This window comes from Phalacrocorax carbo, chromosome 1 (assembly GCF_963921805.1).
Source record: "Phalacrocorax carbo chromosome 1, bPhaCar2.1, whole genome shotgun sequence".
Classification (NCBI taxonomy): domain Eukaryota; kingdom Metazoa; phylum Chordata; class Aves; order Suliformes; family Phalacrocoracidae; genus Phalacrocorax; species Phalacrocorax carbo.
Window position 1 is genome coordinate 131,643,549 of NC_087513.1, and position 882,525 is coordinate 132,526,073.

At 40.3% G+C, this 882,525-nt stretch overlaps 7 protein-coding genes and 1 long non-coding RNA gene across 28 annotated transcripts; 6 read left to right on the forward strand and 2 right to left on the reverse strand.

Annotated features, from left to right (window-relative positions):
* Window positions 1-120,603: 120,603 nt before the first annotated feature.
* Window positions 120,604-195,016, reverse strand: LOC135317863 (uncharacterized). 8 transcript variants are annotated; one of them, XR_010376478.1, is made up of 6 exons: window positions 194,786-195,001; window positions 159,415-159,540; window positions 145,747-145,967; window positions 145,403-145,594; window positions 134,637-134,871; window positions 133,407-133,643 (listed from the first exon to the last, which is right to left on the reverse strand). It is a non-coding gene; the product is annotated as an uncharacterized LOC135317863 (long non-coding RNA). The 8 variants fall into 8 exon arrangements; XR_010376477.1 differs by lacking the exon at window positions 134,637-134,871 and adding an exon at window positions 141,046-141,263; XR_010376480.1 differs by lacking the exons at window positions 133,407-133,643; window positions 134,637-134,871 and adding an exon at window positions 120,604-121,012.
* Window positions 194,114-274,078, forward strand: RPS6KA3 (ribosomal protein S6 kinase A3). Of its 2 annotated transcripts, none has more exons than XM_064474391.1 (22): window positions 194,114-194,388; window positions 207,720-207,776; window positions 231,781-231,897; window positions 234,172-234,253; window positions 238,050-238,130; window positions 239,131-239,210; window positions 241,634-241,740; window positions 244,112-244,149; window positions 244,518-244,660; window positions 247,782-247,852; window positions 251,687-251,775; window positions 252,036-252,100; window positions 252,200-252,302; window positions 253,102-253,226; window positions 255,249-255,374; window positions 257,134-257,223; window positions 261,487-261,645; window positions 265,090-265,251; window positions 265,441-265,517; window positions 266,447-266,564; window positions 268,639-268,779; window positions 269,949-274,078. In XM_064474391.1, the coding sequence occupies exons 1-22, from the start codon at window positions 194,317-194,319 to the stop codon at window positions 270,069-270,071; spliced, it is 2,226 nt and encodes a 741-aa protein (XP_064330461.1). In that variant the 5' UTR covers window positions 194,114-194,316; the 3' UTR covers window positions 270,072-274,078. The 2 variants fall into 2 exon arrangements, with proteins under 2 accessions (XP_064330461.1, XP_064330469.1); XM_064474399.1 differs by having other exon boundaries at window positions 255,252-255,374.
* A 1,030-nt stretch (window positions 274,079-275,108) lies between these two features.
* EIF1AX (eukaryotic translation initiation factor 1A X-linked) lies at window positions 275,109-286,299 on the forward strand. 2 transcript variants are annotated; one of them, XM_064474447.1, is made up of 7 exons: window positions 275,111-275,304; window positions 276,854-276,937; window positions 279,791-279,894; window positions 281,568-281,618; window positions 282,590-282,671; window positions 282,779-282,870; window positions 284,953-286,299. In XM_064474447.1, the coding sequence occupies exons 1-7, from the start codon at window positions 275,289-275,291 to the stop codon at window positions 284,956-284,958; spliced, it is 435 nt and encodes a 144-aa protein (XP_064330517.1). In that variant the 5' UTR covers window positions 275,111-275,288; the 3' UTR covers window positions 284,959-286,299. The 2 variants fall into 2 exon arrangements, with proteins under 2 accessions (XP_064330526.1, XP_064330517.1); XM_064474456.1 differs by lacking the exon at window positions 276,854-276,937 and having other exon boundaries at window positions 275,109-275,304.
* Window positions 286,300-310,637: 24,338 nt separating this feature from the next.
* Window positions 310,638-398,419, forward strand: MAP7D2 (MAP7 domain containing 2). 7 transcript variants are annotated; one of them, XM_064474497.1, is made up of 18 exons: window positions 310,638-311,109; window positions 359,921-359,998; window positions 363,264-363,427; window positions 371,421-371,535; window positions 372,465-372,563; window positions 374,516-374,626; window positions 375,929-376,051; window positions 378,960-379,108; window positions 380,198-380,325; window positions 388,080-388,312; window positions 388,701-388,827; window positions 390,051-390,255; window positions 390,403-390,507; window positions 391,749-391,802; window positions 392,443-392,521; window positions 393,814-394,000; window positions 395,879-396,158; window positions 396,764-398,419. In XM_064474497.1, exons 1-17 carry the CDS (start codon window positions 311,067-311,069, stop codon window positions 396,126-396,128), a joined length of 2,250 nt encoding a protein of 749 aa, XP_064330567.1. In that variant the 5' UTR covers window positions 310,638-311,066; the 3' UTR covers window positions 396,129-396,158; window positions 396,764-398,419. The 7 variants fall into 7 exon arrangements, with proteins under 7 accessions (XP_064330567.1, XP_064330535.1, XP_064330561.1 ...); XM_064474465.1 differs by having other exon boundaries at window positions 310,761-311,109; window positions 378,984-379,108; XM_064474491.1 differs by lacking the exon at window positions 375,929-376,051 and having other exon boundaries at window positions 310,762-311,109; window positions 378,984-379,108.
* A 9,321-nt stretch (window positions 398,420-407,740) lies between these two features.
* Window positions 407,741-442,828, forward strand: BCLAF3 (BCLAF1 and THRAP3 family member 3). Of its 2 annotated transcripts, XR_010376499.1 has the most exons (13): window positions 407,741-407,927; window positions 416,132-416,201; window positions 420,861-421,439; window positions 421,783-422,448; window positions 424,736-424,914; window positions 425,569-425,683; window positions 425,851-425,914; window positions 426,761-426,879; window positions 428,708-428,822; window positions 434,184-434,279; window positions 438,759-438,914; window positions 440,458-441,338; window positions 442,489-442,828. XR_010376499.1 is itself a non-coding variant. In XM_064474526.1 (12 exons), the coding sequence occupies exons 2-12, from the start codon at window positions 416,161-416,163 to the stop codon at window positions 440,485-440,487; spliced, it is 2,160 nt and encodes a 719-aa protein (XP_064330596.1). In that variant the 5' UTR covers window positions 407,741-407,927; window positions 416,132-416,160; the 3' UTR covers window positions 440,488-442,828. The 2 variants fall into 2 exon arrangements, 1 of the variants encoding a protein (XP_064330596.1); XM_064474526.1 differs by having other exon boundaries at window positions 440,458-442,828.
* Window positions 442,829-448,842: 6,014 nt separating this feature from the next.
* SH3KBP1 (SH3 domain containing kinase binding protein 1) lies at window positions 448,843-680,673 on the forward strand. 4 transcript variants are annotated; one of them, XM_064474542.1, is made up of 18 exons: window positions 448,843-449,448; window positions 483,747-483,904; window positions 538,278-538,401; window positions 568,424-568,530; window positions 577,145-577,268; window positions 593,171-593,367; window positions 618,610-618,685; window positions 626,590-626,684; window positions 646,144-646,245; window positions 650,053-650,104; window positions 653,852-653,932; window positions 655,868-656,030; window positions 661,241-661,326; window positions 672,066-672,175; window positions 673,550-673,675; window positions 676,026-676,297; window positions 677,718-677,781; window positions 680,289-680,673. In XM_064474542.1, exons 1-18 carry the CDS (start codon window positions 449,445-449,447, stop codon window positions 680,328-680,330), a joined length of 1,983 nt encoding a protein of 660 aa, XP_064330612.1. In that variant the 5' UTR covers window positions 448,843-449,444; the 3' UTR covers window positions 680,331-680,673. The 4 variants fall into 4 exon arrangements, with proteins under 4 accessions (XP_064330612.1, XP_064330621.1, XP_064330628.1 ...); XM_064474551.1 differs by having other exon boundaries at window positions 483,747-483,878; XM_064474558.1 differs by lacking the exons at window positions 448,843-449,448; window positions 483,747-483,904; window positions 538,278-538,401 and adding an exon at window positions 545,638-545,831.
* A 14,371-nt stretch (window positions 680,674-695,044) lies between these two features.
* On the forward strand, window positions 695,045-792,696 carry MAP3K15 (mitogen-activated protein kinase kinase kinase 15). Its single transcript, XM_064474582.1, has 29 exons — window positions 695,045-695,798; window positions 723,182-723,321; window positions 727,262-727,285; window positions 741,833-742,026; window positions 744,520-744,688; window positions 745,949-746,055; window positions 758,300-758,470; window positions 759,581-759,693; window positions 760,731-760,890; window positions 761,525-761,675; window positions 762,087-762,194; window positions 764,169-764,218; window positions 767,333-767,428; window positions 769,034-769,121; window positions 772,566-772,699; window positions 773,330-773,457; window positions 775,173-775,303; window positions 775,585-775,690; window positions 778,463-778,620; window positions 782,355-782,538; window positions 784,402-784,579; window positions 785,277-785,448; window positions 787,278-787,463; window positions 788,193-788,298; window positions 789,585-789,789; window positions 790,657-790,769; window positions 790,947-791,044; window positions 791,165-791,241; window positions 791,715-792,696. The coding sequence occupies exons 1-29, from the start codon at window positions 695,465-695,467 to the stop codon at window positions 791,833-791,835; spliced, it is 4,002 nt and encodes a 1,333-aa protein (XP_064330652.1). The 5' UTR covers window positions 695,045-695,464; the 3' UTR covers window positions 791,836-792,696.
* PDHA1 (pyruvate dehydrogenase E1 subunit alpha 1) lies at window positions 792,388-807,203 on the reverse strand. Of its 2 annotated transcripts, XM_064474595.1 has the most exons (12): window positions 806,982-807,203; window positions 805,738-805,752; window positions 804,235-804,303; window positions 803,260-803,433; window positions 802,388-802,514; window positions 799,949-800,040; window positions 799,492-799,584; window positions 797,913-798,068; window positions 797,609-797,680; window positions 795,497-795,564; window positions 793,525-793,633; window positions 792,388-792,848 (listed from the first exon to the last, which is right to left on the reverse strand). In XM_064474595.1, the coding sequence occupies exons 1-12, from the start codon at window positions 807,057-807,059 to the stop codon at window positions 792,684-792,686; spliced, it is 1,218 nt and encodes a 405-aa protein (XP_064330665.1). In that variant the 5' UTR covers window positions 807,060-807,203; the 3' UTR covers window positions 792,388-792,683. The 2 variants fall into 2 exon arrangements, with proteins under 2 accessions (XP_064330665.1, XP_064330676.1); XM_064474606.1 differs by lacking the exon at window positions 805,738-805,752.
* Window positions 807,204-882,525: the final 75,322 nt, after the last annotated feature.

An 882,525-nucleotide genomic window follows, 5' to 3' on the forward strand; every position in this document is an offset into this window, starting at 1 on the left:
CACGATTTAAAATAACAAAACAAAACAGCAGAGAAACTGTTTTATCTCACATGCAGCATGGGCCAAATGCTTATCAGTGCAGGTTACGTTATTGCTTTCATTGTAACTGTGCTGACTCTTGTTCTGGGGATTTGGTGTGAGGAGGCTAACTCGTAAGGTTTTTATCAAGCAGCTGGAGAGTCCTGCTCGGCTGCACAGAGGACACAGATATTGAAGATTTCTAAAGGTACTTAAATTCCCATTTCCCAAAACTGACTGGAAGAATTGCCTCACCTATCTCAGAGGTCACAGTCCCATCCTCAGGTGGCAGGCTGTAGGGCTTGGCTGACCAAGCAGGCATGACACCATTCCTACTGGCCTCAACATTTTGATGGGTACTTGACTCTCCAAGTCCCTGGAAGGCAGGAAATACAGGAAAACAGCTTTCTACAACTTCTCTTTCAATTCTCCCTATGTGGAGGTGTCTAGAATTTGCCTTGCAATGAAAAATGTCAATCTTTTTGAAATAGCATGAGGGAGGAGTGCGGGTTTTCTCGTTTTTTGAATCTTCCTGGTGATTTCCAAGGTAAACAATCAATACTTCTCTTGGAACTGAAAATACTTTTTCAATCAGTTCTATTTTTAAATTCTTATATGACCTTGAAAAATTCAATTTATCTTCCTAAGGCAGCAATTTGCTTCTGAAAACTACCTGAAATCAAGAGAATCCACCCAGATAGCCACTTCTCTGATACTGGCAAATTAATGTACCAGAACACATGAAAGAAGAAAATGTGGTAGAGCAATACTCTTTTCCTCCCATTTTTGTGCTTGCTGAAGCACTTGAAGTAAAACATCTATTAATCTTTAAAAAACATTGCATTTAATTACCCTGACTAATGTTAGCTTGTACCAAATGTTACAGATATGTTTTCCTTCATACAGTACAGAATGTTCTTCTAATTTTAAGTTTGTGTAACTAAACTCCAGTCCTTTGAGCAATTTCCTAGCTAATTTCTACTGTCAACTGGCATGAAAGCAGCTTCTCTGCAGTCATCCAATCACCTAGTTCACTTTTCTTCACCCAAGCAAGCATAAGAAATGCAGCAGTTTGATGTTTCTCTTTTCAAGTCCAACAGAAGTACAGAGTAATTAGCATCAGCTTCCACAAGATCATTATATTTTTTACTAGAACCTTCACAAAACGTGCTCTTCCTCACCAACAATTCTGGATCCGACTTGCCTTGTATTTTCAGGTGATCTAGGTTGGCTGGGGAAGGGCTACAGAATACAATACTTCTTATAAGGTGTTGCAGGGTTGAGGTGTCAGGAACTTCAGCTCTCACTAGTGTAACAGGTTGTAGAAGGTGAAAATGGATCATCATTGGTCCGATGTTGCCTCCAGCAGAGCTCCAGCAAGCCAGACAGGTTGCTGCTTCTGACACTGAGGGTTGATTGCTAAATACTGGGTGGCAACTAGTCCTGAAGAGGTGGTTGGTGCAACAACATCATGTTCAGAAACAGCAATCTCAATCCTGACCCTTTCTATTCCTCTTTCAACAGTGGCAAAATGAGGCTAGTCTCCCAGGCCTCTCCTGGGACCCTCCTATTCCCTCTAGTGCCCATTGCACACCAGTGTAAATCAGGCTGGACTGCAAAGCAAAACCAACAGCTGTTTCCTGATATAAGAAGTAGAACAAAATGTTTTCTACTCTTTAAGGTCTCAAGCAAAAAGAAAAAAACACACATATAGATATATTTTGCAAGGGTGTAAGAGAAAGACATTTTGAAGCACATTCAAACCCAGCAGTTATAGAGTACAGGAATAATAAAGGATAAAAACATAGATCAGTTCGCACAGCTAAGTAGGAATATGTGAATCATTAAACATTTTTGAAGTGGAGATGCAGGCAAAGTGGAAGGGATAAAGACTGTTGTTGCTTTGTATAATCTTTCCCCTATGGTACCGAGTCCAACTGGGATTCTGAGGCTGTCCTATGGAGGGCCAACATATTTTCTTCTTAAAGAACATGAAAGTCCTTTTAATCCAGTAGTGAGATATGGAATGCAAAATGTTAATGACTGGTTCATTAAACTTATCTCTGATCCAGTCTGAATTATGATTATTCTGTAACAACCATTACAAAACACAAAACAGAAACAAAGTCAAATATTGGCCCTGCTCCCCTCTGTACTAAGAACTGATCACAACCACTCATTACAAAGAAAATCCACATTGCCAGGAAAAGTCTAAAATGCTTTATTCATTATCTCCAGGACACTTACCTGTTTGCTAATGTACATCCATGTGCTGGTTTTGGGCTGGGATAGAGTTAGTTTTCTTCACAGGTGTTAGTATGGGACTATGTTTTGGATTTGTGCTGAAAACAGTGTTGATAACGCAGGGATGTCTTCGTTACTGCTGAGCAGTGCTTGCCCAGAGCCAAGGCCTTTTCTGCTCCTCACCCCACCCCAGCAGCGAGTGGGCTGGGGGTGCACAAGGAGCTGGGAGGGGACACAGCTGGGACAGCTGACCCCAACTGACCAAAGCGATATTCCATGTCATATGATGTCATGCTCAGCATATGAAGCTGGGGAAGAAGAAGGAAGGGAGAGGATTTTTGGAGTGATGGCATTTTTCTTCCCAAGTCACTGTTAGGTGTGATGGAGCCCTGCTTTCCTGGAGATGGCTGAGCAGCTGCCTGCCCATGGGAAGTGGTGAATGAATTCCTTTGCTTGTGCACGTGGCTTTTGCTTTACCTATTAAACTGTCTTTATCTCAATCCACGAGTTTTCTCACTTTTACTCTTCTGATTCTCTCCCCCGTCCCACTGGGGTAAGTGAGTGGCTGTGTGGTGCTTGTTTGCCAGCTGGGGTTAAACCACAACAGTCCTAGGTCACTGTTATAGGTACCAACAAACCCAATAGAAAATAAATACAGTTATAAATGTTAGGAAAGATTAAGACACAAATTTATTCATGCAAAATGCATGAAGCCACAAAGAGAGAGGGAGGCAAAAACACTCATTAGAATGAAGAGGAAATACTTCATGTGTGAATGAGAAATCTTTGTTCAAGCAGCAATCACTCATCACAACTATATGCTGTTTCCAGGATGTTACAGCAGAAACAGGTACAGAGAAGTATGCAGAGAAGAACACCACTCAAGGCAGAAACAACATCTGGACAAGCTCTGAGCAACCTGATCTAGTTGAAGATGTCCCTGCTCACTGCAGGGGGGTTGGACTAGGTGACCTTTAAGGGTCCCTTCCAACCTAAACAAAAACAAAACCAAAAACAAACAAATCACAAAAAAAAAAACCCAAACGAACCAAAAAAATAGACCAGAAGTCTTCAGCTTGGAAGAACAAAACCAAAGGATGATGTGATAGAGGTCTACAAAATAATAATTTAAAAATTAGGGGCATCAAATAAAATGTCCAGAGAACAGGTCCAAGAAAAAGGAGATAGTTTTCTGAATGATGTGTATCTCAATTTCAGAACTCGTGTCTAAGTTCTGGGTACAGGGAAGTTTACATGAATTGAAAAAAAATTTTAGACACTTTTTCGGCTGGAAGAAAATCCACAAAGGGTTACTAGGCATGAAAAGACATTCTAGCTCAAGAAGTGCCTAAGCCATGTGTGTCTGGAAGTTCAGCAGACATACCCAGGGGAATATGTTCCAGTTTTGCTCTTTCTCTGCTTCCTATTGGTTGATGTTAAAGGCAGAGCACTTGGCTAGGTGGACCTCTGGTCTGAATCAGTAAGGCCATTCTTGCACTCAGATGACTTCATGCACTTCATGCTTCAAAGACCTAAGTGCTTACCTTCCTGCCTGTTGTTCAGACTTGAATACTCAGCTCTCATATTCTACAAGTTTTATCATTGTATAACTGTCAAAATATTGGATTAATACTACTTCCACTTTATAGCAATAAAAAATAAATATTCAGCATTATGTTTTACGAAGAGGAAGACCTAGCTGCACAATTCAATATAGACATCAGCTAGCTTTTAAAAATTTAAATCCACTGGCGGAACAAGTAAGATCCCGGGATTTCTAAAAATACACTTAGCTTCTTTGGTGGATTAGCAACTGAAGGATTTTCACATGTTGAGGAGACAGATTTCAGAGATTTATTAATTGCCATGCAGGAAAGAGAGAAGAAGATAAGCGCCAGCCATAGCTAGGATAAGGTACACACAGACAAAAGTCAGAAATGCTACACCATTACCATAGCCATGGTAAGGATTTTTGAGGCCATAAGCATATTTCCATGTAGGATCAGCCCCCAGCCACACAGCAAGAAACTGCCTCCCAAAAGAGGCTTCATCCCTTGCTCAGTGAGTGAGGCCAGTCAGACACATGGCAAGGCTACAGAAAAACACTGCACAACAGCAAAGCAACTGCACAGGCATGATACCTTAAGATACCTAACCAGTGTTTTTCCAACATCCAGGCAGCCTGAGCAGCTCAGCATCCAAGAACTAAATGACCAAAGTTGAGCTTGGGTGAAAAAATGTGACATTCTGTATGCATTTCACACAGGAAAATGACATACAATGTCATATCACTTAAGAGATTTGACAATGCTTTCACTGGCTGCTACTGGGGGTCCTCTCAACCTGGAGGACCGAAGCCCCTGCCTTGAGTATGGTGTCATTACCCACATCCATACACACACGAGTACAATGTACAATGAATACAATGCCTCTGAAAACATGCTATTAAGTGACTGTGATGGAAAGTCTGATTGCAGCCTGCATGGATAAACAGGGAGGAAAATTATGTAGAAAAATCTTTTGACACTGCACAGAGACTTATTAGCTCGTAAAAGTGCAATTGTCTTCTGAAGGTATTAGAGGAGGAGGAAAAAGAAGAGGAATATCTAAAATAACTAGGAGAATCTGAGGCAGAATTAGAGAATCTGAAATCTAAATGTGGAAAAATAAAATTAAAAATTGAGAGCAAAGTGGGCATTAAAAATACGCAACCAAAAAGAAGAATGAAAACAATCCATCATTCTTTCCTGACCCAAAAGACAGAACAAAATCACTATACCAGACATCTCGAAATATATTAGCTTCTCACTGTTACATCTTTGCTTCTTTTCACATTTGCATGGCAATATAAATATAGTTCAGCATAAAGTTGTGCTTTAAATGACCACATTAACTTGCTTGCCATTAACACTTTCCACTCTTCATACTAACCGGTTACAGGTGGCCTGTTACGAGCCTCCTAGATGAAATATAACGTCTCGGTACTGCCAGGCACATGCTGTGCTGTAGGATAGTAATTGATTAGGCCTTAAAATGTACATTAGAAAGGCCCAGCATAATTTTCAGAAGAAACTATCAGTCTCCAATGTATGAAAGGGCCCAGTTAGCAACTTCAGAGGTACACTTTGATGTAAGCATTTTCTGCCTCTACAGGAAGTTAATTTTTATTTTGATGATTCTGCTAAGAGCCTTTTGCAAACTGCCTAAACCTTGCTGAGATTTTACTTCCCATTAGTTGCCACAAACTAGCCAAACTTTTTTTTCCCTCCAATGAAAATGAGGTTGGAGATGCCATGTTCCCATTTCTAGTTAATGTTACCGATGCTAGCAAATGTGCCGTAAGGGGACATTGGGTTTCACCTCATGGATTTATCCCAAACCTCAGGCATTCTTAGGCTGCCACCACGCTGTGGGATCAGTGTCGCAGCAGCTTCAAAGCCCCATGTGAGCTCTGGGGACGCTGCCTGCACCTCACAACAAGCTCTGCCTGAGCTCACTCATGCCCTTCCCCGTACCTCAGATGGATGCTCCTGCCTCCATGCTCAAGGACCCCAAAAGGCATGTACATGTACAGCCGCACACATCTCCTCACACATGCACAGGCAGCATCATCATTTTAAGAACCGACAGTAAGACATGCTGCTTGGAATAAATATGTGGACAACTTGCAGAGTGGCCTTTTCAGATAGGGGCATAAGCTGAAGCCAACTGGCAACTGGTGTATTCAATGATTAAATTAACTAAATAAAAACAAGCTCTACACTGTGATAAGGATAATCGCCGAGGCAGTGAGCTAAAAACCATTAATAACAGCTTGTTGTTAACCAACACACCTGACCTGTCTCACACTTCCTGTAAAAATTTCCTTTGTCCTCCAGTTTAGGCTTCATACTACGGCCTTCATCATGACAATGTGTTTCTTATTTTTTAAACAAAACATTGGAAGCTGAAAAAGAAAGCAAAGAAAGCTTTTAAAGACCTCAGCAGTATTCAGTAGTGCTGTCTTTATTCTTAAAGTGCCTACACTGAACTAAAAAAAAGTGCTTTAAATTATCACATGAATGAAAGAAGCGCTTTCACTTACAAAAATAAATAGCTGCTGTGATACTTTTGGCTTTTAAGTTTGGGGAAATCAGATGCTTTTGGTTTCTAAAGAAATCAACCTTTCTCTTCATTGCTGGGCACAATCATCCAAGATTATGCCCTCAGCATAGGGCTGACTTACAGTAAGACCTTACTCTAATTTATTGACACACTCTGTCAGGCTGTGGAGGTGGGGTAGGTGGGGTACTCTTTCTCCCAAAAAAAACCTTTCCAATTGTCAGGTACAAACAGAAGTTGGTTATGGCATGACCATGATCCTTTTCTCATAGGAACATCCCATGACATGTAAGCTGGCCTCAGGACCACATAAAACTGGCTTTGTCACCAAGAGGCTACCTTTTGGGAAGGGAATCACTGATCATCAGTTGAACTGCTGGTAGTCATGTAGGTGCTTTGCATGATTGGGCTGGTCATTGCTGAGAGGCTGTTAACGAAACCCAGTCACCAAAAGCTAGCAGAGCTTTAAATTGCTGCAGAACATCAACCTGCCCTGTCCAGGTGCAAGCTGACTAGAGGGGCTGAAGGGGCAGTACTCCCCTCTCTGGGAACACTGTTTATAGAACATGATACAGAAGCTGCCATTGCCCACAGCTTCCCCCCCCCCAGATTGCAGCTGGCCACATCCACCCTTGTCCCATCCACCCAGCTGCTGTCACTAATGCAATTTCAATTATTGCTACCAGTTGCTATTTAAGTGTAAGATCCAAGGGTGAAGTCTAATGCAGGCAAGAATTAACAGTCTTACAACCTACCATGAGCAAATAATGAGTCCATGCACTAATTTTCTACCTTGTGGGATGAGGGGGGTGTTGTTTAACATACCAAAGGATCTATGTTCCCATTTCTTCTGTAGGAAAGAATTTGACTAGCATGCCATGGAACAGACAGGGAACTTGAGGTATGTCATGCAAATTTATGCAGAGCCGACTTAAAAGAATAGAAACAGAATTTCTATATATATGCATGCCAATTACACCGTATGATTCCATTTTTATTTCCTCTCCTGTGTCGCTCTCCTTCAGTTGCCTGCTTATCATTTCACACAAGCACATATGGGGGACCACACCTTCCGCTTGCACAAACAAAACTATTTTTAAGAATCCATCAAAAACTATTCATTCAAAAACCATTCAGACCGCTCATTTGATGTTGCTAGGTGACAAACTATGTATTCACCTATCTCCTTATTAGCAAAAGCAGGGAATTTAGCAATAAGTTAGAGTAAATGACATTACTGATTTAAATACTGCCCACACAAAGCACGTCAAGGCTGCAGGAACTTGGGCTGTTAACTTGCTCATACTTCCGTGAAACTTTATCCTCCTCAGCTGCGGGGAAGTACAAATGTCAATTAGACAGAAGTTCCATCACACTTCTGAAAACGTTTTTTCATTATCCTGATTTGGAGTCTAAATATTTGGTTGTAAGTGACACTGCTTAAATGAGAAGTGTCAGTTAATAACTTCCATTTGCAAATGCTTGCTTTCTTCTTTTTTTTTTTTTTTTTTTTTTTTGGCAAATGCATTGTTGTTGCCATACCCTGATCACAAAAACATGAATGGCTGTGAATGACTGTAAGACTGGTAGGCCTGCAGGAAAGCAGCAGTGCCATGTGTCACAGTTCTGTGTGCAAAGCACTTAGATCACTGTTATGGAGACCTATTAAAAGATATATATAGCACTGCTATACAACAGATCTTACTGGACACTCAGTCACCTTAAACTTTGTAATAGGTGTCCTACATATTTCATGACCTTGTTGTACCTATCCAGTTTGGTGTTTAATGTCCTAAAATATCTTGATAACTAACAACCAACCACAGGTGTTTTACTAAGCTTTTATGAGGTTTACATTCAAGGCTGCAAGGTGCTACTGCAAAAACACAGATGATCTAAGGGTGGCTCACTTAATATGTAGAAAGGATAGGAAAGATAACAAGCAAAAGGTAATGGACTTGAACAGGACAGCCATCAGTCATCCAAAACTCTCACTGCACTCAGCACAGAGTGAAATCACACAGTTAACTCCTCAGCACCGAGCCTGTCACCTGAGCTGCTTTCCTTTTTCACATTGAAACGTGCACCAAGCTCTTGTCAAGGTACATTGCTGTATTCACATACCATCCTTTCTTCTAGGCTTGTGTGATGCTAACTCTTTACTGAAACACCAAAGAACACAATGTGCAGTACATGATACTGTATGCAGGCAAACTGGGTACACTCACACCATAGATACTTGTTGCTGGAATAAAGAGAGCTTGAAAAAGAACAACCCACATACGCCCAAGCCATTGCTTTCCATGTAAGGGCCCTGCAAAGTTCCCACAAATTCAAGGAGAGTTTTAGTGTGCTTGTTTCCAAACAACTGCAGGTCAGATGCTGTGGGTGTGCCAGGCAGGAAAGGAGGAAGGGAGAGCAGCTGTTCCTTCTCTCTCTGGACTGCAGGTAACGGTTGCCTCTACTTTTGGCAGTAACTGGCAACGTTAGGACAGTGGGAGGAAAAGGGATGTTGGCCCCCTTCCCATTTGCCCAGGAGGGCACTGCTGCATCAACACCAGGTTGTAACTGTGTGCTTCCATGCACCCCAGGGGTACATATAGAGGTGTTCTTCAAGTGTGGGTATTGGAAAGTGACTCATCAGAAACAACATAATAAATTAAAATCTAAATATTGGTCACCCTTCCACTCCTTCCTTTCATTTTCAATAAATTACATTTACAAAATAATTCATCTTCTTCCCTGCTCTGCTCCTCCTCTTAGGTGGCGCTCCTTCATTTTTCTGTTAAAGTCATGTCATTCAGAATTCCAAATATTTGTTGTTTAAGTCTTCTAAAATTAAACTGTGTTAAGCTAGGTTTGGTTCGGTTTGATTTGGTTCGGTTTTGTTTTCAGAAACCTCCCGGATTCCATGTCTCCTAATAGAGAATATTATCGGTCTCAGTGTGTAGCCTGGCTGAATCAGAAGAACAAGCGAGATGTCAAAATGTTCAGCCTGAAAGAAAAACAGCAGCATCAACCATTGATTTTCATGTGTCACATCTTCCTGCTCACTGACATATTCTGATTAAAGGCTTACAAGTATAAACCCAGAATGACTTCATTGACTCTGGCAGAATAACTTCAAATTTACACAGTTGAAATCAAGATCTCAGGCCAATCCTCATTTTGTAGAAAACAGCTCAATATATAGCTTTCCCTAAATAGAAGTACAGTTTATAAGCACAAAACAAAACAAAAAACCCCAAACAAAAATAGCCCCAGGGAGACCTACTTTGGGGCCTGTGTCCTCCCTTGTACATTTCTTTTTCATAGCATCAGTCCCTTCATGTTGGCTGCAGTAACTCATGGTATTATTTTACATCGCTGCATTTCTTTTCTTGTTTTCGTTCATGCCGACAAGACCATGAATAGGCGTCATATAAGATAAATCTCACTAATTCTAAAAAAGAAAAGCTAGTGAACAGGAGGTGATAAATGCTGTGCTGCCTACTCAGGTTCTGTCACAGAAGATGTCACTTCTTTATTTTAATTATATTTTCTGCCAACTCACAAAAGCAAGCGATTTGTACTGCATGTGATCCTACCTTTGCTATGGAATGTTTCTGCATAGTCAATTGTAAAATGTATCTGCTTGTTTCTGTCCAAGTTTTTTTGCATATTCACTTCTACGGCTGCTTCCTGATGTTCTACAGAAACTGCCTCTTCAGGAAATGTTAATACATAAATAACAGCTTGTTCATTGCAAAATGACTTGGACTATTTGCACATGGAATTCATTTTTTTCAAGCGTTAATAAAATATATAGGGCTCCTAAAAAATCATCGACACTTCAGATACGGTTTTGCTAATGCTTACTCACAGCTAGCTAGTTTTGAAAAAAATCCTACTGGATTAAAAAATGGAAAGCTAAAAAAATTCTGGCATCTAAAAGGCACTAACACCAAATCCTTGTCTGTTTGTATGGCAGGCAAGAATTCTTGTCATCCTAGAGGGTGAACTAAAATGATCTTCTAGCAACACCAGCTGTTTGATCGACCACTAACATCGGCAGATGCTTTGAGCGAAAGGGCTACCTGCAGCACAGCTAGGCTGATCAATGCACATCACTGAAACAGCGTCATGTGTAGACAGGCCACAGACAAAGTGATAAAATCCCACATTTCACCAAAATAAAATTCACTGTGAACATGGAAGCATTAAAAAAACCCACTTGATAAAATAAATGAAACCAAAGCCTGAGAAACATGAACCAGAACTCAAGCATAACAACTACATCCTGGAGGGCTCAGAAGGCTCACACCAAATTTAGTGCTCCTGTGAGTGAAGGAGTTGGAACAGTGGCTTTGATCAATTTTATTTGAAGTAACACATCTCGAGCGTTATTTTCAATCAAGGAATGAGAAACAATGACAGAAATTTTTTATTATTAGCCTACTAAAGCAGAAATAATAAACAGGAATGAGAGAATGAATTATAAGACAGAACCTACTCTAATTAAGAGTAGAAAAATAAAGAACAGCACAAAAAGATCTGTTAGCTTAACCATACATCTGAGGGGCAATCAGATAGCTGAGTTATGCTGCAGACAACTTCAGATCTAGGCTTAGGTAGTTCAGCTAAATCAAAACTAGTCAGATCACAGTCTGAATGCAAAATTACAGTTCTGAAGTAATCAGTGATGTTGTGGTTTTTGCACTATAACTGTCCAGTCAGATCAGTAGTATTTCTGATCACGTTCAATCTTGAACAACGGAAGAACATAGTGACTTTTCATTTGACTATTTATTTTTCATTAATCACAATATCCTTATTATGCAAAAAAAATGAGATTGAATATAAAATTGAACTATGTGTCAAGTAAAAATGTAGGTTCCATAATAGTTTGTCATTGTCAAATGAAAAACCCACCAATTCAATGATCTCTTCTCTGTGCTGGGCCTTCTAAGGATGCTCTGCTCTAGGATAAGTGAAGTTCACCACCACTTAAGTGTCCGGAGCACTTCTCTGTAGAAATACTGCTCAACTCAAACTCCAGCTCTGCACAGCAGGGCAGCTTATGGTGTTCAAAAACACAGCTTGACTTGTTTTCCTGGATCCTACTGCTAGTTCTAGCAGAGTACTACTTGTACACCTGCTGAGACAAGTCTAACTTGGGAAAGAATTGCTGAGGAACATCAGCATTTGCTTTCTTGACACTTCAGTCCTCTTCCTGGGGAGGGACCATCTACTTTGCTTGTCTATAAAGTGAGTCCTTTCTTCTTCCTTTGCAAAAAAATCTATTCTGTATGAAAATTCTGTTCTATATGAATGTCACTTACCTCACATGACTCTTTAAATGAAGTTAGATTATATTTAGAACAGACATAGAATCATAGAATCATTTAGGTTGAAAAAGACCTTTAAGACCATCAAGTCCTGGGAGTGGAGTCCCTTCCACAGGGTGCAGTTTTTAAGGATCAGACTGCTCTAGTGTGGATCCCCCATGGGGTCACAAGTCCTGCCAGCAAACCTGCTCTAGCATGGGCTCCTCTCTCCAGGGGCCACAGGTCCTGCCAGGAGCCTGCTCCAGTGCGGGCTTCTCACTGGGTCACAGCTTCCTTAGGGCACATCCACCTGCTATGCCATGGGCTGCAGGTGGATATCTGCTCCACTGTTAACCTCCAGGGGGACGGCCTGCCTCACCAGGGTCTTCACCATGGGCTGCAGGTGAATCTCTGCTCCGGCACCTGGAGTACCTCCTTGCCCTCCTTCTTCATTGACCTTGGTATCTGCAGAGTTGTTTCTCTCACATATTGCCACTCCTCTATCTGGCCGCAGTTGCTGTTGCACAGCTTTTTTTATCTCCCTTCTTAAATATGTTTTCACAGAGGTGCTACCACTGCTGCTGATTGGCTCAGCCTTGGCCAGTCACTCTATCAGACATAGGAGAAGCTTCTAGCAGTTTCTCAGAGAAGCCACCCCTGCAGACCCCCCAGTACCAAAACATTGCCACACAAACCCAATACACATATTTACTTTTATGTGCTAGAAAACCACCACAGTGTTTGGCATGAACCAAGAGTTTCATGGTATATCAGAAAGTCTGCACAAAGTAGCAGGCTGCATGAAGTAAACTTCCACCAGTTTGCTACCACTTACTTAGTACATGACTCCAAAATAGCTCACCCCTCCCAAGAATATTTGCAGGGTATAAAAAACTATCTATACTTCCTACAAGTTAGAGTCTTCATCAGGGCAAGTCCTTTTAGACGAAGTATGAATTTCTTTTCACCTTGGAAAGCCTGGCCTTGTGAAACAGCTCTTCTGCAAGTCAGATGCTGGTTACACTGCTGCTCGCAGGAGTTGAACTTGGTAGCTCAGGCATTTCCAGCAGTGTGGCAGCAGTAACACAGAGCGCAGTCCAGTTATGAACCCTTCCTGAGCATGTACTTCAGCTGCTGGCTTGCTCTGGGCTGCAAGTTTCCTCAGCTCCACTGATACCATGGTACCAACCAGGTTAACAGCTCTGATTGAAAAGCCTGAAGGACCTTAAGCTCATAAGCTGTCTCTAATGCCATAATTGAATGACCAGGAATTACAGCCTACTATACTACAGAGCACCAAAATGGTGCCTTTTACCTCAGGCTCTCAATAGCAGCAATTCAGCAAGTGATTAATGAGCAGCTCGATCATCTCACCAGGGACCTCTGGGGAGAAGGTGGTGAAGGAAAGCAAACAGCTAGGCTAGGTGCTACTGCTGCTTTCTAAAGACAAACCTGTTCTTCTCATTAATTTGAATCATTAGGCTCCTTAGACTCCTTGTCTGCATGCATGGCACCATACACGGGATTTAAACGGTTTCGCATATTGAGGTGATGTTACTCTCACTTCTTTTTTTTTTTTTAAGTTTGCAATCAAAGAAGTGACCATAACCATAGAATAAGTTCAAAAAAGAGGTTCCCCAGAAAAGGGAAAATATTCAGAGTTCAAATCCTGGAACAACCATGCCCTCGCTCTTCAATTGCAAAACTCCCAAACTGAAGGGAGGCAAAGGGAAGATCTGACCCAGCACCCAAAACGACATTGTTGCCAGGTATGTAACTACATGCATACTTTAGGTCAGATCTTGTCCTAAGCAGACATGCTTAGCATGTGAGCTGTGATGGGGATGAGACTGATGGTCTCATGACTCACTTTTTGTGAAATCCATTTTAGCACACTTGAAGCCCAGCAGAGAAGCCACTACTCTGCATGGTTTGGGGGATTTTACTGTCACCATGGGGAGAATGTCCATTTCCGGCTCACCAGTAGTCAGGAGGACCACTGTAAGCTATACAGCATGTACCTTGAGGAAACGTAGCCTGTGGCCAGTGTATTAGTTTGTTCTCTTCCACAGTCCTACGCGTTAATGAGGACTGGGCAAGTGAAAAAAAAAAATCTAACATAGAATATTCCCCACCTTTGTATATCAAGACTTTGATAGCCGCCTTCTGTGCTACCTGCCTATCTTGTTTGTCTGAACTAAAATTAGAGAAGCAAATGGAAGTGGGGTTCTCCTGAACTGTAACATCTTCAGGACATTATAGGAAAGGCAGTAAAGTACCTAGCACATGAACTTCTCAGAAGCCAAATTTGCCATATGGTGGGAATTACGTGGTTTTTGCATTCTGAATAAGAAAAATAAAATCAAAATGTTACTATTGCCCTGGAAAGATATATATTTTTAATTTACTCATTTCTTTTCAAAGACATGGAGCCATTTTATTCCAAAAGATAGAAATAATTTTGTTATTTCCTTCTCTCTGTTCTGTAAAACAAACAGTTTTGCTACACAACTTTTAAAAAGAGTTTTCACTAATATACCACTATCAAATGAGAATAAGAATATTTAATAAGAATACTGAATATGTTGATACCCTAACTGGTAATCATCACAGAAATGGGTCATTCTTAGTGAAGTGGCAACTGCTGCTTGGTTTACTTATTGACAGGTAGTATATCCATCAGCAGAATACAAGTTTGGAACTCATAATTCAAAGCTGGCAATTTTCTAATAGCTTTTCTTTGACTATATTGGTGAAAATATAATATAACTCTAAAAAAATGCAGCAGGCAAGCCTTTTTAATTTTAGTTTAAATTACCAAGGCAGTCAACACACTTCAGACTCTGAGTCTGCAAGATTCATTTTTTTCAACAAAAATTATGTACAATATTAATTACATGTCATATCTATCTTACATAATGTGTAAGTTACAAATTTAAAGTATGAGGAACAATGGATTTACGCAAATCCAGCAGAATTTATGTAGATTTTAGTGCTATAAAACAGGGCCCAATGTCTGTACCAGGATATCTCAAAAAGACGCTACCTGCAAATGAGTCAAATACCTGCTCTCTTTGAAGATAATGAGCAGGACCTTTGACCTGTTCCTTGAGGCAGGCTTCCCAGCTGTTCTGGAAGACCTAGTTACAGAATAAATCAGATGACTGGGAAAGTGTATAATATTTGGACATATCTTCATACCAGAGCTTGGAGCCAATAAATACTTACTTTGGACTCATTCATATCGATCACCATTTCACTGTTGTCACCCCTCTGTTCTCTTCACTGTCGTGTTTATTTAATGTCATTATAAGCTGTGGACTTCTAGCACATACATAGAAGAGTTTTCCAAGACCGCTTCTTGTGCTTCATTCTCCTTTTGTTTTACCAATCTGCTAATAAATCCTTATATTCATAAGCGAGAAGCTAAACAGACTAAAATTGACTATATGGGGTCAGATTGCCTTTGATGTAAATCAAGAAATTTCCTGGCCCAACTGAAAACACTGTTTCTAATAAAAATACTGATATTTTATTAAAAACAAGTCATTGTGGGCAAAGATTTTTTCTATACCTTATTTAGGAGCAGGATATCAGGGTAGAGCTGGGTTTGTTAAGTTAGCTAAATGTGGGAAAAGAATGGGAAGCTTCCACTGAATCTTCTGATAATTGGGAGAAAGTTGCTAAAGGTGGTCTGGTCCTATTTCCAGTCTGTTTCAGGGAGACTTCTACCTAATTCTTCTTCAAATGATCCATATAGGATTTTTCAGCTCCTTTTCTATCTGGCTCTTCTGAAGGTCAAGAAAGCAAGAAAATTTCCAAAAATCACATTTTCTTTTTATAATGAGAGTCTTCCTTTAAAACGAAACATCTGTCAGTAGTTTTGCAGGGGAACTAGGACTTGGAGACTATGGTCCTATTCCTGCTCCTTCCTGCTGCTCGCTGGATGACTTTACACAAGTCACAGCATGCCTCTGTTACCTCGGCTACCCCTTTTTGTCTTCCAATACTAAACTGTGCTGTCATTGTGGGAAGGACTGTGTCTACAATCCATTTCTATGGTGCCTCACACAATGAGAACTTGATCACAGCTGGAGTCTAATAGTCATGGTGTGGCAACACAAATAACAAAAGAGACCTTGAGTATGGGGGAAGAGCAGCAGAGCAAACTGCGCCTAAGTTCTTGGTTATCTTAACAATTTCCCACTAGAAATACAATAGAAACAGGCTTAGAAAGGTGCAAGTGTCATTACCTCAACTCCAAGCAGTACTTTCTAAGTCAGGTGTACTAAGAAATTTCTGGCTGCATCTTCAATGAGTTCACTGAGAAGGAAAAGAGCAAGCTCTGAATTTGCATGAAAGAATCAGGTTCCTCCAGATCGCTGTTCTACTTATGCCAAGGACACAAGGAGGGATATCTGAAAAACAACTCTTACAAATGGATAATATTTCACCCACCTTGCCAAAGTCACCTGCCAATGTCAATGTAAGCTGGAACAAAGCTATTGACAGATGTTAGTGGGGTCTCATGCATGGGCCTTCAGCTGCCCGAGTGATCTCAAGAAGAGGAGGAAGGTGTACAAAACTATATGTGCAACAAGTTGGCAGCAAGGCAAAAGGAACCGTAGAACCACGCTGACATTATCAATAGCAGCCAGGAAGAAACTTCCCATGATTACTGTCTTCCTAAGAAATATTAGATATTTCTTAGATATATAGATATATAGATATATATAGATATATATATCTAGATATATATAGATATATCTAGATATATATATCTAGATATATATAGATATATAGATATAGATATATCTATACCTGTAGATCATGTGAAACATTACAAGATACAGGATGTCTCTTAGCATACATCTGGTCCTGTTTATGGAACAAAGTCTCTGGTAGCCTCACTGCTAGCTCCCAGCACACCTGAAGTATCATGAATGCAAAGCCTTTTCCTTCTAACTTGTATTTAAATGACTGTACAAACCCTTCAGAATCTGTTCAGTCTTCTCAGATAAAACAGTCAGTTGCAGCTGAAGTGAGAAGACTGACAAGGCAAGTGGACCCCTTGGCTATAACACCACTGATAATATACACCTTTATATGACTTGAATTGTCTTTTGACAGACTTAGCTAATTTATGTACTAGATGTCACATATCTGAAGTAAGTGACAGCTCTATTGCAATTATCTTGCTCCAGCATGTTAAAAAGAAAAACTTTAGGAGCTGTGCAACAAAACAGATTTGGAAATAATTGTTTTCCCTTGTCACTATTTCCATTATTAGAAATGCTTAAAGTCCCATATGGGGTTTTTTCTGCCAGTGAATCACCTCAGCCATTTCCAAGCGCTGTGAAGTACCAGGAGAGGAATAACAATACCACAATACAGACACGTGTTACAAAAAAAAGTTAACCAGCTTTTCTGACGTGAACCCAAGATTCACATGCAGAAATGTACATGTGCTTCAGCACTTCTATTTCTGCACAAAACTATCGCAGTTGTACACCCACGAGTATTTTAGCTTTGTGAACCACAGGAGGCTTACTTCAATCATAGACTCACATGTCCACCAAAACCAGATCTATTTCTTTAAAATTTGACTGCATAAACCACAATAACATTTTTCTGAGCTAAAAGTAAAGGTACTACTCAGAAATCCACAATTGTTTTTCAAAATTTCCTGCATGATACACTGGTATATTTCATAAATAATTGCTAAAAAGCATGGAACAATGCATCAGTGTTTCACATATCAGTGTTTCACTGCAACTATGAAGAGATAAGTATTTATTTAAGCTATTCACACTACATCTTTTCTAGCTGAAATAATTATCTAAACCAAAGAAAATATAAACATCTTTGCCTAGAGATAAGGCTTCTAATTTTATTGGCAATATATATGGAAAAGCAGCCCAGCAACCTTGATAGGCATTGAATATAAAGCCTTGCTTGTGAAGCAGTGAACACAGGCAACTTCATTTCACACCTTTAGTTAATTGCAGTGTACTTTTAATATTTTTAAAATACTTCCATATGTGTAACTGTCAGTAAACATATTTTTATTGAGAGTACCCCCTTAAATTACAGAGTAACAGCAATTTGTTTTCATTTAATTGACAGCAAGATATCAGAGGCTTAAAATACACAATGGAAGATCTCCAATAATGAGACCTTTGAAAATAAGCTTTAGCAATCTGGAAAGACCAAGCTGGATCTGTCAGCATGCAAGCCCGTACTGTTCCAACTGCATGCAGTCCTATCTTACCATTCAGCTAGAATTAGGATTCCAAACAGGGTTTGGAAGACCATTTCTTCCTGAGGGCATGCACACTACATCCTCCCTGCAAGGAGCTCTCTCTGTGATCCAGTATAATTCTATCCATCTCTGGAGATGGTGTCTAAGTAAGCAGAGCTAAGCTTGAGATCTCCTTCTCTAAAAGACAAATATATCATTTTTTTGATGAAGCAGATAATTTTAATGGTTTTCCAGGTAGGAGAATGGAGTTCAGCCTACCAACACTGAAGATCAGAGCTCCCACCTCTTGCACACCTCTTCCCCTCACTGCTAAGATAAAATGCACACCCATTACCACAAAGAAGGTAAGAGACAATTAGGAGGAAAAGACCAAACAGGCACGTGCTGCTTCCCAGAGATGGTTCTGGCTGTTTGTCAACCAAGGAGTCCTTCCCTCTCACACGGCTTGGAGATGTTTCCTGGCCACAGCTCCACTGCATCTTGGGGCAAACCCCCAAGAACATCAGCGTCTCCTTCTCCGACCGCCTCCTCCGCACAACCCTCCTGCCCAGGTTCCCCTGCCAAGGAGAGACAAGGACCCAGCTCACCTGGTCAGGCTGCTGATCTGGACAGCAGAAGCCCCAGCACTCCACACCTCACACTAGCAGAGACCTTCACTGACCCACTACTGCCTGCTGTTGTCCTCTGCACTGTGGTATGTTCTTCTTTTCCTCTTCAACATAACTTGGTTTTAAGATTATCTGTTCTACACTGGCCCAGTGAATCCTGATGGGATAAGCTGCAAACAAGTTAGAAGAGCTGGTTTGACTCACAGGGACTAACCACAAGGAGTGAAAATTACAGTCTTATACACAACAGGTAAAGGGACAAGGATTATAACCTAAAAAGAGGTACTGGAGGAGATCTAAAAGAGAACAGAGATATCCACAGGTAGCAATCACAGTTAGGATATTCCAATTTTGCATTTTTGACAGTTTAAATGAATTTGGCATTTCCTTGCTGAAATCAGAAGAAGCTAATTAAAATGTAATGGGAGCAATGACAGGAAGTTAATATATTGGAGTCTCTGTTCTGGAAATGCAATCTTTGAGTACATCACCTAAAATACCTCTCATGAATTTGAGTAACCATGAAAAACAGCTAAAAAACAAAGCATAACTTAGTCACCAAACCACAGCTTTTCAGCAACCAGGAAAAGGCATCTCTAAACTGGTATTTTCTGTACATTTCAATGAAAGTTAGACACCCACATGCCAGTATGTGTGCAAGAGGAGATGACAGCATTAAAGGTGACATCAAATCAGCAATACTGTGAATATTCCTAAACCTTGCTAGTAGTTTTGTCACAGTCATACCTGCTGGAATAGGACTAATCCAGCTTCTGGCTAAATAATCCTGGCAGTCCTGCAGCTAACAGAATGAAGAAGTACTACCAGGCATGCAGAGGCAGAGGTGAATGTGGAGGTGAGAGCTGTTCATCTGTCAGGGGCACTGTGGTGGGTGATAAATTCAGCTGACTCAGAGACATTCACCCAGGCAGCCCCCAAAGCATTCTGTTTTCTTCTTTCTTTGACACTGGGAAGACACGTGGCCCCATTCACTTTTAGGATGTGTTTTTCCAGTGATGTTCGATGTTAAGGTGGCAGTGACTTGACTTTACTCAGGTACAATACCTTAATGTGATGTCTTCCCAAAATATTAACAACAGAAAGAGGGGTTAGAGAACAGAGCCAGCAGCGGGATTGCAGGTGAGCGTGCAGACATGCAGCTTTAAAAAAGCATAGGAAAAAAAACCACCAGCTTTATCTCCCTAGAGCAACATTACACATACACAAGCATTGCTTTAAACTCCTTCTGTCTCACACACCACTAGTGCTACCTAGTACCTTGCATCTGAAATAAACTCTGGTAGTTTTCCACTTCAGGAAAGAAGCTAAGAAAGGGAACTCCATTTGTACGCCATGTTGTTATAGAAACAAACTTTACTCACAGTGTCCCTTTCACACTCCAGACCCAACTGCTGTTTCAAACAATAGAATAAAAATAATAATAAAAACCCCCAGAGGTTTACTGATCAACAGCCACCTCATTATCATGTGTCTTGCTTTTATCATTTCCATCAGTCTGTGAGAAGAAAGCACTAAGCACCGGCGTTGTAAAATATCCCCAACTTCTTTCTGTACCAGTAACAAAAGGTTTGCTATTGATCCAATTCTGTTATGGATTGCTAATTTACAGGCTGGTTTAATAGGAACAACAGAATGCAACAAACAGTGGTGACAGGACCTTGTTTGTCCATGATAGCTTGCACTGCTGCAATCTTGAGCGGTGTATTATGGTGTTATTTATGTTCTCTTAAGTGGCAATTAGTATGCCTAGAAATGTGGAACATGCACACTAGCATGTTAACAACCCTTTCTCTCAAAGAGGTGATAAAGGCAAGCTACAAGTTAATGAGGATGCTATACTAAAACATGTGATGGTCAGATCTGAGAAGCTCTTTAGTAAGTTCATATGCCAGCAGGGAAAGATAAGGCACTGCAACAAAATAAGGTGGGCAAATGAGTTGTAGCAGTTGGACGGTAACAAAGTAAGAACAGGGACTGTAGTGCTATGAACTGAGCTTCAGCACCAAAGTTAAGGAAACAGTCTCTGGGTCACAGGAAACAAAAACAAGGAGATGAAATTGAAGACAGCAGAAGCAGCACAGCATGGGACATCATATAATTGGAAGATCTTCTAGACAAAGTCCCATTTTCCTTTGAATAAAAGGTAATTTTTCTCTGCTGCCCTGTATTTGGAACTTCTATACTGTGTAACAGTGATTTTGTCATGGTGACCAATTAAATGCATCAAATCGCATCTCACTTACCCACTCCCTTACTCTCCTGATGCAGGATGAATATATCAGGTACAGAGAAAATGGCTATCCCCAAAAATGGGCTCACAGGAGAAGTTCTTCACCAGACAACATTCACTACTGGGATGCCAAAAAACACATCTTCCACTGATTCAGATCCTCCTTACCCACTATCACTAATGGCAGAACAAAGAGCAAGGAAGAAGCTCTACTTTTAGCCAAAGATACAGGGTTGCAGGGAAATATACTAAAAAAGACAACAAAGACCCTTCAAACAATCAAACAAAACCACCCTGAGGATATCACCATATTAGTTAGCCTCATTGCTTCTGTCCCTTTTGGTATCTCACTTGTGCTCCTTCACTTGTTTGGGTTATGAACAGATGTCTGCCATCCCACATCTACATACACATCTAACCTGATTCTCCCCATGAGACTGCCCCTCTCCTCACAGTAATTACAGAGGGAGACTGAGGCATCTCAGCTTTGAATGGAATTGCCTCTGTCAAGTTTCATGGTTTAGGAGGGATGAACTGCATATTCTTTGAGCTATAAGCTTTTTCCCCCCCCCTCTACTTACGCACAGCCCTCACACAACCAAGGGCTGAACCTTTTTAGGGTCTACCACAATATGAACAAAAGATGAAATTTCTAGAGTCAGCTCTTAGTTAGTTGGGACACAATTGAGGTTATATGATTCCTGGGCAGAGATTGTGGAGACTGGCACTATTCTGTTACACTCTTCTGGACTCAAGCCAACCTTAAAGAATTCAAGCCATGTACAGTAACCAGTAATCTTAGCCCAGTTGTCATTTACTCCATGAACTTAATCCACTACCACAAGGTAATACAGTCTCCACAATAATACCCAAACAGAAACAAAATCTCATTTCAAAATTTTAGAAGAAACGCGCCTTTTTCATAACTCTTCTAAATGTAAAATCTTTCCGTTATCTCTTTCAAAATTCAGTCTCATCAATGAATCTTTACATTTTTTGAGGTTCTAATGTTTTAATAAACAGGTCATACCAGACAAGAAAATACAGTTATTTGCAGAAAACTCATATTTAATTACCAATGCCAAATAAATGTGCTTTCTTGCACTACCCTACATGGTTCATCCCCATTAGAATTAAGAAAACACATATGCAGAATATCCATTATATTCAAGGATCAGTAGTCAGTTGGTATCTTTATCCAAGCTTAAAGAAAAAAGTGTTTGATAGCATCTGGGATAAAAATTGAAATGCTTCTAAAAGGCCAAGATCTGCTAATGTTCTACTACTGGATGTATTAATGCACCTTAAAATAGATCTGACACTCAGTTTTGGTTGGTGTCCATATCTCCCAGTCATTAGATAGTGCTGTGAGAAGTCTGCATAATTTGTAGACATACGGAGAGTTTTAAATGCCGATCCTAAAAGATCTGTAACTTTGCTGTGCGGACACAGAGGATGGGACGATATGATCATAAGCAACAAGAGATGTCACCAAGTCTGCTTATGTCCTTTTTCTACCAGGCATTTGGGACACAGTGGCAAGACACTCACAAGGAGAGGTCTGAGTTTGTCCCATAGTGTGCTGAGACAATTGCTAACATCATTCATACGACATGCAAATCCCTCACTGGACACTGAATTTTTTGCCCTGTTCTGATTCTCTCACAGTATATATTAAAGATAGCTTAGGCAAGAAGACTCAGATCCAGGTCTCAAGACTGCCAAGACCACGCTTGTGCACACTTGTGTGTTCTAAGAAAAATGTAGAATATTTGTAAGAATAATTGTATATCAAAAGAGAGAAAGAATCAAAATAGAGAATGTAAGTCTTCTCACTGATTTCAACAAAATTTGTATCAAGTTTTCATGTTCAATTTCAATGGCCATCTTTACACTGAAGCCTACCTTACTCCACCAATAGTTTTATTGGATCTGGTGGAATTAGCACAGATGTAATTCTTAATCTGAATAAATTTTGAAAATTGACTGCTTTTTGAGGTCTTCCATAAATTCTGATCTTCCTTAACCTTACTAGATTTCTCCCCAAATTTGAAGCTGAATTCAGAATGACAACTTCATCTTACCATGATGTCAGGGACCACATCATATACCACGATCCAATTTATACTAGTTTTTAACTTTAAACCCTTACTTACCATGAATCTTATCAGAGACAGCCTTCTAGTAATCAAGTGCCTTGCTTATTTTCATTTTAGCTGTCTTTCCTGATTGCCAATGTATTCATTTAAGTTGGTCCTACGAAGAGTCGCCTTTAAAATGCAAACGAAAAATTTACTCTGCCTTGGGTTCTGAAGGTTATAATATATGCAAATTTCTGTACTAATTGGAGTTTAAATTTTGTAGAGATTTAAATGCAACAGACTGAAAGTTCATTGGATAAAGGCAGTTTATCACTGATCAAGCGAACACAGAATTAATTTCTAATATTCTAGATAGGGAAAAAAGAGAGTCAATGGAAGAGGAACAGATATGCTTAGCTGTGTAATAGGTGCAATATATTGAAACTTTGCCAAAGTCAGGGCATGCTAGCACAAAACACTGGTATAGCCAATAAAACTGAGCGTAGGAATCCCAGGAAATAAAAATTTTAAATTTCATATTTTCATTAAGGCAGGTCTTTATTAAAAAGTAAAAATCAGCTTATGGAGCTAGACTAAAACATTATAGTTACAGCTCATAGGATGTCCTCTTTACTGATAAACACCTGCAGGAGCAGAATTACCCTGAGCTATGCAACAGAGCACACAACTACGGTGTGTCTGCCTGATGTTCTGGGAGCTGATTAATCTTACCTCATACAAAAAGGTTGTGATGTTGCATCCATGTTGTTCACAGTCCTCTAGATGCTGCCAGGACCTTTATTACAGCAGTTTCCCATAGCCAAAACATGTTTCCCCAACCAATCAAACTAGAGGAGCAGACACAGCACTTCTGGTTTTTGGTATTAACATACAAAGTCAACAAGACTTGATTATACACAGATGGTTTGATCACTGTTTGTACAGACCCTGTTCCTTTGAACTCAATAGCAGTTTTACTATTACCTTGAGAAGAAGCAAGTACAGAATAAGGAAGAAACAGGACAATATGACCATTTGCTGGTCTTGACACTTGTTAGGAAAAGAAGAAACTTATTTAAAGAAGAAAAAAAGAGTTTGTGGACCAGGAAGTGTAAAAAAATGCAAGATGATCTGCTCATCGATATTGCATTATGTCTTTAGAGTTAGCCACCAGGGCCAGTTGACTCTATTTATTATCAACGATTAGTTTTTTAGAACTTAGCAAAACCTAAAGAAAAAAAAAAAAACCAAAAAAGAATCAGACATCATGCTTTGTCTAATGATAGGAGGCCAGATGGAAAGGAGCTATGATAACAAGCATCTTATAATTTCATTACAAAGAACAAACCCTCTGTGCTCCTTAGTCAAATGGACTCTCATGAGTCAAATGGGCTCAGGAACAGCAACTGAATGTCATCAAACCTTCCCTTTCTAATTCTCATAGACAGTCAGATCATTTTTCAAAGTCTCTTGAAATAAAGCTTTTAGTTCTCAGGAAAGTTCTTAGCAGTAATTTGGGCTGATGATAAACAAGCCTCCACTAAATACATTTAAAGACAGAAGAAAAGTCTTCACATCCTAAAGTAGACATGCTTTAATGGGATGAAGGAACAGAGCAATAAAAACACAACCACTACAACATTTCTTTCTTATGAACGGGTTCCCAACACACTTTCTTTGTATGTGGAAGCTTGTTATCCTTCTGTATAGAAAGTAGTAGGTGAGTCAGCTTTTAATTATTTATGAAAGCTTCATCAACAGTTTTGCTTCATTCCAGAAGATGCTATGCTTGAACTGAACACATTCAACTTGAAAAGAACCACCACAAAGCTAATTTTTCCTTGACACCTCATTACACTCATATCCAGAAAGGCAATAATCAGCACTCTGACTTCTCCTTCCACCTGGAAAGAATTAATTTATCTGCTGCTCTGTGGAGTTATTGCTGGCAAAAGAAACACCAATGGCAAAACAGTCTTTAAGAGACCTTAAATACACAAGAGCCTCCTGTAGCAGAAGGAAAAAAGTAATGGATCATATGAAGAAATTCAGTTTACCTATGGGCTTGTTTGAAATCTCACCAGTATGAAGTATTCATAGTCATAAAAATAGATTTTACTGACGTGTTTGACTCTCTATGATCTTGCTGAATATCTGAAAAGGAGGGAAGCTGACACTACATACGGGGAATGAAAATGTTAATGCAGTATAGCCTTGTTTTCATAGCTAAAGAAAAAGAAAAGCTAATTTTTCTTCACTCAAGCAAACCACTATGAGACCAAGACAGGCAAGTTTTAGATTGAGGTTAATCAACAAAGGGCAGCCCCAAGCAGAATACAAGTTGTGAGGCCTATTTGCTTCCTGTGCACAGCAATTTGGAGATGAAGGAACAGTCAGATGAGACTCAGTGAACGCACTGTTGCCCCCTTCAGACCAATAGCATATAAATTTACACCATGTTTTATTTTAGTCTTATCATAATCATAATTCATAAACTAAAAAAGTTTAGTCAACTTTGGGCTCTAGGCTTTAAAGCCTATCACAAATAAAGTCTAGCTGAGATCTTGCAGTCCAGTTTCAAACACTGGATTTCATGAGGCAACACATTACCCAGGCCCTGGAGACAAAGCCATGATGACCACATCTTGACAGAATTGATCAGTCTTAGCTGTATGTATAACAAACTTCAGTATAATTCTAGGAACCATAATGATACAGTTTAGCTTACAGCCCATCCACAGCTGTTGGCAAAATCTTAATGGAAAACAAAAAATTAATTGGCACTAGCTTCCACCTCACCATTGAACAAAGTCCATCTGTGTCTTGTAACATGACTGCTTAAAACATTGTAGGAGTCTCATTCCCAACTCAGCCTAGGGCAGGCAAGCAAGGCCTTTGTTTATTCAGCAAATGCCCAAGCTAAGATGAAAGAGGAAACTTTTCCTGCAGGATTCAGAGGATGATATTCAGAGGATAAATAGGTAGGGTCATCTTTAGTTATCACCACAGCTGTCAGTTTTAAAACAGACTGAACACTAAAAACATGACCAAGAGCCTCAGAGAAGCCACAGGGGGTAAAATAAATCATGCTCATCTCTTTGTCAGCATGCCTCTCTCACATTTACTGCTGACCTGTTCTGCAGCAACTACCTTGCACTTGCACCACTGCTCTGGCATCTAAGTTCACACAGCAAAGCAAAAAAAGTTCACAGATTTCTGACACTTCTTTTGTATCTGCTCTTTGAATACAGTAGCTGAAATTCTGTATGCTGAAACCAAGATTCAGATAGCTTGTGTGATTTGTGTATGCAAAATCCAAGTCATAATCTGGCCCTCAAACAGTATTAAGTAATCTCCAAAGCAGAGCTCCTTTATATAAGACATTTAAAATTGAATGAGACATATCACTGGAGACCATATTGTAGAACAAACTTGTGTTCTGACTGGGTTGGGGATGAAGGAAGGAAGGAAGAAAAATTAATGTCCCAGTTAGCAAGAATGCACAATGTTTTGCAGTTACAAATAAATACGGCATTTCATGAACAAAAATAAGAAATGCCCAGGGGAATGGAGGGGAGGCACAGATTCAGACAGTGCCCCAGTAGAGAGAAGGCAGTGGCTGTCACACAGCTTGCATGAAGGGCATACAATACTCCAATGAATTACAGTCTAATGTGCTTTGTTTCTGGTCAGCACATTTCACGCACCCTTCATGAAAACAAAAAAAGCACTGCTCAGTCCACCACTGGAAGCCAATGAAAACAGGCAGAAGTTGAATCCTGTCTTCCATGTGGAGATGCATTACAACATGACAAGCATCCACAAGCAATAAATTTGTAAAGCAAAAAGAAATCTTAATTCAAGGCCTGCCCAGTATATTTCAGGTTGGAGCTTGAAACTGTCAGAAAGCCAATGGTTCAAAATTTTTCAACACAGAAAAAACAATTTTGAAATGGGGTTGTAAGTATAGGCAGAGATGATGTGCCGCTCAGCTGAAAGCAGCACCTTTCACCTTAGTTTCAGAGATTTAATGGGCGTGGAAGATGAAGAGCAAATGCAAGAAGAGGGATCTGTGAATGAAAATAGAAAGAGTGAATAAAGGTTAGTTGGGACATTCTTCTCAGGTTAAGGCTTTATTCAAAGACAAAATACAGTAGTGTTGAACAACACGTTCTGGGCTGAAAGGCAGGCAGAATATTGTCTGTGATCTGCTGCGCACAAACCTGCAGCCTCTTTTGATCCATGAAGAGCTCATCTCAAGTGAAATGACTTTCAAAAGAAAATCACAAAACCTACAGAAGACTTCTTATCCATATGAAAACACTAATTATCATCAGGAAGGGCATTGAGTACAACACAAAAAATTCTTCAACATTTTGCAAAACCATTAACATTTTTTCTGATCAGAAATTAGTATAAGAAAAACTAAAGAGTGTAATGGCAACTTATATAAAAAGGATAGATACAAGCCCCTCCAGCCTCTAACTGGTCACTGCACTAACAGCAAGGTCACTGAGGCATCTCCAATTGAATTGAGATTGGAGACTCATAAAAAGTGTCTTCTCTAGTGTGATTGGTAGTTTTAGAGAGTTTCCCATTTTTAGTTCAGATAATATTTCATAATATTGATTATATATTATTATATATAATATATATTTTATATAGATTCATAATGTAATGATTCTATAAAGAGTTGAACCAAATGATCTGATTACTTTTACTCTGCATGACTAGATAAAGTCCATTACTTACAGATCTTATGAGTGACAGGAAAACAAGATAAACACATAGGGCTATAGTGAAGCTATGATCCCTAAAGTTCAGCTTCTCTGAATAAGAGATTCTAAGAACATCTTTGCGTGTTACTGTTGTGAATCCTGATTTAGGATCCTGCCGACTACAACAACATACCACGAATGGGTAATTTAGACAGTTTAAAGAACCATTGTCAAAAGTATCAGCAAAAGTGGTTTTATTGAAATATGATGTTATAAAAGTGTGACTTAACAGTGTTCAGTGGCAAGGTTCACTCTATTACTGTACTGCACAAAGGATATAACAACAATTCAAAGGTACCAAGACAGAATCAAAGTTACCAAGACAAAATCTTAGTGCGTTATAATACAAGGTTATGCACGATATTAGTCACTTACCAAAGATCAGCGATTGGCAAGAGGTGTCTCTGCCTCAAGGAACAACCTTGAGAGGCATCCCAGCTCAAGGGCAGAACACTGCCATGAACCAGCTGCTTAGCAGGGAAAGCTCAAAGAAGGCTCACTTAGGCTGTCATATTTATGGAATAACGTGGTTGGCTTGTAGTCAAACTACATGCAATGGAAAAGGTACGCATGAGGCTCCTTGTACTCACAATTTTCTTTGTTCCTTAATAATGAGTCTTGGAAAAGCCACCCTCTATTCATGTGTTAATCGCACGATCAGTGTTCCAAGCTCAGATGCGTCGATGCTCACCATGTCACTCTGTTCCTTTGTGTGTTTTCAGAGAACGGATTGGAACTAGAGAAGTTCTTGGCCTGGTTATGCCTCAGACCTTTACCTCCTTTGGAGCCTGCACCAAATTTCTGCTAGTTTGATTAAGGGGTCGAGTGCAACTGTCACAGTTTCTAGGCTTATTCTTCCAATACATTCCAGACCGGGTACAAACCTCTCCCTACTGACGTCATTAGTTATGAAGTTCAGTCATGCAAGAACTTTAATGAAATAATGCAGGAATGAATATTTCCTAATTTTTGTATTTGTTTTCTTAATTATTCAACCTGCCATCTAAAGTTATTCCTAACATTTAATAAAAAGGAAGGTTCTATAAGACTATTTTGTTACCATTCTGCTGACAACAGAAGAAGCAAAAAAGATCCCAGTTAACTCTTGCAGAAACTGGAGTGCTACAGAATGTAACGTACTAAAAACCTGGGAGTGTGTGTGCGTGGAGAGGCAAGAGTAGGTTACACTAAGGAGGTTCAAATTTGAATGCCCATAAAAGTGATTTTCTGGGGTAAAAAAAGTAGTTGATTTTTCACAAACACTTTCTAGTAGATTATAAAAACACTTTTTTTTTTCCCAGAAGTCATGTAAAGTATAGCTGTATTTGAACATGGGGAAAGATACCATAACTGTTAAAAACAATTCTCATAGAATTCTCATTGAGAAAGAATAATGCTTCTGTCCACTGCTGTAAGAGAATGCCCTGATGTCAGCTCCAGAGCTATTGGTGAACATGTAACTATTGAGGCAGTGTATATTTTAATACATATATTAATAACTTCCTAATACAAACCTTTTTACCCACAGCTAGCAAAGTGTTCTGTCAATACTAGGTAAGACCACCTTACCTTTCCTTTGCCCCAACCCACTGTTTCTTTATCTGTAGAAAGCAGTGACAGAGGGTCAGACTTGCTCTACTGGCACAAGAATCCTCTCATTTTCTTTTCTAATTTTCCTTTCACCATCCTCCTTTCTCCCTAATGCCTCTCTCTTTTATTCATAGATCTTAAGGAAGATCCAAGAGCGTAACTGGAGAAATGCAAATGTGAAACAACCCTCTCCTTTTCCCTGATCCCAGAGAGCTCACAGTACAGCAGAGCTACGAAGGACTCACTTCAGGAGGGCCAGTCGTCATGAAGGAGTGAGTCTGCTGCCTACTGCCCAGAGGAGAAGACTGAGACCAAGTAGGAAACAACCTGGTAAAGCTACAAACCTGAGGGGGATGAGGAACTGCGAAGGTGATCCCATATGTGCCTGGCCAAGGGAGCTCCAGCCCTCTTAATGGCCCTGGTAAAACTGTACCCACAGGGTGACGGGAATAGCAGCATATACAGTTGTTCAGCAAACGGCACTGAGAAACCAAAATGGCAATGCAAGGAAGGTGGGAATGTTGCCTCCTTCAAAAAATTATTCCTTTTGAAGGATATTCTTGGGTGGTGAAGAATGTTTTCCCCAGCAGACTTCTGGCAGCCTTTAAAGCAAGACTATGTAAGTAGGGCACAGGCTGAAGAACTCCTATGTCCCAGTAACTCTCAACTGCTAGAAGAGGCCCCTGGGCAACAGGCAGCTGGATCAAACTTACAACAGATTGAGCCTTCACTCTTCCCTTGTACTTAGAAGAACCCGACTAAACCACCATTATTCTCTCATCCATTAGTCTATCCATTATTGTCCCTGTAAAGGCACATCCCTTTTTTTCCTCTGAAATTACTCCTGCTTATGCCACCCTCTGCCCATGCTTTTTCTGACAATTTTCTTCAACCATAAGCCAGAGGAGTAAACTTTATTAAATCAGAGCTATCTCAGAAAAATATTGACAAAACTTCCCTGGAAAAGGCCCATTTAAACAATAAAAACAACATGAAAGTACATGCTTTATAAGCTATTAATGGACATTGTGAATGGACTGAAGTCTCCAAGCTAAAATATAAATGTGCTTATCTGCTGGAGGTAGGTGTCAATTGCATTATAAAACATGTCAAAGCATCTCATATAAACTTTATTATCTTGTTTTAAACCTTAATTTGTTTAAGCCTTTTGAAAAACACCATTTCTACTTCACTGAATCTATTTCTTGAAGTTGTTATAGGAAAAAATAGCAGGAAAAGCTGTGTATAATTTAACTCAGCATGGACCGGCTCCTCTTCAAGGTGGGAATTACCTAACTTACAAATCTTTACAGTCCATGAGGCTCCCTTTCCACTTTGGCACACGTGGTAAGTTTGCCCTCTTTCTTTTCCCTGGAGCTAGGTATCATACCAAATACCTGAGGTTTCCAAGGCAAGATCATACAGAGGGACAACGGACTTCCTGGTGTGTCCTGGACTCACTGTATCTCTGAAACTGCCTTGGGGTGCCCTATAAAGAAAAAACATTGTCATTGTTATCACCTTGAATCATTCCCACTGTGAGAATATTTTCTTCTTACAAAATGTTCTTTAGAGAAATGGAGACAATTTACAATGAAACAAACCCTACAGCCACCTGGACACAGAGCTGCTAGAGCAAAAAACTCCTTCTAAAAAAATAAGCTCCAGGACTTTCACTGTGTCGGTGATGTACATCACCTGTCCATCAGCCAAAAGTGTAAAAGCAAATAGCTGAGGGAAGTCTTCAGCAAACTACCATCCTCTGCTCCTCCTCTAGAGACTTTGCCTCACAAGAGTAGGAAACTCGACATGGTGGCATCACAGCCTTTATGCAGTACCTCAGGTCAGCCAGCTCAGTGAAACCAGTTTCTCCTCTGCTCTTGAAGACAAGCCTACGCTATGCCTGTGGTACAGCAAAGCGTGCAAGAGCACTAAAAGACAGTGAGTTTGCTGTTAATTTTACACAAATAAATTTAAATTTTGCTGCTCTAGTATAGTATAAAGTACAAATCATTACATTACATGAGACAGAAAATAAATTGTAAACAGACAAGGAATGCAGTGGGAAGGGAAAGAAAGCTATTCCACAACAATTAAGCCACACAGAAGAATAGATTTCCTTGCATCATTGATCCAGCTGGATAAGGTCTTTAACCTTTGAGAGCTTGACCCAGAACTTGTGACCTAGTCTAGGACATCAAGGAGGATGCAGGAGGATCCAGAATTAGAGCCTCTGTTCCACGTTGGCATTGCTGCATATCAAGGCATAATACCAACAAGGGAAAGGATGATCCTGTAGCTAAAGTAGAAGACTAGGAGAGAAAAACGTTGAAACTTCCCAGCTCTGATGCAAACTTAGTAATGGGGCTTTAGGCAGAGAATATAGTCTCCATGTTCCCACTTTCCACCTCTATAAAAAGGTGACAGGATACTTCCTCTCCCTTCAAAGTTACATACACATACAGCTTTATTCACCTGAGGGCTCCATCTGGTCTGTAATGTGCTAGTGTTCACATCTAAGTTACTCAGAAATGCAGAGTGCCTTTTAAATAAATGAACGTCATTTACCACAGGTTGATCCGTGTAAGCAGCTTATTGTTTTGCTGCAAAAACTGAGATGTAATTTCTTTCCATAGACGTATCCTTGGCTGAATTGATAGAGTGTGACTCTCACAGAGCAAGGGAGTGATAAACCCTCTCTCTGACCCATTGAATGTTTATTCACATATTTCACACAAAATGCAATGAAATAAACTCTAGGGAGCAAGAGGGAACCCTGTCAATATATCTTATATCAGGATGATCATGAGGAGGAAAAGCACTCTGCTTTTACACCAGTTTTGACAAAAACAGCACTTTAAAACTAGATCTAAGAAGCAGGGATGGGAAGGGGGGAAATGAAAGAAAAAGAGCAGCATAGGAGGGATGTACGAGTAGTTAAATTCTGGTGGAAGAGAGGAGAAAGAGTAAAACAAAGAATTCATTTGCTGTTATGATACTGCAATTGAAGCTTGGAACACTGAAGAGTCAAGAAGCTAGTGAACCACTATTAAAAAACCTGTCTGGGTTTCCAAAAGTGTTTAAACACAAGCGGCTTTTCCATACCCATTTTTTCCCTTCTCCAGTTATCAACTGCAAAGTTACACTGTGAAGGACAACAAAGCTCCTGCTATAGTACTGTTCAAACCAGCTTTTTTAAAAATAAAAATAACGCAGCTACCTGAAGGAACTCAGAAACACTGTGATGACCAGAAACACTGTAATGATTGTAATGAAGGAGCTGGGATGCTTCACCCTTTCACTGAGTCTTGTACTTGGCTAAAAAAGGAAGAGGAGAAAGAAATATATTAAAACACCTATATTTTTAGCATGCATTTTCTCTTCTTGGTTACAGTAGCCACTTGTCACCATCTTGTACTTTAATTGTAAGTTCTCCATGTCAGGAAGCATTTTCATTCCCTGCCTAGGACAATGGTGTTGTCCCCATGATGGCTGTAGTAGTCAAGAGCTACAGTATATGTAAATAACGAACAGGTATTTAGGATTGGTCATTATAATCACATTCATGCTCAGAACTGTCATTATGTCTTTGTAGATGCTACTTCCTCCGTGCTACTTGGTATAAAGCCTTCACTGCAGAGTGTCATGCAAGCCCTGGCATTACATAGCAAAGCACCACTTCTAAGAAAGACATATGCAGAAGATGAAGGAGCAAAGAGGTGACTAACTTTCCAGCAGGTAGATGTCAATCCATAGAGAGCTTACTCCCACCAATACAACTGCACAGAGCAGCCTGGAAATGTTAAAGAGCTTCAAGCCTCAGCCCAGTCTTAGGCTGAAACTTGGCAGATCCGGGAAGAAATCAGGACATGGCCAGATGGGACGAGAGGTGAGACAGAGCCAAGAGTCCAGAGAGAGGAGAGCTGGCAGCAAGGAAACAAAACCTTGGTTTAACTACATAAAAAGCATCCTGTAATGTTTCCGTCTGTCTTCCTCACTATTTTGTAATTTTTCCGCATTAATCATTCCACCCAGAACAGGGCAACACTGTACCTCTGAGCTGGTACCTCAAGCCTGGTGTTCAGCACTCCTGTGAAGAACCAAAGGAAAAGAGCCAGGAAGGTTGGTCACTTGGGCATGGCTTAGCAACTGTAGAAAGATAACAGCTTAATTCAGTTGTTGTTTCCCTGAAAAAAGGGGGGGAAAAACCACAAAAAATCCACTTTGGGTTTTTACCTCAGCACCCTAGTGGTCTGTTCCTTCTTATTTCATGTCTTTCAGTTTGCTCCTAGGCTTGTTCTGGATTGTGCTTACTAGTCCCCGCCAAATTACAGTCCAGTGTTGGTTCACTCTAGCTAGGGGTCACTCTGTCTGGACAGTATGCATAATATTTTGTAACACTTTGGTTCACCACCAAACACTCATCAAATGCTACATGCCCGTGAAAGCACCCATATGGGGGTCAGTCACAGCCAGTCGGAGGCAATTTGACCTGAAGGAAAAAATTCTTTTGTCTTAAGAACATTCGCCCTCATATGCTGGCCAGAAGACAATCCAGCCATGACCAACGCTATGAGAAGTGCCAGTGCTAGGACCTAGTTGGTCCTAGGAAAAATCTGCCACAAGCAATGTGGGTGCAATCTATGCCACCTCTCCCTTTTTAGCAGTACAGATATAGCTACAGACACATTAGTTAAGCTCCTGCTATCAGTTGTCATCTGGAGGAGCCTCCCACTCCACTGACTGATTATAGAGGGAGTTTAAGGAGACCAGTCTCCTAACTTAATCATCTGAATGAATCGCCTGAAGAGCAACACTGTGGATACTTCCTCTGTGTGACTAAACTTATGGTGTTTATTCCAACTGAAATGAACACAAGAAATCCAGACAGGATTTTGCACTGGGATGCAACCAGGACACTACCTGCAAGAACAACTGAAAAAAAAAATAATGTAGAATTACAGTATCTTTTCTTTATGTTGGACTTTGTTAACCGTAAGCTTCATGCAGGACTTTCCACTGCAGAATCTAGAGGTGGTTAGGAAATAAACCTTTGAAGATTGAATGGCTGAAGATAGTATTATTGTTGTACCTAGTGCATAGCAAGCCAGAGAGCACAAAGTACATTTCAGGCTACACAGAGACCGAGCCCTAATTCTCCTGGTTTCCAAACATGCTGTTTGGGTATGAAGTCTAGATTCTCTCTGATGAGCAAAACCAACGTGAAATGTGAAACAGATAATATATGCTCTTCTCTATATCAAAAGATTCGTGGGTAAATGAAGAGCCTTTAACACACAGCTTTTAGCGGGAAAAGCAAGCTTCCTGGTAAATTAAAAAATTTTAAGCATTATATCTTGGCTTAATCAAGGCTATATTAGGGGAATATGTCTAGCAAATTTCAACAGTCACTTAGGCTGTTCTGAAAATATCTCTGAAGAATAATGTTTTTTATATATATATTTTTTTCCAAAAAGGCTGCATCTTGTGGAATGGCACTAATCTTTTTAGTAGTGATTACACAAAGATGTATTTAGTTTAAGATAGGAGAGCTGAAAAAAGAAACAAAACAACACAGTAGTTCACTGAATATAATATCATATATAGTTTACACTTCACCCAGGGATACCTATGAGCATACATACTTTGCAAGTATCGCTGTTAGACCAAAACATTACGATCAGTTGTCTCAAGAACAGTGTTGAAGAGAGTTTCTGGGAGTAAGAAAGGCCAAGTAGAGGCAAGGCACTGGAAGAGAATTAAGGCACAACAGAACCATGAGAATGTGACATTTTGGAGAGGTCCAAATATGGTAGACAGTCATCAGAACTCGAATAACATATAGCTTTACAGAGCTTGATGAAAAGATGGAAATAAAATTCTGAAACAAAAACTGCAAGGAAAAGGGCCATTTCAGAAGAGTGTAAGTATTCTGAAACAGATGGTCCTTGGAAAGAGAGACAAGACTAGGAAAAAAGAGGATAAGCAGATGTTGTAGATGCTTCATCTGAATGATTGGTAGTACTAAATTCTACACCAAAACTAGGATTGATGGGAGAAATTACATCATCCCCAAAGAAAGGTATGCATCATTACCAGGGCACACTCACATGTCTAGACATGCGCTTGGACAGCCAGAGCCAAAGACGAATTTGGAAGTCAGATGGAATGCAGAGGAGTCAAAATAAATGAAGCAGAACCAGCCATACGAAAGCAGATGGTTCAAGATGCTGCTGGACAGACCTGACTCCTGTCTCAATGTCGTTACAAGAGTAGTGCCGTGGGGATGCAGAAAGTGACTAATTAGAACACTTTCCTGCAAGCAGATTTTTTGACCTTGCCTGATGTTTCATTGCCAGTGAGAACAGTAAGTCTTAAGCACATGGTTGGGATTCACTGTACGGAGTTTTTAAGAAAAGGAGCCGGTTTAGTCCACGTCATTTCAAACTGCCACACAGAGTGAAATCTAAATTTTGTCAGGGACTAGACACTGAGAATTCCCTTTTCCTTTATTTTATTTTTCAGGGTCCTTCTCTGCTCAGCTTCCTCCTTTCCAAAGGCCCAACCACTCTGAACGCTTTAGTGGCTGATTCAGCACTGAATTAGCTACTATTGAAAGTTCAGCTGTGAACATATCCTTGAAGTGACAAACACAAGTGGCAATCACAAGTGGGACTGTCAGAAACTATCATGCCTGGAACTCCCCTACTCTTTTTAAGCTTAATGGGCTGCACTATCCCAAAGGAATTGCTGACTGAACTCCATGACCTCCATCCATTACCCTCTTTCTGGCCATGAAGAACAGCATGTGAACTGTACACAGACTTTCAGTCCAATAAGATTCCATAAGAAGAAAACCCACAGTAGCAGAATCAGCCTCCTTTGACTGGTCTGAGTTCAGGTCACAACCATAAGCATAGCAACACGCGCGCTCTGTAATTCCAGTTCTCTTTGACAAGCCTGTTATCTCTGCACGAAGGCTTCAATTGGTTAAAGCAGAAAGTATATTTTTTTCTTCCAGAAAATTGTTCGATTAGTTAGTCCCTGAAATCAACACACTTCTCATATTAATCTTTTGCTAATTAAGGAAAATGTCAATATGACTCCAAAAGGTACACAACAATAGTTCCCACCCACACTAGAAATTTTTCACGACCTGTGTTCACTTTTCTTTTAATTTGAATCCTGCTTACAGAGGGCTAGAATTGCTAGGAACCTTGGGAAATAACAGCTACAAGCACTGGCTAGATTTTTTTTAGGTTATAACAGTGTTCACAGTAAGGCAGAGAGCAGCAAAATCCCTATTTTAAAGATAATTTCTGCCAATCACTTATTTTTTCTTAGAGCCTGATCTCAAGGATATGTCACCCACAGCAGCTATCTTTAGTTGCCAAGAATCTTTGTTGCAGGACCAGGACAACACCTCATGACTATGCACTATTCAGACCTTCCCTCCAAGTCCCCACCACTCTTTAGCAAAGGTATCTGCAGAAAACAACATAACCCTGTTATGAAAGGCCACTACACCAAACCTTACATCACATCACATGACTGGTCCTAATGTCATCATCTATGTCATCATGTACACCTCTGTGCATGTCATATTACTATTTCAATTGAACTAACATTTTTTAAGAGACAAATTACTATTTAACTAGCTATTACTCACAACAGACTGCAAGGTAGACCAGCGCTCAACACTCACTGTGCACAAATGTGGGTTAAGAAGCCCTCTCAGACTCTACTTGTACTAGGGCTGGAACATCAGCACTTGCCCTTCCAGGATCAAATTGCTCAGAGATCATTTCCTAGTCTTGTGAGACATTTTTAATGACTGAGATGTTCTCCTGCTTGAAAACATCAGAAAGAAGAGTAAATGATTAAAAATGCTTAGAGATATATCTTAGCCCAGCTAAAAGCAATAGGAGCTTCGCAGTGGCCTTCAAATAAGGGCAGGATTTAATCTTGAAAATCTTCTAATTCTTTATTTTGACTGGGGGAAGAGGAAAATAACAGACAGTCTGCTACAAAACCCAAATTATCCAAATGCATTAAGTTGTCTGTCTCTGCCACAGGGAATCTTGGTTCTTGTAGTCTGCTTATAGGGAGAGTTTTACTGCTTGATATGAAGCCACGGAACAGGAAAAAGAACCAGCCTCTCAATCAAATACAGAGGCTTCCAGGGTTGGTTTCCTCAGGTGTGATATCTAAGCTGCAAGAGAGTATAAATTATGTTAAACTTCTGTATATTTCCGCAGGACGTTTAATTTAGACAAAAATGATTGGTGTGAAATTTACTGTGAATGATAAACACACAGTAAGAAGGAGCAAACAGTTTTAAGGAAGAGAAATGCAGCAACTGTGAGAAAATGTTATGCATCCTCCCAGATGATCTCCCTTCCTTGCCACACAGGCACAGAGAGAGAACATAACTCATAAAAATATAGCACTTCCATGACAGTAGAAATCACAGTCTCTTCAAAAAAGTAGGAGGGTGTAGTAGGAGGAAGACAGCAAGTTTTTGGACTTTGTGAAGAAAGGAAGGGAAAAGGGAAAAGGGAAAAGGGAAAAGGGAAAGGGAAAGGGAAAGGGAAAGGGAAAGGGAAAGGGAAAGGGAAAGGGAAAGGGAAAGGGAAAGGGAAAGGGAAAGGGAAAGGGAAAGGGAAAGGGAAAGGGAAAGGGAAAGGGAAAGGGAAAGGGAAAGGGAAAGGGAAAGGGAAAGGGAAAGGGAAGGGAAAGGGAAAGGGAAGGGAAAGAGAAGGGAAGGGAAGGGAAGGGAAGGGAAGGGAAGGGAAGGGAAGGGAAGGGAAGGGAAGGGAAGGGAAGGGAAGGGAAGGGAAGGGAAGGGAAGGGAAGGGAAGGGAAGGGAAGGGAAGGGAAGGGAAGGGAAGGGAAGGGAAGGGAAGGGAAGGGAAGGGAAGGGAAGGGAAGGGAAGGGAAGGGAAGGGAAGGGAAGGGAAGGGAAGGGAAGGGAAGGGAAGGGAAGGGAAGGGAAGGGAAGGGAAAATTTCTTCAAAAAATTAGTTAAGTGTCTTCATGTGACTGTAAATTAAATTCTTGAAGTATGTCTAAGCTTCTCTGAATTCAGAGCCACAATAAAGGTTTATAGCTGCCTAATAGCAGCATAGTCAGCTACAAGGACCTCTGAAAACAAATGGGCATGCTAGACACCAAATAAAATGGATTTTGCTCTGATGTGAAAAACTACCCCATCTCTGTTCTTATATGGGAAGCATTAAGACTGTCTTGGCTTGAGGCACCAGACCTAAAGAGCTGACGTAACTACAGCTCTGGAAACTCTCCCTGGCAAGTCACAAATGGAAGAAAGGCAAAACCAAGTTTTAAACTGGATGAGAAAAAAAATGTCTGAGTATGGGCACAAATCTAGATATTTATTTTTTAAAAAAAAAAAGATGTTATATGGCACATTGCCTCAATGACAAACATATTTACCATACCATCTGCCAAAGTACGCTCATTAAAGCAGTTGGACTTTTACGTTTTAAACTGGTATTAAGGTGACCTGGCTTATCCTATGGAGTGACATAAATTCAAAAGAAAAGGTTTGACCTTTCAGCATACATCACTTATACTTCATGGGTAAAAAAAGGTGGGGAGAGACAAATCTAACTGATAATTTATCAGTTGAAAAGTCTGATGACTCATTAAGGAACTAGCTACATAAACCTTCATCAGGAAAGGGGAACAAATTTCATTGGGGTTTTTTTGTTTGGCTTTTTTAAATGAGAGAAGGAAGTCATGCAAGGACAGGACTTTGGTTAGGAGTTTCAGCTTGCTTAATATGTACTGGGAAAGCTTTCAAGGATGAAGCAGAAATAATCCCAAGTGTCAGAATACTGAGTAGGAGGCAAGTGGCAATTTGGAGCTAAAATAACCCATTTTTTAGACACAGTAGGCATATTTCATTGTGGTTCCAAAACAGAGCTATTGTTGACTACTGACTTTTACTGAGTTGATAGAAGTCTTGCTCTTTATCAGAAAGTACATTTGAATGCCATACTGGAGGCCACTGAGTTTACCTGGTTTAAGCAAAATTGACTTAAAATTAGTGGGACTTATAATTTTGAGAAGAGACAAAGAATACAGACTTTTTTTCTTTACAACTGAAAGATTTCATGTGAATTTAATGAAAAAGTATTTCAGAAATACAAGAACAAACAAAATTATGGTAAAAACTGAAGTGGTTTTCCACCCGGATTTTTACAGAAGCTGTTAACATCTCATCTTACTTGTACTTTGAGTCTCCGCGTTGGCCAGACCCAGATAGTTTTGCATTTCTACAAGATCTGAATGGCAGACTTCAGAATGTCACAATTTATCACAATGAATGTCAGACACAAGCACATTTTTGGCCAGTTAGACCTGTTCCCCCTGCCTGTCAGGGAAGTTGGGTAGGCAGATAGGAAGGAAATGGTGGTGTTCCAATATTTATTAAACAACAAAATTGACCATCATGATTCAGGGTCAGACAGTAAACAGGGGCTTATTAAGGTCCCTTGGCATTATATTGTTACAGCATTGAATGCCTAAGACTAAAACATAGAGGCTGGTTCACAATTCAGGTATATTAAATTTAAAAAATTAGAAAACGTTGATCATTATTGTTACCCTGGCTGGGAAAGGGTCAGAACCAGAAAAACAGATGAGAACACAGGACACAGACTGGGAATCCAGCCCCTGCCTCAGAGCCCCATCCCTTGCAAACCCAGTTGTTAACACCCTACAGTAACCATCAAATGGCAGCAACACCCAGAACTACTGACATCCCCTTTCCTGCTCCTCAATGCCTCGCCTTGAGAGTTGCTCCAGAACCTGACACCATTAGTTTTAACTAATGGTTAGAACCTTTTTCCATTTCAATTTATTCAGGGCCAGTTTTGCACCCATTAGTTATTACGCCAAACCATCCTCTTGTTTAAATCTTTTATCTCTGGCACTACAGCATTGCCAGCTGCAGGAAATCTCAGATGCCATTCTCTAACTCACCCATCTCAGCAAGAAAACATTAGATACAACTCCAGCATCTGCTGCGGACTTCCTATTGCCTACAACATTCAATGCTGTCTGCCCTGAGCATCACTAGACTGCAATACCACTCTTCCACGCTGTGCAGTTTTTGGTGTTATCCTTTCAAACACTAAGGACTTTTGGGTTGGCTTGCTTACTTCCTTTTTCAGTAAGTACAGAAATAAAAGGCTGTTTTGCCCTTGGATAGATCACCTCTTCCAATTTCCATATATTTTGTGCTATCTCTATATTCCAAATTGACATTCTGTCCTGAGCATCAGAGGACATGGGAATTCAGGGCAAAGTAGGGTAAGAGGAACTTTTGGATCAAGGCACAGAATGTTACGGGATTCATTAGGCTTAAATTATGTAGCATGGGATACTCAGTTTAAGGCCGGAAATTTAGCAATATTAATTGATTATTAAATGATTGGATAGTTTTGCACAGTACGCTAAAAATTTTACATGCAAACTAAAAAGTGATGCAATTTACTGTGTATTTATTTTGCAATGACAACACAGTACTCTCCTAGAGTTAGGACCCCACCAAGGAGTTCATGGGGCCGGGAAAGCTGTCTTCCAGCATGTAGTAGCAGTAGAGAATAGATGGAAAGTGAAGCTTATACAAAGGGTTAGCTGCTCAGCTGTGGAACCTCTTCCTGTCACTCATCCTTTCCATCATTCATCCACAGTTGTGTCTACCCCTCCAGCTAAGACCATGAACACAGTACTGCTGGCCACCCATGACTTTGCCATTGCTAGGATCTTGAACAAGGGTTTTCTCAAGGCCTCCCACTCTGGACTTTTAAAGCTAACAAGACTGGGTGCAGGAAACCCACTGAACCTGCTCTTGAGGAATATGCAGAAAAAAGAAGACAAAAGAAAACAGGAAAAAACCCATATCTGTGGATTTACATGGCTCAATGGCATCTGGGCCAAACCTACTGCAGTCAGGCTGTGCAGGACCTTTCAGGTGGCTCCTCTTCCTGCTGATACACCAGGGAGAGAACTAGAAACATGAACACAGGAAGGGCAGAGACTCTTTGCGAGAACTATAAAATATGAGTTGCATTAACCTCATTGTAACATCATACAGGATACATGCAGGTTACAGGTACCATGCACAATCTCAAATACCCTGATTTGGACTAAGTTTTTCTGTCAGCTATGGTACGTGTGCTTAGCTGTGTGCTAAATGTGGGAGTCATCAAGCCTAGCACCATTTCTGTGCTTTCATGCTCCCATAACCTCTACCTATACACATAGACAATAACATTACACCAATAAGTCCAGACTGAGAGTAAGATTAATGGAATGGATGTGCATGAAGCGGAAAGGTTTTATGCATTTGAATTTTACAAAATTAAAATTAAAATCATATTATTTTTAAAAACTGAAATAATATTGTTTTTAAATACTGTTGTTATTATTATAATGTCTGGAAGCTCCAGGCATGAGCCAAGCTTGCTTTGTGCAGGTCACCATAAAGTTACTTTAAAAAGTTACCATAAAATAAGTGATATCCCCCTTTTTCTACTTTACCTTTCTGCTGCTGGTCACTGACATTGTTAGGATACTGCACACAATGGCAAAATACTCTGATTCACCATGGAAAATCGTATATATCAGTCTCCCAGAGTTCATTACTTAAGGTTTGCATTTAGAGCAAAAGCTCTCTGTCCTTAAAAATTGACAACAGATAAACAATAAATAGAAATGTCATTTACTGGCTCAAAATTAAAAACACTGAGCTGCTTAGACCTCTTATCCTTTTGCAGGACCTGCACAAGTGTGCCTAAATGTCACTGTGTTCTGGATTTAATGTGCAACATATTCTGCAATGGACTGCACTAACCCACACGACAGAGCACCAGAAAATATACTCAGGTTAAAACTAAAAAAGGAGGTGCAAAGAGAGAGCAATACAAGAAAAAGCCTTCCAATTCACATCCTCTCAAATTTCCATAATGCTGTCAGTGAATTGGGAAGCTAGATCTTTCTTTTTCACATGAGCAACCTTTGCACTAGCAATTCTGTAAACCTGCTTCAGGTTTCTCTTGACATTGCAGGGAAAAATCTAAAATGAAAAAGGCCTGAGGGAGGTAAATGATGTTAGTTTAGCTTACAAGATGAGCAAAGGGAAACACAGAAGCAGAAAAAGCTAAAGGAGAATTAATGGCAGGAGAAATGCAAGCCACTCAGAAAAGCCTGCTGTTTCACTGAGAGCAGTGCCAGAGCCTTGGGGATTCGTGGTATTCAGCACTGATGATGCAATCTGTAAATGTAAGTCAACTTTGTTTCCCCACCAATCACACACCCCATTAAAAAATAACTGGGGAAAAAAAGCCCTGGCAGCAAATTAGATTGAGGTAGGCAGCGATTTTCTGTGGTCCTTTCTGAACCACTAGCATAAGGCCTACTCTCTTTCAAAGTAACGTCTACACATCCACCAGATCAGAGGTCCTGGAAATGATAGTTCAATGCCACAGGAGCTAACAGCTCCTGTTAGCATTGAGGACATTGATTAGAGGACTAAGGACAAGCAGAAATGTCTCACAAAGTGTCACTGTTCCTGCTCCAACCTGCCACTCTGCATTTAGATTTGTATGGTCCTTAACACAAAATAAAAATTCTGAAAAGTTTTCCAAATAGTGTTCTTCCTTGTTATAAACTGTACAAAGAGGTCTTTTCCATTATCCAGTCACTCCTCCTCTCTCACAGTCAGGCTTAAAAATATTTTTTCCTTCTGGGAGGATATATGATACAAGCCATTTGCAACAGCATAGAGTTGAAGAGTGTTTCTCAGCCTCCTTTAACCTGAGAAATCACTGCCCATCTTGTGCCACAGCGATTCACTGTATTGTTGCAGCAGTTCCTTTACAACCATGTAAAAATTAGATTAGACTACGAGTGTTCATTTTTCCTTTTATTTTCTCTCACTGCTTTGTAGAGAAATGCACATTTATGTTCAGGAAAGAAAGCAATTCCAGTCATTTCATGGACTGCAGACTATGTCTCAAGGAGCACTAGGTGGGAAGCACTGGTGAAGCAAAGCATAAACTGTTTCTAAACCAGCAGGACAGACTGATGGAAGCACTGCTCCCACAAAAGCACAGAGTTTCTTTATGACCACAGCTAGGCTGCTTCTGCTACTTTATCTTAATTACAGCTAGCTTGGCCGTCTCTGCAGTGCAAACACACTGACAGAGGCCATTAGCAGTGCTTCTTCCCACTAATACCAGTGGGAGACTCACAGCCATAAAGTCAGATCATGCAAAGGTCAGAGCACACAAATGCTCTAGCATGCTAGCTGAAATGAAAACGTTATGCTTGAGTTGGAACGGCTACCTTTAAAAATCAACCATGTATTAGCTTAGAGACTATCTCCCTCCATCTCCTTCAACTATACACACACACATTTACATTTTTATTGAGAGTGAACTTTCCTCATCAATACACTTGCTCAGCCTGGCTTCAATAACTCTGACTGAAGTCATAAGTAACCGTTTGTCATCTCTGCTTACACACATGCTCGGTTCAGATGAAATACCCTCTTTACCCAAGTCCTAAACACAGCTCTACTCCATCAGTTTATTTGAAAGCTAAACATATTTGGCACTGTCTTTACTCATTCCTGAATAAAATCAAGATAAGGAACGAAAGCCCATTGAAGTAAGGATACAGTAACCTTTGGTAAAGTTTGCCCTACCATACTTAATAGTTAGGAACTTTTTACCATTTCTGGATGGGGGGAACCTGGCTAGTTCATATATTTTTTTCTTGTGGAGACACAAAGGACCTTTCCCCTGAGGAATATTCTAGCATAAAAAGAAACATGAGAGATTAGTTTAATAATGAGAGAAAACTTCTTTCCTGTGAGGGTGCCAGAGCAGTGGCACAGGCTGCCCAGGGAGGTTGTGGAGTCTCCTTCCCTGGAGACATTCAAAACCCCCCTGGACGCGTTCCTGTGCCCCCTGCTTTGGGTGTCCCTGCTGAAGCAGGGGGGTTGGACAAGATGATCTCCAGAGGTCCCTTCCAACCCCTACCATTCTGTGATTCTGTAGTATTTTCAAGTAGAATAGTAGATTGCCACACAAAAATTACCGGGCTTGAAGTCTGACCAGAAATTGGTCAGGTTTGGTTTAAACCAGAAAACACTTGATAGCTCCTCTACAAACAATACTACAAAGAAATGTTGTTCCCTTCTCCAGCTAGTCTTTAACAAAATCTGCACTAACTACATGTGCACTAATCTGAGTTTAAAAATCCACATTTATTTGGTAACTAGGTAAAGATACTAGAATATTTAAGTACTGCAGTTATACAAAATCTGTAACTGGAATATTTAATTTAGAGTTAGGTTTAGGATCTCAATATTATACTGCATGACACCGTGAAACTTACATTCAGATAGTCATCATTAGGCTGTCACTTGAACTGAGTTCTAGGGCATACATTGGTTCATAGACCTGCCAGTAAGTACTGAGACTGCCTTCTGGACTGAAAAATTAGAAGTAATATGTCCAAAACCAGAACATATTGTAGACGAAACATTTCATTTCAGGTAATTGTTTAAATCTGGAAAGAAATTAGAGAACTGGATTATTCACCAAAGTGACTGGGATGGCTTCCTTCTCACATAAAAACATAGGGCTCTCCTCTGACAAAAGTGACTTATATGGCAGTCTTAGTCCCTGTTGTTGAAGCTGCACAAATAATTAAACAGTAACAGGGAAAAGACTACCAGTCTGGTATCTCCTACGTGAGCTAAATGTCCTTGATCCTGGCTACAGGGTATTTATAGTGGCGTTTGTTAGTCTCTTCTACCAGTACTCTTTCTTTTACCCTAAAAATATGGTCTTGAGACAGCAAGCTAGAAAGATTCCTCAGTACGGTTTTTAGGGTGCTCACTATGGAAAGGAGGACAGCCGAGTCCTTTCCCCGTTCAATGAATGTTTAGTTATGCAGACAGGGTGGGAAAGGTTCAGTAAAAGAGGATGAGTTTGCTCTTCTAGGAGGCACAAAGCACACAGAACGGATCATCTAGTCTAAACAGAAAGCCTGTTCAACTTCAGGCCTAGAGGTCAGGCTCAGCTGTGTCCCAAATATATTCTGCTGAAACCTACCTATTCACTTGGGATTTCTTTGAAGTTTAGGTAAAACTATGGAGAAAGTAATGCTGGACTCTCTAAATTGAGCTTCAAATTGGGTATAGATTACTAATTAATTGCTACCAAAAGCCATGCACACTTATGTTTCTGGTTCTGCGCTCAGGGCAGTGTCAACATGAGAAACATATTTTTGAAGCTGCAGGAATAGCCTTGCTCTAAACCTGGTGAACTGTCTCAGGCTGTTGGGGAGGATGGGGAAGAATATGCAGCTGACAAGACAAACCAGTAGGGTTGCAAGGAGTACAAACGGTAGTCAACTTCACCTGTAACATTCTGGAAAATCCTAATTAATCAAAGGAAGAAAATCTAAGACACTAGCAAGACAGACAGAAATAACATGTGTTCATGACAACAGTTGTTAAAAGGCATTCAATTTTAGGTGTATTGTTAACATAACATCTTTTGCATTTTCACTTGATGACAAAGCTCTGCCTAAGATAATCAATACTGGGGCTGGTGTACCACATGTTACACAGGAAAGCAGTGCTCTCAAGGCATCCATTTCACTCGTCAGCTCACCCCATGGAAGACACTAAATCATATCTATTCTTCCAAGCTAGAAATAAGTCTGACAACACTGTAAGACATTGCACATGTGAAACCAAGTTGTAGTTTGCCTTGCTAACATCATTCTTGATACACTGGTCTGTGGAGATTTGTACTTATGGGCTTGGCAAGAAGCAGAGCTCCATTTTGTGTGAACACTTGCTTTCCAGGCACTACATTTTGTGTAGAAATGTTCTGCTTCCCCTATGTTGGAACACAACCCTTTCATACACCAGGCAAAAATTGTGTGGAATACAGTATTTCCATCTACTCTCAATGCATCACATTATGAGTGATGGACACTCCCATCTGCCTGACCCTGAACATGTCTTCTCAAACACTTGGATTTAATGTCTCACTTGAAATGCACTGGGGTTAATGCTGAAAAGATTTTTCATGTAGTCGGAGCTCCAGCAGCTATTGTTTTCCTCTTCACACTCTTAGTTAAATTAGAAGGAAAATGAATGTGACTAATGTTGAGCATTCTACATAGAAAGATGGCGGACAAACCCAAATTCACTCTGCCCACAGACCTTGCTGTCTACAGGCCAATAAACATTTGCTTGAGCACATGGTCATAAAACCGTGTAGATCCTGGACCACAGGACTAAGAAAATGCTTAAGCTTTTTCCCATCTGCCCATGGAAATATGTCTCTGGTGATGAACAGGGATCAGGATGCAGCTTATTCCCAGTGCTCTGAATTCATCTGTAAAATTCTCTTCTGCAAGGTAGCTTACTCTGACAAGCTAGACAGTAAAACCATGAGTGAGAGAGAGCCCTTGTAGCCTGCATTTATTGACAAAAGAATGCAGTGGTAGCCATAGCAAGTCGTCCCTACACACTGGAGAGTCACCACAGAGCACCTGCTGCTGCCTTCACTACCTCAGCCTAGCTCTTGGAGATTTCTCCAGGCACTTACAACCCCTGTAACCAACATCCAGCAACCAGAGGAGGCTCCAAAGAAGGGGAAAGGGAGGTCGTGACTCTAAGCAGCCAGAAGAGAAGGCGAAGTGCAGGAAAGAAAGGCACTACCTTCAGCAAGCAATAAATACTGTAGAAAGGCAGGGGAGAAGAGTGGGGCAAAACAGAACTGGTGATGGGGGTATATCCTCATAATTCAGATCTCTCGCTGCAGTTCTGGAAGCAAACAGTTAAAATCTGTTATAGCCAGAAATGTGAAACAGCAAATGTAACATTTTGGCACTCAGCTTCACCACCACCTGCACAAGCTAAGAATGTGACAAGAAACAGAGTAGATGAGCAGTTCCCACACATGTACGGGATCTTCAGCCCCTGCACCCCCCTGCCACATGAACTGCTCCCAGACCCACAAGGCTGGGAAACCCCAGTTCTCCAGTTCATCAGGATCCAGGCAGATCCACCAAGAACCTCAGAGCTGTCCAGAATTCCCCTCTAAATTCAGCAAAAATCCATTGAACTGGAGTTGCTCTAAATTAAACATGTTCTTCAAGAATTCTTCAAGAATTTTTATTCTTGACCCACCTTCTCCATCTTTAGTAATTTTCCTACATGGTCCTTTATGTTCTCAGACAAAGAGCAAGGTTAGTGAGCAACAGTCTTTGAGAAACACATGTTGTATTTCATGCTCATTTCTATTCTCTTCCACGTCCCCAATGAGGTTTTCCCTCAAGAATTGCTTTAAAACTCTTAACACAGATGACAGGTCCTGAAGTCACCTGAGTGACCTTTTCCATTGTGTTAGCTCAAATAAACTAGGGCAAATTAGCAGAAAATCAGCTGTGCATTTTTTACTTCTCTAAGTGTGGGTCAGCTGAAGGTATGGCTTTCTGTATTGTAGCTTTGGCATTAAAGACTGTTTCGCTATATGAGAAGTATTCTTTGTTGTTGGCAGTTTTCCTGACAATTTATATTTTAAACATTATTAAAGCTTAAGGCAATGCAATTACTATTTAATAATCATGGTTAGTACCAACAGCACATCTGTTTGGTTTGAAAAGGTTGGCTCTGTTTCAGAACGCCAAGACATCCATTTTATAAATACTTTTGACAGCACATAAAACATCAGATGACTAAAAAAGAAACCATAAGGTTGCGTGATCACAGTTTAGCAGTCTCCCAGCTCACTCCTCATGGCTACCAGGAAGAATCTATGAAATGTGAACCAAGCATGGAGGGTGTAAAGCACTTCAAAAAAATAAGAAAACTAGGCAATATTTCTCATTTACAATTGCTTTGATTTTCCAATTCATCAGGCAGATTAATGAAAGGGAAGTTTCCCACTTCAGTGATATTCCTCCTGTGAAAGCAATGAGGACTTTCTGTTTCCAAGGCACTGGTGAAGCAGTTTAGGAATCCTCTGGGGTTTTGATGCCAGATCCTCCCCTGACATAAAGAGGAACTAATGGCTGCTATCACCTTGCCTGCAGCAGCATCAATGTTTTTAAAATACAAGCCTCTGGATTTTTAAGGATCAGTGAGATGTTATTTGCAAGGAAGAAACTTATTAACAAGGATGGGAGCCTCAGGAGTGGATTGATCTTTCCTATAACTGAAACATTCTTTGCAGTACATTTCATTTCAGATTCGTAGTAGTAAAAACAATTACTGACACTCACACGCTAGAATTGATTAATTTCCTGTCCCCTCCGGCTAAAACCTTACATCACAAAAGATTGCATAGCAGCACACCACCAGCAAGTTAGAATAGTATTTATTTATTTAGTCACTGGAAAATACAATTTATATACAATTTCAGCGAGGACTGCATCTGTTTCCCTTTTTCCCTTCTGTTCAAAAACTAATGAGTGAACCATTCTTCCGAATTCTCATGTATGACAGGATCTTTCCTGGGATCTAGTCTTTCTACACTTCACTTTAAGTCTTCAGACTCCTGAAACTGTCGAAGGACAGAGCACCTGCTCAGGCCCTATGGAGGGACTCTCTGGCCTCAGATCGTCCTACCTAACTTTGGTACCTAGGATGAGAGTTCAGTTGCCCAAACTCCTTTTATACTCAGTGAAAGAGGTAGGCACCTCAAAAAATAGTTCAGACAAGCTCATCGAACCTGCCTTCTCATCATTAATTATGAAGGAAACCAAAGGAGTCTATAGTTATGTTCTGTACCACTAACCCAGTCTATATTACCAGACAAAGGTCTCTTTCACAGTTTCCAGGGGCTATTTACATGACTTGGTTGTCTCACGGTGGTACATGGGCTGACCACACATTGGCCCAATTCTACTCTTCAAGTCATACTTTATTTTCCATGCAAAGGAAGCCCAGGCAAAAGGTGGGAAGGAGTGGGGCACCATGCTACATTCCAGGAGGACCCCACCACAATCATTGGGGAGCACTTGCCTTGTTAAAAGAAAAGCTGTGCAACAGACTCACTTTCACCCAGCTCCTTTATTTCTTTTCATTTTCTTTCTGTCATGGCATGATATATTCCTGGTACCAACAGTTTGCTCCTGTACTGGAAAAGAGAGATCGGACTGGCTGTATTCACCTGCTTGAAGATGCAAGCACTGCAGGTTTCAGCAAGGGTGGAAGACAGCTTTGGACCTACATCTTGAAGCTTCATTTAAACCCACAACACAAAGCATGCATGGTATCTCATGTGATCGCAGCTGTGACAGCAGCCTCTGGGGACAATCTCAAGTTCTACCCCAGAGAGCTCAGTGAGGTGTGGTCACTATAACATGGAGGTCAGCACAATACTAACTCACAGCTTCCCCATCTTGGGAGTTTGCAGCCAACACCCAGTTGTATTCTGGCAGCACTGGGGCTGCATAAGTTAACGTTAGCTCAGATATGTCTTCACGAACTGTGTACACACTGAAGACTACAGTGTACACAGTTCCTAAAGAGAACAACCTTTATTCGCTCTCTTTGTTCAAAGAGGAAGCAAAACCAGCAAACTCCTTGAAGCAGACTGCGCTTTTACTCTTCTTCAGTTTGAAGCAAACAAATCAGAGTATTACTCAACTTGTTCATTATGAGTACTGAGATGCTCTTAACAAAAGATGCTCCTTAAAACTGTATAAAAAGTAGGGGAAAGAACACTCTGGAAAATGCTTAAAGATCATGTTAGCTTCCCATAGGCAGAGCTTTAGGAAAACTGAACAGATTTTTTTCAATCATGGAATCCTTTGCAAGATACTCTGAGGACGGTGTGGAAAACAATTTTCAAGACAACATATTTAAGTTTAAATGAAGCTTAATTAAACTAAATGGGACTTATACAGATAATGATCTGTGCACATTATTCCAGGGGCTCCAAAGATAATTTCTAGACTGTTCCCATAAGGAAAAAAAAATAAGAGAAGCATGCTTGCAGATAACACAGAGGGGGGGAAAACTGGCACATGGCAGAAATTTTTTATCCAAAATTCAAAAAAGTTTCTCAGTTAACAGGACTGGGCCAGGGGAAGAAGGAAAGGGTACGTAGACCATGCAGTTATGGTCAGGGGCAGAGTTATGCAATGACCATACATGCTATCTGGGATTTTCAGCAAACATCAGGTTTCTGAGGTCTTTGCACCTTTTTATCCTCCATCTTATCTTTGGGTTTTTAATGGGTTTGGAAAGCTGTATAATTTATAAATTCCATGGTGGGCAAAAGCACAAACATAACTCTTCGTTTTTAAATACAACCACATAAAACACTTCTCCAAAGATGAAGCCCAAACTATACATCAAGTCAGTCAATCAATATCATGCAGCAGACCCTGCATAATTACTTTCCTCTGTGCTGTAATAGGGCCACATTGTGCTTTATGGCCATCATTTATTAAAATAGTTTCCTGCACTAGCGTGCATCCCTACATGGCACCTGCTATCAGGCTTCTCAGGGCAGAGTCTTTCCCACTGACTTGTGTCTGGCTCGTGGCTATCCATCTAGGCCCTCCAGCATTCCCCTGGGATTGCAGCCAAATGCTGTGCAATGGTTCCCCGGCTCACCGTTCAATCTGTCTCCAAAGTCCTTGGGTCTTTTGCAATCGAAAACAACCTGTCTACACTTCATTATAAAGAAATATCAGGAAGTTTAAGCCATGTATATGAATGAATACGGCTTTGCCTTCCTCCAGTTATACAAGGATAGCTGCTGGCACAGAACTTTTAGTCCAACAAAATGACAAGGTACACACAACTTGTCACCAGTAGGACCCCACTCAAACCAGTCTGTAGCAGTGGGTGCTCCACAAACAGGTATTTGTAAGCATGTTTTAGCTGGTTACCAGGAATATTGCTGAGCGGCCTGAGACCTCTAGTTTCTTGAGTTCTAAACACATAAGACATACAAAAATCAAAGTGGAAAACTCTCACAAGATGAGCAGACCTTTCTTTCAGCACTTACAAAATATCAATTCACTTTCCAAATGACAGTAGAAGGATTTTGGCATCTGGTTTTGCTTTATTTTTAAAATATAAACTCATACCTTTTGTTCGTATTTCTCATAACTGTTATATAAATTATCTTTCTGTTTGATTTTCTCCATTTAAGTGGTTTCTTTTTTCAGCTGCAGCAGGGCCTCCTCTTATTTACAGTGAGAGGAACAGCCTCAGGTTTTAACATCTGGGTTTTTTCTCATATCTAGCTGACTGCTGCTTATTCACATTAACTTGGTTTGATTCTTCATAGCAGTTAATGCAAGAGGTGGTCTAGAGCACTTTTGGTATGGTTAATAAACAGCATCTAGGTATTAACTTGTATACAGAAGTTACAGGCACATATTTGAAGCATTTCAGTTTGTACTTATGATTTTCTCAGTGCTTAACGCTACTTAAGTGTCAAACTGATGTGAGAGAGAATTTCTGAAGATTTTGCAATAATTTTTTTTAAAATGACACTCTTAGCAGGTATTTTTTTCATTATTTCACATGACTATTCAAGGGACATCTGTCCATATTAGATACTAACTCTCCTCTGCAGCTGTGCACCTCATTCTAGCTAAAGAACAGACAGGCAGGTTGTCTGGTAAGCCATGAATTAGGGAGGGAATTACTTCTTTGGTAGGTGATATCCCTTGGACATACTCATTTAGTATCTAAACCTGCATCACTAGTCCCTATGCCTTTCTGACTCAACAGTCTTTTATCCCAAAGGAAGAATTTCTGAAAAAGTAATAAGCTAGCAAAAGCAGGACTTGTCTTAGAATTACAGTTTTATTAGCCACCACTGCGGTTCTGCAGTTAGCACTTCCACAATCCCCCACTGGGGTGAAACATAACAAGCACTTAAGAGTACCTAGCAACAGTACACAACAGGTTAGGACAGAGAGTGAAGAACTATAACTGCAAGAGGAATTGAAGTAGGTGGTAAATAATTATCTCATTGATACTTGCTCACGATACAGGGTTCAGCACTTCCACTCCTATGCAATGCTCCACAAAGTCTCTGAGCACCCTAATAAGCCTGTCATTACGTTTTACACCCTCTCAGCTCTGACTGCCATGTTGCTTAGGATGAACCCACTAATCCATTCACGGTTGCTAGGTTTACTTGAGGTCTCCCATCATGAAGCAGATAGGTGTGATTCTGCTTCACAAAATCCTGGGTAGATCTCACTGGAAAGAATGTGAAGGAGACTGATCATTTTCCAGTCTACTACTGTTGAAAAAATTTTCATTAATTCCTTCACTAGTCCTGTCTAAAAAGAAAAACCAAAGCTCCTTTTTCAGTCTAAAGCCCACATGGGTTTACAGTTCAGTTGCACTGTGGCACTGCAGGACACAGCCTGATTCTTCACTGCATCGCACCTTATGCACAGTGGTTCACAGCTGTGCAAAGTTGAGTGCAGAACATCTGTGCATATCAGTAAGCGTGCTTTGGACATATTTTATCGTCCTTAATGGACACCCTGAACTTTGTGAGAGCTGAAACCACTGCAAACAAGTAGCAAGATGACATAACAACAGATTCTGTCTTTCTCTCTCTCTTTTTATTTTTTTTAGCATTAGTTTTAATTTAATTAGACTTTGTGATTGTTACATTTCCACTTAAGTTACAACAGCTTCAGCAGTTCTAAACTCCCCAAAGCCCCAGTAAATGGGCTGGCTGATTGAAATAGTTATGGGAAAGACCTCCTAAATATTACCCCTTTCCTCTGGGTATGCTAAAGGCTTGGAGGTATCTGCATGGAGGAAATTTCTATATCTAGCCAGGTAAATTGAAAACAGAATATTGAAAAAGATGAACCACTTGTGTAACAATTTAAATAAGAGTGTAGTATGAACCACACCCTGTAGTCAAGCACAGTGTATCAATTGCTTTCATGTGCTCTTTTGTAAGACAACTTATCTTGACTTTCTTATTGCCTAATGGGCACTAAGAAAAGTAAAATCTAGTTTACCATAAGCATCAGAAAAAATTTTTAACCTACTTATTATTCTAATTATCCTGTTGATACTAATCAGTTTAGGCTTTCCAACAATATTATCAAGTTTCTAATAAAATTACATAAAGATGCATAAAAATGCTGTGGAATGTATTTGTAAAATAAATTCTAGTCTCTGTTCAGGAAAATTCATCACCTCAAAATTCAGTCTAGGTCAAGGATTTTCAGTGCTCAGAAGTGTGCATATTTCAACACCTTGGAACAGTCAGAGTCTACGAAATTAAGGGTTGTAATGTAAAACTGATCAGCTCAAATCCCACGACACTGCAATCAGAGACAGGAAGTATTCATAGGGTCAAATCTTTATAAAAGCTGTAAAACAGGCTTCAGGTGACCATTCCTAAATTACAGTGACAGAACTGCTCAAGTAAATGAGTTTAGGCTGTGACAAAGATACTATATGCTCACATTATCTTATTTCAGTTGCCATTAATTTGCTTTGAATAACAAACTCAACATGTCAGTTTACAGCTACAGGAAGTACTATTTTATACAGGGATTCATACTAAGAAAGTTTCTTCCATTCTAAAACATGCTCCTGTTTGTAAGATACTCCCCATTCTGAAAACAGAGAATATAAAATTCTCGAGCACAGACACTTATTTTTGTGTATGAGCATATTGTGACACTAGTTTCTGTTTCCAACCAGCAGCTGCTACTGTCTAAGCATGTGAAAGGATAAGAAAATGGCTGGCTTTTTCATCTGCAAACTTGCTGGTTATATTATCAGAGAGTAATGCAACTGTTTCTGTGGGTCTCAGGTTTGGCTTCCTTGCTGGGTGCCACAGTCTCCCTGTGCAGAGCAATACAACAGCATGCACGAAACCAAAGGACACCAGAGTTGAATTATTCAGACTGAAATACTGGCCACAACTCAGAAGGGAAAATGAGGTTCCGGGAAATGCTCCCATTTGTGCTCCATTATTACAGAGTGAGAGAGGTAGTGATGGCAAAAAGTTAGAGCTTTTAACTTCTCTGCCTACAGGAACTCTGCAGTACTGTAGGTGCCCAAAAATGATATATGCACAGACTGTGTAATTCAGTGAATACAGCGCATTTGGAAACATTACACTGAAAAAAAAAATTTCTTCTTTTGCAAAAGGAAGGTTTCTGACCAAACCTTCAAATTTCTTCCAACCATTCCCAGAGAATTAGAGGATATGACACTGGCACAGAGCGATCACAAAGCTCAAAACATTAACTTCAGGTATACTAATTCTACCCAATTGGCCACATTCCCATCGTATCCCCAGGTCCTTCACAATCTTCTGCATACTGATCATGAGAGTGTCTCTCGGAAAAGGGGAAGAAAGAGTAATCCTTGTGCACACACAGAGGCAACTTCAACCCAACAAGGCAAGGTCACACTTTTCTTAAACCGGTTATCAATTTTTAATTCCTTGAGGTTTTTTTTTACCCACTTGGGAGATCAAAAAATATTCCAGTTTTGAGAGAGTGGTAAGCACCATCCCCTTGAAAGCTGGTACAGTCCAAATCAGCTCATGACTTCAGAAAATATCTGGCATGAGTGAAATTGTCCAAAACAACACAAGTCTGTGGGAAAGAAAGTCTCCTATTGCTCAGGTGAGGCATCTACCCACCAGATTCTCATTGCCTTCCACCTTGCTCTATGATTTCCTGGGAGTGGCTACATTGCCTGGAACTAAAGAATACACCTCAATTTACAGGTAAATGAAAGCATGGATTCTGGAGATGTTTACAGTATATGTAGCAGTAAATCATATTTGGACATAGTTTCCATAGTCCTCCTCTCTCTTGCTTTCCATCATTTTCGCTACCATTTTACTAGCATAAGTCAACATAAGGTCACACTGAAATTACAGCTGGTTGCCTAACATTTTCTCTGTATATAATCCTTGTAAATTCCATATATGCCAACACACAAAAGCGTGACAGGAATGTATTAGTAAATAAAATTAGTCAGAAAAAGGGCATCACCTGTTTTCTTTTTTATAAAATGCCATCAGCTATATGTGCTAAGTCCCCTCTATAAGAGAATTTCTTCAGACATTTGAAGGCCATATATGATTTGCTTTACACAGTCACTACATTGCCTGTGCATATTTGGAATATTTTTTAGTAAGAGGTTAAGGAAAGAAACAATCTTTCTTCAGTCAGCATCATTCTTTTTTTAAGATTATGAAGTTAGCTCTGTTTTTTCTGCTCTCCTTATCAAGTGAATAGTTATGAGCTACCCAGGAGGTGGCAAAAGCCAGGTGGCTTATCTAAAGCACAGCTCTCTGTAGGTGAACTATCACCTAGACTGTGGCTCAAGGAACACAAAACTTCTAGAAGAGGATATTTAGGAGAAGTTCTGTATTCCCTCCTGATCACTGTGTCATCTATTAAATCACTTGAATGTAACCTCCAGAGACTGACAATGTTAAACATCGTTCTGACCTAAAAGCAGTACTGCATAACTACAGGGATATGTGAACTTGTTGTAATTCAAGTTAAAGTGGAAAAAATGACAAATATAATTTGCCTGACTTCTCATGACACTGATGAATGTTGATGCCTTGAATGAAGTCAATAATTTTCTTCATGTTTTTCAGGGTCTTCTTTTAGGTGACAAATCACGACGGTACTCTGTGAAGCTATAATCACTGCCATCTAAACTGCTTGCATGGTTCAATGTATGTTTTGAAAGAGTTTGGCTAAAAACTACAGTTATTTTATAAATAAAGATATTTTGCTTTGGCTTAGCTAACACCACCTTCACTATATATTTCCTTCTACGGATTTTACTAGGGCAGCAACACAGAAATCTGTGCTAATGATCTTCACTCTCTGAAACTGACTTCAAATAGATTTCTCAAAGGTCACAGATTACTAGGGTGAAATTCTTATCTCCCTTCTATCTGGCTGCCACAGACAACTGTGCTTTATAACCTCAGTTGTAAATTAACCAAGTTCCATTTAAGACAGGGCAACTCACTGCTACCCTTAGTATCTGTGGCACCTGCTCTTTGAAGGGACATTTCAAAGCACAGAAGGATTCATATGTGTACAGCTGTATAGTCCACTACAATGGACTAAGATATGTGTTGCATTACTTGGGGATATGGTATCTGGATTGTGAAGGAAACAGATGAAAAGATGTAGCGGTAGTTTGGGAGACAACGTTCCAAAACATCTGGTTTCCTGTTGAGTTGTTTTTTCTTTCAATTACTGCCATAGTAGAAGGAATCTACCTCATTCTCCTTGTTCTGCACCACCCTGGACATAAGGTCCTATCCAAATTTAGTAGGAGAGCTCCAAGGCAAGGGACTATTTGCATCAGCCCTGCTTCTCGAAGAAGGTGTCTTGGAAGAAAGATTACGGAATAGGTGTTTGATGTGTCAGCTATCGGAGGTAGGGGCTTAAACCTGGAGTGAAAGTAAAACATTATTCCTTCTTCCCCTGCAGTTTTCCCAATCTCCAGCTAGACAACTGCACTCCCATTAACAATTTAATCAAATCAATGTAGTTCACCGTCTGCGAGTAGCTTTCCCAGGAGATCAATCTGCTGATGAAAAAAAAATTAAGGCATTGGAAGAGATGTTGTGCTTTTAGAGAAGAATGGGATTGCTTTCTAAGATACAGTAGCAGGTTTCTGGAAAAAAAAGGGCTTATAAGATAAATTCTTGTGGTTGTCTATAAAGGTATGTTTGCAACTCATAGACAAGGCCAGCTATTTTGCAAGTGGATTATGGTGGCTGATGTCCATTAGGAACAAATATTTCTTTTCAACACAGACTACCTCATCACAGACAAAATAAACATTTAAAAAGAGGATAAAGCACATTTTTTTCAACGATGTCAAAGAGTGGAGCAATTAGCACCCATGATTCTCTTTCTTACTTCAAAATTTGGGACTATGTAAGGTTTATTCAGGTCTTCTGAAAAAAGGCTGTCATCTGATTAGGTAAAAAGTTTCTCTGTAAAACTACAAGATATTTGAAAGACAGTCCTCTCGTTTTTGCAACACATATAACCTCACTCACTTCCCTATCCAGTATTGTTAACGTGAAATATGCACTTGACGAAATCACTTACGATGTTATAAGAATATGAAACTTTGTCAAAGTGCTTCTATAAATGTCAGACCATTTTTATTTAAGTACCTCTCCACTTATGTTAAAAATAAAATTGTGGTGCTTTTCTAAAACATGATACCTAAACTCTGACACCAAAAACTAATTGGAGAAAACATTGCTTTTCAAAGATGGAGTTTGATGTTGAAATATTATTTGAAATTCATCAAATGTAAATGTAAAACAATGGTAAAAATTACTTGTCATAGATTCCGAACATTTTAATCTGAAAATACAGAGTTACATCACTTACATAATTTTTTTTTACAAGTATAAATCTAAAAGTTAATCTTGGAACTGAATGAAATACAATTATGGTTGAAAAGGAACACCAAATTAATAAACCTGATCATAGTTTCAGTCTGTGACATGGAGAAGACAACTGATCCAGCACTAATAAATAGAGAAAGCTGGAACAGTGTTAACTCTTGTCTTCAGACTCCACCACTATCCCACTGGAAGTCCACTGTCATCATTCTACCTAACACAGCACCTCCTGGGTTTCTTAATTCAGAAAAGAAAACGAATTTCAGCTTCACTTTTGAAACTTAATTTTAAAGCCTAGAGACTACTGGGACACTAGCGGAGGGCAGTTCAGGCCTCAGGATATTAAACAAACTGTCATTTCAGCAGATGCATTTTTAAAGAAAAATATTTGCCATTAAGTCAGCCACTCTCCCTTCTCTAGCCTTCTATTGCATATTCAAGTAGGGTTTTAGGATTTCATCTGCCCATGGCAAACAAATTTTTACTACTTGTGGTTACTGCAGGACACTGCTCTGCCAGTCCCAAAACCGCAGGGATCTGAGGGCAAACCAGGCATATTTGTCGTTCAAGCATCTGAGTACATTCTCTGTAGTTCATAGCCTACATATTTGGTTTACATTCCCCAACCTAAATATCAAGTCAGATCTATCAAAAATCAGAGCATTTACCTAGTTAATACTTTAAAAAAATTATTTGAGTAGAACATGAGAATATGAATATGTCCCAGGGCTTGCGTTAGATGAGAGAGTGATGAAACCAAGGGTCACCGTTAAGCAAGACCTTCAGTACCGCTGCCAGTTTAGCAATACAAATAGAATAATACAGGACAGCCCAGGTGGCCCTCTGAGCATGTGACTGTATTTTTAAGATTAAAAACATGGAACAAATCAGTCCTATGGTCACGGCACCTTATAGCCTCTGTCCCATGAGAAAAATGTACACCTGGTTTGCAAAGACTATAAAAAGTATGATGTAGCAGTTCTCACAGATTCTAACTTAAGTCTACAACCCTTCTTTTCCCCTTAACTGCCATATAGTGTTGCAGGATATCTGCAAGACCCTTTCTGATGCAAACAGGCTGTGGCTATATTAGCATTTTAATTCATAGGAGTGCTGAGCTATTAAAGCAAAAGCCATCATCCTCACTTTTTGTGCACTGATGCAAATTTCAAAGTCGCTTGATGTGTGCTCGCTAGGTACCTGTGGAGGAAATTAAACAGAATTATTTGCTCCATATGCATATCATGAACAATTTCCCCTTAGTTAGGACACACAAGTCTTAACCTGCCACTCTTTGGATCACCACCACAAAATCCTCATTTACTGAGGCCACATGCTTTAACAGAAAGTTCTCAAAAACACCAAGCAGTGCATTCTGAAATACCAATATGCTTGTCATGCTATATAAACAGGCAATGGCATCTGTACCCTTGTATTTACTGTCAGCCACCAGGTCTTGCTTACCTCTACACTCATCTACCCTACCCTTCTCCTGCTTTGATAGTCTTTGCATTTCTTACCCGCTGTACTTTATTTTTCCCGTTCCTAATTTGAAGACCTTTCTTACAACAACCTCCTTTACTCCCCTCCCTTTCCCACTGCTGTCTTTTCCAATGTCAGAACCAACCTTTCCAGCACCCGAGACCCACTGTAGTTCTGCAGGGGATGCAAAAGAAATGACACTGCCCATCAGCCTGGACCACAAGACGTCCAGGAGCTCCTACAGCAGCAGCTAAAGCCAGTGAAATAACAGGAGGTTGCCCCCTCATGGTTGCCACCATGGCTGAGAGGTCTATCATCAGTACCATATTGAATTGCATAAGAAGAGAGACATCTTCCTGAAAACCTGTGACAATTGCACCCTAGGACAGCCCATGTCATCCTAGTGATAGAGTTAGACTACTGAGTCCTGATTTCAGCTTCTCACGGCATCACTAGAACAGAGGTCTTGAGAAGAAACCTGCCCATGACTGCTTGAAAGCCCAGACATTATACTGTGAGCCTTGCAGAAGACATTGTATTTGAGGAATTATTAATCTTGAACAGGCCGTGTCTGGTCTATTGGGCCTTGTTCTTAGGGCTTGAGAAGCCTTTATGTTAGTAATGCAAGGGAAAGGTAAACTGTATGTGGGTTAAGGGGTGGAATCCCGACAGGGAGACCACTGTACACCAAGCAGTCAGTGATCCACACAACAGCTAACCTGAACAGCCACAAGCCTGTGTTGTGCTGACCTGTGCCTAGCCTTCAGGCTGTGCAGCTTGGGCCATTCTTCAAACAGAAGAGGCAGAGCACAGCCTGGAGCAGACTCACCACAAACACCTTTAGCCTTTAAATGGGGGGCAATGAGGAGAAAGCTTGACTGCTGACAGCTTTGAGAGCAGGAAAGGGAAGGCAATCTGAGACTCAATTCAGAGCTGGGGCATGTGCCAGGAAGCTGAAAGGGCATGGTCATTCTGAGCAGTGCTTAGACTTTTGGCTGAAACACAAGACAGATGAATGATTTCTCCTAAGAGTTGGAGTAGGACATGCGGTGGGAAGCTTTTGACTCTCAGAGGAGAGTGAAGCACAGGTTGAAAGGCTACCTTTCTTTCCTGTAAAGCTTCATCAGTCAGTTCCACCTCACTAAAAAGATATGGTCAATCACTACTTATATTTTACTAGCTGTGTGCTGAAACCATCCTGAGGGACTGAATCTATACACACTCATTCTAAAGAAAGCATAATACACCAGATCAGGAGGAAGCACGTGGAATGTTGCTTTTCCTATAAGGACTGGATTTTTTGGTAATGTACTTGCAGTGTGAAAAACAGACAGTAAATACAATTGTACAAAAAGAGAGTGAACATTCTACCCACACATCAGATTTGGGAGGACCTAAAACAATGCTTCCTGCAGGTTCTGCCCTTCTTCTGGACAGATCCACTTACTTCTCCACTGCTCTGGAGCAAGACAAGCACATACGTTAAGGCTAAATTTGAACTGGTCACTTAGAAACGAGACCCTTTCTAGGTAACTTCAACATACTTGCTGGAGTCTATAATATAAATGAATGGAACAAAACTGATATAACCATCACCATATCAGTGAATCCAAACCACCAGGAGACCTGAGCAACTTTGGAAAGTGACTGGATTGGCTCTAGACAACAGAGAATAAGGCAAAGAATGAAGTCATCAAGACTGAGTTTTCTGAGTCAGGACCCAAGGTACTTTCTCCTCCATCTTGCAATTTTATCAATAACGATAAAACATCATTTTAAATTGGGTATTCAGTCTTCCAGAGCTAAGTTTTTTGTTTCCAGAGCTAATTATTTTGTTGCCAAGCTTTAACGCTTTTCCTTCCATGAGCTGTTAGTGTCTTGCACTAAATAAATAAAAAGAAAGTATATGCTGAACAACGTCTTAAGTAATTGTTGGTTCAATGCAAAAAAAACCCCTATTCCTCTTCAAGATACAACTTCCAACAAATTAAGACTTCCCTAAATTCTGTGCAACTGATTTTCAAAGACAGGACAAAAACTCATGACTTACACTATTTTAAAGGACCATATTGAATGTTTCCTTATTAATATGAAGGGATTTGATCAGGCTCATAAACATTCACCAATCTGCAGCAATGCTTACTATAAGTGAGTAGATCAGAGCTATGCCTAAAGAAATATGCAGAAGCTGGTACATTGCATTAGCTGTAGTCTGAAATTTATTATTATGCCCTGCTTAATTACCTCCTTACCAGGTATGAACTCTTTTCTGTATTACTTGACAATCTGGATGGGAAATAATATGCCTGACTAGTTTTGCTTGATACTTATCACAGAAAAATCTAGTATCTAGAAAAGTCTTAGCTTGAGGAGCTATGGTAGTTTTTAAAGCTTTACATATATTTGGTCACGTTTAAATATGGATCATCCAAACCTTTAATTAAAAATGTATCTGAGGTAAGGTGTATGGATTTACTTAGGTGCAGGCTGTACATTATTAAGGAGTAAATGGCCCAATAGGTTCTTTCCCACTTGGAGGCAGGAGAAAAACAGAAAATGTTTCTATTCCTTTTCTGCTGACTACTTTAGTTTACTGCTCAGATAGGATTAATTAATGCAGTAGTTATGGCATACTGAAAAGCTCTAATTTTATGTAAAATTAGCTTTCTTAGTAATAGAAAATCTAAGTTAAAAGCAGCCTATGTGTGAAGAATTAGTGACAGCCACTATGCAGCCAGTAGCTACCACTCTGTAGCTCTCTGGTGGGAATATCTTAGAAATATGCCAGACTTTAAACAATTCCTTACCCATTCAAAGTCTCATTTTAAGTTTCATTCCTTATTAAAAGCCAGATGGTGCACAATTTTAATGCAGACATACAAATAGGAGCAAAAAACTTGATGCAAATCTAAGAAACTGATCCATTACACATGAAGCAGTGGGAGACCTCAGCACTGATTTGAATTGCTCTGATAACCCTCAAAGCTTTCTGTACAGGCAACACCAAAACAAATACTTCAGCTCATACCTTTCCTGCTCTGTCAACTCACATCTCCTCCACAAACATCATTCTCAGATGGCATTAGTGTCTGACCATCGATAGGAGATTACCTCTTTGGCACCCACCCTCCAGACACTTTGACTTATTAGGTGTGATGATTTTGGCTAGGATAGAGTTAATTCTCTTCACTGTAGTGCCTGTAGCAGTCAGGGACCTTTCCAGCTTCCCACGCTCTGCCACGTCGGCCGGAGGCCGGGAGGGGCGAGGCCACGGCCGGGGCAGCTGACCCCGACTGGCCAATGGTGTGTTCGTTCCGTACCATGTGACACCGTGACCAGTACATTAATGGGGCAGTTGGCGCGTGGGGGTGGTTGTGCCTTGGGGACTGGTGGTGTTGGGTTGGCAGGTGGTGAGTGCCTGCATCGTGTGTGGGTTGTTTTGGTGGTTCATTCCTCTTCATCCCCCCGCCCTGGGTTTCGTGCCTCTCATTGTCTTCCTTTCCATTGCATTTTTGTTGCTGTTGTTGTTTTTGTTTTCTTTTAATTATTAAACTGTCCTTATCTCAACCCACAAGTGTTACCCTTCTGATTCTCTCCCCCATCTCACCAGTGGGGGAGTGAGCGAGCGGCTGTGTGGGGCTGAGTTGCCAGCTAAACCACGACATCAGGCCATCGGCTACTCCGTCTTAACAGCATCTTCTCTGAATATAGAAAATGGTCTTTCAATCATTTCCAAGGATGACTGGCTATGAAGGTGCTGTTGATTAATTCTTACTGAGCAGTGACATCTATTATTTATTCCCAAAACTGATGTGGACTTTTCAGCAGGAACTGACCTCAGTAGTCAGTTTGTATTCATCTCTGATTCCTGGAAATGCAAAAGAAAATTCCTTTTGCTCTTCCTCTTATCTGTTGGGTTTTTGCACTGGCTATTTTTTTTTCTCTTTGTTTGCTTGGGTTTTGGCTGGTTTTATTGTGTTCTTAATTTAAAAACTGTCATTGGTTTCATTACAGTGTGAACACTAATGGATTTGTTTTTGCAGTACACTGCTTTTTGCACACAAACTAAGCACAGCAGTTTTATAATGGCATGTTACACTTACACAACAGTTAAAGTATGTTGCTTTTGTTATGTCTTGCTATCTGGCAGGAATTCTTATTGGTATTTTCCTATAGACTGAACAGTATCAATATGGATGAAATAAGAGCTAAGGTATATTGGGTTTATGTGGCAAGGTTTTGATAGCCAGGGGTGTTGAAGGGGTGGCTTCTGTGAGAAGACACCAGCAGCTCCCCACATGTTGAACAGAGCCAATTTCAGCTGTCTCCAAGACAGACCTGCAGCTGGCCAAAGCTGAGCTCATCAACAACATTGGTGGTGACTCTGTGATAACATTTAAGAAAGGGTAAAAAAGCTAGACAACAGCAGCTGGGAGAGAGGAGTAAGAATATGTGAGAGAAACAGCCCTGCAGACACCAAGGTCAGTGAAGAAGGAGGGGGAGAAGGTGCTCCAGGTGTCAGAGCAGGGATTGCCCTGCAGCCCATGAAGAAGTCCATGGTGAAGCAGGCTGTCCCCCTGCAGCCCATGTAAGACCGTGATGGAGCAGATATCGAACCTGCAGCCTGTGGAGGACCCCACACCAGAGCAGGTGGATGTCACCTGAAGGAAACTGTGACCCCATGGAGAGCCCGCACTGGAACAGGCTCCTGGTGGGACCTGTGGCCCCGTGGAGAGGAATGCAGGCAGAAGCAGGTTTTCTGGCAGGACTTATGACCCTGCAGGCAACCCACACTGGAGCAGATCTTGAAGAACTGCAGACCATGGGAAGGACCCATGCTGGAGAAGTTCATGAAGGACTGTATCCCATGGATGGGAGCCCATGCTGGAGCAGGGGAAGAGCATGAGGAGGAAGGAGCGACAGAGACAACTGTTATAAACTGACCACAGTCCCCATTCCCCATCCCCCTAAGCCACTTGGGGGAGAGGAAGTAGAGAAGTCAGGAGTAAAGTTAAGCCTGGGAAGAAGGGGGGCATTGGGGGAAGGTGTTTTTATATTTGTTCTTATTTCTTATTATCCAACTCTGTTCTTAACTGGCAATAAATTAAATTAATTTCTCAAAGTCAAGTCTATTTTACCCACGATGCTAACTGTTGAGTGACCTCCCTGTCCTTATCTAGACCCACAGCTTTTTGTTGCATTTTCTGCCCCTATCCTATTGAGGAGGGGGAGTAATAGAGCAGTTTGGTGGGCACCTGGCAGCCAGTCAAGGTCAACCTGTCACATAAAGTTACCACAAGAATAAAAAATATCATTTTCTAGAGTTCCTATGTCATGGGTTGTTCAGGTAGATGCCCGGCACAGACATACGACTGAATGCCACATACACAGGAAAACAGCCTGAGCTGTTCAATGGCTCTTTGAAGATGAACAACTCCTCAAGCAGTTGCTCTGTTCTTCTGTTCTTCAGGTCAGATGAAGAGAACTGTAGGTATGATATGTGTATCCTATTGTTAAGTAGAATGAAGAAAAGGGAAATCTTTGTGTTCAGCTCTACCTGCAGCAGTTCAAGAAAATTTTAACCAGTGACAAAAATGTAAAGGAAATGCAGCATGAAGCTTTTCTTTTTCCAAAAACAAATATATTGGGCATGAAATCTCCAACAATCTCTCACTCCCATTCACATGCACTCCAAGTTAAGAGTATTTTTTTTCTCTGGATGACATTTTATGGACAGGCTGCAAAGCCCATCTGTCCCCTCATTTGCAGTTAATTCTTGTTTGCATGAGCTTCCACATGCTGTTCAGTATTCTGGTAGAGAACAGTTCGTTTTCTTTCTGCAGTGGGTTTCCTTTCTGAGAATATGTTGCCCTCCCACCACCTGGGGAGCTGCAACCTTCACAGAGAATTATGGGTGATCACTATTTCTGAAAAATAACCAAAATGAATACTCAATACACTCAAACACTCAACAACTTGAAAAGTCATGTCTAGCATGCCCCTTCAACTGGGCATCTTGAAATAGAAGCACCTGAAGTCAGAGGGCAGTTTTGGCCTATGACCTTCCATGACATTATTACTGGAGATTTGTCAACTCCGTAATGAATTCTACCACCACATTTGCAAACACCACCTCCACTGCATGTGATCTGAAAACAATTCCTCAGTCCTTAAACAGCTATGTAACAGGTATGGCCACTCAAATAGTTCTGATGACACTACCAATCACAAAAGGCGAAGACCTCAGCCCTCCAAACACTGTCTGGAGTCATGCTGCTGCATAACCGCAGCTTTAATAACTTCATTTTTAAAATCTACCATAACAAAATCAAGATTTTTTCCTAACTGCACAAAAATTTTTAAAATGCAGATGAATTTTGACTTACTACTATCAAAAGAGCTGAGCCATAACTTTTTAAGGAAACCAAAGGAGCAAAAAATCAGATATTATCATATTAGAAAGCCACTCTAACTCCCATAGAGGAAAATGAATCACTCTCTCTTAGAAATAGCAACAGCTGAAAAATGTCCTTTAGAATAACAACTTGAATTAATCTTTGTCATCAGATTTTATAATATTCCTCATTGTCTTCAGTGCAGTGGAATATGTTGCTGTCTTCTTAGGACACGAAATATCATCTAATCATTGTAGGTTACTAGATTCTCACAATGCATTTCCTTTGATTGGATCTATTAATAATCTTTTCTGACAGAATTTCAAGAAATAATTCAAATTTATTATTTTCTGTCCCCCTACTTTTCTTCTTTTATGATATTTCTTTTCTTTTTTCCCCATTTATCTATTGGCATTATACAAGAAAAAAAGTGAGTTTTATTATATGAAGATTGTGTATGTCAAATTTCAACCCAGAAGGAATTCCTTTTAGGCAAACTATCTGCATATTCAAGCTTTTAATTTCCAGCATGCTTATTGTAGTGTTTTTGGAGGGAGAGAAGGATGTCTGAATAATAAGAACATTTGTTGAAATAAAAGGGAATTAGGCTTGGAAAGTAATAAATTGCACTACATAGATCTCACCATAGTAGGATCTGCAGACACTTCATTGTCCTAGTTTCAGCTGGGATAGAGTTAAATTTCTTCATCGTAGCTAGTATGGGGCTGTGTTTTGGATTTTTGCTGGAAACAATGTTGATAATGTGGAGATGTTTTAGTTGTTGCTAAGTAGCACTTACACCGGTCAATGACTTTTTCAGCTCCCCGTGCTCTGCTGGATGCACAAGCAGCTGGGAGGGGGCACAGCCGGGACAGCTGACCCAAACTGACCAAAAGGATATTCCATACCATACGACATCATGGTCAGTATACAAAGTTGGTGGGAAGAAGAAGGAAGGGGGGCACGTTTGGAGTGACAGCGTTTGTCTTCCCAAGTAACCGTTACACGTGATGGAGCCCTGCCTTCCTGGAGATGGCTGAGCACCTGCCTGCCCAGGGGAATTAGCAAATGAATTCATTGTTTTGCTTTGCTTCCACGCACAGCTTTTGCTTTACCTATTAAACTGTCTTTATCTCAACCCATGAGTTACCTCGCTTTTACTCTTCTGATTCTCTCCCCTGTCCCACCAGGGTGGAGTAAGTGAGTCGCTCTGTGGTGCTTGGTTGCTGACTGGGGCTAAACCATGACATTCATGTTCATGAACTAACATTGACTAATGCACTTGTGGATTAGAGTGTAATTTTCTCCATTAGCAGATACATTTTTACTTTATTAATTACCAAAAAACACAGAGTACCCACTTAATGGCATTCTTTGTATAGAACATCAGAGAGATGTCTTTACAACCTGTGCATCTGTGTCTGTTTTATGGAGTATCCAATACACTTTGTCCATCTTCAACTTGATGGTTTCCTGGCAGAACCTTCCACACTTTTCTTTCTCTGTCTCCCTCTCATCCAGCATTTCACAATTAGTGATGTTTTTTCCCTGTTGGTATACACAAAAGGAGAAATTGCGTTGGCTGTTGCTTAAGGCTTGCTTGATATTCTGAAAGTTAGGTTATTATCTGTCAAACTAAGCTGAGATGTTTGCCTTTGGGCAGCCTTCAACTTTTTACACTAAGCATCATAAAACCTGAAATAAATTTCATTTTCTTAATCAGAAACTATTTTCCTTTGTCTTGTTAAAAGATGCAAATGACAGCTTTCCCATATCCTAACCACTGAACACATAGAGAGGACTGAGAAGCTTAAATTACACCAAATGAGATTTAGGTTAGACCTCTAGAAGAAAGCTTTTCTGATTCTATGAACAGTGAAACACTAGAAGACACCACTGTGACAAAATGAAGTTGTTGCCATTAGGTGGTAACAAGCACCTTTAATGGAAGATTTTTGGGGAGAGGTTATATTTCTTTATTAGACTAAGTTATATAATTGCAAAATACTGACATCTCTTGGGGCACATCAGCCCCTCCTTAGATACAATAACAGCACAACAAACATCAAACTAAGTGCAAGCTGAGAGTAAACTAATTGACTAGATAAACTGAGGCAGTGGATTGCATCAACAAAAGAGTAAAGGTGTAGCAAAGATAATATATGAGGAAAATTATACAGGATCATGAAAACTATATCTCAGTTGAGCTTTCAATTTTATAAATCTGCATTACAAATTTTAGTCTTCATTTTTTGAGGTTATTTTCTGTAAATCTTCATCAAGGATCAGGACAGAGCAGTCAGAGATGGAGAGGCTGTTTGTTGAAAACATATTCATGCTTATAGCTAATCATTTCTGTTCTTTATCAATTGCCCATGTGAACATATTCTGCTACAGAGAGATTGCCCATTGTCACTCACACTTTCCAAGAATGCGGTGAGGGAAACACACCACAAAAAAACACTCTTGTGCATGACTTGTACATGTGCCCTTGCAGCAGAAATTTCACTGCAATGGAAATGTGTTTGCCACTCTTACAGGGTCTGTTTTCTTTTAGTGTTTGTTGTTATGGGAAGTTTATTTCCGGTGATGTGTTTGGCCAGGTTGGGAGGCTGGAAGGTGGGAGACAGAATCCAGGAAAATGGTTTTTTAAGTCTCATTTTCTCCTACATAAATTTCAGATCGTTTCTAACAGATATTTCAGCATCAGACAGCACACAACACTTTCTTGTATGTTTTGCAAGACTTCTTTCACCCTAGTGACAAGAAGTTGGCTTATTCAAAAATATGGTTTATTTGCCTAGAGGAATGGCTTTGATGTAAGTCCACTTTGACTTTCTGAGGCAGGTGATAAGATCTTTTTTTCATGGGCAGGTGTGATAAACATCCAGACCTTCAGATACAATCAGGGTCTTTGGGGTGTTTTAGAGGGTTTCTGATTTTTGGAGAAAGGTGAGTCAAGAGGTTTTCTGCATATAGTAGATTCTAAGTTGCAATTTTTAGGATGTTCATGTAACTGAAAAAGTCAGTGATGTGGACTGGTACTCCCATGAGAGTTTCATATCAGTTGTTATTAATGAGATACTACAAAAACAATGAAAGTTCCCTATCCAGGCAAGCAAGGTGGTGGAGGTGATCTGTGTTAGGTAGAGTAGTGGTTTAGTGATTCAAGTATCTAGAAAGTCTTACTAGCATTATTCCCAAAACAAGCCAATTAGTTCAAGAACTATCTTGATGTCCCTAACTATGCCTAGAACCGAAAGAAAGTAATGGCTCTTTAACTGGACTTAACAGACAAGAGCCTGGACCAGATGATCTGCCAAGGCCTCCTCCCTGAATCATGCTTCATAGTTCAGCATTTCATACATATAGTAAAAATGTAAAGGAAAATTCTCCTCAGTGTTGAGAAATAACTTTGCATTCACACAGGGGATAGATAATCTAGCAATTTATGTGGCAAGTATACAAAGAGAGATGATACTCTTCACTGCTGAGGGGAGTACAGGACGGCTTCTTTCTGAAACTGGGAAAGTGTTTACCCAAACACATCTTTCAAAGTGCAATAAGACCACCAGTAGAATGAGGATACAGTGATAGATAAGATGGTCAAAACCAGAACTTGATTGCATTGCCGTTTACAATTTGTTTTGCAAGAGGTATGTATTAAGGACAATTAATAAATTCAGCTTGATATTCTTTCTAAATAAAAAGAGGGTTATTTATATTTGACCTAATTAGAAGAGAGGCTGAGCATCTTCAGGTGCTTCGGACTTCAATTAAAGATGAAAATATTAACTATTGTCTATATCCATAAACAGCAGCTATACTAATATTCTAGCAAATTTACAGAAAATAAAACATCTTTAATGAAATTATGCTTCCTTATAGCACCCCTTTTTCCAATGGAAGATGAATAAGACTGTAAAAATGAGACTGAAAAACACAAACCTTGAGGAACAAGTAATCTAAAGCTTCTATTATTAGAACTTTTAACAAGAGTTTAAAAATACTAAATACCATTAATTGTGTTTTCCAAACCAACAATGCTAACATGAAAAAAGAAATGTGTTAACATTGCACGTTATTTCACCTTAGACTCCACGTAACAGTACAGTTGGTCTATCTCTCAAATACTTTTACTTAGTCATCTTTCACCCTTCATTTTCCGCAGTTTTAATTTAGAGATTATACTTACTATCTCCAAACGAAAACTATTCATCCTTCATTGCACAAAAGGTGATACTTTGTGCTGATTAGGACCAGTGCTTCCTTGACAGATTCATTTTAGGAATCAAAACTTTTTTTAACCTTTGTTTTTAAAAAGAGATCAATGATTTTCAGCACTATTTATTGGCAAAGATGCGCAGTAAAGAACTTGTCTAGTTTTAGGATAAAAGCTCTCTGTTCATACCACAGATCTGGCTGCTTGGAAGGAAGGAGCACGGCAACATGTTCTTGCTAACAAAAACAACAGAGCAAGCAAGTAGCATGGAGGAGGAACAATACACAGCACAGCCGTGTGATGGGAAATTAATCATGTTTTTGCTATGAAGCTTACAGCTGTTGTCACATGGTTTGTCTATGTGCTGTAAGTGTGTTGTACAGCATGAGGCTCAGGGTACATATATCCGTCTTCTAGGGCACAAATGGCATGCATGGAAATGTCTCCTCATTTTGAAAGCACATAATCCTCAGTTAAATAAATATGAAAAACCCCAACTGGATTTCTTTTCTACTGTGTGAGGTGGACTGGTATCTCATGCTGAGCCAAACCTACTGTTTACAAGTTAGCCAAATATATCTTCAGCCCATAACATGGGCATAAATCCAATATCAAACAAAAAACTATCTACTGGCAAACTAGTAGCCATTTACAGGAAAGGTCTGGATCCACAGAGACTAGAGTGATGTGACCAGGATTATATGTCTGTATCTGAGGGAGGAACCAAATCTCCTTTGGCCCTATGGAAAGAAGAATTTCTGGAACACAATTCACTTCAGCCCAAGATGGATATCTAATGTACATCAACATGCACCCTGCCCTCAAAATACTTGTTCATTTGCACTGACTACAAAAAGAGCTCAGAGTGATCTAGTTTAGGGCTGAGTTTAACATTATAGATGTCTAAGGTTAGGTAAAATGAATCCCATGCCACGTGCCTTCTGGAAGATGATCTGAAACATGAACTTGGCTTTGTTTATTTATAAAGACACAAAGTCAAAGATTAAATTCAACCACAAAACTCATGCTCAGGGGAATTTTATCCACCTTAATGAATTCAGATTACATTCCACTTATGGTAGTACTTAGGTTGCTAAATAAACATAATGCAGTAGAAAATGTGTGCATGGGTCACGCTGCCACTTTCTGTGGTAATATGATATAACTATAATTGTATACAAGGCTGATGTCAGTAGAGAAGACCTGTTCAAACATTATTTGAAAAGATGCCATTCAACAAATTTTTTAAAAATTTTTTATGGAACTTTCTGACCTACATAGTAGGCTAAATCTGAGGATCTGCAGCCCAGAAGATCCTATTCTCAGAAAAGTTGCAAACTATTGTAGAGAGTGTGAAAGTCTGTATCGCCTTTGATATCTGTAAGTACCAGTGATGTCAACAGACACTTCTGTCTGGATTAAGGGTAATACACATGGCTCTGGCAAACAGAGCTACCATTTCAACTTTACCTTTAGCAATACTGTGATGCTGTTTCTTTTTTTCTTCACAGTAGGGAGCACAGCAGAGCAAAGACCTCTAAGAGGAGCCAGGGAACTTCAGCCAAGTTCCCTCATTAGCATGAATACTAATACATGAGCCCTTTAGGGAGCAGCTAACTGATACCTGCTGATTTATTCTGACAGATTCTATCAATTCGCTTCACGTTTTCAAGGAAAGTGATGCAGGAGTAGCTTTAGGCAAGTGGGAGTCATAAAAAGTCCTGTGTTCAATGGAGCCGGGTTGAGTTGCTCTCTCTTCAGTAATCCATGCTTGACTACTCCCCTTTCATAGTTCCCTATAGCATATATATATATATATATATATATATGTATGTATGTATGTTTACATCCACCTCACCAGACCATCTTGGCAGGTATTACTCTGCTCTTCATGTGACCCAGTGACCTCATTCCAGCATGTGCTGTAGAAAGTCAATCATGCTCTTCGATAACAGGTCAAGTATTAAGTCAACATAACAATATCACTTCTGTCTAAAGGCTGAAGCACAGGAAATGTCTCTTCAGAGATAGAAAAGACTCTCTAAAGAAAGCTCGGGGGAACTTGAAGCTTTAAGAATAAAGCTGGATATTATTATTAGATTTTAGAAGAAAGCTGTAGCTTTCTTGAATACTAAGAATAGAAAGGTTAAGAATATTAAGATTATGAATATTAAGAATATTAAGAGAAATCTTAAGGCCAGCACAGAAAGAGAATGGAACTCCTCTGTCAATGTCTGTGGAATGATCAAGGTAGCAACAACCCTGCATTCCATATCTTGTTGATTAAGCGTATAAAAATAAGAACAAATATATAGCTCTGATTAGTGGTGTGTAATGAGTTTTAGCCACCACATCTCATTTCCTTCTCATTTCCTCATAGGACTCATTTCCTCCTTCTCTTTCCTTGAATGTGGAAGAAAAATGTCTATACCCATAGTCAGGACTGATCCTGCTCAATCACTTGCTTCACGGACAATAATATTGCAAAAAAACCTCACCAGTTTCTCATGTACCTGGAAAATACACTGACTTTCTGAGAGCGGGCCACAGCGTGGATAAAACTGGTGGGCTCAAAGGATTACAGCGTATGGAGGAAGGATAATCTAAATGATTCAGGCTAGTTTTGTCAAAGCTTAGACCAAAACATCAGCTCATAAACCATAGGAATAGACTGTAGCCCCTGCTGTGACAACCAAGAAACGTAGTCAGGCCTAGGTAGCTACCTCTTGTACCTCTACAATAGCTCTACAGCAGCATTCCAGCTGTGGCAACACACGGCACAACCTGGCTCACCTAGCAGCCATCTGGCACATGCCCTGTTCTAAGCTATAGTTAGATAGCTACCAGTGCCTCAGCCAGTGTTCAAAACTAGCATAAGTGTGTTTATATAAGATTTCCACTCATAGCTCTGCCGGCTGTACAGCTGTAGGATTAAAGCTTTGTCACACCAAAGGAATGGGGGAATCCTATGACATTTAAACACTGAGCAAACTCATGAAGAATATATAGTAAGTAATAATCCTACACCAGCTGGGGAGATGCTCTCAGATACATATTATAATGTGATATCATTTTTTATTGTCCAACAATTTTTATGCCTGGTTTAACAAATAATAATTCTGTGATACCCTTTTCCACAATTACAATTTCCATTAATTACTATTACATGGGTATTCTGTGAAATATGGAAACATACTTCAAACAGTTTTTTTTAATACTTATAAAACTTCTGAAATAGTGTAGCTTCCAGTCCAAATATATTACTCTGTAATACAGCCCTGGACCTGCATAGTAGAACACTGAAGTATTTTCATTGCTGATCTGACAGATAATGTATTTTAGCTAAATTTTCTACCTATACATATTCAAAATTATTAGTTGTCAATTAGATATACTGGTAATAGAGATAATTACATGTTTCAAGTAAAAGACCTGTACTTTGACATGCATTTACAGACTAATTAACACTTCTGGCAAGCTTCTAGAAATAGAGCATTCTAAGTAACAGTAACAAAGTAGTTTTGATCCAGTTCTTTCTCTTACCCTTCCTTTACCCCATGACTTTTTTATTCTCCACACATTTATGTTTCACCTTAATGGGGACTATTTAGCCTCTCAGAAATACATATATTGTTCCTTATGGAGATTTCTGCAAATAGTTTCTTTTGCATCTTAAGAATAAAGCAAAACAATCAAAATTTTTCTCAACTCCATGAATTTGTTTTTTCAGCATAACAATTTATTGTGTTCCAAGGGCTTGGACTGTAAAGATCAGAACTATTTGGTGGCTTTTTTGAAAATGAAATGTTTCATAGACATATAAGTGTCATCAGGAAAGGGTTTAGAAGCTAGTGCTGAACAGGAAAGAAGAACTAGTGGAATGTAAAAAACCTTCCTCCATTAAATGGTCCTGGCTGCAAACCAAAATACAAAATTGTAATTCTGTTTCCAGACAGCACTTGGAAGCTTTTGGTTGTGCACTAATGGCAACATGCATTGGAATGAAAACAAGATGCAAAACCTTGAAAGTCACTAAGAATAAATTCTTGCCCTTTGGACAGCTCTATGGCAAAGACCAGCCTTTTTCTATGAGACCAGTGACAAAGGACAGAATTTTTACCCATGATTAAGCACACACAAGAATGAGTTTTGGTCTGTTTTCATAAATTCTAGAGAAATGCTTTTAGAGGGGTCCATGGAGAGGTGAGTAGAAATAATGCTGTTCTCTGAAATCTTAAATGAAAGATTTTTTAATGACTTCTGGTGAAGAGAATCCTAACACTCAATGGTCTCTTAAGATCTACAACAACAGAGAGAACAGAAGAACTGGGGGTCTCTGATGCATGGGCATTTATGGAGGTCTGTGGTGTCTAACTTTTTCTGCTGTGTAAGAGGGCGGGAGTGACTGGAATTTTAAAAATGAGAAAAACATTACTAAGAAAACACTTCTTACCAATTGCAGCCTTCATCCCAATAGCGCAGTCTTCAGCAACAGCTTCTGGTTTTGAGGTTTATGAATGAAGTTACCTACATAAATCTTAATATAATAATTGATGGTTTCCATATTTAATTTGACATGACCTATCTACTTGAGGGACTATTAAATCAGTGTTGAAATGAAACATAAACCTTTTCAAAGCTACAAAGCTTACTAGCAGAGCTTCCTTCAACAATGAAAGGCATTGTAACTGTTCAATATCCTATGCTCTTTACTGATAAAACAGAGTTTTATAGTGAGATACAAGATAAAGACTCATAACATACACCCAAGCCATATAAGAGAGGGGATTTTTCCCTCGGAGGACTTTTCTAGCTGGGACATACAGAACTTAAACAAGACTAGATGTTTTGTGCTCCTTTCTACAATGCATGCCCTTCTTCTGCAGTGAAAAGCCTTTCAGTAGGATAGCACAAGCCAAACTGAATTATGCAATTTGAATTAAATGTTTGTCACAAAGGCATGCCTAGTGTACAGTAAGGGCACCCTCAGCATGGGTTAGCCCAGAGAAAGAGTCTGATTTCTTACCATTCACCCTTCTCTTACTATGTCCCGAGCCAATATTCCATGAAGGCAAGCCAATAATTTTGCCAACCAGAAACTGCAAAGGAAATCATAGCATTGTGCAAGGTAAACTTTCTGTAAAAATATCAGTGTTTGCTAAGTGTTGGTGTAGTTTTTGTGATGCCTTTTAGAGGTCTGATAAGGGAGAAAGCTGAAAAGAAGATATGTTGGAATCCACTATCCTTCATATAAAACTCCTTTAGGAATTCAGCTGACTGTTCAAGAACACGGTGTGGGAGAAAAGGTGAGCAGAAATCCCAATTTAACCTCACTCTTGAGCTTCTGCTGTCTTTATCGGCAGCGTCATCATTATTGCAATGGTGCCTATGATCCAGATGTTTGCTGTGCTGTGCACCATATCAATACAGGGTAATAAAAAGAGCCCACAAAGCTTTGAATTCTAAATTAAAAGTGTCCTTTTAGTATCAGTACCCAGAAGACATTTTCTCTTCTCTTTTCAGAATGGGATTGTGGAAAACTGCTCAGTTACAGCACACTCCACCTACTTTACATGAAGATGCAGTTTCATAAGAGTACAGACAAGAGTTATCCAACAGTACTCAAAAATCAGGAGGTGCCAGAGCACCCTCTATCCTTTCCTTCATCACTAAGAGCCTGCACTCTGGACTCTGACGACGAGAAAGAATTACATGTCTTCAGCCCAAATAAGAGTGAGCTTCATGTCTAAAATACAGTTAACACAGCAACCTTCCTATGTCAAAAGCTACTACGCATTTGATACTATGTTAGATTCCCTTACATGATATTAAATGGGGATTTTGTGATCCCTTATCTAATATAACAAAACTTCCATTTAAGTCCATCCCAAAACGAACTATGGCTCCCCATTACATTTATCACCCTTCCCCACACAATTCAGTTCTCAATTGCTCTTCCTTTAATCTCCAATTCCCTAAATAGAAAGCTCCCAGAGGGAAACCTGCACAATGGATAAGTGAATTTTACAAAATTATTCACTTTTTACATACTTTAATTAACAAACTTGTTAATCCAGCAAATAATCTGTTACTAATTAGCACAAAAGTGCCTGCATTACTAACTAAAAACATGAAGACTGCACTCCTTTGCAAGTTTATCACTTCATATTACTTCTGTAGCACATTATTATCTCCTGTATTTTAATTTGAGAATTCAGGTCTGCCTGTTGTGACCACAGCACCTACAATGCAAGTCTTACCATTCAAGTCCTGACATCAGGGGTTTTTGCATGATACTGTAAATATATATGTTCAGAAGCTTAAAGTGGTTAAACTGAAAAAAAAAAAAGTTATTTTATACAGTTAAATAACAACTGCTGTCCCATGAATCTAACCTTTCTCAGTGTACTGTTTGACGCTTCATAAATGCAGCATTTCCTAAATGTCTATTACCAGAGTTTGCAAACTTGATATTCCTTTAGCAGTGTGCGTGTTTGTGTGTTTTTGTTTATCATCTTTGTGGTGTTTGTAGTATACCATTTATGCTGCAATATTCAATTATCTTCTCTAGCTACAAATATTTTCTGAGAGAGGCAAGAAACAATAAGTTTTAAAACAGAAAATCCCTCTGCTGATCATCAAAGACAGCTATAAAGAGCCATCTCTGAGACCGCTCTAATAAAAGATTTCCTTTATAGTGGAAAGCATGAGCTGACCTAAATACAAGGAAGACCAGAAAATTTCTCTCTAATTTATACGAGTAAAACAGAGGCATTAACACATGCTCATGAGGGAGTTCTGAAAATCTTGCATAAATGTTCCCCAGAACAGAAGTCCATATGTTTTCAGCCATAGTCCCTCCCTTTCACCCTCTCTCTACTGGGATACACAACCGTGCAAGCTAGCTGAGAATGCTGGTCAGATTCTGGATTACAACAAATAAGAATCGCTGAAATTGTTTCAAAGACAGTTACAGAATTGCTCATATGTCCATTCCAAGTTTTGGTCTGCTCCTAATAGCAGGCTGTACCTTAAAGACATAGCCAAACACCAAGATACTAATTTTAATATCTATTACAAGTGGAATTATTAGAAAAATAGAAGTATGGTAATACTACACTTAAGTTTTCTCCAACAACAGCACAGGAGCAGTCTGCTTCTAATCCAACCATGTTGATTTCAGGAACATTCATCAAGTCACAAAAGAGCAAAACTTTTGCAAAATCAGGCCCTGACATGTTTTATAATTTTGAATGGAATGATGACATTGTGTAAATTTGTGTTTGCTGAGAGGTGCTGGCAGCAGGACTTTTGGGAAATGGGAAAGCTATGACCCCAGTGCCTGAGGGAAAAAAGGGTTTATTACTTATGGAAAAGACAGGTTGAGGATACACAGAACAAGAATTGACAGGAATAATCTTACCTTCAGTAAAGGGTCTTGACTAACTCTACCTGACTACTTCCATTCATTTACTTAAAACTTCCCCTGGCACGTGTCCCACTCTCTAACCATCTCACACCATGAAATTCACATTTAAAATCTTCAATAATTCAGATGTTCAATTAGTCAGGCAATCAATTATTCAGCTATTGATCTGCCCCACAAGGAAAATAAAACTTTAATGGATGGACAGTTTACCTTTTATAAACAGAGGAACCTGAGTTGCTGATTACAGCTTAGATTTGTTCTCTGACCAGGCACAACTCTCTAGAAAAAAAAAAATTGTCTAATTTTTTTCCCTTTGTGGTTCTCATAGTATAGTTCCAGAAAATAAGAAACATCTGAAAGTTTCCAATTCTTTGCCACCACAAGCAACACTACAGGTAATGCTCATCTACCTCATTCGCTTCTTGTTTAGGAAATGGTTAGGACTGAAATGATGCTTTGTGCTGGACATAATTAAACACTCTAATAGCTACAATGGAATATTTAAAACTCAGTTGCATTATTTTGCTTCTTGCTTTTCCTGTGCTGTATGTAATTTCTTCCTAAGTGAACCTTCCAAAAGCTTTTTCTTTCCTCTTATGAGCTCCTTACTTCTGATCTACAACTTTCTTTTTAAACCGGCTACCCACCAGTTCCTCCTCCTGCCTTTCTCAGTGACCATTAGGCTGAATGACCATCTCTTTCAGTCTCCTCTCACAAGACCAATGCTGAGCCCTGTAGATTTGTGCAAGGACTGTGCTTGCTTCAGAATACCTCCTACAGTTAGACACTGGTGTCCCAAAGCACTGAGACTCTGTTAAACAACTTGGCCAACAAAGCTCATCCCAGGGCACAGACCTTATTCCTGCAGATACTCCAACTTCTGTGCTGCTTAAACACTGCCACCACAAATTTCATATCCTCCTGTCAGCACAAAAAGCAAAAGCACAGCCAGCCAGTTACCGACACACCAGCATAGCCTTACATGGTATTTTTTTAAATCAACCCTGTTTTCTACTGTCATGGTCTCTAGCTTGTTAATCTATTCTCTTTCTGGAAGGAAGGATGGCACACTGGAAGTGAAACCAAAGGAGAATACCTTACATGCTTTCCAGAAATGAAGACAGCTATCTTCAAAACATTTTCTGATGAACCACAGGTATCACAGGGTTGGTATTTTTATGACGGTAAGACTAGTGAAGAAAAGTGAGAGGAAAGTGGATCACAGATCAGCCTCAACCATCAGCCCCCCTGCAGAGAGGTGGTCACCCCAGGATAGGTGCTAAACTAACCCAAAAGGGACAAGATGCCTGGATATCCTCCTAGAGCTCTCAGAAGAGATGTGTGGTTCCTACCGTATTTACAAATGCCTATCAGCTGAGCCCACACGATTTTGACCTTTACTGGTTTTGTCATAGGCTGATGAAAGGTCTGAGAAAGACCTATTTTAGGGAAGGGGAAGGAAGGGAGAGCTCATGCAACATGTTTTGTATAGACACAAACACCTGTAAGGGATTTTACCATCATCATAAGGTACTTTTCCCATTTGCAGTTGTAGGAAACATAGCAGCCATTGTTTTGCATGACTGTAGCAAAGTCCTACTTACTCCACAATACCATCAAGCTATTAAATGTATCCATATTGAAAATGAGCTTTCAATGCAGTGAAACATTTTTAATCGATAATTTGTAGCTTGTGTTGATTTTAAATGGCAACAGTGCCTAGCCCTACAGCAAGAATCCAAACAATGGCATTTAAAAGAAAAGATCACAACTTGTCTAATTTTTGGTATAATGCGTACCAAATTTATGTAAGCTTGTGCAGATAAAAATTTTTTTCTAGTCAAGCAATACAAATAATAAATCAACATCATCAAATTATTGGGAAATATTCACTGAAGAGGGAAAAAAAAGCAGCAGCTTTACATTAATGCTAATAGGACTTGAATTGCAAAACTGTCAAAGATAGCTTATTAGTTACCTTAAATAGGCATTCAATAATTGAAGTACCCTGAGGAATAATTGCAGACTGTATTAAGATGAGAGGAGTTTAAATTTGTAAAGCTAAGAGTACATGCCATAAAGTGCCAAAGACACATTGAATGAGTCCCAATTTCCTTTGCCTCTATGCCTACCCCCGCATTTCTCCTCCCTCTTATCTATGTACAAAGAACAACCAAGTACGGTCAATCTAAAACAATTTTTTTTTTATCTTTGGAAAAACAGAAACACACACACCTGATCTGAGAAAGAAGCACCAGTGAAACCTTCCTGAGAAACACACTACACTTGTACTGATCACCAACTGGGAAGTGCCTTCACCAGACTGAAACTGCCCATAAATGCGCCAGTGGGGCAAACAGAAAGTAGATGCATGGAAGAAGATGCTCCTTACACAGTCTCTCCTAACATATCAGTAATATCATGCTATTTGTGCTAGATTTCTGGAATGCTAGTGTTTCCCACAGCCCATAAAATCTTGAGCACCATCTCTGAAAAATATGTATCCTATCAAGAGACCACCTCACTTGAAGACAGGCAGTTTTCCTTCCTTCCTTTCCCACCAGCTTAGACAAGGCAAAGGCATCAAAAGCCATCAAAATCTCTGTAGAACAACGGAAAAGAACCAGACACAAGACAGGACACTTGGTCTGATTCTGGATGTGTCTGCTTTCATTCGTCTGGAGTTTTCTTCCCCTAGAAGGCTCTCTTTTTCCCACAGATTGTTAAGTCGCCAGTTCCACCACCTTCGTATCTGCCAAACACTTGTTACCAATGAGACCACTTACAGCACTGACCAGGCAGAGTTTGGCTGCATGTTCCCATACTTCTTTTCAACCATGTCTTTGCAGAGAGGTACAGGCCAACACTCCGTCAACTGCAAACTGAACAACCTCACGAGACTTATTGCCATGAAAAAATGCTTCTGAGGAATATATGAAAAACATATGCAGAAAAAGAAAATGCAATATATTACCACTGCTATTTAGTGGCAAATCACTAACTCCACAGTTCATTGCTGTGAGAGACCAAAGATCTTTTCTCCCTGCAGTGAAGCAGCCCAAATTTTACAGCAGTTACAACTGAAGTATATGATGGCAAATGGGAGAACATAATGGAAAGAAACATAAGGGAACATAGAAATTATTTTAATTTACATAAAAACTAGCTACAACTTTACAGGGCTAAACATTAGCACTAACATATACAAAAATAAAATAATGTAGGCAAAGGCTACTATTCCTGTATTTAGTGTCCTAAACAAGTAGCTTGAATTCCACAAGCAAGGAGGTCTTGAAGTGCACATAACTTTTACGATAATTTCAGATAACTCTGAAAATCAGATTACTTCTACTTAGGATCCCACATCCATATTTTTAGGCAGAAATGCAAGCCACCCAGACTGAATGTTTTGGCCTATGCACCTACAAAGGATCCACAGAATAGGGCAATAGCAGTGTTTTCCAGATCAATGTGACTGTAATTGCTTTGATTTGTTTGGCTTGAAAGAAAGGAGTGCATCTGCAAAGATCCATGTTCCAGCTTATGCTGGAAGTTTTGTTCTCAGTCTAATAATTAGTTGTATTAATCAGTTTAACAATCAGTTCCCACTGAAGCGAAACTTCTTGTTTACATGCTGTTTTCCATTTGAGATAGAAAAGACAAAGCAGAAATACAGGGCTACTTAAGTACCGGAAAAATATATTTTATCTGATGTCAAATTTGCTTCTTTCCTTAGCTTTTTCTCATTTCCTTGTCCTTTTGAGAAGACTAAGGTTTCAATTTAAAATTAAACTATCCAAGCAAAATCATCATCAGTTCTAAGTACCGTAGTACACTGATGTACTCAGAATACACTATATAGCTCAGCAACTCTCTGAAATCTCTGTATTTTCCAAGTGGGGCTGGCACACACCTTTATTTGACCTTATACTTTAGAGATATACTTAGCCTTGAAATATATTGATCTGCAAATAAAGCAGTTTTTTTCCTCAGAAGGTCAGCAGACTGGCTATGTTGTAACCATATTGATTATAATGTTAATAATCATAATTTGTCATGCTATGAGCATACAAACTGTATGTATGCATATAAACAACCATAGTTTTGCAAACACCCTTACTAGTTGCAGGGTAGGAAATACTTCAATCAAAAGGTAGTATGATAAGATTATTTTGCCCACCACTGGAAAAATAAAATCCTTGGATACAGATTTCTGTATTTTCATACCACTGTTAAATAGGGGGATCCCTGAGCTACTTTGATAAATATACACCAGAAAACAGTCTGCGTGGAGAGTGCTTTGGGTCAGAAAAGCCATCCTTAAGTCATGTCTCCTTTTGAGAAGTTTGAAACAAGAAAGTTATTTCCTCAAGCCTCCAAGTGAACCAGACATCAGAGAAAGTAATCCCTCCTGGGAAGCTGCTACTAAACCCAGGCGTTAGGAGTACATCTGTAACTACTGAATTCAAAAGCAATGTTCTACATGTTATCTTTGAAGTTTATCTCAAGGCCCAATGGGCATAAACATAAGCAATCCTTACAGCTTCTCCCTCAAAATTCCACCACACCTACCCCTGGTGACCAACACTTCTGCACACAGGGACTCTCAAAATATCTTATTCATGTCTAAGTATATACATGCAAACTGTAAGAAGTACACACTGACAAGCAAAGAAACAGATTAACCCTGCAGACCTTGAGGGAAAAAAAAGGCTTTTTTCTTTGGAGGGAGACTTAAGCCACTGCTTCCTTGGTGAGTTTAATATTTTCCTCCCACATCAGGTTTATTTTTTATTTTCATTCTTTCCTGTGGCACAGTCTGAACTGCCTTCTACTGTGTGTTTGGCAGCCACTCTTTCACTGTCCAGCTGCTTTCTCTTGCCATTGACACTGGGATGCCTTTTCTATCAGTGGATAAAATTTACAAGCACATTACATGCAAAATTACAGGCAGTCTTCCTGCTTTACAGGAACAGTATTGAATTATGATTTCCAGAGGAGTATCTTCCACAAACAATATATGCATTTTCCCATTTCCTCTTGGCAACGGTATATCCGATCTCCGCTAATTGTTTCCTGTAGACACACTTCTAAATAATAATTTGCATTTAAAAAAAGGCGCTGATTATTTTAGGCAAATCCTTCTCAGTTTAAACTATCCATGGAGAAATAACCTGAGACACAGCATAGCAGTAGAACCTTAATATTATCTCCTTCCATTGAACGCAACAGGATTTTGCAGATGTTTAATTCCTCTCTATATGATGCCAGGCACAGGTAAAAGTCCTCAGAAAGTTTTCCTGTTAGATCAACTTTGAAAATTACATCTAAGCTATCTTTCAAAAACAGTTCATTTCTTAACCTAGCAGTGACTAAGTTAAATGTCCTGACAAGACTTAGAGCTGCCCTGTGTCAGCATACTAATATGAGAGACTTCTCTCAAGTACATACTTCAGTAATATCCAACTTGATCTGAAGCCACAAAATTCAGACTCAGTGTAAACATGAGTAAATGTGCCAGACGCTAAAGGACCACAGAAGAAGCTGATAAATCAGTCCATATTAAATGTGCAATATGACCTAAATAAGTGGCATCTAGTGGATTAGGCACCTGATGAAAGTCAGGATATTTAAGATCTAGTACTGTCTCTGGCTATAACCTGTTAGATGACATCTGGAGAGTATAGCCTTCTCATGCTTTTTTCCTTCCATCTGTATCCCCCAGACTTTCTAGAGTGCTTCCAGTGTGAGGTTCTGTTTAAAAATATCACATTTTCACATGCATATCCCACAAGATACCTGTGAAAAACTAAAAATTTACCAGCATGGATTGTAAGTGTGTATAACTGATGTAAAGGTTACTCAAGAGACCACCCTTCCTCCTGTCTTCCCAGTCCTAAGTCCCTGTAGCCTTCTTTACCTTCTTTATCTTCCCGGTACATCCCTTGTCTCTGTCTCTCATTATCTGAGAGATGCATTTCCAAGCACTGCTTTGTAAAGTTGCAAACTGAACACGTGCAAATACATGTGATTAACCAAACACTAGCCTGCTGCAGTTGTATTTCTGTTTTTCATGAAGACATGAAGAATGCAACATGTGGAGCCAACATAGATCTATTCCATTTTAAGTGCAGTAACATATGAAACATGGTCCAAGTGACTAATGCTTCTCAACACAGGGTGAGACAAAGACTTTATCCCAATGGTGCATTCCTCCATAGGGACTGTATACTGCAACACCTGCAACATGCCTTCCAGGGCTGCTCCAGCTTAAAACAGCAGTGAGACCACACTGATCTCCAGTTGCTTTATAACTAAGATACATATCTTCCCCACTTGCCACCTAATTCCTGTAACACAAGGTAAAACAGGAGTAAATTCAGTCCAGCCTCTTCTTTTTTAATGATTGATCTGGATACAAAAGTCAAGACTTGGGCAATGTGTGAGCTTGGGTAGTTTTGCCTATGCAAATGTACACAGAGTATTAGACCTAGGCTTAATATTAATGAAGATTATGTTGGTTGGATAACTAGAAGCTGATGGCATGAGTCAGAGAAATTACTTTTTGATGGGAGGGATTCTCTTACAAAAGAATCACTGCAGAAACCTATGTGGTAACAGGCATCAGAAAACAAGATTTAAAAATTAGGGATGGTGAAGACAAAAAGAAAGGTCAGGTAGAAAAAGAGGGCTTTTTTTTACACCTGAAAGGCACTCAAACTGAAATATTGTCAATCTAGAGACAACCTCTGGGAGATTAACTTCTTTAATTCAATTCTGCCTTAGGATGATGAGCCCCAGATAAACGCATGGCTGACTATGTTGACTGCATAGTGAATTCACCTCTTGCTTTCTGAATGCCGTTCAGTTAGCTCTGGTTTTGATTCCTTAGTTTGCTTCTTCTGTGGTGGCAGGAATTTTTTAGTTACTATTGTTTGTATGTTTGAATTCATTACTCTGCTATCACTTGACAACAGCTATACATTTCATTTTTTTCAGTGGGAAACACCAGAGAGGTTTAAGACACAGGCATGTTTTTGAAAACTACTGTTTATGAGGAGGTGGGTTGTTACATACCAATTACTTACCTTTATGAAAATAAATTGCTTTTTTTTTTGGTAAGAGGAAAAAAAACCACAATTCATTTAATACTTGCAAATCCAATAAATTTGTGTATGTTTATTAATTTCTAGACCCAGTATATTTTCACAACACTTTGACCTCAAAACTCTTGCAGGTGTTTGCTGCATGATGAGATATGAGGCTTACATAACAACATACATCAAGAGTTTAAAAAATACCTTACATAATAATAGCCAAAATTTTCACAGAATTAAAAATGGCAAAATCCCAAATCTCCTAATTATTTTGCAATACCTTTCTATGTTGTTTAACACTGACTGAGGACAATAAGGGTCTGATCTTACTCCCATCAGACACTACAGGAATCTTGGCACTTATTTTAGTGACATTACAAGCAAGCCTTTAATTATTTCTGAATTTAGATTCTTACATTGCAAGCCAGTGGATATAACATGATGCCATGTTCAGTGACTTCAGCTCCATTTGATGCCCGTATACTTGAAAAGCTTCTGTATCTTTTTTTTTTTTCCTTTATGGCCTCATTCAAATGCAGCAATCACTAGGAATCTGAAGGGACAGACCACACACTACACATTAATCAATGTGCTGTAAACAGAAACAATCCTTATTCTAAAAGATCCATGGTTAATACCATCTAAAGCACTCCAAACACCCAGCTTTTATGAATTCATTTAATAGGAGTGTCACTGCAATACACAGAGTGGGCTACCTATGATTCATTCTAATAATATGAAAGTCACACACTTTGCTCTCACATATTGTTAGCAGCCTACAGTAATTGTTCCAACCCTCAGTGATTAGTTTATTTCATACTTTATTTTGCATATGGATACATAAATCCATTAGACCAATTCCAGACCACCAAATTTTGGAATCTTGCCAAATAATACGGCTGATGCTCTGAGGCAGGATGCGATCCGCCAACAGAGCAAACATTCAGAAACTGACAACTGGGGGAACAGTCACCTGGAAGGATATCATTTCATCTTGCCTTTTTCTGCTTAACATTCCCAGTCGTCTTAGTGTTCCAACTATCTTCAGACACCAACACAACAATGTGAACTCTCATCCCGCATGGTCTTTCAGTGTTGGTACATACCAACAAGTTTTGCAGATAGGGAAATATATTACAGATGTTTGTACCTCCAGTTTTGGGAAAGGACAGACTTAGATGATTATCTGCATAAGTCTGTAGTTGACTGGCCTTTATAAAAAAACAGCATCACTGAATTCAAAAAGAAGTACTTTCTTCTTGGGAAGAAGCAGGGTGGTGTCTTCTGATTTTATATTGATGCAAGCATCTCCTTACTGTCCCAAGTTACTGAAGATATTGGACAGCCACTAAAATAACTAACATTTTTTAAGTCAGTGAGATTAGATACATGACAGTTAAATATTTTGAGGAAAAATGGCTGGGGCACTGTCAGAGAAGATTCACCAATAGAACAAACCACAAACTAAGAGGGAACCAGTACAGACCATGTCTTTGGATTCCAGAGTTCACAGAATCACAGACTGGCGGAGACTGGAGGTCACCATTGGAGAGTATCCAGTCCAACCCTCTGCTCAAAGCGGGGTCAGCTACAGCAGGTTATTCAGAGCCATGTCAGGTCAGGTTTTGAGTACCTTCAAGAATGGAGACTACAACATCTCTGGACAACCTATGCTAGTGTTGGATACAGGCTACAACCCTCACAGTAAAAAGACCTTTTCTTATGTTTAAATGCAATTCCATATATTTCAATTTGTGCCTATTGCCTCTCAGTCTGCTATCAGAAGGAGTCTTTCTCCACCTTCATTACTTATCCCCATCAGGTCTTTAGACGCATCGATGACATTCACCCTGAGCCTTCTCTTCACCGGGCTGAACAGACCGAGCTCTCACAGACTCTCCTCATATGGCAGATGCTCCAATTCTTTATTCATCTTTGTGGCCTTTTGCTGGCCTTGCCCCAATATGTGCATGCCTCTCTTGTACTGGGGAGCTAATACAGCCCAGGACTGATACAGCCCTGTACCAATACAGCCCAGGATACTAATGCCCTTCTTTGCTGCAAGAGCACACTGCTGTCTCATGTTCAACCTCTTGATTACCTGAACTATGAGACAGTTGTCTGCCAGCCTTTATTGCCATATGGGGTTATTCCTTCCAAAATAGGAGACTCTGCATTTCTTTTTGTTGACCTTCATGAAGTTCCTATCAGTCTATTTCTCTAGCCCATCCTGGTCCTCTGAAAAGCAGCCCTGCCCTCAGTGTATTTGCCACTCCCCCCAAATGGGTGTCACTAACAAACTGCTGAGAGTCCTTCTGTCCTGTCATCCAGGTTGTTAAAGGAGATATTAAACAGCATGTGCTCCAATAACAGACCCCTGAGGGTGACTACCAGGTAGTGGCCACCAGCTTGACTTTGCATCACTAAATAGGATCCTTTGAGCCCATCAGTCCAGTCAATTTCTGCCCACCTTATTGCCCACTTATCCAGCCCATACCTCACCAATCTGGTGATAAAGAAACTGTGTCAAAGGTCTTGTTAAAGTCAAAGTATACAAAACCCACTGCCCACCCCAACATTGTAGGGACAGTCACTTCATCACAGAAAGCAATCAAGTTGGTCAGACATGATTTACTCTTTGTAAGTCCATGTTGGCTGCTCCCAACCACCTTCCTGTCCTTGCTCCATAAACCTCCCAGAGGCTGAGGCAAGGCTGACCTGGATCTTTCTCCTTGCTCTTTTTTAAAACAGGTGTGATATTTGCTTTCCTAGTTATCTGGATTCTCCCCCACTGCCATGACCTTTCCAAGAACCGAAGCCTTTCATGCAGCATCCAGAACTATTGGAATACTTTTTTTTTTTTTTTTTTTTTTGCAAAAGGCCTTTGAGGACGTTAGCAAAAATGTTTCCCATGCTTGAAATACACTCTCACTGGCCAATGAAGCCAGTGCCAGCTGCCCTTCTCCCTGGCAGTGGGTCTTGCTGTCCTCAGGCTGTCCCATTTGAAGCCAGCTCCCTCCTTGTACCTTGATGCCTGTCTCCACCAAGGCACAAAAAAGCCCCATATATGTCTCTCTTTTGCATAGAAACCAACTATTTAATCACCTCTTCCCTTCTTCCAGTCCCTATCAATATTCTGTCTTTTCCAGTCATCAAGTACCAGTTCTCTCATGTGTTCTAACAGGCATATATTAACTAGAATGCAAACCATTTTCTCTGAATTTCTATTTCATTTTAAAGTTTCTTGTTTCTGTTTCAGAGCTGGAGCAACCAGCTTTTCCATGCATGTTAGTTGATCTGATAAAAGGCAGTACCTTTACCTTGCCTATGGAATTAACATGGTAATTTCCACTCCATTGTTCACTCTGTGCACTACCCTTTTCTTCCACTTAGAAGGTAAACCATTTAGGACAAGGGATCTGTGCTACTTCATGTTTCTTCATCGCCTGGCACAACTGGCATCTTTTGTTGTTCTTTATGTATCACACTAAAAATAATTTGTAACAAATATAGTAATTATTAGAGACAATTCAAATTATTGGGAAAAAAGCTAGAAGTCGGCTAGCAATATAAAAATGGTAAAGACAACGACCTGGGTAACTCTATGTCAATTAGTGCATTATCATCACAGGCAAGGTAGTCAAGAGACGGATTCAGAATACAGCCACAATATAAGGATAATCACTGCTTTATGGAACACAGGTCTTAAATTTTGATGGGACTATGCATTTGGTTAATTTGCCTTTCAGTTAACAGTAAGTATGTTAATAAATCTTCTTAGAAACATTGTGATAACCTATTTAGTTGTGTCACATGACAAAGGAATAATAGCACAATGCATAATTGTACCAAACAGAGTGAGGACTGGTTGATGGACAGGTGTCAACAATAATTATAAATGTGAGGCCACTGTGCTGTGAGAATCTTTCTGCCACGACCGGCAGGGATTACTTCTGAACTGACCACGAGTCCCCATGCGAACCCATGTCTTTATGAATAACCCAGAAGAAAAGGTCCAACACTTGCAGAGGACAAAAGGGCAACAGAGTCCAAATGGATTGTGGTGACAGATCAGATTGATCTGAATGGCTTTGGTGGAATCGGTTCACTTAAGTAACATCAATTTTAATACAGCCAAATACAAATCTAGTTAAAAAGAACATACGCCAGAGCACATAATAGATGGAGGACTCTAATCTCAAATTTAGGATGCTGGGGATCACACTAGATTACTGACTGAAGTGAAGCTCCAAATGCAATGCTGTAATGAATGTAGGTGTCCACACCAGAAGTGAAGAATTGGAAGTGACTTAGAAAAACCTGCAAGAAAGACACAAGTTCAGAAAGTATGTGACTATGACTAAGCAACTTAATGTATCCAGGAGAATGTTCAGTCAGCCCCCTTGACCAGATTAAAGAAGCACCACCATCATGAAAACACTTCTGTTAGAAATTTCAGCATACTGAATATCAGAGAGAAATGTGGACTAGAAACAAGGCATACCATTGCAACTGTAAGGGTAAATAACTTCTGAGGAGAGCTTACTACAAATGCATGCTACTATCTACTCTATGTAAATCAAAACAAGATATTTTTCTCTACAATATGTCATGGGAAAAAAATTAAAGGCTTGATGCAGGATTTGAGTGAGGTTTTGGATCCTGAATTATAGAGGAGGCCAAGGTATATGACCCCTTCTGCCCTTAAAAATCTGTGAATCTGAAGTTACACTTGAGGTCTGTGGCAGAACAGGCATTTTACCACAGTCCAAAAATTTACCCCCAGATTAATCTGTCTTCTGAGTCAAGAAGCTATGTGATGTCTTCTGTTCACAGGAGGTGAACCTGTTTTGACATAGGTCATGTTTTCACATTTATTTTCTGCTGTTTATTATTTAGCAACACTGAAACATCTGAGAGCAGGTTCAACACAGTCATTAACCTCGCATGTACCCTGATCCTGCCTGGCTGCTGTAAGCAGTCCAGATCAGTCACACTCAGGTGTGATTCTGGCATTAGTATAATTGCCTTTAGACTCAGAACTTGATACTATACTTATCTCAGCTCTTGGTCTACTTCACTTTTTTCTAAAGTGACACCTAACTGTGAAACAAACAGCCCATGGAGTTTTAATCAGTCAATGACATTTCTAGTTCTAGCTCTCTTTAGCCTTAGTACTGAAAACAGATTCTAATACAGTACGTTCTGGGCCAATACTCCCACCAGCGTCTTGCTTATAATTGGCAATGCCAGGTACCCATAACAATTCTGCTGGTACTGATACAAATCACTTGTTATCTTATACGTTCTTTCAGCAGTCAAGTCTGTGCAATTATTTTCCTTTTTCATCCATAAGTATCATCAGTATCATGATATGCCAGGCAGTCATTTCTCATGTGCTCTGTGGAAAGTGAGGAATTTTGCAGTTCTGGAATGCACAACCATTATTCTGCTATAAAAGTAGCAGCTCCTTGGGATTCCTGATTAATATTTTCTGTATGAAGGCAGAGTGGTTGCACAGCCGTCAATTTGAAAGAATCTTTATAATGACAAGTGTAGCCCCCATCTCCTTGCTTTATTGTCTAGTCTGTTCACCAGTAGATTAGCACAGCTGAGACTGACTAGCCACCAACACCTTTATTCACTTGTAAAATTACTGACAGTAAAATGGTGTGGCTTGTGGAACTGGCAAATACTGACCATCCAGCAGAGCTGAACATTGAAACTGTTTGTCTAGCAAGCATTTTTTCCCACTATGTGTGGTCATTTTTTGTTCAAACAATTTTTAAAATTTTACACGGGAAAGCAGGTTATGATGTGCAATTGGAACCACTGGGCTACTTTATCCTGATGTGTTCTTCCTGTCTCAGTTCGCAGGTACTGAATTTCCTACCTTACCCTAATACCTTAACATCTTGTCTTAATATTTGTTGTTCTCCCTGTGTTCCGCACCATGTGTTGGAACTGGAACCAAGTTTGGAAGCTGCATTAAGTTCTTTGAACACAGACAAGTCAGAAAATTATTGTCCAATAGCACTTTGCATCAAGAAGTGATCTGGAGTCTCATTTATTACCGTGATAAATAGACTTTCAGCCGCAGGGCTGAGTACTGTCTCTTACTGTTTATTACAGTCACTTAATAGGGGATAGAGTGTTTTGTAGTTGATCGTTCAACCACAAATCAAGACAACATAGTTTTCGTGTAGCATATGACCAGTCATTTAAGATCCTAAATTATGCTCAGTTCTGTACCTTGTCTCTGATATAACTGTAAGAAATTGTGAGCAGTTTGGGAACAAGGTAATTCCAGGCATAAGAATTAAATAGTTCTTAAACTGTCTGAATCTGGGTAATTCCAGGAAAATAACTGGAGAACAGTATGATGAATATGTCATCTCATGTTAAGCTTCTGTGTACTGTCAATGTAAAAATAATCATTCTAGACTTACTTCTCATACCAAGCCTATTTTAGGCAGCTCTATGAAAAGTCAGCTACCACCAAAATCTCCCCCAGTAAGTCCAGCTTCAACGCAATCAGGGCAAATTTTGAGTAACCAGATTGCTTCCTTAGCAGAAATTTTATATATCCATAGCATGGCTAAGCGCAAACCTCTATTGAAATGCATTCCCATCATCCACAGTTATGTCCTTGGGTCAGAGAACTGCAAGTACAGTACATTCTGCTGTTTCTTTTCCTGCATCCATGCTGTTGATTCTCCCACCAGAAAAGTTTTCAAGAGCACCAAGCTGTTGTTATGACTCATAGTAAACACCAACGCAAAGCAAACAGCCCAATGTTCTTCTTCCCTCATTTCACTCACACACATTCAGTTAGAAGGAAGAAGAAAAAAAAAAAAAACAGAAAGGAGAGTATAACAAAGATTCAGTTCTTATAAGCTTGCAAGTCCATGGTGAGAAAAAAGAAGGCTGGAGAGGACTAGACAAGAGATGAACAAAAATACCACAGCAATTCAACACATGGTGAGGAGGTGGAGTGGGATAACACTACAGAAATGAATGCTTATGACTCTCGCATCATCGCCCCCAAAATAATCAGCCAAGATAGATAATTACCAGGTTTAGCTTAAGTATATATACGTGTATATGTAGAAAGGAACAGAATGAAAGGATATGATCAAAACCTCCACCTCAAATGAGAGATGGGTTCAATCTATTACTTAGTAGCCAAACATAAGCTCTAGGTGAGATCAAACTCTAAATTTGAGTTGCAAGATTTCTGACAGCAGTGTCTGTCTTAACAACATGAATTGAGTGGGCTATGGCACAGTGATAAGATCAAAGCCCACAACTCTAAAAATGTTTATAAAAATCCTCAAATAGCACTTGTGAATGTAGTTCATTGAAACCCAAGCTTCACCCAGTTTATGAGCTTCACATACTGGCAAGAGAGAGCCACAACCCTGGAACCAAGGGTTCTAGTTGAGAATGCTGATGGGTTCTACCTGAGAAGCAGGGACTTTACCCAGGGCTCGGCTCTTCACAAGGCCAATCCATACCTGCTACTGCAGCTACTCCTTCATGGGTCTTAAACCATATGGATGACAAAATCTGTGGCAATAAAAAAGGAGTTCATCACCTTTGACAGTCAGACTACCTTTTTTTCTGAATCTGTATTTAGGACCATACTTTGAGATTCTTGTATTTGGCTTGAATGTGGAAGCGTTTTGTGAAACTGAACACTTTTGCATTTTCAATATGCAGGCAAGTGAAAAAATGCAAAATAAATTAAATAGCCTTGCTACATATAAAAACTACTCTGTTTTATGATCTAATATCATAAGCTGTTTTGAAAAAAAGACTGAGATGTAGCTAAAGGAAGGCTGGCAAATGTACTCTGTAAACAAAACAAAAACTATAAATTCCTTCAAAAGGTTTATCTATTTCAGAGTGATCATTGCTAATTTTAAATCAAGCAATGAGAGGATACTTCTAGCTAAACATTATGTTTTGTTGTATTTGAAACAACTTCTGAACCATTACTGCATCTTTCAGTTAAAGATCAACATTCAGGTAATGCTGAAATATTCATCATCACATTTGTCCTAAGGCAAACTCAACCTGGAGGTTATTTTTAGAATGAAAGTTGCCTTAAGAGATGTGAAAGAAAATGTGGATCACTTTTGTTTTTTGAATTAAATACAGAAGCCCATATCATGGTCTGCTTTTATAATAAGTTTTCATTTGGGCATTTGTTTTTTAAATGACTGCTATTCTAATTAAAACTTGCTCTTAAAACTCCAAGTTGACATGATGATTCACTCCAGGAGTGGGCCACCACCCTTTACAAAGACACCAAGATCCCCAAGTGTACATCAATTCCAGGATGGCTGTTAGACAGGTCAACCATCTCTTCTTTATAAGGAATTGAAAAATAAGAAGTGATCTTGCCTATTCTGCCACAAAAAATGCTGAGGTGCTGAATAAAGGATTCACCTGCAAGTCCAGCCAGGCAATTACTGACAAGCTGGTAGATTTCCATTCTGGTTTTCTGTTGCTCAAATTCAACCTCAATATCCCCTTTCCAGAATAGAAATTTTAATTTGGGAGAATTCAGAAACCACATTTGGCAATGCAAATTATTCCTCTAAAGGACAAGATGCAGGACTGAATTCACTGCCCCAGAAACACATTTGAAAATTCCTATGTTCAGAATAATAAGATTAAAGAATAAATTATATTTAATTGTGTTTAAATTACATATTTGAAATGCATAGTTTTTCTGTCAAGAATTTTGATTTTACCATTTTTTCTCTGGAAAAGCCATTAAAAAAAGCCCATTGCAAGTGTTCCCATCAGTAATACATTCCTTCTCAGTATAGTTGCACTCAACACCAAGGCTTTTCTGCACACTCAGCAACAGATTTAGGGACTGAAAACAGCAGTAGGTGGGCCACATGCAACTACTAAAAATGTCACTCTGTTAGTTAATGTTTGGTAGCAAGCATTGAACTACGCAGCAGGAATATCTATAACCACAGAGGACAATGGAAAAATGATTGACAACTTCCTCTAGCTTAAGGAAAGCATCAGAAGTTTCAAACAGAGAGGAAATGAGAATAGAAGAATCATAAAAATTACTCATAAAACAGTCCTACTCAGAAAGACTAAGGTTAAAATAAATCCTGACATGGGGCTTAGGGGAGGCATCTACCACAGACTTTGGGATCACGGCCTGGAAGAATGCTGAGTTTCTGTGCAGAACGAAGAAGATTTAATGTAGCCATGGGAGCTATCACCAGTCAAGCATGACCTCATTTAATTTCAGAGTGGGTGTTCTTGTAGAATTTAGACAATTTTGATCCAGGATTAATCAGATTTAATGTATCTCCACTTATTACCTTGTCACCAAACTGCAACCAAGAGAAAGTCCCAGAGTCTACAAGGTGCTACAAGAAGAGAAGGGGCTCAGCAAAGAAACGTGTGTCTGCAGCCCAAGCAAAGAGACTGTTCGGAGAAGTAGGGAGCTGATGCTCCAGCCTCTGAAGTAACTGAAAATAAACTCTCCGTGGATCAGAGATGACTTTGCAGAATTTGCTGCAACCCAGGAAGCTACTGAGCTCTCTGAAACCAGAAGGAAACAAGAATCCAACTGCAGTGACACAGTGGCAGAATGACATTTAATTACAGACCTTTATTCCATCTCTAGTCACCTTCAGCTTTCATTATTTAAGGAAAATAACTGCTAACCTTTCTAATTTGTATTCTCATAAAACCTGACATCTCTTCAGTTTAAAATCTTGTGGTCTTTGAGTGTTCACTGTAAGGAAAACTTTTGAGCAAATCCACCTTGAAGTTCTGGAGAACTGGGCAACTTCTCCAGTTACACCAGACAAGGCATTACCAGAAGGCTAGGAGAAACTTAGTTCCTTTGCTCGCAGTGGCTGTTGTGCTGCACAGCCACATGGACCTATCACCTGCTCTACCAGCCATTTAGATCAGGACGGTTAAACACCAGGCAGGAAATACGAGTGGGAGGACACAACTTATAGTAACTGTATAGGATTTCTATGAGGGCAAAATGTCCTAGACAGATATTCTTTCCTGTCATAGCATTCCAACTAAGAAAAAAACCCAGCTTTCTGTCACTTTCACAGTCAGCAATGCTATGAGTAGCTGTAGCAGCATCTTCTGGAAGGAAGGAAATTAGATAAAAGGGAGCAAGCAAGAATAAAAGTTTAGAATCATACAGTGGTTAACTTGATTTAATCAATTGCCTTACCAGGCTAAGAAAGAGATCTGGCATGTGGCCCATGCTGCAGAGACTGCAGTGGCAAGCGTCCAATTATATATATCTGGCATCTAAGTTTTTCTCCTCTCTGCTCCTCATCCTGCAGCTAAATTTGTAATAGAGGATGATCCCTCTCTTGCTCATCTCATATACAAGCACCAGTGAGGGATAGGGTCTACCACACAGCTGAATGAGCTGGTACTGCTTTGAGAGTGCAGGAGGGCATGCCTTTTGAAAATATTTGGCTGTTAGCCAAAGGTTAACATCTCTTTGCAGCTAATGTCATTACAAGCCAGTGGTAAGTCAGAAAAGAAAATATAAACATCTCCAAATACTCTTCTATTTAAAAAGTAAATTACAATCCAAGTGAAAGGGAAAAATAAGTGAGGAATATGGAAAGAGCACTGATGTAACTGATGCCAACTCCTGTGCCTATAAAATAGGTAGGAACCAAACAGGCTGATGGTCTCACATCAGCCTCAATTTTTCTCAATGCCTTCTTCTGTTACTATTTCAAGCAGCTTTTGATATACACACATATTAGCTGCTTAGCTAAAAGAAGGCACAGAAGGGCGTTGTTCTCTAATTGCTGACTCCTTAGATGGCTGTGTCATTTGCTCTTCACACAAGAAACAGTCTGACAAAGCCCCGCATGCAACCGAGTCCCACATACTTGTCTCTACGCAGTGTCACAAATGTGCAGCCCTAGCGTCAGCTCTGGCTGGCTTCTGGCAGTGCCTACACAAAGCAGCCCATGAATGCCATTAAAAGACACATGTATTATTCAGTGGGACATTGCCCAAACGTCACTCACTAAACTGAGCAAAAGGAGGGCAGAAAACGCACAGGTCAGGCAAGAGCATTGTTATGGTTGTTCATATACAAAGAGAACGAAGCACTGCAGTTTATCATTTAAATAACCTTGTATATAAAGTGAGAAAGAGATCAAGTAATGTGCCATGCACTTATGACACTTCTGTAATCCAGTGGCCCACTTAAAAAGGGTCCTATGAACTGTCTGATCTTTCACTCCTATTTTTTTCCTCAGTTATTTTTTACTTTCTTTCTCTGAGTCATAGACACCATTAAGACAAACAGAACAGGAAGTTCAAACAAATCCACCAGCTGAGATCTGATGGGATGCTAAGGGACCTAAACACTCATTTTCAGTAAAAAGCCCTGCAAATACCAGTTGGAGGCTTTCAGAGTCCTCTTATAGCACAGTACATAACTGTGCCAAGAGAAAAAAAATCACCCATCTCTGCCCATAGGCTTCCACCATGTAATACTCTGAGGAGGCCCTCTGAGCAGGATCTCACCATGCTTTGCAGTGTAGAACTGAGTAGAGCTGAGCATCTTTGCACAGACTGTCCTCTACACTGGCAGCTGGGCAGGCCACAACACAGGAAGCAACACACTGCGGGAACATCTGAGTGCACTCTCCTCCTCAGCCTCAGTTTTTGTATTTCAATTTGCTGTGGGTTTGAGCTGTTTCACAAGTTTTGAAGCAAACACATCCTTCACAAGTCAGATGTTGGGGACTGCTACTCTATAGGGCCCAACAAGGGAACTGGAAAGGAAAAGGGCATAGAAACTAGCTAGTCCTGTGTCTGAAGCAGGAATCACAAACCTCATCTTGGCACTCCACCTCACCCAGCACGTAATTAACCCATACTGCTTTCCAAGAAAACCAGTGCTTGTGCACAAACAATCACTTCCAAAAATTTGTTGCATATGTAGCATATATTTTTAAACTACCAAAATATATGCAAAGTGATTCATTTCATCTTTTTACTGAAAGCCAGACTACTGAGAAATGCATTTGGTTAAAAGTGGTTTGCAAGATGATATTCAAAGCATAGGTCTGTGCAGTTGTCTATGCCTTCTTCACTCTCAATCTGTTGAATTCAGCATCAGCATTCATAAATTTTATTCCCAATCTATATATTTTCGTCATCTATTTGCTGTATTTGACACTACTGAGTGTTGACTATCAGCCATCTATTATAATCTTACTGTGTTCAGTACAAAACTGGTGAAATGGTTTCATTATTGCACTCCCAGAAGCACTTACTTTTGCTTCTGGTCTTCTACACACTTAGTTATATTAACACTGTGTTATGAAAGACACCAGATGGACAGTGCTGGAAACACATCCTTATTTTCAACAATACATGACATAGGTCATCACCTCTCTTCCTCCCTGAATCAGGAAATATTATTACATTTCTTATAAAAAGTCTAAGGGATGTAGCATGTGGAATTTTCCCCATATTCTATAAGCGGACAATTACGTTGGATCACAAAATGGTTTCCAAAATAAAGCTGTTTCATGCTGCAAGCTAATACCAGTGGGATGAAGTCTGCTGTAAATATGTCAAAGCTCTAGGTTTCTTCAGACTGTACGCAGCAGCTCTCATTTCACAACTGTTGAGACAGACATCTCTTTGGTTTATTATTTGTCATAAGTTGAATGTTGTTTTTTTCCATAGGAAAGGCATAAGTTTCCGGATGAAACTGTGCAAGCCTCTTGCTAATTTTCTCTGGATCTTGAAATGAAGGATAAGAATTGGGACTGAAGCAAGAGGTTAGTAATATTCTCAAATAAAATGAAAGAGCCATCTCCATGTTCCTGAAGGAAATTCTCTTTGCCCAGTATTCTGTCCACTCTCTGCCTTTTGGTACCGCTGCCTTTTTTCAGGCTGATGTGCTATAGTTTAAGTGTATGAAACAGTGAAATAGGACTGATATTTGACTGACATGATTCCAGTGGGTTTTCCCAGTGGAGAAGAGTCAGGGTAGTAAAGTGACAGTACAGGGTAAAAATAAAAACGTCGAGGCAAAATCAGTTGCTGAAAGCTGAATTTCTCTCAGGATTTCTTGCAACTGAGAACAGAGGATCTTTTCTCATCTGGGAGCTAAAATACAGTATTTTCTGTTTAATAGTGCCCTCTAGTGAAAGAAAAAGAATTTTCAAACAGAAGAAGTGAACATTTTTCAGCAGGTTAAAGATGAGGTGGAAGAATGTCTTGAAATTATTTGAGTCAATTTGTTAATGATCTTATTGCCACCAAGGGACTTTAGTGTTAATGTATGCCTCTGCTACGTTGCAGGTAAAAAGCAGCCTTATTGTGGCAGCCGCTCCTGAAATCCTAGCTGAAAATCACAATTTGAATCTAGGGCATAGCATCGTAAAGCAGGATCACCTCAATGAGATGAAAGGAGCACCCTGCAACTGCATATCCTTGTTAAAACCTAAGACTACTATCTCTACCATGGTAATGAAGTGCTTCTGATTCTTCAGAGAAGGCAGGGACTGATACTGCATCGCACCCTAAATTCTTGCCACCCTTCCTCAGGCAGCCTTTAGGCCTACAGAAAGGTGGGCATCCTCTATACTCCATGGTCAATACAATAACTTATGATAAAGACTGTCAACTGAGAAGTCTAAAGTAATCTTACCAAATCTATTTTTAAGCAACCAAATTAATAATTTTATAATGTAACCATAACAGCTAACTTTTTTTTTAATATTGTATTTTTTAACTGTTATAAGAGGAATAAACTAAAACACCACAAAGTTACGCAGATTGTTATGTGGAGTTTTTTATACACAGCTGAAGACATAATTCATTCATTTGGCTTTGCTGAAGTCTACATTGGTAAGTCTGGCCATTCTTTTTCATCTCATGTTGTGCCCTTTTATGCATATAATTCAAGCACATGGACTAGCACGTAGAAGTGAAACACAAAACTCATTTTAAAGCAGCTATTTTCTAGACATTTTTATACAAAACAGAGGAGACGGTAGAAATTAGAGCTAATGAAATTAAATACCTTCTTTAAATTCCCTCCTTCCTGATACTTTGGACTGCTCTGAAAGACACATTTCTTACTGCTGCTTCACTTTCAGCTGTAGCAGAGAAAAAAAAAAACTTTATTCTGAACTTTATTCCTTAAAGTGAAAAGTCTCACCCTCCTTACCAAGCTGCTGACATTTTGAAGATTTTTAATATTAAAACAGTAAAAGATAATTCCCATTTATCCCTTTTTTAATTAAACCAATTATCCAATTTCAGGTCTGCTGAAAAAACGATGGGAAACCAGTAGAAATGTCACTGATGCTATTATAAAAACAAAGTGTTCTTAGACAATGACAACCTGGTCCCACTGCACCACACGGACAGACAGACATCAGCAGGGTGTCCACTGCAGACCTCAAGGTGGTGACATCACCTCCTTGCCAGTTTCCTCAGTCAGGGACAGTGACATCCCGACTTTGGTACCACTGGTGGCCGAACTCGCCTCCCTTGGACCAGCTTCTATCTGAGGTCTCAAAATGACAGTGCCATTACAAACTGAGTCCCATTTGGCACACAGCTGGTGCCAGCTGAAAAAAACAACATCAGGCACTTGCAAGCCTAGTTGCAGCAAAACATACATTAAGCACCTCCGGCTGAATCAAATCTGTGTTGACGCAGACAGCTCGACAGCTCTGCCAGGGATCCTTCCATGGGCTCATCCCCATCTTGAATCCACTACATTTATAAAAAGCCAATGCACAAGAACTGGTTTAGGCTTCCTTGGCATTACCAGTGCATACCCCCAACTGAAACCAGATTTGACAAGCAGAAATACCCAAAGACGACATGAAGTCAGATGACGGGGGAGGGGGGTGGGGTGGCAAGGGAGGTGGCAGATTTTTGTAATACTGCCATAATTTCCACTCTGCATGCTTTGAACTTTAATTTCCTCGAAGTTGTGCAAAGGTTTTTTGTTTTCCTCACCTTTTGACTCACCTTTGCAATATGTGAGAAGAGAAAACGGGTGGTTCACTTTTGGCTTATAGAAGTCAGTGCTTAAATGTCTGTACACAAGACTTCTAACCCAGCACTGATCACCACCACCCCCCGCACCGAGAGCAGGTGTGGGTTTCTTGCAAAATTTCCTGCTCCAAAGCCAGAAGAGAAATTTTTCTGGTTTAGTCTGATTTGCCATCAGCAGTCCGACAGCTTTTCCGGCCAAGCAAGCAGCCGCGGCTGCACGGTACCCCAGGACGGGCTCCCGGCCGCCAGCAAATGGCGGCCCCGGCGGCGACCGTCACCCCGCCCGCCGCCGGGCCCCGGCGCCGCCAACCGCGGCAGCGCCACCTGCCGTTGGCCACAGGCGCGGCCGCCCAACCGCCGCGGCGCGGCGCTGAGGGCGGGACGGCGGGGCTCGGGCGGTGCTGGGGGCGGGCAGCCCCCGGGGGGTGCCGCGGCCCCTTTCTGCTGCCCGTGAGGAAGGGTCCCCCCGCGGAAGGCAGCCGCAGAGGGAGGCGCCCAGCCGGGGGGAGGTGTGTGGTGAGCTGAGCGGCGCGGCGCTGCTGGGGGCTGGCGCAGGCACAGAGCGGGCCCGCGGTGGCAGGGCTTCGCAGCCTCCGCCTCTCAGCACCGGCAGGCAGCAGGGCGCCTGTCCTCCGCAGCGCAACCGCTGCAGCAGGAGGCAGCCCTTACCTCCAGAGCCAGCTTCTGACACTGCTGCTGCCCTGCATCTTTCCCTGCTTCCCTCCCCCCCGTCGGTGGTGAAAACGTGCACGAAGATGAGCAAGGAATGATGTGATGTGGAGAGTGATGGGGGTAAAAGTGAGGAGCTGCGGTGACAGCTGAGATGGAGAGGGCACAAACGATCGTGTGCGCAAGGGGAGTGCGACAGCAGGAGGCAGAGATTGTGGACCCCACAGGGAAGATGGCAAGGGGAGATGGGGAAGAGAACCCCATAGTCAGTCCTCTTCTGTGTCCTGTCTCCTTCCGTAGATGACATCCAAACCTTCATCACCCTGAATCTGAAACCCTTCTAAACCCCCATAGTTGATCTCTATCATCCTAACCCCTGAAATCTCATTTTAGAGAGAATCTCCTCCCCCTAGAGATCATTATCCTTCTACCACAACACCGAACTGAACTTCTCGGTCCTCAATTCTGTCCTCCACAGTTCCCCCATACATTTTCCATCAGACACCAGCCTACCTGGGGCAGCTTTTCACTCCCTGAATGACTTCTTCACAGAGAGCATTGCATGAAGGCTAGGTACACAATCTTGGCAAAGTATTTTCAAAACCAAAGTGACTTTCAATTTTCCAGTGGTGCCTTTAAGGATTTACAGTTTAATAGTTGAGGCAGGAGCTCATGTAACTCTTGGCCTGATCTCTCCATTTCTGCAAGTCAAAAGGTATGGTGTCTTCTCTGCCTCTTATTTCCCATGTACCACCTTACACGTCTACAGACAGCTTCCCCTGCTCAAAGCAGACACTTTGTAAAACTCGGCCTTTGATCCTGTTTTGCTTTGTGCATGTCGTACCTGAGGTGGACTGATTCTATGGGGTAATACTAAGTCTCTTGACCCTCTGTCCCTTTGTGACTTCAACATTGTTCCCAAGTAATACAGGATCTAGTATTGAACTGGCCCTGACCAGGTTGTGCTGGGGTTTGGTTTTATTTTCAGCAGACCTCTTTGCAACAACAGACAGGAGACAATGGAAGAGTAGCTAGAAAAAAAAAACCCAAAACAAAACAACCCAAAACCTTAAAAAATCCCAAAAATACAAAAAAAAAAAAAAGATAAAGAAGTTCACCATTTGGTACTGACATACCATGTTTTGTTACCTATAGATTTGCTAAATTCCTGAGCAGACTGTTGATGCTATATGCATCACAGTACCTGTTTATCCCAATTCCTACTTGCCACACATGTTTCATACAGCCAGGCTGAATTTTACTATAACTTATCCAACTACTTCTGTTTATTCACTAACCATAGCCTCCCATGCAAATGAGGGTTATCTGAATAACAGAATAGGTAAAGCCAGAGGATCTGGAAGAAGTCAAACAGAAGTCCGCTTCGTCTCCAAGAAGGAAATCCAGCAATTGCCACACACAGCAGATTGTTAACAGCATAATGTCTCACTGCTCAGCTAGGTAGGCATGTGCTCAACAGCATATACAGGAGGAGACCTCTCCCTATTCCACCCATCTGCATCCACTCAATGCAAGTAAGCACTAGACATTCATTCTTGCTAGGTTTTAACTTTGCATTAATAACACTGGCTGCATACAGTGCAAAGATGAGATTCAGAACATTTACGATTTGCTGCTATTTCCATTTGAAGTGTAGTTACACAATAAAGGATTCAAGATTAATCTGCTTGAAATGCTAGAGATGTTAAGTGACAAGAAGCTGGGAACAATGATTTAGAAATGGCAGCTCAATTATGCAGCTTGCAGAAAAACAAACAGACTGAAACTGAAACTGAAATGCTTGTAATTTATCCCATTTTGGACAAAAATTTGGATAACATTCACTTACTGGTGAACAGCCAGGCTCAACTGCAAATACTGCTGTCTAAAAAGCAGTCTGAAGGCATTTAACAAAGGAGATGAGTACAGACTCACTGTGCTTCAGAGACTTTGGGACAGTTGCAGGAAGCAGGCAGGAAAGGAAGAACACTCTCCTTGAGAGGTTCTCCACATAGCTTTGGCCAAATGAACGAGCCCAAAGGCTCCCATGAAGCAGGATTTAACTGAGGCTTGCTTTCTTTCTGTTTCTACAGGCAAGAAGCCAACATAACAGCCACAGACCATGAATAGTCATGATGAATGACCATGTCAGATTAGCTCCCTGTACACACTTGAGAGGACAAGGCTGAGTCCATAGGGTGTTTTCCTAGTTTGTTTGCTCAGCCGTCAAAGATGAGCCTGAACAGCATCAACTCTTTAAGCTTTGCCAAGGCTGCCCTCAAGACCAGGTTCGTGGTCCACTCAGGCAGTAAGCAGTCAAGTGCAGGCCACCTATGTAGCCTGCCTATACTTTGATAGGGCAGTGTGGTACACTTTCCCATAAGGAGCAATGCACCATTACACCGATGGGATTGAGCCACCTCCCACCCCATGTTTTACCACCACCACCACCACCTAAACTGTGAATGGAAGCTGCCCCAAGCTCCCAAACATTTTCTAAAATGTTCTTTATAATCAAGAAAAATGTAATATTACAGACTTGTTTTCTTTGTAGTTAGAGTTATTGACACCAAGTATTAAAAAATGTTAGAGGCTGTTGAGATTTTTTTCTGTCTCAGTTCAACTGTATGTTTTCAGTCTTTGAGTCTGGCTCAGGGGAGAATTGCTTCCTGGGAAAAAGGAGGTTGAGATTTTTAAATCCACACCAGAGGTTTATCTTCAGTTATCAGGGGCTACAACCTTCTTTACATTTTCATTAATGGAATTTCTTATACGTTGATGTGATCATAAGAGATGCACTTCATTCATCCATATTTTTTATTATTTTGGGATACGGCTACAGCCAACACCAATTGAGCCCGGAGGATAAAGTGCCCAAAAGATTTCCCCTCCAACCAGCAATTTCTTGCAACAATTGAGGTGGAAAAGAGATGGTCCGGGGAGTTTCCCTGACAGGACAGGAATATGTGAAGCCACAATGGTGCTCCTGTCTTTGAAGGTTAATGGTATCCTATCCTGGGCTGCCTGAGTATGAATGCTGCCAGCAGGTCGAGGGAGGAGACCCCTGCCCTCTGCTCAGCATTGGTGAGGCCACACCTGGAGTGCTGCGTCCAGATCTGGACTCTCCAGTACAAAAGAAGGACAGACATACTGGAGAGAGTCCAGCGAAGCACCACTGAGATGATGAAGAGACTAGAATATCCTTTCCTATGAGGACTGGCTGAGAGAACTGAGACTGTTCAGTCTGGAGAAGAGAAGATTCAAGGGTGATCTCAAAAATGTATAGAGGTACCTGAAAGGAGGCTGCACAGAGGATAGAGCCAGGCTCTTTCCAGTGGTGCCCAGTGGCAGGACCAGAGGCAGTGGGCAGAAACTGAAACACAAGATGTTCCTTCTGAACATCAGGAAACACTTTTTCACTCTGGGGCCCAGGGAGGTTGTGGAGTCTCCACCCTTGGTTCTACCTGGACATGGTTCTGGGCAACCAGCTGTAGGTGGCCCAGCTTGAGCAGGGGGGTTGCACTAAATGACCCCCAGGGGTGCCTTCCAACCTCAACCAATCTGTGATTCTGTGAAGGACTGTCTTAACCTATACCTTATGAGCGAATCCAGTGGCCTATTTATCCATCGCCTTTGTGATACTCGTAAGTTACTGAAAGCAGTATCAAGAGCATGCACACACGCACACACGCATGCGCCCACAAAGGAAAACCACAACAGCCACCAAATTCCAATATTGTAACTTTTTACATCTGCTCTTTCTGATGTAAATCACTAGCCCAAGATATTCTAAATTTTGCATATTTTATTCCATTTACAAGCAAGCCATCCACCTCCTCCCCAGGAAAAGTTTACCTTTCTAAATGTTAGCTAGGAAGGTATTTTCCCTTTCTTTCAAGATAGCCTAGAATAGCAGCAGTATTTGAACACACCAAACTACAGTGCCTCAGAACATGGAGAAGTAGTACCTCAGTGGTTTGATTTAAGGAGCTGCCTACAAATGGGAACATAGTGATGAGTAGCTGAGGTATTTCTAATACATCTATTACCTTGACATAACAGCAAATACAGACGTTCCTCATTTCACAGATGGAGAAACTGAAGCACAGAAAAACCCATTAGTGATGTGTGATCAGTGAGTCAGAGTAAAGAAAAGGAAAGGTATCAGGAAAATCTATATGGCTGAAAAGAGTAAGAGAACAAAGAGCTGTGAGAAGTTTGGCTGAAAGGCTTATAGTGATCTTAAAGTGCATTTACACGTTTAAATGCACAGAAATGGTACACTCAGAACTGAAAAGTTTGGTACCTGCATTTTTAACTAACTAGAGGCAAGTGATTCTGTTTTCCTTGAATCACCCCTAAATTACTGTGTTTGTATATAGGGAAAAAAGAGAAGAAAAAATAGCTCCAAAACACACAGAATATGAGTATCTTGATATAGCATAGCACCTACAAAACCAGCTGTACATGGTTCTCAGCTAAATTCGCTGAGATTGGTCCTGGTTTTTGTTCTAGTCTTTTCTGTTCCTTCCTGCGTAATGTAACTTGCTCTAACTGCAGGCAGATTTTAACCCTTGGAGTTCTACATGTGCTCCCACAATAACACAGACCTAAGACCTCTGTTTATAGCATTCTTGCTGCACTTCAGATAAAGTGCACAAAATCAGATGAGAATCCCCTATCTGCAGGTACTGGCAGAATCATCTAGCCATCAGTTTACACAGAATGAAATGAGCCGTAGAAAGTCAGAGTGACATATACCACACTCAACAAGAAACAAAACAAAAGCATGAACCAGGAGGCCAAGAGCAGGGAGGAAACCAGACTGACATCTCTTGCAGTCTTTTTCTGAAATGAGGAAGGGCTTGTGACACAGGAGCACAGGAATATAATGAAAATATTTTTAAACATATAGGAGATAAATTTTGGAGCTAACAAAAAGTTGTCAGGAGACAGACGCAATCAGTAAAGCTGCATGAAGGATAGTGTTCCCCTCCTGTGAAAATATCAAAGATTTTGCAGTTTCTCTTGCTAAATCGCAGTAGTCAAAATCTCAAAAGTGTTCACAAATGAAGCATATGCAAAAAAACATGACTAGACCGAGAGGCCACACTACAGCTTTTCTGTTTCAATCATTTTGAATGTCATGTTTTTTAGAAGTGGCTTAATTTTCTATTGGAAAAATTAGTTGGCAAAAAGAAACCGGATTTGTTTATTTTTCAGAAGGCTAAAGCAAGATGTCAAAATTCACATTAAAAATGAGACTAAGCCTTTCCCAAGAACAAGCGTCTTCTGGAAAAACAGGTTTTGAATGAGAAAAACAGCCACTGAATATTCTGAGGCAGCCATAGTAATCTAATAACCTCTACCACACCTCAGACCCTATATTAAGGAGCTGTTCTGAAACAGTAGAGATGTCTTTTTTCCATGAGTGTTCTCTCTTTTCCCTTTCAGCCACAACATATTTATTGTATAGTAGGTGGCATGAAGGCCTTCATGGACAATCACGCACATGAAAGAGAGGAAAGAAGAGGTGGAATTTACTCTTCCTTCCAAATCTGGCATCGATGAAACACTGTCTAACAAAAAGCCATTGTAACTCCGATAACAACTAGCACTCAGATTGCTAAAGACTAGTGATTATGGTGATGAGAAAAGCTGGAACCAAAGTGCAATGTCAAAAGATCAACTGGCACCATCTAGTACTTGAGAAACAAAGACCCTTTAACTGCCAGTTATCTCTATCCTTGCTATTTTCAACAGGTGAACCATGAATCCCTGGCATCCCTCAGCCTGAATATATTCCATGTGTGGATAATAATCTTGTAAAACGGTTCCATCAGCATCATGATGTCTTTGTTCTGGTGTACCCAGAATGAATAGTATTTAGAAGAAAACATTGGACTACTCATTAAACATCTCCCGATCTATCTCATGCTGTAATAATGCAATTCATACAAGCAAAACATATTTATCTTCATTGAAAGTGTGCATCAGCGAGAAGCAGAAAGTAGTTGAAGTGCAATTTACAATAAAAGAGTCAAAGTGGTTAATCAGGATATACATCAACCCTTTAGTGGAATTAATAAAAAACATACAGAGCAATCTAATAACAAATTTGTAGCTTGATGCATATAACTCCTTGTTAAATTTTAAAGCTACACAAGAAAGATGGAGAACGGTAATCAAAATTGTATTAGCAATTCAAACTCCAGTTACAAACTATAGCCCAGCTGTCTGCAAGAGGCAGGAAGGATTTCAATTTGCATTGTCTGATTTTATGCAGAGGATAGAATAGCATGAAGCATGACCTTTCTTGGGATCATCAGAAATGGTCAACAGTTTAACAGATTGGTTATTGTGATCCTTATGAGCAGCAGGCAGTCTGAGAATGTAGTAGCAAGATGGCAATTCAAAGCCAGCAGGGGTGGGAATAAATTACTCAGGATGACAGAAATGGAATAAAACATCTCATCTATATCTTGCCTATTTATGACCTGAAGTTAAATTGGTGATTCATTTAACTTGTAACCTCCTTAGCATTCCTATCCCAAGCATTTAGGGACAAGGACTAATAAAATATTACTCTATAGGATCATATGACAAAAGGTACCACTATTTAGATGCTTAGCTCAGAGCCCTTCAATAGTGGTGCACAATGTAACAAGCATTTACGGAAGGCATCCCGCAGATCTACCTGTTCTGCACAAGATGTCACAAGCTGAAGGCGGTAGCAGAAGATCAAAAGTCAGCTGCAACTTGTCACAAGAAGAAAAGAGGCAAGCACTTTCAGATTAAATTCCCAGGTTGCCTTAGGATGTAAGTTACGCCCTCCTGTTACCCAGGAAAACATAAACCATATTCAACAATCCCTGACCTTCTGACCTGAGGAAAACTTCCTCCTGCCTTCAGATCTAGTGATTAATTTAATCCTGACTCTGTAAATGCAGAACGTCAACCAGACACCTCCCAGCATCCTGCCTTGCAACCACATCAGAAAGCTGAGTTATGTTTCCAGGGAAAAGGAGGGGAACCATCTCCATGCCGTGTCAGCAATGCCCTGACATACCGGCCCACTGCAGTACAAGTAGAATGCAAGCAAACAGCAGCGCCACATCCTCCCAGAACATCTGAAAAATGCACTTCACCTGGTGCATCCTATTAGCCGTTTTTGCAGTGACCTCATACTGGTGACTCAGTGCTATTGTATGCTCAGGCAAGGCCTGTCTTCTTGTCACCTCTTACAATTACAGTCTCTAGTTTACTGCAGAAGTTCCCATTATAAGTCCCTAAGAGCACAGCTCTATCCCATTTCTATCCCTTTTTATAACATTATGCTGTCTCTATTTTTATTATTCCAGGGGAGAAGGACACCCATTTCTTCCTCACTACTGACGGAGCCATCCTTTGACTGCCAAGAGTCTCTATGACATTCACAAGTACAGACCTCTCCCTTACTGCAGAGATGCTAGGGGATATCATGTCCCCTAGCACTTTCACTAATACAAACCAATAGCTCCCTGCACACAACAAACAGCAGTAACTGGAGAGAAACCACAGGAAAGTTAAAAGAAATGAGGAACAATATGTTTATAGCAGCAGTGGGATTAGTTTTTTTTTCTTAAAATTATTACTTTCTGCCTATTCCTCATGAAATTTCCCAACGCTAAAAAAGGCAGCACATTTCAGCCATGCGTGGAGGGGTTAAAATCAGACAAGATGTAGTAATTTTCTTTCACAGCATGGTGTATTGCCATCTTGTGGCTGTTTTACCTAGACTGTGCTGAAAATGTGAATAAAGTAGGTGCGCTTTTCTTTTTTTAATCTTTGTAAGCATAACCTGTGAGAGAGACCGATCACAAGTGGATGATGTTTATCTCAGCTTTTCTGAAACTTCACTCTGACTTAGTACCATTCCATCAAATTATTCCTCCTTTATGTGTGCGGGCTGTTTTTCTGAACAGTAACCTGTATATTGGTTGCCTCACTGATGTCATTCTTTCCTATTTTCTTCTTTTATGTTTAGTGAAATGCAATTCAGTGACATTTTTTCTTACACTGTCTTATTTATACTTTTTAATGTATTTTGCATTTGATTCTGAGAAGAAAAACTCTTCTAACCAGAATCTGTGAAATTGTTGAAGTAAATTTTGCAGGAACTTTGATGTGACCAAGGAGTAAAATAATTAGCTACAAAAGCACCAAGAAAGTGTGACGATAAAAGCTATATTGCAGAAGAAGTGTCTTAGTTATACATTTATATGTCCTACTCAGTAGAACAATTTTTTTCTTAGGTATACCTCCAGAGTAGACACACATAGTAAATGTCTGCACAGAAAATTAATTACAGTGATGTGTTCTTTGGATTATCAATAATGCCACTTAGTGTCCTACAGTATAACCCATATAGAATTAAATTTATTTCAGATCACCTTAATTCAGGAAGGGATCTCTACTCAGTAATATACATGAGTCTAGGACATGTTTTGCTGAACAGTAGACTTGGGCTGACATTTTAATGCTTTCCTGGATTAATGCCTATAAAGGGAATTGTGCTGATTATGAAACTGTTCTACTTTGGTGACAGCGAGAAGAATAAATCACAAAGTGACTCTTGGTGATTTCATCATTGCTTTGATCTCCTCTTTCATAAAGATGTTAATCAGGTATAACAAAATCAAGAGAAAAATCAGTGGAAGCAAATGAAGTTACACTGGTAGGAGATAAACATAAAGACAAGAAAATCATTCTCAGTTACCACCTAACAACCTCCCTTAGAAAATCTTCTGGATTTTGAAGCCTTTCACGCTCATTCTTATGTTGCCTGGATTTCAATGTTTCATGTTTTAGAAACCTGAAGTTTCTTCAGTCTGAAGAAAGTCGCTGCTGTTGCCCAGGGCAGACATTGGCAATAGGATATAGTCTCTTATATTGTTCTTGGATTATAAGGGAACAGAAACAAGCCTTTTGGCTGCTGGGCCTTCCTTAGTCTAGAAAATGAATGGAGGCGTTCACCTGACCAGACACTGATCTGTTCACCCTTGCCAATGAGGGAATAAAGACTTGGACTGAAAAAAACCCAGGCTCTTCTGACCCTGCCCACAGCCAAATTAAGGCTGTTTTCAGCTTGTTTGTGACAACCTCACCTGGCCTCCTGCTTCTGAAGATGGCTGAAACAGCTTCCCTGCAAGACAGCTGTGTACAATTGCATGTTGTCAGTGTTTGTGTGGGGATTTCGGGGGGGGGGGGGGGGGGAAATGGCAGCTCTCCCTTCCCTGTTGTCAGCCCCATGGTCGTGGTCAACTGCATTACTCTTTCCCTAGCAGGGACAAGAAGGACCAATGTTCACAGGCTTCCAGATGGGAAAGATGAACACTCCGTGTGGCAGAACATGACCCTGGCATCAACTACTGTTTCCCATTGCTAACAGTTGATGCCAGTATGTACTTCCTAGAGCAGCTCTTCGGCAGTCTCACAGCTGCAGCACACACAAAGCTCACGGTAAGCAAAAATCATCAAGAAAAACACTGCTGATCTTCACAGGAAGCAGAGATGAATCACTTCCTTTTTATAGTCCTCTGTCCCCCATTTTGCTTTTATGTGAGATTGGAGTAGAGGAATAATCACAACTTTCATCTGCTGGGAAGTAGAGAAAAACCATGGAACAGATTTCCAGCTATGATTTCTCATTCAGCTGTGTTGCTTATAGCAGTTTAAACAATCCCAGACCTCATTCCTCACTCCCTCTTCTCCATCTCTGTTGTGCAAATGCAACTATTTGTGCCCCAAACTCAAACAAACAACTGCTCTGTCTGAAGAATAACCTGGCAAAGTGAATTGGCTGTTTTCAGTCATACCAGACAGATGCAATTTACTGTTCATCCGCCTGAGCAGTAGAAGAGAGAGAAGAGGTAATGCTGGAGTGAACAGCCATGGGAAAAGTGAGTGGGTAGCAGAAGAACCTGTTTTCTTTCATGTAGGAGTACCTGAAATGTACATCAAATTTCAAATGTAGAGTCCTCCTTCCATTTTCAGAAAGCATCAATCATTCAGAAAGCTGTATCTTGGAGAGCTCAGGCCAATCAGGACCATGACTGTAGTGCAATTTGGGCAATACAGACATAGATTTGCACAAATAGGGTTTTCAAAAGTGCCTTGGCACTTGTCTCCAATGGATTTGAACATCTGTTCTGAATTGTAACTGTACTTCTGTAACAGTTCCCAGGGTACCAACCCTGTTGCCTGAACAGAGCAAATCCAGGTCCTTCTGTGCTAAAAGCATGAGTCCCACAGGATTGCCAGCTTTCCCTAGATAAGCAATTAATTCAGCAGGTAGCAGTAGCAGGCACTTATGTGCCCACACAGTGAGTTATGTTATACATAACCAACCACTAAATTTCACTTTCAGCACGTTAGATAATGAGAAAGGGAGGTGAAGCAGTTTGCCAGACTGAATGAACTACCCTGTATTCCAGGTGCACCTGTGATTGCTGGTGTCAATAAAACATGCAGCAGAAGTTGGCCCTGAAATCCTAACTTCATCTAGTTTTTGATAGTCTGCAAATAGAAAGGCCCTGATCTAGGCTTGAAGGCCTCAAAAATGAGTTGAACTACGCTTCATGTTTTTTTCAACTACACTGTGACATCTGAACAAAATGGCAAGCAGATCAACCATTAAAGTAGAACAGAGTGTGGCCAAGAGCGTGCAGTTACATTCAGTTTAGCTAAGAGTTGTGTTGAGAGGCATTATGTATTTAAGGTCTGAGTACAAGATGATGACACTTGGCATTTCCAAGGAGCTGATAGCCACAGGTAGTAGCAGAGGAACTGGCTATGATATAGCAGTAGCATCAGTGCTGCCGTTCTTAATACAGGTTGACTGCAAGTGCCCAGAGGTTTGTTCTTGTTCAGTTTCTGCATTTCTGCTTTATATTCAGAGCAAACATTCTTCCCAAGGTAACTCCAGGTGGGATGTCCTCTGGCTTTCTCCAGGAGCTGCAGGAAGCCCAAGTCAAAGTGTCTTGGGACACGTAGGAATTGTCGTCAATGACAGAAGGTAGTATTCAAAGGAAAAAGTGAATCATTGGATAGAGTACGTCTTCATCTGGACTTACCGATTTGTGTACAGAGAGTCAAACATTACATACTATGGAAAATATTAATGCATTTTTTGATAAATTAAACCCTTGAGCATTGTGGTTTTGTTGTTGAGGTTGTTGGTTGGTTGGTTTTTTTTTTTCCTCTAAGCCATATTAAAGGAAAAGAGGGTATTGATTTGATCTGGCAGGTGGTAAAGCAATTTATCCAGGCTGCAATCCCTTCAAGTCCAGCCAGTTTCAGCTTTCCTATTATAAAAGCGTTAACCATTTGCTGTGTGCCTGGCAGTCAGGGAGAGACAAACATGGAATGCAATGAAATGACTTTACTTCTTGGGAGGCAGGTGGAAGGAGACGAGTGGTTTAGTAATGACTTCAGAGTTGTTACTAAGTCCTCTCTGATACTTTTATGAAGTTAGGCACCCTGCAAAATGTTGTACATATCCTCTGTAAAAGGCAGTGTTGAAAGTGTCTCTAGAAAATTATCCACACTGAAATCACACCTGAACAACATGCAAACCACATGGACGGGGAGATGAAATATGTAAGGAAAATAGCAGAAAATGCACCTAAATATATAAGAGGTTTAATCAAAAATCATTCTTGAATGGTAAAGCTACTGGAAAACAAGGAGGGGGATCATAGATTGCAATCTCTAGGTTTTCATTAAAACCAAACTAGAGGCATTGGAAAACATTCTTTTGAAATCAGTATTAACAGAGAGTATCTTTGTTAGCAGTACTGTTAAAATCTTAAAGATAAAAATAATTTAGAATTATGGAAATTCGTAATGTTGTACTTACATATAGCACTCTGTAGAAACACATAAACTAATTTTAGGTGCATTAACCTGAGCATCTGAAGCACCCTTGCAGTGACAGCACTCAATTCAGCAGGGAGTTTCTGAGCTTACTGAGATGTTAGTCCAGGAATGACAAGAAGAAAAACCTAAAAGCAGCAGGAGATTTTATATAAAAAGGTTGTTGAATCTTGAAGAGCAGAAGACAGGCATCGAAGTGTTTGGAGGTTTGCTCTGGAGTTTTGGGCTTAAGTCAGAATGTAGGTGAGACAACAGAAATCAGCTTTCTCAAGATCGAGTCTGGCAAGGCAACTGTAAAACTCTGTGTTGCTTCTAACAAAGTTCTCTGGTATCCCCCAGGAAAAGTTCTTATTTTCCCAACATTTTCTTGACATGTTCTCTGTGCTAAGGCTATGCTGATAAAATGGTTGCATTACAAATGCAGATTTGCTTATGGTACACTGGAAGGTAAGAACTGACAACACGCTAATCCCCACAAAGATTTTGCACCAAAATGTTGATGTGTGTCACTTTCATTCACTTTATATTCCATGTTCTTCATCCCACCAGTCCTGCCTAGATGATGGATAGGACTCAAGTTCCTGCTCCGCTGATGTGTGTGATAGCTTTAGCCGCAGTGTAGAAGTAAGACTCCATAAGAACCTGTCACTTTTCTTAGGTTAGGATTGCAAAAGAAAAGCTGTAACCTTATTGCTGAACAAGACAAAACTGCCATGTTACATGGCCTTGACTGTCATTGACAGTGAGCAGGCCTCTATTAAAATGAAACTGCAAAATAGAAGAGTAGCTTTAAAGTATTTGTCGTCTTCTTGAAATGACACTTACTGCTGCTGGAATTCCATGTTTGTCACATCCCACAGGCTGCCAAGCCAAATCTGCCCTACTTTGAAATAAATTATAAATTCAAATTGTTTTAATCCAGTCCTGAAAACCTCACCAGGAATCTACAAGTCCAGCTGGCTGGATGCATCAGCAAGAAGAGAGGTTTTGAAATGTTTGGAATAGGAATTGCGTGAACATGGCCAGAGGCACTAGGTAATGCAGAAGAACACCCATCCTTCTTCTGCTGAACATCAGTGGAGGGAGGGAGGGATGTGAAGGACAGCAAGCTGTTGTGGAAGGATGGTAATCACTGGAGACTGCAGATGTGATTCTGAACAGTTAAATGGATTTTGATTAAATATAAATATTTTTTTAAAAATCTTACTTTTCAACACAGAATGACCCTTTGGGTCTAATCCCAAACCCTACCGAAGGCTGCCATCAATTCAGTAGACTCAGTATGACACTTTTTAAATTACTTTATTCTCTTCAGAATAAGGCAGCCAGCATGAACACTTTCTAACACCTTGGTAATGTCATGACTATTACTAGTCACACTCAAATGCAGCTGCCTGAAATGATATGTTCATTTTGTTTTAGCAAAACAAATCAATTTCCTAAATGCAGTACGAAGAGGTTAAGGCTTAGTTCCAACTCTGCATGCTAATAGCAGGCAAAGAAAAATTCATGGCTGGGTAGACAAAAGTGTAAGCAAAAGAAGAATTAAAATGTTTTAATAACATCATTAAGCTGTCCTAATTATATCATTAAGATGTAAACAACATTTGTGGAATAAGCAACACAGGACACAGTTGTAACTGCTGCCTTTCCACTGTCTCCCTCCACAGTTAGGGAGAAAAGTTAGTTATGACTTAACTCCTCTTAAGCTACAATGGATCCACATCCTTGGTATCCTATTAAAAACCTACATTGCTGTCCTAAAATTTCTAGTGTTTCTTATTAGTTTTTAACAGACCAAACCTCTAGGAAAGGAGTAAGTCTGAATCTGATGTATTTACTTCATCCTTTAAATGTCCAGAGCTATACATAGTGACTGTGGGAGGGGAGAGAGAGGAAAGTCCATCTTGCACTTCTTGGGAAGCAATTCTCCAGTTTCCTTGCATTACACCACCAGCAGTCCATGTTGTTTGGAGCTCTTGGTGCTCAAAGTACAGCCCATTTTAACCAAGTCCAGTGTTTCTGATATGATACTTCAGCAGGGCCACCTTACCCAGAACATACCTCAGCTAAACCAAAGATCTTTTCCTTCACAATAATGCTGAACTAAGATGACCAATAAATTACACCCATTGCCTCAAATCTAACAGGTTTTCCCAGGACAGAAATTTACATTATTATATTTTGGTGGCCTCTCAGGGGAGGCCTCTGCCATCCATTATGCCAGCATTCTATCCATGGGTGTCAGCGATGGTCCCCTACTCAGCTCAGACTTCTTCCATGGTGTAGACCTCCTCTGAGGTGTTTCCCTCTGGCTATTTCTCAGACTCTTTTCATACCTACACACACAAGAATTGCCCCACTGCATCAGGTTAAATGTCAGTTTAGCCCAGAACATGGACTCAATGGCACTCAGCCAGTATTTCAGGAAAGTGTGTAAGAAACAGAAGTATACTGTGGTATAACGGAAGTGTGCAGTGGTAAAATAAATGCTGTTTTCCAGCAGTTTGCTGATTATTCAGGAATTTGTACTAGGCCACAATGTTTAATACATATAATAGACCACTCCTAGGTGCCCAAGAAGGCCAACAGCATCCTGGCTTGTATCAGGAATAGTGTGGCCAGCAGGAGCAGGGACACGATTGTCCCTCTGTACTCAGCACTGGTGAGGCCGCACCTCAAATACTGTGTTCAGTTTTGAGCCCCTCACTGCCAGAAGGACACTGAGGTGCTGGAGCGTGTCCAGAGAAGGGCAACGAAGCTGGTGAAGGGTCTGGAGAGCAGGTCTTATGAGGAGCGGCTGAGGGAACTGGGGTTGTTCAGTCTGGAGAAGAGGAGGCTGAGGGGAGACCTTATCGCTCTCTTCAACTACCTGAAAGGAGGCTGTAGTGAGGTGGGTGTTGGTCTCTTCTCCCAAGTAACAAGTGATAGGATGACAGGAAACAGCCTCAAGTTGCACCAGGGGAGGCTTAGACTGGATGTTAAGAAAAATTTCTTCACTGAAAGGGTTATCAAATATTGGAACAGGCTGCCCAGGGATGTGGTTGAGTCACCATCCCTGGAGGCATTTAAAAGACATGTAGATGTGGTGCTTAGGGATGTGGTTCAGTGGTGCACTTGGCAGTGCTGGGTTAACAATTGGACTCAATAAACTTAAAGGCCTTTTCTAACCTAAATGATTCTATGATTCTATAACTGAATAAATTTGATTTCATCTATTTTTTATCCATTTGGCCTTCTTTTGCAAGGAGTGCTATGATTTAGTTTTGAATAGTGTGAGAAAGTGCTTCCTTTTGGTTTTTCTAAACCCACTGTTGATGATTTAATTGGATGTCCCCTCAACCTCAAGGACAAAAAATTGCATGTCATCATTCCTTATTCACCTTCTCTAAACCATTTATAGTTATATAGTCTTTTATCATATTACCTTCTCATCCATCTCTTTTCCAGACTGGAGAGCTGAATTCTGCCTTGCTGTTGTATCTTTCATCAGCTTGCAGCCCTTCTCTATCTCATCTCTAGCTTTCTTATTCTTGCCCTGAGGTTGCCAGGGAAGAACTGTACACCCATTCAAGCTGTGGGAGCACTGTGAATTTATGCAGTAACATAAGAACATTTTCTGGTTTTACTTCATCCCTTTCTCAATAATTCCTAAAATTTCATATATTCTTGTGACCTCCCCTGAGCACTGAGCTGATGGTTCCAGAAATCTATCCACAGTCATTCCAAAATGTATTTCCTGAATGGTAATAGCTAATTGAGAGCCTGTTATTATGTATGAATAGTCTGAGTTATTTTTATTCCATTTGCATTGCCTTGCACTTATGAGCATTAATTTTCATTTGTCATTTTATTATCCAGTTACTCAGTATTATGAGATTCTGCTACAGCTCTTTGCAGTCAGCTTCAGATTAGACTGTTCCGCATAGTTTGTTATCAAATGCAATCATCTCAATGCAGTACTTATCCCCTTTTCCAGCTCTTTCCAGCTTCATATTTTCCATTCTCTGTCCCTTACATAGATTTCTCTAGAACATGGCCATGACCCCCTTCCCAGTCCTTTTCCCTAGGCTTCCTCCTCAGAACACCAGGAAAAAAAGATATGCCTGAGTCTCCCATTCAGTTAGCATCTCTACAACAGGCTGGCTGTGTGGGATTCGTTTCACCTAACTTTAGATGGTGACATCTATTTCTGAGCCAAGTTCTCTCTGTAATCAAATAGAGAGGAAATAGGCAGTGCTACAGTGGAAGTGATCCAACTCTAATGTAAATGTCTAAAATGCATCAGATGAATCATGTCCTAAAAGTGTTTATTCCTCCTCATTGACTCAAAGGGAGCCTACAGTGAGTGGAGCAGATCACCTACGTCAGAGAGAGAGACATCATAAATTAGGTGAGAAAAATCCTGCTTTTCCCCCGCAGATCTCACTGGGCTGCAACCACGCAATTTTCCCAGTGAACTAAAAATCCAAGAACCGCATTCCTTAAAGACCTCAAACCTGGAGTGGGGAAAGACAGGGCTTAGCAGCAGTGTGCAGGGTGACATCTTCGGTATTTCCCACACAGCTAAAATGTAGCTTCCTTTGCGCTGTGTGCTGTACAGCAAGTGGCCCAAGTGTAGCCAGGATCTGGTCCAGCTGGATGCAGGCTTCCTAGAACAGAGTGGGCATAACGGTGCACAGGCAATACTTCGCATGCCCTGTCCCCCATTCCTGCATTACTCTAGCTCCAGAATACTATAATGCCACCACAGCTGCTCCCAGAAAATTTTGACAGGACTGGTCCTCCCTTTGAAAGATTTAATTGCACCTGAAATATCTTCCCATTTCCTTGCATAGTTTCTATAGCATCATGTCTTCCACAGAAAGAACAAGCTTATAATGGATATATGTACTGCAGCTTCTCTCTCCTATCTTATTCACCATCCTTTTCATCCCAAATCACCCTTCGCAGCAAGCAGGAGTCACGCCTGGCAGGGGATCATTCACTTAGAGCTTTTAGACTGTTCCCTCCAAAAGTTACTGATAAAAGCCACATTTCTAAAAAAGCAATGTTCTCACAACAGTCCACTGAGGTAGCTAATATAATCTTGAGACACTTGGCAGTAAAGCTACCCCTGAGATCTGTGTTACAGCCAATAACATATAGTGAAAGTGCTGCACTCAGGACGTACAAAAAATCTAAAAAATCTGATTCATTTGCCTTTATGCAATATTCACCAGGGCACAAATATCCAGGGAGCAGCTTGTTCTAAAGCTTCAAAATGTTACTGCAAATTAATGTGCACTGGTTAGTACCCTTAAGCAACTGAACTACTCTGAAAGCAGCTTATAAAAATACTTTTTCCTCTCTCAAGGAAATATTCAGAAAACACAGCCTATAGAAAGTCTTTTTAAAAAAAGATTTCTTTTATCTCCAATTAGTCTTCAAAGCAATCTTCTGACCTAGCTTGGAGCAAATACCATCTGAGATAAGAGTAATGAAGCAATAAGATATATAAAGTATAGTATAGAGAGAGTATTACTGCTTACCTTAGGAGAAATGACAGTATATAGGAGATGATAACAACACAACCTTTTATTCTGTACTTTTCTAAGGTCCAGACTAACCCTCTTCACTACAGCTTCATGTGGAAGACCCATGTCCTCTCCAGAGAGAAACTACCTGGACATGGTATTTGGCTTGGAACTCTTGGCCAGTGACTGGTGAGTAATGCTGGCCCAAAAATGGCAAAGGAGTGCAGCTATTCTCTCAAAAGAAAGCTTGAACCAAGAGAGAAGACATTAAAGGATTTTTTTTAAGAGTATTCAGTGATGAAAAGGACAAAACATCATTAATCTAATCATCTAATTGTTAATTGTTAATACAGCACAAATATCATGTACATTTTCCCACCCCAATAATGGGAGAGACTTAGTCATGTCCCTTATATCCTCCTGGGTGCCATGAGATGAAAAGCACTAGAATTCAGTGTAAAGCCCTGCCAAATGCTTGAGAGCAAAAACTGTAAGGAACTGTGACAGAGAGATAGCAGCTAACCTAATGCAGTGAGGTATATAAAGAAAAATCGGGTGATTGCAATAATAAACTGTTACGGTATGAAGGTGAGATTCATCTGTGCCCAGTGGTACAACGTGGATGCCCCCAGCTGAGTGCTCACTTCTGGCCCCTTTGACAGTCAGTGCAGAAAAAACCAGGTATTTCTGAGATATAATTAATCTCCTCTTAAACTAGACCTTTAAACTAGGACACAGCTGTGGAAACCCCACATCCAGCACACTGTTTTCTAAGCAGGCTCCCATCCCTGGATTCCTACTGCCCATTTTTACTAAGGAATTTTCTAGTTATTATTGAATGCAAATGATGTGTCTCAAGAGCCCTATTATTTATCTATTCATTCAGAAAAATCTCACTGAGCTGTATTCTTGCGTAACTGCTTAGGACCTGCACAAATGCTAGTGGAGTACTCTTACCCTTGTCTGAAATTGATTCCTCCGTGATATGTAGAGAAATGGTTCATAAGGCTCCTTCTTCCCCCAAAATTATGGGGTTTTTTGTAGATAGCTAACTGACTTGTAGTTATAAAGTTTAATTTTGGCATTGTGTATATTTTATATATCATATATAGTATATAATATATATGATGAATAATTTCTCTTATTAGATGGCAGTTTCAAACATATGGGATTTAGCCCTTTCATGCATGCCATAAGCCATAGGGGCCAGCCCGTGTGTTACAAATGGCTTCATGCCAACAGCAAGGCATGGCAATTGGTGGTGATGCTCAACTTCCCAACAGTGCCGCAGCATGACTCCCTCCATCGGGGAAGCTGCTGTAGCAGTGTTGTACTTTCCCATCAGTCAGCACATATACCGAGCTCAGAAACAGAAGCGTGAGACATCAACCAGATTGCAGGTGGCAATGGGACACAGGGGGAATCCCTGCGCCGAATACAGCCACAGTTTATGGGGAGCAGCTCTCCTGGTTTTGCTGCTGCTATACATCTCACAATCCTGAACGTGCTCTGAATCACACTCAGATCAAGAGACACTAATTGGAGTGAGAGGCAGGTTTCCGCATTCAGAGTCGACATTGTAAATCCTGCCCAGAATGCTGAGCATTTCTCCTGAAAACCATCACTTCTGGTGGATGCAGTATACTGAAGGGAAGTAGGTAACAGATAATCCACATAAATTCATGCCAAAAATCGTATCCAAAATTTTTGTGGTGTGAACATGCCCCAAGCCAATATAGCGTTACAGAGGAGACAAGCACAGAGCTTGCAGATCTACCGTTGGTTCCTAATTCAGTATCCTCCCCTTTCATTTATGTAAATACCTAAAAATAAAAAAAAAAATTACAACTTCTTTTTTTCCCATGGGAGGTAACTGAAATGTAAATGAAAGTAAAGGCATATAAAGCAAGTTTTAGAAAATCTAATTTTGAGTTTTTGGAGATTTCACTGATACTGCAAAAGGAAATCTTTTTTTCCTAATCACCCAGATGCTGCTTTTCACAGATTGTAATACATTTTACAGAAGTGGCTAAATGTTTTCTCCATTTTCCTCACCAGGAAATGCATTCGTCTCATTTTTAGCACTTAATTCCTGAGTGCTCAGAATTAGCTACATCAGATGAAATCTTGGAAAAGTTCCCTTTAACTGCAGCGGGTCCAAGATTTCACCACAGGCTAGATTTTCGGAACTGCTGCTGGCTCCTAGCTCTGAGAGAGATCAATGGAAACCTCAAGTGCTCAGAGAAGCAAAAAATCTGGGTCTAGATATAGGAATCTCAGGTTGAGCAAAAGCAAAGGCATCTCTGTTCAGACTCTGCTTTTGAAAATTTGCCTGCTTGTACAGGAATTTATCACTTTCAATGTTTGTGTCCATGTTCTATCCACTGGGCTACAGACCCTAATCCATGGGATTTTTATCATAACTACAGGTAAGGCAAAAAGCCAACAGTATGGCTCTCCTTGTAATTTGAGTGCCTTGGATTGCTCAATGCAACTTCACCTCATGCAGGCTAGACATAGAGGAGGGAAGAGGATTTTGACAGAGATCAATAACATAGTTTAGACAAGGCATTATGGGGAGCATCTGTCTGCTTTGGTATCTCCTTCTGGTTTACCAGTGGGGATAATGGGCTTTGACATCTTGCCAGCTCTGCCATCCAGGAGACAAGGGCATCGCTAGTTCAACTCTGAGTGCCTTTTGCTAATCCACCATTAACCACAGCACTCTTAGGTAATTATTTCTGTCTGGCATTTCCACCATGAAAAGGATATTCAGGTTACCTTACAATGCACAAACCAGTTTTCTTCCCTGCACAGCTTTTTGTGATCTCCCAGGAATAATTCTTGCCTTTTCCCTATGCACGGGACAAACAAGTAGGAAGCTTTCTACCTGGAAGTGAATTCATACTGAAAACCCAGGGAGAGCAAACAAAGATCACAAGCTCAGAAAACTGAGTACGAGTGGAATGGTGTAACAGGGTAACACCTTTCAAAGGGAGATGACTGACGTAAAGTTTAAAAAGCAGAAAAAATTGCTTTATGAAGAGAAATTCTATTTATTCTCAGTATGATTAATATTTTTATTTAACTGACTCCAAATACATGTTTTTATTTTATTTTTATGTCTCTTGGCTGTTACATATTAAGCAGCAGTCTTCTGAGACAGCTACTTCCTGGCAAACAGAAATCAGAATCCACTTAATAAATATTAGATGAAACAAAATGCTGTATTTTCTGTATTGTCTCTTGCAAATGGTTTTCAAGAGCTTGACAGCAAAATATTACTGATAAAATTAACAACAGATGAAGGAAAAATTAAGTGGTGGGCTAAAGAACTGAGAGAGAATTTTTCAGGTGAGCTTTGCAGACAGCAAATTAGGCAGGAAAAAGGAAAATCAGGAAGACTTCCTTATCTCACAGCATGTGCAGAATGAAAACGCTCTTGCAGCAGTACTTTAAAGGTGGTGGGAAGGCAAGTCGCACTGAAACAGAAAAAGTAAATGAATTAAAAGATGGTCAGGTTTGGGCAGCTAGGTCCAGATACCGAATTAGGCTGGAAGATACCACATTATCAGTGACACGCTACTGTGATACCCTTATTTTCTCTCCCCTCTGAAGTACCCTTCACCTCCATGTCTTATGCCTTCCTCCATTCTCCCACTGCAATAATCCCCACATCTTCATGACCTCTTTGTCCTGCTGTGCCATTTCATCTGTTCCTGACCACCCCGGAAACCCTGGGCACAGGCAATGCCCACCCCAGGCAGGCCTGCTGCCGCACCAGCAAGACCCACACAGGTACCTGCAGCTGCAGCTCCCCCATCAGCCCATTTCTTCTATGCTCAGACCATCCTATATAGATGATGTGCTGCTCTGCTCGGTCACATTTTTCCTCATTGATCCACTTTTCTTTAAAGCCCACAAGAAAATTGCCAGAAAAAAAAAAAATCCTGCTTTTACAGTTGTCCTAAAAATCTTTTTCTTATCTTCCCTGCTATGCAAGGCCTTTGCTAAGTAACTAGATGTCCTTCTGAAGATGGCTTTATGCTTCCTCAGTACATGTGTAACTTTGTCAAAATTAGTGTGTGCTTCCTCCCAAAATCTCCTTGTTCTGTTCTGGTTTGTTACCCATCTTCCTTCATGGCATTGAAATCAAAGTGAGTTATTTGGGGCAGGGACACTGTGTTTTCATTTCTATTATGGAAAGCTTACAAAGCTCTCCGTGACTATAAAATAATAATTATCCCAGCATTTATTGCTGGGGCAATGTTAGGGGACTCCAGAGAGGCCGGTCACTTCGACTCCTGTAAGCCCTGCTTCTGAATGTCGTCATTCCACAAAGCATTTCTTCAAAGGAGAGTTTTTGTGGCTGGATGCCAGAGAATTATGCAATGTCTTTACAATGTGAGGCACAGGATGGATTAGTACTTTGTCTGTGTGCGCAAAATTCAGGCTATTTTCATGTACTGGGATAAAGGTGGTTCAAAGAAATTGTGAAGCTGCCACAAACATCCTGTTACCATTTGCCTGTTATGACCTAATGCTGAAGTAGCTGCAGCAATGTTGTTGCCACCCCATCACTGTGTAAGCAAAGGATCGTTGCAGGAGACACAAAAGTGGGACACATAATACTTCAAGCCTACTGCAGCCCATTTAAACCGAGGAAGTTGTGCAATTAGTTTTATTCAAAGTGATAATTGACCCAGCTCATGACTATTCCTAGGATAAAAAGAGGAGGAAAGATGGTTTGGTGCTGGCTCCGTCTCAGCCACTTCAGGCTTTCTGGGTATCTTCTTTATATATTTAATTAAGTACATTTGAAGGACAAACCTATAGGGTAATAAGCTTTTACGACTCCCACTGAAATTAAATGCAGCTGAACAAGATCGGTTCCTGTGGTTTTGAAAGAAATATATTCATCCCATAAAAAATACATTAGATGGCCATTAAAGTTCTGAAACATGACAATAAAAGCAAATACATTTATAATTAGGGCTGCCCCTCATTTATTAGACACAGGCTGGCGTCTCCTTCACTACTCAATCAATGCTTTGCTCTTATTTTGTACCTTCTTAATTTTCCCTTCATGTTTGTGTTCAGAGTTCTTCTGGATGAAAAGTACTATAAATAAGCAAGCTGATATTACTGCTGACCACGGCCCATTGTCTGCTCCTGAAAGCTTCTGTTTTCCTGGGTGCCACACCAATTTCAAAGGAACTGCTTACATGAGTGAGGAGCGCTTGTCCTCATCCTAGCAAGTATCTCTCAAATAGAGGGATTTGAGCCAGAGATTTCATGCTGTCCATTTAGGAACTCGCAAATGCAAAACTATTTCATGTCAAAGGCACAGAGTTATGATGGTGCCAGATGATAGGACGAAGCCCGGCGGTACATGACTGATTGCTTTGGGAGACAAGGCTTTTGTTTATATCGAACGGTAGATTATAAATGTTGGCAGTTCACACCTGAATATACGCTCCATTTCATGTGACTTGAATTCCAGTAAAATGTGTCATATTAAGGGAATTAAAAGATTATTATTACACTAAGAGTGGTGCACAAATTAGATAAACAGATTATTTCAGTGGGCACAAAGATTCATCATCTTGCAGGCCTAGAAAAAGTACATAAAATCAGTGTTGGCAATATGAGTATTTCCATATAAGTAGTGGTAAATAATGCTGGAACATGGCATTTACACAAACTAATGTCTTTCTGCAGTCCTTGAATAGACTGATAGGATAAATTTGTTTGAACAAGCATATGTTTTAACAGTCATAAACGTTGAGCATGGAATGTGAGACATGCTCATAGGACGGAGAATGAGATCTTGGAAAGCACAGACACTATAAATGTTGTAGAGGTCCTGACATATAATGAGCTAAATATGTGTTTCCTTGTATCAGCAAATAGGAACTTCTACTGCTATAGCTAAGAGAGTGAATATAATCATTGTTTAAGATCAAGGAAATTTCAGACTCTTGTATCTGCACATCAAAGAGACATTGACAGATGGGATAGAGCTCAAACGAAAGAGTCACAATGCAGAAAATGTATTTTCTTGTCTCTCACAGTATAAGTTAGGTGTTCCAGTTTTGCTTATTATGAACGGATTAAGAAGTGTCAGCAAGGAACTGGAGTCTGAAGGGAATCATTGCTGTATGGGATTCCCTGATTTCCCATCCCAGGCATTTAAAGTACAGTGCTTTCTGTTGAAAACAGTGATGCAGGAGCATAGCCAAGAAGGCAAATCATTCAGAAGTAGTTTCAGACTGCATGACTTTTTTGCCAGTATTTAGTCAGGATTTTAGTCAGCTACCACAGTGCTGGCACTGAGCTGCACATGAGTTATCTCATCCTTGAATAAAGAATGAGGAGGCACCAAAACTACCACAGTTGGGCAGCTCTCAGTAAAAAGCATTGTTGCACCCAGTGGAGAAAAAGGAGGGTGTGAAGGTATATTCACAACAGCATCCTTCCCTCCTTCCCTCCTTGCACTGAAAATCTTCCAGCAGAGGCAAAGGAGTGGAAGACAGAAAGAGAGGGGAGACTGTGGAGTCACACATCAAGGACAAAGGTGTTAGGGAAAGAAGGAGGGAAGAACAGAGAAGTGAAATCATGAAGGATGCAAAAGGGCAGGAATAAGAGAAAAGAAAATAAGAAGAAACAGGCTTAACCGAAAGAATATCAGGAAGGATACCTCATATTGTAGAAGAGTTGCCCTATTAGAGTGCTATTAGCATAAGAAGAAGAGAAAATTTGCTTAAGCAATTGGAAGTGTGTGACTTCGATGGAGTCCATCATACTTTCCTGTCTTCTGCCCCTGTCAGTTGTAATAAGGGTCAGGAAGCAAAGAGGGGCTAAGGATCTTAGCAAGACAGCGGATGTTCTTGGCTACCCTCACGCTTCCTCTCCTCTCCTGGTCTCAGTTTATTCTTGTATTTCCTCTGCAAGTCTGCGACCTCGACTTGGTGTCTCGTATACAAGCGTTACACAAGTCACCCATCTGGGAGCAGCCTGTTGTGCAGGCAAGGAAGAGATGCTGCTGCTTTGTAATTTAGATACAAGTAAAAAAAGAGCAACTCAGATACTGTGGCTGTGAAATGCTGGCTGGTTTGATTATTTTTACACATGCTTCCCCCTCCATTTCCTTGAAGAGAGCTATGGAATAGTTATACTCTTTAGAAAAGAGTATAATATTATATATATTATTATATAATATAATTATATATTCTCTGAAAATACAATAAAAGTATAATATAAATATAAGAAGTATACTCTTACACCTTTACAGTTACTCTGTAGGAGTGGTTTTAGCTCTGTCTTTCATGGAGTTTGATCTCTTTGACTGATTTTTTTTCCCCACTGTCTCCTTCCACAGTAATGAGGTTATGTTTACAATAATTATCAACATGTTTTATATGCATGGCAGGACAAGTAAAGCATGGCTGAGAACATATTTTCTGCTTTTGTTTACTGTGTCTTTTCTGTTTGTTTCTTCTGGTCTTCAAATTTGGTGCTACATAATTGTTTCCTTTAAGTGAGAGATGTGGTAAATTCTGCCCTCTTACATGACACTCATGAGCAGGACATGGATTTCCTTAGCTTATATTCTTTTATCTTCTGTCTTTCCCGCTTTCCTTCTGTCCTAAACCAAGCCCTTCATGGACACAATCATTTATCCCTCCAGATGACTCCCAGTCCAGGATTGTTAAGGGAAGCAAGCGATTACCCAAAAACAAACACAGTATCTCTTTTGTTTTCATTCCTTCTGCTCATTTCATATATAAAGCATTTGAGGAAAGACAAAGTGCCAGGAGTGACTGCAAAAGATATTTTCTCCTGGATGGAAGTGCTACAGCCTTCCTATCTCCTACAGGCAACAGCCCTGAAGAAAAGTTAATAAGTAAAGGCAGAGGTGATGGCTGGGAGGGAGAAGCCAGTGCTGGGGGAGAGGACTGAATTGATTCTTAGTACCTACATGGAGAGGTTACCGACACTCCTCATCCAAGTACCTCGGGTTCAGTTTCTCAAATTATATGTTATATTTTCTTGGAAATATCATTATTCTTGGAAATAGAATTAGTGTCTCAGATTGTCAAGGGCTTGCCTTTACTTGGATCTGAATGTCTGCACACCAAGACTGGCATTTCTGGCTTTGAAATTAAATCACTGTCTCATATTTGGCACAGAGCTTGGAGCAACATTTCCATATGATGGCTACACAATGCAGCTGTCCATCAGTGAGAAGGTACTATCCCAGGGGAACTTCAAATCCTGGTAAGCTGAGGATTCAGCTGGCTTTCTTCTGGCTTTTTAGTGTGTTTCAAAAGTTGACTGCTATTAAAAAAAGGACCTGTCTCCTTAGCATACCACTTTTGTGGTCACAACATAGTAGTCGAGGTAAGGCATAGACACTATCAAGGTTATAAGATACAAAAACTTTCACAGGAAACTTCAGTTTGGATAACAATGCATTAATGAATAACAAATAGCTCTCGAGGGATCACTTATCAACTCAAAGGAAAATCAAATTATTTGGAATGTAGAATACTATCACACTTTGCCATTAGTATAAGTCAGATAATCAGGGGAATCCAGAATTCTTTCTAGTTGTATTGGTAGGTTAGTAAAACCTAAATTTAAAGAGTCTGACAGCTGATTTCAAGACAGTTCCCCTGGAGACTTCCTCTTACTTCAGGAATTCAGTTCTCTGTTGGATGTAACTAAGGCAAACCATGGTGCCCCTTCACAGTCTGTGCACGCTCTGTCCAGTTTGAGAAAATGTTGGATTGGACAAAATAACTCCAGTGTATTCTGTGAGAAACATCTTTTTTTTTTTTGCTTCTTTACTAGAGAAGCAAAACTATGCAATATTCTACACTGTCATGTGCAAGATCTGTAGATAATGTTAAGGATCATTGAAAATATTAATACATTATGTCAGACACTCTGATCAATGGCTTTTCTCCATTGGTTGGAGGAAAATTTTCATTTAAAGGCTAATGTGATTTTAGAACTAGGGATAATTTCTTTCCAGTTCTGCTCCTCCAACATTCAAATACCAAAATGAGGGAGTAAACTGAGTATGGGCAGTGGTGTTCTTATGCAAAAATAAGTGCTTACAAAGAACATGTCCAGAGCGGGTGATGGTTCTTTGCTTCACTTTTGTATGGGCTTGCTTAATTAGATAGCAGGTCTTCCATCAGTATGTGGTTTCTACCTACATAATAGACTACAGTTTGAGGAAGGTGTGGGCCTCTGCTCATATCCATTCAATTCAAACTGTTTTCTTTTTCAGTTCAGCAGTCCTCCTTCTCATAACCATCTGGTTAATACTTCTCTTCCTCCCTTGTAAATACACATTTTACTATGAGATTTCCTGTGTTTGGCACCAAATATTAGTCAACAAACATTACCTGACTGCTGAATTATTCAATATTCTTCAGTATTGATGGATTCCTACTCCAGCATACACAAAGCGAATTATTTTTTGTGCCAAACCTACATCATCATCAAGATTAGGAGGCAATCCTTAGTTTTCTGTATTGGCTGACAGTTGTTTTCCATGGACCTTAACAGCCTAATAGAGAGAGGAGACCATGCTCTTATCAGTCAGTGTAGGTAGTAACTTTGATTCATTTGCACTGAAAAGTAAGATGTGCTATTCTGTAGATTCAAAAATATTCATATGCTCTCTATTAAAATTCTGACTTCAGTTTTTACTTCAGATAACAGATGCGGTACGATCACACTGTGTTTTTTTCCAAATAGATTCAGTATCTGATCTTCATTAATACTAAAGCTCCTTGCAAGCTTCTGTCTGAAATAAAGAAGCACCAGTGAGAAGGGAAATGTATAGTATGTAACAAAAAAAAAAAATGCTGGGTATTCCAGTGTGCCAGCAACCAGACTATCATTTTGAATCTAGCTTGCAGGCCCTTCTTTCAGCCATCGCTCCTTTCAAGCCGTTCAAAATATGAAAGCAACGAAAGCAAGTCTCCCGAGACTGAATGTCTGCCATGAAAGGCAAAGTATAGTAAAGGAAACAGTACAGGAATAAATGCATATATGATGTGACAACTGCTGTCTTTGGTGAGATGGGCAGAGGTGAAGTGAAACAGGAGGAAGAAGAATTTAAAAGGCATCAGAAGCAGTGTACCTGGAATACAAATGCTTCGCTGGAATATACGAGCTGTACAGTAAGGAATCCGTAGCCCAAAAGACTGTTCAGATTTATAAGAATACAATTTGTAAAGCATATATCTCTCACATGTTCTCTCAAATGAGGAAATTATAACTGTAATCAGAGATGCACTATGACAGTGCATGACTGATTTCTTGCATGTGTATATTACCTTGACAGTCTACTACATTGAGCAATCTAAGAGCTTACAAGAGCATGCTTACCCATAAATGACTTCCTAGACAAATGAACTTTCCCTTCACTTGATTAATGTTTTTGTTGGAAGTGGTAAGAGTGGAACAGAAAAAAAGTAAAATTATGAGAAGCAAGTCACTGTGTCTTTTAGACAGAGATGTCTAGTGACAAACATGCTCTGAGCTTGAGAAACCCACATAGCAGGATAGTCAGAGAGCATCTTTCAAAACCTGTTGCCAAGTGTAGGCAATGATAGTGTGAGATGACTGTTTCCAGAAGATGAAGCATACTTTTCAAGTGGTTCATTTGGGCAAGAAAGCTGTAATGTTCCTTATGCAATATTAGTAGTTTCTAAAGCAGTGCATATTTAAATGCATGGCCTCAGTGATACTGAGCAGAGGGGGCTGGAAGCCACGCGAGTTTCTAATATAATAGCGTTTTCAATCAAAATGTCACTCTGCTCTTTCAGAGTAGCTATGTTTTTCTTTAATGACCAATAGTATCTATCTGCAAAGACTTGAGCTATGTCCAGGAATCTTTCCCGCTAATCCCCAGTTTTACTAAGGAATGTCAGTACTACAAGTATTCTTAAGGATATTTCCACAGAAATATTTTTTTCTGTTTCTATGTACAATTTCTGCCAGTGACAGCTTTTTTATATTGTTATAAACTGACACGGAATTAAGTTTTGGGTTTTTACCAAAGTACCAAGAAAAGTTTTCTGGTCGTTTTCTGAGCTGTTATCCATTGACTGAGATCATTTCTCACGTGGGCCTTCTATAATCGCTGTCCTCCCAAATACTGATGTCACAGTTTAACAACATGTTCATAGCAAACAACATTATTTCTGCCCTTTTACAGCAGTGAATTTGTCAGTGACCCTCTCCATATGAAGGTTTGTCTTCAAGCCAGAAAGAATAAAGACATCGGAGCTGCAGTAAGAGGACCCTGGGGCTTAAATTTACAGCCCATGCAGTCACTCAAATTCGGTCATCGTTGCTGAGCAGAAAGCAGTGATTAAGTCCCCCCAGGAACGGGCTACCAGACTCTTGTGCAAAGTCACTGGCACCACTTAAGTGTCTTCCGCACTCTACTTAATGTTAGCAAATATTAAAGAAAATATTGAAAGAGGGAGAAATGACCAATACCCTGGTTACCGTCGGGAGCCAGCCTACTTCCCACCACCAGCACTTCAGCAGAGCTTCTGCCTGGAGACAGGTTTCACTCCACATGCAGCATGGAGCATTAATTTAAGCTTACTGTATGAAGCTCCCTGTACCCCAGAGTCCAAAAAAGGATCGCAGCAGTATAAACCCTGCACTAAATGTTATAAAAAAAACACCCCAGGAAGGTTGTCAGCCTCCTGCACCTGCCTCCTAAAAGGGATGTGTAAGCAAACAACCCCAGTGGGATGGAAAGCTTTATTCCATGCAGCAGAGGTATAAGTGCCCCATGGGATGGCCGAGCACCAACAACTTCCAGCAGCTGCCTCAGGGCCGCAGAAGGGAGCGTGAGGGTCCGGGCAGCACCATGAGAGGCCGTGGGCCGGTGCCATGGATGGCAGCCAAGGACCACCGTCACCGAGGTCATGGGTGGAGGAACAGGCGCCAACATCTGGGGAAGCCAGGGCTCAAGGCCCCTGGGGGCTCCCAGGGAAAGGGTGTGAGGGGATACATCTCCCTCCAAGTTATTTTTTTTGCTCTGCGCACTCAAGTCAACCTCAATACACAGAAAAAAAACCCACAATTAGGAGAATCTGTTTAATCTAGCTCTCACAGTTGAGTTGGGTTTTTTTGTTGTTGTTGGTTTGGGGCTTTTTCCAGCAAGATGATTTCACAATAAGAAAATTGAAACTCCGGAGTGAGAAATGCAAGAAATGTTACTGAAGCCAGATGAAGTATTTGAGTTCAGCCCAATTGCCCAGATATCTATAACCTCTATTCTTTTTACTGAATGGATTAGGAGGTCCACAGAGAATGCACAAGTTTCAATGAGTCAGAAGATAACTGGAATATTCAAGTGCTTTGTACGTGTTCGGTTACCAGCATAAGCATCTCATATCTCACTGCCTTTTCCTACAAAAGGAATATCCTGCCTAAAAGCCCCAGCAAGTTTTAAATTTTGATCTCCAGGTTGTTCACACAATCCAGAAAATTAGAAGTGTGGTAGAGTGCCCACTATACTGAAGTACTAATTGCATCTATGTTCACTGATGCCTGTTATTTAAAACATTTTCTGAAAAAGCAAATTGCTGTCAGTTCCTAGTGCATGGTCAGCTTAAAGAAGAGCAGTCTTAAAACAAAAATTTCTGTCTGTACAGACTGCGCAGCTGATGTAAAAGAAAGTAGGTTTGGCAAATGGCAAATTGGAAGGGGCACGCCACTAGGAAAAAAATGGAGAGAGAAAAAAGACTGACAATCTATTGCTTAGTGTTATTTTTGAGCAAGACAAAATACTCTACTGCAGTGGATGGTAATTACTGTTAATAACAACAGTGTTTTAAAAAACAAACAAAAGCAAACAAACAAAAAAGTTCCCCAGAACCCCAAAACTTATAGAAAAAAGAAGTTTTGCAATAAAACAAGAGAGCGTGGAAACAACCTAACCAAAACAATATTTTGCTGTAATATTTGCATTGTGATGGCACTTTTTCAACATTGCAGTGAAGGAATGAGGTTTTACCCTGGCCCAGTCAAGTTCTTTTTGGGCGTCCTTCCCCCGCCTCCACCACTATACCCGAGTGACACCCTATGATCCACCCACTTGAAGCTGGAAAACCAGAGCATCACACCCATTTACCAGATGTGTCATCTCCAACATGTCCAAATGGACTCAACCCTCCTACGAGCAATGCTTGTGGAGTCTGTGTTCAGCATGATGCTGCAGCGATTACAGGGAAGCCTCTTCAGAACATATGATGTGTTTGTCCCTGGCAATACAGCACAGAGCAAAAAGACTGAAGTAATAAAACTTCTGCCCTTATTATGCTACCCAACTCCAGATTTTCCTCTAATTCTGACTAACTGTGTATTTAAAATTACATTTTGGGATTTACATCCCTCTCCATCAGAAGTTTGGGAGAGACAGACTATGCTATTTTCAAGAAAGGCTGAGCATCAGATCATCAGAACATTTATGTCAGGATGTCTTTGTTCCCACCTGGACATCATCTGTGGTAAGAACCTGAGTTACTGCATGTGATGAAATTAATTTGTGTCTATCAACATCGTAGATTACAGAACATATCTTACCAGTATTCTTCATTAAACATTAAGCAACTGAATTAGAGTTGTTGCCAGATTTCTGGATACTCAGTAAAAGCTCCAGGAAGAGTTAACTCTGCAGTTCCACAATAATCACCAAGTCCATGGCCTTCTGGAAGGTATCTAAAAAGTCACAACTGTTAATTAATATCTATTTATAGAAGCAGTATTAGTAGAGTATTATTATAAGTAGAAATCTTTTCTTATTTATATGTGATAATGTGATAATGTTCCAGTAAAACAAAAAAAAGAACACGCAACCAATCTGTTACCCTAATGTCACATTTAAAGTAATAGATATGTCGTGATTATTTTGTAGCTCTCTTCTCTTTCCTGGCCCACTCTGCTCACAGATATTAATATAGAAAAGGATATCCTCTAACACTTTCTGTTTCTTTTGTGAATTTTGGAGATATTGTGGAGTTTCTACAGTTTACTCAAACTTTCCCCTGCGATTTTACATGTTACATAGGATAGGACGACCTACCCAGTAGATTTCACATGTACAGTAGGCTTTTTGTCACAAAGCCCCAATATTTCAAGCAGTTGCAATACCTATAGGTCAGGTACTAACCTCAATTTAACGGTAGCATGTATTATCACTAAAATGTGTACCTTAAGATGCACCAGATCTACAGCCTAAGCAAACCAATTAGTTCCAGACATATGTGCCACTTTTTGCTCTGATGTCTTCCACACATGATTTACAGAAAGATTTTGGCAAGGGCCAAAAATGCACATGTAACTTCTAACTCCTAAATTATGCTGAATTTCTTGAAGAGCTTTTGTTCACTAAGAATGAGAACTCCTGCACTTTCAGCAGACTGTATGAAGAATTAGTTATTTGGCTCCTTGTGATGATTAATTGTTTATCAGAACTCCTAAACTTTTTTTTTTTCTCTTTTTCTAGATAATTTTTTTAAAGTTGGCTGAAGATGTAATCCTGGTATGTTGAGGGGGTTTCATTCTGACGTAAGAATGAAAGAGGAATCATCCCCATTGCTGTGGAAGAAGGTTCACCAAGTGACTGAATAAATGGAAAGAGACAGGAAATGAAGGTGCTATCAAGGCAATACACGTGTACCAAAGAATGAGTGGGCATTACTCACATAGGTATGAATAACACATTTTGATGTCTGTGCCATTTCACATTAGCCCAGGATGTTTCACATGCACTCATGATTATGGAAATAGAAACAGATTGTGAGTCAGAGAAAAAGTTGAGTCAGAATGAATATGTGAAGTGAGTAGAAAGGAATGATCACAGTCATTTACTTTGCCTGTGAAAGGTAGTAAGGCAAGACCAGTCAAAGAACCGAAGCAAAATGGGCACCCAAAGGGCAACTGGGTAAAATTGCCAAGATGTGTTGATAGCTAAAACGACAGGTATTTCTATTATCCATAGCAGTTACATCTGCATGTTACAAAAGCTCAAATGACAGTTAATGTAAATCTTTTGGGCACTTTTTGTTGACTTTATTTCCCTCTGTCCCATGTTTGTTATCGAAGACATGTTTATACCTTGACTAAACAAGGTAAAATTTGAATGCTTCCCCATGACAACATAGGAAGTCAATAGGAGTGCTCTCACAGACTGTGTATATGAAGCAGACATAGATACTTGACTTCCTCGTATCTGATTTATTTCACAGAGACTGAAAGAGCTAGAATGCTGTAGTTGTAAATACAACAGGGGGGTATGTGCCAGAGAAACTTTCTGTAGGAAAATGGGACCAAAGAAAATGAGGTTTCTGTATAAGATATTCATAGTTTTCTGTTTTGGCTAGTTCACAGATAGCATGAAACTAGAGTATATCGAGTATTTTAGTGTCGCAGCTCTGATTTACTGAAGATTGTGTTAAGGGACAGAGAAATTTTAACAAGATGTCATTTTTATCAAATCATACTTCATTTAGTGGCTTGGGTTTGGGTCAATAATTCTGTTGACAAAGAAGTTTTCCTCTCAACATGAACTTAACATCTTGAAACAGAAATCTAACTGACCAAAATAACTTATAAGTCTTAAAGTCAGAGAAGATGTATTGTGCACACATATTTCTGAGCTTCAATAATTCAGCACAGTAGGAAAAAATCACCCTGTAACGATCCTGTAAAATTCACTCTAGAATTTTTTGCATTTCATATATGTAAGTTTGGAATACATTATAAAATGCAGAGCAGTTCAGATGAATTGGTTAAAGATGCTGTCTTGCTGGAAAGACACAATTTGCAAAGACAGGCTATATCTTTATTAGGTCAATTTACATCATTGAGAAAACAAACAACCTTTCAGGCACACAAATACCTGTTCAGACCTGAAATACCAGAAGCATTTTGCAAAGCTAAACACAAATAGAGAACAAGACTCTGAGTTTAACTTGACCATTGAACAGTAAGACCAGACAGAAGTTCCAGGCAGCAAAGGAGCAATGGTAGGACGTGATCATGGAGAGAGGTGGTGATTATCTCCTGTGGGTCAGAAAGTAAAAAAAGTAATCATAATCTGATTAATATGTTTAGCTCATCATGTCTATTACTACTTCACAATGGAAAGCATTGGCTTCTTTCTGATACTTCCATCATCACAGAGAAGAAAATGCCACCAATCTTGAACAGAAAGCCTAGGTTCAGCCAGGTTTTGCTGACTCAGGAAAGATGATGAACTGAATATTTTATTACTTTTTGAGCCTGACCCCTCAAAGGAATACATTTTTCAGCTTACTAGTGAAGTCAGTCCCAGCACCCGCCTACACATTATTCTATAGTTATGACAATACAGAATATGGTCTTGACCTTGCAGACATGTTTATCTCTAAGCATAAGAATAGCCCCATTGATATCACTGGATGAATTATATGTTTAACATGTGTTTTAGTATTGCAAATCTTGAAGACTATGTACAAACGTAGAACATTTTTTATTTTAGCAATCTCAGGAGAGATTAAGAGTTAATTTTAAATAAAAGCACTTTAGGAGCTAAAAGGCCATGATTGCAATGAAAATTGTAATCACATATTATCTTTCAACATCACAAGCCCCCCTACCTCAGTTGATACTATTTGAAAAGCTTGTTGACAACACCAACAGAAAAGCCATGGACTGCATCAGCAAGAACTCGCTGTCTGATCTTAAAATGGCTCCTTCAATTCATTTATTGAAGGTGAGAATGGTGTTCTGTGGACAAATCCAAACACTCTCTGGTCAAGATACAGCAATTTCATATTGGGAATCCTTTTGTGATTTCTACCACAGCAAATCCAGTGGCCACTCCAAGCCAGGGAGCCTGGCCAGAGGTCTGTTCCACAAGTACTTTGTGTCGACCTGCTCTGCACTGCTGAACGTATACTGCTCCACACAATAATCAGTCCCAGCTGGCTCCCGGAAGAGGCTCTCAAACAGCTCGCCAGCCAAAAACAACAACAATCAAACCATATTAAAATTTTTCCAAATGCCAGCCCATACCTCAGTTTATGGTGTTTGCCACAGCATATGAAGCGCCATATGTTGTTTTTTGTAACGTCAACTTTGAATTCGTCACTTCTTCCTGCACCAAGTCTCTTTTCTTCTGTGTTTTGGATTTCGCAGTATCAACCACATCTGAGATTTTCTGTGTCTGCTGCCTCACTTCTGAACACTGCTGTGCAACATGAACCTTGGCCCAACACAATCCAGGGCTTTAACCATCTTCTCTGAGATCCTTACAAATGTACAGTGACTATCACCAGTCTTACTCTGGACCAGGTACGTTCTTTTGAATGGTACTTTGTAACACTTATACCTATCAGTAGTTTCCTGTCACATGCTTTGCTCTCGACGCTGACCAAATTTCCCATTAAACTTTTTTATCATCTGGTGCAAACACAATTTGGAGCCCCCAACCCAACAGCAATGTTGGCTTATCAGCTGCAAATCAGTCATTCCTGGAATCAATAAAAACACCAAATACACCAGGACCACCTATCATCAGAAACAATGCTACTTTTTTATCTTCTGATATCCTTTCTGGTCTGTTTCTCCATTCAGATTGCTTTATTTTCTTTTTTTTTTCTGGTCCCAAGTATTCTTCAGAGAGTCTAAGCAACCAGAATTTTACTTCGCCCATTTGTTGTTCTTTTTCTAATAGCATGCCCATCTGTGGTATGAGAAATAAACTAATACCATAAGACTTTTCTAAGAGCACCTTCAAGGCAACTCATCCAAAAACTTGCTGTAAAAAAGGTGTCTCCAGCCTCTTTATAGTTTTTTTTTTCTCTCTTGATCTTACAAAATCTGGTCTTGAAATTATCTTTTCAGCCTGATATGAGTTTTTCTCATGTTCTAAAATCCAGGAAAGAAGAAGCCATTAAACAGGATATGAAGCTTTTCTTTCTTTTTCATCAAAAAAAGCAAAAATATGAAAGTTTTTTGTGCATTATTATCAAACAAAATGCGAAGTCTAAAACAAAATTTAACTGAAGAACCTCACAAAATTACTTAGAAGTGGGATGCTCCTTTGTCATCAGCATCCCTAGAGTCTTGGTGAGACTATCGGCTAATTCTGCATATGGTATGCTGTAAGTAAAGTACCACACAAATGCTTTTCTTCCTGTAGCAGAACCAAGTGATTAATGCAACTCTGCTGTGCTCTTCGCCCTTCATTTAATGAGTCATGCAGGCTGGATAATGGTGGCCTCGCATCCTTTTCAGTTAGGGTTTATTTGAATACTTGCTAATTTTTCAGGGCCACTATAATCAGGATGTTACGTATTAAAGGAGGCGTGCAAGATTACAGCTTTTGACGCTCTCCCATCTTAATAATAAATTTAGCAATTATGATACAATGAAATCATCTCCTGTTTTTCTGAGAAACAGGGAAAAGCTCTGTTTTTTTTTAAAAAAATAAAGAATAACTGATCTCCAACTTACTCCATTAGGAGTTTTGGAACTGAGCAACCAACAGAAGGATTCCTCATTCAAATGTTAATCTTCTCAGCCCATAAGCCGAATACTCTGGATCTCTCTCTGGGGCAAGAAGGAGCATGTGCAGGCAAGCACTATTTTACCCTGAGTGCCAAGGCAGCTCCCCCAGTCTTTCCACACCTCCACTGAAGAGCTGATTAACAGCATCTGTCACCCTTTCCCTGCACCCTGCATTTGCAAAGGCAACCTGCCCTCAGACTTGACTCACGCGAGTACTTGACTGGACTCAGTACTAAAGGTGAAAGGGCTGATAAAGACATTTGACACTTCACAGTCCTAGGAAAAAAACCCAAAATGAAACAGAAAACAAAAACTAATAAGCTACACCAGCCCTTATGTGCTTCTGCAAATCCTATCAACTGCTAAGCTGTGGTGGTAGCTTGGTGCATAGCAGGGAGCTGACACGACAGCATCTGTAGCCCTCATCCCAACCCTTTGTTGAAATTCAGACCCTGGGAGCATCAAGCATCGTTCACTTTTTTCTTTTTTAACCTGTGTACTTAATTAATATCCAACACCCTTCAAGCACAGATATAACCACTTATGACAAGCAGAATTTACCTTCTCCTGTGTAGGCCCTCCTCCCGCTTTGTGTCAGTAGCGAAAATGGGACCAAGCAAAGTCTTTCTGTGACTTTGGTTTCCATTGATGCCAAGGCTGGTACTCATCAAATGCAGATGTCTACATCTGTGCAGCCCTGGGTGCTTCTAGAGCACAATCTCTTTCACCCTGTGCAATGTGAATCACACAGAGTGTCTATTGCTTCAAAATGGCCTTGGTAAAATGTGCTTGTCTGAACTGCAGATATCTAATGTTTGAATTTCACTGAAACTGTCCTCTCCTTACCTTACCTAGGGTTTTCACATGGCCCTTTGTCCAAAAATTACGCTGCTTAGTCGGCCAGATCAGTGACAGTCAGTCATAGCATAGCCATTATAGGCAAACCTAACAAGTTATCGAAATATACTTCAAGCAGAGCACTTGCAGAAATTTGAAGCAGGTTTTTTGTTACAAATGTTTGAGGTTATGAGATGTCAGAGGTCTTACTTGTAAGGAAACTCTTTTTATAGAACAACAGAGGATTTTATTGCCTACAGTATTTCTCCATTGAGAAAGAAAAATTCGCTTTTCATTTCTGCTGAAATGTTGGTTTATACCACAGCAGAATATGTTTCTGAAATCTATTTCTCTTGATTGTTCCTTGAGAGAAATGTAGAATCAATGTGTGTAAAGAGGCTGCACAGACTTGTAAAAAGACCATTATCTTGTTTTCTCTGACTGTCCAATTCAGAAAGAGGCTTGTGTCATGTACTGACCATAGTCAGTTTTGATCATGTTTTTGGCTGTATATTCAGCTGTTTTGAACAGTTCTCAGCAGAGATATTTGTCAGTTCACAGGTGAGGAGATTTTGGCAAACATTTGATCTAGCTGCAAAGGTGGTCAGCAGAGACACACACTGAGTAACTGGAACATCAGTGGGCTAGTTAAGTTTAGGGCAGGGATTTTGAGAAACAGGCAACCAAAAACCTAAAGATATGCCTAGAAAAACTGCAAAGAGTCCATACCAGAAGACTGCTGAATAGAAAGTCCCTACCCTGCTTATTTATAGCCTCCTTTTATCCTGAATTCTGACTTTCAGCTAAAATGTGAAGCTGCTAATATTCATGAGGAGACAGGCATGGGTGTGTTTAATGGATGCTATCAGAGATACACATGCACAGAAAACCCTGAGCAGATTAAAGGTGACCATAAAGCCTCAGGAGGAAGGGTGAGGGGATTGGGGGCCCAAGGCGTGTTTTTGTTAATCCTTACAGCCACAGGAGGCAGTCCTGAAAGGAGCAGGCACGACTGGCAGACCAGTGTCTGACTGCACAGCTGGGATTACTAGCAAGTATTCAGCTTCCTTCACCATGCTGTCTTGTCTGACTATGAGCAAGGACTGGTGAGAGGGGAGGGGACCCACTGAACCAAGAGAGAGAGAGAATAATTTTGTGGCCATGTTTGTCAAACTGCTGAGATCTTTAAACTAGACTCACCAGGGAACGGGGCTGAAGTCCAGAGATGAAAGAGAAGCTGTAAACGGCAGAGATACAAGGCAGAAGGCCCCCAGAGGGTCATTTGCTTTCCTGGTCAGAGAGGAAGTTCATTCAGAGGCTTTCTTCTACTGCTTGTACAGAGCCTATGTGCAAAGCCTGGACAACAGGACCCACAAGTCCAGGTGCAGGGGTGGACCTGCAACAGGACTGGGATGGTGGTGACATGGTGGGATGCTGCGCCCACAATTGGAGCATGGTTCTTGATGACTACAGGCTGATCAGGAAAGACAGGCAGGGAAGAAGAGGGGAAGTAGTCACACTCTGCGCTAAGATGCTCTGGCACTGTGTAGATCTCCTGTATGAAACTGGAAGTAAGCCTCTAGCTCAGTACCACACAGAGGGAAAAGCACAGAGAAGGAACATTTGGGATGCTGAAGTGGGATCTGTTACCATTTCCTTTAGAAACCAGATGACTGTCCTGGATACCCTTCTCCTTCATGTCAGCGCCCCAGGTGTTCATGCCTGGTGATCCCTGAATAAGCCCCAAATTTTCCCTCCCAAAACCTGAAGTCCCAACTCTGCTCCTCACCTTCCAGCCTTCCTCTGGACTCCGACCTCCAGCATCTCATGGTTGTTGTAGGAGGGGCTGCCCTGGGTTACCAGTGCTGCCACCAGCTCTTCCCTTCTTGCAAGCAGCAGCTCACTCTGGCAAAGAGAAGGCTAAGGGACACTGTAATGACAGCCTACTTGGCGGTCAGTTACAGAGATGATGACCATATCCCTCTTTATATTGTGAGACAGATAATATGACCAAGGGCAACAGGCACAATTTTTTGGTCAGAACAATCAAGTTGGGCATTAGCAAAAACTTAATAGAAAGATAGTGCAGTACTGGGTCAGGCTATCCAAAGAGGTGGTGATATCTCTGGCCTTCTGGACTAAGCTGTACAAAACCATAACAAAGCTGATCCGGCACTAGCAGCACTCCTGCTCTGAGCAAGAGGCTGGGCTAGGTAGCTGCAAGGGCTTCTTTCCATCCAGCATTTCTGTGGCTCTGCAATTCCTCTACCCTTATTTGTTTTCCTGTCTGGGAATCTAAGCTGCTAGGTCAAGATCTAGCCTTTAGCGTGCCTGAGAGAGGTTTTGCCAAAAAGTCACCAAGCCAGATCTGTCAGAGAAGGATAGGTTGTCATTGACAGTATTCTGTGACTATGACTCTATGATTTCACAAGTGACATCACAGACTCTAAATAAGGGAGCTAAGTTTTTCAGTTGGACATGTTCACAGCATAGGAATAAATGAAAGGTAAACAAACAAATCAATTAGCTTTTTGCTTTGATCAAGAAAAAAAATTTCCATCTACCATGACAGAAATAAGAATCTTCAGCCGATAAAAAGGGGATTTCTGTCATGGAAAAGATCATCTTTTTCTCTTTCAAACTAAATTGAGCTCTAAAGCCAGCAGTTATCACAAAAGACTCCCTCCTTCAAAAAATTACTTTCTATGACTCCAAATTTTCAGCTCAATAAACACCATTTTGAACATCTTTTTTGTAGAAAAACAAAGTGCATTTTGAAGTGATAGTTTTTTTCACTCCAAAAACTTTTTTTCTCCAAAAATAACTCCAAACAGCAATCCACTGAAATCTGTATCAATTTAAGAAATACATTTCACTAGTGTACTCTTCTTTCTAGAGACAGCTGTTCAACAAATGTTTTTGAACAGCTCTCATGGAATCTAGATGGGGAGTTATGAGGAAATATGTCTCATCTTTATGTTACAGTCAGGACAGTTTAATTGTTAGAAAGCTTTAGCTACAACAGGTATGTCATCTCCATCAGGAGACAGAAGTTGAGGTATCCTAACCTCCTTCTTTTATGTGGTCACTAAAACAACATAAAAGTGGCCAAATTCAATTAGTGGAGACAGATCTTGTGCAATATTATAAAGCTTATGCACAGAGCTCTTCTTTCCAAATGTACTCAGAAGCTACACCCTAATCTTTTAAAATATATAAATATATGGCTATTAAATGCAGTGGTAACCATTTGCAAGAGCAAATCTACTTCTTTAATGCTCATCTTCCCCATTTGTGTCAATAGGGGAGAGTAAGAGTAGAGTGCATGTCTCCTCAAGGAGAGGAATCTTTTTAAATAAAGTTCACCAAGACTTTTACAGGGCTGTAAATAAAAGATATTTTAAAATAATATTTATTTGCCACCTTCTGTGCATGATCTGTTAGTCCTGTACTGCACTCTGAGATCAAAATGTAACATAAGCAGAAAGATTTGCCACAGACCTTTCCACCTTTGTGAAAGACGTCTTTCTCTCTCTTTTATTTCCCAGCCATTAGTATTTCAGCAGAGGGCCTTTATGGGATAATCAAAAGAAAACATCCCGGAAATTTCTGACATAACTTTACTGTTTTTTTCCCCTCCATCTCAAACAAGGGCCAGATGCACACTCTGAAACTGAGTCATAGTGAGGGGCTTTTTGGTTATTTAATTACAGTTTTTAATTAATGTGAGAAAGCTTAACTGATCCTAAATAGTGGTAGCAGTTGACAAATTACAAGAGCACTCCATGCCCACAGAAAAGCTAATGCTGCAAGGAAAGCACAGGCAATCAACACTAGTTTGCAATCAGTTACATTTCAAAGAAATAGTTTTTCCAAGTGTCTTTGTGCATGCGGGATTACTATCATCTTTGAAGTTTAAATCATTTTTAAGATCTGGCTAGAGGCAAATTAGATAAGAAGGTGGCTGTGCAATTAAATTAAGACTTTGGAAAGCTCATATGGTTATAAGATCCAAGTACTTATCCTGATAAAATGCTGCCAACCCTTTAAAGAGGTGTACCAACTTATTTTTTACCTATAAATTCTGTTGCTGACAGATCTGATAGGTGCATGATTCAGTGCTTAGCCCTGGTAACATGATTCATCCAGGTTTCTGAACAGTTGTCCGAGATGAAGGCTCCAGTGAAGACTCCAGCACTGTGAATCAACTTCCACGGGATTTGGCCATGTTCACAGTACAGCTTGGAGAACCTTGCTTAGCTGAGGCTTGGTGCTGTTTTCCAGCTCAGCCCACTGAAACAAGGACCAAGAACATCTGCTTGAGGTGGTGCCAGACCCATCGAGTCCCACATATGATCACAAGACTCATTTCTGTACTCCCCTTCACACCCACCATCTAGGGCCTCTGAGCAGCTGTGCCTGGTTCCTGGCTTCCCTGGGCAGGGGGGCTGCACCACAGCCAGGGACAGGCACCACTCAGAGACAGATGCTTTAGCAACAGCTTCTCCCACAGCACACACTTTCCCTGTGCCTTCTTCAACACGTTGTCTGGCACACTCATCGCATGCCTTCATCACCTGATTAAATGCCTGCCCCCATCACAGAGCCCAATGCAGGATTCCTGCACAGGACTTGGCTAACTTGAGAGGTCTGTTGTGATGGACTGTCAGAACCTGTCTCTGCGTCTCCTTTTAGATTATGTGGGTTTGAACTGTCAATCACTCTCACTGACAAAGAAATCAGTTCTCTCCACAGAGCCAGGTGGTTTTGTAAAATGCGTTCTGAGTCATATCAACCAGATGCCTTTACAAAGCTGCATTTGTGACCAAAACTTGATAAAAGAAAGGGAGTTGCAAACTAAAGTATATCTTAGTCTTCAAACCTCTTGAAAAGTCAGCTAACTGTATGCAGCAATGGTAGGCAACTGAAAAGGGGGTGTTATTTCAGCCTGTGTATATAAATCTGTATTTCAGTGAAAAACTCCAACAGAAGTAGTCTTATTTTTTAAGGGAAAAAAAAAAAAAAAAGGTCTTATCTGTGTTTGCAAGAAGAAAGAGCCAAAGCTTCATGCAGACTCCTTTCACACAACCTTCGGGAGCTGCGCCCCATTTGTCTGAGTAGCAAGGGTTCAAAATGATTCATTGTGATTCACTCCACGAGAAGATAGGTACCTGTGTTCTTTTGAAAGCCCTATTATGTGACAGTTTGCCTCTTTGGATGCTTGAGTATTATTAGAAGTCTGTCCTTGTTTGCCTGTCATATACACACAGTTAAGGTGAGGAATTATCACCATTTTCTAGACCTGGAAATGGAGATGAACAGAAGTTGAATTGTTTACCCAAGGAAGCACACAGGAGCAGTCCCGCTGGGTTAGAGCGAAGATCCACTCAACCCAGGCAACTGTCCTGAATGCTGTCAACAACGGAGACTTAGGGCAACGCTGTAAGTAAAGTGCCTTGGGTTGTATTTCCCCTGTTTTGCCTTCATAGCTCCCAGCAACTGTTAGCGTGGGGACTTTTTGAGACAGACCTGCATCCAGCGGACAATGTTCAACAGCCATCAACAGAGGAGTGAGCTATTGACTGAGAACGGGTCAAATCCGGATTTTTAGCTTCCTGCCTTGTAGGCTGGATCCTTGTAAAAGATGTCTAAAGCCTGGAATCAAGTTCACCTTAAGACTGAAATCTCCTGAAGATGAAAGCATGAAAAAATTGTCCCCTGAGAAGCTGGAGACAGAACTCAGACTGTCTTCAGGGACACAACGTTTTCACATGGACTCTCTCAGAGAATTTAAATTTTCCATCTGGAACCTGGATCTACCAAGGTGAACAGAAGTGTTACAAAACCCCACAGAGCCAGCTGTGCAGTTAAGTTTGATATCTATACGACAGAGCAATGTGAATCACTTATCACCATCATTACATTCAACACAGCCCATAAGAGGAATCACTGGGAGCTTTCAAGAGCACTTCAAGGTTTGCTTTGCTGCAGTATCTGTTGCAGAGGACTGCATTTTTCATTGTAATGTACTGCTTTAGAATTAATCCCTACAAGGTAAAAATTTCTTAAGCTGTTGTGGTATTATAATTTTAATAAATATTTTCCTTGTTGGTTACAAATTTCCCTAGTACTCTATGCAAGCAAAGCAAGGAAGGAGTCGCTGCAAGCAATGTCAGCTAACAACTGAAAGAACCAACGAATTCACCTGCCAGGTATCACTCACTCATCAGGTTGGCTTATATTTACCTAAAACACCCACTAGTGATTAACAGTACTTTACTTGCCCACTGAAAAGAAAAAGCACACTTCTGAGAAATTAGCTGTATTACATCTTGTAGGACGTTTGTGGTAGAGGGAGGGGTAGGTTTTGCAGCTCATTCCGAGAAAACCAGTGCCTTTGCTTAAAGAAAAAAGTCAGAAAAGCACAGGGTGAGAAACAGAGGACAAGTGGGAATGACACTGCAGCAGCACAGCTCCTTGGAAGCTGGACAAGCTTACAGGAGCGTCTCTGGTTTAGCAAGTCAATGCTGCAAAGTGCTAAGCGTCTCCATTCCTGCTGGAGTTAATGGACACCCAAAATCCCGAAGGAGGAAAAATATTTCTAAATGAAAAACTCTTTTAGTCAGCTCTTTATTTTTGCTGAAGCAAAAAATCACTGAGTTCAAAATCAGTGAAAAGCTGATCCAACAGCTTATGCAAGTGAGTTTCTTGCCAAAAGAAGGAGTGCTGGAACAAATTAATAACTTATGGAAAAACAGGAATACAGTGGTAACATCTAAAATGATTTAACAATGTGTCTGAGCCCATTAAAAAATATATATTTTTACTAGACTAGAGAACTAAAACATGTATTTACATTTCAAAATAAAAAGCAAAACCTAAATATCATCTTGGCAATTATTAAGCAGTTCCGTTTATTTCAAAAGAAACAAAAAAAATTAAAGGTTATGTTTATATGGCACAATGCAGTATCATATAGAGATGCCCAGACTGGTCCTTAACACTGGATGTTGGAGAAGGGTATTGCCAAGCAAGCAAGGAGACTATCGATGCAAATGTAACGTGCTGCTGCTTAGGAAGGCTAGTGAACCAAGGCAGGGTCATGCTGTGATGCCCAGGTCCCTTCTAGAATCAGAATTAGCTTGTAGAGAACTGGTGTGAAAATTTCTGAATGTTACTGCCCTTTGCTGTGTAATCCTGAAGGAGGCTATGTTCATGTAGACATTTTATCTAAACCTCTTTCTGGTTTATAGAGGTTTTTGAGCAGTCCTTGAGACACTGTTTTTTGTTTTCCCTCTTTGCCGTTATATTAAATGCTGAAGGGGGACAAGCTCATAAAATGCAACTGATGACTGTCCAAGGTAAAAAACTTTGGGTACTTCAAAAACAAGCAAATATAAGAAGTATCAAGTGAATGTGACAATCCACACTGCTTGTAAACTATGTGTCTGCAGACCCTGTGGGAGTACTGTCCAGGAAGCCAAATCCATTTCGGCTGTGCAGACCTTCACCTTGACAGACGTCCTTTCATCCCCATCTTCAACATAAACTCCCAAGGGCTGCTAGTACAAACCTAAAAATAGAGACTCACTAAGTGAACTGGCTCCTTCATAAAAAGATAAACATCTCGGGCAACACAACTGGAGGAGATTGATTTGACTGATCACTTCGCAGCTCTCCTTGGCAACAAAGCTACCTGGCTGGGGTCTCCATCCCTTGGGGATTCTGGTCAGGGTGTTGTGTGCCAGTCACACTGTGCTCAGATCTGCTGGAAGATGCTTGGGTGCAAAAGAAGATTTTGACAGAGAAAAGGCTGTGGAAATGAGGCTGCCTTAGACATGGGGCAATACAAGAGGTAGAAACAGGTAGACGAGCTCAGGCAGAACAACAAAAAGCTGAATTTGACATGCATGTGCCTACTTTTTTAAATACAATTTTTACAATATTTCTGTGAAAGACAGCCATCATTTTTCAATGCAATCCATGTCTGGTCTTTACACAGAGATTTGACCTCTCTTACTCTTTCTCTTCCTTCTGACATCATAACAAGCAAAAACGCTGTTTGCTATAATGTCATCTCTTTCCCCAAAACTGAAGTCCCTAGATACCTTGGTTAGAAGCTGGAGGAGGAGCAATGATCATGGTAAGACTCAGGGCTAATTCTCCTGATTAGACCAACCTATTTCACCTCCTGCTGGTCCTGTGGTCCTCTGAAAGCCACCAGCAGATGTAGAAAATCTCACCAACCGCCTCCCTGTGCAGTAGCCCTACCTTCTTTTCCCAGGCATAACTGCAGGCAAAGAGCTAACATTTAGCCACAAATTTTTCCTAGCATCCAACTTTAAGATACTTGAAAAACAGAGAAAAGTGATTTAGATAGATTTGATTTCTACAAGAAAGAAAAAAAATCTATCTAGCTGTACACGACTTACCTTATTCACTCTGACCAAAAGCCACCTTGTTCACTGTCTCCAAAGCATAAGGATATATTTCCTTTTGGAAGCATTGTAGAAATACTGCTCAGGCATATCTCCAGCTTCTTCCTTTTCTCACTTTTCACAGTTAACCTCATTCATAACTGGCAATACTAGTTTCCCCTTTGGAGGTGGCAGTTAGTGTAATTGCTGGAAAAAATAAAAACAGCGCTGGAAAGTACGGCCCGAGGAGCCAACAACATTGAAAGTCACAGACATGACAGAAAGGTAGGTAGGTCATGCTTTTAGAAGGACAGTCAAAAAGCAGTGGTTTTCATGAACTGTGGAAAACAGCTACATACCTACCAGCTGAGGACATGTTGTATTTGTAGGGAGTAATCAATAACGTGCCAGATGTGTTTGTCCTCCAAGTCATATTTCCTTTTGTGCACTTTCCTTCTGTTTGTAGCTGTGTGTGGACTGATACAGGGTACTTGAATATTTTCTTCTTGCGTTTTCTTATTTCCACAAGAGCATTTCAGCAGAGGCATTTCCACTCTTAGCAAAAGCAAACCGTTCCTCTCTGCATCAGGCAAACCAGATGGAGAAAACAAATCATTAATTTATGACTTAGAAGATACATTTTCATGACAGGACTTTGGAACACCCTACACTTCTTTTTTAATTTAATATTTCATGACATTTACAAGCAGATAGGAAAATAAAATTAGAAATAGGAGATTCCTCACAGTGGCAGCATGCTGTCCTCAATCCTCAGGCTGTATTACAGTTCCCCTTCTGCCAGTAGCAGCCACAGGTAAAGCTGTTCCTGCTCCCCCATTCTCTCAGCACCCTGACTCTGGTGAGTGTAAGGGATCAGGGCTGCCTGGTGGGGAAGGAGGAGCAGGGACAGGCATTTGGGGACAGCAACACCTTTACTCATCTGAGCAGCAGCAGAGCCGTGTGCCAGGCCTCAGCCTTGGCCAGCAGGGATCAGTCTAGTCCAGAAATCCCATCTCTTCTTAGGTTCAGGATGGTACCGGACAGCAGGTCACCTTTCCTTCCTGGTGCTCCCCTACCAGCCTCATTGGAGGAGAGGCACTAGTTTTATTAGCCTGACGCAAACGTGCCTGACTGTTTCTGGTGTTTGGCAACGCCTGGGAAGGGAGCCAGGATTTTCACCCTCCTGTGCACTGGCCATGTTTAGTGCTTTGCACAGATACGCCCACGGTGTCCTGCACACAAGTGTTGCACCCTCTTGCTAGCAGGGGCCTGGGAGCAAGCATTTGGGGTGACTGCCAAGTGTCCTGGGATGTGGGAGGGGTCCCATTAGCCTGCAACAGCTCCACAGGTATAGTATCGCTCCCTTGCAAGTAGCCCAGGATGTTACACTTGCAAGACTTCCCAACAGCCAGGGGAGGAAAAGCCTGATCAGAAATATTGCTTGTCATGCTTTAACAAGGTGGAGAGTGTCTCCATCTCAGCTGTTGAATAACTCCCATAGCAAAAGAAAGTGTGTGCTCTCTCTCTGCTCCCACAACTCCTCTAATAGCTCAATGGAGAGAATGGTTTGTGTATCTCCCAGTGCTTTGGATAGTCCTTCTTGGGTTTTTTATGGACCTCTGTGCATCACAGCTATTAATCACCCGATTCATTGACAATGCTGACACAGAGACAAGGTTATGAAAGTACCCACACTTTGGAAACTGGATCTGATTACTGGTTTTGTTTGTAAAACTGCTCAGATTGTGGGAACAGTGACAGGCTCTAAGAGGGCAATTTAATTTTTTGAAGTCAGATGAAGCGGCTCCTGCTTTTAGTTAATTGCCAACTCTCTTTTTCAGCTCTAAACAGAAAACAAATTCTATTCCCCATAATAAGCCAATTCCAATTAGGGTAATTACCATGGGATAATTGTAGACTACCTATGGTTAATTAGGGCTCCACCATGTGTTTACAGCACTCCAGGGGTGTAAATATTTTATGATAACCACAGCTTCATGCATTGTTACAGCTTAATTGAATATATTACATCATTGTTATTGGGAGGGTAGGAGAGAAAAAGGGGCAAAACCTTGAAACCCGACGGCAAAAGCTGCAATGGGCTTTTTCCCCAGTAGTCAACCACCCTGCCAGATAATGTCATTATGATGAAAGATTCCCTTTTTTAGGTCATCTTATGTTCACTCAGCAGGAAAAACAAGTGCACCATCATCAGTGCTGGGCTTTGAACTTCTGAGCTTAATGATGAGAAGAAAAGCAAAGTGAGCCGAGAGATGGTGCTAGGCCCAATCCTCCCTGCGCAGCTCTGTCTCTCCGGGGCACCGCGCTGGTGGGACAGCAGGCACCCGTGTCCTCATTCTGCTGAAAAACACTTTGTGAAACACAAATCATCCTACCGGGATGAAACAGAAAAAGTATGATGAATATCTGCAGGTTTTACTTGGTATGAAATGCTGTTGACTAGTCTCCTTGGAAATGTGAATACTTTCCTTTTAGTCATTATTTCGTTGAAAATGTGACATCAAGAGTGGCAAGAGAGAGTGAAAGCAAGTGTTTAGCTTCTGGAGAAATGCACGGGAAATTCTACCTGCAATCAGAACTGAGATTGGGAATATAAAACCCACAGAAACCCCTCAGTTTGCTAATTGGCCCCTCAAAAAAATTGTCCTATGTGCAGAAATTTGCATTTAATAGAACATAGAAGGTTCCCCAAAGCATGTCCATGTGTAGGGTGTGAGCAAGTGATTTAATTTACCAGTTGTGTAGGGTAGTTCTTGATCTGTTAAAGGCTTTCTGTAAACATATGGAAGTCCAGAATCCCCATGCCAGACAACGGGGAAATTTAAAAAAATCAGTTCCTTCCTCTTCACTATACAAGAAAATACCCATGTCTAATATGGTTTTGGTGTGAGCGTTCATTGTAGTTTCCAGCTTTAACAGTACTTTATGATAAAATAATCTCATTCATCCGTAGAGCAAAAATTTAGTCAAAATCTCAGTATATAATGTTTCTCACAAAACAGCCCTAAACACCACAGCAGAGTTAATAAGTGTCATTGCTAGACTCCTTCAAGACAACCTCCCATTCAAGAGACAACTGAGACAATTGCAGATTTTCTTCTCTGCTTAAATTTTTCTATTCTCTGAATAATACTACAGCTAATTTGGAAACTTTCAGGAGGGAAAACTAGGTTTGCAGCACAACTGGTGAGAGCTTCTTTGTATGCCAATACTAACGGGCACTTTTGCTGCTGATCATCTCCCATTGACCACTGAATTCCAGCCAGGACAGTAAATCAGACATTAATTACTATTAAATTACTGAGTTTAACTCAGCAGCTAGATGAAATTATGAGAATTATAGACATATGAGAACGATAATATTTTATTCACGCTATGCATGTAACTGGTGGACTGTGCAAACCAGGGAACTAAATGTGCTGCTTCTGCTCCATTTTCTGTGGAAGCAGGGAAAGGGTGGGAGCATTGTCAGAAATTCATATCTCCTCTGGAGACCGTCCTAGTATACTTCTTGACCCATAAGTACGTTAGGGATTCCAGGTCCCCTATTTAGACATAGCCTCTGGGTCTATCCCAAACATGAATCACTGTTGGTGACAAAAGCACAAGTCTGTGTGCAGTCCCTGGCTTGTAACCACTCTCTTATCCCTTGTGAAGGATTATTTCAGAATTATTTCACAATCCCTAAACATAGTCTAATCATGCTTACAGTGTTGGTGGTTATGAAGAAATCTTCAAAAGCACGGAACCTTTTAAAGTGATACCATACCTGCAGATGCGGGCAGGCTGAAACAGCACTATTGCCAGCTTTGTGCTGCCCAGTTCATCTTGGAAACACCAAATATGACAATTCACATGAAACTTTTTGTTTCCTCCAAGTTGATGTTGACAAACTTTGAACTGATTTGAGGTTTTGATCATTTTCAGAAGACCTCCCATATCAGACATTTTAGATGCTTTCTAGCCAGCTTCCAAAACCTACGGTGCACCTTTGGCAACTTCACCAACTGAGTTAGGACTATCTTCAAGAGAATTTAAGAGACACTAAAGATTGAAATTGTGGGTCAGCATTAAAAAACTTTAAATCAAGGACTGTATTGTATTTTTAAATTACTGCGTGCATTCAGTATTCAAACTGTGACAGACTATCCACTGTGCAAGTTGTAGTATTCCTCTCTTTTGTATTTAATTAAAAAAATTTTTAAAAGGCTCCAAAAATTCAGTTAATGTTGCTGCCAGCTTTCTATTGTACTTAATCCAGAGATCTCTCAGGTAATTACAATCTCATTTGCTTCCTGGACTTGACTGACGGCCAGCTGAGACACTGGCATTCTTGACTACTCGCATACTGGGAAGTGCCAAGGGCAAAAAAATTGCAGTCCTTTAAGACGCTTTGCCAAAGGTGGACAGGAGAGGAGTTAACCGGGGTTAAATGGCTGTCCTTTGAGGAAGGAACGTGTTGCAGGAGAGGTGAGCTGCAGGAAGGCAGAGGCCAGGTAGAGGGGATCACGGCTGAGGCATCTCAGAAACTGGCTAGTGAGTGAGACAGAGCCCCAGAGAGCGGACCTGTAACCACCCCTCGCCTTCCCTGCACGTCACCAGTCACTAATGCCGCGTTATCGGGAACATGCTGGTCTTCTGTGAAGTCCAGCAGCTCAAACAGCCTGCCCATTTCTTTCTGTTCCCTGTGGGTTCACACCTTGCACAAAATGTGGATCTAAGCTTCAGCTTCTGAGGGGATTTTATTAGACTGACTGCAAACTGTAGCAACTGAGTGAAATGTGTTTTCTTTTCAATGCCAAAGAAAACGAACGGCTGCATTAAGCACTTACAGCTCCATCTTGAATAAGATTAACTAAAGTTACCTGACAGTCATGTTTTTCATTTCCGCTCCTCATTAAAACTTCAACGTTAGTTGTTTGCCAAAAAGTAAAGTCTTATTTAAATATTCAAGTGATAAGTGATTTATTTCAAAGCTAAAACTAACAATTCTTACAAGAAAGCCAGAAGCTCATAGATTAAAGATAAAATCCACCTGATCTAATCACATTTCTCTTTCTTGAACTCATCCTACTTTTTAGTAGTTTAAATCACCTCTGAAGGAGAAAAATAGTCAATCCACACAGGCAAAGCAGAATTATTTTTAGATTGTACTTTGTGGCTAAAGCAATAACATGTTGTTCTGCTCTGGGGAAGCACTCCATAAACATGGCATCACACAGGTCTGCTTCAGCAAATTTGTCAGCTGCTCATTTCTGAAAGAGCAGGAATAATGGCAATGAATTAAACTTTTGAAGATTATACTTCCTTTAAATATTATTTTATGGCCATACCAAAGATAATGGGCAGTAAACAGTTGAAAAGTTAGCATTAATCTCAGGAGGATAACTGTTGTACACAGTTAGCCAATCTGCTTAAAAAATCATGAGGAGGTAGATAATGGAATAACTGCCATATGGATACATTTTTGAAGGACTTAAAAAAATACAGCAAAAAAAAAATCTCTGGAAGGAAATCTTTATACATAGTAACGAAATGCTACGCAAGAGATTTGGAAAACAGTCAGCTGTCATTACTAAGAAGCTATCAGCTCTTAAGCCTAGGCAAATTCGTCTATAAAAGTGGGTCACAGGTGAGCAGATCACATTCATTTGGGGTACATAAAGGAGCAAGGGAGACAAGGAGGGCGAAAATATGAGCCTGATCCTGTTTTATTTCATCCCTGTGCTCAGAGCAGTACTAGAATATAAATGCAGGGGGCAATATGGCTTTAAGGTAGCTTCTACTTCTATTTAAAGGCGACTTTGAAAATAATAGAAAATGACAGATGCGGAGAAAGCAGATACTCAACAAAATGCAAGCCCCGTACTCTGTGCTGTCCTGGTCTGTGTAAGCCAAGCAGGTGGCTGTACCAAGCCATCGGCACCGTGCGCTAACTATTCGCTCTTTCCCAAAAATGGCCCTAGACAGGCTGTGGTTCCTTTGGATGTGCCCAGGAGCAGCCAGTTCTCCACAATAAGCTTCCATTTCATATCTGACTCTCTTTAGCACCATTTTCAGCTGCCTTTGACAGCCATGTCTGGAGGCTTTAAACCTCCTCCAATCTCTTCTCTTAAGGGAAGCCAAGTCCGTAAAATATAAGCCTTTCACCCCCAGAAAAAGCTGTGGGAAAACAGTATTGAGCATAGCAGGGCAAGGCAATTATAGATAAAGTTGAAAATATGGCCTGTACAAGACTTTATGTACAAGCTGTGTTGACCCATTTTAATGAAAATGGGAGATAGTTGATGAATTACATAATACCTATACCTCCTACTGCCTGCGTGGCTTAACTTGCCAAGTACTCGGAGCTGTTGAGCTATTGTTTTCAGAAGAAAGGCTGTGGGTGAGTTTTATACTCCTTCATGCCGCGTGAAACATTACCTTCGCTCTCCCCTTCACGTCATAATATGCTCTGGTTATATCGTCAGATGGAGTGAATACTTTTTGTCTTCTAAGGATCTTCCTACTTACATGTCTTTTTAAACTTTGCAAATGCTCTATTGCATTTCAGAGCAGGTGCCAGCATGGACCTCTACAAGCATCACTTTATTATTTCTCAATTACACAAACCATATTTCTGAAATTGCTTGGTTAACTTTATTATATCCATGATTTTTTAAAGGCCTTTTAATTATATCCCCTGCTGTCATAGGTATCCAGCCTTTTAATAGGAAGCAAATATACAAAATTAATTTCACAACAGGCTACAGCAGCAGCTGCATTTCTCAAAAGACCAAAAAGAACGGGATGTTTTTGTCTGTACAGTAAAATATATATTATTTCTCTATAAAGAGAAATGTGAGACATCAACATGTCAAACTGTGACCATGGTAGGCATTGCAATCATTCTTTTAAGAGACAGAAACACTTAAAATAGCTTTTTTTTTAAAAAAAAAATCAGTTTAGTTCCTTGGTATGACTGTTCTATACAGTCCAAAGAGAAGAAAGATTGGGCGTGTGAACACTAGTGTAACTCAGATCAAGAAGTATACTCATATAGTCTAAACAGCGAGTGGAAAAGAAAGGTTTTTCTAAGACAAAGACTCAAGAAGATGCAATTCCCATGAAGTGTGATCACATTAAGGAGTTGCAGTAGAGCCACAGTAAACTTTATAATGAACAATCTCTCCTAGACCTTATAAAAGGAAAAAAAAAATTCAATGCCTCTTCTATCATATAGGTGATTGTTGGTGCAGCAGTAAATAGCACACCTTAAAAATTAAAGGTGAAGTTATTTCAAATCTATTATGCCTGTAGCAAAATATGTTTTGTTGATCATTTGCCACTCATGTACCTTTCTTGAGCTAAAGATCCCATTTTCTAGTCATGATAGAACGTGTCACTGTGAACCTGCAGAGAAAAGACCTAAATAACAACCAGGCAGATCATAAAGAGAGCGTGCGATCCGTTTGCAGAAAGCAAAATAGCAAGAGGAGTTATTTGTACTTGGGCCTTGCTGAAGATATATGCTGTGGAAAAATATTGTTATAGTTTAATATAACTATAGGTCATATGGATCTGTTTATGAAGCCACTAAACTCCAACTCCAAAAGTGGGGAACGCTGTGTAGCTACAGATGCTAGACTGCGTCATGACAAATGTGTGAACTATTTCCACCCCATTACACATGATGCAGTCAGAAGCCAACGCACCATACCCTGAGCTGCGCTCTAAGACCCATCTGATAAAAACATGGCACTTGGCACTTAGCTAGATGCATTGTCATTGTGCCTTCAGAGGAGAATCTTTTCAGACATTTAGGTCTTGGACCTAGAATATGACAACTGGATTTTTTCACCACATATATTGTGTATTTTCACTAGTATATCATGTCAGCTTCATAGTCGTGTGCCATTTTCCTTTCATTGAGAAATTTTGTTCTGCAGTTCCTTTCATATGTCATCAAGATCAGCTTTCCATTACACAACAACCCATAACTCAGTCTGTCACTTGAATATTTTTATTACTCGCTACTAGCAATGCAGTGCTGGAAACCGGCATCTAAATAAGTAGTGATTTGGAAAATCTACCTATGTTCAGATTAAATTATTCTATTGTTAGCTTTAAAACTGAAGTATTGTGGAAAATTGCTGGGTGAAAGGTTTGGGGTTTTTTTTTTGCGATCTGTGAATGTTAGTGCTTTTTTTTGGAGGTGGAAATACCCTATGACAAGGGTTTAAGTGAAGCCAGAATAATCAATTTTCTCCTTCCAAACAAAAAGAACGTAGTCTAGAACAGAGGAAGAATATCAGTACCCAAAGGAAAAAAGCCAAGCTTTAGAAAGGGAGCCTCACAAAGCTACGTTAAAATCTCGTACACTCTATGTATGCTGCAGCATTGGGGACTGCCTAGTCTGAGGAATTTATTAGCATGTTGAAGACCCTCTTACTGAGTTTACAGCTTCTAATGTAATCAGAGAATATTTTCTGTGTAACACTGATTACTGTCTATGGCCAGGTATGTATCTGTCTCTTTTTATAGACCATTCAGTACTATATATGACCAATTCAATTCATATAATATCCAAAAGCTTGTCCATAAAAAATCAAATAAGAAAAGTAAGAGGGAAATCCTGTTTCCATTAAAGTTAATGAATACTTTGCTATTGTTTCCAGCACAGGCGAGATTTCCCCATAAAAGAGAACACTTACATAAACTCAGTTTAATTACTTGGCAGTCACACAATAGTATCAGTATCTTTGCCCATAGTTTTAGGGGGGAGAGATCTTCTTCCAGTCATTTTTAAATCTGAACTCTCTATCATGCCATTATGAAAGCTTTAGGTATTTTCCAAGTAGCTGGGATATTTTAGTAAGGAAAGATATCAGTGAAGAAGCCAACTAAGATACATCAGACAATCTTGTTTTATTGCATTTCATCTTTCATAATCCAGTGATATATATATCTACTGCCATTACTATAAAAAGATTTCAACACTATCAATTTGCTACAAATCCCCCTTTGAAGTGATATTTTTACTGCCAACACACCCAGCTGATTGATCAGCTGACAGCTAACAGCTGACAACTTCAGGTTTCATCAAATGAGGGGATAGAAGGCAAATCATGGGATTAGCTTTAAATTATTCTTCCGGTGTTCCTAAATATCTCAGTATTTGTCAAGTGTATATTTGTGCTGCTGAGGACAAGTCACTTAAATCAATTCATCTTCCACTGTTTTTTCCATATCCCCGCAAGGACAAGTGTAGACCTCTGTTCCGACGTGAAATATGTAAGAAAAACCCCCTGATCATAGTAGTGGGGGGCATGAGATTGACAGAAAGGAGTGAGTTCAACCGCCTGAGCTCTAGTGTAATTCCCAGGGAGGGTCAGTAATGAACAGGACAGTCTAGCTGAAGCTGATCTGGTGTGGACTTCAATTATGCTCTGTTTCACCTTTTCTGTAGCTCCTAACTCCTCCCCTGTGAAGAAGCAAGCTAAACTAGAAGACACACTGGATTAGATGCAACTTGATCTTATCTATAGCTGTGCAGCTGAAATCGCTGTAGCAACAGTGCAGCTTAGGATGTCCCACTGAGCCCTGTCCTCAAAAACCAGAATAAAATTTGAGACTCTAACTCCCATCACTTGAAGGTGTCAATAATAGAAGTGCCTGATGTGTGTTAGCAAAAGGGATAAAATGTCCGAGAGTGCAAAACCTGAAAGGAGTAAAACAGACAAACATACTCTCCGTGTGACTCTCCAGGTAGGCAACCGCAACTCTACAGGTCTCGTCAAACTATCCTGTAAAATGGCGTTGAATTTTAGGTACCTTGTTGCACAGATTAGCAGAATTAATACAATGAAAGACAGACATGTAGACAGACTGACAGTCAAACAGAGGAAAAATAAGCAATAAAAATAAACTTGTGGAGAGGAAAGGATCTACACTCCAGAGTGGGAACATAGGTATGCTAAATAGTACATAGAAATATGCTTAAAATGCTAGTACGATAACATGGAAAAGAATATTCAGATGTAAAATTAGTCTAGCTTCTAACAGCCAACTCTGTCATTCTTATAAGTAACTGTCAAAAAAAAGTGCTAAACATAGTTTTCAAAATTTATTAAATACGACCTATTTTGGTAACCCTGAAAAAATGTTTGGGGTAGAGTTTCATTAACATGCAGGTAAAAATGATGACCCAACAGGATCAGTCGTTGCTAATTCATCCAGTTCTGCTATATATCCCTGAAGCAGTCTATAACATCCCTTACATTTTATACCAGTCTGACATCATGTGATAAATACTACTGGAAACAAAATGAATGGATCAATTAGCCATCCGTAGCTCCTTATTATGTGTGTGCATTTTCAGCTTTTTATAACGACATGAAAGCCATAAAAATGACAAGGCCCATTTTATACTTATTTATGGGTAGATGGTCCATCTAGAGAAAGAACTGCTCCCTGCCATCTGGTATAACATGGCTTACATTTCGCAAAACCTACAGCTTACACTTTTCAATATTCATAGAAACACTATGCACATAGTGTACATCATCAACAGTAAGGAGATTTTTGATAGATGTAACAGCTTTATAAATAAGTATATATTTTATATATCTTATATATATGAGTATGTATACGTACACCTGAATTAAGTACTGTTACAATTTTCATTTGATTCCTTCCTGAGACATGAACCATTTACGGTGTCCAAGACAAAACTGAGCCATGTCAGACTATCTCTGTGCTTCCTGTAAAATTTATTTCTTAATGGTTAAATAAATAAATTATCCTCTAATCCGACTGAGTCATTATTTAAACAACACTTCACTGCGGACAGTTGGTTTGTTCTCTTTCCTTTATTGTTGTGAATTTGATTGATTAGAGATTGGGGCGGGCCGGGCCGGGGGAATGCGGAGTGGGAGGGTTAGGGAATGGTAATCGTGTCTCGATCCCAACTGAGCTGCACTAATTCTGGTTTCCTCACTCACACTAAGTTGCTGATGTCTGAAAACCAGCAAGTAAAGGTTAAGTTGTTTCATTTGTGTTCTCCGATTTTAGTGACTTTCATAAAAATTAATAGAAGATCCAAGCAAGGAAAAATGGCTGTTAAAATGCAGAGGGAAAGGGGTTGAGTAGGCAAGTCTTCTTCAGACAGACTGCAGTACAATCCTTAGTGGTTACTGACTCAATCTACAGCAAGAAAAGTAGCTTCTTGGCCAGGAAGAATAGTCCTTTTGCCGTCTTTTTTGCAGATAGAGATTAAACACAGCCCAAGTATTCATCTGAGCAGTTCAGTTTGGTTCATTATGTCTCTCAATTCAAATAAGAATCTATTTATGATTAGTATAACTTTCTCAGTTGGACTCTCTTATATACATTCTTACCATACATAAGGCACTGGAGAGAACAGTTGAAGAGCCAAGAGGAACACTGACTGAAGATGTCCCCAAATTAATAGTAATAGCATGTAAAGTTACAGCAGCATCTGCCTCCTTGAGCTGTCTCTCATTTTCTGCTAGAGGTGTACCTGAGCAGTCCCAAGGGCTTAAATAGAAAGAGTTGGCTCCTCCGGCTTCCCTGACAGCTGACTATTTTGCAGTCATTTCAACAGCTGATGTTTTTAAAACTGGCAGGTTGTGTCAAAAAAAAGATGCGTATTTTATGCCTCCAGTTTGCTTTCACTAGAGCACAAGTCGCCATACAATTTTCCAAACTGGAGAATTGATTATGGCTGGGGGAGGGGAGGACTTGGGAGGGTCTCAGAAGTGCCAAAAAGCAACCAGCAGTTTAAAAATATAATAGACAGAAATGACCATGAAATATCAGTTGCACAATTGCCATCTCTCAGAGGAGCCCTGATAAGGAAAACAGCTTAGAGAGCACTTTGAAATCTTCCAGTGGTAGCGCAAACTGTTATTACTATTATAATTTCCCTCCCTCCTGCAAGCTGGATGGCTTAGTCACTGGAAGTCAAAATGACTCACTGAATGGGCATGTGTTTGTGCCTGATTGCAGGCACAGAGAAACCTCAGAAGATCCTTGGCTTTACTGAGGAAACTGAGGAAGGAATTGGTGTGCCAGTGCTGCTGTGCTCCCAGCACCCCTCCCAGGCCTCTGGAGCAAAGCACGGGGGCTTAACAACTGCACCAGCAAAGTTTGGTGGTTTTATTTCAACTGCTGTGTGCTCCTGAGGGCTGAAGCAAAGCACAGGAAACCCAGAGCAAGGCCTCTCCCAGGACAGGTCCTCCAGCACTTGCGCCAGGCTGAGCTGCTCAGACCCAAAGAGTCTCATTTTGGATGTGGGCTTTGGACTCAGCCTAAGAGCTGTCAGAGGATGGGTCAGCCAGCTTGCGACAAATGGACATTAGAAATAGGCTCAAATAATCCTTCCCATGGCTCTCCCATTCCTTGCGTTGTCATTTTGCCAGTGTAACAGGCACCCTCCACTTGCGTGCGTGCGCTGCTGTCCCCGTACCAGCTCGGGCGCAATCGCTGTTCAAAGGCAGCTGGGAAAAGCAGGCGGGGATGTGCTAGCTGAAGGCCAGGTACAGAGGGTGACCTGAAAGAACTAAATGACTAGGAGGTAGTTTGGGAGACAGCGAGGGACCTTGTGCTGAGAGGTAATTCAGGTCCAACATCTGTACCCAGGCAGGCAAACAAATGAGACTTTGTTTGGCATTCACAAGTGTAACCCTTGGCAGCTGTTAGACAGAGCTGGCCAATACCCTGTGTGAACGCATTAATAAAATATGCCCTGGTATTGCTAGCAACGATGTCAGCAAGTTATTGTTCTTTAAATGCTGCAATAACATTCATGCATGAGGAGCACAACACTGAATGGAGGTTTCACCCTTGGCCAAGCTTTTCCTTGCTTTGACTTCCCTGATAAAAGAGGACATACAGCAGGCCTTAATTGTGCCTTGTATGTCCAAGCGCTTTGGGCATGCACGCAGTTGCTTTCTTTGACAGGAGGAGGAATGTGACTTACGTAAGAACAAGAAGACGACGTACCCTCTTGCAAACTTTACAGAAAAAAAAAGTACATTGTGTGCCGAGACAAAGGCTGCAGGAAAAGGAGGCAGAGGGCATAGCTGGGATCTTCAAACAGTGTCCTTGGCCATGCTTCTAATGTGTCCTTGACCATGCTTTTACACGCTCGTATAAGCTAAACACGTCTGAAGAAATCTGCAGCTGCAAGGATGGGTGAAGCTCAACAATGCCAGAGGAGCAGAGCACAGCCCTGACAGGGGTGTCCTGAGGGCACCTGGTGGGGTAGGCTGGAGAAGCCTATGTCCTGCCTGACTCTGTGGACCATCAGGGTGTGTGGACCACACAGGACTTTGAGCTCACCTTCAGCAGTGCATAGGGTGTACTCACAGGCAAGTTCTGCTCCCATCCTCATAAGCAGATAGAGACTGGGAGGGAAAGGAAACATTAAAACTCCTCTGCAGGGGAGGAAGGGAGGATGCACAGTCCCATGGGTGCAAACGGGCTTTTCTGCAGGATTCTCACATCTTCTCATAGACTCGTAAAAGTGACCATCATCTGCAGTTTTTTCAAGAGAGCATTAATCCCAAGAAAGGAATAAGCAAAGGACACCTTACCTTGCATTTTTCAAAGTAGGAATGACATGCCAAGAATATGCACATGAATAATTTTTCAAGAAAAAATACAGGAAGCTTTGCCAAGTGCTACACATCAGGAAGCATTTTAATCCACACGACCAAAAAGCATTGCATTCATCAGTGCTTTCATGATAACAGGCTTTCCTATGCTCGAGCAGCTAAAATACATTATTACATCTACAAAAGGACTGGTGACAGTTGTTTTGCACTGTATTTCCTACACTTTGTCTGACAGATTATTTCTCACAAAGGTGCTTGAGCTGATCCAGGCATTTATACATACATACATATGAGATGACAGTAATTCAATATTATGAAGTCTGCCTCCCATGATTACCTATATTGTTTGAAAATTAAATGGGGTTGAGGATGAGGAATGTAACTCACACAGCATTATGGCTCTTCAAACATAAAGCTGATGTAAATCTTCATCAACTTTCCTTTAAGCAACAAAAGAACATAAAACTGCCACCCAGAAGCAGTGCCAGTCTTTTTCCTCACTTGACCGGTGAGCTGTTGAAAGAAAATAAAATTAACCAGAAATTAAAATATTAAAGCTTTAAAAAGTTGAAAGGAGAGAAGGATACGAAAAAAAATAATCCTTGCAGATACCTCTCAAAAGCCAATGCACATTTTGTGTCTTGTGTGGGGTAATATGTTTTGAATGAAGTTTGGAATGTAATTTACTTCTAGGTCACATGTGTACCAACCAAAAGGGTTAACCAAAAGTCTTTCTGCTGTAAAAAGCCATGTGGCTGGGACATCAGTGTTCTCATTAAGAAGAGAGGACATCCTGAGGAAAGACTCATGAAGAAGGCTACCTGGCAGAAACTTCTCCCCAGGTTTGGTCACCCTCAGGCTTCGCAAGCAGGGAAGTGGGGAGCAAGGTGGCAGCTGTGACCCCTGCCCTGTTTCTACCAAGCCCAGAAATGGTTGCAGCAGGTTGGGTTCACAGGTGGTGTCTCTGGCCATGCAGTTCCTCTGCCTCCACAATGGGATGCACACCATGCTGTTTCCAGAGGCAGGGGGTCCTCAGGGAGGGTCCATATGTCACTATGGGGACCCTGGTGACTTTAAAGTACATTTCTAGAAAATGCCACCACCACCATTGCCAGTGTGGTGACAACTGCAGAATAGACCTGGGAGGCCTTCCCTGTTGAAGAGGAGCCTTGGAACAGACCTATGGTGGGTCTGATGAGACCTGAATTAAGGAGTTGTCCACTTGTTACTGTTCTGAAACTTTCTTACTAGGGGAATTAAGGAAAAGCAGCTTTAAAATTTTCATCACAGACCATCAGAAGGTTGCACAGGCATTTTTACACTGATACGGGAAGAGAAAACAAAAGCAACAGTGACTTTCTTCCTCTTTCATCCTTTGCCATCATAATGAAACTACAAAAAATGCCTGGTCCTACCGAACAGCTTCTTACGTAGAGTGATTTAGGGTTATTGCATAAGGTACCTGCAGATAGTAATTAGAGCCCAAATGCTGCTATACAACTTATATGCCCTCTTCAAGGCCATAATTAACCAAATTAACCAAATCCTAATTTGGGGGAAGGGGAGGAGGCTTTTCATGACATTGCCATGGCTTTGCAGTGAGTGTGGTGGTCCCCAGCACCATCCCCAGCTGCATTTTGTTGGCTTCACCATCAGACGCAATGGAGGGGTGAGGAAGAACTGCCAGCAGTGAACAACAGGAAGCTCGATTCCTGCCACTTGCCAAATTTCCCAAGTCTGAATGCAGGCCTGCCCACGCAGGGGCACTCGGCTGGGGCTGCAAAGGCATGCAAAAGAAGAAAGGCGGAGCGGGAGGGCAGCAAGAATTTGTACATTAAGAAGCGAAGTGTCCCATCCCCCGGGGTGCTGGCAGGGGGCCAGCTCTGCTGAGGGCATGGGACTGGGGTGATCTTCCCCTGGGCTCAGGGAGGGGGTCACACTGACCCCGGGCGGGCCGCTCTGTGGGCTGCCCCTGCCCACTCTGCACCCGGGAGGCTTCGCTGGGGACTAGCAAATATACCACTTTGATGCTGTGTTTGTTCTGCTGAGGAAGAAGACAGTGTGTGTGGTCTCCTGGCTTATGAAATGCTCAGCGTTCTATTGCTCCTTAGCTTTAGTGTAACTGAATTGCAGCAGTTTGTCTGCCATCCCGGCCAAGCATGCCTGAACTTGCATAAAAGGAAATTAACACTGAGGGTTTCGAGCTAAGACCATTTCTGTACTAGGGTAAAGCTGGAGCGTTTTGATGCATTCAGCTAATTTGTGCTGTAATCTAAGCAGGGGGAAAGAACTCCCTCATGTTAACCCACGAGCAGCTAATATCCACTACAACTACAATTCTTCCTCCATAGGAGGGACTGAATCTGCTCTTATTAAAATTTTGCCACTGGCACCAAGAAGCCAGAAATCCCTGAGGATTTCAGCACACGTTCATTTATACTCATGAAACATCATTCTTCCCAAGCGGGGACAGGCCCTCAGCTAGGCTGAAGCGTTCATGAACAGTAAGTCTGGAGGGAACATGAAGAGCTTTGCTTTGATAAACCACTGTAGCTGGACTGCCTGAGCTGTGCTGAGCACTAATCAGCTTTATTTAATTTATTTCTTTACTTTAGGAAGGGCTAATGAAGTTCACCTATGGTAAAAACTACAGCAGTGAGCTATCCTCACTAAGCAAATCCATAAAGCATTCAGAGAGGTTTAAAGGTTTGAAACTATAACATCACTGACAGAATATAATGCAAAGTGCAGGCTGCATTTTCATCTTTAATGTATTGACTGTGGCTGTTACTGTTCTTAGAAAAACAGTCAGATACCAGTAAAAAGCCAATCTGCATTACAGTTTTACAACCAAATTATCAAAATTATCCTAAAAAAAATTATGTTCTTATCTACCAATAAAACACCAATAGGTAAAAGCAATAATAAGCTAATTATTTTGTGACGCCTCATACAAATCTAAACCTTCTCATTTCAGGGAACCACATTTGAACAGTGAGGGAAAGCAATTATACACAATCTGTTCCTGTGGAAAATTTTACAAGCTGGAAAAGAAACTACAATCATACCTCACTATATGGGATGGGGAAAGACTTTCTTCAGCTGCCCCATGAAGGGTGAATAAGCTTGTGCTTTCTGTAAACCTTTGGGATCCATCTTATGTACAGTACTAGCATTAGTGTAAGCTTTCTTTGAAGCATGTCTATGTCTATTTTGTGGCTCCTGAGGGCTTCAGCTGCAAGTCAGAAGCTCACGCTGCCAGCACTCTTCTGGGAAAGATGTGTAAACTACAGCAGGAAAGCAAAGAGTTAGAGCCCGGGTCCTGTGGCCAGCCCACCGAGACAGCGAACTCCTGCACACAGAGGGGCCTATCTCCTGACAATAGAAGTGACAGTAGTAGGACAAATAAATAGCTTAAGTTACCGTACAGAGCTGGAGTTTCCTGTGGGATCCAGCAGCTTTGTCCAACAATTACAATCTGCTAACCAATAGCAAGGTCTTTCACCCAAGACAAGTGTCACACAAACTCTTAGCAGTGGGGTTTCCACAGCATTCAGGCTATGATTGAGTACTAGAAAGAAATACTGAATGCTTAGAGGAAACTAATTATTTCTACCAACCAATAGAGATGTCACCGTAGTGGGTTAGGGTCTGCCTGAAGCTGCAAAGTGTCTTTCAAACACCCACTCCTTGCTTCTTTGAAATTCTTTCCCAGCCAATCAGTGCTAGTGTTTTGACATCTGGCTCCACTAAACACCTCTCTGGGTGCAAGTGCATGCTGGCTGATTTGGCTTTACTGCCTCCAGAAAGAGAGTATAAACCAAACCTACTGGCTTTACTCTGGACTCACCTCTCTGCAGGTGACAATAGAAGGGGCTATTCTGGAAGAACCAAAGGTTGATGTCTTTTCGCAAGACTGGAGACAAGGTTCCAGGAGGCAGAGCGGGGTAATGAAGCCTGGTTCTAGCCTGGCTCAGTCTGCTTACCAACAGATTGCTCCAAGGCTGTTTTCATGTCCCTCATCTACAGTCCTTAAGTCAGGCCTTGGTCGGTAAAAGTGCAGCATCAACTACTCCAGCAGCAGCCCACGAGCTGAATGCTGATCTCTTGTACCTTTATCAATGCAGCTCTATCAGTTTTGCTTCCTCAGTGCCAGTGAGGTATTCAGACTTTACCTGGAAATGGTTGCCTTCAACACTCAAGGTTGCTTCTGATATTGATCTTCTTTGAGCTACAGGCTCCTTCTACTACTTCCCTAATTCAGACAGGAAATTACTCATGCGTAACATGATCAGCTCCTACAGACCTGTGCAGATACAGGTGAAGTATTCACGGCTTATCTTGGGCTGAGGGGTTATCTCAACTACTCAGAGCACTTCCTTGTTGTTACAACATTCATAAGTCTGATCCCATATGCTACTAATTACATTTTATTTGTACATACTCTTACTAACTATGTGTCACTAAACGATCTCGACCATTACTTTGGCTTTTCATAGAGATTACACATGATACATAGATATTATAGGTGATGGACATTGTAAAAGGGCTTTTAGTCCAAGCAACTTCCACTCCACCCCACCAAGGCACAGGACACTATGGTGCCATGCTGACTGCCTCATAGGAGATGATACCTGTGAGAGCCACAAGTCTGAGGTCTGCAAACACTGATCTTCTGCTTTGATAACTGCTCTGTGGTTGCTGATACTGGTGTTGCCTGAATGAATTCAAAACAGAAAGGCATTTCTTCTTCCATGTTTGGAAGTTACAAGAAGACTCAGTTCATAACAGATTTTCAGCAGAATCAAACGCTAATCATAAATTGAGGCCTGAGTACACAAGCCTAATTATTGTACAGGGCTGTTTCTCCAAGATTATGAAGGCAAAAAGCAGTCATGCTGCTTGGCTCCAGTTCTAAGCTAAACTACAGCAGCAAACACTGTTTCATGATGCTGAATCTGCTGACATATTTATAATGTTTACCATGTGATTTCCTATGTCCTTTTTAAGCAAGTTGAAAAAACTGACACACACACACACAGCTGGAACTTTTATATTTTACATTTAAAATGCAAGGATACTGAGAGGATAAAGAAGAGTTTAAGTTTGTGAGACATTTTATTCTCAGGTTACTTTCAAAAGTTTATCTATGAAACCTTGGCTTCCTGAAATGAAACTGTTTGGTGCTGCTGGGAAGGCACGAGGGATGGGGAGGGCATCCTGGAGCCAAAGGAGCAAAGAGGGCTGTGCTGCTCAACTGTACTACTGCACCCCAAGCAGCACGAGCGCGCTGCACCCCATACAAACCCCATCTCCATGATGGCTGGAGACCAAAGACCAAGAGTAGCTTCAGGGCAGGTGCAGCCAGCAGGCACATGCCAGGGCACCAAACCTACCAGCACCCACCTGCCAGTCCCACTCAAGGCTCTGCCCCTCCACAGACTGTGGGCACAACTTATGCCAAGTTATGCCCGTTATGCTTCTAATACTAACAGTGACGGCAATGCAATGCACATTATCTTTGAGATGCGAGAGGTGCAAGGAGCCAGTCTTGGTAGGCCACAGGCTAGGATGCCACTTCTTCCCCGGTCCTTTAATATCTCTGTTAATATTCACTCTGTTTAACATCTGCAGCTATGTATGGGGGGTTCATAAATTCTACTGGTGACCGTATATTTTGTGAACTCAATCCAAAACAAAACTCTTGCTTTACTTGGCATTTATTTTTATCATTCTCATTTCCTTTTTCTATGTATGTGACTATCATATCTCCGTGGGGATTAATACTTTAAAAAAGCTGTGGTATATATCCTACGAGCTCTGTCAAAGGGAGCTGCATTGATGTGATGCATATTCAGGAGGCGAACACGTAAGAGCAAGAAGTATTTGGCTCCTGCAGACCCCAGCTTTTCAGGTATTGCAAGATGCCATCTTGTCACCTGCCAGGCCCAGCTAGCAGGCAGAGCAGTTGGGGCACTTGCATGACATAGTCATAAACGAGAGCTGTTATGCAGAACTGCAGTACTTTCAGTGCGTAGCCACAAAATGATAACACACACCCCCCCAAGAAAAAGGAACAAACACAATTTATTTGTCTGCAACTTCATCTACTAGTAACTATGCAGGGCTATCACATAGGACTGTTTCCAGTTTTAAAACTTATTAACTAACTTTCACAGTCTTTAAAATTTTCAGCACTTCAGAAAGACCCTGCATTGTGCTGTCTTAATTTTGATCTTCTTCAGAAGCTGTCTGAGTCACTGAGATGGCAATCTGAAGGGAAACCACCATTTCTATGAGCCGCTGCATCCAATGTGAATGTGTGAATGTGACTTTTTGAGGGGCCTCAGTAGGAAAAAGGACAAGAATAATGTTCCAGATATAAAAAAATCAGGGACCCTCTCTAATGTACTTCAAGCACATGCAAAGAAAGAAAGGACTGTTAAAGCCCAGATGAAGAAAATGCTGGCATTATGGTGAAAAAGCAAAATAAACAGAGATAAAATCTAGAAGCCAGAACAAGAAAGACAAAAAACTGCTTGCACACTTTAAAAATAGAAAAAAAAAGCACACACTTGAGACAAAAACTATAATCAAAACTGTTTGAAGATAGTTAGATTTGCTGCCTACTGGCACTGGCCCTTTTATGAATCATTGATTGCAGAAGTTCAGAATTATTTTAAAAGTAAGCTGCAAACCTTTTTTTTTTTTTTCCCTCTGCTTTCCTGCTGGGACACTTGCTTGTTTTTCAACATGATACTGCAACAGGTAAACCGAGAACATCCCTTACACAGTAACTGGTTTTGATATGTACTTTTTACTCTAAAACTATTCTCCTGTCAGCTCAAGAACTGTGTGTGCAGGTTACAAAATGAAATTCATTCATGAAATGTCCCTGTCACTCACTGATCTGGGGTTTCTCAATGACGTTACCCATGAAAGCAAAAGGAACGTAGATCTGTGTCAAGTTACTGTTTATTTCCATAGCAACCATGTGCCAAAAAAAAATGGTAAATATTATCAATGTGAAACATTTCTCTTCTTAAAAAGTTAAAAGTCATCATAAAGAGACAATGGAAGCAGCAACATTACTTGTTATCAAAGCCAAAGTCTCCTAATGAGACATCTCCTACTTCATAGGATCCCTGTACTGACCATAAGAATAGTCATTCAGAACTGGACCAAAGCCATCTTAGACAAGTATCTGATGGTGAACAACAGCAGATGTAAGAAACGTTATAAAGCAGGATAAGCATGTGAAGATACTCTCCCACAATACTCTCCCATCCCAGGCAATGCACTAGACAATCATTTCCTGATCCAGAGGTGCATGTTTAATCTCAGCATTAAATAGGCTCTAGTGTTTTGTTGTTTGGGGTTTTTTTTATATTAATGAATTTGTCTAATCACTTTTTGAATTAATGTACCCAGAATTTTAGTACCCAGAATAATCCCAGGCCTGGGTTCTACAGCTGAGCTGCAGCCTGGTGATTTCCTCGGATGCTTCCTCTTATTTTAGAAGAGCAAAATGACCCTTCCTTATTGATCTCCATCCCATACATGATTTTATAGCTCTCTCTCATATCTCCTCTACTTTTTCGTATCTAGAGTTCTTGTATGTTTGATTTTTTTTGCATTGAGCTTATTTCATATATAAGAGTCTCCTTGTCACTCTAATATGCTCCTTTTTTGGTCCTATTTTATATATATATATATATGAGGGCTAACATGTCCAGAGCATTCAAGATATTTTAGCCTAATACTGTTTCATGGATTGTTCTCCCTTCCTTCCCTAGTAATTTGCTTCATATTGACTGCCATTCAGCACTGTGCTGATGTTCCTGCAGAACTTGCTATAACTACTTCAGAATCTTTGCACTAGGTGATAGTAGCTTTTTCAGAGTCTGTAATTGCATATATTAAATTAGGATTTCTCTTGTGAACTCTTTTTATATTTTCATACATTCTCTTCCCCCAACCCACCATGTTATTCAGCATCACAAGATGGTTAGAGCAACTCTTCACACTTTGCTAGCTTTTGCTTTTTCCTCCAGGAAGAGTTCAGAACAGTTACTGAACTTTGTCGCTTTATTTTTCACCCCTTTTCCATTCATTTGTGAATGTGATGAAAAGTCCCTGTGGGACCACAGTGGTAAGCACCCTCTGGTGAGAAAAATAACTATTTATTCTCTTAATCGGTTGCATATCCGTGTCAGAACTATCCATCTCGCCCCAATCCTAATTTCTTTAAGACCCTTTGGTGAATGATCTTATTAAGTACCTTTCAGGAATCCAAGGAGACCACATCAGCTGTATCTCCTGTATCAACATGCTTGTTCATTCCTTCAGAGAACTCTGATAGATTAATGAGGAATGAATTTCCTTTACAAAACCATGAAGGATCTTGCCCGATGTATCATATTTGCCTACGTATCCAATAATTCTGCTATTTTATTAATGTCCAACACTACTCTGTAATCTTGTAAAATCCCTGCAACTCCTTGCAAAAACAGGCACCATCATTTGCTATATCTCTGTTCCTCTGGCATCCAGGTTATTGGCTATAGGTGAGAAATAAGTGGCCACGCACTATAACTAGTAGTTCAGCTATTTCACACTTGCATCTCTTTAGAGCTCTCAGGTCAAAAATGTGGTCCTGCGGGTAACTTGCTGTTAACTCTCCATGCAATGGCCACTTAGGGCAATCTGTCTTTTTATGGTTTTGCCATTGCCAAGGCTCAGTCCTCCAGAACTGCTTCAGGTTCAGGATATTCTGAAGTCATTCTTTATTCCTATGAAAGTAACTGAAATGAGAGTTGTGAAAAGGCCAGGAGAGAAAAAATGAAACAACCTGTCACTGGAAGACCATGTCAGAATGCTCCTTTCAAAGACTAGACCTTTAAACCCTCCTTATTTAACTTCCCATGGTGTTCCTTGAAAAGCTCTGTGGATCAACACAAGAGGAAATCAAGAGCCTGTGTTCACAACAGCCTCTTTTCCCATTCAGTTGTGTTTCTTTTTCTGTCTACACTCCCCTGGTTCAAAAGGAATGGACAAACAAAATATCATGGTGCACAGACATGATTTTTTTAAATAGGATGAGCCTTCATGAAACAGAAGTTTCTGTAACAAAGGCTTTTAGACACTGAAGCTTTTTATACATTGCTCACATATAATTTAGCAATGAGTAGTTACTGATGTAGTTAGGCAGTTGTGGACCCAATTATCCAATTACTGCAACTGACTGCACAAACAGAGTAATTGTACAGCGAACGTGCTCATGTACCGTGCGTTCGTGCTTTTGTAAGCCTGGTGTTACTCTTCCAGTGCTAATGCCAGAGTGGTGATGGTTCACCTTATTTATTACCACCTTTGTCCTTGTGGAACTTTTAGCACATGTTTTGGGGAGAAAACATTCTGGGTTTTCACAGAAGGCAGCTAACAGTGGAAGCATCACAAGATACCTGGCAAGCAGGAACATTAATTCTCTCAAATTCAGATGACATTGAAGTTAAATTTGCTGGCTTCTATGAGCTTCCTACTCTCAAAGTTCTTTTCTGTGATAAGATAATTCTAGATGCTGAAAAGTCATAGCAGCCTCATCACCCAGAAATTTGCATGCAACTGAAATAAATCCACAGTGAAAACTGAGTTTTCTCCTTTGTCTTAGTGGAATACTAGAGTGCATGCCACAAAATGCAAACCCAGATCTAACTCAAAACAAATTTCAGCATTCTTCATGTTACTCCTCCTGACACTTGGGTTTGGCTTGAGAAGAGGGAGGTGCGTCTGTCCAGTCTGTGCCTGTGCAACAGCAGTATAAAGAATTAGGCAATTTTTACTTCAAGACTCAAGTTCATGTGCAAAGCTGAATAATAAGAGTAGACTGTATGGGCAGTTGCAAATAAATCAGATCAAAATTTCATGCCAAGCAGAAGTGGGGTATATATTCTTCCACAAACTGAAGCAATGTATTTCCCTTCACACTTACATTTCTGACATTGTGTAGGAAGTATAATGACTTGGGACAATTACTGAATAAAATGGCACTGCGGGAAAGGAGATATTCTTTGTGGGATGTAGCAAAGGTAAAATCACAGATTGTTCTAAACTGCTTGTATGGAACATACCTTATAAGCATAAAATATATGAGCATTTTTGCCTTGATACAGCAATATTCTTACAGTGTTAATCTTTTTTCCTGTTAATCTCCTGGATTCCCACAGTGCATAGCTCTCTTCTGTTTGTCCCTTATCCTAAAAAGTAGTTGATCAAACTCCAGGACAGTGTTTATCTTGGTGGAGGCCATTAGTTAGGACCAGCTGTCAAAGCCACAGCCGGTTTCTAGCACACATGCATGTAGCTTGTCAGCATGCACAAGTAACAGCATATGCCTTCCAGAAGATAATGATACTGATCTTAAACTGGAACTGGGTTTTGTTTGGTAGAATAACACATGGAGAACCAGATTACACCATAACCAAATACTACAATATTTCAATAAATGATTCAACTTCAGGCCTATTTTTGGTTTTGTAGACTGTTAACACAACAGCTGCTTTTAATATAAGCTCCAGTTTATCTACGCCCTCCCAGTACTTAGAGGTTTGAATACTCCTTTTGAATTTAGTTCCATCTCTATTTTTAAACGCTCATTTATCAGATAAGTGCAGCTGAAAGACCAAGAAACCTCTAGGCTTTGAGTGGATGGATTAGATTAAAGTGTTGGGCATAAGAAATGAAGATTTTATTCAATTATACAACTTCCCCTGCACATCAGTGTTTTCAACACTTTGTCATATTTAGAATCTGTTTAGCTGCAATATTATTAGAAACACTAGTTAAGTGTTACTTATGAAAGAAAAACAAAATAATGTTACCAATTTGTGAGCCCGAAATGTCTACCTCCTACTGAATGAGAACTGTCAAATAATAAAGAGCTCTTTGAAATCTATAAAAAGACTCCTGTAGCTAAGTATGATCTACATCAAAACTCTGTAATTCCCAACAAATTTGAAGTGTAAAATTGATAAAGAACAAGTGAAGATTAAGCTCACAGCAATTGCTAAGTACAGGACAGGTCAGAGATGGGAATATTTCATTCCAGGAGTGGCTTATCAGGATCAAGAAACTCTATATTTGGGTCGAGGTACATTTCTAAGGATGAGCTTTACTCCCTTGTACTTCCAAACATGCTGCTTCCCCGAGAGGCTGCGACGGCCCCAGAAGGGAACCGCAAAGGCCAGAGGCCTTTCTGCGCAAGTGCCTTTAGGAAGAGAAAGTGTTATCAGGCCTGACAAAGCTGGAGTAGCTTACTGGGAAACTGAGACAACCATCTGCTGGAAGGGAAGTTCAAACCCAATGCGGTGATCGCTTCTGAAACTGGGAAGTAGAAAAAAAACAGCAACAAGCTGCTGAAGCTTGAGACACTGGTAACTGCGCTGCCTTGCAATAAACAGGGAGCTTAATAAAAGCAGACAAGTTAATGTCTTGGAAAGAAGCAAGACAAGGAAGGCTTTCCCTTTTCTGAAGCATAGGTGTCTCAAGCTGGATTTGGATGTGTGGATGCACTCTCTGTCTGTGCATAATTTTGACTGTTAACTTTGATGTTTAAGCTAACGCACAACTCCTGAGCAGCAGAAAAGTTAGGATTTTTTTACTTGCTTTTGAATGGCTGACTTCCAGACTACAGAGGTGATAGCCTCTTGAATAAAGGTGTCCCTTTCTTTAGAGAAGGGAAACGGAACTGGATGCGCACAACGGGTAATTTTGAAACTCACCATTCCCACACTAAATATTCAAAACTACTGCAGGAAGAGAGGCAAGATCATAGCAACCTCTCTCATTTTTGGATAGCACTCTGTGAAGTGCAAGCCAGAGGAGAATATGGGCAAAGGAAGAAATGGGAGATGGGAGAGGAAAATGTTGAGCAGATTTGGAAAATTATCCAAGTAATGTCTTAAATGAAAGTAATCCTTGACTATGAATGCAGAGGCTGCAAGTAGATGGGCCTTTTGAGTAGAGAATTCTTCTTACTAATCAGAAAGGGAAACTGTGCAAGCAATCTAAAAGGAGAATAATGGTATTAGTCACTCCTCATGCTCTGAGATTAACTCCTTTCAAAACACTGATTACAGCTCTAAGTACAGCCCAAAACTGGAATTTACAAAACAGACAAGAAAGTGGGATTTTAACAGTTCAATTTCAGATCCTAGCCATTCTCTTTCTATATATCCAAAAGCAGCTTTTATAAGCTCATGAAGTTCCACTGTATATAGTTATTCATACTACATAGTGAATTTTCCCTATAAATCATACTATGCTTCAGCCAATTTCACAGCCTACTGCCTAGGACTGAAAGTTGTGCAGTGTATTGCAGCACAATGAACAGCCCCAACTACTGCAGACCTCTGTGAAATGTCTCTCTGGCTTTTAAATCTCATCAGGCATCTGCATAGAGAGGTTAGGCTGAAAACATCATTATGAGTGTGGGTCTCTTGCTTTCTCTGTTGTGTTTGGCCTCCAAGTTGACACAGAACCCATGGGAGGAGACACGGAGAGTTCTCGCACCAAGTGCAGGGCACACAGGAACAACAAAGCCTGAATGGCCACTGTCATGCGTCAGTCTTGGACACCCTTTGTTATTGTCTAGAGAATACCAGTTTTCAGCTCTGAATACCTAAAGTCAGTGATAACTAAGCAATAAATTATGCTGTGAGGAGATGCTGAGCCCCTGACAAGGACACCTGGAGAGAATAACACAGAAGACCCATTTTGGGAAGAAGACAGGAGGAAGAAGCAGGAGCAAAGAAGGTTGTCAGACTGTAGACACCCTTCTGTCATAGCCTGCAAATTTAAGCACAATAACCTTGAGGTAGAAAACTTCCATAGATTCTTATTTAACAAGCCTGCATGTTCTCTTGCTCCTCAAGGAATTAAGTTGCAGAGTTGGTTCCTGCCTGGTTTTCACCTCCACACATCTGGAGGTTGCACATCACAGGTGCCCGAAGCCATCTGCAGACTCATAGGAAGACGCTTTTCCACTTCTCTCTTTGCCTTTTCTCCCTTGTGCCTGAATATGCATGGTGAATCACAGCATCCCCAGGCACAACTCAGAGAAGGGACATGTTTGTCCAGCAGAATTCACCTAACTTTAAACACATGCTTACGGTCTTGCCCAAACGAAAGCTTTAGCTCATACCCTGCCAAATGAAGTCCATAAAGACTAATAAGGACTAGTGTTCAACAGTTATGAAACTGTGTGGTCGGACTAACAAAGCAAGTATTCATCCTGTGCTGATCCTGTCCTGTTCATCCCTCAGACTTGAGGGAAGCAGGCTGAAAGTTTGTTAACATGGATGATGCTGTTAGAAAAGATTCTAATACAGTTTAGGGCTTAAAAAATTAGGAGACCAAACTCTGTAATAACTACATTTCATTATAGGCATTCAGAACGTACAGTTGGTAACCCAGGTGAAAGTGAATCGATCTCAGTATATACACTGACACTGTATCACCTTATGTTCATTAAAAGCACATACATTTAAAGAACATGTAAACTGCCTAAGCCCAGTGAGACAGAAAATAGCAATGCTGAGTTATGCATTCAGTCTTAAATGAGTCCCTTTCACTGTTTCTTAACTGGTAATATAACAATTCTCTCTAGTTCTCTCTTTCTTCCAGTGTATCAACCCATTTATTTTATATCCTCACCTAGCCCCAAAGCCAGTCATTTTCCTTTAATTGTTCCTCAAAGCAGTTACTAGTGTGTCAATACATGTCCAAATATTAATATCAAACAGAAATTTTAAAAAAGAAACAAGCATCATTGCTTCTTTTATAATGTCTCCTTTTTCCTCTTTTTAAATTATAACTTCACTATTCACCTCCTAAATGTGTTTCTTTGAAACATACATAGCTGAATTAGGGTCTGGTTCAGTTCCTATTCAAACTCATTAGCAGAATTCCCAATGATGCAAATGAAAGGGAAAATGAGACTCAGTTGTACCTCTCACTCCCAGCCTTAGCTTCCTTCTTTCTCTTCCTTCTTAGATTCACTAATTAGCTTGGTTTCTGAATGAGTTGGGGCTTATCTGACCACATTGTCTGTCTGCCCACTTTCACTTTTGAACCCTCTGGCTAATTCTACCTTAACTTGAGGGAGCTGCAGATCTCCGAAAGATTATAGGTCTACAGATTCTGGGAATATAGCGGAGAAGAGACAGCCAAATCAGTTGCCCCTCTAGGAGAAAGGTGATGGTGTGAGATGGATAGTTACTCCTCCTGTTTTGCCAGTCTGTGCTCCCTCTTGCTAAGGCGGTACTTGGGAAGGACAGGTAGGAAGGTTGGTAGTTGGGTATTAAAGAACACAAAGAAAGATGAGCCGGGATGAGTGTGATAGCCGGACTGTGGAAATTAAGATTCACAAGTGACAAGTCACAAATTGAACGGTCTGTAAACTTTTTTCAGAGGGGCGAGGAGGTCAGTTTGATGATGACTCGCGGTCCTTGTACAGACCTAAATTCTAAAGAGAAATCCAACTGAGCCAAATGAGCATTTGACTGAGCTAAAACTAAGCAGAAATTTTGGGACTCGGCCCACTGGCAGTAGGAGCTCACTTCCTCACAGCATTTCCTCCCCAGATGTCAAATGACTATTTCACCAGAGTACCAGCTTATCTCACGCAGGGCAGCTGTGAAAGGCCCAGCTTCTAAAAGTAACATTTTACCTGGTGTTGGGTTTTTCCCCCTTCCCTCAGTGATAAATTCAGTAAAACTTTAGTTTTTGTTTCAGAAATAGGATACACCAATTCCCAGATCTTAAAAATGAAGGTGGCTGTATGTAATGTCTTATAAACATAAAAGTAGGACAAGAAATATGAAAATCAAATCCCATGGCCCACTCAGCTGTGGGAATTTCTTTCATTATAATAGCCAGTGCAGCTAATGTAGCTCAGCTACAGCTAAAATTGTTCACATGCATGTTCCATTTTCTTCTTCACAGCTCCCTTGCTACTTAAAAAAGCTTAATTTAAAAATGTTTTCCCCATATACTGATTCCATAATCATATTGGCCAGCTCCTCCAGCATCTTCAGGCAAACCCTACCCAACCCCACAATTTTGAGTACATCCAACTTCTTTCAAGTCTCTAACTTCTTTGTCCCCGCCCCACCAAGGGAGGACTGCCCCTCTCTGTCCCAAATCATGCCAGTACCACAGCAGCCTTTGATTGCGAAGACTGAGGTAAAAAAAGTCATTGAATACTTCAGCCTTTTTTGCTCCACTGTAACTAGGGTTTTTTCTCCACCCATCGGTGGGCTTGTGCTTTTCCTGAACTTACTTTGAAATTAGCATTCCCACAGAGACTGTCTGGTTCCAATCAGTGCACCTCAGCAGTCTCAGCTCCAGCTGGCTTTTGGCCTTCCTGATTTTGGCACGAAGTACCTAACACTGCTTTATACTGCCTGTCCTTGTTTCTACTTCTTCTCCACTCCCTTCTTGTGTCCCTAGTTTAATGAGAAGCTCCCCTTCTAGCCATGCAGACTTTCTTCTGAAATCCCCGGTCTGCCCACATGATAAGACAGTTCATTCCTGAACTCTCAGTAAGTTGTCTTTAGAAACCAGCCAGCTCTCCTGGGCACCCTTCCCCTTCACAGCAGCTCCCCAGGCAATCGTGCCAGGCAATCCCTGAACAAGTCTGTTTGCTCCTGGGAAGCCCAGGGTCCTCTGCTCACCTTCCAGCCTTCCCCTGGACCCCAACCTCCTGCATCCAGTGGTTGCTGCAGCCAGGAGTGGCCTGTGTGACCAGAGCTGCCACCAGCTCTTCACTGCTTATGAGAAGCGGGTTGAGTCAATCCTTGGCCCTGTTCAGCTCATCTGGCATTTCCATGAGGACCTATGTAGACCAGGAGCCTCCTGGGTTTCCTGCAAGATGCTGCAGGATGTTGCCCTCCCAGCAGGCATGTGCATGGTTGAACCCCCATCCCGAGGATGACAGCCTGCAAGCAGAAGCCTGCTGCTAGTCAGGACCTTGTGCTAGTTCCTGGGGAGCAAGCACCTTTCTGCCGTGGGTAAGCATTGCCTGTCTGTACTGCCAGGCATTGCCAGCCATGGCTGCTATTAAACTTCATAAGTCTTCCCATAATAATTTGCCATTGAAGAGGCTAGCTGGTTTTCTATTTTTTTATCAGTGAGAGCCTTTCTATCAATTACAGTGAGACTTAATACAATGAAAATTATACTTCTCAAAAAATCTGGACCTTTGAACTTCTTTCTGAAAATAACAGGAACATCAAACCAAATTACTGCTTATCAGTTGCTGATGTAATTGGAAGACGGTTTACGCGCAATACAGCTTTCCAGTTTGTTTTCATTTTTAATTCTTTTCTGGCATGACACCCGTATGTCTTGTCCTACTCCAGTCAAAGACTTGTTTTTTAAATTTTGATATAGCATCTGGGTCTTGGGAGTGAATGCTGGTGGTTAAAAATAAAATAGTATTGTTCAGAGTTTTTTTTTTTTGGAGTTTAATAAGAAAATGACCGTGTCTCTACTATAACACTTCTATTAAGTCAGCTACACTTTGTTCAACCCGGGATTACAAAACCACTGCTTAGTAAAAGCTAAGATCCATTTGAATGCATGGTGGGGGCAGGGAAGAGTTTTCAGCATAGTGGTAATGGAGTCTTATGTCCCTGACAACAATAGCATGTCTGAGAAATCTCATTCTGGGATGAAAACGGTAAATTATGGGGGAAAAAAAAAGATATATTGGCTTGGCACTGGTAGCAGTTTGTCAGGCTGGGTGGCTAAACCAGTACTGTCTGCATCAGTGAGACATGGCCTTAATACTCTGTTGTGCTACATTAATGTTTTTATAGCATCTGGAATCTTCAGTGCTGAAATTCAAATCCAAAAATGTAGAACTTGATAAAAAAGTGGTTACCTGAGACTCATCTGAAAGAATTTAAGACTCTTTTCCACAAAAAAAAAAAAAAAAAAAAAAGAAGACCTCGCTGTACTAAGCCTGCAGAGCTGCTGAGTGTGGTACATGTGTTTTAAGTAGGTTTAGTCTGTGGGGTCAAAAAATAAAGGCAGAGAGTGTTGGTTTTATTGTTAACATCTATACTCTTCCCTTTCTATGCCATTCTTTTTGATCCTTGAGGATCACATTCTTCACACTTTTCACTACCAGAAATGCTAATTTTGGCATTAGAGATCCTAAAATGAGATCCCTGTTCCTGGGGATGAATAATACACTGAAGCGAAGGTCGTATAGAAATGCCATTAGTTCTCAGAAATAACTACAACATAAATTTAGAAATGGACAACTCTGGCCCATCTAGTCGAATATATCCTATTCCAGTCATGGGGATCAGCCACCAGTAAGGTTTTCTTTCAGAGCTCAGAAGTTGTGTGGTGCTTTGCTGCCTTGTTGCAGTAGAGTGAAAATCTGCAGTCCTTGAGTGTTTTGAGTTTTAAGGACCATGTAGAAATGAAAAGACTTTTTCACTAATGTCTTACTCCTTTGCTTCCAAGGCTCTAGGTGAACGGTGTTTGCCATGCCACTTCTGTAAAGTAATCTCTGTTTACAAGGCATTATTTTTTATTTCCTACCTTACCCTGGCTGTCTTTATCTAATCAGGTTTGTACATTGCCTAAATACCTGAATGCTGCTAGCAGGAACTTGATTCTCTTATCTACTGGGGCATATTATCTTCTAAATAATTACCCACCCCCTTACAGCAAGCCACTAATATTCCAATTTTAGTTTAGCTTTAGTTTCATCTGTTATTGACACTGGCTACGTCTGTCCAAGTCAAAAGGTTAGAGACTAACCCAGGAGCAATGGACTGGATGGAATTTCCCAGTGTATCAAGTTCTACCTATCTGCTACTACAGGCAACCTGCATCTTTCATTTTATAAACAAGCCAAGTTCTGTTTTAAAACTATGTAGATTCTGTCCTCTCTTATTTCCATTGTTTTAAAACAACCAAAACTTTATTGCTCTGCTGGTTATAAACCAACCTAGCCTTCAATCTACATTTATTCGTGGCTAATTTACACTCATTCATTCCTGTGCCAGTACTGTTCTTTAGCATAAGTGGCTCCCTCCCGTCCAGGTGTTTTACCTGTTTTGCATTTAGAGAGAGTAACCATGACCTCTTTCAGCCTTTGCTTTTCTAAGCTGAGCAAGCTCTCTTCTCTAAAACACTTTCCATTATTGTCATCACTTCTCTGCACCTGTCCAGACTGAATTCCCTCTCCCTCAGTCACTGGTGCTCAGAAGTGCATACAATACTCCAGATAAGGTTTTGGCAGAGTCACACACACCTGCATGAATATGCCTCATTTTTTCTAAAATTGCCTCATTTGACATATCTAAGCACTGTGCTTCAAGGAAGCTTCTCATTGGTGGCTCATAGTCAGATTCTGATCAGTTAATATACTCCAAAGCTCTTTATCCCCTCCATCATTCCCACCTGGCACTCCCACAACACTTTGCCCAGGAAATGGGCAGGGAATGGTTTCTTTCTGCAGGGAATGGTTTCTTTCATACAATTTTAGCCATCTAAACATCAGTGGCCAGGGACATCAACTTTAAAGTAGCTGGCCAAGGTGATTTAGGCAGATAAATCTCACTCTCTGATCTCCAATATATCTCTGGTACTAACCTGACATCTAAAACCAAAGTTCACACAGACTCTCAGACACGAGGGCCATATTCCCATGTAAATATCCAGCCCTTGCCTAGGACCTCGGTGCTATTTGTCTGTCTTACGCTAGCTCTGTAGGTCCCATTTCTGTCCACTGTCTCCCCAGTTCTCTCTGAGCTTACATCATTGGCCAACCCAAACAGGTGAAAACCAAAGCACCCACGCTGTCAATCAGGCTCACCTGCTCTATGTTAACACTGACCATCTCAGCCTTGAATTACCCAACACTGAAAAGATATATGAAATGTGTTTTCACAGAAACCATTTAGACTAAATTACTTCAGATGTTAAGCTGGGATAGAGAAGGATGAACTGGAAGACAGCGTTGGGGCTTGGAAGGGATATTAGGAAGAAGATAAAGATTAGACTACTGTTCATTTTCCTGATCCTGGAACAAATGGATGGACAGTCCTAGACCTGAGACAGCTTCGAAGTTTGGTGAAGCCCTCTGGGGAATTCCTGAGAGCACAGATTATGGGACAGCTTGGGCCATGGCTGCAGGAGGGGTAAGGGGAGCTCCTAGGGAAAACACTTTCTCCGAGATATCAGAGAAATAATAGATACTACCATGGTTTTCTCACTCTGAAACTTTAAAGAGGAAAAAGTTTATTGGCATTTCTGAGCACATTGGCCTGCCTGAGCACAGGCCTTTTCTTCCAGGATTGTTTCTCAGATGGTTCCTGAGTCTAGGCATGAGAAGCCCAAGCAGGACAAGAGCAATGGTGGGGAAATGGCCTTTGACCTCTGTGCTCTTTCTCATTGTTTAAAATGGGCGAAGCCAGAACAGAGGTGGGACAAGCCCACACTCTCTATGGAAAAGATGTTGTTGCTATCTAAAAGAAAATCATTGTTAAGTTAATTCACTGTTTTCCTGCATGAAAATCCCAGGCTTAGGAGCCCAGCAGTCATGTCTGCTTTGACAAGGTGGGTGAACAAGGTAGGTCTAGGTCTGTCCATCCATTCCAGGACCAGGAAGGTAGACACTATGACTCTCTCTCAATAGGCTTATCTGAGCAACTTCCTGGTTGTTGTAGTTTGCCCAGCTGGCCCTCCTCTGAATTTTGTTCTCAGGCCCTCTCCCAGCCTTTGCACTGACCACAACCCTCCTGCTCTTATCACTGCAGGTATTTTGGCACTTCGAAGCACTGGGAGTCACTTTTTAAGTTTGTTTGGTTTGGGGGTTGTTTGTTTTATTAACATTTCAGCCCAAGGACTGAAGGTTCACCAGCACACTGCTGACTGCCCACCACTGTCAGCCAGCATACAGAGGCTTCCCATGCCATACTCTGAAAGATGCATCGTATTTAGGTGCAGACACCTGTCTGCTTCTTCCTGTGAGGGTCAGCTCTCACCTGACTTGGTGGGACCCCTCTTGCACGCCTCAGCTTTGAGGCTGTGGTGAAGTCTGTCCAGACACCCAAGGCTGTCTCTAAGACTTGCTGGGCTGGGTATCTCCTGCCAAGCCACCCAATGCATGGCTGAGAGCAGAAAGGTGGGGCTCTCTTGCTTTTTGGGCAAGAAGTGTTCAAAATTAGATGCAGAGCAATGTGGCACCGAGCCAAAGGATTCCGACTGGGTCCTCAAAATGCTTTGTGATAATTGCTTTGTACAACACTTATCTCATGCAAGAGAATAGACTTCTGCCAGCTACGTTCCCTCTTCCTCACATCTGCATTCCCCTAGTGACAGGGGAATTTAGGATGGTGAGAAAGGTCTGTGTGTGTAAGTAGCAGCCTGAGACACGGGCCCTGCCAGTGGCTCCCCAGGAGGTTGAGAAGCTTGGTAGAGGCTTGCCCACGAGAAACAAAACTGTTTGTTGTCCCACTTGAGAAAGTACTGTCTGAGTACAGAAAATCTCTTCCAGATACAACACTAAGCTTGATTTCAAATGACTAAAATTTTTTTCCTCACATTTTCAAGTTCATCTTCAGGCAGTAACCCCAATTTACAACCAGCACATAAGCTCCATATATATATCCATCTTTCTATTGTTTGCAGGTTTCAAAGTTAAGAGCACATTTCTCAATATAAGAAAATTGTCAATGATACTACATTCTACTTCACAATTTTCAGACAGTGACATTTAGCTGCACGGCCATCAAACTATGCTAAAGACATGCTAGAAAAACCAACACTTTTCAACCTTAATTAACCCTGCCTCTCTATTGTAGAGAAAGTCTTTTGAAAGTATGTTGTCTGAATGCCTCTGAAAAAAGGGACATTAGATATCTTACAAAACAATACAAACTCTTAAAGCTGGGATAGCTATGTATTTTTTATTCTGTCATAGTCCATGCATCCACCTGGCACTTATTACATCATAAGTGCTATAATAAGCATTTCGATGCAGGCATCTATTTAATTTTGGCAAGTCCTTGATTGCAGCCTTTTGTATGGAGGCAGTTCCTGGAGCTTAAGAATTGCAGCTAGGAATTCTGATAGACAGTAAATCTAACTGATTTTGAATTAGGAACAATAGCTGTAATGAAGATTTGCATTTTTAAAGGCATGTAATTAACACCAGTATCAGCTTCCTCCTCCAGCTAAAAAGTCAAGCTGAACTACCTTTTGCTGAACTTGTGTTGGGTTTTATCCTAGAATCATGGAATGGTTTGGGTTGGAAGGGACTTTAAAGGTCATCTAGTCCAATCCCCCTGCAATAAGCAGGGACCTCTTCAACTAGATCAGGTTGCTGAGAGCCCCATCCAACCTGACCTTGAATATTTTAAGGGATGAGGTATCTGCCACCTCTCTGGGCAACCTGCTCCAGTGTTTCACCATCCGCATTGTAAAAAATTTCCTCCTTATATCTATCTAGTCTGAATCTACCCCTTTTAGTTTAAAACTATTACCCCTTGTCCTATTGCCAAAGGCCCTACTAAAAAGCCTGTCCCTGTCTTTCTTATAAGCCCCCTTTAAGTACTGGAAGGCTGCAATAAGGTCTCCCCACAGCCTTCTCTTCTCCAGGCTCAGCAACACCAACTGTCTCAGCCTTTCCTCATAGGAGAGCTGTTCCAGCCCTCAGATCATTTTTGTGGCCCTCCTCTAGACCCACTCCAAGAGGTCCATGTCCTTCCTGTGCTGAGGACCCCAGAGCTGGACGCAGCACTCCAGGTGGGGTCATGAGAGTGGTGTAGAGGGGCAGAACCATCTCCCTTGACCTGCAGGCCATGCTTCTTTTGATGCAGCCCAGGATATGGTTGGCCTTCTGTGCTGTAAGCACATATTGCAGGGTCATGTCCAGCTTTTCATCCACCAGTACCGCTAAGTCCTTCTCCACAGGGCTGCTCTCAATCCCTTCATCCTTCAGCCTGTTGGGGTTGCCTACTGGGAGTTTCCCCAACCCAGGTGCAGGACCCTGCACTTGGACTTGCTGAACCTCATAAAGTTCACACGGGCCCACTTCTTGAGCATGTCCAGGTCCCTCTGGATTGCATCCCATCCCTCAGGCTTGTCAACTGCACCACTCAGCTTGGTGTCATCTGCAGACTTGCTGAGGGTGGATGCAATCCTGCTATGTCATTGATAAAAATGTTAAACAGCACTGTTCCCAATACAGACGCCTAAGGGACACTACTCATCACCAACCTCATTTGGACATTGAGCCATTGATCACTACTCTCTGGATGCGACCATCCAGCCACTTCCTTATCCACCAAACAGTCCATCAAATCCATATCTCTCCAAGTGAGAGAGAATTATGTTGTGGGGGACAGTGTCAAAGGCCTTACAGAAGTCCAGATAGGTGACATCCGTAGATCTTCCGTTGTCCACTGATGCGGTCACTCCATCATAAAGGGCACTAGGTTGGTCAGGCAGGACTTGCCCTTGGTGAAGCCATGCTGGCTGTCTCAAATGACCTCTCTGTCCTCTAAGTGCCTTAGCGTAGCTTCTAGGAGGATCTGTTCCTTGATCTTCCCAGGCACAGAGGTGAGGCTGACAGGTCAATAGTTCCCAGGGTCTGCCTTCCTACCCTTTTTAAAGATGGGCACAATGTTTCCCTTCATCCAGTCTCCAGGGACTTCACCTGACTGCCATGACTTTTCAAATATCATGGAGAGTGGCTTGGCAACAACATGAGCCAGTTCCCTGAGGACTCTGGGATACATCTCATCAGGTCCCACAGACTTGTGTATGTTCAGGTTCCTCAGGTGGTCTTGAACCTGATCTTCTCTTACAGTAGGAGGGACTTTGCTCCCTCAGTCCCCATCGTGTGGTCCATCCACTTGAGAAGTGTCGAAGACAGATTGTCAGTGAAGACTGAGGCAAAGAAGTTGCGGAGTACCTCCAGCCTTCTCTTTGTCCGTTGTTACCAGTTTGCCGGCAATGTTCATGAGAGGGGGATGCACTTTCTTTGACCTTCCTTTTCTGGCTGACATACCTACAGAAGCCCTTCTTATTGTTCTTTGTGTCCTTTGCCCCATGCCTTGGCCTTCCTCCCATCCCTATACAACCAGGCAGTGTCCCTATACTCTTCCCAGGATACCTGTCCCTGCTTCCACTGCCTCTGCATTTCCTCTTGCCCTTTAGTTTGATGAGCAGGTCTTGACTCATCCATGCTGGTCTCTTGCCTTCCTTTCCTGATTTCTTACACCTGAGGATCAAGAGCTCTTGCACTCTATGGAAATTGTATTTCTTCTGCTTTGCTGACAAGTACAAAGCATACAGGTCAGCTGCTGCCCAAGTACTATTTTGAATATTGCTCCTACAAATAGTTAACCCATGAGAGAGAAGAGCAGGGCAAATCAGTAGATGTGCCAGGAACCAATGGATGAAACAAATACATAGTTTATTTCAGGGCCTGATCTGAGACATTTCCATTAGAAAATGTTGGCCTTACTCTGTTTTGTACAGCAAAATTACACCGTGCCTAAGGCAAGAAGAATTTTCTTAAAGTTTATTTGGTTCTTTGTCAGACAAAACTTCCATGGCCTTTCAATGATCTTTGCCTTTCGAAAGCCACGAGTATAACCCATTTTATAGGATGCAGAGCAGTTTATGCAAAGAGTTCACCAAACTGTGTGCAGAGTTAAAAAGCAAGGCTGAGCATAAATCATTTAGATGCCACTGTGGGATGGAAGATGAAGTCTCTCCCATTCTTGTTTATGACCAGAGCCCTTGAAGCATGGAAATTTTGGTTCTCTAGGATAAAGTCCTTTACCAGTCCATGAGTAAAAGGAAGTATTCTTTAATCTTCATTAATCATTACAGGTTAGAAAAGAAATACTTGGATTTTTTCACAGAAACTGCATGTGTTGGTGTAGTCCACTTAAGCCAGAGATATAAACATCTACGCTAGCCATTGCAAACTTTGTTCATCCTGCATTCATCCTATCCTGAACCTACAGGGATTCCTAAAGCAGGACTAAATTGGACTACCGTGGTCTGCAGCATTAGGATGACAGTCATCTCCACACCACCCTAAAAATGCCCACAGAGACAGCATCTGATGCTTAGTACAGGGACAATGTCTTTTAAATGCATGGTGTTACACCAGAAAGCTGTTTCAACAGCTAAGTTGAAGGATGCTATGCAGAGATCCTCTATGGATAAACTTTGCCATTATAAAATGAAAGTTTAAAAGTTAGACTGAGTTTTTCTCCTGTAGGTATTTGAATTATGCCTATGATTTTAATGGGAAAAGAATGGTATTCACTGTTTTAATGTACTAGTACATTACCTTCCCATGTACCTCGTATTTAAGTTAAATGTTGCCATTAGTTTTCACAGTTTATTTATCAGAAGATACAGTCTACAACTGAAATTAATCCCAGGGGGAAAAACTATTAAAGACTATTGTTAATGTTGCTGTCACATCAATTTCTAGAATCCCTTGGTTTTTTCCAACAGAAAAACACAGTTCTATCATGAAAATGCATGCACAGGATTAAAAGTGTGACAAACAAAATAATGATTCATTGAGTCCATGAGAATTTAGAAATATGGCAGCATGTTTTCCTCCTGCATACCAACAAAAGGGTAAAAAGTCAACATGGAGTAGCTCCCAACTAAAACTCTAGAAGGAGGAACTAAAACCAAACAAGCTAAAGGCAGAAAATAAGATTAGATCTGATATTAAATAACTTCTAAGGATTACAGAAAAATAAACTGAAACTAAGACAATGCTACTTAAACATCCTGAGGAAAAACACACAACTGAAACAATCTGTATCTTTTTTCTTGTTATTACTTCTTGTGTGTGTTCTTCCTTGCTCTAAATATTTAAAGCCATTAATTGCATTCAAATATGCCTTCTCTTTCGATTACGGACACAAGTCTACTTTGCTTAGACGAGTCAGTGGCAGTCAAAGCTTTAAATCCCCAGAAGATGCAAAGTGGTTAAAAAAGCTAGAGCCCCTCTCATCTTCTGCCAGCAGAGGATCTGGCCCCTGGGTACTTAAATAAAGAAGGAGAGCCAAAAAAAATATGCTCTCAGGAAAAGTCTCCATTTGCTGTTACTTTGCCAGTTCAAACTGAACTGCAACCTCTTTTTTTTTTTTTTTTTTTCCAAAATGTGCGCAAAATATGTCATGTAGACATCAAAAATACTCTTTGTGGGAAAGAGAAATTCTGCCCAACCACACAGGTATATGGAAAAAAAAAGGATAATGGAACAGACAAAAGAGGTTCCATTTGGACACTGATTTTCTGCAAGATTTCTTCAGTTTGCAGAGACATTGGGGGGCAAGCCAAGAAAGAAAAATAAAAGCATCTGAACAATGGATCCACAGCCAAACCATTGCTTGCTGACACCACCGGTACTGCATCAGCTGCTGAGGCTGAGGTTAAGGTAACAACTCAGCCATGTCAGACAACCAACTACTAGACCGCAACTGAGGCCTAGTATGAGAGAAGAAAACTATTCAGTAGGACAACTCTGTAAAAATCTTTTATACTCCTGCTTCAGACAACATCTTCTCTATGATAACAAAGTGCAGAGTTATTTCAGAATCTTCGTTTCCTTTTTGCTTCGTGAATAGGAGTACCTGTACAAAGTGGGTGGGTATCTAAAGCCCCAAACTCACGGCCAAATAGATGAAATAAACATAACTACTTTACTTCAGACCTAACAAGTGAGTCAGCAGTCAGATTCCATTTCCCCTGCTGAAGTCAGAAAACAAATTAAGCTGACAGCGTGCCTCTAATGGTGATGACATCACCGAGAGTGGAGTTATTTTCAGTCTCCACAGCACTGGTAGGGGAGAAGCGTAAAAGAGAAAAAGGGAAGCTTAACTTTTTCTCATGCCTACTCCTAATATATTTGGTTTACACCTACTCCCTCAAACTAAGTATTATTTGCAATTGCCATTCTGTGTTTAAAAGTATCTACAGATTTTTCAAAGGCTTGTAACTAAATAAACCTGGTTTTACTTTCTTTCTTTCTTTAGGGAGAACAAATACCTAAGGTTTAGAGCACTTTTAGCCTTGTATTAAGCGGGAACAAGTCCTCCAAAAACTTTATAATTGCATCTAAATAAAGAGAGAAGAGTTTAAACCATTTCCCAAAATGTTCAAAAGTGACCTTATATGGAGTCCATCAGGCCTAGAGGCCCAACCTGTGAGCCCCAGAGGACAGTCTAGAATGTGGCTCTACATCTGCAAAAATCTATCGCAAGTGCACTCCTTACTTTTAAAGTGGAGGTGGAAACGTTTCTGCTTTTTGACAGTACAAAAGCTGCACTTTGAATTCAGAGATTTCCAACTTGGAAAAAAACACACTTTCTGGGACAGCGGCTGAGAGACACTATCAAGGTGGATACAAGAAGACTCAAGGGGGGTTGGGGAAGAGCAGGGCTTTCTACGTGAGAAGCCTGAAGCACAAAGCAACATAAAAAATGCATGAGGCTGAGAAAGAGTACAAAAGAAGATGCAAAAGGATGTGGGACCATGAACAAGGTAAAGGATAAAATGAGAAAAGTGAAATAAACCAGGACAGAGTTCTGCTGAGCCATGAAGCTGAACCCAAGTAAGAAGCAGAAAGAAATGAAGGTGCAGAAATGTCAAGAGAGATGGGACCAATCTGGCTGTGTCGGTGAGTGACATGACGTGAGGTGATGAGAAAGTTGCAGCAACGGGAGTGCAACTCCTGGCAGTGGCAACAGACAGGAAATGCTGAATGGCAAATATGCGGCTCCTGAAGGTACACCATTTAATGAGAAGCTGATGACTTGACAAGAAGGATTAGAGAGGTTTCTTGTGCGACAAGTGGGAAGTTATTAAGAGAAAGGATTTAGGTGTGAAAAGGGGAAGCAACGTTTTAGATGCACCACGTGCAATGCGGAGATAGGTAAAAATAAAAATGACTGGGCAGGAAAAGGAGATGTGGTAAGTGAGGAAATAGATGTACACACGGTGGGTGAGAACCTCAGATCCGCTCGATCTATTGCAGGGAGAGCAGGTGACCTGCTGTTTCTGCCAAGTGCCAGGTTGGAGCTGTGTGAGACGGATGAATACCACCTTGAAAGAAACACAACAATGAAGTTAAGAGAACCAGGTCTGTCTTCAGAAGATAAAATGGAGAAGAAGAAATGTACAGAGGATTAAGAGGACTGAGAAAAGGCAGTCAGAGCTAGCTGGAAGGAAATTAGTGACAGATTTCCTGCTTGTCTCCAAGGAAAAATAAACCTAGTGTGGAATGTAATCCTTTAAACAAGAGCATTGATGTGTCACTAATGTAAAAGGGGTTTCTGCGGACTGAAGTGGACAAATTTTGTCATATAGATGAGTGGTGCTTTAAGGAGCTCATAAAGGATCTCTTTGTCCTGAAAAACTATTAAACAAAAAAAAATCTGTAGCAATGAAATTAATAATTAAAGAATCCTTGTGATAGAACAATTCAGCACTCTCTGGAGATGGCCATCTTATTGCAATTTACACTCTCTCTTAACCAACGTCATTAGTAGTGGTTCTAGAAAGCACAAAGTAATGAGACACTGAAATACTGCAGGAAGACTGTCAACACTGATCAAAGCCCTCATCGTAGCTTTTGTTCAACTAGGGCAAGCAGCTCATTTGTGTGCAGCAGAGGAGCATTCATTCTGGTGAAGCAGGCAAAATAACGTCATTCCTTCCTGAAAATTGTGATTTTTAAAATAGCTTCTTTGAAGTCAGACAGAGTTTTGGTTTTGCTGAAAGTGAATCACTTGAGGAGGAATATAATCCTGACAACTCGTTTAATCCCTTATACTGTCTGTGGTGATGTAATACCAAAGACTCTATTAACTTGTAGGCCCACTCACAAGCTGAAAATTCACTTCTTACTGCAAACATTTAGCTGAAGCCATTGGAAATTTTATCCGGTTGTAATGGATTTAATGAGACAGTGAATGGTTGTTTGTTTCATTAATATTGTATCAAGTAACTCTAAAAAAGAAAATATTGGCAGATTTCTACAATTGCTAGAGCATCTCTATGAGTTACCACTGTTAACACATCAGCCTTTCTGACTTCCTGTGATTCACTAAATATTGACACAAAAATTCATATGTAGGATTAACTGGCTATTCATTTCCAAGACACAACTGCTCCTTATATGCTCTTTAGAATTGTTTTGCTCTTCTTTCCCTTCCCTGTTCAAAGAGCCATCTCCTATTCTCAGCCCCTCTTTTCCATTTCCTCCTACGTCTTATGTTACTTTCCTTTTCACTTACTGGAGAATGACCAAAAAGCCAAAAATCCTCCACAACCTCCCCTCCTCCATCTTCAGTGTCTCGCCCAATCTAGGAGTAGGTCCAGTCTGTACCACTTCTTAGCTTAGGCACACCATAGCCCAGAGCCTTTTACAGCTCAGACTTTACAGTTTCGGACCCACCTGTCGCATACATACCTTTTTGCAACACCAAAGCTCCAAATAAGGGACCCCATCTTAACACAGACTTCAGCTGCTCCGCAATACTGGATAAATGTTGCTGCCTCCTCATCTTACTACTCCTTTTGGCAAGGTTGTGACTCTGGAGCAAGGCCTTGAGGATGTCTTTGCACCATCAGATAGGACAAAGTGGGTTAAACAGCAGGGACAGAGTGTGGTACCCACAAGGGGGACAGGGTTGTTTCAGCTAACGCATTTCTCTTCACTCCTTCCAGATAATAAGCACGCCTCCCTTCAGTAAGCTCTCACTTTGGGTGATGGAAATGAACATTCACTGTGGAACTGTGTCATCACACGGTCCTGGAATGACTGCTGGGGATCTAAAGTATCCATATACAGAGTAGGCACCTCTTCACCAGTAAATCACCCATGGGACACAAGGAAGGGTGCCAGTATGCTTTGGAGTTTGCCAATCCCCAGCTCATACCGAGTGCTGAAGAAACACTTCAGGTTAAGTCAACCACCAGTGAAGTTCATTTTACATGCAAGTCATATATCAACAATACATGGAGACGTGAATCTGTCACATACGCAAATTACGAGGGGGCCAGGGCTCACAGCAGGAATTCTCCAGCTGCACTGGAACAGCAGACATCATACAGGGACATGGGGAAAATGCTACATATATATATAGCCTGTTGTACAACATGCACAATTATGACCCTTTGATTTGCATTTGATGATGCAACACATTTTACTGATCACTGGGGAACATTTATGGGCAAATGTGGGCCCCCCGCTGAATGGCACTGCTTGGTTCTCTACAGGGGAAAAGGCAAGGCACAAGGGTGAGATGGAAGAGCAAGCGAACTCTCTTGAGAGAACACATGGATCTTTCAAAGCAGTAGAGGCAGCAAACTGTATTATTAGGTCTGATCACTTCAACAGAAGGTATTTCAGAAATGATCACCAGACTGCTGGGAATGAGGATCAGGTGTTGTCAAACAGGATAAAGGACAGCTGTTAGCTCAGTCAGGAGAATCCTGTTGAGAGTAATTAAAGGTCAGGAAAGAGAAAGTAATGCTTTCTAAGATTTAAAAGGGATTCTTGGCTAAGAGATGCTGGATGTGCTATAAAAGACAGCGAAGAGTAAGATTGTTAGAGTAGGTGATTTGGTGGGTAGCTGTTAGAGAGACCAGGGGATGGACATTAAAACTATTTAATTAGGGGAGCATAAAATCAAGAAATTGAGGTAGTAAGGTTAGATCCCAGAAAAGCTAGATAAACTGGTTGTTGTTGCCAGTAGGCTCTTTAAATCAGGCCTAATTTGAGAACAATAATAGAAAGGCATGTGACCCTTAAACTCCTAGGTCTGGGGGAGGAGACAGGTAGGGTACATCTAATGCTGGGGTCTCCTCTAGGCCTGGAGTATTTTATAGCAGTGGCTTGTGAAACTGATGAGTTTGTTATTGCTATACTATCTTGTATAATATAATCTCATATTCTACCTCTATCACCTTTGTATTTTTTTCTTTTTTTGTGAACAGCTAGCTTCTGTTATATTTAACCCAGAAAAAACCCACCCTTGGAAACTGATCCTTGTTCATACTCTAGTTTCCTTTTTATCTCAAAATACCACAATCTGAAATTCTGATCTGTTTCTCAATGTTGCACTCTAACAGGGTGACAACTTGTAGTCAGTATTTGATAGCAGGTCTCTGTGTAAGATTTCAAAGCTCAGCAAGAGGTTTCTCATACTCAGCGGTGAACAGGATAAGCTTTGTCATTCAGAAGATAAATCTGAGCTATCTGTATGTACAGGAACACTAAAATGAGAACATATGTTGGAGACAGGTATGCTGTAATGGGACCATATTTTATTGAATTCCAGATTTCCACTCAGGATGTAGAAACCACAGGCCCAATATTTCCTGCTAGTATAGTGACCGCAGATAAAACTCAGAGCAGTAATGCCATCAAGCCTGATACATTATGCTTTAGTCTTTCAGGGAAATTTCATGTAAACATATACACATCCAGAAAAGCTAGAATTTTAAGCAGTGAGTCAGACACCATATCTCTCATATATGTAGGATTTAGAAGTATTCTTATTGTCATTATTGCGTCTTCTACTACACTTGCAGGATCAGAACTTCAAAGAAGAGCCTGCCAGAGGAAATTGTAGGAAATGTTTGCATTCCTGTATGATTCCATCATCCAGGGGCCTGTAATGGTGAAAGCACCCTCCAGCAGATGTTGTCTGAAAGGTCAGGTTAAGTCTTAATACACGATAGACATTCATCTCAGTTCTTCCCTTTTTAATTATTGATAATAACTCTGGTTTGTATAGCCAATGCTTCTTGAGTCTCTGCTACAACAACACACTCAGCTGGAAACTTCTTGCAGCACTATGTCTCTCTCCCTCTGGTATTTGTCAGCTTTCCAAACATCAATGAAACCATCCTTCCAATATCCCAATGAGCTTAAGGAGATGTTCTTTATATTTGCAACTAAAGCACAGAGCAAGTAGTTCTAATTAGCACTATGGCTTCCTTAGTCTATTTAGGCAGGATGTATTTACACTTCTCCAATCAAGGCCTCTTCACACTTTTGAAAACATCATTAAGAAAGACTAAGTGTCCTTACTTGAATCTCATCTACATTAAGTGGCTTACTGAATTACACAATTGTCCTTTGTGATCTGCTAGGAATTGAATCCAGGTGTTTTGAGAGTAAGAGACTCTGCACCTACTAGTTAAACAAATACATTGTATAGGGTTTTTTTTAACTCCTTTAAGGCTTTTTCCATGTAAATTTGGACAGTAACTTCCACATATTTTCTTGTGCATTAAAATCAAATTAAACACCACAGCACTATGGTTGTAATACTTGAAACTGAATTTCACACTTTTGGAATGTGTTTACGTTTTCTTATTCTGTTTGTTTTAATCCAGAAGATACTGCATTATAATTCACACCTAATACATTACTACACCTTTAGATGAGTGTCAGATTGTAGGTTTTGTTCCCTGCCATAAATAGCTTGCTTTGTTTTTCCTATTTGTATCTTAGAAATGCAAGTTCAAGCTCCCAAATATTATTCTGATAGTAATATTAGCAAACTAATCCTGTTATATACTTATTTTTTGGGTATGACTATGGCGATTTACCAATTCTGCCATGAATTCTGCCTTAATTACAAAAAGTAGGTACTATTTCAAAGCTGGGCAAAGCATTAGATACCACTGACCATAAGCAAGCTTCCCCAACTTCTGCTACTCGCACATCAGGACGCTTTCTGTGGGGAAAGACACGTAAATCCTCTTAAGTTGATGTCTCCCTTTCAATAGGGTGACATTGTAGCGAGATTGGTTAGAAGGGAGATCAAGAAATGGTGCAGCTTGTGAAGCCCACCTAATCCATATGGTGACAGGTTACCAGGATTTTATACAGCGCTGTCATTTCGGTGCCATATGCTACCCTTTTCCTAATGAACATGATCAAATTTTCTGGTGCAATGCGTGTAAAACATCTGTGTGGATGCAATACAATTGCAACCTCTTATGCAAAGGTGAAATCAACCCCCACAACCGAGTCTGGTGGCAGTTATTAGTGGTGACTACAGTCAAGTAGTGATGGCTGTGCCTCGAGGGAAAGAGGGTAAAAGGAAAGGTCTTGCTGCCACAGGTAAAAGCACAATCTTGCTTTGGCCTGAGACAAAAGGAATGAAAAATAGGAGCTGCTGTCTTGAGGCAAAATATCTTAAATGTCTTAGCTCTCACTGAGAAGACGATCCAACTCTGAGCTTAGCAGGATCTAAAAGTCAGAATCCCCCACATCTCCTAGAAATTAACTGGTATGTTTCTCTTCCCCATGGAGACAATTTCCAGATTATTTTCTCGCCCTGAAGTCTGTTCTTGCATAGTAGCTCCTATTAAAATCCTAATGCAGCTTTTGCCTTTATAAAATTTAAATGTGTGGCATGATAATACTCACCCCCCTGAACAATGAAAAGGGCATACTTCTACCTACCCTCTGTACTTCAGTGCCTGAGAAAAGGTCCGATTTCTATTGTTCACACCCTTCTTATATGCTAGTGCATAAATTAATTGCCCTTGTTTTTTTCTAGATTCATAGGATGCATACAGGGAAGGACAAAAGATGACCAACATAGAAAATTCAGAGACACTAACTGAAATGCAACACCCACTCTCTTTCTAAAAGGAGTTTTTAATTCAAGCAAGTAATTTGGAATAGGTACCTATGGCAGGAAAGGACTAGACAACTATGAAAGGAAAAGAGGACATCATGGAATTTTTTCGAGGAAGGAAGTCTTATCATATAAAGAAGGATTGCATGGACTATGTTAAATGCAAGTTTAGGTTTAGGGTTTTTTTCCTGTTGTGGTTGCCACCTTTCAGCTTCTCAGGTTCTTCTCGCTAATGGCACATCTCAGACCTGACTATAGTTGATGCAGGTACAAATCCACGAGCTTTCATATTGTCACGTGAATTATCCTTGTGAGGGAATAGAAGCTGATATTTCCAAAGGGATGGAAGCAAACATTTTTTTCATCATGGATTTTTACATGAACTCAAGGATTTTTAAAAAAAAAATCCTGATTTGTGTGTCAAACACATAATGTACAACTGCTGTGAATATGAGCTTTCTATTCAACATTCCAGCAGCCAGTTTGAGACTGAAGTGACCTGGTGCTGATGAGACTACAAAAAAATTATTTCTTGCTATTAAGCATGAAGGCTGCCAAGCACTACTGAATTATCTGTTTTCTGTTACCTTGTTCTAAATTTCATACTAGTAACTGGCCGGTTTTGCAAATTGCACATTTTTGAAGGACGGACTCCCGACCTCTCTTCAACCTTTAACTCAAGCTTTGATAGGGTTTGTTGGTGAGTTGTTTTGTTTTTTTTTTGAGGACAACAGAAGGTAAAAAGGGTAGGGTTAGTTCTGACATAGATCTGTTCCCCAGCCTAACTCACCACGTGGCAGCACAAGCAATTGCACCACTTCAAAAGAGAGGCTGATGCAAGGGCCAGACTGAAGAGCAGGGAGCAAAGGGAGGGCACAGCTGCTTCTCCTGGCAGTGGTGATGGCTTCAAGTGATCATTCAACTATGACCTTTTACTCCAGATATGGAAGTCTCTGGAGCACCAGCTTAAGTCTGATTCATTATGAGCAACTGCCTATCCACTCCTTTGTACCTCTTTGTAGATAGGTATTTATGCTTACATGAATATAAAGTGGGATCAGAAATGCTACCAAGCAGAAACAGACGTAGCCTGTGTTCAATCCAGTAATGCACGCATGCATGCACACACATTTTTAATTACTAGCACTCTTGCCATTCCCCATACCCCCCAAAACCTTCCAAATATTTAAAGAATGTTAACCTGTCAAAATCCAGAATTGATTTGGGACAGCTAGGGCTGTTGAAAAGGAAGTGGCCTTCTCAAACAGAGTTCTGAAAAATTTAGCTTTGACAGCAGTACCCATCTTCAGTTGCTGGTCTAATGTTTCCAGGATTCTTCTGCCTCAGCCAAGCCATCTGATGTTGCAAAAAGGATGGGTGTTTATTACAGTGCTTAACATTTTAAGAGAACCACGTAAGACGGCATACATTCGTGTATCTCAGTATACATTTAAGTCAGCTGTTTGTGTACTAGCTAACAGCTGAGGATATAAAGTAAAATAAGGGATGTTTTCAGAACCTGTGGGGTTTTTTTGACAGCTTTATCTTCGTGTCTCCCAGCCTGCAGAAGCATGACTTTCCCGCTTCAAGGCAACTCTTACTCATGCAGTCCAACCACTACTTAAATGGTACTGCTCTAAAAACAAATTCCTGCATCTTAATGCCTTTCCCTCTTTGCTTAATGATATTCTGCACAACACTATGTCTTCCTCCCTGCTCTCACTCGCCTCCCAGCTTCTCCATCTGTTCTTCTGTGGATGCAAACAAACTTTTTGCCTCACTCAATCCCCCCCAGCTCACCTGCCGGAGCAGAGGCCGCCCCAGGCCCTGCCCGAGCTTCCCGACGCGTTTCCAACAGCCTTTTCCCTTGGGGCTGCCCTGACTGAACCTCGCTTCCTAGAAAGAACCGCGCCTCGGCCGCTGCCGCCCTTCAACGCAGCGGGGCTGCCCGCCGCTGCCCCGCGCAACGCGGGACGAAACCGAGCCCAGGCCGGATAGCGCACAAGTACGGACGAGCCTTGCTATCGGGAGCAGAGCACCGGCTGGGCCAGGGGCGGCGGCGCGGCACGGCACGGGATGGCCGCGCCCGTGACTGACCCGGTCCTGCCCGGTCCTCTCGCCCTCGGCTCCCGCAGAGCCGGGCGCACCTCGCCGTCCCCATCCCCCGCAGCCCGCCTCGCCTCGCCGTCCGGCCCAGCCCGGCACCTGCGGGCAGCGGGGGACCCGCCCGGCGGTGGGGCGCGCAGGCGCCGTTGGCCGGGCAGGTAAGGCCTGGCCGCCATGTTGTGAGCGGAAGCTGGGCCCGGGCGGAGGGCCGGGGGGAGGGCGGAAGCGCGGCTCCGCCTGGCAGCGGGGAGGGGGCGGGACGGACGGACGGACGGACGGACGGACGGAGGCAGCGGGCAGCAGTCGCCGCAGGAGCCGCCGCTACAGCCAGTCGGGGTGTCCCGCGCCTGCCGGAGGGTTCGTTGCCTGCCTCACCGCTCCCGCCTCGCCGCCGCCGCCGGGGTGCGGGAACGCGGAGCGCGGAGGCTGCGGGAGCCGGGCGGGGAAGATGCCCCTGGCGCAGCTGGCGGACCCTTGGCAGAAGATGGCTGTGGAGAGCACGGCCGAGAGCAGCACCGAGGTACGGGGCGGGCGGGGTGTTATGGGGAGAAAGTTGCGAGGAGGGAACGGGACCTGGGCTGCCGCCGCCGCTCAAGGGACGGACAGAGTTTTCCCCTCGCGGACGCTCGGGACGAGTAGCGCCGCGGTTGCGGGCGGAGGGCCGGGAGAGGGCCGGGGGGCAGCAGCCCGGCGGGGGACAGTGGGGCGCCGAGCCCCTGGGCCGGCAACGGGGGGTGAGGGTGGGCGTTCGCCGCCCGCCTGGCGGCCCCTGGGCGCCGCTTCCTCCCCGGGGCACTGACTCAGGGCCAGGGCCGGCCGGGACTCCCCCGCGCCGGGGCTCGGGGCGTGTTTCGCGGGACCGGGCTGCTCCCGGCTCGCTCCCTCCCCTTCCGCCCCCTTCCCCGGGAGGGAGTAACCTGCGGCGGCGGCGGCGGCGGCCGACCCGGGCGCTTTTGTTCCAGCGCGGTGTCTGGTTACTGTCACGGCGAGTTTCCCTTCCCGGGGCGGCCCCGCCGCCTCCGCAACCGCGGCCCGGGATGGGGGGGCCGGAGGGCCGGGGCCTGCCCTCACCTTGCCCGGTGCCGTCGATTTGCCGCTGCTCCCCCTGCGGCGGCCGAGGGCCGCCCCGCCCGGGTGCCGCTGCCCCCTTATCTAAGCAGGATGGGGTTGTCTCTGCAGTTTCGCAAGCGTTTGGGAAACCGCAGGGACGTTTCGCATGGGTGAAGCTTTGTGCTTGGCGGCGTTTATGGGAACATCCCTGAGACGCAGCGCTGTGTGGTTTCCTGCCGCTGGTAGCGGGGAGTTCGCGTTGTGCTCCTGCCCTTGTTAGGCAGGACGCGGGTCAGCTTTCCTATGGTGAGGTAATGAGAGCGGCTGGAAACTAGATTCACTTGCAACCGAGGCCACAGATGCCTTCAGTTATTTTCATTTTTTCCTACAGTGTACTATGTGTTGGTTTGGATCTATGTAAACACTACACCTACACAGTCGGTTGTGCCTGCTCCGTGATTCCCTAGTAGCCCACAATGCATGTGCTAGTTTGCGACCAGACTCCCATCTGAAAAGAAATAGCTTCCTCTGACAGTGCAGCTTCTCCCTGAATCTGCTCCAGCTGATACGCAGCCAGGCTGTTTCAAGTGATGCTGATCTTGAACGGTATGGACTCGGGCCAGTTCTCAACAATTAGTTGCAAGGTTAGGACTTAGTCCTCAGTGAGCGGAGCAAAGAGAGACCAACACTAAGTTTCTGCATTATCAGGAGTATTTGTCCTTTTGATGTTTGTCTGGTCTTCCTTTTGCCCTAAGTGGCCGCATCTCTGCGGGTCAGAAGAATTCTGCAGTTCTCATCTGACAGGCAGATCTGTCTCTTAAATTCTTGCCAGTTACTGTAGTTACTTTTAAATTCTTCACAGCTATTCACTGACTTCTGAAGTGATTCTAGATGTTTGGGGTTGTTGTTTTTTTTTTTTCTAATAGGGAGTAACTACAGTAGTAGTGTGATGCTTGGGGGCAGGGGAGAAGGTGGTAGGGGAGATGCTTCTGCAAGGCCACTTAGACTAATGGTTTAGAGAAAGGTTCTTAACTGTTACTTTAGCCTTCATGCTCACTGCATGCAGTCTGTGTTAACGTCAGTAATGGTGCATATGCTTTAAAGGTAGCAAAATAGATTGTTATTTGAAATGTGTGAATGTGCATGCTTAATTACACTTTGTTTTAGTGTATTTCAGACATGATTTGTTTTTAAACTGCTGTCATAAACTTCTTGAAATGGGTATATTTTACCTCTTCCTAAAAAACAGTTAAACACTTACATTGGCATGAGTCTGCAGCAGTTTATCACAAAAAAATTTTCTAGGACCACTAACAAAATGTGAAACAATGATGAACTGACAGGTTTGCACTCTAATGCTGTAGTCTAGAGTAAACACACTGTTTCTAAGACCAGACTGCACCTGTAAAAGCTTCTCAGATAACCCTCAAAAGGAAAATGGTAGGTTTAGAAAGGTTGCTTACCTGAAATGAGTCTTTGAGAAAAGGTGTTTTAGTGAAAATAGGTAAGTTTAAGTCAAATACATAAAAAAAAAAGACTGAAATACATAACTTACATTTTCAATTTGCAAGAGTTGTGTTTATCTGTAGCATAGCAATATCCTAATTACAGACACTATCCTGCAGGAGTATCCTTGGGCAAAAAATATTTTTTACATCTGCTGAGAAACTCATTGTGATTTCAGTCATCGTAGTTTGATAGTAATAATGTCTTTAGCTGTAGTACTGAGTGGGGTAAAGAGTTTCCGCTAGCCTCTCAGATTTGCTGATACAGTTCTTGTAACACCGTGTTATCCACATGGAATTACAAATTATTGAACTTCAAAACTCAGCTCAGACACTTTCCTTGTCTTAACAACTCTGTGAGTTTTCATGTTGTATTAATTTTTTTATTTGTTTCCCAGTGCAGTCCTGCATTTACTTTCATACTGGTACCACCAAGGAGGTGGTTTGCTGTGATGTGTGAGCAAATTTAGTAGGAGGTACACAATACCTTTAACTAGCATTACTTTGGAAGGTGGTATAGTTAATAGCTGCTGTAACAGGGCAGCAGATCTGTAGAACACAGTCCCTCTTAAGAAATAATGCGAACGATTTTTCTAGATAAAATACGGGTTTGTAGTTTTCAGAGATCCATTGTAGGACTTCTGTTTCTACAGGTGCAAATAGGTCAGCGATCCACATTGCATCTGTGACAGCTTTTTCAATGTGTAAAGTTGTTAGACAAATTATGTTAAAAATAGTATATATAGTATAATGTGTGGGGTTTTGGTTTTCAAGTTTCACCTTTTAAATTGCAAGACCTTTAAAGCCTGTGGAATGATGATGTTTTTATTGATTCAGGGTCTACTCAAGATTTATAACAAGCATAGGTTTGTTTTTAATGGTGAGAATGCGCCTGTTATTTCAAGTCATCTGCTTTCAAGCAAATTAAGTATTGATGGTTTGAGTTTGTATTTGAATGCCTGAATAACTAGCCTGATCCTTTGATCTGTACACCCTGCTATGCATATCAATGTTGACTGGAGGAGAATGAATACAGTTATGGCAGCCAAATTTTGAACATCAGTACACTGAAAGAGCTGGCTATCATAAGGAGATGCTGTTTGCTAGACTTTCTGGGAAGCATTTGTGCCATCTATCTTTAGGAGGTTTAATTTAGGTGCTCTAAATTGGCTGTGTAGAAAGCTCAGTTTTTTCCACTGCTTTTGACAGGGGATTTATAATCACCTATTTAGGTGCTTAAATAGGTGGTATGAATGAATCCCCTTTTGCAGAATTCCTTGCTTTATCTTTTTCATCCAGAATTATTTGAAGCTTGCACGAGACAAGGGGTGCTAGCATTTAATGGTCATGGTGATGCTTTAAAGAATCTGGTACAGTGTAATTTTTGCTTTGTAATTCCATTCTGATGTCAATGTGACATTATGTCAATGTATGCTTTTGGTGTGGTATCTGAAATTTATCAAATGTCTTGCCACCTGTAGCCATGAGGCTGTAGTTGTCAGTGTCTCTTTATGTTCTGTACTAGTCTGTGTAATCAGTGTTGTACTTGTGTTCCACAGGAGCAAAGGCTACATTTACAGTCATTTCTGGTATAGCCAACACAGGTAAACAAAGCCGAAGTGGAATCACCTAAATGGGCTGCTCTGTGTGGATTTTGAAGACTATCTGCCATCTCTCTATTAAAGGCAGATTTCTCTGCAGCATTCAGCTATCGGTTCTCATGCATACCTGCTGTCAATACAGTGCATTCTGAAGTCTGGGTTTTTCACATATTTGTGGAGCGACATTTTCTTACACTGCGTTAAAAGTGGTAATTGGCAATTTAATTCTCACCTAAATAAGTAGTATACCCTGTATTTCACAAACTACTGTGATAGACAGATAACAAATGTTACATATGTTTCTCAAGACAGTATTTACATACCTCATCTGCATAAACGATGTTTAGGTGTGTGGGTTTTTTCCTTCAGATTTTTCAGATACTTAATGGTACAATTTTACCTGCTCTCTCTTTTTAGTTCACGCATTCCTACTATGTGACGTAATACTGATGTCCTGCTGTCAGCTGGGTGGGATGGGGGGGCAGGTGCTTTACTCTGCTGAATTCAGTACCTTCATGCAGTATTGTGTGCACTCTGCAGCTCTTGGTTTCCTTGTAGAAGGTGTTGAGTTTGACTTCTTGGATTGTTCTGTTAGGGTTTTTTATGACATTAGCAGCTTTTAGCTTGTAATTGTTTTGTTCATTACAGTGTATGTAATATTTCTTGCCACAGCTGGGACATCTAACAGAAAGTAGATGTGAGCAGACTGACATGTTCAAAGGCATGTCTGTCACCTTTGAATTGATTAGGTTCTGTCACACTAACTGTAATTGTTTGTCGTTTGAAATGCTTGACTTAGATTCACAATGATACATAGACTAAGGTGGGTGTTTATTTCTGCACATCAAAAATATCAGCTTTCTGAGTTGATTGATCTCGGCAGTTGGCAGATCTATCAACTCTAAGAACTCAGTCAAGATAGTGGTTTTGGGGTTGTGGGTTTTTTGTGGTTTTTGATTTGGTTTTGGGTGGGTTTTGTTTGGTTTGTGTTGTTTTGGTGTCACACACACCACACCACACCCCCCAGAAAAATATAATTCATAGCAGTATTTCAGTGATGGAACTTTGAAGCAGTTTTTCAGGCAAGAGTAAAACTTTGTAATTGTTTTTTCAATCTTGGTGACTTTCAAGAGGGGAATAATTTAATCAGTAAAACTGGATAAGTTAGAATCTCTTCAGGGAATTTTAAAGTTTAGATGAACTAAAGTAGTTGATTGCTACAAATATTGTGCTATATGCTGGCATACATGATACTGTGCTACTTATTCTCTCCTTACTCTCTGAAATAAGATTAAATGCTTCACCCATTGGAAAGGGGGGGGGGGGGGGGGGAAAATCCTGTGTAGCAGATGGGAAAATGAGACTCAACAGCTTAGTGAGTCCATCTAGCATAATTCATGCGATCAGCTCTAGAGCTAGGAGATGAACTCTGATTTCCAGGGACCTACTCCAGTGGCTCAACCACAAAGCTACTGCTAGCTCCTTCTTATCAGTAACAGTTACCATATGTTCCCTTTGATGCAAGGAACCCCCTGTGGTATGCTTAATGCTCCACTTAACTCTTTTTGGAGGAAATGTGCTTCTCTCTTTATTTTTTATTTATTTAGAGTGAAGCAATTCAATTGTGTAAAGTAGCATGTGCCTTCTAAATACATTATTATTATCTCGTCTCGGTCTGTTTTCTGACAAAATTTGTAAGATTCCATTAATTAAATTAACTACACTTCCACTTAACATCTGATTTCAAGCATTAATTTATCAGAACATGTTTAAGTACATACAGATGATGTGAAGAAATGGTATTTTGTTGTGATTTTAAATGTCCAGGAAAAACATAAGTTTGAAAAATAAAGTAATCTTTGTCCTGCAGCCTTAAGAGGTACTGGTTTCAGGATGTAACCAGTCCATGGTGACTATTATTTGTATTAGTCCTTATATAATATGATTGCCAAAAGAAGTTACTGTTAGAATTTCGACTTGCATGTTAAACTTTTTTTTTTTTTCACTTAATGGGAGTCTTTCTCCTCCTGTCTTCCAGCAGTTGGCATTTGTTGTGTAGTCACCTTGGACATCCTGAATTTTAGGAAATAGTGAAGTTTCTCCAAAGCTTAGTCTCTCCTCTTAGTAGAATTTATTAAAATAGCTAAATGACAGAATGAGCATAAATGAGCAATGCTTTAGTTGACTTCAATATTAAATTTCAACCTTTGTCATTTGTCATGCAAAGAGATTCTAAGAAACCAACTCATGTCTGAAAACCTGTGTCTGCACTGGAAGGAACTGCAGCACACAGCCTTGCTGTGCCCGCTGGCTGCCCCTGACTCACGGGGAAGGAGCTGGCACAAACTCCCCTGTGTGTGCCCCAGTCCCCTTTGGAAGGAGCCCAGGCAGGCGCAGGGTATTTCAGTGGGCCTGGGACTGCAGGAGGCAGTGAAGGCAAAGCACACCTGCCTTCTCATGCGAATAGTCCTGGTAATAATATTTGTATATTATCAGGTGTTAGAGTCACTCTTAGGACAATGTGTGTGAGCAGAGAAGGAATTTATTTTCATTTGTGCAGCAATGGTTGGATATATTGAAGTAAGTGATTTCTGCATGTGTATTTCTTCTTCCTCTGGAGCAGATTAAAAGAGAATAGGTGATGTGGTTTGGGGGGGTTTTGTTTGGTTTTATGTTTGTTTTTAACTGAGGCTGCTGGATTGCTGAATTGGTGTGTTAAGTGTAATAATTTATGACCCATAAAGGTAGGGAACTAAATGAAAAATTCACTTTCCTGTTTTTAGGTTTTGGCTTGTTTTTTGTTTTGGTTTTTTTTGTTTTGTTTGTTTCTTTTCTACACACACACACCCCCACCCACCCACCCCCACCCCCCAAGTGAATATACATGGTTTAGAGCTTGTTTTAGCTACAGAAAGTGGTTGGCCTGGACAAAGATGTTATGATACTGTATGTTTGGTGTCTTGGATAATGCCATGGCACTTGTCTGACTTCAAGCTGTGTTAATTTAGAGAATTAAACTCGCTGAGAGCTGCAAACTTTTTATTTAGTTTCCTTTTCTGACCTGACTCGGCACAGGGCTGGGTGAGCGCCTGTGCCAAAGAAAGCATCACAGTGGAGGAAACGGGACTTCTTTTCTGTATTGTTAAACTATACTCTTGAGTCATACTAGATAAGAAGGTGGTAGTGTAAAGTAGATGGGGTTTACGAAATCACAGTTAAAGTTGCCCAAGTATCCTAGCTTAAGGAAGTTTGACTTTGTACCTAAATGGTCTGCGTGTTAATGGCTTATATCTGATGTTGATTGTCTACAGAGAGGCAAGTTTCAATGTCCTGCTGTTTCTTTTAATACTCGGCAAAGGAAGAAGTCAGTCACCTTAGTCAATGAAGTTTAGAATAAATTATGTGGAGTTAATGAAACTTGAGGTAAGAGTTTTATATTAAATAAATACTTGCAGTAACTTTGTTTCATAAAAATACTTTTTAGTTTTTTGTTTGGTTTTTCAAAAAGTTAAGGTGTTTTTAATACTCGCATGTACAATTTTTAACATAGTATATGCAAAATATATTGAATATATACTACGAGAGAACAGCTAAGGAAGTCTAAGATGGTAGCTCACTTCTGCTACTTATATATAATAGGTTTTAATCAGGTTAGGATTTAGGTAAAGTGCTGTGGATCTGTGTGGTTTCACAATTCAGGAGTTAGGCCACAAGTGATTAATTCAGATCCTATTAAACCCTTACATTTTAGTTAAGCACTGGAATAGATTGTGAAAACTCCATTACTGAAGATTTAAGAAGGGGTTAGACATAAATGTCTTGTGAGCAACATTAGGAGTAGCTGATCATGCCTTGGTGCACAGAGATAGATTGGATGACCTCTCAAGGTCCTCTCAGTCTATTTTCAACTATTTTTCTGTGGACCTATGAATTTTTTCTCAGGGTAGCTCATTGCTGCTTAGAATAGCAAGTTTGAGTGTGTATGGTTTGAAAGGCTTTTGCTGAATGTAGTTCCATGCAGCGCCTTGTGTTGCTAATAGCAAATTTGTTATGAATGTTTCAGTGGGAATACTGTATTCTGTGCTGCTTTGAAACAAGCCAGAAGCGTTGTTACAGCTTTACACAATTCAAGGATTGCACGCTTTATCTGTCAGTTCAGAGTCCCTTGAAAACACCAGAGTGTAAGTGCTCAGATTTATATATGGCCAGTGTTTTAATGACTAAATAATAAATAATGCAGACAGTTCTTGAGTGGTTTGAAATACCTATTTTTGGTATCCTCAACTTTATTTCAGGAAGTTTAAAGGGCAGGGTGGGGAAGTTTTTTATTAAATCTCATGTTTAAAAGTTGTGGGGTAAGTCTGGAAGTTTTGGTAGCTGAAAACTAGGATTTACCTGGGAGAAACTTCAAACTTATCCAGGTAATTTATTTAAATTATAATTCCAAAGCATAGTTAAATCACCACCCATGTTATTCATTGGTATGTTAAAACTTCTAGATAATGATTTTTAAATTATGTGATTCAGACATCTAATCTTGTCTGCTTATTTGTATACTTAAATCATCATCCTGCACTGGTAAACAGTTCATAATTCTTGATTTGTTCAACTGTTAGGTCTAAGAATATAACACTTAGTTGGGGGGTATGGTTCTGCTAAAAGGCACCAATTACATGCAGAAGTAAATAGTTATATACTGAACTGCATTAATAGTATGAAGACTGGTTACCAATTTATATGCTCAAGCTCCACATTAATAATTAGGAAATGTTGGGGTTAATGGTAGAAGAATTATACCGAAAGCTATGACTGGTATCAACTTCATAAGGGGTGTTAAAACAACTGACAAACATAGTTGGGTAAAAAAAAGTTAAAATATTTGGCAGAGAGGCTACTTAAACATCCCAAAATAGTCTAGCAATAGTCTAAACACAAAGCAGAGATGTCTTGGGGGAGGAAGAAGATATATGGTGGTGTCTAATATTGAGAAAGCTTTGTGGACAGACTTACATGCTTCAGAAAAAAATTCTATTAAAACTGTAGGAAAGAACATAAAGTTCAGCAAGGTAAGTCCAAATTAGTAGAATTTTGTTTGCAAACAGAACGTGAGAATAGAGATATTAAACTAAATATAAAAACTTCAAGTGTATACTATCTGTAATATTATTGATGAAACTAACAGGAAAAATAGGAAAAATTTAGTACCACAGGCAACATAATGATTCCTTCACTTAATATTTCAATTAATATGGTTTAGATACCCGTAAAAAACTGTATGGTGGATATGATTGGTACTTGATGTAGCTATTTTAATAAGATATTCTGCACCAAATTGCTAAGCTCAAATTGCTGTTTTGGGTGCTAGATGGTGTGTTTTACGTACAAGATTACCTACATGGGTCCAGTGCTAATCAGAAGGATAAATTAGAATAACATTAGGTTTATTGTGCAGGTGCCCAAGGTAGTACAATTTTGCCAGACTTCTGAGGTGAATTGGATCTCTTGCAGTAAATGTTGGAATCAGAATTTAAAAACAAACAAAATAAAAATTTACAAGTGACATTAAAACTGTAGATCAATATATAGTTGTAGTGTGTAGGGAACATCCTGCACTCTGCTTCATAAAAAGTGGTTAATTGATTGTGGGTGGCATGTGGGCTACATTTCTTGATGTACCCCTTTCTTACAAAATATTTAGTACGTTTGTATTTTTTTTTAATACCAATACCCTAACATTTGACACTACTTGCTTTTGCTACCTCTTGGTCACTTCCAGTGCAGTTATTTATGAGCGTCTCTTACTGGTCAAGAAGTGAAATAATCTGAATGTGAGGGGTGGGGGGAAAGCCTTCTGTAAACTGTCTTTTTGCCAGGAAAATGAAGTACTTGATTATATCTGAAGAGTTTAGTGAGTTTAATCCTGTAATTTTTTGATTGCTAGAAATATTGATGGTTGATTTCCTGTTCTGTAGTTGATTGACCTTTGTGTCAGAGGTTTTGTCAGTTCATATGGGGGACATTCATGTACCAGCCACCTGATGCAGGTTCCCCTATGTCTTTCTGCCTAGTTAAGGAGCCTGTATGATCTCTTTTGTGTTCCTGTCCATGTGCCTTCAGGAAAACTGCTGGAACCCAACTGTGTTCAAGTATTCATTTCTACTGAGGTAGTGAAATGTGGCCACAGGTTTAAAAGCTTTTGGGAGTGAAATTTGTAGCTAACTTAACATGACCGCTTCCACTGGAAACCAGAATAGGAAATGGAATCTGAGTGGTTTGGAAGAGCATTTTGTATGTTACCTTTGTCAGGGAAGTAGACCCTACTTTCATGGTGTCAACTGATTGCTGATGTGTTTAGATGTAAGTAGAAACTTTCTGTGAACGTTTTCTGTTATTTTTCTTTTAGTTCTCTTGTGCCGTCATCTGAAATGTGTTCTACTTTGAGAGCCAGAGTGCTGGAAATAACCAGATCTTTGATCCCTTCTTGCTTAGCATCCCACTACAGGAGGAGTGCAGCTGAAGAATAAGCAAAGTCTAGAGTCTCTGTCTTTGGAATTAGACCAATCTGTACTTGTGAAAGATATATTCATCCTTCTCTTACTCTGTATTCATCGGACTGTTATATCTAGTCCCAATCTGTTATGTCATTGACATGCCCTTGGCTCTAGTTAAATACTATAGCCGAGTCTACACCCCGCAAAATGGCATCTATTTCATTTGCTCACCTCTTAAGTATACTGCTGACCTCCTCACTCCACAGTGGTTTCAATATTGCCACTTCCAATAGGAACCTTTTGGCTTAACATTTTAACTCATAAGGAAGGCAGTATGCTTTGTAGGCTTTCTGAATACACAGCTGCTTTCCATTTAATAGTATCATATACCAGCAAACCATAAATCATACATACATATTCTTCTTTACCTTACATGGCTCAGACTGTTCTGAGAAAAACTGGTTCTACCATCCAGTGATTCCTTTAGCATAATCATTGCTTGGGTAGACCTATTTAAAAAGATCTTGCTAATCCAGTGATCTGGGTCAGACATGACTGCATGGCGCAAAGGCTGATTTCTTGAGTTTGTTCCTAGTTCCAATAAGTGTGTGTGGAATGCATTGCTTGGATTCAACTGAAAAGTAACTGAAAGCAATGCAGGATTAAACAGGAAAACCAGATTGTACAAAACAGTTCATTCGTGTTGCAAAAGTTTGCTGTGTTTTTTTTTCTGGTAGACTGATAAAATGCTGAAAAAGCCAGTGAGGTAGAAGATTAGAGCCTTTTTAAAAAGAGAGGTTGATCTTGCCTTTTTGTCTTCAAAGACAGGGTTGTCTCAAATTTCTGATGGTGTGTTCCTCTTTCAGCTATGTTTCAGTTGCCTTAAAATAGTAAGCATGAAATCTTAAAACTTACTGTGTATGTTAACCTGCAGTTAATGTATATTATTATTCAGTGGAATGATTATTGTAGCAGGAATCACTATTTCTAGAAATCTGCATGTGGAGTCAGTTTAGAGCACATGGCTTTGATACACAAATTGCCCTATTTTAGGCCCCAGAGTTTAGCCATCGTTAGTTGTTAGGACATTATAGACTCCTCCTTTCCGGCTAAAGTCAATTGTCTTATTTGTTCTACTGTTTTTCGTTCTCATTTTTTCCTATTGACGAGATACTTTGGAAGCTATCTTGTAGCATGAACAGAAAATAGAGATGTGTAGCTAAAATACAATTTTTAATTTCATGTAAATATATGCCATAGATTTGAAAAAAGGGAAAGTATTGTGACTTGTGGCCTTGATGGTAACGATATATGTATACATAGTATGTTTCCTTGTAAACAGGCTTTATTAAAAACACTCGTTTCTGTTACTTAGCTAAGCTGGTATTTTTATGGTCTTCTATTTGATAATTTCAACTTTTTATGTATCTTAAGGAAGGATAGTGCAATATTCACTGCTTGTACATTATAAGTAAAAGATGCTACAATGAGGGGAATTTAGGCTTTTTGGAGCATCGTTTTATCAAATTACCCTTAGCTGCACAACTAGAAAATGTAATGCTGACTGCCCATAACTGAGACAGCTTATAAGGATTACATTCACCTCTACAGTAACCTATGACATGTGAAGCTAATTTCTTACTGGTCCTCCCTCGTGGAAAGATGACTTCTAGAGTAGACTAGTCGTACTCGAAGTCTCTAGTATCTTCCTGAAGCCAGCTGAGGTGAGAAATTGGCAGTGTTACCATGTGCCTGAACTCTGCACTGGAAACACAGTCAGAAGCCAAACCTTCTTCCCATTCCCCTAACAAAAAAAAAAAAAAAAAAAAAGCCTGTGTTGTATTTGGGCAATCCATAACACTCATACTTTAGCTTTATCCAGCTGCGTCTTTTAGAAAAAAAAAAATGCTTAGGATAAAACTTGGTAGAGAGCTGATAATCATCTAAGACTGAACATCCAATGTATTTGCCATATTTGAAAATTAGAATTCATAAGTTGTTAGGATTTAATCTGTCGCTTCATATAAAAAATTCTCCTCCAGTCATGTATAGGCTGGAAGACCATATTAATCGGAAGTTGTTACAGAAAAATGTTAGGAAGGTTCCACACAAGAAGTGTGCTGAAAAATTGAACTGTGGGAAGGAAGGTGTAGAATGAAGCTAAAACCTCTGAATCTCTGAACAGCTTTTATTACCTTTCCAACATCTAGAAAATAAGTATCCATACATGCATGTAACTTTAAGTTCTGAAAAAATAGATTAATTAGGCCTTGTGTTTTCTAGGGAAACAATGCACAAACAAGCTTAACTTCTGCCTCCAGTGGTAATGGAAAATGTAACCATTTTTAATAGTTTTTCATTTGTTTCTGAAATTGTATTGAAATGCTGTTAAACTTCAGGAGCAAACGAAGAATGAATGCCCCAGATGATACCTGATACCATAACTTAGGAAATAAATATTTCTCCTTACAAATTGCGAATACTCATGCTTGTTGTGTAAGCAAGGTCATTCTAAGTCTTTCTGGGAAAAATGTCTCTTAGAGAGTCTCCAACTATAGTATCACTGACAAGAAAAAGACAGCATTTGACGACCAATAAGATATTTCACCTTTTTTTAAAATATGTATAGCGAAATTTCTAATTCAGAAGCCTATTCCTGCATGGCTTTTTAGAATGATCCTTAGAAACGTACAGAAAGTAGTAAATGCTGTCTAATAAAGTCAGCATTGCATTCTTAGTTTTTTATAAGGCTATACTGTAGTTATAAATGTTCTTGAAGTAGTCGTAGTAGGGTAAGGACTGATTGTTGCTATATAAAGTCTTGCTCTTAAAACGGACCTGTTTATCTGTTCTTTGTTGTGGCTTTTTGCTGTTCAGCCTTCATCAGGTTTAACTCTTATGCAGAAGTTGTAGCGGAAATAATGTCTAGCTGTGTGGTAGTAAGGCTTCAAATGCCAGATTGTTATATATATTTCTTACTGTGACTTCATCCAGTTTGATAATACTCCAGGATCAAAGAGAGTGGTGGTATATGCCAGCAATACGCAACCTTCTGTGTTTACATTCAGTGAATTTTTTTAATAGAATATGGAGAAGAGCACACTTGATCCTTTAAAGTAGCATGCCATAAAAGCACATCTGCAATATATTTACTTCTGTACTTGGATTCAGCATTTCTAGTAACTTGCTGTGTCTGTTTTACAGAATGGACAGCAAATTGTGGATGAACCTATGGGAGAAGATGATATCAACCCGCAAACTGTGAGTAAAAGATGGTTGTAATAAACATAGTACAATATTGTAGCACTGTGACATAATTTAATTTACAGGCAGTTTGCCACTAATGTTTTGTTGTTTAGGTTGTTCGACATGAATTGCAATCTAGGATCCTGATATTTTTTTGAGAGAGGTTCTTTCTCACTGGCTCTCTTGTCTGGTTTGGTATCCTATTGTTTGTTCTGATGAGTTTTTATGCTTTCCCTAGTATTTCTGTATCCCTAGTATTTTTAATATGAAGTAGGTTTTCCTGTGGAAAGCACAAAGCTGAATATGGTAGAAATTGTACTTGGATTGGGAAGTGAGAAGGTTTGATAGTATGATGTGGCTAGTTAGAGCATTCCTGAATAGGAAGGGAGATTGAGCTCCTCTTCCTATCTTAGCAAACCTTAAAAACATGTAGCTCTTTTTTACTGTCCACTTTTCCTAGTGCCAGCAAGCAAAGCACTTCCATTGGTTTCTGTTGGTCGCATGAGTGCATAGGTGAAAATATTTTACATCTGAGTTCCAGAGTATGTTTTATTAATAGTTAAGGTTTCCGTTGTGGTTGTGTTACAGCAAAGGATTCTCTCACAGTTAAATGCAAGAAGATTCCATTGCAGACGCATGTGGACTTACTGTATGAAATATGATTTGCTCAGAGTGCCAGTCTACACCATAGCTTTTCCCTTTATAGTTTGATATGCAACAGTGTAACAGCAGCTATCACCTTTGTTTTTCCATAGTGATGTAAGATTTCTTGGCAGTGTTTATCTGTGCCCTTTTGTTGTGAGCGTTAGTCATATAATATTTTCCTTATTGACCTGTGTAAAACTAGGTTATTTGCATAATAAATCTTCATTAGCCTAGAAGATTGTTTCTTTCCCCTTCCTCCATAGAACCAGGAAACCAAGATACTAAGTTTTAGGTCATCTTTCTGGGCTTCCAGTTGAGAAGTTTAGAAGTGTCACATTGGAGTGCATTCAAGAATAGCAAAGCTAGTCCATTGAGGCCCAGGGGTTTCCTAAGTCTTCTCTCTGTTATGCGGATTCCAACTTTCCTCTTGTGTTGCTAATTTGGCTAAGTTGGAGTGGAAGAGAACTTCTGTTAATTGGTTCTGAGCTGACAAAGTTAAGGGCTCTGGAAATATTTGCATGGAAATGCTCAAAGATGATAGCTGTAGGTATCAATTTAGATGGTGACTTAAGACCCCTTCCCTGCCTCAGATAAGATGATAAATGCTGGAACATGCTTAGTGAAATTTCCATAGTGATGGAACAGCCAAAGGCAGAGGATGAACTATGAGAGTAGATCTTGAGTGTTTGCTGTAAATCAGATCTGGACAGTAAGCATTAGAGAGCTCTGAACTAATGCATTGTGAAGCACACGTAGGCGTAGAGTGGTCACGTGGTCACTCTGAGCTTGAATGAGCAAATGAACACAAAACCCCCCAGGTATCTATCCCTTTTTTTTCTTCCTTCCCAATAACTTTTTTTTTTTGACCTATCTGTAAATTCTGAAAGCCCATACCTCATATTCGTTTCTGCTTTCAGTAGTCTTTCAGGGGAAGATCAAGGGTGAAACTGTAGTTCCCATTGCTCTTGTAACTGAGAGGTGTTAATCAAAGGAATTCTTGACCCAGGCTTCTTGAAAATAAAGGTTGCTGCTAAAGAGAAGATCACAGTCAGGAAGGTTCATTGATAGTTTAAGTTCCTTATCTTCATGTCAAACTAGCAGTTTACAAAATTTCATAATGTAAAGATATCAATGAGTTCAGGTTTCTTATTGTGATGCTTCTGACTTTTTCTCAGACAGGAAGGCAACTCCAGTGTTTACCTGGAGTTTTCTGTTAGAGTGTTAATAGCTGACTGTTAAGCCTGGTGATAGATGGCCTTACCAATAAAACACAGTTTCTGGAACTCCACATTTTGTTGCCATTCAGGGTTCATATGCTGGTATTGCATACTGTGCAGACTTCAGCTTGTGATTAGATGGTCAAGGCTGTTTCTGTCTATGTAGCATGGATATAATTGCTTACTTGACTTCTTGTTTGAACTAGAACATTTGTTTTTGGGAAAGTGTTCAGTTTTGTTTGGTTTGTTAATTTATTCTGACTAGTGCTATCTCTTGATGATGATTTCCCTGTTTTGAGTCTGTAACTTCACCTTCTTCCTATGAGCTTTTTTGTTTTGTGTTTATCTGCTAAAATTATATTCTTTATCTATTGTATTGGGTTTACATGAAAAGGTCTTGGTAGCAAGGGGCGTGGCTTCTGTGAGAACAGGTCAGAGGCTGCTCCAACGTGCAGGACAGAGCCAGTGCTTGTTGGGCCAAAACAGACCCGTCACTGGTCAAAGCAGAGCCTGTCAACAAGGAGGGGCAGTGAGAGGGTGGCTGGGTGGGTCTCTGCCAGCCTGTCAAGGTTAACCCACCACAACTAAAAATTCGTCTTTCAAGATTTGATAACTGCAGGATTACTTACAACTGGTTTCCTGTACTTTTTTCAGACATTTCCAAACTGCTGCTTTTCAGGGAAGCAACCTGTTTTAACACATTATCATAGAAATGTTTACTCTGGAAAAGACCTTTAAGATCAAGTCCAACCATTAACCTAACACTGCCAACTCCACCTCTAAACCATGTCCCTAAGTGCCACATCTACATGTCTTTTAAATACCTCCGGGGATGGTGACTCAACCACATCCCTAAGCAGCCTGTTCCAGTGCTTGACAACCCTTTTGGTGAAGAAATTTTTCCTAATATCAAGTCTAAACCTCCCCTAGTGCAACTTGAGGCCATTTCCTCTGGTCCTATCAGGAGAAGAGACTGACCCCCACTTCACTGTAGCCTCCTTTCAGGCAGTTGTAGGGAGCAATAAGGTCTCCCCTCAGCCTCCTCTTCTCCAGGATAAACAACCCCAGTTCCCTCAGCTGCTCCTCATAAGACTTGCTCTCCAGACCCTTCACCAGCTTCGCTGCCCTTCTCTGGACACGCTCCAGCAACTCAATGTCTTTCTTGCAGTGAGGGGCCCAAAACTGAACACAGTATTCGAGGTGTGGCCTCACCAGTGCTGAGTACAGGGGCACGATCACCTCCCTGCTCCTGCTGGCCACACTATTCCTGATACAAGCCAGGATGCTGTTGGCCTTCTTGGCCACCTGGGCACACTGTTGGCTCCTGTTCAGCCGGCTGTCAACCAACTCCCCCAGGTCCTTTTCCTCCAGGCAGCTCTCCAGCCACTCTTCCTCAAGCCTGTAGCGTTGCATGGGGTTGTTGTGACCCAAGTGCAGGACCCAGAACTTGGCCTTGCTGAACGTGTACAATTGACCTTGACTCATTGATCCAGCCTGTCCAGATCCCTCTGCAGAGCCTTCCTACCCTCAAGCAGATCAACACTCCTGCCCAGCTTGGTGTCATCTGCAAACTTGCTGAGGGTGCACTTGATCCCCTCATCCAGATTGTTGATAAAGGTATTAAACAGAGCTGGCCCCAGTACTGAGCCCTGGGGAACACCACTTGTGACCGGCCACCAACTGGATTTAACTCTGTTCACCGCCACCATTTGGGCTGGGCCATCCAGCCAGTTTTTTCACCCAGCAAAGAGAATGCCTATCCAAGCCTTTAGCAGCCAGTTTCTATAGAAGAATGCAATGGGAAACATTGGGAAAATGGCTTTACTAAAGTCTAGGTAAATAACATGCACCGCCTTTCCCTCATCTGCTAAGCAGGTCACCTGGTCACAGAAGGAGGTTAGTCAAGCAGGGCCTACCTTTCATAAACCCATGCCAACTGGGCCTGATATGGCAGTCCAGCCATTAAAATATTTCTCTAATACTTTCTGTCATGCCTGAGCTACTTGGTTAAGAGTTTTAGCTTTTTAATGCATCAGACCAGTATTTTAGGAATGCATTTTGCATTTGTTTCTAGGTTGCAGTGAGGAAAAGATTGCCAATGGTGATGTAAAATAATCTAGAGTTTTTTTACACAAAAAAACTACTACAGATGCTCAGTCAGTTATAGCTGGAAGCTAGCCCTTGCTGTCTGTCAGCTAATAAAATACTACTTCAGCTGGGATGTTCAGTGCTTCATATCTGTTTTGGTGCAAGATAAAGACTAGTTTTAAATTACCACTGAAACTTGTTTAAGTTCGTTTGTTTAACTTTGTACTGAAATGGAATTAGAGCAGTTATGTGGTCATTGACAATTTAGGAAATGTCAGCTGTAACTGAGGACAGTAGAGTGAACAGGCCTAGCACATACCAATACATCAGGTAAGAAGACAAAATATTTTCATAGGAGTGTAAGATATGAAAGTTCAGTATACAGAGAGAGTTGCCATAGTTCTGTGGAGATGGAAGGTGAAAGCTTGAAATACTGCATCGTTTTGCTGTGTTAAGTGTTTGGATAACATGCTGATAATGCAAATCAGATAAGAAATTTAAAATAAATATTGATGCCTAACACAGTTTTATCTACATAGGAAGTCTCTCTAGTATTCTGTGTATCAAAAGATAGACTTCATTTTGTTACATCCCTGTTCTTTTGGGCAAAAGTAAAGTTAGTTGACAGGAGAGTCCTAGCTGCATAGCTTTGATTCAAATTCAGTAGTTTGCTTTAAGAAAAGCGGGAGCTATAATGGTACATACCTGTTTTGGAGGAGTCCGAGATGCTGTATCGTTCAAAGTCTTGCTCTTCTTAAAAGAGGAATCATTCAGTATTCTAGTTTTATTACAGTGAATATACTGGTTATATCTGGCTTTATAGCTTGCTGTCAACTTTTTTTATCTGATGTATCTCATAAATTATCTGGGTCCAGCAGGAAATAAATATAAGAACAAGTAAGCAGCTGGCTGAAGCTTGACATAATGTGAAAGATTAAGTGAATGTTACTGAAAGAGGGGAAGCTATTTAAAGCCTTTTATTTGCTACCTTTCTCACTCTTTTGCTGTCCGTCATTGCCTTCTGAATTTCTGTGTCTGTGGAGACTGAGCAAATTAATTGTTTTGAGCTCTTACAATCACGATGCGTGCTTTCCTACTAGCTAAAGCTAACCAGAAACTACAGCTGGTCCAGCAAGTGGCCTCCCAATTCTGTATATATGTGAAGAGTGTATCTTGTGTGTTGTGTTCTTTTTTCCATTCTGTTATGTGGATTCAATTTAGCTGTTAAAACACTTACTACAACTGGTGTATTACCATTGCACTCTAATAGCTTAAGCATAATTATTAAACATAAAAATTAGATTCCAGGCATTTGTGAAAAGTTTTTTTCAGTAATACTTTAAGTTGCAGAAAAACTAATATATGTTTATTTTCAGTAACCTGCAAGGAATGAAGATTACTTTTTTTTCAGTACAGGCAGGCATAGAACCTATTCAGGATGAAACAGTAAATCCTCTCTCCAGTGGAGATGGTTGGGTAATGTTATTACACTTCCTATATGCTTTGGTAAAACTTTAAACAAAACTACTTTTAAATAAGCAGAATTAAAGCCTACATAGAATTATATAGAACTAATGCATAAAGCAGTATATTAAAATATGCTGATCTGGATGATGAAAAACTAAATCTCAGTAGCTGTTGTCCTCTTACTAAAAACACAACTAAGATAACTAAGACTAGTCAATGGGTAGTCAAATGGTACTATAAGAAATGCTTGCAAAGAAAGGTCAGTAGTTAAAAATGTCTTTTTCATTTTTTTCAAACAGAATTTAAATAAAACAACTTCTTTGCACATGGTAGAGAAGAAAATTATTTTCTTTGTCTTGCCAATCAGTATTTAAATAGAAGAGTATATAAGGGAAAACATGATCTTAGAAAAGGCTTTAAGATACATCAGAAAAATAATTTGAAGTGCATGGGCAATACAGTTTCTTTGTTGAAGTACTGAACTTGATCAATTACATGTAGTAATAACATTGAGATTCTATATGGTATATGCATGTATACTGTACAATTGTTGTGGTTTAACCCCAGCTGGTAACTAAGCCCCACACAGCCACTTGCTCACTCCCTGCCCAGTGGGGCAGGGGAGAGAATTGGAAGAGTAAAAGTGAGAAAACCCGTGGGCTAAGGTTAAGACAGTTTAATAGGTAAAGCAGAAGCTGTGCACACGGGCAAAGCAAAACAAGAAATTAATTCACCACTTCCCATGGGCAGGCAGGTGCTCAGCCATCTCCACAGAAGCAGGACTCCATCATGCGTAACAGTGACTTGGGAAGACAAAATGCCATCATGCCAAAGATCCACCCGCTTCCTTCCTTCTTCCCCAGCTTCATATGCTGAGCATGATGCCGTGTGGTGTGGGATATCCCTTTGGCCAGTTGGGGTCAGCTGTCCCAGTTGTGTCCCCTCCCAGCTCCTTGTGCACCCCCAGCCCACTCGCTGGTGGGGTGGGGTGAGGAGCAGAAAAGAAAGGCCTTGGCTCTGGGCAAGCACTGCTCGGCAGTAACAAAAACATCCCTGACTTATCAACACTGTTTTCAGCACAAATACAAAACACAGCCCCATACTAGCTCCTGTGGAAAAAAAAATTAACTATCCCAGCCAGAACCAGCACAACAATTTACCTCAATTTTTAATGTTACCACATTGTACTAGTGAGAAATCTTAGTTTTAGAAACTTTTGCTTACACCTGCCAAAATGCAAAAAATGTTTCAGGACTGCTCCAAACTTCTGTTGGATATTGCTTTTCAGGTGCTTAGTAACGATTTCTGATTACAAGAAAAATCATGTGTATTAACATGACCATGAACATATTTCCAATGACCGTTTTGATATGTTTGTTTTTCCTTTTGCTGGCATAACCTTTATATTTCAATTTTCTGTGTGTGTATTTTTGTAAGTATTTTGATGTAAATTCTTGCTACAGGTAGAGCCTGTAGACCTCTGTGGTAGAGGTCTGTAAGACATAGCTAGAATTTCTTAAATATTACAAAAATATTTGGGTTCACAAGTATTCATAGACTACTAAGTTTGGGATTTTTCTTTTTTTTTTACAGACTCATACTTCATTTTAGCTGAAGCAGTTACTTGCATAGCTTATCAGTAGTAAAACAGTAACAGGGTAATATTTTTGTAGTTTTACTGAGAGATGAGGTATACAGTCTAGTTGTTTCATGTTGCTTACACATTCTCGAATGTGTGATTATTGCCTGTTCATATGGAAATCAAACTGAGGACACTTTCTTTACAGCCATAACAATGCAATTGCTTGAAACCGTAATATTATGTAATTCAGTGTTAACACCATGTTCCTTGTTATGAAGTGAGTTGTAGTTTCTGTTGAAGTTGGAGGAAAACCTGGCCATATAACAAAACAGTTTCTACTGTGTAATGCAGTGAAAGGAAATTATTTGGGTTACAAATTCTAAGCTCGGGCTTCAAGGTGGTCCATAATTCTTACATTCCTTCTTATGTATTTTACTAAATATATTTAAATAAATATGCACGTGTATTTAATTCTATTTTACAATCAAATAACTTGATTCTTGAACAAACAAGTTTCCCAAGCCAACCATTTATGTCTGTAAAACTTGTATTCTGCCTTTTACAAAGGAAAATCTGGGCATGGAAAAGGATTCTTTTTTTTTTCTCCCCTCTAATGTAATGAAATTGGAAGTTCATTATCTTCCAAAGCATTGTGCTGACCTCAACTTGGGTGAACTTTGGTAGAGTCTTACAGTGAAGTGTGTACATCTCAACTGTGTAAGAACAGACTCAGTGGTCCTCCTGTAAGAAGTTACAGCATCCTTGCAGAGAGTGCAAAGCTTTCAGTCTGAGATGTTAACTGTTAGTTATCAAACTCATATAAGAATCCTGGAATACTTTTTCCCCTAAGTCATCATCAGGTGTTGAGGAAAGGTTCCAGCAAAACTCTTTCATTGCTGTCTTCAGGTGGATTTTCTGAGTGGCTTATTTCTCACTTAGTGTCTTAGGTGCAGCATACTTTCTAGATCTTGGTCAGAAAATTGAGTAATTTGAGAGTGTAAGCAACAGTCAAGCTGCTTGCTTGTTACACGAAGAGAAAACAGATGGTAGCCCTGAAAAGCCTGTAAACTAGCAGATGGAAGCTGCCACACCCCCTGTTTAATAGAATATTGCTGCTTTGGCTATACAAACATACTTATTATGAGGAGAAGTATATTATTCAGCTTCTGAAAACTCCAAAAAATAGCTCTCTGTTCCTCAACTGTTGACCTTCATCAAATGAGGGCTCTTCATTCCTTATGTGTAGACCATCTTTGTTTTTTCCAGATAATTGGAGGCGATCCATACTACAGAGCTTTGCTTGTCTAACAGCATAAATACTTAACTTGCATTATTACACTTCTCAGCTGACAGTGTAGGAAGATTGCCAGTCTACCTAATGGACTCCACTTAGATTAAATGCTTCAACTTTTTCTGGTTATGTGTAAAACTGAGCATCCTGCTGTGGTGAGCACATTTTCTTCAATAAAGCTTATGGATTCTCACATGTTCTGTACAGCATCTTTCAGTTCTGTTCTCTGGGGAGGCTGTGAGCCCCACTCCCTTGAATGCCTGGACAGCAAGTCTGATCGCATTTTCTCTTCATTTTTGTAAATTCAGAACATCCAATTTAAAAGACAAGGAGGGGAAGATGGGAGATGACTCACTTTATATTTCTGTACTGGAGGATGAAATGTGTTGTGCAAGTGGAGTTCTACAATTGACAGAACTGTTGCTGATGGACATAGCAAATTCCTTTTGTTTTGGAGAGTAGTTGTGTTTCGTGATAAACATGTATAACACAAATCCTTATCAAAGACTTCAAGGTAAAGGGAGAAATTTGCTGGAGCAATTTGCCATTGTTATCAGAGACTTCCCTGTTGGGGACTGCTGCCCTCTAACCTGTCTCCTTCTTGTATGAAGGAATATTTAAAAGGGCAAGCTCTCTTCTCAGAGATTCTCAAAATGAATTATGTAGCATATATCTTAATGTTTCTGGTTGGCTGGTAGTGCTTGTTGGGAACCATGCAGGCTTTATTCTCCCAGAACACATGAAATTTCTTCCACCTGCCACAGACCCATGCCAGTTACAGGAGAACTATTATTGTGAAGTAACCCCACTGACCCCTGAGCACTGTGCTTTGTACTTCTCTGGGAGGTCACATAAAAGGTTCGGGAGAGCAGTAGTCAGTAATTGTACAAATGCTGCAATTGAAATGCCTTACTCCTGTTTGCAGATACAGCTTATCTGCAGCAGAATACATTTATACCATTACAAGAAAAAGAGAAGAAAATGGTTATTTACCCACTGTATCTTTTCAGCTTTAAAGACCGTTATAGTCAGTGTAGGTCTTACCACTTATTCTCCATTTCTGCTTTTAGCTCTCCTTGCTGCTGTAGAGTTTAATTTAGTGATTTGGAGAGAGTCCTGATCACTCTGCTTTTAGTGCATTCATACATGTTCTTGACAAGGTAAGGCAGAGAGCTTGAATGGTTTCCCATTTCTTTCTTTCTTTTTTTTTTTTTAGGTCTTCAAAGTGTAAACAACTGTATTGCTGTTAAACTGCTATCCTTGAGATATTTCTGTTTTCAGGAGGGAGTAGCTGGAAGTTTAAAACAATTGAAGAGAGGAAAGCTTCAAGTAATTTTTGTACCATTTATGAAATACTTGAAATCCTTGTGTTGCAGTAACCTCCTTGTGTTCAAGAAGCTTTGTTTATCCCAAAACAAATATTGACTCATTTTTCATGCCCTGTACTGCTGTTGTAGTAGAGGCTGTTTCTTCAAAAAAGGCTATAACACACTGGACTGTAAAAAGTGCATTCTAATTGAGGACTCAAGGTGTAGTAGTTGTTACTGAATGCCTGTGTAATCTAGAATAATAATAATTTTGTATATTCAGTACATGAAACCTAAAAGATCCATCCCTGTGGATGTGACATGAATGAAGACCTAGAAGGACGATAAGAGAACACAAGAAAGACACATTTTTGCTTGTGGGGTCCTGGTAAAGCCAGGAATGAGGGCTCTGTATTTTATCTCTGCATTTGGACAAGAGGGTCTTTGCTTATGCTGGGAAGACACATAATCCAGATTTTAAAGGCAAAGTTAGAAATTGATACTGTAGATAGCCAGGATGTGGTATAGAGGTAGAAGTAACATGTATCTGTCACGTTAAATAAACAAATTACTGGCTTTGTCTTCTGAAGAGGAATTAAAATCTTGGGGAAAAAAAAAAAAAAAAAAAGGCAGTAATCCAGGTATTTGTTAGAACCCAATCAAGAGAAGTAGTTTGGAGGGTTCGCTTGTTTTAATGTCTTGTGCTGGAAGAAGTACAGTATTTTGCTATATGTTTCCTTTGGTACAGAGTCACTAAATGGAATCACCTGCATCTGTTTATTGCTGACTGCTTGTATATGCCTTTGACTAAATGTTGTTACTCGCCTTTATTTCTTGCTGGAAGAAAAGCAGTCTTGCTCGATATTCTAATGGAGCATGTACTGTGTAATTCAGTATTTTTAATAAATATCAGTAAAGCTAAAGATACTGTCAATATTCAGAGCAATAATTTCCATACTAAATCTAGAGAGAGATCAAATTAAAAACTTGATCTTTAGCTGTTCAAAGTAGTTAAACTGAATTCTATTTCTTAGAAATGCTTGAAGGTTTTTTAAACATTGAAAGAAAGCTTAGGTATTTTTAATTTAAGAAATTTTTTCACTCTCTACAAAGGAATATAATATTGGTGCATAAGCTAGACATCCAATCTGGGCGATCCAATTCAAATAATTTCTGCAGTCTGCCTTGGCCTAACCTCTATAACATCTGTGTAGCATTTTCTATGTGCAGGATTTCAAAGGGATATGCGCAAGGTTCGTTTGGCCCTCTAACAACTCTAGTAAATAAAAGTAGTCATTAAGCATAAGCAAACTGTATTCTCTGCATTGAAGTCTAAAAAGCAGTGATACTATATCTTAAAATATTTTGTAAAATCAAGTTAAAATTCATAAAAATACAATTACCACATGTAGTACTTCAAAACAGTTGCTATTCTGCTTAACTAGTGAAATGTTGCATAGTAGCATGATTTCTGAAATAGATGTTGGTCTTTTCATTCTTTTCTGGGAACCAGGAATAAATAACATCTGCAACAGCATGTTGCTATCAGGCAATCGGTTTGTTTCCTGTGCTGATCTCTACAGCATCGGCAACATGAGTACCACTGCTGCCCAATTTTTCTTTACTGGGCGGGTGGGGGAGAAATAAAAAAATCAGCGGTGGTTTGTTTTTTTGGGGGTGGTGGGGTGGGTGGGTGATGTTTGGGGTGGGGTTTTTTCACACACCCCACACCCCCCCTTCTCTCTCCCCACCCCCCAACTGTGTCTGACTTGCCTGACAGGAAATTTTCTAATTGCCGGAACAGCTGGTCACAGCAAAAACGCCAGGGTTGGTCTTCCTTGCTAGACGTATGATCGCTCAGTTAGAAAATCTAAACATCATGGTTTCTTAGTCATGTTTAAGTTTCTGGCTCTACGTGTTCGTTCTATTCGGGTGAGCTTAGTTTCTTATTTAAAAGAATAAGGGGAAAAGGGGAAACTTTATTTTAATTAAACTTCTAATTTCAAAGCAGTTCGTCTTTCACTGCTTTGGGATCAGTGCTGTTTGTATACACAGCCTTTCCTATTTTCTTTAAAAAAGAAAAAAGTTTGTGGTGTGCTCATATTTTGTAGAAGTTCCTATGGTACCTGTTGATAATTTTGCTTTATTGGGAAATTTTACCTGTGTGTAAATACTGTCCAACATTTTTTTCTCTCCAGAAATGTATGAGCTTAGCTGTATGTTAAGTTTTCTCACTGAGTCTAGTTTTATTAAAAATGTATTTTTTAAATTAATATGTAGTGGTTATTTTAATATTTACATTTTCATGTAGCATTTAAAACTGTAAAATATGGTTGTGTAGAGTGACAGTTAAAATAACTCAGGCTTGTTAATATCTTAAATTTGCTTCTGAAAACAGTATTAAGAATAATGACACATTACAGTTAATGTTACAGTTATTTCAACTTCTAAATGATAATTTAGTCATAGCAGACATTTAATTTGTATAATTTGTCTTGTTGTTGAGCATATATTTAAACATAAAAGGGTTTTTTAAGTTGAGAAAAATCTCTAGTGGGGAACTGTATTATCCTGAGCACTGTTTCTGAACTATTTAACAATACACATAAGCATACAATGTGATAGAGCACTTTATTGTTGAAACACAAATCACTTTTCAGGTTTCTCCTCCTCTGAATCTGCAAGTACTTTTCAGTGACGGGAGAAAAAAAAAAAACAAAAACCAAACAAACCTCAAACTTTCCTGTGTACTGCCTTAAGATGTTAAGTGATGCTGGTCTACTAATTTGTAAATAAAAGGGATAGTAATTTAACACCTCCTAGCCTATGTACTGGTTTAAACTTTGCAATATGTGTTAGAAAATGAAATTGAATTTGCTTGCCAAAACTGAAATATTAAAACAAGACATGCATGTAAAACAATAGAACATAGGCTGCATTATATACAGGCTTTTTAATGTAAACCTTGTAAAATCAACATTTATCAACTCAGTGTTGAATTATAGTTCTTTTCCATAGGTAACATGAAAGGTATTTCTTAGAAGTCTCTGATTTAAAAAAAAAAAAAAGACATTCTTTTATCTACTTATGGCAGCTTGATTATATTGTCTTTAACATTCTGATGATTTTAGGATATTATCTCAATAAAACAGGAATCATAGCTTTCATAGATTAATGCTGAATATGCTTGTGGATTTCTTTTTTAAAAGTAGGAACAGAACTTTATATCAAAGTTACTGGGAAATGAAAGTTCCACCCAATGAGTATTTTTTTCCACTGCTGACATGCACAGTCTAGTTCATGAGATAATTTCAGTGTGTTTGATTAACAGAGAATTGCGTTGCAAAACTGCTTCTGGTGACCAACATTGAGCTTTTAAAACGTTTAGAGGAATTCCTCAGCTTACCTGCTAAACAACCTACTGCTCACAGTTCCTTTGGGAAGGAAGGAGCCCTACTTCTGTCCTGGCCTTTGTATTTTCATTCAGAGGAAGGAGGGAAAGCATTTTCAGAAATACCCTTCCAGCCTGGCCAGTCATGCTTACCCAAAGGGCCTTGTCTATCCTTTGACTTGTTGCTCTGGGACAGGACTCATTTTTCAAACTCCTGTTTTTCTTCATTCATAAGGCCAAAAGAATGGGAGGAGTTCAGTCTCAGTAACCAGGTCTGCAGTCTTCACCTTGTGAGTGAGTGGCTACCTGGAATAAATGTGCACATAGACATCCTTCTAGATCTCAGAACTGTTGTAGAAGAAAGCCAGGAGTAGAAGAGTAAAACATACAGAGAGTAAGGAATAAATACATAAAACAGTGATTTTTCTTTATTTTCTCTATAAGTTATTTTTTTCATAGAGACTTAAAGATTTAAGAATTTAAAAACAAACAAAAAAACCCAAAACAAAAAAAAAAAAACCAAAACAAAACCTTGAAGCTAAACATTGGCAAACAGAGTTTGCTTTTAGGAAATCTTCTCTTCTGTCAGGTAAAACAATAGATGTCATCTGCAAAGAGTAGTTTGATGTCAGTTGACAGTGTAAGATTTTCCATCTTTTTAAAGAGAAGCAAAGACATAAATTGTGAAAACCTGTATTTCTGACTTCAGATGTCCAGGTTAATTAGAACTTATTTCTGCTCTATCCTTGCTTTTTTGGGTACTAGTATAAAACAGACAACAGATACAGAATATCCTTAAGTCAGCTTGACAATTTTATGCATGGCGGTGCTTTGCTTTTTGTTGTATTAGAATAATTGCTACTTCAAAAGCAACATTTTTAATCAGCTTTTTAGAACAACTGTTTGTGTACAAGCATTTAAGTAATCATTAGTTCTATTAAGTGACTCGAATATTAGTCACAAATATAAGGAATGTTTTTTATTCCATGGTTTAGCTCACTAATATGACTTGCTGAAGTGGTGGGAGATTGTGAAATGCTTGTTGGACATCAATTTTTTTTTTAAGGCAGCTTTGAATTTAAAGGCAGGAGTATAATGAGTATAGAATGCATGAATGTATATAGAACGTGTTTGAGATTTTTAAAAATACTTAGACTGGTGCACTCCTCACACTTTTAACTCCTGTTTTTAATTTAAAGATTTCTGTAAGCCCTAATGCAAAAGGCAAAAGTAATTGGCTTACAGTTTATTGGCTCTTTTTTTACTTCAAAAAGCATAGCTCGTATGGGTTTTATTTCTTCGGGTAATACTGAAAATTCATCCTACATTCACAACAAGTTGGGAAAGTAAAAATGCATCTAGGAGACTTCCTGCCTCAAGGGAGGGGAGGAAAAGGAAATTCTGTACATGAGCTGGGGAGCTGTGCCAACATTGAGTCATCCTTTTAAAATCACTTGATACCCAATAAGCTTACTGTCCTCACAGGACATAACTGCTTTATGTAACTTCAGCACCAAGGTTTAATATTGTAGTCAGTATTTCAGAAATGGTTTCTATCTGATTACAGGAATCAATGTTATTCTGCCTGTGACAGACAGAAAAGTGTTTTGCCAAATACAGCAATGTCCAGCTGAGCTCTGATTAAGTACAATGAAGGCTAACAGAGTAGTAAAAGGAAATTTTCAACCATGGTTGGAACAGCATTAACTTGCTGGGGAATTCACTTTCTGTTTTCAGCCTTATCTTCACTTGTACTGAAGGTACATGTGCCTCAAGAATGTGCGTTTGTCTAGAGGAAGAAAAACATTCCTGAAAGAGATGGAGAGGGATGAAAACAAAGCTGGTACTTCTGTAGCTAAAATGGAAAAATCTGTGTAGCCACATACCTAATACTAACAAAACTGATAAAAGCAGTATTTTTGCTGCTGCTCAACTTTCAAGTGGAAAAGAACATTGCGGTTAGCTATTTATTCATTGGATTTGCTTCTTTTGAAAACTGTATGGTCAATAGTATAAACTGATACAGCAGATGCAGTTTGTAGATATGAGTATAAACTGATACAGTTTGTCAGATAAGTTAAAATTCATTAAGTGCAGCTGAACAGTATTACAGGGAAGTACACTATGAACTGTCCTTTACACTGACAGAAATTACTATTGGCTGTCTTATAGGAAAAGGCTTGCACTTTAATACTGTTGAAATACTTGTATCTTTATTTCAGAAACTTAATTATAAAATTTGTTTTAGGGCTGTCATCTTACTTTGAAGGATGACTAATGTTTGAGGGATGTGTTCACCAATACTGGTGATATAGACTGACTTACTTGTTGTAATTAAAGCCAGAAAAAAAAGATATATTCCGCTCCCCCCCACCCCCTTCTGGTTCCTAACTGTATGGAAGTTGAAATTCCAGAATTGTGAACTTTCCTACTGGTGATTCTGGCTGTTTCTCATGTGTAAATTATCATTATACAAAATAAATAGATAATCCAGATTTTAATCCATTTTAAAATGTTATTTTAAAAGGAAAATATTCATGAAAGTTCCTGGTGGGATCCCACCAACATTTCTTAATGTATTAATAGTGTCTGTTTAGAAGAGTGTTAAAAATACCAACGTTGACACAGTTAAATGCTAACTTGTGTCTTAAGAACAAAGAACCTTGCACAATTTAGGGAGTGACTTCACTTCAGCAGGCAGTGACTCTGAAAGGACTAGCAATGCCACTGAACGCTCAGCTGAACGCAGTGGCCGCGTGGCCGGGGCCTCAGCAACCGCAGCCTCTGCAGGTCGAGGCAGGAAGATTGTGGCTAGGAGTAGTATGGGACTATTGCTCTACATGCAGCATAAAATCAGTCCATTGTTATTGTGTCTAGCAGGGATGCAAGGGCTTCCAAAACAACATTTAAAATAAAAAAATTTATTCAGAGAAGACCTTACAAGACCAGGAGCTGCAAAGTTGCTTTACAGCAAAAAAATCTGAACCAGCCCTTAATTTTAGTAAGAGGCAAATTAAGTTGTAAGTAAGTCTGTAAGTAACTATGCGTAGAAGGTCCTTCTGATTGTACCTCCTTAACTCTGTTAAGAGCAGCACAGAGTTCACAGATAAAGGTGAAACCTGGATAATGTTGCAACCAGGAATATCAGTATTTGAGTTAATTTCTTCAGTAGTTACTTTACCTGGATATTAGAACATCTTTTAATTATTCATTGAGATTAAAATTTGTTAAACCTTTTATCTAACGTTTACCTGAAGTCAAAGTCTTAACCCCATTTTTACAGTTTTTGGTCAGCATGTCAACAATGTTTGCTGTGGAGGAAGAACTTTTTTTGAATACAGGACCCATCTAAGGATTTTTTTGCATATGCCAGATGTCCCCCCCCACTGGGTTTTGATGAACTCTAGTATGTATAGTCATGTCTGTCCTAGTCATCTGTGCCTCTTCTTAGAAAAATACAGTTTATTTAAAAGCCCTACTGAGAGGCAAGTTGCCTTTCAATTCCAAAAGCAAACATACTATGGTATTTTTTTGTCCAGAAATAATTTTGTAAAATTCAGAGGTTTTGTTTTATTTAAAATGTGACTGTTAATGTTTTATCCTTGTTCCTTTTTTATGTCAGTTATTTCATATCTTCCGTCTATGTTAGATGCAGAAGGGGTTGGTATGTGGCCTTTACTTTCTCTCACCATTAAACCTTTTATTCAGATGTTATAGGTTTGGTGTTTTATTTCTTGGTATATTTCATACAGCCAGCAAGCGTGCAGAGGGGAAGGTTCTTTGATCAGTGCTTAGTCATCTGCCAGCTGAAATTCAGTGCACTTCTGAGGAGATTTTCACTTACATGTAGGTAGTATTCATTTTGTGGGAAAGTGAACACACAACCTTGTGTTGCAGTCACTTCTGTCCCTTTTATTAACTGAATACGGATGCTGTGTGTTATCTTCAACATCCGTTTCCTGATGCAAAGGACTTGAGATATGATGCAGTTATTCATCATGTATCTCACACAGTAAGAACTCTTGGGTTTTTCTAAATCTATATATAAACTTTTTCTTAAGGACAATCTTCTCAGAAACCTGTTTTTGAATTTGTTAGTAGCGTCCTGGTGAAATTCAGGTATGACAAAGGAGCCATTTGTTTTGTTTAGCCTTTAAATGCTTTACTCCCTTTTTTTGTCATCAAGTAAGAACATCCATGTTCCACAATAACAAGTGTCAGAGTCATCAAAAATCTAATGCCAATCCTTTTGAAGTGTTTTAGCATGTTAAAAAGAAATGGAATGTTCTTTCAAAAAGCGTTAATCTATAGGTACTTTTAGTGTGTACTGCACATACTTATCTGTGTATTTGGTATTATAAAAAATAAACCGCCGGTTGTTATTCTCTGCATAGTTGACCACAAACATATTTTTTAAAAAGCCCACACTGTTTTTCAAATACAACCTTCCCAGCACCCTCCAACCCCCAATCTTGTGCATGCATATCTTTGTTAGAGATCTTACCTTTGGATATCTTGGTTTTGGTTAACTTTCGGTATTTCATCTGATTTCAGTTTAACTTCACTGACGCTGACAGCAGAGATGATGCAGTCAGTCTTTCTGTTCAGGATGGGTCTAGTTTACTTTCAGAATCACATTCTATTTGACCTGAATGCTTTGGATGACTTAAGCTGTAAATGTTTCCCTGTATTTTTTCCTTACCTTTTCAATTTTATGTCACTTCATGACTTAACACCTATTAAATGTCACCTATATGTAGGAACAATTTAAATACACCATTCCATTATTATTATTATTGCTGTAAAACTTTAATTTTCAGATAGCTGCTGCTTTTTCCCTTTAGTATAATCTATACATATCATAATTTTAATTTATACTTTCAGTATATTGAAGAATGTATACTCAGATCTTTGTCACTCATTGTGAAGCTGAGGAACTAACTGCTTTTTTAATAACTGTTGTCTAAAATATGCTATCATAAAGAGTTAAGTGTTTAAAATGTTTCTACTCATATTCACATAATTTTGAGTATGCAGAAAAGGAGGAATCTCTCTTCCGGGAGTACCTTTCCAAAGTAAGCATTCCATACATGACATAGGAGCTTATTCTTGGATATTCTGTTTAAGTTAATTCACATCTAATTCTTGCACATCTTTGAGAGTAAGGTAACTTTCTTGCTGAATTTCCCGTTTCTGACCCAGTGTTCTGAAATTTCTTTGCTAAGCACTTGTCATTGTGCATGTTCACACTGTGCTTATGCTTTTATTGAAGAACCTGAAACTGAGAATTTTAGGTGTAGCAGGACCCCTGTGGTGTTTGGATGCGCCAATGCTCCTTATTCTGGATAGCCTTTCTGTTCCTGATACGAGTAAGAGCTCAAGTCTGATCCTGTGCCATGTATTTAGATGATTCAGAGCTTTTTCCTTGTGCATTATTTTGTCTGTGTCAGAACACATATTTTTTAATTAATCAAATCTTTAGTTGGTTGTTTGTCCTTTTTATAGAAAATTTATGGACTAGGAATACTAATTTTTTTTGAGATGCTTTTGAAATTCTATTGAGCATTTATTGTATCTTCTAAATGTATCAAATCTAGGTTGTGTCATAAAAATGTATCTCATACGGCACTCGCAATCCTTAGTTGTTGTACATGCATGTCTGGCGACCCTCATCTGTGGATGGTTTAAGCTCAGACTCCGGAATTTTCTCTCAGACCCCTTTTACTTGTTTTTTCCTTTTGTACCACTTGTCACATTATCTTCAGGATAAGCACGCTCTTTTTGCTGCTGTATTCATGATCAGAAAATAAAATCAATCTGTAAAAAGATTGGAATTGTTAGGAGTAATACAAGAAGTGGAAATTACAAGCATGTGAGAACAATAGGAATGGTGGTGTGGTTGATACTGGCAGCTTCTAGCGGCTCAGAGCCCAGTTTGCTAGCCCTAGACCAGCTTTTCAGTTGTCCCTAGAACATACTGCTCAGAAAAAGGCCTGCAGATAAACTCACCTGTGTAAAGCAAGCAGTGTGTCATGCCGTGCAGCTCTGTATGGGCCACTTCTTTACACACAGAACCGTTTTCAGATCTTCTACTCAAAATTCAGAAATCTGAAGGATAAATTACAGAAGATTGTATGTATAGATAAACTCACATTTTTATCTTGCTTTTCTGGGCTTTTTGTTACTACTGAGAAATACTTACCTAGTAAGGCTCTTCTGCTCCTACTTCTTTTAGGGTTTGAAGTCCAGTTTCCTTTTAATACATTATCTAATAGTTGTTCCTGTAATAAGATCTCAGAAACAAATACAGGTATTTTGTGTTACAGCAGAGTTGATTTAGTCTTGAAGTAAAAAGTGAACATAAAAGAAATTAATGAAAGTTCAATTACTAGAACAAAAGTGAGTATTTACTGTTTGTTAAGTACCTAAAAAGTGGAATTTTTCCAGCAACATGATTGGGCTATTAGTTTTATATCCTAAGAATAGTTATACTTTTTCACTGCTTGCCTAGAAGGTGTGTATCCCCCGCCCGCCCACCACCCGGCATGTTTCCTATTCTAATTTGCAGCTGATAACTAAAGAGAAAAATTAGTTGCCCTTGGTGCTGCTGAATCCCTCGTTTTCTTTTGTTACCTTTTCTCTTTTAGGTTTGATTTCTGTGGAATACAGTCTATTCAGTCTTCTATCTATGTATGCATTCCTGTGCGTAGACATTGTGAGGTACATTGCTAAGGGCTTACTTATACTGAGATACTTACTGACCAGAATAGTTCTGACTTTCAAACCATATCAGTACAGGAAGTTATTCTGAAATAGTGGTGTTTTAAATTCATACCCAAACTTGTTTGTCACTCACTTCCCTTCTAGGCCGGTGTTGATTTAACACTATTATACTGTTAAGGAAATGTTAAGGAAACTCAGAGTAATGTTACCTTCTGTTTATTTCCTTGTATTCTATATTTAGTTTCATGATAATGGAAGCCAGCAGCAACCACATTAAGTTGACTAACACAATATTTTATGGGTTGGGTTTTTTTTAAATGTGGCTTTCTGTGACAGTTTTACTTTCTAGTATGAAGGTGGTCTTGAGAGAGCTCTGTGGCTAGAAAAAAATAATTTGTCTTGGGATTTCTGTTTAGACATTGCTGCAGTATAAGGCTTGAGAAAAGGGAGCTTTCCAAGCTTACAAGTAACAGAAATAAAAGATAGGCAGTAGAGTGTAGTTATAACTGGAAAGAAGATCCCATGATTGCAACAGCCAGATCACTGGTGGGTGAGTGTCTGTAGTGGTGTGAAAGTTATCAGGGAACGGAAGAAAGGAGAGGAGGACCAGAGTCTTTCAGTACCCTATACATAATCTCGTTCAATTCGAATTAATCACATGGGACAAATGTTTTTTCCAAATATCAGGGAATGATCAGAGGCGAAGCTTAAGACAAATTCAGTACCAGGCTGAATGGCTGGCTTCTCTTCCAGCTTACTGTAAGATGGCTTCTATCAACTAATGTAATTAGTGTGACTGGCTGAGAAAGATCTCTTTTTACAGTGTGAAAGGTAGATAGTGGGTACAGTGAGGGTTGATTACTTCTGCATATGATTTGCTTTTCTGTAAAAGGCTTAGCTTTTATATTTTTAACTACATCTGCAAAATACTGTTCAGGTTAAAACAACAAGCAGTCAGCAGTTATGTCAGAAAAGGAAACTGCAAATTCTTGGGTAACTATTAATCATAAATCTTGCTTCCAAAGATATGTTATGGACAAGCTACTAAAGTAGGATATGATCTGAGTTCCATTTTGTTTAAAACAGAGTTGTATTAGGTCTGCCTTATAAGGACTGAAGAGTATCTGAACGTTGAGAAGCTGTGAAGACTGGGAATATACTAGAAGTTAGTATCAGGAATGTGAAATGGTGGTTTGGGGTTTTTTTTAGAGGATGCCCAAAATAACCAGTGGGAAGTTGGTTACATAATAATTGCATTGCGTTAAAAAATAATTTTTGTTTGTGTACAGAGAACAAGTTAATATCTACTTGATTTCTTGTTTTTGTTACATTTTTGTGATGCTTTGAAAGCAATGTGTTGACCTGATCGCTTTGTGTCCCTGAATCTGGGTAGATAACTGAAAGGTTTGAAGAAGTTCTGTTTCACACATTTTTCACTTTCCCAAGATTGCCAGGGAGTTAATAGATAAAACAGTTAAGCAGAAATGGATCAAAGTATCTGAAGTAATGTGTACTGGCAATCTGTTCTACTGTGCTGTTCCTCCCCTGGGATTCTCTAAGACTGCAGTGGGTGGTTTAAGTGGTATGTAATCCAACTGATTATATACTAATTTAAAAGATGAAAACACAAATGTCCACCAGCAAATAATACCTTTGACAAGTAGAAGGCATCAATATTTCTTTCAAACTCTGTAAAGATTCAGCCTTGTGTCAACAATAGTAGCAATTTCCCTTTAAAAGAAAAAGGAGTTTAGGTTTATTGGGAGTAGTATACAGCATGCATACATGCACTTGCATGCAAAATTTTGGCTGTCTTAAAATGAAAACTGGTACCTATCCTTATTGGTAATTTTAATTTTAGAATACCCAAGACAAATCCAAGATCTTTACATTAAAATACTTTTTTTTTACTTCCTGATTTTAAAAGTTGCGAGGATGTTCTATGCATTATTCCGAAGTGTACTCTGGAATTTTTTATATATGTACACACTGTCCCACACATACATGCTCAGGATTTGTTTACATGCAGTTTATTTCCAACTTTGGTTGGAATCTTTTGAAAGAGAAATGGTGATTAGCAGAAGCATGTGTTTGAGCACATAGACATGCATGGACAGTTGCTGTGCACTTACACATGGTACTGAAACGACCAAGTGCAAAAGGATAGTTTCAGCAATAATTTATGCATATAAATTTTGCTGAATATTTGAAAAATACACAAATTACTGCTGCAGAAGCACAGCTTTAGAGTGCTGCCTCTACTCCCCCATCACTAGAACTAATTGGAGCACTGGAACAGGCTCCCCAGGGAGGCAGTCACAGCGCCAAGCCTGACAATAATCAAGAAGCACTTGGACAACGCCCTCAGAGACATGGTGTGAATTTTGGGGCTGTCCTGTGCAGGGACAGGAGTTGGACTTGATGATCCTTGCGGGTCCCTTCCAACTCAGGACATTCTATGATTCTATGATTAATTAGTGCACATTTTGGTGTATATAGATAAGGGGAAAGTTTGGAGCAATGAAGACATGCCCTTGCTGGAAAAGGGTCAGTTAGAGAATACTTAAGCAAACTGGATGTCCAAGGTCCATGGGCCTTGATAGGATGCGCATGAGTGCTGAGGGACTTGGCAGATGTCATTGCGAGGCCACTCTTTGTCTTCCAATGATCATGGTGACTGGGAGAGGTGCTTGAGGACTGAAGGAAATCAAATATCACTCCTACCTTCAAAAAGGACATGGAGGACCCAGGGAACTACAGGATGGTCAGCCACACCTTGATCCCTGGGAAGGTGATGGAACAACTAGTCCTGGAAACCACTTCCATGTACCTGAAGGAGCAAAAGGTAACTGGGGTTAGTCAGCATGGATTCACAAAGGTGAAATCATGTTTGACCAGCCTGAAGGGAGGGTGCACAGAGGACGAAGCCGGGCTCTTTCCAGTGGTGCCCAGTGGCAGGACCAGAGGCAGCGGGCACAAACTGAAACACAGGAGGTTCCTTCTGAACATCAAGAATCACCTTTTCCACTGTGAGGGTGATCAAGCTGTGGCACAGGTTGCCCAGGGAGGTTGTGGAGTCTCCGTCCTTGGAAGTATTCAAAAGCTGCCTGGACATGGTTCTGGGCGACCAGCTGTAGGTGGCCCTGCTTGAGCGGGGGGGTTGGACCAAATGACCCCCAGAGGTGCCTTCCAAGCTCAACCAGACTGTGACTCTGTGCTATAGACCTGACACTCCCTCATTAAATAGAGGAAAAGTATTCTCAGACTTTATTTATTCACTGTAGCCCATTGAAGGAATAGGAAGAGAATGCACAAAAAATTGAAATTCTAGTTAGTGTATTTGTGTTGTGTAAGTTAAGTTACAGTCAGTGCTGCTTAAATTGGATTGCATGTAATGCCTAGATAGTTCTTCAGATGACACTGATAAGAATGCAGGGTTTTTTACTTACTTCTGAACAGTTGCTGACAAGTTCTTAAATGCTTTCCCTTTTGTGGGACAAGGAGTGGTGTTTTTCAGGGGATTTTCAAATTCTGTGCAGAAAATAGTGAATTAAGTGCAGAGCACAAAAAACCTACAAGATCCACTGCCCTTTAGAGCTTTCTGGTGACTAGTTCCTCACCGGAGAGGAATGCTGCAGACTGGTATCTTTTATAGAATAGACTTTCCTTGAGAAGAGAGGCAATGAGATTCTTTTCCTCACCAGAATTTCCCCAGTGGCAGGTAGAGTGTTTATGGCTGCTGAAGTGAGGGTGGAGGGTGTGTCGCGTTGCAGGGAAATGTCTTACAGCAGAAGCTGAAGCCCTGTCTTACAAAGGTGAGCATTAACATTGCTGCAGCATAGTGGGCCTCATTCATGTGTTAAAAAGGAGAGCTTTTCTTAGATATCTGGTCCAGTTGATGCACTCTAGGTGACCTTTAAGAGGACAGACCTTAAGATGATTGGTTTCCATTAATGGGTTGTGAATCTGGAACCGAGATTATGAACCAAACAATATGGGCCTAAGCACAAAAGCAGGGGAATCACTGACTTGTTATTGTCAACTGTGTTGTCTAGATTCTGATGCATCCCCAAATGTTTAAGCGACATAGTTACTGAACAAATACTTCCTTTTGTAACAGATATAATTTTTTGTGTGTGTCTTAATTATGCAAATAGCATTGCCCAGTGGTTTTTATCTACAATTGGGAGCATGTAGTTCATTGGATTCAGTGGCCCTAGTACTTTGTAATATATTGTGAATTTATAAAGATTTGGGGAAGATGTACCACTAATGTAAACTTATTCCACTCTTTTTTTCCTCTGTCAGGAAGAAGGAAATATCAAAGAAATTGCAATAACTCATCATGTAAAGGAAGGACATGAGAAAGCAGACCCTTCACAGTTTGAACTTCTGAAAGTACTAGGACAAGGGTCCTTTGGAAAGGTCAGTAAGTGAACTGTCATGGAACCAATTATTCAGGAATATAGCATTGAATAATAGTAGGAGTGAAATATTTAGAACAGCCACAATCTTGCATTAAGGTAATGTTGCAAGAGAAAACTGCTTTCTAAATTAGTGCTAACTAGCCACTGTAATTGTGGTAGATCTTTTTAAAGCAGTAATTCTTTTTCCAGTTTGTATGATATGTAGATCTTGAAGATCCATAGAAAAATTGGCTTGATATAAAATAATCAGGTATTCACTGTTAAAATGGAATGTCATTTTTCTATAACTACTCTTCTATGTTTGAGGGGGCGAGGGTTGAAAGGGTTTTTTGATAAGTATTCCTAGTTGCTAACTTCCTAATTATCACCAGTACAGAAGCTATAGGCAGAATTTAATTTTGTAGCAGATGGTAATGGTAAAGAACAAATTTTAGGCAATAATGGCTACTGCAGTAAACGTGATACACCCTAGTTGTGTTCATGCTAGGCATTATCTGTCATAATTTGGTTAAGACAAAACATACCTTGATATTTATTTGTAGCTCTATTAAAGGCTCGATGTTTCTGGCATTTATTGAGTACTGTCCATGCCGAGATCTCAGTAGGTGTACATGATTCATACTTTTAGTTGTCCATATCCAGGTTGGCGGCAAAACATTAACTTCATGTGGCAAGACAGATCACTGAAACAGAATGGAATATGCAACAGAAGACCACAGAGCCTTTACATCCATTTTTAGCTTTAATTGCAATTCTGAATGTGATGGTAAACTCCAGCATATAATGCCAAATCCACCTTGGATATGGGGGAAAATTAGAAAGATCGGTCTAGTTCTCTCTTGGTGATAGGAAGTTACTGTTAGTCACACAGTGGGAGTAGCAGTTCCAGTTCAGCTTGGAAAACTAGATGTTTAGAAACTATAAAATTTTACTCAAACTAGTAAGGCTTCCCCGAGAAACATGATTCCAAAGGTGGTTTCCTATATTGTTTGATTTCATCCAGAATCATAACCCAAGTTTTTATTTGGAAATCTTCAAATCAGGAGAAGTAAATCATTCAGGGGCAAGGAAATGTAAGCTAATAAATGATAATTTAAACAATCTCCCTTATTTTATTGATATTACTAAATTCAGTGCTGCAACCGTTGGGTGGGACAAGTTTTGAAAATGCAAAAATAAACAACTGCCTACCTGACTCAGTGTTGCAAAAACGGTAATCTGGTCCGCAATTTTCTTAGCCTTTTTTCAAAAAGGATTAATAGTAGAAAACCCATAATCCCTTGTTTCTAATAATTTTGGAAGATGTCACAACTTCCCATGCAGTTTTAGAAAGACTAATCTGCATGCTCTACAAGGTCTCTCAGTGATGTTCTAGTAATCTCTGGATAATGCAAAGGGATGTTAATGTAAGTGAGAATTGGATACAAAACCAGACTGAAAACTGATTTTGTATAACGCATTTAACATTCTCATATACAACAACATGACTCTATGCTTTTTCATAAATAACCAGAAAACTTGTGGCAGATCTATTTTTTTTTCTTCATTTCTAAATCTGAAATTTGGCTCTTCTGGAATTCTTTTTATATTAAGGATATTAAAAACAATCCCACTCAAGAAATCCCATTACACTAAAGAAGGACATGAAACACACTTTAACTGAGGCTGGCTGCACTTCATTGGTACGTGCAAAACTCAGCAGAAGCATGTCATTAAAAAAATATGGTTTTGTGACACAAGAGGTTGGTTCTTATAATTTTTATAGGTTATTTTTTAAAAAAATATTTTATTATGCGTTGATTCGTACAGTTTTCTGGATCAACTTTTGTACACACATTTATTTTCATATCCAACAATTATTTTATTAGTGTTTTTGCTATGCCATCTTATGGGTTTTAATAAGACAAAAATATTTAGAGTTTAATATTGTAAAGCTGAATTTTGTGTTTCAAATCTTTCTCAACTTCTGAAAGAATCCAAATTCATCCTTTCTTTTATTCACTGAAATAAATTAAGTTAAACCAAAACTAATGTGGCAGACTGCTTGCCTGGAATGAACCTTTTAGATTAAGAAATGAAGGAATAGAAGGAACTGCAAGGAAATTTTTGTTTGGCTTTGCAGAATCTAAAAGTGTTGAAGAAACTAATAATAGTATTGGGAGGAATAACAACAATGTTGAAATACTACTGGCTACTTGAATTTCTTAGCAAAGCTTATCGATCTGACTTGCCTTTATATTCTTCTAAGAATTCTTTTTAATTTTCAATGCAGGTCTTTCTTGTCAAAAAAATCTCAGGATCAGATGCTAGACAGCTTTATGCAATGAAGGTATTGAAAAAGGCCACCTTGAAAGGTAAGCATTGTTTAGATAGAAAAGAAAAAAAAAAGACATCAGGGACACTATACCAAACCTTAACCTTTACATGCATGCTGTTCCATAGATTGTATTTTAGACCTTTCTTCTATCAAACAACAAATAGCAGAATACACTGCCTTGTATTCTGAACCCAGAAGAATTAAGTAAACAGTACTATATTGATAGTTATAGGGGAGAGTAGGTTCCTCTCCATGCTAAGTTCATTCGGTGATGGTGGTTTAATAGAGTAGTTGTGTTACATCTGCCACCTGACTTGCTCCTGAGCTGCTGTTTGAAACTTAATAGCCTTCCTTTTTGCATTTACTGTGTATCACCAAGGATACAGTTAATTCCTGTTGCTCGGTTTATATTTAGGTCATGATATTTAAAAGTGCATTGTATCAGCCTTTTTTTTTTTTTTCCTAAAAGTTCCAAGCACAGGAGTTCTAACTCTTTCTTTAAAAAGCAGTATACAGTACCTTTTCCCCAAAACTTTTGGCACTTTTTCTGGTTGTTGGATATATTAGATGAAATCTGAAGTTAATCATCTAAGTTATTTGAGCAAAAATGAGCTTTAAAATGTGTTTTGTTTCTTTCCTGGGTGTTTTTGATCTTGAATCATATCAGTACAAAGTTCAAACCTGAACAATCTCAATTCTGTCCTGGAGAATTCCTTAAGAAAAAAGAAATAATGTATTTTTTTAATGTAGATTAAAATGAAAGCGATCTATCACACTAATGACTTAACCAGAATGTGTATTAGTTGCTTTATGCCATTGTGTAATATGTCTGTAGTTCTTCTAATTTGTAACTGCACTGAAATTGCAATGATAATTTTGGGATAGTTCCAACAACTTATAGTACCTCACCTGCGTTATTGATTATTACAGCAACTTGAAATTTTAACCTACGGTTTCATCTGAAAATGTTCATAGAATGATGGAAGGAACAAAAACTCTTACTGAATTGTGAACTTTTGCTAAAATGTTAAACCTGAAATTTTTTCTGCTTAAGATCCAGTGCTGAATATCTATGTCATAAATCTCATTATATATCGCTTTCACCTAAAACTATTACAAAGAGTGTGTGTTTGAACAGTTTCCTATATTTTGATTCCTCTGTGTCTTGTGGCACGTGCCCTTCTCATTACTTACTTCCTATTATTTTGAAATTGATTTCCACTCATTTAAGGTACTTCGATATCCTTAATAGCCTTTCATTCTCCAGCCTGTTAATAGCTCAGAACTGGAGTCAAAGGTCATTCCGCAGTTGCTTTTTTAAGATGTTTGAGGGCTTCTCTCCATCACCTTTTGATTGTGGTTTAACCTTACGTGTAAAAATTACAGTCCAAGCTGCGGATTTAGTTTTGCTACAGATGGCAGAGGCTGATAAATACTGAAATTGGAAGCTTGACCTTTGGTTGGAAAAGGAGACTCGTGGGCACTAAGAATTCAAGGATGCAAAAGGTTTCACCAGAAAGGTGACACTAGCAGGAGGACACCGTACTTTTCAACACTGTATCTGAATTTTCAGATGCTTTTGAGTGTCTTTTGGTTGTGATTCATGTTCTAGGAAGAATGGAGTTGCAAGCAAACAAAGGTTACTGTTGAAATCTTAGTATGAAATTAACTGTTGTTTTCCATAACTGCAGCATATTTTGAGATCTAATGTAATTTCAAATAATACAGACTGTGTTACTTGATTTGTCTAAGGTTCTTTAGCTCTTTCAAATCTATTTCATAAAGTTACTTTTATGTTCTAAAACTAAAGATTAAAATGCCCTTTAAGACCGCTTCTTAACGAAAAGCGGTGTGCATGATTCGTAAATCAAATTTAGAGAGAATATTTTCACAGGAATGCAACTGCATTAGCCAGAACACGTTGATATGACTACACAGTCCAACCTTTATTGTTCAGAGCAAATCCAGGAATATACGTATATAACTTTGGTGTGGAGACTAGTTTATTAATACACCCTGATAGAAGGTATCATCTTTCAGTGCCCCTTTATGATGGGGGGAGAGAGAGAAACAGGGCCAAATCATTGCTAGAGAGCCTGGCATCAAATGTATTAAGAAAAATCAGTACCTCCAGCAGTACACACATGGAAACCATAGTCAACAAAAATAAGAATTTTTTTTAAGGGCTAATACTAATGTCTGAAATGAGCTCAGTTCCTTATACTTTTTTTTGGTTGAGATCTTGTAAATCCAGACTTTCTTTAGCCTTTCAGAAATAAGGCTTGTTATCCGTGTGACTGTTGCATAGTTGTAGGCACTTGAAAGTCTTGAATTTTTTTTCTCAACTGAATCTGCCTAAAAAAAGAATATTCTGAATTTCAATTTTGTAATTCACATGAACGCTTGGAACAGTGAAATGGCGCAACTATCTTGTGACATTTTCATTACTTTAGATGTAAAGGTCAAAATTCAAATGTGTTGTTTGCTCTGTGTTTGGTGAGCACTTACTTCATATGCTTCCATTTTTAGGACTCTGTTACGCAGGGAAATGGGAACTTTATAGCTTTATTCATTTATGAAAGTGTATCTGTATAATTTATTTCACAAGTACCTGTATTATTGTAAGTGCCTACTTCTGGAAAAAGATAGCTAAACATCTAAAAGAAACTTACACTTCTTGACATTTTTTTCCTGCCTTATGTTTTAATATCTGGAACTCTGGCTTGTTAACTGCACAAGGAATGCCAGCAACTTAAACTTTGGACTGGACTTGATTGCTCTGGGGTGCTTCCTTCAGGAAGCTGTAACATTTGGGAAAGGGCAGTAACAAAATGTAGAATAAGGGAAAGAAGGAGAAATGCGACATCTTAAACCACTTTTGCTAGCTCTCATCTGTAACAGTTTTGAATTTTGTCTGTGTCCTGGCAGATTTGGAGCTTTGGATGGGAACCAGGCACTGACTGGAGTGGCAGGGAGTTGCCTAGGACAGCTGAAGCAGGTGCCATGCTCAGCTGACCATCCTGTCTGTCTCCATGGATTTACCAGCCCCATATCCAGGGCATCTGTACATGGTCCTCAGTTAGTTTAATCTATGGTGGCATAGGAGCAGGTCTGTGTCCCATTCTGAGCCACCACAGCGGGATAGCACAGGCAGATTGAGCAGTAACTGCTGCTGATGTCTGATATACTCCTCCATGCACACGTTTACTCTCAGTAAACCTTTTTAAAATCAAAAAGATTGTCTGAAGTACATGCTACATTGAATGGATATTCTTTTTATCTTTAGTTCATAATAAAGAAAGGAAATTTTTAAAAAATTACCTTCCAAATTGTGAAGGTACTTAATAGTACAAGTTATTTGAGGTAAACCAATATAAGCATCTTTATGATAGTATAACTGTATTCATAAGTTTGTTTTGCTATAACTTGAAAAGTAGGGAGAATTAAACAGTAGAGGAAATGCCTATGTTTTCTATACATAGCTGTGGCAGTTTCGCTCTGCTGTTTAAAAGGTTAACTAAGTATAGGGCAGACTGAAGGGTAGCTATGTTTCCTCTTGTGCTTTTGTTAAATTTATTTACTCAGTGTCAGATTTTGCCAATAGCAGAAAACAAAGCAAATTGAAATGTGTAAAGAGATTTTTCAGAAAACTGCACTGTGAAAATAATTCTGTCTCAGGTCTCCTCTGTGTAGTGACCTGCAGACAATCGTAATACTGTGGGTTACAATGTGAAGTACATCAGGAAACGTAGGAGAAATACTGATTCACAATGTAAATTCTTCTTACTTGTTTTTTGGTTTTTTTTTTTTAATCTTGCTCATGTCTGTTGTAGTTCGAGATCGGGTTCGGACAAAAATGGAACGTGATATTCTAGTAGAAGTTAACCATCCTTTCATTGTCAAGTTACATTATGGTGAGTTGCAGAAAAATTCATTTTTACATCGTAAAAATGGTTGCCTGTCAAGATAGTACTTAGTACTTAATTTGTGGTTCAGAGAATCATAGAATATTAGTGTGATATCTAAAACCTGATTGTGCAAAGACTTGCTCCTTCTCATACAAAGTTAAGCATATGCACAGTGTTATATCCTTATAGGACTGAGAGTCTTGTAGCCCTTTGCTTTATTAAAAAGCAGTTATCTATTTATGCCTAGCTGTTCTTTTCTAAAACCTCTCATCTTTTGTATATGTCATTCACTTCTCTTAATTATTTCTTATCTTTGCTTTATTTACTCTATAGAAAACATGTGCAATGGCACTATTTACAGTTGTATCATAATTGGTGGGAATATGCCTTTTAATTTTACTAGTATGGACAGCCATAAAATCATTCATGTGGAGGAAATCAGTACTCTTAACATGTCATGCAGAAAGTAAACTGAAAAAAAGATAGAGAGTAGTTTCTGTAATTCTTTTTCTTTTTTTTTCCTTTTTTTAGTTATGTTTTTCTTTTAGGATCCAGTTTTTCCTATACTTCAAACCTCAGATCTCTATCACTCTCTGATGTGGCTTAAATAATGCAGCTTTCACTATTTTACTTGTCTAGTTTGCAAAAGCGTGACGAGATCTCCCTGTTAAGCTGAGTTTCCAGAGGTTTTAGAATACATGCTTTAGTTACTAAATTGCCCTTTAAATCCAGGCTTTTTACTTCCAAAATCTGGAATGAAATGCTGACTAGCCTAAGTGTAGTTTATTTTATTAGAAATTCCTTTGGTGACTTGTTTTGCTTTCACATGGCATGAGAGCTATTTGGTCCATGATAGAGCAACTGTTACTTTATTTAAATAAATTTTTCCACAAAGGAGAAAAGAATAATTTATTTTGATTATGAAAATAAAGGTGAATTATTGGGTATGCTATTTGTCTGATCATGGGTAAAATTAGATTATGTTTAATTTCTTTAATCTTTTCAGCTTTTCAAACAGAAGGGAAGCTATATCTTATTTTGGACTTTCTCAGGGGAGGAGACTTGTTTACACGTTTATCCAAAGAGGTAAACTTTTTTAATTTGAAAATTTTCTGTTGATAAAATTTCACTATAAATTGCCTATATTAGGAGAGTTTACTTCTTAAATTCGGTTTTCATTGAATAGAATTTTGATTATTTTTAGCCAGCTAGGTTTTTGATTTGCTTGGATTTTTTGCACAAAGTAGTCACTTCATGAAAATGCTGTTGGTAATCTGCATTGTTTCTGAAAAAAGGTTTAGACAAGCAGTCTTTCTGTGCTGCTTGTTACACCTTGCAAAATTTTCTTCTCCTATTGCTACCATGTTTACAGTTGAGTCTCAGCATGGATTTATATAAAGTAGTTGTATTCAACTGATTTGTGTCTGGTTTTAATATCCAGAATTTGGTGTCACATTTTTTGATTTACATATAAACACAACTTTACATTACTTATAAATATAAAAAAGCAATAATTGTTTCACTTACATTAGTAATTTTCCAGACGTGAACACTTTGCCTTTGTCATGCGGGTGATCCCTCTGTGTAAATATGTGAAATAACAACTTCGAAAAGTTCAATTACCTCAAATTCATTTGATTATAACTCTTAGAGGAAATGTTAGCATTAATTTTAACAGATTTTTTTTTTTGCATCACTCGTGCAAAAACTTCCAATAAATATATAATAGGATAGAGATATAAATATATCCAATGCATATCTGGTAGCCAGAACTTGTAATTTTAGCTGCCTTCCATTTTCCCTTGCTACAGAGTTATGTGAGAAAGGTTGGGTCACCACTACAAAGCTATGTGGTTATGAAGAGGAGAGAAGAATGCAGTGCACTTTGGGTGTAGATATATCATCATTTCTGTGCTGGCCACATAAGTTAATACATTTAATTCAGTGAAGCCATCTGTTTAAAGTTGTTTCCTTTAGTTTGTTTTGCCAATGATGAGTAGAAAGTCAGTAGTACTCTAAAATTGAGATACTTTTTTCTTAAAATCCTTAGTTCTTTCTTGATTCCCAAGAAAGAATGTATATTTCTTTCCTGCCAATGACTTTTTCATTTTGAGCCACTCAAATTTTAAAAGATTTAATATGGCTAGATAAGAAATATTCATTATAGGTACCTGAATCTAAGCTAATTGATCATAACTGATGGAGCGAAATGGGCATGCTGGATGCCATTAATGTCATCCTCATATCAATGCACATGATTTTAAAATAAATCAGATTACCTCCAGCCTGAAAGTTCCTGCTTTTTCCCCACTGACTACAGAGGGAGAAGTGGTTAATTCAGAGCTAGATGTCTACACTGCAGATGTTTACGGTTAGGAGAGATGAATTCCATGCGATATTTTTAAAGAACATAGTGTGGGTGTATTGTCATCCTCATGGGATCTTTCATTATTTGAGCTTTTAAATGTTTCTTATAGATATTTCCCTTCTTGAATGTGTCTGTACTAAATATTGGCTCTTTTGTAGAAGTAACATCAGCAGCAACCTTTGTATAGGCTTTGATATCGCCTTCTCCCTTCAAACTACTAAGGGGAAAATACATGGTATTCTTCATTCTTAACTCTTGCTTAAAATAATGTTCATCTGTGCTCCCCATTGCTGTGGGTTTTTTTCAGATGCTGTATCTAAAGATGTTAGTCTTAAATTCTTAAAAGAAAAAAGGCTTAGAGTAGTAACTGAGGTAGAATCAAATCATGCAGGATTTTTATTTTTTTCTAAATTCTCAAAGTTTCATTGTAATGTTTTCTGTCAGTGGATCACGACAGCTGTTGATATAATTGAGACATGTTTTACATTGAATGTAAACAGGGATTAGTTTATCTTCCTAACAAAATGTGGGATTGCTATCTGAGATCTTAGCTGTGCTCTTACATTAGGCTATTGCCTTAGTTTACTCTTAGATCTACCTTTTCTGCAGTTACATCTCAGGCTGCACTTGGGGTTTTTCCCACTACTGTAACTTCTTTCTCGTAGTGCTTGGAGATAATCTCCTCAAAACCAAGATGTGTACGCTTTTCTTGTCTCTCTGACTTCGTAGACGAAATTCAGGCATTTGGACTTCTTTAGTCCGTTTGTATTTGGAAATGAAATGGTCACATCCAATAGAGAGGTAGTCACATTCTTTAAACGCTTCCCAAAATTTTTCAGTTTCACCACAATGTGTGTGTCTGTTCTCTTGAAGAATCAGAAGTAAATAACCCCAGTCTTGCAGAAAAAATAATGATATTGGCTTTGGAAGTTATTTTTCAAGTATGTACTGTGAAATAGTATTGATTTTAAAATCCTAGATTTTGTCTAACCAAGAAACTTGAATTTCTAGGGTTTTGTATAGAAATGAATTCAAGTATTTTGAAGAACCATTCTACAAAACCACTGTTACTGTTGTTTAGTTGGTGCTGGTGTAAGCTTTACAGACTTTACATGTAAAACACATCATTTTGCTTTTTCAGGTGATGTTCACAGAAGACGATGTTAAATTTTACCTGGCAGAATTAGCACTTGCGTTAGACCATCTACATAGTCTTGGAATAATATACCGGGACCTAAAACCAGAAAAGTAAGACTCCTCTGTGGCAAATGCAGTGCATTAATTTGAGTTGTATAGCACTTCTACCTACACACTTCTCTTTCAAGCTCTTAAGCTTCAGTAATTTACTATATAAACTGAACAGGAAGGGAGGTGGGGGAAGCTTGTGGACTAGTTTAATTTAAAAGATTGGATTTCATTTCCACTCAAACATGAACATCTAGTTTCAGAGTGATGTGCCAGGTAGTATAATCTGTGTTACTTTAGGTAAAGAGTATACTGAAGTATTCCTGCCTCTCATTTTCCAGGTGTTTTAGGGTGTACAATGGAGAAGAGGTCGTCTTGGCCTTTTGTTTCTGTCATTGCTGTAGAATTTCTGGACTAGAGATAAACTTAGAAGAAATACATGATACAAAGTTACAGTTGAATGTTGTATCTTTGCATCTGAAAGCCTAACAGCAAACATATTTTCCAATGCTGATTTTTAAAACCTACTGCAGTAAGAGCAGAAAGGAGTTTAAATTTTCAACTAAAATATGAAAATAGTAGATCACAGGCTTTATTTAACGTATTGACAATCACATAATTACACTGAAAACTTAAAATAAGCTTGAAGTTACAGATCTGGTATGGTGTTGTGTCTCAATGTTAGTCATCCATACTTCATTCAAATGACTGAATTTTGTCTCCTGTTCATCTTTCCTCCAGTAATATTTTTAGTTTTAGAAGATGTAAAGAAGAAAATGTCAGTGCTATCATCTGGAGCGTTTGAACCTTTCAAATATAAATGTATGCCTGTAGTGTTACTCTCTATCCGGAGAGGAATCTAAGTGACAATATAATGCATCTCCTTTGTTATGCTTGATCAGATAGTTAACATACTCTGCCTCATTGCTAGGAAATCTATAACTCTGAAGTCTTGATGTCATTGGTGATCCCACTTCTCTGTTATGGCTGTATGGAGAACCTGAAAAGTCTGTGTGAGATAACTGTCTCATGTAAAGTATTAGCAGAAAAGAGCAAAAATGAGTAACAAGTATCACAGAACCTGGCTGTTAGGTGGAACTTGAATTAAGATAGCTTGTTCTTTTGTGCATCTCCTGGAGAAATGAGACAAACTTAAATAGTTAGCCCTGACTGACAAGAAGGGAGAGATTCATGCTCAAATCAGAAGTTTGGAGGCTTTTGGCATGGGGTTGCACTTGCAGATGAACAGGGAATGAATTACGTTTAAACTTTGAGAGTGTTCTGTTAAGTAGTTCTGAAGTGAGGGGAAAAAAGAAGCTTACCAAGTGGAAAAAGATCTTTAAAAAGCAAAGTGAGAGAACTTTAGTTAGTTTGTTAACATTGACTTCCAAGAGGAAGAGAGCGAAACAGTAGTTGTCAGAAGACAAAATAGCTACTGCCTCAAATGTAGTTTGTTGGGTTTTTTTCCCTTTTTACATTGTATGTGTCTATACCTATTGGAAAGCTTTGGGTTTAAGCCTTGGGTGTATCTGATTAAAAAAACCTATCAAAGGTTGAAATTACTTGCAAGTTATGGATGAGATAGTGGTAACTCTCACAGGCTGTGTCTATTTTGTCGGGCTGTTTCCCACCATGAAAACTGCAAGGAGGAAGAGGGAAGGGCAGGGGAAATGGACAAGCAGCGTGTGCCTGGGTCATGTCTCATCCTCAGGATGAAACGCAGCTCCCCACAGGAGAAGCTGGAGGAGCTAAGTGTGCTGTGTAGGTGGTGTTACAGAGTGCAGTTCTTGAATACTTTGCATGCTTTGAACTGTGATTATATTCAGTGGTAATTAAGGATAGTTGGCGTCTCAGAGGAGGTGGCCTTTTTTGTGACTGAAATCAACAGGCAGAAGCACAAGGCCTGCTCTAAGTATAGGGCCTGTGGGTCCTGTCCTTGGGTACAACAGGAGAATATTTATTACTCAATGTTATTTGAAGTGGTCAACACCCTTTGAAAGGGTAATTTACAAATGAATACCCATTTTGTGTACATATGCAAACATACATTGTAGAACATCTCTCACTCAGTTTAAGAGAAATAGAACTACATCTCCGTTCTTAATAGTTGTGTTAATGACATGTGCTGCAGATGACCAAAACTGAAAACTCAAGATAAATGTTACTACATACCATGCTGAATTTAACCAAATAGTTAAATAACACTCTGATATGCTGATTATGTTTCATAACCTTTTCAAAAGAAAGAATTGAAGGAAAGGAAAATGTGTCATTTCGAAGTATCTCCTCCTAATGACTCATTTTCATGCATAGTCAACTCTGCTTGTCTTCGTGTATGCTGTTCTGTATATTCCTAAATTTTGTCATTGTTGTCTGAAACAACAGTTAAAAGATATCTTAATAAGCTTATTTTGTTCTTTTTATTGTTTTCTAGCATCCTACTTGATGAGGAAGGACATATCAAATTGACAGGTGAATAAAGAGAAAAATTGTAACACCAGCTCTTTTCTGTTCATAATAAAATCTTTGCGTTTTCCTTTTTTTTCAGTAAAGCAATACAGTAAAATAAGTAATTTTAACTGGTAGGTAGTTCTGCTGTGAAACAAATAATGTAATTAGTTTGAAATAAATTAAATATATAAATAAGATATATGCTTTACAAGTATATCTGAACCTGTGATAATGTGGGGAGGGGGGGAGAATTCTGTAATTCCTGTATGTGTATTTGGGTGTATATACAAATGGCATAAGCATCACATTTCACATTATGGTGAAAGTATTAACCATGAGTGTTTTTAAAAAAAAATACATTTAGAACTGTTCATTTTTTTTTCTTCCAGATTTTGGCTTAAGTAAGGAGTCAATTGATCACGAAAAAAAAGCCTACTCTTTCTGTGGAACAGTGGAATATATGGCACCAGAAGTTGTTAATAGACGAGGCCATACACAGAGTGCAGACTGGTGGTCTTTTGGTGTTTTAATGGTAGGTTTCTGGTAAATGTAAATAATAGCAAAACTGTGCTTTGCAAGGTTTGGTGAAACAAATGAAACATTAAACTGTAAGGTGAGCTTGAAATGAATTCTAACTACCAAAAAAAGTCTAAATTATATGAAATTAATAACTATACCACAGAGTTTGGATCAAGAACATGGACTAGGTTTCATATCAGCACCAACAACACGCTATATTTTTGTTATCATTGAATTGAAATATTACGCATTTATTGTAGTCTGAATGTTATGGAGACTAATAGGAATAAAAAAAGTATACAGGAAAAATACTGTCTCTTCCTAGATGGGGAAGAAATTTAGATCCAAATTTTAAATCTGAATTTATTCTCAAGTGGAAAAAAATCAGTGATAACTGTCTAAATTAGTCTCCAGTGTAATTACAGCTTAGTGGAATAACGACCGTTGTTGCTTTTGCACATCCAAATAGTCTAAATGACACTGAGCTGATACAGGATATAGTCGCTTAGTTGTTTATGGTGTTTCTGCAAGGAGTTAACTGCTGTGAAGTTGCAGAGTCAGGGGGAATAATGTGTGTATCAAGTACAGCTTTGGAAAAAAAATAGATCATGTTTGGTATTTTAGGAGTGATGAATGGCTTCTAACATTTTATAATCTTTGTGTGCATTTTTGACACAAAGATTAAATAATTGTATTTTTGAAAGGAAATGTTTTTGTTTCTTACTGCTTCTGCTACATATGACTGTAACAGTATAACTAACGTGTACGCTTTGTAGTAGGAGGACTCTTGTGTCTGAAAATAAGTCATCCTATCACCTTTTAATCATCTAGAATGCTGTTGTGATCTGAAAACTGACTATGTAAAAGTAGCAACTGATAAGTAAAATATCCAGACAAGCACACATGCATCCCCTCACAACTGCACAGTTTTATCACTAAGAGCAGAGTAAATTAAAAGGTAATCACAGTGTAGTTGCAGAATATTTGTTGTTGATAATGCAAACGTAATTAAACTTCAGCTTTACTTTATAAAGCTGGAAAACATAATTCTGTGCTTAAGTGCGTATGGTAAAATTGAAAATTGCTGAAAGATGTTAGACGTGACTGGTGTAGCTTTTACAGTCTGAGTGCACTGCATTTTAAACACTTTGGCTTCTATTTTGAGTACAAAAATATGGCCTTAAAAAGCAAATTCTCTAAATCAGTATATGGAATACAGTGCAGTTTCTCTAAGACATATTTTTGTTGCTTGCATTTCTAGTTTGCATGGTAATTTTCATAGACAATCTGTATGTATCCACTCTTAAATCATGATTAATTAGAATCTGTGTTGATTGAGACTTCAAGTGGTTGTTGGTGTGCTATGAGTCTGCAGTATCTAGATGGAACAGAAGTTTTAGCATAGCAATGGAGACTAGAAAGCAAATCATTTGGCCTCTTTTCTCCTGCTGCTAGACACTAAGTATGTTTAAACCATTCCAATTTGTCCTTTAAAAACAGTGACTGTTTTAAGGGGTGTCAGATGTCTAAAAACACTCAAAGTTTTCAGAAGCATTATGTATTTGTTGGGGTACTCTCCTGCTGAATAAAAGATAACTAGAGAAGGCTAATGTTGGCTTATTCTTAAAGTACCGTTGGCCTGTTGATGTTGGAATATAGTATTTTGCAGGAGGACAAAGAACACATACGCTGAGTTGTTAATACAGGTGTATAAGCTTGTGACAAACCAAGAGCTTGCTGAAGAAACGTTTTATTTAAAGCAAGCATAAGTAGAACATGCAGCACTACAAATTTACCTTTAGGAAAGTTTTTTGCAAGTGCAATTTGAAGATCATTCTGAACTATAAACAAACAAAAGGTGAATTTTTATAGTTTTGGCTTATGCTTCACATGTTCCTAACATCTAATTATCTTAAGTGTTAAAGTTAGAGTTTTTTCATGTTGCCATTATATTAAATTTAAAATTTTAAATATATGCAAAAAAAATCTAGAGTAAAAACTATCTAGCAGTAGTAAAAAGTTGGCAGCTTTTATTCTCTGAGTATAGGGTATTAAGAAATTTAAAATTTTATTTTAATAAAACGGGGTTTTATAGAATGCCGTTAGTGCAAGTTCATGCTCTTATTGTAGATCTAAAATTACTACTGTCACATATTATTCACTCAAGTTATCCGTGTACATTTTTAATGCTTAGAAGGCTGTATGTTTGGGTCATACAAGAAAAGAGAAATAGAGGATTCCCTATGTTCAGGATAACTTAAATTTGTATAAGCTGTTCAGAGGGTTCCTGTATAATTATTTTTATTCTGATGGCATTAAGTCCATGCCATGAAATTTCATTAAACTAAATTGTTTTCCAATTCTTAAACCAAAAACCAGAATTCCTGCCTCAGTGTTCACTGCCATGACTGCTGCCAGACTGCTTTCAGCACCTCACTTAGATCTGATATCCCTGCAGTATACTGCAGCCCAACAGATGTGCCTTCATATTTATCTATTTTTACTCAGTCACTTTCAGAACAAATCAGTATTTTAACAGTGTCTGTTGCCTACTACCAGGCACTGTAGAATGTGCATGCACGTACTGTGTAGCTCTTACGTGTTCCTTCAGGCTTTATTTCCACTGTATGCATACAGTAACCACTTTTCATCATGCATGTCTTTGTCAATCAACTAACCTTTTTCCCCTTTCCAATAAAGGCTATGTACATGCCACTTTTAAAAATTTTGAACTTTTTAAATATCTCTGCATGAGGAGAAATCGCCACTAACTTTTGAAAGGGGAATCTTTTTCCCTACCCCCCACCCTCTTGAAAACTAAAATACAGTTGTATAGATCAAGTCTTCGAAGAATAAACTTTTTTAGGCAGAAATGAAACACAGAACATGATAGTCTAAATTGTTCAGATAAAAGCATGTAATGCAAGGTATCTACAGGAAAATATTTTGCAGCTTTCAAAATGGCAAAGGCTGCTTGATGTTCATAGTAATTTAAACTGTACAATGAGAAGTTGTTTTGCACAGACTTGGTTGTTAACATGCATGAATTTTGGAAGGTTAAGATGCTAAGTAGTTTTGTCAAAAATTAGATTTTGTCCAGGTAATGTAATTGATGAAAGTTTTACTCTATACAGTTTGAAATGCTCACTGGTACTCTACCTTTCCAAGGGAAAGACAGAAAAGAAACCATGACTATGATTCTCAAGTGAGTACACTCTTATTTATATATCTCATCAGGTATTCTACAGGGATGCCCTCCGGGCTGCAATATCTAATTTCTACTCTTCCCTCATTTCCAAAGGTACTGGTAAATCCTCACTCCCTATTCCATACTATTAATTCCCTTTGCCACCTATCTAATTTGCCTTTCTATTCCTCCCCCATCCCAGGTACAAAGAATTTCATAGCAGCTCTTTAATCTGTAATAATAACTTCTCCAACCATATGATCTTTCCCATCTTATTTCCATAATATTTTTTAACTTTCCTATTCTTTTTGATAACCTGTGCATTTTTACCTTATTTTTTGTTTGGTTTTTTTTGAGAAAGTATTTTCTCTCCTTACCCTTCTCTATCTTGCCAGGTCCTCACCCCACTTCTTTATATTACTGGTGCTGCCAACAACTTAGTTCCCTGAGTCTTCCCACTTGCCTAAAGTGCGTCCTCCCTTACGTACTCTCCTATGACTTGCCCAAGCTCCAGTTTTCCCCTTTGCTATTTCCAGTGTAGGTTTTGCATTAGCTATGTTGTGGAAATTGCTTTCCATCATGCAGTTAACATTCTTGTTTTTGCTAATAAAGGCCTGTTTTGTTTTTTTTTTTTTCCCTTGTTGATCCCCTACACATTCTCTGAACTAATACAACAAGCTGTGACGTAATTGTCCCGCTTTCGGGACTGACTGTAGCCTAACACTGTGCAAACAATGCTATTTCCTCATGTCATAGTTTCACTTCTCTGTTGCCAGCCATTTTTTACTAATACCGCTTTTTTCCATGGAAGCTCATAAGACTATTTTAGTTTTCTCATTTTCCTGCTTCATTGTTTATCATTGTTCTTAGTCCCATTACCACTTGTCTGTCTATATATTGAAGCCAGCATTTCTTTTGCTCCAACAGCCTGTTTTGAAAAGTAAATATATTAAATTCTTTCATATTTTTTAGAAGTAATTAGAACGTGAAAACAGCTAGAAAACATAAACTCATTCTTTTCCTTGCTTTTGCTTTCATGATGCATACATGTTATGTTATTGTTTGCCCTTGTTTTCCTTCCTCATCTTATTTGCAAATGTATTTAGTGGTGCTAATTTATTCTGCTGCCTCAACATCATGCCAATTCAAATCTTCACGTTGTGATTATTGAATGTCTTTAACTAAAAGGTTCTATCTATTCACAGCAAGTGTAAACTCCTTCTGACCACCTCCTATTTACAAGAAGCTAGTCTAAGATAGTTCTGCTGCACTTTCACTTATTTCAGGAGCCATGCATTTTTTTCATCCATGTTTCATGAGTCACATCTTTTCTCTGCCTGCATGTGACTCTGCTCTGTTCCTCAACAGTCTTTCCACTATTGCTACAAAAATCTTTTGTATTCACCTGCCATGTAGAGTATCCTCCTTGCATCTCCCCAGTTAATTGACATTCATAGCTACTTTCATATTTCGTCTGAGCATGTATCTGTAATTCCCTTTCCAACTTCTTTCTTTTCTCACCCTATAGTCTTTGTAATTCTTATTAGTTTCAGAGCTGCACAAAAAATGTGGTGTGAAGTAAAGAAATTTTACCTCTCTTTAATATTCTATCCACTTATGGTCATTGCATACATATAAATTTATTTTGCTGTTGGTTGGTAATATGAACAGCTGCAAAGCAGAAGATATTTTAAAGTCTTTTCTGATAACTTCACATTTTTTGTCTGGCCCCATAAGAAAGGCAGTCTGTTTTCTTTATTTTCTGTATACTAGTAAATGTACTGTATTTCTCCATATTTTTTTCATAAAAATGTTTAAAATTGACAGGTGTGCATACAAATTCATATTTTCATAGTGTATCACTTCAGAGGGTAAAAAAAGCAATGTATCTTTTCCTGAAAATCCACAGAAAATGTGTTCTTCTTACAACACATGTTCTCCTGGGCTCTTTATTTCTCAGAACATTACCAAGACAAGTTTTTGTTTTTTCTTGTGTGTTTTACCTAAAACTGAGAAACTCTGCAATTTGAAGAAATCATAGTTTGCAGCAATAAAGCTAACTTTTTTTAAAGCATCTTTTCTGCTTTACTGAGGAGGTATGCCTTCATATAAAACTTTGTTCATCAGGAATGTCAGAAAAAAATTGCTGTCACTCATGTAGGTATATAACCTAGGACCTCTGAGGACCTGGTGATTGCATTTGTTTCTTCTGCTGTGCCACATGGCCAGTAACAGATTTTTGTGAAAGGTGCTGCTTTGTGATAGAAAGGCAGCAATGACAGTCTTAATCTCTCTGGTTTGCACAGGGACCTCCAGTTCACTCTACTCAAGGACTGCAGTACGTACCAGTCCTCTAGAATTTCTTCCGCATATTCTGTCACTTCTCTGTAAGATTAATTGCAGTTATGTCTTTGGCCTGGTTTTAGATTTTTCTAAGCAGTTGACCTCTCATGCTGAACCTCTAGGGCTGCATCCTACTTCTGGAGCTGTTTTCGATTATAATAGGACAAAGATTTCCACCCACTCCAACACAGTCCTATCATATTTACTTGCCTGTTCTCTGTCCTTCAGAAACATTGTAAATGATACCATTGTGCTACAGCAGACAATGTGTTCCTTGCTTCCTTACAGCGTAGCTCTCTGATACTTGGCTGTGAGCAGAAATGACATCAAGTGAATGTGCAATGAAATCACTGCATATAAAGTGCACGAGTAAGAATTCAGCTGCTAGTGGTGCACGGCAGTCAGGGAAGCGTTGGATGGCCCACTGCCTATTCCTCAGCTCAGCTGGTGGTCTTGCTCTGTAGTATGTTATTGAAGAGCCCAAAGGTAGCAAAGTTTTTTCAGACTTCCTCCCCGCCCCCTGCCCAGGCTCCCTTAATACAGAAGAGAATGGAAAATGTAGTAAATCCTTGGTTTAAAGTAATGAATAAGGAATCAATGGCAACATGTATGCACTTACTGAAATGACAGGGCTGGAAGATAAGGCAAATCATGTCTTCTGCTTGAAACATAAAAAAAGCTTGTTCAACCTGCAGCTTGTATTTTTCTGTGGCAATCCATGACACAAGAGATGGGAAGGAGGGAATTGATCTATCCTTACCATTATCATGGTCATAATAAAAAATCTATCCTTACCATTATCATGGTCATAGTAACAGTGCAGGATGGAGGCTGAACATTAAATGGGGAGGAGAAAAATATGGTGAGGAGTACAAAACTAAATGACTGAACTACAAAAACCTAAATCTAAAGATTCAAGACTGGCAAGTTGGAAAGTAGTAAAAAAAAAAAAAAAGGAAGGAGTGATATTTTTCTATTTTTTTAACCTGCTAATCTTGCGCAATCTGTCTTACCTTAATTCAATTTCATTCTTCTAGCTTAGGCTTCCTGTTTTGCTTGGGTGTTCTTGGTGTATGTCTTACTGGGATAGTTTTCTTACCCCTTCTAAAATGTCTGTTCTCTTGCTGTCAGAATGGATTTGCTTGTTTGATGTCATTTGGTAATAACTGGACTTAGAAGTGGATCAAAACATATTACAAGAATTTACAAGTTTGTAAACTGTTATCCTGTACTTATTCATTTCTACATTCTTTTTTGCCACCTCTTCCTCTACTTAAGTTGCTGAGTCATTACTGAAAAATATTATACTACTCAAAACAGAAGAAAATTTGAAATTACAAGTTTACATGACTGACAGCACTTTTTCTCTGTTTCTGATGTCTGAAGGCAATTTCTCAGTGATACGATTTTGTTTGATATGGATTTGTTGAATGACAAAGGACAGGGGGAATGCAGAGTTAATTCTTACCTAAATATGCTTGTATGCTATTAATTATTTTTGTTCTATAGGGCCAAACTTGGAATGCCCCAGTTCTTGAGTCCTGAAGCCCAGAGTCTTCTGCGAATGCTCTTCAAAAGAAACCCAGCAAACAGATTAGGTAAAGGGTTTAGTGGAATATTTTGAATTGGATCATAATATTGATAACGTCAATGATCATCAGACTGATTAATAAGTTTACAGTTTCTTGTGTAAAATAGGCTTTAAAATAGGAACATAGTTTGCCTGTTTGCTCTTCTAATGATCAGCAAAATACATATTTCTGAAATGAATGTAGAAGAAATGAGAAATACAACTTTGCTAGTCGTTCTTTTGACCAAGAAGAAAATAATCCATAGACATTTTTCTTCCTTATAAAAGGAGCAGGTCCAGATGGAGTCGAAGAAATTAAGAGGCATGCATTCTTCTCCAAAATAGATTGGAATGTGAGTATCTAATTCAAAAATAATTTCATAAACTTCTTAGTTGTGTTTCATGGTGCTGTGTAACTTCTTAATTCACTCTGGCCTATACCCTCTTTTCAGAAATTGTACAGGAGAGAAATTCATCCCCCTTTTAAACCTGCAACTGGCAGGCCTGAAGATACGTTTTATTTTGACCCCGAGTTTACAGCAAAAACTCCAAAAGGTAAAAAGAGAAGAATTGAACAATTTACCTCTTCAAAAATTAGAAACATTGTTTCTGTTCAGGTTATGTGAAGTGTCTTGTTCTTCCAGGTGTTGCTGGGTTAAATAAATGCTCAAAAACAAGTATTAGATGGTTCATAAAAGTTTTTGTGGTCTTTGGTATAAATATATCACAAGGGACTACTGAGTTGTCCTATGTTAAAAATAATTATCAGCAACAAAACATACACAAGTTCAAGTTTACTTTTTTAAATTCAAAAAGATTATCTGTGTCTTTCTCTCTTAAATGAAGCCATAGGATCTCGCCTTTAAATTCATGATGGTGACTCTACATACTGTGTATATGTGGAAACTTAGTAATTTCAGACTTTGGGTGGCAAAGCTGCTGTTTCAGTGCAATCTGTCTCTGCATAGTTTTACACTGATCCATTCAAAATAGGAAAAATTTTTGTCTTTATGAATTTAGGGTGTTACCAAAATTCTAGTATTTCTCCTCCATAAATATAACATAAATATGCTGCTATATGTAAATATTTTCTGCAAAGTACTGGTTTTTGTATAATAAAATATTGTCTGACAGTAATATGATATTTGTAGTGAGTGATTATCAGTTGTTTCTAAATGGTATATGCAAAACAATTCAGTAATTATTTGTATTTTGATCCTCAGAAACACTTTCTGCAAATTCCAGTTTCTGTGTAATTTACAGAATAAAGCTGTAGTTTGCTCCTCAGAATAGACATAACCTCATCCGTACATTTTAAAAGCTCTGCTTGTAAGTAGATGATGTGTTGTTTCAGATTCACCTGGTATCCCACCCAGTGCTAATGCCCATCAACTTTTTCGGGGATTTAGTTTTGTAGCTATTGCATCAGATGATGAAAGCCAAGCAATGCAGACAGTTGGAGTGCATTCAATTGTCCAGGTGAGTACATCTGCTTTAAAAAAACCCAAACACAGTCAATAAAGCAGCATTGCTGTCTCTTCACGGAGGCATTGTTTCCTTCATCACAGAATGAAGTACTGTGACAAAGTCGTTATCAGCTTTATACAAGAAAAGTAAAGATCGGATTATTTTATCCAAACAATACCTCTGAAGGTGCAGGACCTGTTTCATTACTGAGCAGCCACAGCTGTGAATAGGCTTCAACCCTTAAATGAAAATATTCTACCATCTGCACCGTAATAACTATTTAATATCAAGCCATAATTATGGAGGGGGTGGAGGGGAATAACAGACATCTTGATCTTTTTCCCCCTATGCATGAAAATACCAGTTGATTCCTACAATGCAGTACAACTGTGAACTTCATCTGGATATTTTGGACTGCTGTGTTTTTTGGAACCCATAACCCAGGACATATTCCATCCCTCCCAAGCCACTTTAAGTTAACGTGCTAATCTGTGATATTTTGTGACTAATTTCAGTGTGTCATACAAGTCAACATTACAGTACACACACAACCTTTGGCTTCCTAGCAGTATTAGAATTGCTTCAATACAGTCTCCTGTATTAGTAAGTGTTAGGCTGTCACTTTTAATAGCCTGCTGAAGTTGCTATTCTTACATATTCTATTACTGCCAGTTCTGCTTAGTTTTGGACAACAAAGCTTTGCTTAGGTGCAATTTTTGCGTGAGGCAAGACAGGTGGGCCTCATGCTAGAATGGGGAGAGGCATGCCTTGCCTCTCTCTGAGGCTGAGGTCATTCTAAAAGCATGCTTCAGCACTGGAGAGTTTGCAACCAGCGGGGAAAAAAGCAGATGCATGAACGGGAAAGAAAGCTGGAAGACCTCTGCAAAAATTGTATTTCTACCTTCTCTTTCTGCTTTTAATAATTCAAATTACTGAGGGAGACGGAGTCATGAAAACCAATGGGTGATCTAAATTGTGTTTAAAATTTCTTATTGGCATATAGGTAGGTATAAAAAAGCATGCTGTATGATTGGGTTTATTTATATTTTCACTGCAAGGATATTTTGCAAATGTCTGAGAATTTTTAAAAACCAGTTTATTCAGAACATGAATAGCTCTTGTATTTCTTTAATCTTCTTACTATGTCTAGAATAGTCATAACGTGCTTGTTTATATGCATTACTTGTTTCATGTGTAATAAACCATTAAATTTCATGGGGTTTTAGACCCTTTTTTACTCTAAAGAAGCTGTCTGATTTGGTATACCCATCAGAACGACTTCTGGTCCTGAAGTATTGCTAAAAGCTTCTACAAGCTTTTCTGTGCTCCTTTTCCCACATAGTTTTGTGGATTAAATTCTTTCTCTTTGTATATGGTTTCCTTCTCTTGTAAAAGTCTGTTTCTCTGCTGCCTTTCCTCTGTGCCCCTCAACCGCTTCCTCACTCCTATTTCCTCTTTTCTGTGCTGCAGGATGCCCAGATGGTTTCCTGCAAATGCTTTGCATCCTTTGCACAAACTCCTTATACTAGAACACCATTTCCTTCCATTACAAGAGTGAACACTTGTCCTTCTTTCAGCTTTTTATTTCTGTGAAAGGATTTTTGACTGCCATTCCATGCAATTTCCAGCTAATCTGATTCTATTCAGTATGTCTGAATTTTCCAGCTGGCATTCATCTACTCATATAATAGAAACAGTGATGCTTTTTACCATTATTTTATCACTATTTTATTATGTGGTCTTCCGATCTTCTTTGTTTTGGAGATTCTATCTTTAAATTAATAAAATAGTACCCAGAAACATCATGTTGTCAGTGTCTGAAATACAGCGTGCGTTATTTACAATGTCTCTAATGTGTAATTTGTCTCATACTAATATCAAACAGAAGGTAGTGACTGGTTAGACCAGTTTGACCTAGTATAGGCATCAGTTTAAAATTCGAAGCAAATCAGTAGGAATTAAAAAACTTACTTTTCATATAAAGGTCAGTTATGTGTTTAGAATATTCATCAATTGATAATGTTATTTTGGTAGCAGTTGCACAGGAACAGCATTCAGTTTACTGATGGATATGAAGTAAAGGAAGATATTGGAGTTGGGTCTTACTCTATCTGCAAGAGATGTATTCATAAAGCTTCAAACATGGAATATGCTGTAAAGGTAATTACTTTGCTATAAAACACACCAACTGTTTTCAGGTTTTAGCACTGTAGACACTGGGCATCATTAAGTTGTTTGCCATAAAGAGAATAGCAAATTAAGATAATTTTCTGAATATAAAAAGATTTTAGATGCAAATGTGAATTATATTAATCAACCAAATAGAATATTTACTGACAGATATTTGTATAGAATTGCTCTGGGTTTTGGTACCTATATGCTGGTTTGGGTGGTGAAAATCGACCTTCAGTCTTTGAAACACCTATGTAATTACAGTAAAACTGATGGGGGTTACATGGCTGCTTCTAGACGGAAATGTACTATCAAAAGCTTATGAGACTTTCCATCGTTTTTTAAAAACGTGATTGATTGCTTTTATTTAAACGCAGTTATATATAGGTTTTTTGCTTCCAAAGTAGATTCATAAGTTGTCGGATAGCTAGGAGTTCATAACAGTGCTTCATTCCGGTATACATTCAGAATAAAATTCAGCTCTTTTTGTTTGCTGGTTTTTAACAGGGTTTCTAATGTTGTTTTTATGTTATTCTATCAGGCTTTCTAGCACTTCTTTGAAGGCATTAAATTCATAGTTGAAATCAGTAGAATTCCCAGAAGTGGAATGATAAGGGGTTTTTTTGTCTTTCTGTGTAACACTGTGGAGCTGAATGGTTACTACAGAAGCAGGAGTACAGTTTAGCAGGCTTTAAAAGAAAAAAAAATTAAATCCTGTTCCCTTTCTGAATTGTTGAACAGTTTACTACTCAAATATATAAAATGATGATAAATGAAGTATGTTTTGCTGTATGCTTGTACATAGTTTGTCTACTGGAAACCCTCCAATTTCAGTTTGGTAGTTACGTACTTGTCATCATTCTGGCCTGTGCTTGCAATTTGAAGTAATTTCTTGAAACTGGGAGAAAGTACTGGCACAGCTGTTAATTCTCTAAGCCGAAACACTTATTGTGAGGATTGCCTTGCTTTTGTGCTCCCTCTGTTGTGGCTTTCTTTTCCCCCTCAAGGAATCATGAAAAAAGAATAAGGTGATCAGTGTCCAATGTGTCAGAATAATGCTGGTAGCAGTAAGGGCATTGGGATGTGAAGAGGAAGAAGGGGTAAGACAGAGACGGAGAAGACATTAGAGGAAATTCTACAGTTTAGGAGGAGACCAAAAAAAAAGAAGAATACGTTTTTAAGTAGGGCAAAATAATGTTTTGCTTGTTTGCACAGGGAGAACTTCAGAGCCTGATAGCAAGCCTCCAGAGATTCAACTGAACTTTGATGATGGAATGCTTCCTGAATTAACTCTGAGAAATTTTTTCTTTTTCTTGGTTTTGATTCCCTTACTCTCCTGCTTTGTCTTTTGCTGCACTAAATATTTATTTGAGACTAGCTCAGTGAAAATCAGTCATTAGAATCATCAAACCAGTTATGTCAAATTAGGAACTTCCTATTTTATTAAAAGGTGGGCAACTGAAGTCTTATCTACTAAACAGCCTTATATTATTTATCACAGCCTAAGGGATCTGATCACTTATCCTCCAAAATTGTTTTCAACTGAGAGATTTTTCCATGTTTTTCCAACAGTTTTTGCTTTACCTCGCTGTTCCAATTTAACAAACATTGTTTTGGTTATAACCCCTGCCCTTTACCAACAACAGTAAATATTGCTTATCTGTTTATGCTAGAAAGCACGCCAAAGTGTTACACTATATTATATTCACAAAAAGAGTTATGCCTATGTGTTTATTTGCTCTTATAGATCATTGACAAGAGTAAAAGAGATCCAACAGAGGAGATTGAAATCCTACTGCGCTATGGGCAGCATCCAAATATTATTACTCTAAAAGATGTAAGTAGTGTGGTAAAGACATCCTTTAGTGTATTATAATTGCATATCCCTTTCTAATTAGAGAGATTGCAAACTACATATTTTAGACTTATGATCATGTTTTCCGGTATATAAAAATAAAATAATGTTGTAATACAGTTCATTCAGGAATATGCAATTTTTAACTGAGATGTCTCATCATCTTTACAGATGTTCATATTTTGGCACAGCATAATCCTAAACAGTCAAATAATTCATCCTTCGTGAATCCTAGCACAGGAGTAATTCATTTAATGTTGGCTGTATTTTTAAAGGAACAAGCAAGTTTTTGATTGCTTAGTTAACTTTGAATCTACTTTTGTTTACATTAGTCAAAAGCCATTTTAAAGCACGTAACTGAGAACTCACTGTTAGCACAACACCCAAAGTAATTTTCATGAACAGTAACAAGTATTAGTTGGTAGTGGACAAAATCTTTTCATATCCATGGTCATCACTTTTCTTTACCTAGTGTCTTTATCTGGTCCTTGTATGGAAGATTATCTAGCTTTATTTTCCCCCCTTGTATTATTTGCCCTGACCATGGAAACACTTTGACCATAAAAAGCGAAGAATAACATAAGCTGGGAGGTAGAGGTTTTTCATAGTGATCACTAGATTCTGATGATCTAACAGAAAAAGAATATTCCCTTTCTGTACTTGATTATGTATTAAAGAGGATTAAAATTTAAAAAGGTGCATGCTTAATGACTGACTTAGTCTGCAAGAAAGTATTCTGGTCCCCCAAACCAAACCTCAAGCAAAACAACTAACCATTTCCAGGAAGCTGAGCTTAACTGTAGGGAGATAATTAAACAGTAGCTTGTAAATACCATGGAGATGAGTACTAGAGAATTCTGCGTGCAGTTCTTCTCTTACTGTACTCTCTCTTCACTTTATCAGTATAGTGTACTTTGGCAACTGGCAGAACAAAATCAGTCAGATATACAAGGGAGCCCGCCGTGGAGCTTACCTTATTGGAAGCTAGATATCGTAATTACAGTCCCACTTTCTGTTTGTTCTACTTCACGTGGTTAGACAGTAAAGCTACCTGAAAGCTACTTGTGCTAACATAGAACCTGCATCAGCATCCACATAGTATTTAGTGCTGCATGCTAGGTTTATGTGTTACTTTAATTAGGAATAGAAGTTATGCTATTCAAGCAGGAAAACAAACACGAAGAATGTGAGTGCTTACCTGAACTTCAGCATTATGAGTATTTTACACTGAAAGCAGAGAAACCCAGGCAGCCCTGAAAAGTTGCCACATACGCTGAATCATTTTACTTTGTAATTAATTCATCGTTATCATCATCAGTCATCTTCCAGCTCAAGCTATATTTCATTCACACCAACAGTAATCTGCAAATAGCAAAAGGGGACCAAAAAAAAAAAAAAAGCCTTAAGTCCACAGAGGAAGAGGGGAAGACAGACAGTAGGCTGTATTTCTCACTTATTTCCACTCAGATCAGAAAGAGTTTATGGAAGCATGTCCAGCATAAGGAAGGACATAGAAGATTCATATGTAATAGAAACTTTTATAATACCCACTACTGTAAGAAAATTTAATATTGTTTTAAGATTTCATTGTCCTAATACAGATGCATGGGGTGGATTGCTTGCATATCCCACAACATGATGGTGTGCTATTACACCTGTCGGAGGAAAGAATAAGGAGTATTTGGCCCTCAGGCCTCAAACTCAGGAAGAGCACCATGAATTACTATACAAATAAAACTCAGTGTTGATTTAATTCATTTTTTCATTCAGTTCCACACCAAAATGTAAATGTTTCTATTCTGAAACACCAAAATAAAAAGTTTAGGCATTTAAGGGCATGCCTTTTGGAAATTATTATTCTGCAAGAAATAATTTATTTCTTTTCTTGTATTTCAAGAATAAATGCAATGATATTTGAATTTAACTCAGGATGGAAATTTTCATTCTTGCCTGGCCTTTTTTATGTAGTTTAATTCTGTGGGCGTTTGGATTGAAACAATGGATATTCAGAACACCAAATTCTTTCTGCAATGCAGAGTCCTCTGGGGTTTTTCCTTCTGATTGTTATCAGTGGTCTTTTTCAGTTCCACAGTATATAAACAAAAGAAGGAGCTATATTGTGCTAAATTAGATGTCCTTTTTATCCAGTATCCTGCCTCTGACAGTGGCCATTAGTGGATGCCTAGGAAACAGTGTAAGAACGGAGGAAGCACACAGCTCCCAACAAACCATTACCTAGAAACTTCCTGTGCCAGACCATTATATGTATTTTACCCTCTTTTACCTATTAGTTACTGTTCTGTAACAGAACTTTTGTCTGAGTTATTTAAAGCATTAGCTGAAGAATATTTTCAGAAGCTTTTTAGAAACCCAAATACAGTATATCCAGTCTCCCTGTCCAAGTGCTTATTTATGAGTTTAAAAAAAACCACCAAACTCCTGATATGTATGTGAAATCTTGTTTCACTTTGCAAAAACCCTGTTCTCTTTCTCCATTACATGATATTTGGTTCATGTGCCTGTATCTGTTTCTCGCTGTAGTTTCTTCCAGTTTGCCTGGTAGAGAAGACATACTAACTGGTCTTTGGCATGAGTCAGGAGTTCATTTTAAAAATCAGCATCCCATTTATGATCTCAGCATAATACTGTGCACCTAACTGTGAAGAAAACTTTGGAAGTTATTTATTCAGTGCAAACAACTCCCAGGATCAGACAACTAAATTGATAATAGCATTAGTGAAATCAGGATGAGGGGAATGGTTTGTTTGGGGTGAGTGGGGGGTTTGGTTGGTGGGTTTGGGTTTTTTTGCAGGCAGACAGGACCAGCAAGGTGTAGCATATAAAATAGTAACCAAATGCAAATTTTGTTTGAATGTCCCCTGTAGTACTGAGATGTGTGCTTCATAGTGTCAAATGAAATAAGCCTAGTTCATCATGTTATACCAGGATTAGAGGGAGCATGCCTATTAAAAAAAATATTTAAAAATCTAAAATGCCAGTTTACTAGCTAGAATTATATAATTCTATTCTTTAATACTGTGTAATAGTCTTAATACACACACATTCAGGTGTTCAGTCATTTGTATTTCATGGGTGAAAAGTTACTGTTAAATGAGAACATAGAAAACCATCACGACTCCTTAAGGTCATAAGCTTGTAAAGCCTGCAGAATTATTTCCTTAACACTCTTCCTCTTCTTTTAATTTGGTGAGAAAATAATCCTTTTAGCATAGTTAAGAGCAGAAAAATTTCTAAGATCATAAATTTAGTAGCCTGTATTTCCCAGGTAGCTTAAGACAAGGAAATTGGGATGAAAACTTTTTTTTAAATTTAGCTGATATCTATTCCTAAATTTATTTCACTATAACTCAAGATAGTCGTTTTTACTTAAACACGCATATTACAGGAGAGAACGGTTCCAACATCACTGTAAAAATAGGTTGAAATAAAAATAGGGAACAGAGCCTGTAAAAGATTTCACTAAAGCAGAAACCAGTTTCTGAGTTACAACCCCAAGAAAGTGCAACTGAAATTACATGCTTAAATGTTTTGGTTATAGTTCAGTCTGTAGTGCCTCCTGGTGGTAATATAAATAATTCTCAACTCTTGTTTCTCTAGATGTTAAAAGCCATGCAAAAATTAAGCTGTCTTCCATAACTAGAAGTAAGGGCTAAAATATACATGTTTTATTAATTTTAAACTTTGGTATAGGCTTTAGCTGCAGAGTAATATATAAGTTGTGGGGTTTTATCATAGCAGCTGTGTATACATTGACTTCACTGTTCACAGAGAGAAGATGAACTTATGTTTTATCTTTTTTAAATGTTTGTTCAGTTGTAATGATCTGTTTGTAAATTTGTTCAATTACTGCTTCTAGAATTAGCTCTGGTTTTGCCTTAGTTAGACTAGTTTCTGTTTATCACTACTTAATTTCTCCCATGTTTAGCTTGATTTGTTTCAGTAAAACTATATAGGGAAAACTGCATGTTATTCACCCTTATTTTGTCTTAAACATTACACGCCAGTCTCTTTGTGTTATTTCACTACTGTACCACCTTTTTGTACAAGGTTTTGCATTCATTTCTGAAGATTAATGATGTTTGGATAGTGTATGGGGTGAGAAATATGGGAAAAACAGTGGAAGGAAACAGCTTGTGGACACACCTGCACTATCTCTATGCATTTCACAGGAAGACAGCAGAGAATAAATATTTTGAAGTTTATCTCTTTATGTACTTCTTGCAGGTGTATGATGATGGAAAATATGTATATGTAGTAACAGAACTTATGAAAGGAGGAGAACTGCTGGATAAAATTCTTAGGCAAAAATTTTTCTCAGAACGAGAAGCTAGTGCTGTTCTATTCACAATAACAAAAACTGTTGAATATCTCCATGCGCAAGGGGTAAGTTTTCATCTCGGACAAAATCCTTATAGATGCTAATGTTCTTCTCTTTCAGCAGTATAAAGTCATGTATTTATGTTCTTCTGTGAGTTAATTATTTACCAGAAATTACTTAATTACACTGCAGCAGGAATTTGTGTTGAAATCAAAACATTCCTCATAAGGTGTGTAGATGTCCAGATAATGGAGATGATGCAACTGTTTCTGTTGTCCTTCATGCGGTCTGTCAGCAGTTCTGTGAAATATGCAGATAATGACTAATAGAATATGAGAGTCAGTAAGCCAGGAAGAAGTGCTAGAACCAGCGCTATTGCTTAGCCACAGGCCCTAACGTAATTCCGACCCCATCCTGTGATAGACTCTGAAAATCGAGTGTTCTCCACGTATCACCGTTGTAACTTCTTCCAATTCTTGGTTCTGAAGAACATGGTTTATGACTTGTAACTCCTGCGCCATAGGGTCAGGAAGTTCTAGTGGACTGTTACAAGAAAGAAAATTAATGCTTCAGGAAATCAATCTGGAGACAGAGGAAGTAGTTCAAAGGTAGAGAAGGCAAGTGTGACAATTCCATGGGAAGAATGACAAGTCCTGTTGCATTTTTAAGTAAACAAGAAAAGGGAGACAGAGAAAAAGCAGAAAGTAAGGGTGCAAGGAAAAAGACAAGTTGCTAAAGCCCAATGTTATTATCCAAGAAAAGATGCCTCGGAATGCATAGTACTCAAATTATTTTAAGAAACAAATCTGTGTGTTTGGCAATTCAGCACACGCTGTCATTTGTGGAAGCTGTTATTTCAGAAAATTTACTATCAAAGTTATCTGGTGTATCTTATTCTGTGATTCGAGGATTCCTTCAATTGCTTGCTCATGTGTGGGTTTCTATTTGAGCCCGCGTACACAGGACTAGAATCCTTGGCCAGCAGCATTCATGGGAATTATGAATAAACCTCATTGCCTTCTGTATGGAAATATAAATAATAGAATAACACAAAGCTTAACTTTGTTCCTTCTTACAGCCAGTGGCCAAAAAAGGCCCTGTGTCCTTGCATCAAGTAAGGGACTTTAGGGTTTTGGTTGGTTTTTTTTCCTTTAGATCTTTGTAAGTATTGGCATTTTAATTTGCATTAGATCACATGCTCTTTGGAACTTCTATATTTGGAAATTTTCAGGTCGTCTTATGTACAATTCTGCACAAAAGATGGCCATATACGTAAAAAATGAGTACTTCAATAGTCTTAACTTTTGTCCAGAGGAGTCCTCCCAGTCTTCAGTGGTTTTCCCTTTTGTAGCTCCTATGGACACCAGAGGAGCGCTCGTTTGAATATGGTACTGGGTAATATCTGGTTTGACAGATTCAGAGTCTGTGTGCGGTTTCCACAACCCTTCCCAGAACAAGTTTCCTCATGGACATTCATAGGATACTTTTGAACTGAAAAATTAGTTAAGCAAGGAATGAAATCCTCTTCTCTGGGGTAAGCAATACTTCCAACTCTAAGCCAAACTATTCTAGAACAGTAGATGATTGAGAATGCTAATCGAAAACATGATGCTAAGGAATAAAGAACTGAAACATTCTGCATATTGTTTTGCTCTCTTCTGCTACTCTAAAATAAAATGTTATTTCTGTGCAAAATATCAATATAATCTAAACAATCTGACATCTTTTTAAAATTCACCTTTGGGAAAACAGCTTAGCACAGGAAGATATTTTATTAATTCTTTGACATAAACACTTTGATTGCTTAGGAGTTAGAGTTTGGATTTGAACTAGACTGTTACACTTATTCTTCCTCCCACTTGAGAATTGCTTCCCCTTCTTCCAAAAAAAGTACAACTCAAGCAGACTGGTTCTAGAAACAGTCTGCCAAATCCCCAGCTCTGTGCTGCTTCCATTGCCCACCTCTTCCTGTCTTTCCCTTTTAGGATCTATTTTTAAAAAACCCCACCAACTAGAATAAAACAGTGGGGTTTTTTCTTCTGCCTCTTGGAGCAGTAAAGCATGTTTCATTCATTTCTTAGATAGATTAGAATCTCTTTTCTCTAAACACCAAAAAATGAGGGCAATCAGGAGCTGGTTCTCTCATATATTGACATCTCAAGCCAGGATACTTCCCTTAACATCTACTGTGCCAACTCAAAATCTTTTAATATAATTTTGTATATTTCATCTTACAAGGTGCTTATTTCCTTAATTTTAAGTATTAGATTTCACGAATCAGAGAATTGCAAAGTGTTTGCATGCTGAAAAAGCCTCTAATAAATAGACTGACTTGTTAAATGGCTTTACAATCTGCAGACCATCTGCAGTTTTTTACTTCTTGGTCTTTATTACTTTCCTGAAACATTGCTAGCTTTCTGGAAGAATCCATAGAGCTTTCTGACTCTGCTCATCACTTACTTGCAGGGTTTTTGGGGTATCTTCTCGTTCTAATGTGATTACCATCTTGAAATATTTCACCACAATCTTTTTCAAGAGGGAATGAGTCTTCCATTCAAATTTAACCATGAAAAGCTGTGTTTAATTAAATACATAGGACAATCAGGAGGTAAAGGCCTTCATAGCAGGTCTTTTTAAATACTTAAAAGAGGACACTTAGATCCACTCTACCTTCTTACATCAGTATATACCCTTTTCTTTACAGACAGCAAAGCCTCCAGAGACTTTAGGCTAATTTTTCTTCTGAATAAAATATAACAGGTCATCTGATTTCAGAGACTGTCCTTGCGCATTCCAGGTTTTATTAAGGCTTGTTATAACATAGCTTCAAATGAGATCAGATTCATTCTGCCAGGACTTTGGCAGCTTCTACAATGTTTGTCAAACATTTTACATCTCAGGCCCCTGAAAAACAGCCACTTGGGAACCAGTACAGGTTTTTTTTTTGATGTGCCAGTCCATTAGGAGAAAACCTCTTTGGTATTTCATTATTTTTGGGGAGAACTGTATTAGAATTCTTCCTTAATCAGGCCTGAAATGTTTGCACTGAGATTAATTCAGATTATCTGAATGAAGAGAATGGAATATAGAGGATTACTCCAGCAGTAACGAGTGCAAGGTTACGTGGCACAGCTACAGACATCTGTGACTCCAAAAGATATTACTAGCCAAAGGCTCCGATTTAAAGAGCCTTGTAGGTACGCATGTTAAAATTGAAAATACATATATTCACCCATTAGAAGATGACATCTGGAACTGTCTGTACAAATACATTTGGGGGGAGTGGGATGTCTGGAGGAGGCTTTGTAGTTAGAGTTTCCAAGTTAGAATTTTAGCACTCTCGACACAGAGAATCAGAATCCTGCAGCTGATGTTAGAAGCTGAAGTCTCAAAACTGATTGCTGATGGGAGATTTGAAATTAAGTGGCAGAACTGATAATTTTAACAGAAAGCCTTTCCTACGTTTAGCTTATTGTATTTAGTGATTTGGTTTTGGGGTTTTTTTTTAGGTTGTTCACAGAGACCTGAAGCCTAGCAATATTCTTTATGTTGATGAATCTGGTAATCCAGAATCAATTCGAATTTGTGATTTTGGCTTTGCAAAACAACTACGAGCAGAAAATGGTCTTCTGATGACTCCATGTTACACAGCAAATTTTGTTGCACCAGAGGTAAATACCAGGATAAGCTCATGAGCCTTGATGTATTTTGATGGGGTTTTCTGGCTAGATGTTTCATTCTTGTGTAACAAGGGAAATCACTTCATAAACACTAAAAGTTTGAAATCTCACTATTTTTATGGCATAATCAAAGCATTTCTAAGCATTCTTTTTTCAGAAAAATATATTTGTCTCACTCAGGTTTTAAAGAGGCAAGGTTATGATGCTGCATGTGACATATGGAGCCTTGGTGTTCTACTTTATACCATGCTTACCGGGTAAGGGTAATTTTAGTTTGCTTTGCTGTAGAGAAGCAAGCCAATATAAACAAAAAGAATAAAAAAATGTAGGCCCACTGTTGAAGATGTTTCTGTCGAAACACTGATTAATCTCAGCTTGGGCTTGAGTGGCGGAAGAATATGCTTTGCCTGTAGTAGAGTCCAAGTTTGCAGGGGCCAATGTGAAAAATTCTTGTTTTTTTCATGTCTCATCTATTTTAGTTGTTTAATTTCTGCTTTATAGTTATTTGGAGTAAGAATTGGTTGTTTCATGTGAAAATGAGCTGAGTAAGCAGCATATATGTTAAAGGAAATATGTGTTGCAAATATAATTGCAATACACTGAAGCATGATTGTGGGCAAAATTCAGCCACTGGATAGTTTGAAGTGATGCAGTTAGGATATAAATGCATTAGAAATGCATTTATGTATGCAACAGAAATTAATTGTGTAAAAGATGATGAATAAAATTCAACACTAGTTCCACAAGTTCAAAAGACAGTTGTTATTGCACCTGCCAAATACATTATATTTTTATGATGGATTATTCAGATTGCCACTTTGGTTAAGAGTTGACATTTTGGCATTTTAAAGTAAATGTAACGAACATATTTGTTTTTAAATATATCTCTTAGTTGTAGATATTCTGGTGGCAGCAAGAACTCTTATAGTGAAGCAAGGAAAATTGCTGCACTTCCCTCCTTCTAGTATTAAAATGGCATTTATGCTTTTTCAGACTCATCATAAAGTTTTCACACTGTAGTCAGTGCCATTGCATTTTCACGTTAAGAATAATTTCTTTTTACAGCTATTTGGCTATCTGTTGCCTATAACTATGTTGAACTTGCTGAATATTATGATCAGATATATAATAAGTCTTAAGGCCAGGTTATGGAAGTTATTAATATGGAAACTGTTTGGTTAAATAGCTACACGCCTTTTGCAAATGGTCCTGATGATACCCCAGAGGAGATTCTGGCCCGAATAGGTAGTGGAAAGTTCTCTCTCAGCGGTGGTTATTGGAATACCGTTTCAGATACAGCTAAGGCAAGTATATTTGCTTTGTCCTTTGGGGGATGAGAAATGGATTGCAATGTAGCATGTTCCTTATAATGTATAGGTTATATCATACACGATTGGGTGAGTGCCACCCGTTGTTGTTATTTTAAAAATAGTGGTCTGATCCTTTATGTGCCTAGAATTTTGTTTCCTACTTACGATCCTTTCATGTTTCAACAGTCATTTGCGTATAGGAAGAAAAACAGGTCTGCCTTATACTATAGTCGTTAACAAGTGTCCTTAGAAATATAGTGTTTTATCAGTATTCACACACATGTGCAATCATCCATGATGAGAAATGCTCCAGTGAAACTTCATGTGGAAGCATGATATTCAAAAATGATACAGATAGTCAAAATCAGGATAATGAAAATACTACAATAATTACCACATACGCCACTGGTTCAGGCTAGAAAAATAATTTTTCACATTCTTCTGTTTTGGGTCAGTTCTTCAGAGTTACCCAAGACAGTTTATCTCTTACTCTTTCATTAGGATTTGAGCAGTTCATTCTCTTAAGCACATTAAGAACTTGTGGTCCTTAAGGATGTCATGTCTACCTAAAAAACAAACCAAAACCCACTGAAGTATTACACTTTCTTTTTATTGCATTTGCACAAAGTAAAAAATTTAGACAACTTAATTTTTTTAGAAGTACATTTTTTACAGTAAACAGACTCTAAACTTAAGTGTGCGATATCCTTTATGCCCCTTCTGTGTAGCTACGGTAAAGTGCTAGTTTTCCAAAAAAGTCGTTTACATATGTTGTGCTCCTTCTTGCTAATTGATTTGCGATGTGCTTTCTAATATACTCATAACTCAACCATTTTCCCACAAATCATGTCATTCATCTGACTGACAAATCAACCTGTTAAAATAACATGTTTTACAATAATATGGTGGCATCAGCCTTTTCTTCCTGCAGTCCCGTTCTGTTCAGTCGTACTCGGGAATCTAGAATGAACCAAAAACCTGTCAGCTATGAAAAGATCTTAGATTCCGTTTTAATGATAACTTTATGTTCAAAATCTTAATTTGAATTACAAAATAAAGAATATTTTATATGAAAACGTCCAGTATTACTAATGTAACTCAAACTATCTTAAATCCAGTTGTAATCAACTGAATGTGTTTCTCCACAGGTAATTGCTTAATGTAGAAGTTATTTATGCTTTACCTTTACTGACTGACATCTAATGTCATCTATAAAATATTATGCTGCTATAAATATTTGATTTCAACATCTTGAGTATTGTATACAATTCTCATTACCATAATTCGAAAAACTAAAAGTTGAAATGGTGGTAGAAAAGGATGTACCAAAACAAAGGTGAAAATCTGATCAGATGTCGAAAGCCACTACCACGTAAAGAGGGTAAACAGAATATAGTGTTTCATCTCAGCAGAGTTGACTGATATGGCAGACAAAAGAGATCGTTTCACTGATAATACAAAGAAGGGAAGACTAATTCCTTTTTTTCTCATGTGGTGATTTTATTATGGAAATCAGGAATCATTCCATTAATATGTTCTGCAGAAGTTAAAAACCAAACAAAATTAAATATCTGTTCAAGTGGTTCACAACTTAATTGTGAAGCAACTGTGGAAGGTGTTTGGGAAGGCGGGGAAAAACAAAAGTATAATCAGCAAAATTAGTTCAGAGGGGATGAGGTAAAAATCTCTCAAGGGTACATTTTATGGCCAGCAGGAGTACTAAAATTCAACCTTCAACTTGCACAATATATTAAAAGATTGTTAGATGCTGGGGAAGTGTGCAAAGGGAAGGATCATCTCTATTTTCCTAACTGTTCCTTTGTCAGTACTCATTTCCTATGTATCTGCTATTTATCATTGTTAAAAATAAAATACCGGTATAGTGGGGCCTCTACTCCAGCCCACTGTGCATACTGTTATGTTTGTGTATCTTGCCTCACTTAACTGGATACTTCCCCGTTGTGTTACCGAACATCCATAATTAAAGATACAGTGTTTTGAACTGTAAGCTGTTCTACAGCTGAAGTTTTGCTGTTATTTGCATTGACTCTTTGTACACTATCGTCAGGACCTTGTTTCAAAAATGCTTCATGTTGACCCACATCAAAGATTGACTGCAGCCCAAGTTCTTAGTCACCCCTGGATAGTTCACTGTGACCAACTGCCTCAATACCAGCTGAACAGGCAGGATGCTCCCCATTTAGTGAAGGTAAGTAGATATTTGTTAAGCTTGCTGATCAGGCAAAATTAGTGTGGGGTTTTTGGTTTTGGTTTTTTTTTTTTCTTTAAAAAAGTTACTGTGGCATGTGTTTCCTCTAAATATTATTTATGTTATGACTGGCAGTTGCACTAAGCCATAAAGTGAACTTGTAATACGTAATAGGATTTCATAAGAACCCAGTCATGGAGCATAAATTTTATATATTTGAAAAATACTTTGATTTTCTTAGGTTTGGAATTTGTTGGACTGACTTACACTGGGAGGCTTAACTTCCTTAAGATACCAGCATAGAAGAAATCATTTTTCTGATAGTGAAAATGTTGTTAGGTGACTATAGGGGAGCTGAAAAACAGTTTAGCTAATTATTACAGTTTCAGGGGAGATTAATTGTCAGTGACTAAAAGAAAGCAGTATACTTCGTGATCACAATATAAGCCAAAAAGAAGTCAGAAAGTCAGTGTTAATTAATATGGTATCATACTGTTCTGCAGTCTGTCTGAAACACAGTCGGGTTTTGACCCTGGTAAACTCTTTCACTTTGAACAAGCAGAGAGAAATAAAAAATAATTTAATTCTACTTCTCTGTATTCCACCCTGCCTTCAATCCTACATCCAAGAATCTCTGTCGGGCAACATAAAAGGGATCTAAAGAATGTAATTAACGCTGAGTCAGCTATTAGAAATTTCTAGCATCAAAAACATAAGTGGAAAGAGGGCAAAATTCTGATCCCATGGCTTACAGCTTTCTAACTTTTTTTAAAATAAATCTTCATGTGCTGAAAAATGTGGGCAATTTAAATATTTTGTCACAAACTGAAGTGGTTATGTAAGTGATAAGCAGAGACAGCCCACCGATGGGGTTTCATTCCCCAACTATTTCACAAATCCTGGAGAGAGAACTTAATCTGGGTTTGTTTTTTTTAAGGAAGGTAAAATTGCTTTAGACTGATCTGTAAACTATTTATTACCCAAAAAAACCCACCCACTCCAAACACTGCTGGTGTTTGAGTAATGCAGTGGTATGTTTCTGTTTTGTAGATGAAAGTAGACTGGAAGTTAAAACTTGTTCAAAATCTCTGCCACTTCGCGCTCTGTGATCTCTAATGTGTGCATCACTCGCAACATACTCTTCTTGGTTTTTCCCCTCTGCCTCACAGGGTGCAATGGCAGCAACTTACTCTGCTTTGAATCGTAATCAGTCGCCAGTTCTGGAGCCCGTCGGCCGTTCTACTCTTGCTCAGAGGAGAGGTATAAAAAAAATTACCTCAACAGCCCTGTGAAGTGACCTCAACCAGATATTTGGTACCATGGCATAAGATGATAGCACAAATCATGGCGACAGGTAGCACATATCTGACAGATACCTGCAAGCACACTCTGTCCCAGCTGGTACCTATAATGCTGCTGCTCCTGCTGCTGCTACTGCTTTCATCTATTCTCGCTTTAAACTGTTGATGGCAAGTTACTGATTTTACTGGAGCTTCAAATGGAGTGACAAGTGGAAACACAATGAAAACGATCACGTTCACGATTGAATAAACCAGAAGAATTATGAATGATACACCTCTGTCAAAAATACACTGAATAAAGCACTCTGCACCACATAGCATTATTTTTATAAGGAATATTTTTTGTCCCCTAAGATATTCTTTGTTACAGGTAGAGATGGACAGTTTATGTTAAGCACTTAGCTTAAACAATCTGTTTATATTAGCACTATATACTTTGTGCCATCCAACATTTTGTATGTTTTTGTAAACAGTTCATGAGCAGTACGTTTCCGTGCTGTTTTCTTTAATGTATACATGCCTTGTTTTACTTAGATATTATTAATCATTTTGACAATTAAGTCTGATTAAACAGTTCACCTGGATTAATCAGTATTGTTGGACAGCTCTAAAAGAAGCCTGACTGTTAAACAGCTATTGAATGTAATACTATGAATACGTATTTCTCCTTGCCTATGTCTTTTCTACATTTCTGTGTTTTTGACGCCGCATGTCAAGCTATGAGAATCAGGATACTGTTTATAGTATTCAAAATTTAAGCAGTGGATCTCTCACCATACTATATATACATTAGGTAATATAACCCAGAGAAAAGATAGCTTGCTCTGTATCTCACTCTCTTTTGTTCCCCTTCCCTTTTATTCTCTCCCATCTAATCTCTGGACTCAGGAATCATTGCTAAATACTTTCTGATAGAGGACATTTTTATATTGTTTATTCTTATAATCCATTGTTAATATTTTGTCTCTATTCTGTGACTTTTGTTTAAGCTGCAAAGGATTTGCTCCACGAATGTTGGCATTATAAGAAGAAAGGCAGCATTGAAAATAAAGCAAAACATATTGTCCACTAACAAGCAGAAGCCTGCAAAAAGTAGGTTTAAACTGCGTTCATTGCAGTTGCAAAACTGATGGATCTAACATTCTGTCAGTTATTTTCTGATCATTTTAATTGATAGCCAAAGCAAAACAAAAGGAGAGTAATCTAGATCTGTCTGGCGTTAGGAAAGGGTCATTATAATTTACCCTGAAGGTAGTATTGTCCCAGTCAGGTAAAACAAAGCTGTTCAGAGTGAATGTTCTCACTTTTCCCCAGACAGAAGCAAGTTTGTAATGAAGGGTGAAAGACTCATTTTAAATACTAACATAAACTTATAATACTCCTGGCCTTTTGGTGCTTTTACTAATTAAAGGCACATCTCGATGGCTAGCCATGGAAGATCAAATTGCCCACATAAGAAGGTGCACTGGAACATTTGAATTAAGTGTGGGTGCCGCGCCACCAAAATGGCGTGCTACATCAACTCATTCCAGATACGAAAACGGCTCTTGGGAATTCCAGCTTTAACAAATACGGATCTGGGTGCACAGCTTTATGTGAACAGTACAATTTAAAAGCTAAAAGGTGCAATTTTGTTGCATAAAAAGGTTTTTTTTTCTTCACGTAGTGGTATTAAATTTCATTTATGGTCATTAATTTGCTAGTTTCCCTGAAATCATCAGAGGTTTGAAAGGGAGAGTCATCTTTTTGATACCACAGATCTGCTCTAAATGAATGTGTGTTCCTTCTGCCACAAGCTTTCCCAAGTTCCTTAGGGGAACTTCCATTGTTAGACTTGCAAAGGATCCCACTTTTATTGCCCTTGATCTGTTAAACATTTAATCCATCATATAATTGTTAAGGAATTGGTTTTATGAACGTGGATTCTTAACTTACCATAGATCTCGGAAATTTGAACCCACAGCTCTTCCAAGCAATTAGCATTTTCCCCTTGGTGCTCTAGCATTGAAGTTCCCTTTAGCTGTATGGATGCATCTACCCTTCCTTTAAGAAACATCTTTTAACTAGAGGCAGAAAAGGGCCATTTTAATTTTTCTTAGACAGTGTCTGCAGTTCCAGAGGAATTTAGTAAAACCTTACCTTTCAGAAAATGTGATTGCTCCCAGAGCTGAAAGTGTAAGTCAGGCTCATCAAAACCTAGAAACCATATCTTCTGGAGTGGCTTTTAAATGTGTTGATCTGAAGATTGTTGTATCTAGTCAACAAACGAGATGTGAAACCAATACAGCTGAAATAAAGGGATGGCAGTACGTGCTAGTGTGTCAATAATAGCATTGCAGTTCAGGAAGGGATTTCTCATGTGTTCCTAGTGCGTGTACATATTGGTGCCTGGCAAAGGACAGACCAAAAGGAGGAAGCGTTAAGCTGCTTTGCTATTGGCAGTATCTATGTTAAAATAATATAAAAGGACTTTCAGTAATTTTAGCCATATTTTGTAGCCCTCAGGCTCACTGGTCATTGGCCAAATAGTGAAGCAAAGTTAACTCCTACACTGTATGTATCTACGTTCTCAAGTAAGCTGTTAATTTAGCGTAGACATCTAGTTTAGTTTAGATGTCGCTGCTATGTCACGTATAGCAGCATAGGATTAACTTTTTAAACGGTAATAAAACAGGGCAGCTGAGCACATGCAAACTCAAATGTTCTGAAGTCTAGATCACTTTCTAAGCCAAGCTATAAAGGGCCGGTCTATGCCAGAGGTGATTTTAAAGGCTAGACTTAAATGGTTTTATGTACCTTATCTCCTGTTTTGGATCCGTATTCACAAGTTTCATGTTTATTTTTAAGTTTTTGTAGCTGCAGTTGTTAGCAGCTATAATGAAATCCACATAATGCTTCTTGGAGTCCCAGCACCTTTCTGTTAGAATGGGAGTATATATGACACACCGTGTAAATTAATTGCTGGACTGCTTGGTCTGCAAAGCATAGCAAGTGACTCTAGGATACAGAGTCATACAGGATAAAAAAGGAGAACTGCAGATACAGGTGAATTTTCTATATGTAGGCCATGTTTTTTGGGGGTTTTCAGTGTGAAATTACCACTTACTGTGCTTGAGAGCGTGAGAGAGCAGAGGGAAGAGCGTAGTTGCAATACTCATGAAATGCCATCTGTATCCAGTAAGGGCAAAGTTCTTTATTCATAATCGCTCTAACATTGAATGAAACTTATAAGGAGTTTTCAAGATAATATTTAAAACTTTTTTCTAAAGAGACAAGGGCATAAGAAAATAGATTTACGTGTCTGGGATTTTGTGTGTGTGTGTTTTGCTTTTGTAAATGTGGTGTACCAACTAAAGCTGTGCTTTTCTGTTATTGGAAGGAAAGGATTCAAAGTATGCTGGTCCTTAATAAGCAGCAGTGGTTAATAGATGAATTTTCACTTCTGAAAATGATGTAAATGATTAGCTTTATCTTGATACTCTTGACCTAATCAAAGGGAAGGGATGTACTTATGTGGGATGTAATTATTTTGCAACCTAGTTGGGGGGGAGGGCGAGTCTACTTAAAATGTTTTTAAAAAATGACAAAATCACAGATAAAATATTTTTCTACAGTTCTATACAATCATACTTTATACTAGTTTTCTCAGCATGGCATGTAAGCGAGTCTAAGGTACTGTCCCAGGAAATCATTGGTATTGTACCTTGTTCTAGACCATTACAACAGCATCTGTTAGATGCTTGGCACTGCTGTCATAGAACTGAAACGCTAGTGAAAAATAAAAAATTTTACTGAATACTTTAAATGATTGTTTTATTCAGAGTCTGATCTAGAAATGTTCCAATCATGCTATTAATGTGTAATGAGAACTGTTCCAGATATAACTATGAACAGTTTCGGAAAGATATCATTGCTTGTACTCCTGTCTTATGGCAGGTTTTGTAGTCTTCAGAAGAAATTGAAATTTCTACTATGAATAAACTTTCAGACATCTTAAAGTGCTTTTTTTGGTTAATCATTTGTTCTGCCCAGTTACAAAAGTCATCGTTTGCTCATCGCTAACACTGCGCTACATTTGCAGCATACCAAGCGTGCATTTCCAGTCAGAAAGTTTTTAATCACCAAGTGTTTGTCAGTTAAAGTGTCACTACGTTACAGCATATTTAGTTACGTCACTATTAGTAAGGTAAACAGGGAGCCGAAGGAAGAACGCTTGTATTCGGTAGATCCTGTAGACCCTATATATGACACAGCACGACCAAAGGGCAAGAATGTTGTGTTTAATACCCTGTAAAGACTCCAGTCGGCTGTAAAATACAGCTTAAAGGGAGGCTGCTAAATAATACTTGCAATGTCTGCATCGCTCTGGTCATCGAACATGGAGGCATATTTGGTAGCTAATGAACCTTTAAACATCTGAAATATTCGAATATATGCATAAGTATTCTATAAAACACACGCCCTTGTGTTTCAGCATCTCGAGCAACTTAGAAGCTTGCAAGGGTAATGCTTTTTAGCCTTGCACCTTGCAAAAGATGGAAGATTTTTTTAAAGTTTGCACAGTCTACGTAACAATAACTGATGGAGAACGCATGAGGAACGTAACCAGCGGACAGAACACGGGCAGGGGGGGAGGGCAGTGTTATCTCCTCAGTGGAATCCGCGCCTTCGGTCCGAGGCGGGTACCGGACAACAAAACCAGAAAACCCAAACCCACGGAGCCCCCCGGCGCGTCTTCACGGGCCCCTCGGGTGGGAAAGGGGGAGAGGGAGGTGGCCGGGCCCCGCCCACCGCCCCCGCTCGCGCCGACAGTCACCTCCTGCAGCCTCTGATTGGCCGCCGCTGCGCGCCCGGCGCGGAGACCTGGCCAATGGCGAAGCGCCTGATGATGGAGACTCCGGGGGTGGGTGGGTGTTTGTGTCCCGCCCCTCGCCATGGCCACGCCTCCAGGAGCAGGCGGGCTTCCAGGAGCGCGCGGGGCGCCTGCGCAGAGGCGGCGCTGCCGGCGTGTGGCGAGCCCTCCCGCGCGTCAGGGGGCGCTGTGGGCCGGATCGGAGCCAGCGGCCGGAACGCACGAGCTCAGCCACAGCACCGCTCCCGGTCCCGCCGCGCGAGGAGCTGCCGACCGCCTCCCCCTTCGCGGGAGCCGCGTGAAGCCCCAACCGCCGCCGCTGCCCGCAGCCCCTCCGCCCCGGAGCGCCCGGCGCCATGCCCAAGAATAAAGGTGAGGCGCGCCCTCCCCACCGCCGGGCCTTCCGCCGCGGCCCGGCCCTTCACGCCGTAGCGAGGAGGCCGGGCCCGGGCGCGGCCGCGCCGGGGAGGCCCAGGGACGGCCCCCCCGCCCGCCGCCGCCTCCTCTCACGTGGGAGCCGCCGCGGCCCGGTGCCCGCGGGCGGGGCGGGGGCGCGGAGCCCTCCCGCCCAGCCCGCCGGGTCCCTGGGGCTGGGTCCCCCTCCCCTCCGCGGTCCCAGCCTGGCCCCGCTCGTACGCGGCCCAGCGGCGTGCCGGAGGCCCCTGGGGCCTGGCCGGTCGGGAGGAGCAGGCCCCGGCGGGGTTTGGCTGTCAGGGGCGGCCCGGCCCGCCGCCCCGGGGAGGCCGCCGAGGGAGGGCTTCCCCTCCGCTGGCCCGCCGGGGTCGGCTGCTTCTCCCCTTTTCCCCCACCCCGCTGCTTGAGGGAAAAGAGAGGAAGGGATCAGCAGCCTTTTAACGGGGGAGGGAAGTACGAGCTGCTCTTCTGTGTCTTCGTGAAGAGCATCTAATCCCGTTGCCACGTGTGTGCCTTTTAAAAAGGGCACCTTCACCTGGAGCATAAGGTTTCCTCTGAGTATTTCAAGGATTTCAGCACTACCATAACCCCTCAAGTTATTCTGCTCTTTGGTGGTTATGTGCATCACGCTATTTTGCTGTTATTTACGGAGTATTTAATAGCAGTGGCCAGAAAAACTGAAAATGGCCATCTTGTGCAAATCCTTGTCGAGGCTGCTGTGACTCCAGAGCAACCCAGCCGTCTTAAATAGTGGAGACTCTAATTTTTTAATTACTATGTTACTACTCACTTAAAAATTTAGAGCCAAAGATCATAAAAAGTAAGCAAAAAAATCTAGATCTGGATAGGATACTGTTCTGGTTTTGCCTGGGGTAGACTTAATTTTCTTCCTAGTACTTGGTACAGTGCTGTGTTTTGGATTCAGGATGAGAATAACGTTAATAACACACTGATGTTTTAGTTGTTGCTGAGCAGTGCTTACACTAAGTCAGGGACTTTTCAACTTCTCGTACTGCCCTGCCAGCGAGGAGGCTGGAGGTGCACAAGAAGCTGGAAGGGGGCACAGCCAGGACAGCTGTCCCAAACTGGCCAGAGGGATAGATGATGTCACACTGAACAAAAAACCAGGGGGGAGTTGCCTGGGGGGTCATGGCTGCTGCTTGGGAACTGACTGGGCTTCTGTCAGTGGGTGGTGAGCAACTGCGTTGTGCATCACTAGCTTTGTATATTCTTTTATCATTATTATTATTTTCCCTTTATTTTCTGTGCTACTACACTCTCTTTATCTCAACCCATGAGTTTTACCTTTTTTTCTGATTCTGTCCCCCATCCCACTGTGGGGAAGTGAGCTGTGTGGTGCTTAGCAGCCTGCTGGGTTAAACCATGACAGATGCTCAAAACAGCCATATAGAAATCAAGCACAGAAATCCCCATAAGTCTGATTATTTCATTCACTGTATTCACAGATAGTAACACATGCTCTTTTCCTCCTCCCCTTTTAATTTAGGCAAAGGAGGTAAAAATAGGCGACGAGGTAAGAATGAGAATGAATCAGAAAAAAGAGAATTGGTGTTCAAGGAAGACGGGCAAGGTGAGTCTTTAGCTATAGTTTAACAATGCCATTGTTTTCAGTCCAATATTGTGAGTGACACACATTGGAAATTGATACACAAAGAAAACACCTGGATGTAGGAGAAATACAAAGTTAGTGTGGAATAAAGGGAGGTATTCTCATTGGTGTTGTATTTGAATTCTCCATGACACATTCAGTGTAGGAGGAAGACATTAGGAAAAGGGAAAACTTAAGTAGCTTCACCACTTAAGAATGAAGCTTGCCTCTCCTTGACCTTATTGTGATGCCGTGGTAATACAGTATGTGTGTAAACGTCCCCTAGAAGTTCTGTGAGTTGCTCTGTGTGAGGGTCTGTAAGAAGCTAGTTTAACTGATGTATTTCAGTGTTGCCAGTAGTTGTTTGTAGTCTCTTGGATGTGCAGTCCTGCTTTCTGTTTATACTGACTGCAACAGTGCTTGGATCCTTGAGTGAGCTCTGCGAAGTCACTGACCTGGCAGAACAGTACATTTTGCTGTTCTTCCACTGTCCCCTGAAGGTTTGGTTGAATTCGCTCCTGGATTGGATGTCTAACAATTGCTAAAACAGGAGGAATAGGAAAGGTCCTTACTTGGGTGTTGTCAAGTAAAGTAAGCCACAGGGGTGTTCAGCTGTGGGGTGATGACTAGTATTCCCCTCTCCCCTGTCTTTTGGCTTACCCTGTCTTGTGTGTCACAGTCTTGTGGTTGCTCACATGTATGCAAGTATTTGCCTAGTGACCAGTTAATCAGTTGCTTTGTTAGAAATACAGGAAAAGTACTGACTTAAATCACTGTAAAAGAAGTGGCAACTGAACTCATATTTTTAAGCTCTTCCTGATATTCTGTGACACTTGTAAGCAAAAAAGGAGTTGATTTTGATGCACTTATAAAACTTAAAATCCTTTTCAACTTCCAAGCAAAATCTGCTTAGTCAAAGGTTTTTTCCAACCTAAATTATTCTATAAGATCATTAGGTCCAACAGTTAACCTAGCACTGCTGCCGCTAAACCATGTCCCTAAGTACCACGTCTACACATCTTTTAAATACCTCCAGGGATGGTGACTCCACCACCTCTCTGGGCAGCCTGTTCCAGTGCCTGACCACTCTATCAGTAAAGAAATTTTTCCTAATATCCAGTCTAAACCTCCCCTGATGCATCTTGAGGCCATTTCCTCTTGTCCTGTCACTTGTTACTTGGGAGAAGAGACCAACACCCACGTCACTACAGCCTCCTTTCAGGTAGTTGTAGAGAGTGATAAGGTTTCCCCTCGGCCTCCTCTTCTCCAGGATAAACAACCCCAGTTCCCTCAGCTGCTCCTCGTAAGACCTGCTCTCCAGACCCTTCACCAGCTTCGCTGCCCTTCTCTGGACATGCTTCAGCACCTCAATGTCCTTCTTGCAGTGAGGGGCCCAAAACTGAACACAGTACTCGAGGTGTGGCCTCACCAGTGCCGAGCACAGGGGCACGATCACCTCCCTGCTCCTGCTGGCCACACTATTCCTGATACAAGCCAGGATGCTGTTGGTCTTCTTGGCCACCTGGGCACACTGCCGGCTCCTGTTCAGCCGGCTGTCGACCAACACCCCCAGGTCCTTCTCTGACGTGCAGCTCTCCAGCCACTCCTCCCCAAGCCTGGAGCATTGCATGGGGTTGTTGTGACCCATTGACCTTGTTGAATCTCATGCAATTGGCCTCAGCATATTGATGCAGCCTGTCCAGATCCCTCTGCAGAGCCTCCCTACCCTCAAGCAGATCAACAGTCCTTCCCAACTTGGTGCTTTTCTTACCTCAGTAAGCAAACTTACTGAGGGCGCACTCAATCCCGACATCCGTATCATTGATAAAGATATTAAACAGAGCTGGCCCCAATACTGAGCCCTGGGGAACACCACTTGTGACCAGCCACCAGCTGGATTTAACTCCATCCACCACAACTTTTTGGGCTGGGCCATCCAGCCAGTGTTTTTTACCCAGTGAAGAGTATGTCAGTCCAAGCCATGAGCAGCAGTGAAACATTATTTTCAGTTATTAATATTCTCAAGTGGTTTGTTGGACTATCTAGCTTGTGCTAAGGTAAGATCTTAGAATACTGAAATACAGCTCCAGCTAATTAGGAATTTTTTTTTCTGGTGAGTATGGGCGGTCAGATAATGTTATAATTCTTACAAGCTTTGTAATGATGGTGTTATAATTCTTACAAGCTTTATTCTTTTGAGATAAATGGTAATACATTATGCTGCAGACTTCAATTTTGTGAAGTACTTCAGTAGTGATTTCTAGAACTTGGTGAGGGAAGGAGATTAAATACAAGGTGAGAGATTGAGGGTGGATGTTGGAGAGGAGCTTCATAGTTTTCAACTGAAGCCTGGTACTTGCCCTTCTGACAGTTTCTGAGAACACCAGGACGTGTCCTTTCAAAAACCTCTGCCAAAGGGATTCAGGGTGTCAGTGGGGTGTCCAGGATGTGCCACTTTCTCCTCTTCCCTCAGTGATAGCACGGGATTTTGTCTGTTAGGACAGGTGCTGTGATGTTGTCATAAACTTTGAAAATCTTTGAGTGTGACTTGATAGCTCTAAAAATTATCTGTAGTAAGCATTTCAGAGGGAACAAAAGCATGGATACAACCAAGAATGAGCAGTGTTTGAAAATGTTAACATCAACGGTGATTCGAAAACTGTGCTGCATTCAGCAGCCTGTGTGGCTGGTCAAACAGCCTCTCAGCTGTTCAGGTTTGATAAAATGTTACAGCAAATTTTGGTTACATTTGGTTACTTTTTGGCAGAAGTTACTGGTTGTTTCACCAAGCTGTATTTGTTTACAAGTTTTGCTATATGTTACCCTCTCTTTCAGAATATGCCCAGGTGATCAAGATGTTAGGCAATGGAAGATTGGAGGCATTATGTTTTGATGGTGTGAAGAGGTTATGTCATATTAGAGGGAAACTAAGAAAAAAGGTAATTCTGGAGCATTGCAGTAGAGAACAGTGGCATTCTGTGTGATATGTAATTGTAAAAATTTACACGTGTAGTTCATTACAAAAGATAATATTTCTACTGTACCCTAATATCGTAAACTTATTTTTTGACAGTAAGCTAGTTTGTTCTTCTGTTTGTATTGCCGGCACAAAAATAGGCAGCCTTTGACGTTTGAGTGAAGCTTATAGTTGAAAGGCTGCCTTTGGATGTGTATGCTTCGGGGGAGATATTTTTTTTTGGCTGCTTATGAAATACTAATTTTTAATATTCTAGAAACTTATATATGAAATATGTATATGAAATATTAAAAGCTCCCTAATTGTAGATGGGAAACTTGATGAGTATTTGGAAAATTGGCATGTTATATCTGAGACTAGATCAGTACCTAGCTTAGCAGGAGAACTTCTATTAACGTGAAGATTGACACCCAGCATAGGAAAACAAAGATGTAAGAAGGTTGTAGAAAGCTACCTTTTTTGTATGCTATTTCCCAAACCCAATAAGAATCAGGGTTTGACACCCCACTTAGTTTGGTCTGGGGAGGAACTGAATATTATCATCTTCTCAGTGGGTGATTTATCTGAGAATAGTTCAGTAAGGGTCATTTCGGAAGGTTTCTTTATAGCTTCCCACAGGTGCCTCAGATGCCATCATTTCGTTGTCCGCTTCATCAGTTCCCGAAATACTTACGTGTATTCTGATTGGGAAAAGTTTGTACCTTCAGGGAAGTCCGGTGTGTGTGCTTTCATTGTCAATTTTGCCATCTTTGGATGCTGTCCCCTCTTGCCCTTGTCGGACGTTACAGCTTCCCAACCTCTGCTGGCGCTGGTACGGAGGAGGTCCTCTCAGATAGTCTGTTCCAAATAAAAACAGACATTCACTGTGTTCACTCTGGATTGTTCTACCTGTCTGTTTTGCGGAGACCAGTGAATGCATGTACCTTGGTATCAGTGTGAGCCCTGCTAGCTGCTAGCAATACACTGCAATAAGCTGTTGAAGGTAATGGAGAATGTACGTAGATAAATTCTAGGAGCTGCAGAATTAATTTCTTGCCACAGAAAGCATTGCTCATCTATTCATCGTGCCTAAAAGAAAGGAAAACTCAGCTGAAATATCTAATCTCCAAAAAAATCAAGCTGATGCGGGATAGAACTATCTCGTGCATTTAAATTAGCATGTTCTGTTTTGCAGGCTTCTGGCTTTGGCTTGACTGATTAGCACTGTCAGGTGGTAGAAAACTCCATTAATTTTCTGGTGCTCTTCACTGTGCTTGTTCATCACCCCCTTCATCAGGTTTTTCTTTCATTTTTGCCCTTGTGGAGCTCACAGAATGGTGGCTTGATGCATTATTCCTGTTTTCTCAGGAATTATGGCTTCATAACCACCTTCTTAGCTAGAAGCTCTTCAAAGAAGTTTGATTTACCTTAATAGTAGTTCTGAAACATGTGAAACAATATATCTGTGAGTATTTATGACCTTGGTTTTGCTGTTAAAATATGGAATTGGATATTTCCAGTTTACTGGTTAGAAAGTGGAAGTGGTGGCTGCAGAGAAATGTTTCATGTCTTTTGATAAACCTAAATGTGCTGTTTGACTTTTGTGTTATACGACAAGTTGAATTCCTGCAATATAACATATGTTTTCTCTTTCAGGTCTGGATAAATACATCTGATATTATATTGGTTGGCTTACGAGACTACCAGGTAAACATTCAGTGTAATTTGCCCATGAAGAATATTTTACAAACAGTTTTATTTAGCGTTCAAATGGCAGCAGGTATTGTGACAAAATGCCCATCTAACTTTCTTTGAATTTGTGTCTAGTTATGCTAAACCATGACTTTTAGTTTCCTTGTATTACAGAAAGATTGTCATGAGTAGATGACAAATCCTGGTTCAACTTGTTCTTCTAAATTGCATCCTGGAACTTTGAGTGAAGGTGCTTACTGGCACCGCACCCGACTCTTTTTTTTTTTTTCCTCTTTTTTTTTTTTCCTTCAGGTGTAGCTGTTTGATGCTTGGATCCTGTGATATAAGGGAGATTGAGCCAAGCACCAAACATTTTACTGTGATAATCAGAATCTTTAGCAATCAGAATTTTGGAGCCTTGATGTTTAGGCTTTAAGAGGCCAATTGATCAGTGATTAGTTTCTACTTAAATTTCAAAAAATGTAGTAGCATAATTTTACCTAATGTAAAGATTAATGGAAAACAGTTGTCAAATTTTCATTATGCTTTTTCATGAATGTTAGTGTTGTGTCATCAATTGTTTGGAGATAGCATCTGCTTCTGAAACGTACATTAGAGTTGTAAAACATTTAAGATACTGTCATTTACTGTCGATATTAAACTACTTCAAACTAGGAAGTTTTGACACTTTCTGACTGACCACCAAGCACCGCACTACATGTGTTCTCTGAAGAAAGATTCATTTCAAAGGCATGAAACTGAACTTCTCAAATAACTTGATTTTCTCCTATTGTAAATAATGACCCGGAAGAAATGAAGATGTTGACAAATGAGCATTTTTCACTTCACATTTAAAGGAACAGGACGGAAAAGAGGAACAAGATATTCTTCTATAAATAGTATAGGTGTCACTAGTCTGCTGAGGTTAATAGGGAGGTGCTTTTTCTTCATAGACGACTAATAAATTCTATTCAATTCTTATTTAGGATAACAAGGCTGATGTTATTCTAAAGTACAATGCAGATGAAGCCAGAAGTCTGAAAGCATATGGAGAGCTTCCAGAACATGGTAAGAAATTTTTCACTTCAAATTGGAAGTTCCTATTGGACAAGAGTATTCAATCTCTCTTGACCTGGTGTGAGCACGCTCCTTAACTTCTCTAAATTGCTTTTTAGCTAAAATCAATGAAACAGACACGTTTGGTCCTGGAGATGATGATGAAATCCAGTTTGATGATATTGGAGATGATGATGAAGATATTGATGACGTAAGTAGTGAACATATATTTTGTATCCTATGCTTGAAACTGTCATCTTTGGCAATCAGCTGTTTTCCCTTGTTCTAGAGCAATTAAAATAATACACTGATGTTCAGAATAGCTCACCACCTCAGGGACTGCTTCAGAAGGTGCTGTGGACATATGCATGCCAGCTTTCTGGTCTCTCTTCTGTCCTACAATCGTCCTCTAGCTGACCTCTAAGCAAATAGCATGCTTAGTGTCATACTAGTAAAACATACTGGGGAGCAGTCTTCTCGTTGCCCTTAAGATGCCTAAAAGAACTCTAGGTCTTTGGGGTCAAAGGACTTCAATTTTATGTAGTAGCATCCATCAAATGACTCTGTGTGTGTACATATATATGTGTGTGTGCACAACGAGCTGGACTTATACGAGTCGACAACTACATACATGGATGTATCTGGGTACGTTCATATTGAAGGAACTGGATGTAGCCCTCAGTACTGCTCTCTGAAGCGTAAGCTCCTTACAACAAGCTCATGACGCAAAGGAGAGTAGATGATGTAGGAAGGTTTAGCAGACTACTAGGGTTTTCTTGCGTCCCCTAGGCTAGAAGGACCTCTCAGGGAGGAGGCAGAAAGATTGGTGGGTCAGCTCCTGTGCTGTGAAGGGCAGCTGTGGCTGCTTCGGTTGAGGCAGGGTGAGCCATAAAGTGCTGATGCAAACTGCATTGGACACCAACTGCTGAAACGGGTCACAGGTTATATAGGTGTTTGGGGGTATTGCATCACCTTTGTCATTTCTCTGTAGTTCTAACATCATCACGGTCTAATAATAACTACAGAAATGATTGAGGGATTTGTGCTTTTAAAAAAAAAAACTTTAAGTGTCTGTTTACATAAAAATCATTCAAAGCTGCATCTTAGTAGTTACTAAAGTTAAGTGTAATCCTGAATTTACAGATCGTCACCATCAGTTGTGTTACTGCTGATCACTAAGCTGTAGTAACTGACCATGCACACTCTTAAATTGTAGTAGTAAAATTGTTACAATTCAAATTATATAGTAAGTTGCAGAAGTAGAATCTGCTGTGAAATGTTTTCTAAGACAACGCATTTTCTTTTGCAGTTGAGAGATGAATGTGTGCAGGGTCAACTGGCTGAGAGGATAAGTAGTAACTTACTGAGCCAGTGAGTTAACTTAATTGGATAGACTGTTCTAAGTATATTATTATGTTTTAATTCTTCATCTTTTTAGTCCTCCCTCTCTCTGAGTTGGTAATAGGACTTGTGCTCTTCAAATGCTACGTGTTTTGACTTTTTTTGAGGTTCTCAATATATGATGCATTAGATTGAATGTTTTAAAAAATATCAAAATCTTAAATTTTTCTTCAGAATTTTGAAAACTGCACTTTGTCAGTGGTTGAGCTTACTGAAGATTTAGTGATTTAGTTTACTGAAGCTAGAAACACTTTCTAGTACTGCACACTTTTAATAGTGAAGCTATTGTAAGACGACAAAGTGATAAGTAGCTGTGGGAATATTGAAAGAATAAAACTAATGAATCTTTGTGTGGGATAGTTTATTTAAGTGAGCAGCTATGACTGTTTTTAAGCTTCTGTCAGCTATGCAATATCATATTAGTATCATGCTTTAAGAAAGGAAAAGACATGAAGAGATAAAATGTGCATAACCTCTCTGAGGATCATCCTAGTCTACCTAGAATGACGTGTGGTTTCCAAAGTCATAGTTAACGTGAAAGACCGTTCATTTTGCCACCAAATTAATTTGGATAGTGACTATTTGGGGCAGTTAGCGTTAAACTCGGCTTTGTTCTCACTTTTGAGAATTGTGGGCTAATTTATGTCTGTACTCTTTGTGAGTAATTATATTGGCAGAATTGCTCACCTGCGTAACCATAGTATCGTAGCAGTGGCGGCGGGGATGTAAGCGGAGAGTAATTGTCCGCACGTTAAGAAAACAGGATATGAGCTGAGGCAAAACCAGCACTGAACCAAGTTCAGGAGGTCTCCCGTTGAACTATAAAGATAGCTTGAGTTGCTTGATGAAAAATGCACATGAATTAAATACGCGGTGTGTTTTTGCTTTTCAGATCTAATTTGGAACAGAGGTTTACATTCCGACTTTTTTCCTCCAAGGATTGTTCTACATTGATATTTCGATTATTTTTTGGGTGAAGTCCCTTTCTTTTAAGACGACTGAAAATTCTTGGTAAAGAGTGTAGTTTGTTACATCAAAAGGATTTATTTTCAATGTTTGTTTTAAAGTATTTATATTTCTTTAGAAATGGATAATGCTGGATTATCACAAAGGTTCAATGAAACGCCACAAATATTTTGTCTCTTCACCAATTAGAGCTTTTACCTCTGGATATAAGTGAGACACAGTGACACGGGCTGTAGAAGACTGCATTTTTCCCTCTTCTGCTTTCATCACTACAATTCCAGTTAAACTTGTATTTTGAAATAAATTGTTTACCCTGTAATTATCATGGATTATGATTAAATATAAATACCCAGTTCAGACTAGTATCAAATCATACTATGCAGTGTCTGTCCTTATACCCCTTGCCTTGATGTTGACTTTAAAAAAGATTTTGATAATAAAAGAGGAAGGCAGAAATCTGCATTTAAACTCATAATGCATGATGAACCTGCTTTCCATGTCTAGTAGCATGCTGCTATTTTTATACTGATTTTGATAATTAAGAACACTCATTATTTCAAAGATGTGAATTTGCCACGGTGGAGGGGTAGGGAAGAAGTAACGATAAAAAGTAAGCAGCATCTCAAATTTGCAGTTGTTAAAAACTGTCTTGTATGCATAGCTCTCCTGTAGCTGCAGGGGGTGAACGCTGGGTGGCACCCAACTTAACAGGGATACATTAGTGCAAAACATTAACAGTTGGGTTTGTACTGAAAAAACACGTAAAATAGTTTTTCCCCAAAGTAAATGCTTAACAGTCTTGATATGTTAAACGTGTAGAATATTTTTACATTCTAGAAGAGGTTATGTTAAGAGTAGAGTTTTATTTTAATCTTAAATTCCATACATTGTAAGGTACAACATTAAAGCTTATGTGAACTTTGAATAACAATATAAATGAGAAAATAAATTTGTGTCAAACATAGGAAAAGAATCTTTTCATCCCGAGTAAGTCACTGAAACAAACTAATGGAAAGATTCTTCTCCACCTTCAGACTGGAGGAGTCAGTTGAGAAGCTGAATAAAGACTAACATCATCATGCAAATATTATTTTGTGGTAGCCTTAGTTTCTTTGTCTTCAATTATGTATTTAACAACTCTGAAAGCAGGTTAACAGAAGACTTCCTTTTGTGCCATAAAAATCTGATTCTTGACACTTGTATTCGTTATACAGTTTTTTTTGGTATGATGTAAAGTGACTACCCCAATAGATAAAAAACAAATGGCTTTAAATATGGAGTGGCCTCGTTGCTTTACATGGTTTTTAAGGAGGAGTTCTGGGCTGGATTTGAACTTCCAGAACTTTTGGGAAAATGTCTTCTCTTTTACCTTTTCCTTTCATTACAGTGTCTATTTTCCATATGTGGAACTGGTATCTTACTCTGGGGATAACGGTTTCTTAGTGCCAAATGTTTCATGGATTTTAAATATTTGTTGTAAAAACTTGCTAAATATTGGGAAAAGGTACTACCAATACAGCGTTCTTACTCCACTGATCTTAAAGTCTATGAATTTACTGTCTTCGTATGCCAGTAAGGTTCAGTTGTGAAGCAACATGAATGCTGTAATGTTTCAAGATAAGGTTTATAAACCGTTCCCTAGCTCATTGGTTTCCTCTGCGTATTAAGGACGCTATGGGCAACTCTAAAAACAGTTGAGAGCTCTCAAAACTGATCTTGAGGTCCAGGTGCAGAAGGTGTCTGGTCTTTCAGTTGTGCTAGCAGAAAGGTTAATGATTAAATTAACAGTAAACGTTTACTGAAGATACAGATATTATGGAAATTATACTTGCCAAATGAGGGCAAAATGTGAAGTGCGAGGTCAGTGGTAAGGAGGAACACCAACGAATACGCTGCTGCTGCGAGGAACTTATTTCACTGGACCAGAGTTCTCCAGTGTAACAGAGACGTCAACGGTGGGACGAAGACGAAGCGCTCTTCCTGACAGAATGGGTTATGGCTTGCCCTGAGGTTCCTTCCCATCTTTATTGCTCCTGGGCTTGTGTCTGGCTCAGCCTAAACTCTGCAGGTTTTTAAGTAAATTTCCTATTTAACCATTAATTTCTTATTAATGCTCTGGCTCAACACCATCTGGTTTCTACTTGCGCTAGGCTGCGTTGCCTTCCTTGAATACATTTTCTCATCTTGTTTCTCTGTCGGGTTGCTAAAGCTCCTTTCACAGACCAGTCTAGGCAGCTTTATGTTGTCCCTTGTTTCTCTCCTTCGGGGGGGGTGGGGAAATGGCTTGCCCAAGTTGCTGTCTTTTCAGTGCCTCCATGCAGAGAAGGGTGGTTGAGCAGCAGCTGTCAGGTAGAGGGCTGCAGGATTGCTGACTGCAACGCCATGAAAGGTGCTCCATCTGTCAGAGTATTTTCTAGATAAATTTTTAACAATTCTTGTTTAATTTTGGGAACCGCTGCTGCCTTTTACCTATAGTGTAAAATTGAAAGTAGGGATTCAAAAATAAATGTCATGCAGCTATCATGTAAACTTTGTGTTCTCTAAGATGTTTCCCACTTTGAGGTCTCTGCGATTAAAACTTTGAAACACGATTTTTGTTCATTGTTCCAAATCTTCTTTGCTTCTTCACCTTATAAGAGGAACAGCTGTGCACTTGGTTGGACAGCCCTAATCCTTTTCCACTCTAATCCTTAGCAGGTATAGTCCAGACACACTAATTGGAAAAAAGTATGAGACTTCAAAAAAAGCCCAAAAACCTCTCATTATGCAAGAGGAGGAGGAGCCGGTAACCCACGATTGTTGAGCTGTGCCATTTAGTTGTTACTACTGATAGGTTATTATATATGGCTGTGCACTGTATGTGCTGCCATGCATATGAGTGGTACTATGCGCTAGTGCCGTACGTGGTCGTGGTACCACGTATAAGCTGGTGGAGGTTCGGCTGGCACGGTGATTGCTCTGAAATCTGAGTGGTCCATGAATGAAACTGAGCTGGTGACCGAGGGTGGCGGTTTGCTCAGTGGGGTACCCGGCTGTGCTCCTGACCAGGTTCTCCATGACGAAGGGACAGGACTCGTGGCACGTCGAGGTTGCGAGCTAACGCTGGGACTGCCGCTCCCTGTGGCCCTCCGGTGCTGAGGTAGGTCTTGTTTTCAGGTGAGTCAGAGTGTTGGCCGCTCTGACTGCTGAGCAGGCTTCAATCTAAGCCATAATCATCTGCTGTTATTGAACACGAGTATCGTGGGACTTGCATGCCTGTATCATACGGTTCAGTAGAGGACTCGAGCCTAGGCTTCTGTCTGTGAACACTATGCAGTCTAGGTGGTTTGACCACAGAAGCGAGGACTTGAAAGCTAAAGTACAGCCTTTTGTGTGGTAAGAGGAAAGTATTATCTGAAATAGTCATGGAGTAGTCGGAGTGCAGCTTTATTGGTGCCTTTAAACTTCAGGCCTGTTGCTGGCTTTTGTGAAGGCACTTGTTGACAATGCTGTCTCATTTTGACACAAAACAATGAATCTTCAGAATTTTTTCTCGGGATGTGCGTGCCCTTTGGGGAAGGAGGGAGAAGAGCTGAGCAGGGAGAATGCCCCTTTTTTTTTTTCCTCATAGCAAGCGTGAGTCAAGAGTTCCTATTGATTAATTCAGGTTGCTTGTGCTGTATCTTGCCACCAAATTTAATGCCAAATATTAACTTTATGATCATAAAATCAAATCTCAACCAAATAGGGAGGCGAGCAGAAAATATCAAGTACCTGCATGTCATAATTCCACCTGGGAAGTAGGTACTGGCAGGACGGTACCATTTAAAGCATCTAAAGACTTGCTCCTGGGTCAGACTTGGAATCCAGATTTTTATTTATAACAGTTATGGTTTTGGACTTTCCTTTAGATGCTTAGTGGGACAAAAATACTTCAAAAAATATATAGATGAGACTGTCATCTGTCATATGAGTTAGCTTTTCTTTGTGTTTTTTCCGGTGTGTTTGTAGATAGAGGGGACACTTGCACAGCAGTTTTATTTATATCCAGGCTGTCAGTTCAAGAAAGGAAAGCTTAATCACAAGCTGAGAGAGACTTGGTAGCAGTTATGGGGCCCATTACTGCGTCACTTGCCTTACAGTAAATTCTGTTTTGAAGTAGTCGTACTGTGTTCTGCAGGCACTCATTCTTTCCGCTTGTAAAAGTGGGCAGCTCCAGTCCAGTGCCTCCTATTTGTGTGTCCAGGCTGTGATGGCGTCAGGGTCTCTTCTGCATCTTTATAGCATCTATATTCCTTAGTCAGCCCTTTTCTTCTGTACGGTTAAGTTAATGACTTACTCCCAGCTGAGGAAGATGATCAGCAAAATGCCCTTGCACGCTTGGCCTCTGGAGGGAGCAGGCGAGCAAGAAAACCAAACCAACCTTGGCAGATTCGAGCGAGCAGATTGCCTCGGCTTCGGAGTTTCTGTCGCTGGGTTTCAGGGACGCTGAGGTGCCCAGTGCCTGCAGTGATTGTTGCCGGGAATGGAAACAAGATATTTTTTCAAGGTTTTTGAAGCAGATCAGCTTCTTCCTAAAGAACAAGCTGATACAAGCATGTAAGTATGGGCTGAGGTGCAAGCCTGCCACTGGCAGCAAGGCGTGAAGGATACTGCCGTCCCTGCCTGTAGTAGATACAGCGAAGAGCAGCAGATGTACTGGAGGATCCCCGTGGGATGCCCGGATCCCCATGGGTTATATATGTTCCGCCATCGGTGGTACCTGCTGTCAGGGAGGATTCAGCTTTGTGACAACCCTCAAGACAGTGACCAGACTCCACAGTTACTGTGTTCAGTCTCTGTTCTCAGGAAAGCCAAGTACTGCAAAGTGCTTGAGGAAACAGCTTCTGTCTTGCACGGCTTTAAAACTAATTGTAGCAGACAGCAGTGGGGGGTGGGGAAAGATGCACTAATGAGGTTTCTGAGAATTTTACTCTTTTGCTGCCTGACCCAGGGGAAAGATCTCTGTTCATGGCTGAAACTGGACATATATACAGAAACTGAAGCTGTAGTCCTGGAGACTCACCGAGAAGCTGAAGTCCCTGAAAAGGTGTGGAAGATCCTGCCTTCTGAACCTATGGACAGGGACTGTCCCAACTTGCCTTGTCCAATTGCTCTGGAATAGCTCTGGGATGTTAGTTATCCACCGATGCAGGAGGTGGCTGACCAGAGGGAGCCTTGCAACAGCTCAGTTGTAGAGACCCTTGTGTCTTGAGCAAATAACACGCAGCTAGATCCTAAGCTTTGCTGAAAATGGCAGAAGTAGCCAGTGCTAAGTAACTGTGTAGGGTGTGACAATATACGGAGATGGATCTTCAGATTGGCAACATAACCTCATAGTTCCCTGCTGCTAATTGACTGCAGTGTAGGTTTCCCCTAGATTTAGGAAATAGCAGCTTAAGCTCTGGAAAGGTAGTGTTTAGACTTTTGCAGCTGTTAGCCTAATCAGAAGGAACTGCAGTATCTTATTCTCAGTGCACCTGTGGCTCATGGTATTTTTAATGGAACATTTGGTTCTTGGCACCTAAATGGCACTAGCCACTTAGGAAAAGTATGAGTGTGTCTGTTGATTTTAGTATTCGTAAAGATGTTGGATGGTTCTGCCAGCCCTGTTAGCTGAGAACACCTTAAAAGCTGCCCTAAGACCCATTGGTGTGGTTGTCCAGTCTTACTGTATTCCACTTGCATGACTGGGTCAGAAGCGATGGGCACCCTGTATCCCACTGTGGCTGTCGGCTCCATCCCCTTAATAGCAGCTTATACCACTTGCAACCTAGTAAGGTGCCTTTGGATGACTACAGTTAACCAGAGTACTGGCAAGTGAGCAGGAACCCATTCCCAAAATAGGGCACCAATTTGACTGTGTTCAAATAAGTGTTCAAAATAAGGGTGCAACAGCATAAGGATTGTTTCCCCTAAAAATGTGAGTATGCCACCTATAAGTAGCACAAATACTGTCACCGGTGTGTTGTTATACTACCAACGACTAATAAACTGGTGCTGAAAAGTAGGTAGAAAAAGCCAAGATTAGCTAGTGCTCCCTGTATTTAATTATGCTGTAATCCTCAACAGCCTCCTTCCCTTTCCCTCCTCTCCCCAGTTTGATTCGATGCTATCATAGTGCTGGGTGTAAACTTTGTCTACAAAGGCAGGAAGAGTGATCTCAGGCTTCATTAAATGTTTTAAACTAAACAGCTGTAAAGTTACTGTTTAGGACTACAAAAGTCAAGGGTAACTCTAGTATTTAGTATAGGATAATACAGAAATAATGCATGGAAACTAAGAAAGAGAAAATAATGTAGTCAGTAGGTGAATATTTGTTGTTATGGGCAGCTTAGGTTAACCTAGCAATAGTTACATAGGCAGATGTTAGAGAATCAAAAAGCATTGAAGATGTGTGTCTGATTTAGGGTATGGGGAAACATTTAGAAGAAACAGCTTGAGAGGCAAGTAGCCAATAACTTTATATTGAGAAGACAGCATGACTGCTTCTGACTACTTACATAGACTGACATCATCTAAATCAATTAAAATAGAAGAGGGAAGGGAAGAGAGTGGACGAACATCAGCTACTGTTTTTCTTAAGGACATGGTTACAGTAGATGACACTCAATGTTCCTTCCAGTGGCTAACTAAGCATGTTTTATTTTTCCTCTCTCCCAAAACCATACTTTTAAAGTCATTTTAGACAGTAGATTACAGAGGGGAAAATACATTTCTCTTTCGGGACCGAGAAAACCTTGAGGTCAATTCCTTTCATGACATATTAGGAAAGTGCTAGACCTTCAGCTTCAAGTCAAGTCTCTCCAGGCTCCAGTTGGACACTCCCCATCCCATCTGAAAAGACTTCAAATCTTTGTTCTCTGCGTAGAGATGTGATGGTGTCTGCTTTGCTTGCTAGTGGCCTGCTGAGATTTGCCACGGAGCAGAACACCACCTGTGGTGGTGGGACTGCACAGGGCTGCTCTGAACCCTTTCATGTTCTCAAGAACTGCTTCTGTCACTTAGACGTGCAGAAATATTGTCTCAAGCTCTGTTCAAACTTTTGCTCAGTATTCCATCACACAAGCTTTTAAATTTGATGATGCGGTTGGCTGTGTGCTCCTCCAGTCTCTATTTTTAAAGGTTTGCAAGACCATCCTTCATTCAGCTGCATGAGGTTAGGTAAAGATGTAGGGGATATATGCCTTAGAGGCATCCACGCTGCGACAGTCATTCAGAGCAGAAAGTTAACTCATTTACCGAAACCTAGAAGCTGTTTAAAATTTGCGTTCTTCCTTTGTATTTACTTTTGAATCCCTCAACAAACTTGGGTATGAGATGCATCCAGAAGGCGGGGCACATTCTTCCTTTTTTGAAGGTTGCTTGTGAAGTTTGACAGAGGAAAGTACTGCTAGACCTAAAAATGTTTCCGGCTCAAATAATCACATCTATGTGTAGCACAGTGAGAGTATGCCTTTGGACAGCAGGTTTTGAATAACTTCCTTTTTTGTGCTGTGAAGTAAAGGCTAGGTGTACTCTAGTCCCTGTTCCAAGCCTCTTGTGTAGGTGATGCGTGCATGCCTAAAGAGACAAGGTATAAGCCACTGAGCACTCCCCAAACTAGAATTCTGAGAAATTTAAACTTTCGCGATATTTGGGGAGTTAACACTGATCCTCAGAACACACTGAAGAACGCGGAGGTTCATCCACAGTGTGCAACCAAGAAAAGTCTGGCTCTCTCTTCTCTCCCCCTCCGCCTCAGTTACGTAGTTGCAGACAGGAGTAAGATCTCCCCTCGTCATTCTTTCGTATGGGCTGAACAAACCTCGATCTCTGAGTCTCCTCAGTATTATGTGCTTCAGTCCCTTCAGCAGTCTTGTTAGTCACCTGCTGGGCTTGCTCATTTTTCTCACACTGGGGAGCCCCAAAATGGGCACAGTATTTTGGATGCAGTCTCAACATAAGAGTTCTTCACTGCGGTCTGAAGCAAGCATCTGGTGTACAATTGTTTTTGTCTACCACTGAGGCGTTGGAGCACTCGATCTGCATCACAAGGCTTGAACTTGACTCCAAGAATCTAAGAACTCCTGACTTGCTTTCCTGTTAGAGAAGGTAACTGAGTGACTCTGTCTCAGCAGAGGAGTTGTATGAAGTGAAAAGTTACAATTGGGAGGTATTGCATAAAAAAATTTAGAGATTCCCTTTTTTTTTTAATCATGGTTTAACCCTAGTCAGCCTCTAAGCACCACATGGCCGCTTGCTCACTCCCCCTCCCGCCGGTGGGATGGGGGAGAGAATCAAAAGAGTAAAAGAAAACTCAGGGGTTGAGATAAGAACAGTATAACAATTGAAATAAAATGAAGTATAATAATAGTAATAATAATAACAGGGTATACAAAGCAAGTGATGCACAATGCAATTGCTCGCTACCTGCCGATCGATGCCCAGCCAGTTCCTGAGCAGTGATTATTGCTGCCTGGTGAGCTCGCCCCCAGTTTGTATACTGGGCATGATGGCATATGGCATGGAATATCCCTTCGGCCAGTTGGGGCCAGCTGTCCTGGCTGTGCCCCCTCCCCCCCAGCTTCTTGTGCACCCGGCAAAGCATGGGGAGCTGGAAAAGTCCTTGACTTTCCAGTCAAGTGTCTTGACTACACAGCCAAGTCAGTGTAAGCACTACTTAGCAAGAACTGAAACATCAGTCAGTGCATTATCAACATTATTCTCATCCTAAATCCAAAATACAGCACTAGACCAGCTACTAGCTGAAGACTAGCTTTTATCTTCTGTGCAATCAGATGTGCCTATATCTCTAGTGAAAACGGCACCGTGGACTATGGTAGTGGCATAGGTCTGAAAACCTTCGGGGAAAAAAATAATTCTCATGCTTTATGGACTCCCTGTGAATTATTTTTGAAATCTTTTTCAACTGTGTGTTTTTGAGGCTAGTTTTGTTAATAGCCATTGAACTTAGTTGGGAGGATAAGTACAATTCAGACTGTCACTGCAGATTTCTGAACCAGATAAAGAATCTTCCACAAGATGACGGATCTTATATGTGCTTATGTCTTGAGCTTAAATTGGGACTTTTGTTAAATTCAAGTTATTTTGCCTTGAGGCTAAGATTTCTTCAACTTCCAGTTGCCAAAATTCAATCTATTAAAGTTTTTTTTGTTTTTGTTTTCTGTCAGAGCTATATGGTTGCCAAAAGGACTTGACTGCATAGGATGGTCATGGAAAGATTTTTATCTGTTATTTCAGTGGTTTCAATTTGTGAACTTAGAGCTAAGATTCAAAGGTCTGATTTATACCTACTGAATCCCAGTTAAGAAAAGTAGACGCTAGTATAGGGGGTAGGGCATACTTCTCATACTAGGAGGACCTTCAGAGGGATACTTGTTTGAGCTATGAGGTTCTGGAGTTATTTTTAAGTTCATGTTTAAACAAAGTATTTTTCTTAAGTCTATAATCACTTTGAGTGTTCATTCTGTAGGATCATTTCTTCACCTTTTTATTTAATTAGCTTGCAGTCTTTCCTCTAGGGAGGTGCCTTCTGAGGAAATAAGTGCAACTGCTGGAATAATATAATTGTTGTTGCTGCTGAAAGCCTGTTTATTCAAGCCACATTTTAATCTCCCCTCCTATATCTTGTCAAAGGCTATAATTATTTATTACTGCCTTGGTATCAGCAAACCCTGAATTCAGTTTTCCATCTCCAATATTTAAGACAAAAAAGTCTAAGAGATGTCACTAGCTTCAAATCAGTCTTCTAAGTGTCAGAAGTTGAAGACCTCTTCCATGGCTGAGTAGCAAATGTCACAGACACACGAGTGGAAACAACAGTCACTGGTGGTTCAAACAGCACTAGCTTTTACTGTACTGCTGGATCAGGTACTGGATCTGCCTTGAGACAAGGGCAAAAGGCAGATAAAAGGAGACTTCTCTTGCTTGGACCTTCACGAAAGAAAAAGGAGGTCATATACAGTGTTTCAGTACATCCTCAGGCATGTACTCACTTTTACTCCCCAGCTGCAGGACTTGGCATTTCCCTTTCTTGGACTTCATAAGGATTCTGTTGACCCATTTCTCCACCCTCTTGAAGTCCCTTTGATGGCAGCACACCCATCTGATGTATCACCTACTCCTAGTATTGTGTTATCTGCAAACTTGCTGAGGGTGCACTCTATCCCATCATCCAGGTCACCAAGGAAGATGTTGAGAAGTATGAACTGCTGGGGTACACAACTAGTGACTGGCCTCCACCTTGACCTCATGCCACTGGTCACAGCCCTCTGAGCCTGGCAGTTCAGTTAGTTTTCAATCCACCCCACTGTGCGTTTATGTCTTTCATCAGTTTGTCTCTATGAGGATGTTATGGGAGACAGTGTTGCAAGCCTTGCTCAAGTCAACATAAATAATTTCCACTGCTCTCCCTTCCTCCACCAAGGCACTCATGTCATCTTATCATAAGGGAAGCATGAAGATCACTTTTTAAATCAGTGCTGACTACTCTCCAACACCTTCTTGTCCTTAATATGTTTGGAAATCGTTTGCAACAGCACCTTCTCAGGGACTGAGGTGAGACCACCTGCCCTGTAGATTCTTGAATCCTTTTTGCCCTTCTTGAAGAAAGCAGTAACTTTTGCCTTTTTCCTGTCCTCAGGAACCTCCCCTGGTCACCATCATCTTTCAGAGATTAGTGAGAGTGGCCTCACAATGACGTCAGCTCCATGATGTTGTAACTCTTACATAATTTGAACCTAGAGGAAGCAGCATGTTCTGTGAATTGCGGGATTTGCAGGGAGAAAGAAAACTGATCTTTAATTGTATGTGACAGTGACCTTTAACTTTTGAAATGAAGGTAAATTAAAGTTTGATTAATATCTGACATTTACTCAAGTTTTGAAATGTACAACAGTTATCCATAAATACACCTCTGAAAGTTCTGTAAAGTTACATTAATTTACCTTTTTAGCATATGTATTTCAAATTTTATACATTATAAACCAAAATATCTGATTTTTCAGCACTTGTGGGTGCATTGGCTGCATCCCATCAGGTGTCTTCTGGTTCTGGTTTCTCCAAGTATGACTGCTCTGCTCTTCTCCTTTATTTACATCATGTCCTGTCCTTTCTCCATTGAAATCTAGAATCCTGTATCCAAGATCAAATCCATCATAAAAGGAAGAATTCAGTTGTATAGCGTATATGGTTATATACCACCCTCTGAGGGTTAGGGTTTTTTTGTTTTGTAAGGAAAAACAAACAAAAATCCCACACCTCTAAAGAGGAGAGAAGCAGATTAGTGCTCCCTGAATATGGTAAAGCAAGTTCTATTAGTGGTGACACCTGAAAATCATATTGACTGTAAATGACCTTATTGTCATTTGCCTAATAATATAGAAATCATGTAGGATCTCATTAGCATGCCCATCTGCCTCTTACAAGTATAAAAAACCCCTCCATTCTTTAGATCCCAAGTATGCAGGTCCATCCAATTCACCCCCTTTTGAAAGCATGACTCCCTGTACCATCCAGCATTGCTAGGACAAAGTCTGTGGCCAGCACAGAGGGTCAAAGAGGTAGGATCAAAATCCATTCATAGGTCTAGTTGCTTCACTTTTTTCCACTTCAGAGAATGCTCTGTCACTCTGTTGTACTGAGGACAGAATCATAATTTTGAAATTATCTTTCTATTAAGATTTAAGCATCAAATTGACTATTGTAATTCAATCATCATCTCAAGCTATATTGAAAAGCTTGGCAAATTTATGTTTTGTTCAGAAGCAATTGTCTTCCACATGCACCTTATTCCTAATTGACAAAGGCAATGGCAGGCCACAGATTTAGAGGAAAATTATCATCTTCAATATTTCCTGATGGAGGAAAAAAACCCTTAATGCTGTTGAGAAAGAGACACCTTTTTTCTGTATAATGCTATGTGGGAAACTACTGGGTTGACATGTTATGGAACTGATATAGTTCACAGCAGAATACATCTATTTATACCAAAGCATTTCCCACAGAGCAAAGAAGTTGGATAATGCTTTGATAACAGTAGGCCAGAGAAAGGCTAATTAGTAATTTAGGTTCTCTTTGTTTCGGGTACGGCAGAAGGAGCAACTGAGTCTAGATCTAGATTTTAATGTGATGAAGGACAAAGTCAAATAAGCCAGAAAGGTGAATGGGTGCCAGGGCAAGGGAATGAGGGATGTGGAACAGAAGTGTGGCTTTAATGCCCTTCCTTAGCTGAAGTCTCTTGCTACAGTTCTAACTCCAGAAAGTGGGTTAATGAGAGGTGTTGTCTCAGTTGCGTAACTCACCAAGGTGTTTTCCATCTGTTGAATTGTCTCTCTACAAACAGGCTAGGTGACAATCTTCTACAACCGTTCATGAAACCAATCAAGTTAATAAATAGTTTATTTTAATAATAGGGCTTTAATAATAAGCTGTTGTGAAGACCTGAGACCTCCTGCAAGATGTAAAAATATTGGTTGGAAGACATCTCTGGAGGATATCTTTGAGTTGGACCAGCTCAGCACTAGCTTATGTCACTCTTGGCTTTGCATGAGCCTTGAAAATCCACACTGACAGAGATTCCTCCACCTCTCTGGACAACCTGTTCTAATGCCCAGCTACCCTCTTGCTGATTTTATTTTCTGATGCCTGGTCTGAACCTCCCAAGCTGTAAACTGTGCCAGCTGGCAATAGCAAGGAGAATTTGGCTCTGTCACTCTTGTAATAATGCTTCAAACAGTTGCAGGCTGATATGTCACTTCTTAGCTTCCTTTTTACCAGACTAAATAAGTCCAGCTCCTTCAGCCTCCCCTCAATAGCCTTCTTAGTAGCCCTCCACTGAACTCTTTCCAATTTTGCCATGTCCCTCTCGATCAAAGGTATCCAAAATGAAGCACTATTTCAGGCATGGCCTCACCAATTCCAAGTAAAGATTATCTGCAAATTTCCTTTTACGTGCTGGCTAGATTTCTAATGTAACCCAGTATGTAGCCTCTTTCAGAAGACCATGTTGCAGGTTCATATTCAACCCAGTAACCCACAGGACTATGACCTAGCCAGGCACTTCCCAGCCTGTACCTGTACATAGGGTTATTCCAGCTGTCCCAGGTGCAGAACTTTGTACTTCTTATAAGGCTCACGATGTCTCTGTCCAATCCTGAAGTTTTTCAGTGGTCCTTTTTCAGGGCCACTCCCCCAAACTTAGTGTTATCTGCAGGCCTGCTGAGAATGACCTCTGTGTTGCAGCCAGGTTGTTAATGAAGGCATTTGATATGGGTGCCAGTATTGACCTCAGGGTGCTTTGCTGATGACCAGCCAAATAGCGGGTTATTGACTGCTGCCCTTTCAGACAGCTTTCAATTCACCTAAACAGTCTGTTTGTCTAGTCCATGTTTCTGCTGTTTCCAGAGGGGAAGGCTGGGGAAGGTGATGTCAAAAGCCACATTCAAACTAAGGTATATTGCACCCACCACTCTGCCCTTGCCCACAGAGCTTGTCATTTTATCATAGCAGGCAATCAGGCAGGTCAAACACGGTTTGCCTTCCTGGGCTGACTACTGCTGATTATGTGCTCCCTGATCTTTCCATTGACTGAGGTGAAGCTGACTCGCATAGAGTTTCCCAAGTCCTCCTCCTTGTGTTTTTTAAAGATGAAGATTGATAGTGGCCTCACACTCAGGCCCACCAGGTCTTCCAGTAGCTTGGGGTGATTCCTATCCAACCCAATCATCTGAATACATCAAGTTTCTCTAATGTGGTGCTCCTCCATTGCTGACTGCCCCATTCTTTCCCTAACTGTGCCCATACAGGCAGGGGTCTGGGAGTTGGCTTTGGCTGTAAAGACAGAGGCAAAAAAAAAAAAGGCACTGAGTTCATCAGCTTTTTCATTGACACCTGTTGTCACTAGGGGCCTTGTCATGGTTTAAACCCAGCAGGCAACTAAGCTCCATGCAGCTGCTCGCTCGCTCCCCCCCCCCATCCCCCCCAGTGGGATGGGGGAGAGAATTAGAAGAGTAAAAGCGAAAAAATATGTGTGTTGAGATAAAGGCAGTTTAATAGGTAAAGCAAAAGACATGCACACAAGCAAAGCAAAACAGGGAATTAATTAATCATTTAGATTGGATATTAGGAAAAATTTCTTTAGTGAAAGAGTGGTCAGGCAGTGGTAGAGGCTGCCCAGAGAGGTGTAGATGTGGCAGTTCAGGGCATGGTTTAGGAAGCATGATGGTGTTGAGTTGACAGTCAGACTTGATGATCTTAGAGGTCTTTTCCAACCTTTATGATTCTATGATTCTATTCTATGATTCATTCACCACTTCCCATGGGCAGGCAGGTGCTCAGCCATCTCCAGGGAAGCAGGGCTCCATCATGCATAACAGTGACTTGGGAAGACAAATGCCGTCACTTCAAACATTCCCCCTTTCCTTTTCTGTCCCCCACCCTCATATGATGTTTAGCATGACGTCATATGACATGGAATATCCTTTTCATCAGTTGGGGTCAGCTGTCCCGGCTGTGTCCCCTCCCAGCCCCTTGTGCACCCCCAGCCCACTCACTGGTGGGGTGGGGTGAGGAGCAGAAAAGGCCTTGGCTCTGTGTAAGCACTGCTCAGCAGTAGCAAAGACATCCCTGTGTTATCAACACTGTTTTCAGCACAAATCCAAAACACGGCCCCATACTAGCTCCTGTGAAGAAAATTAACTCTAGCCCACCCAAAACCAGTACATTCTCCACCCCTTATCCATACTATTTATGTCATGCTCAGGTACCACACTATCCAATAGAACCTCATTAGCCATACCCCTTCCCCTCTGTTGATATAATACACAGATATCATTCCCTTAGCCTACAGACCACCCCTCTGAAATGTCTTTAAAATGTCCACAGATGTCCATTGAGTTCATTTAGTCCATGACTTTGGGCTTCATCTGTTCTGGTGATCACTCAGGACAGGAGAGGTGGTGTGTTGCATGGAGTTACTGGGCACCAAAGCCAGCTCAGGTCGGGTCACTGCTGCACTTGCACTGCTTCTTGTAAGGTTTTTCCTCCATTGGTTCAGGTGATTCTTGCTAAAGTAATTCCTATAACATGCAACTCAAATCACGGGTTACAACAGTTTAAAGCTATTTCCATTACAACCTCCACCCCTGGTCCCTTTGAGCCAGGTTATAGGGTTTAACATTGCAATGAACTCCTCCCCTTGCTCCTAGCCTGGGCTAGCAACAAGGGTTTCCTGCTATAGTAATTTCCATAATATGCAACTCAAATCCCAGGTTACAGGACTTTAAAGGTATTTGCATTACAACCATCACCCCTCATCTCTTTGGATCAGACCATAGGGTTTAACATTGCCGTGAACTCCTCCCCTTAGCCCTGCTCCGGCTTGGACTTATCCACAGACTGCAGTCCCTTAGGGGCGTACCTGCTCCAAGTAGAGCCTTATCTATGAGCCACAGTCTCTCCAGGGGCACACCTGTTGCAGTATAATTTTATCCACAGCCACAATTGCTTCGAGGTGCACCTGTTCTAGTGTGGCCTTCTCCATGGGCCACAATGACTTCAGATACACCTGCTCTAGCATGGCCTTACCCACAGCCGCAGTCCCTTCTGGAGTGAACCTGCTCCAACATGGCCTCACACGCAGCCACTGGTGTTTCAAGGTGTACCTGCTGCAGCATGGACTTATCCACAGCCACAGATGCTTAGAGGTGTACCTTCTCCAGTGTGGCCTTATCCTTGGGCCACAATCCCTTGAGAGGTACATCTGCTGCAGCACAGACATAACCATGGCCACAGACGCTTCAAGATATACCTGCTCTGGCAGGGGCTTATCCACCACTGCAGATGCTTTGGGGTGTCCTGCTCCCACATGGACTCATCCACAGGTCACAGTCCCTTCAGTGAACTCACACTGGAGTCCCAGCCTGACCAGTACAGCAGCGCAGAAAGAGCAGTGATGCCCCGGCTGTCTGCCAGCCCAGGCACATGGCCATTGCTGTTATCAAAATGTCCCCAGGCACAGCAGAGTGAGATGATAAGCAGTACAGCAGCACAGCAGCACAGCAAGCAGCGAGAGCAAAAGGCAGCCACTAACGAGCACTAGACTCTAATACACAGTAAGGCAAGCAAGCACCAGGGCACGCACAGGAGCCTGCCTATTAATAGATAAGCAGCAATAACAGCTATAAATTTGATCTAGCACATTCCAATCAAACCTGTCATTATCTCAAACCCTTCCAGACCCACAATAGACACCTAAAAACACTCTGGTGGTTTAACCCCAGCCAGCAACTAAGCACCACACAGACACTTGCTTTTGCCCAGTGGGATGGGGGAGAGAATCAGAAGGGTAAAAGTAAGGAAATCTGAGGGTTGAGATAAAGACAGTCTAATAGGTAAAGCAAAACCCACACACACAAGCAAAGCAAAACAAGGAATTCATTCACCACTTCCCATGGGCAGGCAGGTGCTCAGCCATCTCCAGGGAAGCAGGGCTCCATCATGCATAACAGTGACTTGGGAAGACAAATGCCGTCACTTCAAACATTCCCCCTTTCCTTTTCTGTCCCCCACCTTCATATGATGTTTAGCATGACGTCATATGACATGGAATATCCTTTTTATCAGTTGGGGTCAGCTGTCCCGGCTGTGTCCCCTCCCAGCCCCTTGTGCACCCCCAGCCCACTCACTGGTGGGGTGGGGTGAGGAGCAGAAAAGGCCTTGGCTCTGTGTAAGCACTGCTCAGCAGTAGCAAAGACATCCCTGTGTTATCAACACTGTTTTCAGCACAAATCCAAAACACGGCCCCATACTAGCTCCTGTGAAGAAAATTAACTCTAGCCCAGCCCAAACCAGCACAGGCCTCCATCAGCAGAAGCCCTTTTTCCTTGAACTTGCTTTTCCAATTAGCATTCTCACAGAATCCAACCAGTTCCCCTCAGCAATCTCAGCTCCAGCTGGGTTTTGGCCTTCCTGATTTTGACACTAAGTACCTAACACTGCTTTTTTTTTGGTGTCTGTCAAGAGGTAGTGGTCTTCTTAAGACATTAGAATAATTTTATTTATCTTAGCTAATCTAAACCATATAGGAGCTGGTCTTCCTGACTCTTGCACACTTTTGCTCCAGCAGGTCAAGACTTATGAATGAACACATGAATTGCTCCAACTGCAGAAGCAATTGTCTGCTAGTAGAAAGACACGGAACAGATGCCTGAAATTACAACCCAGTTAAACATGGCTAATCTGCATACAAATGAAAATGGAATGGAATTCTTCTTGTCTTTAAAGATTTAGAGGAAAGATGCAACTAGGCAGTGAAGTCCAATAGATCACCCTATAGGAAGGTTTAGGGTTGGTCTGCCACTGGGAAACATTCTTGGAAGATTATCATACACTGAATAGTTTGAGTTCTGGACTGGGATCAAGGCTAATTTGATAGATAAGAGATTAAATTTAAAAGCAAGGGAACAAAGCTAGGAAAGGCACATTTAATCTACATGATGATGATGTAGGGAGAAAGAAATATCAGAGGGTCAGAGGAATGAAAGTGCCAACACTGATGCACTTGCCAGCTAACACAGAGCAGGAAAGTACTGGGTAAAAATTAGCTTCATGTGATGGCCAGTATGAAGCTATCACATTAGTACAACAAAACAGAAGATCCAGAACAACTAAGTCACAATGTGAAACTAGCTAGTACAGAGACCTGTGGAGGATTCAGCCGTTGTGGCTGGAATATCAGGATGGAAGTATACGCATCATTTAGGAAAGGCAGAAGAGAAAAAGATGGTGAAATAGCATTATGCATTAATGACTTCAGAGAAAAAAAAGGGACTGTACGTACAAGATAGCTCATGTTTGAGTTAAAATCATTTAGAGAAGCATTGAAAAAATACTGTAGTGAAGTATCAGAGAGCCTGCAGTATCTAAGAGACCTTGGGGCTTAGATTTAGACAGGGATATAGATCTCTGTCATGTCATTTGGAAAAGAAAAGAAGTACCCTTAGTAACGCTGTAAATATGGAAAAGTTTAAGTCCTCAGTTTGGAAGACCTACCTATTCCTACATGTGCTAACAGATCGCTACACTGCAGTAACAAGACATACAAGAGTGCTATGAAAACTTTCTGTCATAAGGCTAGGAAGAAATATGCAAAATCCTTAACCAATTTTTAAGTAAGTAATTTCCAGTATTTTTAACTGATTTGGAATGAAAAGAAGTTCTGAAATGGCAGAATTTTCCTTGAATATAAAACACTGAGTTTAGCCATCTTAATTTTTTCCAACTAGTTGGATTAGTTGTATCAGGTTGTATCTCCAAATTGAGCTTGAAGGCAGAGTAAATACTTCCTCATAATTATCACAAATTAATTTAAAAACAAACTCTGAACATTCTGATATGCAGTAGAAATTTAAAAAGAAGGAAATTACAACATACATGCTAGACATAATTAGATGTGATTTTCAAGGGACGGGGGAAGATTGAATTGTCAAAGAGCTAGAATTCAGAAAATACACTAAATGACTGCAAAAACAACATCATGCATTTGGTACCATCCTTTACATTATTCCCTCAGAATCTGTCATGTCTATTTTTATGAACCCGCTAGCAGTTACCAGAACCTTTTATTTTATATTTTGGTCTCTCTTATGTTGGCTACAGAGATTTGTAAACATTTACAAACTGCATTCACTATGTTTGCTTAGTTATAACTCCTATAAAATACAAATCTCGAGGAAGCAGTATGTACCATGAATTGCTGGATTGGCAGGGAGGAAGCAAATTGATCCTTAATTGTACGTAGGAGTGATCTTTAACCTGTGAAATTAAGGTAAGTTAATGTTTGATTAACATCTGATGTTTACTCAAGTTTTGAAATGTGTGACAACTAAGTACATCTCTGTGAGACTTCTGTATAGCTGTTATTTTATCCTTTTAGCATATATATTTAAGATTCCTTTGTTGAATGTTTATACAATATACACTGAAATAACTGATTTTTCTGTTCAGAGACAGACTGTGTAATTTGTTGTAGCTCTGCTGAAGTCAGTGGAGCTCAACAAGTTTTGTCAACAGACCCTCCCCTTTCATGTTAAAATGTTCAGTATACTATTTTATACCCATCGGTCTGAGGCACAGCTCGACCATTTTTCAAACACTGTTTGCTTCAAAATTATTGATCTCATTTTAATAACCAGGAGACCTTTAGACTGTAAACATCTACAGGCATAGCCTGATTTATCTTGCTTTGAAGCAACCGCAGAATCACTGTGACCAGCATTGTATTCTCTATGTTTGACTGTGCCAAGTCACACGCATGAATAGATGTCATGGTCTGTGGAAGTTAAGGAAGAATGAAAATTGATTATGAAAGTAAATAAGATCCTCATCTTTTACAATGTCCTTTCTCTCTCTTTAAAAGCAGTCAGAATGCAACTTCTAGTTTCCTACACTGGGCAGGTATTAAGTATATTCTTAAGTCGCATCTGGGGCTGATGTAGATTCCTAACAGGTAGTTACGAAAGCAGACCCAAACCACGCTGACTTGTCTCCTCCAATTATTATGTCTGTCCCAGCATTATCTTATGGATCATGGTCAGAAAGGCTCAGGCACTGGACTTACCACTCGTATGTGAAGGGGTGAGCACAGAGCATGCAAATGGCCTTATTTTGAGTGTGAGGCAGATTCCTCTGTGCATATGCAGTATTACCCATAAATTTATGTAGTCTCAAGACCTCCTGGCTTCTTGGACCTACCTGGTCTATATGCTCCAGAGGTTTTGTATCCCCATGGTAGTCATGACTTCCCTTTCCTTCAAGGTGGCTTAATTTCTTATGCACAGGATGCTAGTTTAACCAAAAAAGTAAAAACTAATCTTCTACTGACTGTCTGCCATTTGATGCAGTATAATTATTATTCAATGATAACTAAACTTAATTAGTTTAATGCTATTTTAGGCATTCAATCAGAGTAGAAATATCTTAGGATTTGTTATTCCATAACCTTGAGAACAGCTCATTATCAATTTGATGTAGATATGTTCCTGTCCATGTTTCTATCATATATGAATATAATATAATCTTCCCCTTTATGAAGAGATGTACTGCTGGGGAAGGAATGTTCCTCTTCCTGGCAAAGTATGCCGGTACAGTTAAACAACGACACTACAAATAATTGCAAATCCTTCAGGCAAGTATCAATCACTTCAGCAGGTGGTGAAGAGAAATGGAGAAATGTTTCTATGGCTGCAGGGCAGACATTCTTTCCTTCCTAAGCAAGACTTATCTTCTCCTGCCTCTCCCAGCAAATGCTAAGACTGTGTCACATCCTGTTAAAGCATGAAAAGCTAACACAGCTTTTGCCTTTTCTTTGCTTAATACTGCAGTAAAGAACCTTTAGTTTAATCCCAGAATCAAAAGCAATCCAAAACACATCAAAAACTAACTTGTTCATATCCCCAGTGGTACCTGGCCACAAATCTGCAAAGCAGTTAACAACACAGCTCTAAGATTCATGGCCAACATGGTTTTGAATCTGGAGAAAAAGAGCAGATACATGGTGGTAAATAAGGAAGGCCTTATTTATGGGAGAACTGAAGAAATAATATATATCACCCTTTCAATGAAACTTTGGTGACAAAATATTCAATTTAAATCAGGTGTGAAATATGTTAGTGCTGCATTCCACTGCTGTTTATCCCATTACCATGCTCAGTAAAGCAGGGTGTGTAGGCAGGGCAATGTTTGTACATGACTTAAAATGCCTGTGCTGTCAGTAAATAACGAAGGACAAGGTGATGAGAGTTCCTCTTTCTCTGTTTTCTCTTATTTTTGTGAAGACTGGCCCCCTTAGTGTCAACCTGTTGCAAGTCAAACAGCTCCAGCTGAACTTCAAAAGATAACATAGATGTGTGAGGCAAGTGAGAATATGCCCCTAGTTCAAGGCATTCTGGAAGTACACAAAAAATCATATATGGCATAGGATATTGGGGTAGAAGATGTGTGACTTAACAATGTAGGGGCTTTTGATATATATTTTTTCACATGGAGGAGAACTAATATACTTTTCGCATGCCAAATGCCAAATACAAAAGCAATCCATTATGATTCATCCTAAAAATTAAATTGACGTTAGGCTAGTATTCACTGAATGAAACTTCTTAGCTATGTAAGTACACAAAAATAAAGCAAACAGATGTAGTTCAAGCTTTGCCAGACTCAACTGCACATTGGTCCTGCTCTTCCATCAAGGGAACTTAAAAAGATAGTTTAATTCCTGCGGCTATTTGCCAGTGGCTTCTTAGGCAGTGAGAGTCAAAGAGAAATCTAAGCCATTTCACCAGGGCAAATTCAGACATAGTTTATAAAAACATTCATGACTAAAATGTAGAAGCTGCTTAGAAATACAACCATGACTTTTGATTTCAAAATTGTGGTTTTGAAACAAAGCACCATTTTGCTGTTGGTATCTAGCTTCAAGACTGACGCCACCAACACATTTTATAGAAAGGTTTCAAGCGAGTGGGAAAAAAAGATTTTCTCAGTTATCATACTGCTTCTCAGTTTATTGACTCAGTGCCCACGAATTTTTTGTGTAAGACTGATCACCTGTGAGGAAGATTTTTTTATCATTCAGTTAGTCCGTGAGCATTTTTGTCATTTGCAAACCTAATTTCTTGATAACTCTCTAAGTACAGTATGATTTATAATCTATTTTAGGGGAATGCTTAAGGTGGTGAGTTGATATTTCAACAATCAGGAATAACTACAATTAGTTATACCCACCGCATTTCTTTAGTTTCTGATACATGTATTAAAACACTCTCTTTAGCTTCTGAGTCATATTCTGTTTTTCTTGGAGGACAGGAACTTACCTGATGCAGAGGAGTAGTTCTCTTCAGATGGATTTCTATTGTCTATAAAAATACTTTGGGGCAGGCACTCAGTTTCATTCAGAAGCTGTGAGGCACTGGACTTCCAGGAGTTTCAGAAAAGGAAGGATTATTAAAGCAGACAAACACTACCTGGGAGAACTGGATTTCCCATCTGTGACACGCAGCATTTGCGTGACACTAGGCCAATTGTTTGACCTGAAATATCACAGGCAGCCATTCTCTTTGCCTCACTTCTTTGGGTCCTCGACTTGTTGGCTATTGATTCAATATGGCAAAACAGAGCAGAAACTGTGGACCATCGTAAATTTGTTACATTGTACATTTGTCCAGTTTGCTCAGGGCTCACCATTCTGTTTTCCCTTGGAAGCACTGCTAGGGATAGATGGCTTCGGTCGCATAGTTACAACCAAAATATATAAAAAACACTGAAAAAGGAAGCCAAGCTTTTCAAAATTAGTTTACACTTTTGACAATTTTTATTTTAATATCTGTTAAGGTGGCAAAATTAATAGTCCCTCCAGCTTCTTTCTGCCTGCATCCTGAACGGACTTTAAGACTTTACCTCTACAGACTTGCCTCTGAGATCTTCCCAGACTTAGGTTGACCAACACCTACTGCAGGTCATGTATGAGTATTTGCACAGACCTGTTTAAATACAGCACCTGCTGAAAATGTGTGGTAAGAGGGGAAAAATATCTTCCACAAAAGAGACCCAAAGTGCTGTTGATTTTAACAGTGCACAACGCACCATAAAAGAAAGAAAAATGCTTTAAAATACACCAATCTGGAACAAGGATGACCAGAGTTTCATTCAGAAAAGGACAAACTGGGCATCAGGTAAAGAAAGCAGAATAACCAAAGTGTCTGCAATAAAACACCTCCCTGCTCAGAGGGCTTAATGCAACCTGCCTTACAGCGACGAAGTTGCACTTGGAGAATTCTGCATTGCCTTATAATTCATGCCAGAAAGCTGGTGATAGGAGGCTGGCTGCAGCCCAGCGCACACACAGCTCCCCCCTGCCCGTCCCCCTGCCCTCGCAGGCAGCGCTGTGGTAGTTCGTGCTCCTGGTCCTGGGGGTGAGAAGAAACTTCCCGGTCCCAGCCCTCAGCTCCCCAAGGCTGCAGGGCTGTCAGGTTATGTATTCCTGCCCCTATTACTCAGAAGTGAAGCCTCGCATTGCTCCTGGTGATGTGCTGCCTCTCGGATGGTTTCCTTTAGTGTGATATGAAGGGACAGTAAAGCAAGGTGGGGGGGTGTGGAGAGTTAGAGACATGGTGACACCTCCAGCTCTGAGCATACAGACACTGGCTGTAGTCCTATTACAGCTGGAAAAGCCCCTTTAGCCACTACAGTCAAGAAAATCCCCTTGTTCTGTGAAGTGTGGGCAAAATTAAACAGTTCATATATTCCTTTTTAAAAGCTGAAGATTAAAAAATTCCCCAGAGTTCCTCTAGCTGTCATGAAGAAGGATACATAGATACATCTTAAACTAGCTCCTGACTCCTGGGTGTAAGTGCATACCAACGCTTTGTAGATTGTAAATAACCCACTACATCTGGTGCTTAAAGATCCATAAAGTATTCAAAGTCAAACCTGAGCAAGAGCAGTTATGGTCTTGTTTCTCAGGTGCTGGCAGACATACATTGTATTAAATCCACTATTCGCCGCTTTAAAACAACCTGCCAATCTCTGCAACATAGAAGAATTAACAAACGACTACGGACAATTCCAGATACATTACCTTCTGTTAGTTCTTCCCTGTGTGTAAAATATGATAATAGCACTACTTCAACTTAGAAGGCTATTACAAAGTTAAATTTATTAATGCTTGAAGGAGTTATGAGAGTACCACAGGAAAGCCATCATGGAAATTAATTAACCTGCCTTCAAGGCAGGGTTTGAAGAATGTACAGTGAATATGACATGAAAGATTCCACTTTACATGATGAAAATGAAGAGAAACATTGAAGAACTATACATTAATTAAGCACATCCTTTGCACTGAATGAGGCAGGAGTCTTGCGGAAAAAACACACCGCAAAGGTAATTTAAAAACTGACTCATATCGCATACGACATACAATACTATAAGGAAGCGTTCTGTCTTTGGAGCTTTAATGTTTTCTGTATAGTTTCCTTAAGTTTTCTTTAAAATCTTTTTTTCACTGTGTGACTCCCGGTCTGAATATTGGTGAGGCTGTGAGCCAGCCATCAGAGAAAATTACGGTCATAGGAGACCACTTATTTCTCCATGTGACGTGCTGTGCTTACAGGCTTCAGGATTGCTTGACAGCCAGCGCTAGCAGGCTCACGCTCCCTGGGGCAGATTCTCCTGTGCTCCTCTCTGTCCCTCTCTGCCCAGCCACTGGCTCCTGCCCCAACACCCTCCCTGCAGATACCCTCATACCCCCTTCTCCAGCTTCTGGCTATACTCCTCCATCTTCTCTTGCCCCTTCGTATCCCCCACATCTATTCCCTGCTTTCCTAATTCCCAGTCCTGGAAACTCATCCTCACCATTGCCTTTCCCTCAGCACTAAGCCCATGTAACGCACTGAGACCAGATGTTCTTTCCCGTGTGCTCATCAGGCACCAATAGGCTAAAGGTTAATGAAGATTATAGGAAAGTCCACCTTCTTTTGGGTTTGTTGCCAAGGGAGCCCCTAAAAATCAGGAGGCACAGCTACAGTAAGACAGGTGGGATTTTTCTTCTGTAACATGAGCAAAACAGTACAATTTAATCTTTAGACAGGTAGAATGATTTTAAGTGGAGCCCCGTGACAGATAGCCTAAGAAACGGCTGGCATGAAAATGTCAGTTGACGCTTTCTAAATCTGGCAGAGTTACAAGCAACGAAAATAAAGCCTTTCACTGAGAAGGCAACATTAGGAACAATTGTTACTATATGCACCAACAATACCTAACTCTGCCTAGCTAAACTTTCATTGAGGTGTGTGAACCCAAGCACGAGGACACCACTTGAACGTGTAGATGGAAGACAAATTGTTGACCGGCGCCCCAACAGAGCAATATGCATTTAATAAGAAACGATGACTTACTGGGAGACACATTGGGAATACCAAAGCAAGTGCTTTCCAAATAGAATGAAGGGAAAATACTTTCCTTCTCCATCTGCTTCTATCGACTATGGTCTGTGTTTTCAGCTAAAGAATACAACTGGAATATAATTGCTGGGCAAAAAGAACTGAACAAAAGGACTAAGAATGGAAAGTGGGAGGATTAAATACGTCATGCGTGTTCCTGTAGTGCTGCAGAGCATCCCCACGCTGTCAAGAATCAGCAAAAACAGGAAGGCGGGAGCAAAACAAATGTGCAAGCTGGGTGTTAAACTTCTGGGGCGTATACATGTTTAGAAGAAAAAAAAGAGATTGTTTCTTTACTTCTCCTCTTCGCAGTACAAGACGCTACTGTTGCCGCAGGGCCAGCCCAGGCTGAAGGACCTTGGTGGGGAACCGCCAGCAGCAGCTGGACGAGGAAGACGCGCTCGCGCCTTCCTCCAGCGCCATCGATTCCGCCGAGGCGGCACGTGGCTGCAAACAGCGCGCGCGCGTGACCTCCTGGATGGAAAAATCTGGAAAAAAACTGGAAAAAAATGGCAGGACCTCCCGGAAAGCCGGAGGGCGCGTTGTTTGACTATTCGAGGTAAACGGAGCGCGGAGCCTCGGCGCAAGGTGACAGGCAGGCGCTGCGCGGGCCGGCGGGCCGCAAGCAGGGCGCTGGGCCAGGCCTCCTGACGCGGCGGCACCCCGCTGCCCTGCGGCCCGCCCCGTCCCGCCGGCCGAGGTGCAGCGGGGGCCGGGGCGGGGCGAGGCTTTACTGAGTGACTACCGGTGGGACCCCCGCCCTCAGCGCTGCGGGGCGGCGGCACCTGGCAGGCGGGAGCCGCCCCCCGCCCCCCGCAGGCGGCACCGGGCGAGGAACCGCCGCCGAGCGGCACCAGCCCGCCGTCGGCCGCCGCTCCCGCTCCTCCCCGCCCGCCGCCCGGTGTCAGGTGCCGCGGGGCGGGCAGTGCGCCTGTGCGGCGGCCGCTGGGCGCCGCGGAGCGGAGCCCCGGCGGCGGCGGCTGCAGCAGCAGGAGGAGGCGGCGGTGGTGGCCACCGGCCGAGGAAGATGGCGGAGCCGGGGGCTGCGCGCAGCTACCCGCGGGCGACAGGTAGGGGATGAGTCTGCGGCCCCGCAAGGTGCTGGAGGACGGCGGCTCGCCCGCCTCCTTCCCTCCCTCCTTCAGCTGCCCCGGTGCCGTCCCGTCCCTTCCCTCCCCGGGTCGGGGCTGCCGGAGCCCCCGGGCGGCAGGCGAGGGTCGCTCCCCCGCCTGCCCGGCAGGTGCTGGCCGGCGCGGCGCTAAGGGGGCGGCGGCGGGAGGGTCCGGCCGCCATCTCGGGCGCGGAGGGGATCGGCCCCGGCCCCGCGGAGGGACGAGGCGGGTTATCCTCGGCGGGAGCCGCGGGGGTGCCGGCGCCGGGGGGAGCCAGCGTTTGGCGGCTCCTGAGGGGGCGGGACGGGACGGGGCGGGAGGCAGCGCCGAGGCCCCCGGCGTGCCCCTTGCCCCGGCGCCGCCTTTGTGGTGCGGGAGGCGTTTGCCATGAGGTGGTGGTGTGCGGCGGGCCGGGCTCGCCGGGCAGCCGCGTGTGCCGCCGCGGTTTCCCCGACCGGCGGCGGTGCTGCCGGGGAGGGCGGCAGCTTGGCTTTGCCCCGAAGTGGAGAGCGGGGAAGGAGCGATTTATAAACCTCGTTTTCCGCGGTGCCTGGGCCTGCCTGTGCTGGCTGGCCAGCCCGGGCGGCAAACTGGTTGAGCTGGTATCGAGTGTGAACGCCTCGCTGCCAGCCCTTATATAGGCACGGTTCCTATTAAGGTCCCTCCTCGTTGTTCAGTGAATGTAACTTTTAATTTCCGAGGGCGAAGAGGGGGTGCGAGGTGCGGCGGAGGCTGCCGCAGTGTACGGGGTCGCACACGGCGCAGGATCGAGCCCCCCAGCACCAGGAGATGTTCGGGCGAGGCTGGCGGCGGTGACCTTAGCTCCTGGGCTCAGGTGTAGGTGTCAGGGTGGGTCAGGCTGCTCTTTCTTCACATGACCTCTGCCTGGTTCGACGTATGAGATGAGTGGTGGTGATTAAGGTGTTAGGCAGCTGCTCGTTATGCTTTTACCTTAATTATCTGATACGGGGCCTTTGCTTTGTGGATGTCAAAACATCTAAATGTGGGGCGTAAGAAGGAATTAATTTTCCTCTTGTTTTAAGCCACTGTAGTTTCTAAAAGTAGCTTTACTGTTGCTTTGGGAGATAAGGAAGCATTATTATCCCAAATTCATGGAGTGGGAAGATGAATCCCAGTCTTTGACTTATCTGAGGTAATGCTGTGTAGGGAGCCAGGAACGCCTGTGTTTGCTGTTCCTCGCCCTAGCTCTGCGCTCGGCGGTCACAGCTCCCGTGGTAAGCTGTTGCAGCTGAGCAGTCAAGCACTTCTAGGTCTTGGGTCTCCATTTTTTTTGTGTTTCACGTGGAAGAGAAGGGAGAAAAGCAATGATCAGAATTTATATTTGTGATGTTTATTCCCCTTCCTCCCTAAAGCATAAGGCAGTCTGCCCAATATTCACGGCACTCTTCCCAGACTTTTTTTTCTTCTTGTGTTTTCCTACTTTATACTTTCTAACTTAAGAGGCAAATGTTGCAAGCAAGCTTCACTCATTATGTAGACCGGGACATCCTTTGTTTTTCACCTTATATGAGATCTCATAGACTCTCAGTCCATAGAAGAGGCAGCATGTGGTATAATTAAAGTTGATATCAAATGGGTCATGTGTTGTAGAGTGTGGGCAGGGATGGACAGATGTTATCACTAGTGGTCAAGCACTGACATTTGAACACTAATACCCAAGCAAGGCAATACAGAGTGGTCTCAGCCCAAACTTACTTTATTTGATTTGGCTGCTAGAAGATTGTCTGTGTGGTTTACGGTCAGTAGTGTGGATGGAATTTGGGTCTGTTGCAGCAGAGAACGAGAGTTTTTTTCTCTGGGACCCAACTTACCGCTGTCTGCCTTACCAAACCTGATAGTTCTCTGGCAGCATCCGAGTTTTGGTCTCTAGGGCCCTCCAATGCTGAGAGTGTTTCTAGGATGGCAGTGAAAGTGAGGCACCAGATTTAGTTTGTCCATCACTTCAGACTGTCTGCCCAGATCAAGCTGTAACAAACAAGCCTGCAGTAAGGGACTTGACTAGTAGGGAAAAGGCTATTGTTCAATGGTTTATAATTCTGTGAAAAGGAGCAAAATTCTGTGGCACAAGTAAATAACGTTTGCAGAGGTCAAGTGTTTCTTTTTGCCAAAAACCAAAGGCGTGCGGCAAACAATAGAGATGCTACAGCCTGAGAAGGCATCACAGGAATCTTTTTGTCAGGGAGAGCATTAGGTGACCAAAATGTAGGCGTTATTGCTGCTGCCATCTGTAGTAACAGTAATGAGTATTTAGTATTTGAAGGACAAGCTGCTCAGTATTGAACCTCTCATCTTCCCTTTTGCTGCTTGGTGAAATTTACCTAACGTATGTTCTGAGAGACTGAACTACTGAACACTGGTTTTGAGAGCAAAATATGTTTTTTCTTACAGAAAAGTTGGTCAGCCCTAAAAGGATTTAAGAAAAAATTACGTATTGTGCTAACTTGGACTGTATATCACAAAAACTGTTTGTGTGAAAGGAAATAATGTGTGTATTTCTTTAAGATACTGTGTGTGGGTTTTTTCTTGATAGCAGTGCTTTTTGATTTGTTGCCAGCCAAAATGATTTAAAGAAAGTATACTTACACTCTTTTGTACTATATTTTTTTTCTCTCATATATGGGCATTCAAGCTTGTTCATCCCCAAGGTTAATTCATGTACTGCTTATCATGTGATGTTACCATTTGCAAGTATTGGTTTTAGTTCAGAGCAGCTTAATGTGCTACATCCCGTCAAGGTTATTGTTTTATTTAAAGTATTGTAACACTGTCAGACTTTGCCTCTGTCCTTTCAAAAAAAAAAACAACAAAAACAACCAACCAAAAAAGTCAGATCCTTTTCTAACCAAGTTTCACTAAATTGCAGTGAAGAAAAGTTACTTGCCTTTGAATTCCAGGACTGCAAAAATAAAAGGAAGGTATATCACTTGAAATGCACATGTTAAGAAAATGAAGTGTCTGAAAATTTTAGTGTTTATAAGACACTGTTGTATAGTGTCACATATCTCCATTTGCTTTGGTGGCTAGCATATGGATAGCAGTGGAAAGGCATCAGGGATGCTTTTTTTTTTTAATATTAGGTGATTATTTCTAGGCATGCTAATTGAAGGAGCATGTACATATTTAATGTACGTTAAACGCTATATCCTGCGTGTTGATATTGTATGAAGGTCTATATAGTAAGGCTTTTGTTTTGTCTCATGAATAAATAAAATACAATGATAACTTTCTTAGTTATTGGTCTTTTAATGCATGCAGAGCAAAACCAACAGGGGAAATGAGTTTAACATCTTACTCGTATCTGTCAACCACTGACAAATGCGTTTTAAGGGTACAGAAAAGTAAGAGCAAGGCTTTTAATTCTGTTTAATTCTGGACTGTTCAGGTGATTTAAAAAAAAATAAATCTTATTTCCTTCTTGTGTGTTTTACCTCTTCCAGGAGGTCCCAGTGTAAGTATTGCGAGTAGCTTGTTTGGCTTTTCTCTGTTGCACTTATCTTGACTGCTCCACTTGAAATCTGGCTTTTGCACCAGCTCTGACAGAACATGGCAGTTTTTAGCCCTTCATTTACAACGAGCTCCAGCTGCTGAGCAGATCCTAGAAGCAGCTATTCTCTGTTTAAGTTCTGTATCCACTTGTGTTTCATTTTGTTTTTGAAAGTATTGTTTGTATAGAATTTTTTAAAAATCACTGGACCCTATGAGTTGCAGGGAAATACAGCTGACCAGGAAACTAATGCAGATTATGGGAATGCTAACTGCATTGAATAACAGCCAGCTCAAGTTGTCTCCTCCCTGTTTCCATTTTCCTCGTTTAATTGGTGCTCTCATTTGTTCTCAGCCTGGTAACTTAGGGTTTTATGAGGTCTGTGTATCTTCTAGGTCCTGTTTGATATAGTTACTTTTCAGGTGATGTGTGTGTGACTGGTTATACTCAGCGTACCGTGGTACAGTGACTCGGGTCAGTAAGTATGTTAAATACACTTGTGTTAAACACCCAAATTTACCTTTCCTGTGAATCTCTCCTACTGGCTGAGGAAAATCTGGATAATACGCTTAAATAATGGAAGGAGTAGTAATGCTGTAACTCAGCCAAGGTTATGGCAGTAATCCAAAGTTCTTTCAGTACTGCAACAGATTTTTTTTTTTAACCTGCATGGTTTATGACATTTAGATAATTTCAGAGTTCTTTTGCTGTAATTGAATTTTATTTAGTATTTCCATCACAACTTAATATATATTACCTGTGTATTTTCTATGGTTCGAAGTAATGCATGTAAGAACATGGTTGGTATGTGTTAGTTTTCCCATTATACTTGTGTTCGTGCAGCTCACCCAGTGAATCAGTGCTCCTGAAGTCATATAGTGGTCTGCCTATCAAACTGATGAAAAAGTGACTTGAAATCTTGGCTAATCACAGAGGTATTTTACAGCATAGTATTACCTTGGACTGACTTTAGATAGGATATTTAGAAATACCTTTCACTGTGTTTTGTCTCCACAATGATGAACAATGATGATGTGTGGGGGTGTAAAGATAAGAGGTAAGTGGGTTTCACACAGTGGGAATCTCTCTAACCATTAAAATGAGGGGAAAAAACAAAAGGAAAGAAACTCAAGAATATTGTTATGTTATTTAAAATACAGTAACACTTCTGCCAGACTCTGTCATTTGAATAATATGCTTTTTTTTTTTTGCTTTTCTTTATTCGTATCATGAAACTGTCAAGATCCGAAAACTCTACCACCCAGCACATGCTCTGCAGGTCTGAATGTTGTAAGGATCTTAGTAAAATATCTTTTGTTGCAGTTAAATAGTAATCAAAACGTTTGAATTGTCTTGAGTCCTGTGTATGTACATACATGATGCATATACTTTTCAGGCTTTCCGCAAATGTAATGAATTAATATATTAAAATGCCTCTTGGACGCATTTTAGTTTTCGTCATTTTCTTTCTGTAACTCTTAAGTGAGTTGTCTGCATTAGATACGCTTTTCCTTAGCTATTTAATATCCATCTTCTCTGTGATATGAAGTCTTGTGAAGTATGTGCTTGTCTTCATTGACTGTGTTATTTGTGTATATCATTTTTGCTTACCGAATGCCAGATCAAACTGTGTAGAAATGTTTTGCCCTAAATTCCAGGACATCAATTTCTCTCACGCACTTGAGTATCTGGAGGTTTTTGCTAGTGCTTTCATGTGTTTGCGTCTGTTTTCCTTTGATCAAGAGGAAGCCGATCGTTCATTAAAGTGCTGCAGACAAACGTCTACTTTGCTGAGATTACTGTGATCTTGGCATAAGCCTCAGTTACGTAGCAGGTAGGCTCCCCTTTGCTTTTTAGCCACGTTGCAGTGAGAATGCCCAAAGCAGTGATGACTATAAGTATTCTTGATGTTGTGCAGGGTTCGCACAGTTGCGTTGTGGTAGCTGTGTCCTGGTTTCGGCTGGGAACTCTATCCCAGCCGAAACCAGGACAAGCTGTTTGCTTAGAAGTCATTTTGCTTTAAACTGTGTGTTTCTCAGTGTGCCAAAGTTTGTTCTTTCACTGAGGTTTCATGTTATTTTTCTTGGCATAAATAAGGGTGCCAGTAGCAAACTTTTTATTAATGTTTCACTTCTATAAAATTAATTCATTTGCAATATGGAAAGTGCAAATTTCTGTGTTCCAGTGTTATGCATATGTGCTTTTATTGATTGGGATAATTTCAAAAACAGTGTTGAGCTGAATTTCTCATATTGATTTAACAGAAGAGATTTTCCTGTGCATCATATAATATTTAACTTTTTTGAACTTTCTGTTTTCCATTACAAGAGTAAATGCATAGTTGGTGCAGTCTTGGGCATTCAGATCCTTTTTCTGGTGTGTGAAAAATCTGGAAAGTCTCCTTTTACTGTACTTTGATTACAGAAATAGATTAAATTGTTCAAGCTTTTGCAGTCAACCACTTCGCTAATAATTACATCTGATGTTTTGTAAAATCACTCCTGTGTGCTTGCATTTTCCTTCCAAGAGGACCAGTCCACTGAATATCTATTACCTGGTTGATATGATGGGTATTTTAGTCTGGGATGCTTTCTGAGTTGGTCCTTCCTGCCAGAGCCAGCTGCCTGTTGGCCCCACATGCACATTAATGCATCTGCTTGCACAAAAGGAGAAAGGGATTTTATGCCCCATAACCTTAACACCATCACTGATGCATTGTGCATCCAACATTAAACAACATTTTTAGAAGAAAGATATGAAGCTTCATAAGTCTACTTTCCCGTGTTGAATAATTTCTCTTAGATACTCCTTTTTCCTTGTAGTGGTTTTGACAAAAAAGATGAGGCTCTAGAATTTATCACTTCTACCTGAGGTTTTGATAGGATGGAAAAGGATGTATGGGATAAAAATACATGACACCATGTGTCAGTTTGTGGATGCTGCTGTAAAAGCACCTCAAAAAATCTTCAAGGAGGTAACCCTAGTACATCTCATTGTTTTGTCTGTTTTATTGCCAGATGCTGGAGGATGTATTGTGGTTTTGTTTCAATTAGGTAAGATCTGGAAGGACGCCTTGCTTGGTTCAATCCATATGAATTATAAAATTATTTTGTCTCACGCCAAGCAGAAGCTAGCAGAGCTCTTCTTTATCTCAGCAAAACATTCATGCAAATTTTTCTAGTTTGCAGTTAATTTTGGTTGTAGGTGTGGTGGAATACTGAAATTCTTAATGTGGCTTTCATAAAAAAAAGACACAAATTTTCCTAAGGCTGTTAGGCATGCTTGGGTTTGTTAACTATAGCAAGAGTGCCGAAGGGGTCTTCCTCTGCCTGGCCAGGGAGAGCACTGCTGATGTTTCACCTAAGCAGTAAATCAGTGACAGTTTGAAGAATGTTCTAGTCTGAATAAAATAGCCTTGATTATTTAGTAGGAATAAACTTTAAATGTGTAATTATACTGTAAGTAAAACAAACCTAATTTTGAAAAAAACTCCAGTCATATGAAAGAAAAATATTTTCACATGCTGCTAAGGTGGCCATAAAGTCCTTTCCTTTTGCTCCATAAGGGAAAATAAGACAATACTGCGGCGTTTATCCACACACTGTTAGTGTGATTTTACATATTTTAAATAAGGGTTTCTAATTTCCCTTCCCTCAGGAAGGTGGTATCAACTAATGATCTGGTTCAGCTGGACAGAGAGAGACTTGCCAGGGTGAGGTGGGAGGAGATGCTCGTGATGGGATAGCTTGATAGAGTGTGCTTGTCACCAGCTGAAGAGAAGCTTTTGCCATTGGCATTGGATCCGCTTTGGGAAGCTCTTTCCTTCTCCTGTCGCTGGCAACTCACCTGCTCTCATCAGCTATTTTCATTCCCTCATTTGTGTTGAATGTGGCATCCATGTGTGTATTTGTACAGACACAGCCTGTGTCTGGAGAAAGAGACCTGAGGGAGAGGACTGGAAACGTGCTGTTGGGGCTCTTAAAATGCTGATACAAAGTAAGCCAATTATGGCTTCCAAAATAAATGATGGATGGGCTTGTTCTTCTTTCCCTGTCCTAAGGGGAAGAGGGAGTAGGCCTTTACTTTTATCCTTAGTTTCTTGACTTTTAGTACTGTGCTCAGCCACAGGGCATCTTTTTCCCATTCGCTTAATGCTCTATTAATAGATATAAGTATTTCCATTATGTTTCCTGGGTTTAGTAGTATTAAGTGCTGTGGTTATAAGTAAACACAGCAATTTTCAACAGTCATAGGAAGTGGTTTAATGGTGCAATGAAATAAATGTGTGACCTTCCTTTGGCATAAATGGGTGTTTGATGAGGTTCTGGATGAGGATGCTGGATTGCAGGGTTGTGGTCCAGCATGTGTTTCATGGCTCTTTGAGGCCAGGTTATGGAACTGAATGGAAATGTTTGAGTGATGCATAGGGGAGAGATTATTTAGAGAAAGTATTCTGCAAAAAGGTTGGATTTTTGTGCCATTACCAAGTTACGGAACTGAAAGAATATCTGAAACAGAAATAACTGCACAGGTAATTTGAGGCATTTACTGATAACGGGAAGAGTTTGTGTTTTCATAATACTTTTTATAGTCTAAGGGTAGTTTTCCATTTCTCCCCCTTGCAGTATGTTTTCCCTGTTGTGTGTTTGGTTCCCCACCCCTGGTTTTGTAATTTCTGCTCTTATACCACAGTCACTACCTGTATCCGGTATTCCTTTAAGTCTCATACTGCCAAAGGGTGTCTTAAAAAGAATAGGTAGCCTGTCTTTGAACCTTAATATATTTAATCTGTGATGATGTTGCATAAATGATGTGTGAATGGAACTGAAAGTCATGTTACACAGTACAAGCATGTCCACTTTCAGATCCAGTTTTTGCCATGGCTGTCCTGTTTATAATGCTGAAGACACTAAAGGAAATCTTCATGCAACCAAGGTTCCTTGTGATGAATGCTCCCTAAAGCATAGTGACAAGCTTACAGGCCATGTAGCAACTCAAGTGGTGTTTAAAATAGCACAGTAATGCTCCTGGAAGACCACTGAATTCTCTGGTGGTGTAAAACCCCTGCAATACATAGAACTTCTGTTGCCAACTTGCTGATACTGGTGCACCTGTGCTATTGATAAACTGACATCCTACTAGGTTAACTCTTGAATTTTTATAAGATAGCTCTTCATTTTTCTGCCTAATGGTGTTTTCTTCCATTATCATCTACCTGCCCAGCCAGCGAGGTCACAAGGATGGCCACTTCAGTCAGAGCAACAGTATCTCCTTTGCTGCTCTGTCTTCCCTGGCAGTTAGCAGAATGCATTGAGGGTGGGGTGTAATGTCACAGCAAGCATACAATATGCTTCCTAGTGTCCCACACATTACAGTTCCAGGAGCTAGAGATGTATCCAGAAGACTTGGATATATCTTCCATCGTATGTATACACGTTCCTGAGCTCTAGCCTGCTCCTCGGTCTAGTTTTGTAATTGTACTCAATGCAGTAATTCATTCTTGTGCTCTGTGCTCCAGCAGAGCTCACCCCACTCCACCCAGCCTTGGGAGTGGAGGAAGAGAAAAGCATGGTGCCAAGGAGGAGGCTGGGCCCACCAGATGGGCTCTGGCAGGAGTTGACCTCTTACCAACCCACCTGCATCCTCCCAGAGGGCTGAAGTAGCTCTGAAATATTTCTTGTCTCAGCTGCAGGGGAGGCAAGGAGAGGGGGGAAGAGGAAGAAGGTGGAAAGGAAAAGAAAATGCATTCCATGCTATTTAACCTCTGCTTCAGGCATTGCTGTTCAGAAATTGAGAATCACCATATCAAAGAGCTCTTTGAAAATCAAAGGCAGCAAAAAACCAAATAGGCTGAGGAATGTTTTCCTGGTCTTAACAGCAGCTATCGGTTAACACATATTGCAGTATGATATACTTCCTTAAGTTATAGACTCAGAGAAGTAGAGGGGCAGAAGTCCTCAATGGCTATTTTGCACTGAAATGAATCCAGATATCTCTTGGTGACACACATGTCTTGAGAAGCTTTGCTCCAAGCTTCTTTGGTATAAGGTGGATCTTGGAAGATGTAATTTTTGTATTCTGACCTTCGGTCCCAGTGGCTGAGAACTACTGGAGAGACCAGCATTTCAGACTGATTATATTGTACAGTCCTTGATAAAATTGGACAACTGAAAAGTCCCAAGAAAGAATCTGTTAAAGGAATGTGGAATAACTGTTCAGCAGTTAAAATCTAGCTTTAACTCCAGCTAGATTTGAACGCATTCAGGTCCCCTTTTTCTTTTACAGCTATATAATCTAGTCCATTACTTCATGCCTTGCCAGAATAAACCCACTTTTTTGTTCTTAAGTGTCATTCAGTAAAATGGTGGTTTCAGCATTGTCTGGCAGGTGCTAAGTACTCTTTTTAGGGAACAGTGAAATAAATCAATAAGTATACATATTCATTTGTAGGTAGCATTTGAGTGACAACCATTAAGTATACAGTTTGGTGTCCTTGGAAATTGAATTTGATGTAGTTTCCACAAACTCGTAAGGGCTGATGGTGTCAGGTTTGTAGAGAGGAAACTTCTTCCAGTGTGCATCAGCTAGCACTGCTTTGATAAGGCAGTGCAGGATTTGGTGTCTGGTTCTGGATTTACTCAAGCACATTCTACTGAAGTAATCAGGCCCTGAGTCTTCAAATGCTTCTTCAGGCACAAGTACCTCTTCATCGTCTGGTGGTAGCTGACTTTTCTCCTTTTGGTTCAGAAATGTTCATTGCGTCAGTAAACAGGTACTGTAAGCAAAGGCAATATTTCTGTCTATGGACAGAAACAATACCAAAATCTTTGCTTGCTTGATTGGGAGAACTTCATTTCAAATACCATTTGTCTTCTCATGTGAGAAGTTTGGATGCTGAACTTTCTACTGATTTTTTTTTTTTTTTTGTGGGTAGCATTAATCCTTCTCAGTGTGGTCGAGAAGGTGGGGATAGTTGGCTGTTTGTGATGATACACCTGTAATTTTCTTTGTCCCATTGCCTGCTACCCCAGGTGAATCACTCCTCTTGCTGCTGTCAGTTTAGGCATAGAGGAAGGCCATCCTTCTTGTGTGTGTATAGACCTGCTCTTCCTTTTTCAAAGCTTTTCTCTTACATGCACAGGAGGGGAAGTGACTTTTGCTGCAACTCTGACTCCTTCTCTTGCCTTCCAAAATATTTAATGGCTTCTGTTACTTAAGCCAACTCAACCTGCTCATCCCTCTCCTCTTTTTATTTGCTGTGGGTAGGCAGGTTTTTCAAGCTCTGACTCTTATCTTTTGATTTTTATCTATGTGTGAACCAAAATTCTGGAAGAGTGCAGGATTTCTGTGGAAGTGCTGACTTTCAGCCTGGGTGCGTGGTGATACAGGGTTCTGCATTCACCAGAACTATCCTCTGTTGCCACTATCAAACAAAAGCTTTTTCTTGTACAGGTGTGTTCTGAACCTTGATCTGACTGGTGTTAGTTAGTTAGACTGTGTCTAATCAGTCCTGGCAAGGAGCTCCATAGTCAGCTGCCTTCTGCTAAGAATGCTACATCTGATGAACATATCCTTCCAGTGAGACAAGGTTTGTGGGCAGATAACGTCTTTCTATTAGACCAACCAATTACAGTCCAAACAAGCAAGCTTTCTTGCCCATCAGTCTGGAGGAGCAGCTGCATCCTGGTTCATGACACACAGAAGTGGAGAGGAGAAAAGAACGGAAGTGGATGCAGGAGCCTTGAGGCTCCCTTGGCAGCAGTGAGTTTCTGCTCTTACAGAGGCATGGGATGTTGTGACCCAGCCTTTTATATTGGGACACAGCACCCATGATCTTTTACGTTGCTATAGGTGTGCTGCAGTATGACAACTCCTGCTCACGGTGGTTCTGTTTGACTCCATGCAGGTTCTAGATAAGTGCTAGGCAAGAGGGAGGGAATAAAAGTTCAGATGCCTAATTTACTTCGAAAACTATTCCAGTAGGATTCCTGAATTGGCTAGGTGAATGTTGCTATTACATTTCAAGAAGTATTGACTAGGTGAAGCGAAGACAAATCTCTTAGGATATAGAACAAAGAGTGGAATAAGCAGCTGCTGCTGTTCTAGTATTACCATCGATGGTCTTTAGGGTTTTTGTGCTTATATCCAATACTACTGCAGTTCTTGTTCACTTCCCCCTAATGTAGCAACCCTGAAGAGTAGGTTTATTTACTACAGTTGTAATGGTGGAATTCCAGATCAGCAAAGGAAAGTAAAACTGGGGTAACAAAACAAGAAAACAAACAAACAAAAAACACAAAACAAACAAAAAACCCAACCAACAAAAAAAGATTTCTTGACATACCTTTCTTGTCAGTATGTTTTGGTCCAGGATGCATACTATTGTGATTTTTAAAAGTAACTAAACCAAGAGAGAATCACTGATGTGTAGCATTGTAGTATGTCATTTTCAGTTTTCTTGTTGTAAATGCTGCAGTGAGCATGTTTTAAATGCACTGTCTTGCAGTGATTGCTAAATGTTTATCAATTTTGAAATCCAGTAAGTACATTTAAGTAGGCAAGGTTCTTGTTTTATATACTGCCGTTGATTTGTTGCCTAGGTTTTTCACCTGTTTGTGCTGTACAGTGAATGAAGAGATAGATGACACTACTGGTTAGCTTCCATGAAAAATGTGATACAGTCTCCACTTTCCTTGTTGGAGAGCTTCCTTTGTCAAGGAAAAATGTCAGATGCAAGCTTGCTGACTTTCTGGAAGAAGCGAAAATGTCAGCCATATAACGCTGTTAGCTAGCGTTGGATTTTTTGTTCTGAACGTGGTGAGATTTAGGGCACCAGACTGTAGGCACATCTGGAGCTAAACTGCAGCAGGCAGGCATGTTGCTGTGGCTCTTTTTGCATGGCTCTGCACGTGGGCTCTGCTGGTATAGGCTTCTGCCATTTCTTTAGTAGGAAGGAATTTAACAGTGTCAAGTGTATTGATCACTAAAGCAGTAGCAGCTTTGTTTTTCTCTAAAATTTATATGGAGGATTTTAGGGTTAGGAAGAGAGTAGGAGAGATCGTGCTGCCACATACAGCATCACCAAATATCAGATCTATTCCTAGCACAAGTAGGGGATAAGTTAAGGGATATGTAGTAGCTATCTGAGAAAGCACCTTTTCTCTTACCTAGCTGAGCTGTATTTTTCATCAGGACCCATAACTGGGAACCCATGGCTAGAGCCTTACATGCCCAAGGGCAAACTTTTTTGGCACATTTGAAGGGAATATATAAGGCCATGTACAACTGCTTAGTTTCAGATTTAAGAGCTTTCAAAATAATTACAAAACTATTCCTGATTTTTAGCCTTGTTTTATTCCTCCTGACAAAAAGTTCAGGGCAGTGTAAATAAAGGGGGGGAAAATTGAAGTCCTGTTTTGCGTGTTGTGTAAAATATCCTTAAGAGTTTTTTGCCTTTGAAAATAGTATATATTTTCATCTCCTACCCAGATTGCCTGCTAACTATAGAGAAGTAGCAGCTCTTTTAACACTTTGCTTGTAGCATGAGGGCATGTGCTTTTTAAAATGGTTGGCAGAACAGCAAATTGCAAACAGAAGGAGGTTTTGGGGGTTTGGTTTCTTTTTTTTTTTTTTTCCCCGCACAGCACAGACACGTGTAGGAGATGGAAAGTTAATCCAAGGGGATACAGTAAGCTATTGAGAAGGGGGAAGATTTCCCTTACTACTTTCATGTGTTATATTTTAAAATATAGCTGGCTGAAAGGTGTGTAGTAGTTTTGTTTGACTGACAGGGTGAGAGTAGTAGGCAAATGCGTGTGGGGAGGTTTGCAAAAGCATTTTAAACCATGCCCTCATACATGTGTGTGGAGGCAGGGGGTAGACTGCAGAGAGGTATATGTTGGCAGGGGTAGTGCAAACAGTCCACTTTATTTTAGGAAGATTTGCAAGTAATGGGTATGAATCTGTACATTTTTTTGAGACGCTCTAGAAGGAATGCAAAGCTGAAGGTGGTTGCCTCCTGCAGGGTCCTAATTGCTTAGGGGAAGTGATAAGGGAAGAAACTTTAACCACAGCAAATGCACATCTTGGGCTTGATTTCAGGGAGGTGAGGAGGCGGGGTGTCTACAGTCCAAAGCCTGTATGCTGAGCATCCACATGTCTTGTGGATGGGCCTTGTGTTGGGGAGGTAGCGTAAAAATCTATAAGGCAGCGTGGGGTTAACCTCAACTTGTTGCAGTCATGGAAAGCTTTCAGTTTCAAAAACCTTATTTGGATTTGAAATACTTCTTGCAAAGTGTTAGTGGTGTTCTTTTTATGCCTGTGTTAATGCTACTCTACTGGAAGTCTTAAATGATGACCAACGCAAACTGCTGTTGAGGTAGTGTGCACAGCATTGACAGCTACAGCTTTGATGCTGGTGGTAAGGCAGGAATCCATCTGCTCTTTATTTTTCTGCAGGAGCCTTTAGGTTCTTCTGAAAATAGGCAAAATCTCTGCTTCAGATATATATGGGCAAGTTCTGGCAAATTGTTCAGTGATTTTTTTTTTTTTTTCTCTTTCCTTCTGTGCATCTGCCTGTTCTCTGAAGAACAGTGTCAGTGAGGGGGAAATGGTAGGAAGCTTCCACTGATGTTTTGTTTTGAGGGAACAACAGAAATGGGAATGCTTATGTACATGTAGCAGTTGCTGATGCTACCAAGACATGACTATAGTTATATATGTTACCAATAATGAACAATTAGTGTTGTGTTCCCTAAGCCTTCTCATATGCATTGATTTTTGTGGTTTTTTTTTTTTTTTTTCTCCCTACCAGCTTGAGTACTCTACTGTAAAAAGTCATTAGTTGAAGTCACTAATTCGTGATATTTGCTCTGGTGTTTCCCTTTCTACTTAGCTTACTTAGTGAGGCTTGAGTTTTGAAAAGATACGGTTGCTGATCAGTGACTGTGACTTGATCCCCTAGAAGGATATAGAGCCTTCCAAATAGCTTGAATTTAAAAAAAAAGGGGGGGGGGGGAGGGGGGGGAAGGAAGACATTGGAAAGCAGGTAGGTGTGTTTTGTTTTGTTTTCAGAGATAGTGACTTAAAAGTGAGAATGAAGCTCATAATTTTAATGTCAAATCTCTGAAAAATCATGGAGAAATAAGCAGTGAATCTGTTAACACTTTGTAGTGTGTTATCTGGCATGTTTCTTGCAATAAGATTAAGAAAATATGTGTGTGTGTAATTACTTCTTTTAAGATACTGTGATACATTGGTGAAGCATGGAACTATAACCTGAATTTCTCAAACTTTTAATCTCACTTCTGTGCTGTTTCTGCATCTATCCTCTCTCCTTTCCTGAACTGTTGCAAAAGTAGCTTTTGCTGTCGGTGTTAACATTTTTATACTGCTTTTAAAAGGCTGATACAATGTCTCAACAAAGACAAGTATAGGTTGCTCATTTGGAGAGATAAATACCGTTTTTTATTGCCTTGGAAGTTTGTCTCTGTGGTCAGGAGGATTGAATTTCTTTTTTTTGAATAGCTGTAGTTTACATGGGGGGAAAAAATCTCGAGGAAGCTACCTTTTAATCTACTTAATATTGTGTAAAATGAAGCCAAAGAGAATGTGGTGAGAAGGGATTCCTGTTCCGTGTTTTTAACAGATCTTGCCTTCTACTCTTTAGTTTAATATGAAGACAGTGTGCAGGTGTCTATGTAGAGTAGAGAAAATAATCCTAGAAGTACCTGGGCGTGGACATACTGCATTAATAGTGCAGAATGTGGGAATTCTCTTTCTCCAATTAAATTGCGTTTTGGTGTTTTTCTCCAGCTGTGTCTGCCATTCCTAATTACTTACTCATCAGAAGGTATCACTGCTGATAGTTCTTTTACAGAATGTGATTTTGCATTCCTGATACTTAGCTAACATTGAGCAAAACAGTGCTTAATAAAGAATGACATACATTAATTAAAGAACAAACAGGGTCTGTATATATTCTTATTCTGTGAAGGAACGTCATTATATTAGAGAGCAACTCATTGATTTTCCTCATGGTCCTGTTACATATTTATTTATAAATGTGGGAACAAGGGTTTTGTGTGTTAATTTTTATCTTTAATATCTCTTCTTTTATGAAAAAAAATTAAAAGGAGCATCCTGCTCCTGTTATATTGGTTTTGGGTTTTTTTTGAGATTTATTTATGAGATTGTATACCAGAACATCTACTAGATGTGTTGACTTAAATCTTTCATTCTGCATGTAGACGGAATGAAAAATGCAGTTCATCAAGGTCGTTTCTTTATTCTTACTGTTTGTTATTTTTCATCATCTGGTAACAGGTTCAATTTTTGCAGTTTTTGTGGATATATATATATATATATATATAAATAAGAATTCTTTGGAAGTGTCCCGTATTTTCTTATACTTCCCATAGAATTGTTTTACACCTAGTCACAGGAAGAAAATAGCATGCATCCCTTTGGTTCAGTGGGATTTATTGTTGTGATGGGAAAAAGGATAATGGGATTAAGATTAAATAAAGGTCGAGCATTTTATGTTAGCACTGCTGTTGTTTCCTGGTGACCTTTTTCAAGCATTGCTCTTGCTGTGTTTTCATTAAACTATGAACTCTGAGCTCTCCTTGGGTTTGTCTCTTATCTCTGAGGTTAACGGAGCGCAAGTGCCGCCTATGTCATGCTGCTCTGAGCATTCAGCTTCAGCCAGTGCTGAACCTGAAACTATATATTGGAAAGTTGGTACTATTACTGTGTGAATTTGCTCAAAATAGACTCTCTCCTGGGAAACGGTGCCTGCTAGTGAGTGTTTGCACAGGTTTGTCACAGGTGAAGAAAATATCGTCAAGTGCAGATTTGTCAGTGTTGTATCAAGAACTACATTATCTTAATCTGTTTTAGGTATTCTGCTTCTTAAATGTCTCAATTTTGACAAAATATGTTTTGAGGCTGTTTCATCTCTTTAGCAGTCCAAGGCAATAATAATGAAATTAAGTGCCTAATATTTTAGTTCCTTTGCTAAGATGTTCCTTTGCTGGTGTTTTTTCTGTCCTTCTCAAAGCCTTGATGTTCTGTCTGCTCTTTCCCTCAAGGTCTGTTCCTCTGACAGTGGAGTGCTGCTTCGTTCAGGAACCCAAAGGCTGATGATGGAGGATATAGTTATGTATAATGGAACTGCAAAATATGAGCTTTAGGTAGTATAATCTGTTAGAAACCCTGATTTTTAGCATGTTATTTTAGAAGCCTTTGATCTTTCGGTCAAAATCCATCATTAAAAAAATGTCCGTTCCCTGAAGTGATCTATGTTCAGCTGCCTAATGTTCTTCCTTTGTCATCAATAAAAATGTAGAGCTTTGAGATTATTTTTCCCCCCAAAATGTTTAAATAAAAACTGCCTGCATTGCTATTACATCTGCAATGTCATTTTTCAGCTGGTAGGAAGCAGGCAAATGAAGACAGGTGGTATTTTTCAAAATACCTGTAGAAAATCCTCCTGTTCCCAGTACGCACCCTAGTGCCTCCCTGGCAGGAGAGTGCACAGATTGCATTACTGTGCACAATTAGGTGCTCTGCAGGAGTTTGTCTGACATCTGTCTGCGCTGGTTGTCTTGGGCTCCCTTTTAAGTAGAGTTGAACAGGCACTTCTAAATTCCTCCCTCAGGAGGAGGTGACAGGTCCTAGAAGTACTCCCACTATCCAGAAAGTGAGTGAGAGGGAAGCTGAGAGCTACTAGCTCAGGAGGTGGGTGACTGTTTACTCAGGCAAATGAAGTCAGGATGAATCTCGCCCTCCCTGGTACATAGGACAGCTGTAGCTGTCCTACTGGAGTGCTCTGTGTCTGAGAAGACAATTTGTGAGCCACCATCCCATCTTCGTGAGATGCTGGCAGATGTAGCAGTCACGTTAATGCTCACTGGTGAGGCTTTCAGGTGTGTGCAGAGAGGGCTGGTTACGGCCTGTTCTGTACACTGGGTTGAACCTGCTGCCAGCATGCCTGTGGGCAGGAAGCCAGGTGCTGTTTACAGGCAGGTTTGTCATTCATGTTGCAAAGGTTAAGTGCCAGTCTGCTCTGACATTTCCCATCTACAGGAGCGTGTTGCTACTGGCTAGTAATTCATGGAGCCTCTGCTCAGCCATGGCCTTTCTCAGAAACCGTTCACTAACTCACAAAGATGTAGCCAACGAGACACTTCTAGTGGCAGCAGTTTGTATCAAGCTACTGTCTTCCTCAGTATGCTCATTGCTTTCCCTGGTGCGTGACTTAAGATCCCCCATCTAGGCAAGGGGAAGCCACTTGTGATCTGTGACTTCTGTGATGGGCAGCATATGGCCAGGAGGCTGTTGGTTTGGCACCAGTGAGTTGATTGCTGGCAATCATTTCATTTAAATCACTTCTTCATTTAAGAAGGCAGATGAATTTCATAGGACACTTTTAATAGAAGTATCAATATGTCCCCCAAAAAACCTGTAGCATGCAGTTGCTTCTCTGGTTCTGAAATAGAAGCTTGTTTTAATCATAAATAGTATTACTGCTCCATCTATACTGTATGTCACTTTGACTGCTGTGGTTACAACACATGCTACTTAAGCAAACAGTGTTTGTGCTGGTTTAGGTTTTGGCAATGTAGTAATTGGAAATGTGGGATGAATCTTACCATGAGAGTTGCCCATCCCTGTTTTAGAAAGGTCTGTGTAAGGTAAACACATATACATGGATTCCTGTGAAGGATGTCACTGAGCAAAGCATTTGGGACTAGGTTTGGAAAAAAACCTTTCATGAGGAGCTGCAGAGTTTTCTCTAGTGATGCTGCAAAACTTTGCTTGGATGAATACAGGTAGTATTTAATCTTTGACCAGTTTTTCTGCCATGGACACCTTATGTCATTTTTAATGCCTTATTACTATTACAACTACAATCACTGTGGGACAGGGATTAAATTTTATTTCATACTTCTGATGCACAGTGCAACTCTGAGCCCAATATTCGAGACTCTGTGCAGTTTCTTTATACACTAGAAAAGAACATACTTCCCCCTCCGCTTTGGGAGGAGAAAGTCTATTAAAATAGTACTTTCTTTGAACCCTTAAAACATAGTGAAACAGCAGAATAAAGGAGGATAGTGGAAATAAAAGGACAAGGGCAAAATATATCCAAATGACAACATGGAAGAGGGCATAATCTCTGGAAAGTTAAATAACAACATTACAAGACAGATGTTTTTGAGGAGCAAACTGATGAAGGCATAAAAAGGATAGTGAACACACCACCCCTTCACACAGCCTGCCAGACTTTGTGGCAGGTTGCTAAACAGTCCACGTGTGAAAGGAACAGTCAAGAAGCATAAGGCTGTGTCATGAAGCTTAATTATTTGCATCAGTATTCTGTGTGAAGGAGCTTAAGGGTGTTTCTTGTCCAAGGCTTTCTTAAAATGGAATATCGTTTAATCTGTTGCTTAAATTGTATCTTATGCCAGAGTAAATTAGCCTCAATACAAAGGCTTGAAAGATCTAGAGAACTGAAGAGTGACAAATCAAAGTTTTCAAGCATAAAACTGAGTAGGCAAAATATGCTATACTGGAAAAAGACTAAGTGCTTTTTCTAAGGAAATGTATCTTGTAAACCAGTTGGACTTTTCTCAAGAGGTCAGCAAATATGTGGGTGGAATGATCCAGAAGGAGGAGTATGCTTGGGTTTTCTGAAAGGTATTTGTAGGAACCTGCATTCATCGAATACCCTAAACAACTTGAAAGCTCTTTACTGTCTGGTGAATTCATAATTGTTGTGGAAAAATGTGTGACTACTGAGATGGGGTTTTCTGTTGGTAAGATATTAAGAATAGTCATGTAAAGAGTAGTCAATTTTTCGTATTGAAATAAAAAAAAAATAATTTAATTTTTCTAATTAACTTCAGTACCAAGTGACTGAGCAGTAAATGGCAGATAAAATTCAGCATCCACTGGTACAAATGTGTGTGTGGAATAACGTCTGTAGGAGGCAAGTATAAACAATGAGGTGCTTTGAATTATCTGGTAACATTGGTGAAGGTGGTCTTCAAGGAGGGCCAGTTTGATACACTGTACAGTGTATCAAATATGGGGGTGACAGCCTTCCCCACAGAAAGTCCTGAAGCTGCTTGTCAGGGTGAGCTCAGCCGGGACCCCCTGCATGTGCTTCTTCCCTGTGTCTTCACAGAGTTGTTGCTGTTGCCTGTAGATGTGAAAGGTCTTTTGTTCTGAGTGTATTAATGGTCCTTCAGAGGCTGGTTATCTGTGGAGATTTTTCTATTACTTGCAATATGTGCAAGTGAGCAAAATGTTTTCTTAAAGTCAGTATTTAAGGGTTTGTGATAGAGTTTCTCTCTAAAAATAAATGATACATAATATTTAGGAGAATTCTATTGGTTGTGTTAGAATTATTGACAATAATTTCAAATAATTTAAAAAACTTCAACCCAGAATTTGGTATATGTGAAAAGATTAACCATTTGTAAATGCCTTTAGACATTATTTGCACTGTGAAGCTGCAAATCTCTTTGAAACATAACTTTCTGCAGAATATATGGAGCAAGGAAAACTTTGCGAAGCCTGCTGTCTCTTGTTAAATCTATAGGTCTACTGTGTATTCTTGTGCTTTTTTCCTAATACAGCTAAATCATCCTATGTCATAAAAATATAACCATGGTGTAGACTTGCAGAGATTTTCAATTCTCTGCTAAAACTACAATAATTTATAGAATGAAAATTTAATTATATAGAGACTATTCTCTTTTTCCTTATTCAGTATTTTCCATTTTAATCAGATATAAATGTAATCCTCCATAGCAAAATAATTTCATTCTTGCTGGGTTATGTTCAAAGGGACTTTTTAAGTTGTCCTTTAAAATCCTAGAGTGGTTTAATCAAGATAAGAATATAAATGACTTTCTCTTTTTCCAGAGCTAGGAAATTGTTTGATTTTTGAAGATGAGGATGTTCTTATTAATAGACTATCTCACAACATTTACAGTAATCCTGTTTCTAGGATGTACATTGTCTGACACTCTTGAGCAGAGAAGCATGTAATTATCAGTTAGCCTTGTTCCATGTAATCGTGTAGTGGTATTAACCATCAAAACTCCACTCCCAAAGACAAGTCAGAGTTCTTGGTACCTGTTTTAGCTTTGGAAGGCTATGTGTTCTTACTGTTTTGCCTTCATGAATCAAATACGGCAAACTGTTTCTGATGGGATTCATATACCATGTTTTTATTGCAGACAGGCCAGTTCTTATCTAGTTCTAAGGTAAGTGGAGCCAGTGTATTGAAGACTTAACACCACCAAACATCACCAAATATTTTCATTCTCCATTCCTGATTTTTTTTCCCACATCTGTTTCTTGCATGTAAATTTGCATACATGGCCTAATATGGTTTTTTCTACCTCTGTCTCTAAGTTATCACCTTATATGAATGAAATCACAGTATTGTATTTGCTTGTTTTTCATCATCTTCAAAATATCTACATCTCTGTCTCTTCTCTCTGCTGTTGTAGTATGTCCTAGTTGTCCAGAACAGCTCTCTGCAAAGGAAAGGCCACATCTTGAATACTGTGTTCAGTTTTGGGCCCCTTGCTTCAAGAAAGACATCTAGTTGCTGGAGTGTGTCCAAAGAAGAGCAATGGAGCTGGTGAAGGGTCTAGAGAGCAAGTCTTATGAGGAGCAGCTGAGGGAGCTGGGGTTGTTTATCCTGGAGAAGTGGAGGCTGAGGGGAGACCTTATCGCTCTCTACAACTACCTGGAAGGAGGCTGTAGTGAGGTGGGTGTCAGTCTCTTCTCCCAAATAACAAGTGATAGGACAAGAGGAAACAGCTTCAAGTTGCACCAGGGGAGGTTTAGATTGGATATTAGGAACTTTCTTCACTGAAAGTGTTGTCAGGCACTGGAACAGGTGCCCAGGGAAGTGGTTGAGTCACCATCTCTGTGTATGTTTAAAAGACGTGTAGATGTGGCACTTAGGGACATGGTTTAGAGGTGTAGTTGGCAGCATTAGGTTGACGGTTGGACTTGATGATCTTAAAGGTCTTTTCCAACCTAAATGATTCTATGGTTCTAATCTATGAAAACAATCCATGCTGTCATTTCCATGCTTGCCTCTTGGTTTCAAGTTCAAATCAAGAGTGTTGTGTGCTGCAAATCTGTTTGCTCCTTCTAAATTTTGAACTGTGTTTGATGAAGCAGTTTCTTAGTGAAATCTCCTTCTTACATGTCTATTAGGTGGACATCTTGTCTTTCCTTCAAATATCCCTGTGGTGTACAGAAGTTAGCTTCTAATTCTTCTGTCAGTTAGATGGGATTGGAAAACATAGTCTAAAATGCTGACATTCCCGATTGCATTTCTTGCTTGTTTTGTGAATGCCTGTTTAGGCCAGACAAGGAGAAAGGAGGATCCCTCCCCTGCTTTGTCACCCTCCTTGTGGTGTTTCCCATTTGTCTTGCTACGCAGCCCTGAGAAAGCCTTCTGCCTAGCCTGGTTTTTTGAGCTTGACTATTATGCCTGTTTTGACTAACCTTAGTCTAGAGCTCTCTCTGTTTATAAGTCTGGCTTATTTCATGATGCTGTAGACCACTTCTTCAGCTCTTTCTTTTTGGTCAACCAAAGAATTGCTGTTAACCACATACCTAAAAGTACAGCAATATCAAAGAACTAAGTTTTGACCCTTAAGGGGCACAGCTCTCTGAACCCCTCTAGGCCTCTGGGCTGTGCACATTAAGGAACTTGCTCTCTACTATTCTATTACTCTAAAAGATTGACTGGCTTTGTTAAGTGTTCTGAACTAGGGCTTGAGTGATTGCAGAGAATAAAAACTATGGTTTTAAGAGCATGTAGTTAAACCTTCATAATGCCTTAACTTCATCTTCCAACACACAGTATTTGCTTCTGTTTTTCTTTTTAAAAGCTTTTTTTGCCTCTGGAGACTATCAGTGATGCTCTTTCTTCTCTAGGTTCCATATGTGAAAATATTTAGCTTGGTCTGGGTTTTTTTTATGTGCAGATGAAGGATGCTGCTGCTGTATGCTTTATTATGATGCTCCTCAGTATTCTCAAACATCGCTGGCACTATCTTTAAGATAAACATGTAAAATAAAATGGATTTTCCCCAAATAAAAGCACTTCTTCCTTGTCTCGTAGAGCCATCTGAGCCCTTCATTTTGATTTACCCAATAATGTTCTTAAGCAAGGGTATACATTTAGATTGGTAAAGCTGAAATTCCAAAGCAGATTTTAATAGTTTGAAAGAAGCTAGTTGTCATGCTGAGGCATAGTGGTGTATTTACAATAAATTCAAGCATTAAACAAAATCCTAAATCAGGCCCATCAGGCTGTGTGGCTCAAGTGTGAAATTCCCTAATTTAGGCAGGTCAACACCCACCTCTTAGCTTTAAAGAGCTACGCTGTCGCTTCCCTCCCACGTGTCAGACATAGCTGCCTGCTTCAGCTGTAATCTGCCAAACCCCTATATTAGATTCACCGGTCATGGCATGGGAGAGGCGATGGTGCAGAAGCGCTGTGGGGCTGGGTGTGCTGCTCGGGGTGTCCTGCCTTCAAAGCATTCCTTTGCTTTCCTTCCCCTCCCACTGCACAGGGTGGCCCTCCCGCTCCTCTCTGCCTTGCCAAGAAAGCGTACAAAGTGTGCAGAGTCGCCTTTGCAGGGTAGGCAGAGAAGGCAAGTGATCTGCTGCGCCTGTGTGCAAACATAAAACAGAAATCCCCAAAGAGGATCTGCTGCTTGTAGGTTTGAGCTGTTTCAGTTAGTGCATACTCTGGAGTTCCTGGATTGCATGTACCTACGCATGCATACAATTTAGTAACTCTTTTCCCGAGGCCAAATATTTCTACTTCAAGCTATTTTGGTACAGTGAGTGGGATGAATTTTTTCTTGATAAGCCCTAAAAAAGTAATTAGAAAAACTAGTATTTTTCAAATACCACACTTGAGAGTGTGACAGACTTGCTGGGTGAGTAATCTACATCAGATATCTGTAGAACATGCATCACCTTGGTATTGAAATACTTAAATTGTAGGGGTTGTAGATTCATGGACTCTGTAGGGACTATGATGTTTTGTTCTGTTCTTTACTTCCAGGGTGCCAAGCAGTCTTGCAGTGTAGATGCATAATGCTCATACACTGTACTGATGCCATGGTTTAGCACCACACAGCTGCTTGCTCACCTTCCCCTCTGCCCAGCCCTCCATGGAATGGGGAGAGAATCTGAAAAGCAAAAGTAAGAAAGCTCATGGGTTCAGATAAGAACAGTTTAATAACTGAAATAAAATAATAATTAATAATAAGAAATTGTAATAAAAAGGAAAACAATGAGAGAGGGAGACAAAACCCAGGAAAAACAAGTGTTGCAACAGCTTACCACTCACTGACCAATGCCCATCCCATCCCTGAGCAGTGATGGCTGACCCCTGGCCAACACTCCCCTTCCACCCCCCAGTTAATATACTGAGCATGATGGCATATGGCATGGGATATCCCTTCGGCCAGTTGGGGTCAGCTGTCCTGGCTGTGCCCCCTCCCCTTCCAGCTCCCTGTGCACCTGGCAAAACATGGGGAGCTGGAAAAGTCCTTGACTAGTGTAAGCACTACCCAGCAACAACTAAAACATCGGTGCGTTACCAATGTTATTCTCATCCTAAATCCAAACCCCAGCACTAGACCAGCTACTAGGGAGAAAATTAACTCCATCCCAGCTGAAACCAGGACAACTGAATAGGTAAATTCTTCTAAATACATTTCACGGGGGCAATCTTAACGTGAGCATTGCTGCAGCAATGTAGAGGTATTTCTAGCTGTCATAAGCAGCAAGCCAGTCCTCTTTGTGACAAAGCCTTGCAGGTGGCCATTAATGGTTTTCTGCACCAGCACAGAGCCTTCCTGATTGTGGTAGGGGGAATCTAGCTGTATGTATCCATTGCAGGATCAGGGCATATAGCCATGCAAGATATAGACCCCCCCCTCACTCCCAGATGCAAATCTGATAGGGTCTACAATGTAATGATTAATAAGTCTTTTTGCTATAGAAGTCTAAAAGCACAGCTGTGATACTTCAGGTTGCAACTACATATAAAATCCCAAATTATGTCTTGGTATGATGATGTCTTAATTTCTTTTAAATAAATTGACTCCCCAGGAAAAGCTGTTGTATTGAGAAGGAGCTTTGTTTGTCATTTACAAATAAATGAATTTCATGACAGCTTGAATGCCTTCTGTTGAGCTGCCTATTTCTGATTTAATGAATAATGGAAGAATTGGAGGACACTTCATGGTGGTTTTGGTTTGGGTTTTTTTAATTGCGTAACTTATCAACCTTGTAATAGATTTTAATAATGATGAAGTCTGAGACAAGGTCCTGTTGCCCAAATCAGTATCCTGTACCTTGTGAAGCAAATAGGTGTGATCTGCACTTCCGCAACCCTGTTGACTGGGGCATATGTAGAAAATCATGAAGATCCCTTCCATTTGCAAAAAATTGGATATTTTTGTACAGAAATTAGATTCTGAGCACCAGAAGGCAGTTATCAAAAATACCATCTTGCTCAGCTGCTGTAAGCTGGCCCAGTTCCTCTCCCCCGGCTTGGATCCTCGTGAAATGAAAGCAATACAGTTACTTCTTGTCCTGCTATGGTTCTAACCAGATATGTAGCTATGCTGATTATCACTACTTAAATGTGCATAGCTTTGATTGCCTTATCACCATAGGAAAATAATGCCCTGAGTATGTTAGACAGTTATTTTTGTTGTTGAATTTGGAGCTGCTGTAATGTAGAAGAAGCAGCATCCAAATAATCTCCTCTGCTATAATTATGTATAATAGATGAGAGCCTAGTACTTCTCACTGCAAAAGGGAGTTTGTTCAGAAATTGGCTACATAGTGCTATGAAAACACTCCTTAGCAAAGAGGTGATTTTCTTTTTAAAGGATTTTGTACAGGCTCACCCCAAATTAGCTACATTGAGGTAATCACAATATTCACCAAGTAAAAACTGTACGTTTTGCGTACAGATGCTCAGGGTCATTCTTTTGTGTCGAAATGATGGTTGCAGGACTGGTGACTGTACGGACTCTTTTGTCATGTGTTTTGTTTTTTAGTTTTGGTCTGGTCTTATTCATAAAGAGGGATCAGATCTGCAAAGTCGACTGTGTTCCTTCCTATTGCTTTCAGTGAGGTGGTGTGATAATGTGAAGCTTTTAATTGGCTTGTAACTTGGGTCTCTGCTATGTGTGTGTTAACTGCTTTTGCTCACTGGACCGGTAATAAGCTTCCTAAATTGTCCTGCTTGTTCAATTCTCACAGCTGACAAGAAGAGCCTGCAGTGCCTGCAGCCTGCCCGCCAGGACCCCAAGCCATTCCCCTCTCCTTCTCCCATTTATCAGTGGGAAGGTTTTTTTTTTTTACATCTTTACAAAGCTTTTGTACTCAAACAAGGCTGTCACCCTCAGTTTGAGGACTGCATTGAAGTGGCTGTGGTACCCAGAGACTGACTTTGAAAACTGGTGTATCAAACAGAAATTGTGGTTATTTTCTGTAGCATTTCTGTAGCATGACAAGATGTTGTTGCTTAAAAGGTGGCAAATAAGGCTTTAAAGCAGAGAGATTTGTCTGAGGGCTCTGAAATGGTAGCTTTACAGAATTAAATGTCTTTGCAGACAAGTATGTGTGGGGTGAAAAAGGTAAGAAATGTTACTTAAAGGGGGTTCAGAGACTGTCAAGCTGAAAAATCTTAAGCCAAGGATGCAAAAGTGAGTTGATTTTCCGGTATTTCTTAGTTATAAACTCACTGGTTTGTTATTGTTGAAGTATTTCTGAATGATGTCATATTTCCATTTATACTAGAAATTGTTATCAGTAATTTTTAAAATAAAATAAATAACTAAACACTTCAGGGAAAAAAAGCATTGGAATTGCTGATTGTATAAGTAGAAACAAGCTGAGAATTCTACTGTAAGTGGAGGTGATGAGAACTTGGGAGGATCCAAGTGAAGATGAGGTTATAGTTCTTAAAAAAATAAAAAAAAAAAAAAAAATGTCATCTGCACTTTTCTACCTCCCATAGGAAACATAAAAGCAGATGGAGTTAGATATCTGAGTAGTACCACAAGTTAAGCCAACTTTAGTCATAACAAAAAGGATGCCCAGTACATCATCTGCATATATCAGACATACCACTGTGGAAAGTCTTAATCACACACTTGGATCCTTGAATCCTTTTAGATAAAAACGTACTGACGTTGTTTTAGTTTGGGTCAGGTCTCTGCAAGGATATTCACATATGCCAAACACTTATTCAGCTAACTTCTATTTCATGTTAGGGGGGCGTGTGTGTGTGTTAAGAACTAATCAGAATTACCTTGTAAAAACTAACATTCAGACTTTGCTTTAAGGTGGTTTGGTGTACTGACATTGCTTTCAGATTTTTTTAAACTTCATTTTTATTCTTTTTTTTTGAACCTTAAACAGTCAAATATCAATGCTTATATACATCTGAAGTGTAAGGCAAGGCTTGCAAGAAACACTTCAAGTTAAATTTCTTGTGTTCTTCTGATCATCACGTTCCCTTTTGCCAAACTATTTTAATTGATCTTGCAGAGGTGGTATTAATATGCTTCCTCAATATCTTTAGCTGTTATAGCTACAAGAGAACTACTGAAGAGTAATCAACTTGCCATACCAACTTAATATTCTTTCAGGTATCCTTCTATATACATTTTGATTAAAATAGAAGTTGAAAGTTTAAAAATGGAAGCATACATGTATTTTAGAATCAAGTAGAACTTGATTTTATGGAAATGTGGTGTTGAAATATTGCTGTATACTTTCTGTATAAGAGATCATGTTGCATAGAATTTCAGGGCATAAAATTCACCAGATGGTTTCTAAAAGCTCTGTATGACTTAAGGTCAGTTTGGGTTTTAATTTTGTAGCTGAATAATAATTGCTCAGTGAAGTTTGAATGATGGGGGAGAACATGGGTAGTAATGTAGAGAAGGCAGATAATGATGCAGGAGAGGTGTGTAGTTTGAAAAATAAAATCAGAGGAAAACAAGTGGAAAGCTGGAGTAATTTTTAAACTTGCAGTGAGAAGAACAGGTTGTCACTAGAGGATTTATATCCCATCTCTACATCTAGGATATTTTTATTGAATATTATTAAAATAGTACTGAAACTGCATATTGACATCTTGATACTGATTAAGAACTGGCATATATTTTTTTCATCAAATATTTCTAGACTAACTTGGCTCAAAATAAAAAACAGACCTGTTTTCCTACTGAACTGAGTAAAGAACACATTTGTGATTCTTGTCAGAGAGCACCTAGATAAAATTCTGTACAATGTAAGCTTTGAAATATTTACATTTTAGTAATATAAAATTAATTTGTTTGCATTGATTGTCTCTTCTTTCTTCTGTTGGGAATTGGAGGAACTCTTACTCTAAGGTTTATTGGAGGAAATGATACGTTATACCTTGCAACTCTTTTTTAAATAGAATTTATAAAAGTAGTCAGCTACTGTAAGGAAACAAGCACTCTTCTACTGTGATTTTAAGTCTGTCCTGCCTTAATGATTAAAAATAAATTGAGCAGTGTGCTTTTCTGTTGTGTTATAACTGTGCCAAAATATAAGAGATTTGGACTTATAATTTGCAGAATTGCTTCAGATTATTTTGATGCGCTTGGCTAGGCTGCGCACTCATGCTTGCAACACCCCAGACCCAGCTGCAGGCCTGTGCCTGCAGCTTCAGGAGGGGAACAGCATCCACCTCGTTTGTGCCTCTTCCATCTGCGCTGTAGCCTGGCCCTTTGCTCACCTCTTTCCTCTGCCCTGCTGGGAGAAATCAGTCTTTGGGGTCATACTGCGGCAGCACAAGACACTGGGTTTTATTTTCCTATTCTTTCTTTTGGAGACTAGGCATTTAACCTGGAGAAGAGAAAGCTCGGGGGGCGGGGACCTCATCACCCTGCTCCGGTATTAGAGTGGCTACAAAGGGGGTGGGAAGCTCTGTCTTCACAAGGAGCTGCATGGAGAAGGCAAGGGGCAATGGGTACAAGTGGTCCTGGGAGAGGCTTCATCTTGGTAAAACAAAGAAGTTTTTTACAGTGAGAACAATAATCACTGGAACAACATCCTGAGAGATGTGGCAGAGTCCCTGTCAGTGGAGGTTTTCAAGATGCGAAAGGACAGGGTGCTAGATAATCTCACCTGGGCTCTGTTTCCCATGAAAGTTTGGACCAGGTAATCTTCTAAGGTCCTGGGCTGTGCTGCGGTTCTATGAACCTGCAACCCTGCCCTCATCTTTAGAGGACAAACTTTAGAAAGCAACAAGCAAACTACATATTCACACTAGCAAAACTGAAGTTTTGGAGTAAGACCTAGTGTGTGAGTTTTGTAAGGAAGGCCTGTATATGGCTTCTCTGTGTGGCCTAGAGCTGCTTTGGGCGAGGAGTGCCTGCCCGTGTAGCTGGAGAGCGTGATGGGGTGGGGGGTTGCTGTAGCTGGCAGAGCCTGTGGAAGTGTCCAAACCACCTTCCCCTGTGAATGGGGTGGCTGGGTGCCAGGGAGAGACCTCACTTCATAGTCCTGAGGAAAGATGCCTGTTTTCTGGCTGAGGGCTTCTCAAGCTCCCCAAAACAGCGAGTGTGTGTGTGGGCACATAGGTTTGCTTTTGCAGCAAGCATGCTGGAGCATGCCAGCTGCCTCTGACAGCAGGAGAAGGGCCGGCAGCACTCGCCCTGCTGAGGAAGTCGGATGAGCCCCCACGGTGCCTCAGGGCCTTCCTGGGGCAGTCTTCAAACTGGGGGTGAAGATGCGGTGGTGGGGTGCAGGGCAGTTGTGCTGGAAGCAGCAGGGCTGCAGGAATGAGGTGTGTTAGACGTGGCCGAAGGCTTTGTTTGAGGTGTAAGGTTTGAGGGTTGGGAAGAGCTCATATGGATATATGCTGAGGAGTGGGAAGGTATGGGGCATGCAAGAGAAGGGGCATATGTGTGCAGGCAGGGCCTGAAGGCAGGGCACTGGTTTTGGTGGAACTTGAATTATTTCAAAAAGGAAGGAGGGGGAATGACAGGGAGAACACTCCTCTTATCCGTTTCTTGTTCTCTTTTTAATAAAAAGAGTGAGGAAAACTGTGTAAAATGAGGAGAAATGCTAGAGCTCAGGATACTGGTACTCTCTACAGCTGAATTCCACTAAGGCAGAAACAGGTGATGATTCTAATCGCACTGCAGTGTTGTCTCAGCAGCATTGTATATATACCTGTATTTCTCAGGTGTATATAAATAGAACTTGTTTTCATTGTTAAATAAAATATAAAAATAAACACTGGGTAACACCACTACTGAAGCTTAACATGTGTATTGTTCTTTACACCACAAAATTCTTAACGTGGCTATAACATGCTTGGTGCTGCCCATTTGGGCAAATCCCAGTCCTGTGGGGAGAGCTGCTGGGGCACTGCTGTGCTGGGGAAGGAAATCTGGGGGTGGTCATTCCTGATCTGCCTTGCATGTGTAGGTTGTGGCAATGATTGTTCTGTTGATCTTTCAGATAACCTTGTAAATAGGTGAGCATCCTGGCTTGGAAGTAGTGTTAAGGGCAGGGAAGTTCAATAAGGCTGCCATGTGATCGCCAGTGAATAAACAAGCACAACAGGTATTTTAAAAGATAAATGTTCATACAGTGCTACTATTTATCACTCTGCTTGGGAAAACTGGAACACATTTCTGTTTTTTTTCTAAACTTCTGTCTTCACCCCTCCTACCATATATATGTATGTGGGGGGAACAGATCTATCTACACAAGCATTAAAAAAAAAAAATCTTTTTCTAAATCTTACTGTTTACTTTTAATCCCATAAATCAATCTAAAATGGTTGAAACAAAAAAATAAATGTAAGAGCTAGTCCAGTCTTTGGCTGTTCATGTAATAGACAACCCTTCCAAATGAACTCTTTGCCATCAAGGACAGTTGTGCTCACTATGTAAAGTATATATATTTTTGCCTAGAAAAACTATTTACAAGAGTTGCATGGTAATTGACCTATTACTTTTTTCATAGGGTTAAAAGATGGGAAGTCCTCAGAGAAAGCCTGCATCGAACTTGAGTGAGAGAAAGGAAGCTCATTTGCCAATATCACTGGCTGGAAGTCTTTCTCAAAAGTAATTTTGAGAGTGGAACTAAATGGCCTACGTAGATACACTTTTTGAATTTCTGAGAGGAGGGAAATGTATATGATCTCTTCAAATAGTGTTTCAGAATGTTGTCTTTGAGATTATCATGATGTCTACTTAAGTAGTTGTCAAAAACATCTTTGGGAGCTCCTCTTCAACATGGAGACAGGAATCATTGTGGCTTCAGTCTGCTGCAGTGGCTGTTATGAGCAAGACTTCTTAGGTAGCTGTACTTTACTTTTTATTAAAAAAAAAAAATCCCTGCAGAATGTTTCCTGAAAATAACTTTTAGCACTAGCTATGGTATTACAGTTGAAAAGAAGAATGATTTTATTTCCCTGCAGTTGTTTTTCTCAGCTGCACTGTGCAGGATACTGTCTCCCATTTGGCTAGATCTACATGATATTAATAATTAGAGTTGTTTGCAAAGCAGGCTGATATTATTTTCATCTTGAATTAATACTTCCTCTTTTCAGTCTGAAAACTTTTGAAATTTCCTTCTGGGTCTACCTTTATCAATTTCAGAACTTGCTGTAGTTGTTGCATGTATGTATGGAGGTCATCTTGTTTTGGGTTTGTTGGTTGGTTGGGTTTTTGGTGATGTGTGGTGGGTGGGTTTTTTTTGTTTGTTTTTAAATAGGTGGACCTTCTTTGACGGGGCTTTGATAGACATGTCACCTTGGACTTCTTGAGCTGCAAGTTTTAATAGGCAAGTAGCCCTGATGTTTTAGCCTAACTGCCCTGATGGATTACATAGGATAGGAGTCTGCCCTTCAGCAAGTGTGTGTTTGAGACACCCTTCTTCCTAAGACTTGCTTTTTAAGGTGGCAATATAAAAATACCTCTGTTTCAACACTCAAAACCTGGTGCTTCTCATTAACACTCCAGCCTTTAATCTGGGGAAATGTTCATGAGCAGTACATACTAAAACTTATGAAGAAGGAGAGGCTAATACAAGGTGGGGGGAAGGATCCAGAACATTGCTGTGTAGGTATCTAATGTTTTCTTTTCCCTGAAATCGTCTTTATCTGATCATTTCTCACTTATTATTTAGAAGTGGCTGCTAGTTTTTTGGGGTGTGCATTATAGAGCAGACAGCTTTTCCTTCCCTTCCATTAGCCGCTGGTGGCCCCTGTGCAGTGAGCAAATGGATGGTTTGCTGCCTTCTGGTTACTTGTGCACCACCAGCCATTTCTGCATGTTTACTGAATCATTTATTTTTTACCATATCTTATGTATAAAGTATTTGGCCTAGCGTGATCGTAGGCTTGGGTAGTGGGCATGTGTGGCTTATTAAGCTAGAAATAGAAGAACAAAATAATACCAGTTTTGAGCACTTTAATTTTTGTCAAAAGTAATTCATACTTTATAAGCTTCTATTTTGAAAGAAGCAAAAAGTAAATATCACTACAGAGCGTGTTTTGATGTAATATGATTCACATAGAAGTTGGGCTTGAGGAGACATCTGTGTTCTAAGATGTCAGAAATGTGGTATGCTATTTGCTATTGACATAGCTATTGTTTTACTCAGTTGTCATCTAGTGGACGGACTAGTAGGATAACACCCTGTAATTGGTTTTTGTTGTTGTTTTATGTGGTGAAAAGTCATCTTGTTTAGTGTCAGTAATTCCTGGAAGGCAGAAGAGGAGAAGAGTGTATAGGTTTTTGTCACAGTAAAAGGGATGAGAAACATAAAGGAGCTGGGGAGAAAGACTGCGCTTTACTGGTCCTCCACTTCTACGTGGCCGTTCAGCTATAGTGCACAGCCTGTGCCCTCCACATACACTGAGGTAGCTCCTGGGCTGTGGGTAACAGAGGTGTAGAGTTGAGCACTTCGATGGTTCTCCCACATGAAACGAAAGAGTAACCCAGAGTTTTGTGTGTTGGAAATAGTGCGGGACGTTGCTGTGCCCTCTCCACCAGTGCCATCCTGCAGGGCTCGGGCTGGGTGGGCACAGCAGGGTGCTGGTAGCGGGGTCCATTGACAGTCCCACACTGGCGGGGTGTTCAGTTGGGTCCAGGGGTCCCAGCTGGGTAAAGTGGGAGTTGGGCTGGAGACATAGGCGAGAGCCCAGCCCAGAGGTGGGCTGCAGCCAGCCTGCAACCTCAGTTGGGATCCATACGTATGGCATTGGCCCTTTCTCTGTGCCAGAGGTGTCTACAAGGGGGCAGTGTCCTGGCTAAAACCCCACTTAATAAATGAGTTCACCGGTGAAATGGAAAGGACCAGCTGGTGCTGTCCAGTAGACCTGTTACTATGCGGGTGATCAGGGTGCTTGGACCTTGGTTTCTCTGGAGACTACTGAGGTCTTCAAGTAGTGTGTTTTGGGTTTTGTTTTGCTTGCACATTCCCTTGGATTAACCCTTTCTGTTGTCCTGAGTCTGTGCAGTTTGTAAACAGGATCAATTCTTAATGAAGAGTTTTCCAAGTAATGTTTAATACCTTTAGCAATTACTTATCACTTGTAATTTAGTTTATATTGCATAATTCATGGGAGACTATTTCAGTCAGTTGTATGAAACTCACCTGCTGCTGCAGCACTTTTGAGGTAGAACGTAGCTTCTCTTTTTCCAGTCATAGCAATAGGACATATTTATGTGTGTGGTAGATCCTAAGTAACTATATTGCAAACCAAAGAAAGGTGATAAAAAGGTAGTCTAACTGATTCTACCTATTTTATTGCATTGGTAGATTGCTGGAAGAAACAAAAATAATCCATTGATAATTTTATGGCATTTCTATAATTCTTGCACATTTTTGTCAGTTTATGCCTGTGGTATAGCTGAGAAGCTTTTTTTTTTTTTAAATAAAAACTTATTTAGTTTTGTAGGATCCAGGATACTAATTATTTTAAATAATTGAACATGTTCGTGGAATGAGGAAAATTTTGTATCTGTCTGTACTCTGTAGCTGTAATGTAAGTTCAGGCAGCCTGTGTGGGGTGGACAGTCTGCTTGTCTCAGTAGAGACCCCAGTGAGATATTAAGGAATTAATTATAATTAGATACTCAGCTATGGAGTGACTGTACAGCAGGTTTTATTGGTACAAATGTCATAATAACTGAAGTACTATATAAAACAAGATCTTTCGGTCTTACTGGTTCTGTGGCATGAAAAGAAAAATAATCAAGTAGGAAAGAACATAGTTTGGGATTTAGTGTTGATGTTGGGGTGGGGAAAGGCAATGACACAAAAGGATTATTTTGCTATCTTTTTTTTCCATGCAAAGTGTATGCTAAGTTAGAAGCTTTTGACTATAAACACCTACATTCTCGTGCCAAATAAAGCTGTTTGTTTTTATTTACAGGATCCAGTCAGGTTAAATTCCCTGCCAGTAAATCTTTTTATTAAAACCACAATTGCGAGACTTCAGAAAAGGGGGAGAGAGAGAAACAATGAACAAGAGAAAACTAAAAAGTAAATTTTAAATAGAAAATACAGTCTACCCATATACAGGCTAATTGTAGACTTAAAGTCTAAATGCACATTAGAAGAAATTAAGCTAACTGGCCTTCATCTTCCAAGATGTACAATTACATTGGATTATAAGTAGATAACTTAATTGCAAAGTCATCATTCAAGTGTTTTCAAAATCAATTAGAACAATGTACCTTCAATTTTTCGTATTCACTGTGCATTTATCTCTATGGAAGAGCTAGCTTTTTATCCCAATGTACACATCCACACCATGTGTTACTAGACTATGTCATAGCATTAAATAAATCTGAATGCCAAAAACAGTCCAGCTGTGTGATTAGATTTGGTGTATTCAGTGTGATGTCTCCCACAGGAGAAGATTGTGAGTGAATTCAGCAATCATCATCAACCTTAGTACATTTATGCTACTGTTCACTTGCACAAATAATTATCTTTGTTTCCTTTTAGAGCTTGTTATGGTCCCTGCAGATAACTTCTTCAAACTCATCTGTTGCCTGCTTTTAGCTGAACTGCTTTTAGTTGTCTGCAGTTTTGCTAAATTGCAAGTACTCACAGTTTCTCATTCTGCTTTTTATAAATAACCCAGAAGAAATTACCACTGAAAATTATTCTCCCATTATCTATGGTCAGTTTATCTTGGCAGTTTTATGTCATGAGACTGGATTAAGCTGCTTTTAAAGTGCTCATTTTATTTGTTGGCTCTGCCTTTCTTCAAGCCTGTCAGCTTAAATATCGGGCAATTAATTAGATGCTCTGAAAATTAGTACAGTGTAACATCATATGGTTGTTTCCTAAAACATTTAAACAGTGTGTTTAAATGTGTGGGTTTTGGCTAATCATTTGTTTAGTTGCCTTTATTCTATATGAGTTATTCAGAAAATGAAGTGCAGAAGAGTTACTAGTTTTTCTCTGAACTACTAGGTTATTTTTAAAAAGTAGCATACAGATTTCTGTATTTGTTGGTTTTTAGCAACTTCCATGAGTTTTGATAGATTTTTCTTGAGTTCTTTTTTTCCCCAAGGCCATCCTCTTGTGAGTAGCTGGGGCCTTGAAAACAGAAAACCTGTAATGATGTAGGGTCAACGTACACTGAATATGCTGTGTTTCCCAAGGCATGCAAATGAATAAGGACTCTGATAAGGGCTTTAAGTGTCTGGCTGCAATTTCAAGAAGTCAGTTGTCTGTATTTCTTCAAAAAGAAATGAAGCATAGAGGATCATGCCTATCTGGCTGTCCATCCTTCTTTCTTCTCACCAATAATTAGCTGTTGAAGCCATCAGTCAACTTCAACCAAATTTGACAGAAGTTACAGTCTAATGGGTGCTATATTACTGCAAATATGATAAAAACAGGTGACGCCACAGAATGCTGTAAAAGCTCACCCCATACTGCATGTCATAGAATTCCCCACTCTCAGGAAGGGTTTGATTATGAATACCCTGACCCCCAAGAACACTTCAGGAGAAACTTACATCTTGATAGAAACAAGGGAATCTGGTGTCTAGGTACAGCCCCATACGAAATGAGGCTTTTTAATACCCTGTAGGGTTTTTTCCAAGTCACTTGTTTGAAGAATGTAAGTTACCAGAAGAATAAGATTCTGTGGGCCAGATTTCCAGCTCTGCCCTTATATATGAATGAGAAGAGAAATTTGCTGTGCAAAATGCAACAAGTTCAGATGCAAGCACTAGTAGCATTCGTGTTGCATTCACAAAGTTGTATAGAAGCACGAGGACTAAAATAATACACAAATTTTGCCTTTGAACCAAACAAATGGGTTTTCTAATACTGGAATGGAAGACCCATACCAGCCTTTTAAGAGAGGTTTGTAATTTTGGACAAATATAAACCATATTTTTTGTTAAAACATTTTAATTTCTGCTGGTTTTGTGTAGGTTTTACAAGTGTCTGGATGCTGATGTTGCATCACTAACTCCAGCACTTACTTACAAGCCAGTGTTGGACTTTGTTCTGAATCAAGTCAGTCTTCTCCAGATGGTTGAGGGGTCAACAAAAATACTCCAAGAAACGTAGTTCTTCAAGTATTTGTATTCTCTTACAAAATAATGTTTCCGGCCAGTGTCTCTGGTCTCTGAAATGAATTCAGATAACAGTCAAAAGAAAGCACCATGCCTGCAGAGTGTGAGTGTATGTGCAAGGGCCTGTGTGTGTCTAAAGACAGGAAAATGATGGTGCCGAGGGAAATGCCAGCCGAGTCCCCGTAGTCCTCCCCTGGTGCCCACAGTGCCTGCCGCACACACTCCTGTGCTGGGCTTCCCCCGAGCTGGGGCAGAGGCGATCTTGTCATGGCAGCGAAAATTGCATGTTATTGACTTAAATACATCTCTCAACTCCTTTCTCTTTGGGCCATGAAGGGCACAAAAGAGGGCGGGACATACCTGTGCAAACTGGAGTCTCCCTTCATCCTGCATAGCTTTGCTACACATCACTGCCAAAGTTTAGATGAACTTTGACAGCAAATACTGAATCCAGGACCTGATCTCTGTGCTAAGCAATGCTTACTGCAAAGCTTAGTGACCCATTATGTTTTAATTGGCTTTTTTTCTGTTGGCATAAGTGTGCCCTGAGCGATGGATTCAGTGTATGTGCTCATCTTTGCATATCATTTAAGCACTTTTCATACAGCTTAGTCACTTTGCAGGTAGCTTTCACTTCTGTTTTATCCTTTCATTTTACAGATTTACAAAAAATCTTTGTAAAAGCTCCAAATTCTTACCCTGAAAAAAAAAGAGAAACAAAACCCAAACCCTTTCTCTTTTTGAGAATTGAAAAATCAGTGGATGCACAATCCAGTCATCTCTCTTGTGTAGAACAGTGTTGGTTTGTAAAATATCTTACTTATTCTGCAGGTTATGTGATTTGTGTTCTGAATTTGCATAAACAAATAAGACAGTTTATAGTGGGAACTCCAGTGAATAATCCTCTGAGAAATTACACATTAAACAGAGATTTATCTTTTGCAGTGGTAAAAAGGCAGACTTAATACTTTTAACACTTTTTAAAGTACTGAAAATCCACCTAAATACTTGAGAACATAGGTTCACATAACACTTTGAAGGGATGCAGAAATGATCAGCCTTATTTTTGTATCAGTCTATCTGCATACTATCCCTTGCCCTTGAAAAATACTCTTTCAAGTATGAACTTAATAGATCTGATGCCTTCTGTCTGTTTCCACAAAATGCAAATGCTGTCTTTCCATCAGAAGGGAGCGGGATTTAGGCGAGGTGGGCGAGACCTGATATATCTCAATGGTACAGCTGTGACTATGTCTCATTCCCCTTCGCAGTCTTGGACTCCAACAGGCTGCACCAGCCCTGTGCAAAATTAGGTTGCCTGTCAGTGTTAGGACAATCTCCACTTTGGGATATTTCCTAGGCATCTAGAAGCTCTAAGTAATTCAGACCCTTTAACGTAGTTCAAGGGTAAGAGTTGAATGAGGCTCTTGCTTTTGGAGCCTTTCATTTTACAGCCCCTCCATTGGGGGAAGTTATTTGGTTTTTAACAGAGACAATTAACTTTTTCTATGCACGGTGGCTAATATTAAATAGTTGGGTCAAGAAAAATGTATAAATGATCATACGAAGATGCATTCATTGGATGTATCCTTGCATTCAAGGATGTGTATGAATATAATATTTGTGTTATCTTTGCGGCAGTGAGGTTGCCAGTGCTTGGTCAATTCTCAGCAGTGTCTTGCGGGTGGAACTGCATGCACTGGAAGCTTCATGCTTGAATTTCCTTGAGAGTCAGAAGCTTGCAGCTGAAGGACAGGTAGAAAACTAGGCAGAAGTTGCAACAAGGACATGTTAGACTAGGACATCCAAAAGCAGGAGCTGTCTGGAATACACGTTGATAAACTGATCAGAAACATAGTTAAAACTGTAAGTCTATATATAACGCTGTAAATATGAACTACATTGGCATAGTACACCTACTAAAATATGAGAAAGAAGGTTTAAGGGCAGACATCTAATTGTAAAAGCTTTTCCTCCCTATGAGGATTTACTGTGCATGTTCCTAGAATAAATTGTTTTGGTTTTGATAATAAATGGATGTTCTTCTTCTCCCTTAAATAAAGCCGTGGGAAATATTATTAGTGTGGAGCACAGTTAAAAGCAACACTTTAACTCTTGCTCCTAATCATAGTAAAGTCCACAGAGGATGAAGTTCGCTTGATCATGTCCATTCTGGATTAATCAGCTTTGCTTCTTTTTTGAAGTTTTTGCCAAATCACAGGGAAAATGTGCTTTCTACGTCTGATAGTTGCTTCTGTGTAGAAAAATATGCTCTTTCAGTGATGCACTAGGTAGGGACAGAGCAAAGTAGAGGTTATTAAGGTTAGCCCATGATGGGTGCATACCATGTTATTAGTAAGTCATCAACTTTTTTTTTTTAATAGAAATATATAAAAATGGAAAATTCCAGATCTATTCTTTTTCTCTTAAATGCTCTGATTCACTTTGCTTACCCCAAAAACTGAGGACAAACACCCTAAAGCCTTCTCCAAATCTAGTCATCACTGACTTAATGAGGAAGGACAGGGTATAGTGAGAAATGAAGGTAATGTTAAAAAGTTAATTATACTGTCTAGGAAAAAACAGTGTAGGCATATTGTGGAAATAAAGGGCATGATGGCAACACTTTGCATCTCCATAAGCATCGTTAGAAGCCAAATATGTTTTCTTCATTCTCTAAACATGCCTTTTCTACAACTCGGAGCAAATCCCAAAGCACAGATGTCACTATTGCGGTTTCTATTAAAATACACTTGAAATGAAAAAAAATCTTAGTAAAAGCACTCTGCAGAGCCATCCCTGCACATGCATGTGCAGTGGGTTGTTTAAGGTCAGTGCTACACTGTACAAATTGCCACCTCTAAAATGCTGTTCACCAATCTCTGTCTCCCCAGTGTGAGTCCTTTATTTGTAGATAGTAACCTTGTTTTATAATTTCTTCAGTGATCATCCTTGAATTTTTTTATCTGCTTTTAATGAGAATATACTGGCGGATCTATGTCATCATTTTTACTCAAGGCTCCAGAAGAACACTTTCTGGCTGAAATTGGTTTAGAAACCAGCTGTAGTTTTGCCATGTCATGCTTTTTGTACGGGCACTTTGTCATAGAGATTAATTAAGGGTTTGATTATAGGACTTCTTTTTATCTGTACAAACTGGCCCATCTGCAAGCAGTTGCTTTCCTGCGGAGGCCTGTGGCCATCTGCCTTGCCCTCCAGCCCTGCCCTGCAGGCAGAGACCACACAGGAAGGCAGGGTGTGCAGAGGCTGCTGGGGCTTCCCTCAAAACGCTCTCCTGTGACCCCCAAGCTAACCTGAGATTGGAGATTTGCAGCTGCTCTGTACCAGTGCCGTGAAGGTTTCTTTTGGGATAAAAGGAGCTCTGGCAACAGAATAACGGACTTCAGCAGTGCTCTTTAGTGCCTTAAGCCGGGCAGCTCGGTGCGCGCTCCAGGCTGCTGCCACGGTGGGAAAATGATCCCAGCTTTCCTCTTTGCTGCAAAGCAGAATTTTAATGAGGGGTCCTGGCCACTGGTGCGGTGGGCTGCAGGGATGTCTGGCCTGCTGCTGAGGGGAGTATTACGTGGGTTGGAAGGCCGGTGACACGGAAGAGCCTGAGCATGAAGGTAGGAGCTCTGCCCAGTACGCTCTGTAACTTTTCCGAGTGCTCACATAAGGTAAGCGGTCTGTTTTCTGCAGATAACCATCTTTGCAAGTACAGGCTCCTGCATCCCTTGGTTTTAAATTACAGCAGCGAAAGCCGCTGTGAAAGTTGGAGGAAGTGTTCATCATTGTCAGCAGAGAAAAAAATCACGGTAAAACGAGAGAGCTGGTGCGCCTGAGCTGCAGGTCATCTCCTTGCCCACGCGGGGGCTGCGTAGGACTGCAGTGGCTGCAGAGACTTCCACAAAAGCTCTTGCTACCTGGATCTGGAAGAGCAGTTTTGTGTTCTCCCTTCGCTTTTGCGGTTGTCATGCACTTCAGCTACCCTTTGAGAGTGCAACACAGCAGTGGAAAATTGTAAAACTGCCGAAGCGTAAGATCACTATTCAGCGCCGTACACCATCAAAGCCAATTAACTGGAGTAGGAAGTGGGTTTTAATGTGCATTTGGGAATTACAAGCTAGCTGGAGGTGGGAGAAATGGATACTTACAGTTTCCATCTCGTTTGCTGATGCTAAAAATAACAGACTCTCTCAGCAAAATGCTAGTTTTCACTGAGCTCTGGTTATCTAATACCTAATACTAAATATATAACATCAGCAGATATTGATGCATAAATGTGGATTGCAAGTTCAGAAACACTTTTAATGAAGAATTGAAGTGTGCTAGACTACACTACCGATGCAAAGCTTTTGTTTCTAGTTCATTTTGATGACAGAAGTTGTTGGAAAGAAATTGAATTGGTTTAATTTTGATGTGTATGTTCCTAAAATGTGGTTGTTCAGATTGAATTCACTGAGGTAAGGAAACAAATGTATATGATCCTAAAACATTTCCCTTAGATAATTTGGGCAAAATAACTGTGACTTGAGGCTAACTGTCTTACTCTGAGGCTTTCTTTAGCAAAGGTTATAAGGTGATGTGAACTAGGCAAGCATTATTTACAGCGTTTATAGATACTCTCCTTCCAACAAACAGATTTTCCATTTATTATGATAGTATAGGAGTGATAGGATATCTTTTCAGACTTGGGTGGGGCGTGCAAAGGCTTCCTGATCCTAACAAGACATTCCCATCTCTTCTGTTTCAGCAAAGTGGTTTTGCTGAAGTCAGTGAAACTAGTCTGTGCGAGTTAGTAAATGCATAAATCCTAAATACATGTTGGGGCAGTTGCTAATTCAGGAGATATGCAGTGAGTGAAAAAAAGAAGTTGTTTCTGTAGTGGAAAAAAAATTGATTGTAATGTGTATAGCTTTGGGGTTTGGGGGTTTGCTGCTTGTTTCTGTATATAATTTCCAGATAGTGCCAGCAATTATTCCTTGGTGAACCCTACTTCCATTTAGTTTCAAAGTGCTAATTGTGAGGTAGAAGCAGTACTTGTTTTTGTTTATTTGGTTTTTTATCCATTCTGGAATGCATAGTATTTCCTTCCAGGAAGTTGCTGATTTGATTCCCCCCACCCCAATTCATCAGATGTGCTGAAAGTAGCTTATGATTGTGCACAGAATTTTAAGATTATTTACTTGCTCAGGGAGCAGGTTTGAAAAGGATGGCGTTCCTTGGACACAGTGTATGTGTGGGATGAATCCGTTATCAGGATAGTGTCATGAATGCATGAATTCCTTTTGGATTATGCTCTTCTCTTGTTCTACTCCTCACTATAAACCTTGTGTAGTTAGATATCCGAAGGGAGAAAGGGCTATGTTGTTATTTTTGGTTAATATTATTGAAGGCTTTTTCTCGTTAATATAATAAAAGTTGTGACCGGATAAATTTTAAAAACAATAGTTATCCTACATCTCAAGTGCATCTTCAAAATGGATTATCTTTTACACTGAGAATTTATACATTTACTAGAAAAACTTTTTTTTTTAAAGCAAGTTGTAGAAAAAAAACAAACAAAAAAGCCAAAAACCCAAACCAACCAACCAAACAAAAAAACCCACAAAAAAACCCACCAAACACTAACCAACCCAAAACCCTCTCAACCCCTGAGGGGGGGAAAAAAACCAAAACAAAAAAAAACCAAACACCCAAGGCCCTCAAAAAGTCCTGCTTAGATTATTTTAAAGGGTAAGTCTTAAAAGTCATTCATAGTTGTGGTTCTGATGTTGTACCATATCATTTTTCAAATAAAACAGCTCTGGAAATTGTCTGTAAACTTAGATCATGCTGCAAATGTGTAACTCAAAGCAGCTACAATGAGGAGAATGACTAGACGCTTTGGTAACAACAACTATAAATAAATGAGAATCTTCAGGCCTTCCCCCCCCCCCCCCCCCCCCCTTTCTCCTTTCATCTAATGTTGGAAACTTTAGAATTTTTAGTCAATCCTCTACTTCTTTGTAGAAACATTTTTATGCTAAATTCTGCTGATAATCTGCAAAAGATAAAAGTTCTTGAGACTTGCCTGAGAGCAGGAGTGGCATGAATGTCTGGTCGGGTCCCCACCTGCCAGGTTGATTTGCAGCCAGCAGGAGAGCTGTGTCTCCTTTGGTCGATGGCTGCTAGAGCAGTAGCTACTTTGAAGCTAGCATTAGAGTGCACAAGAACTTTAACTAAGGCTCTGGACATGATGTTTACATGTATGAACATTTTATTTTGTATTAAAATTTTATATGAGGCTTTTAACAATAGTTGCCTGTTTGTCTTCTAGCAGAGGAATAATCCCATTAGTAACTAATTGCTGGATGAAAGATGTATAATAAAAGAAGGGGATTTCCTTTTGCTTATCTCCTTTCCTTCTCCCCCTTGTGAATCAAGAGTCTTGGAAAGTGTTACTAGTGTAGAGAAAGGGAGTATAATATACTCCCTTGGAGTAGGATGGAGAGGCAGGTCTGTCCTTTATCCCTATTTATGATCTCTAGGTGTCTTTGCACAGGATTTATTCTGCAGCATGTAATATCTGAGGTACATGTCCACCATTTAATAGATAGTGAACTCGGCATGTGTTTGCATGTACGCTGCAAAGATGAACTTCTCAGAGAAATGGCACTACTTTGGAAAGTGCTTGAGAACAGCTTTTCATTTAAGCTTCACATGAAGTTACTGAAGGTGTTTTCAAGTTAGCTGCAGCCATAAAATAAATTTTAAAATAGTTATGAAATGGAATTTGTGTGTTCAAATATCAGTATCTGTTATTAAAATTACTGTTCATTAATAGTAAAAGACTACAGAAGACAAGAGTAAGATTAAAATTGTGTATCTACCTGAATAACTGATCTCTTCGTGCATAACATGCATTCACATTTCTGTTTGAAGACAAAATTTTTCAACTGTAAGGTAGAAAATTAATTGAGATCTGTATTGACAGTGGTAGGAATTCAGACATTTCTAAAGAAACTGCTGAGCTTAGAAATTATATATTTAAATTTCTATTTCTGTCTTCATAAACTTGAGTGATGCAGGGATTATTCTGAGAAATGTAAGTTAAAAAACCCCCCATAGTTAAGTTATGACTGAATCTCCACCATTCGCCTCCCTTTTTGTGCAATTTCTGTAATTACCTGCAGTAAGAAGCTGAAGGGACAGGTTAGAAGGGGGAGGAAGGTCTTACCTATAGGTTCCAAATGGGTGTGGAATCTGGTATAGTTTGAAAAATACAGCTATAAATGTTCTTGTGTGTTAAATCTGGGAGGACACTGGCAAGCTCTGGTTAAGCCTCTGGACTCCTTTTGCCTGACGGATTACTGAAGCCCATGAATAAAACAGCAACGCAGAGCACACACTGACATAGTGCTGCTGCTTTGCACATGTTTACTGTGAGGTGGCCTGTCTAGTAGGGACTTGTTAAGTAAACTAATTTATTAATCTAGTGTTATTGTTTAGTGTTTTCATAAGTAAAAACATTCTGCTACTGTACTTTATCAGTTCCCCCAGTGATCTTGAGGTGCATCTGCTGTGTCTGCCTGATACTGGAGTCTCCAAGGGACACTGTTATGGCTGGGCACACAGTTTATGCATAAGTATGCAATCCTGTGGAGCTGATTAGGTGTCTGTAGGCTCACACAGAACTGAAAAGATCTGCCTCTTATATTTTAGCAAGTTTTTCCTCCCCATGCAGTAATTCTTATATTTTTGTTGTTCTATGTGATTACCAAATGACCTATATATACTTTACAATTTTAAAGTTATTTGACCAGCAAGTATGGTATACAGCTGAAGTTTTTGATTCAAACAAATAATTTGAAGATTCAGGGTGGGGATCGGGAACATAAAGTAGGTACGTAATGATGCAGGCTTTTAGGGAGCAAAACCTTGATTTTTATAGATTGAGATTATATTATTTTAAAAAATGGAGTTTGCCGGCAGAATGGTGGGTGTAAGTGCAGTGATCTCTCTGTCTGCTCTGGTCTGCTCTACAGACCACCTCACCATATCCCTCACAAGGCCACCCATTGGCAGAACTGCATCCAAACCAGGAATTTCACCAACGCAGCGATGACAGTGTAGATGACACATACTGTGGCAAAGGTCTAAACATGTTGGACAGTGCCACACAGAGTGGGCAAAGGTCTAAATGTGTTGAACATGGTCATGTAGGACAGACAAAGGTCTTGGTATGTTGAACACCGTTACCTAGAGCTGGCCTCAGATCCCCAGGTGACTTTCCTTCTGTGTTGGGATGCCTGCTATCAAGGGCTTTGATATCTGCTATATATAAATACATTGTGAAACCAAATAACATGGGATGTTAGAGTGTATGCAGGTTCAACAACAAAGTAGAAAAAAAAAAATATGGAGGCCCTACCCACTGGCCGGTTACTCAGGTGCAAATTTCAGGAGAGGAGGTGTCCAAGCAGCGGCTGGTCCTTCTGAGATGTACTCTCAGCTTCAAGTGACTGATTCTCCTGCTTGAGTATTTGTTTTCTTAACCAGAAACAGGATACAGATTTCAAAAGACAGAGATTGCCTTGTGTCTCATCAGGATATGACAACCTTCCTCTCTGTCTTGAGCAACCACCAAGAGGCTTATGCAAGCAGTACGTGGAGCGGAGCAGTGTGTGTGTGGACATGTTCCAGTACTGTTTCATCAGTCTGAATAGGTTTATGTTGCCCATCAAAAAGGATTGAAGCAGCAATTAACATGTCAGCTTTTACTTCTGTGAGTGTTTATTTCAAAGTAACATTAAAGTATTGAAAGAGTCCTTGTAATTACTGCTGCAGGACCAATGCTGACATTTTAACCAGTTTTAAGTTATGTTTTTCTTTAGAAATGCTTGTTGTAACGAAGTCCCAGCAGGGCGGCTTCAGTTGAAAAATGAGGCACAATCTCAAGGAATTAGCCCACTGGTTAGACACGTGTCGTTGAGAGTGGGGACTCTCTGGAAAAGGGGCTTTTGGGGAGGGCTGGGACATAGAGTAGAAGTAGCAGGAATTTGTGTGTATGTACATGTGTGCTTCCTTGCAGAAAAATCTTTGATGTTGTTAATTGGGCAGTTTCCTTATTCCCAAGACTTGAAGAAGAATAAAGGGTTATTAGAGAATTTTCTGCTGGTGTCTCTCTGTATTCATTACTCTGGTTGGCAGAAGGCACAACCAGCCTGTGTTTACATCTGGACTCTTACACATCGTTCACTGCTACACACCTTTCGAACTGAGGGGTCAGAGGCTTAGCTGTAAATGAGGAAGGCTCAGGATAAAGCTGAGTATACAGAATATTGACCTGAGGTCACTTATCACAGTGAAAGTTTTTTTGCTGTGGGGCTTTCTTTTTCATTCAAACCTGGTTCTGCCCTCTGCTGGCAGTTCGTGTTATGAAACAGAGATGGAGTTGTGTTATTTTCATGGTAGAGTTAGTTACCTCTGCTAGCTTGCAGTCCTCTTTACCAAACAGAATCTGAATTCCTGTCATTAATCAAATTTCTCACCACAGGTAACTGCTGTGCCCATTATGTTTATAATGGATATTATATGAAGAAATGTAGTAAATATGCTCATTTTGACCTTTAAAAAAATTGTCACAAGGTGCAAGTTGTTACCCAGGGAATAGTTAATTCTGTCCTTCAAAGCTATATTTACTTACTGAAGGCAAGAAATTTTCTGGTTTTTCCCAGGCATGCTGATTCGTGAAGTCAAGTACTTGAGTTAAGGAATGCCAGTACTAAGGATGCCGGTGCTATTTTAATGGTACCCTTGCTGCATGCATGTGCATTTGATGCCTCTACTTATTAGATTGCGTGCTGTTTTCCTCCATACAGTTTTTTGCATGCTGGGGTGTTGTTGCACATGTAATGAGCAGCAATTCCATGTATTTGTTGTTTCACCTGTGACACAGCCCGGACTGGAGTGCTTATCCCCGTCCCGGTTTCCATACTTCAGGTTCTACCTCTCTCCATCTGAGTTATATTGCTTGCCACAGAAGACACTAGCTCCAGCCTCTGCTTGCCTCTGTCCTTTTCCCCAGCCTCTGCTTGCTCCCAAGCTCAGTTTTCCCTCCTTGGGCTCTTGATCCAGTCTTGATTTCACCTCTGCTGTTTCTGAATTGTAGGTTTCAAGCTGTTTTGACTTTCAGATCACTGAAAAACTTTCCACTGGAGCTGTAATTTAACTGTGCTGACAACAGGATTCCCCTTCTTGGCTCCTTATTGCAGGCCCCTTCAAAGCAGTTGCAAACCTTCGCTGTGGTTGCTTTACTGAGCCGCCTCCTCTTCTCTCCTCCCTCCTTGTCAAATCTGACAATAAATGGCAGCCAAGCGAACAAACAAGTGGACTGGGATGGAAGTAGGATGAGTCTTCAGCAATAAATAGACACTTATTTGACCCACAAATTCTAGTTGTAATTAACCAGCTGGGAGCTATAATCGCAATTTTCCAGAGGCCTGGCTGCTGTCAAGTAGTCACTGTGTGTACAGAGGAGGATTAGAGATGGTGTTTGAAGGCCCTGCTTGGGGGAAAAGCAAACTGTTGTTCTAATGCGGGACAGCTGAGACCTGCCTTTTTCACCAGTCACAAGAGACCACTGAGGCTGGTTTTCAGCCTTCCTACAGAAACATGCGTTTTACAGAAAGGCACTTGCTCTGTCAAAATCTTTGCTCCTACAGACAGGATGCCCTCAGAGAGGAGCATGCAAGTGTGACTTTTCAGGAAGAGAGTTGAGGTTACAGTCTAAGTAACTTTTCTGCTTGTATTTTTCTGATAAAATTGACAGCTGCAGTTCTCAGAGCAAAAGGGGAGAGGTCTTAGTTATAATTCAGTAACTCAGTAGGGAGCCCGAATAATGATTGCAAAGGATACGTAAACTGTGCTGTGAGACAACGTGCCTGTTTGCACTGCAGCCCTGCTAAAACCCCAGGAGACTCTGAATACAGAGAGAATGGAGGGCGCTGGAGGCCCTGTCAGCTGTTTTAAAAGGAAACTGATACAAAAATTCACAGATACTATCCTTCAGAGTCCTAACCTCCCCGTAAGAGGAAGCGGAGTATCCAGAAAGTTCCCGAAATAAAACTCAATAGCAGCAAAGTCACTATTAAGCAGGCATCCTTTATTACAGCGCTGGGCAGCACTGGGGATTGATCCACCATAAGTGCTCCAGTGATTCGGTAAACTTCCAAAGATTATATGCTATAAAGTCATACATATTTATAAGATTCCCGAGGATTCATTAACATATGTAAAAGCTCAAGCTGCATGCATAGTTGTCTTTTTAGTGGTCTTTGGGGTCCTCCAGTGGTCTCTGACGGTCTTCCTCACCTATCTGCTGGTTGAACTTTGGGTTTCCTTTGCCCATATATAGTCATTGAATTAGCTCCTCAGTCCTTTAGCCTTGGGCTGTCACAAGGGTCTGATTTAAACTAGTTCCTCGAGTGCCTATCTCGGCACTGATGTCCTGAGTCTCTGTTATCAATGAATTTACGAGCTTATTCACCATCTTTTTTTTAATCCTATCTGGCACCAAGTTGGATTCTTCAAATCCCTGAAACTATCTTTGCAAGGGAGGAAACCACAAGAGAACAAGGATGCTTACAATAAGGACTAAGTCAAGGACTGTCAGGGGTTTAGTTCTTTCAATACCATCCTCTAGTTGATCTATCAAGTCACTAGCTGGTGAGCTTACCCATGGCATTGCAGAAGGTCCATCTCAGTCCCGTCTGGCTGCTCATTCCAGGGCATGCAGGCAGGTGACCCCAAGGCACCTTGTGTGTCACGCTCTGCCTGCCTGCCTTCTTAAATTGTGCTTTTCAGTGGCTCATGCTGTACAAAGAACTGGGGTGTCTGCATCCAGGTACGAAACACCCTCAGGCAACCTCCTCCCAAACAAGTAACCTGCTTTGAGATACTGACTCGAGAAGGAAACAAAGTGTTTCATACCTGGAAAAGAGGGCAGGAGGGCTGCTGCCTCTGTAGTCTCATCCAGCACTAATTGCTGGTTGTTGAAATGAGCTGGTGCTAGTGGTTTCCTGTGGACAAGGAAGCTGTGGGGCTGTGTTAAGCCATAAATACTAAGGCTGGGACTCCACATATCATTAGACTGTAAGAGAGCTGCATACAGCTTTTACTGCTTTCCTGAACTACCTTCTTTTTTTAGCCAAAAACTTTAAAATGAGGTTATTAACAAAGATGAATACATCTTAATTGCATCCTTATGGTTTTCCCCAAGAAAGGTTTAAATTTTTAAAAAAGCGCTAACAGCATGCTTGTTTGCACTGAGAAGCGGAGTCAGGCATTTACACTGAGGAGCTGTGCTTGGAGTTCGGCAGTAGGTAGGAGACACTGCTCAAGATGTATCCAAATCCCACTTGTTAACCTGCCCGCATACAAGTGCAAAATCATTTTTGTTGTTGGCGTTGTTAAATGCAGTAAATACGATTTCTTTTTGGTGGATTTCTTTTTTCTTTTTTTTTTTTTTTTTGGATGCTTCTTTAGTTCTACTAACACTTTTTTAATACTCTTTTTTTCCTGTCTCTGACTACAGCCATTGATGGATTTCTAAAAACCGATGAAAGACAAAGACTGGCAAAGGAGAGAAGAGAAGAAAGGGAGAAATACCTTGGTAAGATGGCAGGAGGTGTATGCATTATTTCCGTATATGGATTAATAGGTGTAAGTTACTAACGTGATATTTTTTCTATTCTGAATTTTAAACGTTGTGGTTCAGTCTGTTCCTAGTCTTTATTGCTTATATTACTACTTTTAAATTATAAAAAATAATCTGTCATCTTTGATTTCTATTTGAGTATTTAATATTCTATAGTTACAAGTTGACTTCCTTCTTTGATTTATGTACTTTTGAATATAGGTTTCTGTGCAAGATATTGACTATTAGATTCTGATTTGTAAAAATACCAAATAAGCCTTGAATAATACTCAGGATAATATGTAGGGTGATTTAGTGAAACAGCCTCAATTTTGATCTATTATGTTTTTGCTATATTAAAAAGTATCGTGGAGTTGTTAAGTATGGCATAAAGCAGATAGTTTTCCTTAAGTTTTAAAATGGTTCATCTTTCAAAAGAATAAGAAAAACTATTAATTTATTGTCTGAATAAAATAAGCTTTGATTTCAGAATTTTTAAAATAGTCCGTTGTCTTTAATCTACTAGTACCTTCAGGGAAATGTTGAGGAAATTGCAAAATTTTATATATATATAAATAAAAGGGGTCTGTGCATACACAGTTAATTTTTATATATGTATATATGAATGGAATTAACTGTTCCACATTGTTTTGGACTTTATATATATACATATATGTATATATGTGTTACCTCCACTTTTCCTCATTGTAATAACAAGAAAGGCCAGTAGCACTGTTTCTTAAGGTTACCTGACAATTCCTATCAGAAGGAAGTGTCAGTGTCTTACGATTTTGTAAAATTTCAGTGTATATTTTGAGGAAATGTCAACTAAAACAGTATGGACACCTGTGAAAAGAATCATAGGAAAATATTGGTTTCCTTGCAATAAAGAAACAAACAAACTGTTGACTATTTCTTCACAAAACCTGAGGCTTGAGACCAGTGACTTGACAACTTTTAGTACTGTGGGCTTGGTGAGCAGGATTCCTTTTGGTAGTTTCTGTGAAAATCTGATGGTGTTTAGTTCTTCATCTCCCAAGAGATTATCTCTGTATGCATCAGCCTGAGTTGTAGCTTAGATCTCTTCCACTATACTCAGTCCAGACTATCTCTTCTGTCCTCTTGATTATCCTTTCTTTGCTGGATCCTGAGAAAGTGACACGATGAGTAGATTGGAAAGGACTTGGATTAAAAAGCAGAAGGGGAGATGAGAGGGAAGCTGAAAGCTGGAGAATCTGGGAGTGATTGTCCCAGGGGATTTGTAAACTGTTGGCTGCGGTTCTTGTCTTCAGACATGATACATGCCTTCTGGAAACATACTTTTTTAGGGTTAAGACCATTTCTAGAATGGACAGCTCTGGCTTTTGGTCACAATTTCTCTGTGGCAAATTTCTTTCAGAAGTTCAGAAAAAAGCAGCAAGTTCCTCAGAAGGACAGATCTTTATGCAGCCAGCAGGTACTTTGCAGCAATAGCAAATAACCTTTTCACTGAAGCCAAAACTCATTAATCAGTGGTTTAGTATCCCTAAATTAAGGAACAAGAATTGTATGTCCACAATGACAGAATGGTTTGCTTCTCTGTCCAGAATCAGTCCCGGGTTTCGCCTACTTACTCAGAAGGTAATCTTAGCACAATCTCTGGACATCTCATTTTATTTTTGGTTTTTATCAACTCCAGCATGCTGTTTTCACCTGCTCTACCTGACGTGGCTAGCAGTCGTTAAAATTAGTGACTGGTCACTTGTCTTCCACTGTCTCTGAGGTAACTCTTTATCTGTTGACAAGTCTGATTCTTCATAAGTACAAGTCCAGACTCACCTGCAGCACTGACATCCCTCTCATACTGCCCCGTCCTGAGTGGGGAGGAATAGTGAATTCTCATAAGGCAAAAGGGGAAGATAATATCAACTGTACTTCTAATGAAAATAAAGTAGAAGTTGTTGTTGTAAAGCAGGTGGGATGTGAGGACAAAGTATTTTAGGAGGATCTAGTATTCAAGGGAAAGAAAGGTACCTGCTGGAAAAAGATCTGGTGTTGGAGGGGCTCCAGCTTTAAACCGAGGGCTTTGAGGGTGGACTGGGGCTAAGAGGGACTGAAGGTCACCCCTGTGGTTAAAGAGCCTGGGGGCAGGAGCTGAGGGAAAAAGGCTGATCTGAGAAGAGGGAATTGAGATGGTTGGGCAAGAGCCTAGGAATGATAGGAAGATACTGAGAGAGAGTTAGAAGGGCAAAAATTTGCTGTACAAGGAAACAGGAACTGAAAAGGCAGACTAAAGTTGCATAGGTGAGCAGGATGAAGGACTAGCTCTTGTATAAACAGTGTTAATTCTGGCTTTCCCTAACTTTCAAGTTTTTAGCCTGGCAACTGTGAGAATATTCCTTCTTTGATATCGGCTGTATGTGTGTTGGTATGTGATATCACAGGCTTGCGTGTGTGTAAGCATGGTTACTGAACTCGTCTTTCCTTGCCTTTTTATGGAATACACTTGCATGAGAAGTGGATTTTTCTTCATTATTTGTCATGTTAACTTCTGCTACTTGTTCTCCTATGTAAACCTGAAGCAACAGCCCTGGATGTAACGCTGCAGTTTGAATTTCTGTAATAACAAGCTAATGTCTCAAGAAAAAGATTATGACTCCAGTTGGAATAAACAACTGGGCAGAACCCCCAATAATGAAGTAATTTTTTTTTTTTTTTCATAAAAAGAGGCAGAAGTGGATAACGATGTAGCACCAAATTGTGAACAGAATTATGTATTTTCAAAGCTTCACAGAAAATTTTGGGTATGTTGTTTTCATGTATTTATTTTGAAGGCAACCCCATTAATGAGAAGCACAGTTTTAAAGAAATTCCAAGGACTTTTGCTTCAACATGGATAACTGATTCACTTTAAAACCTACTGGGAACACTTGTTATGTCTGAAAAAAGAATTCGGCTTTAAGCTACAGAGGGATTTGAGACATAAACAAAAAAGAGTTGTTACCTTTGTAAAAACAGCATACAGAATAGTTGAGGGGCACAAACTCTTATTCTGTGTCCAAAGGGATTTCCTATTTATTTATTGAGCAAATCACTTAGATTTGCTAATCATTCCAGCACTTCTGTGTACTATATTTTTGATCTTAGTGGACTTAAACCCTGTGTATTGTATTTGTTGTTTTACACTATTGTGTCATGTTATCGAATAATTTTAAAGAAGAAAATTTTTATGAAGTGAAATGCACCCTTTTCTCTGCCTAAGCTGCTAGGGAGCAGCAGATACTGGAGAAGGAGAGAAGAGCAAAACTTCAATATGAAAAGCAAATTGAGGAGCGATGGAAAAGACTGGAGGAACAGAGGCAGAGAGAGGAACAGAAGAGAGCAGCTGTTGAAGAAAAACGGAGACAAAAGCTTAAAGAAGAAGAGGTAAGGTCCTTTGGGAGATGTACAGCAGAGCAACTCTGTATGGTACCATTAAACATAGCTGAATATTGACATGCATTAAACGTTGATCTTCTCTTTTTGTTTTGTTTCATGGGGTTTTGGGGTGGTGGTTTGTTTTTTTTCTTCCCCCAGACACATGTGGGTATTCCTTCAGGAACTGCAAACACAAATCTTTGAATTTGTGACTTTGAAATCCACTTTGAACTCTAATATACTGATTGTGGCTTCTGCATAATAGCTGAGAATTAACTTAAAAATATTTTGTCATGTGGTTTGTTTCAAATTTTGGTAAGAAAAATGGCAAAAACCAGAAACCACAGCTATAAGTACTCTACTACTTGTACAGCAAAAACACCTTCCACAGCCTTTCTTTTTGTCTCTCTCTCTTTTTTTTTTTTTCATTTCTTTTTTTTGTCTGATCTCACAGAGTAGTCATCTACTTATGGTAACATATCTGGGACTCTGACTGTCTAATGATAAAGTACAAGCTTCCCAGAAGGTAGTTTTTAAAGATGAGTGTTTCCATAAAAAGGAAAGATTTTTCTTACTGTTCTGTTTACTGCCCATGAAAATGAAATAATGTTTATGAAAATATGTTGGTGTTTTCCTCAGTGATATAAAATCAGAAATTATTATTTAAAGCAGTGAGGAATCTAGGCTGGTTTAAAATTCTAGCACAGAACAGAATTAATCATATATCTTCTGAAGCATCTTCATACCCTTCCTCTCTTCTGCTCTCCCTGCTGAGATCGTTTAAGGTTCTTTTTTGCTCTAGTGAGTCCAATTTCTGATGCAGATCTCTGAATGCAGTGTGTGTATGTGTCTGTCTCTCCGTATGGCATTCTGTAGAAAACACTGCAACTGATAAAGAATTAATGATTTTTGGAAAAGGGGATAGCGGTTTTATTAAAAAAAAAAAAAAAACAACCACCCAAAAACTCAGAAGATATTTCCCCAGTTCCTAGATATAAAGGCTCTAGACATCCACAGTTATTAACCTTCCTTTTTTTTCTGCCCTAAACTTTTGATCAAAATGTCTTTGCAAAAGGGGTAAAACACTTCTGCATGGGATCAGAATAACATACTGCTGTCCATTGACCTTTTTTTTTGTTGCTGTTGCTTGATTTTTCACTTTAACCTGAAAAGACAATTATATCCTGCCATTCCTCTTTCAACTATAATATACTGATTGTGGCTTTTACATAAAAGCTGAGAATTAATTTTAAAATATTCTGTCATGTGGTTTGTTTCAAATTTTGTTAAGAAAAATGGCAAAAACCAGAAACAAAGTGTAGGAGCTCTCTCTCCTTCTGTGGTAATGTCATTGACCTGATGCGCTCCTTCCCCAGTATTTCCTGCTGTAATAACCTTTTGCAGGTAAGCAAAATTGATCCCCTTTATGGCGGTTGTAAGGGAAAGTGGCGAGTACAAAAACTTCCAAAACCTTGCCCTCAAAATTTGCACCAGAGGCGGGCAGGAAGGGGAAGAAATGTAGGAAGAATGAGCAAATGCCTGCATGGTTTGCCTGTGCTGGAGAAGTGAGAGCAGGGTTGTTGGATGTGAGAGGCTGTGCCAGCTCAGACCCAAAGGGGGACCAGTGTGACCCCATCTCCTGTAGTGGCCTCCTCTACTTGCCCAGAGATGGACACAAGAGGCTGAGCACACAGCGATGTTTCTCCCAAGCATCAGCAAACCTTTATACCTCCCCAACACGCTGTACATGTGGTGGGAGACTTCTCTAATGGCGAGAGAAAGGCTGCCTCCAAGTGTTTGGTCATAATACGAATACCATTCCTAGCTCTGCTCACTGGGCTGGTCCTTCAAGCTTAAACTTTGCGAAACCTTTTAGGAGCCAAGGCAGGCTCAGGCCTGGCTCCTTTCCCTTTCCTTCCCTTTCCTTTACTCCCTACCTCCCCCTTTCCCCAGCTTCAGGAACCTGAGAGAAGGCTACGTGGGCAGGAGGACAGGAGAGGATGCTTGCTTTTTTGGGGATGGATTAGACCTGGTGGGAGGAAAAATCCAGGAGCCTCTGATGAAGGGAAGGTTAAGCAGGGGAATAATCTGTAGAACGGGAGGATGAGGAAAAAGGAGATGCTACCACCTCCTGGCTTCCCTTCATGAATACTTGTCATTCCTTCATTTTGTGAATTCCACTTGAATTCTGCTAAAGGATCTGCCAAATGCCACCCCCCCGAGCTCTTGTGATGAGCCCCTTGGACCCCGTATGCATAGTAGCAGTGGAGGTCAGAGTAAGGATGGTGATGAAGTTGCAGCCCCCGGGCACTGCAAGTTACTCACTACTTATGAGTCATTCTAGATATTTGAGGCCTTCTTTACTGGAAGAGCTTTGAACCCATGTTTCCCACACCTGTGGTGGTGGGGGGTGCCCTGGCCAGTGAGCCAGTGTACTGCAGCGTGTCCTCAGTGTTTCTCCTTTTAACACTGGTTTACACTAGGTGGGGGCTGGAGCACCCATTTTACCTGCTCATCAGGTGCCTGAAGTGCCAAATAGAGAGATTTTCTTCTCTGCTTTCTGCCTTATTAGTTGTCCTTTATATCTTCCTTAAGTCTTTTTTCCTTGCTTTTTAACACAGCAGAAGACAGTGTATGTTTCTGATTGGAACAGGTTATATAAATCTCTCTGTAAAATATTGTTGTTGCATCTGTAAGAGTTTGAGAAAGATGAATGGCTCTTAACAAACTGTGGGGACTTGTTGGCTTCCTACATCAGAGCATCCTCTGTTTGGCTGTTTTGCATGCAAATGACTTCTCAAAGGAGGAGGTGGCTAAAGTTTGATTTATTTTGCTTACTTTTTCCCTTCTACAGTGCCAGATAAGAGATGGTGGTTTTAAAGTCTGTGCTGATAAGAATGGAGGCGTTCTGGTAAAGTTCTCCTCTGGGGCAGCTGGAGCTTGTTGGGGAGCACAATGGAAGTGTGTCGAGTTCCTCAGACAGGAACTGAATCAATTTGTCTGAAAATTGTCCTGTCTACATTGACTGCATCTTTCTTACCTGCACAGGTCTTCAGTAGCTCTGCCCTCTCCTCTGTATTACTTTTAAACCTGCCCACTTCCTTTAGTAAAAGCAGTCTCTGAGCCTTGAGGAAAGAATCATGTTGTTGAACACAAGCTGTTAGTTGCTTTTAACAATAAGTAGCCAGTGGCTTTGGGGCTGGATAAAAGCAAAGTTAGTCCTTTCCATGTCAAGGATGCTAGTGTGAATAAAAGCAATGACATCCATCTAGTCAAAGATCCATTTTTAATAAAACCATCAGATTTTGTTGAAAAGGGAATTGGTAAAATTAGTACTGATTCTACTAAAATACTAATATTTAAAGGAACCACTTCTGGTAGACAGCATCAAATCTAATCCAGCACTCAGACTTGAGAGATTGGTGTAACAACTGCTAAATGGAAAAGAATATCCTGCAGCATTGGAGAGATTGTTTTGGTGCACGTGTACTATCTGTTACATTAGTAAAAAGTATGCACTTAAACACAAGGGAGTGAAAAACTCTGAAGGTGTGTTAGCTTTAATTACTTACTATATTATAATTCAAAGTTAATTACTTTTTAAATTATAATATATGGAATGAATAACTGCTTTCCAAAAATCTTTTGGCAATTCATATACTGAGTGGAATTCAGTTGCACAAATAATACAGAAATTTTGCTGCAAATTGGTTGATTGCTATGCAAGCAGTCTCTGTTTGCCATGCAGTGGACATGAGAAGGGTTTAGTCCTCATTACAACACCGACCGTCCTCTGCTCCCCCCTTGCCATTACTTGCTGTTGTAGCTCCCCAAGTACCTTAATGCAGAACCTTCGTTTGTCCCGTGTCGTTCTTTGATGCACGCACCCTTAATGAATTTTGCCTTTCTACCCACTGTAATTGCAATTGGTTGACGGTAGAAATTCATTCTATTCAGAAGGGTAGTTAAATTTAAAAATACTGCACTGCTTTTTAGTGTGTTCTTTAAATAAAAAATAACAGAGCTCTTTTGAGTGGCTCTTCCACACAGCCACAATAGATGAAGCCAGCTGGTAATATCAGGTAACAGTGAGCTACTTATATACAGTGCTGATGAATATATAAAATGAAGAGAAGGAGGTTTTTTGGGCTCCTTTAGATGTTTGTATTGTAGGTATAAGGCAGATTGTTTTAGAACTGTTTATACAAATCATCTGAAGTCATAATACTTGTAAAATTACTGTTTTCCTTGTTTTCACATCTCTGTCATGTTTAAGATGGAGAAAAGGAAAGTGCTTCAGTCAAATTGCCTGAATTCTCACTAGTGGTCTTTGGGTTTGTTTGGATTTGTGTGTTTTCGGATTTGGTTTGGGTTTTTTTGTTTGTTTGGGGTTTGTTTGGTTTTTTGTTTGTTTTGTTCTGCGAATGTTTGTTCTGTTGCTTAGTCTGAGTAAAACCTGGATGAATAACAGGGTTTTTGGAAAGTAACGTGTATATCTCAGATATTAGCAGTAGATGGCTCTCTTTTTATGGTTTTACTCATTCTTAATTTAACCTACATGCAAAGCTTGTATGTTGTAGTTTTTTTGTGGAAGCTTGCTATGTCTTTAGTGCAGAGATTATTTCATCTGTCTATAGCTGTTAGAGTTCCCAAATGAGAATCACATGCATAGTTTGGTATATTTGTAAGAAAGTACTTCATCCAAAAGGAATGGTTTTGCACGTTATTTGCTGACGAAGGAATGCTCTATCTTGTTCAGTTTTCATCACAGACAATTATTAATGTATGAGTTGTTTATGCTGTGCTTCCCTGTGTCTTATTGTTTTCTTTGGCTGTTTAGTTTTGTGCTAACTTAAAATGTTTTCTAAATAACTATCTTTTCTTTGTGAAAATGGCCTTCATATTGTTCTTTATCTAAGCTATATCTGCAGAGTTTCATGAGCTTTAATAATTATGTTCTGTAGTGCTTTAATAAAAAGCTATTTGCAAATGAAAATGAAAGACACATCCTTTCCACATCACGTAGTTGAAGATTTCAACCTCAGATTGTAGGTAGCATGGGTTTTCAAATATGTCTGAAAAATAATTTAATTTCTTTAATCTATTTCATCATGCATTTTACTCTTACAACAGCACTTTCATAGTAGATGGTGTACGTGTATTCTGTGGTTTGCAAACTACAGAATATCAATGGTCCTTGCTCCAATCAGTGTTTAAAAAAACCCAAAACCTAAACATAAATCACCTGGATAATTGAAACTTGACTGCTTTAATCTTTTCTTTTTTGATTAATGTATAACAATATTCATTAGATATGGAAAGAAAGAAAGATTCTGTGTAAGTGCTTTAATGAGAAAGAAATGGGAGTGTCATTTTCCTTTGTTAAGAATGTGGGTAGAAAGGTATATTGGGGCCAGAGGCGTAGTAGAAGAAAGTAACAAAAAAAAACCCAGAGAAGAACTGGTGATGAAATAGCAGGTGAGGTTTGGAAAGAGTAGGTACGGAAAAGGGACTCAAACAATTAAATTAACGCTGGGAGGTGAGAAGTTAAAGGCAAAAAGCGTGAGCTTGAAATGCAAAGCTGGCACGCACAGCTTTTAAACATGAAAATTGCATCATCATGTAGTAAGAGAAGAAAGACAGATAGTAGCAAACTAAATCAGAGGGGAGTGACTTTGGATTCCAGAGACGGGAAGATTGCTTTCTTTTCACATCTGAACTATGGACAAGAAGTGGTAGGGTATTCAAAACTGTGGGGGTTTTCTGTGCTGTTGCAGTAGAGGCTGTGCTTAAGCTTTATATTGCTTCGTGTGTTTGCTCTGTAGGGAGAAAAAGGAGGAGGAAAGAGGCAGAGTGCACATTTGCGTGCCTGCCTGGACACTGATGGCACTGACTAGGGAGAAGGGGGGAAAAAGGGGGAGGGAGGATGGGGGAAGCGGCTGCCTGCTTTCAGTGGTCTTTAAATGGTGTTACCTGATAGACTGTGAGCTAAAGACATAAAAGGGAGACAAAACTGAAGGGATGTCTCAAAACACGCGGCAGAAAGATCGCCTTCCTGGAGAAGGCAGCAGAAACTGTAACAGCAGGGTGGGTCACCTGGCTGAAAGGTAACAGGAACAGGAGAGCTGAGAATAATAGAAAGGGTATGCAAAAATTGCCTTTTTTTACTCTTTGTATAGAGGGTGTTATAATGGAATTCTTTGTGGTACAAGTGATTTGTAGCAAAACTAAGAGAAGATAGCTTAAAGACAAGGTCATGACTTGCTGCTGAAATTGATGGATAATTGGTAGCAGGGTTGGATGAGGTGGAAAAAATGAGGTCAGAAACAAATTACTGGAAGTCATAGTAGTAGAAGAGATTCTTTGAAGATGTTGAAGAGACACAAGTATATTGCAGATAACCAGATGATGAGAGGGCATCTGGCATTGTAGAAAGCCAGTGACTATGGACAGAGCCCCAGAAAGGTAACACAAAGTTTACAGGTACAGGCATAAAAGTTCCAGGCATGGTAGTTACTGGAGGTGCCTGATGTCGGGTCTGATCTGCTGAAGGAGCTCTATCGGAGACAAAAGGCTCAACGCCAGTGCAGAGGCTGAAGGAGACTTGCCTGAACAAGGACTGAAATTTTGTGGTACAATATCTCGGGGAGGGGGAATAGGAAACCTAGTCCAAAGTAATGAATCAGTGAGAGAAAGTAATCTGGCCAAGAGATGCGGGAGAGGTTTTCTGCATCGTTGATCTGAGCTACCAAAATATATGGGAGACAGAGCAGGGGATTGATAGAAATCGAAGGGAATATGATACAATCACAGAAACCTACAGGATCAAGAGTTTGAAGCGGATAGAGTAAGAGTTTTATACTAGACCAGAAGGACATAGCAAAGATGGCAAGTAACAGGACCAAAAATACTAATAGGATCAAAGGGCTAAAAACCATTGGGAGTTGGAGGCAAGAGTAGACTCATCTTTCACAGTATGGGTTGGGCTGCTGAAATGTGAAGGTAAAGAGGTTGCCAGATGCGAATGAGGTACTGGGAGGAGGAGGGGAAGAGAGTGGTAGGTGATGAAAGGGTGGGTGGGGAAGAACCAGATTTTATCTGCTTGAAAGGAGGAAAAGAAAAGGTGCAGAGATCACTGCCACAACAATAGACCACTGAGAAACTAGCATAGGGAGGAGGTGGGAACAAAACTGAGTGGAGGTCTTTGAGTGAGAGTTAGGAGGTGGTGCGGAGGGAATAAGGCGACCATACATAGTTGTAAGTGAAAGGTAGAGCAGGATTTGGGGAAGGAAAGAAATCTTGTTCTTCCCCATCTGAAAAACCTAACTCATCAAGCCATGGAGAAGAATATGGGGGTGGAGTGGGAAAAGAAAAAAATCTCAGAACAGCACAATCTGGGTATGCAGTAGAAAAAAATACACAGAGGGGAAATCAGAAGCTTTTAAATGCCTAGGCCATAAAGAACATAGTGGGAGAAAGGAGGGAGTTTTTGTAAAAATAAATAAATAAATTGGGCATCCTGCAAAGTAACCTACTTTGGGTTTGAAGCGATCATTTATCTACGTGGCTAGGAGGAGCCACTGGCATTGCAGCAATTTAGCTGTGCTTAGAAAGGGATGGAAAGAAATCCTGAGGTCTGCATAGACAAGAAGGAGTTAATGCTTGTCGAGCATTATTCTTATACAAATTAAGTCCAGAGCACAGCAGCAGCCTCACCAGCAGGAGCAGATGCTAGGCAGTGATGCAACCTGTGTTATTTACTTAGGCCTCTGTAGTGACCTCAGTGGCTTGCAGACAAAGGATACACATATCTGGAGGTAGGTAGCGTGCTGATACCTTCTTTATTCAGTCCTTTTTCTTTTACTGCAAACAAGGTCCTGTAATCATCTTGCGTGGAGCAACAGGGTAACTGTGTATTTTCAGCATGGTTTCAGAAGAGGAAAATAAAGCCCCCGAAGAACTGATTCAGATTTGGTTTCTGTTTTTGTACCATCATAACCAGGAACGTTTAGAAGCCATGATGCGTCGGTCTCTTGAACGAAGCCAGCAGCTGGAACAGAAGCAGAAGCGATGGTCGTGGGGAGGAGCACTGGCTGCAGGCTCAGGAGGGAGAGATGGTAAGTGAAACAGGCTGCCTGCATTGCAGATCTTGAAGTGCAAAATGCATGAGGTTGTGGAGATGGTAAGGATAATGCATTTTATAGTTAGGGTGGTACTGTAGGGGCTACTGCCCTGGGGTGTGAATAAATGCTTTGTAATTGCTTGCCAGGCTTCCTCCCTCTAATACCTTCTGAGGAGAAAGGTCACTCCTAACTTTAGGAACACAGATCATTTTAATAGAGTAACCAGAATCTGTTTGGAGGATGCTAAATGCTAAAATTAAAATTTATGCTCTCTCTCCCTTATTCTCTTCCCTCACATTGTCTTCCCACGCACACACAGTTAGCAAATTTAATATTCACCAAAGGACTGAGTGCTGTCTAAGCCTTGCAAAAGATGATGTGCTTTTGTTTGGTACTTCTAAAACCTGACGGGAATTTCTAGATGACTATGCAGCATGTGCAGTTTAAAATAGTTCGGTTTCCCCCCCCCCACATACTTTTTGTTGCTGCTCTTTTTGATTTGGCTTCAGAACAAATTATTTTTATTACATAATCAGTCATGTACTGCTTTTATATTTCAAAAAGAAGCATGTTTTCTGTTTTAAATCATACAATTTATTTAAATTTGTCAGGTTTGAATAAACTGTTGTTATGGGGAAAAATATCCATGTTTGGGTGATGATGAAATATGACAGTTACTCCCTTTTAAAAAGTGTGTAAATATACTTAACTCTAAAAAGGCAAACTCTGTTTCACATCATAGTTTTCACAGTATGCCATCAGAAAAGCCAGAAAATTAAATATATGGTAATAAATGAAGTCTTTAATACTTTGAGGAAAAAAACAGTTTGTCATTGTGATGCAGTTTATGCTTAATTCCACCTCCCCCAACTTATTCAGTAATTTCTTTCACCTCTTTTTGCTCTGATTTCTCTGCTGTGTAGGTGAATCAGAAAATACCCCACCCCCTGTTCTAGGTTTAGCTGCCAACACCCTTCCTCCAGACCCTGTGACCTCTACAGCTCCTGCTGATTCCTTCAATGGTATTTCAGAGAATCACAGTACCATCGTGTCTTGTTTATAACTGTTCTAATCACTGTAATCCATCCACTGATCTTGTCCTTCCTAACCACTGTTTTCTTATTATTTCAGTCTGGTGCTCTACAGCATTACCCTTAGCGATGTGGACCAAATGTCTTTTTAATTTCCTTTTAATTTTGCCATGGTGGAGCAGTGCATGCCTCACATTCCAGCACAGTAGAGGCATTTCATGGTTGTCTCACTAACTGTAGATTTCTGCCACTCAGATTTTCACCACTCAGTTTTTCACCTCTGTTAATTCTGTGGGCGCTCTGTGTTTGTGTGTGTAAATATAATTACGCATATATGTGACAGTTCTAATGGACATGCACAGGTGCAGATGGAGTTTGAAAAAAAAAAAATTCAGTTGCACAGTAAGAGAAAATGTGTTATGGAGATGGTGTTTAATCAAAACAGTCCTCTTTTTTCCATCTCAAGGGCCTTTTTCTGCAATATTTTAAGAACAAGCAAATTTGGTATGAACGGCCATGCTACGTTTTCAGCCCCCTGAATTGGATTTTGGCCAACTGGTATTTGAAACAAACTCAAGTAGCTGACTTTGTTTAGGCAATCATGTTTTGTTTTCTTTTATGTTTTTCAGTTATCTTTTATTTTTAATCGTTATTCCCATAAAAGGACTGTGAAGTAGATGAGGCCTCCAAAATTAAGAATGAATTGCATATAGTATTTCTAATTTTGATTGCAAATGCGCTTGGCATTTTGAAAATGTAACATAGCCTGTGCTTTTAAGAACTAGGTTCCTTCTCTCTCCAAAGGAGGAGCTAGGTTTGGATGTTACTCCTGCAGAAAGCACAGACAATGTTGTTCTGCCCACAATCTCACAGAACTATTATTTCTGTGCAAATACTCAAATTTTGTACTAATTGTTGCTTACGTACAAAGCCATTTGGATGTGTGACTAATGTTTTGCAGCGTACCAGCATTATGCCTGCTTTTTTAAAATAGCAAATGTAGAGGATTGTATTGTTTACTGTAGTAGATGGAAGCAAATCTTGCAGACCCCACTTGGGCAACATTTCAATGGATGTAATAGGGAATGCAGTAACTTAGGAGCTGCAGAATTAGGGCCACATATGTCTCTAGCTGAAAATATTTTTGGTTTTGAATGAAATGAAATAAAATTCAAATTTAAGGGACAAAAATCTGTGCTTTTAGCTTTTGAGCATTATGCAGTGATCATCATATACTGGTACACTGTAGTAATACTTGAATACCATTTTTCTGTCATTCAGTTGAATAAATGCCAAGGTAGGAAGTAGGTCTTCTGCCTAGACAGACTTTGTCAACCAGTATTTCAGAAGAAAAATGAAAGTACCAGAAAGCTTTTTTTACTTTTTTTAAAAAAAGTATTCTCAAGAACAAAAATATAAAGGCAAATTGCTGGTGCCAGATCAGTCACTAAAACAGTGAGTTTTCATCGTGCAAACGCACAAGTGTTGGTTATTTCATTTTTCTATTAGAATAACACCTGAAGTCTTCCCCAGCTCTCCCAGACTGAAAGTAGAGGGGAGGGGGAAAGGAGACGAGGAGTCCAGAGTTGTCATGTGTGCAGTTGATTTTCTTAAGGTAACTTTCTGCTTGTGCTGGTATTGAATAGCTTGTATCAGAATGGCTTCACTTCTTCAGACCTGATGTATACCTATTTGCCTGTGGCAGTAAAAAAGATAGGCTGTCGTAAAACTGGAATGTTGATTTCACAAGCAGAGAAGTTGCATCCCAAAGCATGTGCATCTTATAAAATGCTGCTTCTCCAGCAGTCAGAAAGATCTTACCTCATGCCTTATTCAGTGATGTGATCAGTGGCAAGGGCCAGGAGTACAAATGCGAGGTTAATTTTGAGAGTTTATCAATGCTGTGATGTGAATACAAATATCTTCAATGCGTCTCTCTGCAGCATGTGACAAACTTTCAGCTTCTACAATGAATCTGCCAAAGCAAATGGAATCGCCAATCAGTAAGCGCCTCTCCTCCTCCACAGCGGCAATAACACATTCCCCCGACAGAGGCAAGTGAATATGCTGGTCTCCTACCAGCATCAACTCTCAATCTGCTTAAAGCACTTCTTGTCCATATAGCTATGTAACTCACTTATGTCTGTTATTCAAAAGAACTCAAACATTTTTGGGGGTTGTAAGTTAATACAATGAAATAGTTCTGCAGCCCATCCCAAGGCTGTGGTGCCATGCTGGAGATCGTAGGCCAGTGAAAAATGCTGTGGGTTTTTTTTACTGATTCTTTTTCCATGTCTGATACTCCAGCAAACGGGGTTGTAAGTACATGTGGCGACTGCAGCAATTTCCTATAACTCCACAGCTTGTGATCTTCCAGCCAAATAACGAAAAACAAGCAAACCAAATGCGTGGCTCGACAATAGACCTGACATGTGCCGTGGGCAGAGGTATGTCCAATGAGCCACCTGGGAGACTGCAGTCTGGTGACCAGAGTTGTAGAGCCCTTTAATTTGATTTGAAACCCTGATCCATCAGAGGCTCAGCAAAAGATGATCATCCTGCGGGATTAGTGCTTACTAAACACTACAGAGAGGACCGAAGGGTTTACCCCACTGTGAACTCTTTGGCATTTTCTTTTTTGCTTGTTTTGTGTGTCTTTCTTCCTCCCCCCCGCAACGTCTGACAAAAAAACTTAACTGAAATAAGTGACAATGAAGGCTTATTTCTAGAATGAAAAGAGAAGGTAAACTTACTTTCATTTCTGAATTGCTTAATGAAAACTCATCAATAGCTTTGAGGTTATTATGATAGATAGCTATATATATATGCATGTAATAGGAACATCTATAAATATCATTCTTACATGGTTGATGCTTATATTTATGGAGTAGGGAGGAATGCAGGCGTAATGTATAAATAAGACTTATATAATGCAATGAGACTGCAAATTTTAAATGTAGTCCCAGTATGGTTGGCACACCAGTGAGTAACTGCGCTGTTATACCAAATGTTTCACCTTTTCTACTGGGGAAAAAGGCAAACCTTTTTTATGCTGAGTCATGAAAGCAACCATTTTGCAGAATGGAACTTGTCTCTGTGTAAGAACAAAACGCAACGCGGTCTTTACCTTACAATATTTGTTGTACAGGTGGGAAAATAATTTAAAATGATGGAGAAACTAGAAACCTTTTCTTCAAAGGGAATGAAAATTCTCTTTAAATATTTTAAATCTGAAACACTTCAAGATTTTTTTCATTTCACTTGATCATTTCATCATTTTGTTTCAGTTATTTTAACGTAACATTGTTTTATTTCTTTGCATTTTAAATTTTATTTTATTTGCTCCCATCCTTCAGCTCACCGCATGCATCTTAGTCCAATGGAAAACTTTATTGTTTCTCGACTGCTGACTCCCACACAGTCATCTTTAGCCAGAAGCAGAAGTACATTAATGCTTTCTGAGCAGTGCAGTAATCCAGGTAAAAAAATGTGAATTACTCACTTTGAAACAGTTAAGGTATGTTTTTGGTTGCATTTGAGTAGTTGCTGAAAGAAATGGAGTACTATGAACCAAATGACAATTTACATGATGGTACAAAATCAATGATGAAATAAGTTGTTTGTGATAGCAGTGTATTTAAAAGCTTCAAAAAACACATAATCTTGTTTGTCTTGTTCTAAATGTCTCTTTAAAAAGAACATACTTTAAAAAAAAATCAAAAAAATGAACTAACAAAATCACTAAAACCTAACTCAGTGGGAAACCGAATATATTCCTTTAACAAACAGGTTTTTAGACCAGTGTGTGACACATCTCAGAGGCTTTATTTGATATATTAACTTCATCAACTTGCACACCCAAATAGTATGTAGAATAAAAATCCCAGTGCACCATTTGAGCCTTAATTATTTTTACTAAGGTTCCAGTTCTTTGCTGTTAAATTACTTTTTGCCTCTAACTTACTCAGAGCAAAAAACCAGACACACTGATGGGAAGATGTCAGTTCCAGAAATCTTTAATCTAGATCTTTAAGAACTAAAAATTAGGGATGATAGTTACTATTGCTATCTGTAAATGGCTGTCTAATAAAACCCTTATTTGCAAACATCTATAAAACTAATGTTTCCAATCCTGCTAAGATTTAGGCAGGTGCCTGACTTCCAGAGTAGTTCCTGCTTATAAAACTATACCTAGTTGTGGTATTTGCTGAAACAAGGACAGAAGTTTAACAGCTCTTTTTACTTTTAATTAAAGCAAAACCAACAACAAAAAAAAAAAAACCCAAACCCCGCACCCAAAGGCCTGCCTTCGAATGGAAACACTTTTTTTCAGGATAAAACTGGCTAGACAGTATAAGACTGATCATTTTTCTGATCAGTGCTTTCATACGGCATGGTTGAAATAGGCTCAGGTCCTGCATCTGTGCTTTTAATACAAAGCTATATAAAAATTAATTGCAAAGCAGGCTTACCTCCCTTTGTGCATTACTTCTTTGTTGCAGTGCATAGGGACATTGGTATTGAATGGCTCTGAAATTACTTCCCTTGGTTCTACATTAAAAGCAGCATCTGTTGGAAGCAGAAATGCTGTCATACAGTACTCGGCCCATGAGAAAATTCCCAGTTTACTTACTGCTCAGGGATCAACTGCTGCTAAGACTGAACAAAAGCCACCTTGAAATCAGATCAGTATATTCTGCTTAACATTTTGAGGCGAATTGCTGGGGCCACCTACAGATGTTGTTTTCTGTGTTGTATCTGATATTGAATAAGTAAGTAGGGACTTCCATCCTTCCCCACTCATTTTGTTTGTAAACTCCCAGCTTTATCTCCCTCTTCATCGCAGGATCTTTAAAGTAGCACGCTGGCATGGCTGACAAGGATACAGTTTGGTCTGCAGATTGCTTTTCCCCTCGGCTGAACCAGGAGTGCTGATTCTGGGAACAGCTCTCTGAACCAGCATGCTCTACTCATTTCCTCACAAGGCAATTGGGCTGTAGCGCAGGTTGCAAACAGCATCGGTACTCAGAGAGGCCATGGACGGTTTTGCCAGTAATTGCTAGCAAAAGCATTGAGGGACATCTCCCATTTGTGGTGTACTTCTCTCCACAGAAGTCACTTCTTGAACAGGAAGGAGGGTTCTTCCTTTTCAGGAGTTCATACTGTGCCTCACGTCATTAAGTTTGGGTCAAAATTGATCTGCTCCTACATTTTCTGTAAGCTTAGAAATGAGGAGTCTCAATTTAAGACTCTTTCTCTAGGGCAATGCATTATTAATGTCACTCTGAGTCAAGATATTCAGGCAAACAGTTGTTACTGGACAGATACAATTAAAGTTTTTTTACAGGTGAAGCAGCACTTAGGTTTCTGAACATTTTTCTTAATATTCAGTGAACTTTTGCCAACTTGCCAGAAAGTCAGTCAAAGAATACACAGGTCCAGTTAAACTTAAAAGCATACAAAAAGGTTTTGTAAGATATTTATAGGACTTCCCCCAATAAAAAAAAAAAAGGAAATGTGAATTCCTTTACGTTTGAGCATAATTACTGCTTTTCCTAAGTCAATATCCTTCTTGACTTCAGTTGAATACGATTGGAAATGCACCATCCCATGGCTGCAATTAGTATCTGTGTTATTAACAAAGCACATACTCTGTTGATTGTTCTCTGTGTGTGAAAGTTTCACCTTAGAAGGCGATATGAACAAAAACAGGAGTAAAATATCCCATTTTAAAAAACATCCTGTTCACATTGCAAATAAAGAAAAAATACCCAGAAAGGGTTGCCCTGTAAGCTGTAATGCATGTGTAGTACTCAAACTGATGTCTACCACAAGTTACAGTAACTGAAATACCTCAGCAGCATTTAGTTTAGGTTTGGGTTTGTTTTTTTTAATTAAGTATTATTTTGAAAAGCAACTAAGGTATTTAGGAGCTTTTGCCGTATCTAGGCTTTTTTAAAAAGCAAACAAATCCCAAACTCCCTACTCTTCTGTCACCTTTCCTGTTTTGCAGTGTTTGTTCAAAAGTCACCCAACTAGAATTGTTTGATTACTCTTTTTATCATATGCAAAGGAAGCTGGACTTTTCAGAAGAGAAAAGAATCACAGTCATAGTCAGGTGATTCAAAAGGTATATGAGTAAGAGAGCAATATTTACAGCTAATTTTAAAAAAATCCTATAAAATGTTACTTTCAGTTGAGGCATTTTTATTAAACATGGGACCATGTTGAATGTGTTATATAATGTCATCTTTTGAAACACTTTTTAAAAAAACCTTGAAAACTACTTTTGAACATTATAACATAGAAGTATGCTGTTTTCTCCTTTCCTTTACTTCCTCTGTCTGTGCTCCCTTTTGCTCTTGCTATTGTACTATAACTCTTTAGTATTCCATATCTGTCCTCGTGTAGCACCAGCTAGTCCTCTTAAATCTCCCTACAAGCCTTCCCCCACCCGAAGCACCGACAGAAAGAAGGCAACTTCGCCCTCCACTTCCGATGCCATGAAAGGCGCGGCTGCAGCTGAAATTACTCAGGTGGGTTTGCAATGGTTTTGATTTCACTCCTGGGTAAACTGATGCGGCTTTTGGTTGTTATCTTTCCCTTTACATTCATAAAAATAAAGTGCTACCCCTGTTGTAAGAAGCAGTAGTAAGAAAGTAAGCCTTGCATGCGTCTGTTGCTTTCCTGCTCCTGTTTAGCAGCATTTTACTATCTTCCTCCTCCTGGGAATCAATGTTGAGCACTGGTATTTGGAACAGCAACACGTTTATTTTCTGGAAACTGAGATTTCTGGCACTGGTGTATGTTTCTCGACTTGCCTGTAACGTCTGGGATTGGGGATGACAAATAGGGTCTCTCTACTGAGTATGACTATCCAGTCTTGCTGCTAATTCGCAAGCTTCACAGATTTCAGAAACTTGCCAAGCGCGTTGACAATGCCTCCGTTTTATAACAATTGCTTAACTCTTTCTCCGGACATTTTTAATGCTCTTTGCTTAAAAGATGCATTATTGATCCACTGTACTTTCCAGAAAAGCAAAGGCAAGTCACTCACCTTCACTGAGTCTACAAAATGTAAGGCATGTTTTAAAAAATTTAAGCCAGTGCTGTAAAATTCACATAAGGTCCTGTGTTTTGTTAATAGTAAGGGGATTCATGCCATCTAAATTAGACGTAAGTGAGAGGACCAAAGCTGGGAGCTAAAGATTTGTGTAGCGTCTATCCTAGATGTGATTGGCAGCGTTGCAGCGAGATGCCGGGGTACACTGCTGACCATATCTTGAGAGGCGTTGCAGGAGCATATAGATGATTTTGAAAAATCCACCCAGTGCCACTGCCCCTCCCAAGAACTCTTGGAAAGGCTCTGATGTGGTGTTACTTATCTGCAACTTGTATGCTATGTCCATGCAAGACATGGTTTGGTGGTTTTTGGTTTTGTTTTGTTAATGTCTATGTAAAATAAAGAACTACGTACTTCAGTTGTGAGCTGGTGTTTAAAAAACTTTTATCTTAAATGTATGTTACACAAATATGTTTATATGCCATCTTACTAGTAAAACTATCAAATATATTTTTGATGTGTTGGTCCTAATTATGGCAACTAAAATGGACTGTGTTTCTAGACTGAGAAGATAAAGAAAGAGAAGCGACCCTCAACACCCGGTTCATCATCTGGTATGGGATCTCCTCTAAGAAGGTCTGATTCTCCTGCTGCCATGTCCAGACGATCTGCATCCCCTGCGACACCTAAGTATGCCTTTCTTATTAGTGGTCTAATACGCTGTGAGCTTCTTGTTACGTATAAAAGGAGACATAGGTTCTTGAGGAGCTTGCTTTGAAGTGTTGTGTAAAATCTAGTTAATTTTATTTATATATACACACATATACAGATGGGGGGGAGAGAGAGATGTAGATGAACCGATACAATACATGTAAAATTGTGTTAATCGTCACTAGAGACACTTCTCTGCCTTTTGAAACTATCACGGTGCATTTCATAATTCATGTGAAATTTTATTTAATACTTCTTTTTAAACATGCTTTTGTTTTATTGGTTTTGAAGAAAATCTGCCTAATGTGAAGAAATGCACAGAACATGAATACTAACTAGAAATTCCAGCATTTAAAATATGCATTTCCTATTGCTGGCATGGCCATCTGGTTCCATAAATATACTAAATTATGAGTCATCTAAACCATCAGTTTTAATCTTTGCTTATTTGCAGACCTCTGTGGGTTTGTTGCTGTCTGTTGTTGGGGTTTTTTAATGCAGAGTTGTAGACCTATAGCGTATCTGCCCTTACTAGCAACTGAGTTGCTTTTCTTAGTTGTCTTTTGCAGAGCTGTAGTCCCTGTACCACAGATTGCAACTCACAAGTCTAAGCAAATATGTCTTCAGCTTTCTTAGATCAGAATATTAAGTCTGGACCAAATGCAGAAGTATGCTAAAGTAGTCATAGTTTACAGTAGCTGTCTGATTTCCACACACACACACCCCCACACCCACACCCACCCCCAGACCCTGTTCATGGGTCCTGCTTTTGTCTTGAAAATTATCTCCTTTTGTCTGGATTTTTTTTTTTAATCTGAATCTGGCCATACTCTGAATCACTCTTGATGATCCCCTTTCTGATAAATCTCTTGCACTTCAAAAAAACTAGCTGGTGTTCCGTTTCTATTTCAGCTCTGAGTGCATAGCCCTTTAATGGAGGATGATTTTGTGTGTGAATCCAGTGTTGGACAAAATGCAGGAAACCATCTGGCCCTGGGCATTCTTGCTGGTTTAGACATTCTCTTGCATTCAACTAGGAAATTGGAATTCTTGGTTCGTTTTATAGAGCTACAAATTCTGAAACTCTCAGTATTATCTATGTAACATCACCAGATTCTGAACTACGTAAACTTTGTGAAGAGTGGAATTACATGAAACGTTAATGACAACCAGCTTTTTTCATTAGTTTTGACCAGATCATTGTCCAGTGGCACTCAAAAACGTACAAAGGAAAGTCTGATCTATAAAAACATATGAAAACTGATATTCCCAGTTCAGAATGCATCTTTCAGTTCACTCAGCCAGTATAAAAGACATACCAAGAGACATACTTAGTTAAGCAAAATGATTGGTGGGAAATGGATTGCTGAGAGCGAAGCACTTCTTGACAAGCAGACATGGAAAAGGATGGACAGCTTATCATAGAGACATCCAGGGGAAAACCAAAAAGATTTTGTGAAACAAACAGATATTTAGTGCTTCATGGAAGAAGTATGCCCTGTCTTAACTTGTAGCACTAATTTCCATAAAAGGTTAGGCAAAAATGGAGACTCTTTCCCAGAGGTGCAAGTTAGGAGAACCTTTTTATAGTAAAATGTTTTCCTGCCTATAAGGAATATAAACTACTGTTTTTAGAGGAAGAAGCAGATGTCATAGGGAGGAATTAAGCAGCCTACTGGTGGGTTTCTCTGTAATTGTGAGCCACGGTAGTTATCCTTTTTTTTTTTTTCTATTCTCCTCCCTCTCTTCCTCAAGAGAATCTGATTCTGACCACTGCTAGAAATGTATTACTGAGCATTTAATCTTAACATGGCACAATTAGAACACCCTCCTTGACCTTCTGAGAGATATAGTGAATAGAGTTTAAATCCATGTTTATTACTGATTGCAGAAAGACAGTTCTGCTTCAGCACTCTTGAAACATCCTCTCAGAAATATGAAATAAAATTTAAAAAGATGTCCTGATCACCATATTATATTATATAAAGGTACACATTTCTTCATGCTACTCAAATGGAAGATGACGATCTGACTGGACAGTGCATTTAAATATAGGCAGGCTTTTGGAACCTTCCTTTAGATTGTATAGTCTTACCTTGTCATTTAAAATTAACTGTGGAACTGAAGTAGAATTTTAATGTGACTAAATATGTAGACAAATATTCTCCTTGCAAGACTGATGATCTTTTACAAGTTTAATCCTTCTCCTTTCAGCACACCATATGGCCAAAAAAATACCTCAGAAGAAATAAGAATACATATTGTACAGCATTAGTAGTTAGTGATCCTGCATAGCACCTTAACTTCAAAAGCTGTTGAGGAAATAATCAAGTGTGGCCAGTGATTTAGATGATAATTAGCCATACACTTTTTTCTTCTTAAAAGTCTGTGACTTGACATTCAAGTTTTCTTGGTATTGTTCTAATTACTAGCTCTTGACAGTCATCATCTTGGTTTGTGAGTGGTAGTTGCTTGTCATCTTTAGATGTTATTTCATTATTTATTAATTAAAAAGCTCTTTTTATCATGGCAAAGTAACTGAAACAGGCTCAAACACAACAATAAAACTTCGACCTAAAGAGAGATCATGACGGATGGCGGAATGGATTCACAGTAATTACAGAAATAAAATACAAGTATTTGAAGGTGCGAATTTTACTGAGAAAGCAAAAAAGATCAGCCCAAAACGTAACGCCCAAGGCAATATGAGTGAACAAATATGAACCTAAAAAAGAGAAAAGGGGAAAAAAAAAAATATCTTGAGCGATAATTAAAAGCAAGGAAGGAGTTAAAAGCTTGAAGATATTTGAAAAAGTAAATATATCAAGAAATGTCATACAAGAAAGAAACCCAAAACTATTGCTTTGAATCCAGTGTGGATCAGTTGACAAAGACGAAGGTTAATAGATTAGAGAACTGGGATAATTGAGAAATTATCTTTTATTTTTACACTTGCTATTGGATACTGATTGTGTAACGTGCTTCTGTTCTTCACATCTTTCAAAACATCAATAATACCAGGTTCTCTGGTAAATTTTTTTCATGTTTCATCTTCAAAGATCTATACGTTAATCAGTTTATTCTTGCAGTATCCCTCGGAGAATAGTTAAGTGTCCTATCTTATAGAATGGCAACGCAATAAAGCCTGTGTCCTTCACATGTCTTTGGGTAAATAGTCCCTTTAAACTAAATCCTACTTCCTTGATTCTGTCATGTCCCATCGATTTCAAAGTGTCTCCAGATAAGCCATAGTATAAGCCAGTGAGTAAAAATGGAAAGCTCTGACCAGCCTCTATGTTACATTATTTTGCCAAAACGTTACCTCATATGAGAAGGAGAGGGGCAGGGGGAAGGGACAAGGGACTGCAGCGCTGCTGGTGGGTGGTGGTTCTTGGTTCATTTCCAGTTCCCACTCTGTGTCACTGTCCTTTGCTCATACTTTCACTAAGTGAACCCGTAGCTTGGTGGTTCTTTTGGGTGACGCCCCACTGCAGCTGTTGGGATACACTCTGATGTCAGAAATGCACATGCTCAATCAGAGTACCAATGAAACAGGAACCTAGAGTAGTACAAAAAAGACTTTGGTCTTTTTGTTTTAAAAGTGACCTGTGATGAATTCCTCACAGAAGTAGCTTCTATGTCCTGCAGTGACCTAGTTTTAGATTTTATTTGATGTGTGCTACGTTTACTACTCTTGATTTCTGTTTTTCCTTGGAAAGATAAAAACAATGGGTAGAATGTTGGATCAAGACTATTCTGAGGTTTTCTTCAGCAGCAAGCTAAAGAATGGGCTAATTCAAGATTTTTAAAACATCTGCAATAATGCAGTTATCAAAATAACTATTCTGTAGACCTGTGCTGAGTTTGTGCTCTCTTAAGAAATGTAAAAGAGAAATGAATCTGTCTCTGGCTAGAAAAGATCAAAACTAAGAGTGGAAGAAAACTACTTTTGAGAAAATGTCACAGATAGCAAAGCAAAAATGTCAGAACCCAGGAATAGCTTGTGATCAGAGCAATCTCAGAAAGCAGGCTTGAGAACATGCAAGTGCTTCATGTGGTTTCGGCAGAGCTTTTGTTGAATTAAGAGGGAGATGGTGGGGGGGCGGTGTATGGAAATAATGCAGCTCTGGTATTGCTGCAGATTTCTCATTTAAAGTCAGCCTTCTGAACTGCTGCAACTGATGACCTGTCACGTACCTGGCTTTTCAAAAAAGCATACTGTTCTCTCCCTTGCTGTTCAGGGACAGAATTGGATGTGACCTCTGACTTGTGTGTGCTCTGTGTATTTTATTTTCTATGCTTAGTAAAAGTAAGCTCAGAACCCCTCGTGTGCTCTTCCTGAGAATTTCTTCTGCAGTGTGGGCTATCCCTCTTTTAAGTACATGTCATTGTAATTTAAGGACCTCAGACCTGATAGAGGTTCTTGCAGTGCATGTAGGAATGGCTTCTTAGAAGCTGCTGCCCCCTTGTCAACACAGGGCAGTTAGGTGAGAAAACTAAGACCTCCTGGAGGGAGCAAGATCCTTCCTGTGCTTCTGTACTTCCCTGTAAAATCTAGTGACTGAGATGAGCAAACTTTCAGACAACTAACATGCTACCACTTCTTGGATTCTGGGGTGTTGTCGCCTTAATTCTCGGATCCTCATCAGGCACGCTTCTGTGTTCTCATGTTCCTACCAGGGTTTCATTACATCCCTTTCCTTTTCTTACAATGCAAATATAAAACATTTTTTTTTAAACCTAAGCACACCCCTATGCAAGTGTGTATACATTTTGCCTTAATAATCCTATTTTTATGTCTTCACAGTCAAGTCTGGCCCTTTCTGGTAAAAAGCAGCGTCATTTAAATACTATTAGGAGGAGTGGATTTTTCCCAGTAACAATTCTGCCTGTGTCTGGGAATGTTAAAGATGCTAAGTTGACAATATGTTTTAAATACAAGGGCAAAACCAGTGTTCATTTAATACTTTCTACAGGCATGCAATAAATTACTTAAAATTTCTGAAAAAAGTATTTTTATTCTTGATGGGCTTTCTCAGCTTTTCATCCCTTGCATTACACTGTTGATGTCCTTGCAGTAATCAGTCCTTTATATGCTTCTCCCTGTTAGTTGCTTTAAAACAAGCAACGGCGTACTTGTTTCTTGTTTTTCTGCCCAAAGAGCTGTAACAAAAAAATTCTGTAGGTCTAAAAGTTCAAAGATGCATTACTTAAATAATAGATTCAGTGCATTTCTAGTCCAACAGGTAAGTTGTGCAGCCAGTCTGCTCTAATTCCTGTGCAGTGCAAGATACACAGCTGTCATGACTAGACTCTTCCTACCACCCTCTTTAATTTGATTGTCATGTCTTTATTAGAAAACAATTACTCTGTGCTAATACTGAAAATGACTCAGCCTTAGTTATGTGACTGTGTTGTTTCTCCTGTCACAACAAGTTAAATAAAAAGCATTGCGAGGAATCTGTGGTGAAGTTGGAAATGTAAACCAAAGACAGCAAGAAGGGACTACGCTTTGAAGAAGTGTCTGATTAGCAAGAAGCATCCTCTGTGCTGCAGAGGAGCGTAAGAAATGTTGTTTGCTTTTTATTTATACATTACATTTTTATGAGATGTGGTTGGAAATTACTGTAATGGTGAGGCACATACGAGATGTTCGGCACATATGAGATGTACGTGTGTAGCTGAGGCCTTGAAATTTCTGCCTTTGTCTTTAGGAGGATCTGGGAGTCCATCCATATCCCAAAGAGAAAACTAAAGACAATGCTAAAACCAGATTTGGTCAACACCAACCAATCTTATTGGCTTCTCCCACTGCTGTTTTTTTACAAGAGCTGGAAACAGACCTGCCTGTCCACCCATTCCAAAGCCTGTTTCTGTCAGGGAGCAGCAGGAGCAGGCTGCCTTGTGAGTCAGGGCGAGCCAGGAACCATGGGTGGCAGCAGGGCAGACAAGGACAGGGACCTCACCCACAGGCACCCATCCCACAGCAGACCAAAAGAAGTGACCAGGGCAGGTGTGGTGATGGTGACTGGGGTCAGCCAAGACTCCAGTGATAGTCAGCGAAGGCCTTAATGAAGCAGGTCCAAGGACAAGCCAGGACATCAGGTCAGGATCAGCAAGTTAGGAGGCCAGGTACTGGCATGCCTACAGCTTAGCTCAGGTAAGGACCAAGGGTGAGGACTTGAGCTGACAGCAAGTTCCTGGGCCTGCAGGCAGAGGGTACCTGAGCTGAACTTCAAATTTAGTTGCGTGCTACTCTTCCACCAGCCCAAGGGCTTTTTGTATTCTGTGATGGCTCTTCAGTGGGAGGAGGAGGGTATGGGTGGTGCAGTACTCTGCAGTTTTTTCTTCCCCACAAACTGGGCAGCTCTGAACGAGCTCCCTGTATTCTGGTGTCTCAACCTCTTTCACATGCAGCATAATATGTTAGAAAAGAACCCTTTCTTCTTCTGAATTCTTGAATTGTGGAGGGGGGCACACCGACTTGAAAGACATTTAATTTTTGTCTGCTCTCTAATGGAAATGCTGTTCTGGTTATAATAGTCTCTGGCCACGCAGTACTGTAGCTGCATCTATACAAATCTTTCCACCCTAGTCCATTAATTTTCAGTCATTGTCCATGTTTTTCATGCTTGTGGTCTGCCAGAATGAGTGTGTAGTCCAGAAAACATGTTGTAGTATATGAAACTATATTGTATAGATGAAAAAAGTGATAAGGGATAATACATTTATATCATAATTGCATATCCATAAGGAAGGTTAAAACTATATGTGTAATGTTCACTTTAATGTAGGATTATTTCTTCTAATGGGACTCACATAAATCATTACTTTAAGATTGCAATCTCTTTACTTCCATACCACTTAGTCATACAGCCCAGCCTTTCTTGATGTTACAAGAATTTAGTGCTAGTTACTGGTGATACGTAAATAATGAACAGTGTTTGCATGTAGTTCTGTTTCCTCATAATCTGTTCTCTTGTGCACATATTTTCAGTGAATATCAAGTACCTTTTCCCTTCTGCTTTCCCAGAGATGACTTCAAGGTTATAATTTCACCTAAAGTATGCAACAGCCAAATGAGCCGTTGGCTGCATTGCCATCACAAGTGCAGCCGTGTAGAAGGTTGCAGGGGGCTGAGTTTTGAGCCTTGAGTCTGTCGCGTTGGTGCCGATTAAAACACTAACTGGAACAGTGGGGCTGACTATACAGTGGTTTGGTCAGTTCTGTCTCTTTTTGTGGTGCCCAGCTTTACATTGGAATTTAGTAATATTTGGTGCTATTTTAGATAATCAGATACCATTACAAAAAGACCATGTTTGAGAAGGTAGTGTTCAGATGAAAGCAGCACATTGCAGCCCACTATAATTGCTGCAGAGAGAAAGCAGCCATAGCTTTCCTTTAAACGTTGAAATGGACTATTGAATAATGTTGACAAAATTCTTACGAAATGGCCATTATGAAAATGATTTGGTTCAGATAGTGCATGATGTCGTATCTCTTTCCTACAACTTGGACAGTATTATTGGTCTTTTTAAAAAAGAATTTTCGGTACTCATTTGCACTTCCATGGCAAATCCCTACATTTCAGCAGGGATAACTGCTGAAAACAAAGGATGTTACTATGTAGCCAGAGACAAGAAAGAATGATGTAAGTAAAGTCAGAACTTGATTCCAAGTTGCTTAACGAATCGCCTGTTTTGAGATTTTTTTATTTTGTTTTCCCTCATCAGGACAGTTGCAAAGACTTACCCTCAGTCTCCTAAAAATGCCAAACAATATCCAGCTTCTCCTGTGAAGCATCGTGCTACTTCTAACCTCAGCCAGGAAACACCTAAAAAGAAAGCAGACAAGGAGAAAGAGAATATCAGTCATCAAAAATCACCAGGAGCACGCACTGATGAGGCAGGCCAGGTGGCTTCTGAGAAGCATGTGCCTTCTGCAGGAAAGGCTGAAAATAATGAAGGTGAGTCTTACTGCAGGAATAAATTGCAAGGTATCGTGGGTCTGTGAGGCTTTTAAACAGTAATGAACTGTTCTTTTTATGAAGCTGCTCAGTCAGGGGTTTATGAAAATGCGTAAAGGTATGTACTAGAACTGGTAAATGTATAGTTTTCATCAGCGTTGCCCATGTATGAAGGACACTTGTTAATGAGGATGTGAAAATGTTGAAATGCAGGGATGCCCATACCTATCCCATAGTCTCTCTGCTGAAAATGCTCATGTGTGCTTTTGAAAAACAAAGGTGTCATGCCAGCATGAACCAGGCCCGTTTTAGCCTCTCTTTGAGTGTGGAAGTGCTGGGCACTCTTAGTTCTCTGCCTAACTTTCCACCCTTGGTCGTCTTCTCCCAGGGAAGATCATGGCAGGAACAACTGATGCAGAAGAAGCCTCAAAAATTCTAGCTGAGAAAAGACGACAGGCCCGCCTGCAAAAAGAACAAGAAGAAAGGGAGAGACAGGAAAGAGAAGAACGGGAGAGGTATCTCTCTGGATTTGTGAAAATTATTACCTAATAATTTAATCTGTATCGTTGAAGATCCTTGAAATTGTGGTGGTTTTATAATGAAGGTGGGAGCTTACATGTAAGCATTAATTTCTTTCAGCTTGGACCTGTAATTCACTAGTGTCCTTTGCAGTCTTTATGACTAGCGAAGTTAGAAAATAGTAATTTGACCTCTTTAAGAAGCTTGAAGAAAGTGTTACTCATCCACACTGCAGTGAGGACACACCTGAGGTATTTTATTTTGTAAAAAAATATTTCAGGCAGTTTTGAATGCGCTGGTTCAGGTAGAAGAAACAGTCTTGCAGTAATAGTATATGCCTTAAATGGCAAGGCTTTTATGCTTCAACAAATCAACCAAAGCTTATCTCCCTGCCCAGCTCTGTTGTAGGCAGTTGAGGGCTTCAAAAGTGTAGGCATAATGAAGGTTGCTGTGTCTAAGCAGTGAAATTCTGGCTCTGTTCTGGGAACAAGCTTTTAGGTTGCTCTCCACATAGGATGCTGGTGGCAAGTGTCAAGAAATCATGCCCTTCCTTCAAGCCCCTAATGTTAAATCACTGACTCTGGATGTCTAAATGCAACTTTGTCTGCTCTTGTTGAAAACATGGAGGGGAGGGGAAATTTGGAAATATTTCTTGAATCCCTGGTATGCAAGGGTAAGAATGACCAGTTGTCAGGGCAGCTCCTGAATGTGGTAACAGAGGAACATGATGTGCCTGAGTGGGCCAGGGAACAACACAGGTGGAATTTAGACCCACTCTTTCTAGTGTACCGCTGTGTTTTGTGGCTTTGTTTGCTGCTACTTACGCAATCTGTTTATCTTGACTGAAACGAAGAATAAAACTACTTGCTTCTCTGTAGAGAGCAGCATTCTGGGTGTGAAGTACAGGGGAAGAGGGATGTTTTTATTATTGAAACTCTAGTTGAAATGAGAATGGAAATGCTTTCTTTGCCACCTTTTTTCAAGGGAAATTATAATTTCTAGGAAATATTTTAGGAAGTAAAAATAAGATTAGGATATAAGTTTGATAGCAACCTGAATTCTGGGCATACGCTCAACCTCTGCTGCATCTCGGCATTTTTCCTGAAAGTGTGCGCCGATGCATATATTATCAGTTACTGCTGATTGCGTGCCACACATATAACAGTATGTTTAAAAGGTTTCCTCTAGTTTAGCATGAATCCTATTGTATCTTTTGCAGGCTTGAAAGAGAAGAACAGAAAAGAAAGGCAGAAGAAGAAAGACTTCGTCTAGAGGAAGAGGCTCGTAAGAAGGAGGAGGAAAGAAAACGTGAAGAAGCAGCAGCTAGAAAAAAGGCCGAAGAGGAAGCCAGGAGAAGAGCTGAGGAAGAACAAATGCTAAAAGAAAAGCAAGAAAAAGAGCTCCAAGCCAAACTTGAGAAACAGGTACCATCTCAAACACCAACGTGGAACTTTATATGCATGTATACGTATACATATACTTATATACACATGTAAATAAATACTTAATAGTATCTGGTAATCTGCCTGAAATAAATAATGGCCCTCTCATATTTTACACATTTTGATTAGAGGGAAGAAGCAGAAATCAAAGCCCGTGAGGCAGCTGAACAACTTCGTCTTGAAAGGGAACAAATCATGCAGCAAATTGAGCAAGAAAGACTGGAGCGGAAGAAGGTAGATATTTGCGTCTCACTTAAGATAATTATTTCATTTCTTGTTTAAGTACATAACCCAGGAAGTACCCAATAGTATCTAGAAATAATAATCTGGAGGGATTACAGATGGATATTTAGGCCTCAGTATTTGCTACTTGCATGTTAGGGGAACAACGTGGGCATCAAAAATTGTAATGAAGTGGAATTGCCTAAGGCAAGGCAAACAACTTTCTACTAGGCACTGAACAAACGCAGGATTAGCCTCTACCCACAAAGTTAAATGCCTGAGACAAACAGAGAATGGCATGCCAAGGCAAACGTCTACTGCCACCCAACCCAGGACATCACACACTGTTGAGGAATATGAGTGGCTTTGTTTTAAAACTTACTCAACAAAAGCTCCATGTCATTAATTGAGAAAGTTAATGTGATTAACAAACAGGTTTTCTCCCACCTGGCTTGTCTCTGGTTGCATTATGCAGAGGCAGCAGAGCTGTCTGGCCACTACAGCACAAGGAAATGGCTGGAGCTGCATAACTTAGCTTTATCTACAGCTTCGTGGCAGGAAAGAGAGAACAACTGCAGAGTTGCAGAACCTCTGTCTGGTTATAAAAGGTCGTCTTTCCATATATGTTTTTCCAGTGTGTTGTTTTTAATTGTTTACCATGGAGCTGGACGCATGTTGCAGTTGCAGATTAGAATACCAAACCAAAGCGTCTTTAAATCAGAAATAGTTTCCTTTCACCAGTAGTGCAAAGAGACGAGGTTCGCTGGGAGGGGGCTTTTTAACGACTAAAGAAGAAGAAAAAAGGTATTTTAGGGTAATGCCTTACACGTCTCCAGCAAGAATAACTTGGGATATTTCATTTTACTCTTCCATTCCAAAAAGCTCCATTTTAAAGGAGCTATTTGGAAAGAGTTGGAGAAGCAACTAAATGAAAATAATAGCTATTGGTTTTAAACTTCTTGTTCCAGAGCTGAGCACAACTCATAACTGCAAACACCTGGTAATAAAATGTTTTTCTCTAAGTTGCATCTACCTAGAAAGTCGTGTTCTGTGAGACTGATGTGAAAGCCAGCTCCCAGGTCTCTTCTATCTTCTGATTTATTTTTTTTTCTGATTTATTCTCCCTTTTTCAAGACAAGCAGGGTCACAAGGGTAGAGAAAAGTTTTTCTTTTTGTCTTTTTTCTCCTTTATCAGTCTCTTGTGTTAAATAGTCTGTCTGCCTTCTCACCCTCCAATTTATTTTGATTTCTAGAGAATAGATGAAATAATGAAGAGAACAAGGAGGAGTGAAACACCAGAAATGAAGGTATGAAACAGTGTGTGGTTGCAGGGTTTTTTTTTGTCTTGTCTTATAACTCATATGTGCAAATTAAACTCTAGAGTAGTTCTACGTTAGTATGTATACCTAACTACACTCTACACCCAAACTTTAGTTGCATTTCAAACTGAGAATTACTGTTGCTGTGTCACGGTTATTGTTGTGCCACTGCTACAGAGACAGTTTTATGCAACTGTTGCAGACTTACCTCCCTCACTATCTAGCAAGGTGGCAAGAGCCCGTTCCTGGATGCTGGAGCTGTAATGTTTGCTGCTGTGATGTCTCTCCTCCTGCTTTGTACCAGCCTGTGAATTAGTTACTGAGCTCTCTGCGTTAAGCCTGCCAGGAATGTAGGATTGAGAACAAGGCAATTGTGTCCTGCTAGGGGGTGACAGAGAGTCAAGTGTTCACTTCTATGTTTTCTACCAAAGAAACTGTTTCTTCAGTTACTTTTGGAGACTATTTTCCTTTTGAAGTTGAAAAAAAAAAAAAAAATTCTCTCCTGCTGTGAATGACCTGTGGCTACCCCGTGGCCCCGGGCAGTCTCACAAGTTTCAGGTCCAGTCAGTTCCATGAAGGTTCCATGAAATCCTTTGCCTAGTACAGTTGACTCATTACTTAATTACAGAAGGAAGAGCCAAAACTGGAGGTACCATCAACTTTGAATGTGGAAAAGCAACCAAAGGCCCTTGTTCTCAACCAGCCAGGTAAAAATCACTGCATTTTCCTGATCTGTTTTCACAGTTAGTTCTTTTTAGAGTTTTTTATAATCTCAGACAGAGCACTGTGTATTATCACAGGTTCTTTGCTTTCATCTCTACAGCTACATTTGCATCAGTGACAAATGTTTAGAAACTGCAAACTCAGCTTTGTTTTGCCGTGTAAGCAGAAGAAAGTTTCTCCTCCATTTTAGTACCTGACATAGCATTTCTGTAAATGAGAAGTTCCAGTCTGCCAATAGATTTGGTTGCTGCTACCTACCTTCCAATTTTGGAAGGAGAAAATTATTGCACACAACCAAGCTTGCAAGCTTGTTATAGCATTGCTCTTATTTATAAAATCTTATACTTCATTTGACTTGATGAAAAAAGGGATATGTTGTCATGGTTTAGCCCCAGTCAGCAACCAAGCACCATGCAGCCGCTTGCTCACTCCCCCCTGGTGGGACGGGGGAGAGAATCAGAAGAGTAAAAGTGAGGCAACTCGTGGTTTGAGGTAAAGACAGTTTAATAGGTAAAGCAAAAGCCGTGCGCAGAAGCAAAGCAAAACAAGGAATTCATTCGCTAATTCCCCTGGGCAGGCAGGTGCCCAGCCATCTCCAGGACAGCAGGGCTCCATCACGTGTAACGGTTACCTGGGAAGACAAACGCCGTCACTCCCAATGTCCCCCCTTCCTTCTTCTTCCCCAGCTTTATATACTGAGCATGATGTCATATGATATGGAATATCCCTTTGGTCAGTTTGGGTCAGCTGTCTCAGCTGTGTCCCCTCCCAGCTCCTTGTGCACCCAGCAGAGCATGGGGAGCTGAAGAAGTCCTTGACCAGTGTAAGTGCTACTTAGCAACAACTAAAACATCTCCACGTTATCACTGCTGTTTCCAGCAAAAATCCAAAACACAGCCCCATACTAGCTACTACGAAGAAATTTAACTCTATCCCAGCTGAAACCAGGACATATGTATTTGAAGAATTATTAAAGGAAAAAAAATATATGGAATTTTATCTGTATTTGTTTACTTCCCCAGGCTAAGGCTTTTAGTACTTGACAAAAAAGATAATACACTCTCTTCCTTTTTCCTCAAATTTAAAAGATACAGCAAAAAGAGCAATTTTAGAGGACTGACAGGATGGCATGATGAGTCACATATAAAACTGAGTCCTACTGCATTGTCAGTCTCTCGTTCTACTTGATCTATAACTTTAAAGCATTCCTGTTTTTTTAAAGAACTATTTAAATAAAGAAGTTGCTATGGTCATAATTTCTAACCTTTTTTTATAGAGATCAATGGATTGGCCGCCTGCCTGAAAAATAAAAGCTTAGAAAGTGCTGCCTCTGTAATCCCTTCCCAAGATGTAGTTGCTAATGGACTAAAGGCAGTTCCAGGACTTATTCAGCTGGAAGCTGTTGATGGGAAATCCAACAGCATGGAAGATTCAGCAGATGAGGTTCAGTCCATGGATGTGAGGTACAGACTGTATCTACCAACAGAAATTGTGGAATTCATGTTAGACACACAATAAGTTTTCTGTTCCATTTGTTAATACTTTCCTGCTTTACTTCTCACCTGCCCCACAATGTGGCGCTCAGGTGTCTGCTGTGGTGTACTCCACTCCTGTCAAGGTGCAGATTGGTTGTTTCAGACAAGAATCAACAGAACCTCATCTCACTCTCTCATATTTGGCGGAGGGCAGGGCTCTGAAACCCTTCTACAGGCCTTACTTCTGGATCCCAAGTTTGCCCAAACCTTTCAGATTGTTCTGTGAAAGTAGCTACTGTGTAGATATTGTCAGATGTCGCTTTTTTTTGTGTGTCAAGACTGCATAGCTACGATGCATGAGCTTTTCAACCTCCATGCAAACAGCATAAAGAAAATAATTACTTTAGAATTTTACGTACTTAACAGGAACAAATGTATGGAAATAGTAAATAACTTTGTGTGTATTAAATACTGTTGAATTTTGACGGAAGGACTTACAGGAAAGAAGTTGATAACTTAAGGCTGCTATGAGAAAGCTGGCTCTGAATTTTAAACATGGAATTTTTATATGGTGCTTCCTTAGTCAGCAAGCACACTTAACATCCCATACTGTTTTCAGTATTTCTGGTAAATCTGCATAAATACATAAGAAATGCCCTACGGGGAGAGACCGGAAGTCCATCTAGCCCATTATTTGGTCTTGGAGAGTATCAATAAGACAAACTGGTTAGGGAGAGCACCTGAGCACACCGCTTTCTGCAATCCAGGATCACACAGCAGTGTTACATTAGGGATGTTACAGGGTACAACTCTGCCTTGCCCTTTGAAACATCCACTGATGGACCTGTTGCTCGTAAGTTTATCCAACTCCTTCTTCAACCTGCTGATAACATTTGCACCCAGGACCTCATCTGGCAGCAGGTTCCCCAGTACAATCTTGTTGGGTGAATTATATTCTTTGATCTGTGTTAAATCCAGTCTCTTACTAGTGTCGTTGGGCACCCCCTAGGTTTTGTGTTACAGGACTTTTGATGCACCATAGTTTTGCCCTCAACTTATCCACCACAGAATGGTAGGGATTGGAAAGGACCTCTGGAGATCACCTCATCCAACCCCCCTGCTTGAGCAGGCACACCTAGAGCAGGGGGCACAGGAACGCGTCCAGGCGGGTTTTGAATGTCTCCAGGGAAGGAGACTCCGCAGCCTCCCTGGGCAGCCTGTGCCCCTGCTCTGGCACCCTCACAGGGAAGGAGTTTTTTCTCATGTTTAAGTGGAACTTCCTGCGTTCCAACTTGTGCCCACTCCTTTACAGTTTTAGAAATCTTTGCGAAACCCTTCCTCTGCCTTTTCTCCTCCAAACTGAAATGCAGTAGCCATACCAGTCTTGGCAAAGTGTCAGCTGGTAGCAGCGCTTAAATTAAATTACAGTATTTTTAATGACTGAAGTATATTATAAGGTCATCAGAAATAACTTTTTATTTAAGCTGTGAAGTGTGAGGGCTTCAGGTGAATGTTTGCAGGGTCAGGACAATAATTTGCAAGATGCAATAAACATTTTAAATCAAGGAATGGTGCAGGGACTGAAATAATGAGTTGGCAGTAAACTACCAGAAATGTGTTTTTAGGAGATGAGCGTTGCCATCACGCAGCTACCACAAACCTTAAAGATTAAGGAACATAGATTAAGTACGACCTTCCATCCTGAACAGGGTAACCTCTTTTTGTTCAGACTGGGACATATTCTAGGTAAAGGCTTGCTGCTGCAGCTGGCCTTTTTGGACAGTCAGAAGATTAATTTGGTTGTTGCTCAATGAAAAGTTATAGACCTCTTACTCTGCATCTTCCTTTTGTTTATCTTTTGTATAGCCCAGTTTCAAAAGAAGAACTTATCTCTATTCCTGAATATTCACCCATGAATGAACTCATGCCTGGTGTATCTTTGGACCAAAATGGAACGAGTAATGCCAAGGCTCTTGAAGATCTCTTGGATTTCACAGGCCAAGCTACGTACTCCAAGATGTCCAGCGATACCATTAGCCTAGATGACTGTAACAAAAACTTGATTGAGGGATTTAACAGTCCAGGACAGGAAAATACACTTAATTCTATCTGTTGACAACCTCGCTTTTCAGCAGAACAGATAAAGGTACAGTATTGTGATAAACATATTAGGTATGATAAATTGCTGTGATTACTTAATGAGCTTCCCTGAAAAATATAGCAGTTGTAAACAGCATAAGTGGAGAGAGGAAGAAGGCTGGTCTCCTAGATATTTAAATTCAGCATAATCTTTCATATTTGCAGCTCTTTGTAAATTGGCATCATATGTAAACTGAGCGCATCATAACAACTGAAAGTGTCCTGGAAATGGAAGCATTTCCTTTACCTGTTCAGAAAATAGTGGGAAGAGTTGCTTTTTTTTCTTCATTACTACCTTCCCTACAAGTTCTCAAAGCCTATTTGCATGAAGAAAACAGTCAAAAGTGGGGCCAGCCTAGAAAACAGTCGTTATTGTTGCTGCTTGCTCTTTGCTGCTGCTGTAAATACTTGCAGCATAGTGTAGAATCACTTCTCCTGGAAAGCCGGCAAACTTTATGAAACAAAATATGAAAAAAGCTTAGCAGGCTTGAGTGACAGTTTCAAAGTACAATGCCACAGTCGATTTTTTTGAAGTTTGTATTCTACGTTACAAAGCTGAGGTCATCTAACTTGCATTGCTGACTTAATATTCTTCTCTTTTTTAATTGACAGAGGTAGCAATTTGTGGAGGATATATATCCCTGTGATGCTACTGGCAGTAAAATATGAGCTTCATCACTTGAAAAAGCTTCTGCAGTCCTTGAACACTGGATTTCAAATAATCAGAGCTGAATATAACTTTGTCTTCCCAGGGAATATGTTGAATAACTGGCTGCTTTTGGTGTAAACCAATGAACTAGAGCCTTGATGGTTTCAGGGAAGGCTGAGTGTGCATTAGAATTTGAGCTTTAGCTGCTAATAAAGCACTTATTTCTTCTTTTAATTTAAAATTCATCTCAACACTTCACTGATTTTTACCTGTGCATTTTATTTTGGAATAATTCTTCCATAAGTTTTATTATACATCCATTTAGGCATCTTTTCTTGTAAATAATGATGAGGTTTGCCCACAGTACATTGAAATGAAATAATACACTGTACTTTAGTTTTGTGCCTATCTTTTTTTGTCTTTAATAAGGAGTAATTGGCAACTTTCATGCAGGTGTATAATTCAAAACAGTAGCTGAAGAGGCTTGAAAAATATACAACTGCTGGAATCAAAAGAGCCTTCTTACTGACTGTGGAGTGTGGGACCTATCCCTTTATGGTTATATTGACACTTTTAGTCACTAGTGGCACTTGCTGGTTAATGTTAATTAGTCCGGGAGTGACTATCGACTATGTGTTTAAAAGCATACTTGTGTAACACCTGTAAACAAAGTTGGCAAAATGCCTAGTATAATCCCTTAATAGATTATATGTAGTATAGCTATAGTAGATCCGAGTGAGTGGTCAGGGGGGTGAGATGACATGTTAATCTTTGAAGATGCAGACACTTGATTAATACCAGCAGGCTTTCTATCACATGGAGAAGTATTTTGTCTTCCTAGAAGCTCAACAAACCAAGATTTAGTCAGCAGCAAAACAATATGGGCATATAGCAGCGGAAACACGAAGGCTGACACGCACGGGGCACACTGCTAGCCCCCCTTAACGTTCTGTAGCCCTCTAGGTGGGAAAATTCACATCAGGATGTATGATGTCTAGACATTATGTGCCATACAGTGTTAACTTTATTTCTGTTGGTGAACTATGATAACTTTATGCTAGATCATATACGGCTTTGAGGACATTTGTCCAGTTCCTTACAAGACTAAATTATAAATACAACTGTCTTTGGACACTAACACAAAAGAAGTGAAAACTTAGGGGAGAGGGGGGGCTGTGTTGTTTCTTTTCTCTCTTTTGTTTGGGGTTTTTTCCCACATGTCAAGGGAGTTCACAGTGTAGCTTGAGCTCAGTTGTAGCCCCATTCTTGTGCTCTTTAAAGCCAGCAATGGGAAAGTAACTAATGACATTACGTGCGATGTATAAAGAAATCGTACCTACAACAATCCAGCTCTATTTATCTTAGTGTACTTCAGAGAAATACTTTCTTTTGACTGTGCAGTAAGCTGTAGCATGGTACTGTGTCTTCCAAATTAGTCCTTCATTTATTTCCTAAATGATAAACAAACAAAACCAGTTTGTTTTGCTGTGATACATTGTGTTTGACAAACGTCACATTATATTTTATTATGGTGTCATTGTATAACCTGTAGATTTCTGTATTTGCATGACCTGTATAGCATGTATAAAGGTGAAATACATTTTCATTTATGAATCTAACTTGTTTCTTAGCTTTTTTACGCCCAGCAAAAATATTATTAATTTAAAAATACGGGTATGTTAATTTGTTCTGAGGTGTTTCCTGAAGGAGGGTGTAATACTGAGTGAAGGAGCAGTTGTCAGAGCCTCAAAATATTTCACCATTGTTTCCTTTGCCATATACTAATTTTCTTTCTGAGCTTTTGCCAATAGACAGATGGAATGCAGACTGGTGGCAGAAGAGCCTTAAGGTGAGGGCTTCCAAACTGTGGCATCCAGGGTGCTAGTGACGGTATACAAGCCAGTTTGCAGCCCCAGCTTCTGCTCTCTGGGGTATTACTTGACAAAGAAAGCAAGGAAAAGAAAACTTGGAAGTTGTGGCCGGTAGACGCTGTTCTGTTGAGTGTGCAGGAGCTGTTCTGTAAGGGTACCCGTAACATAAATGCTGAACTTCTCTTCAAGCTACATGCACATACTGCTGCTTAGAAAGGGGCCAGTCTGGAACTGCTGTTAGTTTTCTAGTGAAAACTAGGGAAAAACTAGGTGTGGGGGAAATGTTCTACAATTTTTTATTTTTTTTTTAAATCATAACCTCAGTCAAAATTTAAAATGACAGCATCTACTTTTGTTATGAAGTATATAAATACTTTCCCTGGTGACAGTCCATCTCACTTTTAGTAACCCTTGAATCATTCATGTGACTTGTCCACCAAATTATTTCCTAAGATTAAGGGAAGCATGATAAGTTAGTATTCATGAAGAAAGATATTGCGTATTTTCCTTTATATTTGCTTTCAAATGTGACTTTACAAATTTGGCTGAATATCGGGAGGAAGTGCTGTTAGCTGAGGGGTTAAATCGCTTCTGCCTTTTTGCTTTTGATGATGTAACTTCTTCATATCAATGCCATACCAGTGTTTGCTGCTGTGATTCAAGTCTGTGCGGTGAGCTTTGTCAGTGGTCTTGAAACTGTGGTGAAGAATCCCTAGCGATTCACACAAGTCCTTGGTAGAGCTTTTCTGCTGTAAAGCACTTGAGGATCAAGCTGTGAGAAGAAGCAAGGGAAAGAGTAGAGCAGTAGTCCTGGAGTGGATTTTTATAAATGGACGAATGGGGTTTTTTTTCAGATTACTTTTGTAAAGTGATCTGCAAAACAGGATTGTACAGACCAAGAAGAATCGGACACTACTACTGTTCTTTCCCAGATTTATTTTCAGTAAGTAGTAAACTATTAGTAAGTTTCTAATACATAAAAATACGTGTGAGGTAATTGGGCATTACAGTAGCTCTCTTATTAGGTTCAGCACTTTCTGTGGTGTTGCCCTGGAAAATGACACCTAAAGCTTGTCTCGGGCCGTGGCAAAGGCCCTGAGCAGAGACCTCCTGGCTCCCCAGCAGGTACATTTCAAAACAAAATGGCATCAGTGAGGGGCAGATCTGGACCCCCAGGCTGCATTTTCATCTCGCAAGGAAGGGCTAGAAGGGGAGGAACATCATCCCCTCTCTCCCGTAATTACACATGCGGAAGAAGCAACAGAAATAGCACAGGCTGCTTCCCCGGCTGGTGGGGTGGGGATCTTCCCTCTGCCACCTCTCATAAAGACAGCAGCACCTCTCCCTGCTTCACCACCACCACCGTCCCAGCCTCGCGGCGTACGCGGCTCAGGCGCCCCTGCTGCCGCCCCACTTGTGTTTCAGGCATCGGCAGTGTGGCACTGCAGTTCTTTCCTGCTCCACAACCCCACGTGCCCGAGGTAGTGCGGTGGCCTTCTCCAGCATCAGCCACCGCTGGTTGGAGGAGCCCGGGGTCCCGGGACACCTTGGGCGGGTCAGCGCTGCAAGATATCTTTCCCATAAAGGTTTAAACTGTGGTCCCTTCCCTGTATTAAAATATGAATAGTTGAATATTCAAGAGCTGAAGACTATTTACTTTTTGAGGTCCATTTCTTGTTTGCTCTAAGTCATGGCCCATATCCTGCCCAAGGGGGAGGCTGTCCTGCAAGCGGCACAAACGAATCGGCAGGGATACGCTGCTCCTTCTGCTTTAGTGACCTGCAGGACTTCATCCTTGCTCCTCCCTTCTCCCTCCCTATGCAAGAACCATGTAGAGACTGAAAAACTCTCTTTGTTTGCTCTTATTTTAGAACAATGTTGTTCAAGATGTTGGTTGCCTCCAAAAACAACATGGAGAGTGGTTGTTCACCTGTGCTGCGTGTGTGTGCGCACGCGGGCGCAGGTACACATAAAAGGCAGTTACCTGACATTTGGGGATGTTGGGTTTTCAGTATCAATATTAAATTCTGAAAATCTATTACTGCTGGGCCACTCTGCTAAAATCTGGCAAATAGAATGTCTTTATGACTGGATTTTCTTTTTAATCTTAAGAAAAACACATTTTAAATTCATTCAATCTCTCCAGAACACATACACTTGGAAGTAATAAAAACCTTAAGATACTCAGATGCATTTTTGTTATTGCGGTTAGTGGCAATAATTCCAGCACAGAACACCATGAGACACAACTTTTGCCTCTCCCCCACTTTTTTTATCCCATCATTTATCTCATCATCTCCTACAGCAGAAGAGTAGGTGATGCAATTCACTCAGTCAGCCAATTTAACTTGTCTCTTGAAGCAACATGTTAAGTGCAAAAGCCCTTAAAATTGCAGGCAAAAACACTAAGAGAAAGGGTGTTTAAGCTTTTAAAATAATTACATAAAGTATAAGAAAATGGTTTCTTGACCACCAGAATAATTTTTGACACTTGTTTTCTTCTCAGTTGCCTTGTTTTGTTCTCCAGCTTGTAGTAGTGAAGTATAATAATACATTTTATAATATTCCTAATGATTCAAGACTGAGGTAGTAAGGCTTTGAAACTAGTGAGTTCAATGATTACTTGAGGGCTGCAATTTTAAGGATCAAACTAAATGTTCTGGAAACGTGCGTGATGTTCACCTGGGAGCTTTACAAAAATAGATGTGTGTCCCTGCTGAAATCAAGCCTTAATGATTTCCAGAGAAAAAACAACTATGGTACCAGCGAGATTCAGTGACTAGAAGGAAGGGGTAAGTAATGTGCTGCAGGATCTACGCAGTCCTTGCTCTAAGAATAAATCTCTAAAATAGTTGCATGAATAGCTCAAACCAGAAGCGGTGCGTTAGCACCCGTATCTTCTCGCTGTGTCTGAAAGGAATAACTGGAAGTCAGCGGCAGTTGTAGGTGATTGACGTTATACAGGAATGGACCCAAGAACCTAAAATTACATAGCTGGAGGGAAAAATTAATGGGTGTGAGAGATGTTCCCAATCAGGGAAATTACTCTGACCATATTTCCTCATTTCTTTCTAGAAATAACAGCCACTGTCACCAAATTCAATACATGAGCAGCACAGCAAGCAGGATCAGGGCGATATCTGTAACACCACATTAACGTTATGTTCCCACGTCCCTTTTCTGAAAAACTTTTAAAATACAAGTGACAACATTGAAGTATCATTATCAGCGCCTGAAACATGCAGAGCTACGGGGGTTTATACCAATAAATTCTATGGAATGACTCAATTTTCCTGCTATGAGATCTCAGGAACACTTCTCGCTCTTTCCTTTTTCTTCTTTTCTTAAACCTCTTATCAGTTCAAATACACAAATCCAAGAGAATACAAATTCTGGTGGTTGCCTGCTGGAATGAGTTTGTTCTCTCAGTTCCTGGACCAAGACTGCCTGCTCCACAGTTGGCAGAGAAACAAAAAGTCCAAGGAGTCTTTCGGAGACTGATTATCTGCATATCGGGGACACCAGTGAGACAGTGCTGGCACGGGCAGTGAATATAATCCTGGTCAGAAATGGCTAAAACTTCCCCACGTGAAGACCAGGTCAGAGTTTCTTTCCTTTTGGCACGAAATGTTTGCGTTTCTAATCTGCATTTTTGCAAGGTTAATTTATGCTGGTGTTCTTGGGTCAGTGCCAGTTTTTAGGGGGAAAAAACCCAAGTGTCCTCTAGCAAATGAAACTGCTGGCTGATTTAGCAAATAAATGAGTTGATGGAATGAGGGAAGGGAAGCAGGATGGGTGAAGGTAAGAGTTACTGAAGAACACCAAGATATTTTGCACATATTTACTACTAAGTAATTCCTGTTAAAATTCCTAAGACAAATTAGTATCAGTCATGCCCACAACATCCCATGAAGTTGGACATTTTGAAATTTGATCCCTCCTCGTGACTTTTCATCCTGCTGTTTCATTGCAATCTCTCCTTCTGTCACCTTCCCAAGACCCGGCTCTTGCACAGGCAAAGAAACGCAGCCTCTCAGCGCCTCTGCCTTCCTCCTCAGTGTCATCTGCTGTGGTCTTTTGGGCGATAAGCCCGGTTCAAAGCCTTTGCTTTTAAAATCCTGTTACTGTATTTACGTTACACATTGGTGTTAATTCATACACTGAGATTGTTTTCACTGGTATATTGCCAAAATCCTACTGAGTTTACACGGGCTGCACGCCTAGCGGCAACGGCGCAGTTTTCACATGTTGTTACAGGAGAGTCAAGATAAACCTCATAAATAAAACATACAGGCATCATTACGTCATGAGAGCCCAGCCTCACTAAAGGCTCTCTTTAAAGAGCAGTTTGGTGATACTATCGGAGCCAAATCATGCAGTCAGTCATCCTCGCACGTTCCTTTGGGTTTTAATTAAATGATTACTTTACAGCTTTCCTTAAATTTCAAAGCTAAATAATGTTGGACTGACTTCCTCAATTAAGGAGGGAATCGTTATCTGTTGCTCTGAGCCTGGAGTGAAAAGAGTATCACAGTTCCACAGAAAGCTGATGAAGAAAGTTCTTAAAGCTGAGCTAGTTTGGGTTTTTTGCCTTATTCTGGACCAAATTCTGTCCTTGTCTGGATGAGGTGTCACAGATTTGAAGTTATTTTGACAAAACCCCAGGAATTGACCTAAGCACCAGTATCTCCATTTCTATAAAGTAAGAGAAACAGCTGACGCTCCTTTGCTGGGGACTTGGAGGTTTAGCTAATTTTGTTCCACTGAATGATAGAAATACTATCTTTTTTACTAGGAGAGGCAAACGAGTAGCATGCCTGCAAACAGTTAGGCAGCTTGTTCTCATTTCAAGACAGGAGACATACTTTGTGCTTTGGGGAAAGTATTTTGATACAACTCAAAGGAAGATATACCTGGATGCACTAAGGGGTAGGGGTGGGTGAGAAGCAGAAGGTGGCGGCAGAAATGTGAAACTCCTCCAAGAGCAGAGATCAAAGCTAATGAAGCCATGCAAGTCTCATCAGGTGGCATAGCAAGAGAGCAAAGTACAAACAAAACATTTCCCTTTAGGTATTATGAGGTTGGCTGGTAAAACTGTGATTATGCTTGGAGAGCAGTTCTCGATGGTGGGTCGTGCCTTTGCAGATGTTGACTCCACCAGACCCTCTCTCACTGCTCCGATATGCTTTTTCCCCTTTAAGTATTACCGTCTATGGGCTCTGTCTGCAGAGACCACAGCCAAAAGCTCCTTACAAAGAGCTTTTGACTTCATTTACCTGATCCACCTCGGTGCAGAACAGGCATTCAGCAGCGGCTGCTGTGGCAGGGGGCCTGGCAGTGCGGGAGAGCCCAGGCAACGCTCCCCAGCACAGCTCCGGCTCCCTTGCTCTGCCTGCTTCTGTGCCTGACCTTGCCAGGGATCAAGGCAAGTCTTATTTCCACTTTAAAACAAAAAACAAACCCAAACCATAATATGGTTCAGCGAAGTTCAGCTCTGACAGTAATGTTTTATGTGGAAAAATGAAACGCCTCCTTGAAAGAACAGATACGCAGGCTCTGCCTGCTATCGAGGGCTAGTTTCTGCCTTTGAATTCTAGGTGACTTCCATTCATCATTTCCAAGTATTTAGCATGCAAACCACAGCCATGCTCTTTCCAAAGGAAATGTTTACTAAATTAAACATTAAAGGAATATGAAAGCTATTCTCTATTCTGATGATAGTTAATTAGAAAAAAACCATGGAAATAGATTGAAATAATTAGTCTTTAATAAGCAGTAATTGCCAAGCCTTGTGCAATAGAATAGCCTTCAAAATTTAGAGATGGAGAATAATGATGCTGTGGAACTACTAATAGACACTGCTTTGAATATTAATCTAATTTGTAAAGTGTGTTTAAGTTCTTGTTTTGTTAGACTATACAGTCCCAACCATTGAGACCCTTGTGTACTTACTTAACGCTATCCATCCGGATAAATGTATATTGGATCAAGAGCACCAGAGGAGAATTCAAATAAAAAGATTAATAACAAACCTTAATAATTTAGTTTATGTAATGTAGAAGTTTATTATACGCACACAGGGGTGGGTCGTCCATAGTTACTTCTTTGGACTGGTTTTTGCTTTAAGTGAGGTGTCTGACCACTACACCAGATGAAGCAGGGAATAAACCCAAATCTTTTCTTTTTCTGCTAGTTTGACTTTCCTAGGCTTGCAAATGAAGCCGTAGCTGCCTATACAGCGATTATCCCGTGTATTGTAAGAGGTATCCCAATCCTGTACAATGCATCTTCTGGTTGAACCCCCCAGGCTGGCCGAGGTTTCTTTGGGAAAGTGCAGATTAATGGCATCTGCCCACTTTGGTCTCGCTTGCTCAATCTAAAGCTCACTCTACCCAGTTTGCACTCCGAGCTCCTGTTAACAAAAACGTCAACATGGTGAAGAGGACGCAAGCATTGTTTAGTGCAGCTTGGCGCTGTATTTCTATGCCGGATAGTTCAGTAAATCTTTTGCAGTCCCTTGTGACTGGGATGACACTACTACTAAATTTAAAAGTAATCTTACACTTCTATACGTTTCTGTCATGAAAATGTCCAAGTGTTTTGGTGAAGGTGCAGGAAATTATTTTATATGGCAATCATACAGGGTTCCTCGTGTTTGGAATAGACTAAAAAGGGCTAAGGAACTGAGCAGGATCCTACAGACAGTCAAAGACAGCAACCAGATTTATAGCTGTGAAGAGGGATCCCTCAGTCCCACCTACAGCAACTCTGCCAAGGTTGGGAAGATGGAGATCAGAAGACAATGCTCTGCTAGAAGATTGGTCCTATAAAGGACGGCAAGAAGATGCCAGCAGCTAAAAGTCCGAAGGAAAGCCAAAGTCGGTAGCCCATGCTGGTACTGGGAATGTAAGGGAACTGAGATCACCTCTTTGAAGTAGCCAACAGTAGGTAACCCTTCCTCTCCACTCTTTATCCAGTGAATATAAACATCTTACTTCACCCTGTTCAGCCAAGGTTTGACGAAAGAGTAAGCATTGTGCTATGGCTCTGAGCCATGTCAAGACTAGGTAACACAGAATGCTGACTCTGGCTCCTTTTTGGACTTAAATGAATTTATTTAAAAAAAAGTGTTGACAGGCTAACTTGATTTTGGCAAGCTTTACACCAGATCAGATATCATCTGCCTGTGTTGCTGTAATGATGCCATATCAGGTATCACCCATCTTCCTGCAGCTCCGGTAAAAATACAAACCCAACATAAATTCTGTGCTTGGGCTAAAACAAAAGTGTGTGTCTGCATCTGATCTGAATCAAGTTTATATTAATGACTTGATCTGGCAATGCACCAAACTAGTATTCATGATGCTTGACCAACAGCCTTGGATGCCTAATGTGATCTGGATAGCATCAGCATCTCCTTTTACATATGGCATTGCATGATCTTGAAATCTATTTCTTGGCAGTTTTCTACCATAAAAAGATACTCTCTTTCAAAAGGGCTTCAGTATGTGTCGGTGTGTGCTCCTGCTGTTTACGCCTCCTGAAGAAACTCACTCAAATGCCAAACCTGTTAGGCCTGCCAGGTACCATGAATGACAAGGGAGTGCATCCCAGCAGCCTAAAAGGAGAGGATTCCAGCTGCTGGGATGGAGTCTGTCTCCCAGGGTAGGCAGGAGCTGCAGCACACACTAAGACGGGCACTCCGGGAACCTGGAAAGCCTTGGAAAAAACCACTGAAGCCTTGCCAGATTCAGTCTGAGGCTGGCAGGGACATCCCGTCACAAGCAAGCCCTGGCCCTGTTACTGGTGGGCTGGTGGGCAGCACTGGGGCCTCTGATCCTCGAGTCTGACTCCAACAGCCTTGGGAGGCCTTTGGCCAAGCCTTTCCTGCCCGACCCACCTTGCTGCGGCTGAGGCAGCAAGAGGGCTGGGACCCCCAGCACCTCCCTGCCAACCCCAGTGCTCCACCAGGCCTGCCCCACTCCTGCTGCCCTTGGCCCCATTCCAGACCTGGCAGCCACCCTGTGGGGCTGGTGGGAAAGGCAGCCTGGGTGAGAAGTGTCACGGGATGGGGCTGCTTTTCACAGGACTTTGCAAGTGAGGGGCTCCTCAGAGCTCTTGAGTGCCCACACCAGGAAGGGCCAAGGCACCCTGTCCTCTCCATGCTGCTGCCACCACTGGGAATGAGCAGCTGGCATGGAGCTGCCTGGCACCTCCCCATAGAATCATAGAGGTTGGAAAAGACTTCTGGGATCAAGTCCAACCATCAACCCAACACCACCATGTCTCCTAAACCATGCCCTGAATTGCCATGTCTCCACCTTTTTTAAACACCTCCAGGGATGGTGACTCTAACCACCTCTCTGGGCAGCCTGTTCCAGTGCCTGACCACTCTATCAGTAAAGAAATTTTTCCTAATATCCAATCTAAACCTCCCCTGATGCAGCTTGAGGCCATTTCCTCTTGTCCTATCACTTGTTACTTGGGAGAAGAGACCAACCCCCACCTCACTACAGCCTCCTTTCAGGTAGTTGAAGAGAGCGATAAGGTCTCCCCTCAGCCTCCTCTTCTCCAGACTGAACAACCCCAGTTCCCTCAGCCGCTCCTCATAAGACTCGTGCTCCAGACCCTTCACCAGTTTCGCTGCCCTTCTCTGGACACGCTCCAGCAACTCAATGTCCTTCTGGCAGTGAGGGGCTCAAAACTGCACACGGTATTCGAGGTGCGGCCTCACCAGTGCTGAGCACAGGGGCACGATCACCTCCCTGCTCCTGCTGGCCACACTATTCCTGATACAAGCCAGGATGCTGCTGGCCTTCTTGGCCACCTGGGCACACTGTTGGCTCCTGTTCAGGCGGCTGTCGACCAACACCCCCAGGTCCTTCTCTGTTGGGCAGCTCTCCAGCCACTCCTCCCCAAGCCTGTAGCGTTGCCTGGGGTTGTTGTGCCCTCCCAACAGCGCCCGACCCGGGGCAGCCGCAGAGCGGCTGCGGGGCAGGCGGCACCGGGGCGAGAGGCCGGCGACCCGCCAGCCCGCCCGCCCGCCAGCCCCTCCTCTTCCGGGGCGCCCGCCCTCCGCCCGCCCTTTCTCTTCGCCGCGCCTGTGGGGAGCAGCTGCGGCCGGCGCGGCCCCGCCGGGACCCGCCCCGCCCCCTCGCCGGGCACCTGCTCGGGGCGGAGCGGCGGGAGGCAGCGGCTGTGGCCGGAGGAGCGGCGGGAGGCAGCGGCAGTGGCTCCGGAAGCGGCCCCGCTGGCGGTGAGTGGGGGGGCTGGCGGCGGCCCGGGCGGCCCCACGGCCTCGGTGGGGCCTGGGTAGGCTGGGCGTGAGGGGGGAGCCCGGCCCGTGGAGCGGGAGCCGGGCGCTTGGGGGCGGCGGCGACGCGGTCATTGTCCCCGCCAGCACCGCCTGCGCGCCCGGTGCCGGACGGGCCCGATACCCGGCCCCAGCGGCCGGGAAGGAGCGGGCTGGGCCGGGCCGGGCCCCGGGGGGCTCCGGCGAGCCGGGCTGCGGGAAGCGCCACCGTCCCCCGCTCCGCGCCCGTGGGAGCAGGGCCCGCCGGCCTGCCCTGCCCGGCCCGGCCCGGGGGCGGCGGGTGGGAGGCGCCGCTCTCCTTCCCCGCCCGGCGCCGGGAGGTGCTGGTTTGGCCGGCGGCGGCGCGTGCCGCGGGGATTCTGCTGAACCCACCGTGGATCTGCTGATGGCCGGGTAGCCCGGAGCAGCGGCACCCCTCGCCCGCCTCTCCCCGCGTGCGCGCGTGTGCGCACCGGAGCGCGTACGTTTTGCGGTACGGTGGGTGTAGCTGAAGCGTTCAGCGAGGTTTGGGAGGGCTGGCAACAAAGCAGGGGGTCAGGGGCAGCCAGAGGCGCCGTGGGGCTGTCAGCCCTGCCAGAACCCGTGTCTTGAGGGTTCCAGAAAAGCCGTGTTGCTGCGAAGCCGCTGGGCGAGTGGCATGGCAGAGCCCAGGTCGCTGCCTGCTTGGTGTTACGTTAAGGACAGCGTTTTCCTCAGAGGTGAGCAAGGCATAAATGCTAGCAGCCCCTGAGCTTCATAATTTATACGTTGCCACACATGGATTTACACCAGTTGGTGTGTTTGTAACAATTTAAAGCAGTACATGTTTTTTTATAGGAGTCATGTCTTCATTCTAGTGTGCCTTTGGTTTAGCTTAATATATTTTCAGGATTGAGCCAAACCAAAGCACGATGAATTGCTGCTGATGTGACCAAATCTGTGCTTTCTGATACTTCTTCTGTTGGTTTAGTTGATTATGCACAATTACTCATACACGTCTAAGGGGGCAGTAACGTCTCAGGAGGAATCAGTGGTAGCAGTCTCCTTGCCTGGCTCAACTCCATCCAGAACAGCAACACCTAATTTTTGTTGCAATTCTTAAATGCCCGAAGTCACTTGCAAATATGGTTTACGTTCCTGAATTACAAGGGTTTAAAACAAAGGCCACTCAAATTGCTGGGAGATTTTAATTACCTGCTTACCTTGTGTGTTTGCGGGCCTGAAGGAAAAGTGAATCTTTTGTGAAAGTTTTGCTGGGTGTGGATGGCTGGAGGAAGAGCATGGAAGAGGATGCCAGGACGGGAGGGGAAGAAATATGTAAAAGGCATGGAAGGATCTCTGGTGACGGAAACCACGTTGTGGCGGGCCGTGAGACACGGGGCTGGGCAGAGAGGGGCAGAGAACATGGATGACTAAGTCTTTCCCTTGTTTTCATCTTTCCACTCTGAAGGACTAATCAGAAGCTATGAGGATTTTTCTGGAGATTTTTGTTTTTAATATTGGTGTTGATGAGGTGAGCTGAAATTAATTAACTTCCTTCAGAGGCACACCCTGTTATCCCGATAAACAGCTGTCTGTCTTAATGGGTGTCCGTGCACTCCTCCACATCTGCCTTCAGCAAAATAACTGGTATTTCTGCCACTGCTTTTGTAAGAGTGATCAAACCAACTCTCCTTCCGCCTGTGCTGTGACGAGATGGGCTTGATATCGGTGCAGTCTTGCCTTGTGGGTGTTCACTTGTCAGGAGGTAACATAGGCTGGGTTGGTGTCGCAGCAAGCTGGCAATCGATGTGGTTGCACGCAGTTAGGTTTGCTTTTCCTCTCAGGTGGCAGCAGGCACTCGCTGTCTGTGGGGAAGGGAGGAAACATGCTGGGAGTCTTCTAGCAAGGGCTCATTTCTCCGGTGTGCCTGGGGAAGGCAGCCGGGACTTCCCGGCCTCCTGGCAGCGCTGCTGTGTGGCATTGCCCATCCTGAATAAATAAGGGGTTTCTTCTGGTTTTCCGCTGGTTTTGCGACTTAAGGTGAAAAAGCAAAGGCCTCCATTATGGTTTGTACATGTTGGAGAGCTGTCACTAGGCAGGAAGTTGTTGTGGTTTGTCGCTAGGACTATGACAGGAATGAATTTAACAGAAAGGCAGAAGTGGCTGGGGATGGTGCTGTGACATTGAAGGCTCTATAATAGACATGTGATAAAGGCCTCTAATTGAATGTGTTATAGAAATGGCTAGCCAATATGTTGTGCTTTCTTTGTGTAAAAAAAAAAAGTTTGAGAGTGAAATACCTGAATTATTATGTGATACAGATTTATCATGCTCAGTCTTTCCAAGTTGGCATTGTAATCTGTTTTTCTGCATAGGTGAGGCATCGCCTGCTAATTAGTGTCATTAAATGGGTTCATTTTAAACGAGAGCACACTGAGCTTAAGTTACATGCTCAGTAGATCTGCTCAGTTATTTTTATTCTCTTGCTCAAATATGTAGGGGCAGGGGAATACTTTCTGTGTACCCCAAGGGATTGCTTAAAATTTATGTAGTTGTCTATTAAGAAATACTGTGTGCTTCAGCTAGGCCTGTGCTTTCTGTAATAGGTCTTCATCCTCCTGGGAGTGTAAGAGGGAATAATATTTTTTATTTATATATATAAATATAGATATCCCATGTAGCAAGCAGGGGAGAGTGATGCCCATGTGCTGCCCCTGCATGGGATGGTTGCCTTGCTGGCCTGAGGCCTGCCTGGTTGTCTGTTAGTGATCCTCAGTATTGGGATACAACCTGTGTAAAGCCTGCCTTCCCCAGCTTGTACCAAAGAAAAAGGTTAATGCAGAGGAGTACAAAAAGTTCTCTGAAGCTGCAGTGGCTGCAGTTTCACGAGGCCAGAGGGGTGCTCCTCATGCCAGGGAGACCCTATTTCTCAGCATGACAACTGGAGCGTCGGAGCTCACCTTGCTCGGATGGTGGCACATTCGTGAGGGGTGCGGGCTTGTGGTGCTGCCTCTCACCATCACTGACCGCCCTTCCCAGTCACTCTGCCACGGCTGCCTGGGGAGATGCTGTGGGCCAGATCGGGAAGTTTGGTAAACACAGCATGGGATAAAAAGTGAGAGAAGAAAACAGGAAGAAGGGTGGGGGGGGGAGAAAAAAAGGGAATAAGGGAATAGCTTTGTCATCTCCAGGCTGCGCTGCCAGTGTAACTGGAGCTGCAGTGGTCCAAGGGTGCTGCCAGACCTGCTACAAAATACTCTGGAGATTCAAAGCATAACCTTGGAGATGTGGAAGGTGCACTGAGAGTGACAAAAGCCTGGTAGAATGGATCTGTAATCAAAAAGAGAACTCGTGGAATATTGGAGAGTGGTGAGGAAACTGAGGATGTAAATTTGGATCTTGGTCATTTGCATTGATCTGTTACCTGCTGTGGTGTCCAAAAGATGAAATGGGTTAGAAATCCCTGAGCTCATTTTCATTTACCTTGGCTGTGGGGTGTGTGTCCTTGAGTTAGACAGATGTTCTAGCTCATAGTTTTCAAACCTGTACATATGTCCTGCCCTGAGGCAGTGTGCCTCGAGTTGGGAGTCACCTCCATGTGCTGGCAGAACTACCTCAGCTCCTGGCACCTCTCTGGTGCTGGGGCAATGGTGCTGGAGCGTGGGGCAGGGCTGTGCCACACGCTTCATGACATCCTTCCTCCAGCCCCCGCAGGTTTGGGGGTGGTGGATGAAGGTGCCAACTAGGAGCTGTGATTTTGAGTTTGAAGGCGTTTAGTAGAAAAATCAGGGAGAAATGAGTGTATGCATGGCCTAGCGCCCCACTGGGAGCCTCTGCTGGTGATGATGGTACCCAAGTCAGTCTGGGAGGCATTGGCTTTAGGAAATGTGAAGCCCTGTTGCAGTTTAGAAATGTTCAGGCCGGTCTGCTGGGAGATGTTTCTCTGCTCTACGTTCTTCCATGGGAATTTGCTGTGGGAGGCAATAAGATTTGCTTGGCAGCTGAATGGGCAAGAACGTGCCAGGCTTGTGTCCTGCTTGGACAATGGCTGGGGTGGGAGCCGCATGGGACAGCCCTTGAATCAGGTATTAAAACTTACCTACTAGAAAAGTTGCCAGTTCTACTCCCTTCATTTAAGGCTAGGATAAATGGCTTTCTCTATTGCAGGCTTCAAGGTGTTTACTTTTTTTTTTAAGTCTGGATTGCAGCTGAGCTTTTAATTTGATTGTATTTCTGTCAAATACTTGGCTGTCTTGGTGCTGAGACTCTCAATTCCTGGTTTTTCCTTCTTGACAGACACTGCAGCAATACTTGCTCTGGTGTCTCCCTCACAACCTCAGGCTGATTCCTATCAAGGCGACAGTCAGATGAAAAGCTTGCAGCTGCTCCTTATCTTTTTGGGCAGAGCAAGGGAATAGTGAGCTGTGTAGTTTTTTGCAGCGAGGGTCAGTGTCTGTCTTCCCATCTGCTGTGTGACCCAACCTATGAAAGACTTGCTTAGCTCTTCCTCCCTTAAAAGATTTGGGAGGTAGTGGCAATAGCAGTTGGGCAATCCTTTACAAAGAGGTGAGGAATGACATCTCCCTTCCCTACAGGTGAAATGGCAATTGAAAAGCACCTCCTTGATAGTGAGCACTACTACTATTGGCCTGCCCTTTGCATTTTCTGCGTGGCATCATCTTTGTTGTAGATGCTGGAAGGCACCCAAAAGGCATGTAAAGCAGTCCACGTATTTATGGTCTGCTTTTACAGGAGAGTTAACTACTTCTCGCAGATAGAGCACAGACAGAAGAGGTCTTACTTATTTGGGTCTTGCTGGTGTGGGGCTGTTTGCATTAGGAAGAGCTCCGGTTCCCCTCTGGTAAATAAAGGAGATTGAAGATTGTTCTGTTCAGGAGAGCAAGTTGTTAAAAACTGATAGCCTTTCTGAAAGATAGTGTGTTCAGGCTGGCCAATCCCATACAATTTCTGGTTGTTTTTTAGTTACTTCTTTCAAGGTGCTCCTTTCAGGTCTGTAGTAGATAGATGCTACAAGAATTTTGTACTTGTCAAAGCACTGATCTCTCAAGGGTGGAGTCAAAGGAGAGCTGGCAGCAGGCTTGAGGCTGTTTCTCCTGAGAGGCAAGTTGTCTGCTTTCAATTCCAAAAGTCAAGGAAAAGAAAATAAAAGAAAATACTGATAATTCCTCCAGCGAGTCATTTACTGTTGTGACATGACAAACAGAAGCAGCATGATGAACCTAATAATATTCCTTCCTAGTTAAAAAAAAAAGTTCTTCATGTTTTCATACTGACAGCATCCCACAAAGTACAGCAGGGGAACTTGGTGAAATTCAAAACCCAGAACATTGCAGGTCCTGGCATTTCTGCTCCAATGTGACCTGGCCTTTCAGAAGCACACCTGGACGGCTGGCTCAGGAACTGTAGGGCCTTCACTTGATTCAAGTGATTCTGCTATAGACAGGCTTGCTACTCAGGACCATCCTATGAAAAGCTTGCTTTTGGTGTAGAACCACATTGCTGGTCTAGGTGAGATGATTTAAACCTGAATTTAGCAATGTGCTTATAAATTCTATATAGATTGAATTGTGATTCTGGTGTTCAACTGGGAGTCTCGGTTGGGGTCGAGTGTCTGCTGCTGTTGTATGCTACATATTGCATCTTGAATCTCGCTGTGTGGAAATCATATTGCACGGGTCACTTTTTAGGAGGCGCATTGAAATAAATGAACACTTTCTTTCTGCTAAACAAAAGGAGCATCTTCACTGGAAATTACACTAGTCTTCTTTATCCTAAGGCAAGATCTAGGACATGCTGTCACAGTCCTTCCCACGCTTTTAGTACAATTGTTTAGCCAGTCTCAAAAGAATAAGACATCTGGTTATCTATGTTCAGTTTCTAGCTCATTCGGCCTGCGATGAGAGATCCTAGCATATTGGGTTCTGTATGATGGTTGGGTAGGGTTTAATGATACTTTGGCCTTTTTGGTGTTTCATACTTGCTTGAAAACGAAAGATAAAATTCAGAACTGAAGGGAAGATAGAAAGAAAGGATTTGAATTGCGAATAAAACAGTCAATTTTTAAAGTTGACAAGATGAGAGTGTAGTAGTGAATCTTTGAAACTTGTGGGACATGCACCTCTTCCTTTGACATGTGTTAGCTAGCATGTGTTTTTTGTTTCTGAAATACTGTGCAGTTTAAGTTATGTTTTTTTGGGTGAGGAATAAGAAAGTGTATTGTTCACAATATTATTATGAGTACTGTCATTGGAGCATTGTATGTAACTTTGGCTAGTATGATCTTTGAATAAGCAAAGGGCCTGAAGCTAATTCATGCTATGCAGTCTTCAGATATATGCCTTATATAGGATCTAAGAGGCAATGCTAACTTCATACTTCATATTTGAAAGTTCAGGGAACAAATATGTTGTCTTTGGGGTACCCTTTTTTTTTTTCTCCCCTTCACTATCCCTTGCAATACTTCTTACAACTTCATGCTTTGTCATATGGAAAGATTAGTTGTGGAGCAAATACTCTCATGGTAAACAGGAGACTTCTGAGATTTTAAAAAAGAAATTCAAGAGGGTTTTCTCCAGCACTAAGCTATTGCTGCATCTTGGAAATAATTGCCCGGTTAGCTTAGGGTGGAACTTAATGAGCTGGAAGTGAGTGTTTCCAGACTCACTCTGAAATGTAGTAGATGGCTTGTCTAATGTCCACCTGGGGTGGTAGGCATCAGAAGTATGCTGCATGTTCTCCTCTAAGATACTTCTGTTGTAGTCATGAGTTAATCATACAAAAAAATCAGATATAGCGAGGGGTTGTATTTTATTTGACCGATTAGTGGTTTGGGGGAGGCGAGGCACTGGGTCAGGCACCTGAGTGCACACTACTTCTCCAGGCTTCTTATGTGCCTTAAAGCTTTCTGGTTTTTTCTCCCCTGTCAATTTTAGTTGGTCAGGTAAAAGACTTAAAGAAATGCTTTGAGCACTGGGAGTGTCAAAAATGCCATGCCTTGCCAGTCCAGACTAGTTTTCTGTCTCCATGAGTGTCTGTGAGCACATACCTACAGAAAATACCAGAGCATGTATAGAGTGACATTGACCTGGGCGTATTCTTCCAGTTTCAAGTGACTGGTTGTTCATTAATTCCAGAGCTGTTGATGTATCTGTTTTTGTATCTATTTATATTTCTGGCCTTCACAGCATCTTGTGGTAATTAGGAGCTGTAGTCATGGGTATGTGGTCCAAATTCCAACTTTTAACCAGTTACCTGATAATTTTACTCTGCTTTAATCCTTGTGTTTGCTAAATAATGAATAATCATTCCATTCTTATTCACCAGTCACATTACTGGTGAGTTTGTATATCCTTTCACCACTTGTTTTCCAAGTTTCTCATATCTTTTTGCAAAGAAGAACGAGAAGGGTAGATTCCATTGATATTTTTCTCATACTTCCATAGCTTTTGGGAAGGGATGCCCACAGCTACTTCCAGGATTCAGGAGCAGTGCTTTCTGTCATAGTGCATCCATTGTATATTTAAATATGTGTCTAGGTAGTAGGTTATTAACAAGTTAAGTATAAAAATCAAAAGTGATCTTTTGTACATGGTCTTATTTGGATGAAGTGTATGATGATACAGCAGTTAAAGAGTTGATGGAGCAGTTAAAGCTTACAGGAGGTCTGTAACCATGTAAAAATATCAGTGTATTTTACAAATTTGAAGTTTAGGATATATGAGGTTCACAAGGTATGTAACTCAATGCAAAACAATTTTTCTTCATAGACTTGACTTTAAAGCTGGTTCTCTCTCCTCTATCATCTATAGCATTCAATCCATACTAACAATTACAGAATTTTTTTTCAGTCTCTGCAACTTGCTTGTGAGATTATTAACATTTAAAAACAGAGTGAATAGACAGCATTGCAAAATGGAGAGAAAAAATGAGCAATGGTCAAATATCCAAGTCTTTATAAAGAAAATAAGCTGTGTTCTAAGATCAGCAATTAGGAAAAAAGTTACTTGCCTTAAAATGGGAATTCAAGGTAAAAGTAAAACATCCTAAGAATATGCCTCACCCCATCCTTGAATAATCTAGTACTACACTTGTTAAAAACAACTGTCCCTGTTGCAATTTGTAGTGTGATTCTGTTACCAGACTAGTAAATTGTATCATTTTTACAGCTTCAAGAAACTTAAACACGTGAGAGAAGATGACAAGATCTAGATCAAGATCACCACGATGGAAACCAAGGTAAATATTTAGCTATAACTTGTGTTCTGAAATGTAGCCCTATATAAGGATTTATAATTAGGACTTAAAGCTTGTATGAAGGAAAGACAATTACATCCAGAATTGCAATTTGTAAAGTGTATTTTATAATTAAAACTTGTTTTCCAAACTGAGCACCTTCTGCAATTTTTTCCCAACTTGCAATTTTATTATGAGATTTTTTCTTTTTTTCCAAGCTGGAGGTGTTAAGGCTTTGCTGTCTGCCAACAACCTTGTTCAACTTGCATGTTTTGGGACTTGGAACTATCTTAAGCACAAAAATCCAAGCACCAAACTCGTTAAGGTTATTTTTACTCAAGCTCCACCTGGTGCACTTAATGTCTGTAACTCACTCCTGTTTTGCCTCTTGGTCTACAGGAAGGGCCAGATCGACCTTAAAAATAACTTCAGGCTTTCTGAGTCTTTGGGGCTGATCTGCAAATTGATCTTCAGCAGTTAGATATGCCTCACAGCATAACGCCAACTGAAAACAAGGGAGTCGGTGCCCTTCTTTTTTGCAGCTAGCCTGGTAGCGTGTGCCATTGATGCGTGTCACAAGCATAATGGCCAGGTTACTTCATGCTGTTAGTCACCTGCCTAATTTTTAGGACTTGTAATGCTGATTTAAGATGTTAAAACTAGGAGGCTTTCAAGAACTATTAGTGTGTAGTATGAACCTATTTTTTTGCTGGTTTTGGGTTACTTTTCTAAACAGATGTTGTGGTTTAGCCCCAGTCAGCAACCAAGCACCACAGAGCCACTCGCTCACTCCCCCCTGGTGGGACGGGGGAGAGAATCAGAAGAGTAAAAGTGAGGTAACTCGTGGTTTGAGGTAAAAGACAGTTTAATAGGTAAAGCAAAAGCTGTGTGTGGAAGCAAAGCAAAACAAGGAATTCATTTGCTAATTCCCCTGGGCAGGCAGGTGCTCAGCCATCTCCAGGAAGGCAGGGCTCCATCACACGTAACGGTTACCTGGGAAGACAACCACCATCACTCCGAACATGCCCCCCTTCCTCCTTCTTCCCCCAGCTTTATATACTGAGCATGATGTCATATGGTATGGAATATCCCTTTGGTCAGTTTGGGTCAGCTGTCTCAGCTGTGTCCCCTCCCAGCTGCTTGTGCACCCAGCAGAGCACGGGGAGCTGAAGAAGTCCTTGACCAGTGTAAGTGCTACTTAGCAACAACTAAAACATCTCCACATTATCACTGCTGTTTCCAGCAAAAATCCAAAACACAGCCCCATACTAGCTACTACGAAGAAATTTAACTCTATCCCAGCTGAAACCAGGACAGTATCCACCCCTTATTCCATACCATTTACATCATGCTCAGGTTCCACACTATCCAATACAACCTCATTAACCTCCACCCCCTCCTTCCCATCCTTTGATAAAATACATGGATGTCATTTAGTCCACAGGTTTGTTATCCATCTGTTCTTGTGGTCACTCAGGACAGGAGAGGTGGTGTGTTACGTGGAGTTACTGGGCACCAAAGCCAGCTCAGGTCTGGTCACTGCTGCAATTGCACTGCTTCTTGAAAGGCTTGTCCTCCATTGGTTCAGGTGGTTACTGCTGTAGTAATTCCTATAACATGCAACTCAAAGCACAGGTTACAACAATTTAAAGGTATATCCATTACAGTCTCCACCCCGGCCCCTTTGAGCCGGGTTATAGGTCTTAACATTGCAAAGAACTCCTCCCCTTGCTCCCAGCCTGGCTAGCAACAAGGGGTTTCTGCTATAGTAATTTCCATAATATGTAACAAATCCTGGGTTAGAACAATTTAAAGGTATTTCCATTACAGTCTCCACCCCTGGTCCATTTGGATCAGACCATCAGGTTTAACATTGTAATGAACTCCTCCCCTTGCCCCTGCTCTGGTTTGGACTTATCCACAGACTGTAGTCCTTTAGGGTTGTACTTGCTCCAAGCGGAGCCTTATCTGTGAGCCACAGTCTCTCCAGGGGCACACCTGCTGAAGCATAGACTTATCCAGAGCCACAGTTGCTTTGAGGTGCGCCTGTTCCAGCGTGGCCTTCTGCATGGGCCTCAATGCTTTCAGAGCTATACCTGCTCCAGCATGGCCTTGCCCACAGCTGCAGTCCCTCCAGAAGCAAGCCTGCTCCAACATGGCTTTTCCCCATGGCTTCAGTCCCTCCAGAAGTAAGCCAGCTCTGTTGTGGGCTTATCCATGGCCCCGTACTTTGAGGTGCTCTGGCATGACCTCATGCACAGCCACTGATGCTTCAAGGTATACCTGCTGCAGCACAGACTTATCTACAGCCACAGACACTTTGAGGTGTACCTTCTCCAAGATGGATATATCCTTGGGCCACAATTGCCTCAGAGGTATACCTGCTGTGGCACAGACATAACCAAGGCCACAGATGTTTTGAGAGATACCTGCTCTGCCATGGGCTTTTACACAGACACAGGTGCTTTGGGGTGTCCTGCTCCCACATGGACTCATCCACAGCTCACAGTCCCTTTGACTCGAGTTCCAGCCTGTCCAGTACAGCAACACAGAAACAGCAGCTGGGCCCTGGCCATCGGCCAGCCCAGGCGCATCGCCATGGCTGTTATCAGAATGTTCCCAGGCCCAGCAGGGTAAGGTGATAAGCAGTGAAAGCAAAAAGTACCACTAATGAGCACTAGACTTTAAGGCATACAGTAAGTCAGGCAAGCCCCATAGCAAGCACAGAAGCCTGCCAGTTAATAGCGAAACAGCAATAACTGCTATAAATTCCATCTAGCACATTTCAATCAAATCTGCCGTTATCTCAAACCTTTCGTGCCCCACATTGGGTGCCAAAATGGACTGTTGCGGTTTAGCCCCAGTCAGCAACCAAGCACCACGCAGCCGCTCGCTCACTCCCCCCTGGTGGGACGGGGGAGAGAATCAGAAGAGTAAAAGTGAGGTAACTCGTGGTTTGAGGTAAAAGACAGTTTAATAGGTAAAGCAAAAGCTGTGTGTGGAAGCAAAGCAAAACAAGGAATTCATTTGCTAATTCCCCTGGGCAGGCAGGTGCCCAGCCATCTCCAGGAAGGCAGGGCTCCATCACACGTAACGGTTACTTGGGAAGACAAACGCTGTCACTCCAAATGTGCCCCCCTTCCTTCTTCCCACCAGCTTTGTATACTGAGCATGATGTCATATGGTATGGAATATCCCTTTGGTCAGTTTGGGTCAGCTGTCTCAGCTGTGCCCCCTCCCAGCTACTTGTGCACCCAGCAGAGCACGGGGAGCTGAAGAAGTCCTTGACCAGTGTAAGTGCTACTTAGCAACAACTAAAACATCTCCACATTATCACTGCTGTTTCCAGCAAAAATCCAAAACACAGCCCCATACTAGCTACTACGAAGAAATTTAACTCTATCCCAGCTGAAACCAGGACAACAGACTTAATTAAGTTGTGATGACCAAGACCAAGGGAGGTTGTTAGATAACACATAAAAATGTGAGTTGTTTCTTTTTTTAAAAAGAGAAATCCTATCTACTTCCATACTAGATTGATAGTTGTGGATAAGTCCTTTGAGTGAAGGGCAGAGAGGAACACCCAGCTCTGATTAAAATGCAAGCCTTAACCGGAACGACATGGGGCAGCAGCAGCAGTATGGGTGCTGTTGGAAGCTAGCCATTATAGTTTTATGAAGATCTGTGGTTCTGAGTTTTAACTCATTGCAGAAATGGAGCAAATAGCTATGCCAGATTGTACATTTGCAATATGTGTACAAAGGAAGTGACTTCCTTGAATTTTTTTCAACTTACACTCTTTAATAAAAACATTAAAAAATACATCGAGGGTGCTCAGTGAACACTTGAATACAAGCAGAACTGTTTTGTCTGGGATTACGTTCTGGTTCTTGCTAGTGGCTTGTGCTGTGTTTTTCTTTATTTAAGGAGATCTTGGCTAAAAAACTCTTAACAGGTTGCTTTCATTTTTGTAACTGTAGGTGAAAATGCAAAGCTGAGTGATACAATTGAATCTTTAACAGCAAAAGCTGCAATTAGTGTAGAAATGCATATATATATATGTGTTTATACATGTATACACAATTACACAAAAAGACCAAAGCATCTTTCTCAAACTTAGGTTTTTTTCCTGCAGCTTTCTTTTCCTACCTGAGTGACATTATTTAATAAGATATTTTATAATGTTTTCAATCAGTTTTGGAATGGAAAGAAAACCTGAAGAGGTTTTGTGTGTAGGTTGGTGTGTATGTTTTTTTTTTCTTGCATTTCTTTACAAGTTTTTTTTTCCTTCCCCTTTTTTCTCTTGGCACTGAAAAAGAGAGGGAATGCTTGAGAAGTGTGAAAATGTGTATAACAGTTGTTTTCAGTGTAGTGGAAACTTCATATAAATGAAATTATTTTTAGTGAAAAATGCAAAGAGAAAAATGATTGACTTACTACTATTTCAAGTGGATATTTTTACTACGAAAACTTTAAACGGAGTAAAAGTAAGCTTGGTACTCTAGCCAGGCAAATGACACTTTGAATATCTTGCTTTTAATTTTTTTACCAGTTGATGAAAATTGTGTACTGAACTACACTTTCTTAGGGAATAGATGCTCTCACTAAGAGGTTGATTGAATTTTGTGGGAGTACTCAAAGTGGATTTTATTTTTGCCTTAGGTCCTTATCTCCAGCATTTAGGATTCCAGAGCACCATAGGCAAAGGCATGCTCATGTTAATTATGACTGTGAATATAAAAGCTTTCGTAAGGACCCAAAGAAGCCTATGCCTTGGAGAATAGAAGATGAAAAATATGGACAAAGCAATTCCAGGTTTGCACCTCATGGAAACAACCACCAGAGAATATATGAACGTAGATCACCTTCACCAAACCTGGAGAGAATTCCCATGGAAGATACTTACAGTCATAAGCCCTACAGAACGCATTCATCTGAAAGAACTGAAAGCAACAGGAGATGCCAGTTACCACCAAAATACTCTGAAATACCATATAAGGAGCATGATCGTCCGTTTTACCAACACAAAATGGAAGACAGATACATGTTTGAGCACTACAAAGTCACTGGAAATGAAAAAGGAATGAAACCTTTTCATAGACCATTAGGGACTTCATGCAAACTTGAAAGAAAATGGTATGAAGATGACTTGAGGCACCAGAGGTTACATGAAGAGAAGTATGGTCAGTCACCCAGAAGAGTTTCTGATGAATTTACGGCAAGGAGCTCTTTACAGAAGAGGTATAGGAATAAAATAATTAAACCCTGGGTATTGTGGTGTAAAGCCTCAAGTGAAAGTCTGTTTTCATTATAGTTGAAGATAACCACCTTGAAACACGTTGGCCACTTTGTAGTTTAATTATGGGCGACTGGTAGTAGTGAAGTATTTGTCTTTTAAGTAAATCGTATTGATGGCTAGAGTATGAAAGGATATTATTTCCCTCTTAAGAGCCCCTGCACATCTGTACCTTGGCGTGAGGGATTATGGGTTAACTTGCCACGCATTCTGCTGTCCAACATTCTGCACATATAAGTTCTCGCTTTCTTCTCTAGTGCAAGTGTAAATTGCTTTATGTCAACACAGGTATCCTGAAGATCACGATTACAGAGAATATGGGCACACGTCTAAAAGGGCTAAAGAAATGGAGAGGTATGACGGTGGAGAAGTAGCAAGAAATTCCAAGTGGAAGCAAGAACGTTCTCTTCCACCCTACCAAGAAAAGGAGGAGCAAAGAAATCTGGGTGCCCAGTCCCACCGATCGGCTGAGAGGGACTACTCGGAGGGTTCTGTCACAAAGATAGCCTATGAGTACAGTCACAAACGGCGCAGGCATCTGGATGAAGAAAAGCCTTTTTCAGACAATAGAGCTCAGAAGTATGTGAAGCAGGAAGACCAGAAATACGGTTCTTCTAAGGGTGCCCGGAATAGCAAGGAGTTAGATTATTTTAGCAGTGGAAGAGCGAGATGGACTGAAGAAGGGCACGTCGAAGTACCTGTTAAATATAGTTCAAAGAAGGGCTGCAATGCTTGTGTTAACTCTTCCAAAACGGATGTTGATCTGAGATCTTTTAAAAACAAACCAAAGGAAAGAGTAAGGAAAGAAGGGGAATTCAGGAAAAAAGTAGATTCCTCCGATAGCCAGCATGATTCAAGTCATACTGTTTCAGATATGAATATGTCAGATGTCAACTGTAGGAGGGAACGTCTCACAATCAAAGTGGATATGAAGAAAATGGTGACCAAGTACAGGTATTGGTTTTCCCTCACCTCTTATTTCTTCCTGGCTCTTTGCAGTTGATGGCTACTGGAGGAAAGCATGGTGTCTTTAAGAGGTAATGAGGACAAGCTAAGGTTGTACGTTTTTAGTTTTATTTAGTTTAAAATGTTAACTTGCCCAGACTGGAAACTTAAACCTACTTTTATTAAAAAACAAACCAAAAAACCCCACAAATTTATTTCATGGAGATGTAGTAGGAAGTCGAAAGAAGAGATATGCCTGATACAAACCTGTAGTTAAAAGTTGCTTATGATAAGTAAATATGTTACTTTTATTTCAAAACCAAGAAACAAAACTAGAAAAGCCTAGTCCAGTGCTTTCTTCTGGAATATGATGGCTCTTTTTTTTGTTTGTTTTGACTGAATCATCCCTCATTTCTTCTCAAAACCAGATAACCTTTAAATTACATAAATCTCAGGCACCCATTGAGATGTTTGAGGTCTCAAGTTCAATAAAGCTTTCAAAAAAATTAGAGGTCCCTGGGTTGTGTTATTTATTGTTGCAACAAATGAAGTGGCAAACTGTTGAGGCATCAGAACTGAAAAGCAGAAGAGTCTGCTTCTGTCTATCTTTTGTGTGATACTTGTGGTTGTCTTTAGTATTTCCAGTGCTGGCTGAATGGGAAAAAAAGTGGTAATATTATGAAAATTTAGATGATGGATACATGGTAGAGAGTAAGCAGCTTGGGTTGTGTAGATTTTTGTAGGCTTCCCTGAGTTGTTGCCTTGATGAGTGTCATATAATGTCAGTAATCCCTTTTGGAAGGGATTACCTTTCCTTCCAAAATGATTAGCCTTCTTTTTAAAGGTATTTTGCCTCTGGTCCCAAATAAAACATACCAATTTTTTTTCCCTTTCCAACATTTCCGAAACACACGATACAGTGGAGAGTTACAAAGGCGAGTTAATGCCTGCACATAAGGGTCTAATATTAAAGACTGAGGAAAGGGAAGTGGGGTAATGCCTCCCCCCTGCCCCTGGCTAGGATAAGGATTTAACTTCCTGAATGGTAACGTAAGGAAAATAACTATTGTTGGGTTTTGTTGCAAGCCCACAGGACGATTCCCACATCTAGTAGCCTCTTGCTGCTGTTTCTGAAAGTCATGCGTAATATTCATTATTTGGAGACTGAAGAAACTATTGCGTTGACTACAGTTAATTTAATGTGTGGAAGGTTTGCCTCTGCATGCAGAAGTCCTAAATATTTTATTTTTTTAACGATGAGAATGGTAATTTTGCAGAAGCTGATGACTGGGAATATTCATGCTGCCTGCTTTAAGCATTTAGCAAACACCTGACTTGAAATGACTCAGCTGAGAAGAATACATGCTTTATAAACCTGGGGAGCAGGTAGATAATTAAAATCATCTACAGTTGAGATTGCATGCAAGAGGAAGTCCAAACATTTACCCCCACTTTACTGAGGGCAAATAGATGCCCTCTGACACCTGCTAGAGGCTATTTCTAATAGAAATTTTGTATGAAATTCTAGTCTTGTATGCTTCAAATCCAGGATGGGCAGGCACATAATCACTTTGCAGAATGCACAGTAAACAGAGTCTTTATCCTAAAAGCTTTTGCGTGGGCTGTTTGAGTCCTTGATTTAGCTTTCCAAATGATAAGCATTTTGCTTGCAACAAGAACAGCAAGATTTTTAAAGTGTTAGGTTTCTTGTCAAAATAATTCTTAAGCAGCAGCGCAACCATTTGGGGCGTAAACTCACTTAGAATGAGTAAAATTTGACAAAAAGATGCTAAGTACATTCTTGAGTTCACACACTGCCAGCGGAAAGCTGTTTCACTTGGCTCAAGTGATGATTCAGTTCCTAAAGATGCCGTGAGATTTTTACATCTCTGAACTGTTCTTGAAAATTGTCTGGTAGCTCCTTATAAACAAAGACATGTACATATTTGCCTCCCAGAATTAAACTAAAGTAGTATATCAGGATCTTAATTTGCCTTTATTTGGTAATCTAGATGAATTAAGTTTAAAATTCACAAATTTTATATTACATACTTCACTGAAACAAGGATTCCTGAGAGTGTAGTTGTATCTCTTTGCATTTTATTATAGCTTTTCTTCCTTATGGCCTTACGAGTTTTTTTTTTAAATTAAAAGAAGGAACAAAAGGAGATTTTGGTTTCATCACGTGTATTCCTAAATGAACTACTGAATTTCTTGTTTTGTCCTACTCGTCTGTTTGAAGTTTTCAGATATAGTGAACTCTTTTAAAGTCAGTATCTGCAACTTTTTATTCTAGGACTGCTTCTAGTCATACTACGGACAGACAGATGTCCCATGATCTGGTTGCTGTTGGCAGGAAAACCGAAAACTTTCATCCGGTGTTTGAGCACATGGAATCTGTAACACAAAATGTTGAAAACGACCCATCAAGAGAATTTACTCAGGAAATAATCACAATTATCCATCAAGTTAAAGGTGGCTGTAATATTTGGGGTATATGTATGTGTTTATGTAGTTATAATTATTAAAAACAAATCTAATGAATTAGATTTGCTGTCCTTGTTAAATCTCAGGTATTGGCCTTTGGCTTCAGTGTGTATTGTTTAAGGAAAACGTAGGTTGAGGTTTTAAGCTAGTTGGGTGGAGAATGGTTGTAAGAAGGTCTCAGTCTGTAACAGAGGCATTATTGTGGCATTTTAAGGTCGAAAAGATTTTATGCTAGTACTTAAGACTAACCTGCTTGTTTAGGAAATCAGAAGAAAAAAGGAGCTTTGCTGTAGTCACAACTTTAGTTATATATAGTTCCTTTAATTTTTCAGATTATTGTTCAGACTGCTGTGTCGTGTTCACTGTTTATGTATAGATTCTAGTCATTTGAGTAGTACCATGATAGAGCTGACAAATAGTTAACTTTCTATAGAGCTTAATCTTATTTAATAAGAAAGATGTCTAACTTGGGCTGGCCCAGTATTTCATTTGTGAATGTTAGACTGCAAGTGGAAGTAGTTTGAAATTTAATCTCAGAAGTTGTCTTGGTGTCCTTGAGAGTTAATATTTTAAAAGATAGTTTCCCACTGTGCATTTCAAATACTACAAGTAAACATTCCTGTATTTAATATCCCTTCACAGCAAATTATTTTACATCTTCTGACATAACCTTACATGAACGGTTCTCAAAAATTCAGGATAAACCAATTGCGAATATGAATGAAGTTAAAACACACTTGGATCCAGAAATTCACAGGTAATTGATGTGCTTTTTGCCTTCAGTAGACTTTACACAATGTAAAGTGTTTTTTCACTGACTAAACTACCTGTCCATAGTCTGTAAAGAATTCTGTAGTTGGTCAATAATGCTTTTGTTATTTATAGTGATAGCACTTGTTTTTAAGTAACGTTTCTGTGTTCCAGGAGGATTGATATGTCTCTAGCAGAACTTCAGAACAAACGAACTGTGCCATCTGAATCTCCCCAGGTATCTTGATTACTTCACTTTTTTGGCAAGCAGTGGATTAAAATGATACAGTTGTAAACAATGTTTTCCCTCTTGCTATTGGCACATCGTTTTACAAGCTTTGAAGACCGTCAGTAATTCTGAAGATTTTGAAAGAAATGCACACTTGAACATATTTACAGATACCACAGTGGTGCAAGTACACTGTGTTGGCTGATGAGTAAAATGCAGGTGTGTTCTCCAGAGTAGCGGGAGTGTGGTTATTCCTGCTGCTTGAACCGCTATCTGTTTTTAAATAGTGTAAGTAGGTGACTGACATGTGGCTCTTCCTTTCCCTCTGAGATTAGAAAAAGCCTTAGTGTTTCTTCTATGCTTAAGTTAGAATGGCCTGACATCCACATAATTCCTCAGAATGCTATTTTATCTCATGCTTTCATCCAGGGACATAAGATTTTTTTTTTCTGTCTTCCCCCTTCAAGCTACACTTACTGTGATTTAGTTACCTTTTTTTTTTTCTATAGTACAGGTGTGTGCAGATTCAAATTAAGAATAGTAAAACTTAAGATTTACTGGAATTCAGGTGAATAGTTTTGCCTTGGCAACTCCATGCAGAATTCCAGTACTCTGTTCGCTGTTGTCTGGAAACTTGTAAAAAGGCAGATGGTGCAAGAAAGGGTAATTGTTTGGGGCTACTTTTTGTTGTTATTTTGGACTTTGGATCCTTGAGTTGATGTGCATCTGTCCTATGTGCACTTAGCTGAACTACATTAACAAGGTTATCTACCAGATGCAAGCCTTGAAGGACAGAATCACGTCAGCGTTCAGTTATTGCTAGCTAACTTGACTTTAACCCTTCCTCTTAACTAGAACATTATGAGAGTGTTAGAAGATCCAAATGATCTACGGCATGATATAGAAAGGAGGAGAAAAGAGAGATTGAAGAAGGAAGATGAGAGAGTGTTTCATGTAGATGGTGTAACTCCAAGGTAATTAGCAAATAACAATCTTGTTGGCCCAGGCCTGTAGTTCATGTGTTCGTTTTTTGACTCTTCCACAGTTATATTCACATTTCCTGGGGTTCTTCTCTATAGTTTGTCCTTGTGAGTTTGACTCGCACTGAAATTCAACTGACATACGTTGCAAACTACTCTGCAATGAAGTGTTACCTTGGAAGAGGTTAGGCTGCAGTGGGAAATAAAACAAAAAGCAAGCTCAAACTGTAGCACTGAATGGGAAGAAAGGAAGAAATTAATTTGAAGATGCTTAACTATTTTTAAACTCCTCAACGTGCCATTTAACAACATTCTCTTGGTATTTGGTAGTTTCATAAAAGCATTCTAGGGTGAATAAATTGTTGTGTTGCCTTGGTTGTTTTGTAATGTGATGGAATATCAGTGAAGAATTCAAATTTTTCTGATTCTTGGAGAAATTTATGACGAAAAGCTAGACTTTTGGAATAGCTTTTTACTGCTATGAATTCCTCCAACAGGTTTGTTAAACTTGTTCGGTTTTTGCACCAGAGGTGCTTGCTCACCTCGGTCATCCTGTTCCACTTTTCATGTTGTGAGGTTGGTTGATTAGAGGGATGGCTCGACTTATTTGCATTTGGCAATGTTTTAATCAACATTTTTTCTAAGTATAATGAAATGTATCTACACTGTAGTCATGATTTGCAGATAGCTCTTAATATGCTACTGTTTGTTCATTTTAAATGTGGTCTACAATGGCAAATAAAGGCAATGCACGCATATTGGGGAAAACTAACTTGTGAAGCTGCCGGAGAAATATTTCTTGTGTTTGAGATTCTTTAAAAAAAAAAGTTACCAAGTGGTGTTGAGGGGAAATATTGGACTGTTGCATATAGCCTTTTATGTTCCTGGGGCTATGTCTCTAGTGTACATCCGGCCTGATTATCTGGGAAGGCTTTTTTGCCACTTCCACAGTTACTATCTTGCTTACCTTTTGTGTGCGCTGCTCAAAGCAGGAAGCGTAAACTTCTCTAGTATGTGCGGCTGTGCTGGAGTTCGATGTGAGGAGGGGTTACATTGTCAGAGTAACATGGACAATGTCATGTGGGCTGAGGGCAGCAATAGTATGAAAGATGGGTAGAATTTTCCTGAGACTGGGGGATTTTAATAGTTCCCAAATGAGATAGTGGCAGTGCCTATGAGCTAGTCCAGTGTGCCTATATTTTTGCCTTAGTAATTTATTTTGCAGCTATGAAAACTGTTTGTTTTGTGAACTATGAATGGTGGTTACTTTTCACGGTGTATGTTTTATTTAGAGGTTTATGGATGCATCTGTATTAGCAGTGTGCTCAGTTAAAAAAAGGGGGGGGGAACTGCAAAGCCAGTACACCTTGCTTTCTGAGAATGAAACTAGGTCATCTAGCTATTTATCTGAGCTTCTGTTGGATTGGGGATTTAATGAAATGGAAAGTCCGGTACAACTTTAAAGATAGTACAGTATAGAACTACTGAAATGCAGAAAGCATTTCAGCCAGTGGAGGGCAGCAATGACCAGCCATGGAGGCCGGATTTGCGTCGCGAGGATTTCAAGAAGGCAGAGTATCTCTGTTACTTTGTCATTGCATAAGAGAATACAGCTTACTGTGTAATACTGTGCAACTTGGGCTTGAGTTTAGTCAGAGGACTAGTAATTTGCCAAATGTCCTAGAAAAAAGTTTCTTAAAAACTGTCACTTTGCACTGCTAGGTAATAGAGATGCTAGACTAAAGGAATTTAAAATTCAGGGTTTTGATACGGTATGGCTTTAGATTTTAATTGTTTTCTTTCTCTCTCACACATGTATCAGGAACCAGCAAATCTGCAGTCTTTCAAAATTGCAAAATTCGCCTCTTGATGGCTTCCAAAAGCCAATGAGGTTCATTAAGCCACCTTTCAGGAAATTTATTGGGAAACCTCACCTGGTAAGCCTCAATGTACAATTAGTAGCTTCTGCATTTGTTCTTGAATTCATCGTTCATCTTTTGCTGCATTGTCTATGCTAATGTATATTCAATGATCTTTTGTCTTGCCCTTTTAAATTTCAAGTGAGGCTTTATCTTCAGAGTTTGCTCAACAATAAAACTTCTCATACTTTCACAGTTCTGGTGCTGTACTTCCTCAGATATTTGTTGAAGCATAGATTAATACAAGTGTGCTTCTGTGGCCAAGTGCTGGTAATTCTTTTGCTTTTGCATGCCTTTGCAGTAGTCCATAACAACTTTGCTACTGTCTTTTATAACCTAGCAATGGGTTGGCCAAGGATATGCTGTTCCAGAAAGCTAGTTCAGATCAGTATGTTGGGTGAAATCAAACCATTTTTTCAGCTAGTCCAGAAATAAGGTGGTCAACTTTAGATCTTTTATTGAATAGCAGGAACAGGTCAAACTTAAACTTTTGAACTAAATTTTAAGTTTAAAATTACTTACTGAAATAAATTGATTAAGGGGCTTTATGGAAATATGATTAAAGTTCTGGGAAGCTCTGATTTTAAGAAGAAATAAAAGTGAGGAACAAATCACAGAAATAATTAGAAATGTCTGAAATAATGTTCCTGAGGATGGAATGTTAGATAAGCTATTCTATTCTATGTATTGATATTGCATTTATCAAAGCTAGTTTGGGCACATTCTTTTTTAGACTGTCTTTCTGTGGTGTACTTTAAAACTGCAATGAGTAAGATAGTTGTATTAGGTTCAGTAGAAATAAATTTGTCTCTTTTGGAAAATTCCTTCTAAATAAATGTAGTCTTATTTCCAAGTGTTTGTGCTTGTTTAACTTGGGGAGCTGGTGAGACCAGAAAAACTTTATTAATGTGTGCAGTAAAACTCTAAAACTTTTTTTTGGTGGGTGCAAAATAAGGAGGAGACTAATTTAACTGTCAGTCTTTATACATTTGGAACCCTGTCCATAGGGTATTAATTACAAAGACTGAAACTTTTGAGGTGCCTCAAAAGTAGCTTTTATTTAGTCAAAGTTCTGGCCGTCACTGAAACGTAACTGCCTTGCTGATAGAATGGTGTGTCTTTTTAGTGTAAAAGCACACAGGTTTTTAATGGTAAAAAAAAATTACTTAAGACTAAGATTGAAGCCCCCAAAACTAAATAGTAAATGCTCATTAAGTAATATAGTAAATGCAAATAAAAAGGGAGTTAGTTTGAAATAGACCCTGAGTTACTGTTAGATGCGCTGAAGATTCAGGAAGATTGCATTTTGACATCTAATAGCAAACTGCAAACATGCCATTTTTAGAAAGCCCTGTACCGCAGTGAGGAGTTATCCGTTCAGAACAACAGTAGCTATGGAAGCATGGGTATTACGAATGCAAGGCATCCTGAAGAAAGAATGACTCTTCGTGAAGTCTGCAAACCAGTTTCTGCATGGCTGATGAGTGGGAAGATAAGATACTTTAGTTTTCCATCCACATTTGTCAGTAAAAATAGAATTAATCAATGCTCACCAACTGACTCTGAGGGCTTACAGGCATTTTGCAAATGTGTCCGCAATACATTAATTGGTACTTTTTATCTGCATCTCCTCTTCTGGTTTTGTGTTTCTGTTCTTGCCTTTTGATTCTTACTCTGCTCCCCTTGTCTGTTTTCCTGTTTATCTAGTATGTCTACTGCTCCTGTTTATCTAGTATGTCTAATGCTCAATATGTAAAGCAACACAGAAAGAGGGTAATCTTTTTCCCTGGGCAGAGTGGATATCTAACACAGCAAACTCCTATCTGAGGCAGTACAAATAATTCAGCTGCATAAGCTAGCTCCAGTAGTGTGACACTCCCCATGACAGGTAGACGTGTTGGGAATGCATGGCATTCAGAATGGCTTTCTTGAAGTCCTTCAGGACTGGGTGTGACTGGAGAAGAGGTTACCCTGATGGGCAATAGCTCAAGCCCGATCTCCATACATGTAAGGTGCTAGCACTACTTTAGTATTTGTTGTGGGAGTTGAGTGGCATCCAAGCAGCCTGCTCTAATTTCAGCCATGTGTCACTTCTGTGTTGAGTAGATTTTCTGTAATACATTCAGAGCTGCATGACTGTATTCACTACTACTTTGGAAGTGTAATATGAGTAGAGTTGAAAGCAGCCTTAGAAAAACAAAAATTAATGAAGGTAAAGGTCATTTGTAGCTGCTTTCTGCAATAGGGTAAATGTTTGGAATTTGCCATTCAGTGTCTTGTATCAGAATAGTATGGTTCAGGTATGAACACTCCTGGTCACCTTGAAAAGCGTAAGGACCATGACTAAATGGCAGTGTTCAGAGAACAGTCCGTTGGATTTAAGAAGTGGTCTGATGGGTCACCAGAACATTGATGCTGGGTCAAACACACCTTTTAAAATTGGAAATATCCTAAAATGAAGGGGCACAGCAATACGTGAGAAAACAGAGAACTTAAACAAGAGCTAAGATAAGAGTGTTGAATAAGAAATAACTTTTTGTAGTTTTGCTCAATCTTACAGAATCTTGGGTAAATATAGGTTCAGTTGGTTTCACAGTCCAAGCAGACCTCTTCAGTTCTTGTAGGAAGCTATTTTATGCTGCAGAAGAGATGTAGCTGTAGCACATTGTATTGCCAGAACAGTACAGGTGTGAAACACACATGAAAACACAATAGATGACATGTCTTACCACTTTTGGTGAGGGGAGTTCTGCGTATACTCTTAAAAGCAAACTCTTGGAAGTCTGAAACAAAACCTGTAACCTTCAATGCTCCTCTCAGGTTTGTTTGCTCTTTTTTATGGGTAGATATTGACAGAGTACATCAGAGAGCCAGGTTTCAAATGACAAGCATTACAGTGCCAAGGCTCAGAAAATATGGCAAAAATAACTTTTAAAAAAGAGTATTTGACAGGAAAACCATTGCAGCATCTTAAGTTATAACCCAAGACTTTAAAAATTTAATGTATTGGATAAATACTTGCACATTTTCATATTTGGTAGTAAAGTTTCATTTTGGTTTTTCACTGTTGCTTGAGGCGCTGTATGTATCAGCACTGGTAAAAGATGGATAATTGAAAACTGAAAGCCTGATTGGTAGATCATATCTGATGCTAGGGTGTTGCCTAATGTGAAAACAGGTCATATTAAAATGTCCTTACAGTAAACTATCAAAATGTGATATTAATGCCACTTCTTGCTTTCTTGTTTAATGGATGATATTAGTTATTTGGGTTAAAATTAAACATGGAAATGGAAATACCAAGTCCAATACCATGGACTTGGTATTGACCTACTTTTGGTATCCCATGATTAACCAATATGAACTTACCAGTGCAAGGTATGAGCATGTTTTACAGCAGGCCGGTGAAGGGGAGTTCTTCTTGTGTTAATATTCAATAATTGGGGGTTGAGCTTAGACTTGAGTGCAAATCTCTATCTAGCCTTGATTGTAAGAACTGCCCATCTAGCCTTGTACCCAGCTGACAAAAAGAGGATAGCTAAAGAGGGGAAGATCAGAACAAGTATCTATTTGTACTTACCACCCCCCCCCCCTTTTTTTTTTTTTAAACCTATGGTTTAGGAAATTTGTGAAGACTAGATTGTTGTATCTTTGCATTAAGTAGTTCTAATGTTTTTGTTTCCATGAATGTACTTGCATCTTGAAGGGAGGAGGGGAAGGGCATGTCCACAGTTAGTTGAGACAAGCTTTCTTCTAATTCCCAAAAGCTTATTTTTAACTATAACAGGAAACGTTCTTGATTTATTTTTTTATCTTGCTGAATTTTCAGCTTTGAGGAGGAGTATACTTCAACAGGGAGCTTCCTGACTTAATTATGTGTTGTATAGAGAGAGTTAATTTGATATCATGGAGTATCTTCAAATTCTTGAATAAGAAGGAAGCTGGGAAGTTCCTGACATGTTTTTTCTTGGAAAAGCCATTTTGACTACTTTGATCTCACTTCATGAAGTCTTTGTTGCTCTCTTTGTTCTCTGTTGAATCCCCTCTTGTCAAGGCATTTTAAGAAGCTAAATAGTTGACTTGTAGGCAATAATATATGATAAAAAAAAAAAAGCTAGCTTAAATCCCAGTTAAAAGTCAGTTTGGATTCTAACAGGGTTCCATTGCATTTTCAGTGCCACCTGCTACTTCTCTCCTCCTCCCCCACCCCCCAAAGTACCCAAATAGTAACAGTGTTCGGTAGCATATCCTAAAGTGTTTCTGTCACTGGAAAGGTTTGTTACTTTGTTAAGGAACAGAAATCCTGTAACCAACAAAACATGCATTTGTGTTTATTATTAGATGTTAGTATGTATGAAATGTTCCATGAGAGTTCTCTTCTCAGGCTCTTTTTAAAATGTATTTGAAGTTAAAATTTCCTTTGTGAAAAAGAGTTCAACAGCATTGGAACACTTCTGTGATTATTCAAGAATGGACTGTAAAGAAAAAAAAATTAATTTGATTGCTAAGAGTGTCTGTCTGCGTTAGATTACTTTAACATAGTATGTGCCAGTATGTAATGCTTCTGTAAATACTTATAATTGTATGCAATGGTGGAAGACAATGATATTTTAGCTGTGTGCATCCTGTTGAGGTAGCTGTCATGAGAAAACTGGAAAAGGGCAAAACCACACAGGTAGGACAGTGGCTGGAGGGTGTGCTCTATTTTAGGCAACGATGGCTGTTTGACTGCAGCTGTTCAGTGTGTTGACACACAACAATTTCAATACCACTTGTCTGTGTAACTTGCTTTTGAAATTGTGTGTTTCTGTGGCAGGCAAGTAATCTTCAAAATGCTCTCCTGAATTACAGAGTTAAAAGTAGAATCTTCTGAGGACCGATGTAGCGTGCTACGCATTTGTTGCCTGGTTGCTGCAGTACTGTGTATAGTAACAGTGCATGTGTCTGCTCTAAAGTATGCTAACCTATGATGACCACATGTTAACCAGATATGTCCAGAGTACTGATCTTGTTGCCCTTATTCCTGACTTGAGGGATGGCTGCTATAGCAGCCTGTCTGCCACATGCAAATTGAAGCATCTGTTCTTGGGGGCGCAGGCATGGAGAACCTTAACTGGGTTGTTACCTGCTTAGATCTCGCCAAGAGGATGATATTCCAGTAGGATGGTCTGTATCATCTTTGGCTTCTGTGGGCTCTGCTATCACTTCAGCCAGCCTGGACTCCAAGCCCTATACTGTTACTCTGGTTTCTTCAACCAGTGTCATTGTGTCAAACACTACAAGATTGAAAGAGTTGCAATATTTGTTACTATAACCTGGAAACTTCGTATGTTTTCTTGAATAATTTAGTAACATTAAGCTAATCTGTTTTCCTACTAGAATTCTTACTATTCTTCAAAACCAAGTGATACGTACCCTCACAGACGCATTAGAGGACACCTTGAAAATGCAGGACCCATCAGAAGACACTTTAAGGTACAGATCAGCTTTTGTCACATGTATGTCACATAAAATGGTTATTTGAAGGTATTTGAAGGAATTAAATGCCATGAAAAATAGTGTCATCACAGCCTAATTAATTCAATTGAAATAATGGGTAGCTTAGCTTTTAGTAGGTAAGAGGGCTGGCAGTGGATTGAGCAGGGTTGTCCAGTATTGCACCCATGCAGTTGAAATAAATAAGCTAACTGTGAAGCCAAAAATAAGAATTGCAGACACTAGACAATGACCAGAAAGCTCATCTATCAAAAAAATAAGCTGGTCAGCTTTCTTTTCTTCACCCGATGCATGCAGAAGCCTGAACTATTTCCCAAGACCGGGGGACATGAATTTTATTGTTTTCAAAATTGTATTACTGTTACTTTATTAGGTTTTTCTGGATCTAAACTCTTGTGTATACCCTGCATACTGCTATCCATGCATTAAAGAAAAAAACAACGGTGAAGCTTTATTCTCAGGACCTCAAGACTGTAAGGGGGTGGACAACTGTGCTTCTTGGAGTAGTGCAGAGGCTTTCTAATGCCTTTTGATTGCAAAATATATTGTGGTTTCAGCAGAAAAACAAAAAACACTTTCTTCCTTTTCTGCTGACAGCGCCATGCTATGCATGGATGCAGTTAGAGCTTTTTGTATTAGAACAACTTACTCTCATTTTCTACCTTAAAATTACCTCTACTTATTTAACAGGTGTGTTCTCAAAAGTAAAATAACGCCCAGAATAGATAGTCACCTTTTCTGTTTTGTAGATAGTGAAGTTGAAGTAAAGTTTTGATGGCTAAATTAAGTAGCTGGCATTTTGGCTGAAATTTTGAAAGGGGGGGCAGTGTAAGTGTGGAATTTTTGGTTTGGTGTGTTTTTTGTGGTGGTGTGTGTGTGGTTTTTTTTTTCATTTCCTCTCCCCTCAGACTAAACGTAAGAGAACTGTTGGCTAAAAAGGCTTTCAGGCTCTCCCATTTAGGTGTGCTTTGCCAGTCAATCCTAATCAGATAGTTAAGCTAACACTAGCAAAAAAAAGCTAAATTTATTCTGCTGAAGAAAGGGTCTTTCTCCGAGCTGAAGTTAACAAGTTTAGAGAGTCAGCCTGATATAACTATTTTAGCATGTAAGAACATAGCCTCTTAATCAATATCCCCTCTGTATTGTCAGCCTACAGGAGATGGAGAGCTCTTTGGCACTGGCTGCCATAGCTTTGAGGCAGTGTTGGTAGTTGATGTAATATAGAGAAAATGGAAGACTGCCTTCATTTACATCAGCCTACAGTTCTGTTGGAGATTATGCAAGTGTGAAAGTGTCCACTTAAGTTGGCATCACACATATATATGAATATTGCTATATCCAATGATCTGTCCAATGGTACATTAATATTTGTAGGGAAAATAGCATATGCACTCATATTGCAGTTTGCATATGTGTATAGCACATTTATCATTGCCATGGAAACAGCAGTGCTGATTTGACTTAATTTCATCACCTTGCTTTTTTTTTTTACATCCAATTTCCTCCTGTGCAACATAGAGGGTTTTTCCTTCCTATGCTGTTGCTGAGACCTACTTAGGAATGTGGTTTGACTGCCTTCTACACTAAAGAAACTGTCTTGGCTAATGAATTAAGAAAACAAACATAAACAAAAAAACCCACCAAAAAACTTGCATACAATCCATTCCCTGCTGCACTACCTCCAAACCAAAACCCAAACCCCACCACATTTCTTCTTGGTATATAAAATGGGGGCATTTTAACTTAATAAGCAAAAAGAGGATTTCCTTAAGAGTATTCTAAAAAACCATATCGTCTTGCAGTATGTTAAACTTTTGGGGGGGAGGGGGGGAATAAGATATTCTAGAACAGCAGTTTTATAAAGGATCTGAAGAAATCTTATAAAATTTACAAGGTCTTTTTTGAAATGACATTTTACAATGAGTCACTAAACCAGCCTTTAAGTGGGTAGAGGCATGGTAATCTTTAGAACTACACTTCATTCACTGTTTAATATGGTTCAGTGTAGTAACGGCTGGGTTCACCCCAGCCAAGCACCACACAGCTGCCTGCCTGCTCTCCCCTCAGCTCCCCTTCCTTCCCCCAGCAGGATGGGAGAGAGAATATGGAGAGCAAAAGTGAGAAAAGTCATGGGTTGAGATGAAGACAGCTGAAGAACTGAAGGAAAGAAGAAGAAAAAAGTGATGCAAAGGCAGTCAGTCACCGCCTCCCTCCCTCCCGCAAGCTGACTGATGCCCAGCTGGTCCCCAGGCAATGGCTACCTGCTCCAAAACTCCCTCCCCTCAGTTTCTGTTGCTGAGCAGCAGGTTACATGGCACAGAATATCCATTTGCTCAGCTGGGTCAGCTGTCCTGGCTGTGCCCCCTCCCTGCTTCTTGCCCACCTCTGGCCTACTTACTGGGGGGCAGAGTGGGGAAAAAGAGAAAAGGTAAAGCCTCGGCGCTGTGCAGGTACTGCCCAGCAATAGCCAAAACACCGGTGTGGTACCAGTGCTGTTCTAGTCACAGATCCAAAACACAGCACCGTGTGGGCTGCTCTGAAGAAAAGTAACTCCATTCCAGCCAGACCCAGGGCAATGGCATATATTTGCCCATATAGGCTTACTTCAGACCCTGAGGCCATTGGTTCATAGGCATTGTCATTAGCATTATTTATAAAATAGTCTTAATGTAAAACTAGACGTCAGTTTAGCAGATTTTTTTCTTACTGTAGACCAGAAGTTAATGAGGTTTTCCACACACCTTAGGGTATCTCATTTTGCTCAAAGCTATGTGTGACTCAGTGCCCACATACCAAATGTATATATAATCTGTTAGCTTTGTCTACAGCTGGTCCTGTTCTACTTTAATAATATCGCTATTCCCCTCCCTCCCCATTTATGGAACATGTAGATACTTGAGTTGAAACCTTTATACTGTGTATAATCTCATTTTCAGTATCTTGTACCTTTTCCCCCTCTCTTATTTGGTCTGTTCCTTTGCTTGTTGTCTTACCAATGCAGTGGCAGACTGCTCAGGCCTCCTTTCTCACCACCTGTGTCAAAGTAGAGAACCACAGCAGCTGTGGGGAAATGGGAACTTTAATCTTAACTGCATGCAGGGGCTTAACGCAGCATTAAAAATGCCCTTTGTTTTCCTCTAAGGTAGGCATATACCTACTTAAAGAATTTACTTGCACTTAGCTGTATTGTGCTTGGACTCTGATAATTTTTGGGAAAGGCGTTAGTTTTTAACAGCCTTCTGCAAGTGTCCTCTGCCTACAAGCACCGTAAGAGTAACCATGGGAGACCGATGGGGCCAGCTTCTGGTTATTGCCTGCATAGTAGGTTGGTGAAATGAATTGGGAGATACAAAACCCCTGCATTTGCATAAAGGAACCTCTGTTCTGTACAGCCTTTTCTTTGCTGTTCACTACCCACACAGTGAAAAACGCGATAGAAAAACTGGTGCCAAACTTATTGCAACCTCAGAGCATGTGAGTTTTCTTGAAGTGATCCTGATTTCACCAAAATAATTGGGTCGTGCTCAAGAAGGTCTATTTCTATGACATATTTTGTTCCCTCCTACCCTTTGAAAGTGTTTGTAAAAATTACAAGAATTTTATATGGTCAGGATATTTCCTCATTTTTAGCTGGAAAGTGATTGTTTAAATCTGAGGGAGGGAAGACCTTTAAATTCAAAGGACAAATATATATGGGAACGCTTTCTGTAAGGACCATGTTGGAAAACTTAAAATGGCACTACTGGAAAACAGAAATTATGATAAACAGGGTTTTTCTTACTCAAGATTTTTTTTTTTACTGCCTATTTTCTTGGAGGTCTGAGTGTTTAGGAATGAAAATCTTTTTATAACTAACTGCTGTGGTTGGTGTTGATGTTGGGGTATTCTTTCTGTGTATTGATAATGCCATGTACCTATAAGCCTCTTATCTCTGGCCTCTGTTCCTGGTCCCACACTAAGTTAGTTTACAGTACTCCAGTCTGGAGGTAACAAAGCCATAGAGCAATGAACCTGTGTTCAGACTGTAAGATCTTAAAGCTATAGGAAAAATACATATACTGACTTGTGTTTAGCGTGACTTTTCTTTGAACTCACCAAGAGTGCCCACTGCAGGCCTGACATCACTGAATTTGTTAGCAACAGTGAGGTGTTGACATAAACATTTATTAAAGTTTGAAAAAATGTTAACGTTATACAATACATTCACTCTTTTCTATTAGGAAGATAATTTCAGGTGTGGTAAATGGTAAGTACAATACAGCAGTTCTTTGGGCCACGTGGTAGCTCGTGGTCTGAGGAATGTTAAATGGGAAACGAAGAGTCTCTGCACTTGTAGATGCATACTTCTGTTTTTCAGTACTGCAAGTTTTGCATGTGTGTAACTGTAAATATTAACTATTGAGTTTTGGTGCCCTCACTTTTCACTTTTTTTTCCTTCTTTCCCCTCCACCCTTACAGAGCAACTTTGCAGATGGCCGTTTGCAATCCCATTATAAATCGGGCTTAGTACAGAAGGGTTTATATATTCAGGCTAAGTACCAGCGGTTACGTTCTGTTGGTGTAAGGGGATTTACCACTAATAAATTCAGAGATGGATTTTTGAGGAAAGAAAAGGTAAGTTGGCTTAATTTGTTTTTCACTAAGCCATTTATAAAATGTGAATATTCATATGACCCATTCCAGTTTTTAAATCCCCATGGGGTAACTCGGATGGCATTTCCTGGAATATTGGCTCTTTGCACTTTACAGGCAAACTTGATTCTGCACTCCTGTTTCCTCCATTTATTCTATGGAAACATGCTGAAACTTGCTTTGCGTAACTGCAGATCAGAGGTGGCTTCTGAGATTCTGCAGTTGCCTCTGTTTCAGTATTCTCTCCTTGAGCTCAGGTGATCTCTCTTCCTATTGATAGGAAGAGAAAATGGCCCTCTGTGTAAAAATATTATGTCCTCTTAGGCTATGGTTTTAAATCAACGTGAAGGGCATTAATAATTTTTTTACTATGTCTGTGTGCATCTCCTCTTTGTTATGTTACAATAAATTAATCGTGCTTTAAAGTACACACTGGAGTGCTGTTCTGAATAAAGCATCCTATTCTCTGTAATGTCTGTTTAAAATGGTTTGATAAGTTCAAGATGAAATAATTAGGCACATCAGTTTTATGATACCTTTTGATTTGCAGTGTGTATGGACAACAATAATCCTGAACTGCAGAGGAACTTTTGAACCATATAAAATGTTACAGCTTTTGTGAGGATCAGTAATTAAAACATTCTAAATCCCTTATTAGAATTGATCAAGTATGATCAAAGTAGCATGAGGTTACTTTTGACATCAGAGAATTGGATTAGATGACCTTACACAGCCCCTTGCAGCTCTGTGTTCTTATGCCAATTCCTGTTTGTTTTGTAGTTCTGTGTCCACCTAGCTACAAGTAAATATGCTTTCATAACCATTTATGGTGGGATTAGAATTCAGTTCTTATAGCTCAGAAGCACAGGTTCTTATAGTAGTTCTCAAAAAAACCTCAAGTTTAGAGCGATGCAGAAAGATTTTTTTCCAAAAATTATGACCTTGTAAATAGGCGTAGAAGTGCCATAACTTCGTTGTAGTGAGCTTTTCCCCAATAATTTCCAATGCTCTTTTATAATTGGGTATCAAGGGTCTTGTCTGGAACCTATAAAGCATGCTTAACACAATCTGGCTGCTGGAATTCATGATTTGAGTTAGGGAAACATAATAAGATCTGAATATTGATTTTTAGGCCCAGTGAAGAACTCGAGTATCTTTAAGTTAAAGTAAAATAAATCCTGAAGAATAAGTACAGCACAGCTGTTTTCTTAACAGCATACTGGTTGCTGGTTGGCTAATTATTAAAACACAAAGCTGTTCCTCGGATTCAAGCATTTCCTTTATTTTTGCCTGTTGTAATGATTAAACTTGAGATTTGTTAGACTGGTCTGAACATCTTTATTTCACCCTTTTGAAATAATTATGCATATGTACCCTTTAAGGTACAACCTTTACAGTTGTGCTGTTTCAATCCATAATTGAAAGAATCTTATATTACATACTATAGTAATACAGTATTTAGGAAAATTGGGAGGTATTTTCCACTGTTACAACTTGACAGTAATGAATTTTTTTCTCTCTGCAGGGAAATTTAAATATTGCAACAGAAACCTGAACTGAGCTGTAATCCTGAACTTGAAACAGATAACGCAGCAAAAGGAGCATCTGTTTGTTTTTTGACAACTTTGTCGAGACTTAAAGTAGGATAAAGGAACTAACCCTGTAACTTTCTTGATTAAAAATAACTTTATTTTTCAGTAGTGGAATGCTGCGGAACTTTTTTACAGTTTTAATAATTGCTTTTAAAGTGCAGTATTCAATTGAAACATTGTAGTATGTACCTTTAGTTCCTTTTGCAAACCAGTCTCAAGAAGTCATTGAAGGGAGTCTTATTTATTAATACTTTTTCTCTAAGCATGATGTTACAGATGGAAGTTGAGTTGTTATACCCAGAGGTTTATATGTTGAAAGTTTATTGCTTATGTAATAAAAAAAGTAAAAAAAAAAGTGCCTGAATTGTTTGGTAATAGCACATTAGCTCAGGATTTTCCAAGTAATGACCTTTTAGGTTGTGCAATAGATTTTACCCCTCTGTTCAGTCACTTTCATAAAACAGTATTTTGTATTACGTTAGTTTAATTACATACTTGGGTTTCTGATGTGTATATACATTTGTAAAGTGTTAGAACACTGGGACAACTTTCAGTATTTGTTTAAAATGAATGGTAACAGGCAGGTGTGTAATGTACTCTAGCAGTAGCTTATAACTGCACTGAAAGCATGCTTGGGTTTGTTAGAGGATTAGTTGGTCTGTATTCAGAATTATTCTGTCTCATTATATTTTGGTGTATGACATTCTTGACCGAGCCACATGTTCTCTAATCTTTTTCGTCATAAATGATATGGTGGTTTCCTGGATTCTGAAATTGGGGCCTGAAGTATTTAATTACAAGAAAAACAAAAAACGTAAGTTTTTATAAGCATGTCTTCTAACAAAGCTGTTCATAATTGAAACTGCTTTAAATGCAGATAGCTTGTAATTTTGTTCAAAATCCCAGTAATTCTCTGAAGTTTATTGTACTGCGATATTGTTATGCTGTGTGCAAAACCCAAATGTTTTTTAAGAGCTATAAACAATATTGTGCTTATTTCCTGTTTATAAACTTTGCCTTAATACATAATATATGATAGGGTTATGTGTATGTATTACAGATTTGTTCAGGCTTTTTATTGCCGGTAAATTAAAGATGCATAGCAAGCAGTTTTCAGACATGTTCTTACTTAAGAAAAAAGTTGTTCACCATATCCACAATATATGCAGGCCAATGTATTTCCAACATTTCCAAGACAGTATTAGCCATCTAGAATGCAGGCTCGTCTCTGTTGTGGGTAGTAGATCAGAAGTCTAAATCTGGGTAGAGCTTTGCTCAGAGAAAAGGAAATCTGGTTTTTGGGTGGCAAGTCAGGATGTGATTTTTTTGCATGCTTTTTAATAATTTTTTCCCACAATGCCTTCAGTAGAGAGACTATTAGAAAGTGTAGGTATGGCTCAGAACAGCTAAAATAGTGTCACTTAGTCTTTGATTCATGGGGTGTACTGCTTAGTGTTGATAGGGAATAAACAAGCAGGAAGTGTGTCATGTTCTTTGATGTTATGGTCATTCAACAATAACACCAGGTGGTTTATTTCTAAACCCCAAGTTTTCAGTTTAAATAACAATCATTAATGATTCAACTAGATTTTCAGTAACTTTGACATGGCTATGCAAAATGAGGAGCTAAAGGAGAGGAATTCCCTGGTCAAATAGAGGCAGGCAACTTTCTGCAGATAAGATGATATTTATTTACTTATGCTGTCAGTGATGAATCTGGCAAAATCATCCCGTGTAGGTTTACTGGGAGATGAAAATCAGGAATTGAAACAACAGGTTAAGTGAGTCAACCCAAAGCAAATGTGGAGCGCTGCATGTACGCTGCAGGTGAGGGCAGGTTACCCTCAAGCCCACAAGCTATTCACACTGCTCCTGAATGTGCTAAAGCACTGTAAAACACATAAGAAGTGAAACCATATATGGTATAGGACAAACTACTGAAGCTGTATTGTCTTATTCAACAGGATACTACTGTTTCTGTAAGCTTCCTCCAGTGTTATTAAAGCCTGGAAGAGAACTCCTTGTTGAGCAAATGGGAAAAGTGGATACATGAAGAAACTCCTGACATGGCAGTTTTGCTAACACTGTTTAGAAGTAATGCTGAAGTAGTCAGACTTCAGCCAGTTAATGCTGCTTTAACCAGGTTTTAAACTGTGACTGGCTCCTCTGATCTTGTGCTTTCTTATTGTACCTGTGCATGACGAGGAATCTCTGATTTGTTTTGTACTTTAAGAGTTTAGCTTTCTTTGTTATTTCTACAACTGTGAGCAACATATTACAAACAAGGGGTTTTTGGCATGTTTACTGACTGATTTTTGTTTGTTGTTTTATTTTTTTCCCCTTGTCTACCCTTGGTCCCAAGATGAATGTCATATGATGACACTGTTTCAGTTGCTTTAGCTTTTATTTAAGGTGACACCTTTTGCTCAAATCACATTCTCTACTGATAATTTTGCTTCACTAATTTGGGATTATGTCATGATAAAACTTCCTCTATTTTATAAAATTCTTACAGAAATTGAATGCTGTGGCTGGGTTAGATGCTAGGCACACCTACTCTGTGGTGTTAATGGGTGTGAGACATTACTATGTATACCTATCTTTTGTGAATTACACGGACCTGTGTCTATATACTCATACACAAATCGGCTCATTTATTCTTTTAGCACAAAAAAGTTCTGTTTTACTGGAATATAATGTTTGCTTGAGAACAATGTATTGAAGTTACTGGGTTGTGAAGGCACAAGAAAAAACATTAAGTGGAAGAAAGGTCAATTTACTTGAATAACTTGGTGCCTTTCTCTATTGTAACTGCACTGTAGAAAACATCTGTACAAAGACTTAAGTAATATCCTGGTTATTTCATTGTTTCTAATGGGAGCATGGACTGATAACAGTTGTTAATATAACCACTTTAAATATGTGTGTAAGCCTCAGCCTCAGAAGGAAAACAGTGTCTCTTATATTAGTGAAGTCTGTCACTGCATTTGCATTAGAAGGGCAAGTTAAAAATGTGATTGGCTAAGAGCTTTTAGCTTTCTGTTTTATACTTCGAAAATAGAAATGTGAACTGCCTTTCTTTTGGTTGACTTGAAATGACTGTTAAATACTCGTGTCATATTCTCAATGTTCACATGTGAAATTTTTTATTTGCTATCCAAAATGCAATGGGTTTAATATGACTAGAGTCTTCCTTATAAGTGTCTAAAATAATAAGTTGTTGTGATGGTAGCATTTATATTGCTGATCTGTTTAATCTCTGCATAGATTAGTTAGAATCCTCACTTAAACTTTGATTTGAGTTCACAAGGTTAACAAAATTCTGGGGCTAGGAAGAAGCAACACATTGTAAGGCTTCTACAAGCCTGCCTTAACTCTAATAATTACTTATGTGTTTAAAATCACCTTACCTGATGAATTTAGATGGTCTCAAGACCTAGACATAACTGTCTCAGCTCAGGTAACCGGTAGCAGAGGATGGGAGTAAATTCAGCTGATCACCAGTTGTGATAATGGTTTACCCGCTGCCTTCTCTCCCAGGGCCTCAGGGTGAAATGCTGGCTTTTCTTTATATGAACATAGTTGCTTTAAAAACAAAACAAAAACCAAGGTTACGCTTTTGTGGCATTAAAAAAGGCAGGGTTCTCAACTTGCTTGTTAAGCATTGGAAAATAATCTTCTGCTGTGTCTTGGAAATGGATAGTGAGAATTGCTTGGAGAAGATGATTAAAGACTATACTAAAGAGAGGCTTGGTTTCTCAGTATTCATGTTAGAAGACTGTAAATAGAGGGAGCTCTTTAACTTCCTTGTTTTCTGAAGGGATCTTTTCCCATGCTGTGTAGAAACATGCCTCTTGCCTTTCTTTAAGCATCTGAACAGCCATCTACAAAGTTCTCTACGGGAGAGCTCTCTAAAAGAAAGACTTCAGACTTGCATCCTAATGAATCTGAAAAAAGGGATGTTTCTGCACATAACTCTGGCCCTTGACAGACTTCATTCCATTGCTGCAGGATTTGAAGACAGGAGGTTCCTCAGTCTCCTGTGAAGGAAAAAATAATAAAAGCCATTTCAAGATCTTCAAAAGCCTACTTGTAACACATGACTCCTTAATAGACCTTAAGGACAGTGATGAACAGTGAAGTGTGTTCTGTTTCAAGCTTGGCGAACATAAATTTTCAGTGTTAAGATCAGAGAAAACTTGTCATAACACCTGCCCCTTCCTTCCTGATGGTTTTTGTGTTTGGAGGGGTTTTTGGGTAGGTATTTAGCCATGTGGTTTAATAGCTCTATGCTGCCTGCTGCTTTAATACAGTTTTCTTCTGTCTATTCCTCTGAATTTTGTCTAAGCAGTCTAAATCTCATGTTGTCTTTTTAATATTTCATTTTTCTGTAAATAATGTAGTAGATGGCTTTTATATTGTGACTGGCTTCTCTTATGTCTTTATTGTTGAGGGAAGAGACAGGGTGGAAACAGTTGTTGTTCGAGTACGCTCTTCATGGAACAAAAAAAAGCCTCATTGTTTTAAGAATAGTACGACTTCCCACCCCCCACCCCAACCCAATTGAATGAGGGTGTGGACTAATGTCCACTTCTGAGGAATATATTAATGTTGACCTTATTTATACTGTAGTTTCACAAGGACTGTCTGATGTGTGTGCCTGTGCACATGTATGTACACATGCAAACACAGCATTAGAAACCTTTTCCCATACACTTAGAAATAATTACATTAGAAATTACATTTTAAAACTACTGAAGATGGAGTTAAAGGCAAATACATTTTAAGTCTGTAGTCTTTGGAGTTCACAACGGTGCTTTTGACAACATTATCCCATATCTAGAAGCCTCATTCATAAGTATATATTCAGATGTAGGTATGTTTATATGTATGTTTAACATAGTTTATATAAAATAAATGTAAATCTTGTTTCTACAGGCAATAAATGTTTTAACAAAATTTTTACTTAAATAATTCAGTGATTTGATTCAGTGCTTACATTTGGTGTCAGAGTATTTCACTTGATCTGTGTAGCCATTGAATATTTTTTTATATAACTGTTGCTTCTATAACTGCATTTATTGCTGCTTTTTGAGATTCAAGTCTTGATCCACATTCTAGGCACACCTTTTTGGCTAAAAGAAGCTCCCTTTCCAAAGACATAAAAAAATTAATCTCTCCTCAATACTAGCACAAAATAGATATTGTCTAAAAACAAACCCTATAAAATGTTCATCTCCATGGCATTCAAACTCCTTAACGTCCCTGCCAAATTCTGATTCTTGCCCTGTAAAGGGGCAGAATGGGGGAAGGTGCCCACTTGCTTGGCTAACTTACCGAAGTTTATGTTCAATAAAATAGCATGCATTTTTAAGAATTCCCTTAATACGTTATCATCAGTGTGAGGTGAGAATGACCATGTTAGTTTAATACTAAGGTCCCCTGATAGAGTGGATTGAGAATGAGGTGAAGCTAGAAGAATATGCTTGCAGTGTTTAATGAAAGGAAAAAAATAACTTTCCCCATTATTTACTCAAACTTGTCATAATTCAAATCTGTAGTGATCTTCACTGTGCAAATAATTTGGGCTTTTTTCATAATTCTCCAAATCTGGTGATTATCCTTGAACTACATAGTAAAGCAAAACTCCTTGATGTGTGGTAAATATATTGTGATGTAGAGTAGCTATGGGGCAGGGGTGGTGTGGGGGGTGCATTGTTACTAATGCTTCCCAACTATTAGGCTATGGTCTTCAGAAGTGCATATGGCTGATCGTGTTCTGAAGTGCATGTCAGTTTAGATAAAAGTTGCTAATTGTCATCTATACCACTTCAAAAATATCGCTATGGTTTCTCTAAGCAGTTCCTTAACAGGTAAAGAGAAGTTTCTTCTCTAAATGCCATTGTGATCTCTGCAGGGTATTCATCCGACAAAGCTAAGGCACCTGAATAATCCACATACATTGCAATGTTATTTGAAGCCCCACCTGAGGGATGGGCGCCCATATTGATGTAGGCTTCACAGGAACACAAGATCAGTCTTACACAAATTCTTTGGCTTGGGAACAGTGGGAAGCTGTGTCTTGGAGGGACTATGACAGTGCTCCCCCCAGGTTACAATGGGCTTTTTCCACTTCCTGGAAAGGACAACCTGCTGTACTGTGCTGCTGCTTGGGAAAGGCAAGAACTTCTTCCATACATTAATTTTTAGTGATGGTTGAAACTGGGAATCCAAGATAGCCGTCAAATTGGCTTTCTCCTATGCATTGTAATACTGACATTGTGACGTGACTATTTCTTAGGTTTTACCGCTTTTACTTACCAGCCTTGAAGAGTTCTTACAGAAACAGTGCTACTGGTATGTAAATTATACCATTTACCCCACCTTAAACTACACAGCTGGAGCACTGGAAAGCTAAACAATATAAAATTATAATGATAACAGGAATTTCTTCATTCTTCTCAAACCCAGTTGTATCAATTCTACTTAGTATGACATTGTTATTTTGTTCTGATTGATGTGACAATTTTAGTTAGTTTGTCATACTAAAGTAAAAGCTGCTGCTTCTCATTCTGATAATTTCCCAGAATTAATCCTGTAAACTTTTCAGGTAATAGAGGTCAAACACCTTTCTGCAATGAGGAACTGTGGATAATGGAAACCAGCATTGTTTTATTAAGATGTGCGTGAATGAGTGAATGTTGGCTTTCTGGTGTTATGCAACTGGCTAAATGATGCTCTGTGTATGTAAGATAAAATGTGGGTTGTTTTTTTTTTTTTCCATTTTCTCCTTCTCCCCCAGTCTTGGAACTCTCCCAGTGGTTTGTGACTTGGTGTCCCAGCATTCCGGAAAACAAGGTTGAGGTGGTTCATGTCTTTGACTTTCCAGTGAAACACTGACCCGGAGCCTGTATACACCTACATCCAGCCTATTACCACTGTATTTCTCTTCACAGTTGAACTTACTTTCCTTTTTTAGCTATGTTTAAAAATGTTTTTAAAAATTTAATATTATCTTTGTGAAGGTTTTACTGTATCACAATAACTAATTTTTTGCAAAAGATTAGAAACAACAAACTGCATTAGTCCTGATGTTCCGTTGCTGCTCCAGCACATAGATCAGTAACTTAAAAGCAAGTTTTTGTAGCTGTGGTTAAAGTTCTCTTTAAAAAAAAAAAAACAACAAACAAGGAGGTTATATATTAATATAAGTCAAGAATTAGGGATTCTATCTAAATACTTAAGCTTCTCAAACAATTCACCACTGTCACAATTTCAAAAATGTGGATTCTCATAGCCAAGGATGCCACCAGGAAAGACTTCTATTCTCTTACACATTTATGACCTCGAAAAGGTTGTGGTGTCTTTTTTTTTCCAAAATAAACTCTCTCGTACTTGGGTGGGAGCAGGTGGAGGAGGAGTACAAATATCTTGTCGCTTACGTTATTGGCAGTTTTCTGTGTTCATACCCAACTTAAGCAAAAAAGCCTGTTCAAACCTCATGTAGTTAAGCTTCCGTTAATATTGAAGGTGTTTGTGCTGTAAGAGATGTTACCTATACTGTATCTTTTTATACCAGAGTATTTAGTAGCAGGTCCCCTCTGCTACTAGCGAAGGTTTCCTCAGCGATCTTTGCCCCTGAGAAGAATTGCCTGTGAAGGAGGCTCCCCGGAAAGGTTACTGATCTGTGTGAACTGCTCTCTCTTTCGCTCAGTTTTATTGTAGCACGCGTTTCACATCTTCCTGCGCTCCCTGAAAACGACAATTAGCTGCTCATGTGCGACTCTTCTTCCCGAAACATCACCGCCACTAAAAAAGCCACTCTTCCCCGACTTTTTTTTTTTCTTTTCTGTTTTTCCTTTCCTTCCTTCCCTCCCGGCCTCTAGAGCCAAAACTAAGGGGCTGGGGGGTGTGAGGGACCGTGGGGGCTCCCTCCGGGCGGGAGGCGGCGCGCTGAGGGGCGCCCGCGGAGCCGCCGCTGCCTCCCCCGCTCCCCGGGCACGGCCCGCGGCAGGTAACGGCGGCTCCCGCTGGGGCGGCCGGGGAAGGTGGCCGCGGGAGTCGGAGGTACCGCGGGGCGGCGGCCGCCCGCTGCCAGGGAGGGCTCCCGGAGCCCGAAGCGCCCTCCTCCCCCAGCACCGAAATAAGGCGAGCTCCTTCCGAGCCCCCGGTGCCCGGCTGACACCTCCTGCCCCGGCAGGGGGGCAGCCACCGCTCTCCCGCCGGGCCGAGGCGGGCCTGGGGCGCCGCGGCACCCCTCTCCCCCGCCCCTGGCCCCGCGGGGGACCGTCGCTCCCCTTCCTTCCTCCCTCCCCGCCCTCCTTCCCCCGCCGCCGCCGCCGCTCCCGGCGGCCCGGGGCGGCGCAGCGGCTCTGGCGCAGTCTCGCGACACTTCCCGCAGCGCCGCGCCGAGCGCTCCGGCGGCAGCAGCGGTAGCAGCAGCAGCGGCGGCGGCAGCAGCAGCCGCCCGCGGCGGGGAGACCCGGCTGCCCCTCGCACGCCCCGGCCGGTCGGCGGGGAAGACGCCCGTCCCCGCGGCTCGGTAGCAGGCGCCTCCGGGGCTCCTGGGCTCGGCCGTGCTTGCTCCCGGGCTGCCTCTGCCCGGCGGCAACGGGGACTCAGGTGGCTGGCAGCAGCTGAAGGCTGAGCCCCTTCTCTCGCCCGATTTCTTTTATTTTTTCTGATACATACGAATACATATGCTGAGGGAAGCCGCGGCACTGCTGGCGGGACGCAGAATGCAGCCCGGCTGCGGCGGGTGCTGAGAGCGGCGGCCGCCGGAGGAGGGAGCGGCTCTGTCAGCAGCCTCCTCTCCTTCCCGTGGCGGCGGCTCGGGCTGTCTCTCGCCCCCTTCGCCGCGGCCAGCCGCCTCAAACTTTCAGCCTGTTTCCGCCGCCAGGCACAGCCCAGCTCGACATAAATGGGTGAGTTCAAACCGCCGGCTCCGAGCTGGGGGTGCCGGGGAAGGGGGGGGCGGCCGGAGCTCCTGGCGGGTGGGGTGCGTACCGACGCCGCAGAGAGCTGGGGGCGGCGGGGAGGGAGCTGGCCGCCGCCAGCCTCCGCCTCACGGCTTTTAACTTCTCCCCTCCCCCGGCCGAGAGTCAATCATTGTTTTCATGTGACAGTCGGAGAGGTTGGGGCTGGCGGCGGCGGCGGGGCGAGGGCCGGGCGCCCCTCGGGGCTGCCGCGCGAGGTGATGCCGAGCGCGGCTTAACGGGGCTACAAGCCCTCCCGTGCAGCAGCTTGGCCGGCCTCGCCGCCTTCCCGCCGGGCACGGGCACGGGCACGGCCTCCCCCGTGCAGCCCGGGCTGTGGTGGAAACGGGGGGCGGGCGGGAAGGAGGGGAACCCCCGGCCCGGGCGCGCAGGTTGCGCTCCTTGGGCCGAGGGGCGGCCGGCGGGGGAGCCCTGCCCTGCTGTGCCGTACCGCCCGGCCAGCAGGGGGCGGCCGTTGGGGCCGTTGCGCGGGGCTCGTTGGAGCCGTTGGGCGAGGGGCGGTTGCACTCGGCAGCCGCTGCCCGTGCGGTGGCTCTCGCCGACTTCGGGAAGAGGCCGCCCCTGCTTGCCCGGCCCGGGGTGGGCAGCGCCCGCTACCTGTGCGGCGAGGGAGGCGCGGGCAGCCGGGTGGCGGGGGCATGAATTGTCCCATTATGCGGGGCGAGGCGGCGGCGGTGCCAGGCTGAGCGATGCGCCCCGGGGCGTCGCTGGAGCGGCGCTGGCCCGCGGCTCCCTGTGCCCAGCACGGTGCCCGGCGGAAACGTGACGGGCTGGAGGGAACAAAAGAAGCCGGCGGCTTTTGGTAGGCAGCCCTGGGTGTGTGTGTACCGGCGTTTAGGATGTCCTCGGGCCTCCAGCTGCCCGTTTGCTCACGGTGGAGGAAATGCTGTTGGGCTGCGGAGAAACCTGAGAGCAGTTATCACTACAACGACTAAATACGATGCGTTATGTGGGCAGACATTTTACACAATTTTACCTGTTGTAATACCATCATGTGGGGAATACAGTATGAAAAAAATCATCCCTCTGTCCTTCGAGAGATTAGTTTGTGGGGTACTCCCAGGGCAACGCACGGTTGCTGTACCTGTACATTACAAGATTAAGCACTCGCTTTTCACTATTGACTTTCAGTTAGGTCTCCTGTTCAGGCTGAAATGCATTCATCCCTATGCAGCTCATTCAGCTGTATCGATCCAAGTGAACTCTGATGCTGCTGACAGTAGGCCAGCATCCCAGGCTGCCACATTTCATTGGGTGCGTTGTCGAAGACTCTGTTAGGGTTGGTTTACCTTCTAGCTAACGCAGCTCTCGACTTCTGTCTTCTGTAGCAACAGAGAAGATTTTAAAAGTAGCACTGTAATGAGGTGTAGGTTTTATAACTGCTGAATGGAGCAAAATATGTCTTCAGTAGGGCATGTCACAGGAAATCGTTTTTTTTTTATTAGTTTTGTTTTCTTATCCCCTCTCAGTGCATTTATTTCTTATTAGCTTTGTGTTGTGCTACAATGAGACTTTTCTGATTTCTGCTTAATCCATAGTCCAAATATTAGCCTTTTTTTAGCTTCATGGTATGAAGGATAAAGGAAAACGATGGAGGAGCAGTGAAGTAACTTGCATTGATAGAGCTCTAGAAAGGTTTTTGAATACTGTAACTTAGCGGTGAAGGCCATTTTTTTTCCTTTTACCCACCCTTCCCTCCCATGGGCTGGCTGTGACTGTACACATCTGGCTTCTTTAAAGCTCGTTTGGATAATGACTTTTCCAAATCACTGAGATTCAGTCAGACTATCTTTGCAAAATGGGAGTGGAGGGAAGGTAGATACAATTTCATTGTTGTTCATATCTTTGCAAGGTAAGTGATTATTGTAGTTTAAAAACAAATAGAAAAATCGTGCAAGGAAGTGAAGACATGAGGAGTATGAAAACAAAATCTTTCTAGGGGATATCAAATGAAAAGAGTTTTATTAAAAACATTTTTAACATTGTTAGTATTTTTAAAATATATTTTGGATGCAGAAAAGAATAGGTGAATTCTTTATGTGTACTACACTGTTAGGATTCCTAATGTTTTATTTTTAAATTACTTGTATGCCTTCCATTTTAACCACTTCTATTTTCTATATGGCACAGTGTATTGTTATTAGTCCAACCCTGTGCTACACATATGTGTATATTGGAGTTCAGTATGGCCCAAAGCTTTTTTACAGCACGTACCCCAAACCTTATAAGAAATACAGATTTATTGATGATTTATGAGCTCTTCTATGACTTTATAGTTAGAGTACCTTAAAGTCAATTAATTTGCACTTGGAATGGACGTGTCAGGAGAGTTGAGTGAAATAATGGTGGTAGTTCCCTAAATGTAAAAAGGGGGTTAAGGCAAAGACCTTAAAGGTAATTGTGAATACAGCAGAACAAGCTCAGTCCCCCTCCTTAAACCCTCCTTAAATGTCTGAGAAATGAAGAGGTGGTGTTTTGTGGGGACTTGTGTGTGTGGTTTTTTTGTTGTTGCTTTCAGGTTTGTTCGGGTTTTTTTTTTTAAGGCTACTTGGAATTGCATATGGTTAGAGAACTTCACAGTCTCATCTGAAAGAGCTTTGCATGCCCAGACATCAGGCTGTCCTCCTGAAACTGGAGGTCCAGAAAACAAAGTGAGAAGAAGGTGTGGCAGCTACTTGGGGAAAAAACTGGTTTGAAATGTACTGCTTATCAAATTTAGAAAATACAAGAGTACAAGTCTGATTCTAGAGAGCAGTGTTTAACTACCGTCATCACAATGCAATTGATGATGTGCAGCTCCTTGTGTCAGTTGAGACACACCTTCCAACTTCTGCAGTAGGTGAAGGAAGATCCTTTTTTCTGCTGTGCAGTCTTTTCTCATCTTCAGAGCACAGACAGTTGAGTGCATTAAATGAGGTAGGGGTCCTATATAGTAATACAACTATGAAACTAAGCAGTTGAAGCTTTCATCATAGTGCTTGTAAATACCAGGTTATAGGCAAACACTTCATCATCAATATTTTTTCATCCTAATATTTTTCGAGGTGTTGTTAAAGCTTTTCTGTTGGGAGAGGAGAAGGGAGGTTATGTTGCTTTTGTTTATGTGAAAGCATATTGGTCACCTCTGCTGTCGCCATAGTTAGGAGTTTGGATCCAGAGTCTCGTGCCCTTTGAACCAGTTAGATTACTAATACTGGCAGACAAGTATTGTCTGCATGGTTTTGCATTAGTTGTTGAGAAAGACGCTTTGCTGTGAAATACCGCGGCTAGTTTGTACACACCAAAGGAATGTTACACCGAGAAGTAATGTAATCAGAAAAATAGAATCTATGTGAGATTGTTCTGTACCAGTTGCAATCCCTTTTCCTGTCTTTCCCCTTTCTTAGTTCTCTTTTTCCCTTTCCAAATTCTCCTCTGTACCCTGCCCTCAAGTTCTGCCCTGAAGTTCTGCCCTGCTTCCCTTGTAAACCCCTACCTTTTTATCTCCCCCACCCCTACTTCTCTTTACATGTTTCAGACATGCCACTTCCTCTTTCTTCCTGTTATCGAAGCATCAACAGAGGGAGCACTCTGAGCGTGTGGGGCCACACTGACCTCCAGCAAGTGAGAGCTGTGCTTGCATCAAAACTTCTGCTTGGCCCTGTGGTGTGGGTCACTCCAGTGTGAGTGAATAAAATGAGTGGTTGCTTAGTGGAGAGACCCTGGGAGGGTTTAGCTGGTAAACTCTGGCAGCTCTACACCCTGTATAAAACAAAGCATTGACGAGCCTTGAGCTTAGCAAAATTTGTGTAAATCACACGGGGAAGGTGGTGGGTGTGTTTGTGGTTCTTGACTGCTCTTTGACAAGTTTTAAGTTCTGTCTCCGAAATGGAGGAGATTTTGGAGCCTTTCAGCAAAAAAGCTGTAAGACGTTTTTAAATAGAAGTAGCATGTGTCATTCTTGCCATCCTTGAAAACAGTTCAACAGTTTCAGCTGAATAAGGAAATAAGATGATTAGCATGGGTTTTTTCACCTTGAGGTTTTTTTTTTTTAGGGTTTTAAGCAGCTGTAAAGTAGCTTTATAGGAAATGTTGCATAAGAATCCTCCTGAACCTGTAAAAAGTCTTTATTCTCCTCTTATATGGGGTGTTATTCCTTTTAATTCTTTTGTTGTCTATGGTAGGTTAGTTTCTCACAACAAAGCAGTTGCATTGGAGCTGTGCAAGATCTGATATCCAGTTGTTTGGTGACAATATTTATACAGCCTGTGAATGTCTTCACCTTCTGAGTTCAAGTGGATTTTTCATCAACTATGATAAAATATTTTCAGTAACCTATTTAAAATCCCATACTAAAATAGCTGGCACAAAGCTTTTTTTTTTTTTGTGTGCTAAAAATCAAGAGAGAATTACATTTCTGTCATAAAAGGTTGTCAGAGCTGCTTTCTAAATGGGTCAAGATAGGGACCTGAAATCAAGAAATATGAAATATATAAATATGTGCGTGAATGTGAAAGATTAAGGAAAAAATTTCCAATTGCAAATTCTTTTCTGTATGTTGGTATCCCTTCCGCTTGCCCCTTTCAAGTAGCTCTTCTTTTCTCAGTGTCTCCATTATAGTTGGCTTTTTATATTAACTGTTGCTTTTAGATCAGAAAGTGTGATAAAGAAGAGAATACTTAAAATAGATGGTTTCTTAAAATGGCAGAGTTCTTGCTCCTTTTTGTGCTAATCAAAGGTGCATATGCAGAAAATTATGGTAGAGCTGCTAGAAAAGGTATTTTTTTTGCTGCCTGGGTTTGAGGAAGTATATGTAATAATTAAAACACTTTCTTGAGAAGCAGCTTTGTGTTGACATTAATGCTGAATGCATACATGTTTCTGTTTAAACCTCTACTAATGCAATATATACAATTTACACATAATGTTATTCAGATTGCTTCTTTTGTAATTGCTATTTACTAGATGTTAGAGGGGTTTTTTTTGAGAATAGTTCTGGTAATCATTCGACCAGCAGTGTATCAGAATTCATATAGTAGATCAGCGTTGACCTTGTAGATAATGTGTTGACTCCTTCCCCACTTGAAGGGGAAGGGACGCACGTGTTAGGAGGAAAAAAAGGAGAGCTTGGTAATGTGAAATGAGCAGCTGAAATTTCAGGTCTGAAATGTTAGAGGTCATTGAAGTGCTTAAAGCAGGTTAGCCCTGACAGGATCAAAGGAGAGAAAACAGCCACAGAGATGGTAGCGCTTGTTTTGCTCTGATACTTCTGTTATAGAGCAAGCTCATAAAAAATGATGGTGTTTTTTTTTTAAATCACAGAATACAAAATCCTGGACCAGGGAGTGGAGGTTTTCCCCGGATGCAAAAGCAGGAAGTAGCTGTAGGGCATACCTACGTTCTGTACACTGAGGAGTGATGAAAGAATATATTAGGGGGAGGGGAACAAGAGAGGAGGTGAGTATCAAGATTCAGTATTACAGCTAATGTAAAAGTAATTGCTGACAGTCTGCTTCACACAGAAAGGAAACACAATAAAAGCCTGAAGTCCCTATGTGTGAGAGAATATGCAGTACTGCAGTTCAGTAGTCATAGTTTGTATTAGCAAATGGAGTAGATGTTTTTTTCCCCCTTTTTATTATTGATAATTGAGAAGCATAAGTAGAAACCAGCTCTTAAAAACTCAGTGGTAATGTCCTCTTGAAAGCTGTATGGTGAGATGACTGTTGCGATGTCTCAGCTTTGCTTTGTTCCTAATGTAACTTTAGCGTAGTGAAAGGAGCATCATGGATGATGAGGAGTGGAAAGGATGTCATTGTTCTCACTCTTATAGCAGTTCCAGCAGGGGTGTCACTGAGAATTTGTGCTTCTGTTTTAGGCTGAAGAGTTGTCTAGAGTTAGGGATCAGAAATTATGTCTGTGCTGAAACAGTTTTCTTTAGCAACAAGGATAATGCAGTATAGAAAGCAGAGCAGTTGTATGAGGAAAGTATCCCTAACTTCTAATTAATGTATAGTGTCCATGTAAAAAGGTGCCTTTTGAACTCTGCCTTTGAATTTCACTAGAAGTATTGTACGGACGGAAAAATTCTTCTTTATCTCCTCCTCACTCTTTCATACTGTGCCGCTAAATCACTTCTGATGATTGAAACCAGTTCATGCCAAAACCAGTGTAAGTCTATTCATTTATTTGAAGACCAGAGTCAGCACTGGTGCACAACTGCCCAGGAACTAAGGCTTTTTCAAAAATGTCAGTATAGATTTGTAAAGTGTTGCAAGTCAAGGCCCAGCTTGGTCCCATAGCAGAGGGGTTGGAATAGGTGATCTTTAAAGGTCCCTTCCAACCCAAACCATTCAATGGTCTATCAGTATTTATTTAGCTTTCAATGGTCACACTGCTCATATTTAAAAATTGTTTTGTGTCCCACAACTAATTAGTAAGAAGTGAATTTGTGACCTGCCTTTAAAAAAAAAAACAAAAACAAACAAATGCAACCAAGTGAACAAAAAAACCCCAGCAAAATAGAAATTCCCATGACATGCTGTGTCCTCCACTTGCAGTTTCCAGAAACTTGCTTGTTAATTTACAAAGCAAGACGTTGGTGCTTTTTATTGATCATGAGGTCTCAGAACAAACACACACAAAAATCAGTTCAGGTTGTTTTCCTGTTTGGTTTGGTTTTGTGGGAAGCTGTTCTTGGAGGTCAGTGCAACTGCTGGTGCTATTCCATGCTGTGTCAACTACCAGTGTCAGCCTGACTCTTTGTATGTAGCACTGTCTACATAGCTAGATTTATGAAGGTTTCAGTTAAACGTAGCAGATGTATTAGAGTATAAATGTACACGTACAGAACTTTTAATTTTTGAGCCAAACGTAAAGCCATTCTTTGAGACCTCTCATCTCAGACTTAAACCGAGTATGTCCTCTGTCTGTGGTTGCTGATTCATCCTCGCTACTGGCAAGAAACACTTAATACTCTGGTAACTTGGCAGAGTGGATTTTTGTGTGTGTGTGTGATAGGCTTGTGCAGCATTGAAAATTTGCTCTCCTTGTGGCAGATATAGAACTGGCAAGCAGCAAGACCTCTGCTTAATTTTTCACTGTTTTTCTCATCCCTGCTGTTCTTTGAGGTCTCACTCAGCTCTTATTGAGCTGTTAGTGTTCTTCTGTCTATTTCCCTCTGTAAAAGGGCACACCAGAAATTCCAAAGTGCATCCAGAAAAAGATGCCTTTATTTTGAGGTTTCATTATGACAAAGTTTAAAAAACTTATGCTGTCAAATTCAGAACGTGTATAAAAAAGTGTTTTAGCTTTGGCCATATGTTTCCAAATGTAAGGATTAATGACTTGCTTTGGAAGAGTGGTGATGCTTATTTATAAACAATATTTGAACGTTTTATGGATGAAGATTGATTAGATATTTTTCTTTTTCATCATCCATTTCTTATGAATATGTCTTTATTGTCATCAACAGCTTCATGGAAAAATACAGCATCAAGACCTTTCACTCTAGGCAAGACCATCTTAATTTCCTATGAAACAGTCTGGGTACTGTATTTCAGTGAGACTGCAGAACGGCAGTGTTTGTTGAATACAAATATCCAGCTTTTCTGCTTAGCCTATAATATTAAAAAAAAAAAAGACAAACAAAAAACCCCCCAAAAACTCAAACCACACAAACCAGTCAACCCCTCAAACAATAACTACTAAAAAACCTCCAAACCCTAGAAAAACATAACTTTCTTCCCATCAGCTCTTAAATCACCAGGCAAAGGGAAGGGAAGGAGAATTGGGTGCAGAGAGGAAGGCCCTCTAGTCAAGGTTAAGCTTGAGAAGCTTTGCCTGGAGTGCATGTTCAAGCAGTTTGTGACAATGGATGTTTCTGAACATCTCAGAGTGAGCAGCAGTACTTCCAGGCAGGGTGTGGTCCTACTAACTGGGAAAAGAAAATGCACCACCTGAAGGCTGGCCTGGTAGCAAGCAATGTGTGGAACTTCACTTGCTGGTATAATGGAAATTTAAATTCCAGTTCCAGCAGAGGACAAAAAGATGTCTGCAAATTTGTGAGCCCTCATTATATTAAGGAGCTTTTCCTTAATGGCGTGCGCCGGACTTTATTCTTCAATTTTTTGTTCAAGGAAACATCAAGCTGCCAACAGCTTGGTAACTTACAAACCTTGCTTTTTTTATACCTGTATTGTATACATTGTAATATATAGATTGCTTGTGGGAAAGAAAAGGTTAGTCACTATGCAATCTTGAAATCTAGAGTTGGTTCAGACTTAAATATTTTGATATTGAAGTCAAATGGCTTAAACTGGCTCCAACTTGTAGATTTGAATTATTTTGATATACTTCTGTGCTTTTGCAATGTTTTTCTTTAATGAAATGGGTAACAATTAACTCTGATCACATTTTAACTTTCTAAGCCTTTTGCTGCATTGAGCTGATCATTTAACTAGTTCAGTCATTAATCTCAGGCTGATAGTAGACCATTTTTTAATCATGATTTCATTTTTAATTGCTGTATTCTTAATGTTGGAAATGTGTTCGTTGTAGCTATGTTTGTTAGTAACTTTAACAACATAGTTAATTTTTCAGGTGACACAGAACTAAAACTTTTTGTGGATTTTGTTGGATATTAGCTGGTTACCTCATACATTTGACCAGCTTCTCAGTTTCTTCCCTCTTTTTGTAGCAATCTATGAGTCTTTTTAGTCATGGTGATCCAAGTTTAGCTATCTTTATAAAAATGCTCCAACTTTGTAGAGGTAACGTGTTTAATAGAGGGGTTTCTGGGTACAGTTAATCCAGTTTAGTTAACTGCTATCGTTGGTGGAGGTTTTAATACCACAGAAAAAAGTGCCTTCTGTGACTTTGTCCTTGCAGAGGGTTGCTGAAGGCTTGAACTGGCTGACCTGTGTGATGAAAAGAAATGTACCTTTGAACAGCCAACTAATTTGTACAAGTAAAATCGGCTCTTTCTGTTGCAAGAAACAGCCTGAATTCAACTGGGAGAGAAATCTTACTGCTACTGTTTCTGTCCACTTTTGCTACAATTGTTTTTAATGCTCACCTGCCTGGACAGCTGCTATTTCCTCCTCCATCCAGTAATCTCTTCTAAAATGGGAAAGATCTTTATTTTCTTTGAAACTTGGTATTAAAGCCTCATGTATCTGCTGATCATTTCATTCATCAAATACCTTTATTTAGCTGCATTTCAAAACAGTTGAAATATACTTGTCAGTTTTACTTTGACCCCTGAGGTCAACTTGAACGGTCTTTGCTATGTCACCTCATACCGCCTTTCAGAATTGCTCAGTTTGATTTGCATTAAGAATGCTACTGATTTTAAAGACTACAATTTTTGTGTGTGAAGCACCTATAAATAGTCCTTTTGATTAGCTGACATCTCAATTATCTGAGTGTGGTTCATGGAAGATTGAGATAAGATACCATGTAGTTCATGATGAACTACAGTCCGACAATTCAAAGTCGTCGGCACTGGTTCCAGAATCATGAGAGATCTATTAATATGTATTCTTCTGCAATATATTTGGTAGTTTGTTAATGGTTGTGCAGAAAAGTCTTGTTTGTTTGTGTGTTTCTCCTTCCTTCACCTCATTCTGTCAGAAAGCAGTGGCTCATTGCTCATCTTCCTATCATACAAATGCACGTGTGCTTCCTTCCCCTTGTAAGTTGTGTTTTGTTGTTGGTTTTGGTGGTTGGGTGTTTTTTTTTTTTTGTTTTGCCTTTGTTTTTAAATAAATCTACATCACTGTTTCTTACCTGTTTCTCAGGAAAGATGCTCTTTACCTCCCCCCCCCCCCCTTCAGATACCTGATGCTCCTCTTCTCATACACACTTCCTTCAAATTCATCTTTCCTTCTCTTTCATGTGTCTTTCAAGTGCATTACTTTTCTTCGGAAACTCTCCTATGTACTTCACTTACACAGTCTCAAAACTCCTTAAATTAAGATGCAAAGATCTAGAGAATTCTGAAGACAATCTGGTGCAGAATACAACAAAATTGTGGGTGGACCTTTACGAATTTTGCTTCAGAACTAGAGAGACAAGAAATCTTCAGGTGCTTTCCCATAAATGCCATGTCAGAAAGGAGAGGGACTGGCTGTCTTTTAGAAGCTATTGCTTTAGTCTGCTGAGTCAGAATTGGTACCCTGAAAGATAAATACTGAGGTGTGTGTTACATGTTGTGTTTTTCCAGCCACCATTTTCATGTTTTCTGATGGGAGACTGGTGCCTTTGGCATGTAGAGAAAAACAGGTTGTGGAAGTTGGCAAAACCAAATGCTGAAGTTCCAATGTTTTTATGTTGGAGAACTTAAAAGCAGGATGTATCTATTTTAAGTACTATTTCAGTTCCTGTCTGTTCAAGTCTGTCAGTATCTCTCTCAAGAACCAAAACCAAGGAGCTGATGTAAATGCAGCCTTACAAGGCAGAGATCTTAAATGCAAGAAATGCTCCTTCCCTCTTAGACCCTCTGGAATGTAGGATTAGTTTTGGCTTCTGATTTCCTTAGCTCCAAGAGCATTTGATCATTTGAAACCAGGGAAGGTCATTAGAAGATTTTTCAAATGGATGGAGCCCAGAAACCTTTTTCTTACATGAGGGAGAAGTAGAACTTTCTGCTCACCCCTGTAAGAAGTGGTCAAGGTAGATAATATTGAGTGACAGTGTTACCTCTGTCCTCTCTAGTTCTCTTGGTTGTATGGTTTTAACCTGCTTGCTGCCTCCTGAATGCTATAGAAGGATTCTATGCCAGCATCTGAGGATGTTCTACTTGTCTTGAGTAGAATTGTAGAATGCTTTGGATTGGAAGGGACCTTTAGAAGTCATCTAGTCCAACCCCTCCTACAGTGAGCAGGGACATCTTCAACTAGATCAGGTTGTTCAGAGCCCCATTCAACCTGACCTTGAATGTTTTTAGGGATGGGGCCTCCAAAACCTCTCTGGGCAACCTGTTCCAGTGTTTCACCACCCTGATAGTAAAACTTTTTTCCTTATATCCAGTCTAAATCTGCCCTCCCTTAGCTTAAAACCATTACCGCTTAATTACCATCCTTCCTATAGTCCCCCTTTTAAGTACTGAAAGGCTGCAATAAGGTCTCCCTGCAGACTTCTCTTCTCCAGGCTCAACAACACCAACTCTGTCACCCTGTCCATGTAGGAGAAGTGTTCCAGCCCTCGGATCATTTTTGTGGCCCTCTTCTGGACCTGCTCAAACAGCTCCGTGCCCTGTTGGGGGCCCTAGAGCTTGATGCAGTAGTTCAGGTCAGGTCTCACCAGAGCAGAGCAGAGGGGCAGAATCACCTCCCTTGACCTGCTGGCCATGCTTCTTTTGATGCAACCCAGGATACTGTTGGCCTTCTGGGCTGCAAGCGCACATTGTTGGCTCATGTCCAGCTTTTTGTTCACCAGTACCCCCAGGTCCTTCTCCACAGGGCTGCTCTCAATTCCTTCATCCTCCAGCCTGTATTGATATGCGGGGTTGCCCCGACCCAGGTGCAGGACCTTGCACCTGGCCTTATTGAACCTCATGAGGTTCTCACAGGCCCACCTCTCCAGCTTGCCCAGGTCTCTCTGGATAACATCCTGTCCTTCTGGTGTGTCAGCTGCACCACTCAGCTTGGTGTAGTCTGCAAACTTGCTGAGGGTGCACTCAATCCCAATGTCTATGTCACTGATGAAAATGTTAAACAGTACTGGTCCCAGTACAGACCCCTGAGGGACACCACTTGTCACCAGTCTCCATCTGGACATCGAGCCATTGACCGCTACCCTCTGGATGTGACCATCCAACCAATTCCTTATTCACCAAATAGTCTACCCATCAAATCTGTATCTCCCCAATTTAGATAGAAGGATGTGGGGGATGGTGTCAGAGGCCTTACAGAAGTCCACATAGGTGACATCCATAGCTCTTCCCTTGTCCACTGATGTAGTCACTCCATCACAGAAGGCCACTAGGTTGGTCAGGCAGGACTTGCCCTTGGTGAAGCCATGCTGGCTGCCTCGGATCACCTCCCTGTCCTCCATGTGCCTTAGCATAACTTCTGGGATGATCTGTTCCATGATCTTCCCAGGCAGAGAGGTGAGGCTGACAGGACAGCAGTTCCCTGGGTCCTCCTTCCTACCCTTTTTTTAATGATGGGCACAATGTTTCCCGTCGTCCAGTCCCCAGGGACTTCACCTGACTGCCATGACTTTTCAAATATCATGGAGAGTGGCTTGGCAACAACATGAGCCAGTTCCCTGAGGACTCTGGGATGCATCTCATCAGGTCCCACAGACTTGTGTATGTTCAGTTTCCTCAGCTGGTCTTGAACCTGATCTTCTCTTACAGTGGGAGGGTTTTTATCCCCCTCATCCCCATCTTGTGGACCAAGTAAAATCTTGGAGTAGAATCTGTCTTATTGTCACTTCCTTGTCCACATGCTTTGTTCTGTTCCAGACAGTACCAGCATTGGTAACTGGGGGCGGATGGGAGGAGGAGATTGTCAGAAGAATAACCTCTTATAAAACAATAGGGTTTATTGCCTCTGTTTATGTTTACTTGGGTTCCACAGAGCTCCATCCTGCTGCTTCCTCCACTTTCTCCCCACATCCTCTATGCAGCAATGCGCTTTTCTGTCTAAATGCTCACCATTGTTTGTGCTTTCGCTCCATAGGCAGCTCTGCTGAGTGTTCTCATTCAACTAGCACACAGTGGCTCAAACTCCCTATTGGAGTAATGCTGTCATCAGGTCACAAGCTGTTCTTGCTTTCAATGAAAGTCAGTGACAAGCTTTCCAATGTACTTGTTCGGCATGCATCAGGTTTTGCTTTCAGGTTGTTCTTCTAAGGAGGAACTCTGTGTGGTGTTTCCTTTTTGGAGGTTATTCTAGTCGTAACCATTAAGGAAGATCTCTTGGAAGTGAGAGTGAGTGTTTTTTCAGGTGGAGGAGACTTCTTGAGTTCTTTAACCTGCCATCAGAGATAGCTCTTAGAAGAGCTGTGTCTTCTACTTGTAACATAACCTCTGCTTTCTGCAAGGCTTTGCCTTGTTCAAAATCCAGAGAATTCCTCTAAGAATGAAAATTAAATGAAAATTAAAAAATGTTAATGGAAGTGGCTCCTTGCCTGGGCCTAATTGACACATGGGATTTTGAAAAGCACCATGAAATCAAAACAGAGAAGCTAATGGATTTTGTTCATAAGAGGGAAAAAAAAAGAAAAAATATGTTAGTTTGTGATTTCTATTTATTGTGACATCCAGAAGAAATTACCTGCAGAAACTGATTTGAGTTGAGAAAACAGAGTCATTAAAGATACCATCTAAAACTTATTTCTCCAGAATTGCATCCTGAATTCTAAAATTGAAATTTGAAAGCTCTTTAATGCACAGAGTCAACACGTTATCTGATATGATAGGTAAGTTTATTTGCCCAAAGGCTGTCTGGAACTTGTGAATATATGCGGTAATTTCTGTTTCTCAAACAGCCTTTTTATTCAGCACTATTGCTCTTATCACAGTTTGAAGGAGAATAAAAGAACCCGATGTAAAAAGAGAAGTTGCTAAGGATTATGAGCAGCAGTCTTATGAGACTTAATTATTAATCAAGAAAAAATATGATATTGGTGGGTGGTAAAGGTGTTATTTAATCAAATGTGTCCTTCCTCCAAACCCTCCTACCCTACCTTCTATTGTTGCTCACATAATTGAGCAAGTCAGGGTGTTTTTTTTAACACCTTATGAGGTTTTTGGCTGTTTTTTCAGTATGATCTAAAGGTTAGTGGAGATGGTTTAATGCTGGCATGTAAATCTTTTATTGGACCACAGTGGCGAAATGCAAATTGCCTCTGGTCTGAGCTCTTGTACTTCGAGTTATGAGCCCCAGCACAGGCATAGCTTTCATAGCTCCTGTAATGCCTGACAATCTGTTGTGTGTGTAAGCATGATAGTAAGTGTCCTTTCACTGGGCTTACAAATTATGGAACTCCTGAGGAGTTCCATACCGGGTCTGACCTTCCTCTGAATGCAAAGTTTTGTAGGTTGAAATGCTTGGATTTATGTAAAAGAGGATTAGAAGAAAAAAAAAAAAGCTGGTTGTTTCTCTTCTACATCAGGTCCAGGTTCTCATTGTTATACAGCACATCTCTTTGTGATGGTTTATAATGCATCAGTTAAAACATGGCGCTGATTTGTAGTCTTAACATTTGTCAGGCTGAATCACAAGACCTGCTGCTGGGATAAAAATTTTGCAACTGCTGTCTTAAAAATAATAGAATTCCATGAAACTGAGGGAAGACGACATAGCTTTGAAATTATTTTAAGCTACCATGTTTGTCTGCAGCTGGCATTACACAGCAAAGGGCTGTAACACAGTCCAAGGATTTTGGCTGTATCAAGCTGTTGCTGGCAGCAATTTCTTCTTGCAGAAATTCACACTTCCAACAGCAGGAATACCACAACAGGATGTATCTGCACCGCTTTGCAGTCTAGTTACTTAATGTAAAGCTATCTTTATCAGTACCTCAAGCAAATGTAGCTAGGATGCAGAGGAGTATGTCATATTCTCCCCATCCTCCTCCTGTGCAAGAGGGTTGCTACTTTTGGGAAAGATGGGTGGTGATAGTAACAGCTTAGGCATCTATAGTGAAACCCTCCGAACTTGTCTGAGATCATATTCATAGTTACACTCCTGCTTCTAGTCTGGTATTAATAAGACTAGGTGAATGTTATGTTCTAGAAGCCCTGAAGTTTTAACAATTAAATGCCATGCAGTACACAATATGAAGATTATGAACAAATTGTTGACCACAACCTCTTTTTCCTGGGAGTTAAATGATGCTACATCATATCATTGAAAAGGTAATTGTTCCCTGGCTTTCCAATTTTTTAATTTATCTGACCTTCCACCTCAGTGTGTTTCCATCAGCATCTACAAGTATTATCAAGGCAACTTTGGCACTAGAATCACGTGGTAATTATACTGATCTAGTGCTTCTGAGTAATCTTAAACAGCAGCTCTTCTGAATGGCTTCTTGTATGCATTAGTATCTGAGGGGAAGAATAATGTTAAAACAAGTGAACCAACTCTCAAGACAATTTTGCCTCTAAGAGGCACTGTATTACTTTAGTTACAGGTTAATGCATGCACATTGTCCATGAACTTGGCAATGTGAATCAAAAGTAAGTTTGTGAACACTGTATACTGGCAGCATCTGCTGTAGCTGAGAGGTACTCTGGTTGTTAGAACCAGTGAATTACAGTAAAATTAGTCTCTTCCAGTAGCAACAGTCTGATTCTAGAAGTTTGTTGTCTGAGGCAGAATGACCACTTTGCCCTGCAGGAAAAGATTAATTAATTCCTGGAATACAAGTGCTTCCCAGACTGACAGCTACATGAATGCCAAAGATTATCCTAGCCAAAACCAGGACACATAGATAGAGTTAATTTTCCTCCTAGTAGCTGGTACATTGTTGTGTTTTGGATTCAGGATGAGAATAATGTTGATAACACACTGATGTTTTAGTTGTTGCTGAGCAGTGATTACACTAAGTCAAGGATTTTCAGCTTCTCGTACTGCCCTGCCAGCGAGGAGGCTGGAGGTGCACAAGAAGCTGGAAGGGGGCACAGCCAGGACAGCTGTCCCAAACTGGCCAAAGGGATATTCTATACCAGATGCCATCATGCTGAACAACAAAATGGGGGGGAGTTGGCTGGGGGGTCATGGCTGCCACTCAGGAACTGACTGGGCATTTGTCAGTGGGTGGTGAGCAATTGCATTGTGCATCACTAGTTTTGTATATTATTATTGTTATTGTTATTAATAAATCATAATCATTATTATTTTCCTTTCCTTTTCTGTCCTACTAAATTGTCTTTACATCAACCCACGAGTTTTATCTTTTTTCTGATTTTTTCCCCCATACCACTGTGGGGGAGTGAGCGAATGGCTGTGTGGTGTTTAACCTCCTGCTGGGTTAAACAGTGACAGTCCTTTTTGGCACCCAACGTGGGGCTTAAAGGGTTGAGATAATGACAGATCTGACCAGAGTGTGTTAAATTTGTTATAAGCATTCATTATTAGGTTGATAGCCTCTGGTCTCAATGTTGATTTATTTGTTCTCAGAGTTGTTGTATTTGTTCTCAGAGTTGTGTTACTTGCTATATATGTTCCCTGTTGTGCTGTTTATCACCTCTAGGGACTGGATTAAGGTTATCTTTTTGCTGTACTGTGTAACACTGGCTTATGATATGATAAAATTACTGGTTGTGAGACTAATCTGGTATTTGTACTCAGCATTGCCGTCATCTCTGTACTTTGCAAACCATCTCTTGGAAACTATTAATAATTGCACTCTTTACCTTTTCTGGTTGGAGAGCCACTTTGTGGGGGAGACAAGGAGGCAACGCTTTCCCCCACTCCTTCCCCTTCCCCTTCTCCAGGCTAGTTAAAATAGCTCTTGAGAATTTTGAATATCCTCAGGATGTTCAAGCCAGCATGTTTCTATTGCTATGTCTCCTAATTGTGTTACAGGTCTTGTTTAAGATTAAAAAAACTATTTAAGAATACCACCCAGAGATCTGCCCCGTGGCTGGATAGTTATGAGTGGCAGGGTGTGTGGGATAGTATGGGCAAGTACATAGGACAGTGGGCACCTCCAGTGTTTGGAACTTCACCCCTGAACAAGTGCATAATGCTGAAAACTAAGTAAAATATTTGGAAAAAAGTATGCTGCCACCCTGGCAATTCCAGAGAGACACAAATCACTGCAATGTGCTGGGGCCTGTCCCATGCCTACCAAGCCCTGTTCAACACTATTCAGTGCCCCCAAGGGGAGTAGAACGTCTCTGGATCTGATGACAAAACAACAGGCACTGCAGCTACTCCAGCCCTCACGACAGGCACTGCAGCTGAACCAGAGAGGCAATCTGTGCCAGTATTAGTCACCCCTGTACACAGAAGGAAGTACTGGATGCAAAAGTCAGCTCATTTAGTAAGGGAAGAAACTTGTACTAGGAAAGGGAAGGAAGAAGAAGAGGATGAGGCAGACTACTCTGAAGCAGGGCTATCATAAGAAGAGGAGGAGAAAGAGGCAGAACTCATAAGCAAGATGGTAACCACCCAATCCTTATCCCTCAGTGAGCTGTGAGATATGCAAAAATATTTCAACCGTTGTCCAGGCAAGCACCTTGTCACCTGGCTGCTCTGATGCTGGGATAACATGGCCAGTAGCCTGGGATTAGAGGGTAGGGAAGACAAGCAGCTGGGCTCCTTTTCTAGGGAAGGGGGGCATTAACAAAGTGATTGGAAGGGGGCACAAGTGCTCAGCCTCTGGAGGTGACTCCTGTCAGGCATGAAGAAAAGGTATCCCTTCCAGAAAGATGTTATATGTCACCCAGCAAGTGGACAACCATGGAGAGAGGTACCCAGTACCTCAGGGAATTAGCTGTTCTTGAGGTGATTTATGATGACCTGGACAACGAGCAGTTATCCAAAGATCCAGATGAAGTCAGGTGCACATGACCCATGTGGCAGAAGTTTGTGTGGAGCACACTATTGTCATATGCCAACTCATTAGCAGTGATGACCTGGAAAGATGGAGAGGGACAAACGGTGGATGAATTGGCTTTCCAACTCTGGCAATATGAATAAAGTCTCTTCCTCCTTATGGGCTTGTGTCTTGGCTGTGGAGAATCTGTCCCAGGACTTCCAGCAATTCAAAGAGGACATGCCCAACTCTCCACCTGTGCAGACCAGTATCTCAGCTATTAGAAGTAAGTGTTCCTCTGCACAAGAGAGGGAATATAGTGGGTACATGCCAAAGGCCACCCTGTGGTTTTACCTGCATGACCATGGAGAGGGCATGAGGAAGTGGGATGGAAAACCTACCTCAATCCTAGAGGCACGGGTACATGAGTTGCAAGGAAAAACAATCACAAAAGGGGGTTCTTCCAGGAAAACTGCTGCTCCAGGCTCCAGTAGGCAGTTCCCCAGACAGAATAGAAGAGCTGATCCAACTTCCAATCTTAATAAAGGGACTTTTGGTTTGTATTTACACGAAGTAAGTACTGAATACTATGACCAGGACTAGAGGGGCCTTGCCTCCAGCCAGGTGGAGGAAAGGGACAACTGGGTTTACTGGACTGTGTGAATCCGATGGCCTGGCACATCTGACCCACAGGAGTATAAGGCTCTAGTGGACACCGGTGCACAGTGCACCTTAATGCCATCAAGCTCTATAGGGGCAGAACCCATCTGTATTTCTGGAGTGACGGGGGATCCCAAGAGCTAACTGTATTGGAGGCTGAAGGGAGCCTAACCGGGAATGAGTGGCAACAGCACACCACTCTGACTGGCCCAGAGGCTCCGTGCATCCTTGCCATAGACTACCTCAGGAGATGTTGTTTCAAGGACCCAAAAGGGCACTGGTGGACTTTCAGTATGGCTGCCTTGGAGACGGAAGGAATTAAACAGCTGTCTGCCTTGCCTGGTCTCTCAAAGGATCCTTCTGTTGTAGGGGTGCTGAGGATTGAAGAACAATGAGTGCCAATCCCTACCACAGTGGTGCACCGGTGGCAATATCTCACCGAGACTCCCTGATTCCCATCTGTGAGCTAATTTCTTGACTGGAGAGCCAAGGAGTGATCAGCAAGACCCTCTCAGTCTTTAGCAGTCCCATATGGCCTGTGCAGAAGTTTAAGGAAGAGTGGAGACTAACAGTAAGACTATCACAGCCTGAATGAAGTCACGCTGCGCCTAAGTGCTGCTGTGCCAGACATGCTAGAACTTCAATATGAATTGGAGCCAAAGGCAGCCAAGTGGTAAAAACAAGTGATATTACTAATGTGGTGTTCTCAATCCCTCTGGCAGCAGAGTGCAGGCCACAGTTTGCTTTTGCTTGGAGGAGCCTCCAGTACACCTGGAATCGACTGCTCCAGGGGTGGACACAGTCCTACCATTTGCCATCCAGGCTGCACTGGAACAGGGAGAAGCTCCAGAACACCTGCAGTACATTGATGGCATCATCATATGGGGCAACACAGCAGAAGGCATTTTTGAGAAAAGGAAGAAAATAATCCAAATCCTTCTGAAAGCTGGTTTTGCCATAAAACAAAGTAAGGTCAGGGGACCTGGAGAGGAGATCCAGTTTTTAGGAATAAAATGGCAAGATGGATGTCGTCAGATTCCAATGGATGTGATCAACAGAATAACAGCTATGTCACCACTAACTAGTAAAAAGGAAACAAGCTTTTTTGGGCATTGTGGGTTTTTGGAGAATGCATGTTCCAAATTACAGTCTGATCGTAAGCCCTCTCTATCAAGTGACCTGGAAAAAGACTGATTTCAAATGGGGCCCTGAGCAACAACAAGCCTTTGAACAGATTAAACAGGAGATAGTTCATGCAGTACCCCTTGGGCCAGTCCGGGAAGGGCAAGATGTAAAAAATGTGCTCTACAGCATAGCTGGGGAGAATGGTCCTACCTGGAGCCTCATGCAGAAAGCACCAGGGGAGGCTCAAATCAGCCCCTCAGGTTTTAGAGTCAGGGAAACAGAGGATCCAAGGCGTGCTATACTCCAGCAGAAGAAGAGATATTTGTAGCATATGAAGGGGTTCAAGCCGCTTCAGAAGCGGTTGGTACTGAAGCACAGCTCCTCCTGGCACCCCAACTGCCAGTGCTGGGCTGGATGTTCAAAGGGAAGATCCCATCTATGCATCATGCAACTGATGCTGGCTTGGCATTGGTCACCCAATGGGCTCGAACAGGAAACCCCGGTCACCCAGGAATCTTGGAAGTGGTCATGGACTGGCAAGAAGGCAAAGACTTTGGAATATTGCTAGAGGAGGAGGTGACACAGGCTGAAGAGGCCCCACTGCATAATAAAGTGCCAGAAAAGTGCTGGAAAATGCCCTGTTCACTGATGGTACCTGTTGTCTTGTTGGGAAAGCATCAGAGAAGGAAGGCTGCTGTGTGTGTTCCTATACAAGTTGCAGAAACTGCTGAAGGAGAAGGTGATTCAAGTCAGTTTGCAGAAGTAAAGGCCATCCAGCTGGCCTTAGATATCACTGACCGAGAAAAGTGGCCAGTGCTCTATCTCTATACTGACTCATGGATACTGGCAGATGTCCTGTGGGGGTGGTTACAGCAATGGAAGCAGAGCAACTGGCAGCGCAGAGGCAAACCCGTCTGTGCTGCTGCACTGTGGCAAGATATTGCTGCCCGGGTAGAGAACCTGGTTGTAAAAGTACGTCACGTAAATGCTCATGTCCCCAAGGGTCGGGCCACTGAAGGACATCAAAACAACCAGCAGATGGATCATGCTGCTAAGATTGAAGTGGCTTAGGTGGATCTGGACTGGCAGCATAAGGATGAATCATTTCTAGCTTGGTGGGCCCATGATGCCTCAGGCCATCAAGGAAAAGATGCAACATACAGATGGGCTCATGATCGAGGGGTGGACTTGACCGTGGATGCTATTGCACAAGCTATCCATGAATGTGAAACATGCGCTGCAATCAAGTGAGCCAAGAGGGTAAAGCCTCTGTGGTATGGAGGACGATGACTGAAGTATATATATGGGGAGGCCTGGCAGATTAATTATATCGCACTCCCACAGACCCATCAAGGCAAGCACCATGTGCTTACAGTGGTGGAGGCAACCACTAGATGGCTGGAAACATATCCTGTTCCCCATGCCACCGCCCGGAACACTATTCTGGGCCTTGAAAAACAAGTCTTATGGCGACATGGCACCCCAGAGAGAATTGAGTCAGACAATGGGACTCATTTCCGAAACAACCTCATAGACGGCTGGGCCAAAGAGCATGGTATTGAGTGCGTATATCACATCCCCTATTACCATCTTCCAGCAAAGCTGAATGGTACAATGGACTGTTAAAGACTGCACTGAGAGCAATGCGGGGTGGGACATTCAAACTTTGGGATACACATTTAGCAAAAGCCACCTGGTTAGTCAACACAAGGGGATCTGCCAGTCGAGCTGGCCTTGCCCAGTCAGAACTCTTACGTACTGTAGAGGGGGATAAAGTCCCTGTAGTGCACAGAAAAAATATACTGGGGGGCACACTCTGGGTTATTCCTGCCTTGGGCAAAGGCAAACTCATTAATGGAATTGCTTTTGCTCAAGGACGTGAGTGCACTTGGTGGATAACATGGAAGAATGGGGAAGTGCGATGTGTACCTGAAGGGGATTTGATTTTCGGTGAGAAGTGACAATGATTTGAATCGTATGATGTTAATTGCTATAGAATACTGTATGTCATCACTACTGTGGTTGCTATATGCCGTATCAGTGATATCACAGTAAGAATCACCCAAATTAATGAAGAATGAACTTTGATCAAACCGAGCAAAGTGCAGCAATGATAGAACCAGACAAGCGCAATGGTAGTGGAACTGGCTTCAGCATGCAACAATCCAACACCACACACCACCTCTCTTTCCCTGAAGGACTGTTATGACAGATGGAGCCAAAAGACTCTGGACTAAATGAACTCAACAGACATTTTAGAGGGATGGCCCATAGACTGAGGGAATTATATCTGTGTGTATATATCCAAAGACAAGAAAGGTAGTAGTGATTAGTTGGGATGTATTGGAAAGTGTGGGACCTGAGTGTGACATAGATGGTATAGAATAAAGAGTGGATATTATCCTGGTTTTGGCTGGGATAGAGTTAATTTTCCTCCTAGTAGCTGGTACATTGTTGTGTTTTGGATTCAGGATGAGAATAATGTTGATAACACACTGATGTTTTAGTTGTTGCTGAGCAGTGATTACACTAAGTCAAGGATTTTCAGCTTCTCGTACTGCCCTGCCAGCGAGGAGGCTGGAGGTGCACAAGAAGCTGGAAGGGGGCACAGCCAGGACAGCTGTCCCAAACTGGCCAAAGGGATATTCTATACCAGATGCCATCATGCTGAACAACAAAATGGGGGGGAGTTGGCTGGGGGGTCATGGCTGCCACTCAGGAACTGACTGGGCATTTGTCAGTGGGTGGTGAGCAATTGCATTGTGCATCACTAGTTTTGTATATTATTATTGTTATTGTTATTAATAAATCATAATCATTATTATTTTCCTTTCCTTTTCTGTCCTACTAAATTGTCTTTACATCAACCCACGAGTTTTATCTTTTTTCTGATTTTTTCCCCCATACCACTGTGGGGGAGTGAGCGAACGGCTGTGTGGTGTTTAACCTCCTGCTGGGTTAAACCTTGACACTATGCAATCTTGCTTTTCAAAATGGTTAAGGAGTCTTGGCCCAATAAAATCTAACATGTGTTGATGGATCTAAAGTGGTATATAAGGGAGCCTTTGGGAATACAGATGTAACTGCTGCCATTTAGAAGTACTACAATGATCTTTTCTTCCCTTATTTACCATAGCTGTTTGTGCATTAATGTCTCTGATGACCAGATGTGCTTTGGCATATTGTTTAAAAAGCTTCTACTAGAGATATGAGTGTGACATAATAAATACAGTGAGCGGCAACTACTGTGATAGGCCTAAGAAAAGCTGAACAAATTAATATTGTTTATTAGAAGTACCTGCCTGAAGTTATTTATCACAGAATTGCTATGAGATGCATATTTTATGTGGAAATGCCCCACATATATATATAGAAATACAAATGCACTGACTTACTGTTGTTCTTTATTTACCTAGCTGTAAATGTGAGATTTTTGCAATGAATTGTGGTCATACCAAATGCCTTAGCTGGAACAGAAAGTATTTCTTGTCCTGCTGGATAAATTCCACTAAAATAACTTGGTGTTTGTGCTTTTTAAAAGCTGGAACCAAGCATACTGGTCCTTCTTTGAAAAACAGAAGACTAGCTCTCCTCTTTTCCTGGAGGACAGCTCGTGCATTATGTCAGCTGGAGTGGCTTTGGCTCTGCTGCTGCCCAGAGAAGAGTCACATCAGGACAGCCCTAGGCCAAGTGTTCACTCTGTCCTCCAAATTAGGTTTTGGTTGGGGTCCTCTGCATAGCTTCTCTGTTTCTCTGCCTCTGTGTGTGCTTACTTATGAACAGCACACAGTGAATCTTCCTGTCAGATGCTTCCCATCTGTCCTGAGTGCTCTGTGCCTGTCTACTATGTTTCCAACGAGTGTGCAGGCTGGGTGAAGAGCATTTGTGGCCTGTGTGAGGAGACTGGGACTATAACATAAAAAAGGTCCATGTGCAGTGTGACATAAGTGGCCCCTTCTGTGACCGGTCTGCTCTTTGACAGAGTGTTTCAGTGGAGATACTATTCTAGGACTATGACCTTTAGCTCCCCCCCCTCCCCTTGTTTTTGAAGGGGAAATAGGAAAATATAATGTAAACTGAAAGCTGTTGTCTTAGCAGAGGAGTTGCTGTTTGTCATGTAGCATGGATTTAACCTCTTGAAGATTGAAGAGTACATGTTTTCCTTCTGATATTGGTTTTTCCTCCCCCTCGAGCTTTTCTTTTTCATGAAGCTGAATCCTTGCAAATACTTTTAGCAGAGAGTATTATTCCTGATAGTAAGTGTTGTAAAAGAAAAAAAAAATGTTAAAAAATGAACAAAATTTGAATTAATTTTTCAAGAAAATCACATTCTTCAATAATTGCTTTCAATCAAACAGATACAAGATGTTTAAGTTAATTTTTTCTGCCACAGGTACACTACAAAGCTAAGAGCTGAAGCTTTCTTAAAAATCCCTGTTGCAATCTAGTTGTCAACTGTAAAGTTAGTGGTTCATTATTATTTATTTAATTGGTTTTTGTGTGCATTTCAGAGGTAGCATGTGGCAATGGGCATTTCCATTTTGGTAGAGTGTTGCCTCAAAGGGCTATTCAGTGGCTCCTTCATCTAGAATTATAACGTGTAATGACATTGAGAGAGTTGAGTCTTTACAAACTACAAATTATTTTGTTCTCTGGTAGAAGAGCCCCATATGAACTCTTCTTCCCAGATGCTAACAACCATTTAGTTATAATCATCATAGAGATGTTATAGCTGATGCCTACAATAGCTGTGATGGTTTTGGGTAGGAAGGACTTTTGATGCCCCAGAGGGGCATTCAGTGGTTATAGCAGTTCATCCCCCTTTCATCAGTGCTGTGCCATCTGTAATAAATACTGCCAGACTGTATATGAATCTGTCTTCCTACTCCTCCCTCAAACACATTTGTACCACATGTGGTTGGCCTGCCAGCTGCTCAGTGTTCCTAGAGTCCAGAAAACAAAGGCCTTGTAGGTCACATTTGGTCTTCAGGCCTTCTGGCCCTCCAGGTCTAGGTTAAAAAAACAGTACTATTTAATGTAATGGGGTTTGGGGTTTTTTGGTGGTTTTTCTTCTTTTCTTTTTTCATTTGAGTTCAGAATGTAAGTCATGCTTTGTTTGGTCTCCTAAAAGGTACTGATTTTTTCCCTCCCAGTGGCTCCTAATGTCATACTAAGAATTTTATTGCGACCTGTTGTGTAGAAAAAAATACTAATTTTTTTAAAAAGTATGTCCATAAGCACTAAAAGCCTGGTATGATCACCAGCTCATACCTAGGTCTCTCAAAACAGAACAGCACTTCTCAAGTAAGACCTTGTCTAGCAAGTTTTGAGGCAGATGGACTTTGACCAGATTGCTAACCAGTTATAAAATGTACTTCTATTGAAAACGTTGATAAACTATCAAGTATTTGTTACCAAATGAATCTTTGTAACTGTTTCATAAGAGAAATGTGGTGTAACAGAAATACAGTGCATTCCAACTTCTCGATTAATAGGTTTGAAAATTTATCACTTTACTGTAGGTGGTAGAGAACATGCAGCCTACTGTAACCACTGAGATCTTCCTGTAGAGGCTTATGCAGAGCGTGACATAAGAGTAGGCTTGTTGTGTGATGCCTGCTCATGCTGTTAGCCTTTGTTGCTTCTGAACAGTTATCTTTATGCAAAAGAGAAAAGCCCTGTTGCACTCTTCTGAGGAAATGTAATTTGAGCTTTAATTTAAAGCTTCACTGTAGAATATTTGAAGGTAGTTTGTCTAGTTTCGGTTCTGTTTTTTTGGGTAAGCCAATGCAACAATGTGTGTTTATCACTGACATGAAGCTGAGTGACTAACAGAAGTGAAAACTTAAAACTTAGAGAAGCTCTTAAGTCTTTGACTGCCGTGTCTAACTGTATATACTAGTTTTATGGTTTGTATTTGTGTGTGAAACCATGCTGCTGCAGAAGGTGGTGTTGCCATATGGATGCTGTTACTTGGGTGGAATAGCGCCAAAGAGGTTAATAACATTTCCATTGTGCCTACACACTTCAGATGTCACCAGAAGCTGATTTAATAATGTAGGTTTTGTTGCACAGTAGCAAATCTCTGTTTCTTTTCTTGATTCATTTTTTGCTTGGAAAGACACTGTACAATAATTGAAAATAGCATAAACTGAGACACTTCCGTCTTCAAATACTGGTGGCCTATTCTGTCAGTTTTAAGAGATTAGATTTTACTTGTAATTTAAAATGTGGCAAGGAAACAAACTAATCAATAGGAAAAATGTAATTATCAACAAAATCATTTCATGTGTGTATGTAAGAGTAATTTGGGGAATGAAAGGTGGGAATAGTTAACCTTTTAATCAACAGGGTTTTTTCCAGATATGCTTATTTTAAATATAGCTGAGAGGTTACATTTCAATTCCTGATTCACAGCTATAACATCTTAAATTTTGTATTTTAAACCCAAACCACTAAGCACTGAATTAAAAAAAACTTTGTCCCTGACATTGCAGTAATGGGTTGTGTTGTGCCAGTCTCCAGCAGGGTTGGTAATAACTAGCTTTGATGCCATTTCATGAGGTTTTTTGTTACAATTTGGATTGATGGTAAGATAAGGCTAGGAATAGCTGGGGAAGGTTTGACTTTCAGGCATCTTGGAGTACAATATTTTGAAGAAAAATGCACCAAAAAGAAAAGCCAGATCTGTCTGCCCCAATTTTGCCATTTTATCGTGCTTTTGGCTTAAAAGGAATTTGGGTTTTGGCTGTTAATGTAACAAGCTGTTTACCTTGGCATAGCTGGGCCTAAGACCAGCCTTTGTTGGTTAACAAATAAAACGGGTTTCAGCTCGCTGTCCATGGAGTATTTTCTCACATCATAAATCATTGTGCAAACTGGGACACTGTTTTAGACCAGTTCCTGAGGAAAAATCTTTCAGGAGTGAGGTATTTTACAGATACGGAGCAAAATTCAAATTTACTTCTTTCTTAGCATATCTGGATCAGTGTTTTCTCCAGTATCAATCGAGCTTCCAGGAAGACAAAAATTCACCCCAAAAGAAAAAGAAATATTAAGTTTGACTGGCAGAATGAAGTTTTCAAAACACAGTTTGAGAAAGTGGTGTGGTTTAGCATGCTTTAGAAAATGAGCTGGCCTTAAAAACTACAATTGCATGGTCCATAAAATATGAAGTGCTTTTAGGCTGTCATATGCTCTGCAAGCTTCAGTAGTGTGGTAAATGAGAATTTTGAGTGATCTCAGAAGTACCTTCCTGTCAGTTTGTCACAATCCGCACGTTTGTTAGGTGTGCTCTTATTCCCCTTTCCAAACTGTGCTCTTCATTTCCTTTGAAGAGTTGTTTATAAACATCTTGATTGTGTGGTCCGTTTTTGGTGACTCATATGTCTCTGACAGCTTATACACACTTACATTGCAGTAATAAACTTTTCTGAGAGGAGACAGCTTTTAAAAATATTTATATGTGTTTTTTAATAAGTGGAAACTTTTATAGACAGAGAGGAGCCTGCACAGTAAAGGGATTTTTTTTATTTGTTTAATTAAACTTCCAGTAAAACAAAAGTGGTTGAACAGCTGCAGCTGTCTGTATGCGAATTAGCGCAAGGCAGACAAGCTTCAGGAAGATAACTCTAGTGCCTCTAGCCTACCTGAGCAGCTATAGAGTCAACTCAACAGCCCTGTCCTACATTTTGGTCTCTCTTCATAAGAGAGAACATAATTAATAAGAAAACAAAACTGTCAAGAATCATGTCAGTTTTACAGCCTTCTTAGGGGAAAACTACAAGCACAGCAACAGGTACTAGAACTCTTTTAAAACATGGGACTTAGAGAGCGGGAGAGTTGTTTGTCTTTCTTCAGTATGTCTTGCTGCAGTGTGAATGCTGAGGAGTGTTAGCGTCTGAAGAATCAGTAGTTGGGGCCAGCCTGAATCCCCACTCCATTGCCATCTCCCCCTTACAGCTCTTTAACCACTTCCTCGTTGCTTAGCAAGAACTAAGAGCAAAGCAGTATGTAATTGCGTCCACAGCAAAAAAATGACAGTAGGATTTAAAAGCTTCCTAAGTAGGGAGGAGAAATGACTTAGCACATTCAAAAAGCAGTGTAAAAGCTGTGAGTCCTGAGAGCATGTGCATCCTAGTAGGCTGCCTAAAAATGAAGGATACAGGTCCTTGCCTTGCTCTCAAAAGATCTTTCCTGGTGCTCAGCCAAATTGGAAATAGGCTGCTAAATAGTCTGAATTTCACCTTTTTTAAGCCTGAGTGCTGTTGTGTTCTCTGGAGTTATACATTTTTATTGGTGTGAGACTTAAAGTAGTGTGTGTACCTAGGTGCTGCTGCCTGAATCCACTAGTCTTTGGAGACCTATTGTGCAAATACAACTTCTGAACCAACTTCACTGGTTTATGTGGGGTAAAGTATGCGTATGTCAATAATAACAATACTATTTTTAGGGACTTTAGTTCATATTTTAGAAATATGTCTTTTTTTTTTTTTTATTTTCTCTAACTGGAATAAATAGTACAAGTTCAACAGATTCTCTAGTTTGTGTAGCAGTTGGCACAGAACGGGTCCAGAAACTCTGCCAAAGGTGTTGTGGAGTGGCTCAGTAGTTGCAGGGCACAGGCAACTAAGTGGATTTAAAAATTAGTTGGACGGTTGAGCTCAAAGGGTTGGGCATTCCAGATCGCCTCCAAGTCCCTGAGGCTTCAAGAGCCCAAACATCCAACTGCCCTGAATGAAGGGCAGGCAGAGTCTGCCTCTTGGAGACCTCTAGAATGGCAAGTCTAGAAGCCTGAAGTTTCTAACTTCTGATACCAGGAGGAAGGCTGCTGCTCCACCTCAAGATCTGCAATTACAGGACAGATTCACTGCTCTTGTAGGTGATAAGGGTGCTCCACCCAGTGAAAAACTCAAGCTGGCCAAATCTGAGCACCAGGAGAAAGTGGCAAGTGATAATAGTAGGGAAATTCCCTGCTGGGGGGGAATGGAGACTCCCATCTGCTGACCTGGCCTGTCATCCAGGGACTCTTGTTGCTTGCCCCACGGTCTTAGATCTGGAATGCTGTGGAAAGACTGCCAAGGCTTGTCTGGATCTATCCTCTGATTCTCCTGCATGTGGTCTTCAATGATGTTGCCAGGAATGATCTGGAAAGTATCAGTTGTGACTATACGGCTCTGGGGTGACAGTCAAGGGCATGGGAGCATGGGTGGCTTTCTCATTGATCCTTTCAGTTAGAGGGCAGGGTGTGAGGAGGAGTGAACAGATCGTATAGCTCAGTGTCAGCAACAGAGTTTTAGTTTTTTGATCATGGGACCCCCTTTGAGGATTGCTTGGAAAAGATGGGATCCACCTGGCTAAGTGGCGCAAAAGCATCTTTGCTAACAGGATGGCCAGCCAGGTGAGGAGAGCTTTAAAATAGTAATGATGGGAGAGGATGACCAACAATCTTGAGAGGAAGTGGTAGGCAAACAAAGTATGTGGGGAGATGTAAAGAGTAGAAACCTTGTAAGCGACAAAATAGGACTGAAGGGGGTCCTTCCCAAGCATACCCATATAAACAAGGAAGTACCTTTCAGAATCACAGGGAACACTCTTGTTCTCTTTCTGGGAAATCAGCATGGCTGGTTGGCTTTCTGAAATGTCTGTACTCTCATGCATACAGCATGGGGCTCAAAGAAAAAGTAATTACATGTCTGCATGCAGCTGCAGAGTTATGATTTCAGTGGGATCATGAAGATATGATGGGATAGCTCACATGGCTGGAGTGCTGCAATCGATGGATACTGGTTCTTTGAGAAGGACAGTCTACAAAGGCAAGGGAGGGGAGTTACTCTTCGTGCAGCAGAGCAGTTGAAATGCATGGAGCTTGGCTGTGGGACAGATGATGACCCACCTGTTTGTGGGTTAGGGTTAGAGGGCAGACCAATGTAGATGATGTTGTGGTGGGTGTGTCTACAAACCACCTAACCAGGAATAAGTAGTTGATGAGCCCTTCTTCAGACAGGTGGAAAAAGGCTCACATTGGCAGGACCCAGCCCTCATGGAGGATTTCAACCACCCTGATATCTACTGGAAGGATAGAGTAGCTTGCTTATATCCTGGCTGTGAGCAATCCAGGAGGCTTCTGGAGTATGTTGACTGTTGGATCTCATACTTGCAAACAAGAACTGTTTGGGGATCTGATGGCTGAGGGCAGCCTTGGCCACACTCGCCATGAGGTGATAGAGTTCATGATCCAGAGAGGAGGAGGGGAAAAAGCAGAATTGTAACCCTGGACATGAAGAGGGAAGACTTTGCCATGTTTAGGGATCTGCTTGGAAGAATCCTACCAGAGGCAGTTGTGGAGAAAAGAGAAATCCAGTTGAGCTGGTTGGTTTTCAGGGATCTCTTCCTCAAAGTTCAGTAGTGGTCCATCCTGACAAGCAGGAAAACAAGAAGAGGTGATAGGATGTCTTCATGGATGAACAAGGGGCTCCTGACAAAAATCAAACATAAAGAGTACAGCGGGTGAAAGCAGGGACAAGTGACCTGAGGCGCTAGTAGAGAGAATGTCTGTGTGTGAATGGATGGGGTTAGGAAAGGCAAAGCCCACCTGGAGTTGAATGTGGTGAGGGAAGTTGTTGTGGGTTAACCTGTGTGCAGCTCAGCACCACACAACTGCTCACTCTCTCCCCCCACAGAGGGATGGGGAAGCTAATTGAAGGGGTAGAAGCAAGAAAACTTCTGGGTTGAGATAAAGACAGTTTAAGAAGTAAAGCAAATGCCGCTCATGCAAGCAAAGCAAAATAAGGAATTAATTATCTACTTTCCATCAGCAGGCAGGTGTTCAGCCATCTTCAGGAAAACAGGGCTCCATTAAACATAACGGTGCCTTGGGAAGACAAATGCCATAGCTCCAAATGTCCCCCCTTCCTCCTTCTTCCCACCAGCTTTTATTGCTGAGCATGATGTCATATGATATGGAATATCCCTTTGGTCAGTTGGAGTCACCTGTCCCAGCTGTGTCCCCTCCTGGCTTCTTGTGCACCCCCAGCCCACTCGCTGTCAGGGCAGTGCGAGAAAAAGAGAAGGCCTCGAGGCTGTGTAAGCATCCTTTAGCAATAGCTAAAACAGCTGAGTGTTATCAACGCTGTTTTGGTCACAAATCCAAAACACAGCACTATGCAAGCCGCTATGAAGAAAACTAAATCTATCCCAGTCAAAACTAGTACAGATGAGAAAGACAAGAAAGACTTCTATTGGGTACATGAGGAGCAAGAGGAAGACTAGGAAAAGTGTGGGCCTGCTGCTGAATGGCAAGGTGGGCCTTGTCACAGTGGTACTTAATGCCTTATGCACCTCAGTCTTTAATAGTAATACTGGCCTTCAGCAATCTCAGGCCCCTGAAACCAGTGGGAAAGTACAGGGCAGGGTGGACCTAGCCTCAGTGGAGGAGAATCTGGTTAGGGAATATTTAAACAAACTGGACATGTGCAATGCCATGGCCCTGGTGGAGTATGTGCTGAGGGAACTAACTGATATTGGGTGGCCATGCTTGATAATCTTTGAAAGGTCATAGTGACTGGGAGAGGTTCCTTAAGACTGGTGGACAGCAAATACAACTCCTGCCTTCAGGAAGAGCAAGAAGCCTCCTTTTTGCAGAGAACTACAGGCTGGTCAGCCTCATGACCCCTTGGAAGGTGATGGAGCAAATAATCCTGGAAGCCATTTCCAAAGATATGAAGGAGAAGCAGCGGGCTGGGAGTAGTCAGCATGGATTTTTGAAGGGGTAGTCATGTCTAACCAATCAGCTAGTTTTCTACTGTGAGATCACTGACTCGGTGGAGGAGGGGAGTGCAGTGGGCACTGTTTATGTTGGCTTCTGCAAAGCTTTTGACACTGTCTCCTGTATCATCCTCATTGACAAACGGATGAAGTGCAGAGCAGGTAAACGGGCAGTGAGGTGGACTGAAAACTGGCTGAAGTGCCAGGCTCGTAGGGTTGTGACCGGCAGCATGAGCTCTGGCTGAAGGCCAGTCACTGGCAACATGCTGCAGGGGAGGATAATGGGGCTGATGCTGCTCAGCACCTTTACTGATGACCTGGATGACAGGGCAGAGTGCACTCTCAGCAACTCTGCAGATGATGCAAAACCAAAGGAGTGTTTGACACACCAGAGGGTGGTGCTGCCATTCGTAGAGGCCTCAACAGGCTGGAGAAACGCACTGACAGTATCTTTGTGAACAAAGGGGAATGCCAAGCCCTGCCCCTGGAGAGGAATAACCCCAGGCACCAGTGGAGGCTGGGGCCGAGTGGCTGGAAAGCAGCTTTGGCGAGAAGGACCCAGGTATCCTGGTAGCGACACCAATTAGACCACGAGGCAGCAAGGTGCGCTTGTGGCAAAGGCAGCTCCTAGGTTCCAGGGCTGCATTAGGCAGAGGATTGGCGGGAGGCAGGTGGAGAGGGGTGATCCTTGTCCTCGTCTCCTTTCTGGTGAGGCCCATTGGGAGTGCTGTGTCCGGTTCTGGGTTCTCCCGTACAAGAGAGAGATGGAGATACTGGAGCGAGTCCAGCGAAGGGCTATGAAGATGGTTGGGGAATTGGAGCACCTGACTTCTGAGGAGAGCCTGAGAGAGATGGGGCTGTTTAGTGGGGAGAAGAGAAGGCTCAGCGTGATGTTATTGATGTGGCTGAATACGTGACGTGGTGGAGTAAAGCAAGCATAGCCAGAGTTCTCTTGGCAGTAGATAGTGAAAGGAAGAAAGGCAATCGGCACGTACTGAAATGCAAGAAAATCCATCTAAGCATAAGAAATCCTTTTTAGCCTTAAGGGTGATTGAACAGTAGAATTTCCATCCTTAGAGCTATTCAAAACCCTGGGTGCATAAGGCCCTGAGCAATCTGCGCTTCATCTGTCTCTGCTTTGAATACGGGGGTGTGGTCTACAGAGGTGCTTTTCAACCCCAAATGTTGTATGATTTGGGTAGTGGTTAATGGGCTGTAGTCTGCTTGCTAGGTGATGATAATTGGTGTACTACCAGGGGCTGTTCTGGGACCTGTCCTGTTTAACGTCTTTATCAATTACTGGAGAAGGCAGTGGAGTGCACTCTCCTCAAGCCTGGTTGTTACAAAATTGGTGGAACAGTTAGTATGCTAAAACGTGGAGGAACCTGAGGCTAGAGGAACTCCAATTGTCTTGCTTGGGGAAGAGGAAACAAGAGATCCTAAGAGCAGCCTTACAATACATACAAGGAGGTTATCCAGAAGATGGAGCCAGGCTCTTCACAGCAGTGCATGGTGGGACAAGAAGACCACTGGATGTAAATTGGAACAAGAATTGTTCCAATGGACTGTAGAAAGAAAACTTTTCTCCCAGTCAAGCAGTGGAGCAGGTTGCCCTGTGTGCCTTACCTCTGTCCTTGGAGGTTTTCAAGACCCACGTGGACAAAGCCCTGAGCAACCTGGTTTGACCTCAGAGCTGGTCTTGTTTTGAACAGGAAGCTGAAGGACTCTGATTTTTCAGTTATGTTTCAGTGGCAAATTTTTCAAGTTTGCATGTCAGCTTGTAATGTGTGGTCCCATTCTTTCTCTTTTGCTGTTCATTATGTAGTTTAGCAGGCCTCTTGTGAACGGGTTTTTATAATGGTTTTGGGCTTCACAGAAGAAGCAATAGATTAATATTATCAGCCGTAGCCTTGTGTCTGGGATGTCTCTGGAAGTCAGAACACTCTTTTAGCTATGACTTGCAGGCTGTGGGGGAGGGAAGGAGATGTTCAGCATTGTGTTTGTGTGACATTTTGGGGGTGGAAAGGAATAACTCTGCTTTCTGTCAGCTTAATTCAGTTTAGTCCTCAGGGCTTCTGTTACTTAGGCAGAACGTTTTTACTGTCTGTGGTGTAATGGTTAGCTTTGCTTTGTGAGCTGTATTGCCTGTTTGCTGGCCTCATCTTGCACGTTTTACATAGCACGGTCATTTGTGCAGAAAGCAGATATCTATTGCTAGTTCTCATTTTGCTGTTTCAATGGTTGAAGTGCTCAGTGTTTGGTGGAACATCCTGGGGCATGGTTTTCTGCTGAAGAAAACAGCAGTAAGGCTTTACAAATATGACTATCCTTGACCTTGCCAATCTGGCCCCTCCTAGTAGATATTTGGTGAACCAGTAAATATAACTATGGCTTACAGATGCTCCAGGTCTATTATTTTTGATTCTCCAAAGGTTTTTTTGCTGTCTTTATGACTTCCTTAATTCTCTACAGGAACTTTGCTTTGTTTATAGTTTCAAGGGATGGGGAATCTTCCCAGGAGAAGACAAAGACACACCATATAATGGTAGCAAGCTTATAACACACCTCTGTTTGATAGCAGGCATTCAGAGCAACAGGAGTATTTAATCTTCAGATCCTTTGATGCATAATCACGAGTAAAGTAAATTTTTCTGCCTTTGAAACCCTGCAAAAGCATGTTCATGCAGTAAAGCTCTGCATTTCTGTATAAACAACAGTGAAACTCAGCATGATGCAAAAATTCTTGTTAAATACTAGGTTAAGAGTAATGTATTTAGCAAAGTAAGCACAGTGGCTTGGGATGCTTATGGATTTGAGAACCTTTCCAGAAATAAAAAGCTTCAGAATTCCCATGAAGAAAAGCTAAAATGTTGTCCAAGAAATAAAAATAAACTTTGTAATGCTGCCTGAGTAGATACTGCTGAAGGATCACAAATTAATTTGCTTTAAACAGTAAAGAAAAATGCATGCCATTTGTTGCCTTAACCATGATGGGCATTCCTGTGGTTTGGTTTTTTTGTTGTAGCATTTACCCACAAAACGTTACTATTACATGTTGCTTATTTGATGTGCTCTCTTGGTTAAGCTGAATATATTACTTTTGCTGAGAATATATAATTGGATTGGTGTTTTCTTATTCAAAGGCGTGGAAACTTAAACGTCGTCAATAATTATGAATATATGTGTTTCTCTTTTAGTGGAGGCGATAGTGGAGTTTGACTACAAAGCTCAACATGATGATGAGCTGACGATTACTGTAGGTGACATAATCACCAATATCAAGAAAGATGATGGAGGCTGGTGGGAAGGACAGCTTAAAGGCAGAAGAGGTTTGTTCCCTGACAACTTTGTAAGAGTGAGTACAAAGTGGAACTGTTCTTGTCTTGTGTGTATACGTTTTGTGTACTGTGCTGTTTAGGCCTAATATCAGCCTTTATATCATAATATTTCTTATATCCAAATCCATAATATATTGCAGTACAATGTTCTGTTGAGGGTATGTTACAAAGAAAAGATTACTTTCTTTGCAAAGACAATGTAGTTTTGATATCCTGAAAATAAAAGTAGCTACCCCTACATTTCTCTGCCATTCAGCGATTGTTTGTGGTCTGGGAACAAAGTGCTTAATCTAGAACAACTTCTATGTCATGGTATTTGCAATATTTTCTCTCCTCTGTAACTGCTACTTTTTTTCCAGAGAGCTTTCTTAGGTTTTATGGAAGTTTTTTGAAAATATTTATTCCTGGGTAAAATAGTTGAGAATAATTAAAGTGGATTTCTCCAAACAGTTGACTATAAAAACTTTTTAAAAATTCCTTTGTATTTTATGTACTATACCAAATAACTTGCAGTAATACTGGTTTTAGGAAAGACATTTAAAGTTTTAGAAATATATACCCTTTTTACTGGACATCTGTGTGTGCGTGCCTATGTCTGTACATATGAGACTAGCTGTCAGTACCTCTGGGCCTCCTTGATTTGTCATTGCGGACCTAGGCTGTTAGTTTCTATAAACCTCCATAAACCTGGCTCTCCAATATGGAAAAGAGAGCAAGAACTGCAATAAATTACATAAATAGGTTTTATGTTAATCTGGGCTTCCCCTTTCCAAGGATTTATATCCTTGATATACTTATGTATCTTTTTCTTCTTCTGTGTGAGCCTGTTGTATGTTTATACGTATGCACATAATGAAGTAATTTCATTTTGCTTCGGCAACACTGCATATGTCGAGGTAATTTGGGGAAGCGGTTTGGCGGCACACTTACCAAGCCCATAGTGGCTTGGGGGTACACACAGGAGCCTCAGGTGTTCTTGTGGGGACAAACATACTCGCGTCCTAATCCTTGTTGTTGCTATTGCCAAGAAGAAATGAGGTGAAAGGGATTGGAAGAGGAAGATTGATACCCTGTTTCTTGTTAACCTCTGAAAATCCACACTTTGGGGTAGGGGGAAGAAAATATTTTGGGACTTGTGTATTGATAATATTTTTCTGCTTGAACTCTGATAAACTGTGAAGTTCTGTGGGACAAAAGCAGACTTCCTCTTAAGCTTTCTTCACGCTGATATTTGAAATCTGCTACTGATTTTAGGAGGTGTTGGATTTGGTGTCCTAAATAAATGTGGCCTATGAATTTCTGTTATGAAAACATCATAATCTAAGTATGAAGGTTTGCAAGTTCTTCCCCTTAGTACCTGATTTTTAAGGCCCCTTCTTTCCAAAATGACTTCAAACTGTGGCATCCTGTCATATAATTGGAAAATAAATAGCTTTTTGTCTATAGAAAGTTCTAAAACAACAATAAATGTTCTGGATTTTGTGTATTCATCAAATACCACTACCTGCTCTTTGCTCCCCCCGCCTTTTTTTTCTTTTTAAATCAGCATCTAAGGCTGTTTTCTAAAGAACTAAAACCCTCATTAAATTCTTCTTCATTCTCAGCTTGAATGCAAAGTCAAGTGTGTTTTTCATAGTTGAGCATTCCCTCTCTAAATTAGGTCACATGGCATAAAAGATACAAACTTCCTAAAAGTATAGTTAGTTTGTGATTATCTTGAGTGAAAACCTTTATTTTTCTTCAGTTTTTCTTGTGTAAATCCCCTTGTATCTGGAGAGCTATAGCCAAACCTAACAGCAGTCCCGTTAGAAAGCTTGTTGAGCGTAATCATTCCATCCACTAAGTAATTGTAAACTTTCTCTTTCAGTTATGGAATTAAATTCTTGAGGTACTTGCATTCTATCTTTAAATGGAAGGAATAATTTCTCATGGAAGACAGCTTTTCCTTCCTGTGATTTGATTTCCTTTTGAAAAAATTCATTACTGTTGGGTTTTGCAAAAATTGAATGTTTGGGCTGAATTGAAACCACTGAATTAACATAGCAAAGAGGCCTGAGCAGTCTTGATTAGCAGGTGTGCATAGATTCTGGAAGTGCAGTTTGAAGAGAAAAGAGTTTGGAAGAAAAGATGTACAAATCAGAAATGAAAAAATTAGGGAAATGCAGTATATTGGAATGTTTTTGAAAAGACATTAATACAAAGTGTCACTTAAGAAAATAAAAAAAAATGTTTTTCAAGGGAGTTCCAGGTTGTGATGTGGAAAAGACATTTGGAGTTCCCTGTAGCAAAACTGGTTTTAAATTTCACAGAATAAATGCAGTTTAGGAGACCATTGAAGAGGAGTTGGCTGAAGACAGATGTGAGAAAGAAAGAGGAAAGGGGAGGTCACAATGATATGTATGCAACACATGTGCAGTTATTTTTTTCAGGGGACTTTCACTGTGAAGTTGTATCAGAGGTGCTTCCTGCTCTTGAATCTGCAAAACAACTGCTCTGAGTTTTATATATTTTTATACATACAAACACGAAAAAGCACAGATTCATACCCTTCTTACGCTCTGCAGTTCAATATGCAAGGTGTAACAGAAAAGGTATTTGAAATTTCTTTTCTCTTTCTGTTTGCACTGCCTATTAGTCTGCATCTAACTTGGAAGATCTTAGTGGGAAAAGTTTGTCTAAATGTGAGAAAATTCTTTGGTCCCTCTTTTAAGATCTAATTTACCTCTGTCAGCCTTTGTAGATATCTACTTTTGTTAGAGATAGTGATGCTGAAGTTAGTGTAAGAAATGTATGAAATGCATATTTGGTTGTCATTTTTCTGTTTTCTTTCAATTTTTCAGGTAGAGAAATAGAAATATGAGTGGAGAATTACATACTGTTCCTGGTTGTCTGTTTTACTCCTCAGTTATGCAGTTGAAAAAGAAGAGGTAGCAGGTGTGATTGCAGTGTAGTTCATTTGCATGGTATATAAAGTTAGTCTTTGATATCTTTCTAGCTTTAAAACATAAACCTGAAATCCAAATTCCTTACTTCTATAATCAGGAAAAAAAGGAAGTGTGGATGATGTGTAGTATATTAGGGGCTTTTTAAAATGCCATTAGGAGACAGACAGGAGGCTTTTGAGTTGTTTTTTTTTCTGGTCTTATTTTAACAAATTCCTTGTCTAACCATGCTCTGCAGTGTAAAACTTCATAAGTGTGACAGCATCTGAGACAGTTAGATTTTACTGATAGCAGATGAAGATGTAGAAAGCAGGAAACTGTGGTGCAGAGCCATGCTTGCCGGTTTTAATTTACGAACCCAATTCTATGTGGGATTGGGTAGTGTTATACTGGTAAACTATACGTGCTGCATGTGACAACCTTCAGGCTTGTCAGTACTCCAGAGGACTTGCCAATATTGCTAGCAGAATTGGGGAGGTAAATTTCTTTTAAAATTAGCAAGAAGTGTGGTGGTGTAGTGTATAGCTTGGGTTTTAGAATCAATGAAACAGGACAGAGGGGGTTTGTGTAAATCGGGTCAGAACAGCAACCTGGATTTCTTGTTACATAAGCAGAACACAATCTTTAAATAGAGCAAATAGGTTGTAGCATGTCAGGGATGTTTATGTTGAATCATACATACATGGTGGAGATCCTTATCTGTTGCTTGTGATTTAATTTTCTGCTCTGTAGGTTTTGTTTCATTGGGTTTAATCTTTACAACCAGTCAGAGGCTGCAGGGAGTCATGAGTGAAGCCGAGACCCTTGTGCTTGCTACACACCTCGTATTCCCCTACCCGTTCCTTTTAGTGCTGCCCTAAAACCTATCGTAAGACTGGGCTTGTGCACATGCAGGGGCCCTTTACAGCTGTAGTTTGGCTCCTGGGAGGGAAAAGAGAATATTCCCCATGTCCTGGAACACTCTGGTTCCTGAAGTGCTTTTTGCTTCCCCAGCCCTATGGCTGCTGCTTGGTACCCATCAGGTTGGAGAACTGACCAACTCCTGTTGTCCCTTCCTCCTGCTTTGCCACTGCGTGCTCCGATACTGCTGTGCCCACCTTTTGCTTCAGGTCTTGTAGGTTCATATTGCCTTCACTGCTCTCCTAAGTACCCTGAAAACTATTAATTAAGTGATGCCTGGGTCAGCTTTGCCTAAGCAGCCACTTCTCAAAGTTGTGGCATCTGATGAGGCACTGAGGTTGTATGAAAACTAGGGAAAGCAGTGTTATTTCTGTCTGTACCTGAAAAGATAACTTGCTTTACGGGTCAGTGAATCATCACAGGCTTTTCTTTTTCTCTTGGCAGGTACTTGCAATTCAATTACTGAGCTTTTTTGTTGAAAATCTTACTAGAATACTGTCTACATATCTGTTCTTAGGAAATGTTTTAGATTGTGGCACGCTAACTGTTATGTTGCCTTGGGAATGAGAGCCAGGAGTACTAGTTTCTTGTTTCAAGTCCTGGGTATGACCATTAAAGTTGTTACCCTTATGGTGAAATACAAGAGAATACAGTTGGTGAAATAAACTTTCAGATGGGTTCTATCATGTGAAAATGTTGTCTTTGAGCTTTTGTTTCTGTCAACAGCAATGAAGATTTGTGGGGAGAAACATAGCACACTGGTGCGTTGTTATTTATTATTGCTGCTATTACTCTTACAATGATGAAAGCAAAACTAGTAAAAGAAGTCTTTCTCCCTCTCCCAGCCCATCTCCCCACCAAAGACAGATCCACCAAGATGGTCTTATATCAGTCAATAGTCTCTGACTTGGCAGTGTTCGCTCTTCAAAGGGAATTCAGCACAGAACAGCAGCAGCACTCTGGGCCATCCTGGATGCCCAGGGCATGATTACAAATAATGTCATGCCTCAACCTGTTTGTCTTGCTTCAGAGGAGGTGGGGGGAGCTCCCAGTGAGGCAGTTGCCCTGGGTGGTTGGCCTGGAAGTGATGTTAGACTCCCTGGCAGCTACAGAGGCTTTTTCCCATTCCCTGTCACAGGGAACTGGTGATATTCTCAGACTGAATGGGAAGGGTGCCGTGCTCATTGCAGTCAGCAGAATGGATCCTGTATGTTTGTCATGGGGGCAGGTGTGGTGTTGGCTGTCCTGTGGTGATCAGTTTGTTGGATATGTTTTGATGCCAGGCTTTGAGGGGAGGATTACTTGGGGAGGGGTGGAGAACAGAGAGGAAAGAAGGGTTGCTGTTTGGGGCTGTCAGTTGTTGGATGAACTATGCAAAAGTGAGAGGGCTTAAAATGCATGTGGTGGTCATGCAGTGGACACATGGTAATGTGAAGCTTCAGTGTTAAGGTTTTTATTAGCTTGTAGTGACTTGTACTTTATATTGCAACAAGTTATTAGTAAAATGTAACCTGCTGAAAAGGCAGTGGCTTAATTGTAATTATATGTTGATAGAACTGGAGAAAATTTGAGTTTATAAAGAAAATGTATTGCTTTTCGTTCTTTAATATGCATTGTAAGTGCTGATGTTTAATTTAAAAAAATCTTATTTAAATACAGAGACTATTGCTTCACTGATAAGGTTCGGTATAGGTAGTATAAATTTATATACTAAGGAGACTTAACTATTTCCTCGTTTTGCTCAGGTTTGTCGTTTGTATTCTTAAGAAAATCTCAGTAAGAGTGTGTTCATTTAAAATACGCTGTTGTTTAAATTGTAGATTTTTAAAAAATGATAATTTGATGCTGAAATGGAAACTAAACACTTCTTCCCCCACCTCGCCCCACCCCGCCCCCGCTTCCTGAGGCTCCAAGCCATGAGGAGGAGAACCTAATCAGAGATTGAAAGAAGGACTCAACATGCTATCTAGAAGTTATATTTTCAAAGATACAACTTCTTTGGGACTGTAATGTCATAATTCTTTAAAACAGCTTCAATTTCTTCAGAACTTGTTTATGTCTTGTTATTTGGAAATGTGTGTTACACAGGGAAGTCAATGTGGTTTTGGCAATAGCCTCTTAATGTAGTTTCTAAAAGGATTTATAGAATTGGGAGGATGAAACGGTTGACAGCGTTCCTGCAACGTAGTCCTAAAAGGTTGGGAGGCAAAGATAAGGTGTCCAGGTGTTCTGACCTCATACTTTCTCTTTCCTGAAGTCAGTGTCTTTCCCCCGCGCCCCTTCCCCGGCAACTTTCCAAGCTCCAGATGTTTTTGTTTTCTCTCTAGCTTGTTTATGTGTGGGTGCATATGTTAGTAATCCATGTATTTAGGTCTGATTAATTTTTACACTTGTTCTGGCAATTGTTTTGCTGGAGCAGGCTGCTGTGAGAAACTGTAGGTAAAATCTGTAGAGATGCTTAGCAGCATTTGCATTCAAGTGTCTTGCAAAATGTACTTCTACAGTTTTGGATTTACAGAGAGTACAGCCGTGTATCAGCTTTTTCCTGACAGGACAAAAAACCTCGCTAGAATTCTTAAAACACAGTAACAGAAAATGCAAGCCCCTAGAAACTGAACTGCAGTTCAGTCCTGCTGCTGTTTGAAGCTAGTGTGAGAATACTTGTTGATAACTCCACCTTTCTTGCAATTTAATTGCACAGGCCTGAGATGGTTTCCCTCAACTTTAGGAAGCATTTGATTTTGATGTTTTTAATGTTTGTTTTCAAAAAAGGATATGAGAGAAACAGTATTCTGGATGCCTGTGGCGTAAGTACAGCATTTAGTAATTGTAATTGTGAAGGGTTGTGCTTGCATTCAAGCTTAGTATGCCAGCTATTCCATTTACTCCATTAGAATGATCCAGCCTGTATCCAGACTAAATCTACTGATTGTCTTTCAGTTTGTATTACTTAAATGTTAAGTAACGTTAACAGTAAGAATGCGGATGAGAGCAAGAGGGACATGTGGGAAAAGGAAAGCTATCAGGAATTGTAAGGCTAGCTGTTCTAACTGCTGCTGTCATGACTTAATGAGACTGCTTACTTTTGAATGTTCCTGTCCTGATCAAATACTGTAATTTATTAACAGTAAGTATATGTGCGTATGTGGAGGGGGTTATTTGGTGGTGTTGATTTTTTTATTTGTTTGGGTTTTCTTCACTGTTTTGGGGTTTTACTTCTATGTAAAGTACTTTTTTAATTTGAAGTATCATGTGTAGACCGCTTAACAGCTTTCATGCTTTTATAAAGTGCATATCAACTGGAATGGCAAACTATTTGCGTTATTTGCTATTAGAAGTGGTTTTTAACTAATGAGAGATCTTTTGTATTCAGTGTCTGTAAGTGCTGCAGTTCCATCCTAGAATCTTTTGGGAGCTATTTGGGAAGCTGATGGTGGAGACAGAGTCCTTAGAGGGTCCCCCATTTCCTGCCATCACCTAATTATTTACTCTATTAGAATTTCACTGGCACTGTTAGTAAAATCATAATATGACAAAGTATATTAGAGCAGTTTAGAATTATGATCAGCACATGTTGTTCTCTTCAGAGTTGGAACAAGATGAGTATATGCGAGTTTCTTAATCCTCATTTTTTGGCTCTTTTACAGCCATATGAAATATATTATTGTTTATACAGAGGCACTGTAGCCATTCAGTTACCCTTGGAAAAGGCAAAGGTGCAAGTAAACTACCATTGTGTAACAATGAGTTATTTACTTACTCTGACTTCAGACTTCTTAGGTGATGGATACTTAGAGCTGATAGTTGTGACGGGAGGTGGTGAGGGATGGAAGGGAATAAACAAGCATAGCATACATTTTTAAAAGTGACGTTGGTGCCTCCCACCCAGGGAGAAGGAACAAGGCAAACCTGTCGTATCTACAGAAGGTGGTAATGACTTCTGCTTTTACTGATTTTTTTTTTTTTTTTAAACTGGGAATATTGAGAGAAATAAATGCATCACAAGTCATTCAGGACTGTGCAAGGTGTTGAGTACATGTATCTGCTGCTTCACAAAACCGTGATCTCTCTATTTCCCACTGCATGGGGACTCACTGCACCCTTTGAAAGATTAATTTAGTACTCATTCTTCCAGAGAATATAGACCAGTATTATCAAAAACCCTGATTAAAACCACCATTCCAACAGAAACTGTCTCTGAAACAGAAACTTATTTCATAACTTGCATGATTGCTTATGGTTACAAGTTATTTCCATTATTTTGGCCGGTTCACAATAAGCAGCTTCACTAAACCTTGGTTTCCCTTTTAGACATGCTTAGGTGAGTTTAAGCAGTCTGACTTACCTGTCAGTATTTACTTATTAATTGAAAACACAAACCAAATGAAACTCCTTTTTATTCTTTTGGCTGCAAATAATTCTTCTAAGATGACCTGAGTTATTCTGCTTCCTGGGTTGAATTAGAGAAATACAGATGGCAAAACACCAGTAATTCAGAACTGCCATGTTAAGGTACTGTTGCGTGTGTACAAAAGGGCATACACTCAGTTGTTTTCCTCTGTTCCCACACAGCTTCTTCATTTTGTGACCTTCAGTCAATTCATGATGCTCTGTGGTGTACTTTTATCTATTTACCTTCCTTTGACTCTGTGGGATCTGTACTTTCAAACTGAAAGCATCTGAAGGTCTATGGTTGTGAATTTGAGTTTATCAGTTTTTGTGAACAGATTGTCACAAATAATGACGGTTAACTCAAAACCAAAACCTGGTTTGTTACTGATGTTTTGTAAATGCACAGAATGCTAAAGCTAAACTAAAGTCCTAGAAGGAGTTAGGATTCGTGTTAGCTTGCTGTGAGATATCGCCAGCATTTTCCCCTGCTGAAGGAAAGATCATATGTAATTTGAAACCTCCTTAACTGAACAGCTGAAGGCAGATTCTTTAAAAAAGTATTGTACAGAAATAAATTCCCAATAACAGTACTTTACTGAAGTTGATGGAGTGACTAGGAGGATGCAACTGCTTACGTGCACCAATTGTTGCAGGACTGAGCGCTGCATTTTATAGTCCTTAATTGCTCTGCAGTTCTGTGTAGAAGACTTACCAATTTCTGTGTTGTCAGCCCACATGTTTTTAGTGGGTCATTTGAACTTGTGTAGCCTTTCAGACAGTATGAAAATTTTTTGGAGAATCTGGGCAAACTGTCTGGTGGACATCAGAGGAAAATCTTGAGTAAGTGGAGGAAGAGGAATGCCTCATTAAACTGTAAAATAAAAGCTCATTTTAAAAAATATAGTCCCTTTTAAAATGTTTTCAGAAATAGAAATATGTGCATGTAGCAGGCATGCATAAGGTATGTGTGTGGTATGCAGAAATGGACATTAAGTCTAAAACCAGAACATACAAGTCAATGTATCGGAAATTATTTCTAAAGGGACTTTTATTTTACAAAATAGAAAGGAAATGTATTCTCTGGTCTCATTCATTAATTCAACCTTTTTTCTTCCACTAAGCCGTTGTATAAGGCTGATCTTTTATATCTGAAAGAGAGTTTTTACAGGAAAAGTAGAATGTGTGTTGCTCGCCCTTCTGAACCTTGGTGACACTTGCAGTGATGCTCTGTAATATTGACCCCATTTCTTTGTGCTGGGATTTTCACCTTTTCATTGTTTCCCTAGTGAGTATTCAGATATTTAGAAAAGGGTAATTTTTGTTTGGTCTCTTTAGAGTGAATATACTCTCCTCCCCAGCAGTTTTTTCTGAGATTCGTGTGTGTTTCCATTAGAAGCTGCCCTTCTTTTCCTCCTCCCCCACCTGGCAACTTCTGTGTGGGTTTTATTTTCTCATGAAGCTGAAACTGGGTGTACAAGTTACAGCGTTGAAGACCTCCTTCAGGGCATCCTTGCTCATGCCTGGAGTAACTTTTAATGTGTTGGTAACCTGCCTCTCCAGTCCCTGTGCCATGCCCTCTGCTGTCAGATTGCAGCTCCATGACACTAAGCACTATAAAGAATGAGAGAGAATATTTATTATAGCTGTGTTAGACAGTGGTTTTAATTTGAAGACTGGTTATATTAGTGGAGGCTTTCTTGGTCATGCCTTTGAGCCTGTCTGTGCTACTCAGCTCCTACCATTGAAGAATGTATGTGGAGAGACAGACAGGGAGATGGGATTTGAGTTTTAACCAACACCACCAGCATTTGCTAATGAGTGTTAACAGATGCATTTGTTTCCTACTGATGTTTTCAGATGGTCATAAAGTGAAAACAAGGTTTACAGGGAGAGGCCAAATTACTATCTCTTACTAGATTGCGTTGTTGGAAAAAATTACTAGGCTCCCAGACTCAGTATCCCCTCATCAGATCAAGCAACAAAATTAAAGATAAATACTGGCTACAGGCAATTATTTTTAGGTAAGGCCATTAATAGTAGCTGCTGAGACTGCTTGAAAGAAAAGGGAAGTTTGGATCATTGGAGCGTGATACATAGTAGCAGGAGGAGACCTGAACTTGAAACAGCATTGTTACCCCTGTGCTGCCATTACATTGCACCATCATTTTATGGAACTTCACCACAAAGTAGTAAGTTTTTGCATTTCTGCTACTCTCAGGGAGATGCACATAAACAGGGCTTGTGAAAAGGTGCCACAAATAATGATTCAGTGAAAATATAGAGTCATTTATTGCAAGTGCTTTTCTAGATATGTAAAAAAAAAAACCAAACCAAAAACCCAAAAACCCAAAACAATCCATCAACGTAATAGTAATTGTCTGGTAAAGATCATTTGGTGTCACCAACAGAGCTCCTCAATTTTTGTGATGTTAACAGTGGCCACTTAAAATATTTTTTTCTTTTTCTCTGAATCTGTGTGCCTTTCAGTGAGGACATACCATGGTATGAATATTATCTGCTGCAAAAATAAATAGCATAATATAATACAAATCCAAATTGTTCATTGTAAACATTATGGATGAGCAGCCTCACTTGCAATAGGAACTTGAATCTCTTTTGCCCTGTCTGTACCGTTGTTCTTTCGATTGTCAATATAATGTACTGCCAGAGAGCTTCTGCTGTGAAGCAGCTATACAGCGAAGCTTTGCTTGAGGGCCATCTAGTAGAACCTTGTACAGCAAGCAAACAGGGCTGTACCAGTAAAAGCTCAATCAGTTAAACCAGTTTAGCTAGTTTAAGTCAGTGGTAGGGGCTTCTTCCGGTTCAGTTACAAATCACACCTGCCAGTCCTCCTGCTCCAGCTATGCTGGCAGAAGTCTGCAAGTAGGTACTGTTTTAGGAAATTCCACTTTGGTTGTTTCTTACATATATCGCACGTTGTTGCAATGTAGTCTTTTCCTTTTTTCCCTTCCCCAGTTCTTTTCCTCTTCTCACCAAGCAATTTACAGCTATGCCTCTTTTTTAAATGGAGCTACTCTTGGCTATAGTTATTAGCCACCTGCCTCTCTACCCAGTACATTTTCTGCACTCTTGGAAGACAGGAGAGAAGTTTAAGGTTTGAGTTCTGTGAGTGGAAGAAACAGAGGGTAGTTAGTATCCAGATCTTACTCTCAAGTGAAAGGGCTAGAATAACAGGCAGGTGTGTAAGCTGTGCAAGATACTAGGGCAGTATTTAAGATCCAAATAGCTATTGCTTTGTTATAAAATTCTAGAATTAACTCTGTTTTTGTAGTGAGCTGTTAGCAAATGAGACAACTAGAAAGGAGTAATTGAACAGTTTCTTTAGAGTTCTTGTTTTTTTTAAATTGAAGGGGTACCTACAGGGTATCTGGAAAAGCTTCTTTAAAATTAATCCATGGTAAGCTAACTCCAGTATACAGACCATCGCAGGAAATGTAGCTAGGGCACCGAATGACGTTGTTTAAAACGTTACTGAAGCGTTTCCGTGCACTGCAGAAACCCTACCTAGGCTAGCACAAAACTGAAGTTGCGTTCAGTGGTGCGTTGCCTTGCAGCTCCTCTCTGCTGAGCGCACTTACGGGCAGAGAGAAAAGCTGTGCAGCTTGTACTGTGTTAGATTGCTTTCACGCAAGTAGTAAGGATCGTGTGATGAAGCAAAGTTTGAGGAAGCACAAGTTTGATCAGGAAAGAAACAGAATAAATAGGAAAAGACACAACTGAAATAGGCATAGGACAACCCATGTAAATTCAGGCATCTCTGACAGTGTTGGAAAAAGCAGTGCTCTAATATCTGCCAACTACATGGTGGATTATGTGGGAGCTTCTACAGAGCCTTGTTCACACCTGTTTCTAGCCCGTACCATTTCCTTCCTTTTTCAGTTTTTCCAGCTTAACCTGTTGGAAACTGTTGTCAAAAGTTCTTCAGCATAACATCTATACCTGAGTTTAGGAAAGGTAAATTCTCAGGTGTCAATTCTGCCACGCAGCCTTGTGGTAAAGGTTAATGTGGACAGACTACGGTTCTTGCCAAAAACTTTGTAGTAGCATAGTCCCCAAGGAAGGTTGGATGCTTTTAAATATATATAATATAGGGTGTCTATTTTATTGTAGCTGGCAGGATGTATATATTTTCTAAAGAATATATTTTAATCTGAAAGGTGGCATTTTAGTTAATCATGGCTTTCTAACAGTGAGTGTTGGAACTGCTTGAATAGTTACACCTTACATGCTTCATTTCTTCTCCTGGCCCTCACATGGAAACTTGGTCTGTGTTATGATTGATTGCAAAAGTAAGGGTAGCTTTATTTGCAGTGTTTTGGTTTTGGGAGACCTGTTTTATTCTGTCAGATGTAGAGTAGACAGATCTGCTGTAATGCCAATTCCAGAAGAAAATCTCAGAGGAGATTAATACCAGACAGAAAATTGATTTTATCAGAAAGAACATTGGGGGAGGCTTCTGGGTACTAGCAGAAAGCAAAAGTCATTCAGGTCTTCAGGAAGGAAAAGAAGGAGAATTTGGGGAACTTAAGGCTCACATTGGCCTCCTGGAAGCCATTTCCAAAGATATGAAGGAGAAGCAGCGGGTTGGGAGTAGTCAGCATGGATTTTTGAAGGGGTAGTCATGTCTAACCAATCAGCTAGTTTTCTACTGTGAGATCACTGACTCGGTGGAGGAGGGGAGTGCAGTGGGCACTGTTTATGTTGGCTTCTGCAAAGCTTTTGACACTGTCTCCTGTATCATCCTCATTGACAAACGGATGAAGTGCAGAGCAGGTAAACGGGCAGTGAGGTGGACTGAAAACTGGCTGAAGTGCCAGGCTCGTAGGGTTGTGACCGGCAGCATGAGCTCTGGCTGAAGGCCAGTCACTGGCAACATGCTGCAGGGGAGGATAATGGGGCTGATGCTGCTCAGCACCTTTACTGATGACCTGGATGACAGGGCAGAGTGCACTCTCAGCAACTCTGCAGATGATGCAAAACCAAAGGAGTGTTTGACACACCAGAGGGTGGTGCTGCCATTCGTAGAGGCCTCAACAGGCTGGAGAAACGCACTGACAGTATCTTTGTGAACAAAGGGGAATGCCAAGCCCTGCCCCTGGAGAGGAATAACCCCAGGCACCAGTGGAGGCTGGGGCCGAGCGGCTGGAAAGCAGCTTTGGCGAGAAGGACCCAGGTATCCTGGTAGCGACACCAATTAGACCACGAGGCAGCAAGGTGTGCTTGTGGCAAAGGCAGCTCCTAGGTTCCAGGGCTGCATTAGGCAGAGGATTGGCGGGAGGCAGGTGGAGAGGGGTGATCCTTGTCCTCGTCTCCTTTCTGGTGAGGCCCATTGGGAGTGCTGTGTCCGGTTCTGGGTTCTCCCGTACAAGAGAGAGATGGAGATACTGGAGCGAGTCCAGCGAAGGGCTATGAAGATGGTTGGGGAATTGGAGCACCTGACTTCTGAGGAGAGCCTGAGAGAGATGGGGCTGTTTAGTGGGGAGAAGAGAAGGCTCAGCGTGATGTTATTGATGTGGCTGAATACGTGACGTGGTGGAGTAAAGCAAGCATAGCCAGAGTTCTCTTGGCAGTAGATAGTGAAAGGAAGAAAGGCAATCGGCACGTACTGAAATGCAAGAAAATCCATCTAAGCATAAGAAAAAACGTTTTATCGTGAGGCCAGTCAAACACTGGAACAGGTTGTCCAGAGATTTTGTGGATCCTTCATCTTTGGATGTAATTAAAAGCCAACTGGACCCAGCCTTGAGTATCCTGCTCTGACTGACCCTGCTCTGACCCAGGGGGTTGGACTAGGCTATCTCCAGAGATGCCTTCCTGGTTCAGTCATTCTGTGAGTCTGGAAAAATACTTAGTTTGATCACAGTACTTTGGCTCTATAGGGATCACTCAGCTATGGAGTAGTAAACAGGAGTGTTAGTTGAAGTACGGAGGATAAGACTCTGGGCCCACCTAAAGCTCTATCTTGTGTACAAGTGATGCCTTTTCTATATGATAAAATGAAGTGTTGGTTTTAGTTTTCAGTTCTAATTATAACTACATATTTTTTTCTTTCAATGAACAGCATTTTTCACACTCCTATTAAAAATATGATGCCTTCCCCACTGCTTACACACACATGCACTTATGCCAAGAATAAAGAAGGTTTTAGCAACATTATGAAATTGTGGTTCTTGAAGCACTTGAATAGGCTGAGTAAACTTCAGTGCCTATCCCTTCCCCTTCCCTTCTTTCTCCTCATATCCCACAATTTCAGAAGTGACCTTTAACTGGAAAGAGGTGAGACGTTAACTTATTACAACTCAGAAGTAACCCTTCGTGAAAGTAGGCAGCTACAGACGGGAGAGTATCCACATTCTGTGAAAGACAGCAATATGAATTCAAGGCTTGCCTGATGTAAAAGAATCAAGGGAGGAGAGTGCTTTGAGGGAGCTGCTGGGAAAACTTATGTACAAGAAAGTAGAAATATCAGATTATTAATCAACCATAAGAGACAGAGATGCTAATCTGAGTAGCTTCAGAATACTCGGGAGGGGGGAATGCAGCTGCTTAACATGGGAGTGGGAGGGGTGTATATGTATGGGTTTGTTTATGAATGAGAAAGAAAGAGCATGAGATGAGTTTGGAAATATCTCTTAGTTCATAGTTCCAGTCCCTCTACTCTTCCAGGCCCCATCTTTCACATTTATGAAGCTTCATTGTGTTGTTGCTGTGCCCAGCAAATGCTGCTTGAGAATCACTTTGCTCTTATGGTTAGAAACGTTCCTTTACACTTTATCCTAAATTTATTAATGGCCAGTTTTTATCACTTGCTGTTGTGCAAGCATTCTTCTTGTGAGTTAAGATGGCTTTTTGTTTTTTCTCCATGGTGTTTCATCAAAGCTGTTTGGTGTTTGGTCTTAAACAGCCATTGAAGGTCTTCTCTTTGCTTGAGATATTGATGTAAGGTAGGCTCTCATTCTCTTGAGAATACTAGTAGCACTTCTCTGTATTTTATTTATAGCATATGTTCACATGCTGGATAGACACGACATGATAAAGAATGATACATAGTATTCCAGATTAAGCCTCAGTATTGCACTGTGTATTGACTTTGAGTCATTTGTTATCCATTTAGTAATTTCCTCTCATTTTCAGTAACCTGTAAATCAGTTCATGGACCTGTAATTGTCAGATGGACTCAAAACTATGTGAGAAACAAAATCTGAATGTTGTTTTGAAAAACATAGTAATTTTTAATATCTTCTTCTAGCTAGTCTGAATTGCTATAACTTTCTCTGAAACTCGTCTCATTATAAGACTTTTTTTTTAGAGCTGTACATTAATGATTATTTTGTATTTTTTCATGCCATCAAGATTGCTCTTTTTTCTGGCTTGATCATGTGCCTGTGTGTGTTAATTTGTGGGCTTTATCTGTCAGCCAGGGAACCACCTGCATTCTGTCTGGTAAGCAAGATACAGGCTGGGATGAGTTTTGTTGAAGAAGTCATACCAGTGACATGAGCGCTGGGTTTTTCGGTTACCTGAAATAGCCTCCATGTCACAGTTCCCATAAAGCCATCTTTTCTATACAACCCTTTTTCTTTTACTGCTAATTATAACCTTCTCTTATGAGTTCTTATAGTCAAAGAATTCCCAAACTGTAACAAGAGGAAAGAAGGATTTAATAATTTAGAGAAAAATGATTGAATGAAAGGGAAGAGAAACACAATTGTGGAAGACAAAAGTTGTGATGTGTATTGGGCTTTATATGCCTTTGTGGAACGATTAAAATAATTTGGCTGCCAAATGAATCACACTCCTCTTCTGTCATTCATGGAGGGCTCGGCTAAGATAGAGCCTTTGTAAGAACAAGATCTTTTCAGATTAGAGCATTTGAGCAGCCTGTTCTGTCTTCAAGTAATATTTATTTTCAGCAGCCATGTTCTAAACGTTTTGTACCTGTGTGAGGGAAGTACAGAATACAAAAAATCTTGCAGTAGAATTTTGTCCCTGAGTTCAGTGACACTTGGCAGAGGCCAAGATAGAATATTATCTAGATTATATTTGGAAATGGAATATTTACATCTTGGATTTGTAAGCCTAGGACAAAACGGCGAGAAACTGGTATTAGGTTGGTATTTGATTTAAGTCAGGAAAGCAGAGGGACAGTGGAATTATGGTAGGGATGTTGAAGGAGAACATTGTAATTGCTGCGGCATGCTTGCTGTTCTGAAGAGTTAAAACTGATGACTGCTGTTAAAATAGGTAGAAATAAAAAAAATAAAAGGATGAAAGAGAACAGCATGTTAATATTTCTGTTGAATTACTAATAAGGGCTGAATTTGAGAATGGTGATTGAAAGGGAGTGAAGCCATGGATTTGGGGTTAAAAGGCTTGGATAGCTCAGGATAATATGCTGAAAAAAGTAAGTAAGTGCTGTAAAAAAACACAACAGTGAGAAGAAAGCGTACTGGAGGAAATGGAGAGTAATGTTCAAACCCAATATAACTTCTGCCATGCTTCTTTTTTCTTCTTTTGGATTTTTTGGGGGTGTTTTTTCTTATATCTTTCTTCCTCAGTTATACCCCTGTTAATAAGCATGCCCCGATGGCTTTCTCTGCAGCCCATAAACAGTGTCTGTAAACCATCTCTACACCAGCTTTTTCACAGAGGTTTAGCAGTAAGACAGAGTGACAAGGTGAGTGAGAATAGAGGGGATGCATAGGAAGCAAAGAACTGGAGCACTGATGTTAAGCAGAATGGCTATTAGGAGTCATCCAGTAGGGGCCCTCTGTCTATTTGTAGAGGATACCAAGGTTTAATACAAGCAGTGAAGAGGTCTTGGATTTAAAAACTATATTCTGTGCCAATGTCTACTGGCAAAGAGAGACAGCTGTGTTTGTAAGATTTTTGTTCTGTAGTGTTTTTAAATGTGCCACAGTGACTTTATTTTGATTTCCCCCAGTCAGCCTCCTTTAAAACTGCAGTCAATGGTGTAATCAAAATCAGTTCCTCCAATCTTGTTTTGGCCTTGGGGGTTTCACCTTTGACAGATACTCACAGTTTCTTGCAACATTTACTTCACATAGCTTTGTTTTATGGAAACTTTTATTAGAGTGGTTTGTAGTATTAACTTCATAGATTTGATCCAAAGTTTGTGTAGTCTATTATATTGGCTCCCTTTGGATTGCACTGCCTATTGCCAATAATAAGATACACTTTCTTCAAGTTATGCTTTTGCTTGAAACTTTTAATGTATGGCTCTGTACATGCGTGTGTCTCTTATCTGTCTCTAGACCACGGTCTGAGTTTTCTTCCAGTCTCTGAGCAGGAGCACAAAAGGCTGCAAACTGCATTGTGTCTTAAAATGCAATATCTATGGGGTTTGTTTGTTGTCTTTTTCTTTCTTGAAACCTCACTCGTTTAAATGTTATTAATAAGAATTAATTCTAATTGTCTAAAAGTCTAATTGTCTAAAAGTCTAATTGTCAACTTTTAAAGTTGAATCAGTAAAATCTGTTTTGTTGTATTAAGGTGGGGTAGCAGAAGGTGGCCCTTGCATTTCTTACCTTTGCAGAGTCTGAGTGTCGTTCTGAATTTTCTTTCCTTCTCTGTGGCAAGAGTGGTGTTTAGATCATCTTCCTTGGCCACCTGTAAAGATCAGAGTTAGTTATGACTACTGTTTTGGATAGGCATCTCTGCAGATGGTACCCTTGGAACCTACTAGAAACTTCTTGTTCAAGCTGATGAATCTCTGTGCTAGGACAACTCAGCATGCCTTTGTTCCACAGCTAATTATAAATACTTCAGGCCTTAGGGCTGCAAGTACTCTGCATGTTAAGAACTGAGCACTTGCATTAATCTAACCTCCTCCTGAATAGCTGGTTAATATCTAACTAATGACTGCATTATATAAAATTTTTAATGCATTTATGTAACTTTGCCTCTAAAATGTTTAGTGATACCTCTAGTATTTGCTTACAGTAAAATAGATCTGAACATTCGAGAAGGACATTCACTCTGAACTTTTGACAGCTGTTTAATGACTGCTGTAGGAGCTTCTCTGACACCAGCATAAAACCAGTCCAGCTAATACTGTTTGGTGACACTTTGAGCATAAAAGATGCTAAATAAAGCTTAATGTTCTGCAGTGTAACACTACCAGTGCAGATGGCAAACAGCAATTTCATTCTTTGTGAACTTGGACCACTTGCACAGTGTTTGCATAAATTCAAGCACAATCTGATGCAAGGAGGAATAGCATGTAGTTGTCTGTTTTCAGAGTAGCATGCCAAAAGCAAAGCCAGATAATGACAATATGTTTCTGATTTGAGTTTCAGATATTTTTTTTCTTTTTGGTAAAACATGAATGATTCAAACAACATCTTGTTTGTGTGACTATAGTGTCCTTAAAGTGATCACGTAAGTAGTGTGATCAGAGGATCTACTGTGTTAGCTTTATGGAGCTTGTGGACGAACTAGTGCTTTTGGTGAAGAAGAAAATGCTACTTAATATGGAAATTACTTTGCCCTTTAAAGTGGAACTGCAACAATTGGAATGACCAACAGCTAGGAAGAGACTGCCCTACTGACTCCTGCTGCAATTAAAAAGAAGAAGTACTGTCATCATTTTGCTGCCTTCTTGCAAACCTTGTAACAAGAACTGTGAAAGGAAATGTAACTGTCCTCTTTTCTTGAGAAGATGCTGACAAAAGCAACAACGGTGAGGTAAAGGCTGCAGCAGTTCATTGCAGAAGCTATTTTTACATCAGTTTTATAGCCATTCTGCTGAAATGGGAAGAGTAACTATTGCTTTAGTTTATTGTCTAGACTGTGCTCTTCCTAGAAAGGTTGGACTAGATGATCCCTGAGGTCCCTTCCAACCTGGGATTCTGTGATTCTGTCACAAATAATCTAACCCAGAGGAATTTTACAGCTCAAAGAATACTGCATAATACAATGAAAGTTGGTAATACTTGAGGTGGTACGATTCATCACATAGTGTGACAATGATCATCTTGGATGAGCATCTTATTTTTTGTAGGAATTGTTAGAAGCTAGCTTTTATCAAGAGCAAAGCTCTTTTCCATGCTTCATTTCTTGTAAGGAAAAAAGGAGCTTCTGCCTACTCAGATGGGATGACCAGATGACTCACAAGTGCATGAAACTTTACCATGTTTATTCAAATATGATTGCCTGTGATATCAAACATATTTTCTCCACAGTGTATTTCTACTTTAAAAGAACCTTAGTTAAGTAATATTTTTTTTAAAAAATGACAGAGATAGTGAAGAAAATTATCTACTTGCTTTTTAAAAACAGAATAAATCTGGAATAGATGAATTGACATCACTAAAGCCTGAGGCATAAGTTTGATTTGTTACTGGCATAGCTTCCACTACAGGTATTATGCAGTATATACCTCAGGGAGTGTTTGTCCCAATGGATTTATAATGTCTTATGCTGCATGGATTTATCTTACCAGTGTTAAAGAAATGAGATGAAGTGCTAGGGAAATGTTTTTTCATTAATTCCTGAAATGAGGTTAGAATTTTTAAGCATGTAACTGTGGCTTATCATCTCCACACTTTTTGCACTTTTTAGAAAGGTCTTCTGAATCTTTGCAGAGATGTTGGGGATCTATTACACTTCTCAGGTACTAGAGCAGTTGTTTGTTTTCTGAGGTAGTATCTGTGTTTGTATTAGCAGGATCATAGCATGGGTACAAAGCAGGAAACTGGTTTTGTGTTGTCTTTAACAGAGTAAACCCGAATTATTTAGTTATTCTGCACAACGTTAGTTTTTATGAAATTTGTCCCCATTGCAGAATGGCAGCAGCTACCCTTGCATTTTCTTGGGTCTCAATGTATTCCAGTCTTCAGAGGATGACTGGAAATTTGCTCCAAAAGCAGACTCACTCACAGTCTAGTTCCTGAGTACCCTGTCAGGCACAGGCCACAGGGAGTCTGTCTGGCTGCCTGGGAGCCTGTCTAAGCTCTTCACAGGGCTCCTTCTTGTGTGGAACCACAGGTTGCATTCTGCATCTGCACCCTAAGGAAAATAACCACTAGTGAGACTGAAGGAATGGATTCTGTAATGGATACTGCTTTATCAAGACAAGGAAGTGTTTGCTGGCATTCAGTCTTCCCAAAAGACTGCATTTCCAGCCCGAAAATTCAAACTCTATTATAAAGAAAGTTTTGTGTGCTTGTGCACAATGTTACGGTCCTAAGACTGGAAGCTGTAGTTTCAGGTCATGCCTGTGATGCCAACTTGAACGTATGAGAAACAGGGTATAAAGTTTCCTAGCTGGGGCAAAGGGGAAAATGAGATAATAATAGAGAAGTCTGTGGACCTTATTGCACTAGTTAAAAGGGGTCAATGAAGTAAAGTATCTTCTCCCTTCTGATTTGGTAGAACATGGGAAACTACTAATAGTATGCAGTATTGTGGATTTACTTTTCCTTGTTTTGCAACTCCTTAAAGCCAGCTGTGAAGTAAACATCTTGAAATGCATAGTTTCGGAGGCTTTGTGTTACTTCCATAGTTTATGAAATTGACCTTGACTAACTAAGAAACGCCATAAGCCCTGGAAGCCACCTGTTTGCCTCTTCCTTCTTTTGAACTGTTGGGGTTGCACAGAAGTGGCAAATATCTGCAAGTCCTCAGCTGCTCGTAAATCTTCCCTTCACAGGGTATGCCGGAGACTACAATGAAATCTAGATGTAAGGGGTGTTACTAGCTACGCTTAAGTAGTAATAACCCTTTCAGGGTCTTGGACACCTCAAATAATTTTGGCACAATTTCTTCTGCAATCTGGCTGCTTTAATCTGTGTTCAAGGAGCTCAGACAGTTGTTTGTTCATCTTTTTTTTTTGATTCATGAGTAGTAACTGAAGGAGTCAGAGTTGTACGTTCCTTGATTTTAAAATGGCTGTTCTCTTGCTCATGTTCAAGCTGAAGCTGCTCTTCAGAGACTGGGGAAGAGACACAGATGACTAATTCTCTGCCCCCCCTCTGCACTGCTGCATAAAGTTACTTGTGGCTGATGGCTGAGCTCCTGAGACTGAGCGGGAGCGATAGGAGGCAGCTGGAGAGGCTGTCTTTTAGAACTGGTTGGAGTACTTAAGTTTATCATCAATGAAAATTATTTAGGAAAAATTTTATTTTTAATACATCTGTTAAAAGCCACATTTTTAGAGCACTGAAGGGCTAGGAAGTAATGGTCCAAGTTTGGGGACTGAGCACTAAGGAAGATAGGATCTCTCTTCAGTCTGTGAAATTGTTAGAAAAGTATTTCCAGGCCTGAAAAACTACTGTTTGATATCATGACTGCAATCCTGAGGCTCTAGGTAGGAGCAAGCCTGTATTTCATCAAGCTGTGTGAATGTGCATGATGACATCACTCGATGAAAGGTTGATTGTTTTAAAATAATTGTCAACAGCCCTGTGACCTCATCCTTTGGTGTGAAACAAGCCAAGAGATTTTATTTTTATTATTCACTGTTTTTCTCTAAATGCAAATCAAACCAATTACAAATATTTCAACATGTAGATGAATAAAGAGATGCTAAAGATTCAGGCGAATGAAGAATGCATGGAAGAGAAAAGTAGAAATAAACGTTGTCTTGCCTGTTGGCCAGCTTTGAATGCCAGTTCTGTCTAGTGACTGCCATGGTGGAAGCAGGAGAGAAGAGGAAAGAGAAAGGTAACCTGTAGATGTCTCAAGAAATCCTCAAAGAACCTGACTTCTATAACTATTATAGAACCATACTCATGATAGCTGGTCTTTGGCGTAGAATTTACTGTAAGAAATGCCTTTGCCTGGTTTTATTAATGCTGTAGACTAACCACTTCACACAGTAAAAGTAAACATAACAATTTAAGCTGTACAAGCATCTTTCTAAAATGGCCACGTGTACCATGTGTGATTGGTATGAAAGAATCTCCTTGGCTAGCCTTTTGTAACCACTGTAATTTACAGCTAATGAATGTGGTTCCTGCAAGAGGAATGCCTTTTCTCCCTTGCATTTAGGGAAATAATATAAATTTTAGGTTGATAGGTTAGAGATCTAGTCACTATGGCATGATTTGAGGGTCTGACAGGTCCCAGGAAGCTCAGACAGCATGTCTGGGTGTTGCCACAGAAAATCTAACTTGAACTTTAGTATTTAAATTGATTTGGCTTGGACCCTGCCAGCCTTAGATGCTGCCTGCCTGCCTGCATTTGTATGTCCAAGGCAGTGTTCCTGAAGAGTCAGTGCTGCAGCTGTGGTGGTGGGCAGAGAATAGGTGTGCCTGGAGCACTCTTGTCCTCCTGTTCATTGGAGGATTTGTGACCCAGCCCTGATGGCTTCTGGGGCCACTTTACAGTGACTGTTGTGGCGTGGTGGTGAGCAGTGACTGCCATGTTTACTTGATCTTTCAGCATGGTAATTTTGGATACGCTAAAATTTCTGAAGGTTGGTTCGGAAGTTTGTAGAAACTCCCTGAGTGTTATCTTTACACTTGCGACCCATAAGATTTCCTTGTCTTTGCTTCTTCCCCTTGCTTCCTCCTCCTGTTCTGCTCTAGAGAAACCACTCCACTGGGCAAGTGTTTGAAACCTGCTTATAGTGGTTACCTCCATCTAGCCTGTGGAGCAGCTTGAATCAAACTCGTAGTGAGAGAACGAAGATACAGCCATATGTTTATCACAGAAGAGATGGAAAATTTGAATGCTGCTTTGTATTATATCAGATATCTGTACAAGAGAGAACACTCTGGTTCCCACAGAATGGGAATCCAATGTATAGTAAATTTTTATCTTCTTATCATTAATTTACCTGCTTGATACACACTTTATTTTCCTTAAAAAGCAGTGCAGCACTTAAGATGTAATGGTGATGCAGACAGGGATAAATCTACAGTTAGATTTGGAGCTTTCAGCTGTGTTTTAAACTGAACCATGCCTGTAGAAAAGTGTGCATGTTTTGAATTTTTTTTGGTCATGTCAGACAAATCAATGTAATTTTATTGATGTTGGGAAACATGCCTTGCTACTAAGTTTGAGTGTACTTATTTCTCATAATTTACCTGGGAAAGGGCCTTTTGGAACATTTGAACATCTGAATTCCAAAAGTTTTTTTTAGTTTTGGGCGCTTTTTTTTTGTTTTTTTTTTTTTGTTGTTGTTGTTGTTGTTGTGGGGTTTGTTGGTTGGTTGGGGTTTTTTTGTTTACATTTCTGAAGAAAAGAAGCTGTACTAAAACTTGGTCAATGGTGGACTGATGCAACTGAGAAGTATTGATTTAAAAGGGGGGGGGGGGGGGGGAAGAAGAGGTTGTGGGGGAAGCCAACAATCCAGCCACTGAGGATGATTTTAGTCAGCCTAGTCTTTTCGTATAGGAACGTTTTACAGAAAAGCATTCTTGCTGGGGTGTAGGATCTTGTGGTGCATTTTAAAGGATTTAATCTTATTTGGAATATATGGAGGACTCGATTTAAGCAGTCCATTCACTATTCTTATTGGCTATTCGTATTCACTCAATTCCATTGTTCTTACAGCACTGATCTAGTTTCAGTGTGCTCCTGCAAGAGGTAGAAGCTGCCCTGTGAAGGAGGGTATCTTTCTGGGTGCAGTTGGTATTGTGTATTCTTCTCCCACCCTCAGCCTTTGTGGAAGTGATGTGTTGGAAAGGCTTTGAGATCAGTGGAAGGTAATATTAACCGATGTCAAAGACGCATGTGTTTGGAGTAACCTTTGTCAATGTGTCTGTATATGCAGGCATACAAAGCAACTGATTAAGACGGGATCATGTTTTCAAAATTCTCATTGCAGAAGGAAGAAAGAAATGGTCAGTTTTGAACAAAACCTGAGATATGGGTGTAGTCAGAGCTGAAACCCAATATTTGGGGTTGTAGGGCATCTGTAAACAATTTGACTTTAACCAAAGTATTTTTATTTTAGATATAAATAACATAAAATATCCTGGATGTCTGGGAGTCAGGAGCTAGGGAAAAAAGGGTGATAGGTATGTGGGTAGGCTGTAGTCTGCCTGTGTTAGATGATGGATTAGCTGGAGTTTTTACTCCTTTTTAAATATTTATTAGAGGTCTTACAGAGAAGGCCTTTTGAAAATAATTATGCAAACTAAAAGTATTCATTAGAGTACTACCCACAAAATGACATGCATACTTAAGAGTGGAATGGCTTTGTGTCTTTTTCACCAGAAATGTGCCCAGTAACTAATGAATAAAATATACAGTTAAGCAGTTGTTTTGGGGAGTTCTCTGTTGTGGGGACCTGTGTGTCTCTTTTTTCCTCACAGCAAACAAATGATGAATTACTTGTGGTTAATTTCTAGATCATTTTGCTTAAAGGGAACTCTGTCTGTTTTGGAACCACGTTGGTTACATAAAAATGAAATGTTTTGAGTTGTGGTATATTCTACCAGCTTTTCTCCCGAATGGAAAGATTAACTGTTTATAACTACTGCATTCTGAATTTCTAAGGTAAATCTTCTGTATGGAATAAAATCCTGGTGTGCACTCAAAATAATGCTATAATTCCTATTTAATTCAGTGGAAAAAGGACTTCACCTGTAAATATGAGTAGTTCTACTCTAAATGCAAGTAGGATGGTGATTAAACATCAGTTAGAACCAGAACAAAGCCTCTTGTCAAAGTAGATCATGTGCACGTGTGTGTTATTTTTGACTTACACTGGGTCCCAGAATAGATCCAGAACGTTATTTCAGTTAACAGGTCCTTCCATAAGATATATTTCTTTATTACAAAAATCATTCAGCTAATGCTGCTTTCCTTCAACTGCGTAGTTGTACATATAGATGTCAGAAGAGCATTACACATGTTTCAAAGTCAGACAGAACACAGAGCTTAATAAAACCCAAAACAACAAAAAGCTGTTTGTGCACTCATCTCAGTAAAACCCTAGTTTGTTGGCTTTGTTGGCTCCCAGCTTTTGGCTGTAGCCATTGGAAATTAAGAGGCTAAAAGCAAAGCTGGCACAGAGAAGAACCACGTGTGGTTTTGTCTGGAGTATGTTACTGGCCCTGGTGCTGTCAGGAGGGGGAGAAGAAAGGAGCCCCACCTTAAGGCCCTGTTGGGCAGGGCCTCCAGGTGAGGGGCCTGCTGCTCCTGCACCCCCTGAGAGCTCTTCTCACCAGCTAAGCAAGTTCTGTTCTAAAAGATTTAAAGGTGGTTGTGGAGAGGTTTTTTAGAGGAAGGGTTTTGGCTTGTTAGCTTGATAGGGCTTGGGGTTTTTGTGCATTAAAAAAAAATTCTCTTTGCATCTTTTCAGATGCTATTCAAGATATTGCTCTTATGATATAAAAAAGAAAAAAACCCCACACCAACACCTTCCCCCCCCCCCCCAAGAAAAACCAACCCCCAAAAATAAAACCCCAACCACCAAATAAACCCAACAACAAAAAACTTCCTCCCTTGTTTAGCATAAAATTATTCCTGGCAGATCTTGGCTCATTTATTCTCATGATTTATAGTTCTGATTAAATAGTTCCTTCCCTTCCTGTTATTTTACTATTCCTTCCCCTCTGAGGTATTTTTAGAGAGCAATCATATATATTTTCAACCTAACAAACAGACCAAGCTCTTTTGATTTCCTCTTTCAAGTGTCCTCTCCTTTCCACCGATCCTCCTAGCCCTTTGCTTTATGTCCATAAATGTGATTTGACCTTTCTTTACTGCAGAATTGCATGCAGCACACCAGGAAGGGCCAGCTCACCTAGGACCTAATATTTCTTTAGTCTTTGATATCATGATAACAGACTATTGTTCTACAAGGGTTCTGCCTTACTCCAGCCTTTTCAGTTTTATTCTGGCTCCATATCTTGTTTCAGTTGCTTTGCTTCCCTTCCCTTCCTCCTGGCTCTTTCTTCAAGTAAGCTTCAGCCCATTCCTAATGCTCCCTTCCTTGTCAGGTAGGACTGCCCCTTTCCTGCTCCTGCCTCTAGGGCTTCTTAAGCTTGTCATCTTTTTTTTCAGCTGGGCCAGGCCTCCTCCTCTTTCCCCCTGCTCTGTGTTTCCTTCCTCTCTCCCCCTCCTTGCATCCTAGGTCATCACCGTGAATTTGGTCTGCTTCACCCTCCATTTGGCTCCTCAGCTCCTTCCACAACAAGTTTTTGATGTAGATCCTTGTTTCAATATATACGCTTTCCCTCCCTCATTATTTTTGTTCCTCCAACTTGATCTTTGATGATATTCTGCTGCTGCAGTATTAGCATGGGACTACTGGAAGCATAAGGCTTAGTCCTGGTGTAAGTTTCTGTGCTGGGCTTCAATCCTGCGTGGCACAACTGAAAGCTGTTGTGAGAGGGAAGTTCTGCCCTCCTCTTGCAGCCTTGTGGTAAATGCACTCAAGCATCCCAGCACGTTGTGGCGTGGTTTGCTTTAGGATTGGATAGAAGCTCCAACTTGGTCAGTGAGGATGAAATCTGTGGAGATCTTATTTCTTATTTCTAAATCTGTCAGTTGTGTTCTTTTTTTTTTTTTTTTAAATTATTATTTTTAACTATATTTGTGAGATATTTATCTGGATACCAAAAAGCATATTCCTCTTATAAATATTATCCATGGTAACATTTAAAGGCATGGCATATTAAAACATGCCTCTAAGTGTGTTTTTCAAAGGTTTAGGATTTTAGAATAGTTAAAACTACTTTGTCCTAAGCTTGTTTTCTAGAAATAGGTACTTGTTAGGAATTAAAAAAGGAAGAATTTTACATTCCACCTTCTAAATCTCAAACATATTGTTGCATAGATTTTTTAAAAGCTTTGTCAAAATAATAACTAGATAAATACAGGTTTTACAATAGGAAATAATTTGTAGTAATGGAGAGAACTACTGGGAACCTGTGCGATTTGTACAAGGATAAGTTACACTTTTGAAAGGACAAAAGCAGGTCAGTTTTGTTGTTGAACTTGTCGTTTAATTTAGAACATAGCGTTAAACAAATAAGAACCAAAGAACGTAAGTATTTGCACAAAATAAATGTTTCCCTATTTTTAATTCTAGCAAACTATTAAAAAAACCCATAAAATTTTCACTGCTACATCAGCCAAATTATATAGCTTTGTTTTAATCGATGATGTATAAAATGAAATAAATGAAAAGAAAGAAGAAAGAATAAGTTCCAAATATAAAATACCAACTAACAATTAAAAGTAAATTGGATTTTTAGCTGGAGATTCTATTTATCTGATATAAAACTGATAACTAGTGACAGGCATAATTACCTCTGGGTATAATCTGTGTCCACATGCCAAATAGTACTATATATTTGGCTAATAACTATTTGCTCTGTATTTGATTCTCCCTGTTTTATATTTATACTGTTGGCTGCTGTGAATTAAGGAAAATCTTATTTCCTAAAAACATTGTATTACTTCTCCTGTACATGATGTATTCTTTTCCCCAGTTTGTGCAGCATCATGTATGTATTAAATGGTGAGCTCTTGAGCACTAGGGGTCCAGCTTGAAACACAGATGATGTTACTGTGAGGTTACTTTTTTTTTTCCCCTGGAAGGAAAAAGAATCATGAACAGCAATATGTATTTCGTTATATGCCACAAAAAAAAAAAAATGTAAACACCTCCCCACCCCCCCAAAAAAAAGCACCCCAAAAACCCCACCAAAACCCTAACCCACCCACCCCTGCCCCCCCAAAAAAGAAAAAAAAACCCCAACCCTCCTGAGGCAACAAATCGATACAGTTTTGACTGAAATACCTAATATCTGTTCATTGCTAAGCAGAGATAGTACTCCGCCACCCTTACAAAGTTTGTACTGTTCCAGAGCCCACTAAATAGATTTAGAAGCACATAACCTTTATGAGGGAAGTAATTGCATTACAAATATCCTGCTTCAATTTACCCTTTGGAGCAAACAGCTTAAAAATGTTATGAATAGCAGAAAAAGCGATGAAAGCTAAAATTAGGAATTTTTATGTGCTTTGGAAGTTCTTCTGTATTATGAAACTGACCCTTTTTAATTTCAAATAAATAAATGTCTTCATGTTAAAGGTAAACAAACAAACAAGAGTAAGTGTACTTGCTTGCACAAATTAAATCTTTGCGCTTTTGGCAGTATTGTGAATATTTTTTTGTTTCTCATCAGCATGGAGCCTAATATAGGGATTCACCTATTCACTTGAGCATTGCAAGGAGTGCTACAGAAAGGGGTCTTAGGGATCACTCTATACCTTTTCTTTATGAGGGGTTTCCTCTTTGGGAAATGAAGGTGTATTTTTATTTTTAATTTTCTTTTCCAGTCCAGCTGACCTGCTGTCCGACCTGGTGACAGCAAGGTCCTGAACTGAGTCTTCATTCAACCAGCACTGTTACTGCTGGATCCTTCAGCTGGACTTGGAGGGAGCTCCCAATGAAAGCCTCTGCGTGTTTATTAGAACAAAATGGGTGCAATCTGTTTGGGGTGAGGAATTGACTGGCTTTTTGGTGGTGGTGATAGGAGGCTTGTTTTTCCCTTGAGATGGTGAATGGGTCTGAATCACCATAATAAGGCACTTCAGGGTTGTTTCACAGTCTGTGGTTGTTCTCTCGTGGCATATGAAAATAGATATTATTGTTGTTACCATGTTCTTACAGTTTCTTAGGAGTCTGGGAATGCGTTTGTCATCTCCTGCACTGTTTTCTTCCCTTCTTTTTAGTTCTGAGGCATGGGGGGTACTAAAACCTCCATGTTTCTTTATTCCTTTTGCAGTGGCCTCTGTCACCACCTTTGCCATTTAATACAGGGTATGTAAAGTCCTTCAGAGAGTACTCAAAGTAGAGAATGGAGAATCTGGGTCTGCAGGGCAGAGGAATTATTCTAGCTGTAACCCAGCTGAGAGCTGAGGTGTTATCTAATGAATCATCTTAGTAATGAGGAAGTCTCAAAGCAGAAATCCTTTACATCCAGATGGAATTTTAATTTACCAGTTTAACTGGAAAAAAAAACCCCAAATAACTGTGTCAGCACTACTTTTTTGAGTAGAATAGGCTAATGTTATGATCTAGTAGGTTAATTCTGTTGTATGTTAGTATTTACAGGAACACTTACAGTGTATTTAAAAATGAAACAACCTATAATCTATGAAAGTTGCAAATTTCCAATACAAAGTGTTACATACATGTAACCAAAAGAATTACAATGTACTCTGTGCCCAAAAATAACAGTTATTTCTTTTCCTATGGACTCCTTGATGGCGCTGGAAGGACAGATTCCCCCTCTACTCTGCCTTAGTGAGTATTGGAGTACTGTGTCCAGTTCTGGGCTCCCCAGTTCAGGAAAGACAGGGAAGTACTGGAAAGAGTCTAGTGGAAAGCTACCAAGATGATCAGGGGACTGGAGCATCTCCCTTATGAGGAAAGGCTGAGACACCTGGGTTTATTCAGCCTGGAGAAGACTGAGGGGGGGAAATCTTACTGATGCTTATAAATATCTGAATGGTGGGTGTCAAGAGGATGGGACCGGAGTCTTTTCAACAGTGCCCAATGTCAGGACAAGGGGCAATGGGCACAAACTGAAACACAGGAATTTCCACCACAATATGAGAAAAAACTTCCCTGTGAGGGTGCCAGAGCAGTGGCACAGGCTGCCCAGGGAGGCTGTGGAGTCTTCTTCCCTGGGGACATTTAAAACCCCCCTGGATGCGGTCCTGTGCCCCCTGCTCTGGGTGTGCCTGCTCAAGCAGGGGGGTTGGACAAGATGATCTCCAGAGGTCCCTTCCGACACCAACCATGCTGTGATTCTGTTATTCTGTATGACAGATGAGGCTTTTCTTTTCTGATTATTTTCAGACTCACATGGCAATGCCAAATCTAACATGAAGAAAGAAGTAACTATTGTGTCAGCTACACACCTACTAATCACCCTCCTTAAAACTTCATTTCTACTCTCTCTGTTATCTGGGGAGGGGTTGCTGTATAAAAGGCAGAAGTACTTTGGTCAGAAAGCAGTTTGCTAGCAGGCTTTCTGGGAGGCTGGTTTCTGTGGAGTTGGTGTTTCACAAAATGATTTCTTCCCTGTGCTTACATTCCCACTCCCACTGGCGTAACTTACCCAGGTAGCAGCCTTAGGGCTGAGGTGGCATGGGAGACTTTCTCCAAAGATCCTGGGTGTGTACTGGCTATGCTGATGGCACGTGTGAAAACTGCATTGTCACTTGTCTATCTTTATGGGCTAGGCATATTAAAGTGCATCAGGTGTGCTTGCATGTGGTATATTTTAGTTCTGTAAGAGTTTGAATGAAGGTAGTGCTCGTGGCTGTGGTGTTGTGGAAGCTATTACAGTGCAGAATATGTAGGAGAGGATGAAGAGGGGGAGATACACTATTTAAGCTGCATAATTTTTCCTTTTTTTTTTTGTAGTCTAGCGCAACATACATTCATTTCACTTTAAAAAAAGGAAATGTGAAATTTTGAAGAAAAGGTAGCTCTACTCCTGAATAAAGAGAAGTTTGTAGTAATGAAATGTTCATACGGATAACTTATCCAGTCTTAAGCCTTAAGTATTTTCACAATTTTTACAAAAAATATATCTAAAGATTTGGAGTTGTCTGTTTACTTAACTCAGATTCACTACTCTGAATAAAACTAATTTGCCTGTCTTTGGGACAGTATAGAAAGAATCTGTGATTCACCGATTAGGCGTACTGCATGGTATTTCTGAAAATAATTCAAAAGGAAGAGGAGGCCTACCTGAAGCAGCCTGGTGTTAACTGCAAAGGTCTCAGAAGTGATGTAGCTGAGCAGGATCTGTCAAAGCTGTGATGACTTAATAGTGAAGAACATCAGTGATGAAATGCATTTTCAGTCTGTTGGCCTTTTAAATTATTTGATATTTCTTCTACTGTTGTTTTAAAATGAGCCTTCCTTGAAAATATGATGCCAGTATAATCACTTCGTTCCACTCCACCTTCACCCACTTTTAGTTTTAGCTCCCCCTTTCCTCTCCTTTTTTTTTTTTTAAAAAAAAAAAGATCATTTTTCAGATGACTAAGTGCTGTCAGGATTATGAAGCAGAATACCCTGTCGTGCCTCAGAGATTATTTGAAGTAGAGTAATTGGAGGGGGGGAAGAAACAAGGTAATACCCTGAAATATATCTTAACAACCTGAAAGGATGGGCCATAATCATCTTCTATGCTTATTTTGGAAGTGTTATGGAAAGTCTGTATAGTTAAGCTGCAGATGATTGTCCGTGTGAGATTCCTCTTCTGCCCACACTATAAGTTTTTTCCTTTCTCTGTAACTAATTAACTCTATAGCTGTTCTATACGTGGTGGTGTTTACAGCCTGCAGAGTTAAAACTCAGTTAGTAACCATGGCAGCTAACAACGATCCCGGGTGTCTGGCAGCCTTTCACCAATTCAGCACATTTTTTAAACTGTAGTATTGGGTTCCTGGGTCTGTGTAAGCAGTTTGATTGTTCCACAGCTTCACTCCTAGTGCAGTAGGACGGCGTAGAGTGCATTTCCTAGTAGATTTGAATTTTTTTTTTTCTGTGTGGAGCCTGAACCTTCATATCTAGTAATAAAAATTTTAAAAATATACCCAGAAACTGCTGAGAGGACAAAGCCTAGCCCAAAACTTGTTGCATGACTAGTTGTGGATTATGGATACCTTGAAGACCAGCAGAAGAATCTTCAGAGTATTGCTTCGTCTGAATTACAGCCTTGCTCGTAAAGTATGGAGGCTCCTACTTCACAGACATGGCTAAATTTGGGCCTAAAGGAACCCACTTAGTACCTCATGGAAGAGGTCCTCCTTTTGACTGCTACATGTGTGCTTGAAGAGCTTTGGCATGATGGAATAAGAAATTACTCTGCAGATTTTGAAGGAAGCTTAAAAATATATGTCCTGGTTTATGGCTTACATTTCATCCGTTGTGTTGCTTAAGCAGCTGGAGAAGGCAACAGCTGGAGAAGGCAACAGCTATTAAATCTAAATGCGAAATCTCTGGTTAAAAATACAGACTTGTTTTCCTTTCTCATGCCAATCAAAGTTCCTTTCTATGTGTAACAGAAGGGGCTATATCTCTTCCACTTAGCACAGTGATCTTAGTTCTTGCTTCTTTCAAGCTCATTTGGAAAAGCAGAGGGCTGCCCTGGATTTTAAAAGGCTGTGGGAAGAGGACTGAAAATTCTCAGATGACAATTGTATTTTTTCATAAGGCTTGCATTAGTGAGGTAGAGTAATAGGACTGCCAGTGCCACAGGCTTGGTCTTCTGTAGGTAGCCAAAAAAAGTACAGGTTACTTGCTTCAAATCAGCACATGTAGGTGGTGAGTACCATCATCTCTGTGTGGAGACAGAGTTTACACTTCAAAATGAAGGAACTACTCTAATGGTGGTCTGTCTCATCCAGTGCCCTTTGTCCAGCACTCAGCAGTAATGGATAGCCGAGAAGAATAGGCAGTAGACTCTTCTGAATTAACCTGTCACTGTGGTGTTTCTTGTTAGCTCTCAGAATAGGAGTGTAAAACTGCCTTTAAACAAATTTTTTTTCTTCTGTTGTTTTATGTATGGTACTGTATAGCCTGCCAGTTCTAGGCTTGATGCTTTGAATATTGAAGAAATGCTTTGAATATCTACTTCCAGCGCCCATCTTGCTCTTTGTTACAAGCTGTAATTGCATTAGTTAGTAGATACACATCATCTCTTCAATTTATTCGTATAAAATTGGGTTGTGATCTAATCTCACTGACTCCTTGTTTGATCTCTTGCTCAGGAAAAATCTTTGTGATTTTTTTTTTTTTAAGAAAAGAAAGCCCAAGCTCCTCTGTCTTATTCAAATTGCCTGTTTTCTTTCTTAAATTAAGTCTTCCAGCTAAGCTGACTGTCGCTTATAATTTAAATGGGATTGAGGAGGTGAATTGTTGACCGCTGAATTACATTGAGTTTTACTACCTTGAGAAAGTGTAGGACAAATCAAAATGATAGTGATGGTTGGTTGTTACAATCCGTAGGGTGTAGGAGAAGGGCAGTGTAACATCATGACTGCCTTTTTGATTACATCATGTGGGAATCACTGAGGTGACGTTGCCCACAGTCTACCTGTTAATAACATAAACTCCTAAAATACTGTAATTTGGATAATCATGTGTTTTCCTGAGCCGGGGGGTGGTGAGGCAGGAAGGTCAGATGCATATTACAGTTTGTAGGTACTATTTGCAAGACTCTGCAGAAGAGCTGCATTTCTGTTATTGAAGGGGAGAAGTGCTATAGAAAGGAAAAAATTACATTAGTAATACTGTTTAGAAATGTAATAATATGTTAACATTAGTTTTCGCAGGACAGTTTAACTATTTGTGACTGTGTGCAATATATGCTGTTAGAAGAAATGCACAGATAAAAGTAAAAAAAAATTAATGCCTGTTGAAAAAATAGTTTTAAAGAGCTTACTGAATTAGTAATGCTGATGAGATCTTTAACACTACTTGGCCTGCTAGAAAGTAATCTATGCTGCTCACTGTACTTCTTAACTCCCTGTACCTTTGTTTTCACAAGTTATCACTTACAGAAATTATCTATACATTGAGAATAATCTGTATGTAGTCCTAGGAGAGAAATGCTGTGAATATGCCTCTCCTGCTGATTGCAGTACTGTGCTGTAATGGAGTTGAGCTTTCCAGTATTTACCACTCAGAATCCATATGTGCAAAGTTGCAGTGCTAGTTACTTTTTGCAAGAAAATACAGGTACTAACTTTAACATGCTGCTGTCACACAGTGCTGTAACTGCTGTCCTTCAGGAGCAGGGACTCTGTCTCAGTGTCTCAGGAAAGTGACTGGGCAGAGGTAGAGGTGGAATGGTCTATCTATTTATAAAAATTAAAAATCTGTAAACTCACTCCCTTCTCCCTCAAAACTGAGTTCCTCAAACAATTGTAAATAATACACTGGGTTTTAGTCTACCAGTGCCTGCTGATTTATGTGTTCCTGCTGTTCTAGACCCAGTGCTTGGTTTGCCTGACTTCTTTTAGGACATGTTTTGTATTTAGCAGCCTGATGTATGGACTGACTTGATTTTCAAAAGAGAGAGGGAAGGAGTTTCCCTTTCCGCAGCCAGGTCTTTGACAGTAGCTGATGCCCAACCTGCTGGACTGTTAAACCCTGTTTCCAAGTGTCCAGTGTGTTTATTATTACTTGAGTTCTTTTTCCCCACTTCCCCTCTTAGATCTTGGTTGTTATAGAAATAGTGAGTTTCAGTAACAAACTCTTGCTTTTTCTTCTCAAGTACCACGTATAATTAGGTGAAACTTGTTAGCAGGACCATTTTCAACATGCCTGTTTTAGTAGGGTTTGCATTTCTTTCCCTTTCATCAGCACAGCCTCTTATTGTCGTAATGCATACTTACTGGCTAGAAAGGGGCTGTTATAAGGGTGTTTACAGGACCCTGCTGTAGTCTAAGGAAGTTCAGAAAGGCTGGCTTGCAGTCTCTCCCAATTGCCAGCCTCTCTGGAAGCTCTCTTGCATAGTTACTCTAGCTGTGAGTTTACAAGAGAACCTCAACACAGCAGGGAAAAAAACTGAGCTCCATTGGATACAAGGCGGATACTACTTAGTACAAATGTTATGGCGTTCAGAGGCTTTCTTCCCAGTCTGCTAGACTTGAATCTCAGACATTTTCATTAGGTTTTGGCTCTAATTCAGCATATGTATTTGCTTTTAAAACCAAACAGGATGGTTTTAATTTTCTTACTAGATAGCCTCTATAGTTTCAGAGGGTGGAAGGCAGAGTGCTGTGTGGGGAGGCAGAATACATTTATGTTGAAGGGTTCTTTACCAGCACTGCATGTTGCTAAGTTTTATTTTCCCCCTCATTTCTCTCCATTCCATTTCACTCCCTTTAGCGCATCTGGCACTAAAAGGAGAGTTGCACAATGGGCTTTTCTTCTGTACCAAAGCAAATAGGATGGGTAGAAAGTAAAGTTTGATTATGTACAGGCTTTGGAGCTGGATCTAATATCTTTGAACTCTTGATTTCAAGCTGTTTATAACACAAATCTGCTTTAGAAATGATCATAAGCTTGATGTGGATATACTGTGAACAAAGCCTTCATCTTCAAACCTGCATCTCAATTTTTGAGGCTTTTTTTGTTGACAGTCTGTACAAAATGCTGATGGTAAAAAAGTGTCCCGTGGTTTTAGTGCTTGCCTTCCTGAGATTCAGTGTTTCAGCATGGTGCACATCCAACGTTAAAGGCTATAAAGATAATTACTTGGTGATATTATGCTGGTAAAGGTGACATCACTGCAACAGTCAAAAGTGACGTCTGGCTGTGGTCAGAAACATGTGCTGTTGGGTTTGTTTCATTGTTTTATCTGACATCTTGCTGGTGTGACTCTGGGTTCACTTCCTTTGAATAATAAGATGACAGGTCTAATGTACTATTTCTGCTATGAAAGTCCTTCAAATATATAAAGCTAACTTTTCCTATGTAAAGTGACAGGATGAGAACTACCAAGCAGTTTTTCTTGCTACTGTTAAACTCTGTTGTATCATTGCTCTTTGCCCCCCGAATAGAAGACTTCCCAGCTCCTTCAGCCAGGCACTGACTGTTGTTACTACCTGGTTAGAGTTACAGGTGATGCTTGTGATGTCAGCGTTGCTACTTCTGCTTCAGACTGGATCACGCAGACATGGAATTGAGTTCTACATGTGAAAATCTAAATAACCACTTCCATATTTTGTAGCATTGAAATGAGATAGCTTTTTCAAGAGAAAGATGTAAGAAAATCTGGGCAATTTTCACAATTCATGACTCAGCTGGATTTCCCAGCTTTGCCTTACAATCTGTTTGGAGATAATTTCTGCTGCTCACTTTTAGATGACATTCATTTTCTAATGTGTCCAACAGACACCTGTTCAAGCAGTGGCAGAGGAATAGGATTGAAAGAATCAGTGGTCCTTGTTTAAATAATTGAATTAAAGCATCCACTTAATTGGGAAAGATTAGATTTATGAAATAAAGCTTACAAAATGAAATGGAGTGTAGATGAGTGTCAATTGACTGCCGTCTTGACTTATACATTCTCAAAAGGATTTTGCATATGCTATGGCAATTTAGATATTTTTTGTTATTTTAATACACTGAACAGTTGCACAGTTTTGGTATTCATGTATACAAAATAATTTCCTAAGACACTATTTGCTGTAGAACAGTGGAGACTGGAAAATATTTTGGATCAAAATAGCCTTCAGAGCATCTTTAGTTTTGGACATCTCCTGTTCTTAAAATAGGGAAGAAGTTTAAAAAATGTGATGTGAGAAGAGTTTGGAGATAAAATTCAGCTGTGCTCTCCAGAGGGCACTTTGAAAATTGCTGACGTCCAGAAATGTGCTGTGAAGGTTGATTCTAATTTCTCTGGTTTTATTCAGTTAACCTTGTTGCATATGAGATACGTGTGTGTGTGAATTAAGAATGCAAAACAAATATGGTCATGATAATTCTTGTGATTTAATAGAACTTTCTCCCTTGTTTTAAAAATGTGCTATACATTTTGAAGAGCTGGTAGAAGTATTTGGCCAAAGATTCTTACTGAAACCAGGTTTAGCAATGTTTGTATAATACTTGTTTGAAAACTGTAATTTGTGGCCAAATGACACAAATCTTGAGTGAATGAAAATAAATACGTAAACACAAGGACAAGTTATGATTTTGTGAAAAAGGAATAGTATGGTTTTCCAGTTTTTCTTGTGCACTTCAGAAATCTGGGTAAATGTTTTGAGGTGCCACTGATCTACCAGGAAACCTGAGTAACTAAATGAAAGACAGTCTTATTTTCTGGCCTTAGAAGCATCTTTGTGTAGAAAATGACTTTTGAAATTTAAATTCTGAATAGGAAGAACTTCAGACATAAACTAAGGCAAATAAGTAGATATATAGGTGTTCCTTGAGAGCTTCATATGTGTATCTTGTAAATAGATTTGAATAAAAAGAAAATCAGAAGTATGAGAGGGAATTTCATGTTGTTGAAAACTGAACTGCTTTATTTTTCATCCCTGATCAGTGAAACTGTCCTGAAGACAGTGTTATGAGGTACAGGAGAACCTGAGAGAATAACAAAATACTATGCCATGTGATAAAGAGGAAGAAGGGAGAAGCTGAAATACTGTTTTAGATTACCTGTCTTCAGCCTTTGTTTTCCAAATGGCAAACAATTTCCCATTATATTGTCAATGACGTTAAGGGGTGCTTGGTTTTGTTTAAGGATTTGTGTAACTGTGTAAGTAAATGGAGACCAGAGAATTCCTTTTGACCTGTGTCTGTATTTAATAAATATTTAAGAATTCAGGCAATGTGGAATTGACCAGTACTTGGCCAGTACAGCCCTTATTATACTCAATCTTATTTTTTGCTTTTTGAAGGCGTCTTCTAGTTACTGCACGTTTATTTGAGTGGGTCTGGCCACAGTGAATGTGAGATAAAGCTTACCTAGCTGAGGAAGCAAGTAATTTTTCTTTTAAAAAAGCATATTAAGTAATAATGATAAACATTACTTTTAAGGATTTAATATGCTCTAAAAAGGTTGGTGTAGGAGCTTCTTGTAGCTGGTAGAATTGCAGGCCATGGCAGATTGACTAGTAATTACCAAACATGTTTGATCTCACCAGTTACTTCCCTCCACCCTTTAGAGATGAAGGCCCTCTCCCCAGCACTTCAGCTGTTCAGTTGGCACGTGACTCGTCAATGTTCAGACCCTCTTCAGTACTCCAGAAAAAATAAAGTCCGAAGCAAACAAACTCTTTCCTCGTGCCCTGTAGTCTGTGGCAACTTAAATTTAGTGATATGGCAGACAGTAGATAATGAAATAAGTGTTGAAAATGCCTAGGTCTGAAAATACCCATTAATACAAATTCAATGAAGTAGTCACTGACTCTGCATGGTGGAGGGGCAGAAGACATATGAAAAGTGGCCAGCAGCAAAACTTAGGATCTGCTAATTCTTTTTAAAGGTCAGAAGGCTAAATTGAGATACTATCGTAGGCACATATGAGTTTTATCTCCTTAAACGGGTACTGGCTACAGCATGCCTAAGTTTGTTTTTATCACTAGCAGGTGTACACAGGCCATTGTCCCTAAAGATCTGCTGAGGTATTGCCCGCCTATCACATCTTTACATTTACCACCACTTACAGGTTAGTGAATGTCACCTTTGCACCTGAGCACTTGTATGTTGTACGGTGCGGTGCAGACACATCCAAACTAGTTTGTGTAGCACCAGCTTACAATTGCCTGTCCACCTCCCCAGCTCTGCATGGGGTTTCCTTTCAGCTGTGGACTCTAAGCTGCTTGCTAGGCCCTTGCATCTAATGGTTGCTGCTTGCTCACTCCGCATTCATGCTCCTCTTTCTCTAATAGAACATCCTCAACAGGCTTTGTTTCTTCACCATCTTATATTGGGACTGAAAGGGATCACATCTCCTTTTTTTTTTGCTTTTCAGTGTAGTATGATGTGTATTTATCCCTCTTTCCTTTTCAGAGATCTCTGTACCAAGTCCACCACTCCCATGAATTCAGGGAAGCATCCATCACAGGCCTTGTCTAGAGTGGTTAATGACTTCCCTGAAGTAGTCTGTTAGTTGATTTGTGATTATAAGTATACTGTTAGCAAAGTGGAGTACACCTGTGGTTTTGGTTGTTTGGTGGGTTTTTTTGGTTTGTTGTTTGGGTTTGGTTGTTTTTTGGTTTTTGTTTTTAAACTACTGCTGTGCAGGTTCTTCTAGATAACTTATAAAATTTTCAATATTCACTCATCTAGCCTGGATCACAGCGGGAGAGGAAGAGTGCATTCACAGTGTAAGAAGTGCTGACAGGTTTTGGGTCTTGTTTTTTCTGAGGAATGAGCTTTTAGGTACAGCTCGTGCAGTATAGGTTTCATAAAGCACAACATGTTCAGTTTCTTCTACTGATGATGTTCTTTCAGGGTCCTCTCCCAGAAATAAGTGAGGTGGGTTTTTTAATTTTCTTTTTAGCTTCCCATATAAGAAGAATTGGAACCATACAACTCAAAGTTATGAGTGATATACTGAATATGAATTGTAAATTTGAAGTGGTTATTACAGCACTTGTAGCATAAATATTTGCTCCGTCCTAATTTTTTTTTCTAATCAGACTTGTCTGTTTAGAAAAAATTGGCCATCAAAATTAAGTTGGTTTTGTGCATGTGTGTTTCAAATGTTTGAATGTTCAATAAGTTTTAATACAGCCTGTGGAGAGTGTTTGCATACAAGTATGTAGTATCTGCCAGTTATCTCCAGATAGAACTAGCAGTGGGGACGGTGAGGGAGGTGGTTTCATGGCATGTAACAGCTACATCTTAAAATGACAGTGATTCTGTATTTTCATTCATCCTTATATAGTGTGATTGGGTGATTTTTTGCTATTGTTTGTCAATAGCATGTCACGTTTTCCTCAGTAATTATTATTCAGAAGACTAAGTGTTACTAGGTATTGTGTTGTTTCCAAGGGGCTGAGGAAGTTACTTAAAATGCCTAAAAATTTTACTGCATGATGATGCCTGTTAAAATCAGTAGGACTGCCTATGCATAAAATATGCTTCTTGACCTGGAGTAAACATGTCAAGAAGGGCTCCTAATGAAAACAAAGGAACCAAGTGATTTCTGCTCTGATGTGTCAAAGTTAATATTGTAAAGGGAAAAAGAACCCGCTACACCTGAACTTGAAGCTGTTTGTGGTTGAAGGAGCTTAAATCTAAATACATCTGGGATATCTCGTAACTCCTGGAAGCTGTCAGAGTAGCTGGGAGAAGGAGTATTTTTTTTTTTTTTGCCTTTTCAGTAAGAAATACAGTTCTGGGACAGGATGGATAGAGAATCCTCTTGTGAATTGCCTGGAAGAAAACTATTCAGCTTTGCCTGTAACTTCTTGAGCTCAATGTTTGTCACAAATGGAAGGATATTTTCTTTTGCTAAATGAGATTCGTCCCTGTTTTTTTCAAGAGATGTTTGTATTTATATTGATTATCCAGTTATTTTTATGATGATTTCATTTTCTCTAGTTTGTGTTTTGCATACACACACATTTATCTTTTACAGCAGAGAGCTACTTTCAAGGTAAGCTGCTGTAGGGGAATAAAAGCCAAGGCATGTATTGTCATTTTTCCTGGCTTCCTGAGAGTTGTGTGAGTTGATATTTAGCAGAATTTCAAGGCACAGTTCTGCATATATATAACTGGAGACATAGCAGTTTCATATTTAAGGTTACACTAAAGTCTTTACTGGAAATGTAGGTGAGCCCTCTTCAACACATAGGAATAACGCTCAGTGTCTTCACTCAGCCTACAGCACACTCAGACCAGGAGCGTATCAACTGTTCTGAAATGGATTGTTCTTTTCTTGATAAGTTGGTCAGTAAAAAGCCCAATTAAACAGAATTGCTAATGCTTGGATGAACAGGTAGGTCTTCCTTCCACATACAGCATATGCAATTTTTTCTTCTTGATTCTTGTTTAAATGTAAAAATGAAAAATTATGTATTAAGTTTTTAAATTATAAAGTACTTAAAGGCAGTTTCCATAGGACTTTGTGGCTGCTGAAATCTTCGTGTTCCTGCTTGCTGAGTCAGCCTGCATCATCATTCAGTGATGCTCAACAAGGCAAGCAGATTCAGAGGAGTCAGTCCAGGAGTTTCAATATGTCGTTATATATGGCCAGACTGCACCATTTCTTCATCCTTGAAGACTCCTATGCATCTGTTGTCTGCTTGCTTTCTTTTAACTCTCATCTTCAACCTTTCCTTTCCCCTCTGCAGAACTATGCAATTAGTACTTTTCTTTCTCCTCTGTCTTCTTTATAAAGCTAGAGTTTTAATAGCAGTGAGCCTCATTCATACTGGTGCCACATGTCACATTGGGAAACACCATAAAATGGCTGTTGCTGCTTGGAAGGAGACTTACCAAACAAAGATCATACTTTCTCATGCAACCCTTCTTATCTGTAAACAGAAGTCCTGCTGAGTGTGCTAGGCAGATACACATCAGTTTTTCTCATGTGGACTTGACCATAATATGTCCTCTACTTTTTTTTTTTTTTTAATACAACCCAGTGAGTCTGTGTGGCTCTGTTATCCGTGAAGGTTTGTTTAAAGTTTCATGCTGGCTGAATAAACACTAGGTTGAGAAACTGCAAAGGTAGTTTCAGTATTTACTTCATTACTTCAAAGGTAACATGCCAATCTCTTTTGCAAACATTGAGTAATTATGGATTGAGTAATTGGAGGTGAGGATCATGGTCGCCAAACCTCCCATCTGAGATGCTAGGCTGCACCTCTCCTACAAATACCAATGGCATATCAAACTCTCTCAGGCAGCTGTAGCACCCATCACACCTTTTTCCATCTTGAGCAACACTTCACTTGTTCTGGATCAGTGTTGAGCATGGTTACTTCTACTGTTTGCTTTCTTTATACCTCTTTTCTCTTGGATAAGACCGAAATATAGAAGGTTGTTCTGCTTAAATAGATTGACCCATCCATCTCCTTTTGCCTGTTTATTCCTTTTTCACAGCTGTAAAAGAGCAAACAGAACGTATGAAGGGCCTAGAGGTTCTATCATGAAAAGCTTTGTCTGGAGACCTCCACTCTACTAAGAGGAGGTAGTCTGACATGTAGAGGACAACTGCTGCATTTCTCCATGTCAGCCAGGGAATTTTTGAGACCTGTTGTTTAAGGTTGGGTTGGTTTTCCCAGCTCTTAAGCCCTTATGATTAGGGCTATCTTTTCTAAATATCAAGTCTTTAGGATTAAGTCTAATACCTCCAAAGAAACATGTGACCTACTTTTTATAAAGGGATTTCCATGGTTCTGAGACATCCTTTAATGGGGATTATTAACATTCTTGCTCTGAATCTTTTCAGTGTCATCTCTTTGGGTGTTTTTCTTCCTTTTTCCCCCTAAAAAATTACCTCTTTGGAGTAAACTTTTGCATACAAGACATACTGGAAAGAGAACCACCACTGGAGATGAGCATATCAGCAACATGCTGGAACTCAGAATGCTGTACTAGACAAAAAGGAATCCACAACTGTATGGCCCCATTCCAAACTCACATGAATTAACCTGTACCTGCTGTAATGTTTGCAGGAAGCAAGGTCAGACTAAGAAGGAAAATAATTGAATTCCAAATTTTGCTTGACATCTGCAAGGGTTGTAAGACTTGAGGAACGTGGCTGTCAGATGTGCTGAGGAACTGCCTCTGCCATCAGTTCCCTCTTGAAATTGTTGGTGCTTAGCACCAGGAAAAACTGGAATCATAATACATCTTCCTGTGAAGCTGTGGCAGGTGGATGCCAGCTGTATTTATGAAGAGACCTCCAGCCCTAAACTGTCTGACTGCAGAAGGAAGAGTGTTAAATTCTAATCTCGGATTTACAAGTCTGGCAGTGCATGCTATTCACATGGTGTGTGATTTGAATAATGATGTGTCTACTCCTGATCTCATTAACCCTGATTTAATCCAGGATCTTATTTCATTAATGCCTGCTAGCTTTCATACAACTGGTTACACAAACAAACAAAACCCTAAAAATCCTGTAACACCGTACCTATCTTTCCAGATAAATATTTTCATGAGCGCTTTTTTTCCTCTTGAAAAAAGCCTCGGCTTGTCTGAGGAGACTCTTAAAATACCAGTGCATCTTCAGGAATCTCAATTTTAATTTTGAATGCAGTTGAATTACACCATGCTTGCCCTGTCTGTGCAGGTGCAGTGGACTTCTCTGCATAACTTTTATAGCTGTATGCTGGAGAAGGTTGAGTAATTGGGTTGGTTTAATAGAGTAGCTAGTATTTGAAGACTGGTCTATCAAAGAACAATAGCAATCTACAAAATTTGCCCAAACCTTTTGATGGCACTGTTCTTAATTCTGTAATGTAGAATTACGCGATTAAAGACTTCTACAGGAATTTGTCATTTTTCCTGACTTGTTAATTGGAAAGAAAAATGGCTGTTTGGACCATCACCAGGGTTTTTTTTACATGTGGTTGAAATGAAAGTTTTGAAATTCTATGCAGCTGTGTTTTTTGTATTTCGTGTCTTGGGTAGCACAGTGACTTTTCTTCAGGTTGGTTTTATTTTGTTTTATTTCTTTTTCACTGTACAGCAAATAATCTAGAGAACATAAACCCTTTTATTAAAAAAATTCTTCCACATGATTTTAAACAGAGAATGCAAGACACTGAATGAGTCAGTTAATGGTCTCATTAGAAAATCCTGCTGTTAAGGATCATCTGGTGTGTGATAGGATTCTGCATAAAGGATTTGTGCTACTTAGTCTCTCTCTGAACCTGTGTCATAGAGATAGTTTATCTGAATATCTCTAACATTACCATTTGTGATAATGTCTCTCATTGCTTTTTCATAAGAATGTATGTTGTCTCTTTCTGTATTGGTCACCCACTTCAAACTGTATGGCTGTAAGAAGGAACAATTACAACCCTGGAAATTCATAGATTCAAGTAGTTTCTTGTGTATCTTACCAACTTTGCTTTATGTGGTAATACACACAGGGCTTTTTATACTGACAGCAGAAATATTTCTACTGCATGAAATATCCATTTGTCTCCCTCTACAACTGTAGTCCGTTAGAGCAGACCTTTTTAGTATGGCCAGGTGCCTGTGGGGGGAAACTACTAACACGCTAAATTCTGGCATATGCCACTCTGCTCAAAGAAATGAGGAATGACATTGCACTTTAAAGCAAAGTAATAATGCTTCTAAGAGTTGGATGAAAATGGAGCCTTTGTGAGAAGAAACTTAATTCTATTAAAAAGTGAAATTGCTTGAAAAATTTCACTCTGCTGGAGGTGGACTGAGGGGAAGGTGGCCAAGAAGAATGTTTTGTGCCTCTCACAGTATGTCACCACAGTACTCACAGATGCAGGGAGGAGCATGCATGTGTATCTAAGCACCTGCATAGATACGTGTGTGTGTGTGTGTACATGTGTTGAGACCATTAGGCAGCTGAAATACACACAGACTGGTACTGCGCTATTGCCAAACACAGGTGAAAGGCAGGAGATCCAACTGATGAAAGCCTGGCTGGCCTTCCATTGTTGTGAAGGTTATGGAGGTGAGGGGAGGAGGAGGGAGCTGGTTAAAGAGGCTGGTTGCCAAGTGTCTTCCCTATGGCAATCCCTGCTGCAGCAGTGCCTCTTGTCCTGAACTCCACTACTTACATATGTTGCTAAATATGTAACGCAGAACAAATTTTTAGCCCCAGATTAAAACTGGGGAGGAGCGTGTGTTGCGGGGGTTCACTGGTGGATGCTAGCAGACAACTTGATGGCAGTATGAAATAAGGAGGTCACTTCCAGTTCACCTGCAGAATATGAAACCTGCTGCAGCCATACGATGTGATTCTCTGTACGGTTTCAAAAATGCAAAGCCTGTATCAGCTCTGCAACTTGTCCACTTTAATTTTTAGAACCTGGGTCACCATCTCCCAGGTGCCTCGACAACGAGTAGTGGGACTGTGTGCTCCTGTTCTGGTGACAGGTGGCAAGTTCTGTTTTCCTGGTCTCTTTAATACATTTATAACAAGCTTCTGCTTTTGTACTTCTCACCTTCCTGGGGAACCTGCACTTAAAGAGCCACAAATTTACTTGCTGTCTTTCAAAGTCTTCCTTAAAGGTGTCTTGTCACAGCACTTACAAATTGCTGATAGGTGCTTATGCACCTGGCCCATGCTGATCACTTCTGCTCCTTCATGCTTCCTGCCATCTGCTGTTTCTGTTAATCAGTTATACTGTTTCTTACACCTAGGTTGTAAAATCTCAGAGAGAGGTACTGTTATATTTTCTGCCACTGTGGTGTGTGATCTGTAGGTGCTGTTAAGAGTACCTACTAGAGAGGCAATCAGGAACAGAGCATCAGGCCTGGACCACTCTCCCCTCCTCAGCATGCCAATGTTGGGGTCAGGATGAATTGAGAGGCTTGGTTGGAATGGCATCCAGCACCCAGCATAGCATCTTTTTCCTATTTGCCTTTTTTTTATTGCTCTAATTATCATTTTCAGCCTTGGTCCATTAAGTGCATTAAGATGTAATTAATTGCTTGTCCTGGTGGTAGTGAAGCTAATAACTGCTGCTTTTCCCCTCTTGACTTTCTCTGAAACAATTGGTGTTATATATTTGGTACACATTTTTTAAAATGTGCTCCCCACTTTTCTTTCTGTTGTATTCCTGGCTGTCTCTCATAATCTCTCTCTTTTTTTTTTTTCTTTCACCTTTCTTTTATTCTTTTCTTTTCTGTTCTGGTAATTAAAAAAAAAACCCTAAATGGTATAGATGAATATGAGCTGTCTCCTTTTGAACTGAAGAATGAAGTCTGAGGCTAAGGGCATTGAACAAGGAGATTTTCTTGGCTTGAGCTGGACACAGGAAAACACACTCATGTTCATATAAATACAGAGCTGAAAGATTGCATAAGACTTAACAAATCTGAGCATTTTGTTAATTTTGTTATAAAACTTGCATTCAGCTTTCTAAAAGCACTAGGCTTTCTACGTATGCAAGAGTGCATATCCGATCCAGAAGACCTTTTATTATCAGAAGGATGTACAAAGGACATAACAAAGCTGTATTAAAAAAGGAAGACTGTGGAAATTCTTTCTAGAGGAGCTTCAGTTTGCTGCAGCATAGTGGGTGTTGGTGTGTAGGAGAGGAACAGAGGAATGCCAGTGTGGCAGAGTGTGGCCTCCTTAGAGCTGTGGTAGGGAGGGCATTGTAGCATGGGCATCTCAGGCTGGGGTAAACAGGGAATGTTCAGATACAGATACCACAGAGAAGTTATCAGCAGTTTAAGCAGGAGCTGGTTTTACTGTGCCTCCAGTGGCACACTATTTTTGCAGTTAATGTAGAATACATGGGATGTAGGAGTTAATTTTCTTTCCTAACAACTGTTGCTTTGTCGTTTCATACTAATTTTGTTTGTTGCTATTTGTTTGCACAAAATCCAAACTATTCATTTTTACATGGATGTTTTCATGTGACCCAATATATTGTCCCAAATGTTTGAGGTGTTGCCTCTATATTAAGTAAAGTTTATAAACAAAATTGATAATAAAATTAATATTTAAATGCTGCAAGAACAATGCACATGGCAGATGGGTTGTTGAAGCCTTTACTTACGGCTATGTAATGAATTTATGATTGTGTAGGCTAGGTTCTAGATGCCTACAATAAATAGTTGAGCAGTATCCTGACAGGAAGCTTTGCAGCGTTCATAAGGCCTTCCATCTGAGAAGCAAGGGCAGCCATGCAAGCAGCATTTCTGACTGTATGTGGATGGCGTTCCAGAGTTTATTTGCACTGGGAGAGAGCAAAACAGAAGATTACATCTTTTTTTATGTAACACAACAAGAAAAAAAAAAGGAGGGTAATACACATCAGAGCCTTCATCCTTAACGTGCTTTGTTCTTATCGTGGTTTAGCCCCAGTCAACAGCCAACCACCACACAGCTGCTCGCTCACTCCCCGCACTGCTGTGGGGTGGGGGAGAGAATCAGAAGAGCAAAAGTAAGAAGACTCATGGGTTGAGTCAAGAACAGGTTAATAATTAAAATAAAATAGTAGTAGTAACAATAATATAATTAAAAGAAAAGTAACGAGATGGGGGGAGGGAAGGAGGTGAAACCCCGGTGGGGAAGAGGGGGGGATGGGGGCGGACAAGTGATGCAACTGCTCACCGCCTGCTGATGGACACCACCAGTCTGTGAGCTGCAATTGCTGCTTCCCCCACCCAACTACCCCCAGTTAATATACCGGGAATACGTTATATGACATGGAATATCCCTTCGGCCAGTTTGGATCAGCTGTCCTGGCTGTGCCCCCTCTCCTCCCAGCCTCCTGGCAGAGCATGGGAAGCTGGAAAAGTCCTTGACTAATGTAAGCACTACCTAGCAACAACTAAAACATCAGTGTGTTATCAACGTTATTCTCATCCTAAATCCAAAACACAGCTCTATACCAGCTGCAGTGAAGAAAATTAACTCTATCCCAGCCAAAACCATGACAGTTCTGCATGCTGCTACTGTTACTGCTGGAATAGACACACTGTTCAGCATGAAAAACCTGGTGAACAAACAGTGCTATTCTCTATCAAGCCCTAAATCAGATAGAAGTCATGTGAGCCACAGAAATAGACTTGATTTTGAAGGCTAGATACAGAAACCAAAGACTATTTGAGAGAGACTTAGGAGGCTGTGGTTTAGAAATAACCCCAGAACTAGGCAGAACTAGCACAAACCAGGAGGCACATGAATTGTAACCCTATTTTTTTTTCAAAGATTATGTCACATGCCTGACAGGCAGTTGGGAACATCTTTCCTATAAGCTTGGGATAAGCTGATAGTGAAAGAGGAGAGCGGATGTGGAATCCTACTGTCGTGAAACAAGAGCATAACTTTTGTCATGAGCTCAGATCATGTGTGTAATAGCAGTATGGGATCTATGCAGCTGTCTGGGGGTCACTGCTGGGGAATCACACTCTCCAAGCTGTCCTTCCCACTCTACTTGCTGACAGAGCCACTGCTAAATCTCTCCTGTCATGACCAGCTTAATGGAGAGATCTCAGTCTTGATCATGGTACTTGAAGGTCCCATGTTCTGCCTCTGTGTCTTGGAGCTGATATTGCCGTAGAAAGGAGAAGCCAAAGACTAATGAATCTCAAGCGATGCAGAAGCTAGGAAAATAAAAAACTACGCGGTTTCTTTATTGTCTCTTCTGGAATGTTGTCATTATGGAGTTTAAGGCTAGTGTATGTAGGCATACTGGATTTTAGTGCTGCCACCATCTTTCTGGTTGAGAATATTTTTCATATTGATGCCAGTTCAGTTGCTGGGAAAGTTTGTTCCAACCTCGCTGCTGGATACATTGTAAAGCTACAAGAGTCTTGACAATATCAGAGTTGCATTTATATCTAAGCATATTTATAATTATTCAATAACTCAACCAGTTTTAGTGAAAATGTCACAGGAAATGACTCAGGACTAAATATTGCATTGATGTGCTCTGCAATAGAGTTATATTTTGAGGTTTTAATATGAACGGGTAATTGAATTCATATATTGTTTGAAGTTGCAGACATTGTTTGCCAGAAATTGTGGTGGCAGTTGTCTCTTGAAATGCAAAGTATGGTTTTTGAGAAAAGAGATTAAAGGAAAAGCATTCTGTATCTCAGAGGGGTCAAAGCGCTCCTGACATTTCCATTGTCATCTCTTGATAATTCAAATGTGTTGCGTGGTTTCCCCCCAGCTGCATATGTCTCTGGGTTCTTTTTCGTGCTCCCATATTTGGCTTCAAGCAATGTACAGGCTGTAGGTTTCTGAATTGTGAAAGCCTCATTATTTCTCAGCTTTTAACTCTTTCAGTATGCATCTTGTTTTCAGAAAGCTTTGATTTTGATTGAACCTCTTGCTTCCAGTATACAAGAACTGTTTTTCCCTTTGCACTTGGAAGTCATAGATAAATCACCTTGTAGCCTGATAGTGATATTTCTCATAATTTTTCATCCCAACAGCTATGAGGAATGAAGTGTTGGCTGGAGCATTTCATACCTGCAGCAGCACAGAATAGCATTTTGTTGCATTTACAGTCATGGAAAGGGTTGCAGCAATTTCCTCAAATGTTTTCAGCTGAGTTTCCTGTAAAGGTCAGAACTGCTAGAGTAAAAAAATCTTGAAACTTTGGTGTAGTGAAAATGCAGCAGTTCTTGTACTTTCCTTCAGACTTGGTAACAGTAACTGTAACTTTTGTGGCTAATGCAATTCAAGTATTTGCTATAAATTAAGGATGCTTTTTGATAGATGAGTGGATAGTTCAGCATGTAGACACAGATAGAATAGACTTTCCTTGAAATGTAATGAATGATGAAATTCTGAAAACAAAGCTAGGTCTTGCAAACAACAGTAGAAAAATAGCAGGTGAGCCAAAGACTTTTCTCTTTGAAAACCATTAACCACTCTTTTTGTCTCTCTTCAGCTTAAAAAGGCATGTGTCATGTCAATGAGTAACAGTTTTTGACATAAAGGTGAAAGGTGCTTAATTTCTAGATTTTATGTGTTGGAATAACCATTTAATAGGGTACAGGTGCACTTGAGTATGTTGTATTTCGCTATGTGATGGAGTTTCATCTCACTATATAATTTGTTGTTAATATTTTGTCACATTGTAAAGCTCACAAGCTTATGGAAAATGTCTTACAAATTTTCTGTGGCTCATCTGATGTAGGATTGTATTAGAGAAGATCCAAATAAAATCAGCCCAAATACTGTCTAAGATTTTTTCTTTCTTTATTTCTAAGTTTGCTAGAAGCAAATAATATTTTCATGGTGATTTGGCTGTTGGCATCTGTGCAGTATGGTTGAAGCCTAGTTAGAAAAAGAATAAAGTTTTTAGGTATTAAAAGGGTGTACGAAGTGTAAGAGCTTTCAGGATACTCTAAAATATATTTGTGCTTCCTTAATATTTTTGAAATCATAATATTTCATCAAATCAGGCTTAAAGTTTATTTTTAAAGTTCACAGTGACTTTTATTTTCAGAATTTCTGAGATCGAGGATGCTTCTTCCCAGTAAGAACTGCTTATATTGTAATCACTCTGAAACCCACATATGCAGGAGGTGGAAGCTCTCTTAAAATCTGTGGCATTAAGAGGGGCCTGGTTTAGATTTAGTGGTTGAAATGTGAGGTCATTTACTTAAGGGCTGGGTTCCCAAGGCATAGCCCCTTGAAAATGATCTGCTAATAACCTGTAATTAACTTTTGTGGGCTAGGAAAAAATGTAGCAATTTGACCCATGAAATTTATACTGGGCACTGCCCCAAAATCAAGTATCACACGGTACCAAAGATGAGGTTTAGAGATATTTTTTAAGCTGTTAGCACTGTGAAAGCCTACCTCTTTGCAGGTAGGCCATGTGAGTGAGTCAGCTGCTCATTCTGCAGAAATATCTCAGTATTGGAGGAGTGGGTGAGATGCTTGTGGTGGGGTGAAGAGCCAAGCGCTGCACTTGGGATCCCTTTGAGCCCCTTCTCCTGAGGCTCTGTGTGGGGCTCTCCATGGACATTTGTCATGTGAACTTGGTTCTGGAAAGGACTCTCTAGGTCATTGAGTCTGCTCCGACTAGTGTCACCACAGGGATTCCTAGCAAAGGTGCTCACGCTGTGTCCTTTTGAGGAGACTCAGCACACCACAGATGTTCCGCAGTACCTGTCCAGTCGCCCTTTTCCTACTCAAGGGCAGACCAGCCCACAGTGAGTGATGGTTGTATCTAATCAGGGTGTGAGTATATTTGCTACAGTCAAAATACTACCAGAAACCAGTGCAAGAATCTTCAACAGGAGGTACACTGAAGTCCTTGCTGGGCGGACAACTAATTCTAGGTGCATTTTTTTCCCCAGTATTTTAGAGCAGTATAATAAAGTCTCTTCCCTTTCTTGTCTCTCCTCTCTTTTCATATACAAGCTCCTTCTTCAAGAAACAGCAATCGCTGAACTCACAACTGGATTATTAGTTTCTGTTCATCTTCCACTAGCATTTAAGTTCAGCTCTTCTTGAACTACCCATAGCAGACTGGGGAATTCCAACTCCTACCTGTCCTAAGTTAAAGTTTGCTTTCTACTTATTTGTGTACATGGAACTTCTTCTTTAAAAGTAATAATACCTCCAAACTTCAACTTGAAACCAGAAGCAGAAATTGATTTTGTCATAGTCTGGGGAAAGTTCCCAAAAGCCACCTTTGGTGTATGTGGGTTTGGAAGCTCATTTGCCTACTCTTTCCTCACATGGTAGACTTCTGCTCCATGCAAATCTAGAATGAGTGGGTTATGTAGAGAGATTTCTATAACCATTATTGATGGAGCACCAAGATTTTGGGGCCATTATAGTTGTATCATTTACCAAATACGCAAGATAGTCATGTTCAGTGTATTTTTTGCGGTAAAATAGTGAGCTGGCTTGCTATACCTATGTGGCCAGAGTTGATTGTGTTTGTTTTCACTTGGATTTTCAAGCAGAAACGCCATTTTCAGTGGGGCTTTATAGTGTTTTAAATTAATAACCTATTTTTTTACAGCAGGTAAGGGTGGGGCTATGTCAATATTTCTGAATTTAACAGCACTAGGACCCCTTTCTTTGTCCTGAGAATAAGAGGCACAGCTCAACTTGCATGGCAAAAACCTCTGTCCTGACCTTCCTTTGCAGGCTTCCCTCTTCCGCATTGCCTATTGGGAACAGCCTGTGTGCTGGGTTATTTGCTGAGCCATGCCCAGGAGAGGGCTAGGCTAAGTGGACCAGGAGGTGTGTTAGCAATGAAACAGATAGTCATGGGGAGGGCCAGTGTCCTGGCTGTGGGGCACAGCTGAAGGAAAGTCCTAAAATCTTAAGGGCCCCAAGGGTGAACAGTATAGAAGATAAGACAGTGCAGAGGCAGAAAGAAAATACTAGAGAGAGGGTTGAGGACAGCGGATGTAATATCGGCACTAATGTTTGCCACAGGCTGCAGCGGTGAGGCTCCTTGAGGTGTGGGGCTTTGGTTTGGTTTTGGTTGTATGTTTTTAAGTCTTGTGCCACAGATTAAGACCAGTAATTGAAAAGGTATGCAAGTGGCTTAAAGCTGCTGTAACTTCTCTAATGTAGAATGTGTGCTGAGCTGCTTGGATATGGGCTTCCCATAGTGTATTGCTAAGTATGAGTACGTTTCTGATAAGATTTTAGCTTAGTAGGACTGGCGTGGCTTTTGCTTGTTTTGTTTCACTATTTAGAGAATTGTCCACTTATCCTTTCAATTTCTTCCTGGATCTGTAATTTCATGCTGCTGGGGTTGATCACATGTCCTGTTACTGTGGGCAGTAGCTATGAAAAATTGTGACCCTTCTCATGAGCATCAAGGAAACAGTGATGAAAAGTAGCCCAAACCAGTACTGGAAAGGTAGGAAAAAAGCAATCCTTAGACAATTTTGGTGGCTGCAAGGTGCTGTACCTTCTATATGAATTTCAGCTTAGTGGACACTCAGCATGTGTGTCTGTCTTTTTCCATGAATAGGGGACAAGAAAGGAGGTGTAAGACTTCCCACCCTACAAACAAATGTCAATATTTGGGTGTTGGCTTGTTGTATTCCTGCTGTTTTTTTCAGGAGCAAAACAAGGCTTCCTCAAAAGCTCTTAGCAGCAGTAAAGGCACCATTCATTCATCTGCAGACTTGAGGGTGCAGGACTGCTTTCTCTTATAGCAGACAATTGTCTCTGTTATGTCTGAAGTTGCAAATAGGGTTTTAAAAACAAACAAAAAAATCATACTGTTGTTTCAAAGTTTGTGAATTGAGGGTTTAATTACATTCTGACACAAAGAATGGAAAATCACACACTAATGATGCACAGGAAGCAAGTTCTGGCAAGATGGGATCTTCTGTAGGCTACTGTCTTGTAGTCCTGTTCACATGAGAGTACTGTTTGACTTACAAATTCTGTTTAAACTGTAGATAATTTTTTAATATACTATGCATTTTTCACCTAGCTGCAAAATAAATGTAAGGCTTCAATACAGCAAGCTTTGGGAGGACTCCCAAGCTGAACATGAGCCAGTCTTGTACCCTGGCGTCAGAGCCAACAGTGTCCTGGGCTGCATTAACAGCATGCACATTGAGAGAAGTGATAATCCTCCTTCACCTGGCTCTTGTTAGTCATATCCAGAATACAGCATCCCATTTTAAGTCTGCCAGTAAAAGAATGACTTTGATAAACTGGAGCAAGTTCTGTGCTTATGGGAGCTGGAGCATGTGCCCTGTAAGGAAATGCTGAGGGAGGTGGGCTTGTTCAGCCTGGAGAAGAGACAGCTTTTGGGGGACCTTCCAAGGAGGTTATTCACAAGGCAGGGCCAGGCCCTTCACAGTGGTGCCTGGTGGGTAGGACAGGAGAGAGAAGATGGGACTTGAAAAGAAAGTTTCAGGCTGGATGTTAGGAAAATTTTTGTCAAGCAGTGGAGCAGGTTGCTCATGAGGTTGTGCAGTATCTGTCCTTGGAGGTTTTCAAGACTCAACTTCACTAAGCTTTGAACAGCCTGGTCTGACCCCAGAGGTAGCCCTGCTTTGAGCCAGAGATTGGAGTAGAGACCTGCCGAGGTCCCTTCCAGCCTAAGTGGATAAAGTATGGAGCCCAAACTTAACTTGTTTTTTCCTTATTTTCTGGTACATGGTTATAAGCAAATGGTTTAGCCTCTTCAGTGTATCAGTTACCTGTCTGTAATGTGGAGGTAATGCTACTTGCCTACCTCAGTGGTGTTTCAAAATACGATATATGAAAGGCTATGATGTTCTGGATGCTTTGGCAAAGTAGATATAGACAACAAAGCAGTTAGGCCTTTAAAGTCTGCCTAAGAAGCCAATAGAGAGGTATTGTGCATTTTCTCAAGAGCTAACTGTGAAGTCTTGGGAAGCTGTTTTCTGTGGGTTTACTTTCATGAAACTCCACCATATATTTTTTCTGTGTGCTGCCAAAGAAGTCGATCACCTTAAATGGTAGTCAGCTGCAAAATGTGTTAGTGTTAGCAACAGCTCTAACAGTAGGCTTTATATATGCTTCTGCCAATTATGGTAAAAGTTTTCATATTTTCCTAGTTAATCTTTTTCTTCCTGCTATGGTTGTTGTTTCTGTGGGCTTCTTGAGAGAGGGGAAGCAGACTTAGCTGCCTTTAGACCAGGAGCACTGTACCCAGTTCTGCCCTGTGCATCAAATGTACAGCTAATTGATGGACAAATTAAGAAACACTTTTTTTTCTTTTTTTTTTGTTCTTTTTTTCCCTCCCACCTTTCAGCTTTGGTGATCTTAGGTAAGAGATTTACAACGCTGTCCTACAATTTTCACGCATAAATAAGGAATTGACCTCTTTTAGAAAGAAAAAAAAATAGTATCGGTTGGAAGAGTTACTGAAAGTTACTTTCATTTTGTGGCATTTCAACTTACAAAGAGTCTTTAAGGTAGCATTAGAATAGGCAGGGGTATATAGATTGGAGTTGTAAGAAATCTCGGTAGCTTGAGATTTAGAATATTCTGTAATAACTTTTTTTTAACTCTTCCTTCTTTTTCTTCTCCCTCTCCACCTGCCTTTTCTCCTGCAGGAAATAAAGAAGGACATGAAGAAAGAAAATACTGCCAACAAACCACCAGAGAAGCCTATAAATGAAGTTTCCAATGGAAGCCCTTTACTGTTGTCTGAGACAATTATTAGAACCAACAAAAAAGGTATAGTATATGGAAGCCTAAATGCAGCTTAAATTCAAACCTTTAAAAGAACAAAACGGAAACCTTCCTTCTTTCTAGAAATAAAGCTAGAGTCTATTTAACTGTAAAGGCATAGCAGGAATAATAACAATAAAAAAAAAACCCAACCACATTGTCCTCTTAGACTGGCACGTCGATGCATGTATTATGCCTAATATTTCCACATTAATTTGCACAGACACCCCTTTCTTCTTAAAGAAATCCTTCCTAGATACATTTAATTAAGGAAAGCTGTATGAGGAGATTACTAAAGCTTATTAAAGTAAGGAACTGACAGCATGCATGTATGGAAGTTTTAGCACAGCGATGACAGTCCACATGTATTCATGTTCTATCTGGGAAACAGACTGCTTACTGACAGAGAACTTGGGGGGTGGGGGGGGGGGAAGAAAAAAAAAGAAAATATTGGAAAACATAAAGCTTAATGCATTAGTTTCCTGGGAAATGTCTACCACTGTTCTGTTTCAGATTGGAATGTGTGCTCTTCATGTCTGGCTTGACACCCAATGCAGATTCCTATGGAGGGTTCTGAGTTGCTAAAATGAAAGCCTCCAGATATTCTGTCTCTTTCCCGAGCTTACAGTCCTGCTCTCAGAAATATCAGAACAAAATAAAAAATTGGCAATATAAACCCTGGATTTTTATTTAGGTTATGTTTATGCTTCTGTTTGTTTTGTGGCAGGACAATTGGCGATGTGCAAGAGGTGGGCTCTGTTTTTTTCCTGGAGAATTCAATGGACAGTTTATTGCTTGCTGTCTTGTACAGAATTAACTGCTGTCATTAATCGTTGCTGTGCTGTAATTTCCATTTTGGCATGTCTTCTATACTCTTAGGACTATGCATATGGAAATTTTCTCTTCCGTATTATCAGCGAATGCTGTATTTGAGCTGGCAGTTCAACTAGAGGTCTTAAACCTAAGGTTTGCAACTGCAAGTGAGGAAGATTTAATAAATTGTGCAAAATATATTACTTCCTTTAAAGTGTGAGGGGGAGTAATCTTTACCTCTTTTGCAAGGAGTGATGCCCTCTCAAAGAAAAAAAATTGGAAATAAATCTCAGAAAGCTTTGTCTTTTGAGTTTGCAATATCATCTTGAATCTGGAGACACGTCCAACATTTCTGCTTTGGGTCATAGGTTTTTCAAGCAACAGCAGAATTAAATTACCAAGAATTATTCTTTTTCGTGGCTGCTATACAGAACCACATGAGTAGTTGGGAAATTATCTAGGGACCAAGTCTGTTCCATATTGCTTCAGCTGCTATTTGGAGAAGGCTAATAGCTGTGGCAGATGCAGAGATTCAGTTCAGTCACAAGGGGATAGCACTCCAAATATGATACTTAGAAGACAAGCTTTCTCCTCCTCTTTCTTCCCTCTGGCTCAGAAGCTTTAAAGGATTCAGGAGATAAAGAGGTTCTCTTTTTCTGTCTGTAGCTGGAGAATACAAAAGTTGATATTTACTGAAAGTAGACAAGCAAAGGCTGCTACAAAAATCCATAGATTGAGGAAGGGGTTAGGCTTGGAAATAGCAGATTTCATGTTAGGGTGTTATTGCATTGGATTTCATTGGTGGGGATTGCACTTCTCATGGCTACTTCTACATAGTGTCAGGGTTAGTAAATTTTTCATTTTGACTGCTTCTCCACAGCTGTTTCCATTGCTGCAGAGCAAGCAGTTGCAGCGCACTGTACTCTAGCAGTATGGCGTAGAGCATAACAAGGCCAAGAGAGGTTTTCCTTTTTTTCTTCTGGGGTCAGTTTGAGCATGGTGCCAAAGTACCCTTGTTTAAGTGAGGACAGCTAAGCAAGTAGTTACTGTTGTGGTCAGTATTAAGAGTCTTCTAAGATGTATGTGGAAAATCTCCTTATGGGAAGTGTTGCAACACTTTACTGAAGAGGAATCCCTAAATGCCACGGGGACACAGGGATTATTTTCTTCAAGTGTTCTTTTGCTGTGATTTTTATTAAACCCTACCTCAATCTGTTTACTGATGACAAAATATGACCTGACCTGAAAGAGGGTACTTTTTTTTTCTTTTCCTCCTTGTTGGTAGGAATTGAGGAGGAGGGGGATGCATCTAAAGGTCTTTAGTCACTGTTCAGCAGTGAAAATAGTAGGCAGTATTATTTATTTGCTTGAGCAATGTAAGCTTGCTGCTTGGAACTTCAGAGCAGATCCAGTGATGTGGGAGTGAAGCATTCTGTGCTGGTGCATTGTTTCTATTACCAAGATGATGATAAGTGCTTTTGTACTGCTGTGGTGTTACACTGTGTAGTTTTACTACTTAACATGGTTGGCCTAATTTAAGTGGCAGCACTTTAGTAGGCATTTACATTTTGAGGAGAATAATCTTGGCCTCTTGGGCTTCTGGCTTGTAGAGTTTTTCCTTGAGGAATATTGACAAGTGTCCAACAGTGGTATTCAAGGAAATTAACTAAATTATTTGTAAGAAACATCTAAATAGCTAGGAGGAAAAGAATGGATTTCTGAACAAAAAAGATATTTAGGATCCAACTTTGTATCTTGTTTGTTCATGCTAATTATTTCTAAGCACTGTATTGAAATTAGGGATTCTTATAATAAAATCAGTGTGAATTGAAATGCCTCTTGTAAAGGCTTATTTCATCACGTAAGTGATGGACATTACTACTTTGGATTACAGATGTAATCTAGGAACAATTTAAAGTTGGTGTAATGCCACCGGTAGTAGCCTACCTGGGTTAATATTTCCATTACACAGTGAGGGTGGCAACTGATTCTGGTATTATTAGTAGTGGGTCACCGTCTGTGAATTGTTCAGGTGTTTGTTATGAAGACCAGGAGAAGATTGATTTTGTCTGCTTTTCACTGAGGACAGTAAAACCAGAACATTTCTCATCCTTTAATGTTTCTTGCTGACTGCAAATGCTAGTGACCTAACAGAAACAAATAGTAGAAATTACTGCTGTGGTGGACATAATTTAGGAAACTCTTTTATACTTGGCCTTGATGTATCTATGAGAGTTAATATTTGTACATATCTCCTTTCTTTACAGGGTTTAAGTATGGTCTAGAAGTTAGGGCTACACCTAAGAAATAATGGGGTTATTTTCTAGGTCTGCCACAGAGTTGCTGTGTAACTTTTGCTAAATCACTCAAACTCTGATGGCCAAATTACCACACTTTAATTTCCAAGGTCAGGTGTCTTAATATGTGTTAATTTTTTAGATAGGCAGAGGGGTTTTTTTTCTGATTTATTGCAGTGACAGATCCAAATTCATTAATAACTTCCAGGCATTTCAGGTGTGTCTGCTGCAGGCTGCCTGCTGGCAAAACCTGGATTTATACCTGTCTCAAAAAGATATTGAGATCTGTTATAGCATGGTACTGATGGCATTAATATCTAGGAAACTGAGCATTTTAATATAGCATTCCAGTGAGTTCATGCTTCACCTCTGGAAGGCTCATAAAAGGACCATTTGCTCAAGTGCAGAGATTGGGTTAGGGTAACATAAAGTCCCTGTGCTTCTCTGACAGTTGCCAGAGCTGCAGCAGCTCTAGGCTAGTTTTGAAGGGTGCTGCATTATCAGCCCCTGTCTAGGGAAAAAGGCCCTGGCATTGAATGACCTGTTTGAAGCTGTATGAATGTCAGCTGCGGTTGGCTTCCATATCCTTTGCCACAATGAACCCTGGGAGGGATCATTCCTTTGCTTCTTCCTACAGTTTATATGCCAAGAAAATCCTTTGCTTGCCAGGTGTGTGTCTTCCAGTATATATTTTCACTGCTCCAGAATTTTTGTTTGCATATAAGAACTATTGTTATAAAACTTCTGTAAAGCTGACTTAAAAAAAAAATATCATTTTTTTCCATTTAGAATTGGCATCGTTGCACCCTGGTAATAGCAGGTTGGGAAAGTCTTTTCTTCCCTGAGAACATTTTCAGATTGTTTGAAAAAAGCAAAACTATTGCTGTTGTCACTGTTATTTAATAATGTAATAAACTTACAGTCAGGTCTTGGAACAGGAAAACACTGAAAGATACCTTTTTCTTTTTTTTTTTTTTAAAATGCTTTTCCAACATGGTGAAATTCCATCTTTTGTAAGTTAACTTTCAAAATCTAAAAACAGATCTGAAGTTGTGCAAGTGTTTCAGATCTGTCATAAATTAAGTACAATCTTCATCCAGGTAGAGGGACATAATGGAAAGTTGCGTGCAATGAGCTTAACTGTGAAATGGCTAAGGCTTATTTTAGGATAGTTTTGTCCTGATTTTTGAGTATCCTATTTTTGAGTGTCCTATTCATTGCGCTATTTCACGTTTCTGGGAATAAGAGCCCAAATTGGGCCAAATTGCAAACCTGGAGTTGATAGGCTGTAGTTTGTAAGTAAACTAACAACAATTGTTAGACAAGTAAAAATATTTGAGGAAAAGATATATTTCCTGCCAGATGTACTTGTTTTATATAAACTGTAAATGCAGTCTGCACTGAGGTTATTCAAGCCAGCAAATCTGGAACAGCTCATCATGTGTTACATGTTCTTAATCAGAGCCAAACCCTGAAAGCAAAGAAATGTTTTTTTCTAGTTCTCTTGAGAATTTTTTATTTTACCTTCCACCCTACATTTAAATAATAAAGAGAATTCACATCCTATCCTAAAAGTGAGAGTTTTGTGAAAGTAAGTTTGATGATATAATAGCTTTATATTATGAATAAATAAGTCTGTTGTATGCAAAACAGATTTAAGTCTATTTTTGTAAATTAGAGAAATGGGAAAAGTATATTACAAGAAAAATGCTTCATCATGTTGTTCAATAGTTTTATGATTATTTGGATACAAAAAGACACCCCATTTATTAAAAAGACAAGCTGATGGAAGCTCAGCATATGAGTGTGTCGACTCTGGGTTTTGTATTAAGTAATGTGTATAATCTATGATTCTGGTCATATTTTTCAGCAGAAAGGCAAACCTCAAAATTTCCTTCATAAAATCTTTTATTGCTAAACCTAGTGCAAATGATTGCCTTTGTTGTGTGCCAGTCATGTGTTTGATGAGGTGTCTGACCTTCGGTATGCTCAGCTTTGGTTTTCCTTTCAAACACAGGAGGTTAGAAGGCATTAATCTGTCTGTTGGTTGGATTATCTTTCTGCTGTTTATATGTTCAGGGCCTCTCCACAGACAGCTTTGGTGTTCCCTTGCAAATACTGCCAACTTCAGAAAAATTATAGCAAGCATTAAAAAAAAACCTTTTTGTTTTTAAGATCAGCTAATTGGTGTATGATCCGTATACAGTTTACACAAATATCCACAAGAACATACTTCTCAGCCTATTAAGGTTAAAATATGCATATAACATATGACACAAACCCAAAATGAAACACAAAAAATTAATGGCACAGAAAACTCGAATCCAGCAAAATATTTATTCTTTGAGTTTAAATACCATATCTGCATATGCATAAGTAATGTCTCTGATAATACACATTTCCTTTAAAAGTACTGTTTCTTGCAAATAAATACTTGGATAATTTTTACCCTCAGGTAAGCTACTCTGTGCTGAAAGGCATTGCTTTCATTTCAGAGAGGCAGGAAAAGGTACTGGTCTGTGCTGGACATGTGGGTGGCAGCCAGAGAGAAACTTTGGGGGTGTTGGGTGGGGTGTGTGTGTTCTGTAGTGGTTTAACAATTTTTTTCTGGAGGGAAAGATCTCTACTTGGTAAAGTTCCCATTTGATTATTCAAAACAGTGCATTATTTTACACATGCTACCTGTGGAGGATATGTAGAAAAATGATGATTCTCGAGCATTTTTGTTTCATGATTCTTTTCCTCTGATGAAAAATAATTCTCAGTGGTGAAAGTGAGAAGACACTTAATGTGCATGGAATATAGCTAATTTCTGAGCTGATGAATAAGATGTGTTCAGATGTGGGTTGGTTGTCTAACATGTGAACATCCTTCCTCACATCATGGGGCCATGCTTTTGGATTCGATATCCTTTTATATAGATATATTTGTATAATAAAGGAAAATCATAATACAGTGCAATTTAAAATTATTACATTATCTGTCTGATGCTGTAAAATGAGTTTAGTTCTTTTGGGGTTTCTCTTGTAGTTGTAACTATACTGTGAAATCTGCCTAAAATAGACTTATTCTGTAGAACAGGAATCCAGAGACAGGTGTTACCATTGTTCTAAATTTGAGATTAGTCTGTTGGCCATTGACATGATTGAGGTGTGTTTTGTTTTTTTTTTCTCTGGAAGAAAGATCTCATTGCTGTCTTCTTGGCAACAATGGGATGGATGCTCACTCGTTCGTTTCAAGCAGATCTTGTTTACAAGTCCTATTTAAATAGTCAATAAGTCTACAATTCTTTCTGTGTTACGGTCATTTGCTGCCCTGGTTTTCAGTTAAGGTTTCATTATCTATCCAGATTCCAATAGTGTATTTCAGTGAGATAATTTATTTTCCTGTTGTTTACTGTGCAGTGCCCCATCTTCCTTTTATTCGAAGTGCCTACCCTTTCTTTTCAATTACTCCTTTCTGTACTCTGCAAAATGTACAAATGCTGAGCCCTGAGGTAGCTTCTGCAATTTTGCATAGTTGGATCCAGCCACTGGTGTGGAATCCTCATGAGTATCATGAGGCTCTGTGCAGGAGCAGTCTCTGTAGAAGCCAGTTGTAGAAATCCCTCTTGGTCTGAATTGTAATTCTAAGTTAACTCTGTTCTCTGGGCATTTTCTGTTTGCCTAGGTGATCGTCTTCTTGTGTGTCGTATGTTTAGCTGTAGGAATCCCATTTATGGACCATGCTGTAAAAACACTGAACAAAAATACACCCACTGCATCAAGGAGATAACTATATATACACCCCTGTGTGTGTATATATACGTCTGAAACAAGGTAACAGATAACTAAAAAAAAAAAAGAATAATACAAGGGAAGATGCATTATTTGGATGATTGCTAGCAGGCTAACTCTTTTCAGGTTTATTGCAGCCAGAGGACACTTGTTTTAATGAAGGATTTAAATATGGATCTGATTTGGAAAGCGTGAGGGCATTATGGAGAAAATTGTGACAACACTGGGTTTAAAATTTAACAGACACTGTTGGATAGTGACACCCAGGACAGAGAAGAGGCAGAAAGTGACCTTTTCATACAGAGTCTGAAGAGATGTGGGAGAGCGGTCACTGATTGGCATTCTGAGAAGCTTACAGATGAAAAAGAGGGAGGTAGTTATGGAGGCAGATGAGGACATGAGTTAGGTGTGTTGGTTGGTTTTTTAAACGTAGATCCAGAAGTATATTTGAATCAATGGGAAAGCAGAGATAAGTGAACTTTTAAGGAAAAGAGTGAGAGGGAACAGTTGAAGTGGTGGAATGGGGCTACAGGGACAGTTGAATGAACAAGTAAGTCGTTTTACAAGTAATTTATGCAAATGCATAAAAAATGCTGCACTAAAAGAAATAGTTGACAGAGTTTCATCTTCTCTTTCGTGAACATTTACAAAGTTTTGTTTAATCAGGTGAAAGATTTTTTTTCCTTTCTAAAAGCTTTGCAATACGTTTTACGTGTCTGAAGCATGAAATCAGATATATCTTCTAACAGTAGTTCTAGAATTTGCTAGTTCTCTTTTATGACAGTATATGATAATTGTCCAAAAGGTACTAGTCAAGAGCAAATGTGTTGTCAAACTCAGGTGCAAAATGTTTAACTATTAGCAGTTATATTGAAGCCTCCTTTAACAAAACCAAAACTAATAAAGTGATACTGAATGCTGGAGCCGTTCTTGTTAGAGTGACAGCAACAGCAAAAGTTTGAAGCTTACTCTTGTCCTGAAACTAAGTTTCCCTATCATGAAAGTGACTATTTTTTCACAGGCTTCTGCAGAGAAGTGTCTTCCTGCCGCCAGCAGTTCCCCCCTCTTCACTGCTGTAGGATAAGTCACTTGGCACCTAGCAAGGCCCAGCTGCTTTTGAGGTCTCTCCCTGACCTTCTGCCTCCTGACTAGCTGTCTGCGTCTGTCTCCTTTAACCTTTCATCTAGGTGGTGTGGGCTTTTCAAGAATAGCATGGCTAACTTGATTTGAAAATTAGCAGACCAACCTTTCTCCCCTGTACCCCCTCACAACTTTCTGTGATTATGGAATGTCAGAAGATGAGCAGGGTGGCTCACCTGAAACTAAGCCTTGGAGTGAGTCATTGGGGTCACTGTACATTTCCCAGTGCCTAGCTTGGGGAATCTACACCTCCTGTATGGCAGTGATAGGAGAGAGTCAGACTTCTTATTCTGTGGTAGAGACAATGAAATCGAAGGAGCGATGCAGGGATACTGTCATGAAATGTAAGACAGAACCCTACCTGGAATGAAAATTTGTGGTCAAGAGAGTATACTTTGACTGTACAAGCTAATATCTTTTCCATGAGCTCTGAAACTGCCAGTTTACTTTAAGCTGGGTCAAGAATCCTTGACTTGCCTTTCTTGGAGTTAGTCTTGATAAATTTGTAACTGCTAAGTTAAATATGTACAAATATGCTTTCAGACTGGTGGGCAGGTCCTTAGTTCAGTCCTGCTTTACCTTTGCTTGCTTGGATGGTAGCTGGGATGGTGCTGTGTTTCTTTCATGAGGACATGGAACTGGCATTAGTCTTCCCTGCTGGGCTGGAATCAGGGTTGTGCAGCTGTTGGCATCTTTCCCCCATCGTGTGTAGGTAGTGGTAAGAGCCAGCTGTGCTATGGTAAGCTGCAGCGCTGATCAGCACACTAAGGCAGTTGGAGGTTTCTGGCTCCTGTGACAACCATAAAAACCTTTGAATGATTTCTGGGGTTGTAGGTGAGGAGCAGTGCCTGTCAATAGCTCCCTTGGGTCTCCTTCTAATTGCAGTGATATGTGACATGAATTGAAGACCTAAATAATTTGTATAAATGATTGGTCTGAGAATTGGTTCTTAACCAGTAAGTACCCCCCTGTAAAGATGATTTTTGGATATATGTGGAAGTTTAAAGTAAACATATTCCTCTGTACTTTTTTCTACAATTGTATTTTTAAAACCAGCTCCATTCTTGTGCTCTCTGCATTGGGGTAGAGTGACTTGTGCTGCTGTTGAATCCCTTCAGTGCAGGAAACTTTTTCAGTTGTGCCTACTTGGACCAGAAGGAAACTATAGTCATTATTGAAGAGTTTCCTCTTCTCCTGGAATGTTATTTATAAGCCCAAGTTGGGATAAACCTCTGCAAACAGTGGCAAGAATGTACACAGCAAAAATAAACCGTTGCTGCTGGCAGGAAGGGTCGTCACTGCCTTGGTGGTTTAGGAGAGCTGAGCAGACAGTTCTGCTTAGACGTATGCTGTGGGGGGGACCCTCTGTGAACCAGCAGCCAGTCTGGGATTTGGTTAGGAGTATGTGTCTGTGTGTGTGGGGTTTAACTCTGAATGTGCTTTGCACAGGTATTTTTCACGTGTTCTCTTGCCCTACTCCCTTTCCATGTGCACGTATGGAACATCTGGAGTGCTTTAAGCAAAGCTTTGCTGTTGGATGCAAGTGACAAGAAACTATATGAAAATATTGCCCATAAGGCACATTGTTGTGCTGTTTTGTGATCTGTGATAATTTCTATGAAACGTTTTACTTCCAGGAACTGATACAGGCTTTAAAAACTTTCTTCTGATAAAGTGCCATGCCTGGAATGAACTTGTCACTGCGTTCATTTTAATTATTTTTCACATACAGCGTGAAATACTTCAATTCATCTGGTTAAAAGACCCTGAAGTTAAGGAAGTTTGCTTTGCTGTAACTAGGTTTGAAAAAAAGATAGAGGTATCAGACAGTGTTGATCATGCATGGTTTGGCTTATTCTGAGTAGGATGGCACTATTAGCTATGTAGGCTTTCAGTCTTCAGATTCCTGTATTATGTAGATGCAGTGACTAGAGTAACAAGATACTATGCCTGCAAAAAGTACATTTCTTGTTTCCAGTGGCATGAAGTTTCCTAAATGTATTAATTTAATAATTCGTGTGTGTTTTATCTTGTTTCAGAATTTCCTCCCTTAAAGTTTACTCCACCATTAATAAGGTGCTTACAGCATGGAAAGTTGTGCTGTTGTTAGCGCTGCGTTGTGGTGTACTGTTTACCATATTTTTTATGGTTATTTCACTGCTTTCTAATGTTATTTCACAATTAAGATGCACCAGTAGTTTGCAGTAGTTCCTATTCTGTATCTTTCTGCATTCCCTTTTCAATTATACATAGTTGTTCCTGTTTCTTGCTTGCTGTTAATTTGTAATATCATCCTCTTTAAAAATTCAAAGCATGTTGCTGATGATGGTTAGTCTCCAAGCTCATTGGTAGGGTGGTTGTGCTTGACAGGGGAGTGCAACGTGGAAGTGCTGACAAGTGGCTGATTGCTGGTTCTTGGCCCAAAACGCAAGATTGCAACAGAAAAGATTATTATCTGTCACACAACAAGAGCCATTATTTCCTAAGTTCAGCATCGACTTTATTTAGAAACTGAAGTGGAGGCTGGGCAGAGGTCATCATGGTGAGAAGTAGCTCCCTGCAGATGCCCAAATTAGCTGGGAATGAGAGTTGAAGTCAGAGGAGGTGTAGTGCCACTAGCACGGTCCTCTGCCTGGGCTGCATTGCCCCAGTGAAGCCCCCTCATGGTTTTAGCAGTTACTGTATCATCTGCTGTGGCTGCATCTTCATAAAGCTGCCACGCTACTCCACAGACTATTCCAGAGAGCACTGGCACCTGTAAGGACCCGTGGCAGTCCAGGATACATCTGCTTCCCCCAGCAATGCTTGGCTGCTCCAGAATCTGCTTTTGATACTGTTTTCTCTAGGGACCACATTTTGTCAGCTTCATACCCATACTATGCTCAGCCTGGCACTGTATTCATTGCTCAGATTTCTAGAGTGGTGTGCTGCAGTAGATGACAAGAATAATTCTGTGTTCAGTGATCAAACAGGATACAGTAGCATCCCAGCTGTTCAGTAGCTTGAATTTAAGCCATCATACACATTTAAGCAGCTCCTTTTTACACTAGGTCATGCATTTTATTGTTGGCTATAATCTCTGTGAATATTCCAGAGGTAAAATAACCAGTCAAAGTACTCTCACACAAACTTCAGTCAATAGCACCAGATAGTCCGTTCCTTTTAAATAACTTTAAATGCTGTATTTTTGTATTTCAGTTATTAATTTAGCACCACATGTACCTTATGTAGACTTCTGTTAGACTCCTGCCAGATTCCAAATGTCCTTGATCTATATAGTCTGGTATCTAGCTCTGCAAAAGCTGCAAGATGCAATGTCAGCCATTATTGCTTCATTTTGCAACTACAATCATAAGACTTAGTATTTTTTTAGGCCTAGGAATTCTCTGTTAGACTACTGACTCAGCATAGTGTTATCCTAATTTACATGGGTCATGGTTACTTCTGGGAATTCATAAGAGGTCAGGAAGTGTCCAGGAAATTATTTAAACAAAAAAAAAGCTCCAGTGACCTAAGGAAAACCAAAAGATTCGCTTACATGCCTGTCAGCTATTGAGCAAATAGAGTAGTGGAAACTAAAAGTAATAAACATTGAAAGGTTAGCCTGAGGCTATAGTTTCAGAAACATGTGAAGCTAGCACCAACACCAAAAAAAAAAAAAAGCCATCTTTCCTGTTTTTCTTCTTCCCATGTTCTGGTACAGACGTTTGGCTGCATGGTGGGCCAGACAAGGGGAATGGTCCACGCTAACATTAAACTAGCAAGAAAAATGCAGAGTTTAATAGAGGGTCAGTTCACTGTCTACCTCTGTACGCTGCTGCAGGCCACTTGGTGTGACAGGATGGCGAGGAATTTTGCAGGAGCTGGGAGAAGCAGAGGGAGCAGCAGTGCTGCCTTTTATTTGGTTGCAGGCGAAAATCATTCTAAAAGTGCTATAAGAGAGTGGTGGTTTGTCAAACTTTTTCAAAGATGGTTCACGGTCATTTGATTAAATCATCTGCTAAAGAAAACAGACATGCTGTGTTGTCACTTTGAATGGGCAATGTTGCTGTTCACTTCTCTCTCGTGTCAGGGAAGTATATGGCTTGGTCAGTGTCCCATTGCAGTTGTATACAGAACCCTTCTCGCCTCCCCACTCTTCATCCTGTAACCACATTTGGAGATAGATTTCATTGCAGATGCAGCTGACTTGAACCAGAGGCCTATTTATTCACAGCTTTTAACTTTGAGGAAGTAACTTCTTATTCATGTAGCAAGTGTAATGGAAAAGTCAGGAGGAACTTGACAGCTATTTTTAGGAAAAGATAGTGTTTATCCCTGCAAAACTAAAAAAGATGTTGAGGCATTACAAACTTTAAACCTAGACAGATTTTTTTTAAATAATTTTAATGTGAAGGAGTTTCTTTTGATGTATACCTCAGTTACCCTGTCAGCTTGAGTAGTCCTCCACTTACAATTTTATTTCTATTCAAATTGATAATCTCCTCTGCGTTGTATGAAAAATTCTCTCAAAATTTGGAAACTGATAGTGGCAGAAAAATAGTAAACATGGCAAAGTGCTTTCAAATACATAAAGTACATTTTGAGCATTTTTTATTACTTTTATTTTCACAAGTAAAAGTAATATTGCAAAAATGCATCAGCATAACAGCTGACACAGTTTTGTAATAGACTGTATGATTCAGAAGGAGATAGTGAGCAGACAAGTAGTGATGGGTGTACAGATGCCATCAAAAAAGCGACCAAGATGGCAAGGTATGAAACCAGCCTGTTTGCCTTGCCTGACATCAGAAGCATGGAAAACTCTTGTTTAAGGAAAACAGAACAAAAAAAGAGAGGGACAGTAAACTAGAAGAAATTACTGTGTTTGACACGGAGAGTTCTAGCATGTTGATTGACATGACATTAAGGAGACTTAGGCAGCATCCTGGTGAAAGTTTGTGGTGGTGGCACAGTGCTAAGACATGGGGATGGTAGTAGTTTGTGTGAATGCTGCAGTGGGGAAAAAAGGCAAGTATTAAGGAGAGGTTTGGTGGCAGGTTCAATAGAGGATCTTGGGTGCAGTTGCATCCTTTGATAGAGTTAGGAGAGGCGTGCAACTGGATTCCAGGAATTAATTTGGAGGAAGTTTCATCCTTGCACAGGTCAGAACTGACATGAAGTCATCACTGCGCAGAGCCCATTGTCAGAAGTGGAAATGCTTGTGACCCTGCAGGCAGAGCACTGCTCAAGGGTGTCTGTCTAGAGAGGTCAGTGCTGTCCTATTAGAGCAGCATCTCTAGCATAGGTGGCTCAGGTAACTCATGTCATGTCGTCCACTGGTCCCAGTAATGCACTGCATCCTTAAACTTGTAGAATTAAACAGAAAAGCTATTGGAGGCTTATACATATTTCTTTTAGCACCACATAGCTCCCATGCTGGACAGCACCGGAGCAATTTACTCTTCAGTGGCCTGTCCTGAAAAATTTCTTTGGGTGATCATGGCTATCAGTCCTTTATTTCTCACTTGCATCCCACGCTAGTCATTTAAAACAAAGGGTATATGTATGTAGTCCAAAGATTAAAACAATGAGAAATCTGAATATATATAAAGTAACTAAGAAGTAAATACAGCCCTGCAAATCGGGGCAGGTGGCATGAGCAGAAGTAAACAATTAGTTAATGTGTGTTCAAAATTAGAAGATATCAATGGTGCCTTTTATATAAACTGTTCCTGTATCATTTGAAATCAGCAGAGAAGCAGTCAGGAGGAGAGAGGGCAGATGATAAATGATTCATTTGCTTGCCTCCTCCTCGAGATTCTTTTCTATGACAGCTTGAGATAACATGTCTTAAAGATTAGGAATTCACAGGAAAACAATGCAAGATGGGCTGCAATGGGCAGCCAAGACAGTATTCTGATAGTCTAAATATTTTGTTTCTTATATTTTATCACCCGTTGGATCTCAAAATCTAGAAAAGCTCTTATGTCAATGAATTACTTTGCCCACAAACATTTTGGTTCAGTGAGGCTTTCAATGAGGAGAAGAGGTTCTTTATTTGCTATTATCTTTTGTTGGTTGTGACTCAGCCTTTGGTTGCAGGCAAGTCAGCTGGGCATGGGGAAACGTGAAGACTGATTGTTGTGCTGTACATCAAATATAGTGCTTTTTGCAGAACTTTGTTGGTCAGAACAAATTTTAAAGGACACTTGTCGTCTTTAACTGTGTGAAATCTTTCAAAGTTAATTTAGAACATCCTGTATATTTTAGCTTCAGTAGGGGGCCATTTCTTTGCAGTCAGTATTCACTAGGTGAGGTTCTTGCCTCAATATGCTAATCTCTTCAGGGAGCTCCCACCACCCAGGTCTGTACTGAAGATGCCAAAGAATACTTTAACCTGAGACTTGTTACAATAAAACTTTTGCAATCCAAACCAAACATGACAGTGTATTCTTTCTGGGTTTCTACATTGAGAACACACTGCATTTAAGATATTGGAAATTGAATAAGATGTGAAGTAATTATTCTGACTCAGAAAAGGGGGTATTTATATACTCCCACTTTAAGAAAAAGGCTAGATACATTGCTGAATATCATTCATGTGGATCTCTGTGCTAACTGAAGTGAAAACGGAAGGACTGACAGTTCTGCAACAGCTGCCAATACTATGTACTGTAAAAGAAGGGGCCGTGGACCATGTTTGCATAGTCACTCTGGGTTTGACTGCAAGCAAACATATCTCCATGAAGTCCTATATTCTGTGCTGGAGAGGTGGTCTTCAGTTAGATAGGCTCTGTGGCTCTGTCTTCCTCTATTTCCACATACAAATTTGGCTTTGTTCACTAAGCTGTTTGGAGGTCAGAACTCTTTTACATGCATACATATCCACTGCAAATTGATTTGCAAGAGCATGTTTAGTCTCACAGAGAAGGCCAAATGGTCATCAGATTTCTTGTCATCCCAGCTTCAGGTTATACTTGATCTGTTGAAAAAGGAGATGAAACAGTGCTGTGTTTGCTTTTGCCTGTTGCTACTGAGTCACCATCCTACCGTACCACACTCTTTTCTAAGTATAAATACTCAATACTCTCTTTGTCTTTACAAAAGCTCATTTAAATTGGAGTTTCAATGCAGGCTCCAGCTCTCTTAGTGGGTTTTAAGATATTGAGCATCTGAGAACGCTGCAAAATAATAAAACAAGTCATCTAAGAGCAGATAAAGAAATGTAATTTACTAAAAAAAAAAAAAAAAAAGACTGACTTAAGAAATAAGTTACTTACAGAGATACTTCTGTAAATAAAAAAAGTATGAATTACCTCGGAGGCAGATAGGTTATCAGATGTTTTGCATGCTTCAGCATCTATCTTCAAAGGCAAAGGGTAGTGAATTACGCAAAGCTTTACCTATGTTTATATCAATCTTTCCTTGCAGCACAAAGATATAAAGTATCTTTTGTGTGCTGCTTGATTTAAAATTTTGTCTGAGATATGAAGTCCTAGATTTGCTTTTGTTATTTTTTCATCTTAGGTATTGATAGAGATTTCTTCCACGCTTAAATAAAGCTTTCTATATTACCGATTTTCCTTACCTCTGGTTTTCAATAACACAAGGAGCACACAGTTTATAAGAACAGCCAGGGTTCATATTAGTTCCAAGGTGCTGCTTTTTGTGAAGGTATTTAGACTGATATTAGTAGATGATTTAATATTTACAGATGACTGTATCAGGATATAGTGTATCTCATAGTAGCTCTATAAGCAAACATGCTGCTGCTGTTCATCACAAACAAAATAATCTTAGCCCTGAGGATAAATATGAGCATTATCCTGGAAGTGGCAACTTGTCTGTGGCTGCAGCTGTGCTGTGGGGATGTGTGTGAACACAAGGCATGACTGAGAGGCAGCTGGGGGAAGTAGGTTGAAATTCTTCAGTCGTGCAAGGGCTGCCTATGGAAGCTGCATACTCCTGTTACCCTTCTACAAGCAGAATCAAAGATTAACCAGAAAAAGCTGCTCATAAAGCAAGATTTTAGTGGATATTTGTACCTGAAGTAGTCAGGTACATCACGTAATACAAGGGCTTTCAAAAGTGTTGAACCGTTAGTACTGAGGTAGTCATGGACAGCTCTCTTCCCTATAAGCGTGTCTTGTTTCAATTTCTTTTGTGGTCATGTGCTTTCCTGTGTCCCTTTCTGCTCTATGTCAAGAAGCTCCCTTGGTTAAGACCAACTTCCAGTATTGTATAGCTTCAACAATTGAGGAAGTGTGCAATAGCACTGGAGTATGTACTTGGGCCTTTCTAAAGAAATGCAAATACCATATTGAGACATAACAATGCTTCTGGTGACTTGATGAAGCAATGAAAATATTTGACTATTGTATTTTGTGCAATATATATGAAAGTAAAGGCAAAGTTATGAATGATCAGTGGGCTGAGATGGCAGCAAGGTTTTCAGGGGCTTGCATGTGCTTAGTACTTAAATGAGAAGCATTTTTATGCAGGTTCTTCCAAACTGATGGAAGAGAACTGCAGACCAATTATGCTATCTGTGACCATATACACAGCTGGAATATAAGGTTAAACCTATGACTGTGTTATCCCACTGCCTTAATCTGTATATTGAATAATATTAAGGGATATAGAACAGGAAATATGTTGCTGGAAAATTACTTAGTGATTGTAAATCTTGTGGATAACGAAGTGCCAGGAGTATATTACAAAAAGTTGTGTGTATTTATTTTTTTCATACTTGTAATAGTGGGTGCCCTTAGTTATGGAAAAGAAGCTACAGAAGACTATTTTATTGTATTGACATCTTTAAGGAGCATGATTGATACATTAATCACACAGACTTCAGTCCCATAATATTTCCTCCTTCCTAAACATAGAGTGTATCTGCAAAATACATCCAAGTGTCCTTGTTTTTTTAAATGGCTTTATTTCATGATTGTAAAGATAAAAATTCATCCCTGCAGGATTTCAGTGGGCTTTTTTTTTTTTTTTGATCATGCACGGAAACAGAATAATAAGGAGCAGTGAGGAAAAAGCTGGGAAAGTAGGGTATTGTATAGCTGTTAGCAACAGTGTTTGGGCTGAGCACATAGGGACCAATTGTTGTATCACTTTGTACTGGTATCTTTTCCTGATTTGGTAAGGTGCTCCATGTTTTTGGTTTTCCATTTATGCTGGACCAGCTCCTGTTCCCTGCTCTGCTGACTGAATCTGCCTTAACTTTGAGTGACTTTCCCTTTTTGCTTCTTGGAAGGCAAGTATTTGGAGACTCTTTTTGTCTCTTCCTTAATGTTGAGCAATTCCACTTTTTTTCCTGTCTTCCTTTTAATGCAGCTCAGGATTATAACATATTCCATCATGTAGTTTGTTGTTGTCTGCCTTGGATACTTATTTGCAATAACAACCAGTGGCGTGTTAAAAAAATTTAACTGTGGAAGAGATTTTACGAAGTGCTTGAAAGATATAGAGGCAGGGGTCTTTTAGAGTGAACTTAACCTTTAAAGTGTCTAAGTATACTTGCAAATCTTTCCCATGTTATTGCCGTTTAATTATGTTGGTTGTTATGGTCAAATTAGGCCTTTGGGGTAGTCAAATGGGAATCTCAGTACTGGAACCAGAGGTTTGTCGTTCGTGATAAATGCAGCAAGGGAGATCAAGTAGTGACTAACAAGCTATTGGAGGAGATGGTAACTAGTATTTAAGTGCTCTGGGAGTTCTGTATATGAAAATACATTTGTCTTTTGCCAGCAAGCCTTTTGATCATAACTATTCAGGCAACAATTCTGCCCAGTTCTACGTATTCTTCAGCAGTGAAATGACATGCAAATGCATGTGAAAGTTGAATGAAATGAAACGAAGGCATAGTCGTAAGGGAGGAAAATGCTGCCTACATGCCAGCATCCAGAACATAAGTCAATGGACATAGTATAATTTAAAAGTTCTGCCTGTAGTGCCTAGTAAGTTTTTTGTAATAAAACTCATGCTTTAAAAGAAGTATGTCTGGCTCTGTCTGTCTGGACTGTCTACTGAAGTACAGATGTCTGAGATTGCCTGAGAGGTACAAGGTGCAATCAGATATGCTAAGGAGCTGCTTTTTTGAGTTTCTGTATAGCTTGCTTCCAGTTTTATTGGCAATGCGCTATTGGGGAGCAGTGTAGGAATGATTCAATGATAGTTAATTTTATTCAGTGCAGTCTTACCTGTAGAGTTTTACGGACCTTTAGGAATGCGTTTTGGCAAAATGCTCTTAAACCAGACAAACCAGTGTTGACAGATGGACTTGTGCTAGAGTAGGCAATACTTTGAGAGACAGAGATGTGGTAGGACTTCTCTAATTTGCTTCTCACCTTCTGCCTGGGATCCAGCTACAGACCTGTTCAGGAACTCTTGTCAGAGTAGCTAAAAGCTAGTGAAGTTGTAGATGTGCAACTAAGCAGCTAAATTGTCCTGAACAACTTTTTCTGGTAACGGGTGATGTACCAAAGATAAGCTTTGAAATTCATGGTGGGGAAGTTAAGGTGAGCATGCCTGGAAGTAAGAAAGAAAATCTTAAGGGAGTTTGACATTAAATAACTGTGATGCAGCATAGTATCAACAATGTAATGTTCAATCCCTAAACTAACTTCAGGAAGTGGAATCTTGTTCTGTGGTTTGCCACACCAAGTGCCATGCTTCTTTCTCCAGGACTAAAGAAAATGTGTTGCTCGCCATGGGCAATTTGATTTCTTACTGTTGATATGTGTTGTTGGTTTAGCAGTAATGATTGCAGTCAACCAAATCCCTTACACTCAGGGCTATACGCCTCTGGATATGCTTAGTAGCAGAGGATTTTGAGGTATAAAGCCTGCTTTCCATGAGAACTAAAGGTACAAGGAGTAACGAGGGAATTGAACATTATGCCTTTTGGCTCTTTTGATTAAACACCCTTTTGATAAATTACAGCTTTTTAAATGTGTTAGAAGCTTGTGAAAAAAAGTAAAAGCAAGAAGACCAAAGGAACATGATCTGTGTGTGGCATCTTTTGAAAATGGCACTATATTAAAGAACTAAATTGCTGGCAGCTTTCTTACCATTAGCCATCACTCTTAATAGGTTGTCAGTTTAATTTAGTAAAAATGAATGCTTATAAATACCACATAAGCTTGTTTAACAGATGAGAACAACTAAGAAAATATGGGAAAACTTCTGTGGCGTTCAGAGTTTCTCACCACCAAAAGCTAAATGCTGCAGAGCTGGCTAGGTGTAGCTATTGCAGGACGCTTGTCTCCCCTTGTTCGACATCGCCTGGGGTGACTTGTTCTGCCCCTGTACCATATATGTAGGCTGGTGACGTGCCAAAACAGATAGCGTTTTGGTTTGTTTCTTTTTTCCCATTTGTTGCTCAATTTTGGAGGTGGGTGATACACATCTGACCTGCCTGATACAGAAATACTTGTCCTGTGCTTGTGGAATGAACTACCCTGTGTGGATACTGCGGCACTGTTCATTTCTGAGGACGTTATGGAACAGTGAATGTTAATTTTCACTTTCAGTGCTGGGATACTTTTTGGGAAACCTACCTGCTCTTCAGCTGTCACAGAGCTAATGGTGCCTGAGGCTTCAGAGGGCGAGCAGCAGCAAGAATAATTGATTTATTTCAATTTATGATATTTATTTATTGCTCTTCTGAATATGTATTCCTGGGCACTTGTGCAATCCTCAAATAACAAAGTATAGTGTAACATGCCCTCTAAAATGGCAGGGTCTTTTGGATTATAGCATTTTCATGGTGGCAGCTGAGAAATAATAACAAATCTTGACATGAGGAGTGCAATTGAGGGCTGCTCCTGGTGTGTTTTCGTTTTAGCAGAGCTGAAGGACAGGTAGTTGTATAACCTTGCATGCTGAGCTGGTGCATGTCAGCAGCCCAGTGAGCAGCCCTGCCTCAGCTCTGTTCTCTGCAAGGTTTTGAAAATGTCATGGCTTAATTGCCATGGGAGATGCATGCCTGAGTGTTTCCGTCCAAGTGACTACTTGTCTTGGTGTAAGTGTTGCAGAATCAGACCCATTACACCAGACCGGGTGAGTCATTTTCCCAGTTTATCAGGGTATCTCCTAGCATCACGTTAGCTTCCTAGAATGTAAGATTTGTTTGGGCTTGTGTTCCAAGGCAAATTAAATGTAGTTTCCTAGATTTTAGGAACACTGCTGAACAGGAAAGTGAAGTGTCTGCTCTGTATGTGGATGTATTAATATTTTTTGTTTAACTTTGTTGCCTTTAATGGCTTCAAAATTATTATTTAAATTGTATATATATTGTAGAGTGTTGTGGTTTAGCCTCAGTTGGCAACTAAACACCACGCATCTGCTTGCTCACTCCCCCCACCCCTGTGGGACAGGGGAGAGAATCGGAAGTGCAAAAGCAAGAAAACTCATGGGTTGAGATAAGAACAGTTTAAGAATTAAAATAAAATAGTAATGATAATAACGATCATGATAATAATAATGATAATATAATAAAACAGAAAGTAACGAGAGAGAAATTAAGTAAAAAAAAAAAAAAAAAAAAAAAAAAGGAAAAAAAACCATAAGCAATGCAACTGTTTACCACCCACCGACTGATGCTGCCATTCCCTGAGCTGCGATTGCTGCCTTCCGCCAGCCAGCTTCCCCCAGTTAACATACTGGGCATGACATCATATGATACGGAATATCCCTTTGGCCAGTTTGGATCTGGTTTCTTAGCTGTGCCCTGTCCCCTCCCGGCTTCTTGTGCACCCGGCAGAGCATGGGAAGCTGGAAAAGTCCTTGACTAGTACAAGCACTACCCAGCAACAACTAAAATATCAGTGTGTTTTCATACTAAGTCCAAAGCACAGCACTATGCCAGCTGCAGTGAAGAAAATTAACTCTATCCCAGCCAAAACCATGACACAGAGGAAAGCAAGATTCTAGGTTAAAAATCTGACTGATGTTCTAAGGGCCCAGCACAAAAGAGAATTTTATTTTTTTAAGTGTTGTTGATTTGTTGCATGTGTGGATTGTGTAATGGCTGTCATGAGTGCAGCAACTAGAAAATTGGTTGCTGTATTTTTTGCATCTTTTCAACATTTCTTGAGGCATTTGTTTAATGTATATTGTTACCTGTTGGAGTGAAAATAAAATCTTGACTGTTTTTTTTTTTTTTGCCCTGATATGAGAGGCTTGCTTGAAACTGATGTGGTCACAGTAAGACCTGTAATGTAATGTCATTACAGAGGTTAAGAACCTGTCAAAAAGCACTGATATTGTGGCAGCTAAAAATGAAGTAGCATAGTTGTTGGCATTCTTTAAATAAAACGCATACTTTTTAAAGCTGTTCTGGAAATTTTTGTTTGGTTAAGTTGGACAGATGTCAGCTTCAAGTCAGCAAGCTGGTAGTATGAAGTTAATATTTTTGGAGATTACTGTGTAGGAATCCATGTGGTTTGATCTAAAAGCCTTTATTTATAGAGAGGATAACACAAAGTAAACTGAATGTGCACAGTGGTTCCACAAATTAGAGCTATTTGCTTTCATGTACTGTATGTTGTGAAGTGCTACTGTGCGTAGGCAATTTACGCAGTGTGAATTATGTGAGGGAAGATAAGAGAAGTGGGAAAGATGCAACAACAATGCATGTCTAGTTTTGGTTTATTCAAATGCTTCGTCTAGAGATCAATACAAAAAAGTAGCAAAGAGCAAAGTTGTTGCCCACTCTCTCAAAACCTGGCTAAGATGATAATATTTTGGGATTATCCCACGACAACATGGGATGTAGGCAATGAGAATAGAAAGAGAAAAGGTCTTTTATGGGCCATTTGCAAATCTTGTTGTGTTTCTGGTTTTGCATTTTTAAACTTAATCTGCCATCCAACAACGAATATTTCAAGTTTGTGTATCTCTTCTTGTTCTTTAGAAAAGCTAATTTATTGCTACATGTATCTATTGCCTGCATCATTTCTTAAAGCTCCTTATGCTGTCATTTGTATCAATTGTGTGCTAGCCAGAGTAACAAATTCTTTTCATAATGTATCCTTGCAAGTCATCTTTGGAGTATGAGGAAAGAAACCAAATATACAGGCAAGTGCAAGATCTTGTGCTGGGTAATAGGCCCCCTCATGTCAACGGATGCTAATTGCATAATGGATGGTGGGAACCCCAGTGCCAGGCAGCGGGACCTAGTGCATGTGGCAGTGAACTCAGTCCCAAAGTTACGGATGACCAGAGCCAGCCACCCTGTTGAAATACGCCTTGGCTTACCCAGCATTACAATGAGGACAGAAGCATTTGCTGCTCCTTGGAATGTACTGCTTGTGAAAGGCACTAGGTGGGAGCAACAAATGCTTATTGTTGAGAATAGGCAGGAGAATGGGTCATTTGGCAAAGTGGTGTGAAGGCACCAACTTGCTGCTGAAGAGTATTTTTGCTTCTCTGGAAGCAGGTGAGAAGCTGAGTGAGCTTGTCCAGTCTTTACCAGGACTGTGTAACTGCTTTTAAAGTGCAGTTTTAAAAGTCTGTTTGAAACCCTGTCACCAAGTTCCAATTTTCTTCTTGTGATGAAGTGATTCACCTGTAATGCTAATCTAAAACAGTCATTTACACTGTGAAGTCTAAAAGATACAGGTACTAGAACTAGTAGCTTTGATGAACATACACATTTTCAGTTCTGCATGAGGTTGAGTTAATATGTCATTTAATACTGTGTTTTACATTTTCCCCTTAGAAGATTGAGTATAAAACATGCAGCCTGTATGGCAAAGCTAAGTGTTCCTATTGGAGTTTGGGCTTGTTTTGTCTAATTAGCTGGTGATGATTTGGCTGCATTTTTGATGTTGCACTTGCAGAAGTTTCTACTCCTTTTACATGCATTTTAAAACTTTCAGACTCAGAAAGAAAAAAATTTTGGTGCTGTATGGTTAAACTGCACAAGTGCCTTTTGAGTTTGTTTACAGTTACTTTTCTGGTGTTTCCTTCTGCTTTGGGTTAGGCTTAAAAAATTATCTCAGCTTCACTAGGATTTCAGTTGTCTGTAAAATGCACAAGTCTCACTCCTGCTGTGGCATCCAGAAGTGCTCCACTCTCAGTTCATTAATGGTTTTCTCCTAAAAGCATATGACCACTGGTACTATGTTGTTGCTGTAAGTTGCTTCCAGTAATTACTGCAAAAGACTCATACACGATAAAAGGCCTGAATGTTGCTCCAGGTTTTTAACAAATGAATTAATTAATTGAACAATATGAGGTTTGCTGTTATTCTGACAGTGTCTATGTGTTAAAATGTGATGGTGTAACAAAAACCAGGCTTTCAAGTTCCTCACAGACAAATCGTGGTCATAAAATTCAGAGCAGCAGCCAGATGGCTGAAACCTGGAAGTGTTGCTGTGGAGTCTAGCAAGAGAAAAACTACTCAGTAACAATAGAACATTAACACACTCGGAGTAATATATTACTAGCGGTGGTGGCATATTGCATTGTGGCTTAATTGTGCTTAATGGGGTCCCACAATCTGCATGATTCAGCTGCACACGTCAAAGCAGGCCACGTCCCAGTTCATCTGCTTGTAGAAAAACGCAGCAGCTTTACATAACCCGTTTGGTAGAGTACTGGAAGCATCTCAGATATTCTCCCTCCTTTCATCCCTCCTTGCAGTCTATCTCTCTCTTCTCCGGTATAATAATGTCACAAATTAAAACAAAACAAAACAAAAAACCCACAAAAAACCCACACACAAACCAAACCAACCAAACAAACAAACCCCCAAGACTTCCCCTGCCCCCCTTATAATATTCACACCCAGCTCACTTCTGTTTTCTGCTAGACAGGGAACAAGCAGACCTCAGCAGGGTTTCTTCTGTCATCTGTCCAAAAGCATTCACCTTTCTAAGAGCATGTAGGTGATGAGAGAGTGGAATTGACATGTCACATCCTAGGTCAGAAAAATACTGCCAAAATCCTCCAGGAAAAGAAGGAAATTGGAAGTTGACAATTCTAGCGACTTTTAAAATCATAATTGTATTTCTACTAGTGGGTGGATATAAGGTGGCGGAGTCCTTGCATTGTCGAAGATAGTGACAGTATCTACATTAGAATTGAGTATAGCCAAGACTTTATCTGAAGTCTCTTAACAATATCTTCAATATACTTTAAAAAAGGCAATTAAAAAAGTTAACGTTTTTAACACTACCTATCTCTTTGCTCTTAATTAGGTAACTTCTGTATCTCCAAAGCATCTACTGAGGGTAGTGGTTTTAAGATGAACTTTCCTCTGAAGAAAGCTTGTAGCTCAACCTTTTTTTAACATTTGCATGCTGATATAAACAATTCAGTGATTGATAACAAAAAAAAAAAGGTGATATAGTAACCATTTAGGCTGGCAGTCCAAACCAGCTGTACCAAAACTGCATCAGTACCATTAAAATCAATAACATGCAACCTAAAAGCGTGTATGTCAGCTCTTAGTTGTACAATAGTTGCCTTTTGTCTTTTGACACATTAAATTTAGAACTGGTTTCCAGCTGAGTCATATCACAGCCCAGCTTGTCTAACGAGGAGACACTGCACTGAACCAGCTCCCCCCAACTACAGATATAGCTTTGAAAGCTGGAAGGATGGGAAGTGCAACTGAGGTTGATGGGCAGATGATGCCACATGCACAGAAATCTGAAATAGAAGACGGGAAACTTTTTCTCCAGCTTGTCATTTTCCTCCTAATAGACCTGCCTAAAAGGGGCTTATTTGCCAAGTGGTTTTACTGAGTTTAGTCACCTTGCATCTACTCGAAGGGTGGCCCAGTGGATCTCAGTTTCATTCTGTGATTCACCTGAGCCTACCCAGTAAGCCCGCAGTAGAGGGAAGTCCACGGGTCTGCAGGAGCTGCTATGTGCTTTAGTGTGTTTGAAATTATTTAGGTGTGGGAGAAATGTCTTTAGGCTCCTCATGCTGCAAACCTTGACTCAGTCCCCAGCCTAACCCATGCAATTTCCATAGCAACACTACTTTATTAAAAAGCAATAATAAAAGAAATCCAGGAACAATTGGGTTGGATTGTTTGTCTGAGTCACAATTATACTGATACATTTCTTTTTAAAACAGATCCAATTACAAAATTGTGGGGCCTAGTTTTGAAGAGATTGACAGCCATTTGGTTACACCTTTTCTCAGGAGGGAGAGGGACAGACATTTGCTCCATGGGTCTGTTCTCTGAAGGTTTTTATTAAATATAGTTTTTTGACTCTAAAGGATAGTTGTGCTGTGTTATAAAATGGATTGCTGTACTTGTTCTTTTGTGGTGGGAAAAAAAGTGGGTTAGTATGTAGAGTTCATGGACTTTCTGTTGGTGAAGTTAACCATGTGTTTTTCACTGACAGGACAGGCTATGAAGACATTGGCATCAGTGAAAAATAGGCTCTGTAGAAACAACTGTATAACCCATTCACACATACACATGCACACATTTAAACAACCATCTGCTTCATGACAGAGGTTTTAAGTTTTAAAAAAAAGTAGTTTGGAATTGAAAACTCCAGTCCATTTTGAAATAGTTTACTTCCTATCTACTCTGCTGCTGCTGCACTTTTCATCAAATCCCACGTTGTCCGTTTGTGACCTTTCCAGGGTCCGATGGCAACATGTAAGTACCAGCGTGACTTCTTGTGTAGTGTTGCCTTAGCTTTTGGTGCACCTTACAAAGGTAGGTACCCAGTGACGATGTCTTGTCATTGCCTCTTTTTTGTCTTCACTGCTAATGCCAGAGGGGTTTTTAAATGGCTAGAAATAATTTTCTCTTGCATGTGTACAGCTGGATGAAGCACCTTTATGGTCTCCTGCTGATACAGGCAACCACACCGTTTTTAGAATCTGATCAAACACCGCTTTGAAACGAATCAGATTTGTGCCCTCAAAGGTTTTTTTGTTTGGTTGTTTCCAGTCTCTAAATATATGTTAATTCCTTTTTCTGTTTGACCTAACTTTAGACATTTTAAAGTTAGATGTTGAAGTCTGATCTAGCCACAGCAGTAGAAAAAAGTACCTCCAGAGACTCATTCATATGAGGTATTTTAGTTGTCTATTTTACAGCGAGTGACACTAAATACCCTCTGGAGGTATTAGGTTCTCTCCACTCCTGAGTGATAGGCTCAGATTTAGACATCCGACTCAGGAACGCCTACAGTGAGAGACAGGTGAATCTTAGGATAAAGACATAAAGGAGCTGTTTTAGCCAGGCCTGTTGTTTACACTGCTAAGTTACCAAGTTTTGCTCTGAGTGGAAGTGATTGGGGAATAATTGGAGAAGCAGTTCACCTCTCAGGGCAGAGGGAATGGTCGCCTCAGGTAGGGTGAGCAGGAGTTGACAATCAACAGCTGCAAATAAGGAGGCTACCAGTATCGCTCTTAAAGTGCATTGTGACATGCCACCTCTCACAATGCATGCAAAGTTCATTTTCTTTCCTCCCTTGCTAAATCTGCAGACACTTTGTAAAGGTTCAGTGCCTTCCACACAGCCCTTGGAGGGAATGGAGCAGAGTCAGGCATAACCTGTGGCACAGTTGTTGAGGTCTTGGTGCCATTGCTTCAAATGCAATGTGCTTTGCAGCCACTGATACACACAGAGCAAATTCTCTGTAGCTGCCTGGTTTGTTTGAAGAATGGAGTGTGGAAACTAGGCTTATGAAGTTTTTTCCTTTGATGTTTATTATAACTATGTAAATGGGAGCCAGTGCTTTTTACAAGGGTGAGTGACATTATTTCTGTATGATAGCTTGTTCTGCATAAAGTGTAGCTCAGTTAGTTTCTAAGTGCACCTCATAGGCGTTTTGCCTTCAAAACGCTTCTGATGTTGCACCACAGCCACGGGAAATGAAAAAGCCTAGAACTGCAACTAGCAGGCAGAGCACACTGGGGTGCTGCCTGCAGCAGGTTACTTGCTACAAATTATTATACATGGGCCAGTAAAAGTTCACTGATCCCTTGTTTTCTTCTTTTGAGCTTTCCAAAACCCAGTGAGGACTTTGCAGCATGCCTTTTCTGATTTTAAAGTATGGGGTTTGTTACCTGCCTTTTCACCACTTGATAGCTTTCACTTGCAAGCAACTCAGTTTATGTTCAAGTATGGAGAAAAATGAGGGGAAAAAAAACCCCTACAAAATATTTTCCTCATCAATTTACAAGGAAGAAAAAATATCTGCAGTCTTCATTGCAGAATTGCTGCCCCATATGGTTTAAAATTAACTTTATATCAATCAGTCAAATTACTTACATTTTAAGGTCACAGTGTTGCCATTTAGATCTCAGATGACTAGCAGTTAAAACCGTAATAATACTCTGCAATAAGCGGCAATAGTAGCAAAAGGGAAAATGGTGAGAGAAGACCAAGACTTCAGTGTTTCTGTCTAAACTGTTTGTTAGTTGGTCTTTCTGGTTGGTTCTGGTTCCTCACCACGCTGCCTTTGGAGACTTTGTGCTACTTAAGAAACAGACAAAAAAATTGGTGATGCTGGGGTGGGAATATTGCATTTGCAAAACCAGAGTTGTTTCTGTACTAACATTTTTTGTATATGCACTGCTTGGTTACTCTGACTTCTTTTCCTATCAGCTCTGTTTTCTTAGAAAACTCATACTGCTGTATTACCTAGGGTTTTTTAATGTAAGAAAAAAACAGATACCCCTTGGCTGTAGAGCTCTTCACGCAACTCATACTCTGCTCCAGTGCTCTGAATGTTAGCATGCTCATGGGGCCCAGCAGCACTTTCGCCTTGAAACCAAAGGGATTTGCTGCTGGATCTGTTGTCTTGCATTAGACCAGAGAAAGGAACTAGTCAGTATCTAAATCTATGCCTCCTGTTGGCTTGCTACTCTCCACTTAGGTATTTCTTTAGAGAAAGATTTGGGAGGAGAGGGAGAGCAGCAAGACAACCATGAGACTAATGGAGGTAAATGCAGACTTTCATGAGTTTTTCTATATGGTAATAAAAAAACCTTATGGGGTGGGAGGGGGAAGGATTCATACAGTTCCATTGTTAACATCCAGAATTATGTTTATTTCTTACTCTTTCAGCAATCTCAAAAATCTGCTCCAAGAATCACACAATATTGATTATTAAATAGGGTGGCAACTGACTGTCACATCAGGCAACATGAGCACATAAGTTGATACTTGATGTTAGAAATCATAGTGGGAATGTTACCTTTAGGGAAAATAGCCAGCCTCTTTTGCACAATGCAAGAAGCACTCGATATGGAAGGTATTTATTATATTTAAGTTATTTTGAACGCAGCTGTGTAAAGTTGTCAATTTAGGACCATTTTAGTTTAGATGGTGAAGAACGAACAGTCATCTGTAGGTGGAAAAAGAGCCAATTTGAGCGAGTTTGGTTACATTGCATTAAGGTATTAATTTTAACATTCAAAGAGCTGCCATTCATGCAGGATTGCAGTGGCTGTGAAAAATATTGTCAGAAAGCCAAATTCAGTGGCTTCCCTTCTCTCTTCTTTCTCTAGTTTCAGTTAATAGCTTAGAATAAGAAAGTTCTGTAACTTTATTACTTTTCACCCTAGAGCAGGATTATCAAGAAATGTTGCAGGGGAAATAATGGACTAATGGTAAGATCCAGTTCTGTAGTGTAATGCCAGGCTAAGGCTGTTCCTGGACAGTGTTTACACAACTGATTTTGATGTGTATTGAACAAGTTTAACAGTTGAGAGAAATAGCACAAGAAAAAGTACATGTGTAAAGCGTGTGTACATATGTTTGTGTGGATACATGTATATAAATAATAAAACATAGTATGGTTTATACATTGCACATCTTTTAGAGAAGAGGGAGTAATCAGTGACTCCTGTGTTTTGAATGATTTAGCTCTTCCTACCTTCTCCTCCTCCACCACATTCCAATACCGTCATGATTCATGTCAGTAAGTTGTCCTTCAGCTAACAGAGGCTGAGCAGCAAGCTTTGGCAACTTAAGTTATAGAAGTTCTCTCATCCACTCTGCTACAAATCATATGACTGTAATTACATACAAGCCAGTGAATCTGGCAAACAAAGCTCTGGAAATGAATCTTTTCATTTATATGTCTGTCTTAAAACTATGATGGCAGAAGGGTCAAGTAAGGCATCTCACTCTTATTCAGAGCTATGAATTCAAGCCTCTCTCCTGTCATGCATCCAAAGATGACCCTGATACCAGCTTCTCATGGGAGCCTGGATATCCAAGATGAAGAGAAAGATGGCTGGTAACATCACTTCCAGTAGCAGGCTGATTATCAAAATTAACCTGTCTTAACCACACTAACCCAGTGACACACCTAGCTTTGGGAGTACTTTGGGATGGGTTTACCTTCTGTTTTCTTTAATCTGATATTAGTGCATAAGTATGCACCTTACAAATATGTGTGCATACATACATATACATACATACATACATATGTGTATGTGTATATATATGTAAAAGAATATATTTGAAAAAAAAGATTAGTGAGATGTTTGTATATCTGTGGAAGAATTATGGAGAAAAGATACAGTACAAAACAATCAGCTGAGAGCTTATTTCCGTATGAGTGAAAGCCACAAGGTTTTTGATCCCTCCACACCCTTCCAGTTTCTGGATTTGCCTACCATGTGTATAGAGCACTAGCCTAGAAGAGAAATTGTAGCAAACAAACCTGGAAAGATCCCCTGAGTAAAGTTTGTCCATCCTGTCACTAGGAAGCACAATCTGTTAGTTAAATTTTAGCTCTTGAATAATATTACAGAAAGGACAAAATCCCCACAATACATTTTATTAATTGCATTGAATTAAGTTAAAAGGAAATAATATGCACCAGAAAACTTTTCTCCACCTTTTTTTTGTAAATTACTTCGAGGCAGATAAACTAAGCATTGTAAACATTCAGATTCTTTAAATACTGCTGAAAGAATAGTATTTCATCTTTAATCATTTCCCCTGGCTTCTGTTTGGCATGGAATTTTGTTTTCATTTTACAATCTCCCTGTTCCCTTCATTTCCACCAGGAGAGAGAAACAGAAGAAGAAGATGTCAGGTGGCTTTCAGTTATATGCCTCAAAATGAAGATGAACTGGAATTAAAAGTTGGTGACATCATTGAAGTTGTGGGAGAGGTGAGCAGATCTTTAATGGAATATACACACATGAAGTTCTGTCATATCTTGTGGATGCTAAGCTCTTAGATACAGTGTGTTCTAAGACATCATTTAAACAAGATATTTTTCTTCTCTGGTATACTGACATGTCTGGTTTGGGTTACTGTTGGGGTGAGGGGATGTGGTTTGCTTATGGATTTCATGAAGGTTTTTTTTCCCTTCAGCATTTCTGCTGGTTTTACTCAACCAGTTGAAGTTTCTGAGTTCTGTTCAGGGAAAAAGCTCAAAGTTTGTGCTCCAGGGCTATTGAGTTTATACCTCTGAAGAACCAAGATTATAGCAGAAAAAGCTCTTCCCAGCTTTAGTAAGCCAGCCACAGGGAAGAATTATCTTTACAGAGCTAAAAGATATTTACTTGAAGCCCTCTGGAGTTCAACCATGACATTTACCTTTTGTCATCTTTGCCTGCAAATTTTAACAATTTCATTTTAGTGTAATTAGTTAAAAACAAACAAAAAAACCAACCCAAAACCAAACCTCCAAAACCAAAAACTCCCAGCAAATTCTTTAGAGGCTCAAGATGCACTTATTTGGGGTGGAAATGGATGTGGAAAATGAATGCACATCTCTTAGAAGGACTGGGAACAAATTACGAAAGCTTGGACAGAGACACAGAAATTTTCTTTGCATGGATGAACCTGCTTGCAGGATCAAGGAATGCTGTTCACTCCCAATACCTTCAGTTTTGTTCCAGTAAAGATTTTAGAAATACATTCTTGAGCATAATAGCATGAGAACCAAAAGTCAAAATGATAGCATGAAGCCTTTAAGTAGAACGCATTCAAACTCATTTAGTCTTCATTTACGTAGCTTTAGAAAGATCTAAGAGCTTAGTCCACTCAAGCAGCCAGTAAAAGGTGTTTCAACTTGTATCATTTATTTGCAGGATTTTTTTCTCTGTGACTCAGCAGCTAATAAGTCAACATTTATTTTCTTGTCAAGGGTATAAGATTCATTTTCTTTTTTCCTGCCTCTGTCACTTAAGAAATCAGTTCTAAAAGAATATAAATTCTACTGCAATCTGCATGACATCCAGCATTTTATTATGAGAGATTAAATTCTCACATCTGAATGTAAGAAGCTTAGTGATCATTGGTTTTCATTTAACCTACCTGTGCATGCCAGCTCTGCACATCATTCTTCCTGGAATCAGACATGATGTGTCACTTAACTAACCTTATTCTGTCTGTGAGCAGAATTGCAATGGTGGATGTCAAGGTTGTAAGATATTTAAGAGCCTATTTTGAAGACAATGTAAACCCAATATTATAATGGGTTTTGCGGCAGCACATAAGCTGTTTTCATTGTGCAATTTGAAGTATATTTGACCTCATGTGGCCACACAAATACCTTCTGTCAGTTACCCTACTTAAAACTTCTAAGTCTGTGTCTTTCAAGAGTAAAGTGATGGAATAAAACTCCTTCCTAGTATCCAGCCAACAAATTAACACCACTAAATGAATTGTATGAGTAAATAACTTAGATGAAACACTAGACTTCTCTTATGAAATGCATCTCTCATAAATTTGAACAACTTGATGACAAATAACAGATTTATTTAAATCCAAATGAGACTGAAAATGTTTGCATTAAAACTGAAAGACGTGGAACTATGAAAATGAAGCATTCCTGTACTTGCATGTGTGTGCTTACAGTTAAGGGCATGTTCTTTGAAACCCACTTGGATTGCTGATTACATACTTGGTAGTCTTAAACTCATAATCGTGCCTTGAATTGCTACTGTTGAAGAAAGCATTGACAACTTGCTGATTCTAAAGTTTAAGAAAGTATATTGGCGAGGGCTGCTCTTTTGTTTGGCAGTCCTAGAGAATGGCATACTGGAATTAGTTTTACTGTAGCATGACTAGCTTGAACTGCTGGCCAGAAGTAAAGGCCGAAGAAGAACAGCTGACACAGGTGAGGCTGTGCCCACTTTGACCTTCTGAAATGCTCTGTTCTGTCAGCTACTGAAACATAAGCTCTGCCTCAGGCATCATCTGGTGCGTTCATGTGATCTAGGACATTGTCTGACTCTTCTGGGTGCAGCTAGATCAGCTGGTAGAAGAGGGAAAATAAAGGAATTTAGAGAAAAAATTCTCAGCACCTCCAGAAGTGTTACTATGTGACCTTTATTTTCCATCACGGTTGATACCAAGCAGTTGATGTTCTTACTGTTCTTACTTCCTCTTCTGCCCTTATCATAGTAGTGCTAATTCCTCGAAGAAGTAGGGCAGAATTTTTCTTTTGAAACAGGAACTTTATTTGATGTAGAAAGCTGCACCAACCAATATATTGTTTTTATTGTTTACCCTTCTGCTTGTACGTAATGCAACAGCAAGTGTGAGGTTTGAGATGCTAGGCTTGTCACGAGATAGATATCCTTGAAGGCTGTATATGTGCAGAATTCATAGTTCCTTCCTATTTGTTTGAAATAGTTAGAAATTAATTATAATAAGATCAGACATTCATCACAACAGATAAAAATGCTTGTTGTTAAACTAGAGGTTTCCATAACTACACAGACACTGATACCCATGAGACATTAATTAACAGACTTAAATTAAAAGTACATTTGAAACTAACAAGAGAAGCATTTTCATCATTGTTTACGTTCACGTTTAATGTGATTGATAGCTTTTTGCTTGTCATTTTCCTACCTCATTAGCTGTAACTCTAATTACAGTTGTCCCAAAATACAACTGTAACTAATTGTCTTATTAAATGCAGATATCTGAATTGCAATTATGTTTCACCCATAGACTTTCATGGGGTGCCAGACAATTAACCTGTAACATCAGAGTAAGGACATTTGCTGTGTCATTCAATAGTTCTGAGTCTGCTTTCATGTAGGTTTATTCTGTCATAGTACTGCTATATACCTTGTGGCGTCATCCTGCTGAGAGGATAGCTTTTTGGCAATGTGTAGTGCATGGAGTTAAGCTCACAACTCAGTCTTTGACTGAGACATGCTGTAATACCACTGAGCTTATTCTTTGACTTTTAGTTAATATTGCAATATATTACATGATCAAATCCTATAAGTAACTCATTTGAAATTATAAAAATGCAGACTGAATTTTTAGATATCTGGTGCTCCCTTTGGGCAAGGTTGGTGGGGGTTTTTTTTGTTGTTGTAATGAGATGAAGTGGTTCAACCCATTTCCAAGACCAGCATAAACTCTGGAGATTGAGCTGGACTGTCCTTACAGTAACTTATTTTGACAACTGTAGAGCTTAAAGGGGAATATTTAATAGTGTCAAGGGGATGGTCTGTGCCACAAGAACCAAACTGTATAATACTGCAAAAAAGCAGTTGGAAATGAATGCTGGGGTTCCACATCCCTCAGTTACTGTTCTGTGAAATCCTGTGGTAAGGTGTTTTTCCTGATTGTCTCCCATTAGGTGGTTCACAAGGACTTCTGTGACTACTGCTCATTGGTTTGGTTCATGTAGTATGAGGCTTTTTTGTGGAAATAAGGGTGCAAATGCCTCTGACTCTTTATACGGTCATTTCAGTTCTATGTGATTGCTTTCTCGATCCCTCAGTTGCTTACTTAGAAGATGATGTTAAAAAAAAACCACAACAACAAAAAAAAATCCCAAAGCACTTTTTGACATTGTAAAATAAAGATCTCTAAAGCTGAAAAGATCCCCTAATACAAAGTCCTTGTGCAGTTCTTAATTCTTCTCTTCTGCACCAGTGTTATCAAACAGCTTCCAGATGTACTGTAGTAGAAGCCAAGGGGCTAGTTGACATCTCATGGGTTTGACTCTCTCTGAATGCACTCCCAGAATAAACCATGAAGTGGCACTGTAGGCACCATCTTCTGTTGGGGTCTTGTTCCACAATTTCTTTTCCCGTTGTTAGTGAATATGGTTTGTTTATTTTGCCTCTTGGGACTCTGTGCTTTTCATTTCCTTTCAATATACAATTGCTTTTGTCCTTCTAGCTCAAGATCTTCCATTAGAAATTATGAAATAAGGGAGTTTTTTCCTTTGCTTTTTGTGCTGTAGTTCTCTCTAAGCAAAAGAAAATTTGTTGACCTTCGGCTTCTCTCCTTCCTGTTGTCTGCCTCTGGCATTGCTTTTATTCCTGGGACTGTGTTTTAGTTTTAACAGCCCAGAAAGGCTGTTGTAATCCAGGGAGACTTTCTTCCACCTGAAACCTTTCCTGACTCAAAGCCTCCCTTGTGTGCCCTAGCTGAGCTGTAAGTAGTCTGTCAGCCTAATAGGCAAAGCTGCAGGTTGTAGAAAAGCTTCTGGAAAAGGCAGATACAGGAGTTTATTGGAAACACACTTTAGGTCAGCTGTTCCAAAGAGCTGAACATTTTAATCATTTAACAACTTTAGCCTACTGATTATATAACAAGGTGTAAGCAAGCAGCTGTGGCAATCCTTGATAGTCTGGCAGCAACAGCTGGTAGTTTGCCTCAGCGTTTCCTGCTCTTTTTGGGTACTCCATCCTGGAAAGACAAGTGTGGCCACTCAGTTCCTTCAAGGGAAGTTGCTTCTAGGCTTATAGCAAGGGTTATTGCACTGCAGGTCAGGCTTATGCTCTCTCTGACACTTCTTGCTTTAAAGGGAGATGTTGCAGATTATATTGGCCACGGAAACATAAAATAAGAAGTAATATTTCCTCACTTTTGGAATATCTTAATTTTGTAGTCCTAGTAACCTACTGAAACAGTTTTGTTTTCTTTGGTTGCTTTACAGTTACAGAATAAAGCTGCATTCCCAGTCTGAAATAAAACTATTATGTTTGGCTGAAGGCTTGAACTGCTGTCATATTATTTTTTCCTTTTTTTTTTTTTTGTACTTAAAACATGGAAATGGGCCGTTTTTAATATTTTTTGTTGTTTTCTAAGTAGCTTAATGTTCTAGAATCTCTATACTCTTTTGAGAACTTCTTGTTTGTGTGTCTGAATGCCTCACCCATATAATTCTCTCTTATTTTCCTGTCTGTCCAATTCCATGGTATCTATTTTGGGCCCTTCATTATTATTTCTTATTTATATTATTATTTGTAAGTAAAATTAACTATTAAAACCTCTTACTGTCTTTCTAGTCTGGGATGTTATTGTGTGCTGAGATCTCACAATTTGATTAAACACTTTCCAACAAAGTAAACCAGTATGTTTTTAATTATTTTTATATGTATTTGGTTTGTCATTTCCAAAAACCTCACTTACATGAAAAAAGGCTCTACTTATTGACTAATTCAATTAAAAAAAATACAGGTGTTCTTTCTTCATTGAAAATGTGAAAAAAACCCCAAAGCCCAGTGATACTGGAAGAACATTTGAATGTTGCATAATTATTGGGATTAAATTTCCCTTTAAACCCCAAAGGCAAGGCTTCTTAATGGGATGCATTTCTCTAGAGATGATGCACAATTGTCTGGTGATTCTGTAGTTCATATCTCATTCAATCACATCCAGGCGTTGGACTGCAAATACCTGTCTGCTATTGCACCTGTCCCTGCCCCAAGCCTGGCACTGACTGAGTTGCAGTTGGATGCATGTGTTGTTACCTCCCTAAATATATGAAGTGGAGTAATGAAGTATCTTCAGTCACTTTCCTGTACGTTGTTGCTCTTCAAATGTGGTGTGACAGCAGTACTGACAGCCTAGGGGGCTGGCCAAGATAAGGAGGTGCCATGCCTTTCTGCAAGACGGTGAACAGATATAACACATTGAAAAAAGTCTTGAAAACACCTTTAGCTGTAGCCACTTACTTTTGGCAGATTGGAAGGATTCTTCTTCCAGCTTAAAACCAAAAACTTTTTGTCCAGGCTGAACTTAAAATTGGTGTGTAGGTTATTATGAATAGTAGAACTTTTCTGGCATAGGGACATGGACTACTGAATTAAATCCTCCTCTTTCTGGTTTGTTTCATTCAGCACATGAATGCTGGGCATAAGTCAGGACCTAGATGTATAAATCCCAAAAGCACTTTGTTATAATAGTATAGTAACAAATTTTATTGAGTGCTCATACCTCCAGATGCATTAGCCCCATGAATAATGGATTTTCATTTGTAAGGTTTTATTGGCTGGGAATTACTGTGACATTTCAAACCATATGGCAATGGATTGCCCCAATTTGGGATAACTACGTCCTGGGGGTATTTTAGCATCGTCTTTATTGTATGGATTAATCTCTAGCTGGTGTGTTTTGAGGCTTAGAAGTATGTAGCATGGAGCTATAGTGTTTAAAAGTACTTAAAGCTTCTGATGCTTTTGATGAAAATTTCTTAATAAATCTTTGGGAGGCCCAGTTTGACCTGAACCTTTGCTGTTGTGCTAACATCAGTCTGCATTGTCCTGTGGAAAAAAATATTGGGTTTTGCTTTAGATTTTCCTGAATTTGTAGAAGTATTGAATATGACAAGGTATTTTCAGATAATTCAGCTGGAAAACTTGTAATAAGCTGATGAATGCTGTGAATATATTCACATCCCATTTAGATTTATCTGTCTAAAGATCTTTGTGTGTTTTTCTATACACTTACATAAATACACCACATAAAGAATGTTAATGTTAACTTGTAATAAAACTGTGAAGTGTTACCCTGGAAGAAGTAAGCTGGAGAAAATTACTTGAGGGAAAGAAGGGTCTGAGTCATATTGGCCACCTTATTTCTGTAAAGTAATCTCAACATCTTTCAGAGCAGGGATCTTGGAAACTGTGTAATTCCCCTGTGATTAATCTTCTGGTCAATCAGCTAATGCAGTTATGGTTTAATGTTTAGCTCTAATCAATAAAGCCATCAGGGAATAGTGCATTAGAAAAATTGAATAATTTTATAGCTCAAAGTGTCTTGGCCGTATTGTGTATCTTCTATATAATGGTATATAATATATAGGTACTTAGAGGTGTAATTTGCAGGGTCTACTAAGTTTTGTGGATCATGCGGTTTCAGTTTTCCAAATAGTTTTAATTTGTCTGGAGAGAACAAAAGCAAATATTACTTCGGAAAGACTTAAAGACTATCATATGAAAAATCTGCACCCCACTGACATCATCGAGTGATTTGTACGTTGTCTACCCTCTGAAGTAGCAGCAACATAAAAGCCACATTCCCAAAGTTGTGCTTGAGCACACTGGTACTACTGATGCATTTTTTTTTTTTAAAAAAATAGTTTGCCATGGATAGGTACTGAGATTAAAAGGAATTAGCTGTGCTGGTCTGAACTGCTTTCAAATTAAAACAAAAAAATAACCCAGGAAGAAAAGAAATGTGCTCAAAAGGGTGAAGATGGAGAGAAAGCACAGGAAACACTCCTGGAGTAACAACAGTTTGCTTTGTAGTAAAATTGTACATGTAGCTAAGTTGAAAGAAATGCAACCATTCCTCTATAGTTTGAGGAAATATTTGCATGTGTTACATAATTAAACGTGTTAAACAACAGATTTATTTTCTGAGAACTTGAGATTTCTTGGATAAGTGATACAAAACAAGACTTTTTTTCTATAATTAACTAGTACCATTTAAGATGTGGGGTTGTTTTTTTAATAGTAAGTGTGAACACCGTCAACTTTTAAAGTTAACTTTCTGTTTTCATGATTTTGGTTATGAGGGCAGGAAAGAGATGGGAAAAACATTATTGGAAGTTGATGTGTCACAGACTGACTCTGTCCTCCCAGGTTATTTTTTTGGTGAATGGACAGTGTCTGACAGATGAAAAATATTTATCTGTCCAGAGTATGTTTAGCTGATGCATCTAATAAGTCATTTCTTGCTGTCCCCTTATAACCTAAAGGCATCTGGTTTCTAAGGGCTGTCATTTCACTGGCTGACACTGCCATTCAATCCTGAATGGGTTATACAGGAAGGAGTTTGTAAATTTTAAAGTGATATTTTTCTCTTGGGATTGGGCTAGGCAGTGTCTTCCTTCTGACTGTATCATTATTATGTATTTCAGTAGCTTTTTGTAAAGCTAGAGTCAGATATGCATTAGTACTGTTCTTTGTTCTCTGTAGAGTTCTTACATTAAAACATTAATGAGGTAGCAACATTCTTAATTTTTAAAACAGAGAATTTCTGATTTTGATGGGGAAGGCAGGAATGTTCACATGATTTATATTAAGATATCTAGTTTAGATTCTCTGAATAGCCCGTTGCAGGCATTTCTCTTTCACCATTAAATATTTAGGGAATTTAAACTCTTATAATCTGTAAATTATGGACATTAAGAAGATGGTCATGAATAGGAGTAGGGTGTGTGCTGAAAATTTAGTGATTGAACTGATATCCACAAAAATCCAAATGTGGAGACACAGTGTGCTTTCTAGTTGTTCTTTTATCCTTTTATTTAATGCTTGTCCATGCTTCTGTCTGCTGTTGGCACTGCTGACATTTACGGAAGGGTGCATGGATCTTTCTTTTTTTACTGTACAAGAAGAAAAAAAAAAAAGGTGTTCTGCCTTGGAGTCTATGCCATGTGCTCCTTATACCTGAAATTAATACAAACTGCTCAAAATCATTGTTATTGTTACTGAAAATCATGTATATAATGTAACTCTGTACAGTGTTGCTTATGTTAAAACCCCTCTGTTTTTGTCTTGGTGCAGGTAGAAGAGGGCTGGTGGGAAGGTATACTCAATGGAAAGACCGGCATGTTTCCTTCCAACTTCATAAAGGAATTGTCTGATTCTGATGATGTTGGAATAGCACAGGAAGAACAAGTAAAGCCAAGTAAGGAAAAAAATATTATTGATGTTCTGTATGTATGTCTGTGTCTCTACCCGCTAACACATTTATAGGGTAGTGCATTCGTATCTCTTGCTTGGAAGTGGTTTTGAATGCCATGTTCTTAATCTGTGCTGTGAAAGGGTCAGATGATGACAAGAAGTGTGTACTTACTATGCAACCTGACTTTTAATATTGGCATTGCTCCCTGAGCTGTGTAAAGACTTGTCAAGCTGCAACAGACCAAGAACAGAGAAGGCAATGATGATTATTGGATTTGTATTTCAAAATGAACTATTTTTTTTTTTATCTTTAGATGTGGAAACTAAGCAAAGTAAGCAAACATCTACAAAGTGGCTGTGCTTATTTAAATGAGGGATTAAAGCGCCATGCCTTCTGTAATGACTCCAGTAGATTTAAGGATTCATAATTATTCGTGTGGGACATGCAGCACTTTTTCCCTCCAGGTGCTGAGCATGTTACTATCACCTCCGTGACCCACTGCCCCAGCAGCCAAAGGGAAAAAAGGCCAGAACTGGGACATGGATTTTGTTCTCTCACTTACAGTGGGCCAGTACTGCTGCAGGTGAAAAGCATGTTTGGTAACTAAGTTTGCAATAGTATAAGCATGGTAGTGTGGGTTGTCCTATTTATAACTTCCCTTGGAGAATAACCTGAACCAAAAGTATGTTGTTATATGAAATGGACACTTGTTGGTCTTCATGTTTTTTCTGTTCTTTAAAACAGACATTCTTGTTATTTCCTAATTCAGTGGTCAATTCTGAATCTTTAGTGAAAAAGAAAAAAGTCGATTGTGTTTACATATTTCAGGCTAATTCTGCAATACCTGCCACGGTCTTCCTATTTTCAGCACTACAGATATTCATTGCTATGTAGTGTTCTTCTGAGATCTCTGAAGCAGAAAAACTGAAAGAACTCCCAAGATCTTTCAGAGTTTATTTCACTTGAAATTTACCAAAGCCTTTCTAGTTCACTCTGTCAGTAAGAGGTAGAAAGTTATACTTTTTTTTTCCTCTCATTTTTCCATTTAAGGCAAATTTATCATCTTTATTTCATCCCACAGAAATAAGTTCCTAAAAAAACCTGACCTGATGAAAATCTTTCATATTGTTTTTGTAATGGAGTACCTATTCATCTGTAGTGGCAGTGGTGTCCTAGTCTTGTGGTCAGTGCTGCTAAAGAGATTTACAGGTAATGTTCCTTCAGACTGGAATGAAAATATTTTTAAGGAAGTTAACAATTTTACTGTGATGGAAAGGGAAGAAGGGCATTAAGTGAAGTTGTACCTTTCAGTGAGATTGAAAACTGCTTTCTGTAACCTGTGTTTGCTATCATGAACTCAATTCATTATAAACACAGTGAGTCTTGGAGGAAGTAATGTGTAGATATAGTTTCAGCTCTGGATTCTATAGTGTTTGGTACTCTATAAATGCACAAGGTAGGTGATACTGTTCAGGATGGAATACCCCAATTTTATCTGTATGAATGAAAGAATATTCCTTCCCCAGGTAATTTGGTAATACTTAATTTATAATTAGCATCCTAAAAACATCTTTTAACAAAAACTTACATTGGAGTGTGTAAAAGCAGCAACAAAGCATTAGCTTGTTTCATGGACATCATAATGGCACATGCTTAGTTCATACTCAGTTTTGTGTGCTGGTTTTGACTGTCAGTGGAATCGAAAACCTGATACTTGTACGGAGAAGTTATCAGTAACACAGTTATCTGTTTTGTCTCCTTACCTAAATTGAAGATAACTATAGCTGAGAGATGGGTTTTCTTCTTTCTTGTATGTAATTTCACTCTTTGGAGGTGCTTTGTGGCTAGCTAAGATGATGTGTTATTAGGAGCTATTTTCTAAATAGCAAAATACCTATAAAACAGAGGAACATTATAAACCTCCTCAGAGAGAGGCAGGGACTCAAGGAATGCTGAGATTCTTGTGGGGGTTTTAATACTTTTTTATTTATTTTTCTTAAAGTAAAGCCATCAATTTAAGAACTGCGTTCCCCTAGCAGAATTATGGGAAATACGCATTGACTCAGTTCTTTCTATATGGTGTATGTAGTTGTTACAGGTGTTGCTCTCTAGCACATGGTGCTTTATGAGGCTGCATTCAGGTACACTGACTATCTGGGTTTTAAAATCTCCACAAGGAGATTGCAAAAATTTCAGCAAGTTTATACAACTGACTAGGAATGATAACCTCATCCCAAGTATCTGTGCTTAGTCTTAAAACAGCAAAATAAAAACTAAACAGTAAACCCTGGAAGATTTGGGCATCAGGCTACCATTACTGTTGAAATGCTCTGAGTAACATCTCAAAAGGGTGTACATTCATGCCTCTAGATCAACTCCTTCCTCTGTGGATGACAATGCATGACAACACTTCAAATCTGCAAAAGCTCCTCTTTGTTTCTCTGGAAACATTGTTTGAATATGTCTGTATCACAGGACTTCATAAAGCGGAAACCTTGAATAAGAATTCTAGATAAGTCAGGTGTGAGGGTCTGTACCTGTGCATTGAACCAGAACTTTCGGCTGTCTCTGAGGTTCTACATAGCTTCTAGAGGGGCCTAGGAGTGGTTGGCATACAGCGTTCTAATCCTAAGTCTCAACCTTGAACTCTTCAACCCAGCTTATACAATGGGTAAGGTAATACTTGGCAGGTGTACTGCAAGACTTGGCAAGGTAGCACATGACCTTTGGAGAAGAGGCACTGTGCAATAACAAAAGTATTTTTCAGTTAATAGTTAAATTTAATGCTTTGGTTGAGCTTAGTTGAACTTGATCTTTTAATCACATTTTACTGACCCTCTTTAAAGAGAGCCTTTTTGGAAGAGCAGATGTAATTTTTTGTGAACTCAAAGTGGAAGAAATACAGAAGAGAAAAATGATATAACTTGGCTTTTTAGGAATAAGGTTAATAAACGTCCTTATTCCTGTGTCCTTCTGTTATGACCTACACAGGCCCAATGGAGGGTGTTGTCTGATTTTATTAGTTTTGTTTTGTCCATGTATATTTTATGGTAGCTCAGAGTAAATGGCCAGAAGGAATTATCTTGGTTTGCCATAGAGTAACCTCAGAAGTTTCTTCAGAACAAAAAGCCCCTTTTTTGAAAACATCTAGGGCTAGTTTTAGAAGTGCCTAAATATTTCTGAATACTGAGAGTGAGGCTTAACGTGCCCCTTAACTGAAAGGGTTGGCAGCCTGTGCTTCCCCTCAGGTAGTGGCTGCCCAGCAGATTGGAAAGTGAGATCATTACAAGATCAAAAGGTTGTGGCTTTGGGGGTTTGTTTGTTCGTCTTTAAAATATCGGTCCCAGCTGTAAGGTGACTGCCAAATTTTTTTGTCTTCAAAGGCACATTTCAGAATGTAAGTACGGACAGGATCAGGTACCCTTAGAGTAAATGACAGTTCCTTTTTCCTTAAAGCATCCTCTTAAATTGAAGCATTGCTTTTCTTTGACCGACTGTTACAGCATGAACAGGAATATGCATTATAATTTTATTACCATATCAAATGGAAACATGAATTATAAGACTATTTTCTAGTTTTCTCAGATATCTAGTATTAAGTTTATGAATATTTTCAATACCACATCTTGTCATTACAGCCTGTCAGGAAGCAAAAAGTTGTCATGTAGTCAAATGAATCATATCTGAGAGAATCATAACTTAATATTAAGGACATGATTTCAAAAGCATTTTAGTATGTTCATGGCAATGTCATGACAACATTTAAAGGTGGCCTTTTATATCTTGCTGTCTTTTGTATGTGTCTGTTCAGGAATTGCTAGGCCCCGTGGTGTGTATAGACAATTTTTAGAACCTGTTAGTGATGGCCACTGAGAAGTCATGACTGCTGGAGTTAGAACTGACGACAGACTCATCAGCTGATGGTTCACTCAGGCAACCTCCTGTATTTTGAGTTCTTAAAACTTTACATGTCCGTTACTGTCTCTCTGGCTCTCCTCAATGTCATGAAGCTTAACATACCTTTCTCTCAGCAATCTTGATTGTTGTTTGACTGTTTTAAAAGTATTCTTTTACTGGTATTTTGTAAAAGCAAGGTAGAAAGATGGATTTGGGGCTTTTTTGCTTCCTCATTATGTAAAAATAAGACAATGAAAAACTTGTTGTTAATTAAACTGCAAGAACAAAACAAAGAAGCAGGTTTTGACAATATATAGACGAGTATAGCTTTTTATTTTCTGAAAGCCCAACAGAATGATATGCAGTGGGGAAAAATACACATTTTTGGTACCAAAATATATGTTGCTGTGTTGGGACAATTCACACGTACTGGCGATTTTGCTATAAAATTTTACTGAAGACATCAATTTTTATGATCATGTACCTAGGTGAGACTGGCAACAAGCTGACATTGGTATACTCTTGGGCTTGCCTGGGTACCTCGAGTTTCAAAAAAACCAACACACAAAACATCTCAGCTGCTCATGCCTTTGCCTTCACTTGAAATTCATATGATGAATGTGAGACCATGAGTTATCTTGCTATCAAAGGAAAAACAAAAGGAAATTAATGGCTTTGATAATAAAAATTTTATCTTGAAGATCTAAGACGTGCAGTGGAATTTGTTTGGGGTTTTCTGTTGTTTTGTTGTTTTCTTTTTGAATTTTAGTATTCTGTTTTTACTGATGTGGGCTGAGTCAAAAAACCTGATTAAGCTATTGGCTGAAAAACTGATTCATTTAGGTTTTAGTGTCCTGTCCCTTCAACTAAGCATTGTTTAAGACCAGTTCCCATGTCCAAAACATTTCTAATAAGTCATCTGGGAAATATGCAGTATTTCTGATGCTCACAGGATCCTGGTATATTAAAGAAATGTGAGTATTTCAGTGCTCTGTTTGGATGTCAGCTGTGCTTGTTCGAGTGCACTACATCTGCATCAGGAATGTTGAGCCACTGTGAGTACATCATTGCAGTAACTTTTTTCAGGCTTCCCCTGTGCTCCGTGAGGAGGCTGAATAAGACAGACAAATAATTTCATTGGCGAGTCTCGCAACTTGATAGGCAACAGACAAAACCTAAGAAAAAAATGCATTCTGATAGACATTGTAAAGAACAGCTTTAGCAAAATCATGAGATTGTTTTATCTGACATACATGCAGTAGGAATATTTTAACTTCATGTACAATCAGATACTTTTATTAATATTCTCGTTGTTTTGCTAATGAGGCTTTAAAAATGTTAGTGACTGAAAATACAGATTAAAACCTCTTCCTCTCCCTTCTTTTTACCATCATTCGATCTCTTCACCCCCACCCTGCCCCTTCTCTTTTTTTTTCCTCTTTCCTTCTCTTGCCTGCTGTCAGGAAAATCTGCCTTTGAAGGGACAATTCTGTACAGAGTGGCACCGGCAAAGATTGACAGCTACAGACGCTATAACAGTGAGTGTGTTTCAAAATCAACAAGCAATAGCTTTAGTCCTCAGTACTTGTTTGATCTATCTACACTTGTAAAATGTGCCACTGCTACTCACTTATGGCTACTCTACATGCATATATTTGTCTGTAAGCCAAAGTCAGATTGCTGCTGATGAACTGTCTAGCCTTAATGCAATGAGAATGCACTCATTCCTTCTGTGCATGTGTATGTTATATGCCCATATAATGTACGTGTGTAAGCCCACAATAAATTGTGAATTACATTGGATGTTTGGGTCTCAGCTATGGTCCGAAATTAAGACCGTTTAGTCCCATAATTTTTACCACCTGAAACATGAAGACTGTAGATAATAACCACAGATCTTTAACTTTAAAGTTCTTCTGCTTTAAAGTTCCTGTTGTGATTGCTGAATTCATAAAATATGCTTTGCTTTTCTTGAAGAACATTGTGGAGTTTGGTTTGTTTGGGTTTGGCGTTTGGTTGTTTTGGGGTTTTGTTTTGTTTTAAATTTGATGCATGCTTTTCATTTGGCATTCTGTCTTTGACAGCTATTACTCACAGCATTTTGGTTGATAAGTTTTTTCTGCCAAGGAAGGTAAAAGATATAAAGCTACTTCCATTTCATGTTCAGGTTTTTGCCTTCTGCATTTTGGAAGCAGGGAACATGCTGCTTTTCATATGCTTTTAGTACCCTGTTAATACAGAAGACGAGAGGATAGTGACATCAGATGTAGGACAGAGGAAGCAAAGAAGACAGAAATCTGTCCTTCCACCTGGTTCCTCATCAAGAAATCTAGCAGAAAGAGATCCTACTGAGTCACATTTGGTGTGACTAAATACAAAGCGTTCAGTCCTGTCCTCCGGTGAACAGGATGTTGTGCTAACTTTGGCATCTGCTTTCATCCCAGACAGCTTTCTCTTCAGAACATCCAAGCTCTGCTGCCCTTCTTCCTTCCTTCTGGGTGGGGTGTTTGCTCTCCTACCTCTGAGGACTTCTGTCTTACGCATGTTCACAGCAGAGGATGAAGCAGTTGAAGTTGTAGTCTTCTGATAACTTGCACTTACACCTTCTTTTTTTTAACAAAAATCTTTGTGGATGTGTGCAGCTCTGACTATTTCCTCATGGAGAATTATCTCCCTGTCTACCAGAATTCATCTCTTTTCTGCAGCTCTTCTCGAGCTTCCAAGCAAGCCCTTCTCTGGCTGGAGCAGACCATGTGGCTGATGGTCTTCACATTTTTCTGCTGCTTCTCACCTTTTAGTCTTCATGAGTGCTTATGCATCACTCAAACTGCATGCTCCTTGAAGTGTTCTTAGACCATCATGTCCTCAAATCCACCTATCTAATGAGCATAATAAGGATTTATGGAATATATCTCCAGTATGCTTGACTTCTGACTTTAAGATCTAGCTTCAGATCAGATGCAAGGTCTGCCTTTGGAGCCTTTAATTTCATAACATTAATCTTTCTGGGCAGTGTTGCCCTAACATTACCTTTCAGAGTTTTCCAGAAACCTGCTCTCCATGCCCAGTGCATTTTTCATAAAGTGTCAAATGGCCCTTCCTCTTTTCTCAAGTCATTCAGGGCAAGCCTAAGTAAAGTCAGGGAGAATTTAGTCACCTTTTCAGTTATGCTAGAGCTCTGCATTAAGTTCTCCTTCCCAATAATACTGGCCCATGGTCATGCCGTGTCACAGAAAATAAATTTAATCAAACTGATTTCACAGAGTGCAGGGTTAGATGAATATTTACAGGTATGCTTGGTAACCAGCTGCGAGAAGACAGCTTAACCCACAGTAGATTGTCTCACGTTGCTCTGGGCAAACACCCATCTAAACTTTTTTTTTTAAAGCTGACCAAAGATGTATTGTTTAGTACTACCTCCTTTGGCATTTGGTTGAGACTTGCATGTTTTTCATGCTCCAAAGGTATTTTGCTTTCTCTCTAAAACTGCATCTTAGAAGGCCAGATGTCCAGCTACATTTGTGGTCTATTTGTTGCTTACTGGATTGAACGGGGACTCAAGTGGGTGGTATGCAAAATCAGGTCATCTGGGAAAGTTTTAAACAAAACTTGGTACTATCAGAGATGTTATCTTCTAAACTAACATACAAAAAGGAGGGTTCATTATTCTTCCTGCTACGTCTATTGGTAGCTCACTTCCCGTATACTTGTGTTCTTCCAGAGCAGGCCTGCTGAAGGCGTGGCCAGCTCCTTCCATTTCATATATCATCTGTGGTCCTTATTTTAAGGCAAAAATCCATGTGCTTATGTCTCCAGTGAAAATAATTTGGAGACATTCCACAGAACTGTTTTTGTTCAGGGATGTCTGTTTAAAGCAACCCACAACTGCTTTAATTTCAGCTTTCTGATTTCTCCATAAGTTAAGCTCGAGTCAATTCATAGCTTTAGATCAGTTATGCCCAGAGGGAGCTTGGATTCACCTGTATCACGTTGCATGAAGTGTTGCTCAAATTTTGAAGCAAGTTTAGAGCTTTTACTCTACAAACATATGCTTAGTGCTAAAATACTTTTATTTTGAAAGCTATTTCACTGTGTTTAAAAGGAATTTTTCTTACTTAACCAAGGCCTATAATAGCTAAATGCTGTTGAATTAGTGTGTAGCTGCTTCTAGGGATACCTTCCGCTGAAATATGCAAGATTGTCTCCTGCATAAACACTCAGCCTTGCTTTCATATGCTGACATGGCTTTTTTGGTCATTAGATATGCCAGGCTCTGCTCAGCAATAATTCCAACTCCTTTGGCATTCTGCTCATTAACCTGCTGTCAGAAAATTTTTGCTACTGCATATGATGGGCGAAGAGGGACACACAGCAACAAAATATTACATCCTTGTTGTTTTGTTGACCACAGCCCTCTTTTCTCTCATCTTGCAACTTTCCTGCACCTCCACAAAAAAAAACCACTTCTTGGATTTTTAGGTTTTTTAATTTTTACTGGTTTAACTTCTCTTTCTACCTTCGCTTTCTTTTTCTTCAAAGATGCCATAACTGAGGAGCAGGGCAGATACAATGCTTGATTTGACAAATACTTGCCTCTCTTTCCTTATATGTGGATCCACAATGCTGTCAGTAATAGATATTAGATATAATGGAAGAAGATGAGACAGGATCGTTGAAACAGAAATATTCGTGAGTAACCTTAATTGTGTTTTCTATTGCTCCACCAGTTTTTTTTACCTTTTTTTTTTTTGAACCCTCCCCCTAATCCTTCACAAACAATGGCTGGTCCGAGTCCAAAGAAATCAATATGGCTGATCAGTTTATGATGTTATTAACCCAATTTAAGTGTGTCTGAATGTGAGCAAAGTTAAATGAGAAACCCAAATGTGGATTTTAACAGTTCTGAAGAAAGAACAGTTACAATTTTTTATTTCACCTCAACTTCTTATAACTTGCTTATAATGAAGAACATATATTACATACACAGCTGCTGCAATGAAAAATAACATCTGAGAAAGAACAATGCTAAAATTGGGTGATGGGAATTTGTATGATTAAAAATAAGCATCCTGTTTTCTGGAAAACAAATGTACAAATGGCGGGGGATTGGGGGTGGTGGGTGGAAGAATTATGTTGACTGGGGTGAAAGGCGTTAAGTCCGTCCGTTGATTCAGACTCCCACTAGCAAGTGGTTTTCCATGAGTCTCACAAAATACCAGTTTTTGCTGAGTGGCAGGTAAAGAATCCTTTTGGCTGTGGTTGCTTACCCGTCCTTTCACATGTAATAACGTGTTCCTGTACTTGGTGAGAACAAGGGTGGTGAAAAAATAGTTCCAAAATGAAGACAACAATGGTACAGTTGTAGAGCTCCTGAATGAATGATTGTTTCTATTCGCTCTTACAGTACTCGGGGAAATGGCTTGGGATGAGGTGAAACCACCAACTTCCATATTGACGGCTCTGTGTTCATGCTGCAGAATATGCTTGCGCTGCGTGGCCCTTAATGCATGCTGCTATGTGGTGCTGGACACCGCTCCCCTTTTCCCTGCATGATTTCTTGTGCAAGCATAAAAATCTTGGGGCTGTTTCTTACATGGCAAGAACTGCTGTGCTAAGGAAAATGAACATGCTGAAAGGAAATTACAAAATGTTTAGATTACATGGTTACATTTCTTCAAGGAATATAACTAAGAATAATAAATAATGACTAATATTGAGATACTCTGCCTCAGCCATTTGTACATGTATAACTCTTGGTAAAGAAGCATAAATTTGTATTTTGAAAGCATGAATTTATTAACCTTTAAACTATGAAGGATCAACATGGCTTCGTTCTACAGTAATATTTAAAATCAAACTTCCTTTTCTGGTTTTGATTTTTATGACACTAAGAAATATTGTTGGGGATGGCTTCAACAAAATACAGGACTTTGATCGAAAGCAAGCTCAAGATAAATCCTCATAGGTGTGGGTGTTTGTTCTGTTTTCACCAGCGTGTGAAGAAAAGGAAGAAGGACAGTTCCTGTCTCATCTACTGCAATTGCCATGTATAACTTCACCTCCTTTGTCATTCAGATTGGTCACTCGGGTATTCCACACTGTCATTCTCTAAATAGAAGGAAAAGACATATTTCTCCTTGCCTTCTTTCCCTTCAGTAAAAGGCAAAAGTCCCAATAAGCTCCATTTACACTGTTCTTTGTTCTACTAAACCCAGCTGACAGCGTTTCTCTCTGGCTGCCAGACCAAATCAGGAGATCCTTTGCATCGTCTCAGGTGTGTGCTTCTGAACAGCTGACCTTTACATTGCTTCACAGAGCTAGCCTGAGAAGAGCTTAGTGGGCCAGAGCGTCATTGGCCTATACATCATCAGAGTGGTCCATCTTTTGCCCAGTGCCATAAATTGTCTCCAGAGAGAACAATCCAGAATAAAGAACAAAAAATAAATTGCCGAATAACAGCTCAAATTAGAAAGCTCTGTAAAGCTCACTATGTATTCCCCCTTTTTCCTGCCATTTTAAGCTATTTAGAAACAATTCGTTTCCTGCTTTGAATTGAGTTAATTTTATCACAGCTGTTTATTTTTATTTTAACAGCCTTAGTTTACACAGCCCTTTATCATCCCTAAATATCTTTTGATTTAGAATCTTGGTTTGATGCCAGCATAGTGCTGGGGCCATTGGTGAATTAAGTCTGATGATGCAGTCTCTTTTTAAGCCCTGTTTGAGCTGATCTGTTTTGGTACATTTCAGAATGTTGCTCTCAAAAGACCTGTAACTGGCATAGAAGGAGTGTGGTATGTTTGAAATATCTTGAGAAGACTAATCTTTCTTTTATACCCATAGAGGAAAAAATGTGTGTGAAGTGCAAAATTCATCCAGACAATGTGAGAATTTAATCTTCATGAATACTAAATTATCTTGTATTTGTAAGGAGCATGAAGCAACAGAGGAACTTAGAGCTCTGAGTATTTTTAAATAGCTGTATGTCAGTATTCCCATATCTTGTCCCAGCCAAAAGTTGGAAATGGTTGGCTCCTTGGAATTTTAACTTCTTGCTGCTGATGCTGCTTGTGTTCAGTCTTCAAGGAGCTTACTATAAAAATGCACTCAATACTCAGCTTTGAGCTCTACCAAAATGCTCAAACAACAGTTTGAGCAACAATACATCTAGGTAAAAGAATAAAGTGTCTTTGTTTATAGAGCTAGAAATGGGAAGTGACACCCCCAAAAGATTTATGTCCTTCCTGAGAAATCTTAAAGATCTGAAAAATTTTCCTACTGTTAGGACTGGTGTGATACTAGGCACATTAGTGAGCACCTTGTTGATGTTACGTTGTTAGCTTGTCAGCTCTCCAAATGCTGACAGAGAGCTGGCAGATTCTAGAGAAGTTGGTGTTAAAAAATAAAAACTGAAAAAAAATAGTTAGAGGCCTGACTGCTGCACCTTTTATCCAGTTTCTGAGGACAGCAGTTTGCTGAGCTGCTGGCCTTACCGTAGTGCTTAAGTTCCTGGCTCTATCACAGCTGTTTCAGACTGCGTGGGTGTATTGGTCAGCAGCAGCAGATGACTGCCAACTGAAACGCTGTCCAGTTTTTAATGTCCATTTAGCAGCCTGACCTCCGTGCTAACTGTAGCTCTTCTTACAGAAACCTTTGTGTTTAAAATTCGTAATCTGACAGTCTGGGTCACTCAGGTTCTGCTTAGCTCCTAGCTGTATCCATGGCCTACATTTGTCTTTTGGGGAAACTGTCCCGCAGTTCTGTTCTACTAAGCTGTTTGCAGTAGTGATGAAAAAGGCCATGAAAAGCTGAAGTTAAAAAAAAGGAGGGTAGCTGGAAAAGGGACATTTTTTAAGAGGAGGAATCACCTCAGCCATCAGCCATTCCTTCCATGTGTGGGCAGGGCTAGGGAGGCCAGTGCAGCCTCACTTGGCAGGATTGCTCCAAAAGGACTGCTGATGTATATATGCTGATATATATGTGTGTGTGTGTGTATATATGTATCAGGGAACAACCCAATGAAAAGTAAATGAGAGAATTTCTCAGGCAAGAGTAGTCATAGTGTTGCAAATTCCTGCTTGCAAGTTCTTTATCAGTACAAATCAGAGACATATATCTCCTGTATATACCTTGGGAGGAAGGGAAGAGAGGGTCTCCTTAGCATGTCTTTAAGAGTAAAAGCATGCTAGATCATTTTCTGCAGGAGTGTTTTGTACTTAAAGACTGCATTATTTTTCTTAATGTTACTAGAGATCTTCATTTTATCTAATTTGTTCTCAGATTCCACTGCATGTAGTCCTCCTCTTCTGTCACTTTTGCCTCTTTTCCTCAGCCATGAAGTGATAAGAGCAAAAGTAGACTAGTTCTTGGAAAAGCCATGGCTTTTATACTTTATTATTTATTTAAGTCCAGAGGGCTTCTCAGCTTGCATCAGTCAAAAAACAATAAATGACGCCTTTTTCACAATTGGTCAAGAAGGATGCTTTTAACTTTGAAGGAGCTTTGTAAGATTTGCCTCTGTATCTGGCCACTCAAATGCAGTTTAGTTTAGACAGGCATCTCTTCAGTCTGTTCCATCCTCATTTAAAAAAAAAAAAAGTTACTGTTATTTCCTGCGTTTCTTTTATTATGAGGACTGTATACTAAGGCAAAGCTCTGTGGCAGCATTGAGAATAAAGTGGCTTTTTGATTATCATAAAGCACAGATGGGTGATGCTAGGGAAGTCAGTTTTAAGTCTGAGGTGAGGTTTCTGATACAAGGTGTGATGTCTTATCATAGAAGAATGGTAATAAAAGATGAAGAAGATGCCGTAACGAAAAGCAAGTGATGAACCAGAAACAAAAGCCTAATTCTTACTGGAGCCCCTTGAGGCTTCTGATCTCTCTTTCATGCAGGCTTCAAAGATCTGGAAGTCCATGTGAGACCTGTTGAGTAATTCCCATTAATTACTTCCATATTTTATTTTCAGCAACTGGCCAAGGTCAAGTCCTCTTCTTCCACAATTAGTGATGCAGAAAAGCTATTTTAAAAATAGCTTTTCTGTTCATCTCAGGGAGTGGCTAAGAGCAGTCATGGATCCTATCAGTTAAAATCCAGTTACTTGTGGAGGGAGGTCTCTACACTGCTTCTTCCCCCATCACAGAGTAGTTTGAGGAGATTCTGGCGAGGATGAAAAAGGGAAACTTTGACAGGGGGTAATTTTCCTATCCCATCTTTTGTTCAGCAAAGAGACAATGATCAGTGTGATTTGTTTGACTTTTCTTAGTTGTGGACATTTTATTCTCAGAAATAATATTTTTAACTCAGTGTAGTTGACTGGTGACCTTTCTCTTCACATTTAGAAGTAGTAAAGGAAGTTGGTTCTAGCCTCTGTCTCAGCCAGGGCCCTAGTGACTGATCGTTTGCAAAGCTGGGAAAAGTCCAGCTAGTAGAACTTACAGCTTCTTCTGTTACTGGCCAAGTCACATCAAGGTATAGGGGTAAGAAAGAGGCAGTGACTTTGACTTGTTGCCTGAAGAGATTTATACCTTTCAGGTTTAATTAATCTAGCCTTGCATCTCTTAGTGCCTCTGCATCACGGAATGTCTCTGCTATGAAAAGCCAACCTCGTCCCCCCGACCACAGCACAGGGCAAGACTGATGTGAATTTTTCAATTCCCTGGTTATTGCTTTCATGAGCTCTGGAGAGAAGGAGCGCGCAGAATTTACTTCACTGCAGGCAGGAATGCTACCATTCTAACTACCATAATAAACCATTGAGACCAGTTTTGAAGTTTTCCCTCAGGCCCTTGGGAAGATAAAAGGGTCCAAGTAAAGAGATCAAGATCCCAGAATATTTAAGAAAATAATTGTAATATTATTAGAGTTCTTTAAAATTCCAGTCCTGCACAGTTTACTGAACAAATAACTTGTTCCGTACTATCTAAATTGAATGCTCGAAGAAACAGAAATGTTACTTATATTCAGCAGGTAGATGTAGCAGCCACCTAGAGGGGCAGAGGGCCTAAGCATTTTGCTTAGTCTTCAGTATTTTTCTTTATTTCTAACTGGGAACTTTCTTTAATTCCGCATTCGTACTCCTTTCAAGTTTCAGATACAGAAAATCTCAGAGCAGCATATGATGGTTTTTCCGCTTAACAGTTTTGCTAAAAATCCTGGCCTGACACATAATTGCTGATTTCCTTTCCTAGCAGGACCCTGGTGTTGAAACCAATTTAAGACATGAAGCCCTTGCATCCTGGATTGTGAAGTTGTGCCTGTAGGCCTCAGGACTTGGTTTCTGTAGCTCATCGGACAAGCTTAAAATAGCCCTTGAAGAAGATGCTCTCTTTCACTGGATAGTTATGTTCCTAAACAGTGACTTGCCGGGAAGATGAGAAATGTCCCCCAAAACAAGTCACTTCTCACCAGAATGACAGAAAGTTGTTGGATGGAGACTGTCTGTTAAAACCAAAGCCATCACTTGATTCGGGGAGGCAAAAGCAAAGGATTAAATTATTAATATTAGAAATTTTAAGATAGAGATTTCATTACTTTCATCTAAATATTTTTCTTTAGGTAATTCCGCTATTTGGTTTTGAAGGGTTGTTCTAGTGTAGGCTGGAAATGATATGCAGATGCTTTCAGCCCAGGAACACTCCTTCATTCTGTTTCTGTTGCTGTACACATCAGAGAATCATAGAAACTGAGACATTATGAAGATAACTTTCCACATGCTCCACATTTTGCAGTCTTTTTATAGGGATCCAGTAAACTTTGCCTGATCTTAGTGCCATTTCTTTACTTTTGGCAGAAATACAGATAATTTTGGGGTAACATTATTTGCTTACCCAAGGAAGGGGAGAAAGGGTTTTGTATATCATCTCCACTTGGTTTTGGTTATCTAGATTTTAAAGAAGAATCTCTCACCTGTACTGGCAGCCTCCTATGATAAAAATCCATTGTAGTCACTTTGTGGACCTTAATATAAAAATAAGAAGATAAGGGTTCTTGAAATTTTTCTTTCTTTGACTTGTAAGATCCATGTCTGTGACATCACAAATGCTTGTGAGGGGAATGTGAGGATTTGGGTTTGTTATTATTAGGTAGGATTTGCATTGTAGTGGCAGCAATTGGTGCGGTTTTTCTGGAAACGTAGTTAAGTCAATCTCTAACATAGGAAGGAAGTTTTAAATGATCCTGGGGACTGTTTCAGTTGGAAGAAACTTCGGTGGGTCACTTTTGCTGCCAGTGTCTGTTTGGCCTGATTCTACACCATTCTGCAAAGTGGCTGAAGCATCACCATATTGCAACTGTGGCCTCTGCTATTCAAACAGCAGATATTTTCAGATAAGTGCAGCTAAATTTTCCTATTCACTGAGAGAAGTAATGCAAATCAGAACGTCAGTTTTGATTTATTATGTTCCTAGAGGATAGTGTGCATGGATGCTTCTCCTGTGAGGCTGTCTATGCTGCAGAGAGATTTAGTTTTCAGCAGGGAACATATTATGCAGCTTATTTGATTGCAAATTTGTTTAAACAGCTTTCAGCTTTACATTTCCCAGTTAGGTAATGTAGCTTTAGATACTAATTGCATAATTGGCTTGGTATGAGTCACACAGATTTAAGGTACAGTGCACCTGGTCTGACTGCTTGTTAGCTTTAAGTGGCTTTGCACAATAGCTGCCCTAGAACTGAATTTAACTCTTTGGTTTATTGAGTTCTTTTTGGAATCATTTTTGTCTGAGGAAGAAGGATTTTCTTGGTACTCAAGGAATGGCCATCTTCATTCATGAAGTTTTGATGCTGGAGTATGGATCAGTGTAAGTTCTGACTCGTATACCAATGTGATGAAATAAATAAAACTCAAAAATGAGCGCATGGCACAGACAGCACCTTCTCCACCTGTTTCTTGTGGTTTCACTTTCCTTTTGAGGATGGTGGGAGGGATCGTTTTCCAGTCACAATCTGTTTTGAAAATAATGAGTTTCACACCTAAAATTCCTTCTTCCATCCCTACATTTCACAGGCCTAAAAGATGCTACAGGCTCTGAGAGTGATGGTGGTGACTCTTGCAGCACAAAATCTGAAGGAGCCAACGGAGGCACGACAATCCAACCCAAAAAGGTCAAGGGTGTTGGCTTTGGAGATATCTTCAAAGACAAACCCATAAAGCTACGACCAAGGTCAATAGAAGTTGAAAATGACTTTCTCCCAGTAGATAAGGTATGTGTCATTTCTTAATTTTTCTTTTGGTGTTGTTTTAAAGGGATTTTTCATCCTAAAGTTCTAAATTCTGTCACTGGTGAAAACTTGAATCTTTATGGTCATTATTTTCTAATCTTTCTGTGGACAAGATTCTGCTTTTTCCTTTTTGCTGCCCACCAGAACGTGAATTCTGGTGAGGTTAGCTGCCTTCAGGAACTGTTACTTTGCTTAAAGATTTAGTCCTCTATTCATACTTCTATTGGCCCTTTTTCTAAGAGAAATATTAGTTTAGAGAAGAGGACTGCAGAGGCTTTTCAACTTTGCAGTTACATCATGGTTAAAAAAAAGTGTCTAATTCTTACATAAACTAAGAGGGAGATACTGTCACTGTGCCATCCATTTGCTTAAATAAAGAGGAAGCTTATGCAAATACCTAAATACCTCAGGTTAGTACAGGGTTTGTTGATTTGAAAATGCTGTCAAAAATTGCCTAGCTTTGTATAAAGGGATTAGTAAAAGGGAAAGCATTGTTTTTTGTGAGTCTGTCCTATATGACATAAAAAAAGTCCTGAGATTAACGTTTGGGGAAAAATTTACTTTCTGACAAATTGAAACAGACCATCTTTTTAGAGAGCACTGTTTGTTCCAAAGCCTCCAAAACTATCACTAAGTAAATTCGAAATGAGAGAGACTAGAAATCAAAATGAGATGTTTCTAATAATCCAGAGGAGGCAAAGTTTTTTAAAAAAATAAAATTAAAAAATTGATCACTCTAAGGTATGTTCGTTAGGGAAACAAAGAAAGAAGTGCATTGCTTCCTAATGAAGTAACAACCAAAGAAAAATCTGTGAAATCTTTCCTTTAAGTGAACAGTTAGATTTGTATAGGGTTGCTGATAAGCGTTAGGAGGCTTCCACAGCCTGGAGTTCTGCTATGAGCATAGTTACATGATGGATTTTCTTCAGCTCCGTGGTGATTTTAAGAAGCTCCTGGGCTGCTGCTCTTGCTCCCTGTTGCTGCAGGTTCTCACCTTTTGAGTTGTGCTTGTCCAGTTGTCTGTAGAACCAGGCACTTCATGAATTACGTCTTTTTGGCCCACAAAGCTTTTGTTTTTTAACCTAGATCATTTCAGTGACCTGATTTATAGCACAGCACCTACCCCCACATCTCCCCTCAGTTATAGCAGTACAGCAGAAGGGGAGATCCTGCAGAGGCATGCTGGAAACTTAAGTTAGTTACACTTAGGGACAATTGGTTAATATTTTACAGTAGACTGCAATTTGGATTCTGCATGAGGAGGGTAGTGAAGAGCTGGGATAATCTAAGTAAAGGAAAAACCTAGACTGTATTATTCCTTGACCATTTCCAACTTAGTCAAAGCCTGCATGGTACCCTACTTGCTTCTGTCTTGGGTGGGCTTATTAACTCATGTGCCAGGCTTTCTTTACATGCAGGGCGGGGAGCACCTCAGTGTTATTCCAGTGGCACCTCATCAAAGAAGCCCACCTGGGATACAAGACAGGGACAGGACAGGCTTGGTGGTGTTCACTAAGTGCTAGCTAATGAACCTCCCTCCTGGCACATTCAGGGAATGGGGTGGAGAGCAGTGAAGTCAGCTTTTTGCAGAGCCAACATGATGTCTTTCTGCAGCATCTGATTTGTGACCCTGACAACCTGCCAGTGTTTAAGGTGTGACTGGGCTTTATGAAAGCTTTGTAAGTATGCTGAAAAATAATTTTACCAGAACCTGAACTTGGTTAATAAAAGGTTTCTTCTTCCCCCCCCCACCCCCATTTTGGAGGATGTTTTTATAATTTGATGGCTGCTTGTGATCTTGTACTTACTAGTCTTTCCTTACAAGTCCTGTGTAAGGAAAATTGCTTGGTATGTAGGAAGCATGTGACAGCAGGTAGACTTAAACTCATGCAAGACTCTACTTAAACCTTTTGGCTTTTGAACTCAGGACATAAAATGTCCTGTATCATCAGGAAATGTGTATTTTATTAATGCAGTTCTACAAGAGCAGAGTTTTAAATTATTAATTTACCACACCTAGCTATGTAAAGGAAATAAGTGGTGCATGGAGAACATCACCTAAGATAAACACACTATTATAATTTACATTATAGTAGTATTTATAATTGGTATGTAACATAAACATTTACATGTAAGGGGGATGCATGCGTAGGCACTGACCAGAATTGAAGCGTTGCACAAAATTCCGTTCTCCCGAGTCTGATATAGACAGATTAGAATTTACAAATGGTAAGGCCCTGTTAATGCCACGTGAAGGGTTTCTTTGCAGTTTACTACAATTGTAGCTATCTCTAAATGGGAAGTGATTAAAACAAATTACATATCCCTTGAACTCTGGAGTCCCTTGTTTTAATGTGAAGTGTTTGTAAAGTATTTGTGAAGTGGCCTTCATTCTCTGAAGGGAAGTCTTACTCCACTTTATAATAATGAGAAGTCTTACCTTTGTTTTTCACAAAGAACAAATATTTGTGCAGCATAACTCAACAGGTTTTTTACCCAGCCAAAAATTAAATATAGAATTTTCAGAAAATTTCTAAAATTTTCCATCACACCCACAGACCTTCCTTCCTGTGTCTTAAGATTTCTCCTAAAGTTGGCATGGTTAGTGGAAAATAATGGCTTCATTTTTGTAAACATAATCCATTATTTCTGTTTCAAGTGTGTAGATAACTAAAAGCAGTGCTTCTTTGCTGTCATTGTTTTTTTCCTGTCTAGGGATAGGATGGTTAACCTTTGAGCAATGCCATTCAGGTGCTTCAGCACTGTGGTCTTTGCCTACTCATAGCACCAAAATGTGATTTACTGACACAACATTTGGTTACAATTGCAAAACATTAACCTCCCAAGTCCTCCTCTCTGGCTGCAACAAATTCTTCCCTTACTATTGCTATGTTCTTTGCCATTTAATGCTGGCAGAGAGAGAGAGAATCCTGCGTTAAGTTTGTCATTCCAAGCAAGGTCATATTTAGCCTGAGAGCTCTGCATGCTGGATCAAAAGTGTATGATGCGGAGTGCCAAATTGGTACAATTTTTTCTATAGCAATGTAGTTTTTAAAGGGATCTTTGCCCTGGTATGTGCCCTGTGCATTTACGAGTAGCGTCAATTTTTTAATAACTTGTAATCTTTAGAAGTCTGTTGCTTCTTCTTGATACAGTTATTGATGAAACATTGTATATATTACTGTAATGATGCTGTTTCCTTTTTGATTTAAAATATTTCCTAACAACTACTGATTTTTTTAAAACATCTGTAAATTACTGTGAGGATTTTATAATGTTGGATTATTTAGAAAAAGATAATACCCATAGCAAGTGTCAGCCCCATTTGCAGAATAATCAACAGGGTTTCCTTTTGTTGGCATTATCACTTTGTGTTCTAATGTGTTTTCAGTTTTATGAATCATAAGTTTAGATCACATTTCACGCAGAGGTGATATGAATTATTGGGGTGTTAAGTTAAAAAGGCTTTTACGCAAATGTTGGCGGGAGTATGAGTGCAGAAAGGATTGCTGCCAGTTGAGCAGAAGCAGATGCCATTAGGCTTTCCTGTAAATCACCAGGCAGTTTGATGTACTCCAACTGTTAGCCCAGTGGTAACCATGTAGAATATAGTGGCCCTTGTCTTTCAAGGTGATCAATAAACCCTCTATCTAAAGGCAAAACTGAGGAATTGCGTGAGACGCCACTGGTTTTATTGGTGTGCAGAATTCATTGCTTTGCTGTTCTTTGTTCTAAAATCACAGAAGCAGATTATCCTAGGGAAATTAGTGATGTTGTGGGAGTTTAATCTGAGCAGTGCCATCAGAGCTGTGCTTTTTTAAAAAAAACAAATAGAAGAATCAAATACTTGTGCTTTATAGTCCTTTTCTTTGCCTGTTTGAGTTGATGAATCGACCATTGGCCTTGTATAACTAGAATCAGGTTCCTGAGGCTTGGCTCTGTCAAATTCCCAGTAATGATAGGTGTAAGTGGACTATTTACAATGCTGCACATGACTGAAGATATAGCTTGCTGACAGATGAATTTTTAGAAGAAATACAGTATGTGTGTAGGCATGTTGTGTCTCCTGAGAAAATTCAGTGTAACACTGTTACAAGTAGCACAAGTGTTATGGTCAAATAGAAGTGCCTGTTTCACATGTTCTCCTTCTGGTCATGCAGCTCCAAGACAATTAAACAGGTCTTTATGCTTATTTGTTTTTTTCCTTTTCTGTTTTGTAGTAGCTTATCTAAAACTTCTGTTTCTAGGCTAGACTTCCTTCCAATATGATCTATATGTGCTTCTGTTGTTCTAACAAGCTATCACTTTTTCCTCTCCTGTATCTAAAAATAAACCTCTAAAAGTAAAGGAAAATTAATTCAACCTATACATTCCTTAGTCCGAATTAACTGTATCGGGTTGGTCTGTGAGTTGAGGCTTCAGCTGGAAATGCTAAAGGCTGTAATAGGTGAATATAAAATAAAAAGTCTTAAAGCCATTTTTATCTTTCTGAAAACTGTCCTTACTGCAGAAAAGACTACTGAGAGCATTTTTTTACATTTTCCATTTGAGATATATTTGTAGTTTTCTTCAGGCAAGACTTTCATAGTTGGCTAGCAGTGGTGAATTTGAGCAGAGCTAGATTTCATTAACAGCCTTTGATGAGGTCACATTAATGTTTGCCAGAACTTAATGTAAATTATATACTCAACCATCAGACTGGGGATATTGCAGCCACTGTAATGATTTAATATAAAGGGGGAGGCTGTCATGGCTCTAGATCCAGCAACTTGTAAGATCTAGTTAACTGGTGTTTAGGGATCCTTCTCATTGCAAAACACTAAATGCCTATGGAATTTTTTATTTCTGTATATATTTAGTACGTTTGGGAGAGGAGAAATAGAGAAGAAATAATGGAAGTAGACACAGAGCTGTAAGGGCTAGAAGCTCATGTCAATTATTTAGCCTACCTGTCCTTTGTAATAAGATAGAAATTTGTAAACTCTGAGACTGAGTGCCTGCAAGATCTGAGTTTCTATTTTGAGCCGGTGAACTAGGGACCCAGAAGCTGTGGTTAATGTGTTGCACTGACATTCACATCTTTGCCACGTCTGCTCTGTCCGTTCCTGCCTGGTTGCTTGTAGAAAACATTTTTCCCCTTAATTTTCAGTTGTCATTTAGAAAGAAGTCTTCAAGAGATGCAAGTTGGAGGCTCCTCCTGGCATTTCTAAACCAGCTAATGATGTGCCTGAGCCCTGCCAGTGCTGCCCGGCAGCACCCATGGTGCGTGGCCAGCACTGGCTGTGTGCGCTGCACACTGCTTGCCTTTGTATCGCATGGCTCGCTGCTGCTTGCTTTTCCCCTCCAATGCCTTTGGAGGTGCTTGCTCCCTTAACAGAAATGTTGAAGCCAGTGTTCAAAATACTGAGGTAATGAAAAAATGGATGCAAACAAAACCACTTGACACTGAATAAAAACACTCTTAAAAATCTTAAAAATGCCTGCTGAGGCAGAGAGTATGCGATGTGACTATCAAGTGTGTGTAGCACTTCATACTTGAAAGCACAAGTTTCTGGTGTTCGTTTACTCAGAGACAGCCATTGGTGATGGCAGCAGCGGTCGCAGCAAGCATCAGCAGCGTGTCAAACTCTGTGTAGGAACAGGTGAAGCACTCAGCTGTTCAAGCAGCATTTGTGTTTTGCTTTCAAGTTGCTGTCTGCTGTAGTCTGGCATCCATGCCCTAACCATTTATTCTAGTGCCATCTTGTGAGGAAAGCTACAGGGGAAGGACTCTGAGCCCTTCTGCAGTTGTCATGGGAGGAAGGCTGTCTGCAGTAGGGGGCTTGCTCCTTCGCTGGAGAAACTTTCTGTTTCTTGGGTTCAGTGTGGAAACAGGATTTATGTATTTCTTTCAATTTGCATAAACTAGGACACATTTGCAAATTACGGCTGATGTTCATGAGGCACCGTGGCCATTATTAATAAATTCTTTAGAAGATTGTTACCCTTTCTGGAGAAACTGATTCACAGCAATTAGAAGGAAGAGTAGGGAAAATATGGTCAGCTTGTAAAATGAGGGACGGTCAAAAAGCAGCATGTCCCTTCTGGGGAGGCTGACTTAAAGCAGGACTTGGTACCAGGGGAATAGAATGGGAAACAGAAAATTAAGTTTATAAAGAGGAACAGAATCAATAACCTTGGCTGGTAATGAGTCTCTGTGTCGTGGTTTAACACTAGTCGGCAACTAAGCCCCACACAGCCACTCACTTGCTCTCCCCTTGTGGGATGGAGGAGAGAACTGAAAGAGTAAAAGTGAGAAAACTCATGGGTTGAGATGAAGACAGTTTAACAAGTAAAACAAAAGCTGCACGCACAAGCAAAGCGAAAGGAGGGGTTCATTCATGACTTCCCACCGTCAGGCAGGTGTTCGGCCATCTCCAGGAAAGCAGGGCTCCACCACGCATCAGGGTTACTTGGGAAGACAAACGCCATCACTCTGAATGTCCCCCCTGCTCCTCCTTCTTCCCCCACCCTTATATGCTGAGCATGACGCCATATGGTGTGGAATATCCTGTTGGCCAGCTGGGGTCAGCTGTCCCAGCTGTGTCCCCTCCCAGCTCCTTGTGCACGCCCAGCCTTCTTGTTGGTGGCATCGGGTGAGCAGCAGAAAAGGCCTTGACTGTGTGCAAGCCCTGCTCAGCAGTAGCGAAAACATCCCTGATTATCAACACTGTTTTCAGCACAAATCCAAAACACAGCCCCACACTAGCTCCTGTGAAGAAAATGAACTCTATCCCAGCCAAAACCAGCACACTCTGAGTCTCTGACCTGTGCTACATGAGTGAATAGTGTCCTCTGATCTTCCTGCCCTTCCCTGCTGTCCCATTAGATACCTCTGCTTTCATGCTTTCTCCCTTTGGTTTGTAAAATGTTCAAGCTGCCTGGACAGAATTGTCCAGGTATTGGTGACATGGTTCAGCTTTCACATCAGTCTGCACCGTCATTTTTTGATGGAGGAGGTTACCCACACAATGGTTTGTGCTATTTGTGATGTTTTTTAGGCTTTTGTTTTTAATAAAGTAATTATTGGACTCTAAATAAATGCAAGCTAGTTGTTGCCCATGCCACAAGACTTTACATGTATATCATTGGTCTTCATTCAGAAAAGATTTGTCCGTATGGAAGAAACACATCAAATATGCATGAAAACATTTTCAACTTAGGTTCCTGACTTGAGCTACTTGAAGAACATCTAAAAATGGAAGCAGAATGGTGTAAGAAGTATTGATAGTACCAGAAGTTACTCCTAAAAGTAATGTGGAAAATCTAGTCTGTTCTCCTGTGGGAGAGCACTGGGCTTCTGCCAGCATGACTTCTCTTGGAGGAGTGCTCTCTGGGAGAGAATACTCCTCATTTTTCAGTCATGGTTTTGATTAGGAAATCTTAGGATGCTTCAGTCTGAAAAACAGGATGTGTATGTTTAAGCTAATGCAATTATATTTCATAATAGGGAGACGGTAAAAGTATGTATGTTGTAAATTTCTCTGGATCAGCTGATGATTGGTAGCTTACTAATCACAGTAGATCTCTGAATTTCAGTTGAATCTGTACCAATACCAAGCCTTATACCCCAAAAAGCATTTTCAAAGAAAAAAGTTTTAAAACCCTCAAAAAGCTGTGCTTTAATAGTTTAAAATAAAGCTGATTTCTTGAGTTCCAGAAACACTTGATGGAGATATAAACTGAATTTCTAAGAAAGATTTGTCTCATGTTTCAACTTCAGTATGGAGAAAATACTACGGAGAAAGTAACAGTACTGCCATGCAAGCTGGCTTTTTTGTTGTCTGGTTCACAAATTAATACAATATAGTATGTGTAATAATAGCAGCAAAATCTACGTAAGTAAAATCTCATTGATATAAATTGATAGAGAAATATTTAAATTAGTATAATCAAGGCTTTAGGAATAAACAGTTTTATAAACCATGTCTTAGTGTTTCTAAGTAAAATTATTTTTTTTTTCTTGCCCTCTTTGGATTTTGTCAGATAATAGAACTGATTTTTAATTGCTACATCCAAGTTGTTAAGTTTTCTAAACTTTGAAAAAATTATAAAAATGCTAGTAAAATGACATTTTATATTCTGAGCACACATGAACTTTGAAAATTAAAAGAACAAATACAGTTACATAAAAAATTAAAATACCCCCCTGACTTTGGAAATCACATAAATAACTTTCATGCATGATGAGGTATTATAATGACTGATGAATGTAAACCAAACTGAATATAACCTGTAAAGTAAAATTTGTACATTTATCTTCTGTTTTCTATTTAGCTTAATTAGTTTGTGGGATTTTTCTGAATGGGTCTACTTTTTAAAATTTTCCCTGGTTGAGGATTGTATTTTTTAAAAAGTCATGCCTGATTGTAGTATTTATACTTGTATATATTTATAAATTTTATAACTTATAAATGTGTTACAGATGATTCTTCTCTCTTAAAATGAATACCAATAATTGTGTGTTTTCTGGAACTGATAGTGATGTACTATAATGTAGCTTTAAAATAATTTGTAATTGGAAAGTAGAAATCTTCAGGAAGGGGGTTGCAGGCCCAGTAGGCCTTCAGGCTTTGCTCTGAAACACTCCCGAACCTGTTCTGCAACACAGTGCAGGCACAGGGAGTGTCGCTGCAAGAGATGTTGCCTTTTTGGTAAGCCATCATCTCTTGCTTGTTTCCATTCTTTAAAATATCCTGATATATTTTTTGGAGATTTATACTTGCAGTGATAGTCCTACTCAGATTAGCTGTGACTTGCTTTCAGTATAAAGCCGAAGGGGATCTCAGAGATCATTTGATCCAAGCCTCTCAAGTGGATTAGGACCAAATATATATAAATAATCCCCAGGGGATGGCTGGTTTTTAAAAAAAGCATCCAGTAAATAAATTTGTGTGTTCTCGTATTTCACTGTTGTAGCAGAAAATATATTGCAATATCCTGGCTCTGCAAATCAAGCTTTTTCTTGTTCCTTTTTGTAGGAACCATGTTGAACAATTTATTGTCCTCCCATTTAAAATCTACACACTGTGTAAGTTTATCATGTCGTTCCTTACACTGGTTCTCAAAACTAGAGAGAACCCTTTTTTTTGCTTTTATCTTTTTAATGTATGAGTTCAGAGGCTTTTTCCTTGTCTCATAATTGTGTTGGCACTCCCATGAGAATGCCTCTGCAGAGAATGGGTTGTGTGTGTATAGGAAATGGGTTGAGTGTGCCTAAGTATGTCCATAGTAGACATGTTTGTGTATAAACGCTTACTGAATAGTATATAAGGTCAAATGGGAAGGAGAGTGAATAGTATCTTGTGGTTTGCTTAAATATAAATCTTTAATCTCTTCCAAGTTATCTGAGAAGTGCATTGTGTGTTTCCGCCCCTGCCCTTTTTCAATCATTTTAAAGTTGAATGTTTGTGAGGAGGCAGTAGTAATTTATAATATTTTCATGCAACAGAGCATCATCTTAGTGATGCTTCAGTTTCTTTGTAATATTTCTTTAAAAATCGAAGGTCAAAAGAAAGGCATAAATGACATGAAATTTCAGCTTTTTTTTTTAACAGAAAGACCAATACATTCAGAATTTGTCATAAGCTCATTTTCCTGTAGAGTTATTTGAAAAACTTTCTGCCCGGGCTGTCCACAAAAAGTCTGTACATCCTCACTCATATTGCCTTTCCTAGCTGTCAGTCTCAAGAAGCCAGGAGAGGCTAGGCTGGCTTGAGAAGGGAGAGGAAACTTCTCGCTGTGAGTGAGCAGAGGTAGGAAAAGCTCCAGATTTCCTGTGAAATAAACAAGTGGAACCTTTGTTTCCCTGGGATGGCCAGGAGCATGAGTCAGTGTCAGGGCTGGGCTCCCGCTCACTGAGTTGAGCTCATGCAAGGAAGGGGCAGGACTCCAGGGCTCTTCTTGGACACTTCGAGCTGCTGAAAGGCAGCTTGGCTTCACAATGGGAGAGGAGGTATTTCTTTTACAATTAGTTGGGGTTTTTTTTCTGTGGCGGTTTAAAACTGTATTGTAATATATATATTCTGCAGAGCACAGGGTTCTTTGGTTCTTCTGCACCCTTTGTAGATGCTGGATAGATGAAAAGAAAAGAAGGAAAAAGTGTGCTGGGAATCCTGAAGTCCATTTTCACTCTAGAGGACCATAATAGAATGGGGGGTTACTTTTGTCTGAAAGCATATTCTGTCCTGGCTCTGTTTAGCTTAAGTTTTTTTCCTTGCAGACTGTTTGGCCATTAAACTTGCACAGATGTTTTTTATTTCTATATGATTTGGTTTCAATTTTCTTACTCTAAAGAATAATGTAACTTCACAGTTAGGCAAGACTAGTTGCACAGTCTTTAGGATGTGTTGCTCTTTCAAATGTTTGCTTAGTAATCAAAAATTCACCCCCCCTTTTTTTCCTTTCCAAATACGCTAATAAAACTGCACTTCTTTTTGGCAGAAAAAAGAGGAGGATCTTTAGTATTTCTTTTTCTGAGTGAGGTGACATTTGGAGTCTTTTGTACAAATGAGGAAAACTGATATGAATTATTTTTTGAGAAAACTATATTGAGATAATAAAATCTAAATGAAAATTACCCTTTCCTTCAAGAAACAGCAAGGAAAACTGGAGTCAACTGATGCTTGTAAAATTTTATAGAAAGCTGAATGGAGAGACACCAAGTAAACTGTTTAATGATTTGCAGATATTTTGGGGACTTTTAGTAGAAAAATGTAAATTTCTCTCAACTTCAGCTTTTCACAGCTAAAGCCAGTAAGCTGTGTGCAGAAGCTACGAAGTTTTCAGAGTTGCTTTTTCTCTTCAAATGTGCCATGTGTCTTTCTTTTTTTCTGCCTTAAAGAAGAGGAGGAAGGAGGAAAGGAGTGGTGCAAAAGGATCATAGACCAGCCAGGCACTTGATGGGATAAAAAGTCTGTAGGCCAATTTCTGAAGTGCCTTCTTAACTCCTTGTTGCGTGTGTTTCTATAGGAGGTCAGTGGCATTTTGTGTTTCTAAAATAGTTCTCAAATACTGTGGACGTGAGCTTATATTGTTACAGTTAGTTGACTAAGTGCTTTGTAAAAACTTCCCCTGAAAAAACCAAGGAAGGGGAGAGAGGACTCGGCTCCTGTGGAGGAAGCCCTGATGCAACAGTGACTGGTAGCCAAGTACGGGCTGCTGGTGCCTGCTTTCTGCTGGGCGCTGGGCTGTTTGCCACACACTGGCCACCCAAAGAGCAGTAGACCTCCATTTGTACAGCTGACAGTTACTTCTGCAGCAGTCTCTGTACCTAAAGCACTTGCTGAAAAGAGAAGCTGAAACACATGATATTAGTCATTTTTGATTTTGTGTTTTGAGTTTCACAGCTTCATTTAAAGGCAAAGAGATGAAATTCCAGTCAGTTGAAAGAGAGCTGGGTGAAGATGCTAATGCATTTTGCTTTGTGACTTGTTGCTCTGCAGTTTTCCCTGTAAGAGCTTAAAATAAAAATATCTCCCTGATTTGCCTCAGTAACTTCTGTCCTGATTTCAGTGCTGCAAGGGGGAAAAAAAAAACCACTAAAAAATGAAAAGTAAAGATAATCTGAGGAGATAAGAAATATAATGCCAAAATGGAAGATAGATTTGCTGTCAGCACTAAGTCTAGGACTATCTGCATGACAGTATGGGTTTAGACTTTTTTTTAATCATTGAATTTGAGAAATATAATTGAACAGCTACTTGGCAGTTTGTTGTCAGCATCATAAATTTCACAAAAGAGCAAAGAAGTATTGTTGCCACTTTTAAAGCTAAGATACTAGAGAAGAGCCATTCCCTGCTTATTGTTTTCCTAGGGGTTGGGATATTTTTTTTTTTGAGAGAGAGAGATAAAAGTAGCTGCACTACTTTCCTTATTGCTGCAAAGGAAGTGGAGATCTGTGTAGCGGTTGTAAGGTTCATTATTTTTTGCAAAGGAGGGAGGTTTCATAACGACAGTTCCTAAGATGGATGGTACAATCTGGATCGTGCTAGTTATCAGCTGTAATCTAGACAGGCATGGTTGTCCTGGGAGAAGAGGAAGGAATTTCATTCACTCAGTGCAGCCTGCCTAAAGGATTCTTCCTAGAGGAGATAGAAATTAATTGTGAACTGCAACCTGCAAATGGTAAAAATCCTTGTGAGGGGTGCAAGGGGAGGTGATCTTTTATATTTGTGTGAGCCACAGTCAGTAAAAGGGGAAAATGAAAAATAAATAAAGCAGGAAAGAAAGAAGACTTATCTGCTCCAGAAAAATACTTACTTTCTTTACAAAAACACTTTCTAGCATTGCAAATCTGCAGCTTGATGAAGAAAGAAAATGAGCTTGTTCATCCAGCTCATTTTGATGTACACATTTTCAGTACTTTGAGATGAGGCAGTTGGGAGTATGCTGTATGGGCTTCATTCTGCATTTTCTTTTCTTTTTTTTTAAATTTCAATTGCTCAAGTGTTTCTACTCATCAGTGATTCTAATATGTCTCGCTCCACTTGTTTCAGCAGCATGTACCTAATCTAAACTCTTATATTTGCTTTCTCACCATTAACCTTTTAGGAAGGCAGATTTTTAGTTCATTAATGATTTGAAACTGACAGCCTGACACCATCAAATGTCAAGATTCCAAAATTTACAGAAATATAAATGTTATAAAGCATGCAAGTTAAGACACATAGGTTTCTCTCCTGACCAGCACATCAAGAATATAGGTAGAAAAAAGCCTTTCCTCTCCCCTCCCTGCCCATAATTTGAAATTTTAAGAACTTGTTAAAATACCAAGACACAGAGCTTTAGAGGCTGAACTCACCTGTGGGTAGAACAGGCTTAACTGTGGAAAATAGTGATGTAAAAAGCAAAATGTGCACTCTTCTGCTCTCCAGACTACCCGGAGTTTTAATGAAAATGACTTTTCACTGTTCATGTTCATTCATGGTTTTCTTCCTACTTCCTTTTGCATCTGAGAAGTTTAAACAAAGATTTTGCATTGCATATTTTACCTACTTATTTCTTTGACCATTATTTGAGATAGCACATATTTCTCTGGTGACTTACATAACACTAATGAAGACACTCTTCATCTGTGGTTTGTAGACTGCTGGTGGTCTGCAAAACACCTGGTGGTTTTAGTGCATGGATAGCTGGATGGGACATTTTGGTGCTGGCTCAGGTCATTTCTAATGGAGCTCAGCAGCTAGAAGCAAGAACAAAAGTAATTTTCCATTTAAGCAGTTCTGAAATAGCTGAAGAGATGTTTTAGAGTTGTAAATGGGAAGTTAAGAATCTGTGAAACAGTCTCTCTAATTAGATGTCTTCCCCACTATGAAGGTTTGAGACTCTCCTTTTAAGGCAAAAATACAAATTACATGAATGTGGAGGATATAAACAGTTACAGCTCAGCATAAACAATTTCATTGCTGAGGGACCAGTGTGTATTCACACACTGAAACATTGTGCGTCTGAAGACATCTTAAATCTATAGCACTTTCTCAGAGAAAGTCAGAGACATTTAAAGCCTTTTCAGACTGCTTCACAGAGCCAAATTTATTCAGGAGGTTGGTAAGTTGTTAGGAACGCTTCACTGGTAGTGTTGTGGTAGATGTAGTCCATCTTACAGGTCAGGAGAAGTTTGAGATGGCTAAACAGGAAATGCAAATGGCTATTTCTGTCTTGTGGATTTGTCTTTTTCATTACAGTAGCTGACTATCAATTCACTGTTTGCTTTTCATAAGCTTTTAGACTCATAGTGGGTTCCTCTGCTTTTATGGTAACCACAAAAGATGGCCCAGGAAAGCAGATGTATATGCCATAAAGCATTTTCTCTGTTGAAAATTTCTGTAGTGGCTTACAAACCAGAGGATTTAAAATAACCTGAAAGAGTTACTGGTTTATAATTTTGAAGACTCTTCTAATTATTTTCTCCATATATCTTTGTTCTCCCTATGGTTTTGTTTTCTTTTTTAACTGAAAGACTTTGTTTGATAATGTTTGGGGGAAGAGAGGAGTTGGAGTAATCCGTTGAAGTTTCCCTTGCATTATCCCTTTGGTTTTATGTCACCTTGATTTATTTAGGTTTACTTTCCAAAGTGTACTGTATTGAATAGTTCATTTCTATATGTTAAAGAATTAGATCTCCAGGCAATTGGAAGTTCGTGAGACATCTGTAGTTCAGATCAGAATTGTGCCTGGCCTGGTATTGTACCTCCAAACATAGGTCAATACTGGAAGCCTAGGGAAGAGTGTGAGCACAGGGTAAACATACAGAGAAATTCCTGCAGTGGGTCTTCGCATTTTCTGGTAATTTTGAACTTTATGTTTAATAACCCTAATGGATTTTTTTTTATCTTGTGAAATCGGTAGTCATACCTTCATTGCATGTAATATGTTAGCATCTGTAACTTCTGTGAAAGAGTTCCACTCAGCTGGATCTCATGCTGTGGGAAGGAGTTACCTCCCTTTGTTTGTTTTGAATGTGCTACCTGCTAATTTAATCTGTTAGCCCTTAATTTCTATTACTGGAAGAGATGATGAGTGAGTCCTTCCTAACTACCTACTCATTGCCCCTCCTGATTTTTATAAACGTGTTAAATCACCTGTGTGCATCTTTTATTGCAGGATGAGGAATCTGTTCCATAGGTTTGATCATTCTTGGTGACTTTGTCTTTTCCAGTTCCTTTAAGGACTGAGGTGGGTTATGTGTGAGGGGGAAAGGAGGTGGGAAGAGCACACAATGATCTAGGTGTTGGATAGATTTATACAGGATTTTGATAGTGCTTTCCATTGCTCTTTATTCCTTTCCAAAGTATTAACAGCTATGGGTTTCAAAGCCCATAATTTCTGTCTAAAGATACTTTTTTTTTTTTCTTCCGAATGTACAATTTTACTTCTCTCTGAACTGAATTTCTGTCTTTCCTGGATCATCTGTGAACACGTGGAAAACAAGAGCCTTGATCTATCTAGATCCCTGAGGGACTTCACTGGTCAACATGATGAAATCCTGCCTTTTGTTTCCTGTCTTTTAATCAGCTACTTGTCCAAGTTAATCTTTTTAAAAAAGGATGAACAGTAAACTCATTTACCTCCAGCAACAGAAGCGAAGCCTGCAGATCTGTACACATCTAGCTCATAGATGATGTTTAAGTGAAATGAACTCCATCTTGAATAACTACTTCAGAATGACAACATATTGCTGTTTTACATCTCCGTGACAAAACCAGCTGAATGCCGTTGTACTAGGAAGTATAACCAGATCACATGTAAAATGTAATAGACTCAGATGTAGTTTAACACAGCAGAAGCGAGGGTCTGTATGAAACCCTAAATTTTAAGATTCCCTAGCTTTTGACTGGCTAAGTAAGAAGTCATGCTTAATGATTATTAAAATAATAAGTAATTGTGAATAGTATATTAACCAGATCAAATCTGATTAATATGAGATAAGTTTAATTGCGGCACCCAGTGCTTTCTGCTAAAAATATACACAGAAAATCTACCAAAGAACTTACTACTCTGATGTTTGTTTCTTACTCCTTATTCCTTTTTCTTTTAAAGAACTTTTCTCAGAAAAAAATAGCCATTTAATTGTTATCAAATAAAATGTGAAGCAGTAACAAACTCTGAGCCATCAAGGGATTTGGACATACATTGATTAAATCACCCTGGTCTTCCTTTCTCCCTGCCCTTTCTGCTGTATGTAATCCTTCACAGTCGTATGCCAAATGTAGTATAGGCTAGCCATTTTGTCTTTATTTTGCCTTGAACATTCAGAACCACATTTTATAGGTCTTTTCTGTATGTGATTTCCAAATACTTTTTGACCTAATTAAGTAAAGCACCAGTAACTTCTTTCATTAAATATTTCAGAAGTTACACTTATTTTGAAAAATAAAACCGTTTTTAATCAAAGCAACTGTGACTATTCCTTAAGTATTCAAAGCATTTGTTCTTAGGCTTGACGTAGTTTAAGCAGTTTAACTGAAGAGGTAATTTTGCTTCTTTTTTCAACTGTAAAAAAGAAGCACATCCAAAGAATAAGCATCTCCGATGAATGAGAAAACAAAGTCCCAGCAAAACCATGTTTAGTTCTAAAATGTCCCTTGTTTGGGGACCTCTGCTGTTCCCTTTGCTTTGTTTACTTTCCTGCTTGCTTGTCTGCTTGGATTCCAGTGCCATGACAGTGTATGACAGATACAGCACTTGAAGATGCTCTGACATTCAGTACCCTATTTCTAGGGCACCAAGTGAACTGAGTGTGCTGTAATGCAATCACAACCTGTTTACCACTCTCTGGAATGAGAACTGGAGTATTGTAGTAGGCTTTAGACTGACATGCTATTTTTGTCCCCATTTTTTTCTTTTGCCCTCAAGAAGTAACTTCTCTATTTGGTAAGAATGTATCAGTTTCTGTGTGAACACTAGAGAACATTTTTCCCCAAGATACCTTTAGTTGTTCTGCATATGCATCCTAATTCCAAAAGCCTTTAACGTTCAGGCAGGTTATACTTGTTGACTATTTGAATGTTGCTTTCCTCTAAAGCAGTGCTGGTGTAATAACCAGTTCCCAGAGGACTGCTGTTCGTGAACAGTTACAGGGCCTTCATCTTTTCACTGACTTCAGACGACTTGTCTGCTTTGTCCAAACTTGTTAATAGTGGTAAGAGTCGTGCTGATGGCTGAAATGATGCTAATTTTCTAGGAGATCCAATGGGATGAAGGCATTTTGCTCTTCCACTTTGTAAGACCAGGATTTAACTTGGAGGGACATCTTGTATTTAGAGATTTGTTGATTTTGTCTAGACAGAGAGAATTAAGGTGTCAGAGGTTCATATGCCTTTTGCATCACCTAAATACAGGGTTTTGCAACCTTGCTGTAGAAGAGTAAGACCTTTCACAAGTAAAATCTTTTTTGAAAGAAAAAAGGTTTTATTTCTTTACAAAGATATGCTGTAATTCAGAAGGTGTGTGTTCATCCAAGTCGGAAAAACTGCACTTAAGTCTGCCGGAATATGGACTACATGTGAAAATGCATTGTTTTCAGATTGTCCAGTAGAAGGTAATACAGCTTGACTATGTGCAAAGAAACTATAATAGGAAATTTAAAAATACCTTAATTGCTTTGTTGCCTGCATCTGTGAAATATTTGCCAAACACCCACTAAAGAAGTTCTGTGGTTTGTGCCACATCTGATCCTGTGATCAGGGCACCCATTCTTTATGGAAATATCATTTGGTATGTAGAGCCAAGTACTTGAGTGTCATTCGTATTTAGTCTTTTGAATGATGTAAAGGCCAGTACTACTGCACCCTTTCCTTGGGTTGTCCTGAGCGTGGTCAAAATGTGATATGCTGGCCCCAGGTATTATTCAAGCACACTGTGAGATGCTCGCCATGCTTTTCTGGTGAGCTTAATCTGGTATAAATGAGCGCCACAACTGAGAGTTGCACCGTACCCCTGTGACCATAAATTTGCCTGCCACAGTTCTACCCAAATGTTTATGCAGCTGTTTAGTGAATCAGATAACATTAAAACTCTCTTCCTTCCCCTCTGCTATACTTTTTAATGTGGATCAATTCCCTTCTCTCCCCTTGAAGGCATGTTAATGTCACGGCAGAGGGGAGGAGTGGTGGCAGGAATCTGTGGCCAAGGGTGGCTCCCTGGGGACATGGCCACCTTTGGTGGGTGGACTTGGGCAGCAGCCAGGCTGTTCCCTCTCTCTTTCTCACAGCAAGTGAATTGTGGGACACCAGTTGTGGGACATCTTCTCTCTCTGCTTATACTCAGAGTAAAGTAGGAGCAGGAGAATAAAAATTATTTTGCTTGCCAGTGCTTGCAACAGTCTGGTTGTGACTGAGGACTTGATGAACACTTGTTTCCTGTCCCATTCATTAATCTAACCTAGTTTTACGGAAATTACCTTGTGTTGTGGCTGGAATGACCTCATAGATGATGTCAGTAGAAACGTGTGCAACTTGTGCAACTGGGGCTCTCTGTATTAGCTGGGTGTGCATTGGGCAGAGGTACCTATCTAGTTGGTATTAAAAAATATTAATAATTATAGTTCAGGAGCATATGGGTGGTGTTTCTACCAAAGCACAGCTGGGTAGAAAGTAGGTACAGAGGAAGAAGCTATTATAGATGACTGAATTATGCAGGTAGGTGCTTAATCACACTTTCCCTAAAGAATTTTTGTTTTCTCTGTAAAAGTTTTGTAAAATTCCCATTACCCTCTTTGAAGTGCCTTGTGGTGACCCTTTAGGAAGACTTGTTAACTCTGTCCTTTTGGGAAACCCCAGGCCTGCAATACTTGATCATGCTGTCACAGAATGTACTTTATGTGAAGTCGGATGTTGGTATAGTAGGAAAAACTGAAATTCTGGACATTTCTCTTATTTTGCCTCTGATAGAGTAAGGGCATTTTGTTATCTGAGAGCCTTTGGAGTTTTTATATTTTGGTTCTTTCAAGTTTTTTTTTTTGATTTAAGGTAGTCCAGGTAGGATGGATAAAGGACTTGATTATGTTCCTTAAGCCCTTGAAGCATATTAGAAAAAAAAGAAATTAATTTGGCTCCTCCCTCACAGCACTAGTGTTACACATAGTCAGTGAGAAGTTTCTTTATGCTTCTATTCGTCCAGAGCTGGAAGAATCTAGTGACCATTTCTACTTCTTTGTGAAAAAATGTTCTCAGTTATAAAATGGAATTTCAAAAATACGTTAAAGAATACAGCTTTTATATTGTCACTAATAGGGCCTTGGATCTGCACGTAAACCTAAAGATAAAAAAATTCTCATGCATTTAAACAACATTCAGGAGTAGTAGTTGAATGTTAAAAGGAAGTATTGTGGTCAAAGGAATACAGCATGTTTTCTCCCTGACCTAATAACTGAGGTTTTCTGAAATTCTAAAAGTTCTCAAGATACATAGCTGTCTCTTCCTCCCCTGTATAAAACATCATTGCATATTGTTATATTTTCACTATTCAAACTGACAAACAATGTTACCCTTACAAATGTTAGTGCTTCCAGGTCATACAGCCCGTTTTTATGAATTCTTCAATGTCTGATGTATTCCTTAAGAGTGTCTCCATGGAGTTACATTTCAAGTAGCAGTTCCACAATATTTTATCTAGGGTAAAGGCCTCGATACACTTTCCAGAATAAATACTGATCCTGAGCTAGTCTTTTTTTCCTTATTCATGGGTAAATAAGCTGTTGCGTGGAGAAGCCTATATTTGTTAAAGGAGAGTCAAAATAGTATAAAAAAAACTTCTGTATGGACCTAGCTGGTGCACAAGTGACAATTCGAGTTTTCAGATTAAATGTGCTAGAGACATAGGTCCTGAATAACAAAAGTAAACAGACAAGACAACTTTCAACAATAACAGAAAACCCTGAAATACAATTTTAAAATATCTTGACGGAGGGAACTTGGTCACAGGTCTACTTTTCTTCCTCTCGTCAGGGTTGAAGAGTTGTAGGGAAGGGCCCTAGTGCCCTCAAGTGAGAAAAACTCACTAGTATACTGCCCATTACGTGCTCTGATTCTCTTGTGTTGTTCTCTGCTGTTACAGGGATTGCAATTGAGCCAAAATACATAAATGAAAGGAAATGAGACTGTTTAGATTGTACCGTGACCTCATTCACATGACTCTGTGCCACCTCAACCACTTTTGTAATCACTGTTAACTCAGTATCAGACGAAACTGGCCTGCAGTGATAGGGGTTTGCAGTGTACTGAACCGCCATCAAGGCCTCTTCTGCTAACAGAACCCGTTACTTAATGCTAGTCTGTCTTTCCACTGGCTTCATAAATTCAAGCATCAAGACTGGCAGGTTACTGCTAAATCTGTCTCATCCCTCTGAATATCTGTATACCAAATCATGGTCATTATTCATGTTTTTATCAGCTGTTTCTGCAGCAAGAGAGCACTTCATCCCCTTTCATCTTTAGGATTCACTTGTCAGGTGATTAGGGGGATTTGTGTCTGACAGCTAAATAATCTAATTATACTCGCCTTGCAGAAATAGTGGGATCAAGATTCTGCCTGTTTTATTGATATGTTCTGTTGTTGTGTGGAGCCAATCTAGGCTTGGAATTAGGAATATGAACTCTGTTTCCACCACGTGTTTCTTGTGTGACAAGACTAAGCAGGTCAGAGTGATATCTGCAGAGTGACGTAAGTGGAACAAGGCTGATTGCCACCATATAGAAATGAGATTTATGGTAATCAGCGTACCGGAGGAGGGTAGAGGGAAACTGAAACGGTGCTCTTCAGGAGTGTCTCTGAACCACCAGGCTAGAGATACAAGGGCAGAGGAGGATGTGCTACCCTTTCTGCTGGTGCTGAACGCATTCTGCAGCCAAGAATTCAAGATACACAGGGCCAGAGAGAAAATGCAGAGTTTCATTTGTCTTTGCAGCCTGGCGATTAGGACACTGCTGGGAGGGCATCATTATGGTTGTTCTGGTTCATGCTGCATGTTACTTCTTATTGCAAACATTATTGACAAAATGATATAGGTAAACGGAGAGAGTGTGTGCTGGGAGATGTCAGGGGATGCTGGCAGGGTTTTGAGAATCCTGCTTTTGGACTTGGAGAGTCTAAATTCTCAAACTCCTTGAAGTTCTAAATCTTGTTTTGTGCCTGTGTCCCAAAGGGGTGAGATTTGCTTGCTTCTTGGGAATGTTGAGCCTGATAGGTAGGAATGAAGCATGTAAAAGACTAAGTATTGTGAAAGCTGGAATTGTACTTTGTAGCATAGACCAATGTGTCTAGAGGGCTTTGAGGACATTTTTTCTGAATTCTTATGTAAAGGAACAACAGAGGAGGAGAAAAAAATATGTTGAAATCTTCAGTTCAAACCAACTTTGCTCCCATGTTTCCTTTTACAGAAGTGAAAGAGATTTTGATAAATTATGCTGGGTCTTGAACTGGACAGGAGACCAAAATACCCTATAGTAACTGGTCCCTGAGAAGAAAAGTCTCTGTCTTGGAGATGTGTGTCAGATCAGCAGGAATTCAAGTTGGGCTTGCTTGGTTCTTGTAGCCACTAGTAAATTTGGTAGACATTTGACCTGTATGAGACTATGAGTGATACAGAACAGTTGGAGTGTCAGAAGGGAAGCTTCTGGCTTATATGGAAGGAGATGTGTCTGCCTCTCATTTTTTTTCTCTTGCCAGAAAAATTTGTAACTGTGATAATATTACTTGATCTGGGACTCCCAGCACACAGATCTTAACTATACTTGAGGTTTTATCCTGTTACAGCAGAGCCATCAAACTTAAGAGATCATAGAGGATTCACACTCTATGATCACTTTCGTCTTAGAGTGAGGAAAGTTTATCTTGCATGTTTCCTAATGAACAAATGAGTACACTATTAAGTTTCATGGAGATGTTTTCAGAAAGTGGTAACAAATGTTTTCCATGCAAATGCGTGGATCAGTATAGACCAGTCATAAACAGAAATAAATCATAATTTTAAAAAATCTCCTTTAGTACCATTTTACAGGAAGAGTAAAGCATCTTGGCAGCGCAGGTCCACCTGAAACCAGATTTGCACGGCTTAGCCTTTTTTTTTTTCTTTTTTTCTCCTTTTTTCCTGTCAGTGGTGCTTGTATCACCCCTATAAATCCCTGGATGCAGTCCCCTTACAGTTAAAGAACACCATTTCCACTTGCCTTCTCCTCTCCGTGTCTTACAACAAATTCAGGTGTCCCTCCTCACTAGAGTGGGTTCTGCACAACCCTTGTTTAAATTATTTGAATTACCACTTTCTATATCCTCCTAGTAGGTATAAACATTCCTTCCTCTCCTCATCACAGGATTCTGGCACAACTTTGCTTGTTCAGCAATAAATGATCTTTGGATCTTGTAGGTCACTGTGATCTTTCAGCACATTCCATGTGCTGCACCCAGTTTTGCCTTCTCTCCTGAGCAAATTGCAACTCGTGCAAAGACTGCTTTCCAACCTGTCTCCTACCTCCCAATAAAAAAGCAGCCTTGTCTGGCTGGTGTTCTCTTTTCTGTTCCCAAGGAGTCTGTGGTTCCTCGTGCTGATTTATCACCTGCATAGGCATTCTTTCTGAATGAGCAGATGAATGAATGTTTTCAAGTATTGCACTTGCATCTGCTTCTATAAATAAGGAAATCGCATCACAGCATGCACTTTTCACTGGGACACACAAGTTTCTTCCTCTTTGCCCATGATTCTTTCACTGTGATTTTCAGCTTGTTAAATTTAAGTTTGTTGTGGGTTTATCTGGGTTTTGGTTTCATGGCATAAAATCACAGAATCAAAGAATGGTTGGGGTTGGAAGGGATCTCTGGAGATCGCCTTGTCCAACCCCCCTGCTTGAGCAGGCACACCCAGAGCAGGGGGCACAGGAACACATCCAGGCAGGTTTTGAATATTTCCAGGAGAGGAGATTCCACAGCCTCCCTGGGCAGCCTGTGCCACTGCTCTGGCACCCTCACAGGAAAGGAGTTTTTTTTCTCATGTTTAGGTGGAACTTCCTGTGTTCCAGCTTGTGCCCATCGCCCCTTGTCCTGTCATTGGGCACCACTGAAAAGAGTCTGGTCCCATTCTCTCGACATCCACCCTTCACATATTTATAAGTACTGATAAGATCCCCCCTCAGTCTTCTCTCCTCCAGGCTGAATAAATGCAGATGTCTTAGCCTTTCCCATATGGGAGATGCTCCAGCCCCATGTTCATCTTGGTAGCTCTCTGCTGGACTTGCTTGAGCAGTTCCACATCCTTCTTAAACTGGGGGGCCCAAAACTGGATACAGGACTCCAAATGTGATCTCACTAGGGCAGAGTAGAGGGGGAGGATAACCTCTCTCGATCTGCTGACCACACTCCTTTTAATGCAGCCCAGGATACTGTTGGCCTTGGCCACAAGGGCACATCGCTGGCTCAGGGTCAGCCAGCTGCCCACCAGCACTCCCAGGTCCTTCTCATAGGAGCCGCTTTCCAGCAGGTCAGCCCCCAGCCTGTACTGGTGCCTGGGGTTGCTCCTCCCCAGGGGCAGGACCTTGCACTTGCTTTTGTTGAATTTCATGAGGTTCCCCTCGGCCCAGCTCTCCAGCCTGTCCAGGTCTTGCTGAATGGCAGCACAGCCTTCTGGTGTATCAGCCACTCCTCCCAGCTTGGTGTCATCTGCAAACTTGCTGAGGGTACCCTCTGTCCCTTCATCCAGGTCGTTGATGAGTATGTTGAACAGGACTGGACCCAGCACAGACCCCTGGGGTACACCGCTAGTTAAGAGCAGTGATTCATGTATGATAAAGCAATTATCAAATGCTTTCCCTTAATTGTTCTTCAATAACAATTTCATCTTAAAAAAAAAGAAAAACTTCCCTAAATTAAAGTTTTTAGATATTCCTTTAGTAAGCATTCCTTTCTTAGTTAAATAGCAGTGCAGTTTAGAGTATGTGCTCTCATCATTTTCCAAACCATTTTATGAAGCAGAATTGTGAATAAAGATTTGATCATGAACGAGCATGTACTGAGTTGTTCAGCTGTCTTGAACTGCACTGTTTGCATCTGAACCAAAAGCTGTCTTCCCAGTCTTGCTTTCATCTTGACGGCATTCTGTCCTTTTATCTGTGAGAATGCCTGGTAGCTTCAGATTCTTCTTTACACCTCTTCCAGTACAATTTTCACTGCTTTCCAGCCAGATCTGAGTCAGCTCTTCATCCTCTTCCTTCTTGACTTTAAGCTTCTTCAGTGCAGCCAAGTCATGCTCTTTTCTTACTTTTCCCCTCTCCTGATCTGCAACAATCTGTCATATCATGTTTTTCTGTTACCTCCCTAGTCACTGCTTCAGGTAACGCTTCTCATCTCTCATTCCCACCTCAGCGAAGAAGCTGGGAAGTTTTCTAGAGTTTTGTTGTTGATCTCTCTTCCCCAGCAGTTCACAAACTCTGCATTGTGAGTAGGGTGGCAATCTCATCAGGTCAGTTGTTTCTGCTGTCACTTGCAAGTTAAGTTGCAACAGGACACTTTGGGTATTGCAATTCATAGTTTGTCTTACTTGTCAACACAAATTTGATGACTGTCATGTGCACAACTCTCAAAACTGCCTTTCTGTTTTTGCCAGCCTAGAATCCCTCTCTGTGTATTTTACTCCTTTTCAGAGAGAAATTTTAACACAGTGCATAAAATGACTAATATGGAGCTCTTCATACCCTTTAAGTAGCTGAAAATTTCAAGGTCTACAAAGTGCTGCACTCCTATTGCTTCTCATATTGACCAGTGTTTTCCTCATGGTCCCCAAGAGGTCCTCAGGGCCTTCAAGACTAAATCTCTCTTGTCTCTTAGCTTTTACTCAGAAGGTCACTGGATTATGGAGGAGGTTTCATGCCATTTATGCATACCTTACCAGAAAAGGAAACTGAACAACAGCAAGGGCTTTTAAGTACTCATATCTATGTAAACAAGTAATAATTATACTTACATCCTCAACTACACAGGCTGAGATTTTAAAGCTAGACAGCTTTCTTGATGGGGAGAAAAGCTGAGTGAGAGAGGGGATAGCAAGCATAGAGTAATTGGTGAAGATACATAAAGATGAAAATCAACAATGTTATTTTATTTTCTTGGGGGCAGTTAATGTTTTTTACTGCTCTTTCAGCTTACCTGTCTGAGGCTGATTATTGCTTATTGTAGTCCTCCTCTGTAAATTAGTTATTTTTCCTCAAAATAAACAAAAATTGGAATCATTTAAAGAGATAATGTGAACTTAAAAATCACACTCATTCTAGAATGACTGAAATGAATACTCCTTGTATGGGCAGAAGGCAAGGGATTTTTCCCCCCACTCTTCTTTCAATTTCAGTTTCAGTACTGAAAAGCACCTTTCCTTAAGTAATTTCATCACACATTCAGTCCACCAATGAAAGCTCTGTGAGTCTTCCCTGAAACTGTGTGAAGGGGTTAATATTGAAAAATGTTAGTAGACTTTTTTTTAAAGGGAAAAATTGAAGATCACATTTTTATGAATTCTCTATCATTTAAAAAAAAGCTAACAAAATCCCCACATACGAATCGAAGTATAGTTTAATTTGCCTCTGTTTCTTTACTGTCCTTTTCTGCTCCTATATTTTGTATTTCCATTACAATTTTTTATGATGTCTAACTTTTAACTGAACCTGCAAATGTTAAAGGAGAATAATTATTTTTTTTCAGAGTGTTGGGAAGAAATTACCTCCAGCCACAGCACCTCAGGAGCCAACAAAAATAGAAGTGGACAGCAGAACAAAAAGTAGGTTTCATAGTTTTTTATTTTTTGCACTTTCTGCTGTTAAGCCTCTTAAAAGCAAGGTGAGCACTTTTCTCTGGTTTTGGCTAAGAGAGTGTCCTGTGTATACGAAAAGCGAGGATGCAGATAGATATATTTAGGATAAACTTTGAGTAGGTGGTACATAGACTGTCTGCTTTGTTTTACAGAATCCTCTGAATTGTTTTTGCTCTGATAATCCTACCTTGAGTTTTCTTCTACCAAAAATCAAATTAAATTACATGCTCAGCATTCAGCCTTGAGGGTACTTTGGAATTAATCAGAGTTGAATAAGATCCAACTCCAGTCTGTAACCTATAGGTGGGTCATAGAAAAATATCTGTGGTTGTGAGTGCCCTTGCCTTTTTCCTCTTTTTTCTTTCTTTATGTAGCAGAAATAATCTATGTGGGTGGTATAGTTTGTATGGGAAATGAATGGTGTCCAAGAACTTCGGTTCTGTTTTTGTCATTTCAATGTTTATTAAACAAAAAGCAATAATTACGTCTTTTAGACAGGTCTTAGTGCTGTTCTAAGGAGGCATATGTAACTAGTATACCAAATAATTTATTTATATATTCCCCATCTTTTGATTTTTATTTATATAAAGTTAAAACTAAATGTTATGGATTCTGGTAGAAAAGAATAAGGAGGAGGAGAACATAGCCATACCTTAGAAAAGAAATTGAGTATAATGTGAAGTATTGAGTTTTTAAATCTTTCACAGTCCTTCCTCTTCCCTGATGTGTTTATCCTTCTGGAGATTTAGCAGATAACATTTTATTGTAAATGTTATTTGATTAATTATTTAATTTATGTTATCATGTACCTATAATATAAATTAAACAACTTATTCTAAAAGTAAATATAATTTTAATTATATAATTTAAATTTTGTATATTGCATAAATTTATTTATATTTTGTATAAGTTATTATGTAATATTAAAAATTGTCTATATAAAATAAATTATGTGATCATAAAATAATAAGTAAATAAAATACATAATAGATTAATATAAATCTTAAACAAGATAACATTTTGTCTCAGAGCTGGAACACATATAGACACAGGAAGGCAAGCACCTGGAGCAGCAGAACAGTGGCTGTCTGAGAGGTGTGTGGCTGCAACCTGGTTTACCACATGTTTTCAGCTCAGAGTTGCAAAAGCAGCTTAAAGCAGCTTTTATTGAGTTATTGTCCATTAGTTGCACCACACTATTTTACTTGCTGCATCTTCTCGTCTTGTTCCCTATGTGACACCAGGCTGTTAATGGGAAGTACTGCAAGAACTCAATTGCCCTGAGAAAGTGAGAACTTGAAATACTGAAAAATGTGTGAGCTGGTAATGTAGACTAGGGCTCCTGAACCAATGTGATTTGGAATTAACTCTCCCAGCCTGCAGCTCGAGCAGGTTAAGCTGACCTGAGTGCAGGTACCATCAGAAGGCATAGTCCCATGGCCCTTCCTACCTGCAGCACTAACCCTTGTGCAGTAAGCCAGACTGGGAGACAGGTGCCTCTTTCTACATCACCTCATGCTTCTGACAGCTGAAATTGCTCACTAAATCGCATCCCAGGGCAGTGGGGTTTCATACTTTTACCACTTATAGACGAATGTGGAAACCTTCGGAACAGCGGTTAGAGAACTGTACCTTCTGCAGTGAGACATTGAGCTCTGGCTGACACGAGATACTTCTCCATCAACACTTTTGGGCTCTGGTTGGTGGTTCTTTCAGCTTTTTGTTATTTCCCTTGGACATGCCTTTTTGGTCAGAAAATCTCTCTTCTTCTGTTGCCGTCAATTTTTACCATGACAGTGTGCAAACATCATTCAACACCCATTTTGCCAGAACTTCTGAGAAGGGTGAGCTACTTATTTGTACAGTGTCTTTACATGGTTTATGAATTTTACCTACACTTTATTATTTAGGATATTTTATCTTTCCTGAAATGGAATAATGGTTGCTGACTCTTCCCATATCTCGATTTGAGTATTTGCTTTTTTCCTTTATTAGTATTAGCTTTTCTGATGTGATAGCGCAGTGGCGTGCAGCAAGGCACTTGATGTACTTACCATTTGTTCTTAGTACATGCAAGATGGCCTAAGGTCTGCAATGGGATGAGTTGGTCAGAGTAAGAGGCAGAGCAGTATTTTCTGTAGGTGCATCTCCCAACAATATGCTATGTAAATCTCCCTAAAAAGTGGGCCTAAGGTTTTGGGGGATAAACAGATGACTCTTCAGGGCCAAAGAGGACTTTTTGCTCAGAGGGAGAGCACAGTGAAAGCACAAATCCTTACATAGCTTGAGTGGTCCCTTGGAAAACATCACTAACCTTTCAGGAATGAAAGAATGCATCTTTGAAGAGAAGAGGGAGAGATCTGTGTGGTTTAGGTTTGAGGGTGCCTAGATTTAGAGGGGAAGTATTCTGCTGTCAGATTTCCATCTCTCTTACGTATCTGGGATGGCACATGTATGCGTGTGTGTGTGTGTGTGTTTATAATTCTATCTCTGGTTCTATCTCTGGGGTGAGATTTTTTTTATATATATGAAGTAGCTTGCTTTTAGCTTAAGTGGTTTGCAGTGAAAAGGCTGTATTGCAGAAAATATGTATACATTTTTAAGTAGCTTTGTTGGATTCTAAAATTCAGCAAACCAAAAACATCCACAATGACAGAGAGCGCTATCACAGATTACTGAGATTGCAAAAACGGGGTATAAATAAGCAGACAACAAAACAGCAAAGGCAGTAAGTCACAGAATGCATTGACCGTGGCACTTGATTTGATTGCTCCACTCACTGACTATTTACAATTTGTGTTAACGTATTGTATAATAGGAATACCAAAATCCTAGCGAGCAACTAATCTTTTTGCAAGATGGCAGAAGGTATCAGGAGTAGCTGAATCCAGATTAATGGGGCCCTAATTAGTTCTGTTTCTATTTTTTGTTTGATGAGGTGATGTTTTGACAGTTTGCGTCTTGTGAAGTTCTGAGAAAATATGTATTAGTGCAATCCATTTATGAGCCCTGAATGTAGCAATTAATAGTAAAACCAAATTCTGCTGAATGTAGCGTTTGGATTTTTCTCATCTGGTTTGTGGTTTTGGTAACAACGATGTAATTTTTCACTAGATTTTTGTACATTTTATTCACTGTCACAAACAGTTTTTTGAGTGATAGTTGAAAGGAAGCTTAAGCTCAAGGAATACTGCTTTAATGCTGCTTATTTTCTTACTTAGTATTACTGTTTGTGTACATATTTATTCATCTATGATTTAGACTTCATGCAGGTAGAAATATTTAAGCCTCAAAAATCAACTCTACAAGTTTGTTGTTTGTTTCACTAAAAAAAATGAGATTTGTCATCTACAGTTGAGGAATGCTTAATATTGGTATTTTAGTTTGAAGCTTTAATTTGGCTTAAGTCTATTTACCAGGCTTGTAATAGGATGTATTATTCTGACCTTCAGTTTTTTGGTGGATCTTTTTTTGACTTGGAAAACCCCCAGATTCAGCAAGTTCCAGCTGGTCTGTACAATGCTGTGTCTGAAATTAGTATTTCCTTTTATCTTTTCTTCCTTCCTATCTAAACATAACTGTTGAAATTCAGTGCTTCTACATCCTCTTGTGTATTGTGTTCTGCTGAGTAAGGACAATTTTAGCACCAAAGCGACCTAACCTGTTAGATTCTTCTCTGCTTTTATTAATCTGATTTTAAAGGTTAATGTTATTTACAGTCCAGTTGGCTTTGCTCTTACTTACTTAAATCACGTTGGTCTATCATTCCCTCAGGAGAAGTTTGAAAGCTGACTTTGTCCAGTCACTTATATTGGTCCAAACGCATCCATGTTGTTGAGACCTAGCTCTGTTGCAGCATGATCCACAGGGCCCTTGTTAGGCAGAGGAATGTATTGATTCAGTGTATGTCAGCGTTAATTGCAATCAGGGAGTCCAGACTTCTACTGTACATAAGCCATCAATTTTTCCCATGGCTGTGTCTTCACCCTGTGTTCTTGTGCCAGCCTTCAAAGCACAGGGCAGCTGTGAGCTACCCCAGCTCCCTCTTGTGCCTCTCACAAGATTGCTTCCTGGCTCTTCATGAGCTGCATCAGCATTTGGCTGAGCTTAAGATCCAGTTTCTGACATTTTTCTCTGGTTTAATTCCTTGTTTCTCTGCTATCTGGATATTAAAAAAAAAAAGGTAAGAGCTTGGTGGGGAGGACAGACAGGTCAAGGGAGAACAGAGTTCTTGACATAAAAACTAGAAGGCAAAGATGTGTAGCCATTTGTTATGTGTGAAAGGCTAGGAGTTCTTTGGTTACTTTTGAACTTGGGAGTTTCTTTTGCTGCTTTTGACAGCCAATTACTTTGAGATCCACACTGACACATACTTTTAGAGGAAAAGCTTAAAAAAAAAAAAGAGAGCACTTACTTTCCTGATTATCAGCTGACTTTCTCAGATGCTGAAATGACAACCTTCTCTCCACTCTTGTCTATCATGGCTTCATCTTGAAGGATGTTTCAAATCTACAGTCTTCAGATAGCAAGGGGGAGCTGAGGGAGGATTGGCTGTTACTGGACTCAGGAGACACAAGTGCCCTGTAGGCGCTTACTGTTAAAAGCATTCTTTAACCTGGAGCACATGGGATTCATCCATGTCTTGGGCGAGAGCTGCACCACTGGCATCCTTTCAGGATTGTACCATTACAGTGGTATAGTGGCTGTTCTCTGTTGATCAGCTGTGTATTGTGCTTGGCTTCCCCTCTAATCTTGAGACTATACAGTGTATAGATTATATAGTGAATGGAGAAACAATTTATTTACTTGAGAGTGGATACACCGGAATGATCATCCTTGGACCCAAGTGGTGTTTGCCTAGCTTCTGTTCTGTATCCCAAAAAGAGGTGCTAAGCCTGTTTCTAGTAACCAGAGACTTTCCTGACTGTGCAGCACTCAGCTTCTTTAGTACAGTACTCTGTCTACATCATCTCTATACTAATTCTCTGAATCTTTTACTTAGCAAAGCTGTTTTTCAGGATGTGGATACTCTCAGAGTAGGAACACCCCCCACCCACGATTATTTAAGGGAGCACACACACTGAAGTGTAAAAATGTGCTGAATCTCATGTTTCTTTTACATGCCACTCTGCACCTACCTGACCTAAGTCAGTATGTGTCAACTTTCCACCAACTTTTACATAAAATGTTATTAAACTGTCGTGAAGACAAGACAGTGAGTAGATGAAACATCCTAGCTGAGTCCATGAAGAGAAATTCAAACCCTTTCTCCAGAACACAGTAAACTAGCATTTAGGCACCCCTTTCATCACCTGAAATCTGAGTTGTGACATGGTGGTTCTCACATGCCCAGTCGTTTGGCAATGTTACCAAATGTTTATTTGACAGTCTTCCCCGCTCTCAGAAACAGCGAAAGAGGCTTATTTCTCCCTTGCTTATATTTTTTTCAAAGATCATGTTCATTGTCTTCATCAGACTCTTGTTCTTCAGAGATATCAGAGGGAGCATGGTGGGTTGACCCCAGCCAGCAGCTAAGCTCCAGCCAGCCACTTGCTGCCCCGCAGGGAAGAGAATAGGAGAGTAAAAGCAAGAAAACTCATGGATAAAGACAGTTTAATAAGTGGATGAAAGAGGTAAAAAAGAGGCAATGCAAAGGCAATTGTTCACCACCTACCACAAGTAGACCAATGGCTACCTCCCAGACCACCCCCCACCCCAAGCCCACCATTTTTTATTGCTGAGCAGGAGGTTACATGGCACAGAATATCCATTTGCTCAGCTGGGTCAGCTGTCCTGGCTGTGCCCCCTCCCTGCTTCTTGCCCACCTCTGGCCTACTTACTGGGGGGCAGAGTGGGGAAAAAGAGAAAAGGTAAAGCCTCGGCGCTGTGCAGGTACTGCCCAGCAATAGCCAAAACACCGGTGTGGTACCAGTGCTGTTCTAGTCACAGATCCAAAACACAGCACCGTGTGGGCTGCTCTGAAGAAAAGTAACTCCATCCCAGACCCAGTACAGTGAGGGGCCAGAATACCAGCTGCTAATGATCATGGAAAAATTTAACTTTTTGTGTTTAGGAAAATAAATCCATGAAGCCTAAGAAGTTCTGGTTTACTTGAACCACCACCACCTAAACTCCATGCTGTTTCTGAGTGGCAGTGTGTGAACTGGAGAAGAGCTTTTATCTCCCCCATTAGTACGGTTTCACTTCTCAGGCTGATTGTGCTTACAGCCAGCAACCCTTCACATACACGTGTGTTGGCTGCTTATTTAAGCTTGACATTCCTGTCACTAAACTCAAGCAGCTGGGATGCAGCTTCTGAGTCAGAGCCCTAGGTTTCGGTATAGCCATGTGAGTTTGGTGTCTGGGCTCCAGTGGGTCCTGTGGAGATCTGTCAGTGCTGTCCAGAGAGTCCAGAGTATGATTCAGCTAATCAGTTGTAGGTGTCCACTCTGGGGGTGAAGAGCGGCTCTCAAGGCTTTGCTCACTTTAGTGACTTCATCTCCATGGACTGTAGTGCGAACGTAGGCACTGACATCATCAGTTTCTGACATCAGATGCTCAGATCTAAATCCAGATACCAGGCCCAACCCTGAGGGCTGAAATCAGTAGCCTGCATCTAGAGCTCTTTGAGATACCCCAGGGTATTTTGTCTTGCCTCCAGCTACCAGGCTAGAGAGACCCGGCTCTTTCATAGGTTGTGTATCGTATCTGCCAACCACGTGGGTGTCTTACATACCCACGAGTGTCTGAAATGACACTTAGTGTCTGGGCAGCTGAACTGATGCCCCGGTGGAGCTTCAAATGCCTGAAAGTGTGATAATGAAGGTTCTTTTGACAGTAATTATAAATAAATAGGTCCTATTGTTTCAAATTAATTCAGATTTCTGTGGCCTGCAAGTACCTGTTTCTCTGTATCCAATACGACAGTTAACTAGAAGTAGAGGTTATCAAAACTGAGACATTTAAATGAGGTGAACCCTTCTACAAAGTCACATGCCCTTCTGCAAAGGGTCCAGTGATTTCTGTGCATGTTTCTTTGGTCTTTTTAAAAATATATGATACACTAAGCAGGTTTATACATTGTTTAACAGCTGGAAAACATATTCCCTTCTTATTTGTAAGGCACATTGACATACCTGTCTGTTGCACAGCAACATATTCTAAGGAACTTCTCTTCATAACAACTGCTTTTTATGGTTTCTGAGTAGGAGTACTGGCTCTTGTATTTTCCAGATGAAAGTTGATATGATGTCTTTATTTATAGAAGGTAAAAGGGAAAGAGGAAACTTTAATATTCAAAACTCTTCTTACATGCTGAGTATACAGAAGGTTTAGTTATAGAGTCATAGACTCATTTAGGTTGGAAAAGACCTTTAAGATCATCAAATCCAACACAAGCCTTTACATTTATTAATGTATTATTTAATATTTTATCATCTTTATAGATGCAGAAATATCTTCCTTCTTGCACACCAGGGGCTAGATAAGCTATGTCAACCTACTGGGTCCTTTATGCTTCCAATTTATGTGATCTGGAAGAAGGCCATACCAGTGGAATTATTGAAGCAAGAGTCAGATACAGGCTTACTCTAAGGGAAATGGTTTGTGGCAGGTTGCCATCTGGAGCAATTTCATTTGAGATAATGGTTCTGGGGCTACAAAGCTGACCCCCTGGATGGCGTGTGCAGGAATGCTCATCAGTGTGCAGTTTTTTAAATATTTCATACTGTTTTCAAAGGCCTAAAATACAACAAGAAAGATGGCAAGAAAATGAAAGAGACACTTGTGGAACATTTTAGGAAAATTTTCGCCCTTTGATAAGCAGTTGTTATAAAGTGATAACTTATCTCATTGAATGTTCTTCCTTTCAGCCAAGGAGTATTGCAAAGTAATATTTCCATATGAAGCACAGAATGATGATGAACTCACAATCCGAGAAGGTGATGTCGTCACACTTATCAGTAAGGTAAAACCAATATTTTTTTCCTATAAGTAGGGATCCAGTTTTTAAACTAGGCATCGGTTCAATTGCTGTGAAATCCCTATTTGTGCCTTTGACAGTGTCTTTCCTAAAACAATGCTAGTTTGACAATGAATCATTACATAGACTTCAGAAAGCCCTACATCTCCCTTCCTCTTGTGCTTTTGAGCCTTACCTTGATAACATTAAGTGAAGAACAGCAGATATGTTCCCCTGAGTCCACAAATGCATACAGTTAATTTCAATTTCACTCTGCTGACAGATCTCCATATATCATAAATTGACCCCTGTAACAACATAAAAGCCTAGACAATAAACTGGAAGACTCAAGAAAGCAGCAGCTTGGAACATCTCTGTTAGATGTCTGAATTTTCTTTCTTGTAGGAATTATGAATTAGATTTTTGGGTTAGATGGAGATAATGTGCCTAAATTAGCTTAATGAACTAAACAGTCAAAATGTAGCCCCCCCCTTAACACAATGGTAAAGCAGAAAAAGATGGTAAACCAGAAATTAAATTAAATAATTTTAGGTCTGTGTTCTTTTCTTTAAAACTACTTGAAATATTTCAAGATTAGAAATTAAAAACCAGTGCCAGGATTTATACTAGATCTCCAAAAACTATACAGTAAGGTGGTGAGCAAACAGTTGGTTTTCTTTTAGAGGAGCAGTTCACCATGTTATAAAGAAACAGATTATACATTTAGGTGCACTTAATTTCCTGCTCTTGTTTAACGGCTTTACAGTTTGTTCAAATGTTTTTGACTGCTGGGCATAAGTATTAGGGGAAAATAAGCTACAAACTAGAAAAAGGTGTGGATTTTGCATGACAGAGATTAACTGTAATGATGTGCACAATAGCGCTGTTGTTGTTTGTGCTTAAATGAAAGTAAAAGAATGAATTCTGTAATTGATAAGTTTCATAAGAAATTGTTATTTAACCAATTTCGCACCTGGGCAGAAAAACCCAAAAACCTTGGGAAGTACATCTGGGGCAGTGTTTGCTATATACTAAGCCATTTGTAATCCTAGAGGATGTCTTCTTTGTCCTAAAGGATATCCATGTTACCAAGGAAAAACAAGCAGACTTTTGGTAGGAAGAGAAACTGCAAATTTAAAAAATAAGTTGTGTACATTAAATATCCTTTAATGACTTGCCCTCAATGACTTTTTTGTTTGTCTTGTCTTGAACTGTTTGGCTTTGCCAGATTTAGAATGTTCTTGTGTGCATGTTTAATAGTGTCTCTCATCATGGAAATGGCTTTTAAGATATTGTTCCTTTCCACTTTATGCTTTATTGACCAGGTTGATTTAACTCTCTGAGATGGCTGGTCTCCAGAGGGAGCTGCATTCTTTGGTATACATAAAGAGATAATTACTGAGGTTTCAATATGAGATTTCATTTGCTTGTTTTTTTCCCATTTTCTTCTTCCTGCTGCCTCTGCCCTCACAACGGAAGGATATTTGTCTTTTATAATAACTGAGCTTATGACTTGACTGAATTGATCAGTTTTCCCAACCATGCAGTGAGAAGTTTGTCAGTATATTCTCCAGTGTATCCCCTTGTCCTTCTGCTCTCTGGCTTGATGGTATCAAGCCACTGCAGACATTTTATTCAATTTTCTTCTTTTTTCTGTGGTATGTCACATGTCTGTGAACAATTACATAAAACCATGCCTTTAGAGAGTGGGGGATCTCAATGCAGAAAGTCTTGGCATTTCTTTATGGATGCTTTTTTATGTTGAGTCCAAACTAATCTGAGATACCAAAGAAATAGTGCTTAACAAGCAGCCACTTTGCAGATCCTTTTGTAGTTTGCAGGCGTCATTGCAGACTTGTGGTTTTTTTTCATCTGCTTTTAACATACAGTTTAAAAAATAGAACTCAAATGATGTGGAGTCAGGGTCCTTGCTGTAGAGTTCTCAAAATAGTAGGGTTTCCTCCATGCTCTACCATGCAGTATATTAACTTTGGTTTAGTCCAAATCTTCTGAAGCAGGTGTTGTAATTTTTCTCTCATTCGACAATAAAAAGTCAGCCTCACCTTTTTGCCCAGTAATGGATTCTGCTAGAGAGTTGCCTTTTACCTGGAATTCCAATCACCATGCTTAGAAAGTCCTTTCCATAACCAGTTAGTGATCCATACTAAGAGGAATTAAATAGAAACATATGGAGTACTTCAGAAACTATTACCCTGGTTTTGCTTTCTTTTAATTTATTTGCAAGAAATTGTTTTGCAGTGTTTGCTTTCTATGCTGGAGAGCATTAGATAAAATCTATTCTTCCAAGGAGAGAAGATTGTTACTTCTTAAAAAAGTGATGGATGTTGTAGTACTTCCTACAACCACAGATGCATTATCATAAAATAATGTGTTTTGTTGAAATCACTAAAAGCAGAAAGTTATATGAATTCTCAGTATTAAAAGCCCCTCACTAGGCTAATCTATTTTCACACAGTCACATCTATAGCAATGTCAAAGACTCAGAATTTTAACTCCTATTGCATATGCATTTAATTGAAAACAACAGCATTGGTTAGAACGTGTGGAAGTGGCTGAAGTAATAAGGAGTGAGTGACACAAGAACGGGAGAGAAACCTCATGAAAATAATGCAGAATGCATTACAAGACTCTTAAACATATGATAGTGATGGTTATTTTCACATAGGTTAAAATTTACCTAGAAGAAAAGCAGAAACTAACTTCACATAAATGTATTCCAAAAATTTCTGGAACAAGTTTTTTCTCTCCTCCTTTTCCCCAGTGAAGCAAATACCCTCGTAGATACATGCAAAAGGTTTTATTTGTCAATTTCTGGAACTTAAAGTGGACAAATGGTAGTCCTTTAATTCCTTCATGAAAAATGCAGGAGGCCATAAGATTGACCTAGTAGGTTATTCTTTGTAGTGTCAAATATTTGTGTTCCTTAAGTAATTTTTTTAGTGTCTTCAAAATGTTCCAGAAAGCATTTGGGTAAGGACTAAAACACAATGCAGTAAGGACTGCACTGTGCAGCTGAAGGAGAGTGGCAAATAGATGTTTTATCATGCTCAAATATTGATTTTGGAGATTGTATTTGTAATAAATTAAGTCAATTTTAAGCAACAGAAGATTCACATGACATTTTCCACCGCCATCTTGAAAATCTTTTAGGATTTTTAATTCCAGCAGTTTTAGACATAGCTACTGTAGGCTACTTTCCAGCGTTAATGAAGACTTCATGCAAACACTACAAACTTCTTAGTAGCTCTAATAAATTCTGACAAAATGGATAGGATTCTGGAGTTTTCACTGGCATACAGAAAATGACCTGTGTGAGGAATCGATAGTAATAGCTAAATAATTTCAAAGCAAATACATCAAGCACACACTGGCAGCTGTGCACTCATTTGAAAGCAGTTTTACTTGCAAGAGTGTGAAGAATTTCATTGCACTGCACCGATCTACCTGAGCTCTAGGCAGTAAAGACCACTTTGTTCCCAGGAGTGAAAATGGTCTGGATAAATAAAATTAACTACTTCATAAATCACTGCAAATTTGAAAAGCTGACAGCAACAGAAGGGTATCCTCACCTGAACCCTTGTTATCGGAGTAGAAGTAGTAGAGGGCAATACCAGTGGCAATTCTGCTAATTTTGAATTTACAAGATGTTGAAATTAATAGGTTTCAGTATATTAGCTGAAATAATAATCTTATGCCTTGTGCAGCGTATCTGACCCAGCTATCCCACAGCCCCCACCTACCTGGATGGCAAAGCCTTTCTTCTCCTGCTGCAGGCTAACAGCTGAATACCTGGCATTAGTGGTAGGAACGCGTTGCACTGAATTGATGAATGAACATAAATAGGGGGTCCTTTCACATTTTGTAAAGGAGCTTTTATGAGGAGGCGAGTTTCACGGAGGGCATCCAGCCTCCTGTGGATTCATCAAAACTGTCTGAAGGATTAATGAGGTGAAAAAGAAAGCAACAGTGACGTACAGCCTCTCAAAATCCTACTGATGCTTTTCAAATAGTGCTGTAAAACTTGATGCATTTGTATCCTGAAAGACACAACAGGGTAATGCTTGTCACTAGTGAAAGACTGACATGGCAAATTGTCTGGTCTAGATATTTAATGGCAATGCAATTTGTAGTGCTTAATTCTGTGTTGGGGAAAAAAGAGCTATAAACCTCATTTCTAAAAAGAAGCATAATGGCAGTCAGGATTTGCAAAGATAGTATTTGCTTTTGTTATTGTTAGTAATTTACTTTACTGTGGGATTTGAAAGTTTTGTAGTTCAAAATGCTGTACATTTAGTGAGTCCCTGGCCTGAAGTACATTTAGTCAAGTGGTAAGAGAGACAAGTACAGGCAAGTAGAAGGATATAAGGAAACAATGAAATGAAAATCAGTCTTCACAGTCATTTCAGGGCATGGTTTAGGAGACACAGTGGTGTTGAGTTGATGGTTGGACTTGTTGATCTTAGAGGTCTTTTCCAACCTTATTGATTCTATGATTCTAGTCTCTTTCATAATGACATGTTTTCACTACTGCAGTGACTGCTCTGTGCATTCGTCTGTGTTAGATTATGGAATCTGTCTTTATGGAGAGCACTTAATACTTTCTAATTCTTAGGGTAGTCATTAGGCACTTAATTTCACCCTCACTCTATTTATAGAAGTTACCTGAGCACAGTCCTTTTGCCAAAACAGCTCTCCCATTTTTCTCTCTTACAACATCTTTAAATGCTCATCCTGATGCAGGAGGTAATTGTCTAGAGCACTTTCTTTAGCTGAGCAATTGCCAAAGAGAACTCGGCTGGGTAGGTTTGTGAAGGAAAACAGCTGCTCTAATGGATGCAGGAGGCTCCTAAAGGGTTGAAATTAGTAAGTGCTATGTACAAGAGTCTTGCCAGTGACTTGAGGCCGTGAGCAGGGGAAGGAGTAGGAACCAGACAGTGTGATAGAGGAGGATGCTAGACGATACTTAATTGAACATTTCACTAGGTTGTGGTGTCACTGGGATAGAAACCTGCCTGTTCCTGCATTTGTTTCTATGGGATTTCTTTCACTGCTGAATTTTTTTTGTACACTTTGAATTGCAGACAACACACGTGTATTTTACAACCCTTGGTTATAGACATATGTGAAGGAAACAGGACCCTTTCAGTTTTTTTTTCCGTATGAGCAAATAGGTAGATAGTATCACTCATTTTTCCATAATTAGATGAATTTTTTTGTATTTTCCACTCTGTGGGTAAAAAAAAAAGACTGATAATATTTGAGGTCATTAAAAATAAAGCTAATTGGCCAAGAAAACAGAACTTTTCAAGCAGACGTACAGTAGCTTAAGGTTGTATTTGAAAGAAGGGAAGAAGTTAGTCATATTTCATGACAGTCATTCAGGTAGTTTTGTTTTTACTTGATTGACAGCTAAAAGCTTTTATCTCATTTTTAGAAATGAGTTTACTAATGTAACAATACAAAAAATTCAGGTTATGCAGGGGAAAATACATGATGTGATTTAATAAAACTTTAAAATGGCTTTCTGTCAGAGCAACACAGTGGATTTGTGTTGACACTAAATATTTGATCAATAGGTAAATAGGTGCCCCTGTTTGGGGTTTTAATACAAGGTATTTTGAGCGTGTTTAACTTCTGCATACAGGAACTGAAAGGAATATAGTAAGTAAACATCAAATAATGTCCAACTTTAAGAAAGCTTTTATGATGTTTTGTCTTTAAAGAATAGCACGTGAGAAATAAAGGCACTAACCTTTCGCCTTTGGAAATAAACAGGTGTTTCCCTCAGAGAGAGCAACACCATAAAGGGTCTTGGTGCATGCCCTTTTCTCTCCTGAGATAACCATGAATTATTCAGCACAACTTTGGCCACACCTAATAGCCATACCTAATCTGCTTTCTGTGTTCCTTGCTCCCGGTGCTGTGCCCAGCACCAGTGTTTTCCCCCCAAGGCATCCTGCCCCCTCAGCTGACTGAGAAACCTGCTCGTACCGAAGCTCCTGATTTCATACAAGAAATTCTTTTGTGAAGTGTGCATGCTGAGGGTGCACTTTTACATGATTGACGGTAGGTGGCTGCTGAAGGGGATGGTTCTGCTCCTTCCCTCTTGAGTTGCATCTGGCAACCTTAGCCACAGGACACGCAGGGGTGTGTGAGTAGGAGAGGGTGACAGGAGGAGTGGGGTTGCCCCTGCAGTCAGCAGCCTGCAGAGAGACTGGCTTAGTGGTAGGGTCACTTTTCCCTGACCTGAAACTTTCCCCTGAAACTTTTGACCTAATGGGAACAAGAAGGTTTGGATTTTTGCTGGGTTTCAAGCTATGGTGCTGTGCAGGATGGAAACTGGAGGAGGTCCTGCAGAATGAGACCCTTTTGACAGGCTGCTAATGTGTGTGGCAAGTGCGTGGGGTACAGCTTGTGTCATTGCATAGAAGCATGAGTGTTTCCTCATATGGGTGATATAAAGCAGTTATATAAAACTTGTGGGGACACTGATGATCAAATAAATATGTTCATTTTAAAAAATGGTTTGATATATTCAGTAATTATAGGGAAAACAGACTGTGAGTAATTGTCCTCCCATTTTTTCTTCTTGCCTGAACCTTGTCCTTGGCCAAGACTTTTAAATGTTTATAAATAAATTTTTAAATTCATGTCTTGCAGCATTTCTTGTCTGCTGTGATTAGAAATGGGGTGTTAAGGTCTGTGTAGAGTTAAAGCCTGACAATATGTTTAATAAGGTACCACATGCAGCTTACATTTCACTGTTACCTTTAGAAACATTACTGAAACCCTAATGTTTGAGCTAAGCACTGAAATAACTTGTGATACCTGAGATTAGTAGAGGGGAGAGGGGAGCAGCCAGCCCTTGAGAGATCTTGCTAGTATATTTATAATATTTTATTTTTTTTTAAGTATGTGCTGAAGTTCTCTTTTCCTGTTCTTGTTATCACTGATTGCAGTGCTACAGCAGTGCCTTTAGAGGAAGGGACTCTGTTGTTCCTGGGAAGTCCCGAATTTGAATTTTGACAAATGGAAGTTCATGCCAAGCTATGTAGGTGAAGTGGCAGGATCCCCCATAAGGGCAATGCTTCAAGATTTGCATCATTTGAAAAGAGTTAGGTTTTTCTGTAAGTGTTTAGTACAGCCAAGCTAATCTAAAAAAGTGACATATTTTAAGATAAAAAAGGAAAGTGTTTTTTCTGCCCTGTGCGTACAAAAGATACCACTGAAATGCTGAGGAATCTGGAAGACTGAGATTATTGCTCACAATGTGGGCTTTAGACTCACTGCTTAGCTTCATCCTTTCTTTTATCCTGAATGTTGGGTTCACCTGCTGGTTTGATGGTATTATCTGAAGTCCAACCTTTTCAGAGTAGGGAGAGCTATTCAAAGGGAAAGTAAAAATGCACTTATAGTGCCAAGTAATTAGTACTTGTAATTAGGACCCTGGTCCTAAGATGTCTGTGATGTAAATAGTAATAACATTAAATAATCCTTCACATGTGTTGTTCTATTTTTTTAATAATCTTTCTAAATACAAAAATGTAATTATATTAATATTATATCTTGGCTCATCAGAGGCATAAATTATGTCTGTTACTAGCACCACCTTTCATGTTTGTGTTGGCTAATTTAGCTTTAATTTGGTTATGGGAGTGCTAGGGGTTTATGACGTGGAACATATTTATTTCTGCGTGATATTCTGCTGACTGAACATTGCAAGTGAAGTGAATCCACAGCAGAGATTGTTTCGTTCAATGAGCAATGTAATTTTTTCTGTTTGTACAAATATTTCATCAAAGCATTTCAGCTTCATTACTGATTAAACTATTTACTCACAGAGTTTAAAGTCAAAAGGTTAGATCTAGCTTGAAACAGATTTAACAGACAAAATATATCTGGTCTACTAGATCCTCTACTTTAACGTCCTGGGTATTGCAGGTCATTCATTATTCTCAGCAGTTTCTTTTTTGCAGGGCCCAATAACTTGGGCCAATTCTTGAACAGACTGTGTCTTCTGGAGAGGTATCTTCTTGTTGTGCCTTCCAGTAAAAAAAAAAACTCTGGAAAGAGTAGTGTAACCACAGCTGAAATAATGTCTAATTTGTGATGGTCTCTCCCATTTCCTTCTGTGTAATGTTGACATGGTAAATTCTCAGTAGAGCCTTGGAGCTTATGGAAAAAGGAAAAATTACCTGTTGGACTTCTTAAGCTTTAAAAGATGCAACTGGCATTATCCTATGTAAGCTTCCCTATGGCTTGGGCATGATTGCTGACAGGAGCTGGGAAGGATCCATGCAGGATTTGGGGCTTTTGGGACATAGCCTGAGGACCTGAGCAGGGTAAATCCCTGAGTTAGGGGCCAAACAGATCCAGACCAGGATGTTTCCTCTCATACTTTTCTTTCAGTATTTCATAATCTGTGAGTATTTTCAAGGAAGTGTATGTAAAGGGAAAATGTGTGCTCTCCAGGATTGCCTCAGAAGACTAAGTTATCATCTGTCGGACTGTTTCTTTTATCTAAATGATCTTGGATTAGATAGTTGTTGAGAGATTCTGCCTTATTCCCAGTATTTAAAATTATGTTTCTGCTGAGGAAAGTGATTACTTGATTACTAACCAGATGTTTTAAATCCTAGCCATTTTCTTCAAAAGTATTTAACAAATTTTGCACTATACTGTAAGGTCTCAACCCCAGTAACTGAGCTTAATAAGTAACAAAGCTTGATTGTTTTGAATACAGTCTTAGGAAGCACAAGGTGGGTGTAACGTAAGCCTCTGGAGAGAAGCTTTCCTTTATTCACAGGTATTTTACAAAGTTTTATGAGAATTTATGAAGACCCTAAAATCAATTATTTTCTGACTTTAAAAATAAAATAGGATTTTGAGAATGATATGTCTTGGTTTAGCATCATGATACTGAATGTAGTAAGAAATCTGAAAGAAACATTCTTGAATATTATTAAGCTGTTTTTTTCTCCTAGCATTAACATGATTTTGTTGTTTCCCGCCAATAGCAATGTTGTATTAATGAAGATCTGATGTGGCATGAGGTTGGGTTTTGTTTAGTTCATTTCAAAGTTATCAAAATAATGCTGGTCTTTGACACATGTTTTCACTGAAATTTTTCCACATATATCTGTATATTATATATATTCATTAACAGGGTAAAAAAAAAAAGTAGACATTTCCCCATACATTATTGGTTTTGCCCAGTGATGTCACACAGCAACTTTAAAAATCACAGAGCGCATCCTGTGGCCTTCTCCAGCATTTGTGAGTGTTGGGACCTCTTGGCCCCAGCGCTGCAGCTGAGCCCGGAGGCAGGCAGCAGTGCTGCCCCGCAGGTGCTCTGCGTGGGTGGGCTGAATGGCAGAGTGCTTGTCCTTGAGATTTGTCTTTCTATGAGTCCTTTAATGCTCAAATTCAGAAGCCTTGATATGTTACATATATCTCTGCATGTATGGATGATGTCTTGGAACTTGTGATAGACACATTTGCTCACATTAAAGGTGGTTTGTGTTTCTTTAAATCATGTGGTTGGCTATCAGTTGTGGAAAGACTGCTAGAGAGATACTTACGATGAGGGTAGTAATAACGTAATGTGTGGCTCCCAGCATAGCAGAGCTGACACATGAAAGCTGTCAGTGCAAATGCAAGACATTCATGGCTTACTGAATAATGCGATTTTACCGGCTCAACATTCTTGAGGAGAACCAACTTTACAAGGGCAGAAGGAAAACAGACATTTGATGAATACAACTGCCAACTGCTGGGATTTTTTTTAATTATGCAAGGAACTATGAATTCCAGGGGAGATTTCTGTGAAACTGTAGTATCCTGCCATGAAAATTTCACTTTTTCAAACCCTGCACTGTTTTAGTGTCTCTCAATACTCTGAATAGTCCAAATTTTTACTTCGTAATGTTAGCTTGCCAACTGTATATTTTAAGCGTAGTAATCTATAAATAGTAAATTAAAAGGATAATTTGCATAGGCCAGTTTTTTTAGACCGTCATAAGTGATCACTATGTGTGCAAGTACATCTACTTGCATGAGCAGAAAACTTATTTGAGCACTTCAAGAGATTGCATCCCACAGTACTTGCTTTGCAGCTACCTTTTCTAAGGACCTGCTTGTTCTTGTTCTTGGCATTGCCTTCTATCCTAGCTACAATGATGACATCTGTATGATGGAATGATTCTGTATCAAAAACTTCAATCCGAAAAGCTGAAAATTGAACAGTTATGTATTGATGTCTAAGCCATGGCTTCATATTTTAGTAGTACTACAAAGTAGCAGCACGTTCAGAAGCCCAGCCTGCACAGTGTTCTGCTCCCTCAGAAAAACAGAAGTCCTATTTACAGACGAAAAGATTGTCCTTTTTTAGATTTGTTTCTTCAAGGGTTTACACAGCTGCAGTTATAGTCATGCATTGGAGAGAAAATGAATACATAGCTTTGTTTTGGGACCCTGGGGAATAGGAAAGACCTCTCATTTGCTTTTACCAATAAAAGCTTTCCCCTTTGCTAGGAGTGGCTCAGAAGATAAGTTCAGGAGGGGAGGGATGAACATGGGGCCATGGCACTCCCTGAAATGGTCAGTCCTTCCAAAGGTAGCAAGAGATAAGGCAGCGGGCGCTGTCTTGAAGGCCTGGTTGCTTTGGAGGAAAAGGCAGGAAGCATCCTTGCTGCTAAAATAAATGGAAAACGTGGCTGAAGCAGTGGATACCTGCCTGGCAGTCAAAACTGTTTCTGCATCTCTTGCAACCCTTAATTATGCCTCTCATGCGCTGCTAGTGGTAGCAGTGCTGTTCTTCTGAAGAGGCTGAATAGGTTATTTAGGCAGCCCCTCTCAGCCTTGCTCAGACTCTGTCAGGTTTCCATGTATTTTGGTGAATCTGCAGAAGTTGCTCAGCCGTTGGTAGGTTCCCAGTATCAGATGGCTGCTGATGCTGGAGAGAGCAATCTCCAAGCATTTGCAGCTGGCTTCAGCAATGATCTGGATACAAGTCCAGTGGGCTTCTGAACAGAGGCAAGAGCAAGTTATAATTACAACCAAATGAGAGCCGAGTAGCTACTGTTTTTTGTTTAAGTGATTAAAAGGAGTCTCTCAGCACACACTAGCTTTCCTGTAAGTGGCTTGAAGACAAAAAAAAAGAAAAAAGAAGTAAAATAAAGCATAGTAGTTGGAAGAAAGCATAGTTTGGTGCATGTCTGACATTTAAATTATAGTAATCTTGTATGCTTTACTGACCTCTGCAAAATAATGAAAAAAATCCGCATCATGAGGTTTTATTATAAACATGTTCACAACCAGAAGTCCTGCTTCCCATTTTCAGAGAAGGTGTTGGTTGCCTTCATGATCTTTTCACCTGGCTTAGGCCTAGAGTATAAGTATGGTAGCAGCATGGGGTAGAAGTAAACCTGTCTATAATAACAGAGTGTGGTGGGTTGACCCTGGCTGGATGCCAGGTGCCCACCAAAGCTGCTCTATCACTTCCCTCCTTAGCTGGACAGGGGAGAGAAAATATAATGAAAGGCTCATGGGTCAAGATCAGGACAGGGAGAGATCACCTAGCAATTACCATCACAAGCAAAACAGACTCGACTGGGGGAAATAATTTCATTTATTAACAATCAAATTAGAGTAGGATAATGAGAAAAACCAAATCTTAAAATGCCTTCCCTCCACCCCTGCCTTCTTCCAAGGCTCAGCTTTACTCCCAAATTCTCTACTTCCTCCCGCCAAGTGGCGCAGGGGGACAGGGAATGGGAGTTGTGGTCAGTTCATCACACACTGTCTCTGCCTCTCCTTCTTCCTCAGGGGGAGGACTCCTCACACTCTTCCCCTGCTCCAGCGTGGGTTCCTTCCCACAGAGACAGTACTCCATGAACTTGTCTATTGTGGGTCCTTCCCACCAGCTGCGGTTCTTCACAAACTGCTCCAGCGTGGGTCCCTTCCCACGGGGTGCAGCCCTTCAGGAACAGACTGCTCCAGTGTGGGTCCCCTGCGGGGTCACAAGACCTGCCAGGAAACCGGCTCCAGCCTCGGTTCCTCTCTCCATGGGGCCACAGCTTCTGTCAGGGCCTGCTCCAGCACGGGTTTCCCATGGGGTCACAGCCTCCTTTGGGCATCCACCTGCTCTGGTGTGGGGTCCTCCGTGGGCTGCTGGTGGATATCTGCTCCACCATGGGCTGCAGGGGGACAGCCTGCGCGTCGTGGTTTAGCCCCAGTCAGCAACTAACCACCATACAGCCGCTTGCTCACTCCCCCCACCACTGTGGGATGAGGGAGAGTGTTGGAAGAGCGAAAGAAAAAAAAGAGAAAACTTGTGGGTTGAGATAAGAACAGTTTAATAATTAAAATAAAATAGTAATGATAATTATTATGATAATAACGATTGTAATAATAATGATAATATAATACAAAGGAAAATAATGAGAGAGAGAAATGAAGCTTGGAAAAAAGAAAAAAAAACCCACAAGCAATGCAACTGCTCACCACCCGCCAACTGATTCTGCCAGTGCCTGAGCGACAATCGCTGCCTTGCCCCAGCCAGCTCCCCCCAGGTAACACACTGGGCATGATGTTACATGATACGGAATATCCCTTTGGCCAGTTTGAATCTGCTGTCTTAGCTGTGCTCCTTCCCCTCCCGGTTCCTTGTGCACCTGGCAGAGCACGGGAAGCTGGAAAAGTCCTTGGCTACCTAGCACTACCCAGCAACAACTAAAACATCAGTGTGTTATCAACATTATTTTCATACTAAGTCCAAAACACAGCACTAACCAGCTGCAGTGAAGAAAATTAACTCTACCCCAGCTAAAACCATGACACTGCCTCACCATGGTCTTCACTATGGGCTGCAGGGGAATCTCTGCTCTGCCCCCTGGAGCACCTCCTCCCCCTCCTTCTTCACTGACCTTGGTGTCTGCAGAGTTTTTTCACATATGCTCACTCCTCTGGCTGCAGTTGCACAGGGCTTTTTCCTCTTCTTAAATACTTTATCCCAGAGGTGCTACCACTGTTGCTCAGCCTTGTCTAGTGGAGGGTCTGTATAGAAGCCAGCTGGCACAGGCTCTATTGGACATGGGGGAAGCTTCTAGGAGCTTCTCACAGAAGCCACCCCTGTAGCCCGCCACCCCTGCCTACCTAAACCTTACCACGAAACCTTAATACACCAAGCCTGGTTTTTAAGAAAGAGGGCTTTACATAAAATAAAAACAACTCTGTCTTTGGGATGTATGAAACTCCTGCCCGCTTGGAGCAGAGGGAGAGGCTATGAAGCTGTGAGCATTTCCAAGAGGTAGAGTTCAGTCATGTTTGTATGACAGGACAGTCTGTCACCATCAGTCTTGTAGCTGGGACACAGCTCAGCATGAGAGAGATGCTGGATAACCTTCCGGATATGAACTTTTAATTTTGTGTTCTTGAGTGTGGTATCAGCTAGTAGAGCAAAGATCAAGTTAGTGGGGGACTGACAGCTCTGCCTTATCAACCTCCATTGACATCTCTTTTACCACCAAAGAAAACCAATGATGGTTAAAACTGAATGGAAGTTTGTGTTCTTGTCTTGCAACTGGCTGTACTCCTTGGTTGGGCAGATGACTAGGGCTAGCTTCTTGTCAGTAGTGTCTGTCTAGGTACAGCTGCTTCTCTGCAGTGAGTGAGTATTTGTAAGACTATGTAATATAAGGCGCCTTATGCTGGGGTTTTTTGTTCAGTCTCCACCGGCTTCTGCTTTTTTTACAGTTGGATTGAGAGCACTGAGGGAAGGAACAGTACGGTGCTTGTTCTAACATAAGAGCAGCAGTTTTACTGCTAAGCAAAACTGTTAATATAGGATGCTGTGTGCATAAGAGACTAAGTAATGTTGTGATTCTTGCACCCAGGAGGAAGCCCGTCTCCAGTGTTCTATGGCTTTTCTTAGCCAGTATGAGAGTGGCCACAGGATCACTGCAGTTGCCAAAAGGAGACTAACTTATGATCATATACTGTCAACTCTAGTGATGTTTATTTCACTATATTTCACTTATATTTAGTACCAGTATTAAAAATATGGTGCTCCAAATGGAAACTTTCTTTGCCTGTATGTTAAAATATCTTTGCACAGCTTTTGTCTGGTCTCTCTACTCCGGTATCTCTCTCTCTTCCCCCCATTCTGCCCCTACTCTTTTAGTCACCACAGGCATAAGTTTCAGAGTGGAGCTGTGTTCTTATCTTTCTTATCTTATAATTGGTTTTGGGTTTGTATTTTGTTTTCTTCTTTTCTGTTCCCTTCTGAAAAAAAAAGTCTGTTTTCTCCAGATGATTCATTCCTAAAATTTTCTTCACAGCTTGCATGTCTCACTTCTAATTACATGAAGGATATTTTCCCGTTATTCTTCACATCAAGAAGAGGACTGATGTTTTTTAGTTCACCTGTGTATACCCTTAAAATTGTTGGCAACATGTTGACAAATGCTAGTTGTGTTCTGGTTTTCTGGTAGTTGCTGTTTCTCCCACATTTATCCTTTCCTCTTACAATATTTTTCTGACTTACATAAGAATTCCAGGTCAGGTTGATATCTTAGTATCTTATATTTTGTGTAATATTTATTTCTTATAAAGTTTAAAAATTCTTCCTCAAAAATTCCTCAACAGTTCTGTCTTTCTTAACATTATGTTTTGTCCAATTCTTTACCCCAATACTTACTACAAAATTAATGTTGCTAATAAATCCAATGTTTATTATCACTTACTTGGGATCTGCAGAGCTTGGAATTAGAATGGATGTTGATTCTGCATAGAAGAGCTTTTCAATCCTCCTTTCATTTTGCCTCTCCTCCCTCCTTTTACTTTGTTCTCTAAAAAGTAGTTTGAATTACATTAATCAGAAACAAGATTTTGAAACAAAACTACTTCACTGGAAGTAAGGATAAAACCAAGCTTTGTGTTTCACTGAGAAAATGCTAAAATTTCCCTCTAGATTTTTGTTTTCTGTTTCGTGAATCCGCCTCTGCCTAAGCAATGAAAAGAGGCTTTGCAGTGTGAACCAGCAGTGGATTTCTCTAAGGTATTTGATTGCACTGTCACTGCAATGACTACATGAGTATAGTCTCTGAGTCAAGCTTTGGTAGGAGCTGATTTTTACAGTAGCTAAATGTTGGCCCAGCTACCACCTAACTTGCATGAACTCTACTATCTGTCAAACACAAATTCTACTTCTTTGCTGTGTCTTACTTTTCAGTTATATAAATCTTACGTTTCCTCTTTTTTTCTTAAATTAAACTAAGATGCATTTTTAGTAATTTGAATAAATTTTTTTCATAGAACTTTTGGGATATTTCAGGGTCTGAGGGATCTAGGGGTATTGGAGTAGCTTTTGCTCAGTGTTCACAGGCAGCCACAAGGTTTTAATCATATTGCTTTGATTGCACTTCATAGTTATGTCATTTGTTAGTACTTGAGGCAGCTTGTGCAGCTGTAACTCAGGTGTCCTTGTATGGTGGCCTGTCTTGTGATGAAGAGGTACCTGCTGCCAGCATCGTACATGGCCTTGCAGAGGTGGCGGAGGCACAGCGAGCCTGCAGTTGTGGGTAACAGGAGGGCACCACCACTGAGATTCTTTACCAGATCTCATCTATAACTTTTGATTTTTGAGGTCTCTTTCTGTTCTTTTGCTCAGTGACACAGAAGCCTCCTCTGGCAAATAAAGTAAGTGAGAAAAATAAAGAGAAGCTGCCTAAAGATTTATATACTGTATGAAAATCCTGCATTGTGATTGGCTGCATAAGCCTGGGCGGCAAGTTCAGGAGGAGGAGTAGAAAAAAACAAACCTGCAGCTGTTTGGGATTAATGAATGTGTAACTCAAACAGCATCTTCATGAAAACAAATGAGCTTTAAAAAAAACATTTAATACAAAATTCACGTATGTTAATAAAATGAAGAAGCAGGAGTAAGATTTGTGTTTCCTAAGGGCATAAAAAAGCATTTACCTAAAAAGTATATATGTGATATTGTATGTTGTTTAGTCAGGATTATTAGCTAGCACTAAGCTGTGCTATCAGTTGAAGCACAAGCTTTTAATCTCTGGCAGCTTGAATTATTCTTAATATTTTTCAAGGTCTAAATTGGGTCATAAATGTTTTGGCAATTTCAGATTAGCAGCGTAGGGGGTGGGGAGGGCATTATAAAACACACCATGTGATAGAACAGTTGAGTGCACTGATTACTAGGCTGCGTAAGTAGATAGAGCCAAGTGGGAGGGTGCCTTCACATCAGGAGTGAGGGGTGCTGGCTCTGCAGTAAGACTAAAATCCTGCACAGTACCTGCCCGTGCCACGCACGACTAGCTGATTATCTCGTTCCTTCGTGAAGCCCTGTATTCCTTCAGCAGATATTTTGAAACCATCAGCTAGTCGAGGATCAGTCCTGTTCACTAACAAAGGCTTGACAGTCTAACAGAACTGGAAAATATCTCCTAAGTAACTCCCAGGAATGTCTAGAAGAGGTAAATGTCCTTGATGAAGGCCACCCTGCTAAAGAGAAGGGAGAATGGGGGAGAAAAACATGGCTTGAGTAGGGAAGAAAACAACCAGAAAAAGAATGAAAGGATTGTTCAGTGCCTGCATTTGTAGCTCAGGAGTGCATTGCATAAGAGTATTGAGATACGAAGGAAAAAAAGAAATACATACCCAAAACAGACATGGTGGAAGAAACCAGGCTATTTAGCTTGTGTATTTAGTTGGCACATACTCTATCTCAGAAAATGAGGTGGACTAAGTAAGCTAAGTAAAAAGCCTAGCACAGAAAAACAACTAACCCGCCCCCCCACCCCCAAAAAAACCCACCATAAAAGCAGTGATGTTCTTTAATGCTAGTGTTTTCTCTCAAATATCATCCAATGTTTTTGCATTATAACTTACAGAAAAGTACCAACAAGCACAGTCATTGTGAACAATATTTTTAAGACTTCTCTAAGTACACCTTATTAAGGTAACTTGCATTTTTCTGTCGTCCCTGTAGCACTTGAAACAAATTATTTCATGGAAATGTAAAACAGCCCATTTCCCATGCATGTATTATCATGCAATCTTTTACTGCCCATTCACATTCAGATTCTTTCAGTGGATCCTCTCCCCTGTTTAGACCACTGCTTACTGCTTCTAGACAAAAAAATACTCATTTCCCGTTATTTTTCCCCTCTGTATTTTTGCAGTGTGTACGTGTGTCTGCTTTGTAAACATTTATCTTCAAAACTTTGGTAAATTATGAGGACATGTTATGAGTCTTCCTAGGTAGATGATTAAATGAAGGTTAGAGTATTTTAAAGTTTTAGGTCATTTTGGATACTCACTTTGAAAAAAGAAAGAGCTGTCTTTTAATGACTATGTAACAATCTCTTCCCCTCTGCACATGGCAACAACAGTCACTGCTGTGAGCATGTGATGTTTTTAACCCCAGAGCTTTTACATGTACTGCACAACAGGTATGGCTTCACAGCCAAATTGTGTAGATAAATAGTGTTAAGTCATGCACTTCCACTTGGTGTTTTTCAAGCTATTTTCTCACACCACAAGAATGTTAAGAATGTTAATATTCTGGACCCTTTGAATGAGTGCCATTTCTGGAGGGATGTTGCCTCACAGCATGCATGAGGCTTGTAGAATTTGCCCTGTTTCGTTTGCTTCTGTCCAATTTTTTTAGCTTTCTTCTCTATGAAAACCTAAATAATTATTCATTGCATGTTATTGCCTCTCGCTTTTTCCTAAACTACCTGCCTGCTCTTGCCTACTTTTATCATATCCATGCCCCTCTGTTCCTGCTTGTCCCTATATGCTGGTGTTCCAGATGCACAGCTTTTTCACTGCCTCTCACTTTACTGAAAAGCAAGAAGAGACAGGTGATTGTAATGAGTCAGCTCTGTACATTAACATGCTTTTTTCCACAGCCTAGATAGTCTTTGCAGCGAAAGAACCACTCAGTTTCTGCAGCAGTGAGTGATAGACAATCCTCACTGCAGGATGACCTGGAAGAGTGACCATGCCCCAAGCTAGAACTGTTAACCCTACATCAGTACCACTGAGTATTCAGAGGACACAGCTGCTAAATTTCTGCTGATCTCTTCTGAACACTGATGAAATGTGATTTTTTGAAAAGCAAAAGTACATCATTAAATCTGGGAGAGTTTCCACAGGGTTGGATGAGAAACATTAGAATAGGAACATCCAACATGTTGAATTCTTGAGCAGTTCCAGTGTGGCTCTATCAGGACAGCTGGGTGTACCTGGCAGGTGCAAACGGTTTGGTCAGTCCAGATCTGTGGCTATGGAAGCAGTGATGCTGCAGCAATCGCTGAAGGCTGATGTTGCCTGTTTAGCCCTGGCTGTTGTAGAATGGGGGGATCCCTGATGAGTTTTTGTCATGTCCAACCCAGGCACTGATTGTGGGATTTCCACTTCCCTCATGCCTCAGGTGTGTAATATTTATTGCATCGCTCTGAGCCGCAAGAAGATCTAGGGCTACTGCTCGAGGGATAGAAAGGCTGGCCAGCCTGGTGCTGAGCCAACTGCTAAAATTGGCTGAAATTACTTTAAGACTGAGCATATGATGCATGACTTTCCCATAATTGTGTTTTGGAAAACAGCTGAATTGGTTCAGCTACAGCTTTCAGAGTAGAATAATGTGGAAAATCTCAAGTGGAAGTGTTCTCTTTAGCAAACACAAAAATAAGTAAACATGGAGGTTACCATCCAGGACTTAAGGAATAATTGTAACCTTCTCTAAAATGGTTGTGGCTTCTGTTGCTATTATTAGTCATAACTGAAATAGCTGTACTACTTTATCATTTACACTCACTGATACAGTAGCTAACTTACTGCAAGCATTTAGCTGTACGTTGTTTTGCTACACACACTGCATCGTGCTGCTCAAAAATGCTGCAGAAAAAGGTGATGCTTGATATTGATCGGGTGTATAATGCCTTCTTAATTGGACTGTGATAAAACTTAATAACCTCAGAAGTAATTCCAATGTGTCAAGCTTTTCTTAAAAGTATGGGAAATAAAGGAGCTTTTTTATCTACAGGTATATATGATGTTTCATTAAGTCATTGTCTTTCTGGAAGATAATGTCAGAGAGAAGTAATATCAGATGTGTTCAAAATGCTTACTGGTTTAATAGATCAAATGGCAGAATTGTGTTTTGCTTTAGACACAGACATGCTCTTGAGCCCTTACAGCATGTTTATTGTTCTTTCCTAGCTGCTCCATGTGGTAATGTAATGTGGGGTGATTACTGAAGTTTTTATCTGGCAGATTACCCTGTTAACCTGGCACTCCAGTAAATTGTCATGTTCTAGCAAAAAGGCAGGACATTATGCGAAAGAGCACTTCAGCACACAAATCTGTTCAGCGCACAAGCACATTGTGGTTCTCATTTTATTTTACTATTTCGTAGGATTGCATTGATGTGGGTTGGTGGGAAGGAGAACTCAATGGCAGACGAGGTGTGTTTCCAGATAACTTTGTCAAGCTGCTTCCTTCTGATTTTGAAAAAGAGGTAAGTAATGTATTCTTTTGTTTTTGCTTTAGAATACAGAATGAAAGTAAAGTTGAAAGGAATTCTCTTTCGGATATGTGATTTTGACAAAGTTTTACTTCTAACTTAATAATAAAAAAATTAAAGAAAACTTATTTCTGGGTTACAAAGCATCCATGAAGAGAATGTGTGGCACTCAAAGGCATATTATGGAGTTTCTTTGAAGGGGTTGATTGGCCCATCCAGTCAATCCACCTACACTATGTTGCTCTGAAAGCCCTCTGTCCTGTATCCTAAGTTTGGGAGAGAGAGGAACTGGAGGTGCCAGGGTACTTGTCTGAGTCAGGTGATGCAACAATGACCAGAATTGTTAACTTTTCTCCATTGTTTTTGTGGTGGAATATAGAAAGTTAGCGTACCACCTGCATACTGACTGACAGCAGTCAAGCACTCTTCCAGAATCAAAAAGGTGAAATTTTAACTGAGATTTGAAAGACAGCAGTGAGCTTTTGGTATCTCAGAGGTATGTTTCTTTACCTTTCAGAATTATTAAAAAAGAAGGTATAAAGTCTGTGCAGAAGCTTTTTCAGCTTCTATTTATTTGAAAGAGATGACATTGTTATTTGCCAAACAATATTTAGAAATTGTGCAGCTTCCTGGAAGAAAGTAATGGATTACTTCCCCCAAAAGTCCATTCCATTTTTAGGAACCTTTTCAGTCATCAGTGCGATATTATGAGCTTGCAATCAGGCTTTTGATGAGTACTTCACAACGACAGTGTAAACCGCCTGTGAAAAAAACGAGACTTACTGACACTCAGCATCAATCTTTGGCAATAAAATTGGATGCTGGAGGCAAAATTAAATAACTTGGAAAGCTTAATAAAGCAACTATTAAAAAACTCACAAAAGCTAACATGATAATTATTGAAAATGAAGATAGAAGAGCAGCAAAAACTAAGGGAGATGAAAATGCAATTCTGTAGCAGAGTGGATATTCTGGCTTTAGGCCTAGTAATAAAAGAAGGTGGTTTCCAGAAGAGGCAGAAATCATAAACTTTAAGACATAGGGAGCCTATTACAGAATTTAAAAAAAACTTTATTCTTATTCTTTTATTTTTTTGTGGTGAAATTTATTCAGTCTTTTTGAACTTATAAATTATATATCTTTAAGTGTTTTTTTTTCTTTAGAGTATGATGACTATAACTTGTAGAATAAATTACGTATTCAGACACTTTGAAATTGCAGCTAGGTTTGCTGTAAATGTGGAGAATAAAGTTTTATTAATTTTTAAAATGGCACAGATCTAGCCACATAAGTAACTTGTCAGACTATAGACAGTTTGCCTTTGCTTGGATCAGTGCTAAAAAGGAAGGGAATGGATACTTTTCCAGTGGTTTTGTCAGGTATTTTCTGATGGGGTCCAGAAACCTTGGATTCCATCCTGTGGTCTGAAAGCATTTGTTGCAGTAGTTCTTCTGCTTGTTGAACAAAGCTTGGGATCTTTTCCCATCTCCTTGTTCAGTCCCCAGTTTTCCAATCCTAATTCTTTTCCACATAGGGCTATTTGTCCCATGCCTTTTCTATTCACTGCCTAGTCCCAGTCTCTACCTCTCAGGTGGTCTGTTACAGGATTTTCCCCTGAGCTCACTACCTGAGTCTAAATCACCATCTGAATTTACTGTCTAACCCTACACCAAATTTCTTTATCGAGCTTGTTTTCCTCTCCGCTCTCACTCTCTGTCCCTGCTTTGTAGTTGTGTTCTCTTCTTGTCCAATCTATCCTGGTTTCCTTTCTGATGGCTTCATTTCCAGTCTGTCTCCAACACCTTCTCAGTTATCTCATCCAGCCACAGACCCTTGTAATTCCTCCTTGCTTCTCCATGTTTCCCTCAGCAGTCTTAAGGCTCCTTTGCACTACCTTTTTTTCTGATCCTTGTCTGCCTTTTTGAAACAATATATTTCCCTCATCAGCTTCCAGTTAAAGCCACTTTGTCTAATGAGCCGTAGGATCCTTTCTCTTTGTGTTTATCTACATTAGTGTTTTAGTTTTGATTGGAAGTGGGATTTGTAGCTCATCTCTCACTTGTCTTGCTATGCTTTGGTTTGCCTCGAAGACAGGTCTCAGGGAACATGAACTAGACTCGTTTCAGATGAGAACTAAGCCAAAAGATGTGCTAAAGGAGTTCGCCTCATATATTCCAACAGCTGACATATGGACAGTCAATGGGATTGGGCTCGCACCACTCCAGAATTAACCCCAAATGTGTATTGTGTTGTTGGATCCTCAGCACCAACTGTTTCACTCTGCAGCCATTATCAGCCAAACCCCCAATTGCTATAACAAGACATTCATTGTCCCTGTCTTCTTCCCTTTCCACATTTTCCTGCGCTTTTCTGCATTTAAACCTTGAACCATGTTGCCCAAGTTCTTGCAGAAATGTCTCTGAGAGTATGAGGGACTCACTGTTCATGCACGATGGCCCACAGCACCCAGGCTACAGAAGATCATTCTGAGCTCCCAAGTTCTTGGCCACGGCTTTCTCAGGTTGATGACAGGAGGTGATGTGTGGTTAGAATAAAATGGTAGGAGAAACCTGAGGCTTGCAGGATGGCAACTTCAGAGATTTAAGCTGTTACACTTACACAGTCTGTGCAAAACTGGTATTTTTTTTTTTCTCCAGAGAGGAATATATTTGCTAGATTTGACAGAGATTCCCCCAGCAAGGGCTCAGCCTTCACAGAAAACCTGCTCCCTGTCAACATTCAGACTAACACTCGAGAGTTCCAGGGTAGAGGCTGAGCTAATTACTGCAAGTGAGCAAAACAATTGATCTTTCTTGAAAGTAGGTGAGCCATTTGGCAGATATTTAGAAAAATGGGGGGGACGGGATCAGTGTGAGTTTGATAGAAAATATTGACCTAAATGGTTGGTTGAAATTTGGGAAAGCTATGCATGTCTGGAAGCATCATCTTATAGATAGTTCCACAAGACAATATACAGTGTTGCATAGCCAGCAACCTAGTGACAGTGATTGTGATCAATCTGTAGCAAAGAAAATAAGGTCCTTCTCAGAAAAAAAGGATGGTCATTTGATAAAAACAATTATTAATTTTTACTTAGGCTTTATTCTCAAGGGGTTTTTTTTAAGAGTGAGGTGAAGAGAAATGGTTCTGGCACTGATTTCGTGCTCTTTTTTATCAGCCATACCATTACAAATCTGTTAGGAAAACAGTCATAACAGAGAGGGAAAAGGAAAAAGTACAGATTGGTTGGAATAATTTATTTCATTTCACCAAACATCTAAAATTGATAACTCTCACAATAGGAGCTGTAAATTTATCACTGTGAGTGAACAAAATATAACCTTTTTAGCATTTCCTCTATTCTGCATTTTTGCGCCATTACTGAGTCTGAAAAAACACACTTCAGGTTTTGCCAGGTCGAGCTGGTTTTTGTGTTTGTTTTTTTTTTTTCCAAAATGGGTTGGAATATTTACAAGATTAAATTTTAAATAAATAAGTTTCTTCAGTGAACCAAAGGTCATGTATTTCTCTAATCTTAAGTCACATAAACTGGACTTTTTTTTCCCCCAGCAGGACATTTCCATTGCAAAAGTAGAAGAATGTCATTTTATTTGTCAATGCTATTTTCTCCCTTCAAATTCTTTTTAATGAAGTTATTTCAGGGGAAGTATGTGACAGGTTTGTAGTCTCAAGTCTTGTAATTATTAATGTTAAGCAATGTATGATTGACTCCAACCTTTGTATGAATCAGATTTACAGGCCTTTTGAAGCAATCTGTTTTCTTCTGTTATTAAATTTTAGAGACCCAAGAAACCACCACCTCCATCAGCCCCTGTCATCAAACAAGGATCAGGTAAGGTGCAGCTGATTTTGTACAGCACATGTCAGTGAGCACATCTCAGTCTAAATTAAGTATATTCAAATTTATGTAGAGTTCTTCTGTATCAAAATTGATAAGCAGGAGTTGTCTAGACAACAACTAATAAATCAGAATCAAATTGCAAAAAGATGATAACCCTGAAAGACCATGGTGTGCTTTTTAAACGTATTGCAGGCAATCATTTGCACAATTTTAAAATAATTTATTTTGCCCCTTAAACATGTTAATTTGGAGCGAGCGTGATACTTCAGTTTCCAGAAGTTCTTCCGTTCCATTCCTTGACTGAAGTTGATTGTAAGCATGTCTTTGCAGTATAGACCCAATATTTTGGAGTCTAATAATACCTGCAGGAGGAAACTGCATTCACTTTACACTTACAGATCCTATTTATTCTAGAGGTAAAGAGCTTCTTTGCATATCTATAAGATAGTGTCAGAGAACTTGGCTGTAATACAGTGGCCCCATCTGAGTTGCGATCTGAATCTTACAGATCTGCATGAATGCTGGAGCCAGCTGTCTGTCTCTAGGTTCTGTGCCTTAGTTAGATTCTTGGTTTTCAATACTTTATAGCCATTAGTATAAAACTTAAAGGAGTTATCCTGAATCTGGCTATGTAGATAATGGTGTTACAAATGTATTAAGGGGCTGATTATGTTTTCCAAATGGATGAGTGCTAGTAAAGCTGTTTTTGGAATATATTAGACTGAATTGTGTATAAATACTGAAGGCTGAAACCACTTTTATCTGTAGTTTTAAAATGAACTCTCAATACAGATTTTCAAAAGTGCCTGCATGATTTATTTTTTCCATGAAACTTAGAAACAGTTAAAGTACCTACACACTTGACCTGAGAAACCAAATTCCTGTTCCATTCATGTAAAAACACAGATCACAAGGCATGGGATGCTCTCAGAGTTTTTATTTGTATTGCAGTTGTGGTGGAAACATAACTATGGATGGAATTCTTTAATCCCTTAACTCTAGTTGGTTTGTTAAAATTCTGCAGCAGCACTACCACTTCCCGCACTGTTGGCGCACATTAAAAAACAAACACGAACACCTCCAATCTAGCCAGATTATTTTTCTTGTCACTGTGGTCTGTTCCAGCTTTCAGTGCTTTAAAAAGTAAATGTTCCTCTCCTAGAGTCTTGATATATTAACAGAGGAACAAGTTACACCAGTGTACAATTCACTGTGAAGCAGTAGGCTATAATTTAACTAGTTTGAATTTGTTAAGCAGTTTTTTGACTACAGGATCATGACTGTAAATATTTGGTTTGCTTATTGACAGCCATGGTTTGTTCTTCACTCTGTCTTGAGACTCCTAAAAACATAGATTTGATTTTAAGATTAGTAACGGTGTCCAGAGAGAGCAGTATAACTTTGCCATCTAGTGGTGGTTGCATACTAAAGCTGCCTTAGTGACAACTGATGCTACAGCCTGACACGTTTTGGAAAAGCTATATAAAATGTTATGTTTCTTTCAATTTATACTCGTATAATTAGAGAATAATACTTTTAATATGTTTGTGCCTGTTTGCATCCAACACATTAGCTGCATCACCATAGCAGGAGAATGTGCCCATTTTCAGAAGGAAAAATGGGTGCATAAAGGTTGAAGACAATTTGACTAAGGCCATCTAAGTCTATGGCAAAGCCATATTGCTATTCTTTGTTTTCATACTTAGTCTTTGACAAGTCCTGGCTGATTATGCACGAGAGTTTCTTCTGATATGTGTTTCGAGGTGAAAATCAGCCTATGTTTATTGCCATCCTGCTTTGTTAAATTATCACTTTACTGAGATAACACTACATTTTACCATGTCCTCATGTCAGGCTTTACTGTTGATAGTAGGTAAAAATTTCCAGTAATGTTTCTGCACATTTAACCAGTCATAGTGTGATGAATAAATTGAGAACTGTCAGTTGCAGCCTAAATAATTAAATATGAGTATCTTCTGATGCAGAGCAAAAAGTCAGGGCAGAGAATTAGAATTGATATTTGTAGCAGAAGTGGTACATATGTAAAGGAGTTGTCTGGTTTGTATTATAGCATAGCTGGATTTTTGGCTGTATTTCCAAATTCTGCACAGCAGGAGGCTGCCAGGGCTGTCTGTGCTGGGCTACTTTACAAAGTAAGTGAAAACTGGACAACCGAAGTTAGGAGCACGAGTCCCTTACATAGTCATTGAAAAGCAGTAGGCATTTCGCTGGGTAGCTGGGATAAGCAATTCTGCTGCATCAGACTAGAGGGTGGGAATACTCTGTTGAGTCCCTCTGGGAGCTGGTACTGAGTTCACTAGAGCTTCCTTGCAGGTCGCCTTCTCCTGGCAGCTAGGGCAGGATCATGGTGCCTGCCTGGTTACTGATTCTTTTGGGGCTCACAACGCACGTAGGGAGTACACCTGAGCCTAGGAGCTCGTGTTTGTAGGCTCATTGTTTTAGACATGGCCTGAGAGTGTCCCTCTGCATGTTAAAGATGACTGTTAATCTTACTATAATTAGGTATATAGACTTGTGTCTTTTTTTCTTGAACACACTAATATGTGCAAAAGTATCAGTAGGATGACTTGTGCTTTGCATAACTCATGTTTAGAAAGGCTTTAATTGGTTTCTAGCAATAGTTTCTCCTCTCTGGAGTGAAGTGTTTTTCATAGAATCATAGAATCATTTAGGTTGAAAAGGACCCTTAAGATCATCGACTCCAACTGTAAAATGGCAATTCAGTGTTACGTATTGACATGTAAGTGATACAGTATTGCCTGTCCAACAGCACAGTTATGTAAAGAAACAATGGCTGGTGATCACCACTGATGAGCAATTTGCACTGATGAGTACTGATTTCTAGGAACCAGCTGCAGAAGAGAGTTGCAACAGCACAATCAGAAAATGTAAATGTACTTGAGAATTGCATAAAATAGAATAGACTGAAGCAAAAAAATTGCCCTGTGTTCCCTGTCCTGCCTCCCCTGCTTTTCTTGGATGTCATCTACTGTAATTTTTATTGGAATACTAATAGTGTTACCTAAAGCTGTTTTCAACGCTGCTACGTTGAAATGGCGTTAACACCTAGTAGTTAGCCAATGCAGCGAAGCCAATATCAAGTAAAGCATTTCTTATAACACAGGGACTAGAAGATTGCATCTTGCATGTGCCAGGAAATTTTTGCAAAATCTTCCCATTGTTGGTGCCACAAGGTCCCATATTCCTTATAGCAAGTCAGTATGTCAGGGTCCCTAGTACGGAGGCAGAAGAAGGCAGAGGCTTACACCTCCCTGCCAAAAGCTGTCAATTAAATTAGTCATGCAGAATACTGTCAGTACTGCTATTCTCATCTGTCTAATAGGTGGAAGTGAGCAGCTCGTACTAGAGGTGAAGTATGTCTACAGTGGTAAAGGATCTGTCCACATTTAAAAATCTGTAGCTACTGATTTTTTTTTTTTTTTTTTTTTTTGGCACAGAATGGTCTGAAAGTGCCTATTCTTTTGAGGTGCACACTTTAGAAACTGTGAAGTTGACTGTGAAAACAAACATCCAATTGCTTTTTTGTCATTATGATGTAAGCAAATACTTGAAATTAGATTTATGTTCAATTTTAACAAGACATTTTCAAATTGGAGACTGTAAAAAGCCTAAGAAATTGCAAAATTAAATCTTCTGTGGCTGTATATGCTGGTTTGTTGGCTTGTTCAGAATTCTAAATTTTCATTTCTTTGACAGGTACCACAGATCGAAAGCATGAAATCAAAAAGGTACCTCCTGAAAGACCAGAATGTCTTCCTAATCGAACAGAAGAAAAAGGTATGAAATGTGCTTTCCTGCCTGCTCTCTGTAGAGAGACAGGGGAAATAGAACCGATGCACATCCTCATCACCCAGTCCCTGTTTTCATGAAGTGTATTGTTTGGATGTTTTTCCCCTACTCTGATAGATCTATGAGAAAGATCTCATTGTTGCTTTTGGGCTAAATTTAGGGCATTCAGTTGTGCTAATCCAGAGCTGTTAAGTACTTGCAGCCTCAACTGAAGTCAAGGGGAGATATGCTCTCAATACATAAAATGCCATCTAAAGCTCTGTCCTCAGTAAAACCCACGTCCCTGATCAAGTAAGATTCCCCAGATTAGTGTGTACTTTTTTCTTAACTTCTATGTGCCTTGGTTCCCTAGTGAAAAGCAGGCTTGGTAGGTTTCCTGCATCACAGAGGGGTTTTGTGAAGAGATACAGTCATTAATGCTTATGAATCACCCCATTATCACAGTCATGAAAGTCATAGGCAAGCCTGCAAAGAAATGAAAAAATTCCGTCTCCAAAGCCAGGTTTGAACATTGCAAGAAGTGGGGCACAGTACTACACAGAGCAGCAACAAGCAAATTAAACCTGTAATGGTTTCATTGGTTCATTGTGCATTCTGAATAGTGTGGGGAAGATAGTTACATTGATTCTTCAGCTGAAGATGGTGTCAAGTTTCATACATTTAAGTGGACTATTAGATTGTACAGACGAGTTTGTTTATGGGATTTCTTAACTTCTAAGCATTCAAACTTGCAGTCTTTTAAAAGGCACGTATATGCACATGACTAAATACATAATACGTAGTTAAAATTTAGTGCCAGAACATTCAGACTTCGTACCAAGACCTGTTTCTGGATATATGTCTTAGCAATCTGACAGGTGTTTTAGCACTTTCGTCTACGTATGATTACTTTTGGCTACATGCACTACTTCTCATGGTTATCTTTGCAATAAACCCCTTTGCTTTCCATTTTTTTGATTTACAAAGGCAACTATCAAAAAATATGCTACCGTCCCAGGGTATAAATATCTGTAACTTTTTTAAATGTTGAAATGAGGCCATAGGAGTCATGCCTACATTTCTGGAGTACCAGGTAGTGGCAGGCGTTGTTCAGCGTGGTGTGGCAGCAGGGGTGGCACAGGAACATTCTTTCGTCTATGTGGTACACTGCCTATCCCATCCCTCATGCATAGTTTAGATTCTTGTACGCTGATGCAGTATAAATTGTCATAGGAGTAAGTGTGTAAAAATTACACTATACACCGGAAAAGCTTCAGTGTTACAGAGGACCTGATGATTGCATCAACTGAAAGTGCACTGAAAAAGGGTATTTGCCTGTCAACAACAGTCACTTACTGGACTATTCCAAATCTAATGTGAATTGTGTTTCCATGATCCCCTCAGACTGAAACCTAGAACCCATTAAGCAATACCGTGTAACATTCCCAATACCTCTTACACGTGTACAGAGGTGTCATGTTGATGACATATTATGGACGGTGTTGTCAAGGGAAGCGGGGTGTTGACATAGTAGGATAGAGAGTGGAACTTTGGTCCCTTTGAGAGTTCTGTCCTTTCTTTATGAAGAATCAGGTTTCCTATGGTGTATTTTTTGCCATTCTTATTTTTTACACTCAGAAATCAATAAGTTACTAAAATAAAAAATAGCATTCCCATTCACGCGCTGCACACACATTTCAGCCATTACAGGAATTACAGGCAGAACAGGCAGGGAGGGCAAGCAACTGATTTGTGGTAAACATGTTATTTCAAATAAAGAATTATTTAGGACAGAATTGGAAAGCAGATAAGGAGATAAGTTTTTTCTTTGTATAAAGTGTATCTCAGTTGAAGGTTTCTTGTTTAGTTGTAGACTTGTGACTGCAAATGAATTCCACTTAATAATATCCGTGTTCTTTTTTTCTGGAAATAATTGATTTAAAGAAAGATCAGAGAGAGAGCAAAAACAGTTAGACTTGCAGAAGCCTTCAGTTCCTGCTATACCTCCGAAGAAACCTCGGCCACCCAAAGCAAACTCTGTGAATAGACCTGGTACCTTGCCCCCGAGACGACCAGAAAGACCAGTTGTGCCTGTGACTCATACAAGGTATTGCTTTTCCTCTGTCCAGTGCTTTTGTGATTAGTGGAAGATCACATATTTAAAGAATTTAGATGATGTGGTTCAGCCCCAGTCAGCAACTAAACACCACGCAGCCACTCACTTACTCTTCCCACCCCTGTGAGATGGGGGAGAGAATCAGAACAGCAAAAGAAAAAAAAAAAACAGAAAACTTGTGGGTTGAGATAAGAACAGTTTAATAATTAGAATAAAATAATAATGATAATATTTATTATTATAATAATATCAATAATGATAATATAATAAAAAGGAAAATGGAAAAAGGGAAAAAAAACCAGAAACACAAACAGTACAACCGCTCACCACCTGCTGACTGATGCTGCCGATCCCCAAGCCGCGATTGCTGCCGCCCTCCCCCGGCCAGCTCCTCCCAGTTAACACACTGGGCATGACATTACATGATGTGGAATATCCCTTTGGCCAGTTTGAATCCACTCTCTTAGCTGTGCCCACTCCCCTCCCAGCTTCTTGTGCACCCGGCAGAGCATGGGAAGCTGGAAAAGTCCTTGACTAGTACAAGCACTACCCAGCAACAACTAAAACATTGGTGTGTTATCAACATTGTTTTCATACTAAGTCCAAAACACAGCACTATGCCAGCTGCAGTGAAGAAAATTAACTCTACCCCAGCTAAAACCATGACATTAGATTTTACAGTTAATGTCACAACTTATTTCACAGTAAATTGTATTTAAAGAAAAAAGAAAGGAAAAAAAAGAAAAGCCTTCTAGACATCTAGCTGGATCATAAATATCTTCTCAAGAATAAACGTCTTAGACTGTTCATTATTAGTTCATTTCTACTGATGAACACACTGCTACTGAAACGTTATAGTTTCCACTGCAGAATATGTGGGAAATATCTGCATCGCTATGTTGTGCTGATGTCAACTTTCTTAGTTTACCTCAAATTATTCCATCTTAGCTGGAGCACTAAGTCAGTTCAAAAGCTTGGATTGTACTGAGGAACAGCATTAGACAATGCACATCTCAAACACTGTCAGCTTGGTTTCAGTCTGGTTTCTTTGATCATTTTAGATCTGCTGTCAAGTATTTATGCTCTAACGTTGGTTGCTATTTTATAGTTACATGATGCTTTTTATCAGAGCTGGTTACAGCCTTTGAGGAGCACTGAGAAATTGGACTTGCCAACACAACTCCATTTAATCTCTGCTAGAGCTTGGAAGAGCAGAGGTGCAGAAATTAAAGGCCTCACCTGTAGTCCTAATCAAGTCTAGATGGCTGCATTAGTCGCCAGCATCTGGGTTGTCCATGTAGACTTCCTTTATGCGTAGTGGATAGAAATAGGTAAAAACCTAGGCATTGATTCCCCTCATTCCTCCACATATGATTCATTAAACAAATGCTCTCAATGTGCAATCTGAGACACAAAATTAAAAACGGTGCCTGCCTTGTGCTGCCAGTTTCATCTTACTGAAGTGCCTTCACTGTGCGTCTCTGAGAACTTACCCTTCTGTCCAGGTGCTACAGCCACAGCCTCTTTTGGACTCCTTGGCTTTGAACACGCTTGCCCAGTTGTTCCAAAATATAGTCCACACCTGTTGGTCACTTGGGCATGCTTGGAAAAGCAAGTATTTGCTACGACCTTTAGATTTAGCTAAGTGATGCCTTCTTGGCAAGACCAATACATACCTAGTGTTCAGATCACTGGCTAGGCATGCAACAGAGTAGCTATTCTTTTGTTCTATGGAATATTTTAAACCTATTACAAACATTTTAAACATTGAGAGTTGTGGAGGGGGGTTTTATTGCTTTTGTGTTCTCCTTTTGTCTAAGTACAAATTTGTATGAATAAACCATGCATTTTCAAAGATATATCAGTTTTCATGTTAACAAAGTGAAAAAGCAGATCTAAACAGTAACCCTGTTATGTTCTTAATTGTCCAAACTCTGCTATGTCTAGCACAGAAAAAAATGCTTCTTTCTTTTTATCTAGTAGCATGATTTTTGAAAGATTTTTACTTGTAACAGTAGTTAGATTAAAGCTTGGATGGAAAGGTGATTTTTATAAGGTGATTGTGATGCATGTTGATGATCACAGTGCTAGCAGTTTCCTTATGAATTACTTTATCAGCTAATTCGAATTAATGTATTTCTCTCATATAGCTGTTCTGCCTGGTAGGCTCTAACTTGTAAGGGTGTCTTATAGGAAGAGGGCAGAACATTCACATCATGAAATAATCCATGGAATAGACTTTGAATTACTTGAATAATTACTAAATGTGAAACTTCAAGTGGAAGCAGTCACTTGAATAAAGGTGTTTTGTTTTAAATCAGTTCAGTTTAATAACATAGTAAGTATTTTTAAGGCCTGCTAGTATCCATTTCCAGAATCTGAAAAACCTATGGTAATTAGCATAAAAATTGAACCAGCAGAATTTTCACTGACCTGTCATGGTTTAACTCCATTGGGCAGCTCAGCCCCACCCAGCCGCTCACTGACATGACGCCATATGGTGTGGGATATCCCTTTGGTCAGTTGGGGTCAGCTGTCCCGGCTGTGTCCCCTCCCAGCTCCTTGTGCACCCCCAGCCCACTCGCTGGTGGGGTGGGGTGAGGAGCAGGAAAGGCCTTGGCTCTGTGTAAGCACTGCTCAGCAATAGCTAAAATACCTGGGTGTTACTAACACTGTTTTGGTCACAAATCGAAAACACAGCACCATGCGAGCTGCTAAAAAGAAAATTAACTCTATCCCAGCCAAAACCAGTACATGATCCCTGGGGGGAAAAATGCTGTATTTATAAAGTGAGTTCCATGAGATTTCCGTGGCTGCTGGCTAGCAGAAGAGGGCTTTTTTCTGTTTTGAATAAGTGGCTTGCATCTTATGCATCTCACTGATTTTTGTGGTGACAATTGTTTTTCCATTTAAATATGAACCTCCTTCCTTGGAGGCAGGCTAGGGCTTCAAAGGCAATAGGAGAGACAAAAACCATGTGGGACAGCATAGCTGTCAATTTGCTCCGAAGGCTTCACAGCTTATTTAGACACACCTGTGATTGTACAATTTACCGATGAGTCAATTCCCTGGAGTCGGCAAGCCATGAAGACCTACAGAAAGTAAATTTTTACAGTCAGTCTAAACCAATCTGTGTCCATGCTGCTGCTAACAGGGGCAGGTTCCCTCTCCTGGCAGCCCATTCCTGCAGCCTCCCTTATGTTAGCACCAGCATTTGTGCAGCCGTTCAGCCATATGGGTCAGGGAGTTGCTCCAGATGGCAATTAATCAGTTTGCAGTGGGATTTCTATTAGTGTGGGTTATTTTCAGGCTGATCATCTGTCTGATCAAGCTGACAGCCTATCTACATGGGCATGAGCAGAGGGAGGGAGATGCTGTCACCAAGAAGGGATTGCTCCACTCCTTTCACAACAGTGTGGCTGTAGGTTGGCATAATAAGCCTGTTGATTCTTTTGATGACAAAGTTGGAGGTTTTTTGTGGGGTTGATGTCATATACCTTGGTATTTTCTGTAGTCAAATGGTAAGTGTTGTGACTTCAGCCCTATATGGCACCATCCTAAGAATCTCCTCCAAAACCATACTCACACATTTCCTAGAGTGCTTCCAACTCAAATGGTGCTCTAAGTTTGCTGGGAAATATATGTGTGCAAAACAGAGTATGCAGTCAGATGCTCCTTGCCCTGTCAGCCAAGAAGCTATGTTTCTTCCTATAGATTTACGAATATATAAGCAATTAAAAAAACAACAACAACAAACCACCAAATTTAAAGACCAAAAGATAAGAACACTAATTGAACAGGTAAATCACTTGGCCAATACCCTTATTTATCATCTTTCCAATTAATAAATTTTTCTAGGAATGTGTTAAATTTCTTCTGTTTCCTTCCTGGTGCGGGCTGCCTGCACCAGCCATTGATAGCTCTTTAGGACTAGTTTGTTCTTCAGGTCATAAACTGTTTGCCTGTCTTTATTAGTTCGTAGAATACTTGTCACCCTACCACAGTTTTTAACTGGATATATGTTCTCTTAATCTGTGATTTCCTCTGGCTTTTAACACAAATTTTCAGGCTCTTTATCACCGCCTTCCTGAAGTCTGAAATAGGGTTTCCAGCCACGTTGTGTTTTGCTCATAAACTGCTGCCATGAGTTGAGGTTCAAGCCATCTGTCATCAGCTTATGGCACCAAAAGCAGAGACAAATGAAAGAATCAAATTCAGGAGCTCGCTATGTATTTCACTGGCAATGACTAATTATTGCTGTTCATAGAAATGCACATCTGCCTGGGTTGTTTGAGGGACAGATCTATATTTTTACCCACAATTTGGGTATCTTACCTCGTAATTGTTACAGTGCTATGCTGAATAGTCATTGTGGAAAACTGTGATATTTGTTAGGTGACCTGATAATGATGATAAGTACAAGTTATTGCATTAATTGAACAGCTGTTATCACAGTAAATGTCACAGGGATTTGTCTATGTGACCTGTGCAGCGCTGAGTTACTCACCTACCACAGGCCCTTTTAAAATTAATTTATTTTAGTAAACTTAAGTAGTTGTGGGATATCAAGTTCTACAAAAAAAGAATAATCATGTTGCTTATGTTTGATCTCATTTGGTTTTGCCTATTCCAAAGGCATTTTCAGACAGACTAGGTGATCTTGGTTCTTTGGACCTGTGGAAAAAATATTCATAGTCTAATCTCATAAGTAACATGCAGAAATAAATGAAGATGATCTTTTGGTGGAAGAGCTGCATTTATGAGTAAATACTAGGAACCACTGAAATGCACAATGCTAGCTTGGCATTCTCTCCCTTTTTTGCAGTATTCTAGCTAGTCCATCGCTATAGTTTATGCAAGCCAATTAATTAGAAAAAATTATAAATAAGATGTTGAAGAATGTCCCTTTGCCCTTAGGTTTCATTCATGAAGAGATGCTGTGAACATCTGAAGAATTATTCAGGACACCACAGTGTCTAAAATAGGCTTTTTTGACAGGTGTTAAGGAGAAATGAGATAAGGTTAATCCACACAGCATGTCTACTTACTGGAGATTGCTCTCTCTGACACATTGCTATTACTCTGGTGCTACAAAGGAAGAATATTTCGCTCTCTCATTATTAATTGCAAGTTAGCTATCAATTTCCTGTAATCCACACAGAAAATCCAATAAAATATCTCTTCTCTTGATCCAAATGCAGGAGTGATAGTCCAAAAGTGGAATTAGTGGGCAGTACAGTATCCAGCACTCTAGAGAAAGACTCCTCTGAAAGAAGCAATGACATCGGTAAGTTGTAGTGCTTTTTATAGTTTGCCTCAGAAGTTCAGCTTTTCTGCTTTTTAGTGACTTCTTTATGATCCAAAAGGCAGATTGAGGGTTTGGCAATGAATGTGAGTGCATTTATATTAAACATTAATTGAGGGATTAAAGGATCATTTCTACTTTACTTAAAAAAGTTTTGTTGGGCTTTTCTGTTGTAAAAAAATTTTTAAAGGAAATATGGAATGGTGAGCTATTTTGGCTAGGACAGCTTTTGTTATTTCTGTTTAAAAGTCTGAAACAAGTGAGAAGGCCAACAATAATAAGTCATAATAGTTTGACAGATGTAATATTAGTGCTGCCACATTTTCAATGCTGCAAAATATTGTGGTTTTGGGGCAGTTAGTAATCTTTACACATTCCAATACAAAAGAATAGAGACTGAGTTCAGGCCAATTTGAATAAATATTACTGCAAACACCTATTAAAAGCAGTCTAAATTTCTCGTGAATGTAATAATTTCTGTTCCTGCAACGCAAACAGTTTAATCGGGAAGTCACCTGGAAAGGAGTCACACTAGGTTATTTTTCTCTCTTCTCTTCACCCTCCTTCCTTCTAAGTTGGCAGTGCAGGAGAGATGTTTGCTGGGGTGGGTGCTGCAGTAAGTGGCACTTGGAAAGCAAGGTGCTCTGACTCCTGTCCCAGGGCTGTAAGCAAAAGCCGCGACAGCCATCTTCTACCTCTACTTAGAAATACGCCGGCGACAGCTGCTGCCGTCGCTCTCCGCAGTCGCAGCTGTGCCACGAGAGACCTGTTTTTGTAAAAGGCAGAATCAGGGTACCCTGAACGTGTAAGCATTACTACCTTTTGCTGGTGGCATTAAATGTTATTTCAATGTGGTGGTTTCTGCCCAGGCTGCTTTATTAATATAACATTTCTGTAAAATAGTATACGTTCAACAGCCAAACCTGCCTTTTCTTCAGAGTTGAAAGCAGAGCTCTAAGTTATAGATGGATTTTAATTGCAATTTAACAATAAAATGCTAAACTGATTTCACATAGGTTTATGAGCTTTTCAGCATCCATATGTCTGCTTTTTTTTTAACCTGCTGCTGTTGCTATAGTTTATGATAGTAACGTTCTTCTGGAGAAGCAAGTAGTATGTTTTTTCCAGATTTTCACTGGGGATAAACGTAGAACGTTAGAAGCTTGTGATAACTTGCATCAACATTTTTATTGTAGAGATTAATATAAAGGAATGGGATTGAAATGCAGTCAAATTCTACCATTTAGTGTCTGTTACTCATGTTTACAAATTTGCTTCAAAGCATGTAAGCTTTTGCTTACTTGAAAGAGAAAGCTATGACTGTAAATAGCATTTAGTGGTCTGATGGAAGTAAACTTTTTTTAATCCTTGTGCTAGTTCCCTTGGAATCATTATCAGTATAAAAGCTGAGAGTGTTTTGTATATTTCTGGGTGATTTTTCACAACCTATAAAAGGCTAGGTAGGAAATTTGATTTGTAGTCATTTTTGTTTGTTTCCAGAACTTAGGTGGGGTTTTTTTGTGGTGTTTGTTTTTAATGGAGAATAGGAGCCAATAAGAGTCCATAAACCAAACCACATACACAACATTTTGCAAAGGATTTTGCTGATGACGTCCTGTTATCACTAACAAGTGGAACCGATTGAGCACAAGGATAAAGTAGCATGAATACTTAGATAAGTATAACTCGGTGAGGTCAAACCAGAATGGCGTTTACAAGGGCAAATCATGTCTTTCTAGCCTGTTAGATGCTCTTTAAAAGAAATAAATTATGATTTTGGAATGAAAGTGGACCCAAAGATCATAACTGATTTTAATTTTCAGGAAGCTTTTGATAGCTTGTATAAAATATTGTTTAAAAAAAAAATAGCCTTTAAAGAGAGGGTAGAGCAATAAATTAAAACTTAATAAGCCAAAACTACTCACAGTGGATTAATGTCTCTTACTGCGAGAAGTTTGGAGTTCAGGACAGTTTATGGGGCAGTGCAATTGGAAAGATTTACGATAAATGTGTTAGGTTTTTTATTTATTTACAAAGAGAACAATCGGTTGGAGAAATCTCGTGACTGCGTGAGCTGTTAGTAAAAATGATGGATGAGTGAGTGGAGTTGTCCCAGTGTATTCCAAAACGCTGATGGATCGGGCAGTGTGAGTCCAGATAATATTTAACTGTGGTATGTGTTACTGGTGTTGCCCCAGTCTCATGTGCTCTGTGGGGAGGACAGCCTCAGCTTCTCCGGGGTTCATCCTTCCAGTCAAAATGGATCTGATTAAATCTAGTAATTTGATGTCTTTTCAGTAATCCAAATTCACACCACAAATTAGAGTCAAGCTATGTGACAAGATGGGGATTAGCAGTCACCTTTGAAGGAAATGGAAGTTAAATGGCTTTTGCAGCAGCTGGGTGTATGACCATTCTGGTTACTGGGCTTCTCTATTCCTCCGTTAGCCCCAACACAATTCTCAGGCAGTTAGACCTCTCAGGGAGGACAGAGGAAAAAGCAGCAGTCAACTGCAAGTTGCCTCACCCTTTTTCATGCTTATGCTAAGTACTGATGGTAAATCATGGGCTGAATACTACATGAATACTAAATGAATACTACAGCACACTCCTGGCTTTTTTGCAGTAGTGATGTTAAGCTGGACAATGACTGTCGTGTTCTCAGTGTTTACGTCCTACAGCCAGTCTAAAAGTCTTGTCCTTTCATTCAAATCAGGGAGATGTACAAAAACACTGGAGAGACAGTTTTGGTTATAAAAGCAAACCATACTAAACCTGGATGGAGAGCAGTTTTCCATTCCATGAAACCTTTTTAAGGATTTCTGAGTTGATTCCTTTTTTTTGTCATGATGAGACCCAAATCTTTACAGTGAGGGAGGAGAAGATATGGGATCCTTCCATAAGCCCCCTCCCAAAAACCAAACAAGTGATCAGCAGCAACAAAATCAGTAATTCCATCAACAATTGAGAAGCAGTACGCAGAGGAGAATTGGAGAACGCAGGTTCAAAACTTGTATTCTCTCTGGGTCCCCTATTCTACTACATCAATGTGTTAAACATTGGGGTTTTTTTCAGAAAAGGCATTTTTCTATTTATGCTCTAAGTAATATTCCATCAGTGGAACAGTGTTGTCTAATCAGAAAACACCACCCTTAAAAACATTCTTACCCAACTTTATTGATCAGGAAAGCCACAAATGCTTGAGCAAGGCTGACATGATGTGTAGTACTGTGCATAACATTCTGTCAGTTGCATATATAAAATGTTATTTTTATGTCAATGTTAGTGCATGGCTTGATTTCTCTAGCGTGTTCGGCAGAGTTGTGACTTGACATTTAAATTTTGTGATGATAATACAGCACTGATTACAATTTTGCAATCTGTACTGAGAACTGCAAGTCCTGTTCAGCAACATCACTGCTGATTGTAGATATAATGGCAGCTATTACCACTGTTGTTCATGCCTTTGCTTCTTTCCACAATCCTTACAAAAACCATTGGAAAGCTAGCCCTCAGAATATATTATTTAAAAGGAACCATTCCCCATTTCTCCTCACTTCTTTTGTTTTCTTTTTCCGCATTTTCAGTGATGCCTTTACTTTCCTTTCCACACATCTTTCATCCAGCCTTTCCTATTTACATCTCTTTGCCATGGGTATCTCTTCTTCATTTCATGAGGGTAAGGCTTATTTTTACCATTTCTTTTCTGTCCTGTCTTTGCTTTAGTTGACAATATGTAACGAATACAAAAAGATGTATCTTGTATAACACCTAATGGGTACATGGCTATTACAGATTTTTTTTTTAATTAAAACTTCAAATTGAGCGTACTCTGACAGAAAATTTTGCACCATAACATTGAAACAAGAGATCATTATAGTTTATTTTATTTTACCATAAAGACATTTTAGTGATATAAGTGACACATATAGTTTGCACACACTGTTTGTCAATGCTGTGGTTTCGTTAACCTGTTCTTACAGACAGATGGTGTAATCACAAAGTTTAATGCATGTATCTCATTGTCATGTCCGTACATGTTACAAACCAAAAATATTTAGCAATATGCTAGGATGGTTCTCTAGCCTGAAAGAGGAAAAAAGAAACAACAAAACAAAACATAGAAATCTGAGGAGCACTTGTTGGCTCTCAGTGGAATGTGTACAGTCATGTCAACCAAGGCTTGGTCTCCTGTATTGCTGTGGTTAAATCACAGTAGTTATATCTGTTGTAAAGTCTTGTGTACCAACAACTGTTCCTGGATTGACAGTGGCTTTTTGAGCCTAGTTTAAAATGCTTCCAAAGCAGCAGAAACTAGACTGGAAGTAAGCCCTGTTCTCCCAACAGAAGAGTAGGTAGTCCTTCTGTTGAATTACATTGATTTCAACAGCCTGAATTCATGCCTTATTGCATAACTTGACTTTTTTTTTAGGTTGAGTATTTCTTTTTAATTTCACAAAGAATTGTTATATCTGAGGGCCAGTGCAACAACAGAAACATCTAGCGCATATGATAGCTTGCTGGATTGAAAACTAATGCTTCAGGAAAATTACTGAATTATTCCAATTAATTATTGGTACTGAGTTATTTCTGCAAGTCAGAATTAATACTAAGTCTTTTAACTATATACACACACACACACTTTGGAACCCTGCAATCCTGAAACAAGTCCTGTCTATCCAAAACAGGCTTGCTTTGAAATCATCTAACACTTAAAATCTTACGGATTTAAGCTAAGTGATTTAAAGAATAAGCCACAAAGAAATAAAAATATATATCTATTGTGGAAAAGCTCAGTTAATCCACACAAGAAGCAGTTTCTGTGCTTTGCAAACAGACTGAGCTGCACAGGCGCTTCCCACACAGAGCCAAGCAGACACATCTTTCCAATATTTTTCCTGGCTCTTTACACATTTTGCATAGTATTTATGAAAGCATTTAATAATCTTCATCAGTGCTAATGTAATGCACATATGCCTTCACTGATTCCTGCTGAAACATATAATGTTGGTATGAATGTTCTTAGGAGATTTTCTGAAAGCTGGTTAACGTGAGTCCATTTTTCAGTGTTTCCTCAGACTTCATTCTTCAGAGCATTTTTTGGTAGATCATGGAGTACTGGCCAAACCCATGTTATTAACCATACTCTTTTTCTGTCCCTTCCCCCAAGCCGGGTGCTAACTTGCCTAGAAGGGCAGTTAAAAATACCCTGCTTGAAAATATCTAACAAACAAACAAACAAAAAAATCTTCAGTATATCATGTTTCCTTGAGCTCTATTTGCAGTTGTTCTAGAGCTGTTACATGCCCATATTTGTTAGAAGAGGTGATCACTGTGCCTCTCACTGGAAGAAAAAGCGATCTAATAAGATTTGGCCCACGCTAGGGAAAAAGACAACGAATCTTTCCAGTAAAAGGTTGTAGAACGGAGTGGCTTTGTCTTTAAATCACAGGCTGTTATACTGTGAGGCATTATAATTATTTTGCCTGAAGGCACAGAGTAAAAGTTGGAAAAAAGAAAATAAGGGTTGGAGGACAAAATGTGACTCATATAATGAAGACCAAAATCTGCCTCAACCAGTTATTTCTTTTTATGCTGCTGTTCATGTTCGTTTTAATAGAGTGAAGCAAAGGAGCAGAATTACCCAACTGGGTTTAGTTGTAATATTTATGTCAGTGAATCAAAATCACCCATAATCATAGTTGTGAATTGTAAATATTGTAATCAGGGATATGTTAATGGTCCATTACATAAATTAATTGGGTCTCTTGCCCTGGAGGGTCCAGAAAAAGGCAGTAATCCAGAAATTTTAATCATTCTCCATGTGTGTCAAGTTGAGGTGCCTGAAAACAGCCTATCCTTTTCTTCTAGCTCAGTTTTCTTGACCTTTCAGTTCATTCCTGGCATCTTCTGAATCGTTAAAAATAAAATCCTTATGAGGGCACTGGCAAGTGGTTAGCAAAGCTCATTATGGCAGCTTTCTACGTTCAGCTATTAAAGCGATAAAAGTCAGGGTTGAAATGGGAAAAGGTAATTGTACACTTTAAGAAAGGTGGCTGTCCTGGGAAGCCAGATGGGCTGAGCTGTTTCCCTCCAGAGCAAAGAACCATGCAGGCAGGCCTCCCCAACACATCGCTGTTACACTCCTGAACACAGTAGCCCTGCAGCCAGGGAGCCCTTCTGCTGAAAGTGCATTACCCAAATCTTAAAAAGGAGTCTGCAGTTCATTATGGGTGAGATTCTGCTGCCCTGACCCTGGCTGGGAGCATGGCTGCATTCCTTGGAGGGTACAATGCTGTTCAGCGTGGAGAGAGTAGCAGAATCTGGGTGCTTGGAGTAGTAAAATAATCGTGGTCTTCTGAAAACTGCCAGTAATACTTGGATTTTTGTTTGCGTTGTTTTTTACGTAGTACTAAGTATTGAATGGACATTAATGCAGACGATTTTGTCTGTAGTGTCTCAGTCTCATTTGGTAACTTTCAGGACTATTGTATTTGAAGACAGTATACATACCATTTCACAAGCATATTGTCAATCTTCTAAATGTATTGAAGATGATTATGAAATGAAATCTACCTCTGTGGCTTTTATGGCATTATCTTCTTCAAATTAACTGAACACCACCTTTGCCTCATTTCTTCCAGCCCTGCTCTATTTCTGTTCTATGAAACCTCACCGTTACCATTCTGAATGTGTTGATACTGCTATTATCCATCACTTTCCATTTCTGTTTTCTCAAGGTGAAATCTCGCTGCTAATTCAAGGAGCTTTCTGTCTTCATTATGTATAAATCACTTTGCCCAAAGACCAAAAAACCTAACCATAAGATAAAGTTGAGGCCAAGACACATTTTATGCCAGAATAGTAAATGCAAGGGGGAAAGGGGGGAAAGAAGGAAGCATAGCCATTTAACTTTTTCCTTCTTGGGTTTTCTTTTTTGAGGGATTGAAGGTTGTTTTACAGGAAGGTGCAAGTCTAATGAGCTGAGAGTTTTTTCCTTAAATAATTGTTTTCCTGGATCTCAGCATTTTTTTTAAAACACCATCATCATGCTTTAAATAAATAACCGTGTCTCCCAGTGAACACAGCAATGGGGAAAAATATCCTCCTCTTAGCTGGCTTGGAAGGATTCCAGGGAATAATTCTTGCACAGCTAACATTTTTCATATTTATTAAATATGTTTGCTCAGTAAGCCAGACATTTTATCATGTGCTCTATACTAGTGTATTAAATTACTCTGATGTCTTTTTCCCCGTGTCATGAATTACTTCATGAATTACTTCATGAATTACCAGCTTCGTCAGCAAGACTAATAATGATGAATGCATCTGTTTATTTGTAGAACAAGTATCAACTCTTTTTTTAATTAGGGAGTGCCACTGTTAATTGAAGGATGCCCTCAATGTTCTGTGTGTTCAACAGAACCTTCCTTACTCTTTATTACTAACAGACATAGAGAAAGCTGGATCAGTGCAGAGTTCACATCAGTTGGATGATGATGCTGTGAATACAGTAGACTGGACTTCATTTTTAATGACATCCCATTTGGTCCAGTTCAGGAAGGTTTTACATTTTGCTTATTAAGCAAATTTAAGCTCCCAATTTCTGATAGCTAACTAAAATAAAATCTCTGCATTTAATGATCTCAATGAATATAAGTCACACCCATATAACCTTGCTTTCCATTAGCAAAAAATAATCAAATAACCAGTATAAGTTAATTCATTACTGAATCTACAGTACAGATGACAGCAAGGCAGAGGTCTCCTGAGTGGCTGTGTTCCTTAGTTTCTTTACTGTATGAGAATTTTCCTGAATGAATACTTCATAGGTGATGACGATGGAATGTGGTGATAACCTTAGATGCAGAGCAGATTTGGGAGCAACAACCACATCTAAATAAGGAGAACAAACAGGGTGGGGATAAAGGGCATACGGAAATACTAGAAATGGATTTACTATTTTAGAATTGTACCAAGTGTTGTCCTTTACATTTAAATAGAATTTCATTTATAGTGTCAGCTGAATGTCTGTGATTTCACTAGTTTGGCAGAGATTTTACCCGTGGAGCCATTCCAACGGGTGTTGGAATGCTCTGCTCTTTTTTTTTAAATTCAGTGCAGGTATGGGCTGTTTTACTTTATTTTTATGTCAGAAATTTTATGTCAGAAATGCATTCAGAAGTGGAAAAAAAGAGAGGATTCCCAGTATATCTTGATAATACAAGCTTGGCACAGAAATGTTCATCTCTCATGGTGTTCATAAAATGCACGGAGCAGATTTTACCTTCAAGTGCTCATGGATCTCAAGGATACAAAGTCACACTGTTTATTGATACATTTTACAATTTAAACATAACTATTTGATTATTCTGATAAAACATAGAACTCTAAGTAATTATTAGTTTATTTAAGCCAACAAAACACATTGGATTAATGCCTTCACTGTGTTTTTCCTTGATTGTTTTCCATATTAGTGTAGATACTTATCTTTTGTAAGAACAAAGGAAGGGACAGGGGCGCTTGCCGTGGAAGTGGCAACACGGAGAGAGAGAAGTCATGCACAGAAGCCTTCCTAGGCTGCAGGATAACTTCAGCCAATTTGGTGCCCCTCAAAGCAGTAGTCTGCTCTTCCTCTCAGTTCTAGCAGCTTGTGTCAGTCCTCTGGTGCTGACACTGATCTTCCCTTTAGCATAGCTATTTGTCCGGCTGGGGACATGCTGTTGGAAAATGAGTTGGATTAAAACTAGCTCAGGAAAAAAAATAGTAAAAACAGTTAAGTGGGAAAGAGTGGTTGGGACAAATGGAAGGGTTGCTTCAGCCTCCATTTGTACTCATGTATGTGAGCTTCACGTTTATAGACGGGTGTATATTTTTGATGGCAATACATTCTTGCTGTGCAAATTAACAAAGGAACACAGTGGTGAAAACGAAGACAATGTATTAGAATACATCACTGATTTGCTGTGTGGTCTTAAGCAAGTCATTTAATTATCTCATGCGTCAGCTTCAAACTGGGTATTACTGGAAACCAGCTCTTACATTTGCATTTCCCCGCCCCCAGAAAATAAAGTTTCACTTCCTTTTCTCCTCTCCTAAAACCCTGAAGTTCTGTAGGACTCCAGATAGGTTTTGGGCAGCCTGCTAATGTTAGCTCATTTTTACTTGAAAAGTACTGTAGCCTCACCTGATATGTTGGGTACAGTTGCGGCATCAGGTTGCCAAATTCCCATTGACAGACTGGGTGACCTACCTTTGGATGTAGGTTGCAGCAGTCAATAAAAAAGCAATGAGAGAAATACCTGCTAGAGGACAGCGGGGTCACTGATTATATATAGGAAGAGTTGCTCCAAAAATAGAGTAGTATTTGGAGGTGAATAACCTCAGCCTATTTCAGGGCTATTGAAAGAGGTCTCCTGCTGTTTTTCTTCTTTTTTTTAATCTCCCAGAGATGGAAGAATATTGCTGAATATGGAATGTCTGATCCCATTTACTTCCTAGCTGACAAATCTTGAGTACTTGGAATCAGTTTAAGCGTCCTTCAGTGTTTATTGCACAGGCCCATTAATTAATCTGTTTTTCCATTGTGTCATTTTGTACGATGGGTGTAATATGGCAACAAAGCTGGATCTTCAGAGATTCATTGTTCTGTAACAGTCCTGAAAATTAAGTGCCCAGTGTAGGTAACCATTAACTTAAAAGCTATTCCTTCCTACATGTGTGCAATGAAAAATAGTCTCTGAATAATGAAAATCAGTCCAGTATTTGATTCATGTCTGAAAGTCATTTTACAGAATTTTGATTTATCTTGTCTAAAGTACCTCTTGTATGTTTTCTGACTCATTTGTGCTTAACATATGCATTAGGGCATTTTGAAATGGAGGTGAGTGAAACTGATATAACCCATAAAAATAGATGAATGGTGTTAAGCCATTTGATTCAGGCATGTAATCACGAGCTGCAGTATTCCTTCAGCCTTCACATCGTTCTTTCACGTAAACATGCTAGCACGTGGCAGGATTCAGTAAACACTTCCCCAGTGCATTTCACTAACCGTGAAGACAGTTGAGATTGCAGTCAAGCAGATCTGTTTTTCCTGGGCTCTGTATGGCTTCAGGTGCCTGTCGGAGTTTTTCCTTACCATAACCTCTGAACTGCTGGAGATATTCCTCTCACCTGTAGCTACTGAAAGCTATGCTGCCTCCAGCTTCAGGTGTCCGGGAACCTGCAGATCATTTCCAGCTTGATCATTCTGGCTCTGTGCTCCCCTAAGCAATTGCTGCAGGTGCAGCGCTGGCAGTACAGGTCTTGAAAAAACACTTGCACTGTCTTATATCTCCAATTATTCAGGAGCAAAAAATGCTAAATCCTTTAATAGCAAGATGGAAATTTTGAAACTGTTTGTTCCATGCCATAGGACCCATGCTGCCATTTAGCTTTCATTATGCCAGAAACAAAATCAAAGTCTCCTCTACATGTTCTCCCTCTGGTTTATTGTGTTTGAGATGGAAGTGTAATTGTGCTTGGCAAGGGTGACTAGATTACAGCTGCCTTTGACTTCCAGGTATTTTTAGGGCTGTCATGGTGCCTAAACATGTGCAGAGCCCTGTGAGACAATGGGGAAAATGGGATTTCATTTCTTTGAAATTTGAAAAAATGTTGCTTCTTTCCCTTGGAGGACAATTTCAAGAAAACCAAATCAATTTTCTTTTATTTTTAAGACTTGGAAGGTTTTGACTCTGTAATACCAATTGCTGAGAAGCTTAATCATCCAACTACAACCAGACCAAAAGCTACTGGCAGGCGACCACCCTCCCAGTCTCTCACATCTGTAAGTCAATTTTCCTTTTCTTTTCAATTTCTTTTTTCTGATTTTTTCCCTCCTCCTATTTGTGCTCCCTGGTGTTTTTACTACGCTTACACAGCCATTCCTTCACACGTACAGTGAGGCAGAGGGATGCAGCTCAGGAAAATTAGTGTCAAAAGGCTGCCAGTGTTTTGAAAACTGATGTTTAAAATATTCCCTCCCTTACAAGATTAGTACCCCCTTATTTGGGTGCTGCCAAGTATTCCTTGCCAACTATGACTGAGACCAGAAAAATCCTTTATAAAAATCTTTGGAATAAACTAGTTTGTGCAAAGTATGAAGGATTTTGAAAGTGTTTCCCAAAAGAAGCATTTCCCTTGGTTTCTCTAGGACATTTATCAGATTTTGAGGACAGACACTTTCAGCCTTCAACAGCTCTCCTTAAGCTGCCATATGCCTCTTCTTATTAAGTTCACAACTGTAAATATAAGGGCGATTTAAATTTCACTCTCTAACATTTGTCTTTAGACAAGTTGGTCTCATAAACCATCCTTTGGAAACCACTGCTTAGTTTTTCAGTGTCCTTTTCTTTGGGGTTTCAGGTTAGTTTATTTCTGTGCTTTTTCATTCTGGAATATCAGAATGAGAGCAACTACTGATGGTTACACGCGTTTGTGTTGCTGAAGAAAAACAAAGTGGAGGGAAAATAAAAGGATTATTGTGACACTAATAAAATACAAAAAAAAAAAAAGAGCTTTCAAAATTGACCATGTACATAAATATGGAAACCTAAAAGGCAAGTTCAAGGTATTTCTTCCCCTGTCAGATCTGTGGGGACAGGAGCAGGGTTGGAAAGAACCTTCCCTGTTTGTACCTTTACAAAGAGGCCATGCACGAGGCAGCCCTGCAGTGCCAGCAGGGTGCACAGGCAGCAGCATGGGTGCATGGGTCCTGTGAAGAGCAGCAAAGCGAGACCTGCACTGAGCAAAGCTGTGGCAGAGCTGCCCAGGTGCTAGGGCTGACACCCCCACAGCACAGTGCTCAGCGTCCTAGCCAAGAAAGTTACAGCTCTTCTTGCGAACAGGAAGGTGCTTTCATCTTATGACATCATGTAATGCAAAGATGTCAGTTAGTGTTTAATTCAGCTCTTAAGTATATCTAATTTCAGAAATGCTTTGAAAGCATTATAGCCTTGAAAACAAGATGTAAAAAAAAGGGGGGGGAGGGAATGGTGGTGAGGAAGAGCTCTGATTTTAAGTATTGTTACTTTGAAAATTATAACTAAAATAAAAAAGTCATCACATAAATGCTTTTCTTCTTCCTTTGCTAAAATATTGTACAATGAAAATACCTGCTTTTTTTTTTCCTCTCTTGGGGTGTGTGTGTTTGTCTACATAGTCATCCCTTTCAAGCCCCGACTTCTTTGACTCACCAAGTCCTGAAGAAGAGAAGGAAGAGCATGTTTCCATTACACACAAAACTATTGAAGTGTCAAGGAAATCAAGAACTGTTACAATATCACAAGTAAGTTATTTGGAATATCACTGCTTAACGTCATCTCACGCATCTTCATTTTTTAAAACAGTATTCAAATATTTATTTTTAAAATTTAATTCAACACCTGATAACTGGTCCTTTAAAGAAGCTTAAAACAGTAAGGCTTACTAAAGGTCACTCTGTGTTTGAAATGCAAGTCTAACCAGACTGTGAAAAAATCCTTCCTAGCGTAAATACATTTCACAGAAGGGAAATAAATTTTAGAAACAAAGGCCCTTTCTTGCAGCTGTAAATTAAGTTTATGTTAGAAGAGTCTGTCAGCAGAGAAAATACAACTCTTTCGCCCACTCCAGTAGTATGTGAATTTAAATTTGCAAGTATAATCACTTTTTATACTGGTATAATTGTATTCATTTTATAAGCTTGTGCCATTCTTATTGTAAATCGGTAGAAAAAACTATAGGATAATAGAATATTACAGAAGGAGTATGTAGATCAGGCTTTAGAGGTTGGAGCTATTTTTTAGTACAGAGGATACATTTAATAATACATATATTACATTCTAATAGTATAATAAAAGCATTTGAAAGGTGAAGTCACACACTTTTGTGATCAAGTTATAATGTTTTGCTATATAGCTCCCTCTTCTGGGAACACTTGCATTAAGGAATGCTCTTGGGCCAACATTTGTAAATTATATGCGGGTACACCAAGGATGTAGGTGTTCTTGTGGAACTAGATGACTGCTCCCAGAAAGTAGCTGCTTGAGACTTTAATGTTGATAGCCAGTTAAGCGCTGGAATAAGGTATTCAGTGTGGATGACTCCAGCTGCGCCTTGTTCACTTGCTCCAGGTTTGGACTCAGCCTGACGTCTCTTGTTGGTCCAAAGGAAAGACAAAGGAAAGATATCAACTGATATAAGGATTACTATCCATGAAAGAGCCATTTATAGGTACACATTACTCACACATGCACACAAGAGATATATATATATATAAAAAATCTTAAAAGAATTTTGTTAAGGTCATCAAGTCAAGCATTCAAGCCACTGGAGTGATTCAGCTTTCTTGTGATTATAATGCCATTTTTATTTCTTTGGTCACACTGTTTTTTCAGCAGAACACTTTTTTTATGCAATGCTTGGCCAAGACAGGTTCTGTGCTCAGTCACGCTCATTTGGCGGGGAAGACTGTTCTCCGCAGAACTCAGTGGATCCTGCTCTTCCCTCCCCATCACACTTTCGCCTAATTTTCATCTGACTAACTTTTCTCTCAGTTACTTTGTCCAGCTAATGCCACCGCCCCAGCCCCCAAGTCCTCACTTACAATGTCTCTTTTTGTTTCCATACCATTTTTTCTCAATATCTTACCCTATTTGCCATTCAACTTCAGCATCTCTTTTCCAAAGCCAGAGTTGGAGGGTCGCCTAGTACTTTTTCTTACTCTTGGCCAAATCAGATTTTCAGGTACTCCTGGTAGCTGTCATACAATGCACACAATTAGCACTGCCAAATAACAATATGGTAAATAATTAAGACTCACTCTAGTTGCCATTGTGATAACTGTACTTGTACGCTGTTCTGTGTTATGCAGTGAAGTAGCTGGTCACGTATGGTAGGTGGACTTCAGTTTTTCTATACTTTGTCTAATAAGTAGAGCACTGGATTGCAGTTCAGGAAACATGGGATCCCTCTGAGCTAGCCCCATGGTTCCAGGGTAACAAGCTTAATGCTGTGTTTTTCTCTTAAGTTCCTGGAGTAGTTATGGAGTACATTCATTTCTTATTAATGTATTATTGTTTTCAAGTCATGGAGTTTTGTTTTTATATCATATCAACAAACAAGGAATATTTTGCTGTTTTCGTAATGCTAAGGGAAACATGTAACACATTTTTTAATTTTTAAAAAACATTGGGTGTTGAAGATTCCTTCAATGGTTAGTTGATGATTATAAATTTAATCAAATGCAAAAAAATACAACTTAGATTCTTGGCTGTGCAGTTTTGTGCTCTGCAGGAGATGTCCATGTATGTAGGTATGTTCTCACAGACTTCTGACAGAAGCACTGAGTGTCTTTCCCTGATTCATTTCACTGCTAGGTCTGAGATCTTGGAAACACTTGTTGCTGACTGGTTGTAGCCACTGTGGAAAGTTTTACTGAAGCTGCCTGAACTTCTGCGTCCCAACTAGAGCCTCTCTCATGTACATGTACAAAGATAACAACTATATGCTGTATTTACCTTGATTTGGCCAAAGCTGTCCGTGTTTGACTATGGACTTTCAACATTACTGAAGAGCAGCAAAATACTTAATATTTGTTAGAGGTCTGCTTTTCATAAAGCTTCCTCCAGACATTAATGCTATTCTTTTTGTTGCAGGTGTCTGATAATAAAACATCCTTGCCTCCAAAACCAGGAGGTTTGGCTAGTGGCAGTAATGTACAACCATCTCTATCCCCTTCACCGTCACCTGGATTTCACTCAATTGCTATGGGAACAACAGGTCACAGGTCAAATTCCCCATCCCTGTTCGGTACTGAAGGAAAGCCAAAGACTGAGCACTTGAGCCAAGGTCAGACTGCCCTGGAGGAGCTGAGAACACAAATTAAGGAGCTAAAAACCATCATTGAAACCATGAAAGACCAGCAAAAGTAAGTCCTGCAAATCACAGCTGTAGGTGGGATGCATCCATTCATGCATGGTGGTGGCAGTTTCTTCCTGAGCTTGCCTTCATGTATGTTATTCTGCACAGTTTGCCTTCGTATTTCTATTCCTGACAGAACACGTTCAGGGGTGAGAAGCTCAGGAAAAAAGACGGACACTATTAACCTGTAACAACTTTTTTTCCTGTGTTATGGCATAAGCAGATATTTATCGGGTGTTGAAGAAGTTAAGCTACAAGCTATAAGCAGTGAATAAGGTTCTTTTGTTGTTTAATTTGCCAATAACTATTTGGGAACTCATGTGCATTGATCTTAATAAGCATCAAATAGTATTTGTTCTAGTTGTTGTACAAATTCCTACAAGTTCCTAAAATTATTGAATCAATTTGTTGTTTGACTGTTAGCACATTTTCCCAGGAAGCTCTTATTACAGAAGTAGTAACTGAATTGTGATAGGACACTTGAAGATCTTTGTGTTTATGACCCTGTATCTTACTATTTTAGTGTTCAGCATCTTGTTTTTTACGCTGCTCATTTCTTAGGAGATACTGGGGCTGGTGCCTAGCTTTCGCTATTCCTGAGAATATTTAACATTTTGGAAGTTAAACATTCACTTACATTGTCAGTTGTGTGTAGCCCAAGCAGAAAAAAGAAAAGGGAAAGCAGAGTGCAGAGACTGTGTTAGAACAGAGGTGTGGGGTAGTTTGGGAGGAGATGTGGGAGGGCATGGTTCAGGCTGGATTTAGCCAGCGAGCCTACAGCTTCACCCCTTTGGCTGACCCCAGCTCCTCTGGTCTCCCTGGCCCTTCGTGCAAGGGCTGCTTCCACCTACTGGTTTCTCTCTTAAGGTGAGATCACCCAGTGGGAACATGAGAAGGTGTCTGCTCCTTATAGCTATGTTCCCCTTCCCAACAAAGAAGGATCACAGCAAATCCATATTTGGGATCATTAAGCCTTATAAATGAAATTGAAGTTTACATTGTATTGCTGGCGTAAACGGCTTTTAAGTGGCTTAGGTATGTGGCAGCATGGGCAAGATTTGTGTACAGCCTGTTTCTGTAACCCAACAACAGCTGATCCATCTACATTTTATGTGGAAAAAAGGCAACTGGGTGCTGATACAGTGTTGATACAGCCAGGCCAGAGCAAAGCCTGTGGATGCGGGGCTGTTGGGAGGAAATGTATTATTCATTAGCCATATGGGGTGGGGAGGGTAATGTCCTTTTACAGAGTCTTACTTCTCTGTGGTGTAGCATGTAGTATACACGAGTATACTGACTGTAATTAGCTGTTCAGAGGCAAAAAGGCAACTAGAAAAGCAGGGAAAATATGTCTCCAAGAGGTGATCTTTTGTATTTTACTAATTTAATCGTTCCCATTCCAAGATTTTTTTGCATTCTTTTAACAGAAAAGAGATTAAACAGTTGCTGTCTGAGTTGGATGAAGAAAAGAAGATCCGTCTACGATTGCAGGTACTTAAATTATTTTTAATGTTATGGAAGTATTGGCAGGTTTGACTTAGCCTCAGGTGTGGAACATAAAACTCTACTAAAATACTTTGATTCCACTGAATCAAAAACTACTAACATTACTGAAAGGGATATACCTGTTCCCTTCATAGTGTTGCCAGTTTTTGTCATATATATTGCAATACTGGGTTTTGACTGAAAAGCCTGATAATTACCTAAAAATTTATCAGTACAAGTAGACACATTTAAAAAAAAGAAAAATTAAACATAATATAGGATTCAAACCAAGATATTTTTTTTGGCTCAGTTTTAATGGCTTGATTTTGTCACAAATGAAATAATGTCTTTTTGAATTATTTGCTCTCTCCCAAAGCTTTATATTTTGTGTCAGGCTTGTCTTAGTGTTGGTATGCTTGGAATATTATTTCATAGAGCAAGATTTTTATGTCTGCTTTGCAAACTATACTCAAGTTGTCTGTACTAAAGCATCCTAAACAATACGAAAGAAGGTGCTCTGATTAAGAGCCCAGTTACTACTACCATAGTTGGTGTAGCACCTTAGCTCTAGATGTTGTCGTGCTGGCTTAGTCATCTGCCAGGTAGCACACTACCCTACTTGTGTGAGAGTAATGGAGCTGGGCCTTTGCTAGGATCATTGACTATGCTGCTTTGATATGGCATGATGCTGAAACTGCTTTTCTGTGTTTTGGAGAGTGATGTAGAATCACTGAATCATTAAGGTTGGAAAAGACCTGTAAATCATCAAGTCCAACTGTCAACCGAACACCACCATGCCTCCTAAACCATGCCCTGAAGTGCCATGGCTACATGGTTTTGAACACCTCCAGGGATGGTGACTCCACCACCTCTCTGGGCAGCCTGTTCCAATGCCTGACCACTCCTTCAGTAAAGAAATTTTTCCTAATATCCAATCTAAACCTCCCCTAACACAAGTTGAGGCCATTTTCTCTCGTCCTATCGCTAGTTACTTGAGAGAAGAGACCAACACCTGCCTCGCTACAACCTCCTTTCAGGTAGCTGTAGAGAGCGATAAGGTCTCCCCTCCGCCTCCTCTTCTCCAGGATAAACAACCCCAGCTCCCTCAGCCGCTCCTCATAAGACCTGCTCTCCAGACCCTTCACCAGTTTTGTTGCCCTTCTCTGGACACGCTCCAGCACCTCAGTGTCTCTCTTGCAGTGAGGGGCCCAAACCTGAACACAGTATTTGAGGTGCGGCCTCACCAGTGCCCAGTACAGGGGCACGATCACCTCCCTGCTCCTGCTGGCCACACTATTCCTGATACAAGCCAGGACTTACGTACTTGATAAGTGGTTTAGTATCGATTATATTTTATGTTTTTATGGTAAACGTCAGCTGTACTGGGCTGTTCCTGCTCAGTAAAATGCTTGGGAACATGGCAAAGGGTGGCAGAACTGGGGAACATCAATGTCTGTGCTCCAGGGCCGCCTAAAGAACTTTATGCATGCAACCACATAGCAGTATGGCTTCTAGTAACACACAATTCATGTTCAGCTAAAATAGAAATTTTTTTCATATACAATCAATGAACATTTTTAATAATGATTATTGATTTAGTCTAACAGGCTGGGTTCTACCTTGAAGGATGGCTTTGCGTCTTTACACAGAGACCTGCATTAATGATTTTAAAATTACAGTCTTAGAGCTGAACACTTTTACTCCAGTTCAAATGTTGCCTATACTGGTAAATATTCAGATGATAGCCAAGGTGACATTATTAGCTTACATGAAGATGAGAGTCCAAAAAACAAACGGTGCATTAGTTTAAGAGTGCTCTGATAGTCATAAAGTAGCACACCTCTCAGTCCATGTATTAAAAAAGACTGCCTTGATTGTATGGCGCAGTTGGGTGCTGCAGGCGTGGTTGAATACATCTAATACGCTTGCCTCAGGGTTTCCAGTGTCTGGCAGAGAGGCCAAGTGTACAGCTAGGGCTGATAATGGTTTCAGCCACATCCTTTCACCATGTGGCTCTACATCCATGAGAGCCCTTAAGGTGCCTGGAACAAGCTTGATGGGTGTAGGAAGCAACCGCTGTCCCTACAGCAGGAACCATCCCTACAGGAGAGAGATGATAGGTTTTACCCCTCAGCTACCAGTGCTCATTGTCAGCAGTTTACTTGTGCCGGGTGTAAGTGCAGCAGCTGGTGCATGGACATAGTGCTCATTCTGCAAGTAATTCCTGGCAGTGAGCTGTGTGGCTTGTAAAAGTTGTAATTTAAAGGGTCTGAAAGGTCTTGTGGTACATTCGATGACTATGCTTGTCAAGCTCTGAGGGGAGGAAGCTGTGAGTGGTCATCTTATGCAGCAGAGAAGGTCACTTCAATTTGAGAAATCTGTGGAAATAAGAGTAGTATAAAATCCGTACTTGACATGTGTGGGCAAGATGGAACATGTGCTTTTCAAGCAGCACCGTGTCTCAGTTTGTTAAAGCATCTAATTTCATCACAAATATTTTTGTTTGTTTTCAGATGGAAGTTAATGACATAAAGAAAGCTCTTCAATCAAAGTGAATACTTGATAGGTGGAATGTTGCATTATTCTTCATGACTGAGACTCAAATTTATGCCCCAGCCAAAATAACTTTGTGCCAAATGATTTAAGAATTGCCTCAACATCCCTTTATTTGGAGGATTAGCACAACAGTTTTTGATAGCACAACAAAAATACCAACAACGAGGACAAAATTTCCACCTGAAGCAGTGCTGTGTGGCACTAGTTGTGACTGAAATTGATCTTCTTGTGCTAAAGGCTCTCTACTTCAAGATGCTAGATGAAATGAAAACTCAGGCAGTTTAGTCCATAGTGGTACTATTTTGATGATATTTTTCCATAAATAAAGTGTATTTCAGATTATCTGTTTACAAGCTTTATGATTTTGACTTTTGGTTTTTAATTGTCTTTTGTCACAGATTTTAAAATGTTTGTACTGCATATAGCCAGGAATGAATGTTAATGTTGGGGCTGGAGGGATTATTTTTGCTTTGAGATAGAACAGCCTACTTTTTGTTATGGTTTTAAGTTCTGTTAAATATGCCATTTTATTTTCCCAAATCGCCTACACTTGCGTCGTGTACAGTAACGTATTTACAAGAAAGAAACAAACCAACAGAAATCTGGTCTTTGCAATGATTTGTGCCTTTCTTTGCCACACACTGACTGGAACCGGTTGCAAGCCAGGTCTCCCTAATGTAGCTACCGTGCCGACTCCTGTCCCCGGTGTCTGGTGGAGGTCACCTTCTCAGTGTACAGCTGCTCAGTCAGTAAAGCCAGGTTTGTGCGAGGTGGCAGAACAACAGGGCGCAGCTGAGAGTGGCTTTGTCTTGAGCAGCTGTGGCTTTTTAGCTTTCCTGGTTTTGATAGGCCTCTCCCTCAACTTGAATGTTCATCTCTGCTTGATTTTCATTAGATGATTTAAACGCCCGCCTCTGTCCCCAGTTTTGCACAGAGTGAACAGAATATGCATTATTAAAGCAAAAATAAATAAAAGTAATCTATAAAACATGAATAAAAAGTTGTATTATTTCATGCACAAGGTTCTCTATCGTGTGACACTTTCATTTGCTCTTTGTGTGGTATTGTTTGCTACACTGTGTTGTACACTTATAGGCTGATACACTTTATAGTCCTGTTTTTGCAGCAGGACTTTCTCTTCGTCGTTTTATTGAACCTCATCCTTACTTTGTTTCTTCTAATTTCTCTGTTTGCTTTCATCCTTTCAAAACAAGGTCTCTCATTTTTCTGTTTGTGGTTCTGTGTGTTCTTTACCAGCTGTGGAGTATCTCATACCTTGTCAGCAATCTCTGTTGAGTTTATACAAAGCATTTAAATAATGGATATTTTTGCATAGCGTGGGGTGAGTGGGTGAGTGGTATTGGTGATGCTTCTGAGTGACAAAAAAACCCACACAAAGGATCTATTTGTCATCTCATGAAATGCTAGAGCTGGCTCCAGCCAGCACATCCTGTTTCCCAGCTCACCACCCTGCCTGCCAGGAGCTGGATGAGACATAGCGTTCAGTTGGCTGGTCACGTTCACACATGGTTGGCAGAGTTCCCATAATCTTTTTGATAAGCATAGATATATAAAATACACACACCACCATTCCCGAATCTTTCTTTATGGGTCTCTACTGGCAATACAGAACCTCACTGTTGGGATGATTTCCTCTGCCATAGCATCTGCTTCTCTTTTAACAGTGGTGTCTGAGATTGAAAGATCGGATAGCGAAACCTGAGACTGTTTTTAAAAGTCCCAATTCATTGTTCAATGTACTCAAACAGAAGCACTAATAAAATATTTTATCACTGAAATGCTCTTATTTAATAATTCTAAATAACTGCATTAAAATATTTTTGTACAAAGAATTATAGTTCCACCATGGCTTTGCAGCAATAAAGAGTTCTAGATTACTTCCCTGTTTTTTGTGAAGTTAGCAGTAAAGTTAGGAGAACAGGAGGAAATGAGGGATAAGGAATATGGATTCTGTTTCGGTTTGTAGTCATATATTTGCAACACGTATCCAAAGGGAACAGCTCTGGCTTCTTAATTGCATCCCTGGAAAGAGATGAACTGTTTTATCTGTGGTACATAAAGTATTGATTCCTGAGTTGTACCTCAGAAATATGAGAGACATCTCAGAAATGTTCCATTTTTTGCAAATGAAAGCCTGAATTTGGCACAGAATTTCCTTATAGAGATTACATTCTCTTTTTTTCTCCTGTTGAGATGATAACTTGTCATTTTACCAATCCAAGTTAGAAGTCCAACATATCACGCTTTGTAAAAGAAGGCTAAATGAGATTTTGTGAAAATGCTCTGGTCTGAAAGTTGATTATTCTGGGAGGAGAGAGTTTGTGGAAATACAAGCTCTTCTTCCTGTATTTCATTATAATAATAGAAAGTATTTCACGTAACACATGGATTTTCCCTTTTTAAAGAGGATCAATTATGCATTAAACCTGTGGATATAAACCACTGCTTTTAAAAATGTTTGGATTTATATTTAAAGAAAAACAGAAAATGCTGGTGAGCCACAGGGTGATTTTGATGCGAAATTATTAAATATTGTTGTCTGAAAAGTTGTGTAAAATGACTTTTCATTAATATGCACACATCGGTCTTGTGGCAGACTTCTGTTTACGTGTAGAAGTCAAGTGTGAAACATCAGGCTCAGGCCTTTGGAGGATAATATTCAAATTCTTGATTTGGAAATTTTTTAGGTTATTAAGAAAACACTTCTATGTTGTCTGTATGTTGTTTTTTCAACTCTAAAAGGAGCAAGTATTTCTTAATGTGAGATCATAGCACTTAGCACAAAAAAGTTCTACATGGAAATAAGATGGAAATATTCAAAGTGTTTATTAAGCTCTGTTACTTTAATTTCATCTTCTGTATTTTTCTTATTAGCAATCCATTTGTAAATGACCAAAAGGGTTAGACAAATCTGTTGTTACGCTAACAGGTCAAAGGATTGAACAAAGCTCTATGCAGTAAATTTTTGTTTCTAGGCGTATGCTGGGCAGCTGCCCAGTAAATTTTGTGAGCTACTTTGTGTATGAAATATCCATAGGAGTGCCGTACTCTGTGACAGCCAGGACCAAAATTTGCACCTGTGCAAGCAAGGTCACAGTGCCGTAAAACACTGTCAGAAACTCATGTTCTGCTGAAGTTATGGAATCAATTCACTCATCTTCTTGTGGAGTTGACTCGCATATGAGCCGGCCCTACTCTCCCCCAGCTCGCCCTCTGCACCAGGCTGCCCTGCTGCAGGGGCGGCTGCCCGGGGGCCACAGCATTACCAGCTGCTCTGTGCAGCGCCCTGTGCGTGGAGTCTGCTGGCACAAAAATACATTTGCTGCTGCATGGCGTGAAGATGTCTGGTGTTCCTGTGAATTCCATGGCCATGCCTTGCTGCAGTCATAACTGTGCTGACAGCTCTCACGCTTTTAGCTTTGGTTTGGGGCTTTTCTAGTCCTGCAAGCCTGCCTTGGGAGTTGAGGGGGAGGCTGTGGTCAGAGGCGCTACAGTTCATGGGTCCCGCAAATACCCAAGCACCAGATGCCAAAGAGAGAGTACGGCTGGGGTGGGGGTGATGTGCAGCGCTCCGGCCTGCAGGAACTCGCTGCCACAGTGCAAGGCCAGGAAGAGGTGTAAGGTCTCTCGTGTCTGCTGCTCCTCTGAAGAAAGGACCCTGGGGCTGGAAACTGGGCAGAGGCACATTGATGAGGAAAGCGTGAAGGCTGGTTAGAGAGAAGATACCTTTCACACAGGCAGGCTGTGGTTTAAAAGGCAGGCAGGAATACTGCTTAAAAGTAGAAACAACCAACCACTCTGCAACTTATTCACTGAGGAGGCTTTTTGACCATGTGGGGGTGGCAGTGCTGCCGGGCAACTGAGGTTCCCTTAGGCTTTGGTGAGGAGAGGGTCCTCCAAGCATTGACTTCTGTTCACTGCAATCTGTAGGTTAAAAAGAGCCAGAGGAGGGTGGAGCTGAACTCCCCACACTAAACATCGGGTATTTGTATCCATGGTTATTAATACCCTTCGGCCAGAAATTACATTTTGCTTGGCACCTTTGGCCTCAGCTGACTCTTGAGCTGGCCTAGGAATTAGCAGCTGGTTGCATGTGCCCCGGCCCATTCACCCCCGCTTCCGGCAGCTGCTTCCCTCCTCCTGCCACGGCCCCTCCGCTCCTGCCATTCCCTGCCTTTGGAAAATAACCAACCTCGTTAGGTCGTCAGCCCTGAAGGGGAGGGGATGCCAGCACTTCCCAGCCTGGAATAGAGCAGCTGAGGAAGCAAGACACTTTTTCAATGCCCGCAGGAAGCTGTGGAGCTGTGTGTGTGCTGCCGGGGCATGAGCGGCCTCGGCACCCACCAGCCTGGTGCCGCGCAGGCCGGAGCTCTGGGCCTCCATCCCCTCCACTTTCTACTCAGGTCATGAAGGTTATTGAACACACAACACACTGTTGTTTGGTGTTAGCTCTTTTAATTAAGATGATTTCCAGTCCTGTTCAGGCACAAATTTTTACAGGTGGCTAGTGTAAACCACTGGCAACCTCAGGAACAGATGCTTGAGAGACTTTGTGCTGCCACAGTCAGGCTCTTCTTGAACCAGCAACGCAGCTGAGTTTCCCCTTTCAGTGCTCACAGTTCCACTATTAGACAGTGCGGGGGGCTGGAGTGCAAACAGCTAAACTAACAAAATGGCTTAATGCTCTTGTCCATTTTTCTTTAAGAAGTGTATTAGAAATGTAATCCTATTTTTAAAAGTGTTAGTATTGTAGGATGAAAAATTTAAAATGTAAATTAATTTTGTTGAATTTGTCACCCTACAGACTGGAGTATTTTAGCAAGGTAATTAACTATAATTCTAGACAAATCTCTAGAACCGTGAGAATAATTTTTCTGACACATTGCAAAGGTTACAATAGGAAGGCAGGGCCTACCAATCTCCCTCAGCCCCTCAGATAAGTAGGTTTTGAACTCTCTTATAATTTATATGTAGGAAAAGCAACTGGAGAATATAGATGGTAATACTCACAGGAAAACATAATTGGCTTTTACCAGTAAAATATTAAAAGTTGCCATTTTATTACCATTTAAACACCACTGTACTGTTTATAATGATTCTTTAAGTTAAATCCAAGTATTACAGAATCACAGAATCACAGCATGGTAGGGGTTGGAAGGGACCTCCGGAGATCTCCTTGTCCAACCCCCCTGCTTGAGCAGGGACACCCAAAGCAGGGGGCACAGGACCGCATCCAGGGGGGTTTTGAACGTCTCCAGAGAAGGAGACTCCGCAGCCTCCCTGGGCAGCCTGTGCCACTGCTCTGGCACCCGCACAGGAAAGGAGTTTTTCCTCATAGTGCGGTGGAACTTCCTGTGTTCCAGCTTGTGCCCATTGCCCCTTGTCCTGTTGTTGGGCACTATTGAAAAGAGCCTAGTCCCATCATCCTGACACCCTCCCTTTAGATATTTATAGGTATTTATGAAATCCCCCCTCAGTCTTCTCTTCTCCAGGCTGAACAAACCCAGGTCACTCAGCCTTTCCTCATAAGGCAGATGCTCCAGTCCCCTGATCATCTTGGTAGCTCTCCGCTCTCTCCCGTAGTTCCCTATCTTTCTTGAACTCAGGGGGCCCAAAACTGGACACAGTACTCCAAATGTGGTCTCACTGGGGCAGAGTAGAGGGGGAGGATAACCTCTCTTGATCTGCTGGCCACACTCCTTTTAATAGTTGTAATAGGCTGTTTCTCTTAGAGGAGAAAACTTGAAAATTAGAACAATAAAGCAAATTAGATACGAATGACCAGACTTCACAAGCAATTTTAAGTATCAGAACCTTAAAGTAGTACCTGTTTTCAAAACTTTCTCTGGTAAAACCCCTTCTGTTCCCTGCACTCAGAACTGGCATTTTCATTTGCTGTGGGAGATCATTTTCCTCAGTATGACAACCTCTTCCCTGCATGCTTCATCCCAGGTAGTGAAAGGCAAACGTGCTTCCGCAAAGGGGCCCATCAGGCTGCTCTTCACCTCCTTGGATAATAGCAACGAAGAGTTGGGGTTTTGTGAGAGCACTTTTTGGGCTCTTCTTAGAGGTAGTGAAAATTAAGCTGGGCAGCTGGGTTTACCCCCTTCTGGAGTTGGTTTTCATTGTGAGGAGCACAACAAGTGCAGAGATAGCACAATTCATACAATCTATGTACCATGCTCTTTCTGCTAGCAGAAAGCACCAAAAAGCAGAACAACAGCTAAGGAAGGGTAAGTAGGAAAGCAGGTGCACCTGCATGGAAATTGCTGCTGCTAGATAATTTGGCTACTCTGGATTCAAAGAGCCAAATTTACTGAGCCCCACTGGAAGCACAGATGCAGCCATTTAGCAAATAAAAGCACAAGGCAGGGGGAAACATGACATAAATTTTGAGACCCCAGCAAAAGTAGTGTTGGTTGGAGAAAGCTAATTCATTAATAGATGGCAAGTCTCTCACTGGCGGCTCAGGATGTTCATGCTGTGATTATGACATCATGTCTGGCTTGTGTCACTGATTTCAGGGGAACAGAAAATTTCTGGTGCTCTGAACTGAAGCACCTGTTCACCTCAGAAACACAGCTCAGTAACCTGTGCTTGGGGGCCTCTAATGCAAGAAGGATGCCATGTTGCTGCAATGGCTACGAGCTTCAGTAGCCGAGTCAGACTTGGGCTAACTGAGATATGTTGAAGTCAATGAGGCTGATTCAGTCAAAGTGCTGATTCAGAGCTCCCAAATGTCACCAGTGCAGCAGGTACCTGTCACCAATGTGCTAGCTGGAGCAGCACCTTTCTCTCCAGCTGGGGGGAAGTCTGGGGTAAGCCCAAGTTCTCCCACTCACACTTTCACTCACCTTCCAGGTCCCCTGACTCAGGACTCATTCTTCCTCAGCCTTCTCCTGCATAATTATAAATGGCAGCAATCTCAGACTCTAAAGCTCCTCTTGCCTTGAATCTGACACCTTCCTGCTCTAGGAATGTATGTCCTAGCACACCTGGGACACACAGCGGCCGGGAGCTGCCTACCACCTCTGCCCATGTGAAGGTGTTGATGCTGCAGCACAGGTAAGCTGGTTGCCACCTGCAGGCTCTGGCTGCTCTTTGCAGGCTGGACTGAGATGTTGCTGAGCCTTTGTTAAACAGAAAGTAAATGGGATGCTCCACAAATTGGTTTCATGCTGCAGTGGTATGTGCATGCCATACAGAAATTTGCAGCTTGTTGATCTTCTCATTTGGGGATGTAAGAAAGAGTATCTGAGGTGTGTCCTATGTGCATGTGTGTGCCAAAGTAAAAACTTTATATTTTACTTCTTTGTGGCTGTGTGAATAGCTAAGAACACTCCAGACCAATACTGAAATCATTCACAGCTTTCCAACTGAATTTAAACTTGTAGAGGGAACAAGGCTGTCAGGTAGCAAAAAGGAATACCTTTTGCTACTGCTTCTGGAAGTCTTACTGCTATCATTGGCTCAACTCTTTTCTTCAAATAGCTGTTATTTGGAATTTCCCAAATCAAAAGAAGAGGTAGATGTTTCTGTTACAAGGCTATTAGCAAAGCAGGTATTATTTCCTATGAAAAGGTCAGGAATGCTCTGCGCTTTCTAGGTGTCTTGGATTTGAACAGGAAGTGAGTTATTATTTAACTTGTTTTTCACTGCAAAGCGCAGGAAGAAATTCTTCAGTACTTTGACAGAAATGTGATTTGACACAATGACGGGCTGAAGGTCTCACCTTGCAGCACTGTAGAACTTTCCTGAAATGATTCCTATCATACTGACAGACAGATGCCTGAAAAGGGATTGCATTTGAGTGACAATGTATCTGGCCATAAAATTTTCTAACTGTACAAGAGTGGCGTGTTATTTGGCAGCGGCTTTAATAGCCTCGAGCATGTGACACTGCCCTAGCAAAGAATAAATGTGATACAAGTTGACAAAGCAGAGAAGACGAAGTGTCTGGCATCGCACCTTGCCTCACTATGTGACCAGGAGAGCTTCAGGACCAGTTGCAGACTGGAGCGTGGTTAAGTATTACGACATTCAGCTCCCATCATTCAGACTATTGAGAACTGCACCTAGTCAAACCCAGATATTAAAATGAGACCCAGCGCTAATAAGCTCACACTCACAAAGCAAGGGCATCATGCAAACAGAGAAAATGGTTGCCAGTGGATTTGAGAAAGGCGGATGTTGCTCTCTGTCTCGCTAGGCGCCCTAGCTGTGCTCCTGCCAATTACTGCCTGCTTCTGCCATGACTTTCCATACTGCTAGTTCATGAATGTGAATTACTTATTGATTTTCTTTTTTTCTTAAAAAGCCCCTATTTTGGCCATTGGTAGAATTCTTTCTTCACTTTTCAAGCTCATATTTAATAAATGTTGCAATATCTTGACTGCCTTAACAAGAAGAAAACATGGGTGCGATTTAAGGATTCTTACTGAAGATGCAATAAATTTTCATATTTGCTTAAATATATGAAATTTTCATTATACCTATTATAAAAGCGAGTATCAACACAACAGATGAGAGGTTTTTTTATTTGTCACTTCAAAGCAACTCTTGCCTCTTCAGGATTCCTTTACTTTTCACAGTCCCCACTAGTAATACCAAAACTGTTGTGATTACAGATATTTAAAACGCTTTTAAGCAGCATTGACAGCTTTGCTTTTGCTAAGCTTCTAAGCCCCGTGTATCCTCATGTATCTGGCATCTACAGCAATATGAAAGTCACCCAAATGTGAACAAAAATGAACCACGTATTCTAATCGTCTCCATTGTTTGTACAGTTTGTGTGCATAACCATGCTGTGTTCCCCGCCACGGCCACGGTTTTGCTGCGCTTCTGTTAATCAGTAGACAGAACAAGCCTGTTTAACTGGAATAAAAGTGGATAGTCAGGTGACCTTTATCATGAATATTTCTTCAGTGAGAAATAACTTGAGAAAGGCTAAAAGTGAGAATCCTGCCTTAAAACAGTATGTAAGACCAACTGCAATGAAAGCACCAAGCCATGACACGTGAGGAAGTCAAAGATACTTTGATGCAGCTGAAAACAGGAAAATAATCAGGCCCAGTAAGAATATTTAACCTTCTGCCCAAGCAAGCGCTTTAAACCAGACCTCTTGAAGTTGCTTCTTATTCCTCAAGGAAATGCGTACTTCTCGCCCCTGGGACCTGCCGAATTGGAGAGAGACCTAACATGAGGAGCAACATGTCAGGTTTAGGACTGTGAAAGTGAAAATATTAATTGTGTCAGGATGCTGTATGAGTGAAGAAATCTAGGGCTGGTATTGTTGAAGTATTAATATGTAGTACTGGAAATCAGAATGATAGAGATGGTCAGCTGAGGGCTCCATCCTCTGAAGTTGGAAGTGTTCTCTTTCCCTGGGTTTTCTTGACGTTTTCTCTAGCATTAGTCATCTTGGGAGGGCAGAAATGTCAGGGTCTAAGGGAGGCCTATCTGGATGGGGGCTTGGTTTGGTTTTCTCCCGTCTGAAGTATAAACAAACTAGAAGTTATTTGAAATGTGTTGAAAACTGGAGATAATTGATTTTCTGTTTGACTAATTGATTAAAGATTATATTTAGGAGAACTTAACTTTCGGCTCTAAGCTGGCTGTTTGCTTCGCAGTTCCTGAAGTGAGTGAGGAAGGCTGGAGCGCCACAGGTACTTAAATCAGAACAAAGTTTTTAACCAGACTTTATAAATGCATGTGCCTGAGTCTTGTATAATTGATTTGATCTAGCTGTCTGACAGAGAGAAATAATGTAAATAATGCCAGCTATCAGCCATATAGAAAGTGTGAGCTCTCTGCATCAACAGAGATTCAGGAGAGGTTGGGGGGATTTTTATCCTTCTCTTTGCTACTGCATTTACTGGTGGGTTGTGGGTTGTTGTTTGTTGTTTGTTTTTTTTTTTTAATTTTTTAATTTTTATTTTATTTCAAATGCACACAATTGTCTATAAATGAAATTCTGGCCTTGTGGAAGCTATTGAGAAGACCTGCATAATTTCTTCACTGCTAGCCTGGGCTCCTTAATCATTTGTGCTCCCAAAGACTTGCTCTATAACTACTCAAGATCCAAAGGCAAGAACTTTTGATTAGAGTGCCTGATGTGCTGAAAACTAAAGGAGAGGAGGAATTTGGAATCAAAGCCAATTTTGAAATTGATTCCATTTTGCCCTGTGTACTTGTGAGCACACAGAGAGCTTGTATAAAATTCTCATTCTCCACGGCAGACAGAGAGGAAAGGAAGGGAAAGGTCACCCTTTGACTAACCTTGCACTTCATGCAAGATGTCACTCTGTCCTTCCTTTGCAAGGGGCGGTGGTGAGCAGATGCTGCGTGCAATGTGCTTCCCTGTGCAGAACAGTGGCTCTGAACAGAAAGCTGTGCTGGGGATTATACCCTTTGACCCAGCGGTCATTTTCTTTGCCTTTGTTCTTTTTCAGTGAGTCAAATGAGCTGTGAGGCCTCATGCTCTCCGGTGAAAGAAAAGCAAGAGGAACCCCTGAGATTACTGAACCCAGTTCCAGTGTTGATTTGGTAGCCCAGGTGTTTTGACTTCACATCACTCTGAGGCACCCAAGTTTCCCCTTGCAGAACAGGTGTGCTTTGCTGAAAGTCAAGTTTTAAACCTTGTAGCATTTTTTAGGCCTCTTCAAGAATTATCCATGTTGCTTAGCTTCCATTGTACAGAGTTAATATTTTGAATCTGAGTTTTGAACAAAACCAAGCAGTTTAATAGACTTCTTAGGGAGAATTCACAGCATGTTGTTTAAACCCTAGTAAAGCTTCTGCATAATGACCTTGAAAAAGAAAACATCTTTTGTCTGGATCCATGCTTTAAAAAAAAAAATTATCTTCCTGTTCAGTAAAGAAATTAACTATTTTCCTCCTCAGCCACATGACAGTAGTATCTGCATGGTTACCTGGAGACCTGCTCACTGTGAACGAAAATAATTGATGTAGCACACCAGCAACAGTAATACGAAAAAGTCCATTAAAAAAGTGTTTGCTTGGAACAGTTTAAACACCACAAATTTCATTATCTCCTGGAAGGTTGGTACAGTGGCTAGCTAGGAAAGAATTCAGATATCAAAATATTTTCCCTATTGCCCAATCTTCGCAATACAGAAAAAATTCTCACATCTAGGGTACAGAATTCTGGCTTTCTGGATGAGTGTCTGTGTGAGGCAGCTGTTGACCTGACAGTGCTTCTTGGGGGAGCCTGTACGGGATGCTGCGGCCTGACCCCAGCTGTGGGCTCTCTGCCTGGGGCACGAGGGCAGGAGGCAGATGTGGCGGTGGCTCAGGGTCCACCCGTGTGTGAGGCTTGTCAGTGCCGCGTGCCTGTGAATGGGCTCCTGGGCACCTCCGCACCAGGTGTGATGGGTGCCCAGGACACGGCGCTGGCGGATGGTCTTCAGGAAATACTGCTGGGCATAGGCAGGTGGATTTGCACTTTGGAAGAATAGCTCGGATCTGCAGGTTCCGCATGGACCTGGGTGTCTTATGGTTTACCTGAACCAACAGACCTTGGCTTTCCCTGACTCTGGGTAAAATGGGAGGAGGCCTCTTTATAGCTGGAAGTGTTAGAGTACAATGAAATTGCAGCCTGAGGTTTATGCCACCAGTACTAGTGTGTGCTTTCTTTAAAAAAAGGGAAGCTAAGGTATGCTGTAGCTGTATATGCATCAGGGGAAAAGTTGGCACATCTGCCTCTGGAGCCAAACTTTATATAAATCTACAGCTCAGCTTTACAGTTTTTGAACTGTAAGTTTGTAGCCCTGGGAAAATAATGAAGGACTCGCTCCCCATTAGCCCAGTTACATCTAGAGAAACAACTGCTGCTCAGGGATTTGCAAAATGGAGGGGGTGGGGTGGGAAGGTGGTTTCAAGGCCATCTATTTTCCTTGGAGCACTTGCTGCCTTTAGTGAATTGCAGCAAACGTTGCTCCTGGTGCCTAAGTGGTAATTAACATTCTGCACTAATTGGATTTGATAGGTGCAAAGTGCTGGCTGAGCAAAATGTGGCATCATCTTTATGTTACTGTATAGGAGCAACTGTTGACTTCCCGGGTTTATGCTCGTTTTTTTTAGGCTGGGTTCTGTGCAAAGGCAAAAAGTCTTGGAAAGGTAGATGAAAGCTGAATGTTCACTTCTGGCCTGGACCTTTGAACAGGCAACTCTGGGGGGAGAGTGGCTCTTTTTATAACCTCGTTACTGGACCACGTTTCCAAAAGAGGAAAAAGTGTTGCATGACTTACCTTTTTTTCTTCTAGATTTAACTTTTTTTGGTTTGCACAGAAACAGTTCAAATAGCCCCAAACCTGAATCTCCCATTTATTCTCACCCAGGTGACTTGCAAGATCTGCAGCTACTGTTGCTCAGTGGAAATGTCAGGCATACCAGCACTGAACCACAGTTTCTGAAGACTCAATTGTAGTATATAAAATGAAGCTTCTTCCTTTAAAAACACTCCTTGTTTCTAGCTTAAAAAAAATAAAAAATAAAAAAGCCTGTGAACTCTGAAAAAATTGCACCAGGTTTAACTACTGAAAATGGATATTCAGAATGTGGCAGCTTGTTAGGAAATATGCCTGGGGAATAGTGAGGATACTGTTTGGAAGACTATTTGGATATAATTAAGAAGAGAGGAAAATACCCTTTCCTTAATTATATTCACATAAGGCATCTACTAAGAGACACTGTCGCTCTGTTTCAAGACCAAGAGACAGACCTGTCAGCAAGCAATTTAAAACGGTACCAAATGTTTAAAAACTGCAAAATGAAACCCAAGGACACATCTTAGATCTACAACAAACTAGAATTTTATAATCTCTAGAAGGCAGAAAAGCCTTATTTATTATGTCCCAGTGGCATCCCATTAAGCAATTCCAGCCTACCTATTTGATCTGATTTAACACCTCAGCAATCTTCAGGATTACCGAAAGCACCACACCAGGCATCTGTTGCTCTGAACCCATTAAACTGCAACTTGTTTTTGCATGTTAGTTACTGAAAGCCTAAGAATTATCTTGAGTAAGATAAATGCTTTCCTGTGCAAATAATCCCTTAACTTTGCCAGTACTGTATTTTTTAAGTTTTAATACCAGCCGTTCAACCACACTTTCTTATAATGCAAAAAATACAAAATAGGATTTGATTTGGGGAGGATCATAAATGTATGTGGCTAGCGCTTTTTGTTGGTCAAAGGCTTCAATGTGCACATCGAGTATCTTCTAAGTGCAGATTTAGATACTACTTCCGTTACATCAGCTAACTGGTGCATTACTGGATCAAGGCTAACAGAGTTGTCATATAAAAAGGCTTGCCCTTGCCCAGAGAGGAAAGCTGCCAGGAATGAGCGGGCTCTCTGGTGGCCATGGCCATGGCAAATCATTCCTCCAGCGTCTTAGGTACTAGTGCTTTTGTCAAAAAAGCACACACACCCCAACCTGTGGACCAAATCCAACAGTTTATTTGCCCAAACTCTCCAAAATGAGAAACAGGTTTGCCTCTTAAATTATTTCTCCACGTTCTTTATAAAATCTTTACAAGCCGCTAAGCAAAGATGAACACCGCGCAGCCCTATGCTACCCTCACGTTGGAGTGCTTCTCAGAAAGACTGACTACTGCAATTCTTATTACGGTCACCAACCATGGTGCCAGACACCTGAAGAGGAAAATACCGTGCTGTAAGCCTTTGGTTGTTGCTTTTGTTGTATCACAGCACATGGTAAAAATATTAACCTTGGATAGCCCCAAGGAGCTTACGCCGCAGCAGAAGGTGGTGAAGATGCTGCTTGTTTAAAACCTCTTCCTTCACGTGAGTGAAAAATGAGATGAAAAAACTTTCCAGGCAGGTTTACTACTTGAAATACGAATTTGCTTGAGGACTGCAGTTTTTCACTGTTCCTTCTATCACTGGTAGGCCGTGGTTGTCGTAGGGTGTGTTGGTGCCCTTTTGACAGCTGCGGTAGGCGGCTGAGATACAAAGTTTTCCACATGCAGCCTGCCTTTCACTTTCTCTCGCTGCATAGATCAGCAGCTCGGCCCCACAGCAGCGCCAAAGCTGAGGCTGCTGTTGTCAGTTTAGCTAATAAGAAAAATGTGTCAGTAAATGGGATGCTCAGCGTTAATTTTATTCTTATTAGGAAGGCAGGAGTTGCCGCAGAGTTTCTAGGAGCTGATTTTACCATGATTGTGGGAGATTATAAAGAAAAGAGAAGAAATAGAAGGATGAACTGTGATACAAACTTCTGACACAGTTTGCGGTCGTCTAAGCAGTCCCGGATAGAGGAGCCAGGAGGTGGGGAGCTACGATAGAGCAAGTCGAGGAAAGAAAAAGCAGCAGCTGCAGTTGCCTCTGCTTCTCAAGCCACGGGGCGGATGTAAGGTGCCGAGGGCGGGCAGCCCCCGGGCTATGAGGGGCGCCCCGGCCCGCACCGCCCGCGAGGGGGGCGGGAAGGCCGGCCGGGGACCAGCCGGCTCCTGGCGGCGGGTAAACGGCTGCCAACGGCCCCTCACGGCGGGCGGGGGAAGGGGGCCGGTAACGGCCCGGCGGGCGGGTTCCTCGCTGCCCTCACCTGGCCCCGGTAACCCTCAGGAACCCGGAGCACGTGAAGCAGCAGCAGCAGCCGCGGCGGGCGGTGCGCGGAGGCGCTGCCTGCGCGGCGAGGGGCGGGGCAGGGAAGGAAGTAATAAACCAGGCGCGATCGCCCCGGCGGTGCTGCCTCCCCCTCGGCGGCGGAGGGAAACGGGGTGTTTGTCCCGGGACGGCACGGCGGAGTGTCCGGTTGTGCTACCGGAGGTGGGGAGCTGGGCTCCGCGCCGTGCCGCGGGGCTCCCCCGTCCCGTCCGGGGAGGGCGGTGCCGAGCTCCGCTCCGCGCCCGCCGCCTCCACCTCGCCCCACCTCGTCGCCGTGCCCGCCCGCCCGCCGGGGAGCGGTGCCGCCTGTCCGCAGCGCCCAGCCGCGGGGGCGAGGGGAGAAGAGGGGAGCAGCGTCGCCCTGCTCCGCCGGAGTTTGCCCGAGAGTTCTCCATGGGGCGCGGCCCCGCCTGAGCACCTGCCGGCAGCCACCGGCTCCCTTCAGCCCTCGACGCCGCTATGGAGAGCCCCGCGGGCGGCAGCGCGGCAGCGGAGCCGGCGCACCCCTGCGCGGAGCCGGAGCCGGGGGCCGCCGGCCGGGCTGAGGCGGCGGCGGGCGGTGGGGAGGCGGCGGCGGAGGTCGGGGCGGCAGCCCCGCGGCGGCGCTGCCTGCGGGCCGTGTACGTGCTGAACGACCCGCCCAAGGGGGGAGCCGGGGCGCGGAGCCCCGAGGCCGGGGCGCGGCAATGCCTGCTGCGGGCCTGTGAGGCCGAGGGAGCCCAGCTCGGCACGGTCAACTTCGGGGAGCTGGACTTCGGGGAGACGGCGGTGCTGGACGCCTTCTACGACGCGGGTGAGCAGGCCGGGCTGAGGCCGGGGCTCGGACTCGCTCCTGCCCGGTGCCACCTTCCCGGGTTGTGTGGGGTCGTGGCCGGCCAGGCTGGGGGAAGCTCGGTAAAGATGTGCCAGAGATGAGGGGGAATAGGGCACATGAACGTGAGAGACACTGAGGGATCGGGGTCTTGAGAAGGGGTGTGGAGACAGGAGGACAGCTGCGAGGGGAACCTCGTGTAGGGGGAGTAAGAGCCCGGTCTTCAGGAGCGTCCTGCATGTAGGCAAGGTGTGAGAAAAAATTCAAGCCCTTACACCGGCTCTTTCAGTCACCGCGGTGCGTTGCTCCAGCAGGACTGTGGCTACTAACCCAGCCTTAAGGAGCAGCAAAACTCCTGCTAGTGCGTTTTGCTAAGAACTGGCTTCCAGCTCCCAGCCATGTTGGTGTCTTAGAGCGAGACATAGCATGAAGACAGCCTCTGATCTGGCTTGGCCAGATGCTTCAGGTCCTCTACTCTAACTCCAGACCTAGACAGTGAAATTGGCTTGCACGTGGCCAGGAACAGAGTGATCCAGCATTGCTCTGAACAAGGATGTGTGGAAGCACACCCTGAGGCAGAAGACTTGTGAGTATTGCCCACCCCGTCTAGGCTCCAGCTGGTGTCTGATGGTTCAAAAGACACGTTGTTTCCTCTCCACTCAAAAAACACCTGGTGGGTTGGGCATTATGGCAGAGCATTGTGAGCTTTTTTTGAGCAAGCAGGGGAAGCCCCTGAATCAATAGGTATCATTAAAACTAAGTAAGGTGAGTATGTGGGCATGTTGCAGGCATGTCTCATATCCGTATGAGCGGTCATTAGGAAACTGGGGGATTCACAGACTCCAGAGAGGGAAAGGACTGTTAAGTCCAAGTTGATGTCTGTCTTTCACAAGAAGGACTTTGTTTTGCTCATGAGATGTGTTAAAGAATACTTCTTAGAATTTTAGTCTTCTTTTAAATTCTCATATGATGATGAGTCCATTTCATCCCCTGATAAGTCACCCAAATATTGAGGAACCTCATGTCCTTTGTTGTTGTTGTTTTTTAACTTCCCGGTCAGGGGATTTTGCTATATCTCTGCTAGCAAGGTTGATAGGTGTGTGTAATAACTATATTCTTTGTGTGTCTTAGTACACAACCATGAACTAGCAATTTCTTTGTATATCTCCAGTATTTTTGTAGCCCTTCTGAAGGTAAGCATAATAGCATGCTAATCAATGCAAAATTATTTCTCTGCTTCTACTAACAGTCCTATTTAATGTATTATGAAAACATCTGCTCTACATTGTACTGAGAGCTTGAGACAGCTATTTAAAATGTTTACTTAGGTTGCCGCATTCTGAAGCGAGTGCCACTTGTCTGGGAATGTGGCCTACCTTTACAGACTTTTGCATTCAAGTCATTAGGACCAAGATAATTTTATCAGTGATTAATATCACTTTGTAACAGTGAAGTGTTACTGGATATTCCTGCAACACTCATATGTCCAGGTTTAGTCAGCAAGTAGTTTAATATTTTTAGTGTCCATTAAAAACTAAGTGAATAGTCTTGTACCAGGAATTATTCCAAAGGAGACTGTTCAAAATAGTCTTTATGTGGATTTATTTCCAGTTTGAGATCAGCCAGGGGGACAACTTTTTAATCTGTGTAATGTATGCCTTTATCTGGCAAACTTTTTGGTCCAAGTATCCTTTAATGATAAGTTACCTGTATTAAGAGAAACTCGAGTGTATTAGCATGAGTCACCTTTATCAACCAGACCTGTAAGCTGTCAAAAAGCAGAGAATTACTTGTCTATATATGCTTTTTTAAAAACCACATTGAATGCATTAGTAGTATTTCAGCATTAATTAATTGTCACAGGTCCCAAGCTAACTGCTGTTAACTGCGATCTTACCCTGAAAATGCAAGCATCTTTAATTAAAAAAAAAACCAAGCTGTTAAGTATAAACAATCATTTTAATAGGGTATTTATTTTGCTTTTCTGTTGTTTTAGTGTTTTAATAAGTAGCTCTTCTAGCATCAACATTTTCAATAGCATTTTTGTTCTTGCACTGCTGCAGTTACTGTCTCTTTTTTAACTGAACATCCCTGTAGTTCCCTTTTATCTTTGTGTTTTTTTTTTTTTTTTTTTAAATAGTCCAGCTGTACTAACATTTGCCCCATCCTCTGGAGTTTTCCCAGTTCCTGTGGTATGTCTAAAACTGATATTCAGAGAAATCCGCAGTCAGAACCTTTAAACTTCTAAAATTTAAGCTTATTATGCTGGGACATTGAGGTGAAGTGTCTTTATCTTAATACTTGCTGCTTCATTTCCTCCTCCTATGTGCTAGAGATGGGGAATTTTTTGGTTCCTTTAACAGTGTCGTGGGGGGTAATTGCATCTTCTTGCTTCATTCTGGAAAGGGACAAAAACTACCCATTACACTTTTCTCTTTATTGTTTTTCTTTCCTTTTTTTTTTCTTTTATCTTTCTGGTATCATCTAGCAGTGGACCTAAATTTCATATTGGATTTTTATTACCATGGGTTTTAAAGTGCCGCCTCTTTTCTTTCAGTTCTCATTTTATATACAATTATTTGTCATTTCTTCCTGAGAACTTTTGTTACGCCCTTCTTGTTTTCTTGTTGTGGGTTCTCCCTGCCTCGTGTTTTTGAATATGTATCCAGCTATTGTCCAAAAATGCTGAATCTTTAGTTGTTCATTTACATGCAACAGTCTTAATCCGCTACCTGGCAATTTCTTTAATCTTTGAAAAATCAGTCCTTTTAAATTTCTATATTTTATAATATAGATTCATCATCACCATGTTATCTTTCCGGAGTATGTTTCAGATTGGGACTGTCAGCAGCTATTCAGTTCTTAATGAACAACAACATTAAGAATGAGTTTTAGTATGAGCAATCCTATGGCTCATGATGAAATTTCTGTATTAGGAAATTACTGTGGGTTTACTTTAAAAAGAAGAAAATCCGAAGAAGTTTTATTGCTGCTTGTGTAAGATATGAAGTAGATGTTTCCTTTACTCAGGATACTTATTATAATGTATATTTACTTTCTGTACACCGTGGGTAGAACCTCGAGAAGTTCTTTGTCTGTTATGACAGTGGGAATTCTCTAGAAGATGCTTGCCCATAGCCATCTCTTGGTTTACTAGTTGGAACCTTAACCAGTATCTATGAATGCTTAAAGGCTGAGCAGTGAGGTCCATCTCATTGTGAATTGTAACGACGGGGTCTTTGTTAATAGTGCTGTCCATTATCCCTTTTTCCCCACTCTCCCTGAAGTTGTAGCCATCTAAAGTAATAAGAGACCCCCCACCCAAGCAAGCTTATCTGTCTTACTTACTATGAATCCATAATATGATTCTTAGGATTGATACTTTTGATGACAAAACCAGCAAACTTTAAGGACAGAGTGCAAAGAAAAAGATCAAGAGGAATCTCTTTTTTTTTTTTCTGTCTGCAGGCAGATTTTCTAGTAGATGATTTTTGAGTAAACCACTGAGAAGAGTGCTGCAAAAACACCTATATTCGATAATAAGAGTACGATGTCTCTTTTTGCCTTGAGTGTACTCATTACTGTCTTCCCATCATTTGAAATCTTCTTGTGAATGGAAGCGTGACTTCTGCCTTTAGTTAGTTATTGCAGACCAGCAGGTAGTGCAGAATGTCCCTGATCTTAAGAAATCACTACACTTTCTAAGATACTTTGCTAAAGAGGAACTACAGCGCTTGCAAGAGCAAACTGACAACAAATTGTGAAATAAGGGCTTGATAACAGAAAGATGAGGTCTCTCTGCTCAGTCTGTGCTAGAAACAAGCTGTCAACAAAGTAATTTGTTATGCATAAAGTGGCTCATGGTATCTACCTAACAGAGAAGCAACAAGGATGCTTGCATACATTGAGTGTATCTCTGGGATGAAAGAGGCGATATTTTCAGACTGAAAGCCACAAATATCAGGCATTAGCAGGAAGTGCTTTTGCACAAAATAAAGGCAATTTTGCACTGGAACAGTGAGCCTTGGCATTAACTGAGTTTTTTTTAAAAAATTCTTCAGAATTATCCCATGGAGAATTGCATGTGTGCACTGTAGTGCATTCATAAACGGCTTAAGAGACATAATGAAAAGGTGAGCGTGGCTTGGTTAGTGGATGTTGCAGGTAGAGTGATTCAGCCTCTTTGTGCTCTTACCATAGCTGCAAAGGATCTTCTGTTCTGGATGCACTAAGGAAGCAAACATGATGTCAGAGTTAAATGTCTGACTTATACCTATGGAAGGGTGATGCTACATAGAAAGAGATGTGGCTTTTACTTGTCTACCTGAAACTGTATCTAGGCTTATTACCTGAAGTGCCACAGTATTTGGCTACGGTGTTAAGTGAGTGAGTGGTCTCTACAGTTGTATGACTTTTGGATGTTCCCATTTTTGCTCTGTGAAATCCTGTTTCTGTAGCTGATCATCCTTTTACCTCATGAGGGATGTATAGCAATCTGTTCTGAGACCTGGAATATTCCTTCCACCACTTGACCACAGCATTTAGAGATGACTGTGGTCACTGAAGTCAGCAGGATGAAAGTCAACTGAAAGGAAGACAAGTTAGAGAGAGACACTGGAGTCCTGAGGAATAAAGTTAGAAGTTTGCCTGAGAAAAATTAGTATTCCTCTGACAATAGAGGAATACTAATTTTAGATCATTTGTAAGTATAGTGGAATATTTTGAAGTCCGTTTCTGTTGTTTTGCTACATATGAACTTTAACCAACACCCTGAATGATAAAGCAGACCCAAAATGCATTGTTTGGTAAATGCATTGTCTGGTATCTGTCTCTGCAGCCCCATCTTCACTCAGAGCTAATGTTAGACTTGGGAGGGGGCCCAGACAGAGACTTGAACATGGGTCCTCCTTGCTTCTGTACTGTAGTTGAACCACTCTTAACATAACTCTAACTTCTTGTCCCTGAAACTCTTCCTCGTGTTACACCATGAAAGGGGAAGGAGGAAATGTGTGTTTTGGATCCTAATTTCCAGGCTCTGGCAGCCACTGAAGGAATCATCATTGCCTGTACCCAGCTGCCTGCCCTGAAGCTCTCTTGCCCTCTGAAGGCCTGTGTCCTCACTTCAGAATTGGCAGGGGTGCTTCCACTTCTTCAGCTCAAAGGCTGGTATGCAGGATACAGTAAACATTTGTCACTAATTTAAGCTAATATATGGCATGGTAACTAGCGTAGCTGAGCTAGAAGCACGTGCTTGTCTTGCTGACTGCTGTGGGCATTGTAATTTCTGACAGGAAGGTGAGAATGACAGCTGAGGGCAATAACTTCTTAAATAAACTTCAACAAACCTTCCTGCTGCAATTTATCTTTGCCCTTGGGTGTGACAGTGAACAGTGGGGAAGGGGTTAAGGGTTAGCTCTCTGATGCTTAGCTCAGCAGGCAGGGTTTGCTGTTTTTCTGAGGAATACTTAATATTTTTTCTTTCTTTTACCTTGCAGCTGGCTCAGTGGCTAGGGGTGTATTTGCTTTAAATCTCAGGAGATGTGTATACCACAGAAAACAGAAATGTGAGGAGAAGCAAACAACCACTTCCAGAATGGGAAGGTGGTAGCTGAGAGGCTAGGGCTGAATAGGTTGGATATTATGCTGCTTTAATACAATAGCAGAGCTATTGGGACCTGATCCTTTATCTCTGTGTGGTACTGCACATGTAGAGCAACTACAGGCATCTCCAGCAAAGCTCTGCATTGTGCTATTGAACTAAATATTCTGATAACAAGACCCTATAATATACCAGTGTCGTAATCCTTTTAAATGGCAGTAATGAGCCTGATGCAGTCCATCAAATCTATATATTATGATGTGACAATACATCTCAGGTCCTGTGACACATGCGTTCGATTCAAGAGGTGTATTTTGCTGTAATGGTATTAGCTGGGGTCAGTTTTGAACATTAAGTCTTCCTGCAGAAATGCTTATTGGCGTTCAGAGATTTGCGTGCTTTCACTCAACAGTGGAGAACAATATTTTTCTACCTGTCACCTGTGAAAAATGGCGTTCTGTCAACCCTGTTGCTTTTTCTGTGTGTAATCTGAAGGCTTTGCTTTGGTTCAACTTGCAGGTGTTCTATGAAATAGCCCTTTCAGTGTCAGTTGAACAAGCTTAGAAACATGCAAATAAATAACCATATATTGGTTATGCAACTAAATAACCATAACTAGGTTAGGTGGAATTCATTAACTTTCCTCTGGTATATTGCCATGGGCCAAATACAAGACCAGAGCTGTATTCAGAGAATGATGATGATGTTAAAACAAAAGAAGAAATATATGTTGATTCTCTAATGGAGAGAGGTTCTGTTTTGTTACTTCTCCTCTGGAGCTAACACCTCTTTTTAGTTGTCATGGGTCATATGGAAAGAAATGCTGACGGTCCAAACCCAGCATGGGTCCCGCCTTCTAATGAAGCTTTGAATGAAGTTGTTTGCACCTCTAAAAATCTGGTGCTAACCATGCAAATTTGGATCTCTTTCATTGTTCCAAGGTGAGATTATATATGTGTGCATGCACCCTCTATGTGAAGTGGCTCATTTCTGTGCCATGACTTTTTGGATAAAGGGAAAAAAATTAGGAATGCAGTTCTCCTTTTCATGTTCTTCCCTCTGCATGAAACTTACTTGCATGAAAAAAAAAAAGAAACCAAAACAATAACAAAACCAAAAAACAACTCAACCTACAACTGTCCATTTTCTCTGCTTGTCTTTTTCTGCTTCTGAGCTTAAATATTAAATCTGAGAAGGCTTCCCAGAATGTGTGAACCCTGTGTCACTGAGCTTTGTAGCTAGGAACACATCAGATGATTTCTAGTTGCTGAATCAGCTAAGAATGAATCTTCTCCCTGAATGAAGTATGAATTGTGTGTGTTTCAGTTTTCTTTTAATTTACTCTGCAAGTAATATTTTTCACTGTATGATTAAAAGTCTTATTGATTTTTTTTTTTTACTAAATAGACTTAGTTACACAGGAGCTTTTATACCCATTACAGCCATTTTAAATTATTTAGAAAATGTGAACATTTAGGGTTATTCTGAAGAGGTGAATGAATGCATCTATCTTGAGCTGCCTTTGATCTGAAGACCAATTATTGCGACATTTAAGGCCCCTGAAAACACTGCAGTTAAGGTGTTTTTTGTTTTTTAAATATTGCTTAAATGTTTTTTTTGGGGGGGGGAAATGAAACTCTTCTGCAGCATTTTCTGGAACTCTTCATATAAATAAATGTTGTTCTGTTTACTGATAGGAGTTAAAAAAATGTGCTGGCTATACATACCAGTCAGTGAATTCTAAAGGTTACTCTTTTTTGTTTTGTTTAAGAATGATATGCAAACATATTTTTCAATATAGTTCCTAAGTCATTCTGAAGGAATCTGCTGTGCCATTTGTCCATGAGACATTGGCAAGCAGATTTCTGGCCCTGATTTGTTGCATTTCAAGCTGCCTGTCAGTGACATCAGAGCTTCTGAAAAGAAACTGTACCTGTGGTTGTGACAGACAACCTGGGTGGGCACAGGAGGCTGCTTATGTGGAGCCTGGTTCCTGGCCACTCATCTCCTTTGCAGCGATTGTATGCTTGTTCAGTCATGCTGTGCTGTGTGTAGCATATGCTTTGTAGGTTTAAGAGGTTTTTCTCTAAGACCTGAGGTCACAAAATTGAGGTTAAAAAACAGAAATATGTGCTTATGTGGGTTAATTACATAGCTTTAATTTCCATCCTCCCATGAAACAGACAAATTATGGTAGATATGTGGTAGCACATTTTATGTTCTGCAGTCATGTCCTGCTTTTGTCTGTGTAATCATGCATTGCTTTTTAAATCGTCAAAATACACTTGGATGTCAACAAATGTTGATGTGTTCCCTAGTTAAAAAGTAACTAATGTTCCTGGTTTGCAGATATAGAAGCTTACGGTAGAGCTCTTCTGATGTGTAAGGAGTTGGTGCGTAACTCGGGTGAGAACTCCAGACTGTTTGGCTTCCTCTGTATTATGCTTATAAGCTGGCCTCAAGTTCAAACTGGCTGCTATCCCCGTTGGCTGCAGACCTGCGCTCAACTGATACTCGGGGCATGCCGCTACTTTGACGCACATGGAGGAGCAGACTCAGTGGTGGCTGCTTGGCCTCGCTGCTGCCTCCTTTCACACTGCAGTGATGTTACGTGGCTGAAATTAGGTGGTCAAGACAGGTGTAGGGTCTTTCTTAGGAGGACCTCAATGTGGTTTGCCACTTGCAGGTGAAATTTGTGAACGTGGTAGGCTCCATTTGCCTTGCACTTCAGCAGGGATGTGAATCGCTTTAGCCTCGGGCTACCTTTGGACAGCAATATGTGTGCCTGAGGCTGAGCCAGGGGAGAGCGCGCAGCTGTTGCTTTATTCTGCTCCTTGGCACAGGCTTTCTATAAACAGTGTAGCTTTGGTCTCTTGCTGAGGTCAGTGAGATTCAGCTGGAAGCTGATGGGCCAGACATGTCCCACAGTATGATTTCACCTAGCCTATCTTCTTTCTCTCAGGAATGCTGCAAGTACCTTCACCTTTTCCTGGGAGGTTGGGATGGCTATCGAGGCATGTTAGGAGCAAAAGCTGCATCACGGTAGTCTGTGAGGAGGGACCCAAGGCTGTGACATGAATTCTGATGCTTAAAAGTATTGGATCACTGCGTCATGATAAACTGTGCTTGCATTTTTGATCCTTTGTAGTATTCAGCCTGACAGAGTAAATGATTCTGCTGTGGTGTTCAAGGTGGTAGAACTGAAACTTTTCAGAAATTCTCTGGTAAAGCTTCTGAGCGTTTAAACTTTGGTTTAAGTCAGTAGCTCACCAAGAGTTTTGCCTTGGAGCTCAAAGCCAAACTGGATTCATAACTTTAAAAAAACGTACCCCAGCTTTTATTACATGGAAAGTACATGGTTCCAGCCTTGGTAAGCATCATCTTTCATTGACTGAAGCTGTCTCTGATGGCAGGCACAAGTCCAAAACAGTAATGACACTGTTAAGACTACATCCCTAGCTTTCTGCTGATCTGGGGTGGTATAGCTAAATCCAGTATTAAGGGAAGCACTCTAGTTTGTTATAGCTGAACTGTGTGCATATAGTTCTCTATACTGTAGTATATACTGCATTTATGCTTAAATTACGTTTAAAATTTCTTCAGTATCTCTCTAAAGTAAGAAACAAAGGGCAGTTGTAAATAGAATAATCTTGAAGTGCTTTTTAGCCCTGTTTCATTCAGTATAATCGTTTATGTTTCATTTTGATTCAAGGTACGGAAGGAAATGTCTAGACGCTCTTCTGTTCATGGTTTTTTCTTCTGTTTAGGAGAACATGCCTTCATGCAGGGAACTGTAGCTCAACCATTGGTGGTCACTGGCCTCTGAACAATTTGAGAAATGTTGTTCACATAATGTCTAAAGCTTTTGAAGTCTTAAGTCCAAAACACATTAGTTCTGGAAAACAAACAAACTCCCATGTAAATCAACATGATAATGCGCTTTCCCTGACATTCTTTCGTTACCCACTGGTGTCAGCATTGCTTTCCATGAACTGTTGTACTCCATTGCCTCCAGGCCTGTCAAAAACAGACTTATAGATTCATGAAACTGATTGTGGGGAAAATAACAGGGGAGGTACTTGATTTACCATGGGGATAGTGACTTATTTGCCACTTGATTGCCAGCCCCTCTTCTCCCCTCTGCTTTAAATTTATTACAAATGTTTAGTAGCTAATTCAGCCAGAAGAACTTGTATTGAATGAAGTGTCTTTGCCTTAGCAGTCACAGAAAGGCTGCAGGTTTTGTCTAATGCAGAAAAATATCTGCCCCTAATAATTTCACTTGGGTGAGGCTAGCTGCATTAACTGTTCTGTTGCTGCCTTTCACTCACAGCAGTTGAAGAAAGAAAAAAAGATTTAAAAAAATATTTTTTTTTTAAATTCTGCTGATTTGTGTGTATGTTGTAAATTTCTTGTTAGTTTTGCCTTTGCTCTGAGAGTGACAAGATGAAACTGGAGTTGGGAATTGGTAAATGAAAACAGTACAAGGCTGAATTCTGTCTGTGTGTTGCTTTCCAACAATACTAAACCAGTCATCTCTGCTGCTTTAATCTTAGTCAATAATAAAAATTTGCAGGAAAAGAGCTAATGTTTACAGTGGTCTTACTGTTTGGCACTAGGCTTCCTTACTTAGCAGAACTTCTGTGTGCACAATCCTGTTTAACAGAGTAACTGTCTGTTTTTATCAGCATCATCTCTCTTCTCTGGAATAGAGTTTTGTTTCACATATTTTCTTTGTAAATGGATGCTTGACATGCTTCAGTCCTTTTAACCCAGTTTGAGAAAAGGACATGGTTACCAAGCTCAAAGCCAGACATTGTGCCTGTTCCTACTGCTGCTGTTCATGGTCCTTGAGGTAACTGTCAAATTATGGGTTGTTGTCAGGTGGAGAAAGTATCTGAATCAGAATGAAAGGGAGTCTGAAAATGGTTGAGATAGGATTTTTGGTTTCATGGCAATTAAATTTCAGAGTTGGTAAACTTACCTTTTTGCTTATTATAATAACTATGGAACAAACTAGGTAAGTCTTCATATTGTTTTTGGAAAACCAGAAACTGTCTTGACTTTCTGGCTTGCAATCAAGGCAAAAAAAAAAGCTTGATTATTTTATTCTTATTATTTTTTTACCCTTTAATGCCTCTTCAGATTCCTTGTTTTGCAGTAATGATTGCCTCTGAGAAGATATATTATAGCTCCTGAGAAGAATAGCAAGTTAATCTCCAAAATACCAAAAGTTAAGGAAAATTTTAAAGGTGGATATTCAGAATTTAGGGTCTTAGATCCTCCCACCATGACACATTCACAAGGTACAGATTAGCAATGTACTGTTGATCCTCTTTCTTCAATATGACTTCAAATTTGAGTTTCTACCTTATAGTCCCTGAAAGTGGTGGCAGTTGCTATTCTGTTCTGTCTCATAAATCTGTGGGGCCTCAGATCTGACTATGGTAGTTGCACAACCCTAACTTTGACTTGTGTTTTATCAAAGCTGATGAAGCTTGAAGGATTCATGAAAAATGAATGCTGCAATGTGTCAAATGGATCCCTTCCTCCTTCTGGAACATATGCTGCTGTTCATGAAAATACTCACTGTTGTCATATTCCCAGAACAGTTTTAACAAGTAATTTGAAAAATATGCCGATTTAGTCTTGTTTTGCAAGCCTAGTACTCAATTCCAGCTAGTAAACAGCAGCCAAACTCTAGTTCCAAAGGGAGAAGCAGAAAATGCCAGCTTTCAACAGCATTTGACATTGTCTGATAGCCTTGGTGTCTGATAGTCATACTGCAGTCCGGAACACAGTAAAGATGGTTCTAAAGGTGCGGAGGCAACCTTGTGGCTGGCCTGGCCACAAACAAGAACTGTGCTGTAAAAGCACAGACCCAGTTTTCTGGCTTGGACCATAACTACGTGACAGTCTGTCAGAGCACCGACTCTGGGTATTCTCCAGCAGAATTCAGTGAATGTGACTAGTAACATCCTTTCTTTGGAAGCAGAGTAACGCAGTGAACTACATTCTGTCTTCTTGCATATTTCTGAGGTTGGTAATAAGATGATCATGAGATGTATTCAGTTACCAAACAGCATCCCAGTGATGTTGATTTTTTTTTTTTTACATAGAGTCTGTTACAGTTAATACCATTGCTGTGATTACGAGAACTTAATCTTTGAATGAAGGCTAGTTTAGTCAAGTGAAATCAGGCAATATCAGAACTGATGGGAAGGTTCTGCTGATAAATGCTGAAGGTATGTAGCCCATGTGGATCAAAACACCTCAGGACTCTGTACAGGGCTTGGATAACCTGATACCACAAATTTCCAAAATATTTTCTTAGAAACTGTTTGCCATCTGAAAACTTCACTGCAGGAATTAATGTATTTCTTTTTTCCTTACTGCATCTGAAACTGTGCTTGTAAAACTAGCACATGGACTCTAGTGATATAAAATTCAGTGTTCTCCCTGCTCTGTGGCTCAAGCCTTCCTTACAGGAATAGGCCTGTAAGTCTTTCCAACCATTTGCAATTGGCTTTTTCTGCCAGTTTAAAGTTGTAAACTAATTTTCAGAGTGACCAATATAACAAACATAAGGCTTTTTTTACTACAGGATTCTGATCTGTGAATTATAATATAGTATACTGTGGTCACCGGGGCAATGCAGAGAAGTGGTCCTAGGGTGAATATGCATGAACCTGGGGTAAAGCAGTTTGTCTTAGTGTTATGGTTCAGCACCCATCCTCTCTGCAGAAGGTGCAATATGCAGAATTCAGAACTCTTCAAAAGGGAAAATTTGCTTAGTAGAAAAACTTGCACATTAATAAAGATGCTCACTGCTTCTGCAACCCTGCACCCACCCCCCACCCCTCACCGCCCTTTTTGGTTTTTTTTTTTTGTTTTATTTTTATCCTTTGCTGATCATCCCTAAATCTGACTATGGCCTTTCCCCACAATATGAAGAAAAGGATGCTCCATCAAGAAGTGCAAGAGATTTCATGAAGTCTGTTTGGTACTTTGGACAATGAAAATACTCAGACTGCAGATTTGACCAGCAGTGTAAAAACTTCAGCTGTGGATTCAGCTGTGTGGTAAATAGAATGTTGCAAGAAATCAGCTTCAGAACAATACTTGTAGAGTTAAATTTACAAGGAAAAAGCTAATCTATCTTTGGATTTATTAAAAAGAGAAGAAATACACCATTGAATACTTAAACTGAGATATTGTCAGCATACCTGCTGGGATTCATCTTGTGATAACTATACATATGTGTATTTTGAGTGAGCCAGCCTACATTTAATAAATGCTGGAGCCCATGTTTAGAGGCTTATTTTAAAATCACAATTTGATGTGATTCATTGTGTCTGATGAATCACAATTTGGAAGTACTAATATTCCTCTGACTAGAGAGATCCTATGGTGATTAGCTTTGGGTATCTTACTTTTACTTATCTTAGTTAAAGTAGAGAAATCTAGAATGGGTCTGCTGTGATAACAAACAAGCTGTGTTCATGCTTAATATTCCCTATCTATTTGCTGGAAGTAATGATGTTTACTGTATTTATAGAACAGTTAAAGATTAAGTAGATAATGGTTGTGACTTGCTTTGGAAAGGCCAGCTTCTACTGAAATTCTAGTTTTTATTGATCACTACTTAGTGCCTTTTTTAAATGAATGTTGCCCATTTTTGAAATTAGTGTTCAGTAGTACTGTTAACAGGAAAGTTAAAAATAGCAGATTGAATCCACATCTGCCCAGTATCCAGAGTATTAGATCAAGAACTCTATATCTATATGTGAGTGCAAGTCTCTTGGCTCACAGAGGATGCTGTGGCTTTACGTAAACTTTATTGCCATTTGCATTTTAATAATGCTGCCTTTCCTCCGTTAACATTTTCTCTGTGCATAATTTATTGTGCTTTTACGTGGGTCCTAAATGACAGTCTGAAAGTCTATCAACATAAAGAGGAAATCTGTAATCTAGTTATGAGGTGGGATACCCTAGTTTGGTATGTACAAGTTCCCAGTGCTAATGATGATGCTGTATCTTGATGTTTCTTTTTTAAAAAAGTATTTGGGAAAAATAAGAGATTCAGAGTAGGAAAGTCATTTATCTTTGTATGCTATATTTTTAATTCTTAAAAGAATAGAGGTCTTAGCTTAACCCAGACTTATGAACTTTAGTGTGCTGAAATCTTCTTCCTTTCCACTGTAGTGCCTTTTATTTTGATTACTTATATCTTACATTTCTTTGGGCAGAAGAGAAAGCTCCGCATGATTTTAGTTTTTCAAATGTTTTTGATATATGTTGTTGGCCAGTGTGTGACCTATTGGAGATGTGTGGATTTGGCACGTTTTTTCTGCTCCCCAGCCAAGGTATTCAACATTAAATGATGGGTGACTTTCAAGTGGTTTAGTTTGGATAAATGTCTAAAAGTTTGGAGCTTATGTAAACCTTCTTGGCCTAGAAATTGATTTGCCTGCAGTTGGGGAGGAAGGGACAGCCTTTCTTGTTGAATTTCCTACTCTCTTAATTTCACTTAGGCCAGAGTATCCTGTAAGCAATCTTTTTTTTTTTTTTTTTATACTTCATTCCCTTTCATTGCCTTTTATGACCCAGTGTAGGAAAAGTTAAATAAAGTTCACCTTTCTCATTTTTTCCCCCAAACTACAGGCAAGGTTCAAATTAGGTTCAGGTTTGGGGTGTTCTTTCTTTACGCTCTCTCAACTGGCTAGTTCAGCTCTAGTAAACATTGCAGTGGAAATAGTCTCATGTGACACTTGGCACACTGCTAGTGCAGCAGACAAGTGTGAAGCACCTATTTCTAATTTACTCCATGGCTTCTTTTCTTCTCTGCTATTAAATAGGGCAGAGAGCTAACAAATTCTGTAGAATTAGTAGGCTCTTTGGCTTGCAGAGAGATTTTAGGAAATAATGTTATCCTTAATGACCCAGCATAGTGAGAAGTATGATGTGAGACATCTACTCATTATGGCTGTCTAGCATCTATGCCAAAACTTTTAATACACTAAGAGTATATAAACAGGGAAAATGATTGAACAGGTATCTTTCTCAGATCATCTGTGATGGGTAAGTATTTTTGTAGTGTCCTGGATACATAGATTTGGAAGCCTTTTTCAATGAGTGATAGCAAATTTGGGAAAAAGTGGCCAGTGAGTGACTTCTGGAATCTTCATTTGCCTTATGTCTGTGAATAATAAAAAGGGAAACAAATGTACATTATTTAAATACTCTGAAAAGTTCTGAATACTGCTTCCTTAGTATTCATTTGGGTATAAAGATTGAATGAGCACATGGGAAGTGCAAATATCTGTCGTCTGAGGTAGGATTCAGGCATATTGATTGCTCTGTAGATGCTTAGCTGTTTTACAGATTGAATATTACAGTTGCTAAATCAGAGACTGTTTGAGTTGTAACTCACTGAGGTACAATTGGAAGACAGAAGAGAATAGCTTAGGTAACATATGAGGAATTTTCTTCTCTCTAAAGGCATTGGGTTTGTTGCAAACTACCTTTAAAATGAGGGCTATTTTTCAAAGCCACTTTTTGTATTCTAGTAGGGTATTTTGATTTTTTTTTTCCCCCCTTGCTGAAAATCAGAATCTTAATAACTGCATGGTCATGAAGTCCATCTCTGAAATCTCAGTTTATGTGACTAGGCTAGCATCACACAGAAGCTGTGGAGTAGAAAGAAGCAGGGGTAGAGTTCAGTTTTGTAGGTGAGCATTCAGATGCTTAAGCTGTGATGCTGCCGTTTCTCTTCCTGCACTCTAGTCAGCCTCTGCTCATCTTCAGCAGCCACTGAGGTGGGTGGGAACTGCCTTGTTCACCACATACCCCACAGTTGCTTGTCTGCTATGAGCTGTGGTGTTTAAAAGTTTCTTAGAATGTTAAGATTCTTCAGCATATTTTTTTTTAAAAAAGGTAGTGAGTATAGAGTATTTCACACTATATATTGGCTTTCTAAAGGAAGGCTTGTTTTTTCTGAAACTTGCAATGATTAGTAGTTGTTGGTTTTTACATTATACATGGTCAAATGATGGACGTCAACCTGTGACAGCAAATTGCTGTAGTTTGCCTTTTTTCATTTTTCTTCTGTTGGGTGCATGCTTACAAGGTTTAAATAACAGCCACTGTAAATTTCAGTACTTTGGCACTGAAGAAATATGATTATAAAACAGGTGGGTGCCCATATCTAAGAGGAGTTTGTGTGTGTACTGTCTCAGCCCAGTCTTTTCTACTACTTACAGAATCTGTTTTTTTTTTTAGTTACAGATGCAAGTGTGTTTTATTATATGATACATAAAACGTGAGTTTTCATGAAACTAAGTTTTTAACCTTTATTTCAATTGTTTTGAAGTCTAACAGTTTCTTGAAGTACTTTTCCAGGAGGCTAGCTGATACCACTCACAGGACTGATTAGCTGCAGTGACAAAGTGCTAACACAGTAGCAGATAGAAGCAAAGTTAGGCAGAAATTGTCAAGTTAAATGTAGATTGAGGAATAAGGGGAGGATAGAATGGGAAGAGAGAGAATCAGAGGCCATGGGTCATGGGAAGGGTGTAGGAGTTGCAGGCAGGGATAAGCATTCATCTGCCTGAGCCGTGAAACTGTTCAAATGGTTAAGATCCATGTGTTGAGATCTGTCTCAATTTCTAACCCAGGAGCTTGAAGGCTGCAATTTTACAAAGAAATGGTATAAATATTGATATCTTGTGCATGTCACAACTTTCAGAATTCATTTATTAGCAGTGTCCAGACCTTGGCAGGACTCCATCTGATCTGATTGTTGTTGGTAACTAAAGATCTGTGACTTTCATTGTGGTCCCAGACTGGGTAGTTTTTTACAATCCTTCCTCAAAGAAGGGTGGCTGTGCAAAGGGGTGTGTACTGGGTTGAGTTTCCAGTGACAGTGTGTGCAGATGTTCTTTTTTATTTTACTGTGATCTCTCACACCACTGTGAGTTAGCTCCCTCAGACTTGTGAGGTTCTGGGAACCACGCAGGCTCAAGCTATGGTATGAAAACAAAAAACGGTGAAGTGTTACTAGCTTTAGTATGGACATCATTGCCTTACGGTGAAAAGTGGTGCTTCTGTTTGGCTTGCAGGTGATTTTACTGAGAATTTAACTTGTGTATAAACTTCATCCTTAAGCCAGGAGGTTACAGTCAATGCTTCAATGTAACTAAACAATCAGATTATATGAGTAGCAGAAAAAACTCTAGGCTGAGGCAGTACATGCAAAACCACCTTTTAAAGTACAGTCATCAATGCAGTTGTGTAATCATATTTATTGAGTGCCCAAACAGACATCATAATCTGGGATTCACAAATGAGCTCCCAATTTATGGAAAATTCAAGCAAGAGTTAGGTGTTTCAGAGACTCCTTTGGAAGTCTTAGCTGAGGGTTTGAGTTGAGACAATCCTTCCTCCTCTTTCTTATAGGCAGAGAGACTGTGGGTATAGTACTGATGAGAGAGATCTGTAGTCCTTCTCTGTTGGCCAACAGTTCGTTGGTCAGCTGGTGGGAACATCTGCAGGGAAATATCTGCTGAGATGATACCATTCTTGACTGAAATACCTTAATGGTTACTGAAATTCTTCAAAGCAGAGTTGTGAGGCTCTATGGAGGGGGTTCATAGCACTGAACACCTTCAGTGTGGGTGTCTGCAGTTGACTTTGACTCCCTTCATATTTAGTGGAGAGAAATGGACACTTCTGGACTGCAATTCATCTCATCCTAAAGTAGATTTCTGACAGATCAGACGAATGGTGCTCTATAAGTGCTTTTCCTCTTTCTGTGTTGACAATGAAGGTAGTGAGGACTGGCTTATCTGAGACCAAACATCTCCCGTGTGACTCTGACCAACTCACTACTGAAATCTTAGCTTTAGAACAGCAGGGTTTCATGAGGCTAACAAGTACTTCCAGACAGCCTGTCTTGTCTGACAAATTCCTGTTTTGGTGCTTGGAAGCACTAAGGCTTCTTAATTTGGCATGAGATGATGTTTAACATTGGCCAGAAAAAATAAGCTCTCCAACACAGTCTCAGAAATGACTGGGTTGTTTTTAATTAAATCTTTTATAAAGAAAAAAACCAACCTGAAGCAAAGATTGGCAAAGTTAAAAAGGACTGAAAGCAAAGCTTTCTCATGGAAAGCATTAAGCAACTTCTAAGCTCAGGCATACACTGTTTACAGTGAATTATATGTTTCCTAACTTCTGCAGTTCAGTATTGCAAGAAAAGTTCTTTGAGGATTAGTTCATTTCGTTCTTCCCCTAAACTGCCAATTGTACAAAAAAAAAAATAATTCTCTGCTGTCTTCTGAATGACAGTTATTTTCAGATGTTTCACTAGTCCAATCATACAATATTTTTCTCCTTCATACTTGTGCAAAAGCATTAAAGATGCACTCTAAGTTTGGATGCCCTATGTATTACATTAACTGCATTACTCTTCTTCCCACACCAGTTCTGGGTGTACAACCAGCTGTGGGTGCTGGCTGTATTCTGTTTTGGCAGAGTCTGAGAGACTCTCTTTAAAGATCGGTTAAAGAAATACTAAGCACAGGCACGCTCTTGACACAATGTTTGCTCTTCTGGATCAGTAGAACTGCATTCTTATTTTAATATGGTGCCTTGCCTTGTTTGAAATTTAGTTTTACTGTGAATTGAATTATTTTTAGGAAATGTTTAAAATGTTTTTTAAAGGTTCTGTGAGGTTTTTGGAAGAATCCTTGCTTCCATTTAACAAAAAAGTTGCTAATATGCAATTGCTGGGTAAAGAATTAAAAGCTTCAGGTGATGTATCTAATGAATAAGGAAACCCCATAACATAAAAATAAATGAGAGCTTAGGTTACAGATCAACCTTTACAATCAGCGTTGTTGTTCACCTGCTATAATTTGTTCTGTTCCTTTTAACTGAAGTGCAAGTTTCTCAGGTGATTGAATTTTTGGAACAGATGGTTATTTTGATATTAAGGAATATGTATCATTTATAAATATGGCACAAATACTTTGTCATAGCTTCGAAAAATGAATAGGCTTAGGCATAAGTTTCTCCTGAATTGTAATAAATGCCACTGAAGCATGAAAAACATGTTCTAGTTCTATTTTTACTGTCTTCTGTGTACCAGAGGACAGATGAAAGATGTGGTATCTGAGTACAACTGTAAAGTAACGCCACAGTGCTAACATGATGAGTGGCTATAGTGTTTGGGCCTGAATGTAACTCTGTTGTGGGATTGGCTGTGTGGGATGAGTACTCGTACAGAATTATGAAAGCCAGAGATGAGCATTGGTCCCTCAGTCTTGTCCATGCTGTTGTTTTGGATGGATGTCTGATTTTCACTGTATCCTGAGGGTCGATTTTGCTGGATGGGAGTTGCCAGTGAATGTTATCATGTCATATGTTGCTAAGATAGCCTAAGACTAAAATTTTCAAATTTTGTTGCCAAAGGCTGGTATTTGAAAACAAAAGGGCAAGAGGTTACAGGTGAGAACTGATCTCATGAACAAGAAGTTTCCTTCTGTTATGACTAAAATAAATATTCAAAATATTTTTTTTTTAATTCCTTACCTACATTAACATGCTCTCAGGCTCTGTGTATGTGTTGCTGTGCTGGTTCCATTCATTACTGGTTTCACTCCAGCTACCTGTGCTTCTGTTTTTTCCACAATGGATTATTCTGCTGGCTGCTTCTTTGGATTTCACCTTTCACCACCTGCAGGACTGCTGTCCAAAAAGCGCTCGTTCCTCTTCTGTTTCAGGCCACTGGGGGTTCTCCCAGTAGTTTGAATGAATCATAGAATGGTTTGGGTTGGAAGGGACCTTAAAGATCTTCTAGTTCCAACCCCCCTGCCATGGGCAGGGACACCTTCCACTAGACCAGGTTGCTCAAAGCCCCATCCAACCTGACCTTGAACACTTCCAGGGATGGGCATCCACAATTTCTCTGGGCAACCTGTTCCAGTGCCTCACCACCCTCATAGGGAATAATTTCTTCCTTATACCTAATCTAAATCTGTCTTCTTTCAGCTGAAAGCCATTACTCCTTGTCCTATCACTACATGCCCTTGTAAAAAGTCCCTCTCCTGCTTTCTTGTAGGCCCCCTCCAGGTACTGGAAGGCTGCTGTAAGGTTTCTCCAGAGCTTTCTCTTCTCCAGGCTGAACAGCCCCAACTGTCTCAGCCTGTCCTCTTAGGACTGAGGCACTCCAGCCCTTGGATCATTTTTGTGGCCTGCCTCTGCACTCACTCTAACAAGTCCATGTCCTTATGTTGGGGGCCCCAGACCTGAACACAGTACTCCACATGGGGTCTCACAAGAGTGGAGTGAAAGGGGAGAATCGCAACCTTTGACCTGCTGGCTACACTTCTTTTGTTGCAGCCCAGGATACAGTTGGATTTCTGGGCTGCAAGTACACATTGCTGGGTATGTTGAGCTTCCAATCAACCAACAACCCCCAAGTCCTTCTCAGGGCTGCTGTCAATCCATTCTCCACCATATGAGTGCTTTCTTGATCTATACATGATAAACAAGTGTACCAGCTTCCTTATCTCCACTTTCAGAGTGTAATCCAGGCTACAGCTTTGCTTGGTAAGTTCTAACTGTTCTGGTAGTTTAAAAACTGCTGTATTTCAGCTTTTTTGCCTTGGTAGCTGAGAGGCTTGAGTCTGAGTGCTCCAAACTTTTTAGGTGCACAGGAAGGAGGAGATACCTTGCTGGATGACAGGGAAGGACTATTTAGCATGCACCCGAATGCTGTGGTTAGAAACAGACTTGGATGTCAACTCTTCTTCCTCCTCCTGCTCTATGTGGATGTGCCTGCTTTCCAAACAAAGGCAGTGGGTCAGCTGGATCTGGCCTGTGAAGTGCCAGTTGGACCACTTTGCCTAACACAGCTGTTCCCAGATTTGTCTCTGGAGGTAGGACACTGCCAGTTTTAATGTTTTTGTGTGTTAAGCAGAGCAAAGCAATTGTCCCCATTGTTGCAGTTAGTAATGCTGCTGTATAGTGGAAAGGCTCATCTGAAAATTAAGTTTTTTGGTTCCCTAGCAACAACAGGGCTCTGGACTTGCCTTGTCCTTTCAGGAAAGTTATTCGACAGACTACTTTCCTTAGCCAAGAACGCTGCTTCTGCTCAGCTAATACTTCGTTAAAATTACTTCTTCAGCACTCACAGCATTCACATTCAGAGCAGAATGACTTCATGGGGAAGGATGTGAAACTGCTTTCCAGACCAAGATTGGACACACAGGAAGGAAGAAATGTAAAAGAAAAGTCTGACTTTCCCCACTGTGTTTGCTGTTCTGGTAGTGTTGGCTTTTATAACAGGCCCAGTTGTTAGGCTTTTTTTTTTATTGCCTTCCATTTCACTAGGTGAGGAGCAGAACTGATACATTTTGGTGTACGTTGTGCCTTTCCCACCAATAGCTCATTTTGTAATAGAAAACCTGTGGCAGATGAAGGTAAGATTAAAGCCACAACTGAGTAAAAGGCAAAGGATGACCTCAGTCTGAGAACACAAATTAGAAGTGTTGCCCTGTTTTTGATAAAACAACACGTGCCTGCAATTGCCACTTTACAACAGTCCTTTTGTTTCCCTGAGCAAAAGGACAAATGATGGACGAACGCATTTCAGAATTTTTGCCATCTGATGGCCAGGTTTTCAGAATTCCTAAAGCACTTAACAAATCCATTACAACTGTCAAAATGAGGTACATCTAAGTTTAGATTTTACTTCATTTCATGATCAGAGTGGGTGTGTGTGGGTAATATACCAGAATCAGAATTTTATTTTTGTTGTTTTCCCAAAATAACAATCCTTTAAAAATAATGAATTAAAAATTATTTGGCTGATATTAAAGTTGTTGTCTTTATTAATGACACCGATCACAAGTTGAAGAAAACCTCAAAATCTCACTGTTTTTTCTTCAGTGCTTACTATACGTGAACAGAAAGAAATGTTCTTTTTTCCCAAATTAATATAAGGATTTATACCTAATTTAATTTTCTGTCCTTTGAGTTCTCAATTCCTTTGGCCTGTGAACTAAACCCTCTTTCCTAAGGAAGGGCCCTCACTGTATCAAAAAGTTTCAAACCTCCAGTGTGCATGGTTCTGTTACCTTTCTGAAGTAGGAATTAGGCTAAAACTTGGAGTCAGACTGCAGCCACAGCTGAGTTCTTGTGCAAAAGTTGATTGAAGCTTATAAGAGCAACCTTCCCTCTTAAAGGTGCTTTGTAAGCAACTTCTGAACTATTACAGGTAATCTTAATTTTAGTGTTTATACGAAAGCACAGCACTTGGTTTTAGTCTACAAGAAGTTAAGCTTAGCCTGAAATATGTGAAATGGTTTTTAAAGTACTATATAATGTGCTTATAATACATACAAGTCTATATTGCAGGATAAATAATTACTACCTAGATGTGTTTGGTTTTGTGACCAATTCTGGTCCTACAGAAAACCAGTGAAGTCAGTAAAGTTCATGCTGTAATATTGCAAACTTGAAGAGGTTGAATTGAAATACTCTTGGTTTCAACCAGAAATCCCTAAATTCAGAAAAAAGTTGCATGTTTATGTCTCATGAGACTTATCTTCTAAGGCAACTCTGGTTATATTTTTGCATTTTTGCTGTGTGATTGGAATTATTTTTTTTAAGAAAAATAAGCAGATTCTTACAGAACAGCATGATTTTAGAGCAGTGAGATTTAAATAAACTGGATGCATTGTGAGAGCCATAACAGCATCACAAATGTTGATAGTGGTTTTACACTAAAAATTGGCTTGTGTTTAGGGTCTAATGGAAAGCACTGTCAGGTTCGCTGGTGTAACGGACTGTGCTGAAAAACTATGTGAAGAGTTCTGTTGGTAGTTACTACTGTGTTTTATTGCCTTGAGCTATTCCCTTTCTCAGTTTCTGGGAGTACAGAGTATGTTAAAGTTGAGTGTGTTGTGCCTTTTGTTTTAGCTTATGTGAAAGCTGCAAAGGGTTCCTAGTTTTCAAATACACTTCAAATTTTACCATAACTGCTTCCCTATAAAACTTTGGTATTCTTTCCTTTAAAGGACCATGCAGTCATGCAGGAAAAAACGGGCATCCTGAAGTTATAGATTCTTGAAGATAGTCATGATTTTTTTTTCTTTAGGAGCATTGTTGTTGTTCTGAAGAATAACTTTGACAGTTTTCTCCAGTGGATTTCAAGGATAACAGTTGTTTATTTGCTATGAAGGACACTGATGCAAATAGCCAATAATCTGAAGCAATAATAATCTGAAGGTTCATAATTTACCAGGATGCTAGTGAATAACAAGGAGCAGGGTTCTGTGTTTCTATATAAGGTTTCTATTATGTTAAGGTTTGGGTTTTTAAAAATCTATTATGTATAGATAGGTTCCAAATGCTGAAAAATAATGAATCCGTAGTAATGGAACTGAGGTTCTTGCTCCCCACACAGATAAGGCTGGATGGAGGTGAGTCTTAGATTAGAAGTGGAAAGCAGTACAGGCTTTTTCTGACTGTTTCTTCTTTTAGGCCTCCTAGATTCCATTTAACTTTCAGCCTATTTCAGGCTATTTCTTCATGTTCTCATGTTTACTATTGTTAATTTACAAACCCCAAAACCTGGTGCCAAAATTTTCATTTTGTTGCTTCTAGCAATGCCATAAATCATACAACAGCCACATGATGACTTGTGATTTGCTTAGCTCATTAAATGATATGATGCCTTCAGGTGCATTCCAGATAGCGAAATAAGTCCCCTGGTTTTAACCTGTGTAATAATGTTTTCTCTGAATTATTTATTAGTTTCATAGTCTCCTGTTCTACCACAAGTAATGATCTCTAATCTTCATTTCAGTTGTCATTTATCTCTTTCCCTGTCTGGTCTCTTAAGACATGCTACTGTTAAAATATGTAAACTGTAGTACAAGAAATTATTTATGTGCCATCTGCTGCAACAATGCAGACACCTAATCAAGATTGTACTAGTAATACTGATGAATTACCTTAATGCACTAAAAAATATACACATAGCATAATTGTTTTATGATGGAAACAAAAGCTTAGGCAAATGAACTGCAGTTGGATATATAATAAAGTGAGATCAATTTTGGGGTTTGTGACAAGAGAACTATTTGAAGAATGAAAATAGTTTCATGCACAACTACAAGAGAACAAAAGGAGCTGAAAAGCTCTCTTATGCTTATAGAAGAAATGAGGAAGGACACATTTTTATGGGTATGTTCTTTTGAATGTGAGCTGCTGCTGCAGAAACAAAGCAATGAGTTTAAATGTTCTGTTCCAGAAACATCCAAAATTGGTCATGTGCAACATCAAGCACGTCCCCACCCTTCCACACCCTCTGGTGAATGCATTATAAAGATCTTTGTACTTCATTTGGGAGCCTTCTGTCTTTACAGAGAGGTTGTACCTTCCCCTGCTCTGCCTTTGAACGTAGGAAACCGTATCTGCTGGTCTTTTAGACCTGTGTGAAATGTTTCATTATTGCATAAAATTCCTCATTCATTAAAAGAGTTGATCAAAGTTGGCATTAGCTCTCACTTCATGCTTTTCTATAATGGAGGAGGCTGAACTTAAATTTGGAAGAGGAAGCCCAGAAGTATGTTTGGCTGAACAGGCTCTCCTGATACGGAAGATGGGAGTTGAGGATGAGCTGTGATTGACTTACATTTCTATTAATAAATAGAGCTTTGCAGAGCAGATACTAGTGTTGTAGTATTTCTTTTTATATATCTCAGGAAGTTTAAGGGAATTCTTGCCTCTTTCTTATCAGCTTGTCTTATCTAAATATGTCGCTGAAGTACAGGCCCCCAGGTCTGTGTCTAAAGGACTGTAGACGAAAGATTTTAGCAGGAATCTTAAGAAAAATACAGGACAACTGAAACAAACTGTTTGTGGTGTCACATATTAGCATTATTCATTGAGTGATTCACAGAACTGCCTACACCGAGAAGAGAGATGTATCCCTGAAAACAGTAGTACTGGGGAGCGTGCTTAGAGCCAGTGACCAGTAATACTGAACACCCTACGCTCAGCACCCCACGCGCTGGATACATCTTAGGGATCTGCCTCTTTAATAAGTATTTATTGTTAGTCATCTGTTCTCCACCCAAATTTGTGTTCATTTCCTGGGCCCACTGGACTCAAACTACATTTCGTTTGTACGTTAGTAAAGCTGGTTCATAAGTAGATCTCTCTCTTCCCTGCTCCAAGCCTGTGCTGCACCTGCTGGAGTGGGGCTCTAAGAGCTCCCTGGGAACGCAGCCTCTCGTCTCTGCTCTGGTCCGCAGCCACTAGCACTTTGATGCTCTGCTTCTGTCCACTGTCATTTGCTTCTGTGTCATCCCTTGATTCCTATGATTAGACTGGATCCATTCAATTATCTTCCTGGAGCTGTTTTTTCACTTGCATATTTCTGTGATACTGTCTTCATCTCCTCTGCTAGTCTTCAGTTTGTTTTATTTTTATTTTATTTTACTGTATTCACAGCTGTGTTCATGAGGTGTGAATAAACAAGAAAAACTCATTCTCAGAAATGTTGTTATCAGTGTAAATGGAGTGATGATTAATTGCTTTTTAACGCAGATGCTTACTTCTGTTATTATGTCCATTTAATGCGTTTCTGATGCTACTTACATTGTTACCTAGCAGGAGTCAATAGAAGACAAATTTCAGTTGTAGACTACTGCATGTGGCAATGAATTGTGTATAGCCTTGTTTCAATAAACTCTGTTACAGATCACTGCTCACTTTGTATTGTAAAATGTAATATGTGTGTGCTACATGAACACATTGTCTAAATTCTCTTACCAGGATGGTGATTTTGATTTCACAGCACTCTGGTTCTACAAAAACGGTGTTTATACACGGTTTGAAACAAAGTTTATACAAGCACTAAAACAAGTCCAAGCTCTTAGACTTAATTTTTTTCTCCTAGATTAATTTTGATTCTAGGTATGCTGGTTAGTTTGTCATAACTTTCGTTTTATAGATCATCTATGTTTTCCAAGATGATTTTTTTAATATTGGGGTAACCTAGATTTGGATGTGTTTATGGAGCTGGGGTTTACTGCTTCAAGCCCGTTCAGTTTGTGTGACCCTACAGCGTGCAGTATACCAAGAATTTTGTCCATGCTGTAGAGAGCTGGCTAAACAGGAACTGGAAAGATCATTAGTAGATGTGCAGGATTTGAGGTTCCACAGGAATAGGGGATTTTCTCCTCTTGCCATGATTTTGTGTTGGGGTTTTGGTTTCTTGGGGGTGGGGTGGGGTGTTTGGATTTTTGTGGTGTTTTGTTAGGTTTTGGTTCAGGGTGGGTTGTTTTTTTTTTTCTTCTCCTGAATGGTGATGTTTTGGCCTTACTTAAGGCAGGTCATTGTCTTTGGACTCAAAATGTTCCTTGTGCTTTAACAGGGAGTCTGTTGGTAACCAGAGGGACTGGCTGACCCCAGTGTGGTGTGTTAGCATAGCCTGAGGGAATTGTACAGCAGTGTATATTCATTGCAGGCTTTTCCAAGATCTTGCATGCTAAGTATGGGGTGTTGATTCTTGTCATGTGTAACCTCAGTAAACTGGCTGCTGCATTTGGATCTTATACATCAGACTTGCTTTTAGATTTCTGGTCTACTAGTAGCTCACCCTTCTCTGTCATTCCCTGTAGGTACAACACCGCCTGTTACCTCTTCAGAGGTGTGGGATTTACTGCCCAGCTGCACTGCATCTCTGGAATCTGTTTCGAACCTCAGACTCTCCTGTGGTTTTAATGCCAAGCCTCTAGCCTTATGAATACTTTGGATTTAAGTTCATCCTTCTATCCCTTAGCGGTGAAAGCAGACAGACATATAGATGTAACCTTTAAAAAGCTTTAAAGCAAAATTTTCTTAGGTAGCATAGAGGATATAAGGATCAAGGGAAAAAAATCTCAGTGTTAAGTGTCCCCTTCTCCAGTTACCTCTTCTCTCTCTACTGGTCTTTAGGCTATATGAGAACTAAATGGTGAACTCCGAATCTTTTGCCTTTATCTTAGCTGCTCTGCATAATATGGAGTATTTCTCTTTAGCTCTCTGTATAGGTCATTGTCCACTGACATAAATTTTTTCACTTCTATTTCTGACTGGAATACTACCCAAGGGCAGTGGAAGTCTTGCTCTGGCTACTTGTCGTTGAATCCCCTCATTCCTGCACCTCCCCCATCTTGAACATCTTGGCCTTAGCTTTTAAGAGGCGACTTTCACAGTAATTTCTTTTTCTACCATTTAGGAATTTCCTGTTCTCCAAACCTCAGCCTCCTAAGATAAACTGGGTCTCACAGTTTTCCCTAATTTTTTGCCACATCACTGTTCTTACGGGTTCCACCTGAAGGTTTGGAGTCTTCCATCTTATTGGGCATTGAGGCTGTCAGGCCTAGTTCAGAGAGGAAATGGAGAATTGCTTCTTCACCTGAGGTATTCCTGATGCAGTGATTTCAAAACCTGAAGTGGAATTCATAAACTCTGCCTCCTGGTTACTGAAACACTGTGATAATTTCCTGAGCAGGTTCTTATCTTTTATACGAATGCTAAAATTTACTTGTACCATGAGAAAATGACCCTTATTTGAATATATTGGTTTTCGTCTGTCCAAATGCATGTGTAATTTCAGGATTTATTTTAAATTCTGTGTAAGAATAAAATTGGTTTTCAGATTATAAATTTTTAGCATTTTTCCCACCTTTTTCTCTCATTTCAGATGTTGCAGTTGTGGACATGAGTGATATTTCCAAGCAACCATCACTGTTCTACCACCTTGGCGTGCGTGAAAGCTTTGACATGGCTAATAATGTTATACTCTACCATGACATTGATCCTGACACTGCTCAGTCTCTCAAAGTAAGGTTTTCACTTAGAAATCAGCTTTATTTTAGAAATTTCTTTAAATACCCGATCGTGCAAATGTTTGTGTTTTTCTGAAACTTCTGTTGAATGTGATTTCCTGATAGCTACATAACAAAATCATGCTAAGAAAAACAGCTGATAGCAAAAATAGTAATGATTAGAATAGTGTGAAAGCTTGTTTATAAGAAAAGTTTGATAGTTTGGTACTGATTTTGCTTCAGATGTTTACAGTTGGAAGTGAGAGTGCAGGTCTTCTGTCTTCCTTCCTTTCCCTCTTTTAATTAGAGTACATGTAAAAAGTGTTATGGCCTGTATAATAATGACACTTGAACAAGGGCTGTATTGCAGCCTACTCCTACTATTGATGCACTTCTATCAGATGAGGTTTGTATCTCCTAGGTGCTGAGTAGCTAAGACTATGGGAATCTCCTTTTTATTGCTGTTTGAAGATAAGAGAGATCCTCACCAGATCTTTTTTAGGCCGGTTGTTAATTTTTATAGTAGGGTAATACATGCTATACACTTCAGTCCTGAAATTGCTGTTCTGGATGCAAGTCATACATTGTTGATGTTTCTGTCTTTCTCAGTGCAGATTCTCTTTGTTTTATATCGCATTTAGACTTTTATCCTCTGTATCATTACCTACGGCTGCTTTTAATATCCTCCATTTTCCTGCTGCCTTACTGAGAGCAGCTTTGTTCATGCTTTTGTGTTTTTTTTTCCTTTGAGTTATTGCCCCATACTACTTCGTTTTTCACACCATTAATGCCCAACCTCTCTTGATCCTATAAGAATAAATTTGTATAAGTGTCCTTGTCTTTTTCTAGAAAGCTCTTTTCTGACACAGCTCCTCTTTCCTTTTTTCTGCTCTTGATGTCCTCAATTTTACTCTGATGTGTCTAGTATCCCACACTTCCTGTCTTCAGGTGGCAGCTCACATACACATTCACATTCTGGGTGACCTGGAGTCACAAGAACTTGGAGTTGGAGCCTCTCACACTCTTTGCTCAAAGAGGTTATCCATATGGGTATGCGATAAGGCATACTTGCATGCCCTCCATTCCTCTAGCTAATCTGGGTGGGCAGGCATACAACTTTTCACCCTGCATTGGTAATATACCTGACTGCAAAGAGATCTTTCATTTTTGTTTTTCATTAACACATTTTTATCTTTATTTATGCGGTCACTCGGATGTTCCGATCAACTTGGTTCCCCCAAGGATGTGCCAAAGTTTGGGGAGCACAGGCTAGTCATCTCCTGTTTGTCTCTGCCCAGTGAGGACCTCTGTGGATGGCTTTGATCTCTGCACTTTGTACCAAGCATATACGCAAGCACCAAACTGGAGTGCTGAATGAGGGTTACATCCATCCACGGGCTGGATCTTCAGACTGTTTATTACCAGAACTTGCAAGTCTTAGCACTTTCAGTTCTGGGGCTTTTTTCCTAAGAATGTAGAGCTCAAGGACAAGTCTGGGGACCTGGGAACACTGGAGAGTGACTGGGTCACTTAAGGCTGGAAGAGCTATTATCTGCCATCATCCCTCTTCTGCTAGGAACTCCATCAGTGTCACTGATCTCTTTCTCATCTCCCAGTTGTTTGCATAATGTCCTTGGCCCCTAGCATATCTTACTATGGGATCAGAAGGCTTGATTTGAGTTGCTGGAACCAAGTAGGAGAGATCCTTTGGATCAAGTGCTAGAGTAGTTGCAGTTCAGCCCCAGTTGGCAACTAAACACCATGCAGCTGCTCACTCACTCCCCTCACCCCTCTGGGATGGGGGAGAGAATTGGAAGGGCAAAAGCAAAAAAAAAAAAAGAAAAAAAACCAAACCAACTTCTGGGTTGAGATAAGAACAGTTTAATTATTAAAATAATTATAACGATAATTATAGTAATAACAATAACGCTAATATAATAAAAAGGAAAATGGAAAAAGGGAAAAAAAACCAAACACAAACAGTACAACCGCTCACCACCTGCCAACCGATGCTGCCGGTCCCTGGGCTGCGATTGCTGCCTCCCTCCCCTGGCCAGCTCCTCCCAGTTAACATACTGGGCATGACATTACATGATGTGGAATATCCCTTTGGCCAGTTTGAATCCGCTCTCTTAGCTGTGCCCCCTCCCCTCCCAGCTTCTTGTGCACCCGGCAGAGCATGGGAAGCTGGAAGAGTCCTTGACTAGTACAAGCACTACCCAGCAACAACTAAAACATTGGTGTGTTATCAACATTGTTTTCCTACTAAGTCCAAAATACAGCACTGTGCCAGCTGCAGTGAAGAGAATTAACTCTGCCCCAGCTAAAACCATGACAGTAGTTTAAGCAGGGCACTGGGACATGGTTCAGTCCTACCCTGATATTCTGAATACTTCTTCTGCAATTGAGCTCCAGTTCAGTCAAATATGGTAATGCAACTTTCTTAGGGATACTTCAGAAGGTAGACAGGGATTGCTTTTGGGGTCTTTCGGTGAAGAACAGTTCATGACATATTTCACGGCATAGGTTCTGGGTAGCTCTCAGAAGAGTTCATTTCTCCCTGCTGAGAAAGATCTTTATCTGCAAGTAGGTGAAGCTCTGCTGGAGATACTTGCTTAGCTAGGTAGACATATTAATTTTCAGATATGTGATATTTCAGATGTCTAAGCCTTCCATCACTTTTGTTCTGAGGTATTTTATTGGGCTTAAGGAGTTTAAGTTAATCAGTAATTCTGTTTAGGTTTTGGTACCTTAATATGTATTTTTTGATCATCTGCTTGTGTTTCTATATTCTCGGGTTTATGACTACTGTGGTTAAGTTTTTTTCCCCTTCAGGAATTTATTACTTTACTTTGGCTCTAGGTTGCTGTGCATGCCTCTTAAGAGTGGCTAGCCTAAGTGTTATAAAGGCAGTATTCATGACTGCTATTACTTCTACTGGGAAGATCTGTGAAGATCAGGCAGCCTGACTTCATATAGCTTATTTCTTAGGACCCATCCTGAAATTCTTCTGAGAGTTGTCTGTTCAGTTTCGCCAGTGTTGTTTCCAGAACAACCTAGTTCCAAGAATATAAGAGAATACGTAATCTAGATTTCAAGAGGGTCATATTTGCAGAACTAAATCTCTTAGATGGCCCCTGATATTTTTCTGTTGTTCAGGAAAAGGGTGCATGGACACAATCATTTCTGTGCAGTGGTTGTCCAAGTGGATTTCAGGATGTCAGATGTGAAGTTGCTCAAGCAGCATCATCGTCAGTTGTCAGAGCACATACAGTTAAATTATATCAATAACTTTGCTTAGAAACAAGTCTATATCCAACATTTGTAGCATGCCTTCCCCTGGAGATCTCTTTAGTTTCACCAAGGACTGTTCATTGGATATGTAAGCCATCATTAGAAGGAGGAGGAGGTTACTTACCAGCAACTGGAAGTCTTTGAGGTCTGGTTTACTTGTCTGTTAGTTTATCATCTGCCTCATAGTTTCATTATCTCTCTTTAGATTTTGAGGTGAGAAGAATTAGGGTGTAGGAAGAGTGTGTTGGTCTGTGCCCATCCAGATAGGAAAGGGGACTAGGTATCTTAAGGATACTCCTTCAGAGGAAAAAAGTCTCTAGCTTTGAATGCTTTTGTCTTACAAATGCCCAGAGTGTGACTGGGTATGTGGAGTGCCCAGCCTGAGAAACTCCAATTACTGGCAAGTACCACTTTCTTCATCTTCTAAGCACTTCTTTAAATAGGTTTCTTCTCTGAATCATTAATTTTTTCCTAGCCTGAACTGCTAAGACTTTTCTTGATGTTCTGTCCCTTTACTTGGAATTTGCTGCAGCAGGACATCTGGATTATGCTGTGAAGAACACATCTGTGTGTATATATATGGATACCAGTTATTTTTATTGGAAATAATAATTCCCAGTAAAAATTAATAAACATTTTTATTGTGTTTTTTTTTTCCCCAGGATATGGTATCTCAGAAAAACACAGTAAGTATTAAATCCACATTCATTTTAAAACATAAAATGAGGATACTATATTTGAAGCAACTCTAATAACAAAGCTGCCGAGCATTTATATGCTGAAGGAAGTCTGGTTTACAATTCAAACTAGTGGAAATCTTGAGTTCCTTTCCGAAATAAAGCTATAGTAAAAAAAAAAACACTTTTCCTTAGAATTTCCTTTTTAAGTCCTAGAACAGTGCCAGTAGATATGTTATATATGTACGTTGACAGATCAAAATGTAAACTCAGAAGTTCAAAGTCTCTTTCTCCCTCTGTCCCTTTCAGCCACTTGTGCAATTGTATATGTGTGTGATGCCTTAATAGGGCTTACTCTTGTATCTCAAACAGCTTTAGCTACTGTACCCACCCCCTTCCTCTCAAATTCACTGATTTTACTTAGGAATGCAAAAGCTTAATTCCAAAAGTAAAAATATTCTTACCCTTAATGCAAGTAAAACCAAACAAGTAAATAAGCCTGAACCAAGATAAAATTTAGTGATTATTTTAGGCTTGTTGCAATATGCCATGACGTCAGTGGTTATTTTCATTAAATACTCTACATTGTTATTTTGAGGACTGTTAAATTTGCAAAGATCTTAAACTTCCATTTATTCCTTTGTTTCCCCCCATTCACCATATACTTTTATTTTCTTCTGAAAACTATTGAGCAAGAATAAAATAATAAAATGTTCTTAGAGTTTGCTAATAATTTAAAAGAGAACTAGAAAAGATAATCCATTAGTCACCGCAGTTTATTTTGAGCTGCTGTTTATACTTGGGCACAGCACTGCATGTAGGCTAAGGATAGGTCAGGTTGAGCACATGAGTAAATCCAGGTCATCTTCCTGTCTGTCTTGGTGATCTTTGAACTATTTTCTCCTGTGGGGTGTGAACTGCATTTAGTTGTCTGTAGCTCTATGAAGGGGGGCCACAGAATGAGGCAGATTTGCTTGTGAATACTACTGTCCGTCAAATGATTGATGATCAAGATGTCACCAGGATGTGTTTTCCCCTCCAGAGTAAGAGGGAGAATTGTGACTGAGCCATTTGGTGGTAATTCCAGAAATGGAGTAAAGGCAGAGAGGACAGTGGCAAGTTCAACTTAGTGAGATCAGATTTAGTCACCTGCAGTCTTTATTTTGGCAGATTCTTTCTCCCACAGAGGGAGGTATTCACCTTGACGTGGAAGAGAAGAAAAGATGGATCTGGTGACATGGTTTCTACACTAGGGCCTGGTATTAGACCTATAAACACCATGTGGCTAGCAAAAGGGGCAGGGAAGCATCCTGAAACTAGGATCCTGATCCTTCCTTTAAAAAGGAGGGATTGCCTAACCCACTTTTTTTCAAGTGCTTAAATTAAGAAAACAATTGTGAGTAAAATACAGTGAGGAAAAAATAAATTACTTTAAATAACAAGTACGGATTCTCGACCCTTTTGTGTTGTTTGAAGTTGTTCATATTCATAGAATGGTTTAGGTTGGAAGGGACCTTTAGAGGTCATCTATTCCAAACCCCCCTGCAGTGAAAAGGGACATCTTCAACTAGATCAGGTTGCTCAGAGCCCCGTCCAACCCGACCTTGAATGTTTCCAGGGATGGGGCGTCTACTGCCTCTCTAGGCAACCTGTGCCAGTATTTCACCACCCTCATAGTAAAAGCTTTTTCCTTCTATCCAGTCTAAATCTACCCTCTGTTAGTTTAAAACCATTACCCCTTGTCCTGTCACAATAGGCCTTGCCAAAGAGATTGTCCCCATTCTTCCTATAGTCCCCCTTTTAAGTACTGAAAGGCTGCAATAAGGTTTCCCCAGAGCCTTCTCCAGGCTCAATGACCCCAACTCTCTCAGCCTGTCCTCGCAGGAGAGGTGCTCCAGCCCTTGGATGATTTTTGTGACCCTCCTCTGGACCTGCTCCAACAGCTCCATATCCTTCTTGTGTTGAGGGCTCCAGAGCTGGATGCAGCACTGCAGGTGGGGTGTCACCAGAGCAGAGGGGCAGAATCACCTCCCTCGACCTGCTGGCCACGCTTTTTTTGATGCAGCCCAGGATATGGTTGGCTTTCTGGGCTGAAAGCGCACATTGTTGGATCATGTCCAGCTTTTTATTCATCAGTACTCCCAGGTCCTTCTCCACAGGGCTGCTCTCAATTCCTTCATCCCCCAGCCTGTATTGATATGGGGGGTTGCCCCGACCCAGGTGCAGGACCTTGCACTTGGCCTTGTTGAACCTCATGAAGTTCTCATAAGGCCCACCTCTTCAGCTTGTCCAGGGGTCTCTGGATGGCATCCTGTCCTTCTGGTGTGTCAGCTGCACCACTCAGCTTGGTGTAGTCTGCAAACTTGCTGAGGGTGCACTCGATCCCAATGTCTATGTCACTGATGAAAATGTTAAACAGTACTGGTCCCAGTACAGGCCCCTGAGGGACACCAGCCATCACTGGTCTCCATCTGGACATCGAGCCATTGACCGCTACCCTCTGGATGTGACCATCCAACCAATTCCTTATTCACCAAATAGTCCACCCATCAAATCTGTATCTCCCCAATTTAGATAGAAGGATGTGGGGGATGGTGTCAGAGGCCTTACAGAAGTCCACATAGGTGACATCCATAGCTCTTCCCTTGTCTACTGAGGCAGCCATTCCACCATAGAAGGCCACTAGGTTGGTCAGGCAGGACTTGCCCTTGGTGAAGCCATGCTGGCTGCCTCGGATCACCTCCCTGTCCTCCATGTGCCTTAGCATAACTTCTGGGATGATCTGTTCCATGATCTTCCCAGGCAGAGAGGTGAGGCTGACAGGATGGCAGTTCCCCAGGTCCTCCTTTCCACCGTTTTTAAAGATGGGCACAATGTTTCCCTTTGTCCAGTCCCCAGGGACTTCACTTGACTGCCATAACTTTTCAAATATAATGAAGAGTGGCTCAGTAACTACGCCAGCCACTTACCTCAGGACTCTGGGATGCATATTGTCAGGTCCCACAGACTTGTGTATGTCCAGGTTCCTCAGGTGGTCATGAACCTGATCTTCCCTTACAGTGGGAGGGGCTTTATTCCCCTGGTCTCCATCCTGCAGTTCATGGCTTGGGAGGGGTGAGGAGAGAGGTTACCAGTGAAGACTGAAGCAAAAAAGTTGTTGAGTACCTCAGCCTTGTCCTCATCTGTTGATACTAGGCTGCCATTCTTGTTCATGAGGGGGTACGCTTTCTTTGACTCTCCTTTTCTGGTTGACGTACCTGTAGAAGCCCTTGTTATTTTTTGTATCCTTTGCCAAGTTCAGCTCCAGCCACGCCTTGGCCGCCCTGACCCCATCCTACGCAACTGGGCAGCGTCCCTATACTCTTCTCAGGATACCTGTCCCTGCTTCCACTGCCTGTGCAGTTCCCTCTTGCTCTTTAGTTTGGCCAGCATGTCTCGACTCAGCCATGCTGGTCTCTTCCCTTGCTTGCCTGATTTCTTACACCTGGGAACTGACAGCTCTTGTGCTTTATGGAACGCATCCTTAAAGTTCTCTTCTGTTCCCTTGCCCCTGAGGACTGTTTCCCAGGGGGTCCTGCTGACTAACTCCTTGAAGTCTGCTTTTGTAAAATTTAGGGTCTTGACTATACTCCTCTCTTTTCCCATATCCCTCAGGAGTGTGAACTCCAACAGTGCGTGATCGCTGAAGCCTAGGCTGCCTCCAGTCTTGACATCACCGATGAGCTCACTTGCATTGGTGACCATCAGGTCCAGTGTTGCATCCATCCCCTCTTTTGTAAGATAAATGTGCTCCCATATTGCATTCTTTTTTCAGTTTCTTAAATCAGAAATTACAACAAACTAATTAGCAAGCTAAATAGTTAATAGGTTAAAGCTGTATTTTTTTTCTAAGTTGGAGCTGACTTCAGATAGACAATTGCTTTCCCTCCCTTTCAGATCCAATGAGTTGTCGTGAGAGGCTTGCAGTTTGCCGCTGCCCCAGCATGGTGCCACTGCTTCATTGCTTGGTTAAATATTTTACAGCTGTATGGGCAATGTCTTGTTGAAGTTAATTGCTAATGAGGGCTGCAGTGCTAGTTAAGTTTGGTGTGAATTTGCTATGCCCAGTCAAGTACAGAGTTACATTACCATTTCAGTTTCAATGCTGAATAATAGATACAGTAATTAATATGCCTGTACTAGGGTTTTGTGTTTTCCTTTCACTTTTCCTGTCTTGGAGACATGTTGGAAAGAGGATAGGTACTTGATCTGCTAAGCCTTCCTCCAACCCAGAGGCAGCCACAGGAATACCATTGCTGGTTTTCTGAAGTGAAGTCCTCTCCATGTCCTAAGGTCTGTGTCCATGCATCTGCAGTGTGTATAAGGGAAGAGGGACAACTGAGATTGCTGCCAGGCACAGCACACCATTCTTCCAGCATCACGACTGAAACTTTCTGTGCTGGCTGCTGTAGCTTGGAGCTTTCTCTGAGATTTCCCTGCCCTCACCTTTGCTATTTATCCTGCAAAATCTCAAGTCATGTACAAAGGTGAAAAAAATTATAGTATCGAACGGATGTTAAAGACGCAGAGAAGATGAATCTGTAGTGTGTTGTCTGGGTGGATTTTCTTTTGTGTATTACAAGTAAGCCATGAAGAAAATTGATCTTTTCCTTGTAAAGAAACATTATTCTAATTCAACATCAAGGAGGAGACAAGAGCAAGGAAACTTGACGTAAAGCTGAAAACAATGCATAGAAAGAAAGTCAGCAATTAGTTTGAGATTTGGCCTGAATACAGCTGATCTAACAGTGAAAGTTATACAGCAGCATGCTGCAGTGGTGTGAGTCTGAGAGATTTAATAGCTTACTGTCTGAAAAAAAGAGTGTAAGAGTAGGAGAACTTCCTTCATTCCCTCCACCATCCAGGAATGAAGTTTTCAAGGATAAGATGGGGAACGTGGTTCTACTAGTCAAGTTCTACTTGACTCGCCCAAAGAAGAGGTTAAAATTCTGTATTAATAATTTATTGCATACTTGAATACAAAAGGAAGGAATTATGGGCTATTAGAGTTCACTTCCCAAGAAATAATTTCCCTGACATGAAATTCAAGGTCAAGATTCTGTGTCCCATCAGTTAGGTTTTCTTCTGTAGAGCTCCTCTGAGCTTTGAGTACTATTTTCTGCCAATTTTACTGAAGGGGGGTATGCACAGATTCCTAGTTTCTGTAAAAATTCTTATCGATAGAATACATTGCAAATTTGCAGTCTTGTTTCACAGAATCCCAGGTTGGAAGAGACCTCAGGGATCATCTAGTCCAACCTTTCTAGGAAGAGCACAGTCTAGACAAGATGGCCCAGCACCCTGTCCAGCCAAATCTTGAAGGTGTCCTACGTGGCCGAGTCAACCACTTCCCTGGGGACATTATTCCAATGGTGACTGTTCTCACTGTGAAAAATTTCCCTCTGGTGTCCAATCGGAATCTCCCCAAGAGCAACTTGTGTCCATTCCCCCTTGTCCTCTCCATGTGATTCCTTATAATAAAGGAGTCTCCATCTCCTTTGTAGCTACCCCTGAAGTACTGGTACATGGTGATGAGATCCCCTCTGAGCCTCCTTTTCTCAAGGCTGAACAAACCCAGCTCTCCCAGCCTATCCTTGTATGGCAGCTTCCCAGTCCTCTGATCATCTTGGTGGCCCTTCTCCGGACCCCTTCCAGCCTGTCCACATCCTTTTTGTATAGTGGGGACCAGAACTGTACACAGTACTCCAGGTGTGGCCTGACAAGCGCTGAGTAGAGCGGGATAATGACTTCTTTCTCTCTGCTGGTGATGCCCTTTTTGATGCAATGCAGCATCCTGTTGGCCTTCTTGGCCGCAGCAGCACGCTGTTCGCTCATACTGAGCTTCCTGTCCACCAGGACCCCAGGTCCCTTTCGACAGAGCTGCTCTCCAGCCAGGTGGATCCCAGTCTGTGCTGCGCTCCTGGATTATGTTTTCCCAGGTGCAAGACCTTACACTTCTCCTTGTTGAACTTCATAAGGTTCTTGCTGGCCCACTCTTCCAGCCTATCCAGATCTTCCTGCAGAGCAGCTCTCCCTTCTGGAGTGTCTAGTTCCCCACTCAATTTGGTGTCATCTGCAAACTTCATCAGGCTACACTTGATCCCGTTATCCAGATCACTTATGAATATATTGAATAATATTGGGCCCAATATTGATCCCTGGGGGACCCCACTTGTGACAGGTTGCCACTTTGAAAAAGAGCTATTTACCACCACACTTTGGGTGTGGCCCGTCAGTCAATTCCCCACCCACTGCACAGGCCACTTGTCTAGGCCATAATACATTAATTTCTCCAGGAGGAGGCTGTGGGGGACTGTATCAAAAGCCTTGGAGAAGTCCAGGTAGACAATGCCCACTGCCTGCTCCCTGTCTACCAGGCAAGTCACTTTGTTGTTGTCATGGTTTAGCCCCAGTCAGCAACCAAGCACCACGCAGCTGCTCGCTCGCTCCCCCCTGGTGGGATGGGGGAGAGAATCAGAAGAGTAAAAGTGAGGCAACTCATGGGTTGAGATAAAGACAGTTTAATAGGTAAAGCAGAAACTGCACGCGGAAGCAAAGCAAAACACGGAATTCATTCACTGCTTCCCATGGGCAGGCAGGTGCTCAGCCATCTCCAGGAAAGCAGGGCTCCATCACGTGTAATGGTTACTTGGGAAGACAAACGCCATCACTCCAAAATGTCCCCCCTTCCTTCTTCTTCCCCAGCTTTATATACTGAGCATGACGTCATATGGTATGGAATATCCCATTGGTCAGTTTGGGTCAGCTGTCCCAGCTGTGTCCCCTCCCAACTTCTTGTGCACCCGGCAGAGCACGGGGAGCTGAAAAAGTCCTTGACCAGTGTAAGCACTACGTAGCAACAACTAAAACATCTCCACGTTATCACCGCTGTTTCCAGCAAAAATCCAAAACACAGCCCCATACTAGCTACTATGAAGAAATTTAACTCTATCCCAGCTGAAACCAGGACAGTTGTAGAAGGCCACCAGGTTTGTCAAGCACGCTCTGCCCGTAGTGAAGCCATGTTGGCTTTTCCCAGTCACATGCTTCATTTGACTTGTGATGGCCCCAGGAGGATTTGTTCCATAACTTTCCCAGGGATTGAAGTAAGGCTGATGGGCCTATAGTTACCTGGATCCTCCCTCAAGCCTTTCTTACAGATAGGGATAACATTTGCCTTCCTCCAGTCCTCTGGGACATCCCCCATTCTCCATGACTTCTCAAAGCCATGACTTCTCGAAGATTATGGAGAGTGGCCTTGCAATGATGTCAGCCAGCTCTCTCAACACCCTTGGGTGGATGGCATCAGGGCCCATCGATTTGTAGGGGTCAAGCTTCTGTAATAATTCTTGTACTAACTCTTCCTTCACTGATGGTGGGTCGGTGTTTGGATCAACCGGCGATTTCGTTCCCAAAACCTGGGACCCGAAAGTGTTGGTAAAGACAGAGGTGAAGAAAGTGTTGAGGACCTTTGCCTTTTCAGCATCGTTGGTGATTGACTCTCCTATTCTGTTTAACAGTGGGCCTATGTTCTCCTTCTTTTTCTGCTTGTGGTTGACATACTTGAAGAAACCTTTCTTGTTATTTTTGACATCTACGGCCAGTTTCAATTTGAGCTGGGCTTTTGCTTTTCTAACTGCTTCTCTGCACGCTCTGGCAATGCCCTTGTAGCTATTGATGGATAATCCTCCACTTCTCCATCTCTGGTATGCTTCCCTTTTGGATTTGAGTAGACTCAGGAGGTCATAGTTGAGCCAAGGGGGCCTCTTGCTCTGCTTACTTCCCTTTCCTTTGTAGGGGATAAACTGGTTTTGTGCTTCCAAGTGAGAGTTCTTGAAGAACTTCCAGCACTCACTAGCTCCTTTGTCTTCCACAGAAGCTTCCTATGGAATCCCTCCCAACTGAGCCCTGAGTGAACTGAAGTGTGTTCTTCTAAAATCCAGAACCCTTGCCTTAGAGCTGACCTTCAGCACACTCAGCAGGATCCCGAACTCCACAATATTGTGGTCACTGCAGCCAAGGCTATCACTAACCGAGATATTACAAAGCAGGTTTTCTCGATTTGTGAATAGCAAGTCCAGAAGTGCCTCATTATTGGTTGGCACATCTAACATTTGTATCAGGAAACAGTCCTCTACCCATTCCAGGAACTTGGTGGATGACATGCGGGCTGCCGTGTTGTTCTTCCAGCAGATGTCTGGGTAGTTGAAGTCACCCATAAGGAGCAGGTTCTGTTGGCCAGAAGCTTGCTTTAGTGCCCCAAGTATCTCTTCATCAGCATTTTCATCTTGGTTAGGAGGTCGGTAGCAGATGCCCACTGTGAGGTCCTGCTTGGAGATGACCCCTTTGACTTTAACCCAGAGGCATTCGATAGAGCAGTCACAGTCACCATAGTTAACTTTGATACATTCGAGGTTTTCCTCAATGTAGAGCACGACTCCTCCACCTCTTCTACCCTGTCTTTAGGAAAGAGCCTATAACCATCCAATAACCCAGTCATTTGAGTTGTCCCACCATGTTTCAGTTACTCCTATGATGTCGTAACCTTCTGAGTGGGCATGGAGCTCTAGTTCCTCCTGTTTGTTTCCCAGACTGCATGTGCATTTGTATACATACGCTTGAGGTGATTACTCTTCTGTTTCACATCTTGGGAGACAGCTAAGGAACCTTTATCACCACACTGCTTGGGTTGACTTACTCCCCCTTTGGACGTGCTGGTATGAGCATTTCTGCAATGGATCCCACCCCCCAAGTCCTTCAATTTAAAGCCTGCCTCACCAAATTAGCCAGCCTACTGCTGAAGATTCCCTTACCCCTTTTGGACAGGTTGATTCCATCCCTCCCTAGCATGTTGTAGTCATTGACGAACACCCCATTGTCATAATAGCCAAATCCCTCCTAGTGGCACCAGCCATGTAGCCAGGAGTTGATATACATTATATGCCTGTTTCTGGCTGCTCCCTTCCCTTGAACTGGCAAAATGGAAGAGAAGATAACTTGGGCACCACTGTTTTTCACTTGCTCCCCCAGGGCTTGAAAGTCTTCCTTGATTTTACTCAGGTTACAGCTCTCAATGTCATTCATGCCTACATGAAATAGTAGCAGTGGGTAGTAGTCTGTTCTCTTGATGAGTTGTGGCACCCTCTCGGCCACGTCTTGAACCTTGGCTCCTGGAAGGCAGCGTACCTCTCGTGACTCCCTGTCAGGTTGGCAGATGGGTGCCCCAGTACCCTTCAGCAGAGTGTCACCCACCATGAGTACCTATTGTTTGTTTGTTTGTTTCCTTTGTAATTATGGAAAAATCAAGGTTTGAGAGCATGGTGGATGTTACTGGACTGTAGGGTACAGGAAAACAAATTTATCTATAGAAAATGGGCTTGTGCTTTGGAGTTTCTTTAGATGTCAGATAAACATTGGTTTACTGGAGAAATTAAATTTCAAGGATTTTCAAGAGCAAAAAATGTATAAAAAATAGTCTTTCCCCAAATCAATGTAATAGACAAAATCCATGGGAAAGGCATTCTATCTGATGCAATATTTTGTTGCTATCCATGTTTTTTTTTTTACCCCCAATAGGGAAATTTCCTCTCCCTCTATAGAATTTTGAGGAATTGTGCATTAAAAAAGTCCAAGACTGAGTGAAGGAAAGAGTGCCCAAGGGGCTTTTTAAAAACTGCTGGAGTCAGGAAGCAAAACATACAGTCCTTCTGGCAATAGTTCTAGCCCTGGTTTCACATAGTTTGAGATACATACTTTGAATCATTCAGTTTGTTTGAGTGTGGCATTGAAAATACAAACTTCCCACTCTGGAAGAATTTTGATGGCAAGCACAGAATATAAGGAGAAAGAATTCATAGTTAATTTTTCCTTAGTTGATGGTATGCCTCAAAAATTTGAATAACCCTGTTAATTGCTTTCAGGGAAGGTATGTAGAGGAAAGTAAGCTGGCTATTAAACCAAAAGGTTTATTATGGTATACTTAGGCCTGTGGGCCTGATGAAGTATTTTCAGAGATTTAAATGTTTTTTTTTCATTAAATCCTGTGGCAGCTCTTATAGTAAGCAGAGGATAATGTCTGGGCCATGCAGGAGTCATTAGCAAAAATTCTCCTTGATCTAAAGGAAACATTATTGCAATGTATCCTTGCCACAAGGAATTTTTATGTTGAAAAATCACTTTTTATTGTAATTGGCAGAAAGTCTCTTCAGAGTTTCAGTAGCTGTATAAATTAGACTGCATCTACTATTTCAAGGCAGAGAACATTTAAGAAAACTAAATAGAAAGATTTTGGCTCCTGGACTCATATTCTCCAATTTAGTAGCCCCAATGGATTGAAATGAGAGCCAAGACTCTAAAGTATGATTGTATTATATGAATTTAATAATCTGAAGAAGTAGTATTGCAGAGTAACTTTCTGTTTTTTATTTTCTGATTATTTTTACAATATATAAAAGTTTGTAGGATACCGTCATTTAATGATATTTCTAGAAAAGCCTGAGGCAGCAGAAGTATTAAGAGTTTGCAAAAGGGCACAGAATGAAAGAGGAGTAGGACTGTCTTGAATACAAGCAATCATTTTTCCTTTTGGGGGGAGAATAGGACAAAGGCAATGGGTAGCCCAGTAAATATTACTTTTAATACTTCTAATAATGAAATATGCCACTGTTGTTATTGATACAATGAAAACTAAGGCTTTTAAAATTAATCTATGAGAGTTAGGTTTTATGGAAATGTTACTGTCTCCAGGGATGCTTATTTGTAGTGGTTGGATTATAGTTAGCTAATCAGGTAATGAATCTGATAGGTTCATAAAAGTAAGACTTGAAAGCATCTTAATGATGACATAAGGAGATATACAGACAAATAGTGTAGATAGAGAAATCTTGTATTCTGGATGGCAAAGTATTGTGCTGTTTTCTTGGCCTTGTAAATATGGACTTGCTATAAATATCTGTATTCATTTTCTGTTGTTTCTTTCTTTAATATCTTCTCTGTTCATGTGTCATGTCTGTCTTTTTGATTCTTACGCTGTTTTGTGGTGGTGTTTTCCTCTTTGTTGTTCTATTTCAATTTGGAGTAGGTTGCCAACCACAAAGCTTTTCTTCAGGTTCAAGTACCTCCTGAATACCACAGTGGTAATCTGATAGGCAAAGTATGTATCACTTTAAATCTGCTTTCTGTTGAATAGATATGCCATTTTATTACTGTGTTTCTAGGCACTTAAAAATGTGTAAGGATACTTTAAGAATAGTGGTTGGCAGGGTCTGTCCTTCAAAGCGATTGTAATCTTGGAGTACTCATCCCTTGCAAGCTAGATCCCAAACATTTAGAATGTTTGGATTCTGGTAATCTCTCTTCACAGTCTTTACATAAAAATACTGCATATATTCAACTTTGGAAGAGGAAGTATTTTTTATATGTGATAATATCTTAGTAACCTATATTATAAGATGGATAGGAATGTGATGTCAGGGAAAACTACTGTGAAAACGTTAATTCTTAAAACAACAGTGGATTAAACTCCCTAAACACTCAAAAGTTCGTGACTACTTTGAGTTATTTTCTGGTATCCTCTGTGTTTTCCTTCTAGCTGCTTTGTAAGGTATAGTAAGTACTCCTAATACTTTTGATGCTTGAGTGAGTGGCAAAATGAACTGCATGGCTCAAGTAAAATAATTGTGTTATTAGGTGTGCAGGCATAATTCCCTCTCTAAAAATGCAGAGATTTCACAATTTCACTCAACATTATTTATTTTAAAAAAAACAAACCACCAAACCCTTTAATTCTAGTGTAGCGTCTCTGTCACGAAGTGACAGCTGCACCAGAATAACTGTAGCAGTGCAACTAAAAGAACTGTTCATGTTATTAAAGTCAAAAGTTTACTTTTAACAGCATCAGCAAAATGTTTAGAGGAGCATTTTAAGACAAAAAGCACTCTACATTTGGCCTGTCTTGCCTAGAGCCTAAACACGGCCTATGTGGGCCTAACTCTTTCAGTCCTTCAGCAAAGGCATGGCTCTGTGCTTAATTCCTTTAACCATTTTCCTCTGAAGAGCAGGTCCCTCTCTCAACTTAACTTGCAGTTATTTCCTGTTTTTTTACATTCCTAAACTTTTGGCTCTTTTTGTGGTAGATTTTAAAATGTTATTGAATACAAAAGTTTAATTGCTATCATACTGGCCATATGTTATTTGCAGGACAATGAGGTATGGAGAGCTTTTTTTTCAGTCTGGTTGGTTTTTTTTTAATTTTTAACTTAAAAATTTCTCAAAGTAAGGCAATAAAAATAGCTTAACTACTAATCCTGAAATAAACCAACTCAGCATACCGTCTTTATAAGCTATGAAGTTATGTTATTACAATTAAATAAGTAATAATTTATAGATTATATATATTTGCAGATAAAATTGCTGTATATGTTACTTCATACATAACTGTGCCATTTATTCATTGTATTAAAAAGCGATAGTTGGTGTATGACAGGACAGTATATTTTCACAACCATTACCTTTTGGCGTCAGAGACCAGCATCCTGAGTAGACAATCAGAAGCAGCAAGGATGGTATTTTCAGCCATCTCTAACCTGTGACAGTATAAGAAAAGTAGATGGACAGAACAGGTTTTTTATGTAATGAAGATAAGAAAGACTCTTAGAAAGGCAACATACATTATTAGGGGCTTTGTAATTTATTATATGTGAATACGGTACAGAAGAAGCTAGAAAATTGGAGCTGGTTGCTTTTCAGACAAGGTGACATGCTCAGATATGTGCAGGGTTCCTGACTTCAGCACACAAAGATGTGTCTGTCATGGATAAAATGGTGGTTTTAATTGCATAGATTTCACTATCCGAAAAGAGGCAAGAATGCAAGTCAAATAGATGAGGTGATGGCTGAATAAGATTAATACAGTGTTTCAGCCATGTCATCCAATATTTTTCTGAAAATCACTTTGCTGTTTCAGTAGATAACTGCAGTTCTCTTTGTGTCACAAGATACATCATACTTTCAAATTGGATTTTTTTCCATTGCAAGAGAGCTAATTCACTGTTACAGGTTTAAGAATAGAGTTCATGCACAGGCAGCATTTGCATTGTACTGAACTTGGTGTTTATTTGAATAAACTTGAGTCTAAATTGTTTCAACATACTGGTGGTTTCCGTTGCAATTTTTACGACTTTTTTAGTAGGAAGTAAAGATAACATTGCATAACAGATAATTATATTGTTACAACAGAGATACTGAACTGTAGGGTTTATGGGGAAGGAATGTGGCTTGATCTTTATCTGTTAATAATAATTTAAAAAGCTAAATCCTTATAGACTCAGATCAGCAACAGCATGTACTGATACAGGGTTTTTCCCATCTGTATTTTTAGTAGCTCCATGCCCTACGTTATTACTTCCTGTGAACAGTTTATTTCTCTTGTCTAATTTATTAATGCATATGAAAATGTACCATCTTCATATCCATTCTTTCCATCATCTCAGCGTTCTCCCATTGTTCAAGGTGACTTTATAAACAGCAGTGGCTTTACTGCAGGCTTAGATGATATGAAAAAGAGAAAGGTAGGATTTTGCTGTACGCATTTGATTCCTTGACATCCCCAAGGTGGCAGTTAAAGGGTATTTAATGGTAGTTGTTTGTTAGGTGTGTCATGCTGACCCATGCTTCAGTGCTCCTGTCTAGTTACTCTGAAATGGAAAGTTTACTTTTCTTTTAAGCAGCAGAGAATTGTCGTAGCTCAAAATGGGATACTGGTGCTTCTAGTGGCTGTGGAAAACTTCGCAGTTTTCTGGTTTTTTGAGGTCTTTCTCAGGAATTGAAGACTCTGAACTTGCTGGTTTTGAGCTCTGCAAGGCACTTCCTGTTTCCTCTCCCCTTTCAGCATTTTGATCATGTTTCCACTTTTTATGTGGCATATTAAGGATTTTTGGTTTTTACTTCTAGAATTTTGTGTTGGAAGTCTTACATACCTTACAAAACATTTCAAAGTTTGATTGGTTGGTTGGTTGGTTTGTTGTTTGATGACAACATGCAGCAGATGTTTTGTAGGCTCCTCTGGATTAAACATCTCCATAAAGTCCTTCCAATGCCTGTGTTTCTGTATTTCTCTCTCTCTTTGTGGGGTGCTCTACATCATATCCTTCCTAGCACAGAGAGCGCCTAGAGGATGCAAGTACATCTCCGACCCCAAAAATCTGGGCACAGAAGGTTAGCTTGTAACTGTCAGACCCTATTAGGGTCCATGCATCACAAAAAAAATTGAACAGTTTCTTTGTATTGTCGCTTAACAGATCTGGACCTTTATTCATCACCCTTGTTAATATTTATAACTCTCTACAGAAAATTCCTTGAATTTAATACTTGAAAATCTTGTGTTCAACAATGGGCTGAAGCTTGCTAGAGCAGCAGCCTTGATCTAGCTGGTTTTTTCTGACAGTAAAAGATTCTGTGTATACACAAGCATGTTTCCACTTTCATTTGTTTTCTAAACTGTTCCTGTGTTCCTTTTAGGCTTCCAGTGGCAATTATTATTTTATTCCATACATCGTCACACCTTGTGCTGACTACTTTTACTGTGAAAGTGATGCCCAACGAAGAGCTTCTGAGTATATGCAACCCAGCTGGGACAGTATCCTGGGGCCACTTTGTGTCCCACTGGTAGACAAGTTTGTGAGCCTTCTCAAGGATGTTCACGTTACATCATGGTAATTGTACAACACATACACCTCCAGAACATTTGATTTTTTTTTTTTAATGTTATGAACGAAGATGCAGAATCTCTAGTAGCATTGATTTTTTCTTTTTTTTTCACTGCACTTAATATAGTTTTAAAAGAAGCTGCTAACTTTACTGCTTTCTGTATGTCCTGCAGCTGTTGGCAGTTAATTAACCATGTTATGCTAGAGATTGATTTATGGCTACTTTCTGAAATATCAGTAAGCAAAGGCGGTCCATGAGTAAGGTAAAGTGTTTAAGTATAAATTACAGTGCATAGGGTTGTAATAGGAGATAATAGCCCAGCCTCTTCATAGAGCTTAAAGCCAAAGACTCCTTTTCTGTCACCAAATAAGTGTATATATATGACAGCAATGGGTAATCAAATGTAACTACCATGGTTTTGTTTTTAATTTTGGGGTTGGTTTGGGTTTTTTTGTTTGTTTGGGTTTTTGTTTGTTTGTTTGTTTTCGTTGCATTTTGGTTTGTTTTGGTTTTTTTTTTTTTTTTACATTAGCTTTCTGATATTGCCTAATAAACAAGATACTGTTCAGCCACTCTGCAAGAGACTGTTGGAGTTTTGAGGCTTGGGGCTGGAGATGGAAGTCTCTCTTTCTTGATCACTCATCCTGTACTCTCCAGCTAGTCTGTTTTTGGTTGTGTTTCTGAAAAACACTGGGAGAGACTGAGCTTCTAGGTTTTCTTTTCCCTAGTGTCTGAAGCATGAGGTAGCACTAATGGCCCTCGGATTTCTTTCTCTTTCGCCACTGCCATACTACCCAAGTGGAAGGCTTGCCTAAAAAACCTCCTTTTCTTACCTGGTCCCACTCTTAAAATCCCACAGATGACCCTTCCCACACACTCCTTGTCCCTTACACCTCCATCCATGGCAGGTCTGCTATTCTCTGGCACCTTGCTGGGCAGCAACTGAGATATTGCTGGCCTGAAGAAGCGCGGGCTGTCCCCTGCTTCTCCAAAACAGTGGTAGAGGGAAGGCTACATGCAGGCAACCTGGGAAAGGGACAAGAGGTGGGGCAGAAACTCAGTAAAGTTGGTCAGTATATAGGAGAGCTGTGCTCAGCAGTGCAGGCTCATGAAACTAGTAGCATGTAGTAGTAAATTTTGGTACCACTTAGTGTTTGTGTCATTGAAAAATGGTGCTCTGGGCACCAGCTGTCCAAAGTTACCTGTATACTTTGTCTCTGACATTTATGACCAGGGTTCTGAATGATTTTGGTCTGATAAATATGTTAAGTCCTACAGTCTCCCATTTTCAAGCTGAAGTGGCTGAAATAGGCTTTTCTATAGTTGCAGAATTACGCGCTGTTGTGGTAGATCCCTGTGAAGAAGATGTAGCTAGATGATCCCTCATTCCTGTCAAAAGCTTGAGTAAGTCTGAAGAGGTTAATTGTTGCATCATTCTTGAAAGTGTCACTCCCATTCCTAAGTCATTTGGATACTTTTGAAAAACATAGCACAGGAAGGACTAATTATCATTAGCCTGGTAGAAGGCAGTGTGGGATAGAACCCTGAGATTGGAAATCCATGGTGAATTAGGCCTAACTTCCACTGACAGTAAAACAACTATTAAAAGCTTTCTCATAGTGCTTACTGCGACCTTGCTGCTTTGCATTATAAACATATCTACATGCTATATGTGAGGTATAATGTGTATTAGAGAACTTTGTTTTCTTTGCTATCTGTAGGGCTTACGCCAAGCAAAGTTGAATACTTTGCACTACTCATTTGTAAACAAAAAATGCATTGTATGCACTTGAGTATCTGTCAGGTGCCATCTACTCACTTCTAAACCGTAGACTCCATAAGCTGCTCCAGATAAAGTTACCTCTAAGTAGCCTGTCCAGGTCATTTATAACTGTCATACTGTATGATTTTGTATTCTGCAAAAGCTCTGGTGTAGCATTGTGCGCTGATGTTAGTGTAAATAAGATGCACTTACTGGGGGCTTTGACATAGATCCTGCCCACATTATGTATCATGTTCATCAAACAGATTGCAACTCAGCTTTTGGTGGCTTATTTTTGTTTTAGTTTCTTTGGTCAAAAGCCTCGTCTCTCCTTTCGTGATAAAGTCATGTACCTCCTCTTTACATCACACTGGTCTTTCCTCTCTGTGTCACTTTATTATCCCAGCTGCTGCTTCCTCTGGGATACAGATACAAGGTACCACATATGTCATGGTCAGTAATGGGGCAAAGAAATGCCCTGGTTTTACTGTGTTGATAAAATTATCTCACGATCCTGGTTATAAACATGTTGATACATAGTCCCACAGTCTGAAGTGGGGCGAGGTGGAATATTTATAATGAGTTAATGAAAAATGTGGAAATATTTGATGTGCACCTCACTCTGAGGAAATGGTACTTTTTATTAGAAAATATGCTTTTTATTAGAAATATAACCATGTTTTGTAAGAAATATCTAACAGTCTTCTTCCTGTATGTCTGTCTTTTATTTCTTCAGTGCTTATTATAAAGAAACACTGCTAAATGATATTAGAAAAGCTAGAGAGAAGTATCAAGGAGATGAGCTGGCAAAGGAGCTGGCCAGGATTAAGCTTCGTATGGATAATACTGAAGTGCTGACTCCTGACATTGTCATAAACCTGCTTCTTTCTTACAGAGATATTCAGGTATGTTCCTAAAGGCTAAGGAAGATTGTTTTACTATGGGATTTTGGATCTTGTTTGTTCTTCTGTAATTCATTGTTTGTTAAACAGTGATTCAAAGCTGACACTAGATTGTTACATAGTTTAACATTTTGCCTTCTCTGTTGGGCAACTTAAGGGGGTTTAGACTCTTATTTATTTTACCTATGAACAAGAGACACAGATTAGGTGACTTCCTAAAGTCTCTTCCTTTGTTTTTAGTAATTTTTAACCTCCTTAAAAAAAAAAAAAAAAGATTAAAAGAAAAAATTCCCTACCAAAGCAAGATGTTTACTTTTCCCTTCCCCCCTTTCCTCATCCCCAAAGTCAGATATATTTAGAAATGAAGAAAATGCATTTGTTGTGACCATTTTATTGGCCAGGGGTGCCAGAGTTGAGAACTATCATTCAAACAAACATTAATTTGTTTTAAAATATAACTGAACCTTTATTTCTTGATTTTATTTTTTTTAAAGTAAGTTCTGCTTTTGCAAAAACACAGCCAGTGTACTGTATTTCCAAACAGACAGTCTGTGTGTTTGACATCCCTTTTAAAATATACTTCCAACCATTCTATGGAAATTTTTTTCCATCAGGAGCTAAGTTGGTTGTTTGTTTCATAAGTATAAATGGGTGTTGAGAGCAGTGGGTGACCATATCATCCTGCATTACCCAACTTTCCATTCTGCGATGCATATTTTCCTGCAGCCCTTTATCCAACTTCATTTTGATCACCTCTGGTGATCATCTGCATCCTTTTGAAAGGTGTTCTCCCTTGAGAAATGTATTCATCTCGAAACATGTTTTAAACAGTTAAATTAAGTAATATGAGGCCATTTGTGATGTCAGTAAACTGGCCTCTTCAGCAATGTATATGCGGGTTACCCCTGAGAAACCAAAATGATTGCACAACCGGCTGACATACTGCAGAATGAACCGTACTGGAGTCTGCAATGACCCGATGAAGTGTCATTCATCAGAAGTCCTTAATAAGGCCTGAAAGAGTCAGACTCATCACCTCTTCTTCCTGATGCTGGGAATGTAATCGATCAAACTGGCCAGAGGGATTCAGTAATTTGAGCAGTGGCATTGAGGTGAGGAAGGGGCAGGAACTGACATGGGTAGACAACATCCCTGTTTAATTCTTTACAAACGTCTAGCAGTCATAATATATTTTAGTTTAGTGATGCTTTCCTCTGCTTTCAGTTTTGTTTTGTTTTGTTTTGTTTTTTTAATTCATACCAGGACTATGATGCTATGGTGAAGCTTGTAGAAACACTAGAAATGCTTCCTACCTGTGATCTGGCTGATCAACACAACATTAAATTTCATTATGCTTTTGCATTGAATCGGTAAGGATGATTGATTGAGCTTGTTTTGTTTTATTGCTGTTCCTTACGGGCTTATATATAAATTTATAGTACAGATAATATAAATTTTTTTTCCCTTTCTGTACACACTGATATCTACCACAGTCATCTTTCCTTAATCCCATACTTCCTGTGTACCAGGACAGCTTCTAACTTTCGAAATCACTGTTTTCCAACAACCAACATTTTGTCAACAACCTGATGAGAGTGGATCTGTTCCAAAGGCCACCTGAGTAATTGTGAAGGACTCCAGTGATACCTGTGGGTTCCTGGTCAGGCTGAGATTTTTTTTATTCTGAGTCACTGATTATTCTGAATGTCTTGCAGAGTTTAGCAGAACAGAGTTATGGGTGAGTTATTACAGTAATAGGTAACAAGCACTGCTTGATCCATGAATAGACATTCATGATACAGCTTCCTCAAAAGGCCAAAAGGTGATCTGGACCTGTGGGCATGTAGCTAGAAAGACAAATTTCTCATTAGGCTGCTCAAAAATAAAAGATAAAAAAGCACTTCTGGAATAAAATTTTTAATGTACCACACAAGGCAGTATTTTAAAGTAGAAGCCAGTGTTTTGGCATTTCTTTAATTAAATTATGTAAATTATAAACCTGTTCCTGGCTGTATAGTTATTATTATTATTATTGAATATTATAGTTGTTATTGTTACTATTGAAAGATATGTTTTTCCACCTTTTTTTCCCCCCAAGCCTTAAAAATTGCAGGCTTGATCTTATAAAGCTTCTGAAATACATGTCTCCTTAAGATATCATACTGATGTCTTGAGAAGTGGTTTCAACAAAAAGAATTTGGCCCTATTTTTCAGAGTAAGTTTGTCCAACTTTTTATTATTTCAGGAATTTGAGTCAAGATGTTTAAATTTGCCAGTAAGGATAATGCTAGGGTCATGACTTCTCCTTAGGAAAATATCTTGATCTGATAATTTTTAAAAACCTTTTCATTTAGATGTGCACAATAAAATTGGCAAGCTCCTTTACTCTCTTGGTCTTCAAATTCTTAGTATTTTGAGTGGCATGTGAACCTCATGCCATTAAATCTTCTGTTCTGGCAATGCCAACAGTGCCCTTGTAAGACAAGACAAAAGGAATTGCTCGTGAACTTGCTTTCCCCATCAACAGGTTTCATTAAATCAGTCACTAGCCTGAACCAGCATGACTCTCCTGTGTTCTTCCGGGAACAATTTAAACATTTTTGTGGAGGTTTTTTTTCAGAAATAAATGACCAGTTTTCCATCAGTAAGAATGCAAAATTTAGCTTCTACAGACGTTTCTGCCTTCTTGAAACAAAATGATGCACAAAAGTCAAAAGTTAAGACTTGAACATTTTCAGAGCAAGTCCACTTAGTTCAAAATGACCCCTACTATGCTGCCTTTAGTATCTTACTCCCATGGATTTTTTGAATCACCTTTTCTGTTTCAAAACCAAAATCTTTTTAGCAAGTTCTATCAGAATCTATTTATAAAAATACAGAACAGTGTTTTCACTTAATATTCTACTAATTTCAGCATACAGAATAGTATTAATGTTGCTTAGTACAACTGATTGAGCCTAACAGGAACAAAATACATCATAAGCAAAAGAGAATTAGTAGCTGTAGGAATATCTGACCCTGCAGAAGTTAATGTTTGCTTAATTTCATTACGAAAGTGTGCTAGAACTGTGATCATAATCAACAAAGTTGTTCATTTATTTCCTCTTGGATGTTGTAACTGAGTTCTGTTGGCAATTAATTTCAGTTAGCATTTTCAAGTCAGTGTTATCCTAGTGCTGCACAGAGCTAGCGATGTGGCAGGCAAGTGGTAGAGGATTGCTTCTGAGGGCCTTGGGTCTTTGCTGGTACATCAGGTGGACACAAGCCCAATCTGAACCACAGCTGTGTGCAGTTCTGGGTTCAAGTTAACAAGTTATGCTAAGGGAAGGGACAGGGATGTTTTGCTTTAGACTCAGCACTGTTCCAGCCTTAGCTGCATGTCTTCTGGTTCAAAGCCAGCCTGGGTCTGACCTGGCGTGGATCATGAGCAAAGCAAGCCTGGGCCTGCCCTGCAAAGTACTGTGCAGAAATGTACTAAAGCACTTACTATTATGGTTTGTAGGGGAGGCAGACATTTTCAAGCTAATTTCTGCTGTCCTGATTGACATAGCAGGTTTTTAAGCACAGCCTTTCACCTAGATCACTATCTTCCTCTCTGGTTTCCATCTCAGAGCAGACCATTGAGAGCATCTTAGATTTGTCATCTCTCATGTCTGGTGACATCAAGGCTAATAATGGATGTTTGCAATGGCAGGCTTTTGCTTGTTTCCAAGCCTGGACTATCTAAATAGGTCACCCTCCTGGCTGCTTGTTTAGAAGTGCTAGGGAGCAGAAGGCCATTCCTCCACCCATGTTTTAAGCTAGCTAATTTTCACTCCACACATAGGCAGAGCAGAGAGTACTCTCCTTTATACAGACATGTGTTAGTTTAAAATGTTGTTCCTTCTTGCCTCCCAGCTGAGATTTAGGTCTGATTGTATCTTAATTTAGGCATAGGATGGAGCACATCTTTAGGTATAAGTTTACCCCAAATGTGAAACATGAGTGTTTTAAATATTTGTATTCACAGCTTTGATGTGAAGTAAGATGCTGTGTAATTGAAGGCTGGGTGTTTCAGGGGTAGATGGCTGTTTGCTTCAGTCCATGGGTATACCTTGCCTGGGAGGCAAGCTCTATGTAAGGAGAAGGTGAGGTATGGGAGCTGCCATGAAAAGATATTTTCATAGTTCCAGATTCTTGAAAGCTAAGAAATTTCTGAATTAAGGTTGCCATTTTATTTCCTCTTTTAACTGTGTGCCTAATTGAAGGCTGTCTGATTTTTTGCCTCGAGAGCTGTGCCTGGTGTAGTGCTAGAATAGCTGGAGGTCAGCTGGTCAGTATCTCAATATTTTGTGTCGATCTGGCTTGTTAAAGAGTAACAGTGGCATATGACAAATAAATACACATTTATTAGATGGCATAGCCCTCCACCCCACACATGAAGTATCATTAGTCCTTTATGGATCCTTTCATGTTTATCGTTGCAATACCTGAATAATTTATCACCATATCATGGAGAGATAGAAAAATGGTGTTTGCTTACATTTGTGGATGTGGAACAAACACGGATACATGAGGTCCACTTATTAAAGGTTCTTAGCTTGAGGTGTCTGCAGTGTAGTTTTTCTTTGGAAGTATAAAGCATGATGAAACATTTAAAAATCCCATTGTCTTCAGCAATAAATGTAAACGCACCTTTATTAATTTCCCTTCAGGCTTTCAAGCTAGTGGTCCTATAAAATGAGGACTGCTCATTTCTGTGCAAGTCTTTGGGTGAAGGGACCTGCATAAAGCTAGAAGACAGTCATGCAGGATGGCCTCTAGCTGCCTCAGGTGTATGGTTGTTCTTTCTCCTCAGTTCCCAGCCTCTACCCTACCTGCATCCCAACTCCCAAGGCAGGGACCTCAACACCAATAGTGAATGCAAGTCCATGGCAGAGCCTCGCAGTAAAACCAGCTCTTGTATGAGATGAGCATTAGTCATGTTTCCTTTAAACAAAAAAACCCAAACAAACAAAACAAAAACTGCACCAAACCCCGCCCCGCCTCCCCCCCCCCCCCCCCCCCCCCCCCGATCACACAGTTTAGTTTTACATTGGCAAGTACATATGTGGGGCCTGAATTTCTGTTGTAATGATGACCTGAATTTCTGGGTTTGTTTCTGAAATGTTGAGGTTTTTGCAGTTTTAAAGAGCGTTCCTATATGCCGTACCATGGTTTGCATGTCACTGTATTTGTTACTTTTGTCCACTCTGCTTTCCTGTGTGAGTTACAGCTATAATTCATAGGACTGACTTAAGTTAATACTGCTAGCCTTAGGACCTGGCTCTTGCCAGATGAGCTCTTTCATGTACTGCTCTTATAGCTGAAGCTTGCCAAGTGCTTTTATTGATTAATTTCTAGATTCACACACAGAGGAGCTGGTCAATGATCCCCTTTTTTTGTGGAAGCTTTCACCCTGGGATTTGATATCTTCCAGGATCTGAATAGGTGAACACATCCAGTTACCCCTCCGATATGTAATTTGCCAGAATATCTAGTGCAACGTCAGTCTGCATTAATGAAAAGAGTTAGAAATACTGCCTGCATGTATGGCATGTTGTTAAAACTGGTTCTCTAGTATCACAGCTTTTTTCTTCCCTTTTTTTTGATGAAGATTCTTCTCAAGAGAGATGGACATATAAAGTGAGTTAATGTGCTTTTTTAATGTATTATATGTGCATATATTCATGGCTTTTGTGCTTGGAATCACAACATTTCAGTGTTTTAAAGTATCATGTGGATTAATTATAAGCAACAGTTAAATTTTTGATCATTCTGGAAAAAAAACCCCAACCAAACAGTGAAAGAAGATCTTAAAGATTTTATTGTTTTCTATCAAGTCTTTTGTAGAAAGCAATAACTGTGATAACGCTTTTTTAAAAAAAGTTTATAAAATATCTTCTCTTACTGATTTTAGAATAAAATGAGCCATTTCCTATTCTGTTTTATATTGCCTCAAACTATCTAAAAGCGTTGAGCAAGTCACATGAGCAGTTTAAAACATGCTGCTTAAATGGGACAGGAAAGTTTTGCAGTCCATTTCTGTAAATTTTACTTGCTTATAATCAGGTTAAGAGAGTAACAACAAAGGATGCTAGTTTGTTCTTTATTGTTTTATTTCCTTTGGCTGTAGTGTATATATTTACAGTGGATAAATAAAGTACAGGTATTTATAGGTAATTCAAACACTAAGTGTGCTTGTCAGCTGGCGGTTTGCGTAGGATCTACTCCACTAATTTAGGGCTTCATCGCAAAGTTTGATGATTTGCATTTTTGTTTTTTGTTTTGAGTATTGAAAATTGAGGAAAATTTGAGTATTTTCCAGTTGGCCTTATTTACCAGGACTGGAGATACCAAGTTCTGGAAGCTTGCAAAGAGGCCAAAGGATATGCCAAATTCTGTTCTAAACAGAGTAGACTTTACAGCCAAACCCAGCCCTGGCATGAGGCCAGAGCTGCAAAGACTTCGGTCTGTTTCCAAGGCAGTTCTGTCTTCACTTATATTAAAGATGAGGGCAGCTGCAATCACTATTATTTAATTCAGCAAGTTGTGTTTTAACAAGCAACATATTCCAATGCAATAATAAAAAAAGGCAATTAGCAAGTGAAGGGCATAACAGGGTGCAAGTAGAAAATCACTAGTAATTGTGAATAATAGTAGCCATAGGAAATTATTCCCATTGAAAAACACTGGGTTATTTAAAATGTTCCCTTCCATGATTACTCAGATTTAGTAAAAAACACATCATGGGGTTCCTCATTTTATGAGTGGCTTGCATGAAGTACCTGAAATGTATATAGGGGGTAGGGAGGGGAAACTGGTTTTATTGTTATTGTCATATCTAACTGGAGACCTGCAAATTTAGTTCCAGTTTCAAGGCTCAGTTTAGGGTCTTGTTTTCCTCATTCAGTTTCAAATATTGTACGTTCTACAATCAAATTGCACCCTCAGTGAAACAAGTCACAATTAGTTTCTTGTTTTAAGTGAGAGTGCAAGTGTAATAACTAATTCAAACTAGTTGTTGTATTCCTTAATACTTAAGAATTTTTTTGGAATTTTTTTTTACTGTAGACTTCTGTACAGCTAGTAGCAGTTCAGATCATCTGCTATGGAGCCATTAAGGCATATTTAACTAAGTGTCCTATTTTTATGCAAGAAAATTCAAAATGCATATTTTATTATTAATTACATATTACTGTAAGCAAAGGTATTGTAGAGGATAATAAATGAACACACTATTTATATGTAGACCAGTTATTTTATGAATTCTTGTATTTATACTAACAGATTAAGTTCTCTCACTGACATTTTCTCTGCAATGTGACAGTGAGATCGGGGGCATTTTTTAATCATAATATCTGCAGTAAACTATTGATAGCTGCTTCAAGGCTGAAATCAGAAGATAAACAAGATTCATATAGGAATAGAGTAGAAAAAACAGGTTACTCTTTTTGAATGTACTATTCTATGGGAAACGTTTTCAGAATTGTTTGTTATGGTTTAGTTTATTCCCCTGTGCGTTGCTCTGCAAGAAATCTGTTTGCTTATAGAAGCCTTGAAATACGAGAAGATAAAATCAATAAGTCAACATGAAATATAAAGGAAACGAAAGGTGGATTCCCTTGAGCGAATTACTTTTCACTGACATACAGTTTTCTATAGTATATAGTCTTCTTCAGCTAGACAGATGGAAACAAGCCATACAGGGGAAGATGTGAACTAAAATGTGGGGGGAAAAAAATATCACCTGTTACTTACAGAGCAAGCTAATTCTTGTCCCAGTGAAATCCATACTGTTCTTGTTAACTTTGTTGGACAAAGGCTTGGTTCACTGAGTGTAGTTCTGGCTCCTTAACGATGCCAGTGCTTTAAAGCTGGTAAAACCAGCCTGTGAAGCAGGAAGAATTGTCAGTTTAGGGATATTTAAAACTAGGGCTCCTTATACTGACTGCAGTGGAGAGAAGGATTCAAAGAAGAGAATGGATTTGAGGGGGAAGAAAGAAATGTGAAGCCATGAAATCAAAAAGAAAGAAAAAAAGAGATTTATTTTTTTTTTTGCTGTAAGGCAGTGTTATTCCAGGTGAGAAGCTGTAATAGGAATATGATTTCTGGATGATGTCTGAGAGCTAGAGGAGAGAAACAGCATAAGGATGGCAATATTGGTTCAGGACATAGCTCATTCTGGCCTAGATTCCTATCTTTGACAATGGTCAATAGCAGATACCTGGGGAGGAGTATGGAGAGAGGAAAACGTACAGTGATAAATCTCCCTAAATACTCCCACTGCTGCCACCAACTTGTGGCTTAGGGACTTCCTGAGAGAGCAATAGTAATTTTTGTGTTTGTCAAGTAAGTTTGGGAAGGGAAAAGGAGGATAGATTTGTAAAGAGATTCTGCTTTCTGCTAAGGATGATTGATTGCTGTTTTTATAACCTCCCTCCATTAGTACAAATTCAGAGGAAACTGGAACTAACTGGTGCAAACGTGAAAAAATTATTCATGAGCTTTGGAGGGGGAGAGGCCTAGAGAATTGTGGGGGTGGCGGATGGGGACAGGACTGGTACGTGAAGGGAGTGTTTCTGGTGCCATTAGCAGTTTATGAATTTTTAATCTGAGAATGTCTCAGATCCCTTAACCATCAATACTTAAGGAGGATGCTGTGCATGCTACACAAGGAGAGAGCATGAGTGCATCCTTTAGGCCTTACTGGTTGGTGGTGTAGTTGTTCCCCCATGGAAACCTGCAAACATGTCCCAGCAGCATAGAGTACCTCTGGGCTTCTAAATCCAAGCCACAATTCTGGTGTCTGTAGTTGCCAAGTTATGGAACAGCAGCTTCTTTCTGAGAGGGAGAGGAGAGAGTGGATAAGTGGGGATGAGACAGGGGGAGATGGAAAAAAATCCTTTAATAATTTAGTAGTAGGAATTTTGTAAATGTATCCTGCTTTTTGGAAGAAGCAATATTGCTTCATTTTACAACTTGTTCCTTGGCTTCAGAGGAAAGTTTTTGAGTTTAATACCTCTCATGAATAAATATGTCCAACTTCAGCCCTGAGTTAAAGACAAAATATGGTGGCAGGATGGGGTCTAGAGCAGCAGATTAGAACATGTGATACAAAACTGAAGTTGCACCGTAACTTGATTGTAACTCAGTTTTGCTTGTTCAGTATGTACATTTATATTCCCATGCTTAAAAATTCAGTTTTATTATGTGCTAAACTGTTTTCTTCGGGTTTGTAGTCCTACAAAATGATTCAGAGAGGTAAAGGAGGAGTTGATAGTGTGGCAGGAGAGGGAGACAGGAAAAAGAGGCTTGTGTAGATGGGGAAGTGAGAAGACTGCTTCTGCAATTAAAGAAGCATGGTAGAATAAGCAGACACATAAATCCCATGGGAAGGTTAGCAAATTGGCAAGAGAATCAGTGAGCAGTTTCTGGAGGATGCAGACTATCAAGCAAAACTAAACTGGTAGTAGAACACTTTGAGTAATTTAGAGGAATAGAATAGAGGCTGTAAAAGTGACAAGCAGGACAACCTTTTTTTGGGGGGAAAAAATGTGAATAGTCATTTCTGTCTGAAAAACCTTAGTTTATTGAAGCTTTCTTCAAACAGAAACTCTTCCATACCATTGATCATTCTTCTCTCCCTTCTTTGATTTTTTTTTCCCTAATCCTAATAGCTTACTTTCTTTTTCAAATACAGCCTAAAACTCTACACAGTTCTGAAGATTAGTGTGCTGGGTATTTGTGAAAAGGTATCAAGATGTTTTAAATTTTTAGTCTCTGTCCATTTCCTTTTAATTCCTAGCATTTTGCATGTTGTGGGATTTTGGCGGTGTTTCACTGAACACTAGGATATTTTCATAATTGTCCTACTATTTAGAAGTAACTTGAAGATCTCTTTCCTCACTGGCAGGAGCTTTTCCAGTTATTGTGTTCAAGTAATTTAGCCTGATTTTCTCTATTTGGTTGCTGTGCAAGTTTTAGCAAGGCAAGGTTTGTAGGGAGAGAACTAAAATGTGTAACAAAGAAACCAGTGGGGAAAAAAAAGAATATTATTACCAGCTCTCCCACAGTATGTGCTTTGTTTTAATGAAGTTTCTGGATAAACTGTAGTCATATTCTTTTTTTCTAGCCCATTTACCATTAAAATATATTTTTTAAGGTAAAACTGTGTTTTGAAAGAATTTTCAGATTGTGATTAGTGATTTTAAAAACTGCTCCCCCCAAACCCAGACAAACCATGAAGAATGACTCTTATTTTCACTGCATGTGTATGCAGACTTGTTTAAGGTAGGGTCCTTTCTGTAGTAGCCTATTGGGGTTCTGCTCTGGCTTATAAAACTTAATATTCAGGGGATTTGCTTTACAGAATCAGACTCACCTGGCACACTAGTTTGCTGCATAGAGAACATTTTCTGCCTTCCTTCTCATGACTGTACATCATAAAGGGGGATCTCAACACTTTTAAATATCTAAAGGGTGGGTGTCAGGATGATGTGATTAGGCTCTTTTCAATAGTGCCCAATGACAGGACAAGGGGCGATGGGCACAAGTTGGAACACAGGAGGTTCCACCTAAACATGAGAAAAATCTTCTTCCCTGTGCGGGTGCCAGAGCAGTGGCACAGGCTGCCCAGGGAGGCTGTGGAGTCTCCTTCCCTGGATGCGGTCCTGTGCCCCCTGCTCTAGGTGTGCCTGCTCAAGCAGAGGGGTTGGACAAGATGATCTCCAGAGGTCCTTTCCAATCTCTACCGTTCTTTGATTCTGTGATAACATACAGTACTTCAACTTTCCCTGTTCAGAGAGGCTGTGTCATCTCCATCCTTGGAGGTTTAAAAGATTCAACTTTTCAGACAAAGCCAAGGCTGCCATGGCCTAGTATTGGGAGATGGTCCAGCTCTGAAAAGGAGTTTCTATTAGATGACCTCCAGGAGTCCCTTCCAACCCACCTTGGTGTGATTCACTCTACTATGGATTAAAATGGGGGTTAGGGAGGGTGGGGAAGCTGATATAATTGATATTGGGTATGAATAAAAGAAGTTAGTGCTATAGCCTTGAGGGTTTAAAGCAGTTTCTTATACTGTACTGACAGCACCACAGACCTGTTTCAAGATACCTTGAAAAAAATTACAAGCTGCCAGACATATGGGTCTGACAAAGGGTGGGGTATGAAATAAAAGAAGAAAATCTATCTTCGTCCAGCATAAAAGGTTCTGCATATTATCCAACAGTGTATTTTCATACTGACTTAGATAAGTTGTTTGTAGCCTAAATTATGTGATTTTTCTGTGGGGTTTTGTTTGTTTGTTTGTTTGCTTTTCTTAGCTATCCCTCTCTTTTTCATAGAATCATAGAATCATTAAGGTTGGAAAAGACCTCTAGGATCATCATTAAAAATAGATTAAAATAAAATTTAGGACACAACAAGCATACACTGATCTAACAGGATATCATTGAACAAAAATCAGTTTGGACATCTTTATATTAAACTCTTATTTTTTACAGCAGCAGAATTTGATGCCCATTGGGCAATACAAACTCAACATACTAATTACAATGATCTACAAATTTGGGAAGAGTTATAGCCTTCTAAAGCAATCCCAAAATTTTCCTTATCTTATAAGAGATAGAAGCCTTTAATTTTATTTTGAGTCCTCTAGTACACTGTTTATTTAGGGCTTGGCCCTTTGAAATGTTCCTAGTATTGTATTTGGTGTGTACAGGTTCATCCTTTGATGTCCAGAAGTGTTAACCTCCACAGGGTCCTTTTTTAAGCAGGCTTTCTTTATGCGTTATATTTTTCCTTTAAAGTTATGCCTTTTCAATGAATACATAACACCTCTTAATATAATAATTAATATTTAACCTGTTTTCATACAAGGCAGAGTTGAGTCAAAGTTTGTCTTGACTGGGAAGCAGTGTTTTTTTATTTTTCTTTTTCCATGCGAAAGTGCTGTAAGTTAGGTATTAGCTGTGCATTTCTTGTGTTTTCAGCAAACGCTTGAACACATGCTGACTTCTGTGACCATGTTACACATGACCTGGGACCTGTTGGACTTATGTTTTAGGGCCTAATTTGGTTCTAAACTGTGTTTACTCAACTTTCTCAGTGTTTGCATTAGCAACAGTGAAACTTGGGTACTATTACTGAATATGGTTTAGTTCAGAACAGGTTTGGTTAGAGCACACTGACCTGTGCAATGGATTTACCCCACACTTTTTAACTTCTATTTATTTCCTGTAAAACTGAAAGAAGATACTTTCTCCTTGTGTGCTCATTAGGGAAGACCAGTATTAATTTCAAAACAATAGGCAATCTGAATTAAAAATTCTTTAAGAAATATTCAGGTACTCACTGTGGAAGTTTACACTCTGCTAGTGACATCAAAGGCAGGATCAAGCCTGCACAACTAGCTACAAATCTGTTTATAGGTGTTCTCCATCACCTAACATGCACAGAAGCTTGAATTTTGCTACAGATGTGGTGTTATTGGTCTTATTGCATCAACTGGTTACCTAAAGGACTGAGCTGCTTTACAGGAAATATTAATCCTTTCAGGGCGTGCAAATAATAAATTTACCAGAAACCGTTATCTGCTACTGGTATTGCTGACAAAGTAACGATAGTATTTGTACGCCTGTTCCTGGATACCTCAGTAGAGATCAAAGAATGGTAAACAGTTCTGAAAAGGGGTTGATAAATATTTTAAATCTCTCTGGTGATTAAAAAATGTCTTGAAGAGGCTATTAAACTCTTAAGCAGTGTTTGTATTACTCTTGCAAACAGATATTTTTCTTTGTTCAAAAGTGGCTTTTTGCAGTAAATAGTGAATGCTAAACTTAGGAAAACAACAAGGTAAAGGGAAGCAAAAATTCTGAAGTGTTTAATAATAATAAGGAACTGAAATGTTACTTAATCGCTGATTTCTTACTGATACAATTGTTAAGTATTTGTCAAAAGAAGCTTTATGACAGCTGTTTGTTTTCCAAATTTTTCTCTAATCTGAAGAATTTTAATTAAGAAAGAAATCCAGTTCATTTTTGCCCTTTTATTCTTGTAGTTCAAAGGCCCTATACTAATCTCCATCATTCTTCTGGCTGAAATAGGATTGGCCTGGCTTCTCCTGTTATTTAGTCAGTATTGCCTGGTATTGGCTCTGGATCCTCTGGATTCAAGATTACAAGTCTTGGGCAAAGCTAAATGAGCTGTCAGCTCAAATGCTCAAAATTACCAGTTTTGTTCAGTATTGTCAGGAATGAATACTAAACAAGTGCTTATTTCTCATTGCAGGATGTGCAGAGCCTATCTGCTTATACAGGGATGAAACAAGTTAGATGGCAGATCTTTTTCAGAGAGAAGTTCTGGGCTTAAATCAGCTTTTATGTGGGCTAGAAGTAGAGTCCCATGATAGGACAATGTATTTGTTTTTTATCAATCAACCAACAATCATACATCAGTGTAAATAAAGTCAAGTCTGTATATAGTAATTGTGGATGGGCTGTGGGATACATGGCAGATAATATTATCCCACCATCTTGCAGTTACTCTTTCAGATCTGAACTAATTTATTTTATTCTCTGTATTTGATTCCAGAAGAAATAATGCAGGTGACAGAGAGAAGGCACTACAAGTTATGCTTCAAGTCCTGCAGACGTGTGATCACCCTGCTCCAGATATGTTTTGCTTATGTGGGAGAATCTACAAGGATATGTTTCTTGATTCTGACTGTAAAGATACCAGTAGTCGAGATCATGCCATTGAATGGTAATAGAAAAAAAACCAACCCAAATTATCTATTTAAAAACATTTTCAGACTTTTACTTGTGGTTATGAAAAGCAAGGCCGTAAGAATTACAGGATCAGTTGTTCTACTTATCTCTTTTCTTCAGGGTCCTGTTTGAGTAATTGGTTTACTGAGGACCAGACCTTTGGATATGTGCTTCCTTGCTCCTCTCTATAGACTATCATGAATATAGAACGATAAACTTAGTTGGGGGACGGGACGGGGACAATGATTCACCCACATCTTTGTAGAGAAAATATACAATTAATCTGCTTCAAGGCCAAAATTAAGTACAAGTGAGATCATGGGACTTAGGTTGGCCCTCTGTGCAAGGAGGGTTTCCATGCTGGATCCCCAGGAAATGCAATGATCTATTATATATAAGGAAAAATATTGATAAACTGCATTATGAATTTTCTTAAGACAGCAAGGCATGCATGTGCACACAGGCTCTCACTGACATACTGTTCACATAGGTACACTTGTATAATCATATCAGCTACTGCTGCATACAATTATGTTAGCAATGTGGGTTTGTAATGTAACTGTGAAACACTCCCCTCCCCCCCTGACCTTTTCCCCTCAAAGCACCTCAACATGGTTCATGAAACATGGATGGGTAGTAGTGAACTTAGAAGCTTCAGATGGATCTCCTCATCCTGCGCCAGCTAGTGGCATGCATTCAGCTTTGGTCGGCTCTGTCTCAGTTACCTTTAATGAATGTGAAGCTTTAAAACGAAGGGCTTGGAGCCTTTTTTTAAAACTTTCACTGAAGACTAATATTTTCATTGCTTTTCTCATGTGAATAATATAATAAAATTAGGTTCTATTGCATTTAAGAGTTTTGCAGTAACCGGTTTGTTTTATTTTCACAAAACTACAAAAGGTGGCAGGACATAAAACTAAGCAGAATTTTTTTCTCACCCTAAAATAAAAAGCTACTTCCTTCAAGTGCTCTTTGCAAAAGGTGCCATTGGTATCAACTAGCCATGTAGTCCTTACAGTAAATTAATATCTTAAAATACCTACCAAAACTTTGCAGTATTTCAGTTCTTCTATACAATATGTGAGCTCTTGACTCTTCTCTGCAGGTATCGCAAAGGATTTGAACTCCAGTCAACTCTGTATTCTGGAATTAACCTTGCAGTTTTGCTACTTGTTGCAGGACAACAGTTTGAAAGCTCAATGGAACTGAGAAAAATAGGTAAATATCCACACAGAGTGCCATAGACAAGTTTTCTGCCTCTCTCCCTATGAAGAAAACAAAATGCTTATAGTGATGGGTTGCCTAGACAGAAAGGCAGTTCAGGCTTTTTAGTGGTGGGTCCTGGATGGCAGGCTAAAACACAGGGATCTTGAAGGACCATTTTTCTCCTTGTTGCCTTGGAGCAGCTTTCTAGTAACTTGGCCAATCTAAAGGGTCTCAGAGATGGAAGAGGAACAAGGAAGGACCAACTTAAGCACCATGTGTAAACTACCTTTACTGCACCACAGTGATTATCCCATTGCATAGGCAACAGGGGACGAAGACAGGAAGTGAGAATGTGGCCCAGCTCTCCTAAGGGATGTCAGGGAAGGATCCACAGGGTTTCTGTTGTCCCTGAACTGAGAGATCTACAGGAAGTATCACCTGGAAGGATCTACCAGGACAGTAACTAGTTGTATACCTAGATTCACACCTTCTATGTAGGTGCTAACTGAACCCCACCACTATATACCTCTAAAGAAGTCATATGGTAGAAAGAGATATACAGTTCTTCCTAGAAAGATAATAGCTGAAAATTATATTTGGAATCAGATCCTGTCTTAAATACAAACTTGAACCTTAAAGGGAAAGAATGCAAAGGTAGCTTTAAATCATTTCCCTGACCTTACTCCGGGGTGGACTCGCAAAAGCCTCTAGACATTAATTTCTTGTAGTAGATGCAGATCTTGAGGACATAAAGATGTGCGGTGTACACTGAGAATCAGGAGGCAGATAGCCAAACAGCACAAGAGGTTTTCAACACTGTGTGTGGTAGGAATTCTGACCATCTGAACTGTATTGGGGATGTTATTTGCAGACCCAGCCTTTGTGTTGGGCAATGGTTTTTTTTAGCTGGGGAAAACTTGCTCCACTTTATTTTTATCACTAATGCTTAATCAAGTCTTATTAGTCTTTTACTGATAGACTTATCAGTAAAAAACACTTATTAGTGTTTTACTGAAAGAAAAATATGGTTTTTAATTGAAATTTTACAGGTGTACAGTTAAACAGTTTATTGGGAAGAAAAGGAAGCCTAGAAAAAATGAACAATTACTGGGATGTGGGACAGTTCTTCAGTGTGAGCATGCTGGCTAATGATGTTGGTAAAGCAGTACAAGCAGCAGAGAAACTTTTTAAGCTGAAACCTCCAGTGTGGTATGTGGTAGAAGGCTGTAGCACAAGTACCCAACTATGGGGAAATACACAAATTAAAAAAAAATCTTGTAGTCTCTTGGATAACTTAATTGGATTTTTCCATCTTATATTGTTTGTAACTCTAACTTTATACTGTGGGTTTTTTTTATTTTGGGAAGGAAGGGGGAAGGTAAGAAATTAAGTTACCTGTCATTGGCTTTATATCCCATTGAATCACATCTTTTGTAAGAAAGAATTTGGAAATTAGTGGTAATTCCTGTGAAACAATTGTGAAAAGACTGTGAAACCATTCTTTTCAGAGTTTAGCTAGCTGCTGCTTCCCCCCGCCCCCACCATCTGCTAGCTCATAATGTCCTGTCTAATCACTATGTAACTTCTCACTTAACTATACCCTTTTGGAAAAATATATTGTTCATTAATATCCATGTGAGCTTATGAATTAAGGTTTAAACTAAACTTGCTATTCTGTCCTGAAATCTGTAAAAATCAACACAATAATTTCCATTATGGTAGCTTTTAAAGTAATTTAATTTTGCAGTTCTTTTTTTTTGGATGTATAAGTCAGTTAGGTGGTTTTAGAATCTGGTCAAATTTTGTTTTCTCTCCGTTAACTGACTAATTCACTACTTTCTAGGTACTTGAAATCATTAGTTCAGAATCTGATGTTAATTCAGCATTTCAAGAAACTCACCATAGAACATTCTCCTAGACAAGAAAGATTGACTTTCTGGCTAGATATAATTTTTGAGGCAACGAAAGAAACAACTAATGGACTGAGATTTCCAGTAAGATGTTATGTCCAAACAAGTTTTGTATGTCTTATGTTTCTGGATAGGATATAACAACAATTGGAAGACTCTAAACACAGTACTTTACTTACTTAACTGCCTGTTATTTCATTGCATGAACCAAACCCCTGTATTCTGCTAATCTTTACTCTATAAAAAACATTCAATGCACCACCCTAAAAGCATTCTAAGAAATACTTTTAAGACTCATACAACAAATTGTGATGGTGTTGTTTTGTTTTACACAGAAACATAGCCTCTTCCTGCCTTGTCTTGCCCTTCTCTCCCCCGCCCTGGAAATTTTTTAGGCCTTACTTTGAGATTACCCATTGTCTAAATCAGAGCATCTGAAGATACTGTCATGAATTAGCTGCTGGTTTATTAAGGAAAAATGTTCTCACTCTTCAGGTTTTGGTGATAGAACCAACTAAAGTCTACCAGCCTGCATATGTTTCAATCAACAATGAAGCAGATGAGGGATCTCTCTCTTTGTGGCATGTCTCTCCTGTTGAAATGGTAAAACTACTCGTATATACATTTAATGTATTCTGATTTATTGTGCTTAAAGGCACTTTTTTACATATAGATTTTGGAGCACTGTACAATAATTTAAAGTTTGCAACATTTCTGTGAAGTACAATCCTCAATATCTTTTTTGTGCAGTTATGAAAGTTGACTTTTTACAGAGAAAGTAAAAGAAGGGACTATGATTAGAACTCAAGTGGTTTTGAGCTCCAATTCAGATTTCTTTTATCTTGATCATGTCTTTTAGAAGCACTTGAGTTTTTTGGTCTGCTCATAATATTTCTCATTATAATTGTATGATTTTTATTAAGATACAGCTCAAAGCTGGATAAAAAGTAAAGATAAAGGCCAGTATTGTGTTTAATGGTTTAGAAATTTTGAAGTTTTACAATTATAAGATTAGAAACTAGAAAAAATGCCACCCTGTGACAAGTAAGTGTCAAGAAATGAAATATTTGGTGTCTTGGATTATTGGGTAAAGCACAGGAGATTAGGAAAGGAATAAGCACAGTTATGGACAGTGTAATCTCTTAGAAATGAGATATAATTTAAGTTTCACATTGAAAGACTTGAAATCTAGAATGTATTTCACCACCCCTTCTTAATATCAGAACAATGTAGGTGGAGAATAGACTAAAAACACAGAGAGGTAAAGTGTGGTAAAGAAGCATGATAGAACAATAGAAGACCACATAATTACCTGGATCTGTAAACTTCTTTTCCAGTACACTGTTTACTTCACTGCTTCAAGTGAATGTGCCTGACACAGCTTTGCTTTATGGAACAAATTTTTGATGCATATCTGGCAGTGCTAAATAAGATCCAGCTATTAGCTAGAGGTCTATGGAGGGCTACAGTCCTAGGGGCAGGCTGTACTTCCTCTGTTTTCCTTCCAGTGTGCTTCCTGGGCAAATGCTGTTGTCTCAGTACCTCTTAGGAAGATGTATGAAGTTTCATGGAATCATAGAATCATTTAGGTTGGAAAAGACCTTTAAGATCATCGTGTCCAACTCTTAACCTAGGCACTGCCAACGCCACCACTAAACCATGGCCCTAAGTGCCACATCTACTCACCTTTTTAATATCTCCAGGGATGGTGACTCAACCACTTCCCTGGGCAGCCTATTCCAATGCTTGACAACCCTTTTGGTGGAAAAACTTTTCCTAATATCCAATCTAAACCTCCCCTAGTGCACCTTCAGGCCATTTCCTCTCGTCCTATCACAAGTTGCTTGGGAGAAAGAACCAACACCCACCTCGCTACAACCTCCTTTCAGGTAGTTGTAGAGGGTGATAAGGTCTCTCCTCAGCCTCCTCTTCTCCAGGATAAACAACCCCAGCTCCCTCAGTCGCTCCTCATAAGACTTGCTCTCCAGACCCTTCACCAGCTTCGTTGCCCTTCTCTGGACACGCTCCAGCACCTCACTGTCCTTCTTGCAGTGAGGGGCCCAAAACTGCACACAGTACTTGAGGTGCAGCCTCACCAGTGCCGAGCACAGGGGCACGATCACCTCCCTGCTCCTGCTGGCCACACTATTCCTGATACAAGCCAGGATGCTGTTGGCCTTCTTGGCCACCTGGGCACAGGTTTCCTTTTCCTTTCCTTGCAAGCCTAGATAAGAAAAGGGCATAGTCTGCTCCATGTTTAATATGAAATGTTGATGTATTGAGTGGAAACATAATGTTTGGTAAATTGTACTTCAAGATTTATTCTTAAAATTTAATTTTACATGAGGAAATGCGGCCTTTAGTTCCATTTACGTTAATTCTTCCTCAAGTGAGTGAAACAGCAATGCATGGCCTTTCTTTACATATACATCAGTGTTTTTTGAAATTTGGGGGGGAATAAAGAAAGAAAGGACAAGAGATATGTTGGAAAAACTTTATTTTGCTTACCATGCTGTGACATTGTTTTCAATAGTAAGTCAAGGTTAAAGGTTGATTATAGCTCTTCGTTCTTTACAGAAACAGATTCACGAATGGAATTTTACAGCTTCTTCCATTAGGGGAATAAGGTTGGTATGTTAGACAGTTAAGTGGTTTTTTGTTTATGTTTTGTATTTCCTTTAAGTGGGAAATCCGGACTCTGCCTTAAAACTCTGCTTTGCATTGCCTATTCTGTCTAACCTGCCTTGAAATGTCAACACAGAAGAGTTAGCCTTTCTGCACATGGGCAGAGGTGTACATTTTTCATAGGAATACTCATCTAAGCAATGGAGTGTGGGCGTGTGTATTCTCTGGTAGACTTCCCTGTTTTCAAACACGTACCTGCTTTTTATCTGTTTTTCTAAATTTTTCAGTGAGGTTATTGCCATCGCTTCATTTAAAAACATGGAGGGCAGAAGGAAATAAGAGCCATTAGCTATTTTTGCTTCCTTCCATAAATGAAAGAGCAGTTTGTCTGTTTTCCTTTAAGAAAAGGAAACCATGGTGTCTGTTTTCGGTTTAGAATTCAGAAATGCTTCTGATGTGGCTCTGTCTAAAAACCTACTAGCTAAAACTTGGATTATTAGAGAAATGTTAAATGAGGCATGGACATAGTTTGTGCTAAGGAAAAAACCCTTGAACTGGAAGGACGCTGCTAGTGGAGTTTCTGGAGGACTAGCCTTTAAATAGTTAAAGTAGTTCCATTTTGTGATGCCGAGATTAATGGAAACACTAGTCACTAGCAACTGGGTCAGAATAGTAGTACAAAAGAAGATCAGAATATTTTATAGAAAGAACAGGGTTGTTCTGAGAACTGTAAGGATAGAAGAGAATCACACTCGGTATTAACAACTGCAAAATACGTGACTACATTTAGAAGTTAGCTTATATATCTTAAGTTGGACTACTTTGCTGCCAGAAAGGGGAGAGGCAGAGCACCAGGAGAGAAAACAAACCTATCTGTACAGCATGACAGCGTGTCTATGGCATTCTTGCTCTCTATCTACGTTATGCAGGCTAGCTAAGAACCAGAGGAGCCGTAAGCACAGGGAACAAGAGGGGGCTCTTGCCTTCTGTCTGTGTTCGTGAGTCACTACGTGAGTGGAAGGTGGATCCGGCCTTTCTAGGAACATAAATGGCTGTTAGCTGGGGCCCCTTCTGTGAGTGCATAAGCTTAAGTGCTTGAAAAACTTTCTGATTCAAGTACAAGCATAAATTCAGATACCTAATGAGTTCTGTAGTTCTCAAAGCAGAGGGCTTCTGGGCTGTGATTTTGACCATAAGCACGTAAGTTTTAGGTCCCAAGTTTGTCTTCTCAGAACAAGTATAATTTGCTTAAGTAAATAAGCTCAGTGAAAAAGTATTTCTCTGAATAAGGTGAGTGGTGATTGCTATGAAAGCTAACAACTGTGGATTTGGACATAGATTCTAGTATAACTTCAGTATTTTCTTCTAAAAGAAGCAGGGTTTGGTTTAAATGAATTCGATGTGATATTCTGCTACTCCAATGCAATGTGAGTAGCTGTGAAGTTGTCATTACTGAAGTCTGTAAGCTGACTGAGCATAACTCAGCATAACATTTCTGAAGCATATTAATTATCTTCAGTCAACACATTCCATAGAAATTAATTTTTGAGAAAGATAACTTTTAATTAAATGGAAGCAAGCAATCCATTTGCTTTGATTCTTAACCACTGCTGGGAATTACAAAGCTCAAAGAAGAATCTTTTTAAACTAAGTGGAATTACATGTTTGCTTTGTATATGACAATTTACAGTTGCTACACTGTTGAAATTGCATTGGTTGTAGTAAAAAAAAAAAAGTGGTCTCAGTCAACTTACACTGTTAAAACCCTTAACTTGTACTTATGCTAACCAATTCATCTTATATACCACATACGTTACAGTTTTTATAATACAGTATTGTTACTTACTGTCTCATTTATCCTATGTTTGCCCTTGGGAGAATCATCTTGCTTTATTTGTTAGTTCTCGTGGCAGGTATTTGTTAATCTGCCTTGCTAGACTAGAAATTGCTATACCGGAATGGAGCTACAGAGTGGTGTGGCAACCTGATCTAGTTGAAGATGTCCCTCCTCACTGCAGGGGGGGTTGGACTAGATGACCTCTAAAGGTCCCTTCCAACCTAAACCATTCTATGATTCTATGATTTTAATATATTTCTGAAAAATCTTCTGGCAAAATTCAAATTTTTTGGAACATTTGTCCATGTAGCCCTTAATGATGCTACAGCAAGTTGGTCTTGTAACAGTCTGCAACTTAACTATAGTCTCCTGTCATATATTTTAACTAACTGGCTCAACAGAGGCCAAGCAAAATCTGAGTTTGACTAAACAGATCAGGCAAGAATATAATAAATTTTATTAATGTAATGCACAAAAATTATGAGAATGCCTTAACATGCAGAGCAACTTGTATTTATGTAGAATAATACTGAAGCGCACGTGTTTGGAATAAGAGATTAATTCCTAGACTTACTTGCATATTGATACTATGTTTTATGGTCTCCACTTTTTGCTTCAGTGCATTTAGATGGGGTATATAGGACACTGGCAAGACACAATATGCAATAAGTAATCACTTTGTCAGAATTATTGCTGCAGATTGGAGTAAATATTGGTCATCCCAAAACTTGTTTATCAGTATTAAGGCTGTAAAAAGTATATACTGTGAAGGATCTGCTACACTGTAGGTATTTTTCCAGTTCAGTTTTATTGTAGGAATAATGGAATTATAAAACCCAGAAGTACTTGTCAAGCTTAAAAGAAAAGCTTTTCTGATAGCTAGGCTAGTGTCAAAGCAAATAATTTCCATAGAGGTGTCATCAAATACCAAGAAATCTGATGGAACTCTGTAAAAGTGGGAGGGGAGCTGAACAACAAACCAACCTCAAAACACTTCAGATAAACAAATATTTTACCAAAGTAAGCAGTAGCTTAATCATTTATCAAGTTGGAGATAGGATTATAGAATATATGAATAAACTCAAAGCTTCTAGTTGTAAGGAAAATAAATATAATTGCATACTGCCTCTCTGAGGTAATTAACTGTGAAAAAGGTGTTTTCTTAGTCCATTTTCTGTGTGTGTCTGTGTTCATAATTTTTTAAAAATTAACTCTTCCTTTCTCTATTTCTTCTAATAGTTTAATCCAAAATAATCTTTTTTTAATGTGAATTTTATAGCATTTCCAAGTTTGATGAACGATGTTGTTTTCTTTATGTCCACGACAACTCTGATGACTTTCAAATCTACTTTTCTACAGAAAACCAATGTAGTAGGTGAGTTCAGTTTGTGTGGGTATTGCGTGCAAGATCTGTCCCCTAAATAAAATTGATGAAAGCAGACTTTTTTGCTTAATAAATTAATTGTTTATTTCTTAACTTCTTTTTTCTTGATGAAGAAGCAATGACCTAAACTCAGTGATAGTTAAGGTGATGAGAGCAATGTCCCATTACTCTTCTTGGCTGGTTCTGATCCGTTTACCTACAATTCATTAGGTCTGAGAAAAAGCTTAAGTAGCTTATTCTAATTTATAACTATTATCTTCTTTTTCTCTGTCTTGGCCATGTCATTTAAGGTACTATATTGGTTTAGGTTCCCTCATGTACCAGTTCCATTTGATTTAAATAAGAGCAACTAGACACAATAGAAATTTCTAACTTTATTGTGTCACACAGATATCTGTTACTGTTTGTGCCTGTATGCAAATATTTCCGGATGATCTGTTGCCTCTAAACAGTAAGCATGCTAACTGAATTTCAGGCCTAAACCTTTACAGACCAAATTCTTCCTGGGGACTGATATTTGGCATATAAACCTTCTGAATGAGGAGCAGTGATTTGTTAATACCTTTAATATTTGGGGTTGGATGGTATATTTATTTTTCTTGCAATAACTGTTATCTATGTATTGCATGGAATATACTCAGGTTAAAGAAAATTATTAGCTCTGCAGAGTGCTGCGCATAACAGATAAGGAACGCTAAAATTAATGTTACCTGCTCAGCTTTAATTCAGCATCACGATCTGTGTGTTACGAAACATGGTCATATTTTTAATGCCTTATTCAGTGCACAGCAGGAGTCTGTTACAGAGATATGTGTCTGTTAGTGAAAAAGATGTGGATATTTTATAATAATTTTAAATAATTGTTAATAATTTGTTATGGAATTTGGAAAAAGTGAGGGCTCAGGCAGGGAAATACAGGAAAAGATGGACTTGTACTTAAGGACCTCAATCCCAGAGTACTAGATTAAATTAGTTAAAAATCTGTTTTTCAAAACAGGTTACTACTTTCATATTCTTGGCTTTCTGGATGCCTGACTAGAAACCACAAAATCTGATTTTCAGAAATACTGAGTAATCACGCTTGCAAACAAAGTCCATAGGAACATTTAAATGAAACTGAAGGTAATAGACTTCTCATCACTACATAGAAAGAGAACCACCCAATATGATGTCACAAATTTAGCACTGCTGAATTAAACCACTGAAAATCAATACTTCATTTTGTAATATCTTGACATTTTCTCTAATTACATTTGTAAAGACAAGGCCATCCTAAGCGCTTTCCATCAAAGTGTACAGCAAAAAATATTTAAGATGGTTCTACCAAGATTTTACTACGCAATTACAATAACAAGCAAATATTGGGTTCTGCTACAGCAAATAAAATATATAAATTATGAGGCTTTTGAGTGTGTTTGATGTTCTTCCTCATTTAAAATAGGATAAATATGGAGAAAGTAAGTAATGGAATAAACCTATGAACATGCTAGTCAGTTTATTGGCTTGAAAGCAAAGCCCACCTTGCGAAGAATCTGTTTAACATCCTTCCAGAAGGATGTTTTTCTTTGATCCTGTGCTATTTGTTGCTTTTTTTAGATTCTGTGGGTTGGTGAAAGAAATTTTGTCTGATGCAGTTGGCAGTACTTTGGAACTAGAAGGAGAAATAGATGGAGACACATTGGAGGTATGTCAAGAATAAAAGATCCAAGAGCTCTGAAACTTGTTCTCCATCTTCCCTGCACTCTCGTATCAATATGCTAGAAAGATAATAAATAGTATTTAAACTCCTTAACTGTATATGAAATTTCAACTCTTACAAAACTATTTGTATGCAAGAGTTGTGTTCATTTGAAAAAAACACATTTTAATGAGGTAAGTCTGTTACTAATGTAAACTGTATAAATCCCTAATTAACGTTGTTACTGATCTTGTATTTATGTTGCAAACAACCTGTAGATAAGGATCATCTGATATCAGCTGGCTTAGGTTAACAAAAAAAGATTAGATATTAAATAAATTCTAGGAAAAAGCCATTTAGCAAAGGGACTTCAGTTTTTCTAGCTGGTATCCGATACTATTACTACTCCAGGTAATTTTATTTGGCAGGCTTTTTCTGTCACAGAGATTTGCAGATATTTAGGATCAGATTAACCTGTTGTGCTTTTTACTTGTCACTGAAACATCCATGTTAGGAACCTAGTAGCTGTAGACTTTCTTTCTAATCAATACAGAAAGAAAAAAAATACTTGGAAAGCATTATTCACATTTTATGTGGGCTCACGTTAGGGTAGGTGAATCTGTGTCTTCATAAGACACACTGCCTCTTGGCAAACGTCCAGATTTGTAGCACTAAGTACTTATCCTGTGCTTCTGTTTATTTCTTTTGAAATCTGAAAAGCCATCATAAAAAATAGGTTACAACTTCTATTTGTGGTCAATCCCATTAATGAGTGTAAAAACCTTACTGTGGTTTGTTTGAGCTGGGTATCTTTCTTATGGTGTCTCATTCCAGCAATTCTCTTAGGCTTATGATTCAGAGCAGGTCTTTATGATAGTGAACCTTCAGTAGTTATGTGAGGCTTCAGAATCAGATTAAGAAAGTAGAAGACCCTCTGCTATACTGTTGAGTGTAATTGGTGGGGAAGATGAGTTTTTGCATGGAATTTGTGCATAATGGCTACAGAATTCTCTGCTCAAGTGTAAAGGACAAGGTATGCACACCTATTAAGCCCAGCTTAATATGTATGTCTGTGGTCTCGGCATAGGGTCACGGCTCTGCCTTGGCAAAGTCAGTGCATTATCTATAGCTGCAGATTTTACATTGCATACTTATGAACTTAGCTAATAGCAGGGCAATCTCCAAACAACACAGTCTATTCAACTGTATGATAGTCTCTCTGAGGAAGTGAGCTCACCATGGCTTGAGTCTTTTAAAAACTGAACTGGAAAAAGTGCTTCAGAATGCACGGCAGGCAACAATCCTACAAAAATCAATGATGTATGGAGAAATGACTACAGAAATTTATTTTAAATCTTTAAGCTATATCATTCTACGTATCTTGAAGTTTTCACAACTATCACCTTGTACTTACTGTCTTGGGTCAGGATTTAAAACAGAAATCAAGATACAGGAGGGGAGGATTAATTTGTTTAGCTTATAAATGAGCTACAACACTTAATGCCTTTCTGCAACCTGAGAGTTTGCATTTAAAAAGAGGCAACATGGAAAATGCAAATAGGATATCCTAGAGATCAGACTCTGCCCTACCACGTTCATACAGAAGGTCAGCTATGAACACTTGTTTACTTGTACCTAATGGTTGAGTTGCACATCCAGCAGATCACATACTCAGACTTTTGGCAACCAGCATGATTTAGTCAATCTTTGTAGCTGTTGGAAGGAGAGGAGGCAAATGTAAAGTGGCATCAAGTATATACAAATCTATTAAAATGTCTACTAACTAGCACTGAGCTATAAATCTCAATGATTTTTATGTATCATAGGGCCCAGACTAAAGAAAATAGGTTTCTCCACGGTAATTACAGAGTTGGCTTAGGACCACTCTGTTGCAGAGAGGGTTGCTGTCAATCTTAAATTCTGCCATGTGACTGCTGTCTTTTTTCTGCACAGTTTTATATCATACGATAGCTGTGAAAGCTGGATATGCTCCTTGCCAAAGAACTTGACAAGGTTTACATATGGCATTTTGGATCAGTTTTGCCTGTCATATAACAAGATTATGTTATGAACCATGAAGTGCTGAAACATGGAAAATGAAACTGTACGAAAGCTGTGCTAACTCAAGTTTAGTTCCACCGAGCCGAATATGCTGTTAGGATAAACGACAGACAGTTTTTTCTTTAGCACCTTCCATACAGGAGCATGAAACTTGCCATCTTTGCTGAGGTGAAGAGGGGCGGGAATGTCAGTGACACATGGACATTGCAATACCAGAGCTGCAAAATGAAATGGGAAGACACTTCAAAGAAACAGATCTCAAGGCTGTATTCTGTGTGAGAGAGTCTTATTGGATGAAGCAGAAAAAGTGGTCATTGACAGAAATGTCAGTAGTTTTGGCCATTGTAAAAAGGTTTGGGTTTTTTTTTTAATAGAGAATTCATATGAATCCACAGAGAACACCCTGCAGTTTTCCCATATGGGACATCTTCTTGGATTTGGGAAGATACATGGGGAGGTCTGTACACTCCTGATATTTGAGACTATGAAACCGTCCAATTCCTTTCATAACTCTTTGCAAAAGGGCTTTTTCGATATCCTTTATGAGTTCCCTGGTTTGAATCAGGGGTGTGCTGCTTAACCCGACTTCCATAAGAAATTGGTATTATTTAGTGTCTGGGATATACTTTCATTAAGCATTACTCATCAATAGGCTTTTTCACTTACATTTATAGTAGGGGAGCTCTGTGATAAGATCACCATGTGGGACAAGACCATGAGGCTGTGTAAATTAGTGTCGCTTTACTAAAGTTGGTGAACTAGCAGTGACTTATTCAGCTGGCAATATGACCCAACATGTTTCAGCAGCAGTGGAAATCACTACTTAAATATTTAATCGTCCTTGGAGAAGACGAGCATTTTTTTTCACCATTTGGAAAAGCTTATAATGAGGGGAATGTATCAGAAATTAATTTTGCTGTGGGTAAGCTCAAATGAGAGCTTAGGATCTTAAAACAGTGTCCACCCACTGTAATGGGAATGTCACTTTTATCTTTTTATTAAACCTTTGATTTCAAAATTATAGGTTATGTTCCATACACTTATGTATTTTGAAGGCTCTGTCAGCAGTTCTTAGAAATGGTAACTGAATGTGGTCTTCTGACAGCACTGTTTCATTGAATTTGTTTTAGTTCTATGTTCCTTGTTTGGGTGAATGCATTTTGAAGTTGGTTAGGGGAGATTGTTTTGTAAAGCAAGTAACATGGAAATTTTACAAGTTGTGTAATGCACCAGGCTGGTGGATAACCTGCCATGCCAGAGCTGTACTGAAGTAACTCTCCGTGCTGTACTAACTCGGTATAGTACATAACTGTTGTTAAAGCTCTCTGTAATATCAAATGTTAGTGATAACAGTTTCTGTGCTGCTTTGTTTATCTTTTCTGCTTGCAGTATGAATATGACTATGATGAGAATGGTGACAGGGTAGTTCTAGGGAAAGGTACTTACGGAATAGTTTATGCTGGAAGAGACCTCAGCAATCAGGTCCGAATAGCCATCAAAGAAATACCTGAGAGAGACAGCAGGTAAGACCTAGTTTATTGTTATATATACATTGCTAATGAAATTGCAATTGTTTGCTGAAAACCTTGCTCTTCTTAGTACGTATTTCTATGTGGTTGGTTTATAAAATCCCAGTATATCAAAATCCAATTATTTTTTCCTCTTAGTATTCAACAGTACCCTTCTGAGAATAAAGACTTTTTATTTTTTTTGAAGAGATACCATATAAATACATATAATAAATAATACACTTTGATAATCTATATGCATATAATAAATTCTAGAATAAGACATATTTGGGGGTTTAAGTTGCAGTTGTATCTAATTTGTATTCTTTTTGGGGAAGGGGGAAAGCATAAAAGGAGTTTTGGAGGCCAAGACAGTACTATGTAATGATACAGAAGAAAGGCATGTATAAATTTTTTGAGAGCATGTTTCTCCTTGGGGGTTCTTCTGAGATCTTCCTCTGTACTTTTTCTGAATAGGCAGCCAGTCACACTCCATTTTGAAGGTCATGGACAAGATGTTTACTGAGAATTGGATCAGTATCCCTAAAATCCATTCTGTTTGTAAACTAGCAGCATTTAACCTTTTCTTGCATGATGAGATATGCCTCAATTCTTTTTTTTTTTTTTTTTTTTTTTTTGTAATAGATATTCTCAACCTCTTCATGAAGAGATAGCGCTGCATAAATATTTAAAGCATCGGAACATTGTCCAGTACCTTGGATCTGTTTCAGAAGATGGATACATTAAGATTTTTATGGAGCAGGTGCCAGGAGGTTTGTATCATTCTAAGCTTAGTCTCTCAAAGGAATGAAAAGCAGTTGGGACTCTAAACTTAGTGAAAGCCAATAGAAGTGCAATTAATACGTTTTTGCACTGTATGTGGCTTTTCTATTGAGACATTAACTATACATGGCATTCTTCTCATACAAAGAATAGATTTGAAGCGTACAGGTCCTAGTACTCTCTCCCCTTTCTGTAATAATTATAAACCTAAAGAAAAGTCATTAAAAGTATTTGGTGTCAAATACTCATGTGTTATAAAATCGTGGAGTTAGACCTGTATAGTCCATTTAGCCTGAGCATCTGAATGATGACTGGAGCTTTTAGGCTAAGTTTCTGTTGAGCAGTGACACTGACTGAGCAATTAAGTATTATTTTGTAACTGCTGTATACAAAGCATTGCTATTTCCTATGTAGATCAGAGATAAAAGTTATATGCTTCCCTTGCTCATAATTTCCAGTTTTGTTCCTCTGGCCTTCTCTACATATTAAGATGTGAAGTCCCTTTATATCCTCTCTAGGTTGTATTTCCGTTTCCCTTTTCCTATTTGATTTTCAGTGTCAAGTAAATGTCAGAGTGAGTATTAAATTATTGTATGAATATAATTTGCAAAATAAAAACAGAAATAAGAAAAACAGGAAAAAAAGTTCAGGTTTCCTAGGGAAGTCCAGGCATAAACATTCAAAGTGTAATTAAATACATCTGGGGCATAGGGAAGTTCTTTATTTTTTGAGCTGTCATGACTTTCATGCCTGAAAGCTGGCACACTCTGACATGTGGGATGCATGCAGATGTGATGAGGTTATACCAACAGTTCCTCTTCTCTTCCTGCACTTGTTAAAAGTGCATACCATTTACATACCATTTTTTTCCTGATCATATGTGCACAGTAGAGTGTGCTGTGATTAGTTTCTAACATCAAGATATTATTGAACCAATTCAGATATTTTAAACCCTGCAGCCAATGTTAAAAGGGAGCCAGCTGTTCAGATTATGCAAGATTCTTTGAGGAAACTTCACTTTAGAAAGCTGTTGTCTGGCATTAAGTAGACCTGCTACACTTAGCTTATTATGAACAGAAAAAGCAAAAATGTCTTTATTTTGCATCATGATTAAAATATTTGTATTATTTTAAAAAAATTAGATTTATTACAAGTGGGGGAAGTGTAGATGACCTGTCTCCTACTCCGAACATCCATTCTTGGTTTCTTTCAGGAACTTTTTCCTCTGTCTCTGAATATTTCCAAAAGTTAATCCCATATTTGCAAGAAAAAGACTCTTTCCTTTTTTCTTCTTCCTGCCCCACCTCAAGTAAATCAGCAGCTCTTTGTCCATGCATGCGGTTCATGAAGTATAGCGTATAACATCATACAGTGTTACCTTCAGCCTTTATTTCATTAAGGGCTAAATGGTTGCTAGCCCTAGTCTCAACAGTTTTTAGACTGAAGTGAGGGAGATGCATTCACCTCTATCATAACATTTATTCCTGTCATGGAGGTGGAAGCTGAGCTGTCAAGAAAGAAATAACCAGTTAAGAGCAGCAGCAAATTATTTGCTTTGAGGGATCTAGGAAGCATTTGGCTTCATTATAGGTACTGCATTTCTCTTGTATTAGGATATTGAGCAAAGGGTTAATCCAGACTTAAATGCCTCATGCTAATTTGGGGATTTTACTATCTTGGTACACTTTCTTCTCAACTGTTGTAGGCAGCCTATCAGCTCTCCTAAGATCAAAGTGGGGCCCAGTGAAAGAACCTACAATTAAATTTTACACCAAGCAGATTCTGGAAGGCCTTAAGTATCTCCATGAGAACCAAATTGTACACAGAGATATAAAGGTAAATTTTCCTTTAGTATGTCTTGTGAGATTTGCTTTTTACTTCATTTAGTTTTACTCTAACTTGAAGTAAAATTTTTAATAGGATTTCATGGAAGCTTAAAACAAAAGGAAAGAATAAAACAACCCGTTTTCCCTGGTGCTCCTGGAAAATTCCTTTGTAGAAATGTATATTACAAAGATAACCGCAAGCTTGAAGGAGTATTGAGATCGGGATTTGGAATCTGTACTCATCTGTCTCACCTACCTGCTCCCTCTCTCTCTCTCCCATCCAAACAACAGGGGGATAACGTTTTGGTGAACACCTATAGTGGTGTGGTAAAGATATCTGATTTTGGTACTTCCAAACGGCTGGCAGGAATCAATCCGTGCACTGAAACATTTACAGGTAAGACTAATTCAGCAGAGTTTGTAAGGGTTTTGATGATAGATTTAGAGTTAGAGCCAAGAGGCTCTTTGGATTGTGATAAAACACCATTAGGCCTCTATTTTCAGGAAAGAGTGAATGGGACGGGCTTGCTGTATTTCTTTTTTATGTAATTTTCTTTCATTTTACTTTTTCTTTAAACTTAAGCATGATGGGGCAATAATTTTTCTTCTAAGTGTTTAATTAGTAGCAACAGATTTGTTGTAATTACATTTGGAAACTTTTTCATTTAATAATCTTGGTATTAGTAACTCATGCATGCACACTTTCTTGAAGTATGTCTAAAAGCGCAGAAAACCAAACACAGACTTACAAATACTTTCAGTTTTGAGGCATTAATTATAAAACCCAACCAAATGGCTAACTTGGTGTTATCAGGAGTAAAAAGAACAGTTTGCATGAAAATACTAGGCTGGTATGTTATAGAAAAGCTTTCATATACAACAAGGTAGTAAAAACTTGCAACGTTCAGGGAAAACAAAATTTGCTGAGTAACAGCTGAAACTCCACATTGAAAAATGAGTATGTGGTCACATAATTACTCAATTCTTTTATCAGTGGAGATATAAGTAATGTGATGTTTTCACTTGTTATATGGCCATATGCATAGGCTGATATTACAAATCACAAGCTTCACACTAGCCTGCAGTTTAAGTAAATTGTTCACAGACGCAGCCATTAGTCGTGTGTGGAAGACAGAAGACAGCAACCTCCATTTAGGTGATAATCAAGGCATCCCATTACCTGTCTGGTGGTGAGTTCCTCCAGCTTTCTCACAAAGGGAGCCATGAAAACTAAATTATTAAAGTTCTGGAATAGCTTACCTTTCTAAGCTTTTTTTCACTCATTATTAGCAAAGCTTGTGAACTGGAAATGGGGCCTGTGTTACATCATGATCTGAACATGGCATATGATGTCTGCATCAATGTCTTATGAGAGCAACAACTCATCAGGTGCAGGCATTTGAAACAAATCTATTTCCTGCAAAGCTGTGAAGATGTTAGAGTCAAATTAAGTTAAGTTAGGAGTCCTTTAAAGAATAAAAAAAAAATATTGTTTGTCCAGTTTGGAGTCATAAATGCAGCAGTTGAATGTTTTGTTAAGAATGAAGAGCTAACAGCAGCAATCTCTGCAGTTTATAGATGCTACAACAGACAGATAAATTACAGTATGTCTGAACAGAGTTGGTTAAATGCTGGCTTCTGAGCATTCCTTTAAGGATTTTCACCATTTTGTCCAAACAAACTATTAAACAAACAATTTTCTCATGAAGCATCTTGCTTACACAACTGGATGGGTAATTCTCAAATACACACAGGTCTCTTGTGGTATCTGGAAAAGCATGTTTTCAGGTTTTGCCTGCAATGTTCGTCCTTGCTGTTTTTGTTAGACTGATTCAATGCAGTTACACTCCCTGGGAAAGAGAGGCGGTATCACATGGTGTGATGCATAGCTATACTATGCTTCGCATTTCTGCAGGAATTCTGAAAACTTTAAGTATATAAAGGCGTTCCCTAAAACAAAAGTTAAAGTCATGGAGGAAGACCTTTTTGTGGCTATTAAAAGTCACAGTCCAAAATTTAATTTTGGCTCATAATTTTGTTATGGCTGATTGCTGCTATGGTTGGAGCAGATACTAGAGGAAAATCATTCTGTCTTTGCCTGTTTTACATACTCCTTAGTGGCTTTTTAGCAACCTGTTGTTATTAGAGATGATATATGGAGAAATGGTATCTGAAGAAAAGTCACCATACTGGCCTGGAGAAGAGAAGACTGGGAGGGGGAATCTCATCAACACTTTTAAATATCTAAAGGGTGGGTGTCAGGACGATGGGACTAGGCTCTTTTCAATAGTGCCCAACGACAGGACAAGGGGCGATGGGCACAAGCTGGAACACAGGAAGTTCCACCTAAACATGAGAAAAAACTTCTTTCCTGTGCGGGTGCCAGAGCAGGGGCACAGGCTGCCCAGGGAGACTGTGGAGTCTCCATCCTTGAAGATGTTCAAAACCCACCTGGATGCGGTCCTGTGCCCCCCTGCTCTGGGTGTGCCTGCTCAAGCAGGGGGGTTGGATGAGATGATCTCCAAAGGTCCTTTCCAATCCCTACCATGCTGTGATTCTGTGACTTGTTCTACAGCAGTCACATTTAATGAAGACAGTAATATCCAATCCCTTTTATGTTCACCAGATGTCCTTTACTTCATAGTTCACAGCTTTACCACAGTGTAATTTTGTTGTATGCTTAAGAGGAAAAATAATTTAATTTAAAGATGTCATAACAGAGCTGGTAGGAATTCATGTGGAGAAAGTACTGTGGTATTCAAAACACTCAGAACATCTATAGGCTTCTGTTGTTGGTGTGGACTGTCTTCCTGTAAAGACCTCTTGTTCGCTATGTTAGTGTATGATTGAATATCCAAATTGACTGTCTTTTATTTAATTTTTACTGTTCTTTTTGTTTATCAGTATTATAACTAGTATTACAGTCAGACTGTCTACAGGCAAACTTTACCAACATTCAGATCATCTGTTAAGAGCAAAGATGTCCTGCAATTGCAATTTATGATGGGTTCCCTTATTTTTTTAGTTATCGTGTAATTGATTTACTTTGATTACAACCTTGACTCTTTTTGTGTAAAGCTCGAGATTTTTTTTCCCTAGGCATATCTTATATTTACAAAAGTAGCTTATTTTCAAACTAACTTTTTGAAATTATTTTTGTCCTAACTAGGAACTTTGCAGTACATGGCTCCAGAAATCATTGACAAAGGACCACGAGGATACGGTGCGCCAGCTGATATCTGGTCACTAGGTTGTACCATTATTGAAATGGCAACAGGCAAACCTCCATTTCATGAACTAGGGGAGCCTCAAGCAGCAATGTTTAAAGTAAGTACAGCTTTTTTGATATAGAGTTTTATGAATTTTCAAATGCTAACTTAATTTTTAATATTAATTTAATTGGTAGTAACCTTTTTTTATATGGGTTGTTTTGCACAAAGCCACAGTCTTACCTGTGTTCTTAATTCCAACTGAATGATCCTTCCCTGCTCTAAGCTGTAGTACTCTAGGGGGTAATAATTTATTTTTGTGCTGAAAATAGGTCATGACTCAGAGCAGGAACCTGAAAAATGACTGAAGACTTATGAAAACTAATATCCTCTACCCTCTCGCTACTATCATCTGCTGCTCTTGGTTTATGATTTCCTTCTTGGCAACCAGTCTCTCCAATGATGACAACAAAGTTATTTCTGCTCCTATAGGTCTTTTTTTTTTATGAGCCTCCCTCCTAGCAGAATCTGTTTGCCTTGTCTTTCAAAGGCCCGGTCTCTGCAATATGTTAGGAAGCTATGGTGGAAGGAGGGACTAACTTTCCAAGATTTTTGATATGTACTGAAGGAGTAAAATGCTCTATATTTTACATCCAAAGTCCTTTGGATCAAAGCTACCTCCTCAGTAAACTTTTGCCTCTAGTACTTTATTTCTCTCAGTGTATCTATTTTCAAATGCACAAATTAACACTTGAGAAGAGAATGCTTCAGATAGTTTTGATAATAAATGTACTTTTAAGAAGTTACTTGTTCTAACTCTAAAACTAACAGAAGTGTAAAAGCTATGATGTGATAATGTGTCAGATATGCAGACTGCAAATTTTTGGTTCTTCCACTGGCTTGCAGTAGACCCTTAGTAAAGTACTTAAAGTTTCACTTATGCTTCAGAGTCCTCATTCTTATAATGGGGAAAATATCATATCCATAACCCAGCAAACTGCTTAAGTTATCAATATTGTTTATTTTTTTGTGTGCGTTGTGGAAAGTCACTCAGTGAGCGTTAGTGCAATTATTAATGGAACCATGGTAGCAAAATCAGATCTTTATCAGTAAGTGTAGCAAGCTGGGCTGCAATTCAGCCACGCATCATGCTTAGCATGTGAGTTGTCCCATGCACCACAGCTAAAAGGCAAAGAAAGGGATGGTTATGGGGTTTGATGTAGTTATTTCAACGATATAATGTGTTACCTTGGTGCTGTCAACTTGTGACACTGCCTCAAAAGAAGCTGCCTGGGCGAACGTGGTTTGGTTCACTAAAGCTTGCCTGAGGGAGCCATGGAAAGGCTTTTTTCCACATCGTTGTAAATGTCAGATGTGTTCTGTCGGCAGATGCCTTTTCATCTTATGTATCTGGCACATAGCTGAACTGTTCAGAGAGTTACATGTCTTATTTTTCAGCACAGTTTATTGAACTGTCAGGAAGCACTGGTTCAGTTCTGGGTGCTTGATGAGCTCTGCACAGGCTCACGAGGTGAGCGCTGGCAGGATTGTGCATGTCCCTGTGTCCTGTCCATAAGCATCTCCAGGCCACAGAGCTGTGTTCTGAAGTCTCAGAATGGGCATTTTTTAAAATAAGTTTCTTGCCCTTCTTTCTCCAAGGATGTGGCAGAGATTTTAGCGTTGTTATTGCAGACCGTGTTAATGTGCTGCACTCAAGCTTCTGTTTTTGTTTTCTGTTTCTTGGCTCTGCTGGGACCTGCTTGAAACTACTTCTTGCTGGGCACCATAAATTGCAAACTGTGGTTTCTTTTTGCTGTGTAATAAATTAAGCAAGCTAGAAGCTAGGTTTGAAGCCAGGAATTAAGCAGGCCAGCTGGGCAGGCATGTAAAAGCAGGCTTGGTAAACTTGGGATATTGAACTTTTGAAGTCCCCAGCTCCACACATGCACACTCTGTCATGCGTAGGTGGAGGTGAGGAGAGGGAAGGTCTGAGTCTGACTGGGCAGAGATTGCAAATGGCCAGAGTTGGACAAAGCAGAGAAAAGGGGGCTAGAGGAAACAGAACTGGAAGTAATTCCTGGCTGAGTGCACATTATCTGGTATTTCATCTATGAGCACAGTGTGTGTGCATCTGTGTGAAAGGAGTGCAAACAAATGACATTGAATGGAGATAAAGTAAATGAACATTGCCACAGAGTTTCAGGATGGTTGCTACAGAACTTATGCTCCTTGGATTGCAGAGATGAAGATAATCAGAGACATGCATTCAAATTTCCTGGTCCTGGTTTGGACTGTCCTGGGTTTTGTTTAGTGCGTAAGTTTGTAATACCAGCTTGTGACACTGCCCCAGCTGAAGCTGGCTGTGTGAGCCTGTCCCCAGAGTGCACAAGGAGCAGTGGGCTGACCACAGAGACAGACTGTCAGGAGGAGTTGTCAGAGCATGGCAAGCAGGTGGCTGTCTTCTCTCTGGGCTCCAAAGCAAAAATCTTGCCGGGCTGACGTTTTGAAGTGGTGAAACTATATACCCTATTTATAAAGCACTGTCCAAAATGTGCGTGGGATTTTACAAATCAGGAAAACACACTCAGGCAAGGTAAATGCATGGATGTTGTATCCTGCCGAAAGGGCATAACATCAATTGATTTATTTACTTATTCAATTTATTTATTAAATACATCAATTTAATTGCAGGGGTTAAAGTTGCATATATTAAAATATTACATGTAGGAAATACTGAGTTTTGAATGTTCTTAGAGTCATGGTTCGGAAGGGCTTAATGCATTATTAGCTTTTTATCTTCTGCACTATCATTTGAACAGAAGTACGACTGCTCAGCATTTTTTGCTTCAGCTTGCACTGAAGCTGAACCACTATTGTGAGTGTCCAGTGGTGCCACAGGGTGTTAATACAGCTGTATAATGAGATTATTTAAACAACTCTTCATTTTAGCAAGCAGCTGGCACTTGTTTAACTGCTGGGCTACAATCTCCCTTGAGGCCACGCCACTATCTTTCTGCTTCTTCTGCAGAGCCTGTTATGTAAAGATGCTGAGACTACAAGCCATAATCTTGCCAGATATGTGCCGTACAGTGCACACGTGTTACACAATTCACATTTCAAAACATTTATGCCAGATTGGCATTAGGAAAGAAGAAGGCAGTGAAGGAGCTGGAAAGATCACTAGGGAGCAAGCTGTAGAAGCACATTTTTCATTACTTAGAGTGGGGGGGGGTGTGTCTTAAACGTTTGGACATTATGTGATTTTCAGTTCAATAACACTGAAAGGCTAGGGAAGACGTCTGGCCAGAGTGCCGGGGTGATGGCAGGGTCTGGCAAGGTCATTGTGAGCGTCCGTACAAGGAAATTTGGCAGTGGCAGGAGCAGAACAGGTGCAGGCCTTAGGCAGTCAGTGCTAGAGGAAGAAGTTATTCCTGTTTCTGGGCACAAATGTGCTGGAGGAGTCAGCAATGGAGAGACACGGTACTGGGCAGTGGTGACGGGAAGCGTATGCAATAGCTGGAGGGATTGCAGCTCTCAGTGCTGGTAGGAGAAGCAGCATTTGAAGCACTTGGCATCAATAATGTCCAAATCCCAAGATTGCCTGAAGGTAGATGGTTGGATACATCCGTAACTTGAGACTCGTGTAATACCACATGGACATTCACGCCATGTTTACAATGAAGTAAAAGAGGATCAGAGCCTTGTCACTTCACTGCTCTATGTGGGTACCTGGATCACTCCTTTTCCACAAGTCAGCGAGAGTGTGAGAGGAAGCTTTGGCCCATGGTCTCCTTGCAATTGTTTAGTAAAATCATTTGAAAAAAATCATTTGTACCTGTGTTTTACTTGCAGGTTGGGATGTTTAAGATTCATCCTGAAATTCCAGAATCACTGTCTGCTGAAACAAGGGCCTTTATTTTGCTCTGTTTTGAACCTGATCCTAGTAAACGTGTTACAGCATCTGATTTGCTCAGAGATTCCTTCATGAAACAAGTAAACAAGGGCAAGAAAAGCAGAATTGCGTTCAAGCCTTCAGGTAAGGAATTATCAGCCAAATCCAAGTCAACGTGATCATTAACTGTTATATAAAAGATTGGAATCATTAAGCACTCTCTTTTAGTAAGGACGTTTCTTGTGCCAGGAAAGCAGCAGGAACTCAACTGTTGAAAGTGCCTGTGATTTGTAATTAGACATATTTAAATTCAACAATTCCCACAAAATATGGTGACTTGCTTATTTTGTGTTTTGCTTGCTGAAACCTCCAAACCCCATTTTTCCTCTCCCCCAAAATAAATGCCTCATTTATAGTAAATTAAGATTAGAAGAAATGGCATTTGGTGAAGAATTTCCAAAGCAATCCTGCATTTTAGATTCACAATTATATACACTTCAGGGTCTGAGTTTTATAGAGTAGGTGCTTGGCACCTGAAAATGTGGTCTATTAGGTGTTTGGGTCTACAAGGGTCATGATTTTCAAACTTGGAATGTAGCTTGGAAATTCAGCACATAGGTACTGAAGTAGCAGTTTAGCGAGTTGTTTGGTTTTATCTGCCTAGCGTGTTCTTCCCCCCTCAATAGATCAGCCGCTTTCTCAGTGAGAAGATAAAAAATCTTAATATAGACCTGCCAAATAAATAATAAGCGTTTGAAGGAACTGTCCATTTCAAAACAAAGGCATTGGTCTTGCTGCATCCTTCCTCTGCACACACACATGCACGCGCTCCCAATGAAAATTGAATTGCTCCCCTTTTTGAGCTTTTTCCCCCTCGGCAGGGAACATCTGAAAGAATGGAATTCTAAGGGGAGAAATCTCGGCTGCAGCAGTTCACTGTCTCCTCCCTCTTCCGTTTCCCTCACTGCCGATTTCCTCAGCTTTGTCCCCATCTTTCCATCCTGTCTCTATCCCTTTTTTCTTTCCAATAATAAAGGCAGCCCAGAGCAAATCTTAGCCCTTACTCTTGGGACAGCAACTTTCAATTTTCTGTGCTGCTCAGATGCCTTGAACCAGTTCTCACAAGATGACGTGTATCGTTTCATTTCTGTGACTGTTCTACCTCAGCCATTTGAACATCAGTTGTGTACCACAGAGTATGTCAGAGCTTTCTGAACAACTTTTAGCTCTCTTCCTCCACCACCTCTGCATAATTTGTAGTGACAAGCATCAAAAACTTCTGTGATGTTTTAGCTTCATGGGTGTGTGCACTCTGAGTTGAGAACTTCTTCCTCTTACCATTCCTATCAGACAGCTGCAAACTGGCAATCAGGATCATAGCAAGCTCTCAATATTGGTTATTTTTTTATTTCGTCTTACTTTCAAGATGAATTGGAAAGGGACAAGAGATTTTCTTCAGGCTAGTGCTGAGAGAGTCCTTACTGAGGGCAAGGGAACATCCAAGCAAGGCAGATGCCTCGGGTGTTGGAAAGGGAGCAAATAAATATGTCCATTAATAGGGCTTGGTAGAGGTGAGGAGGGCAGGTAGCAATAGTGCTCTCTGCTTAGAGATACGGCTGGGGGAGCAGTGATTGTAACCTGTTGCTTTTGTTCAGGCTCTTTAAACAGCTCTGTACCCAGTTGTACCACTTTGTGTGAGACCAGAAGCAAGGGGGAGCATGGGTATATGTATGTGTGTGTGTGCATGAAAGAGGGTAACAAAATGACATTTCATATGAGAATCTAGCTGCTTTGCTGTCTTTGTGTTCAACGGTTAGCTTGTTCACACCTTTTATTGCTTATGCATAAAATGATTTTGAGTTGTATTGCTGCTTTCTATCAACAAGGTTACCTCTCCCTCAGCCATTTTGCAAAATGAGGTCTTGATATCACTGATGATGATCACGGCTGTTTTAAGCATGTTGCCCTTTCCTGCCTTGTTACATGTTTTACAATGTCTGTTCGTAGATTACAATCGTAACATGTCCCTCCCGCTGCCGATCCACGGAGAACAGGCTGGCAGTAGCAGCAGTGAGCACGGCTCTGTCTCACCAGACTCTGATGTACAGCATGACATGTTTTTTGAAAGGCCAAAGAGATCCATTTCAGAGATTCAGACAAAGCATCCCATTTCCCATTTACTAAGGTAAAGCGTTTGCTTGTCGCTTGACACCCATGAGGGATTATGTAGATTTAATTCACATTATTTTTTATCTGAGGGCAATTTTTCACATAATAACTAGATATGCAGGTGTTAAGCAAGCGAGTTGTATAGACAAGTTACCAGTTAATTGAAATATTGTCTATATTTAATTAGTGAACAACGATTCTTTCTCCTTAAGGTTTCCATGTATTTATATACTTTTCCCTCCCCAGGGAATAAATGTCAGTCATCTTATTGACTGAGTGGGTATGGATTCAGGAGTTAGCAGAAGAGTTGACCCTTCCATGTACTCATGACAAAAGTGTAGGAAGGGGCAGCAGATAGTTCTGCTGATCAGAGAGCACAAAGCAGTACTTTCAACTAAGGATGTTGCAGTATGGGGCCAGAAAAAATGAATAGTCATGTCAGTCCAGGGTTTTCAGTGTTCCTCCCCAAAGCTGAACCAGTGCTGGGTGGCATTAATGCCAGCTTCTTAGCGGGGTGAAACCAGCCTGGTTAACGCCAGCGGAGGATCTGAGCCATCTCTGTCTCAGAATTCGTGTTTAACTGTCTGATCAATCCACTGCTGTGGTTTAACTCACTTTTTAACCTCCAAAGTATCCCTACTCCCTTCTGACAGTACTGCCGTGTTGCTAATGCTGAGGTCTCTCTTGTGCGCGTGGCCCGGTTGCTGACACAGCGTGCCTGACGAGGGCTCAGCAGAGGACAGGAGCACCTCTCCTTCCATTGAGGATAAGGATTCTGGTCTGTTTCTGCTGCGGAAGGACAGTGAACGCCGAGCGATCCTATATAAAATCCTTAAGGAAGAACAGAATAAAGTTGCTTCCAACTTGCAGGAGTGTATTGCACAGGTAATTTCACTTCAGCTCTCCTTTTCCCATGTCAGAAGGAAAATGACAAGCCTAGGTCGTATCACTCTTTTTCTGAAAACTAATAAACAAAGGTGCTTGGATTGTTCCTTCTGAAGATCTTCAATCTCTGAGACCAGTAACTGTGTGAGCTGTTTGCTGTTGTCCAAATGGATAGCAAATGCCACCTTCTGCCTGCTGCTGGGCTCTTGGTTTTTTGAAGGGGGAGGTTTGGGGCATTTGATGTGGGGTTGGGGGGCTGAGATTGGTTGGTTGGGTGGTTTGGATGTTGTGCGTTATATTAACTTTTAAGGACATGGAAATGGAACACGAGGTAGTAATAGGTATTGTTTGCTTTAAGGATAGAGAACTGATTAACGACTTTTAATTCAAAACATATGTAAACTAGGTGCCAAGAACACAGTACATGAATCTTAAAAAAAGCTAAGGTAGATTTTCTGTAGAGGGAAGGGTTGAGAGGGAAGGTGACTCTAAAGTGGAGCAAAAAAAAAAATCCTACATTCGGTTACCCCATAGCCAAGCACTGCCACACACCAGTAACAGAGTTGATTGCTTACCCTTTTCTTCTTAATGTCTGCTTCGAATGTGCCACTGACGTTATCCAGTCTTATCAAAGCTATGGTTTTCCACCTGGACTGCATTCACATAAAGGGGAGCCTCTTGACCCTTCTTGCGGCATCCCCGGCCAGCCACTGCTCTCGGTACAAAGACACTTGCAGCACCACTGTTCAGGGCCTTGCTGCTCCTGGGGCAGCTCCAGCGGAGCCCAGCGTGGGCAGCTGGCTCCACACAGCGCAGGGGTTTGCTTCTCCCCCTGGGCTCACTTCCCCTGCAAACTGCCTAACGGTGCGGATGGGCTTGCCCCAGAGCCCGGGGGCTCGGGGCTCCTGTAGAGCTGTACGGGCCCAAGGGAAAGGCCCACAAACTCAGGCTGGGGAAGTAATTGGGGTAAACTTCTGCTGTGAGCTTAAACTGCAAAATAGGTTATAGACTTACGGAGGATGAAATTCATACATGAGATCTTAGTCAGAAATAACCAGGGATCTAAATACTTTCCAGGATAAAGGAGGATTATTTAGTAACAGCAAGTCCTACCTCAGTCTCCAGCTGTTTTGCAGAACTGCTGTAATCATTTCCATAATTTCTGTAATACTTCTCTCATTACCTTTTAATTATACAGGTGGTTGTTCTTACAGGCACTTGTATGGCTTCACCCATAGGGGTTAGGGATGGCAAATCATGGAATGAACGCTTGGGTCCTAGCACTGTGTAATCCTAGACCTTTTTCTGACTTACGATAAATGCATATATAAACATTTTTTTTTGTCTAAGGAAATCAAGCATCTGCATTAGATGCAGATAGAAGAAGTATCTTTACATAATCTTCTGTTTAATCTTCTATCTATTAGATTAGATAGAAGTCCAGGTTCAGCTTATTGAAAGGATAGCGTCTAAAAAATTTGTGGCTCTTATTGACTCACTCTGCTGTTTCTATGGAGGAGGGCTGCCCTCTGCAGTACATTGCAGAAATATGTAGATATTATCTGGACCCTCTTCCTTTTGTGACAGTCACAGTAGCAGTAGACTTAATTTATTTTTTGGAAAATAGGAATTACTATTAAAATGTTTAGTTAGAAAAAGGTAGCAAATAAAGGCTTTGCAGAAACCAGAGTTCTGTGATTTCTGTGCATCAGTGTGAAATATACATGGGCAAAGCTATAAACTGTAACCCTAAAAATACTTGTGCTACTTATTAGATGTTTAAATGACGCTGGGGTTTGCCTGATATATGTCTATTATCTTTTCTCCAGAGCTCTGAAGAACCGCAGCTTTCGGTGGCCCACATCAAGCAAATTATTGGGATTTTAAGGGACTTCATACACTCTCCTGAGCAGAGAGTGATGGCTTCTACCATATCCAAACTGAAAATGGATTTGGACTTTGACAGCACTTCCATCAATCAGATTCATCTGGTGCTGTTTGGATTTCAGGATGCGGTGAGTCCCTTGTCTAACACAGGAGGAGAGGAATTCTTCCTGGACAGCTTCTCCACTCTTCCTCACCCATCTTCCTTCTTACCCTGCTCATGCTGAACAGCGTTTTCTTCCCCAGTTCCTCAGAAGCTCCTGTGCTTGCTGGGGAACGTGGGAGGATGTGGGTAGTATGGAGCAGAGAAAGCCCTGGTGACTGAGCGATTGGAAGACTAGGAAAAGACTAAAGGCATCTGAAGGTCAGGTTTTGCCTGGTGACCTGCAGATCACCAGTGCTGGAAGTTCTCTTGCTCTAGGAGGAAGCCTGGGGTGTAGCCACAGGCACTAGACAAGTTCTTCAGAGGGGTGCACGGGGCTGGACACAGAGCCCTGATGTGTTGGAGCCTCGGTGAGCTTCAGGTGGGCACTCCCAGGTGGTAGGCCTCGAAGCCAAGGGTGGCAGTGCTTGAAGGGCTGCCCGTGCACTCAGCGCAAGCCTCTGATGTTTGTTCTGGATCCTACGTTTGTTTGCTCTTCCACCACTCCTTTTACTATAGAGGGGCTTAAATGTCACGGTCTGAAAGCTCTAGCTTAAATCTGTTGTGTAGACTTTGAAAGGTAGGAGGGTTTTAGTGACTCATGTGGTTGTTACCTCATAAAACTTCATCTGACTATTGAAAAACAAGATTCTCTTTCCTGACGTGTAAGCAAACATTGTTTGCTGCTACGTTTACTCGCTTATTTATTTACTTACAGGTGAACAAAGTATTAAGAAATCATTTAATAAGGCCCCATTGGATGTTTGCAATGGATAACATAATTCGCCGTGCAGTCCAAGCAGCAGTCACTATTCTTATTCCAGGTAAATCAAAGCAGCTGAAAATAATATTTAAAAAAAAAAAGAAAAAAAAAGAAAGAAGAGCTGTTCACATATCAAAGAGTTCTAGCAAATGGAACGGTTTAGATGTTTCATCTGCCAGCATGCCATTAACTGCATCCCATGTGCCACTACACCAAAGGCACAGGGTCAGAATGTTGTACAGGAAGAAAGGTTGATCTGGAGGATTAATGCTGTACTTGTGGTACGAAAGCACATAACGAGGAGACAACCAGTGGTTCTGCACTGCCAGCATGGTTCAATCATGACAAAAAAAGCCAAATTAAATTCAGTCCAAGGTGGAGCTTTTCTAGTAAGAAAGAAAATTACTCTGTGCAACATTTTATTAAATCAGTCCGAGGTGGGTAACACTGCACAGGGCTGGCGATGTGTTCTGAGACATGATTACTGAGCTGTAGGACAGAGGCAGAGAAGGGAGTGTGTCGATACAAGGCAGGGTATGATTTTGGCCTACAGGTGGATAGTAGGAAAAACACCACCACTGAGAAGGAGGATAAATGACTAAGAACTGCCTAGAAATAAGTAAGTCTAAGTTGGAAATTTGCAAGTAGTTTTGGAACATAGAACTCCTCTTAGAAGTGCTGAGCACGCCTTCCAGCATGAGACTGTGCTGAGAACACTTAGTGATGGTGAGCCCTTTCAGTCCCACGGTGCTTTGGCTTTCAAGCCAAATCGGCCACATTTTTTAGGACTTTGTAGGAGAAGAATGCCAGCTATTCTTTGGTGGGAAGAGTGGCCACCTGCAGCAAGTTCTGAGAGAACTGGGGATAGAAACACTACCTGAAAAAGAGGAAGGCTTTGTAAACTTTTTTGTCCAGGGCATTAGGGGAAAAACAACAACTTTTTTGGTTGTTTCAGTTTTGGTTTTTGTGTTTTTTTTTTCCTAAGAGAAAGCAAGCTTTCAAGGCATTCTCGTGAATACATTTTATTAACTATATTAGTCAGTTAATCACAAATGTATTTGTCATCTCCATAGCTGTAACCTACAGGTACCTTCCTCTACTGGTACGCTAGAGCCATGCTACTACAGTGCCCTCATATTTTAGAACTGATGCCAGAGAATCTGTGGTCCAGCTCACCTAAGGCTTTGCTACTCCCCTGCTCAGTATTGTGCGAAAGCATGCTGTGCAAGCAGCCCACCGCCTCAGCTGAAGCTCCCCCACCCGCAGAAGTAGAGAACAAACTGTAGTACCTCTGAATACAGACTTGTCCAAAAAGATTCTTATTCTTACACTGTTTCATTTTACCAGAGCTTCGAGCTCACTTTGAGCCAGCATCAGAAACTGGGGACAAGGACGGCGATGACGTGGAGGAGAGTTACCAGCCCACTGAACAAAACGGGGCTGAGGATCCCGCCATCACATCAGGAGTCAGCACCCTTAGTTCTGTGGTGTCACATGAGGCTCAGCAGCATCTTAGCCTGGAGCTGGGCAGACTTAAACAAGAGACCTTAAGGTAACCTTCCTATAGAGTGCAGATTTATTCTCAGGCCTCTGACAAGCTCTCAGCCGTTGCCTTCTACAGTGACACATACGTACGTAACATAAATGCTGCTCACTGGGTATGACTGCCTTGTGATGCAGCAGACCTTCCAGGAACACGAATGGATTCTGACTATGCTGGCAGTACTGGTGTGACAGCTCCACAGCCTTTAGTACAACTTTTGTTTCTGTGTGATTCATTTTTTAATTGCAGACTGTCACGTTGGATGTCTCCTGTTAAGTAATTAGGCTTGTGCAACTGTGCTGGTTTCCTCCCTACTTTCTTGGCTCCTTGGGTGCCACCTGACCCAGCGGCAGTGTCCTGAAAGCTGTTTCTGCAAGGAAGGGCCAGGGCAGCTGTGTCCTGGCCCACGGGACAGGCTGCCTGCTAACTAGCACAGGCAGAGCTCGGCAGAGCCCCTCTCCTGTTTCCCAGGGGTCACAGCCATAGGCCGCTGCCAGCATGTTAACGGCAGAAGGTCCCATTCTTCTTTGTGGATGTGATGTAAATCTGTGATCAGGAAGCCCATGGTAAAACATCAGGGTTATACTGTGGAGCAGTAAATTACAATATAAAGGCAGCAACTCTGCCCAGGGAGGCTGCAAAACAATAGGAAGAGAATTTGCAGCTATTTACTAAATTCTGCAAAAATGAAAGCCCTAAAGTGCCACCAAGCTGAGTCTCAGACAATCAAAATGAAATCTGCAAGCCATAAAATATGTTACCGCAGAGAGTATCTCTTGAGCATCTCTGTCTTTTGGTAGTTGTTAAAAATGATAAATATTTTTTTCAGCTAGACATTCTCAGTATGGTTGTGTTTGATCTCTCTCATGCTGACAGGCTTTTGGAAAACCTAGTTCAGAAGGAGAAGGAGTATCAGACCCTCTTACGACAATCTTTGGAGCAAAAAACTCAGGAGTTACGTTTGCTTCGCTTAAAACTTAAACCCGAAGGTATGAGGAGATACCGCATACTTTGACAGTTGCACACATACGTTGGATGGTGTGTTTATTTGATTTGGCTCAGGGTAACTTAAAAGAACACCTATTTTAAGCTTCAGTAGTTGCAAACCCATCACTTTTGCCCTAGTTTTGAAGTGTATTAACATATACTTTTGTTTTCCATTAAAGACTCCCAATGGTCTGCAGCAACTTCTAGAGAGAATGCAGACCCTGAGCTCATGAACTGGCTTAAACATCAAGGAGCAGACATGGATGCAATTAAGAGGGTAAAAAAAAATTTTTAAACCGAAACAAATTGCTTTTTAAAAACCAAGGTCATTGGAGCCATAATTAGCAGGTTGGTTTCAAGGAAGGGGTATTAATTTAGGAATAAATTTGCCTTTTAGTTTGCTGAAGAAGATTATACACTAAGTGCTGTCCTTAATGATATCACTAAGGATGATCTGCGGTACCTTCAACTGCGGTAAGAAAGTACTTCTCAGTTCATTGTTGAGTTTAATTTGTAAAAAAAATTTTTATAAATAATTTTAATAGGTCCAATAGTTCAGTGGTAACTGCTGTGAATTTCATCTCTGATTTTCTGTCAAAAGTTTTTCACATCTTAACTCACACAGCACAACTACACCCAGCATGCTTCAAGCCACAGGAGTTTTGGCATTTCTCAAGGTTGGGAACTATTTCTGCACCATTCAGATTGTACAGAAACTAGGCATAAAGAACTTGTTTCTCCGACCCCATTGATTCAAGTCCTTTCATCACCACCCCGGCTGACCTGGAAGAAGCTGGTTTAGCCATAGCCTTAAACAAGCGTAGTGTTTCCTGTGTACTGTCATAATGGGTATATCCTTGGGATTTCTACATTTTACTTCTTGCTCGCTTTAAAGTAATGGAGAGGAGGGATTTCTCCCTAAACTGTTCTCTCTTCGTTTCATCCAGGGGTGGTCTTCTCTGCAGACTTTGGAACGCAATATTAAACCACCGACAGACATCTGGTAAGACCTCGGTGCAGAAGATTAAAGCTTCTGAAGGAGACCATGCAATCGGAATAAGCAAATGAAAGATACATTCCTAACACTTAAATTATTAGGTGTATATATGTACATAGAGCAGCCCTGCAGGTTTTGCACAGTTATGCAGCTTGTTTGACCATCAGCATAACGCACAGTGAATAGTAACAGCTTTTAAGTCGGTGTCAATGCACTTTAATTTATGAACGAGTAACACAAGTCAAACACCCATCAATGTAGTATAAAGTATTAGCTGGGGAAAAAAGAAACCCTCTTCTGCAAACAGGCACCACCCACCTAGATTGGCTTTAGCACTGTGAAAATGGTGAACTTAAAACGTGTTGCAGTTCTGCTGGCTGATGGTTTGAGCAGGAGGGCATATGCTAGAGCATACATCACCCTTCCCCAAATGAATGGATATAGCTTTTTGTATTAAAGCTACTCTCACCAAACTACTAAGACAGGCCTGGTGTGATGTTTTCATTTCGTAACTTTCCTGCAGCAAAAACACAGCATCAAAATGGCTTTTTTTGTGTTTTTTTCTTTTTCCTTTTTTAGAAAGTGGTTCATCAAGAAACAAAGCAAAGAGTTCACCAGATAAATGTTGTTAAAAGTTTAATATTTTTTACACTGTACATAACACATACAGCAATCCAAAGAAAAGTCAGTAAAGCAAATATATAGCATTTTAAATAAACTGCTGCTTTCTCTTAATTTAGCTCCTTTTGCAACAACATGGAGCACATTTAAGAAAATCCATACTGAGGTGGATTTCCCAACACCTTTCCTCTTTTGCAAGAGCTTTTAAATAAGCTTAAGGTTTGTTTCTGAGTCATCATAGTTCCTGTAAATTCATTCACTTATTCATTAAGAATAAGTTGCCCCAACAGAAAGGCCTTTAGCTGACAGACTTGTACCTTATCCACTGGTTTGGGCCACGCACTTCAAAGGGTGGCTCATTAGAGTAGATGTGGTTACCTAGTTCTTCCAGTGGTGGCTCTGGGTCGGTGGTAGCAAACTGAGCAGCTTCCTCAATCTCCTTCCTTACTGCCACATCAATTTCCTAAACCAAAAAGGGATGCTTATTAGAAGCATTAGAAGCTCAGAAAAAGCAGCATAATTTTGAATTTAAACACAATGATTAAGTATTGGTCAGAATTAGCGTTAACACTGCCTCTAAACATCAAGTTAAAAAGCTGTGAAAACTTAGGTCTTATACTAAACTGCAAACTTGTCCCTTTAGGACAGCCCAGGTAACACTGCCAGAAGAACATGACCCCACTGAGCCTCTACAGTTTCAGTTCTGACTGCGAAACACAGAGTGTCAGTGTCAATCATTTTTAAATGGAGTTGATGAAAATATTTACAACATTTGCCGAGAGGGTTCCTGGCTCCTTCACCAGGACTTGTCCCTACTGATAATTTCCCTTTCAGACACTTACCCCCTTCCTAGGTAGTGGAGAAAGCCTGAGTAATTTTGATTTCTACACATTAGTACGTAACAAGAGCTGTATTTGAAATGCTGACACCCACACGCACAGCCTTGTGCTGCTGTGTTACCCTCAGCACCCAAAAGCAGAGTGCAGCTTCATTAGTTGGTCTGCAACAAAACTTCACTCTCACCCAAAAACAAGCTTCAAAAGAACAAGCGATGCATGCTGCCTTACGATGTGCTTTTCAGAGAGCCTTACTGTGCTGAATGCTGAAGAGCTTCCTTAAACAGCAACTAAAAGCCATACCTTTAATTCTTCAATGCTAGCAAGGTTATTGTTGACCATTCTGTCCTTCAGCAAAGTAATGGGATCACTTTTGCTTCTCACTTCTTGAATTTCTTCTCTAGTACGATAGCTAGGAGCAAGACAAGCAAAGAGATGAACTTAGAGTCATAGAATTGTTACAGCTGGAAAAGACCCTTAAGATCATCGAGTCCACCACTAAACCATATCCTCAAGCACCACAGCTACCCTTCTTTTAAATACCTCCGGGGATGGAGTCTCCACCACCTCCCTGGGCAGCCTGTTCCAATGCTTGACAACCCTATCAGTGAAGTTTTTCCTAATATCCAACCTAAACGTCCCCTGGCACAGCTTGAGGCCATTTCCTCTCGTCCTATCGCATGTTACTAGGGAGAAGAGTCTGACCCCCACCTTGCTACGACTTCCTTTCAGGTAGTTGTTGAGGGTGATAAGGTCTCCCCTCAGCCTCCTCTTCTCCAGGCTAAACAACCCCAGTTCCCTCAGCCGCTCCTCATAAGACCTGCTCTCCAGACCCTTCACCAGCTTCGTTGCCCTTCTCTGGACACGCTCCAGCACCTCAATGTCCTTCTGGCAGTGAGGGGCCCAAAACTGAACACAGTACTTGAGGTGTGGCCTCACCAGTGCCGAGCACAGGGGCACGATCACTTCCCTGCTCCTGCTGGCCACACTATTGCTGATACAAGCCAGGATGCTGTTGGCCTTCTTGGCCACCTGGGCACACTGCCGGCTCATGTTCAGCCGGCTGTCGACCTTCTCTGTCCTTCTCTGTTGGGCAGCTCTCCAGCCACTCCTCCCCAAGCCTGTAGCGTTGCATGGGGTTGTTGTGACCCAACTGCAGGACCTGGCACTTGGCCTTGTTGAATCTCAAACCATTGGCTCTGGCCCAATAATCCAGCCTGTCCAGGTCCCTCTGTAGGGCCTTCCTGCCCTCCAGCAGATCGACACTTCCACCCAGCTTGGTGTCATCTGCAAACTTACTGAGGGTGCACTCAATCCTCTCATCTAGATCATCAATGAAGATATTGAACAGGACCAGCCCCAACCCTGAGCCCTGGGGAACACCACTCATGACTGGCCACCAACTGGATTTGACTCCGTTCACCACCTCTCTGGGCTCAGCCGTCCAGCCAGTTTTTAACCTAGAGCAGAGTGCACTTGTCCAAGCCATGAGCAGCCAGGTGAGGTTCTTGACACAGCTCACTTTCACAAAAAGGTGTGACCAAAGAATTGTCAGGAATGCAGTGACTACAGCGACACTCCTCACACAAAGGGTGGCAGAGCTACATTGAGAACACTTCTTAGATCTGTAGGCTGCAACAGAGCTGAAGTCACTCCAAACTTGAGGAAAGGGGAGCAATCCCAGCGCAAGACAGCTACTCTGAGGGGCCATACTTCCTCCTTTCCATCCCCACAAGGGAAGGGGTGGGGTGCTAAGTAACTCACTGCATGCAAATTCACTACAAGTCACCAGCGATACATCACGTAGATAAATTCACAAAGTCCATCTCTTTTTGGCACATGTATAGTTGTATTGTTAAGAAGTGTTCTACTTGGCCGGAGAGTCAAAACTGTTCCTAAAATTTAGGTTACAGGATTTTAAATACTCTAGAAAACCTGGAAAAGCATGCTGCTTTTCAATCAAAGCTTAATTAGAACACACCATAAAGTCACACTGAAAACAGACTTTATTAATAGAAGGCACAGAAGTTTAACTGCCTTACTGCTTGTTCTAAAACTAAATCCCTTAATACTGCAAGCAAAACAAGTATGTTACATGGCTGCAGGTTATCAACAGAGCAACGGTAAAAGTGATCAGACTGCTCATAGCAATGTCATCATAACCTTTACATGCACTTCACAATGGATTTAAACATTGCATCCATGACAGCTTCAGGATTTTGATCATCAGTACTTACTCATTTTCAGCAAATGCCAGGAAAGAAAGTCACAGTACCTTATTCCAGGGTCACTCATACTGTGGCCGTGGTAACGGTATGTCTGTAACTCCATCACAATAGGACCCTCAAAAGAAAAAAAAAAACAATACAGAGTGTTACTAGCTGGAGTGACTTTGTTGTTATAGCAGCAAGTATTTGCTATAGGTGAATCGCACCCATGACAAATTTTAATTCAATGTTTGGGTTTTTTCTCAGTTTTATCACATAACATTATCACAACCAGCAAAATGAAACTTAACTCCTTTCAAACTGAAAGCGTATGTTGATAGAGGAAGCATTTCTTATGTTTTTAATCAGGCAGCAGTAAACAATTTCTTCCCTTACAATGTCATTCCACCATTACTCAGACTATTCCTCATTGCCTGTTGTTGCACCATAAGACTGCAACTCACAGAACCTTATTCTTCTGTGAGAACCTCTATTCTTCTGTGAAACTCTGCCTTCTCCTTGGAAGTGCTGCACAATTGACTTGTTCCAACACATTTTCTCTCTAGAGCTAGCTGGATACTTTTTGGGGAGTAAAAAAAAATGCGTAGCATCTATGGCAGAGCACGCTGCGGAATAGTTCCTGAAGCTGCTGCAGGTTGCAGCTGGTCGTGATAAGTCACAGCACTAGCGTGGCAATCCAGGCACAAAGGATTTAATGGCTCCGGTAGGAGTTTGGTGCAAAATCTCCTGTGCTTTGTCACGCTCACCGCTATGCATTTTGAGAAAAGCAAGAACAAATCTTGTTGAGGTGGGTCAGCTGGTTTTGTCTTGTTTATGTTTTTTCATTACAACTTTCAGTGGTATAGACAGCTCAGTGACAAAGTTACACCCGGATAGGCTAGGGTTGTGTTTTTCCTCTTGGGATCTTTGTGATACCTACCAGAACTGTAGACCTCCTTCCTTTCAACCACAGTTAAGACAATATATTTTTCTTCCTTTGGAGAAAGAATTTTGGTAAAAGATACTGATATGTGGGTGTTAACACAGGATGATTTCCTTCTGAACTGGAGCTGCCTTTCCTCAGCGCTTGTCAGGCCACACCTGGAGTACTGTGTACAGTTCTGGTACCCACTATACAAAAAGGATGTGGACAGGCTGGAAGGGGTCCAGAGAAGGGCCACCAAGATGATCAGAGGACTGGGAAGCTGCCATACGAGGATAGGCTGGGAGAGCTGGGTTTGTTCAGCCTTGAGAAAAGGAGGCTCAGAGGGGATCTCATCACTGTGTACCAGTACTTCAGGGGCAGCTACACAGAAGATGGAGACTCCTTTATTATAAGGAATCACATGGAGAGGACAAGGGGGAATGGACACAAGTTGCTCTTGGGGAGATTCCGACTGGACTTGAGGGAAATTTTTCACAGTGAGAACAGTCACCATTGGAATAATGTCCCCCAGGAAGTGGTTGCCTCGGCCACGTTGACCACTTTCAAGAGTCGGCTGGACAGGGTGCTGGGCCATCTTGTCTAGACTGTGCCCTTCCTAGAAAGGTTGGACTAGATGATCCCTGAGGTCTCTTCCAACCTGGGATTCTGTGATTCTGTGAAACAAGACTGCAATTTGCAATGTATTCTATCGATAAGAATTTTTACAGAAACTAGGAAGCTGTGCATACCCCCCTCAGTAAAACATTCCCAGCTCAAACATTGTTTCACCAAATAGTAAAGATCTTCAGGAACAGCGCATCGTACTTGGGTGACGGACACTAATGCTGACTCAAACTTTTACTTCACTTTCCATTTACTGTAAATATAGAACGATGGCTGCTTTCCTTGATACTTTGCCTAATTAATCTCTTCACAGAGAACTGCCTGACAGCCAGAACACCTTTCACAACAGAATTTAACTGGTGTAGAAACAAAGGAAAAGATGACAGAGTATCAGAATATATGGGGGTTTTTTAAGTGCTTGGTTAATGCCAATTGCAGGTTAATGAAGTCAAGAAAATTAAAGAACCACTCACAGGTTCAATACCGTGGAGAAAAAAAAAAAGAGGAAATAAAGATCAAATAATGCTTCAACAGTGACTGCAGAAAATGAGCTAGATGAGGAACATTTTTTGCAGCAATAGTCTGGCTAAGAATTTCACCTATGGAAAAGGAGCGATGATTGCAGACTTACTTTCCCAGCTCTGCAGTACTCAGCTGCAAACTTTGCAGCTTCTCGAACACAGAGAACATCCATGCCATCCACCTGATAAACAGAAACAAGTTGACAGAAAAAAAAAAGCCAAACGCCAAACTTCCTATTTCAGTAATTCCACAAGTGCAATAGGAATTCGGTTTCAGTTTTTCCTATATTTAAGAAGGTATTTATAAATATATTTATAGATGAAAGAAATTAATATGTTTGTATTGTGCAGGGGTGTGCACACGCATCCTCCCACTTCCACCCCTGCTTCAAAAAGAGCTGGGGTCATACTCACCCTGAGCCCTGGAATGAAGTCTCCTCTTTTGTAGTAGTCAGTACTGGCTGCAGCTCTTTCAACCGAAGTCCCCATTCCATACCGGTTGTTCTCACAGATGAAAACACAAGGCAACTTCCATAAGGCGGCCATATTGTACGTTTCAAATATCTGGCCCTGAGAGAAAAAGAGCATGTTATACCTAGCCAAGGAGCCCCACTTTCGAGCATTAGGCTCTGCTGAAAACCATTCAGTTGCAGAGGCCTAGCCAGAGAAATTTTAGTACTGAAAGTAATCTGAAGCCAGCCACTTGCTGCAGCTCAGCAGGAACAAAAGAGAAGCTACGCTATATAAGGTAACTTTAATCTCAACTAATAAGTTTAAAAATTAAGTTCTATAAGCTATTTCTGTATTTGTGTTAGGGTAGCACAAAACCTTCAACTTTAACTGATCTGCAGTATTTCAGCAACAGTTAAAAACCTTCCCAATTGACAAATCTCGCAGGATGCTGCTACAGCAAAGTAAAAGAAAAGTTCGACCCCAGTGACTGCATCAGCCTTGCTACTCTAAGTCAGACAGGGAAAAAATCAAGAACTGAGCTCTCCATGTCTGTTCTGAAAGTGGGAAATTATATCAACAGGACACTCTAAACCACCAATTTCTTATCTGGCTTAACATCTCTGCTGGTAACATGAAAAGACCAGCAGGAATGTCAACAGTAAGTGGCTCTGCAAGATGCTCTGTCCTCTCCTTTGTCTTCAGAAATGAAGTTACATGTTTCTCCCTATTCAGCAGCACTGTCACCTTGACTGCTGTTGTTCAGAGCTCTCCTTACAGCACAGAGATGTCAGGGCATCACACTTCGGTGAGCCATGTGCATCTGGAAAGAGGATAGAGGATAATAAGAGTAACCGGAACTCCCTCCTCCCGTGACTCATGCAGCGTTCAAATAATTAAACATTAGACCCGCACACTCCCTCAATATTTAGAGCCCTCCAGGAGGGAGCTGCGAAGCTTCCCCTCCACTCCAGCGACAAGGGTAGAGCTCAAAATGATGTGGGGGGAAGGAGAGGGACAGATGCAAAACATGGTAAAAAAGAAATCCAAGCACATGCTAGATTCCTGACATACAAAGAACATCTAGCATTTAACTTCTTTACTGCTCATCAGAACCACTCCTCTGAAGACTATACAGCACTTGAAACGCACCCCTACTCAAATGCCTAAAGACAACACAAATAAGACCTGCCAGTGTTCAAAATTTGCAAGATGCCTGGCCACCTGTGTGCAGCTGGTCTCAGTGCACAGTGCTTCACAACAAAAGCCCTAAGAAAAACCGCAGTGGCCTGTAGGACAGAGGGGGTGTGTTGCCTTCTCTCTCTAGGATTGCTTTTCAGTATCGGTGCACTCCTTTAATAAAGCATCCTTGCAGCAGAAAGCAGAAATCTCAGCACACGTTCCAAGTCTTGCAGGTATCACACTGACAGGGTGAAAAGTGCTCTCCCACTACTGGGTGGGAGGGCAGAGCTCACAGAAGGGAAACCGATCACCCACAGCCACAGTCCTCCTCACAGAGCCACATCAGACAAATCACATTTACCTGGTTGGCGGCACCATCCCCATACAACGTCAAGCAGATTTCATTTTTACCGAAGTATTTACAGGCTAGTGCAATCCCAGCGCCGAGGGGAACCTATCACAGAGCACAGGCCAAACCAAAATTTTAGAATAATGTTTAGAGGAGTTGGAGATAAGCAGCTCGTGAACCGTAACGAGACCTGCCCCAAAAAAGTGGTTATCAACACACTTCCATTTGTTCCAATCTGTATTACAGCCAAAATATAAACGTTAACTACATTCTCCATTTGATTAATTTTTGCTACAGTCTACAAAATGATGAGCAAACCAGAATAAAGATGTAACAGATTTAGTAGCCACAGAGCACACAGAGCAATGGTATCTGCACACAAGCTCACACCACAGAAACAAGAGAAAACACTGGCACAGGACATGAGCCAAATTCAACTTGTGCTTTAAAGTAGAAGTCATGTATATACCTGAGCGCCAACAATGCCATTGCCACCATAGAAGTTTTTGGTATACATATGCATTGATCCTCCTTTTCCCTTCACACATCCTCCTTTTCGACCTGAAACATGAATAACAACCAAGTTTGGTTTTGTTTTTTTTTTTTTTGGAAGAAAAGTACTACGCAAATGGGAACTTCTAATTCAATTTCTAAAGGCAGTAACACCAAGACCATCTTGTTGTGATTAGATCTATGTGGAGTTGAGATACAACAGCCTCTCACCATGAACGAAAACATAATTCAGGAAATGCAGAATGAGATTAAGAAGAAATTTTAAAACCAGCCAAGAAGTTAGTGTCCTACTGTACAAAAGCACTTTCTGATAAATGTGTGTTGGGTTTTTTTAATAGCCAACACGGTCTCTATTTCTCACATAGGTAATCTGTAAGACGTATATACAGTCCTTACTACTTTTGTCTTCAGCAAGAAAGATATGAACATTGTTCCAAATCAGCTGCAATAATCTACACTTTTCTTTCCTGTGACGATAGCCAGATGTAAGAATTAGATAGGACACTTAAAAAAACAAAAGCCAAACAAAATCACCACCAACTCACCACCCGGCCCCAGGATAAAAATCAAAAATTCACCCAGCCCAGCTTTATTCAAGCTGTAGTCTGAAGATAACTGGTGGTCTGTGAAGCATTACAAGCCCTATTTGAATGAGCTGATCTGAGACAACAGAATTTCTCATCAGCCTGCTCCACTTCTTATTCCATCTTGTTAATGACCACAGAGGCTTCCATTTTATTTCTAATAAGCACAGCTTGTTTGATGGGGTTTCTTGCCTTAGCCGTGGTGTTTATTTTGGAAGCTGAATGCTGGATCTCTTTCGGGAATTCATACTTCTCTTTCTTACTTAAGAGTGGATCATTTTTATTATTGGTCTTTCTTGTACCCTTCATATGTGCATGAATTGGATTCATGTGAGCTTTTACAAATCCTGCCAGCCAGGGCCAAAGGAAAAAAAATTGTCTAATTTTAATCAGAAAACTATTTTTCATAAGTGTAATTAAACTTCAGTAATCATCCTCCCCTTTTTGTACAATCCTTTCTTGTATTTTAGCAACGAACTCCTGATTGACCAATGTCACTTTTTGCTGTACTTTCTACTTTTCTTAGAAAAATCTGCACTGACAAAACCATTTCTCAGGGAGTCATCAATTCTCCTGAAAAGTCCTTTTCTATAGTTTGTTTCCTGTAGGATCTTATCTACTAGTCTTATTTAGGGTGACTGTGCTTCCTGCTCCTTCAAAGACTTCTTAATTGTCATTTCCTGGTCATTGTAACTCAGGCTGTCTTCCAGTTTGGCACCTTCAGTCAAGATCTTTGCAGGAATCAGCTCTAGCAGCACTCTGCTACAGAAACTTGCCCCAAGCATCATTTCTTGGAACAACAGTCCAGCTGCGCTGCTCTTTCCCAACTAGAAGAACCCCACTGAACCCAAACATAATGCTATAGAAGATGATGTGTGTCATGAAAAGAAATAAAGGTAAAAAAGAACCCACATCACCACTGGCATTTGTAGTATCAGGGGCAATAGCAGACTTCAGTCATGACAACCTCCTCATTTACTTTCTCTCTTACCAGTACCCAGCGACACTTGGCAAGTCAATCATCCACTAGATTCTGGACTTTCATGGACATTATTAATATGCACTCTTAACACACACATACATTCTTAGCATACAAAACTAGACCTCTCCTCTACCTCCAAAGTGTGCTTTCCTGTATTAGCATTTCAAGTGTGCAAATTCCCAGATCAAGTCTTTATTATACCTATGATTCATAAAGGCCTTAAAAGTCCATGTTCGTTTTTCACTCCTGGCACCTGGTCCCAGATCTCTAGGAGCTCAGCAGGCTGATCCTCTCTTCTCTTCCCTGCTCCTCCTGTGACCCTATTGTGAATAGCCATCTCTCCCTTCTGCAAAATCTTAGATCAAGACCACTTAATATTCTTGCAACAGTCAAATTTCCCCAAACCATTCAGTTTATCATTACAGGCAGTGTTTACCAGTCTTCCTATGACTTCAGCAGTGTAGTTCTGAGAATGCATGTCTGTATCCCAGGGAGGATAATGCCCTGTCCTATTGAGACTAAACATCTACCATCAGCAAGTTCCATTTAAATAGGCTGCTGCAGCACAACAAATACAGCATATGGTATCAAGAAAAGTGTTCTGAATTTGCGCTTTGGAAGCACCAGCACTTAAATATTCCTTATGACTTATATTTTATAGTAAAAAGTGGTTGCATCCTAAAATTATAAAATTGATTTATTCTGCTATGTCACTAAACTGCTTCTGAAGCCCCCGGTATACTTTGTGCATCAACATCATTTTGAATTTGAATAAAAAATTCTGACATAAGTACAGAGCAGGTGAATCCTCATTTTACTTAGCACAAACCTGTAAGCTCAGCAAGAATTTCTCGAACAGGCACTCCTCGTGCATAGGTAAAGCCGTGAGCTCTGTAAGCTGTTATCACATGGTCTGTAGGCTTTATGGCAACTTCAAGCCCTACACAGCAAGCCTCCTGTTATGAAGGAAAGGTAAGCTTAGCAATGAAGAAAAGCACACAACTTCCACAGTCAACAGTGTGGCAGGGCTATGACCCCCCCCATACGTCAGATATCAGCAGAAAACATGAAGAGCATGGATACAGGAGACTGCCTTGCATCCCAAGGGGTGGCAGGCCTGGAGCTCCAATAGCCTTAGGCTCTAAATTCCAACCTGACTGTGACTAACAAAAGCAGACAGGAGGGGAACTAGGATCTGCGAACACCCACAGACAACTTCTAGACCCATCTCCCAAACCAAGTATATAAACAACTGCAATTCAAAAGTGGCAGGGGGGAACAGACAAACAGCACGTTTCACTAAGCTTGTGAAGTTCCTTCTCCTGGCTCTTGCTTTTTAGTGGGCACATGATCTATGAGACACTGGAACAAAAAACATCAATGAAGCTTGAGGAGGAAGAGGAGAGCCTCCAAATGTGTTGAACTTAATAAGCTGCAGTTGCTCATTCCTTAGATTCAGCTGATCTTCAGCTCACCTTGCCTCCTCTCTCTTCCTATAGCTCTCCCAAGATCTCAGGGATTTCCTCGCATGCTAAGACATTGTTCTTACAGAAATAATGAACTCAGACTCCGCAGGATCCAGCTACAACTTCAGCCATCGTACACAGACACTCAGTTCTAGATTTACTCTCCACTCTATTCAAACCCCTACATTAAGTAGGGTAAAACAATATAAGACCTCTTGGAAAAAAAAATTCTCACCTGACCATCATATAAGTGGCAGAAGCCACGAATAATCTTCTGCTTGTACAGCTGGTCAGACTTCAGCTCCATGCGTCGTATGGTCTGCATTGTCTTGTAGTAATGGAGCCCCTCCTCCCGAGTCATCACTGCTGTGGTACTAGGGCCTTCTTCCAGGCGATGGAGGTCACACTTCTGCAAGGTTGAACAAGTAGTAATTTCTTGAAAGTAATTCATCCTATTTTCTTGTCATCAACACAGGACCAAACATTAAACCTTGTATCTGCTCAGAAAAGACTTTTCATACAGACATATTTTCCCTCCCTTCTGCCTGATAATAACTTCAATACTTCACAGGCACAGACAAGCAAGGAGTGGGAAAAAGGAAAATAATTTACTTCAGAGGATTTTTTTATGAATTCTTGAATGAAAAGCCAGCACAAAAGCTACTGGCAATGGAAGCATCACTTTTTCCTAAGACCTAGCCGCTGTGGAAAGCCGACAGAATGTAACACACACTTTTTGAGTAGCACCAAGTCAAGCACTAAAGAGGATGCTGTATTTTTTCCTCCAAAATCCACATGGACTTCAGTCAGCTGCACAACTGGGACACGGCACCCATGACTCCATAAACAGAAGGGAGATGGAAAGAAAGGTAGGCAGCAAACACCAGCTATTTGTTTTAAAAGCATTAAGGAAACATTCATACTCTTCCCCTCGGAACAGAAAAGGTTATTCAGCTCCTTTGTGAGTCCATTCTCACAGCTGCAAAGAATCACAACTTCACATTCTTTAGAAACAAGTGACAGGACCACATAATGCCAAGCATGGTACTTCCAGCGACATTTAGAAATCAGGCCAGACAGTGAGAGGTTTGGTTCTGGAAACTCAAAGAGTATTTTTCCAACTGAAAAGGTAAGGGGGCAAGTCCATCATGTCAAGATCTACAACAAGCACTTACACAGAACACCAGTTTTCAGCATTCAGCTTCTTTACCTTAATTTCAAACGTAGCTTCACTTGCAAAGTCTGCATAGTTACGAGATGCTACCATCACTCGAGAGGCCTTAAAAAAGACAAAACCAAAACATGCGCAATATTTCAATATAATTATCAAGAAAAAGTAGGTGTATTCTCAAATACTTTCTAACAGTACCCACCAAATCAAAATAATTTGTGAATTAAACTCAGTAGTGGCATATCCTAATAATACTAGAGAACTTTTATTTTGTACATATGCGCTAGAAGTCCTTTATAACCCAGCATTTAAATTAAGATTAGAAAAAGAGAACAGAATTTTAAATTTGTAATACCCTTGATTATCTAAACTAAAACCAGTGAATTTCAAAAGACTCTGAAGAGCATCAAAACCACAAAAATAACTATCTTTCCCTTCAAGTGCCAGATTGCTTGTATAAGCAGAGACAGCCAATGGAGATTTTTATGGCTCTCTGCGCTGACTGGAATTTTTCCTTGATAGAATAAAACCTTTACTGGGGGGGAGGCACGCTCGGGGTACGGGGGGAGGGCGGAGGGTCAGGAACAGAAACAAGCCAACCAAAAAAACCCAGCAGATTTCTGGAATATGAACTACTCTCACTCTTTCTTTTCAATAGGAAGAGAAGTTGGGGCGGATGCAAGGCAATAACAATGAAGAAAGACAGTATCATTTAAGTGGGTAACAGCGTGGCCACTATTTAAAAATTATATGGAAACATAAAAGGTGACGTACCTGAGGAACGACGAAATACAGAACGACAGAAAGGGTGGCATGGTAGGGGAGAAATAAGAAAGATGTTTGACCATACATTACTGTTCTGACTTAAAGGATAAGCACAGTCTACTGGCTAATGAACATCTTGTATTTCTACAGAACTTTAGTACTAAAGTTTCACTGCAGCATCAGATTTGATGCTTATCTGTCCCTGCATGCATTGTGGCCATAGCCTAAGGAATGCACTACATCTTTAGTGGCAAATTCATATTGCTAATTAAGTTACACATACATTTCAGTAGCTCATTCAACCATGGAATTCACATATGTTTAGCTGAAGGTTCATTATTTCAAAATTTTGAGAATGTCCAGGTCACTGTCTCCAAAAAAGGTCCGATTGATAAGTATAAAGCTTGGAAAAAAGTCTTATTCCATCTTGGTTACCTACTCTGTTGCATACCTGATTTAGCAATCATGATCCCCTCCTCCCCCCGCCCCGTTATCAGACTACATATTTAGAGATTTTGATTTAAGCAAAATTTCTACACTGTTTACCACAATGCATCACTATTATTGGTGAAGAAAAGCTATTTTACTTCTAGAGCTAGAAGTAAATCAAGAGTTTGGGATTTGCAGAATCACAGAACGGCTAAGGCTGGAAGGGACCATTGTCAGCCATCTGGTCCAACCCCCCTGCCCTGAATATGACATAAAAGCAAAAGTTCTAATACATGGCCAGTACACATGTCAAAAAACAAACTTTGACAAAACTGATTCAGGCCTTACCTCACTAACAGCCCCCTGGGTTAGCAACATGGGGTGGGAGTGGGGAGGAGGGAAAAAAAAAAAAAAAAGAGACAAGTAAGTAACTGTAACAATTAGGAGAGGAGAAGGCAGCAAATTATTAGCTAATTAGAAAACTGTAGGAAGTAATCTCCTTACAGGTAAGCTCTGCATCATGGAAATCCATCTTCACACTCAAAGTAGGTATAAAATACTGCTTTATGGATTACGGCTGCTTCTATTTATTTGGTAATGTATACCTTTGCTGTTAACTGCAAAGGAACAATTCAAGACAAATATTTACATATTTAGTAGTCACTAGGATCCAGAAATCTGTATTAAAATAGCCAAACCAGACCTAGTTTGGACTTCCAGGAAAATGCAGGTGTCAGGAGCTAGCCAAGTACCAGAAAGAGGAGCTAATTTTAGACATCCACGTTTGAAAATTTTAATACAGATATTTTACTTGTAAGTTAGGAAGTACTTTTAGATACATATTCCATATAGCCCCAATGCACAAAGGAAGATCATCTTTTTCGCACAAAAAAGATAAAACACAACGAATGAAACACTAGTGCCAAAAATAACAGCGTTTGAAGAAAACTCAGGAAGGTGAAAAGATAGTGTTGGTTTGAGCAAAGAAAGGTGAAGCAGCTCAAAAAAGGTCAGATGGCTGAAGTTGAAACAGGGGGAGAAGAGCATGTTTACGCCCTGTTTGGGATCTGACCTATGCTGACGGCCAAGATACAAATAAATAAAATAACTCGAGGCGAAGTGCCGGGAAAAGGACTTCAGAAGCGAAGCAGAACATTTTTTTTCATGTATTAAAAATACAGCAAAGAGCTCAGGACAGGGGGTCCCTGGGCGGGGCAGCTCCACCGTCGGTTTCCCAGCGGCCCGTGCCGCCGCCGCGCCCCGCCCTCCCGTGCGAGCCCCACGGGCCGCCCGCGTCCCACACCGTCACGCCCCGCGGAGACAGCGGCCCTGCAGGCACCTCGCCTCGGAGCAGCGGCACCGGACACCCACCTCCCGCTTCGGAGGCGCCTTGCGGAGCACAACACGGCTCCGCACCCGGGCCGCTTCCGAAGGACAAACCAATGGCCCGGCCTCTGAGGGCCCGGGCACGCCGCGCTCACGGCTGAGACGGTACCGGCAGCGTCCCCCATCTCGGCCTCCCCAGAAGGGGCGCGCGCCAGCGCCCTCAGGACGTCCCCCGCCTGCCGGCGTGAGATAACGGCCGCACTCACCGTCCTCCCGGCGGCGGCGGCGGCGGCTGCCGGACCCTGCAGCACACGGGAGAGCGCGGCCAGCAGCATCTTGCGCATGGAGCGGGGAGGGGCAGCGGTGCCTGGCCTCGGGTCCCCGTCCTCGAGTCTCCTTCAGCCGCCCCGGCCCGGCCCAGCCCGCCCCTCCGGCCAACCGACACGCTCCCCGAGCCTGGCTCGCGAGCGGCGGGCCAACCGTCGACTTTCCCTGCGTCCCTCCCCCGCGGCGCGCATGCGCGGGGCTGGGCAGGGGAAGGCGGTTGGCGGGGCGGGGCTAGGGTAACGGGCAGGCTGCGGCGGGAGGGGCTCAGCAGCTGGTCGTTACATGTGAAAAAGATTAATTTGCTCAAAAAGCTTGGGGCCTGGCAAGTGCTCATGCTGACCTTGGCCAGCTGGACGGGCAAAGGGCTGCTGTGGCGTGCCATCTCCCCCCTAGCCGTGCCGCCTCATCCCGCTCTGGCGGTCGCTTGCCGCGGCCCGCCCAGCGCGGGATGGCGCCGTGACACGGGGCTGAGCGCTTCGTGCTCTGCCATACGCGAGTTGGTCTTTGTAAAGAGCGTTCCGTGACAGATTTTTACGTGCATAAAGTAACTACAGTGTTAAAACAGAACCTTTGAATTTCACAAGCATCCTTCTCCTGGGAAATGTTCAAGAAGTTAAGTTTTAACTAAGCGTTAAAGAGCCTTCTGAACATATCGCATCTGCTGATCTCTCTGGCCAGCCTCCCGTTTTCTTGCCACCCGCTCAGAGGCTCACGCTGAGGTTGCACACTGGGTTGCAGTGTAGTGCCTAAACCAGGTTAACTGCTCACCTTGCCGCCCTGGCTCCACACCTGGCCCTTGGCTCCTGCCCCTGCTTTCCTTCATCAGCACTGACATCAGCACCCGTGTAATCCTGTAGCTGAACGTTGAACTGATCCAGCTGAAAGATGGCAAACTGCCCCTCCCACCCCCCCACCCACCCCCAAAAAAAAACCCAAAACAACAGAAAAAGTCAGAAAATAAATGGTGTTCACCTGTTGGTATCACAAGTGCTTGTGTCTGCTGGGTCTGGAGGGTTGCACAGAGCCCAGCACATCTGGTACATGCTTAAGGCATAATGGCACTGAAAGTATGTTCCTCAAACTATGCTCTCAGCTTCCATTAGAGAGGACAGAAAGTGGGCATCTGTGAAGCTGTGAGGCACAGCTTCATCTGGGTCCCCACTGCACTGTTCACCTCCTTCCTTTGCTGCCCACCTCTTCTTCGGTCAATGTGCCTCATCTCCATAACACAGAGTAGGAAGACAGGTAGCCATCTCTGCAGACAGATGCTTTGAAGAAGCCTAACTCTTTATGTATTTGGTTAGCTGTTGATTAGAAAAGCAAACCAGGCTTGGTATCAGCTTGCTGGAAGACAAAATTACCAGACTTTCTTCAGCTTTAAGTTTGGGTGATAGTACAGAGCCCTGGCAGCGCTCAGCATCCCAGGATGCTATGCAGCCACCCTGGAGGTGCTCTGAGGTACACCATGCCTTGGTACAGGCTGAGATGTGTAAAAGCAGCAATATAAAGCTACCATGTTTCACATTTAAGGGATGAAAGCCTTAAAAAATCTGAAAATATTGTCACTTTTGCTATGATGAAATCTACCTGTGAATAGACAGATAGTGCTGCTTTCAGCTGTTGCTAGGGTCAAAGGAGTTCTTGCTAACACTGGTAAAGGCAAGCCTACACAGGGCCTTCTTGTGGAGCCATTTTTGGCATACAACTTGTAGGAAGTTTGAATTTTGCAAGTCAGCTCTGCACTGCTAAGCATTTTTAGATGTCGTTCATGAAGCAACGAGAGCAACAGCAGCAGCTGGTCTCCAAGAGAACAAAAAGCAAGGTGAAAAGGTTGATGAGTTGCTTCAGAAGGCATTTTTCCTAAAGTATCTTTAGTCTGTAGTACTTCCTCTCTTGGAAAGCAAGCATAGACTTGCTGGAGATCTTGTACTGCAGGCAGGGAGTGGCTCTGCAGCTAGAGAAAGCATTATGCCGAAGGACTGTTTGGGGCTTTCCCCAGGGCTGCCAAGGTACTGCTCCAGCCCAAGAGGTCCCAGGCCACTTCTGAATTGTGTAGCCATCTCTGTCTGCAAGTTTGCAGCCTGCACTTTTATCAATCAATATTGCACAGCCCTGGAGAGATTACCGATGGATTCGCGTGCACCAATGGTGTTCATGCACACACCAGTTATATTGGTGCAACTCGTGAAACACAAATACTTACAGTGTCCTCCTGGCCTACTTAGGTTTATAGCAAGGCCAGATGGCACCTGGGATGGAATGACTCCCGCTGTCTGCAGGTGGCAGGATTTGCTTAGCAGCCTGGGTCAGCAGCCCACCAGGGAAAGGGACAGGAGATGGATAGGGGGAAGCTGAGGCTTTGAGGTGTTCCTCACGGTGACCCTGCTGCAGCTGGCTGGTGACAATAGCATCCTGACACCCCTGACACAGGAGATGCTACATTTTGGGAGAGATGTGCAGAAAAACCTGTCTATGTGAAGACTGCAAAGGGGCCAAAATACCCAGCAGCAACAGTAGAACCTCTCTTCTTTCCCTGGTGCTTTCGGGTGCAGAGAGAACAATGGCTGACTAGCAGAAGAACCTCTGAACACGGTGCTTTGTGCATATGGCTGACCCTTCCTGCCACTCACTCCCTCTCTTGTCCCTGGGTCTTGTTCAGCTTCCTCATACATTACCTTCTCCCTACCAAGAGCAAAATTCTCTGCTTGCTCTCCCTGTAGCTCCCAGTGCTGTTTCTTCCCTCTCTGTCATTTTGAACAAGCCACTCCTTGTCCTGTCTTCTCCATTGCAGGAACTCCATGTAACATTTTCATTCATCCTACCATCTCCTTTGTACCCAGATTTTATTCTTATTAATCCATATTTTTTTAGCACCTCTTATTTGGAAAACTAGCCTCTGCTCAGAGCTGGGGGCATGCTCAGCATAGGTAGTGTGCACTGGGAAGGATGGTGAGGCTGTCAGAATTTCCTGCAATACATGGCAGGACAGGGATTCACCACTTCATTCTGTAGTTTTGGCATTCTGTAGATGAGCTTCACCTGCTTTAGCTCAAGAGAATGAAGCATTCTGGTATCTGAATGTGAGACAGAAAGCTTGTGGTAAACTCATGCCACTGCCTCACTAAGCATCACTAAGCAGCACTATGAAATAAAGGTTTCAAGAGAACTATGAACAATTGTTAACTGTGGACGTGGTCCTGCTCAAAGAAGTTCAGTGTCATCTACCCATTCCTTCTCCAAATGAAAGAAAGAAGCAGAGCAATTTTTATAATTATGCATTTATAGACCAATACATTATTAACACTTCTAGTAGTTAAAGGAAATAGTTATTTTTGATGGGAAACAATCCATTTTTGTCCTCCCTGGAAATATAGTAAAGCGTTCATCTACATTACCTCTGTGACAAAAAAACAGGCTGGGTGGCCGGGCCCAAGAGTTGTGGTGAATGGAGTTAAATCCAGTTGGTGTGCAGTCATGAGCGGTGTTCCCCAGGGCTCAGTCCTGGGGACAGTCTTGTTTAATATCTCTATCAATGAGTGCAGCCTCAGCAAGTTTGCAGACGACACCAAGTTGGGCAGGAGTGTTGATAAGAGAGCCCTATAGAGGGACATGGACGGGTTGGACCGATGGGCCGGGGCCAACTGTACAAGGTTTAACAAGGCCAAGTGCCAGGTCCTGCGCTCCGGTCACAACAACCCCAGGCAACGCTACAGGCTTGGGGAGGAGTGGCTGGAGAGCTGCCCAACAGAGAAGGACCTGGGGGTGTTGGTCGACAGCTGCCTGAACATGAGCCAGCAGTGTGCCCAGGTGGCCAAGAAGGCCAGCAGCATCCTGGCTTGTATCAGGAATAGTGTGGCCAGCAGGAGCAGGGAAGTGATCGTGCCCCTGTGCTCAGCACTGGTGAGGCCGCACCTCAAATACTGTGTTCAGTACTCACTGCAAGTACTGCCCCTCACTGCCAGAAGGACATTGAGTTGCCGGAGCATGTCCAGAGAAGGGCAACGAAGCTGGTGAAGGGTCTGGAGAGCAAGTCTTATGAGGAGCGGCTCAGGGAACTGGGGTTGTTTAGCCTGGAGAAGAGGAGGCTGAGGGGAGACCTTATCACCCTCTACAACTACCTGAAAGGAGGTTGTAGCGAGGTGGGTGTCGGTCTCTTCTTCCAAGTAGCAAGTGATAGGATGAGAGGAAATGGCCTGAAGTTGCGCCAGGGGCAGCTTAGGTTGGATATTAGGAAAAGTTTTTTACCAAAAGGGTTGTCAAGCATTGGAACAGGCTGCCCAGAGAAGTGGTGGAGCCACCATCCCTGGAGGCATTTAAAAGACATGTAGATGGGATGCTTAGGGCCATGGTTTATTGGTGGAGTTGGCAGTGCTAGGTTAAGGGTTGGACTCAATGTTCTTAAAGGTCTTTTCCAATCTAAATGATTCTATGATTCTGTGACTTTCTTACTTTTCACAGCATTTCATTAATATTCATACGTTTTCTCCATTAAAAACTCTTAAAATATCCTGAAATGATTAAATCATCCCACAGAAAACTAATGCAGAAAGCTAATTCATTAATGATTTAAACAATGAAAAGGAAAACATAATAAAATAGTAAGCAGAGAATGACACTAGAAAATAATGTAATGAAAGATGTAATATTTCATAATGGAGCACCTTGCCATGTGTGACTCCAGTATTACCACATCAAGGGTGTGTTGCATTGCAGTCGGCCAAAATTCATTGTTTTCTGTTGTTCTGGGTGTGATCCTGAAATGTTACGATTTTTCGGATTGCAGCTGCTCATACAAATGTCTGCCTCTGGATTAAAGGCAGAGAAAGCATCCAGTGTTTGGGACTTATCCCAGCTCACTATCTATCTGCATCGATGTGAAAGCAATCCTTGCCTCATTTCAGGAGCGTGAAGCTTGCTGCTTGTTTTCCTTCTTCCTGTGCCGCCATAGATCTAACTTACAGAAGGCAGCAATGGACTGACCTGTGGCTGCCAGGATGGATGTCGCAGAGCAGCCTGCAGTCACACCACTTCAGCCTCGTTTCCTCTGGGGGCATCCATACCACAGAGCCCTTGCCCTTCTCCTGTGTGACACCGTATGGTGGGCCCTTAAATTGTAATGACTATTCTTTGTGTTTATTTAGTTCAAAATGCTTGAAGTAAACCAAGGCCCTGTAGCAGCCCTTCAGAGTGGCATTTGAATGGCACTGTGCAGCCAGAGTGGGCTGGATGCTTGGTGGCTCGGAATCTCTGTGGTGGCATGGTGGGCTGGCTCCATTTTGGACAACTGGCTGGGAAGGATGGTGGCGCAGCCTCATCCATGCTGGTCACAGACAGCAGCCTCCAGGGCTGTGCCCTGGCTTCTTCCTAGGGGAAGGTGGTCAGTGAGCTCCAAAGGAGAGCGCACAAGTGGATGAACATACTCAGATGTGAATGCCTGGGGACCAGGTCCTGGGACTGAACTGAAGAATTAAGTTATTAAACAGAACACATGTAGCCCTGGTTCCTTCTCAATCTTTAAAACCTGAACCACCAGCATCACTCCAGATGCATCCTCTAACTCTGAAACTGCTCAGCAGGAACAATCCTTTTTCTCTCATTATTCCTTCTTTTCAGTTTTCATTTGTTTTACCTCCTCCTATTTTTCCTCCTGTCCTCCCCTTTCTTGTTTGCTTTTCTCTCCCAAACATTTTTTCTGTCGCTACTCTTCTCTTCCTATTCTCAGGTCCACATTGCTCCTCTACATCTCTCACAAAAAATCTCTCTCTATTTCACTCTTTGGCCTCCCACCCCTTCTGACTAATTCCCATTCTGTTCTGCATTTTCTAGTAGTTCATACTTTAGACAGCAACACTGCTCCCAACTCACGTTTAATACTGAGGCATGTGCAATCGGTGTTGATGGGGGAATTAGAACAATTAATTACACTGTCAAAATCCTTCAGATTGTTTCCTTTGGAGTCCTTGAAGTTTGGAAGATAAGTAGTTTTCTAGGATCTTCCAGATGTTTTGCTTCTAGCAGCAGCCGAAAAAAATTAAGAAAGTATGATATCTGTTTGTCATTCTGATTGTTTTCCTGCATTATTATTTGGAAAACACTGAAGAAGCAAGATGCCAATGAAGTTATAATGTCATTTTTAATATTACTTATCCTTTTATGCCATTCCTTTCTGTGCTTGCCATTATGTTAATTTTTTTTAGTCCCAGGAGTGGTTACTATTACAACATACAGAGAAGCACTGCTGTAGAAAAGGCTGTATTCATTTATATAGTAAACTCCTAGAGGAAAAGGATTTGAATGTAACATTGATCAGTTTGAAAACTGGGAAGAGAACAGACAGATTTTCTGTTGCTGCTGGATTTTGTTGGTATGAAAATCAAAACATTATGACTGGGACTCAGTTCAGTGCTTCTGTATTTTGAGATCATATGTGTGTTTCAGGTAGATACAAAGGTATAGTTCTATCCAAAATCAAGGTCTTAGACTTTGTGTCTGCAAGGCTCAAGCAAACGCCTTGTAAACAAACATTTTGTGAAACCTCCGTTATACATAGAAAGCTTTTTAAAGAAACCGTTTGTACTTTATGCTTTTACACAGGCATCCTTATTCTGCTGTGTTCTGTTTCACCGCACCTTACAGATAATATTCCTTTTCATATAGCTCTGTGTAACGCCTGCCTTTTTCACAGTGGCGGAATATTGGGGAACAACACTCACTGTGAGCCAGTACGATTCCAAATTCTTGTCTACAGGGCTGTTGCCAGCCCCATTGCTCCCTGCCTGCCTTTTCTTTGCTGGGTTCTGCTCTCTGCTTCCAGGTAGAAGCCACTGATTTTACATCCCGTCTTTCAGACCACTCTTCCAATTTTACAAATAGGTCTGAGTTCTAATCCTCTGCCCCCCTCCGTTTTATGTCTCCCCAGCACTAAATGGGAGATTCTGTGTCTCCTTATCCCTGCTAATAAGAAAATTCAATAGTACAGGCACAAGGAAATCATGTTTTGCCGGAATCATGTTAACAGCAGAATCACAGATAACTGTTCTTTGGTTATGGGCTTTTTAGAATCTTAGGAGAAAAAAAAATAAAGAATACCAGAGAGCGCGATTTAGAAAAAGTGCCATCAGGCGGCAGTGTAGCCCAGGGCTGGAAGCGCCCCTTCACTTGCTCCTGTAGCGAACCCGAATCTACGTAGAGTCCCAGCAGTGACTCAAACCATTTTACCAGTAGGCACTGGAGGTTGCTTAGTTACTTGAGAAAGTAACGTTAGGATAATATTAAGGGAACAAACTGGAAATAGACTGGTTACACTGGAAAGGGTGTGACTGCTTGGTATTACTTCCCCAGTTGTATCTATGGTATTTATTTCCTTTCCCTGAGCACAAGAAGGGGACGTTTTAGTACCCAGTCTGTTGCCATTGCCCCCAGGTCACCTGGGTCCCTCAGGGGAAGGAGTGCCTAGTTTAGATTTGTCCTTCAATAATTTTGATGCTTATCTTCTTTTTTTTTTTTTAAATTAAGTTCATAAATTTGAGCAGAGTCAAATGTATACAACCTTCCTCCCCACACCAAAGAAACACAACTATACTGGTTGCAAAGCTTTTTGAACCTCTGCAAAATCCAAGCCAGTCCTACGGTGTACAGTAAGGGTCATATATCACCAAAAAACCTCACCCTGCGATATGTGTCATGACCATTCAATACCAGACTCGTATGATCTGAAGCCATTTTGCTCTAAGTCACGTTGCCTCTGACAACCCTTAGCAGATTCTGATTCATCCCTTGCTTATTCTAGTTCTGTTGTGATATGATGCCACTTACTTTAGCATGCATGCATCTGGATCCATGTGCAGAAAACCTGCAAATAATTATAGGAGAAAATGCTACGCTTATGAAAGCAGATCAAACAAATAAAGGAATTAAGGATGTTCTTTAATTCAGCTTCCTGAGCTTTGATACTAACATACAGTCTTGCCCCTTTGTGGAGGACTTGGGAATAAAACTCCTCTCTCTAATCTCACACTTTCAGAAATTCTTTTCTTCCGCCATGATTAAGGGCATTCAAAATTATCTTTGATTATGCAACTAAGACTGCTCTAAATGCATAAAAATGGGGAATGAGGAGTGAATTGAGTAAGAAAACAGACTTCTGTTTTTCAGAGGGGTGAAGAGGAGTCCCTCCAGTCTGACAGTTTTCCGTTCAGGCTTTTACTTTTCCTGAGGGTGGTTGAAAAGCATTTAAATGTAAGAATTTTTTTAAGGAACTTGGCTAACTTTCACCATACTACTGAATCTCTTCTGGTAATCTGCATGTGACTTCTTGCATGAGTAGAATGAACCTCATGTTAGTACTTTGTTCCTAGATTTTATAATTAAGTACAGCTTTGTTAGAGCTGAATTCAGTGTCACCTGAGCATTACAAGGCAATGGCTACACAGTTTTTTCTAAATGTTATTCTCTCGGTAACATTAAATGGAATCTTCCATACAATTTTGGCCTAAAAACTCAGAATATTTTGACTGTATTATTGATTTACATTTGGGTATTAGATTTCTACTTGCATTACTATCAGTCAGGTAAGTCCTGAACAAGTGGCCAAAGGCAGTGCTAGCCCAAGGCTTCTCAGCAGTTTTGGGGAGGCTGAGTTGGCTAGGCAAAATCTGGAGCTCTGTCCTGGGCCAGGGGCAGAAAGGAGTGGAGGGAGCTATAAAACTGCAGTGAGACCCCATGGAGCTGGTTTTGTGGCTCCTGAGGCATGGGTAGAGATGGGGAGCATGGACACTCTGTTCTGCCTGAGCAGCACTGCTGCCCCATGGACTTCTCTGCAAGTAGCAGCAACTAGCATGACTTTCCAGGGCTCTGGCACAAGCAAAATAAGCAGTGAGACCATGATAATTGCGTTGCCTCTGGCATTCAGCTGTCCTAGGCAAATCCTGGCTTTGCCCATGGTTCTAGTTGACCCTGCAAAAAGATGGCTTTCTGTTACAGCTGTGTATCTCCTGGATGTGTTTCTTGTGCCTACAAACTCTAGCAGTCTTTGCCTGAAGGGCCAAGGTATGCTGCAAACATAGACTTGCTTGCAAAAATATTTGCTGAAGAGTAAGTCACTGTAAAGCCACTGGAGAGGGAGGAAGAGGGAAATGTCTCTTCAGAAAGCAGCTGGTGGGGGCTAGGAAGGGTTGCTTGTGTCTCTACCATCCTGATGAGAACAAGATTTACCGTACTGGTTTTCAGATTATGGGTCTTCTCCAGACCCAGTCAAAATCGACGAGAAGCTTCCTATTGATTTCTGTATGTTTTCAGTTAAACCCATTGTGTATTAGCTTTCAAATATATCAATATATGTATATTTGCAGTCAAACATACAAGCCTATAACACTTTGACCATTAAAAGATTTTAAGATTGTGTGTCCTGTGTTCAGAGTTTGGAAGTGCACAATTAACTTCAGCTGTAGTTAAACAGTGAGTAAACATGACAAAGAGTTCATGTTTGAATACAAACTATTTTTAAGTGTTTGTTAATTCCACAGTGTCTGCGAAATAAGGCAGAATTTATTTATTTTTGTGAGACTAACTTCAACTGCTTTTGAGTCCCATAAATTTTATACAACAATTAAGCCTTGGATCTTTTTACTCTACAGTACCGTGTCCCTTTGCTCTACTTTTTCTTCAAGCATCTGTCTCCTGTTGCATACAACAAGCAGTGTTCTCCCAAATCCTTCGCCAGCTAGACTCCTGCATTCTCTTGCTGGTGCCATATAATGCAGCCGACGGCAAATTTTCTTTCCCATAAGAAACCTCAATAGTCACTTGTTTGTTTGAAATTATGTTTGTTGGAACATTTCCCATTTTTTTGCAGGTGGCTGTTTTTTTTTTCCCAAACAAAGCTAATACTTCAAGGGAGTCAACTATTTTGATTTACATATTAGCCAAATAAAACAAACTTGTAAAACTCTGCTAGCCCTGTTACATTCTCTTAACCTGAAGTAAGTACATTTTGGTGAGGAAAGGAGCTGTGTGAGTTTGGTGGAGTGGGTATGGACAAGGAAATTCATGTGTTATATTTTTCTACAGCAGCATGACGGTAATTTTCAGCAAGGCTCATAGCAATTTGTTTTAGTCTCCTGTGAAATGGGTTCATTTTTTCCCCATTAATTTTTCATCAATTTTCTAGTGAGAGTAGACAAACAGACGGAGCATTTGTTTTCCATGAAGACTAGAATACACATTTTTTAAGATTTCCAAGGTGACTGGATAGATATATCTTGCTTGGTTTATATATGCATTTTATATGTCCTTTTTTTTTTCTCCAGCATTTAACTCCTAAAAACATTTTAAGCCATTCTAATTGCAACATATAGTCTGCTGTTCAGATATCCAGCTCAATCAATTCTTTAAAGATTCTGAAGATCTTTGTTGGAAAAAAGAGTTGGGTAAGCCCATTTCAGAACATATTATGACTGCACATCAATTTCCAATGCTAACGTTTGTCCTGAGAGAGTTGTAATAAGGAAAACTCAGTGATGGTAATCGTGGCTGTCTGTGAGGAATAGGCAGCAACGAAGCCAAGGGTTGCACAATATTAGAATATAACTTTTACCTATTTTTCACTTGGGCAGGCTCTTGAAATGGAAGAAGACAAGACTACTGTACAAATCTAGTATATGGGGTTATGACAGTGTGGCCACCAACCACTTGAAAAGCTCGTAAGGAAAGATGGACAAACAGAATTTGTGAGAGAACGATTCTCAATGGCTAGAAAAATGTTTGAGACAAGTGATCCAGCTGACTGACCCAAAGCAGTGTAAATGTTGTAGATTTCCAGCGTGGATTTTTTTATAGCTCTTCTAGGAGAAGTTTAGCTGAAAGAGCAGATCAGAAAACAGAAGCAAAGGAAATCTGAACCAGTGTGAGTTTTCCTGTTATTTTTCCAAACTTTTCGGACACGTACATTTGGTCAGCTGAAGAGCTGCCTCATTTGTCTTGCACACTGTCCACTTGTACAGCAGAAGAAAGGCCAGAGGTGGAAATATAAAATGGTGGTGCTTGAGGGTGTTGTATTCAACGGATTTTCTTTCTGGTGTGCCTTAATCTGGTGCTGATTTTAGTCATTAGATTCTGTACTTGGCCTACTTATAACTGAAATATTTATAAAGACACATGTAGCCTGAAGCTTGCTTGTTAGCTATATGTTAAAGAATGTTCAAGAGCATAAATTGTTCCAGGAAGGGGACAGAATAAAATACTCAACAATTTGCCTCTGGATTGACTTTTCCTGGACAGTAGGTAGGAATAACTTCTTCATTTCTCCCAGTGCATGTAGTTTTGATTCAGCCATGCCTCTGTTGCAGGTTGCCTGTGCCAAAGACGTATCACCAGGAGGACCAAAACGTTGCAGAGAACAGTATGCCTTCAATCAGCCTAAATGTTTGACGCTAAAGGTGCCGTCCTGCCCTAGTAAGTGTAATTAATTTTCTTGTTAATATGTTAGAATTAATGTAAGCCCCACAATGACACTGAAATGAGCACTTGAGGCTATTACTGTAGCATTTTATATTAAAGATTGCTTTTTTTTCCTTTTTTAATAAAGTATCGGCCCCATGAAAGCCAGGGTGAGACACTGTCACCTTCTGAGACTCATTACCGCTTAGATCAGGGCTACTTAACAGTTTAGTGGGACAGATGCCAGTTTTGGGCACATCTGCTGTCCATTTGTGCTGCTTTCTCAACTCACTCAGATGGGATTATTGCTTATCAAAGAAAGGGCCCGAGCATGTGCAGTCACAGTAGGATACGTCTAAACCAATAGAGGCTGAGTAATATCACACCAGAAGGAAGCTGTCAGCTGCCTCCTCTGATCTAGGCTGTTACTCTCTGGTATTATTTCTTACCAGATCTCAGTTTTGCAAGGCCGTTATTCCTTCCATAGCTGGAAAACTGCTGTAACTGAGTGGATGAGTACTTAAGGAGAGGAGATTTTTGTTAACAAGACTATCATTCAGCATCAGGGAAGTCGCAGTTAATTGTAACTCTTTGTAATACCAGATGACCAGTCTAAGAATATAATGAGTCTATGAGAAATCCAAACACAAGGATCTCAAAATGAGAGTTTCTGACAATACTTCTTTTCAAGCCATTGTTACAAGGACATTAATTCTGAAAACAAAGGCTTGCATCGTCTTCCTGCATGTACAAAGCTACATTGTTATCAAGAATCCAATGCGCACAAAAACAGGAGGAGGCAAGAGCAGGGTCCCATACACGTAGAGCATAAAGTCAGAGCAACAGCACAGAAAGAACAGCTTTCCAATAAACGTCTGTCATGCAAAACAGAAAGAATGCCAGTATTAGGAATACATACAAAATGTGCCTCAAAACAAACATGTACACAAAGATACTGCACTGGCAGGCAGAAGGGTACAGGGAGTACAGTGCATGAAATTGGAGAAGGCCCCCAAGGAGGGACGGTTAACAGCAATGATACATGGTTTTCTTGGGGGTCATTCGGTGACAATAGCTACCCACTGTGCACAGTAAAAGCCTGTGATTTCATGCAAAAATTCATACTAGAAATAGGATTTAAATGGGAGTGGAATATAAAATAAATTCAAAATTACTTATGGACAACAATTTAAGATTAGAAACAAAAATCATGCAAATGTGAAATCAGAACCATAAGGCCAAATGAAAGGATTCACAGGTTTACATGAAAAGTGGTGATGTCATCTTACATAGTTTCATATATATAGAAGTGAGGCATGCTGTCTGAGCTCATTATTTAGACTTTATGGTCCCTGAAGAGAGGTAAACAATCCTACAGAATGGTTCCCTTTACCCTAAAATATCACCAGTAAAATAAATGGCCCTCTGGAAGAGACTGGCTTAGAATAAGTACTTAATTTGAAACGGACATATGTAGGTAAGAAGAATCACATGTAACGTGATTACAACATAGAAGAAAGGCAGGAGTTAAACATTAGTTTGTACTAAGTAGAATAAACAAGAAAATCTTAGAGGGACCCTCTCAACCGTGAAAATAAATATTTTAGCTTCAGCATCACGACTTCAAAGCAATGCATGTTCACTATGCATCTAGGATTAGGCGCAAGTTCAGAGCAAAGAAGAGTTAGTAGGTGGGTTTCATTGGTGCACTTGTACTTATTAAAATATCAGAGGATATTACAGTTTTCACTGTCACTAATTTTTTTTTTTCATTTAACGACAAACAGAAGCACAAAAAGAATCCGGGAATTCAGTGATATCCATCTTTTGCCTCCTCCAATGAAATAGCATTTTCATTTCTTTTCATAGCTCCTGTTAAACAAGCAAAACCCACAATAACTTTAAACTGCACTCCCAATGGATTTCAGAGATTATTGGTGCATCCGGTGCTGGAATAACGCAGATACATCTAGTGGAATTTTTTAAAGCACACTAAAAAAAAAGAGGAATTTTACTATCTCCTCATGCTTTGACCCTGTCAAACGCTTCATAGGCTGAAATTTTCACAGGAGTTTGGCTTAGTCGCTAGACATATGGAAATCTTGTTCATTCTGTGTTATTATTAAAAATATTACTGCAACTATCCTCCATGTCCAGCCAACAATGGAAAACAGATTTATGGGAGGGCTGAGCTAAGGTAATCTCGTTTCCTTGGACTTACGTACATTGCTTTTGAAACAGTCTTTTCTCCATGTAGCCAAGGGCAAGAGTTTACATCCGACAGGTTGCCTTTATTTTGCACATTGCAGAGGAGAGATTCTCAAAGTACATTTTACAACATACAGGTTTCCCTCTCTGAAATAAATACAGCAGATCACTGTTATTGTAGTAACTCTCTGTTTTGTAACCTGGACCTTGTTCCTTAGGCTGGTACTTTGTGAAATAAAGTCATTCCAGTCACGGAGGGCCTGTAAGCATGTAAGATAAGGATATGTCTGCTTCATAGCTTTCCAATCTGACAAAGTTATACTACCGGCATTTTTAACTGAGGATTACACTGTTTCTAAAGATCTTTACATTTCTGGCTGCTGGTAGATGATAAGTATAATAGAAATCAGAGTGAAGTGCTCTATCTTGCCAGCCAAATTAGCCCCAGTCCTGCAAATACTTTTGCAGAGGCTCAACTTTACATCCAGGAAAGCAGACACCATTACTGGTCTGCTCATTTTAGTAAAATCAAGCACATGTCTAGTGATTGCACAGTTGTGGGGAAGGAGTGAGGCAGGATGAAAGGAAATCCTAAATTGGTTCAGTCCTCTTCATTGTGTAATGTACAAATTGGATTGGAGAGAGCTTTCATGTGCCATATGGTCTAATGTGCAACAGGATGAATTTCATCAACACCTACAAGAAATCCTGTTTCTTCTACATATGTGAATCGGCACAAGGTAATGTACTCTAAGGAACCCCTGACCCTTGGCCTTCTTGTCCGAAAATAACCCGTGTTGTGTACAACCAGAGGGCTCACATCTAGTTATGATTTAGTGTTCCCTTTCAGGACACAGCTGATATAGAGAAGAGCCAACTGTCCTTTTGAACAGGGAACATCCTGCCTTTTCTAAGAAAAGATTAAGAAACTGGTACAGAATGGACTTGACCGTCACCTTGGGTTACTTTGAGCAGAACTGTGTGAATATCTAATATTTGGTAGTTCATCAAAAGCTTTGAGTTCAGACATCTTAACCACTTCCTAAAAGCAAACAAATCTGGAAAATTAAAGTCAAGATTCAGAAGAACTGTTAACGTTATGGTGGTGGTACTCCCCTCAAACTTTACAATAAAATGACTAAAACATTAGCCTGAGGTATGCAGACCTTGGCTCAAATCCTTTTGTTGCATTACTTGGAGCAAGAATTTGACACCATCTCCCTCAGCACTCTCCTCTGGAAGATGAGGAAACTGTGCCCATTGATGGATGGGAAGGAAAACAGCCATGGAGGATCTGGAAGCTGAGGAAGCATGGAGCTGCACCAGCAGACTATTAGGTGGATTCAAAACTGTTGGGAACTGTCAGGCTCAAAGCAGCAACCAATGGTCCAGTGCTTGGCTCGTGGACGTATGCCGCTAGTAAGCAGAATACAGCAGGAGGTCAGTACAAGGGCCTGTAGTGTTCAATGTTTTCATCGCTAACCATTCCCAGGAAACTTACAGCTGACACTGAGCTCTGGGGAGCAGCTGGCACAGGTTTCCAAAGGGTCCGGAGGGACCTCAAGAAACTTCTGAACCGAGCCAGGAGAAGCCTCAGTGCAAATGCCTGCACTTTGGGCAGAATCATCCCATGTGCCAGAAAAGGCTGGGAAGCATCTGGCTGGGTAGCAGTCCTGCTACCTGTACCCAAGCCTCCTGGAAATGCAGGGCACTTTTTTTTTTCCTGACTTTGTGAGAGCAAAATAGTTACTCCTGCAAATTTTGCAGTTTGGGGCAGTAACCTCAAAGGCTTGGGAAAGGTTTCATTCATCACTGTGGCAATACAGGTAAGTATTAAGAAATACTTCATATAATTCATGCTTTTATAAAATGGGAAGCAGTGTGAAGAATCAGGAAAATTATTTTATCTTTGCTGATACTCGAATACTGTGGTGTACTGTTCTGAAACCACTATGAAGAAAGGGAGGAAAGTGAAAAGTAACTCAAAATGGTTATAATGCTTTACAGTGATAAATTTAAAGAGCACAACCTGTTTACATACACAAAATAAGCATTTCATACATAAAATATCACCCTTGATACTTTCACTACAGACAATCCGGTAGAGAAAAACATAACAAGACCAATGGCCAGAAAATTTGAGCTACTAGAAAAAAGCACATGTTTTTGATAGTGGTGGTAATGACATGCAAATAAATGACATGCAAGAGAAGTGTGGGGTTCTCCATCCTCAAACTAAAATTGCCTGAAATTCTTTCCAGGGCTAAGTACAAGTTATTGGGCTCAATATATGAGTTGCTGGATGCCGTTCCCTAAATGACGTTATGCAGGAAATCAGGCTGGTGGTGTAATGACTTTACAATCTATGAATCTGCAAGATTTTATTGGCCAAACTCTGCTATTCCTACGGACAATCTTGCATATTTCAATACCATTATTAATATTTATCAAAGCGATAGAGATAAATTACAAATGGTTTTCTTCTCTTTACCCTTATGTGTTGTCTCCAGATGTTGCAACAGAGAAGACAAAGCCATTATTTTATTTCATTTTCTAAGGAAGTGTTCTACCCGAGAGTGCTGATGAGTCATAGTGTGTTAGGGTGGCCCCTGCCAGTCCACTTGAAAATACTCATGAGATTATTGTGGTTACAATTTGCTCATTAGTGGTAGGATAAAAATAAGCTTCACAGCTGTCAAGATTTATAGTGTCTTATGTAAAAATATAATTTTGGGTGGTCAGAAAATGAGATCAATCAGTTACTTTAAACGAGAATAAAAACAATGTATTTACTGACCAATTTATTTCTAACTCTGATATATCTCATCAGCCTTTCATCAAGCCTTGCCTAAGTTTGACTGTTAAGGGAGCAAATGTATTTTGTCATCTGGTTTTATTCTGAGGAAATTATGGCTCAATTTTAGGTCATTTATAATAAATGTCTTAAAGGAAAGTTTGAGGGAAAATAACATTAAATCACATTAAAAACAGCAATTCCAGGACAAAGTCATTATTAGAATTCTGATTATTAATGTGTTGTATTTATTAAAACAAGTGTGACATGTTACATTTGAGGTTGCCAGCCTCTGGTTGGAGTTGTAGATTTATTTTTTAAAGCAGAGGACAAAATATCTGTGATTCAAAGTGAGCACTCATTCTGTTCTCAGAAAAAAACCCATCCAAAGTAGCTCTGACTGCACAGAGAATTACACTGGTGCAAAAATCACCTACCCTAAGGTTTCATCTGGTTGCTGATTTATGAACTTGGACAATGCAGCATTGCTTTAAAATAGAAATCTAAAATTCATGCAACTCCTTCCACAGACTGGTAGCCTCAAATGTATCTTATTAAATGCACTGTGTTTATAATTCACTTAATTTCTTAATTTTAATCATTACTGTGAATTGGGATACAATTTTATTTTACTTTTCCTCAAATTTGCCTTTATAATGACTTAAAACTGAGCCATAACTCTTCCCCCAAAATCACGTAACAAAATATATCTTTTCCTTTACTAATCAGTGTCTAAAGTTTTTCATACAACATGAGCCAGAGCAGTTTTGTCAGGGAAAAGTTTTGGCCTTCTGCAAATGCACAAGCGTAATTCCCAGTGCAATCAGAATTTCTCCAGACTGATGCCAGTTTTATGAAGGCAGAATGAGACTCACTTTACACGGTAGGTATTATTCCATTGTGCATATCAGTGAATGTCAACTTTTTTGGCGTTGCTGACCTTTTATAGTTTTCCAAGGGCAATACAGATCCCTGGAGAGTGAATTTAAATTATAATACCAGTAGTCTTGGGTTTTGTTTCTGAAGACCTTTCAGAAGCAGTCAGCAAATCCCCAGGGGTCTGTGGGACACAGTGTGAAAGCCACTGCACCAAAAGCTACTCTTAGAAGAAACAATTGCCAGCCCATGCTGTGACCAGTAGAGATCTCTCATTTTGGCAGGGCACAAAGCAACCTCAGCTTTGGTTCCCTTCTTTCCATTGCTGCAGTCACACTGGAAGAGCAGGACTCACAATCCATCACAAACAAAGCATAACTAAAGTACTTGTAATTAAAAATACATGGAGGAGGGAGAAATCTGATTCCAGACAATTTCTTATTTCCAGTCTCTGAGCAGAACACACCATTTTAAAGCCTATTTCCAAAACAGTGTACTTCCTCTTCAGCGCAGGCATTGACTCATGCTAAGGAATGTATTCCATTACAGCCTTGCTGGCTTGCACCATAACTTCATGTAGAACCAGTTAGTTGCTGTGGTGACAGTGACCAACAAACAGAAGAAAAATCATGAACTCTTTCAGGACTGGTCAGAGCAGTTCAATGACAGCATCCGTGCTTAAAACTTCAAAACTTTCCTCTTCTGTTTTCTAAAAGAAAAAGGAGGCTCAACCATTCCAGTAAACATGTAATATTGTCCTAAGGCCATCTATGTCTCCTTATGAGAAATTGTTTCACACATCTTGTACATTTTTGCAGCTACAGAGACTGTAATCTACAGCCATTACTTCAAGCAAATCTGGAGTTTATCTCCCTAATAACAAATTGAACCATAGTTAAACTTGACGAAACTCCACTGTCTTTTGGAGAGGTAGGTGAAGACAGAATCTAAGCTGCTTCGTGCAGGTAAAGTTCATCTAGTGCTGAAATCAGTACAATACCTTTATAACCTGAAATCAACTATAATGCTCAGTGGGGGTGTTTGGAAATTAAGGTACAATAAATATAACATTGTGTTGTTTTAAGAGAGAGGTACAAACTAGCTGAAAACTCTCAAATAATAAAGGTCATAACTATGTTATTGTTTTAATTTTCTAACTTATCAATTTCAAGAAAGGCATGGTGTGGGATGCAGACTATGACAAGGCAAAGATTTCTTATTTTAAAAAGAAAAAATGTTTTATAAGTCCCTTATTCAGTTTTGAGCTTGATAATGTTTAGCTCTGCAGATGCAGTCCAGTGGCAATGAGATGGGCGTAAACTGTGGTTCAGTATACTGCAAGGATGCTGAAGTGTTACCTGCTCTGTGCCGACGGAGATGGACCTTGGGGGAAAAGGAGGTTACTGAGAAAGAGTTCATATAGCAAGGAGGAGATTTGTGTATCAGGAGGAGATTACTGTGTTCTCTTCCCTCAGATTCGTTTGTTCAGCTTGATCAATAAAGAACCAAGGGAAAGGTGTCACTACAGGCAAGTTTGGCCTTTTTTATTCAATCCCTCCACCATTTACAGTGCCTGCTATAAACTGTGATTGAAGTTTTATCCATTGCACAGCTGTGGAAGAACTGAGTTTCTCTTCTTCTCTCAATACATTTTGTTTTAGAAGAGTGTCATAGTTAAAGTTGACTGTGAAAAACTGTTTCTAGCTGTGGAACTCATGGACTTCCTGGCAGCGTTCAGGAGAATCCAAGGAGATTTTCAACCAAGTCACAGAACCACAGCACAGCGCAGGCTGGAAGGGATCTCAAAAGATCATCTGGTCCAAGCTTTTGTGGAAAGGGAGCCCAGATGAGATTATCTAACACCTTGTCCAACTGCATCTTGAAAACTTCCTGTGATGGGTACTCCACCATGGCCTGGAGGAGGTTGTTCCAGTGATGGATTGTTCTCACTGTAAAAAATTTCTTTCTTAATTCAAGATGAAACCTCTGCCAGTACAACTTGTACCCCTCTTGTCTTCTCCATGTGGCTCCTTGTGAAGAGAAACCCTCTGTCCTCCTTGTATTTGGAATAAGTTCTGTCTAAAATGGTGTAATTGCCTTATCACATCCACCCAGCACTGGAGGATTCAGAGACTCTTTGGTTGCTGCCTACCTGCAGGAGCACCTGTGGAGGGGTCTCTGGGTAACCCCACCAGAGCTGCCAGCATCCTGTGCTCAGAAAACACTCAGGAGCTCGTCTGAGTGTCCCACCACAGCACTGCCACCCCACAGAGAAGATGGCAGAGGGTTCTTCTTGAGTGAGCTCAGCTCTACCTGCAAGGAGGGCACCTGGGATTAATGGGCCATCTGAGCTCAGCCAGAGGTCAGACAGCATGCAAAAATATGAACATTAGGTATCACCATGCAGGTACCCAGAGACTTAGAGGGTGCCTGGGCTCACTCACCTCAGAGGAGGATGGTGGTGGCAGCATGTGCAGGCACATTTATGCATATGCATTGATCTGGCATTGTGCATAAATAAATGTTGTTATTCTCATATACAGACGTTATAATTGCCTAGCCATCAGATCCATCTGCCATGAAGAACTGTGCCTGTACAAATCTACATGGGAAAAACAGGCTTGCTATGGTATGATGCGAGTTGGAGATTTTGGCTCAGAAGTTATACATATGCATATATGTGCCTGTAAGTACATATAACGGTATGCATGTGTGTGTCTGTATAGTTCATTAATATATGCTGTGTTATTATTATAGTTAGGTAATTCCCATCCCATTACTTTCATTGCTATATTTGTTAATTTACCATGTATCCTCAAGAGACTTTATTAACATTGGCAGGATAAGCCTAACAGTTGTTGTGATGTCTAGACAAAAGGAATTAAAGACACAGCAGAAATACTTACCCAATATTTCCCTTCTGTGGGAAGTTTCTGTCTCACTCTTGCAAGCTTTTTAATGTAACTTTATTAAGGATTTAATGTAATAACCAATGCATGCTGTAATGGAATAAGTGTAAGCATTTTACATGTATTTACAGTTGGCTGGGCAGACTCTCCCTGCCTAATATCAAAGCCAATTTAATGTTGTGGGTTTGAAATTAAACCAGGAATGTTAAGTCTCTAGGACTGTCATTGCAAATGAAAAAAAATCACATAATTTAGACTGGTACTATGGAAATCCTGCACTATTTTGAAAAGAAGAGAAGGTAAACCCACTCTTTGAACAGCAGCAGGCAGAAAAAGGAAAAAAGAAAAACTTGGGCCATCTCTGTGTGGGAAACATAATCCAGGGAAGATCCAGGAATGCATGGATTCTAGGCCAGAAAGGGCCATTATGATAAAAATCTTGTTTGATTTCCTACCAGACAAAACATCCTGCTGCTTCCTCCTGTCATAATTGCTGCAACAAGAGAATTAATGGGAGGAGGGGCTGACAGCTGTCTTTCCAGACTTATGTCTTGATTTTTCTTCTCTCACATTTTCCAAGTTATTTACGTTAAGGTCGTTCTCCAAAGAGGATCTGAGACTTGTGAATGAAAGCCATATAAGTCAGAAGATTGTAATGAGAAAAAGTCAGGAGAAAAGAGGAATGGAAGATAAAAGGGCAGTTCAGACAGAAAAGGAAGGGACTGATCGCGTGAGGAAGTCCAGACGAATGTGAGATGGAAAAGGAATATGCCAGAAGATAGAGATTTTGAAAAATTTCCATAGTTATGAAGATTGAGCTGAGTGAAACTGGTCTGAGTCTCCAACAAATAACTGTCAAAACATTCACTGATGGTTCAAACTAACTAGTATCTCCTCCCTGGGGCTGTGCAGGAGGTGTTTTGACAGAATAGCTCTACTAAGATTAAAAACAAAACCCAGTAAAAGTCCCACACGTTTCTGACAAGCTCTGTTCCCTGCTATTGTCATTCCTTCCCTTCCTTCTGGAGTGAAGCCACCTGCTTCATCTCTCTCCTCTCACTGTCCATCCCGGCTTGGAAGATCCTGCATCGGATTGAGGGAGGCTTCAATCTCTGCTGTGTCACAGCCTGGCTTTGTGCCTACACACTGACGGGTCTTTGGCAACATACTGTTGCTTCCACCATGGGCAGATGGGCCTAGCATGTTACTCGAACTGCTACACCTTCCTCCACTGATTGATTATATATCTTAAAATATGAGGACAATGAAGGAAAAATAAATGTCACTTGGCTTTGGAGACCCACTCATCTCTATCTTTTCCAGTAGAGAAAAGAATGTAGTCAAAACCAGAAAGAGGAGGGATTTAGATTGCTAAATAGTCAAGTTTTATTGTCCAGATCTTTTGATACAGAAAACATAAACTAAACGAGTGATATATAACTAATGAAAAGAAATGCAGACGAAAAGAGTGAAATCAAGGTGGAGAGCTTGGAGAAAGATACCTGGTTTACATATGCTGTATTGTTAAAAAGTTTAAAGATGCGTTTTGTTCTGAAAGCTAGGAATTCTGTTGCCAAAAAGATAACACTGCAGCATGACCCAGATTACGAAAAGGCTTTCCCCTGGCCTTACTAGAAAAGGCAGTTGATAGCGGTTTGGAGGCTGTTTGACAGCCTGGAGCGTGGGGCTTAAAATGATCTATTTTTTCTGGACTTGATTTTGAAGTGAGAGGCTACGTGGTTGTGTCAGCAAACCTCATAACGCATGTAATTCAAAACAAAGCCACTAACCAATTTACAAATGCAACTAAATACAGGATTGTTCAGAATGCCTGGTAATACCCAAAGTCTTTACCAAAGACACTAAATTCTCCAAGATTTCCACATAAATTCTCAAAGCAGATGCACATGTCAATATATATGTTACACACACATTTTTTTAAGAGCATGAAATGAGGAAAAGAAACTACTACAAAAGTAATAAAGATGCCTGAATGTTTTCGTAGCCAATTAATTTAAATTTAATGAACATGTTTCCCATATGATTCTCACACCAATGTTGAAAATTGATGCAGTGGAAATGCTGTGGTAAATTTTGAGACTCTGAGGTAACAACACAGATAAAAACTTCCACTGACTATTTCTCGTGTGCTCATCGCAGTAGCACAGGTACATTTTTCAGAGGAATTGTTCCAAGATATCTGCAGACTCAGGAAGGCAAAATATAATCTAGCTGATTGGAGGTATTATTTTCATGCTGGTAAACGATAAATATACCTACCTTTGTAAAGGTGTCTACTTGATCATTACAAGAGCAACTACCTCCATGGAGCACTTTTCGTGTAAAATCAGCTGTGAAAGTGAAGACTCTCGTGGGGACTAGCAAGGAAAGTTTTGATTCTTAAGAACAATTCTGAGTAAATAATTTTATTTTTGAGTCATGAGGTAGTAGGTCTCTCCCTGTACCCTATGAAAAGGTTAAAAATGCAGCAGAGAATATAGGTCTAAAATACTTTACAGCATTCATAACTAGAACAAGTTAACTGTTTTCTTATTCTGTATTTTTCTCTTCTTGCCAGTACTCTAGAAAAGCAGTATGGTCTTTGCAGTATTCTTGGATGGTGCCCAAATGAAAAAAGTAGGTAAATCTAAAAACTGAAAATAACCAGTACACTATTCAGACAAAAGCTCGCCAGAGGCAGCTGTGTATAGCTGTCCTTTGCCCCATTCTCTGAGAAAATCAGTCCAACCTTCTCTAGCATCTGAACACTTCAGGTTTTGCCTACTAACATACTTCTGCTTTACAGATCATTTTTCTTCCTGGCTTTCTTGGCCACAGTGATGTCTGGAATTTTCCTGGACTGCTCTAATCCTGAAAAAGTGCTATTAAAAGATTTAGTACAGTTAAGGGACAAATAAGTTAGTGTTAAATATGTAGTGAAGTCAGCTAAATCTCTTCTAATATTTCCTACAGGTCTTAAGTAACATTTAAGAATCTTTTCTCTCTGCTTTTGAATTTAAGTTCCCAAGGCAACTCCCTGCTGTAATACTGAGGGTATGCAAAAAAGATGATTCTTCTGACAGTCTAGCTTATTCTGCAAGAAACAAGCTCGGTATCAATTTCCAGGCATATTCTGAGAAATCAGAAGGGTGTATAGGATTAAAATAAGTATTTCTGTTTAGATACCGCATAAAGGACTCTAATACCCCAAACTTAACGAGTATTAAAAACACTGGTGTTGACTGATTCAGTTTCTCAGTAGATGTGGGGGTAGGTGGCATCCTGTCTCTGTTTTCCTGGAAAGCAGAATGCAAAGAACATCTCCAATGTGCTGCTTACACCTAAGTCTACGTGGCAGAGATTTGCTTCACTCAGTATCTGAGCAGGAACTGATGACCCCTCCATTATCAGCACTGTTTAACACAACTGCTGCCTCCGAAGAAAGCTTAGTTACCCACTTCTTCCTGTTCCAAGCCAACAATAATGAAATCAATTAGCAATGTTTATGTAAGCAAATTTTTTAATTCAGATGGGCAATTTACATTCAATTAGTCTCGTTTCAACCAGTGCAATTCAGAACTGTTGTCTGATCAGCAGGTCTCCCCAAAGATATCCATGTTGTGTTCTTGTTGTTGGTAAGTCTGTTCACCTGATTGTATCACCTGCCAGCTCAGCCCGCAGTCGTCGTTCCCCCTCGTAGACCTCTGGAGCAGCAGCAGCTCTGTGCTTGTTATCTCCTGCACTTCTGGGACATGGAGAAGTTGCCTATGACTCTGTAGCTTGTAGTACCATGGCTATGTGTCACAGTACAGCTGCTGTTTGCAACCATTTTTCCATCAGAGGGAGTCTGTTTTGTTTTATCTGTCTTCTAAACACCAGGCAGTCCCAGGAAGTGAGACAGCAGCCTCTGATTGTGCTCTATTATAAAGACTCTGGCAAATAACTACCTTTGCTCCCCTTTCCCCCAAACAATACACAGGACTCCCGCTGTAACCTGTGATACAGAGGTTATTTTATCAATTACTACTGTCTGGTTTGTAAATTGAACAGAAAACTGATAGAAAATTGGTGCTGTATGGCACATTAGACAAGTTATGTGAAGTATGCTCTGTCAGGACCATACACCATTTTGATTTTCAGTCATATGCTTTCTTGGTGTCGTTCGTCATTCAGTAGTTCCAAATGTGCATCAGTGTCCTGAGCTCCCTTTTTTAAACGTACCAGAAGCTGCTTACAATGACACTGCTCACATGAAACCTAACATACAGATATAGGGATATAAATATATATGTATACATAGAATTGACCATTCTTAACTATGCTTTTTTTCTACAACATGGATGTGGGTGTTTTAATATTGCAGCAATGAGTCATCACCACCGTGGTGCTTTTAAATGGGATCCCAGCTTGCACTGACTGGTCCTTCTCTGACCGGGGCTTTCGAAGGTACCGTGCTAGCTTCTTGTTCTGCTCATGTGTGGTGTTACTTGCTACTCTCTCTCATCCTCAGCAGTAGTTCCAGCACTCACAGTCTACATTTCCTTGGGCAATGTTTTTTTTTTCATTGCTGGCTTTTTAGCACTGATTACCAGGTGTCATATAGTTAAGCTCTAAAATGTGCTTTAATCTATGTTTATCGATGCTTTGAAGGGTGTTTCTATAAACTCCATTTTTCTAACATTGATACTGTGCTCAGTTTACAGTCATTTGTAACTGAAAAAAAAATCTGTAACCATGGGATACAGTGTGTATTTATTTGTTGGGGGAGAAAGGAGCATGAGGTTGAGGTATTCAACCCTATGGCAAGCATTTTATGCGCAGGACACCCACTTGCCTTCCATAAGTAATACACAAAACTTTTTATATGCGTGAATTATGTTTCAAGTTGTCTGTTCTTGTATAAAATGCTGGAATTCATTATTGCAGTTTCTCTCATATCATCTATCAACTTTAGTATGCCCCCCAATTTCTCAAACACCTTTACATTCTATGTATCCTTTGTTTAGTCATCATCATTGCATACATGTTGCAAGCTTCTTGTTCAGGTAGTTTAACTAGGCAAATATTTTCCTATAAGCAGCAAATTCTATTACAAAAGATCATCTATTTATCTTCCCTTCAAACTGCTTTCTGATTTTCTTTTAAAATAAATCAGATAAAAGGTTGACAACTGTTGGGACTTTCTGGTATCAAATGATTGTGAAAGTTGGCAACACTCTGGAATAAGAACTTTGTAGTACCATGCTTCTATATTCCCTAACCTGTGATTTCAGACGCTTCTGTTTTAGTCTTTACCAACTCCTTAATTCCGTAGGGAAGTGAAATATTCCCTGACAAATTTTGTTTTTCTGAAAGCAAACTGTTGCTATAGCAATATCTGATTCTCAAATTTAACTAGAATGGAGGTTAAAGGAGAGCAAAATATTTTAGAACATAAATCCTCTCTGTAAAATGAGTGAACATGCTGTTTAATAAACAAAAGAGGCTGGAATTATATTTAATGGGAAACTTCCCTGTTACTGAAATCCTCCTTCTTTAGTAGAATCTACCAGCTTATGTTTTCTTTTTAAACATATTTGGATCTCTCTTCCAGGGGCAAAGTATGTATAGTTTCTTTAACAGTATTCCTACATATGTGTAATTTAGCAGATGAGGTTGGCCTTGGAGTACACAAGGAAGCCACTGGCCTGGGTTTGTCTTGCCTAGGTAATTTCTTCTGATACTCTGGGGCAGCTGCCCTGCAAGGGTTGGCTAATGGAAGGCAAAGAAACCCATTAGTCTGAAGGCAGCACTCAGTTCCCACCTGGTGGCTGGGCAGTCCTGCTCAGACGGCAGTTCCCACTCTCCCATAACTCTGATAGAAAGTCCCCTGGTATCAGTGCAATGCTGGGGGAGAGAGAGGCACTGGCCAATTCTTGCGACTTAATTGTTTTACTGTCCACAAAGACATTTGACCAGGTGAAAATAAATCCACTTGCAGAAAAAAACATTCTTTTGTGACTGGATATAGCGTTGCAAATATTTGCCTTCATCTGATCTCCCAGCCTACAGTCCTGGCCTGATGGGAATCTCCCAACTCCATCTCCCAACCCACTGGCTAAGTCACACTGGCACCAGATTGAAATATTCACAACATTTGAAAACATACACATACAGGTCCATATAAAGTATATAATGGAACATGGCTGTTGCCCATCCCCAGGCTAGCAGCAACCCAGTCGGCTTTAGGACCAAAGGCAGTATTATGTCAGTAGGGACTCTGCTTGGGTTAATAAGCTAATAATTAAGTTAATATAGAAGAAGGGCTAAATTGCTCAGGGGCTGTGCCGCAAGCTACAGAGCTTTATGGGGCATGTGATACCACGTGGCTATATTAGAACTGCTGGGAGCTAGTTTAGAGGCTTTTTGCTCCATACTATATGGCAGAGCATAGACCTTACCCCTCAGTCCCAAAGGGTGTGTAGTGATGTGCAGTGATACCATGAAGTAATGGGGCAAGTTGTTTGTACGTCTTCATAGAATCATCTAGTCATCTAGTCCAACCCCCCTGCAGTGAGCAGGGACATCTTCAGCTAGATCAGGTTGCTCAGAGCCCCATCCAACCTGACCTTGAATGTCTCTAGGGATGGGGCATCTGCCACCTCTCTGGGCAACCTGTGCCAGTGTTTCACCACCCTCAATGTAAAAAATTTTTTCCTATATCCAGTCTAAATCTACCCTCATTTAGTTTAAAAGCATTGTCTTGTCTTGTCACAACACGCCTTGCCAAAGAGATTGCCCCCATCCTTCCTATAGTCCCCCTTTAAGGACGGAAAGGTTTCCCCGCAGCCTTCTCTTCTCCAGGCTGAACAACCCCAACTCTCTCAGCCTGTCCTTGCAGGAGAGGTGCTCCAGCCCCCTGATCATTTTTGTGGCCTCCTCTAGACCTGCTCCAACAGCTCCATATCCTTGTGCTGAGGGCTTCAGAGCCGGACGCAGCACTCCAGGTTGGATGTCACCAGAGCAGAGCAGAGGAGCAGAATCACCTCCCTTGACCTGCTGGCTGCTTTTGATGCAGCCCAGGATATGGTTGGCTTTCCGGGCTGCAAGTGCACATTGCTGGCTCATGTCCAGCTTTTTGTCCACCAGTACCCCAAAGTCCTTCTCTGCAGGGCTGCTCTCAATCCCTTCATCCTTCACCTACCTCAATCTCCGAGCTGAATTTTGTAATGATATTTAATGTTACTCCACAAAAAACCCCCACTTTCTGAGCTAGGCCAAGGTGTTACTCAGCATTATGGGAGATTCTAGCCAACAGTGAGCAATTGTTTTCCTCACTTTTCATTCCCAACAAAGAAGTCAAGAAGAATGCAAGTGGCCTCCATTCAACACAGCAGCTGGCTGAAGTCTGCATGTTGGTCCACCTTCTTGGGCAGTGTATCCATAAAAAGGAGTCTAAGAAAATTCTTAGATTGAAGAATTAGACACCAAATGCAAAACAAACTCTATTTTCAGTTTTCATAGTCCTAACATTAATATAATGAACTATAGCAATTAAAACATTTGTCTTCAACTGGTAGCCTAACTTAAGTACAGTCCACCATCAAAGATAAGTGACTACTTCCCATGTTTGTATAGCACGGGAAATAACTGAAGCTGCTATAAAGGTGCCACACAGAGTCATAAGGATGACACCGTGAGGTAAGTCTTTATTTTAATGAAAACAACTGTAAATATTTATCCACCTATAAAAGACAAAGTCATTAACGTCTTGTCTATCTGGGAAGTAAAAGTTCCCTTCTTTTTAAATATAGTACCTCAAATATGGCCTTTTTTTCAACTGATAGCTGAAAATGCCTTTTGTATCATCTAAGGGGTGCCTACTTTACATATTTAAAACACAAAACAAGTTATGGAAAGCCTGTCAGGGATATAGAGTCATTAACCAATCCAGAAATATATTTCATGTAATTATTATAATGAAATGAATAAACATATTTGAATAGAGCAAAACACATTTGAGTAAAGAAGTTTAATGACCAAGTAGAAATAAACAGCTTTTGCAAAATATTCTACTCCTGTTGCTAAGACCCATCATCCATGGAACACTCCCTCACTTGAACATGCTCTGCTATCAGCTTGTGTACATCTTAGAGAGACCAGGGCTAGAAGACATAACTGTGGTCCCTCCTCCTCTCCCAGGACAGGGTCAGCTATTCTTAAACTATTTCTAAGGGACTACTTTGAATGTATTTGTTAATAATGGAAATTTTTATATGCCTTATGTGGGCTTCCTATGTAGTTCTTGTTTCCAGTCCCATTCTTAGTTTACCAAATAATTTTTTCCACGAGTTCATACTATTCTGTGTGTTTTTCACATAAATAGAGTTAAAATAGAGTTGCCAAGGAACCAAGTAATGACTATAGTTAAAACAGCCTGAAGTGCTTATTAGTGTTCAACTCAGGTGCTGGAATGAGCAAAGCCTTATTCAGGAGAATTGTATTTGCCTGAATCTCAAACTGGATTGCTTAAATGCAGCTGCTCCTGTGGCGTGCCAGAAATGGTGGCTGTCCTTGTGGAATTGCACACTGAATTGTGTAGATCCAGGTGGATAATGCTAAATAGCGCTCATACGGTTAAAAGAAGAAGATATTGTTTGAATAAAACCCACAATTTTGATTAATGTGCTCAAGCACATTCACAAAAATTGGAAAAATTAATGAGTTCCGTGGAAACACCTGTGGTTTCTTACAAACTGGAAATGTGTAACACATACCAATATTTTAAAGCTATCTGGAAAAATGCTTCATGTGTCTTTATGTTTTTTAATATGAACTATTATTTTTAACATGCTGGGGTTTTTTACATTTTTTTCTCTAAAACTATTCTAAGGACTACATCGCACACTAGCAACAGCACAACACAATTCAAATTACTTCCTTAAAACACTGGAAGTGATTAGTAACAAAGCAAAGCAGCTTCCAAAAAGCCTTCAGTCTCAGGGTGGGTGTGCCCTGACTCTGAGGTAGCCATATTGTCATGCAAGGGGAACCAGAAGGAGTTCACAAGGAATCCTCCCTGAAGATGGAGTCCAAATCTGATATCCTTATTATGGTGCTCAGGCATTACTCCCTGGCCTTGGTTTGTCCCTTATCAGCACCTCGGAGCTGGCGTCCTGTGTCTCAGCGGTGCCGCCAAGCTGGAGTGAGGCTGCCCCAAGGACATGGGGCCGAGACGCAGCACTGTGGTCATGGAGGCCCAAACAGGCTGGTGTGGAAGGAGCCCTTGCTGTCCTGCTCACTGAGAGGCACAGGGTGGAGGTTGGGGTACCTCAGCAATTGAGATGCCTCTCCCCGGCTTGCTCCCAGCAGGAGCTGCTGAGCGAGGCAGACCCTGGGCTTGTGGCAGGGCGGGATGGGCTGGCAGCCAAGTTAGGTGACGGCTGGCTGTGCCTCCAGCTCGGCGCTGGCAGGGGAACCACCTTCACCCTCTGCAGTGCCCTCTAGATACACAAGAGATTTTTTTTTTTTACTTTTGTTCCACCAAGCACAGAGTCATCCCTTCTTCTCCATCAGAAGATAGGAAAAGGAGACCTAAATAAAGGAGCCGCTGCTGTTGGCTGCCACCTAATGCTGGAGTTTTCTGTATGATTGCTCAAAGGGGGGGCTTCATTTTCTTTTGTGGCCATAGGGAAAGCAGCAGTCTGCTGCCACATTATGTCCTCTTTACTCCAAGATCCTGGCTGTTTCACCCTTTAGTGTGTTTCTTAGTATTCACGGTATTTTTAGCTATCCCATCATATCTGTACCTTCCTCTCCATTCCCATCGCCAGGCAAAGGTGCATTCCCAGGAGATTTCTTTACAGTTGCTGCCCTTCCCAAGACTGAACATTTGTACTCGCTTAGAGGAAGGACAGATTATTTTTTTCCGTATCCTTCTGCATTGCCTTAATCTAGCTACCAAGAGGTAGAGGCCTGCCACAGGCATGGCTGCAGGATGGATGCCGTGCTGGCTGGCTGCCATTTCGTGCCGTGCAGCTGCGCTCTGGCCTGGTCCCCCGGCAGCCATTCCCACCGGTGGGGCAGCTGGGGTGAGGCCCTTCGCTGTCCCGGCCACCATGCCGCTTGCTTGCAGGGCGTCTTTGTGTCTGAGTGTAAAATTAACTACCATCTCTGTGTGCTCAGGGCCCACTTCAAAGCCCTTTGAAATTGGTGGGAATTTTTCTACCCACTTCAAACGGCCCTGGCTTATGAGCGTACAGCACAGGGTGCACCAGTTAATTTTTAAACTCCTATTACCTGAAAACTCCTTGTAAAGTGTACCGGAGCGTAGGGCTGGGGACAAGCTTGCTGAAACACTTGAGAAGGCACAGATGAACAACTGGGACTAATGATGTCTTTCTTTACTATTTATCTTTTCACACCATGCATATGCCTTTTAATCATTGTAATCATTTGTTCATGTTTTCTACTGTCCTGCACATTTAGTGCTTGGTCGCTTCCCTTACAACAGCCCGCCCAGCGACACATGGGACCCAGCGAGGTTCTGGAGTCTGCAGGACCTGCCTGAGCTGACCTTACATTTCTGAGCAGCCCAGAGGTTTAGAAACCCCTGCCACGATTGAGTGCAGCCTGTACCACTGCTTGGGCGGCTCTGCAGGAAGCATGCTGCCTTGGCAGGGAGCTGGGCAGCCATCCCTCCCTGCCTCCTTGCCTCCTCTGGGGCATGACCCCCAAGCCATCTCCTCCACCACCACTTAGGATGGCTACTGTCACAGGATGGTTACGAGCAGGATGAGGGGAAGTTGTTCAACAGCATGTAAAGGCTGCAATTATATTTGGCTCTGGTTTGTGAGGTATATAAAGATATGGTGCGAGATTTAAAACAAACAAACAAACAAAAAAACCCCAAAAGTAAACATGTTCCCTTTATTTACTTTCCCAGGAGTACTTCATGTCTTTGTTTCTTCCAAAGTGCTTTCCATCTCCCATTTTACATCCCAGCTCCAAGAATAATAAAATTAAAAAAAATAATAATTAGAAAGTAGTTATTAAAGTAGTGAAGATAAGCAAAGAAAATTTTATTTAAAGAGCAATGAGTAAATAAACCTACCTCTGAACTGAATTGTAGAGTAGTCTCACAAAGGAAATAGTGGAAATCAAATTGCTTCAATAATTTAAAACTAGACTGGACAAAGCACTTAATAATATATGGCAGAAAAGAAGCCTGCCTTGGCAGGAGAAGTGGATGACTTAATAGGTCTTTTCCCTCTCTAGCCTGTATTATTTTATGGTTTATTACTGTAGATGACTCAACGTTAACAATGCTTAGTTTATTTTCTTACAACTGCTTGCTGCAGGACAGTGTATGTCCATGTCGTTATACCTTATTAATTATCCCCAGTTACCAGAAAAGCACTGGAAGTGCTAAGCAGTGTTTTTTGCATGAAACATTGTGAGTGTCTCTGTTTCAGAGCTGCATATGTGAGAAGAATGGCAAAGCCATCCATCAACTCCATAGATCATCCTAAAAAGGCATGATATATGTCACACGCCACTATCATGCTTTTTGCATCATCATAAGTTACAGCAAAACTCTTTGTGGAGTGTTTTCAAAAGCATTGGAATTGGGTTTGTACCACCAAACATAAAGCTCACTTTGCTTCTATTATCACAGTGTAATGTTGCAGAGCTCTGCGAGAGGGGAAAATACAGTCTGCCTTGCTTCTGAAGTAGACCCTGGATAAAACATTGTATTCACTTTAGAAGTGTTGATGAATGACATTAAAAGCTACCAGTACCTGCTGTTCTATCTTATTTGGCCATAAGGGGACTTCACATCTCCTTACGTGAAACACACTGAGAAGCACGAGGGCAGAGGTACTCTATTACAGGTTTAGGAAGTGTTTATTGGACATTGGATAAATCAGAAGGTAAATTGCTGGGTGAAGCCCGGACATAAACCAAGAACTACACCACTATGACTACACCCATCATGAAATCTGTATTATTAAGAGGACAGACAAACACTGATCAGATAAACACAACTGACAAATACAGGAGAGCTTTCCTTGTTTCAGGGGATGGACTAGATGAACAGTGAGAGCCTTACAGGAGAGAAGAGAAAAAGACTCAGTTTAGAGGAGGAGGCAGGAAACACAATATAAAGGTTTCTAAATGTAGAAAAGAAAAATTATATAGCATCTTCTACACATTTCTTCTACATAAGAGCAACAGGCTTGCAGAAAGGGAAGTGTAAGCTAGTCACATGGAAAATCTTTCTGATAGTAAGAATACTGAAGAACTGGAATACTTTGCTTGGGTAGTATGAAATACTTCAATGGATGTTGGACAAATATCGATTTAGAATTATTTAGGTGTATTTGTTATTACTTCAGGCCAAAGTACACCAGGTGATTTCTTTATGTTCCTTTCAGCCCTGCTGTTTATGAATTTGTGAATCAAAGGTGAAGGCATGTGTGGAGAAAAAAACCCTGAGAGGATACTGACAGAAGGTCTTATGAGGCTGGCATGGAAAAGACACACATACAATTATTTATAATATTGTCTAATTTGTACATTTGTCATGCTACCTAAAAAAGACAGATTATTGGCATTTTGGAACCATTACAAAATTTTCCAGTTGTCATGTTGGCATTGTAATCCAGAGCACCTACAACATGGGACTGCTGGAAAAGTGCATTTACACAGATACTAGGAAGTCTGTAGAAGTCCTAGCCTGAGAATCCAAATGCTCCTGGAGTGTGTAATTTGATTTCCATGAAGGGGTAACAGACAGGGCTGTGCTTAGCAAAGGAATGAAGATGCCAGCAAAGAAGAGGTGTTGTTACCTTCCTAGTTTTTGCCTGTTGGAAAGAATACTTTCCCAATATTCTCTCTTCTTTGCAACACCAGGAGAAGCTTTTGTCAGTGGTTTTTGACCATGTTAATGTATATTGGCCTGTGGCAGTGGGCACATTCCACATACAAACGGTCTAAACCATTCCATTTTAATATCTGGGTTACCACACATAAAACTCCTCTTAGCCTCTGGGTTATTTCTGCTCCATAAACCTTGAATACAGCTTTAGGCTGTCTGAGTTTTGCATCTACAAATGCCTGAAATAGGCTGAAAAGAATCAGTACTGGATATGTCATGGATCTCTATCTCATTCATCTGTATTTTCAGAAGATCTGAATGGAAATATAACACCACCTACATCGGCGAAGCAAAACACTAGCTATATCTACAGATGATAAACCTGATTTTGCCGTTACTAAAAGCTGTTTGGAGTTTCTTTTTAAAGTTTATATCCCATTTTGATAATAATAAACAGAAAGTGCTATCTGTTGTTGCGAGAACGTGGGCTTTTGGGGTCTGTTTTTTACTCTTTCTTTATGTACCAAAAAATGTGTTCTTTTTCTTTTTTTTCCTTACATGGGATTTATGTGACCCCTTGCTTTATTGCTCTCCTTTTAGTTCCCTGTGTTCTCTCACTGGAAAGCATACCATAAATAACTGAATACAAACTAACCCCTCATCTGAGCTCTCACCCTTTACCAGTACCAACAAGCATAATTTCCATAGTGATGAACTCTATAAAATGAAACAGAACACCCCCCACCCCCGAATGCTGTCCATTCTCCACTCTGCCAAAAGTCTCCAGGTCATTGTTCCCTGCAGCTCTGCTAGTATTTTTTCATCAGCTGCTTTTACTAGCCACTTGTGAGATATTTGAAGAGTACCTTGGGCAAAATAAAACAGTTGGTGGCACAAACAACTTGGAACCATGTCACTTATTTTCCAGACCTCTTGTTTTACCCCTACACCCACTAAAGCCATTGCAACAGTAACTGCTCCTTAGAGCTACACTCTGCAAAATAATTTGGCTGTTCATGTTCCAGTCTCAGTTGAAAGCCTATTTATAGAAGCAAATTTAACTGGGATTTTCTGGAGTTACATGTTCACACCCACCATTCTGGTTTGTTTTATTGTATTTTCTTTCTTTCTTTCTTTTGTAAGAAATGAAACTGTACCAAAGTTACCAAGATGTGCAAAGTTGACCTCCAGAGATGATCCGAGTGCTCCTCTGATGTCACAGAGGACTGTAGGTGGTGGACAAGATGAAACTCATCAGAAACAGCTGACCCTTCTTAGCTGTACATCAGAAATGCTCACTGGCCAAGAACCATGTGCACCACAGAAACTAGAGGGGAAAGGAGGCTTTGAGTGTGAGCAGAAGTTGCCCGTGGCTCCTGGGAACGGCAGCCACCCAGCATGGGTGGGTGCTGGGGAGAGCGTGGGGAGTGGATGGGAAACCCAGGATACTGTCTCACAGCCTCTGATGGTTTTCTCCTGGAGCTGGGGATTTGGATAACTTAGTGCTAACATAATAAGTTGATGTAGGCTTAACCCATGGTGTTCATTTGAGCTGCTTGCAACAGGTTGATGACATCTGGTTTACACTGAAATAAGCCTCTCATCTCCTCTTTTAGATCTAAAGGAACAGGAGGGACTTAACACCAAAAATTATCTGTGCTGCACTTTTTCATTTACAGCTTTGAACAAGTCACTTTGGGTGCTCTGGTTTTGGTGAGAGTAAAAACCACCCAAACAAAGCCTCTTCAAAAAAAATAAACCAGTCCATGCTTCAAAACAAAATAAATCAGAACAGGGCTAAGGCAGAAGTTGGGTAATCCTTAAAATTGGCAGGCACATGCTACTGACTGAAAAGGGTGTGCATCACTTGGCTGCAGGGTGAAAAAAAACCCAAAACATCAACAACATTTAAATAACATTTAAAGTACAAATTATAAGAGGCTGAAAAATCGTTTCCAGGCTTGCTGCAGGGTATGTGCTAAGATTTCTAGCAGGGGCTAATGGAACCACACCCCTTGTTATCACACATGGTGTGGTCTGGAAGAGACTTGGAGAGATGCTATTGCAATTATTGGCCTTTTCCTGAAGCAATTAGTATGAGGGAGACAGTAATTGCCTGACTGGAAAGCGACAACCAAGTTCTTAACAAAGCAAACAAAACTCAAGAAACAGAACAGCCCACAGTCCTCCTTGTAATTTGACAGGAGATGAAGTGAAAACTGGAGAGATGAAACAAGAACAGAGGATCGACCCAGAAAGGGAGACTTAAAAAATACCTGCAGATTGTAGGCCTGGGAAAATAAACTCAAAACTTTGCCTGACAATGTAAGTTTTAAACTCAAGACACATACTTACTTTACAATTATAGAATCATAGAATGGTTTGGGATGGAAGGGACCTTGAATATAATCTAGTTCGAACCCCCCTGCCATTGGCAGGGACACCTTCCACCAGATCAGTGTCTCAAAGCCCCATCCAACCTGGCCTTGAACACTTCCAGGGATGGGGAACCACAGCTTCCCTGGGCAACCTGTTCCAGTGCCTCACCACACTCAGAGTGATGAATTTCTTCCTTATATCTAATCTAAATCCACCCTCTTTCAGTTGAAAGCCATTCCCCTCATCCTATAACTACATGCCCTTGTAAAAAGTCCCTCTCCTGCTTTCTTGTACACCCCCTCAGGTACTGGAAGGCTGCTGTAAGGTCTCCCCAGAGCCTTCTCTTCTCCAGGCCGAACAACCCCAATTCCTTCAGCCTGTCTTCACAGGAGAGGTGCTCCAGCCCTCTGCTCAATTCTACTGTAGTTAACCCCCCCATATTTGAGAGACAAGAAGTGTCTCCAGCTGTGTCAGTAACCACTTTTGTATGCTGCACCAGGAATACTTCCCAGCTGTGGTTCTGAAGGTGTGCTAGGTCCACATTAAAACTATTTTGGTGTGAGCTATGGGGCTACACCTGGCCTTTCCTCTTGAGGCACCTTGATGCCCACACAGAGAAATCTCAGTATGTGTATCAGAGGAGAACAATTGTGCTGTGTATTCTCCAGTAAGGGTAATCTGAGTGATTCAGGTGTATTGCTGTGGCTAAGGATGACATCATCCTGTTTTTTTATAACATTCCCCTCCAGCTCCACAGGTACCAGCCACCTTCTTAAGTTAAACTTGTACCAAACCTTGAAGGTTCTTGCTCTTTCAGGGTGGTAGAAAGGCTGGTGTGTCCAAAAGCATTCATTTTTTCCCAAGTATCTCTATTGGTCTCATGAAAAGTATGACTCCTTCCAAGACTTGCCTCAAAACATTTTCATCAGCAAGACGAGGGTACATTTTCATTAAAGTTTCAGCTGCCTCGATACAAAGTGTTGCCACATACTTGACACAGAAAGGCAAAGATGTGCAGTACAATGAGATGAAATTAAAAAAAATCAGTGATGGGGTTTTTTTAAGATTGGGGTCCTAGAGCTTTAAAATATTGTCCTCCTAGTATTGTATTCACTCTCTTAACCCCATCTTCCCCTCCAGTTAAGCTAAGATTTTAATTTTATCTAGACTGTGCTCTCTTTAATATGGATACAAGGTACCTACTTCCTGTATCTTCTGTCTCACACAAATGCTGGCCACAATCTTGGGCTTCTGTGCAGGAAGCATTTATGCATGAGTTTATCTTCGTTCTTGTCAGCTACATTTCACTCCTAGTCTTTTCGCTGTGTAAGAAATGCTATATAATTCCATCTTCTAGAAAGACATATACAGAATACATTATTGTTGAATTTTCATGTGAAACGTGAGAGTTGATGTCAAAGGAGTACATTCTTTTGCCAACACTGAACTTCCCAACAAGCAGAAGAGTTTAAATATTTGTGTGTTTTGTTTCAAGGATTTAAGAACAGTAAAAGCGAGTTTGTTTCAGGAACGCCTCTTTGACTTCCTCTAGGGCAATTCTCCTAACTCTGACACCATGGCAACAGTTCATGAATCCTCAATGGAAACGTAGGTGTGTGATAGGCATATTCTTCAAGAATATCATCTCCATTGAACATATGCCATCCACACACTTGATACGTGTGTAATGGAGCTTCAAATGTGCCATCGCAGGATGATCAAGTAGATCTTAGGACCAAAGAGTCCATCTGTATCAGCAAGGGCTACTATGGCACCATATTTGCAGATTAAAGGGGGGGAAATTGTCTCAGTGATCTCTTGGCTGGAGAACTGGTAGTATGGAAGTAAAAGCAACGAGATGACCGCACAGGGGCAAGTGGAATAGACAGGATGGGGCCAATGACATGAGTCAAGCCTCTCTACAATCCTCTGCTGTGCAACCTGCTGGCAGCATACACTGGTCTCTCATCTTTTTCCAGTGATTGCCCCACAGGGAGGATAATAGCGTTTTACTGTTTTGTTTCTTCTGGAAATAAAAGTCTCTGCTGTAGACCTGAAGGTACAAACCTTATCAGTAATGCAGTTTATCATCATATGCAGCCTGCATGGCTCTGTATGATGACAAAACTTCCAGTTCTCAATACTTACCCCCACCCTTATACTGCCACATTTAAAACACTGTGTTAAATTAACTTGCAAATTTCAGCCAAGCATTCCAGACACTACCAGACTTCACCTTTTCCTGGAGAACAATTCCTTATAGGGAGACCTCTCTCTAGTTGCTATGGTGGGGATTTCATACAAAACATAAAATGTCCAAGTGCTCTGTGCTAAAATAATCACTGGTGCAGCCCGGGGGCAGAAAATCACATTTCACAGTGATGTTTCAAAATGTAGGTTGTTTTTTTGTTCATTGAAATAAAACCAAAACCTTTCAAGAATTTTTGAGAAAATACAACAACATCAAAATATCTGCTCTGAAATGAAGAGCAGAGAGATTTCTGCAGAAGTGGCTGCTGGAAATCCTACTTGAAAAGCAATGTTCTGCTTGTTTTGGAGCAGACTTCCTATGATGACTCTGAGGATTATGTCAAAAGCAGGTATGCCTCTATGAAACATTTCATTTTTTAGCAAAACAACACGTTAAAACAAAATTTCAATAAAAATATTCTGACCAGGGCTATTTTTCATATGCTGCAGCCCTTGGAGGAAACTGGTGGCTGCCTGAACCATTATATTTTGTCTATATGATGGACCATCAACAGCAACATTTCTAGCTAAGTAATCAGAGGCCCATCTTGAGTCTCCTTTTATGCTCTTTTATGCCTACCGATATACATTATTTAATTTGAAAAAGTATTTTAAACTTTGACTGAAAACTGTTCCTCTTCAATGTTTAGAACAAGAACAGTGCCACACTTACAGCACAGTCGTCTGTTTGCACTAAGCAACTTTTGGAAACTTCATACTAGCCTCTTACAGAGAGACATGTAAGACTTCTGAAAAGCGACCGAGAATACTTGAGATAGGAAGATTTATACCAGTTGCTCTTGATTGTGCGAACTTGAGCATTTCATGCTTTGTCTGTTTTATGAGTTGAGTATTCAATCACATAATCAGTTCCCTTTATATTAGGAAGGAAAGAAAGAATATACTTTCAAGTGTATCAGAATGTTAAAATAATAACACTAAAGACTGTGTATCAAATGGGCACACAGACCACGTAATAAATAAACTTTCTCCCCAAAACAAAAATAACTCAAAGAGTTGGGTCTGAGGCAGTGCACAAATAAAGACTGAAAGCAGTTCAGCTTGAAGACAGGGCTGAGTTGGATGGACCTTCCCCTCAGGGTCTTCCAGATTTTGGAGCTGGCTTACAGTCATTCTGGTGTCTAATACAAACCAGGACAATTCAAGCTAGACAGTGATGCTCATTTCAGCTGTGAATAGGGATGTAATTTAACTTTACAAAATCCCAAGAAACCTTTTTGAACACTTTGATTTCTTCCTCTACCTGGAATATTCAAAGACCTGTTGCAGGAAACACCCTTGGAGAGCAGATTTGGCATACAAGTCTTCCATAGATTGTTAACTAAATAGTTATGTAGCCTATAAAAGCATTCCATAATTCAGTTCTGCACCTTTTATCAAGTATTTCAGGAATGGCATAGCTATTTTGAAATCATGGTCCAGAAATTTTCAGTGACTATGCAGTAAAAAACTTTAACAAGGTTCTTCCTCTTTAGCAAACATTTGCTAATGGATTTCACAATAACAATTCATGTTTTCAGGATAAAATCACATGCAAACTGAACGTGCTATATTTTGTGTGGGAACACCAACAATTTCCCATTTTCAGTAAGGATGGGTTGGACCCAAGCTCTTTTGCTATAGTTATGAAATCATATTATATATTCTGGTGATGGCAGGTCCAGACTTCTTCCGGAATGCTATTGATGCAGAAAGCTGCATAATTTCTGACACTGGCTAATTTGTGAACAATGCTGTTTACCTGTTTATTAGAGACACAACTGTGTGACTGATGGCTTTATTTTATGAACAGGATGTATTCATTTCACTAGCTCGCATGTGTAATGTGGCAGGGTATCAGAATGACTATTTGGATAACCAAGACAAATGGGAAAACTGAGTTGTTTGACTATTCTAAGCTGTGGGAATGGTTTAAAAAATATTTCTCCTGGCTTGTCCCTCCCTGATTCCATTCACTGCCTTCTTTCCTTTTGTCTGGGCAGCAGCGGTTTTCCAGGCAGGAGTTGTTACATGGCCCAAGAGTCTTTTTAGTCAATTAACCTCTCTCCATAGCTTACACACAGCCAAACAAGGTCTCAGGAGTGAATGAGGAGTTGTTTCCTTCTAGCCCTTTGCATATACCCCCAGCTTAAAATAACAATATTTTACACCACCTCTTTTTGCACACCTTTTGTGCAAAAGAATTTCCAGATAAGCCCATTCATTAAAACTTTATTTTAGGAGAAAGTTCTGGTGAATCCCATGCTCAAAGCAAGACTCATCACAGTGTTGCTCATTGTTAAGTTTTGATTAATGTTCCCAGTCAATTACTGACTCACTCTCTTTCCAGCATGGGCAAATGTTTAGTTTCTTTTCTGGTGCATGTTCTGTAGGGCCCATTAGCTGTAGTATCCAAGCAAATTTTCAACATCAACAGTAATATTACCAATATAGTAAAGCTTTTGTGACATCCTCCTTTTAAGGGTCTCAGACTGCTCAGCTTAACCATCTCGGCATTCACACTAAGCAACTAAGTGCTATTCCATTGTTTTTTCACAGAGTGAGAACAGGGGGATATAGCACTGGGAAATCTCTTACTGCATGTCTGCAGCTGCAGCATAAATCAGAAGTGGTATAAAATATCCAAGCATACTGAAGGCAGAGCTGAGGTCTGCAACCCTTATGAAGCCAGCTTCACAAGACCTATTTACAGCCACATATTTTACACTAAAAAGTGAACCAGTTGGGGTAAGTTTTTTATAGTCTGTAGTTAATCTAATGCAGGTTTTCCAGCAGTTCAACCACATCCATGAATAAATCAGTCTTCCTTTCCTTGAAAGTCTGGATTCAAAACCTTTAAAATAAAGCTTATTTAGACTCGCTGTAATCTGAAGCTCTTCCTTGATGAGGCTGTCGAAAACAGAGCGTCACTCTCCAGCTGGATTAGCAAAGCAGACATCTAGTGGTCTTTTGCTATTTTATGCTCTTCAATAAACTTTCGAAGACTGCAAGATATGCCTTCCTTATAGAAGCTTAGAGGCAGAGTCTTTCAAAGTCAAACGACCCCCTGGGTCTCTGGGTCACCAAACTCGTATATCATGGCCATGAAGTCCCTCTTCCTTCAGTTCTCTGCAGCCCTTCAGGCTGCTTTTTGCTTTCTTCTAGCTCCCTTCTTCTTCAGCATCTTTTCCAGTTGTCTCAGCAAAGAGTAGTTGTAGTTAAGCTTCAAGAGTACCCCTGATTTTCCCAGAACGGGGTTGATCTTCTGGGAATAACCTTGCTCTACCTATCTGAACCTAAGAATGCTGAATTAGCATAGTTTTGCATTCCTTGAAGCTCTCCCTGGAAGATCTGAACACCCACATATACACTGAACTCTAATTGCAAATAGAAACAGGTCAAAAGCCCCTCACCAGAGAAAGGCTTTTTATTTTTTCCTTACAGTCAGTGGTTTCCACATTAATTTTTTTTCCCAGTCAGTATGAAATTGCAGCCCAGCCTCCAAAAACACTTACTTGAAATGTCCTGTCCCTCTTTCCCTAATTTGTAATACCCAAGTTAAACAAACAAACAAAAACCACCCCTCACCCCCTGCCTTCCATGAAACAAGGTGTCTTTATAACACAGTAACTTTTATTGCTGATGTCAAGGATAACTCCTGGTTTCTGTTAATTAGAAACAGGCATGAATCCTGTCTCAGCAGTGCCACTGAGATTGGTTGATGGCCCTCTGGAATCAGCCATGGCTCACAGTGTCCTGCTGCCTGGCAGAAAGCCTTCCCTGTTACCTAATGATCACCAGGCGCTTCTTCCTGTCCTGGCCCCTGTGAAGAACACCCTGTTGTTCCTTGATACAAAAGAAGTGCATATTACGGCGCTGTTAAGGTGTTGCGGTTTATATTTTCACTGTGTGTTTGGGTGGGGAATGTTTTTTTGTTATTCAGTCATCTTGAAATCACTCTTAATGCACGCCAAGTTAACCAAAGATGCAAATAAAAGCATACATTCACCAAAACCAAGGGGACCACGCAGCTTAAAAAGCTTACAAAAGACAAAGGTGAAGAAAAGAGAGAAATAGTGCGCTGCTTCTATTTGAAGTACAGGATGGCTGAACTAGTGTAGCAGTTCACGGCTGCCTCAGCGCCCATGCTGAGGGAGAGCATCAGGTAATGCAGTCTAATCACACTCAGTGGGAACATTTCTGGGTTGCCACCAGTCTTATTACTAAGGTACAGACCAGGTATTGCACATTTCTATTCTAGCTGCCAAAGATCCAGAAGGCTTCTCCGTCGCCTTTTTTTTCAGGATCTCCTTAGTCTGACATGCAGGAGATCATAGGCAGGCAAACAACTGCTTCCTCATGATGCTACCGCCCTTGGAGGCAACTGGGTCTCCCCGTTAGTGTCCAGGCACTTTTGCTTTTGTAACCCTTGTAACCCTTGTATCTCCTGTGTTATAATAGCTGCACCTGGTCAGGCACTACCCCCACCTATTTATTCTTCCACCCCTTTCCCAATGGAAGTGAAACAGATGAGCTTTGAGGCAGAAGATTGCAGGAGGAGAAAATATGTCTCATGCTGAAGGTCATTGCCATATGGCAGCTTCCACAGGAATGGAAATTCTAGTTCAGTCCATGGGCCACATGGTTTAGTTTTCTATCTCCCTCAAGAGCCAGAAGTAGAACCCTTTGAAGAATAACTCAAAGCAAACTCCCTTTTGTCCCCTCCCCCAGTACTCTCCTAACATTCATTTGCATCTCAAGTGATTTCCCCGAGCCTTGAAATCACTTGAAATAAAGTGATTTCCTTTGTGACTTATTTAGTAACACCCAGAGAGGATCTCTCTTCCAGATACTTGGTCTGTCCCTCCTGAACCCACATAAATTTCATGCACCTACATGGAGTTCCCATGTGGTGCTGAAAAAGCCAGTGACTCAAGCCCTTCTGATGCAAAAGGGCAGAGTGTATGTACAGTGGGCAAAATGTATATGTGTGTATATGCCTGCACATAGCTGTTGCCTCATGATGTCGTTCTGGCACCTAAAAAAGGGCGTATCATCACTTTTCTGGTATGGCTGCAGGAAGGATACATTGCATACCAACACTTATCCGTTATTATACCAGGAAATATCAGGACTTCTAAACTGCTATGCTATGAAGAACCAGAGCAGCTCAACTTCAATCACTCTTGAGTATGTAGATGAATAAATTTTTTTATTTTTGAGTATGCATCTATGTAAACCTGAAGTGACTATAATAGTACCTATTTACCACAAAGGGATGCTTTAAAAACAAGTTAATATTTGTGAAGCACTTGCTGTGATAAAAGCTATAACATTTTACATCAGGGACCTGTTCTAGAAAGCTGAGAGTGTGTAGTTAAATACATTATTGCAATGCCTTCCCACAAGAAAGCTGGGTAAAGGTTATATAGACTACCATGACCTGTTGTACTCAGTGCAGCCTTAATGCTTGCTCTTTCAGCATTCCTCTGAGGACTTAATAACAGAGATGAATACAAGCTGCATGATCCCAATCTGGATCCAAATGTAGCTGAAATCTAAAATGTCTCAGACACATGATTTCTAAATAAGAACTGTCAGAAATACTGTGTTCCTCTCCCCCAGCATATCTGAAGTGAGAGGTGATTTCCAGAGTCAAAATAAAACTCCGCTGGCACCATCAGAATGGTGCATGCTAGTGTTGAAATTCAGCAGAAGATCTGAAGGTATAAATTCAATTCTGCTGCCATCTTTTGACTAAGAGCATTAACATTTCTGTCTTTGGCCTCTTTCTTAGGACTGGCCCGTACTTAGAAGGAAGAGTCCCAGGAGCACGAGGCAGTTCTGTAATCAGATAGCCCGTCCTTTCTGCTCCTCACCGGGATGTTTCTAGGAAACTGAGTTGCATTCGGAGAGGATGTGCCTATCGACCTGTGCTCTTCAGCAACACACTGAGAAGCTGAGTTGCCATTTGGATGTATGAGCCTGGTTTTTACAGTGATTCACAGCTGGAGTTGCAGGACCCCTCAAAAGCTGCTTTTTCTCCTCTCCACTAGCTATACAGATGACTTGCACTGCTCTCTGACTGAGTGCTCGGCCCTGTTCCAGTCCCTTGTTCACACCGTAGCATGGGCTACAGGCAGACTGCTGTGCTTGTGCTCTCCTAAAACTGCCTCTGATGTGGGCATCTTGTGACAGTTTCGAAGACACTGAAGCATGAGAAGAACGTGAATATTTTAGAAGCACATTTGCTGTGTTATTAACATTACTTCAGTGTGAATCTAGTGCCACTCTCTGTAAAGCTCTGTGTATACAAAACTAATAAATGCTGAAAAAATTAGACATTTATGACAACATATTGTTAAGTGTTCAATAGGTAAACAACATGATTATGTTGTTTATTTTCATGGTATATAACCCTCTGTATTATATATCCGCCAGTAGGGTGCTTGTAACAATCTAGAACACATGACTACTGAACACATTACTTGCTCTGTCTTTGTTATAAAACAAATATTAATACAAAACATAACCAAAATGTCTCATTACCTGATCATGGAAGACCTAGATTAAAATCATACTCAAGGGTTGAATACCTCATTCCAGAAGAGAGTAACATATATCGGTTCTAAGTATATAAATGAATTTACATACCTAAGAACATCTACAGTTTTTCAGACTGGCCAGGCAATGTCACCATTGCCTCTATATTCTGTTTTTTTGAAAACTACTAAGCTATTGCAACACCAGCAACAGGCCCTACAAATACATTTGCTCCTTTGTACATCTTTAGTATGCCAGTAGCCAGCAGAAATTGAGCCTTCAGCATAGCCTTTGCGCATTAATTCTTTGTTAATTTAACAAAGTTAACACTTTATTAACATAATTTAAAACTCTTTGCACTTACCTGAGCCATTGACCGCTGCATCTGCAAAGAGCAGCCAATATTTTCAAGGCTGAGTTATAATTTGTAATACTTTATTTTGAGGGTGAGACATCTAAACAAAGCCTGATGTCCAGGAAATGCTGAGCACACAATAACCAGACCTTTCTGGCATTTCCTGTGTTGGGCAGTCGTATAATAAACCCCTGAAATTCCTTAGCACTTTTAATATTACGATAGTGGTGGTACAGAGCATGATCCATGTTGCAACAATATTGATTATTTTACTTGTTTAAGATTAACTCACAGGATACATTAGACAGCGTTTGTAGGGTGCCACTGATTTTAGAATGTACCTAGAACTGGCAAGTTTTCCAGGAATTCATTTATAGCATAGGCTTCATAATGGAAGAAGCTTCCTTTGTCACAAGGAGATAAAAATGCAGGCTCTTAGGGACACAGAAATAATCTTCTTGTTAAAGGGCAGGATTATACAGGTCTCTTGCTGGTATTTTCTTGCATAAGTAACTTCAGTGAAGCTACACGTGTTAGTTTTGTCAGTGTGAAAAAGAGGGTATGCATATTTCTCAAAAACAAGCAATAATAGAAGAAATAAGAGAAATAAATGGCATTCAGTTTGCAGTAAGGATTCCTTAAAAGGTAGTTCAACATGATTTTGATTAGTTCTACTAATCACTTGTGGGAAGCCACTATTTTGCAATTACTTTCTGCACTTGCCCACAGAGAAAGAAAATATTTATCCATGTGTGGGAAATGCCTTGAGATCTCTATGTGAAAAGGATTGTTCAGATGCATATAATATCATTTTTATTCCAGTATATATGATGGAATTTGTTCCACAATTGCTACCTTGTCAAAATTTTCATTAACTTTTGTGGGCAGCTTTGTCTTTGGCTCTAGTCTGTAAGAAGTGTTGCTAACAATGCTTCTGTATGTCTTTGGGCAATGAATATGCCTCTCTCAGTGGAGTGTGAGGCTGGCTCATATAAATAGTGGTTTGAAGGACAAAGTCATGACCTTGGCATTCAACTTCTGTGCTTCTCGGACGCCTTCCCACAGAACATGTGCAATTCTGCTCTAAGCAAATAGCACCTACATTTCCCTCTGATCAGGTCAGCACTTTGTTAAAGCACTGCATAAGACTAGGACATCCGCCAAGTTTGCCTCCAGCCACACCTACTTTGAAAGACCCCTCTGGACTTCACTTGCGCAGATGCAGCCCTGAGCATAGGAGAAGGTTAACAACACGCTTACCTGAGCCCTCAGCCTTGCTCTGTGTAGGGATCTGATCAACTTCAGTGAGAGACACATGCTAAAAAACCTGCAGGAGTTACTGTAGACAGGAGGAATTACAGAAGGAGAGACCAACGCTGGTCTTTAGGTATTATGCATGTATATAATAGGCTGATTGCAGCTAGTGGAAAGATTTGAATGACTTCAACAAGCTTTGGATCAGATCCTACTTTTTTTTTTTTTAACTTTTAGTACAAAGCTTTTGCTAGTACAAAGTAAACGGGTTTAAGTATTTCCTGTGACTCACTGAAAAGTAAATGAGCTATTTAATACAACTGCTACATTCATTTCAATGGATATAATCTAACACTGGTCTAACTACACGGGCAGAGTTATGTAAATCACTACTGGGATATTAGCAACTGATAAGATAATTGCTAAAACACCATTAACAGGAAAGCAGTCTGTGTGAAAAGCAGTGTTGGATCGATGCTTATTTAATTGCTATGTGATTTCAGTTCTGGAACCTTGTTCCTTATTCGTACCTGCTTAATTTAAATAATGAGATGCTGTGTGCTTTTCTTTGTCACAGAGAACATTATCGTATGCTGTCCTCAATATAGACGGAAATGCTTGAGGTGCAGTTAACTGTGAAGTTACTCTGTTACTAAAAATAAGAAATTTTAAGCTAAAAGTATGTTCCACACTTAATAAAACTCATCACTGCATTTTAATACCTTCCACCACAGCTACACAATAATGATGAAATAAGAAAATGTCCCAAATATCCTTTTAAACAAACTGCAAACCCAAACTGGGAACCCAAACTGAAAATGGCTTCGCTGGATAATTACAATGGAAGACTGACATTCTTTTTTTGTTATCCTGCAGTCATACACATAATTATATATATATAAGAAGTCACTTTGATTGTACCTGGCTACTATATATAATGAAAACAGAAAAGTCCTAAACATTTTAATTTAGGCCTTATGTTTCATATAAAAATGATAGAATTGCTTTCTGGTGAAATAACAAAGTGCAACTAAAGTTCTTAAAGTGTAGGTAAACTTTAAATCAACAAAAAGCTCTTCCTGTGCTTGCTAATTTAAGTGAAACCTGAGCCACTAAAAACTTAGAAAAATGTCAAGGTCATTGCCAGTAGCTTTGATTAGCAATAAAAAGGGACACAAGAACAGGCTAATGGTATGAGGACATTAAATATTAAAAAGGAGCTATTGATTTAAAGGTGCAATCACTAAAACTAAGTAGCAGTAGCTATTGACCAGATGGTAGACTGTATGTTTCTGACAATGTGTACACCAATCTATTAGTGTTTATCAGCTTTCCCCACTTGTCTTGTAAATGCTACTTACTCTGTTTTGTTTCACCTTTTTTTTTTTTTCAATCTACTTTTAAAAAACAGAATAAAATAGGAGAGTGAACATTCCAACCTTTTCACAAATCATTACACGCACCAATTTATGTCTCTGTGTTTAGGAATATGTAGAAAAAGGAGCAAATAATATATGTTATTCTAGGGACACATTTTTTATATTCCAGTTCCCAGGAAGAGACATCAGTGTGAAATATATCATAGGTGCAAGGATGTGCATCTGTGAGCTGCAAGTACACATACATTTGCTGAACATCAGAGATTTCTCCAGAAAGACAAGGCACAGGCGATGGGAAGTCCTCCCAGGAAGACGGGATATCCCTTTCATTGTTCACAGGGTCTTGGGCTGCAGAAAGGGGGAATAAGTAAAGACGAGAAGACCCTGAGCTTACCTCTTTACTGGTCTTCCTCTGCTCCATTCCCAAATACCTTACATGTTTTCAGTAGAAATGCACATCTACAAGACTCTACTGCCAGCTCGTAGAACAGACGCACATGCCAGGGACACTTGCACACCACAAGAAGATGGCATAATCTTTCCAAGCATAAGTTTTACCTGGAGAGTAAGTCATTCAAAGGTGCACTTAATCCCTAGATAAGCACACTGCATGCTTGTCCTTCAGTCTCATGCCTCTTCTCTGAGTAGTTACAAAAAGAATGATGAAGTGAAAGTCACCTTTCTGATAGACTGAGCCTCTTGCTCATTACTGGAAGGCGTGAATTACTTCAGTGATTTCTGTGGGGCTTAATTCTTTGCACAGATATGGAGGAACTAAGGAAAATCTAATTTTATGCTTGAGGAGGCTAAAACACCAGTGGAAATCATAGACTAACAAAACTCTAGTGAAGTGCCAAGCCTGTTTTTCATTGGCTAAATGTGGTGTACTGTATATCAGCGTCAAATAAGTTGTAGAGTTATACCAAGCCAGGTGTCACAGGAAACCAGCTCAGATGTTCAACTAGTCACTGTGAGGTTATGAACCTCATGCTTTTAGCTAAAAAAAGAGATATAGGTTTAATGTAAATTAAATAGAAATGTTTAGTCTTTCCAAACTATGGAGGTTTCTATTTAGAATAGCATAATGAGAATATAACACACCTTGGTGAGGGCTAGAGCTGTCAACAGGAAGGTTTAGGAGCCTTGCCCTCAATTCTGCAAAACACTGTTAAAATTTGAGATGTTCTGAATGGAAAATTTTAGGATGGATGGACAGGCTTTGGACAGACTGCCCAAAGAAGTGATGGAGTCACCATCCCTGGAGGTATTTGAAAGATATGTAGACGTGGCACTTCAGGGCATGGTTTAGGAGGCCTGGTAGTGTGGGTTGACAGTTGGACTTGATGATCCTAGAGGATCCTAGAGGTCTTTTCCAACCTTAATGATTCTATGATTCTGTGATTCTAGGTATTTTCCTACGCTAGCCTGTCTCTCTGCAATCTTACTAATCAGTTGTGGCTACAAACTCAGTCATCTTTTGGGCCTAACATTTATGTTGGTGCTAAGTAATCCGTAAGCTGTTTTAGGAGTCACCAAACACAAACATTAAAAATACCACACAGAGTAAATATCCTTATTTTTATTGATAATTAAACTAGAAATAGCATGGAAGAATGCTACTGGTAAGAGAAATTCAGTTGTTACAGTTGGACCTTACTAGTAAATTCATGGCAGCAGTTTAATAATATGAAAATGCAGGTATTTCACAGGAGACTGTAGATACTGTTTGCCAGAAGGGGGGAACGTTTATTGTGATTTCAGAATCCAGTCCAATGAGATAATGAGACGATCTATACTGTTACATGAAAGAATAAAGAAACCTGCATGTTGTTTGCTGTAGTAGTGAAATCCCCAAATATTACATTCTGTTTAAGTAATGGACCCATTTGTGTAAACTGAATTCTAGGAGTGCACAAATTTTGTGCTAGCTTTCCGCTTAGGGTGAATTTCTGTCTGTACGGGAGAGGGAAATTTCTTTCTGGTTTTTTTTTTCTGTTTTTCTGGTGGTTTGTTTTGCTGGTTTTTTTTTCTTTCCAACATTTATAACGCTGCATTGAAGCTCTCTTAAGACAACATGTCTTGGCTGTTTACCTGTATAAATCTCCCATTTCAGAATGCTGCTGAACAAGAGAGATTAGATATATGGCAAAGAACATAAAACTCTTAAACATTAACACTTTCAAGAACCAAGATGAGCATTCTCATTATATTCAGCAGGACTACTCACATACATGAAGTTTATAGGTGTCTTAATGCATTAATAACTCTGCAAATCAGGGAAATTTCTCTCAGAGAAATATATAGAATTCTACAGGGTATTTTGTGGCTGTATTTTGTAATCTCTCAACTCAGGACTGTGGGGTTTTTTGCATGTTTGTTTTATACCCTAATGATGATAGGAGCCTTTGTGGAGTGCTGAAACGAAAAAATCAATGTAATGCACTTAAGGAAAATAAGTATAAATAGAAAATATTAATATAGGAGTGGATTAAAGCACTTGAGAAAGCAGTATAAGAAATAATTCCACACTAGCAGTGGTGTGAAAGCAACGAGCAACCTTTTAAACCCATTAACTCTGTGACTCAGTGAATTTGTCAGAAAAACATCTAGAATACTACATGACAGTCTGTGGCTTCCTGCTTTCTTCCTGTAGCCTCTAAAATAACTTGAATTTATACCTGTCACTTATTATTTTTAACTCCAGGTAGTTGTAGTGTCCTTTCTTTCCTGGGAGTGACGTGACAGAATATATAACGGAGAAATCACTCAGGATGCAATGTGCTCTCTTCAGCCTCACCTTTGCCATCCACTAGTTCACTTGCAGTTGTGGCACAGAGACTGCTGTGATGAAAGTAGATGTGGAGCGATCTCTTTAGGAATAAGATTAGAGGTGGTTTAGTGTGGTATATTAAAATGTGTGTGCATGTACAGAAGTATATGGAGGGTGTTTCATTTTCAGATTATGTAAATCTGTAAACATGTTCCTGCCACCATACATTTTACCTTGACTGTTAAATGAGGCCAAAATTAAGAGAATAAGGAGTTAGCTGGGTTTCAGAAGAAATGTTCTGTGGAGTACATGGTAGGGTATAGCAGTGTAAAGAGGTATATACACATATCAGTGAGTGAAGCATGCACCCAGACCACAAGATGAAGCAAATATAAGTTTCAGCTTTCCCACAGATCACTCCATCAAAAAGAAGACAATGATGATTTGCTCCTTGATTCACCAAGGGAAAGTGGGCAACAGATCATGAAGTGCCTGGCACAGTGCTTGGGTAGCTGACAGACACACAGTGACAACTTTTTGGCCTGCACGTTCTTTAATGGCAAATGAAGTCCCTAAGACAACGTGCTCAAAGAAGGATTTGCCAAGCTCCTCGAGAAGTTCTGCAGGGCTGACATTTTTTGGTGAAACTATATTCTGTATATTCCCTTCTGGCTCAGCAGAGGCCTTCTCCCTGCCTCATGACAAGGAGCACATTCAGTTTTTCCGCCCAGCCAAGTGGCAGAGAGGAGCAACACTCTCACCTGCCTCTGCTGGACTCCCATTTCTCTCCAAGTTATCCTAAGACATGTTTCTGTCGTTTCTCCTTTGCCCTCTCCACCACCGTGCCGCTCAGCTGCACAGCTTGCAGCAAAACAGTCCTTGCGTACAGAAGCTCGGTCCAGGTGGTCACTGCGTGGTGAGCCATGCTACAGAGGCACACCTTTCCCTTTATCAGCTCTTCTTACCCTCTATAGCATGAAATTGTCATGAAACTGTGTTTTGTTTGTTTGCTTTTCATAGACCATAATACGAATGAGCAAAGCATCTTGTGGAAAACATTTGCCGTCCTTAAGAAAATCAGAATTTTTTCAGGATACTGCAAGCCTAAACAATTAATTATTTTTACTGAAAATATTTGCAGTTTGTGATAAAGTATTTTTACTTTTGAAAAGATTTTGTGAATGTTTGTGATGTTCTGACACACAAACTGCCCACTTTCTCTTCTACCAAATACTGTAGAACAGAAAAAATATGGAAGAAAACAATATGTTGGTCACAGAAAGAACTCACCTAAAAAAGAAGAAATAACCATTGTGGGTGTACCCACCTCTGATAAACATTAGCCTTTTTGCAGAAATTTCTGTGGGATTGTGCAGGGAATTTGATGTAACCTGTGGTTAATCATTGATCATTCTCCTATATGAAGTTGCAAGTTACATGACTTGGTGAATAGCATATAGGGGAAGAATGTAGTAAGTAAATATTTAGCCACTAGCTTATTATTTCCATTTGTATCATGTAGATCAAACAGTACTGTGTACAAACTGCCACTTCCTTAATAAGAAAAAAATGGTAGTAATGCCAATAAAAGGTGATTTTTTTATTACAAATAGTAAAATGGTTACAGATTTTTCACACTTTAACTTCCCTTATTAAAAGAAGATCCTTCCATTAGTGCATTGTTTAGGTATTGCCTTTGTTTGCAGTACAGTTGGTATGCTTTCCTTGAAAAGTGTTGGCAAAATCTGTGAAGGAGTTGCCTTAAAAAAAGAGAGAGGATTTTAAAACAACCTCCAAGTATATAAAAATTAGTGCTTCAGAAATCTTCAGGGCACTCTACCTTGGGATGTTTCCTGTTAAATGCTTTTTCCGCTATACAATCTATGCGCTTTAAAATGTTACGTGCTGTTATTACGAAAACAAAGACACGATGATCTCACTGGATGATTTATAATTATTAATGTAACCGCAGATGCTTCATTTTCTGAAGATCCTCCTGAGAATCAAAACACGAAGAACTTGATCTTAGCACCTGCACCCAACCACAGCCTTGGAAATATGTGTCATTATGTAATCAACATGAGCAAGCCATTGGGTCGAAATTGGGAACACCCAAATTGGCTGCTCACACTCAAATGGAAAGACAAAGAGCATGGGTATTGGTGTGTTATAAAACGTACACAATCCAATACTTCAGATATAACAGACTTCTTTTACAGTGGAATGTAACTTTAGATATATTCTAGTGCACAAGCAGTGTCTTGTTTCACAGAGTACATGTTCTAATATATTCTAATATACAGCAATAAGAAACTCTTTCAAGAACGCTCCTTTTGTTGATTATTCAGTATTTGATAATCATCCTTCCTTTTTCTCCTCTTTTAAAGCTCTCAGGCATCTGGGCAGTCAACTGGAAAATGTTGTTAGACATCTGTGACTAATCACATACCGTTAATAGTGAACAGCCAATAGTCAAATGAAATACTCTGTAGAAAAAAAAAAAAAAAAGAATTGAAATTTATTTCCTCAGCTCTTTGGCGCAAGCTTAAGGATAGCAAATTATGTTCACAGCAATCATGGTAAAACTGTGAATTATTGACAGGTACCTTCCCACCTGTGTGAATTATTCTCAGGTAGGAAGAAGTTCTTTTTGTGAGAAACGCAGCCTCATAAGCCTCATAAGCACAATAACCTCATAGCTGGAACTGACAGTAACAGCAACATCCTGGGTGTACAGCAGTTATCTCCATTCAGCTGAATTAGCTTAGTGGGAGCGGGAGCAATCCCAGCCAGGGAGAGAGCTGCATCCTCATCTGACTAGGAGTGGAGGTGACCTGCCTAAAATCTGCTGGACTAAGCAGCATACCCAGTCTGAGCATTAGCTCAAGTATCAGCCAATGGCCACCTACTTTCAGATTAAGTAGTGCTTAACAAGAGTTAGCGATACTGTCCGGTGAATGAGAACTGCCCCAGGGGAACACCTGAGTTATAACTTTAAGATAAGAAAGCATTAGAAGTAAGCAAAACTGTCAAAGAAAGACCAGAACAGATACAGGCTAAAGTTAAGACCAATGATAGCACAAAGCTACATATATGTTACTGTGTGGCCTGCCCAAGGTGAAAAGCTTTTCCACCTCATTTCCAGAGAGATTTGGAAAATAAATCTGCCAGTCCTGAAGAGTACATAAACCTGAAGAGTGTTTGGGTTCTCCTGGAACCAGCTGATATTTAATTTCACGTATCCCCAACTCCATTACAGGATGTTATCTTTTCATTTCCTTATGTTGGCCTAAAAACATAGAGAAGATGTAATTATTTTCTTTCAAAGTGTTAGTTGAATGTATGTCTTAATGGAATAAAAGTGTTGTAGTCTTGGGGTATTTTTAGGCTGGAGTATTGCGTTTCCTACCATATCTCTTCCTGAACTGTCACGTTCATGTATGCTCTTGAAGAAACACATGAAGAATTTGTTTATACAACATTTTCATTAGCCATCGTGTTCCATATCTGGCTCGTCAGGTAAAGAGAAAAAATAAATCTGTAGAAATTACTTTCTCTCAGTCACCTTGGCACAAACTGTTTACTTTTTAATAGTTTTCCCAGCACTTAGTTTCTGATCCATAATGCATTTGAACTAACTGTGGTGAGCTTGCGCCTTATTGTTTTTTATTTCAAGTAATTTTTTATTACAGTAATTTATTGTTCATGTCTGTTTAGCTACAGAATATCTCATTATTCATATGTTTATGCCACGCTGCTAACCAGGCTATGTCATATAGTAACTTGGGCATAACAATTAAAAAGGTTTAAAAGCAAAAAATCCAGTCTTTGGATGTCTTCAACCAGACAAATACAGTTGATGCTTTTTTATGTGCTTAATTTCAGTGGACCTTTAAAAATTGATATTTGCAGTTAATGCAGGCGAAAGTACACCGAGTTTCTCCCCTGAGGTTGTCTGTGTGAAGCTAGAGCTCAGATAAGAAACCCCCCAGGCTGAGTTTCCTCATTCAGCCAGCCGACCTGCAGTCATGGTGTGGCCGATGGGGATGGTTCCTTCATTCCCCTTCACCCCGGCTATGATTTCCTACCATAATGACAGAGGTGGCAGTAGCAACCATGAAGCACATGGTCAACTGGCTCAAGCCATTCCTCTGACAGCTATGTACTTTTTTTATGGGCTCGTTTGCAGCTCTGTTCATGAGTCACTCCATCTCGCCGTGTGGCTGAACACTGGCTGGTGCATCTTTTTGAGCCATCCCCGACCAGAAGTCGATCCCAAACCCAGAGGTGAGGGTGTGGGATCCTGGCCATGAGGCCACCAGGGAGGGCTCCGGCTGACGCTAAGTAGGTGTTGAAAAGGCCTCATTTGGTTGGGAGAGCACGTGGGCTGGCCACAGTTTCCAAGGTCTGGGACACCACACCCTTGGGCTCACTTTTGTACAGGCAGCAGCTGCACAGTCCAAGGAAAACGAAATGAGATGCAGCTGCTGGGTCCAGTGGCAAGCTCTGCTCTGCCACTCCCTAATGCATCCCAGAGGCCACCACAGCTCCCGAGGCTTTCCAAAACACGTTCCTAACCCAGATATGATACACTGACCCTGGGCCCTTATCAAATGTTGATTCACTTCGAATCATGGACACATGTTGAATAAATTAATTCATTTATTCATTACAAATATATGAAATCACCGCCTATTACAAAAGCAATTCACTTCTACGCTTGTCGTTTATCCTTTTCTGCTATCTCCAACTCCTAAATAACTTAGCCCACATAAAAGGCCAGAGAGATGTATAACATATTAGAAGCAGGCTCTTTTTAAGGCAATCAGCTTGGGGGAGGTAGGAACCGCAGACTTTATTTCTTCTTCTGTGTCCTGTAACATAGAACAGTCATATTAGTTTTATATTTATTTATTTAAAAAAAAAATCTCCCCAGCGCTAGAAGATTCTCTGCCAAGTGTTACATTATACTAAAAAACACCTCAAAGTAAGGATTTAGAATGGAAAGGCTGACACACCAACACTAAAAATGCCAGAGGCTCTGGTTTTATACTACTTCTCTTGTGAGTGTCGTTCCAAAAGAAATGGACGCATCACAATTATTAAAGTTGAATATTGACTATATATTTAATCTCAACATTTCTGCAGTAAAATATCCAGTTTAATGGAGCAGCTAAAATCTCACTCTCCTGAAATCAATGAAGGGCTGGATTTCTGCAGCTGCGCCTGTGACACAGAAATTTTAATAGCTTTAGAGAAACAAGAAATTAAATTGGCACATTCAAATTGTAAATACGATTTGATAATTATAGTGTCTGTGATCTCATGTAATAGTTTTTCCTTCATATTGCAACATTTTTGTTTCAATATTTTTATGTTGGCTCACTGCTTTTATTTACATATTCTGATGTCACCAGAAAACACTACATAGTCTCTGATAATATTTTCCTTCAGTAATTTTGGGATGCCTTGCTTTAACATAATTACATTGAAAAACTAATATATTTAGCTTTAGAAATGGAAAGTTCTTTTTATAAAATTTTTACTGTACATAATGGATGCTGCTGGCAACTTGCTAGGAAATAAACAGCTAGAAAGAAATTGTTCAAAATGCAGAGCATTTTAGCAACTACTATTTTATTTAGTAGAAAGCTACAGCACTCAGAATTCCGGCATTCTGGTGTGCTGAGCCCTAGGTTAAATCAAATGGGTTTTTGAATGTCCGAATCAGACAGTCGCTTTCCCTAATACTTTACCAATGTGATCATAGTAAGTGATGAAAAGCTTTTCCTCCTTGTATGTTCTTGGCAATTCTGGCAGAGATCAACAAAGAGGCTGTACATGCAATGTTTCTAAATGGAATTGTACAATCTTCTCAGTTGACCAAAATGTGCATTACAGAAAATGATGATGATAATTTCTAGATTAGAGGAAGCAAAGAAGTAATTTAAAACTCTTTTCTGAACCGCCCCCACCCTTAGTAGCTTCCTCTGCAGTCAGAACTGGTGGTGGCACACAGAAGAGAAAATACTGCAAATCAGAATCACAGAACGGTAGGGGTTGGAAGGGACCTCTGGAGATCATCTTGTCCAACCCCCCTGCTTGAGCAGGCACACCTAGAGCAGGGGGCACAGGACCGCATCCAGGTGGGTTTTGAACATCTTCAAGGATGGAGACTCCACAGCCTCCCTGGGCAGCCTGTGCCACTGCTCTGGCACCCTCACAGGACAGTTGTTCTTTCCCATGTTTAGGTGGAACTTCCTGTGTTCTGACTTGTGCCCATCGCCCCTTGTCCTGTCGTTGGGCACTAATGAAAAGAGCCTAGTCCCATCATCCTGTTTATAGGTATTTATGAAATCCCCCCTCAGTCTTCTCTTCTCCAGGCTGAACAAACCCAGGTCACTCAGCCTTTCCTCATAAGGGAGATGCTCCAGCCCCATGATTACCTTGGTAGCTCTCTGCTCTCTCCAGTAGTTCCCTATCTTTCTTGAACTGGGTGGGGGGGGGCTAAAACTGGACACTACTCCAAATGTGGTCTCACTAGGGTGGAGTAGAGGGAGAGGAAACCTCCCTCGACCTGCTGGCCACACTCCTTTTAATGCAGCCCAGGATACTGTTGGCCTTCTTGGCCACAAGGGCACGTTGCTGGCTCAGGGTCAGCCAGCTGCCCACCAGCACTCCCAGGTCCTTCTCATAGGAGCCGCCTTCCAGCAGGTCAGACCCCAGCCTGTACTGGTGCCTGGGGTTGTTCCTCCCCAGGGGCAGGACCTTGCACTTGCTCTTGTTGAATTTCATGAGGTTCCCCTCGGCCCAGCTCTCCAGCCTGTCCAGGTCTCGCTGGATGGCAGCACAGCCTTCTGGTGTATCAGCCACTCCTCCCAGCTTGGTGTCATCAGCAAACTTGCTGAGGGTACCCTCTGTCCCATTGTCCAGGTCATTGATGAATATATTGAACAGGACTGGACCCAGCACAGACCCCTGGGGAATACCACAATTTAGGGGTCATCTTCTATGACATATTTCTTCTGTGCTAGTTGGTATTTTTGTTAATGGTGAATTATGTCAAGGTGCATTTAGATAAAAATTTAAATTAGGCAATTAACGTGCCTAAAAAGAATTCCAAACATTTTGATCATTAGGTGAATTTTTTGCAACAGAAAACTGAATTCAAAGACAGACCATGAAAATATGCTTTGAATTTAAAGATGATTTAAGGAATGTTTATGTGTAGTTAGGTAACTGAAACAATTATTTCAGAGCACCACATCTTACAGAAACAGTAGGTCTGATCTTACCACCCTTTACTTTTTTATTGATTAAAAAAGAAACTTTTTTTTTCCCTAAGGCTTTCTTTAAATTGTCCATATAAATTAGAGGCCTTTAAAAATACCTAGTGGTTTCACCATTTTTTATTGTCTGCTTTAAATAATGTTTAGCTATCTCACATGGCTTGTTATCTCCCTTTTAGACCTACCTGATGAGCTGATGGAACTGAAATGTCCTTCTATGGGCTGAATAGTTTAACCCCTCTCAGCCCTAAAATCCTGAAAATCCTAATATTAAAAAAAATCCTAAAGTGTTTTGTGGGCTGTGGCCAGAATTTCCAAAGTCATCTTCCTAGAACAGAATAGATTTAGACATCCCCATCTGGATTTAGATGTCTAAGTAAGTCAAACAGCCTCCTTTTTGCATGGGTGAAGGACAATGACAAGAGCTGGCATTTGCCACTTCATAGATCCACCTTTGTTTAGATGCCTAGCATCAGGCACACAGCACTGAAAAGTCAGACAGTGTGCAGCAGAGTATGTTAGCTGTCCCTGCAAAAACTGCCATGGCGTTACCTTTACATTTTATTTTAGAAGACAGAGTGAATGGTTTACCAGGTGGAAATGCCAAAAGAACTTGACTTGTTTAACAGTCTCACGGCTCTTACGCTACAAAATCAGTTCTGCTTCATCTCTGGATCTGGCTGATGGTCCTTTCCTTTGACTAATAGGCGTGAGTGATCATAGAAATTCCCAAGGACTTATCATTGCTGGAGAAATAAAATCTACTAAGGGGGGGAGGAACTTATCCTCTGTGTAACACAGTTTCCTCAGTCTCCTAAAAACTCTGTAATAATTCAAGATGGTGGGTTTTAGCACGGTTTTGAATACAATTTCTAAGCAGGCAACATACATTACATCTGCAGTTAGGTCATTATTCTGTCACTTGAAAGATCTTGGGCAGTTGTCCAAGAAAAATCAGATTACTTTAGATACTATTGTGAAATCATCCAATTATTCAAAAAATGTTAGAAGTTATCTTGACACCATTAGATATCACTGAGCCAAAAAGATGTCATAATTGGAATAGACTGGAAATAAACTAACTTGTATTTTGTGCAGATCCCAAGTTAGTTTCACAACACCCCTTGGAATTGCCATCAGTTTTTGAGAAGAAAGCTTGCAAAATTCACTTGTTAAAAACTTTTGCTGGGACTCAGAAAAAATAGGAGAGTTTACCACTTTTGGAAGAAGGGGTGGGCAACTCAAGAAGAGTACAGGGGTCTCGCTAGGTCATGCAGAGAGAAAATTAGAAAGGCAAAAGCCCAGCTAGGACTTAATCTGTCCATTGTTGTAAGAGGTAAAAAAATGTTTTTACAAATACATTAACAACAAAAAAGAGAGCTGAGGAGAGTCTCCATCCTGGGGGAACATTGCCACCAGGGATGAGGAAAAGGCTGAGGTACTAAATGCTTTCTATGCCTTGGTCTTCAGCAGTTAGACCAGTTATCCCCAGGGTGTTCAGCCCTCCTGAGCTGGAAGGCAGAAACAGGGAGCGGCAGAATAAACCCCACATAATCCAGGAGGAAGCAGTTTACGACCTGCTGAGCCAGCTGGACACTCACAAGTCTATGGGGCCAGGTGGGATTCAGCTGAAAGTACTGAGGGAGCTGGTGGAGGAACTTGCCAAGCCACTCTTCATCATTTATCAGCAGTCCTGGTTAACAGGGGAGGTCCCAGACAACTGGAGGCTTGCTGATGTGACACCCATCTATAAGAAGGGCCGGAAGGAGGATCTGGGGAACTACAAGCCTGTCAGCCTGACCTCAGTACCAGGGAAGGTTATGGAGTGGTTCATCTTGAGTGAGCTCACCAGGCAAGTGCAGGACAAGCAGGGGATCAGGCCCAGCCAGCGTGGCTTCATGAAAGGCAGGTCCTCCCTGACCAACCTCTATCTCCCTCTATGACCAGGTGGTCATAGTGGATGAGGGAAACACTGTGGATGTTGTCTACCTGGACTTTAGCAAAGCCTTTGACACAGTTTCCCACAGCACCCTCCTAGAGAAGCTGGTGGCTCATGGCTTACACAGGTGTACTCTTCGCTGGGTAAAAAAATGGCTGGCTGGCCAGGCCCAGAGAGTTGTGGTGAATGGAGTTAAATCCAGCTGGTGGCCGCACACAAGTGGTGTCCCCCAGGGCTCAGTTTTGGGGACAGTCTTGTTTAATATCTTTATCAATGATCTGGAGGACGGCATCGAGTGCACCCCCAGTAAGTTTGCAGATGACACCAAGCTGGGCAGGAATGCTGATCTGCGTAAGGGTAGGAAGGCTCTGCAGAGGGACATGGACAGGCTGGACCAATGGGCCAAGGTAAGTTGTATGAGGTTCAACAAGGCCAAGTGCCAGGTCCTGCACTCCGGTCACAACAACCCCATGCAACGCTACAGGCTTGGGGAAAAGAGGCTGGAAAGCTGCACAGTGGAAAAGGACCTGGGGGTATTGGTCAACAGCTGGCTGAACATGAGCCGGCAGTGTGCCCAGGTGGCCAAGATGGCCAACAGCATCCTGGCTTGTGTCACGAATAGCGTGGCCAGCAGGAGCAGGGAGGTGATCATGCCCTTGTACTCGGCACTGGTGAGGCCGCACCTCAAGTACTGTGCTCAGTTTTGGACCCCTCACTGCAACAAAGACATTGAGGTGGTGCTGGAGCATGTCCAGAGAAGGGCAACGAAACTGGTGAAGGGTCTAGAGCACAAGTACTATGAGGAGTGGCTGAGGGAGCTGTTGTTTATCCTGGAGAAGAGGAGGCTGAGGGGAGACCTTATCACCCTCTACAACTACCTGAAAGGAGGTTGTTAGCGAGGTGGGTGTTGGTCTCTTCTCCCAAGTAACTAGCAATAGGATGAGAGGAAATGGCCTCAAGTAGTGTCAGGAGAGGCTTGGATTGGATATTAGGAAAAGTTTTTCCACCAAAAGGGTTGTCAAGCATTGGAACAGGCTGCCCAGAGAAGTGGTGGAGCCACCATCCCTGGAGGCGTTCAAAAAACATGTAGCCGTGGCACTCTGGGACATGGTTTAGGAAGCATGGTGGTGTTGGGTTGGCAGTTGGACTTGATGATCTTAGAGGTCTTTTCCAACCTTAATTAGTCTACGATTCTATTAACTTTAATAGAAGAGACAATGAAGTAATAAAAACATAAAGATTACATTATTTAAGAAAAATGAGGTCATTTTATACTAACTGTAGATCTTCTGTGTTGGAATTCTATGTATTTACACAGCCTTATGCTGAAGTTTGATAAGTTTTATAAAACTTTGGTAACTGTTCCAGTCCTATGGTAAAGCTTCCCTTACTAGTTACGCATTGGACTACTGTGTTCAGACCTGCCAGACCAGACCATGGTCTTAAACTTTGTGAGCATGAGTGTGGCTCAGCATACATCTTTTTATCTGCCTGCAGAAGTAGGACCTTGCTGCCTTCTGGTGTTTGGCATCAATCCGTACGCTGACTATGTACGCTGAATCCATATGCTGGGAAGCGTACCTCTTCTCATAGGGAACTGACTGGCTTCCCGGTACTGTGTTTCTACTTAAACATCCAATAGATGTCTCTGGAAAAAACAGTAGGTCCCAGTAACTTCTCTCCCCACACATCATTCAGTACTTTGTGGACTACAAACATGGGAGTAAAGGGGAAGTTTCCTCCCAAAGCTTCTTATCTCAGGTAGCCTCCTTGCCTCTGATTTGCCCTAACCTGTTTTTCTTATCCCAATGGCTTCTTGTCTTTAATGCTTTCTGCTTTTGATTTGTTGTGTACATACTGCATGGGCAGGGCTGTGCATGAGAAAATACATTACTAACATTGCTCTTTACCTCCCCAGGAGCATGTGATGACTCAAGTATATAAAAATAGGCTTTACAGATGTTTTCTGACCAATCACATCTTACTTTAGCAAGAAGTGTATCCACACAGAATTGCAGTCTACCAAGTACAGTGGGGTAGAATTCTTTGAGTACAGACCATAATTACCAGGACTCAGGTCATCACCACACATGGTAAGCTCCTGGAAACAGTTTCTATCCAGTAAAGGATGAGAAAAGTTTCAGTCATTGCTCAGGCATTCTGATGCTTAAAGAAGAGAAGAGAAACCCCTGGAATGTACAGTCTCTATACAGTGAGATGACTTTACTGTGAAGTAATTAAAACATTTTCAATAGCTCCTGAAGAAACTACTGTCTCCTATGAGCATTTTTTCTTATGTCTGTGTCCATAAACTGAAGGTAGTGAACTAGGAAGAACATCAGGTCCTGCCTGACTTCTCCTCCCATGCAGATCATAAAGTTTCTCAGCACCCAGGTTTTGCAGGGTTTGCAATTTAGGCACTGTTTCTTTGGGATGTATATATGTGGCACGCAGATAAGACTGGGAATGTAGTCACCCTCTAATCACTCATGCATACATTAATTGAATGCAGGGTTTTATTTTTACACCTTTTTTGAAGGGATATCTTGTGCCTTCTAAAGTGAATCTCCATACAAAAAAGCCCACGTACTAAATATTGGAACATCAGTATTATGTCCAGAAAAAGACATAACACAGTTTTCATCACCAAAAATGAAATGAGAATAAATGCCATGGGCTTGTTAAGAACATGCCTGCTTCTGTGACTGACCCTTCAACATAATTTGAACATGTAACAACAAACGTCTAACTGGCTGCACATTTGGTACTCATTATTTCAAAAGGGAGGAATTTGCTAGCAGTTACCACACAGCGATATCTGGCATTACCATTTTCACTAAATTTAGAACAGGAAATGATTGCATTGACAGAGCAGTCCCATGAGCGCTTCAGGCGGAGACTGCCACTGAAAGGAGTGGCCCTGCCTCACCCCTACCCCTGCTGCTCCCTGTTCCTTGACTGGAGACATCCTCCTCTATTTGTATGAAAGCATCCCATGTGGTCCCTCATTCCCTGGGCCAAGGCACAAACTCAGGTGAAAGCTACCCTTGCAAGCAATCCCAGTTCACTGGGTGGGCACACAGGTAGCTCTGGTACAAAGTGAGACATGATGTGAAAAGGGGAAAAGGAACCCATGGAGATGGGTAACAGGAGAAAAGCAGCGGATGTGGTGCACTGGCTGAGCCTGTCTTAGATGTCACATGAAAGTGCAGCAGCAAATGTTGACTTCTGCTTGACACATGCGCAGGGATTGAATTTCTTTATAATTGCTTTCTTTATAATTGGAGATCTCTATTTATTGCTGAGGAAGCTCATGTATATTTGGCAAGTTATTTATTACAGAACCACAATATCAGTACAATTCAAAATGCAATCTCATATCTGAAAATCCTGTAGCTTGTGGTAAACACAAGAAATGGTTAGCAACCCTTCACAAAGAATAATCATTCAAGGGGAATCAGCAGATCTGCAGCAAGTGCGACCAGCATGAAAAGCCATTAATAGGGAGTGAGTATGCTTGGGGAATGAACATTTGCCTTTCTTAATGAATTTATCCACAGACACCTTCTATATAGTCTTTAATTGTAATGGCCTTTCTTTTCCCTGTAGAAAACTTTGTGAGGTCTTCCTCACCCTTTATACTTACTGACTGCTCCCACGGAAGACAGCAGTATCTCAGTTGTGTATATGGAATAACTCACATTAATTTTTAATATTTCTGAAGCTCAACTTCAAACTTATTACTAAGATAAACCTGGATGAATTTCCAGGCTTTGTTAGTAAAAACATGATTTATCTTTGACAGTCATTCTTTAAAATGCTTATTACATTTCCCCAGCATATTTCATGAGAGTTTTCTCCATCCGGTAGAGATTCTGGATTATTTAATCCTCACAGCTGTGTATCTATTAATCTTCATTCATTCATTCACCTGTAAAAATGTCATTATATGTCAGTCTTGGTCAGAGGCAAAGTAGTAGCTGAAAGTAGCAGTATTATCTCCCAGCCTCCATTTTCATTACTGCTTAAATAATTCAGTGATGGGGGGAATATTCAGGGAGAGGGATCGGTGAAGGCTGTCAAGCTTCTGATTTGATATATGTCAAATTTTGACATAGAATGCTGGCAAATTTTTAATCAACAAAGAGCAAGTAAGTTTGTGGGGGTTTTTTGAGAAAACACAGTTGGCTCACTCAGAAATACGATTATAACATAAGAATGCTCTTGCACCCAAAGACAGGGCTGGGAGTCAGAAGGGACAGTCTCTTTTTTCCACTCCCCCTGTTTTCTGTAAATCACACTTCCTTGTAGCTCATTGTCTGCAGAGTGAGAATTGTCCTTCCCCTATTTGCTCTGATGATTTGAGATTGGGACACATTTTACCACCTTTTCCCTGCCTGAACTGAAATAAGCTCACAATTTGTGGTTATCAAGTTGAAACAAGACCTGCAGATACTGGGTTGGCCACATTTCTTCAGTGCACTTTCACAGAGTAGCTCAGGCAGCTTCTCATTCAGCTTTCTGCTCTCTGTTACAAGATCTTGACAGAACCTGCCAGAACTGGAAAGTGATCTTCTATCCTGCTCTTCAAACGATGCCAAGAAACCTACTGTTAGCAGGTCACTAGAAAGAAACTCGGCCATCTTTATTCCTGTCCCTGCTCCACCCACTTGCTTGCAATTACACTGTTGTTCTTTAATCTCTGACAAAATTATTGAAAACCATGTGCGTCAAAGAGTTATTTATACACCTCCAGGAAATTATTTCTCCTCTTCTCCGAACAGAAGTCTTTCAAAAATCATGGCTTCTGACTAATGTGCAGAGCAGATGAAGCTCAAATGGTTATCCACGTGTCTGCCAACAGCAAAGGAGTATTATTCTTGTTTCAAGGATGCAGTAAAATATCCTGGATATGTAAGTATAAGGGATCGTGAGCATCGTTCAGATTAAAATTGTTTGACCAGGCTAGTTCCTGATAATGCTGATAAAATCACTTACTTTATCTGTGCTATAATCTGTATTATATACAGCCTACAGTAGCCATTGCCTTTTCCTTCAGGAAAAACACTATAGGCAATATATATGGAGCCTGGGAGAAACCAGCAGCTATGAAAACGCTTTCACTCAGACAGGCACGTCCAATAGCAAATTCAAACCTTTAGCTTGTTTTTCAGTGGATGAAGAGGGGCAAGCATAACATCTAGCCAAATGTCATGCCATATTTACTTTAGTATTTGAAAATAATCAGGCCCTGGTTTGCTCACCAAAGGCCTGAGCACTATATACCTGTTTTACCTGCAAATAAAATGAACTGTGAAGAGTCAAATACTCTTCTGAGGCCACTAAGCGAAGTTTCAATTTTCATTTTCCCACTCTGGCCATTAAGTTGACTGTAAATAGTGTACCTGAAGCTATCAATACATGTAAGTATTTGGAATTATAATCCAGTTTACACTGACCATGAATTAAGTGGAGATATGGATCTAAACCAGCCAAGACTTGGGTGTTCAGCCCATGCAATGGTAACAGGCAGAAGAACTTGCTTCCTTCTTTCATCTTCAGATTGATTCAGGGAAATGGATTTGTCCAAACAAACTGCATACCGTTACTCGACAATCAGATGCTCTCATTTTACTTCTTGTGAATAATACTGACCTATTAAATGAACGTAATTCAGAAGCAAATAAAAATAGCAATTTTCAGACAAAAGTAAATGTTTTCAGATAAACTACTTGCTGAGAACATTCACTCAAGGGTACTTCTCAGTTCAAGTTTGGTGAATATGCCTAGTTGCAGGTATATGTAATCATGGTCACTTTGTTTTTACATTTCAGAAAAATTTGATTAATTTCTGTTTTTATGATGCTAAATAATTAAAGACAAATCAGATCTTTTAATAAATTTGATGATTATCCTTCATTGTTCACATATACACATACCTAAAAGATAAACATAAATTCACATAGATATTCTATATTGTATGTACCTCACACAAGGAGCAATACAGGATTCATGGTGGTTACTGAGCCTAAATTTACATTGGTACAAAAGCAAACTGGGAGGAGAATCAGGCATTAAGAGTGTATACTGCAGGCTGATAGAGACATTAAATTATCATATTATCACACGTTATATTCCATAGATTATGTAAATTACACATTACATGTGGAGAGATATTTACAAGTCAAGAGCTACAATATCGCAAATCAACTCAGAAGAATCCAGGCAGCAAGTTCAATTTTTCCCAGTAAACTACTTTTCTGTTGCTAGGTTTACTGTATCTTAAGATTAGCACTTTCAAGATTTTTGGTTTCCAGCTATCAACTGTGAAAAATTCCAATCATGCAGGAACACTTGAAGTCTCTTTTTGTCCCCCTGGTCACATCACAATAGCTTGAAGACAGAGCTGAAACATCTGCTACCAGGATTAGATGAGTTACCAGGGCCTAAAAAATCTACATTATCTTTAAGCTGATAATATCTTTATATTTCAATAGCTGAATCTTTTAAACTACAATTATGTTATTAATAGAATGCTGGAGAGCCAGTACACATAAAAGAGATCTGAAATGTCAGCAAATTTAAATTAAATGGAATTAGAGATAGTTGACTAAATTGAGAGAAAGACATTTTTATTAGTTTTGCAGAAAACCAGCCATTTTTTCAGCCATCACAAAAAAAAGGGCCATTTTTTAATACAAAATATAATTATTGGACCTTGAGATGTTTTCTTGGCAAAATGATCAAGTTCGGATGTGCAAAGCATGCTTTTCATCTTCAGCAATTTGTGAATATATTTTATTAGTCTATGGCAGAATTTTGTTACCACAGCAGTGTGCAACTGCCACATGAACCATAATAAATCTGTTGTTTCAGCAGCGCCTTGTGGCATTAGGGGACAGTCTGTACCCCAAAGTGTCAGTCTCTCACTAGAGGATGTCTGGGGTCTTAAACTGACATAACTTAAATTGACAGAGCTCAGAAAACCAACTCTGATTTACCCCTGTCTGAAAAGCAATACAGAACTTTAATGCAATGCCTTGGGTGTTGGTGGCAAGGTTTTGATGGCGGGGGGGCTGTGGGGAGGCCTCTGTGCACAGTGGCTGGGGCTACCCTGTGCCAGATACAGATGGTTCCAGCTGGCTCCAACCGGCCCACTCCAGGGCACGGCTGAGCCGCGCAGCCATGCTGGTGGCACCTCTAGGAAAATGTGTTCAAGAAAGGGCAAAACACCACATGGCAGTGTGAGGAGTGAGGAAAAACAGTGAGAGAAACAGCCCTGCAGACACCAAAGCCAGTGAAGAAGGAGGGGGAGGAGGTGCTCCAGGCACCAGAGGAGAGACTCCCCTGCAGCCCCTGGAGGAGACCACAGTGGAGTAGGTATTTCCCTGCAGCCCACAGAGAGGGTCATGGTAGAGCAGATAGCACACTGCCGCCCATGGAGGTGGATATATCCTGAAGGCATGGCAGCCCATGGAGAGCCCACATTGGAGCGGCTTCTCCTGACAGGAACTGCGTCTCATGGTGCACCCATGCTGGAGCAGGTTTATCCTGAAGGACTAAGGCCTGTGGTGAGGGCCCATGCTGGAGCAGGGAAAAGTGTGAGGACGATGGAGCAGCAGAGAACTGTCCTAAACTGACCGCAAGCCCCATTCCCCATTCCCCTGTGCAGCTTAGGGGGGAGGGGGGAGAGGAGTTGGGAATGAAGAAGGGAATTTAAGCCTGGGAAAACAAGGGGTGGGAGGAAGGTGTTTTAGATTTTTCCTTTGTATCTCACTATCCAACTCTATGTTACTTGTCAATAAACAAATTTTCCCCAAGTCGTCTGTTTTGCCTGTCCTTGCCTTTATTTTGACCTTGAGCTGAAAAAGCTCATTTTCTCCCATCCTGCTGAGGTGGGGGAATGAGAGAGTGGCTGGGTGGGTGCCTGGCAGCTGGAGAAGGCCAACTCACCACGTGTACTATCATAGTTTCTGTTATCCTTTACAAGCAGCAATATCTCTTTTCTTTTACAATATACTGCCACTTAAGTGTTTTTAGTGCAGCTCGGACCACATTCTTACTTCACAGTGCTGCAAAATATGGAACTCAAGAACTGTGTGGATATGGCAGAGAGAAACACACATGCCAGATGCTCACTGTGGCTTCTGGCTTACCTTGCCCTTAGTGACATTGATCATTCTTACGCTTATGCCTGATACAGTCTCTGGAACTAAGAGACCCCAGAAATTACCTCACATATGTCATACATTTGAAATCAAATTATTCAGCTTCAAATATTTTAATATTATGAAAGGCAAATCCTGAAGACAGCTCTTTGAAGATATCATAAAGCTAAGTTAATATTTTAAAGACCTAACAATTTAATATGACAAATTATTTTGAAATGGAAATATTTCTGTGGGGCAGCGTTTTAATGTACTAAACCATTAAATAAAATGAAAAATGTTCTTAACAGCAAACAAAGAAACCACAACTAATATGTGGCTAAGTAAAAACTTAGCAGATAAAAAAAGATGCAAGGTACCCAAGACTGTTGCCGGAAGACCTTGCAAATATGATTTTCCTGAAGTTACCAGAAGTTATAAGGTTAACCCTTATATTGCTGGTAGAAAACTACTGCCAAGACAAGATCTCATGAAATGTCATATATGGTCCCTAAAGATCATAGATGAATCTCAGTGTGCAATGAATTTAAGAATAATTAGGAATGTAAGGCCAAACACAAGTACTGAGAAAAAAAAAATTTAGATCCTACTGTCTGAGTACAAACATCCATATTCTTGCTTATTTTTTTCATTATACTATTCCACAGTATTCTTGGAAAACATGAAGACCATTGTTACACCTGTTCTGGTCTGCTCCAAGCAACTAATTTGTGTCTTAATTAAGCTTGTTCCAGGTGTCAGCTACCAGACCAAGCAAGGACTTGATATAAAGCACAGAAGTATAAGCAGAGCTTTGAAACAAAACAAAATTAGAATAGAATAGAATAGAATAGAATAGAATAGAATAGAATAGAATAGAATAGAATAGAATAGAATAGAATAGAATAGAATAGAATAATAAGGTTCGAAAAGATGTCTAAGATCAAGCCTAACCATTAACCCAACACCACTGTGCCTCCCAAACCATGTACTGAAGTGCCATGTCTACATGTTTTCTGAACACAGTTTGAGAGACTTGGAGCAAAATTTGGGGTTGCATAAAGTTTTGAAAAAATCTGACTTTTTTTTTTTCTCTAAATCTGTACATTCCAGTAACTTTACAGGAAGAGACAATAGTAGTTTGTTCACGAGTGTTTGCCACTGTGTCAAGGTGGACTGTAAGACACAAACATTACTTTCTCTTGAGTATCTTATTATTTTCTTTGCTCATAAAAAAAAGCTAACCTGAACTGGAAGCTTAAAGTTGCTCTTTAGTATAAAGAAATATAGCAATATCATCTTTTTTGTAATATGATGTATATGTATATGATTGCTTGCCTCAAGGAGAATTTTGCTAAGAGTTTAAAGATGCTGTGAAGGACAAGGAAAACATTCCCCTAAGTGTAACAGATAGAAAAGTAAGGACCTGTATGCTCAGTACGCTGCCCATTTGATTTCAGTAAAATAATTAGCACATGGATCAAATTCAAGACTAAAGTGAGTTCTATTTATGCAAAGCTGGATTTAGGGGAGTACAATCCTGTGTTTTCCATGGTTGGCCAAATTACTGCATTTAGCTGAACAGCAAAACAGGGTCGGTAGGAAGAGGGAATCTAATGGTGAACTGGAGATATAAAAAGTGATTAAGAATACAATATAATAAGTAATGTAAGCAAGCAATAGGAGTAAGTAGGGCTTCAGGAGTAGAAAAACATTAGTAGAAAAGACACAATGGTCTAGAATCAGACTGACAGTTTTCTTTCAAAGGTTTTACTCCCTTAAGCTCTGCAGAGCTTTACTGTGCTTATCCCAATGGAGGCTTTCATCTAGATAAATACATACAATATCTGAAAAACGGGGCAAATGCCAAGTAAGCCTGAAAGAAGAGGGGTGAAGACCAAAAATAATTGTAAGAGATGCAATACAGAAAAGCTGTACAGCCAAAAAGCTGTAATTCTTTAAATTAAAAAATGTTCCCTCTCTCACCATGACACAAAATGTAATAGCTTCTCTTATAAAAACATGTTTTATACAATTGAGTCACTCCAGTTGCAAAAACTATTTTTTTTAATAAAATCAAGTTTTGTGAAGTATCTAGGACTTTTAAGAAGACATTCCAAACTATTTGAGGAGACAGGCATGTAAGGGTAGAAGAAAACATTAATTTCCTGGCACTTCATGTACTTCTTTTTTTATCTCAAACATCCAGTATTATAGGTTGTTTAATATTTAATACTGAAAATTATTTGACCTAGGTAGAAACAAGAAGTGAATTTTCTTAACAGAGCATTCAGAATGTCAGTCAAATTACAAGTAATGGCAGTGCTGAGGTTTATTAAAACTCCTGTGGTTCACTTAGCCAAAGAGCTTTCTGGCACCACCAAGAATGACATATTAGCATCACCATTAACATTTTAAAAGATTAAATGAAAAGATATTTAGTATAAAACAACTAATGTATACAGAAAAGGGTTGAAATATTACCTCTGGTCTATAGGTGAACAACCAAATTGCAGTCTACCATTTTATTGTCCTTTTCCATCAGATACCAGACATGCCACTAGTGATTTCAATGCATCCCAGAGGAAGATAACTACCCATATCTTATGTGATGGCTCTTACCATGTGTAGTTTCTGCTTCCAACCAGGTGTAAGGATTGTTGAAACATAGTTGACCTGTAGTAAGTTGTCTAGCTGCACGTAGCCTGTCCCAGAAGCTGCCACTTGAACAGCACTTGAAATTCCAGTCTTCGCCTCAGAAATCATTTACTGTAAATTCTAGATATGCTGAACTCTTTGGAAAGCTAGATACCTCCTTTGCCTTCATCCTACTACAGAATACCAGTATTACCAGCCAGTTTTGTGACTTCTGTATGTATATACTCCTGCATCCAAGGCAGAGCCATGGCGGAAGGGCTCTTCTGAGCTGAAAATTTTTCCAACTCTGGTTTTCCTCCCAAAAGTTCTAGTATGATTAAAAAGAAACTTCATGAAACAGATTTATGCTGGTGTAAAATCAGAGGCAGCATGGATTAGTGGACCTTTTAGGAACTACTTTCCTCCCTTCCAAACCAATAAAAGACTGAAAAATGGAAAAGGTTGAAAAGGAATACAGTCAGTAGCATTAAAGTCGTAGGAATTGAAACTTCAGGAGAAAGGTCTTCCAGAAGTACTGCAGCAGTTGGCCAAGGTCTCCCCCCACTCCCTGATTCAATCACTTGCTGTAAATTGTGGGCAGTGTTCAAGACTGCGAAACAGGAATAAATCAGAGAGTTAAACTGGGGGAAGGAAAACTCCTTTGATACATAAAAAGCAGGTTGCCTCCCTTGCTGATCCTCAAAATGCAATGGCATCTCACATTTTACTCTGCCTGCCTCCATCTACCTCTTATTTTACAGCTGAGATACACATACTGTGTTTGAAAGATGCGGCAAAGCTGAAAATGGAGTTTAGACAGGACAATGATAAAGGCAATTTTTCCTCTCAAGAAAAGAAGAAAAAGAGTGTTGTCAGGGAGAAAAGGACTTGGCATCAAAGCTAAAATCCCTTCCCTGGTACGTGAAAGATACACATTGCAGACCATACATTGGAAATGTGTTCCCTGATAAAAAAAAGATCCTTCTCTGTTGCTTTACAGGTTACATAGACTTGGGAAGCAACAGGGGTATAGTAATCCCCTGAGATATATTTTAACAGTTCCTGCTATGATCAAGGTCTTACTACACAACAGCATTTAATGTGGAATTACTAGAGTCAGTGTAAACTTACCAAGGTTAATACAGCTTTTTTGTAAATTAAGTTTTTAAAAAAGGAAAAGCAAAAATGTGAAATGTTCCCAGAATGAGAATTTGCCTGCCAAGATCCACACGGACTCATTTTTTATGGACAACTTACAACTCCTTTAAAATGTTTGTGTAATGGAAATACAAATGTTGGTACAATTTAAAAAGAGTGAGTGTCATAAATAAGAGAATTGAAAGGTTTTATAGCCCTTTCCAGGTGTTCTCTTCCAAACTGCTTTCCTTGGCAACTCTTCTTTGCAGTTTCCCATAATGTTAATTAGCACCTCGGTCTGGGCTTTTGGGTATGTGAGCCTTTCGTCACCTCCAAGTTTTTTACAATTTGAGGATCATTGTCCTTTGCTTGGCCAAAAGTGTATTTTTATAGTAGAGGGAAAGCAGAGTGTTAGCAGCAGTTCTTCTCACAGCATCACAGACTGGCTGAGGCTGGAAGGCACCTCTGGAGATTGTCTAGTCCAACCTCCTCTGCAGAGCAGGGGCTGCTGCAGCAGGTTGCCCAGGACCGTATCCAGACAGCTTTTGAATACCTCCATGGATGGAGACTCCACAACCTCGCTGGGCAACCTGCTCCAGTGTTTGATCACCCTCACCATAAAATAGTTTTTTCCTATGTTTAAATGGAATTTCTTGCATTTCAGTTTGTGCTCTGTTCACTTTTAGCTCCAACCAGTTGATAATGAAGGCTCTCAACTCCACAAGATGGGGCGTTGCATGAAAACATGCAGAGGGTGAAGTACTGAAGGGCTGGTCACCCAACAAAGCAGGGTGCTCATCCTGCTGCTACATATAGCCACTTGCTCTTTGTCTGAGTAGGATGAAATTTTGCTAAACAAAACAGCATCAGATATTTCTCTTTTCTTTTGGCCTGGGTACCTAACAAATTGCCTCCCACCCTTATCCCATTTTGGAATGTGAATGCAATGAGGACACTGGTCGGGAATACAGCCCAGTATAACAAGCTGTGTGTCTGTAAGCAGGAGGACCTGCAACATGGAATTCAATATGGCCAAATAACATGGGCAACATAAATATCACTTGTCATCATTACTGATGTAAGGCACAACTCTCTAAATGTGTTTTCTTTTAAAAACTAGTGAAATGCATATTTCTTTGGTGAGTTGAAGCTTAGAAGGTAACCATGGAGTTATAGTTATTATTCTTATTTTAATATCCTTCCTGGACCTTCACTAGAGAATAAATTACATGTTTCTTTTCTTATGAAGAAATTGCAACAGTCAGGAGAAAATCTTACCCTGGGTGTTGTATTTAGTATTTGACAACGTGTAAAATCACATCTGGATAGACTAAACCTCCTTATTTAATGATTGCATATCTAAGAGATTTCTTTTACATATTGGTTCAGTTAACATTCAGCAAACACTGCGCTCATGGTATCCACGCCTATATGCTAAGTTCTGACAAAATAATATTAATAAGTAGTTATTCTATTTGAATGTTAGATAGGTATATCTACTCCAAGGACTCTTTTGTAAGATATGGATTTGTTGGTCAGGCACAATTTTTGAACAGAGGCAGCCTATTTTTCACAAACCGAGCTCTCAACTTTGTGCTAAATAAGTGTAGTTTTAAGATTAGACTTAAGATCCTCCTCCCTTGATATATTTAACTCTTTAGCATCACAGCTAGTCCGTATCATTTCCTTATCCTAAAATTGCTCACTTGCTGTTTACATCTTTGTGACACTGAAAACAGAACACAGACCGAAAGACTCGGAGGTGATTTTATTTAATCTTCAAGGTTACCATCAGTTTAAAAAACAACCTAACGTGCTTTTTACCTAATAATCTATAATTTACGTGACTCTTACAACTAGTACATGAGATTACAGAGCAGAACATGAAGGATTTTTTGGGATGGCTACATTTATATATTAAACAGAGAAGCGTAAACATTTTAACTGCTTCTTTGTGCCTCCAGCCAGTTTCTTGTGTTTGCAGAAACATGTAATGTGGCAAAGAAGACAAAATCCCCCAAAATCCAGAGTCATGGCAATCATCAGGTCTTTTTGCTTTGTTTTAAAATTAAATAGATTTGACATAAATGGCGTTACATTAATGTGATTCATTGAAACAGTCATTCCCCTAACGTTATGCTTAGTTCTTTTTAAAAGAATGGTCTACTTAAACTCCCTGGGGTTGACCACATTACACACCACAGGGCAAAGCAACCTCCAGTCCTGTGCACTAGGAAGAGGGAAGGAGAGAAGCAAGCACAGAACGGGCCTGTCCCGTCAAGCACCTTTGTGAAACAACGGCGTCCTGCCTTCACAGCACAAAGGCAAACAGACTTCACCTCTTCCACCACCTTTCCTCCTCCCTTTCTCTTGTCAACTACTGATATTTTCCTTTTGTACTGAGACAGGAATTACATCATTAGAACAAGTCCCATTTGGATACATCAATTATAAACATTAAATGAATGCTGCAGTATGTCACAGTAATGTCCTTATCTCCCTAGGAAACATGTATACAAACACATAAATAGAGAAAGAGTATAAAGAAAAAATAATAATAAATCCCAAACAAATTAGAAAGTATAAAATGTAATTCTGGTCAAGGTGAAGTTAATGGGAATTTTTTAGGCACTGGCTTTGTTGGAGTCACCGTTGGGGTTTCTACATTGAACACAGGTGAAAATAAAATGCCTTGAACCCTTGAAATCCAGTATGCCTCTACTTGGAAGATGAATGGCCAAACTTATATCGACACCAGTTTATGGTATCTGTGCTCCCATTTTCAAGTTAGCTGCCTTTTGATCAACAAATTTGTGCAGAGACTTCCAGCTCCAAGAGCTGTTAGCTTTATTCAGGATGTTATTTAATATGATCGTTTTGCCTGGGGAGAGGTTTGCCTCCTTCTCTCCAAGGGAGTATCATTCTCTTAAACCTGCACATCACCTGCCATTCCTACTAAGCTGGTGTTCAGTATTGCACAAGCATACAAGACAGGAGGCATTGAGCAACCTGAATTAAGACAACTTTTTTTGTTTGTTTGTTTTCTCAAAAACATGACAAAACTAATGGAATGAAAAAGTTCTTTATTGTTCAGTTATCCACGCTTGTTCATCAGACCTGCTATAGTCTAGGTTTTCTTGGTACGTGCATAGCAGTTTGCCTTTGGCTTGCGTGCGACACTGGCCAGATCCTAGAACTGTATAGCTGGCGTACTCGTACCTGAGTGAGTGGATAGATTTCAGGGACTTTTCCATCAGAGCACAGCTATAAAAATGAATTTTCGGAATTCAGTTCTTTACTTTGTCCTCGGTTTCAGGTCGTTACCAATAAATTCTGTTTGGTTTCTCTCTATGTTACTGGATACTATGCAGTTGTATGTAACACACAGTTTAAATAAACAATTACAGATATAAATTGAGAGTTTTCCTTTGGTAAGTTACACTGTATTTTCCCCTAATAAATCAACTTGATCTGAGTGGAAAGGAAATAGGTATTTTGAGGTAATTCCCCTGCCTGCAGTTACATTTCAGTGCTTGAAAATTCAGCACCTGGTTGACTTTTATCCAAAAGACGATGTCATTTGTCAGAGGTGTTGGCTGAACAGAGGCAGACTTCCATTTATCTGTACACTATTCACACAACAAGCAACGCAGTAAGCTTACTAACCCTGCACTGCCAACGTGTAACACGCCCAGGGTAAGCTGGGCTTCAGTTTCCAACCTCATTCAACCTTTTAGCCTTTCTGTTGAGACATCACTAAGCCACACTGGTAAAGCACACTGTGGATGTGTCAGAAGAGTACTGATATAGAGCTGCTAGGCAAGTCTTTTCATAGACAAACAATACTCTCACATATCACGCCCCTAGCATTAACTTCAGGACAATTTTTCTCTTCTTCCTTATTTACCTCAGACTTCCAGGTCAGATGTGGTATAAGCATCTCACAAGCAGTATGAGCTAGGAAGAGAACACCATTTGTGGTACTTAAACATTTGAGGAAGCTAATGATATCCTACTAATCAAGGTAGAGAAAGATAAATGCCTTCTGTTTTTTCCTATGTGAGGAACTGCAAAAGCACCAGCCTTGTGTACCACTAGATGCTGGCTCCAAAGCATCCAAAGAAATCATCGATCTACGCAAAATGAAACAAGCCTCTTCATCTAACTGCAGCTCTTCTTCACAAGTATTTCCCTATGAAATCCTGCTCATCACGTGGACTCATCACACCCTGCACCCTCAGGAAGGCCTGCTGTCTGTGGAGTTTGTAGGATTTGTCCCTCTCTTATCTTCAGTGACACTGAGAAGAGTTGTTGCCTAAAGC

What these genes read in the sequence shown, in the direction of transcription:
- RPS6KA3 (XM_064474391.1), top strand. Translation starts at nt 194,317, where the DNA reads ATGCCCCTGGCGCAGCTGGCGGACCCTTGGCAGAAGATGGCTGTGGAG. An exon ending in CATTGTCAAGTTACATTATG is followed by an intron (nt 238,131 to 239,130) that starts GTGAGTTGCAGA and finishes TAATCTTTTCAG; the next exon opens with CTTTTCAAACAGAAGGGAAG. An exon ending in AAACCCAGCAAACAGATTAG is followed by an intron (nt 251,776 to 252,035) that starts GTAAAGGGTTTA and finishes TCCTTATAAAAG; the next exon opens with GAGCAGGTCCAGATGGAGTC.
- EIF1AX (XM_064474447.1), top strand. An exon ending in GTTCAAGGAAGACGGGCAAG is followed by an intron (nt 276,938 to 279,790) that starts GTGAGTCTTTAG and finishes CCTCTCTTTCAG; the next exon opens with AATATGCCCAGGTGATCAAG. An exon ending in TGGAGAGCTTCCAGAACATG is followed by an intron (nt 282,672 to 282,778) that starts GTAAGAAATTTT and finishes ATTGCTTTTTAG; the next exon opens with CTAAAATCAATGAAACAGAC.
- MAP7D2 (XM_064474497.1), top strand. Translation starts at nt 311,067, where the DNA reads ATGGCGGAGCCGGGGGCTGCGCGCAGCTACCCGCGGGCGACAG. An exon ending in AACACATTCCCCCGACAGAG is followed by an intron (nt 374,627 to 375,928) that starts GCAAGTGAATAT and finishes CCCATCCTTCAG; the next exon opens with CTCACCGCATGCATCTTAGT. An exon ending in GTGAAACACCAGAAATGAAG is followed by an intron (nt 391,803 to 392,442) that starts GTATGAAACAGT and finishes ACTTAATTACAG; the next exon opens with AAGGAAGAGCCAAAACTGGA.
- BCLAF3 (XM_064474526.1), top strand. Translation starts at nt 416,161, where the DNA reads ATGACAAGATCTAGATCAAGATCACCACGATGGAAACCAAG. An exon ending in TTATTGGGAAACCTCACCTG is followed by an intron (nt 428,823 to 434,183) that starts GTAAGCCTCAAT and finishes TTTTCCTACTAG; the next exon opens with AATTCTTACTATTCTTCAAA. An exon ending in GATTTTTGAGGAAAGAAAAG is followed by an intron (nt 438,915 to 440,457) that starts GTAAGTTGGCTT and finishes TTCTCTCTGCAG; the next exon opens with GGAAATTTAAATATTGCAAC.
- SH3KBP1 (XM_064474542.1), top strand. An exon ending in GGAAGAACAAGTAAAGCCAA is followed by an intron (nt 577,269 to 593,170) that starts GTAAGGAAAAAA and finishes TACATTTCACAG; the next exon opens with GCCTAAAAGATGCTACAGGC. An exon ending in TCGTCACACTTATCAGTAAG is followed by an intron (nt 626,685 to 646,143) that starts GTAAAACCAATA and finishes ACTATTTCGTAG; the next exon opens with GATTGCATTGATGTGGGTTG.
- MAP3K15 (XM_064474582.1), top strand. Translation starts at nt 695,465, where the DNA reads ATGGAGAGCCCCGCGGGCGGCAGCGCGGCAGCGGAGCCGGCGCACCCC. An exon ending in ACAGAAAACCAATGTAGTAG is followed by an intron (nt 767,429 to 769,033) that starts GTGAGTTCAGTT and finishes TGCTTTTTTTAG; the next exon opens with ATTCTGTGGGTTGGTGAAAG. An exon ending in CTGCGGTACCTTCAACTGCG is followed by an intron (nt 791,242 to 791,714) that starts GTAAGAAAGTAC and finishes CGTTTCATCCAG; the next exon opens with GGGTGGTCTTCTCTGCAGAC.
- PDHA1 (XM_064474595.1), bottom strand. Translation starts at nt 807,059, where the DNA reads ATGCGCAAGATGCTGCTGGCCGCGCTCTCCCGTGTGCTGCAGGGTCCG. An exon ending in ATGAGTGACCCTGGAATAAG is followed by an intron (nt 793,634 to 795,496) that starts GTACTGTGACTT and finishes TCTTGCTCCTAG; the next exon opens with CTATCGTACTAGAGAAGAAA. An exon ending in CTAGCATTGAAGAATTAAAG is followed by an intron (nt 792,849 to 793,524) that starts GTATGGCTTTTA and finishes TTTTTGGTTTAG; the next exon opens with GAAATTGATGTGGCAGTAAG.